The sequence below is a fragment of the Chiloscyllium plagiosum genome, unplaced genomic scaffold, assembly GCF_037043375.1.
Source record: "Chiloscyllium plagiosum isolate Xiang-an unplaced genomic scaffold, Cpla_swu_hap1 HiC_scaffold_8, whole genome shotgun sequence".
In the NCBI taxonomy this organism is placed as follows: Eukaryota; Metazoa; Chordata; class Chondrichthyes; order Orectolobiformes; family Hemiscylliidae; genus Chiloscyllium; species Chiloscyllium plagiosum.
Window position 1 is genome coordinate 78,689,578 of NW_028270146.1, and position 1,128,528 is coordinate 79,818,105.

Genomic DNA, 1,128,528 nt, shown 5'->3' on the forward strand with positions numbered 1-1,128,528 from the left:
TGTGGAAAGTGTCTTCATAATGTGGCCTTGTATGTTGGTTATTATCTGTAAGTCATTCCAATATGTCTGATGGCAGGTGGGAGTTTTCTGGTAAGCCAAAAATGAAGAAAGCAATGGGAAATCACTGCAATATTTTCCCAAGTATAATCATAAATCCATTCAATGGAAGCCTGTGGTATGTAAGGACACATTCTTATATCATGGCACCCAAAGAGAAAGAATAATTTCTAATATATAACTTTCAACCGAGTAGAAAGGTTTAGAGCACTTGTTATTGTTTGGAAATCACAGGGAAATTGTCACTGGAGCATTTTTGTTTCTTATTTCATGTTAAGTTTCCCACAACAGACCTGATGTCAAATGCACCAGGAGCTCATGTTCATTCAAAGAAGGTCATTTGATAATTCAACATGTAGGATTGTGATTGTTGAATTAGCTTCAAAGTCCAAACTATTGACATTTGAGATCTCTGTAACAATAGCCTTATTGATAAATTACTGGAGAGACTGGTGCATTGTTCATTCAGTTCTTCAACATTTTTTTCATGTGGCCTTCCTCATGCCAATGCAACCCAACCCTAATGAAAGGTGTTGTATGTTAGTGACTGGATTGACCGAGCATTCAAATATGAAGGCAGTTGATGTTCTTTAAGGATACACTGTTCTGAATTAACATCAAAGAAGCATTTTTCAAGAATTATTTAGCATCTTCTATATTTTATTAATGTATCATTTTTCAAATTTAATCAGCCAGGTATAAATGTTTATTCTTTTGGTTTCTCTTCTCACTTCTGCAATATCGTCTTTGGCATCTTCAACATATCGATTCTTGCCTCCTTTTCTTATTTCTCATTTACATGCTGCCCCTTGGCCACAGACAGCATAGATTGGTAGCTGCATAAAAGGAGGTTTCTGTGACAGATGCAGTGAAATGAAGAGTGGGGTTTTCTGAGCTGGCAGGACTTGGATGTCTCAGCATCCTCGCAGGAACAGAAATGTTCTTCTGATTAAGGAATGGGATTCCTTCCCCATCTTGGGTAAAGAACTTGATGTTGGGCACCCCTCCACCCGGCTCGCTTTGCCCTGTTAAGGACTGTTTTCTTCTGGAATGAGAGAAAAGGAGGGATTGAGTGAGATGAAAGTGGGTGGCCTAGTTGTTGGTGGTCAAAAGGTGGTCAGGTGGCCTGGGTGAGTGAGTACGTAGCCATGCAGTGCTAATGGTGTGGGCTATTATGGGGGATACCAGAATGACTGATGGTGCAGACAATAGTGAGTTAGAGAGTGTGGCACTGGAAAAGCACAGCAGGTCAGGCAGCATCCGAGGAGCAGAAGAATCAATGCTTCGGGCATAAGCCCTTCATCAGGAATAGGGCAATCAATAGTGAGCGTGGTAGAGCCACGAGCCTTGGTGGGAGGTGACTGCTGTAGCAAAGAGTAAGAGAGAGGTAGCAGAAAATGGTGGGTGGCATTCTCCTGGTGGAGTGGAGAAGGTCACTTATTCTGTTGTGTCATTTTTGCTGCTTCCTCCAGACTGTGGAGGCTGTACTGACCCAGGTGACAGGGAACAAGCAGTCAGGGTCTGGTGATGTGGCCTGATCAGTCGGTCCTTTGGGAAGAGGACTGCCCTTTGCTGGACTGATCCATTCAACAGGACCTCCAAGTTTTTGTTGGAAAGTCGCTGTGCAGTTTTCCTCCTTCTCCCAAATCTTCAGAATGAGAGTCCATCACCGAGCAGGGCAGCTTCAGTGTGCCAGCACTCATCTGAAGCATGGAGGCTTTTAAAGATGGTGTAGTGCGAGGAATGGCAGATGTCAGTGAACAGCGAGTTGTTCTGTGAATGGCAATTGACAAGCTGGGGCTGGAATTGGATGAGAGAGGTGCCTTAGAAGTTGGGTAGGCAGTTAATGCAGTGATTTTGGTAACATACAGCAAGAGAGCTCACTAGTCAAATGAAGAGAAACCCTCCATACAACTCTGTGAAACTGATAGCAATCCAAAAGATTCCACCCTATGTCTCTACTTATAAAGCTCAGGATTCCTACCATAACTACCAGGCATATCTGCACCGTGGTCAGTGGATGATGAATTAATATAGTTAGTTTAGCTCCCTTTTTACAATTATATTTTCAAGTTAAAGCAGACTATTGATCAAACGTTTCTTCAGACAAAATAATAATGAGTTTATTGCAAGCTATTGTTGAACCTTCTTGAGAATAATGTAAGAGTCCACTGTTTTTATTTTCTTTTTTTGACTATAAACTGGAATGAAAATCAGCCACTGAAATAGTAGGAGTATTTTGCAACTTGGAAAATCAAGTGTTGAACGTTTCTAAACCATTTACTTTCTCCTTTCTCTGTATTTTCTCTCTCTTTCTGTCTCTAATTTCTCTCCCTAATATCTTTCATGCATTTGGGGTTTGTAATATGGTATAGTTTACATCACATTAGTAGATTAATAATCCTTGGTCTCTCTCCCATTTGTTAAAGTTAAGTGCTAATGATGATATCTACTACGAATTACTTTTGTCTGACTGGCAGTCAGTCAGGCAAATTGGTCATTTTGGTTTAATTGGGATTTTACAAATTTTGTGGTGATTTCTGGAACAGTGGGACATGATTATCAATGCACTTTTCCCAGTTACGTCATGACAATAAAGGGAGCAAGTTATGAACTAATAAACTTGCAGACATGAAAACAAATACAGATGAGACATAAGAATAATTTATGAAGAAAATATCCCAATAAGTCTCTGTGATGTGCTTTTAACTGGATCTCCTTTTAACTGAAATTCAGAAGCCAGCTTTTGAAACTAGATCCAGCAGTCGACTGGTCATTGCGTAACTGATACAGTTTGCAGAGTACGCTTTGAACATTTAAGCATTTGAAAATTGCTTGGACAATTCCTTTTAGCTTCGCCAGCATTTTCTCCCCATCCCAAATTTCCTATAAGGTAGTTAAGAGTCAACCACATTGCTGTGGGTTAGAGTCACATGCAGGCCAAACCAGGTAAGAAGGGATGATTTCCTTCATAAATAATATTAGTAATCCAGATGTGCTGTAGTGGGATTCAAATTCATAATCCCAGAACGTTAGCCTGAGGTTCTGGATTACTAGGCCAATGATTCATATCACAAGGTCACACCCTCCCTCAGTCCAACCTCCAAGATGAACTGAAATTAGCATTTTTTAATAAAAAGAACCTGAAACAATTAAACAGATCTGTATATCCTGCTTGATTTACACCATTATGAAAAGTTCATATGTTGAAGATTTCTTTTTCCAAAATCAACTGCAAATATCATTCAGTAGGAATCATTTAATCTAGATATGAAATACACAAATCAGCTATTTTCAGAAATTGCTTTGGCAGAGCTTAGGAGGTGAATTTGAATTGAATTGAATTTATTGTCATGTGTACCGAGGCACAGTGAAAAGCTTTGCCTTGTGAGTAATACAGACAGATCACATTGTTAAGTAGCATTGATTGTAGAACAGTTATAGGAAATAGGACACTTAAATCTGTACGCAGGAGCTCACAAGGAGTCGACCATATCTGGCACCATCTTGCGTCCTATGATTTGCTACTAGATATGGGACTGGATAACATTTTCTCTCTATCTCTGTCTATTGAAGAAAGTTGCCAAGCAACTAGTGACGAAGCGAATTGAAGAAACATCCAAACATCAAGAAATCAAAACAGATTGTTTTAATTCTTTCACAGAATGTGGGTATCGCTGGCTAGGCCACCATTTATTGGCCACAGGGCAGTTAAAAGTCAAGTACATTGCTGTGGGTCTGAAGTCTTACATAGGCCAGATGAGGTCAGGATAGCAGATTTCCTTCTGTAAAGATTAGGTGAACCAAATAGATTTTTATAAAGATTAACAGTAGTCACCATTAGAATAGCTTTTTTAATTTCAGGTCTTAACTGAATTCAAATTTCATTATATGCAATAGTGGTATTCAAACCCATGAACCCAAAACAGAAAATCGGGGTTCTTGCATATTAGCCTTTGCCTTGAGATGTGAATTTTCTTTTCTGAAGATGTTGCCTCTCAGAAACCTTGAGTTCTCATCTTAAAATTTCACAGCTTTACACAGATTACACTTGGAATGGCGTTTATATTAACTTTTGATGAATCATTGTCTCTCAAAGCAAAGTCAACTATGTTGAAATTCCCTGAGGGATTTTCTTCCAGTCTTTTGCTTGTTTCAGAAACTTTTGAATTTTTAAACTTTCAAAAATTCATTGTGTCGATGAAAAGGGGCATGAAATTCTGACTGGTTCTCTTTGTGGTTTTATCAAGATAACATGCATGTCTCTTGCTTTTTGACTGGCTGAAGTGAACCAACAAGAACCACCCTTGTAACTTGCAAAGCCATTTTTTTATATACTGTAACTATTCCTTTAAATGTCAAATTAGCTTTTTAAAACACAGTATTATGCAGTTTTACAGAAGGTAATGACTGTATGAAATTCTTTACCACAGAGAGAAGTCAAAGTTGCCTTGTTAAATATATTCAAGGCCAAGTTTTGAATCAGTAAGGTGAATCTATAAGGGTTATGGGGAAAATGCAAGAAAGTGGTCTTGGGGATTATCAGATCAGCCATGATCTCATTGAATGACAGAGCAAACTCAATGTGTTGAATGGTCTACTTCTGCCCGTACACCTTATGGTAATCCTGTATGGCTTCTTAACTGTTTTCTCAAACTGCCCTGCCTGCTTCAATGATTTCTGGACATGTACCCAAAGTCTCTGTGTCACACTTCCTTTGAGAATTGTACAATTCAGTATATGTGGCTTGTCTCCTTCTTCCGACTGGAATGCATTCCTTCACACACCTCAGCTTTCAGTTTCAGTTGCCACATGTCCATACATTTCATCAGCTTCCATATGGCTGCATGACAGCTATCACTATCTTCTTCACAGTTTGCAATATTTCAAGTTCCATGTCATTTCCAAGTTTTGAAATTGTACTCTGCCCATTCATAGGTAATTGATGCAGGGATTTATAGAGTAGACGCAGAAAGATGTGTCCCACAGCTGTGAAGCCTAGAAGCAGGGAACACAGCTTCTGAGACCAAGACAAGTCATTTCGGACTGATAAGAGAAGAAATGTCTTTACTCAGAGTGTGTGAATCTTTAAAATTCTCTACCTACACAGGCATAAGGAAGCTGTGCACTTAGTAAATCCAAGGCTGAGTTTGATAGATTTCCGCTAAGATTAGATTAGATTCCCTACAGTGTGGAAACAGGCCCTTCGGCCCAACCAGTCCAAACCGGCTCTCTGAAGAGTAACCCACCCAGACCCATTTCCTTCTGACTCATGCACCTAGCATATTAGTGCACTATGGATTACTAATGACATCGAGAGTTCGAGGGATGGTATAAGATATAGCTTTGAGGCTGATGATCAAGCATAAACTTCCCAGCTCAGCGAGCAAACGTACATCCATGATATTACTCTTCCTGTGTTCCTATCAAGACCACATCTGAAATTATCACATGTACACACAAGACACCCAGTTCTACCTCATATTATCTCTGCCAGCATCTCCAATATTGATAAATTAATACAGAGATTGAGGAAGGAAAATCAAAGTCAACTTTTTTTCTTCCTTGTGATGTGGACATTGTGGGCAATGCTAGCATTTTTTGCTCAACATTTGTTTAACTATCTTGGAAGGCATTTTAGGGTTGGTCACATTGCGATAGGGAGTCAGTTAGCTCAGTTGGCTGGATGACTGGTTTGCGATGCAGAGTGATACCAATAGCATGTTTAACTCCACACCAACTGAGGTTGTCATGAAGGACGATCTTTCTCAACTTCTCCCCTTGCCTGAGGTGAGGTTTCCCTTGGATTAAACCAGAACCAGTCATCTTTCTTTAATGACAGAGCAGCCCGACAGGACTACCATGACTTTACCTTTACATTGCTGTCGCCTCAGGAAGAGGTCTGACCAGATTTGGATGGCAGATGTTATTTCACCAAGGGGATTACTGAAAAAAATATGTTTTTACAACAATAAGTGATCATTTATTGTTCACCATTACTGACACTACCATTCAATTTCAGATTTATTAATTGAATTTAAATTTCATCAGCTACCATGGTGAGATCTGAGAATGTGCTGCCAGAATCGCTGGTCGAGTAATATTACCACGATACCACTACCTCCTCAGTGTGAGTCAAAAAGTTTAGTTTTTTTGATAACTTTGCTTCTTTGTAGTAACAGTATATATAAAGTTTCTGGGGCCTTTTTTTGTTGCTTAAGGCAAAGAGGGACAAATTTTGTTGACGCAGCTATAGGTTAAATAATCCACTTCCATTTTGCTGACAAAAGAAATGGTTTTTGAATACTCATGTAAATTAACTGCAGGTGAAATGTGTTGTGCCTATCGTACAATATCTTTGCTGCCCAGCTAGACAAAACATCTGTTTGAATTTTCAGACTGGTGAATAACTCAGACTGGGGAAATAAAGTTATAACTGTAAGTGTCAGTTTATTTTGATATGTCTTCTCAAGTTTTGAAACCTGTGTTTTTACCATATTTGGCACAGACCAAAGATTTGATTCCCTACAGTATGGAAACAGACCCTTTGGTGCAACAAGTCCACACCAACCCTTCGAAGAGCAACCCACCCAGACCCATTTTCCCTCTGACTAATGTACCTAACACTACAGGCAGTTAAACATGGCCAATTCACCTAACCTGCACATCTTTGGCTGTGGGAGGAAACCAGAACACCCAGAGGAAACCCATGCAGACATGGGGAGAATGTGCAAACTCCACACAGCCAGTCACCTGAGGCTGAAATTGAACCAGGGACCTTGGTGCTGTGAGGCAGCAGTGCTAACCACTGAGCCACCGTGCCTCCGCAGAATCAAGATGTTTTGAGCTGGTGGTTCTTTGATTGACAACTATGTTGAGGTGGACCTGGTTTGGTACAAGCAGAGACCAATGTTTCTTTCTATCTCACTTAAGGGACAACTCCATAACCTGCGACTTACAATTGCAGATCTATATCATTTTGCTTATTCTGGGAGCAACTGCATATAGTCTGTCACCCATAGAGAAATATTCTCATTTGTACATCCATTTTCAAGATTCACTGTATATAAAAAGATCAGGGGAGAACTCCTTTCTTTTCTTGATAGGTAATAAAGCTGACATGCCTTTTTTAGCGCAGAATGTCAGGTCTTGTTCTCTCATTACCTTCCAGTCAAAACTGGCCTCCAGCCAGGTAACACCACAATGTTAAAGTTCTCATTTGTTTTCAAATCCCTCCATGGCTTTCTCTTCAAAGGTGCTGCCAGATCTGCTGAGTTTTACCACTAATTTCTGAATTTTTGTACAATGCTGAGGTTTTGTTGTTGGATCCCTGAGTCATTACCTACCTAAAATAGTTTATTTAGATATTAAGAAGTTAAAGGCACAATTCAGATCGTAAGAGATGTGAGGAACAAATCCAAGAGAGGTCAGTGGAATTGAAACTGACCAGAAATCTAGAGAATCAAGGATGACATTATTGGATTCCAACAACCACAGCCATCTTCCTTTGTGTGAGGTATGGCTCCAACAAGTTCTGAGCTTTCCCTGAAATCCATTGACTCCAATTTTGCTAGCCCTGCTGATGTTATACTTAGTCAAATGCTACTTTGATGCAAGGGCTGTTACTGTTGCGTTGCCTTGTCCATGTAGGCATCAAGGCCATAATGAGGAGCCAAGTGTTCATAACAGAATTTTATCCTATTTGGAGGACAAGACATCATATGAGAAGTTTTCCACAATGTTAGGTACTGGAGCAGCTTGGTTAGGGGATGCAGCTAGCTCTGGAGCAGATGTCTTCAGTACAACCACCAAAATATCAGGGCTTATAACCTTTGCTGTATCCAGTGCCTCCAGTTGTTTCGAGATATTGGATGGAGTGAATTTAATTGGCTGCAGACTGGCATTTGTGATGCAGTTGTCCTCTGAAATCTTGTTTGAGCACGCATGTAGAACTGTGTTGTAACTTTCGCAGTTTGGCATCTCACTTATCAGCAGACCTGGTACTGTCCTGGCATAGTGTATTTGAGTATTTTTAAAACTCAGTATAATTTGAATGTGATTATATTGAGGTTTGTTTTGCTAATTTGAAGTTTTCAGTGTGGAGTCCATTTTGTCCATAACACCAACCTGTTTTTTTTAAAATTTGATTTATTATTGTCACATGTACCTAGGTATAGTGAAAAATTGTGTTTTGCATGCAGTACCAGCAGTTGCCATATTGAGAGGGTGAGAGAAGCATAATAAATAATTTATTGAGTGATGACCTCTGTGTTTGAGACTGTCTGTAGTTGGCAGATATGTTACAAGTTATTCTGGTAAGACCTGGTCGTCATTTTCTTCTGTTACAGAATGTCCTAATTAATTATGGCTTTGAGTTTTAATAGCTCAGGTTTCCTGACTGCCTCACTGAGTGCAATTGTTTGTGATGGCAGGCGAACAAGTAAGTAGTTCCCGTGTATCTGGTTCATTCATGTGACTCTCAGCTGCTTCTGTTGAGAGTTCCAGGAAACTCCTGACAGAGCAAAAATAAAGCTAAGTGAAGGGAGTCAAACAAACTTAGAGGAACAACAGGAACAGTTTCTGAATAGCTTTGAAACTAAATTCAATGTGGATTAGAAACTGGAGTTCCATAAAGTCACTGGGAGATCAGATTCTCCCTCTCAGAATCTGCCAGATTAAAACTGAACATCCACAAGACCCAGGTTGAGTATATTCAGTCAAGCTACAGTGTCAAATGAAGCAAGACTCCTTTGGATGAAAATACGAGATTAGCTTTCACCAGTGAACCTCAGATGGAAACATGTTCATACTAAGCAACTACTGGGTCACACGAAGTAGATTTAAAAGTCCATGAGAAAATCAATAATGAATAAAATGGGAACAAATTTATGCAGAAATTTAGCAATAAACATATTCCACATCAAACATGAGAAAGCTTAAAATCATACAAAGGAGGAGACTTAAAAGAACAATGCAGCAACTCTGTAACGACTGTAACAAGGAAAGATCAGATGAACTTGGGGAGTAACTATTGTGGGTGGAGAGTAAAATGAGCACTGTTGTCATTCAGTTCTTTTTTGGATTAAAAATATTTAAGTATATCTTAGTTACACATTGATGAAAGGGATGACGTACAACTAAGAATACTGAAACTGATCAGCAAGAAGCAATCTGCAGCAGAAATGAGAGAGGATAAAACAGGAGAAATATACTTCACTCAATTCATTTATTTTAGAAGACAATTTAACAGGAGGTTTAACAGAAGTTCTCCTCATTGAATGAATGAGGAGAAACTGCTCCAATGATAATGGGGTTGGTAGTCAAAGGACACTGACGCACGTTAGTTAGCAAGAGGAACAGAAATGAAATGAGGTTACTTTTCTTTGCCTATGATGGTCTGGAATACTATACTTGAAAGGTGGGTGGAAGCAGATTAAACAATAACATTTCAAAACATTTGGATAAATATTTGCAAAAAATGGGCAAAAGCCTCCAGGGCTATTTGGGAAAAAGAACAGAAAAGTGGGCCTAATTGAACAGTTCTGTTAAGGAACTGAAAAAAATATCAATGTCCTCCTCTTATGTTCTGATTGGGCTGGATTTTCTTCAATTTCTTTAGGGCATTACTTATATTTGTAGGAACTCTAAATTCGAGACAGGTGGCCTGTCAGCTCAAAGCAGAAGTATTACAAATATTTATCAGGTTGAATACAACCATCTAAACAATGAAGCCTTTCTCTTACTACATATCCACTGACCAATGAGGAGGCACAGATGTGCTTTACTTGATAGATGCCTGTACTCACTGGGCTTTTCAAAAAAGCCAAATGGCTCTGCAGGTAAGCAAGTTGAGTCAGAGCCATTTGGAAACAGGCAGAAATAACAAAACCTGCATAACTCTACTAAAAGATTCAAGTGTTTTGACATTTGCTTTGATGTCATTTTTGGTTACGTAACAGTTCAGCTTTTTCAGGCAATTGCTGAGCCATGGTTGTTGATTTGATTATGGGTCTGTGCCATTTTACCTGATCTCATTAAGCCAGTATGAAGGATGTGGCGGGCCTTGATCTGTCCATCTGGCTGAGGGGATGATGTAGGGGGTGGGAGTTAGAATGCATGGATGTACGTTTCTGCTGAGGATAGGTTTTTGCTAAGATGTGATGTCCTCCATAGTGAAGTACACTGAAGACACTTGTACGTGAGCAAATTACCAGGGAGCAATGGAAATATGTAGAGCTGTATCCCAACATGGAGCGAGTGCCTTCAAGAGAGAAAACAAAAACCAGTGGGCCGTGGTGGTGAAAGCATCTTTTATTTTTGTTTGTGCAATGTAGGTGTTACTCACCAGGCCAATGTTTATTGTTAATCCCTAATTACCTTGAAGACAATGCTGAACTGCTTTCTTCAGCCCACTGCACTTTAAACTTGCAGGGGAGATTTTGCTCAAGTGGTTAAATTAAGATCATATTAATACATTGTCAATGTGATCTCCTGCACTGGGTTCGATAGCCTCAGGGGTTTGGAGAGGATTTTATTTTGCTGATTGGCCCCAAGTTTCTTTCAGCACTTTTCTAGCCTGTCCCAGGAGATAATTTGATTGCGAGAGGGTTAGGAAGTGTCCAGTCACAATGCTAGAGGCAGCATGAATATGAAGCAGACATGATAGATCAGTCTGTCCTTTCCTGCCAGTCATTTTTCTGTGTTTGTATGTTTAACAAGGAGAAAATTAGGGTCTTTTCCACATGATCATTGTGTCTCATTGTTTTTCTTGACTCTACCATTATCTAAACGAGCCACCAGCCTATTGGGTTTTGATCCTTTGTAATTTCCTTTTGGATCCAGTTCATTTCGGTTCTCCACTACTGTTCCCTTTTGGATGCCTACCGTCACTTCTCATTCATTGTTGTTATTTTCCCCCATTGTGCTAGGTTAGCTGCCCATTTCAATGCTTGCGCCGCTCTGCAATTGTTAGTGGAATTCTATTTGTCCGTTCATGCACTATTTTATTAATGATGAGGTCCTACTATTCAATGCCGAAGGTCTTTCCCATCTACTTAGTATCAAAACTGTCAATTGTCTTTAATATTTTATCCTCTCCCATTCCAGCTACATGGTCTACCCATTTGATGTGTCTACTCCACACAGTAGTTGAAAATGGGATTCTTTTCGCTCATTCGTGCACCATCTCATTAGTGATGCGGTCCTGCTATTTGACACTCAAGATCCATCCAAAGTACTTAGGATCAAAACTGTCAATCTTTAATGCTTCAGTCATAGTAGAGCTCCCTGGTCTGTATTCCTCACCAACAGCAGTGTAACTATGGAAAATCTCGATGCGTTCACTCCTGTCATACAGATTAAACAGGCATTTCTGAGACCAATTTTATTTAAAATGATCTGTAACGTCCACAAATTTAACAAAAGAGAGTTTATTGATAAAATAGATGAATGTTCAAGTTAAGGATAAATAAAGTAATATTGTTTCCTCAAATGTTATAATGATTTTATTTTTATTATAAATTCTGAGCCTGTTAATGCAACCCGTTTTATTTTCACCTTGTCTTGAACATTTTTATTATGGCTGTTTGCTTCTAATTTGATACTTGGATTAAGTGTAAAGAAACTTCATTCATTTTTATGTGAGTGAACCATGGAACTTTCAAAGACGAAATTGATTAAACAAATGGGGCAGAGGTTCAATGAATTTTGTGCCCTCTAGAGGCCAGCACAATTGTCCAAATCAGTGCAATTGACTCAACTAAAGCAAAAGATTGGGATTCGAAATGTGACTTGTGTCTCAAATCATTTTTTTTTATGTTACTGCAATCTTTTATGCTGCCTAAAGACTCTTTGTCCAGATCAAGCTAAACTGTTATGATGCCGAGTAAAACTTGTCAGCTTCCACTGATTACACTGGTTAAAGAAGACACTTTGCATTTTCTTCTGTTCTTTAAGCATTTGGGCAGTGGAAGCTGCATTTTACTGTAAAACCCCCAGGGAAATCCTGACCATTAATTTATCGAGCACAGATTTTCTTAGTCATTTAAATAATTGGAAATTATTTTAAATCAGATTTCTTACTGGTGAGCAACAGCGCACACAAGAATAAGATATCTTTTTTGTGCGTTAACCATTCTCAGTTGTATTAATAAGAACAAAGGTATGACTCAGTTTTAAAGATAAATCCTTGATGTATTTAAAAAAGAAAACAAGTAACTTTTTTGCGTTCTTGTATGCTACTGAGTGAGTTAGTCAATGGAGGTTTTTGGGCTAAATATTCATATGCCCAGTATTTTGATGCTTGGGATTTGTAACCAATCTGAATTGGTTCGAGTGAAGTTAGGGAGCACATAAAATATGCTGAAGCCACATCTGCTGCTTACCTTGTCCACATGGTAATTGTTTTAGGTTGAATGGTATCCAGGTGTCTGGCTGCCTCTGCTGCTGGTAGCTCAGTAGAACAGTGCTAATAGCCTGTGATGTGGCTAGCCTTCTGTTCTTAGTGTCAGGTGAAGTGACAGGAGAAAAGATGCCATTTTCCTACAGGGGGCCAGGATGGCTGGGATTGGAGCAGGCAGTGAATGCATTTTCAAATGAAATTCCTGACCTGATCCCCACCCTAAGCCTCTCAGTCACCAACCAACAATCCCTGGAACTTTGAACTCCAGTCTTAACATCGAGATAGCTCACTGTTACACCTAGCTCAATGCTGCCAGTCTCTCACCCAATTTATCTACATCTCTCCAGCGACTTAGGAGTGCACAACACTTATTGCTACACAGTCATTGTAATTCTTGCCTTTCTCTCCTGCAGGGCTAGGCAGCACACAATATAAGAGAGTAGAAACTGTTGAGGTTGGGGTGGGAGGGTTCCTGAATCTCCTGAGCCTGACTGACAGATAGTGCTCAACGTGATGCACTCGGCTGTGACAGTAGTCAGAGTTACTAAGAGCAGCTCACTCTCATCCTGCTCTCTGGCAGTGTGCGAATTGTAGTTGTGTAACCAGAGGTTCCCGAACCCACATCCCTTCCATCCAACTGTGCCATCTGCATTTCTACTTTTAAACACCTAGGAACTGGCACCTAACCTAACACAGCAAGTCCAATAGGAAAGAAAACATCAGCATAGGCTTGATCAAGACTCTGCGTCACATGATCTGATAACTCCAACCACCAGCTCAGGCATTGACTTTGCGCGTATCCTGGAGGTGAGAATAGAGTGGAGATCTGCAAGTGACAAGTTACTGAATACAATTGACTCCAGTCTGGCCGAGAGTAAAAGATGGCTTGTGTATCTGCTCTTGGGAGGTTGGGGTTGCAACCAAGCCTGCCATAGATGAGGACCTTGAGCAGATTGCATTTGGGATTGTAGGCAAAAGTGAGGACTGCAGGTGCTGGAAACCAGAGTTTAGATCAGAGTGGTGCTGGAAAAGCACAGCAGGTCAGGCAGCATCCGAAGAGCAGGAAAATTGGCATTTCGGGCGAAAGCCCTCCATTCCTGATGAAGGGCTTTTGCCCGAAATGTCAATTTTCCTGCTCCTCAGATGCTGCCTGAACTGCTGTGCTTTTCCAGCACCACTCTGTATTTGGGATAGTGTCAATGGACATCCACACCACAGAGCTGGTTGTAGGTCTACCCTTCCAAATAGCCCCCAGTCATTGATAAGGAGAATGTGAGGACTGTAAATGATGGAGAGTCAGAGTCAAAAAGTGTGGCTTTGGAAAAGCACAGCCAGTCAGGCAGCATCCGAGGAGCAGGAGAGTCGACGTTTTGGGCATAAGCCCTTCATCGGGATTTGGTAAGTCATTGGCAGAGAGCACAGAGGAATCCAGTTCTAAATCTGCAGAAAGCAATGTTCAGAGCTTTTCCTCTCAGCAGCTTCATTTCCCTTGTTGTGCTGGAAGTCCTGGGCCACTGTCACACCTGACACTGTCGCTGTCACACTTTACAGCCTTTGTGTCGATAGGTCACCATCTCTCCTCTCTCTCCGTGCAAGGATGGATGAGCGTTTTCTGTCGGGAGTTGTCTGCTCTGGGAACTCTCAACAACACCAAAAACGCCCCAGAGTACTTCCAATCACTTTCCGATTTTCTTCTTCAATGCTACCTCATATGGAAGTTGGCTCCCTGGTACTTTTAACTGTTCATAAAATATAGGAAATTATAAAAATGAGGGGTGCCATTTTTAGATAAAAGCATTGCAGTATTGGAAAAAGTGGATGTATCAGAGGGTTCAATGACAATTCAGTTGGCTCGAGCTAAGGAACAAAAAGCATGCAATTACATTGTTCACTGTAATCCACATCAGTGAGCTTTTTAGATTTCATTGTGATATTACTTTAAATGATCATGAGCAAATAATGGCACATTGTTTCTGTTCTCTGGCTAAAATAAATCAAACATAAAGATTCTTGATTCCTTTGAGATAGCCGCCATGACATGTGCCCTAACCCAAAACAACATAAAATGAGCACTCTGCTCAACATTTGAATGCTCCCTGCAGTGGTTCCTCTCTTGCTTGCTGAGTTCTGTAATGACTATGTGCTTGTCCATTCCAATCTAATACAAACACAATGTTATGTTCCAAACCACAGGACAGGAAAAGTATGAAAATCATACTCTGGCTACAAATGGTTCAGTTTCCCCTGTTCTTACCAGGAGGAAAATGAAATGTAATGAAAGCAACTTATTTGAAAGTTTAGCTTTTTGTCCCCATTCATACTGAGTTCATGAACTTATGTAAATCCGTTAATGGTTCTGATATAAAATTTCAATAAACATTTCATTATCTGACACCATTTCATGTTCTTTACTTTTAGTGAATGTATCTGCTGTATGACAGAAATGAAAATTTTTACATGTTCTGTTATATTTCAATTGTTTGCATTGGATGGCAATTATTTATTGTAGAATTTATTTGACTGGGTTTTTTTTTGCTCAAAGGTTTTGAACCTTAACTATCTAGCAGAAGATAGCTGCAGGAGAGAGTAAATGCCCCAGGGATCCAAGTGTGCATAATAACATTTGTATTTGCCTTTCTCTGATGGGTTCGCTGGCTGTAGGAAAAGTCAACATGTGACTTTGTAAATGGGCTGCGCAATGAAACCCAAATTAACTTCATCACCTTGGGGAGATATCAGAGGGTCTTCAGCATTACATGCTGTACTGACAAGCACCACTTAAGCCAGCCTATGCTTCCCAAACAAGTATTTAATCTCCTCATTAAAGATATATGAAACGGGAAATCGATGTGTACATCAACCATTGCTTTGTTAGTTAGAACCTCTTTGCCTGTCTAACTACTACACCTTGTCTAATATTAGAGACTTTATCCAGGATGTAGATCTATTACATGTGTTGAAATACAGGTCAAAACATAAAGAAAGATTTTCAATGGTGTTTTCTGTGACATTTGGGCTTTTAAAATGAGTTAGAAATTGTGTAAAATAAGCATATTCTGTTATAAAAATCACTACTAGAGAAGATAAAATGTGCTGTATTTTCCAGTGAGCGTCAACACACCAATGTCAATCTGTGTGGAAGATCAGGAGGCTGCCCTGTCTTCAGCATTTCTACTTGGGCAAATTGCCAGAAGGCAACTTCTCAAAAGGGGTCTTCTGCAGTGACATTCCTGACATCAAAGGTCACATCAAAATGTTTGCATTCTTGTCAGGACAGGAGTCTCATCAGGAGAAGTGTAGGAAAGTTTGATGGCATGGGAAAACAGAGGTACCCTCAGCTTCCTGCAATGAAGTCATCAAATGGAAAGTGAGGACTGCAGATGCTGGAGATCAGAGTCAAATAGTGTGGCGCTGGAAAGGTACAGCCAGTCAGGCAGCATCTGAGGAGCAGGAGAGTCAACATTTTGAGCATAGCTTACTCCTAATCCTCGGATGCTGCCTGGCCAGCTGTGCTTTTCCAGCACCACACTTTTGAATCAAATGGAGTCCCCAAGCAAGACGTAGTTCCTCCCTTTGATATCCATGGTCCTGTCTCCCTCTGATAGCTACTGGCCTGCCACTGCAAGTACACCTCCAATGAGGTGGTGGTTTACAAAATGCATCATGGATTGGTCCAGTGAGGGAGGAGATGCTGTTGCTGCCCCTAACTAGCCCCTAAATGTGGCCCGTTCATATCTGTGAAGAGGGCAGCTGACGCTGTTTCATATCCATCCTGGGCAGGTTTTCCAGAGGTAAGAATCCATTAGGGAGCTGTCAGAATCTGCAACCACCCCACCACCTAACTTCCAAGCCCATCTCACCTTCAACTCCATCACCATGGGGAGCTGGGAAAATTCAGACCAATGTTTGCCAATAGGAATGTGTATTTGATGGTGAAATTGATATTCACTGTACAAAAATATGGTGTCTCTGGGTGGCTAGATAATTGAAAGGTGAAATTAAGGGCTGTGGATGCATGGAGTGCCATGACCTGCAAGTTCACCTTCAAGTTGCACACCATTCTGACTTGGAAATGTATCACTTTCTTCGTCAATTGTCAATTGGATCAAAATCCTGGACATCCCTCTTAGCCACCCTGTAGATGGGGACTGCAGTGCTGCAAGACAGTGTTTACCACCAATGTCCCAAGGCAACTTCGAAACGAGCAGCCTTTGCTGAGGTAACCATGTCCCAGGAATCAGTAAATTAAAATAAAATGAATTCATATGCATACTGCAGGCTAGATTTTCCTGCAGGATTCACACTCTCACAGCTGACATCGAGCTGCAATCTTGAGTCTAAAGTTAGCTGCAACCCATTAAATCGAGCAATCTTCCAGGGGCAGCCTCCTGGTTAGCTCAGGTGCCACTGCTGTGTCAGGTGGGACACTGCTGTGTCAGGTGGGACACTGTGAAGATACCTCAACATTGAGGTGCCTTTGTGGGTGTGCATTGAAAGTTAAAATGGTTGGGAGGGGAGTTGCCCAGCTCACCGAAGCAGAGGCCAAAGCTGCTTGGGCGCATTGTTTTGGCCGTGTGTGCGGGTTTCCAGCTGGCAGTCTCCCTTCATGAGACATTGAACAACTGATCTTGGTCCCTCAGTTAGCTAGGAGAAAGTGAGGACGGTAGATGTTGGAGATCAGCACATCACCCTGGGTCACTGCCCCAGGCATGGAAAAACTTCTAAATTAGTACTGTGCTCTGCTTGCCTTGTGGACAGCTTGTGGAATGAGAAATGCTAGAATTGATCAACTTTGACTTTAGTATGGAGTCCCACAAGTTGTAGCTTGAGAGTACGGTGCTAGAAAAGCGCAGCAATTTGGGCAGCATCCGAGGAGCAGGAGAATCAATGTTTTGGGCACAGTCCTCCTGCTCCTCAGATGTTGCCTGACCTGCTGTGCTTTTCCAGCACAACCCTCTCAATTCCCTTAGTTAGCCCCAGAGTGATTGCCTCCATGAAATTACACCACTGTTGACAAACTAACAGCATGCCCATGACCCAATCCAGAAAATGCTGGAGGAAAAAAATGCCGCTTATCAGCATCAGTATGGAAAGTCAAGCAGTGTTGACGTTTCAGTTCTTCTGAAAGGTCACTAACCTGAAAAGTTAGCTATACTTTTCTGTCTTTTCATAGATATTACTTGATCTTTTTCTTCGATTGTTGTTTTTGTTTTCAGATTTCCAGCAATTGCTTTTTGATTTGAGTTTGTAATCAGCTTAGTTCACTCTGGATTGTTCGGTCTGGGCAGCTGATTGGATTCCCTGCCTGTATGCCCAAGGAGAACCTCCCTGTCATTGGCTTTATGTGTGTGAGTCCCTCTGATGTGAGTCCTCCTGATGTGACCCCTGATCTTTTCCCCCTCCATCAACACTTGCTTTCAATATGGCTAGAATGGGGCCAGGAAAATTCTACTTCCTTTGTCGGGACTCAAGTAGACATCGCTTTTATTCCCTTCACACAACTTGGCATCCAGTAGTTTTGTTTGCGTTCTAGTTTGAATTCAGTGAACATTACGAGTTTGCTAAGTATTTCTCTGTCAATCTTCTCTTTTTGCTAATTACTTTTGTTTTTAAAATAATCAGTACGGAAACTACCCCTCCTCAGGAAACACTTCATGTGCCATCTTAGGTCCCTGTACTGTCTTGATGAATATGCACCAGCACATCACCCTGGGTCACTGCCCCAGGCATGGAAAAACTTCTAAATTAGTACTGTGCTCTGCTTGCCTTGTGGACAGCTTGTGGAATGAGAAAATGCTAGAATTGATCAACTCTGACTTTAGTACAGAGTCCCACAAGTTGTAGCTTGTCAAAATTTGTAGGGAAAGAGAGTTTCTGAGCTGCCATATTATCTTCTCTTCAGAAGTTTGATTGGCAAGGAAGGGGGTCAAGGGAAATGGTGAGAACTGTTAAAAAAAGACTTCTGCTAGAAAATAATATATGAGAGGTCATTAGGAAAAAAAACTTACGAATTTTCACGTGGGAATTGAAGTGTCAATGAAGAAGAATAACTTTTGTTTTTAAGGTAACCTTTGGCCTATCAAGTAACAGAAGCAAGTGTTGTTCAGTATGCTTGTGTTCAGAAGCCCACTAGATGTCCAAGCTGCTGTACTTGTTTTAAATTCATTTTCTCAAGAATGTCTTCATCCTCTCCATGTCAACTGTAGGTGCTGATGTATTGTTATTTCATAGGCAACTGTGGTCTCCAAATAACTTGGTAAATTGACTATCCTTGAGTCATCTTGACAGTGGGGAGGTTCTCCACATTAGAGGCTATGATAAAGCCTGATCTTGTTGTTGTTGACATCCATAGTATGTACTTCCAATATCAGGGTGTGGTTCAGAACAGGAATCCCAATTTACTTTCTCCTTTCCTAACACTGAAGCACAGCCAGGGGTTGAACTTCAGACAATAAAATCTTCTAGTTCTTTGAGCCAAAAAATCAGAAAAACTCAAAGTACAAACTCACTGCAACATTTGCTCAGATCAGTTTTCTTGAATATTTTTCTTGTAGCTAGAGACATTCTTTTAACAATTCTTCTTGAAAACGTTTCTGTCCAAGGGGAAAAAGATGATGCGATAAAAGCTTGCTCAATGTTAGCTGATCCTTCTCTCATTACAGGTTTCAGTTCTTCTATTCAGTTCTACAGTCACACCCTATTTAATCCATCATAATCGAAGCAGGAGACAATTTTTAACAACGTGGGATAGGCCATTTAAAGATCTTAAGGTAGGCCATTGACAAATTTTTGGATATTAATGACATCAAGGGATGTGGGGATAGTGCAGGAGAATGTCATTGAGGTAGATTACGAGCCATGATCTAATTGAATGACAGAGCAGGATTGAGGAGTTGAAAGGCCCACTCCTTCACCTATGTTCCTAGTGAGAATAACATTCTTATTTTGACCTTGTTTCAGAATTCCAAGAGAAAGAAAGCAACTAACTTAATTATATGCAGAATCTTTCAGTCTCAACATACAGAGATCCATTTACATCTTTGAAGATGGTGCTGAGCAATGATAGAGGATTTTGCATTTTAGATGGAGATCTAGAAACTGTAGCATATGATTATTTATCATATGATCCACTGTTCCACATGATATGTGTTTCATAGCTGAATCCAAAATTCCATGCAAGGACTGCCACAAACACTACGTAGGACACACAGGAAGAAAGTTAGCCACCAGGATACACGAACACCAGCTAGCCACAAAAAGACACGACCCTCTCTCCCTCGTAGCCCTACACACGGATGAAAAAAAACACCATTTCGATTGGGACAACACATCTATCCTGGGACAGGCTAAGCAAAGAAATGCCAGAGAATTCCTAGAGGCCTGGCACTCCAACCACAACGCCATAACAAACGCATAGATCTAGATGTCATCTATCAACCCCTCAGAAAACAAACAAGAAATGACATCACCACAAACCCCAGGAACCCCATCCAGGAGAAAGATATAAATAGAAAGCAGGAGACAACAGCTTCGCTTCACTTGGAGGTCGACACTAATGATGTTACCTAGCCAGGTAATGAAACATCTGGATATCAAACCCACAGCTCAGCGAGCAAACCTACACCCTAAACCTCAACCTGAGCTACAAACCTTGACAAACCTTGCACCATTAATTTATTTTCAGTTCAGAATAGTCAAAGATTGACTTTACTTTCAAATATATTTAATCTAGAATTTAAAAGTTTATCGGGCAGTTTTTAGACAGTCTGACTGTAGCCAGAAGCAAATGTAGATTCTCTGTCCTATGAAGGAGTTTTTCAGAGCAGTTAAGGAGATCAATTATTAAAAGATGAGAAAGTATAAGCTCTCAGTTTTGTGAGTAATCATAATAGAAATTTCCACAGGATAGAAACTAGGGAGGATCAGTTAAGTCAAACTTAAAATCTTGACACAAAGGGGTAAGCTTTTGCATTTGAATCTTTGTAAACTGATGTTGTTAGTAAATAGATTGAAAACTTTGTTTTGCTGGTTGTCATGACTTAAAAGAAAAAATAACACTGAAAATGAGTTCTATTGTTCCACAAGCCATTACAAAATAAATAAACCCTAATGAAATCACCAAAATGATCAATTTGTCTGACTGCTATTCAGAACAAAAGTAATTTCTACCAAGTTATTATACCAAGATATATTAAGATGCTAAACACAGTTTACTTTAATAAATAGCTGAGAAATGAAATGATTACTGATCTTCTATTATACAGCTTAAGCAATACATTTTTAAAATCCCAACAGTGCACCCCCCCCGCAACACGCACATATACACACACATTCATGAATAAAATATTCAAAAGGACAGAATTTGACACTGAGTGGAGAAAAGTAGGGAACAAATACATAGCAGGAACAAAATTCTGAAGAATAGAAGTCCAGATTACAGGGGTGTGTTTAAATTATCTCTCACAGTTAGTTTCTTTGAGGGAATATTAACAATGTTGACATGCTTTTATTTATAAAAGAATGATCATTCTTCACTTTAGTAGTTGATCCAGTGGATCTTGAACTTTTGTTGTTAGGATACATTCTTACTTAAGTTTCATGCCTTTTTTTTCTGCCTTTTCACTCACACCAAATAAGTGGAGAGAGATGTTTTCAGTTTGTTGGCTCTGGAGGTCTATGGCTACTTTGAGCTTACAGATCAGGAACCATTATGCAACTCAAGATCTGCTGTCAGGAACCCAAAAGCCTTTGGTGTTGCATAGACTCAATATGTATCAACCTCACAGTTCCAACAACAATGTGGCCTTGCACAAAAATATAAAAATCATAAAATTGTGCACTCTTTTATTTTTTTCAAAGTTGTGAAAATATACTCCTCTTACTTCAACTGCATAGCTTGATTTCCTTTCCCTTTTATAGTTCCAGACAGAATAATATATTGTCCCTTACACTGTTTGTTTTTAGAATTTTCTAAACTGTTTCCTTATCAAAATACAACTTTTTAAAATTTGTTTTCATCTTTTGGGGAGCAAACTCTCTTGTTGAGCAAATTCTGCAGCTTTGTGGGGCTAGGTTTATGATTACCATGTTAACTAAAATGAAATAAAACTATGATCTATCAAGCCAGGTTCCATTCTCGGATCTGACTTTTCCAGTGGGACCATCAGTTTACATCATAACAAGTAGCTATGTGCCAGTGTCACTCATAACAATGTTAAGAATCTCTTATAGAACTTTAACATATTCTGAAACCTTATTTGGAGTCATTGAGTCAGGTAGTCTAATTCCCATGTAGTAACAATAGTAGTTGATGGTGACAAGTAGTCACCTACTACAAGAGCGTAGAGGTTTACCCTACGCTTTATCCGTGAGCAGTCTGGGAAGCCGTTGGTCATTCATGGCTCTTTAGTTTGCATAGTTTGGTATTCATAGCCAGCACTGCATTGCCTGGTGTGATCCTGAATCTTCTGGCACACGTTTGGCTAATTGAACAGTTCTCTTGTCTTCTTCAGATTAGATGTAGTTCCTTGATCACTTGCATTGATCTGCTTCCGCATCTCTTTTCTCATTTCATTGTCTCGACACCATCATAACTATTGCATCTTTGTATGTCTAAAGCTCTGTTAGACCGACAGTGTGCGTCTTCAATGCTTTCTGGCCATCCTTACATCAGTACTTCCTGCAGCACTTGGATAGTTACATTTTGTTGCATAATTCGCTTGACTTGAACAATATGTTTGTCTTTCAGAGTTAATATTCCTGTCAGGTTGATACCTGTTATGTGTCATTGAAGCTGGAAGACAGTACAACCTGCTTTGGCAACCTCCACTCCTCAATAGGGCCTGCTGCTCCCAACAGCATATTGTCAGTGTACATCTGTTTCCTGTGTTTATTTGTCACATCCAGATCATATCTCTGCCAACAAAGTAATACAGTTTGCAGGAGCAAATTACTGCAGGCTCTGGAATCTGCATTGGAAACAGCAAATGCTGGAGATCACAATGGGTCAGACAACATTCATGGAGAGAGAGCAAGCTACCATTTCGAGTCTAGATGGCTCTTTATCAGAGCTCTGAAGAGTCATCGAGATTCAAAATGTCAGCTTGCTCTCTCTCCATGGATGCTGTCTGACCAGCTGTGATCTCCAGCATTTGTTGTTTTTAGTATGGTTTGCAGTTGGTTGGAGCAGATAAAAGCAGTTTGTGTGAAATGCATGGAAGTGGCCAGTGGTCAGACGTTACTGTCACTTTGTCTATTCTAAACTGTATTGATTAAAGGCAGTTTTTGGTAACACTAACAACTGCAGGCAACTCTGTATGTATGGTGATTCAGAGATGCACCATTCTAAACATTGATGTCATTACACAGACTTGACATGCAACGTCAGGCACAGATGCATGGGCAAGGAAGGACACAGGATTTTAAACTGGGCTTCAGCTGTGGGGAGACTGTGCAATGTGGGGCTGGGGTTAGGTGGGGGGAGAAGCCCTGGAGTAGGAAGCCCTGCAGTCCCAGAAGCTGTGTGTTGGGGCGCAGAGTGGCCAACAAGGAGAGCCCAGGAACTGGGACGTGAGGTGGGGGGGAGATGACGAAGAAAATCCAGGAGCTAGTAGGCCAACTCCTTCTCTGTCTATCTTATGCACTCCCCTGGTTCGTAATCCTGCCCATTCCCTTTCTCTTGGGTTCTCTCCTGGATCCCAACCTTCTCCCCTGCTCCTCTTTTCCCTACTACCCTTTTCCTGATCACTTGCCCCCAATCTCTTAACCCCTATCCCACTACATCCCTCGAAATGCTCACAAGGAAAGACAATGATAAGGCACACTTTCTGTATCTGAGCACAGTGTCACTCAGTTTGCATTCATGCTTCGGATGCAAATACAGCCTGCCTTCCTGCTGAGTAAGGGTTGCTCCAGGTCATGTCTCGTTGCACTGTTAGATGACTTCTTCATTAACATCAGAGTACCTCAGCACTGGCATGGTCATCGATAGTTGGTTACTGCTGGTGAGAGCTGCTTTCTGATATTATTGCCTGAAGGCCACTACATGTCCTTGCACTGAGCTTCACACACTGATGACAAAATGAGACAAGAACTTTGCTAAATAGTTCATGAATTTGCTAAATAGTTCATGTTGCAGCAGTTTCACACCTACTGATTGCTGCAGGTACTTGTCTTGTTGGGTTCTGGGTGAAGTCTTTTTGCTGTCAGAATATTAACTAAGTGCTTGATTTCAGACACCTTCAATTGCACCTTTCCTTCTTCAGATTCAGGCTCCTCTGGCAAGCTCTCTCTAACAGTGACACTAGATTCTGATTGTGATTCTGCAATGAGTTCTACCATTGTGTCTCCACATCCACAGACTAATAGATTATCCACAATAGTTTGGACTCCTAGAACATCACTGATTATCTTGTGCTACCTGCATTGCACAAGCTTCTGGACCAATGGGAGTACCAAATGGCATGCGCAACCATCTCCTGAATGGTCTCCAGAATGCAGTTAGAAAATCATTGCCTTCATTCAGTTTCACTTGCTAGTAGCCATCTGTTTGCATCAAGAATAATAAAATCCTTTGCCTTGACAAGTTCACAGAATAACAGAATTGTTACAATGCAGAGCGCCCAATGTGACTGCACTGACTATCTTGATTTAATGCTAATCTCCTGCTATTACTCAGCAGTCCTTGCACATTGCTTCTTTTTAAATAATAATCTAATGCCCTCTTGAATGTCTCAATTGAGCCTGCCAACACCACACGACCAAGTAATGCATTCCACACCCTAACTAAACACTGCTTGAAATAATTTTTTTCTCATCTCACTACTATTTAGTTTTCAGAACTCTTTAAAACTTTGCCTCAGGCTTTCTATCCTTTTATGAGTGGAATCAGTTTCTCTCTATCTTTTCTGTCTAGACCTTTCATGGTTTTGAGAAATTCAATCAAATCTCTTGTTAGCCTTCTCCTCTCCAACAAAAGCAAGCCCAACTGCTTCAATTTTTTCTCATAACTGAAGTGACTCAACCCTGCAATCATTTCAGAACATAGAACATTGAATATAGAAAAGTACAGCACAGGAAAGACCTTTTAGCCTATAATGTCAGTGCTGCATAAACCAATGCTTTCACATCTTTGGGAAAAGGTGAGGTGCAAAAAGACCTGGGTCTCTTCGCGTGCCAGTCTCTCAACCATTCAAGTGCAGCTGTAGTGAAGAAGGCAAATGATATTTTGGCCTTCATAATGAGAGGAGTCAAGTATGGGAACAGAGTATGTATTGCTGTGATTGTACAGGCCTTTGGTTAGCCCACGCCTGGAATATTGTGTGCAACAATGGTTCACAAGATTGATTTCTGGGATGGCATGCTGATATATGAATAGAGATCGAATGGTAAGGAATATATTCACTGGAGCTTAGAAGAATCGAGTGGTGGGGGCTGGGGGCGGGGGTGGATTGTATAGAAACCAATAAAATTCTAACAGGGCTAGGCAGGATAAATGGAGGAAGGATGTTCCCAATGACCAAGGAGTCTAGAGCCAAGGGTCACAGTCTAGAGTTATGAGGCTTGTCATTTAGGATTCAGGTTCAAAGAAATATCTTCACCCAGAGAGTGGTGAGCTTGTGGAATTTAGTATGATAGAAAGTGGTTGAGGCCAATATTTTGAATGTTTCCAAGTAGGAGTTAATGTAGTTCTGAGGGCTAAAGGAATCGATAGGGGATGGGGAGAAAGCAGGACCAAAATACTGAATTGGATGATCAGTCAAGATCCTAATGAATAGTGCAGCAGGCTCGAAGGGCCCAATGGCCTAATCCTCCTGTTTCCTATTTGCTGTTAATATTTATTTGTTACGCAAGACCACATCCCGTGGTATTGCTTTTCACAAAGAAAGTGACACAATTGAAATCTGACAAAATGTATGAGTTATGCATTTCTGTGCTTTGAGAGTATATTTAATTGAAATTGGTGGGCACAGCCATTGAAATATAGCCTAAAATTATTAACTTCCATCTTGCTGAGAAACTTTGAAAAGATTAGTCTGTTTATACTTTAATAATGCATAACCTCCAAAGTAGAATTTATCACCATTTTCAATATCCCTGGTTGTGCTCTTTGCCTGGTCAAACCTGTGAGGTAAGTGGTACGTATTCAATCTTCTGCCCGTATATCTCTTTGCTAGCTCCAAGGAAGCACCTTGTGAGAGTAACTTGCTTTGATATCTTCATCGATTTGTCCCTCCCCCACTAAGAGATAGATGGCTTCTGTTTAGACATTTCCCCATTGAAAATGGTGGGGTTGGAATTGTGTCGGGGTAGAAAGGCTAGTGAGAATGTGGAAAGAAAGTGAGAGAATTGCTATGTTAGACAACTGGTAAATAACACATGAACAACAAGAAGAAACAGAAATATAAACATAGGGACAGTTTTTCAACCATTCCATTCTCCATCAGAGAATTAATTTTGCTCCTGTACTTAGTTTTTGAGGCAAAATTCAAAATAGTGCTTTTTATAGCTAATTTTCATCTCATACCCGCACATATTTCTTTCTATTCATTGACATGATATTCCATTGGGTAGTCTTGTGTTTGATAGTTCGACCAGTAAAATCTAATGCACAGTGTATAAAGGAACAACTGATATAACTAGGAACGCTCCATAAGTATACATTTGATTGGTGTAACATCATCCTAGGAATTCAGGGTATATGTTATTTCAGTGACTCTAATTCCTGTGCTGAGGTAACTGACGGACTTGCCCTTAGCACAAAGTACAAGTCTCATGTATTTGATGATTAAACATGTCCGATAAGGTGGATGAGATTCCCATATGGGAACTTAATGGTGACAACTACCTTAGGTAAAACAGATATTGAAATGGTTTTTTGGGTTCTTTTTGGAAAGAAAATCCTTAATCTTTTGCTTGATATTGTTCCAAAACAGTAATGTCATAGTGTCTATTCGCTGGAAATTTAACCTCTCGTAATTTCAAGATATTTTGATTTAAGAGGAAGTTATTGTGCCATATAAGGCACCATTCCTGCCTCTGAGTCAGGTGTGGCGTTCAAGTTTCCCTCTAGGAGGTTTTGATGGCCATGCAAACTGTGTACATAATGTAACCAAAAAGACTGGTTCTCAGTCTGTAAACCTTTCCAATATTGCCATAACAGGTGGTAAGAATGGGAGATTTTCATAGTCAGTCAGGCTTGATGTAAAAGGACACTGCAGTGGCAGTCTGAAGACTTGTTCCAGGAAGATTTAGGTCTGGAAACAGACTTTAGTACATACATCATGTCCTCTGAGTGAACTGTTATACCGCCACACCAATCTGCTTAACCATCCCTAGTGCATCAGGAACATTGTATTCATATAATGTGCCAGTTAATGTGGGCTGGATTACATTTTATTCATGTCTGTATTATTATGTCCAGAATGCAGCTAAACACAACTAGCTGTGGCTAAATAAAAGGCCACCCTGTTTTGTGTCAAAAGTTTAAATTTATAATTAATTCATCTTCTACTAGGTCTCATTACATAATAGGAGGAGAAAGTGAGGTCTGCAGATGCTGGAGATCAAAGTTGAAACTTTATTGCTGGAACAGCACAGCAGGTCAGGCAGCATCCAGGGAACAGGAGATTCGACGTTTCGGGCCTGTGCCCGAAACGTCGAATCTCCTGTTCCCTGGATGCTGCCTGACCTGCTGTGCTGTTCCAGCAATAAAGTTTCAACTCATTACATAATAGTAGAACCATTATCCTTCAGCGTAATGAAAATAATCCCTCTGTGAATAATAAAAATTAAGAATTCACATTAACTTGGCAGAAATATCTCAAAGCTATTCCAAACAATTCATTCCTGCTGACATATAGTTGTCATAGGCAAGCATGACATTTGACAGGATGACTCAGAGGAATAGAGAAACTGTTCTTGGTTGCAGGAGTAATGTTGGTTTGGACACCTGGAGTACTTTCTGTTTTCTTCAATAAGCATAATAGGAGTATTGCTGAATTAACAGTCTGAAATAGGAGATTTCTAATCCATTTTGTGCCCTCTCCTCTATGGCATAACACTCACAACTGAATCAATATATTCTTGTAAGGAGAAATTATGACTTGAATTTTCAATCAGACCACCCCTTTAATTTGAAAAGGAACAAACTGTTTCAGTCTTGGAACAGTTGATGCATCCACAGTCAATGTGGTTTTCACTAAATTGCTTGAACTGCATATCCATGGTCCCCTGACAGCCGAGCAAGTTTATTCAGTGAATGGCTGGGATTTACAAGCTCATATAGTCTGTGCTAAATCAAGGTGTGCTAACTGGCCCTTGTGTCCCTGGCTACGTGAGGATAAAAGCCAGAATTCCCACTCCTGATTATGATGCAGTGATCCCTGCTGGAAATAGTGTGTGACCATGTCAAATGATAAACAAAATGATGCTTAACTGCATACTTCTTGTTATTGAAATAGGGGTTGTATGCAAACAATAAGCACTTTGGGTTTGGTATTAAAGGGGTATCAATGCATATGAAACCTTATACCAACAAATATACTTATGGGGAAAAATTGTTTTAAAAAAACAATCTTTGTTATCGAGCAATTATAAATGTTGGATATAGTTTGTGTTTCCTCAGAGGTAATGCATCCCTTGCTAATGTTTGTGAAGCTTTTACCAGTTTGTCTTGACTTTTAAATACATTTACTCATTTCCTTATTTTATTCTCTCTATCCTCATCCAATCCCTGCACTAAAACTTATTCTATGCCAGGAGACCTACATCCATTTTGGGATGTGGGATAACTGGAGGCTTAGTAGAATTACCCAGAGTAATTCAACCACCTTTCAACAGCACAGTCTAGCATGTCTTTTGGACATTTTAAAAAGTCTTTGCTTATTTCTTTATTAGAATATATTTCTTTTCTTAGCTTAATATGCTGTAGAAAGCATCACTCTATAAGTAAATGAAGAATTGAAATAATATTGAAGAAGTTAAAGTTTTTTATAATGTAGATTGCTTTCAAATTTCAAAATATTGCAATGTTTCCTATGGTTTCCAGTTTTTTGTTGTGTTTAATTAGTGAGCAGTAAAACAATTTTTTTGTAATTAGTTTTTAAAGCAAAAATTGACGATAAAGATAAGGAATTCTGTAACTTATAACCTCTTGATAATATCAATTTAAAACTGATAAATTATTTTGTAGCAAGAATACTCAATGCAAAAATGTAATTGTGTGCATTATAAGCTTCTGTTTATAAGTATATTGTGTTTCTGCTGCATTATTGGATGTGCTTGTACAGTTTTACATCCCATACTCACTTGAATCCCTTTCTACATTCAGCAGATCTAAGTGAATTTAATGTCATGTGGGAATTGTGAAGGTTGCATTACATGGATCAACTGAAAATAAATGCACTAGTGAGACCTGATCAGCAAGTTTTAAAAGTTATACTAGAAAAATATAGATGGCAAAATGCAATTTGTGTAATATGAGCCTTCAATCCAATCCTGAATCCAGAAGCAGTTCTGTAGTAGGCAAATTATAATCTCCTTAACAAATGCACTTAATGCTAGGTGTTTACATTTTAATTCACTTTGCTGGAAGATGGGAAATAAAAGGTTGCTGCACATCAAACTGACAGGAATTTGATGCTTTACTTTGACACAACGTAAAATTAAAATCTGGATTTCACTATCACTGAAATGTAATACTTTTCAATGAATTTGACTGTCACTTGGATAATTTGACCTTATCCACTTAGATAACTCCCAATTGCTGAGTATTCAACAGGCTTTCACAGATAATAACACCACAAACCTTTCTGGACTATTGAATAGGGATTTCTTAGTTTTTAAACCTGTAATGAAGATGAGGCTCTCACAGTTTCTTCTATCAAATATAAAGGAATAAGCAATTTAGAAATGACATTGTTATTGAATATATTGTTCAAAAATATTACAATAAAGAGGTTAAACTAGATGGTTGTCAGTAAAGCAATAGACTTTTCTTCACAGTGGTCATTACCTAGATCTCATTACTGAGATGAAAGGTGTATTATACATATCATTATACATATCAAAATAATGGCATGTGGGTGTTGATTACTTCTGTGAAATGTTTTCTTTTAAAAAGAACAAGGTTTTAGAGTCCTTTGGAACAGTGTCTTAATTTAATATCGCTAAGAAAGCAAGTGGCTGTAGAACCCTGTGGTTTATTAATAGAAAATTGTTTATACTGTTGTGGTTTATGACAGATAAGTAAGCATTGAAGCCAATTCACTTGTTTTCAGTTTAGAATAATCAAGAATTGACTGTAGGTTTTTAAAGCAATTCAGAGGAGGCCTGATTGGGGTCATAAACAAGTGTTTTTCTTTCCTAGACAGGATTATTTTCAGAGCAATTCAAGGAAAACATAGTCACCTCAGTAGAAGTTTAGCTTATGTAACTTCCAGGTCAGAAGAGTTTGGTTAGAAATCTGCAGAGCATTAGAAAGTATTACAGAAAATATTAGCTCTGTTCTGTGAATATTCATTTAAGAGGGCTTCACAGGAAAGAAATTGGGAAGAATCAGCTCAGTAAAACTTAAATATTTGATTAGAGAGGGGTAATTAATCCAAATTTAAATTGATGGTATTGTGAAATAGGTGAAAATTTGTTTTGCTGTGTGTTTTAAGATTTTTTTCTAAACTCTCTTCTAAATCCAGATAGCTTTTTACTTTGTGTAGTGAACTTCTGTTATGTAGCTGAAGGGACTCTGCAGGTTTGTGTGATTATGTTGCAACAATTGACCTACAAGTTAAACTAAAATATTTATCAAGCCAGATTTCATTCTGGAATCTGACTTGTTCATTAATAACATCAGTTCGGCTCATAACATTATTCTCCATGTTCTGATAAGCACTCTCATTCTGTGTTGCTGAAGATGGACAACCCAGCAAAAATAGAGGAAATAAGAGCTCAGAAGAGAGATTATGCTCTTGATTACAGATCTCACAAATTTGTGATTAGTGATTTTCAGTGTTGTTCAGCCTGGAGTGCTTTGAGTAACCTGGTGAAATAGTTAAGAAGCACAACTTCAGTCCTCTATCTTATCTGCAACACGTATTGTTTGCTATATCACTTACCTTTGGAGATAATTTTAATACTTGTGGCTATAATGATAGATGAGTAATCTCATTACATGTTATGAATCTATCACATTTTGCTGAATGTAGGATTCAATTTCTCTGGTCTCCAATGAATCTGCTTTGATAGAAAGCATTGCAGTAAGACCTGAAAAGGTGGACATGGTAATTTTAACAACCCGTATTATAAATTTTATTCAGTGCTCTCAAGAATTTTATTGTGCAATGGAACCATGGAAGTAACTCCCTTTGGAGGGGTGGAGGGGGCAGGTGAATTTCAAAATACAGAAGTACAGTCTGATCCAAGCTGGTCCAAAATTTCAATTTTTATCTGCTTTTTCTAATTTTAAAATGCAGTACCAAGAAAATCTATCCTTAAAATAGTTCAATTAGGGAGTTTATCTTAAAAATCACTGTAATTTTAATACCTGCTGGCTGTGATGCCCAGCAACTGTTCTGGACAAAGGGAATCCAAAGGTGATCTATGAGGTAACTGCCTTTTCTAATACTGCTTATTGGTCAAACCAGAGGGAGTGTGGTTCAGCTGCCACTCCCTCCTCTCTGCTTCTTTGTTTGACCACCAACCAAACTTTCAATCTGCTTCACTGCATGATCAGAAGGTGAGACAGAAGGTTATTAGACCTGATTCTGTTGTTCAGTTCAACTAGGCCTCCAGGAAAATTGTATTTCAAGATTTCTAAAGCACTGTGCTCTCTTCTAGCCTCCCTTTAAACACTGCCCTTCATAATTGTGCTATCAGTAATCATAAACATGTGAATTAATTACATGTACATTATATCTGCATTGACATCATATTGATGCACAATGATACGCTGCTGAATGGAATTGCCCTTGCTGCACATTGAGACTGGACCTCATGAATTGATGGCATCAAGTCAAAAATGGACATGTAAGGAAGCACTGAGGATGGTAAGGGCACATAATTTACACAGGGTGGGGGATTTCGATGTCCACTACCAAATGTAACTCAGCAGCGGCACTACTGATCAGCTGGTCATCTCCTAACGGACATAGTTGCTTGACTGGGTCTGCAGTAGGTGGTAACATAACCAACAAGAGAGAAAAACATACTTGACCTCCTCCTTGACATTCTGCCAGCTGCTGATACATCTGTCCATGACAGTATCGGGAAGAGTGACCACTGCACAGTCTTTATGGAGACCAAGTCCTGCCTTCACGTTGAGAATACACTCCATTGTGATGTGTGGCATGATCACCGTGCAAATTTGGACAGACTTCGAAAAGATCTAGCAACTGAAGACTGGACATCCATGAGGCACTGTAGAACATCAACAGCTGCAGAACTGTACACCAGCACAATCTGTAACCTCATGGCCAGGCATATTCCCCACTCAAACATTACCATCGAGCCAAGGAATCAACTCTTGTTCAATGGAAAGTGCAGGAGGGAATACCAGGAGCAGCACCTGGCATACCTGAAGATGAGGTGTCAACCTGGTGAAATCGACACATAGGATTACTTACATGCTAAACAGTATAAGCAGTGAGTGATAAGCCGAGCTAAGTGATGGGACATTCCCCTATCTAGATCAATGGAGCTGACATAGGCATTGTCAAGAGCGTCCAGTTCCTGGGAGCTTCCTCTTCAGAAGACGAAGGAAATTTGGCATGCCCATAAGGACCCTCACTAAAATTTACAGATGCACCAGAGAAAGCATTCTATCTGGGTGCATCACAACTTTGTATGGCAACTATTCCACCCAGGACCATAGGAAACTACAGAAAGTTGTGAACACAGCCTCGACCATCACGCAAGCCAATCTCTCAACCACTGACTCTATTTACACTTCTCATTTTCGTGGAAAGGCAGAAACATCATCATCGATCTCTACAAATATCCACATCCTTGATGATAGAAGAGCCCAGCACATCAGTGCAAAAAACGAAGCTGAAGCATTCACAGGAATCTTCAGCCAGAAGTACCAAGTGGATGATCCATTCTGGCCTCCTCCAGTAGTCCCCAGCATGACAGATTCCAGTGTTCAGCCAATTCGATTCTCTCCACATTATATCAAGAAATGATTGGAGGTACTGGATACTACAACGGATATGGTCACTGAAAGCATTCGGCAATAGTACTGGAGTCTTTTGCTCCAGAACTTGCTGCTCCCCTAGCCAAGCTGTTCCAGTACAGCAACAACACTGGCATCTACCCAACATTGTGCAAAATTGCCCAGTTATGTCCTGTACACAAAGAGTAGTGTAAATCCTGCCTGGCTCAATACCGCTCCATCAGCCTACTCTCAATCATCCATAAAGTGATGGAAGGTGTCGTCAACAGTGCTATCAAGCAGTATCTTCTCAGTGATGCCAAGCCAGGGTTTGCCAGGACCACTCAGCACCTGACCTCATGACAGCTTTGGTTCAAACATGGACAAAACAGCTGAATTCCAGAGGTGAGGTGAGAATGACAGGCTTTGAATCAAGGCAACATTTGACTGAGTGTGGCATCAAAGAACCCGAGAAAAACTGGAAACAATGGATATAAGGGAACAAACTCTACATGGGTTGGAGTTGTAACTGACACACAGGAAGGTGGTTGTGGTTGTTGGAGATCAGAATCTGGATTAGTGGTGCTGGAAGAGCACAGCAATTCAGGAAGCATCCAAGGAGCAGCGAAATTGACGTTTCGGGCAAAAGCCCTTCATCAGGAATAAAGGCAGTGAGCCTGGAGCATGGAGAGATAAGCTAGAGGAGGGTAGGGGTGGGGAGAAAGTAGCATAGAGTACAATGGGTGAGTGGGGGAGGGGATGAAGGTGATAGATCAGATTGAGGTGAGGTGGGGGAACTAGGGTGAGATTCCCCCACCTCACCCTAGTTCCAAACTTCCAGCTCAGCACTGTCCCCATGACTTGTCCGGACTTGTCCTACCTGCCTATCTCCTTTTCCACCTATCCACTCCACCCTCTCCTCCCTGACCTATCACCTTCATCTCCTCCCCCACTCACCCATTGTACTCTATGCTACTCTCTCCCCACCCCCATCCTCCCCTAGCTTATCTCTCCACGCTTCAGGCTCACTGTCTTTATTCCTGATGAAGGGCTTTTGCCCGAAACGTCGATTTCGCTGCTCCTTGGATGCTGCCTGAACTGCTGTGCTCTTCCAGCACCACCAATCCAGATTCTGGTTTCCAGGATCTGCAGTCATTGTTTTTACCTCGTTGTTGGAGATCAGCCATCTTACTTCAGGATGTCTCTGCAGGAGTTCCTCAGGATAGTGTCCTCGGCCCAACCATCTTCGTCTGCTTTATCAATAACCTTCAGACCATCATAAGGTCATAAGTGGGGATGTTTGCTGATAATTGAACAATGTTCAACACTATTTGTGACTCCTCAGATACTGAAGCTGTCTATGTTCAAATGCAACAGGATCTGGACAATATCAAGCTTGGGCTGAAAAATGGCAAATAACATTTTGTTTGTGCCATAAAAATGCCAGGAAATGTGCATCTCCAGTAAAAGACTAACTACAATCCCTTGATATTAATGGCATTACCATCACTGAATCCTCCACTACCAACATCATGGGGATTACCCAGTGACTACAAGCAGCAGGTCAGAGGCAAGGAATACTGCAGCAGGTAACTCACTACCTGAATCCCCAAGCCTGTTCACCATCTACAAGCCCAAGTCAGGCATGTGATGGAATACACCCCACTTGCCTGGTTGGATACAGTTCAAATAACACTCAAGAAGCTTGACACCATCCAGAACAAAACAGTCCGCTTGATTGGCAAGCATTCCACAAGCATCCACTCCCTCCACCACATATGCTAGTACAAACAATGTGTATCATCAACAAGATGCACTGCAGAAATTCCCCGAAGGTCTTTAGACAGCACATTCCAAACCCACATCTGCTTCCATCTGGAAGAACAAGGGTAGCAGATACATGTGAACAACTATTACCTGCAAGTTCCCCTTCAAACCACTCACCATCCAGACTTGGAAGTACATCACTGTTCCTTCACTATCACTGATTCAAAATTCTGGAATTTCCAGCCGAAGGTCATTGTGGTTCAAGCTACAGCATGTGGTCTGCAGTGATTCATGGAGACTGCTCATCACCACATTCTCAAAGCAATTAGGGACAGGTAATAAAAATGCTGGCTGGCCAGCGACACCCACGTCCCACGTGAATAAAATAAAAACCTGCTGATTACCCCCAACTTCCTTCTCACACCTGATAGCTCAGTACTCCTCCATGCTGAACAACATTTGGATGTTGTTTCTGAGTGTAGCATGAGCTCAGAATATACTCCAGGACAACCAAGACCCCTTGCCATTCAATGGTATTGTCATCATTGGGTCGCCACTATCAGCATTCTGGGCATTATCAATGGTCAGAAATGGAACTGGACTGCTCATATAAATATTATGGCTATAAAAGCAGGTCTAAGATGAGGAGTCCAGCAGTCGCTGACTCACCAAAGCCTTTCTGCCATCGACAAGGAAGAAGTCAGAGTGTGATGGAATACTTCCCTCTTGTTTGAATGAATGCAGCTTCAACAACATCCAAAAAACTTGACAAAACAGCCCATCCAGGACAAAACAGCCCATTCAGTCACTGCACTTCTGATGATCAGTAGCCATCTGCAAGATGCTCTGCAGAAATTATCCAAGGTTTCTTAGACAGCACCTTCTAAACCCATGGACACTTCTATTTGGAAGGACAATGGCAGCAGATACATAGGAATGCCACCACCTAAAACTTCCCCTCTCCAAGTCACTCACCATCCTGACCTGGACATCTGAGGCAGTTCCTTTAGTGCCACTGGGTCAAAATCCACCATTCCATCCTAGTATCATTACGGTCAGGCAGCATCCAAGGAGCAGGAGAATCGACGTTTCAGGCATGAGCTCATGCCCGAAACGTCGATTCTCCTGCTCCTTGGATGCTGCCTGACCTGCTCCGCTTTTCCAGCAACACATTTTCAGCTCTGATCTCCAGCATCTGCAGTCCTCACTTTCTTCTCTAGTATCATTACGGGTCTACCGACAGCTCATGGACTGCAGTGGTTCAAGAAGACAACTTACCACTACCTTCTGAAGAGCAACTTAGGATGAACAATGAATGCTGACCTTGCCTTGCGATGTCCACGTCCCATGAATGAATTTTTAAGAACTCCCTCAGTACTGTGATCGAGCATCAGATTCAATTATGTGCTCAAATCTTTACTGCTCTCTGATTGACAGTCAGGATTGTTGTAACTAATCTGAAGATGTACCACTACTGAAAAGGTTGGCTGAATCTAGGAAGACATGGTTGCCAGATTGGACATGTGGCAGATGGTGAAGGAAGTAATATGAGGAAATGAGCCACTTGAGCTTGCCATCACCAATGCCACAGATGCATTTGACCATGACTGTACTCCTAGGAGCAGTTACACCAAGTGCTAACTTCACAATGAGGACAATCTCCAGCATGTTGGGCACCAGTTTACCACTGTATGACTTGGGATAGATTCAAACAGATAACAGCAGCTCCAGTCGAGTTATTCATGAGACAATGTTGGATCATCATTAGCTGATTGTTTTACACCACAATTTTGCAACATCTGATTAGATGCTAGTGTCAACAATTGGAATGCTTCAGAGATTATAACTTCCTATAACAAGTGGACAATAGTTAACATGGAAAACTATAGTGGACTGAACCCAGTCTGAATGTATGCAAATCCATTGAATATACCTATACCAGAGTTCAGCTCCTAATCAGGCAGCCTCATTCTGGGAAACTATCTTCGAAACCATAAATAATTGTTGTGGAAAATGTGAATATTGCACTCAAACAACCATGTTATTTTAAAGAGGCAGGGATACAGGTACAGCTCAAAATCGTTCAGATTATGAACATTGTAGAGACTGAAGTACTAAAGAATATTTAGGCAAAACTGCTTAGACTGAATCATGCCAGGATTTATGTCTCTAGTATTTGTATCATATTAGATTAGATTACCTACAGTGTGGAAACAGGCCTTTCGGTCCAACAAGTCCACTCCGACCCTCCGAAGAGTAACCCACCCAGACCCATTTCGTTCTGACCAATGCACCTAACCATATGTGCAATTTAATATGGCCAATTCACCTGAACTGCACATCTTTAGACTGTGGGAGGAAACCAGAGCACCCAGAGGAAACCCATGCAGACACGGGGAGAATGTGCAAACTCCACACAGACAGTTGCCCGAGGCTGGAATTGAACCTGGGACTCTGGTGCTATGAGGCAGCAATGCTAACCATGAGCCACCGTGCCACCTAAACATTTGGTTTCATAGTAAGGACTGCAAATGTTTGAAGTCAAAATCGATAAAAAATGGAACTGGGAAGGCACAGCAGGTCAGGTAGCATCAAAGGAGCAGGAAAGTCAACATTTCGGGTCAGGACCCTTTATCAGGACGAGGGTCCCTGTCCTGATGAAGGGTCCCAACCCATAACATCAACTTTCTTGCTCCTCCGATGCTGCTTGACCTGCTGTGCCTCTCCAGCTCCATTTTGTATCCACCCAACAATACTCCTTGATTCAAGAACCCAAGCTGGAACTGTATGTATTACTGTTTAACTTGTGTTGCTTACAATATGCTCTGAACGTCTTGATGAGATTGTAAGCTTGTCACTTCCTTCTAGCTCTCTCTGCACAAGTTTGTTCACTGTGAGGGTTTCTGATGGTTGTCAGACTTTCTTTGAGCAAATAATTCAGCTAATAAACCCTAGAAATGCTAGATTTGTATTTCAAAGGGCAGAGCCACGTTTTTCTGGCCTTTTTTGAAGACTGCAATGGCTAAACAGAGACACAGTTTTAAATGTACACTACCCAGCAATTCATTGGAAGAATTAATTGAAACGTTCCCAAATATTCTTAGATGGACTAGTTAAAGTCCATTTGAATAAAGGTCCACAAATGGCAACTAATTGTTTGTACTGGAGAACTTTTAAATGAATTGAATGGGAATGAACAATGGTAACTTTGATTCATTTCATGCCTTTGCCAGAACATGAAGCACAATTGGATTTCTTTGTGCCAAATTATTACATTTTCTCTTTGCAGCCTTCAGAGACTGCAAGCTATTCTTTGAGCATGATGATTCTATATAGTAAAGCTTAGAACCTTGAACTGAAATACTTCAAAGCAAAGCAGCATGTGAATTATTAAGACAAAATTGCTCCAAGCAGTCAGTGGATTACTTGAGTTACATATGCACAATATTTTACAGTGTTGAAGTGCAAGCTCAAAGAATAGGACAAAAGAAAGCGTCAATCAGCCAGCTCAAACATCATTTCGAACAACAAAAAAACAAATTCGTATGTTTGGGAACTAAAAAAACATTTTTGCAGGGATAGTGGAAAGAAGATATAGTTTGTTACACTGTTGGGTACTTATCTATGACACATTTGTTTTAAAAATAATACACATTTGCCAACAAGGACTTGTTGTAAAATGTGCCAGATCCGACTACAATTACTGTTCCATATTGCTATATATGGCGAAGTTAAGGTGTACCATTTACTTTGAAGGTTTTATTCAATTTTTGGAATTGCAGGCTGAACCTTAGCTGACATCTGTAAACCTGATATAAAAATTAAATATTGAGACTATTCCTTGCATGTGCTTTGTCCTTATTAACTGCTAAATTTTTAAGGTAGAGCTGACTTGTCATTTTAAGTTCAGGCCTTCCGAAACACTGCTAAACAATGCACTCGATCATTAGACATTGTACTAAAGTCATTTTTAAATCACTCCAGAATAAAGATATCCTTCAGTAATTTTTTAAAAGTTTTCCAAAGTGCCAAATGTAAGTTTCACTCACATGATATCCTGAGTCCTTTATCACCATGAACTAATGTTTCAAGACTCAACGTGACTTTTGAGGATTAATGAAAATAGGCCACAATGCTTCTTTTGAAATGATACATTGGAGAATGTAGGCTTCTTGCATATTTCTGTAGCAGCTTGTAGTTAGGTCATGTTTTGTAGCCGTATTGCCAATGCTGTTGGAATGAACGTGGGTTCATATAATAAGGGAATACTAAGAGATGATCAATTTAATTGCAGCGATAAATTAATCTGACAATGAAAAAATGTTAATACTGGCAACAAAGATATCAATTTCCCTTCAGTGGAAATTAGCACCTGGATTGATAAAACATTTACCATTACCTGAGCTGGCATTAAAATTGAAAATAAAAGTAGAATTCCAATTTGCATTCATAATAGAAGCTGCTTCACAAAAAATATGGTCACTGTTGCTAGTTCCATCATGACAAGTTATATGATGCCTTTAATGTAGATCAGGATCCAAAAGCACTTCAGAGACAGGAGGGAAACTATAGCAGCAAAGCCAGTGAAGAAGTTGTTGTGAATGGTAATCAAGAAAGTGGCTTTTATAGAGAATCTTAAAGGAGGAGATGAAGGTTGAGGAGTAGAGTGATTCAGGTAGAGAATTGCAAGTATTTAAGGTGGGCAGAATGACTGGATTCAGACGTCAGAGAAATTTGATTGGATTGCCATCCGTCTATAATGAACCATAGTCTACAGTATGTATTGCTCTCTGTTACCTGAGATTCTGTTATAATTGGTTATAGCACTGAAGCTTATAAAGTTAGGTGGAGGTGAATTCAATGAGAGGTTTAAATTCAGGATGAGAATACTCAGTTTGAGGAACTGGGAGATGGAGGCATTGGGAAGACTAAATAGATGGTTGAAAATTGATGTGGGATAAAACTTCGGTTTAGAGAGGCTGGAAGACAGGATGCGGATCAGGAGAATATTAGAATCACAATTTCTGTAGGTGACAAAGGATGTGGATTTCATAAGGAGACCGAAGCAGATCGTGATATGATTGGTAGAGATCCTAATGTCATTATTATATGAGTAAGAGCAATAGAGGGTCCTGCTGGCTGGTCAGCAAAGATGAGGTATTAGAAAAGGATGGTCTGGTCAGCCATGTCAAGAAAGCAGCGAGGTTGAAGATAAAGGTGATGTTCTATGGCCACAGTGATATAGGAGATGCCTTTTGTAACTTCAGGGAAATTATGAACAGTAGAAAACTAGTTGTGAAGTAATCGAAAGAAATTTATACAAGAGGAGACAAGGATCTGGACAGTTGTTACATGTTGAAGGAATAAGTTATTCGTCATGTTCCATGTCAGAATGTATCCACATCAAACAGGTTAAAATTAACAATTTTCTACATTGGTTAGGCCACTGTTGGAATATTGCGTGCAATTCTGGTCTCCTTCCTATCGGAAAGATGTTGTGAAACTTGAAAGGATTCAGAAAAGATTTACAAGGATGTTGCCAGGGTTGGAGGACCTGACCTCACGGAAAGGCTGAACAGTCTGGGGCTGTTTTCCCTGGAGCGTCGGAGGCTGAGGGGTGACCTTGTAGAGGTTTATAAAATCATGAGGGGCTTGGATAGGATAAAAAGATAAAGTCTTTTCTCTGGGATGAGGGAGTCCAGAACTAGAGGGTGAGAGGGGAAAGATATAAAAGAGACCTAAGAGGCAACGTTTTCACTCAGAGGGTGGTATGTATATGGAATGAGCTGCCAGAGGAAGTGGTGGAGGCTGGTACAATTGCAACATTTAAGAGGCATTTGGATGGGTATGTGAATAGGAAGGGTTTGGTGGGATATGGGCCGGGTGCTGGCAGGTGGGACGAGATTGTGTTGGGATATCTGGTCGGCATGGATGGTTTGGATCGAAGGGTCTGTTTCCGTGCTGTACATCTCTGACTCTATGTTGGTGATGTTGTTGATTGAGGGAGCAATCCTGTCCAGGGGATGTACAAAGATAAAATTCACACAACACAAGGTTATAGTCCAACAGGTTTAATTGGAAGCACTAGCTTTCGGAGCGCTGCTCCTTCATCAGGTGGCTGTGGATGAAGGAGCAGCGCTCCAATAGCTAGTGCTTCCATTTAAATCTGTTGGACTATAGCTTGGTGTTGTGTGATTTTTAACTTTGTAAATCCTTACTCACATCTCTCATTCTTTTTGATGCACTCTGTTGTGCACACATTCTGGTTTACACATGCACTTTTTTCTCTTTTTTCTCTTGCACACTCTCTAAATCATACTCGTACTCTTTCTCTTTTCCTGTTTCTGCCTCACGCACACTCTCTCTTAGACTCTTCCTCTGGCACATGCTTACTCTGTCTCTCACACTATTTCTTGCACATGCAGTCTCACACACATGCCCTGTCACTAGCATGTTCTCTTTCACTCTCTCTCCCACTTGCTCTCCCTCTCACATGCCATCACTCTGTAGCATGCACTTTCACTCTATTGCATGCACTCACACATGCTCACGCTTTCAAATGAACTCTTTCTCTCAGGCATGCTGTCTCTTTCAGACATGCTTTCTCATGCACTCACTCAATGTCTCACTCCCTTTCTCTCTCATGTGTGTATTTTCTAACACACGTGTACTTTCTTGCTCATGCTCACTCTCCTGTAATATCTCCCTCCCATATACTCCCTCAGTCTCGCACTCACTCAATTGCTCTCTTAACCACTCACTTCCTTGCACATGCTGTCTTTCTCTTTGCATACTCTCTTCTGCGATCTATCTCCTCCAAATTCTCTCTCTCTTCCTTGCATTCAGTCTGTCTTACACGCTCTCACTTTATCTATGCTCTCTTAGAAAAACTAATTTTCACACACACCCTGTTTCTCACATGCTTTTTTGATCACATACACACAGGTGCACTCTCTTGCATGCACTCAATCTCTATCTCTGCCATTCTCTTACACACTCATGACTCTCTCTATTTTGCAACCTCTCTCCCACATTCTCTGGCACTTAATCTCTTTCGCACTTTTCCTCTCTCAAAGTCACTATCTCTCAGCTGCACTCAGTCTCACAGGCAGACACTTAATCTTGCACAAACTTTTCCTCTTGTGCGTAGTTTTATTGCATACCCTCTGTTTCTGTTTTGTCCAATCTTCCCCCAAAGTCTCTCTATTGCACTCAGTTTCACTCACACACTTGATCTTTCTCATAGCTGAACTCTCTTGTGAACTCACTTTTTGTCTCTCTCTCTCTGTCAGGCACACTCAGTCTCACATGCAAACTCTCCCTCTCTGTCAGGTACACTCACTGTCTCACATGCAGATTCTCTCTCTTACACTTATCCTGTTGTACAGACAAATGCTCAAATGCATGCGTTCTCTGGCATTTGCTCTCTGTAGCATACATTCTCTCTCGTTTCTCATTTGCACACACTTTTTCCTGCATTCTTGAAATCTCTCTAATGAACACTCATTGTTTATGTCTCTGACATGCGCACACATATACTCTCCAGTGCAATCTCTGTCTCTCTAAGACTTCCCATGGGAGATTGGTTAGCAAGTATTGATCACATGGAATACAGGGAGAAGTAGCTATTTGGATACAGGACTGGCTCAAAGGTAGAAGACAGAGGGTAGTGGAGGTTTGCTTTTCAGACTGGGGGCCTTTGACCAGTGGTGTGCCCCAAGGATCGGTGCTGAGTCCATTGCTTTTTGTCATTTTCTAAATGATTTGGATCTGAACATAGGAAGTTTAGTTAGTAAATTTGCAGATGACACCAAAATTGGAGGTGCAGTGGACAGAGAAGGTGGTTACCTCAGTGTATAACAGGATCTTGATCAGATGGGCCAATGGGCTGAGGACTGGCAGATGGAGTTTAGTTTAAGTAAATGTGAGGTACTGCATTTTGAAAAGGCAATTCAGGGCAGGACTTATGCACTTAATGGGAAGGTCCTGGGATGTGTTGCTGAGCAAAGAGTCCCTGGAGTGTAGGTCCATAGTTCATTGAAAGTAGAGTCGCAGGTAAGTAGGATAGTGAAATAGGCGTTTGGTATGCTTTCCTTTATTGGTCAGAGCTTTGAGTATAGGAGTTGCGAGGTCATGTTGCGGCTGTACAGGACATTGGTTCGGCCACTATTGGAATATTGTGGGCAATTCTGGTCTCCTTCCTATCGGAAAGATGTTGTGAAACTTGCAAGGGTTCAGAAAAGATTTACAAGGATGTTGCCAGGGTTGGAGGATTTGAGCTTTAGGGAGAGGCTGCATTGGCTCAGGATGTTTTCCCTGGAGTGTTAGAGGCTGAGGTGTGACCTTATAGAAGTCTATAAAATCAAGAGGGGAATGGATAGGGTAAATAGACAGGGTATTTTCCTGGGGTGGGAGAGTCCAGAACTAGAGGGCAGGTGTTTAGGGTGAGAGGGAAAAGATTTAAAAGGGACCGAAGGGGCAACTGTTTCATGTAGAGGGTGGTATGTGTATGGAATGAGCTGCCAGAGGAAGTGGTGGAGGCTGGTACAATGACAGCATTTAAAAGGCATCTGGTTGGGTATATGAATAGGAAGGGTTTAGAAGGATATGGGTCAAATGCTGGCAAATAGGACTAGATTAGGTTGTTATATCTGGTCGGCATGGACAAGTTGGACCAAAGGGTCTGTTTCCAGGGAGATTCTTTACAAAGAGAGTGGTGAGTGCGTGGAAAACACTGCCAGCAGTGATAGTAGAGTCAGATAAATTAGGGAGATTTAAACAACTCTTGGATAGTCACATGGATGATAGTACATGATAGGGTATGTCAGTTAGCCTGATCTTAGAGAGGGATAAAAGGCTGGCACCACATCGAGGGCTGAAGGACCTTTACTGTAGTGTACTATTCTATGTTCTATGTCTTACATATCTATGACTCTATGATTTCAACTGAATCACTGTCTCTTATGCATACACATGCGCGTGTACACATACACACACGCATACACACCCTCTCTCTCGCAAACACTGTCTCTCACATTTTCTTTGCACTTACTCTTCCTTTATAGCACACACTATTTCTCTTTTTCACCAAGTTCTTTGTTGCAATATCCCTGTTCACTCTCGCACGTATTTTCTTCTAAGTGCATTTTTTCCTGCACTCTCTTAATTTCTCTCTGTGTCCATGTCTCCCTTTCACACATGCACTCTTTCTCATAATCAGCCTCCCATCCAAAGCTGTTTTTCACTCTCTCTCACTCATTTTGTCTAACACACAATCTCTCTGTACAGCCTCTCTTATTCACAATTTGACATGTGCTCAATCTTTCTCTCATTCTCTCTTGGAAGCATAGAAACATCGAAAATAGGTGCAGGAATAGGCCATTTGGCCCTTCAAGCCTGCAGCACCATTCACTATGATCATTGGAGATCATGAAATCTCAGTATGCCATTCCTACTTTCTCTCGATAGCCCTTGATCCTTTTAGCTGCAAACGCCACGTCCAGATCCCCTTTGAATGCATCTATTGAACTTCCAACAGCTTCCTGTGAGAGAGAATTCCACAGGTTCACAGCTCTCTGAGTGAAGAATTCTCCCTCATCACTATCCTGAGTGGAATATCCCTTATCCTTAGACTGTGATCCCTCATTCTGGACTGCCAACATAGCCTGTCCAATCCCATCAAAGCTTTTCACTATGCCTCGGTACACGTGACAATAAATTCAATTCAATTCACTTCTATGTTTCTATGAGATTCCCCAGGCATTCTTCTAAATCTCAATGAATACAAAATCCAGTCAAGCTAATCTTCCCTCATATGTCAGTCCTGCCATCCTGGGAATCAGTCGAGTGGGCCTTTGCTGGATTTCTTCAACAGAAAGAATTTCCTTCCTCAGACTAGGAGACCAAAACTGTACACAATATTCAATGTGTGTTCTCACCAAAGCCCTGTATAACTGCAGCAAGACATCCTTACTCCAATACTCAAATCCTCTCGCTATGAAAGCCAGCTTGCCATTAGCTTTTCTCACCACCTGCTGCTCCTGCATGCCAACCTTCAGTGACTGATCCACCATGACACTCAGGCCTTGTTGCACCTCACCTTTTCCAAAATTGTCCCCCATTCAAAGAATAGTCTGCCTTCCTGTTTTTGTGGTCACATTGCATGAGGTCACATTGCACTTGTCAAGTTTGCTCTCTCTGTCTCTCCTCTTCTCATACACCCACTCTCTCTCGTTTAAACACTCTTACACTCTCACTCTTATATGCTCTTTCTCACGCAAACTGTCTCTCACACCATCTCTCAGTCTCCCTTGCATCCAGTCTTTCACTTTCTTTCTTATTCTCTCTCTTGTTTTCGACCTCTGTTGCTCTTGAGCTCTCTAGCTCTTGATTTTTCTCTCATCTCTCACACACTCTCTCCATCTCGTACATGCATTCTTTCACACACTTTCCAGCATACTTTTTTTCTCAGAAGCATTTTCTCTTGCAGTCACTCAATCTTTCTCTCGCAGTCACTCAATCTTTATCTCTCCGACATGATCTCTCTCTGTCTGTCACAGGATATCTCGATCTCACATGATATCTGCCTCATTTGAACCCCCTCAGCCAGTTCACAATCTCACATGTTGATTCTCTCTCTCTTTCACATGTTCTCTCTTGTACATGCTGTTTTCTTCTTCTGTGCATTCTGTCTCTCTTTCACAAGCACACTCTCACATGAGCACCTGCCCTTTTGCACACATTCTCTGACAAATGCACACTGTCTGGCACTTTCTCTCTGTGGTAACAGCTCTTCCTCCATGCTTCATGCACTCCCCTTTTTGCACAGACTCTCTTGCTGTCTGTGACAATGTCACGTACACAAACTCTTCTTCCTCTCTCTCTCTCTCTCATGACTGACTTGCTGGTTCCTGGCTCTCAAGAAAAAGAGAATCCTTTACTTATATCTCAGTAGTGATGAGTGTGGGTTCTTCAACTATATCTTTCATAGCACTCTAGTACTCTAACCCAGGCTGGTTCACACATGTATCTCAACCCATTGGCACACACACGCACCTTCTCCCATGAACATACACAGACTCGGGTCAAACGGTATTTAACTCTTGTTCTTGGGTATTCTTGAAAGGGGCAGACACAAAACATGTCTTTCACCCAGACTGCTGTGTTTTCATCCCATCTAACTGTCTGAGATAACTCTCACAAGATCACAGTTCAGTTTACGGGGCATCTTCCCCCCTTTAGCTACCTTGATATCTCATCAGGTATGATCTTCCAACATATCTTTCTCTCCAGACAGATATATAACTTATATTTGGGGTCATTTTGGCTGTCTCAGTCCTCTTTTAAAAAAAAGCACGTATTGGAATTAAACTTTGATAAGTGTGAAGGTGATCTGGGGTCACATGCAGAGTGCACAAAATAAAATTTGCGCTGTTGCACGAGTTGAGACTGATCACACTGTTGTGTTGTGCGTTTGCTGCTTGCATCACAATGGTAAGCTTTGCAGAACTCATTGACAGAGTGTGTCAAGATTCACCGTGGTCTATTGCATTCTAAACAACTTGCTATTATGAGGGTATGGCCTTTGTCAACACTCGAGGGAAAGGCAATGGCACCCAACACAAGTGCTGTCTAGCTGAGCTGTCAGTGATTGACTCCTCTAACTGAGCTTCCACTGCATGTCACCCCAATTCCCCATACAGCAATGTTGTCAGAGCTTAGCATCTCACTGTCACATTGTGCATTCTGACACAATGCAAAGTTAGCAGTCAACACAAAACAATTGATAAATCAGATATGTTCATGTTGCATGCAAAGATTAATCATTCTTGTGTATTCCCTTCCTTTCCAGTCCTCAATATGTCTTTGCCTATCCGGAAATCCCACACAGTGGCTGCAGTGTAGCTGCTGATCTTCAGCAGAGGGGTTTGCAGAAAGCTTTGGCAGGATGGATCTAGAGCAGCTGTGGTCTGATATTTGACTCTGATCTCCAACAGCTTGGCAAGGCCAGCAGCTGCCTGCACTGCCTGAAGGACAACAGCAGGGGCTCTAGCTCTGAAGTGGTGGGAGGATGAATGCTTCACCTGGACAGAAGTTGCAAGTTCTGGGAAACCAAAGTCACCATTTGAGGGCAGCACCTCAGCAATCCTGGCCATGTGTTGGAGAAAATATTGCTGGGCCCCTGTGACACCCTGAGAGCTCTAATTGAACTCTTGAATTCACAGTTGTGATGGATAAGCCTTCATGGCACTAAGTTGGACTTGTTTCACAACACAGTCTGTGGAAAGCCCTCTGTCAAGTTAATGCCAGGTTTCAACATGCTCCTTGATATTGGTGGGCTTATCAATGAACCAAGTATTTCATTTTGCATACTCAGCAGCCTCACTCTCTAGCTTGCTGGTCCAAGAGTCTACCTAGATTCCCTGCAACAGAACTCATGACTCCTTACCTTCAGGGGAGCTGGTATCACACTTATTCCCTATCCTGGCTGCAGAGATCTGACACTTCAATCTTCCCTCCTGAAGTACCACCTCAAAGCTTTGTCCTTTAGAGTTTGCACAGCATCAGTGTCCAAGCTGGGAGCTGCCAGTGTAAGAAAGTGAAGAGGTTTCTTCATTCTTGTCTTCCTGGTCTTCCCCTACTGCTCTGTTGGTCCTACACTGTAGTTTCTCATTTTAAAGAAGATATTAAAATATTAATTCAAACAAAATAGAACTGAGAATGGAGTGATGTATGTAGAAAGGAGGTCAGCTAGGTGGACCTCATACAATATAAATTCCCTAATTGAGGCCATTAATCTGTTCCAATCGGGGTGTTCAAGCTGACAGATATAAGTAAGAATGTCAGAGGTTCTGTTCACTCTGAGAGCTGACTCTGAGGAAGCCAGATTCATGTCAAGTACTATGCACGTGTAAATAAAGGGTGATTTGATGATGGGATGCAGCCTCTGTGGAGTTAATTTAGAGTACAGTCAACATTAATGAACCATTTGCAACAAAATGGTCTTTATGAGTAGCCCCTGAAATGAATGTGACTTCAGATGGCTTTGGGCACTTAGCATACTTAGAAAATAAAACAAGAAGGAAGACTGGCATTTTGTTGCAATTGTTTGGAAATGTACGAAAAAACCTTATGCTGTGCATTGAGTTTCAGATGCAATTTATTAGAAAATGCATATGAATACAATAGAATAGAGTGTCATGACAACTGTTCTCCATAATAATTTCTATTCTCAGATTATAAAATTTACTATCTCTTCATTTGCAATGGAATGTGTTCAATTGAACTTTGTAATCCTAATCTGCAGTGAGATAAGTTAATAACAATCTGCTGAGTGCACTTGGTAAATTAAATATATTTTCTTTTGCAATTCTTTGACATAAGATTAGTCCTGGGTTTTCATTCTTTATCACAGAAGTTGTGCGACAGTTATACAATCTAGCAGCCTGAGAAAGACAATTGAATATGCAGAGCTGTCGAATTAAAGTGATTCACAGTGTCAGAATTCTGACCTAGAAGACTGTTTGCCAGTAGCAAATCTGCAGCCCTTTCTTTTCACTCTGAATAGAATAGTGGCTTAAGTACGCCAATGATACACTCTGACACACTTCACACTTCATGTAGGACACAATAGAAAGACATTATGAAGTAAAAGAAAGAGGGTTATAAATGTGGAGCCTCTGGCATTGGATAGTAAACCTCTATGCTTCAACCATGCAATTGTTAAGATGATTTTTTTTGTAGGCTATTTCATAATTATGTGACCAGACAAAACTACGATAATGGTGGCACCATTCTTCCGAGCATATCTCTGTAGTTTTTTGTATTAGTGCTAATATATGTGTATACTCATGCTGATAAGAGTGGTGACAGAAAAGTAACTGACAGCTGCGGACTTCAGAAATGAATTGGATAAAAGAATCTTTTTTTTGCCCCTCTGCCACATCAGACACTAGAGTGCATGTCTGTTCTCTGCATGCCAGATTCTACTCTAACAGAGTTGGGCAGAAGCCGCTTATTCATCTTCTAGAAAAGGCCCATCAAAGATCCCTAGACACAAGCAGATTGTTTCTTTGCATAAAGAAACAGAGCCAAAATCTTTGGGAATATCAGAACTTTGCTGATAGGATTTGTAGTAAAGCTAGAAGTAATAGAATTCCTTTCCTTTAATGTTCATGATGTTGAGGACAGAAGACATAATCATCAACTGTTTTTCCTTTAAGAAGTATTTTTCTGTGCACATCGTGGTAATTATCTATGTTGTTTAAAGCTAGTTTGACTGTTTTCTATATCCTGTATATTGAGCTTTTTAAAACCCCTGAATGTTAAGTTATTGAGGTTATTTAAAAAGAGAAACTTTAAAATGTTACTACATTCCTGAAATAAATCTCTTATTAATGTAATCTGAGTTTTTCTTTCATGTTTTTAGTCAAAGCAATGCAACCGTTTTAAAATGAGCATTGAAAATGGATTTATGTGTATAACTCTGAATGCTACGACTGATCAGTACGATTGAGATGTCATAATAAATTATATTTAAAAATCCAATCTGTGTACAGTTCAGGTTTAGTTTAAAATAGGATGCCTCCATTGGAATTTCGTTAATTTTGAAAATTTAATCCCAAACCAGCTCTATGATTTTTTTTTCACCAGTAATTTAAAAATGTACTGAACAAAAAAAGCATAGCTCTTGATGTTGCCTTTTAACATTCAAAGGTCATTTACATTTTATTGCTGTAATTTATCTGTCTAGATTCATATTTGGCAAGGATGCAAGGGTGGCCGTTTAAAACAAAACTCATTGCAAATATGTGATCTGAAAACAGTTAAGAACTTCAGTAATCAGTGGAACAAAGGGGCCCAAAGGTGTGTCAGACAGTTTTCATGAGAATATCTGAGCAGCTAAGCATGGCAGCTTTCAAATGGATCCTATTTGTATCGGTGAACTTTTCAGGTCAGTCTGACTGAGCTGTCGCTGTCTGATTGCATCAGGCTGTAGTGTCACAATGTCTGGGCGCCATTTCTGAGACAAATGTATTCACAGGTTGCGAGAAGTTACTGTATGGCAAAGTTTGGAGGTCATGACTGCCTTTTAAAACCCTGCTAAACTATGGAGACCAGTGGCAAATTAGCGATGAATTACATAGGAGTGATGTGGGAGATTTGAACACAGCTGTGACAGTGCTCCATAATAGAACGTAGGGTTCGAATGCTGCTTTTAGAGCATGCTGAGTGCCTGGAGCAGCCTTGCTAAGTGCAACCTTTTGTAAACACTTCAATCTAGTCAATACTCAACAGTAATCTTAACATTTATTCAAATAGTTTGTCATTTTATCGATCTGATTTTGTTTACTCTTTGGAAGCCCGTGAAATACCTGCGAAATCAAAAGGTGAAAATATCCTGCAGTCACAAAATCTTCATAGAGGAGAATAATGGAAGGTTTTAAATTGTTTAATGCCCTTGCAACATTACAATTGTTTTGAAAGTCAGGCCTCATCTTCTTTTGAAAGGAGTGAAAGAACACAAAATGCTGTCAATATTCTTTCAGAACAGGACCCCCAAATGGGAAACCCAGGCCATGTTAAAAATGAGGCAAGAAAATACAGAGCATAGAGTAAGAATTATTTCTGCTGAACCAATTCACTTTAAAATTTTAAAGCTGGTGGCTCTACCAAAAGAAAAACCAATAATCATTCACAAAATGCTGCTGATTAAGGGGTGCTCCTCTGTGCCTTTCTGATATTAAGTTTAAAGAAAAATCACAAGGTAGGCTTCACATAATAGAAGCAATCTTTAAAGGTTGTGACGGAATTGAAGCATTGACCATTTTCAGAAGCAATCATGGCAAATCCTCTGAATTGTTCTCTTCAAACCATTGGTCAAGATTTTATTGACAGCCAGCTGACAACGTACGAGGTGAGGTTTGCCTGGTAAAATCTGGTGTGATGAGCTGGGATGGCTGCCCAATGCAGTCCAAATGCTGGATCACTTTACGATTGGTGCAAACACTTGTACTAGTATGTTGGTATTCACCTCAGATATAGGAATGCTATTGGCCTCCCAGCATCTTACTTGGGGTGGGATTGGGAGCGATTGTATCTGGAGGCACCACGGTCCATGTTAAGGTCCCTTAGAGGCATGGAGCATCCTAACTGCCACTGGAGACTTCCTTTGCGCTAGGAAATGTGCTAACACCTCTTTGAGGGAGTTTCTCCCATTCTTCGTCAGCTTCGGCATTGGCTACCTGTCTCAATGATGCTGCCAAGGTGGTAGTACTGCTGTCAGCCTGTTTAGTCAGTAGCACAAAGAACTATCTCATGACCCTTAATTATCTATTGAGCAGCCACAGCCAGGAACCACAGTTCTTTGGCCACATCTTACTCTGGGATTCACACTCTGCTGGCGAAACCCTGAATAAAGTCTTTTGTTAAGTCTCCACCAGGCCTAAATATTTATGGTCTTAGTTATATTTCACCTCACATGGAGTTAGTTATGTTAACTACATCCAGAGGTAAATTCCAGATAACTATTCTGAGAATACTCAGATGATTAAGCAATTGATTGTGGATTTCTATCAAGTATAAAAAACAACAGAATGTTGAGGCTTTGACTTTTATTTCCCTCAGCATCTGTTGCTGATCTCTAGAAAGAAAGTAGACAAATAGGTAGGATGCTCCTTTGTAGGGAGAAGTACATCTCTTTGTTTATAAACTAAGAGAGTTGAACTCACAGTGTGAACTTTGAAAGGCCATCAAAAGTGTCCCAATTTATTTTCCCAAATGTTATTGAATTAATTTTTTTAAATTCACTTGTTTGGACATATTATGACACTCCTCTGAGACAAGTCGAACTTGATTAGCTGCTGTGGATAACAAATAAGCAATTGATTGTAGACAATACCTTGACATCTATGTGAAAGACTTTTACAGATAACTGAGATGTTACAGTGAAGGTAATACACAAGTAATGTACAAGTTTCCTAGATTATGTCATTTGTTTATGATAGTTCAAGCAGGTGGTTTACTACCACTTTATGAAAAGAATTAAGAATTGGCAATAAATGCTGGCCTTGTCAGTAATCTACACTTCCTGTGAATGAATAAATTATCAGAAAATGTGAAATATCTTTATTTGGTATTCTTTCTACAAGCTGCTCTGTCAATGTATGTCTGACTCAGTGACAATGTCCATTTGCTATTTGATTTTTTTTTGAAAAGTCAATTAAATTGAAGATCTTAACATTTTTTTTCCCATTGGGATTTATGGAAAAAAAAGTATTCCACAGGAAATTCAATTTTTAAGGACAAAAATTGCTGGAAAAGCTCAGCAGGTCTGGCAGCTTCTGTGGAGAGAGATCAGAGTTAATTCCGTTCTGAGGAAGGATCACTGAACCTGAAACATGAACTCTGATTTCTCTCCACAGATGCTGCCCAACCTCCTGTAGAGAGAAATCAGAGTTAATGTTTCCAGGTCAGTGATCCTTCCTAAGAACGGAATTAACTCTGAGTTTTCTCCACAGATGCTGGCAGACCTGCTGGGCTTTTCCAGCAATTTGTGTTTTTGCTCCTGATTTCCAGCATCCGCAGTTATTTCGGTTTCAATTTTTAAGGAATTGTTTTAACAAGACAGGGGAAGATGTTGACATAATAGTAAAGGTCACTGGGCCAGTAATCCAGAGGAACAAAAACAGAAATTACTGGAGAAACTCAACAGATCTGGCAGCATCTGTGGAGAGAAAACAGAGTTGATGTTTCGGGTCCAGTGAACCTTCTTCAGAGCTAGTTCTGAACAAATCCAAAATAACAACATTGCTTTCTCGCCTCGGGAGCTGCCTGACCTACAATTTCGGTTTTGGTTTCAGATTTTGTGCATCTGCAGTTCTTTCGTGTATCTTAGTAATCCAGAAACCCAAGATAATGCCCTGGGGTATGGGTTCACATCTCAGAATGGTATTTTGGTGCAATTTAAATTCCAACAATAAATCTGAAATTTAAACCTAACATTGGTAATGAAATCATGAAACTATCATCAACTGTTGTAAAAACCCAGTTGGCTTACTAATGCTCTTTAAGAAATGTGCCCCATGTGTGATTCCAGGTTGACATTTAATCATGGTTGACACATAATTGGCCTTTAAAATGACCAAAAAAGCTAATCAATCCAACAGCATTTAGAGTTGGCAATGAATTCTGGCCTTCGCATGAAAAATAATCAAATCATTGAAGAAGTTCCTGGCTGATTTGCTTGTGCTTCAAAATTTACTTTTATATCTACCCCGAAAGGCTTAAATTCTTGTTAGGCCCTGTCTTGTTAGTTCTGCTTTGAATGACCCCCCACCTCCATTACCTTCTGAGGCAGAGAGTTCCAAAGGTGCAGAACCCTCTGGGAGTAACATTTTCCCCTCATCCCTGACCTAAAAGGGCAGCTCCCAATTTTAATACAGTGCCTCATTAGTTCTGGACTCACCAACAAGAGGAAATATACTTTCCACATCTACCTGGTCAAGACCAAGCAGGTCAACTTCATTACTTAAAACCCAGTGGAACCCAGTGGAAACATAGCCTGCTTGTCCAACCTTACCTCATGAGATAACCAGTTCATTCCAGGAATCAAAATAATAAACCTACTCTAAATCTCCTCCGATGCCTTTAAAACCTTTCTTAAATAAGGAGAACAAAACTGTACACAGTATTCAAGATGTGATCTCACCAATGCCCTGCCTCACTAAATAATAACATCCTTACTTTTTTGTTCAATTCCTCACATCATAAAGGATAGTATCCCATTAGCATTCTTTATTATGTACTGTATTACCATGCCAATTTTTTTGTGACTTGTGCACTAGAACACTTACATACCTCTGCACCTTGGAATTCTGCAGTCATTCCCCATTTAATAAATACTCTTTTTAAATGCTTTTTGCCTAGTTATCCTAGTTATCACATTTTCCTACATTTTACTCCGTCAGATTTTGAAGCAATCATCCAACCTAACTATATCTGTCTGCATATCACATACTTAACAAAGTTTGCTGTCTTCTTTAGGCTATCTACAAATGCAGCTACCATGCCTTTGCTCCCCTCATATAAATATAAAAGGCTGGGGCCCCAGCACAGTCTCCTGGTGGACCCTACTTACCACATCCTGGAAAGTCTCACTTATACATTCACCGTGCTTTCTACCAACCAGCCAGTCTGCAACGCATGTTAATATTTCACCCATGAGCTCCTTGCTTGAAAAATCACCTTTTACATGGTATTTTGTCAAATACCTTCTGGAAATCCAATTATGGTCCATCTACAGGTTCCCTTTTATCCACAGTTCATATCACTCCTTCAAAGAACACAAGGAAACCTACTTTTCACTAAACCACATTGACTCCTCACAGTTACATTGGGTATTTCTAAGTCCAGTTCACCTGATGACTCATTCTAATACCTTCCTCATGACAGACCTCAAGTTAAATGACCTATAACTTTCTCCTTGAATAAAGAGGGGAACATTTGTTACTTTCCAATCTAATGAAACATTTTCAAAGCTATCATATTTTGGAAAATTAACACCAATGCATCTACTCTTCAGAAGTCATCTCTTTTTTAAGACACTAGAATGAAGTCCATCTGAACCAAGAGACTAGTTAGTCAACAACTTTATCAATTTGTTTAGTGCCACTTTCCTAGTGATTATAATTTCATCAAGTTTCTCTCTCCTTTCCACCTCCTGATTTACAGCTATATTTTGTATGTATTCTATACTGAAGATAGAAGCAAAATATTTGTTCATTGGATCTACCACTTACTTATTATCTACTGTTAACTCCCCATTCCCACTCTCTAGAAGACAAATAGGTACTTTATTTATGCTTTCCCTTTTTAAATATGCCGAGAAACGCTTTCTATTTACTTTATGTCCAGTTAACTTGTTGCCATCATCTAATTTCTTTCTCCGGATCAATCTTTTAGCCATTCTCTAGCATTCTTCATACAGTCACCATTCATCTGCCCTGTTACGCGTATTTGTGAAGAGACCTTGGAGTGCAGGTTCATTGCTCCTTGAAAGTGGTGTTGCAGATAGATAGGGTAGTGAAGAAGACATTTGGTATGCTTTCCTTTATTGGTCAGAGTATTGTGTACAGGAGTTGGGAGGTCATGTTGCGGCTGTACAGGACATTGGTTAGGCCACTGTTGGAATATTGCATGCAATTCTGGTCTCCTTCCTATTGGAAAGATATTGTGAAACTTGAAAGGGTTCAGAAAAGATTTACAAAGATGTTGCCAGGGTTGGAGGATTTGAACTAAAGGGAGAGGCTGAACTGGTTGGGGCTGTTTTCCCTGGAGCGTTGGAGGCTGAGAGGTGACTTTCTAGAGGTTTATAAAATCATGAGGGCCATGGATAGGAAAAATAGACAAAGTCTTTTCCTTGGGTTGGGGGAGTCCAGAACTAGAGAGCATAGGTTTAGGGTGAGAGGGAAAGATATAAAAGAGACATAAGGGGCAACTTTTTCATGCAGAGGATGGTACATGTATGGAATGAGCTGCCAAAGGAAGTGGTGGAGGCTAGTACAATTGCAACATTTAAAAGGCATTTGAATGGTATATAAATAGGAAGGGTTTGGAAGGATATGAGCCGAGTGCTGGCAGGTGGGACTAGATTGGCTTGGGATATGTGGTCGCCATGGACGGGTTGGACCGAAGGACATGTTTCCGTGCTGTACATCTCTATGACTGTATGACTCTATGTGGGTAAAAATGCAGGTTGTCACAACAGCTCAGACTCTTTGGGGGCTAGTATAGCAAATAATAAGTCTGAAAGGGTGTACATGTGATTGAGTGTGGTCTGAATTTGTAAAGTAAAAGACTTGAGGAAGATGGGATAGTGGTAAATGTAAGTATGTATAAAAAGAACAAGATAACAAGAATGGGCTGAAGAGCTATGAGGGTTATGAAGACATGGGAGAGATGTCGTGCATCGGTTTGACATGGTTAATATGTGATTGAGTGCAGTTGGTAGCAGCCACTGTGATGATGTCATGGGGAATTGGAACTTGTATGAAGCAGACCTGAGGCTAGCGCACTCTAATAGCCGCTACAACATTGCAGGCAATATTCATGTAACCACACCGCCCCTCTCCCCCCCCCCCATAAACAGTTGCAACAATGTAGTAAACATCATAATATTTATTGCAGAAAACTTTCATAATTAGACAAGAAATATAAATATCATATTCCATAGTAAACCACTTTGGGCTTGCAGAAGTCCACACACAATATAGTGACACTGGTGAGTCCCCACTGTAACATGTTTTCTGCTCATACACTTTGTTATTTTCTGAAATATTCTTCTGTTTTGTGGAGTTTGTGGAGTTCTCTGACATCAGCAAACTGCAATATCTGTTGAAGTCTCTGTGTCACCAGTATGTTTCTCTTCTGATTTTTCTTGAAGGTCTATCCTATAATTTCTTATCGTGCTGGTCACTGCCATTCACTATGTTCCAGGAGGAGCTTACAATTGCCACCATATTGTGTGTGAATTTGTGCAAAATGGTCTACTGTGAAAGTCTTTAATAATTGTTTCAATCACATATGGAGTGACATTCTGGAAAGAGCAAGATTCAGAAAAACAGTGCAGGATTGAAGTTAGCCATTAGATAATTTAAAAACCGATCTACACAAGCCACTGGAGAGATGTTTTTGTGGTGCATTGAAGTCAGAATTCCTGAGATTGTTGCAGGCATTAATTTGTCAGCTTTATTATAGTCTAGGGCAGGTGGCTTCACAGCACTAGGGTCCCAGTTTCAATCCCAGCCTGTGTGGAGTTTGCACATTCTCTGCGTGGGTGTGCTCTGGTTTCCTCCCACAGTCCAAAGATGAGCAGGTCAGGGTGAATTGGTCATACTAAGTTGCCTGCAGTGTTAGGTGCATTAGTTGGAGGGAAATCCATCTGGGTGGGTTACTCTTTGGAGGGTTGGTGTGGACTTGTTGGGCTGAAGGGCCTGTTTCCACACTGTATGAAATCTAATCTAATGTTAGCCTAGCTTTACATGAAAGCCATTCAGATGCCTTCGAAAACAGAGATCCAAATATAAATGGATCAGTCCTAGGAGAAGTGAAAACTTGTTACTGAGGATCTACAAAATTTTGGCATTTCTTAAGGTACAACACCACAAAGGACACCCCAGATAAACCATCGTAGCAGATAGTAGGGACACCAGACTGTGAAAGTCCTTGCCAATGCTGTGGAGCAAAGAAACCTCACAGGTAGGAATAGTGCCCAGCTTTTAAAACTGAATGCTTTTATTGTGAGACAGTAGGTCACTTTAAAAAAAAGGTGTGCCCACCAAGAATTCAGTCCCAGAAAAGCAAAAGACCAAACAACTACTCACACAAGTGATAAACCAGTCTCTTGTAGAAATTAAACCGAAGGTTTCCCAAGGAAAACAGTGACCCAGACCAAACATTTGGGCACACTGACATCTATGACAATGGTCTGTCACAAATTTCAAGTTAGATACAGGAGAAAATGTCACAGTATTGTCAGGTAGACAGCCTTAGTTGACAAGAAGCTACTTACAGCTGACAGAGGTCCTTGACATGGTCTCAGGGTGAATTGAATTTAATGTTAAAGGTATGTAACAAGCACACTCCAGCATAGGAGACACCAAATACTAGAAAACACTTACTTATCCCACTATCAAGAATATGCTGTCCCGTGTAGCCAGGCATGGATTGACCTTAATCTCAAAAGGAACCAGAGATGAAGCACAGAAATTAAAAAGTTCCATTGAAAAGAAATATTCCAATATGTTAGACCCTAAGACCATAAGACATAGGAGTGGAAGGAAGGCCATTCGGTCCATCGAGTCCCTTCCACCATTTAATCATAGCTGATGGGTGTTTCAACTCCACTTACCTACACTCTCCCCGTAGCCCTTAATTCCTTTTGAGATCAAGAATTTATCAATGTCCTGACCTCTATTGCACTCTGTGGCAATGAATTCCAAGGCCTACTATTCTTTCTAAAGAAATGTCTCCTCATTTCCATTCTAAATTGACCCCCTCTGATGTTAAGGCTGTGACCACGGGTCCTAGTCTCCCTGCCTAACGGAAGCAACTTCCCAGCATCCACCTTTCTAAGCCATGCTTTGTATTGTAAGTTTCTATTAGATCTCCCTTCACCCTTCTAAACTCTAAGGAATACAATCCAAGGATCCTTAGCCGATCATCATATGTTAGGCCTACAATTTCAGGGATCATCCGTGTGCATCTCTGTGGGACATGCTCCAGCGCCAGTACGTCCTTACTGAGGTGTGGGGCCCAAAGTTGGACATAGTATGCTAAATGGGGCCTAACTAGAGCTTTATAAAGTCTCAGCAGCACGTCACTGCTTTTATATTCCAACCCTCTTGAGACAAATGATAACATTACATTTGCTTTCTTAATTAAGGACTTAACCTGCAAATCAACCTTTAGAACCTTTGGCTTGATGAAATTTCTCACTGTTTAAAAAATAGTCCATGCCTGTATTCTTTTTTTCCAAAGTGCAAGACCTCACACTTGCTCACATTGAATTTCATCAACCATACTCTCCTAAACTGTTCAAATCTTTCAGCAGCCTCCCCACACTCCTCACTACTACCTGCTTGTCTGCCTAACTTTGTATCATCGGCAAACTTTGCCAGAATGCTCCCAGTCCCTTCATCCAGATCATTAATATATAACGTGAACAGCTGTGGGTGCAACACTGACCCCTACGGGACCTCACTTGTCATCAGCTGCCATTCCGAAAAAAAATCTTTTATGCCAACTCTCTGCCTTCTGTCAGACAGCCAATCCCCAATCCATGCCAGTAGTTCACCTCGAACACCATGGGCTCTCACCTTATTCAGTAGTCTCCCATGAGGCACCTTATCAAAGGCCTTTTGGAAGCCTAGATAGATAACATCCACTGAGTTTCCCTGGTCTAACCTACTTGTTACCTCTTCAAAGAATTCTAATAGGTTTGTCAGGCATAACCTCCCCTTACTAAATCCATGCTGACTTATTCTAATCCGACCCTGTACTTCCAAGCATTTAGAAATCTCATCCTTAATGGTGGATTCTAGAATTTTATCTACAACCAAGATAAGGCTAATCAGCCTATAATTTTCCATCTTTTGTCTTAATCCTTTCTTGAACAAGGGGGTTACAACAGCGATTTTCCAATCGTCTGAGACTTTCCCTGACTCCAGTGATTTTTGAAAGATCACAATCAGCGCCTCCACTATTTCCTCAGCCACCTCTCTCAGAACTCTAGGATGTAGCCCATCGGGGCCTGGAGATTTATTGAATTTTAGACCTTTTAGCTTTTATACCACTTTCTCTTTTGTAATGGCAACCATACTCAACTCTGCCCGCGACTCCTTAATTGTTGGGATATTACTCAAGTCTTCCACTGTGAAGACTGACACAAAATACTTATTAAGTTCTTCAGCTTTTTCCTTATAGCCCAGCATCAATTTGAAACAGCCCAAATTCAACTTTTGCCTCTCATTTGTTTCTTATGTATTGAAAGAAACTTTTACTATCATTTCTAATACTACTGGCTAGATTACCTTCATATTTGATCCTGTACTTCCATATTTCTCTCTTTGTTATCCTCTGTTTGTTTTTGTAGTCTTCCCAATCTTCTGACAGTAATAGCATTAGCAAATTTGCTGATGATACTAAGCTGGGTGGCAGGGTGAAATGTGAGGAGGATGTTAGGAGATTACAGGGTGTCCTGGACAGATTAGGTGAGTGGTCAGATGCATGGCAGATGCAGTTTAATGTGGATAAATGTATGGTTATCCACTTTGGTGGCAATAACAGGAAGGCAGATTACTATGTAAATTGAATCAATTTAGGTAAAGGGGCAGTACAGAGAGATCTGGGTGTTCTTGTACACCAGTCAATGAAGGTAAGCATGCAGGTACAGAAGGTAGTGAAGAAGGCTAATAGCATGCTGGTCTTCATAACAAGAGGGATTGAGTATAGAAGCAAAGAAGTTCTTCTGCAGCTGTACAGGGCCCTGGTGAGACCACACCTGGAGTATTGTGTGCAGTTCTGGTCTCCAAATTTGAGGAAAGACATTCTGGCTATTGAGGGAGTGCAGCGTAGGTTCACGAGGTCAATTCCTGGAATGGCGGGACTACCTTACGCTGAAAGACTGGAGTGACTGGGCTTGTATACCCCTGAGTTTAGAAGACTGAGAGGGGATCTGATTGAGACATATAAGATTATTAAAGGATTGGACACTTTGGAGGCAGGAAACATGTTTCCGCTGATGGGTGAGTTCCAAACCAGAGGACACAGCTTAAAAATACGGGGTAGACCATTTATGACAGAGATGAGGAGAAACTTCTTCACCCAGAGAGTGATGGCTGTGTGGAATGCTCTGCTCCAGAGGGCAGTGGAGGCCCAGTCTCTGGATTCATTTAAGAAAGAGTTGGATAGAGCTCTCAAGGATAGTGGAATCAAGGGTTGTGGAGATAAGGCAGGAACAAGATACTGATTAAGGATGATCAGCCATGATCATATTGAATGGTGGTGCAGGCTCGAAGGGCAGAATGGCCTACTCCTGCACCTATTGTCTATTGTCTATTGTCTGATTTCCCAGTGCCGTTGGCCACCTTATAGGCTCTCCCTTTTTCTTTGATACATTTCCTGACTCCCTTTGTCAGCCATGGCTGTCTAATCCACACCCCCGGATAATCTTTCTTTTCTTTGGAATGAACTCTGTACTAAGTCCTCAATTACACCCAGAAGCTCCTGCCATTGTTGCTCTACTGTCTTGCCCACTAGCTCTCCTTCCAGTCAATTTTCATCAGATGTTCAAGTGTTAGGAAGGTGAAAATCCAAGCACAGCATTCCATAAAGAACCGTTTATGCTCCAATCCACCCACTACATCTATTAATAAAGCAGGTTGAGAACTACTTTGAAGAGATGAGAAGAATAGAGTTATTTCTCTTGTCATGAAACTCACTGAGTGGTCGTCAGGCATGGTTCCGGTACCCAAGCCTATTCATATTTGTGTTAAGGCAGTAGCTCAAGAAAATCATTCTGTATCCATGTTTGATTACAGTGTAGCTAAACTACCCAAGAGCAGAGCTTTCACAAAACTTGGCAGAAACAGCAAGTTTTGTCAAGAGCCATTTGATGAGCTATGAGATTGCTTACCTCACTTAAACTGCATTTAGAAGATTTTGTATTCAAAGTTTGTGAGAAGATTTGTAGCTTGGGTACTCGTTGTTGTGGTTCTGTTCGCCGAGCTGGAAATTTGTGTTGCAGATGTTTCGTCCCCTGTCTAGGTGACATCCTCAGTGCTTGGGAGCCTCCTGTGAAGCGCTTCTGTGTTCCTCCGGCATTTATAGTGGTTTTGTCTCTGCCGCTTCCGGTTGTTAGTTCCAGCTGTCCGCTGCAGTGGCCGGTATATTGGTTCCAGGTCGATGTGTTTGTTGATAGGATCTCTGGATGAGTGCCGTGCCTCTAGGAACTCCCTCGCTGTTCTCTGTTTGGCTTGTCCTATAATAGTAGTTTTGTCCCAGTCAAACTCAGGTTGCTTGTCATCTGTGTGTGTGGCTACTAAGGATAGCTGGTCGTGTTGTTTCGTGGCTAGTTGGTGTTCATGGATGCGGATCGTTAGCTGTCTTCCTGTTTGTCCTATGTAGTGTTTTGACCAGTCCTTGCATGGGATTTTGTACACTCCATTGGTTTTGCTCATGCTGGGTATCGGGTCCTTCGTTCTGGTGAGTTGTTGTCTGAGAGTGGCTGTTGGTTTGTGTGCTGTTATGAGTCCTAGTGGTCGTAGTAGTCTGGCTGTCAGTTCAGAAATGTTCGGTAACATGGCTAATCCTTTGGGTTGTGGCATGTCCTCATTCCGTTGTCTTTCCCTTAGGTATCTGTTGATGAAATTGTGGGGGTATCCATTTTTGGCGAATACATTGTCGAGGTGTTCTTCTTCCTCTTTTTGCAGCTCAGGTGTGCTGCAGTGTGTTGTGGCCCTTTTGAACAGTGTCTTGATGCAACTTCTTTTGTGTGTGTTGGGGTGGTTGCTTTCGTAGTTCAGGACTTAGTCTGTGTGTGTGGTTTTCCTGTATACCTTTGTGGTGAATTCTCCGTTCGGTGTTCTCTGTGCCATCACGTCTAGGAATGGGTGTTGGTTGTCCTTTTCTTCCTCTCTAGTGAATCGGATTCCTGTGAGTGTGGTGTTGATGATCCGGTGTGTGTTTTCTATTTCTGTGTTTTTAATGATTACAAAGGTGTCATTCACATATCTGATCCAGAGTTTGGGTTGAATTTACGGTAAGACTGTTTGTTCTAATCTTTGCATTACCCTTCTGCTATGAGTCCAGAGATGGGTGAGGCCATGGGTGTGCCGTTGATTTGTTCATGTATTTGGTTGTTGAATGTGAAGTGTGTTGTGAGGCACAGGTCCAGTAGTTTGAGTATGCAGTCTTTGTTGATAGAGTCCCTGTCTTGTTGTCTGTTCTGTATGTCTAGCAGGTTGGCTGTTGTTTCACTGGCTAGGGTTTTGTCGATAGAGGTGAACAGTGCCGTTACAGTGAATGAGAGCATAGTTTCTTCCTTGTCTATGTGTATATTTCTGAAGATGTCCAAGAATTCCTGTCTGTATAGAGTGTCTGGATCCGCTGATCAGGTGTTTCGGTTTCTGTTGTAGTTCTTTAGCCAGTTTGTGTGATGGTGTCCCTGGTAGCGATACGATGGGTCTGAGTGGGATGTCTGGTTTGTGCACTTTAGGTGGTCCATAGAATCTGGGGGTGGTGTTGCTTTCAGGTTTCATTCTCTGTAGGTCAAACCTGGTTATCTGTCCGTGTTTTTGCAGGTTCCTCAGTGTGTTGTTTATCTTATTGGTGAGCTATTGGGGGGGGGGTCAAACTCCCTCTTTTGGTAGGTGTTGGTATCTGCAAGTAGTTGTTGCGCTTTCTGGATGTACTCTGCTTTGTCCAGGATGACCGTCATTCTGCCTTTGTCTGCTGGTAGTATGATTATGTTCTTATCGTTTCTTAGTGTTTTTAGTGCTTCCCTCTCCTTGGTGTTGAGGTTGTGTGTTTGTCTTTTCCTTGTTATCAGGGGTACGATACTTTGTCTCACTGTTTGTTTTGTCTCTTCTGTCAGTCCATTGTTCCTGAGTGTGCGTTCTAGTGCTGCTAGGAAGTCTGCTGTCTTGGCGTCCCTGTGGTTATAGTTGAGTCCCTTGGCCAGTATTGTTCCTTCCGTGTCTGTGAGCTGTCTGTGGGAGAGGTTTCTAACCCAGGTATGTGTTGTGGTGTCCTCTCTGTTGTGTATTAGTTTGGCCATTTTTTCTTTTAGTGCCGTTTTTTTGCGGTATGTGGTCCTGTTCTGTCCTATGGTGACGGCCTGTTCTATGGTCTGGATCCATTCCTCATTGGTGGTTTTTGAAATTAACGATTTTTGGCACGCAATTTCTTGTCTGTATTTGTATAGTCTGTTGTGTGCGTCTGTAATCATTACCTGGATCATCCTGAATCCGTTCTGTCTGGCTGTGTCTCTGGCTTGTGGATTGTTGACTGGTGGTCTGTATCTGACACATGGTGGAAGGATTCGATTCTTTCGGCATTTGTGCAGGAACCGGAGTTGTTTGTATATGGCGCTTAGGCTGTTGGCACACGATTCCCATTTCCTGGCTTGTCTTAGCATCTCTCACCCGTAGGTGTTCAAAGTTTGTGAGAAGATTTGTAGCTTGGGTGCTTGTTGTTGTGGTTCTGTTCGCCGAGCTGGAAATTTGTGTTGCACAACACACTTCATAATTCAACAACAATCAACGCTATACTCACAGGAATCAGATTCACTAGAGAGGAAGAAAAGGACAACCAACACCCATTCCTAGACGTGATGGTACAGAGAACACCGAGCGGAGAATTCACCACAAAGGTACACAGGAAAGCCACACACACAGACCAAGTCCTAAACTACGAAAGCAACCACCCCAACACACACAAAAGAATTTGCATCAAGACACTGTTCAAAAGGGCCACAACACACTGCAGTAGACCTGAACTGCAAAAAGAGGAAGAAGAACACCTCTACAATATATTCGCCAAAAACGGATACCTCTGCAATTTCATCAAGATACCTAAGGGAAAGACAACGGAATGAGGACATGCCACAACCGAAAGGATTAGCCATGTTACCATACATAAAGAACATTTCTGAACTGACAGCCAGACAACTACAACCACTAGGACTCATAACAGCACACATCCAACAGCCACTCTCAGACAACAACTCACCAGGACAAAGGACCCGATACCCAGCATGAGCAAAACCAATGTGGTGTACAAAATCCCATGCAAGGACTACACAAAACACTACACAGGACAAACAGGAAGACAGCTAACGATCCGCATCCATGAACACCAACTAGCCATGAAACGACACGACCAGCTATCCTTAGTAGCCACACACACAGATGACAAGCAACCTGAGTTTGACTGGGACAATACTACTATTATAGGACAAGCCAAACAGAGAACAGCCAGGGAGTTCCTAGAGGCATGGCACTCATCCACAGATCCTATCAACAAACACATTGACCTGGACCCAATATATCGACCACTGCAGTGGACAGCAAGAACTGACAACCGGAAGCGGCAGAGACAAACCACGAAAAATGCCGGAGGAAACAACACAGAAGCGCTTCACAGGAGGCTCCCAAGCACTGAGGATGTCACCTAGACAGGGGACGAAACATCTGCAACACAAATTTCCAGCTCAGCAAATAGAACTACAACAGATTTTGTATTAGCTGATTATTATTTGGAATATATTTGTCCCACAGACTTTCCAAGATCAAACATCTTACAAGGTGGAGTCATATGTTACATGCATGATATACTGATCCATGGGGAAACAGCTGAAGAGCACGTTCACGGAGTGTGCACAGATTAAAAATGTTTCCAAGATGAATGACTTTCTCTCAATGATGAGTGTGAAGTTTCCAAAGGGTTGTTTCTTGCGACATGTTATGAGTAGTGAAGACGCAATGGTCAAAACATTCCCAGAAGACAAAAGCATAAATCCTGACTCCAAAGCCAGTCCATGGTTTTTAAAGATTCTTGGATCTGGTGAAATTAGTTGGCGAAATGTTTGCTGAACTGCACAACCCCCCAAGGAGACACTAATATGGCGTTGGAATTCGCTTTGAGAGAACTCATTTTGGAAGGTTATAAAATGTCGGCATATTCAGATTTCTTAGTGCATTATAATCCTTTAATTCCTTTGATAATAGCAGCTGATACTTCATTTTCAGGATTAGGAAGACCACACACCTCCTGGAAAACTGGATGGGTCTATTCTGTTTCAAAGAGTTACGAGATGTATAATTGCAATATGTGTGATTGAGAAGAAGATGCCTCTTTGACATAGGCTTGCAAGAGATTTTCTGAAGATATCATTGATTTAAAGGTGCACATTGAAACAGATCACAAACCTTTTAAGTTTTCTATTGGAAAAGAAGCAGAATGCCTCTGAGATACAAAGATTTTTACTTTGTCTCATGAGATTGGCTTATGAAATAGTCTACATAGAGGGAAAACTGCAGAAGACAGCAGATGTGCTACCAGTCATGGTATAGATTTCATCCAAAATATTTGAGCCATGCACCTGGTCCATGGTGGCACAATGGGCTTAGGTAAATTTGACAAGAGCAAATAAGAGACATCTGCTGATACTGCACTGCGGGCTGGCCACATCAAAGGCTTAGCAGTGTGACCATCAAAATATGCTTTGAATACAGGAAACGTTTCACCATTGTTGAGGACATAGTTTGTGTATCATAAGGAACATGTCATCCCTGCTTAACTTTGAGAGTGTATCTTTGGGAAATTGCACCAAAGACATTTGGAAATCATCAAGTTCCAGGCTGGAGCTCAGTTGCAATTGTGATGGCCTGAGATCGCCATCTCATGGCCAATTGTTAGACATGTGTCATCTAGAGACCAGACCATAAAGTCTCATTAATACCCATCAAATTCTCTACTAGACCTTGGGAATGAGTGGGGACAGGTTTTTTTTATCAATAGAAAGTCTTATCTCGTCATCAACTATTTCTCTTCATGGATTGAAGTTAGGGAGTTGCATCTGGTGACTGTGAAAATAATTATCCATGTGTTAGGCAAGATTTTCACCATGTATGACATACGTGATATAGTTGTTTCAGATAATGTGCCCAATTCACGAATGAGGTTTCAGCCATTTTACTGGCAGTTTTGGATTTGAGCATGTCACAAGCTATGGCAGTACCTACAATCTAGTGGAAGAAGAATGTGGAGTCAGAATGGTTAAAGCACTCTTGAAAATGAATTGTGACATCTACACAACACGGAGAACTGTTGAATTATTGGTCCAGTCCATGTCATACCAATCTAGTCCAAAATTAACAGAGCTTCTGAGGGGCTGAAGGCTGAGGATTCATCTCCCTATCCTGCATTAAAAAATGCAGACTGAAGTAAATACCACCCACTGGATGATGTCATGGGATCTTTGTCAGAGTACAGAAGGAGCTTAGAAGAAACAGACCTGCGGCTCGTGTGCTCCTAACAATGTCTGTACTAATGTAGGTTATAGACATGTAATTAGATACAGTAACGCAAGAAACTTCATTGTTTACTTGACAAGATTGATCCAGGTAGACCAGAAATCTGACCATAAGATCGTAACAAAGGAGCAGAATTAGACCATTTAGCCCATTGAGTCTGCTCCGCCATCTGAGCTGAGCTGTTTCTCAAGCCTGTTCTCCTGCCTTTTCCCAATAATCTTTGTTCCCCTTACCAATCAATCTAGCCTAGAAACATTAGCTTGTTCTCTCTCCATGGATGCTGCCTGACCCACTGTAATCTCCAGCACTTTTTGTTTTCAGTATTGATTCCAGCATCAGCAGTAATTTACCCCTACCTGTCTATCTCTGTCTTAAATGCACTCAATGACTTTGCCTCCACAGCCCCCTGCAGCAATGAGTTCCACAAAGTCACCACTCTCTGGTTGAAGAAATTCCTTTAAAAGCCACCTTCGGCGATTGTCTGTATGGAGTTTGCATATTCTGCCCATGTCCGCATGGGTTTCCTCCAGGTGCTCCGGTTTCCTCCCACAATTCAAAGATGTGCAAGTCAGGTAAATTGGCCATGCTAAATTGTCCATGTTGCATTATTAAGGGGTAAATATAGGCTAGGAAATAGGTCTGGATGGGTAACTCTTTGGAGGGTCGGTGTGGACTTGTTGGGCCGAATGGCCTGTTCCCATAATGGGGGAGAAGATGGTGTACGAGACTAAGTTAATTAGGTAATATAAAAGAAAATTGTAAGTGTTTTTGTTCAATATCCAAAAGGTAAAAGAGAGGCAAGAGTGCACATTGGACCACTGGAAAATGAGGCTGGAAAAATAGTGATGGGGAACAAAGAGATGACAGAGGAACTAAATAGGTACTTTGCATCAGTTTTCATGGTGGAAGACACTAGTAGCATACCAGAATTTCAAGTGATTTGGTGATGTGGGTGGGGTGTGGGGAGGTAAGTAGTAGTGGCCATCACTTAGAAGAAGGTGTTGGGGAAGCTGAAAAGTGGATCTCCTAATCCAGGTTAGATTGCTTTGGGTTTGAAGGAAGCCACAAACAACAGTACAGTTGCTATAGTTGTCCAGATAGCTGATGTGGGCCAGGTTGGTGCCAACAGGGTTCAATTCCTGATGCCTTGCCATGCCCATAGATGTAATTGTGGCCTTTGTGCTGAGAACTGAAGTTATGTCACACGAAAGGATTGAATAATGGACAAACAATGCAAACTGCCACTGTTTCAGATTTTTAATGTGATCTTCATATATGTTTTAATGGGATGAAAGATTGTTATTATATTACCACTTCTCTGAATTTTAGGCTGGGCAACATTTTGAAAAAGGCATGAAGGATGGTGGAGGCATGAATTAGGAAATCAACTTTATAGCTTCCCCAGCACCACCTTCTAAGTGATGCCCACTACGATTCTACCACCAACACATCCCCCCACCCCCTGAGTTCTCTTGAACGTCTGGTATGCTACTAATGTCTTCCACCATGAAAACTGATGCAAAGTACCTACTTTGTTCCTCTGTCATTTCTTTGTTCTCCATTACGACTTTTCCAACCTCATTTTCCAGTGGTCCAATGTCCACTCTTGCCTCTCTTCTATCTTTTGGATATTGAAAGAAAATGGTAGAGGTGTATTTAGGAAGCCTAAAATATTCACAAGGTTCTACACCAATAAGAATACATGAAGCATATGCACCAGCCTCACAACACACTCGACATAAAATACTGTACCCCTCAGTTCTCAGTATAAACGTCTATTGAAAATGGCACATCTCTGGCACATATCTGCTACATCACTCCTCATTTGCGACTGATTTGCTACCAATGTCCATAAAGTAAAATACATTAGCTGTGTTCCTTGTACAGACAGAGATCCATATCAGATAAGAACCTACAAGGTTCAGAGGGTGAGAAATCAGACCTACCCAAGACAGAAGACTCACCTGTTTTATTCTTATTGAAGATTTATTTCAATATTCAAAATATTTTGAGGAACCGGCTATTTCTTGTGCTCTGCATTGTGCCACCATTTTGCAAGACCTATCTTTGAGTGCTAAACAAAAATACTCCGTGCACCAAGCCTTCAAGCAGTGAACAATTTACTCAGAGGTTGCTCAAAGTTATGGGACTTTTGGCTGCTAATGTATTTGTCCACATGTTTTTTTTCCACTCCTGGCATTCCTCAAAGGCACTGACTGTTTCCTGGAACTTCGGTCACTCTCTGAGCTATCAGACATTTTTTGTCTGTAATCTTTGCCAGTGATTGTCATTGCGCCATTTTCTTAATAGAACCAGACACATTTGTGCCTCATGCAGTTGACTTTACTCAAGGCTGAGCAAGACAGATCTTGAAGGGAGTTGAGAGTTGATGAGCAACAGACAGGAAAGTGCAGGAAGAGCACAATCTGATCTGCCATGATTTTATTGGACTAAGGAAAAGGTTTGAAATACCAACTGGTGTACTCCTGTTTCTATTTCCTATGCTCTATTGTTCTTTATTCACACATTTCCTTCTTGAAATGGACACTGGATAGGAACAGTGGAAAATTAGGGCAACTGTAAAAGGTGATGAAGAGTAGCAGAACTTGTTAATTTTGCCTATCCAAGAACTGCTTGGACTGAATTTAGTACTCCAGTTATCCCTTCGGCGAAAGGTCTTAAATCAACAGCAAGAATAAGTAAAATATAAATCTCCTGTGTTTGTGTTGACTACTCACATAAATAAAATCCAATGAGTCATCATAAAAGTGTTAAATTTGGATTCAAATACATCTCATTTACATACAAGCAAGATGGCGGGATAAACTGAATTGTCCATCTAACCTGTTCCAAACAACTGTAAAGCTTGGTGCACCACAATAATGTACACATCTCATTGTGGTTGACTGTTGAACCATCTGGGAGAAGTTAATATGACAGGTGAACATTGCTAACTCAATATTGGAGGAAAAAGGCTGAAACTTGCCTCTCTAACCTCCATAGATGATCAAAATTAGTCTAAGAGATGACACAGGCCATAATTAGTATCATACAGAACCAAACATTTGTAAGAATGGTTCTCTCTACAGACCCAGGTCTTGGTTAAAGTAAGTCAACATTCACCACACAGGCTGATAGTCATTCCTAAGGTTCATTGCTCCTTGGCAAACAGAAACACCCCGGACAATCTAACCTGTTTTGTAAAGATTGAGACTCTGCTCTCTCATTCTCCCTAACCTATTTAGTGTAAAAAAATTGCCTCCACAAACAGATCTATTCTCTTCATCATCTTATAAACCAAGATCAAATCATTCTTTCGAGTCCCAGCTCCTTAAGCCTATCCAAATCAAACCAACTTTTCCTTCATGTAATTTGAAATCTAATAAAATGATAAATCTGCCATTAGCGTTTTTTCATTGTGAGACAGTTTACTTTGCTTTGGCAACTGTAATCAGGGCATGACGGATTGCTACATTTGGTATGGGTATAGTTTCATCTGCCACACCCAAATATCTTGTACAATGCATAATCTCATAATGCTTCCAAATGTCTTTCTTTATGTGGTGTTTATTGGTAGTTTCAGTGGGGATGTCCAATATCTCAATCGTCAATTGCCTTTCGTATCTGTCCCTCTGCAAGGTTCATTTGAACTAATGACGTCACATTATTTCATATATTTACTCAAAGTGAGATGAAGTGCTACTTAGAGTGAACTGTCTTTCTCAAACACAATGTAATGTATGTGTATTGTAATGCTACAATTCATTGCCTTTTTAGCCTCCAAGTGTTAAGATCATTTCTTCCAAGAGTTGCACTCGATACAATTGCAGTGCTTTATGTTATGTAGGAAGATTAGATTAAACCACCCTACAAATAAAATATTTCTCTATGGTTTAACTCACATTATGTAATATTTGCAATTTATAGTCAACTAAAGTCTCATTATTTTATTGCAGTAATACTTAAGTTACTGGTATGTAATCTAAAATGTTATTTTTATAGTTCCTGTTTAAATTATGGAATTACAGATGTGCACTAATAGAGGTTATAAATAATGATTTTACTGTAAGCTCTTTTCAGAATGGTCATTTTCACTCCCTTGATAAATGATGAGGGAGAGAACTGTTTTCAGAAAGATTGCAACTGAGCCATCAAATTCTCATCTCAATAAATAAAGCAATATAGATAGTACTAACATAGTAAATATTCAGTACTTTTTCTTCACCCAGACTCTAGACCATATGGACAGAAATGCTCGACCACAAAATTACTTTTCAGTTCCCATAATACAAGTGTTACACTTGTATATTACAATTGAGAAAATTCCATAAATAATCTATATTTCCCTTATAGTGCTTTGTACATTATGAAGCAGTGACATTGAATTTTGAATGTAACTTCCCTCAGGTGGTATTTTTGCATTATATCTCTAGGAAAGATGATCCTTATCCCAAAGCAGTTACATTGTAATTTTACAACACTCTCCTAACATTATTTAACTGTTCTGCTGACACAAACCTTTTATTTAGTTTTGAACAAAACCACTCCAAGATGGAATAAACCTTTGTGGTATTTCAGCTGACATTGCCATTACTGCCCTGTTACTTCTGTGCCTTTTGTAACATTCTGGATCTGTCTGGCATCATGCCGTTTACAAAAAGGCCATCTCTGCAAATGTATTTTGAGTAACAGAACAGTAAATCAAATTAGTGACAGAATGAAGCTCTTCACAAAAACATAAGAGCAGTGTGTTGGTTTATTGCAGAATGTGAAAAGCATATTAAAGGAGAAAAGACTTCTTTTGTTCTCCTGACTTTTATCTTGTACACATTTAAATGCATAACTGCTCACTCCAGACACACCAGTGCTTAAGTCATAAAGTATTAAACAGGTTTACCAGAATCATTAAAGCCACCCAGACAGAGTGTATGAGTTGTGGTCCATCCGCTAGGTTAATTTCCTTTTAATAACAGAGTTTCAAAGTGCTCTATTTCTCAAGAATGTTCTATTAATAAAAATTCCTGCCTACTGGAAAAGCTAAGTTTTCTGTAATGAAAAGGATGAAACAATAGCTTCTTTATTAAAGCAGAGGCCCAAATCGAATGGCTTCATGATATTTGTAAAATATTTAATCTTGATTTTCTCGTCATGTTATTGCCTCTGGTCCCAGCGCTCAGTATGCACTCCGAGATCCTGCCCTGGGTATTGGAACCTCTCCTGCCATGTGTAAATCTGGAGTATGAAACCACAATCTGCTTTGTCAGCTTCCTTTAGCAAAATCTATTGCATGTTGCAGATACATCCTGCTTTTGCCTTTGTAGCAGGTTTTAGACCACAATAACCATCATCAGTTAAAGCAACCAGATCCATTACATTTCCTCTATTTCTACAGATCCACATTAGGCTAATATTATCTATTCCCAAAGTGAAAAACCTTCCAGCTGCCATCAATTATTAATACCTTGCTTGCAGCTAATGTTTTGTTTGAATTATTTAAATGTATCTTCATTTATCAATAAACATAAAATGTTAAACAAAGAATACTAATGAAGGACATAAATTAGATCATAAAATTTATGGTATTATTTACTGTGCACTCTTTGATTTATTAATGCCATATTTCAAATAATTAGGTCGTTGTTTGACTAACATTTATTTATTTGAATTGAGATCATTATGTAGTTTTCAGAAGCATTTTGTATGTAAACCTCTCTGAACTATGGCATACGTTAGTTTAAAATGATTGTTATTTGCTTTATGCATATTTTAAAAATCAATTTATATATACAGAACACAGGAGCAGCCCAGTATCTTTAACTTTGGGTATTTCACCTGATAGCATTTGATTCGGGTCTAACTTGCTATGCCACTGGGCAATCTCTATGTGGATAAGCTGATTACATTATTGGAGAAAGTGGGACTGGGAACAGTGGAAAAGGTTCAACTGGCACCTATCCACCTGTCTATGTCTGCCATTTCCATTGGAGTGGAAAGAATGAGAGTGCTCAATTTGTAGGGAGGAAAATAAATGACAAAGGAATTTTGCTCATCTCTGCATGTAATTCCATCTTAAAAAAAACAAATTTCACAAATTAAACTTTGCTAAAAATGAATTATTTTTAGAAGCTAAGTAAGTTTATGTTCATTTCAAATGTTAATTAACAGCATCTTGGGGTTTCCGCATTCAATCAGTGGTTTTGTCTGTCACCTCAAGCGTTAGAGAGGTTGTGGCATGAATTAAAAAGTCACTCACAACTACAAGTTTAAGGATCTCCTGCTCTCTGACCCTGTCTTTGTTTCTTCCAGAAGATGCAAAAAAATGTCAAAATTAAAACTCAGATGCAGATGCTGCCTCTTCAACAGTGACCTCTGCTGCTATATTCAACCATAGTTCCAATGGAATGCTTTATTTTCCACCCCCGTGCCATCTTCTGATTGTTGCTGCACATCAATCCTAAACATTTTTCATGTTCAATGCTCAAGAAGTGCAGAATTGCAGTGGACCAGGACAATTGCAGACAATTGGGTCATTAATGTGCTCAGTAAGTTGTGAATTTAGTCAGTTTAAAATGGTGGGCCAGCTACCAACTCCTCTGTCCTTCACCTTCTATTATTTTGGAGATTAGCGGAACACCAATATGACCAGCCTATGATTAACTTATGCAACCATCATCGCATCCTGCTTTAAGTCTGTTCGGAGAGAGCAGCTGTCCTTTCTGGTTTGCAAATGTAAAATCCAAACCCATGAATTTTCATAATGCTTGCTGCCCACTGTCTTCCTTCACAAGGGAATATATCTTCATGATATAACAAAGATAATGACGGTATAAAGTTTATTTTCTGACCTGAAGATTTTGCATACTAAGGTGGTGATGCTGCAATGTGATATGACTGTAGCATTAAAGTAACAATGCACTCAATACAGAAGAGGATGTCAAAGAGTTCCAGAAGCATTCTGGACCAGAAAGAAGCTATTCAGCCCTTGTGTTTGCACCAGCTCTTTAAATACACTGTTACCTCCTGTCAATTTCCTGCTTTCTCCTCACACCTTTGGACGTAATTTGTATTTAAGTAACCATCCAATGCCCTCTTGAATGCAACAATTGAATGTTTGTTTCACAGTTTTCTTTAATGACAATGCTTTCCCTCTATGTTTCTAGTCCTCTGTCATCCACCAGGGTAAAAAGGAAAAGTAAAATTGATAATTAAACCAAAGAACACCCAGTTATTTCTTCAAGATTGGTAGATTTTCAAAGAAGGAAATATCCATTTTCTGCTGTGCAAAGTTAAATTGCTCTTGTAGTAATAAGTTCATTTATTGAGGAGGAATGAGTTCAACTGTGAAACAACCAGCACTTTGGTGATGGTTTTACTTTCAAATTGTATTTTACTGTCTTTGTTACATTAAATAACTTGTGTTAATGGGAATAAAATATCTGGAAGTAAAGGCTCTCCTGGCAACTAGCTATCCACAAAAGTGTTCTTAAAATTCAATCTTTCATCCAGACTTCCAGTTGCCTACCCTAACTCTATAACAATGGCTTTGTATTTGCTCTCATTTCCCTCTGTTAAGCATTTCAAAATGTTTCTCTCCGATATGCGAACTACTAAAGTACAGGATTGTTTTATCCTATTGGCTGTGCTTGTCACACAACAGGATTGATCAGGATTGAATGAAGTTCAAAATAAACTGCAAGTTGCTTCCCCTGACTCTATAAATATGGCTTTGCATTTGTTCATATTTCCCTCTGTTAAGCATTTCAAAATATTTCTGTCCGATATGGGAACTATTTAAATACAGGTTCATTTTTTCCTATTGGCTGTGATTGCCACACAACAGGATTGATCAGGATTAAATGAAGTTCAAAATAAATGATTTCATTATCCTAAGAATCCATGCTGTAATATGAACAAATACTTTTGCAATTTTATACCAGTCTATAACATAGGTCAATTAGTAGTTGTAAGAGTAGACCTGTCAGGAGTTTGAATCCTCTTTATACATGCTGCTCTTTAATTTTAAGTTAATTGCGCATTTAAATATATTTAGTACTTGCAAAAATTAGTGGTGACATACCAAAATATATAAAATGCACTCCTAATCAATTCAGATTTGGAGTAAATACACAGTTAAATAATGCACATATAGCATTTATTGAATATTTTCCAGTATCACTCTGAAAAAGTTAATTCTCTGAGCTCAATATTATATGTTACATGTAAGCCAATGGTGCATCAGTTAGAGTTGAAAAAGTTACACGTGGAAACTGCAATGAATTTTTCAATTGAAATTTATCATTCACTTCTTGCTTACCTGCATACAGAATTGGGATAAAAATAGAACAAGAGTTGACCTTGTAGACTCACTCTTTGTCACATCACTCACAAAAACAACCTACATATTTTCCCTCTCACTATCACAATAGTCAAATGTGCAAGGTGACAGCTGCTCTCCTGTGTCCTGAACCTTCAGCTGAACACCAACCTTGGCAAGCCTTGTCTAGCTGTCATTGTTGTGGTTAATGTGTGTTTTCCTTTCTGAACAGTACTTCTGTGGATAATAGGAAGTTGTAAACTTAGTTTAACCCCATTCATATCAGGATGAACTAAGGTCATTATGAGGTTTGCCAATGTACTAATTCAGTGACTTTAAAATATAGCTGTTTTCTGAAAATTTCAATACGTAATGGGGATGTGTTTTTTTCTTTTGAATGTCAATTTCAACAATAACTTCTGGTTTTAATTTAGCACAATGGGGTTTCTCAATGTATTGTTATTTTGGTGCATAAATAATAATTTATGGAAATTTTCATTCTCAACTTTCACCACATAGCTAATGCTATCTGTTGATTCTTGTTAACAATACCCACAATACCATTTTTCATTTCCATGATAACCAGTTGACACTAACCTGATTGTCCATCAAAGTATCTCTAATCTTCATATATCCAATCATATCTTGTGTGATTTTTAGAACTATGGTTATGAGAAAAGGGCAAACATGGTCAGCATTACCGACTACTCAGAATTTGGTTTGATTCAGTCAAGCCCAAACCTGAGTTCCCTTTCATTATCTCCATGGTTAGGCACCATAAGATACAATTGCTGTATTCTCAAGTAAGGAGCTCATTGTCACAGAACTAGTAAAGTATATCTGATGCAATCACTTGCTACAAAGTTTTGTCTGCTATTCCTCTGCAAAGATACATAAATGAATAGGAGAACAATGAATTGGATTATTGCTCATTATTGTTGTGCTAATGCAATTTTCTTGCTGACCAAGAAAATAGGCAGGAGTATGTGGTGGTGTCTTCAAATACGAATTCTGCATCAGAGTGCCAAGTGGCTAGATGGCCATAGCTGCAAAACATCAGCTCATTGTGAACATTTATTTTGTTGTTGCTTTGTTTACTACTAAAATTAACACACAAAAGAAATCATCAAATGATTCCAAGACAATCAATAGCATCAGAGAACAGTTCAGTGCGTGCGGGCGCACGTGTGTGTGTCATTTTAGGAAGTTGTCAGAATGAAAATAAAAGTTAGTGTGCACTAAATGGTCTCCTTAATCCACTGGAATTTTATAAAATTTAAGCTTTGGAAATGTAATAGTTCATCATAACTAAGTTACAATCCATAATCAATTGGCTGTCGGTCAACCTGCTTTTATGCAGTAATAGCCTTCAATAAAATGGAGTGAATATATCTAATGAACATTCACCAGAGATTTAAACTTGGAAACTGATAGACATCCTGTACTGTGACCATTTCTTAATAGTGTTAGCAAATGGATATGTGTCATAAACCATTAGGATAACTGCCACATGCAAGAAGGATGCCATCTGTCACCATGGTAGCTTTTCCACACCCTGGAAAATCTGGCGGAGGAGATCAAAGCTAATCAAGGCATGCAGGAAATGATAACTGGCCAATGGCCAATTCTCTAAAAGAATTGGGCATATCCATTATAAGAAGAATTGACATTTTCAGACTAGAGACAAATCTGTTGTATCAAAATCACTGGGATATAATGGTTTGGTTGGTGTTTGTGTTTTATGGGTCCTGCCAAATATCAATCTGAGTTTATCATAAGAAGCTGGAAGGTTCCAAAGTGTGTTTTAGCGGAAGGGCATTGTTATGTTTTTCTCTTGGTCTTCAGAGATGATGATGATGCAGATGTTGCTGTGGTAACCAAAACTGTCAAGGTCCTCTATTGTTTGTATTCATTCCCAATCCGCAGATGGGCTACTCCATGAAGGTCAAATCTCCCTGCCTGAAAGGACCCTCAACCTCACTCAGGTGGAGTTTTTCCATTCAAACATTGGTGGCATGCAATCTCTGACTTCTGTCTTTTTTAAACTTGCTTTGTGAAGTTGTCACTATGTTTCCTTAGTTGGCTTAAGCTGAAATGCACAGCGTAAGTGATGCATCGTGTTGTCTTGCAATGTATCCATTGGATTGCTAATGTAACCATCAATGACGCTACAGTTTCTGAAAAGGACAGAAAATAAATTGTAGATCGTAAGGTCTCTTGATCCTGGACTGTCACTCGATAAGGTCATGGCTTAAACAGGATACTTGATCAACTTCAAAGTGCTTGCATTGAGAGAACATTGAAAGATTAATTTATCTAATTGTTACTCAAGGTTCTGCTCTAATACAAATTAGGAGATGTGCCGATTGAGTCATGAGTACATCAATACATTCAGAAAAGGCTACTGCTCTCATGCCATTTCAATCTAATATAGAACAGCCCCAATAAAACTGCATACCAGTTAATAGATTGAACTATTGAGAAATGGAAACAGCACACATTAATTGAATCATTTACAGAACTTGAGGGAAAACTCACCACAGGCTGGCATAATATTTGGTACAAAGGAAGACGATTGTATTAGCCTGGAAGTCAGTAAGCTCAGTTCCAGGATATTTCTGTAAGAGTTCCTCCAGTTAGTGTGCTAAGTTTAACCATCTTGAGCTGCCCTCATCATAAGGTTAGAAGTGAGGATGTTCACTGATAATTGCACAACGTTCAGCACTATTTACAATTCCTCAGGCATTAAAGCAGTCCGTGTCCATATGCAACAAGACCTGGACAATGGGTGAATGAGTGGCAAGTAACATTTGCGCCTTCCTTTACCAGGCAATGATTATCACCAGCAAGAGAAAATCCAACCTTTATCCTTGACATTCAACAGAATTAATATCAAACCCTCAATATCAAAATCCTGCGAGTTACTATTGACCAGAAACTGAACTCGATTAGCCTCAGAAATGTAGTGGCTACAGGAGCAGGGCAGAGGCTGGGAATTCTGCAAAAGCAACAATTGTGCTGTATATGATTTTACAAGAATATGAAACTCTACAAAACAAATGCAAATCCTTTATTTAAGAGAAACAATACTCAATTGTAAAAAAAAAGTCCCATGTGCCAATCCAAATTTTCCTGCTGTTTTCTATCATATCTTTCCATACTGTGAAAACTCTGCATTGCTCTTTTCATTGATTTACATAGAAGGGAATGGCACAATAGATAATACAAAACAAAACATAAAGTAAGAAATGGAACCTGAAATTTCAAGTTCAGCTTTGTGTTGCTCAGAAAAAGTCCTCAGGTTGCAATTCCTTCAGTAATGTTGGATGACATTGGAGCTTTTCAGCAGAATGTTTGACAGTGAAACACTGCTTTTGCTGAGAGATTTGCGACCTTTACAATAGTGGAGATGATTGAAGGTTTTGAAGCTGTTGAATCCAATCCCACCAAGATAAAAAGCAAAGACAGCAGCAGATAATTCGTCAGTTCTTTGTGTCATCTGGGACTAAAAAGCTACTAATGACGACTTCCTGATCATTTCAAATACACCAATCCTGGGACAATATTTTCTCTTCTTCCAGATCTGGGAACTGCAGTCAGCCTGAATGTGCTGAAGTCATACTTTGCACATAAAGAACAATACAACTCAGTAAACAAAATTGAAGAAAAACCCATGCCTCAAACACCACATGGATAAGGCTTAGGTACCAGCATTAAGGGGAAAGTACAAAGTAAAATGTATTAACATCAATCACACATCAGAAGAAATGAGGAGATATCTTGTTTGCACTCAGTTCATACTAAATCTTCCTTTGAGATTACCTGGGAACAGTTTAGCTACATAGTAAAGGATAGCTTTCATTGATGGTTGGAACAAGTGTAGCCGAAAATATTTTGCACTGATTTTGTTTCCAGCATCTAAATCAAAAATAAAAACAGAAAATGTTGAGAAAAGCTCATCATGTTTTGGCAGCAACTGAGAGAAACAGAGTTAAAGTTTTAGGTGGTTGGACTTTTATCAGAACTGGGAAACGTTGGAGATGTAACAGTTATTGAGCAAAGGCTGAGTGGGATGAGGAAAAAGAGTAAAGTCTATGGTAGGATAGATGACAGGAAAACCTGAAAAAAAATAACGAATCAGTCTCCGAGCCAAGGGGATTTTTAATGGGGGCAGAAAAAGATGTCTGCACCAGGTGTGCTGCTGCCTGAATGCAAAAAACCAAAGACAAGAATTGGAATCTGCAAAATAAAGGTGAGGTTGTGATCTGAAGCTATTGAACTCAGTGTTGAGTATGAAAAGTAGAAGTACTAGCTTATGTTGAGCTCTACGGGAAAAGTGCAACAGGCTGAGGAGAGAGATGTCAGTGTGGGAGCAAGATGGAGAATTAAAATGACAAACCACCAGGTCAGGTGATTATTGCAGACTGAACAGAGCTGTTCTGCAAAACAGAGAATTGCTTAAACCAATAGCTCAAAAACTTAGCTAAATGTAAGACAAAGTTTGAAACTGTATAGAGAAATAATGTTGTCGAAAACTATATCTATAAAAGAATCTTAAAGAAAAGTCCTGCAGATGCTGGAAATCTGAAATCAAAGCTGAAATTGTGGAAATACTTATTCTTTTTTCCCTGTCTCTGACTTGATTTAGGCCACATTTCATGTTTGATCTTTCCTAATTGTGATGAACCATCATCAGCCGGTAACAGTGGGCGTAATCTTCCCAGCCATTGAACAATGTGGGCAATAACTCGACAGCTGGTAAAATATTGAGAAAATAATCTGATTTTCCAGCCAAAACTTTAATGACAAGAATCTCACTAGCGAGCAGCTCATGAGATTCTCACCTCACTAATTGTAGTTTGCCATTTTGCCAGGCAGTGGCTATAAGACTATAAGAGCAGAATTATTCCCGACATGATAGTCTGACCGGGTGCCAAGCGAAATCAGCATATTAGTTGCTCATCTGGGCTTCTGCCTTGGCCATCAGTTACCAATACCTCAGGGCACTTAGCACAGGCAGTAACTCCATGTGTACTTTATCAATGGAAATTAGCATCAGCCACAGTACATCATCACGGAACATTGCTGACTCACTTAAAATCAAGATCACCACTTCACTGCTATAATTTGGAGCAAGCCAATGTTGTAAATTGCAGTGTGCTTGCAGGACAGATGGTATTCAAGAACATGTACTCATCTCCTCAATCTGAACAGGATGTGTTAAAGGAAACCTTTAGTTTTATCTCTTAGTGTTTACTCACTTTGTGCTAACTTGGATGCTTACAGTGGCGGTTCCATGCTTTGCCTTGACCTTTCGCACATTGCCGCCTCATTCAGAACTTGCAGCCTCACAGTACTTCTGTCTGGCTTTGCTTTTAAGCATAGACAGATAGCCAGGCAGTGAGTTATGGCCACCAGGAAGGATTAAGGAGATGGATGTGTTACTGTAACATCAATGTAACATCTGCAGCACATGCCAATAGTTTACATGCTAAACATTCTGCATGCACTTTAACCAAATGACCATACCTGAAAGTTTAAGGGGACTAATCTTCAGTTGGGTCCTAGGAGGCTATTGTCATTCAGGGAGACCTGCCATAGTCAGTCCAGGATATTGTCCATTAGATTGGACATGGTCAGTCAGCTGCTTGGTACAATCTGGGTGAAGAGTTTTGTATGCTTACAGTCCAGGGAGTGGGCTATGGTCAGTCCTGCAAGTCCAGTGCAATCAGTCAAGAGATTAGTGCTGAGTCAGTGAGGGAGCTGTACAGACATCAATCAGGAACCTGGTTAGACATCACTGGGGGCTATGCTTTAAGCTGCTCAGGGGAGTGGAGTCAAGGGCAGTATGGGAATCTAGGCAAAAGTGAGGACTGCAGATGCTGGAAACCAGAGTCTAGATCAGAGTGGTGCTGGAAAAGCACAGCAGGTCAGGCAGCATCCGAGGAGCAGGAAAATCAACATTTAGGGCAAAAGCCCTTCATCAGAATGACGGGGATGACAGGATGAAGGGCTTTTGCCCGAAATGTCGATTTTCCTGCTCCTCGGATGCTGCCTGACCTGCTGTGCATTTCCAGCACCACTCTGATCTAAACCCCAGTACGGGAATCTGTTCAGTGAAATTCAAGAGGGTAATCAGGAGCCACTACTGTACTGGGCATGTTGGGAAAGTCAGTTAGGGGTTTGGAAGCTGCACATGGATGACAATTATGAAGGGGTCAACTCATCGTGCAAATGTGGAGACTGTCAAACATGAGAAGGCAAGGAGTACTGGGACAGGAGGGTGTTATAGACAGTCAGCCAGCACACTAGCTTCAATGGGAGGATAGTGCAGCCTTCTGTTTGACATAACTAAGCTGGTTGCTGGGGAATCAAAGGAAGAAGTGGGAGGTGAGTCATTCAATAAAAGAATTGAGTGAGATTGTGGAGAAGATCAAATCTGATTGGTTTGACATTGAGCACATGGCAGAAAGGAGCATGAAGATTTCAGAGTCACTAACATTGAGAGACTGAGTCTGCAACTCACTCTATGATTCACTTCTGTGTGTTACCTTCATCCTTATCCAAAACACAAGTGTACAGTCAGAGATAAAAATACGCTACTGTACCTGGAAAGGCTGAGTAAGTAGTTTTCATTCTATAAGAGAATGGGCTCTAATTTGTATTTTCTTCTTGATCCAGACATAGAAGCTGCTGTCATCTCATTGGTAACTGCACCAAAAGCATCCACAGGAATAGATAAGGAACATATATGTCCAGAAGCCTAGACCAGCCCCAATCTCCAACAGATGTGGTGCAGCCTCCTAATGTGGAATATCCAGCCAAAGGTGCCCTCATGTTGCGGCAAAATGCAGGAGACCCATATTTGCTGTTCTTGCATGAAGGTTTACAGAAAGGTTGTGGCGCTATATTGCTGGCTAGAGGTAATGGTTACAACACACTGTCATGATATCTAATGCATCTGCAATGCAGCATCTTCCTCCACTGAGATCAATGAGCCACAAGATGTTTCTTCAAGATGAGGTTCCTATTTCCGCTCAGGTCTGGGGGTTTGTTGCAGTTCATTTCAGACAGAATCCTTCAAGGCTTTGCTCCAGACAAGTGCAGGATGTGCCAAGACGATATGATGGATGATGAGGAAGCAGGAGAGCTGCTGCATTGTACTTAATAGGAAAATGAAGACATTCTTTCGAAGGAACATCACCTTTGCATCTGACAGTGCAGCAACATGGCCAAAACAACCCAGGGTGGACTTTCCTGTGAGCCTTTTTCAATGGAACTGGGTTGCATGAAGTCATCTTTCACTGACTGTTTCAATGTCATCGAGTCATACAGCTCGGAAACAGACTCTTCATCCATGCTGATCAGATTTCCCAAACTGAACTAGTCCCACATGCCTGCATTTGGCTCCTACCCCTCTAAACCTTTCCTATTCATGTACCTATCCAAATGTCTTTTAACTATTAGAACTGTACCCACCTCTACCACTTCCTCTGACGGTTCACTCCATATACAGAGCTGAAAATGTGTTGCTGGAAAAGCGCAGCAGGTCAGGCAGCATCCAGGGAACAAGAGAATCGACGTTTCGGGCATAAGCCCTTCTTCAGGAATCTTCTGCAGGCTTATGCCCGAAACGTCGATTCTCCTGTTCCCTGGATACTGCCTGACCTGCTGCGCTTTTCCAGCAACACATTTTCAGCTCTGATCTCCAGCATCTGCAGTTCTCACTTTCTCCTCAAACACTCCATATACACACCGTCAGCTGTGTGAAAAATTTGCCCCCAAATCCCTTTTAAATCTTTTCCCTCTCAGCTTGAGATTCTGCCCTCTAGTTTTGAATTCCTTACCTCAGGGAAAAGACCTTTTATTTTCACCTTACCTATGGCCCTCCATGATTTTATAAACCTCTTTCAGATTTATGAGGTTTTACAAACCTTAACTTCCTATGCTCCGGAGAAAAGGTCGCAGCATATCCAGCCTCTCCTTATAAATCAAACCCTCTGGTCCCACTGATATCCTTGGAAATCTTTTCTGTACCCTTTCCAGTTTAATAATATCCTTCCAATAGCAGGGCAACCAGAACTGTACTCCAAAAATGGCCTCAACCAATGTCTTGTATTTTTTAAAAACTGAGGGAATTACAGATGCTGCAAATCAGAGGCAAAAATAGAAGTTTCTGGAAAAGCTCAGCAGGTCTGGCAGCATCTGTGGAGAGCTTATGCCAGAAACTTTGATTCTCCTGCTCCTCGGACACTAACTGACCCACTGTGTTTTTCCAGCACCACACTTTTTGACTCTGATCTCCAGTATCTGCAGTCCTCACTTTCACCACAGTGGAGAGAACTCAGAGTTAACATTTCAGGTCAAGTGACCCTTCCTCAGACTCCTGTACTTTCTTTCCACATTACTGCAAGACCTGCTGAATGTTTTCAGCAATTTCTGATTTTGTTCCCCACATTAAACTCACTGACTCAGTACCCTCTTGCACACTCCTATGGAAAGCAAAGATACAGGTGTCACTTGTGCTAGCTGAACTAAAGACATCAAATAAATCATATTAACATTCATTGGCATTACTGTCTCGTTGTGTGAGGCTGCTGTCTGAGTTCTAGTTGTGTAACCATCTCTCTGCAGGCAGTGCTTGTCTGTCCTATGTGACATAATGCCTGCTCTGGACTTTACAGCTTTGATGCCACCTTATATTTCCAGAAGCCCTTCTGACCTCAACAAAGTGAAATGTCAAGGAAGCATTGAAACAAGCTTCTTGTTATCGAGATATTCTCCCAGAAGAAACTCAGTGAAGTAGTAGCTTCCCTTGCATCCTGACAAGTGGAAATCAAAATCAGTTCCAATACCCATTTCATAAAGGCAGTCAAAGAGAATAGATAATAAAACTAGTGTGTTAGCCATCTTCCAAAACTATATAGCTTCAAAAATTATACCTTGGGATCAGAAAATTGCAAAACAAGAAAGGATTTGGAGGTGGAAGTAGGCAAATGGCAGATAACTGCAAACAAGTCTGCTTAGCATCACTGTGGAGGAGTTAATGGAATCTATCATCAGAGACAGAAAACACTGTTTAAGTATGAGCAGATCAAAGTGAGTCAGCATGGTTTGGTGAAAGGTCAGTCATGTCTAATGATGCTGAATCAATTTTTGTGTAGGTTACTAACGTGGCAAGTAGGAGAGTGTCAAGAAAAGATGTTAAAATAACCCTCAGTGCAAGGCAATATTAGCAAAAATTATTGTGTGTAGAATTAGAGTTTGTTTTAGTGGTGAGAGAATAGAATTGATAGAGAAACAAAAGGAATTTAGATGTCATGTACACCAGCAACAAAATCTCAAGGTAGAGGAAGAAAAAGTAATAATAAGGACTTAAGAATTATCGGCCTTTCATTCAAGGGAGTTGGAATCCAAAAATGAGGAACACCATACTTAATTTGTACAATGCCTCTGTAAGACTTCACCTGAAGACTGAATTTCATGAATAATATAAACAAAAACAGAAATTACTGTAAAAGCTCAGCAGGTCTGGCAGCATCTGTGGAGTGAAATCAGACTTCCTCATTCTGAGGAAGGGTCACCGGACCCGAAACGTTAACTCTGATTTCTCTCCACAGTTGCTGCCAAACCTGCTGAGCTTTCCCAGCAATTTCTGTTTTTGTCTCTGATTTACAGTTATTTCAGTTCTCATGAATGATATACTGGCACTGGAAGAATTAGAGCACACTAGAGTTTGAAAACCAGGCCGATTGAGATTTTCAAAACTTAGATTCTATCAAACTAATTTGGGATAGATTCAACCAACGTGGAGAAAATACAGAGGAACCTCGATTATCCGAAGGCCACAGGTGGGGAGTATTTTGTTCAGTTAATGAATGCCAGATAACTGAATGCCGGATAACATAGTTTAGCCATGCATCAGGACCTTGTGATCTTGTTTGGATAATCCGAAATTCAGATAATCAAAAGCTAGATAATTGAGGTTCCTCTATAATCAAATAAATTGAGTTAAGGTGCAGTTAAGTTTAACCATGATCTATTTGCGTGGGAGGACAGGTTTGAGGATTCAGTGGCCTATTTCTGATCTGTCTTAATGTGTGATAGTTAAGATTGTTAATTTCCCAGTTAGACCCACCAAACAATCACACCAATAACTGCTGCAATTATATTAATGGTTGCCTGACCAATATTCTCAAGCAAGACAGAAATCATGTTCAATTCGGCGTTCCCTCATGGCTAGACACAATTGTTGCTGACTAAGATTTACACCTACACCAATTTATAGGTTCAGCTTTGGTAACAGCTTAGCACTAACTCCAATAAAACCTTGAAAGAAAGCTTTGAATGGCTTCAGAATATTCCCATTTTGTAACTGGTTAATCAGTGGTGTGAGCAGACATAGTATCTGTCAATTTTTATTAAAGTCCCTACTTACAGAATTGATCTTGACAGTTTAAGTCTTGTTCTTTGTTGCTCAAAAGATAAGTGAATGAGGGCAATTGGTAGGAAGACAAAAGTATATAACTTTACACTAATTCTTAAGAATGCACAGCAAAGAAATTAAAATGAAAGCAGAGTTTCATATTTGGGGTAAAATAGCATTATATAGTCAGGCAAAGCAGCATTGGCTGTTGTCACCATCAAGTGAGGAAAATGTTAATGTTCTATTATCCAGGGTCAGTCTTCAACATAAATTGCATTCCAATAAGTATGGGAACAGTCAGGCTACAAGGGTAAAACTATACAATGAACAGAGAATGCTTGAAAAACTCTGCACTTTTGGCAGCATCTGTGGAGAGAGAAAAACAGAGTTATTGTTTTGAGTCCAGAATGACTTTTCTTCAGAGTTGATGAAACTGTATTTCTCTAATGGCCCTCTGGGTAGAAAGATAGACTTTTCTTAGCAGTTAGATGAAACTTATCCAAACATTTGAACCATCATCTCTTGAGAGGACATCTCCTTTAGTGATATTTCTTTTGTGAATGAACCGCAGTCATTTCCATTTCCACATGTGGTACGTTCAGTTCTTTTGCCAAACCAGCCATCCTTATCGGTGAGACACAAATGAGGGACATATCTATTTAAAAGCAACAAGGGTGTATCATTTCTCATAGTTGTGTGGCTCTGAGCTTTCCTTCGGGCAATATTTCCTAAAAACAAATCTTTTGTCTTTTAGGCTGAAATCTGTTTTTCTTTAAACGATGAAATCCATCCAGCCTTAAACAGGAAGCAATTGACTCAGCTTTTCAGTTTCTGTTCCCATATTTTAAACATGAAATAAGCCCCTAGCTTCAATAAATGCCTGGCTGCTCCATATGAATATGTCTACATTAGTGTCACATACAATAGAAGATATTTTCTACCATTTCACACACAGGTACGAATCAGGCATGTTTCCTGACTTAGCTTTAAATGAGCCATAACTGCCCTGGTCTTATGATTCCTGAAATAAGATAAGATGATTTATTCCTTTTCATACAGCGCCACCACTGTACAATCAATCGCTCTATTTTATGCAGCTTTCTGAACTTCAAAGTTCAGTTATACAATACAAATGAGTGCACTGAACCTCCTCTTTTTTTGAAACACTTTAAGAATAACCTGCTGCTCTATTTCCTTGCATAGAGGGGAAAAAAACTTCCTGTTCACTTTTACAGGAGAATCATTCATTTATTGAATACTTAAAAGCTCCATGCATTTTGAATCATCAGTTTGACCAGTTAATATGTTTTCTGAATGTAAGTGTGTTGGAGTGTCTGAATTGTACGTGCTTGGTCCTGTGTGTGTGGTTTCTCTGTGTCACTCACAACCATTGGTGATATATTTTACTTTGGTACCTGCTATCATTTCATGATATTTTACTTTCACGTTTTAAAATTAATTGCGTAGTACAGTACATTGGAGCCCAGTCAACCTGTGATTTAGTGTTAGGGAAAAACTTTCGTGAAAGCACATGACTATGTACAGAATATAATTTAAATCCTGTTGGTTTTTCTGTCAGCAATCAGAAATAATACTTTGAATAATGTCAGGAACTTTGCTTTAATCATGCTTTGCGCTTTTGTTTTATGTTTTGAGGGATTCTGTCTTACTGAATATGATAAAGAATAATGAAATAATATTCCTGGGGTTTTCTGAAGATCTGTCGTTTTTCAAGTGAAAATCAAATATATTTATCACTGCACATTCCAACTCGTGAATAATTCATAAAGCTGCCATTTTGTTGAGTCTTTTTTTTTGCTGGCATTAGTCTACATTCCCCCCACCTTTTAGTGCAAAGCAGAAGTGACATTGTGGCTGAAACATGATATTCAGTGAGAAATTTGTGCCAGCAGCTTGTTGAGCGTGATGATGTCAAGTTCACTGCCGCTGGATTTCTGTCACCAAGCTGTGTGGAACCCAAAATGGTGAAAGCGTCGATGTGAAGTGATGAAATTCATATTTACATGTCTTTCTCTATGAATGATTGCCATAAGTAAAAACTCCACTGCGGTATTCGATTTGACATTGGCTTCTAAGTCACTATCCTAGCAATTTAATTGTTTTGAATACATAAGGGATGATTTCTACAAGCTGAGAAATGCAGGGTTTTAGAAGTATAACAGAAATAATGCAAGTTTGACAGCTTGTCCTCGATCAGCAGCAGCTGAATCTGCTCACAAATGTGCACGATGCAAGCTTCTAAGCATATTGCAATGATATCATTCATAAATATGATCATCTCATCAGCTTAACAATGTTCAAAACATCATAGCACATTTTAGTTCCTCCCTATTGATTTATGGGTTCTTGCGTTCTGCTGCTCTTGTCAAAACTCTACCCACACATCCTCGGCAGTGATTTGAAATAAGTTTTGTCCTTTTGAGTGCCAGTACTTTCTGTTCTTAAATGGCCCAAACTCTTCTGTCGATATTATTGATATCATCCGCGGGCCTTTTGAGCAATCCCTCTGTCAGAGTCGCTAATGATGGTGAACAGGGTGATTGCATTGGCCTGACGCTAGATGTGTAGAAACGAGTGGAGGAGTCATTGATAATGTGTCAGGCTCTTCAGAGGTTTGATTAGCTCTCTGCCTAATGCCATGCTAAGCAGAAACATTACTCTACCCGGAGAGAAGAAAAATATTCTTCTGGGAAATTAACTGATACCAGCAAAACAGTGTACCAAGGAATTTCTTGGATAAATTAACAATGCAATTACATTACATGACACGTTGTAAGATGGATGAGAAAAACTTCGCCAGTATTATGTTCTGTTTTCAAATTGCAATTTATTTGAGGGCTTTAATGGACGTCTTATTAAAACATCACCACACTGGTCAGGTTTCATCATGTGTCAATAAGTGTGTGATTGATGACGGTGTCTGGGTTGTTCCCTGCAGCTTGCAGTAAATTTAACAGAAGGCTGTAGAAGCAGAGAGAAAAAAAAACTATACAGAGCATGCCTTTTAATTTTGTTATTTTATAATAGAAGCAATCAACACAATAAAGTATTATTAGACTATGTAGGAATACTGTTCTTTCAAATATGCGTAAATGCCTAAATCTCTCACTTTAATGAACTTACGCAAATGCACAAATGATTCCGTAAGATCTTAAAGCTTTTACTGTTCATGTTTTTGCTTCCTTTTATTATACTTTCTAAAGACAGAATCTGTGCAGTTCAAACATTTGTTGAGAATGTTTTATAGGGATGTTTTTCAAATTAGATTCATAAATAGATGGAAAAAGAGAAACAACCAATCTGTTGTTTATAGAATTTATTTCACATTGAAATAAAACCTAACAATGTATTATAAAGACCTATCCCTTGCCTGGATCCAATGAGCAGAAGACGGTTCATGCTGTCTATTTTGTGTCTTGTTCTAAAAGTGGATATGGGGATGATTATGCTAAAAAGAAGAGGCACAATTTCAGCCAATATTTTGTTTCAATATGGATTGGTAAAAGTATTAAGGCATGCTTAATACTCAGCATTATGACCTGCCTCTTGCATTTCTCCAGACATACATGTAGAATTAAACCCTCAGGGATCTTCTGGTTGCAAATATCAAGCCTTTTTGTAAGAGAGCGTTTAGCTATCCAACTCTTTCTAAAGACGCATATTACAATGTGTTATCACATTTGTCCTCAACATTGTGCATAATTAATTTGTAGTATTATCATTTCAATCCTATACATCAGACTACTGTAGATCATCCAAATAAAAAAAAAGGAAAATGTTCCTGGATTTATCTAGAAATTTAGAGCAACATTTTATTTGCACCACCTATCAGTATGTTATCTGATTCCTTGTTGTTCAGAGTCTTATTTGTGAAAGAGTGGATTTTTTAACATATGTATATTTATGGTAAGGGTTACATGTTGCTGAAGTTTGTTACCTTGCACTCATCGGGACAAATGCAAGAATAGTAAATATCGGGATGTTTGGAGGAAGCAAGGGGGCTCTATAGGCTCCCTAAGCTCATGGTGATTCAAAAAGAGACTTCCATGGCAATATCATAGTCAATCAGAGTCAATGTACCAATCAATCAACACCCTGTCCTCCTGCAATATAAACTCTAATCAATCAAAATTTGGTATTTTTACATTTGTCCTGATGAGTATGAAATGAAAAGCTTTAGAAATATGTCTTTTTTTTCAGTAATATTCAAGCTGTGAATTTCTAGGTGAATATATTCTTGTTCTTGAGCATGAGAATTATCAACGTTTCGGGCATAAGCCTTTCTTCAGGAATGAGGAGGGTGTGCCAAGCGGGCGAAGATAAAAGGTAGGGAGGAGGGACTTGGGGAAGGGGGCGTTGGGAATACAATAGGTGGAAGGAGGTCAAGGTGAGGGTGATAGGCCGGAGAGGGGGTGGGGGCGGAGAGGTCGGGAAGAAGATTGCAGGTCAAGAAGGTGGTGCTGAGTCCGAGGTTTAGGACTAAGATAAGGTGGGGGGGGGGAAATGAGGAAGCTGGAGAAATCTGCATTCATCCCTTGTGGTTGGAGGGTTCCTAGGCGGAAGATGAGGTGCTCTTCCTCCAGGTGTCGTGTTGCCATAGTCTGGCAATGGAGGAGGCCAAGGACCTGCATGTCCTTGGTGGAGTGGGAGGGGGAGTTGAAGTGTTGAGCCACGGGGCGGTTGGGTTGGTTGGTGTGGGTGTCCCAGAGGTGTTCTCTGAAACGTTCCGCAAGTAGGCGGCCTGTATCCCCAATGTAGAGGAGGCCACATCGGGTGCAGCGGATGCAGTAAATGATGTGTGTAGAGGTGCAGGTGAATTTGTGATGGATATGGAAGGATCCCTTGGGGCCTTGGAGGTAAGTGAGGGGGGAGGTGTGAGCACAAGTTTTGCATTTCTTGCAGTTGCAGGGGAAGGTGCCGGGAGTGGAGGTTGGGTTGGTGAGGGGTGTGGACCTGACGAGGGAGTCACGGAAGGAGTGGTCTTTCTGGAATGCTGATAGGGGAGGGGAGGGAAATATATCCTTGGTGGTGGGGTCCGTTTGGAGGTGGCGGAAATGACGAAGGATGATACGATGTATCTGGAGGTTGGTGGGATGGTAGGTGAGGACCAGTGGGGTTCTATCCTGGTGGCGATTGGAGGGGCGGGGTTCAAGGGCAGAGGAGCGGGAAGTGGAGGATATGCGATGGAGAGCATCATCAACCATGTCTGAGGGGAAATTGCGGTCTTTGAAGAAGGTGGCCATCTGGGTTGTTCGGTATTTGAATTGGTCCTCCTGGGAACAGATGCGGCGGAGGCGAAGGAATTGGGAATATGGGATGGCATTTTTACAGGGGGTAGGGTGGGAGGAGGTGTAATCTAGGTAGCTTTGGGAGTCGGTCGGTTTATAGTGAATGTCCGTGTTGAGTCGGTCGCCCGAGATAGAAATGGAGAGGTCTAGGAAGGGAGGGAGGAGTCTGAAAAGGTCCAGGTAAATTTGAGGTCGGGGTGGAAGGTGTTAGTAAAGTGGATGAACTGTTCAACCTCCTCGTGGGAGCACGAGGTAGCGCCAACACAGTCTTCGATGTAGCGGAGGAAAAGGTGGGTGGTGGGTGCCAGTGTAGCTGCTGAAGGAAGATGGACTGTTCCACATATCCGAGGAAGAGGCAGGCAAAGCTGGGACCCATGCGGGTGCCCATGGCTACTTCTTTGGTTTGGAGGAAGTGGGAGGATTGGAAAGAGAAATTGTTCAGAGTGAGGACCAGTTCAGTCAGTCGAAGGAGGGTGTTAGTGGAAGGGTACTGGTTGGTTCGGCGGGAAAGGAAGAAGTGGAGGGCTTTGAGTCCTTCGTGATGGGGGATGGAGGTGTATAGGGACTGGATTTCCATGGTGAAGATAAGGCACTGGGGGCCGGGGAAACGAAAATCATGGAGGAGGTCGAGGGGGTGAGTGGTGTCCCAAACGTAGGTGGGGAGTTCTTGGACTAAGGGGGTCAGGACTGTGTCGAGTTATGCAAAGATGAGTTCAGTGGGGCAGGAGCAGGCTGAGACAATGGGTTGGCCGGGGCAGTCAGGTTTGTGGATTTTGGGCAGGAGGTAGAAACGGGCAGTGCGGGGTTGTGGGACGATGAGTTTGGAGGCGGTGGATGGGAGATTCCCTGAGGTGATGAGGTTATGGATGGTCTGGGAGATGATGGTTTGGTGGTGGGAGGTGGGGTCATGGTCAAGGGGGCAGTAGGAGGAGGTGTTCGCGAGCTGGCGTTTAGCCTCAGCAATGTAACGATCGGTGCGCCAAACTACCACCATACCTCCCTTGTCTGCTGGTTTGATGGTGAGGTTGGGGTTGGAGCGGAGGGAGTGGAGGGCTGTACGTTGCAAGGGTGAGAGGTTGGAGTGGGTAAGAGGGGTGGACAGGTTGAGGCGGTTAATGTCGTGGCAGCAGTTGGCTATGAAGGGATCGAGGGTGGGTAAGAGTTCAGCACGGGGTGTCCAGATGGATGGGGTGTGTTGGAGGTGGGAGAAGGGGTCGTCAGAGGGTGGGCGAGAATCCTGGCTGAAGAAGTAGGCGTGGAGGCGAAGGCAGTGGAAGAATTGTTCGATGTCTCGCCACGTGTTGAACTCGTTAATCCTCTGGGACACCCGCACCAACCAACCCAACCGTCCTGTGGCTGAATACTTTAACTCCCCCTCCCACTCCGCCAAGGACATGCAGGTCCTTGGCCTCCTCCATCATCAGGCCATGGCAACATGACGCCTGGAGGAAGAGCGCCTCCAACCACAAGGGATGAATGCAGATTTCTCCAAATTCCTCATTTCTCCTCCCCCCACCTTATCTCAGTCCTAACCCTCGGACTCAGCACCGCCTTCTTGACCTGCAATCTTCTTCCCGACCTCTCCGCCCCTACCACCTCTCTGGCCTATCACCCTCACCTTAACCTCCTTCCACCTATCGCATTCCCAACACCCCTCCCCCAAGTCCCTCCTCCCTACCTTTTATCTTAGCCCGCTTGGCACACCCTCCTCATTCCTGAAGAAGGGCTTATGCCCGAATGTCGATTCTCAAGCTCCTTGGATGCTGCCTGACCTGCTGTGCTTTTCCAGCAACACATTTTTCAGCTCTGATCTCCAGCATCTGCAGTCCTCACTTTCTCCATGAGAAATATCAAACTTAGTTTGCTTTTATGTAATTTTTCTGCTGTACAGCACTATTCCTTCACATTGTTCAGAAGCTGGGTAGGAGAAGGTCAACAGTTAATTATTCCATATATGCCTTTTGGTCATTGATATCTGTTAATTTCTAATAATAAAAAATTCAGGGTTTCTTCTCCCAAACTTCAAACTTCAATAGCAATGCATTGCCCTCTAAGAGTTTGCAATAACGTTACAAAATTGTCTCTTCTGGTGACGATTTCCCCTGGCTGATTGTATGTTAAAGGTAATCCTTAGCTTACCTCATTATAACTCAGTCAATGTATATTTACCTCTCCATTAGGTGGGCGGCACGGTGGCACAGTGGTTAGCACTGCTGCCTCACAGCGCCAGAGACCCGGATTCAATTCCCGCCTCAGGCGACTGACTGTGTGGAGTTTGCACGTTCTCCCCGTGTCTGCGTGGGTTTCCTCCGGGTGCTCCGGTTTCCTCCCACGGTCCAAAGATGTGCAGGGTCAGGTGAATTGGCCATACTAAATTGCCGTAGTGTTAGGTAAGGGGTAAATGTAGGGGTATGGGTGGGTTTCGCTTCGGCGGGTCGGTGTGGACTTGTTGGGCCGAAGGGCCTGTTTCCACACTGTAATCTAATCTAATCTAATCTAATCTAATTTAGCGCCAGGTCAAAGTAAAAGGCAGCATTATCTTCAATTCTCAACATTGCACTTATTCCAGTTATCTGACGTTATTTTTTACCACGTGGGGTGGCACGGTGGCTCAGTGGTTAGCACTGTTGCCTCACAGCTCCAGGGACCTGGGTTCAATTCCTGCCTTGGGTGACTGTCTGTGTGGAGTTTGCACACTCTCCCCGTGTCTGCGTGGGTTTCCTCACGGGTGCTCCGGTTTCCTTCCACAGTCCAATGATGTGCAGGTCAGGTGAATTGGCCATGCTAAATTGCCCGTCGTGTTAGGTGCATTAGTCAGAGGGGAGTGGATCTGGGTGGGTTGCTCTTCGGAGGGGCGGTTTGGACTTGTTGGGCTGAAGGGCCTGATTCCACCCTGTAGGTAATCTAAAATAACCTGGTGACTCTGCTATTAGTCTTGGATTATAGCTCTTTTTGGGCTGTAAACTAATTTACACTGAAACCTGGACTAAGCATGATAGGATACATTTCTCTCTTTGAAAATTGTACAGATTTAAAATTAGAACACAATTCAACCTGCCAACTTGTGGTGAATTTCAGCACAGCTTCGAATGGTTGGTTTCAGCTCAGTACAACACCAGTATTTCATGGCACTAAAACCTTGCTTCATTTAAAACAGCACAACTGGAGGATAATACCATCAAATATTGACTGAATAGTTAATAGGCCAGTTTTTTACCCAGGACAAATAGTGGATTATGAGAGTCAGCAAGGACCAGGTGGAGAATACTTGATATAGCAAGGGACATTAAAGACGTTCTTCCTTCATTATTTAAAAGAATAATCAGAATGTTTTCTTGTGTGTTAAATGCCAATGGGATGTTAAGGTATGCCATTTTCAATGTGGATGCTGTCACGCTTTAAATTATTTGTTCTGGTGACAAAACACTTTAAGATGTTGTTTGTAACTTTATTTTTTGGGTTTGATATTGAATACTTGGGCAGAATCTTATAAGGGCATGAACAATGTGAACTATGGCAAGATGTGTGGCAGAATTGAGATCCATCTCAACATCGAGACCAACACTCTGCATCGTTTATGTAAATTCCAGGCATGGAGGCAGGATTCTGGCTAGGCAGCAGTGAGGGGATTGCTGCTTGTCAACAACCATATTAATTGCGCATCTTGCCTCATTAATATTCAGCTTCTTATCATCCCAAACTCACCGAGTGAAGTAGATGCCAAGAAATCTTGCCATGGAAGACCAAGTGGATACCTGGCAACTTCAGCTCTCCATGTTGCTCAGAATCTCTGGGTATGATCTATGGCAACTGGCTTCACCCAACCTTCATCCAACAGGAAAGGGTAGAGGACCAGAATTGGTATTATTAAGGTATATTGTCAGGACAGCGAGGACAGTGGTGCCAAAGTTCAATGTGGTGGGTCCATATTTGGATGGAGTGATAGGTGGAAATGGACTGTCAGGGTAAATGGGGGTTTGGCAGAACAAGTGGTAGGAGCAGGGTAGTTACCTGGCAACCAGGCAGAGTCCAAAGCTGATGATGTCCACCATGTTCTGCGGTCCCTACCATTGTTCGCCACTGTGTAGATGCAACTGGATAATGGCTATGATATTATCCATGGTAGAGAGAATCAGTCAGTTTGATGGACAAAAGTATAAGATCCATATCTGCTGGATGCTAGGATGTTGAAGGGACATATAAATGAAGTGTGTGTTTGCAAACTACAGTTACATTTAATTTCCAATTTAACTTTTAGTGACTTAAAATAGGTGAATGCTGACGAAACATGACATGAAACTTGCAAGGATGCTGTAGGAGGTGGAGAACATTGTTTTATCATCTGTTATATGTGTGTATTATGATGGACTCTGCTCATCTGTTGAATGATTGGTGGGGGTCTGGGATGGGAAAAGCTTCCACTGCAGCAGCACTCCCTATTTGATTTATTTTATTTGCAAATTATTCCAAAGCAGGAGGACTATATCAAACCCTTGATTAGTTCAACTGATCTTAGAGCAATGGTAATTTATGTCAGCATTTTGTGTAAGTAACGGCAAGGGATATTGAAGCGTATCAATGCAAACTTGTTCTTGAAGAGCCAATCTACATTTTGTCTGCATATGTTAAAATGAGAAAAACTAGGACCTATTAAATGGTGCGCTTGCAAAGATGATGCATGAGGACCCAATGCCGGGTGAAATGCTCCCAAGGATGTGCTGCAGTCATAGAGTCATAGAGATGTACAGGATGGAAACAGATCCTTCGGTCCAACTCGCCCATGCCGACCAGATATTCTAACCTAATCCTGGAAGAAGTTCAAAGATCTCACCCAACTGGCCATAGTCAATTATTGTATTTTCAAATGCCATTGATTAGTCACTGTGCTATCATCTTCAACACTGCTCAATGTACCACATCCCTTCACTGGGCAATCAAGACACATGCTGAGTATTTCCTGCAAGTCACTCTCAGGTCCTTACCATGGCTGCAAGCCTCACATCCACATTTCACAGCTTCCACTTCTGCCACTCAGCTTTGTCAGGCCAATTATCCCAATGCATCGTAAAAACTTCACTGACATTTTTGCATCTCATTTGCAGGACAAGGGCATATATAAAAGGAGGCAGCAGCAGTGAATCATTGTGGAATAGACATGATTGCTTTTATGGAGTCATATAGAGGAGACTGAAATATTGGATCGACAGTGACTGACGTTATTGCAATAGATATCTATCCAGAGGTTATACTGCGCACAATTACCGATGCCTGGCAAGGGTCTCAGATGAGGACTTTGATTGGGATGGCATGTGTGTAGCAGAATGCTGATGGATATGCACACAGACATGCACAGTACCTGGGCTGCCACAGATCCTGTTATTACTGCTAAGGAGCATGGGGGACTCCAGCCCCAGCTTCATATCGGGCTTTGCACACAGCTTGGAGGTGGTTGCATCTGACCCTGATGAAGAGGCCGGTGGCTGATGCCTCATTGTTCATCACAGCAGAAGCAGAAAATACCAAATGGCTCAGTATTGCAGTGAAAATTTAGCTTGGTGCCATATAAGCTGGGTGTGGATACCAGTCATCAAAGAAATGTGCTCGACTCTCAGTAGATTACTGTGATATCATAGTGCCCATCAGTTATCTCTGTGCAGAACTCTTCAGTTTTCACCTGGCCAGGACGACAGCATTCTCGTTTCCACCATTAAAACTCTGCCTGTGTCCTTTCCCAGCCACGTAGACTGTCACCTATGCAAATTGATGCAGTTCTGAACTGGGCCTCTAAGTCCCGATGCTTTCCGAAGGTGTCTTGCAAAGCCCTCTGTAGTTCCTTCACTGTAAGTAAATAATAGATATAATTTGATAATGAATGAATATCAGACTCTTACAGAGCTGGATGATAAATCTGAAATCATGCAATTATTATTAATTGCATAGCTTCAACCCAGCAATTCAGAAAGGAAATTGAATTAAGGGTAACAAGATATCATTAACGATCAAAAACCATATCAAAACCATACAGAACATGGCCATTGAATAAGTGGTATTACGGATTGCAAAATATGTAAGGCAACAAAATGGAGGATGTTGCTAAAGCACAAAAGGAAGGTTATTTCATCAATAAGTTTATTTCTTGCCTCAGGCGGACCCTGAGGTGAGCTAAAAATATCATTTTAAGTAACGGATCAGGATTTATGTGATTAGTTGAAGTTAGAATCTCGAATTGCGCACTGCCAGTCATTAGGTTCTGCTCAAACATATAAATATCACAATAGTATTGATCATTCTTACATTGAGCTCATTTCATATATATTGAATAGACATATCTGGCAGCATCCTTGTGTCTTTATTTTGTTGCCTGTATCATATGGCTGTTACTTCTGTCAGTAGGATGAGGAAACATATCCATAGTAGAAAAATCAACAGTAAAAGGGAAGACTGTCCAGTTTGTTTGGTCACCACATAAGGAATAAACAATTGCATTGATTACAACCCCCTCTCTGAGGTTACAGGAAGTGACTACTTCTTGAATAACTTACAAACTGTCATTCATCTTTGACAAGTTACGCCCCGAACCAAAATCACCACATAATACCAACTGTTTGTTTATGCTATTTGCTGCTGTGCTTTCCCTTCTAAGTCAATGGATTACCATGTCAGCTGTAGAGTATTGAAAATTGCAAAGAGCAATTTATCCACTTGAGGTTACCATACACATGTACCAGAGGAGGGTATTTTCTGGAAAAGGATAATAAAAAATCTATGTCTAATAGCTCACAAAGTCGTAATTGTAAATGTCTATGGGTGAAAATGTAACTGTTTTTGTCACAATTTTTACTCGCAGCTGCTTGTGTAATGAAGCTTCAAACGTGAATGTCTTTAGCTCTAAGATTGTGAAAGCAAGTCGTTCCTCTTAATATTTCTGCTTAGCCACAAAGTTCTTTCACTTTAGTTGCTGTTTCCACACTGTAGTTAGCAACGGTGTTTCTCCATTTTGTACCTATGAAATTGTATCATGTGTTATCAGCATCTGACTTAAAGTACTCATATAAAATGTCTGCTTTTATTATTTAAGCAGAGGCATGAACTCAGTTTTTGTGCAAGTTTGTTTATCTTTTATAACAGTAGAGCAAGAAAGCTCATTAAGCATTTATTCATGTATATTCCATGATATTTTAAGATTATTGTTACTTTCCATAAATCATGAAATGCTCTTAAATTCAGTTTTCTTCTGTTTCCTTTTCTAGTTTACCTCACTGCCCGACAGCTCTTTTCATTCTTCCAGTGTCTTTCTTTTACCCACATTTTTAATGATAATTAATGCACTGAACTATAAGATAGTCTCTGCAACCCTCACATTCAGATTACTAAGCATTTATATGAAATCTAATGTCATATTTACTCTGGAATTCTGCTCATTCTGTAGACTGTACGTATGTCATTGAATTGTTTGCCTCAACCCAACATTCAATTAATTGGGTTTGTCCATTTGGTCTTCAGGAAAATTGCCTTGTAGCCTCTTTCATTTAGATTTTCTGCTTGTCATGTGCCTATTTTGAACTGTTAGATGGTAGCCATAGGTAATTGATGATGCACTTGCAGAGTTGAGTGAGGGGGCATAATTCAGGGTTTAAAATAATTAATTTATGGGCTGGGATGTCACTGTCTGAGTCAGCGTTCATTACCTAGTTGTCCTTGAGAAGGTGGTGGTGAGCTGCCTCTTTGAACCATTGCAGTGCATATGCAGTAAGTACAGCCACAATGCCATTAGAGCGGGAGTTCCAGGATTTTGACATACCTACATTTGAAGGAATAGGAATGTATTTCCAAGTCAGGATGGTGAGCAGCTTGGACCTAATGGTGTTACTATGTATTTGCTGCCTTTGTCCTTCTAGATGGTTGTGGTCATTGGTTGAGAAGGTGTCACCTAAGGGTCTTCAATGAATTTCTGCAGTGCATTTTGCAGATGGTACGCACTGGTGTTAATGGTGGAGGGAATAGATGTTTGTGGATGCAGTGCCAATCAAGCGGGTTGCTTTGTCGTGAATGGTGTCAAGCTTCTTGAGAGTTTTTGGGGATACACTCATCTAACAAGTGGGGAGTGCCTTGAAGACCTTGGGGAGTGTTGAGAGAATAATGTAGGATCTTGAAGAGTAAGACTTGGGTCTTCCCAAAGTGTCTGTAATAATGTCTTTGACATCACTGTAACATGACTTTGCTGCTATTATGCAATAAATATATCTTACTTAAGACAAAAGGCTCTTTGTGTCAGACTTCCAAGTAGTTTGCCACTACCACTCTAGAGTTAATAGGGTCTGTAAATCTGTATCAGGGAAGCGTTTACAGCAGCAAATCTATGGGAGAACTCATTCAAAATGATGAATAGAGGTGAGGATGCGTCACACAACAATTATGATTTGGTTGTAATTTTAACATTAATAGGAGTGTTTTGGAGGGTGACTTTCAGGGGATTGCATTTCTATTTGTCTGCTTCCTTTGTCCTTCGAGAAGGAAGTGGTTTTAGGTTTAAAAGGTGCTGTCTAAGGAAATTTTCTGAATTTCTCCATGCATCTTGGTAATTAATACGCACTGATGCTGCTGAGTGTCAATGGTGGAGGGAGTCAATACTTGTGGATGAGGTACCAATCAGGTGGGCTGCTTTGTCCTGGATGGTGTAAAGCTTCTTGAGTGTTTTTGGAGCTGCACCCATCCAGGCAGTCAGGAAGTATTCCATCACACTCTTGACTTGAGGCTTGTAGACAGTGGTCAGCCTTTGGAGAACCAGGAGGTAAGTTACTCATTGCAGGATTCCTAGCCTCTGTGTGATGGGCTTCCCAGGAAATTCCTTCCATATATCCTAGAAAGGCCTCTGCAAAGCTGATTGAATGGATCGGTTATCTTTTCCTAGTTTGTCATTTCCTGTCTGTTTTCTATGAAATAACTCCACAGAGACCGATATCCCATCACCATGTCACTCTCTATTTACACGTGGACAGTCCTTGACACTGATCCAACTCCCTCAGAACCAGCTCTCAGAGTGAGCAGGATGTCTGACATTCCTGTTCTTCTCTGTCAGCCAGGGCTCCAAGATTGGACCAGATTAACAGCTGCAATCAGGGAACTCCTACACTATGAGGTCAACCTGGCTGACCTTGTTACAATTGCTACAGTCTACACTCTTATAAGTGAACATTAACACTTTGTATTAAACAGCACAGAAGGTTTGCCTTCTACAAGAGAAAGTGAGGAGGGACATTTTGAACTCTCCAGACTCAGGCTCCAATTCTATGAAACCTGATGACAATATGATGTAGGCCCTTACAGTCCTGCTCTGTAACTGTTCTTGAAGTAGATTACTTCCTCCTAGAGGGACAAATGAAGCAGACAACTGATAACACTACACCCTGCAAGTTCCCTTCCAAACCACTCATCATGCTGACTATTAATTAATATTTAACATCATATCTCCTCCCAAGTTCTGTTAATATTGAACCATAAATACTTAACTATTTACTCCCACATCCCCAATTCCCCTCCACAAATTTCTTTTGTTTGAGGTGTTATTCCTCAACTGCATTCTCAGCTCCATTGGAAAGTGTATGTGCTGTTATTGTTGTCTGGGTAGGTGAGTGCACAGCAGTAACAAGAATCAGTTTAAGAAAAGCTTTTATTGGCAAATGATGCCAATGTTTATTGACTTGATCTCAATGCAACAATTCAATAGGCTGGTAGCAAATAGGAACTTTTAAAGCAGAATGGATGGTGCAGATTTTAGACACCCAAATAATTTCCCTATTTCCCCCATGTTTAGAGGTATGATATATAAAGTTCACAATAACATTACTACAAATTGCAATACTCTCGAGAGTGAGGGAAAAGAATGCAGACCTTGCTGATGAAAATTAAACAATGGGGTAAGTTTGGGGGCCAGCAGGGAAGGGTAATGATAAACGTAGAGTTTTATACTGAAATTTAAAAGTTCAAAACTCAAGAACATATGAAATTGTGATCTTTCACTCTTCACAAACGTTTTGTGATAGGATTCATTGCCACCAAAGAGCCACTGTTTATTTACAATTCCTTTTTTGTTGGATTTTATATACTGCTCTTCCCCATCCTTATTTGATTGATGGTACAGTCCTAACAGGATTTCCCCTTCTGTAAATTAATCCTTTCACTTTTGTTGTTTTTGTGTTTAAGGCATACATTGATATAAATAAATGAAAGATGATCATCTCCCAAAATCACTCAGAACATTCTACAAAATAAACAAGCAGTACAAAATTACAAATGTAAAGTTTCAAGTTACATCTGAACGCCCAATTACAGCTTTCAAACTCTAACAGTTACAATTAGTCACTTCTTGGAAATGTAAGTGTTGAGGGAAAAAGAGAAAAGTTTCTGACTTAACATAAAGCGAAGTATACTGAGCGGAGTAAGCAGCCAATTCCAAGTTGGAAATTTGTAAGAGTTGTCCAATTTGCCCAATCTAGTTTATTATATAAATTACAGGTCACTAAATCTTTGGCCTAGATTCTCTCTTATACATTTTTCTTGTTATTTGAATTGCTGTTACTTTAAAACAAAAGATACAACTCTTTCAGTCTTCAAAATCCATTCTTGAAATTCTGGATTTTGAACTTCACTTTCCCCTACCATTAACCCATCTCTGTTCTGAACTCATCCAATTCTGCCTGATTGCAAAGGTTAGTCTTGCACAGTAAAGTCATGATATTCTCTCAGTCCGGTCTCCACAAATGGAATCATCACATTGTCTTGTTGTATCCTGGTGGCAATCAGTGTTCGGATGCACATGTGGAAAACCTTCCATCAAGTTTTCCCGATCTATCAAGTATGCACAATGGAGTAAATTGGCAAAGTCTTCCTGTGGTTCTTCCAGCAGACTCACAAGTCCCTTTCTCCCCTCATTCATAGAAATAGTTTCTTGTTTAGCTGTTTTAATTTTCCAGCCTTTAAAGGTTAGGGAAGATTATTTCTTGATTGGCCTAATGAATTAGCCCGATGACAGAGCAGCCATTTTACATTATTTTATTTTAATGTAAATATTATCTTTAATCAACCTGTTCATACAAGTTATGGCATACCGCGACAATAAGCAGGACTTAAACACAGACATTTTGACTCAGAGACAGGGAGACTACCACTGTGCTGCAAGACCCTTATATTTTACAGTATGACAGCTTGCATTTTTGCAACAATCAACAAAGTAGTTTAGAAATGGAGAATTCACTGGCAGCAAGTGCTGTAGGAGCAACAACAATATCCTTAAAGATGACAGTATATGGTGGTGAGACAGGATAGTGGCAATGAGGGAATAGTCCCTGAACACAGCTTCAAGTAACAAACAATAAGCAACACTATTATTTGATTTGTATGCATTTTGGGAAGGCTATGCTTGAGGCATTTGCTTCAGTCACAAGGAGTTTACTTTGGACCTGGGTTATTTTTGTGGCTGGGCTTTACCTACACTAATTTGCAATGATAAACCATCCTCTCTATGGATGAATCACCAGTCAGGGAGCAACTTCTGGCAAAATACCTGATTTGTACCAGCATCTTAAAACGAGAGGTACAAATGTCAGAAATGAAAGAAATGGCGAATTGTAGGAAGTAGACAGTTGTAAGAAATAGTAGCTTTTTGCAGGACCCAAAGCAGAAAGGTAATTAAGCCACATAAGCCATATCAATTGGCATAAAATTTGTAACTAGCAACCAGCTTTTCAAAAGTGTGGCACTGGAAAAGCACAGCAGGTCAGGCAGCATCCGAGGAGCAGGAGAATCAATGCTTCCAGCTTAAGCCCTTCATTGGGAATGTTGGGAGTTGGGAAAGGGGGCTGAAAGTTAAATAGGAAGGTAGGGCTGGGGGAAAGTTGCTGGGAAGGTGATAGCTAAATGCAGATATGGGTGATAGTGATAGGTTGGAGGGGAGGATGGTGCAGATAGGTGGAAAGGAAGATGGACAGGTAGGGCAGGTCAAGAGGGCAATGACAAGTTGGACAGTTGGATCTGGGATGAGGTGGGGCCACTCCCCTCCAACCTATGACTATCACTCCCATATGCGTCTACCTATCACTTCCCATCTACCTTCCGCTCACCCCCTCCATGCTATTTATCTCTCAACCCCCTCATACCCTAACCCTCCCCCCCATTCCTGATGAAGAGCTTATTGCCTGAAACGTCGACCCTCCTGATCCTCTGATACTGCCTGACTTGCTGTGCTTTTCCAGTGCCGCACGTTTCAACTCTGATTTCTCCAGCATCTGCAGTCCTCATTTTTCTCAGTCGTGGTAATCAGCTTTCCCTGTCTCTAGCTCAACATCTCAAAATGACCTGCACATAGCATCTACCACTTGGGTTTATTGGAGAAAAGCGAAACTGATAATAATGTGCTGAACAGAGTTCAAAGTAACTATGAGAGCTCTAATTACTTTATTTGATCTTGATTAACATTCATTCATGGGGATATTGTCTGTTTCTGCCATTGAGATTAAGGTCTGAATATTGAAGAAGGAAACAGCCAAGTAATTGTTTAGCTACTTCTGTCTTCATAGTACCTCACTTTATTGAGAAATGAGTTAATATAGACACATGAATCATGGCATACTTTACACCAGTTTGAGAGGTTAAATTGTTTACACAAGCTGGCAATGCACCCTATTAGTTTTTGTTGATTTGGTATCTTTGGTCATGATTTTCAAATTGCATTCATTTTCTTCAGCACATAAAAAATAAGTAAATATATTACAGGGGTTGCAGCTGAAAAAAATTGTTTCGCCCAGAAACTGATTAGTGTAACCCAGTTCTGAACCTTTATCCCAACATGCTGTTAAAATATGTTAAAAAAAACTCTTTAAGCCTGAGTGTGCTGTGCATGTGCCTGAATGTTTCAAAGCTCCAATAATGTTTTCCATATTTTAATATATATAAATGCAATATTGTCAAAGTATTTTACTAAATGTATTTCCAGAAGAACATTCAGAATTGAAGAATTGTAAAATAAGCAGGTAACATTCCAAAGTGCACTACGTGTGACATTGTAAACTCATTCTTTACAAAGGTGTTTACAATTTTACACACACCACATGCAGGGATTTTAGCCCTGAGGATCACTGTTAAACTAAAACTCTGGGATACGTTTTAACTTGCCACCCAGATGTAAAACTAATGTTGCAGATTAGGTGTCGATTACAGAAACTCCCCAGTTTTCATTTCTATTGACTTCATATCAGTTTAATGCCCAAATGGCAATTTGAGAACCTACCTTCCTCTTTTAGTAATTTGACATAATTATGAAATGACATAAATTGTTTTAACTGTCAGAATTCTTACAGTTTAGAAGTTTATTTTTGCATTTATTTGCCTGCAGACAAGTAGCAGGCATAGAATTTAGATATGCTATTTTATTAAGTGTATAAAATATTCTTTAAAAAGCCTGATTTCCTAATTAGATTGATCTGCTGGGAGCTAGAGATGAAATTTTAATCTGTTTTTTTATGAACATTGAAAAGGACACATCAGATCTCCCCTTCTCTGCCTCTAATTGAACAGGAAAGGTTGCAGGAGTCAAGGCAAAATAACAAGGCCACAAACTTAATGTGTTTAAGTTGCTTCTTTTCTCCATGCTTTGTAAATAATTTATGTTATCAGCTCGTCTACAAACCAATCTGTGGCTGGGCATTCCTTTGGGTCTCAATACTATCTTCCCTTTCGTTGGTGTGCAGTTTGTTTCAACAAATATCTATTGTTAATAACTTGAGGTACTTTGCAGAATGTTGCATTGCAGATTATGAAATAATATTTTAAAGTGATTTAATGCCTTTCATTCATTCAAAAGATGCATCCAATTACTTAGATTTCCTGTTTTACTGTGCTTCGTTCTGAATCACACTGTATGTGATGACGTTCCAAACAATGAAAAAGTTCTAAATATCTTGGGTGCATTGAAGCATGTATGCATTTTAAATTAATGTACATAGAAGCATTTTAAATTTAAATACATTTTTATAATTACATCGTCAATGGGAATTTCATTGTCACCGATTTTAAAAATTGGTGTCATTATAATTTTAGCGCAGCAGGCAGAAAATCCTCCACAGGGGCAAATTTCTTTTCTACAAGTCATGTCTTTAGGTCTGTCCCAAAACCACAAATCGTATGCTATGTGACAGTGGCTAGGTCCCTAGCAATCTGCTGAATTAAAATTCAGCTGTCTGTAAGTGAGATTAATCACTTCTCTGCCTTGGCTTATTCGTATGCACTGAATGAGGTGCCAGAGAGACTATGGTATTTGGTTACATGTGGAATGATTTGTAATTCTGAGTAATCACTTAGGACAAGCCCTTACACCATTTTATCTATACATGACTGTAGGCCAAAGTCAATACTCATAGTAAAATAATGAGATGAGGCTAACTGAACCCTTTTATTAATGCTCAAAGGAATAAATATGATGCGGCACTTTTCCCATTGAAAGTATCCTCTTCTTCTTCCAAATGGGTTAGGAGGTCAGTGTTGCAGGGTCACAGTTAAGGTACCCATTTCAGCAGGGAAGTGTGCTGCATTCAGTGTTCAACAATCATACTCACACAGCAAGAACGTTAGCAATTTGAACCTAATGTACTGACAGGATTGGGAGGAACCTGGTTTCACTTTATGCTGAAGTGAAGAGAGAGTAATATCGGGTGTAAAACCTGCGTTCTTTCCAATCTTGTGAGTTTCCTGCCTGGACATTTGATTCAAATTGCCAATTACAGCAGCAAAACTGATATTTTGCCAAATAAGGACTCTTATTTTTCATCCTTTACCTGTGGAATGACAAATGAGTCAGTTATTTTGCAAGGGTCAGACAAGGAAGAATTTCTTTGGTTTTTCTTTGTTTTTTTGCCCTATCGCATTACATCTGAAACTCAATGCATTTTACCAGGAGCACATTTTCTTCAGTGGTCTGGCAGTGCTCCAAGAGTTCCTCCAGTCCCAACAGCTGTGCAGAAACACATGGCGCTGAACTCCATTTTTCATAATTGGAGAAAATTTTAATAAATAATTATTTTTAAATTGCTACATCATCATAATTTGCTGCATGGGAAAACTATACTATGCGTTCAGAGTAATATCAATTATTTCAATCATTTCCTCATGTGTATTGAGTGTAGAATTGAACCAAGTGCAGCCTTTTGAAAGTACTCATTACAATATTGCAAGCGCTTTTTAAACAGCCACATTCTTAGTCTCAAAGTTGAAGCAAGTTGTGGAATATTTAGAAATGAAATGGTTATTCCTGCATAAATTGGATTAGGGTTAATAAATATAAGTATTGTGAAAACTATAATTACATCCACAGCCGATGTTAATACCCTGCACAATTCTTTGTGACAAGACACTTGTGTTAAAAATTAGAAATAATAACATTGAGTAGCTTTAGTGATTCCTGTAAAATAGAAAAAACTTCAATTCTATTTAATCAAAGATGAGACCAATGCTGAAAACAAAATGGTTGGCCAACTTAACAAAAGAAAACCATTTGATGAGACAAATCTGTGGCACAAAGACACATGAAATTTCCTCGTCTAAAGATGTATTTATTGCACAGAAAGACTTGCATTATTGTAGCATAACTCAGGATCTGAGGAAATCTCAAAGTGCCTTAGGTATAATTAATAATTTTTCTTCATAGCTCTGATTTGTGATTTATTGCTGTTCAACTTGGCTAAGATGGAGGTCATTTCTAGCAATATCTTTTAATGATGATTTTGAGTTATGCAATTTTAAAAGAATTCTTAGTTAGCTATGTGTATTTCACAACAAAATTGTCACTTCGCTTGTAGTTACCCTCAAACAACCTCAAACAATAATGCAGCATTTACTTTAATGGATCCAGAAGAGGCTACAATACATTATCTCATTATCTCAGGTGTTTACCTTTCAAATAATTGCCTGTGGCAAGTCAAATGAAAGTCAAAAGAAAAGAACACAATTGAATCAATAATGTACAAAATTATCTTTTAAGGATGAATGCTGCTATCTTCCTCTATACTATACCACCATATCTTAAAATTGACAACACTTTATTCATGCAGTGTTCAAAATGAAAATGTTATCTTTTCTTATTTTAATTAACTAGTTTATAGTATTCAGGATAGGAGATGTCACAGGTTTTCTTTCACCGAACCTGAGACCTCAGAGAAGATTTCTGGATTGGAAATCTAGTGAATTATGCTCAGCAAGTTAATTTGCTCAAGAGACCCATGACGTTTTTAAATTTAAGTAAAGGCCATTTGAAAGTAATAGAGGTCATAAGGACAGCAGATGCATGGGAAACTGCATCCTCCAAGTCTCCCACCATACTGACTTGGAACTGTATAACTGTTGGTTCAATGCTGCTGGGTCAACATTCGGGAATTTCCTCCTTAATATCCCTGTGGATGTACCTACACTGTATGGAACACAATGGTTTTAAAAGGAAGATCACTGCCAACTAGGAATGGGACATGAGCATTGTTGACTGGGTCATCATTTATTGCCAATCCCTGGTACCCCTTGAGAGGGTGGTGATGAGCTGCCTTCTTGAACCAATGCAGTCCATGTGCTTTAGGTAGAGCCACAATGCCATTAGCTGGGAGTTCCAGGATTTTGACCAAGTGATGCTGATGGCATGCCGATATTTTTTCAAGACTGGACGGTGACTGGCTTGGAAGGGAGCTGGCAGCTGGTGGTGTTCCATTGTAACTTCTGCACTTGTCCTTCTGGGTGGTTGTGATTGTAGGCTTTAAAGGTGCTGTCTAAGAATCTTCAGTAACGTACATGTAGTGCATCTTGTAGATAGTGCACACTGCTGCTACTGAATATTAATGCTGGAGAGAACAAATGTTTGTGGATGTGGTGCCAATCCAGTAAGCTGCTTTGTCCTGCATGGTGTCAAGCTTGTTGAGAGTTGTTGGAGCTGCACGGATCCAGGCAATTGACAAGTATTCTATCACATTTGTGACATGTGCCTTGCAGATGGTGAGCAGTGTTCTGAGGAAAGGTCACTGGACCCGAAACGATAACTTTGATTTTTCTTCCCAGATGCTGCCAGACCTACTAAGCTTTTCCAGAAACCTCTGTTTTTGTTTCTGATTTACAGCATCTGCAGCGCTTCTGTTTTTTTTATGGCTTTGGGAAGTGCTGAGAGAATAATTTAAGATCTTGAAGGAGTAAGACTAGGTTCTTCCTCAAGTCTTAGTAACAATACCTTTCACATGACTGTAACTTGACATTGTTGCCATCATGCAATTATTTAAAACAAATGTCTTTTCATCTTAGATTTCCAAGTGGTTTTCCTCTACCTCACTAGAACAAATAGGGTCTGTATATCCATACCAAGAAAAAGGATGGGAGCAACAAATCTACCAGAGAACTCATTCAAAATGGTGAACATAGGTGAGAATCTGTCAGATAAAACTTATGATTTGGTTGTAATTTTAAAATTGTATTATTAATAGTAAAATTATGGAGCACTACATTATTTCAATAATTCAATATTTGAAGATCTCAAATGATCTGGGTTGTTGCCACTCATTATAGTTTATTAGTTTGTATTATCATCTTATTAAATGTTTGTGTCAGCAATTTGATTATACCCTCATTCTGTAATCTGTTTGCAACATTTCTGTTATCCATCTTGAGACTTCTGAAGAAGGGCTACTGGACCTGAAACATTAACTCTTTCTCTCCACAGATGCTGCCAGACATGCTGAGTTTCACCAGCAATATCTGTTTTTTGTTTCTGATTTCCAGCATCCGCAGTTCATTGTTTTTATTGTTAAGTGTACAACTTAAGTATCTAGCACCATGATTTCATCTCTTTTAATCAGCAATTGCCAAAGGCCACTGTCCAACTCATTATTCAATGCAAACCAACTGCATGCAGGTAGTTCTTCCATAGTGCGGTGGTTGTGGTCTTGTGTGACCCTGTACTATATTTTAAAAATCACGCAATAAAAATGGCACTTAAAGGGTTGATAATGAAATCACGTTATCGCCAATATACATTTTTAAAGTTTGCACTTTAAAAACAGCGTCCCCTAATTGTCAATCGCGTTATAGCCAATTCACAATGACAAAACGCTTTTTACAGCAGAAGTTGTAGTTGTGATTTTATAGCAGCAGAAAAAGCTGACAGAATATTAATGTTCATCAGTCAAAATATTTAAGCCAATGTAAGCCTTTCAACAAGCCATCCTGGACTACCCCAAATGTCACACCTTCAGAAGCACTGGTAAAAAGTGAATGCGAATACAAAGCAATACTAATGGAGGGACAGAGAAAACAAGCTATGCATAATTTATCCACCATTGTTACATTAGCCAATAAAGGTAAACTTAATAAACAATTTGGATACTTGTCTCATAGATGCACTCAGAAACTGCCTAGCTTTTATTACTGTATGCAAAGCATGTGACATCAGAGAGCATTGGAAGTACCAAAATGAAAAGCAAAGGCAGAAATAATTTGTTCAATATTGTGGGATCCCTCAGCCAAAGGACAGACAAGCACAGCAACCCATGAATAGTGAATATGAGCATAAAGATACAATCCACAAAATGTTTAGCCAAGTTACAAGATCAAATGATGAGGATGACCAGATCAGTGACAAAGACCTAACAGTGAATATCAAGGAACATGTTGACACAGTGGTACAAGCAGAAGCCATTGCCATCATTCAGATTATATGCTCACACTTGAAGGGTCAGTGTAATCTAGGTCCAATACTAGGCAGGTATAAACATTCCTCTACTTCATACACTGCATTTATCTATCCAAAGAAGTGGCAAGTAATGATTTGCCCAAACAACAGTATTTTGCTGTGAACAATAACTTCAAGCATCCATCCCTTGGATTCATTATCTCAGTGCCACCACAAAAACTTACACTAATCACCTCAGACATTTTACATTATGACAGCAATGATAGCTGGTCTAACAACCTATTCTTGGTCAACTTCCATGGTACAATCAAGAGAATGTTGAGGACCATAAGCAGTACCAACAAAAACCAATGTTTTTTGTAGGAGAAGACCATCTAACTTTGCAATGCAAATCATCAGCTAGTAGTCTCAATAGTACAGTTGAGTACTCGTTCTGAACCTGCAAAGTTCATCTGCATAGTGAAACTAATGTGGCGTTACTATTTGGCAAACAAGTGCAGCAAACTTCTGTCATCTTGCATACTTTCAGGAATAATTGATGCATTACTCAAACATCAAGGGAAGATGAAATATACACGTGAGCAATACACAGGCAATAAATTATTTCATTTTAACATTGGATATAAAGCTTGAGTATAACACTCAGCAGGATCTAGCAGAAATTGTCATTGTCCAGCCTCAGCTAAGATCATATGAGGAATAAATGACCCAGCAGTGCAATGATACAGCTGCCAAATCAGGACGATGCCAACCAAACACACCATGTAGTCCTATTGCAATTAAAATGTTGTTTAAGACTTTATACAAACAAAGATGGGTTAATGCTGGGCAAATGTGAAGTTCAAAATCCAACACAAAGTATCTCCAACTCAGCATTCTGAGAATGGACAATAGACTCCAGAAAGTTTCATCGTAACTAATTGTGAACAGCTAAAGCAAACTGTCAATATATTTCAGAAACTTGTAAATTTATGGTCATTGTAAACTGTTTGATTCTTGAAGGTATCTGTTCAATCAGGAAAAAGAAAAGTGGATGTTGTGGAACAAGCTGCCAGAGGAACTTGTTTACAACACTTAAACACAAAAACATAGAAGATAGGAGCAGGAGGAGGCCACTCGGTCCTTCAAGCTTGCTCCACCATTCATCACAATTATGGCTGATCGTCTGACTCAATAGCTTAATCCTGCTTTCTCCTCATAACATTTGATCCCATTTGTCCCATTTAAAAGGCATCTGGATAGGTATATGAATAGGAAGGGTTTAGATATGGGCCAAATGCTGGCAAATGGGCTAGTTTAAGATATCTGGATGTATTGGACTGAAGGGTCTGTTTCCATGCTGTATAACTTTGCATAACTGTTGTGTTGTAGTGCTATATACATTGAAACATGTTTTAAACTATTATCAATCATCAACACTTCAATACAGAATCTGATTTATGAATGCCATTGACTAGTACGCAGTCAATAAGCAATAGTCAAGCTCAGACAGGTGCCTCATAGCCATCCAGTGAACATTTTCTGTATCTTATCTTCAAATAAAGAGCTCACATTATTGTTTCTCTGATTATTGTGTATAATTGGTGTATTTATATTGAAGAGAAGAAGACAGTGATACTTTCCGTAGACTCATGGTGGCAGCTTGCTTTCAGGCCTGGCTGACAGCCTTGGCTGGCTCCCAGGTATGATCAAGTTTGTTAGTTGTCAGAATCTTTGAATCTGCCCTCCTGTTTGCTGGGTCTGCAATGTGTTTTGAATAGGTTTCAATACACAAACTAATCAAAACAGGAATGCTGTCTCTTTACAGAACACCTCATCGTAGACACTGTAGAATTAAACTTCTATTGACATTACCTGCACTGATATCATTGTTCAGTTCACACACAGCTCCTGGTGATTCCTTCTATAGTACATTTTTAAATGACAAATAGATTCGCAATCCAGAAGGCCACTTCTCATTCCAGCATCTTAACAAACACTTAGCATAAATCAAAATAATTATAGTTCTTATCCAAATTAGTTTTGTGTAATATTATTCCAGTGAGTGTGACTAGGATTTGGATGCTAAATTCTGGTTAGATTTCAAATGAAATTTTCTGGTCATGCAGTTGTAGATGAGTTCTGGGAGTTATACAACAATTGTATCACATAGGTCTAACCAGCCTATTGGCTGGTATGAAACATTGTTACAGTTATAAGAAGAGCATTCATCTCATGGCCTCTCAGACTCTTGAAACAGTTCAAAGATACTTACATTTCAACACACATGCTATTCATATCTTGAAGCCATGAAAATAACAACGCTTAAACTAATCCATAAAGATTTACAGTTACTTTACCTGTGCTAGGGAGTCAGTTATGTCATCATTTGAACTTGCACGAAGTGTATTAACACAGGCACAATGTCTATACAGCTTACTGGATCATTTTACCTTTCCCAAAAGAGCTTGGATAATAGCTTCACCTTTCACTGCTGGTGATTACAAAAGATGTAGATACTAGTTTCAAACAAGCCACAGTTGATGCTTCACAAAATGAATATCAAAAGTGCTTTGACATTATCCCTGCAGTGGTAAGGTTTACAGTATACAATAAATCCATATTGGCTGTTAGATTGAGTGTGGCACACACTGGCTATTTGATACCGATATGGGATCCAACAACACTTCCTTCTGGTGTAAAGTTGCAAATATAAGCATGGCATTTGTGTCCTCCATGGGGCCAATTAGATCAGTGAAAGGATAAATGAAGAGCAGCATAACGTTCCTAAGTGTGTTAAAAAAGGAGATACAAACATGCAACAATTTTGTATGAAGTAAGTTTCTCAAGGGTAAGCCATGTGAATTGCCCTTAGTAAAATGGAGTTTTGCAATTGATAGTGGTTTGTAATATCTGGTCATTATGTTGATAAAAAACGGCAATTACAGTACAGTGCTTTCATCTCTTTGACAATGCCTGACAAGGAATTTATATGATGCATGATGACTGCTGCTGGCAAAATCAATCTGCAATAGCTTCATGATAGCTGAATAATAACTTAGCGAAAGCTTAACAATATTCAGTTGGGTATAGGTGCAATAAAATTACTGTGGTATATCATCAATAATACTTGTATTTTGAACTGACACAATTCGAATTCGCTCAGTAGTATTTTGTACAATAACGTCATGTGTGATTTTTCATTCAGATAGTTTTAAATGCATGTTGAAGAATTTGCAGCACTTTTTCAGTGGCCAGACTTTTTACACAGAGAGTTGTGGTAATCTGAAATTTGTTCCTATAAATGATAATGGACTCTGGGGCCATCAAGATGTTCATGACTGAGATCAGTGTATTTTGGTTGTGTCAGAGGATCAAGGATGTATTGAAAAGGTGCATGTATGGAGTTCAGTTAGAGATCAGCCATAATCTGATTGAATGGCAAATGCCTCTCAAGGGGCTGAATGGCCTGCTCCTATTCCAATGTGTTTCAAGATGAAACATTTGGGGACAAGTGTAACCCTTCTCTGCATTAGGCACAATCATCAAAATAGACATACAAGCACCCCTGATTAACAACAGTTGTACTCATCTGAATTTAAGGCAACAGTGGAAAAATGTTTAAATTGATATCTCACTAAGCCAAAGGCATTGCACAATCTCTTAAGATTCATTTTTAAATATATTAGCTCAGAAAGTGAAAATATTTATTATAGACATTTGATTGCAAAATATATCATTCCTTTCCTTGTTTTGTTTGTACATTTTTCTTCACCATTGCATCAAAATTTAAAACCCAGTGCCTGTGTCATTCTCCAGAGTGAAGGGGCAGAGATTGCTCAACCTAAATTTTATTGATGGAACATTTCTCTGATTTTTATACAAAATATTTCCTTTAATCTTCTCCATTTGATCTTTTGATGCTTCTCTGCACTGCATGAAAGTCTTCCCTTCAGAATGCAGTCAAGTAATCTATTTTCAAACCACTTTCTAATAGCTCAGGCAACCTTCCGCCAATCTTCTGATGTTCAATGTAGTCAAGCATCTGAACCCTGATTTTCTCTCCAGACTTAGAAAACATGTATCAGCACTATACTGCCAATCCTGCTCTGAAGGTGTACGGGAAAGTGGACAAAGTCTAGATTTTTCCATAAGTGACATGTTCATTCGTTGTGGTGTGGGTTGGATGGCCAATCACGGACAGCAGGGGTGGAATGGAGTTGGATCTGAATGAGTGTAGACCTAATTTAAACAGGCCACTGTTGTGATTCCAACTATGTTACCGCATGACAAGTCAGATTCCAGAATAAAATCTGGCTTAATAGACATACAATTTTTGTTTTGGTTTATTTGATTTGGTCTTTCACTGAAGCACGCAAGTCTGCAAATTTACTTTTAGCAATAAAACAGAAGTTTATTACACAAAAGAAATTTTAAAAAGACCATCCCAAGCCAGCTAAATATAATAATTTGAAGATTTCAAAACCCATGGCAAAACAAAGTCCCATCTACAGGTAGTTCTGCTATAATACGTGTTTCATTAACACGATTAGCTACAACGTGATTGACGAATTGGTGACACTGTTTCTAAAGTACAAACTTTTAAAACGTTTGTCAGCTGCAATGTAATTACATTTCCAAACTCTTTAAGTGCTGTTTCTGAAGCATAAGTTTTCCATAACACGGGGTTGCAAAAGAATGCAACCATTGCATGATCAAACTACTTGTATTCCCTAATACTATCACTTTACAGTTAATCAAAATCTAGAGGGCTTTTTTTTTCTTCCTTGTCCAATCTGTAGATTTGACTTAACTGCTTCTACTCAGCTGTTGTTCCGTGAAGTATTTTACTTTGACCACTCACATAGAGTCATAGAAATGTACAGCATGGAAACAGACCCTTCAATTCAACCCGTCCATGCCGACCAGATATCCCAACCCAATCTAGTCCCGCCCGCCAGCACCCAGTCCATATCTCTCCAAACCCTTCCTATTCATATACCCATCCAAATGCCTCTTAAATGTTGCAATTGTACTAGCCTCCACCACATCCTCTGGCAGCTCATTCCATACATGTACCACCATCTGCATGAAAAAATTGTCCCTTAGGTCTCTTTTATATCTTTCCCCTCTCACCTTAAACCTATGCCCTCTAGTTCTGGACTCCCCGACCCCAGGGAAAAGACTTTACCTATTTATCCTATCTATGCCCCTCATAATTTTGTAAACCTCTATGAGGTCACCCTTCAGCCTCCGCGCTCCAGGGAAAACAGCCCCAGCCTGTTCAGCCTCTTCCTGTAGCTCAGATCCTCCAACCCTGGCAACATCCTTGTAAATCTTTTCTGAACCCTTTCAACTTTCATAACATCATTACGATAGGAAGGAGACCAGAATTGCATGCAGTATTCCAACAGTGGCCTAACCAATGGTCTATACAGCCGCAACATGACTTCCCAACTCCTGTACTCAAAGCTCTGACCAATAAAGGAAAGCATACCAAACACCTTCTTCACTATCCTATCTACCTGCGACTCCAGTTTCAAGGAGCTATGAACCTGCATTCCAAGGTCTCTTTGTTCAGCAACACTCCCTAGGACCTTACCATTAAGTGTATAAGTCCTGCTAAGATTTGTTTCCCAAAATGCATCACCTTGCATTTATCTGAATTAAACTCCATCTGCCACTTCTCAGCCCATTGGCCTATCTGTGCTGAGAGCTTAGATTTTCTCAGTCTTTTAATGATCTGCAGAATGCTAACCAAACATCCCTGGTCTGGAGGTTTCACAAACTTTTCCGGAGATAAATTATTCATTCATTGCTTTGAACAATCTCCTGAAATGGGAGAGATTGGACTTACTTCTGACCCCTGTCAGATCTCCTTCAACCTGAACCCAAAGGCTTTCCAACTATTTTTTAATCACAGAATCCCTACAGTGTGGAAACAGGCCTATCAGCCCAACAAGTCCACACTGACCCTCCAAAGAGAACCCCACCCAGACCCTATCCCTGTAACCCTGCATTATTCCCATGGCTAATGCGCCTAACCTACACATCCTTGAACACTATGGGCAATTTACCTTGGCCAACCCGCTTAACCTGCACATCTTTGGATGTCGGGAAGAAACCAAAGCACCAGAAGGAAACTCATGCAGAAATGGGGAGAATGTACAAACTCCGCAGAGACAGTCGCCTGAGGCTAGAATCGAATTTGGGTCTCTGGCGCTGTGAGGCAGCAGAGCTAACCACGAAGCCACCGTGCTGCCCTTTCTAGTTTTTTTTTAAAATTGCTCCACTGAGATTCTACTACAGCTAATGGCTGAATGTGTTACCTTCTGTTGCAAATCCACACAGTATTGACAAACTTCCATTAACACTCCATGAGGCCTTCCCTTAAAAATTGGTTTCAAGTAATGGTTCCAAGAAGACTGACCTACTTAATATTTTAATCTCTTCACAAAAACTAGACCAATATCTCTATACCACTAGCTTGAAAGCTAAATCTTATTAAAATAAACAGTGATATCATTACACCATTGGAATCTGACTTGTCCAGTAGTAACATATTTAACTCTGAATTACAATAATGGGAAAAGTAGAGATCTGGAACCCAAGATAGAGCTGCTTTTTGTTTTCTGCACGCTGACCTAAGAGGTCTTTCTCAATATTGTAACCGGAAAAATTGTACTTTTTCATCATAGTGGCAGAAGCTGGCAGTTACTTAGACAGATTTGGATGGAAGTTATGACCATCAGCAAATAAATTATGTTGAAGAACTGGATTTAATGTCGGTAAAGTTTCAATTACCTCATTCACCTTGGCAAGGTGACAGCATCACCAAACAGTAAGATATGATTAGATTAGATTACTTACAATGTAGAAACAGGTCCTTCGGCCCAACAAGTCCACACCAACCCTCCGAAGAGCAACCCACCTAGACCCATTCCCCTACATTTACCCCTTCACCTAACACTACGGGCAATTTAACATGGCCAATTCACCTAACCTGCACATTTTTGGACTGCCTCTGAGTATTCAACCTCTAGAAACCACACCAGCTTAGGAATCTGAATGTGTATGCTACTCCTGCAAATAGAATGTGAGCTCAGAGCACCTACTGCACTCTCAGCAAGGCTTGTTGAAGTAGCTGAGCTGCAATTAAGGATTTTCCAACATTGATCCTTGTGACTTCCTGTCTCTCTTAGCTGCTGACAATGGCCAGAGAGGCCGCATTGCTTTCATTCTCTGTTATTGACCTTGCCAGCAAAAAGGCACTGACATGAGAAGGGGCTCCATATTTCCATGTCGTAATCATCATCTAGGAGGGAGCTTATGGAGATTGCTAGGATGACCCATTCTCTGGAGGACTGTGTTTTGGAGAGAGCAGCAGACCTTGCAATAATAGCAAATTGCAAAGTTAAACCTGACCAGTGTAAATATTGGAATAGCAACTTCAGATACCTCACTGGCTGCTCAGATAGTGAGCAGATAATCTGGGGTATAGTGCCTCTGACCAGGTTCTCAAGGAGGGGTAAGTATCCTTTCTTTAAGATATATCCCTTGTTTCCTTGAATCCATCCACATCATTTGGGGATTGGGGAGACTGACGAGCTACAGGAAACTGGACTGACAGCAGATGAAGGAATCATGGGAGCTGCTCAGATAGTGAGTTCAGACAGACAGGAAATTCTTGTTGTGGCCACAGATCAGCTGAACATCTTCCACTTCCTATTGATAAATCGCATTCTGTGCCTCAGTTAGTGCCTTGATGGCCACGAGTGCAATTAATGATGCTTTGTAGTTGGAAAGATCCAGTGGTGAGGATAAGACCCATTTCCCTCTGTATGTGAGGTCCCATCTTCCTGAACTGGCATGTACTATCCAGCTCTTGCAAGAGGTATATGATTGAAGCATATGAAATGCTAAAGAGGATTGATAAATGGATGTCAAATGTATGTTCTTCTTTGTGGGACAGTCTCGAACAAGAGGTCATAGATATAGAGTGAGAGGAGGTAGGTTCAAAACTGAGATGAGGAGAAACTACTTCTCTCAGAGGGTCATGAATCTGTGGAACTCACTGCCCCAGAGTGCAGCAGAGACATAATCAATCAACAGATTCAAGAATGAAATAGATACATTTCTTATGAAAAGCGCAATGGGGAGCAGGCAGGAAAGTGGAGTTGAGACCAGGATAAGAGCAGTCATGATCATGTTAAATGTGTGGGTTTAAAGGGTTGAATTGCCTATTTCTGCTCCTAATTCCTCAGTTTCTATGATGTACAATGCAAAATGTTACCATGGTGCACGGCTGCTTTTTGGAAGGAGACAGTACTGAGGAAGTGATTCAACAGTTAGTAGCAGGAGATGATGAACAGTTCTGTGAGATCTTCCACCATGACAGCTCTAACATTCCTACAAAGGAAGTTGCTCCTCATCATCACTGAACCCTTTATTGATTTATACTATCATTATCAGCCATTGCCATGTATGCACTCAACTTGACTCCTAATAATGCACAAAAGCATCATTCCCTTCCTCCTCGGCCCCAAGATACCAAGCGATTGTTAATCCCTGCAATACTCTCCCCACAACCAGTGCATGCCTCATAGCACCTGTATGCCAATGGCTGTGTGGCTCTCACAATTGTGATGGTCTTTTTTGGGTTGAATTAGTGCAGCCATGACTGATTCCTGGTTGCTACCTCCAAGCAACCATGTCCCTCCTAAGCTAACTTCCAACCTGGGCTTCCATGATCTCTCAATGAACTCCTAACCTCACTTATTTAGACTTATTGCCAGATCTATCAAGTTTCTGGAGTTGTCTTCTTCTAATTTGAGGAAAATGCCCATGAAATGTCTGCCCTTATGTTCAATGGGACCTAAATGTCAGGCCCCTAGCTGGTGCTTAGCATTGCTCTATAATGGCAAACAGTCTCCAATACTGAGACAGCTGAATTGTCATGTTTGTGCCATGTTCCATTGGAAATGTCTATGCAGATACAGAATGAGAATTCTTTAATGTTTGGCTTAATCTCTGATCCCTTCAAACTGATTGCTGTAAAATTACAGAGAATCATGAACGAGTGAATGGCAGAATTCGAAAGTGTACTTGGACTTTGCATTAAAATTTCCGATGCAAGTAATGTTAACTGAGGCATGACTTTCATCTGAAATGCACTCAAATGAGCATCCACACTGACGTACGCTAGCTGACGTACACTGGGCGCAGGCTGATCAGAAGCAGGTCACAGGTAAACAAGTGGTGAAGAAGGCATTTGACATGCTTGCCTTCATTTCTCAGACATTTGAGTATAGGAATTGGGATGACATATAGAGATTGTACAGGACTGGAGTACTGTGTGAAGTTCTGGTCACTCTGTTATAGGAAGGACATTATTAAATTGGAGAGGGTTCAGAAAAAAAATTACCAGGATGTTGTCAGGGGAATGGAAAGTTGGAATTATAAGGAGAGGCTGGATAGGCTGGGACTTTTCTCCCTGGAGTGTAGGAGGTTGAGGGATGATTTTAAAGACATTTATAAAATCATGAAGGGTATAGATAAAGTGAATCGAAGGTGGGGAGTTCAAAACTAGGGGGCATATTTTTGGTTCCTGACGAAGGGCTTTGGCTGAAACGTCAATTTTCCTGCTCTTCAGATGCTGCCTGACCTGCTATGCTTTTCCAGCACCACTCTAATCTTGACTCTGATCTCCAATACCCAGTTCTGCCTGGCATATTTTTAAGGTGAGAGGAGAAAGTTTTAAAAAGGACATGAAGGACAACCTTTTTACACAGAGAGTCATTTATGTTTTGAGTGAACTGCCAGAGGAAGTGATGGATGTAGATATGTGACAACATGTATAGGACATTCGGATCAGTACATGAACAGGAAAGGTTTGGAGGGATATTGGCCAAACGAAGGCAGGTGGTACTAGTTTATCTTGGAAGCATGGTTAGCATGAACTATTTTGATCAAAGGGTCTGTTTCCATGCTGTATAACTCTCTGATTTTATGTGTGAGCTCTATACTCAAACTTCTCATGCAGGTTGCTTTAACTTTTCTGACTGAACAGTATCAGATGTCAGAGTGAAGTTCTGGCTATCTGATTCATGTGCAAGCCTTTTAAGCTCTACCTTGCATGATATCAGGTTTTAAACTTGGATGCTCTTCCCCTATTAAAAAAAACCCTACAGTGAACCATGTGATAAAAAACATAGATTTGAAGGAATAAACCAACAAACACATTTTTAATTGTAAGAAACTCTAATGTGAAAACAAGCAGTCAAAGATTTCAAAGAATTAGTTGTAATAGTGTGAGGCTGAGAGCATTCACATTAACCTATAGTTGTGACATGGAATTCTGCAGAGTTGTGACTGTCAAGACTTTAGTTAGTGTGTATTGGTGAATTTTTGTGTGAATCTTGAAGCATTTTTTTTCTGCTAGTCTTAGAAAACATAATTTGACCCATCATAATCAAGAAAGTCTCTGAAGTTCAGAAAGGGGACTGCAGAGCAATTGCTGAGATTGAGGCAATTTTTCTGAGGAGCAATCTTTTGAAGCAGTTTACCTGAAGTGAGTGATTATCAAAGTTAAGCTAATGCAAAAAGCAATTCCATGAAAACAGAGGACCTTAAGGTACTATATCTGACAAAAGGTGATTAATTTGGAAAATGTGTCTCTTGGAGAACTTGACTCAAACAACTGTTCAATTATACCAGATTCAACCAGTCAAATGCAACAATGGATAAATATTTCATGAAGTGCCACCAGGATCGGTGCTGGATCCTCTACTTTTTGTCATTTATATAAATGATTTGGATGTGAGCATAGAAGGCATAGTTAGTAAATTTGCAGATGCCACCAAAATTGGAGGTGTAGTGGACAGTGAAGAGGGTTACCTCAGATTACAATAGGATCTGGACCAGATGGGCCAATGGGCTGAGAAGTGGCAGATGGAGTTTAATTCAGATAAATGCGAGGTGCTGCATTTTGGGAAAGCAAATCTTAGCAGAACTTATACACTTAATGGTAAGGTCCTAGGGAGTGTTGCTGAACAAAGAGACCTTGGAGAACAGGTTCAATGCTCCTTGAAATTGGAGTCGCAGGTAGATAGAATAGTGAAGAAGGCATTTGGTATGCTTTCCTTTATTGGTCAGAGTATTGAGTACAGGAGTTGGGAGATCATGTTGCGGCTGTACAGGACATTGGTTAGGCCACTGTTGGAATATTGCATGCAATTCTGGTCTCCTTCCTATCGGAAAGGTGTTGTAAAACTTGAAAGGGTTCAGAGAAGATTTACAAGGATGTTGCCAAGGTTGGACGATTTGAGCTATAGGGAGTAGCTGAACAGGCTGGGGCTGTTTTCCCTGGAGCAGCGGAGGCTGAGGGGTGACCGTATAGAGGTTTACAAAATCACAAGGGACATGGCTAGGATAAATAGACAGTCTTTTTCCTGGGCTGGGGGAGTCCAGAACTAATTGGCATAGGTTTAGGGTGAGAGGGGAAAGATATAAAAGGGGCAACCTTTTCATGCAGAGGGTGATATGTGTATTGAATGAGCTGCCAGAGGAAGTGGTGGAGGTTGGTACAATTGCAACATTTAAGAGGCATTTGGATGGGTATATGAATAGGAAGGGTTTGGAGGGATATGGGCCGGGTGCTGGCAGGTGGGACTAGATTAGGTTGGATATCTGGTCATCATGGACGGGTTGGACCGAAGGGTCTGTTTCCATGCTGTACATCTCTATGACTCGATGACTCTATAACTCTATAACATAATTACACTTTTTACACAATGAGTTATCAAAGCAATAGCAATCAGATAATGGCAATAATTAGCTAGACCAAATATTCTGAACTCAACTAAATTCTCCATGGGATTAAGATTTATGCCCGTCCATGGATGCTTTTGCCAGTGAACAGCCAATAATACATTGCGTGTCCATCTCACTCCTTTCCCATCCACTACTGACCTGTTCCCCACAATAGAGAGGGGGGATAAGTGACCCACCAGGGTGCACACTTTTAAACTGGAAGCACTTAACTGCCCATTAACTTAGCAATTAAGGCCCTCAAACCACTTCGATTGCCATAAATCTTCAATTATGGCAAGCAGGCCAGGGTTGAATGGGCTTCTTTGTAAAGACAGGCAGAATGGAGAGCACAATTGGAGATCTTCCTATTTTCCCTCCTCCAAAGAGGTCAACTCTGCCACACCCCTTTTTGTTCTTCCTCACTGGTCCTCCAGAACCAGGCTTCTCTTTGCGAAAAGCTTTTGTGCAATTACCACCACACATTTGCCTACACCTTCTTGTATTTTGAGCAGATTGGCCAACAGGTGAAACCTCCTGTTCAGGAAGAGTGAATTCTGATCCTAATCTCGTTTACTAACCCCCACACTTACCACCACCACATTATTGCTGTGATGCATATACCCTCTCTATCATAGGTTCCAGCCAATCAAGCCTAATACAGAAGCTGAAGAAAAGGTAGGAACTTTAAGTGAATCTGTCCAGGAATTTGTGCTAGAACCTCTCCTCTATCTGATCTTCATGATCTTTCTGGATTGAGTTTTTACAGATGAAAATATTTGTAGTTAATACTATATTTAGAGGTATATAGAATCTGAAAAGCCATCTGAAAAAATGCAGAATGTCCCAGATATTACATGTGATTCAATGCAGAATAGTACATATTGTAACTCATTTGGAATATTTCATTAATGGTGTTGCACTAGCCAGTACAGAAACTGGGAGAGATCATTGTCAAGGCAGGGTCTGATGTTTGCCAGCTTGCAAGTTCCCGCTACTGGCTGGCATGCCAGTTTCATACCATCGCCTGGTAATTTCTTTTAAGGCTAGATTGGAAAGTTATGGATACCTGTTTCCCAGCAGGTGACCAATGAGGCCAATTGAGATCACACATTAGAAACCTACAGGGAGGATCTCTGCACAGGCCAAAACCCTGTTGATGAAGAGGTAGCCTCCAGTGAGGTGGGAGACTGCACTCCAAATCAACACATTTTACTTTTATTTTTTAAGACAATATTCAGAGGTCACCTCCTTCTTAAGGTGCCTTGTTGTTCCCTCAGCTACACTGGTAACTACATTTGGCTGGCACCTTGCTAACCTTTCATTGTTGGAGGGTTTCCTATGGACCCAGGAGCTTACTCTCTGTTCCTAACTGAAATTAACTCCCAAAGGGGGATAATTAACTATCTGTCTCCCCAAAAATCATCCTCTAGGTCCCAGTGGCAGGACTGAATCTCAACTGGCACTTCCTTCTTACAGCTGGATCAAGACCTGGGAAAAGAAAATTAGCTCCTTGGGCTTGTGGAAGACTCTAAATGAACTGCATCTGTTAATTTTATCGTAATCATTAATATACAACATTGAAAGGCATAGTTTCATTAAGTACTTTTAATTAAATACTGTTTATAAAAATTTATAAAAGCCCTTATAAAGAGAGACAGCTGGAACATTGGGCTAGGAGATAAGAAACACTCTTGCATTAATATTGCATTCTGTGTTATCAAGAAAAGTATTATTGTCTAGTTTCATAATTCACCAGCTGACTGAAGTTCAGACAAACAACAATCAATCACATAAAGCAGTAATTAACAAAACAAACATAATAGTGAGCTCTTGTATAGTATTCTGCTCAGGCCACACCTTGAGTTATAATTTCAACTGGGCCATAAGACATAAAGAAATTGTATAAATAAAGAGGTGATTCAGGGAGGAACATCAAGGCTAATTCTTATATTCATAATTTGAGTTACAAGGAACATATAGAAAATCCTCAGTTTTGAAAGATGTGAAGACAAGGAGTCTTGTAACATATATGTGTAGATAAGATGCAAAGAGAGATGTAAAGTAGTACTTTTTCACGCAATGAGTGATCAATACTTGAGGATAATAAAGGCAAAAGATTCTACTGACTGTTGAGATTGGGTTTCAATGGGATGATGAGTGACTCATTCATTTTTATATTTTTGTGACTGGTCGTTTTTGCATATGTTTTGTTCTATTGCAGGTTTATTTTGTTATTTTTAAAACATTCCCTCTTATTTAATTTTATTTATAAAAATCCATCACAAATAGGTAACCATACCTAGAATCCGAATGTGTTCTTCAATTGCTTTGTCTTTATTTTTGTTGTCTCCTGACACTGATTTTTGGTTTGAATGGATAACTTTTCAGTTATAAGTTTCTAACCCTGTTTTTAAAAGTTTTGATGCCAGCAAAATCCCATTCACTATTTGTTAAAGGACTAGACATTGCTCAATTATGTGTTATTGTATAAGTGTCTGCAAAGGTTCATACTTAAGAGTTCATTCAGCTCCACCCAATATTTGAGTAGCATGGTGGCTCAATGGTTAGTACTGCTGCCTAATAGTGCCAGAAATCCAGGTTCAGTTCCAGCCTTGAGCGACTGATAGTGTGGAGTTTGTACATTCTGCGTGGATTTGCTCGAGGTGCTCCGGTTTCTTCATATGCAGGTTAGGTGATCTGGCCATGCTAAATTGCCCAAATTATTCAGGGGTTAGTTAGGGGAATGGGTCTGAGTGAGTTAATCTTCAGACGGTTGGTGTGGTCATGTTAGGCCAAATGACCTGTTTCTACACTTGTAGGGATTCTATGTTTTTGAGTGACCCCCATTCTGTTATGGAGCAGTTTTGGATCTTGGAGAGGTAGAATCTAGCACAGAAGTCTCTCTCATACTCTCAGTAACATGTCTATCTTGCCAATGTAACTCATTCCTAATTGCCACAACATTGCCAGTGGTGCAGATCAGTCGATTCTTCAAAGACAGCTTTAAAAGGCAGCTTGGGTGGATAGCAGCTGGAATTCAGGAATCCTGCAAAAGAGGGCCTCATGGTAAGATTAAGCAAGATAGAATCTACAATTAATCATTTAAAAAAAAACCCAGACCCAATAAGAGATATTCTGCAATGACTGAGAGCTTGAAACTTCAAACTGCGAACACTAGTCACACGAAATGATTACAAATTTCATCAAAAACCTGTAGAAGTGCAGGGTTCAGCTGTAAAGCAAACACCAGTGGTAACTGTTTGAGTAAAGTTAAAATCCCAAGTTGCCAAGAGATAAACTGCACAGCTTACAGGCTGGAAAAGCTTGAAATATTTACAGCTCAGTCAGAACATCACTGCCATAGCAGACAGATGCCACAAGACAGAAGAAAGTGAGGTTTTCAGCAACTAGGTGAAAGTGAGCCCAGTAGATTTTGGAGAGTCAGAGTCTGAAAGGGTGGTGCTGGAAAAGCACAGCAGGTCAGGCCATATTCAAGGAGAGGGAGATTCAAAATTTCAGGTGTAAGCCTGCTGAAGGACTTTTGCCTGAAATGTCGACTCTCCTGCTCCTCGGATGCTGCCTGACTTGCACCAACCTACTTTTCCTGTGTCACCCTTTTCGACTTGGAGACCATCAGACAGACTACCATAAAGAGAATCATGGACCACAGAAGGAATTTAAACTAAAGTCACAGACCCAAGAATATCAAAAAGCCAGAACCAAAGACGTAAAGGGCAACTTATATGTCAAAACAGATAAAATCTAACAGAAGAAGTTAGCTGTCTATTGAAACTGCAGAAAAGGTGGGTGATTGGGTACAAACCATTGTAAAGTGAGAAATATTTATTTAAACCACACATAATGGGGTTCATCAAGGGGGGAAAAGACTTGGAGCAACAGGGATAATTAGTAGCACTGCAGATAGTAAGAACGCTCTAGAAAAATCTGCTTAAGGGTTCATTTTATAGAGCTGTAAAGAGCGCTATGAATTTGGTACAGTTGTTATGAGTATGGGAATCATAAAAAAGGCAGGCAGTGAAATTCATACAGTAAAGCCTTCAAGCGAATGGGATCTATTATTAAAGCCACAAGCAATTTGATTCATTACATGAAATTGGCAGAATCCATTCATTTTCCCTAAAGACACACATGAGAAGAGAGTTCAGAGATTAAGGCAGACACCAGATACTGATAGTCATTGTCAGCGCAAGGAAACCTCACAGGCACAAACAGTGCCCAGCTATTGAAAATAATGTTTTATCTGTAAAAATTGAAACCTGGATCTATCTATACTGGGAATTTCTAATTTATTTTTCAAATTGAATTCTGTTATTAGGGAAGGATTGTTCTGGAGTACATGTACCTGGATAAATTTGAAAGTGGCATTTTTTTCATAGAAAAATGACATTGTAAAAGGTGGCGTTGTGAATATATCTCAGTCAGGGTTAACTGCATTTAATAAATCTTACATGGAGGCACGGACAAGAAAAAGCAGGAAATGCAATGTTCTCTGAAGTCCAATTTTTTTAGTGCAAGTTATTCACTGATGAAACACTTCAAGGTCAGCAGTGTAGTGTCGCAAAAGCATTCCTGATGGTGTTATCCCAAATCTATCGAGACCACAGTGCCAATTCCAAGGAGCCCTGTGCTGTATGAGGGTGGTACAATTTGTCATCCTTAAAAATAAGATTTTGTGCATGGACTATTTTAGTTGCTAATTTAAAATGAATAAAATTAACATTTTTAAAACTGTAAAAAGGAAAGGGAGCAACATAAAATTGGCAACTGACCTTTGTCAGCATAATCAATCCCTGAACACATTCACAGACTTGCTTACCACAGACAATGTAATCACTGTTCTTCACTGTCAACATAGTTTCACAAATTCAGCCCATAAATTTCCCAGAATTGTTATCATGGATCACCGTAAACCACATAGGAATAACTTTTTTAAAGTTTCAGCACCAGAAAGCTTCCAGCAGCTTTGCGATAGAACTGTCGAGGTTTGCGAAACATAGCTGTAAAAAACAATTCTGTCTTGGAAAGTAGACTAATTCCAGTACAATTACAATATTTCAATGAAGTGTACAGTTTGACCTCTTGAGGATTATTGAACTTCGTCAGTTGAAATAAATAACTGTAGCTCACGTCGTGCTCCTTGTAGTCAAGTCAGAATAAATGCATATGTGACCCAAGTGTAAAATTCCACAGTGTCAGTCAGTTCACTTTCATCATCAAAGCAGTCCTGATCCAAGCATAATCTTGATTCAAACACAACGTTTCTTAGCAAACGAGTCGAATATTCCCTGAGATTCAACTGTATTTTCGAATGCAACACGACCAGGCCTCAGGCACCTGGCACCACTCCTTATATCATAATTCTAATTTAATTCTTGTAACCATGTGGCACAGAAATGTTCCAGGAATCCTTAAATGTTAATGGATGAACTATTTCTCCATTTAAATTTGTAAATGATACCTCAAAACTGGTTCGTTGAATCCTTGGAGCAATAAAGTTTTCTTTACTAGAGTGTGCCGTTGATAACCTCATTTGGAATATGGGCTGTAGGCCAGTACAAATTTGAGATGGTAATCTTATTTACATTATTACGCTAATTAAACTAGGTAACATGTTAAAACAGCTTGCCTATAATCATGTAATGCTGCACAATTTTGCCTCCAAATGTCCCAGTACCATTCAAAAAGGACAAAGGAAAGGTTGTGTAAAAATACCCCTCAATTTTATTTGCAGCCTATTAACAACTGTTACTGGAGGTTTAATTATACCCCCGTGATCTGGAGATACAGCAGATTTCTGTCATTTTCTCCTTGGGGAATGGTTCCTAGTTACTAGCATCCATTATCCCTGCCTGTAAGCTGATGCTTTTTTATTACCAGCGCAATAATCACTGCATCTTTGGGAACATCTGTTCTATGTGCTATGCACAGAGATCCCAGTGCCTGTCAGCTACTGGCTTTATATGATGACCCTTGTGCCCTCTTGCTCAGTTTACAGCTAATTTGTTTAGGAGAATTCTGCAGATTTGCCTACACAATATCACTGCCGGAGAGCAATTAATAGTTCAAAATTTACAAACAAATTCAGCTTTTCTCTCAACTTCAACACTCACTTTGCTATGGTTGACTTCACTGAGTCGCACTACAACAAATATTCACAGCAGATGGATCTGTAAACCAGTTAAAAATCTTCTTTGGTTTGCCTTCCGGCATCCACTGGTATTCACAGCCACCATTTACAAAAATGACATGCATAAAATCGGAGGGCATTATAGATTTGTTTCTCATATTTGAAAAAGATGTTGATAATAAATATTAGCAACAAAATCAACACCTGATGAACAATAAGTCACACTATTTTAGCTACTGTCAAATTGGTTGCACTATGAATTAAACGATTACCACAACTTTTCCAACAAAAAGTCAATCACTGAAATAAGACCTTCAAGTAAATGAGATGTGAAATCTTGCTTTATGACAAATTTCTTGTCATTCCACTGTTCACTCAGTATTTTGTCACTGGTGACATTATTGAGCAAGGATTATAGTTGATTATAGTTTGTTACATAGATGTATAATCACGTAAGATTGTATGTATATTTATGATGTAAACATGTTAATATGAAATTTAGAATAGTATGGACTTAGCACTGAAGGTCATTTATAGTTTTTCATCAATGTTATGGCATAAAATATATATTGGATCATTATACTGTGTGTGAACAAAATGAATCACACAATAAATTAATGTAATAACATTAGTTGTTTCAGCTTACCTATATACTTGTAAATCATGTGATCTGGTCAAAACTGCATTGATTACTGAATGGAGTGTGAAAACAGTCTGCAAGCCTCACTGTTTCTGAATCTAAGCTAATCTTCACAGCAGTTTCATTGCAGAAACTAATACAATTATAAATAACCTTTCAAAAATGTAATAACTCAATTGCACTATCTGAAGGTTTATGACTTCAGCTATAAAATCCAGTAATTATCGTAACCTATATTAAACATTTACATAAAAGATTGCCTCAGAACGTATCATAGAACATAGAACATTACAGTGTGGTACAGGCCCTTCAGCCCTCAATGTTGCGCTGACCTGTGGAACCAGTCTGAAGCCATCTAACCTACACTATTCCATTTTCATCCATATGTTTATCCAGTGACCATTTAAATGCTCTTAAACTTGACGAGTCTACTACTGTTGCCGGCAGTGCATTCCACGCCTGTCTTACTCTCTGAGTAACGGAACTACCTCTGACATCTGTATCGTTTATTAATACTATTTGTGGAAGGTTTATTACTCATATATATATTTAAATGACACATTATACATTGTGGATTATATATTGTGATTGTTATATGAAAGATGACCAAAAATGCAAAACATGGTGCAACATTGATGTAAGACGACAGAAGTTTCATTTCCTTATAATTCTGTCAATCATCATTCTTACTAAATGTCAGTCAGAAGAAGAATACATGTTAAGGAACACTTATAGTTTAAAGATTTTCCTTCAGGGATTATTAAACCAAAACAATTGCAGTGAATATATTCAGAATCCCTTACTCGCTAAAAATGATTAAGCAGACTAAGAGAAGAATGTGGACCAAGACATTAATCTTATGTAGCCAGAATGTGGGCATATAGCGGCAATTCCCAAACCAATAGAGCTGGATCAGTAATTTGGAGTCATTCTCACTAAGTCCTATTAAAATTTATTTTTAACTTTGCTTCATATTATGGTCAGCTATGATCAATGATCAAGAAAAGAATGATTGATAAAGGAGTTATCTAGTCGTTTGCCACTTAATCCAGGAAGCATTTAGCTTAGTAATTCTGCAGGCATTTACAGCCAATATTATCATTTAAATATAAATGTGGTGTACTAGATTTTACAAGTTGATACTTGAATTGTTTTTGAAAACAACCTTCATAGCTAAATCATAATGTTCCATTAAACTGATCAACAATTACAAATGAGTTAAAGGACAAGATAAAAGCATAAAAATGGAAAAAGTCATTTCTTCACAATCATTGGGTTGGATTTTCTCTCAGGCTTTGCGACCCCAATGTCAAGATAAAATGAGAGTCTCAAATCTGCATTGTTGACGGCAAGACTGGCTGCACAATTTGGCCAACTCCACACTTGCCATTCTATTGAGGGTGGCAGATGGGCTTCCAATGCTGCCAGCCCAGTAATTGGCAACTTGAGGGCCTTGGCAGATCTGCATGTAAAGGTGGGACCTGCTGAGATATGTTGGAGACTGCAAGGACATGACAACATAGAGGCACCCTCAGAGAAATGGGTTCAATTCAACCACTAATAGAATCAAAGCCATTATGCTCCCCAGTGAAAGAGGAAATCCCTCCAGAAGCATCATTTTATGTGTGGGTGAGGACCTTTCTGTCTGTGTTTTTCACTGGGCAATGGAGCCTCTAGTACCCCTGGGCCCATCACCTGCCTCTATTGAGCTGGTATTCTCCATATGTGGTGGGGAGAATGCTCGGGACATGTTTAGTTAATTGGCTTCCCATATCATGGAGGTAGGCAATCTGGTTCCTTGGGAAACTTCCTTAACAACAGGAAATCACCAAGCATTTGTCCAACGCAACCTTCCCAATTTCCCATTTCTTTCTTCCCTCATCCTGCCTCCAAGCCAGCCTGGTGCTTGTAAAATTCAGCCCTTTGAATCTATTGCTTCTAACAGAACAAGGGATGTCTACACAGGGGCCAGACTCACTGAGCTTCGATTCATGAAGTGTTCATTTTTATCATTAATTGGGATTCTGAGCTTTTTACCAGGACTTTGCAGATTGTGTTTTTCACTGTCTTTTCAAACTATTCCTTGTTGAAATAATTTGAATTCCATTGTTTTAAAATTAGATGGAATTCTTTCGAGCCAATGTGTTGAGGCTCACTTTTCATGATTCCACAACTTTTCATGATCCCACAGCCTCAAAAAAATCTATTCCTCCCCAATTTAATTCATCGCTTGGAAAAGATGACATTTGTACATTAAAAGTTCCATGAAGAGATGGTGGTGTCAGATGTCCAGGTTGGAGCTCTGGAGGAGTAACCATCAAGCTGCAGTCCTTCAGCATCTGTTCTGTCAGGCAATATTTCCATCTGGTGGTTGGGAGAATGGGAAACTGCATAATAATGAGGTGAGATTAAATAGAGAGATGTTAATATACGCAAATAGGCCTCTCGTCACTGTTCAACATCTCCCAGTTCAATATTTGGTTAGGTATTGGGACCTTTTGCTTTTCATGTTGAGAAGCTCCTGGCTTGTGGTTTTCCCAACTTTCTTTCTGATGTCCACATCATGGGAAGATTTTGCCCTTAGTATCTTCAATCCTTGATCAAACAATTATCAATCCAGCTCCTTTTCTTAATGCAATTAAGTAACTGAAATTCCAACTGCAGGTTTCTTATCATCACATTTTTAAAATATGGTAGCTGTTGTAGTTCTGGTGATGGCATGCATAACTTGATGAGATGGTTGGACAGCCAGCATTCCAAAAGTCAAGGAGATTTATTTATTCTATGATCTTGGATCATGGACAACACTTTTCTTGAAGGTTGTTTTTCTTTGAAGTCCTTTTTTTGGAAGGCATTTGGTGCTAAAGTGAATGATAACATAACAATTAACAGTTCTTTGTACAGAATAAGCAGCACGCTGGATACAGTGAGTACATAAACCTTTTTAGAAAGTGAACTATTTTCAGAGAAGAATATGTTTCTTTTTGACATTTACAAATTTCTATTTACAATGATCATTTACTATTTCTTCGCTAGCTTCATGAAAAATGGCATTATGCCCTTAAACTTGTCTTGGTTTTCATCAAGCTTCTGTATAGGAGCAGGATCAAACTATTTGGTCTGGCGAGTTTCCTCAGTCATTCAACATGGTCATGGCTGATCTCCAGCTTCAACTCTACTTTACTGGTTGTTCCCCATATCCTTGAACACTGGAGAGACTAAAGATTTGTTAATCTCATTCTTAAATATATCCAGTGAAGGATCATTCATAACTCTTAAAAATAGACAATGCCACTGATTTGCAACTCTCTGAACAGAGAATTTTCTCATCATCTCAGTCCTAAATGAACAGCTGCTTACACTGAGATAGTGCCCAATGTTCCAAATTCTTAGCCACGTGAAACAACTCCTGTGTCTATTCTGCCAATCTTATATGAGGTCACTGCTCATTCTTCTGAATCTCCAAGATTATATACTTAATTTAATCAGCCTGTTATCATAGGACAGCCCTCTTGTCCCAGAGACAAATCTAAATACAGACTGATGAACCTACTAAACAGGAGCATATGTAAACCATTCACCATCTCGCACTTGCTCCACAATTCAATAAGACCGTGGCTCGTGTTTTGAATTCCTTATTCCAATTTACCCCCGATAATCCTTGACTTTTCAGCCTAACAAGAATCTATCCACCATTCTCTGAAAAATATTCAATGACTGCACCTTCAGAGTTCCAACAGTGCACGACCCTCTCAGAGAAAAGAAAATTCTCCTCACCTCTGTCCTGAATGGGTGACTCCTAATTTTAAATCTATACTCTCTGGGTCTGGACTAAACCATGAAAGGAAACATTCTTTCCGTGTCCATTAAGGCCATTCAGGACCTTACACAGCAATCAAATACACACATCATCCCTTACTCTTCTATATTCTTTTGGAAACAAGCCCAGACTGTCCAATCGCTGCCTTTCCTTATATTTTGTTCAATTATCTGACCTATCATTCATCTTTGCAATTATATGCTTTTTTCTTAAATTTGACAGATTCCGTAACTCCTTCAGTGTACCCCTTATGGTGGGTTCTTTGTTTAGAGTTTTTTTTTAATATTCAGAATGCATTTATTTTAAATATTCTGAAATATTCCCTTAAGTGTTTGCCAGTACATCTCAATTGATCTATCCCCTAGCCTAGTATACCAGTTCACTTCAATTAGCTTAGCTTTCATGCCCATGTAACTGCCCTTGTCTAGGTTTAAAATACTAGTCTTAAACACAGTCTACTCCCTTTCAAACTGGATGTATAATACAATTATATTTGATCACTGTTACCTAGGAATGCCTTTACTCGGAGCTCATTACCAAATCCTGTCACATTAACAATACCAACTCTACATAAACAGCTCTCTGGTCATTTCTGAATGTGCTGCTCCAGGAAAATACCTCACAAGTATTCTACGAACTCCTTATCCAAGCCACTGACAATCTCATTTTTCCAGTTTATATGCACATTAAAATCGCCCATGATTATTACCGTCGCTTCATCATAAGCACTCAATATTTATTCTTGTATATTTTGTTCCACACTGTAATTACTGTTACAACATTTGTAGACCATTCCCACTTGTGATTTCTTTGCCCTACTGTTCCATGTCTCTACTCAAGCCACTACTATATCCTGATCTCCCAAAACAAGGTTGTTATTTCTAACTATTGCACAAATGCCATCCTTGATGGGCAGTGCTATCCTTCCACCTTTACCTAGCTTCCTTATTTTCTTAAATGTCAATAACTCTCAATATTCAGTATGTGATCCCTGTCATGTCTTTGTAATGGCTATCGGGTCTTATTTATTTCACTTTAATGTGCGCCATCAATTTTTGTACTTTGTTATGAAGGTTATGCGCATTCAGCTAAAGAGTTTTTAGTTTTTTTTGTTATTTCTGTAATACTTGATCTTAAATATATTCCTTGGTGTTTTTACTCTGCTCCTTCCAGCCATTCTCTTACCTTCATTTCCTATATTAATATTTTCTTCGGTATCATGTTCTTAATTTTTGTTATACCACTTATTTCCATATTTGATAGCCCACTATTTAGTTTGAAACCATCACTATTTCCCTAGTTAATGATTGGCAAAGCATCCAACCCCAGCATATTTCAGGTATAGACCCTCTTTCCCCAGTACTGGTGCCAGTGGCCCATGAACCTGGGATTCAGTTTTCCCACACCAACCTTTGAGTTAGGTATTCATCTGTCTAACTTTATATACTCTATGGCAATTTATACATGGTTCAGGGAGCCATCCAGAGATTGTAACTTTGAGATTCTGATTTTTGCATTAGAACCTGCCTCTTCTTTTATTCATTCATGAAATGAGGACGTCAGCAACTAGGCCAGCATTCATTGCCCATCCCTAATTGTCCCAAGGGCAGTTAAGAGTCACCCACATTGTTGTGGATCTGGAGTCACATGTAGGCCAGACCAGGTAAGGATGGCAGTTTCCTTCCCCAAAAGTTTTTTTTTCTGATAGTCAACAATGGATTCATAGTCATCATTGGACCCTTAATTCCAGATTTTCTTTTAATTGAATTCACATTCCATCATCTGCCATGACAGGATTTGAACCTAAGTCTCCAGAATATTAGCTGACTCCCTCAAATAACAAGCCAGCAATAATTCCATTAGGCTGTCACCACCTCCTCATATTCTCCATACAGAGCCTCTGTATGGAGAATATGGCATGAGATAAGGAACACAGTTATCTGGACTATTGCTCTTTGCTGCAAAAAATGGTGTCAATCAACATCATCATATACTCACCTACTGCCATTACATTCTTTATTGCTCCACCCACTTGAATAGCTTCTACACCATGGAACTGTGGTCAATTAGCACATCCACCCTGCAGAACCATTTTCCTCCAAACAGGCTGAGAGATTTTAAAACCTATTGGACCATTGCAGAAGCTGACATTCCTGCATTCCTGATCTCTGGGTCCCAGTAGCTGCCTTGCGCACAGTCGCACTGTCCTAAATCAGAAGAACCTATCCCAAATAGTGTGACTGCTCCTGTACAAAGAATCTAGGTAACATTTAACCTCCCCGAGACATTGCAATGTTGTACTTCAGCCTTAAGGTAATAGATTCATGAGCCAAAACTGCTTGAACAAATAATTGGCGTGATCCAGGGCAAACATATCTACGGTATTCAAGGGCTCCCAAATACTGCAGCCTTGACATATCATCTGAACTCACATCCATAATGAGATTTTATAAATTACTTGTATTATTCACTTACTTATTCTGACTTTTACATATTTTATTAACTTAACAATAAAAAAGACCTTAACCACTTATCAGTGACTGACCAAAGAATCTTTCTCTTTTATAGAGAAAACCAATTCCAATCAGCTCCAATGAATCCAACTCTTTCTCCAACTGCTTGTCAAGGTGCCCTTTTCTTGCCTGCTTCTCTTGGTGATGCTGACTGCCAGTCAAGGAGTTCTCATCACCTCTACCCCTCTCCTCAATCTAATGAACCCCTGAAGTGCCACCTCCATGGAGTATATTCTTACTCAGATATAACCAAAACTAGTCACAGTATTCCACGTATCATCTCACTAAAGTCCTGCACAATTGTCATAGGATTTTCTTATTTTGGTTTTCCTTTCTCTTGCAATAAAGGCTCACAAGGCCATTTGCCTTCCCAAGTTTCTCTGAATGTCAATATTTGGGGGTTTCCCAACTTCATTTTAACGATCTGTTTTTCTATTTTTGCTACCAAATGAATGAACTCCAAGTTCCCAGTATTATTATTCCAGCTGCCATCTTGTTAAGCATTCACCTGAATCAATCTGTTCATCTTTGCATGCTCTTTGTGTCCCCCTCACAACTTACTTTCCCAGCTTCTGTTCCATTATCAACAAAAAAGAACAAAGAACAAAGTAAATTACAGTACGGGAACAGATCCTTCGGCCCGTCAAGCCTGCGCTGATCCAGATCCTCTTTCTAAACTTGTCACCTATTTTCTTAGTGTCTGTATCCTTTTGCTCCCTGTCCATTCATGTATCTGTCTAGATACCCCTTAAATGATGCTATCATGCCCACATCTACCACCTCTGCTAGCAACGCATTCCGGGAACCCATCACCCAATGTGTAAAGAACTTTCCACGCTTATCTCCCTTAAACTTTTCCCCTCTCCCCTTGAACTCGTGACCCCTAGTAATTGAATCCCCCACTATGGGAAAGCATTTCTTGCTATCCATCCTGTGTACACCTCTCATGATTTTGTATACCTCAAAATCAGGTCCCCCCTCAACCTCCGTCTCATGAAAATAATCCTAATCTACTCAACTTCTCTTCATAGCTAGTGCTGTCCATACCAGGCAACCTCCTGGTGAACCCACTCCGCACCCCCTCCAAAGCATCCATATCCTTTTGGTAATGTGGCGACCAGAATGTATGCAGTATTTCCAAATGTAGCCGAACCAAAGTCCTATACAACTGTAACATGACCTGCCAACTCTTGCACTCAATTATCATCAACATTCGATTCATTACTGTCAGTCTCTTCAAAGCTATTCATGTATATTGTAAACGAGTGGGAGTCAAACATTGATGGTTGTAGCACCACTGCTCAACACAGTCTGCCAACTTGAAAATGGCCAACTTACTGTGACTCTGCTTTCTGTTAACTGAGAGAGAAAGTGAGGGCTGCAGATGCTGGAGATCAGAGCTGAAAATGTGTTGCTGGAAAAGCGCAGCAGGTCAGGCAGCATCCAGGGAACAGGAGAATCGATGTTTCGGGCATAAGCCCTTCTTCAGGAAAGCCCTTCCTGAAGAAGGGCTTATGCCCGAAACGTCGATTCTCCTGTTCCTTGGATGCTGCCTGACCTGCTGCGCTTTTCCAGTAACACATTTTCAGCTCATTTCTGTTAACTAATCCATGATAACATATTTAAAAAGCTCTATGAGTCTTTATTTTGCATTAGTAATCTTCTGTGTGACACATTATTGATTGGCCTTTTGAAAATTGATATATCTATTGGCTCCCCATTATCTATATGATTTCTCTTTTGCAAAGCCAGCTTGACTTTGTCTGATCATGCTACAATCTTCTGGGTGCATTATTAACTCTTCTTTACAAATAAATTCCAGTAGTTTGCTGAAAATTGATATCAGTGGCTGTTCCATTGCGTGTTGTAGCACTCCTTCCTTCTTTGAGCAGCAGTGTTACATATGTTAACTTCCAGTTCACATGGAACCATTCTAGAATCTAAGGTATTTCAAAAATTAAATCAATGCATCCACTATCTCTAAATTTACATCTTTTAGAACCTTAGGGTATATTGGGCCTTGAGTACTTGTCAGCTTTAGTGCCTTAAGTTTCTCTAGTGTATTTTCTCTACTTACATTAAATGATTTAGCTATCTCACTTTAATAGCCCAATGTAATTCTTTAATTTCTGGTATGTAATTTGTATCTTATAGAGTCATACAGCACAGAAACAGACCCTTTGGAACGACCAATCCATGCAGAACACAATCCCAAACGAAGCTAGTCTCACCTGCCACCATCATTCCCCCCACCTGGGAGCTGGGGTGGGAGGATGAGTAAAGAAGGGAACTGAGTTTCTCTCTCCTGAACCAACAATTTTGAGGCTTCCTCTGTGACTGTAATAACTTGCAGCACCTTGCCTGGTTCTTGTAGAAAATTACCATCACAATGATACAGCACATTCGGCCCATCTCATTCATGTCAACCCAAAGACACCCAGATAGCCTTTCTAATCCCATCTTCCTGCACATGCCCCATAGCCCTACAGCTTACAGCAATTTACAGTGCGGATCCAGGTATCTTTTAAAAAGAGTTTACTGCCTCTGCCTCCACCACCACCCTCTGCTTTAAAAAAAGACTTCCTCACATTCCTTCTAATCCTTTTGCCACTTCACTTGAATCTATTTCTCCTGATTTTTGAACTGTCTGCCAAGGTTTCTCCCTACCCCTTACAATTTTGTATACCTCAATCATGTCACCCCTTAGCCTTCTCTGTCCCAAGGAAAATACCCCCAACCTCTCCAATCTTTCCTTGTAGCTATAGTTCTGCAGCCCTAACAACATTCTAGTAAATCTTCTCTGCACTCTCTCCAGAGAATTACATCCTTCCTATAATGTGGTGACCAGAATTGCACACAATACCCCAGTTTTGGCCCCACCAGTGTCATGTACACTTTCATCATTATATCCCTACTTTGGTATTCTATACCTCTGCGAATGAAGGAGAGAATTCTATATGTCTTCTTTAGAATCTCACCTACCTGTACTGCTACCTTTAGGAACCTGTTGCACACCAAGCTCTCGCACTTCATCTACACTCCTCAGTATATTCCCATTTATTATGTATTCCCTTCTAATCGTTGGCTTCCCTAACTGCATTACATCATGCTTTTTCAGAGTTGAACTCTATCTGCCACTTTCCTGCTACTCCACCAACTCAATATCGTTTTGGAGCTTACAGCTGTCTATATAATTTGGGAGCTTAGACTACACTGCACTACTCTCTGCACTGCTCTCTGCATGGCCAATTTTTGTACCATCTGAAAATTTCCCAACTAGGCCTTCTGCATTCAAGCCTAAATCATTAATCTGTAACTGAGCCATGTGGAACATCACTTAAAACAGCTTTTCATTCTCAAGGGCAGCCATCAACCATGATCCTTTGTTTCCTATTACTAAGCCAACTTTAATCCAATTAAACTCATTACACTGTATCCTATAGACTTTTATGTTTTTGACCAGTCTGCCATGTGGAACCTTATCAAATGTCTTACTAAATTCCATGTAGACCGCATCCGCTACATTACCCTTATTGATCCTTGTTGTCAGCTCCTGAAAGAATTCAATCAAATTCAGGAGGCATGACCTTCCCTTAACAAAGCCATGCCAACAATCCCTGACTAGTCCATGCCTTCCGAAGTGACAGTTTATCTGAACTCTCAGGATTGATTTTAATAATTTGTCCACTACCAAAGTAAGACAAACTGGCTGATAATTGTTTGGCATTTCTTTTGTACCTTTTTTAAACAACGGAATCACATTTGCATTGCTTCAGTCCTCTGGCACCTCACCTGTGTCTAATGAAGATTGGGTGAAAATTACAGGCTAATGTCTTTTTAAATGGAATGCTGCAGGATAGATTTCAAATAACCGGATGTATCCTACTCTAAGTCATTAAGACAACTGGCCAAAAATTTGATTGAAATTGTCAGTTTTAATTAGCATCTGAAAAGGTCAGTTCTGCAGAAATGTTTAGCAAGGGGATTGTAGAAATAACTGCAGGCATGACCACCAATGGCGAAGTGATGAAAATCCAGCTAATTAAATTCAGTGTGTTTGAGCTCGAGATGGCATCAGCGTTCCATTCAACGTAACCTTAAGAATAAAGCCCTGGAAAGTTTCTTTTGTTGGACTATACCCAAATCGAGGAGCTGGGGATTGCAGTTGCATGGTCAGAGTACATGATTTAAGCATAGTTTAGTAAGTGAAATGCTAGAGCAAGCCTAAGAGTGTGAGGTTCATTTTAGTGATTGCTTGACAAAGTGAATACAGACAACAAAGACAAATCACAATAAAAATCACAGATCAAAATTTTAAAAAAAACACCATGATGAAAGTTCAATTGACCTCATGGCATATTTGATTGTCCATTTAGACAAAGTTTTTGTTAGAATATAACCCTTTCAAATTTTTTTCCTGGAACTGCAAAAATGCAATTGCATCGTATTATAAGACTGAAAAATAAAAAAAAACTTCTACTGCTGAAATATTGTGAAACATCTCCTTTAAACGAAATAAAGAAACTGCAGTTCTGATCTAAAATGATACAGCTCCAGCAATGTCTGGATCAAACACTAATTTATTGGAGCTAACTATTGAACCTTTTCTTTGGCCAAATATTTGATTGTTTGACCCATTAGCAAGGCAGATTCAGACAAAGGAAGTACAACCCGGCTGAACTCCAGTGGAATTCATGCTAACTGGCTAACCTCCCTGGCTGGTCGGGGCTGCTGCTGTGCTACACTCCTCCTCGCTGTTCTTGGCCACTTTTTGCTGCCTCATTAAGCACACATCTGAGTCTTTTGCTGCGAAATGATGTCACTGCGTACCCAAATGTGTATCTGTGTGAGTAATGAGCTTTGGAAGACCAGAGCCAACTGTCATTGTTGATCTCACCCAGCTGAGCATTTAGTAGGAGCTAGGAATCCATTAACTGAGCTCAAAATTTCAGTTTTTAATAAGCTGCTGAATACGAGCAAAATTAGTTTCCTTTTCGAAGATGCAATTCTTTAAAGATTAATTCTTCCCATAGCCAAGTTAACAGACACATGTTTGGATTAACTATCAAACCAGTCAAAGCTTTTCACAGGATTATGATGTGGCATCTGAATCAGCTCATATGATCAGGCAAAACTCTCTGTTTAATTTTATAACATGAAGGAGAAATAAATTTTTGGAATCATCCCATTAGTGAATGGTTAAGTAATCAAAGCTTACAATCTGCCAGAGTTTTAGATTATGATAAATGCATTACCAATGTGAGACTATTCATTTCAGCCCAGGCAATGTCTTGTTTATATTATATGGCTCCATTTGCTTGGAGCTCCCCTGCCTGGCAATAGACATCCAAGCAAACTTAATTACAGCCTGCACAGTCCTCCCCACGATTAAAGTTGTTAAAGTTCAGAGCGCAGACAGCAGTGTACGCATTCTAATCATTTGCATCAACTTAGTTAAGATTACAAAATGCCCAGTGAACCCGATAAATCACCAAACCATTGCACTGGAGTCATCCTGTCGCCTTCCAAGAGCTGGGCATTTATTTTGAAGTGAAGCTGTACTGCAACCCGAACATTTCCGAGAGGTGCAACACAATAAACTTGGAAGTCACAATTAATGTGTCATATACATACGACTAAGACTTTGCTGATTCAGGCTCTGTAATTAACTTAAATTGCATTAAATTACAGAGTAATGCCACCAATCCTTTGTGCTAAGTGAAAGGTCACACTCACCATCGATGGTGTGGTTACAACATTCTAGTCAGTCATCTGACTCAATTCCATTCCAAGCACAAGTCTCCATTGGACACAAGGAGCCCTGTATTTGTCTTCTGTCTAATTATGCTTCATTCTCTAAATAGTCTTCTAAATAAATCACAGTGAAGACATCCCACCTGTATCATCCAGTGCTGACTCCATGAGTTACACAGTCAGTGGCAGGGCATTTTGCTTCAAGTGGGTATAAAACCATTGGTGCATCTCTGGCACCCATCTATCCTTGACGGTCCGATGCCAGCTTTCTCATGTATGGGATGTATTGTTATGTCCACATGTATCGTAGCTGTGGTCTCTGTGGCTTGATGCATAAGTGGGTCATACTATATGAAAAATGTGTTCAATAAAAACCTCCTTGTCTTCTAGGGTTCAAGGCGACCCCAGCAGTGGAGCTCACATTTGCCTTTGGGTTAGACAATTAACCTAATTTAGCTTCAAATCATTATTTCCCACAGAACTGCAAGGGCCCTGTTTAGTCTGATGTGTGGGAACTCCCAGCATGGGTAACCACGTGTTATAGTTCCATGCCCTTGCTATCAATTGCTTTGCCAGAATGGATTCCACATCCCTATCTTTTTCCAAGAGATTTTCTTGATCTCCTGACAGAATTATGATGGGAAACACTTAATAATGAAGACTAATAATGACCCCAAGTGTATTTAGAGCCAAATCAACAGGCAAGCTCGTTTAACCTGACTACTTTTAGCGTAAATTGTTTCATACTTTCTGTGATCCTGTTCTGTATAATAGATCAGGAAATTCATTTGTAGCTTTGTGCAGTCAAAATGTATCCCTTCAGCAGGAATAAAATAGATTACTAGTTGCTACCTCAATGTGGTTTATGGGAGCTTCTGTTCTATCAGACAGTTGGCCTGCAAGGGTTAACACTAAAACTTTAAAACAGCTCCACCCACTGATATGTAAATGAAAATCTCTCAGAGTAGCTAGTCCATTCTCGTTCTACTAGTTTGTTGTTGTCCTGTTCTACAGTCTATAGCCATGTAGCATAGCTCTAGTTCTCTTAGAATGTAACAATGTTTGTAGTCCAGGAGTAATGAAGTTAACTAGTTTTACTAATGTAATCAGTTATCTGACCACTATGTACTACTTGTTACTCAAGTATGTACATCTTCAGCAGAAGATTTATTATGGTTAAATTTTCATCACTTCATTCTAGTAAATTGTATAGACCAGAATTTTGGCAAATCTAACCAAAATAGACCCTAGTAGAACCAAATGCCAGCTGGAGGCACCAATACCTTACAACAACTTCCTTTATGCAAATTGGTTGCCACACTTCTTACATACAAGTCTTGATTGTAAGTCAGAAAAAGGTGGCTCAGTGGTTACCACTACTACCTCACAGTGCCAGGGACCCAGGTTCACTTCCAGCCTCAGGCGACTGTGTGTTGTTTGCACATTCTCACCATATCTGGGTGAGTTTGCTCTGATTTCTTCCCACAATCCAAAGATGTGCAGGTTAGGTGAATTGGCCATGCTAAATTGCCCATAGTGTTCAGGGATGTGTAGATTAGATGCATTAGTCAGGGGTAAATGTAGAGAAATAGGGTTGGGGGAATGGGTCTGGGTGGGTTACTCTTTGGAGGGTTGATGTGGACTTATAGAGTCATAGAGATGTACAGCATGGAAACAGACCCTTTGATCCAAGCTGTCCATGCCGACCAGATATCCCAACCCAATCTAGTCCCATCTGCCAGCACCCATGGCCTGTTTCCACACTGTAGGAATTCTATGAAAGCCTGAGCAAAGATTTTTGCACATTTCTGAAATATCTCCACAGAGGCTGGTATCCTGTCACCAAGTCACCGTTTGTTTATACATGGAGAGTCCTTGACACTAATCCAGCTCCCTCAGACCCAGCTCTCAGAGTGAACAGGATGTCTGACACTCCTGTTCTCACATCTTCTGTGAGTGCAAAAGATGGGTGCAGTTTTTCTCTCATCATCCCCATGGTGATGAGCGAAATCTATGCATGTCCAGCCACTTTGAATGGGTATCCACAATGACTAAGAGCATTGAGCCCATGAAAGGATATGCATAATTGACATGTAACTGAGTCCAATGGGGTTGACCTGGCCATTCCCACGAATGTGGGCGATCTGTGACGGTAATTTCTGTCCTTGTTGGCAATCTGGGCACTGCCCACCAATGCAGCTATGTCTGCATTTAATCCTGGTTACCAGACATAACTACTTGCCAACATCTTCATTTTAGAAAACCCTGGATGACCCTGGAGGAGTTCCGCTAGTATCTAGCAGTGACCTTGTTCAGTACAATTGTTCTTGTTTATTATAATAATATGTCGACCTCTACTATGATCGAGTCTCTCCGGGTCCAAAGAAAGTTTTGATTCAGGTTGTGACAGCCCTTTGGTTTCCCCTATCATCACCAGCTGTTTCAGTTTTACAAGGACCAGACCTTCCTGCATCCAAAATCTGATATTGTCAGTTGTGACAGAAAGTCTGTCCAGAAAATTTAAAATCATCATGGAATTTTCCATGGCAGGACTACCAGTAGTGTATCAGCCAGTGGAAGTCAGCTCAATGGATGTGCATTTATTACTTTGCCTCCCAGACAGTGTTCCAACTTGTAATTATTCGCACTTAACATTAAAACCCAGCACTGAATTTGGCCTGAAGCTATGGGTGGTTCACTTTAAGTAGACCTAGCAAGGATTTGTGGTCCATTATTATTTCAAATTTACGTCCATAAAGGTGATAGTGGAACTTCCTGACTCTAAATATGACCGCCAACCCTTTCTTTTCTATCTGGATATCTTTATGCTCTGCAATAGCCAAAGTCTTGAATGCAAACGCTACTGGCGTTCCTCTCCATTGGGCCACGTATGAGCTAATGAGTTATGAACTTCCCTGAAGCCATTTGGGGAAGCATTGCATGTCAATATCAGACATCGTGTGAGTTCATAATGTGCCAACATCTTCGATGATGATCGCTCTTTCATCACTTCCTTGAAAGCTATGGCTTAGCTGAGCAACCATTTCTAAGGCTGACCCTTTTTTAGGAGTTGATACAAAGGTACCAAGATGGAGGCCAGGTTATGTATGATCTTTCCATTTTAATTCACCAGCCCAAGGGAAGACCTAAGCTCCAGTACAGATGTGGGAGCCAGAGCTCCTTTGCTTGTCCTCACTTTATCTTCCAACTGGTGTAATCCAGTCTTGTTGACTCTATAGTTCAAGTAGGTCACTTGGGTTGCATGGAACACACATTTTTTCCCTTCTTAGGCAAAAGTCCACCTTGCAGAAATGTCTAAGGATTATGTCCAAGTTATCTAAGTGCTCCTTATTGGTCCTCCCTGTTATTACCACATCATCCAGATAAATGTCAATCTGGGGAATACTTTGTAAAGTGTTCCCCATCATCTGCTGAAAACTTTCACAGGCTGACGAGACCCCAGATAGTAGTGTCATATATTGGTACAAACCCTTATAAGTATAAATTGTAGCATACTTCTGGGAATCTTCATCTAACTGCAGTTGCAAGTACACATAGCTCACGTCCAGCTTCATGAAGGTCAACACCTTTCCCAACTTTACTATTATTCCTCTATGTGAAGGATTGGGTATTTATCCAGCTGCAAGAAGTGGTTTACTGTTTGTTTAAAATCCCCAAAAAGGTGAATCAACCGGATGAGATTCACAATTAATATGACTGGTACTGCCCATTCCGCAAACTGGACTGATTTGATGATTCCTACACTTTCCAGCTTTCTGATTTCTGCCTCTACTTATGCCCATAAGGCAAATAGCACTGGGTGGGCCTTGAGAATTATGGGAATACTTTTGGTCAACTTGCAAGGTGGCCTTGTCCCTAGACCTTCCTGTAAAACTTCCAGGTATTTTACTTAGGGCTTCACTCAGGGAGCCAGTTTCTAACCGAGAAATGTTGAGCTAATGTCTGTGAATGTTTCTCAACCAATTTCGCTCCACCAAGCATTGGCCCAAGCCTTTTAAATACAATTGTGGTAGTGTTACCAGCTGCTTCTCATAGCGACGGGAACTGAAGATGTACTCAATCTGTAAAGGCTCTCCTGTATAGGTTCTCAGTCCCGATATGGAGCAAACTTAAGGGTTGGAGTCCAGAACAAATTTTGTTAAAGACTGGTTATGTGATCAGTGAAACAGCCGCGCTGATATCGATCTCCATTAGAACCAGATAAACACTTAACCAGACCTTTATTTTGATTGGTACTGATTTGGATGTTCCTAAACAATTTAAGGGTTCCATACCAGATATAGTGGGCTTTCCAGGGTGTGCACTCTCCAGGATTCTGGCCTTTGAGTTCTCTTGCTGAATTGAGGTCTCATGGTACTCTTGTCCTGTCTCTAATCTGCATACCGGCAGCAACTACAGGCCAGGATCCTGAAAGCCAGGATCCTGAAGAAAATTTTAAACCTTCCACCGAGGCTTGGCTTTGTTTTGGGGTTTTACAGTGGGCTGACCTAGTGTCCCTCTGTTGAGGATATGTCCTGAGTGAGGCTATGCAATTGCCTTTACTCAACTGGTATTCCCCAAGCTCAGTCAGACTGGTGACGGTGTCTGCTTCCATTAGAGTACACTGCAACTCATATGCTCCACGTGACATTTTCCAGTGATAAAGCCAATTGTCGTGCCTGTTTGATGTCCAGTTGGGCTTCAGCTGGTAGGTGCTTTTGCATTTATACATCATTAATCACACATACCAAATCAGTGTCTTATTACGGGGTTAGCCCAAAGTCACATGCCTCTGCCAGTCATCTTAACTTAGTCAAAAATCTCGATGTGGAGTTCCATGGTTCTCAAATTGCTGAGTAAAACCAGTAGCATCTCAGAATTAGAGGAGGCTTGGGGTTGTAATATTCCAACTAAAGCCATCAACTCTTGGAAGGTTTTAGTATCTAGTGTTTCAGGGAGAGTAAGGCTCCTAATAACTGAAAAAGCTGTGGGTCCACAAGCTGCCAGGAGAATTATTCATTGCTTTTTATCTGACCCAATGTCATTTGCCTGGAAAATAATAATGCATTCTTTTCACATACTGGGCTCAGTCTTCGATGGCAGGATTGAATGCGTCAAGCTTCCCAATAATGGCATGATGCCAGAAGTTGTGAAACTTGTAAATCTTTTCTGAACCCTTTCAAGGATGATGCCAAGGTTAGGGGATTTGAGTTATATAGAGAAACAGAATAGGCTGAGGCTATTTTCCCTGGAGGCTGAGGGGTGAGCTAATAGAGGTTTATAAAATCATGAGGGGCATGAATAGGGTAAATAGACAAGGTCTTTTTCCCAGGGTGGGGAAGTCCAAAACTAGAGGGCATAGGTTTAAGGTGAGAGGGGACCTAAGGTGCAACTTTTTCACACAGAGGCTGGTGTGTGTATGGAATGAGCTGCCAGAGGAAGTGATGGAGGCTGGTACAATTACAACACTTAAAAGGCATCTGGATGGGTACATGAATAGGAAAGTTTAAGAGGGATATGGGCCAAATACTGGCAAATGGGACTAGATTTATTTAGGATATCTGGTTGGCATGGACAAGTTGGACTAAAGGGTCTGTTTCCATGCTGTATATCTTTATGGCTCTATAAATGCTTACCCTAACTCAAAGACAACTGTTGCAACCCATCACCAAGTCATCATTTACTTTCATGTGGAGTCTCTTTGACATTGATCCAGCTTCTTCAGAGTCAGCTCTCAGACTGAACAGGACGAGTGTGAGGGATATGGGCCAAGTGCTGGCAAGTGGGACTAGATTACGTTAGGATATCAGGTCAGCATGGACGAGTTGGACCGAAGGGTCTGTTTCCCTGCTGTACATTTCTATGACTATGACTGTACATGGGGAAAAATATGAAGTTATATACTTTGGATGAAGAAAAGGGACAAATATTATTTTATCGGGACTGTAGAAAGCTGCAGCACAGAGGGATTTGGAGCTTCCTTATACATGAATCTCAAAAATGCTGGCATAAAAGTTCAATGGGGAGCAGGGATACCAAATGGAATGTTGGCCATTATTTCAAAGGGAAAGGAGTATAAAAGTAGGAAGTCTTGTTAAAACTATACAAGATGCTAATTAAAAGGCAATTGGAATATTGTCAACTGTTTTATTCCCTTAATCTTAACAAAGATATACTAGCATTGGAGTCAAAGCAGAGAAGGTTCATTTGGTTGATTTTGGGTATGGAGGGGTTTTCTAATGAGAAGAAGTTGAGCCGGTCAGGTCTGTCCTCAGAAGAATGAATAGCAATATTATTGAAAAACATAAGATTCTCAGGGGGCTTTGAGGAGAAAGTGAGGTCTGCAGATGCTGGAGATCAGAGCTGGAAATGTGTTGCTGGAAAAGCGCAGCAGGTCAGGCAGCATCCAGGGAACAGGAGAATCGACGTTTCGGGCATAAGCCATTCCTGAAGAAGGGCTTATGCCCAAAACGTCGATTCTCCTGTTCCCTGGATGCTGCCTGACCTGCTGCGCTTTTCCAGCAACACATTTCCAGCTCTCAGGGGGCTTGACAGGGTCAATGCTGAGTGGTTGTATCCTATTCTGGGACAGTCTAGGACCAAAGGGCAAAACTGAAGATTAAGGGGTCACATCTTTAGGCAGAAGAGACCTTTCTTCTCATAGCAGGTAGTGAATCTGTGGAATCTTTTGCCATAGAAGATTGTTGAGGCTTAGTCATTAAGTACATTAAAGGCTGACATGAACAGAGTTTTAATCAGAAAGGGACTTGGGAATTATTGGGAAAAGTGGAGTTGAGGATTATCAGATCAGCTGTGGTCTCATTGCATAGTGGAGCTGACTCATATACTTAGGCACCTGCAAAATATATTCTGTCATACATCATATGTGTGTGTATATATTTATTTATTTATTTATTTATTTATTTATTATATATTATGTATGAAAGACCATGTGTATACATATATACATATACATATAAATCCCCTCATATCTGTCCTAAAATTCCTAATTTTAAAACAGTTCTGGACTCGTTTCCTCATTTACCTTGTGAAGACCATTATATAAACTTCAATCAAATCACCCCTTGCTCTTCTAAACTCCAGTAGAAAGAAGCTCAATCTTTCTTTATAAGACAATTGCTTGTTTCCGATATCAAGTTAATAAATTATCTTTGAAACACTGTGAATTTACATTCTTTCTTCAATAATGAGACCAAAACTTCACACAGTATTAGAGATTTGGTCTCACTAATATCCTATACACCTAAAGCATCGCATCATTAATTTTATGTTCATTTCCTCTCATCATAAAGGATAGCATCCCATTAACCTTTGTTATCATGTGCTATACCTGCATACTAACTTTTTGTGACGCATGCGATAGAACACCTAGATTGCTTTGTACTTTGGAATTCTCTGTTTAATTTTTTTAAAAGCTCATCCTGCCAAAGTGAACAACTTCACAGTATACTCCATCTGCCAAATTTTTACCCACTCACACTGTCTATGATGGCATCATTGTTACGTCACTGTCACAGTATACTTTCCTATGCAACTTGGTGTCACCTGGAAAGTTTGTTGTCATGTCTAATCTAAGCCATTGATATACGTTGTGAAAAATTGAGGGCCAACTGGTTGGCTTTTGTGCCAGATAGTCAATGTCATTCTATGTAAAGAGTTAAAGACACTGAATGCATAGGAAAATTAATTGTTAAATATTTATTCACGAGATTTCATAGTGGAGTGCCAAAATGAAAACTGGGAAAAAATTAAGACAACTGGGAGTGAAGTTGTGAGCAGAACAATGAATTTGAACTTTGTGTTAGTACTTTTACACATTTATTAACCAAAGTGATCATTCATGTCCTTTCTCATTTGATCACTTAACTCAGAGAAGAATGGAATTCAGACAAAGAGACTTTGATATGAAATGGAAATTGTAGTAATTGTAGCAATTGTAGCAAGGTCAGCCAGGTGGACAACATAGAATATGAGTTCCCTGATTGGGACTATTAATCTGGTCCAATCTGGGAGCCCTGGCTGATAGATATAAACAGGAGTGTCACCACGTGAGTGTTTTTCCTCATGTGGAAATATTGAATAAAGTTCTTGTAAAAGAACAAAAAGATATAAATAAATGGAGATTCAAGAGGACTCATCAATCTAGGGACTGGCTTTGAGCTTGCTGGCCACAGCCAGTGTACCGTACATAACTAAATAATGGGTGACCTGGTGACAGTATACTGGCTTCTGTGCAGAAAAAGGAAGAGCAGGAGTGTCACACATCCCATTTACTCTAAAAGCTGACTCTGAGGGAGCTGGATTATTGTCAAGGACTCTTCACATGAAAGTAAAGGATGACTTGCTGATGGGATACCAGCCTCTGTGGAGTTATTTCAGTAGCGACGAGAGAAAAGCAAGCTCCTGAAGAAATTCACTTGCAACAGTTGTCTTTGAGTTAGAGTAAGCATTTATACAGTCATAGAGATATACAGCACGGAAACAAACCCTTCGGTCCAACTTATCAATGCCAACTAGATATCCTAAGTAAATCTAGTCCCATTTGCCAGCATTCGGCCTATATCCCTCTAAACCCTTCCCATTCATACACACATCCAGATGCCTTTTAAATATTATAATTTTATCGCCTCCACTACTTCCTCTAGCAGCTCATTCCAAGCACATAGCGCCCTCTGCATGTATAAAAATGGACTCTAGGTTCCTTTAAACCTTTCCCTTCTCACCTTAAACCTATGCCCTCTAACTTTGGACTTCCCCACCCTGGGAAAAAGACCTTGTCTATTTACCCTATTCATGCCCCTCATGATTTTATAAACCTCTATTAGGTCACCCCTTAGCCTCTGGCACTCCAGGGAAAATAGCCTCAGCCTATTCAGCTTCTCTCTATAGCTCAAACCCTCTAACCCTGACATCATCCTTGAAAGGGTTCAGAAAAGATTTACAAGTTTCACAACTTCTGGCATCATGCCACTATTTGGAAGCTTGCCTCATTCAATCCTGCCATTGAAGACTGAGCCCAGTATGTGTAAAGAATGCATTATTATTTTCCAGGCAAATGACATTGAGTCAGATGAAAAGCAATGAGTAATTCTCCTGACAGCTTGTGGACCCACAGTTTTTCAGTTATTAGGAGCCTTATTCTCTCTGAGGCACCAGATACTAAAACCTATCAAGAGTTGATGGCTTTACTTGGAATATTACAACCCCAAGCCTCCTCTAGTTCTGAGATGTTACTGGTCTTACTCAGCAATTTGAGAACCATGGAACTCCACATCAAGATTTTTGACTAAGTTAAGATGACTGGCAGAGACATGTGACTTTGGGCTAACCCCTTAATAAGACACTGAGACACTGCTTTGGTGTATGGGGGCCTATGGTTAACTTTGGAATTTCTCTTTCCTTTTTATATATTTATATTAACTCATATTGCCCATCTTTTATATTATTTATTCATTTACCTTCTTAAGTTTATTTTCTGTGTTTTTTTTAATTCAACAATTTTTGTTTGTGTTTTAAGACTTTCCTAATCCTTTTGCTTTATTACTAATCCATGCCACATATGTGTCTTTTTTCTTTCAATATGGTGCTGTCCTTTTTTAGGTTTCTAAGGCCGGATTATCCATTTCCTAGAATCCTTCTTTCTGAATGGGATACATCTTTGTTACGAGTCATGAACGTCTTTCTTAAATGTGTGCAATTGTTCATCAACTGTCTTTTCTGCTAAACCTCTTTCCCAGTACAAACTCCACTATAAATCTTCCTCTTGTCTCCAAAATATCCATTGACCATTATCTTTATTCGTTAATAATCAATCAGTTTGCTATCCATGCTGCTACTTTTCCTTAAATTCCATGATCTATAACTCTCTTCATAAGTCTGTTACATGGCACTGTATCAAATGCCTTTTGGAAGTCAATATCCATAGCAATACTTCATCAACCCTCTCTGTTAACTCTTCAAAAAATTCCTACAAGTTAGTTAGATGTGAGTTTTCCTTCAGACATCTATGCTGGCTTCCTATAATTAACCCATATATGTGCATGTAACTATTATTCTATCCCAAATTGTTGTTTTAGGAAGTATCCATGCTACCAAAATTAAACTGACTGGTTTGAAATTGCTGAGCGATGTTATGGAACAGACCAGATCCCTTCAAAATATTTTAAGAAGGGAACTTAGACCATAACATTTGCTTATTTTAAAGGCAAATGTGAAGTGTTGTGTTCCAGATGTAATGTGACTAATTAAACTACTCGACATTAAGCAAAATACAATTTATTTAAACACTTGGGTTAAAATACAACCAAAGAAAGAGGAATTTAGAGTAACTTAATTCTATTGGAAAATTTAACAGAATAATAGATACAGTAACTATTAATAATTAACTGTTCCAATATAATATCATCCCATAAACATACTTGCTGGCAAAAAGGAAATTTTAGAAAAATGCATTTGTCTCACAGTTAAACCAGTTGTGGAGAGAAATCCCAGCTTCTAGCTGAGAGAAGGAAAAGATAGCTTCTACTCCTTCAAGCTCACAATAGCAACTGCTTAAAGCTAAGCCTGAAACTAAATAAAAACTAGAAAACCTGGTCTGTGAGAGCTGGCTACACCCAGCCAGGCTGCCTCCATTGTTCCAACTTTTAAAATTACCCAGGGCCTCACAAACTGTTTATTCTAGTGATTTTGGTGGACTGCTTGGTGTCTCCACCTAACAACATTTATTCAAAACAAACCAGGACAAAGTAACTCCTTAAAGCCATAGCAACACCCTCTTTTGAACAAATGCATAATGTTTGTAATTCTGCAGACCTTTGGCACCACCTCTGAGAACTGAACTGAACTGAAAAAGCAAACCACCCAGTACCATTCACCTGATGTCTCTCTGTAACCCTGCAGGTTACTCCTTTTACAGAAAATAATGCAATTCCTTATTGAATGCCTTCATTAAAACAACTCCATCACATTCTTTGGAACCATATTCCAGATCTTGACCACTCACTGCATCATATAGTTTCTCCTCATTTCTTCAATGTTTCTTTTGCCAATTGTTTTAAATTGGTGTCTCCTCATTCTCAGTGTTTCTACCAATGGGAAAAATATTTCCCTGTTCTTCTGTCCAAACTTCTGAAGATTTTGAGCAGCTCTGTTAAATCACCTCCCAGCCACTTCAAGAAAAGCAGTCCCAACTTCTCAAATCTGTTTTTATAATTGAAGTTCCTCATCCCTGGAACCATTCTTGTGAATCTTTTCTTCACTGTCTCTAACACTTTCACATCTGCTGGAAAGGGTGGTACCCAGAATTACTTATTTTTATTCATTGACGGGACATGGGTGTCTCTGGCTAGGCCAGCATTTATTGAGCATCCCTAATTGCCTAGAGGGCAGTTGAGAGTCAACCACATTGCTGTGGTTCTGGAGTCACATGGAGGCCAGACCAGATAAGGGTGGCAGTTTCCTTCCTTAAAGGAACATTAGTGAATTGACAATGGCTTCATGGTCATCTTAATTTCAGATTTTTATGAAATTCAAATTCCACCATCTGCTGAGGCAGGTTCAACCCAGGCCCCCAGAATATACCTGGGTTTCTGGATTAACAGCCCAGTGATAGTACCACTGGGGTTGTCACCTCCCCCACCTTGATCCAGTACTCCAGAGGGAGTGACATTTTATTGCTTTGTAGATGTACTAAACGTATTACTTGTGCTTTGGTTCTTTCGGAATATCATTTAAGGGATTGAAATGAAATATCATTCTATAATAAAAGCTGTCATCTTTACTTACCAGGCAGGTTATTTTGCAATGGGCTACACAGGTGTGTGTTGCTAAGGAAAATACATTTGGATGTGAAATGATTTAATTGCATAAATGATCTCATGCTGAACCTAAAAAACTATCGGGATAGAAGCTGAAACAATAGAACAAACTGATTCACTACTTGATTAACCAACTTTGTTGAAATTCAACTCTGTCCTGTTCATTATTAACATATTGATCCTTGCTGGTATGTCTGCAGACATAGGGTCAGCTTTCATCCATAGGCTGCCAAGATCCAGTGTTACTCCTTCACCAATGAGAAACATGGAGACATAGAAAACAGAAGCAGCAGTAGGCCGTTCAGCCCTTCAAGCTTGCTCCAGCATTCAGCATGATCATGGTTAATTATCCAACTCAGTAGCCTGTCCCTGAATGGAACCTGTATATAATGAGGTAAGTTGGACCATTAATGATGCATTTAACAAGCTATAATCTCCATTAATTGGTAACTTGTAATTGCCCAGGAAGAAAGTTGCCTTGCTGCTGGAGAGAAACATAACAGACGCAGCAAGATGCTCCTGATGTTGAGTTAGGCCTCACCAGACATTGCGTGTGGTTCTGCCGCAAATCCTACATAAGATTCCACACTATGACATGAAACAAAACTGTGGGTGCAGTTTCCACTTTATGTAGAATTTTTTCTCAAGTCACCAAGCAAATGCATATATACACATCACCATTGTTTATTTGAATCCCACAAACAAGTGACCATTACTGTGCGGTCACTCTGCCAATGGGTTCCCCACACAACTTCCCATGGTTGTATCACATATCCAGTGCAGTAGTGGTGTCCTTTAGAACTGTGGCTTTATCCACCTTCTGACCCTAATCCCATGGAGTAAATGGTAATGCCTTAAATCGGGTAATCCAACTGTGATCAATCATACCTTGACTAGGTAAGACCACCTCCGCTTGGTCAAATTCTGTCCTTAGCTCGGGTGGTCTCCAAGCACATGTCAACAATGGGTGTGATAGTTTGGCAGTGCAGGACCCCTTTAAACATACCCAACTAGCCACTGTCTCAGTGTTCTACCCTGACATATTTGCCTTTGTCTGTATATGTCTCTATTTTAATTTGAAACAATTCTGTTTTGCCCAGCAAAAACATATTTGGTCAGCATTCTTCTCCCTTCATAACTCCATCTCCTTACCACTCAAGTTTGAGCTCAGGACATTGACTACCTTACAACTGGCTACATTTTATTGCAAGTACAAATAGAAGACAGATAAGACAAAAAAAAGGCCCTGTCAGAAAATGGCAGAAATACGCAAAAATAGCGAAGATATTTAATAGCATTAAAACATCTTAGAGCCAGGCAAGTACACAAAGCATTAAAATGCCTTATGAAGATACCATCAAAAATATAAGAAGAACATTTTTGCTTAACTGCCTGAATCCAGGAGGAACCTATTTCTTGGCTCCAAATCATAACTTGTGGCTGCTGCACACTTCCTTCAAATCTCCAATATATCCATTACCTCTAGCACTGGCTTCTTAGATGCCAAATTTCCTGGTCCCCAATGGGCTGACTTCTGTTTATTTCATGGCTGGTGCACTGTTCCTTGTGGTGTGAGTAAACACCCCAGCTGACAGCAGTCCATCTTGTGTGAGGGAGTGATTTCTGCCATTGTATTTGAGCACAAAATTATTTTTAGGCTATAGAATCAAACTTAGGACATCCATTCTTAGTGTTTATGTCTTAGCCACTGGCTGATGAAATTGATGTGTTTTTTCCTTAAGCCATATAGCATACTCCTTATGTGTCAGGGTGAGTGCGACTCCAACGACACTCAAGAAGCCTACCTGATTGGCATCACATCCAAACTCTCCTCCACTGATTCTCAGTAGCAGCTGTATATACCATCTAAAAGATGCACTGCAGAAATTCACCTCAGGCAGTACCTTAGACATGACCACTTCCATCTAGAAGGACAAGGGCCACAGATGCATGGGAACACACCACCTCCAAATTTCCTTCCAAGTCACTTACTATCTCCTAACTTGGAAATGTATCACTGTTCATTCATTATCCCTGCATCGAAATCCTGAAATTCCCTCCCTCAGGGCAAGCAGGTCAACCTATAGCATGTGGATTGCAGTGGTTCAAGAAGTCAGCTCACAAGCACCTCCTGAAGGGCAATTGGGGAATAAATGCTAGCCAGCTTATGGGTGAATTTTAAAAAAAATGTTCTAAAGCAGGTTAGTATAGTCAGTGAAGTTCAAATGGCAGAGCGAGATACAACAAAATATTTAAAGCAGTCCCATTAATTTACAAATGGCCTTATATTCAAGGACGTCTATTGAAGCAGATTCTGGCAAAAGATAAGAGGCTAATACTCACACAGTAATAAATTATTTTTAAACTTACAAATATAAAAGCAAGTAGCGCTCCTCAGATATGCAGTCACATGTTGTTTCAAATGAAATAGATTTTTTAAAGCTTTAATTTATTTATAAGTGTAGAGCTGCCTTGTTCAGTATGTGGATTGGTTTTCTAACATTCACATGTAAATAAACCAAAATGTACATCAATTAGCATGTAATTTATTTTCATTTAACCACACAAATAAATATACAATACTTCAACTGATGCCTAACTTGTGGTTGGTTGATTGAGTATAACTGAAGTCTTTCTGTTGCCTTTGCTTTCATTACTAAATATCCTTGTTTATGCTTGGTTGCAACTGTAGCTATTTCTGATATTTCTAGGTCAGTTATGTCCCAGTAGAGGTTACACTAAATAAACAGACGAAAAGCAGCCAGGAAGGAGTGGGTTACTGACGCTTAAAGTTTAATTTTCCTTGATTAATCACCATTACTATTCAAAATGACTTCTTGTGTATATACTCAGGGCTCCAGCAGCCTTAAACTTGATTGAACGATGCCAGCCATGACAGGGCCTCTAGCCTTTATGCCACTGCCTCTGACTTTCTGTTTGTATTGGGCTTATTAAGGTTTGATCTGCTGCCACATTAAATGTCTCAGATACCTTAATATACGCAAGAATTTTGCTTGTGGTCAAATCAAACTAGTCAAGTGCATTATTCACAGATGCACATCATGCAGCCGTATTCTGAAGGTTTGCATTTGATGCCCGTGCGTGTGAGGGAAAAGGAAAATGAGGAAATAAGACTGAGTGGCAGCAATGATGATAAACTCATTCTGGTTTCATTTTATGACTGCTGTGGTTATAAAATAGCAAGCTAGCTTACACAGTCTTCTACTAAACATGGACTGAATGAATAGCTGAAGTTCTCAAATTCCTATTGTAAAGAACATGGGGAATGGAAATGAGGAATGTTTAGAATATCTGCCTTTTTAAAGAAAGAGGCCTAAAGTGTTTGCTAAAAGGCAAGATTAAATATGATAAGCATGTTTATTTTGAAAGAGAATGTGGGGAGAGTAAGTATGCTGCTTATTGTTCAGAAAGGAGTTTTGTGCATTAACCTCAGCTGCATTGTAAAACAGGCAACTGTTGAAGAATTCTGAATAATGCAAACACCTCTCCAACATCACACATCTTGCTAATAATTCAGCATTAAGACCATTGTAAAGAAAAAAAAGTTCAAAGCGTTGCTGCAAAAAGTCAGTGGACTTTGCTATGAGTTGGTGGGAGGACACCCATGTAGGAGAGGACGAAGTATCAAAGGTTGTGTAATGAGATTTTTGCTCCCTCACATCCAGGGATCTCACAGAAAACATGCAGCTCTTACCACGACCAGTCACTGGATTAAGTAGGCTTCACCTTTTTCTGACTTTAATTTAATGAACTTTAATTGTATTCATTCATGTGAAGCAGCACATGTCTAACTCACTACAGCTAATTAAAGCATTGACAACATATCCAAGCACAAGCATCATTATCTTTGTTTTTCTTTCAAACATTTCTTTGATATCGGAGTAGTGGTGATGCCAGTCAAGATTTTTTATGGCAGTGAACTAAGGTGGACTGGCAATGATTGACATTGCGACATATTACATGAAGTTAAATGAAATGCTACTGGAACCATGTCAAACTGTATGGCCAAAGTCATACAGTAAAATGTAACAAAACTCCTCCTAACACAGTGCAAGGCAGCATCTAACACCAATCATCTGATGTGGATTAACTCGCTTAGCAGTTAAGGTCCTTTTTTCATCCACTGATCCGTTCAGCAAGGCTCAGCAAATTGAAATGGTCACAAATGATGATTGGCTAAATGTAAAGGTGGTAAAATAACATTAAAACAATTTAGACAGAAGATTGTAATCTGAGATACATCTGTAAGGAATGACTACAATCAAACAATTGTCAGAGCATGAATGACCCATCAATGTTCTCCAAATCCAAATAAAAACTGAAAGAACTGCAGATGCTGGAAATCAGAAACAAAAGTAGAAATTGCTGGGAAAGTTCAGCAAGTCTGGCAGCACCAGTGGAGAGAAATCAGAGTTAACGTTTCGAGTTGAGTGACCTTTCTTTTGAGGGTCACTTGACCCGAAACGTTAACTCTGATTTCTCTCCACAGATGCTGCCAGACATGCTGAGCTTTTCCAGCAATTTCTACTTCTGTTTCTCCAAATCCAAAACTCATGACGTGTAAAGAAATGAAGTAGCTACATGGACTCTGGTTACTTGTTTGGCATTGTCGCTTCCTAACAAAAGTAGAATCAGAAACAAAGTATGTTGCAGACCGGATGCCTGGAAGTCAGATATCAATAAATTTTTGATGCTTCTATAAAGCCTCCTATGATTAAATTTTGAAGAAAAATAAGCAATTACCAATGTGAATATATCTTTAACATACACAAGCTTTGCAATTCATTCTCTTTGTCTTCTACAAGTCCAACAGCATTCACTCAGCCTCTGCCATGAAGGATTAGGCTCTTCAGGATATCATGTCCTCCACCACTTCTGGGGAATATGTCTAAGGAATGAGGGAAGTAGCAGCAGGAGTTTTTGGAGCCTATAGGACCTCGGACTGTGATCATGAATTGTGGAACATAGCTGACATGTTGCAGCTCGCCAGACATCACCTCTGCTACACAGAAATTGCTAGATTAACTTCTAATAATCAACTATATGGTCAAGATTGTTTGTGGTCAGGATTGCAACCATATAATCATTGTTGTTAAAAATCCATCTGATTCGACAAATATCCTTTAGAGTAGGAAATCCGCCAACTTTTTGTCCTTCATGTGACCCCAGGCCACATATAAATGTAGCTGACTCTTAACTTGGTTAAGGGTTGGACAATAAATGCAGAGCACTTTAGGGAACATCTCTGGGACACCCTCACCAATCAACCCCACCACCCCGTGGCGGAACATTTCAACTCCCCTTCCCACTCTGTCAAAGACATGCAGGTCCTGGACCTCCTCCATCACCATTCCCTCATCATCTGACACCTGGAGGAAGAACGCCTCATCTTCCGCCTCAGAACACTTCAACCCCAGGGCATCAATGTGGACTTCACCAGTTTCCTCATTTCCCCTCTCCCCACATTACCCCAGTTCCAACCTGCCAGCTCAGCACCATCCTCATGACCTGTCCTACCTGCCAATCTTCCTTCCCACTTAGCCGTTCTACCCTCCCTCTGACCTATCACCTTCATCCCCACCTCTATCCACCTATTGCAGTCTTAGCTACCTTCTCCCCAGCCCCACCCCACCCCCACCCCGGAGGCTCCCTGTCTCATTCCTGATGAAGGGTTTTTGCCCAAAGCGTCAATTTTCCTGCTTCTCGGATGTTGCCTGATCAGCTGTGCTTTTCCAGCACCACTCTAATTTTAACTCTGATCTCCAGCATCTGCAGTCGTCACTTTCGCCATAAATACTGACCTAGCCAGTGACATTCAAGCCCCATGAACACATTTTTAAAAACCTGCAAGTTCTGAATGATCTGGAAACACAATGTTGAGATGTTGTGAGAATCCAAGTGGCACAGTGGGCATGCATTAACAAAGCAAGCTAAGGGACCTGAGATGGACCTTTTATCAATGCACTAAATTGGTGCCTCACCCTGCACGTAAATCACCATGGAAGCAGCATTGCAGAAAAAAGGTGATGATATGCTGCAAAGCACAGTCTTGATGTGGTGAACTGTATTACAAGTGAGTTGGAAATATTCCAGAGTGGAGTGGTAAGTCTGGTGCTTTGTTGATGCAAACCTCCATGAAGGGTGCAGTTTGAATGCTACAAATGAAAGTGTCACAAAGAATGGAAAGATTCAAGCAAAGTGACCGGATGTCTTGGTAAGGTTGCAATTTTCCAACTATTACCATCCATTCCTTTTAGTTAATTGAGAGTGATTGTACTTTCAGAATCAGAGCAATTAATAGAAGGTGAAGAGGCACTACATGCTTCATATACTTGTGCTTGGCAGTTCTGCGGAACAGCGTAAGGTAGATTAGGAACTGGACAAAATGGTATTGATACATAAAACAGGGTTAATCATATCCATGGGATAACTGTTTAGAGTGTAATTAGGGTGATGTATAGCATGGAAAGGATGAGACTATCGTTGCAAAAGCTGTGAAAGCTACTGGCAAGTTCAAATATTGACTAAATGTCCAAGATGATAGACAAGGAAGGGCCTAAAGGATTGGCAGAATGGGTGAAATATTGCAAGCAAGAAAATTGTATTTTGAAATATCCCATTGTGGGTCTTGGAATGAATGTAACACACAGAAATGGTTGTGTACTGGCAACAGAACCTCAAATCATGGGATGGAAAGATATTGTAGCTTGTCCAGAAAAACATCAAAGTGCAGGTACAGGCCACAGTTTGACTAGTTATTGAATAGAATTTTGGACCACACAACTGTCTAAAAATATTGGTGAAAGTAAGATTTCTTGTGCCTGGGGAGTTTGGATGTCTGTGAACAAAGCAGAAGATAAATTAAAGACAGAGACAAAAATGCTTCTCTTCAAAAAGCAAAAAGAATGAGGTAGTTGAGGAGAATTTGGTGTCTACTCTGATTTGCCAGATAGGGAACAGTCATCCCTGTCATGTTCAGGGATATGTATGGGACAATTATCTGAGCTGGGGCATATAAAGTCATGCTCTTTTGGCCACATAATCATGAGAGGTTTATTGATATTAAAGCTCCATTTCTCAGGGAGAAAATGTCCACAGAGAAATGTTTTTAAAACTACAAAGAGGCAAGCAATGTAGAGAAGCTGTGAAAAGTAATTAAGTGTATTTATGGACTAAATGATGCATCAAGGCTATATAGTGTGGTATTGTATTGTGCTTGCAGTTTGATCTGTCTTGCTGAAAGTAAGCTATACTCAACCAAAAGCAGACCGAGCAATATTCTCCTCAGAAAGAGAAAATCTCAGGCATCTTTATGATGCGTGTTAATTACTTCTTACAGAGTTTCTGTGAAATTTGAAAAACCTGTTATAAATAAAGGTAAAGTCATCATAGTCCCACTCTCACATTAGATAGGTAAGACTGAGGGTGGTTTAACCTGAAGGTCACTCTGCAGCAGGTGAGGGGCGATGGTGAGAAACAGAATCCTTCATAGTCAGCTGGTGTGGGAATTGAACCTGCACTGATAGTGTCACTTTACATTCCAAACCAGCCATCCAGCCAAATAAGCTTATTAGAAATTAAGGAAGTAGCCCTATGGATTGGTAGGACTATGGTGACTTTATAAATAAAGAGGAAATTAAGATTAGAAATCCAGTTTTGGGACCTTTATATATGTACCCCTCAACTTAGGTGGTCAACCAGATATGGCTGGAACAGCTGTCAATTACCAATCTAGAAAGTGTTACTTGTGTTTTGCTAAATCATGCTAAATTGTCACAAATGATGTTATATCTAAAGAGGCAAAGGAACAGTTAAGAAGCTCAATTGGACAGTTATGTTGACTGAGCACTTGAAAGGACCCGAGTGTTGTTTAGATGTATTGGAATGAAGTACAATGTTGAAATATGCTAGAATAGCACTCTCTGAAAATGGCCTGAGAGCAGGTTACACCATCATAATATTATGCTATGAGAGAGAATTCATTAATGATCTTATAATGAAGGCATTCCTAAGTAGCAGTGAGCATAATATGATTGAAATTTACATTCAGTTTGAGGAAGAGAGGGGTAGATTCAAGATGTGATTTTAAATAAAGACAACTACAAAGGCATAAGGGCAAAGTTAAAGTGAATTTTCAAATTAGGTTCAAGGATAGGTCAAGAAAGATACAATGACAGACATTCAAAGGAATATCTCAGAAAATGCAGAATAAATATAATCCAATAGGAAAGAAAAATCAATCGAAGTTGATGATAATCAAACATATAGAAAAGATATATCATTGCTCAAGGTTGGATGGTACACCAGAAGACTGGACAGGATACAAAAAAAGAGGTAAGATCACTAAAAGATTAATATGAAGTTAAAAATTAGAGCATGAGAGAAAGCTAGCTAGGAATATAAAAATAGGTAGTAAGAATTTCTACATACATTTAAAAAGGAAAACATCATTGGTCTAATGGACAGTGAGTGTATGAAATTAATAATGGAAAATATGAAGATGGCAGGTGAATTGAAGATGCTTTATGTCAATGTGTACTGTAGAGGACAGAACTAACATCCCAGAAGTAAGTATAAATTAGGAAATGGAAAGAAGGGGTGAATCCAAGAAAATTATCATCACCAGGGAAGTGGTACTGAGCACATTGTAGAAGCTACAGACTGTCATGTGCCCAGGTCCTGATAGATTTTATAATTTGTCTCAAAAGAAGTGGCTCATGAGGTATTTGATGCATTAGTTTAATTTTCCAAAATTCCAAGGATTCTGGATAGATTGATTTATAATGGAAAATAGTGAATGCAACGCCTTTATTCAAAACAGGAGGAGAGGGAAGGCTAATAGAATGTTCTTGTCTCTTGTGAGGAGAATTGAATACAAAAGTAGGAAAGTTATGCTCTAGTTATGTAGGGCATTTGTGAGACCACAGCTGAAGTATTGTGTATAGTATTGGGTTCCTTATGAAGAAAGGAGGAAAATACATTGAAAGCAGTTCTAAGAAGTTCTCCTTGATTACCTTGCAATGGGTAGGTTGCTTTATGATAAAGGTTGGACAGACTAGGCTTGTATCCGCTGAAGGTTCAAACATATGAGATACTGAGAGGTGGATGTGGAAAGAATGTTTCTTCCTATGGGATTATTTAGAATTAGGGTCACTTATTAAAAATAAGGGTCATCCGTTTAAGGTAGAAATGAGGAAACATTTCTTTCCTCACAGAGGGCTTTTGGAACTCTTCTTCAAGAAAAAGATGTGAAAGTTTCTCTGGGCTAGGTTAGAGACAAAATATCTGCAGATGCTGGAATCTAAGGTAGACAAGCAGGAGGCTGGAAGAACACAGCAAATGTTGACTTCTCCACCTCCTGATGCTGCATGGCTTGAGGTGTTCTTCCAGCCTCCTGCTTGTCTCTCTCTGGGCTAGGTGGCAGTGTAGAATAATTGAGAGACTGGTATTATCACTAGACTATTATTGTAGAGACCCAAGTAACGATCTCTGGGTTTGAGTCCCACATGGTAGAGGTTGGGCTCAATTTTTGAAAAATCAGGAATTTAGAGTCTAACAATGACCATTGTCAATTGTCAGGAAAACCCATCTGGTTCACTAATGTCCTTAGGGAAAGAAATCTGCCATCCTTACCTCGATGTGATCACGAACCACAGCAATGTGGGCAATAAATGATGCCGATGAATGCTGGCCTAGACAGTGATGCCCACATCCCATGAATGAATTAAGAATAAAATCAGGTCATCAATGATATTGTTTAATGACAGAATAGGCTTGAGGGGCCTTGTAGCCTACTTCTGTTTCTTATTCATATTTTTAAATGTTTGAATGTTTAACAGACAATTAAAGCATTTTAAATACTAAACACAGAAAAATGCTTACTCATGTTCCCAAATATATAATATAATTACATAAATCAAATGTTCATCATTTGCCAGTAATCGTAGTCAAAACTATTCTTCTGTCTTTTAGTTATTCTTCCCAAAAATCAAAGCCAGCCTTACGAACATGCCTCCATCAAGTTTATGGCCCTTTGATAGCTGTGCAAACTTTAACCAGTGCATTTCAGATATCACTTAGCTGACGCCATTATAAACGGAACAGGATGTGTTGAAATATTATCAACTGAGATGGGGTTTGCTGAGCTCACTGCCCTGGGCCTCTTGTGTCCGCAGTCTGCCCTCAGTCCCAGTACAACAGCTCAGTCAATAATTTATTAATATGCACTGTACAATTGAACAGGAAGGTTCGGCTCATCACATTACAAAAATAAAATCAATTTAGGTAAAATAATTTGCTTAAAGGTGTTCATAATAGGCCCAGATCATGATTTGGAGATGCCAGTGTTGGACTAGGGTGTACAAAGTTAAAAATCACACAACGCCAGGTTATAGTCCAACAGGTTTAATTGGAAGCATGAGCTGTCTAGGCCCAGGTTGCTTTCATGGAATTATTTTTTGCTGATTCATATTGATTTAAAATTAGTTGACCATTGCAAATTATTCAAAAAATAGTCTTAAAAATAAAGATTAAAACTTACATCTCTTTCAACACATAATAAACTTGTTTCCTCCTTCTTCTTGTTCACATAAGAATTAATTGAATTGCAATTATTTTTAGATTACATCTTGCCTTATTTTTGTCCTTGTTTTATGATGACAGTCAGTTCTAAGATGAAACTGGAACTAAACTGTTCTCATGAATTCTTTATAGTTTGTGTCAATACTTCAACTTCTGTTGTTCAGTTTGTTTATTGTATAATTTAAAATAATTACATCGAATGATTGATAACAGAATGATACACTGATATTGATTTATAAAACTGGATTGTTCATTTTAATTGAGCTTTTGGGCAATCAGTATAACCACAAAACAATAAATTATTGAGTTATAAAGTACTTCTTTAATCCATTGAGTTGGGTTCGAGAATAATACATACTGAATAAAGAAAAAAATATTACAAAGTATATCAATGTGGCTGAACATAAATCTTACTGCATTTTAATGAATTTGCATTTTAGTCCAATATGAACAAAACTTTGCACATTGCATATTTGGGTTAGCCATAAATATTATTGGAAGTTGCTTATGATTTTGTGAACTGCCTGAAAAATGAGAGCTGCTTGTATCTAAATGATGGATAACATTGGATTTGAGAACATTTCTCACAAATGGACAATTTCTTTTCTTGCCCTAAGGCATTTTGATGAAAAACGTGTATAAAAGAAAGTCAAGATTTAACATGGGTGCAGGAACATTAAACTCAGATAGTGTCTAACAGCTTTGTACACATGAGCTGAAACCACTTGCCTGTCACTTGCAGCCGAGCCAGAAAAAAAGCCTTGTTAGTAAAGTCAAGGGCTGGGTGTGGGGAGGTGGTTTGTGAGATGTTCGCATCATTTTACTTTTTGCATTATCAGCTGTGCTAAGATCGGTTTCCTCACTAATGAGGGTATAAGATGATAAAGACAGTCAATGAGTTTCACACCCTTCCTTCCATTTGTCCAGTAAAGGAAATGTAGAGTTTTCTTGTCGTGTGGTCAGTGTGGAAAGATCCAGAGTATGAGTTACTAGGTTTTGCACGCAAACAATCCCATATCCTTTTTCCGTCTGACAAGTTCCTTCCTGTTCGTTGGGAACAAATTTGCTGTTCAATTTTCCTAAGTTATTTAAACCTGCTTGTTAGAAATCCTTTGGGAGAGAACAACAACTTATCCATTCAAATGAAATCTGCCTTTTTCATTATCGGTATAGGAGAATTGTAGGTTGATGACAGTAAAATTACTATTAATTCTGTGTAGAGTCCCTGTGTCATTTATATTGATTCTATTTTAAAAATCATTTAGCTCACTCTGTCATAAATGTAAATCTTATTCAACATTAGAATACAATAGTGTACATTTACATAGAACATAGAACATAGAAGAATACAGCGCAGAACAGGCCCTTTGGCCCTCGATGTTGCGCCGATCCAAGCCCACCTAACCTATACTAACCCACTATCCTCCATATACCTATCCAATGCCCGCTTAAATGCCCATAAAGAGGGAGAGTCCACCACTGCTACTGGCAGGGCATTCCATGAACTTACGACTCGCTGAGTGAAGAACCTACCCCTAACTTCAGTCCTATATCTACCCCCCCTTAATTTAAAGCTATGCCCCCTTGTAATACCCGACTCCATACGCGGGAAAAGGTTCACACTGTCAACCCTATCTAACCCCCTAATCATCTTGTACACCTCAATCAAGTCACCCCTAAACCTTCTTTTCTCTAATGAAAACAGCCCCAAGTGTCTCAGTCTTTCCTCATACGATCTTCCTTCCATACCAGGCAACATCCTGGTAAACCTCCTCTGCACCGTTCCAGTGCCTCCACATCCTTCCTATAGTATGGTGACCAAAACTGCACACAATATTCCAGATGCGGCCGCACCAGAGTCTTATACAACTGCATCATGACCTCAGGAGTCCGGAACTCAATTCCTCTACCAATAAAAGCCAGTACGCCATATGCCTTCCTCACCGCACTATTTACCTGGGTGGCAACTTTCAGAGATCTGTGTACAGATTATAGTATAGATTATAGTACAGATTATAGTGACTCATTATAGTATCAAAAGAATTGGATATTTGAGACTATTATATTGACATATTTTAAAAATATAGGAGGGGTTAATTGTGAATGTTTACAGCAGAATTAATTTGAGAAATTGCTACATAAGCTTAAATTTTCCTCCTCTTGGCTATGTATTGGGGGTAAAATAATGTGACTAACATGTATCAATACACCAAATCATGTCAAATCTGATGTTTTTAATCTGCATCAGGCATGCAAAGTATGTGCATGCGGTGAATTGTTTACCATGCAGTGTCACTGCGGGTAGAGTTACCACCATCAACTCTTTTGTCCATGTTTGGATTGAAGCTGTAATAAGGTCTTGAGCAGAGAGCTCTTGGCAGAATGTATTGATGAACAGGTTATCGCTGCATAGGTGTTGCTTAATAATGCTACCAATAACACCTTCAATTGCTTTGTTGATATTTAGGATTGGACAGGGCTAGTCATTGGTTTGGTAAATTGCCCTTTTTTGTGGATGGAACAGACTTTGTCAATTTTATACATTGTTAGATTGGTGCAAGTGTTGCAGCTGCACTGGATGGGCTTCAGTAGGGGCACAGGTAGTACTGGAGCAGAGCATTTCTTAGAGCTGCAGCTGGGATGTTATTAGGGTCCACAGTTGCTACGTACATTGCACTGAGTTGCTGATATCATTTGGCATGAATCAAATTGACTGAAAACTGGCATTTTTATTACAGGGAACCTGAGGTGAAGTCTGAAATGGGCCATGCACTTGGTATTTCTGGTTAACAATTGTCGCAAATGCTGCAGCCTTCTTTTTTGTATGCACATGCTAGACTCCCCCATCATTAAGGATGGGGATCTTCATGATGCCTCCCACAACTGTATATGAGAAATTTGCAAAATTTATCACAATAATAGTGCCAGTCAGTATGGACGTATCATTGTGAATATAGAATTTCATCTCCACTTGAATTGGTACTGTGATGGGCAGATAGGTTACTGAGTTGAAGGTCAAGTAGGTTTCCCTTCTTTTTGGTTCTTTCACCATTTGCCAAAGACCCAACGTGAAATTATGTCCTTCAGGATTCAGCAACTTGCTAAATAGTTGTGCATTCAAGTCAATCATGCCAGGTAAAGAAAGCTGATTTCCTTACCTGAAGAAGTTTGGTCAATCAAATGGGTCTTTATGCTAATCCAATGGTTTTATGATCACCTTTACTGAGATTAGCTTGACATTCAAGTTTTATTTAATGTTTTAAGGGAAAAAAAATCAACAGGTACATGGACAGATTTGGATTAATTACAGATAAACAGGATAGGTAGTACACACAGATTGTGCTTAGATATAGGAGCAGAAGATATAGGACCAGAATTAAGTATTCGGCCCATCTTGTCATTCAATCGTGGCTGATGTGTTTCTCAAAGCTATTCTCCTGCCTTCTCCCCATATTAACCAAGAACCTGTCTATCTCTGTCTTAAAGGTATTCAATGATTTCACCACCACAGCCCTCTGTGGCAATGAGTTCCAAAGTCTCACAACCTCTGGCTGAAAAAATTCCTCCTAAGTTCAGTTCAAGAGGGTCATCCCTTCACCCTGAGGCTGTGCTTTAGGATCCTAGTTTCTCCTACTATTGGAAACATCTTCTCCATGTCCACTCTATCCAGGCCTCTCAGTATTCTTGACAAATCTGGTAAGTTTCAATCAGATCTGCCCTCATCCTTCTATACTCAATCCAGTACCGATCCAGAGTCCTCAACCAGTCCTCATATTGACAAACTCTTCATCCCTGGAATTATACTAGTAAAACTCCTCTGGACCCCTTCTAATTCCAACACATCTTTCCTTCGATTTGGGGTCAAAAACTGCTCACAATATTCCAAATGTGGTCTGATCAAAGCTTTAACAGCCTTGGTAATACATCCTTGTTTTTGAAGTCTAGCTCTCTTGGAATGAATACAAACATTGTATTTGCTTTCCTTATTGCCAACTAAATCTGCTTGTTAACCTTAGGATCTTAGTTCAGGATTCTCCTAAATTTCTTTATGCTTCAGATTTATGAAGTCTTACCCCATTTAAAAAAGTGCATAACATCACTCGTTCCCACTTTGTACTTCATCCGCCATTTCTTTGTCTTCTCTCTATGCCTGTCCAAGTCCTTCTGCAGTCTCTGCTTCCTCAAAACTATCTGCCCCTCCATTTATCTTTGTGTCTGCAAACTCAGCAACATTGCGCTCAGTTCCTTCATCCAGATCAATAATGTGTAACATGAATAGTTGTGGGGGTCCCAGTACTGAACCCTGTGGAACTCTACTAGTCACTGGCTGCTATCCTGAAAAAAACCTCTTTATCCCACCCACTGCCTTCTGTCAGTCAGCCAATTCTCTATCCATAACAGTACCTTGCCTCTAACACCATGAGCTCTTACCTTACTTAATGTCTCCTGTGTGGCACCTTGCCAAAGGCCTTCTGGAAATCCAAATAGTTCACATTCACTGGCTCTTCTTTGTCTAACTTGCTCATTATATCCTCAAAGAATTCTACCAGATTTGTCAAGCATGACCTATCCCTGAGGAAATTGTGTTCACTCAGCCCTACTTTAGCCTGCACTTTCAAGTACCCTGCAAACTTATCCTTAACAATGGAATCTAAAATCTTATCAATAACTGAGTTCAGACTAACCAGTCATAGTTTCTTGTCTTCTGCCTTTCCCTACTTCTAAAACAGAGGTGTTACATTAGCTATTTTGCAGTCCCCTAGCTAGCTTGCCCTCATATTTCATTGTTTTCCCCTCCTTCTTGTTTTTTTCAATTGCCCTCTGCTGGTATTTAACGGTTTCCCACCACTCTCAATACATCATATGCTTTTTATTTTACTTTTATACATTTTCTGACTTGCCTCGTCAGCCATGTTGCCTCGTCTTCCCCTTAGTATGTTTCTTCTTCCTGTGCCTCCTGAATCAACCCCGAGAAACTCCTGCCATTGCTGCTCTACCATCTTCCCAATGGCTCCCTTCCAAATAACTTTGCCAGCTCGTCTCTCATGTCTCTGTAGTTGCCTTTACTCAATTGTGATACCAATGTATCTAATTCCAGATTCTCCCACTAAAACTGCAGGTTGAATTCTATCATATTATGGTCATTGCCCTAGGGGTTCCTTCATGTTAAGCTTCCTAATGAAGTGCTTGATTAATTTTGTTGAATTTCTGGATGAAGCAGTAGATAAAGCTGGTAAGGGGAAGGTAGTGAATGCTGTCCAGATGGATTTTAAAAATAGTGTGCAAAAATGGCACGGTGACTCAGTGGTTAGCACTGCAGCCTCACAGCACCAGGGACCTGGGTTTGATTCCAGCCTCAGACGTCTGTCTGTGTGGAGTTTGCATGTTCTCCCCGTGTCTGCGTGGGTTTCCTTCGGGTGCTCCGGTTTTCTCCCACAGTACAAAGGTTAGGTTAGGTTAGGTGAATTGGCCATGCTAAATTGCCCATAGAGTTAGGTGCATTAGTCAGAGGGGAATTGGTCTGGGTGGGTTACTCTACGGAGGGCCAGTGTGGACTTGTTGGGCCAAAGGGCCTGGTTCCACACTGTAGGGAATCTAATCTAATCAAAACTATCACACAAAGGCTAGTTAACAAAATTCAGGCTCTCAGAATAGAAAGCCCAGTGCCAGGGCCACATTTTTGTTATATACGTACATCATTTGGATCTTGGAATATGAGCAGAAATTTAAACTGATCAAAATCAAAGTGATCAACTAATACCAAATTGAAGCAATGGTAAGCAGTGAGGTTGATATGGATTACCTGTAACATGGTATAAACAGGTTAAGTAGAATGGGCAGCCAGCTGGTAGATGGAATTTAAAATTTAAAAATGAGTGATCCATTTTAAAGAAGGGATGAGGGAGGCAATGTGGATATAATTAAACCATTGTAAAAGAATTGAGGGGAACAGACAGACCTGGCGGTCCATGTGATTCAAGCTTTGGCAAAGTGTGAAATCCTGAGCTTCATAAATACAGGTGTTTAATACAGTGGGGAAATTAACCCATTATAAAGCTCTGCTTAAGCCACAACTAGAGTATTTTGTTCAGTTATCAGTCATTCATTTTAGGAAAGATTTGAATGCCTTTGAGCGGGTGCAGAGGAGGTTTACCAAAATAGTTGCAAAGGTGACGTAAACAAAAGCTGCCCCCCTCAATTAATTGGACAATGACGAGAGGACACAGATTTACAGCTTTGGGAAGGAGGTACAAACAGGATGTGAGGAAAAATGTATCTACACAGCAAGCCGTGATCACCTGAAGCTTTTGTTCTACACAACTAGCGGAAGCAAAGAAACTATCAATGATCTGAAAAGGGAACTAGGCGACAATTAAGGAACATTAGCTTACAAGGTTATATAAATAGAAGGAAGATTCAGAGTGATTGGATTGCTGTACAAAAAGTGTGCACAAAATTGATTTCTGACTTAATGGCATGATACAAGACACTTTATTTTATAATGTATACAAAATCTCCTCAGTTAAATTCTGTATTGGATGGTCTTATATGATGCCTAAGTGTTTGCTGAATTTTCTCTGATGTCTCAGCCTTGATGAATGCTCATTTCCCTGCATACAAAACATTCAAGTTCGCAGAAGCAAATGGAATTAATTGTAGTCCCTTAGGATTATCACACAGAACAGAAGGCAATTTGGGATATCATCCATAAATTAATCGATAGTGAATTCTTTGTATGGACCAACCATGTCAAAGCAGTTGTCAATTTACTCTCTCATTGATTAACCAAACTGTTACGCAGCATTTCAAAGTCTGTTGCCATAAGGACTTTCACCAGTTCATGAACATTATGCACATTTTTTCACAGTTTTCTGAATTTTTCAATAGCAAATTCTCATCCAGTTTCAGTCAGAAACTAATGTGCTAAAACTGAATCCTGTTCATTTCTCATCAATTTTGTCCATTCACAAAAGTCTGTAGAACCGTTTTGTGTAAGCATCATAGTGGAAGAGCTAAGTCATGTTGTCAGGTCTAGAAAATGTAAAATTAAAATTTTTCTGCCTTTAGGTGACCTGCAACTACCTCCTCAAAGCCATGTGTCAGTGAAGCAGGATGGGGTAGCATCCTGAGATACCTTTGTACAGATTTCACACTTCTCACTAATCTCTCCTACCAGCCTCTTGTACTCTTCACCAATTGCATGGACATCATTGAGCAGAAATTTAAACATTTGAAAAGGATATGCAGAACATGTTGACATAAACTTATGAATTTTTAAAAAATAATAAATCAACCTATTTAGATATGTTATGACACACTTCTGAATCATGTGGGCCTTCCAGCTCAGAGGCTGGGACATTAGCACTGCACCGCAAGACCCCTTCTTGTGTTTACTTTGTATGTCCAGAAATGCTATTACACATAGCTGACCTATTTTTTTCTAACGAACCTGTCCAGAAATGGGACATGAATCCTGGTCTCATGATGATGTTACATGTATCTGAATGGCTTTACACACCACCAAGTCACACATGGTGATTTTCACCTACTAATTATCACCATGAAATCACCTGTGTGTTCAATTGATGTGCAGAGCTAATTCAGGATACTCGTATTGTTTTTATCTTTGGTTTTAACCTATTTTTCTAATCAACCTTTTCAGAGATGTTATTGCATATTTCTGGAGTGGGTAGGACTTGAAACTGGGCCTCCAAAACCAGGGGTAGGGGCACTACTGTGCAACAAGAGGCTGCCCACCTTTTTTTAATATTACCTATTTTTCTAATCAACTTGTTCAGAGACATTATTGCAAACCTCTGGAACAGCTGGGATTTGGAGCTAGTCTTCATGGTCCAAGGGTAGGGACACTACATTTGCATCACAAGAGGGCCCTCCCTTAATGTGTTTTTTATTCTGTTTCTTCTTATCTGACCCCATTAATACATATTTACCAGTCTAATGAAAAAAAATTAGTCTTTGTTAATGGTAAACAATAAAGTCCTGTCAGAGTAAGCCACGAGCAACTCGCTTTCCAAATACAATTGCCTTGTAAAGCTCCATATCAAGTTGCATATGTATTTTTTCATGTAATATTTATTCAACAACATAGGTATTTCACTATAGACTGCATGGCTAGCTTACTCTAGGTATTTTATATGAAGTTAGAATTCTCTTTTGTAACCTGAGTGTGTTGTAACCACCAAATATAACGGAGGTAGTACTTTTATTTTCTCTAACCTTGTATTGATCCTTACTACTTAGTCAGTCAAGATAATATTGTAGCCAGCCTATCAAAAATACTGTTGAAGTGTGAGCAGAATTCCATGTTGCACACCTAAAGAACTCCAAGACTAACAAGCTTAAATTTCCTTGTCTGCAATATAATGTATATGGATTCACCATTACCTTCACTCTGTTCCTCAGAATTCTTTTTAAATCGGTTATTTTAAGAATCCTGCCTTTTTGTTTTTGGACTTCAAGCCACACCTGAATCATGTATTAACTTTTTCTTGAGAATTCCTGGGATTTATTCACCTATTATTGTTTTTCTGATTCTGTCTTCTACTGTGAAAGACTGACCTGATAAAGGTGCTTTTGTTCTCATTCTGCGTTGCATTAATTCATCCATTATATTGATGCTTACACCGAGTATCAGGACTCTTTCAAAATCTGACTGTTATTGAGTCTTCAATTCTTCACTTCATCATGAATGTCCTATTTGCTCCATAAAAGCAGAAGAAAATGATTAGCTCCATATATGAGAGTAAAAAAAGTTAGAAATCATAGACAGTCCATTTGAGACAACTTAGCACAACACAGTAATTTAAATGCTAGTACTGATCTAAAGCCCCCAAATTTCACTTGTCAGTCTATGTATACAATCTATGAAAGTCCAAGTTATATTCTTCCATTGAGTGATCATCTGTTTTTTGAAATCTGCCAAATCTTAATCATGCCATTTGACATTTATTCAGTCACCATTGTGTGACTGAATAATGGTTTTTCAAGCTTCTAATTGTTAAGACAGATACTAATTGAAAAAGAAAATGAGAAAGGAAATGGACCCTTCCAGTTTCTAAAAATATCATTGCAAAGACTGAAACTGAAACTGAAAAGGACAACTTCTGTGGAGATTAAAGTTGGGTGAAACTGTAAAATAATCCATCCAAGCTCTCATCATAATCCCTGTAGTGCAGTACAATAAGACTGAAGAAAGAAGAGGCTGGATCCAGAACTGGAGAACAGGCAAATTTTTGCACATATTTCTGTTACTTGAGCATTGATCCTGCCCCATCCAAATAGTTGAAAGCAAAGTTAAGGAGTTTCTGTAGATGTGTGTGATTTTTGGGGTTGATTATGTGCTGCTGTCTGTTTCATAGAAGGGGGTGAGTTGAAATGCTGTGTGAGAAAGGTATGGTTTTTGAAGGACTTTGTAACTGTGATTGATAACGAATATGCTGAGTAAACTGTTGTGCTAGTTGGTAAGATCTGCCTCAGTTGAATCTGCCATTTAATGTAAAAGTTATAATTTATAATCAGCTACAATTTTCCTGTTAAATCATTTTTAACTTGTGTTGATTCTGGTGTTTAGAATATAGGTGGTAAACTAAGATAGTATTCAGTGTTTGATTTGTTTAACTATTATACAGCAAAAATGCTTGTCCTTCTAAGTATGAATCTTGTGGCATCATTATTTCAGTAAATAACCGAGTTTTGAGTTTCTTCAAATAATATTTTACTGATATCATAGAACCCCTACAGTGTGAAAACAGGTCCTTCAGCCCAACAAGTTACACCGACCCTCTGAAGAGTATCCCACACAAACCTATTCCCATATATTCACCCCTAACTAACACATCCCTGAACACTATGGAGAATTTAGCATGGCCAATTCCTCTAACCTGCACATCTTTGGATTGTGGGAGGAAACCCACACAGACACAGGGAGAATGTGCAAACTCTACACAGAAAGCACTGCCCCAGAGGCCAAGTCTCTGGATACTTTCAAGAAAGAATTGGATAGAGCTCTTAAGAATAGTGGAATCAAGGGTTATGGGGATAAAGCAGGAACAGGATACTGATTGAGGATGACCAGCCATGATCAGAATGAATGGTGGTGCTGGCTTGAAGGGCAGAATGGCCTACTCCTGCACCTATTGTCTATTGTCTATTGACAGTCGCTCAAGGGTGGAATTGAACCCAGATCCCTAGCACTCTGAGGTAACAGCGATAACCACTGAGCCATCATGCCATCCCAAGATCTATTGAGATGATAACAACTGCATGCAAATGTTTTGATAGGTTACCTAAACTTTCACTATTCATCTCATAAAATATGTTATTTTTAAATTGTATTTCTTGAAGTAAGTGACAATGCAAGGATCATACCTTATTTCCTCTTTGGCAACCAATTTCCACATAGCCACTTCATCATCCAATGGTTATACAACTCAGTCTTCTGAGGACAATAAATGAATAATCAAAAGCTAACATTTGCTTTCTGCAAATGTTTTGTGCAATTGCCACTAAACTAGGATTTTAACTTTCTTTCTAAAACTGCTAACTTACTGCCACTTTATAATCCATAAAGTCAGCTGGTGAAGGATAAAACTAAAATCAATGTTTACACACGGTTAGAATTGTTTATTTACAGAGATACACATTACAAACATGCACTTCCTCATCAAACAATCAAATGTTTGTCACTTGTTAAAGGAATAGATGGGAAGCCCTAGTGAATGTACACCATTGAATGTTAAAGAATACATAACAAAACAATTGATATGCATTTTGCGACTACCAACAGAGTGAATTGAGTTATTATCAGTGGTGTGAATGTACTGCAAACCAGACAAAATCCTATTTCTAAACTTGGGTCTTTTTCTTCCTAATTTACTTCATTAATTTTGGGACTTCTACACTTTTGCTTCCTTATATCATACTACCAGTCAATGTCCTCCCAACATCTGTTGTTAGTTTAATGGGAAACCAGGTGCTGTAAGCTTATAATTTGCGGATTTTGTGACATTGGGTTTTGAAGTGTGTTGTGTCAGCCGTAGATAATTGCTAGCAACTTCATGACTGAAATGTCTCAGACTTAGATTTAGCAGCACAAAATCTGGACTGACAATACAATGCAGCACCAGGTGTGTGCTTCACTAACAGAAGTGCCTTCTATTAGAGTCATAGAGATGTACAGCATGGAAACAGACCCTTCGGTCCAACCCGTTCATGCCTACCAGATATCCCAACCCAATCTAATCCCACCTCCCAGCACCCTCCAAACCATTCCTATTCATATACCCATCCAAATGCCTCTTAAATGTTGCAGTTGTACCAACCTCCACCACTTCCTCTGGCAGCTCATTCCATACTCGTACCACCCTCTGTGTGTAAAAGTTGCCCAATAGGTCTCTTTTATATCTTTCCCCTCTCACCCTAAACCTATGCCCTCTAGTTCTGGACTCCCCAAACCCAGGGAAAAGACTTTGCCTATTTACTCTATCCATGCACCTCATAATTTTGTAAACCTCTATAAGGTCACCCGTCAGCCTCCGACACTCCAGGGAAAACAGCCCCAGCCTGTTCAGCCTCTCCCTATAGCTCAAATCCTCCAACCCTGGCAACATCCTTATCTGAGGCCCATTTTGGTTTCACAGGATGGTTGCAAAATATCCCATAAATTATTTTAAAGAAGAGATGGGGAGTTCCCTACAGGTTTTTGTCAATATGTATTCCTCAAACCACTAGCTAAAACAAACTAAGTGTGGGAATTTTTTAAGAATTAGCTATTGTGCTTCCTATAGTACAACAATGACTACATTTTAAAACCGTTCCATTAGCTTAATAGAGTTTTGGAATATCTTGTGGCCAGAAAAGCTGTACATAAATCAAAGTCTTTCTTTAGGCCATCAAAAGTTTCCAGTCCAACAAACGAGTCAAGAACCTCAAATCCTAGCCAAAGTTGAAAATGGAGGAAAAATGTGGCAACTGTAAATGTGAATAGGGACAAGAACTACTTTAGTTATGAAGTTAGATTGGAGAAATTGGGGCTGTTTTCTTTGAAGAGGAGATTGCTTGGGGGAGATTAGAGCGAAGATTTCAAAATCACGGATGGGCTGGGCAGAAGATGTAGAGTGAAACTATTTCTGTTCAGAAAAGAATCCTGAGGGCACGGTTTCGAAGTATTTTGCAAAGAAGAAAATTTAATGAGATTTCATTTGACTTATTGTAGTCACATGTAGCTAAGTACAGTAAAAAAGCTTTGTTTTGTGAGCAGTGCAGACAGATCATAGCAAACAAGGGCATACAGATCAGAGAGTGCTTAAAGTGAGGCATACAAGTTACACTGCACAGGAGGTGTGGAAAGCAAGATCAACATTAGCAAGATCAACATTATTTGAAGATAGAGAGGTCCATTCAGCAGTCCAATAACAGCGGGGAAGAAGCGGTTCTTGAACTTGCTGGTTTTCCAGCTTCTGCATCTTCTGCCTGATGGAAGGGGTTGTAGGAGAGCAGTAATGGGTTGGGAGGGATCTTTAATAATTGGCCACCTTTCTGCTGCAAGAAGAAGTGTAAATGGAGTCCATGGATGGGAGGTTGGCTTCCGTGACAGTCTGTGCTATGCACATATCCTTCTGTAGTTTCTTACAGTCCTGCGCAGAGCAGTTGCTGTACCAAGCCAGTGTGTACCCAGATAGAATGCTTTCTGTGGTGCATCTGTAAAAGTTGGTGAGGCTCCTTATGGACATGCTGAATTTCCGAAGCCACCTGAGGAAGAAAGGTGTTATTGTGCCTTGAAATGAGAAAAATGTTTTATAGCTTTGTGTAGCTAGGGTCTGAAATTCACCCCTGGATGTGTGGTGAAGGCCGGTCCAATTGCAGCATTCATGAGGGTATTGGATGATTATATAAATAGAAAGATTTGCAGGGTTATGGGAAAAGGCAGGAGATTGGCACTGAGTTAAAATGCTCAGTGAGCAAGGGCATAATAAGTGCAGCATGGTGACCCAGTGGTCAGCACTGCTGCCTCACAGCACCAATGAACCCAGGTTCAATTCCTGTCTTGGGTGACTGGCTCGGTGGTGTTTGCACATTCTCCCTGTCTGTGTGGATTTCCTCCCACAGTCCAAGGTTGTGTAAGGTAGTTGGATTGACCATGCTAAATTACCCATAATGTTCAGGCATGTGTTGGTTTGGTGCATTAGCCATGGGGAGTGCAGGGTTACAGGGATAGAATAGGGGATGGTTTCGGTAGGATGCTGTTTTGGAGGGTTGGTATGGACTTACTGGTCTGAATGGCCTGTTTCCACACCATGGAGATTCTATTCTATTCTGGTTGGTACAGGACCAAATGGCCTCCTTCTGCATTATAATGATTCCGCGAAGGATTTTTAGAAAAATTACTTCACGAATTCAGTATTCCATGAATATCAGTTTATATCACTTGTTTATTTTTCACTTTGTCAATGTTGTTCCTAAACCTACACACCGAATTCCTGTTTCCCAGGAGAGCAATCAATTCCTGAAGATGCATATTGATGGCATCAGTCAACTAGATGCTGATACAATAGCATCGCAGATCTTGTAATGATTCAGGGGCAAATTATAACTTTTGTCATTGGATAAGAAGTGAAGAAATTGTTGGCTGCTTTACACATTGCATGGGAAATAAAATTGGATGAAATGTAAAACAAGCAGTTAGTTTGTTCCAACCCATTATTTACGCAATGATAAAGTTAAAATTACATCCCCCTACTCACTCCAACTTTTAAAAAGTCTATCCACAGTCATGGTATAACAATCATTCGTGTACAAGTAACAGGCCAATTTGTTCCTTTGCACATTCAATTAAATGCCTTGTGCTTAATACAGATGAATGTGGGCATGCTGGGGAAATCTCTGCAAGGAAACAAGAGGAAAAATATCATTGCGCATCCAAACTTTGTAAAGCAGCCCTCCCACATCAATAAGACAGTTGCTTCAGTTGTTTAAATAATAGAAGGAAGTTCTTCATGAAGACAATGGTAAGAAACTGCTGCTGGGTTATGAGTTCAGCTCATTTGTTTGAATATTTATGGTATTCAATGACTCCCTGCTGGATATCCTCCATAACATAACCTGCTGGGAAAGGAAGGTTATCACTTTCTTCAACTGAAAGCTTCTGTTTGCAATCTGAACCCCATTAAGCAATAAAAAAAACAGCAAGGTGCCGAACCTCTTGCTTAGAAATAGTTAGGGTTTTTGCCTCAGTCTATTAGGTTGACTGTTTGATCAATGTCATTTTAATAACATAATGGACTGCTAACTGGATTGTCTTTGAAAATTACTTGACCAGATTAAAATGACCACAGCAACTAGCCAGTCTCAGTAAATCATAATACGCTTACAGTTACACCACATCACTCAATGCCTACATCCAAACATTGACAATAAACTATTTGAACATTAAAAATGAGCTAGTAAAGCTGTGGAAGCAGTTACTGCATGAAAAACTATTGGACATATACTCCAGACCCACTTTTAAAAAAGAGAATTAAGTCTTACTTGTTTGACTAGATGTGCTCAGTCCTCAATCAGAATTTATTCATTCCTCATTCAATGTATTCAGCTTGTCCAAGGCTGATTTGATCAGAAGTTGTACTTTACACTGAAGGTGTGTAATGTAAACAGATTGCAGATATAAATAATGTTTCTAATTAATTAGGAATTGTAGTTTAAACAAACACATCCATTATTTCATTTTGAACCTTTTTGCATCAAAGTTGCTCCTATGAGGAGTCACTAACAATAGAAAAAATGTATTCAATATATGTAATTGTTGACAGCCATGTCACTCAGTTATGCAACACTAATAATCAATTTAAAGGTGTAGCCTTATAACGGTTTTAATACACAATTTTGCCCTGAAATTCTAAAATGTACAATATGTGCACTCTTCCATGTTCACTGTTATAATAAATGGTCTGGAATGAGTTACTCGAAAATTATACAATCAAAGCACTCTGTCAATGTCACTCTTTTGGCTTATAAATAATACAAACCCTTATTATTGCACAGTCATCCTGTAACACACTCTAGCCTCACTCTAAACATGTCTGTTACTTTATTATAATAGATACAATTTTATCTTTACATATGAAAAATTCAGTTGTCTGATTTGGCTGTAAGCAGGGACTATTGAACCTCTGCTCCTCTATGTTTTGAGATTAATGCATGAAACAAATAGTATAACATAATATAGCTATTAAATGAATAATGCAGTGATGTTAAATTGTTAAGAGTGTGTAATAAAACAGTGATATATTAAGAGGCTCCATTATTGCAAAAGCATGTTATAGTTATTCTCATTGACTGCTAAATATCAAAATATGTGATTTCGGGTAAATATTTAGAAATTCAACATTTATATTGTAGTACAAATGCAAAAATTAGTACTATTTGATCATTCATTTATTATGTAGCTAAATTCATGTTTTCTGATTCTTAAATTGCTTGGATCTGATTCTTCGACAAATCCACTTGATATATATTAGATCAACTTGTACTTATCAGGAGTACATAATAGTAACTGTTATTATAACATGCGAAGACTTAAAACACAAGGACTTAACCTTTAAGAAGTCACTTTGCAGAAGGCAATGAGAAAATATATTGAACATGGCAAGAATGAGAATATCATTTTTACAACATTTACATTATACCCATCTCACTGCTTTGCTATCACAGACTATCAATTGAGTTGAGTTGTTAATTTTAAATGTTTGTATCCTCCATCACACTTTTCCACTGAACCATGACTAAACATGAAAACGTTTTAGTACAGTGCAGCACCCTCATCTGATCAGTCAAGTGTACTGCAAAAGGTGAATTGATACTCCGTGTGTTTCGAACTGTTCTTTTGTTAGATACTGTAATATAAGAAACTTTGAATTAAAGCACTTGAATTCATAACACATTTTTGGATTTACAATCAGCACCACAGGTTGCTGTTTTATATGAACTTCCTAAAATATCAGTTAATCTGCAGAATTATTAGAATTTTATCCAGAATCATTAATAGGTTTTCAAAACTTGTAAACTAAATGTGTTATTTTTTCGTAACTGCTGGTGATGGAAGTTAGATAATGAGCATCTAGTATTATTAATTCTCTAAAGCTATTTCCCAAAATCTCTCTTTGAAGTTGGGTACACTTCATAGACGTATTTAACATCAGGTCCTTGTTGACCTACAATTACTTTCCACTAAATTGGGTTGAGTTGTTAATTTTAAATATATTTGTGTCCTCCATCATACTGTTCTCCATTCAAGAAATCACAACCTTGTGAATCTATTTCTCTTCCTAGCTCTTATTCCTGGGGTAATCTCAAAAATCTTTAATAATGGCATCAAACCAATTCAAAGCTAAACTTGAATCTCCATAATGTTCTGATGTTCATTTCTGTCACAACAGATGTATGTTTCTGTATCAGCCTCAATTCCATTACAACTCTCCTTTACATTTTTGACTCACATTACAAGCATAGGAGTGAGAGAGTCCATCTGTCTTTGTGACTGAGTTTCCATATGGTCAAATACTGAAGCATCAGCAATATAGAGTGTTCTCTGATCAAGAAATCAAGTGATGTTTTTCTGTCTTTGTTTTCAATCTTGATAGATCACTGAACTTGTCACCTGACCCAGTGTGCAAGTAAAATTCTTCCATATCGCAGGGACAGCAGAGATATGGAGCACTGAGAAACAGAATTGGTGGTAGAACGCAGCCCTCTTTAATTCCATTCTTTACTTTTAAACCATCAGAAACTAAGCTATCAAACTGTACAGTGCAGCCTATGTTGTCATGGTAGAAATGGGTAAGACTGAGGAAATCTGGACGTATTTCCCAAAATATTAAAGACGCCTGCTCTGCTGATGTGTTTGCTTGTCTCAGTGAAAGTTAGATAAAAAGGCATACCCTGCCCCCTACACTTCTTGGCAGCTGGGGCATAGAGTGGATGATGCCCATGGTAGATCTGCCAGCACCAAAACCTCCCTGTGGTTCTGGCTACACCTGATCGACAAACTTTTCTTCTATTCATTCTCTGGATGTGGACATGGCTGAACCAGCTGTTATTCCCTATCCTGAGTTGCCCTGGGAAGGTGGAGATGGGTGATGCATGAGGCAGGTAATACTTGAAAGGGTAAACTGACATCATGATATAAGTTGCATCCATATAAAGAATATAAATGACTGTTCTCCAGAGAAGGTAGCCAATGTTTTGATGCTAATCCCACATTGTTAACCATGCCAGGTATACACTAGTGAGTTTAGCCTGATGAGAGCTGCATGTTTCCTCAATTTAACATAATTAGCTATTAAGTACTATATAATAAACATATCCTGTTTATATCCCTAGTGAAAACTTTGTGTGGGCATTCTTCCCCATTTCATATCAATAAGTTGGAAAAGTACCAAGAAGAAGGGTTTTGATGGAAGAAGTTTTAGTGACAGTGAATCTACTATCTTAGATGGTTCAGTGGATACAACACAACAGATATCATGTGAGCAATGTTATTATTTGAACATTGTAATGAGGTCCTTTTTTTGCATGAAGCAAGCCAGTGTTTTCTGGGAAGTGTAATCTTCCGATCATACTCATTTCCAGAGTTGTTAGGTGGTAATATTCCATCCTACCCAGCAATAGAGATGGGGATTAGGTTTTCAACTGGTCACTCAGGACGAATCAGGGATCATTGGAGAGGAGTTCAAAAGATCTGATACTGAGTTCTGAGACAGAGAGAGATGTACCATACATAATAGAAGAGCTGCTTTTTAGTTATTTGCAAAGAACTACATTGAGCCTGTGCAGTTGCAGACACATTGAGAAGACCAAAGTAGTTGAATATCTGTTTCTGGGGCTCCAGGAATTTCTGGGAGAAAGAAAAGCAAGTTTTGGGCCGAAGTAAATTGTTGAGCTGAAATGACTGAAAATCTGGAGCTGCACATGTGAACAAGTACTGGATCACAATTCTCAGAGGAAAGGTGATCACAGAGCCAGAACTGGAGGGTGATCAGCTAAAACAGGAGCAGTTGTTGTGGCATCCACAATGGAGTGGCTCTTGAGAGAGAGTTACCAGGCTGGATTAGCAAAAGTGAAGAATTGTAATCCCTTGTAAAATTGAATGAGATTTAATGACCCACTGTGTTGTTAACAGCTGTGGGGAGTTACTAAGAAATCCATGGAATCTATTGTGACTACAGTTGCTGTTGCAGATTTTGAATCACAACATAATATCCTCCAGTCTACCACATGTTAATCTTGGATGTTAAAAATACGTTTTCCATATATTGTAGATTGTATTACTGTACAAACTTGTGTAGGAAGGTACAGTTGTTTTTTCAAAAGCATGGAAATGTCTGGATCTCATTTTTGTCTACTTTAAAATATAAAGGTTACTGGTCTGAAGTCAGATTGTAACATAATTCAGTAATCTATCTGGGGTCATAACAATAAATTTAGTGATCAAAGCATATTATGGTAGCAGCAGGTGCGTAGCACTGTCCCATATAATATGAAGATCTTCTGCGTAAATCTTCAATTCTACAAGAGCTACAGCAATCTGAGTTGAAAAAGAGTGCATCTTTAAATATTCCACAGTTGCAAATCACGCAATCTGTCAGCTATTGTGAATGCTGCTGCCAACAGTTAAAAAAAAAGTTATAGAAGCTCAAAACAACTTGTAATAGAGAAAGATATTTTAAAAGCTTGTGGTGACTATTAGAGTCCCACCAAGCTACAAGAGTAAAAATTCAAAACATAAATCCCAGATACAGTCAATATTGAACATCCAAAGTAAGTCCCTTACAGAAATGTGAAAACTCTTACATTCAAAGGAAAAATTCTGGACTGAGATGCGAATAATCTTAAATCAATAATGTAGGGAATGAACGTTGTTAAAATTGTTTAAACCTTTGGCAAAAGCTGCAAAATCAACTGAAAAAGGCTGTCATTAAAAAGTAGTTAAATGGCAGTATAGGTTGACTAAATAGATTGCAAAAATTGAAGGTAGAAGTGTTTACTAAAATTAGGTGTTTTGAGGAGAAAACAGATTTTCATTGGACAATCAAAAGTATTCTTAAAGACATGATACATCACAATGCCATTTTATAAATTGAAGATGAAATTAATGTCAGGGAGAAGCAGAAAGACGGAGTCAACCATATGATGAAAGATGGTGTAAAAACTGCTAAGAAGAAGGGGAAATGCCACAAGTTTATTTTCTTTCTTCCATCTCAGGCAAAAAAAGTAAAGATACAGTATTTCTTCACTTTAAAGCATTTCAATGATCTTAAAATATTTGAAAATTGTTTTTTTTTCTGCACCAACAATGGGATAAATCTAAATCATTTACGTTTTTAACTTTAGTAGAAATTAAAAGAAGATTCTGAAAAGGAAAATAAGATAAGTTACAAATGAATTAAAACAAGAAAGCTAATAAAAAGTTTTATTAGCAATTCATTTTCATTATTCACCAATAAAAAAAATATATTTCTTTTAAATTGCTGAAGAAGAAAGTGATTAATACAATTAAAATGATCATATTTAAAATTAGCAATGTCTACAAACTTTGTTTTAAAAGCCTGCAACAGCTTGCAAGTAAATAATTCATATAAGAACCTTAATAGTTAAACACAGTGACAACAGATAAAGTTATTACACTTACAAGTAGATTTAATATCACAAATCCTTCAGCCAGGGAATTAAACAGGTCTATACAGAAGAGACATTTCCTGGAATGCAGAATTGCTTCAGAAGTACCAGAGGAGACAGATGAAGACATTAGTTTTGTAGATTTGGAAACAGATTTTGTTTTAAAAAGATGATGTAAGGGAAGAGACAAATATATTATAATATTGTAAGAGCCTTTGATGATTACTTTACATTAAATGCCAAACTTTTAAAGGAGACAGCAAGATTTAATAGAAGAATACAGGTTACAAGAGAACCTGTCGATAATTTATTAATGAAGTTTACACATTGTCAGAATTTACTGATTACAGTGATTTACTACTAGAACTAAGTTTCGACAGAGTTGACATTAGATTTTCTGATCCATGGATTTCAGATATGTTACAATCAAAGTAGCATCTTTTATTGAAAAGAGCTATCCAGATAGTGGTAGAATCTAAAATAAGAAAATACATCAAAAGAATGGGAACTGAAAGCCATTCTGCCTCCAAAGGATCACCAGACTTCGTCAACTTTTTAAGGGCCATAAAGACCAAAGCATCATGTCATAGACCAACAGAAAACATCTTCAATTTGTTTGATGTTAGAACTTTCAGGAGTTAAAAGCCTACATCGGTAGAAACAATGTCCAGCTTTACCATGGTAATACAACTTTTGTGTAAAAGTGGAAAATTTGCACAGTATGTGCAAAAATCAAAAGAAGTTGAACCATAGAACTAGCAATACTTCCTGGCACCAGGAGGTTAACATCTTACAGCAACCCAGAATCGCAAAACATACCTTCATTCCAACATTTATACCTCGACGGTGATTCTCTGCCTTTGGAAGGTATGAAACATTTTTTCTGAGGGAGAATAGGTGATTAATCCCAAGCAGATATGACACAGACCTTTAGGTTAACACTTGTCCAGCTAATTTCCAACTTGACAGTCTGGCGAGCTTTACTGTATTAATCGAAACACCCCATTAGTTGACGAGAATGAATTGATAACCTTTTGAAAGAGAATGGCCTGGCACAGGCAGAAAACTTCTGAATAATCAAATTAATCATTATGGTGGTCTTAACATACAGAGGCTGTATGTGGGGCAGTCATACATCATCAGAAACCTGCATTTCTCGATGATGAGCAAAAAAAGCATGCTTTGCTTTTAAAATTCTCAATCAGCTCAGAAGTTAAAATGGTGGTCAATTTTACTGCATTCAACAAGAGAAAGGCCTCTAAATGTACATTCACAGAATGAAAGAGAAAATAAACACCACTCAAAATTAGTTATGTGTGCATCTGACAATTATTCATAACTGAAAATATCAAATGATACTAATAATAATGCTGAGAAGTTTAGGAACTGAGATGATTGACCTCCAACAACCACAACTGTCCTCCTTTCCTCGGTATGATTCCAGCCAGTGAAGAGTTTTCCTTCTGATGCTCAGTGAGTTCAGTTTTGCTCATGCTTCTTGATGCTACAACTTTGATGTCAAACTCACCAGAGTTCAGCTCTTACATCCATATTTGGACTAAGGCTGCAATGAGACCAGGAGTTGCGAAGCCTTGGTGGAACGCACTCTGTGCATCAATGAGCAGGTTATCCTGGATGCAGTCCTTTAAACATGGTTTTGTGCAACTGTTGGAGTCTCCTGTGTTACCTTTTGCCATTGTATTTGCAGGTATTTTGACATCACAGAGCTCCTGCGGAGTGGTGCTTAATTTCCAGCAGAGGAGGAGGTGAGAAAGCTCTGTTAATCAGTGGAATACTGGGACATGAGCTGTTAGACTGAGATTCTATCCTTTCTGGGTGTTTTTCTGTTTTAGAGGTGGTCTTGAGGTTGGTTCATGCGAGTTTTTCATCTGCTACTCTCATGACTTGCTCATTCTGACTATAAACACCAAGAAAACTTTGATCATAGGACAAGGTGCTGCATCTCTGCCCCTAATCACCCTTAGTAACACCATGCTGGAAGTGGTTAGCAAATCCTCCCACCTCGGGTGCACAGTGACAGTCAATCTGCCTCTTGCTGCAAAACTTCATACTCATAACTATTTTCATCTACCTTGTGAAATGCACATGCAATAACATCAGGCTGACTCACGGGACCAAGCTGTTGGTTCCTGTAGGCTGTGTTCTTAACACCTCTGCTGTATGGCAGTGAAACAGGAACAACTTACAGTTACCAGGAAAAGAAATACAACAAAATAAAAAACTGTTGACGCTGGAAATCAGAAACGAAAACAGAAATTGCTGGAAAGACTCAGCAGGCCTGGAGGAGGGAAAGCAGAGCTAAGGTTTTGGGTCCAATGACACTTCTTCAGAACTAGTAATAGCTAGAGTAGCTCCTAGCTGCTGAAGGGTCACTGGACCCAAAGTGTTGACTCTGCTTTCTCTCCACAGAACACAACAATTTCCTGCTTCACCATCTGCTGTGGACATATTCTAGCAGGACAAGCTCATGAATGCAGTGGTCCTTTCAAAGACAGCTTCCAAGTGTTAACATTCATCAAATGAAGATGGCTTCAGTCAATCAGGCACATCTGTAGAGTGGAAACAGTTGCACACTCAAGGACTTTCTGGAGAGTGAAATAGCAGGAGCAAAATGATCAGTGAGGAGCCCAATGATTCACTTCAAGGATGCTTACAATTGTGGCATGAAGCCTCAGACCTTGACTACCACATTTTGCTGACAAAATGGGGAAACAGCCCCTGTGGGCTACCATGACATCCAATAGCTACAGCTGCTTGAAAATAGCTACCCAATGCTGAAAACAGCCCACAACCCCACAGTAGCTTCATGTATGGCATTTGTTGCAGAACCTGCTCTTAAAATTTGCCTTTAATCACCAAAGATGCATCTGTTGTAGACCCTTCCTGCTCTTCCCAGCTAAATGGATTGATGCTGTGCATCTATCATCTCTCATTAATGGAAGGATGCAGCTATTAGAACCTCTAGATTGAATGACTGGTGCCTGGGCACCGCCAAACACAAAGTGTAACTTAGCATATCCTGACTCCATCACCTACAAACCACCCTTCAGTTGAAAAACAGCTTTGGCTCAATGGTTACAGTCATATCTCTGAATCAGGAAGGTGTAGATTCAAGTTGCATTCCAGAGATTAAGAAAATAATCTATGATTAACACTTAGTTGCTGCACTGTCAGAGATGTTAAACTGGGGTCAAAAGTGTGGTGCTGGAAAAGCACAGCAGGTCAGGCAGCATTCAAGGAGCAGGAAAGGAGACATTTCAGGCATAAGCCTTTCTCATTCCTGATGAGGGGCTTATCCCTGAAACATTGTCTCTCTTGCTCCTCAGATGCTGCCTGACCTGCTGTGCTTTTCCAGCATGGCTCCTTTTGATTCTGATCTCCAGCATCTGCAGTCCTCACTTTCTCCAAGATGTTGAACTGGGGCCTTATCTACTGTCTCAAGTGATGTAAAGAAAATTTTTTTGGCAATACTGTGACAAAGAGGAAAGGCACTCTCTCTGGTGTTCTGCCCCAAATTTATTTCTCAAACAACATCAGGGGAAGACAGTGGCATTGTGGTATTGTCATTGGATTCAGTAATCAAGAAGCCTCAGCTAACATTCTGGGGACATGTGTTCAAATCCCCACCATGCTGATGGTAAAATTTGATTTCAATAAAATCTGGAATTCAAATGGGGACCATGTGTGATGGCTCAGTGGTTAATGCTGCTGCCTCATGGTGCCAGGGACCCGGGTCCGATTCCAGCCTCGGGTGACTGTCTGTGTGGAGTTTGTACATTCTCCCCGTGTCTGCGAGGGTTTCCTCCAGATGATCCGGTTTCCTCCCACAATCCAAAGAGGTGCAGGTGTGGTGAATTGGCCATGCTAAATTACCCATAGTATTAAGTGCATTAGTCAGGGATACATATGGACAATGGGTCTGGATGAGTTACTCTTCAGAGGGTCGTATGGACTTGTTGGGCCAAAGGGCCTGTTTCCACACTGTATGGAATCTAATCTAATCTAAATGTGACTATTGTTGATTGTCGTAAAACCCCATCAGTTCACCTGAAGACGGCAGTGAATGGACCTGATATTGTGCACCAGTTGGAGGATGCTCAGGTGTGTGAGGCGCGGGGGGGGGATCCTGTCTGCTCATATCTAGGGTTCTGAACCTCCCTCGGGAGCTTGTGTCCCACAACCTGCAATGTGTTCCTCCCTATCATCTACCTTACAACAATGTCCCAGAACCTATAATCACCATCAGGACAGGTTCAGCAGAGGTGGCAGCCCACTGATATACAGTCTGGAGAGAATTATCCTGGTCATCCTCAACATTGATTTCAGATATCATGAAATTTCAAGACATCAGGTCAAACATTAACAAAGAAACCTTGTCACGTGCAGTCAGTTTATCCCCCCACCTTGCTTTGGGGAAAAAAGCAAGAAATACTTGCAGAAGAGCATGCAGAAAGATCAAGGCATATAACTTCTGCAGACCAAACCACATAAAAGAAATAGGAAATCATGCTCTAACTACAAGATGCTGAATTGCTTCAGATGCAAAATAAACCGAGAATGTTTGCTACTGGAGAGGTATCAGCCAAAGATTCTGGTGAATGACTTACTCTGTACAATTCTTCAGGTCTAAAGTGATAAATGGTTTGTGACTTCCCATAGATGCAGCGGATTTAACTACTCGACAAGTCAGTCCAAAGAATGGAACCTTACTTAACAGATGATTTTAGTTTTCTTTAAATTTAAATTTAACGTGCTGATCTTTCACTGAAATATAAACACACATGGCTGCAGATTTGATTTTAACAATAAAATGAAAGTTTATAACATTAAAAAAACAGAACAAGCTATCCAAATATGACACAGTTTGAAAGATTTCAAAGTAGATGGCAAAACAAAATACAAATCTAATCCTCAACACTGTCACTTCACGGAGAAAGTAAGGACTGCAGATGCTAGAGAATCAAAATGTCGACTCTCCTGGTTCTCGGATGCTGCCTGACTTGCTGTGATTTTCCAATGCCACCCTCTTCAACACTGTCATTTCATGGTTAGTCAAAATTCAAAGAAATCTTCTTTCCCTGTCAATTTGTCGGCTTGACTTAACTGCTTCTTCTCAGTTCCTGTCCTGAGTTGGGTAGTTTGCACAGGATATTATAATTGCAATAGCTTATTCAATAGAACATTTAAACTCAAACGCACGTGTTCAAAACTACCTCCTTTTTTTCTTTCATGTATTGCTCACATGACTAAGAGCTTAAACTTTCTCAGTCTTTTAATAATATTCAGAGTTCTAACCAAGTATTCATTCAAAAACAGCATTCTTCCACTGAGGTAACTCATTCCTTAACTGCTCTAAACACATTTTTTTTCCAGGAAGACTGCACCTGCATCTGAACCCTGTCAGGTCTCCTTCAAACTGAACCAAAAGCTTTTGAACTAAATTTTAATCAAAATCTTGCTCATCCTAGATTCTGCTAAAGCTAATGACTTATTTTTTTCTCTCCTCTGTTGTAAAACCTGAACAATACAAACAAGAATCCTTAACACTCCAGGAAGTTTGCAATCAACTGCTATTTAGCACATACTTATTTTAAAATTATGGTTCCGGCAAGTCTGAGCTTAATTAATTTAATACCACTTCGCAAAAATACCAATACCCATAAGCCACTACATTGAAGTCCAAACACTAGAAAAATTAATAAAGATAAGGCACATACCTTTTCGTCACACTGGTTAGAACGGAAACCGCAAAAGGAGAGCATCTAGTGAACATGAAGTGTCACTTATATTTCATACAACATCATGAGCCTCAGAGACCCTGTGTGGTGTGACTCAAGATGGTAACTCTCAGCATAGCACTCAAAAGTAAGATTAAAGCTATGTGATGGACCAGTTGTCAGGGCAAGAAGACAAAGCTGACAGCCCAACACAATGGGAAGAATAAACATCTGGAGTTCCAAATATTAGCCATTAAGTAAGCATCATTTATCTTAGCTAAAGCAAGTCTAAAATTTGGACTAGAAATCCTAAATATGCTAGAAGAGACTTGGCAATGATTTGTAAACCTGAATCGATCATAAAATATTACAAATTTGTTTACTCAAGTGTTGCATGTCTTCCTGGTGAATACTATCTTGAAATTGATGAGAGTGTGAGATCAATTCAGCATCTGCCAAGGAGAGTCCAAGTTGTCCTCAAGGCCAGACTGAAAGACAAGATAGAAGTAGCTGGAAAAGAAGAGAGTAATCAAGAAAGTAACAAGTCCTACAGATTGGATTAGGCAGTTTGGTGGCAGTGGAAAAAATGGAAAACTGAGAGTATGCACAGATCCATAGGTCCATCTAGACTTGATGAAGATAAGATGAGTGCTGTTCTGGCCAAGTATAAGAAATTAGATTAAGGATCACATGGCCAGCGCAGTTTATGTAGCAAAATACAGGGTAACAACTTCAACAAAAATGCTAAAAATTATAATAGATACAAAATATGTTATTATTTCCTGCAAAATTTAATCATTTTCTAAAAGTAAAGGTATTACTGAAAACTGGACCATTCTTTGACTTTGTATATTCAGACTATGTTTGCTGATTACTTTGATGTCGGGACCTGAGGTCCTTTGTGTCTCACTGAATACAAATCATGTAGAAGGGAGCTTGTATGACACCAACAAAAGTCTTATGTTAAGAACAATGTATAAGTAGCAAAATCAGGAAATCTGAATTAACAAAACCATGAGATACGTTGGTTTTAAAAAAGGGTCAGCTCGAATAACAACATGAATAAACAATGTCCATGTCCCTGTCACTTCAGATCCTGTTGGCCCACAATGATCATTCCTGATGAAGGGCTCCTGTCCGAAACGTCGATTTACCTGCTTCTCGGATACTGCCTGACCTGCTGTGCTTTTCCAGCACCACTTTAATCTTGACTCTAATCTCCAGCATCTGCAGTACCCACTTCTGCCACAATGGTAAATACCCATTTACCCATTTATACTTAGACATATTTGTGAGAATCATACATTCAGATAAAAAGAGTACCTACAACTCCTGTAAGACAAGATATTCCAATTTGCTGAGTGGTATTTAAACAGTAAAACTATATATTTTTTAAAAATCCACACACTATGATCTCTCTGATTGCTAAGTTGTGTAAATCCTCTTCTTTCTTGTCAATAAAAGTGAAAAGTTTATAAGTATTGGCTACTTCAAAAAATTAACTATTGTAAAATCAATGGCAGATTACTTGCCTAGAGATGTTAATTTGAAAGCAATTAGGTTTCACGGTAACGAAACACAAGCTACTGCTTGAAGGAAGGGGCAGGAAAATTAAAAAAAACTGTTAAACACTGGTGAGGAAGTTAAGAGAAGCCTGTAATGTCTAGAAAGCCTAACTAAAGTTTGCACAGGATATTATAATTGCAATAGCTTGCTCAATAGAACATTTAAACTCAAGCGCACGTGTTCAAAACTACCTTGGGCACACATAGTCACTGGACTGCGAAGGATTAGCTGCAGATGCCTGCATGTATTAGAAGTCACTTTATATCCAAAAACATTCTCTTCAAGTATTTCCCTTATTATGTTCAGGTGGAATTACAGAAGTAATGGTTTTGTGGACACGGTGAAAAAGTAATTGTTATTGGGTTCTTTTACCGACATTCAAAAGATAAATGTTAGTGCGATCATTTCAAATATAGGAATACAATTTACCTGGTTTTAATGTACCATATTCTAAGAATTATTCTTTTGAGAGTTATTGGGCAGGATTTCCCTCTGGGGTAGTGGAGCAGGGGATGGTAAGAGTTGGTGGTGGATACAGGAAACAATTTCAAGACTGTTTTCAGGTCCCAACATCACTGCATGGTGTGTATGGTGGGTTGGGGGTAGGGATGGAGGAGGTGGGAGAGTAGAAAACGGGCTCCAATTGTAATGGGGCTGCCCTCTAAACTGACCTGGAGATCAACTCTTTGTTCATTCAAGGACTCTGGCTGGATGCTCACAAGTGAAAAATCTATCAGAGCCCTTCCAGTTTGAAAGGAGAAACAGGCTGTGGAGGAAGGTCAGTGAGATAGAAACAGACTGAGAGAAAGAGTCCTTCAATGGAAGTAACTCCACTCTGCCTTCTAAAAATGTTAATTATAAAATGCCTGTTACTGTGGTCATCGATGCATTGGGGTGGAAAGCCATTCTAAAGGGTGGCCTATTGCTATTGCAGTAACCAGGTGGATATGGAGTGCTTCAGGTCTTGGCATCCCTGGTCTGCCTCCATTAAGGTTGCATCCAGGCACCTAAATTGGTTTCTGCCATTTTTTTTCTGATCAGCCTGCTTTCTCGTCTTTGATGGCCTTTCATGAGCAACGTTGGCTATCTGCCATGTGTGGGTGAGTAACTCTGCCATTATCTGCCTCATTCTGTCTTCAAGCAAATGTTCCCAGGTGAACTGTAACCAGGGAATTGGCACTCCAGCCAATGGGGCTACATTTAGTTCCTGCTGCCCACCTGATCCTAGCTTCTGCAGGGCAAAACTTCTTGCTGCTTATCTCTGATGTTTTAGTTAGCTTTTCTAAAATGCACCTATTAGAAAATGTTCTCTTTAAAGAGAGATTTTAGAGAGTTGTCCATAATCTTGCTTAGAACGTTGTCATACACAATATTGTCATATAATACCGTGCTAACAGCACAGAAGAAAGCAACCTTTAAAAGAAAGCTCCAGCTGTGAGATAGATTTTAGAATAACTGCACCTTGTATACTTCTTTAAAAAAATAGGTTTAACCATACATCTGTATTTGGGTGGCAATGATGCTGGATACTTAAGACAAATCAACTCTACAAATGATTGGCAATTTATATCGCATAACAACGATGTGACAAATTGTGAAACAGAGGGTCAGGGGAATCAAAACCTGCCTGATTACTCCAGCAGCCTGTTTCTAATATGCAATCCCTCTGACTGTGTGTTAGAATTGGCACATATAGCTGTTAAACATCTGTTTGTCAGAATTTGGGAGTAATCACTGAGAGTAATTAACAAATTCTGCAAGAGGAGTAATCCCAGATTGCAATGGTTCCACCAGTCAATGGAAAACAGGGACAGATATTCCTTCACAACGCATAAAATTCTCATCAAACTGAGTCCTTTTCTGAACCAAAGGTTTTAGTTTCACTTTATTTCTGCAAACGTTTGGTGTAATTGAATATTATTACCAGTTCTAATGAATATTTCAATGTACTTTATCTTAGAATGGAGGATTGCAAGCTGATTAAAAACATGAAGCATAGTTTTATGTTTTAATCTGTTTTGAATCCCCCTTTGCAACACGTAGCAGACTGGTATGCTCATTATTGCCATTAGTGAGAAACACAAATAATATTTTTCCAACTGGCTTGTTGAAAATTTTTAACAGAATCTGCCTTTGAACATAAAATGTTCTCCTCATTAAAGTTACCGGCAGTGCGCTGTCACGGATAGAGGCCAATTCATAAATAGAGTGAAGGCCGTTACTTTTGCCTTTTGTTGGCAACTGATTGCTGCACATTAATGCCAACTGTTTCAGAGATTCAGTCACATTTCCTTTCGTCATTCTGTTCATTAACTCAGTCCAATCATTCTCTGCTTTTCTTTTTCAATCATTCTCTTTACCCATGCTTTGATATGTTTAACTTTACCCAAATTATATTTTTTGAATATTTTTACAATGGTATGAAATTATCAGTCTTGCTTCACAGGCTTCAGAATAAGCTTGTTAGACTCAATGTTGTTAGATTTCCATTAGTCAAAACGCCTTCTGTATTTCTTGAAACCACCTCTGATTCTACATTCTTCCGATGTAAGTCTTTGGGACAGCACAGTGATTCGCCATAATGAATTCCAGTGCATTTTATTTAGTCTATATATTCTGCAAGCACTCTGTTACAATGTTGCTCATTCTTTCCTTAGCTCTAGCTTTGTGTATATGCTTGATACAAATTCCTCTCAATCACGTGTGAACTGATTTATCCTTCATAACAATCTGAAAAGGAAGTTTATTTTTGTAAGCAATCCATCTGAAGTACAATTGAGACTGACAGAGAAGTGTACAACAGCTATCTAGCATCCGAAACATAGGTTTTGTTTTGCTGAAATTAAGGTTCTCTTTGATCCATAAAATAGATTACTTTGCAAACTGTTTGAATGCTATAATATATAATCCAAGGCAGTAGTGGATTAGATATGGCCAACAATTATGCTTCCCAGGCAGCAATGAACCTTTCGAGCTAATTTATGGAAAGTTTATGCACATGAGCCACCAGCATGTTAATCTGGTTGAATGTAAGTGGTGCAGATTTCCAGCTCCGCTATATTGATGTCCCATACATCATGTAGATTACTAAAAACACTTCAAACTTTTACTTTCCAAGTGATGGATTAAATTTCACAAGATCAGGGTAGATATAGATGGTGTTAGGAGGTTGAACTTATTCATCATCTCAATTATTGAAAGTGGTTTCACTAACATCATATTCCCAGATCATATTTCATATTCACATACCTAACTGGCAAAGAAAGCACAGCCAAGGCAGGGAATACTAAAAATGTAGAAAGTGTTTTTGTTTGATTTATGGCTGGCTGGAGCAAGTTTTCACTTCGGCTCCTTAATCATTAAAGCTTACTATTCTTATGCCTGCTGTTTCTTTGTTTAAATAATTTTATGCCTCACATGTGATCCCTCCAGCGGTGTGTTTTTGTTTTCTTCTGCCTACTTTCCTTTGAACTAGCCTTGGAAATGTGGAATGTTACATTTAAGAGCAATGGGAAAACTGCTATAAATTCCATGGCTTCCACCATTTTGCACCTTCACTGTAAATGATGATTGGTGTTATAATAACGGTAGATATTTTCTTGGAGGCTTGTATTATTTATGTCAATAAAACCCTTAATGGATACATAAGGAAAGCAAATCTCAGGAAAGAGTGACACGTTGCTGTAGTTTTTTGACTTGGACTCAATGGATCAAAAACAAGAATGCCAGATTTCAAATAACTTTAACACTTTATATCACGGGAGAAAAAGAATATGAATTGTCTGGCAATTGATTGATTGGCTGGAGCACTGACATGGATAGATCAATGGGGGGCTATAGATTCCCCAGTTAATACAAGAAGGAACTCGCTTTGAAAATATTTATTTTATTTTTGCAGCGAATGAGTCACTGAATATGAATGTATGTTGCGTCTAGCAAGTGTAAATCAATTATATTATTAGTGAACGAATGTTCTTAAGTTAATAATTATTATTGAAATTATTAACACACTCAGGATTGTTCAGCACATTTTGCCCAATCACAGAATTATATGTAACAGGAGATATGTTGTGTTTTGCAATAATTTTGTATAATCTGTCTTCTGCCTGTTACAAATAGCTAGAAGAATATATTGTTTGAGGTGATCAGCCAATCACTGTAATATACAGCCTCTGTACTTGTCATCACTCTAGCACAGAAATTCATACACAATGTTACTCAACCTTTTACCTCCAAAACTGAATACAAAGTACAGGGTACTGCAAAAATTCTCGTTCAGAACTTCAGCTCATGTTTACACAATGCTCGTGTTGATTAGTCTTATTTTCCAATTTTTGCATCTTTCCTGAAGTAGTTGTAATTGGTGAAATAGCTGATTATTTTTTTCCCTTTGGCCTTGTGAAAGCACATTTTGATGCCATTGCTTAGCACCAAAGCATGAAACAAGAAAAAAAAAAGACAATTGTTTCATTAATATGGGACATGAGGAGTGGCAGATGGAGATTAATTCAGAGAAATGCAAGGTGCTGCATTTTGGGAAAGCAAATCTTAGCAGGACTTATACACTTAATGGTAAGGTCCTAGGGAGTGTTGCTGAACAAAGAGACCTTGGAGTGCAGGTTCATAGCTCCTTGAAAGTGGAGTCGCAGGTAGATAGGATAGTGAAGAAGACGTTTGGTATGCTTTCCTTTATTGAGTACAGGAGTTGGGAGGTCATGTTGCGGGTGTACAGGACATTGGTTAGGCCACTGTTGGAATATTGTGTGCAATTCTGGTCTCCTTCCTCTCAGAAAGATGTTGTGAAACTTGAAAGGGTTCAGAAAAGATTTACAAGGATGTTGACAAAGTTGGAGGATTTGAGCTATAGGGAGAGGCTGAACAGGCTGGGGCTGTTTTCCCTGGAGCGTCGGAGGCTGAGGGGTGACCTTATAGAGGTTTACAAAATTGTGAGGGGCATGGATAGGGTAAATAGGCAAAGTCTTTTCCCTGGGGAGGGGGAGTCCAGAACTAGAGGGCATAGGTTTAGGGTGCGAGGGGAAAGATATAAAAGAGACCTATTGGGCAACTTTTTCACGCAGAGGTTGGTACGTGTATGGAATGAGCTGCCACAGGAAGTGGTGGAGGCTGGTACAATTGCAACATTTAAGAGGCATTTGGATGGGTATATGAATAGGAAGGATTTGGAGGGATATGGGCAGGGTGCTGGCAGGTGGGACTAGATTGGGTTGGGATATCTGGTCGGCATGGACAGGTTGGACCAAAGCGTCTGTTTCTATGCTGCACATCTCTATGACCGTATGACTCTATGACAATGGAGTAAATGGTTTGAAAAGGATTTTAGTTTCCAGATATACAGCACATACCAATCTGTTGAGATCCATGGTTTGTATATCAGTTTTCATGCGCCATGCCTTGTACCATTGAAATAAATTGTTTGTTGTCACGATATTAAATATTCTAGGCTGCTTCTGTGTTGCACAATATTAACACTGTGATATTAAACCGTACCATAATGTATGTGCATTGGACCAGCAGCACTTATGTTCTTAGATTTGTAACACTTTTTTAATTCAATGTGTATCAGTTAGACTGTCCATACAAGGTTGATCTCAATCTAAATCCACAGAAGAGCAAAAATGTAGTACAATCAAAGTGAAAAAGAAGAGCTGTTTGGTTTGAGATCTCATATATATTACACAAATATGTATCTTGGGAATATGGTGAACATAGTGGTTTTCTTACGAGATGAACAATGAAAGAAATTTGAAAACCTTGCATTTGTATGAAAACAGATGGTTCTGGAGAAATCCAACAGGACTGAGAGCATTTAGGGAGAGAGAACCAGAGTTAGCATTTTGAGTCCAAAGAAGTGGACACAGACACAAAGGTGTTGAAAAGGAGTTGAACATCATGTCATGCACAAGTTTAATTGAGCTGGCTTTGCAAAGGAATGAAACCAGGCACAGTTGGGTTCAGCATTGGTGGGCAAAAGGACAGAGTATAGTAAATCCACAACTAAAGATGGTATTGGATGAAGGAATGAGGGCAGAGGGAAGGAAAGCAGAGGAAGAATCCAGAGCGATATTGGTACCTGTGAGTTGTTGGAGCTTGTGTTCGTTATCACCTGAAAGGAAGATAAAATGTTTCTTAATAAGGCACCCAATAAGATGTAGAATGAATAGAAATGGGGACCAGGACAGCTTTGAGACAACATAAAGTGGTGCTGGTGGAGACAGAGTTTGAGGGTGTGCATGTGATGGCACAAAGCACTGAGTGCGGATCCCAACATGTGGTGAGAACAGCTATCTGATGAGCATTGTGCATCTCAGAGATACCTGTGATCTTGGCAGATTTTAAAACATAAATAAATGAAATTAGATCAGGTGGGCAGTTACTGAGGAAGGTAATATTAATGCAAAAGCAAGTTTTGTAAAGATCTTATCAAACACTAGATGGGACATAAAAGGTGATGAGAGTAAACAAGTTACAAGATTCAAACATAAATCCCCTTGGAATAAATATCAGAACTCCTTCAAATTGACATTATTTGAAGAGAAGTTACAGCAAATTAAAGATTAAATGAAAAGCAAAGGATTTTGCAGACGCTCAGGATCAGAAATAAAAACCGAAAATGCTGAAGAAAATCAGGAAATCTGGCAGCAATTATAGACAGAGAAACAGAGTTAACATTTTGAGTCTGATATGACTGTTCCTTAGAACTGCAGGGAGCTGAGAAAGTGAGAGATCTATGCGTTGGAAAAGCAGGTGGGGAGCAAGTGGGACAGATGAGAAAAATAACCCAGAGCCAGAAGCAAGGGGCAATAATATTGTAGTGGAGAAGTTACATGAAGAGTTGGTGTTAATATCAGAAAGTAGGTCAGTTCTGCTCAGAGAAAACAAATAACTAGAGAGCGGAAGGGAGTAATCAAAATTTCTCCTTTAATTTGCCTCAGTTTCTCGAAGTGAAGTGTATGGCTACGGGTACCTGCAGAGTCCCAGTCATGCCTGCTTCTTTCTGGGATATGAGAATATTCCTTACTCCAGCCCAACTCATGGCCCCATCCCAGATCTCTTTCTCTGATACAACAGTGACTGCATCAGTGCTCTTGTCCATTAATCTTGCTTTCAATTTCCATCCTTCTATCACCTTCACCTGCTCCATCTCTGACTCTTTCCTTCCTTTGTTTGACTTCTCTGTTCTCATTTCTGGGGATTGGCTGCCTATTATTATCTGTTACAAACACACCAACTCCTACATCTTCCTCAACTACACTTGCTCACATCCTACTTCCTGTAAGGGCTTAATTCCATAATCCTAACTCTTCCAATATATCTTCCTTTTTCCTCAACCAAGGGTTGTCCACCTATTTGATGACAGGAGTTGTCCAACCCATTAATTGCACTTCTGTCCTCATGCCTATCTCTCATTCCCTGTGTTAAGAGACCCTTGCCCTCACTTTCCATCCTCTGCAATCAACGGATCATCCTCATCATTTCCACCACAACCTGCAGGATGTCACCATCAAGAACACTTGCCCCTCACCTCCACTGTTAATATTCTATAGAACAGTACCTTCCATGACACCATGGTCCATTTCTCCATCATTTAAACTCCTTTCTTTTATTCCGTTCCCCAATTATGCTGCAGGTGTAACAGTTTTACTTCCTCCCTCCTCACTGTCCCAAGGCCTAGAAAAAAACTTTCTATGTAAAGCAGTGGTTTACTTATATACTTGTCACCTGGATTTGCTTTTATCAAATTTGTATCACACATTTCATGTCGACTGTTAGATAGGATAGTGACGAAGGAGTTTGGTATGCTTTCCTTTATTGGTCAGAGTATTGAGTACAGGAGTTGGGAGGTCATGTTGCTGCTGTTCAGGACATTGGTTAGACCACTTTTGGAATACTGTGGGCAGTCCTGGCCTCCCACCTTTTGGAACGATGTTCAGAAAAGATTTATAAGGATGTTGCCAGGGTTGGAGGATTTGAGCTGTAGGGAGAGGCTGAATAGACTGGGGGTGTTTTCCCTGGAGCGTCGGAGTCTGAGGAGTGACCTTATAGAGGTTTATAAAATCATGAGGGACATGGATAGAGTAAATACACAAGGTCTTTTCCCTGGGGTGGGGGAGTCCAGAACTAGTGGGCAAAGGTTTAGGGTGAGAAGGGAAAAATTTAAAAGAGACCTAAGGGGCAATTATTTCACACAGAGGGTGGTGTGTGCACGGAATTACCTGCCAGAGGATGTGGTGGAGGTTGGTACAATTACAACATTTAAGAAGCATTTGGATGGATATATGAATAGGAAGGGTTTAGAGGGATATGGGCTGGGTGCTGGCAAATGGGACTTGAATGGGTTGGGATATCTGGTCGACATGGACGAGTGGGAACAAAGGATCTGTTCCATTCTGTACATCTCTATGACTCTATGACTGGACATCCAAAGTGTTTTACAGGCAAGTAAGTACTTTTTTTTGAAGAGTTTTTTTGTAATCCATAGAGTTTGTCTATAATTCTCTAGAAAGCAGTTCAAATCTCAGTACCTATTTAAATAATTTGAAACCACAACTGACTGGTACTAATAATGGTGACCATGACACTCAAAAAGTGCCATAAAGCGTATGTGAAAATCCTAGAGCCAAGAAAAAACTCAATCCTTACCTGGTCTGGTTTAAATTCAATTCTAGAATCTAAACATTGCTATTATCAAATAAATGTCTTTGTCAGGCCATTCAATAGCATGCAAGAAATTACTTCAGCACTGCAATCTCAACTCAATTACAAATAAATAATAATGAGAAACACATATCCAGTATTTGAATTTTAGAAGTTGATGGATTTATTTTTAATAAACAACTGAGGAAGGGCTAACATCTAGAAAGCAAGATGCCAGCCAGTGGTAAATAGTTCTATATGAGAATGAGGAAGAAAGAGAAAGAAGTTAAAGGGAAAAAAACAGGTTCTTTTCGATCAACCACTCATTTTATATGTACAGCATGGCACAAAGCAGGACAGAGCAAGAACACTGGCTATTATACATTTCTTGCCTAACTCTCGGCAGCTGGAAATGTGACTTTAGACTGGAAACCTCTTCCTTCAGTTGATTTTCCACCAATTTGATCGTCTGTTTATGGAATTGCTCGATAATACCACCAACGTCTCAAGCTTGCTTTTCCTGCTTTTTCTGTTTCAATGAGAACAGCACAGCCAACATTATGAATGTTAAAATGGAAAGAAGGGCACCTTTCTTTTAAATTATAACATTTAAATCTATAATATGAATTTCATAACTTTTTCTCATTCCGTATAATTATAGCAGTGAAGCTATGATTCTTTTAAATGTTGATGAGTACTGATATTGCATGTCATAAATCTTGCAGATACATAATTTAATTGCATTACTACCAGTGAATGTATTTGCAAAGGCTGTGCGTGAGAATTTATGGGCATGACAATGAATTTACATGTTTGTGAAATGGTTTAGTCCATACACAAGCTGCATAATTTTATTGAAGGCATGACTTACGCTGTAAGAAGGTGGGGATCTTCTGAGGAAAGATGATTCTATTCAGCTGTAATACAGCTGACCTGTGTCATTTCCCCCTCTTTTAATTGCATTTGTTTCTTCTCTCCTAAAAGTGTTGGCTTTTTGCCATGTTATTATTTTATTTGCCCTGATGCTTTGTTCAGGCGACCTCTCATTCCTGAGCTCAGATTTTAACTCTGTCTGCCTCATAGTAATCAGGCCAGGATTGCAGTTAAAATAGTGATGTGTATTTATGTACTTAATGTGCTTGTGACTGAACATTTTAACTCTCACTTTTCAGAGGTAGTGAAATAACTATATTAATATACTAAATAGGATGCAATTAGACCCTGATGTTTTTCTAACTAAATACCGGCAATCCTGTGCTATGCTGAACACAGCAGTAAAATTTGGCAGGGTGAGTGTCTAAGACCCACTAAAGTAATATTAAAAGGCATACTCAGCTGCAGCTAATGTTATGACTGGATCATTGCACCTCATATCGCCAGAAGAACTACCAATGTCCAAATGGTTTATTTCTGATATATTGTTGCCTTACTTTCCCTCAATAAGCTTATTTACTGATTATGAGTGCTCTCATCATCAATTTCATTTGGATAGAGGTTGGGAAGAGGTTGTCTTAGCAACCAACAATTGGGTCTCTGCAAAATAGTTGAGGAGGGCCCTAAAGTGCACAGAGGGCACAAATCAAGAATTATTCTTGAATCTATCCAACAAATAGTGCACTGGAAACATGTATAACTTGGAGGTGGGGTGTTCCTAGGCAATCATGATTAGATGCTCGGTGTGGAACTTGCAGATTTGAGAAGTATGATTTAAAAGAAATCTTGGCAAATTGCTGTTATACATCCTGTGAATGGTGAACACTACAAGCCCCACTGGTGGAAGGAGTGAACATCGAAGCTAGTGGATGCGGGTTCCATTACAAAGGCCTGGATCATGTTAAACTTCTTTTTGAATGTTGTTGGAGCTGCATTCATTGAGACAAGTGTGCATAAAGTTCCTTAGCTATCCTTGAGTTTTACCTTGCAGAAGATGGACAGATTTTGAAGAGCTAAGACATGAGTTACTCACCACAGAATACCCAAACTTCAACCTAAATATTATTTATATGACTGTTCCTATTGAATTTTGGGTCAACGGAGTCTTGCATAATGGTGAGGGTGAGAATTTAAAGATAATAATACCATTGAAATATCATATTCAAGAGGCTTGTCACCATCCAAGGCAGAGCAACTCACTCGATTGACACCACATCGACAAATATTCACTCCCTCCATCAAGAATGCTCAGTAGCAGCAGTGTGTACCATTTACAAGATGTACTGCAGAAATTCCCGAAGGGTCCTTGGACAGCACCTTTCAAATACACAACCACTATCATCGATAAAGTCAAAGAACAGATATATGGAAATGCCATCACTTGCAAGTTTCTCTCCAAGCTGCTCAACATTCTGACTGGGAAATAGACCACATTCTTTTTTTTGCTGCAGCAAATGGATTGCAATAGTTCAAGAAAGCTGCTCATCACCACCTTCTCAGGTGTAACATTATCAACATTCTGGGTTAACCACTGATGAGCTGTACTAGCTTTATAAATATTGTCAACACAAGATTAGATCAGAGTAGGAATCCTATGGTAAATAAATCACATCCTTTGTCTATCATCTAAGTTAGGCATGTGATAAAATATTCTTCACTTGTTTGGATGGATGCAGCTCCAACAACACTCAAAAGCTTGACACCAGTCAAGACAAAGCACTCTACTTGATTGACAACACATCCACAAGCATCCACATCCTCCACCATTGATGCTTAGTAGTAGTAGTGTGTACTATCTACAAGATGCACTGCAGAAATTCACACAAGATCCTGAGACAACACCTTCCAAACCCACGACCACTTCCATCTAGAAGGACAAGGGCAACAGATACCTGGGAATACCATCACCTGCAGGCTCCCCTCCAAGCCATTCACCATCCTGACTAGGAAATATATTGCTGTTGTTCCATTGTTGCTGGGTCAAAATCCTGACATTCCTTCCCTAAGGGCATTGTGGGTGAAGAAGGCAACTCACTACCACCTTCTGAATGGCAATTAGGCTTGGGCAATAAGTGTTGGCCAGCTGGTGATGCCCATATCCCACAAGTGAATAAAAGAAAATGAACTCAACCAGTCAAATATTTTCTCCTATTTCCCATTCATTTCAGTTTTTCTCAGGCTCTTTGATGTAAAACCTGGTCAAATGCTGCTTTAATTTAAAGGCAGGCACTCTTATCTATCAAGATAAGGCACCTATCAGGTTCAATTCTTTTTTTTCCCACGTTTTGACAAAGACTGTAAAAGTTGGGAAGCAAGACTCCTGGTGAAAACTAAACAGATTATCAGTAAGCATATTTTTTATTATGTATGTCTGACTTGATAGCGCTGGTAAAAACATTTTCTTGATCATGTTACTATTAATTAAGGAGGAAGTTGATGGGACAGTAATTTCTCTAATTCTGTTTGTCCTGCTTTATTTTGTGCACAGGAAATTAATTTGCAATTTTCCACTTTATTGGTTAAATTCCAGTGTTGTAGATAGATTAGAACATCTAGGCTGCCTACAGTGAAGTGCAAGTCTTCAACGCTATTCCGACAGTGCTGCAAGGGTTTATAGACGTTGCTGTATCCAGTAGATGTCACATGGAATTGATCAATTTTGGCTGAAGATTGGCAATACTGTGATATCAGGGACCTTAGCAGGAGGTTGAGATGGATCACCCACTTCCCAATTCTGGCTGAAGATAGATAGGAATGCTTGTGCCCTGACTTTTGCATTGGCATCCTGAACTCTACCATCTTGGACCATGACGATTGCATGCAGTACTTCCCTCTCCCATTAGCTGTTCAATTTTCCAACACCATGCACAGTGGCAGGACTACAGACTTTTGATCTTAGCAGTTAACATGGCATCACCTAGCTCTGAATATAGGATGCAAATAGTTCTGTAGTGTCGCTTCACCAGTTCAGCACATTGCTTGGTGTTACTCCTTGCATACTCTCCAACACTCTTCATTGAACCAGAGCTGGTCCCCTGGCTAATGGTAATAGAAAAAATGAGGGATATACTGGGTTAGGAAAATACAGGTTGTTGAGGAACACAATTCTGCCAATGCTGTTGGCCCACAGTGCTACTTGAGCCTATTCTTTTTTGGTAGTGCTATACAAACTCATGGAGGGTGTCCTCAGTGTGACAGTGGTGTGTTATTTATTTAGCATTCATATCAGCCTTCACTTCGAGGAAGCACACTATCACTAGCAATCCTGATAGTTGAGGAAGACCAGAGTGAAAGCAGGAAAGCAGCAGACAAAGGATGGTCATCTGGGGCATGAAAAAAATCAGTTAATTACTCAAATCATTTTCATTTTCAGCTCATGCTGCGAACGTGCATAGATCTCCACCGCTTGAGTAGATCTAGTTACATCCTTCACTTTCCACTCACTCTCTATTTAAAAAAAATCAACTTTTAGAGGGATATGGGCCAGGTGCTGGCAGGTGGGACTAGATTGGATTGGGATATCTGGTCAGCATGGACAAGTTGGACCGAAGGGTCTCTTTCTGTGCTGTACATCTCTATGACTCTTCTATTAATTACATGGGGAAAATGCTGGATCAAAAGCTGCTATTAAGCCAAACTGCAGCTTGCAGACAAAAAAAGATGAACTTAATGGAAAATATAATAATTGCCTTCCATTAATTTCTCACCCAAGTGATCAACTGGTTAAAATCTAAATCATCTAATTCCTACAAAGTAGTTCCCTGTGGCCTCAGCAAAGCTGTTGGAAGAATATGGTTCTTCATGGAATTTTCAATTTGTTCATGCTTAGTGACTTCTCAATACATGTGCTGATGGGTGAGGACATGGCTGCAAACTCTTACCCTTCGTATCAAGGCTCTGCTGATGATAGCGGGATCTAGATTAGAGCGGTGCTGAAAAAGCACAGCAGGTCAGGCAGCATCTGAGGAGCAGGAAAACCAATGTTTCAGGCAAAATCCCTTCGTCAGGAATGGAGGCAGGGAGCCTCCGGGGTGGAGATATAAATTAGAGTGGGGTGGGGGTGGGGAGAAGGTAGCACAGAGTACAATGGGTGGATGGGGGTGGGGATGGAGGTGAGAGGTCAGAGAGACGGGTGGAGTGGTTAGGTGGGAAGGATGATTGGCGGGTAGGACAGGTCATGGGGATGGTGCTGAGCTGGAAGTTTGGAACTGGGGTAAGGTGAGGGGAGGGGAAAAGGGGAAACTGGTGAAGTCCACATTGATGCCCTGGGGTTGAAGTGTTCCGAGGCGGAAGATGAGGTGTTCTTCCTCCAGGCATCTTGTGGTGAAGGAGTGACGTGGAGGAGGCCCAGGACCTGCATGTCCTCGGCAGAGTGGGAGGGGGGAGTTGAGATTTTGGGCCATAGGGCAGTGTGGTTGATTGGTGTGGGTGTCCCGGAGATGTTCCCTAAAGTGCTCTGCGAGGAGGCGTCCAGTCTCTCCAATGTAGAGGAGATTGCATCGGGAGTAACGGATGCAATAAATGACATTGGTGGAAGTGCAGGTGATAGCGCTAAGGTATTTTTTGAGGGCTTGCTGACAGAGCAGACATGCTAATATCCTTAGTGGCAGAGAGGGAATTGCACACTGCCCCCATGGTACTGCTTGCCAATCTCATGGGACTAGGGTTTACCATCTGCATTAATATACAAACTGCAGAAGATGAGTGACCTTTTGAACGTCTTCCTCTCTTTAAGATCATCAGAGTATTTTCAGTGCAGAGGTCAGATCCCTTTCTGGTAGCTGTTTCAGCTTGTGTCAACGCTGCAAAATGCATTGAATTCTCTGTGAGATCCCAACTGCACTATCCCTGAAGATGACCAACCCACCAGAGAAGTGTGCACTGTGCTATTGTCATGTACGATAACATAGTGCCTGCCCTCAGATTGCAGACTCCTGCTTGTATTCACTGGAATAGCTGGAACTCTTTGGCAGACCTTGCAATGTCTCATTAACTACTTGTGTGAGGTGAGTGCTTTTCTTTTCATGGCTGAGCCCCATCCCCTGTCCCAATTAGCAGAATTGGGTGAAAACTTGCTGGCCCTCCTGTGGTCTCTCTCATCTAACCCAGTTTGTTTATTTATGCTGAATGTTTCACCCTGTGTTGCTTCACTGTCTAACCCAAGCAGAGTGTTAATGTCTGAAGTGATATCATCCAGAGATTGAGTTCACAACATGAAGTAGGCTTGTTCCCCTTAAATGCATGCTCTGCCACAGCTACTTGCTGCTGAGAAGGTAACTGGTTGAAAGAGCAAATGGAGACAAGATAGGGTGAGGCTGGGCCTTACCAGGTAAGAAGCTCCAGAATACTTCCTGAAATTGCAAAACGTGTAGACTTCTGAGAAGATTTGTAGCTCAGTTTGAGATTCTGGATGTAGGTTTGCTTGCTGAGCTGGAAGGTTCATTTTCAGACGTTTCGTCACCATACTAGGTAACATCTTCAGGTAACATCACCACAGGAAATTACATCACCACAGGAAATTACATCACCAAACCCAAAGAAACCAAAACATATAAACAGAAAGCAGGAATCATCAGCAATGCTTCGTCTGGAGGATCACTGAAGTTGTATGGTAATGAAACATCTGAAAATGAACCTCCCAGCTCAGTGAGCAAACCTACATCCAGAATGTGTAGTCTATTTGTTGATGTGAATGAAGAGGGACAAATAATATTCAATCACTCGACTGGAGTAAACAGCTAGATTCCCTAGTGACCTTGACTCTTCCTGTATCAGAAATCATCCTGACTTGTTTTTCTGCATAGATGGGAGCTATAATTTGAGGTCCTCCTCTGTATTTCCCCTTAAACCCCTGACTCAGTCCTCTGTCAGTCTTCTTAGCATTATGTGGATGCACAAAGGGATCTGGGTGCCATTGTACACCAGTCAATGAAGGTAAGTAGGCAGATGCAGCAAGCGTTTAAGAAGGTAAATGTATTGTTGGCTTTCATTGCACGAGGATATGAGTTCAGATATAAGGATGTCTTACTACTTTGGTAAGATTACATCTGGAGTATTGTGTTCATCTTTGGTTTCCCTACATAAGAGAGGATATATCTGGTTAAAGCATAGGTACATGAGCTGTTACAGACTCAGGATACGGGGTGGGCTGTTTAGCACTGAGATGATTGCTTCACTTAGAGGCTGGTCAACCTGTGGATTCTACTACCACAGAAGGCTAAAGAGGCTGAATCAATGAGTAAATTCAAGAAAAAAGATTGATAGTCTTTTATGTATTAAAAATATCAAAGGGAAAAGCAGAAGATGATGTTGAGATACAGGATCAGCCATGATCATATTGAATGGTGAAGCATGTTTGGAGGCTGAAAAGTCTACTCCTGCTCCTCGTTTCTTTGTTTCTACATCTTGACCTGCAAAAAGAGAGCATTAATGTTAGCAGGTGTGGTCTTTTCTGAGATGACTACTGCTGGCGCCTTGTGGTACTAGCTGTGTCTGACATGACATTGTACTCATGATTTGGAGATGCCAGTGTTGGACTGGGGTGTACAAAGTTAAAAATTACTTGATGTCTGTGTCGATATGTGCGATCTCCTTGGAGATCCTCTCCACTTTAAGCCGGCGGTTAGTGGTGTCGATAGTAGTCATGATTTGGAGATACCGGTGTTGGACTTATGACATTGTACTGGGTGAGTTAATATTGATAAGCGGCAGACAATACACCCTGATAGAGTGTCTACAGAAGAGGCACTGCTTTTAGATAATAAGAAGATTTATTGCATGATAGCAATAAATATAACTACCTTTGAACAGGAATAATTATTAGCACTTTACACAGCTGGCATAGCAGAGCTCATTGCCTTCACCCACAAACTGTGTGGCATCAGTCCTACAGGTGGAGACAATGTAACATGAACACTTGTACCTTCAAAACCATTACCTGAGACAACAAAGCCCATGGGTGTAAGATGTAGGCAAAGACTGAGGGAAAGGAATGAATGTAATGCCATGTGTATAATATGAAGTGTGTGAGCAGTGTGCGAAGGACTTGGAGGTTGTAAAATGAAAGAATATGAAAACAGAATGCTACCAATATGTGGTATACAGAGAGAGCAATGGAAGAACTGAGTGTATTTGGATGAGAGTCACAATGTGTTCTTGAAGAGCTGTCCACACCCTGGCTGCTGCTGTAAGGTAGCTGATCTATTCTTACATTGGAGTAAGGGGCTGGGATGGTGCTGCTGGCATTGACTCTGTTGACTTTAGACAAACCATTACTTTGTGAGTGCACTTGCCAGTGAAAAGTGTCTTCTTCCTTATCCCGACTTCTTCCAGGAATGAAAACCTAGGAACAGTTCTATGCAATTCAGCTGTGCTGCCATCGTATTCTTCAATGCTGATTAAGCAAAACTGAAAATGAAGAATGTGTAGCACTTGTGTTGCATGAATGTTAACTTCAATATCTGACGGACCCAGAAGTTAGAGTTAGAGTTCCCCAAATATTGTGCTCACGGTTTTATAGCAGACTCCCACTCATCTTGTACATCCAATGCATACTACAAGCTTAAACTGCTACAGAAGCGACAGGGTCCTTTTAATTCATTGAATTCCCACAGTGCAGCGAGAGGCATATGGCCCATCGAGTCTGCACCGATCTTCCAAATAGCATCTTACCCAGACTCAGCTACCGACCCTATTCCCATAACCCTGTATTTACCATGCCTAATCCACCTAGCCTGCACATCCTTGATCACTATGGGCAATTTAGAATGGCCAATCCAGCTATCCGGTCCATCTTTTGACTGTAAGAGAAAACCAGAGCACCAGATGGAATCTCGCACAGACTTTGAGAGAATGTGCAAACTCCACACAAACACTCACCGAAGGCTGAACCCAAGACCCTAATGCTGTGAAGTATCATTGCTAACCACTGAACTACCATGCCACCCCAATCTTAAGGGATATCACAGGGAAGTCTGATCATGTTGTCTCATGTCTGCAGTCTCACAGTCTCAGCAGTGGTCACTCAATACTTATAAGGAAGAGAAGGCAATACTCCTGAAGCATGGAGCCCAATTGCAATATCCACCTCCAAATCCCCTGCCCTCCCCCCAAACTTTTCACAACCTGTCAGCCTGAAGTAAGTTCAGCTCTTAAGCTGATCAGCCGCCTCTTGCTGCCTTTGCCAACTGAAACCATCAAGGGAGCCAAGATATGTGATCACACAAGTAACAAAATTAGCACAGAGGTATGGATAGAGATGGGTTATCTCATAGGAATTTCCCCCATATTAATCAACCCTGCATGGAAGCAGGACCTTTCCTGTTGTATATTAGCATCATTACTCTGAGCCACCTGTTCTCTGATCTGTAATCATTCTAATTAGTTGCAAACTTCTCCATTTTCATGAGAGAAGTTATTTTTGCTACGGTGGAACTATTTGTGAAAAATAGCCAAAAGAGTTTGATTGTAGCCCTTTAGCAATAGTTGTACAGCCAAAGATATCATGATCATTAGTAGACATGAAAATGACTGACTCAGTAAGATTAAAGTGACCTTTGAGGAGTTTATTTTTACTGTTGTTTTGTGACTGCCTCCACGGAACATCATTTTATTTGTGGTCTAAAAGTAACACGGATGCCTGTGGCAATCTGCTAATAGCTGATGTGCTTTTGTGAAAATGATATTAAAAATAATGGGAACTTTTCTCACCATGACTTTATTTTTCTCCTCTCCCCTACTGTTTTAGATTAGAATAGTCTGACCATTGTGGCACAGACAGCCTCACTCAGGGCAGCTCACACCTTAAATGCATTATCTGGGCTGACATGACACCAATTGTGGGCGGCACGGTGGCACAGTGGTTAGCACTGCTGCCTCACAGCGCCTGAGACCCGGGTTCAGTTCCCGCCTCAGGCGACTGACTGTGTGGAGTTTGCACGTTCTCCCCGTGTCTGCGTGGGTTTCCTCCGGGTGCTCCGGTTTCCTCCCACAGTCCAAAAGATGTGCAGGGTCAGGTGAATTGGCCATGCTAAATTGCCCGTAGTGTTAGGTAAGGGGTAAATGTAGGGGTATGGGTGGGTTTCGGGTCGGTGTGGACTTGTTGGGCCGAAGGGCCTGTTTCCACACTGTAATCTAATCTAATCTAAATCTAATCTAATCTAATCTAATCAATTGTTAAAACTCACTTGAGAATGTAACTTTTAAATATTCTATGACTTACATAATAAAGAACTGAAACCAACATGTTCATTCTAAAGGATGAGAGACTTAACAAACAATACAGGTCTTTTCAATATATAATTTCAGTTTTTTCACACTGTAAACATTTAAGATAAATTCTGTGTCTTACAATCTTATACTCCACAACCACCTCATGAAGGAGCAGCGCTCCGAAAGCTTGTACTTCCAAATAAACCTGTTGGACTATAACCTGGTGTTGTGTGATTTTTAAATTTTTACACCTCAGTCCAACACCGGCATCTCCAAATCATGAATTAATTAACTTTTATTGACAATTCATGAAAGAATAAATCTGACCATACAATCATTGACTCATCTCTCTGTAATATACTTTGAGATTTGGCTCAGCATATGTAAGCAACAGTTGTACAGCCAAAGATATCATGATCATTAGTGGACAAAGAATGGTTGGCACATTAAGATTAAAGTGACCTTTAAGAGGTTTATTTTTACTGTTGTTTAGAGCCTGCCTCCACTTTGAGATTTAGTTTTTTTTTTGTTTGTCCTGATGAGGGCAAGGTGAAAAGCTTCAGCAATATGTCTCCTTTTCTTTCAGTAATACTCAGTATTAGGTTATTAATCCAGCTGTGTTGACAGAACTAATATCTTTAAATATTACAAAATATTTGAGGTACTTTAGCAAATGTTATTAACTTGTTTTGCTCCTTCATGAATGTGGGCTTCACTTGGTATGCCAACACTTATTGTACTTACCTAGTTGCTCTTGAGAAGATGGTGATCTGCCTTTAACACCACAGCCATCCTTGGGACATAGGTGCTCACACAGAGCTGCTCGGAAGGGAATTGCAAAGTTTTGACCCATCAGCAACAAAGCATCAACAAAACAGTTCCAAGTTAGGATGGCAAGTGGCTTGAAGGGGAACTTGAAAGTAGCTATTGTCCTCTATATCTACTACACTTGCCCTTCTAGGTAGGGTAGAAGTTGTGGGGTTTTTATGGTGTTGTCTGAGGAGCCTTGGTGAGTTTCTGTAGTCTATCTTGTAGATGGTATACATTGATGCTGCAATGCATTGGTGTTGGAGAGAGTGAATATTGAAGTTGGTGAATGGGAAGCTAATCAAGTGCCTTGCCCTGGATGCTATTGTGATTCTTCAGTGTTATTAGAGCTGCACACATGAAAGCACACCCCTGATTTATGCAAATGGTGGGCAGGCTTTCAGGAATCAGAAGGTGAGGTACTCATCATAGAATTCCTAGCAACTAACCTGTTCTTGTGGTTACAATATGTATATGGCTGCTCTATTTCAGGTTATGGCTAATAATAATCCCAGGATGTTGATTAATGGGGGATTCACTGATGGTAATGCTATTGAATGTTTTGTTGGAGCTGGTCATTGTATGGTACATATGTGATGCAAATGTAACTTGTCACTTATCTTTCCAAGTCAAGATTAGAGTGGTGCTGGAAAAGCACAGCAGGTCAGGCAGCATTTGAGGAGCAGGAACATTGCCGTTTTGGGCAGGAGCTCTTCATCAGGAATGTCAATTTTCCTGCTCCTCGGATGCTGCCTGACCTGCTGTGCTTTTCCGGCACCATTTTAATCTTGACTCTGATCTCCAGCATCTGCAGTCCTCATTTTTGCCTACTCATCTTTCCAAGCCTGGATGTTATCCAGATCTTCCTGTATATGAGCATGGACTGTTTCAGAATCTGAGGAGTTTTGAATGGTGCTGAACATGATGCTACCTAGAATGAACACTCCCACTCCTTACCTTATGATGGAAGGAAATTCATTGATGATGCAGATGAAGTTGCACTGAAGAACTCCTGCAGTGAAGCCCAGGACTGAAATGATTGACCTCCAATGACCACAAACATCCTCCTTTATTCTAGATATGATTCCAAATGACAAAACATTTCCCCCAATTCCCCTTGACTCCTTGATCCACACTTAGTAAAATGCTGTCTTGCTGTCAAGGACAGTTAGTCGTACCACACAAAAGCAGCTAACAGCCAACCAAGCCAACCAGGTTAGGACGGCAGATTTTCCTGAAGGACATTACTGAAGCAGGTGGACTTTGCAACAATCAATGATAGCTATCATAGTCGTCATTTCTTAGTCTTAGCTTTGCATTCCACGGTTATTAATTTAATTTAAATTCAAATAGCTGCTGTAGGAGTAAGTTGAAGACCTATCCCTGGACCATTAGCCTTGGCTTCTGGATTGCTAGCCCAGTGATATTACCACCTGGCCATTATCTCCTTCTGGCATGCTCTCACACATTCTCCATTGAATGAGATTGATCCCCAGGCTTGAAAGTGTTGGTTGAATGACAGATATACTGAGACATAAACTTATTTATTGTGGTTTAGCACAATGGCCTATAGCGCTTCATGATGCCCAATTTTGATTTCTGTATGCTTGCAAATTTAGTGTGGTGTTCGCTCCACACAACACAATGAAGGGAATTCTCAATGTAAAGCTTTAACTGACATCTCCATAAGAACTGTGTGGTGATTACTCCTACTAATACTGTCATGGAAGATGCTTTGTGACAAGTAGATTGATAAGGTTGCAGTGAAGTAAATTTTTCTCTCTTGTTACCCTTGCTATCTATCTTTGACCCAGCCTTGTAGCCATGTCCTTTAGGATTTGGCCAGCTCAGTCATCAGTGATGCTACCAATCACACTTGGTGATGGACATTGAAGTCCTCACCTAGAGTACATTCTGTGCTGTTTTCACCCTTAGTTCTTCTTCAAATTGGTGTTCAATGTGGAAGAGAATTGGTGCACTAGTAGTTTCTGTGTCCATGTTTTTACTGATGCTATGAGACCTCATGGGATCTGGAATCAGTATTAAGAACTCTCAGGACAACTCTTTCAAGCATGCATTCCACTGTGCCATTAACTCTGGTGGGCATGTCTTGGCTTTGGAGCAGGACTTACCCAAGGATAGTGTTGGTGAGTGCCTGCTATTAATTAATAATATTAATTATTCTATTGTGCAAAGCAGTAGAAGTGTATTTAAAGAAAGCAGCTGCAGCTAGGCTTTATTTATTATAAAATAAAACTATGCTCACTTCTAAATTTGGAAGTCCCTCAGTAAGTTGAATCTGTAAATTCACTTCTGGTATTGCCAACAATTTAATCACTTCTATTATGTTTAAGGTCTAATTCAACAGGTTTGTATACATTACAAGGTAATTTTAGATCATTACACTTACATCATCAGCTACAGTTGATGCTGTAATATTCTCTTCATGCTAACCTCAAACCAGATCTCAATGGTTGGTGTCATCCTATTTCCATTGAAGTGAAGACAAGTATATTTACACAATCATTTGTAGAACATCAACTAAGCCAAAAAAACTGTCAATAGAAGCACAAAGTAACTGGGTCCTATTGTAAGTCTATCACGTATAAAATATTAATAATTTGTGGTGACTTTCTTACTTTCTTACCTTTTGTACATTTAGATGTTGGTCCTCACTCATCCCTTATACTAATCATGAGTTTGCACTCACTCCACAAACTCTAGCACGTAATCCCATTTCACACTCTGGTCATATGTTTAGGAAGAGGACACTATCCGGTATGTGACAATATTTGAAGAAACCCAGTGGAGGAATGTTTTTTCACTGTCCTGACCAAGTGAAACATCAACTTAATTTATCATTTATCTAATTACTATTTGTAGGAACTTTATGTGGAAAAACTGTTATCTGAATTTCTCCAATGTATAGTTTACATACAAAACGTGATAATAATTTGGACAAGAACTACTGAAGTGGAGATAGTTACCGCAGTTCCTAACTAGGTATGTTGTGCCTGCTGAAAACTACTATTGATGTAGTTAAAAATCTCACAACACCAGATTATGGTTCAACAGGTTTATTTGGTAGCATTAGCTTTTGAGCAGCGCTTACAAATAAATGGGTTGGACTATAAGCTGGTGTTATGTGATTTTTAACTTTGTCCACCCCAGTCCAACACTGACACCTCCAAGTCATTATTGATATTGCTCTAGTCAGTGACCAAACTGAATTAACCACTTGAGACTAAACTAAACAGTCATGCCTTGATGGAAATTATTTATAAAACAATAAAGATCAACAAGTAAATGAAAATTAGAACATTAATTACTGTATAAAATATCAAAAATAACACTTGAATTCAGAATGTCTGAGTTCCATGAGTGTGCACATGATGATTTAGAGGTTAATAGGTAGATCATAAGCTAGATCAGTATTAGCAGAGGGATTGAATTCAAGAGTTGTGAGGTGATGTTGCAGCTGTACAGGACCTTGGTAAGGCCACATTTGGAATACTGTGTGCAGTTCTGGTCACCTCATTTTAAGAAAGATGTGGTGCTTTGGAGAGGGTGCAGAGGAGATTTCCCAGGATGTTGCCTGGAATGGAGAATAGGTCGTACAAGGATAGATTGAGAGTGCTAGGCCTTTTCTCATTGGAACGGCGAAAGATGAGAGGTGACTTGATAGAGGTTTATAAGATGATCAGGGGAATAGATAGAGTGGACAGTCAGAGACTTTTTCCCCAGGTACAACAGAGTGTTACAAGGGGACATAAATTTAAGGTGAAGGGTGGAAGGTATAGGGGGGATGTCAGGGGTAGGTTCTTTGCCCAGAGAGTGGTGGGGGCATGGAATGCGCTGCCTGTGGGAGTGGCAGAGTCAGAATCATTGGTGACCTTTAAGCGGCAATTGGATAGGTATATGGATGGGTGCTTAAGCTTGGACAAGTGTTCAGCACAACATCGTGGGCCGAAGGGCCTGTTCTGTGCTGTATTGTTCTATGTTCTATGTTCTATATACTGTAAAAAAAAAGGTTTTTCCAAGGTGCATTGATATTTAAAGGATTTGTTTTAAACAAACACATTTTAAAACACTTCAACAGGATGTTGAATCCACTGAAAGTGCCTTAGAAGTTCTGTAGGAGATTGGAAGGAATCAAGAGTGAGTGAGGGAAGATCTTGCAGCTGATCCTGAGAGTAGTAGGAGTGGTGTGAAGTGGATGCAACAGTAGAGATGCACTTAGTGTGAGGGAGAAGAGAGTATGGCACTTAACCTGGCGGAGTAGAGAAAGTCCATTGAAAATCTGGCTATTTCTCTGTACCACTGAAAACAAACTGACACAAGTGACAATCTCAAACTAGGCCGCCGGGGTCTGGTGACAGTGACCTACTGTGCTGATCAGACCATAAGACCCATACGACACAGGAGCAGAAATTAGGCACTTGGCCCATTGAGTCTGCTCTGCCATTCAATCGTGGCTGATACAGTTTTCCACCCCATTGTTCCGCTTTCTCCTTGTAATCTTTGATCCCTTCGGTAATCAAGAATTTATCTACCTCTGTTTTAAATGTAATCAATGATGTGGCCTCCACAGCCTTCTGTGGCAATAGAATTCCGATTCATCACTCTCTGGCTAAAGAAGTTTCTCCTTATCTCTGTACTAAAAGGTCTTCCCTTTACTCTAAAGCTGCCAGGAAGAAGATGCCTCTCATTGACCAACCCCTTGAAGCAGGACATGTAGGTCCCTATTGGAGAATCGTAGCAACTTCTTCTCCTTCACCAAAATCTTTGTACAGTGGCCCGTTACCAAGCAGGTCATCTTCAGAATGCCAGTGCTCATCCAGGTACACAGCAGTCTTGTAAGCACAGCCTGAGTACCAGGGGAGCTGACTTGTCAGTGAATATCAATGGAGTAGTGAGTTCTCTTTGGAGTGGCATGTGATAAGATTAGATTCCCTACAGTGTGGAAACAGGCCCTTCAGCCAAACCAGTCCACACCGACCCTCTGAAGATCAACCCAGCCAGACCCATTTCCCTCTGACTAATGCACTAACACTATATGCAATTTAGTATGGCCAATTCACCTGACCTGCACATCTTTGTGATGGGGGAAGGAAACCAGAGCACCTGGAGGAAACCCACACAGACACAGGGAGAATGTGCAAACACCACACAGTCGCCCGGGCCTGGAGTTGAACCTGGGACCCTGGTGCTGCGAGGCTACAGTTCTAACCACTGTGCCACCGTGCCGCTCTTGATAAGATAGAGATGGAATCGTATATGAGGCGGGGAGGGGGAAGAAGTAATTAGTCAATGAAGCGAGGTTGGTAAGCTAGGGTGAGAAATCCCTCTAGACCTCACAGTGAAAAGCCCTCTAAAAAAACTTGGCGTGACATGCAGTTAGCCAAAATAGCATAAGATTCAGCCCAAAGAATGGTTGCAGCATCTGCTATCATCATCTGGGATTGTAGTTTGGTTGTGTTCGAAATTGAGGTTGAAAAACACTACAAAAGGCCCAGTTGGCAGTAAACAGTACCTTTTATTGAACACAGTATCCTTTAACCACGTCCAGGATAAGATTTTATCTCTTCTAGATACACCTTGTTTACAACATTGACAATTTATATTTTTATTGAGTTTTTGACTTCAAGGAAAATTCAAAAATTAATGGAGTTGTAAACCCAGTTACTAATTCACACTCGCTCATCATACATTAAACAGAAAGTCAAATTTTCCTCCAAATCATTATTACATTTTATTTCCTGCACACTGCATTTTTCACAATGGTTGTGGTCTTGCTATTATTTTTCTCCCCCCTGTATCCCAGTCAGAAGAAGAATTCATCCAAAAAAAGCAATGAAATAGTTTGGGACATATTGTTTAATAGAAAGCGCAATACAAATTTTCACCTGCCTCAGACTGGCACACTTCATTAATCCAATTATCATGCAATGAGCCTTGTACATTGAAGATTGCTGGCTTGGTGATGCCTAGTTACATCCCTATGGAGGATGCACATCTCTTCCTGTACTGCAATAGTTTGATGACCTACTATATGTCCCAGTTTTAAGATTATGCAGTCTGTTAATGGGCTATTAATGGCACACCAACACTCATTTGTTTGTCCATTCACTCAATCAGCCAGCACCTTTTCTTAATGGTAGATTATTTATTTCTCAATTCTCCCCTCTTGAGTGCTAACTATCTTTCCTGTTAAAGAATTTCCTGTGGGCTGTGGGTTGTTGCATCAGCAGAAAAGCCTTGCAGATCAACAACAATCATTTGTAAAGAAAGTCTTGAATGATGAACTTTAAAAAAAAACGGTTTTGTGATTTACACATGAAAGAAGTGAAAGTATCACTGTATTCGAACAGATGAAAGGCTTAACAGACAATCAATTCTTCAATGTATAATTTCAGTTACATCACACTGCAAATTTTTGCTATAAATTCTGTGTTACGATCGAGCCCTCCACAATCACCTGATGAAGGAGCGTCGCTCCGAAAGCAAGTGTGCTTCCAATTAAACCTATTGGACTATAACCTGGTGTTGTGTAATTTTTAACTGAATGATGAAAGTAGCTTCTTCAAAGAACTGCTGCAAAAATCTTTGTTCCTACCTGAACTTTAAAAAAACATATCCCACATTCTTTAATGAAATTCTAAAATTCAAGATCATGTGATGATTTAACATCTGTTCTTAATTTAAGTTATTAACCCTATATTGGCCACAAATGCAAGTATAATTTCTCTAAAATGATTTACAAACAAAATCATCCAAATTTTCACTTTTGCTGCTGAGGACTGTGCCTGTTGAAGAAGCTCTCACATTACTATATAAAAAGAAATAACGCCAATGATGACCGATAAGGTGGTGAGATGTCCTCAATTCCAAAGTACTATTATTGTCAGTGTGTATATGGATTGTTTGCATACATTTTGTTACACAGGGCAGCTCTTTTGTTCTTGCATCCAATTTACTGGTGAAATGGATGGCATTAAATGGTCTCAAGCAATAACTAGGGTTATAAATACAAATAAAAAAATATGGAAATAAACCAACGAGGAAATAGGAAATAAAACCAAAGAGCAGGAGAAGAGGTGGAGGTGGTAAAATTGATGCTATATCAAGCAAGGAAATAGTGATGATATAATCAGTGGATAAGTATCGGGTCAATTCACATCTAAACTGGTTGTACAAAGATTTACAGTTCACTGTTTAAATCCAGGTGAAGTTGTGGCTCCCTTAAGATACTGTTATTGTTGTTATGGTACAAATGGGTTACTTTTTTGAATTGATGTGATTGATTGATATGTCCTGAAGTAGGCCCTCCATATTTAAAACAATTCAAGTTGCATTAAAAATACCTTAAGGTACGCGCTTTTTGAATATGATTCTGACATTCAAAAACAAAGCTATGAATTAAGTTTTCCATAAATTTAAACTGAACAAGATGCGTAAAATTATGCACATGGTTGGCGTAATTGCAGCATAAGTCTGTTGGGAGTGTAATGAATGGTCTAGAAAATGTTATGGAAACTGAATACTTGGTACCTCATCTTCCACTGAGGTTTCCAGGAAGGGGTATCTCATTGAGAGGAATGAATGTTTAAAATGTTTGGTAAAATGTTGATCAAGCTGCAGAGCTGGAGAACAAAAACAAGACACCCATTGATGGACCAGCACCACCATTGCTGACTGGGAAGCTCTAATATCACAAAGGTTCACCTTGTATGAAAAATAACAAATGAAATTCCACTCCCATTGCCAGCACAAACAGTTCTTAAACTACTAATTCATCCATTGCACATCAATGCACTGATATTTATCAAAAAAACAAGTGAAAGGGCAAGTTTGCCCTTGGGATGTAACAATGAGCAAAATGTGGAAGTGTTGCAAGTAATTACATTTTCTGTGGATTTATACAATAGACAGCTTGCACTCAAATATTTTGTCAAATCCTGTACTCCCAAATGCATATCCTTCAATTCATTACTTCCTTCTACTTCCACTCAGTACAGCTTTAGCAGAGATAGTTCAGTAAGACATAGGAGCAGAAGAAGGCCATTCTGCCCATCAAGTCTGCTCTGCCATTCAATGAGATCATGGCTGATCTGATCATCCTCAAATTCACTGTTTTGCCATACTCCAATAACGTTTGACTTCCTTACTGATCGCTGTGGTGCTCCTCAAATTACAGATTGCCATCCTGGAAATGAGTTTATCTCAACATGTTGTCTTTCATTACTTAGTATTCCTATAGTTGTGCTATTATACCAGCCACAGCACTTTGGCCTCTTATCTTATTTCATAACCTTAGGTGCCTTTTAGAATCCAACTGTGGGTAGCACAGTAGCACAGTGGTTAGCACTGCTGCCTCATAGCGCCAGAGACCCGGGTTCAATTCCCGCCTCAGGTGACTGACTGTGTGGAGTTTGCCTTACATTCTCCCCGTGTCTGCATGGGTTTCCTCTCACAGTCCAAAGATGTGCAGGTTAGGTGAATTGGCCATGCTAAATTGCCCGTAGTGTTAGGTGAAGGGGTAAATGTAAGGAAATGGGTCAGGGTGGGTTGCGCTTTGGCGGGTCAGTGTAGACTTGTTGGGCTGAAGGGCCTGTTTCCACACTGTAAGTAATCTAATATTACATCTACTGTTTATGCTTTATCTATCCTGTTTGTTAACTCCTCAAAAGACTGTGATAAATTTGCTGGGCATGAAGTCATGCAGACGCTGCTTGATCACATTATGTATTTCTATATGCTCTTCTGTTACATCCTTTATAATAAACTTTAAAATCTCCCCAATAACAGGCATTAAGCTAACTGGACAATAGTTATCTGTTTTTAGATTCCCTCCCTCTTTGACTAGGTCCGTGACTTTGGAAATTTTGCAAACCACTAGCACCTTTCCAGAATTTAAGGATTTTTGGTAGGTTATTACCAGTGCACACATTATTTCTATAACAGCTTCCTTTGTGATTTTAGGACAGAACCTATCAAAATCAGGGATATTATTGGCTTTTAGCCCCATTTATTTCCCTCATTCCTTTTCTCTAGTGATAGTTTTTGTTTTAAATTCCTACCCACCACCTTTAGCCTTTTGACTCGTTCAGCATTTTGGCACCTTAATTGCCCTCTACATGTGGACCCACATAAAGTATTTGTTCAATTCCTTGGCCATTTCCTGGTTCCCTATTATTAGTTCCCCAGCCTCATTTTCTAAGGGGTCTATGTTAACTTTGACCTCTCTCTCCCAATTCATATATTAAAAATAATTATTCCTGTCAGTTTTTATATTACTTGCCAGTTTATCCTCATAATTTAATTTCTCCCTTTTTTTGGCTGTCTTTTTTGCTTTTTAAAACTTTCCCAATCCTCTGGGTTTGCCACTAATCTTGGCCATGTTGCATATTTCTTTTTTCAATTTTATTTTATGCTTAACTTCCTCCGTAAATTCTGGTTGATTTATCCCCTTCTTTGCTGTGAGCCATGAACTATTTTATTACATGTCTGCTCTTGTTCCACAACTGGTTTCGAAACAGTTTCTACCCTACAGTTGTTAGAATTCTGAATGGACTCACAAATTCTTAGCATTCGCCTGTACCTGTGTTTTGGTTTTTGCCGGTGTTTACCTATTTACTTATCTGTGCTACTTAACTCTGTGATCTGCCTGTATTGCTCGCAAGACAAAGCTTTTCACTGTGCCTCAGTACACGTGACAATAAATTGAATTGAATTGAATTCAATTCAATTCAAACTATCTTTTCTGCCAAATGTCTTTCCTTGTCTATTCCAACCAACTCTCCCCTCATCCCGATGTAATTACCCTTATTTAGGTTTAGCAGAGTCATTTCTAACCCATATTTCTCACTCTCAAATAGAATGCTTAAACTGTATCATGTTGTGATCACTGTTCCACTGGAGATCTTTTACTCTGAGGTCATCTATTCAACCTGTTTCATTTTACAGCACCATAATCGAAATCGCAGATCCCTGGTGGATTCAAAACATATTTTTTCCCAAATACCTTATATGAATTCTTCCTCATGGCTAATTCTATAAATTTGACTTTTTCTCAACCTACATGAAAATTAAAGTTATTCTTAATTAATGCTCTGTCTTTTTAATGTTGGGGACATGCCGATGTTGGATTCTGGTGGACAACATCAGAAGTCACACAACACCAGGTTTTAGTCCAACAGGTTTTTTTAGAAATCACAAGCTTTCGGAGCACTGCTCCTTCACCAGGTGAATTCTTCATTATCTCTTGATTTATTCTCTGTCTGACAGAACACCTACTGTTGGGAGCCTATAGACTAGTCCCACTAGTCTTCTTTCTCTTGTTATTTCTTACCTCCATGCATATGGATTCTACATTATTTGATCAAACAGGTGGAGGCAGACTGCTGAAATTTTTGCTCTGGCTGGTAAGATGCTTATGGCCTGTCAGCTTTTGAATTTTGCAGCCTAAAAGAGCTCTGTGAAAGATTCCCCCTGTATCTTATGCAGGGAGAGATGTAACCATCAGGACGTGAGGCAGAATGTTGGGCTGAAATTGAAGGTTATGGGCAAGAAAATGGAACACCTCACCCGACTTGGTCAGGTGTTTTGAGCAACTTTTTACATTGCGCCCATGACCCTGTTTCCAGATTCCTGCTGCACAGCTCCTCAGAAACTTTCGGCAAACTTTCTTAGTGAGACCATTGAGTTCCTTTGTCTCATTTCTAGGAGGAAAACAAACTGACCGTGTCCAGCAGTTATTCCTCTGAGGTGTCATTAACCCAGGTTGCTGTCATTTCTTTGTGTGTAACATTCCTCCTTGGCAGCTCCAATTTATGTCTGTGTACTGTTCCTTTAAATACAGCTGAGGTGGTGTCACACAAATGCACATCATTCTCTGTGTAGTTCGAAGATGGAAAGTTCTAATTTCAAAACTTGTAATTCTGACAGCAGCTTCAGGCCCATTGAATTGACATCCATGCTGTTCCACGCTCGATACTATCAACACCTCACCCCTTCACAGTTGCCATTTGCAGATTAATATCAGAGCCTAAGCCTCTGTTCTGAGCATGTGAGAGTGTAGCTGATTTTTAACTCCCATTTGAAATGGGTAATTAGTATCCTGCACACGCTTGAAACTAGATTGAACCACCAGCCTCCCCTATCAGCCAATGTTTAGAGTAAGATTTGAATTTTAATGAAGCTCTCATACATCCTGCACAAGGCAGTGGGGTCAGACAACCAGCTCAGGAATTTGAAGCACAGATCAGGAAAAAAAGGAATTCATTGACTTGAAGACTCTTAATTCTCCAACCTTCATGTGGAACTTTGCTGCTGTAAGTACTTTCATCAGCACAAATTTACAGACTATTGCCTTCTTTGACATGTCATCTATTACCCCAGCAAATCAGGAACCATCACATTCTGCACTGCATTTGATTATTTCTATCTGAACTTAATTCTAATCCTGTTCCTAATCAAATGTGCATCCAACTGGAGCTGTTAATTAGCACAGCATCAACTGGTCTACTTGACAATCTGATAATCCACAGATCCAGTCTTTTTGTAGGAATGCGGGAATGCTTCACCCAGCTCTCAGCTTTGAGGTTTGATAATTTTAAACTTCTAAGCCTTAGCTCTGTGGTTGCAATTCAAGAAGTGCGCGTTCCAGTATTACTGAGGATACTTGTTCAAGATGCTATTTTTCAATGATGCCCAGGTGGATGTGGAAAATTACAGGGCAATCTTCTGAAAACAACAATGCATTGTCCTAGTGTCCTATTCAAAACTTCCTCAGTTTCTGACAAAAAGAGATTCATGCACAGGCTATCTCATTTACTATTTATGGGACCTTACTATGTGAGCAAAATTAAATAACACTTCCACTGTCAGTAAAATCATTATCTCCATGTGAAATGAAATATTTAAGGATATAAGATGTTATTTAAATGCATGTTCTCTGTTGAAATTATCCTTTAGTCTCAGCATTTTAATTCTTGTTCCATCTCGATACTACCTCTCCAGTGAAAACAAATTCTGTTCTTTGAGACTTGTTTCATAGCACAAAGGTTTGAGAATCAGCCTTGCAGCTTCCTCTGGAAACTCTCCAGAGTTTTAATACCCTAAACCCTGTACACTTTTCCAAGTAGGGCCATGTCCTTGATAGTAAGCACTATGATTACTGGATTGGCCATGAAAAATTGCCCATAATGTCCAGGGATGTGCAGGCTAGGTGGATTAGCCATGAGAAATGCAGAATTATAGGGTTAGGTTTAAGGGGGTGGATCTGGGTGGGTGCTCTTCAGCGTGTCAGTGTGGATTTGCTGGGTCAAATCGCCTTCTTCCACACTGTAGGGATTCGTTTATGCCAATTATAATGTTACAATACTTTTCTTAACAGAAGCTTATTGCACTCAATGTTGCGATACAAACATATATGCCAAAGGTGAAAACTGTGTTGTAACTGATTGTGCATCCAGTCATAAAAGCATTCTTTCCATAACAAAATATAAATGATCCAGAAACCACTCACAAACATTTTGGATTGAACCGTGATTGGTTTATGATATAAATTGATTCAATAAGAAACAGATTTCACATGAGGTTGTGAGGCAAAATGGTCAAAATATCTCTGTAAAATACGACTGTTTTATAATTTAAACTGACAGGAAATTACGTTTTATTTCTGATAACTAGCACATGAGCCATTTGCTGATTTATTTAGCAGTTTGTAGATAAATCAATACAACATTTATCTCGGTAGTCTTCAAAGAAATCTGAAAAATCTAATCAAAATATCTGATTTTTCAAAATGTAATGAACTTTAGCAGATAGGTCTGCCTATAAGCCATATAGCTATGAAAGTTAACGAAAATGTCATCAAAGTCTAGCTGCTAGATCATGTCTTATGATCTTTATGCCATGGTACCATTCATTCTGGTCAGAAATGATTATTTTGCCAATGACCTTTATACAAAATAATTCTTTAATTTCTAGGTTTTACTGTGGCAAGATTCCACTCAGTGCAGAAAAATTAAGTTGTTTGGAATTTAATCAATGGAATATGAAATTTATCCCAAGAGGGGAAAGGCCTTATAACTTATGAGTAGCAAGGTTATGAATTGTAAAGGTATCCCTTCCAAATGAAATTTGCTTTATATTCATGCTTTCCAACTGAATATTCTACAGATGCCATATGTATACTATTTTGAAACTATTTTGTTATTCGTGGCCCCATCTTTAAATAATCTAAGAGTCTAATGTGAGTTAAATATTTAGTTTTCTGTGTAGGTGATTTGACTGCTCTACAAAAGAAAAACTATGAATGCTATGTTAATCAAATAAATGTTTCTTTTAAATGTGTCCATCCATTAGCATCTGAGAAAGGAAAGAAAATCCATTTTTCTGATGAAGATATTTTGTTAGTTCTGAAAAAGACTTAGTTAACACTTGAGTCAGATACACCATTTGTAATGATGTTTATTTATATATTTTCAATGTAAATATATTTATGAAGAAAGTGCATTATTTTTAAAAGATCAAACGTGTTATAAAACACAATTTAGAAGTTCAAGGTTTACCTGTATTTTTTCAAGTCAAAAAAGATTATTATGGTGTCAGAAGGAGTTAACAAAAGTAACATATAGTGGACTGTTTTTAATGGACAGGCCATCTGGTGTAGACGAGAGAAAATGACTACCTGTTCCACAATTTCATCGAGTTTTTTTGTTAATCTTTCTCAAGGGGTATATTTTAATGAATGCTTGGCTATGTTTTAAAGGTTACTGGCCATTTTCTTAGCCACAGGTTCTGAGTTTGATAGTTTTATTGACAGCTTAAAGAAGTCATTAAAGGATTAGCTATCTTTGATGTGGTTACTGAAGAGAAGCATTTTTGTTTTTACAGCTGAGTAAATACCTAAAATTTTAAAAATTCATTAAAAAATGTTTCATCAGTGTAGGTACATATGAGTGATTGCTGTATCAGCTTATTAGGCCTTTACTTTGTTTCCATTTCCACATGACAGTTGAAGTCTGCCCACAAGTGACAAGGATTGTAAGGGGTTGTGTCAGTCCGTGGGGGAGCATAAGCCACCAGAGAGGGTGGTAAGCGAAGTGTGAGGTGGAGGAGTGAGAAAGTGTGAGAGGTGATGGTTAAACGACTCTAGTGTCTTCTAAAATAACTGGGACAAAGCCCAAACAAACCAAGGTGAACCTTTTATCCAGATCACCCTCAGCACTTTCTGGCCCTTTTAGCCCCCTACAATTTATTTGTCTGTTTGGCAGGCCACATTTGCCTCCCTTGAGTGAAAATTGTTTTTGGGAATGAACCTTTTGAATAAAGACGGATCTGCCAAGTTGGGAAGTTTTTTGGTAGTCTTCTAAAACAGGCAAAAGTACATTTTGAATAAGTCAATGAAGGGTCCAATAGTTGGAAGCATTTATCAAGAGGTATTAGACCCACTGGTAATTAATAAGCAAAGTTCTGAGAAAAATTATGCACCCTTTTTCCAAAGCAGCACAATGTTTTCAGTTACACTTTCTGATGGGACAGAAAAAGGCACAGTCAATTCAGATGAATTGAAATTAATCAGTTTCTCACTTTGTAATCTGCAGTTTAGTATCTGGGACACAGAAGGAAGGAACCCAAAAAAGGGATAATACAAAACAAATCTTCTCCCCATCCACCCTCTCACCACCTCCACCCTGCCCACTTTTTATTCTATCCCCACTCCCACCCCAAAGAATCGTTAAGAATTGCAAAATCCTATAAAATTGTAACTTATTTATGCACAGCTATTCCAGAACTGTACTTCATACATTCTTGAGATCCACAAGGGAGCTGAGGATTTTACTGTAAGCTTATTGCCTTTTATAATGATTTTATCCTCAATGAGTGCAGAACACATTACTAATGGTTTGAAACCATACAAACTGTGGTCCAATTTCAGAAAACCTTGCCTGAAAACACTTGTTGAATTGATTGCTTCAATGGAAAAATGAGTCTATTCTTTGGCAACATTTTCCAGTGCCCTAATCAAATGCGTATGATTCTACAGGAATCTATGACCAGGCTTTTCTATGTGTTATGATGACTTCATTTCTGTATCTATACAATGGAAATTTCAGTGAATTGTTGAACAGTGTCAAAAAAATGATAGTTTCTGCTAGAAGGCACGAATATGTTATTACATGTTTACTTACACAAACTTATGTTTTAATTTAAAACATTGACTTTAATAAAATACTCAAATGTGAAAAGATTGCTTGAACAGAATTGTTCACAAGGCATGCTTCAGTAAAAGAACTGCTTCCAAAAATGCATATACACAGCAGTTACTAGTCTAAAAGCTGAACTTCAATTCAGTTTCCAGCCAGGCAGAACCTTGTTTATGTTGCTTGGCTCCTGCCTGGCTGGAACAATCACTGTTCAGTGTAGGATAGCTCTCCTTGATGCCTGAAGACACACACGGGTGGGATTCTCCCTTTAAAGCTAAAATCGTAAACATTTAGAGCCTGCAAGATGGGAATCCCTGTATTTAAACATTTCAAAGGTCAGGTACACATAGAAAATGATGCAGAGTGTGAGATGGGTCCCTGAAGACTTTTCAATCCAATCAAACTGAAGCAATGGAAATGGCCCTCTCCAGAATGTTCCTTTCTATTTTGATCTGGCATCACGTTGACCCCTGACTCTGGAGGTGAACTTCTTCAGAGCAATTCAAACATACTCTTACAGTTTAAGTCTAGGCGAATTAATCATTTCAATTTATTTGCTGAAATTACTATTTCTAAGTATTAAATGAGTGAATTCTAATTGTGCCTTATGATGGTTTGGATTTTGTTATAAATTCTGCAGTGAATAAATTGAGGGAAGTAATGCAATGAATGATATTTGCTCAGTTTATGAGGAAATACCTCCAAGTTGGGTGCAGTACGTGTCAGACATAATGTAAAGCTGTCCTTATTCTGCACATTTCAATGTGAATTCCAAAGGATGCATCCCCTGCTTTACCTGATACATCCTCAGCTACAAGGCACAAGTAAGCTGACAAACCACTTCAAGAAAAGCCAGATAGACTGAAAACTGCTGACAGCTTAAAAATCAGCATACAGCTGAAGAGGAGACCTGAATAATGGGCAATGACCAAAGACACTATATCAGTGTGACTGAATTAGTTACATTCTTTCCCGCTGCATCTAAGTTCAGCATTTTATTGGTGTTTATGCCATCATTTTTTTTCAATAACTGCAGAAAATTTAACTCCTAGCAGACAGGAACTGAGTGGGCAATTATATCAGTTATTTGACTTATCCCAACAGCCTATTCTGATTCTATCATTTTCTATTTAATTTATTCTTTTGAACTGATGTCAAGGATATGGTTCTTAAGCTGGTGGGGACCTTTTGTAAATACTGGAAGCAGACATCTGAGGATGTCATTGCGCCCTGACTGCAGCTGTATAATAATTCCTGCTTTCAATCTACTAACCTTCTAAAAGTGACATGTTCAGACCATCTTCACTGGGGAGAGCTTTGGATAGGACCTTCATGTATATGGAGAAAGTTAATGTATAAAGAGTGTAGCATTGAAGCAGGGCAGTCCCAACCACAAGATAAGAAAACCGAGAGCAACAGGGTGCAGGAGAAAGTGCAGCAACAAATAAACCTATGTATACGGGTTGGTGACATTGCGGGCCTCCCATCCACAACCTTGCAACAACATGGTCCAAAAACAACTTGTGTTTGAGTGTATAAAAGTCAAATTTCAATTGAAAAAAGTCTTGATACCAACAACAAATTGAAGTGAAATGTATTCCTCACTGGTCATTGTCTTTTAGACACCTGTGTTTCACAAAACTTTTTCACATGAGTCATGAAATCAGAGAATCACAGAATTGTTACAGTGCAAAAGAAAGCCATTCAGCCCATTCTGTCTGCACTGGCTCTCCTGCCCTTTCCCAATAAGGCTGCAATTATTTCTATTTAAAGAATCATCTAATGCCCTCTTGACTGTCTCAGTTGAACTCACCTCCATCACATTTCCAGGCAGGACATTCTGGACACAAAACACTTGCTGTGTGAAAAGGTTCCTTCTCTCATCACATTTACTTCTTCTACAAATCGCTTTAAATCTGTGTCTTCCCATTCTTGATCCTTTTAGAAATTGTTGAGGAGAAAGTGAGGTCTGCAGATGCTGGAGATCAGAGATGGAAATGTGTTGCTGGAAAAGCGCAGCAGGTCAGGCAGCATCTAGGGAACAGGAGAATCGACATTTCGGGCATTTCCAGCAACACATTTCCATCCCTTTTAGAAATTGGGCTAGTTTCAATCTACCTTGTCAAAAATTCAATCAAATCTGCTCTTAGCTTTCTCCAAGGAAACAATCCCAACTTCTCCAGTATATCTTTTAAGAAGCTTCTTATCCCTGGAACTATTCTTGACAACTTCTGCATCTCTCTCTAATCATTGACCCAGGCCAGTAACACTCACACCCCATGAGTGAATAAAAAAATTATTGAAAAGAATATGTCTTAGCAACATACAAACACATACAAACATCCTTCCCTAAGTGTGGTACAGAAAATTATAAACAATACTAAAGCTGAGGTCTTACTCGTATCTTATGCAGGTCCAACATAATATCCCTTATCTACCTCTCCTTCCCATTATTAATAAAGCTATTGATATTGGATGCATTAACTGCATTCTCCATGTGTTCCATTGCTGTCAATGACCTATGTGTATGGGCACACAGGTTTCTCTGCTCCTGCACGCCCATTTATTTTAATATCCTTTATTTTGCATGTTGCTTCATGTACTTTGTATCAAAATATATCACCTCACATTTCCTATGTTGAATGTCATCTGTAAACCTATTCACCCAGAATCATTAACTTGTCATTGTCCTTTTGAAGGTCTACACTGGTGTCCTCACAGTTTACAATGTTTCTAAGTTTTCCATTTCTTTTCAATCATCCACAAGCTTTGAAATTGTCCCCTGCATCCAAGATGTAGATTATTAATATCAATAAGGAAAACCAATGATCTCAATATTGAACCCTTGCAGAATCCTACGATAAAATCTTTCTCCACCCTGAAAAATATTCATTAACGATGTTCTCCGTTCCAATCAATCTGTCAGTTTTGTCTCCATGTCATTGTTACTACCCCCTTTATTCAATGAACTAAAACTTTTCTCACAAGTCTGCTGTGCAGCACTGCATGAAACACCGTTTGGAAGTCCTGCACAGAACATCACCATCATCCTCTTCATTGAGATCTCTTCAAAGAATTCCACCAAGCAAATTAAGCAGGGTTTTTCCTTAAGAAGTCTATACTGGCTCTCCCTAAGTAACCAATATTTGGCCATGTGACTATTACTTCTATCTTGAATTATCATTTCCAAAAGTGTTCTGTCGAACTGAATTGCCACCCTTTTTGAACAAAGTGTAATTACAATTCTCTAGCACCACTTGAGTCTGGAGATGACTGAAAAATAATTGCCAGTGCCACAGCAATTTCCACTCTCAATTCCTTCAGGATTTTTGGATGAATCTCACTAGTTCAGGTGTCTCGTTGGTCCCAAGTACCAACAGGTTATCCCATACTTCTTACTTACCAATTTTTAACTTTTCTAATGATTGAGTTTCCTCATCACAGCCTGTATAACATCTGCTTCCTTGGTAAAGACAGATACAAAGAATTAATTTTGCACCTCAACCATGTCCTTTGCCTCCATGCCTCACTGTCCTTTTTGGTTGATCCTACTCCTTCTTCATCACCTTTTTACTATTTTTATGCCAACTGAAGACTTTGCGATTCCCCTTTATGTTAACCCCCAGTCTTTTTTTTATATCTCTCCTTTGCTTCTCTTATTTGCCTTTTCATTTCTTTCCAAACATTTTACATTCAGTATGTTTCTGAATTGCTTTATCTACCTGTGACCTGCCATATGTACTTTCTCTTCCCTAATTTAATTTTTATCTTCTGTTTTGTCACTAAACTTGTTTTGAGAGCTCTGGATTGTTTCCCCTAACTTTCCCATTTGGTTGAATATACCTCCACTGTGCCTGAAGCATCTTACCTTTGGAGGTAGCCCTCTTTTACATATTTTCCTTCCAAACTTTAGCTCCAGTCTATCTGGCCCAACTCCATTCTTGTACCATTGAAGTCAGTTCTTCCCCAGTTAGTTATTCTTATTCTGGATTGTTCATTGCTCTTTTCTACTGTCATCCTAAATTTCATGATAAATTACTCACTGTTCCCAAACGTCCCTCCACTGAACTTTATCTATTTGGCTCTCCTTACTCCCAAGATCTAGATCTGGCAATGCCTCCTTACTTCTTGGAATGGACATATACTGCTGTCAAACATTCTCCTGAATGCAATGTAAGAATGACCATTATCGCTGCCATTACCATTATTCCAGTCTAAATTCAGGTAGTTAAAGTCCCTCATTACAACTGCTCTACAATGAACATGGATCAAGCATTGAACACAGTACAGTACATCACAAGAACAGGCCCTTCAGCCCACCATGTCTGCACAGACCATAATGTGATTCCAAACTATTGACATTTGCCTGAATATGGTCTGTATCCCTCTCTCGCCTGCCTGTTCATATGCCTGCCCAAATGCCTTTTAAATGTTGCTGTCGCATCTCCTTCCACCACATCCCCTGGCAGCACATTCTAGGCACCATCCCGCTCTATGTAAAAAAACTTGCTGTTCATCTCCTTTGTAAAAAATTCTCCTTAAACCATTCCCCAATCTCACTTTAAACCTATGCTTCCTAACGTTTGACATTTCCACCCTGGGAAACAGACTTTTACTATCCAGCCTGAGCCTCATCCCTCAGCCTCCAAAACTCTAATGAAAACAATTCAAATTTGAACTTTATTGCTGGAACAGCACAGCAGGTCAGGCAGCATCCAGGGAACAGCTTTTTGAGCGCTGCTCCTTCATCAGGTGGTTGTGATGAAGGAGCAATGCTTGGAAAGTTAGTGCTTCCAAATAAACCTGTTGGACTATAACCTGGTGTTGTGTGATTTTTAACTTTGTACACCCCAGTCCAACGCCGGTGTCTCCAAATCAACAGAAATACTTGATTGTCCACCAAACTAGTAAATCTTTACATGACACGACTTCTCGGGTCTGACGGAGTCACAAACGATGCTTGGCATTGTACAATCGTTAGTGTACATCCCCACCACTGACCTTAACTTGAAGGGAAAGTCATTGATGAAAAGGTTGAACATGTTTGGACATTAGGGCACGAATAAACTCCTTCAGTGATGTCTTATGGTTTAAATGATTGGCTTCTAAAAATCATAACCATCTTCCTTTGTGTGAGGTACGACTCCTACCAATGGAGAATTTTGACCCACTTCCCACTGATTTCTCTTTTGTGAGAGCTTCTTGACGTCATACTCAGTAAAATGTTGTCTTCATGCTAACACCTGTCACTCTCACCTTAGTCCAGGTGTTGTCCATGTTCAGAACAAGGTTATAGTTTGAACCAAAATTAGAAGGGTGCACATATTCCTTTCTACTCCTCCAAATGTCATAACAAATACTAACTTTAACCAGCGTGATAATATAGTAAATTAGATAGGCTTCAGCCTGTATCTTAATTAGTATTAGACATAGTTGAACCAAATTTATTTTGTGAACATAGAAGAATTAGATTATTGCAAATAAAATTTACTTAAACAAATATGCAAATATTATTGGCAAAAGACAAATTTAGGCTGTGTGAAGATTTCTCGAGGACTTCCCTGAGCCCTCACTACACAGAGACCATGTAACTCAGCTGCTCTTAGTGCTGCAGCTGACAGCACCTGCTGTACATGGAGACTCCCTCTCTCTCTCTCACACACACACACACTCACTCACTCAAAGCACTGTCTTCCAGACTCTCACTTCTTCACTGATCTGACGAAGATGTTGCAACAGGCTTTAGACATATTGCTAGGTATACTGAATGTAACTAATACTTTGGAACGGCCACATGTAGCAACCTGGGCACTGTCTTTACTGTGGAATATTCCAATGTTTACCAAGTGCTGGCTCTTGCTTCACAAATTGATATATATGTCATTCTGCTACAATGTGCGTTTCGTTAGTACAAATTCGCTAAAACACGGTTGACGAATTGGGGACACTGTTTCTAAAGCACGAACTTTTGAAGCGTGTATTGGTTATAATGCAATTCTGGCCCTATTAGTTTAAATGGTGCTGCTATTTTCTTCTAACACGGGATTGCACATGAACAGAACTATTGTATTTTAGCAGAACCAATTGTATTAAAGAAAGAACATAAGAACAGGATGAGGCCATTCAGCCCATTGAACTTTTAATTATTTACAATTGATGACCTGGCCTTGAAACTCCCCCAAAAGTCTACTGGTCGACCTTCATGTCTGGAGCTGTGCTCTCCTGGATTCCTGGAACCTGCTCTCAAGCATTTACTACCTGGCACAGCTTTACACAAACAGAGAGCTTCCCCAACTTAGCACTGCCTGGTTTTTTTTTCCCCCTGAGCTCAAATGTTGGTAATTTGCATAAAGCAAATACTATTTGTGGGCATTCAACCTCCACCATCCGCTATAATGAACTAATAACTCTGCACTGACTTCTTTTAAGACCTTCTGAGTTGCTAGGATTTCCTCGCTATATAAAGCTATTCAACTGTTTGTGGACATTATTAAGCCACAAGTTCACAGATCCTATGTTGTTCAGTTACATTAGTAACACAGCTAACAGCAGGCTGCCTAACGTGAAGTCTGCTTCTCTTCTTCTCTCTCACACGTGCACATATACAGTCTCACTGTCTTTGACCTTTAAACTTCTATTTAGCAACTTCCAAACTGGCTCGAGTAACATACTGAAAACTTTGCAACCAACTACTCCCCATTGCTAGGCAAAATTGAATGCAGCTAATGTCTTGGAAGATAATTAACGTCTTATACGAGTCTGAGTGATGTGTGCTGTAGTGAGATGTATAACAGAAACAAGCGCAAACTACATTGAGGTCCACCTTGATGTCGGTAGCAACTTGTTGTAGATTTTATACATTTGCTGAGCAAAAATGCCTAAATCCCACAAGTCAGTGGCAAGTTCCCAATTAAGAGGAATGTAGCATGTTGTCTGCCTTACTAATGCCACAGCTTACCTTGGAAGGAAGATGAAGTGGATTGTCTACACAGCGCTTCTGGCTGAAGTGCTTTAGGCTTGCCTTTTGTACGATGTTGGGTTCCTTCATCATTCATGCTGGGGATATTTGTGGAGACTTCAACATCTGTTAATGTTTGAATTTTACATTCACAAGAGGATGTGGCAGAATTGCAGAGCTTCGATCTGACCTGCTGTTTGTGGTATTGCTTAGTTTTAGTTCTCATTAAAGTTTCACCATGTTGACACCGCATTTTTAGGTTTGCCCGGTGCTGCTCCTGGTGTATCTTTCTGCAATCTTCATTGAACCAGGGTGGATGGCCTGGCTCGATGGTGAGGTATATGCTGGGGCATGACATTACAGGTTGTGGATAAATATAGTTTTGTTATTGCTGATAGTCAACTTATCTCATGGTTACTCAGTTTGCAGTGCTAGGTCTATTCAAATCTATCCCAGCACTATAGTAGTGCTACAGAGTACATGGTTATTTGCAATGTTAAGATAGAACTTCATCTCCATAATGACTGTGCAGTGGTTTCTTCTACCAATACCATTATTGGCAGATGAATCTCTGACTAGTACATTGGTAAGGACAAAGTGAAATAGGTTTTCCCCTCATGTTAGTTTTCTTACCACTTGTCTCAGTCCCAGGCAACAGCTACATCCTTTAGAACTAGACCTGATTGGACTATAGTGATGCTGCCAAGCCTCTTTTTCTGGTAGACATTGATATCTTCCACCCAAAGTGCATCTGTGCCTTTGCCATCCTTTGTACTCCTTCCAATTGATGTTCGAAATGAGAAGTAATGAACTATCAGCTAAGGAGGAGGGTTATGGGTGATAGGTGGTAATTAGCAGAAGGTTTCCTTTCCCGTATCTGCCTTGATATCATGATATTTTGTGGGTTCTACAGTCAATATTGAGGACTTCCGGGGCTCCTCAGTCTTGATTCTATATCACTGATGTCACCATGGCTGGTGGCCACTGGGACTGGATCTTGATTCCCTGCAATTTGCTTGTCAATGAAACATTTCTACAGCAGACACCATTTCCCTTGCCCTACATTCAGCCCCGGAACATCTCAATAACAAGGACACCTATGTTAGATTCCTACTGATCGACTACAGCTCTGTCTTCAGCACCATTATCCCCTAGACTAACCTCAAAAGTCCAAGCCTTAAGTCTCGCTCTGCCCTCTGCAACTAGATCCTCAGCTTCCTGACCCACAGACTGGAATCAGTAAAGGTAGACAACTACATCACCTCCACGATGACCCTCAACACCAGCCCCTATAAGGATATGTTCTCCCCATATATCCACAGCTATGAAGCCAAATTCTGAGCAAACACCACCTATAACTTTGCTGACAACACCACAGTGGGTAGGCCGGATATCAAACAACAATGAGTCAGAAAGGAGACAGAGGGCTTGGTGTCATGGTGCAATGATAACAACCTCTCTCTCATTATGGACAAAGCAAAAGAACTGATCATTGACTTTGGAAAGAAAGGAGGAGGACATACCACCATCTTCAGTGGAGCTGAAGTGGAGAGGGTTGAGTGTGTCAGGTTCCTAAGAGTGGCAAAAACCAACAGCCTGTCTTGGACTTCCCATGTCGACAGAACAGTACAGAAGGCACAACAACAACTCTTCTTCCTCAGGCAGCTTAGGAAACTCAGCATGTCCAAAAGGACCTTCAGCAACTGTTACAGATCCACCAGAGAAAGCATTTTATCCTGGTGCATATTGGCCTGGTATGGCAACTACTCTGCCTAGGTCCGTAATAAACCCCAGAAGGCTGTGTTCTCAGCCCAGACCATCGCGGAACCCAACCCACCCCCCCACCCTTACTCCCACCTCCCACCCTCACTCCCACCTCCCACCACATCCGTGGACTCTAATTACACTTCTCACTGAAGCAGAAAGGCTGCCAAAATCATTAAAGACCAGTCCCACCCCATTACTGCTCTCCTTCAACCACTTCCATCAGGCAGGAGATGCAGAAGCTTGAACATACGTAGCAACAGTTTTAAGAACAGCTTCTTCTCTGCTGTTTTTTGGACAGATGAATGGACTCTCTAACTTCTAATGTTGATCTTGTTAATGTTGATATGATTTTGTGCACCTCCTGTGCAGCTATAACCTGTATGCTTCGCTTTGTCTAAGCACCATTTGATCTCTATGTCCTTGTTTGCTATGAACTACCTGTGGCCACAATAAATCAAATCAAATCAAAATGTGCTCAGTGATAGTGATGGTCATGCTGGGACATTGTAAGGTATGTTCCTGTGAGTATGACTTTGGCAAGATGTTACTTGACTAGTCTCTCAGTTAACTGGTTGGCTGGTTTGGATTGCAGAATGACACAAACAGTGTGCATTAATTTCCCAGCTGAGACCACCAGAAAGGCCTAATCTTTTAAATCCCTGCCACTCCTTCCCTGAAGCATGGTGATCCTCACATTAAGACTCAATAGCTGCAACAATAATGAGTTTTACTATGGGACAGTTCTACCAATTTTGGAAATCCAGATGTTGCTACGGAGACCTTTTCAGGATCATTGGGCCTGGGCATGCTATTATTGATGCCGAATGGCCCATCCTGCTTTGTTCTTATAGATTTCATAGTGGTTTGATACACTAAGTGGCTTACTAGGCCATTTCAGAAGACAGTTAAGAATCAATGATGTTTCTGTGTTTATGCTTATTTAAGGAGGTATATAAATCTGATATATTGTATAAATGCTGAAGTCTGCTACAAAGGCAGACAGATGACTACTACCTGTCATGAAGATATTTCAGTATTCAACATCATGCCCCTTCAAGTGAGGTTTTCATGTTTAGTGTCAATTATTGCCAAGTAATGGGTGGTTTTATGCTCTGGGCTCAAATCCATTAAGAATGGAGCTAAGGCCATCCTAAATTCTTTTCGTTTAAGCCTTTGACAGTTAGAGTATCTGTGTTGGATTTTAACCCCAGTTCCAGAGGTGAAAGGACAATGCTTTAAAATGCTATGTCATATTGTCTGAGATATTATTTCATTTCTGTAAACCTGTTACTATTTTATGGTGGAAAAAAACATCAAAAGCCAAGGCATTGCAGGATAGCTATTAACCATCACCTTTTATTGGCTACATAACCTTTCAAATCTTATTGTTCTCCTTTCACCTCTAATGAAAGAAGAGGATGAAGAGTTAATGTTTAAGGAAAGCAAGAAAAGCAATTTTATAAAACAAAACCTGCTATTAACTGTGGAAATTGATTCTTTAGATCTTGAAAATCTATTACAAGCAGTGGATGTTTAACCGACAGTGTGGTTGGGAATATTCAGTGTCTTAAGGACGAGAAGTGAAAGCAATTAGATAATGAATTATTGAGGCAAAAAGTATGTTATAAATATGTTTGAATTGATAACAGTAATGTAGGAAACAAGAAAGAGAAAGCAAGCAAATTTCTACATTATAAAGCAAAAGATTTTAACTTTGAATTTCTGACAGTTAGCTTTAATAGTGTTTATAGGGCAGTTATCAGAATTTGGAATCCTATCCAATTTTCCATTTACACCCAAGGATAGGTTAGCTCAATTGGCTAGACAGCGAGTCTGTGGATCAGATTAGTTCAACAGGTGGATCAGACTAGTGTCAACTTATGCTTTGAAGCATAAGTTTTGATCCCCATTCTGGATGAGGTAGACTCAGGACTTTCCTCCTTGCCCTAACTGTAGTAAAAGATTGTTCAATGAATAGTTGCCAAGGACCTTTCTTCAGGTAGAGCTGAAGAAATGATAAGGGGTGTTCTTTGGTTCATCCATGAGCCTAACTCACATCCCATCACCAGCAACCAGGAAACCTGTGTTAGTCTCTCCCACCTTCCAAATGGATAAGGGGCAAGGGAGTCCGGGTGGGAGACTAGCATGGAGATGTTCCCATGATTAAGATGGGCTGCGTCCGTGACATATTTTATTTAGAAACACACTTCTTCCTAAATCACATGTACCATGTGGGAAGTCAAAATCCTTACTTCTGTATCACTGTCTACCGATTATCAGTGGTAAAATGCCAACATGGTAAATACTTACCAAATATCGATATTTTGAGTTACGTATAACTTCTTTGACTAATTTATTCATTTAAAATACTTCCACATTTCCATGTATTTTGTTTTATTGAGTATTAAGCTGCTAATCTGTGCCTTAAATCTTTGAAGCAGTGCATGCTGTGCTATTGGATATCTCACAAACCCATCACAACTTATTATGCTAACTCTTTGAAGCTTTATTCTAAATCTGCTCAATAAGCTTATTTGCAATTTTTAAAGTCGCAAACTATAATCAATGCACTATCATCAGTTTGAAGAATTATATGATCAAGTTAATTCATCTCCTGTGGTATTGGTCATATGCAACCAAGGGGTTTAACATTGGCCTGCAGTTTGCCCATTACTGTAGTACAAAAGTAAAGGTAAAGTTTTATTCCATTGCCTGAATGGTAATAGACAATTTCATGAATCACACATTATTTATAAAAACTGTCTGATTTTCATTCTATTGAAATCATTGGAATGAAGTAGACTGGTTCCGTAATGAGGTGTTCTGACGCACCTATTTAGCACTGAACTGGGGCCAAGGTATCACCTTCTCCAGCATGTCATCTGTCTAAGATAACATGAAAGTCATGTTTTTGTTATTGACAATAGAATAAACAGGATTCATTGATAAGTGTCCTATCATTTCCTTACTCAATATTACTTCTTATTTTTCTTTTAACCCAATGTCCAATTACAGGGGTCGTTGATTGGGCACACATTTCTTTTCCTTGATTACACTTGAGAAGGTAGTGGGCCTTTGCCTTGAACAGCGAAAGTCCATGTAGTAATTGAACACTCGAAATGTGATTAGATATGGAATTCCAGATCATAAACCTCTGCTAATCCGAACTTTGGAATTAAAATTTAGAAATGGTGAGGAAAGCAAGCTACCATTACCAACTACCACTGGACCTGAAACTAACTCTGATTTCTCTCCACAGATGCTGCCAGACTTACTGAGCTTTTTCAGCAATTTGTTTTTGTTTCTGATTTACAGCATCCACAGTTCTTTTGGTTTTTACCATTATGTGCTACTTTTGTTTATTCGTTTATTCATTCATGGGATGAGGGCATCGCTGACCAGGCAGCATTTATTGCCCATCCCTAATTGCACAGAGGGCAGTTAAGAGTCAACCACATTGCTGTGGGTCTGGAGTGACATGTTGGCCAGACCAAGTAAGGATGGCAGTTTCCTTCCCTGAAGGACATTAGTGAACCAGATGGGTTTTTCACGACAATTGGCAATGGATTCAGGGTCATCGTTAGATTCTTAATTCCAGATATTTATTGAATTTAAATTCCACCATTTGCCATTGTTGGATTTGAAACTGGCTCCCCAGGGCGTTGAAACTGGCTCTGGGTCTCTGGATTTACAGTCCAGTGATAATAATACTTGGAAGTGCTGCTCCTGATTTCCTGGGCAAATGAAACCTATCCTTTAGGATCTCTCCATTTTTCTCAATGATCAATTGCATTGAAGAATGGGTCTTGCTGTAAAATTCTTTAAGTTTCTGTTCTTGTAACTCTCAAAAGTATCTTGATCCAGCAAAGCAGGACCCTGGTTTTATTGCTGAAAAGCCATCAAGCTCTTCGTTCTCTTTCATGAATAAAGAAGAGAGGTTTAAATCCCTGCATACTAAAATATCATGACAACCACCAATAAATTTGGTAGTTAGGTGGTCAATTCTTCATAGCAGAAACTGATAACTTATCATTTGCTAATTGAACAAGTATCATCTTACACTACTTAGGTAGTTCAAGCAGTTGATTTTGGAAATTTGTAGCACAAAATCTACTTCAATTTGAACTTTTTAAAATAAAAGAACATGACAGAACTGTCTAGCCTTGCATATTGTTGCCTTATAATCATCCAACATGTACAAATTTGTCAATTCTCTTGAAGATTGGAAATGTGACCTAGCAATTGCACGCTTAAGTAGCCTAGCTCTGGGTGATTTGCAATCAGCTCCCCTGTTGCTGCTTGAAATGGTGGCAAACAAAGTCAGTGTTGTGGTAACTGATATAGTTGTTTGGCTATGATCATGGGATCATGCAGCAAATGGGAGGTTTGTGGTGAAAAATGAGCACTCTCAAATCTCTGTGAGTCAAGCCAGCAAAGATTTTATTTGAACACAAACAAAGAAGAAGTTCACGTAGGTGACCCAAAACACTTCACAAACGTACAGAGGTTTTAGTACACGTTTATAATTTACAACTTAATTGAGGCCCATGTTATCTCAACTTTCAGCCTCAGGTGTCCTAATTTCCATGTCAACTTAACCTTTTACCTGAACTTCCCTTCCCTTATCTCCTTGCTCTGCAGAGCAATTAATAATATCCTTACACAGGTATTATTGTTACAACATTGAAGAAATCAAGTATTATGATAGTACTTGTTTTATGAGCTTGAATCCTATTAATATTAGCACATTCACCATTATTTCAGCAGCATTCATCTACAGCCTTTTTTGTGAACCCTATTCTCTTCATAGAGAGCTCCTTACTCAGATTTGGAAAGACCTGCATGATGTGTTGAGTTTTTGTTTAAGGATGCAATGTGTGTGACCCTCAAATGCTGTCACAGCATCCTATTCTAGCTTGTTTTTTTCACCTCCTCCATTAATACATCAGGGGAATTCCCACATGGATAGTTGATAAGTAAATATCCTTTAATCACATGGCAGGCATTAGATCCAAGCTTTTGTCTGCCAATTAACAATTAAAGAAAAAGATAAAGCATTGGAGATCCCGAGCTCTTATAGCTGGACACAGATACAAAGTTGTGGTCAACCTTAATAATCACTAATTCAGCCTCAGCTGGAGTACAATGTCTAATTCTGAACATATGCTTTAGGAAGGACATCAAAACTTTGGAGACGGTGCATAAAAGATTCACAAGAATGGTTCAAAGGATGTGAAGCTTCGGTTATATGTGTAGAGGATGTGAAAGGAGATTGATCAAAATCGTGAAGGGGCTGGACTGAGTGGATTGAGAGAAACTATGCCCCTCAGCAGGAGGGTTGTGAAGCAGAGGGCACCAATTTAAGGTGAAGCATCGGTGACATAAAGAAAAACTTTATTATGCACAGAATGTTCAGGACCGGGGAGTAGACTGCCTGAGATGGTGGTGGAGGCAATTACAATCTTGGCTTTGAAAAGTGTTTTGGATAAGCACCTGAAGAGGTAAAAATTGTAAGGCTATGGGAAAGCTGACATAATGGGACCAGCTGGGTTGCTCTTATTGACAACTGGCACGGGCACCATGGGTCAACCATTCTACGATTTCTGCTACATCCAGCTGTACCCAAAATAGCTTGTGTAGCTGAAACTGACAATCAGTACAGACTTTCTGCTACCCTCAACTCAGTGTCACAAAAACTGGAGCCAACAGCAGTAAGGATCACAGGATAATGTTATCCCAATGAATGTCACTATATAATGTAATCAGGGAATCATACGAATAGATGAGCTTGGAAAACAGAACTTCATAGGCAAACCCAGCATCACATTACGAGAGGAACAGAATGGAAACCTAACTGTGAGAAGTCCTATTACAATTTGACGCACTCAAAATGGTGGTGTAATATTTCTACAATAATGCAGATAGAAAATTAAAGCAATTTAATTTGCAGTTTATTTTGGTATCAAGTTGTGTTCAGCTTTTAGAAAGGGTTGCACTTCCTCATCTGATTTTTGATATTGGATATATGCATTTTATAAAACTGACATAGAACAGAGTTCTTATATTTCTATTTACAATTATTTTCCTTCATTAATCCCTGATGAACTTTAAAAACAAAACATCACTCTTCTTGTGAGGATTTCAGAGTACTGAACTCCATATGTCTGTGTCTTTCTTTTCATTGACAATTTAATAGCTTTTCAAATCTGTGGTTTGTAACATTTAATTGAAACGTTCTCACTTCTCTCATCTTTACATTTACTTGTTTAAAACTTGGTTGGATCTGAAACTTAATGCGCCTGTGAGATTGGGGTGCATTTGAATCGGACGCCTGTCTTGTAACGATAGGTGGAGCTCCATTTCAAACTGAAACCTGGCCAAGTTTAAATTAAGCATAGAACTAAAATACAATTTATTTTTGCCAGAAATATTAGTTCAAAATTGTAACTTATCTGTCTTCAGTTAGAATTTATGGTCTAATTTCACCAGTTGGCATGATGAATATCAAGTTTGAAAAGCCTGGATGAGTTCAGCCCCAATAAGGCTCAAGAAGCTTGACACCATCCAGGACAAAGCAGCCTGTTTGATTGGTACCACATTCACAAGCATCCACTCCCTCCACGATCAGCGCTCAGTAACAGCAGTGTGTACTATCTACAAGATGCGCTGCAACAATTCACCAAAAATCCTTATATAGCACCTTCCAAATTCACAAGCACTTCCATCGAGAAGAGCAAGGGCAGCAGATACATGGCAACACCACCACCTTCAAGTTCTCCCATCCTGACTTGGAAATGTATTGCTATTTCTTCACTGTCGCTGGGTCAAAATCTTGGAATTCCCTCCCTGATGGCATTGTAGACTGCAACATTTCAAGAAGGCAGCTCACCACCATCTTCTGAAAGGCATCTAAGAATGGGCAGTAAATGCTGGCCCGGACAGCGACTTCCATGCCCCACAAATGAATAAAAAGAAAGTAATGGCCTGTGTCTTAGCAGTGCAAAAGGCATGGGCTTTGCCATTTTGGCAAAGATGGCAGCCTAGTTGCCTGAAGCACATTTTAGGGGCCTTCTCTCTCTCTCTCTCTCTCTCTTCCTCTCTCTCTCTCTGTGCATCAAATTTGTCAGGAATAAGTGACTTTGGTTGCAGCGGTTGAACTAGCCTAGATTATGATCCCAGCAAAATGTATTTCTGTGCAGCTGGTAGAAACAAGAAAAGTCCTCCCATCACCTGAGAGTGTCTGCCAGTCTGAAATCTGTCTTCCTCCCATTGGCTGTCTACCCTGATCCAAAGCCATCCCTGGGATTTACATGAAGGCCATAGCTTTTGAGTGGGGAGGCACAATGCTGAAGCCAATACAATTGCTGAGTTGCCTATTGAGACCATTTGATTCAGTTGTTATACATCCAAAAGTAGATCAACTTTAATCCCTTGGAATTTTCTGTTTGGTTTTTCAATAAACAAAAAGCAAACTATACTTGAAAGAAGATCATAAGTGTAGCATCTACAAATAAGCCATGCCATTAGACAACAACTCCAGGTACTAAAGCCGCAATGGATTGATCAGACCAACAGCATTTTTAAAACATATGCACTCAGGTTAAGTTTCCGATTTTGTACAGACGATGATGCATCTTGTCACAATAACAAACTGCTTCCTTTCTGTTTTGGGGACATGATTTGTAATTAGTCTGACCCAAGTTCGGAGCTTTTCTAAAAGCTGGTTCAGATAAAGTCATACACACAAGCCTCTGTTAGCAGAAACAGGTGTTGGCTATGATTAGGGAGAAATTACATCATTTGAACAAAACCACAGCCAGACACAAAAACATTTGCAGATATAAAGCTGCCTTAATGAGAGCCAAATTGATTTGGCATCCAGGAGAGATTTTTTGCCAAGAAAAGCACAGAGGCCTGCACTGGCCCAGATTCTGTTTACTGAGTGTCAGTCTTCATCATTAGTAAAGACCAATAATAGCAGTGAGAAGACCTTTGAAGCCGGGAGTATGAGGGAAGGCTGGGTGGCTACCTCTGATGTCAGATCCAATATTCTGATTGCAAACTATTTCCTGGATAAAGATCATGTTTGTCAGATGAAATGGAATTTAATCCGTACAATGCAGATCATAGGGCAGTCATCCTAATTACAACATCCACCAAATCACTGATAAAAAATTCTGATATGTGCATAAGACACAATGTCATTCTTTTGCACTACAAAGGCTAATTGTAAAATAGTATCCCACGTAAAATCATTAGTGCTAATCAGATGCCATCAGATCTGGATCTCTCTGTAATTCTTCAGAAAAAAAAGTCTATTTAAAGTTTAAGAAGTTAAGGAGCATTAACTCCTTTGTGACTAAATCATATTTCTTTCAACCAAAATTTGCCCAGTTCAAAACTTGCTCTATCATCAATAATGCATTTTTTAAAAGTCTCTGTGTTTTATGGTGAATATGTTGAAATATGGCTGCAGTACCACAATATACTTACTGGACTTACATCTCACTGTCAACATTAAAATATGAAAAAGTGTGTTTTTGTTCCACAATGGATTTAAAAATTAAACTTGAATGGTTTGTTTTTAATTGATTACAGGTTCATGGACTTCAAATATTGAACAATGTCCAAGGATCTTTCTCAAGTAAATCATATTTACTAATGATAAAAATAATAGTATATGTACATGGAAAGGCTGTTCAACAGATCTAGCCTGCTAATGATTTTTAAAATTCATTCATGAGACATGGGCTTTGCTAGCAGGGCTAGCATTTATTGCCCACACCTAGTCGCCCTTCAGAAAATGGTGCTGAGCTGCCTCTTCAACAGCTACAATGCATGTGCTGTAGGTTGACCCACAATGCCATTAGGGAAGGAAATCCAGGATTTTGACCAAGTGACACTGAAGGAATGGCAAAATATTTCCAAGTCAGGATGGTGAGTGGCTTTCAGGGGAACCTGCAGGTGGTGATGTTCCCATGTATCTACTGCCCTTGTCCTTGTGGGTGGAAGTGGTCGTGGGTTTGGAAGGAGCTGTTGATGGAAATTTGATTAATGTCTACAGTACATCTTATAGATAGTACACATTACTGCTCCTGAGCATCAGCGGAGGAAGGCGTGGGTGCTTGTGGATTTGGTGCCAATCAAGCGGGCTGCTTTGTCCTCAATGGTATCTTGTTTCTTGAGTGTTGTTGGAACTGCATCCATCCATACAAGTAGGGAACATTCCATCACATTCCTGACTTGTGCCTTGTGGATGGTGGACAGTCTTTGGGGAGTCAGGAAGTGAATTACTTGCCACAATATTCCAAGCCTCTGAACTGCTCTTGTGAGCTCTTATATGGTGAGTTTAGTGAGTTTCTGGTCAATGGTAATCTCCAGGATGTTGATAGTGGGGTAGTCAGTGAAGATAACATCATTGAATGTCAAGGAGAGATTGTCTCTTATTGGAGATTGTCATTGCTTGGTATTAGTGTGGTGTGAAGGTTAGTTGTCATTTTTCAGCCCAAGCCCAGATATTGTCTGGATCTTGTTGCATTTGAACATCGACTGCAATCATTGGCAAACACCTCCACCTCTGACCTTATGATGGAGGGAAGTATCAATCAATCCAATATATTTACTGTCCGAAGGTAGGGGACTAAAATGTGCAAGAAGATATCCTGAGGATAGGAGGGAGAACGAAAAGAGAAATTGTAAAATAGATGCAGAGAAACAAAAGTTGGTATTTAATTTAATCCATTCTAACATGCCACTGATATAATTTGTTAAAAGTTGATAAATGTGCAATTTTTCATAAAATTATACAATATCATTGTTAGGATGCGGACAAGGCAAGCATTTATTTTCGATCCACATTTGCCTTTGAGAAGATGTTGGTTTTCTTGAATCAAAGCAGTCACATCATAAGCAAGTTCTCACAAGGCTAGTAGCTCGGATTTCCAGGTTTTTTTCAACCAGTGCTCAACATGAAATGGTGCTAAATATCTCAGTCAGGAATTATGTGACTTGGAGGGGAGCCTGATGAGATATGGTCCCTCATATATCCCCTATACTTGTGCTTCTCACCGTTGGAGTTCGCGGTTTGGGAAGAGTTGCCAAAGAAGACTTAGTGAGTCATCACGTGTAACTTGTAGATCAAGGTTGCCCAATGTTTTGAATAGAGCGGAGGGGCAGATTACAATTTTTTTCTCTCGGGGGCCAGTGCACAAATTTCAGAATTGTTTACTACTCAACAGCAAACAATAATTCCTGAAAGAAACTCCCAAGCAGGACCACCAAAGTGACCACTAAAAAAATCAAGCAGCAGAGCTAACTAATTTTTTTTAAAAATTGTGCTTTTGGTTAGGAAGAAGAAAGTGTGGACCACAGATGCTGGAAAGTCAGAGTCAAAAAGTGTGACGCTGGAAAAGTAAGTCAGGCAGCATCCAAGGCGCAGGAGAGTTGACTTTTCAGGTATTATCCCTTCAGCGTTTGATTATGAAGCAGAGCAAGGGAAAGAGATCAAAGACTGGGTCTCAAGTCCTGAATCCGAGCGAAATGGGCAGGGACTGGTGCCAAGCTAAAGAGTTGGGTTTAAGTAACTGTGACCATGATTCATGCCTGATGGGATGGTCTCTAAGCTTGCCATGGCAGAATTCACATTAAAGTGGCAGGAATATTCTCACACTGAAGCACAAGTATGCAAGATTGCAATGAATTGGGGAGCTGTTCCTTTGGGAATATTGTTGGGCTATATTTCATGGTGACCTGGCAGAATTCTAGTTCCAAAGACTTTGGTTGTGCAAAGTACATTTGGATAAGGTCAAACATGCCTCACAACTTCTTATTAAGGCATGACTATAACCACTTTGGGAAATCTCAGTTCCGCACTATGTGAATGTATAACATGAGGCTTCATTGTTATGAACATGAGGGCTCAAATTGTGAAATGTCACACAGATTATCTGCTGATGGAGAATCTATTGGAGAATCCTGTCCTCCACCATTGTGGCCTTGTTGCTACTTTTGAAGACAACCCAAAAGGAGACAATGATGAGAACATTATCCAAAAACCCAGTCAAAGCAATAATCTCGTATAGCTGCCACACAGCCTCCCAACGAAGAAACAACTGTTAAAGATTCACCAAGGAGTCAGAGACAAATATGAGATGCCAATTCTACAGGCCCCATTGTCATTTTTTAAAATTCATCTGCACAACCTCTGACTATGGATGTCCATCTCATCACCACTGAACTGTATCATTTGCTGGAGCAGGACATGCACTCAAAAGGACTGAGTGGTCATCCTTCCCTGTGACCATCAGAGTTACAGCTGACTCCATTTTTATGTCAATGGCTCATTTCAAGGAACCCTGGGGTCCTGGGTGGCATCTCCCAATCCTTGACCCATAGATGTAACTGGGATGATACTGATGTCATCTTCTCAAGACCACACCTCTTCATATCCTTCTCCCATGATGAGAAGCTAAGACAGTGAGCATCTTCATCATCACTGATTTCCCTGAGGTGTGTTTAACTGCACCCACATTGCTTTGATTGCCAAACACCAACCTGCAGAGTCTGTGAACTGAAAAGGCTTCCACTCTTTGAATCTTTAAATTATATATGACCATCGATGCTAAATCTTGGAGATTTGCTTCAGATATCCTGGGAGCTGCATACATACTGTATTGAACAATGCCATGGTTCCTGCATCCTTCTAATGTCTTCAGAACATACAAGGATGACTACTGGGAATCAAGAGTTCCTATTCCAACCTACTTCCCAAATGAGTGAGCTGGGTTTGGACTTTGTTTCATTGTTCAAGATTCTGTTGATAATCTGGCAAGTGGCCCTACTTAGTGTAAATGAAATGTAGACCTTGTTATTTTTGTGGGTCTTGACCTATTATATTGCTTAATAAATGTTTCATTATCATGTTATTCATGTGGTTGTACACATAGTATCTTCAGGTGATCTAGACATGACCTGCCTTCCACAACCATTGGAGACAAAGCCACAGGCTTTGAGACAGTGAAAAGACATTGCATGTTAAGTAGCTCTTCAAGCATCCGTCAAGTTATGACATTCAAGTGATGTCTTGTGCAGTCACTCATGACACTCACCAGGTTGACAGGAATCGTGAAGAATTTCCTTTTGACATTTCAATTGTCAGTAACCTTTCAATGTTTCAAAATCGATGTAGACTATTATGTTTACCTGAAATGCTTGAACATCCTCTAGGACAACACTGAATGTGCAAGATGCAATGCTTTGTACAACATATCTCAGACTATTGTGTTCTGAGGTAAAGTGGGCATGTGATCTGTCCATTGCACACCTCCTAGCATTAAATGCCTGTCTATCACTCCCTTGAAAAGCTCAGGCATAGAATGAACCTTTTCCTCCAGAGATATCTGAAATCATTGATTCTGTAATCTTGCTTACAAGGTGTGTGCATGTGGAATAATGTATGCAGTTTTGATCTCTTTACTAAATCAAGGGTTTATTGCCAATGAGGCAGTATAGAGAAAGTTCGCTAGGTTAAGCCCAGGGATGGCAGAGCTGCCTGATGAAGAAAGATTGAGGAATGTAGACTTGTATTCTCTAGAGCTTTTAAGAATGAGAATCCATCACTTTTTGAAATGTACAAAATTTTTAAAGGACTTGACAGGGTAACAAAATGACTCCTTTGGCTGGGGCTCAAGAGCCTGGGTACATGGTTTTGGAATAGGTGGCATCAGTTTTGGATTGAAATCAAAGGGATATAGAAACTTAGTCATTATGTTCAAGACAGAGATTGACAGATTTCTATACACTAAAGATACCATGGAGTCAGGAGATATGCAAGAAAATTACATTGAGGTACACGGTCAGCCAAAAGCTATAAAGGCAGAGCAGGTTTGAGGGACTGAATGATCGAAAGCTGATCCTATATATCTTTTTTCCCAACCTGCTCAACTGTTCCTCTCAAGACAACCACTTCAACCTAATGAATCTTCTCTGATCTGCCCTCTGATATACAGTAATAATGGTGTGTTCTCAACAGTACTCTGAGAGTTGGATCGAGACTTCCTTACTTCAATACTGTACCCCTTTTGCTGTAAAGGCTCAGATTCCATGTACCTTCCTAATTGCTTATTGTACTTACATGTTAAGCTTTTGTGAGTTGCACTGCAATGTTGTGCTCTCCATATAAGTAATAATTTACTTTCCTATTCATCCCACCAAAGTTGGCAACGTCATATTTTCCAGCATTTCTAGCCCACTCACTTAACCCGTCTACGCTTCAAGTGCAGAATCTTTGTACTCCTCTTTCCCACCACATCATTGCATTATCAAACACATCAAAATCAATTTTATAGATTGCGAATAGTTGAAACTCCAGCACAGTCCCTGTAACACTCAACTAGTTACATTTTGCCAAACTAAAAATGACATTCATCACTTGTCTCTGCTTTTTGTTAATTAGGTAATTCACTATTCATGCCAATATGTTACTCTCAACTTGTGCAGCAACTTTTTACGTGGCACATTAGTGAAGGATCTTAGTAATTCCAAATTGGTTCCCTTTATCCACCATATTGGATCCAACCTCAAAGAATTCTAATAATCCATCAAACATAGTTTTACTTTTACAAAACCATGCTTACTCTGTTTTATTTTGTTTTGATTTTCTAGATATTCTTCCCTACTTCCTTAATACTAGATTCTAACATTTTCAAAAGACAGTTGTTAAGCTAACTGGTGTGTATTTTTCTCCTTTCTATCTCCCTCCATTCTTGAATAGAAATGTTACATTTGAAGTTTTATTTTGTACTGCTGCGTTTCCAGCATCTAATCTGCTGGAGCACCTTGTAGAGCTCTTTTTTGTTTCTAAAATGTATCCTTGTAAGAATAACAAAATAGCTCCTGAATGTCTGCCAGTGTCCAGAGTGTGGTGCTGGAAAAGCACAGCAGGCCAGGCAGCATCAGAAGAGCAGGAGAATTGACGTTTCAGGCATAGGGCTTATACCCAAAACGTCAATTCTCCTGCTGCTCAGATGCTGCCTGGCCTACTATGCTTTTCCAGCACCACAATCTCGAACCTGATCTCCAGCAACTGCAGTCCTAACTTTCTCCTAATCAGTCAGTGTCTGCCAGATTCATGTACTATATTAAATCCTTTGGTAAACTTTCTTGCTGTATTCAAACATGTATGCATACCCTTTAAATGATCACCATTTGATTTGGTTTTCAACTCCTCATTCTTGTTAACAAATATCTCTCCTCACTTTTCTGTGTTGAATTCAAGCTATCATTTTTCTGCCCATTCTACCAACCTATCTATGGTCTCATGAAGTCTATGCTACATTTTTCACTGCTTACGGCATTTCCAAATTTTGTGTCGTCTGCAAATTTCAAAATTTCAAAATTTTGTATCCAAAAGTCCAAATTCTTTTTTAAAAATTGTAAAATACAATAGTCCTTGAGAAAGTCATCTTTTTTCTGGTTTGAACAGCAATCATTACCAAAACTCTCTTTTCAATCTTAAAACCAATTTTGAATCCATAATGCTAGGATCCCTGATATCCCATGGGCTCCAATTTTGCTCATCTGCTTATTATGAGATACTTTATTAAATGCTTTTGAAAGCCCATACACATAATGTCAACTTGCATGCCCTTCACCCTCATCTCATCAAACATCAATCAGGTTATAAAAATGTAAACAGGAAACCGTGGGAATCTGAAACAAATCTACACGTAATGACAAAAGGCAGTTTCATGTTTGAATTTAATCTCTCATCTGAACTGGCCATTAAGAAGTGAGATTGAAACAAAGGGAGAGGAAAGAATAAGATATAATTGGCAGAATGGATCTTTGAAATATTGACCAGCTGTGGATGATCATAATCTAAAATTAAACAGAAGTAAAAGAACAAAATAAATGACAAAAGCATGGACTACACACAAAAAGTTGTGCAAGTACATAGCACTCTAAAAGTTAAAGCGAGAACCAGCATCAAGTTTGCAGATTCTCCCTGGAATTTTATTCTGACAGAGTCAATGCTCGCATGTCCAATTTACTTGACACCCTGCACCCTGCATTCTCCATTCCTTTCCACATCCCCTCCGCTACCTCCACTACCTGATTGCAGGTACATTCCTATTATGTCTATCTCTGTGAAAGTAGGAAAATGGTTTTACTTCGACTTTGCTGAAGTCAAAGCTCACTCGAGAGAGCTGGAAAGTGCTCATAAGAAACAGAAGATTCTGTTTGCTAAATCTGCTATAATTTTGCTTGGAATAGTTGCAGAAGGCAAATAATAATGAGACTAAAGCGGGAATTGAATTCAGAATTAAATGGTCAAAGCAGTGTCTGACAAAGTTAACAAATTTGTTTTAATAAAATGGAAGATTAAATGATATTTAGTCACAGAGTCTGCCATGATATTTAAAATGAGACTGAGCAGAGGCTACCGCGTAGGATGAATGGGCACTGCCCAACAATCAACAGACAGGAGTGTTCCCTCCCAGTCGGAGAACACTTCCCTAGTCCAGGACATTCGACCTGGGACCTTCGGGTGACCTTCCTCCAAGGCAGGCAGCAATGAAAAGTGGCTGAGCAGAGGCTGAGAGCCAAGTTCTGTATCCATAGGGATGCCCTCAACCGGGACCTGGATTCATGTCACAGTACAGGTGATCCCATTGCATTATACACACACAAACAGACAGACGGACACACACACTCCTACACACACAGACACACACACACACTCCCACACACGCACACATATGCATATAAGTTTATGGGGTGAATTCGTACTTGCAGAGTTACATTTTACTTCGCTCAAAAACTGCATGAATCCATGTAAGATTCTGTAAATTCATTTTTTTAGATTAGCATCAGTCTAAACATTGTGGCACAGACAGTATCACATAGGGGAACTCGTACCTTCAATACATTATCTGGGCTGACAGACACCAATTGTTATAATTCACTTGAGAATGTAACTTAAAAAAAAGTTTTGTATTTGCTATAAATTCTGTGTCTTAGAATCTTATACTCCACAACCACCTGATAAAGGAGCAGCACTCTGAAAGCTAGTGCTTCCAATTAAACCTGCTGGACCATAACTATGATATTTAAAAGATATGTCCAAAGATATTGGAAAAACTAAAGTCTTACAGATTCAAAAGAAAGGATAAGATTAAAGTGGTTAACATTTTCAAATAGTCAGTAAATGTGAACTGGCTACCATTCCTTTATTCTGTATTATACAAACTCTGTAATACAGGGACAAGACTAGTCAGTGAACACTGAATAGAATATATTGTACTGGAATGGGTATCAGCAAATCATTGTCTCTAATGAAAGGAGTGACGAAAAGACTGAGTAGTAAGTAGAGGTGGAAAGATTATTCACCTGTTACAATAGCACAGGAAAGAACAGTGTGAATTTAGATTGGAAGATTAAACAATTCATACCAGAAAGACATAGTCTTTCCTGCTGAAATGGAAAGGTGAAGGGAAGGTGTGCTTGGTGATTTAAGGATTGTATCTTCATTTTTATGTCTTTATTCTGAAACCGTCTGATGCAGTGCCATACAACAGACTTGTGTCAAAAGTTATAGATCATGGTATTAAATGGCAAGTGGTAAAGTTGACACAGAATTGGCTGAGTGATATGAATCAAAGGGGTATTTTTCAGGCTGGAGGAAGGTTTGCAGTGGAGTTCACCAGGGGCTGACATTGGCAATCCTTGCTCTTCCAGATTTATATTAATAATCTAGATCTTGATGTGAAGAGGACAATTTCAATGTTTGCAGATCATACAAAATAAGGAAGAACTGTAAACTGTGAGGTGGACAGTTTGGGAGTACAGAAAGATATTGATAGGTTGAAGGAGTGGGCGCACAGGTAGCAGATGAGATTTAATGCAGAGAAGTGTGAGGTGATGCATTTTGGTCAGAAGAAAATTGATGGACAACATAAAATAAGGTGCATTCTAAATAAATGTAGGAACAGAGGGATCATTGAAGGTGGCAGGACATGTAGAGAGAGCAGTTAATAAACCATATACAAGGGATCCCCAATTTACACACATGCTTTTTACGACAACCATGACTAATTTGTGGCTATGGTTAGTAAACATTCAAAATTCTTGAGTGTTTTTTTAGAATCACTGTTGAAATCTGGGTGTTGCTTACTGGACTGGCATTCATTGCCTTTCAGTAGTTGCCCTTGAGAAGGTGGTGGTGAGCTCCTTACTTCTCACAGAATCCTGACAGTGTTGAAACAGACCATTTGGCCCACAAGTCCACACCGACCCTCCAAAAACATAACCCACCCAGACCCATTCCCCTACATTTACTCCTTACTAATGCACCTAACCTACATACCCCTGAACACTATGGGTCAATTTTGCATGGTCAATTGACTTGGCCTGCACACCTTTGGACTGTGGGAGGAAACCCACACAGACACAGGGAGTATGTGCAAACGCCACACAGACAGTCACCCAAGGCGGGAATCAAACCCAGTACCTTGGCACTGTGAGGCAGCAGTGATAACCACTGAGCCACCATGCCACCCATGCAGTCCATTTTGTGTAGGTAGACTTACAATGCTGTGAAGGAGGGCATTCCAGGATTTTGACCCAGCAACACTAAAGGAGCAGCAATATATTTCCAAGTCAAGATGCTGAGTGGCTTTGAAGGAAACTTGCAGGTGGTGGTATTCCCATGTATCTCCTGCCCTAGATGGGAATGGTGTAGATTTGGAAGATGTTGTCTAAGGACCCTTGGTGAATTTCTGGTGTTCATCTTATAGATGGTAGACACTATTGCTACTGAATGGCGATGGTGGAGGAAGTGAATGTTTGTAGGTGTGGTGCCAATCAAATGGTTTGCTTTCTATTAGATGGTGTCCAGCTTCTTGAGTGTTTTTCGTTTTGCATTCATCCAGGAAAGTGCTCCTGATTTGTGCTTTGTCGACTGTGGACAGACTTTAGAGAGTCAGGAAGCGAGTTACTCACTGAAGAATTCCCAGCATCTGACCTTATCGTGTAATGACAGAGTTACAATGCATTGTCGAATTGAGTTTATTTTTAAACACTCACATAGTCTGACTTTCAGTATACATGAAATATTGAACCATTCCTCTTGAATCTGTAAAGCTGCTGATGGCCAGGCCTCCATCTCAACAGAATAATGAGGGACCAGAGAGTGTAAATCCATGCAAACACAAATGGTTGGTAACTATAATGGAGGGATGATTTGTTAGTTTTCAGATGTGATGTGGCAAAAGGTACTGTAATCGAGAAAGTATGAAGTTTTTGATGTTTCCAATTGTCCACCAGCGGTGTCCAAAATCTGGATGCAGGTTCTCCCTGTCAGACTGCTTCACTGACCATAACCGTTTATAGTGTAGATCATAAAATTATTCTGCTGGATATTAGTAAAATTATTTCAGTGGATATTTTAGGAAGTTTCAATACAACATGAACAGTTAATTAAAATCTACTGGTAAATTGTGCTCTTTGGACTTCAAAAAAACCTAAGTATTGTAGTCAAACTCCACTTTCCCATAACAACCTTAATTATTTAATGGTAAAAGTCAATTTTTAGTGTAATTGTTCAATTAATAAAGAAATCCAGAGTTTAACCTAATCCAATATAGTGAGTAATTTAATGATTAACATAATTCATCCTTAAACAAACTTCCACCAAGAGTTGGCCTCTCACACAGATTATGACAAATACTCAAATTGGCATGTATAGAGATCCAATAAAAGTCTCCTAAGAAGCTTCACTCTATCCTTCATACCCACAAAGATAATAAATCATTTTGCAATAATCTAGGAATTTATATCTTATCACGTCATTGTAGACATGTCTCTATGGGGAAAACAGGCTACAGCTGACACATTAGATTCAAGAAATATCAAGCCTACTTCAAGCACAATATATAAGACAAAAACCTTCAACTTAACAGCCATCCCATCCAATGATCCTACTCTAGTCTATCTAATCCAATATCTAGCCTCAGGAAAGTTACAGCGATCTACAAACACCACACCATCTGCCAGGACAGTGACTTCCTCATTGGTGACATCTAACTACTCTTTCTCAAGAAAGGCATGACCATTTATATTGCACGGTTGATCAATAAACAACAAGAATATTATTCTGAAGAAGGGTCACTGACTCAAAATGTTAAGTCTGCTTTCTCTCCACAGAGACTGCCAGACCTGTTGAGTTTCTCCAGAAATTTCAGTTTTAGTTTCAGATTTCCAGCTTCCACAGTTCTTTGTTTTATATATGAATGTTAATATGTATGGACTTATGATAAACACAATTGCCAACATTAAGATCCCATCCAAATTCCATCCTCCACTACACACAACTGCCTCTTTTACCTGTTCCTAGATGAGAGAGTATGCAATTAGGTAAGATAACTGCTCTTTTCATAGAAAATCTTATGTGGCATAACTATAAAATTGTCTTATTGAATGTTGTCAATCTTTGGCAAATTGCCTGTTGGTGAGGCTTTTGACTTCAATGGGGTATTTGCCTGCTGCAGTAATGCTAACATTATTTCCCATAAGATAAGGTAGTTGGCTAATATTAAGCTGTAATGTTACAAAATGGGAGCATGCTTCTCATAGCACGCCATGCTTTGAATGATTCAAGGCAAGATTGAATATGTAATCTTTATACCTTTAACTCACAAACTATGATACAATGATGATATCATGAGCTAGTTTCTTCAAGATATACTGACCATGAGACATATGGTCTGACTCTTCAACACAAAGAGTCAACACCTATAACCTGACAAAATGTTATCAACAATTCCCAGCAAAAGAATTGACTTGAAATGTTAGCTGGAATTTAATGAGGCTTTGGGGGGAAAACTGGCAAAATGGAGTGTGTAGGTGTCAGGGAGCAAGACTCTTACCTGCCATGCCTTTTTCATACTGATGGAAAAGGTGACAGATGGCCTGCTTATGCAAAACTCAAAAAACCACTTCTGATCAATTCATAGCACAATCTTGCCTCTGCTGGCATTTTATCTATGTTTGCTGGTAGGTGTAGCTCTCTGGTAAATTCTGCAAGCCCCTCCCCCAGGAGACTCTGGGATGTTCCCCACCACCCCCTCCGCTAGCAAGAATGGCCTCCCAGAGGTATTAACACAACTAATACAGGGCATTCTGGAATGACTCTTGTTTCTCCCATACCCCGCTTACCTTATATTGAAGTGTATGGTTGTCAAAGTGTGTGCTTTCTTCAGGTGCAGCACCAGCAAATGGCCACTGCTAATGGTGGCTCTGCTGAGCTGTAAGTACTCTGATTGGACCAGCAGTACTCTTGGGGATGGGTTGGCATCATTAATAAGGATGGCAGTTCAGGCAGCAACTACTTAATTACTGGTGATCATAAAAATGAGCCCCCTCTCCGCCAGTCACCTGCCGCGGTGAAGCTGTACCTGCTTTCAGCCCAACTGACAGAATTTCTGCCATCTCTGAGAAAGTCTGTATGTTAACACTGATTGTTTCCTTCATCAATGCTATCCAATTTTACAGCATTTCCTGTTTTTTTTTAATTACAGTTTTCATTACATTGCCTCTGGACTGATTAAGACAAAAGTGTCAAAACCAAGAAGTTGATCTTGCATCAAAATAAAAGTTGGCACAAAGTGACGGTGGGCTTGCAACACAATCCAGAAAAAGAAGGCTCAAAACTTAATGGAAGTTAGGTCTTGGGTCACATTTAGATAATAACTTTGATCTGAGGCCACATACCAGCCTTAGGAAATTCAGCCAGGTTTAAATCAACCTACAAAAGTCAAGGGAGCAAAGCGAGGTGTATTTAAGACTGCAGTGACGAGAATATTTCTTCTGATCCAGAAGAGACTACTCCTGACTCCATATTAAGGTAAGTAGTTTTCACTAAACAATTTCATACATCAGTAGCCTCCAGCAATCCATTTAAGAATCTCTGCTCAGGTAGTTGCAAACCTGGAACAAACCCGGGGGAGCAATTGTGGTGAAGGTTCTGCCCAGTTGAGATCTTAGAATAATTACTACGCATGTGATTAGCACACTTTAAAGATACAGTTTGACAGTCAGTGCCTTCCAGGGGCATGATCAAGTGTGAACAACCCATCCAGAAATTTTCCCCCGAAAATTAAGTGCGACAGAGACTTATGGCTTTGCTCTAAAAAAAGAATAAAATGTGAACAATGTAAATATGCAGCAACAGAAAATATATTGTTCAAATGATACATTAGAATTCATCTCCATCCTTTGTGTGAAAGAAACCATAGTTCAGTGTGTTGTGAGAAGCTACACTCCCTCCATGTGTGACAAACTACTTGCAATTAAACCAGGGCATTTTTTTCTTGGTTTGTGTGTGGTCCCATTTGCTCAAATATTGTGGTACTATAAAGATCAGCTTATAGGAGGTAAGTTGGTATCATCAATGCATGTGTATGATTTTATTTGATAGCATGTTGATGTGGTTTATGTAATTTTGATGTTGGAGTCAGTTTGACTTTTAGATTTTTACAGCTGGTTGTAATATTGTAAGTTGAATAAAATTATAATTCCATGCATTTAATTTTATTGTATGTTTTTACAGTGCTTAAACCTGCATAGTTTTGCTTTATTATCTGTATCAGGATTACAGAGAAATTGAATTGCTGCATTTATTGTTTCACAGCTATCAACAATGTTATTTCAGCAACTATATGGAGGATCCAACATAGACAAACAAAGTATCACTGTAAATAAGCACCACGTATAGACTATCTTGACTGGTATGTTATATCCTAACTGTCTGAGTTTTAACAACCTTCTTATATCTTTCTCCTTTCCTCTGTATTCCTCAGGCTAATGTTTTAAATTTTGTAATATCAAATGTTCCCAGCAAAGTTCTTTACAATCCATGTATTTTATGAGAAAATAACTTTGTGGGAGTAGCTTATACCTACAGGAATTGGACAACATTCTAGCTGAGCCCAACAACTGGCAGGCAACCTTAAAGGCACAAGAGCCAGAGAAAGACCAAATTCCTTCGATCTTCGATGGTAGCATCATGACCAAGATCCCCACTACCAAAATCTTGAGGGTCAACATGCTCTTGAGGATAAACTAAACATGGTAAATTAACACTATGATTACAAAAACAATGCAGCCGTCAGGAACTGGGTAGAGAATACTTCAGCTCCTGACTCCAAAATACATCTTCAGCATCTACAACGCTCAAATCAGAAGAGTAATGAATTACTCACCAGGAGATTGGATTAATCCAGCCATTACACACAGGAAGTCTGATACCATTCCAGACAGATCTGGCCACTTGATTATCATCTGACCTAGCCTTTCCAAACCCACCATTCCTCTAACTGAATAATGTGAATATAACATATATATAAACAACATATACTGAAATAACCCTCCAAGATTACTTCAATAGCATTTCCTTCTCTTTGATTACAATTATCAAGAGGGACTGGACCATAATATTGAGGGAACACTGCCAGTTCCAAATCCTTCTCCAATTGACAAATAACTGACTCAGAAACATTGGGCTGCACCTTACTTTTTTAATTAAGAGTCAGATTCATCAGATTTCTTGGCAGGTTTCTCACCACAAGGCCCAGCAAGATCTCCCCTCACCCGATTCTAAGCCCATCTTCCTATTCCCAAGACAACTCACCACTGCCAGGATATGCTAGAATTGACTATACCTGGTGTCATTGTCATCCATAAGAGCTGGTTGTGCACTTGGACAAGCACTGTCAGTCCAGTGCTGCCCTGCACAGCTCCTGATAATTGCCTCAGACATGGGGGTGGGGGCAGTTTTGGTGTCCTACTTTGCAGGGCAGTGATGTGTAGTTCCTGCTGGATGGGATTGTGCACAAGTCAGATATCCTCTTCCCCAAGACCAGAGAGGAGGCCACAATGTTAGATCAGGTCAACCTGATCCAAACTTGCCAACTGGGTCAGTGTAATCTCAATCATCTAGAGGAATGCACAGCACTGTAGGAAGAAGGTCAATGTCCTACTTCACACTCACTTATCTCTGCCATTGAACCCACTCTCACTAAGACTCATACCCTCCAGCTCTCACTATTGCTTCAACATCTTCCTTCTCAAGCGGTCACCCACCCCAAAGCCCAGCACCATTAACCAGTGCCTACTCACTCACTCAAATCACTTCCCCACCTGTATCAACATGCACAGCTGTGACACCCACTTTCATCTCCCATAAACTTGCTTCCCTCTCATTCCAGGTGGAAAAGAGCTCACAAGAGAGGCAGAGTCGATACAGATGATCGGCTGGCTGACATTCAATTCCTCATCCCTTATCAGAGGATCCAAACTCCCATTGTCCTGACTGACTGACTGACCATGTCCAAGCCTGTGGACTGCTATCAGAAGCTGCTCCTGACTTACTGCGCCTAACTGAAGGCTATCTCTCTTGACTTGACTGAAGACTACTATAGACTGTGATAAGCTTCCTGGCTTTGTTTCTGCGCTAAACGATCGAGTAGTGCATCATTATTGATGTGAACCTGGTATCTCTGGCTGAGGACCAAGGTGTAAAAAGGAAAGGCAGGGAAGCTGTGAGCATACAGGTGGCCTCAGAGTGTTTGAGCAACTTGGAGATGCAGCCTGTTCCAGTCCATCAGCTGGATTTGTGTCCCTGAATGCAATGCCTTCCAATGAGAGTTACTGTTGCACTGCAGCATTGAAGTGCAGAAGCATCCTACACTGGATCAGAGATGTGTCATGAGGATTCTTAAAGGCTAACACATGGAGCGCCAATGTCCATGGATATAAGGTACATGTGGCTAGTACCCATGGAGTATGCTCAGAGAAACCAGTCCTTCAGAGCAAGTGACAAGCTGAACTTGCACCAGGATCCCTTAAGTCAACGATACTAACCGCAACAGCAAAACTAATTGCATTTAATGGGACACCTAGACCTTCCGGGTAGTTCCTAATCAAGCTGATCAGAGATGTTGTTACAATGAAATGCAGCCAAGGCAATTCTGCATGGAAACTGTCATGTTAATGATATCTATATCGAGAATTCTCAGCATCCAGTTTTGTCATGGCAAGTGATAGGCTAAGATGTTGCACATAAATGGGAGAAGGTGAGCAGTTAATAAGGTCACTGGCGAGCAATACCTCTCCTTTAAGCAATTTACTGTTGTCTAGCACGGACCTCTTATTGACACCTGAACTTAATTAAATGACACATCAATGTTGAAATAGGTCGCCAAGGATGACTCACACATTTCTCACCATTGTCCATATCATTCAGGACCCTAAAAGATTCCACCAGCTTTCACTATTCCTTTATCAATGGTCCTGTATACGTGAGTTCTTTTCCCAGCATCATTGTGTGAGCACCATAACCACAAGGACTGTAGCATTTCACCATGACATTATTAGCACAAGTACGCTCGCCTAACGTCTTCAATATTTTTGAATGGACATTGCTGGCAAGGCCAGAATCTGCTGCCCATCCCTAATTGTCCTCAAACTTGGTGACTTGCTTTGTCATTTTACAAGATTGCTAAGACAAGTCGGAACTAATTTCTGATTTTGTTAAACCAATTTAAATCTCACTAGGTGCTACCTTGGCATTTGAACCCATGTCCCCAGAACATCAATCTGGATCTCTGAATTACCAATCCAGCAACCTTGCCACCATGACCTGGACCAACCTTAGCAACTGAGCAGAAAGTACTGTCTGAACAGAGACTCTGACTTTGAACAGACTGAAATAAAGCAAACGGTTGATCCAGGATGGGGGAGGGAGGAGAACAGTGAGAAATGGGGCAATGCTTAGCGGGTCCCAAGCCTGCACTTTTAAAAGCTCAATGCACTCTGGGATATTTCCTTTCAGACTGGAATGAAGCTAATCTAGCCCCTTGTATACAAAATCTTTACTGTCTCATAATATTTCAATGCACTGCAGAGATGTAATCACAAAATATGTATGCCAAAACAAAGAAAGAGATATTATGAAGGATAACCAAAAGCTTGATTGATGAACTGAGTTTAGAGGAGGTTCCTAAAAAATAAAGTTGGACCTACAGATGGATTTCCAAATGGGATTCCAGTGTGAAAAGTCGAGGCATCTGATGAGGAGCAGGTTATTTTAATGATGCACAAAATACCAAAGCCATAGGAAAATTTGGGAGATTTTCTAATATAGGAATAGGTTACAGGTGCAATATCAACGCAAATTGTTGCTTTATTTCAATTTAAGCCACCTGGGTTTGATGAGTTGGAATGAAAGGAATGTTCAGTTGCTTTAAAGGAGCAATATGGAGTGACAATCCAGACTGCTTCCATTCCCATCCTTGATCCAAAGGCATTAAGAGCCAATTGTTGCAACCTGAGTGCTGCTGCTGTGGAAAGCAGTTAGCTTAGCACAGACGAAGGATCAAACCTGGCCCCTTCTTGGTCTGTAGAGACTCCCCATTTAAAATCAGCATTCAGTCTTTTTTTTACAAAAATGCTCTCAGTTGTTTCTTTTTAAACATTTCCCCAAGGAATGCACATTCAATGCAATGACAGAATTTATTTATTGTTTTCATTTTTGTTTTAAGTTCTACAATTTAAGAAATTTTCTCATGGGAACAGATCATTCTCTCTCCTTGTTGTATGTGTTACTGGAGATCAGTCAATGACACTCCTATTGGTTTGCAGCATTGTAACAGTTTATAATAGTGTGTATACATTGCAGCTATTTTACTTTGGCCTTTTGCATCATTATTCCTAGTTGAATTTTAGAAGCACCATATGTCACGACTGGCTTATTTTCACAGCCGCTTCCTTGTTGTAGAGGTAGTTTTAAAGTCTAGTAACCTTTAGTTCAAAAATAAGTTCATAAAATAAACTGCAGAAATTTAGTGTGTACAAAAGTACATGCATAAATGCAAGCACATACATGAGGTTAGCAGCAAACCTGGCCGGAGTGATGATTAACAATGGAAGAAACTAAAACCAGAAGGTGAACAGGCTTTCTACATGAGCATATTTACAATATGAGGATGAAGTCAAACAGTTAGCAATTGTTGTCACTATTAGCATCAAATGCCAAACAAAATTGGCAAGCACACACACTCAAATCCATAGTAGGCAGACAGCTAGTACAAACATCCTACCAACAATAACACTGAAGGATAGGCACCAGGATCCCTTAAGTCAATGATACTAACTGCAAAATTAATTGCATATAATGGGACACCTAGCCCTTCTGGATATTTCCTAATCAAGCTGATCAGAGATGTTGTTACAATGAAATGCAGCCAAGGCTAATTCTGCATGGAAACTGTCATGTTAATGATAATGGTCTAGTAATCAACTGCTCGTCAATGATAGAATTATTTACACCAGTAAAGCACATGAAAAAGTATAACTCTGACTTTACAGCGAACTAACTGATTTCTGTGCACAGCTTACAAAACCACAGCAGACTAACTGCCAGACAGAGTGGCAGCATTGTATTCACACCATAAATAGAGTCCTTAAAGGTGAACTCTCTTAAAAGCAAGGAATATGTACAACATAAACCACACGAATGCACCTGTTGGACACAAGTAACAGCAGGATTACTGTGATCACAGATTTCAATATTACGATCATTCACAAAATTACTAATATACCAGTTGCAACAAAATAAACCAAGAATACGCACATTTTTTCAGTCCATGTTAGAACAATTGGATCCAGACAGACTTAATACAACAGGAAACAAAGATGATGGCATATTGCACCTCAGAGAAGATGCAATTCCATCAATCATTCCAATAAGTGAATTTTTCGCATGCAAGTAAACCTTCCGATTGAGCTAGACACTGTGCAGCATAATAGTGTTATCACTCATGTACATCAACGCACAGACTGGTGTGATTCTATTATGTATGTGCTGAAGAAAGATGGTACAATCATGTTGTGTTTGGATACATGATGTCTGAACTTTTCTCAATAGATATACCCATACAACCTGAACATTTCGAGGAACTAAATCCCAGATTGACAGGAGCTAAGTTTTTCTTTTCCCAACACAGTTCACTTGCTAAATGTACCTCAGGAAATCACGACCTTCAACAACATCATTCGTAAGATGTTGCTTCCAGAGACTATTTCCAATCTGTCAATCAAGATCTGTTTCAGCAATTTATGAGAAGAATTATAAAAAATATTCCTGGATACATGTGTGATTGCTGATGATATTTTGATTGGAAAAACCAAAGAAGAGCATAAGTGGGGACCTGGAGGAGAAACAGAAAACAACTTGGAACAATACAACATTCCAATTATGCGTAAAGTATGCACCAAAATCAGCTTGGATAGGGAAGGTGTGAGAGATCATCAATGCAGCAATCAATACATTAAAACATGCAAGAACCCAGTACACCCAAAATCAAGAACACTATTAAGTCTAAATATATGGAGGTTACAGGCATCATAAAACCTGGAAGAACAGTCATACCTACCTATATGTTATATAAACTCTTAAGTCTCTTAAATGTTTCAATTCTTGTTTCTATATAGTTTTGCAATGTAATGTATATAGTATCACTCTTTGTGCATACAATTTTATATGCAGAGTGGTGAGAAGTGTTGTATTAATGCTTTAAGAGCTGGATATACTAATGAGTCAAGGATTAGAATATAGCAACATGGCCAACTGCTACGCACAATTCAGCAGGAGCATACTAGATTCATGTCATATACATGGACTATAACTTGCACTTATAAATACTAACTTGTCAATAAGCCTCTTCGAGTTTTTTTCCAGTAAATTGAATCCATGCTACTGGACAAGCCGTGTAAGTTTTGTAGCTACAGGTTAGAGACTAGAAATCCTGCAGTGAGCAACTGAACTCCCCAAAGACTGTCCACAATCTACAAGGAACAAATCAGGAGTGTGATGGAATACTTCCCACTTTCCTGGATGGGTGCAGCTCCATCAACACTCAAAGCTTGACACCATCCAAGACAGAACAGCCTGCTTGATTGGTACCACATCCACAAACATTCACTCCCTCCATCACTGACGCTCAGTAGCAACAGTCTTACATACTATCTGCAAGGTACAGAAATTCACCAAAGATCTTTTGACAGCACCCTCCAAACCCACAATCACTACCATTTACAGGGTAGTAGAGAAGGGCAGCAGATACATGGGAGCACCATCATCTGCAAGTTCCACTCCAAAGCACTCACCATCCTGACCTGGAAATGTATCACTGGGTCAGAATCCTGGAGCTCCCGCCCCAAGGATATTGTGGACCCACCTACCTTCTCAAAGGCAGCTAGAGATGGGTAATAACTGCTGGCCCAGGCTGAGCCACCCACAGCCAATGAATGAATTACAAAAGACCCTCAGCACTGCTTACCAAAAACTTGATTAGTTGCACGATTGAAAGGCAATAACAGTCATTGTGAGGAACTTATGTACTGGGAGCCAACCTTCACAAAAATACATGCAACACTCCCTCAAAGAGTTCAATGAGCCCACAGTTCAGCTCAGTCCTAACTTTATGGTCAGATCTGCTGTTATGATTGAGTTCAATTCTATGACCAACCCTTAACACCCTCCCACTAAAGCCCTCAACAAATTCCTTCTTCCCATGACATTTCCCAGTGAGCCACCAGTTAGTACCCACAGACTGATTTATCAGCCATTTGTTTCTGTATGTGAGTCCATTGTTGATTCCACCAATTCTGAAAATAGCCTTTGTAAATGTTTTTGTTCTCTTCAAATTAAGAATGATTGACTTATCGAGGAGATTGCATCTCAAAAAGCGGTTATTCTTAAATGGAGAGGACAGCCACAAATGCTTCAGATCTCATCATAAGCATGTCATTAGCTGTGCTGCCACAAGGAAAATATAGGCCTAATGTGTCAATTGAATATTTGATTTACCAATTAATTTCTGCAGGAAGACATTATCTTTAAAGGGCAGCTGAATCCTAATTAAAACTGTGGATGAGCCGAAAGGTCACTTACCATTACTGTCAATTTTTGTTTGTGTCTAACTGAGTAAAAGCAGCAAATATGCCCACATCAGGTTATCCAGAGGACATCACTGAGCAAACTGTTCCTGATGTGAGCATGTCTTTTGCCATATATATCTAACAATAATTTCAGGAGCTACTGTTACGTAGTTGCAATCACTTATTGAGATATTTCCATTAGAAAAACTTGTCAGCAATGAAGATATCTTTTTTCTGTCTCTCGGTCAGGTGATGGTGACCTAATTTTCAAATACTGCCAGGTCTAAGACGAATAACCCCAGTCCACAGACTTAAGCACATCATCAAGACTGATGCTTCAATGATGTATTGAGAAAGTGCTGCAATGTTGCCTTCTAAATCATGCAAGAACACCGGTGCCACCTGCCATCGTCAATGTTTGGAAGCGATGCTATGGCACTATTCTGAGAAAAGACAGCATTCTTTTTGCTGCCCTTGTCAATATTCATCCGTCTATCAGTACGTGGACAAAAAGACTAACTGGTCATGATTTCATTACAATGGATAAAATTTTGTTTTTTTGAGACTGTGTGTCTAAAAGGGCCAGAATGGGTTTTCTTGAGCAGTTATGTTCTCAGTTCATTATATACTCATGTGCGAGTAAAATATCACACTTTATGGGCAGGAAAGAAGGAGGTCAGCCCCTCATGTAGAATTAGAATCATATATTAAGAGGAGGCCCTTTGATCCATCAAGTCTGCACTGGTAAAAATACGCTATTACAAACAGAGCCCCTCTTTTCAGCGCTAGGCCCCCAGCTCTGAATGTTGTGATACTTCAAGTGCTCATCCTAGCACTTTTTAGAAGGTTGCGAGGTTACACACATTAACCACTCTCCAAGACATTCCAGACACCCCAACAATCCTGGGGTGAAAAACAGTTTTCCTCGAACTTCCGCTAAATCTTCTGACATTCATTTTAATTTATGCTCCGTAGAGAGCCTTCAACTAATGGAACAGCTGCTTTCTATCCATCGACTCCACACCCGGATCTTATATATCACTTTCAGGTCCCTCATAACCTTCTCTGCTCCAAAGCAAATAACCCAGGCCAATCCAGCTTCTCTTCAGAGCTGAAACACTCCATTACCAGCAGAATCCAGAGCTAAAATGCTCCGTCGCAGATAGTATACAGAGCTGAAATGCTCCATCCCAGGCAGTATCCAGACCTGAAATGCTCCATCCCAGACAGTATCCAGACCTGAAATGCTCCATCCCAGGCAGTATCCTGAGCTGAAATGCTCCTTCTCAGACAGTATCCAGAGCTGAAATGCTCCATCCCAGACAGTATCCAAACCTGAAATGCTCCATCCCAGACAGTATCCAGACCTGAAATGCTCCATCCCAGGCAGTATCCAGAGCTGAAATGCTCCTTCCCAGGCAGTATCCAGATCTGAAATGTTCCATCCCAGGCAGTATCCAGAGCTGAAATGCTCCTTCCCAGACAGTATCCAGACCTGAAATGCTACTTCCCAGGCAGTATCCAGAGCAGAAATGCTCCATCCCAAGCAGTATCCAGAGCTGAAATGTTCCATCCAAGACAGTATCCAGACCTGAAATGCTACTTCCCAGGCAGTATCCAGAACTGAAATGCTCCTTCCCAGGCAGTATCCAGAGCTGAAATGCTCCATCCCAGGCAGTATCCAAACCTGAAATGCTCCTTCCCAGACAGTATCCAGACCTGAAATGCTCCATCCCAGGCAGTATCCAGAGCTGAAATGCTCCATCCCAGACAGTATCCAAACCTGAAATGCTACTTCCCAGACAGTATCCAGACCTGAAATGCTCCATCCCAGGCAGCATCCAGAGCTGAATTGCTCCTTCCCAGACAGTATCCAGAGCTGAAATGCTACTTCCCAGACAGTATCCAGAGCAGAAATGCTACTTCCCAGGCAGTATCCAAACCTGAAATGCGCCATCCCAGGCAGTATCCAGACCTGAAATGCTCCATCCCAGACAGTATCCAGAGCTGAAATGCTCCATCGCAGGCAGTATCCAGAGCTGAAATGCTCCTTCCCAGACAGTATCCAGAGCTGAAATGCTCCATCCCAGACAGTATCCAAACCTGAAATGCTACTTCCCAGGAAGTATCCAGAGCTGAAATGTTCCATTCCAGGCAGTATCGAGAGCTGAATTGCTCCTTCCCAGACAGTATCCAGCACTGAAATGCTACTTCCCAGGCAGTATCCAGAGCTGAAATGCTCCTTCCCAGACAGTATCCAGCACTGAAATGCTACTTCCCAGGCAGTATCTAGAGCTGAAATGCTCCATCCCAGGCAGTATCCAAACCTGGAATGCGCCATCCCAGGCAGTATCCAGAGCTGAAATGCTCCTTCCCAGACAGTATCCAGAGATGAAATGCTCTATCCCAGGCAGTATCCAGACCTGAAATGCTCCATCCCAGGCAGTATCCAAACTTGAAATGCTACTTCCCAGACAGTATCCAGAGCTGAAATGCTCCTTCCCAGACAGTATCCAGACCTGAAATGTTCCATCCCAGGCAGTATCCCGAGCTGAAATGCTCCATCCCAGACAGTATCCAAACCTGAAATGCTACTTCCCAGGCAGTATCCAGAGCTGAAATGTTCCATCCGAGGCAGTATCCAGAGCTGAAATGCTCCATCCCAGGCAGTATCCAAACCTGAAATGCTCCATCCCAGACAGTATCCAGACCTGAAATGCTCCTTCCCAGACAGTATCCAGCACTGAAATGCTCCATCCCAGGCAGTATCCAAACCTGAAATGCGCCATCCCAGGCAGTATCCAGAGCTGAAATGCTCCATCCCAGGCAGTATCCAAACCTGAAATGCGTCATCCCAGGCAGTATCCAGAGCTGAAATGCTCCATCCCAGACAGTATCCAGAGATGAAATGCTCTATCCCAGGCAGTATCCAGAGCTGAAATGTTCCTTCCCAGACAGTATCCAGACCTGAAATGCTCCATCCCAGACAGTATCCAGAGCTGAAATGCTCCATCCCAGACAGTATCCAGACCTGAAATGCTCCATCCCAGACAGTATCCAGAGCTGAAATGTTCCATCCCAGGCAGGATCCAGACCTGAAATGCTCCATCCCAGGCAGTATTCAAACTTGAAATGCTACTTCCCAGACAGTATCCAGAGCTGAAATGCTCCATCCTAGGCAGTATCCAGAGCTGAAATGCTCCATCCCAGGCAGTATCCAAACCTGAAATGCTACTTCCCAGACAGTATCCAGAGCTGGAATGCTCCATCCCAGTCAGTATCCAAACCTGAAATGCGCCATCCCAGGCAGTATCCAGAGCTGAAATGCTCCTTCCCAGACAGTATCCAGACCTGAAATGCTCCATCCCAGACAGTACCCAAACCTGAAATGCTACTTCCCAGGAAGTATCCAGAGCTGAAATGTTCCATTCCAGGCAGTATCCAGAGCTGAATTGCTCCTTCCCAGACAGTATCCAGCACTGAAATGCTACTTCCCAGGCAGTATCCAGAGCTGAAATGCTCCATCCCAGGCAGTATCCAAACCTGAAATGCGCCATCCCAGGCAGTATCCAGAGCTGAAATGCTCCTTCCCAGACAGTATCCAGAGATGAAATGCTCTATCCCAGGCAGTATCCAGAGCTGAAATGCTCCATCCCAGACAGTATCCAGAGCAGAAATGCTCCATCCCAGACAGTATCCAGAGCAGAAATGCTACTTCCCAGACAGTATCCAGAGCTGAAATGCTCCATCCCAGACAGTATCCAGAGATGAAATGCTCTATCCCAGGCAGTATCCAGACCTGAAATGCTCCATCCCAGGCAGTATCCAAACTTGAAATGCTACTTCCCAGACAGTATCCAGAGCTGAAATGCTCCTTCCCAGACAGTATCCAGACCTGAAATGTTCCATCCCAGGCAGTATCCCGAGCTGAAATGCTCCATCCCAGACAGTATCCAAACCTGAAATGCTACTTCCCAGGCAGTATCCAGAGCTGAAATGCTCCATCCCAGACAGTATCCAAACCTGAAATGCTCCATCCCAGACAGTAGCCAGACCTGAAATGCTCCATCCCAGGCAGTATCCAGAGCTGAAATGCTACTTCCCAGGCAGTATCCAGAGCTGAAATGCTCCATCCCAGGCAGTATCCAGAGCTGAAATGCTCCTTCCCAGACAGTATCCAGACCTGAAATGCTACTTCCCAGGCAGTATCCAGAGCAGAAATGCTCCATCCCAAGCAGTATCCAGAGCTGAAATGTTCCATCCAAGACAGTATCCAGACCTGAAATGCTACTTCCCAGGCAGTATCCAGAACTGAAATGCTCCTTCCCAGGCAGTATCCAGACCTGAAATGCTCCTTCCCAGACAGTATCCAGAGCTGAAATGTTCCATCCCAGGCAGTATCCAGACCTGAAATGCTCCTTCCCAGACAGTATCCAGAGCTGAAATGCTCCTTCCCAGACAGTATCCAGAGCTGAAATGCTCCATCCCAGGCAGTATCCAGAGCAGAAATGCTCCATCCCAGGCAGTATCCAGACCTAAAATGCTCCTTCCCAGACAGTATCCAAGCTGAAATGCTACTTCCCAGACAGTATCCAAGCTGAAATGCTACTTCCCAGACAGTATCCAGAGCTGAAATGCTCCTTCCCAGACAGTATCCAAGCTGAAATGCTACTTCCCAGGCAGTATCCAGAGCTGAAATGTTCCATCCCAGGCAGTATCCAGACCTGAAATGCTCCTTCCCAGGCAGTATCCAGAGCTGAAATGCTCCATCCCAGACAGTATCCAGAGCTGAAATGTTCCATCCCAGACAGTATCCAGAGCAGAAATGCTCGATCCCAGACAGTATCCAGACCTGAAATGCTCTATCCCAGACAGTATCCAGAGCTGAAATGCTCCATTCCAGGCTGTATCCAGAGCTGAAATGCTCCTTCCCAGACAGTATCCAGAGCAGTAATGCTCCATCCCAGACAGTATCCAGAGCTGAAATGCTCCATCCCAGGCAGTATCCAGAGCTGAAATGCTCCATCCCAGGCAGTATCCAGAGCTGAAATGCTCCTTCCTAGACAGTATCCAAGCTGAAATGCTACTTCCCAGGCAGTATCCAGAGCTGAAATGCTCCTAGGAGAAAGTGATGACTGCAGATGCTGGAGATCAGAGCTTAAAAATGTGTTTCTGTAAAAGTGCAGCAGGTCAGGCAGCATCAAAGGAGCAGGAGAATCGACGTTTCGGGCATAAGCCCTTCCTCAGGGCATTTGCCCGAAGGGCTTATGCCCGAAATGTTGATTGTCCTGCTCCTTTGATGCTGCCTGACCTGCTGCGCTTTTCCAGCAACACATTTTTAAGCTCTGAAATGCTCCATCCCAGACAGTATCCAGACCTGAAATGCTCCTTCCCAGACAGTATCCAGCACTGAAATGCTCCATCCCAGGCAGTATCCAAACCTGAAATGCGCCATCCCAGGCAGTATCCAGAGCTGAAATGCTCCATCCCAGGCAGTATCCAAACCTGAAATGCGCCATCCCAGGCAGTATCCAGAGCTGAAATGCTCCATCCCAGACAGTATCCAGAGATGAAATGCTCTATCCCAGGCAGTATCCAGAGCTGAAATGCTCCTTCCCAGACAGTATCCAGACCTGAAATGCTCCATCCCAGACAGTATCCAGAGCTGAAATGCTCCATCCCAGACAGTATCCAGACCTGAAATGCTCCATCCCAGACAGTATCCAGAGCTGAAATGTTACTTCCCAGACAGTATCCAGAGCTGGAATGCTCCATCCCAGTCAGTATCCAAACCTGAAATGCGCCATCCCAGGCAGTATCCAGAGCTGAAATGCTCCTTCCCAGACAGTATCCAGACCTGAAATGCTCCATCCCAGACAGTACCCAAACCTGAAATGCTACTTCCCAGGAAGTATCCAGAGCTGAAATGTTCCATTCCAGGCAGTATCCAGAGCTGAATTGCTCCTTCCCAGACAGTATCCAGCACTGAAATGCTACTTCCCAGGCAGTATCCAGAGCTGAAATGCTCCATCCCAGGCAGTATCCAAACCTGAAATGCGCCATCCCAGGCAGTATCCAGAGCTGAAATGCTCCTTCCCAGACAGTATCCAGAGATGAAATGCTCTATCCCAGGCAGTATCCAGAGCTGAAATGCTCCATCCCAGACAGTATCCAGAGCAGAAATGCTCCATCCCAGACAGTATCCAGAGCAGAAATGCTACTTCCCAGACAGTATCCAGAGCTGAAATGCTCCATCCCAGACAGTATCCAGAGATGAAATGCTCTATCCCAGGCAGTATCCAGACCTGAAATGCTCCATCCCAGGCAGTATCCAAACTTGAAATGCTACTTCCCAGACAGTATCCAGAGCTGAAATGCTCCTTCCCAGACAGTATCCAGACCTGAAATGTTCCATCCCAGGCAGTATCCCGAGCTGAAATGCTCCATCCCAGACAGTATCCAAACCTGAAATGCTGCTTCCCAGGCAGTATCCAGAGCTGAAATGCTCCTTCTCAGACAGTATCCAGAGCTGAAATGCTCCATCCCAGACAGTATCCAAACCTGAAATGCTCCATCCCAGGCAGTATCCAGACCTGAAATGCTACTTCCCAGGCAGTATCCAGAGCTGAAATGCTACTTCCCAGGCAGTATCCAGAGCTGAAATGTTCCATCCCAGGCAGTATCCAGAGCTGAAATGCTCCTTCCCAGACAGTATCCAGACCTGAAATGCTACTTCCCAGGCAGTATCCAGAGCAGAAATGCTCCATCCCAAGCAGTATCCAGAGCTGAAATGTTCCATCCAAGACAGTATCCAGACCTGAAATGCTACTTCCCAGGCAGTATCCAGAACTGAAATGCTCCTTCCCAGGCAGTATCCAGACCTGAAATGCTCCTTCCCAGACAGTATCCAGAGCTGAAATGCTCCATCCCAGGCAGTATCCAGACCTGAAATGCTCCTTCCCAGACAGTATCCAGAGCTGAAATGCTCCTTCCCAGACAGTATCCAGAGCTGAAATGCTCCATCCCAGGCAGTATCCAGAGCAGAAATGCTCCATCCCAGGCAGTATCCAGACCTAAAATGCTCCTTCCCAGACAGTATCCAAGCTGAAATGCTACTTCCCAGACAGTATCCAAGCTGAAATGCTACTTCCCAGACAGTATCCAGAGCTGAAATGCTCCTTCCCAGACAGTATCCAAGCTGAAATGCTACTTCCCAGGCAGTATCCAGAGCTGAAATGTTCCATCCCAGGCAGTATCCAGACTTGAAATGCTCCTTCCCAGGCAGTATCCAGAGCTGAAATGCTCCATCCCAGACAGTATCCAGAGCTGAAATGCTCCTTCCCAGACAGTATCCAGAGCTGAAATGCTCCTTCCCAGACAGTATCCAGAGCAGAAATGCTCGATCCCAGACAGTATCCAGACCTGAAATGCTCTATCCCAGACAGTATCCAGAGCTGAAATGCTCCATTCCAGGCTGTATCCAGAGCTGAAATGCTCCTTCCCAGACAGTATCCAGAGCAGTAATGCTCCATCCCAGACAGTATCCAGAGCTGAAATGCTCCATCCCAGGCTGTATCCAGAGCTGAGATGCTCCATCCCAGGCAGTATCCAGAGCTGAAATGCTCCTTCCTAGACAGTATCCAAGCTGAAATGCTACTTCCCAGGCAGTATCCAGAGCTGAAATGCTCCTAGGAGAAAGTGATGACTGCAGATGCTGGAGATCAGAGCTTAAAAATGTGTTTCTGTAAAAGTGCAGCAGGTCAGGCAGCATCAAAGGAGCAGGACAATCAACATTTCGGGCAAATGCCCTGAGGAAGGGCTTATGCCCGAAACGTCGATTCTCCTGCTCCTTTGATGCTGCCTGACCTGCTGCGCTTTTCCAGCAACACATTTTTAAGCTCTGAAATGCTCCATCCCAGACAGTATCCAGACCTGAAATGCTCCTTCCCAGACAGTATCCAGCACTGAAATGCTCCATCCCAGGCAGTATCCAAACCTGAAATGCGCCATCCCAGGCAGTATCCAGAGCTGAAATGCTCCATCCCAGGCAGTATCCAAACCTGAAATGCGCCATCCCAGGCAGTATCCAGAGCTGAAATGCTCCATCCCAGACAGTATCCAGAGATGAAATGCTCTATCCCAGGCAGTATCCAGAGCTGAAATGCTCCTTCCCAGACAGTATCCAGACCTGAAATGCTCCATCCCAGACAGTATCCAGAGCTGAAATGCTCCATCCCAGACAGTATCCAGACCTGAAATGCTCCATCCCAGACAGTATCCAGAGCTGAAATGTTCCATCCCAGGCAGTATCCAGACCTGAAATGCTCCATCCCAGGCAGTATTCAAACTTGAAATGCTACTTCCCAGACAGTATCCAGAGCTGAAATGCTCCATCCTAGGCAGTATCCAGAGCTGAAATGCTCCATCCCAGGCAGTATCCAAACCTGAAATGCTACTTCCCAGACAGTATCCAGAGCTGGAATGCTCCATCCCAGTCAGTATCCAAACCTGAAATGCGCCATCCCAGGCAGTATCCAGAGCTGAAATGCTCCTTCCCAGACAGTATCCAGACCTGAAATGCTCCATCCCAGACAGTACCCAAACCTGAAATGCTACTTCCCAGGAAGTATCCAGAGCTGAAATGTTCCATTCCAGGCAGTATCCAGAGCTGAATTGCTCCTTCCCAGACAGTATCCAGCACTGAAATGCTACTTCCCAGGCAGTATCCAGAGCTGAAATGCTCCATCCCAGGCAGTATCCAAACCTGAAATGCGCCATCCCAGGCAGTATCCAGAGCTGAAATGCTCCTTCCCAGACAGTATCCAGAGATGAAATGCTCCATCCCAGACAGTATCCAGAGCTGAAATGCTCCTTCCCAGACAGTATCCAGAGCAGAAATGCTACTTCCCAGACAGTATCCAGAGCTGAAATGCTCCATCCCAGACAGTATCCAGAGCTGAAATGCTCTATCCCAGGCAGTATCCAGACCTGAAATGCTCCATCCCAGGCAGTATCCAAACTTGAAATGCTACTTCCCAGACAGTATCCAGAGCTGAAATGCTCCTTCCCAGACAGTATCCAGACCTGAAATGTTCCATCCCAGGCAGTATCCCGAGCTGAAATGCTCCATCCCAGACAGTATCCAAACCTGAAATGCTACTTCCCAGGCAGTATCCAGAGCTGAAATGCTCCTTCTCAGACAGTATACAGAGCTGAAATGCTCCATCCCAGACAGTATCCAAACCTGAAATGCTCCATCCCAGACAGTATCCAGACCTGAAATGCTCCATCCCAGGCAGTATCCAGAGCTGAAATGCTACTTCCCAGGCAGTATCCAGAGCTGAAATGTTCCATCCCAGGCAGTATCCAGAGCTGAAATGCTCCTTCCCAGACAGTATCCAGACCTGAAATGCTACTTCCCAGGCAGTATCCAGAGCAGAAATGCTCCATCCCAAGCAGTATCCAGAGCTGAAATGTTCCATCCAAGACAGTATCCAGACCTGAAATGCTACTTCCCAGGCAGTATCCAGAACTGAAATGCTCCTTCCCAGGCAGTATCCAGACCTGAAATGCTCCTTCCCAGACAGTATCCAGAGCTGAAATGCTCCATCCCAGGCAGTATCCAGACCTGAAATGCTCCTTCCCAGACAGTATCCAGAGCTGAAATGCTCCTTCCCAGACAGTATCCAGAGCTGAAATGCTCCATCCCAGGCAGTATCCAGAGCAGAAATGCTCCATCCCAGGCAGTATCCAGACCTAAAATGCTCCTTCCCAGACAGTATCCAAGCTGAAATGCTACTTCCCAGACAGTATCCAAGCTGAAATGCTACTTCCCAGACAGTATCCAGAGCTGAAATGCTCCTTCCCAGACAGTATCCAAGCTGAAATGCTACTTCCCAGACAGTATCCAAGCTGAAATGCTACTTCCCAGACAGTATCCAGAGCTGAAATGCTCCTTCCCAGACAGTATCCAAGCTGAAATGCTACTTCCCAGGCAGTATCCAGAGCTGAAATGTTCCATCCCAGGCAGTATCCAGACCTGAAATGCTCCTTCCCAGGCAGTATCCAGAGCTGAAATGCTCCATCCCAGACAGTATCCAGAGCTGAAATGCTCCTTCCCAGACAGTATCCAGAGCAGAAATGCTCGATCCCAGACAGTATCCAGACCTGAAATGCTCTATCCCAGACAGTATCCAGAGCTGAAATGCTCCATTCCAGGCTGTATCCAGAGCTGAAATGCTCCTTCCCAGACAGTATCCAGAGCAGTAATGCTCCATCCCAGACAGTATCCAGAGCTGAAATGCTCCATCCCAGGCAGTATCCAGAGCTGAAATGCTCCATCCCAGGCAGTATCCAGAGCTGAAATGCTCCTTCCTAGACAGTATCCAAGCTGAAATGCTACTTCCCAGGCAGTATCCAGAGCTGAAATGCTCCTAGGAGAAAGTGATGACTGCAGATGCTGGAGATCAGAGCTTAAAAATGTGTTTCTGTAAAAGTGCAGCAGGTCAGGCAGCATCAAAGGAGCAGGAGAATCGACGTTTCGGGCATAAGCCCTTCCTCAGGGCATTTGCCCGAAGGGCTTATGCCCGAAATGTTGATTGTCCTGCTCTTTTGATGCTGCCTGACCTGCTGCGCTTTTCCAGCAACACATTTTTAAGCTCTGAAATGCTCCATCCCAGACAGTATCCAGACCTGAAATGCTCCTTCCCAGACAGTATCCAGCACTGAAATGCTCCATCCCAGGCAGTATCCAAACCTGAAATGCGCCATCCCAGGCAGTATCCAGAGCTGAAATGCTCCATCCCAGGCAGTATCCAAACCTGAAATGCGCCATCCCAGGCAGTATCCAGAGCTGAAATGCTCCATCCCAGACAGTATCCAGAGATGAAATGCTCTATCCCAGGCAGTATCCAGAGCTGAAATGCTCCTTCCCAGACAGTATCCAGACCTGAAATGCTCCATCCCAGACAGTATCCAGAGCTGAAATGCTCCATCCCAGACAGTATCCAGACCTGAAATGCTCCATCCCAGACAGTATCCAGAGCTGAAATGTTCCATCCCAGGCAGTATCCAGACCTGAAATGCTCCATCCCAGGCAGTATTCAAACTTGAAATGCTACTTCCCAGACAGTATCCAGAGCTGAAATGCTCCATCCTAGGCAGTATCCAGAGCTGAAATGCTCCATCCCAGGCAGTATCCAAACCTGAAATGCTACTTCCCAGACAGTATCCAGAGCTGGAATGCTCCATCCCAGTCAGTATCCAAACCTGAAATGCGCCATCCCAGGCAGTATCCAGAGCTGAAATGCTCCTTCCCAGACAGTATCCAGACCTGAAATGCTCCATCCCAGACAGTACCCAAACCTGAAATGCTACTTCCCAGGAAGTATCCAGAGCTGAAATGTTCCATTCCAGGCAGTATCCAGAGCTGAATTGCTCCTTCCCAGACAGTATCCAGCACTGAAATGCTACTTCCCAGGCAGTATCCAGAGCTGAAATGCTCCATCCCAGGCAGTATCCAAACCTGAAATGCGCCATCCCAGGCAGTATCCAGAGCTGAAATGCTCCTTCCCAGACAGTATCCAGAGATGAAATGCTCCATCCCAGACAGTATCCAGAGCTGAAATGCTCCTTCCCAGACAGTATCCAGAGCAGAAATGCTACTTCCCAGACAGTATCCAGAGCTGAAATGCTCCATCCCAGACAGTATCCAGAGATGAAATGCTCTATCCCAGGCAGTATCCAGACCTGAAATGCTCCATCCCAGGCAGTATCCAAACTTGAAATGCTACTTCCCAGACAGTATCCAGAGCTGAAATGCTCCTTCCCAGACAGTATCCAGACCTGAAATGTTCCATCCCAGGCAGTATCCCGAGCTGAAATGCTCCATCCCAGACAGTATCCAAACCTGAAATGCTACTTCCCAGGCAGTATCCAGAGCTGAAATGCTCCTTCTCAGACAGTATACAGAGCTGAAATGCTCCATCCCAGACAGTATCCAAACCTGAAATGCTCCATCCCAGACAGTATCCAGACCTGAAATGCTCCATCCCAGGCAGTATCCAGAGCTGAAATGCTACTTCCCAGGCAGTATCCAGAGCTGAAATGTTCCATCCCAGGCAGTATCCAGAGCTGAAATGCTCCTTCCCAGACAGTATCCAGACCTGAAATGCTACTTCCCAGACAGTATCCAGAGCAGAAATGCTCCATCCCAAGCAGTATCCAGAGCTGAAATGTTCCATCCAAGACAGTATCCAGACCTGAAATGCTACTTCCCAGGCAGTATCCAGAACTGAAATGCTCCTTCCCAGGCAGTATCCAGACCTGAAATGCTCCTTCCCAGACAGTATCCAGAGCTGAAATGCTCCATCCCAGGCAGTATCCAGACCTGAAATGCTCCTTCCCAGACAGTATCCAGAGCTGAAATGCTCCTTCCCAGACAGTATCCAGAGCTGAAATGCTCCATCCCAGGCAGTATCCAGAGCAGAAATGCTCCATCCCAGGCAGTATCCAGACCTAAAATGCTCCTTCCCAGACAGTATCCAAGCTGAAATGCTACTTCCCAGACAGTATCCAAGCTGAAATGCTACTTCCCAGACAGTATCCAGAGCTGAAATGCTCCTTCCCAGACAGTATCCAAGCTGAAATGCTACTTCCCAGGCAGTATCCAGAGCTGAAATGTTCCATCCCAGGCAGTATCCAGACCTGAAATGCTCCTTCCCAGGCAGTATCCAGAGCTGAAATGCTCCATCCCAGACAGTATCCAGAGCTGAAATGCTCCATCCCAGACAGTATCCAGAGCTGAAATGCTACTTCCCAGACAGTATCCAGAGCAGAAATGCTCGATCCCAGACAGTATCCAGACCTGAAATGCTCTATCCCAGACAGTATCCAGAGCTGAAATGCTCCATTCCAGGCTGTATCCAGAGCTGAAATGCTCCTTCCCAGACAGTATCCAGAGCAGTAATGCTCCATCCCAGACAGTATCCAGAGCTGAAATGCTCCATCCCAGGCAGTATCCAGAGCTGAAATGCTCCATCCCAGGCAGTATCCAGAGCTGAAATGCTCCTTCCTAGACAGTATCCAGAGCTGAAATGCTCCTAGGAGAAAGTGATGACTGCAGCTGCTGGAGATCAGAGCTTAAAAATGTGTTTCTGTAAAAGTGCAGCAGGTCAGGCAGCATCAAAGGAGCAGGAGAATCGACGTTTCGGGCATAAGCCCTTCCTCAGGGCATTTGCCCGAAGGGCTTATGCCCGAAATGTTGATTGTCCTGCTCCTTTGATGCTGCCTGACCTGCTGCGCTTTTCCAGCAACACATTTTTAAGCTCTGAAATGCTCCATCCCAGGCAGTATCCAAACCTGATATGCTACTTCCCAGACAGTATCCAGAGCAGAAATGCTCCATCCCAGGCAGTATCCAGAGCTGAAATGCTCCATCCCAGACAGTATCCAGAGCTGAAATGCTCCATCCCAGACAGTATCCAGAGCAGAAATGCTACTGCCCAGGCAGTATCCAGAGCTGAAATGCCCCATCCCAGACAGTATCCAGAGCAGAAATGCTCCATCCCAGGCAGTATCCAGAGCTGAAATGCTCCATCCCAGACAGTATCTAGAGCTGAAATGCTCCTTCCAAGCCGCATCCTAGTGAATGGCATTCAGGCTCCAACTTCTGGGATGTCATACTTAAAAGGTTCCTGGACAACACTTCATTCTCTCCATTCCAAGAGCATCACTCCATTTCTGGTCATCATTCTAACCCAACCCCCCGGAGATGTCAGAGACTGGAAAAAAGCAGTGCGATAGTTCAGGGACATCATCCCAAAGGTTCTCCTGAAGGCTGACCTGTAGGGAAGAGCTTTCCTTAGTTGTAGCAGGGGCCATCCCGACTGAAGAAGGCAACCTGAGCAGAGGTGGCTGAGGATGGCACAGCCCACTACAAATCAAGAGAACCTGGCTCTAGTGTCACAAGACAATGAATGATTTGTTGCGTTTCACCCAGGTATGTACCAGTCTCTACTGAATGGTTCACAACCCCATGTGGGTTAGTATTGTAAAGTTGCAACTGCAGACTAATCTCACAGGAGGTGGTTGCCAGGCATCTCCATCAGGTGACTCGTGCAATCAGCATCTATCACTTCATTGCAGCTACCAGTGTAGCATTTCTGGCACCACAAAGGCATTGTCTCACACACATTTGCCAGTGTTTGTACTTAAAACCTAGAAGGAGCAACAATACTCAGCAACTCCTGGACTATCAGCTCACTGACTTCTCATCACAAGTAACAGAAAGTTTACATCAGGTAGCTGCTCACCAAAGGTATGTATGGGACAAGGACATTGCCACAATACATAGATTCAGTTACATCTCACAGATATCTCAGATACATGTGTTATATAATGTTTTATTGATTTGCATCAAATCTAACTCTTTGACCACACTGATCCTCAATCCAATCAGAACACTATGCCTATTAGAAAATCACACTGACATTCACAGCTCTGCGGATTGACAGCTCTCTCTGTATATACCAATAAAGTATTCCTGTTCCCATGCTAATCTCTCTTAATATTTCACTTCCTCAGCAGTGGAAGGATATGCACATGAAGTGCAAATGTGCCACACTCAAGAGAGAAATGCTTGACATAAGGCTGCTGTGGTTCTGTTCGCCGAGCTGGAAGTTTTTGTTGCAAACGTTTCGTCCCCTGTCTAGGTGACATCCTCAGTGCTTGGGAGCCTCCTGTGAAGCGCTTCTGTGGTGTTTCCTCCGGCATTCATAGTGGCCTGTCCCTGCCGCTTCCGGTTGTCAGTTTCAGCTGTCCGCTGTAGTGGCCGGTATATTGGGCCCAGGTCTATGTGTTTGTTGATGGAGTTTATGGATGAGTGCCATGCTTCTAGGAATTCCCTGGCTGTTCTTTGTTTCACTTGCCCTATAATGGTAGTGTTGTCCCTGTCAAATTCAGACTTGGACCAAATATACCGGCCACTACAGCGGACAGCTGAAACTGACAACTGGAAGCGGCAGGGACAGGCCACTATAAACACCGAAGGAAACACCACAGAAGCGCTTCACAGAAGGCTCCCAAGCACTGAGGATGTCACCTAGACAGGGGACGAAACGTTTGCAACAAAAACTTCCAGCTCGGCGAACAGAACCACAGCAACGAGCACCCGAGCTACAAATCTTCTCACAAACTTTGAGCTTGACATAAGGGTCCTCAACCCCTTTAAGGAGCAGGCCATCGAGCTGGTAGGAGGGCAAGGGGAATGTACCTGTGCTGAAAGGGAGATGAGCTATCTCTCACCATCCAGTAAGAAAACCTCCAGGCAGCTACTCCCAGCGGAATATCAAGCAGTGTCATCTTAATAAAACCTGGGGGAAAGTTGACATCCTGTGAAACTAACAATTCTTTATGCTTGTCTATGTAGTCTTCTGCTCTCAGTCACAAGCCAGGACTTCATAAAGAGCACCAGCCACTGAGACCATATCTACCAACATCACTTCAAAGCGGTGAAGCCACAAAGGATGAACTGCCAGGATCTTCCTCAATACTCTGCCTATGGGGAGCCATTCACCTTAGTGGGTAACCTCTCAAGAGGAGGCTCATGTCCTGCTCTGATGAGCACAGCATTGATACAGGCCAACAGCTGGAGGAGGAAGAAGCTGTTGAGGTCCCTGATGCTGGGAGGACTGCTGAAGGATAAATTCCCCACTGAGTCCCAGTGCCTCCGGACTCAGCCACTAAATGGAGTGAAGGGGAAAGCAGAGTCGGATAGAGTCTGTGCAATATCACACTCAGTCTGGAGTGAAGGATAGAAAATTCGGCTTGAGCTCTATCTGTCTGATTTTGTTGCACTGGTGGGTGAGCAGGTGATTGCCCCTGCAGAATGTGTGATGGCCACCATCGAGAACCACGCCCAGCAGAATGATCTGTATCTGTCAAATCCACACCAGCACTTTTGCTCCATCATGTGAGCCACTGGACTGCTGAGACAAAGTTGTAAAAGGCCTACCTTCACCCCACAGCCCCCCAAGCAGGTCCCCCAATCCCACAAAGTGGGAGGGAGGTGCTATTGTCCACCAACAGAGAGGTGGAATGACAGCCAGTTGCCAAAGATTCGCTTTCCTGGACTCTCCAGAAGTGTCCAGCCGTACTGCCTTCCCTCTGCCGGGCACCCAGAAACCTCCATCAGCTCAGGCTGGGGAGGTTGCGGCTGTGCAAAGGCTGCAGTTCTCCAAAACCTCAGCCAGCAGAGGATGACCACCAAAGGCAAGGCAACAGGTTTCTTCCAGCTGACTGCGACTGCTGAAGTAAAACCAAAGTACAGCAGTGAGAAAAGAAAGATGAAAGGACATTGAAGTCACTTTGGGTGTACCTCATCAATCTTCTGAACAAAATTATACTTGACACAAAAATCGCACTTTTTTGACAGCCCTGTGGTATCTTTCAATGTGCTAAGGCTTCTTACTATGTATTGCTTGTAGAACACTTGAGGGGCGATGATTAGCCTAGATACTCACATTTGCATCATGTGCAGCAGTGTAAAAAGCACCAAGACTGTCAATCACTGCTGTCCTCTGGGAGGAACATAATCTCAAGAAAATAGGAATTTAAGCTAAATGATTGGATTTTAGAAATGATTCAGCATAGTTTATCCCCCTTCACATCTCGGTAATAGTTTTGATTCATAGACATGGCCCCCATGTCACACTGCATAAGTATTTTGATGGTCTGGTCAGAAGACTGAATAGGTGATTATTGATGCAAAGGGGACAAATTTAAATTACAATTTATGCTAAATTAAGTCACTTAATGTTTTACAGTTGTACATCAAGCTTCCCTCGAAGGCAGGATGCCTCAGTACCATAATTGCTGCATGAATCTGTATGTCGATACACAATAATGCAAAGTCACTCACTCTCAAATCTAGCTGCTATCACATTTTCTCAGTCTTGTCTGCCTCACCTTACTGCTGCCATGATTCTTGAGAATTCTCATCATAAACATTGCCTTCCTCAGCATCTACATCAGATTCCACTTCTTTCTCATCTGAGGAGACAGCTGACTGGCTGCTCCACATCCCACCCTCTAAATTAGGAACCCATTGTTCAGCCAGGCTGAGCAGAACATAGCAAACAATCACTACCTGGAGACCCTGTTCAGTGAGCATTGGAGGGTTTCTCCTCGGCTGTCTGTACAAGATTGATGCACATTCAGAGGGTGAATTGTCTGTTCGATTGTGGCCCCAATGGATGCATTTGCTACCTTGTTGCACTCTCCAGACATGTTCATCCATGTCTTCTGGGAGTTTCCCATATCACCTATTCCTGAAGAAGGGCTCATGCCCGAAACGTCGATTCTCCTGTTCCTTGGATGCTGCCTGACCTGCTGTGCTTTTCCAGCAACACATTTTCAGCTCTGATCTCCAGCATCTGCAGTCCTCACTTTCTCCACCTATGAACCAACCCTGGAGATGATGCAAGGAGGGGCTACCAATTGCTGAACCTGGAAGCCATGTATTTCACAGTTTAAAAAAAAGTGCTCATTATGTAGAGTAGCCACAGCAAATGTAGGGTTGAGGGGAGAGGATAGGAGCTGGGTCTGGATGGGAAGCTCTTTGGAGGATCGGTGTGGACTTGATGGGCCAAATTGCTTTTATTAACGCAGTGGGATTCCATTGTATTTGTGTAAAAATCATTGAAGGTAGCAGGCAAGCTGAGAAACTTGTTTATAAGGCATGTGAATTTTATAAATAAAGCGTGAACACAAGAAAGTTTGATTAAAGCTTGATGCAATACTGGTTTCATCTTAAATATGATATTATGTCCAAATCTGAAAACCACCCCTTAGGAAGGATGTGAAGGCATTAGAAATGATGCAGAAAATGTATATGAGCATGGTTTCAGATGCAAGATTTTTTATTCAGTGGATAGATGGTTGATACATGGATGGAAATGTGCCACATTGAATTCAAACTGGAGATGTTGTTTGAAAATGCATTTGAGGAGAGCAAACAAAGCTAGGAAATACCCAATATATAGATTAGATTCCTTACAGTGTGGAAACAGGCCCTTCGGCTCAACCAGTCCACACCGACCCTCTGAAGAGTAACCCACCCAGATCCATTTCCCTCTGACTAATGCACCTCACACTATGGGCAATTTTAGCATGGCCAATTCACCTGACCTGCACATCTTTGGACTGTGGGAGGAAACCTACGCAGACACAGGGAGAGCGTGCAAACTCCACACAGACAGTTGCCCAAGGTTGGAATCGAACCTGGGTCCCTGGTGCTGTAAGGCAGCAGTGCTAACCACTGAGCCACCGTGAGAGAGGTAGAAAAAAAACGAGAGACCTTGCGGTGTGTTTTCATAGCTCCTTAAAGGTGGAAAGATGAGTGAAGATGGTGGTTAAGAAAGTAAATGGGATCTCTTCAATCCATTTACTAGATGAGATGCAAAATACAAAATAGGAATATAATGCTGGAACTGTATAAAATGCTGGTTGGGCCACAGCTGGAATTTTGTATCAGTTACTGGAAGGATGTGGTTGCTCTTGAGAAATACAGAGATCTACAACAACATTGCCAGGGCAGAGAAACGGTTAGAAAAGCCAGGATTGTTTTCCTTAGAACAGAGGAGATTGAGGGGTGACTTAATTGAGGAATACAAAATTATGAGGGACCTGGAGAGAGGTCAGTAACTAGGATGCTCACCAGGAGGGACGGGTTTAGGATGATAGAAGGTTTACAGGAGACACAAGGAAAATCATTTCACCCAGACGGTGGTGGGTGTCTGGAATTTGCTGGCGGGCTTATGGTGGGAGCATGCCCTCATCTGCATCTGCACCAGGAGTGCTTTAACCCACACCATTCTAGACCAGGTTCAAGAAGGTGGTTAGAAAGGATGACTTTTTTCTCTGCTAGCACAGACACAATGGGGCTGTGCAGAGAATTGGAAATGGTGGTCTTCTTTCAAGGAGACTTTGCAGAGATGCTCAAAATTATGAGGGAACTGGACAAAGGGTTAAACATCGAAGGGTATAATTTAAAGCATTAGACAGAATTACCAAACATAGCCAAAAGTAATTGTTTTTATATCTTGTGTGGTTAGGATCTGGACTGCACAGTCAGAGATTATGGTAGAGGCAGATTTAACCATAGCTTTCAAAAGGGAATTAGATCATTATCTTAAGAGAAGATTTTCAGGACTCCAGGGATTGGGCAGGTGTGAGACCAGCAGAGTTGTTCTTGAAATGAGCTGGCATGGACTTAAAGGGCCAAATGGCCTTCTGCTTTGTATCTATTTTATAATTCTATGACAATTGTAGTATTTAACCAAAATAGACAAAAGATACACAGGAAAAGACATAAAGGCTATTGTCTTAACTCTGGAACCCTTATATTAGAGTCAGGAATCCTACACCAAAACACAATTTTCTCAGCTAACCTTTTAGATGCCATAACACGTTTGCCAATATTATTCCTGCTTTTCTCTCAGTCCATTATAAAGACAACATTGTTAAACAGTACCACAAGGCTGCAGGCACAATGGTAATGTTTACAGAACTACTACAGTTCTAATCAGTTGGGAAGATTGGAAGGAAACCTTTCAGTATCTTATCACTTGCAGCAGTTAATTCTTTAATCTAGAGCCAGCGAACAGCTATAGAGAATGAATTGATTCTTAAAGCCCTTTGTCAGAAGTAGATCATTCCTGCAAAAGGTGATCTCCATGCTGTTAGCTATTTGGCAATCTTTGTAGACTGACTCGACATTGCTTACATTTATTGCTGAGTAAATTGCTTTTCCAGCAATCAAAAGATTGTGCTTTTTCATCAAGTTCGTGAATTACATCTTCTGTTTTACCAAAACTACTGAACAACTATTCTCCCATGTAGCTACGATGAGAAATTATACCCATTCAGTCACCATTTACCTGTTTAGAATAGTATGGGTCAGCAGCAATTTCTCTCTATAAGTGGTTGTATATAATTTTAAAATTTAGAAGATCAAAAGCATTCAAATGTGCAAAAAAGGAGCAGGAGTAGGCCATTAGGTTCCTTCAGCCTGCCCTGCTCTTTAATAAGATCAGGCTTATCTGTTTGTAATGTCAAATCCACGTTCCTGCCTATCTCTGATAACCTTTCAACCTCTTGCTTACCAAGAATCTACTCACCTCTGGCTTCAAAAATATTCAAAGACTCTGGTTCCACTACATTTTCAGGGAGACGGTGCCAAAGACATTCAATCCTCCAGAAAAAAGATCAATTGTCTCATCTCAGTTTTAAATGGGTGACACCTTATGTTGAAACAGTAACTCTGAGTTCTTGATTCTCCCATAAGAGGAAACATCCTCTCAAAAACCCATCCCGTCAAGAGCTCTCATGATTTAGACTCTTCTAAACTCCAGTGGATAAAAGTTGAGCCTGTCCATCTTTTCCTCATAAGACAACCCACCTATACCAGTTATTAGTTTTGTACACTTTCTCAGAACTGCATTTGAAACATTAAATAAGGTGACCAGCACTGTACGCAGCACTCCAGCACCCTATATAACTGAAGCAATTATTGATATATTAATCCTACCTGTTTTATATTGTCAGCAACCATTTAGCAAGTCATAGAATCCCTACAGTGTGGAAACAGGCCCTTCAGCCTAACAGCCACACCAACCCTCTGAAGAGTAACCCACCCAGACCCATTTTCCTAACCTATTATCCTATATTTACTCCTGACTAATGCACATAGCCTACACAGCCCTGAACACTGTGGCAATTTAGCATGGCCAATTCACCTAACCTGCACGTCTTTTGGATTGTAGGAGGAAACCCACACTGACATGGAGAGAATGTGCAAACTCAACACAGACAGTCACTCGATGCTGGGATTGAAACCGGGTCCCTGGCGGTGTGAGGCAGCAATGCTAACCACTGAGCCACCATGTACAGAGCATGTGGATAGCAAAATAGAATATCTACTCTGGTTTCAATGATAGCTCTGGCCTCTTTTACGGGTGAAAGCAATGGCTTAGAATTGTTACTGAAACATAGACTGGAATATCGAGACCATGCAGAAACCCCAACACAAAATCTCTGCATTAAATGTCCTGGGAAGTAAAAACTTCCATTGTGTGTAGAATGTTCTGAAAAGGTCCCAACTCCGAGTTAGAGTCAGAGATTTCAGACAGGTTGAATTAATTACTTGAATAGTTAGCCAAGAAAGGAGAAAGGAATTAAAACCTGTTCTAATTCCTGACTAACTGTAATAATGGTCATTCCTCACTCACGACTCATGTTCCCAACCCCAATTCTACACAAACACGTGGCACACCCTATCTGATACCACCCTCACGACTCCCCTCCCCACACGACTTCCCCCCCCGCCCCCACTCCCTCCCCCCCACACACACACACACACATCCGCCCCGTGATACTCCCACAGACGCCCAACAAACACTGGGCCCTGACTCTTACAGCCTCCCTGAATTCAATCCCTACCCCAGTGTGAAACCAGCACGCTCCCCCCAGCCCCCAGATCCTGAGACTCTCAACACGACTCCCACAATCTCCCCCATCCTCTAATTGGACTCACATCAACATTCTTCAACTCCCCTTCCTCCCTGACCTGACCAAACCTCAACCACCTGCCTGCTGCTCCATCCCTTACAACCCCTCTCCCCTCCACCATCTGTACTCCTGCAATCCTCAACTTTATTCACCTGGCATCTGTATCTTTCACCTAACTACACACTGCCACCACCCCATGCACCTGGCACACTTTCTCCCTTCCACCCACCTGGCACCCTTTCCCCTCTTCCACCCACCTGGCAACCTTTCCCCCCTTCCACTGTTCTTGCACCCTTTCTCCCTTCCACCCACCTGACACCCTTTCCCTCCACCCACCTGATACCCTTTCCCTCCACCTATCTAGAAACCTTCCTGACCCTACCGCTATGCACCCACCTCCTATATTCACCTACTTAGCACCTGTACTACTCACTTATCTTAGACACATGCATTCCTTCAGTAGCTATTATCATGAGTTAGATATTAAACATTGTACAGAATACCATGGCAATTGTTCTAGCAGGGATTATGGGTTCATTGTCAATCCATTCCACTATTACCGATTTGGATTGCCAGACTGCACTTGACTGCTTCATTTGGGAGGACTTCAGCCCAGGAAGTTCAGTTGGAAAACTCTAAAGCTAGGAGGGTATTTTGTGTCAGATCTGAGTCAGAAATGTGAGCTCCAACCCAGTTTGGAATATTTGGGCCAAGGAATAAGGTTTCCATTTAACAGAAATATATGGTCATAGCAGAAGCAATTTTTGCTCTTATCCTACTACACAAGTTATGGCACACTTGTTGTCATCACAAACTAACCTGAAGTCCAAAATAATTGATTGCCAGCCCTTGAATAGGAAATAATAGTTGATGTAATGGCACTGTAGAAAATCACAAAAGCTGATATTTCTCACAAGCACAAGTTATAGAATTCATCATTAGAAACCAGAGATATGTTGAATATTTTGTACTCTAGTGAATTCTTGCTTGGCTTTCTTTTATTTCCCTCTTTCCTGTCTCTATTTCTAGCCCTGTAGACATATGCCAATATTTTGTGAAGCAATATCGATAAAGCAAGTTCTTTTAAGAAATAATTTTAAATAGAAATTTTACAGTATGTGATGAGTGAATGGGAGAGCACAATTGAATCCAATTTGGCTCAGCCTGGCAAAGCAGTTGGTGTAGAGTTAATGGTTAAATGGCGTATTTCTGTGCTGTATTATTTTATGGGGGAACATACAGACCTTTCTTTTAAATTTGCTCTTACGATGTGAATGTCACTGGGTAAATGAAGCACATCACTGACTCAATTTAAAAAGCTAAAAGACATTGCTACTTTTCTGCTGAGCTAAGCAGAATGCTCTGCATGTTCTGCCAGTATCAGGTGGCGAGCTGGCAAATAAGGATCCTGAAGATTGCTTTTCCTTGGTTAAAGAGAGCTGAAGGGAAGAGTAATAACTTCACAGGTTCAGTCCATCACCATGGCTTCTGTCCTCAATAGATTCAGCCCCTCCATGTCTCAGAAACAAACCTTACCCTTCCTTCAAATAGGATAGAATCCCTACAGAGTGAAAGCAGGCCATTCAGCCCATCACATCCACACCGACCCTCCAAAGAGCATTTCATCCAAATCCAGCCTCATACCCTATTCCTGTAGACCTGCATTTATCATGGATGATCCACCTAGCCTACACATCCCTGCACATTTTTGGACTGTAGGAGGAAACCAGAGCACCAGGAGGAAACCCATGCAGATACAGGGACAGTCGCTTGAGGCTGGAATTGAACCCAAGTCCTTGGCACTATGAGGCAGCAGTGCTAAGCACTGAACCACCATTCCACCCCTGATAACAGTTGCCTCAGCCTTTTGTTATTTTACTCTATCCCAGGCACTCAGTACCTAGATGCAGCCTACAAGCTCCATGTAAGTAAGATCTTGCTGGTACTCAATTTGTGGAATCACTGGGTAGATGGTGGTACAATCAGTCTCCTGTGCAGAAAAACCCAGCTTGTTGTGAAAACTATCTCTCACTATTATGCAGTGAGATACTTGCTAGACTGCAATGAGATGTCAATTGACTGTCATTATTGTTTGTTAAATACTGTACTTTGTTTGCAGCCCAATTCATCTCATTAATATGCATACTCCCATCTTACCAAAGTTGCCAACAGATCAGCATCAGGAAAACTCAACAACAAAACCAGAGTGAGCATCTGGCAGACTGAGCTTGCCACTTGCTCCAATGACCTCCATAATGGAAACTGGGTGCCAACATATCAGGCCACACTCCATGGGCAACTGCCAGACATATCCCATGAATTGGGATCTGACATGTATCAGCCTCTATGAGCACTCATCACTGCCCATCTCAAATCCACATACAGGCACTTTTGCACTTCGGTGGTTGCTGGCATTGTAATATTGCAGTGAGGACGCTGTGCACTCAGGGACATGCACAAAGCTCATAGACTGAGCCAGCCCTCCATCTTCGGCCTCTTCACTCACTGACATAGCACTCACTCACTCTGAGTGTACCTTGATTGTCACAACATCCCTGTCTTGCATTGCTTTACCTTGCCTTTATGTACTTTTCCCCTCAACCACAGATAAGAGGCTCATATTACCACATTCTTATTCTGATGATGGGGATAGAGTAGAATATGGAAGATGGATCCCAGAGAGAGAAAGAGAGAAAGAGAAGGAGGGAAGGAAAGAGAGATTGGCAAACAGAGATTACTGATGATGAGCTGAGAGAGAGAGCAAAGGTGAAGTGTAAATGGTTGACAATGGGTTGGCAATGCTGGGAGCAACACATACAAGGCAGAACCTGGAGATGTAGGGGAAGGGTAATGAACACAGAAGAGCACGTTCACAATCTGAAACTGTTAAACTCAATGTTGAGTCCTGAGGTTGATAGGTACAAACTGGCATGGTCTGACACCATGGCCTCCATTGTTTGTGCTGGGGGAAGAGAAAACACAACCTCTGCACCACAACATCCAGCAGAACGTCCAGGACCCTATCTACAATGTGGAGCACTGATTTCCCCCTGTATGCCATGTCCAGGGTAAGTATCAGGAACTGTGCAGGTCATCTCTGGGTGCACGATGGCCTTTCACAGATGGTGTTGGTCTTTCTGTGGCTTTTGACATTCAATCAAGAATCAGAGAGTGATGGAGAGAGAGGGACTTTCCACACTTTTCCTACAAGTGCAGCTATAACCTTCAGCTATAACGCCCACCACACACGCTGGTCCAGTAGCATTAGGATGCCACACTTGCACACAGGCATGCACGCACACACCAGAGTACAGTTGTTTCTTTTTAAACCTGGTTCTCTTATTCCTGTCAGAGGCAAACATAGCCATGTCTTTCACCCAGACTGCTTTTGTTTTACATCACATTATGTCAACGTCTGGAGATGTAACTTACAAGAGATGTTTCAGGTTTTTTTTGTGTTGCATCTCTTTCTCTGAAATGTTTCTCTGAAGTTTCTTGGCACCACTCCAGGGCAACTTTCCAGGGATCTCTCTTGAGGTTGGCTGTAACCAACAAAGGAACTTTACGGACAGTTACCAAATTATGTTCTCAGCCATCTCTGGCTCATATGTCCTCTTTAAATATGTAGTTAAATATTTAACAGTTAAATATGTATATGAATAACCTGGGCTATGATCCTTTGTTGTTATATTGTCTGGTGCATTTCAGTCTGGGGCAATATTTCACTTTGATATTTGGTTTAATAGCAGTGCTCAACAACATGAGACACTTTGATGGAAGACGTGAGCAGAATGTAGTTCCCCTTCTAGTTCTGCTTTAATTATGTTGGCATCGTGGATTAATATTCATATTCCAGCAACAATTATGTAGGTGAGTCAGTAACAGGACACTCTAATTTATAATAACTGGCAAAATCGGGATGGATTTTTTTGCATCAAGATGCTATGTACAGATTTAAGGGTACCTTTCAAAAGGGGATTGGGCATATCCTTGAAAATTTGGGAGGTTATTTGAAAAAAGAAGATGTGGAACAAATTCTAAAGCTGTTTCAAAGAGCTAGCAGAGACATGATAACCTGAATGACCTTTTTCTGTACTTCACTCTTCCATGACTCCAGGTATGGAACAGAACCATTAATCTGACTTAAGCTGTGTATTTTAATGATGCACGAGTTGGAGCAGCTGTAACACCCCTCGTCCATTTGTAATAAATACAGTTGTAAGGATGTGTTTTTTTTAAGCTACAATTTCTACTTTTCCTTTTCCCAGCTGGATTTTCTAAAGAAAATGAGAACCTCTACAGACAATTGTGCTTTTTAGAAAGGAGGCTGCCAGACAGGCTGGCTATGGCAAATTACACTATTTTACATTCCATCAAACGCGATGAAAGCAAAAATCAAATCCCTGGAGAGTGGGAAAGACCCCATCTCCTATCAATTCACAGCACCCTGAAACTTAACAAATGTTTCTGAGATGAGACAAATGAGAATCTCTCTGTATTTCTCTCTTTCTCTCATCGACCATTAAAAGCCACAGTCGGGCAGGAAACATATAATTCCCCTTAGCAAACGTGCAGAATCCAGAATCTTCAAACCAATTGCCCAACCACCAGAGGCAATGGATTAAATCTTACACTTTTTCAGGTAAGTCTGAATTATGTCAGGTTTTTTTGGAGAGTTTCTAGCCAGGAGGCCTGGAGACTTTTTTTTTGCAGTGTCCCACCAAGCACACACTTCATTAACTATACCCTTATGTCATCTTTAATGTCTGATTATACTCCCATCTGACCACGCACTGTTCCTGGAACAACTTTCCACATACTAGATATCCACTGGAAAACTGGCTTCCCTGGCACCCAGAGCACCTTTAAAAGGCTGCTGTACACCTGGGCAAGAATTGGCACTTCGGGGTTGCCCCTCAATAATGCAGTATGTGCACACAGCGCATAGCCGGCATGGCTGACACACACACACAGACACAGATACACACAGACACACACACACACAAAACTGTATTCTTTCATACTCATCATTGCTGAACCGCCAAGACACATAGATTTCCTGTGCAAAAGTGAGGACTGCAGATGCTGGAGATCAGAGTCTAGATTAGAGTGGTGCTGGAAAAGCACAGCAGATCAGGCCACATCCGAGCAGCTCCTCAGATGCTGCTTGACCTGCTGTGCTTTTCCAGCACCACTCTTATCTAGACATAGATTCCCTGTCCTTAGCTACATCCAATCCAAACACACTCTCCAGGTCACTACGACCCTATCCCCAGTCCCACTGGACATCTGCATTGTGTTATTGTCCAGTACAGGAACATCACTTACATGAGTGAGCCAAGCAGGTGACTGGTCAAGCCACTGGACAATGTGCGGACTGTGCATGTGGCTGATGGTACCAGAACACTCTGACAGACCATCCTCACCCATTTCCTTGAATGAACTAGAACCGAGCCGTCACCCACTTTCAGACATGGCCCATTTGGTTGTAGTGTGTGTGCTGTGCAGGCAGGCTGACACATGCTAGGGGCTGGATGCGTTGGTGTTAGATTAATATCTCAATATGCTGTACAGCAAGTTGATCCTCTATAATGCGCTTCTGAATGGATCCCTAATGACAAGCAGTCTGCGTTTGTGTCTGCACAAACAAGAACATCAATATAGTAGTCTTCAGTTCTGGCTGAAGCACCTACGCATTAACAAGCATGGCATGGCACAGCAAATATGGCTGCTCCAAGCGTGCAGTTAGGCAATTAAGTCAGTGCGCGTTTAGACAGCAAGTGAGCAGCCTTGAGATGCTTCCTGGTTCACTCTGAGTGGCTGTTCCTGTCTTTGCTGAAGCTTGTTAATGTTAATTGTTGGTGTGCCCCATAATGGAGCTCTGTGCTTCCTAACCAGCTTGCAAGTGGATCGGAGAGGCACCATGATGGTCATGAGTTGTTAGATGTTGGATGTCAATATCTGTAGATGGTGGTGCATGTGGCTTGTGGCCACTTACCCCACCCTGAAATTCTTTTTGATGTTCAGCAACATGAATCCTCCTCAGCCTGCAGCAAGCTGAAGTCATTTCGTACCCACTTTGACTTCCATGTCACATGTTCTCGATGACTGGGTTGTTTGGCACATTTAGTAAGATAGGAAATGGAATAGTAATGAGGTGAGGTTCATAAGGTGCTTAACAAGCTATGATCCTCCATAATTAGCAACTTGCCGCTGGCATGTGAGAATCTCACCTCGCTGCTTGGCAAATTATAAAAGATATACTGACTTGCTCCCAGTGTCAAAATAAATTTCGCCAAACTTCTCACACAATTCTGCTACAAAGTTTGCCATTGCCCACGTTGTTCAGGCTCCTATAAGATTCCACTTATTGTGTCTGTACCAGCTCTCTGAACAAATAATATGATTAAGTGCCATTCTCTTGCTTTTCACTTCAATTTACAGTTTTTCTATTCAGCAGTTATCTAATGCCCTCTTGAATGCTTCAATTGAACCATCCTCCACTCAACTTCCAGGCAGTACATTCTAGGGCCATAGTACCCACTGTGTAAAGAGTGTTTTCTTCATAGTGCACTTCTTTTGCAAATGACTTTAAAACAATGCCCTCTCGTTCTTGATTTCTTTGAGTGGGAACTCTGTCCATAGTACACTCATGATTTTGAAAACTTTCATTCAGTCTCCTGGAAGTTTTCTCTTCTCCAGGGAAAACAGTCCCAACTTCTCCATTCTATCATCTTACAGAAGTTTCTCATCCATGCTCCCATTCTTGTAACCTCTTTTGCACTATCTCCAAAGTATTTGCATCATTACTGAAATGTAGTACATAGAGCTATAGACAATATGCCAGCTGGGGTCTAATTACCTGCTTTGAAGAAACAACTATGGCAGACATGAACTAATAGAATCGTGTGGAATTTACAACTGAGCAGAGTACTTCAACGGCCCCTTACCAAACAGGAAAAGTCTAAGACAATGCTGTTCTGAAGACAGCACAATAAACTCACTGTCTTTCTCTCTCTTTCTGTTTGGAAATTGTGTGCTGTTTTGCAAAAGCGACCATCCCTGAGAGAAAAAAAAATCAACTGCAATCTGTGATTTCATTTAAATGTGAAAATCTTCTCCATAAAACTGCATCCAGGAGAAGACTTGAACAGACGCAAAATTGAGCTCCCGGCATCAAGACCAGTCGAGGAACATATTCCTTTATTTTAACTTTCAGGGACTTTAAAATCGTTGCAAACCTATCCTCTTACACTGCCAACTGCAGTTGTGTGTGGGCCCAGACTAATGTGTGTGACCGTCTGAATGGTGTCATATTTCCTAGTCTTTTCTAGCTTGAGAAGAAAATAGTTTCAATAAACTAACTTGTTCTTTGTTTGAGTCTGAGGAAACCTGTGTGAGTGAATTCTTCATACTTTTGAAATGTAAATAATGGTGGTACACTTACAAATTGGTAAATCACATTCTCTCTAAATTTTAAAGCAAAAATCTGCTACCATCAAATAATGGGAGAATCAATTAGTCATGTTATCCTTCCTCACTTGTTCATAATACAGTAAATGCCAAAAATAGCAAACAGATCCTTCAGCATCAGTGAAGAGCAAAAACAGCACATAAGTTTGCAGTCTTATTTGACAATACTGGCATTTTCCTTTCTCTACACAGTTACTGAGAGACCTGCAGTTAATTCCCACATTATATGTTTTCATTTCAAATTTACAGTTTTTCTGTTCTTTTTTCATGTTAATCTAAGCATACTTTCTAAAATGTCAGGCAGCAACCCCTTCATAACCTGCTATACAGCTCAGCTAACTGTTTTCACTGCTCCTGAAGAAACTTGTCTTTGATGGCAGCAAACTTTGTGCGTCTTTTCATTTGAGCCCATTTACAAAATGATTTGGGAAATCAGGATCTATCCTGATTGAAGAAGTCTGCAATTGTGGAAAATTTCATTTGTACAATGCTATGAATGGTGCTTTGATGAATCAATAATTGAATGGACTTCCTCAGTAATTCAAAAAACAAGCCAAAGTAAACTTTTTAAATTGTAAGATCAAAGAAATTTTTTTTGAAGTTCGTAGCAGGCATCAAACCAAGGGGTTTCAAATTGAAATGTATCTCTAGAAGTAGCTCTGTGATGCCATCAGACTTTATAACATTTAACCCAGGCCTCAATTGCCTAATCTCATGGAATTTGCATTGAATGGTACTTATAGATCTCTCTGTTCAAAATGATATCAAGAGTTTATATGGGGCTTTATTGTTTGTGAAAATAGATCTAAAGGTCACACTGAATAAAATTTACTGCATATTTGAGAATTATGGGCTGTATTTTATAGGGTTGTGTAGAGTCTGTAACCTCCCCCATCCCAATCCACACCCACCACCACTGCCTCACCCAACCATTCAAAGGTGAGAGGCAAGCACACCTCTGTTTGGATGACCCTGTGGGCTGTTTAATGCAAGTTAAGTGACTTGAAACTGGATATTCGCCCCAATTCGATGACCAGATATGTTTGGTCCCAGCAGCATCACCAGGAGTGGTGATCAATTCTGACTGCAACCAGAAGGCTCCAACAATGAAATCCAGATGTTAAGGTAAGTCCAGAGTCTTGCCAGAGCTAACTTGGCAGGGCACAGCAAAAGTGATGGGTGGGCTCCATTGAGCAAAATAATGAGGGGATGGGGAAAACAGAGATGGGAATGTCAATGTGGGCCTTCTATAGACACAAGGAGCCCATAAAGGAGGCATCCACCCTCCTCCCTTGACCAGCTACCAAAATGAGCAGTCAAACCTGCCTGCATGTGTACTTATTGCAGGCATCTTCCTCTGTAAGTAAAATGTCAGTGGAGGTAGGGGAGGTGGTTAAGTGGCCATCAATTCATTGCTTAAAGACTTTGCTTGGTCTGAGTACATGCACACAAACATTCAGAAGCCTCCCCTAATACTATTAGAAATGATGTGGGTCTGAAGTATCAGTAATTGCCTGATGGTATGGACCTTATTTTATGCCTCCTTCTATCCTGCCTGCTTGCCAATATACCCTCGAGGTTCATATTATCGAGGCCCTTTACTCTTGATTTCTCACATTTCTTCTTTTACCTATCATAATCTAACTGCTCAGGAAACTTTGTGCCAAGTGCTGCAGAATTCTGGTTTTTGCAACATTCGATTTTGAGGAAAAGGCAGACAAGCAGTGGAAAGATGCCAGACCAATTCAGCTGAAGCAGAGACAGCTATCCCAACAGACATACCTATAGAGGATTAAGAACAAATAACTGAATGTTTCAAACAATTCAGACTATCAAACCTGAATTGATACTTTTCTCTGAACAATCTGACTAGTCTGTCTGAATTTTCGGCTCTCTCCTATAGAGTTTAGTATTCCTAGGTTTTAAGCAACTATTAATTCTGATAAGCAATATTGATGGATCCTGCTTCAACAACTGACAGGCTCGAGACTAGCCCAATATTGATCTTTAGACATCACTAATAATTTTTGCACTTAAGGTAAGTATTAGACCATCTGGAAAGGGAACTGGAACATCACCAGGGAGAGCAGAATGGGAATACCATGAGCCAAGTGGAGCATTCCTGCTGTACCTAGCTCCAGAAAAATGATCTTTGATTATTTTCATTCAACCCATCAAAGATTGATGACACAAAGGGCTTTAATGAATCTCTTTAAAGAGGGGATTTTCAATACCAATGCCTGAAGTTAAACGCAGTCAACTGCAAAATGTATGCTGAATAGGCCGAGTTTACTTGGAAATGGGATGTAACATACCAGTTATACAGCAAAAATATACAATAGGGACAGTTTCTAAGTACCAATTTGGGTGGCTCAGTGGTTAGTACAGCTACCTCATAGCACAAGGGTCCCAGGTTCGATTCCAACCTCGGATGACTGTCTGTGGGAAGTTTGCATGTTCTCCCTGTGTCTGTGTGGGTTTCTTCTGGGTGTGCTGGTTTCTTCCCATAGTCCAAAGATGTGCAGGTCAGGTGAATTGGTCATGCTAAATTGCCCATAGTGTTAGGTGCATTAGTCAGAGGGGGATGGGTTGGTGTGGACTTGTTGGGCCGAAGGGCCTGTTTCCACAGTGTAGATAATCTAATCTAAATTTCTGATCAGATTGGATGGCTGGTAACCACTTTTTTGGCACTTTGTGACTTCTCAGCATCTCAACACATTCACCTTTGAGGGTTTTTCTCCACCACCTAACTGCAGTGACCTCTTCCCAAGTTTCTTATTTTATATCTCTTTCCAGAGGTATACATGAATTGACAGGACTTTATTGCCTGTAGATAGTTCCTTGATTACATGATTTCCAATAACATATTGAGTTATTTGTCTAAACCCCAAGGTAAAGCTCACCTTAATGCTATCCCCTATTTCCAGAGCCTTCACACATACTCTCTTTCCTTGATCAATTGAACCTCTGAACCAGCTTTTATTATTGTTCTCCCTAATCAATTTCATCCTCCCAAGAAACTTTCCATTTAAAACTTTAAAATTAATTTTCAGAAAGTTCATTATTTGTATCTATTTACCAGTTGTCTGTCTTTTACCTGACGATGTTCCAAAGACTTTTTGGACAGCTGTTCATAATAGATTTTCAACCTAATGTTTTGAGTTTACCAGGCTATCAAAGTGTAGCATTCACTAAAATAACTTATATTCCTATTTTTGCAAACCAGAAAGTGTCTTAGTTAAGCTTTAGTTTAAAGCCTAACATAGTTTAATATCATTATTTCTACTCTTGTACAGCTATGGTCTCTTGTTTGGCTGAATACGATTATTCAAGAATAATCATTCCACCAGTTTTTGATACTTGGCAAAAAAAAAAGCTCCGAGCAGTTTCCAGTAAACCAAAGGTTACGGTCTGTCTCAAGCTGACTACTAAATATATGTTTATCCTAAGCATATTTTTAATTTATAACAAGGGCAACTGAAATAAAGCTCTCGGTTCTATATGTACAGGCCACAATCCTGGATTTAAGCAGGTGCCAGAGAGATCCATAAAAATGAGACTTACGAATAAAGCATTAGCCTGCATCCTCATTCAGGTTGAGTTATTATTTGTTATTTGTTATTGTCACACCAATGTACACTTGAAAACTAATCATAGCAATTTCTACCCCATTGTGTATGTGATATATTTGCCATTTTATTTATAGTTAGGAACAAAAGTTTACGTACAAGTGTTCCAGTAGGGAACACTTCCATGGCAGCACCTTGATAACTATGTAGCAGGACAGAACCAGTTTAAACCATCTAGTGCAGTCTATTTCCCTGTGCCACCAGCCTGTGGAATAAACAAGATAGAGTTGTCATGCTTTGCAAAAATAACACAAAGCTGTGTCAAATTACCGATGGAAGGAGTGGGTTCATGGGATGTGTGATGTGAAGACAAGGTGCAGGGATGGCAGAGGAGTTGGGGAAATGACAGATGAATCAGGCCTATGGTGGGAGAGAAAATTTCAGGCAAAATGCAGAAGAAATTTGGGTATAAAATAAAGTTGCCAAAGTTTCAGAATCCAGATTGGCTCAGAGTTTGGAGCTTAGATGGGGTCCACATCTCCAGTTTAAACATTCCTGCCACAAAAGAAGCAATGCAAGTAGCCCTATGGTATTATTTAGGAGACCCCACAAATCCTACAGGGTTTGCCGATAATTATAGCAGTGATTAAGATCTCAATCAATTTTCCAAACATGAAAAAGGAATGTTTATTTATATGCAGTTGAAAAACTAGATGCCTTTTATCCATCCTTTGCATTCATGCATGCAGTAGCTGTTGAAATGTTAATACATGTCATCTCTTCAAGAGTACCAAGTTTGCTGATTTTACACTGGCAAAATTGTTTATGCAACTGTGGAAATCAGCCGTGATATTCTCAGGCTCTTTTCAGAGAGGCCAAGGTTACAACTGAGATGTTTGGTTCTGGTTTCTCAATGTTTATGTCTCTCATTCCTTCTTCATTGCCTCAGTTGCACTGTCTATCAACACCTCTCCTTTCTATGTTATGCTGAAAGTAGAAAAGCATTGAGTGAAATTTTGTAGGGCCACATTTTTAATACGAGTGTAAACAAGCCTGACAAAGCTCTGATAATCTGCTACTTTATATCAATGTGCATTGTAAACTAAACAAAATTAATCTTTACTATTCATAATGGGTATATGTCAATGTGTCTTAAAGAATCAAAGATCTTCATTTATATTGTTTATTTGAACATTCTGGGCATTATTTCTCCACCTTTCCTAATCTGAAATTGATAGTATCCCACTGGGGTACACTATCATTGCTCTATAATATCTCATTGAGCATCTGTTTCTCATGTGTGAATCTTTGCAGGGAGCACTTGCAAAGTTTTTATTCACCTATATGGAAGAGCACAAACATTCTATTTCCATTCTCACCCATCATTCTCAAGGAGTGATATATTAATTAGATTCCCGACAGTGTGGACACAGGCCCTTCGGCCCAACAAGTCCACACCGACCCGCCGAAGCGTAACCCACCCAGACCCATACTTCTACATTTACCCCTTCACCTAACACTCCGGGCAATTTAGCGTGGCCAATTCACCTGACCTGCACATTTTTGGATTGTGGGAGGAAACCGGAGCAAACCCACGCAGACACGGGGAGAATGTGCAAACTCCGCACAGAGAGTCACCTGAGGCGGGAATTGAACCGGCTCACTGGCACTGCGAGGCAGTAGTGCTAATCACTGTCCCACCGTGCCGCCCAAAACAGATTTCCAGAACAGGCCCCAGCAAGATTTGAACTTATGACCCCTGGTTTACAACACCAGTGCTCTAACCCCTGAGCTATGGAGCAGGTGCAATATATATGAGGACAGTTCAGAGAAAAAAGCTAACACTTGGGATGAGCTTTTTGTCTTAGAAAGGTTGAATGGAGTGGACGATATTCATTGAAGTTTTGAAGAATGAGGGATGACCATATAAGATTCTGAGAGGGCTTCTCAGGGAATGTGTTAAGAAGAAGCTTCCTCTCATAGAGGATTCTAGAACAGGCCTGCATATTTCTAAATTAAAGTGCTTCTCATTTAAGAATGAGATGAGAAGCATTCTTTTATAAGGGTCATTGGATTCTGGAATTTTCTTCCACAGAAAGCTATGAGGTGGGGTCATTGAATATGTTCAACTTTGAGTAAGATTAGATTAGATTCCCAACAGTGTGAAAACAGGCCCTTCGGCCCAACACGTCCACACCGACCCTCTGAAGAGTAACCCAGCCAGACCCATTTCCCTCTAACTGATGCACCGAACACTATGGGCAATTTAGTCTGGCCAATTCACCTGACCTGCACATCTTTGGACTGTGGGAGGAAACCGGAGCGCCCAGAGGAAACCCAGCAGACACAGGGAGAATGCGCAAACTTCACACAGACAGTGGCCAGAGGCTGGAATCGATCCTGGGTCCTTGGTGCTGTGAGGTAGCCGTGCCAACCACTGAGCCACCATGCTGCCCCACTATAGGAAAAGTATTATTAAACTTGAAAGGATGCAAAAAAGATTTACAAGAATGTTGCCAATGTTGGAGCATCGAAGGCTTGGGGGGGGGGGGGGGGGTGATCTTATAGTGGTTTATAAAATCAAGAGGGCATGGATAGGGTGAATAGCTAAGGTCACACACTTTTGTTAGACACACTTTTGATTGAAAATAGAGTCGATTGTTACAGGGGGCAATTAAGAAAATGAGGCTACAACCAGATGAGCCATGATCTTATTGCATGATGGAACAGGCACTTGCATTTAAAAAACTATTCCCTCTCCTATTTAAAGTCATAGATTTGATTTAATTTGATTCAGTATTGTCACATGTACCTTGGTACAGTGAAAAGTTTTGTTTTGTGTGCAATACAAGCAGATCATACCATACAAAATGAACACAAGTAATAGAACAGAGTGAGGAATAGAACATTGTGGCTGTAGAGAAGGTGCACAAAGAGAGAGGTCGACATTACATTTGAAATTTGAGACTCACATTCATGACTGTGTGGCCAAATTTCATCCTAACTTCATCAATGAGTTCACTGATGACACCACCATTGTGAGTGTTGCACAGTATGGAAACAAACCCTTTGGTCCAACTTACCCATCCAGACCAGATATCCTAAATTAATCTAGTCCCATTTGCCAGTGTTTGGCCCATATCCCCCTCAACCCTTCCTATACATGTACCGATCAGATGCATTTTAAATGTTGTAATTATACCAGTCCCCACCACTTCCTGTGGCAGCTTATTCCATATACATGCCACTGTTTGCTTGAAAAATCTACCTGTTAAGTCCCTTTAAATCTTTCCCCTCTCACCTTAAACCTATGCTGTCTAGTTTTGGATTCCCCTACCCTGGGAAGAAGATCTTAGCTATTCACCTTATCCATGCCCTCTTGATTTTATAAACCACTACAAGGTCACCCGCCCCCCCCAGCCTTCGATGCTCCAGGGCAAATAGCCCCAATATATTCAACCTCTCTCTCCAACACTGGCAACATCCTTGTAAATCTTTTCTGCACCCTTTCAAGTTTAACAATACTTTTCCTATAGCAGGGAGAGCAGATTTTAATACAATATTCCAAAAGTTGCCTTACCAGTGTCCTGTACAGTCACAACATGATCTCCCAACTTCTATACTCAATGCAATGACCAATAAAGACAAGCTACCAAACACCTTCTTCACTATCCTGTCTATCTGTGACTCCAACTGCCAGGAACTATGAACTTGTACCTCAAGGTTTCTTTGTTCGGCAACACACCTTATGATTTTATTAAGATTCACTGGACAATAATCAGAAATGACAACACCCTCTGATTTCTCTTTACAACAGTCTCCAAGGTCAAACACATTATTCTATCATACAAGAAACCAGAAAGACAACGCTCAGCTCAGCATAAACTAATACTGAACCTGAGACCAACCTAGCTGTATGGCTTAGCCTACTCTTTCCATTCTAACATTCTTCTTCATTTGGCAAAACAAAATCTCAGCCATATTTGTAAAGAAAACTTGTTCAACTGTTTATTGTTTTTGTATTTTATTTCAAATTGCATTGCACTTCAAAGTTACCTTGTCTGTAAAGAAATTCGAAGTTATGTACGGCATTACATAAATGCAAAGTTTTTCCTACAGTTCATTGCGGGAAAACTAAACATTAAGTACTTCAGCATTTAACTAATGGAGGCAGCATCAAAAGTACATTGATCCTCAATGGTAGGGGAGCCCAGCATATAAAAGCAAATGTATTTTCAGTCATCTTCACTCAATGTTACTTTGCGGATGTTCTACAGGAGCCTCCTCCTTGCGGTCCCTAGCTTCACAGATGCCAATCTTCAGATAATTTCACTTATTCTACATATTATCAAGAAAAAATAGAGATGATAGAGATAGCAAAGGCTAGATGTCCTGCCAATATCCCAGCTTCGATACTGAATACCTTTGTTCTAGAAGAAGGTACGTATCTATCCATGCTGTTCAAATACAACACAGACATCTACCAGACAATATGGATAATTGCCCAGGAATGTCCTATCCCCAAAAAGCAAGATGAATCCAACCCCTCAGGGATACTGGACTATTTTTCATTTCAACATGACAAAGGTATAAGGTGAGATTGGCTGCCCTTGATATGAAGGCAGTTTTTTTTTGTAAATACTTTTATTGAGAAAAAAGAATTTAATTTTTTTACAAAATTACAAACGCACTGCAAGATGGTATAACAACCTTACAATATAACAACAATAACAATAAACAAACCACTGAGGAGAGGGAGAAAATAAAAACTACAAGAACTACAATTCAATAAATAACTAAAAAAAATTGCTCCAACTTAAACCAAGGTAAAGTAAATTACACTCAGTTAAGTTACTGCACTCAGCGCAATCTCACCAAAGCTCCCCATGTCCGTGAGCATCAGTAGGCAAACCTGTATTTTTTCGGAATTCTTCCTCCCAGGGGCTCCCGGCCACCAGACACTGTCCTTATGTCTACACAGAGGCCCTGACCAATATAGCCGACAAGCCTGCATCTATATAATGCAGAAAGGGCTGCCATGTTCTGTAAAATAGTTCCGTTTTCTGGTGCACCATACTTGTAAGGAAGTCCCGAGGAATTCTCCGACACCCAACTCGTAAGAATGTTCTTCCTCGCACAGAATGAAAGAATATTAAACAGTTTCTTCCCATGCGTGTCCAAAGAAGGGAGATTTGGCAAGTCCAAAAGGAGAGACACTGGATCCATCTTAACTTCAGTTCCCAAGACCCCGTCCAAAACACTCGCTATGGCACCCCAATACCTATGGAGCTTATAGCATGATCACAAGCAATGAGTAAGAGTGCCAACATCTGTTTTACATTTGGGGCACATTGGGGATGCTTCAATCTGAAATTTCGCAAGCCCTCCAGTGCCAGATAAGCCCTGTGGAGGACCTTCAGTTTTATAGCTTGCGTCCTGTTACAAATCAAAATCTTCCTTACGTTCTCCCAAATATCTTCCCATACCTCGAGCAAAATTTCCACCCCCAATTCGTGAATCCAGATTCCGCACAGCCACTCAATGTCCTTCAAAACATTGCCTCTTTACAAGTTATGGAGGGTGCTGACCAAGAGAGCGCCCATAGACTGAAGCACTGTCCTCTCCACATCCGACTTATAGGGAGTAACCATCAATGTAATCTTTTTCTGTAAAAAAGTCCATAATCTGAAAGTAATGAAAGAGGTCCCACCTAGATAACTCATATTTCTGACTCAGCAGCTTGAAAGACAAATAAATCTCCCAAACAGAAGACTCCTCTACACTTCCAGAACTTAAAGCCAAAATCCATCAATGCCGGCTAGAATCTGAACATTCTACAATGGGAGTGAAAGGGGCAATGTTTTGTACGTTGCCCTCACCTTGCCGCATCATTCTCCATGCTTTAACTGCGTTAAGGACAATTGGGTTTCTGCAATGATCTATAATAGTCCTCATCTTGTCCAAAAACAACAAATTGATGAGGGGGCATTTTGCCTGGGAGGCCTCAATGTCCAACCAAACTGACTGCAGGTCCTGGCAAGCCCAGTCAACCACATAGGATAGTGAGGAACTCAATTGATATTTCTTAAAATCCGGGAAAACCAAACCTCCAATCCCCTACGAAAGTTGCAATTTATCCAGCTTAGTAAGAGGCCGTCTATGATGCCAGATGAAAGATCCAAGCCAACTGTAAAGCCTCAGTAGTGCTTGCCTGGGCAGCATCAAAGGGAGCATTCGCATGGGATATAATAAGCGAAGAAGAACATTCATTTTGACCAGAGCTATTCTACCCAACCAGGATATCGGAAGATCCTCCCAGCATCGAATGTCCTGCCTTATCTTCTCCAGCAACTGCACAAAGTTAGCTTTATATAACTGATCGAAGGTTGGGTGATAAAAATGCATAAATACAAGAAACCTCCCTGTGACTACCTGAAAGGGAAACAAGTTCCATCTCCAAGATCGGATATTCTAGTAAGGCCCCCCACAGGGATGGCTTCCGACTTCATAAAATTAATTTCATACTCTGAAAACAAACCAAATAGATTAATCATTGGTATTAAACAGGGCACAGGTGTCATTGGACCAGTTAAAAAGAGAAGAATGTCATCAGCATAAAGGGTGGTCTTATGCCTGCCTGACCCTACCTCTGGGGCAATTATGTCAGGGTCCCTCCGGATGGCCTCTGCCAGTGGCTCAATCACCAATGTAAATAATAGTGGCGAGAGAGGACACCCTTGTCAGCTGCCTCTGCCGATACTGAAATTATCTGACCTTGTACCATTAGTGAGAACTGCTGCTTTCGGGTCACTATATAACACGGCCACCCACCTGGTAAAAACCCCTCCAAGACTAAACCGTTCCAGACCATAAAAGAGTTATAGCCACTCCACCCATTTAAACGCTTTCTCTGCATCCAGGGAGACTACCAAGCCCAGAATCAACCCTGCTGGCATACCTGGACCATGTTTGATACTTTTCTAATATTATTAGATCTACGACCCTCAGTAAAACCTGTCTGGTCCTCCTTTACAATGAAGGGCAAAACTCCCTCCAACCTTTTTGCCAGCATTTTCGACAGAATTTTAAAATCCACGTTCAGTAACAATATGGGCCTGTACGAAGTGCAAAGCTCTGGGGCTTTCCCTTTCTTGAGAATAAGAGAAATATTTGCTTCTTCAGAGAGGGTGGGAGGTAGTCCTGACTGTACAAGTAGTTGTATACATCCAACAGTGGCCTGGGCAGCATATCTATAAACTCCTTATAAAACTCACCTTGAAATCTGTCTGGGCTGGGCACTTTACCACGCTAGAGCTGCCTGCTGTAATTCACAGGGGGGCATTCAGAAAAGATGCCTGCTCTGTAGTTACACCTGGAAGGTCCAAGGTCTTAAAAAAGGACCCCATCTTCACCAATTGGTCCTCACAGCCTTCCGATCAGTACAGCTCAGAGTAGAACTTCCTAAATGCTGCATTTATCTTTTTGACATCGCAAGTAAGAACACCAGCTCTCTCTCTGATGGATGCAATAGACTGGGGGCATTCTTCTTTCTGGCCAGGCACACGAGATATCTACCCAGTTTGCCACCATACTTGTGAAGGGAGTATTTAACTGAATATGGCATCAAGGAACCCAAGCAAAATTGAAGTCACTAGGCAACAGATGGGAAACGTTTCTCTGATTCAAATCATACCTGGCCCAAAGGAAGATGCTTTTGCTTGTTGGAGGCCACTCATCTCAATCTCAGTATATCTCTGCAAGACGTCCTCGGGGTAATGCCCTAGGTTCAAATATCTTCAGCTGCTTCCTCAATGATATCCCTTCCAAGTAAGGACAGAACTGTGGATCTTCATAGATGATTATATAATGTTCAGAACCATTTGCAACTCTTCAGATACTGAAGAGGTGTGTGCACATATTCAGCAAGATGAGAACAATAGTTCAGCTTCAAAACGTAAGTGACAAGTGACAAGTGATATTCAACCAAGAATGCCAGGCAATGGTTATCTCCAAAAAGAGGGAATCTAACTATTTCCCCTTGACATTCAATGGCATTGTCAACATTGAGAGTCCCAACAATAATATCCTAGGAGTTACCACCGACCAGAAAATTAACAGCTATATAAATACAATGGCTATAAGACAGGCTCTGAGACCTGAGATTCTATATAATTCAACATTTGACTCCTCCAAGTCTATCCATGATGTGCAAGGCACAAGTCAGGACTGTGATGCAATACTTCCCACTTACCTAGATAAGTGCAGTTCCTTGAAGTGACTGCACTCTATAACAACCAGAGATGCTTATAATCATAGACTTGCACAAAGGGTGTGTTGGTCTTAAGGTTGGCCCTTAGCAAACTGTAATAGCTATACAGAGGCTGGTATCCTGTCACCAAGTCACCTTTTAATTGCCTGTGCATACTACTGGTCCAGTTGCCTCAGAGCCAGCTCTCAGAGTGAACAGAATCTCTGACATTTCTATTTATATATGTCAGACAGGTCTCCCTAATTGGTCCAAGTAAACAGCCCAATCAAGGAGCTCATATTCACTTGGTACAATCACAACACACAAAATGGAGACATTTCATATTAACAAAGGGCTTTCAGTCTCCCACTGTCAAAGCTATCAAGCTGCCATTGAAACAGATGGGGAATTTTCAGCACCCTTTTCATTAACGGATTTTGATCAGTTTTGTTTACCTCTGTCAGCATCTGCAATTAAGATAAGCTATTATGTATTATCCTAAGTCCCTCCCCCCCACAAACCCTAGCTTATCTTAATAATGGTATGTGTAGCATTCTGCAAGTGAACTGCCTAGACATGTTTACTATTAATCTACGTAGAGATTTTTAGAAATTTGTTTTCTCTTGTAGGTCAGGTGGCAGGTGTATTCTAAATATTGACCCCAAATACTGAACCAGTCAGTGGAATTAAAGATTGATAGTCCATACATTACACCTTTGTGACACTGGCACAAGATGAAATTTTCTTTGGTCATGTTGGGAGCTAAATGTGCATTGGACTGTTCAGGCTTACAGAATTACAAAACTGTTACAGCACTGAATGAGGCCATTGAGCCCGTTATGTCTGTACTGGATCTGTGAATAGGAAATTCCCAATGTCATTCCTCCATGTTTTCCTGATAACCTTAAATATTTGTCTTGTTCAGATATCCAGATGCCTTCAGCTATTTTGACTGCTTCTCCTGAATCTGACTCCACCCACTTTCAAGCAGAGCATTTCAGACCTTAATTACTTGCTTGGTAAAAACATTTTTCCTCTTATCACTTTTACTTCTTTAGCCAATTAATTTATAACTGTTCCTTCTCATCTTCAATCTTTTAATGAGAGGGAAGTTTCTCTCCATCTACTCTGTCCAGACCCCACATGGCTTTGAATATCTCAATTAAATCACCTCGCAGTCTTTTTTCTTCTTGTTGTCTACTGGGATCTAATTTTGTGTAGTTTCCCAAAGTAATGCTGCTGGAGCCCTTAGAACTTTCTGCAAAACATTTTCATCAATTCATGCATTCTCTTCACACTAGGATAGAGCTTCTGTTCCCTGCCAGCATTCATACATCATCACTATATCCTCATTATTATGAATGCTTCAGACATTAATCCCATTACTTGACAGAATACAGTCCTGCCTTCTCCAATCTATCTTCATGACTCAAAATCCTCATTTCTCGAACAGTCTCCTTTAGCTTTTCAGCACTGCCTCCAATGCCCTCACATTATGGCACTCTGAACTGAATGCAGTACTCCAAATGAGGGTGGAGTAGTGTCCAATACATACTCAACATAATCTCCTTGCTCTTGTTCTCTACACCATTATTAATAAAGCACAGGCTAATGGATGTTTTATTGACTGCTCTCTCTAGCTGTCCTGACATCTTTCATGACAGGTTATGCACATTTACTTCCAAATTCACAAGTTTCTTCAACCCCTTTAGAGTTATACCCATTATTTGTTATTGTCTCACCGTGCTCTTCATGCTGCCTTTATTAATTTAAATTAGGTTTGTCCATGTGACTGTTATTTTTGATCTAAATTATTGCTCCTCGAAGTTTTCTCCATTTAATTTTAAATGTCTAGGTTCCCTGAAATAGATATTACAGATTGCATTTCTGACTGGGAAGACCCGATAACATCTCTTAAAAGAGCTTGAGGTGCTGTTAATTGGCTGGGGGTAAGTTTACCTCTCTGACTGCTGGGATCTCAAGAATCATTGAATCACACGTGCTATGGTGCTAAAAGAGGCCATTCGGCCGATCATGCCTACTACTGGCTCATTAAATGAGGATTATTACTTACCACCAATCTCTTGCTTTTTCCCCTTGCACATTATATTTATCTAAATTATCATCCAAATTCTCTCTTGAATGCCTCAACTGAAAACTTGAAGTTGTGCTTTGGGATCACACTTTTCAAAATACACAGGGGTACTGGGCATAGAGGTTATTTAATTTGGACTATAAACATTGAACTTGAAGTCAACATATAAAGTTAGCAAGACTCAGTTTAAACTCAAAATTAGGACTTTTTTCTCAGTTAATCACTAACATGTAAGTTGATCCTATCTTAAACAGGCAATGAAATGCTGCTTAATATATTTAGGAAGAGTTGGTTAGGAATGGGATTGAGTGAAGTAATCAAATGCTGTATGGATTACAATGCCTCTTGGGCTGATGGCATCTCAAATTCATGCCAAAAGGATAACCATGCAAAATATGCAATCCAAACTACAGTTATTTTGGATGTTTGTTCTACATAGCTATAACAGGAAAGGAAGTTTACAAAAAACTTTCCTCAGCAGATTAAAGGACATGGTACGGTCTGTGATGAAGATGTGTGTGCAGGAAATGAACTTGATGGTGATGTCTAATTCTGTGTTTTTTTAACTGCTAATGTAACAAAATTATCAACCTTGATAGTACAAAGGAGATGAGCACACAATTCAAATGGTAGGTTTAACCAAGATCCCAAGTTTTAACAACTATCTCTTTTTAACATCAGTGCATGAGAACATAAGAAACATGAGCAGGAGTAGGCCATCTGACCCACTGAGCCTGCTCCACCATTCAATAAGACCATGGCTGATCTTTTTGTGGATTCAGCTTCATTTACTGTTCAAAATTCTCTGCCTTAAAAACATTCAATGAGGTAGCCTCAACTGCTTCACAGACAGGGCATTCCACAGATTCACAACTCTTTGGGTGAAGAAGTTCTTCATCAACTCAGTCCTAAATCTGCTCCCCCTTATTTTGAGGCTATATCCCCTACTTCTAGTTTCATCCGCCAGTGGAAACAACCTGCCTGCTTCTATCTTATCTGTTCCTTACATAATTTTGTTTGCTTCTATAAGATCATTCTTCTAAATTCCAATGAGTATAGTCCCAGTCTACTCAATTTCTCCTCATAAGGCAACCTTCTCATTTCTGGAATCAACCTAGTGAACCTCCTCTGCACTCCTCCAGTGCCAGTACATCCTTTCTCAAGTAAGGAGACCAACACTGTACACAGTACGCCAGGTGTAGCCCCACCAGCACCCTATTCAGCTGCAGCATAACCTCTCTTTTTAAATTCCATCCCCTGAGCAACGAAGGACAATATTCTATTTCTTAATTATTTGCTGCACCTACAAACAAACCTTTTGTGATTCATGCACAAGGATACCCAGGTTCCTCTGCACAGCAGCATGCTGCAATTTTTCTTCATATAAATAATAGCCCATTAATACAACTCATTCATCATGTTGAGTAGACTCATTTTAACAGCCCAGCTTTTCCTATTGATATTAAGGCTAATAACAAGGAAAGGGAATATTTTCCAAAATAATTAAAAAGTAGTATTTAGTATTTGGTAACAATTATTTTTATTGAAAGTAATGAAATAGCTCATTGCCAAATTATTATTGTTACTCTGTCTTAAGAAGATCTCATTAAAAATAGGTTTCAGTAATATATTCAGGACATACAGAGGCAAATTGCAATTTCTACATTACCAGATATTGATACAAAAGCAAAATGTTGTGGATTGGCAAACTGAAATAAAAACAGGACATGTTGGAGAAACCTAGCGGGTCTGGGAACAACCATGGAAAGAGAGAATCATAGTTAATATTCTGAGTCCAATATGACTTCTTTGGAGTTTTCATTGTGAATGGTGCATTGAGTGTGGCTAAATATGACTGTGATTGTCATGAATTTGCACAATGTGATGGTTGAATATGAATTTAATGCTTCAAGTTGATGTGCGATAGTGTCCAAAACCATAGTTTGCAAGAGTTTTTTTTCAATGAAATCATTAACTTTACTTTAACAAGCAGAACAAAATATGGTTCAGTAATTAAGTTTGAAACAGACTAGATGGTGAGCAGTAGTTTATTGCAATAAATAAATATTTAATATCCTTGTATAAAGACAAACTGTTCGAGAAACTCAGCAGTTCTGGCAACATCTGTGGAGAGACAAACAGAGTTAACATTCTGTGTCCAATGTTTGGAGGATAGCCCATGGCAAGATCTTATACATGGAGTTTTTTTTTAATGTCAGAAGACTCTTGCGCCTGCAACTACCACATAGTTCTGGCTGATGATGAGATTCTTCTATTCTTATTGCCTACCATAGACAGATTGGAATGATATAAAGGTTGTCAGTCAACTTATTGGACTGCATTGTAAACAAATCATGTGTGACTATTGATTGGCTGAGATGCAGAGCCACTAGTCACTGAACCAGAAGACCTCCATTAAATATTTTAAAATCTGTTAGGGCATTCTTTCAATCCCAGCTTGTGCAAATTAAGAATTTACAAGTGGAGTCATATGGTGCAACACACACTTTCCAAAACAAACAGAACTATGTGGTAGTTGGTTCACATCTGTGATAATCTCCATGGTGAGCTTTCAATCATTAATGTGCTCGTGTGGACAGGGCTCACATAAAACATAATAAACGTGTTATTCTGAGTGACATCAGGCTATTCTTCAGCACCCTACTAGCAGACAATGAAAACATTGTAAGCTGAGTTAAATTTTCTCTTAGGAAATACAGTGCAAGAGAAACAATTGGTGATAATTAATTGAAATGAATGAATTTGTGTCTAGGTTAGGGTAAGAATTTAGAAAAGAGTGGCAGATTATTTTTGTTCTTTAACTGACTTTAAAATAATTAATTTGCATTTTGCTATTCATCAGATTACCAATTTTGTTGTAGCGTGAACCTCAAATCAACTGACAATGAAAGTTTTAAAATGGGTTGCAGCCAAACAAAATACTGCAATTGAGTGAATACAATTTTTTAATGTAAAAAGTAAATCATTCCATGTTTGCAATAAGCAAGGAAGTAAACATTCCAGTAGGAATCCAAGCATGTTTTTATTAAACACACTGAAGAAAACCTCGAAAATAAGATGTTAATAAAACACATAATTCTTTATTTGGCAGTTATTCTACAAGATGTAAAACATTGTGGGAGGCAATCTAAACCTTGTCAACCAAGCACTCATGATATACAGCTTGATCTAGGAATAATAGGCAGTTTTTACAACGAGTTGTGATTCCACTAAAGCACTTCCAACTTTTTCTTATTTGCAAGTCCTTTCGTGGAATTTGTGGTGAATGCAGTTTTTTGTAGGAACTACAGATGGTTTGAGGAGGAATAAAAAACTGTTAGAATCAGAAGATATTCATTCGTTACAACAATTATTCCAGCTTATTTTTTATTTGTTCTGAAAAATATTTTCTAAGCATCCTTAACTTGCAGTGTAATCACTTAAGAATGTTTACTCATCTTCAAAAAAGCTAAAATAATATGAGTACTGATTAGGGAGTCATAATCATAACAAAGCAATCATATTTATTATGCACTAAATAGGTCACTTAATACACATAATAATTTGAAGGAATTATACTCAGATGTACAATCCTGTTAACAATAAGCCAAAGAATTAAATGCTCATCTTAATATTATGATGTAGGAAGTAGAAAAATTTAAATACCAGATACTTCAGATAGAAAATCCCAACTCTGTATGGGGATTACTGACATTCAGATAAAACCTTTGTAGTTTGACAATATATTATCGCTCTTGTTCAAAGCCCAAAATAATGAATTCTCCAAATTGGGAATGATGTGTCAAATCAAGACACAAAGGAAAGCACTATGTCAAAACTGCCAAATCATTGGCAATGAAAATGTTTTGTAGCTTCATAATTTTGATGCTCATGGAAAGGTAGGACCAATTTCCTGCAGAGATTTTACTTATTTTTGCTTCCCCCGATGGGAGACATGAGCTCATAACCAAGGGATCGATGTCCTTATATCAATTCTCATGAGAATCTTAGTGACCTTAGCTTTGCTTATGGGACACATCATTTTTCCTGACACCTATGATTAAAAAAAAGCAAAATACACATAGAAATGTCAATGTTGATAGTTTTTTTCACTCAAATCAGAGAGAAAAAAATATCTTCCTACACCTGCCATTAAAAAGGGCACCAGAGAAGACCACTGTTATGGTACTGATGTAATGTTTTGATTCAAGGATCCCAAAGTCAGAAGTAAATCTGCTTTTGAATCTCCCAGGAGTGTACCAATGATCTAAGCAAGGAAGTCAACGATCTGGATCCTTTAACTAACTTTTCCCAACTTTTCTCCACATTGAACTGAATCCTGGATACTAATGAAAAGTTGAAAGCAGGTTTGATGGTTGTCGCACTCATCTCCCTGGGAGGTCTATAAACATGTTGCAGATATCTAAGATGTCAAATGAATGACTTTTTAACAATATCTCCTGTGCACATATGACACTTTGGAAAAAATGTTTCAGATTCGTGGGTAACTGCTGCTACTGTGAAAGGAAACCATGAATAGTGAACAATTTTGCATGCGAAGTATGAAAGTGGAAACCTGATTTCATTATACACAAAACAATTCACAAGAGACATTAGTCTTGGCTGTGAAGTAACATTATGAATGTAAGATCAAGTAGGTTGGTGTAATGTCATTTAATCTTTGAGCTGAATTATGTCTTTGTTGGCTGGCATAAATAATGATCTATGGAAAAACAAATCCTATTAGTGAAACCAACTCAGAAATAATGTGGAATGAATATGCAAAACTTGATTTGCATAGCCTTCCAACAAGCTTGAATATAGTGTTGCAATGTCAATTCTGAAACATGAGGAAGGGTGAAATCTAATAAGTAATAAACCCACTATCTAATCCCCCGCACCACACACTAACTTTTGAATTTAGACATTGCATAATTTAGTAATTTGCTTCAGCATCATCTGGGACAAGAGTATTAAATATTTAGATCTATTTGAATTTAATGGTCTTTTATCATCAACAATCCACCATCATTGAAAATCGTAGAATCATAGAATTCTGACTGTGTGGAAACAGCCATTGAGTCGACACCAACCCTCCGAAGAGCGTCCCACCCAGACCCATCATTTTAACCAAAACCTTTCATTTCCATGGCTAATCCACCTAACCTGCATATCTCTGGATACTTTAGGCAATTTTTCATGGCCAAACTACCTAACCTGCGCATCTTTAGACTGTGGGAGGAAACCAAAACACCCAGAGGAAACCCATGCAGACACGGGGAAAATGTGCAAACTCCACACAGACAGTCACCTGAAGGTGGAATCGAGTGTGTACAATTGTTTCACAGAATTGGAAATAGTGTGAGACTCTCACTGGATCAATTGCTTGATGTACTCCATTATTGAACTCAGTTACACGAACAAGGAAGGCCCCAGATTCATTAGTGGTTGATGCTCAGTCAAAGTCTCAGCCAGGGAAAGACTGAGTGTTCACGTTTTCTTCAGCATTAAAGAAATCTGGAAAGAGAAAAATGGTCTAGATTTCCTGCCAAAGGCAGGACAAATTCTATCTGATGAATGACCATCTTGTCAGATGATTCTTGATTGTTAGCAAAGAAATGGAAGGTCTTTTCAAGGTTTTTGTAGGCACCTGCAGAATTTGATCCTGGAATGGAATGACTTCAGGTAAACAAAGGGGAATAATTCAAACAATAGAGTCATAGAGTCATAGAGATGTACAGCATGGAAACAGACCCTTCGGGCCAACCCGTCCATGTCGACCAGATATCCCAACCTAATCTAGTCCCACCTGCCAGCACCCAGGCCATATCCCTCCAAACCCTTCCTCTTCATATACCCATCCAAATGCCTCTTAAATGTTGCAGTTGTACCAGCCTCCACCACTCCCTCTGGCAGCTCATTCCATACACGTACCACCCTCTGTGTAAAAAAGTTGCCCCATAGGTCTCTTTTATTTCCTTCCCCTCTCACCATAAATCTATGCCCTTGATTTCTGCACTCCCCAACCCCAGGGAAAAGACTTTGCCTATTTAGCCTATCCATACCCCTCATAATTTTGTAAGCCTCCGACGCTCCAGGGAAAACAGCCCCAGCCTGTTTAGCCTCTCCCTATAGCTCAAATCCTCCAACCCTGTCAACATGCTTGTAAATCTTTTCTGAACCTTTCAAGTTTCACAACATCTTTCTGATAGGAAGGAGATCAAAATTTCACGCAATATTCCAACAGTGGCCTAACCAATGTCCTGTACAGCCACAACATGACCTCCCAACTCCTGTACTCAATACTCTGATCAATAAAGAAAAGCATACCAAATGCCTTCTTCACCTGCAACTCCACTTTCAAGGAGCTATGAACCTGCACTCCAAGGTCTCTCTGTTCAGCAACACTCCCTAGGACCTTACCATTAAGTATATAGGTCCTACTAAGATTTGCTTTCCTAAAATGCAGCACCTCGCATTTATCTGAATTAAACTCCATCTGCCACTTCTCAGCCCATTGGTCCATCTGGCCCAGATCTTTTGTAATCTGAGGTCATCCTCTTCGCTGTCTACTACACCTCCAATTTTGGTGTCCTCTGCAAACTTACTAACTGTACCTCTTATGCTCGCATCCAAATCATTTATGTAAATGACAAAAAGTAGAGGGCCCAGCACTGATCCTTGTGGCACTCCACTGGTCACAGGCCCCCAGTCTGAAAAACAACCTTCCATCACCACCCACTGTCTTCTACCTTTGAGCCAGGTCTGTATCCAAATGGCTAGTTCTCCCCGTATTACGTGAGATCTAACCTTGCTAATCAGTCTCCCATGGGGAACCTTGTCGAACAACTTACTGAAGTCCATATAGGTCACATCAACCGCTCTGCCCTCATCAATCCTCTTTGTTACTTCTTCAAAAAACTCAATCGATTTTGTGAGACATGATTTCCCACGCACAAAGCCATGTTGACTATCCCTAATCAGTCCTTGCCTTTCCAAGTACATGTACATCCTGTCCCTCAGGAATCCCTCCAACAACTTGCCCATCACTGATATCAGGCTCACTGGTCTATAGTTCTCTGGCTTGTCCTTATCACCTTTCTTAAACAATGGCACCACATTAGCCTACCTGCAGTCTCCAGCATCTCACCTGTGACTATCGATGATACAAATATCTCAGCCAGAGGCCCCACAATCACTTCTCTAGCTTCCTACAGAGTTCTAGGGTACACCTGATCAGGTCCTGGGGATTTATCCACTTTTATGCATTTCGAGACATCCAGCACTTCCTCCTCTGTAATATGGACATTTTGCACCTATTTCCCTACAGTCTATATCTTCCATATCATTTTCCACAGTAAAAACTGATGCAAAATATTCATTTAGTATCTCCCCCATTTTCTGTGGCTTCACACAAAGGCCTCCTTGCTGACCTGTGAGGGGCCCTATTCTCTCCCTAGTTACCCTTTTGTCCTTAATGTACTTGTAAAAACTCTTTGGATTCTCCTTAATTCTATTTGCCAAAGCTCTCTCATGTCCCCGTTTTGCCCTCCTCATTTCCCTCTTAAGTATACTCCTACTTCCTTTATACTCTTCTAAGGATTCACTCTATCTATCCTGTCTATACCTTACAAATGCTTCCTTTTTTTTCTTAACTAAACTCTCAATTTCTTTAGTCATCCAGCATTCCCTATACCTACCAGCCTTTCCTTTCACCCTGACAGGAATATACTTTCTCTGGATTCTCGTTATCTCATTTCTGAAGGCTTCCCATTTTCCAGCCGTCCCTTTACCTGCGAACATCTGCCCCCAGTCAACTTTCGAAAGTTCTTGCCTAATACCATCAAAATTGGCTTTTCTCCAATGTAGAACTTCAACTTTTAGATCTGGTCTATCCTTTTCCATCATTATTTTAAATCTAATAAAATTATGGTTGCTGGCCCCAAAGTGCTCCCCCACTGACACTTCAGTCACCTGCCCTGCCTTATTTCCCAAGAGTAAGTCAGGTTTTGCACCTTCTCTCGTAGGTACATCCACATACTGAATCAGAAAATTGTCTTGTACGCACTTAACAAATTCCTCTCCATCTAAATCCTTAACACTATGGCAGTTCCAGTCTATGTTTGGAAAGTTCAAATCCCCTACCATAACCACCATATTTTTCTTACAGATAGTTGAGATCTCCTTACAAGCTTGTTTCTCAATTTCCCTCTGACTATTAGGGGGTCTATAATACAATCCCCATAAGGATATCATCCCTTTCTTATTTCTCAGTTCAACCCAAATAACTTCCCTGGATGTATTTCCGGGAATATCCTCCCTCAGCATAGCTGTAATGCTATCCCTTATCAAAAATGCCACCCCCTTCCTTTCTCGCCTCCCTTTCTATCCTTCCTGTAGCATTTGTATCCCGGAACATTAAGCTGCCAGTCCTGTCCATCCCTGAGCCATGTTTCTGTAATTGCTATGATATCCCAGTCCCATGTTCCTAACCATGCCCTGAGTTCATCTGCCTTCCCTGTTAGGTCCCTTGCATTGAAATAAATGCAATTTAATTTATTAGTCCTACCTTGTCCCTGCCTGCACTGACTGTTTGACTCGCTTCTGTTTTCAACTGTACCAGTCTCAGATTGATCTCTTTCCTCACTATCCCCACACCTTACTAGTTTAAATCCTCCCAAGCAGCTCTAGCAAATTTCCCTGCCAGTATATTTGTCCCCTTCCAATTTAGGTGCAATCTATCCTTCTTGTACAGGTCACTTCTACCCCAAAAGAGATTCCAATGATCCAATAATGTAAATCCTTCCCCCATACACCAACTCCTCAGCCATGCATTCATCTGCTCTAGCCCTCTATTCTTGCCCTCACTAGCTCGTAGCACCAGGAGTAATCCAGATATTAATACTCCCGAGGACCTCCTTTTAAATTTCTGCCTAGCTCTCTGTAATCTCCTTTCAGAATCTCAACCTTTTCCCTTCCTATGTCGTTGGTTCCAATATGGACAATGACCTCTTGCTGGCCCCTCTCCCCCGTGAGAACATTCTGCACCCTCTCTGAGACATCCTTGATCCTGGCACCAGCATTTGACAAAATCTATGAAGATACTGCATGACCTGTAGAGTAACAAGTCAAACTCTTTGCCCCATTATGCCCCCTTGCTCTTAAACAGCAAGTAAGTCAGATTCAGGCCAGATTTGCAGTTGCTTTTGATGTTTTATCAGAGAAAAGATATTTCTGTGTCTGTTTCATGATGCAGAGAATGTCACTGCACTTCAAGAAAACAGTGACCATTGAAGACAACTAAGTGCTAAAAAAAACCCAGAACATCAAATAATGCCATTTCAAATTTTTAACAAGGTAATATAATGTAGATCCATTTTCATGTTCACCATTTAACATATGCACCCCATGGTAATAAATCATGAGAACAGTATGATTAAGAATGATGCATTAAAATTCACAAAACGAAATTCAATGGCCTTATGTCAGGATGTCTTCAAAGGAAAGCAAGGTTTCAGAGGTATCCTGCATCATCAAATTCATCTGAAGATCTCATGTACTCTAATGCCAACCAAGAAAGTTATAATATAAATTGTAAAATAAGCCCATGAGTCTGATGATGCAAATGTCCATATCTCAGATGACACTGTCTTTATTGGTGAGTGAAGCAAAGGAGAATAATGGAGCGAGTTTGGGCATTGATCAATAATATTTTAAAATGTTGCTGAATGCATTCATAACATATTGCAAATATGTTCACTTTAGAGGATTATATTTAACCTTTGATAGTAAAAAGCAACTATTCACAGTGCTTTCACATTGTCTTTTATAATTCCAATAGAATTTTGTAGAAAACCTGAAATCAGTAAGGAGCCACTGTCTTGACAGTGATAGGACAGATGAGGAGCACAATTAATTAGAGATCAGAAGCACTTTGAAAGTCAGTACGACAAAATAAAAGGTGGAAGACGAGAGAAAATCTCAAAAACGTGGAAGGAACCTTAGGTCATCAGTAATGCAATTTCTATTGTCAGTCCAACGGGAGTAAGATTTTTTATCTTAAACATGTAGAGAATACCTACCTCACATAAGTAGAAAAGTTGATTACAAGGAGGCCATGTCAGTAGAATCACAATGGGAAGACAAAAAGGGAGATCGAAACTGTCAATACAGCATATTAAGGTCACACTTATTTGAGGCAGAATGTTAATGATTTTAGTGGTTCGATTGGATTAGATGAAGAGACTAAATTGTTGAGAATGTCAATTTGCAAAAGTATACCTGACCCTCAAGACAAAGCTTGGTTTTGAGCATTAAAACTAAACTGAGCAGATGGGACAGATTAATATTCAGGGTAGATTGAACCATTACACTATCTTACATGATGGAAGAGATGAAGTATTAAGTTTATTCAAGACACGTCAGAATTCATATTGTCTTTGGAGTTCTGGAAAAGTGACTTATTGGTAACTGATAAACAAAGACACACATTTTTGGTTACAATATATGTTAACAATTTCATGTCAAACAGTAACTTAAACCAGTTATTCGGCACCAAATACCCAGACGTGCCTGGAAGAAAATAGAATAAGATCTCTTTGAAATAGAATGAAAAGGCTATCTGATTATTTCCATTATTATAATTTGAATGGGCAGATTAACTGAATGAAAACTAAGACCAAATAAATCATTGTGCAGACTTTAGTACTTGTAAGGACCTTTTTAGTATTTGTAATTGTTGACTGAAATGGGTAAAAGACTGTTTAAAAAAAAACAATGATTGCAGAACGGATTACACAATCACCTTTCACTTAATTTGAACTACCAACATCTTTCTCCACCAGTGCTCTATAACCCACCACTGTTACAACCCTCCCCAATGACAGCATAAATGCTGCACCTTCCAGACTTCACTACAGCTCTGATGAAGAGTTGACTTGAAATGTTAGCTTGCTCTCTCTCCATGGAGGCTGTCTGACCCGCTGTGACCTCCAGCATTTGTTGTTATCAGTACAAATTCCAGCATCTGCAGTAATTTGCTCCTACAGAATCATCTTTTTTTTAAAACAATCCTTTTGCTCTTTATAAACAAGTCACTTGATGCTCATTCTAAGTACTGTTAGCACTGCTGATCATTCAAGCAGTGGGGCGAAATCTAATGATGAGCTGGAGCCAAGGGGTGTATACAAACAGAGATCCAGTCAACAACAAGTGGCAAATTAGTCTGTAGGATGGTGACCAGTTGTTGATGACGCGGGCTTTCTGCCAGCCAACATCCATGTGATTGGCTCCAGGTGGCTGAACAGCTTATGGGTGTAGATCTTTGGACAGAAGTCATTGGATTTCTGGAAAGAAATGAGCTGAAGATTTTTTCTGCAGTAAAATACATCTAAAGCCAAGTGAATCCTTTGAAAAGTATAATGGCAGTAAGATTATTCATAAGAGGGAAATCAGGAGGGCAAGAAGGGGACATGAGATAGCTTTGGCAAATAGGGTTAAGGAGAATCCAAAGGGTTTTTACAAATATATTCAGGACCAAAGAGTAATTAGGGAGACAATAGGGCCCATCAAAGATCAGCAAGGCAGCCTTTGTACGGAGCCGCAGGAGAAGGGGAGATACTAAACTAATTTTACATCAGGGTTTAATGTGGAAAAGGACCTGAAAGATATAGAATATAGGAAAATAGACAGTGACGTCTTGAAAAATGTCCACATTACAGAGGAGGAAGTGCGAGATGTATTGAAACACATAAAGTGGATAAATCCCCAGGACCTGATCTGGTGTACCCTAGATCTCCGTGGGAAGCTAAGAAAGAGATTGTTGGGCCTCTTGCTGAGATATTTGTATCATCGATAGTCATAGAGTCATAGAGTCATAGAGATGTACAGCATGGAAACAGACCCTTCGGTCCAACCTGTCCATGCCGACCAGATATCCCAACCCAATCTAGTCCCACCTGCCAGCACCCAGCCCATATCCCTCCAAACCCTTCCTATTCATATACCCATCCAAATGCCTCTTAAATGTTGCAATTGTACCAGCCTCCACCACATCCTCTGGCAGTTCATTCCATACATGTACCACCATCTGCGTGAAAAAGTTGCCCCTTAGGTCTCTTTTATATCGTTCCCCTCTCACCCTAAACCTATGCCATCCAGTTCTGGACTCCCTGATCCCAGGGAAAAGACTTTGTCTGTTTATCCTATCCATGCCCCTCATGATTTTGTAAACCTAGATAAGGTCACCCCTCAGCCTCCGCGCTCCAGGGAAAACAGCCCCAGCCTGTTCAGCCTCTCCCTGTAGCTCAAATCCTCCAATCCTGGCAACACCCTTGTGAATCTTTTCTGAACCCTTTCAAGTTTCACAACATCTTTCTGATATGAAGGAGACCCGAATTGCACACAATATTCCAACAGTGGCCTAACCAATGTCCTGTACAGCTGCAACATGACCTCCCGACTCCTGTACTCAATACTCTGACCAATAAAGAAAAGCATACCAAACGCCTTCTTCACTATCCTATCTACCTGCGACTCCACTTTCAAGGAGCTATGAACCTGCACTCCAAGGTCTCTTTTAGATTAGATTACTTACAGCGTGGAAACAGGCCCTTTGGCCCAACAAGTCCACACCGACCCGCCGAAGCATAACCCATCCAAACCCATTCCCCTACACCTAATGCTACGGGCAATTTAGCATGGTCAATTCACCTAACCTGCACATTTTTGGACTGTGGGAGGAAACCGGAGCACCCGGAGGAAACCCACGCAGACACGGGGAGAATGTGCAAACTCCACACAGACAGTCGCCTAAGGCGGGAACTGAATCCAGGTCTCTGGCGCTGTGAAGCAGCAGTGCTAACCACTGTGCCACCGTGCCACCCTATGTTCAGCAACACTCCCTAGAGCTACAGAGAGAAGTTGAATATGCTGAGCCTGTTTTCCCTGGAGCTTCGGAAGCTGAGAGATGACCTTATAGCGGTTTATAAAATCATGAGGATAGGATAAATAGACGAGGTCTTTTTCCTGGGGCAGGGGAGTCCAGAACTAGAGGGCATAGGTTTAGGGTGGGAGGGGAAAGATATAAAAGGGACCTAAGGGGCAACGCTATCACACAGAGGGTTGGTGCGTGTTTGGAATGTGCTGCCAGAGGAAGTGGTGGAGGCTATTACAATTGCAACATTTATAAGTCCTCTGGAAGGGTATATGAATAGGAAGGGTTTGGAGGGATATGGCTCAGCTGCTGGCAGGTGGGACTAGATTGGATTGGATTATCTGGTCAACATGGATGAGTTGGACCAAAGGGTCTGTTTCTGTGCTGTACATCTCTATGACTATGACTCTATGAAAGCTAGTTTATTTCTCTCATCAGTTGCTGTAAACTGTGGTTTTTAACTAATAAGTCAGAAATAAGTGTTAACTCATCATCTGCAGAATTTTTTCATTTAATTATTACTCAACTCCTACATTTTTCCTGCCAAAGTACACAACCTCACGTTTTTACACAACATATTCCATCCGCCAAGTTTTCACCCACTCACATAATCTGTCCACACTCCACGTCAGACTCTTAGTACCATCTTCACTACTTATACATTCAGTTGTCTAAATCATATCATTAATATATATTGTAAGTAATTGTGACCCCAGTACTGATCCCCGTGGCACTCCAAGGGTTACAGGTCACCATCCTGAAAATGCCCCCTTTATCCCAATATATCTTCTACTAGTTAGTCAATCCTCTATCTGGCATTATATACAAAGGAAATAGAGTAATTATCTCCAAGGAGATGAGAGAAAAGTGCTGAAGCACCTCCATACATCAAGACATTGAGATTCATCCGCAAAAGCAAGCGAGGAGAAACTTGAGCAATAGAAAAAGGACATCAGCCATTACAGAGCTTGGAACGAATACTAAAAAGCCATTTATGAAATATGATATCCCAAACAGTCCATGGATGAATCTTGGAGTGGATCTCTAAACTCCCACACCTGAACGGATCCTCTGATTATTCTGATTATTGGGAGTTATATGTTGATGTCTACAGGTGAGATTGTAAATTGCCTGAGAACATACTTTAGTCATTATGACGTTTCAGACATTATGGTCCTCAATTCTTGAGAATTCAGCAACTTTATAAAGGACTGGAAAATTTTCACTCCCATTAAAATGGAAAGACTGAGGTGGCAGTGAAAAATCACCAAAGGGATCATAAAGAAATTGATGACTTGTACAAGGCTTGAATACAGTGCACCACCTACTGAAGGCAAGAAAAGTGGTCCATTCCAACACCTACTGTCATTCTGTACATAAGGTACTCTTCCAATAACAAATAGCCACAGAAGCCAGAAGTACGAAGAAGCATGAGTGATAAAATCTACATAAACTGACAGAAAGCCAAATTCACTTTGGTAAATTTGCCGAGACAATGCCAGAGCTACGCATTGGTGAGCCTGTTTGAGTGCAAACATTTGATGCTCTCCACAAAAAATGAGCTCAGGAAGCTGTATGTTTAGTGCAGGAAGCAGATCAGGAAAGTGGTCTTCACCACGTACACAAAGTATGGGACAACCATTGATCCAGTTCCCCAGTGACAGAAATAGATCAACAACAATGGTTACCGTGAAGACAGCCCTTACTTGCTAACAACACGCCCTGTAAAAGGAACATCACCTCTGAACAAGCGCATGTCAGAGCAATAGCCAACAATGATGTGCATGCATACTATTAGGAGACTTACATCATTTAAAAATGTGTGCAATGTATATGCAGACACTGATGAAAGTGGAACTGATGAGAGTTACACACTGTTTTTCAATGAGAGATCATTTTCTTTTTCTGTTCTGAAGTTCTGAAGAAGGGCCACTGACCTGAAACATTAACTTTGCTTTTTCTCCACAGATGCTGCCAGACCTGCTGAACTTTTCCAGCAATTAGAGTTTTATCATTTTGTTTTTAACCTGGATATTGGGTAACTTGCAATATACCTGCAGATGATGGTGTGTGCAAATTATTTTTCTTTATTTAATGAAAAGCACGCCATTTGGAGGAATGGAATTATACACTTCATGAACTAGTTACAATGCTGTAGTTATGTGGTATCTATTTCTGCAATAAGTGTCTTTCTATGCAGTCTATGAGAGCCATTAAACACACATCACTTGTAACACGTAGAGAACTTCAAAGCTAAATATGCCTTTTGAGGAGAAAAGCCGACAGCTGCTGAACAGGCAAATCGAGGAACCTTGATAAATATAGAGAGCAAATGAGAAGCTGGGGAGCAGGCTCGGTGTGGAAATGGCTGACAGCTACAGATTTATCTTCACATCAAGATTTATCAAAGCCTGTCATTCAAATAAATTTTTTTGACATTAAGCAATCAAGTCTGTAGTATCTTTTGGTTGAGACATTAAACTAAAGCCCTGTCTACCTGCTCAGGCATAAAAGTACCTGTGGCACTACTTTAAAGAAGGACAGGGGAGTTAACCCATTCTGCCAGTTCCAGCAGGATGCCCCAACCAAATACACCTTCCCCCATCTGCATTCTGCACATAGCTTTTTCACTTTGACGCCCTGCTCCCTCCTCTCTCTCTCTCCCAATATCTTTCACTTCCTGATTGTAGAACCCTATGCTATCACAGAAGGTGTAACATTTTCCCTTTTACCTCCTACCTCCCAACTATCCAAGGCCCCAAACACACCACTCAGATAAAGCAGTGGTTACTTTTACTTTCAGTCTTGTCTGTTGTATTTGTTGCTCAATTCGCTACATTGGTTTAGTCAAACACAGTTCGGGTACCTGCTTAGCAGAACAATGCAACTCTGCCTTTCAAATTGACCTTCAAGTTGCTCACAATTTCATTGTACTATCTTGCCTCATGCTAACATTTCCATCCTGTGCCTGCTGCAGTGTTCCAATGAAGCCCAATGCAAGCTGAAGGAACATCACCTCATTTTCCACTGAGGCACTTTACAATCTCCAGGACTCAACATGGACTCAACAATGTCAAACCATGAACACTGTCCTCTATTTTGAACGTCCACGCATCCACATAGGTTGCTTGCATGGGTTTGACCTCAGCTATTAAACCTAACATTCATAGCTACTTTTTTCCTATATATCTTCCCTGCTACCATTAAAACTTATTGTGCCTTTTGTTCAGGAGCCCTTTTTTGTTTCTATTTTTAACATGTTTTATTTCAAAAATGTACTTTTTCATAAAAATCTCTCTGTCACAAATCTTCCTGTCACAGCATTGTCACAAATGCAGTTCAGTTCTGTACAGCTGCAGAGCAAGTAAACAAACAAAACACTGAACTTCGACTCTATCCAAAAAACCAAAGACCTCTCATACATACAATACTAACATTTACATATATTTGAGACACCGTGAGGGTCCAATAACTGAGTACATCCTGATTTACCTTCAATAGGAAGACCGCAGACAGTGGTCTTTCCCCATTGTGCCTTTACAGCAGCTGCCACAAGCTTTACTACATCCCTCAGATGTAGTCCTGGACTTTGGAATGTGTCAGTCTGCAACAGTCGGTTGAGGTCAACTCCTTATTCTGAAAGACCACCAAGTTTCGGGCAGACAAAGAGTGTCTTTCGCCGAGCTGATAGTCTTCTAGATACAGTTGATATTTGTCTTGGTGTGCGTCCTGGGGAATTGAAACATGTGGTGCTGGAAAAGCACAACAGGTCAGGCAACAACCAAGGAGCAGGAAAATTGACATTTCAGGCATAAGCCCTACATCAGGGGAACAGACCACAGAGCCCCGCATCACAGAGCTGCTCAGGACGAACCTCGACAGAAACCATTGCACTTTCCTCCAGATTCCTCTTTGCAAAGGCACAAACCAGCAGGAGATGTGTGATGGTCTCAACTTCCCCCCACAGCTTCTTCGAGGACAGCGTGTGGTATTGCATACTGACTGGGCATACATGAAGGTTCCAACAGGTAGTGCCCTTCTCACCAAGACTTGCTTCTCTTCCCCACTCTCACTTCCCTCCACTCTTCTTTGTAAGCATAAAACCATCTCTTTTCCAGACCCTTTCATTTCCAAAGAAGAATTATATTAGATTCAAAATGTTAATTATGTTTCTCTCTTCACAGATGCTGCCGGACTTGCTGAATTGCTCCAGCCCTATTTTTTTGTTTGAGTTTTCAGTGGCACTGGCTAAAATGTATTCTTCAGTTAATGCCACAAAAATGTAGGTTATCTGGTCATGACCACATTGATGTTTGTAAGAGTTTGCTGTTTGCTGAAAGTTTTTTGGCCATCTCATTTCCTACATGATAACAGTGACTATACTTCAAAGGTGTTTTACTGGTTGTAAAATGCTTCGAGACATTGATGGTAATGAAAAGCTTGATATAAATGGAAGTCTTTCCTTTTATATTTCCTTGCATTTGACCCTCAGCAACACCAAAAGGAACAGCTGCCACCGGAACTTGTATTTTCTTCCCACGTAATTAGCTGAGCCACTAACTTATTGGCTTCTCCTCAACCGAGCATCAGTTAGCGCGTGGTATGTTCACCCATGAGGGATTCGTTGGCATTAGTGACAATGGATCACTTAGTGAGGCACAGAGCATCGATGGCGAGGAGGATAATAAAATTGTTGCAGGGGGTCCAGCTGTACCTGTCCAGACGAATAGATTGAACAGAACCAGCCAGAGCTTTATGGTCTAGAGCTTTCCAAACCTTGATGGCCACGAATCTAATTTTCCTTCATCAGCATGCATGAATACTCAGTAAGATCTCAGCCCACTGAAGTTATATTCTTCGCACAATCTTGTTCACCCAAAAATGTGCACATTTTGCACATTCTCCCCATGTCTGCATGGGTTTCCTCTGAGTGCTCTGGTTTCCTTTCACCGCCCAAGTTAGATGGATTGGCCATGCTAAATCATCCATAGTGTCCAAGGATGTGTAGTTTAGGTGGTTTAGCCATGGGAAATGCAGGGTTAGAGGGATAGGGTAGCAGGGTGGGTCTGAGTGGGATGTTCTTCGGAGAGTCATTGTGGACTTGGTGGGCTGAATGACCCTCCTCCACACCGTAGGAATTCTATGATTCTCTGAAGAATAGGAAGCATATCTAATCACTAATGCATATATCTGCTGGGATTGAATTCTTCCTCCAAGCTCCCGTGAGTACAAACCTTTTCAGGAATGTGGTTCTTTCATAATCTCACCATTTGTTTGTGCAAACACTGTCGTGCAAAGAGTGAAGGCTTATCAGGTCAACCAGCTCATCTGAAGTCTCAGTCACATGCAGTCTGGCTTGTGGTTCTTAAATACTTAGATTGTAAGGAGTGAAGCCTGACTGGGTTAAAACGTCTGCTAAAACGAGGCAGCCACACTGGCTGTTGCCATAAACCCTGACCAAGGCAGGCAAGCAGCACTCAAAATGCTGAAATAAAGGTGGGTTAGGAAAGGGAATGGAACTTTAAGGACATTGTTATTGGGAATAATGGAAGGATCCAGGAGACTAAAAAGGAGCGTACTCAGATACAGAGGGAAGAGTCACTATGATAAGGGCGGGGGGGGGGGGGAACAAGGAAAAGTAGGAGGTGCTTGTTTAGAGTGGGAAACTCAATGGGTTATGTTTGTGCAATTGGAGGCAGAGAAAGAGGCAGAGAAAGAGGCAGTGAACTGAATAAGTGTAAGACTGGGCATAGGATTCTGGATGGGAGTGGGATCAGGTGATAGAACAGGATAGGAGATATTAAAAGGACTAATGATCACAGACAGATTGAAGAAGAACAGAGTGGTCACCAGAGGGAAGGGGAAGACCATCTACAGTATTAGGGAAAGTTAGAATATAGAGCAGGAGGGCAGCAAATGTATGAGTCTGATATAAATTTACAACTAACATCTCTTTCCTAAATTGTCCTGCAAAGGAAGCCTTGCTGAGAATACGCTGTGCACATGGGAGGCCCAAGATCTATTTGTACATGTTCCTGCATCGAGCAAACCACCCAACTGAGAGTATTGAAACAGAAACTGAAATATACTATTGCACAAGCACTTAGCAAAGATGTCATTGGATGATGAGGGAGACGGTTGCCCACATATCTGCCTCTTCCTTCAGGCAGATCTGCAGCTGCATGGCCTGAGAGGCAGTGCTGTGCTTGTGGTATTGAATTTTCTACACACTATTCCTTTCCAGCTTCAACTGGGGTCACATGTGTCAAGTCCCAGTCAGCAGTCCAAAACTGTATTTGTGAGTTCACTGATACTCTTTATAGGAGAGCTGCACAGTTTACCCATTTCAAATGGACCTAGACAATCAAGCTGCCCGAACCATGGGCTTTGTGGCTATTCAGTAAATATTCAATTCTTCCACCATTTCTTTCTTGCAATTGCTATTTCTCCAGTCTCATTTGCCAGTGGTCCAATGTCCACTCTTGCCCCTCGAGATATCTAATTTGCCTGGACCACTCAGGAGGAGCACTGCTGTACCAACTGGACAGGGTGTCCAGAATAGTGATGAATTATTGCATCCTGCACAAACCCAGCCCAACAATGGAGTGAGAACTTAAAAGAGGGGGAGATGAAGCATTGCTTGTCTTCTGTGGTGAGGAAGAAAATAACCTGTTGACCACTTTACTAGCTTGCTTCAAATGACTTTGGTGGACACCCTATATGGATACAGAAGATAGAGGGCTTCATTCTGTTGGAAGTCTCATCTGCCTGAGTTGATGGAAGTATCTGGGTCCCTAGGAGACAGAAAGTGTACTGCTTCACCCTTTTAGTGAATGAGTTACTTGGAAGTAGGCCATGGTTCCTTGGCTCTTTCTTCCATAACCAGTGATCAATGCATCTTTAGCTCAATTTATGGAGTGAAGGCCACCACCTAATGATGACTTTGAAACCACTGACAATTGGCACAAAATCCCATCTGGTTCAATAAGTTATTTAGGGAAGGAAACTGCTGTCTTGATGTTGAATGACTGACAAGTGACTTCACATCCTTACCTTTGCTCATAGTGGTTCAGTGGTTAGCACTGCTGCCTTATAGCACTAGGGTCCTAAGGTTTGATTCCAGCCTCGGGTAACTATCTGTGTGGATTTTGCACATTCTCCCCGTGTCTGCGTGGGTTTCCCCCAGGTGCTCCGGTTCCTCCCACAGTCCAAAAGATGTGCAGGTCAGGTGAATTGGTCATGTTAAATTGCCCATAGTGTTAGGTGCAATAGTTGGAGGGAAATGGGACTGGGTGGGTTACTCTTCAGAGTGTCGGTGTGGGCTTGTTGGGCCGAAGGGTCTGTTTGCACACTGTAAGGGATCTAATCTAAGCTGTTTTGCCCAGAAAAACAGCTCTGTGATATCATTTCAGAAATGCCTCAGGATCCTCAACCCTTTCAAAAAAATCTTCCCAAAGCATTTTATTTTGTTTTCTTCATGAACACTGATGAACATTTGTGTACCTTCTTAAATCAGCTACTAGCTTACTTCTTTTCAAAAATTTTTCCATACATCTTTTCCAATCCTGATCAAATCTTTGATTGGACAGATCTGTGTCAGCAGGTAGGTCAGGAAAGTCTATGATAAGATATAGAAATATTTGAGGGAAAGTTGGTGACTGTTCTTTTTCTCTGCTGGCTTCTGTTAAAATGCACACTGAAGCATTTTATATTGCTGTTGCTTCAGGAATGTATTGCAAAGTTGGGTTGTTTCTTCTTTTCCATCAATAGCATCTGGTTCAGGTGATGGTGTTAATTCCCCAAGAAAAGAGTGATATTGTTTGTTCAGAGGCAATTGTTCTGTACACGACATTGGTTAGGCCACTGTTGGAATATTGCGTGCAATTCTGGTCTCTTTCCTATCGGAAAGATGTGTGAAACTTGAAAGGGTTCAGAAAAGATTTACAAGGATGTTGCCAGGGTTGGAGGATTTGAGCTACAGGGAGAGGCTGAACAGGCTGGGGCTGTTTTCCCTGGAGCGTCGGAGGCTGAGAGGTGACCTTATAGAGGTTTACAAAATTATGAGGGGCATGGATAGGATAAATAGACAAAGTCTTTTTCCCTGGTGTCGGGGAGTCCAGAACTAGAGGGCATCAGTTTAGGGTGAGAGGGGAAAGATATAAAAGAGACCAAAGGGGCAACTTTTTCACACAGAGGGTGGTACGTGAATGGAATGAGCTGCCAGAGGAAGTAGTGGAGGCTGGTACAATTGCAACATTTAAGAGGCATTTGGATGGGTATATGAATAGGAAGGGTTTGGAGGGATATGGGCCGGGTGCTGGCAGGTGGGACTAGATTGGGTTGGGATATCTGGTCGGCATGGACAGGTTGGACTGAAGGGTCTGTTTCCATGCTGTACATCTCTATGACTCTATGACTCCATATAGAGAGACTTTTCCTATTACAGAATTGACCAGTTCTTTAACGTTCTGTTCCACGGCATGAACATGCATGCTGGCTTGGAAAAGATTTAGTTTAATACTTAGCAGATTCTCTGGACTGTAGCACATCTTTGAGAAGTGATCCCTTTTTCTGTAATTAATGTTGATGTCAGGCTGGACCGTTTTCACTTTGCTGATGTGGGGTTTTGGATCCACAAGCTACTGTAATATTAGATTGCTTAGGATTTCAGATAAGATATTTTTCTCAGCTGGTCAAATATCCTGTTGTGGTTTCAGTGATCAACATTCTCTGTTGAATATTCTGCATTAAATGGAACATTTACCATATAATGTTTCTTGAACAATTTTCTAGTCACCTTATCCACTTTTATTTAACTGCTTGTTTGAGAATTAAATTATCTTTTGATTGAAAAAGTTTAATAACTGATTTATGAAAGCAAGCAACAGAATTTCAGACACAAATGAACTCCTGATGTTTCTATCAATGCATGATTAAGAGTAGATAGAGGTATTTAACGAAGATATCTATAGATACACCTGGTAGTTGATTTCTGCTCTTGAAACGTGATCTCACCAGTATCCTATTTGTTCTTGAAGTGAAAGGTTGTCATAAGCTGTTAGCAAATCATCAATTGTAAATTGTTTCTCATTGATCTGTTGCCTATGTAACACATGATCTGATGTTCTTCCTATATACTAAAGATGTCTGCCAATCAGTTCTGCATATGATTTAGTATCCAACCTAGAGATGCTTGAAATCTTAAGACGTGAGCTTTCCAAATTTGTCAACTTACTGATCTATCAAAAGGATCTGATTTTTTTTTACAGGTGGAACGATCAGTATACATGGATTTTCTTGCACTGGTTGATTGTTGTTAGGCACTTAAAGCCGTTGATTGTTTTCTTGATCTGGTTTGTCATTATTAGGATTTTGATCCTCTTGTATTTCATTCATTTTGTTGTCTTGTGTTCTTATTTGATTAAAGTTGTTGAATTTTTGTTGTTTTAAAGATTGTTTTGAAATACTAAAACTGCAACTTGTTAAGTTCTGCTGTTTTCAATAAGATTGATTTTTCTTTACTAACTTGGTATTGTCATACACACAAATGAAGATATTCCTTTTTCATGATGGCTGAATTATTTCTTTAGAAAAAAACTGAGTTACAAGCTTTCTCAAAATGGTGCCAGCCAATAAGATTTAATGATTTAATTTGACCATATCAAAGCTGACTTCCCCGATGTTTATCGTACCAACTGTTTCTGCTTCTGTGGTACTTTTGTTCTGAATTTGACACCATGTGATTAGATTGATGCTCTTTGTCTTTATCTCTGTATTTTTTTAAAAATGACAAAACTTTTTAGTTGCTCATTAAAACTTGTGCTTCTTGTTGAAACTTTTAAAATAATAAATATTTAACAAACTTTACTGTTTGGGATCTGAAACTTTAAATGCCAATGAACAATTTTTAGTTTTGATTTTTTTCAGTGGATTCACTTTGTTTATATCTGAAGAATTTTCTTAACTTGCTTGTTGACTTCGTCATTGAACAAATCATTTAGAAATTATTAATCACTATTAGAAGTCTGAATTGCCTTTTCTTTTAATAAACTTTATTTTATTTCCTCTAAGGGAGTGAATTTGTGTTGTGTCTCCAATAATTGGTATTTTCAGGGCTGCTTAATCTAGATTTATCCTCTTGGCTGTTGGTGGGCTTTTAAAGCTCTCAGTGCTATTTTGTCTCCCTATTATTAGCCATAAAAAGCTTTTATTCAGGCCCACAGTTGTTTTTCAGCAAGATCTGATTAAGAGACATCATTACTTCACATCAGTTTTAAAAAAAATAGAATCCCAATAGTGTTGAAACAGACCATTCAGCCAAATAAGTCTACACCAACTGTCTGAAGAACATCCCACCCAGACTCACCCCTCTACCCTATAACCCTGCTTTTCCCATGGCTAATCCACCTAAACGACACATCTCTGGACACGTTCACATGGTTAGTCCACCTAATCTGCACCTCTTTAGACTGAGGGAAGAAACCAAAATACTCAGCAGAAACCCACACAGACACAGGGATAATTTTGCCCAAGGTTGGGATTAAACCCACATTCCCTGGTACAACGAAGCAGTGGTGCTAACAGTGGAGTGGAGCAGTGGAGCCAGCACATTCAGCTCTGTGGATTTTCTGACAGCGAGCTTGTCTTAAAGTCGTACAAACCTTTTTTTTTTCAATTAAAGGTTTTCAAAAAAAAAAGTTTTCTTTTGGGTTCCTCCTGATTCTAAACAATTTCAGGTCTGTTTCTTGATCTTCCCTACTGCCACAATTGTCTGACCAGGGTATTCCAATTTATACTCATATTACAAATTAAATAGTACAAAACATGGTATTCAAAGATATACCAGGTTCTAATCTTACTGCCACATTATTGAAAGACTGTTGTATAAACTCTTACCACTTGACTGCACATGACTAAATTCCCGGTCTCTACCCAGTATTCTGCGTGTTTCTCTCATTCCCTTGACTTAGAAAGCACATGGAGCATACTCATTTACTTTGTACAATATGATAGTGATTAGATGGCAGCTTTCATACTAAGGAGTATTAAATCAAGAATTTTTCCTCTGTATTAGTTTTATTTGAGACTTTTAAAACTCTGATATAACTTCTGAACATAAAGTGGACAGAGAACCATGTTGAAGAATGCAGTCCCTTATTGCAATTTTCTATATTTGTCTAGAAGCTGTCATGAATTTGTACTTGTTCTTTGGATTTTCATGTTTTTGGAAGTTCAGGCTGCTGAGTTTCTGGTCTCAGTCTTGTTTATCTTCATCCACCTCTGCAGGGTGAAGACCCATTCTATGGCAAAATTGTGAAGGACACAGCACATGACAACATTTAAGAGTATAATAATGGATTGCTCCTTTCAGGATTCTAAGTGGTCCAAAAATCATATTGAAGTCTGCATGATGCAGATTTATCCTCATAACTCTTTGCCTCACTGTGTGCAATTTTCCAGATGTTCTCAGGTTTTGCAGTTGGATCATGATTGTTAGAATAAATAACTTTTGAGTCTGAATATCATCCTGAACCTTGACCTCAGCTGGTACGTAGCTTAGGATACCTGACTGCCTTAAAACTAAAGATGAATAGCAGTTAAATGGGCCACAGGCATTCACATGCACGGTTGTGTTTGCAATCATATAACACTGCATGTTCACTGTTTCTGCACGGGAAATCTATATGATCATTTGAGTATCATGATGGTTTCTCAAACCTGAGAATCTAAACAGTTTTTGCATGACAATCACGTGAACAGGGAGTACTGTCAAATATAGCTTTTGAAACCATATTTATTAATTTGTCACATTTTCTTGTGCATTCTGGGAGGATCTATACAGGAAAATTGACTGGGATTGTCATTTTAACCACATCACTGAGTGCTACACTGGTATTGGCTGGAGGCTCTACACTGTTATGTGGACAGTTTAAATAAGTAAAATCAAGGACTGCAGATGCTGGAAACCAGAGTTTAGACCAGAGTGGCGCTGGAAAAGCACAGCAGGTCAGGCAGCATCCGAGGAGCAGGAAAATCTATTCCTGATGAAGGGCTTTTGCCCGAAACATCGATTTTCCTGCTCCTTGGATGCTGCCTGACCTGCTGTGCTTTTCCAGCACCACTCTAATCTAGATTGTGGACAGTTTAAGACAGGAATACTTAGTCAGCAGATGTGCTGCCATACGTAAATGGTGCAATTCTTTGAGCACTGTCCACAATATATTCACCCTTGCCCAGGTAAAAAGTAATGCCCAGAGAAAAGGACATTATTGGAAATGGGGCAGTTTAGTTGCAAGACACCAGAGATGATTGTAACAAGGATGTCGCTGGAGGAATAGGTACTTATTTAGCAAAGTCCAGATTTAACTACCCAAGCACCAGCATATTATCAAATTAATTAATCAGATGACAGACCTCCATGCTTCAGGTGTGCTAGCATCTCTGATAAGCTGAAGTGTCACTGATACCCAGCGTCCATTATTTAAGCTTATTTATAATTCAAGCACAAGGATTTGAACATGGGCTGGATTTTTCAATTGAGTGACCAAATTTTCGAAAGTCACACGTGGGACACATTGAAAAGTGACAGGAAGCCATGGTTCCATGATTAATGATGCATTGGGTGACCAATGGCATGAGTTTACAAGGGTAGTTGATGTGGAAGGTCATGTTGTAATGTCTCCAGGAATACACCCAGCAAGAGTTGACACCTCTGCTCCTGTAGGTCACTGAAAGTAAGACCTCAGTATATGAAGCCTGTATGCACAAAGAGCTCTTAACAATTCCCAAAGGTCAAGTAAGTGGTGGTGGGTGTAAAGTTCTCATGTATTGCAATGCAATGTGCGAAGAGCAAGAATGAATTTTTTCACATATTTCCTCCCCACACCTAGTTTATAAATTTGATAAATTTGACAAACATGTGAAAACTGGGACATTTGAACTAGCTATCAGGAATTATCTGGACTATTCCAACACTTGATGATCATGTACCAAGTATGAGAGCTCTTGTGGTGTAATGGCAGTCTCTCTACTTCTGGGACAAGAGGCTGGGTTCAAGTGCTATCTGCCCCAAAGGTATGTCCCATCACTTCTGAACAGGGTGACTGAAATATCTGTAGTTATAAAGTGTGGTGCTGGAAAAGCACAACATGTCAGGCAGCATCTGAGGAGCAGGAGAGTTGGTGTTTCAGGCATGTCATTCATCTGGAATAATGAGGGCTGGGTGGGGGGTAAAGGTGATGAAAGATAAATAGGAGTGGGATGGAACTGGGGCGGTAGATAGCTTGGAAGGCAATAGATGGATAAAGGTGTGGGGTGATGGTGATAAATTGGAGCGGAGGGATGGAGTGGATCGGGGAAGGAAGATGGACAGATAATGCTGAGGGTAGTGCTGAGTTGGAGGGTTGGATCTGGGATAAGGTGGGGGGAAACTTCTCCCACGAGGAGGTTGAACAGTTCATCAACTTCACAAGCACCTTCCACCTTGACCTCAAGTTCACCTGGATGATCTCGAACACCTCACTCCTTTTCCTGGACCTCTCTATGTCCATTTTTGGCAACCGACTCAACATGGACATCTACTTCAAACCCCCACTGACTCCCACAGCTACCTGGACTACACCTCCTCCCACTCTCTGTTCCTGTAAAAACACTAGCCCTTAGTCTCAATTCCTCTCGCTCCGCTGTATTTGCTCCTAGGAGGACCAATCCCACTCCAGAACATCCCAGATGGCCTCCTACTTCAAGGAAACTTAAAAATATAAACCATAAGTATTAAGTTAGCCTGGAGCAGAGTTTTGTAGAGGAATAAGACAGTACTGTTTTCTGGGTCTGTAGATTGAAAGAAGCAAAAATGGCTTTTAGTAGAGTGATATGCTCTTCTTGTTGGATGTGGGAGTTTAAAGAGAGTTTACGGGTTACTGAGGATTATATCTGCAATAAATATCGTTAGTTGCGAATCCTATCAGATTGAATGGATCGGTTGGAGAGGCAGTTAGAGGCAATGAGGAATTTATAAGAGCAAGGGGATGTGATGGATGGCAGTTATAGGAAGGGGGGAAATTCTCAGATACAGTCACATTGATGGGTTAACTCCAGAAAAGGTAAGAGAGATAGGCAGATAATGCAGGAGTCTTCTGTGGCTATCCCCATTTCAAACAAGTATGCTGTTTTGGAAAATGTAGGGGTGATGGATTCTCAGGGGAATGTAGCACAAACAACCAAGTTTCTGGTATTGAGACTGGCTCTAATGCAATGAGGGGTAAGTCGTGTTCCAAGAGATCAATTGTGTTCGGGGACTCTCTAGTCCGAGGCACAGACAGACATTTCTGTCTCCAGCAATGAACATTCAGAATGGTGTGTTGCCTCCCTGGTATCAAGATCAAGATGTCTCAGAGAAGGCACAAAATGTTCTCAAGGGGCTGAGGGACCAGCAGGAGGTCATTGTACACATTGGAACTAATAACGTAGGAAAGGAAAAGGATGATTCTAAAAGGAGAATATAGAGAGTTAGGCAGGAATTTAAAAAGGAGATCTCTGAGAGTAGTAATATCTGGATTACTCCTGGTGCTGCGAGCTAGTGAGGGTAGGAATAGGAGGATAGAGCAGATGAATGCATGGCTGAGGAGCTGGTGCATGGGAAAAGGATTCACATTTTTGGATCACTGGAATCTCTTCTGGGGTAGAAGTGACCTGTACAAGAAGGACGGATTGTACCTGAATTGGAAGGGGACTACTTTACTGGCAGGGAGATTTGCTAGAGCTGCTCAGGAGGATATAAACTAGTAAGGTGGGAGGGGGGTGAAACCCAGGGAGATAGTGAGGAAAGCGATCAATCTGAGACTGGCACAGTTGATGAAAGAAGTGAGTAAAACAGTCAGGGCAGGCGGGACAAAGCGGAGAACAAAGTAGGACTGATAAATTAAACTGCATTTATTTCAATGTAAGAGGCTGAACAGGGAAGGCAGATGAACTCAGGGCATGGTTAGAAACATGGGACTGGGATACAGATTACCTCCAAAATTGGAGGTGTAGTGGACAGCGAAGATTACAAAGGGATTTTGATCAGATGTGCCAATGGGCTAAGAAGTGGCAGATGGAGTTTAATTTAGATAAATGCAAGGTGCTGCATTTTGGGAAAGCACATCTTAGCAGGACTTAAACACTTATTGGTAAAGTCCTGGGGAGTGTTGGTGAACAAAGAGACCTTGGTTCACAGCTCCTTGAAAGTAGAGTCACAGGTAGATAGGTTAGTGAAGAAGGAATTTGGTATGCTTTCCTTTATTAGTCAGAGTATTGAGTACAGAAGTTGGGAGGTCATGTTGCAGCTGTAAAGGACATTGGTTAGGCCACATTTGGAATATTGCGTACAATTCTCGTCTCCTTTCTATTGGAAAGATGTTGTGAAACTTGAAAGGGTTGAGAAAAAATTTACAAGGATGTTGCCAGGGTTTGAGGATTTGAGCTATAGGGAGAGGTTGAATAGGCTAGGGCTGTTTTCCCTGGAGCGTTGGAGGCTGAGGGGTGACCTTGGAGAAATTTATAAAATCATGAGGGGCATGGATAGGATAAATAGACAAAGACTCTTCCCTGGGGTAGGGGAATCCAGAACTAGAGGGCACAGGTTTTGGGTGAGAAGGGAAAGATATAAAAGAGACCTAAGGGCCAACACTTTCATACAGAGGGTGGTACATGTATGGAATGAGCTGCCAGAGGAAGTGGTAGAGGCTAGTACAATTACAACATATAAAAGGCATCTGGATGGGTATATGAATAGGAAGGGTTTGGAGGGATATGGACCAGGTGCTGGCAGGTGTGACGAGACTGGGTTGGGTTATCTGGTTGGATCGAAGGGTCTGTTTCCATGCTGCACATCTCTATGAACACAATTTCCCCTTCCATGTGATGAACTAATGCCCTCCAGCATATATCCTCCACTTCATGTACCTCCGCACTTGAACACCACCCCTCCAACCACAACAAGGACAGAACACCCGGTTCTTACCTTCCATCTCATCAACCTCCAGATACAACGCATCATCCTCCGCCATCTAAAATCAGACCTCACCACCAGAGATATATTTCCTCCCCACCCCTATCAGCATTTCGCAGAGACCATTCCGTCCGTGACTCACTCATTGGGTCCACGTACCAACCCACCCTCCACTCTTGGCACTTTCCTTTGCCTCCGCAAAACCTGTGCACACACCTCCCTGCTCATCTCCATCCAAGGCCCCAAAGTATCCTTCCACGTCCAGCACAGATTTTCCTGCACCTCATCTACTGTGTGCTTTGCTCTTGCTGTAGTCTCTTCTACATTGGGAGTCAGGACGCCAACTTGTGAAACGTTTCAAAAAACATCTCCGGGACATACATACCAAACAACTCCACCGCCCTGTGGCCGACCACTTCAACACCCCCTCCCACTCCACGAACGACATGTAAGTCCTGGGCCTCCTCCGCCACCAAACCCTTGCCACCTGACGCCTGGAGGAAGGCCGCCTCATCTTCCGCCTTGGGACCCTCCAACCACAAGGCATCAACATTGATTTCACTAGTTTTCTCATTTCTCCTTCCCCCACCTTATCCCAGATCCAACCGTCCAATTCGGCACCACCCTCTTGAACTGTCCTACCTGTCCATCTTCCTTCCCACCTATCTGCTCCACCCTCTACATTCCCAGCTACCTTCCTCTCAGCTCCATCCCCTCACTTATCTCTCAGACCCCTTGAGCATTCCTGATGAAGGGCTTATGCTCGAAACGTTGACTCTCTTGTGCCTCAGATGCTGCCAGACTGGCTGTGCTTTTCCAGCACCACACGTTTTGACTCTGATCTGCAGTCCTCACTTTCTTCCAGCTGAAATATCTGCAGGATGAATGATGGGGTCATTAAGGATAAATGCCATTAAGCCACTATATATAAAATTATATTATAGACACATGTCTTGAACGTCACTGTAATAGTAAATGTAGTATTGCCATTCTATTGCTGAGTGCTCGCCAATTTCATTTCCCCTTCTGATTTTTTTTTTGTTTGGCCAAATTTAAATTCATGATATTCCCCTTTAAGCAAATAGTCGACTACTTCCTTGCCCACATCTCTAGTTTCTCAGATTAAAAGTTGCATCGAGATAGTCGTTGCCGCTGCTTTTTCTTTTCCTGCTCGGAGTTTTGGCGGTGGGTTTCCTGGAGCCGCCGGGAGAATTCCGGCAGCTGGTTTCAATCAGGCGCCGCAGGGGCAGCAAACAATCGGGGTCCTGGCACTGAGGACCGAGTCAGCGTGTCCCCCCCAAAGTATACCGAGAAAAAAGGGGAAGGGGATAGAGGGGGGAGAGAGAGAGAAGGGGATAGGGGGAGAGAGAGAGAAGGGGATAGGGGAGGGAGGGAGAGAGAGAGAGAGAAGGGGATAGGGGGAGGGAGGGAGAAAGGAAGGGATAGAGAGAGAGAAGGGGATAGGGAGAGAGAGTGAGAGAGAGAAGGGGATAGGGGGAGAGAAGGGGACAGGGAGGGGGGAGAGAGAGAGAAAGAAGTGAATAGAGAAGGAGGGAGAGAGAAGGGGAAAGAGGGAAGGGGAGAGAGAAGGGGAAAGGGAGAGAGAGGGGGAAACAAAAGGGAGAGAGAGCGAATGGGAAGGAGAAAAAAGAAAGTGGAAAAAGTTAGAGGGAAACAAAAGGCACAGAAAGTTAAGGAGGAGGGGGAGAGAGTAATATATTTTTGAGAGGAGAAGGGGCCAGAAAGAGAGGGAATAGCTGGAAGAAAAAGAGGATGGATAGATAGGAGAGGTGACCAATAGAGGGAAACTAGGAGCAGACTGGGTCTAGATTAGGTAGACACTCAGACAGAGCTTGAATTTCTTACTGATCTTGAAAACCCCACATGACTTACTCCCTTCTGAACAAAATGAAAGTAGTTGCTTTAATAAGGTAAATTACCTCCAAAACAGCAATAGTTGTTCTTAGAACTAAAATGCTGTTGCCTTGTGTTCCTGATTTGTGGAATTAACTATCTGCATACTCATTGCCATACCTGGCTGGCTTGATCACATCAAGCAATGTTGGGCTCAATCGGTCTGTCAAAAATCACTCATTATTCCAAAATTTAGTTCTGGAATGTAATCCCTTTCCTTCAAAACTATATCCCTCCATTGTCCCAAATGTTGTCTTCTACAAGTGTAATGAGTTCATGGGCTTCTTGCTAAGAAGCTTGAGATAATCTGTTTTGCATTTCTTAAACAAAGTGTCATTTTTAAAATTTCTCTGGTCTTCCATCATGACAGCTTTTGACCCCATTCCCATGAAACTTGCTGTTTGCTCGGTTTCTCCTAGTAGCCTGCATGTCAGCCAATTATTGCAATCAGAACCCTCTTTCCAAGCAATGTTTGCCTCCGTTTCAGAACCATTGTCCTCATATCTCAGTCCACTTTAGTTCTTGCAAAGCATCACTTCATCTCCAATCTGTCATTCCCCTTCTTGAAGGTGTTTCTTCTTTTACAGCTCCTGTCCACCTTTCTCATAGCTGAATATCCAATAAAGTTTCTTCCTTTGGCACTACTGATACAGCTGCAATTAAAGTTAAAAATGGCATCCTCTGTAGAGGATTATTACTTCTCATCTGTCTTAACTTTTTGACACTTCACATGTTGGTAACTGTAATTTTTGCTTCTAAGTCTTTGCTATCCAATTCATTGGAATGATCTTCACTTTTGCTAATCTTGTTACATTCAGAATATTACCAGTGATGAGTTCTGTTCCTAGATTGGTACCATGACCTCTAGGGTACACTGAACCTCCTCTTGATTTATCCTCTTCCTCACATGTGCTGAACATGGGGGTGACATCATAGCAAACATAGAATCAGTTTCCATGTGTGCTCAAATAACTCAACTCCACCCCTCTAATTTCTCCATTGTCAAACTGTACACATCTGGTTCTCAATGAAGCTCAATTTCCTCCAGTTAAACATTGAGAAGATGAAAGTCTTTGACCCCTGTCACAAACTATTCCTTTACCACCAGTTCCAACCCTTTTGCTAATCACTGCCTTGGGTTTGATTGTTTGTTGTCTTGGTATCCACTTTGATCCTTTGGAGATGAGCTTACAAACCTGCATGCATTTCATCATAAAGACGGCATACTTTCACCTATAACATAATTACTACCTGTGCTTAACCCCATCTATTTCTGAAACTTTGCCCAAACAGTCTGTTGAAATCTTACCCATAGCTTTAGCATTTTCAGTTGACAATTCCAATTCTGTTGTTGCTGTCCTGAGCTTCATCCTCCAACCTGACCAAGTTGCCCCTCTGCTGTTTTTCTCATCAACCACCTCTGTGCTTGTTGGTTACTGTTAGATCCCAGTCTCCTTCTGATTCAAATTTAAAACTCCAATCCTCATGTTCACCTCTCTCCATGGTGTCCCCTTTTCTATCTCTTTGGCCCAACGATGATTTGAAAACTTTGTCTTCCTTCAATTGTGCCCTTTTATACAACCTGAAAATTTCTTTATCCCACGAATTCTGTGTTCAGTCCTGGTCTCCCTCCTAATAGAAGGATGTTATGAAATTTGAAAGGGTTCAGAAAAGATTTACAAGGATCTTGCCAGGGTTGGAGGGTTTGAGCTACAGGGAGAAGCTGAACAGATTGGGGCTATTTTCCCTGGAGTGTGGGAGGCTAAGGGGTGACCTTGGAGAGGTTTATAAAATCATGAGGGGCATGGATAGGGTAAATCGACAAGGTCTTTTCCCTGGGGTGGGGGAGTCCAAAGCGAGAGGGCATAGGTCTTAGGTGAGAGATAAAAGATTTAAAAGGGACCTAAGGGGTAACTTTTTCACACAGAGGGTGGTTGTGTGTTTGGCATGAATTGTCAAAAGTAAAGTGGTGGAGGGTGGTACAATTACAACATTTAACAGGCATTTAGATGGGTACATGAATAGGAAGGGTTTAGCGGGATATGGGCTAAATGCTGGCAAGTAGGACTAGATTATTTAGGCATGGACGAGTTGGACCAAATGGTCTGTTTCCATGCAGTATATCTCTGTGACACTCTGAATGGCTATTGTTTTTGAGCTTTTGACTCTGGAGTTCCTTTTCAAAATTATTCTACTTCCTTTGAGAATTTAATTCACTGTTAGTAACCCCTCTTAATGCTACATTGTTTGGCCCAGTGTTACTTTTTATCACATGATACTTTACTAAAGTGCCTTGAAATCTTTCTAAATTCATTAAAGGCATTGTATAAATGCTAATTGTGGATACTGACGTTTGTATTAGCTTATAAGTATTTGGCAAGGGATTGAGCTAAAGTCATGTTTTGTTTAATCTGAGCTGAAATGCTTCCATTTATAATTGAATGTGTAGAGATAATGGTAAAGAAGTGCCTATGGGCTTTTCTTACAGAAAATAAATAGATTTTAATTTTCTCTTTGTAGTGGTGGAAAGGACAGCTGTTACAATATGATGCAGTGTGTAGCAGCTGGACATGAAGTGGTGGCATTAGCTAATTTAAGACCTGCTCAACACAAAGGTAAGCCTTTCCTATCTATACAATATTCACCCTTTTTTCCCCCATATTGCCTGAACTTTCGAGCTTGCCATAGAAGATCAATGTATATGCTACACAACTTTGTATGTCGTATTCTCCGAGCAAATAGACTGGAGTGTGTGAATCCATTGCAAGGCCTGTTGTTAATGTCCTTCATGGATAAAGTTTGAAAATGTAGACTGCAGGTGGTGTGAATTGTTCACAAGTACAATCACTCTACTTGAAGTGGAATTACAATTTTTTTATTAGAATCCCTACAGTGTGGAAACAGGCCGTTCTGCCCAACGAGTCCACACTGACCCTCTGGGGAGCAACCCGCCCTACCCTATATTTACCACTAACTAATGTGTCTAACCTGTGCATCTTTCGACTGTGGGAGGAAACTGGAACACCCGGAGGAGAATGTGCAAACTCCACACAAACAGTTGCCTGAGGCTGGAATCGAACCCAGGTCCTTGGCGCTGTGAGGCAGCAGCGCTAATCACTGAGCCACCTTGCCACCCTATGTAGTGATCTATCCCAATGTTCTCAACCTGGAACTGCTGCAGTCAACACGCAATAGCCATATTTCAAATTGTTCCCAGCTGCATTGTTACTGCACTGGTCTGTCTTATCCAAATAAAATAGGACAAATCTAATGTGACGAATTACTATTCTGTCAGCTCCTTTCAATTAGAAGCAAAGAGGTAGGAAGACTCATCAACAACATGTCAAATAATACTTCCTCAACCTCATTGATGCTTATTATGGATTCTGCCAGCACCATTTAACTTATCTCAACCTTGGTCTAAACTACAACTTGCACATGTAGACTGGTCTTGAATCAGGAGAAAGATGTTTAATAAGAAAAAAAAGAAAGAAATATTCATGCTAAATGACCAGTGATATCAGGATAGATAACTAAAAGTTTGAAGATTTAGTCAAAGAACAGCGCCAGAGACCTGGGTTCAATTCCCGCCTCAGGCAACTGTCTGTGTGGAGTTTGCACACTCTCCCCGTGTCTGCGTGGGTTTCCTCCGAGTGCCCCGGTTTCCGTCCACACTCCAAAAATGTGCAGGTTAGGTGAATTGGCCGTGCTAAATTGCCTGTAGTGTTAGGTGTAGGGGAATGGGTCTGGGTGGGTTGCTCTTCGGAGGGTCAGTGTGGACTTGTTGGGTTGAAGGGCCTGTGTCCACACTGTAAGTAACCTAATCTAGTTATGCATTAGGTACATATTAAAGTGCATTCTGGGGAGGCGAGGAGGGAGAGACTTCTGGAGCTTTGGGCCAAGGCAAGCAAAATTATGGTCTCCAAAGCTGGAGGAAATAAAGGAATTGGAGGAATACCGAGATCTTTAAAGCTTCTAGCCCTGCAACAGGTTGCTTAGTTAGGATGGGGCTGGCCATGGAGGCTTTGGAAATCAGACGAGAAATTTAAAATGTTGAAATTGTCAGACTGAAAGTCATTGTAGTATAGCAAGCACAGGGCCAGTGAGTGAACAAGGCTTCGTGTCAGTTTAGGTATGGATGATAGAGTTTTGACGTGCATGAGTTTAAGCAGATTGGAAGATGGACTAGTTGGATTGAAGGGTCTGTTTCTGTGGTTTATGACTCAATGTGAAGTCTGTCTAGGACAGCTACAGAATAGTGAGCAGTTCTGAGGAAGGGTCACTGGACCTGAAATGTTAATTCTGATTTCTGTTCACAGATGCTGCCAGACCTGCTGAACTTTTGCAGCAACTTCTGTTTTTGTTTCTGATTTACAGCATTCACAGTTCTTTCAACTTTTTTAAAGGCAGAATAGTCAAGTCTAGAAGTAATAAAGATATGGATGAGAGTTTCAGCAGCAGATGAGTTGATGTAGAGTGGGAATCATAATCACTGTTATGGCACAGAACGAGACCACTTGGCCCATCAGGTCCACACTGGCTCCCTGCACAGTAATCCAGTTAGCCGTCTTCTTCTCTTCATGATTTTTGGAGGTAGGCATTTTTTACGGATTTGTAGTCTGAAGTTCAACCTGATGTCAGATGCAAGTTTTAGACAGTTTCTCAGATTTAGACAGTTGCTAGGTAGGTAGATGGTCAGGTACTGTGTTTGTCGTGGGGATCCAAGACATCAATTTCATTTTCCTGATACCCTGTATTTAGTTTGTGGAAACATATACTCATTCAGGTGGAAATTTGACATATCAAAGATGGTGACGGAATCAAGGGTGGTGGGATTAAGATAAAACTAAGTGCTATCGGTGTAGATTCCATTAAGAGGCAGCAAGCAGATGAAAAATAGAAGGGGGCTGAGGGATCCTTGGGATTGATCAAATGTCACAGTGTGGGAATGGGAAGAAGCTTTGACCAATTCTCAAATTATTGCAGTTGTCACAGATGGTACAGAATTAAATTATAGTCAGAACAGGAAGTTGAAGCAGCGTGAATATTGAAACCTGATGGAGTTTTCACTTGGTGTTCTTCTCTTTCCACTTTTCAATTGTTTTTCTTCAGCCTGATGGCGTACAGTCCTTCAGCATGGCCTGTTGTTATCTCCATTTTTCCTACTGTTATGACCAATATGGACCCCATCTATTTGGCACCCCTTCCTACTTGACATTAGGCCCATCTGATACCCTACCCCTTTTCATTTGGCATTGTACTTTATCATGCTGTCTTCTCCACATCTGGCACCATACCCTGTCTGACCAACTGGCACTCAAACCTCCCAGCACTTTAACATCACACTTAACTTTAAATTTCAGATATTGGAAATTAACTGCTATGAAATGGAGTCTGGTTTTTCTAATTGTGCTTAAATGCAGTGCTGAAAGTATATGTGTGGACAAGACCACCTTCAAAAATCGCCAAATGTCAAAGAAAATGTATTTTGGGGCACCTAATCAGAGCAAAGATCCAACTCCTCTTCCAAAAGGAAAGAGGCAGGAAATGGATATAAGCTGCTTCTCCAATCACAGACTCTTCACCAGTGAACCAAGCACCAACCTGTGATTGAAGGAGTAGCTAGTAGTTAGGAAGGTAAGTGTTAACTGTGAGGGAGGCATCTTCGGCCAGGATGGAGAACTTGACAAGTCTGAGATGCAGATCTGAGTGCCACTCTTTGTCAACGCAAGAAGGGCCTCTGTGAAAGATCTACCTGGCAAGTCTGGGAAAGGTGAGACATTAGGAGGAACTAGCTGCAAGAAGGTTTGAGAGGAAAAAGCTGGCAGTAAAGGATGCAAGAGGGGTTGATGGAAGCTGCAAGACTGGTAAGGAAGAAAGCGGTTGAGGAGGGGATGGTTGAAAAGGAGAAGCAGGCTCCAAGGAGGTTGGGAGAAGGAGACTGCAAAGTGCGGTATGGTGGGGAATGAAAGAGCCTGCAAAGGAGGACTAGGGGAGAGAAGATAGCTCTATGTGTGTAGGAGTCAGAAGAAGATTGCAATATGTGATGTGGCGAGGTTGAAAGGTAAAGGTTGAAAGTTTTAAATCTGTCAGCAAAGAAATTTAAACTTTTAAGAGTACTGAGGTAATGAATTCTTTGCAATAAATGTTGAATCTCTGGTTTAAAATTGCATAAGTTCAGGAGTTACTATACTTGGAAGCGGAGTTGGAAGAAAAGGTATAGTGGATCCCATTGTAATGAGCACTATGTCAATTGTTAAATTCAATCTGAGATTGAAATCCAAAATCCAGTAAATAAGCTTGTAACTGCCTCATTAAAATGTTCGAGCTTTGTGCATATGTGATACTAGTGGGCGGCACGGTGGCACAGTGGTTAGCACTGCTGCCTCACAGCGCCAGAGACCCGGGTTCAATTCCCGCCTCAGGCGACTGACTGTGTGGAGTTTGCACGTTCTCCCCGTGTCTGCGTGGGTTTCCTCCGGGTGCTCCGGTTTCCTCCCACATCACAAAGATGTGCAGGGTCAGGTGAATTGGCCACACTAAATTGCCCGTAGCGCTAGGTAAGGGGTAAATGTAGGGGTATGGGTGGGTTTCGCTTCGGCGGGTCGGTGTGGACTTGTTGGGCCGAAGGGCCTGTTTCCACACTGTAATCTAATCTAATCTAATCTAATCTACTAAAGCATAAGACTCACGACTCTCCTGAAGGTGTGTTGAGGATGATGGCTCTTAGTGTGTAGAAGTTATTTTGATTAAATCTTTTGTTGATTTATTCCTGTTGTCTTCTATCACTTTAAGCACTATTAAAACCAACAGTTGTGTGCCATTCCTAATTGCAAGTGAACCGAGTGGCTGGTTAGACTATCTGAGATGTTCATTTAAGAGTCACCAACATTACTGACGATCCGGAGTCACATGCCATCCAGACTAAGTAGGATGGAAGTTTTCCTTTCTTAAAGGATTGTGAATCTGATTTTTTTTTGTGTGACAGTTGAGGGAAGTGCTACTGAGACTAGCTTTAAACAATAGACAATAGGTGCAGGAGTAGGCCATTCGGCCCTTCGAGCCAACACCACCATTCATTATGATCATGGCTGATCATTCGCAATCAGTATCCGGTTCCTGCCTTTTCCCCATAATCCATGATTCTACTATCTCTAAGAGCTCTATCCATCTCTTTATTGAAAGTATCCAGAGAATTGGCTTCCACTGCCTTCTGGGATAGAGCCTTCCATACATCCACTACTCTCTGGGTGAAGAAGTTTCTCCTCAACTCTGTTCTAAATGGCCTACCCCTTATTTTTAAACTGTGTCCTTTGGTTCTGGACTCACCCATCAGCAGAAACATGCTTCCTGCCTCCAGAGTGTCCAATCCATTTATAATTTTCTACGTCTCAATCAGATCCCCTCTCATCCTTCTAAACTCAAGTGTATACAAGTTCAGTGGTTCCAATCTTTCAACATTTGATAGTCTCTCCATTCCAGGAATTGACCTCATGAACCTATGCTGCACTCCCTCAATATCCAGAATGTCCTTCCTCAAATTTGGAAACCAAAACTGCACACAGTACTCCAGGTGCGGTCTCACCAGGGCCCTGTACAGTTGCAGAAGGACCTCTGCTGCTATACTCAATTCCTCTTGCTTTGAAGGCCAGTATGCCATTAGCTTTCTTCACTGCCTGCTGTACCTGCGCGCTTGCTTTCATTGATTGATATACAAGAACACCTGGATTTCGTTGTACTTCTCCTTTACCTAACTTGACTCCATTTAGATAGTAATCTACCTTCCTGTTCTTACCACCAAAGTGGATAACCACACATTCATCCACATTAAACTGCATCTGCCATGAATCTGTCCACTCACCTAGCCTGTCCAACTCACCCTGTATTCTCATAACATCCTCCTCACATTTTACCCTGCCACCCAGCTTTGTGACATCAGTACATTTGCTAATATTACTTTTAATGCCTTCATCTATATCATTGATGTATATAGTAAATAGCTGAGGGCCCAGCACCAAACCTTCTGGTACCCCACTGGTCAACGCCTGCCATTCCGAAAAGGACCTGTATATCACTACTCTTTGCTTCCTGTCAGTCAGCCAATTTTCAATCCAAGTCAGTATCTTGCACCCAATACCATGTGCCTAATTTTGCTCACTAATCTCCTAATTGGGACCTTATCAAAGGCTTTCTGAAAGTCCAGATACACTACATCCATTGGCTCTCCCTTGTCCATCTTCATAGTTGCATCCTCAAAAAATTCCAGAAGATTAGTCAAGCACGATTTCCCCTCGTAAATCCGTGCTGACTGAGACCTATTCTGTTAGTGCTATCCACTAATTTCATCTTTTATAATTCACTCCAGCATCTTTTCCACAACTGATGTCAGGCTAACCGGTCTATAATTCCCTGTTTTCTCTCTCCCTCCATTCTTGAAAAGTGGGACAACATTAGCCACAGGAACTGATCCTGAATCTATAGAACATTGGAAAATGATCACCAGTGCGTCCACGATTTCTAGAGCCACCTCCTTAAGTATCCTGGGATGCAGACCATCAGGTCCCAGGGACCTATCAGCCTTCAGACCTAACAGTCTATCCAGCACCATTTCCTGCCTAATATAAATTCCCTTCAGTTCATCCATTACCCTAGGTCCTTCAGCCACTATTACATCTGGGAGATTGCTTGTGTCTTCCCTTGTGAAGACAGATCCAAAGTACCTATTCAACTCTTCTGCCATATCCTTGTTACCCATCGTAAATTCACCCATTTCTGTCTTCAAGGGCCCAATTTCAGTCTTAACCATTTTTTTTCTTTTCACATACCTAAAAAAGCTTTTACTATCCTTTTTTATTATTCCAGATTTATTAATTGAATTCAGATTTCATCAGCTGCTTTGGTGGGATTCAAGCTCATATACCCAGAGCATGAATCTCGGTTTCTGGATTACTGGTCCAGTGACATTGAGTTTCTAAAATGATAATTTTTAATTTCATGATCATAAAAGAAAAGAGAATAATATTATTCAATGGACGTATGGCCAGAATTTAGCTGAGCAATATACAATGGTCTGGTGAATTGAGAACATGCAGGCGTTGTTAATTGAAATTCTGCCATGGCAAATTCTGAAATTTAGTTTTAAGAATTTAGTTTGTTTGCTCTGGCCCTAAAGGTTGCTGTGAAACCCAGCTCTTTCACTACCCCCTTGCTTGCTGCATCACCCAAGTGCATTCACTTTCACATAGTGCTATTGACACTTTAGACCTTCAGAGTGCCTTGAGAAAGGCAGTGAATGCTGCCTTGCCAAAGTTTCTCACTTGACAAGAATCAATAAATAAACATAAAATGTCTTTAGTGGCATAGAGTACATACGTTGTAGAATAACAAACAGTTTTTTTTCAAATACAGCAAACTATAAGCACCTAACAGAGTAACGGCTTAAGAAACCTTAACATAGTTTGGACCTTTTGGCAGCAGGCTCAATGAATTTAAAGAAACGAGACAATTCACATCACCAAAGGAATGGTTCAAGTCACAGAAATATGACAAATACTTCTAATACTGTGAACTCAAATACCTAATTTTATAAAATACGTTTTGAAGTATTGCTTCATTCATAAAATTTAAGCACATTATTAGCTTTGCCATATCAAAATATTCTGCTTTAAGTTTAGAAGTAAGTGAGTAAGTACAGATGTCAATAAGGTTCACTGTCTTGATTTTCCTTAAGCTACTGTCTTATTGACTTACTGTTTATTCCTGTAGATGAGCTTGACAGTTACATGTATCAGACTGTGGGACATGAAGCTATCGATCTGTATTCTGAAGCCATTGGCTTGCCACTGTACCGTCACACTATCCAAGGTAGCAGCCTGGCAATTGGAAGAAATTACAACAAATGTGAAGGTGATGAAGTGGAAGACCTTTACCATCTTCTGAAAACTGTTAAGGTACTGATGAAATATTTTGCATATTGTTATATTATTTTGCATTCTCTTGTAAATATTTATGAACTTTGCCATCATATTTCATTCACAAAAGGAGTAATAGTATTTGAACAAATATATATCACAGAACCTATGTGTTGGTCTTGAAATGCATAAATCAGAATGCATGTATTGCAGTTCGTGACTAAACAATCAATGCTGGCTTGAAAGATGTTCTATGGTGTATTTTGTACTACACTTGCATTTGTTCAAATTTGACAAACGACTAGCTTCTCAGTGTATTTTATTCTGAGTCTGCATTAGCAGACAAAAGAAGTTAAAAAGTTTGATCTGAGTTCATTAATAATTATTTCAGTAATTTATTATTAACATAAAACAATTTCATATGTTTTTCACAGCGCTGGGAAACTTGTTTTAGGCAATTCTTAGGTACATTTATCAAGAAGTTGATTATATTTATGGTTTTGTTGTCATATTCTTGTGATGTGTTCTTTAAAAGAAGTATCACCCTTACATTAGATTGGTAAGTAGCATTGGTTTTATTTATTAGAAAATCTTTTAATAAGTTTTCTTAAGAGACAAACTGATAACTAGTGGATACAGAGCATTAGTGGATATACCACATGCTGCTGCTTGGATTCTCATGATTGCTTGTCATGTGCTGTCATTCTGGTCCTTGGCTCATTTGCATACTCAGCTCTGAAAGACATAATATAACATCCCTGTTTTTACCCAAGGTAAAATTATCTCCTCTAAGAGTAAAAATATATGCATACTTGGTAATTGCAAATCACTTTACACAGATACATGAATTTTAAAATTTACAAGTTTGAATCTGTGTGCAAACAAATGGTTTGTCAATCCTTCTGAGTTTTATAATAGTATTACTGTATGGATTTCTAGACATCACACTTGGTTTTTATCAACTTGTATGTTGGTCTCTTGCATGTTGCTACAATTTTGGTTGTAGTGAAAATTGTCTTAGAGTTTCATTAACCCAGTTTATCTTTGTGTATGTTCATTCACAGTTGGAGTACTGTACAGTTCCCTGAGTTGGCTTCTGTTTCTCCTCAACACTGCTCCATTAGATACTGCGTGTTTGTAGGATCTAGGTTTGCTGCACCCTTTGAATACCTTTGCAAATGAACATACTCGTTAGATCGGATGTGAATGACTCTTATGTAGACTACGCAGTTCTGTGCCTGCATGTTTCATCTTAATGTGCAATCTTCATATTCCTTTGTTTATTGAGAAGCTTGTCCTGTATTTCTGAAACCCTAGGCATATGACAGCTTGGTAGAGTTTCATAACTTACTTTCCAAGTATGATCTTTGCTGGTGATGTGAAATCCATATCTAGAAGTATGGCTCTTAGATGTAGCATAGCAACACGGCAGTGCAGTCCAGACTCCTATCAATCTCTGTAAAAGAAAAATTTGCTCCTCATGTCTCCTTTGAACTTTATCTCTTTCACCGTCAGTGCATACCTCCTAGTATTAGACATTTTAACTCTGGGAAAAAGATTCTGACCGGAGTTGAAATGTCTAGTACGAGTATGACGTGTTTTGTAGCCTTCTGCCTCCTAATCAGTGTTTTAACATTGCAGAGCATTTGTTTGATGAAACTGTTGGATCTGGGATAAGGTGGTGAGTCTGTCACACGGTTTGCTCCATTTGACAAACATATCTGTTTGTATATTGTGGCTCATTGTCGGATACAATCTTTTCAGGTTGACTGAACAGACTGAATGTTGTACTCATTGTATCAGCCATGGATGCACTTGGCCTGGCCTTTAATTTTCTGACTAATGGAAATTTGGAAAAACAATCAGCCACCAGGTGAAAATCTTCAGTAGGTAGTGTCCATAATCTGTTGTGATTTTAGACAAAAGGACTGACATTCTTGTGAGTGTACAGGCTCCTTATGTTGCTCTGGTTGGTTATTCTGGTATTCTTTGCATATATCCATTGTTGACTCGTGGTAAAAATGCAGTTTTCCACATCAGGCATCTTGTTTGCTTTGTGCCCATATATCCCTGATGTAGCTGTGGCAATATATACTGGCATGTACATGCATTTGTTCCCTTTTAATGATTATGCCTATTGAAATACTTGGTTCGTATGAGGGTGCCTGGCACCTCTTGTGTTATGCCAGGCTGTCCTTCTATGATAATCTTCCATAGTGCCTTCAGTCATGGATCATTTGGTGTTGCTTCCTGAAATTGATTGTATTTGAGCTGACAAAATTTCATCAATGCATTTTTAAACACATCTTTCAACTTGATATTTGTACTGTCTCTTTGCATGTCCAGAGTGTCCTTATTTGGATGTAGTAACATGCTTAGTGTGTCCAACGTAGTTAATTTGGTACCAGGCTTGTAGCAGACAAAGGTGTATCCCTGTACCTTTACTAGAAGTCACTGTAGTCTGAGTGATGACCCATCAATGATTTGAGCCGTATCATTTCTATTCATTTACCAAATCTTACCAAACGGATACATAGGAATCTTCTGATACTGAATAGTAGGACAAATGTTTCACACTCTGTTGGTATGATTGGATGGTGCTTGCAATTGCCTTTGGATTCCATGATGCACACTCCTAGCCCTTTCTGAGATGTATTGATGTCGAAAAAGTTTCGTATGTGTGTTGTCAGGATGATTTTTTAAAAATCAGAAACTCTGCAGGTCTTCTTTATTACAGAGATTAGACATGTGTTATACATAGAGTCATAGAGATGTACAGCATGGAAACAAACCTTTTGGTCCAACCTGTCCACGCTGACCAGATATCCCAACCCAATCTAGTCCCACCTGCCAGCACCCGGCCCATATCCCTCCAAACCCTTCCTATTTATATGCCCATCCAAATGCCTTTTAAATGTTGCAATTGTACCAGCCTCCACCACTTCCTCTGGCAGCTCATTCCATACACGTACCACCCTCTGTGTGAAAAAGTTGCCCCTAAGGTCTCTTTTATATCTTTCCCCTCTCACCCTAAATCTATGCCCTCTAGTTCTGGACTCCCCGACCCCAGGGAAATGACTTTGTCTATTTATCCTACCCATGCCCCTCATAAGTTTGTAAACCTCTATAAGGTCACCCCTCAGCCTCCGACTCTCCAGAGAAAACAGCCTCTTCCTATAGTTCAAATCCTCCAACCCTGGCAACATCCTTGTAAATTTTTCTGAACCCTTTCAAGTTTCACAACATCTTTCTGATAGAAAGGAGACCAGAATTGCACGCAATATTCCAACAGTGGCCTAACCAATGTCCTGTACAGCTGCAACATGACCTCCCAACTCCTGTACTCAATACTCTGACCAATCTTTGAGTTTGCCGAGGTTGAAAACTTGAGCGGATAAAGCCAAATAAGTTAAATTAGTTGATTCACCTGGAATTTCTCACCATTGAAAACAAGTCCTTTATGACAAGATGTCACATTCATTGAATTTGAATTCTGGTTGTACGCTTCTTTGTTTTTGCACTTCACCCCAATATCATCAGCAACTTGGACAACCCAGGAATATTTTCTGTTATTCATTCCATAAAGTGCTGGAACAGACCTTGACTGACCAATGAATCAAAATGTGGTCTGTACGAGCAATATGTTCAGAATGTTGTTTTCAAGATAATGAATTTCTGCGGTGCCTTTAGCAAGTGACCTGACTTATATCTATGTTTTGCACCCAGCTTGAAGAAAAACTTCAAACCCACAACCCCAGAATGTTATCTCAGAGTTCTGGATTATAGTTCACTGATATTACCACAATGCCACTGCCTCCCCTACATAACTCATTTACTACAGTTATAGTTTTGAGCTAAACAAATAATAAAAGCAACAAGAATTTGATTCAACTGCACAGTCCCTTAGAACAGCAAGATTTGGAAATCATCATTCCATTATCAATGATTCTTTTACTGCTTGTAGCTGTTAAGCACAAAATTGTGAAATGGGATTTAAGTACCATGGTAGCCTGACAGCTCTCTTTCACAGGTGTTTCTGGCAGTTGGACATTCTTGGGTGTTTGTGCTTTTTACGTACATATACGTCTCATTTAATAATTCCAAAAGACACCTTAACTCCCCCAAAAGTGGGTGAACACATTTTAAACTTGCTTTGCAGTGACCAGTGCTGCATTGGGTATGAAGCTAAATCACTAAGTTTATATTTTAGGGGTGGTTTCATACCCATTATGAAATGCACTTTACACCCAACTGTTAAAATGGTCTGCGTTTGAAGATACTTTATGTCCATTCAGTGGTATAGTATTAATAACTTCTTAACATGACAAAAAAATCTCAATGGTAGCTCATTTTATGCTTTTATTAGAAATCCTTCACAAAAAAACATGGAAAGGTTGTGGTCTGTGAAGGGATTGCCCCTGTTGAGAACAGGTATGTATGTATACCTGAGGTCAAGCCTTATCAGTTGATTCACAACACTGAATAACAATTTCCAAGCTTCAAATAAAAATAGTTCCACTTAGCATAAAAAATTGCACGGTTGTGTTGTGCGCCAAGTCTTCATAATTACTTTTCCCCCTGCTAAGCACTTTATCTTCGCTGGTGCAGACTAACTTAATTGCTTTCAAGTCCACAACAAGTTGCATTGAAATTCCTTGAGGATACTTCATTAGTTCAGTATCTTAATTGCCATTAACCATTTATTTCCTATTGCTAATGTCCAGGGTGTTTGATGTATTTAATTAAATCAGCATCAAATTTTACTAGATAGTCAAATTGAAAAGCTACAAATATCCTTTAATGATATATTCCCAGTTAACAAGAAAAGGAGAATGCTAGTCTAATTTGATAATGCACCATTTGCTGATGAAATCGTATGTTTCCAAACTGGATGGTTCTGTTAATGGGTTATTAATTACAGGCTTGCTGTCTTTTTTTTATATGTTGAAAGAAGAATTTCAGTTCTTACCTGCTTTTGTTCAGTTAACATCTCTGTTGCAGTTGCAATGCCCTAGCCTTCACAAAACAAGCTCATTTTTGAACAAGAGTCTATTACCCTTTCTCAAATGTGTCAATCAACAAAAATGTTACTTTGGTCATTCTACCAACTATGCATTGGCTGCTAAGACCATTAAGTAAAACTATGCATTTAATTTTTTTTGGTATGCTTCACTTATGTGCTCTGTCTTTAAAGTCTCTGTTACCTATGTACTTTAGTTTGTTTTGACTAAGTAACAGGCCCTAGAATTGTTCAGGCAACTGCTGTTAAAATAGAATAATTGGTTACCATTAATCTAACAATGCCTTAAGTTTTAAAATTTTCATTCAGAAGTTCAAATCCTTTCTGATTGGGTTCCTTAAGAGATATTGCTACTAAGGACACAATAAAGTGTACATTATTGATAGATGCTAAATGCTAGAAGCATCTGGTTTGCATCTGGGTTAGAGATAGTTTTCAAGGATTGTCTTATCAGAGGAAAGCAAGGTAGAAATGCCGAGTGGGCATTTCAAAGCTTTGGACAGCTAAACGCATGCTCACTAATGGTTGAGTCATTAAAATGAAGACTGTGCAAGAGGCCAATGTTAGCGAATTGCATATATCTTAGTGTGATGTGGAATTGGAAGAAATTACAAAGATTGGGAGGAACCAGGCAATGGAAAGATTTAAAGTCCGGACAAGTTTAAGGTTGTGCAGGGGAGGTGTGTGAGGCCACGTAAGTTGCAGATAATAGTGTGGAGAATGTAAGTCTTCCCAATATTTAAGTGGAGGAAATTTCTTTTCATTCAGTATTGGCTGTCAAACAGGCAGTCTGACAATTTAGATTCAGTGAAGGGGTTTGAGCGATATATATTGACAGTGCATTTATGAAAACGTGAATTTTCGACTGATGCTGTTGAGGGCAGTGAGAAATGGAAAAAGGAAAGGACAAGAGATGGATACTGCATCACCGAACTCTGAATTGTAACAGATGGAACTTAAAAGTATAGCACTTTCTGATCCTTTGGATACTTTGAAGCAACTTTTCTTACGTAAGAAAATACAGCTGGTAAGCTCTCATAGGCAGCACTAAGTTAAGTAACCAGTTAGCTTGAAGTTAGTTAAGGCACTCAAGTTATGGAATTGTGTTGTTGCTGTTGATGTGAAAGCTGATCAGGTAGAGCAGCAACAAGGAAAACTGCAATTATGTAGAAGTTAGGATGGAAGTAGGGAGGTTTTTTCCACTGGTGTGTAAAACTCAAACTAAGCAGCAGAGCTTCAAAATAAGGGGGAGCAAATTTTGGATTAAGTCGAGGAGAACATCTTCACCCGAAGAGTTGTGAATCTGTGAAATTCCCTGTCCAGTGAAGCAGTTGAGATTACCTCAATGAATGAATGTTTTTAAGGCAAAGATAGATTTTTGAACAGTAAAGGAATTACGGGTTACGGTGAGCAGGCAGATGAGCGGAACTGAGTCCACAAAAAGATCAGCCATGATCGTTTTGAATGGTGGCGCAGGCTCGATGAGCCAGATGGCCTACCCCGACTCTGATTTCTTATGCTCTTGTGTAAGACTCATAAAAACACAGATGAACGAAAGTTGTGAATGGGATATAAAGGAGCTCAATGGCTGTGTATTTCATGCATTTGCAATGGCTTGTAGTTATAAGTCACTAAAGCGTTCCCTTTACGAGGGAAGTCTGTACAGACCAGTAATGTGAAGCACATTGACAACTTGAGCTGTTAGATGCTCTGAGTTGTCAGGTGCTTAGTTTGGACTGTACAAGAAATAGAAAATTTACAGTGGTGTGACCAGAGAAGTTTGCAGGCATATTGTTCGGAATAGTTTAGATGATGTAGAGAAACTTTTTGCCTAAATTCTAATCTGTGCTTATTGGGAACATGTGGCACTATTGTAAAACACTCCTTTTTCACAGTGGGCATGTCATCTCATTGAGCACGGTTTCGCCATTTTTAATGAAGTAGTGCTATAGCTACTATCATTCTATCATTATCAGCAATAATCCCTAGAATTGTTCAGGCTTCTGCTGTTAAAATAGGGCAATTGTTTACTGTCACCTATCAATATCTAATGCTTCCTATATGCATTTTTACATTTACCTTGATACTTGTAGAAGCAATGAAAATTATCATCCTACAAAGGTGTCATCAAACATGGGATTGTTTAGGAGAAGGTTACATTAAAAATATTCTATAAATGCAAACTTTGTAATATAACTTCTGCTTTCATTTAAAGATGTTCAACACGTCGCAAATCTGGAGATCGTTGAATGTTTAAAGTGAATCTTAAATGCTCCATGTCGATCAGTAATTTTAGGAAACTTAGGGAACTCGGAAATTCTTTAATTGTAATTGTAATTGTGGGCGGCACGGTGGCACAGTGGTTAGCACTGTTGCCTCACAGCGCCAGAGACCCGGGTTCATTTCCTGACTCAGGCGACTGACTGTGTGGAGTTTGCACGTTCTCCCCGTGTCTGCGTGGGTTTCCTCCGGGTGCTCCGGTTTCCTCCCACAGTCCAAAGATGTGCAGGGTCAGGTGAATTGGCCATGCTAAAATTGCCCGTAGTGTTAGGTAAGGGGTAAATGTAGGGGTATGGGTGGGTTTCGCTTCGGCGGGTCGGTGTGGACTTGTTGGGCCGAAGGGCCTGTTTCCACATTGTAATGTAATCTAATCTAAATAATCTAAATAGTAATCTAAATAGATTATGCGATGTATTGAAACTGAATGCTTGAATTAGCAAGCATTTATCCTGATGGTATTGGTGAAGCTAGATTTACTCATATTTAGACTAGTTTAAGCACAGGTTAAGAACAGTTAGGATGTGTTGGTTAATGTGTAGGTAGATTTGTGGGACTGTACATCTATGAATGTTTCTGAAATTTGAAATAAAGGCATCATTTGGATAAATACAGATCATGGCGGCAAATAGAAATCCCTTGATGAAAATGTTCACTAATCTCATAGTGTTTGCTTAATAGAGATGACTTCCTAATGGAATTGTTTCACATTAACTGCTGTAAAAATGTTTTAACAATTTAGAATTCTCTTGAATGTGAGCCAGATTTACAATAATTCAATTACAGTCAAAGGAATCAGATAATAAAGACCATTGGGCTTGCATAAAATCATGGATAAACTTAATTTTATATGTTTTAAACCAATGGAATTAATTGCCAATCTCTGAAAGACTTGATGTTTTTCTTTATAATCTCATTTAAACATACGACTCAACCCAATATTCAGTACCCATATTATGTAGCCCAAATGTCGGCATTTTTAGGCTCTGTCCTTCTGCTCTCCATGGTTGTTATTGTCTTTTCCTCTGGTCTGTAAAATTAATAAAACATTGGAATTGATTTTGTTCCAATTACAATATAAATGTATTTGTGGAAACTGACATCATTTTATTTCAATAGTGGACATGGCAGTTGATATTGATAAAAGATTATGTTTGTAATATTTTATATTACTTAGCATAGCAGTCTATTTCTTTTGAAGCATGTTTGCCTTTTAAACTTATTTATGTCTTAAAATTAGGCAAATAATTAATCATCAAAATATTTAAAATTCTTTTTTAAATTGCAAAGACAGAAGAATTATTAATGTGCTCAGGTTTTCCATATAATTACAGCCAACTGGGAAAGGTTAATTAGTGTTGTAAATTTGCAGCTATTCAGGCCAGGAAATAACTTGATCCTTTAATTTTTTAATTAATCATTTAGCAGACAGTTATGTATCTAGTTAGCAACAGATGCTTTAGAAGTTCTGCTATAAAGCCAGAAATTTGTTAAAACTTTGACCTGTGCACACAGTATTTTTATTTTCAAAGTCAAGTCTATAGGTTTTCTGTATTAAGAGTCAAAGGATGAGGTCGTTCTGTCACACATGCTGTGACATTGACATTTTCCCATTTGGTTTTGGCAAGTTTTGTTGCTTTTTTTTATTTACTCCTCAAGCAAGTAGATAAAGTTAACAATTGATTCCAGTGTTAATAGTGTTCCTGTAGCACCTTCTACAAACTTATCAAGTGCCTGTTCAACCACTGAGGAAATCACATTTGATAGTCATTCAATCTGTACCCAATGACAGTCGAGATGCTACCTTCTCATGCACGCATGTGCATGCATTATGCACACTTTGGTCTCAGAGTATCACCTGGATCCTGATCTCTCACCAGCTGATAATTGTGTTTATTTCTATTGTCATCAGGTGAATACCCTGATTGGTGCTTTAAATTTGTTGCTTACTCCAGGATAATTGAAATTAATTGTAGTTCCTGTGCAGCCCTGGCTAAGACTGACGTACTCAACACAAGTAAATGATCAAGCCTTTTCTGCCATGAAAAACTGAATAACTGCTGAACATCCTTGGAGCAAGGTGCTGGGAGAGACTCAGCCTTTCCCTAAATCTTTCCTGGCGGGAGAAAACTTGTAAAACATTACACTAATAAGAGTTGAAGCCTTTATTTTGGTACTGAAATTACGCAATAGACTTTGATTAAAGAATTTCCACAAAGTTTGTTTTACGATCATAGTATCTGCTTCTGGTATTTAATTGGATGTAACATGTTTGTTATTACTTTTTTCCATATTCCATAAACAAGTTACTTTCAGGAATCATTGAAGTCAGGGGTGTCTCAGAGGACTGAAAAATGGCTAATGTAATACCCTTGTTTAAGAAGGGAGGGAGGCAGAAGAAAGGAACTCTAGGCTGGTTAGTCTTTTTGTGGTCATTAGTAAGGATTTAGAGTCCCTTATTAAAGATGAGATTGCAGAATATTTGGGAGTGCATGGTAAACAGGGCTGAGTTAGCACTTCCTGAAGAAGGGCTTATGCCCCAAATGTCGATTCTCCTGTTCCTTGGATGCTGCCTGACCTGCTGGGCTTTTCCAGCAACACATTTTCAGCTCTGAGTTAGCACTTTGTCAAGGGGAGGTCGTGACTGATAAATCTGTTAGAATTCTTTGAGGAGGTAACAATCAAGTTAGACAAAGGAGAGCCAGTGGACGTGATCACTTTGGATTTTTAGAAAGCCTATGACCAGATATCCGCATAGGAGGCTGCTAAATTAGAGCCTATGGTGTTAGGGGCAAGATATTGGCATGGATAGAGAATTGGCTGACTGTCAGAAGGCAGAGGGTCAGGTTAAAGTCGTCCTTTTCAGGATGACAGCTGGTGACTAGTGGATGTCCGCAAGGATCAGTGTTATGACCACAACTGTTCACATAACACATTAGTGATCTGTTCAATCAACTGAGGGCACTATTGCTAGGTTTGCAGATGACACAAAGACCGGTGGAGGGACAAGTAGTGTTGAGGAAGCAGGAACGCTATACGTGGACTTGGATATGTGAGGAGAGTGGACAAAGAAATGGCAGATGGAAGATAAAGTGTGAAAGTGTGAGGTTATGTAATTTTAGGAAGAATAAAGGCATAGACTATTTTCTAAATGGGGAAAGGCTTTGGAAATCTGAAGCACAAAGAAATTTGGGAGTCCTAATTCAGAATTCTATTCAGGCTTTCGTGCAGTTTCAGTTGGCATTTAGGAAGGCAAGTGCAATGTTAGCACCTATTTCAAGAAGGCTCGAATATAAGGGCAAAAATATACTGCCTCAGCTCTGGTCAGACTACATTTGGAATATTGTGAGCTGTTTTGAGCCCTGTATCTAAGGAAGGATGTGCTGGCTTTTGAGGGGGTCGAGAGGAAGTTTATAAGAATGATCCAAAGGATAAATGGCTTGTCAGAGCTGGTGGTGTTGAGGACTGTGGGTCTGTACTTAATGTAGTTTAGAATGATGGGGGGGGGGGGCACCTGATTGAAACTTACAGCATATTGAGAGGCCTGGGTAGGGTGGATGTGGAGAAAATGTTTCTACGAGTAGGAAAGACAAGGATCTGAGGGCACAGCCTCAGGGTGAAGGGACAACCCTTTCGAACTGAGATGAAGAATTTCGTCAGCCAGAGGGTGGTGAATCTGTGGAACTCACTGCCACAGAGGGCTGTGGAGACCAAGTCATTAAATGTATTTACGACAGCGATAGTTAGGTTCTTGATTGGTAAGGGGATCAAGTGTTATGGGGAAAAGGCAGGGAATTGGGGTTGAGAAATATCTCAGGCTGGAGCCCATCTTCAGGGAGTCTTGGGGGTGGAAAGATAAATGGGAGAGGAGTGGGAGAAGTTGGTGAGAGTGCAATAGGTGGATAGAGGCAGAGGTAAAGGTGATAGGTTGGAAAAAAGGAAGATTGACAGGTGGGACAGGTCATTAAGGGCGGTGCTGAGCTGGAAGGTTGGAACTGGGATAGGGTGCAGGGAGAGGAAATGAGGAAGCTGGTGAAGTCTATATTGATTAGATTAGATTTCCTACAGCATGGAAACAGGCCCTTCGGCTGAACAAATCCACACCGACCCTCCGAAGAGTAACCCACCCAGACCCATTCCCCTACCCTATATTTACTCCTGACTAATGCACCGAACACTATGGGCAGTTTAGCATGACCAATTTACCTGACCTGCTGCACATCTTTGGATTGTGGGAGGAAACCAGAGCACCCAGAGAAAACCCATGCAGACAGGGGAGAATATGCAAACTCCACACAGACAGTCACCTGAGGCGGGAATTGAACCCGGGTCCTTGGAGCTGTGAGGCAGCAGTGCTAACATTTGAGCCACCATGCCGCTCAGGGGTTGATGCCCTGCAGTTGAAGGGTCCCGAGGCTGAAGATAAGGCATTCTTCCTCCAGATGTTGGGTGGTGAGGGAGTGACGACGACCTGCATGTCCTCGGCAGAGTGGGAGGGGGAGTTGAAATATTTGGCCATGGGGTGGTGGGGTTGGTTGGTTCGGGTGTCCCAGAGATGTTCCCTGAAGCGCTCTGCAAGAAGGCGTCATGTCTTCCCAATGTAGAGGAGACAGCATTGGAAGCAACAGATACAATAAATGACGTGTGAAACTTTGATGGATGTGGAAGGCTCCTCTGGGGGCTTGGACGGAGGTGAGGGGTGGGGTGTGGGCGCAGGTTTTGCAATTCCTGCAGTGGTAGGGGAAGGTGCCAGGAGGGGAGGATGGCATGTTAGGCAGTGTGGACCTGACCAGGTAGTTGCGGAGGGAACGGTCTTTGTGGAAATTGGATAGGGATGGGGAGAGAAATATATCCTTGGTGGTGGGGTCCATTTGTAGGTGGCGGACATGTCGGCACACGATGCGATTTATGCGATATTGGTGGGGTGGAAGGTGAGGACTGGGGTGGGGTGGTGGTGGGGGGAGGGTTCTGTCCTTGTGGTTGGAGGGGTGGAGTTTGAGGGCAGAGGTGCAGGATGTGGATGGAATGCATTGGAGGGCATCTTCATTCAAATGGGAGGTGAAATTTCGGTCTATAAAGAAGGAGGCCATCTGGTGTGTTCTGTGGTGGAACTGGTCCTCCTGGGGGCGGAGGCAGAGGAATTGGGAATACGGAATAGCATTGATGCAGGAGGTAGGGTGGGAGGAGGTGTAATCCAGATAGCTGTGCGATTGGAGGGGGTAGGGTGGGTGGAGGTGTAATCCAGGTAGCTGTGGGATTGAAGGAGATAGGGTGAGTGGAGGTGTAATCCAGGTAGCAGTGGGATTGGGAAAGGTAGGGTGGGAGGAGGTGTAATCCAGGTAGCTGTGGGATTGGGGGAGGTAGCTGTGGGATTGGGGGGGAAATATTTCTCTCCCCACCCCTAAACCACTTTCCGCAAAGACTGGTCCCTCTGCGACTACCTGGTCAGGTCCACGTCCCCTAACAACCCATGCTCCCCTCCTGGCACCTTACCCTGCCACCACAGGAATTGCAAGCCATGCGCCCACACCTCCCCCCCTTAACTTCATCCAAGGCCCCAAAGGAGCCTTCCACATCCATCAAAGTTTCACCTGCACTTCCACACGTTATTTATTGTATCCGTTGCTCCCGATGCGGTCTCCTCTACAGAGTGCTTTAGCGAACATCTCCAGGATACCCGCACCAATCAACCCCACCGCCCTGTGACCAAGCATTTCAACTCCTCCTCCCACTCTGCCGAGGACATGCAGTTTCTGGGTCTCCTCCATCACCGCTCCCTCACCACCCGATGCCTGGAGGAAGAATGCCTTATCTTCAGCCTCGGGACCCTTCAACCGCAGGGCATCAATGTGGACTTTACCAGTTTCCTCATTTCCCCTCTCCCCACCTTATCTCAGTTCCAACCTTCCAGCTCAGCACTGCCCTGATGACCTGTCCCACCTGTCAATCTTCCTTACCTATCCACTCCACACGCCTCTCCGACCATTTACCTTTACCCATACCTCCATCAACCTATTGCACTCTCAGCTACCTTCTCTCCAGCCCCATCCCTCTCCCATTTATCTTTCCATCCCCAAAGCTCTCAGTCTCATTCCTGATGAAGGGCTCCAGCCCGAAATGTCAATTTTCCTGCTCCTTGCATACTGCCTGATCTGCTGTGATTTTCCAGCAGCACACTGTCAACTCTGATCTCCAGCATCTGCAGACCTCACTGTCTCCTTGAGAAACATCACAGCCTTGTTTAAATAAAGGCGCAGATTTGATGAGCCCAGTGGCTTAATTGTACCCCCATATTTTACTGTCATGTGCAGGAGTGAAGATTTCAATACTGTTAATGGCACTAGCTCTAGCACAAAATCCAGTAAGTATTAACTGACAGTGATGCAGTCCAAACATGGAGAATGCTCTATAAAGACTAATCACAAATGCCCTTGATCTAGATTTGAGAGTCCAGACAGTATGCAGTCTACATGAAGCAGGGTTTCATTTTGTCTTGATAAGTTTTGATCTAGCAGTGATCACAGATTCCTGATGAAGGGCTTATGCCCAAACTCTCCTGCTCCTCAGATGCTGACTTGCTGTGCTTTTCCAGCACCACACTTTTTGACTCTGACTCTCCAGCATCTGCAGTCCTCACTTTCTCCCAGTGATCTCATATTGCATGATTTTCAAATAATCTATTTGGTTTGATCTGTCTCAACATTCAATTTGGATTATTAATTGCATTTATTTCTCTAATATGGAAGAATATTTATTTTAATCTGTAACCATATGCACCAGCTTAATACTGGTAATGCTTATGTTTCACCTGCTGTTACATTATGCTGTAATTGTTACTATGGAACTTATCATCTGAGGAGCAGGAAAATCGGCGTTTCAGGCAGGGGCTTTTCATCAGGAATCTGGTGGATGGCTTTTGTCCGAAACATTGATTTTTTTGTTTTGTTTAATTTTTTTTTCTCTGCTCCTTGGATGCTGCCTGGCCTACTGTGCATTTCCAGCACCACTGTAATCATAATACCAGTGATGTAGAGCTTCAGTTATATGGAGACATTAAAGAAAATGAGAATGTTCTCTTCAATGTATAGAAAGTGAAAGTTAGATTCAAGAATTTGAGGGTATTGAATAAGTGAAACAAAACTTTCCAGTGGTACAAGGTTCATTAAGCAAAAGGGAAACATTAACAGAAGTATCAGAAGAAGCGAGTTAATGTGATCCTGAATGCACTGTTTGACAGGACTGTAGGAGTGCACTCAATAGGACCTTTCAAAAGGAGAATCGGACATAGACCTGAAGGAGAAAAAGGTAGGAGGGTAGAGCAGGGGAATGGGTGACTTAGAGCCAGTGCACACACATGGTGAGTTTCTGCTGCGTTGGTAAGCCTTTCAGAAAAAGGCATGCAAGGAAGGTCAGAGAGGTAGTGTTGTAATATCGTCTCCACGTTTCAAGACCCATCTTGGGAAACTTTCACCATCTACTGTCACCTTTTGGGGGTGAGGTGTGGGCAAGAACTATAGTTAAAGGCAAAGCGCATGTGCCACTTCCTGCTGGGATCACTTATAAATTGGCTTTGAGAACTGAATTCATATGACTACTCCAAACAGAAGAGAGTGGCATGGTGCCCAGTGGTTAACCCTGCTGCCTCACATGCCAGGGACCCGGATTCAATTCCAGCCTCAGGTCGACTGTATGGAGTTTGAATGTTCTCCCCATGGATGGATTTCTTCTGGGTGCTCTGATTTCCTCCCACTGTCCAGAGATGTACAGATTAAGTGGATTGTCCATGCTAAATTGCCCATAGTGTCCAGGGATGTGCAAGTTAGGTGAATTACAGAGATAAAATCTGAATGGATGCTGTTGGGAGGCTCGATGGGCTGAATGGCCTCTTTCTGCATGACCAGAATTAGATGAGACATTACCTCATATTTGGGTAGTCTATGGCCAGAATGATGCCATAGCGTTCTGCTAATTACACATGCACATGGAGCTTTGAGCTTGGTTACTCAGGCAGTCGTTAATAGTTAATTATACACAGATGTTGTGGGTGTGTCCAGACCTGGCACTGTGTATTTGTAAATTGCTCAAAAATTAACTGATATTGACTGAGTGTTCCCACGCAGTGGTGGTAAAGGAATTCTTCATACTTCGTTGTGTGGGCAATCTTGTCTGACCTGACTACTGAGCGACTGTGATATCCAGCTCCTGAAAGGGGAGGGGAAAGAATGATCAAATACAAAGTTTGAGGCTGCCCTGTGAGCTTGAGGTAACATATTATCAGATCTTTCGGCCGAGACCTTAAACTGAGGCTCCACCCGTCCCTTGGGACTTGGGTTGCTGTAAGTGATTTTGGGGAACTCTTCAGAAGATGAGAATAGATGCCCTGGCCTTTATATGAATGAAAAGAACAGGCAAACTGTGTATTTGTTACTGGGGTAATTGGTATATGTAGTGTTAGAACCAACAGCAACATTGTTAGCAACATAAAGGCTACCTAACTAACTAAAAAGGCTAACTTGGCAGAGACAGGGGATGTGGCTGGAACCTTGTGGTTTGTATATATAGGTGAGAACAAAGAGTGTTACTTTTCCATAGTGTTTGCGAAAAACACAAAAGTGCATGGCAGCCAATCAGGTTGTAAATTTTGAAGTACAGTTACCATTGGCTTGCCTCATTTCCAACACTTCCAATGTGTATACAGGAAGCTCCCAGCAATATGATTAATGATCAGTCAATCTTTTCTAGTGCTGTTGCTTGAAGGATAAATATTGACCAGGACACAAGAAGAAGTCTTTATCGGATAATTTATGCTCATCTGAGGTGAGGCAGACAGGACTTCTGTTTAACTCCCATTTGAAAGATGACCCTTCCGTTAATGCCTCAGGATGGTACTGGGCCCTCAACGTAGGTTTTGTTCTTGCTGTTCTGGAATAGCGATTGTGGGATTGAGTGTGTAACCACCTGTGAAACTGCTGATAGTGATGGGATTCCAGGCACGAAAATAGAAATGGCTGGAAAGACTCAGCGGGTCTGGCAGCATCTGTGAAGAGAAATCAGGAGCTGAGGAAGGGTCACTGGACCTGAAAGGTGACTGATTTCTCTTCGCAGATGCTGCCAGACCTGCTGAGCTTTTCCAGCAGTTTCTGTTTTTGTTTCTAATTTGCAGCATCTGTAGTTCTTTCAGTTTTTGTGGGTTTCCAGGCCTCTGGTTAGCATGCATACTATGGATCAGATAGCCTCCTGCGCCGTAAGAAAGAGCACAAAGGATGGCAGGTATTTCTGGAAAGGCAGGTTTCTGATTGAAATGTAACCCAGTCAGTAGCATGAGCCTGGGTCTCAGCAACTTGCAGGCCTGTTGAGTACTTGCAGCTTGGAGAAAGTGAGGACTGCAGATGCTGGAGATCAGAGTCAAAAAGTGAGGTGCTGGAAGAGAGCAGCCAGTCAGGATAAAGAGCTTGTGCTCAAAACGTTGACACTCCTGCTCCTCGGCTGCTGCCTGACCGTGTGTGCTTTGACTCTGGGCACTCAGCACCTTCAGTATTCACTAGGTGAATGAAATAGCTCTTGCCATTACCATTGTCCAAGGACATGAACTATATCCAGTTGAATTAATCCCATAAGGATCACACTTGGTAAATACAATTGTTCTTTACAATGACTCAATTGCATATGTCATACACACCAGGAGGGTCCCACACGATGCATACTGTTCAATGCCTTTCACAATTCCTTAGATATATTCATGGAATGTGTTAAGCTAGCATATATTGCCCATCCTTCATTGTCCTAGAGAAAGTCTTGGTGTGCTGCTGCATCAATGTGGTGTAGCTATAGCCATAGTGCTGTTAGGGACTTAGTTCCAGGAGTTTGACCTAGTGAAGGAGTGGTCATGTCATTCTAAGTCAGGATGGTGTGCGGCTTGGTGGGAAACTTGCAGGTGGTGCTATTCCCATACATTTGCTGCTTTTGTCTTTCAAGGTGATAGAGGTCAATGATTTTGAAGGTGCTATTGAATAAACCTTCATTAGTTACTGCACTTCTTTTTGTAGATATACACACTGCTGCCACCGTGTGTGAGTGAATATTGAAGGTGGTGGTAGGATTTCCATAAAGTGGACTGCTTTATCCTGAATTGTGTCAAGCTTCTGGAGTGTTGTTGGAGCTGTACTCATCCAGGCAAATGGGGAATATTCAACCACACTCCTGACCTGTGCCTTGTAGATGAGAAGCTTTGTGAAGTCAGGCAGTGAGTTGCTCGCTGCGGGATTCCTAACCACTGACCTGCTCTTTTAGCCACTGTTTTTTTTTTGGTCAATGGTAATCCCAGGATTTTGATAGAGGAGGATTCAGCGATGATAATAACAATTGAATGCAAGGAGCATTGGTTAGCTTCTTCCTTTATTGGAGGTGGTCACACTTGTGTAGTACGAATACTACTTGCCACTTTTCAGGCCAAGCCTGAATATTGTCCAGATCTTGTTGCATTTGAACACGGACAGGTTCAGTATTTGAGGAGTTATGAGTGGTGCTGAACATTGTGTAATCATCGGGAAATATCACCACTTCTGACGTTAATGATGGAGGGAGAGAAGTAATTGATGAAGCAGCTGAAGATGGTTGGGCCGAGGACACTACCCTGAGGAATTCCTACAGAGATTTCTTGGACTGAGATGACTGGCCTTCGACAACCACAACCTAGTATGACTCCAACCAGCGGGAGAATTTTGCTCGGGATTTTCATTGACTCCAATAGTCCAGAGTACTTGACCGCAGTGTGTGGTCACAAGCTGCCATGATGACACGAGCAGTCACCTTGACCTCACTTTTGACTGTAAAGATCACTTTTATTGAACTAGGAACTGAAAAGGAGAAAAATGGGCCCTGCCTTTAAAAAGGGAGAAATTCCATGATTTGTTTGTGGCTTTACAAAGCAAGTGGAGCTAATTAATTCATATGTAACAATGCCTACTTTTGAGGATGACACGGCACTGCCACTGTGTGTGATCAGGGCAACGTTGTTTATAGACAGTCTGGATTGGCTTTAAAGTTGGTGCCTGTGGTGAGTACCAGAGTCAACAGCATCGCAACAAGCCTCTGATCAGTGGGTTTGCAGTCTAACACAGACTGTGAGGAGTGCGTTATACCTCACTGGCTAATATGCTGAAAATCAAACTCCACTACTGTTGAAGTCATCACACGAGTTAAAGATTTAAAAGTATCCGGCATTCTCCAACTTTCATGTCTTTTAAACTCTGGCTAACAGAAAGCATGGGCCAGATTTCTGTACTTAACAAATCTATTTGTTTGTAATAAATAGTCAAACTACAGATACAATTATAAACTGTTGACATCAAACTGTACTTGGAGAGAGTGAGGTCTGCAGATGCTGGAGATCAGAGTTCAGAGTGTGTTGCTAGAAAAGCACAGCAGGTCAGGCAGCATCTGAGGAGCAGGAGAATCAACGTTTTGGGCTTGAGCCCTTCATCAGGAATGAGGCTGTGAGCCGAGGGGGTGGAGAGATAAATGGGAGGGGGTGGGGGATGGGGGCGGGGAGGGGGGGGGGGAGGGGGGCGGGGGCGAAGGTAGCTGAGAGTTCAGTAGGTAGATGGAGGTGGGGATAGTGGTGAATAAGTCAGAGAGGAGGGTGGGGCGGATAGGTGAGAAGGAAGATGGGCAGGTCATGAGGGCAGTGCCGAGTTGGAAGGTTGGAACTGGGAAGAGGTGGTGGGAGGGAAAATGAGACTGGTGAAATCCACATTGATGCCGTGGGGTTGGAGAATCCCGAGGCGGAAGATTGGGGGTTCTTTCTCCAGTCGTTGGGTGGTAATGGTTTGGCAATGGAGGAGGCCCAGGACCTGCAAGTCCTTGGCGGAGTGGGAGGGGTAGTTGAAGTGTTTGGCCACGGGTTAGTGGGGTTGTCTAGTGCGGGTGTCCCGGAGATGTCCTCTGAAGTGCTCTGCAAGTAGGTGTCCTGTCTCCCCAGTGTAGAGGATACTGCTTGATAGTATGTCGAAGGACCGACAAGAGGTGTGGCCACACTGGATCTGGTGCTTGGTAATGAACCAGGCCAGGTGTTTGATTTAGTTATGGCTGAGCACTTTGGAGAGAGTGACCATAATTCAGTTGCGTTTAGTTTAGTGATGGAAAGGGATAGGTACGTGCCACAGGTCAAGAGTTACCGATGGGACAAGGGCAATTATAATGCGATTAGTCAAGAATTAGGATGTATAGAATGGGGTAGCAAAATGCGGGGAATGCACACAGTGGAATTGTGGAGCTGGTTTAAGGAACAGATATTGCATGACTTTGATAGGTATGTCCCCTTCAGGCAGGGAGGAAGCGATAAGGTAAGGGAACCGTGGTTTACTACAGAAATTGCATCTCTTGTAAGCCTCCTTTGTCTGCTTAACGTGTTGATGAGGCAAGATGGTTCAGATGAGGCAATGGAAAGTTACAGATCAGCTGGGAAGGATTTAAAGAGAGAGTTAAGAAGAGCAACGAGAGGACACAAGCAGTCTTTAGCAAGTAGAATAAAGGAGAATCTTAAAGCTTTCTATAGGTATGTGAGGAATAAGAGGATGACTAGGTAGGAATAGGGCCAGTCAAAGACAGAAGTGGGAAGTTGAAGGTGGACCCTATGGAGATCAGAGAGGTGCTAAATGAACATTTCTCATCGGTTTTCACTCAGGAAAAGGAGAATATTGTAGAGGAGAAGAATGAGGTATGAGATATTAGACTAGTAAGGATCGAGGTTAGTTACGAACAGGTGCTATCAATTCTAGAAGGAGTGAAAGTAGACAAGCCCCCTGGGCCGGATGGGATCTATCCAAGGATTATCTGAGGAGCTAGGGAGGAGATAGCAGAGCCTTTGGCTTTGATATTTGAGTCATCATTGTCTACAGGTTTAGTACCAGAGGATTGGAAGATTGCAAATGTGCCCTTGTTCAAGAAGGGCAATAGAGATGATCCAGGTAATTATAGACCAGTGAGCCTTGCTTCTGTTATAGGAAAGGTTTTGGAAAGGATTATAAGAGATGAGATTTATAATCATCTAGCAAGCAACAATTTGATTTCAGATAGTCAACAGGGTTTCGTCAAGGGCAGGTTGTGTCTCACAAACCTCATTGAGTTTTTTGAGAAGGTGACCAAGCATGTAGGACAGTTGGCGTGGTATACATGGACTTCAGTAAAGCCTTTGCTAAGGTTCCACATGGTAGGCTGTTGGAGAAAATGCAGAGGCAGGGGATTAAGGGTGATTTAGCAGCTTGGATTAGAAACTGGCTTTCTGAAAGAAAGCAGCGAGTGGTGGTTGATGGAAAATATTCAGCCTGGAGTCCATTTACTAGTGGTGTGCCACAAGGATCTGTTTTGGGACCACTACAGTTTATCATTTTTATAAATGACTTAGACGCAGGCATAGGTGAATGAATTAGTAAATTTGCAGATGACACTAAAGTTGGTGGAGTAGTGGACAGTTTGGAAGAATTTACAGCTTGCAGAAAGACTTAGATCAACTGCAGGATTGGGCTGAGAGGTGGCAAGTGGAGTTCAATGCAGCTAAATGTGAGGTGATGCACTTTGGGAAGAATAACAGGAAGGCAGAGTACTGGGTCAATGGAAAGATTCTTGATAGTGTGGATATGTGGAGGGATCTTGGAGTCCATGTACATACATCCCTGAAAGTTGCCACCCAGATTGATAGTGCTGTTAAAAAGGCATACAGTGTGTTAGGTTTCATTTGTAGAGGGATTGAGTTCCGGAGCCGCAATATTATGCTGCAACTATACAAAACGCTAGTGCAGCCACACTTGGAATATTATGTACAGTTCTGGTCGCCATATTTCGGGAAGGATGTGGAAGCATTGGAAAAGGTGCAGAGGAGATTTATAAAGATGTTGCCTAGTCTGAAGGGAAGGTCTTATGAGGAAAGGCTGAGCGACTTGGGTCTGTTCTCATTGCAAAGAAGAAGGCTAAGAGGGCATTTGATAAAGACATACAAGATGATCAGAGGATTAGATAGGGTAGACAGTGAAAGTCTTTTTCCTATGATGATGATGTCAGCTTGTACGAGGGGGCATAACTACAAATTGAAGGGTGATAGATTTAAGACAAATATTAGAGGGAGGTTCTTTACTCAGAGAGAGGTAAGGGCGTGGAATGCCCTACCTGCCAATGTAGTTAACTCAGGCACATTAGGGAGATTTAAACAATCCTTGTAATGAGCACATGGATGATGATGGGATAGTGGAGGGGGACAAGGCATGGTACATTGGGGAAACCGAACAAAGGCTATGACAACGGATGAATGGCACCGCACAGACAGGAGGGTTCCCTCCCAGTTGGGGAACACTTCAGTGGTCCAGGACATTCAGCCTCGGACCTTCGAGTGACCATCCTCCAAGGTGGACTTCGGGACAGGCAGCAGAGGCTGATAGCTAAGTTCGGTACCCATAGGGAGGGCATCAACTGGGACCTTGGGTTCATGTCACATTACAGGTGATCACCATTGCACCACACACACACAGATATTCCTACACACACACACGTTCTCACGTGCACACGGACACAGGTACACACAGACACCCACACACCCCCTTATAGACACACACACTCCCACAATCACTCATGCACCCCCTCACAGACTTAAGACACTCTGCACTCACTACACACACACACACTTTCTCACTCCAGACAGACACACACACAGGCAGACAAAGACCCACATGCACACATATATTTTGTGTGGTGAATTTGTACTTGCAGAGTTACATTGCACTTTGCTCAAAAACTGCATACATTCATGTAGAACTCCGAGCTCAAAAACTGCATGAATTTATGTAAAACTCTGTTATCTCACTTTTTAGATTAGAATCAATCTAAACATCAGGTCATAGACAGAGAACACAGGGGGCTAACACCTTCAACATATTGTCTAGCTATCACCATTGTTAACAGCTAACCCGAGAATGCAACTTTTTAAAAAAAAGGGTTTTGTAATTTATGCATGAAAGAAGTGAAACTATCACTGTATTCTAACAGATGAAAGGTTTAACAGACAATCAATTTTTCAATGTATAATTTCAGTTACATAACACTGCAAATTTTTGCTATAAATTCTGTGTTACGATCGATCTCTCCACAATCACCTGATGAAGGAGCGTCGCTCCGAAAGCTAGTGTGCTTCCAATTAAACCTGTTGGACGATAACCTGGTGTTGTGTGATTTTTAACTTTGTACACCCCAGTCCAACACCGGCATCTCCAAAAGCTGAGAATAGTTCATGGGTTGGCGCAACATCGAGGGCCGAAGGGCCTGTTCTGCGCTGTATTGTTCTATGTTCTATACTTTTAAGATTCAGCATCACTGACTTTGTGTACATTGTGATGCTCACTAAGGCCAAGGAGATGGCTTCTGGGAATGAGCTACTTTTGTTCTAATTATTCAGTGTTAACAAACATATTCCCAGTTCTGAATCAACATTATGCCTAAACCTAATGGGGATTAAAAGCATCATTCTAACATTTCCAACCAATCATCATCAGCAGACAGGGTTAAGTTGATACCCAATAGAAATTTGGTTCTGAATGTTCAGCTTGCTATATGCTGGATCCTTTCATTTCTTTCAACTGAGGGCTCTTTTAAGTCTGACAGGTGAAAATGGGACTTGAGATGAAAACATAAATCTATCTTGGGGGAGAGGGCAATGGCTTAGTGGCATTATCGTTAGTCTATTAATCCAGAGACCCAGGTAATGTTCTGAGGATTTCAAACCCTGCCACGGCAGGTGATGAAATTTGAATTCAATAAAAATCTGGAATTAAGAGTCTAATGATGACCATGAATCCATTGTCGATCATTGGAAAAACCCAACAATGTCCTTTAGCGAAGGAAATCTGACATCCTTACCTGTTCTGGCCTGTCTGTGACTCCAGACCAACAGCAATGTGGTTGACTGTCAACTGCCCTTTGACAATTAAGGGTCAGTAATAAATGCTGGCCCAGCCAGTGATGCCCTCATCCCTTGAATGAATAAAAGAAATTATGACTGTGTACTTTCTTTATGGTATTGTTATCAAATATGCATCATTTTATAAATAGAAACAAAACTCAATTTTATAAAGCACTTTGTTTTGTCCTTGGGAAGGTCCAAAGTGTTTAAAATGAATTACTTTCGAAATACTGTTACTGCTCATATATAGACAAGTACAGCAGTCGATTTGGGTGTGGCATGAACCTTCAAGGTGTAGGGGAGATTAATCTGTATTTGATGGTGTTTTTTGAGGGAGGAATGTTAGCTGGGGCACTAGGAACACCTCCTGTTCGTGTTCAAATAGTGCTATAGGATGTTTAATATTTAGGAAAATTGGCCTATTTATAATTAAATTTAAAATATCTGAAAGACAACACCTGTGCAACATTGTGAGTGCCGTAGTAGGTCACATCCTAAGTGTTGTGCTTTCCTCTTGGATGTTCTTCTTTGGCAGTGGAAAAAAACCAAGTAACCTAACTGAATCCATTGGTTTATGCTTCTGTTCCTGAGTGGAATTTCACTACAGTTTTTTTTTGCTTTGTTAATCTGATAATACATTGTGCAGGCTCAAGCTTGGGGCCAGACTACGTTTGAGTTGGCTGGTTGGAGGGTATAGTATTAAAAGCAAAATCTAATTTTACTTTCTAATTTTATTCCATTAAAGGGGATTGGGGGCGCAGTGAAATACAAAATGTTGAATGGCAGTGTCTCTGTAGCTTGTCTGAATGCAGCTGTTCAAAACAATAAAAATGTCTTAAGTGTCTATTTTCTATTCATTACCAGTTACTGGTTAGATGGAACAATGGAATGCATTGGGAAAGAATAAAGAGAGAGTTAAAAACATCATCCATTAGAGGCACATCTCTGATCACCAGTTCACCCCAGCCAATTATGCTATCCAGTTGGTAGACCATTCATTCTCCCAGCAGAAAATAGTTTTACAAAAGGTGATGAAGTAACAACATGAGAGGGAAAAGGAAATGTTCATGAACATGTGTGACAATGAGTATTGTATTAAATCTCCTATCAGTCCAGAAACTACATTTAATTATCAGATAAATTTCCCTACTTTGATGAGAAACAATGTTGTTTGTTCAAAAGCATTAATGCAGTTGCAATGCCAGGTCTTCATTGATGCTAGGCTTGTAGTATTGATACGAATAGTCAGACCGGGAGGCTGGCTGGCTGGCTCTGGATGGTGTGAGAAAGCCTTGAGGCTTTACTCATCAGCTTAAACTTGCTGATTGCCAGGTTTTCCTAATTTTGCATTTCCAGGGCATTGCTGCTATGACCTTGTCTGCAACATATAAGGGTCTGGATCTCTTGAGAATCTCACGTGGTCATGGTATGGTTAGACATACATTGTTTACCAGACTCCAAGTGAACTGTGCACTAGCAGCCAATTTGATAAACACACATTTCCTGCCTTTATCAGGGAGATCACAGAATGTGAAGTATGAGTTTCCAGTTTTACTTCTCCCCTTCAGCTCTCTTCCTGTTTAAAGAAACTTATAATGGGGTGTTGAACAGTTTCTATTTGGACTTTAGTTACTAGTTGTCGACTACTTAATCTGGCAGATATCTGCAAGAACGCCAGGATAAAGAGAGAAATAAAACAATTTACTACTAATCTTTTAGCACAAAACAAAACATGAATTTTTACTTTCAATTTATTGTAATTGCATAACTTGTACTTGTGTTTGTCTTCTACTGTTTTCAGGTTTCAATGTTTTAGCAGACTATAATGTACAAGCCTTTTGGGCAATACTGTTAATATTTCATGTAAAAGGTGGTGCTCCTTACAATATCAAGTGAGCAATCTGATTTAATTGCTTCATTCCCATAATAGGAGCAGTTGGATTTTTAATTTAAACACTGATTAGGTAATCATGAACTGGATTTCCCAGAGGATGCTAAGTCTGTTTACTTTGTGCTTTACCTGATAAGTAACATTAGCCATCAGGTAAAGCCAATTTACCTGGTCACATCCCCTCAGTTGCCTTTCAGTCTAGGTTTAGTAGGATAGTCAAAAGTTCTTCAGCAAAGCATTCAAAACAGAGGTTTTCATCAAAACAGAGGTTTTCATCAAAACAACATTAATAGATAATGTTGAAGATAAAACAGTCTGTTTCTAAGCAGACAAGGCTGTTGTCCTGTTTTAACCATGCCAGATTTCCAGCTGTTTACTTAAACAGAAATGGGGAGTGAGGCTGGAGCTGAAACAATGTATTTTTAGTTTTTCCAGCTGGCCTACACTCAGATTTGTAGCTATACCTTTTGTCCATGCCTGGCAGTATCCATAGTTTTTAATGACTGCTGCCTCAGTAATGTAAAATCTGTAAGAGGGAGTGTAAAGTGGCCAGTGGTTTTAAACGCTACTGGGTTGATAAGTTTGTTTTCACAAAAGAATTACTTTTGGTGAGAACTGTTTAATCTAATCAATTACAAGAATCCAGAATGGAAAAAGTAATATTGTATCCTTTAACAAGTGTGGACATTGCTGATATCCTGCAGCTGATCTTCTAATGTGAAGTCATCTCTCATTAAGGTGAGGTATAATGCTGTCTAACATTACGATCACTTTTGTGTTAATGGGTGTAATTTTAAAGTGCCAGAAATTGCATTCAAGCCACCAAGATTTTAAAATTAGTATGTGGATCTGCTTTAACTAACCAGAAGCAAAACATCTTGTTTTGCAGTGGTGATTATTAACTGATTTGCATCATAAGCTCTTAACAGGAATTTCTCAGTCAGTGCTCTGCCTATAAGGTGATTTTAGAAGGAAATTTATGTGAAAGACAGAAAGAAAACCTGCCTGTTGTATTGGACTTCAAAAAAGAGAAATGTTCTGGCCGGACGGTTTGCAAAATTGATACCAGAAGAGAAATTGAGCTAAGTTGGAGAATGACAGGAGAGAATTACATTTGTATGACAAGATCAAGTATGTTGACTTACTTCAGCTGTATTGCAATATGTTCATGTTGATCAATGAAGATGTAGAATCAACTTTTAAGTATACAAGTTAATCTTTTACTTTGATTCTTGGGTTCTTAAGGTTCATTGAATAATAAGAACTGTTCATTCTTGAAATGTAGGCTAATCTATATTTTTTCTATTATATAGAATGAGATTTTGAAGTCAACAAGAAAGTAATAGCAGTTGCTGCTGACTTTGAAGAAAGTTATTCACAGTAGTCTAGCATTCTCTGTGATGTGTGGTTCCCCTTTGCCATATCAGTTTGTTTCTCTACCAAGTCAAGGGGATCTCCAGGCATCTCACATCAGTTATTGTATCAAACAGGGTCAACAATTGAAATGTTCTTAGAGAGAAAATCAGGAAGTAAAAACCATTGAATCTCTTTTGTTTTTTCTTTTTTAAGAGATGGTGAAATAAAAGATTGAAATTTGCACATGGGATTAAGTTACTTTAAAGAATATTTGATGATATGTGGGATTTCCTATCATAATTGAGAATATTGACAATCAACAGATATAAAATTACACTAACAACCAATTTAAGTTTAAGATTTCATTTGAGCTCACAACATGACTAATTTATGATTAAATTAGAAATTTCACATATTCATATGCAGGACTCTGTCTTCTGCAAACAGAAAGAATGTGTCCCGGCATTAAATTAAAAGGTAACTCTTTGCTGGTGCATTCTATATGGCGATACTGCAACCAAATCTATCACCATTCTTTTTCACAATCTTTGTAAATTGTTGTTCCCTTTTGAAAATTAGTTTTCTTTATGTGGATGAGTACAAGATGAAAAGCATTGACAGAATGTTTTTTTTCTTTTCAGAAATTACTCTTTCAGAGTTAGTGAGCCTTTCAACAGTAATTATGAAGCTACTACTGCTGTTAAAGACCTAAAAATACCTTTTGCAACAAGGTGCAACTTTTTAATGTACTTTTATAGCAAGACTAAGCGTGAAAGTCCTTACCTGTCCATAGATGCCCACTTGTTGCCAGTGAGGGGGAAATCTAAACAATGCATCCTTTAGAAAAGCTTTGAATCATTGATAGCAGCTTTTGGACTTGTTTAACTACGCGTGGATTGCTTCAATATCTGAGGACATGTGAATGGTGCTGGACATTGTCCAATCTCGGCAAACATCCTCACTTCTGACCTGATCATGAAGGGAAATTCATTGATTGAGGCAACTGAAGATCGTTGGATCTAGGACACTAGTCTGAGGAACTCCTGCAGTAATGTCCTGCTACTATGATGATTAAACAACGTGAACCCACAAGAGGAGTTGGATGTCTGTAAAAACTCTTTTATGTCTATTTTTTAAAAAGGATATTGCAGATTCTTGCAAAATCTATAATTTAACAGCTACAATTAAACTCTGCAGTATTAGCAAGGAATATATTTGAAACTAATGGTGCAATAGGTTAACAAAATTTCTGGTCCTCTTCAAAAGGTGAGGCTTGAGTGATATGTGAGAATGTGGTGAGATGGGGTTGACACGTGAAGAAGTATGATAGGGTTGTTGGGCTAAAATACCCTTCCCTGTTTCTTGATTTGAACCAGAGCGTTAGTTTTATTTTAGATGTCACAAAGCAATAGCAAGTACCAATTGCTGGTACGTCCAGATTTGAAGCTTGGTCTTAAAAATGTCACTATCTGTATTTAGGCAGTAACTACTTGTGTAATTCATTACTCTCCATTCTCCCTTCTTTTTACATAATCATTTGATTCCATTGTATATGTCTGCAAGAAGATTCAACGATTGTCATGCTACAGCCTGATATTTTATTTCTATTGTTGAATTCTAATTGCACATTCAATTTATGGCTGAGGATTGAGCACAGCAGAGTGAGGAGCTTGTTGTAAAAGGTTTATGGGATTTTCAAATCTGCTCTGCTTGAAAAGTATAGAAGCAAATTTGATTTATACATGTTGTGTCCTTTAATTTTTTTGTGTCTTAACTAAATTAGTAGAATACAGTATTGTTAAACCATGTGTTAAGCACAATATTCCACACAGATGGCAGATTGGCAGTTGGGAAACCATTTTAAGCAGTATTGGGCAACCACAGTAGGACCATGATATATTTAATATCAGGTTCAAGAAATATCATAACTGCAATTAATGCATGTTAGCTGTACTTCTTGGAGGGCTGCATCCTTTCTTTGCTTCATGTTTGATCCCACACACAAAGGGATGGCTATTAACAGTTTCTGTTGTGTGTTTTTGACATTCTATTACAGCTTGCTTGACATATTGTATGTTAATCCTTCTGTGCAAACCTGGTATACATGAATTGAATCTACACTTGCATATTACGTCAGTATCATAAACTCATAATATTGTTTATGGGTTGAAGAATTTTCTTCTACAAATCAAATATCTATTTTTCCACGAATTTTAATTCCAAAGAAGTGTTTGGCAGACCAGATATTTCAGCCTGCATCAGCAGCTGCAGATACATTTCTGCACACTGTGAAGTCAGAGTATGGTAACTTCTAATTTATTACTTTTGAACATGCCGTTGCAGTCTCAGAGGGATAAATTAAGTACTTATAATTAAAATACATCATTCTAGAGGATGTTCAAGTAATTTGCTTGTATTTTTGAAAAAAATGATACAGATATCTTAAAAATGACCACTTAGAGAAATATTGCCAATATTAATTATAAAATGTCTGTTTCCAGTTGGCACCATCAGGTCTCTCTACGTTTGTATCAATATTTCTGAATACCACATATGTATGTTATTTGCATATAAAAATTTCAATACTGCCTCCATGCATTTCACTGGGCCACTTTGTGTATTTGTGTAGTTTGTTGATGTTACTCTAGTGCCCTCTATGGCTCAATCCTGAATTACTGTTGTGAGAGTGTTAGATGCTTCGGTAACCTTTAAGTCTGTGTAGTGGACTGATTTTTTTTGTTGTTTGAGCTCATTAACTATGAATAGCTACTAGTTGGATTGAGAAGTATTTTCAGTTTCACTGGGGCCCTGAACTAACAAAGGAAAGTGTGGTCCATTTTGAATTCTTACTTGTGTTCATAACTCACATTAGCTCGCTCTTAGTTGTAAACGTATGATGCTTTTCTCCCTTTCAGTGTAATTTGAGAATGAAACAAATCATACATTCAGTTAATGAAGTGATTATCTAAATGTATTGGTTTTGGGGCAGGTGGCTTGCAAATAACTTAAAGGTCTCGTTGCAAAAGGGTATTTGTAAATGAGGTTTGCTTTAGGAAGTCAAGACAAGGGAGTGAAGATCATTGTCTCAAGAAAGATTATTTATACCAAACACGAAGCATTGGTTGCTTTATATTAGTATAAACCGTAGAGCACTTTGTTAATTAATGCAGTCATCATGTTAATCTTGTGACATTTTCAATGCTGAAAATTTTCCACATTAGGGTAGTCCTTTGAGGATCTGATTTCAGCATTACTGCATTCTGAATTTAGTGCAGTTGCCAAAAGTTGTAGTGTGTTCTGTGCCAGAAGTTACATTTGTCTCTAAAATTAACAGCCAGATTAGACTGGGAAATGTGGCTGTCACAGTTGCACAGCATGGTGACTACAGTCAAATCATGTCTGTATTTTTCTGCTTAATTTTGTTTAATGATGATGAGAAAAGATAACATTATTGCGGTTTTCTAGGAGTAGATATGCCATTGGCATTTATGTATAATTTAAGAGATTTCTTGGTGTTATTTTCTATTGTGTCCGATGTTTGTTTTTTTAACATATGAATATTTTAAAATTGTATTACTTGGAAATGATAACTTAATATTAAAGGAGAATCTACATTTTTATTAGGATTATTCCTGCAGTTCAGTTTCATATGTGTTGATTTAATTATGACCGTGGAAAGATCTAATTTGAAGAATTCGAGTAGGGTTAAAGGTAGTTGTTAGAAACAACGTAATGTCTTAACGTTATTGAAACTCCAGAGATATAAAATGAATTTTACTTGAAAAGATAGGTTTTGCTAAAGTCACTTTTTTTATGAAGTACCTTTAATAAAGCACAATCTGAATAAAATCAGCTGAAGCAATGCAAAAAATGAATTACTGAATATCCAAAATCACTGTCCTGCATGTTTCCTGTATCTTTTATATTGGTTCAAGATTTATGTAACCTGAATCAGCTCCTGTCCACAAAATCATCTGTAACCCTGAGTAAATCTTCTACGATTCCTCTGATTGTACTCGGCTGTTCTAATTGTACTCATTTTCTCAGTTGATCTATCACAATAACAACTTGGGTTTAGATAGCATCTTCAAAAATCTTACAACTCTTCACAGGAACGTTATAAAAGTTTGTTTTAGCTCAGATGAATAAAAGCTTGGTTGAAGAGGTGAGCATTAAAGGATGAAACTGATGTAGAGAGGTAAAATATAGGGAGGATATTCCAGAGCTTGTGGCAAAAGTAACTGGCACATGGTTCATTTGATAAGAAACTGATGATTGCTCACCAGTTAAACTATTAAATGGTTTAGTAGAGTTTTTATTTGAAGTAATTTTCATTATTTTTAAATCAGGTTACTCACTAGTGTGAGAGCATTAAAATGCATTGTTACCACTCTTAAATTTAACATAATAAAGAATAAATTTTAATGGAAAGAAAAGATAATTATGTTCCGTTACTTGGTTGAACTTGGTCCTGAAAGATTATATATTTGTGATTATGGAAATTAATATTCAGGAAAACTTTAAGCGCAACCCAATCAGAGCAATTTCAAGAGCTTTCTGGTTGCCATTTCTTCACTGCAGCCAAAGTAGAGACTCCACCCCACTATTTCTAGAACATTGCTAGATTTGGGATCAATTATCAGTATGTTACGTTTTGTTACGGTCTCTGTAGCAATCAGTAATTTTCAAAAAAAAAATTGAACTTCTAGTTGATAGCTGATAATGATGACACATCAAGATTTCATGTTTTAAAACAGTGTTGCAAATGACTGATAGTTCTATTGAGTGCACACACGTTTCATTTTGTATGCAACTTGTACTTGAAACTGTTTAAAGGAACATTCCTCTTCTATGTTGATGACATATCATTGCACTCTCCTCAGAATTACTATCTTTTTAGCAGATATTTCACAATTACTTCCATCTTTCACTAAGGTCACATTGTGCCTTTCCATAGAATAGTACTATCAAATTTCCAGGTGCTCCCCTCATTTTTTTGAGAATTTCCCAAATTCACTTTGATGATTCATCTTATAGTGTCCTTCCCAAAATTCATTCCCAGGCAAACATGAACAAAAAATTATTTGTACATAATAAATCAAGATTGATGACTAACAGTTTCTGCGGTATCTCCATGCCAACTGTAAAACAAACAATCAGCATCCTCTTATGCTGTGTAAATTGTTGTTTCCTTTCTAAAGTTGATTTTCATGTGTTCCAGTACTAATGAGTGCAGTACAAAAAGCTTTGGCTGAATGTCTCTTTTTGGCAGTGTTAAACATCATACAAACATCATAAATTCTTTTCATGTGTAGGTCCCCTTTTTGTCAAAACACCTTCTGTTTTGTTGCCTAATGTTCACTACCATCAGTTTGTGATACCTTAGTTAAATTTATCACTCCTTCAGAAATAGCACATGTGCAGCAGCTGACTTGTAAGTTGTTGCCTGGCTTTAGAATTGGGACATTTTCCCTTTGTCTATCATGATAGTTCAATTGCTGAGCCTGTGTACTGTCACCCAAACAGGGTATTAGAAATGACACTCATTCAGAATCTATGGAAAGCAGTCCATTAAACTGGCCAAATTTTAATAACTAATGCACATCTGTTAGAAAGTTGGGCTTTTGGCAATTCACAAGATAACTGAATATTTTTTCTAATCTTTTGGACTGAGACGTACTGAGGAAGGAGAAGAAAAAGAGTTTGTAAACATGTCAAATATTCTGCCAAACTCAACAGTTGAGGGGATGGTGGTGGCGTTAGTGACAGATTGTATGAGCATGTTAAAATGTGAACACACATAAACAAAGAAAATGGAGATTCTAACTTTTTTTTAAAGCACTGCCTCTTCAATTTGCTGTACATGCAAAGATGTGCAATTTTAATCCTGTTACATTTTATTTGTGTCCGATTTAAGTCATTTCTAATATTTTTAACATTGCGGGAGGAAGAATTTCTACTAGAGTTCATTTCCATGTTTAGTTTTTTTTGATCAAATTATTTTATACCAGTGCCAAACATGAATTATAGATTAAAGTCAAAGTCCCAATACCCCATAATGCAGAAACGTAGAACAGTGCAGCACAAGAACAGGCCCTTCGGCCCATCGTGTCTCTGCCAACCATGATGCTATTCTAAACTGATCCCATCTGTCTACACATGGTCCATGACCTTGTATTTCCTGCCTGTTTATGTATCTGTCTAAATGCCTCTTCACCTTAAACATATGCTCCCTAATACTTGATATTTCTACCTTGGGAAACAAGCTCTGACTATCCATTCTATCTATGCTTCGCATAATTTTATATGCTTCTATCAGGTTGCCTCTCAGCCTGTGACATTGTAGTGAAAACAATCCAAGTTTGTCCAAGCTCTCCTTACTGCTAATATACTTCAGTCATGGCAACATCCTGGTAAACTTCTTTTGCACCCTGTCCAAAGCCTCCACATTCTTCCTATTGTGTAGCGATCAGAACTGCTCACAATATTCTAAACATGGCTTAACCAAAGTCTTATACAGCTGCAACATGACTTTCCAAATTTAATGCTCATTGCTCTGACCAATGAAGGCGAGGATGCCATATGCCTTTTTTGCAACCTTATCTGTTTGTGTTGCCACTTTCAGGGGCTATGGCTTTGCACCCCAAGATCCGTATGTACCTCAGTGCTCCCAAGGGTCTTGCCATTTAGTGTATTCTCTTGTATTTTATCTCCCAAAATGCATCAATTCACCCTTGTCCAGATTAAACTCTGCTATTTCTCCACCCCGTTTTTCCAACAGATCTATATCATACTGTATCCTTTGACATCCTTCTTCACTATTCCACCAATCTTCGTGTCATCTGGAAACTTCCTAATCGGACCACCTAATCAGACCACCAGTACTAGTCCTTGTGGAACATCACTGGTCATAGGCCTCCAGTCAAGAAAATACACCCCTCCTGTATGACCAAGCCAATTTTGTATCCAACTTAGCAACTCAGCGTGGATCCATGTGACTTACTCTTCTGGATCACCTCACCATGACAAGCTAAAAGTCTTAATGACTTAGTAAAAATCCATAAGACAACACCTACTGCTGTACCCTCATCAATCATCTTTGTCACTTCAAAAAACTCCATCATATTTGTGAGACAAAACCTCTCCATACAAAGCTATACTGACTATCCCTAATAAGTCCATGACATGACCTGAAGGTTGTAACAAGTATTGTGATGTTATATCTTTATTTTAAAGTGAATATAGTGTTCAGTATAGAATACACTGCTACATAAATTGTTAATATTGAAATATTTGTAAATCAATATGTACCTCACATTTGTTATGTTCACAGCAAATGCCTGTCTTGTCTGTTGCAAGTTTAAATTTGAAAGACAATTGCAGTTTTAACTACTTGTTTCTCTTTTAATTTGTTTGTTTATTTCTCATTTACTGTTTACAACTATATTGGCTACATTCTTTCTGTCACAGTGAATGACCACAGAATTTACTTTGAAGGCTGCAGTAGCTGTTAGTGCAGTTTTTTTCTCTAGCACACATTGTACTATTAAAGACTGTGATGTTGTAATTTGCAACAGGTTCAGATCCCACTTTTTGGTGTTCAATGTTCTATCAAGAAAACAGTGAGTAGTCTTGCAAAGTGAAGTTTAAAGCTAATGAAATTATTTTTGTTTGGAATTTGAAAAAACTTTAATCAGAAATGCAACTGAAAGTTGGAGACTGATGAGTATACAGAAGTTTGTAAACACAAGAGCTGAACTTCATTTTCCATAAATAGAAAACCATATTGGAGTTGACATTGTGGCACTCTGCTTTAAACGCAGCAAGGGGACCCTCTTGTGGCACAGTTGTAGTGTCCCTGCTCCTGAATTGAGAGTTCCGGGTTCAAGTCCCACCTGCTCCATAGATGTATAATAGCATCTCCAAACAGCTTGATAAGAAAAGGTAGGTTACACCCAATAACAGTGGCAAACTAGAAGCTGCAATAGAATAGGACCATGAGGTATTTTTGTAAGGAAAATTTGATATTACACTGGAACAAGAGAAGATACCCATATTTGATATTCCAAATTATTTTAAAGATTATGTGGTGGAATTGAGAGAGAGCTTCAAAGTGCATTAGTAGTCAGTTCCTTCAAGTAAATTTTAGTTGATATTTATTGAATTTACAACAGTCTGTTGATTGTCAACCAGCCCCTATTGATGTTACTCCTCCATATTTGCAAAAGTTGTAATTCATGTGTTTGTTATACATATATTCTGTTCCTCTTTTCATCTACACCTATCTAACCTATCCTTAAATATTGATATGATTCCTGTTTCCTTCACAAACATCTGTAATTAAATGGCCTTACAACCCTCTGGAAAGAAGAAAAGGCTTTCTTTTCTGATCTGTGATCAAAATCTTTAATGTTCTGTCTGTGTCCTCTCATTCTAAACTCTTCAACCATGGTAAAGGTTGTGTTTATTTCCTTTTCCCATGCCTTCATAATTTTAACTACTTTAATTAAATCACTCGATCATCCCTTCTGCTATAATTAAATCACCCTGTTTTCCCGGTCCTGCTTTTCTTGTTTTAGGCAGGATTTTAGTGATTCTGTGTTGTCTTCTCTGTATTACCTTACCAACTTTCTATAAATGTATTCCAACAGTGATATTAATAATGATTTGTACACAGTCAGCATTATGTCTTGACTTTCATATTCTATACTTCTTGCCATAAAACCTAGTTATTCCAATAAGATTTTTTATGACCTTATCCACATGAAATGCTGCTTTTAATGTCTTGTGAACCTGAACCCCCAAATCTCTCTGCTCTTCCTGTCATTCAATCTTTCCATATTCAAAGTTTAATTATTACTTTTTTATCCAAAGATGTACACCTCACTCTCACTGACACTAAACTATATATTTTCCCTTTTTGCGAATTCTGCCATTTTTCAGTACCTGCTTGCAGCTTAATTTGGTCCCCAGAATAATAAAACAGAATAAACAGAATTATTTATTATCCTTTCTATTTTAGTGTCAGATTTGAATAGCTCTCTCTATTCCTGTATCCAAATTATTAATGTCCAGAGTGAACAAAAATATTTTGGATATTTCTTTAAAAGCAAACAAATATGTTCTAGCCTTAACCCTTATGATTTCTGTAATCTTTCACTATTTATAATGTGTATTGCTTTTCAGGAGTTTGGACCAGCATGTTTTGTGTGTTTGTGCGTGTGTCTGTGTGTGTGTAAAGAAGAAAGTAATGTCTTCCCAAATTGAAAATATTCAACACAGTTGAAGAATTAGAGCTGAAGGTCACATCCATCATTCTTTCATGAGCCAACATAAGCTACAAATAGTTGGGCATATTTTGCATAAGTACAGCAGCTGACCTAACCTCAAATTGAATTGGTCACATGTTCTAACATCTCTTTGCGGTTTTTATTTTGATCTTGCATGCCTCTGTTTGCTGCCTATCGAGTGCCTGGCTGGGAAAGTTTTATTTTCATTATTGCTGACAGGAACTAACATTTCGTACTAAGTTTGTTGAAATTTATAAATTGAGGCCTAGATCATAATTCCAAATTCTTTTAAGAAAGCTTTGTCTATCCCCAAGCCAAACATTTGGCAAACATAATATGTTATAATTTGCTTGCATTGTGCACTTAAAAATCAGGTAGACTGATTTGTAGCACACATTAATTTTATTTCAACAAGTGAGCATATGTGAATATTATTTTCTTGAATTATAATTTGAAAAGTATTTATTATGTTCAAAGCATCTGTACTTATATGCTGACAAGCTTTTTTTTTTGCAAGCTGACTGTATAGTAGTAGCATTATAATACCAGATTATAAAGTTGATTTTCTTTACAGTTAACCAATCTGCAGAATTGTGACTTTGTTTTCTCATCATTTTAATTTTTCAATAATGTTTCGAGAACATTGTGTTTTTGTGTCAGTTGCACTCTTATTTTAAATGAGAAGAATTTAATGGGGATATTCCAGTGTATTGGGGTTTTTGTAATATATTCTTATACAAAGTAGTTAAACCAGTGAATTGTTTTTAGAACAGCTTAGGTAAGGAGGATAAGTCCTATGTTTCTGCTCATACTGCTTTCAAGTATTTAATTCTGGACTTTTAAGGGGTGGTAGGTATAGGACAGATGTTAGGGGTAGATTCTTTACTCAGCGAGTCGTGAGTTCATGGAATGCCCTGCCAGTAGCAGTGGTGGACTCTCCCTCTTTATGGGCATTTAAACGGGCATTGGATAGGCATATGGAGGATAGTGGGCAAGTGTAGGTTAGGTGGGCTTTGATCGGCGCAACATCGAGGGCCAAAGGGCCTGTACTGCGCTGTATTCTTCTATGTTCTATGTTAATACTGATTTGAAAAACACATTTTTTATTTTGCCAGAAATTTAGAGCTTTTACTCTTAATTAATGATACACAAAGAAGTCTAATTAACATTCAGGTAGTGTTTCATTTTTCTATTAAGTATTGAGAAATGAATGCCATTAGAATGCAAGGTCCCATTGTACCTCATGCTTTTTACTGGGGATATGTTAGATGTTATGCATAAAATATACTATTGACTCAGAAATTCCCTTATCTCACTAGACTGAAATATTGTGTTGTCAAAACTTCTTCGAATTCAAATATTCTCCTTTAGATGTGTTTTAAATAGCCATGTTATTCTGGCTACATGGCAAAGGTTTTCCATTTAAATCACTCTTTCCAGCAATGTACTTTGTATTGGCCTAAACAAGTGTACATTAAAGGGATATCTCACAAAAGAGTGCACAACATTGAACTTAAATGTGACTTTCTTTTACTGTGGTCTATGACACTATGTGGAATAATTTTTATTGAAGTAGTAATACATGTGAATTAGTTGAATCATTGAATTATTATTTCTGTAAAGTATGTTCACACCACCTACTCTCGATCAATAAATGGATGGTTATTAAGACCTTTTATTTAAAACTGTTTAATTCCAAATAATTGTATGGCATCATTTGTAAGGGTGATACAATGATGCTACACAGCTGTACTCTAAAATTAGTTTAATTTACTTGACTTTCATTGAATAATAATTATCATGTTGGGAATCCTAAATGCATTCTACACCTTTGAGGACAGTGTAGAGTATACCACAATGTTCTGCCTAGGGCTAAATTAATTCACTTTCTTTGGATGTGTTAATTAGTGTTTTATTTTAATTATTGAAAAATTCTTAACCGCAAGAACTTCTGCATACTATTGTTGGTTATGGTTAATGAATGAGAAATTGATCTAATAAGTATTTCTTACTGTTATTGCTCTGCTGGTCTTTGCACTAAGAGAGGCATTTATGTGAGAGAGAACATGTGATGGGAGATACTGTCAATTGACAGTGTCCTGCTGCAGGGCACACTGTCAGTCAACTAGAAGTTTAATTAACGAGAGTTAACAGCCAGTCCACTCAGTCATGGTCTTTGGGCACAATATACACAAGAAAATGCTTGCTTAACTTCTTTAAATATAAAGTTTTGTGTGCAGTCTGTAGAAGAATTCTTATCCTTCTAAGAAAATATGATCAAAAGACCTCTGTTTCATTGAAACTGTTTTGCACAGTTTTTGAACTTCCAATCTTTTAAAAGTGACCTATGTCTCTTCATTGAAATAATCTTTCCAGTATGTTTTTTGCCTCTAATTTAATCAGTTGTTAATATCTCAATTTTTAATATGTGGTCAGAACTCTGTGATCACTTATTCAGACCAAGATCATATGAAAGCAACACCTAATTTTTAACAACTAAAACTTACAGCATTATTCCAACTGAACGAATGAACTTGCTTCATGGGAGTAAATTTATAATGGGAAATCATAGCTAGGTTCATGTATTTGTCACTTGCAAATATCATGTGTCATGGTAAATTTAGACATTTGTACAGTGCTTGCAATACAGGTAGCTGTGCAATTTTCACTCTTAACCAGTTCTGTGACCAAATCTAACCTAGTATATCAACATTGCAGTTGTCTTGCTCTGTGAGATAGCACCTACTGAAGTCAATATGAAAGAAGCATCAAATGACAGCTGTATGCTGCAAAAACTGTCTTGTGAATCCAGAAATTAAAATGTAGTTTTTCCTCAATGCGATATAATGCATAAAGGAGTCCAGATAGAGACTTTTTATATACACTAATCCATTTTGACTCAATTCTTGCAGTTAAATTATTACTTAGATTTCAATTCCTATCTCACTGTCAAATAGTTTAATTTTAAACCATAATGTAGCGATGTTATGAAACCACAGAGACATCTGTATCCTCAATATTCCTTGATCCTTTTTATAAAGAGCCAAGCAACATTGTTTGCTGGTAGAGTCTCACAAAGAGTTTGGCACATTTCTAGAGTGCATATGAATCATTTGTAATATTAGATAACTGTATGAAAATGTTTGCACTGCTGGCTGAAGTTCTGTTTTTTTTTCTTATTGAATGCAAACTCTGTCAGCGCCTTTCTTTCTCCTTCAGGTGCAAAATATCTTGCCATTTAATCATGGATGAACATAACCAACATTGATAGAATGATATATATTTTCTGTCAGAGAAGCTGAATGGGGTGGAGGGAGGAAGATATGATGCCAAATTTTCAGCTGCTGTGTTGTCCCATTGGAACAAAAGGAACTCAGACTGCTTGAATGTCAGAAACTAAGTTTGCAGTTGGTGTTTGATGAATACCTGTCATGGGTATCAGCACTTCAGCTTTTATAGTTCATTGAACATTGTCATTATGACAGTGACAGCACTTTAAATGTTTTTCATGGGTTTGTAAAGTCCTTTGAAAAGACTTGATCATTACAAGAACAGTTAGTAACAGATTCATAAATGTGAAGATTATATAGAACTTTATTTAGATTGTGTTACAGAGACTGTGCAGTCCTGGTACCCACACTCCAAAAAGAATATTGAAGTAAATGCATAAGGGATTGATGAATAAGTTATCAGAATTAAGAGGATACAACTATTAAGAAAGACTCAACATTCTAGAATTCTATTTGTTAGAAAGGAGAAAATGAAGAGGAAATCGAATAGAAAACAAATTCAAGTTGATAGTCCCTGTGGGGATCAAAAAATCGTCTAATTTCTTGTTGGAATGTCTTTTCATTTGCTTAGTGATGGGATGCAGTAATTTTATTTTGATGTAGGAGACAAGTTATATTAAGCAATTATTGATTTGAGTGAAAAATCTTGTATAGTTCTGAATGATGTTTGAGACACTAGTTTGGACCTTCAAAACCAAATGTCAATTTTGATGTAGCACCATTAACTAAACTTATCTACTACAATAAGAAAATTAAATTTCTTCTTTTGTTTAAATTTTTTGTTAGGAATTCTGTGCCATTTTCCCTGAACATTTAGTATTTCTGGTTATGGCAAGTTTGGTTATGTTCACAATAATCAGAAGGAAACACTTTTTTCTGAGGAGTGAACACTTTGCAAAAGAAATGTCTGCAGTCAAGTTTTATTTTACCAGCAGAGGATTTAGACTCTGACTGAAGGATCTTATTGTGAGACTGTACATATATTATATATGTTTTTGTCTTGCGGTGATATGTTGGATGATTACAGCTCTGTTGTTATTTTTCAGCCTGCAGATGCCCTTCAGCATGTGACTGAAAATACTGAAGACTATATGTCCTCAAATCTCTTTAATAGCCATTGTGAAATTAAAGTACATTGTTAAATGAATGTTGCCTTTTTTGTAAACTTAACTTCACCTAAAAGTAATTTCTAATAACTCATAATTTGTCTTGAGCGCTGATGAATACAAGTTCCATTAAATAACTGATAATAGCTTTTCAGCCAACTTGACTGAAACCTTTAGTTGAAAAGTATTCCTCGCTCACGAGCAAAACAAACTGTTTAATTAAAACACAAACATATTTGAATTGTCTTACGTACTAGGATCAGCAATATATAAATAGGAAATTAATAGTTAAACAATAGACAGGTTGTTGTTGTCGTTCTGTTCGCTGAACTGGGAATTTGTGTTGCAGACGTTTCGTCCCTGTCTGGTGACATCCTCTGTGCTTGGGAGCCTCCTGTGAAGTGCTTCTGTGAAGTTTCCTCCAGCATTTATAGTGGTTTGTCTCTGCCGCTTCCGGTTGTCAATTCCAGCTGTCCTTTGCAGTGGTCGGTATATTGGGTCCAGGTCGATGTGCTTATTGATTGAATCTGTGGATGAGTGCCATGACTTTAGGAATTCCCTGGCTGTTCTCTGTTTGGCTTGTCCTATAATAGTAGTGTTGTCCCAGTCGAACTCCTGTTGCTTGTCATCTGCGTGTGTGGCTACTAAGGATAGCTGGTCGTGTCGTTTTGTGGCTAGTTGGTGTTCATGGATGCGGATCGTTAGCTGTCTTCCTGTTTGTCCTATGTCGTGTTTTGTGCAGTCCTTGCATGGGACTTTGTACACTACATTGGTTTTGCTCATGCTGGGTATCGGGTCCTTCGTTCTGGTGAGTTGTTGTCTGAGAGTGGCTGTTGGTTTGTGTGCTGTTATGAGTCCTAGTGGTCGCAGTAGTTTGGCTGTCAGTTCGGAAATGCTCTTGATTTATAGTAGTGTGGCTAGTCCCTTGGGTTGCGGCATGTCCTCGTTCCGTTGTCCTTCCCTTATGCATCTGTTGATGAAATTGCGGGGGTAACTGTTTTTGGCGAATACATTATATAGGTGTTCTTCTTCCTCTTTGCAGTTCTGGTGTATTGCAGTGTGTTGTAGCCCTTTTGAACAGTGTCTTGATGCAACTTCTTTTGTGAGTGTTGGGGTGGTTGCTTTTGTAGTTCAGGACTTAGTCTGTGTGTGTGGTTTTCCTGTATACCTTTGTGGTGAATTCTCCATTAGGTGTTCTCTGTACCGTCACGTCTAGGAATGGGAGTTGGTTTTCCTTTTCTTCCTCTCTAGTGAATCAGATTGCTGTGAGTGTGGAGTTGATGATCCGGTGTGTATTCTCTATTTCTGTGTTTTTAATGATTACAAAGGTGTAGTGTACAAAATCCCATGCAAGGACTGCACAAAACACTACAAAGGACAAACAGGAAGACAGCTAACGATCCGCATCCATGAACACCAATTAGCTACGAAACGACACGACTAGCTATCCTTAGTAGCCACCCACGCAGATGACAAGCAACATGAGTTCGACTGGGACAGCGCTACTATTATAGGACAAGCCAAACAGAGAACAGCCAGGGAATTCCTAGAGGCATGGCACTCATCCACAGATTCAATCAATAAGCACATCGACCTGGACCGAATATACCGACCACTGCAATGGACAGCTGGAACTGACAACCGGAAGCGGCAGAGACAAGCCACTATAAATGCCGGAGGAAACATCACAGAAGCGCTTCGCAGGAGGCTCCCAAGCACTGAGGATGTCACCGAGACAGGGGATGAAACGTCTGCAACACAAATTCCCAGCTCGGCGAACAGAACCACAACAACGAGCACCCGAGCTACAAATCTTCTCACAAACTTTAGACAGGTTGTATTTGAAGAGAATAACATCAAAAGTCAGCACTAGCTATTTAATGAAAATGCTTGGAGCTCTTGAAATTATTTTCTCCCATTAGCAACATGTAAACATTGTGGACAACGGTGTGCAGGGATGTATTTGAGGTGTATAAGTTAATCCCTTGGCATGTGTATGCTCAGAATTGGCAAGTTGCAGGAAAGAATTCCATTAAGATTATTGTGTTTTAGACCAAACCAGTAAACCCTTTCTCTTCAGCCCACAAAGCAGCTTAGATGTTAGTTTGCAAGCATTAATGTCAGCTTCTTTTTGTTTAACATTTCCAGAATTACAACTACTGAATGTGAGCTATACTTTCAGTACTTTCCTATTGAATGGTCAATGTAACATAACATTACTCTTTAAAGAACAGTAGTGGAGTTTGAGCAGAAAAATCTGTGAATCTGGATAATTTGACTATTTCAGAGAATCTCTACACAGTATCTACAGTAATTTGAAATCTAGTATGAAAATTCATTACTTTGTAGACTTTCTATTAATTTAATCTCTTAGAGCATGAACGAATCAATTATTTAATTGTCGTGTGTATTTTGGAAAATACAGTGAAAGTGTCTTGTCGCCATTTTGGATTACAAATTGAAAAAAAAAGGTTACTTAAATAGAGCTTCATCATCTGTTCAATTGACAGAAAAATATAAAGGCAGAAAAATAAGGAATAGTGTTCAACTTCACAGTCCTCCTTGTCATGCATGACTCCAAGTATTCTTAAGGTCTCCGAGGTTTCTGTAAGGTATTCTGATCTCCAGGCCGCAGTGAGTCCTTGTTCCGGGTCCAGCAAATCCCCGGGAGACCCTGGTTCTGTTGCCACCACCTCGCTGACATCGATAGGAGTCCCAGTCCAGACCCACCCAGCCAAAGTTGTAGCCGTCACCTCACTGAAATCTCTGGGAGACTCTGCTCTAGGTTTGCCGTAACCATGAGTTCAGCTCCAGTCTCCTCCACGATGACACCTCCACCAGGGCTGACATGAAGATGAAGAAAAAGAAAAACAAAAAGAAAAAAAGATGAAAAGTAAAGAGAAATCTGGAGCAGGCTGTCCTAGCGATATCAAAAGTCAGCACTAGCTATTTAACGAAAATGCTTGGAGCTCTTGAAATTATTTTCACCCATTAGCAACATGTAAACATTATGGACAACAGTGTACAGGGATGTATTTGAGGTGTATAAGTTAATCCCTTGGCGTGTGTATGCTCAGAATTGGCAAGTTGCAGGAAAGAGTTTCATTAGGATTATTGTGTTTTAGACCAAACCAGTAAACTCTTTCTCTTCAGCTCACAAAGCAGCTTAGATGTTAGTTTGAGGTGGCGGCTTTGGCTGAGTAGATCCGGACTGAGACTCTTTTCGAAGTCGGTGAGGTGGGTGGCAGTGGAACTCCTGGGGCTTCGGCTGGACCTGGAACAGGGGCTCACTGTAGCCTAGAGATCGGAATACATTATAGAAATCTCGGAGACTTTAATAAAACCCGGAGCTATGCTTAACAAGAAGGACTGTAAAGTTGCTCAGGATGTGCTCGGAAGCCCAAAAGCTACCTGCCCTGCCAGTGCTGCCATCTGGGTGTATATACTTAGAATTGAAAAGTGTGGTGCTGGAAAAGTGCAGCAGGCCAGGCAGCATCCGAGGAGCAGGAGAATCGACATTTCGGGCATAAGCCCTTCTTCAGGATTGAGGCTGGTGTGCCAAGCGGGCTGAGATAAAAAGTGTAGGGGGGGATAATTTGGGGGAGGGGCACTGGGAATATGATAGGTGGAAGGAGGTGAGAGTGAGGGTTATAGGTCAGAGAGGGGGTGGGGCGGAGAGGTCGGGAAGAAGATTGCAGGTGAAGAGGGCGGTGCTGAATCCGGGGGTTGGGACTGAGATAAGGTGGGGGAGAGGGGAAATGAGGAAGCTGGAGAAATCTACATTCATCCCGTGTGATTGGGGGGTTCCTAGGCGAAAGATCAGGCGCTCGTCCTCCAGGCGTCGTGTGGCCAGGGTCTGGTGATGGAGGAGGCCAAGGACCTGCATGTCCTTGGTGGAGTGGGAGGGGGAGTTAAAGTGTTCAGCCATGGGGCGGTTGGGTAGGTTGGTGCTGGTGTCCCAGAGGTGCCTATTTGCGGAACGTTTCTGGGACACCTGCACCAACCAACCCAACTTCCCCAATCACACGGGATGAATTGCGATCACCTGATGAAGGAGCGTCGCTCCGAAAGCTAGTGCGCTTCCAATTAAACCTGTTGGACTATAACCTGGTGTTGTGTGATTTTTAACTTTGTACACCCCAGTCCAACACCGGCATCTCCAAATCATGACTACATAATATAAGCATGTCATCCTTATTTTAATGTTGAGTGCCTTTCACAATAAAGGTTCTTATTGTATTCGCCTTCATGATTACATGCTGGACCTGTATACTAACATTTTATAACACATGTACTCAAACATCTAGATTGTTCTGCACCTTCAATTTCACAGTTGTTCTCTGTTTAACCAATACTTTGCTTTTTAATTTTCCCTCCAAAGTGAACACCTTCACATTTTCACATTATACTCCAGAATTAACTGCCAGAATTTTTCTCACTCACTTAACCTATGTTGTACCTGTCTTTGTGTCACGTGCAAATGTAGCTATCGTACCTTTTGTAGCCTTCATGTGAACCATGATACAAATTGTAAAAAAGACTGAGGCCCCATAACTACATTTTCACATTCTGCTAATCAGGTGGAAATCCATTTATGCATATGTTCTATTTTCAGCTGGCCAGCTAATCTTTCATATTCTGCAATAATCTTTGAAGTGCAGTCTTCTCAGCTTCTGGAAATCCGAGTACAGGATATCTACAGGCTTCCCTTTATCTGCAGCACGTTTCTTTTTAAAGAATGCCAATAAATTGGTCACGCATGATTTCCTTTTGACAAAACCAATGTTGATTCTTCTTAGCTTTGAGTGCCAAACTACAGTCTCTGATGGTTGATTCTAATACTTCTCCCCATGACAGACATCAAGCCAACTGACCTATAGTTTCTGGTTTTCTGTCTCCCTCTCTTGATATGAAGGGTTATTTTTGCTACTTTCTGATGGAACCTTTTCTGAAACTTGGAAATTTGGGAAAATCAACACCAGCTTACCTCATTAGCCAACACCTTTTATGACACTAGGATGAAGTCTGTCAAGCTCTGGGTATCTTGACAGAAAATACTGAAAAACATACCAGGGCACCTAGCATCTCCAGAGATGACAACATGATTAACACTTCTTGTCAAGGACCAAATATCCCTGTCCTGAAAAATTAACTGCTTGTGCTTTCACAGATACTGCCAGATATGCTGAGTATTTATGATATTTTCTGTTTTTACTTTATATTGAATTATAACTTTATATTGAATATTGTCTTAATTGCTGCTTCCTATAGTTTTCCCTACCAAAACAGCAGTGAGCGCACAACAGTAATAATTAATTGGGTAAGAAAAGCCGTGGAACATTTTGGGGTCAGGAAAATAACTATTTGTGATGTAAAGAGCCAACTGCACTGTTACAGTCGGGCATATTCCTATGGAGTCTGTGTCAAAATAACATAGGAATACGATGGAATTGAGATTTAGGTTTATAGAGTTTCAGGAGATGACCTCTCTTACCATATCTTATATATAGTTATGTTTAACTAAGCCTGTTAATGTTCTGTCCATCTAAGTTCAGACCTGATCTTACTGTATGCTGGCACACATTGACCAGGCCCACAGAACCAGAAGCAAGTGGCAAAGAGCACCTGAAGTGAAGTCCAGCGGTAGTATGGTGCATCAGGGTAAGTATAAAGCCAGCCCTACAATCGAATCACAGAAGGGACAGAATAGCCTGAAGCGAAATCCAGCAAAGGACTCCAAGATTGATCTAGTTACTGGATTGCAAAAAGAGAAAACAGCACAAGAGAGGAAATCCCACATAACACTAAGAAAGGGCAGAAATGGAAAAAAAAAACTTTTGGCAGCCATAACTGATCCAGCAAAGCCACTTAATGATGTTGTAGTGATTGGAACAAGGTTAGCCAGGTGGATCTCATTGAGTATGAGTTCCCTGATTGGGGCTGTTAACCTGGGCCAATCAGGGAGCAATGGCTGACAGATATTAACAGGAGTCTCAGGTATTTTCTTGACTGTAGGGACTGACTCTGAGTTGTCTGGTCAGAGTCCATATACTGCGCGCATGTAAATAATGACTTGGATATGAGATACTGGCCTTTGTGGAGTTATCAGGTGGAAAAGGCTTTTCCTTCACCTAAGCATCTAGACTATATCAAGGCCCTGAGTAGATTATGTATTGGGTCATTTGACACCAAAAACTGAACAAGGACCAAATCAGCGTATTCTTGTTTGCAGATGGCAGCAGTGCCAACACTATTCTCAAATAGCAGTGTAGGGAAGAATACCAGATATGGCAATGTAATTTAAGCCTGTAATTGCTATTTTAGTTTTTCCTATACTCTGATATATTCTCATCATAGACCAAGCAAAGTTTAATTGGTGCATCCAGCAGCCAGAAGAAAGTACTACCTTCTATTATCAATATGGAACATTAAAAATGAACTGGTATAGGACTGCATCATAGGGTTGTTGGATACAGTTCAATCAGAATTCTTTGGTCAAAGGCAGTGCAGTTTGCCAGACTGGCTTAACTTTTCAAGCCAAGCAGACTTTTTACCACTGGAGACATAGAATTTTTCAGGAGTCTGAGCACTCGCGTTCAGTCAGTCCAGTTTGTTGATCTGAGGGATACCAATACAGCAGTAACACAGCAGCCACAATAGGAAGTGGATAAGTTTGAAAAAAGAAACGGATTGTTTAAGATAGCAACTGTCTGAGAAGTGGATACAACTGAGGAATAGGATACTGAGGTGGATGGGGGGAAATGGTAAACAAACAAGACTATTTCTGGCATGCTGATACCATTGATATCATGGTTCCTGGCAATAAAAAAATCTTTTAATTTGGACATGGGACAAGCACACTAATTTTTCAGATTTAACTCTGTGGTTGAAGTTTTAATTTCTCAATTGCTCTTCTATCAAAGTTTAAGATGCTGGGGAAATCTAAATTAGAGCATAGGACAGATGTGAGGTATTCGATGCTGCTTTGGGAGAGAGATTGTTGATTGCATGTTGTCCTTCATTGCACATCATTACTTGTATAACTTGAATCTTCCTTAGTCACCGACTGCAATAGAAATTAAAGTTGACTTATTATCCTCCAACCCAGTCTTTGTTGAAGGATCATCGTGACTAGGACCAAGGAAGAAATGCAGATTTTCACTTCTCTGTGAGAAAAGGGTCAGAAGTGGGAACAGGATACGGCAGGAATAATGGTGACCAGCTGCAAGATACATTCTGGACCTTAATTGGCTGTTTCAGGACTGAGTGAGAATAATACTGCCACAGAAGCATATGAACTTTCGGAAGCAGACCTTCTCGATCTTTCTACACCCTTTGACTTGATTGACAATGTTAGCAAACATTGTGCTGATTTTTTGGACCCTTTTTCAGAAATTGATAAACAGTTAAATTCATCTGTTTATTTTGCTCAGCCCACCACATGCAGCAACCATTGTAAGTAGTTAAGAAAAAAAAACACCTACTGAGAAGGAGACACTAAACCCCAAACTGGATCAAGCCAAGATTGAATATTCATAGAATCTTAATGTACAAAAAAAAAACTGAAATGTGCAGTTGAATTCCATCAGCAAGTATGGAAGCACTCATTGTTTTATTCAGTAAAGATCGGAGGATGAATTTGCAGTCTGAGGAGTACCTTAACAAAGTTGAAAGTTGAACATCAGATTTATTCTCTGGGTGGTCTTTGTTCTGGCTTTCATTTACCAGCTTTGTCCCAGGATCAGAGTGCAAAGCAGAAGGACTGCTTTGATTTCTTGGGACCATAAAATATAAAAGCAGAATTCAGCCATTTGGCCCATCAAGTCTTTTCCGCCATTTCATCATGGCTGATAAGTTACTCAACCCCATTTTCCTGATACTATAACTCTTATAACTATAACTCCCTATAGTTATAACTATACAATAACTCCCTATAACTCTTGATACTCTTACTCATAAAGAACTTGTCTATTTCAATTTCTTATCTTTGATTTTATGAGGCTGTGATTGTTTGAGTCCTGGAGTATTTTCTTTGGAATCGGTTTTTCTTTGATTGGCTTCACTGCTGTCACATTTAAGGTTGCTTAAGTGTCATAACTCGAATGCCAGCTGTAGTAAGAAACTCCAGTCTAACTGCACCAATGTATCGGCCAAACAAGGCAATGATCAGTGTTCACGTGTATCCTGCGCAAATTCCAAGAGAGCCAAGAATATTGTTGCAAATTAATGCTTCAACAAAAGAGATTTGCATATATTTTGAGGTGGAAGGTGCAGGGAAAATCATATTTAGATGTAAATTTTAAGTAGCTTAAAAGATTATTTTTTTTTGGGTTGAGGGGAAGGTGTGGAGTGTAGGGTTGACTATACCTTTTTGTTGAGAGAGACTAATGAGTGTGTATGTAAGGAGCTATATCATAGTGAAATACAATTGGGACCCCAATCTGTAGGGTACTTGCAATGCCTTCTGCTATCACCTCTTGTATATAATTATGTTCAATAAAGCTGAAATATTCACTCACCTGAGTTCAAGCCTGATTTTACTTTGCTGGGTGAATGTAAGATGTTTCCATCATGACCAAGTTAAACCTTACCTTGGTAGTCTGAATATGCGAAATATCATGGAAAGAAGGATAATTATGTTCAATTCCTGAATAGATGATTTCGTACATTTAAGTTACTCTTTTTTTTGTATGTCCTGCTACGTAGCTAAATATGCTGCTTATTGAAATACAGAATACTTGTTCTGCTTTCTGATTTTTCTGCTCCAATCAAATTATATTTTATCCAGTCCTGGCATGTTTCATAATTTGCTTTGTAGTCATTGCTGTGAAACCATGAAAATTCAAATGTTACTTTGTAGAATCAACTGTTGTGCTTCCTTCTATCAATTTGAATTAACTAAATGTATGTGTTTAATTTGAGCTTCACTACACCAGAATTAGTTCAATACTTAGCATTGGTTTGTGTCCAAACTGCCCCAGTGTCTCAAAACCCACAAAATGTTCATTATTGTGCTGTTAACCTCAATGGATAATTGAGATGCCTTAATCTGGAAACAACAGTATTTGGAGTCCTGTGATAGTTTAATTATTATACCAGGTGTGATAACCAGAATACTTTGAATCACATACAGTAATTGCAGATCTGTTTTAGAAAGAATAGTTAATTAGAAGTGTGCTTAATTATGCGATTTTAGAATGCCAACTGTCAATTATTAAACTAATGAATTCCTAATTCTGTCCATTCTTTCTAAATATTTCCATCTTTCATTCATCAAGGAGCTTTGGAATTATGCATGAAAATAACAAGATTGCAATCAGTCTAGTCTTAAATCTTAACTAATTAATTGCAAACTTGAAATGTGGTCTTCAAAATAATATCCTTGAAGAAAATTACAAAAGCAACAATCTATTAATAGTAGCATAGAAACTTTTAAGTATAAGTTTTCTACCTCATATACAACATAATCAAGATGATGTGGGTATAATTACAGTACAGTCAATAGTGTATCAAATCCAGATGTCAGGTTAGTGCTGCACATATACTATCAGTGTGAACCCTGAGTCAGTCACTTGTATACTAAACTTGCAGCCTACATAGACATGTAATCATAATTTGTTTTCAGACCATTATTAGCCCAAAAGAGTTTTCAAAAGAGATATAGTGTTCTACACCTGGACATGTAGTAGCTTTGGTGCTGATGTGCCACGCACTGGCTGCTGCCTTCTGTTACATTGGCTCCTTTTATTGCAAGAGGATTTGAGTACATGATTGCAGTTATCTTTCTGCAAGTATATGGAGCCCAGGAGTATTGTGTAGGGTTTTGGATTCCATTGTTAAGGAAGTCAATTTGTCGTACAGGGAGAGCAGCAAAGGTTCACCATCTAATTCCTGGGATGGCAGGATTATCATATGAAGAAGGGTTAAGGAGACTTAGCCTGTCTTCTCCAGAGTTGAGGAATGAGTGGTGAACTTATCGAAACATTCAAAACTTCTATAGGACTTAACAGGGTGGATGCCCTCGCTTAGAATAAGGGGTGACCCACTTCAAGAAGAGGAAGACTTTATTTGGAAGTTTTAGAATTCTCTATCCCTGAGCTCTCTGGCGCCTCAGTCATTGATTATTGTCAATCAATAGATTTATAGACATGGAGGGCATTAAAGGATATGGGAATAGTGCATGAAAATGACATTGAGATTGGTAATCAGCCATGAGCAAGTTGAAGGGTGGAGTAGGCTCAAGGGGCCAAATGGCTTTCTTCTGCCCCTATGTCCATGTTTCTATGTTCCTAGTATCTCTCAAAGAAGTGACTAATGGCACTATCTTTATACCTGTACTAACAGCACCAATGTGCTGCAGGTGCTGTTTAATATCAGAGATACCTTTCAATTGCTCTCTCAGAAGCAGACTATGTATGGATCATCACATTGGAGCCTACATTACTGCATTAATCTGGAAAAATTGAAACATGTCCCAGTTGATATCTGGTTTGAGGCCTATTTTCCCAACGAACTCAGGGAATATAAGGTAACTTCTTATTACAGGACAGCTGGATCTCCATAATAATTAAATATATGACATCATTGTAACTGTAATTTCTGGTTGTGCTTTGAGACCGACTAGATTTATTTAAAAAAAACCGGAGCTGAAAAATTGGGCTTGGTGCCAGTTCTCATTTCTTGAGTGAAACAGAGAAAATGGTTTGCAATTTTCTGGCTCTTTAACTCTGCTTTTTGTATTGAATAGCCTTAGCAACCATTTAATAATAAATAAACAAACTTGGTAACTGAAACAGATGATTATTGTAGTTATGAACCTCCTTTTTGTAATGTGTACTTGACCTATCTGAAAGACATCAATCTTGAAAAGTGACCTCATGCCAGAGTTTCATGTTTTATTTTCATGTTTCTGATGCAAAGCTGATTATTGTCTCAAAATAACTTTCTTGTCTAATTTGCATTTTAAATCTTGGTCTGCAAGACCGCATTATTCTGTGACCAGAATTGGAAAGCTGCATAATTTTAAAGTTTCTCTGAAAACTAAATTTGTACATTGAACATAATTTACATATCAAATTTCTTTTTTAATGTGATGTATTTCACTTTGCACAAAACTACTTGACTTTGCTTTATGGCTTTATGCATGGGAAATCATGTCTCACAAACTTGATTGAGTTTTTTTGAAGAAGTAACAGAGAGGATTGATGAGGGCGAGCGGTAAGATGTGATACATATAGATTTCAGTAAGACTTTCGGCAAGGTTCCCCGGGGAAACTGGTGAGAAAGGTTAGATCTCGTGGAATGCAGGGCGAACTAGCCATTTGGATACAGAACTGGCTCAAAAGTAGAAGACAGAGGGTGATGGTGGAGGGTTGTTTTTCAGATTGGAGGCCTGTGACTAGTGGAGTGCCACAAGGATTGGTGCTGGGTCCACTACTTTTCATTATTTATAGAAATGATTTGGATGTGAGCATAAGAGGTATAGTTAATAAGTTTGCAGGTGACACCAAAATTGGAGTTGTAGTGGACAGTGAAGAAGGCTCCCTCAGATTACAACTGGATCTTGATCAGATGGGCCAATGGGCTGAGAAGTGGCCGATGGGGTTTAATTAGATAAATGCGGGGTGCTGCATTTTGGGGAAGCAAATTTTAGCAGGACTTGTACACTTAATGATAAGGTCCTAGAAAGTATTGCTGAACAAAGAGACCTTGGAGTGGAGGTTCATAGCTCCTTGAAAGTGGAGTTGAAGGTAGATAGGATGGTGAAGAAGGTGTTTGGTATGCTTTCCTTTATTGGTCAGAGTATTGAGTACAGGAGTTGGGAGGTCATGTTGCGGCTGTACAGGACATTGGTTAGGCCACTGTTAGAATATTGCATGCAATTCTGGTCCCCTTCCTATCGGAAAGTTGTTGTGAAACATGAAAGAGTTCAGAAAAGATTAACAAGGATGTTGCCAGGGTTAGAGGATTTGAGCTATGGGGAGAGGCTGAACAGGCTGGGGCTGTTTTCCCTGGAGCGTCGGAGGCTGAGGGGAGACCTTATAGAGGTTTATAAAATCATGAGGGGCATGGATAGGATCTTTTCCCCAGGGTGGGGGAGTCCAGAACTGGAGGTTTAGGGTGAGAGGGAAAGATATAAAAGAGAACTAAGGGGCAACTCTTTCACGCAGAGGTTGGTACGTGTATGGAATGAACTGCCAGAGGAAGTGGTGGAGGCTAATACAATTGCAACATTCAAAAGGCATTTAGATGGGTTTATGAATAGGAAGGGTTTGGAGGGACACTGACCAGGTGTTGACAGGTGGGACTAGATTGGGTTGGGATATTTGGTTGGCATGGACGAGTTGGACCAAAGGGTCTGTTTCTGTGCTGTACATCTCCATGACTCTATGACTCTACCTATTCGGGTGAACAAATGGGTTTTGTTTAAATGTGAGTTTAGCACTGTTCCTGTCAATGTTCTCTCTTTATCGTTCCTTCTGTTAACCTACCTGTTGGAGAATTTCAGTTGTTACATGTGTGTTCATAAATGACAGAGGGATACTCACAGTAACCATAGGCCAGTCAACATAACATTACTGAGTTGGAACCCTCTTGAAACAATTAATTTGGGATTAGATATCTGATAAGGTTGATGAACTTCATGAGGAAAAGTTAATGTTGTGGATGTGAACTTTGAAAAGGCTTTTGTTAAAGCGCCACGCAATAAATTTATCAACAAAGTGAAGTCCATGGAAACAAGAAGGCACTGTCCTCATGGAGGTATAATTTTGTAAAGGACAGGAAACAGTACTGTAGTTGTAATTCTTTTTCAAAGTGATGCATACAAGTGTGCATGCCCATGGGTTGATATTAAGATAACTGCTCTTTTTGATAAATGATTCTATTTAATTAATATATAAGGCATAACTTGAAAATTTGAGGATTATAAAAGCTTGGAAGGGTAGATTACTGTGAGGAGATTAGAACAGATTTCAAGAGGACATTGGTGAAAAGGGCAGATTCATAGCAAATGAAATATTAATGTAGCAAAGTGTGAGGTGGTGGATTTTAGAGAGTGTGAGGGAAGACAATATGAGCTTAATAGTCAATTTCAAAGGGGGTGTAGGAGCAGAGGCCAGTAATAAATAAAATATAATAAAATTAATAAATAAAACATACGAATTTGAAAAGGTGACAGGACAAGTGGAAGCTCTTTTTTTCAAAACATAATGCACCTATGGGATCTTTGGCTTCACAAATAAAGCTATAAGCATATTGTGTTCATTTCTCAGGATCACTCAATTCGAGATGTCAAGGCCTTAGAGAGTAGATCTAGAGATTCTTGAATGAAGCACTATAATATGGAAAGACTAAAGTAGTTGATCTCCAAGCAGAGAATGTGAAAATTTAATCAGGGTGATCACAATTATGATGGTTTGTGCTGCAGGTAATGGGGAGAAATTGTTGGCATTGATGTGTAGATTGGGAACCAGATAGACAGATGTGGATAATTTGCTGAAGAATCAAAGGTTGAAGTGACTTTTTTTAATGCAATAAGTTGTTGCACCCTGGAACATACTGCATAAAAAGATGGTGGAAACAGATTTAAAATTAGCTGTCAAAAAGAAATTTGGATAAATATTTGGAAAGGAAAAATTTGATGGATTATGGAGGACGGACAAGGAGGAGAAATGAGGATATGGGATTATTTGAATAGCTCTTCTCAAAATGGATGATGGACTGAATGGGGCTATTCTGTAAGATTATATGAAAAAAAACTTGTGTCAAAAAAGCTTCATTTTTTGTTTGTTTTTTCTCAAATAAAACAATTGTTTCTAGCTTGTAAAAATCAATTAAATTTCTTTTAAAAATATTCTGAATCAACTAATGGAATATGGAATTGATACTGATGAGTTGAGAAATAAAAATGGACTCACAGTTACTTTAACCAATTGTAATTAACTAAGTGTTTAACCACTTTTTAGACTGAGTATAGATTTCAGTTAATTTAGCAGGTCAGAATTATTTACAATGTCTTTGAATGCTCAATACAATGGAATATAGTGATTCTTCTTAGTTTCGTTGCCTCATTAATGAATATCGCAGTGTGTGGTAGGGAACTCAGATCTTTGACAGTTAGTTCTAGAGATATTTAAAACATGGATAGTGATAAACTATTGAATTATAGCTCATTCTAACTGTAAAATTTAGCATTGACTTGCAGTTTAAACCATTTTTAAAGGTCATTATTGTTTGAAATTCAAAATATCCATCTCAGGAATGTACGTTCACTTAAAATTTATGGCAAATCACATATTAAAACATTTAATACTGCAGGGAAATGATTTTATATCATTGATTGCTAAGACAAAATATCACTGCCTGATGTTTTGGTCTTCCAGAGGCAAGCTGAGTGACTGTTTCATAAAATAGAGAAAGCAAGAGTTACAAGACTAATCTTGGTGTACATGATTCGGAGATGCCGAATGGACTGGGGTGTACAAAGTTAAAAATCACACAACACCAGGTTATAGTCCAACAGTTTTAATTGGAAGCGCTAGCTTTCGAAACGACGCTCCTTCACCTGATGAAGGAGCGTCGCTCCGAAAGCTAGTGTGCTTCCAATTAAACCTGTTGGACTATAACCTGGTGTTGTGTGATTTTTAATCTTGGTGTATGTAGTATAGATATCATATGCTGTTGTTAAAACAATTTTCTTGAACTAACAGAGAAGACAGGACAGGATAAATCCAGAAATATTTGTTAAATGAACCTGCATGATTTGAAAGACTATGTATGTAATACATGTGCAGAGTCTGACAAATTGGAACTAACTAGAGGGAAATTGAGGGAAGCTTGAACAGATCTATTATGTGGAATACTATGTGAACCTTGATTTTGTTGGTGTTGAAAGCGATATATGCTCAATATCTGGCGCAGATGTAGAGGTCACATGCCAGTGGCAAGGCAGCTAGTAGAATTACATTTCTCCAGCCTTCCCACTATTCATCCATGCGCTATTATTTGCAATTACAGATCATTCAATTACCCAATTTATAAGGTCAACAATTAAAACTTCTGTTCATTAATAGAATCATGTGTTCACTCTAGTTAGTTCCAATTTTTCAGACTCTGCACATGTATTACATACATAGTCTTTTAAATCATGCAGGTCTTCAAATGGTATGCACATATGTTGTTATTGGTTGTTCCTCTGGCATCTCCTCATTCCAAGAGAGACGTTCCTTTTCCAGGGAGTAGTGTTCCTGTGATAAGTGTTTTTGCTGTTGTAACTGTTGTTAATTTTTTTCTATTGATGGGGTATGGTGAACTTAAGGGACTGTTGGTTGGTCCATACAGAGTGCAACTGCTGAAATCATGTTTTCCTAATGAGCTGGCTGCAGTGTAGGTTGAGCCTCGCCAGTTGTATGTAGATGTCTGTATTCGGAACTTGTCAGATTCACATTCATTGCATTACAATTGAGGTTATGATTGTTCTGCGCAATTTGACATGTAGGATGACTTTTGTTAACAACGTTGAATGTTTGGACACTGTCTCTCAAATTCCCAGCTCTGGCAGTGGTTTGGCAGTTTTATTGGCGAAATTTGGCCTTTTCCCAGTGAACTGGGAGAAAGTGAGGACTGCAGATGCTGGAGATCAGAGTTGAGAATGTGGTACTGGAAAAGTACAGCCGGTCAGGAGAATTGACGTTGAACATTAGCTCTTCGTCAGGAATGAGGCTGGTTGGCCAAGGGGGCTGAGAGATCAATGGGATAGGGATGGGGCTGGGTGGAAGGTAGCTAAGAATGCGATAGGTAGATGAAAGTGGGGGTGAAGGTCATAGGTTGGAGAGGAGGGTGGAGTGGATAGATGGGAAGGAAGATGGACAGGTCAAGAGGGCAGTGTAGAGTTGGAAGTTTGGATCTAGGATAAGGTGGGTGGAGAGGAAATGATGAAACTGGTGAAATCCACATTGATCCCATGTGGTTGGAGGGTCCAGGCAGAAGATGAGGTATTCTTTCTCCAGGCATCACGTGGTAAAGCTTTGGCGACGGAGGCAGCCCAGGACCTGCATATCCTTTGGCAAGTGGGAGGAGAAGTTAAAGTGTTCAGCCAGAGAGTGGTGGGGTTGTTTTGTGCATGTGTTCTGGAGATGTGCTCTGAAGCGTTCTCCAGTGTCGAGGAGACCATATCGGGAGCAATGGATACAAGAAATGATGTATTTGGAAGTGCAGATAAATTTCTGTCGGATATGGAAGGCTTCTTTGAGGCCTTGGGAGTGAGGAGGTGTGGTCGCAGGTTTTGCAATTCTTGCGGTGGCAGAGGAAGGTGCCTGGAGGGGAGGGTGGGTTGGTGGGAGTGTGGGGGGGAGGGGAGAGCAGGTTCTGTCTTTGTCTTGGTTGGAGGGGTGGGGTTCGAGGGCAGAGGTGCGAAAAGTAGATGTGATATGCTGGAGACAGGGCTCCCACATAGTCGATGATGCCCTCTATCACATCTCATCCACTTTTCGCACCTGCGCCTCGAACTCCATCCCTCCAACCACAAGAACAGAACCTCCCTGGATCTCCCCTTCCAACCCACTGTAATACATTGCAACATCCTCCGCCATTTCCGTCACCTACAAACAGACCCCACCACCAGGGATATATTTCCCTCCCCACCCCTTTCCATGTTCTGTAAAGACCATTCACTCCGCGACACTCTTGTCAGGTCCACGCCCCCACAAACCCACCTTCCCCTTTCACCACAAGAATTGCAAACTTGCACCCACACCTCCACCCTTACCTCCGTCTAAGGCCGCAGAGGAGCCTTGCACATCCGTCAGAGATTTACCTGCACTTCCACACACTTCATTTACTGTATTCGTTGCTCCTCATGTGGTCTCCTCTACATTGGGGAAAGTGGACGCTTATTGGCGGAACACTTCAGAAAGCGCTTCTGAGACACCTGCACAAAACAGCCCCACTGCCGTACACTTGAACTCCCCCTCCCACTTGCCCAAGAACATGCAGGTCCTGGGCCTCCTCCATCGCCAAATCCTTACCACCTGATGCCTAGAGGAAGAACACCTTATTGTCCGCCTTGGGATCCTCCAACCACATAGGATCAATGTAGATTTCACCAGGTTCTTCATTTCCCCTCCCCACCTTATCCTAGATCCAAAATGGCACCGCCCTCGACCTAGATGCTGGAGATCAGAGTCAAGATTAGAGTGGTGCTGGAAAAGCACAATAGAGCAGGAAAATCTACGATTCGGGCAAAAGTCATTGTAATGACTGCTTTGTCATAACAACTGAAGTGTGTTTCAAGCGTTCTGCACTCTCATTGATTGTCGATAATGTCAGCTGATACAAATTTACTCCAGGCTTCATCCGTGCATGCATCACATGTTCAGCAGTCATGTTCAGGAGTGCCAGGCCAGTGGAGGGTAATAGAACAAGTTCAGCAATGTTGGGCTGGGACTGGGAATGTTGTGGCCACGAGTAAGGATTGAAATCAGATAGGGCAGGCAGGATTCGGGTCAACTGTGTCAGAGAATTCACATGGTCATGACATGCAACTTTAGCCTCTGCTGTCTTAGTGACCCTCACCATCAGAGTATCTGGGCCACTAAATACGATCAGGGTGAGGAGTAAATTAAGGTGAACCTATGGAAGATACACAGTGAGAAGAGGGTAAATGCAACCCGTTTGAGAAAAATGAGTCAAACACTGACATTACGGTGATGTTGTGAGTTATATGGTTAGTGAATAACTTTTTGCATCACATGAAATTGAAGAAAAAATGTAAAAATCTAGCAGAAGGAAAGTAAAAACCGGTGTTTTCAGTATTTATCTTACAGTGGTGAAATATATTGGATTCTGTGGTATAAGTTAGTACACTGATGATTAGATTAGATTACTTACAGTGTGGAAACAGGCCCTTCAGCCCAACAAGTTCACACCGACCCTCCGAAGAGCAACCCACTCAAACCCATTCCCTTACATTTACCCCTTAACCTAACACTACGGGAAATTTAGCATGGCCAATTCACCTAACCTGCACATCTTTGTGACTGTGGGAGGAAACCGGAGTATCCGGAGGAAACCCACGCAGACATGGGGAGAATGTGCAAACTGCACACAGACAGTTGCCCGGAATTGAACCCAGGTCTCTGGCGCTGTGAGGCAGCAGTGCTAACCACTGTCCCAGCATGCTGCCCATGGTGAAGATTGTGAGGAAATCCATTCTTTTATAATTTAGTAAAATACCAACCACTGTAACCCAAAGAAAGCATATCTGCTGTTCGAGCAGTTTTAACTCAGTTTGAGTTGGAGGCTGAACTGTAGACATTGTGACACATCAGGTTGGGGAAAGTTATTCGGATCATTATTTCAGGAGGTAGTCACACCCTTTAGGATAGCAATATCTGATTTGTCACTGGTCTGAGACAGGTCAGTGTGGCTGCGAATCAGGCAGATAAGGAGACTCAGTGGGCAGGTATACAGAAACCTCATCCTATGCAAATGTCCAACAGGTTTGAGACTCTTTCAGTTTGTTTTGATAAGAATGAGGATTCCTGGGTGTGTGATCTTAAAAGGAATGACTAATGAGATAATAGAGTGGTTGGATCTTTTTTTATAGATTTTGGAAATGTCCCATTGGATTGGAAAGTAGGGAATGTTACTTCTTTATTCAAAAAGGAAACAGGAAACTACAGGCCAGTTACCTGTCACAATGAAGATGTTAGAAGCTAATGTGAAGAATGTAACAGGACACGTAGAAAAGTTCAAGATAAACAGGCAGGGTCAGCATGGTTTTGTGAAAAAGAAATAATGTTTAATCAACTTATTGGAATCTTTTAAGGAAGTAATGCATGCTGTAGATCAGGAGGAACCAGTGGATGTACTGTATTTTGAAGGCACAATATGGTGCCATATCAAAAGCTCAAGTTGTAGGAGTGGGTTGTCTAATGAAGAAAGTTTGGATAAACTAAATATGTACTTACTGGAAGTTAGAGGAATAAGAGTTTATTTAAAATCTGAGACCGTAAGGGGCCCTGATAGAGTGAATGATGAAAGTATGGTGATGTACCATTAACAGGCATGCTACCCTTATTTGCTCGGGTTTTTTAAAATTCATTTTCTAACTACTTCATAGTTTGCTCATGAGAATGGGAAAATAAAATCCAGTTTCACCTCCTATTGCCTTTCATTTCTAACAACTGGGAATGGAAAGTGCATAACCACTGACTTGCTCAGTAATTCAAGGTTACAGACTGCTGTCCTTTTTTTAAGTTTTTCCCTGTGGATTCTTTCAGTAGTTGGCTCTCTTAAAGCTCTTAAAGGACAGTCGTTCAACTGCATCACTGATATCAGGTTCAAATGATTTGTTTTTAATGGCTGACACAAATGACCTGCAAAGTAACTTAGAGCAGACGTAGGCGTCACGTAACTATGGCAGGACAGCCACGCCACCAAGTATAATTGCATTTCACCAACAAATGGAACCAGTGTATTAAAATGGCAACTATAATTTGAATCTTTCCTGCCCATAAAGCTCCATGCTCCTTTTGTTTATGTGTAACAGTGGTGCCTCTACCGTTGCCTTTCTGCTATTTAGTTTGTTTAAAATAGGTCACTTCGGCATCTCCTCTCAGTAGCATGTTTTCATTAATAAGGTTGCAAATGCAACTGTAAAATTAACATTGTTGTTATAACATTGTGAGTTCCTGTAGTTAATCTTTCAAATGCAACACCCTTCTTTAGATCAGCTCCATATTGATTCGGCACTATCGATGGTTTTTTGTGTTGTTATCTCCCTTGCTCTTTGAATAAAAGGGCTACATTCACTACCTTGCAATCTAATTGGATCTTGCCTGAATCTAGGGAGTTTTGGAAAGTTAACATCAATACATTGTTTATCTCATGAGCTACTTCTTTTAATGACCGGGATGATGTCCATCAGGACCTGGGCACTGGTCAGCTCACAGCTCTGACAATTTGTATCAATCTTCTGATCATTGTAATTTTCCTGAGTTCCTCCTTCCCTTAAATTTACTGATTTATTACCACTTCTGGAAAGTCAATTGCATCCTTTACAGTAAAGGCCAATGAAAATATCTGTTCAGTTCATCTGCCATCCCCTTTCATTATCAATCTTCCAGACTCACTTTCCATTGGACCAACGTTCATTGTAATTTTTTTTTAATTTTTAGAAGTATTTAAGAAGCTTTTATTTTTGTATTTTTGGTTAGTTTTCTCTCGTACTCTAATTTTTCCCTCTTTATGTTATTTCTTTACATTTATCCAATTATTTGACTTGCCACCTGTCTTTGCATAATTATATGCTTTTTCTTTTGTATTTATCTTTAATAATGCCAGTTAACCATGGATGGTGTGTCTGTCCCTTGGGATTTTTCTCAGTTGTTGAAGTGTACCTCTTTTGTGTATTTTGAAAAATATCCTCCACTACCTGCCACCTCATCTCTATTGACCTATTCTTTATCCTAGTTTGCTCATTCGCTTCATCCAGCTCTGCTTCCATGTCCTCATAATTGCCCTGATTTAATTTTTAAAAATAGTTTTGGATGTATTCCTTTCTCCCTCAAACTGAGTGTAAAATTCAATCAGGTTACAGTCTCTGCTCACTATGAGATCATTAATTAATCCTATCTCATTGCACAATACCAGATCTCATATAGCATGTTGTCTGCTGCAGGACATGCTGTTCTGACAAACAATCCCAAGAACAGCCTATGAACTCCTGATCTAGTCTTCCTGAGCCCTTCATATTTTTGCAGTCTGTATGGAGATTAAAATCCCTGTGATTAGTGTTATGCATTTTTGATATGAGGAAGTTCGTGGCAAGGTTTTCATCCAGTGTCTCAACTGATGGACCTAAAAAGGTCAAAGCACTGCAAGATTCACTGTAGGAACTGATGCCAAAATAATATACACATACACACATTATTTTATACCCATAAGCATGTTTTACAAACTTACACTATTTAAAACATAGCTACTTCTTTCAGTAAAACCCTTTTACTTTGAACAACTTTCATATTTCTTAACCTAGGTTTACAAAATACGTGACAACCGTTGTTTGGCTTATTCTTTGGGGCAACATCTTTACTAATCCAAATCAATCTGCCTGGTTCAAATTTAAACAAAGCTTTTTAGTCAACTGTTGGTTTTCATTTTCCTGTTGCATTCTTCATGACAACTCCTCTACCAATCAAAGTTCTTTTGCTAACCAATCAATGTATTCACATACAATGTACTTATTCCTTCCCTTTACATTGATATTCTTTTGAATGACATGATGAGTGCAAAATGAAAAGCTTTGACAGATTTTAACTTTTTCAACAATGCTACAAGATCTTATGTATTATAATAGCTGTAGTCTGAATAACTTTTAGACTGTGTTCATTTCACCTTAATGTTAGAGCAGGAGTAGTTAAGATTAAACTAACTTATCACATGAAACAGCATGTAGTAATATTTTTACATTATTTTAAAGGATTCCATCACCTTTAAAACATTTGTGAAAGATACCTACAACAGGAAGCACTTGTTGATCTAGGAGGTGCTTCCTAGAGTTCTTCTTGGGTTCAGTAGACAACTTCCATAATAAGTGCACAGCATTGCCACTATAATATTGCTTTTTGGTCAATCATACAACTACACTGCACTTGTTTCAATTATGTAGCCTGGACTAAAAAAAAATATAGGCCGCAAAAGCATTTGAAAATTGCAATTGATGTGACTTCAAGTATAACATTTGCATTAAAACTCCAGATTCTATATTGTTTGTTTAAAAAGTGCGTTCGTTTTCTGTATAAACTTAAATTCCTAGATGAGACCTGGTTATTCTCTCGGTAGTCATTTAATTCATTGTAACATAAATGACTGCGCTTGTTAATACAGTTACATTAAGTCCTTTGATTTTAAATGAAGTGTTATTAGTCTCTCATTATAGTAGACGTGGCGTGCTTTGTCAGTTAATCAGCATTAAGAATGCTGTCAAGACAAAAAAAAAGTTTTATGTCTCAAAATTATTGCTTTCATTTGGTGCTGATTAGGTAGTAATTGAAATAATATTTCTGCCACTTTTAAGCTTCTATTGAAATGATTAAGTGAAAAATACAGATGATATCGCAGACTAGAATTATGAATTTTCATTTCTATGATTTTATTACATAGAAAGCATAATAGTGAGTGTAATGATTTGATTAAAATAAAGTTTAAAATGCACCATTTTTTGTGAAAGCTTGAATTTGTAAGAACTATTCATAGTCATCATTAATAGTTTTATCAAAAAATATAAATAAAGCATGAACAAAGTTGCATTCATGTATTGCCTTTCACTGCCAATTAATTATTATATTCACTTCCATATTTTCATATCCCGTTGCAGTCTCAACTCTCCTTACCTCTGTGATCTCCTCCACTACAAAGTCCTCCAGGATATCATTGCTCCTATTTTTGGCCTCTTGAGCATTACCAGTTATAATTGCTCCAGCATTGGTGGCCATGTCTTTAACTGCCTAGGCGCTAAAGTCTGGAGCTCATTCCCGAATGTTCTAATTTGTGGCAGAGATTAGAATTAGGCAATGTAATTCAAGAATAGAATATACCGCTTTTAAGATGCAGATGAAGAGGGTATTTTTTCTGTCAGATGACCGTATCCATGGAATTTCCTTCCCCAAGGGTCAGTAAAGGCTGGATTATTGAATCTTTTCAAAGCTCTGTTAGATTCTTGATAGACCAGGGCGTCATGGATTATGGTTTTAGAGGGTTGGGGAGGCTGGACTGGTGGGGGCAGAAAATTTAGCAACTGTTGAGGTAGGCCTGCTCCTTCTCTTAAGTCTTATGATACTTCTTTAAGATGCTGCTCAAAACCAACCTATCCAAGCAAGCCTTGGGTCATCTGTCCAGCTAACTCCCTATGTGACATGGTGTGAAATTTTGCTTTGTACGCTGCAAGACACCTTGGGAAATTTTATTGCATTAAAGGCACTACTATATATAAATTAAAGTTGTTACACAGGCAAATACTGTGACCAATTTTTGCACAATAATATTTCAAAAACTGCAATGACGTATTGTACATAATGATTAATCCATTCTGACTGTGTTAAAGGATAAATGTTGGGTTGGATTCTGAATTTTTTACATAAATCTCAGTTTTTATGTTATCTTCATAAATCTTTTTGCACCTTTTTTAAAAATCAAGACCAGGCTCACTCCAAGTGTGGCCTAGCCAAGTTTCTGAATGAGTTTAATGTAACATTTATGCTTTTTCATTTTTGTCCCTCGAAAAATGAAGCTGAGAGCTTTTTTTTAATGGCTTTATTAATCTGTATCATTACCATTAGTGATTTATTTATCTGTGCTAGAAATATTTGCTTCTCTGCTCTATTCAGTCTCTTATTATCCAATCAGTACTTAGGTCTCTTATTCATCTTGCTAAAATGCATCAAATAATACTTAATGTATTCAAATTGCTGTACGAGGGTGTGTTCCTGATAATGACTGTGGGGTCTGGGACAATGTGACCAGGAACTGGTTGATATGGATTTGTAGGTAAAAACAAGGACTGCAGATGCTGGAAACGAGAGTCTAGATTAGAGTGGTGCTGGAAAAGCACAGGAGTTCAGGCAGCATCCGAGGAGCAGGAAAATCGATGTTTTGGGCAAAAGCCCTTCATCAGGAATACCCTGATATGGATTTGTTCAGACTTATTGTCAGGCTATAAGGAAAATTGCCAAATTGATCCAACAATTCTGGTGTTACATTTAATGCCAAACAAAGCCATTGAAGAAACTGACATTTTAACAAGAACGAGCTTTTAGATAATATTGTAGACATTTAGGGAGGTGAGAATGGCCTTAAACCTGGTAAGTTGTTCAGTGTGAACTAGCTTTTTAAAAATAAATAATTATGATCCATCACAAGTTCACCGTCTCGCACCAAGTAACAATGAACAAGTTGAATGTGACTTCTTTGTTTCATTTTAATTTTTCAGTTTTTTTGAAAAAAAAATCACAATGGTAAGAAATTTGTTAAAACTTTGGCTTTGTAAGCCTGTAGATGCAGACCAGAACAGCCACACATGGAGCTGAAGTCTGCAGAAAGACTTACTCCAACTTAAAGAAAGATTGAAATAAAGGTATCTGCTTCTTCAAATATATTAGTGTGAATTGTGAGCATAACCTCCTTGGCATTTTTATTTTAATATGTATTCTTTCTCTTTAGGTGGATATAGTTTATGACATAGTACTCATTACTACAATGTAATGCAGAATTGAGTTTTACAATAAATATTCATAAAGAAGTACTAAACACTTGTAGTCTCATACATAATTATGTCTTGTACATAACAGAAACAGATAACAATATTCTAAAAACAGTTGGAATTCTATGTGCTGACTTTGGTTAAAATTAACTGGGTTACTTCTGCTATAATATACCTGTAGACATATTCAACTCTCAGATAATTTTGTTGAACTGAAAAGGACATTTAATTGTAGGATCAGTATGCAGCTGCTAATGCTGACCATGTTCTGTAATGATCTGAAATCATTGTTGAGATTATCATTGAATAATAAATTCAACTGGATAGGTTTTCTTTGTCAGGGGTGAAGGTTGTAAAACAATTAACAAAAGCAAAAGTGTTCTGAGGCAAGTGCAAAGTAATCAGCAAGTAGCTAAATGTATCCTTGACTATGTGGTGAGAGTCTGCAAACAAGGTCTGTCTCAATCACTGATCATGCAGGCCCTCAGCCTTTGCAATTTGGAGAGGTTGTCATCCATCCTGTATTGAATGTGTACTGCTGTGTCAAGAGCTGTGAGTGCATACTGGAGCACAGTTGACGAAATATGCGGTAAGCTGAGCTGGAGCCAATACACAGTTGGAGCCAAGGCACAGCCTTGCTTGTTGTGATTGCTAGCGGGAAAGACATCCAACGACATATCACTTTACATCACACTGCGAAACAAACAACTGCCCATCTTTTCAGCGCAGCCATATTTGTACAGAACCATCCATAGACTTTCTAGGTTTACATTATTGAAGGCTTTATTCAAGTCAGTCAAATTTACCAGCAGTAGTTCTTAATCACTTCTTCATGGATACAAGACTTGGACAACTTAGCAACATTAGATAAAACAACTAGAAGCATTCCATCTGTGCTGCCTGAGATCTGTTTGCAACTTTGGACAGGACAAAATTCTCAACACTGCGCTCAGCTTTACTGAGTCTGTCATGTAGTTTGCCTTGAGGATTCTGAGATAACCAAAAACAGTATTAGACAGCCAGCTGAGAGCACAGGACACCTCTCAAACATAAATACAAAAATAATCTGAAAGCCAACCTCAGAGTTTGCAAGCTAGTTCCCAATATGTGGGAACACACAAACTTGGACAGCTGGAGAAGCCTCTGTCATTGAGTGATTTCCATTTTTGAGGATAATAGAGTCAGGTCCCTTCAGTACAAGTGAGCATTCACAAAGCCAATGCTTTTATTTAACCTTCTAACATTGACTTTATGTGCAGTCTTTACAGTTGTTTTTGCAATTTGAGATTTGGTCTAATGTCATGAGGCAACAGTAAACCTGTCTATTTTTCTCATGTACTGAGCAATCATTTATTGAAGTGACAGGAGGATCCATCATATTCAAAATAATCTGCAAGTTAACACCTTTTTTACAAGCTGACTAATATCTTACTCAATTTTGTCACATTCTGCTTCATTCTTCCTTTTTGTTAACTTCCAAACTCCTTGTTTTCTGCAATTTGTTTGAAGTTATTCTTTTGATTGTTGAGTTCAAATCTCTAATGTGACCTGTGAATAACAGCAATTCCTACACTGATCCTTATGGAATTGTCAATCTGAATACCTTTTATCATTACAGTCATATTTCTGTCTTATTTTCAGCTTGCTATTTATTTAGTTGCCCATCCTCTGCTTTCACATGTTTGGACTTTAGTCACGATGTTTAATCACTTATTGGAAAGATACCATATCTGCCAATACAGTACTTCCCTTAATTGCCAGAAAATATCAGCCAGATCATGTGCTGAAGTCCTGAAGTGGGGTTTATAATTGCCACTTGCTGTCCTTAACATTTGAATGGTGCTAACAAAAGATTTTGCAATAGAGGAATTAATTTTACAGCTGTACATAGATTCGGCTTATTGTGTTTTGGGAAAATTACCATATTGAGTGAAACAACTTTCCATCTAATTATCGTCAATGACATAATCCTTTACAAAACACTACTGCTTAGTTGATGTTTGTGAGCATTTAACAAATTTGAAAGCAAATTTGACTTCAAAGTAAGTATGGATTAAGGTTCAACTTACAAAAAAGGTATTTATCGATCCCAGAAATGAATCAGTACCCTGTGCTTTAGGTTGCGGAATCTTGTGCTGCAGCATTGAAAATTGCTGGAAGTCAAATTCTGACAGTGAGCTTTGCCACATGCACACACCTGTTCCAGAAATATGGAAGAGTGGTCAATGAAATTTGAACGTACTGCTGTTTGTTACCAAAACATTCATCAAACCTGATTAAGTGGCTCATTTGAAAAATTTACCTGTTGGGAACTGTAAATCCATAGCACATTTTATTCCCATTTCCTACCCCTGCCTGTTTTGTTTAGCATTGTATGCAGTTAACCTTGTAAATAACTTCTTCACTTACTATGCTTTCTTTGTTAAACAATCTATAATAGAAGAAAGTTTTACATTAAGGATGGATGTTTACAGGTTCATCTCTTGAAAACTGGAGAGATGACCGAATTTTATTAATCTCTTGTTTTCTGTGAATTAAATGGCAAGCAAAAAATGGGTTAGGTTTTGTTCTAGCCTTTGCCTGGCTGTTGAGAATGAACTGAGCAATGAAAATTACTTGGGCCTGAGCCTAGGATGGTTTTCAAGTTACTGAGAACATTAAAAGTCTGTTAGAATTTTTGCTAAATTGGGTTGAACCTGAGAAGAAAATTGACCATGAAAGCTGTAACAAAGTGAGATTTGATGGTGTTGTTTTAACTTTGAAGAAATCAAGCATCTTAGAACCAGGTCTGAGGAATAACGACCCAAATATTTTGGGAGTATTGGACAAACTGACTCTGAAATGGACTGCAAATTCAGGATCTAGTGCAAGAGCTGTTCAGTATGAGAACATTAAAGTTGTGACCGACCATTCGCCTCTCTCCACCAAGTTACTCTGGGAACCCTTCCCAGAGTCAGTAATTGCAAATTCATTTGATTGCTGCTAGAATCACCTTAAAAGGCTAACCTTTGTTTAGCCACCACATTCAAGGCACAAGTCAGAAATGTGATAGAGTACTCCAACTTGCTTGATGAGTGCAGCTCCAACAAAAAGCTTGACACCATCCAAAAACAAACCTGCCCACTTAATTGACAACCAATCCAATTTAAACATTCAGACCCTCCATCAGTGATGCACAGGTGCAGCAGTGTGTACCAGCTATAAGATGCATTGTAACATAGACTTCTCCAATAGCAGGTTCCAAACCCAAAATCGATATCACCTAGTAGGACAAGGGCAGCAATGCCAGGGGACACTGCCACCTCCAAGTTCCGTTTGATATCCTGAAATGGAATATATCACTGTTCCTTTGCTGTCACCAAACCAAAAAAAAAACTGAAACTTCCTTCTTAACAGCGCTGTGGGAGGGCTTGCCACACAGAGTTTGTAACAGTACAAGAAGACAGCTAATTGTAACTTCTCCAGAGTTGGGCAACAAATGCTCACCTTGCCAGTGAGGCGTGCGTCACATGAGAAATTTTAGAATAAAAGCATGAGGGACTATTAAAATATAAATCCTTGGACTGAAAACTTAGATTGTGTCCTTTTTATTGCCTAGTATAAAGAAAGGACACAGTCTGACTGTTGTATTATGATTGAGGGCCTGGAAGGTTGAATGCACGTAGTGCATTCAGCACCATTCAATGTCATGGACTCAAACAGGAGAACAGCTTATGAGCTCGGAAGAGTAAAAAATAACATTGAACTGTCTTCATAATTAGTGATTTTTGGCAAGATTTGTAGCTCAGGTTGATGATAAGTATGTAAGTTAGCTCGCTGAGCTTGAAGGTTTGTTTTCAGTAAGTGTCTCCAGTGAAGCGCTGTCTTCATAGTCTCAGTCATGAGGGTCTGAAACTTAGATTTTCTTTAGGTTGTCAATTTCATTGGGTTTCATGGAGGCTATCTATCTGTGAGGCCTTGTGATATCACCATGCGTTATTAAATTGAAATCATTAATTACCTACCCCACCCCATGGCACCCTTATCTCCCGATTCTAGCACCTTCTGTTTCCAGAACGATTCGCCACTGCCAGCACATCCTGGATCTGGCTGGCATTTCTGGTACCAGCATGATCTTTAAAAGGTTATTGTGCATCCAAACAAACACTGTTAGTCTGGAGTTGCCCTGCATGGCACCTGACATTTGCCCTGGACATAGCAGAGTTGAGCTTGTTGCAACACCACAACATTTCCCCCCTCAATATCAATTGTCCCGCTTTCCTCCTCATATGTCATTCACGTCCCTATAAGATCCTCCCCAATGTCCTTCATGCTAATGTTGTCTGTCTATCGTTGTTATCATGGCAAAAGCTACATCTTGTTAAAGGTAAGTGCCTCTTCTCATTAGACTACCAAATGGTTTTCCTTTATCGACCATGCAGGCACAATGTAAAACAGTGGCACCAGTCTCCGTCATGATCAGCAGCTTCCACACTGTAGTGATTGACTGTCCATGTATGATAGGCAGCGGAGTAACTGTGATCACTGGCACAACACAAAATTTGGATATCTGAGGTACTTTACTCACCAAACTGCTCAAACCTAAACACAATTCCAATACCGTGACCAACTTCATGTCATCTTAACAGGACAAAACACTGACTAGATGCAAGTTTAGAGAGTTGTCTATGTCAAATGGCCTTTATCGTACAATTTTAAGTGGATGTCTGCTGTGCCTCTCCATTTTAAAAACATGAGTGCTTCCCAGGTTGCATATCCTGGTTTTATAGGACTCTCAGGGAAGCATTCAGCTGTATGACAACAGTGCTGTTACCTGTTAGCATCATAATGTTGCGATCCCTTTACTTCTCCTGGGTTCATAATTATACACCAAGAATTTTTGATGAGAGTATGTACAGAAAATGATGAAAAATAGGCAAGGGGCATGATCCAGCTCTTCTGTTCAATGTGAAACTATGTTGCCATTGGAAACTCTGTTATTTCTGCTTAGCCAATTTTTGATAAAGGAGCATGTAATGATGAAATCTCACAATGGAAGTAAGACCCACCCTCATGAGTGGAGTCTTGGAACTAAGGTGGCTTATTTCATTTTTGAGATGTGTTCCTAACTAAATTTCTTGTGATCATCATCCAGAATAAAATGATTGTAGCTCACCACAACAGTAGCCATCAATAACGCCTGAAATATGATATTACTTCTCTTTTCAAAGCAAGCATCATTCACAGAAAAAGCCAGATATTCACAATCACTCAATTGTTATGTTGCAGAAGACAGCTATTTGGTCTATCTCTACAGTGGTTCTCCAAATGAGCAAAGCCTTATTGCGACCGTTCCACATTTTGCCCCCTAACTCCCTATTCAGATACCAATCTAATTTCCTTTTGAACCTTTCAGTTGAACATGCTTCAGCTACACTCACAGGAAATTCCCAAGTTGTGGCCATTAGCTGCACGAAAAGGGCTTTCCTCGTGTCATTTTTGCTTTTTTTCTTAACAGACTAATTTAAATCTGTGACCTTGCTCCCTGTGGGAACAGTATCTCCACATCTGCTCAGTCTTGATCCCTCAGATTTTGAATACCTTTATTAAATCTTGCCTCAGCCTTCTCAAAGATAATAGTCCTGACTTCACCCATCTATGTGACAAAAGTTCTTCATCTTTGGTCTCAATCTTGTGAATTTTGTCTGTACTATCCAATGGTTTCACATTCTTCCTAAAGTTCAGCAGCCAGTCAGGACACAGAACTCCAGCTGAGGTCGAACGTGTGTCCTTTAATACACACCCTTATGTTGTCTCTCCATGTTCATCCTATCAAAATTAATCACTTCACATCTTCTCTTCCATTTGTTCCCTCACTTCCATGACCTTTCTATGTCCTTTTCAACTTCTACAGTATCCTCACAGTTGTCAGTGAGTCTAACTTTTCTATCACTCACGGGTCTTTGTCATTAATATATATCAGGAAAAACTGGGTCCCAAAAGTGACCCTGGGAAAGTCCACTTCAAATCTCTTTCCAGCCCAAAAAGCATTGCTTAACTCATCCTTTCTGGTTTCCTGTCACACAACCAATTCTGTATTCATCTTGCTGGTGTCCCTTTCATTCCATGAGCTCTAGGTTTGCTGTTATGGCTTTTTAGTGCCATTGTATCAAACACCTTTTGGAATCCTTTCACCACATCGATTATATTTCTCTCATTATTCCACTCTGTTACCACTTCAAAAAACTCCAAGTTAAATATGATTTTCTCTTAAAATAAAATGTATGCTGGCTTTATTATATAAGAATACTTGTCCATCTGTCGATTTATTTTGTCTGGAATCATTGTTTCTCGAAGTTTCCCCAGCACCAAAGTTAAACTCTGGATGTGTTGAATGAGAGATGTTAAATTGCTTGACATGTGTAGTGTTCCTTATTCCATTTGCAAAACAGTCCATCCTGTGCTTTCAACTTTTTGTTGATTTGGTACCATCTTGGAATGCTTTTAGTTTTGATTGATCTTTCTCGAAGAGTATGTGTTTCATTGCTACCAGCTCTGACCAAAGAAATAATGCCATGTGTTTAGAGTGAGGACTTCCTTTTGTTGTGCATATTTTAACATTTTGAATTGATTTCCCATTTTTAATCCTTTTCTTTGTGAATATTTGAACCTCCTCCCCGAAGCTTAAGGAAAGCTATTAATGCCATTGACCATTACAGCTTGAAGCCTCTGGTTTTCTTGTGTAGAATTTAATTTCATAAGGTGTAACAGAAACAACAAACACGAATTACAATTTTGCTTGAAATCAAAACTTTTGAAGCACAATTGAACTTTTTTTTAATAAACAGTTCAGATAAGCAAATTATTAGAAATTTCAAATATCTTCAGATAGCTCTGAATAAACAGTTTGTTGACTGGGCAATTGACTCAAAGTCATTTTTGGAGCAGACCTGAAAGATGGAAGCAATATGTTCTGAGTAGAAACATTTTATATATGCACAGCGCTGTGGCCCTGGAGACATAGTCAAAACAGAAATAGGCGTACTTGAGATCACCGAGCAGTTTTAAATTGCCATTGAATTATTTCTTCTACTGGACTCATTTTGGACTGGATGACAGGAAGATATTTTATAAGCAAAATCCACCATTGGCAATTTACTTTTCCTTTTTTGTTTTACAGGAAAAGGAAGGAGTGGAAGGAGTTTCAGTTGGTGCCATTCTTTCGGACTACCAGCGCGTCAGAGTGGAAAATGTGTAAGCCCATTGTCAATTTGTTAAATTATTTTACTGTTAAACCACATTTAATTCACTAGGTAACTGGTTTGAACTTATTCATGCCTGGATTTACAAAACAATAGTCTGAACCGCACTTTCAGAAAGAACAATGTATTACCTTTAGGAATTTGGTTATTGAAGCAGCCACTGGAATAAAATGGTGAAAGCAGCAGCAAGCCGGTTTTTAATTTTTATAGTCAAAATGGTATAGACATTACAAAAGCCAAATTCTGCTGGAAATCTTAAATAAACTGAGAAGGTGGTAGAAATGGCAGAACTTTTTAACTTCATGGCAGGGTCCTGAGAGTATTGTCGGAAAAAAGAGACGGGGGGGGGGGGGGGGGTTGGGGGGTTGGGGGGTTGCAGATTCACAGTTCCTTGAAAGCGGAGTCGCAGGCAGACAGGGTAGTGAAGAAGGTGTTTGGTACACTTGCCTTTATTGGGTACATAGAGTATCGAAGTTTGGATGTCATGTTGCGGCTGTACAGGACATTGGTTAGGGCACTTTTGGAATCGTGTTCAATTCTGGCCTCTCTGCTATAAGAAAGATATTGTTAAACTTGAAAGCATACAGAAAAGATTTACAAGGATGCACATTGAGCAGTAGAGAGTGGCTGAATAGGCTGAGGCTATTTCCCCTCGGGCGTCAGAGGTGAGGGTGATCTTATAAACGTTTATAAAATCATGAGGGGTGGGGATAGGGTTGCAGGAGTCCAAAACTAGAGGGCATAAGTTTAAGGTGAGAGGGAAAGATTTAAAAGGGAACTAAGAGGCAACTTTTTCACACAGAGGGTGGTGCATATATAGAATGAGCTGTCAGAGGAAGTGGTGGAGGCTGGTACAATTGCAATATTTAAAAGTTATCTGGACATGTGCATGAAAAGGAAGGGTTTAGAGGGATGTGGTCCAATGTTGGCAAGTGGGGCTAGATTTATTTAGGATCTGGACTGAAGGGTCTGTTTCCATGCTGTACAACTGAATGATTCGATGACTCTAAATACTCAGAAGATCTAGCAACAACTGTGTATGACGCTCACAACCTGAAACATTAATTCTGTTTCTCTCACCACAACCCACCTCTCCTGTGATTAAAAAATTGTGTCAAAAACTTGAATGTGAGCATTTATTTACCAAGTGCAGATGGGGCTAACAGTTAAAAGTAGAAACAAGATATATTCTCTCTCTGTGATTTATCTGAGCAGCCATGGACAGCCCTGAAATAATAGCACTTTGTCCTCTACTTTGTCCGTATCTATTCTTCAATTGAGATCAAAATGCTGACCAGGACTCTCACTTTGTGATGATGAAAATTCAAATTCGAAGCAGTGGGAACATGTGTAAAAGATTGCCAATGCAATTGAATGTTCCATTGTCAATTGCATTGCCATTTCTTTATGCACATTGGGTTCGAGGCTTGCTATATTTTATTGTACAATGAGACACATTATTCTTCTGTGCCATCCTGCTGTTGCTTTTTGATTCCATTTCAAAGAAAGCCCATTTTACTCTATGTCCTGTCAAATGCAGAAGTCACGTAAAACATTCTGGACCTGCTTTTAAATCGTCCAACAGCCATTACTATTGTCACCACCCAGTGCCCTCATCCTCCTCTTGTTCATCTTGAACATTGCTTCCTTTTCTTAAAATCTGTGAAGATTCCAGTCCAATTCGTCTTCTGGTTTATGCTGCATTTAAATTTTGGCAAGAAATCAGTGCTTCCTTGTCCAGAGAGAGAATTGCTGCTTGCTGAGGTTTTTTAAAAATTCATTTGTGGGATGTAGATGTCGCCGGCCAGCATTTATTTCCCGTTCCTAGTTGCCCTTGAGCAGGTGGTGATGAGCTGCCTTCTTGAACCACTGTAGTCTACCTGTTGTGGGTTGACCCACAATGCCATTAGAGAGGGATATCCAGGATTTTGACCCAGAGACAGTAATGGAATGGCAATATATTTCCAAGTCAGGATAGTGAATGGCTTGGAATGGAACTTGAAGGTGGTGGTGTTCCCATGTGTCTGCTGCCCTTGTCCTTCTAGATGTAAGTTTGGAAGATGTTGTCTTCAGAATTTTTGGTGATATTCTGCAGTGTATCTTGTAGATTGTGCACAATGCTGCCACTGGGCATATAACTGTGCTTCAGTGTTTGTATATGTTGCAACGTTGTACATAACTTATGTCCTTGAAATTCATTTATTAACTATTTTGGACATACCATGATTTATTTATTGTTCTGTTGCCTTATGTGACTCTGCACTTTTCCAAAAACATCTAACAAATGTTATACATGTGGGACAGGGAGAGTCCAACTACTGTTGCATTCTATGGACTCTGATTGTGTGCCAGTTTTACATCAAAACATGAGAGCAGTGAAATTGAGACAATATTATTTGACTGATGGGAATTGCTTGTTGCAGTATATTGTCTTCCCATAATAGCATGCGTGTTGTAACTTATGTTTGTTATTTTAATTTGTGCAGTCTTGCTTGCTACACATTTATTGGTGTTCTTTTGTGTCAGAACAGCTTTTTATGTGTATCTTTATGTTTGTAATTCTGGCTTACCAGTGTCTTGCTTTGCTACTTCATGTAATTATAGAATGATTACAACATAAAATGCCCCTAGTCTCACTGCACTGCCAAATATGTGATTTATATCTTACTTTTGCTTTTCAAGCTTGTGTGTTTTTTTCCTTCCTTCCACACAGGTTCTCTATTATTCCCACACCTGCATTGTCCTTTTCAACTCCTTCAACCACCAATGAAGGAGTAGCGTTCCGAAAGTTAGTGCTTCCAATTAAACCTTTTGGACTATAACCTGGTGTTGTGTGATTTTTAACTTTGTACACCCCTGTCCAACACTGGCATTTCCAAATCATGACTGTTAGAAGTGAGATTGCCATTTTGAATGGTTTTTAAAATCCTTCAAATGCTGATGCTCTGAAGCATTATTAAAAGGGGTGTTAACTACATGCAAATTCAACATCCACATGTGGTGATAAACTTTATCATGTTATTTTTTTTATTCATTTTGAATAAACTGCAGATTTAGTACAGGAGTTATACTTGGCTCCATTAATTGGGTAGGAAGGGTTTTCATTTGTATACTGGTTAGAATTTGAATGGTAAACTGCATAAATAAACGAGTTGATACAAAGAATTGCAAAGGGATATAGGTAGCTCAAGTGAGTGAGCAAAAATTTGGCAAAAGTACTGTGATGTTGGAAGGTGTGAGGAAAGTCACTTTGCAGAAGAATAAAAAAAAGCTATTCAGATGTATAAGTGGCAGTCCAGAGAATGTCCACAAGATTGCTTCCCGGGATGAGTGTTTGGGCTTATAAGGAAAGGTGACTAGGTTGGACTTATACTAATTGGAATTTAGGAGAGTGAGTGTGGACCTTATCAATGTATATATGATTTTGAGGAGGCTTTATAAGGTACTGCTGGAAGAATGTTTTTCCACATGGAGGGATCAGCTACAAGGGGTACACACTTAAAAGTAAGGAACTCCTATTTAGTAAACAATGCCATCAGTCTTAATTAATTACCAGTACCACTGTTCCAATGTTTATGCCATTACATGTTGGAAAACTAGAAATATTCAACAGAGTACTTAATATTGCTTAGTTATGTACCATGGATATGAATCAGGTGGATATGATATCAAATGCTTTTCAAATATCAGAGAAATTTTTTAATTAAGCTGTAAAAAAGGTTACCATATATTAATACATCTGAGTACAGAACAATTTGGAGAGAGAAAGGAGAGGTACAATACTGGAAAATTACTTCTGAGCTCTACCCTTACCTCGTCTGACCTACACGTGCCGCCACATTCTGAGCAATATGGTTGACTTTTACATGTTCTCACATGCTACTCAGTTTTATCAAACTGCGTAGTACACCACATGGGCTGCAGGGGTTCAAAAAAGCAGTTCACAAACACCTTCCAAAGGGCAACTAGGGACTGGTAATAATGCTGGTCTAGCCAGCACTGCCCAAATGCCATGAAACAATAAATTTCAAAAGAAGTTAGAAATAATATGACCATATTTAAATAAGAAGGAACAAAATTGACTAATCAAAGAGGATAAGATTCATTGCCTGGGTGGTTATATCTGCACATTTTAAAATAATCTAGGGAAGAGACACAATTATGCATGTTTAATAATTGTTTAGATAAATATGTAGTGCCAGAGATCTGGTGGATAGCTCATATACCCATATTCAAGAAGGGAAACAGAACATATCAGCTTGACATTGATAGTCGGAAAAATAATTGAATTTTTGCTAAAGCATAAAACAGAAAACTTGAGCAGGTACACAAGAAAAGATTTACAAATGTAATGAGATAGCTGCAAAGTTATATCTACTGGGAAAGGATGAACATCCTGTCTCTCTTTTCTCTTAATGGTTGAGGGTTGACAAAGGTCTTTTAAATTGTGCATAGTTTTAATAGAATGGGCACAGAGAAAATGTTTTCACTTCTGAAAAACGGATAAATTTAAAGACTGTCAGTACAGATGGCTACCAAGAAATGCAGTTGAGAATTCAAAGGAACTTACTTGCTGAAGAAGTGAATATAGTACAGATGTATTTAAGGGGAAATCGAACAGAGATATAGAGACTTGAGGGAGAGTTAGGTAAGTTATGTTTAGCTCCTGGACCAAATAATCTGTTTCTGTACATTTTATGTCACATTTCAGTGTGACATTTTAACTAGCTAATACTAGATGCATAAGTGAGGACCAGGGTGACTCTCATTCTAGTTTTCCTTCCTTTTGAAAGGAAGTTGCTTATACATGGTTATGTCCTCAAAATTGGAAATATTTCATGCAATAAATTTTGGAAGGGAGACTAGCTCTTAACATTCTGTGACATCACATAAGGTGATTGTGTCCATTTCAATTATACAATCATATTCGTTTGGAAGTTTTTCTACGTAAGACCATAACACCAAAGGACATAGGAGCAGAAATTAGGCAATTCACCCTATCAAGTCTGCTCGCCATTCAATCATGACTGATACGTTTCTCAACGCCATTCTCCCAGGTTCTCCGTGTAACCCTCAATCCTGTTAATACTCAAGAACCTATCTCCATCTTAAATATACTCAATAATCTGGTCTCCACAGCCTTCTGTGGTAATGAATTCCATAGATTCGCCACTCTCTGGCTGAAGAAGTTTCTCCTTATACTCAAAAGCTAATTAATTAATTTGAATGTTGAAATGAATTCTTTGTGAATTCAATTTTTCTTAAATCATAACCCCATGTATTTTTATGATTTTAGTGCCAGGATACAGTTCACAAGCTGAACCATTCATGTATTGTGAAAGTAATCGAGGTTCAAAGATTTAGCTGACATCATATCAGGAGTTTCAAAACATCTCCAGTTTATATACGTTTTTTCCCTTCACAGGTGCAGGCGGCTTAATCTTCAGCCTTTGGCTTACCTCTGGCGTCGAAACCAGGAAGATCTGCTGAGAGAGATGATATTGTCTAATGTTCAAGCCATGATAATCAAAGTCGCAGCTTTTGGTAGGTATCCAGGCTGCATGGGAGCAGTCTATTAACACAACATAATCCCAGTTCTTTGTATAACCACAACCTGCAAATGAGCAGCTGTCAAATATCAGAGAAAAAGTTCAAATCATCAATCTTTTTTTTATAAAACTGTAAAGAGATCTGCCAGAGGCAAACACATTTGTGCACAAAACAATTTGGAGAGATAAGGAAAAAGCAGGATGTTGGAAAATGACTGCCAGAGGTAGGTAATTACTTTTAAATGCCTTTAATCAAACCTGTCAATATCCCATGTTATTAGACAGTTTAAGAAGCAGAAGGAGAAGAATTTTATTAGTCTGCATTCCTTTAAAAATAGTAAACAGAAAGTAGCTTGAAATCGATATGTCTGCTGCACAGATTAATGAGTCTTTAAAGAAAAATGTGATCATGTTGTATTTAATAAACCACATTGCTTTTTTTTTCATGTTAGTTCGTATTTATTGAAAAGACTGCCTTTTTACACATTGAAGTGAATAGCTTGTAGGCTGTTTCATTTCTTAATTTGCTGTCAGATTTTTTTTTTTACATTCCCGTAAGAATGAAGATTGATACTGATAGAAGGAATTCCCACAAAACCCAATTTCTGTTAAAAGTCTTGGTACATTTTTAGTCTCTAAATTCTTAGCACTGTTTTCTTTTCTTCAAGTTCATCTTATACTAATTTGCTAAGATATTGCCAGTAACTCTACAACTGCAGTGAAAATCTATTATAAGAAATGTAGGGTATTTTATGGCACTTAAATGAATATTATTTCTTTAGCTTACCTTGTTTCTGAATAGAGTGCTGTCTCCGCAGAAAAAAATTACCTTGTTTTGCTCTTGTGTTTGCTTCTGTCACAATATTCATATTATTGCTAATTCACCTCAAAGCAATGACCATGTTGAATGAAGAAAATGTTGCATTACTGTGGTTATCACTTGTTGATCTGTATCATATGATATAGTCTAGTCTATGCATTTAAAGGCAGAGCTATAATAAGACATTTTCTCTCTGCGACCCTGATTCCTCATTTATGCCTGAGTTATCGGAGAGACTGGAACAGGCCATTCAAGCCCTGGAGCCTAATCTTCACAACTTGCAGGCGATGGCTCATTCACTGCTTTATTTCATAAGTCCTGTTACTGAATTCCCTGTTGACTATATTTCAAACCAGTAAAAAAAAATGCCATTACACAGGAATCACCTGTAACTTAGTTATTTATGTACAAACTGAGAATTCCTCTTTGAGTGCCAAAGTTTTAACAGCATTTGTATCCTATCCTTTAAAGACACTTCATACTAAATTCATGAAGTTTTCAGGAGGTGCAGGAATGTACTATTCAAGAGGTCATCACACAACTTTTCGGCCTGAGAGAGGTAGAGGGCAGACATAATTTATGAATCGAACTTGTAGTTTTATGTTTGTTCAGACCTGAAAGCACTTTATTTCTGTACAAGGATATAACAACATCCCTGACTTTCATCCATTATACTGATCTCCCATCTAAATTAAAACAACTTGTTAATGAAGGAAAAATCTATTGTTTGATTTACAAATCCATGGATACTTATCTACCTCCTTACTGATTTGCAAATAGATGTTCCTTATTAAATTTTCTGTTTGATTTGTTTTGGCAGCATTTATATGATTTGCCCGTTTGCAGTGCAGAGTTAGCATTGACTTTTGTCAATTCTATCCTTTGTATTCAAAGCCCACTGTTGCTGTGAATAGCCAAATCTGTTATTGTTCTTTTCCCTTGTCTGCTTGGTCCCTGTTTTACTAGTTGAAAGCGAGTTCTGGCCTTAGGTAATTTCTAGTGTCAATCTGAATCCTACCCCTCGAAGACACACCACTTCATCACACTAATCTGAGGTGCCACCAGTTCATCTCTCTCCTGAAGATTACATTGATAGTGTGCAGAGTTCCATTGTGGAAATGGTTGAGTTACTGCCGATTCTAAAACAGAACTTCTCATATCAAGTTTGAATCACAAGGGAAGTAAGATTAAAAAAAGGTTGCAAGGCTGGACTTCATTTTATGGCCGTAATTGCGATTCAGGCGGTTGTGGAAATCTATGATTGCCTTCTCAAGCTGTCAATCAGCTGCTCTTCATGTTATCTATACTTCAAACTTACTTAACTGCTTTATAATTCATTCATTAGATATTTACATATACATCATATAGTGGAGTCTTGATTGTAGCTTGCACTGCAAATACTCTGAACATAAGATTGGAGCAGTTTTTTTTGTAGCCTCCTTTATTTGTTTTGGTGCAAAGTTTCATTTTGAAGTAACACTTTGCAGAGCAGAAATGTAATCAGTGTAAAGTGAGCTGGCAGAAATGACATTGGTGGTGACCTGAATCATCCCCTTGGCTAGACAAACCTGTTGTCTATGACTAGCTCATATTGTAAAAAACCAGACCGAGTTGGTCACAGACAAAGATTCCTTTGTTGAATAGACACTTCGAGCCCAAATAGTTCCAGATAGTAATTAAATAGAAAATTACTACTTTTTTTTGGCTTTAGGCACAGTTAGATATTATCTGATTTGGTTTCTCACCTGTCTGGAGCAGCAGTAATTGTGCAAAAGCAAACTTGGATCCTTTGAGCTCATCTGTAATTACACATTGGCAGAGTAATTTGATTTTCTTCAAGCAGATTCAGCACCTGAAGATATTTGTTTAATGCTTCAGATTGTGGAGGACTGAAGTTTATGGGTTTATAGTTGCAAAATGGAGATGTCAAATATGCTAAATTGTTGCAAATATATTTCAGATTGTCATAGTGATCTGTTACTTTCTCCATGCTTCGCAGTCTTGTAATTTAAAGTGAAAACAGCACAAGGATAGCTGATCTCTGAACCAAAGCTGCTATCCTTGTCTTGTTTCTGAACATAAATGTGAAAATACAATGCTTTGTTATTTGACTTTGGCTCAGGATTTGAGCTGTACAGTTGGTCACAAGGAAGAAATATTGACTTAGTTTAAGTTAATCTTCTTTCATTTGAGTTTAGAACATATTATTAGCAGTACCTCTTGGAGGAGGTGCCCTATGGGCACTGATTTGTGAGATGTCATCCCTATTGGTCCAATTAACCTCGGCCCAACACATTCTCACTCATGAGGTTAAGTGGACATTTTGCTTTCATACTTGAGCTAAATATTCAGAGAAATATTCAAATTTAAGGTTGCTGGGCTTTTTTTAATGGAATATATGCATATTTTACGGGACAAATAATTATATGCATCTAAATGTCATGGAATAACAGTTACAAATGTAGGATTTACATTGGTTTTGACAGCAATTCGCACAACACAACAATATTGATGGAATAATTAAGCAAAAAGGCAAAGATTGGGGAGTTCAATTCCAATTAAAGTGATTTGTGTTCAATTAAACTCACTTTCTTTGTGGCAGGAATGAGAAACCCAAGTCTGTGCAATTGAAAACAAGATAAATTGAATGGGAACATGCTGTTTCTTAGTAATGATAAATTTGGTGGCATATTCAATTTTCAAAAATCTCTTCAAGTAATCATGAGGCGAACTATTGACTGCTGGTATAATTCACTGATGAAACTAAAGATAACAGATGCCGAAAAGGTCCTATTAATATGAGCAGAGGTGATTTTTGAACAGTTACAGTCTTTAAACAGAGAAGTTGCATGCAATGGCAGTTTTGCCATGTGAACTCTTCTTGTTTTGGATTTTCATTAAAGATACTTTCTAATTAATCTGTTCAGAGATGTACTTTCACACCACTGAAGAAGGTGGATCTTCAACCAAGGAACCCTGGCTCAGAGGTAGAGACACATCCGCAGTCCCCCAAGAACTTTGATTTTCATTTTTTTTTTAATTGAACCTGTTGTTCCTAATCACCTGTTCAGAGATGTTATTGCACATTTCTGGAGCAGGAGGGACTTGAAGCCAGGCCTCTCAGTTCAGGGGTAAGTACTTTAACCCTGTGCCACAAGAGGGCCTTTGATTTCCAATTCAAATAATACGATTAAGTTAAAATAACCCTGTAGGTATTATCTAAATTGAATGTTCAATGAAGGAAAAATCAATAAATTTTAATTGTGCTGAATAACTTTGCATGTGGTCTTTAAAAAGGCTGTCAAATAAGCAGGCTGTTACACAATTCTCTACTTTGAAATGCTTATCTAGATGACTAGCCCTTGAATAGAAATAAATAACTTACTGCATGTGTTTTCTAACTTGTCATGATGTATACATAATTATGCATTTGTCAATCTGAGAGATGTTTTCTGGGAAGGGTTTTAACTTTTGAGCATTCATTTCTTTGGATTGCATTGCCAAAAATGGTCCTCAATTTGAAATAGTTTTGTAAATGAAGATCTGAATTTTGCTATCCCTTTGGGGAAGGACTGAGAGTAGGAAATTTTGGTGAAATGAGGAGGTAATATTTTGTGTTGCCTGTTCTGTTGTCTTCTGGCCTAGCAGCTCCAGATCACACTTACATGACTGTGAGGGCACACAACCCTCGATGGGCTATCATCACCCTGGTGCAGCTCCAGCAATGGGGTGGGATGTTGGGACGCATTTGTGATTGGGTGCTGAACTTAATAGAGATGACATCTACTTATTTGGACCCCCATTGAAATGGGTTTCTTCTTCTACCTTTGATCCTGGTCATGGGACATCCACCATTTATGTAAATTCAGTCATCTGTGTCTGCTGATTTGCCCCCATTCCCCTCCATTCATTCCTCTTGATCTCACTTTGTGTGTTTCACTTGCTTCCCCTCAACACACCTCTCTCTCTTTAACTTGTTCCCAGCTCCAACCTGTTTAGTTACCTGAGAACCAATCACACAGTACCTGCCATGCAAAGGTCTCTGTCATTGATAACTGGTCACTAGGCCGTAGACGAGTTAATCCCTTGTTGCCAATCAGAACTGCATCTGTCTGCCCTCTTAGTACAAATTGTCTGCAACTCAAACTTTGATTACTACTTTGTCGAAGTTATTTGTAACCATGCCTAGCATGAGTGTCAGGGTACTTGCTTTCTAAAACATGCAGTCACCCTTTCAGACACTGGTTTTAAACAGGTATGTCTACTTTCAGTCAACAGCCTTTTTTTTAAGAAGCTCAGAATAAAAAGTTATAGTCCTTATTGGCAAGGCTTTCACATGTATCATCGACCAACTTAGAAATTTAACCTTCTAGACTAGATTCAGGAGCTTATCACTGACACGCCTCCCCAGCTAGTCTGGGAAGTAACTGCCTAGATCTGTGGCACTCAGATGTTGGAGACCAGGAACTGGCTCAGCCCAAGACAGAAAAGAAGCCCATGGTGTCACCCATTGACGATGGTGAAAATATACAAACAGTTGCAGGAACAGCAGGCAGGTTGGTCAGAGGGAGTCAGGATGGAGGAGTCCATTAATGTTCTCAAGACCGTGCTGGTTCCAGCACACATGCCTTCTGCTGTCTCCATAGACAGACATAACAGAGAGCCAGGTATAGCTCACCCACTGTCTTTCAGATATGCATGAAGACCTGCACTTCATCACTCTGGCCATCGGTGCTCAGCATCAGTAAGGTGAGAGATGGATTAGGGACCCTGACCTCAATCCAGGGGCTCGTTCCTCCCAAGGAAGTGGTGCCAGTGGACATCCATAGGGAGGAGGAGCCACACATACAAGATGTCCAGTCACTTTTTCTCTGGACACTCCAGAGATGCCCTGCCCCTCCAATCAGCAGGTGTTTTGAGTATTGTGTACTGTTGGAGGCACAATGTTATAGGAAAAATGTGAATGCATTGAAGAGATTGCAGAAATGATTTACAAGAATGATTCTGGGCATGAGAAGCTTCAGCTATGACGATAGATTAAAGAAATCTATCGTCCAAGATTGTTCTCCTTGGAGAGATAAAGGGGAGATGGGATTGAGGTTTTCAAAATCACGAGTAGGCTAAGGTTTAGTGACATTGATGTCTAGCTCCAGACCTTAATTATTTTCACTGTATATCATCAAACATTGCAAGGTTTTGGAATGCTCATAAATTCTTTTGCTTAGAGGAATAGGATCAAGGGAGGAAAGTTATCACTTAAATTATCTCTAAAATAATTTAATAGCAGCTGAGTCAGTGTTGTCACAAAGTGTGCCTTCAATCGAGTGATGTTGTAGTTACTTCAGAATAATACATCTTTTATTAAGTTTTCAGACATGACAGGATTAAGAAACTTGTCCTTCCCTGGCCATACTGTGTCACTTTATAATTTCAATGCTTTATTATTCCAATGCTTTCCTGACCATTAAACTTGAACTAATCTGAAATCTTAAATACCCCGGTATCTTAACTTGCATTAAGTCTCTCAGTCTGGCATTGCCTCAATTTTAAATTGAGGGTCATCTCTTCATGACCTTGTCCATCCCGATATTTGTGATGTCCTTCAACTGTCCAAGATCACTGTTCTTTTCCAGTTTTGGTTGATGTCTATCCCTGTTTTAATCATCTCATCTTTTGTGCCTGTGGTTTGAATTGTCTGGAACCTCGCAGTCTTGCTCCTTCTTTCTTCTTCTGAGACAGTTCTTCAGGATTGAGGTTGATCTGCTTCCAGATGAGTTCTGACATGGCTGATAAATCCAACCTGCAGACTCTGCTGTTTTTGCAGCAAGTGATGGGATATCAGTTAGTTGAGTGTTTGCCACCTCTCTGATGTTTTGACATTACCTCTTTCTGTTCATGACAAAATCTGTTGGTGTTCAGTGCCTTCCCATATGACTCTTTTCCATTTTCATTGGTCACAACTGAGGGACCTCCAAGAATCTGAGGATGTATGACCTCATTAGCATTGTTTTGAGGAGATCCCTAAAACATTTCAGTTATCTTTTAATACGCTCCATAAAATCTACTACTTCATGTTTTTGATAATCTGTCCTAAAATATTGTTCTGTAACCTGGTGTCAGATTTTGCTTAATTGTGTCCATACATAGAACATCACAGCGCAGTACAGGACCTTCGGCCCTCGATGTTGCGCTGCCCTGTCATACTAATCTGAAGCCCAGCCCACCCACACTATTCCATGTATGTCCATTTGCCTGTCCAATGATGACTTAAATGTACTTAAACTTGGCGAATCTACTACTGATGCAGGCAAAGCTGTGAATGCATTGGAGAGATTGCAGAAATGATTTACAAGAATGGTAAATGGTACTCTCTGAGTAAAGAAACTACCTCTGACATCTGTCTTATACCTATCTTCCCTCACTTTAAAGTTGTGTCCCCTCGTGTTTGTCGTCCTCATACTTGGAAAAAGGCTCTCCCTGTCCACCCTATCTAACCCTCTGATTATCTTGTATGTCTCTTAGGTCACCTCTCAACCTTCTTCTCTCTAACGAGAACAGCCTCAAGGCCCTCAGCCTTTCCTCGTAAGACATTCCTTCCATACCAGGTAACATCCTAGTAAATCTCCTCTGCACTCTTTCCAAAGCTTCCACATCCTTCTTAAAATGCGATGACCAGAACTGTACACAATACTCCAAATGTGGCCATACCAGAGCTTTGTAGCACTTTGGGGTTTTTCCATGCTAGAAAAGTGATGTAAATATAACTTGTTATTATCTTTCTGAAAATAAATAAAATACCCCTGTTCCATTTGTGGGGGAGATTCACTCATGAGTTTGGCATTTTCAGATAGGGAAGGCCTATATTGGGCATATAGATATACATGGAGAAAGTGAGGACTACAGATGCTGGAGATCAGAGCTGAAAAATGTGTTGCTGGAAAAGCGCAGCAGGTCAGGCAGCATCACAGGAACAGGAGAATCGACGTTTCAGGAATGAGGAAGGTGTGCCAAGCAGGCTAAGATAAAAGGTAGGGAGGAGGGACTTGGGGGAGGGGCGTTGGGAATACGATAGGTGGAAGGAGGTTAAGGTGAGGGTGATAGGCCGGAGAGGGGGTGGGGGCGGAGAGGTCAGGAAGAAGATTGCAGGTCAAAAAGGTAGTGCTGAGTCAGAGGGTTAGGACTGAGAAAAGGTGGGGGGAGGGGAAATGAGAAAGCTGGAGAAATCTGCATTCATCCCTTGTGGCTGGAGGGTTCCTAGGCGGAAGATGAGGCGCTCTTCCTCCAGGCGTCATGTTGCCATGGTCTGGCGATGGCGCAGGCCAAGGACCTGCATGTCCTTGGTGGAGTGGGAGGTGGAGTTAAAGTGTTCAGCCACAGGGCGGTTGGGTTGGTTGGTGCAGGTGTCCCAGAGGTGTTCTCTGAAACGTTCCGCAAGTAGGCGGCCTGTCTCCCCAATGTAGAGGAGGCCACATTGGGTGCAGCGGATGCAGTAAATGATGTGTGTGGAGGTGCAGTCTCTGCGATCGCGACCCAGACAACCACCTCCATGATCGCCAGGAAGACCATCGCCGACAGATTCGCGGCCTCCGCGGGGTCCACAACCACCGGGATCAATACCGATTCTGCATTGCCGCAGCCACCTCCGCCCCTGGAGTTGCCATTGCCATCTACTTCCGCCCCCAGTGACATCACTGGCCTGCACAACGACCACGCCGATCCCCGCCCCCACACCCAACCCCGCCCCCACACGCAGCTCCAGTCCTACACCAGGTCCTAGCTCCCAGCCCTACCGTATTTTCACCATCCCTCCAGACCTCCCCCTCTCTGAGGATGAAAGATTAGTCCTCAGCAGAGGCCTCACCTTCATCCTCGTACGCTCCCGGATTAACAAATTCAACACGCGGCGAGACATCGAGCATTTCTTCCGCCGCCTTCGCCTCCACACCTACTTCTTCAACCAGGACTCCTGCCCACCCTCTGACGACCCCTTCTCCCACCTCCAACACACCCCATCCACCTGGACTCCCCATGCTGGCCTCTTATCCGCCCTCGATCTCTTCATAGCCATCTGCTGCTGCGACATTGACCACCTCAACCTGTCCACCCCTCTCACCCACTCCAACCTCTCACCCTCGCAACGTGCAGCCCTCCACTCACTCCGCTCCAACCCCAACCTCACCATCAATCCAGCAGACAAGGAGGTGGTAGTTTGGCGCACCGATCTTTATATTGCTGAGGCTAAACACCAGCTCGCGGACACCTCCTCCTACTGCCCCCTTGACCATGACCCCACCTCCCACCACCAAACCATCATGTCCCAGACCATCCATAACCTCATCACCTCAGGGGATCTCCCATCCACCGCCTCCAACCTCATTGTCCCACAACCCCGCACCGCCCGTTTCCACCTCCTGCCCAAAATCCACAAACCTGACTGCCCCGGCCGACCCATTGTCTCAGCCTGCTCCTGCCCCACCGAACTCATTTCTGCATACCTCGACACGGTCCTGACCCCCTTAGTCCAAGAACTCCCCACCAACGTTCGGGACACCACCCATGCCCTCCACCTCCTCCATGATTTTCGCTTCCCCGGCCCCCAACGCCTTATCTTCACCATGGACATCCAGTCTCTATACACCTCCATATCCCATCACGAACGCCTCAAAGCCTTCCGCTTCTTCCTTTCCCGCTGAACCAACCAGTACCCTTCCACTGACGCCCTCCTTCGACTGACTGAACTGGTCCTCACTCTGAACAACTTCTCTTTCCAATCCTCCCACTTCCTCCAAACCAAAGGAGTAGCTATGGGCACCCGCATGGGCCCCAGCTATGCCTGCCTCTTTGTTGGATATGTGGAACAGTCCATCTTCCGCAGCTACACTGGCACCACCCACCACCTTTTCCTCCCCTACATCGATGACTGTATCGTCGCTACCTCATGCTCCCACAAGGAGGTTGAACAGTTCATCCACTTTACTAACACCCTCCACCCCGACCTCAGATTTACCTGGACCGTCTCAGACTCCTCCCTCCCCTTCCTAGACCTCTCCATTTCTACCTCGGACGACCGACTCAACACGGACGTATACTATAAACCGGCTGACTCGCACAGCTACCTAGATTGCACCTCCTCCCATCCTGCCCCCTGTAAAAATGCCATCCCATATTCCCAATTCCTTCGCCTTCGCCGCATCTGCAGCAAAAGGACCAATTCCAATACCGAACAACCCAGAGGGCCTTCTTCTTCAAAGACCGCAATTTCCCCTCAGACATGGTTGATGATGCTCTCCACCGCATCTCCTCCACTTCCCGCTCCTCCGCCCTTGAACCCCACCCCTCCAATGGCCACCAGGACAGAACCCCACTGGTCCTCACCTACCACCCCACCAACCTCCAGATACATCATATCATCCTTCGTCATTTTTGCCACCTCCAAACGGACCACACCACCAAGGATATATTGCCCTCCCCACCTCTATCAGCATTCCGGAAAGACCACTCCCTCCGCGACTCCCTCGTCAGATCCACACACCCCCACCAACCCAACCTCCACTCCCGGCACCTTCCCCTGCTACCACAAGAAATGCAAAACTTGCGCCCACACCTCCCCCCTCACTGCCCTCCAAGGCCCCAAGGGATCCTTCCATATCCGTCAGAAATTCACCTGCACCTCCACACACATCATTTACTGCATCCGCTGCACCCAATGTGGCCTCCTCTACATTGGGGAGACAGGCCACCTACTTGCGGATCGTTTCAGAGAACACCTCTGGGACACCCGCACCAACCAACCCAACCGCCCCGTGGCTGAACACTTTAACTACACCTCCCACTCCACCAAGGACGTGCAGGTCCTTGGCCTCCCCCATCGCTAGACCATGGCAACACGACGCCTGGAGGAAGAGCACCTCATCTTCCACCTAGGAACCCTCCAACCACAAGGGATGAATGCAGATTTCTCCAGCTTTCTCATTTCCCCTCCCCCCACCTTTTCTCAGTCCCAACCCTCAGACTCAGCACCACCTTCTTGACCTGCAATCTTCTTCCTGACCTCTCCGCCCCCATCCCCTCTCCGGCCTATCACCCTCACCTTAATCTCCTTCCACCTTTCGTATTCCCAACGCCCCTCCCCCAAGTCCCTCCTCCCTACCTTTTATCTTAGCCTGCTTGACACACCCTAGTCATTCCTGAAGAAGGGCTTATGCCTGAAACGTCGATTCTCCTGTTCCTTTGATGCTGCCTGACCTGCTGCACTTTTCCAGCAACACATTTTTAAGCATACAGATATACATAATTATTCTTTCTTTTTTTTGGTGTGAATAATTAACTGTTTCTCCTGAGCATATGATGACAGTCACTCTTGCTGGTTGTTTACATATTCCTGAAGTAGTTCACTGTTTAGCAGCTAATATTTTTCTTCCTCTCCATTTCCTTTGCAATTTAATTTGAAGGTTATGTGGAAGCCACGTGTAGATAATTATTAGTAGTCTTGAATACTGCTATCTGCACTAGCTTTTCAGTAGATGAAAACAGTGGAGGCACTATATAATGCTGGTTGAACCACACTGCATTTAAAGCATCACAATCATTCAAATTCTAGCAATGAGAGATCATGCAAGGGTTCACAATTAAACCCTTCATGAAACTCAGCAAAATTGACATTTAGACAATTTCTGGTAGAATTCAGCCCATTAACTCTGTTTCCCTCCACAGATTCTGCCTGATCTGCTGAGTATTTCCAGCATCTGCAATATTTTGCTTTTGTAAATGTAATGTGCCCTCTTGTTTTGTTTCCCTTCTTTGATTTCTACATTCAGGTTGATTTTCTTCCCTCTTGACAGTAATGCATTTGTCATTTGCCTTGCTTTAATTTGAATTTCTTATTGAAAGCTTTGCTGCACCACTACTTGTGAGAAATATCTGCTTTGGAATTTTCGGTTGGAATTATTCCATTCTTTTCATCCTGTTGTAATTGCAAGTTTTTTAATTTACGATTTAGCTAGGTCGGTTTCCTCTTTTGATGTGTTGAAATTAAGGCTTTATTTGAATCAGTGAACTACGTTTATGTTTGACTGTTTTCCTTCTTTTCAAGTTTAAATTAAACATTATCATGTTATGGTCACAGTATTCAAGATGTTCCAAAATACTAATATAATGCATTAACCTATTTCATTTCCTAGAACTAAATCAAGCACTGTATCTTTCCTTTTTAGACTAAATATCTGGCTGCCCTTTCCATTTAAATTACCCTTTCTTAATCTAATTTTAAATAATTAAAGTTACCCATTATTCCAACCTTATTGTTGCTACATTTTTTCTTTAATTTATCTGTTATCCCTTTCACAATTTCTTGTTGCATTTTTGAAAAGTCTACATTACACTCTCATGAGAGTAAGAGTTCCATTTTTATTGCTTATCTCCAACCAAAAACATTCAGCTTTTGTCCCATCTTCTATATTCTCCATATGTTATGCTGTAATGAAATCTTTAACTGCTATCTCTCCTCCATTTTTTCCCCTCTATATCTGCTATTCCAGCTTAAGCAATATCTCCATTAATGTAATATATCATCCTTCCCCCATAGCAATTTTTTCCTCCAGCAAACCAATTTCATTCACAGTACTTTGTGTGTACTAATGTATTTATAACTCAAGCCTTTGTCTTACTCATTTTACTCTGGCCTTCTGATTTTTTTTTCATTGTCTTTTCTATGCTCTGGGTCAGTTTTGCACTTCCTATATCTTCATCTCATGTTTCCTTTCCTTAAAGTTTCATCCTAGCTACTTCCACAGCTATGGCTTTGGGCATAGTGATGTTCAGGTGAAGCATATCCATCGTATATAGATCACACCTTTCTTAGACCTGGTTTACCTGTGTCTGAAGCACGCTTGAACCAGTTGAGAGATGTGATAAGGCAATAATGTATACATTTAAGAGTACTTCTGGAATTTTAATTAGGGACTGCTAAACCTAAGAATGTAGATGTCCAAGAAGAGGATAAATTGAAAGTATTTTCTTGTCCTTCAGAAAGTACAAAGCTTTGTCACACCTGTAGAAAAACACTGTTTGATGGTCTTTGCAAAACAGTTATAGTGTCTGCTTCAAAGTAATTTGACAAATTGCACTTAGAAACTTGTTTGCATGATAGGAGAAATAACAAAGCTGAATTTGTGCTCAAAATTTATAGTAGTGGAGCATCAGTGAAATACAAATTCTATATTGGAGCTCTTATATTCCTATCAATATAGTATATACTTTGACCTTTTGATAATCCTTTGAAACTCCTTTTGTTTCCCTTTCATCATGTACACATTAGAATTTGCAAGATACTTTTATTTAGCTGTAATTGTGTTCTCATACTCATTTCACTTTGAGAGCAACAAAAGGCTTTGACTCTTGATGACATGCATGCGTTTACCTCTCCATAGTAGTGACTATAATGTTGACTTGTTTAAGCTCATGATCAAAGAATCTTCTGACATATTTCTTAGATCCACCTCCCACACCCCTGAAAGGTAAGTTTCAGTTACACAACTAAAGTTTATTAGAACAACTTTGTTTGTAAAAACAGGTAAAATTGCATTTCTAATTCATCAGTCTTAAGATACATAATGCAGTATGGCTGTGAAACTATAACCTTTAATGTCTTATGTGACATACGTATTTTGGGCTATTCTCAGTCCTTTTTCATTTCTTTGTTTGAAGATTTTTTTTCTGAGTGTTTGAGCAATTTTTAGTCATTTTACTGTGTTGCTTAGTTTCAAAGATGTGACAAGCACATAGAAAATTACTTTGCGGTTCAATTTTATTGGCTGCTGCGTTTGCACAGTAACTCCAAAGAATTCTGAGCAATTGCAGTGTGATTAAAATTAATAAATTCATCTCGTTGCCTTATATTTCAGGTGGATAAATGTGCTCATTTGTTCATTCAGTCATGTGTGCATTGTGAGAAGGTTCGTTATCGACGGATATTTCATCCTGAGCTGTTTCCTTGCGTTTTTCATCAGTGTTAGTTTACCTTTGCAGGAACAGGCTGAGAAGCAGTCTACTTTTGCCTACATGCAACCTTATTTAAATACATGTTCTGTGAATTTTCTGCAGATAGTGAGCAATGTCAGAAGTCGTAAATGTCTTATTTAAACTTTCTGTATTCTGACCTATGAGATTGCCAAGCTCAAGCAGTAGATTTTGTGACATTTTTGGAATTTAAAATGTTGTATTCATATGCACTGGTGATTTAAAATATATTTTAACTTCTGCAATGTAAGCATTAATTTCTCTGGCACAACTGTTAGATACACTCAAAAGAATCCATAAAAATCAACCCCAACTGTGTTACGACCTTTATAAGATTAACTTCTGAAAACAAAACACTTTCTAATCATTGTTAAAAATCACGCAACACCAGGTTATAGTCCAACAGGTTTAATTGGAAGCACACTAGCTTTCGGAGCGACGCTCCTTCATCAGTCCAACACCGGCATCTCCAAATCTTTCTAATCATGGCAGTGTAACATGTAATATCAATCCTTGTAAAATGAAATATTTTATTGTAAATTTGATTCTCTTTTATTTTATTTTTCTAACTAATATACTTTTATAACATTTTATGAACTTTGAATCAAAGTTCTTACTCATTGGAAATAATGTACACCTGTATTTTCTGTGTAGCTCTCGTCAACAACTTATGTATAATAATTATAAAACTGTGAAGTACATGCATAGTGCAGTAAGAAAAAATGCGTAAGTATTGTATGATAAGAAGTTGAGAGTTAATTGTTGAGCAGCTGCTGTTAGTGTTTCAATTCCAGTAATTTTGAAAAAAGTAAATTTCTGAACTAGCCCAGGGAAAGAGAGGATTTATAGGCATAAGCCAGGAAATAGATTGGTGAGTAATGATGAACAATTTCTACCTTCTCCAAACTCCGGTTTTTAGTTAAATTAAAACTGAAATAATTAGTTACAATAAGTAAAGTAACCTAAAATTGTAAGTTGGGGAATGGCAGGGCAGCTTGGTCAAGCAGAATGCCAATCCTGCAGTGTGCAGGGACATGTAGACATTTCTCTGACCAAACCTGTGCTGTACTGGGCAGGAAGATCCGCTGAGAGTCTCGCACTCCTCAGGGATACGATCGCCTACGTGCAGAACAGAGGGATGGACACCTGCCTCATCAGCCTGGACCGGGAGAAAGCCTTTGACAGGATATCACACAGGTGTATGAGAGATGTTCTCTCCAAAATGGGCTTTGGGGAGGGAATCTGCAAGTGGATCAGACTGCTCTACACCAACATTGTCAGTGCAATCTCAATCAATGGGTGGGAATCAGATAGCTTCCTTCCCAGTCAGATCTGGAGTCAGGCAGGGCTGCCCTCTCTCTCTCCTGCCTTGTTTGTGTGCTGCATAGAGCCATTTGCCGAGTCCATCAGGAAGGATGCGAGCCTGAGAGGAGTGACTATTCCTGGCAGTGGGGGCCTACAGGTTAAGGCCTCCCTGTACATGGACGACGTCGCCGTTTTCTGCTCCGATCCACTATCCGTGCACAGACTCATGTGCATATGTGACCAGTTCTGATGGGCTTTGGGGGCCAAGGTAAACCGAGGCAAGAGCGAGGCCATGCTCTTCGGGAACTGGGCGGACCAATCCTCGATCCCCTTCACCGTCAGGACCGACCACCTGAAGGTGCTGGGTATTTGGTTCGGGGGTGCTGGGGCGTGCGCCAAGTTTTGTGAGGAGCATATCAGCAAAGTGAGGCAGAAACTGTGCAGATGGAAGTTACAGTCGCTCTCCATCGCAGGAAAAAACCTGGTCATCAGGTGTGAGGCCCTGTCATTGCTGTTGTACGTGGCACAGGTCTGGCCTATTCCCAAAACCTGTGCCGCTGTAGTCACACAGGCCATCTTCCAATTTATATGGAGATCAAAGATGGACCGGGTCCGAAGGGACTCGATGTACATAGCTCTGGGCAACGGGGGAAAAAACACACCCAATGCCACCCTCACCCTAATGGCCACCTTTGTGTGTGGCTGCACCAAGCTGTCCGTGGATCCCCTGTACGCAAAAACCAAGTGTCACTACATACTGAGGTTCTACCTGTCCCCGCTGTTGCGAAGGATGGGCCTGGCCTCGCTGCCGTGGAATGCTCCGAGTAGTTGGACCGTTCCGTATCACCTGTCCTTCGTGGAGAAGTTTATGAAGAAAAACACCTTTGACCACAAGTCCATCAGGAAGTGGTCAGCACGTAGTGTCCCTGAGACCCTTCGGGAAAAGGAGAGGGCGGATCCTATCGAGCGGTTCCCTGAGCAGATTGTCAAAGTCATTTGGCAGAATGCCTCATCGCCAGAACTTTCCAACAAGCACCAAGACATGGCTTGGCTGATGGTGAGAAGGGCTCTGCCTGTGAGATCCTTTATGCATGCCCGGACTCTCTCCCGCACCGCACGCTACCCTCGAAGCGGCTGCGGGGGGGAGGAGACTGTCACACACCTCCTTCTGGAATGTGCCTATGAAGGAGAAGTCTGGAGAAGAATGCAGTGGTGTTTGTCGAGGTTCGTCCCGAGTAACACCGTGACGCGGGACTCCGTGCTTTATAGTCTGTTCCCCGGGACACACACCGAGACAAACATCAACTGCGCCTGGAGGATCATCAACTCGGTGAAGGACACTCTCTGGGGGGTCCAAAACCTGTTGATCTTCCAGCTGAAGGAGTTGACCCCGACTGAGTGCTGCAGACTGGCACAATCCAAGGTCCAGGATTACGTGTTGAGGGATGCGCTGAAGCTTGGGGCAGCTGCCGCCAAGGTGCAGTGGGGAAAGACCACCGTGTAACATCTCCCTGCCTAAGAAGAACAGGGGGCCCACCCAGTCATTTGGGCTCTGCTGACGCCTCAGCAGATGAGATGGATAGTAAATGTACAGACTTGTATGTATGAAAAATAAATTTCGATGTCTGTATGTAAAGCAATGTAATGTGTGCACAAGAATAGCATGACCAATTGTATAGAGATCCAAATAATTTTATGAATAAATATATTTTTGAAACAAAAAAAATGATTTAGATGAGCCCATGTGCAGGAAATGTCACTAACAAGTCAAGCTTGCTCGACCAGTGATAGAGTCACTGAGACCCATATATGAGGCAGAAAATGATGTGGATAGCACATTCAGACAGATGGTTCAATTGCTAATTAGGGGCAAGCAGGCAGATAGGAACTAGTTGATCACCCAGCAAGTTAAGAGAAACAGGTAGTGTAGAATTGCCCAGAGGTCCCACTCACTAACTGTTTTCTATACTGTATGTTGGTGAAAGAGATAGATCTTTGCGAGTGTGCAGCAAGATCCAAGCCTTGGCAGAATGGCAGCCCGTCTGACAGTCGGGGAGGAAGTAGAGTGAAAGGGCCATACTGAGAGAAAATTCTAGCTACTTCTCAGCTTCTACTGAGAGAAATGATTTGCTACTTCCACAGCTATGGTTTTCGTCATGGTGATGTTCAGGTGAAGCATATCCATCATCTAGAGATCACACCTTTCTTAGACCTGGTTTACCAGTGTCTGAAGCACGCTTGAACCAGTTGAGAGATGTGATGAGGCAATAATGTATACATTTAAGAGTACTTCTGGAATTTTAATTAGGGACTGCTAAACCTAAGAATAGGTATGAAAGTGTTGTGGTCCTACACTTGGAAGTTAGAGAGTTAAGTGAAAATTTAGCAAGCAGAACTTCAAATAGTAATCTTCACTTTATTCCCAGAGGCACATGAAAGAGAGTATAGAAAGAGGAAGATAATACAGATTAATGCATAGTTGGAAAGATAGTGCAGGAGAGAGGCCTTTAGATTTTTTGCATACTGGGGCTGACTCTGGAGAAATTGTGTTCGCTAATATGTTGCATCGAAACAGAGCCAGGCCTGAGTTCCTTGTGGCACATTTTGCTAGTGCTGTTGAGAAGTTTTTGAACTAATTGAGCAGGGGTGTAGGTCCAGTCGAGAACTTTGGAAAGCCATCCAAGGAGCACAAAGTGCTGAAGAGAAGCATATAGCATTTAAATCTTAAAAGTCTAAGTTTAAAGTTGGAATTAGTAAGGGAGAATGTAATAAAGATCACACTGTAACATGAGAATGCGTGGAGCATAGATTATTAGATTGGGGAGTTACAGGTACCAATTGCCTTGTGGGATTATGATGTTGAAGCAATCACAAGACCTGGCCTATGGGAAAGGTAAATCTCGGTGTTAAGTATTCCTGGTTACAAGGTGTTCAGAAAAGCTAGAAGAAGGAAAAAAATTGAAAGATGGTGTTTTTGGTTAAGGAGATTTTTGCAGTACAGGAGAGGGAGGATGTTTCATAGGATTCAAGAATAGAATCAATTTGGCTAGAGCAAAGGAATAAGATGAGTGCAGTTACATTCCTCAGTGCAATCTAGAGGAAGAATATAGAGGAACAAACCTGAAAGGAAATTCGAGATGTGTAAGTGCAAACTCCACACACCTGGAACCCTGGTGCTGTGAGGCAGCAGTGCTAACCACTAAGCCCCCTGCCGCCCTCATTACTCATATAGACTCACATATAGACAGAAACGTGATAGTGTAAGGAGCAGTGAATACAAGTGTTTCCAGACTCTGATCAGGAGAATTTCCAAAGCAATATGTATCAAGTCCAATAAGGAAGGACGTACCATCAGATTCTTGGGAATGAGGTGGACCATGTAGATCAAGTGCCAGTCAAAGAACAATTAACGCTGTAGCAATCATTTTAGGATATGGTAGAAAATGATGTAAATCAGTCTCGAGTAAGAATGATCAACTGCAGGACTTCAACGGGACAAGAACAAAGCAGATTCGGACAGGCTGGAACCAAAAATTGATGGGAAAACACAGTGACTGAATAATGGGATGCCTTCAGAGAGATGGTTTGGGTACAGTCAAGGTATATTACCTCAAAAGGGAAAGGTAGGAAAACAAGCCTAGATCTCCCTGGAAGACAAAAGAAGTAAGAAATTAAGTTTAAGAAGAAAAAATGTACTTTTGGAAGGCGTTAGGGAGTAAACACATTCGCAAGCCAAGATGAGTGCAAAAGGTTTGAAAGGGAGCTGATAAAGTAAATGCGAGAAGAAAGAGAGGTTATGAGAAAACACAGGTAGTTAACATAGAAAGAAGTATTTAGAGCCTACTATAAGCACATCAGTCGTAAAGGGTTTCTAAAAGGAGGTGTCACACTGATTGGGATGATAAAGGCTCTTACACTTAGAGACAAGAAGTCTAACCAAGGTGGTAAGTGAGTGCTTTTCATCCTTTTTACCTACAAGACAGATGCCACCAGTCGTGGTAAGAGAAGAGAAAACTAAGTAATTAGAAATTGATAAGTCTGAATGTAGTAACTGGAACAAGGTCAGTTAATTGGATCTCGGAGAATATGAGTTCCCTGATTGAACCAGTTTAACAGCCTCAGCTGGCTGACAGATATAAACAGAAGAGTCAGGGGTTCTGTTCACTCCAGGAGCCAGCTCTGAGCTGGTAGGATCAATGTTATATACTGTGCACATGTAAATAAAGGGTGACTTGGGAACGGGACACTGGTCTTTCAGAATTATTTCACAGAAGAATTAGATAAGCTGTCAGTACTTTAAATGAATAAGGCACCAGGACTGGATGGAATATATCCAGGATACTGAAGGAGAATAGAAATAGCAAACGTATTATTAATAATCTTTCACTCTTGCTTGGATTTGGTATTGTGCCAGAGGACTGGAGAATTGTAAACAATACGTCTATGTTCAAAACAGTTTGTAAAGATTGACTCAGCAATTGACGATTACTTAGGAAGAATTTAGAGTATCTGTACTCTTGCTTTTATCAGATATATATCTGAGATAAGTCTTGGTGCACAGGGACAGTTTCAAAATTTGCAAATGGCACAAAGCTTGGAAGCATTGGAAACTGAGGAGGACAAGGAGAACCTCAGAAGAACGTTGCTACATTGGAGGGGGCAGTTTGTGATAGATAAATGGCAATGTAAGCAAACATGAGGTGATGCATTCTGATACAAGAACATGGAGAGACAGTGAAAAAATAGTGTATAGGAGCAGAGAAACCTGGGGGTACACATGAGTGCATCATTAAAAGTGGCAGGACAGGTAGAGGAAGCTGTTAATGAAACAGACAATATTCTCGGCTTCATAAATGCAGGCATAGAATGCAAGATCAGGGTGGTTAAGTTGAACTTGTATAAGGCACAGGTTTGACCTTTGTTGATATTGTGTGCAGTTCTGGGTGCCACACAATGGGAAGGATATGATTAAGTGCAGAAGATATTTACAAGAATGGTCCCAGGGATGAGAAACTTCCATTATGATAAAAGATTGCAGAAGTCGGGACTATTCCTCCTTGAAGAGGAGAAGGCTATGAAGATTTCATAGAAAATTTCAAAATGATGAGGGGTCTGGGAGAAAGTGTGACCACTCATAAACCATTTGAGACCCAGAAGGCTCAGTTTTAAAGTATTTTGCAAAAGAAATATCTGAGTGAGAAAACGCTGCTTCACACAGTGAATATTTGGGGTCTGGAATGTACTTCTTGGAAGTGTAATGGAGGCAGGTTCAACTGAGGCAATCAAGAAGGCCATTAGATAAAAATTTTAAAAATTATTTTAAATAGAAACAGTATGCAGGGTTTTGGAGAAAATGTGACACTACATTCAAATAAACAGAGACCAGTGCAGCCTTTTGCACTATGACAATTGTCTGTTTCCATGAAGTTAGCTGATTTAATGACGCAGAGATAAATGGATTTGATTTAAAGCCATGGTAACCAAGGTTGTGCACTAAATGTTCCTAGGTACTTGACGTTTTGAAAAGAATGGCAAAGTAGAAAAGGAAGGAAGGGAGGGTTGCTTTAGGGGGGTGCACAGTAATGAGGCAGGATCTTGGCTCAGAAGAGTACGAATAAAATCAGTATTGCGGGAGATAAATAACAAGGAGCAGAAAATGCTGATGACAGTTGTTTACAGGTCTCTTAACAGTAATTATACTTTGGACAGTATATTCAAGAAAGGAGAGGAGCTTGTAATAATGCTGAACTTTAATCTTAATCAAATTAACAAAAGTGGTTCTGAGGACATGTTGTTGAAAAGATTTTGAGACAGGTTTCTGGAGCAACATTATTTTAGATCTTGAGTAATGTAATAAAGCAGAATTAATTTATAATCTGAAGATAAAAGGATCCCCTGGGGAAAAGTGATCATAATATGAAAGAGAGAAACAGAATTAATGCTTTGAGTCCGAAAACTCTTCTTTGGAAGGCTTTCGATCTTTGGAGGCAGAAAAATGGGGTCTCCTGTATACTGATTAGACTCCTATTCTGCAATTCCTTGTGTGTAAAAATAACAAATATAGGCCTCTTAAGCCGAGAAAGTGGGTATCGTACAAGGGAATAATGAAATGGCAAAGGTGTTTAATGTACATCTTTTGTCTGTTTTCAAAATAGAAGCTGCAAAATATATACCTGAAATAGTCTAATCAGTGAAAAACTTTAAAGTCTGTGTGAATTTACAAAATACAAGCACAAGTAGCTCCTCAAGCCTGCTTCACAAATCATAAATTCATGGCTCATCTGTTTGGGTTTCAAATACCATCCCTTTTGAAGTCCCTACCAACCTTTGATTCCCATGCCTAACAGAATCAATCTACCTCTGCCTTAAACATATATCTAATGGCTCATCTCCACCACCTTTTGAGGCAGATAGTTCCAAAGTCACACAACCCTCTCAAAGAAAACGAACCTTCATTTCCATCTTAAGAGGGAAAACTCTGCCCTCTAGTTCTGGACTGGTGCACATTTCCACCTTGCTAAGATTATTCAGGGCCTTATACATTTCAGTGGAGCTGTATTTTACAAAATCAAAATAAAATGCTGGAAATGTAAATGAAAACAGAAAATAAGAAACTCAGCGGGTCTGAGAGCATCTATAGAAAGAGAAACAGAGTGAACATGTTGCGACTGATATGACTTTTCTTCAGAATTGAAAGGGGCTGGAGAATGGTGGTTTTTATCCTGTTGACAGAGGAGGATGAGGAGAAAGTGCAACAGATAGTGAGGGTGCCCATCTCAGAAAACAAAGGGAGTCCTATTGGCGGTAAAGAAAAGATAGACATTTAATGGTTGGTGTCAAAAGGAGAAAATGGGTCCCCAAGGCAACAAAACATAAGTCAGACACAGCCATAGGGAGGAGAGAGTGTGCTTCTCACCAATATGGAGGACAGAGGTTGTGCTCTGAAGTGGTTGAACTTAATTTTGCATCTCCGAGACTGCGAAGTATCTGTGGAAAGTAAGCTGTTGTTCCTCCAGCATGTATTAAATTTTGTTGGAACAATGTAGCAGGCTCAGCACAGAACTCTTAGCAAGAGAGCAAGATGGTTTATTTTAATGGCAAAAAACTGGGAGGTCAGGGTCATTCTTATAAACAGGGCAGAGATGTTCCACGTGGTGACCATCCAATCTGCATTCGGTCTCGTCAACATAAAAGATACCATAATGTGAGCAGCGAATACAGTAGATTAGATTGAAAGAAATACAAGCAAAATGCTACTTCTCCTAGAAGGTGTTTTTTTTTCTCTTGGACAGTAAGGAGGTGGAGGTGAAAGGACAAGCGTTAAACTTTCTGTGATTGTGTGGCAATGTGTCATAGAGGTAGGTGAGGAAGTGTTAGGAGTGATGGAGGAGTTGACCAGTGTATCTCAAAAACAATTGTTCCTGTGCAATGCTGACAATGGAGGGGAGGGGAAAGTTACTTAAGGAACGCTGTATTGCATTGGAGGCAATTCAAAGAATTTTCAGTAGATTAAATACAGAGATGAAAAACTTGACTTATGAGGAGAGATTGAGCAGTTTAGGCCTAGACTCAGTAGAGTTTAGAAGAATGAGAGAAGAGTTCATTGTGGTATATAAGATGCTGAAGGGGATTGACACAGTAGATGTGGAACAGATGTTTCCTCTTGTGGGCAGTCTAGAATGAGAGGTTGTAACTTTAGGCTAAGGCTGGTGGGTTTAAGATGGAGATGAGGAATTACTTCGCTCAAAGAGTCATAAATCTGTGGAATTCATTACCCCAGAATGTGGTGGATACCAGGGCAGTAAATAACTTTAAGAAGGAGATAGACAGATTTTTAATGAGTAATAGGCAAAGGATTATGGTAATCAAGCAGAAAAATAGAGGTGATGCTGAGAGGAGATCAACCATGATCATATACAATAGGGAAGCAGGCACAAGGGACTGAATTGCCTACTCCTTGCCCTAGTTCTTGTATACTCTGTGGTGACAAGCTGCTGGAAGTGGTAGAAATGGCCAAGAATGGTTCTTTGAATATGGGACTGGTGGGATGTCTAGTGAGGGCAAGGGGACCCTTGTTGTTCCAGGATGGAGTGGGGGGGAGGGGTGGTGGGAGGTGGTTGAGAGGAGGAGTGTGGGAAATGTATCAGATATGGGTGAGACCCTGTCAACCATGGAGGAACTCCCTCTCTTGAGGAAAGAAGAGACATTAGAGCCACCCCAGTAGAATGTGGCATTATTGGAATTGATGAAAGTGAGGTGGAGAACTGGGAAAATGGAATGGAGTTGTTGGAGGAAGCTGGATGTAAGGAAGTGTAGTCAAGAGTTGGCTGCAGAGATTGAGAGAGCACTGGTTAAGATCTTCCAAAATGTCCTATATTTTGGGAATGGTCCAAGTGGGTTAGATAATTGCAGGTGTGTCACCATAATTCAAGAAAGAAGGGAGAGAAATTAGCGAAGTACAGACCTATTAGTCTGATGTAGGTTTTTGGAAGAGTGCTGGAATTGAAGTGGCAAAAGGCATTGATAAAACTGTTACAAGATTTAGGCAGAACCAACATGATTTTGTGAAAGGGAAATGATTTGGAATATTGCATTCAATTCTGATCTCCTTCCTATTGGAAGGATGTTGTAAGACTTGCAAGGGTTTATAAGAGATTTACAAAGGTGTTGCCAGAGTTAGAGGATTTGAGCTATAAGGAGAGGCTGAATAGGCTGGGGCTGTTTTCCCTGGAGCATTAGAGGCTGAGAGTAACCTCATAGATGTTTATAAAATCATGAGGGGCATGGATAGGATAAACAGACAATGTTTTACCCTGGGGTGGGGGAATCCAGAACTAGAGGGTTTAGGTTTAGATTGAGAGGAGAAAGATATAAAAGGGACCTAAGGGGCAACTTTTTCACACAGATAGTGGGACATGTATGGAATGAGCTGCCAGAGGAAGTGGTGGAGACTGGTACAATTACAGCATTTGAAAGGCTTCTGGAGGGATATATGAATAGGAAGGATTTAGAGGAATATGGGCCAAGTGCTGGCAAATGGGACTAGATTAGGTTGGGATATCTGGTCGGCATGGACGAGTTGGACCGAAGGATCTGTTTCCATGCTGTACATCCCTATGACTCTACGTAATGTAAATCTATGGAAGTTTATTGAGGATGGGACTATGGGTAATATGTTAACCTGGATAGAAAAGAAAATATGAATATTTGGGTCAATCTACACAGCACGGAAGTAACATGCATGTACATCAAAAAGTTAGAAAGGCATCCAAAAGAGAAAATGCTGGAAAATCTCAGCAGGTCTGGCAGCATCTGTAAAGAGAGAAAAGAGCTGTCGTTTCGAGTCTAACTGACCCTTTGTCAAAGCATTTCCAGCATTTTCTCTTTTGGTTTCAGATTCCAGCATCCACAGTAATTTGCTTTTGCTTAGTTTGAAAGGCATTTTCATTTTTATTACAAGAGGAATGGAGTACAAGAATAAAAATTTGACTGCAGTTGCCTTTGATGAGACCTGTACTTAAAGAAGATTACACATGTGCTAATTGACCCTCATGATCAATCTTCACATCGAGACTGCTGAGAGATGAATTAGTCATGGAGGATTGCCACATTTTTGATTAATTGGCCAAGTTGACATTTTTAGTTCATTGTTTTAAGTTGTATTTAAAGTTGAATTCAATGCAGCAATTGTGCAATTCATTCAAGACAAACTGACTAGGAATGCCAGTTCAGTGAAGAAGCTGACCAAAAGTGCTGTCACATTAAAGTAAAATTAGTATATATAATGCTCTCATTAAGTTTCAGCATTGAGGGAAGTTTCCTCCTGCTGAGCTCGAACAAGGACAATCTAGGTATTTAATGTGGAAATAGTACCAGACCAACAAAACTTAATTCAGATGGTTAGAATCAATTAGCTTTTGTTTTATTGGTTTCTGAGTGTGGGTGTCGATGGAAAAAACAGAATTTATTGCCCATCACTAGTTGCTCTGGAGCAGGTGGTGGTGAGCTGCCTTTTTGAGACCCTGCTGTCTATTGGGTGCAGGAATTGGATTTGGACTCTAATGAGGTCAGGAGCTTTGTGGTTTTGGCAAAACCAAGGGCTTATGCCCTGAATGTAAGTTAGGAAGTTATTCCTTTCCAAGAGCTGCTTGACAGCACTGTCAACAACTCCTTCCATCGCTTTGCCAAAGATTGAGAGTAGACTAGCTGGGCAGTAATTAGTCAGGTTGAATTTGTACTGCTTTTAGTGCACAGAGAAGATCCAGGTGATTTTTCACTTTGTTGGTAGATACCAGTGGTTTGGCTATATGGAACAGCAAGACTATGGGTACAGCTCGTTCTGGTGCACAAACTTCAGTTTTATTGCTGGAATGTTTTCAGCGTCCATTGGCTTGATTGTATCCAATGCTTTGAGCAGTTGCTAGCTGTCGTATAAGGTGATCTGAATTTGGCTGAAGCTTGGCATCTATCATGCTGAGGACCTCTGGAAGAGGCCAAGATGAATCATCCAGTCAACACTTTTGGCTGAAGATGGATGAAAATACTTCAGCCTTGTTATTATGATGTGCCGTGTACCCGCACCGTTTATGACGTGGATATTGTGGATCCTCCACCTTTTAGTTGTCTAATTATCCATGACCATTCACGACTAGCTGTAACAAGACTGACAGATTTGAAGAATCTGCTACTCTATGAAGTGAATTTAGCTCACTAATATGGGTAGAGTAGCATGTTTTGTTGTTCTGTGTTACAAGTAGAATGGTGGATGAATGTGGTCAGCAGAATATGCCCTTTGCTAAGGCTGGGGTGTTATGAGTTTTTGAGAGTGTAAATGAAGCTTTAAAAGATTCACATCCAATCAAGTGGAAGGACAATAGGATTTTTAACAAACAACTGAGGGTGCAGTAGATCAGAATATTTGCAAAACATAATTATGAACATTTGTTTTCATCTGAAGTTTGTGTATTTGAATAATTTAAATGTTGCAAGTGTTGAATTTTTCAAATTTGTATCCACTCGATTTTGTTTTCCCCTCCACTCACCTGTCTTGAACTGGTTAGTATTAATACAGCAAAATAGATCACTGAATCATAGATCAGTCAGTTAGAGGGAGCTGATGGCCTAATGGTATTTTTGCTGGACTCTTAATCCAGAGACCCAGGTTCAATTCCCACCACTGGTAGCATTTCAATTATGAATAAGACAGCTTGCTAAAAATGGATTTCTTTGGAAATGGAGTACATGTATTCTACAGCTCTATTTACTATTGCTGATGTAAATAAAAAAACAACTTTTGGGGCGGCATGGTGGCTGAATGGTTAGTACTGATGCCTCACAGCACCAGGGTCCCAGGTTTGATTCCAGCCTCGGGCGACTGTCTGTGTGGAGTTTGCACATTCTTCGCGTCTCTGCGTGGGTTTCCTCCGGGTGCTCTGGTTTCCTCCCACAGTCCAAAGATGTGCAGGTTAGGCGAATTGGCTGTGCTAAATTACCCATAGTGTTAGGCACATTAGTCAGAGGGAAATGGGTCTGGTTGGGTTATTTTTCGGAGGGTCGGTGTGGACTTGTTGGGCAGAAGGGCCTGTTTCCACACTGTAGGGAATCTAATCTAAGAAACAATTACATTGAAAATTTACTGAAAACTGTCATCAGTTTTAATTTTACATGTATGATTTATGTTAGATTTACAAAGCACTGAGGCAAGTTATTATGCTGTATTGGCTGGGGCTAGTTGACTCAACATAGAGAGTTTATCGAACCAGGGAATGTACGTTGCTAAGGCTGGGGTGTTATGAATTTTTGAGAGTGTAAATGAAGCTTTAAAAGATTCACATCCAATCAAGTGGAAGGACAATAGGATTTTTAACAAACAACTCAGACGAGTATCCCGCATTTGTGGACACTGCAGGCCTCAGCACAGCCGAAGTGCAATGGGATAGCCTTGTCCTGGGAGAACAACCTTTTTGATCATGGTATCTCCCCTGCCAGGTCAGAGGTTTGCTCCTTTTATAGATGAAGGCATTTTGTTTTGTTTGTATTTTTTAAATGTGGAGTTTTTTTTGAAGAGTTGCTCAGCAGAAACTGATGAATTAAGTTTGAGTACTTTTTTTAAATAATTTAATCTTTTAACTTTTGCATGGCAAACTGCCTGAAAAACTGGTTAGGACTGATAAACTCACTCAGCTAAAGGGACTAATGATATTTAAGCTGAAAATTTCCCTTCCATGAGCAACAAGGGAAATAACAAGACAGTTTGTGTCAATTCTACGAGCAACAGTTGGAGTTTTGCTTGGAGAAAAGAAATTCTAATTTTCTCCTTGAATTTTAATTCCTGAAGAAGGCCTCATGCCCGAAACGTCGATTCTCCTGCTCCTTGGATGCTACCTGACCTTCTGCGCTTTTCCAGCAACACATTTTCAGCTGTGATCTCCAGCATCTGCAGTCCTCACTTTCTCCTTGAATTTTAATTGCCAAGTTCAGAATCTCATTATCATGCAGGAATTTCCATGCACTCGCAACTCATTATTAACCGAATTTGCCTCATTTCTCTGCAGCTTGCAATTCTCTTCTCCTTCCCTGAGAAACTAAATGGGACCAATTCCCAACAAATTCAGAGAGTGGTTACCTGGTGAAAACACCTCTCCAATTGCTTATTTGGATCATCACCACAATATTCCTGCTCCATGGATACTGTCCGCCTTCATCCTTTGTGCATGCAAATGGGCAATATCAGACCACTTCATCAAGATACCACATTATCATGGCCAGTTTGGATCAACTCTCTCAGTACTTTAGCCCTTCAGAGACAAGTATGACTTGTATGTTTCTGCCAGATCACCTGGCACTCAGATACACAAATACAGCCAATGCGTTGACCCAGGAACCATCTTATGGCTCTTCTTTTCATTTACTTTCCATGTACTTGGAAACTGCTGTGGATTCAGTTTTATTTTCAGCAAAAAGATTACTCAGTGCTTCCTTACTTGCTATGGCTTACATCCTCAGTGGCTTGCACTGATTTATAGTGTAGGTAGGCAATGTGTCATGGTTCAGAGCACTGAACAGTTAAAGGATGGATACATCACTTATGGCACCATGCTGTGCGAATGCCACACCAGCATGTGGCAACATCTTAAACCACTGGCACATTCATGTGCTTCAACTCAATGCCCATGTGTGAAAGTCAAAGGAGACCATCCATTAAGATGATGAGGGGGGGCTACAGTCAATCGGGGGTACCACCACATTCAGTCTAGTGGCTCAACTGATTGCAGTGTGTGGGCAAGCCATGAACAGTTTGCAAAGTCATGGCCCCAGCGTAAATTTGTGATATTAACAGTTTTATAATAGGGCAGAACAGAAATGCAAATGGCTGAAAGTTCAATGGGGTCACAGGTACAGATGGGGGAGTCAGCTTGGGTCTTGAACAGAGTCTGTAAATCAGTTATAAGGGAAACCTTGACATCTTTGATTCCCATATCAGCCTTCCAATATTGAAACAAAATTGCTGCCACCATGTGCAGAGTGGGCAGAGTGTTATTGTTTGCATTTGATGTCCTGTTAGGGGAAAGTTTTGTGCACTCACTGATTCAATATGTCAGCAATCTGGCATCAACTTGCACTTCATTGGAGGGCCGTTCATTGCCCAAAGAAAACATTACAAATTAAAGCCTCAAGCAATCATGATCATTACAGTGTTTGAATTAATTGCCTCCTTGTCATGTCATATAAAGAAATCAAATAGAAGCTAGTTTAAATGTCTCATCTGGGTTTGCTACTTCTCAATTACTTTTTCTGCCTGACATTGGAAAGCAATGTTTCAGAGCTGTTGTATTCACACACTTTGCATGCAAGGACATGGTCTGTTATGCACCAAGGTGGCTTTCCCTGAAAAGGGAGTGCTATCGCAGTATTCCAAAAATGTAGCATGAACACTTTGATTTTACATTGCACACCTGGATAAAGTTACACAACTCGCAGCTCCTCATAGAGGCATGACATTGGCTTCTTTGCAAAGCCTCCATGACACAGTGTGTCAGGGCATAACAACACTTAATTGTGATTGTTCTGATGACTGAGTCCTGAAGTGCTGTTTTCTTTCCAAAATTTCCCACAAACTCTCAGCTCATATCGCGACTGCAGTTGCTTGGTGACTTTGCTTCCCAGGTGCAGTGTAGAAGGAGTGAGCAATTACTACATCTGCTCACCCAAAAAGGACAGCAGTCACCAATGGCTACTACGGTCTTCCAGAGGGAGAGGCAACAGGTGAAGATTCCCCATGTATGCGGAGGAGAATGATGTCTATAGACCTAGCTGTCTTTTTCTACAGCTCTTTGAAACAGTGCAGGCACAGACTAATGATGGTCCAGGTCGCTGTCACCGAACTGTGTCATCTCTCAGAGCAAGACTTGCCTTTGGAAAAAATGGAAGGCATCCCATTCTGGTGTCCGTCAAGGTCTCAGCTGTTAGTTTTGAGGAGTTGTGATCACAGTTACTAAACATAGGATGTCGACCGTTTGCAATCAATTTTTAGATAATTAATTGAGTTTATTAATTAGCCAAAAAATGTGTACAACCATGACAATTAGGGTTGGTTCACTGATTCCAGAGGGGAGACAGATTGATGGTATGAAATATGTCGGTCGTGTTAAATTTATGAAGACAGCCTCCTGCTTTCTAGCCAAGGTGTTAAGGAACTTTTCTCTGGGTCTCTCTCCTGTTCTTCTGGTCAAGCTTCTAAGCACCCTGATGAGGACTGCTTCAAACAAAGACTGTACCCTACCCTCGAGTACTTGCTGGTAAACCTGTTTCCAGAGCAGGTAGCTTACACTACGTCAGTCAGTTACCTGATTCATTTTAGCAATGATCATACACAGCTATACTTGACATCGGATGACCATTATCCCCTGCCCACCTCCACTTGAAGGTTAGTTTTCACTCTTTCCACAAACAAAAACAGTCATATTTTCCAAATCACTGCATTCATAATAGGGTAATGTGGCACCCAGGAAATCTTTTATTTATGCTTTGGAAGGCTAGTTATGACTGTAACACAATTAAGTGATGTCTCAAGCTCCACAGGAAATGCTGAATGCGGAATATTAAAAGCACACCGTTTAAAGGGAACCCCAATTTCCAAAATAGTTGCACTAAATTTTAATGCAAGCAGTTAGGTTCAAAGAGGGAAAAACACTGCCCTCCTTGCACCGTCCTATGCACCTTAAAGGTCCTTGTTAGTAAAGCAAGGAACTAACTTCCCTTTTGGGCCATTTCCTTCAGCATATTCCTACCACACTAAAGAGTGAAGAACAGTTCCTGACCTGCAGCACCTTAAGTGCTGGGGAGCCAGGGTTTAACTGTCATGGTGACAGTGTGAACTGCACAAAGTCCCAGCAAAGACAAGTATTCCCACTTCCCCTGCTGCGTGATTCAATGAGACGGGCACTGAACAGGCTGTTTGGTTAATCAATGAGATGAAGAAAAGCTGATTGCATGAGAAAAGTTGCCATTGGCCATGGCAGACTTGCTGCTATGAATCTGTCAAAATCAGACAGAAAATGTGAAAATTCACCTAATCAACCTCTTCAGAGATGTTGTTACGCACCACTGGAGGGTGTGGGACTTGAATCCAGGCCTCTTGGTTCAGGGATAGGAGCTCTACTTCAGCATCACAAGAGTCCCTAATGTGAAAATTCAACTACATGGGCCTGAAACCTTTCAGCTATGAATTAATTATCCAACAATTTGATGTGTATGAATGTGCTAATTTGAGAGGGACTTGGGTCTTTAGGGAAATGAAAGTTGACTTAAGACAGAGTAACAAAAACTCTTAGAAAGGAAAATAGAAGATGGATTTTTTAAAAAACCAAATACTAATGTTTTTGTGCTCAGTAACACACATTTTATCCATTATGTTGCTGCAGTAAGAAACAGATGTGGTCGTGAAGCAAATAAGTTTAGATTCCTCTAGATTTCAGTGCATTAATATGCTGGAAGAATTGCATTACATCCTAATAAATGTAATTACCCAGTTATATTCTGCAAAATAATGTAATCTACCATTGTCTCTATTCACATCAAAATAAATCACATTTACTTTGAATTTTGAAAAATTAGTCTGACAGTCAAAGTAGCAGTAAAATAAGCAAATTAAAAGTTTGGATGGGTAAAGAATCACAAGATTGTTTTTCTCTGGATTCTCCTTTACTTTCTCTCAAGGAACTCCTTTAATGTTGACACATCCCTGAAGATCCATTGGAAATATTGTCACTGCCTTGGAACTCCCAATATATATTGATTCCATAACCCATTCTGCCTTAATTTAGGGATGACCCCAACATGGATAACAACAGGGTTTTTGTCCAGCAAGATATTATTTATTGGGAACTATCAAAATTGCCAATGCCAATAAATGGTATAAAACCCAGAAACCTGAATAATAACCACACTTGATGGGCTTCAGGATTTATGATGTTCTCTCATGGAACTACAAAGATTATGTAATTTCAGTTAGAAAACCATTTGAAATGTTCCAGAAAGTCAGATCTTTGCATTTTGTCAGAATGTTTGAGGTTATTTTTCCTAATTCACTCACCAGCTTGCTATATTCATTAATACTGGATTCCCATTCATTCATTCATAACCCTTTACTAACCCATTGTTTACTATAACACTGTTTCATTCATTCATTTGCAAAAACCACGTTTTGTAGTACAGTTTACTATTACAATATAGACTAAAATTACAACATCCCTTCATCGTAAATGCTTATTAGGCTTGTTTTTACACCCCTGAACAGGTGTCAGTATTGTAAACAATACCATCCCCATCATATCTGCACGAAACATTATAATATTCATCAGCCCTTACCAACCATCACCCAGACATAAATAGATTACAGAACACCAAACAGTTTCCCCAGTTAGTGTGTACTTGTTAAATACCTTTTACTGCAGCCGTTATCCCTTTAAGAATATAACTGACAAAACAGCACTTCCATGAAATTTGCAAATAGTATACAAATCTCACAACCCAGTGGTAATGAGTTTAATATCCTTTATTCCTTTATTAGGTACAGGTACATTCCTAAATTATTTAGAGCATATAGGCCCAGTATTTTGACGAACATTTACTAACTTAAAAGACAGAAGGACTAGCACCTCGTAGTTATGCAAACAGACCAGGCAAAAGACACTCTTAATCCCATCAGAAGTAGCAGCCAGCACTTAGCACATGTTTTAACCCATTTCCTGTCTCCCAGGACAGAAGCTCCTCAAACCTTTGTGTCCTTTCGATGGTAAATGTAATACCATAGAGAATGGTGTTTTAATATATGTAGTTAAAAATCACACAACAGGTTAGTGTCCAGCATTTGGATGTACTAGCTTTCAGAGCACTGCTCCTTCATCAAGTAGCTGTAGAGCAGGATCATAAGACAGAGAATTTATAGCAAAAGAACGCAGTGTAATGCAATTGAAACAATATATAGAACAAACGTTGGTTGCTGTTAAGTCGTCTTTTAGAATGGGTTTCAAGTTTCAGTTCATTAATATGTAAATCTCAGAACATCTTTTAAGTCACTTGAGATAACTTAAGGTTTTATATAAAAAAGTGACGTCTCAGTTTAAACAATGTATTAAAAGTGTGAGGTTAGAGTGTCTCTGTATGAATATAACATGAATACAACATGAATATAACATTTTATAAATTCCTACTTTGGAAATAGAACCAGTTTGACTCAAGAATGGGATACAGACAGACTCTAACCTCACTCCTTTAATATATTGTCTCAGCTGAGATGTCACCTTTTTTAAAATAAAACCTTAAGTTATATCGCAGTTCTAGGATTTGCTTATTAATGAACCGAAGCCTGCAACCCATTCTAAAAGATGAAAGACTTAACAGCAATCAACATTTGTTCAATATATCATTTCAATTGCACGACACTGTTCTTTTGCTATAAATTCTCTGTCTTATCATCCTGCTCCACAGCTACCTGATGAAGGAGCAGCGCTCTGATAGTTGGTACTTCCAAATAAAACTGTTGGACTATAACCTGGCATTGTGCAATTTTTAACTTTGTCCACTCCAGTCCAACACCGGCACCTCCATATCATTAATCTGTATAATAACTGTATTTTGGGATTCTATTGTGATCTTGAACTTGTGCTACTTGTGGTTTCTGAATAAAACAGGCTATTTTCGCCACTCACTGATTTGGTCATTATTCGAACATGATCCTACATGTTGAAAATGGTCAGTCCCTGGAAATTTAGAATAGAACAATCTGAATAGAATTATGGTGATTTGTATGCTTTAGTTATGAAAATCAGCCGTTACCACCGTAAGATTGGTGCAATGAATGAAGAGTGTAATATAAGCATTGTTATGACTGCAGTCAACTGAATATTTCAGCTTCGGTCACCTGATTATCCAAGACCTCTTAAGAATTAATAATGGCTTTAACAATGTCTAATTTTGACCTAAAATGGCCACAGAGATCTGCACTTGATCATAGATTGAGGCAAGTCCAGGAAACTTAAATGAAATTCACAAAACCAGCCACATTGCAATTAGCTTTTTATCAAGTGGCACAATTCAGAGAGGTATAAAGAAACTCAAATCTGTGTCTCCAGTTTAATTGACATATGTTTGATAAGTTCACACTAACCATCTTAGAAAAACAAAGTGCAGACTCAGGAATACACAAATGAACCTATAGCAACAGAGCAGAGACAAGGAAAAATTGATTTGTAAGCAAGAGCTGGGAGACAGTCTTTCTAATTATCTCTCAATCTCCAACAAAAACCAATGAAAAAGCACCTATTCACTCTTGGCTCAAGATCTACAAAACTTTGCCACTTTGAGGAAACAAAACAATAACTAAACAGTTGGGACAAGTGGTCAATACAGGTACAGTACAATATTTAAAAGACATTTGGATAAGCATATGAATAGGAAAGGTTTGGCGGGATAAGGGCCTACGCAGATAAGTGGGGCTAGTTTGGTTTGGGAGCATGTTCAGCGTGGACTAATTGGACTGAAGATTCTATGACTCTATGATCTCAAGGGATCACAGACTTGAAATTGCAGCTGCCTTTATCTTCCTGTCTGTTTTTAAAATTAATTCGCGCAGTGTTGGGCATCGCTGACTGGGCCAGAATTTATTGCTTATCCCTAGTTGCCCTTGAGAAGGTGATGATGAGCTACCTTCTTGATCTGTTGCAGTCAATGACGTACGTCAACTGATGATGCCCTTGGGGAGGGGGTTCCAGGAGTTTGACCAAATGACACTGAAGGAATGGCAATACACTTGAGAGTAAGGATGGCTGGTGGCTTGGAGGGGAACTTGCAGATGGTGATATTCTTATTTGTCTGTTGACTTTGTCCTTTGAGCTGGTAGTGGTCATGGGTTTGAAAGGCACTGTTGAAAGAATCTTAGGGAATTTCTGTAGGGAATCTTTTAGATGATACACACTGCTGCTACTGAACATTGGTGGTGAAGAGGGGAATGCTTGTGGATGCGGTGCCAAGCAAATGAGCTGCTTTGTCCTGGATACTGTCAAGCTTCTTGCGTGTTGGTAGAGCTGCACTCATCCAGCCAAGTGGGGAGTATTCCATCAAATGTCTGATTTTGCCTTGTTGAGCCTATAAAGGTGGTAGGGAGAGAGGAGATGTAGGACTCAGTGCAGGAATCCTATCCTCTGACCTGCTCTTGTGGCCACAGTAAATCATACAGTTGTTCCAGTTCTGTTTCTGGTCACTGGTAACCCCAAGGATAGTGTGTTAGTAACAGCATTGAGTGTAAAATCGCAGTGGTTAGATTCTTGTTGGAGATGGTAATTGCCTGCTACTTGTGTGGCTTGAATTGAAGGGTGCCACTTGTCCAGGTTTTGCTGCATTTGAACATGGATTGCATAATAGCAGAGGGGTCATGAATGGTGCTAAACATTGTGTGATCATCAACAAACATCCCACTTATGACCTTACAATGGAGAGCAAGTCATTCATGAAGCAGCTGATGATGGTTAGGTCTGAAACGCTAGCACGAGAAACTCCTGGAGCTGACATGACCGAGCATCAACAACCACAACTGTCTGCCTTTGCGCCACATATGCTTCCAACCAATGGAGAGAATTTCCCCAGATTCCCACTAACTCTAGTTTTATTAGGGCTTCTTCTTACCATGCTCAATCAAATGCAACCTTGGTGTTAAGGGCAGTCACTCTCGCTTCATCTCTGGAATTTAGCTCTTTTATCCATTTTTGAACCTTTACGCACCCTAACCCTACCTTTTGGAGCTTACTATCTATATGTGTTTTATGTAGCGCCTGTTTTCAGGGCAGTAAATATTAAAATTCCACTTTCTTTCTCCCAAGAAATCCTTACAATTTGGCCCCTTTTATTTTAGTGAGCTAATTCTTTTTTTAAAAATTGAAATGTTATAGCTGCATTCTAAAATAAAATTGTTGCAATTAACCTAGATGTTTAAAACGATCGGTGTTAATGCCACTCTCTCACCTTCTCCACCTTACCTGACCATAAGCAGGATTGACATATGTCTAATAAAATGTACTGTCTCTTTTACATATCAGTTGCAGCATTTGAATGAAGAAATGCATTAAAAATGTATCGAGCCATTTTTATTCTTTGATTGGTCACCTTCCTTTAACTTGGTCTTGATGTGTTTCACCACTAGGGATTATTTTAAGCTGTAAGGTTTTCTGTGGTCTACCAGGTAGTTTTCCTTATGTTGACTTTTGCCTCTTTTAATTTTATAAAACAGTCTGGTAATTTATAACATGTCTTTACATTTCAAGTTTATTGCACTTTATCTGGAATTATATTATACACTTAACTGATCACAGTCAGCAATGCTCAATGTAATGACCAGATCATCTTGCTTTGACTGTATAGCTCATTGATTCTTGTTGTCCTCTTCTTTCTCAAAAGTTTTTCTGTTGTATTTGTAACAAAATGTTTCATAATCACTTCATAAAGTTGGTTTTTTTAAAGTTTGTTTTTTTTTGGCAGGTCTAGATCCAGAAAAGCATCTTGGGAAGACATTGGATCAGGTAGAACCATATCTCAAACAGGTAAGTTTGTCTCCATATTTGAAGAGTAAAGGAAGAAGTTGCATTAAATAGGAGCCGTTGTTTAGTTTAAGCAAGCTGAAATGCTTTCAACCAGATCAATCCTGATTCAATTCCATGAGCTGTAACTTTAGCTAACAGCGTCTGAAGAAGAACTCTATCAGATGCCTTCTGGAAGTTCATAAAAATAAGATCCATGAACATGTGGCATTGACTATTACCTCGGTCACTTCTAAAAATCCATTCATCATTCGTCAAGTAGGATCTATCTTTTAATCTGTGTCCGATCAGCTGAACATTTTCAGTGTTTAGTCACTGTCCCCTTAATTATGAAATGGAGTCATTTCCTGTATTAAAATATAGGGAACATAAAATGTTGAATGGCATTTCAGCTGATAAGAATTAAGTTGCAGCAATGTTTTGAAAGTGGAAGAAGTCATGTATACCTTAAACTTTGTGAATAGATGTTCATTTTCACAAACTACATCAAAAACAAAAATTGGTATAAAAGCTCAGCAAGTCTGGCAGCATCTGTGGAGAGAAATCAGAGTTAATATTTCAGGTTGAGTGAACCCTTCCACAGAACCCTCAGTTTCTGTAAAAAAGCAAATTACTGAAATCTGAAACCAAAAGAGAAAATGCTGGAAAATCTCAGCAGGTCTGGCAGCATCTTTAAGGAGAGAAAAGAGCTGATGTTTCGAGTCTAACTGACCCTTTGTCAAAGCTGGTCAGCATTTTCTCTTTTGCCCTCAGTTTATGTTTTTGATTCTGATTTACAGCATCCACAATTCTTTCAGTTTTTATAATGTACAGCATGTTGCCAATTAGTTATTGAGCAATCTGTTCAATTTTGTTTGGACTAAATTTCTATTTTACTGCATTTATCTTAAGTCGAACTTTTAGAAGGCCAAGTTATTACAAAAATCATAGTTATCTATGTCAATATTTTACTCTCCAAAGCAAAAAAAACATGAAAATACAATTTTCTCAGCACTGGCCTGTATACCAAAATTGAAATATCTGAAACTTCAGCGTCATTGGCAGGGACAAAACACAGTCTTCCAAAGCATCGGTTAAAGGACCTAGAAAGCGGCTGATCTTTGCCACACTTGTCCTTTTAATGTTGGGATTTGCACAAATCTTTATCAAAACTGGGCCTGCCTCCACCATACTGCTGTTTCCTAATTCCATCATATCCCCAAGCCACCACCCACATGAGCTTGGGACCATTGTGCCTGTTACTGAAGGTAACAATGACTGAAGCCACTGATTCCCTGCTCCCAGCCATGCCCCTTAGCGACAAGAGTAAGGAATCAATGCGTTCCCCAAACACAACCGCCACCACCATGGGGCAGACCAGGAATCTAGCCAGGATAGTGGTGAATAACTGAAGCTGCATCAAGATGGAAGGGTTCCTCTTGACTCAGGACTGGGCTCCTCCACCTGTAAGGTTGCTTTCTGTCTCAGTTCTTGTCCTCAGTCCCTTCTTTCTCCTGGACGAAATTCAGGCCCAGCCTCAATGTGCATTCACCTCATTCCAGCAGGCTGAATGAAAACTTCCCTTGGTCTGCTCCATCAACTTTCCTTCGGGTCCTTAATGGCTTCTCTGGTCACATAATCCCTCCCTCTCACCTATGACTGCTGCTCCATGCAGTGGTGCTGTCTTTTGAGGAGCAGTCAGATTGGGAGGGAGGGAACCTGTGACTGGAGGAACTGGACAGACAAGATCTCTGACTGGAGGAACACCATCACAGTAACTGTGTCTCTCTCGTGTGCATGGTAGAGTTTTGACTTTATAATGTCTTAAACAAATCTCTGTTTAGACTTGGCCTCCAAAGAATGTGCACAGTTTTGGTTTGGTCTTAAGATCAAAACATTAAAAGCTCCTCTTTGCAAGTAATGAGGAAAAAGGTGACTGAATTAAGAAAAAAATTTAGCTAATTTGCCTTTCATAGTCTCCTTAATTATTGCAAGTATTTTATCTTCTCAATACGTAAATCCTAACCTCTATAAATTTGTTACCTCTCCTCCCAATTTTAGAGTAATTAGAAATTTTTAAGTTTTAAGAAAAATAAAATCTAGTTCACTGCATCAGAATTGTCTCTAAAACAAGCAATATCTGTCCAGAAGAAATGGGACATGAACTGCAACTGTGACTGCAACTGCTACATGGGGTTGTATGGTTTATGTGCAATTCCAGAAATTCTAGATTACTCTTAAAGAGGTACACTCCCTCAGATTTTTTCCCTGCACTGATCATTGGGTTTCTTTCATATGTATTTGTATAACTGCATTTAAAAAAAATTCTAACAACATTAGGGACTTTAGATGCCTTCCGAATGGAAAAATAAAAAAATTGCTGTTTCCACAAAAATAATATTTTTTATGATTAGTGTCTGCTGTATCTCAGTCTACGTCCTGGAACATTGGAATTACATTTGCCAGCATCAGTCATGCAGAAAAATAAACAATAGAAACAGCATTCCAGGAGGATGATCAATTTCTGCAGAGGTTACCACTTTGCTGGATGATTTAGAATCAGCAGATTATCTGTGAAAAGTGCACCGAGATGATTATTCTTCTGAATTATTCCAACATTTCAGAATGACCCTTTGTGAAGGAAGAATGGATAAACAAATTATTTCCACCTTTATTGAGGTGCTTAGGAAGGATCTTCCAAACATTCTATCCCCTCTAGATCAGATCTGCTTAGGTTTATAACCTGTTGAATGTCACAGTTCTAATTACTGTATTTGCAAAGTCCCTAGATCTGCGACCTCTGGTTAATATTTCTTTAGAGGCCGTTTACTTTGCTTTCCATTTCTATAGCCATACTAAATGCCCATTTACCATGATGGCAGTGCTCAATCTAAATTGTCAGTAATTTTTAACTTTTCAGTTTTCCACCTTGACTACTGCATTATTTTAAAGATTCCTTTAGCCCATCAAGTGTTTTAAGTTTTGCCCATTCAGTGTTCAATGTGTGCAATTTCCTGCAGGGGTCAGTCTCTTTGTTATTGATGTCTTTTTAATTGACCTGGAGATGTTATTACGTACCTCAAGAGCAGCGCCTGTTGCTCCAAAAGAAGGGAACTACCACTGTGCCTCAAGAGCCCTATCCTTACATCCTTCGCTTTCCAATTGTCTGCATTTCATGCCTTCTCAGCCCTACCATGATTGATAGAGCTTCCAATATTTCTGGCTCTGTGCTTTGGAAGTTTCTTCTTACACTGTTCCACATTGCTGCATCTCCACTTTGAAATCACCCTTTTCAACCTCTCCTTGAGCTACTATCCTTAGTCCTTCTGACTCCTGTTGGAGTCTTATTCCTGATTTTGAAACACTTTGAGATGTTATATTGCTCTGAACTTAAATAATGTAAGTTGGTGCAATCTTTGCTATTGATTATTGCAGAAGAAGTAGGACACCTTTATGATGATAGTGCCTTAATGTTCTCTGATAAGAGAAACAGTGAAGGTGCAACCCTGTTATATTCCTAAAGAGGTGCTAATACTTCACTGATTTTCTAAGAGAAAAAAACTGCAGATTGAATTGTACTCTCATTCCCCAGTGTTACAGATGATTATTTTTAGTATTGACCTAGGCCTTAAAAAATTGTATAGATAAATTGGGAGCCATAAACCTTGGCAGTTATAGTAGAGCTTCCACAGGATGAGTAGACACATGATAAAAGTGAGAGTTATAGAGAAAACCTATCAGCAAACTCAATCTCTCTTGCATCGTTTATTCATTTTCTTAAACAGAAGGTGAGATGGGTGGTGGGATGTGGTATTTGGTTATCTTCAGATGAAGAGTGATTTCTCCAAGGGAATTGAGAATTACAGTTATTTTCCTGTATGCTACCATAGCTCAAATGGAATAGCATAATTAAGGGTTGATGCAGCCTTGGTTAGAATGTTTGCAAGTCAAGTGGGAAAATTTAGCAAAAGTTTGCTGGATAAATCGGTGTGTTGTTGGCTGAAGTTATTCGTTAATCAAGTCACAATAGCACTTAAAAGCCTTTCTAGATACTTTGTCTGAAAAAGTGGCATAACTCTTAAGGATTACAAGAACCTGGTTCAGGGTCTCATTTGTCCAACCAGGCGATCAATGTTGATTAAGGAGAGTCAATAGTAGGCTTGATTTGTCAAATGAGTATCGTCATAGATGTGCTGTATCTCATTGCATTAAAACAATTAAAATAGCTCAAAGTTTGTGAGAAGATTTGTAGCTCGGGTGCTCGTTGTTGTGGTTCTGTTCGCTGAGCTGGGAATTTGTGTTGCAGACGTTTCGTCCCCTGTCTAGGTGACATCCTCAGTGCTTGGGAGCCTCCTGTGAAGCACTTCTGTGATGTTTCCTCCGGCATTTATAGTGGTTTGAATCTGCTGCTTCCGGTTGTCAGTTCCAGCTGTCTGCTGCACTGGCAGGTATATTGGGTCCAGGTCGATGTGCTTATTGATTGAATCTGTGGATGAATGCCATCCTCTAGGAATTCCCTGGCTGTTCTCTGTTTGGCTTGTCCTATAATAGTAGTGTTGTCCCAGTCGAACTCATGTTGCTTGTCATCTGAGTGTGTGGCTAGTAAGGATAGCTGGCCGTGTCGTTTCGTGGCTAGTTCGTGGCCAACTAGCCACGAAACGACACGACCAGCTATCCTTACTAGCCACACACTCAGATGACAAGCAACATGAGTTCGACTGGGACAACACTACTATTATAGGACAAGCCAAACAGAGAACAGCCAGGGAATTCCTAGAGGCATGGCACTCATCCACAGATTCAATCAATAAGCACATCGACCTGGACCCAATATACCGGCCAGTGCAGCAGACAACTGGAACTGACAACTGGAAGCGGCAGATACAAGTCACTATAAATGCCGGAGAAAACATCACAGAAGCACTTCACAGGAGGTCCCAAGCACTGAGAATGTCACCTAGACAGGGGACGAAACGTCTGCATCACAAATTCCCAGCTCGGTGAACAGAACCACAACAATTAAAATAACTATTTAGGGAATATATGACATTTTCCATCTTGCTTGGTCTTTTCCTAATGTGCTGAAAATGTGTTGCTGGAAAAGCGCAGCAGGTCAGGCAGCATCCAAGGAGCGGGAGAATCGACGTTTCGGGCATGAGCCCTTCTTCAGGAATGGCTCCTGCTCCTTGGATGCTGCCTGACCTGCTGCGCTTTTCCAGCAACACATTTTCAGCTCTGATCTCCAGCATCTGCAGTCCTCACTTTCTCCTTTTCCTAATGTGTGTGTGGACATACTGATTGATGATGACAAAGGAGCAAGAAATTTTGTGATGCATAAGACACTGATGTAAATATGTATTAGGCCTAATGGACTAATGTGTTAACACGATATGAAAACCAAATATCACCTGTTGCATTGACTTACAGGACCAGACCCGCTTCTTTTGAACTAGATCTTCACCTATCATCCGTCCTGAATTACCTCAGTTGCTCTCCAAAGGAGGGAAGGCTGTCTTTCCAAAATAGATAAAGGAAGCCAATAATCAACTCTTCTCCTTCATATTGATAGCTTGAATCAGAAAATCTGGGATTTGCTGGAAGAAGGTGTCTTCAAAGACATCTTCCACTTGGCCTGTTTATAACAGTAAATGGAAAATATTTGCCCTTTGATGGCAAGACCATAAGAACAAGTCCCCTACTGTTTATGGTTTTCCTGTAATTCTAGACTACTTCAGTAGTCTGATTGATTTTAAGTTGAAACCCAGCTCAGCTGGAATGCATGTTACAGCCAACGCATCTTTTCACATTTCTATCCAACTTAACCCAGTGGCTGTACATTCTGTGCTGTCATACTTTATGAGAGGATTTGACTAGATGATAGAGAATTTTGATAACAAAGAAATGTTTAATGTTGAAGTCTTATTCTTTAAAATATTCATAATTAGTGTTTTGAAGACTGCATGCAGGGGAAAGTGTATTACTGTTCTGTGATGCCATTGATCTTGTTTCTTCTATTTAAAAAAAGAACCTCTAGGCTGTATATTGAAAAAAAAACATGCTGATCATCAAAATTAAAATAGTTCCACTTTTGAACATGTATCACTAAGGGCCACAGTAACAAAATTGTTTCATCAGGAAACAGCATAGTATGAGTAATATCTTGGCACTGATTTTTATTACGAGAAATGTTTATTCGCAAATATATGGTTTTGTTATTGCAGATTTCTCAGAAGTATGGAGTACATGTTTGTGGAGAAGGTGGAGAGTATGAAACCTTTACACTGGATTGTCCCTTATTCAAGAAGAGGATAGTTATGTGAGTGGTGTTTCCTCATTAGAATACTCTGTTTCACTACATCCATGCATTTTTGCGCAAAGGCAAATTGTTATCGGGGAGAAAAATACTGGTTGACTGACCTTCTGTTTAATAAGATTTCTTTTGCATTTAATTATAATGCTCATTTGTTTTTCTCTGCCAGGATTGTTTTGATTGGTCAAGTTGAGAGCAATGCAATAACTCGGAGTAGTGGTAGGTTATTCATCCCCTTCAGCCTGCTCTGATGGTTAATGAGATCATAAACTGATCTGATTGTAGCCACAACTTCATTTTCCTGTTTGCTGCCATAACTGTTGACTCTTTTCTTTATCAGCCTTGAGTATTTTCAATTACCCAGTTCCCATTGCTCGCTGGGGGAGAGAACTCCACAATTTACGGATCCTTTGACATCTAAACTGTCTCTCCACAAGGAGGAATGTTCTCTTGGCATCCGCCATGAAAAGTCCCCCTCAGGATCTTACATATTTTAATGAAATCACCACTCATTATTCTAAACTCTGATGAGTACAAGTCCAAGCAGTTCAACCTTTCTTCATAAGATATGCCATTCATCCAAGAATGATTCAAGTGAATTTTCTCTGAATGGCTCCTAATGTAATGATACCCGTTTTTTAAATGAGGAGGCCCGGAGAAGCAGTGATTAACTCAGTTGTAACAAACTTTGATTGTGGTTTCATACAAAATTGTTTTAAAACTTAGGAAAGAATTTTGAATGCAAAATCACATCTAGTCTATCATCCTAATGGGAACTTTGTAAATGGACCATCCTTGATTGATTGCCTGGTGGGTGTAAAATTGGTCAGTGTACTCAGTTATGTCCAAGGCTGGGTTACTCCCAACTTTATAGCTCATGAGAGAGCTCACCTCTACCCAATAAAATTCTGCCACATGTTGCATTGTAGTACCAGAGCAAAAGGGTATCACAGAAAGGGTGTAGAATATTCTGCAACCGGAAGAGAGTAAGCCCAAAGTTGTAGTCAGTGTCCCTATCAACAGCATGAAAGAGGTGGCCTTTAGATCCAAATGTATCAGATTTTCAGGAGCGAGGAGAGATATTAAGATAAACATGTAAGTAGCAATTCCTGGATTACTTCCAGTGGAATGCATCAATGAGAGTAGAGACACAAAAGTAAAGAGGATCAATGTATAGCTTGAGACATATTACAGGAAGGCAGGCTTTAGATTCTTGTGACATCAGTTCAAGGACAGTGGGCATTCTGATTGCAGCTTTGATGGGCTGTGGCCAACATTTCTGTGGAGAAGTTTGCAAGTGTAATTGGGAGGATTAAATTACATTGGTAAGGGCTGGTAGCAAGATAGTGAAGGTAAAAAGAGATAATGTGCATAAAGGCATGAGTGTCAGGCAGTACCAGAGAAGGAATATCATTCAGTATTAGAAAGGGAATAGGAATGACTACAAGAACTACAAAGACACAATAAAAGAGTGCTATGAATCAGGTGACTGAGCGACAAATGGCAACAGATGTGGGATCATGATATATTAGCACTAAGGAAATGTGGCTTAAAATAGTTAGGAGTGTATCCTTAATATTCGAGGATAGAATGGTTTCGGGGAAAATGTGGGAGGGGCTGGCAATACTGATTAGTAAATACATTGTTGAAATGGGAAGAGCATTTCTTTCAGGGGACTAGGACACCCTCCATTTGGTCAAAGTTGAGAAACAGTAACATGTAAGATCATACATTGAACGATGGAGTGTACTTTAGATAATTGTAAATATTGAGAGAGAGCTAGTGGGGCAAATTTACAGGAGAATTGTAGAGACCTGCAAGAAATAAAAAGTGGTAATACTGGGATATCTAATCAATTATCTAAATGGTTTGTTATCTAAATCAATTAGTATAATGTAGAACAAAGGGAAAGGAGGGGGAGAAATTTCTAAAATATGTTTGTTTCAGTGATCGCTTTGTAGAACGTGTTGCAGGCAGATCTACTTACGAAATGGAAACTGATAAGACATAATTCAGATGAGATGAGATTCCAAAAGGAAGCATAGCCTTTCAAATCTAGGACACTGAAAAAGGCAAACTATCCAGCAGTAATAAATATGTATAACAGGGAGAGAGAGAGAGAGCACCAAAGCTGGAAAAAAGCAAATTTAAAAAAAAACAAGTAAAAATAAAGCCTTGTGGTTTTTAAGCTGTGCCTTTCAACAGGATAAAGAATGCGGAATCTGGAATTGGATAGAAGTCATAAGCAAAGTTAACAATCTCTTAAACTAATTTTTTCAAAAATTGCTAAATTGAACCTATTTCCCTGCTATATATCGACATTTTTGAAAATGCTCCTTTCTCTAAATTTGGCTTGATGGAGAAACTCGATACAAGTTTCCTGTCCGTTCTGTTTTTGTTCAGTTGGCAGAAATAGTTTCTTTGTACCAAACAAAAACTTATAACAGTAAATGTGAACAGGACAATTGTACAATATGTAGGATTTAATCTTAATGTAGCAGAATTTATGTAGTTCTGAAACCAAAGTTAAAACTCAATGGATTCAGAATGATCTTAGTATTTGCCATTCGGTATTTGCCAGTAATAATGCATGCTGCACAGTTGGAGTTGTCAATATGTTTTGTTCTGGTGATTTTACTGATGTGTTCTACAATTATACCTATTATTTTTTCAGTGATTCCTCAGAAATAGTTGTACATTCTGCTGATGCATTTGCACCTGTGGGCTACCTCAGATTATTAAAGTTGCATCTGGTGGATAAACCCAATGTGAGTTACTGTTATGTTATTTCATTGGATGAATGCTTCATTATCTACACTGAAATATCATGTAGTTAAGAGAGTGTTTGATGTATTTTGAGTAATTTTAGAAGTTTTCTTTCGGGAATAGTGCTAAGTTTGATGAAGTTCACATTATTTTGACTGAATACAGAAATTCTGGTTTTGTTCAGAAATAGCGGCTAAGTATGATAACGAAACAAACATTCAATTCTTACTTGAATGAAGGAACTCAGTGATGCACAGAGTGGTGGTTATTAAGTTATCACAGATGTTGCTTGTTTATATCATAAATAAATATTTAACATTGCACTGTAGAATACAATTTTCCAATTGCTCACACTTGGATGAGCTTAAATTCCTAATCTGCCTCCTCCTGAGGTTCTCATTATCACAGAAGTCTGGCTTAAGCAAATTTGACTCATTCAATATAATATCAAGAAGCAGCTGAGAACACTAAGGACCATGAAGCCATAGGTCCTGACAATCTATTGTCTCGGGTGCTAAAGACTTGGGACAAACTGCTCCACAACCAAATTATTCCAGTATAGCTACAAAATTGGTATTTACCGAGAAAGTGGAAAATTAGCCTTGTCCGCTTAAAAAAGAGAACATCCATTCCAGCCAGTTACCATTTCTATTCTGATTCATCAGCAAAGTGGGGAAAACTGTCACCATCAGTGCTATTAAGTGTCAGTTACACCAACATCCTGCTCAATGATGCTCAATTTGAGTTTTGCTTGAACAACTTAGCTCCAGATCTTATTTACTCCTTGGTTCTAGCATGAATAAAGGGGATGAATTCCAGAGGTGACATGAGAGTGACTGTTCTTGTAATCAAGGCAGCATTTGAATGACTGCATCCCAACAAACCTGAGTAAAATTCAGAATCAGGACAGAAACTGCACACAGATAGATACCATGATGAGCATCAAGGTTTTGGTTGTTGGAGCCAATCACTTCTGCTCTAGAAACTTTCAGTAAAAGTTCATTAGAGCAGTGTCCTAGTCCTAAGCTTATATAAATGGTTCATGACTAGCCTTCCCTCCATCATAAGGTCAGAAGTTGGAGTGTTTGTTGATTACACAGTGCTCAGTTCCATTGAAGCTGTCCATATACTGAAGCAGACTGCACCTGGATACAAAAAGAATCTGGAAAACTTTCAAACTTGCCTATTGACTGGCGAACAATGCTTATGCTACGCAAGTGCCAATTTCTAATTGTGTTCAAGCGAAAGTCTAACAATCTCTCCTTGACACTTGATGACAGTGCCACCTTTGGTGACCACTGATCAGGGGCTGAACTGAGCCAGCTACTGTGAGTACAAGAGCAGGTTTCAGGCTAGAAATTCTGTGGCAAGTGTATCAACACCTGACCCACCAAAGCCTGTCCAACTTCTACAAGGCACAGGTCAGGAGTGATGTGATCTCAAACTGCTGTTGTGTAATGTACTGTTGCGCAGACGTGTGGAGGCTGTGTAAATATAACCTTTAGGGGCGGCACGGTGGCTCAGTGGTTAGCACTGCTGCCTCACGGCACCAGTTTCCTGGGTTCGATTCCCGCCTGTCTGTGTGGAGTTTGCACATTCTCCCCGTGTCTGCCTGGGTTTCCTCCCACAGTCCAAAGATGTGCAGGTCAGGTGAATTGGCCATGCTGAATTGTCCATAGTGTCAGGGGTGAATGTAGGGGAATGGGTCTGGGTGGGTTGCTCTTAAGAGGGGCAGTGTGGACTTGTTGGGCCGAAGGGCCTGTTTCCACACTGTAGAGAATCTAATCTAATCTAATTTCCTATTTGCCTCAATGAATGCAGTTCCAACAACATTCAAGCTTGATACAAACCAGGAAAAGCAATCCTTTTGATTGGCACCAGATCCACAATTTTAATTATTCGATCTAGCCATTCCTATCACACAGTAGCAGCAGTAAATGTTACCTCTAAGCTGCACGGTAATGCCAGTGCTGGGAAGCTCCATGCAGGAGGATCGGTATGCCAATAAGTGGTTTCCACTTCCATTACCGCACATGGACATCAGAGGTACACATGACGTAATGAAATATTACAGGGACGGTTGGCAGCAATGCTTTACTGCAGTAGCTTGCCTGGACTATTTTGAAATCCCTTCTAAGCTTGGGGATTCCAAGACCCAGAAGAGAAGTGCTTATAGGAGTATTACCCCCTCAAGTTCCCTTTCAAGTCACTCATCATTCTGAAACCACACCAACATTCTTCACTATTGTTGATTCAAATTCCTGCACCTCCTGAACTGCGCTGTGGGAGCACCTCGTAGACATCAACAGCAGTGTTTCAGAAGGCTGGGTAATCAACATCACCATTTTGAGGACATTTAATAAAAAGTAATAGATGTTAGTTGTATCAGCAAAACCCATATCCCATGAATGAAAATAGTTTACTTAAGAAGAATTGATTCTGTCACCTTTTCAATGATGGAATTCAATTGTACTTTGCCTTTCCCAACTGAGTGACTGGAAAGGTCAGGACATTTATTTTTTAAATCCTCATTAAGACCACTCCTTAGGTAAGAACTCTATATACCTAAAGAGAGCCCGTTTATGTCTATCTAGTAATCCTTCCGTGCCATTTTTAAACATCTAACTAATTTGTTTTTAATAGTATCATATGTTGAAAATTATGTCAAAGTAGATTTGTCAGCCACAATAGTGCCCCCCAAAAACATTTTTAATTTTGCCTGTTTTCAGCTTCTCATATTTTTGGGTGAAACTGTGTAGTATTGTCTAATGAAGGAGTTTATCCTGCATTGTTACATTGAATGTAGAGCATAGAAAAGGCCCTTTGGTCCAATTAGCCTGTCATATTGTTTCCACTCCATGCAACCCTCCTCTCATGCTCCTTCATCTAACCCAGTCAACAAAATCTTTACTTCTTTATCCACCTCATGTCCATACTTAGCTTCATAATTGTCTGTAGTTCCAAATTACATCCAGTGCAAGTAGGGATTTTGCAAACTTTTATGCTAGTTATATAAAAGCAATTGCCCCATTACAAAGCTGGCCACAGCTCCATTTCAGATTAATCACCATAGTGAGTTTTCACTAATTGTCCCATTGGCAGACCTGCAAGGAGGCTCATAAAATTCAGCTGGGGAATATTTAAATGAAAGGTCACTAATAGGCACATTTTAAGAGCTTTATTTTAATTTACTGAAGATCTGTCGCGTGCATACTGATCAAACTAGCAAATGATTCTGAATAGTTTTTAGTCATTTTCAGTTATTTAAAATTGGGTTACTCACATATGATGGGCCAGGCACTCTGATTTAAAGTGCTTATTTTTGGCAGAAATCTATTTTCAGCTGTATTAATAAATCTTCATCAGGGTACCTCTGAAACATATCAAGGAATATTATCTAATGCATATTTTATTAATAAAAAGAAATTTAGTTCCAGTGCGCTGCCCAATTGCACTGGTTCATTAGAAATTTCTGCCCCAGAAATTCTGACAACCAGATAGTTGTCTGTGCTGGATAGATGAGAGTTGCAGCAAATATGCAGAAGGCCCACTGCAACTCACTCTGTGGGAATTGCCTGGAAAGTAGAAATTTCTTTGTACCATTTATCCAGTGTCTAGAACTCTTCAAAAAACTTTTAGTTATAGTTGGAGATTTTGGAGGGCTCCAACTTACTTAAATGCCGAGGAAACATTAAAGAATTAAAATCCTGCTCCAAATTTGGGTAGCTATTGAAAACTAACCCTGGTTGACTGCTGACCTACCCTGTAACAACATCTCCTAACAACCAGAATATTTTGTAATGTAATGAGCATATAAATTCCTGTTGTAAAGAACATTTTGTTTGGAACGTTCTGCCTCAGAGGCATGGTCATTGAACATTTTTAAGATGCCGCTATGTAGATTCTTGTTAGGCAAGAAAATTGAAGGTTATCAGGAGTAGATGGGAGTGTGGAATTTGAAACCCAAATGAACCTTGTTGAGTGGAGGAGCAAGGTTGAGAGGTCAAATAACCTAGGTCTGCTACTAATTTTTAATATTATGAAAGAAGTTTGGATAGAAGTGCCTTCCACCTCTATTTTAATTCTACCTTTAGCAAATACCAAACTGGATCCTGAAATTACAAAAGGCCATCTGAAATTGCAAATCATACATTTGGAATATTCAGTGATTTTTTTTGTCATAGTTTGCAGTTCTTTTGGTTTGTATTGCAAGATATCTGCGATCCAACTGTGTTTCCCAGGTTGCAGGAATCCATACAGAATTGCTGTAGTTTTCATCCTTATCTAAAATTCATCTATTTGGGTGTATGTTGAACCCTCAAGTAACATGCAGTTCAAGATTAAAAAGTCCATAGAAATTTATTTCAGATAGTCTTAACTTTTTATAAAAGATATTGCTCCTTTTGGAAAATAAAGTTTTACTTTCTCTGACACAAAATTACTGTTTTTAATTCAAAAGAGCATTTTCTGCAGTATGTTAGTAGGTTTTTCTTAGTTGTAACGGTACCATAGGTCAACATTAGTTCACAATGAAAGTAGATTTGATTCCTCAGTTGTTTCAAATATTTGGTGCTGAGGCCAAGCAGACTTCCTGTTCTGATCACTATATACAGTTCAGAACACTCGGTAGGTTTCTTGAAAGTCATATAATGTAGTGCTCCAGTAAATATTTCATACGGGAAAGCTTGGTCTGCATACAATATATTTGAATTGCACTTTTGAATGTATTGGAGTATTTCTTCCAATTAAAGATATGTGAAAACCAGGACAGTGAGTTGCAGATAGCCCAGTAGATAAGAAAAAAATGTTAATAAGTGAGAGTATGAAATGTAATGAAGTCAATGGTTGCGTAGCATTTCCAATCCAGTAATAGATATTATTAATCAGGCTGTTCAGAGATGTTTTCTCACACCTCTGTGGGGGAGGGGGGGGGGGGGGGGGAACTTGAACCCAAACCTCCTGATTCTGAATAGTGGTGCAAGCACTGTGCCACAGGTACTCTCGAAAACAGTTTTAATGATCCTTATACACCAGGCATCCAAGTGAATGTGAAATACTGGTAGATATTTAAATCAATCCATTAAGACATGACACACTTCTGGAACAGGTGAGTCTTAAACACATAGAACAGTACAGCACAGAACAGGCCCTTCAGCCCACAATGTTGTGCCGACCATTGATCCTCATGTGAGGTAAACCTAATGTACGAACTCTCAAATTTCTGTGACCATATGCATGTCTAGCAGTCTCTTAAATATCCTCACTGCTGCTGGCAACGCATTCCATGCTCTCACAACTCTCTGCATAAAGAACCCACCTCTGACATCTCTCTACTTTCCGCCAAACAGCTTAAAAATATGACCCCTCGTGTAAACAATTTCTGCCCTGGGAAAAAGTTTCTGGCTATCAACTCTATCTATGCCTCTCATTATCTTGTACACCTCAATTAGGTCTCCTCTCTTCCTTTTTTCCAGTGAAAAAAGTCCAAGCTCAGTCAACCTCTCTTCGTAAGATAAGCTCTCCATTCCAGGCAGCATCCTGATAAACCTCCTCTGAACCCCCTCCAAAGCATCCACATCTTTCCTATAATAGGGCGACCAGAACTGGACACAGTATTCCAAGTGCGGTCTAACCAAAGTTTAATAGAGCTGCAACAAGATCTCACGGCTCTTAAACTCAATCCCCCTGTTAATGAAAGCCAAAACACCATATGCTTTCTTGACAACCCTATCCACCTGGGTGGCAATTTTAAGGGATCTATGTACCTGCACACCCAGATCCCGCTGTTCCTCCACACTGCCAAGAATCCTGTCTTTAATCCTATACTCAACTTTCAAGTTCGACCTTCCAAAATGCATCACCTCGCATTTATCCAGGTTGAACTCCATCTGCCACCTCTCAGCCCATCTCTGTATCCTGTCAATATCACGCTGCAGCCTACAACAGTCCTCTATACTGTCAACGACACCTCCAACCTTTGTGTCGTCTGCAAACTTGCTAACCCATCCTTCAATCTCCTCTTCCAAGTCATTAATAAAAATTACAAATCGTAGAGGCCCAAGAACAGAGCCCTGTGGAACACCACTCACCACTGACTTCCTTCCACTACCACTCACTATATTCTGTCAACCAGCCAATTCTGTATCCAGACAGCTAAACTTCCCTGTATCCCATTCCTCCTGACCTTCTGAATGAGCCTACGATGGGGAACCTTATCAAATGCCTTACTGAAGTCCACATACACAACATCCACCACTCGACCCTCATCAACTTGTCTAGTAACATCCACAAAGAACTCAATAAGATTTGTGAGGCATGACCTGCCCCTCACAAAGCCGTGCCGACTGCCTTTAATCAAGCCATGCTTTTCCAGATGGTCATAAATCCTATCCCTCAGAATCCTTTCTAACACCTTGCAAATGACAGACGTGAGACTGACTGGTCTGTAATTGCCAGGGATTTCCCTATTTCCTTTCTTGAAGAGAGGAATTACATTTGCCTTCCTCCAGTCCTCCGGTACGACTCCGGTGGAGAGCGAGGATGCAAAGATCTTCGCAAGCGGCGAAGCAATCACATTTCTCGCTTCACAAAGCAGCCGAGGACAAATCTGGTCTGGTCCTGGTGACTTGTCAATCTTAATGTTTGTCAAAATTTTCAACACATCAGCTTCCTCAATCTCTATCCGTTCCAGCATGCTTACCTGCTCCTCAATGGTTTCATTCACTACAAGGTCCTTTTCTTTAGTAAAGACAGAAGCAAAAAACTCATTTAGGGATTTCCCTACCTCCTCAAACTCTATACACAAGTTCCCTATGCTATCCCTGATCAGCCCTACTCTTTCTTTGATCATTCTCTTATTCCCCACATACGTGTAAAATGCCTTTGGATTCTCCCTAATCCTTCCTGCCAAGCCTTATTCGTGCCCCCTCCTGGCTCTCCTCAGACCATTTTTGAGCTCCTTCCTCGCCTGCCTGTAATCCTCTAGGACTGAGCAAGAGGAGAAAGTGAGGTCTGCAGATGCTGGAGATCAAAGTTGAAACTTTATTGCTGGAACAGCACAGCAGGTCAGGCAGTGAGCAAGACCCTTGCTTCCTCCACCTTACGTAAGCTGCCTTCTTTCTTTTGACGAGAAGCTCCTCCGCTCTCGTCATCCAAGGTTCCTTTATCTTGCCTCTTCTTGCCTGTCTCAGAGGAACACATTTGTGCATCACTCGCATCAACTGTTCCTTAAACAGTCTCCACACGTCTATAGTGCCCTTTCCATGGAACAATTGCTCCCAGTCCATGCTTCCCAACGCACATCTGATAGTGTCACAATTTCCTTTTCCCCAATTAAGTATCCTCCCATTGTGCCTGCTTCTCTCCTTCTCCATAGCTTTGTAGAATGTGAGGCAGTTGTGGTCACTATCCCCAAAATGCTCTCCCACCGCAAGATCTGACACCTGCCCCGGCACATTGCTGAGCACCAAATCCAAAATGGCCTTTCCCCTCGTCGGCCTGTCAATGTACTGAGTTAGGAAACCCTCCTGAACACACCTTACAAAAACAGCTCCTTCCAAACCATCTGCTCGAAGGAGGTTCCCATCAATATTGGGAAAGTTAAAGTCACCCATTACAACAACCCTACTACAAGCACACTTTTCCAAAATCTGCCAACCTATGCTTTCTTCACTCTCCCTGCTGCTATTGGGGGGCCTGTAGTAAACCCCTAATGAGGTGACTGTTCCCTTACTGTTCCTAATTTCCACCCATACTGACTCAGTAGGCAGATCCTCCTCGACAATGGTAACTTCTGTAGCTGTGATACCCTCTCTGTTTAGCAGTGCTACACCCCCTCCTCTTTTCCCCCCCTCCCTATTCTTTTTAAATGTTCTAAACCCTGGAACATCCAGCAACCATTCATGCCCCTGAGAAGCCAACGTCTCTGTTATGGCCACAACATCATTGCGCCAGGTACTGATCCATGCTCTAAGCTCATCACTTTTATTCCTGATACTCCTTGCATTAAAGCAAGCACACTTTAACCGATCCCTTGGTTCTTTCCGAGGAAATTCCTTCCCACTGGCTGCGCTACCTCTTGCTATTGCCTTATCTTCGCCAACTCTCACCACCGGTATATAGCTCAGGTTCCCACCCCCCTGCCGTATTAGTTTAAACCCTCCTGAGCAACTCGAACAAACCTTCCACCCAGGACATTGGTCCCTTCCCAGTTCAGGTGCAACCTGTCCTTCATGTACGGTGTCCTTCTGGCTGTCAGGCAGGGACACAACCAGTGCACCACAAAACACCTGTCCACACTAGTTATAGTCTTCTGTCTTCAGTATTAACTTTTATTAATTGATAATGACATCCTCTCCTCATTAGTAGTAGCTCATATTGCTTATTGATTAATTATCATTGTGACAAAAAATAAATTATCAAAGTCAGGCATGTGAGTGCTGGATGGTTAATGACCGATAGAGGGCAGGTACTGGCTCTGGTATTCATTAATTTTTCAGGTTACAGTGTGAAAACACGATAAATATAGCACTTTTTGGAGATTACTCCAGTGAATCTCAGACCACTTAAATGATATTTATCATTTTATTTTAATAGTTCACGTCCCTTTTATTGGACATGTTCATAGATAGGACCACAGAAAATGGCATGTAAAGTTGTAATTTTTGTTTTATATTTTGCTTTATAAAATTTAAAGTTGAGGAAGTTTTAAGTTTCACTTGTTCTCTGTAGTACTGAAGGAAAAAAGCAATATTTTTTGTATTTTCTGCATTTTCCCAAAGCATTGCATTGCAAATGAACTGTTGTTAAAATTGTAATCACTTATTTTTCTGTTGATAAATTGAACAACTAACTTATGCACAACAAAATTCCACATACTACAATTAGATAAACTATTGATTAGTCTGTTGTTGATGAAGTTCATTGAGGATACGTTTGGTCTCGATGCCATGAGAAATTCCCTTGTCCTTATCTCATGCGTACCTTGGGACCCTTTTTGTCTCCCACCTGAGAAGGCTGATGAAACCGCTGTTTAAAATCTCACACTAAAAGTATACTTTCAGCTATGCAGCACACTCTTAGTCTGCACTGCAGTCATTCATGACCTCAATTCTCCTCTGTTTTGAATTTCCTTAAATAAATGGTAAGAGCTTAACTAGTGTCTAACAACACAGGCAATCTGAAGGGAGCCCGTTCTACAGATAGAATGCCTCAAATCTGGCTGTCTAAAAACTGGCTTTGTCTGAAAACCAGGCGTTTTTGTAATCTTCCATGTATCAATTTACATAGGGTATTTTTTTTAAATCTTACCTGAACTGGACCACAGCAATAGTAACTACTTTCTGCAGTGTTGGAGCTCTTTGGTATATGATTTGTAGATTGAAACGCTTAGTGCTTAGAAGGAACTTTGGTTTGGGAGCTGTGGAAGGTTGAAACATTCCATGCAAGACATTAAATGTAATGAACAAATTGAACACTTGGCAGTAATTCCCGTGCCTCACATTAACCTACCATTCCTGCTCCATTTAAATGGGTATTCACATGGTCAGGGCATCATCATTACATGATAGCTTCGCTATTAAATTTATAAAGAAATTTGCAGTTTATGCTAAGTCTCATTTTTCGGGTGATGGTGGAGCATGTTTAACCCACATCGAAATAAATGCATTCCAAATTTCAACCTCTTGGAAAGTGACAATTATCTGATGGTAAGTTTGGTCAATGAGATCACATGACATGGGGGCAAAAGAAAGCCATGAAGACATGGAGTCTGCTCTGCTATTCATTGAAATTACAGCTGTTCTGATAACCCTCAACTCCACTTTCCTGCTTTTTTTCCCAAACTGTCAATTCCCTTTATGATTAAAAACCTGTGTATCTCAGCATTCAACATACTTAGTGACCCAGCCTTGATAACCCTCTGTGATAAAGAACTAGAGTCATAGAGATGTACAGCATCGAAACAGACCCTTTGGTCCAACTTGTCAGTGCCGACAAGATATCCCAACCCAATCTAGTCCCACCTGCCAGCACCTGACCCATATCCCTCCAAACCCTTCCTATTCATATACCCATCCAGATGCCTTTTAAATATTGCAATTGTACTAGCCTCCACCACTTTCTCTGGCATCTCATTTCATACACGTACCACCCTCTGCATGCCCCTTAGGTCTGTTTTAGATCTTTCCCCTCTCGCCCTAAAGCTATGCCCTCTAGTTCTGGACTACCCCCAGGAAAAGACTTTGTCTATTTATCCATGCCCCTCATGATTTTATAAACCTCGATAAGGTCACCCCCTCAGCCTCTGATACTCCAGGGAAAACAACCATATTCAACCTCTCCTTATAGCTCAAATCCTCCAACCTTGGCAACATCCTTGTAAATCTTTTCTGAAACCTTTCAACTTTCACAACATGCTTTGGATAAGAAGGAGACCAGAATTGCACGCAGTATTTCAACAGTTGTCTAACCAATGTCCTATACAGCCACAACATGACCTCCCAATTCCTGTACTCAACACTCTGACCAATAAAGGAAAGCATACCAAACGACTTCTTCACTATCCTGTCTATCTGCAATTCTATTTTCAAGGAGATATGAACCTGCACTCAAGGTCTCTTTGTTCAGCAACACTCCCTAGGACCTTACCATTAAGTGTATAAGTCCTGTTAAGATTTGCTTTCCCAAATGTCATGCATTTATCTAAATTAAGCTCCATCTGATCAAGATCCCATTGTAATCTGAGGTAACCCTTCCTTGCTATCAACTACACCCCCAATTTTGGTGTAATCTGCAAACTTACTAACTTTACCTCTTATGTTCACACCCAAATCATTTATATAAATGACGAAAAGTAGTGGACCCAGCACCGATCCTTGTGGCAGTCCACTGGTCATAGGCCTCCAGTCTGAAAGACAACCCTCCACCACCACCCTCTGTCTTCTACCTTTGAGCCAGTTCTATATCCAAATGGCTAGTTCTCCCTGTATTCCATGAGATCTAACCTTGCTAACGAGTCTCCCATGGAGAACCTTGTCGAATGCCTTACTGAAGTCCAAATAGATCACATCCACCATTCTGCCTCATCAATCCTCTTTGTTACTTCTTCAAAAAACTCAATCAAGTTTGTGAGACATGATTTCCCACACACAAAGCCATGTTGTTTATCCCTAATCAGTCCTTGCCTTTCCAAATACATGTACATCCTGTCCCTCAAGATTCCCTCCAACAACGTGCCCACCACCAATGTCAGGCTCACTGGTCTATAGTTCCCTGGCTTGTCCTTACCACCTTTCTTAAACAGTGGCACCACGTTAACCAACCTCCAGTCTTCCGGCACCTCACATTGAATATCAGTGATAAAAATGTCTCAGCAAGGGTCCCAGCAGTCACTTTCCTAGCTTCCCACAGAGGGTACACCTGTTGAAGTCCTGCGAATGTATCCACTTTTATGTTTTTCAAGACATCTAGCACTTCCTCCTCTGTAATATGGACATTTTTCAAAATGTCACCATCTATTTCCCTACATTCTGTATCTTCCATAGTATACACTATGTAAACACTGATGCAAAATAACTCATTTCGTGTTTCCCCCATCCCCTGTGGCTCCACACAAAGGCTGCCTATTCTCTCCCTAGTTACCCTTTTGTCCTTAATGTATTTGTAAAAACCGTTTGGATTCTCCTTAACTATTTGCCAAAGCTAACTCATGTCCCCTTTTGCCCTACTGATTTCCCTCTTAATTATACTCCTACTGCCTTTGTACTCTTCTAAGGATTCATTCAATCTATCTTGTCTATATCTGACACATGCTTCCTTTCTTTTCTTAACCAAGCCCTCAACATTAGATTAGATTAGATTAGATTAGATTACTTACAGTGTGGAAACAGGCCCTTCGGCCCAACAAGTCCACACCGACTCGCCAAAGCGCAACTCACCCATACCCCTACATTTACCCCTTACCTAACACTACGGGCATATCTTTGGACTGTGGGAGGAAACCGGAGCACCCGGAGGAAACCCACGCAGACACGGGGAGAATGTGCACACTCCACACAGTCAGTCGCCTGAGGCGGGAATTGAACCCGGGTCTCTGGCGCTGTGAGGCAGCAGTGCTAACCACTGTGCCACCGTGCCGCCCACAACTTCTTTCGTCTTCTTTCGTCATCCAGCATTCCCTACACCTACCAGCCTTTCCTTTCACCCTAACAGGAACATACTGTCTCTGGATTCTTGTTATCTCATTTCTGAAGGCTTCCCATTTTCCAGCAGTCCATTTTCCTGTGAACTTCTGCCCCCAGTCAGCTTTTGAAAGTTCTTGCCTCATATTGTCAAAATTGGCCTTCCTTCAATTTAGAACTTCAACTTTTAGATCTGGTCTATCCTTTTCCATCACTATTTTAAAACTAATAGAATTATGGTCGCTGGCCCCAAAGTGCTCCCCCACTGACACTCTCAGTCACCTGCCCTGCCTTATTTCCCAAGAGTAGGTCAAGCTTTGCATCTTCTCTAGTAGGTACATCCACATACTGAATCAGAAAATTGTCTTGTACACACTTAACAAACCCTTAACATATGGCAGTTCCAGTTTATGTTTGGAAAGGTAAAATCCCTTACATAACCACCCTATTATTCTTACAGATAACTGAGATCTCCTTACAAATTTTTTTCTCAATTTCCCACTGACTCTTAGTGGGAATAGGAAAATTCCAGTAAGGTGATCATCACTTTCTTATTTCTCATTTCAACCCAAATAACTTCACTGGATGTATTTCCGGGAATATTCTCCCTCAGTATAACTGTAATGCTATCCCTTATCAAAAGCACCACTCCTCCTCCTCTCTTGCCTCCCTTTCTATCCTTCCTGTAGCATTTGTATCCCGGAACATTAGACTGCCAGTCCTATCCATCCCTGAGCCACGTTTCTGTAATTGCTATGATATCCCAGTCCCGTGTTCCTAACCATGCCCTGAGTTCATTTGCCTTCCCAGTTAGGCCTCTTGCATTGAAAGAAGTGCACTTTAATTTATCAGTCCTACCTTGTTCTCTGCTTTGTCCCTGCCTGCCCTGACTGACTCACTTCTGTTCTCAACTGTACCAGTCTCAGATTGATCTCCTTCCTCACTATCTCCCTGGGGTCCCCCACCACCACCTATGCGCATACACACATACACACACACACAAAACTAGTTTAACTCCTCCTGAGCAGCTGTAGCAAATATCCCTGCCAGTATATTAGTCCCCTTCCAATTCAGGTGCAATCTGTCCTTCTTGTACAGGTCACTTCTACTCCATAAGAGATTCCAATGATCCAAAAATGTAAATCCTCCTCCCAAATACCAGCTCCTCAGCCATGCATTCATCTGCTCTATCCTCTTATTCCTACCCTCACTAGCTCGCAGCACCGGGAGTAATCCAGAAATTACTCCTTTTTAAATTCCTGCCTAACTCTCTACATTCTCCCTTCAGAATCTCATCCTTTGCCCTTCCTATCCCATTGATTCCAATGTGTACAATGAATTCCCTCTCCCCCTTGAGAAGATTCTCTAACCACAGATTACCGAGAACTTCCTCCTCTGTCCTGAATTCCAGCTTTAAATATTGAATACAAACTTTAAAAAATGAAACAAAATCTGCAGTATTGGAGGGAAAGCTGACTCAAGTGACTTCTCAGCTTTATTAAAGTTTCTCTGCTTTAACATAATACCAGTAGTTTGTTTCAACTATTTTTCAGACTCATTTTTAGAAGGGACTGTTCGTGCCTGTAAATAGAGCAATTTGGTAGAAATAATCAAGACATATGCTGTTTGCATAGGAATTATAGAGCATTAGACTAAGGTTTTGTTAATGATCTAGTTGACTTCCATGTCAACTTGTATCAGTTACCACCGCTTTTCTCTTTAATTGGAGAAATTGTCAGACAAGGGGCAGCATGGTGCTTAACGTGGGGCATAGTGGCTCAGTGGTTAGCACTCCTACCTCACAATACCAGGGACCTGAGTTTGATTCCAGCTTTTCGTGGAGTTTGTATATTCCCCTCATGTCTGCATGGTTTCGGCCAGGTACTCCAACTTCCTCCCAAAGTCCAAAGATGTGTAGGTTAGATGGATTGGGCATGGCAAATTGCCCAGTCGTGTTCAGGGATGTGGAAGCAAGGTGGCTTAGCCATGGTAAATGCAAGATTACAGGTTGGACCTGGGTGGCAAGCTCTTTCGAGCGTCAGTGTGGACTCAGTAAGCCAAATGATCTCTTTAAGTACTGTATGAATTTCAAGACTAAGGTTGTCATTTGTCATTTCTGTTGGTTGTTCCAGTTGTTAAGCCATTTGACACTAGCTATTCCATGAACAAGGCTAATATGGGAAAAGGGCTCATAAACCTTTCCTATTAATAATGTCAAAATGTTTAGGGCAGGAGAAAGATGCTTGTCCATCTGGCTTATCCTTCCAAACCTTCCTTTAATTGCATCAGCTGTTCTAGAACTAATGCCCAGTGGATTATCTTTCTGTTACATTAGGAGACTGCATTTCTTTTCTTTGTTGAAAATAAATGACTGTTTAAGTTGCAAGGTTTTTATCATTTCGGTGGCTAGCTAGAGATATCTTCTACTTAGACATAGCGATTATATCCTCACTATACCACATTCCATTTAAATTCTGTCATTCTGTTGTCGTACTTGACTGGGCTCCTCACCCATCTGAAAATGTGAAGTCACAAGATTACTTATTGCTCAGCCCTACTTTCCTTCGATCCTAGAAAAGCTTCATTAATGTGGTTTGAGACATTTCTCTTAGCTGGGAATGTCCCCAGAATTAACATTTTGAGATTGTAAGCTAGGAGGGGGAGTTTTCTTGGTTCGGTAATATATAAGTCAGTGCGGTAGCCCCCTGTTCAGGACTGTATTATCGGTCACTAAGTTGAGGCCCCTATTGTTGGAACTGGCATTGTTGTGGAAAAAAAGATGCTTTGAACTGAAAGAGTATATTAACCTGCTCAATGTTATTGATGTTTGAGACTTTATTGCAAAAAGTTTATTACTAAGTATCCAAGGGGTATTCTGGGTGAACCACTTGAGTTTTTCCAGACTGTAATCGTGGAATCGTCTTAAATTTTTTAGGCCGTGGGTGAATTAGTTAGACAAAAAATGGAGCTGCTTTCAGTGTTTCTACGGCTGTTTCACCTCTGCCATTTAAAGTATGGCATTATTGTTGGACAGAATCATATTCGTCAATGTTAAGGGCCAGTTGTTCAACATCATTGCACATATCTGAGCTAATTATCAATGGAGGTGAGATGTTCCGCAAGTCACACAGAGAAATGTGGCAATCGTGCCAGAAGTGCTGTCCACTGGCAGAACTTTCTGGAATTAAAGATTCTGGCACTGTCTGATCTCTTGTCAGGAAGGAGCAACTGGAGGACCAGTAGCTGGAGTGATGCAGTGCAGACTTGTATCTATCCAGTACACCCTGAGGGTCTGCAATTAAAGGCCAGCCTGACACCATTTCAGATGTTGCAAGCCAAGCGCATCCTCTCTGCCAGTCATCCCAGAAGCTCAGAAATGTTTTCTGACTGTAGCTCACTGATACTGTCCTTCAAACACTGCTGCGGGATTGTAACCTCGCTATGGGGGGCCAACAAAAATCTGATTGTCATTTTTCCATGGCTATGGGCTGCCATGAACTGCCAGGTCCCGCACCCTCGGGGTCTGCTGCACACACGCATTCACCTGCACTGCATCACCCTAGCCTTTGATCCTCAGGAATGAAGGTCTGGAGACAGGGAGCTGGGGAACCTGGATCCCACTCCTGGTGCGCTTTCCTCACATGATGACAGGGCAGTGCCCGGAGGTACCCAGCAGAGGAGGAGCCATTAACATAGCCTCTTTGAGACTCCTGTCAAGACACTCCAGCAGTGACCAAGCCCTCTACCTCCAACTCTGCCCCTCACCCCAACCTTTGGAAGTTGAAGCTGAGCAGTGTCCAATTGGCTCTAGCAAGGAGATCCTCCACAAAACCTGAGGGTTAGGAGAGCGTGTTGAAAGCTATGTGTGTGTGGTATGTACACTGTTTTTCCCTTGAAGCCAGGGAAGAGCGGCCCATCTGCATTATATCAATTCCATCCATACTTTCCGTGCTTTACTGTGTTTACTCACCCAGTCCCACCTTACAAATACTCTTCACAATTCTCCTTTCCAATTCCCCCTCAACCTTCAGGGTTGGGAGAGCAAGAAAGAAACCAAAAACTTTTTAGGGCACTGTATATAAAGTCTTGCATTTCTATCATTTGATTGTTTTTGCAATACATGTGTGTGAGTCTCTGTCTAGCTTTAAATATAACTGTCCCAGCATGATGCCTAACGTCATGTCCGTTCAGGAAGCAAAATGAACGAGTTGTATACAGCTGATACCATTCTCACGTTAGCCCTATTCTCTGCACTTGCTAGTATGGAGACACAGGACTGACCATGACTCACTATCCCAGGCTGCAAATACACGGAACCCCAGATCAAGAACACACTGAGCAAAATCCTGAGAATGGCTAGCCCCCTGGATTCATATTGGAGGCTGGCCTGGTCCCCTTGACTGTCAGGTACCTTCATGGACATCAGAGAGGTCTAGTCCCTAAGACTTTGAGGCATGACTGCTAGCTTACTATGTGCACAGTGTGCTTGCCACATAAGCTGCTGGCGTGAGATTGATGTCGCATACGGCAGTCCAGCAAGATGTCTGCCCTCTTGATTGAGCTGTTACCTGTAAGTCCAGCTGGCCGAGATATGTGACTGTGCTAATAGGCAAGACAGTGAAGCTTTGAGCATCCAGGTAAGTGCTAAGAGAGCAAATGAACAATCCTGATATGTAGCCTGGTCCATGAGCAGCCAGAACAGGGTGTCAGACCCTGCACACGCAGTGGCCTTGCAGCTACCTCTCAGTGCCAAGGGTTAGGATTTTAAAAATAGGCAGGTTTTGATGCAACTGTGTTGATAATGCTGCTTCTGAAGTACTGTGTATGGTTCGGGTCCTTGGATTTAAGAAAGGGTGCAGTGATATTGAAGATAGCGCAAAAAAGGCTTACTGAGCTGATTCCTGGGATGAAGGGTTGCCTGACCAAGGATGGTGAAGCTGGTTAAGCCTTTTTTCATTAGACTGTAGAAAAATGAATATTTGGAATTCTCTACCCCAGAGAGTTCTGGAGGTGAGAAAACTGAAAGTATTTAAAGAGGAGGTAGATAGATTTTTGAATTATTGAGGAATTGAGGGCTATAAGGAGCTGGCATGAAAATGGAGTTGAGGCTATGAGCTTATAGAAGGGTGGGCCAGGTTCAAGGGACTAAATGACCTACCCTTGTATCTGTTTATGTTCTTATGTAAGGTATCACAATTCACTCTCTTATTTGTTTGTTTGACTGTTGAAATTTTGGGTACTTTAGCCATGAAAAGGGCTTTACTTAGTCTGATTGCTTAAATTTGAACACGATCTCTTATCATCCACACCCTGCGTCATGTGTAGTATTTTGATCCCTGATGAGTATATCAAACTTATGTTACAGACCGACCAGAGACAAATAATTTTATTTCATTCCCGATGAAGGGCTTGTGCCTGAAACGTCGATTCTCCTGCCCTTCGGATGCTGCCCGACCTGCAGTGCTTTTCTAGCACCACACTTTTTGACACCAATAATTTTTGATTTCTTTGAAATAGAAAAAACGTGAGATCTCTGGTACTCAATAAGAGAATAATTCCACACAAATCCATGTGATTGAAGGAACAAATTAAATATTATATAAAGATAGAATTGCAGAACAATCTGATGTATACAGCATAGTGTGTAACATTAGGATTCATGTGAGGTAATTATTGATTACCGTACAAACTGACATTGAAAGGCCAAGGAACTGTACATTAAATGTCCAATGCATTCAAAACAGATATCACCCAGATGCAAATGGAACTGTAGGCAACCAAAGTTCAATAAAACATGTCTTGTGTTACAAGGCATTCTAGTTCTTTACTTTTGAAGATCTAGTTTTGGACTTCTTTCAAAAGCCGTTCCATCACAGACTGCCTCAAAGAGTACTCACATCCAGGTAGTTCCACCTCTTCCCCTGAGACTGTATTCCACTGGATTCCTAAGACTAAGCAGTAGCATCTATCCATAAGGGCAATTTCAGATCTTTCACAGAGAGTATACAATTCTCCGGGGGCTTTTGTGAGCTCCAATGTTTCTCAAATGTATCAACCAAATACTTCCTTTACCATATTGCCAGTGGCACTGCACTATCAATGGCTTCCAAGGAATTCTCCTACCATAACTGCCTGGAGGCTGCTAACAGAAACACTTGTGCTGCCTTGTCACTTCCTGTGCTTCAGTACTCTCCCTGTATCAAGCTGAAAAGTAAGTGCTTAAACGGTTTAAAATAACATGGCCTCAAGTCCATGTGCTTCAGTTGAATTTATCCATTTTCTACTATTAAATTTCAATTTCCAAATCTACAATTTGTATACTAAAAATGACTTATGAATTAGATATTTGCAGCAGCGGGTCAATGGAAACATGAATTTAAACTTCAAATGCAGCATTACAAAATTTAGCTTTTTCATGTCATAGAATCATAGAATCCTCCAGTGCAGATAGAGGCTTTTCGACCCATCAAAATTGCACTGACCCTCTGAAGAGCAATCCCAACCAGACCCCACATCCACCTAGTCAGCACATCCCTGGACACTAAAGGACAATTGGCATGTCCAGTCCACTTAGCCTGCACATCTATGCATTGCAGGAGGAAACCAGAGCACCCAGTGGAAACCTACGCTGACTCAGGCAGAATATACAAACTCCAAGAGATATCCCATTTTAGTATTTTCTTGTATTGACTAAACCACATAGGTCTGAGTGACATTTTTCAACAATGTATGAACTCAACTGGGACAAGTTGTTTTAATTTTATTTTCTAAAGCAATATCTGTATTTAGCTCAAATACTCCATATGTTACAATATGTATATTGTACAAAATTACTATGGACAACTTTCTGATATTTTATAGGTATTTCTCAAGCTAGACAGAATCGAAGAAGATTGATAAGGAATCTCGTATTACAATCTTTGCAGACGTTTGCAATTATAACAATGCAACATAGTTCTTTAATTTTGCAGACATGTTGAGTGCACAACACATGGAGTCAACATTTCTGCAAATTTCGAAATGTCAACATTTTAAAACTATGTTGTATGAAAAAGACACGTTATAATTTCTGGAATTTGGACAAATTCTAAACCCATATAAACCACGGGACCAATTTTAATTCTGCTTCCAGGCAGAAAGCAGGCAGGAAGGAAGTATTTTTATGGTTTCCTGTGAAACAGGAGGTGAAGGAGTGCTCCCCAAGGGAGCAGTGGCCCTCCTCCCCTGTACTCCTCTTATTGGATTTCTCTTTCAGGACACTTACTTGGGTAGTTAGCTTGGTTCCTCTGCATCAGCCTGCTGCTGCTTGATTTTAATGGCTCAGCAATCATTTCCCTCAAACCTCTGGCCCGAATGTTCAGGAAAATGAAAGCAGTATATCAATGGTGCCCTGCTGTTAAAATTAGCTTTGCTAAAATTAAGCCCAGTATAGTTCTGTGTATTTTGTGAAGAGGTAGTTAACTTTTAACTTTTTTCTTTCTATTGCAGATACCAGCCAGCATAGCATTTGCTGAAAGGAAGCCCTGTTTGTCTTGCTGTGATCAGGAGAGTAGTGCAGAAAAAGAGGACAATAGAGACATGTCAAAACCACAGATCACTTGGAATCTCACCTCAAGTAGTTTATCTGATGTTGGTGAGTTTATGACTCATCTGTACCAGCAAATTGGTGCATAATAAATAGGCAATCAAGAAAATGCATTAGTTATATGGTTTCATGTGGAATCATAGGATGTCACAGCACAGAAACATGCATTTGGCCCATCATTCCTGTGCTGGCTCTTTGAAAGAGTTGTCCAATTTTGTCCTGTTCCCCAGCTTTTCCCATAGCTCAGCAAATTTAACCCCTTCAAGAATTTGTCTAATCACCTTTGAAAGTTCCTATAGAATTTGATAGCACCATTCTTTAAGACAAAATCATTGCAGATCATAACCCTACATCTAGAGACATTTCTCATTTGTCCTCTAGTTCTTCTGACAATGATTTTAAATCTGATTAGTGACCATTCAATCACTGGAAATAATTTAGCCTTATTTACATTGCCACTATGGTTCATGATTTTACACAGTTTTCCAGGGCTTTATTATAACTTTCTTGTTATGCACTCTTTGTGTCTATTATTGAAGCTGAATGCCTTTCTTGCAGTGTCCTCAACTTGTCCTGCTATCTTCAAGTATTTAAATACCTACACACCCAGGTCACTCTGATCCTGTTGCCTCTTTAAAATGTTACCATCTGGTTTATATTGCCTCTCCTTATTCATTTTACCAAAACATATCCCTGGTATCATCCTCCATAAAAGGTAGAAACCTAAATAGAGTAGGAGTTGACTATTTGATGTATTGCACCTTTTAATATAACTATGGATGTTTTTCTGGCTCGACCTTTCTCCACACTCCTCACAACTCTTGAATCCTTGAGGGATCAAAAATCTATCTATCCCAATCTTGAATATATTAATCTATGAAACATCAATAATCCTCTTGGGTAGAAAATTCTGAAGGTTTGCAACTCTATAACTGAAGAAATTTGTTTTCATCTCCACTCTAAATCACCTCCTTCGTCCTGATGAGAGTGTGGTGCTGGAAAAGCACAGCAGTCAGGCAGCATCCGAGGAGCAGGAGAATCGACGTTTTGGATAAAAGCTTTCTCCTTAGCCCTGATGCTGTACGCTCCCCTATTCTGGATTCCCCAGTCAGGGGAAGCATCCTCTGTAGCTCCCTGGTCAAGCACTTTCAAAATCTTGCGGGTTTCAATCAGATCATCTCTTATTCTTCTAAACCAAAGAGTATAGGCCCAGTTTGCTCAGCCTCTCAACATAGGACTGCTCTGTCATCCCTGGGGACAAATTCGTGAACCTTCACTGTACTACCTCTAATGCAGCATATTCTTCCTTAAAAATGGAGACCAGATCGAGCCATAGTTCTCCATGTAAGGTCTTCTTAAGGCCTTATACTATTGTAACTGTGTCATGCGATGATGCTCTGTTCCCAGGGCAGTAAACACCAACGTGCCATTTACCTTCCTAATTGCCTGTTTTACCTGCATCATAATTTACTTGGACCCTTGTAATGCCTACATCTGAATCTCTGAATATCAACATCATAAACCTTTCAAAGAATTCTGTTTATCTATTTGTATTACCAAACCAAATAGCTTAACACTTTCCAACATAAAACTTAAGCTGCTACCTTGCTGTCCACTCACTTGTCTATAACATTTTACAGTGTCTTTGTCCCTGCACAGGTTACATTTCAAGCTAAATTGGGCTACAATTTGTGTTTTTTTTCATCATAATCATTAATGTAAATTGTAAATAGCTGAGACCCAGTCCTGACCCTTGTAGCACTCCACTAGTCATAGCTGTCAATTTGAAAATACAGCATTTAGCCTTACACTTTGCTTCCTGTCTGTTAATCAGTCTTTATCCATGCTAAAATAATATTATAACTCCTTGAGTCCCTATCTTATACTTATACAACACTTACTTCATTGAATACGTTATCAAGGCCTCAACATTCTTGCTGAAGATTCCATAGTTGTACATAATAACTCCAGCTGATGCTGAACTGTGGATTTACAGTTTAGTATAACATCTTGCTTTTATATTTAACATTGCTATTTACAAACTCAAGTACAGTCAGTTCTGCTTTAATGTGGTAGTTCCGTTCTCATACAATACCGTGTTATAAGAAAATCGCGTGGTAGCAGCACCAGTTAAACTAATGGGGCCAGAATTGTATCATAGCCAATATATGCTTTAAACCTGAATGCTTTGGAAACAGTGTCCCCAATTCATCAATAATGTAATAGTGAATTTGTCTTAACAAAACACTTGTTATAGCAGAACGGACAGTATCCCAACAGCTTGCTTACGTGCCTTCTTAACTTATTCTTCCATTTTCATAAATTTGTAAATGTACACTTCCAGGCACTCTTGCAACAACCTCAAAAAGGTGCCATTTAGATGTGTTGCTTCTCCCAGTCCCTTCACACTTATCCACATTAACCTGCAGCTGTCACATGCATGTCCATTCCATTAGTCCAACCGTGAACTACTCAATAAACTCAAGGAATACATTTTACAAATAACCATGGGTGCAATTTTTTCCCTTCCTGGAGGTGATAAGAGACGTGGCAAGATGTCAGATAATTATACGAGTTGGACTGGAGAAAAGCTCAACCCTCTCTTGCCACCTCTGCAATGAAGTGCAGGGCAAGAAGGTCCATGATGATTTTCTTGACTTGCCAGCAATTGAGGCCCTTATGTTGTCAATTAATATCCACGTAGGGGCCTCAACACTTACCTGGTCACCATGACAGGCAAGAAGGGTGGTTAGTTTCTTGATGGAGAAACCATGACAATCTGTGTGGTGGGTTGGTGAGAGGGGGAGACATGTTAGTCACCACACAACACAGTTAGAAATAATATGGAAAAATTCTGCTCCGTTTACATTTGATAAGAATTACATGGAAGAATTTTACAAATGCATCGGGAGCCGATGGTTTAGTGGTATCATCACAAGACAATTAACCCAGAAACTCAGCTAATGTCCTGGGGACCTGGGTTTGAATCCCATCATGGCAGATGGTGGAATTTGAATTTAATAATAATCTGGACTTGAGAATCTATTGATAACCATTGTCGATTGTCGGAAAAACCCATCTGGTTCACTAATGCCCTTCAGGGAAGGAAACCTGCCATCCTCACCTTGTCTGAGTCCTGACACACAGCAATGTGGTTGAATCTTAACTGCCCTCTGAAGAACTGCCTTCCTGAAGAAGGGCCTGTGCCCGAAACGTCGAATCTCCTGTTCCCTGGATGCTGCCTGACCTGCTGTGCTGTTCCAGCAATAAAGTTTCAACTGCCCTCTGAAATGGCCTAGCAAGCCCCTCAGTTCAAAGGCAACTAGGAATGGGCAAAAAATTCTGGCCAAACAGCGACCTCCACATCTCATAAGTGAATTTAGAAAAAAAATAATAATTGCAGGGATTTTTGTGGAAAGGTGGGAAAAAATGTTGCATTTGGTAAATGAGTAACAGCACAGACTGTAGAACATCTTTTCAGAAAAACATGGCATCTGACTACATTTCACTTAAAGTTCAAATACAGACCCCAGAATTTTACTTTTTAAATATTGTCACAATCGAAAGTAGTATGTTAATTTCCAAATGCATTACAAATATATCATGTGTATGTAATATGTGTAATTGGTCAGCATGATGGCTAAGTGGTTAGCATTGCTCCCTCATAGTGCCAGAGAGCTGGGTTCACTTCCAGCCCCAGGTGAATGTGTGGAGTTTGCGTATTCTCTCTGTGTCTGCATGGTTTCAGCTGGGTGCTCCGGTTTCCTCCCACAGTCCAAAGATATGCAGGTTAGGTGGATTGGCCATGCTAAATTACTCCATAGTGTCCAGGAATGTGCAGGCTAAGTCGTTCAGCTGTGCTAAATGCAGGTTTGTGGGGATAAGGTGGGGTGGTGGGGGAGTGGGATGCTTTTTGGATAGTTGATGGGCCAAATGGCCTCTTTCTGCACTGCAGGGATTCTATGATTTTATTTTATGATTCTGTGTATTAATACAATATATCCATATGTTGTTGTCTATAACTTCATAAAAATTTAAGAGGAGGAATGGGGAATAGCTTTGCCAGTAGAAATTGGAAGCTGTCATTATACAATAGATTCCACTTGCTTAAAAAAAGGTTTTTCAGGTGGCGCTGTATGACGTGGCTCCGAGCTCGATCCATAAGTTGGCATTTAATTCCTGATGGATCACAATTTAGCTGGTTTCACAATGAAAGCAATGGGTGTTTAAGCCCTAAGTGTGCAATGAGGGGAAAAATCAGCTAGAATTCTTGCAAGCAAGTCTTGCTGCAAAGTAAGCACGTGCAGGAATTGGGCAGGGGCAGGATGAGGGCTCAGCTGTGATTGACCCCAGAGCTCAAAGGAGCCTGCTAGTAGTCAATGTTGAGTTCTCACTTGATGCACAACTGGAGGGGTTCCGGTGCCCATGGTTTGATGCAGTTTAAATCTTCTAAGAAAGGACCTGTCAATGAGGTTTTATTTAAACAAAGTATAGAAAGCATGAAGTTTCACATTTCGTAAAGAGTTATTTCCCCATTTTTAAGAAAATGATTATTAGAAGTGTTTAATTTTTTACAACATGTATATTGTAGCAACATTTTTGTTGGTTTTGTTGCTAAGATTGCATGCTAATTCTTGAACTTGTTTGAAGTGTTCAGTTGCATTGCATATTGTACACAGGTTAGATTACATTGCATTTTATTTCAATACTTTCATGACATGTGAGTGTCATTGGCACGGCCAACATCATTGCCTGCCCCTATTGCCTTCAAGAATGTGGTGGTGAGGCACGTTCTTAAGCCACTCAAATCCATGGGTTGCACTGTTAGAAAGGGAATTCCAGGAGTTTTATCTCACACTTCTGAAGGAATGGCAATATATTTCAAAGTTGATGTATGGCTTGGAGATTAACTTGCAGGTGAGTGGTTCCCATGTATCCACTGCCCTCACTCTTCAAAATGGTAAATGCTGCCATTGTGTATCAGTGGTGGAGAGTAAATTTTGGAGTTGGTGGATGAGATGTAATCACGCAGACTGATTTGTCCTAATAGCATTAAGCTTCATGAGTGTTGTAATGGCTAATTTCATCAAGGTATCTGAAGAGTAATCCCTCATACTTGTGCCTTGTCAATGGTGGACAAGCTGTGGGGAATCCAGAGGTAAGTTGCATGTAGCAGAATTCCCAGTCTGACTCTTGTAAACTATTCAGATGGCTGGTCAAGTTCAGTTTCTCGTCAGGGTGATTTAGTGATGATATACTGTCAAATATGAAAGGACGATTGTTATGTTCTCTCTTGTTGGAGATGGTCATTGCCTGACACTTGTGTGGATAACCATTACTTACTAAATGGTAAGGCATGAAACATGGCCAATAAGGCAGATGCATTTTGTTGACCATTATTGGTACCAGTGCTCAAGATGCTTATATACTGTACTACTTATTTTAGACTGTTTTACATAAATAGGTTAGCACCTTCAAGTCCTAAAGCTCCCTTAAAATAAGAACTTAGTTATAATAGAACTGTTTCACAATGCAGTTTTAGTAAATTAATTGCACAGCTCCAAAAACCATCTTTGTAGAGTAGTCATCATTTGTTTCCAGTCATTGCATGTTGTCAGTTAGTATGTGTGTAACACTGAGCATGTACATAGACTTTGAAATTGCTGCTTCAGGTTTTTCAATTCTGAGATGGGGTCTTAGTTTGAAATGATTTCCAATGTTGAATGACAGAAGAATTCACCATTCTGCATATATTTGCTCGATACTCTATGAATTTGTCATTTATTTTCTTTCAGACATGTTGAATCATTGGTCTGGGAGCACAAAAAATGGGTACCAGTGGATTAGCGCAACACATTTTCCCATGGAAGGGAAAAACATTAATGATGCAACAAAGCAGACATTCTCCCTACTTCAAGGTATTTCCTTTATCCTTTCTCCTTTCTCATTTCAGTGTTGTGCTTCCACTCAGTCTCAGATGTTAAAATAATTTGTTATTTCAGCAAAATAAACCCTAAACAACTTTCCACCTACATGAGGCATTGTTCTGTAAAATATCACTGTCCTCATCATCACAACAATACGTTGGTGCCATTGACTAAGATACAAATTTGACCCTTTGTTTGTGAAACATGGTCTATGCAGCCTATTTTTCTTGATGTAGTAGTGTGTGTGACAATGATAGATATTTGGAAAACTTCAGCCAAAGCATAATACAATATATCCAAATTGAATTTCTCTCTGTTGTTGTAAATTGAACGATCAATGTTATCCTAATCACATTTTGGGATTTAGAGTAAAAATTGTTAACTTGTAGAGTCATAACAGGACGAAAGGAAACAATTCACTTTTCATGGTTCTCTGTAAAGCAATCCAGTCCCTCCCATTCCCTTACTGTATCACCGTAACCTTAGGAAGGATCTGAGAGTTCAGAGGAGGCTTCCAGTGATAGAAAGTCATAGAAAGTCATAGCTACATTATTAGGTTGATGAAGCTGGGATTGTTTTCCTTGATGCAAAGGAGATTGAGGGAAGATTTGGTAAAGGTATCTCAGATTAGAAGAATATGTACCCATTCGTTACTGGTACAAGATTAGCAGACAGAAATTTTAAGTTTTGGGCAAGGATGCAGACAGGATTTGAGAAAGAGCTTTGTTTACAGATTCAGTGGGAAATTGGAGGAAATATATTTGGAATGGATCAAGTGAATGGGACTGACTGTTTTTTTCCGAGAAGAGCTGGCGTAGAGTCCATGGACCTTGTGACCTTCTTTTGTACTGCAAGTAACTATTGGTCTATAACATCACGATCTGTTTTATGCTTTTGTGAGCATTATTACCCAACTGTTTTTGTGCAGACATTTGATCTACTTGGTTCACTACATTCCCCGACACCAGATTCAACAAAGCCTCCCTTCTAGTTGAACCAAGAGCAAATTGGTAAAGCAAGTTTCTTGGACACAGTTCACAATTTTTCCCCTCCTTACCCTTAACTCTAACATTATCCCCATCGACACTGAGTTGCGAAGTCATTCAGTAGTACCACTCTGTATTCGTGCAAAGCGCAGTGATTTTCCTGCAGATTATCTCTCTCTTTCCCTTTCCTTCTCTCTCATTGCCTCCTCCTCCTCTTCTCCTCCCCACTAACTCACAACCTCAGAATTGCTAAAACGTAGAATGAGGTCACTTGATCCATCTCCTCTGATCCTCTGAGAATTTTGGCTCAGTACCTTTCTCCAGCTTTTTTGCATAATGTTACACATGGCTTCTGTTTAAATAATCATCTTCTGTCCTCTTGAATGCCTCAGTTGAACCTGTCTCCTCCACATTTCCGCGCAGTGCATTCCAGACTCTAACTGCTCGCTGTGTGAAAGAAAATGTCCTCATCTCTCCCTCATTCTGTCTCTCAAACAGATCCATGAATATAAAGCACCAGTAAGTCACCATTTGAAACCACATTTCATTATTGTCACTCTATCATATTCTCACACGTCTATTTCAACTTGTAGCTTGACAAATTATTCATCACACTTCGGGCATTTATTTACATGCATTCTAAACATATCTTTGTACTCCTTGAAGTCCTTCTTACTCCAAAAAAAACTGACAAAGTAAAACTAGCATGCTATGGTGGCACAGAATGCTTATCAAGAATTACTAAACTGACATTTACAGTATGATGGTTTATATGAAATAAAGATGAATATTGTCATAAATATGTTCCACATTTGCGGCAGATTTCTTCAATGGCAGTGTTCACTTATCTAAATAAATGTTTAACATCAATGTAGAATTGAGTAGCACTCTTTCTAAATCAGAATAGAAAGAGAAAATAAATTTAATGATAAGAGTTCCTTCAGAATATATTATTATAAAACTTTGACTATTTTGGTTGAAAGCTGATTGCCTTGCGTTCTAGCGGAGTTGGCAACGAAAGAGTACGAGTTATCAGACATCATTCTGCTTCATCTGTATGTGAAGAACATGAGAGATTTTGGAATCATAAACTCAATCTATGAGTCCTACTTCAATCTAAATCCACCTGCAAGGTAATATATTCATTAAATGTTATAAGCCCTTTTGACTGCTTTGTTTTACTGTTTCGTACACATGACCATTCTTAGCTTACAGAAATATTTAGCAAGGTGAGAGAAGGAAAAATATGTACTGGGTTACTGGGTGAATTCCACAAATTAGACAACAGAATATTAAATTATATGTAGTAGTTTTCAAGAGCTATTCAAAAGATCAAAGTTCACTGAACTACTGTCACAAGAGAAGAACAAGGATTGTCAGAGTGCCAATAGTAATTCTTGATCCTGTCCTACCGAAAGAGGAGTACAATATTTCACTTAATGGGCTTTATCAAACAAAGTGTACTATATTCTGCCCTTATTACTGCCATGATCTGACAGGAGAAATCTGCCAACATTTCCATTGTTTATTTTACAATTTTTAAGTGATCTGATCATGCTTATTAAATAATTTCATCTGCTTAATCACTCTTCAAAGCAAATAGAGCCATGTTCATCTTTGGAGGTATTTGATAAGGTTCTGGTGGATATGCAGGAGTGATTGCTGCAGATAAGACCATTTATTAGTATCCATCTGAACTTGTATTCATTGTCATTTCAAACATTTTGGAATCCATATGTGTCTAGAAAGTCTGTTCTGGAAAGAAGATACTTTTTTTTTCAGGAAATCTAGTTTTCTCCCTAACATTGAATCAGAGGGGATTAATAATAACGGAGCTGTGCATTGAATTTTAATTTAATGAAAATTTGTCAGTGCATCACTTCTTTTTTTAATAGCCTTTCACAGCATATGGCTATCACTTGTTAGCCTCGTATTTATGGTCCACTGCAAAGTATTCTTGGGAAGGTTGCAGTGAACCACCACCTTCAACCGCTGACATCCATGTAGCATAGTGGTATTCAGTCTTGTTAAGGAGAGAGTCCCAAGATTTTGACCCAGTAACAGTGAAAGAACACTGGTAAAATCCAAGTAGGAATGCTTTAATGCTGTTAATGAGAACTTGCAGATGGTAGCGCTCCCATACACAAGGTAACATCCCAAAGAGCTTAAGGATGATGTTAAATGGTTACCAAGTTAAGAGAACAGGGCTAACCCACCTAGCCGACATGTCCCTGGACAGTACAGGGATTAGCATGGCCAATCCACTTAACCTGCACATCTTTTGACTGTGGGAGGAAACTGGAACACCCGTAGAAACCCACGTAGACTTTAGGGGAGGGGGAGTATGCAAATTCCACACAGTCATCCGAGGCTGCAATCAAACCTGGATTCTTTGCTCTGTGAGGCAGTGGTGCTAACCACTCTGCTGCCCTGTACACAGTGACAGCAAATCTGTACAACATACACAAAGCATTCAGAAACTTGTTCTGTTATAATCCTAAAAGATCATACAACACCAGAGCTTGCATGCCTTCATCAATTTAGCCCTGATCTCTCCCAGTTATATTTCCTGTGTTTGAATTTACTTTCCTGGTCACACCACCTACTGATAAGCTGACAAAGAAAGAGGCTTCAATATTTTCACAAAATAGTTGATATTTGAATGTGCATTGTTTCCTCCTTACTATAAGACCATAAGAAATAGAAACATGAATTGCTCATTCGGCCTCTTGAGCCTGCTTCACCATTCAGTAGGATCATTTGATCCAACATTCCTCATATTCATTTTCCTAAACTTTACCCAAAACTCTTGATTCCCTTACCGATCAATAATCTATCTATATTAGCTTTAAACACAGACAAGGATTCTGCCCCAACAGCTCGCTGAGGCAAGGGGTTCCAAAAACTGTCATACCCTGAGAAAAGAAATTTGTCCTCATCTCCATCTAATCTTTGTTCATAAAACAATCCTTCCATAACAGGGATCATCCTAGTGAACATCTCTGAACTGCTGCGATCGAAATGATATTTTTCCTTAAATAAGGGGACCAAAACTGCTCACAATACTCCAGATGTAGTCTCACCAGCACTCTGTACAGTTGCAGTATGTCTTCCTTATTCTGATACACCAGCCCCCTTGAAATAAGGGCCAACATTCCATTAGCCTTCCTGCTTACCTGCTGCATCTGTGTGCTGGCTTTCTGTGTTTCATACACAAGTATACCCAAGTCCCATAATTTTGCAGTTTCTGCAATTTTTCTCAATTTAAATACTATTCTGTTCTTTTTTCCCACGTCGTACTTCATTTGCCAATTTTTAAAGAGAGGTATTAAATGAGTGGGCACAGAGTTGGCAAATGATGTATAATGTGAGTAAATATGGAAGGGAAAATTTTGAAAGAGAGAGAAAAAGAATGATGGCCCTTGTTTCAAGGTGTTTGGAATGTCAGAGTAGGGAAGTCTTATTACAGTCATACAAGGTACTGGTGAGACTACATCTGTAGTATGGTGAGTAGTTTTAGTTCCATTATTTAAAGGGAGTTCAGAAATCCCTAGAAGATCCCTGGCATGGCCGGATTGTCTTATGAGCAAAGGTTAAACAGTTTGGGCCTCTATTCATTGGAATTCAGAAGGAAGAGATGTGATCTCATTGAAACATATAGGATTCTTAAGGGGCTTGATAGGTATTTGCTGAGAGGATGTTTCCCCCTCCTGGCAGAGTCTCGGGCCAGAGGGCATAGTCTCGGAATAAAGGGGTGCCAATGTATGACTGAGGAATTTCTTGTCTGAGAGGGATGTGAGTCTTTGCAACTCCATGCCTCAGAGAGCTGTGGGGTCAGAATCCTTGTCTATATTTAAGGCTGAGATAGATTCTTGATCAGTAGAGGAATCAAGGATTACAGACGTGCAGGAAAGTGGAAGTGAGAAGTGTCAAATGGTCCATGATCCAATTGGATACCTGAACAGCCTACTCCTGTCGCTATTTCTTAAGGTTTTATGAGAAGATTGTGGTGATTTGTCAGTAAGTGTGGTCTAAATTTGTGATCACGATGCAATCCATGACTTCAGAGTGCAGAATGTGGTTTGTGATCAAGTAGCGAGCTTTGATCCTTGATCAGAATGTCAGCATAGATTTGTGGCGAGATGAGGATTGCAAATGTAAGCACTGCTTTAAGATATGACAATGAGATTTGATTTGTGATGTGGGTTTGTACTCTGATTTATGTTTGCCCTCTAGTCACTGATTTTACTAAGGGTGTTATGCCAGATTTGGTTAGAAACTGGGCTGTGATATGTAATGTGAAGATTGTCTTTGTTTTGCAATCCTAATATCGACCATGGTTTGTGATGAGAGTTTGTCTGATTTCTGACCAGAATTTGGTTCTGATTTGCAACTGAAATTTGAAAGCTTTTAAAGGAAACAGGTGGAGTAGATATGAAGAAACTGTTTCCACTAGCTGGGAAGTCTTGAAGGGGGCATAGTCAGAAAATTGGAGCCAATGTTTCTGAAGTGAAATTAGAAAATATTTCTTCATTCAAAAGGTGGTTGGAATTTGGAACCCTCATCCACAGGTGGCGATTGATTTTAGATCTGTTGTTCATTTTTGAATAAAGTTTGATAGCTTTTTCTTATCCAAGTTTATGGGGGCAAAGGTTGGTTGTATGAGGTATATCACAGATCAACCACGATCTCACTTAATGACTGAACAGGCTTGAGGAGCTATATACCTCCAGTTCCAGTTTTACTAAATTAATTTATGACGTTGAAACCTGCATTACAAAAGCCAAATACTACAGTTGCTGGAAAGGTGAAATAAAAACAAAAAATAGGAACAGTAATCAACCCGAAATTTTAACACACTGTCTTTGCCGATGCTGCTTGATATGTTGAGTATTTCCAACACTTTCTGTTTTTATTCTCTGACAGTGTATGGGTTAAGAAAAAAAAGGGGCTAGGAGTGGCCTTTAAAAGGTAGCATTTTGTCGAAAAAATGGGGATTTCTTTTGACCTCTGCTAGAGAAACCGCTTAATCGAGTGTTTGTATCTTTGCCTAGCTGTATAATTTGATCTAAACATCTCAACAGAGCTGATTGATTTAACCCTACCTTCTGCAGAGTACAGTAATAAATACGTACATTTGTCTTCTGGTTATATCCATAAACCACCTCAAGGCATTACTGAATTGTCCTTTCCTCCTTTTATGATCAAGAATTTAGTTTGAGGTACAAAATAATTTTGACTTGAATATTTTTTAGAATTCTACTGCAAATTAATCTGTTTGATCTCAATCCAAGCCAGCTACTTCTGAGGTGCTTTACTGCAATTGAACCCCTGCCAGTGTATGTGAGCTACAATGTAAATTGAGGTGCTAACCTGTTTCTTTCTCTTTTTAACTATCACTTCCTTTAACGTTAACATCCAATCACTCTTTCTCCCATAATATTATTTATTTTTAGTTTTACAGCATTTTTATAACTTTGAAAATGATCAGTTTTACAGTTCACATGTTAAGGTTATTTTTTCGTACTTGGGAAACCTTGCATTTCAATCCTTTGCTTAATTTCATATTGTTAATACTGTAATAAAATTTTTATTTAGCTATCGTAGGTTATCTTTATTCAGAAACTTCAGATACCTCTTTTGTATAACCACAGTGTAGTGTTGCTTTTCCTGGGCTGACCAGCACACACTTTCAGCAATTGAAAGAGTAGTCCCTATTTGTCTCTAAATAGAAAAGATTAAAATTTTTCTTTGAAATGAATGAGTATTTTGATTGTATTTGTTCATTTATTCAAACAGCACAAAAGCAAAATGAGTTTGCTTAGCGCATTTGACATATAATCTCAAAAGGCTTGACTGACGCATAAGGTGAGAGATAAAAATACTGAAAAATTATTTTTAACAACATATATTCATTCTCAAATGTAAAGAGAAACATGCTCATTGATGATCTACAAATAATGTCCATTTTTAGGTAAAAATTAATTCTCAGTCTTTGTTTAAATTAGCACAGGTTAAAATTATGATGGCTCTTAATAAGGAGAGGAGGGAAATTAATAGTGAGGCATCTCAGAGAAATGTCTCTGACCAAGTGCAAGTGTCAAATGTTGAAAAGGAAAGCAAGTTATTTGTAATTGTTCCCCTTGTGTTTTTCTAGGGTTTGTGTGGAAGCCTCGTTACCTGATGGAGTGCCACTTCAAATTGATTGCCTCATGCACAAAAATAGGTTAACCTTGCAGGGTACTATCGAACAGCAAAAGGAGACCATGCATGTTCAGAGCATTTCACACTGGGCCCCTGCTAACATAGGACCTTACAGCCAGTCAGTCAAGGTAAGCAATGAAGGTGGTTAAGGACTTATTAGGTAAGCAAGAAATATTCTTTCTGTCTAAATTACACAAGGTAAAATCTACATAATTTTAAAATCTGAATAAATGCCTTCTTTCCAGAGTGTATACATTCAGTTGTGATAACAAACTGAATGCATAAGAAAGCAATATATTTTATCAACAGAACTTCTCAACTCCGGTAGCTAATTATCATAGTGGCCTGCAGCTAATGATGTTCCTGTAGGGAGGTGAGAACTACTGCTGGCTATGTTAGAAACCGCAAGAGAAAATCATATGTTGTTGTATTTGTATGTATTATGCTGAGTACAAGACTGATGCATTGATGCAAAATAACCATTTTGGTCACAGCATGTTAATAATGTTTAAGTGATTTGAGTCATTAAAATTGATTCAAAACATCATACTTCTAATTTGTAAAATTATATGCTGCAGCAGTAATGGAGGTATTTATCGGCAGAACTCGTAACTGCCACCTCTGGTACTGTAATCTGCTGCAGGCACTTGTAGGTACTTGGAGGCAAGAACCTTTTAGCTCTGTTAATAAAGCCCATCCAGGTGACAGGATCACCAGTGGGTTGATGCATTTTGCTTTAAAGAATGCTGCTGCTTTTGCTTGTCCTCCAAGGCTGTTGTGCCTTGAATCACAGTATAATGACTAAAAAGCACTTTTATTAAAAAAAACTAAGGAGGAGTACTTGATTTTTTATAAGTAGCAATTGTTGCTAAATGTGGGAGCAGTTCTGCAATGTGGAGTCATTTCCTTTATAAACTGGAATGAGACCAAGAAAGCCCAATTAGGGAGATACTCAAGCCCAGCCCACTTAGAGAGGATTCAGACCCAGAAGCTGAAGGTGAAAGAATTTATATTGTACATCATTCAGTTTTGGAGAAGTGAAACTGTCTCTGTATTTTACAGTGAAAATGATAGAATAATGATTTTCATACTTTAGTAATCTCTGGAGAACATTTTGCCTAAAGCCTTGGTCATAATTATTCTAGGAGATTATAATTCATAGCTCATTAACTTTTGCTTTTGAGCATTTTAGCCAAATGTTTTTTCTTTAATATTTGCTCCCCTTTGTCAATAAAATTGATGAGATAAATTGCAAACTCTTATTGACACTAAAGCTGATGATTGTTAAGAATCATTCTGGATACAGTAAAATTCTGACAAAGTCAGAAAAACGATCAGTTTAATTTGCCAGTAGAAATGTCTTTCTCAGTTATCAGTAGAAGATAATTAACCGAGGATCAGCAGAACAGAGTATAAGGAGGGTTATAAGGTTTTGTGCTGAAATACTGTACTGTGTGTACAGATCAATTAGGATGCTTAACTTCATTTATAGTACGACAAAATTAATCCCATAAAAATGAGTGATCTCAGAGGAGTCAGTTGTCAGCTTCTGGCAGGATCACTTTGCCATAATCTATTAAAAAGCAGCTTTTATCAAGGCTTGCCTTTGTCATATTTTATGGATTTTTTTCATAAACACAGCCTATACTTCATAAATGTCTCAATTTTCTAGTCTATTAACATTACTTCAAAAGTAATTGATAAAAAGACAGTGCATGCATGAAATAATACACCAATAATTTGAGGTGCTAGAGGCAATAACAGTGTTTAACATCTTCACATGGCTTGTGAAGTAAAACTGCACAAGAATGTAACCCATTGCCTAGTGACTAAAACGATTAATCAAATTAATAGGAAATTGTTAGGATATCTATTCCCTGTGAACTATAAAATATTTTGTTTAGTATTACTGAAATGAGTCTATAAAAATAGTTTTTAAAAAGATCTGACCAGCAGTGGAAACCCATTCACATCTCTTAAATTATCAGCTTTTTGAAAATAATTCTTGATGTGAACATTTTACCGTACTTTAATGCAGATGCCAATGTAAAATAGAATGCAAGTATTTGTGGATGTGCTGAATCCTTTCTTGAAAAATCAAGAACTTATGTTGATTAAGATTTCAAGAAGTGAACAAACCACAATCTTCTAGTTTGTTTTGAACTAGTTATTCCATTTAAAGGGTTACATTACCACGTTCAATGTTGCAATAACAATCAAATGTAAAACAGAAATTTGTGTGAAATTGTTGACAGCCTATGTAAGATGTTTGAGGACCTTATCAACTGTGAGGCTATCGACATTTTCTACTTCGCTTATGAGATGTTGCAATGTAGTTTTGTAACATGTCAAATCAGTGTCTGACCAATGTAACCCTGATGTGATTGTTCAGTTTTCCAAAGATTTTGACTTTGTGTCATGTCCATCAAGTGATGTAGATGTGTGACAGATAGATAATGAAGAATAAAGATGCACATGTTTTAGCCGGTAATGATTTGAAATGAATGTAAATCATGACCAGCCTGAAGTATGATAGATGTTGGATCAAAATGTTGGTAACTTCCTTTTAAAAGCTGAACTGTTGCTTTGATTTTCATTGGAGGTATTTCGGGAGAATGCTATCAGGTGTAAGGTGACAGCTGGATGAGTAATAAGACATTAGAAGTCATTATTTAATGTCTGCAATTTGTTGGCTTGTCAAACCACAGACATTGTAATGCGAGATGAGCCATATATCCATATTGATGTTTACACATCATGGGAGCAAATAATTATTTTTACTTTCTCTGTTATAAATCCCATCACCCACGTTTCCTTGGTCCATCTAAAAATGTAATCTTTTATGTTAACATCTTTTCTGCTTCAACCAGTGATACTTGGAGTGAATTCCATTGCCTCAAAAGTCTTCTTTCTGGTCTAAGTGTTTAATATTATTTCAACTGCCCTCATTCTGCAACCTCCAACTTTTAAAAATAACATATTTCTATCTATCCTGTCTAATCATTTCATAATTATAAACACCTCAATCATAATCTTAATAGATATCATGAAAAAATAAGTGTTGTAGAGCTGCAAATCTTAAAAAAATACTTTATTGAGCCGTGAGAACTAAAATTTATATATAAGTGCTGGTTCCTTGATGCAGACGAGAAACAAGAATATACTGTTCCAATTTCATTCATTTCTCAAATAGCTTACGATTTCCTGATTTAAGTAAAATATGTTTTCAGGTTTATGCAACACCAGTAAGTTTACATTTATAACATGTTTCTAGTTGTTCTGAAGAAATTTGGTGGTTCGGGGGGACTGGTTTGTGCACCACAGGGCGACTTGTGGTGATGATTCTATTTCGAATAGTTCTTGCAACCAAGTGGCTGGCTGGACGACTTCAGGTGGTATCATTCATCAACTGTATAAGGTGGCCCTCAAAATACAAGTGCAGCAATATTGTAGTCAGATTGCCAGAGGTTAAGACTGACAAAGGACAACATTAGTATTTGCTGTCATGAGGGAAGTTAAGTCTATAATTTTCAAAATTCACCTGTTGTTGACCTCTTTAATTGCACTCAGGATCTCTCCTTTTCACTAAACATTAAAATTGGAGCAGTCTGAAGCAGGAAAGTGTTGATTTGAAGCTGGTGTTCCATTTACCTGCGTAAAATACATAATTTCTTCTTGGATGATACCAAGTGGATCATGTTTAATCCTGTATTGTACTCAAATAGCAAAATCTTGGCTTTGTGCTACAGTTTTGTATTAATAAAAGTGATGCTGCAGTTTTAGCTCTGAACAGAATTGTTTTAGTGGATGGAAAAGATCAAACGACCAAAAGGACAAGCAGCTTTTTCCTCTCTATACTGAATGGTAATATGAATAGACTACCATCAGATTGCTAGAGGACAGATATCGGCGACATGTTGCATAATTCTCAGATATCTAGTTCCCCCCACTGTCCTTGTTCTTCTAAAGGATGGTGTCACATGATATATGCCAGAAGATTTAACGGAATCCTTGAGCTAAAACAAAAATCAATTAAAAAGCAAGGTCAGATACATAACATTTCCATCTAAGAGTTAAAAAATGAACAAAGGGTTTGATCTTAATTCCCCATGGGCAAATACCAGATTTGGGAGGCTGAAGGAGACAGTTAAGGTAGAACTATGTTTTCCTGCATAATCTGTCTGATTGCATGTGCAAGGGGCATGGTCACAATCTGGGTGTAGGTGGGGATATGCTAGAGCGGGGACCCTCATACAATTTGCAAAATTGTGCCCGATGTCAAAGTGACCCAATCCATTGCATTAACCTGAGGTCAGCGCAAGGGAGCTATAGTGACTTTCTCAATGTGATTAGCTCACTAGGGTTAGGTGCCAGGGTCGATGGAAGCGTTCTCTGCTCAGTTGTCGAGAACAACGAGGGACAGGTGTGTCCTTTGAGTCCCGGCAAGAAAACTTTGTATCTCTCTCCTGCGTCCCAGTTCACCCTTCCTTTACATTACAGTGTGGAAACAGGCCCTTCGGCCCAACAAGTCCACACCGACCCGCCGAAGCGCAACCCACCCATACCCCTACATTTACCCCTTACCTAACACTACGGGCAATTTAGCATGGGCAATTCACCTGACCTGCACATCTTTGGACTGTGGGAGGAAACCAGAGCACCCGGAGGAAACCCACGCAGACACGGGGAGAACGTGCAAACTCCACACAGTCAGTCGCCTGAGGCGGGAATTGAACCCGGGTCTCTGGCGCTGTGAGGCAACAGTGCTAACCACTGTGCCACCGTGCCGCCCTAAGCACCTCTTGTCCCAAGCACCTCTCTTGTGGATTATCAGTGATGGCCTCCTGCCACCCATTTTCATGATTATCCTACTTCCGCAGGTAATTGGCAAGGAGCACATTATTGAGGCCCAGTCTATTGAAATTGTCTCAGAGTTCCTAGCTAGAGCTCATGGACAATCCAGCTGCTTCCTGTATGTTTCTGCCCAGGAATTAAAATCAAACTTATTATGTAAAATCAAGATGAGAAGGCAGAAAATGAAGATTCTCTTACAAAAACATAGTCCTAAAGAACAAACACATTGTATGGTATAGTGGCTGAAATTGTTAAAATTCTAAACAAAGAATTGGCAGCTCCTCTGGCTTATCTATGTCAGTTGTATTCTCCTATCCAAAGAAAAAACATTGAATGTTCTGCCCATAAACAAAATGATGGACCCGAGTAATTGCAAACCATTATCCTTGCTGTCAACATCATTGAACATTATGAACACCAAAGTGTTTAGAATGTTCTTAACATTAACCTGCTGTATAACACTAATTTAAAAAAAAATCATTTGTGATGCTTAGGTGTTGCTGGCTGGCCTGCATTGATAGCCCATCTCTATTTGCCCTTGAGAACATGGTGGTGAGCTGCCTTCTTGAATTATTGCAGTCCACTTGCTGTGAGTTGACCCACAATGCTGATAGAGAAGGAATAGCAGTATATTTCCAAGTCAGAGTAGTGAGTGGCTTGGAAGGGAACTTGCCAGTGGTGGTGTTCCCAAGTACCTTCTGACCTTATGACAAAGGGAAGGTCATTGATGAAGCAGCTGAAGATTGTTGGGCCTAGGACACCGCCCTGAGGGACTCCTGCAGAGATGTTCTGGAGCTGAGGTGACTGACCCTCCACAACCACAACCACAACCATCTTCCTTTGTGCCAGGTATGACTCTAACCAGTGGAGTTTGACCCCCTGATACCCATTGATTCCAGTTTTGCCAGGGCTGTTGATACCATACTTGATCAAATGTGGTCTTGATGTCAGGAGCTGTCACTCTCACCTCACCTCTGGAATTCAGCTGTTTTGTCCATGTTTGAACCAAGGTTGTAATGAGATCAGGAGCTGAGTGACCCTGGCAAAACCCAAACTGGGCATCACTGAGAAGGTTGTGGCTGAGCAGGTGCTGCTTGATAGCATTGTTGATGACCCTATACATCACTTTACTGACGATGGAGAGTAGAATGATTGGGCAGTAATTGGCTGGGTTGGATTTGGCCAGCTTGTTTGTGTACAGGACATACCTGGGCAATTTTCCACATTGTCAGGTAGATCCCAGTGTTGTAACTGTACTGGAAGAGCTTGGCTATGGGAGCCGCAAGTTCTGGAGCAGACATCTTCAGTACTATTGCCGGAATGTTTTCGGGGCCCATTGTCTTTGCAGTATCCAGTGCCTCGAGTTGTTTCTTGATATCATGTGGAGTGAATCGAATTGGCTGGAGACTAGTATCAGTGATGCTGGGGACCACTGGAGAGCCAGATGGATCATCCACTCAGCACTAAGCTTGTTGTGAATGCATCAGCCTTACCTTTTGCACTGATGTGCTCCTCCATCATTGAGGATGGGGATTTTTGTGGAGCCGCCTCCTCCAATGAGTTGTTTAATTGTCCACCACCATTCACGAACTGCATGTGGAAGCACTGCAGAGCTTAGATCTGATCGGTTGGTTGTGGGATCGCTTAGCTCTGTCTGTTACTTGCTGTTTATGCTGTTTGGCATGCAAGTAGTCCTGTTTGGTAGCTTCACTAGGTTGACACCTCATTTTTAGGTATGCCTACTGCTACTCCTGGCATGCCCTCCTGCACTTTCCATTGAACCAGGATTGATCCCCTGGCTTGATGGTATTGGTTGAGTAGGGAATATGCCAGGCCATGAGGTTGCAGATTGTGCTGGAATACAGTTCTGCTGTCGATGGCCCACAGCACTTCATGGATGCCCAGTCTTGTGCTGCTAGATCGGTTCGAAGTCTGTCCCATTTTGCACGGTGATAGTGCCACACAACACAATGGAGGTTATTCTCAATATGAAGGTAGGACTTGATCTCCAAAAGGATAGTGCGGTGGTCACTTTTAACTATACTGTCATGGACAGATGCTTCTGCAGCTGGCAGATTAGTAGTGCTGAGGTCATGTTTTTTTCCTCTTGGTTGCTTTACCACCTGCCGCAGACCCAGTCTAGAAGTTATATCCTTTAGGACCTGACCAGCTCGATCAGTAATGCTGCTGCTGAGCGACTCTTGGTGGTGGACATTGAAATCCCCGACCCAGAGTACATTTTGCCACTCTCAGTACTTCCTCCAAGTGTGGTTCAACATGAAGGAGTACAGATTCAACAGCTGAAGGAAGACAGTACGTGGTAACCAGTTAGAGGTTTCCTTGCCCATGTTTAACCTGAAGCCATGAGACTTCATAGGGTCCGGAATTTATGTCAAAAACTCCCAGGGCAACTCCATCTGGACTATATACCACTGTGCCACCACCTCTGCTGGGTGTGTCATGCTGGTGTAGGACAGGACATATCCAGGGATGGTAATGGTGGTGCCTGGGGTATTATCTGCAAGCTATGATTCTGTAAGAATTACTATGTCAGGCTGTTGCTTGACAGTTCTCCCAGTTTCAGCAGTAGCCCTCAGATGTTCATAAGGAGGACTTTGCATGGTCGATAGGGCTGTTTGTGTTTTGCCATTGTATTTTCAGGTTCCAAGGTCATGGCAGGTGATCCGTCCGGTTTCATTTCTTTCTTGTGACTTTCGAGCAACTGATACAACTGAGTGGCTTGCTAGGCCATTTCAGAAGGCTGTTGAGAGTCACCCACATTGCTGTGGCTCTGAAGTCACACGCAGGCCAGACCAGGTAAGGATAGCAGATTTTCTTCCCTAAAGGACATGAGTGAACCAGATGGGTTTTTTGACAATTGACGATTTCAGCTCTTAATTCCACATTTTTTTAATTGAATTCAAATGCCACCATCTGCCATGGCGGGATTCAAACCCAGGTCCCCAGAACATTTTTATGGGTTTCTGGATTAATACTCGAGCGATAATACCACTGGACCATCACCTCCCCTTGAGGAAATTTAGTTTCAGACTGAAATGACTTTTGATCTCTTAATATGATGGTGCAGCAATTGAAGACCAATCGTCCAACTCAATCAGAGAAATACCTCTCCACATTTCTAGAGCTTCCATTAGATCATAATATTCCTGCTTCATTTCGAAGCTGGCCTCATGTCCTTTATCTCCTAAGTTACTGATCTGTGCTTTTAACTTCGTGGGAGAGCACAAACACGGCACCATGTTAAAGAGGTGAATGTTAGTCAGAAGATGTTTACAGAGACTATACTTAGCCCCACTCTGTGCTTGCCAGTACGGTGCTGGATGGATTGAAAAAAATATCTCCAGTGATAATTCAGCACCCCTCCCCCACCCCACTTAAAGAATGCTTAAATCTCTTTGTAGAATCTCTGTGGAATGTGAGTCTTGGATACTGGATGGATAAAAGATGTATTGCCTTTATTGCTGAACTGACAAGACCATGCATCTTTTTAGAGAAGGGTTTACTCTATTATTCAGACTTCTGTACATACACATATGAATACGCAGGTTCTAAATCAATCAATTACAATCATTCAGCATCTTCACTGAGTAATAACATGTTATCTGTAGAGGTAAAACCACTGGCAAAGACTGCTGGAAAAGAAGAATGTGAATACTTTGAAGGCTGAACTAGTAGCCCCATTGTCTGTACAATTGCATATGCCCAGAGATGAAATCATGTGCACCTGTTTGGAAGATAACAAAGAGAATTCATTTGTTTTTCCTGGACTCACTCCAATCCAAAGCCACGGACTTCACTGAGCCTGAAGGAGAACAGTCTGCAGAGACCGGAGTAGGATTAATATTTCTAATCGATCACCTTTCATCTGAATGGGCCTTAACCTAAACCGCTAAAATTATTTTTTTCTTTCCAATTGCTGCCTAGTTGCTGAGCGTTCCAGCAGTTTTTAATTTTTTGATTTCCAGCGTTGACAGTATTTTGTTTTTGTTTGAAGCAGTGTAACAGATAACAGCATAAGAGTTCACAAACCCTTAAGAGAAAGTGGCATGTTCAGCTCAGCAATGTAAAACACAGCATATTCACCTCTTAGTATGCATCCATCCAGACGTCTGCACAGAGTCCCAAGTGACAAGGGCAGGATTTAACGGGGCTGTCGGAAACAGGTTGGGACGTGCAAAGAGCTGGAGAAGGAATGAAGGCAGGAGGAAAGACAAGCTGAAGGGGGCTGATTGAGTGACAATTGATTTCTTAATAACTTGGAAACTTCTCAGTGGCAGGGGAGATGGAGGACAGTATTCCTCCCGAATTAATCTAAATAAGGGCCACATAAGGGTGTCTTCCCACTGCTGCAGGCATTCTGCCAGCAAAATCTGTGAATGCTGGGTGAGGTGGAGTTGTGATGAGGTGCTCCCTAATCAGATATACCGTGGCCCAAAGAAGACTGTAACCTTTTGCAGGAACTGTGACTGTGGAAAGCACTGCTCGCCCATGCCATGCCTGGACTGACTGGCATGGGGAGCTCTGACCCTCTCCACTTTGATCCCAAGGCAGTGTCCATAGTGTAGCCCCAGTTGTGGCCACAGTTACTGTTGGTGCTGCTGGGATTGAAATGCTGTCAAGGGTGAAATATGTCCCACAAAGGGACAGGAATACCAATACCAGGCTGTTAATTGCCTGATTATGAGAGAAATCAGTCAGTAGGACTCCTGGAAGCAGCTGAGGGAGGTTGTTGCTAACATTGCCTTGACAAAATTCAGCCCAATGTTTCTTGTTTGCAGCATTATACAAAGAACAGTACAGCACAAGAAAAGACCCTTCAGCCCACCAAGACTGTGCCAACACATTAAGCCTTTCTCAACTAAAAACGTTTTGCATCTATGTGGTCCATATTCCTCTATTCCCTGCCTATTCATTTATCTGTCAAGGTACCTCTTAAATGTTGTTATTGTATCCATTTCCATCACTTCTTCTGGCATTGCATTCCAGGCACATACCACCGTCTGCGTAACAAACAACGTGCCTCCATTAATCTTAGCCCACTTTTACCTAAGACCCGTCATAATTGACATTTCTACCTTAGCAAAAATTATGTCTCAATAACAGTGCCTAGAACTTTGTCCTTTGCTTAGATACAGAATTAACAATCATTTATTTATCAGAGTTTCTGGAGAATCCATTAGATTGTAGGAGGTTTGTGATCTAGTTATTGAAATCTTGGCATACCAAGTCTTTTTGAGCTCCCAATAATTGCCATTAATCTCAAGAGGTAGTGGCCCTTGAGTACAGTCAACTCTAGCTCCACCATGGTGTGTCACTTAAATTAGTAAAATCAAAATGTAACATTCACGCAGATGCTGTGAATAAGGGAGCTCAGCATGCAGTTCTGTCTATTAGTTAATCTTGACTTTTATCAAAAAAAAACAAGGATTTCCATTTTAAGTTTGAACATTGCTTAGTTTTGCTTTTAACAAAAAAGGCGCTCGTCATCAATAACATACCCTATTAAAATGTAAATGTTTACCAATTTTATTTTGCTATCATAAAGCAATCACAACAGAAAGTATCCTCATGAGGCATTCACAAGGCTAAACTTATGAAACATTAATGTGCAGAATTTAAGTTTCTTTTTTTTAAGTTTATCTATTGTGCTGGTACATTGTATTCATGTTCATGTATCCACATGACAACTGCATTTCACTGATGAATGTGATATGAATTAGTGAAATAGGGAGCAGCTCCCATTTAGAAGTGGATTTAGATATGTTATGCATTTTCTACATATCAAAGTGAGGATGACAGAAAATTATTGAAGTCATTGTTTGATTTTTTTTATATATTATGTACAGATATACTGATCAATTGTATGATTTGAACAATGGTCCTTTATTCTAATGTATCTTATAACCACAAAATACTCTCTGACCCTTAAAGAAAATCATATCTTTGCATGAGAGAATTCTCTGCTTTGGCTGAAAGTAAAGGTGCACGCACCACATGTAAATCTGGTGCTATAGAAGCAGGGCATTGACAGCAGACCTTGAGATATATTTACTATGCAGCAGAATTCTTGTTAATATCATGGATATAATTTTGTCCTTTTTGGCATATATGCAATTTTTCGTGCCTAATTTTAAAAATGAGGAGATATAAACCATGGATATATGTTCGCCCATATCCTTCAAAACAGATGTTTCAGCTTCATTATTAAGAATTTTGCATGACATTCAAAATCAACCAGAAATATAGAATCATGAAATTGGAGATTAAAATATTGTGGAGCGTATCTTTAAGTTTTTGTGTGTGGAAGAAAGAAAGATGAACTGGGTGTGTTAAGGACACAGTTGGTTGGACAAGGAAGAGTGTGGCAAACTGGTAATTATTAGCTGGGGTAACCTTATCTGCAGCTGAAGTGAGATGGACTAGCAGTGGCAGCAGTCATTTTGCTGAATCAAAGTCCATGTTAGTTGCATTATACACTGCCACACTGTGTTGTTAAGACTGGTATTAGCATGTACTGCTGAGGACATCGGAAGGACTCGATCTGTCACACTAAATCGCCTTCTCGCCCTCAAATGCTGAGGTCTGTGACTCTGCTGACATGTTCCTTCATTAATGGTCCAGCCTTGACAACTGATCCTAATTGCCTCTGAACAGCACTTCATGTATTATTGGTTTCTGCCTGCCCTGGTTCATGTCAACAAGCCACAGCAAGTGTAGGGTGTGCCTAGTGTCTTTTTCTGCGATGATACTAAAATAGTCACTTACTTCTTAAGGTGCTGAACTTGCGAGAAACAAAGTAAGAAACTCAAGATCCCTTCATCCCACAGCAATAAATATTGAATGTGCATCTGTATAATGTTGTAAAAGTGGGCCTGCATAAAGGCTATAAAACATGAATAGAGGGAACATTATGAACAGTGTTTTAAAGTGCATAGTTATGAATATCTTTCATGAGCTTTATTCCTTTGAGGATGGAATGTTTTTTTTACTTTCTGAGGGATATATTTTTCATTCTGTGATGTTCTTTTTTTAAAAATTGTATTCTGGAGAAACCTAATAACTAATATTAAATTCTGCAAAATACAGGAACTAACAATAACCTGAATTTTCCACTGGGCATTTAATAGTACTGGCCAATTTTAAGATGGGCATACTTGGCCTCCACTGGGTAAAATATTTTCCACTGTTTGCAAAAAGTCATGATACCTTAATGTGCGCAATGGAGAATATGATAATCAAGAGTGTTTGGGGAGATACTGCTGACTGTTCAAAATGTCTGCTAAAATCATTTGATAGAAGGAAATTACTATTAGAAATTATTGCTCATTAGGTTTTTTTTTCTTTAAATGAGTAATTAGCCATAGGGTTTTGCTAGACTGGGTATCCAAAATGGGATGTGAGTTTAGCCATGTACTTTCAGGACAATCACTGTGGATTTAAAGAGTCAACTGGTATTGATCAGTGTAGTTGGTTGTACACTCTTTTTCTCTTTGTTGGAAAGGTCAAACTAGAGCAATGACAAGTATATCTTGAGGGAACCTAATAATGCAGCTATTTCTTCCTTCATTTAAAGTAAATTCAAATAGGTCAATGCTCCACAGTTGTGTTTCGTGGCATGCTTAAAAATGTTATTGCTGCCTTAAAGATTTAAATGCAAGAACATTGACCAAACTGGTAAGTCACTACGTCCAGATTGGGTCCATCCTGGAACGGTCAAACTATCTCCATATACTGCTTGATGAGATGCTTTGTGCCTTCAGCAAACTTAAGTGTAAACAATGTTATGGTAAAGCTAAATGTTTACCTTTAATAATCTGCTGATTCTCAGATGATTTCTCGAAGCTGTGGAATAAAAGATCAAACTTTTGAATGTTGTACATTGGCTTGCGCTGGTAGAAATGACATGATGTAAAGGCAGGTATCATTTACTCAAATTGGGAAAATAATTTTAAGGAAAAAAAATGGACTATCTCCTAACCTTTAATTTTATGCCATAGTTCTTCATGTATCTTTAATAAACAGAGCTGTCAAATGTGCTCCAGTTTAAAGCTGAATCACAGCTTTGCTTTGCAGTAAGCTTTGTCTGTGGAATTATGGCATTGTCATATCTTTTAATTTGTGCTTACCTTTGTAATAAAAGTTAATTTTCAAAGGTGTACCATCATGTGTCTGGCTTGCTGATTGGAGCTGCCATTTTGCACCATTACAGAGTTCTGGGCAGACTGAGAGCCCTGAGGCATGAAATGACATGACAGCACGTAAGTTAAGATGCCCTGCACCCTCTGCTGTTCAGTATATTCAGTGGAGCATCTCCCAGACAAAGACAGAAGCTCAGGCAACAACCTTAAACAGATTATATATTTAAAATGGTAACTTAATCTGTAACTTTTATGGAATCTCAAAAAACTTGATTGCATTGGTAATACTTAAAAATACTCAGCATTCTGCTCACTGAAGTTAAGTTGTAGAGGAGTATATGCCAACCACCATACTGTTACAGACAATCGGTATAAGTTTTTAAGAGGTTTTACAGTAGGTTTCTGAATATTGAGTATTATTTGTTGCACCAGAATGACTGAAGTAAACATGTTAACTTGCTCTTGTGAGATTTTGTTATTGACGGCCCTCAGATGATAATAGAGCCAAAGCTGTAACATCTGTAATTCTATCTGTTTTTGCTATGCATAGATGAACTTTCAGCAATCTGGTGGGGCTATTTTAACAAGACAGGAATTAACGTAAGACTTTGTAACCAGTTTTGCAAGTTTAAGGTACATATATTTAATTAAAATCGACCTAGCCTTTGAATATAAATGTAATCACAGTTTATTGAAGCTTTTTAATGTTTTCATTTGTTTTAATCTTGTTGCCAGTTTAATCCATATAGGCCATTATCAGAGTCACACACACAGTCACATACTTATACAGATGGAGTTAGAGCATTGTAGTAGATTCTGTTCAGGCCGAACTAAAAATATCCCCTGTCCAAACAAGCTAAGGTCCAGATTTTTTTCTGTCAATAATTCAAGATAAAAGTATAGTTTTTGCACTAATGAATATGGTAAACTCACAATCTATTTGTCTATTGCCTTGGAATGGTTCCTTTTATGTCTGAAATCACATCAAAAGTTTGTTTTTTAAATTGAAGATTTTACAAACCATAACTGCGTATATTGTGAATTGTAGGATTGAAATGTCAACTGTTCCAAAGCACATCTTTTTGGACCTGGAAGTTAAGTTTTACGACACTGTATTTTTGAATTATTTTGGTTACTTAATGGCAAAGCAATGTGACTTAGTTTCTGCTGTTTTGTATCGGTATTCTATCTGGTTGTTTTACCAATTGCATATGTAGAAAGATTCACTGATGGTGCGTAGATTTTATGTGCAGAATTGTTACATCTTCAGAAGGAATTATGTTTGCATCTAGCATTAAAATGTTCTGATGATGCTGTGGCTTTAAATCCCGCAGTTTAATAACTTGGAATCCTAATTGAGTACAGATTTGCATATATATTGGAGAATATTGAATTTGTTTGCCATGTTATCTTAACTGATGTTCCTTTCCATGCAGTAATGCTGCCACCTTCTGAAACAGGGGAGTATTATCGCTTAAAACGAGGTTGTGAGCTGGAGACTTTCAATATCTTCTGCAGGTTGTCCAATTGCTGAAAGCAAGCAGAATAACCTCACAAAGTCAACTTCCTGAGATCGAGAATTGCCTGAATCCCATCTTGTAAATGATTGGTTCAGAAGCCAGATTAGGAGAAGTCCTAGCTTCTCAGTGTGGTTGCATTCCCAATGTGACAGTCTGACAGGCCTGGGAAGTCAGCAGGAAGAGATAGAACTGAGTACATTAATGTTTTCCATCCAAAATATATGGCACCCGCATTAGCATGGAATTAAAACACAATTAATTTCTACTATATTAAACATGAGAGGCTAAGTAGATGATGATGTAATTTTGTGCAGAAGTTAAAGGAATGAGATACATGGTGCTTTGAGGGCAGAGTTGGGCACAGCTGGGATTAAGAGGCAAAAGAGATTGTGGATGTTTTTTCACCATCATTCAATCAGACAACATGCCCTTCAGCAGAACAGCGAGCCTCCTGATTCTTTCGAATTAGGGAGATTAGCATGAAGCGCATAATGCGGGATGATGGAATTTGTCATAATTTGCATTGTTCTGGAAAGATGCGGTTTGATAGAGCGATGCATCTCGGAGCATGTCATGTCCCACGGGCAGGTCACGAAGGAAACTTGGCAGAAATGATTTTCCGATATGTGCATCAGTCGTAAATGCCTCACAACCAATTTGTCAAAAGCTAAGTTCCAGACAGTTAAAAACAGTGGGCATTTGCCCTAATACAAGGAGAAATGAAGTCAGCATCTATTGCCAAATAGCATATTCATTACATAGTAATTTTGCTGTATATAAAATTTATGGCCTGTTATTCATGGTCTTTACTAAATTTAGCAAATACTTTTATTGAATATTTTGCATTCATTCCAATAAAGCTTTTTAACTAAGCAACTAAAAGAATAAAGTCCCTTAATTTGTGCTTACCATTATTCTAATAACAGATTGCCTTTGCTGAAAGGAGTCTCCTCACTGAAATCATCATTAACTATAACAGCATCAGGAGGTGTCTTCTGAGTGATTGCTTCTGACCTTGATAATGTTCACAAACTGCCAATAGAAAGGATAATCAGCATGTAGTTGACAAAACGGACATGACAGTGTTACTTATCTGCTGCGGCATTTCTGGAAATGGGCATGAGGAAAGCAGACAGGCAAGGGAACACGCTTATTTACAGTAGCGTAGCAAGAAGAAAAGGTCCAATGTCATGAAATGACCACAATCTATTTATGGACAAACTGACTATGATGCCATTCTTTTGGCATTTTTTATTTTTCCCTCCACTAAACATACTCATGGGTTATGCAATTTGCCATATAAATATTGAGCAAGATTTGGTGATATTTTACAAGACATTCAGAAATGTCTGTCTTTTCGCTTACGACATACATTGAAGTAGCAAGGTTTATAAGGCCAGTTAAATAACACTGATCGCATATGACAGTTGTGCATTCGCGGGTTGGGGATTTCAGAAGTGCTACAAAATATAAGAAATTGCGTGTGCTTGTAGAGTAAGACCACATCTATATTACACCATTATTCAAGAGAGAAAGGTTACAAATTTTAATTCTTTTGGAAATAAATTTATGTTATGTTCATAATTTTATAAAATGGTTTATCTTCCACAAATCACTGTGCACTGGAAAGACCTGAATAGGATCATAGAAGTAATTATACTAAGTGGAGTTCCCCCATTCTTCCATATTACAACAAAAATAGAAAATTGGTCAGTTAATTTATTTATTTTACACATATTCCAGGTAAGTAACACATAAAAGAATTTACAATTCAATATTTTTCCCACTGTTTTGCCATATGAGCTCATTATCAAACCATGAATACATTTCTGGTTAGACCAGTAGTATTGTTTACGGAAGTAAGTGGTAGACCAGATTCTGATTGTACAGAAACCAGAAAGTGCCCTATAATGATCACTGCAATGCTCTCGGCATGCATTGTGCCATATCCTTGTCTCTCAGTCAAGTTCCTCAATTGACAGAGTGTATATCTAAGTATTACACAAATAATATTGTAAAATGCATCAATAAACATTGCTACAAGACTCAGGATAAACCAACATTGCAGATATTGCAATTCAAAAATGATATTTTTCACTAAATGTGGATAATTGGATCAATAGTAATTGAACTGAATTTAAGAAGCAAAGTTACATAAATATGGATGAATCTTCCATTGTATGAATAGACATGATGGAAATATGACAGAAAAATGGTAAGTCTTTTGGTTTTGCAGCCAATGGTTCACTAAGTCCAAAGCTGTGAATTGATATTCACGTAGTTGGTTATTTCTTGATGAATCTGCATTTTAAAAATATTTTGTTAAAGAAGGACAAATCAAAACTGAGCGATGGTTATACAGAGCCTTAGAAAGCAATACTGTAGAAAGAAATCCTCATTGTATCTTGGTGCATTTCTACTGAGTGAAAAAATGGTTTATCTGATGTAGATATTACTACATAGGGAAAGCAATGAGATTGATAGAGTTCCTTAAGCACAGTGTAGTCTACTGATTAAAGATTTTTTTTTACTCTCAATGCTTAAGAGTGAAGAAAGAAAACATTACTTATGATTATGTGAAAAATATATTATCTGATGCATGCAGCACCTGTTAAAACAAGACCAAGATATTTTGGATTGTTGTCCAACTTGTGTGGACCTTGTTTTGGATGGTTCTGTACAATTTGTTTCAATGGTATGCTAATTATGTGATTAGCAAATTTGTTTTGTATTCAAAACTTGTTTTTCTTTTCAAAACTTAACTTAGCCATTTCTGTCGTGATAGATTTTGGCAGTTGAGAATGTTACTGTTGGAAAATATTTACTGAAATTCAAATGAAAATGTGACACTCAAACTGAGATTTCCAGCAACGCAAAACAGTTAAAAGAGATGAAACCAATGAATTACATAATGTGTAATAGGGAAAGAGGTATAACAATGAAGAATTTGACTGTGTAAATTGTGTTGTAAACCAAATAAATGTAATCAGGTCTAGGATGTGGAATTTATAATGTAACTGAAGTTATTCAGATGGCAGGAAAAATATTTCCTTTCAATAACAAGTGGGCTTGCTTTTCATTAATTTAAAAATTTATGGGATTTTACATATCAATACATACAAACTGTTGTAATGCAGCACATCAAACATATACATTGAAATTAACTTCAACAAACCTCAATTAAACTAGCAATGAAACTTGAATAAAAATTAAAAGAGCAAGAAAGGGAATTGAGTCCCAAAGGACAATTTTAACAGTCTCTGGATTTCATCTGGATAATTGCTACAAAATAAAAGAATATCAAATTGTAATGAAATATTGTGTACTGCATAATTTCTTTTTTCAATTTAATTGTTTAAGTATTTATTACATTATGTATGGAATTTCATGGATATTTATGAATGATAGAATTCCCAAAATTAGGGAAGTATACAGTTAGGTATTGAATACATACTTAAAAGAAAAAAATGTCAGGGCTATTGGGAACTAACCAGGAATGGGACTAATTAGACAACACTTTCAAAGAGCCAACATACCCACAATACGCCGAAAACCTTCCTCCATGTGATTTTGTGAATTTGTGTTGAAATAAATAGTATTTATTATTATTTATAACTGTCCCATTAAGTTTTTCATATGCCAGCATATTTCATTTTAAGGATTTGAGAGATTTTTTGGTACAAGCAATGCTCTGTTTCAGTTTTGAATGATCACAATTATCCAACTGATAATTAGTGAAATGAAACTGAGTCAAGGTATATTAAGTTTTGTAAATACCATGTAACCCTTTATCTTGCAGTAAGGATATTGTATACAAACACAAGTGGGCATCAGCAGTTAGGTTACAGTAGAGAAAACTCGTAAAAAGGCAACAGGCTCTTTGTCTGAACGTACACAGGGGAGTGATGGCAGATGGTGGAATTTGAATTCAATTAATATCTGGAATTAAGAATCTAATGTCTACTATAAATCCATTGCCAATTGTCAGAAAACCCATCTGGTTCACTAATGTCCTTAGGAAACAAAGTCTGCCATCCTTACCTGGTCTGGCCTACATGTGACACTACACCTACAACAATGTGGTTGACCCTCTACTGCTCTCTGGGCAATAAATGCTGCCTAGCCAATAATGCCCAGATCCCATGAATGAATAAAAGAAATACAGTGTTTCTAACAAGTTAAGTTAATTGATGGTACAATTAGTAATAAAGAAATATGATCTGGTAGCCATTATAGTGAAGTAGTAACAAGGTAACCAAGTTTGGGAAGTAAATAAGCAGAGATACTCCATATTTTGTAAGAATAGACAGGAAGGAAATGGAAGTTAATAAAGAGTGAGGTCAGTACAGTTGTAAGAAATTGTCTTCGACCAGAAAATCAAAATTTAGAATCAGTTTGGGTAGAACAAAGACATAACAAGAGAAATATGTTTGGTGGAAATAGATACATTGTGGAACAGAGTATAATTCAAATATTAAAGGAATCTTGCACTACAATTGCAATGGATGGTTTATTTTTAATCTTCATATAAATTGAACAAATCAAATTAGCAAAGATGATCATGAGGGGTAAGTTCATAGAACATATTTGAGATGAAGAATATATTTCTTTGGTTAATGTTTGTGAAATTTACCAGAGTACAAACATCTTTAGACTTGACAATGTATAATGAAGTGGGATTAATTAATGATCAGATGGTAAAGGAACCTCTGGGAAGAGTGATCATAAATTGGTGTTGGAATTTCAAATTTAGTTTGTAGATGACAAGCGAAAGGCTGAAACTAGTGTCCTAATCTTAAATAAAGATCATTTCAGCGGCGTTCAGGTAGAGTTGGCTAAAATGGACTGTGAAAAATATATTAAAAAACATGACAGTTGATAAAATCTGGCAGACGTTTAAGGAGGTGTTTCAATAAAAAAAGAATTCTCAACCATGATTTATTCCATTAAGAAAGAACAACTCAAATGGCTTACATTCTATAGGCTTAAAAAAAGTGACTGCAGAGATAAAATATGTATTGCTAAGAATCCTCCAAAATTCCCTAGATTCTGGAAAGTAGAAAATCAGAAATTTATTGTCCCTATTCAGAGAGGAGGGAGATAGAAAGCCAGAAATTATCCACTACTTGGCCTAATACCTGTCGTTTGATAATGCTGAAATCCATTAATAAGGAAGTACTAGTAAATATTTAGAAAATCATAATAATCAAACTAATCACTATGATTTTATAAAAGGAATACTGCACTTGAAAAAAATTATTATTCTTTGAAAATATAATGAGCATAATTGATAAAGGGGATCTATTAAGATGTGGTATATTTGGATTTCCAAAATATATTCCAGTAAGGTGTTACATAAAAGGTTAGTGCTCAAGTTAAAAGCTCAAGGTGTATTATATTAGCATGGAGAGAGAATAATCATTTGAAACAAAAGGATAATTTTCAGATTGGTGCAGTATGACCATTTAGGTTCCAAAGAGAACAATGCTGTGGTCTCAATTGTTTCCAATTGATACTAGTGATCTGAATGAAAGAATTTGGTGTTTTGAAGCCAACTTTTTTGACAATACAAAAATTGGAAAGAGGAGGATTACACAAAGAGAGAAACTAGGGAAAAATTGAGGTAATCTATTTTAGTAGAAAGAGGAGTAAAGAAATGATTATTTCAATGCAGAGAGAGATTGCAGGATGATGCTATACAGAGGAATGTGGATATTCTCTCATATTAAACGTAAACAGTTTGTTTGTAGGTCCAGTAGGTAATTAGGATGCAATTAGTCTGCTTGCCTTTATTGCAATTGGGAAGCTACATTGTAGTGAACATTTGGTGGCAATGCTTAGAGTATTGTGCAGAATTCTGGTCTTCTTATTTAAGGAGGGATATAATTATATTGGGAAAAGCTTCTGATTCCAGAGTTGAAAGGATTGACTTATGACAATGGGGTTTCATAGATTGAGCCTATACTAATTGGAGTTTGAGAAAATGAGAAGTGATCTTTCATTAAATTTGATTTATTACTGACTCATATACCGAGGTACAGTGGGAAGTGCTGTTTTACGTGCTTTACGGGCAGATTGAATTATACAAGAACATTAGGGTAACAGAACAGAGTGCTGGATACAATGTTACAGCTGCCGAGAGGTGTGGTGAGAGATCCAAATTAACATTAAAGAGGACCATTCAAAAGTGATAATAGTGGGGAAGAAGCTGTTCTTGAATCTGTTCGTACATGCATATAAACTCTCATATCTTTTTTATTGAAACTGAGTAGGTTTGGCAGGGTTGGATTCTAAAACTAGGGACAGTTTTGGAATAATGTATATGCCATTTAAGAGATGGATGAAAGGAATTTATTCTCTCAGGATCACAAGTCTTCAGAATTCTCGACCTTAGGGAGCTCTGGAAGCTGGGTCATTGAATATTCAAGTCTGAGTTAGATAGATTTTACATCTTTGGGATGTGAATATTATGGCAACAGGCAGAACCATGAGATATAACAGCAGAAGTAGATCATTCAGCCCACTGGATCTGCTCCACTTTTCAATGACATAATGGCTGATTTGATTATCCTGAACTTCACTTTCCTGCCTTTTCCCTACAACTTTTTATTCCCTTACTGATTAAAAATCCATGTATCTCAGCCTTGAATATGGCTTAAGGACTCAGCCTTGATAGGCCTTTGCAGTAAAGAATTCCATAATTCACTACTCTTTTCATATATACAGCCCCTTATTCTGAAATTATGCTGTCTGATCCTATACTCTCCCAAGGGCAACACAATCTCTCCACATCTACCCTGTCAAATTCCATAAGAATTTTGTTTCAATAAGATCATATTCTTCTAAATTCCAACAGGTAAATTTCCAACCTCTCCTCATAAGACACTCCCTCCAAGTCTAGTATCAGCCTAGGAAATCATCCCTGAACTGCCTCCAATACCAGTACGTCTTCCCTGAGGTAAGAGGCCTAAAACTGTTCACAGTATTCCAGCTGTGCTCTGACTACTGTCTGGTTTTGTTTCAGCAAAGCCTCCCTACTATTGTACTCCATTCCCTTTGAAATAAAGGCCAACATTCTATTTGCCTTCCCTATCACCTGCTATACTTCAGTGCTAGCTTTTTGTGATTCATGCATGAATCCCTCTGGTCTCTAGCTTTCTGCAGTCAGGAAAGTGGAGTAGAAGTCAATTTAAGACTAATTGTGATCTTATTGAATGGTGGAGCAGGACATAGTCCAACTCATATTTCTTATCTAGTAACTAGCTGTTTACCACAATGGCTATACATGGTCTGAGACTGAAGGGGATGAGAATGAAGATGTAATTCCTTGCTGCTAGCTGCCATTGTGCTGGCACAAATCTGCACCTCAACTATTTTGAGGAAGGGCTGAGGTCCTTGCCCCCATGTTTTGGATAACTTTTTAATGAATTACAAAACCAATTAAGACCACTGATCAGAGATTAATTGAACAATTTGGGACCCCACAATAGGTAGAAAGTGACAGCTGTCTGGAAATTAAGTATGGGAGAGTCACCAGACTAAGTGAGACAATATCCCTGGAGCATTTTGAGAATGCCCTTCCCTGCCTACTTTGACACAGTGGAAGTCAAAAACGTCTAGAAGTCTTAAGAAGGAATCTGAAGATCCTCCAAGCTTGAGAATCAAGAGGTATTCCCATTGAAGCACGCAGGATTCCGAAGGAACTTGACAAGATACATACCGAGAGATGAATCTAGAACACGAAGACACAGTCTCCTGTTACAGCAATGATCATTTCAGGCTGGGATAAGGGGAAACTTCTTTATTCCACGTGTTGTGAATCTTAATTTGGAAATTAATTTTGGAAATCCCTGCCTCAGAGAGTTGGAGTATCCATCACTGAGACAGGCAGATATTTGGTGACTCGAGGGATATCATAAGGGAACAGGTTAAAAAAAAATTGTGTCAGGAAGAGGTGAAGATCATATTAAATGGTAGAACAGCGTCAAATGGTTATGCATTTACTCCTGCTTCTATTTCTTATGTTCTTTTTTTAAAATATTTTCTTTGTGCCCCTTATCTCTAACTTCTGGCTGTAGATTCTTTCATGATAAAGGACCTTCCAGCTTTGAGTGCCTGCCTGCTGCCTTAGTGAAGTGGCAAGCGTGACTTGTGGACCATCCATGCAAATTCAGTATCAGAGGACTGCTCCCAACATGGAGTGGAATAAGAACCTTATTTAATTCCCCAACATCATAGTCCTGAACCATAAAAGAAAATCTGCTCTGTGTTATACTGTTTGGATGGCCTGTTTTTGTACAAAAGGAGAGATTAGGCTATCATACTTAACTGTTAGACAACCATTGGAGGGGCATAAGGTCCCATCCATTGAGGAGATTTGCACTCTGAAGAAAGGACCTTGACAAGACACATATGGCAAAAGTGGTACTTTGGTAACTTTTTGTATCAGGCATATAATACAGTAACGTAACAAAGATGATGCTATTGGACATTTAGCAGCTGTTCGATTTACAAATTATCATCATCACTGTATTGGACTGTTGGATACAGAATTAATATGAAAGAATTAGCTTTCAGTGCAATGTATGAATTATTTCCCTTCAGTAATCGCAATGTTACTTCGATGTTATGAACCAACTAGCCAATTGTTAACAGAATGAAGGCACCAAAATGTAAGTGAAACTTTGATAAAAGCTAAAATGTGACCCTAATTTATGACCCTAGTTCATGATTAAGAATTCAAAAGGTAATTTTCAGTGATTGCAAACGGATTTCATCTATATTATTCACTTGCTCCTTCTGATGTAATTTCCCTCCTAGTTGTAATTTTTTTCCCTCCCTTCAGCAACAGGTCAATTGAATGAACATTTGTACTGTGGAAGTCTGGGAGTCTGGAATGAATTGGTAAACTGGTGTCCATCATTTGCTGTAGAAGGTCAGAGCTGAAATTGACCCACCCTTAGCCCCAAATCTTCCAATATGCAGATACTTTACTAGTTCACGATTAGGAGTTAGAATATTGTCTTATTTTTCATCTCCCTCCCCCCTTTTTCTAACTCAATTATCGCACTATGTTGTGCCAGATAAAATCATCCAATTCAATACAACCTCTGAAAATCAAGTCGTCTCCATCTCGAAATTAACAGCATCCGGTGAAGGATTGGGAATTCTGAAATACCAGCATTGCAGAAGTCATTTTCAGCTATCAACATTTTCTACTTAATAATGCTACTTTTGTTCTACATGTATCAAGTCTGTAAATGTAAACCCTTTGATGCAGAATGTTGATGCAGGACATTTCTTGTATTAAAATAAATCGGTAGCAAGGATTTTCAGGTGGAAAATTTTGGACAATTATATCCGAAGTGTTCTTTAATTAATCTGTTAAGTGTCTGGAGAAAAGCCATTTTATAAAATAATCTTCAGTACTGGTTAATATAGGCCTCAGATAGCTGTAATCACATGCTTAAAATTGCAACTTGCGCCATCTTAATCGAAATGATACAAAAACAACACTATGGCAGTTACAGCACAAAAATACACGTGAAGTTGTCCTTAGAGCAGCCATATTAGAATAATTCTGTTTTACGTGATGGCATTAGAATGCAGGTATGATGAATGATTTAAATTCCCTATCTGGAATGAATTGAGTGCCATTGATGTACAGTGATGCTGATACATTTCAGGTTATTCAGCAATGTACCTGAATATGGGGCAAAAAATATTCTGAAAAAGATTTAGATAATGTTTTTGAAAAATATCAGTTCCGAGATCATTGCAATGTAGTTCAATAAATGTTTAAAAGTTTCCTATGGGTTTTGTTTTCAATCAAATGCAATAGTGCTGAATAAATAAGATCACCATTATTGTATAAAATCTGTTAACCCTGATGGATGCATGGTGTGATGGGAATCAGGATATAGTGGGACTCAGGGCGAGATGAGATTCGGGATATATTAGAATTTGAAGGTTGATGGGATTCAGGATATAATGGAATTGCTGACAAGTTGGCAAGGCACTCAACCTGATGTTTTACAGCAATTCTTGCCATGTCTTCCTCCAACTAGGCGTTTAGAGGGTAACTGCGGCCCTTCTCTAAAATCAGGTCCTGGATGTAGAAATCCTGACAGGTCACAATCAACAGCACTGCCTCAAAGGTTATGGCAGAGCACCCAGCCTCCAGACACACCACCACAGTCACCAGAAGATCCCAGCAGGTCATCTTCGTGGTCACCATTATTGATGCCAACCTTCCGTTTTTATGATGTTGGTTTCCCAACTGTCATGATGGGATTTAAATACCTGTCTTCTTATCAAACTTGAAGTTAACGGGATGTTCCTTTTTATAACCAGGTTCTGCAAAAGCTGGATCATTGGATCGAATTTTCCTTGTGAGTATCTCAGTTAAATGTTCTAAACAAGGTTTCTCACCCATATTGAATTGCTTGAGTGTGTACTCCCCTTGTTTGCAGTTCTGCAAACATGTCCTACTTTTGCGTATCTTCTCGAAGTGACCTACATTCTGATAGATGTGGAATACTTTTGTACTGGTTCGGAGCCCTGACAGTGCCGGTCATTTCTCCTTTCATTCCTCCTTCATGTTATTATTAATAATTATTGCTGTAAAACTGTTTTAAGTCTATCAGCTCAATATCACTTGTAATATGCAGCTCATTAAGCTTGTATTCAGCATTCTGTTTTAAGTTTGGTAACTTTAGAGTTTGAAGGACTGTGCAGACCTTTTTTTGTTTTCCAGTCTTTTTGTAAAAAAAGCTTGTAATTCTGAATTAAATTACGATGCAAAGTTTTAAAATATGTAACGGCTATTCTCTAGTGATTCATTGTATTTAAGCTTTCAAATTCTGTTTGTTATATGATATCTCTGTATTGGCTATCCCTTTTGTGTTAGAATATTTCTGCCATTTTTAGCACCGGGAGTGTAGCTTCCTGCCTTTTTCAGGGTTTCTCGTCTTCAGCCAAGATGGAGTTTTCTCATTTCTTCCAAAGCAAAATAGACATTTTCCCAACTTTCTCTGTCTAAAATACCAAGCACTTCCGAGTATACAAATTGTTAAATAACGTTTTCTGGTGATTCTAAATTTCCGTCTATTTAAATCTTTCATTTCTCCTAACTTTTTAAAAAATCCTGCTAGAGTCTCACTGGATTTAACATAAATAAGCTGTTGACCAGCTTCAGCAAATTGTGTAATCTTCCTAATCCTGCAACCCTGGTATAAATTTTTTTGACCCTGTACCTTGCAGCTATGCCTTTGGAACTGAATTTGGGTGGTGTTAATGTTCATTATGAGAGGTGAAAACTCTTTTTTGCACTCCCTTGACTTCACTTTCTGGACCTTGTTATATTTTGATACCCTTTTCCCCTAATGATGTCCAACTTTACAACTGGATCCTTCTTCCATTACTTATTTGTGCAGGGACTGTGGGCTTTGCTGACTGGGCCTGCATTTATTGCCCATCTCTAATTGTCCTTTAGAAGATGGTCTAGATTAGAGTGGTGCTGGAAAAGCACAGCACGTCAGGCAGCATCTGAGGAGTAGGAAAAACGATGCTTCAGGCAAAAGCCCTTCATCATGTCTGAAGGCAGGGAGCCTCCAGGGTGGAGGGAGAAATAGGAAAGCTCCCTGCCTTCAGTTCCAATGAAGGGCTTTTGCCTGAAACGTCGATTTTCCTATTCCTCAGATGCTGCCTGACCTGCCGTGCTTTTCCAGCACCACTCTAATCTGGACTCTAATTTCCAGCATCTGCAGTCCTTACTTTTGCCTTTAGAAAGTGATGTTGAGTTACCTTCATGAGCCATTGTAGTCCTTGTGGTATAATTATACTCAGAATCCTGAGGGAGAGGTGATCCAGGAGATTGACCAAGAGACAGTAAAGGAGCAGGGATATAATTTCTGATCAGGATATTGAATAGCTTGGGAGGTTACTTATAAGCAGTCACGTTTCATGGGCGTGGAAGTTATTATACAAGGAGCTTTGGTGAACTTTTGCAGTGAATCATATAAACGATGTACATTGCATCTCCTGTGCATTGGTGGAGGGAGTAAATGATTGGCATCACATGCACAATCAAGTGTGCTTCGCTGCTGTGGATGTTGTCAAGCTTTTTGAGTGATGTTGGAGCTATGCTCAAATGGGAGGTGGAGTGTATTCCATCACATTCCTGACCTGAGAGTCGTAGAGATGTACAGCACAGAAACAGACCCTTCAATCCAACCTGTCCATGCTGACCAGATATCCTAAGTAAATCTAGTCCCATTTGCCCGCACTTGGCCCATATCCTTCTCAAACCTTCCTATTCATACACCCATCCAGATGCCTTTTAAATGTTGTAATTGTCCCAGCCTCCCCTATGTCCTCTGGCAGCTCATTCCGTATGCACACCACTCACTGTGTGAAAAAGCTGCCCCTTCAGCTTTTTCACACAGTGAGTGGTGTGCATACGGAATGAGCTGCCAGAGGACATAGGGGAGAGGGGAAAGATTTAAAAGGGTTAGGTCCCTTTTAAATCTTTCCCCTCTCACCTTTAACCTTTGCCGTCTAGTTCTGGACTCCCCACCCTAGGCAAAGGACCTTGTCTGTTTACATTATCCATGCCCCCCGTGATTTTACAAACCTCTATAAGGTCAACCCTCAGCTTCCAATGCTCCAGGGAAAACAGCCCCAGCCTATTCAGCCTCTTCCTATAGCTCAAACCCTCCAACCCTGGCAACATGCTTGTAAATCTTTTCTGAACCCTTTCAAATTTTATAACATCCTTCCAAGAGAAAGGAGACCAGAATTGCACACAGTATTCCAAAAGTAGCCTAACTAATTTCCTGTACAGCCGTAACATGACTGCCTAACTCCTATACTTAACGCACTGAAGAAATAATCCAATAAAGAAAAGTATTCCAAACGCCTCCTTCATTATCCTGTCTACCTGCAACTCCACATTCAAGGAACTATGAACCGGCACTCCAAGCACTCTTTATTCAGCAACACTCCCCAGGATCTTCCCATTAAGTGTATAAGTCCTGTCCTGATTTGCCTTTTCAAAATGCAGCACCTCAAATTTATCCAAATTAAACGCATCTGCCACTCCTCAGCCCATTGGCCCATCTGATCAAGATCCCATTGTGCTGTAAAGTAACCTTCTTTGCTGTCCACTACACCTCCAATTTTGGTGTCATCCGCAAACTTACTAACCAGACCTCCTATATTCACATCAAACCATTTATATAAATGACGAAAAGCAGTGGACTCAGCACTGAACCTTGTGGCACACCACTGGTCACAGGCCTCCAGTCTGAAAAGCAACCCTCCACCACTACCCTCTGTCTCCTACCTTCGAGCCAGTTCTGCATCCAAATAGCTAGTTGTCCCTGTATTCCATGTGATCTAAGCTTGCTAACCAGTCTCCCATGAGATTGCTCCCTATAGAATCTCCTTTGTTACATCTTTTATCTTTTCCTAAGTGCAGTTAGATTTTTTCTCTTCCTCGTACCTACACACTTGCACCTCTTACAAGCTTCTTGATGAAGTTTTAATTTTGCAGTGCTGAGCTTGCCCTGTTACTGCTGCAGTCTCTTTTTGTAATACTGTTTTAATTGCTGACTGAATACCTTGTTAAAATGGTAATGTTTTTAAAGTGGTAAATTCACTTTCCTCCACAAAGTTCCTTGTCTGGTTCTTGTGAAGGTTTCTGCTGGTGTCAAGTATCTTGAGTGTTGTTGGAGCTGCACTCATCCAGTCAGTGAGGGGTATTCCATCACATTCCTGTTTTGTAGATGGCCATTTCACAAAAAAATGGGAGACTTTGGGGAGTTAGGAGGTGAGTTATGTGCTGCAGGATTCCTGGCTTCTGACAATGCTAGTCCAGTTCAGTTTCTGGTCAATGGTAATGTTGACAGTAATCAGTATGTTGACAGTTAGGGTTTCTGTGATGGTAATACCATTGAATGACAAGATGTGATGAATTAGATTCACTTTTTTTGGAGACAGTCATTGCTTAGCAATAGTGTGGCACAAATGTTTTCATGCCACCTGTCAGCCTGAGCTTTGATATTCTCCAGGTCTTGTGGCATTTGGGTATTGACAGCTTTAGTGTATGAGGAGTTGTGAACGGTGATGAACACTGTGCAATCATCAGCAAACATCTCCACTTCTGACCTTAAGATGGAGGGAAGATCATTGATGGAATAGTTAAAGATGGTTGGGCCCAGGACACTATCCTGAGGAACTCCTGCAGAGGTGTCCTGGAGCTGAGATGACCGGCTTCCATCTTCCTGTTTTCTAGATTTGAATCCAAACAGTGGAAGATTTTCCACAATACTCATTATTTAAAGCATTGTTAGGGCTCCTTGATGCTACTTGGATTAAGATTAATACTGCCTTGATATTGAGGGCTATCATTGTCACCTCACCTCTGGAATTCAGCTCTTTAGTCCATGTTTGAACCAAGGCTATAATCAGGTCAGGAGCTGAGTGACCCAGGCAGAAATCAAACTAAGCATTATGAGCAGATAATTGTTCAGTAAGTGTTACCAGATAGCAGTATTGGTGGCCTTTTCCATCATATTGCTGATGATCAAGAGTAGGCTGATAGGATGCTAATTGTCCAGGTTGGATTGTTCCCACATTGTAAGGTAGATGCCAGTGTTAGAGATGCATTGGACGAGTTTGGCTAGGGGTATATCAAGTTCTAATGCATAAATCTTCAATACTATTGTGAGGCCCCATAGCCTTCACAATATTCAGTGCCTGGAGTCATTTCTTGATATCATGTGGGGTGAATTGGCTGAAGACTGTGATCCTGTGACCCCTGGATGAGGTCAAGATGGATCATCTCAGCACTTCTAACTGAAACTTGGTGCAAATGCTTCACCCTCCTCTTTTGCTCTGGAATGCTTCCTTTGACAGCCCCCTCCCCCCCCCGCCACCAACTATTGTTTAGGATGAGTATATTTGTAGAGCCTCCTCTTCCAGTGAGTTGTTTGATTATCCATCATTCTTCATGATTGGATGTGATAGGAGTGCAAAACTTCGATTTGATCCGTTGATTTAGATTTAGGGTTTAGATGTTTCAAAAGGAATGGTGGGGGGCGCGGTGGAAAAAACGATGCATCCCCCAATAGCAATAGAGACACGGAGGAGCAGATTGAGAGGCAGATTTTCGAAAGTTGCAGACGTAACAGGGTTGTTGCCATGGATGACTTTAACTTTACTAATATTGATTAGAACCTCCTTAGTTCAAATATACAGGAACCTTGATTATCTGAAGGCCACGGGCGGGGACTATTTTGTTCAGTTAATCAAATGCAATAACATAGTTTTGCCATGCATTGGGCCCTTGCGATCTTGTTCGGATAATCTGAAATTCGGATAATCGAATGCCGAATAATTAAGGTTCCTCTGTAGCTTGGATGGAGCAGTTTTTGTCAGGTGTGTCTAAGAAGGATTCCTGACTCAATATGTTGATAGAGTGGAGGTCATTCCCAATATGCTGACTTAGAGTGGAGGCCATATTGCATTTGGTGCTTTCCAACGAACCAAGCCAAGTGTCAGATCTCTCAGTGGGAGTGCATTTCAGTGATAGCGATCAAAACTCCCTGACCGTTACTATAGTCAATGGAGAGAGATAGGAGCAGATGGTATGGGAAAGTATTTATTTGGTGGAGGGGGAATTACAATGCTATTAGGCAGGAGCTGGGACGCCGAAATTAGGAGCAGATGTTCTCATGAAACTGCATGATAGAAATGTGAAATTGTTTAGGGAGCACTTGCCGATAGTGGTAGATAGCTTTGTGCCAGTGAGGCAAGGAAGGAATGGTAAGGTGAAGGAAACTTGGGTGACAAGGGACGTGGAACATCTGGTCAAGAGGAAGTAGCAAACTTACTTAAGGTTGAGGACGCAAGGATAAGACAGGGCTCTAAAGGGTTACAAGGTAGCCAGGAAGGAACTGACGAATGGACTTAGGAGAGGTTGAAAGGAGCATGAAAATGTTTTAGCTGGTAGGATTAAGTAAAACCCTAAGGCATTCCACACCTATGTAAGGAACAAGAGAATGGCCTAAATGAGGGTAGGGCTGATCAGGGAGAGTGAAGGGAACTTATGCCGAGAGTCAGAGGAGGTAGGGGAGGTCTTTGCTTCTGCATCCACTACTGAGAGGGACCTTATTGTTTGTGAGGACAGCATGAAACAGGCTGATATGTTTGAACAGATTGATGTTAAGAAGGAGAATGTCCTGAAAATTTTGAAAACATAAATATAGTAAGAGAAGAGGTTACTATGTCTTTGGCGATGATCTTTGGGTCCTTACTGTCCACTGAAGTAGTGCCAGATGGTGGAAGGTGGCAAATTTTATTCCTTTGCTCAAGACAGGGAATAGGAATAATCCTCGGAATTACTAGACCAGTCAATTTTACATCTGTGGTGGGCAAATTATTGGAAAGGATTCTGAGAGCCAGTATTTACAATTACTTGGAAAAGCATAGTTTGATTAGAGATAGTCAGCATGGCTTTGTGAGGGGCAGGTCATGCCTCACAAGTTTTATTGAATTCTTTGAGGATGTAACAAAACACATTGATGAAAGTAGAGTAGTGGATGTGATGAACATGGATTTTAGCAAGGCGTTTGATAAAGTTCCTCATGGTAGGTTCATTTAGAAGTTAAGGAGGCATGGGATACATGGAAAGTAGCTGTCTGGATACCCACTGGTTGACCCATATAAGACAGAGAGTGGTAGTAGATGGAAAGTATTCAGCCTGGCGCTCGGTGACCAGTGGTGTCCCGCAGGGATCTGTTCTGGGACCTCTGCTGTTTATGATTTTTATAAATGACTTAAATGAGGAAGTGGAAGGGTGAGTTAGTATGTTTGTCGATAACACTAAGGTTGGTGATATGTTTGATAGTGTAAAGGGCTGTTATAGGTTGCAACGGGACATGGACAGGATGCAGAACTGGGCTGATAAGCAGCAGATGGAGTTCAACCTGGAAAAGTGTGAAGTGATTCATTTTGGAAGGTTGAATTTGGATGCAGAATTCTTGGCAGTGTGGAGGAATAGAGGGAACTTGGGGTCCATTTCCATAGATTCCTCAAAGATTTGCAACATGGTGGCTCAGTGGTTAGCACTGCCATCTCACAGTGCCAGGGACCCAGGTTCGATTTCAGCCTCAGGTGACGCTCTGTGTGGAGTTTGCACATTCTCTCCGTGTATGTGTGGGTTTCCTCTTGGTGCTCTGGTTTCCTCCCACAATCCAAAAATGTGCAAGTCAGGTGAACTGGCCATGCTAAATTGTCCATAGTGTTAGGTGCATTAGTTGGGGGTAAATATAGGGAAGAGAAATGGATCTGGGTGGGTTGCTGTTCGGTGATCATTGTGGACTTGTTGCGCCAAAGGGCCTGTTTCCATTCTGTAGGGAATCTAATCTAATCTAAAGTTGCCACCCAAGTTAATAGGGTTGCTAAGAAGGCATATGGTGTGTTGGCATTCATTAGTGGGAGTATTGAATTTAAGAGCCACGATGTTATGCTGCAGCTCTAGAGCCCTGATTAGACCACATGTGGAATATTGTGTTCAGTTCTGATCACCTCATTATTGAAAAGATGTGGAAGCTTTAGAGAGGGTACAGAGGAGATTTAACAGGATGCTGCCTGGATTAGAGGTCATGTCTTATGAATCAAGCTTGAGGGAGCTAAGGCTTTTGAAGTTGGAGCGAAGAAGGATGAGAGGTGACTTGGTAGAGGTATACAAGATGATGAGAGGCATAGATACAGTGATTAGTCAGAGACTTTTCCCAAGGGCAGTAATGGGTATCACGAGGGGGCATAATTTTAAGGTGATTGGAGGAAGGTTTAGGGGAGATTTCAGAGGTTGGTCCTTTAGATAGAGATTGATGGGTGCGAGAAATGCATTGCCAGCAGTGATTGTAGAGTCAAATACATTAGGGACTTTTAAACGACGCGTGGATAGGCACATGGATGATCGTAAAATGAAAGATATGTCGGTTAGTTTGATCTTAGAGTAGGATAAAAGATACAACATCAAGGACTGAAGCGCCTGTACTGTGCTGTAATGTTCCATGTTCAATGATTGTGAATCACTTGCCCTGATCTATCACCGCTATTTATGCAATTTACTATGCAAGTAGTCCTTTGTTTACTTTCACCAGGTTGGCAGTTCATTTTTAGGTATGCCTGCTGCTACTCCTGGCATATTCTCCAGGATTCTTTTTTAATTCAGGGTGGATCCCCTGGTTTGATGGTAATGGTTGACTGTGCCAGACCATAAGGTTACAGATTGTTTTGGAGTATAATTCTGCTGCTGCTGATGGCCTGCAGCACCTCTTGAATGCCCAGTCTGAAATTGCTTGATCTGTTCAAAATCTATCCCATTTAGAATGGTTATAGTGGTATCACAACTGGGTGAGTATCTTCAATATGATGTCAGGACTTCATCTCTACAAGAACAGTGCACTGGTCACTCCTTCCTGGACTATCATGAACAGATGCATTTGTGGCAGGCAAATTGGTGGCTTTGTTCCTTTACCACTTGTCACTGATCCTTTCGAGCACTATGTCCTTTAGGTCTCGGCCAGCTCAACAATGGTGCTGCTGTCAAGTGCCCCATGCCCAGAGTAAATTCTGCCCCATTGCCATCTTTTGCAATGCCTCCAAGTAGTTATCTTGAGTACTGATTCATCAGCTGAGGGAGAGGACATGTGCAGTAATCAGGAGAAGGTTTCCTTACCCAAGTTTCTTCAGATGCCATGTCAATTCATGAAGTCCACAGTCAATGTTTAAGTAGCCTCTCCGTCCTGATTTTATCTCACAGTGCTGCTACCTCTGCTTGACTGTCCTGTATGACAGGATGCACTTAAAGATGGCAATGGTGTTGTCTCGGACATGGTCTACAGGCTGAACTTCAGTGAGTGTGTCTAATGTCAGGATTTGGCTTGGCTGTTCTGTGAGACTGTTTTGGTGCTAGCCCCTAGATGTTAGCAAGGAGGCAGGACTTGTTGAGCTGAGTTTGCTGTTACCATTGTCAAGGACAATGCCAGATTGTCCAGACGGTTTCATTTTTTCTTTTGACATTCTTTAGCAGTTTGCTACAACTGAGTGGCTTGCCAGGCCATTTTAAAGAGCAATTAAGAGTCAGCCATATTGCCGTGTGTCTAGCGTCATGTGTAGGCCAGACCAAGTAATTGTGGTGAGTTGTGTGATAGAGCCATGTAGAGTCAAGAGTGTGGTGCTGGAAAAGCACAGCAGGTCAGGCAGCATTGGAGGAGCAGGAAAATCGACGTTTTGGGCAAAAGCCCTTCATCAGGAATTCCCGATGAAGAACTTTTGCCCGAAAAGTCAATTTTTCTGCTCCTCGAATGCTCCCTGACCAGCTGTGCTTTTCCAGCACCACACTCTTGACTCTAACCTCCAGCATCTGCAGTACTCACTTTCGTCTGATAGAGTCATGTAGTCATACAGCATAGAAACAACCCCTTTGGTCCAACTAGTCCATGCTGTCCATAATCTCAAACTAAACAAGTACTGCCTGCCTGCACTTGATCCGTGCCCCTCCAAACATTTCTTTTTTATGTAGTCTAAATATTTTTGAAATGTTGTAACTGTACCCACATCCACCACTTCCTCTGGAAATTAATTCCATACATGAACCACTGTCTGTGCGAATAAAGATTAGCCCTTATGTTTTTTTAAAATTCTTCTCTCATCTTAAAAAATCTTGAAATTCCCCCCGAGGGAAAAGACACCTGCTATTCGCATAATCTATACCCCTCATGGTTTTGTAAACTTCTATAAAGTAGTGCCTTAACCTCCAGTGAGAAAAGTCCTAGCCTATCCAGCCTCTCCTCATAACTCAACCTTCTATTCTCGGCAAAATGCTGGCAAATCTCTTCTGAACCCTCTCCAACTTAATAATATCCTTTTCTTGCCTACAGGATGCTAATGAACAATATGTCTTAAAATATTAAATCACCATTCGATAACTAGAATTTTAAAATTAAATTCAAGTTCCAACTTCTGCTGTGATGGGATTCGAACTCAGGTCCCCAGAATAGTACTTGAATTTCTGGATTACTAGTGCAGAGACAATGTCACTATGTCAATACCTCACCATGTGGGGTGAGGGTAAGGGTTGCTTGAGCTAGCTCACTGCCATGAATATTCCTTTATCTATACTGTGACCAAGCCTATTTAATTATCAGAGAGTCTACTGTAGACCATTAGTGAATCCAAAAAGAAGAGGAGATACCTGCCTTTGTTATCAAATTTTTTTATTTAACAGAATGGTTTAGTAAATGACAGCAATAAATACAACTACATTTATAGACAGGTATCACTGCTAACGGCTCTCAGGAGCTGTACAGAATACATTTGCATCTTATGGAAGCCAGTGTAGGACTTCTTATCTCTGATGTGTGTGACACCATCCGGTTGGATGAGACTATAGCAACTTTAACTTTAACTCTTTTCAAAATACCACTTGTAAAACAAGCCAAAAATACATGGAAGCTGCAGAGCAACCCTTTTAAAATAATCCCTACTGTTGGGAGGCTGCATGCACAGGTTCTTGGCATGAGCAAGCCTCATCCCTGGCCCAAGGGATTACCACATGTATACTGTGCGACCAGATCTTCACCTTCAGCAGCTATCTCAAGTCAAGAAAGTGTGAGCTGGGGCAGGCTTCAGCCTGTTTTTTCCTTATTCACTATTTATATTGATGACACATAAAAGATCTTATCCACTATCAAGAGCACTGTCAAGTCTATTTCATCAATTTGTGATTCTCGTTGTGTGCTAAGGCACTTGGATCAGCTGAAATGGGGACAATTAAAACTCAGCACTCAGTTCAAATGACCCTGCTGAGTTAAAGATTTCCTCCTATTTGAGTCATACCCACCCCTTTTCACGGCAGCAAAAATCGGATTTGTCAGAAAGTGGGATGGGACTTCAGCATCCAGGGCCCTCCTCCAATTTTGAAAGGCTCAGACACAGCTCAAGTGCCCTACCCAAAACAAATGCTTGGAAGTTAACAGTTGTAGCAACTCACTATCTGATTGAAAAATTCATCAACCTTGCTATAACTACTAAGGTCCAATATTAACTTCACCAATAAGCAAAGTTTTTAAATAAATATAGAATAAGTAAATTAGACAGAGGATCCTTTTATCCAATCCATAAAGCTAACTTTATGCTTAGGCTGATTGGAGAAGACCCCCATTTGGCAGCTACAGACAAAATCCAGCCTTCCTTGGGTTACATTTTGTTTCAGTCAAAGCACAGATGTAGTTTCAAAGTAGATGAAAATCTCTGGAGGCAACTCTATCTTCCCTGCCCCCAATCCCCATGGCAATTTTAATATTTGTAAGTTATTATCCTGCTGAGTTTCTTTTTTTGAGGAGTTTCCAGAAGATTTCCTATAAATCTGTATGCAGACTTTGTTTGAGGAGGACATAATAAGCAAATTAGCATTTTGACAGTTTATTTTTAAAAAGTGGAAATGTAGAAATTTTTAGTTTAATGCATTTTAAAACCAATAAATTAATTAAATGTAGTTCTTTTCACAGAGCCAATCCTAATATCAATAGTAGTTTAGGAGAATTCTGCATTTACTGTTATTGCCCTGTGGAAAACAGCACATATGAAACACATATCTAACACATTAAAAATGTACATTATGTTCTTATTGTTGATTAGTTTATGAGACTAATGCAAATGTAACTTTCTTCCTGTCGGATTTAGAACTGCATTATACAGTTGTGTTGTATTTTTAAGGACAGATCATTGACAGTCAATTAACAAGCTTGATTGGTATGTCATATCATTCTTTTGAACTGTTAATAGTATGTTAATAACATTCTTTCCTTTGTGGTAGCCCATTTGTGGTTTCTTAGTAGCATAGCTTTTTTTTATTCCAACCAACCTAAAATAAATCCTAAATAATAGATTATTAAGCACCTGTCTGATGCAGCTTGGGGAGATTTTTCCTGCATTGGGAGTTCACAGTGAATCCCTTTTGATATTGAAATTAAGGAGTGATAGCCTTTTTATTCAAATCATAACTTCTTTTGATGGTAGCTTGTTAAGAAATATTCAGTGAAAGTCTGACCTTATCTGGTTTCCTGTGGAACAGAACTCTGATGCTGTCTGAAGGTTCATAAATGGAATGCCAATGACAATTTGTTGTTGTCGTTTTGCTGCCTCAGCCCTCAGTTGCGGGTAGTTGATGTACAGCTCTCACTTTACCAAATAACCCTTCCAAGTAAATGATCTTCTGATTGATCTGATGGTTTCAAAGCACTGGGTACTCATTTATGGTTTGCAGTCATAGTAATTTAAGCTTGTACTGTTGCACTGAAAAATGCATCAAAGTTGACAGCCAAACTTGACGGACTGGCACAGTATCATGTGAAACCTGATATGGGAAGCAGGTTTCTTCAACAGCCATTTTTTTCAGAAGTACACAGTACTCTCCAATTGGAATTGAAAGGAACTGCTGCATAGTTGCACATAATAATAAATTTGAACATATTGGAGTTTTGAAAAACAGAGTCTTCAATACTTTAGTGTAAAAAGGCTTGAATGAGGTTTAGCCTGTAATGCTTTTGTGAATTAAAGCTGATGTAATATAGTTTCCGTCATCAGATTGAAAGTATGGTATTAAACTGCAGTAAAATGACAGAGTCTTTCTCTTTGTTTGAAGATTAATTCAGTTCTTGGCATTTCTTGTTCAGATTAGATTTCAATCTATTTTGGAGATCAGTGAAATCTCGTTCTACACCCTGAAATTGTTTTCTTTTGTATAACAGGGATAATCTTTAACTTGCTAAATTAAGTTTTGTATTTTCAAAGTTTATTTCCAAGTTTTTTGCACTGATAATATACTCATGAATCTCGGCTATTGTATAGGTTATTGTTTTCATCTAAGTAAGTTATTTGCATGTTAACTGAGCTGTTACTTTTGTTTTGAAAGTTGATTTAAGGTACCAAAAAACTGCAGGAAATAAAGATTCCTGAGAACTGTTTTCCTAACAAAAATTGGTCATCATTCATGTTAAAAGATGTTACCTTTCCTTGAATATTCTGAAACTTCATTAATAACAACTTCACTTGAAGTGAGGGCTTCAGCTTTGTGCATTATAGGTTCTGTTTGAGCTTGAGAGAGAGGGAAAGAGTCCAAATTTGTCACTTTATTTATGTTTCGTCTCAGCAGACAATTGTCACAGCCCATCCTGCCAAAGCATTCAGTAGCACAAGACACCACATGGACTGTAGCAGTTCAAGAAGGTAGCTCAGCACCATCTTCTCAACAGCAGTGAGGAATGCACAGAACTTCATATTCATAAAAGAATAAAAAAAAGTTAAGATCAATATAATGTTGAATTGTAAGCCAGGTTTGAATTAGCAGAGTGCAAATTAGTTGTTAAGTCTGCCTGTCCAAAGTTGGAGCAGCTCATATATCAAAAATACACCATTTAGTATGTAACATAATCGTTGCAAATTGAAGCAAATGCAGACTGATGAATTGCTTGTTGGGTGGATCTGTATGTATGGCTTCTTAGAACCTTCCACCAATATAGGGTAAACACCACCTTGAAGTTCCTAATGCCTTTCTCTAGAGTCAGAATTGGAAGCCAGACAATGTCCAAAAGTGATCTGAGGGTTATATCTAGCTGTGACATTCTTTTTGTTTCAAAAAACGTCTTCAGACTAGTCCAGGTATCTATTGAAATCTGTGATGAATGATTTTTTTCGAAGAAGTTCCTAATTTTAAAAGAACTTAAATTTTATTCCAATGAATTTTCGTTCAATGGGATGTAGCCCCCTTTCCATTCTTAAGTCAATGATTCAGTGCTGATTCATTGTTTCATGGGTGCCTGTCCTCATCAGATCTCTTTGCAATTGGCCATAAACCTCAGTAATCTGCCTTATAACAATGTTGTATTGTGGGAGAACATTACGTGTGCGTCTCTTTATAGCTATTGCTGTCGAAGCTAATTGTAGTGTCCTCTGCCTCCAGCTGATATCAGCCAATTCACCACAGACTTCGGGCTCAAATCTGGGAGCATCTTGTTGTTTGCAATAAATGATCAGTAGGAGTGACTTCTCTCAGCCAAGTCATGAATTTAGAGTCATAGAATCATACATTTCTCTCTGCGTATAATAAATTTCACTGAAACATATTCATGCAACATTGTTAAAAGTTTTCAAAGTATTTCTGCATCTTATATTTAGTTTATCATGGCCAATGAAAGGTCTGAAAGATATATCAAAGCTGTATGTGCCTATTACGCCATAGTGTGCTTTCATCTTACTTGTGGTTAAAGAGAGTGTGATGGTGTATCCTCAGTTCATGTACACCTCACACTTGTGACTAAATTTATTTAGGTAAATTGGAAAGCTTACAGTAAACTACTTGATGGTTAAGATCAATTAATGCATTGACAAATGTTTGCCAACTTACTTTAGTGATGGTTATTTCAGACTATGTAAGGTCCTGAATATGATATTCTAGAGTTCTTTCTTTTCTGTTTGATTTGACTTATCAGTTAATGGGTTAACAGCAATGGTTCAATTTGGAAACACAAAAATGTGGAGCAGCCATATTCTAATCAACTTCACCTGTGGTCCACCACCAACTCATTAAACATGGAAAATACATCCATACTAAAAATAATCACCTATGAACTCTCTTATATCACTCATAATCCTATTCAGTCAATTGCATTTTTTATTTCTGTTCCCTTACATCCTATCTTCAGGCCAAGACTTTTTTTCTGTCCTGGTCAGTTCTATTCCTGTTCCTCCATGGCTCCCATTAACCCTCAGACCTCCCAGTCCAGACTACTGTCTGGCAAACTGAAGCTAGAAACCTGCCTTCTCCTGAGGAACTTGGGATGATTGATGTCAAGGGAGATGGAACATTGGGGAAATTCCATATGACAAACTTCATCCACTGCTTGCAAATAACATCACACAAAAACCCCAAGACGGAAATCCCAGAATCAACGGGTAGTTTCTATTGAACACTAGAACACCAATACATTGTTGCAAAATAACTAACAAAATCATTAGAGATCTGATTAAAGCCTGGTGCTATTCAAGTCCTTGTAAAACAACCTTTATTTTTAAAAACAGTTTCTAAGCAATTTTGAAGCTGTCATCTATTTTTTCCACAAAGAAAATTTGTAAAAAAAAAGTTAATAGAAATCTGGTGCTATTGCAACTTAAGGAAAAAAACATTTTTATATAAATGGGGTTATTGTGTACAGTTCTGGTCACCGCATTATAAGAAGGATGTGGAAGCTTTGGAAAGGGTACAGAGGAGATTTACTAGGATGTTGCCTGGTATGGAAGGAATGTCTTATGAGGAAAGGCTGAGGGCCTTGAGGCTGTTCTCATTAAGAAAAGGTTGAGAGGTGACTTAATAGAGACATGCAAGATAATCAGAGGGTTAGATAGGGTGGAAAAGGAGAGCCTTTTTCCAAGAATGGGGACGGCAAACATGAGGGGACACAAGTTTAAAATGAGGGGAGATAGGTATAAGACAGATGTCAGAGGTAGTTTCTTTACTCAGAGTAGTAAAGGTATGGAATGCTTTGCCTGCAACGGTCGTAGATTCGCCAAGTTTAAGTGCATTTAAGTCGTCATTGGACAGGCACATGGACATCCATGGAATAGTATAGGTGGGATGGGCTTCAGATTGGTATGACAGGGTGGCGCAACATCAAGGGCTGAAGGGCCTGTACCGCACTGTAATGTTTTATGTTCTATGTTCTAACAGTTTTGTATGATTTCTGTTGCACTCCAAATTACTTATTTTATGGTCCCTCTAACCAATGGAATTGTGCCTCATTTTTGTCAAGTCATGTTTACCTTAATTTTTTGCCTTTAATTGATCTGTCTGATGCTATGTCAACTTATTTTCTGATGCTGAAATTTAATCTTTTCTATAAATGAGCAGCCTCACTCTCTTGGCAATGGAGCAACTGACACTTGGTACAGGTTGTACATCATATTTCCAGTTGCTTTTTCTAGCATAACATGGATTTTTGTAAGCAGCCAAATTATCAAGACCATATACACAACAGACCTATTTAATTGTTTTATTTTCAAAGTATGCTTCAGGAATATTGTATACTGTTGACAGTGTTGACTCTGGCTGAAAATTGCTCTTTACGTTTATGCCAGAGTAAAGGACTCAGCTTAGCTTAGTCTAAATGCTGGGAGCCTCGCTCATGCCTTCAGTCCAAGTAATTGCCAATATAAAAGACAACTTCCTAAGGGTAGAATGGCAACAAGATTCTGTTTGAGCTCTTCTGGAACCATATTGACGATAGGAAGTAACAACTTCAACAAAGCAGGAGGATAATTGTAAAGATATTGATAATGGAAATAAGTCCCAATTCAACTTAAGATTACTTTTGATGAAAATAATGAAAAGAACAATGGGCAAATGACACACAAAGCAAAATGTTGCAACTCCTTCACAGTTTTGGAGGGCCACAGAGAAGAACAGGAATTCAATTACCAAGTTGGAAGAAAGAGGCATTTGAATTGCAGTGAGCAAAAGTCAAGTTGAGAGTTCGGCTTTAAGAAGGCTTTTATAAGTTGTAAAATAAATAATTAGTTCAAAAATGTTTGATGAAAATTCCAGAGATCTGAATCATTGTAAAGATCTCTGATGGAATTTGTAAATGGATGCAATTGTTAAAGTTGGAACATGAAGAAAGGGTATAGGACATAGGTGAGAAGGATTTACACACATGCTAGTATGACTTTGTATGATAAGATGAGTTAGTGTATATCACATGGCGTTTGAGAATCTGGTGGTGAGAGTGTTGGAAAAGGTAAAACTTGAAAGCAGTGAAGAGCTGTGGTTTTCACAGAGGTGTTGGTCAGGAGACCAGAAATAGGTGGTGGTTTTTTTATAAACATGTATTGACCTTCTTGTAGTTTTCTTAATGCATTCTGCGATTATAAGGTAATCAAGGGAGGCAGTGGCCAAGTGGTATTATCGTTGGACTGTTAATCCAGAAACCCAGGTAATGTTCTGGAAACCCAGGTTTGAATCCTACCATGGCAGATGGTGGAATTTGAATTCAATAAACATCTGGAATTAAGAGTTTAATGATGACCATGAATTCATTGTTAATTGTTGGAGAAATCCCATCTGATTCACTAATGTCATTTAGGGAAGGAAACTGCCATCCTTACCTGATCTAGCCTACATGTGACTCCAGACCCACAGCAATGTGGTTGACTTTTAACTGCCCTCTGGGCAATTAGAGACAGGCAATAAAAGGTGGCCTAGCCAGTAATGCCTTCATCCCGTGAATGAATAAGAAAAAAGTCAAAGGAAAATATATTGCTTTCATGTGAATTAACAAGAATGAATACATAATTATTGAGGGAAAATAATTTTTAGAGGGTAGTGGCATTTACTTTGAAGGCTTTTACTAACATGAAATGGTAAACCATTGACTTGTGCAGTTAGATTTGTTCCCCAAATAGTTATTTGCTGTTCATAACTGTTAATTGCACTTAGAAGTCCTGTTAATGATGTCCCAAACAATTTTTCTATTAAAGAAGATAACAAATCAACTTAATTTGCAAATGTTCTTTCATTGTAAACCTCTGATTTGTCAAACTGTATTTCTCAGATTATATATTATATGATGTTTACAGTGCACTTGTGTTTAATTTTCCCTTATCTTCTTTTTGCCAGAAATTTTGTGGCAGAAATTTCTCATTAACATTTCATTTGGTCATTTGTGGCAAATTAATATGGTGTTGGCCAAATATGGCAGAGAAAACAATATCCAATAATTTCTCAAATGTTTTGAAAATAAGACATTTACTCATAATTTGGATATTCCTGCCAACAGTTAAATATTTAAACACTAATTTACAGAGTTTTTTTATCTGTGTGTAACATTGATATTATTGTGTAATAATTTACATTAAGTGCATTTGGACCACTCAGTAACTTAAAAAAATGTTTTACTATCACTGTGTCCAATACTGCTTTTCACTTGTTATGGTTCTTTGAATGAATTGTGTGTTAGTTTTTCTTCTCAACATTTTTCATCCAAATTTTGTTCTTCCTTCTGGTGTGGCATTTAGCCAGTCTTTCTACCTTCTTTATTTCTGCTTTACCAGGCTACACCAAGCTCATGTTGTTTGGCCTGGCAGTTACAGAAAATCGTAATGTCTGTTTTCAAATGTTTAATGTGGCAAGTGATGCCACTATTGTAGTGGTTTGTATCTATCAGTAAGGACTGGCACAGTGCTCTGTAGAGGACAGTAGTGTCTCTGCCAAAAACTTTTTAAATTTCTACGATTAACTATGCATATCTGTACTGTCAGCTTTCCTTCATGATAGAAATTATGTGCAGGGTTATGGGGAATTGACAGGTGATTGGCAATAGAACTGGTACAGGCATGATGGGCCAAATGGCTTCCTCCTGCACCATATCAATTATTTGATTGTCATTCTTTGAAACTTTAAGATGGTTTCCCTCATTGCTATCTTTACCACATCAACCACAGCTATTTATTTATTTACTAATAGATTGACTAATGAGATTACTCACCTCCTAATCCCACCTTCATTGTCCACCAATCCCCCACAAATCGCCCACCAATTTCCCATCACCACCACCACGTCTGGCTTTCCCATTCTCCATTAGTGTACCTTTCTTTACCCAAATTACTTGTGGAACTTGAATATTTCTGAAAAGAGGTTTTTCTTTTTATCTTGCACTCCTCTGGATCAATACAAGAATGCCAAATTATTATGCTCATTTGAAACGTATATTCTTGCATTTCTATCTTCTCTGAAATATTCAAATAACTTCATTGGTTTGTGTGTAAAGTATCATCCCTGAAAGCAGCAAATTGCTTTTGAAATTTTTAATCTTTCAATTTTTCTTTCTGAACTTTTCCTCCCTCTTGATCCAATCTTTCCTCCTCTTTATTTCCTTCTCTGAACTTAATTTGACTCTATTTCACCCTATTTCCATCTCCATTGCTTTTCTGTTTCCTTCTCCATCCTTAAGTCTCATTGATTAAGGAGATAGACTGTTGGTCCTGTCATTCATCAAGGTCCCAGATGGCCCATTGACCTCGCTGTGCTGTTATCAGCTCTCACTTCCAGCAATAAGAAACCCTATTGTCAGTAAAGACCAGGATTTGAATTCAGGTTTTCAGTTTTATGATCCAGTGTCTATACAGCTATAGCTACTCAGCTCTTCATGCAAATAGGTACACAATACAAAATGGGACATAGACTTAATACCAATTATGAATCCCTGATTATTCATTTTTTATAATGTAATTGGTTAAAATGGATAAAGAGACACCCTGATTGATTTGTATAAATAGCAAACATTTCAACATTGAAAGCAAAATGCTTAGCTTAATCAAACAATTTTCTGAATGCTGAGTGGATGAAGGCTTTTGCAAATTGAGACTTTTTAATGAAAAACATGATCTGATTTTCACAAGCTTCAACTGAAACAGCCTAATTAAAACCATATTACCCAAGAGCTGCAGAAACTAGTTGCTTGATTATACTAATTATTAATTTCTGAAATTGAAGCCGTTGAATGAAGATAATTTTAGTTTGCATTTAATTTACTAAAATTAGTCTTGTGCGTGAAACACTGACATTCAGGATTTATTCAATGTGTGGCTCTCAGGCTTTATGTGGGACAGACAGTGGTCCCTTATTCACATCTTGTGAATTGTAATTCTGATCACTGTTTATTCTTTTCTGATTGCATTTATGGCATAGGAAAAATTAAAATAAATGGTCATATTTGCAACAATTAAGACACTAATTGAACCTGAAGAGCTGAGATTATTTACCAGTGAGGCTACAAATTTAACATCTCTAATCTTGTTATGAAAAGATTTTCTGTCTGTGTGTGTCAGTATGGGTTCTTAGCCTGAGGTTCTAATTGATCCAGCCATTGAGGTCTACCCTAAGGTCATAAGGTCACATGGCTTTCCAAAAGCCAGCAATTAGCGCATTGTCACTTGTGGTTATTTACATTGGCAGCATCTTGTAAGCAAGTATTTGACTGGCAAGTCAGCAGGTCAATGGGTCTTATCTGAACCTGTGACCTATTGGGATAGCAGGGATAACTGGAACAGCTTGCAGCATTAATAAGATAAGTTTTGATACATTACAGATTAAACATACCCTTCAAAACAGCAAGTATTTAACATGTCATCCTGGAAGAGATCACTTTTTCTGAAATGTCAGCCAATAAACTTGTGTTAAAAATGTCTAGAATAGCCACTGCCACAAGATAGTGTGTCGTTTGGATGTGATTTGTATCATTATGATGTCCTTATGCAGAATTCTGTTTTGGAAATAGCATCAAGTTTCGGAATTACAGAAAGTCATAGGGGATCGCTTTCCATGCTCAAGCCAAGTTACTGAAATCTGGGGTTTATTTTTGAAATTTTTCATGGAGGTTACTTGCAGTATGAATGTTGAGGAAATAAAGATGAGAGGAGAGCTAGGATGGAGAGAGGACCAAGAAGTCATGTGATGGAAGAAGGGAAAAGGAGGATGTCAGAAGGGAAAACTATGATGTACATATTAGATGTTTCCACAGAGAAGCTAAATATGTAGATAACACATTGAGCATTTAATTATTTCACTGTAGGCAGAACCTACTTTCATGCCCTATGTCATTTATTTCAAAATCAAAGGTAAATCATGTATTTATACTATCAATGGTAGCTTCCATGACAGAATTTGCAGTCAGTAAATATACAATCACTGCCCACGACATGTTATCCTTCTTAGCATCTTTAGTAGCGCAAACCTCTACTTAACGCTTCTCAAAGCTCAATTCAGTTTTTAAAAAGAACAGTGGTTCACATCAGAAGACAAGGACACTATTTAGAGAGGTTTGTGTTACTAAAACAGCTAATAGCTAGAGCTGATTGGCAGCAGCAAAATGTCTTTAATTGCAGCCGATTAAGCTTTTCAGCCCTATTTCTGAAAATATTCCATGATACAAACACACTTCTGGGTCTTAAATTAGATGTAGCAAAAGATTATTGTGCGTGACAGAAGGCAAAAAATAAAGTTTGAGGAGGACTTCATGATACATAGTAAGGAAGAACAGGGATTTAACAGCAAATTGTTTTATTGAAAACTATTTCTGCATAACAAAAATCTAAGTACTACAGATAATGAAAATCTCAAAAAATAATTTAAACAATATTCTAGGTATAAACCACTACTCACAGGATGCTTCCATCAAGCCAAAAAGTCATCTGTCCACCACACAAATGATTAATGTTGTTTATAGGTTTCAATACCAGTGTAATGCCACGATTACAGGCTGTATGTTCCAATGGCTGGTACACCATATCAAACAACTGTTCCTTTGACTGTCTGCAACAGGCTGCAAAACTCAGAACGTGGTGCCTAACATTGTATGTAATTCTTCTTTGGACAACTAAATAATCCTGACTTTGCTAAGAATTACTGTGGAAATCAATTTAACTTTTCAGCCAGGCTTATGGTGTGATTCATTTGCACCTTTCTGAAGCTACATTTATTCACACTCAGCATCCTGTTCTTTGTAGACTAAATATGTTCAAACATTGCACTTTTTACATTGAAGAAAGTGCTTTGGATACTGCATCACCATTGCAATGCCAAAACCAAGAGTGTCAGCTTGGCTGGTTCGAACTTAATTAGCTAACTAAAGCAATTAACAGTCTCTACAGCATCTCCATGCCAACCACAGTCCAACTAATCAGTACTCTTTTTTTCATGCTGTGTAATTCATTGTTTTCTTTCTAAGTTGGATTTCTTGTACTTGAGTCCTGATTCATTACTCTCTGGGTGAAGAAATTTCTCCTCATCTCAGCCTTAAATCCCCATATCCAGGGGACCCTGCTGTTGGAAACATCTTTCCTATATCTGTCCTGTCTAGTCCAGTTGAAGTTTAGAGGTTTCTGAAAGATATCCCACACTCTTCTGAACTTCAATGAATATAATCTTAACAGATTCAACCTTTTCTGCCAGTCCCAGGAATCAATCTGATAAACCTTCGCTGCATTCCCTCTATAGCAAGAACATTGTTTCCCAGATAAGGAGGTCAAATCTGTGTACCATACTCCAGGTGCATCCCACCAAGACTCTATACAATTGCAGCGAGACATCCCTAGTCCTGTACTTAAATTTTCTCACTACAAAAGCCAAAATACCATTTATCTTCTTTACTGCTTGCTGTACCTGCATGCCTATCTTCAATGACTCGAGTACAAGAACACCAGTTCTTTTACATACCCCTCTCTCAGCCTGTATCTATTCACATAATAATCTGCCTTCCGGATCTTGCTACCAAAGTGGATCACGTTTATCTATCTATTACCACATCTGCTTTGTATTTGGCTATTCAGTGAGCGTGTCCACATTACTTTGAAGCATCTCTACATTCTTGTCACAGCTCACCTTCCCACCCAGTTTTGTATCATCTGCAAACTTGGAGATATATTTAGTTCTCTCATCTAAATCATGAATATATTTTGTGAATAGCTGGAGTCCTACCTCTGATTCCTGTGTTACTTTATTTGTCACTGCCTGCCATTTGGAAAAAGACCTAATTATTCCTACTATTTGCCAACCAGTTTTTGATCCATCTCATTACAGTACATCAATTCCATGTGATTTAATTTTATATGCTAATCTCGTACATAGGACTTTGTCAAAAGCCTTCTGAAAGTTTAAATAAACCACTTCCACTGTTTCCCCTTCATCAATTCACTGGTTACATCCTCAAAGATTTCCAGTAGTTTTGTCAAGTATGATTTCCCTTTCATAAGTCCATGCTGACTCTGTATGATCCTGTCACTGTTTCCAAGTGCTCTGCTATTCAATCTTTTATAATGAACTCTTGTGTTTATCCACCACTGTCATTAGGCTGACTGGTCTATAATTCCCTTTTTATTTTCTTGATCTCCCTTTTCAAATCAAAGGATTACATTAGCTACCTTTCAATCTCTAAGAACTGTTTCAGAATCTAGAGAACCTTAAGATGACTATTGAATGAATCCACTAATTCTAGGGCTGCTTTGTTAAACGCTCTGGGATGTAGATTATCAGGTCCTGGGTATTTATTGGCTCTTGATCCCATAATTTCCCCAACTCCATTTTCCAATTAGAGTGGATTACCTTCAATTCCTCCTCTCATTAAACACTCTGCTCCCCAACATCTTTGGTCTGCTATTTGTGAATATGGAACTAAGGAATATAGTTAGTTCATCAGCCATTTCTTTGTTCCCCACTACAAATTCCCCTGTTTCTGCAAGGGACTGAGATTTGTCTTCACTAATCTTTTTCTCTTTCTATACCTATTGAAACCTTTACTGTCAGATTTTAAGTTCTCTGCACACTTACTGTTATACTTTAGTTTCCCTTTCTTAGTAATCCCTTTGTCTTCCTTTGTTGAATTCTAAACTGCTCCACTCCTCAGATCTGTTGTTCTTTCTGGCCAATTTGTATGTCTGTTCCTTGGATCTGATACCATGCCTGACTTCCCTTGTAAGCCATGGTTTAGCCAAATTTCCTATTTTACTTCTGCGCCAGATGGAGTGAGCAATTGAATGTTTGCCATTAACTTTCCACCATCGTCCTTTTAAGTAGCATTTCCCAATCTATCATAGCCAACTTGCACCTCATAGCATTGCATTTTCCTCTATTTAAATACCCTAGTCTCAGAATCAATAACATCAGTTTCAATCTTGATAAAAAATTCTATCATATTAGAATGACCGACTTATGCTCCTATTTATATGTTTTTACACAGCATCCTTAAGTGTATTTATGCATTGTGATAAAGACAAGACTACACCATATGTAAATATGAATTAAGGTAAAAATAATAATTTCTTGTTAAATACTCCCCAGACACAGAAAAAAGTGGTTGATCTTTCTGAATGAGCACTTGTCCTAAAAAAAAGTGAGCTGGAACAGAGAAAAATAAAATTGTGTTTGTAAAACAAATGTGCTACATCACATTTGTGTGACTTAGCTTCTGATTCAGTACATACCTGTTACATCATAATAGGTTGAAATAAGCAGTACTGTTTTAATCAAATTTTTTTTTCAATGAAAGCATTTCAACCTTGCATCTTTTATTATCTGTTTAATGCAGTTATATATCATTTTTTTAATATATGGGCACTTGCGTTTGAACTATCCCTTCTCCCAGCTTGATAGGGTAAAATTCTTAGTTCTGTGTAATTCTTTAACGATCTTTTTTGAAAATTGTGCAAATTTATCTGACTCCCAAAGAGAATGTGGAAGCATAACAGCCTGAGTTCTTACCTTATAACAACAGTGAAAATGCCAGTTATAGTTAAAAAATGACACCAATGTCTGGCGTCCATACTAGTTAAATGTGAAAATCCAGAAATTGTAGTTAGTGATTCCTGTTTTCTTCACTTAATGTCCTCACAGTTGGAAATCATCTCACAATTGTTGAGTTGATTAGAATCTGTTACTATTCTCACTGTAAAAATCCCTGAAAAGGTTTCACCGTATTGAATACATTCTTATGGGTTTTTAGTGGAGTACAGCGTTCCATTTTCTGCTGAATAACTTCTGTGGCCCTGAAAGTGTAATTTTTAAATGTTGAACGTGAAGTGTCTCTTTCATGATGAAAGAGAATTCTATAACTTTTAAAGCAATCATTATTTTTTGTCAAAAATGTTTAGTATTTCCCCTTCTACCATCATCCCTTATATACGTCCCACTGTTATGCTACCTCTTGTAAAATTATTTAAAGTAAGTGATCAAAGCTGCTTGACACTTTCTGGGTTGCTGTTTGCAGAGAGCTTGGCTGAGTTAATGTGTTTGATGGTGACACTGTTTTCGGAAAGCAGAAATATTTTAAACCTGACAATGTGAAATTAATTTCAGAAGATGTCAAATACATGCTACGGACCTTGTTAGAACTTGGGTCAGCTTTGTTCACAATCAGCAACAAGTGTCGTCACTTTATGACTGACCACAAAAGTCAACATAACATAGACCTCAATTTTGATACTTGCTTAAAATCCATAAGGTTGGTAGACGCTCTTTGAGATTTAGGCTCATTCATTGGGCAAGAGGAACAGACAGTTTTGTTTGCAGCCAGTCATGCTATATGTAATCTCATACCTTGCTCTTGATGCTAATTAGCAGTATCATTTTAAATTTCTTATCTCAAATTCACTCATATTTCGTTGTCATAAACAAAATTTCGCACAAACTAGTCGATATAGTTAAGCCAAGAAAATTGCTCATGTTTAGATATAAGATACATGTCTCACTTAATTGGATTTGCATTTGAGTACAAATATACAAAGCACTTATATCCCAAAGTATGTGGGAAAGTTTTCCTTACTCACTTAATTTGAACTAATCCCCCCCCCCCCACCCCGTGTATTCTTCAATAGAAAATTTGATTGGAGTTGAATTAATAAAACTACATGTTGATATACAGTACTATTGCTTAACTGATTGTGTTTTTTTTAGCAGTTGTCATCTGGACTGTTGAACATATATCTAAAAAGCATACATTATCTAATCCTTTAGGATCTGCACTACAGTTAATATGCACATAGTTTTAATATAATTTGTTGGCTCTATTTAGGATTTTGAAATAGCTCATTCCTTATAGAGATGAACACATTGTTAATGTCTTTTATTTATCCTCTTAGGTTGGAAATGAGATATTTTGTGCTGGTCAGATTGGATTGATTCCATGCACCATGCAGCTTAGCAAAGGAGGTGTCAAATCCGAGGCTGTACTTTCGCTGAGCCATGTCCAAAAAGTTCTAGCAGCTATGCAAAGTGGAACACATCTAAATCATGTCTTGCTGGCAAACTGTTATGTCTCAGACAAGAAATACATCTCCATTATTGAAAAGACCTGGCTAAAAAACATAAAGGAACACACACAAGAGGTAAGTAATAGTATCCAGTGAGTTATTGCATTTGCTTCATCGTCCATTTAAGATTTTGAAAATGCTTAAGATGAATTACATTTTGTAATAATTAAGCCAAGTCTAACTTAAGTTAGAAAAACACATTTACCTATTTAACTATATTATTAATGATGTATCCATTTATAGTCCCTCAATTATTTTTGCTAAATATAACTTAGTTGTACTATGTTTGTCAAAATGTACCCAACATGAACTCAGGCCTGTATCTCAAAGATTGAGCTACTTTGCTGTAAATGTTCAAATGTAGCATATATTTACATGTAACACACAATGATTGTCCTTTAAGAAAAATACTTCAGAGACAGATGAGCCAGGGACCTGACAAATGGTTACAATGCTTTAGACAATGAACATTTTTGTGTCCTAAAAATGTGGTATATGTTGCAATTTGAGAATTTTGATCCAGATTTGCCTCATAAAGCAGCAGTTGCCAAAGGGGAGCATGATAAGTGTGTTTTAATACTTTTGATTGTTGAAAAAAACATTTGGTATTGTTTGTAGTCATATTGGAAAGCATGAAATATTAGTCACAGCTAGTTTTTAAAGTGCTCACCTTTCCTGGTCTTCATAATCTTTTTCCTGTGACTTTCTTCCTCTTACTTTACCCTTCTTCAACCAAAGGTATTTCATGGTTAGCATAGATGTTGGTTCCAACTAACCGGTTTGATTTCTTTCCTTTCCCCAATATAACACACAGTGCATCTCACAATATTGGCATATATTGTGTATGATTTTTTCCTCTCTCGTGCTAACTGGGTTTTAAAAGAACGTTCAAGGTTAGGAAGCTAGTTTAAATCTTGAGCACTAAAGTCTAATATTCTACAATAAATGGGATGCCTCAGGGTAATTTTTAAAGGCATTCAACATGTAGGCTACAAATCTAAATCGCTGCTCATCTGCTAATTTGGAAGCTAACTTTAAGATTGATCTATGCTAGCAGATCACTGAAAATAATCAGCACCACCATGCACTGAGTCTGTCTTGCCATTCAGTATGATCATAGCTGATTGAATACTGTAATGCCTTTTTCCTACCCCAGCTAATGAAAAATCAGTCAATCTCTAATCATATTCAAAGACTGAACTTAGACAGCCCTTTGAGGTAAAGAATTCCAAAGGGTCACAAGTTTCTGTGGAATTAATTTCCCTTCATCTCAGACCTAAGTGGTGTGCTGTTTATTTTTAAATTGTGGCCCTTGATTCTCAGTTCCCAAGCAGGAGAAACATCTTACCTGCATCTACCCTGTCTACTTGTTTAAGTATTTTGTGAATTTCAGTGAGGTCACCTGTCATTCTTCAAAATTCTAGAGAATACAGGCCTGGTGTATCAGTCTATCCCACAGGACACTCCTGCCATTCCAGGAACCAGTCTGGTGAACCTTCATTGTACCCTTTTTATTGAAATTATATCTTTCCTGAGATAAAGAGATCAAGACTATACACAATACTCCAGATATGGTTGAATCAAGCTTCTATACAATCAAAGCAAGACTTCTACGCCTGTCCTCAAATCTTCTTGCAATAAAGACTAATATTCCATTAGCCTTCCTAATAGCTTGCGATGCCTGCAAATTAACCCTTAGTGACTTACCAACAAGGACACCTTGGTCCCTTAATTTTTGCAAACCTGTTCAAGGAGAAAATTCCTCAGCCCATTTTAACTTCAAATTTTGTTAGCAGTTGAACAGGCTGGTCTAGTTTGAAAGGGAGGACCCTACTTGTATTGCTGATTCTTCCACGATCATATGAAGAAGACTATAACTGTTTTGTAACCCAAAAATTCAAGACGGCATGTGGAGCAGTATTCTAGGTAAAATTTTACATGTGCGTTTTATACCACACAGGCAAGCTGAGAGTGAATTGAACCCTACTTTGCTGCAGTTTGAGGAGTCAATTGATATATGTTCCAAATCAGGAACTTTCCTTCTGAAGTTGAAATGAGCGTAAAAGCATAAAGTCAATCGAGTGATAATTGACCTTTCAGCTATTTAGGATGGACTTGCACTTTAAAGACTCAATCATTATTTCCCAATTAACAATACTTTTCAAAATCAATGAATCTCAAACAAAAGTAATCAATCCTAATCCTTGTGAAACACACAGCTCAGTGACTGAGCCTACCGTCATCACTCACTGAAACTTGCCTGGAAACCAAAATGGGGGATGAAATACACTGGCAAAGCAGCATGCATGCAGTGGAATCTCTTTTCATAATCTCGTATATATTTCAAAAATAAAATGCATTTTGTTTTGCAATTATGAAAATAACTTGCCCTATCCAAACTCTCTAAATTTTAAGTGAAATGCCTTATTTTAGTTAGAATCTAAAATTAATAGTTTATTCACCTATATTATTGTAGCATTTCACAGACCTTGAGTTTCTTTGGACAGACAATTCTTCTACAAAGTAAAACTTGCTGTGAACCGTGCCTGTTTCTGATATAGTGCAGCCCTCTTGTGTTGCTTAAAAGCATCTATTCTATTTTGTAATTTAGCTTGTTAGCTTTTGACCATTTGGTTAAACAAAACAAAAAAACCTCTGTTAAGAAATGGCTGTGTGTTTATGCAAAACTTAAGTCACCTTTGAGGCTATTTGGATCTGCAAAAAATGTTTAAATTATTTGATAATGATTCACCCTTTTAAGAACTTATTGATCATGACAGCATGTTGAGACTGAAGACTGATCTCTGTTCCAATGTCCAGGTCCCAGTGCTACACCCAGGCAACAAGATCCATATATGATTATGTCAGAACATGATGAAGCAGACGTTGTAAATTATGACCAATATGCCACCATGATTGAGCTTTTCCAGGCAAAAATTCAGTCATGCTATTTTAAACAGCATTGGAGACATCATTAAAATTATGCAGAGAAAGCAATTACTTTTCAAAAATTAAACATGCATGATTTACTTGTGCCTGTTGCCTCCGATACAAAAAGTAAACAAAAGTGCTGTTTCCTCATTTACATGGTTACAGCATGTAGCCAGCTTTACATGGGCTGTTGAGTGGCTGGTTGCTTAACCAAGGAACTCAAAATGTTGAGAGGTGTACATGAATTCAAGCTCTTTTGTGAACTTAAAGCTAGTTTGGACCTCTGAAAGGAAAAATGTAATTGGCTGCAGTGGATGTTAGAAATGGCTAGAAGGAGCCTGGCCTCCATGAAAAATGGCTAGGTGATTATGTGGGTGACAAGGCTTTCCAATGAAATACTAACACGCTGGTTTGCAAGATGGCCGTGGAGAGAGACAGGTCCTGTAGAGAGGATGAAAGGCTCTCCAGACTGACACTGTGAAGGCAGTAGGCGCAGAAAGTCATCTTTGCTCACAGTTTGGCCCAGACAAAATGCCACAAGATTCTGTATGAAAATCTGAGATGTATGCGTGACCCAGATTGCCTTCTATGTACATGTATGATAGTGACAGGAAACCTGGTCAGATAACTCAGTTGGCTAGATAACTAGGTTGTAATGCAGTATGACACCAATGGCGCTGGTTCAGTCCAGGTTCTGGCTATCGGAACTCATGGAAGCCTGGCTCCTCACTTTACAATGATTGCAGAGTGGTTTAATCAAATTACATAATCAATTTTCTCATTTTCTTTTTCTCTCTTTCTCATGAATGAAGAGGGATGCCAGTCCTCCTTTTTTAGATTATGGCTAAATTATTTGCAAATTAATACCTTGCAACCTGAACTAGATATTTATATGTTTTGCACACATACATTTCAATCTCTATGGACAGACCGAACAGGTAGTCAATCAGACCAAAGCTGATATTATTTGATAAACCCGCTCATTGTACATTTTTAATGAACTTCAAATAGTAGTTCTCATCAAGGTGGTCTGACTTAGTATTATGAGTGCAATTTGTCAGTGTATAATTAAACAAGATAAAGCTTATTCATTATTTCCATGTTTTTACATGACATAAGTTGACTGAAAGGAAGTCGCTGCTTCCTGCCCTCATTTCATTTCTAACCTCCTAAGTCTTACCCTCCTCTGGGCTTGATGGCCTTACACTTTACTGTTTCAAAAGCCTGATCTACTGCTTGTGTCTCTGTCTCTGTATTTCATCTTCTTTTCACAGCTAGGAAAGGATTAAAAGCTTTGCAATTCAGTGCTTTTGTATCTTTTCCCTTGACTACTAAGACAGGTTAACAAATTGCATATTGCTTACAGTCTATTGGGAAAGCAGCCTAGAAGCTGGCTTACTAGCTTCTTAACTGCCTGCCATTTTGGAGCTATTATTTTAAACCTGTGTGAATATCCTGATCTACAATAAGTCCTTGCTTTAAGTTGACCTGCTTTAAATCATTGCTTTTAACATTGAGTGGTTTTTATGGCTGGAAGTCTAGAGTTATGTCTTCAGTTTTGATTTGACATTGTTTTTGGTTGTTGTCATTTGTCAATGCTCTGCATATTTCACGTCATTATTTTTGCAATGTCATTTTGCATCATTTCATGTCACCATTTCACACTGGTTTGACATCGGGTCCCGTGAACTGACTGACATTACTATGATCGAGTATGAGAAGAGGTATTCGATTGTACCAAAAAAACTCTCAGGTTTTGATCTAAAGCTCTGAAGCAATTTTTTCCGAGATAAATATCCAAGTAAACAAATATCTTGTTGAAATAAGAATTAGAAGTATGGATTGCTCAGTTCTATCTAACAAAGACCCAGGAAGATGGTTTTAATTTTGGAGTTCCAGTTGTGCCTGCTGTGGAACCTTCGGCTCTGCCTCTGAGGCAGAGAGGCCATTTTGAAGTCTTTGAGAGAGAGAGAGATACAACATTTGTTATTGTGTAGTACATGGATAAAATTGATTACATATCTCAGGGCTTCAATGGGTGAAAGTACAGGTGCAGTCTTTAACGTGTAAACGCCTGACTGCAATTTTGTGATTAATTTTGGAGTCTATTGTGTTCAGCACATTAGCACGTAAGCCAGAGAAGCCATTTTGAAGCCAGTGGGAGAGCATCAAGGTGCAAATCAGTTAAAGCAACCTCATCTGAAACACTCTGAAGAGGTTAGATGTTGTCACACAGGCATAGGAGATAGTTCGTTCAAAAAGACACCAAATACAGAAACCTCAGCGAGTATGAGCAGAGGTGAAGACAAGCCGACGGAGAGAGTGCAGGATTTCTTGTACAACTCATTTAAGTAGCTGTCCAAAGAACACCTACCTCACCTATGGCAGAGTCTGCAGATCTTAGCAGCATTTCAGAACCTGTCGACCTATCGAAGCAAATCATTCTTGAACTCCAGGAAGAAATACAGACTAATCAAAATTAAATGTATGTGTTTCTTTTCTATTTAATGAATTATTTTAGAATTTTGCAATCTTCTGAAAATTCATCTTTCCTAAGTTACTGGAAGTACACTGGAGTGTTATAGAGATTTTTGTCATGAATTCTTGGAATTACCAAAAAACGTTGCTGCATCCTTACAATGGGATGGGAGTGACGGCAGCAGAGTGGTGGCCTGTCCACACAAAGATTGCACCGGGCATGAGGGCAGCAGTGACAATGCCACCGAGGCTGCAGAGAAAGCAAATTTCATGCCATGCCCTCCGCTAAATTGGAGTTGAATTTTGTCATGCTCCTTGGCAGGAGATTCTCTGGCCTTTCAGTCAGGGTATCCAACTTCTCAGTGTGCATTCCCATTTAACATCCTTTCATATGCTACCCTTTGAGGTACCATCTGAAACCCACGTAACATAACTCATGTGTGACCTCAGGCTCTGGTGAGCTGACAAATAATCCATTCTCTCTCTGGTCTGGCTGGAAATATCGGGATCACTCATGATCTGATGCACATACCTCTGTACTGGCTTCTGAGGCACATGTTAAGTCAGCATTCAAGTCTGTGGCTGTGAATATCAGATCAATTGATATCCCTTCATTAGGACTATGTTGTTGCTTTCTTTCTTTCATTCTCTTGAGGCAGCTGCGGCTGGGATGATAACAGTCCGAAGGTGCTTAGAAGCAGGGACTGAGAAGGAAAGATTGGTGCAAGGGAGCAGTTGGTATGGAGAGGAAAGATGAAGTTCTGTGATCACTCCACTTTCTACCGGATGCTACCTTTGCAGATGAGTCTAGAAGGACTGAAAATGGGCATGACTGCCATTTACTTTCATAGTAGAAAGCCTCTGCTGTCAAATGTACCATCAATGCATTTTACCTCTGGCCCCTTGATATAGCACACCATCTCCTCCAGAGCCTCAGGCAATAAAGTTTTGACATCTCCAGACTTTGTGAAGAAGGGTCCCTGGACTCGAAATGATAACTCTGCTTTCTGCCCACAGGTGCTGCCAGACCTGTTGAGTTTTTCCAGCAATTTCTGTTTTAGTTTGCATTGAACTACACAGATGCTACTTGAGCAGCTAAACATTTTCTGTATTTATTACCTGTTTTTTCCTTCGTACCTCTTAATCAGAAGTTTTAAAAACATTTTTGATTCATTAAGGAGCAAAGTTGTTAAATTATTACATGTATCTTTTTAGTTCTGGGATTTATGTGATAGTTTATACCCTCTCTTGCAGTGGAATATGCATGTTCAAATTAATTAAGGTTGTACTTTTTAGGCAAGCATGAGTTTGCATTGTTCTGGTAATTAGGCAGAAAAGAGCAAGCAATAGTCATTCTTTTGAATTCATATTCTTTGCAGAGGGTTTTGTTATGTTGCACTGCAGAAATAAATAGGCAAATGATTGAAGGACACAGGCAGAAACTTGCAAACAGATCTCTGAGTAGCCAACCCCTAGTGGCCCAAAGTTACAGGCCCTCCAGTTTTTGCTCCCTTTTCACAAGGCACAATAACTCCCTCGGCAGCAAGTTGACAGTGACTCATAGATGTACCCAAAGCAACTTGTCATCATGCGGTTAACAATGCAGTCACAATGATATTTCACTTCAAAGTAATGTACCTATAATTTCAAAAAAAAATTATGTTTCTGTTTCCTTTTCTGTGTTTAAACAAGAAGGACCAGCAATTTATATTATTGTGTTTGTAGTAGGAAGCTTAAGGCAGTGGCTGAAATGTGAATCTTGGTACTTTTTGTCCTCAGGTTGTAGTTGTCTTTTGCTGTTATAACTCAACTTTCAATTACATTCAGAATTCTTGACTCTTGAAGATCATATTAGAAGATTGGAATATCTAAATGTGCAAATGATCCAAGTTTCACAGTTTTGACCTGATATAATTTCACTACCACTTATTAGTATTCATCAGTATTCACACATTTGCTTCAAGATTCTTGTCAAATCTATTGCTATTGTCAGTTATCTTACTTTTCAGTAAAGTGTCACAAATACATAGAGGAAAATTGTTGAACCCCTATATATTATTGATATTATAAATTTAGCCATTGGAGACTCTGGCAGACTTCCCATGGGACACCTGATCCATTTTTTTTGTGTTGTGTAAATTATCTTGAGGGGTTCCAGTAAATTGATCCTTCCTCCACTTGCAAACAATCCCAAGATTCTAATGAAGTCTCACTAGAGAAAGGTGACAGCAACTGAGAACTACCATGGAGAGAAATATACTTTAGGCGTGAACCAAATGAGCATTAAATCGGATACTACTCCCGACTGCAAAAGGGAAATGGTTTAATAAACAGTAACAATCTTAGCTGGAAATGCAGCAATTTGAGATTTGTCAGTATGTGATGTTTAAAATCTGCCAATTAGCCACTGATGTGAGGTGTCTGGCATGAAATTTGCTTGATTTAGTTTATGTTTTTTTTACTTTCGTGCCCTTACTGATGCAGCTTCTCTGGTCATTGTCATTTCTAAAGGTCTTTTTATAATCCATGTGAAGTATGACAATGAATTCAAAAGACGAAGAGTACTTGGCTTTTATCTGGTGTGCAGTATATTTGATTTCCCTGGGGTCCAGATTAAACCAAAGTTTTGTATTCTTTTGAAGCAATTGTAATGAAGATATTTAGTAGAGGTCAAATGCAATACTCTCACATATAGTATTTTTCCTTGAGTCATGGGTACTCATTTTTTAAGAAAAAAAGAATTAATAAAATAAAATAAACTGATCGTGTCATGTGGCATTATTTCTAATAGTTTTTATGGGCTTAAAATTTGATAAATCCCCAGACCCTGATGAGATGTATCCCAGGCTGCCAAGGGAGACAAGGGAGGAGACTGCAGAGGAACTGACCTTAATTTTCAAATCCTCTATAGCCACAGGAGAAGTGCTAGAGGACTGGAAGACAGCAATTTGCTACCATTATTCAAGAAGGCTGGTAGGGATAAATTGAGAAGTTATAAGCTATTGAGTCATCAATGGTTGGGAAACTTTTGTGGAAAAGAAATCTGAGGAACAGAATTAATCTTCACTTGGAGAGACAAGGATTAATCAGGGATAGGCAGCATCCAAGGAGCAGGAGAATCGAACTTGCGGGCATAAAACCTTCTTCAGGAATTTCCTAAAGAAGGGCTTATGCCTGAAACATCGATTCTCCTGCTCCTTGGATGCTGCATGACCTGCTGCACTTTTCCATCAACACATTTTTTCAGCTCTGATCTCCAGCATCTGCAGTCCTCACTTTCTCCTCTTTAATCAAGGATAGTCAGCATGGATTTGTCACAAGGAAACCCTGTCGAACAAACTGGATTGTACTTTGCAGTCAGGTGTGTAGATGGGGGTAGTGTAGTTGATGTAGTCTACATGGACTTCGGTAGGCTTTTGACAAGGTGTTGCATTAGAGACTGGTCAAGAAGGTAAGAGTCCATGGGATCAAAAGCAGTGTGGCAAATGGGCTCTAAAATTGGCTTAGTGATAGGAGGCAAGGGGGGTGCCGGTTAAAGGTTGTTTTTGTGACTGGAAGCCTGTGTGCAGTGACAATTCACAGGGTTTAGTGCTAGGTTCCCTGCTGTCATTCCTGATTAAGGGCTTATGCCTGAAAAGTCAATTCTCCTGCTCCTTGGAAGCTGTCTGACCTGCTATGCTTTTCCATCGCCACACTCTCGATTCTGACCTCCTGCATTTGCTGTCCTTACTTACTCCTCCCTGTTGTTAGTCGTGTATAAGATGAACAGCAAGAGCTTCTTTAAATACTTGGAAAAAGAGAGAGGCCAATGTGAACACGGGTCCTTTAGAGAATGAGGCTAGATAAATGATAATGATGAACCAGGAAATGGCAGAAGAGGTGACAACATACTTTGCATGTTATTATGGTAGAGGATACTAATAATGTTCCAAAAAGACTAGCTAATCAAGGGAAGAAAAGGATAGAGGAAATAAACGCAATAAATATCATTAGAGAAAATGGAAAAGGGAAACTAATGTTGCTAAAGACCAGTAAGTCCACTGGGCATGATGGGATCTATTCTAGGACATTAAAAGAAGTAACTGCATAGATAATTGATGCACTGGTAGTAATCTTCCAGTAATCCTTAGATTCTGGAAAAGTGAAGGAGGCAGAAGAACAGTTAACTTTATACTGGATAGTTTAACATCTGTCACTGTGAAAATGCCTGTTATAAATAATGTAATAGGAGAACATTTGGGAAGATTTAACATAAGCAGACTCAGCATAGCCTTATGAAGGGGAAACCATATCTGTCAAATTTATTAGAATCTCTTGCAGAGATAAAAGCCCGACAGATAAAAGGGAAGCACTGGATGTAATGTACTTAGATTTTCAACAGGCATTTGTTAAGGTACCAAGCATTAAGCTACTTACCAAGACAAAAGCCCAGGATGGATGGTATATAAACTTGGATAGAGGATTGGGTAACTAACAGAAGACGGAATTGGGTTGAGGAGGGTAATTTCAGGATGACAAACTGTGACTAGTGGATTGCCATATGTATTAGTGCTAGGTCCACAGTTATTTAATGTATGTATTTATGTATATACTTAGATGGGTGAAGTGAATGTGCTTCATCACCAAGTTTAAGGATGACACAAAAGTAGGTGCGGAGGCAAGTAGTGAGGATGACACAAGAGTTCTGCACAATGATATAGGCATGTTAAGTGAGTTTGCAAAAACCTGTCAAATGGAATATAATGTGAGATTTTGCAGTATGGCAAATTAGAAAGGATGAATATTATTTAAATGGAGAAAAATTGCATGAGTGATTTAGAAGTCCTCATGTACAAATCACAAGATTGCCTCTATAGCCTCTGTGGTAAAGAATTCCAAAGATTGATTGCCCTCTGCACGTTCAGTGGGTAATAGACAATAGATAACAGACAATGGGTGCAGGAGTAGGCCATTCTGCCCTTCGAGCCTGCACCACCATTCAATATGATCATGGCTGATCATCCTTAATCAGTATCCTGTTCCTGCCTTATCTCCATAACCCTTGATTCCACTATCCTTGAGAGCTCTATCCAACTCTTTCTTAAATGAATCCAGAGACTGGGCCTCCATTGCCCTCTGGGGCAGAGCATTCCACACAGCCACCACTCTCTGGGTGAAGAGGTTTCTCCTCATCTCAGTCCTAAATGGTCTACCCTGTATTTTTAAGCTGTGTCCTCTGGTTTGGCACTCTCCCATCAGCAGAAACATGTTTCCTGCCTCCAGAGTGTCCAATCCTTTAATAATCTTAAATGTCTCAATCAGATCCCCTCTCAGTCCTCTAAACTCAAGGGTATACAAGCTCAGTCGCTCCAGTCTTTCAGCATAAGGTAGTCCCGCCATTCCAGGAATTGACCTCGTGAACCTACGCTGCACTCCCTCAGTAGCCAGAATGTCTTTCCTCAAATTTGGAGACCAGAACTGCACACACTACTCCAGGTGTGGTCTCACCAGGGCCCTGTACAGCTGCAGAAGAAGCTCTTTGCTTCTATACTCAATCCCTCTTGTTATGAAGGCCAGCATACTATTAGCCTTCTTCACTACCTGCTGTACCTGCATGCTTATCTTCATTGACTGGTGTACAAGAACACCCAGATCTTTTTGTATTGTCCCTTTACCTAAATTGATTCCATTTAGGTAGTAATCTGCTTTCCTGTTCTTGCCACCAAAGTGGATAACCATACATTTATCCACATTAAACTGCATCTGCTATGCATCTGACTACTCACCTAACCTGTCCAGGTCACCCTGTAATCTCCTAACATCCTCCTCACATTTCACCCTGCCACCCAGCTTAGTATCATCAGCAAATTTGCTAATGTTATTACTAATACCATCTTCTATATGATTAATATATATTGTAAGAAGCTGTGGTCCCAGCACTGATCCCTGCAGTACCCCACTGGTCACTGCCTGCCATTCCGAAATGGAGCCGTTTATCACTACTCTTTGTTTCCTGTCAGCCAACCAACTTTCAATCCAAGTTAGTACTTTGCCCCCAATACCATGCGCCCTAATTTTGCTCACTAACCTCCTATGTGGGACTTTATCAAAAGCTTTCTGAAAGTCCAGGCACACTACATCTACTGGATCTCCCTCGTCCACCTTCAGAGTTACATCCTCAAACAATTCCAGAAGATTAGTCAAGCATGATTTCCCCTTCATAAATCCATGCTGACTCTGACCTATCCTGTTACTACTATCCAGATGTGTCAGAATTTCATTCTTTATAATAGACTCCAGCATCTTTCCCACCACTGAGGTCAGACTAACTGGTCTATAATTTCCTGCTTTCTCTCTCCCACCTTTCTTAAAAAGTGGTACAACATTAGCCACCCTCCAATCCGCAGGAGCTGATCCCAAATCTATCGAACTCTGGAAAATAATCACCAACGCATCCACAATTTCTCGAGCCACCTCCTTCAGTACCCTGGGATGAGGACCATCAGGCCCCGGGGACTTATCAACCTTCAGACCTAACAGTCTCTCCAACACCAATTCCTGGCAAATATAAATTCCCTTAAGTTCACGTCCTTCAGCCACTATTACCTCAGGGAGATTGCTTGTGTCTTCCCAAGTGAACACAGATCTGAAGTACCAATTCAATTCTTCTGCCATTTCTTTGTTCCCTGTAATATATTCCCCTGTTTCTGAGGAAGACCAATGGAATGTTGGCCTTTATTTCAAAGGGAATGGTGTATAACAATAGGGAAGTCTAAGCACTAGTTAGACCAAACCTGCATTACTATGAGCTGTTTTGGTCCTGATATCTCAAGCAAGATAAATTGATATTGGCAACGGTCAAAAGAAGAATTCACTAGGTTGATCCTGGTTATGGAGGGATTTTCTTACATGGAGAGCTTGAGTACATTACGCTTGTACTCATTCGAATTTAGAAGACTTGGCAGCAATCTTATTGAAACATTCAAGATTCTTAGGGGGCTTGAGAGGATAGTTGCTGAAAATGTTTACCCTTGTGGCAGGTTTTAGTACCTCAGGGCATATCACAGTGTGAGAGTCGCTCAGTCAGGAAAGAAATGCGGAGAAGTTTCTTTCCTCAAAGGGCAATCAATCTTTGGAATTTGACAGAGGGCTGTTGAGGTTGGGTCGCCAAGAGAGACCGATTTTTAATCACTAAGAGAATCAAGGTTATGGGAAAAAGCAGCAAAGTAGAGTTAAGAATTATCAATGGACCGAATGACCAAATGCTGCTCTACATCTTAAAGTCTTATGTTAATGACTTACACACAAATCTAGGAGCTTTGATCAGCAAGCTTGCAGATGATACAAAACTTGTTGGTTTTGTAAAAAGCAAGGAGGAAATCCTACGGGATGGGCTGGTCAGATGAGTAGAAGTAGCAAATGGAATTTAATAATGCTAAGTTGTTGGGCTAACAAGGCAACGGATTCTGGTGAATGGTTGGATCCTGGGAAGTATAGAGCATCAGAGGGACCACAAAAAAGCAACAAAACAGGTAGATATAAAATGGTTAACAAGGCATGTGAAATATTTACCATTATTAATCAAGGCATCATGCAGGGACATTATGACAGAATTGTCCAAGAAGGTAGTTAGGCCATAGCTGGAGTACTGTGTCCAGTTCTGGACATTGCACTATAGGAAGGATGTCGTTGCACTGGAGAGGGTGCAGAAGAGATTTGTCAAGATGTTGCCTGTATCATCAGTTATGAGGAGAGTCTGGAACTCTCAATCGAGTTCTTATTTGTCATTCTGCTGACTGGCCAAATTTGTTAGGATCTTATTTTGCCTGATGGGAGATTTTGCATTACGCAGACAGCCCAGAGGCATTGGAGATTTGATTACTGTGACGACAGGTAGACAATAAAGATGAGATGATAGAGAGATAGGAGAGTTCTTGGGGATAACTGGTTGCAGTACTGGAAGATCGTACTTACAGAGGTCAGGGTGGAGACTGATGTTCCTGGGTCTGCATGTAAAGGAGATTGAATAATCTGACAGTGACCCCATGAGCAGGGAAGCAGAGAAATAACACAAACAAAAACAAAAATTGCTGGAGAAACTTGGCAGAATCTGTGAAGATAAAACAGAGTTAACATTTCAAGTACTGTAGTCCTTCTCCAGCATCCACAATTCTTACATATCTCTGGAGCAGGTTGGACTTGAACCCAAGTCTTCTAATCCAGGGGTGGGGACACTATACTGTGCCATGACTCAACCACTCCTTTGGATAGTTAGTGCCTCATTCTCACAGGTCATTTAGGAAAGGTTTTTCTTTTTAACCCTGACATCCCTATTGGATTTCTTGGTGACTATCTTGTATTGAAACCCTATAGTCGTCTTTTTCTCTCTCTATTTCCATCTTTGTCCTTTTTTTCTCTCTCATTACCCTCAGCCTTGTCTCACTGTGCGAAGAAAAATGCTTGAACAACACTTCTGATCAATATGACCTTGTAATTCTTGGTGTCATCCTTCAAAATCTTCATTATACCATCTCCATTATTTCTGTATTTTCATGGACTGACAACCAAAAGTATTCACCAGCTACTAAGTTAAGTCAAACCATAGCTCAATCCATGACCAAAACAGAAATGGCTGAAAAAACTCAGCAGGTCTGGCAGCATCTGTGGGAAGAAAGCAGACTTAATGTTTCAAGTCTAGTGACTCTTCAAAAGAACTCAAATTATAAAAAAAACTCACCTTGCAAATCTCCCTTAAACTTTACTCCTTTCACGTTAAATTTATTCCTCCAAGTATTTGACATTGTTGCATTAGGAAAAAGACTCCGACTATCCACCCTATTCATAACTCTCATAATTTCATACAGTTTTACTAAGTCATGCCCTCAGCCTCCAACCCTCTAGTGAAAACAATCTAAGTTTATCCAACTCTCCCTATAGCTAATACACTCAATCCAGGCAACATCCTGGTAAACCCCTTTTGCACCTTCTCTGAAGCCTCCACATCATTCCCATTGTGTGGAGACCAGAACTGCACACAATATGACCGAACTAAAGTTTTATACAGATAATTTAATTGTTTTTGATTCAGGGCTAAATCCATGTTGTCATAATTTCTCTTTGTTTAAATTCTGTCTTACTGGAAATATACCATGTGCTTAGTTTGCTTTATTATAGCCTTATTGACCTGCAACTTTTACCAATCTCTTAGAGATCCTTTGCTACTTTAGTCTTTGGAATTCTTATTTTCAGACCGTGCAATCTTGTTTTGTGTCTTATCAAAATTTATTGTCTCACACTTGGCTGTGTTAATAATAAGCTTTCTTTATTGTTTCATTTGTGGGATCTACGAATTATGGGAAGGCCAGAATTTATTGCACATCCCTAATTGCCTCTTAAGATTGCAGTGAGCCACTTTCTCAATATGTGAGTGGCTTGTAAGACCTTTTCAGGGAGCATTTAAGAGTCAGTTACATTAGTGTGGATCTACAATCACATATAGGTGAGGAACATATGAAATAAGCGATATACAGGGAGCACAAGAATGCACTACAACCTCTTCAGGTCGAGGTAAACATTGCAGATTTTCTTCCTAAAGGACATTAAGGAACCTCATGAGTTTTTGAAACATTACAATAGTTTCACAATCGTCATTACTGATTCTAGCTTTCATATTCAAATTTATTTTTAATCAATTGAATGAGTTGAATTTGAATTCCCGAGTTGGTTTGGTTAAACTTAACCTCATGCCTGAGAACATTAGTCCAGGCTTCTGAATTGCTAGTCCAAAGCATAACGACCAAACTAATTGGAAGGGGACTAATATACTGGCAGGGGAGTTTGCTAGAGGTGCTTGGGAGGATTTAAACTATTAAGGTGGAGGAAGGGGGAACCCAGGGAGATAGTGAGGAAAGAGATCAATCTGAGACTGGTACAGTTGAGAACAGAAGTGAGTCAAAAAGTCAGGGCAGGCAGGGACAAGTTAGGACTAATAAACAGCATTTATTTCAATGCAAGGGGCCTAACAGGGAAGGCAGATGAACTCAGGGCATGATTAGGAGCATGGGACTGGGATATCATAGCAACTACAGAAACTTGGCTCAGGGATGGTCCAGAATGGCAGGTTAATGTTCCAGGATACAAATGCTACAGAAAGGATAGAAAGCATGGTTTGTGAAGGTTCCTGGAGGCCTGGCACTCCAACACAACAAACACATAGATCTAGATGCCATCTATCAACCCCTCAGAAAACGAACAGGAAATGACATCACCACAACTCCAGGAACCCCATCCAGGAGAAAGATATAAATAGAAAGCAGGAGACAACAGCTTCGCATCACTTGGAGGTTGCTACTGATGATGTTACCTAGCCAGGTAATGAAACATCTGGATATCAAACCTACAGCTCAGCAAGTAAACCTACACCCTAAAGGATAGAAAGGGAGGCAAGAGAGGAGGGAGAGTGGCATTTTTGATAAGTGATAGCATTACAGCTGTGCTGAGGGAGGATATTCCCAGAAATACATCCAGGGAATTTATTTGGGTGGAACTGAGGAATAAGAAAGAGATGATAACCTTATTGAGATTGTATTATAAACCCCCTAATACTCAGAGGGAAATTGAGAAACAAACTTGTAAGATCTCAGCTATCTGTAAGAATAATAGGGTGGTTATGGTAGGGGATTTTAACTTTCCAAACGTAGACTGGGACTGCCATAGTGTTAAAGGTTTAGATGGATAGGAATTTGTCAAACGTGTGTACAAGACAATTTTCTGATTCAGTATGTGGATGTATCTACTAGAGAAAGTGCAAAACTTGACCTACTATTGGGAAATAAGGCAGGGCAGGTGACTGAGGTATCAGTGGGGGAGCACTTTGGGGCCAGCAACCATAATTCTATTCGTTTTAAAATAATGATGGAAAAGGATAGACCAGATCTAAAAGTTGAAGTTCTAAATTGAGAAAGGCCAATTTTGACGGTATTAGGCAAGAACCTTTGAAAGCTGATTGAGGACAGATGTTCACAGGTAAAGGGACGGTTGGAAAATGGTAAGCCTTCAGAAATGAAATAACAAGAATCCAGAGAAAGTATATTCCTGTTAGGGTGAAAAGAAAAGCTGGTAGGTATAGGGAATGCTGGATGACTAAAGAAATTGAGGGTTTGGTTAAGAAAAAGAAAGAAGCATATGTCAGGTATAGACAGGATAGATCCTTTAGAAGAGTATAAAGGAAGTAGAAGTATACTTAAGAGGGAAATGAGGAGGGCAAAACGGGTACATGAGATAGCTTTGGCAAATAGGATTAAGGAGAATCCAAAAAGTTTGTACGAATACGTAAAGGATGAAAGGGTAATTAGGGAGAGAATAGGGCCCCGCAAAGGTCAGCAAGCCGCAGAAAATGGGGGAGATACTAAATGAGTATTTTGCATCAGTATTTACTGTGGAAAGGGATATGGAAGATATAGACTGTAGGGAAATAGATGGTGACACCTTGCAAAATGTCCAGATTACAGAGGAAGAAGTGCTGGATGTCTTGAAACAGGTAAAGGTGGATAAGTCCCCAGGACCTGATCAGGTGAACCCTAGAACTCTTTGGGAAGCTAGAGATGTGATTGCTGGGCCTCTCGCTGAGATATTTGTCTCATCGATAGTCACAGGTGAGTGCTGGAAGACTGGAGGTTGGCTAACATGGTGCCACTGTTTAAGAAGGGTGGTAAGGACAAGCCAGAGAACTATAGACCGGTGAGCCTGATGTCGGTGGTGGGCAAGTTGCTGGAGGGAATCCTGAGGGACAGAATGTACATGTATTTGGAAAGGCAAGGATTGATTAGGGATAGTCAACATGGCTTTGTGCGTGGGAAATCATGCCTCACAAACTTGATTGAGATTTTTGAGGAAGTAACAAAGAGGATTGATGAGGGCAGAGCGGTCGATGTGATATATATGGACTTCAGTAAGGCTTTTGACAAGGTTCCCCATGGGAGACTGATTAGTAAGATTAGATCTCATGGAATACAGGGAGAACTAGCCATTTGGATACAGAACTGGCTCAAAGGTAGAAGACAGAGGGTGGTGGTGGAGGGTTGTTTTTCAGACTGGAGGCATGTGACCAGTGGAGTGCCACAAGGATCGCTGTTGGGTCCTCTACTTTTTGTCATTTACATAAATGATTTGGATGCGAGCATAAGAGGTACAGTTAGTAAGTTTGCAGATGACACCAAAATTGGAGGTATAGTGAACAGGGTTACCTCAGATTACAACAGGGTCTTGACCAGATGGGCCAATGTGCTGAGAAGTGGCAGATGGAGTTTAATTCAGATAAATGCGTGGTGCTGCATTTTGAGAAAGCAAATCTTAGCAGGACTTATATACTTAATGGTAAGATCCTAGGAATGTTGCTGAACAGATACCTTGGATGCAGGTTCATAGCTCTTTGAAAGGGGAGTCGCAGGTAGATAGGATAGTGAAGAAGGCATTTGGTATGCTTTCCTTTATTGGTCAGAATATTAATTACAGGAGTTGGGAGGTCATGTTGCAGCTGTACAGCTGAATTATTCCCGACTCAGGCGACTGACTGTGTGGAGTTTGCACATTCTCCCCGTGTCTGCGTAGGTTTCCTCCGGGTGCTCCGGTTTCCTCCCACAGTCCAAAGATGTGCGGGTCAGGTGAATTGGCCATGCTAAATTGCCCGTAGTGTTAGGTTAAAGGGGTAAATGTAGGGGTATGGGTGGGTTGCGCTTCGGCGGGTCGGTGTGGACTTGTTGGGCCGAAGGGCCTGTTTCCACACTGTAAGTAATCTAATCTAAAAAGAGGTGGGAGAGAGAGAGTGAGTGTGAGGCAACTGAGAAAAGTGTGTGGCACTTAGCCTACAGCAGAGAAGAGCAGTGATATTCTGACAGTATTGCTGGCCAGTCCTCTGCACTATGAAGACAGTATGAACACAGGTGTGAACAGGGACTAGGTAACCAGGGCCTGGTGGCACGGCCTGGTGGCACAGCCTGCTCTGCTGGTCCTCAGCGAAGAAGACCATTCCCATGATCCCTCAGTCCCAGCAAGAGAGTTACAATATGATCTTCGCTTTCTCAAAATTTCAGATACTGTTTGTCAGTGAGCAGGGCAGCTTTGTCCGCATGCATAGTAGCCTCCCAAAGATGACAGATAATCATTGAGTATCAAGTGGTTCTGGGACTGGTACATGGTACAGTGGAGCCAGACTTGTGTATGATAGACTCCACAGTGGTGTGGTGGGTAATTTGTGCAGTGCATATCAGCAGATATGGTGAGAGAACCTGTTAGTCCTCATTTTGAGAGACCCTCTAAAGAAACTCAACAAAACTCAGACTTCATAAAAAAAATCCAAGATTCAGTCCATTGCTGTTGTTTAGATAGGTGGTCTAAACAAAAACTAAATTACTTATCAGCACAGTAGGAACGTAGCTTTATTGAAAGGTTGCTTACAGTTGATGGGTTAATGTTGATATATTTGTCAATATTTAGTATACTAATGAGTTCTAGTCATTGTCTAAGTACTGCAATTAAGAAGCTGTTAAGCAAATCTTTATATGGTGATATTTCAACTGTCTTCATAGAATCATAGAATCCCTACAGTGTGGAAACAGGCCATTAGGCCCAACAAATCCACACCGACCCTCTGAAGAGTAACCTTCCCGACCCTATTACTGCATATTTACCCAAGTCTAATGCACCTAACTTACACATTCCTGAACACTATGGGCAATTTAGCATGGCAAATTCACCTAACCTGCACATCTTTGGTGTGTGGGAAGAAACTGGAGCACCCGGGGGAAACCCATGCAGACATGGGTAGAATGTGCAAAATCCACACAGACTGTTGTCCGATGCTGGAATCAAACCTGGGTCCCTGGCGCTGTGAGGCAGCAGTGCTAAACACTGAACCACTGTGTCTTACACATGAACAAACCCACAAGGAACCATTTGGACCTTTCCAACATTCAATGTGATCACGGCTGATCTGGTCCCAGTGTGAATGACAGGGTGTGTGTAAAAGATGCTTTTAAAGGTTTTAAAGATGAAATTAACAGTAATCATGATCTATATCACAATAGCCAATTGCTCAAATTATATTCATATCCAAAATTAGTTTTACAAAGATGAAATAGCTGGAAAAGCTCAGCACGTCTGGCAGCATCTTTGGAGAAAAATTAGTTAACATTTCAGGGCCAGTGACTCTTTCTCAGAACTGACTGTATGTCGGAAAAAATTGTTTTTTATGCAGAAGATAGGGTAGATGGGTGTGGCAAGGAGTAAATGATGGGTGGAGACAGAGTCTAAAGGGAGACAAGAACAGTTGGACAACAGTCAGCCTGGGAGAATGAATAGCTACTAATGAGCGCTATTAATGGCAAACAACAGGTTGTGTGTAGTAGCAAACTATGTGATAACAAGGCCTGGTGTGTGGGGGTTGGGATAAGGACATGGTAAAAGGTGCCTCAAGCCCTAAAATTGTTGAACACGATATTGAGTCCAGAAGGCTGTAGAGCTCCAAGTGGAAAATGAGGTGCTGTTCTTCCAGCTTGCACTGAGCTTCGCTGGAGCACCAAGGCAAGCCTGAGACTGAGATGTTGGCCAGGGTACAGGGTGGTGTATCAAAATGACGGGCAACTGGAGGGCTCAGGGTCTCTTTAGCAGACCGAAAGTAGGTGCCCTGTGAAGCAGTCACCCAGTCTCTGCTTTGTTTCCCCAATGCAAAGGAGACCACATTGTGAACAGCGAATGCAGTAGACTACGTTGAGTGAAGTGCAGATGAAGCAATGCTTTATCTGGAAGGTGTGTTTGGGCTTTTGGATACTGAGAAGGGAGGTGGTAAACGGGCAGGTGTTCCACTTTCTATAGTTACAGGGTAGGTGCCATGATGCCATGGCAGGTTGGTGTCGGGAGTGAACCAGTGTGTCCTGGACGGAACAGCCCCTGCAGAAAGCTGGCAAGGGAGGGGAGGGGGATAGGTGTCTGGTGGTGGCATCCTGCTGGAGTTAGTGGAATGGCAGCTAATGATCCTCTGGGTGTGGATGCCGGTGGGATGTTAGGTCAGGACAAGGGGGACCCTATTGTTGTTGTTGGAGGGAAGAGAGGGGGTGAAGGCTGAAGTGCTGCAGATTGGTGGGACCCAGCTGAGGGCCCTGTCAACTTCTTGCTCGGTTGAGGAAGAAGTTGGACATTTCAGACGCCCATTGTCGAAGTTGGCATCATCAGAACAGATGTGATGGAAACTGTGGAACTGGGAGAATGGAGTTTTTATAGGTTGCAGGATGTGAGGATGTAGCTGAAGGTAAGAATAAGGTCGAAATTGGAAGCGAGCCTGATAAAGCTGTCTAATTCCGGATGAGAGGGGGAAGCAGCACCAATGATACCAACAATATACTGAAGAAAGAGTTATGGGTGGGGGTTGGAATAGGACGAGAACAAAGAATGTTCCATGTACTTCACAAAGAGTCAGGCATAACTGGGGGCCGATGTGGGTGACCATGGCCATCCTTCTGATCAGAAGGAAGTAAGAGGAGTTAAAACAGAAGTTGTTCAGGATGAAGGTGAGCTTGGCCAGGCAGAGGAGGGTGGTGCAGTATGGGGAAGGTCTGGATTTTATTGGCAAGAGGAAGAAGAGAGCCCTGAGACCATCCTGATGGGGGAATTGTAAAGGAATTGCATGTCGGTGGTAAAGAAGAGGTAGCTAGAGACGCAGACTGGAAATTCTGAAACTGGTATGACATGTCAGAGGAATTGTGGATATAATTCGGCAGGGACTAGACAATGGGAGAAAACAGAACCAAGTTGAGTTAGGAAAAGATTAGCTCTGTGGGGCAGGAGCAATAGAACCAATAAGTCTGTTTGTGGATTTTGGGAAAGAGGTAGGTGCGAGCTGTGCAGGGTTTGGAGACTATGAGCCCGGACGCTGTGGTAATAGCATTTTTTTTACCAAGAAGAAGTGGTGGGGATGGGAGATGGAGGTCCGCAGATGCAATGATGTTAGTGACCATAGTGGACACAATGGCCTGATGTTGCATGGTGGGGTCATGGTCGAGGAGGAGGTATCTGAGAGCTGGTGCTCAGGCTATGCAATGTTGAGGCCAGTCCACCGAACAACAACAGCACCATCCTTGTCAGCAAGCTTAATTACGAAGTCATGGTTGGATCTGAGAGCATGGAATGCAGTCAGTTCACGGCAAGATAAGTTGGAATGGGTGGGGGAGAGGTGTGCAGAGAAATTAAGGCAACCGATGTCATGTCGACACTTCTCAACGAGCAAGTTAAGTGCAGATAAAAGGCCAGAAAGAGGGGTCCAGGTCGAGGGAGAGTGTTGGAGGTGGACGAAGGGGTCTGTGGGACTGGGAGAGGGCTCTTATCCAAAGAAATGGGAACGGAAGTTAAGGTAATGGACGAAGAGGTCAATGACATGTCATGCCTGGAATTATTCAGGTGGGAATGCAGAGGGGTAAAACTGAATGTTCAGTATCAGAGAACTGAAGTTCGGGAGGGATAGTAAATACATTGCGGTAGTTTGGTTTGGGAGAGGGGATGGAATCAGAGGGATGTGAAGGGGAGGAAGGTTCCGGAGGGTCATGGGTATCTCTGAGTTGTTGCATCTTGTGTTCCTTGATGCCTGAAAAGAAAAGGATAAGTTTCTTCCTTAGCACGCCGAATGAGCTAGATGATGAAGTGGAACTGGGGAGCAATGGTGTATGGGATTACAAACATATTGTTGACTATGCTGGAGTGGTATGAAACAAAGTTTCTCTGAATTTTGCTTTGAGTATATTGGTTTTTCCAGAAAGCAAATAAAATTTGAATTTGAAAAAATCAAAATGATGATATCAGGACTTATGCATTTGTTAGATTTGTGTCCATAAATCATAAATTTTTTTGTATTAATATGCTGCGAAAAGTGTCCACGAGTGATTGTCAGTGTGCCCCTTTTCAGAATGTATTCAGATGCTCCTGTAACACATTTAGCACAAGCTGAAGTTTATGAAAGTAAATGGTTTACTTACCTCTGCAGTGAAGCATCAAAGTGAAGGAAGTAGGCTTGCTGCTGCTTAAATAACAGGCTTGCGCTGTGTTGAAGAACTACTTCATGATGTGATTAGAAGCTCCTGCTGCGTAGGAAATGTGGGGAAATCTTGCATACTTTGTCAACATATGCTCCCTGCTGCTAATAGGCTTTAACCTATTTCCTGATTGTTACATTTACCATGCAAATATTACCGTTCTGAGATTAAGCCTATATCCATCAGAGAACTTGAAAGAAAGAGTTTTGTGTGGAGTGATTTAAAAATTAAAAGTTATCATCCAGGGAGATTAAAAGAGATAATGAACAAGAAGTCTGTTTTTCAATATGGTGGCAGGGGCTCAGAGGGGTTTAAGTCCAGATGCTTGGTTGAAAAATATTTTGGCAGGTTAAAAATAATAAGAGCTGCATGGAACATTTCCAAGTGTCAGGTTTTAAAATAGGTTGAAGCAAGTTGCAGAATCATTCTATATACTTGGCATCCAATCACTCCTGTACTTACATAACCAAAGGCACTTTGATCATCTTCAACATACAAATACCAATTTTATACTGAAGAAAAGCTTTGCATCTAATTATTGGTCTTGGGCTGGCACAGTAATAACTGCAGTGAATCAAGTCATTTTTGAGTACAGTGTTTAGCCTGTGTTTTTTTTATATAACCGTTTTTATGATTGGGCCAACTCAAAAGTGAATCTGATGATTTTAAGGGCAGGTAAGCTCAAAGAATAACTTCCTTTTTGTCTTTGAGAAGAGAGTATCCAGAGCAGAATGTTCTAAGACCATAAAACAATAAGAAGTAGGAAGAGGAGTTGGCTATTCAGCCCATTAAGACTGTTCCACCATTCAATACGATCATGTTTGATCAGTCATTCCTCATGACCACATTCTTGCCCTTTTCCCGTAACCTTTGATTCCCTTAATGATCAAGAATCTATCTGTCTATATTATATATAGAACATAGAAAAATACAGCGCAGTACAGGCCCTTTGGCTCTCGATGTTGCGCCGATCCAAACCCACCTAACCGACACTAGCCCACTATCCTCCATATGCTTATCCAATGCCCGTTTAAATGCCCATAAAGAGGGAGAGTCCACCACTGCTACTGGCAGGGCATTCCATGAACTCACGACTTGCTGAGTAAAGAATCTACCCCTAACATCTGTCCTATACCTACCACCCCTTAATTTAAAGCTATATATATAGATATATAATACACGCACACACACACACAGACTCTGACCCCACTGCTCTTTGTGATAAGCAGTTCCAAAGATTCTCAGCCCTTTGAGAGAAGAAATTCTTCCTCATCTAAGTTTTAAATTGTTGCCCCTTTATTCTGAGACTGTGCCCTCTGGTCCAAGATTCTTTAAGAAGGGAAAACATCCTCTCAGCATTTACCCTGTCAAGACCCTCAAGAACCCTATGTTTATTTTTTTTTATTTATTCATAGGATCAGGGTGTCACTGGCTAGGCCAGCATTTGTTGCTCATCCCTAATTGCCCAGAGAGGGGTTAAGAGTCTTTAGGTCTGGAGTCACATGTAAACCAAACCAGGTAAGGATATGACCGTTTCCTTCCCTAAATGACATTAGTGAACCAGAGGGATTTTTCGAACACTTGCCAATGGATTCATAGTCGTCAGTAGACTCTTAATTCCAGACTTTATTTAATTCAAATTCAGGTCCCGAGAACATTGCCTGAGTCTCTAGATTAACAGTCCAGTGATAATGCCACTCGGACATTACCTCCCAATGAAATCACCTCTCATTAGCGCAAACTCCAGTGAATAGAGTGCAGTTCTATTTAGCTTTTGCTGATAAGGCAATCCCTCCATTCCAAGGATCATCCTCGTGAACCTTTTCTGAACTGCCTCCAATGAAATTATATTTTTCCCTAAATAAAGGGATCAAAACTGCACAGAGTACTTCACAGAATGGAGAAACTATTCATTTTGTCTGGCTATCAAGAATGAGTAATGTAACAATAAAAATACATATGGACCATTGAAGTGAGAAATCAGAATGCACTTTCCCTCACAATAGGTAGTAGAATTCAAGAATTCCACAGCCAAAAGGTTGTGATTGCCAGAATAGCTGGAGAATTAAAGTTTGTGATGCATATGTTTTTGTTGGCTTAAGATGAGAAACTAGTGGTTAAATATAATGGCCAGTATCAATTAGGTAGAGTAACATACAGTACATACATTACGTCCAATTTAAGCTGTGCAAGAGTGAGTAGATGCTGAATGGTTTGACACTGAGTTCATTGTTACCACACCCTGTCTGTCAAGGTCAGTTACTGTAAAGTGGATATTACAATCTAATCTTGATTAAACATCAACTAGAAAATTGCATTGTTCCTATAAATGAAAATCAGTAGTGAAGAAGTGACAATCCACTCAAATTAATACAAACTGCGGGAAGAATAGAAGATGAATGTTTTCTATGAAACTGAGGTGCAGCAGAAACCATGTTCCATGATTTTTTTTTTTTTTGAAGATGAAAGTTCATTGTGTAGTTTTCTTCAGTTCCATTTGGCAATGAAAGGGGAGTAAATATATTAAAATATATATTTGATAATCATGCACAATATAACAAATTCATGGATGAGATATTTGTATAAGAAGCAAAATAATAAACTTGAAAATTATCATGGAGAAATAAATTTATAAGAACGTCAAGGAAAGAGAAAAATGCTCAAAGTTGCACAGGTCGTGGAATAGCATTGATCTATTTCTAGGTAAGCAAGTCGTGTAAATAGGGAAACTGTGGAGCAAATTGTTAGATCAACTAACTGAAACTTCGAAGAAATGGGGACACAATGATTCTCGTAGAAAAGTATTTCATGTTTTCAAACATGGAGAACTTAACTGTAAGTCATGTCAGACTGGATCAAAGTGTTTTGAACATAGCCAATATTTCTGTTCTGCAATGGAAACAGATAAATGTTTCATGAACACAACATCTTTTTTCCTTATTTTCTGATAGCTCTTTAATATTGTGCAGGTTGGAAATTAAAAATTTACCCTGGATCCCATAATGCAAATAATTTTGGGTGATATAACCATTGGCTGGACACTTTATGAACAATTACCAACACTTATGACTGAGATGAGTAAACCACTAAATCAATAGCCATTTATTTATTTATACCGCTTTCCACATATATAAAAGAAAACTTTACACCCCATAATAAGGTGAAATGCTCTATTTAAAAGAAGAAGTAAATTTTGGTGTGACTGTGTGTATGTGTGAGAGGATGGTACCATTAGACCAGCATTCTTGACCGTGGATTCTTGCAAAGGCAATGTGGATGGTGTTTCCCCAGTGCTTTGAGGTGTCCACTTAAAAGGCACCTTCAGCCGCTGAAGCCTAAAGAAATATATAGACTGGTCTAGCAAATGTGCGCTTCCACTTTCTATCCTTACCCCTGTTATGAAGATGTAAGGTGTACTGTATCTTTAAGAGAGTTGAAAGATCTAGCAAGTACACAGAGTGCTGGAGAATTTACAGTGTAACATTTGGTCCAGCAGCTAGCAGTATCTGGGTTGCTATGAGACAAAAACAACTTCAAATTCGGCCAATCAGTTTAAATTATGCCCCAAAGATACTAAACTCCAATTAAGTGCGAACTTAGTATTTTGGCAATATTAAAACCAATGAAACGATCCAATGTTTTGGGGTACAAACCCCATTAAAAAAAATTGAACAGTTGGAGGTGAACTGCCAAGCCACCAACATATGCAGACTACCTGGAGAATAGCTCTCTTAAAGGTAAGGAGTTCTCAGTTATCTGTAAGAATAATAGGGTGGTTATGGTAGGGGATTTTGACTTTCCAAACATAGACTGGGACTGTCATAGTGTTAAGGATTTAGATGGACAGAAATTTGTTAAGGGTGTACAAGAAAATTTTCTGATTCAGTCTGTGGATGTACCTACTAGAGAAGGTGCAAAACTTGACCTACTCTTGTGAAATAAGGCAGGGAGGTGACTGAGGTGTCAGTGGAGGAGCACTTTGGGGCCGGCGACCATAATTCTATCAGTTTTAAAATAATGATGGAAAAGGATAGACCAGATCTAAAAGTTGAACTTATAAATTGGAGGAAGGCCAGTTTTGACAGTATTAGGCAAGAACTTTCAAAAGCTGATTGGGGGGTTAGATGTTCGCAGGTAAAGGGATGGCTGGAAAATGAGAGGCCTTCAGAAATGAGATAACAAGAATCCAGAGAAAGTATATTCCTGTCAGGGTGAAAGGAACAGGAGAATCGACGTTTCGGGCATAAGCCCTTCTTCAGGAATGGGCTTATGCCCGAAACGTCGATTCTCCTGTTCCTTGGATGCTGCCTGACCTGCTGCGCTTTTCCAGCAACACATTTTCAGCTCTGATCTCCAGCATCTGCAGCCCTCACTTTCTCTCTTATAGACAGAATAGATCAAGTGAATCCTTAGAAGAGTATAAAGGCAGTAGGAGTATACTTAAGACGGAAATCAGGAAGGTAAAAAGGAGACATGAGATAGCTTTGGCAAAGGAAGGTAATGCTTTGGGAAAGAATAGCCTGATATGTCTTCCATAAAACAAACAAAATCTCTGAAACATTCAGTCTTTGAGCGGCAACTGCAAATAACTGCAAATAACTTGTGTGATAAAACAGGATGAAGGCATCATAGATGTTCACAAAGCTCGTCCGGCCTTGATCTCATGCAAAATTCATGAACGTTAATGCTGATCTTTTTTAGGGTGTACACAATAGGAACAAAATAAATGTATTAACAGTTGACTCCACAGCAGGCATTTCTACACTGTCGGTGACATTTTGAAACGGAAGCATTCTTCTTGCACACACACCTGGTTGGCAGCACCAACATGGTGAGGATAGCAGTGCACATATTGGGAGTGTGCATAAGAATTACACAATTAGGAGACTATGATTGCTGCACTGCTACAGTTGCAGTTTTGCTCAGGGAGCAAAAAAACAGGGATATGGAGCAAAAGGAGCAAAGAAAAGAAATAAGCTGCAAATGTAGATGACTGTGGATGGAGGACCAGTGGAGAAGGACTTTAAGCAGGCAACTGTATCTATCTACGATCACCTGTAAAAGCTTCTGTTATGTCCACCTCATACTGAAGGGTGTGTACGTTCTCTGTTCTGAACAAAGAAGGTGCTTTATTTAAATATGGTGATTCCCCTCCCGTCATTCCCAGTCTTAATTAAACTTTCCCCAAAATTACCTAAGTTCTCCAGTCTGATACCAAACAGATTATAAAGCTATCAATAGATGAGGGTAGGTTATCCTTCCATATAAATCTATAGTCCCCACCAGCACAGCATCCAATTGTCTTTTGAATAAACGCTTGAGGTTTTATCACCCCTTCACCATCTGAAATTTTATTGCAGTTGTTAATCAGTCTTTGTACAAAATGTTTCTAAAAATTACGACTGTGCTTCCCTTTCATCAACTTGTATTTCTCATGCTTTATAATATAAATTGTAGTTTATCAAGATAATATGGAGGCACATGTCACTTTAACAAAATTCCAAGGCTACCTTGAGGTCTTCAAAATCCTGGCAGTTGTATTCCCACTGAAGTTACTATTATGACACTTGATAAATGAAGAATAATGCGTAAAGTTAGTACTGGAAGGCGATCTCGCTTGGCTCTGTTCTCCTGGAGTCAGATACAATGAGTTGAATTATAAGCCCATCTCATCCACATGCTATCAACATTGATAGGACAAAATGGTATGATCTTAACCTGACTTGATTAGTGTTGGATTAATAATAAGCTAGAGGTTTGGACAAATAATCCTGCAATGTTATCCCACCGTGGCCATTTGAATATTTGTATTCAGCTATTGTAACATCTGGAAATATTTTTTTTAAAATGTGTTTGTGTCAGATTGTTGTTGTGAAAAGGTATCTGGTTTACAAATGGAAGGAAGTCGGCTGACCTTAGGTTCTCGAGCCTGTGACTCTCGTCCCTCACCCTGGGAAGTAAGCTAGCTCCCACTCAATTGCATCATACTGTTCCACGATAACTAATGATGTGTAATTAATGCATGTATTAAATGAGATAGGCATTGCCTTATGTCAAACAGTATTCCTGATGCTATCAATGGTGGGGTTGGTCTTGAAGCCTATATTTTGTTGAGCATTGTAAACATCATATGCTGAGCTCTACATCCCCGTGGTGACCATGTGATCTCAAATGAAAGAAGTCACTCAATTCTCACATTTGTTCTTCAGTTTTGAAACTTCTGATAGTGGGAATAAGAGTCCTCGTTGACAGTCAGAATACAGTAGCTTAAATAGCAAGGTATGCTGGGTGTGATCAGATCCTCTCAACAAGTTTTTGGTGACAACGGTTTTTGAAAGTGCTGCATAGTTTAGAGTTGTATCCAACTTGCAATCAACTGGGCAAAAACAGAAGACTTTGAGAAGTTGCTTCATTTTCAAAGGTAATAAAACAGTGTTAAATATCTGAGACAGTACTTAGATCAGAAGCATGCAGGAAAGAAAGCCACAATATTTGGAACTTATTCCAATAGATTTCACAAAATGAAAAAGAATGATACTCTGTGATGGGTAGGAGAAAGAAACCCTCAAAATAAATGGATAATTTTTTTTCCCCTGTTTACAATGTATCTCACCTCGCCTTACCCTCCTTTTTCATAGATATAGGTGGAAAATAATCAAAAATTAACTTGGCCAAGTTAACTATGAGGAATGTTCGGAATTCCTGAGCACAAACAAAACTGCATAGCTTTCCAAGGTAGGGCACCAAGCTGTTGATTTGTATCATCATCCTTAAACTGACTATAAATTAAAAATGGCCTAATTCCTCTATAAACCTTCGATAAAATCTGATCATTCCATCCTCAGGAATAACAGTTAGAAAATCACTCCATCCTCAGGAATAACAGTTAGAAAATCCAAAGATTCGACTTTTCCACGGCATATTCTGTGGAATTTCACCATCTGTAGAAGTTTGATGAAAGAATGTTATTTGCTCTTAAAACTCTTACTTTAATGTTGGAACAGAAGGACGTTACAATTTTGTTCTAATTAAACAGCAGACATTGAGTGTCAGATTCCTTTAGCAAATTTCAACATTCAGACAGTTTTTATTTTCTTCTTTTCTTGGGCAATAACCCATGAATTTCAACAGTATATCTTGCAGAGTATGGTTTCCATACTGATTATTGAAATGCGGCATCTGGGAAGTTTTTATCTGCTTCATATTTGCAGTGATGCAGAGCTGCACTGATGGGCCACATTGTGAAATAGTGAACACTAAGCCCCAGAGCCCTCCACTGGGTAATCTTTAAGTTGGTCGACAAATCAATTATTTAAACCTTTTATGAGGAAGGTTAGGAAGTGCATTAACTCATCAAGCCAGGCCAAATAGCCCATCAATGTTGAAATCTTCAGGGTGATGCCTGCTCAAGGAAGAAATAATCACACTTCATTGGTCAAACATAAATGCCATCTTAGCATTATTATTTGTCAGATACTTGGGCAATTTTTCAAAGGGGTTGGACTTATCTACAATTGGTGATCCCCACCATTCAGCCAGGATACGAAGTGGGTGATGGCGACATTGGAATGACTCTTCATAGTCTTGATATGATGAATATATCTATCATAACAGTTTTGATTAGTTTTTTTTCTGTGGTAAATGCTAATTAAATGTATCCAGTGCCTGATTTTGCATCTTGTTCAAATTAGCATCACATTGTATTTCGTGATAAGAATGAGAAGTAGTGTCGGTGATTTGGCCCCTCATGCCTGCTCAGATAAGGTTGTATCTGATCTTCACTATCAAATACCCCTTCCTCTATTATCCCAAATTCCTTGATTCCCTCAAAAAGATGTAAAAATATGTAACCGTGACCAACAGAGGCAACTTCAAGTGAATCTTAGTAGCTGCCAAGCTAAGGTTGAGAAATTGTATTCAGTTGGGGACTTTGAAAAATAATCTGACGCAAGCTTGTGCTTCATTTGCAGCCCTTGTTGACACTTCTGCAAATTTCTGTCTCTGTAATTAATTTGCTGCATTTTTGTCAGTTCTTAGATGGTAACATCATAACGTGAGAAAACTGGCATTTCAGCTTGAATCCTGCCTCCTGCTGTCCAGCCTCTGAACAGCATGTAAGAATAGAGCAGCCACTGAATCTGTCTGGTTTGCTGTCTAAGCTGGAGGACATTTGTGGTATAGTTTGACTCGCCTGCAGAAAAAAATCTGCTTCTTTCAAAAGGTTAAGATTGATGGAAAACATCCAAAACATTTGACTTTACAGAAGATACATGTTGACTTTTTTTTAAGAAAACCACATACTTTCTTGTTAACATTGTTCCTTATTCTGTCTTTAAGAATCAGTTTTTAAAAATTGCTCAAGTACTGAAGTGTATAGGATATTTTTATTTCTTTGAAAAGATTGGTTTGTTTAAGTGGAAAAGTATTGACATTAAAACCTGTGACAGGTTTAATAAAAAAAACAAAGTTTACTATAGATGAATGGGTTGACCTGGAAGTTGTGGAAATGTTTTCAAGCTGCACCTCAGCACCTTGGGCCAACAAAATGGCCTTTAAGCTTGAATGAGCTTGGCTGTTTCCAGCACAGAGCTCTAATTTTCATCTTTTCAAACTGTTTTCTACTACTTGGAGTAAAATTAGTATTGACAAGGATAGAATTTGTCTCCTGAAGGAGAATAGCTTGCCCGTGTAAGTGCTAATGTAACATTTGTCTGTTGGTAACTTTACACTTTATACTGCTTCCCTGCCATACCTAATACACCAAAAGCATACTGTTCTCTGTAAAATGTTATTGTGTGTGAAGTGCTAGCAATTTGAGGTAAAATCATTTCTATTTTTTGCCATTCCTCACAGAGCAAGCATACTTATGTGGTTGTTTGCTGTTGATATACAATTAGTCTCTTCTAACGTTTAATCCATAAGTGATGGTGACTTTCATTTAAACAGTACACTACAATCAAGCAGCAATGTCTTTCACTGCAGAAAAATGCTGTGGGTATTCTTTACAGTAATTTAGTAGCTGAGTTGTGAAATGGAGTATGTGTAACCTATTATTATGCACCACTCTCAAAGTGCAAGTGGATGAAAATTGATCCTGTAAGTTGAAAGAGGGATAAGTGTTGTGCCCTTATTGATGGGTGTACAGTTTTCTCTTTGCTTGGTAATTTGTTGATTTCACTCCTGCCCAGACAGCAAGTGGGAAAATTATTTTCAAAGGCTAGTCCAATTTTTCTTGAGGGTCACATTTAGGTCCCCAGCTGTGTTGCCACTGTAGTTAACACTAGTTTTAAAACACTCAACTATTAGATTAAAGCTTTTACGAGGCAAGGTTGCAAGTGAAGTGCTTTGAGATGAAAAGTGTCATGAAAATGTACAATGGTGAGATGTGATGTTCTTTTCGACAATTTTAAAGAACAGTCTTTATTATTGCTGAGGGTAGCCAGTTCAGGTTACTTAACATATTGCTGAAATTAGTTTAAAGAATATTAAAAATTACTTAAATTTCTGTATTTATCTCATAGTTTAATGATTTTTTTTAAAAAGTAATCCCTAAAAAATTCATGTTATTTACACAAAAAGAGTAGTATGTAGGACCTGAATCTGGCCGCCTTAGTTCAGAGCTATGGATGCTACATCACACGTATTCCATCTGTGTTGTTAGCTTTGAAATATCTGGAAGTATCTTCAGTTTGCTGCCTTTAATTCTAACTGAGATTACCGATATGCCAAGCAGTACATTCATTGTATGAATCTTATGTTAACGTACTCAACAGGAACGTCCATAGATTTCAACTTCCGTTGCAGTTCTGCTGCTAAATTACCTTTGCCTCAGTCCCTGTACTTATCAGTAGACCTTATTTTTCTTCTCATATAAGTTTATTGCACAAAGGAGCTCTTGCATTAAAAGAGCTCATAAAGTTTCATATTTGATTCCTGCTCGGAACTAAAGTAGTGGAACTCTGCCAAGATGGCAGCTAAGTGTCAGAGTTACCTCTGCTTTTTTTGGGGTTAGGAAGGGAAAGATGACCAGTGTTCCTGCTGCTTAATTCCTCTTAGTAATCCCTTTGGACACGAATGGGTGGTACTCGGGTTGTTACAAATGAGCCTGGGGGAATACATCATCACTCTTGTCCCACTACACCATAGGTCACAGCATAAAATAAAAATACTCCTTTCCAGTTACCGATGGATAATTAAATAATTTATCTGCATGTTTTTAAGCAAAAAAGATCTATCACCCAGGTTTCTTAATAAACAAACTTACTGATTTATTATTAAGCCAAAATTAATTCAGTAAAAGTGCAATAATGAATAAAGGTACATAATCAGTACTATAGAAAATTCACTAAGTATCCCCAAAACACACACACACACTTCAGCAAAAACACATTTCTAGAGACATTGACTTTCTTTAAAAAAAACACTTTGCCCCATGGATTATTTTTGAAGGCAAAAGGTATGGTTTAGGATATTCTAGAGTCTGTTGCTCTAATATTTTGGCACATGTGGAATACTGTGTCCAGTTCTGGTTGCCCAGTTATAGGAAGGATATTAAGCTGGTGAGGGTTCAGAAGAGATTTGCCAGGATGTCGCCAGGTATGGAAGGTTTACGTTATCAGGAAAGGCTGGATAAACTGGAGCATAGGAGGATGAGAGGTGACCTTATCGAGGTTTATAAAATAATGAGGTTTGTAGACAGAGTTGATGGTAGTTGACTTTTCCCAAGGATGGGGGATGTCAAGGCTAGGGGGGCACATTTTTAAGGTGAGATGCAAGAGACTTAAAAAAGACATGAGGCGCAAATGTTTTACACAGAGGGTGATTCACATTTGGAATGAACTTCCTGAGGAAGTGGTGGATGTGGACACAATTATAATGTTTACAAAACATTTGGATAATACATGAGTAGGAAAGGTTTGGAGGGGTATGGGAGCAGACAGGTGGGACCAGCTTAGTTTAGGATTATGTTCAGCATGGACTGGTTGGACCAAAGGGTCTATTACTGTGCTGTATGACTCTGTGGTCAAGTTCTTGGCAGACACAATGTGCTCAAGAAATACAATCTTGAGGTGGTTTTGCAATCACTCTTCACAAAAATGATAGTTTGCATCCTGAACTAGAAAGTTTTTTTTTTCAGAAATGGGGGCTATCAGCTGGGCAGTTTTTCATTGCAAGTTTTTTTTTCTCCAAATTAACTTGTTCTTAGCCAGCTTTTCTCCAGTTCAATTGGTTCTAAGCAAACTATCCTCCAACTCTGTTATGTAAGGCAAGAACAGTCTGTCCAAACCTGTCACTGTTGAAACAACCTCAGTGGCGTCCACAACAAAGCAAGCAATTATCATCAGTCATGTGATTTCTAGGAAGCCTTGTGGGGAAAAAAAGGGATTTCTTTGAAAGAAGACTTTCCAGGTATATCCACAAAACTTGAAATAAATTCCTCCTCCTCAATTCTTCAAAATCTTACAGAAGTAATTTAAGAATTAATAAATATAAAGTGTTTTGTAACAACATGAGGAGCAGACTATAAGATAAAAGCAAAGTATTATGGATCCTGAAGGGATGAAATAAAAACAGGATGTGCTAGAGAAATGCTGTAGGTTTGGCAGCGTCTGTGGACGAAGAACTGTTTACATTGTTTCTCTTTCCAAAACTGTGTCAAGACTATAAGGCTTAGTTTCAATTCATTCCACAGTTGAACAGCATGCTGGTATACTGCCGGTGCTGCCAGATGAATAGTGGTCGATTGGTTAAGGTAGCTAGGACAACTGATACTTAAAGAACTGTTCTCAACATGTTGTTTTCTTTTAATCCTCAAAAATGAAATTCCATAGACAGAATTTAGTACAGGACACTCAATGTAAGCAATTACATGTGTAATGTGGGGCTGGTACAGAGTGAAGGAAATATTCAAATAAGATTGGATTCAATCAGATTTGATTGGCATCTCATCATTTGGTCCAGTCATGGCTGTGCCTTACTCAGGAACATTAGTCACGAACAAAACATAAGATTTTCCTGTCACCATTTCTGCTGTTGTATGTTAGTTTGTCTGAATTTTAACCAACTTGTGATTATTCTGGAATTGCTGTTTAGATTATAAATCTATAAATTAAAATTAAAATATGCAATCCGCAATTCTGATTCCTTGTGAAAAAATAGTTGTTTCAGCTATTTTTTATTTTTAAAAGTGATGTTTCTATTCACTGCATGTATTTACATTGAAATGATGATTGACACAAGTGCAACTGGTATTCCTCACATTAAGTTACAGTTATCTTTAGAAGTGAACCTGACAGCATCTTTATACTCCCATGAATTAGGATTGATGTACTATATTCCTATGACTACATTTACCTGAGTTAACTGTGACTTCCAAATTTGACTCTTGCTGCTGTTTATTTTTTTTTCAAGCATGCAGATATGGTTTAAAGTTTGCTAATTGGAAATGATAAGGGCAGGCATGGTGCTGCACTGAAGATTGTGAATCATGTGTTGTGCATTTCTCAGGTAGTTGATCAGTCCAACTCAGTGAGTCCATAGAGGATTGTGAAGGAAGCAATTTTTGAAACTGTTTTGGTTTCTAGTTCCCAGATTGCAGGAGTCTTATAAGAATTGCTCAGTGATGTTTCAAACCTGTAAATATGTGTGAATGCACTAATTTTTCTAGTATGTTTTTATTATGAATTACAGGAGCAAACCTGTGGAGAGACTAAGCCTGGCTCTGGCCTGCTGATTGTAGCTGTGTTTCCTCATCTACCAAAAGATGCTGCAGTGGAATGGCATGTCATTGCAGTTACTGATGATCCCTGTGAGAGGAAATCCTTCATCATAAATAAAAAATCCAATGGTTACGTAATTGACTGTGAGTTGATTGTGTCAAGTTTGAAGTCAAGTGCTGCTATCTCATTGGCTGTAAGTCTTCTGTCACCATCAGTGACTGCTTTAAATCTGAAGAGTATGCTGCATGAACTAGCGGTTGTATTCCAGCAATCTATGGATAAACTCCCTCAAGATGTTAAGCAGCTCCCTCTGTGCTTCAAAACCTTTTACTGTGAAGATACCATAGATCCCAGCTTTGTACGAAAAGGTAAGACTATCTCATCAATAGAAGTTAGTTAAGTTGGAAATATGTGCCCACTCTGTGACAATGCTGAGCCATTGACATTAAGACAGGAATTCAGATCCCAGTGTTGACTGATATTTTTGGATTGAATTTCCAAAAGGTGAATGCTGTAACAAATGGTCAGATTATCATAATGACTTTATCTTTTCCTATCTCTGTAACTTCATCCATTCTTCCAATTCATCCTTTCATTTGGAGACTGACTCCTTGTGCATTCTTCCCCTCCTTTATCCCCCCTCCTTTGTAGTTCTACCTTCAGTCACCTATGGTCTATGCTCTGGAGTTCACTTCCTAAACCATTCTCCCTCTCCAAATCATTTTCACTCTTTAGAGCCATCTTAAGGCTCATCTCACTGATGAAACTTTAAACCATTCCAGCTAACATATGTAGTGGCTTTATGTCCATTATTTGACTATCTCTTAGAATGTTAATTTTCTGTTTTGAGTGTACTATTATAAAAGCAAGCTATTTACAAGGTGAGGGGAGGAAATTGGATTTCATATTGGTCAAGTGTACTTTCTGAAAATCCAACTAATCACATCAATGACAATATCTGAAGTGGAATATTTTATTTTCCCTTCTTGATTTGGATGTAATGGAATGATGGAAGTAATAGTAAAATGCTGTGTGACTTTTTAAATATGCATTTCTTTAGCAGCTGGTAACTTGTAATCTAAAGCTGAATTTGTACCTTTAAGCCATGTTCTATGATTTTTGAATCGGTGGGATTGGTGTATTCCTATTGACGAATTTGACTTACTGTTTAGCTTACACAGTGGAGAAAAAGCCCTGCTGTGGACATGAAGCAGGTATTTTTATGGTAGTGTACTTATAAAGCTGGTCATGGTCATTACCTTAGATTTAGTAATTCTTTAAAGCAAGTCATGTTATGGTATCATCTTATTTCCAAGTCTTGTTCCAACATTTGATTGAAAAAATACAAATAATACTGCATCCAGTGGTTACACCAGTAAGAGAGCATGTTGTGTTGAAACAAGATGGAGCATGGATAGTGTCAGAAGAAGACATGGTCATCTTGACAGTGAGGTGATAGAGCGAGAGCTGGGGAATGCAACCTTACCTCTTGCGACAGCAGAGCAAGATGCAGCAGAATGATGAAAGAGTGACAGAAGAACCTGGAATCGACAAATGGAGCTGATCTGCTAAAGCTGCTTTGCTGACCTGAAAATGATTGAGGGAGGCTTCATGACCCCCAACAACTGCTAAGTTACTCAGACAGCAGACTCAAGTTTCTCTTCCATCAATTTCTGACCAACAAACTATTGAAATTTGAAGTTAGAATTCGTTTTGGTGTCATGTTCACCAACTGGGTATACAAAATGTTTTTATGATTTAATATACCATTTTTCACAGCCTCAGGATGCCCCAAAGTATTTTTCGTAATTTTGCCAATGATACCAGTGGCATATTTGTAAAATTCAGTTGACCAGATATGAAGTACAACATTAGTCGAAGTGTACACTTTGGCACATTTTAGTCGTATCTTTTTGGGTGGCACGGTGGCACAGTGGTTAGCACTGCTGCCTCACAGCGCCAGAGACCCGGGTTCAATTCCTGCCTCAGGCGACTGACTGTGTGGAGTTTGCACATTCTCCCCGTGTCTGCGTGGGTTTCCTCCGGGTGCTCCGGTTTCCTCCCACAGTCCAAAGATGTGCAGGTCAGGTGAATTGGCCATGCTAAATTGTCCGTAGTGTTAGGTAAGGGGTAAATGTAGGGTTATGGGTGGGTTGCGCTTCGGCGGGTCAGTGTGGACTTGTTGGGCCGAAGGGCCTGTTTCCACACTGTAAAGTAATCTAATCTAATCTAATTTAATTACAATCTTCCCATTTCAGTGTGTTGCTGTTTCTTAAATAAATTTAGTAGTCGCGGCTTGGTCGTCCTTACTGGAAATGATTGCAGCTATTGTTCACTATAAATTTTCGAATGACCAAGTAAGGAGTGGTCAATTGCTCCCCCTTATCAATCTCCTGAGTTGACCTCCAGCAAAAATATATGCTTTTTTTAAGCATGAGGCTTAACTCCCTCTAATAAAAGGTGGTTTTCCAATTTAGATTGTATCAATAGGAACCAATTACAAGAGTTTTTTGTTGTCTGCTAGCACTAAACAAAAAATGTGATATCAACATACAAACACAAAGTTACAATAGTGGGAAGGACTAGTGTCTAATTCAAAAGAAACTAAAGCAAATATACAGTTTACAGTCATTAGCGTCCTTGACATGTATGGTTTTAACCTGAGACCTTGTTGTTTCATTGATGTCTTATCTCCTCAGCAGTAGTTAGTATTTCCTTAGATCCTTAAATTCTTGTCCTAATGCTCCTTTTCAATCAGCTCCATCACCGAGCATTTCCTTCTTGAGGCTGAGAAGGCATTTCTCCCAGCTGGCTCCAGTCACACAACCTCTCCCCTGTTCTACCAAAAATACCTCCTTGCTTTATACATTCCAATATCTCAGATTCTTATTTCCAAAATTAATAGTGGTAAGCTCTGTCTTTCATCTCCAATATGTGAAAGTAATCATAGAGATATACATAACAGAAACAGACCATTTGGTCCAATTCATCCATGCCAACCAGATATCCTAAATTAATCTAGTCCCATTTGCCAGCACTTGGCCCATATCCCTCTAAATCCTTCCTATTCATATACCCATCCAGATGCCTTTTAAATGTTGTAATTGGACCAGCCTCCAACTCTTCCTCTGGCAGCTCATTCCATACATGTACCAACCTTTGCATGAAATGTTGTCCCTTAAATGTTTTCCCTCTCACCCTAAATGCATGCTGTCTAGTTCTGGACTCCTCCAACCCATGGAAAGGACATTGTCTAATTAGCCTATCCATTCCCCTCATGATTTTATAAACTTCTATAAGGTCACCCCTCAGCCTCTGATGCTCCAGGGAAAAGCAGTGCACCTATTCGACTTTTCCCTGTAGCTCAAACCCTCCAACCCTGGCATCATTCTTGTAAATCTTTTCTGAACCCTTGCAATAGTTGAAAAAGAAGGTAATTTACCCTTTTGAACCTACTTTCCGATTCAATAAGGTCATGGTAGATATTCCACCTCAACTCCACCACCTCACACTATCTGCATACCGATAATTACTTTATTATCCACAGATCTATCATTCTGCATTGATGCTTAATTGCTGAGCATCGATGGCTCTCTGAGACAGAGTTCCTAAAATTCATAACTATTTGATGGAAGAGGTTATCTTTATTTCAGTCTTAAATAGCTGACCCTTTATGCTGAGCATATGGCCTTGGTGTTATAGATTCCCCAGGCAGAGGAAACAGATTTTCTGCCTCAAGCCCTTAGATGGCTTTTCATATTTTTAAATTCAAGGAAATGTCTGCCAAGTCTAATTCTTTATTTCCTTCAGCACAAGCCGCTCACCTCAAGAACAGATCTCATAAAGAATCCTAGAGAAACTCAGCAGATCTGGCAGCAGAAAGAAATAATATTAAAGTTTGACTCTTCAAAGAAGAACGACTCAACTCAAAGGCGTTAAATAATGGACATGAAATATTAATCGTTTCTTAGTCCACAATTGCTGCTAGACTTGCTGAGTTTCTCCATCATATTCTGTTTATATTTCAGACCTTCAGCATTCGCAGTATTTTGCATTTATATCAGTGTAGAGAATCTTCGTGATATTTGCTTGAGAGCAAGATATCCTTCTTTAAGTAAGGAGACCAGAACTGTGCATAAATCTCCAGGTATCACTTCACCAATGCCCTTTATTATTTTATTAAAAGTTTTCTCTCCAATCCTTTTGTAACAAAAGCTGTATTACCATTTGCATTCATTGTTGCTTGCTGTACCTTCATTTTGATTTTCTGTGATTCATGTACAAGTACCCCTAGGCCCATCTAAATTCAAACCTAGTCTCTCTCCATTTGAATTATTTTTCTACTTTTCCTACTGAAGTGTGTAATCTCACATTTTACAACATTGTATTACATCTTCCTTGTTCTGGCCTACTCATCCAATCTGTTTGTATCCCTCTGCAACCTTTTCCACCACATTTTACATTGTCATCAAACATTAGTACTTTACACTCAGCTCCCATATCCAGGCCATTAATACATATTGGAAATGGCTGAGACCCAAGTATCAATCTTTGTAATACACTGGTAACTAACTTATGCACATGTACATGCGCTTGCACGCTCACAATTTCACGCTCTCACATTTTCACTCACACTGACAGGGCTGATGCACCCTCCCTGCATTTCTACTGTCACCCCTTATCCTCCTTCCCAGAACAATGATAAGGTTTTCCTTATTTTGACTTTGCACCCCACTTCGGAGGATCATCCTTTGCCATCCCAACACCTGCAGCAAGATGCCATCACTAAACACATCTTTCCCTTCCCTCTACTGTTTGCATTTAGCAGATACCATTCTCTCCATGACACCCTTGTCCATTATTACGAATGCTTCCTCATTCCTCCCTGGTACCTTCCCATGCAATTGCAAAAGATCTAACACTTGACCATTCACTTTATCCTTCCTCAATGTCCATGACCTCAAATATATGTTTCAGGTGAAGCAGCATTTCACTTGCAGTATTTTCAATCTAGTCTATTACATTCACTGCTCATAATACAACATACTTTATATTGCTGAGACCAAATGCTCTGTCCATAGGTATGACCCTGACTTCCTAGTTGCTTGCCATTTCAATAAACTACCTTGCTCTCATGCTAATATTTCTATCCTGGACTTGCTGCAGTGTTCCGTTGAAGCTCAAGGAATTACATCATATTTTCTAGTTAGGCATTTACAACCTCATGGTCCAAATCATACAACCCCACAGTGTGGGGCAGGTATTTCTGCCTGTCGAATCCAAGCTGACTTTCTGAAAAGCATCGTACCTAGATCCCCCCCCCCCCCCCCCCCCCCGCCCTATACCTGTAGCCATGCGTCTCTCATGGCCAATTCACTTAACCTTCGATTCTTTAGACTGTGGGGGGAAGCCAGATCACCCAGAAGAAACCCACGGAGACCCATGGTGAATGTGCTAACTCCGCACACACAGTCACTTGAGGCTGAAATTGAACCCAGTTCCTGGTGCTGTGAGGCCGCAGTTCTAACCACTGAGCCACCATGAATATTGAATTTAATAACTTCAGACATTAACTGCATAATGTCTATTCTCCATTTCTCATACATTCACTCCCCTTTCCCCAACGATCTTTGTCTTGTTTCTGTCTTACTTCCTTTGCTTTTAGTATAGAGAATCTACTCCCTCTCCGAACTTACAACCATTTAACGTCTTTTTTTCTTTTCCTCCACCAAGAATAATTCCTTTTTTTATTGAGCACAGTGTATGTTTAAAAATTCCCAACATCTTTCAGTTCTGAAGAAGAGTCATGCTGGACTTGAAACTTCAACTAACTCTGTTTCCCTGTCCACAGATGCTACCAGACCTGCTGGATTTCTCCAGCCTTTCCTGTGTTTGTTCTTCTTTATTTATTCATTCACAGGATGAGGGCATCACTGACTGGACGAGCATTTATTGCCCAGACCGAGGACGCAGATTTCCTTCCCCATTAGTGAACCAGTTTTTTTTTCCAATAATTGACATTGGATTTATAGTCATCATTAGACACTTAATTGCATATTTTTAATTTGAATTCCACCATATACTGAGGCAGGATGCAAACTGGCGTCCCCAGAATATTACCTGGATCTCTAGGTTATCAGTTCAGTGATAATACCACTAGGTGTTGCCCTCTTACATATTCCAACGCTCTGCTTTCTTTCCGTCAACCAAAGCTACACCAATAAGTTACCTCAAATCCAGTGAGTCCTCATTTTATATAATAATTTCATGTTTTGAAAATCCAAAGCTACTGTATTCACTGGTTTCCCCCTTTCCTATTTTACTATCTACATCATCAAAATAATGGCAGATTTGTCACTATACAATTTTCCTTTAATAAATCTGTGTTGATTTTGTTTAATCCATTTATAATCCTCTAAGTGCCCTGTTACATGCCCCTAATAATAGATTGTCACATTTTGCCTACTCACAATGTTAGGCTAACTGGCTTATGGTCCCTTGTTTTCTCTATTCATTCTTTATTAAGTTAGCACTGTTATGTTTTCTACCTTCCACCCCTTGGGAGCTGTTCTACAATGTATGGAATTTGACAAGATCAAAACTAAATGCATGTGTTATCACTGCAGCTTTCTCTTTTAAAACTCTAGATCTAAGAGAATTGTCACTCCTTGGTCCCATTAATTTCTCCAGATTTACTACTTTACTTACACTGACTTATATAAATTTCTTGATCTTATTATACCTTGTTTTCACATTATTTCAATTTTTTTGCATCTTCTTTGCATTAAAGCCATGAAGTAGTGAAGAAACGAGACTCATTATTTCACCAAAGTCCTGAGAAGATTCTTAAACAAAATTGTATATTTTTGTTTCGTAATGCGTTGTCCGTCACTACACTCTAGAACCCCTGTTGCTCGACCTGTGGCTTCCTTATAACATCCCAATCCCTTTATTTTACCACTGTCTTCAATTGTATTCCCTGTGTTCGTCATGCCAGCTTTCATAATTAATACATGGCTGTATTGAACTCAGTCAAACAACACAGAAGCAGACCCTTTAGTCCACTTAGTGAATTAATCTGTATACTTTTTAACTTTAACTTTTAATGCCTCAGATTATTTTAGTACAATAAAAGCTCTGTACAAATGTAAGTTATTGGAACTTTATGTATTTTCTTTTTTTTTTCTCAGCCATGTGATATGGGCAGATAGAAGGAGGATTGAAGTTTGGGGAAGTTTGTGTGAAATGTGGACACCAGTGAACACCTAGGCCAATTAGCTTGTTTCTATGCTGCAAATTGGATTAAGATTCATATAAATGTGGGCGCAGAACAATCACAAAAAAAAGACAGTAATGCACAAATGAATTGAATTCTAGTTATTCTTGTTCTTATTTTGTCAGCCAACAAGATGACTGACAGAAGATGAATACTGCAGACTTGTCCTGAAGCAATCCTTTCAGGTTATTTCCAATAAAGGACTCAAAAATATTGTAAACCATGCATAAACACAGGTGCAATTTTTTTTCGGAATTCTGATTATTTTAGGGAGACTTACAAAGCCTGGCAATGTGAAGAGTATAGTAAAATTCTTTAAAATATACATGTATGCAATTCTGCATGAAATGTGACACTGTACATTGGATAAAAAATGATATAATATAAAAGAAAAAAATTAGAATATCAAATTTAATCAGTAAGACTTGAACTTCAATGTGAAGCATTTTAGTGTATGAGAGACACAATGCACCACAATGTCTGGTGTATTTTAGAAAATCATTAGTGCTATGATCATTGTTTTTTATAGGAATTGTGATTCCACAGTGATATCTGTGAGCTGAGGGTGTAATCAGTGCAAATACATGCAATAATGATACTCAAAAGTGACTTGGTAAAAGAATCCTGTCAAAGAATTGAATTCAGACTCCGTCAATGTGAAGACTTAATAGTCAAGCTCCTTTGTTTTATTTTACTTTTGCAAAAATTAATCTCATGGGCTTTCTCAGTGTTCAAAAGGAAAACATAAAATGCTGGAAGTACACAACAGAGCTATTAGCAGATTCAAATAAAAGAAGTTTCACTTCACAAATGCTAACAGAAATGCTGTGCATCGAACATTATTTCAGATTTCCATTTGGTTTTTTAAATAGTGTGATGACTGAAGTTTGTATTGAGCAAGCTCATCTGTTCTAAATTCAATATATGGTTCTCTTGTAGAAGCAGTCAAAAAGAGGATTTTACAGATGTTCCTTCAGTAATTTGTCCAGCATAGCCATAGTGCTATTGCAATGTGGTAAATTGTATAATGCATCAGCTTGTGGTGTCATCTATCATAGTCAAATGTCCATTTATACTATGTCAAATTCAGATTATTTGCGTATCGGTCTAATTAGACTGTAGGTCAAAAGTCCATCACATTCAAAACTAATTTCATTCCCTGGGCTGAAGTAAATTGCAGATTTGCGTTCTGTATATTCAAATGTCAGTTTAGCTTTCAAACATGATTTTAACCCATTAACATTTATATAAAATACCCAGACCTCTTTACTAATGTATTACCACAAGATATTGTTTGTTTGATCGTTGTGCGAGCCAACATCTTGAATAATTATTATTCTTACCTTGGAAAGAAAAGGAGCAAGTGAGTATTTTTGTATTGTAACTAAATTTGGGGTCAATTCTTCACAGATGAGTATTTTTGTTGACTAAGTTCAATGTAGACTTAGGAAAACCATGTTTCTTTTGGGGGCGGGGATGAGTCATAATATTTGGACAGTGATTGATGTTGCTTTGTTCTGAAGATTATCAGGGATCTTGACAATTTAATTATGAACTTTAAGGGTTGTAGAATTGCTGTATGAGAAGGAGCAGAGCAGGGGGATAGTTGCATGCTCCATTCTGACTTAGGGTTACATGCCTCACTGGGAAGTATCTGATTATTTGGGCTTCCTGAAATAGAGTCAAAACTGTATTTCCTGAAAAAGAGTTATATCCGAAACGTCAACTTCTCCACCTCCTGATGCTGCCTGACATACTGTGTTCTTCTAACCTCCTGCTTGTCTATCTTGGATTCCAGCATCTGCCGTTTTATTTTGTCTCTTCCCTGAGTTCCAAGCAGAGTGCATTGATCAGCTTTTACAAATACTTTGTAAATGTCCAACAGATTTGTTTTCGAGGGAGGATTGTACTTCAGTACAGTAGGAAACGATCTCTTACAGCTGAGAACAACAGTGACATTGGCTAAGATACTGCAGGGAAGGTGTCCACTTAATAATGGCTTGGCTTGTAGGTTCAGGGATGATTCAGCCAGTACACATCAATTTCTTGTAGTCTCGCACACGTACAATCAGTTGGACCATCCGGTATCAGTAAATGCTGTCTTTCTTGTATAATGTTGAATGGGACAGGATAATGAGGACATATGTCGCATTACACCTCTCTGACTGTAGCATTTGTTTCCCAAAGAAATGTGACATTTGTAGATTTGTTGTGGAATATTGCATACTCAATATTCTGATCTTCTTGATTCTGTTGCAGTTAGTGGTTGTAATTTTTCTTCATTTTCTGGCTTCTTTAAGGTCCCTATGCTGCCTTTTAATTTAGAATCAGATATAGACAGAGGTTGAAGATCTGCAGAAATACTAGAATTACAGGTTACTGTCAATTATTAGGGATTACCAGCTACCCTCCAATAAAGTTTGCTTTACCATAGAGCCCTGCATCTCATGGCAATACCTTGCATTGCCTCCCAGAAAAGGCCAGCAAGGGACTAGAAACAACTAATAATAACCATCTTCCGAGAAGCATCTCTGAAAACGATTCTTAAATTAATTTTAGAACACAGCTACATCAGACATCAATTAAAATCTAATTTGGATCCAAATTAATAAGCCAATCTTGAGTAAAGAAAAAGGAATTTTATTACTGCCAAACCCTGAGAAAAATATTAAAACCTGACATCAAACACAATTTAAAAAGGAACAGTGCCTAATATGAAAAGGAAGATCAAGATACTTTAAAATGTCCTTAGAATATTTTGTGGATAGGTTTTAACCTGAGATCGTGATTGTTTAGTTGATATCTTGATCCTCAGATATGGCAACATGTGTGGATCAATTTGTGTTCTCAGCAAATAGATATTTTTCCAATTTGCTTTATTGTCAGACATTGTCTACAGAGGATCTAAAGCAAATAGAGAAAGAGAGAACGTGTCTCCCAGTACTGTCATTACAAAACCTATTTTCTTTTCTCTGCAAAAAAAACCATGTTCCCATGTCTGGCTGTGTTGTTTCTTCAAGCTAGATAATCTGTAGCTGACTTTTATTCCAAGATGTGAAAAGTGTAGGAATATTTGAATCAAACAAGAGATGATTGGTTAGCACTGCTGCCTCACAGCGCCAGAGACCCAAGTTCAATTCCAGCCTCGGGCAACTGTCTGTGTGGGGTTTGCACATTCTCCCCGTGTCTGTGTGGGTTTCCTCTGGATGCTCCGGTTTCCTCCCACAGTCCAAAGATGTGCAGGTTAGGTGAATTGGCCATGCTAAATTGCCTGTAGTGTTAGGTATAGGGGAATGGGTCTGGGTGGGTTGCTCTTCGGAGGGTCGGTGTGGACTTGTTGGGCCGAAGGGCCTGTTTCCATACTGTAAGTAATCTAATTTAATTTAATCTAATCTCATGATGGTCTGAGTTTCACTACCTCTTCATAATGATGTTAATTTTAGTTCTGCAGCATTCTTGTTTCTTTTTTTTTCACTGCATTTGTCTCAACTGGGTCCGTTGATCATGTAGCCCACCTTAAGTCAGCGCTTTTAAGTTTTTACCCACAAAAAGTCTCATGTATTAAATCAGACGATGGAAGTCAAAAATTGGTAGTAATTTTTACTGCTATCGTAACAATTCCACATCATTGTCTTGTGACTGTAGCACTTCTCTTTGGAAATGCACATTCCCTTTACTCAGGGAATGAAGTCTGAAGAACTTACTTTACAAATAATATTCTTGTCAACTTTGTTTCTGTCTTTTTGATAGTAGCATTTAGGCACTCTGATCCTAGCAGCTCACAGAAGTCAGCCCTGATGTTGTTTTTTTTTCCTGCAGGTGAAATCAGAAGGCTCTCAGTGCAGTGGAACACAAACAAAAGTCCACAGCTTGCCACTGTGCTATACCTTACAGTTGTTTTCTGTCTTGGCATTTGTAGGATAGAGAATCTGTGCATACTTTCAAAAAGAAGATTTGATAAAAGATCAATATTTTCTGTAACAGTCTTTCTTTCATAGTACTGTTTCCCTGGTACTGTACTGAATACTAATTTTACAGCCTAAGGCAAAATAGTGCTAAGTGAGTAATTCATGTATAAAAACAAGCACATTCAGCAGTATCTCATTACTGTAATTTCTCTGTATTAGGAGTGCACTGATATGTTTCATAAATTAATACGTTTTATATTGCAAAGATTTACATTGCCTGCTGTGGATTAGTCATGCATTATGCCACACTCTTTAGCTTTGGGAATTGGCCCAAAACTAGAGTGAAAACAAGCTAGTGGTACACTAAGTGATATGGCTAAGTGGAAGGTCGCTGTCAAAACTATAGCATTAAAAGCAAATCAAATTTTTGGGTGGCCCTGTTAGTACAGCCCTTAAGATACATTGATGCTGTGCCACAGAGTGGTAAGAGAAACATTTTATGCCTTCTGTGGTTAGTCTTCAACCTGAACTGGGCATTCCTGCAGTTAGTGCCAAGCAGTCCTACCTCAAAGGAAGTGGAGAATATCAGGAAATGGATCTGCATGCTTGTCACTGTCTTGTAACTCTTTTTGAGCTTTACACTGCAACAGTGGGCAAGAAATGGATCATCTGTCCTATCAGTCAGAGTGGATGTGGATAAGTGAAGGTATATTGTCAAAAATCAAGAAATATGAAGTAAAAAGCAATGTGCTGAATTTTATATTTTGACTAAGCGTCATTTCTGTCAGGTTTATTACAAGGTTCTCTCCGTGAGGCCGAGTGTGTTTTCACAGAGGTTCATCGAATCCCCATGGTGTGGAAACAGACCCTTTGACCCAACAAGCACACACCAACCCTCTGAACACTAACCCACCCAGACCCACTCCCCTTCCACTCCATATTTCACCCCTGACTAATGCATCTAACCTATAGATCCATGAACACTATGGGCAATTTAGCATGGCCAATACACCCAACCTGCTCATCTTTGAGATGAGATGAGAAAAAGATCTCACAATCTTTGGATTGTGGGAGGAAACCGGAGTGCCTGGAGGAAACCCAGACAGAGAGAGAATGTGCAAACTCCACACAGTCACCCGAGGCTGGAATTGAACCTGGGTCCTTGACGTTGTGAGGCTGCAGTGCTAACCACTGAGCCACCATACCGCCCCACAGTGTCTTTTATTATTGTTCCAAACTCACCTTACTGACTACTTACCATATTCCTGTGGTACTCTTCTTGTCTGATGGGGCCCAGTTCTTCCATTTACAATTGCCAGAAGGATTCTTCACTATCTGGATATTCTAGGATCCCTAATGCTGACGCCACCATTCAAAGGCAGTTGGGGATAGTTCAGTGAGACCAGAGGACAAACAGTGTTTTGGCATGGACTGTGTTAAATTTGTGAAGGCAGCCTCCTGTTTTCTAGCCAAAGTGTTAAGGAACTTTTCCCTGGGGCTCCCTCCTGTTCTTCTGGTCCGTCTTCCACCTGGGGAAGACAGCTCCCTGACGAGGAGTGCAGCCTAGAAGGGCCACCTGATGAGGATTGCCATCTGCCCCCGAACACTTGGTGATAACCCAATTCCTACGGACAGATAGCTTACACTATGTCAATCAATTGTCTGAATCCTTTCAGCCAGTAAAGGTGGGCAGCTACACATGACATCAGATGACTATTGTCCCCTGCCTCATTCTATTTAAAGGTAAGTTTTTATCCATTCCAAGAATAAAAACTTATTATTTTCCAATATCACTGTAGTCATAATAGAATAGTGTGGCACACAATAAATCTTTTCATTATGCTTGGAGAAGGCTAGTTACTATGTAGCACAATTAAATGAGGCCTTATGCTACACTGGAAATGCTAAATCTGGAATATAAAAAAACAGTTTTAAAGGGGACCTGAGTTTCTAAAATGTAATAATTTATTAAATAGGTATATCTGGAATTTTGGACATTCATTTGTCTTCTCTGGAGTTTCTTTCAATTCTCCTTCGAAGTTTTGACAGAGTTTGTAAAAATTGATACTTCCACTGTTTTTGGTGAGCCATGTGGATCAGGAACCCCTCAGTTTTGATCCTGGTCAAAACATAGTATCAATGGCATAAAGGTAGAATTAGGTTCAGACTTAATGGTCGTTATGGCACATAGCCTGCCAGCACCTACCACAATCCTCACTTGTACAAAATTGCATCTGATCACATTTATTGAAGTCAGATAATGACATATCAGTTCATAACACGTGTATCCTTCTGAGGACATGCTAATTATTAATGATTGCTATCAACTTCTCTGACCCAGAAAGTGAATAAATGTAAAGTGTGATTTCTTCAGGTTGTGAATTGTATTTGGGGATTTGAGAAAAGTCAAATCTTCAAAAATAGCTGCTTTTTCTTTTTGCGTTTTTGCACCTCTCAATCTTATTTTCTTTTATCCAAATTTATTTCTTTTTTTGGACTTGATTTGACATTGAATTGAGCTTCTCATCCTCCTACTTATTTCTCAATTTCTAAACCCAGTGGTTAAAGAGTCACACTGTGGTTCCCAAAATTCACCAAAGTCCCAGATGCTTTATAGTCCTCAAAATGCCATTATCAGCTCACACTGTAATCTTATGAGCTAAGAAGGTGAAGGGTGGATGAAAATGTCTAGCCAATTGGCTGTGGTTGAGGTCCTATTCTACCATTTCCAGACTCGTATCAGAATGTTTGTTCTTGTCTTCTGGGACTTGGTAAGACATCTTGAATGGAAAGGTGTCTATGATTAAAGTATTCGTGCATTGATAAGTAGTAGAAGTGGGCAGGTCAGGCAGCATCTGAGGAGCAGGAAAATCAACATTTCGGGCAAAACCCCTTCATCACCATTCGTGATGAAGGGCTTTTGCCCGAAATGTTGATTTCCCTGCTCCTTGGATGCTGCCTGACCTGCTGTGCTTTTCCAGCACCACTCTAATCTAGACTCTGATTTCCAGCATCTGCAGTCCTCACTTCAGTAGAAGTGTACCTGATGGACTAACTGACCTCTTAGAGTCATCATGTTTTATAGCAAGGAAAGAGGCCCTTCATCCCATCATGTCCATGCTGGTCAGTGAGTGCCTATCTACTCATAGGAGGAGAAAGTGAGGTCTGCAGATGCTGGAGATCAAAGTTGAAACTTTATTGCTGGAACAGCACAGCAGGTCAGGCAGCATCCAGGGAACAGGAGATTCGATGTTTCGGGCACAGGCCCTTCTTCAGGAATCAACCTATCTACTCATAATTATCTGTGTATCAGAAAGCAACTATATGAAGCCAATAACTTAAATACATATTTTAGAGTTAATAAGATTGCATTCAGTAATTCTGTAAGTTTAATATTACATTGCAATTAATCTTGAATATTTTATAAGAATTTGATGGTCTCCTGAGTCGTTTGACAAAACTGCTGGTCCTGAGGTAAAATACAGCAGAATGCTTCACCAATACAAAGTGGAAGAAAACTTAGCAATTTCTGGCCACACAGAAGCCTCATAAAGTAATTGAAATAAGAACATTATTGCAATGAGCTGGTAGTAGTTGGACTGCTTTAAGCATCAGGCAATAAATTAGCTTATGTAAAAATAGACACTAAGTATACTCAGCATTTCATCTGTTAATTTTATGCCTCCACATTGTTTATCCAAAGAAGATTATTATTCTTTGCAACAGTTGAGTATTAGCTCAAGGAAAAAGTAAGTATTGATTTGTAATGAATTTCAGCCTTTTCATGCAATGATGTTTCATCAACATGTAGAAATGCTGCAAAAATATTTAAAAGCTGCTACAGCTGTAGTCACTTTTACATTGACCCACATTGATGTAGCATGTTTTCCGAAACAGTCCCTTTCAATTTGTGGCATCAACTTAACAGAAAACTAGTCACTCTAAATATGCAATTCCCATTTGGTTTCAGATTATACTTTTTGTACCATATTACTACTGTAAATATTGTGAAATATAACATAGAATTTCCACTATTCCAAAAATACTTGCTAAGCACCTTAAAAAAAGGACCTTATTCATTGTTGCTGAACTATTTTTACAGTAGCTATTATAAACATTGAGGTAGCATTTTGAGGTTCCTAAAATACATGATGGGTCTACAGCATAAAGATTGCTGTCAGGAAAACCTTACATTTTATTTCTGTGTTAAAAACAGGAATATTTATGTGACATGTTTTAGGGAATGTCCAGCCCCAGTGGTTAGCACTGTTGCATCACAGCACCAGAGACCCGGGTTCAATTCCTGCCTCAGGCGACTGACTGTGTGAAGTTTGCACATTCTCCCCATGTCTGCGTGGGTTTCCTCCGGGTGCTCCAGTTTCCTCCCACAGTCCAAAAATGTGCAGGTCAGATGAATTGGCCATGCTAAATTGCCCGTAGTGTTAGGTGAAGGAATAAACGTAGGGGAATGGGTCTGGGTGAGTTGCGCTTCGGTGGGTCGGTGTGGACTTGTTGAGCCGAAGAGCCTGTTCCAACACTGTAAGTAATCTAATCTAGTAATCTAATCTGTTTACAAACCTGGTAAAATGATGACAGTACATCTGGGAAAAATACTGATAATTGCTAAAGGCAAAACCTAAAATAAAATTAGTTCAAAAAATGACTCTAAAGAGGTGCTATAATCAAAGCATCAGAACTAGGAATAGTGGAGAGGAAAATATATTAAACAAGGGAAACCAGTTAATTTGTGACAGTAAAAACTAAAGTTTCAATTACTAAAATCAGAGAAATACTCGAGTTTACTTTATCAAGGGATAAATTGGGATTCTGAATTACTAATCCACTGCAACATTGGGATTTTGGCTTTCCCAATGTTGGTTCTTGCATCCAAATTGAAGTCAAAGTATTCTTTGCTACACTGCAAGGTTGTTTACCAAAATAGTCAAAATGTGAAGTCATGATCTATTATCATCAATTTTCTTACCATTGAAATTTGGGAATAAATATGAAGTATTCATATCACATTTTAAGAAAGCTGAATTTCATTACCACTGTTCCACATTGCTCTCAAGAAAAACATTATTTGTGCTCCCTCCCCTCTTTTTTAATTACCTTCATGTTTGCAGTTCTCATTTACCTTTGATGTGCTTAGTCAAGCCTTCTGGCCTGAATTGATTCTATTTTCTGAAAAAGTTTTCATTTTTGTTTGTCAGCTTCTTTGTCATGTTTTAAGCTCTGTTCCTCTTCTTTCCTTTTGGTGTTGTGTCTCAACACTGAACTGAAATTTGTTGTCTTTCTATGCAATGTGCCACTGTACCCTGGATAGATGCCATTGGACTTATTTTGGGTCACAGCATTGATTAATGGTAAGATGCAATGTGAAACTTCCAGAAAATGAAGGACTATATGGTCACTTTATTTAATAAAGAAAGCGTGGAAAATTGTCTCAAGTGCAAAATGAGCAATGTTTGTTCAGCTGCCTTTACACATAACATGTAAAATTTAATTTCAATGAATGAAATGAATCTGTAACAGGCAGCAAATCCAATATCACCTGCTTTGTACCACTTCTGAGAAGATGTTATACCCCATGATCTGAAACTAAGCTAATTTAAAACAAGTCACCTGTTCTTCAGTATCTAAAATGCTGTTTATCTTCTCTGTTAAAATGTTATCATTTTTAGCGGACTGCTTCAGCCTTCTCTGTTACTGCAGCTCAGTGACTAATCTTAAAGCAAACTAATTAGAAATGCTGGTCATTTAATAGTCTTCCAATACATTGTAGTATGACACTCGTGTTAGTTATTTATTATTTCTAATAGGCACATGCCAATCACTAAAGTACCTTTAGAGGTATTTCACCTTTGTTTTCTGGAGTTGGAATGAGAAGATATGGTTCTTAATTACAGTGTATCATCTCTATATGGTTCCTGAGCAACAGCAATTTTAATATAATTTCACACAGTTATATACTTTTGGTGAGAAAACAATTTCTTGCACAGTATAATTGTGCTAAGCCATTTAATAAATACAATGTTAGTGATCTTTTTATTGTTTTAAATCTTTTTTCAATATCAAGCTGTAAAATTAATGTATTATTTAGTTTAGTGAATTCACTTCTGAGGAGTGTTATGTTTGGTTGATGAGCTCTTCCTAAACAGTTCACCATCTTTGTTAAGAATAAGTGTACATGTAATGTTAGCTGCACTGTTGCTTACAATGATCCAAATGCCTTATAAAACATGTGAGATTATGCCAATTGAGGTTACTGATTTATTAGCAATAAAAAATGGAACTTGGATTTGGGAAAATTGAAAAGAGTGCAAAGGGAGTGTAGTCCAAAGTTTTCATATTGCAGAACCTAGATAGGTCGAAAGAGCAAACGCTGTGAGGACAATGACTGGCAAAAAGCTGTGTAGAACAAGATCTTACTCACAATCCCAAAACCACAAATCCTCTCATCAAACCTGGCTGCAACCTGTACATGAATGCAAAGCAAGCCTAGATATAATATTTGAGCAAAAAATGTAAGATAAGAAAGTTTAAAGAGCGAATGTATGGTTTGTGAGAGTGGATACATTTAGTTGAGGAATGGGTACTGGCCGAATAAGTATGTAGATGCTTAGATATTTTAAAAGGGCATTTTATGGATTGGTTAGAGAGCAACAAGGGAACTGAATTCTTAAAATGTATACAGATCTCCTTCCTCTGGTAGCACACTATCAGGTGAACAAATGCAGAGGTGTGCTTAGATCTCGTTGCTAATAATAAAAAATCAGTAAAATTAACTAAATATTGGAGATTTCCTTCAAATGAATGTTGACATGTTCAGATGACTAGAAACTGAGGCAGCTGAGAGTCAGAAAAATGCAAAGGGTTCATTCTATGAGTATGTACCTAAGTGGATACAGCTTGGCATGAGAGCATCTTCCTGATTATAGCACACTTACACACTGTGCAATCATGTCCGGTATCCAAGCTTGCTGATTATCTTTTAACAACAAGCAACCTGAAACTATTATACGTTTGTAATTGTGAGAGAAGCTAGGTACGTCTGTGGTCAATGCATTCCACAGGAATTGTGTTATTTGTAGAATTAACCAGTTCCTCCGCTTTTCATGTTGCACAATGACCATGCCTCTATATTTAAAGTCATAAGTGTTCCACTGTGTCTTTTCATGGTGATTGTTTCTCTACAACTTTAGTGTCTGCATGGGTTTCCTCCGGGTGCTCCGGTTTCCTCCCACAGTCCAAAGATGTGCAGGGTCAGGTGAATTGACCATGCTAAATTGCCCGTAGTGTTAGGCAAGGGGTAAATGTAGGGGTATGGGTGGGTTTCGCTTCGGCGGGTCGGTGTGGACTTGTTGGGCCGAAGGGCCTGTTTCCACACTGTAATGTAATCTAAAAAATCTAATTGCGTGCACACCAATGTGCTCTTTGTGATTTTAAACAGGTTCAACTCTATTTAATGCAACCATTTCACTTGAGGATTAAATAACTCCTTGGTTTACATATACAGTAATGTAATGGATCAAAAAGTACGGTTCTGGAAAAGCACAGCCAGTCAGGCAGCATTCGAGGAGTAGGAGAGTCAACGTTTCAGGCATAAACTCTTCATCAAAAGCTTATGCTCGAAACATCAACTCTTCTGCTCCTTAGATGCTGCCTGGTTGGCTATGCTTTTCCAACATCACACTTTATGATTCTGATCTCTAGCATCTGCAGTCCTCACTTGCTCCACCAATTGTAATGGTCCTGTCTTCTTTTATAAATTTAATTAGGTTTCATTTTTGATTTAATAAATAACTGCATCTCTATCCCTTTTGATGTCTACAACGACATGTCACCCCTATACCTAGATTGCTATTAATTTCAACACCTGTACCTTATTTCAGGAATAATCACAATGTTGAATCTCAAAATTAGAACTCCAACTTCTATTGAGACAGATTCTTGACTGGTAAACTAAGTGAGGTTAAGGTTGTATGAGTAACTGGCACACACAACTGGAGGATACAATGAAACATTTATTAAAATAAGAGAGATTGCAAAGATAGAGAATGACAAAATAATAGAACTTGCAGACCACAAACGTAATAATGTATTCACCAAAATAAATGACAAAATTTTTTAAAACACAAGCAATCAAGGTGGATGTGGAAAGCTGAGAGGGGGTCAAAAGAAAAAAAATTTAAAGGAACATGGAAGTGTTTTACAGATGGATCAGTAATCACTTGTTAAAGGTGAACTGGAAATCTTAAGAGAGGAGAATTGTCAGTTTATGGATCATGATCAAAAATGACACTGATATTAATTAAGTGAGTATTTCTATGCTCCACTTAGAAAATAATTCTGCAAGAGAATATAAACTCAAGGAGTGTAATAATCAACATTAAGAATAATTAGAGGAGGGGGGCCAGAAGGTTTGAGAGAAGTGAAATGTACGCTTATAAAGCAAAAAGATTTGGCAGAGTTTCAGAGTAGCCTTTTGGATAACGATGGTAAAAACAAGGACTGCAGATGCTGGAAACCAGAGTCTAGATTAGAGTGGTGCTGGAAAAGCACAGCAGGTCAGGCAGCATCTGAGGAGTAGGAAAATCGACGTTTCGGGAAAAAGCTCTTCATCAGGAATAGGGCGCTATTCCAGATGAAGGACTTTTGCCCGAAACGCCGATTTTCCTGCTTTTCCAGCACCACTCTAACCTAGACTTTTGGATAATGATACCAAGAGTATGACAGGAAGGGGCAGAGTAGACAAACATAGAAAAGGAGCAATAAATAAGATCAAAAGGGGAAATACTGGTTAAAAAGGTAAAATTGATTGCTCTTTGTTTGAATGCTCATAGTGTTCAGTACAAAATACACAGACCAACTGGGCAAATTAACTGTGTAGGTTAATGGGTATGATCTTAAAAGCCATTACAGAAACACGGTTACCAGGAAATCAAAGCTGGGAACTAAATATTCAGGTGTATATGACTTTTCAAAAGGACAGATAGGAACAAAGTGTACTGGGGTCAAATTGTTGGTATGGGATGGAATGAGTACTATAGCAAGAAATGCTCTTGAATTGGAAGAAGGATGACCCATGTGTGTGGAGGTAAGAAATATAAGGGAAGGAAATCACTGGTAGGACTGGTCTGTAGCCCCTCCCCCCATCAGCAGCTACATTGTGTGACAGAGAATAAATCATGAGGAAATCAAGACACATAACAAAGACAGTGCAATCACCAATGATTTTAATCTTCATGTAGATTGGGATAGACAGATTGGTAGAAAAAGCTAAGAAGAAGATATCATAACATGCATTTGGGATAGTGTCCTAGAAGAATAAATAATGTCAGAGTAAAATATCTCCTCGGAAACAGTGGCCATAATGTGATAGAATGTAGCATTTAGTTTGAGAGGGAGGAACTTGGGTTGGAAACAAGTGTGCTAAACCTACGCATAATCACAAAGAAATGAGGGATGAGCTGGCTGAAATGGTCTGGGGAAGGAGTTTATCAGCCAAGACAATTCAGGTTCAATAGCAGACGTTTGAAAAAAATGGTTAGTGGCTCACTTAGATTACTTACAGTGTGGAAACAGGCCCTTCGGCCCAACAAGTCCACACCGACCCACCGAAGCGCAACCCACCCATACCCCTACACTTCCCCCTTCACCTAACACTACGGGCAATTTAGCATGGCCAATTCACCTGACCTGCACATCTTTGGACTGTGGAAGGAAACCGGAGCACCCGGAGGGAACACACGCAGTCAAGGGGAGAATGTGCAAACTCCACACAGTCGCATGAGGCCGGAATTGAACCCGGGTCTCTGGCGCTGTGGGGCAGCAGTGCTAACCACTGTGCCACCGTGCTGCCCACAATTGGAAGGATTCTAAGAAGGGCATAAGCTATACATGGTTAACCAGGGAAGTTAAGGATAGCATCACATCGAAAGAAAAGCATACAATGTGGCAAAGATTAGTCGCAAGTCAGAAGATTGGTAAATTTTTAAAAACCAACAAAGGATGATCCAAAAAAAAAGAGAAAATAGCCTTTGAGGGTAAACTTACAAGTAATATGGTGATAGATAGCAAGAGCTTTCTTAAATATATAAAAAGAAACAGAAACAGAAATTTATTGAGAAACTCAGCAGGTCTGACAGCATCTGTGGGAAGCAATCAGAATTAATATTTTGTGGCCTGTGACTCTCTTCATAATGGTCTGAATTCTAAAGAAGAATCACTGGACATCAAACATTATTTCTGTTTTCTCCAGCATCCACAGCTCCCTGTTTTGAATAAAAAGAGAAAAATGAACCTATTCATAAGCCCCTTACAGAATGAGGCAGGGGAATAATAATGGGGAACCAGAAAGTGTCAGAGGAATTGAATAAATACTTTGCATTCGTCTTGACAGTAGAAGAAACTAACACCACCCTGAAATGACTGAACTTTCAAAGGGAAAAAGGAGAAGAGGAAATAAGTGCAATAACTGTCACCAAAAAAAAAGGTACTGGGAACACTAACAGGACTAAAGACCAATAAACCTTGATAGGATGCATCCTAGGATATTAAAGGAAGTAGCTACAAAGATATTGGACGCACTGGTGTAATCTTCCAGGGATTATTAAATTGTGGAATGGTCCAATGAATTGGAAAACTGCCAATGGTAATATCTTTACTTAAAAAAGGGAAGGAGACAAAAGACCATAAGACATAGGAGTGGAACCAAGGCCATCCGGCCCATCGGGTCCACTCCGCCAGTCAATCGTGACTGATGGGCATTTCAACTCCAATTACCCGCACTCTCCCAGTAGCCCTTAATTCCTTGTGAGATCAAGAATTTATCATTCTCTGTCTTGAAGACATTTAACATCCCGGCCTCCATTGCGCTCCATGGCAATAAATTCCACAGGCCCACCACTTTCTGGCTGAAGAAATGTCTCCTTATTTCTGTTCTAAATCGACCCCCTCTAATTCAAAGGCTGTGCCCAAGGGTCCTAGTCTCGCTGCCTAATGGAATCTAATTTCCAGCATCCACCTTTCCTAAGCATTGCATTATCTTGTAAGTTTCTATTAGATCTCCCCTCAACCTTCTAAACTCTAATGAATACAATCCCAGGATCCTTAGCTGTTCATCATATGTTAGGCCTACCATTCCAGGGATCATCCATGTGAATCTCTGCTGGAGACACTCGAGTTCCAGTATGTCCTTCCTGAGGTGTAGGGGCCAAAGGAGACATCAGTTAGCTTGTTGTACTGGCAGTTAAAAAAAATTTAATAGCAGAACATTTAGGAATACATAATATGATCAAGCAGAGTAGTGTGGAATCATAAAGGGGAAATCATGCCTGACAAGTTTACCAGAATTCTTTACAGAGGTAACAGGCAAGATAAACAAATGGGAGGCAGTAGACGTAATAAATTTGGATTTTCAGAAGGCATTTGTTAAGCTATTACTCATTAGGCTACTTAAGATAAAAGTCCAGGTGTTGGAGGTAGGATATTAGCATGAAGAGAGGATTAGCTAACTAATAGAGGACAGGCATTTTCAGGATGGCAACCTGTAACTGGTGTTGTACCACAGGGATCAGTGCTGGGGCCACAGTTGTTTGCAATATGTATTAATGACTTGATAAGGGAAATGAATGTATTGTGGTCAGGTTTACAGATGATGCAAAATTAGGTGGTAAGAATGACGCAAAGGGTCTGCAGAGGAGTGAACACTTGCAAGCAGTATGGTGGCAGACAGCAAGAACAAAAACTTGGCAGAGAAATATAATATGGAGAAATGTGAGGTTACTTTGGCAGGAGAAATAGTGGAGCTGAATATTATTTAAATAGAGAAAGACTTCAGAAGCCTACAGAACAGAGGGTCCTTGTCAGTGAATCACAAAACTTAAGCATCCAAGTTCTGTGGGTAATAGGGAAGACGAATGGAATGTTGGCCTTTATTTCAAAGAGAATGTAGTAAAAAGTACAAACTAAAATTATATGGCAAGCTATGCCTAACTGATTGTCAGTACAATTCTTTTAGGAGAAAGTGAGGACTGCAGATGCTGGAGATCAGAGTTGAAGAGTGTGGTGCTAGAAAAGCATGGCCGGTCAGGCAGTATCTGAGGAACAGGAGATATTCCAAAACGTCAATTTTCCTGCTTCTCGGATACTGCCTGACTGGCTGTGCTTTCCCAGCACCACACTCTTCGAGTATAATTCTCTTGTTTGCCTCACTAGGGTAGCAAACAGAAACTCTGGCCATGCTGATCCCAGAGTCATTAGAAAGGTCAAATGTCATATAGAAAAATGCAAAATTCCCTAATCTTCCTGATATTCAGATCCAGGTTAAGAGAAAGCATGGAGTAAGTTTCTGTTCTGTAAGGACCATTTCTTTTTTAAAAAAAACACTGTGAACTGAAATGGAAAAGAGCTGTTGTAAAATAGTATTTGAAAGTGTGGCTGTACGTTTCTAAACCAAGTAATACAAGACCCATTGCAACTGTTTGAACAAGCAGAACTTGAAGTTTGAGTTGCAAACATTTGAGCTTAGGAGGTGTACCGATGCAGCTTTTGCTGGCAACAAGAAGTTGATAGGTTTATGGACTAGTGACGAGTTATCCATGACAGACACCTTTTTCCCTATACAACTCAAATAGCTGAACAGCTTGGTACTGGGTACAAGTTATAGGAGATAAATGTTATTGTAAGCTATGACTTTTAATTGATAAGGTCAGAGGCATTTAATAAGCGAACTGGCCACCTTGTGTTTCTTACTAATCAGTGGAAGCATCTGGAGAAAGATTGTTGAAGCAACATGCTAGCCAGTAAAGGAATAAAAAGGATCATCTCAATAACAGAAATGAGGATCAAAGAGAACTGAACTGTATTTCCAAATTTTCCCCTTTGTCCATAACCCATTTTACCCTGTCTGTTTCACTGAGTGTGAAAGGGGTAGTTTATGAGATGATTAAGTTTAATGAGTACTGTTCTCTGTCATTGGTTCATAACTGTTTATCTGTAGGTAGAATCATAAGCCCTTAAATGAATTTGCAAGTTGGCACAACTTATAAGAAGTAATTATTTGATAAAAATAGCCATTATCCCATAGGGTGACTTTAATGTACCCTGTTCCACAGTACCTCTATTAATCAGTGTCCACCTGCCAACCAGACAGCACTTTCCTGTCATACTGTATAAATGTGTTTTCCCTTTATGTAAGTATTCTTGCAAATTGTCCTGACAAGCATAAGGCAAAAAAGCTCTGACAAAATGTGTCTGTTTTCAGCAGCACCAGAAAGGAGCATGACCAGGCATGATACCTTGTTTGAATTAAACAAAAAAATGTGAGAGATAGTAATTTCCTGTTGCATTCTCCATGGCAACACCATGAGCAATTTAAGTTGAATTCTTGACTAATCAGCACCTTGTTGTTGTATAGCATAAATTGTTGCTCCCTTTGAAATTTGGTATTCTTGCATCTGTCATGTTGTGTGCAAGAATAAAAGCTTCAACAGTGTCTCTTTATTCATCAATTCTTAAGTTATATACTATTGAGCAACTATTTCAACACATTGTGTGCAGAATGTGTATCTTATACCGAGGTATACAAGAAATTGAGGTCGCACTTAAAGTAGAATCTTGCAAACCTACATTAACACTCTGTGCATTATAGCTTTAACATCTGCAGCAGGAAGATGAGATTTAACCAAATAGAATTCCCATTTTTTAAAAAAAAACAATTGGACTATGTCTCTAGCTCAATGTAATTGCTTTCTTGTCCAGGACATTTAAAATCTAAATGTATGAATTGTTATTTGGGATTATGTACTCCAGAACAAATGCAATCCTGTGTAATCTGTCAAATTTAATATTTGACAGGCTTGAGAAAAATTAATCGGTGTTAAAAGTTTACAGCAAATGCATATCTTTTCAGTAAAAGATCAAACCATTCATTTCTCTGATGTGAAGTTTCATTGTTATTGTTTCAGGCCTCCAAACATGTGTAAGTAGTGTCTCAGTTTCCATTTGTCCATCCCCCAGCTGCCAGAACTCAGTTATTTGGTGCTGAAATTCCGTCAAATCATATTAAAACTGATGCTGCCTGCAACAGCACAAAGTTCAGACGTATGCTGGTTATTTCTCCCTTGGCACCATGAGCAATGAAGTCATTTGTGCTCTTTCATCATCTTAGTTTGCTACATTGGGAGTTTCAAAAGTAAACTTTTTGTGGAGAGTAATTGAAGTTGATCCAGGGGCTCAGCAACAATGCTATATGCCTATTGCCATTACCTTATGACTCCATACACAATGGGATTAGTTTTATTCCATGGCTGCACTGTTGAACTATGAGGGAAAACACAAATCACAATCTCCATGATAGTTCTAAATCCAAAATAGGTATGGCTGAGTAAGTTAACTATTTAAATGTAATGATGTATTCCAGGCAGAGAAAAAAACCATTCCCTTCATAGTCTGAATATGAGGATGACTAGGAGGTGAACCAAAAACAAGGTAGTGGAGCTTCTTCAGTCTTAGTAATGAGAGTATCAGCATTTTTTCACTTTACTTCACATGCCTTTGTATCTCCTGTGACATCAATATATGCAGTTTTACTTTTTATCTATATATTATACCAAGGAACCATAAAAGTGTAGAGAAACTCAATAATAGAACAAATTTAAAGGCTATGTACCTTAATGCACAAAGCATTCGGAATAAGGTAGACAAATTGATGGTACAAATCAAGGTAAGTAAATGTGACTTCATAGCCATTAAGGCAACATGCATACAAGGAGATCAAAAGTGAGAACTTAACATTCAGAGATATTTGGCCTTTCAGAGAAACAGAAGGGATGTAAAAGTTGATGGGGTAACACCGTTAAACAATAAATGAAACATGAGAACTGATATATGCTTGGATGATGTAGAGTCCATTTGGGTGGAGATAAAACACAAGGGAAAGAAGAAGTCTATAGCAATAATGTCTCGATCCCCAAACAGTAGCCACTCTGTTGGAAAGACTATAAGTCAATAAATAATAAGAGCATGTAAAATGATAGACAATAATTGTCATTGACATCAATCTTCATGTTGAATTGGGTTAATCAAATTAGAAAGTGTAGCTGTGACAGCAAATTCATAGTGTATATTATGGATATTTTCCTAAGTCATAGATCCAACCAGAGAGCAGGCTGTCTTGGAATGGCCTCAGAGTAAAAGATCTCCCAGGAAGTAGTGATCATAACATGATAGAATTTAATATTCAGTTCGACATTGAGAAACTTGGGTCAGAAACAACTCTGTTTAACTTAAATAAAGAGAACTACAATGAATGAGAATAGAGTTAAATAAAGTAAACCGGGCTGGTGAATTAGCAGGATTGACAATAAACAAGCAGTAGTGGACATTAAGGAGGTAATTCATGACTCTCAGCAAAAATATATCCCAGTAAAGAAGCAAGATTTTAAGAGAGAGAGATAAACCAACCATGGCTAACTGAAGAAGTTAAAGAAAGTATTAACTTAAAGAGAAAAAGAAAAAGCATATCAGGAGACCAGTGTCAGTGATATCCCTGAAGACTAGGAGAGGTTCAGAATCCTTAAAAGGGACAACTAAAAAGATAATAAAGGCAGAAAGAATAAAATACCAGGGCAAATTAGCAATAAATATGAAAACAGACAATAAAAGCTTCTTTAAAGATCTAAAATGGAAGAAAGAGGTCAAAGTGAGCATCGGCCCCTTAGAAAATAAATCTGGTGAGATGATTTTAGGGAACAAAGAAATGGCAGATGAGTTAAACAGATATTTTGCTTTAGTCTTAACGACACTTCAAACATACCATGGAGAATAAATAATACAGGGGAGGAATTAAATACCATCACTAAAGAATTAGTATAAGACAAACTAATGGGCTAAAGGCAGATAAATACCCTGGCCCCGATGGTTTGCATCCTAGGATCTTAAAAGAGGTCTGTGGAGATAGTGGATGCATCGTTTGTAATTTTGTAAAAATTGCAAGATTCTGGAGAAGTGCTGGAGGATGGAAAAATTGCTCGCATGATATCACTATTCAAGAAGTGAGCGAGGCAGAAAGAGGGCAACTATCAGCTGAATAGTCTAGCATCTATTGTTGGAAAAGTACTGGGAATCAATTTTTAAGTACTTTGGAAAATGGCATCATGAAAGGGAAGTCATATCTGACTAATTTTTAAAGTTTGTCAAGGCAATCTCAATCAGAGTGGAAAGAGGGGAACTAGTAGAGATGTTGCATTTGGACTCTCAAGAGACATTCAACAAGAAACCTCACAAAAGGTTAAGTCAAAAGGTAAGAGCAGATGGTGTTGGAAATAGTATATTAGCATGGATAGAGATTTGGTTCAAGGGCAGAAAACAGAGAATGGGGATAAAGGGTTCTTTTTCAGGTTGTTGATCTGTGACCAGTGGGGTTCCACAGGGATCAGTGTTGGACTGCAACTGTTTGCAATGTATTTTAATGACTTGGAGGAAAGAAGTGAATGTACAGTAGCCAAATTTGTCGACTATATTAAAATAAGTGGAAAAGCAGGTTGTGAGAGGGATACAAACAGTTTACAGAGAAATATTGATAGGTTAAGTAAATGGGCAAAATGCTGGCAAATGGAGTATAATGCAAGAACATGCAAAGTTGTTCAATTTGGAAGTGAGAACAACACAACAGAATATTATTTATATTAGGAAAATCCGCAACTGCAACACAAAGGGAGGTGTGGTACTTGCACACAAAACACAGAAAACCTGGTGCACAGGTTAGCAGGTAATCAGGAAGGCTAATGTAACGTTGATCCTTATTTCAACGGGGTTTGTGTCTAAGAGTAGGGAAGTCTTAGTGCAACTGTAAAAAGTACTGGTAAGACCACACCTGGAGTACTGTTAGCAGTTTTAGTCCCCTTATTTAAGGAAAGATATCATTTCATGGAGGCATTTCAGAGAAGGTTCACTAGGATGATCCAATGGTATGACGGATTGCCTTATGAGCAACAGTTAAATAGGTTGGAACTACTCACTAGAGTTTAGAAGATTGAGGGATGATTTCATATAAACATATAGAATTCTTAAGGGGCTTGACAGCGTAAATGCTGAGAGGCTGTTTCCCTCATGGGAGAGACTAGGACCAGAGGGCATCGCCTCAGAATAAAGGGGTTCTGGATTAGTGGTGCTGGAAGAGCACAGCAGTTCAGGCAGCATCTGACGAGCAGTAAAATCGACGTTTCAGGCAAAAGCCCTTCCTGATGAAGGGCTTTTGTCCGAAACGTCGATTTTACTGCTCCTCAGATGCTGCCTGAACCGCTGTGCTCTTCCAGCACCACTAATCCAGAATCTGGTTTCCAGCATCTGCAGTCATTGTTTTTACCTCAGAATAAAGGGGTGCCAATTTCAGACTGAGGTGAGAAGAAATTTATTTCAAAAAGATACGAGTCTTTGGAATTCCTTGCCACAAAGAGCTGAGGGGGCAGAGTCCTTGTGTATATTTAAGGCTGAGATCAATAAGGGAATCAAGGTTTACAGGGGAAAGGCAGGAAACTGGACATGAGGCATGTTGGATCGGCCATGATCATATTGAATGGCAGAGGAAGCTCCAGAGACCAAATGGCCTACTCCTGCTCCAATTTCGCATGGTCTTATACACCCTGTACCACAGTTCTCTTTACTGACCTTAAAAAAAAACATTCTTTTCAGTTTGTAGCTATGACATCAAGATCTCATTGTGCACCCATTTCTGAAATGAGCGGGCCCCATCATTATATGTGAGCACTGGTGTAAATGAAAATATATTACAAGCCATTATGGAATAAAAACAGAAAAAAAATGACCTGTTAAAATAACCTGCATAAATCATTGCTGCCAAAAAGGAAAACTTAATTACATTTATAATATTTTTTTAAATACCCCATGGAGACAAGCACATAATTAAAAGTTTAATAATTTAAGCATTCAGCCCCCGAATGATTTGTATTATTCTGCTAGTTTTAGTTAATTAATTAGCCACAAATCCACAGTAGAAAGCAAAATTCCAAATGTGCCCTCTGGCCAGTAGTAGATGGAAGAACGAAATGAACCTTTCTGTGCAGTATCTTCTCACCCAAAACACATTGAGACCAGCTGCACAGCAACAAGAGAAGGATAAAGTCACCTAATTTGAAAGATGAGTTTTTTTTTTATTAAGAGTATAACTGAATGGTTTATTCAGTTATTTCAGCTATCATGAGCCTGAGGTTATTCTTCATTTGGAGTCTTGTTCTATATTTGGTATTTTTGGTTTGTTAGCACTGAAAGTAATAATGTCCTCGCTGAAGTACACACTGACTAAGGACATTACAGTGAGTCGTGTAACCCTGCAGCAAATATGCTAAACCTTCACTTTATGATGGTGAAAGACCTACATTTGGTTTTGAGCTTCAATCTTTGATCATTCCAGCAAGCATTTTTTGGGGGGAATCTCACCTAAATTACGCTGAAGCTCAGAACTCCATATTTCATGCCTTAGACTTTCTTACTCATACTAGCCAATCATGTTTGCTGCAGGTGATGTGGCATATTGGTCAGGAGGACAATGTTTCAAACAAAAGATCATTCTTCCTTTCTTCCCCCAACCCTAGGTCTTTGGTAAGAGCCTTTTATCTTAGGAACTGAGTCCCCTCTTTCAAAATCTACAGGAAATCAGCTTGCAATTGAGCCAAGCACAAGCATTGCACTATTTGCAGCAAGCAAGCAACAAATTTGTTGCACACATTGGATATAAATTCTTGAGTTATTAACATCCTGTACAAAAGTAAATTTTGATTGTATAATGTTGTAGCAGAGCAATGGTATTTGATATTGTTAGCATGTTTTACACTGTCTACTAATCTCCATGCTTCATTACTTTCCAAAGGCATCCAGAAATTGCTGTAATTTTTGTTTTTATCATTGCAGCTAAACTAAGTTTTCTAAAATCAATGCTTTTTATTAGTGTCAAATAAAAATTAAGGGGTTCCTTTGTATATATTCCAGCACTTTAGCCATGCATGGTGAACACTTTTTACCTTGATCTAATAACAATGGGTTGCTATTTTTCATACATTATAAAAGATCAGATAGTCCCAAGAGCGCAGAAGAATTAATATTAAAAGCATGTTCTCATAGCTCTGTTTACAATTTTTGCAATGCAAATGGAGCAGCTTCAACCATTTCTCTGCATTTAAGTCTCACTGTTTAAAGAATTATGCATTGTATATGTAATCATACTGTTCTGTGGTCAGTGTTTGTTGTTTTAGAGCACAAAAACATTTTTTTTCCAAAAAAAAATGAACGAGTGGTAGATGCTTTAAATCAAGTTTTCAGAAAAATAAAGAACTAATTAATGATCACTCAGCAGAAAGCACTTCATGCATTAAAAAACAATCAGTCCTGGGTCATTCACCATAGGTCCTTAGTTTGGCATCAGTGAAGCCAAAACTACTGTCTTTCTAATGCATCCAATTAGTGGCCATATGCTTTGACAGTAAGGAGATGTGAATATTCCACAATCTGCTAGGGACCAAGAGACATCAATAACTTCTGAATAATCATATAGGGCCTGGTCAATGGGTTAAGTGCTCCACTGACCATAGGGCACATCTTTAGGGACAGCACGACTTACCCTAGAACCAGGAATACAATTCCCTAATGGGACCCCTCTTCACAGGACAAGCCATGTATGGAATTTATACTCTGAGGAGTAGTCCTTGGGTAGTTTCAGATGTTTGATGTGAGGTTTGTGAAACCTAGCTTACCATATGCTACAAACAAAGTGCAGCACAGCTTTCCAGCCAGTATAGATTTTTTCGTAAAGGCAGCTGAGACAAAGAGCTTTCCTGTACTATTAAATTCTTTCTCATCATGTAAAAATGTAACTATCAGAGAGACCATTTCAAGAAAATGCATTTTTGTTACAATGGTGTATCTTTTAACATTATGTATTTTTAGATTTGCATCCATTATTTAAGTAGTGATTTGTGGTTTCTATATGACTGAGTTACTTTTTAACACTCTCATTATTTTTAGATTTGGAGAGATCCCTAGAAGATTTACTGGACTTAAAGTTCCCACTGCTGATTTTGGTGCCTGTAGCAGATTTGCCTGGCCTAGAAATTCTGCATGTATCTTGTTGGCTGAGCAGCTAAGGACTAAAGACAGGATGGAGAATTACGATTACCCAGCTACTGTAAATCCATTTCCTCCCCCTTTTTTGAAAGAACGAAAACAAAAGCAGAATTCCACCTGTGTTTATAGTAGCAGATCCAACAGCGTGCAAAAGAAAGAACTTCAAATAACACTTTGGTCAACACTATGACTAGATTGTAACAAAGGGCTTCTTGTTCGTGGCCAAGTTTACTATTACGTTTATTGGCAACCGATAAAAGTAAAGCAGGAGAAAGGTGTTGCGTTTTACTGGATTTGTTGTTGATATTAATCTATGGAGTCAGCCAAAGGAAAGTCAATCAGCTTTTGTTTTAAATCTGTGCAGGTAGCATGAACAATAGTGTGTCTGAATTTTGATGTTAAATTTATAGTGCACAAAAATATATAGTTGTTTTCGTTTCATAACTATTGTTAACTTTTTTCATCTTTATAATCATTTCCATTATTGTGTTGTTGATGAGCAGCAAGTGAGTCCTTAGACCGATAGTGCAATTATTTAATGCTTAAGTCTTAATTTTTTTAACGCCACTTCCTTTCCACCTATAAAGAATTTTACACTGTGTAAGACAGCCTATCTCCTCAGGCATTTGCAAATCTTTTCCCAGTGGTGATTTTTCATGCATGTTCCTTGATTCTGTGTATGGGGTGTCATAACCAAGCTTGACCCCATTTTCACTGATCTCAGGTCGTGCACACTTTGTCAGATGGCCATAAGGGATAAAAGTCCTCTATGACTTTTGTCTCCCTGATCCTGAAGATATTGCGACACTTCTACCAACATCTATTCCAAAAATCAGCTGATTCAACTGAGTCCAGGAATCAAGCATTGGATGGACATTCCTGATTTTTGTATGTCAGCTATCCACTGTGTTAATTCTCTAAGCCATAGAGAGCCAATTCTGAGATTATTACATGTAGCTTTACTTGTAGCTCAGCAGTGCATAAACAGAAAAAATGTTATGAACAACCTTTCTTTCTACTTAATTCAGCATTTGTACAAAAATAGAAAGGCACTTGCCTATTAAAGCTCAGTCTCCCCAGTGAGTCATTTTGATCTAGGACTTGAAAGTGTTATGAAGCATGCTTTAGAAGCTGTTAGAAAAGAGATTCATTTTCACTGGCTTTATATGTTGTGTAATAAATCCACGCAAGTTACTGCGCAGGTTGAACAACTTGAGATTTCCGAGGTAACTGAAGCTATCTTGCTGATGAAGATAAATTATAGATGTTCTGTTTTTGTGTGTGAAATACCCATTTGATGGTTCTTTGAAGCAATTCAAGAATGGCCAAAGTTCGCTGCCATCATTAACAAAGGTCCCATATTGTAAAGGTTATGATACCAAACTCACCACCGAGAAATATATCAACTTTAATTCAATAAATCTGGTCATTTGGGAGTTGGAAATTATGACCACCAAAGTTACTGTTTTGATATGGTCCACAAATGTTCATGAATGTATTTTAGAGAAGATTTTGACCCTGCCATCGAAGTTAATCTACAGTTTACTCTGATCGACTTTAATACCATCATTTGTGACCCAGCATGCTATCAGTTGATAAATGCACACTTAGCCAGCGGTGCTAGTATCCTGAGAATAATATTTTCAAATGGTGCTTATCTTGTATGTGCATGTCCATATTCTCTCCTCCACAAATGTAATTTTTTGGTTTCTGTTTCCTTGCATTATAAGTTCTACTACTTCCTTGATCAAACTATGCACTGATATGGAACTAATCACTGATATGCTAAAATGGAAATATAGAAAATCCTTGCAGGTCTAGGCCATTGGGCCCTTTGAGCCTGCTACACTATTCATATGATCATGGCTGATCATCGAACTCAAAAACCTATTCCTACCTCTTCCTGGTATTCTTTGATCCCTTCAGCCCCAAGATCCATATCTAATTCCTTCTTGAAATCATGCAGTGTTATGGCCTCAGCTGCTTTCTGTGGCAGTGAATTCCATGGGCTCACCATTCTCTGGGTGAAGAAATTTCTCCTAATGTGTCATAATTACTGTAGTGTACTCCAAATTCTTAGACTGTCACCGCTGGCTCTGGACTCCCCTGCAACCAGGAACGTCCTTCCTGAATTTACTAATGTTAGAATTTTATACATTTCCACGAGTTCTTCCTCATTCTTTGAAACTCCTGTGAATGTATTCCCCAATCAATTCAACCACTCCTCATACGTCAGTCCCACCACCCCATGCTTACACTCGTGTATTCACCTATTATGAAAATATCAATTTTCATCGATCTTGAGGATAAATCTACCTGCACATGATTGAATTTTGAATTGAGTGATGTAAATCCATTAATAACTGTTTTATGATATCAGAAAATCAGAGTAATTATTGACAACATAGTGACCTATGGAAGACTTTTACTACCCGAATATGAGACTAAGTGCATTAGTTATAACTAATGTGACTGAATTTCATTATGAGGGTTTACATAGTCTTTATTTATGCCATGTTTAATAATGCAGTCTTTTCCATATAGTAAGTTAAAGCAATGTATTTGGTCCATCGTGACATGTTAATACAAGATATGTAGAAATGCACCTGAAAATAGCACTAATAAGCCTTGCCTTAAGCCTAGTATTCATGGTTTGAAAAGAAGCTGATTAAATTATTAATTACTCCAGCCCAGGATTATTTGGATAATGTGATTAACATGTCAAAATGTATTAATATTAAAAATTGTAAAGAAAACAAAAGAAACTATTTCACGTAATAAAAGTAAAATATTGCTGACTCTGGAAATCTGAAATTTTTTTAAAAAGGTGCTGGAAATACTCATCAAGGTATGGCAATATCGGAGGAAAGTTCACATTTCAAGTCAAATATGATTTTTCTTCATAGCAGAAAAATGTTAGAATGACGGGTTTTATAACATTGAAAGCTGAAGAGGGTATGGAATATGTATACTGTAGGAGAGATTAAGTGACAAAGGTATCATTGCAGAAAAGCATTGTGAATGGTAATGGCTGCAGTAAAGAACATATTGAAGCAAAGAATCTGGTCATAGTGAATTATGTTGCTTTACTTGCTGTTTATGTTGCATGTACATAGTACATCTATAAATAATAAGTCTGAAAACAGTCACAGATGTAAAACACTTTTTAAAAATTTGGACTAAAGAAATATTTCTTCTATCCCAGTTGGGACCACTGTTATTCTTTTTATTATAAAACTAACCCAAAAGGTAAGACATTATATGGTTCTGTCTGTGACTGTGGAGATATAAATGAGATCATATACTCAAGAGTTGATCTTGTGCCAATTTCTCATTTTACCAACTGCAATATAACTACATCAGTAGAAAGTAGAAACATTTAATTTATCTCTTTTTATTGAATGTGTGCCATTTCGTGCCAGGATTTCCAGTCATAAGAACTAAAAAGGTAATATGAGAGGTAGCATAAATCACAATTGATGCGAACTCTAGAACATATTTGTGCAGACTTTTAAGTGGGGTTAGTTCATTGCACAATAGCAGTGCAAAAGCCTGGTATATTGTGGCACTTAGGTCATGATTCCAGTCGACTTAGTACAGGATGACGTGGGTATTAAGTAATACAATACAATAATGACTTTAATAACATACTCCTAGCTATATGAACTTAATTTCTGCTCAATCTTCATCTCTCCTTAATGTTTTTTTTTTCCAGCTCATAGTCAGCAAACAGGCCTGAAATTCATGCGTAAGAATATCACTTATTGCACAGGATTTTGTAAACGCTGAAATAACTGAATTGTATTCATTGTATGAGAGTTCAGTATTCAAACAGGTATATTGGTAGTTGAAATAAGGGAAACCTTGATGTATGTGAGATCTCTGACATTGCAAAGTTGTTACACATGCAATATAAGAATACTCAAGCTGCTCTAAGTAATTATTATCTTAATCGTTTTAGACATTTTATGGAAACATAACCTTGGATTAGACCTGACACAGTGAAGCGAAAGTGGTGTGTTTTATCCTGGGTTGCAAACTGTGGAGGAAACAGCAGTGGGCTGCCTCTTGAGTAGAGAGAGCAGTGCACTGAAGCAGCCACTCAAGGACACTATGTTCCAATGTGCTTTAATGACAATGTTGTGCACTTTATTCCAAACAAAGGTTTTTTTTTATATGCAAACATATTTAAGTTATTGTAGTGTACATAAACATATGTTCTCTGTGTGCAAGAAAACTGATGTTTCCATTTAGTCTGATGCTGGCTGTACATATACATTAAACATAATATATTTGTATAAAGTCGTCATCAAAAGCTATGAGTTAAACCAGCAGCTGATTGCATAAAATGCTTTGAAGTTGTTTAATTATCTTCAAGATATTACATTCTGTCAAATAAAATTATATTTACAACTTACATTTCATTCAAAAGCAGTAATTTAAGGAAGGGTACCTTGAGCAGTTACCTGATCGTTTTTTTTGTAAATAACGACGCGCAGTGAATAGGACATTTTTATTTAATTTTGTTTTTATTTTCAATTGGCCATAGTTTGCCCAAATCGAGTTTGTACATTTTTTTGGATAATCTGGGTGAGATAAACTGCTAGTTAGCTGTTAGTAAGAGGCTCAAAGGGAATCAATAGCCAAATTTTCACCGCACCTGATCTTTCCATTGAAATTCATAAAACAACACTTCAGGCTCCTTTCAGAGACTCGTTTCATGACCTCACTATAACTTGGTTTGAAATGAAAATTCTTGAAATCGTAAATAAAAATTGTGTAGCTGGCTGCCAAATTGCTCGAAGCTTGTTTTGCACTGCCAGCACCAAACAGTTGAGACAATCATGTATGACCTGGAAAATATATGAATGCAGGCTAAGCAGAAATGACAATTTCCGTCTGCCAACTACTGATTATAGTTTAACTGTTATTCAGGTGTTTTAGAACAATGCAGGTAGCTTAATCTCTAGCCTCCTGCATTCAGACAAAGCCTAAGGCAACGTTTCATAAAATTGACTAACAGCAAATTTGTAAAAAAACATTTATGCGTTTTATTGGATTATAAAGTTAACCATGTGTACTTATCTCTGTGGTGAGAGAAATAAAACTGTGGACTTAAAGAGCCTCATGGATTGTATTTTAATTTCAATTTGGGAATTTTTGAAATGGTTGTCAGTATGTCTGGAGATGGAAATTAGAGGCAGTTCATGTGATGCACAGGGAGCACTAAAGTACCTATAAAAATCTTGAGCAATGAGATGATAAAACTTAAAATATGTTTGGAAAGAAAAATCTCATGAATCTCACATTATTGCCTGAATAAAATGGGCAAGGTTGGGAGACCCATTTATTCCAATGGTAAGAAAGATTTTGATAATGGCCATGTTCAGTGATTACCTCAAGTAATCACTACCTGTTTGCATTACTTGTTCCAGAAGCATTATCAACCAAGATCATCCAAATAAATGTGCAAACTTGAATTGGCAAATTAAGAAGGTTTTTTCATTGATACAGTGTCTTTTACAATCTCAGATCACCTCAAAGTGTTTCATAGTTAATTCAGTACTTATATTTTAATTCACTTTTAAGAGAATCAACCACAGTGCCATGGGTCTGGAGTTACATGTAGGCCAGACTAGATAAGGATGCAATTTGCTTTCATAAAGGATATATGCAAACTGTTGGTTTTCCCAACAATTGGCATTGGATTCATGGTCATTATTAAACCCTTAATTCCAGATTCTTTATTGAATTCAAATTCCACCATCTGTTAGGGCAGGTTTCAAATCCGGGTCCTCAGAACATTAGTTGAGTTTCTGGATTAAGAATCGAGCAATAGTACCACGAGACCATTGCCTCCCCAACATTTGAAATGCAATTAATGTTGTAATGTAGCAAGATTGGTGACCAGTGTCCACAAAGTAAGGTCTCTCAAACAGTAATGAAATAAATGATCAGATGATCCATTTCAGGTGTGGACTGAGGCATGAATATTGACCAGAGAAACCAACTTCACCACCACCAGCAGCAGTGCCAGCTCTTGTTTGAACCCCGGCCTAGGATATTTGATGTGACTTGAGAGTGTAGACAGGGCTTTGATTTAGTGTTTCATCCAAGAAACAAAATAGTGTATGTGATATGGCAGCCCTCCTTCAATGCAGCCCAATGACTTTGATTGTGTGCTCAGGTTTCGAGTGCAATTGGAGCCTACAACCTTCTGACTGTGAAGTGAGAGCACTACTACTGAGCTCCAGCTGACATAACATTAGCAGCTTCCGTGCAAGTGATAATTGAAATCAACCCAGAAATTGATGTAACATACAGTTTAAACAGTTTTATTCAACTGACCAAAAAAAAATGAAGATGTGGTTGAAGTTAGAAATATAACATTGATGTAGATTAACTATTGCTGAACAAAACTAAATGCAGAGCTTGAGTTTTCAATCCGTTTGGGAAAGTTGCTATTTATGATATTTAAACTATATTGACACAGATATGCTATTGTATAAGAAAAGTCTTAACGGCTTAAAGCTCTTTTTTTCATTCAAAACAAAATACATTTCAGTACTTTGATACAAGTTCTGAATTGCTGAAAATGTCCAGACCGTGGATCATAACCCAGGATCACCTATATGTTGAACTCTAATTCCAACATATGTTTTTTAAGGAGGACGATGAATATAAATTCAGTGGTTTTCTGTAGAGAGAGGCACCAGAATGTCACACTAGATGAGATGCTTTAAAGGGATGGATTTAAAACAAAGAAAACGCACTTCAGACTAAATTGTAATCTGGAAGTTACCTGAAACTGTGATGGGAGAAAATAAACAGTAGCCTGGGCAAGAGCCATATTTGGTATCGTCCCCTTTCATGAATACACAAATTCAGAGTTAAAAGCCAGTTCAACCCTGGTCTGTGTGTGGTAGTGAGCTGAGGTTTCAATGCCTGGGTTCAAGCACTAGTATGCTCTGAAGTTCATAATTCAAGAATCACCAAATAGTCACCATTACATTGCACAGCTCTTGCTCTGAGGCCTAGAAGCCAGTTAGTCAGCAAGCCAGTGAAATGGAGAGAGGACAAAAGAATTTCAGTCAATCTGTAAAGCCAAGAGTCTGAACATCAACTGTTATATATGTGTTGCATTATTATTTCCTCTCATATTTGGTAACTAATAAACTTGCTTATATGTTAAGAATAATTGGTTAAACTGGCTCCTTTTAAACATAAGGCAATTTGGTCCATGGGGATATGTGTCCACAAGAGAGGGTTGTATGGAAATTGACCTTTTTGCAACCAACTTTTGTCAAAAAAGGTGAATAAATAAGGAAGTGGAGTCAGTACATTTTTTTCTCACCCATGAGCTTGTCAATTGGTGGTATCCTGTCTGTGACCATAATAACTTGGGGAATCTCACCAGGGGTCTGCTGCTAATAGTGTAAAATGCTGATCAAGAGTGAATGGAGCCATGCAAGAAGACTGAGTTTACAGCACAGTGTAATTGTTATTTGCACTTGCACTGGGTGGGTTACCTTACCACAAATATGAATTTGAGAAATAACTGCTGACAGGTTTACCAGCGTTATATTTGTATTTTGTAAATCCAGAGTTGTTAGGTAGCTTTATTCTGGAGCAAAGTGCACTGAGGATTTTCCTTCCAGACAGTCTCATTCTGCATTAGACTTGTGTAAGGTTGGTGAACTCACTTTTGCATCAGTGCTACAGTAGTAATATAACACATCCTTAGATATATGTTTAGTGCAAGTTCCCCTCCAAGCCACTTACTGTCCTGACTTGGAAGCACATCACTGGGCCTAGTGTACCTCCCTAATTGCACTGTAGGTCTACCTACAGCACATAACACTGCAACAGTTCAAGAAGGTAGGTCACTTAATGTCAGCTAGGGACATGCAATAAATTCTGGCCAAGGGACACCCACATCCACGGATGATTTTTTTTAAAGTTGTTTTGCAATCATTAAAACTGACAATGCAAGTTAGCAATTCAATTGATTCCTCTATTCAAATTTGCTGAGTTCATATTTTTTGGGTTCTTATTTTTAAAACTAAATTCTCAATCTATTGTAGTATTTATGTTTCTAATTCTGTTCAATGGTTAATGGTTTAGTGCAATAAATCCCACTGTGTAGCTTGTGTGAGAAAGGGTAATCATTAAAGCATTAAAGTTAGTTAGATAATTAGCAAGATATTTGACATGAAGTAAACTATTAGATGTATGTGCACTATCTAATTCAGTGCAACAATTAGGATTATTAAATTTTAAATCAACCAATTTAACATTGAGTTTAATTTATTTGAGTCCCAGCTGTGTGAGGAGAGATGAGCCAAGAAAGAAAGATTGGTTTGTTCTTAATACGTTCCACACAATAATGACTTTGAGATATGAAGTATTTAAAACAGCATTCAGTTAGAAATGTGATTCTTTCACAGGAACATGGGAGCAGAAGTAGACCCTTTGGCTCATCAAGCCTACTCATCCATTTTAAATCATGGCTGATCATAAGTCACCATGTGTTTTATGCAGTAAAGCAGGAGGTAGGATAAGGTCTGCAGCTTCACATGTCCAATTTTGGCTGTGGTTGATTGTTATCTCCAGATAAAAAGCAAGTTTTTTTTTCTGAAAAAATATGTTTGATAAATAAAGCCTTCAGAACAACCACCATAGGTCATCCACTTCACAACCCAATTAAACCTGAGCCAACTTTCTGGCTTGCCAACTGGTTAAATTTGATGTATGGAAGAATTATTTGAGAAGTAAAAAAATCATGCAGGATGGGATGTGCGAAAAACACTATATTTACAAGTGATACTTTAAAATCTTTTGTCATTTTTCAGTTCATTTACTCTAACTGTCTACATCAATGCAAGGCAAATCGCAAATAATTCAGAGGCCAAGCAAAGCAACATAAATTGAATAAAACAGATGTCAATTGAGTTCTCAACTTTAGCACATTTTAATTTGCTGTTGATACCTATTACTTGTTCCCTTTCAGTTCTGTGATATGTTGAATTTTACAAAAAAATTAGATTTTTATGAAATAAATATCCTGTAGCATCTACATCAATACTTAAAAAGCAGATATACAGTTGTACAAGCCACTAAATCAACATACGTTTATTATCAGCTCTGGTGTTGGAGATTCAGTGGATATTGCTGCCATCTAGTGCAGGAGTGGTGGTGTAACACCTTGTCAGATAATTCACAGCAGTTTCTCATTTGAAAGAAAGTCCTTCCATGAATTTAAACAGTATTGAAAAACAGAGCTGAAAATATGTTTTGAGGAAAATAATACAGAAAAAGAACAAAACAGCAATGTTGTCATCTGTGATTTAAATTTTAAAAGCTTTGAAGACAAATGACAGCAAATAATGTGAAACCTAGAAATTAGCAACTATATTGATAATGCAAATTATGCAACTGTATTCATATTATCTGTAACGCAAGTAGATTAACTAAATTTTCAAAATGTATTGGCTGCAATGTTATTTAATTCACAGAACCAAAGTTTAGAAGATAGTTTTAGTATAAATAAAAATTAAATATCTTATACAACATGTCAGCATATGTATCATTTATTGTTGGTTAATGATTTTTATGTTTTCTTTCCAAGATATACAATTCATAATTATGTTCTTTCTGCCTTTGTTTGTACTGTAATCATGGTAATTTTGCATCTGTAAATATGCTTGAGCAGAAATGAAAGTTCACAGCTCGGGGCTACAGATAGATTTGCAGACTAACAGTGCACTTGAGAATGGTGTATGTGTTTAGTAATTCAACTAATTTGAAGATTCCCAGAAGGTTAATCTCAATTCAAAGGAAATCTAATTGCAGCTTTTCTGTTGCTAATTCATTTGATCTTTGAGCCTACAATGTGCAATAACTGACAGCTTCATATTTGCTTAAAGATCATCTGTCACCTAATGCATTCCTATAACTACTATCAGCCAAGGAATAGTATGTGACCTTTGAACTTCGCCAGGTCACAAATGCCACTTCTCTATGACCTCAGTGGAATACCTGGGACCTTAAAATTGCTGTTACAGCTCTTTAACAGATTCTCTAAGATTTTCCTATCTTGCAACTTTCTATCTCAGTTCTTTCCTTTCGCTATATGAGAGTTCTACTGTGTCTATAAGCAAATCTGTGAAATAAAGCAAACCTTTCCAAATCTGCCCAGCTTCAAAATTTAAACAGGACAAGGCTCCAATTTAAGAAATACAAATGCAAATTGGCTGGAGATTGAAAGACTGAATGGGTGTGGAGTATGGCAAGTGTCCAGCAAGCTGCAGTTTGGAACTCTCAAATTTACAGTGTCAGGCATGAAGCTAATGGATTGCTTGTTTTGATTTATTTTAACTTTTCCATAATAACTGGTGTTGAGACTTTTATTGCAGTCTATGCCTTGTAGAGATTAGTGGTTGTCTTGAGGAAAGAAATATGCTAAAATTCACAAAGCACTTAAATCGTTACAAATCTCAGGACAAGTGCACCGTGAAGGGTGAAGAATGAAGGGGAGGATAGCTACAAGACAGTAACTCTTGCATCTTGCTGCATATCTCCACACTTTCAAAATTCTCCCCAAAATATGTTACAAGATGTTAAAGACTTCTTGATTTTAGTTTGATCCTATATAATACCTGTTCCCTCGTGACCTCACCAAATTTCATTAAGTCCACAATCCCCAATTTATAGGAACAGGTGTAAGCCATTCAGCTCCTTAAGCTTATCCAGTTCTGCTTTTAAGATTCTGCACCTCCTTGTTTGAATTCGCCCACTGAAGGAAATAGTTTCTCTCAGTCTCAATCAAAGTCTTCAGCAATCTAAAACACCTCACACAGATCACTGTTTAATCTTCTGTATTTAAGGGAATCCAAAGCCCAATCTATGCAACCAATCTATGTCTTCATAATTTAACTCCTATAGTGTCAGCACCATTCTAGTGAATTTGTGCTTCACTTCCTTCAACTTGTTCAATATTCCCACCTTGTCCTGCTGTCCATCTGCAATCTGGCTCAACAGTGAAGGACCTCAGGATAATCACTACCCATTCCTTCTTTATAAGTTATAAAACTTATAGTTAAAAAGTTAATATTAGAGGATTGCAGTATCTTCATTCCAGAGTCTCAGGTGATTTACAGCCAACTAGTAACTATAGTTCCTTAGTGTTATTAGTGTTTGCAGTAGGTTCATCTTAATGTAAAATAAACGTATCAACATAGGTTTTATAGATTTTAATTTCTTTCACTGTTAGGTACTGTTCTGCAGTATGAATAATATGAAATATATAAACTCGATAACATCAAATCTATAGCATTCAAGATTGGTAGCCTGCTTAATTCTGTTTTTTGCACACGAACTGTACGCAGGAATTAGGAGCAGGAGAAGGCTATTTGGGTCTTTAAGCCTGTTTCACTTAATAAAATCCTGACTGACCTGATTGCAGCTTCAATTTCACATTCTTTCCTATCTCCTACATCCTCTGACTCCATTGAATTTGATAGATTCTTGCTTGACAATCTTAAAAATAATCACGACCTTCCTCCACTCTTCTCAGGGGAAGAGAAATCCACAGACTTTCAATTCAAATTTAAAGATAAACATATTGTAGATGATTCTGCATAGAAAAGTAGTCAAATTTAGTTAACTAGTATAAAGCAAACAAATTATTCACTTCTGCCATTATTCTGTTCTGATGGAGAATTGTATATGATAACTCAAAACATTAATTGTTTCTCTCACCTCCACTGGGTAGATTCACTGGGATGTACAGCATGGAAACTGACCCTTCAGTCCAACTCATCCATGCTGACCAGATATCCTAAATTAATCTAGTCCCATTGCCAGCATTTGTCCCATATCCTTCTAAAAGCTTCTTACTCATGTACCCATCCCCAAGCCTTTTAAATGTTGTAATTGTACCAGCCTCCACCACTTCCTCCAGCAGCTCATTCCATACATGCATAACCCTCTGCATGAAAATCCCTTAGGACCCTTTTAATTTTTTCCCTCTCACCTTAAGCCTATGCCCTCTAGTTTTGGACACCACCATCCTGGAGAAACAACCTTGTCTATTGACCCTATCCATGCCCCTCATGATTTTATAGATCTCTCTAAAGTCATCCCTTAGCCTCTGATGGTCCAGGGAAAATAGCCCCAGCCTAATCCACCTGTCCCAATAGATCAAACCATGCAAACCTGGCAATATCCTTGTAAATATTTTTTCAACCTTTTCAAGGTTCACAACATCCTTTAGCAGAGAGAAACCATTGTGTGCATTATTTCAAAAGTGGCTTAACCAATGTCTTCTACAGTTGCAACATGACCTCCCAATTCCTATACTCAATGTACTGACCAATAAAGGCAAGAAAGAGGATTCTGAGTAATCTAAGATGGAGGATGGGAAAAATGGCAGCTGTAAGAGCTGCTCCTTTTTTGAGATATTTTCAGTGTTGAAACTGATTTCCTCTAATTTGAGGTGCAATGGTTACTGTTTTATATGCTGTTGCATTGTTTTTGGAACTTTGGGGGAAAAAAGATCAAAACAACTGCACTTTAAAAAGGAGGAAGACAGACAAAGTCAGTGCCCACATGGGAAGTGAATCAAACAGTGAAATAAATCTGCACTGCTGTCTGACCCAGCAGTGAATCTGCACAGCTGACTGTTCGGCTTGATTTCAAGTATCGCTGGACATGGGAGTTATCTAAGAAAAATTAACAGCTAAATTCACAGCTGACCTTGGAGAAACCTGTGTAGTAGAGCTCAGAGCAGAGGAGCAGCGAAGTGGCTTTTTAAAGTGTAATCTTTAGTGAGTTTTTTTGTAAATCTGCAATAATGAGTAGAGTGGGTTCCTTTTTGATGATATGTTATTTTGAGATGATGCCAGACCTACTGAGCATTTTGTGTTTTTATTATAAATTGTTAATTTGCCTTGCCTTTCCCACCTTATGCAATGTTAGCAGTACTAAAGAACTGCTGGTATGTCAAAATTTGTTATCTCACAGCATGTTCTGATGATTCAAGAGAATCGTTGAACATCCCATTTTGGTATTCAAGGAGGATCAAGGGGTTCTCCATGTCTGTTCACCAATTTTCCTTGCTCAAAATCGATAAACTCATCTTTTAGCTCCTTGCCTTTGTTGGAAGTAGCCACAATATTTGGCTGTGTGACCACATTCAACATGTGAAGTATCTTTACACATTTCAACATGACATGGTGCTATGCAAGTGTAGCTTTTCCATATTTATTGTCAGTTGAAATAATGTTTGAATCCTATTGATCACTCAGTGATTAATGTGCTATTATTTTTCCTGTACATAAACAAATATTAAGCAAATCAATAAAAGCAACATACTGTGAATTCTCGAAATCTGAAGCAAAGAAAATGCAGAGAAACTCAACAGGTCTGGTAACATCTGTGGATAGAGAAGCAGAGTTAACGTTTTGAATCCAATGTGACTTCTTCAGAGGTTAAACATGCAAGGGATAACTATTGACACTTGCCTGACCTGAGTGCTGGTCTAAAGGTGGTGCTTACTCGTAATGATCAGGAAACACATCTCAGTCTTTCTTTTTGACTGTGAGAAATAGAAAGAGAGAATCTAGGACAAGAGCTATCAATTGTTAAAAGCTTTATTGTATAGCAGGAAAATTGCTACCTAAGTTAATTACTGCAGGTAGCAATTGAAAACCTCGGAGAAGTGATAGGCAAAGCTACATCATATGAAAGGGGACAAATCTTTGATCTCAGAGCTAAGATTTCAGACAATTCATAACATTTTGAACCATTGTGTCTCGAAATGCATTTTTGAACTTCTGAACCTTTTTTTAAAGTAAAGGATAAATGTAGCAGTAACCACGAGAACCTATATAAAGATCAACTGTTTTTGTTTTGTTTGTATGCTGTAGTGTGTACACACAGAGTACACCAGGAAAATGTATATAAACTAAGAACACTATTAAGATATTTACCCTGGTGCTTCTAATAATTATTTGTCCTCTGTGCTATTTATACTCTAATTCTGCTTCCAGTTCATCCTAAGACCCAGATTTCATAGCAATCACAATCAGTGTTGCCCTGGAGGCTGAGTGGCCAACAGATCTTATCAAGTTTTTCTTCCCTTCATGTTCACTTCCATCTGTCTTCATGTCTCTTTCTCTCTCTCTCTGTCTCTCCCTGAGCTCCCTGATTCTTTAGTTTCCACTTCTCTAACTCCATTTCTTTTCATGTTCTTCTGTGATTTTTCTAATTTTGGTGTCATTATTGGTACCTATCTATTGGATAATTTGGCTGATCATTAACTTCTGCATTATCTTTTGGAAGTTTTTTTTAGATGTCAATCAATACGCATGTACAGCACAGAAGTATTTGGCACAATAGATCCTTGCTGGTATACTTCTCAACAATCTCAAGGGTGTGTTTTTGTAGATTTGATATGTGTTTTTTTTAATGTCATAATTCTCAAAATGTACTCAAGGTGAAGAAACATTGCAGTTGTTGCTGTGACCCGGCCTTACACTACGGAACAATTCTATTACCCATACAGCTACAGTTGGATATGGAGCTTTATGGAACATGAATGTGATGAAAATTCAATAAAGTGTTTATAGTTGGTCATCAATCATTTCTTCCTATTCTTCTATCTAATAGACTTCTTCCAATGAAGTCCATATTACCAGAGATATTTCTTTTCTCTTCCATCCTAGCATCTTGCCCATTTTTTATTTTTATCATTTGTACTTTTTTCTGTTTTTTTTTTGCTTCCCCTCGCTAATTTGTTTTGTTTGCTTTGTTCTGTTGTTATTTTTATGCATCCCTTATGAACAGAACAGTTTAGTACTTGTGCAGCAGTGCGTTTATATTGCAATTATGTTTCTCCTACAACAGGCAAAGCACTTTTCTTCGTTCTTAAATGAATGCAGAATTTGGGAAGCTTCCAATTGTTGATCAGTAAACTTGTAACATATCTGACAAGCTCACTATCTCTTGTCATGAACACTGTTGTTGGCTTTGAAATTCTACCAGCAGCTATTGATTTATAAAGTCAGCTCAAGCTGTTTTAACACAGGTATCAATCCATTTATTTTAAATTAATGCCTGCATGTAAATAGCAGTGTAATTTTAAGTCAATGTGTTAAGCATTTGTATGCTGTTATGGTCTTGAAATAATGCCATGGATAACAGTTAATACAATTGAGTCATGGGATTTTGAGGTTAATTAGATTTGAAAAGAGATAAAACTAAAATAGGATCTTACAGAAATATATAATATTAAATAGTAAAGTTTGTTCTGCATACAAAACAAAACTTTTCACTATGCCTAGGTACATGTGACAAGAATAAATCAAATCCAACTGGATGATGTAAAGCTGAAGCACTACTGACAGTATGACAGTTGGTACAAGATGAAGTAAATCAATATCACATGATCTTGTTCCATCCTGCAGCCTTGTAGCAACATGAAGCCACAATACGATGTTTCTTAAAGTTGATGTTTCCTCAGCAGACTCTGTAAATATTGTTTAGCAGCAAAATGAGACCGAGGATATTGCACATAGAAGTTAGGAACAAGTGTGGGCCATCCAGCCCTTGGAGCTTGCTCCCTCATTTGATATGATCAAGGATGATCTGATTCTGGTCACAACTCTACATTCTTGTCTCTCCCTTCTTTTCTAAATCAAAAATCTATCTAAATCTGCCTTGAAAACGTTCAATGGCCTAGCCACCTTCTGAAAAAGAGAATTCCACAGTCCTCTGAGTGAAAGAATGACTAGCATCTAATTCTTAAAGGGCTCTTATTTTTAAACTGGTTCCCATCTGCGCCACAAGAGGAATCACATTCTCGGCCTTTACCTTGTCAATTCCCTTCAGAGTATTATATATTTCAGTCGGATCAACTTTAATTCTCAGCCAAATGGGCCATCCCGTTTCTGTTTATTTTGACTTTGGGATAATGACACTTAGTGGATCACTTGAAACATTTCACAATTGACATGTGGGTCAGTTGTTGCAGTTTGATTAGCATCATGGTGAGACTACCTCATGATGGAAGTTTTCAGAACTGGGTGTCTTTTATTTTAATGAGCACAAAATTCATTAAGATTTCATTATTAAGTTCCACTCCATTTATAGGTAAAATTCAATGCTCTGAGTGACTCTCTTGTGATGATGAACATGGTAAGTCAGATTACCTTCTACAATAGATGCACAGAGGCCAGAATCCTGTCACCAAGTCACCCTATATTTACCTGTGCACAGTATACAGGCTGCGGCCAGCCAGCTCAGAGTCAGTCCCTAAACTGAGGAGATTTCAAATCCCCTGTTTATATATTTTTTGTTTCCACCACACTACTGCCTCACAGCTGTACTGCTTATTTTTCCTGACAGCACCTATGATGTGTGTATGTAAGTGCAAGGACTCGGTGAAGAAATCATTATGCAAATAATTTTATTCAATACTTCAACCACCAGGAAAAGGACCCTGTGGCCAGGGAACCAATAACAAGCAAAGTCCAAGAAGGGCAACGCTCACGTGAAATCTCCTGGTGATACTGATCAGCCAGGGCTCCCTTATTGGCCCAGGTTAACAACTCCAGTCAAGGAACTCATAGTCAATGAGATCCATTTAGTTCCAATCACTCGACCTTCTTTATTTTTTTCTTTTGCTTGGCTTTATCATCTTCAGTTTTTCTTCTTATTTGGGAAGAAAATGACAGGTGGTGAGGAATATAATGCTTACAAAAAAAAAGAGAGCATAAGCCCAAGTGCATTCATCTGAAATAAAGGCCAGAACAAGCAAAAGAGGAAAGAATTACACTTAATTAAAAGAGAGGGTCAAAAATCAACCTGGGCAAGGGCCAACAATACCACTGAGCATGTAGGGAAATAGAAACAGAAGGAGGAATTTTATGTTCCTCCACCATGTCCCCAAATCCAAGCAGTGCATCTAGAATTGTTTCACCACACTCTGGGATCCTTCGTGAATGGATTGTAAATCAGATATCTTACAACATTAGGGATCTGAGCCAAAAAGTTATAAGGGTGCCAAAAGTTCCACTTCAAGGTAGAGTTAGCAATCAAAACAAGAAAAAGGCACAATTAAAGACCTTTACCAGGCACTGAATTTGCTATTAACTTAGACAATGGGGATGAGCCAACTAGAAATATAAACACAAGAAGGCACCAGCTCAGGAGAATGAGACATGAGAGAAATGTGTAAAGCAGCTCACTGACAAGGTATTGCAACAGAAGGTCCTAACGCCAAATATATATTGATTACTTCCCTTCCTCTTTCACGTATTAGCAGTCAATTTACATCACCAATGCCTACTGACCAAGAGAAAATAAAGCTCTATTTAAATTCTGAAGTTATTTCATTCACTGTACATATTTTACCACACAAGAATTTTCCATGGGAAACAATGAGGCATATCTGAATATACATCATGAAATAAATTAAATGATGACAGGTGGTATAGATTTAAGGTAAGGGGCAGAAGGTTTCAAGCAGATGTGAGGAATTTTATTTTCACCTAGAAAGTGATGGAATTCTGGAACTCAGGTAGAGGCAGTAACCTTCATAACATTGAGAAGTATTTAGATGTGTATTTGTGATACCGTGGCATACAAGGCCAAGGGCCAAGAGCTAGAAAATGGGATTTGAATAGCAGGTGATTTTTGACCCACACAAATGTGATGGGAAGGATGTTTTTCTGTGCTGTAGATTTCTATGGCTGTATGCCTGAACTTTGAAAAATATTTTTATTTTTAATTGCCAGTAATAGTATGTTTAATTTAAATTTTATTCAATGAAGGCCAGGAAGAATTGAGAACTAAGGTGTGAAGGAGATAGGGAATAGGTCAAGATAACTGTGAAGCAGACAGCAAGGAATATGAAGCATATCAAGATCATTGAAGTGAGGGAGAGAAAGAAAATCAACCGTGTTATCACAAGAAAGCCATAACTTGATTGGCTGGTGAGTATTTTTTTTAGATTAGATTACGTTAGAGTGTGGAAACAGGCCCTTCGGCCCAACAAGTCCACACCGACCCGCCGAAGCGCAACCTACCCATACCCCTGCATTTACCCCTTACCTAACACTACAGGCAATTTAGCATGGCCAATTCACCTGCACATCTTTGGACTGTGGGAGGAAACCGGTGCACCCGGAGGAAACCCACACAGACGTGGGGAGAACGTGCAAACTCTACACAGTCAGTCGCCTGCGCTGTGAGGCAGCAGTGCTAACCACCGTGCCGCCCACGGTAGTTTTTTTGTCCCTTTTGTCAAACTAAGGTCTAAGGAGGAAGGAAATTAAAATTGTCTTTTTTTTTTCATTACAAAGGGTAAGCAAAGCATGTTTAGTTAACCCCACAATATTTAAGCAACAACAGAAGAGAGGTGAGTCTTAATTGTTTAAGTAGTGCAATTTATTTTTTAATAGATACAGGAATGCTAAGGAAGCTATAACTCTTGGAGAGCACTATTGCAATGGAGAACTCAGGATATTTCCTGTGTCCTGGACAACTATATGTATTTGAGGCAGCTGTAGTAGCTCGCGTTTTGTATTTTGGTACTGGGGCTGTCACTGACATCACTGTGTTGAATCTGCGAGGTTGAAAAACTTGTGGGCTAGTACATAAGGGATCTTGATCAAATGAGTCAATGGGCTGAAAAATGGCAGATAGAGTTCAATCTGGAAAATGTGAGGTATTGCATTTTTTTTTAAGATTACTTACATGTGGAAACAGGCCCTTCGGCCTAACAAGTCCACACCGACCCGCAACCCACCCATTCCCCTACATTTGCCCCTTACCTAACACTACGAGCAATTTAGCATAGCCAATTCATCTGACCTGCACATCTTTGGACTGTGGGAGGAAACCGGACCACCCGGAGGAAACCCATGCAGACGCGGGGAGAATGTGCAAACTCCACTTATAACCCGGGTCTCTGGCGCTGTGAGGCAGCAGTGCTAACCACTGTGCCACCGTGCTGCCCAATAAACAAGTTGGGGGGGGCTTATACAATTAATGGTAGAGCCTTGGGTAGTGTTATAGAACAGAGAGACGTAGGAGGTCAGGTGCATAATTCTTTAAAATTTGCATCATATATAGACAGGGTGGTTAAAAATGGTGTTTTGCATGCTTGTCTTCATTGCTCAGTCCTTTTGAGTATAGGAGTTGGGAAGTCATGTTGAGGTTGTGCAGGACATTGGTGAGGCCTCTTCTGGAATACTGTGTCCAGTTCTGGTTTCCCAGTTATAGGAAGGATATGATTAAGCTGGAGAGGGTTCAGAAGAGATTTACCAGGATGTTGCTGGGTATGGAAGGTTATGAGTTATAAAGAAAGGCTGAGTTCTTTTTTCACTGGAATGTATGAGATTGAGAAATGACTTTATAGAAGCTTACAAAATAAAAAGGGGTATAGATAGAATGTAACGGTAGTTGTCTTTTCCCTAGGACGGGGGATTTCAAGACTTGGGGGCACATTTTTAAGGTGAGAGGAAAGAGGTTTTAAAAAGTCATGATGGGAAAACATTTTACACAGAGGATGGTTTGCATTTGGAATAACTTCCTGAAGAAGTGGTTGATGTGGACACAATTACAAAGTTTAAAGGATATTTGCATAAGTACATGAATAGGAAAGGTTTGGAGAGATGTGGGCTCAGAGCAGACAGGTGAGACGAGTTTAGTTTGGGATTATGCTCAGCATGGACTGGTTGGACTGGTGTCTGTTTCCATGCTGTGAGACGCTATGACTCTATGAACGGGTAGTCAAGAAGAAACACTCAGTTAGTAAGACAGTCCCCTGAACCCACCTCACTCTTCAATCAATATTCAGCTATGATTACAAGTAGTCTAACTTTTTTTAAGCAACTGCTTGCTTAATTTTATCAGAACCCTCCAAATTATTTGTTTAAATGGAGACTTTTAAGAGGGTGCTGCCGTGAAGAAATTGCCCAGTGGCAATTCCTTTGGTGTATGGTATGATCAGGATTCTGCAAGATCTGCAAGGGGGGGGAGGTTAAACTAATTTGGCAGGGGGATGGGATCCGGACTTGTAGTCCAGCAAGTAGGTTAGCTGTTTTTCAGAATGTCCAAGAATGTAGGAAGGCTGTGGAGAAGGTAGCACTGACAGGGAACACTTGCGGACACAGAGATGGACTCAAGTTTGTATACTTCAATGCAAGGAGTATCAGAAATAAGGTGGGTGAACTTAAGGCGTGGATCGGTACTTGGGACTATGATGTTGTGGCCATCACGGAAACGTGGATAGAAGAGGGTCAGGAATGGTTGTTGGAGGTTCCTGGTTACAGATGTTTCAGTAAGATTAGAGGGGGTGGTAAAAAAGGAGGGAGGCTGGCGTTGCTAATTAGAAATGGTATAACGGCTGCAGAAAGGCAGTTCGAGGGGGATCTGCCTTTGTAGGTAGTATGGGCTGAAGTCAGAAATAGGAAAGGAGCAGTCACCTTGTTGGGTGTTTACTATAGGCCCCCCAATAGCAGCAGAGATGTGGAGAAACAGATTAGGAAACAGATTTTGGAAAGGTGCAGAAGCCACAGGGTGGTAGTCATGGGCGATTTCAACTTCCCAAATATTGATTGTAAGCTCTTTAGATCAAGTAGATTGGACGGGGCGGTGTTTGTGCAGTGTGTCCAGAAAGCCATTCTATCTCCGTATGTAGATTGCCCGACCAGAGGGGAGGCCATATTGGATTTGGTTACTTGGTAACGAACCGGGACAAGTGATGGGCTTGTCAGTGGGTGAGCATTTTGGTGGTGGTGACCACAATTCTGTGACTTTCACCTTGGTTATGGAGAGAGATAGGTGCATGCAACAGGGCAGGTTTTACAATTGGGGGAAGGGAAATTACGATGCTGTAAGACAGGATCTGAGGAGCATAAGTTGGGAGCATAGGCTGTCAGGGAAGGATGTCGTTGAAGTGAGGAACTTTTGCAAGGAACAGATACGACGTGTCCTTGATATGTGTGTACCTGTCAGGCAGGAAAGAGATGGTCGTGTGAGGGAACATTGGTTGACGAGGGAGGTTGAACGTCTTGTAAGGAGGAAGAAGGAGGCTTACATAAGGTTTAGGAAACAAGGTTCAGACAGAGCGTTTGAGGGATACAGGATAGCCAGGAGGGAGCTGAAGAAAGGGATTAGGAGAGCTAAGAGAGGGCATGAAAAATCTTTGGCGGGTAGGGTCAAGGATAACCCCAAGGCCTTTTATGCGTATGTGAGAAACATGAGAATGACGAGAACGAGGGTAGGTCCGATCAAGGACAGTAGTGGGAGACTGTGTATTGAGTCGGAAGAGATAGGAGAGGTCTTGAATGAGTACTTTTCTTCAGTATTTACGAATAAGAGGGACCGTATTGTTGACGAGGAGAGTATGAAACGGACTTTAAGCTAGAGGAGATACTTGTTAGGAAGGAAGATGTGTTGGGCATTTTGAAAAACTTGAGGATAGACAAGTTCCCCCGAGCCTGATGGGATATATCCTAGGATGATGTGGGAAGCAAGAGAGGAAATTGCAGAACCATTGGCAATGATCTTTTCGTCTTCACTGTCAATGGGGGTGGTGCCAGGGGACTGGATAGTGGCGAATGTTGCGCCCCTGTTCAAAAAAGGGAATAGGGATAACCCCAGGAATTACAGGCCAGTTAGTCTTACTTCGGTGGTAGGTAAAGTAATGGAAAGGGTACTGAGGGATAGGATTTTTGAGTATCTGGAAAGACACTGCTTGATTAGGGACAGCCAGCACGGATTTGTGAGGGATAGGTCTTGCCTTACAAGTCTTATTGAATTCTTTGAGGAGGAGACCAAGCATGTGGATGAGGGTAGAGCAGTGGATGTAGTATACATGGATTTTAGTAAGGCATTTGATAAGGTTCCCCATGTTAGGCTTATGCAGAAAGTCAGGAGGCATGGGATAGTGGGAAGTTTGGCCAGTTGGATAGAGAATTGGCTAACCGGTCAAAGTCAGAGAGCAGTGGTAGATGGTAAACATTCAGCCTGGAGCCCAGTTACAAGTGGAGTTCCGCAGGGGTCAATTCTGGGTCCTCTGCTGTTTGTAATTTTTATTAATGACTTGGAAGAGGAAGTCGAAGGGTGGGTCAGTAAATTTGCAGACGATACGAAGATTGGTGGAATTGTGGATAGCGAAGATGCAGAGCTGGGCTGAGGAGTGGCAGATGGAGCTCAACCCTGCCAAGTGTGAGGTTGTCCATTTTGGAAGGACAAATAAGAATGCGGAATACAGGGTTAACGGTAGGGTTCTTAGTAAGGTGGAGGAGCAGAAGGATCTTGGGGTCTATGTTCATAGATCTTTGAAAGTTGCCACTCAGGTGGATAGAGCTTGTAAGAAGGCCTATGGTATATTAGTGTTCATTAGCAGAGGGATTAAATTCAAGAGTTGTGAGGTGATGTTGCAGCTGTATAGGACCTTGGTAAGGCCACATTTGGAGTACTGTGTGCAGTTCTGGTAGCCTCATTTTAGGAAAGATGTGGAAGCTTTGGAGAGGGTGCAGAGGAGATTTACCAGGATGTTGCCTAGAATGAGAATAGGTTGTACGAGGATAGGTTGAGAGTGCTAGGCCTTTTCTCATTTGAACGGCGAAAGATGAGGGGTGATTTGATAGAGGTTTATAAGATGATCAGAGGAATAGATAGAGTAGACAGTCAGAGACTTTTTCCCCCAAGTACAACAAAGTGTTACAAGGGGACATAAATTTAAGGTGAAGGGTGGAAGGTATAGGGGGGATGTCGGGGTAGGTTCGTTGCCACTCCCACAGGCAGCGGATTCCATGCCCCCACCACTCTCTGGGTAGAGTCAGAATCATTGGTGACCTTTAAGCGGCAATTGGATAGGTACATGGATAGGTGCTTAAGCTAGGACAAATGTCGGCACAACATCGTGGGCCGAAGGGCCTGTTCTGTGCTGTATTGTTCTATGTTCTATCAGATAGATAATACAATTCAAATACAGGTCAAATATGGAATGTTTGAAGGGCAATTGATAAAGCAAACAAAAGGAGCCAAAAATGGGAGAATGATGTCCCTGGGGACATGGTCCACCTTAGACCTCCAGATTATTACCGGTATCTGATATTGGGTATCTCAAATTTCTAGTTTTAATTTTTCCCTTTGTTGTGTTGTTAAGACTCTCCGTGGTCTACAAAAGCCTTTTTAGTTTTTACTTTACCGTTTCTAGCTGTTTTGATATTCTATAAGCAGGCTTGATGTTGCTGCCTTTTTAACTGTAGTCTGCTGCAATCCAAAAGCTGACAGGCTCCACGTGATTTTGGAATTAGCTCATTTATGAGATATACCCGGAGTCTTCAGACTGGATAATCCACCCCATTCCCCCTTCCCGATCTCCTCCTTGGATGGTTTTGGCTGCTGCAGAGCTGAAGATTTCTTCAGGCTAACATTGTCCGATTGGAATCCACACTGCTGTTCACCATAGTTTGTTATTAGTTATCTACTCTGCCAGCAGAGTTCCCATTGTGATTGTGTCTGTTGGCACCGTCTGGGATGCTTTGGGTAGATTCTGTGCTGCTGATCCTTCTTCTTGGTATTCATCAAAGTTACTGTTAACGAATGGGGAAAGTTGGCCAAAAAGCCTCTGGCAAAAAATACACTCAGTTTTGATAAACAGAATTGCATATCACAATAACTAGTTACAACTGAGATATGTGAAATTGCTTGGTAAGGCCTCAGGCTAGTCTTAAGAATGAGCTTACATTACTGCTACTGGAATATTCTTGCACACAACTTACAGACAACTAAACAAACTGAACACACATTGAGTAGCTCCTCCCACGGACAGTTCTTTATGTCCCAATGGGCAAATTTTATCTAGTGATATCAGTTAACCATTTGAAGTGCTTAAGTGCCATATACAACATTTTGATGCTTTCATCTGCTGTCGCGTACAATTTTTTTCTGCTTATCATGTACTGATCACATCAATGCCTCAAGTAGAAATGAATACTATTGCAAAAATTAAAAGGAAAAGATAAGTACCAGTAGACCAAAGTTCTATGTATTTCTAGGCATTGCTTTCAACTTTACTCCCACTATTTGTTTCATGTATTGATTTGCACACACTGCAGATTCAGAGAAATATTCATAGATATAGACTGTAGAAAAAATTGAGTTAACGTTATGTTGCTATCTTGTCTATCTTCACAGGGCATGATGTTACTCAATGTGATGAGGTAACCCTGACCTTTATGATGAAAACCTGACCTCGCAGAATGGTGGCAGTACGAACTGTCGTCATAGACATAAAGGCAATTCAGGTATCAAGAACAATTTTGCTTCTCAAGAGGGAATACTCCTGACATAGTGAATAGATAGAAATGTTCTGATAAGAGGTCATGTTCTGAGATATTAATTCTGTTTCTATCTTCACAGATGCTGCCAAGTCTGTTGAGTGTTTCCAGCATGTCCTATTCTTATGATGTGAAGGAACGTACAACATACTGACCTATACAATGATGTGACAAATAGTAATGGTGCTCCTGGGAATTTGAAAACAAAGAATTTGACAAAGAATGGTGGTACTCATGCTAGAGATAAAAAAAATTGCAGATGCGAGAATCCAAGATCGACAGGCAGAGGAGGCTAGAAGAACACAGCAAGCCAGGCAGTATCAGGAGGTGGAGAAGTCAACATTTCAGATATAACACTTCTTCAGGACTGGGGGTGGGTGTGAGGGGACCTGAAGATAAAAGGGGTGGGGGGGGGGGGGGGGGGCAGGGTAGTGAGGTGGGGAAAAGTGGAACCACATAGAGGGTACAATCTGGTTGCTCAATGGGAAGAATGAATCTGGTTGGTAGCAGGGAGGAGTGGAAGGGAGGGGGAGAATTCAATGTTGAGTTCTCTGGGCTGTAGGCTGCCCAGTCAGAAGATGAGGTGTTTTTTTCTCCAACATGCGGTGTGCTTCATTGTGGGAATGGAGGAAGTTAAGGGTGGTCATGTCGGAAAGGGAGTGGGAAGGGGAATTAAAATGGGCGATGACTGGATTGTCTGGTTGGCCCCTGCAGGCCTGGCTGTGATGCTCGGTGAACCATCCCCCAAGTTTACGCTCAACTCTTGTGAGTCTGTGGCCTTGGACATTGCTTGGATAAATTTTGTAAATAATGTTGAGAAGGGATAATTAGATCATGCAGATCAAGTAGAAACACCAATACTTTATCTCTGTATGGGAGGTTGTTTTTTTTCATTTATTCATTGTGAGATAAGGGTGTCGCTGACTGGCCAGCATTTATTGCCCATCCCTAGTTGCCCTTGAGAACATGATGGTGGGCTGCCTTTTTGAACCGCTGCAGTCCACCTGCTGCAGGTTGACCCACAATGCCATTAGGGTGGGAATTCCAGCATTTTGACCCAAAGACAGTGAAGGTACAGCAATATATTTCCAAGTCAGGATGGTGAGTGTCTTGGAGGGGAACTTGAAGGTGGTGGTGTTCTCATGTATCTGCTGCCCTTGTCCTTCTAGGTGAAGTGGTTATGAGTTTGGAAGGCGCTGTTCAGGATCTGCAGTGCGCCTTGTAGATCATACAGTGCTGCTACTGAGCATTAGTGATGGAGGGTGAAATACTTGTGCAGCTTTGGCCTGGATGGTTTTAATTTTCTTGAGTTTCGTTAGAGCTGCATTCATTCAGCAAGTGGGGAGCATTCCATCACACTCCTGACTTGTGCCTTGTTTCTTGGTACTCAATCAAGAGTCACCCTTCCTACACGTTTAGACCAATCATAGGAAGAAATATTTTCAATTAAATAGCACATGTTTATTATCACCAGCTATATCAAAGTGCTTCACAATCAATTAAGTATTTTTGAAGTGTAGGCACTCTATAATGTAGGAAATGTAGCAGCTAAACTTCACACAGCAAACTCCCACAGACTGTAATGAGATAATACTCTGCTTGTTTGTAATGTTGATTGGGGTGACCCGTTCACCACGGATAACTCACCTGTTCTTCAAAATAGTACCATGCAATCTTTTACATCCTCTCAAGCAGATAGATGGGGCCTTGGTTTAGCACCATCCAAAAGACGGTTCTTCTGACGATGCAGTGATCCCTCACTACTTCACTGGGTGACAATGTTTATTTTTGTGCTTATGCCACAGAGGTGGGACTTGAATCCAGAACCTCGTATTTCAGAAGTGAGAATGCTATGAATTAAACTAACGCTGACACCCCATAAAGCGAATATAGATTTCTCTGCAAAGTCCCAGCAGTGTGCCTTGAGTTCAAACACTGATGATTGCCAGGGCAATTTCTGACACCGATTATCTTGCTCTGTTCTGATTGATATCAATAATTGAAGACCAGGTAATGATGTATATTTGGTAATAGACTGTATTAGACCATGACTTTAAGTGTTAGCATTACAGGTGAGATTGCCTGGTTATGATTCACATAGAATTCTCAAAGCCATCTTAAAGCAGAGACTTTCATTCTCATATGTCTACTTCCACTCCCAGAACAGGACCTATAAGTGGCTGAATAATGTTTTCGACCACGTTGTGAAGTAACGAAGATGATGTAGTGGTAATGTCGCTGGCTCAGTAATCCAGAAGGCTAAGGCTTTGGAGACAATCAGCTTAAATCTTGCCGAGGCAGCTGATGGAAGTTAAATTCAATCTGGAATATAAAACTAATCTTAGCAATGTTGACTATCATGAAACTATCACAATTTGTTGTAAAATCCCAATGGGTTAACCAAGGCCCTTTAATGAAGGTAATCTGCCAGCTTTATCTGGGGTGCATGTCACTACAGACCCATAGCGTTGACTGTTAACTGTCCACTGAAACGTCCCAGCAAGGTTTTCAGTTCAAGGGCATTTATGGATAGGCATTTATGTGGACAGCACGGTGGCAGTGGGCGGCATGGTGACAGTGGTTAGCACTGTTGCCTCACAGCGCCAGAGATCTGGGTTCAATTCCTGCCTCGGGCAACTGTCTGTGTGGGTTTTCTCCGGGTGCTCCAGTTTCTTCCCACAGTCCAAAGAAGTGCAGGTTAGGTGAATTGGCCATGCTAAATTGCCCGTAGTGTTAGGTGAATGGGTAAATGTAGGGGAATGGGTCTGGGTGGGTTGCTCTTCGGCGGGTCGGTGTGGACTTGTTGGGCCGAAGGCCTGTTTCCACACTGTAAGTAATCTAATCTAAGTAATCTTTAGTAATCTAATAAACACGGCCTTACCAACAATGCCACACCTCATGAAAGAATAAAGAAATTACCTAGTCCCTTTCCTATCAATATTTGAGTTAGCACTTCGTCATTTATGTTCATGATGCTCATAGCATAACTTAGGAATAACATTGAAAAGACAAAGAAATTATATTTGACTCACTGAAACTTTTTTTCTTAAATCCATCTGGCTTTTTTCTTCCTGATCCTTGACTACTTGCTTACAATGTTGTTACATTGTTCCACATTCCCAATATAAATTGAACTTCACATCCTTATATGCTTTTCCTCATTAAGGACACTCCTGCAGACTCCCCACTTTTTAATATCCTGCAGTTTTATGTCCTTGCCCAATCCCTTCAGAGCTCTGCCTTTGATGCCACCATGCTTCTGTTCGAGTAGCCGTCAGCCAAACTAATCCTGCCCTCTTCAATGCCTACCTTAAACTCCTTTGTCTTACTACTTTATTGCATGTTTAAAATACATCTGAAAGCATTTCACTCATCCCACTTACCTATTCCAAGCAGTTCCCCTATTCAACGCGCCTTAGGACTATTTCCTTCTACATTAAATGTGTTATACATTTAAAATATAAATAGTTTTCCTACATTTTGTTTCAATAGAATGCCTCTCCATTTTTCTTCTGAAAATTGTTTTGCCCGTGGTCTATACATATTGAATATATACATGTAACACTACCAGCCAAGTATTAGTCTTATATTTTAAAGCTGCTACTATAGGTCCTTTGTGAACTGTCAATGAGATGTAATGATGGCAGTGCTAAGCCATATTGCCAGTTCCACTTGCGAGTGAAGAAAGAGTTATCTGATTACAGTTTTAATGTTATCAAAATGGAAAGGTACTTGCTAGTGTTAAAAAATTCAGAAAATTAATTTTCAAAAGGTCACAGCAACTTTTTAAAATTTATCTTTCATGATTTGCCAATGTAAAGCCGCAAAATATTAAAATAATGTCTCCTTGAGGTGTCCTCACATCACTTGCCAAGATATGAAGCATCGTCAGCTCTGCAATTTTGTAGGTACAGCACAGCTACATTGGTATAAAAGTTGCAAAATAACTGGGTCACTAGATTCCTTCGGGAGGTGCTTGGTTAAGATTTCTTATGCACTGTACCTCTGAACATTTTAAATTTCCTCTCATAAGGACAGTTGGTTGTCACAGACGTTTTAAAAAATCTAAATTAATCTCCCACTCTTTTGAATGTTTTCCCTGCCTCCCCAAGCAAAGATGACAGTGTCCCGAGTGCATCATTAATATGTAAGTATTTTTGGAATTCCTTAAATATCTTTTTCCCCAATGAAAGTCCATAAGTAGTAACTCATTAAGCTTCCAGTTTCTAGTGATCAGATAACCTCTGGATGAAATCCAAAGGAGTTCCATAGACCATGATCAGAGACGGAAGTAAGATCAATTGTCACACGTAAAGGCTCTGACAACAGGAAGCCAGTGACCATTGCAGATTCAAGATGAAAATAAATTAGCTGAAGAAATAAATAGAGAAAAATGTAACAAAATCCATACATCCTCATGTACAATAAAAGGAAGCTGAGAAAGAAATAGAATGCAGGTTTAGTCAAAGTTTTCTAATATGCCAGACATTAAACAGACTTCCCTGTTGGAAATGGACGGGGATATTTTGCAAGAGAAAAGGATCAATATGACAGCCATTCTTCCCCACCCCAATCTATCCCACTCTGTCTGGCCTGAACACAAAAATCATACAACTTTACATTTACTTGTGGGGAGCATGCGCTTGTAAAATCTATCCTAATCCATCTAAGATCAACCAAAAAGAGCACAAATTAGCAATTGCTTCATTTTATTATAGGACATAGCGCTAGGTGTCAGTATATGGTTCAGTGCTGCATTCAGGTCTCTGAATCAGAGGGTCATGGATAAACGCCCATTCCCAGAATTGTGCATAAGTTCTAGGCTACTGCTGTTTAGTAAAGAAGAACAGCTATTACAGATGTCATCTTTTAGCTGTAATAGTAAATCAAGGTGGATGCAAAAGATCCCATGAAACCATTTCAAAGAAGGGGTGGCACAGTTGCTCAGTGGTTAGCACTGCTGCCTCACAGCAGCAGGGACCCAGCTTCAATTCCAGCAAATGTCAGGCAACTGTCTGTGTGGAGTTTGCACATTTTCATATGGGTCCTCTGGTTTCCTCCCACAGTCCAAAGGTGTGCAGGTATTTAGATGGATGGGCCATGGTAAATTACCCAAAGTGTCCAGGTATTTACAGGCCAGGACAATCAGCCATGGGAAATTGCAGGGCAACTGGGATCGTGTAGCGGGGTAGATCTGGGTGGGATGCTGTTCAGAGGGCCAGTGTGGATTCGATGGGCCGAATGACATGCTTCCACACTGAAGGGATTCTAACAGAAGAATTGTGCATCATGCCCTTGTAAATGTTTACCTCTTAAACTGCATCACTAAAAAGCAACAATCTCAACAGATAATGATTCATGTACTTGTAATTAGTTTGGAATTCTTAACCCAATGTGTAATGACCATGCCACATTCATAAAGCTCCTCATAACTTAAAAAAAACCTGCCACCAGATTTACAGATTGTTCACATGAATCTCAGTAAATGATTCACTGTGACCGAACTGTCAAACTGGGGCACACTAACCTGCAGATAACACTGATTAGAGTCTCAGATTTTGGATGACAGAAACTTCTTACACCTACACAAGTTGCCATCTAGATTTGAACTTAAGAAAATATTTCTCAGAAAAAAAGGCCAAATTGCAATATAATCATAATTTGAACTCTAAGTTTGAATAACTATTTATATTGGCTAAGAATTTTATTACTTCGCCATTGATACCAAAGCAATTTAGTAGACCCTGGCTAGAAGTCAAATAACAAAAAGCCTTCAAGTTTGAAGTTTTAAGAATACAATTACTTTCAAATTACATTAATTGTCATAAATGTGTCTTTAATGCAGCTTTTATAGAGTCATAGAGATGTACAGCATGGAAATAGACCATTCGGTCCAACCCGTCCATGCTGACCAAATACCCAACCCAATCTAATCCCATCTGCCAGCACCCGGCCCATATCCCTCCAAATCCTTCCTATTATTCCATTCATCCAGATGCCTTTCAAATGTTGAAATTGTACTAGCCTCTGCCACTTGCTCTGGCAGCTCATTCCCTAAACGTACCACTCTCTGCGTGAAAATGTTGCCCCTTAGGTCTCTTTTATATCTTTCCCCTCTCACGCTAAACCCATGCCCTCTAGTTCTGGGCTTCCCCACGCCAGGGAAAAGACTTTGTCTATTTACCATATCAATGCCCCTCATGATCTTATAACCCTCTATAAGGTCACCCGTCAGCCTCTGACACCCCAGCTTATTCAACCTTTCCCTATGGCTCAAACCCTCCAACACTGGCAGCATCCTTGTAAATCTTTTCTGAGCACATTCAAGCTTCACAACATCTTTCCAATAGGAAGGAGACCAGAATTGCACGCAATATTCCAACAGTGGCAATTTTGTATTTGAATATAGTTGTAAATATTGGAAATCAAATTCTCTCCACAGGAAAGGGCGAGAACATTAATTGAGGTAAAACATAATTTCCTATTGAGGCAATGAAGGCAGTATAGCATAAATTGCATTAAGCTGCATTTCCATCACAAACACAGATTCAAGGCAGAGCAGCAATAATATAGCAATGATTCTCTGAGCTATACTCCTATGAAACAAGTCAATATTCAGAATCACTGAATTACCAAACAACTACTATTACAATCATTCCTCCCCAGTATTTTGTTCAAACTTGATTTTGAATGCACTTTTTTACAACACATGCAAAATAAACAAAACTGTGAATTCATTGCAAAATCAAATTATTTATGTCAGATCCAGATTATTTCCTAACTAAATGATGTGTCACTCATGAGGAAGGGTACAGGATGCTTTAACTAATACCTCCACCCATTTTTGCCAATTTCCTACAAACACTATTCAACATCAGAAGCTGTTTCTTGTTCAAACATGGGCTGGTTCGAAATGGTCAGAACTAACACTTGCAAACTATTTCAAATGATCTTTTGGATTTTATATGTTCATCTTCCAATATTCACAGCAGATTCAAATGTAAAATTCAAAACAATTAATCATCTTTTCAACAGCATGAACTCATACTTTGCAAGTGACTACATTGTTAAAACTTCAAAGTGTATTCAAAGCTCAGAGGACTTTAGCCTTTCGCATTGTGTTCAGGATTTAAAGAATAAAAAACTTTATTCTTTAAAAAAAAAATTGGGATCAAGCCCAAAATGTCTCTTATCTATAGATTTCCCATGGTTTGAATCTACTTAAGACTTGATGGGTGAGATCAGTTCAGATTAAATTGAAATGCATGTTTGATCTTCATAACCACAGAAAGTTACACAATGATAAAGTCCTAAAAAGTTAGCCTTGCAAAAACAGCATTTTATAGTTCTGGATATTACCTTTCTATTATGCAGCCATTTAAACCATAAGCACAGTATACTATATCAATTGTATTTTTGCATTAGTTACGCCTAAGATGCAGACTACTGCATTCTAAAACATACATCTTGAAATCCACACGATCAAAGAACTATTTGTCCAGTCATTCTCCCATGGTGTATTGTTCAAACTTGATTTTTATTTGATTTGAATGCATTTTTCTAAAACACATGCAATCTTTTTTCAAAATTGCTAAATCAAATTATTTATGCCAGATCCAGATCTTTCCTAATTAAATGATGAAAATTTGTTTTAATTTCCTAATTAAATGATTGTGTCACTCATGAGAAAGGTTACAGGTTGCTTTAAATAATACCTCCACTCATTTCTGCCAATTCCCTGTACTCAGCTTGTCACTAATAGCACAAAGGTCAATGATGCACATGGACACTCTTAAATGACACAGAAAAAAAGTGAACCTTTTCTTGAATTTATCACCATACACTTTTAGTCCAATAAAGTTTAGAATAAATGTTATTGCACTAAATAAATATTGTGCTTCAATTTTTTTTTCATTGACTTATGAACATTAGGTAGGACTATATCCAATCTTCTCTTGTATTAATTCATGGTTGTCATTGGCAAGCCAGCATTTGTTACATATTCATAGTTCGTCTTGGGACAGTGATGATGAGCCTTGTTAAATCATTGCGGTCTGTATTAGGTTCCACAGTGTTGTGGAGTAGAAAGTATCAGGATTTTGACCAGTGTTAAAGAAACATTGATATGTCTCTGAGTCAAGATTGTGTGTCACTTGGAGGGGAAGTTGGAAATGGTAATGTTTGCATGTTGTGGCTGCTACCTTTGTTGTTCTGGGGTAGAAATTGAAAGCCTGGTTTCACTTGCATATGTAAAAGGTGTCCTCGTACAAGCAAGATCATTATTAATTGCAATTGTCTATCTAGGCAGACTGTTACCAATCTAAGGAAAATGTTAACTCATTTTTTTTTGTACTCTGCTCAAAGGTAGGTTTGACCCACAGCACTGTAATTTCCAGCATTAGGCCAGCAGGCATGTCCAGATTTCACCATTAATAGAATAGAGATCAAACTAAATGTTGTTCGTGTCAATGTGGTCAACATGCAGCCTAAAGAACCAACCAGCTCAAGTTGTGGTGGTAACATACGCTTTCTTATGCATCTTGTCGCCTGGAGTTACAGTTAGTAACACAGAGCAGAGGCTCCAATTTCTTTCCGTTGTACGACTTACCAAGAATCTCTCCGATTCCATCTGCCTGGTTTTGGAAGGATTTACAAACTCACAGTCAACCTGCTTTAAATCTTTTCAATGCCTGACATTCATCTGCATGATGTTATTCTTTAGCTTTAATGTTTTTTTTGGATTGTTTAAATACACATTGCAATCACATTCAAGGTATGGATAATAATAGTCACATATACGAATCCCCATATACAAAACTGTCATGTTTTCTTATGAGAAACAGTCGCCATTGTCGTTAGCACTGGATTTCACTTCCGTAAGGAGTCACACAATCCCAGCAAAGTCCCATATGTTCCAAATGTCTGTGGGGGCTTTTTTCCTGTTGCAATAAACGACAAAGGCATTTTATTTCTCAAAGCGCTCCATTGGTGAATAAAAATGTTACTAATTTAAAATATTTCCCTATATTAGAGACCTTTGGCCATAATTTAGATACTTCTGTAAGTTGGGAGCTACTTACAGTTCACTGATTTTAAATTAAACTGCTATAAAACTTGCTTATCTTCCTGTCCGGTTTTTCTTCCTGGACATTCAATACATTAACAGGGAACAGCTTTTACTGTTTTGGAACATAAACAAATTTAAGAGCAACAATTGATTAATATTCAGTTAGCAATTTGTGTAATGATTGTGACCAATTAGATTTGCATAATTTCAAATAAAAAGCCCAATACCTTGCAATCATAATGGAAAAATTAGTGGTACAGCCATTTTTATAATGCTGGTAAAGGAGGTGGAAAATCTAGCAGGGAAAAGAAGTGTTGGTGGAACAACTGGGTAACATACACATCCTCTAAGTCAAGTATGGTCAAAGAATTATGAAATTATGAAATTCATGTAAAAAGAAAATTGAAGAAGGACTTGAGAAACTGACAAATAAACAAGATGGGAATCATAATTAAAATTAGAACAAAGAAGCTCGTAAAGTATACCTGTCCATTAGCTTAAAAACAGATTAGAAAGGACTACCTCTGCTATACTACCACTATGATCTTCTCAAACATTGCACAGAATTGAAAGATGAAGCCATATCTCCTCTCTTTGAATGCTGATAGTCCACCAATATCACCAGCAATACTTACTCCAAGGAAATAAAAGATGTGACTGGAGTATGAAGTTGCTAAGTCTAATTTTCAGACTATAAGCTGACATGACTGAGGGACCATTGAACTATTGTTCCTGATGTTTGCGATAAGCTTCACTAGAGTATTGTAAAAGAAACCAAGGACAGAGAGACCAGGGTGGAAAAGGAAGACAAAGTTAACCTGGTGAGCTCCGGGGGTTTTAACTGTAGACAGAAACTTTGCTCATCAGCTGTGTATTTAATGGCCCCAATGTAAAGACTGGAAAGTGAGCAGTCAGTAAAGTGCAGCATATAGATTGTTGCCTCACACAGAAGGCTCTGGACAATTGAAACAAATGAATGGACAAGACATTGCATCTCATGAGGAAGCAAGGTAAGGGTAGCATAAATTTGGGATTCTGAAATAACGTGGCATTGCCTTAGTATAATGGAGCAATCAGGAGAAATTTCTTCACCCAAAGCATAATGAGTCTTTGAAATTCTCTCTCCGCCAAGGAGTTGTGGATGATACATCAACGAACGTATTCAAGTCTAGGACAGTCAGGCAGGAAGTCAGCGAATATGGAAATAGGATGGGAAAATGGTCATGAAGCCAAAGGTCAGCTGTGACCATACTGAATAGTTGCTGAGGCTGAGTGGCTGAATGATCTACCCTGCAGGGAGGCACGGTGGCTCAGTGGTTAGCACTGCTGCCTCACAGTGCTAGGGATCCAGGTTCAATTCCACCCTCGTGCAACTATCTTTATGGAGTTTGCACATTCTCAGTGTCTCTGTGCGGGTTTCTTCTGGGTGCTCCAGTTTCCTCCCACAGTCCAAAGATGTGCACAATAGGTGGATTGGCTGTGTTAAATTGTCCAGGGATGTGCAGGCTAGCTGGTTAGCCATGGGAATTGCAGGGTTACAAAGATCAGGTAAGGGGATGAGTGTGGATGGGATTATCTTCAGAAAGTAGGTGTGGACTTGATGGGGTGAATGCCCTGCCTTCCACAAAATATGGATTCTACGGTTCTATGTTCGAATGACCCAAACCAACCATCACAGGATTGAGGAAATTCAGCCCTAGGTCTGATGTAGTTGGTACAGCTATTAGAGTGCTTACAGCAGAAAAGGGGAAAATAGAAGAACTGAGTGTGTTGTAAAAACAGGAAGAAAGAAACATACTTGAGAAATTTATAGAAACAGAATGCTTGTCATACATGTCTCTGGAAAACTCATTGTCAAAGTTTGCAAAGGAAATCCAGTAGGTAAAGGATAAGTCAAAACAGGATCATATTACACAGCAATGGATGGAAAATGAAAATGGAATAAATGAAAGTTTCCAGATCAGAGAAACAGCAAAAGCAAGACAATATGGTCAATGTGTATTATAGGATGCATCTGAATAAAGGATGAAGCAGAAGTGGAAATCAGGTTGGCAATGACACACACAAAGGTTGAGTCAAGAACCCAGCATAATTGGATAGGGTCATGTCCCAACACCTGAAGGAAATGAGTCAAGTTAAAAGAGAAATTGTTCAAAGTGAAACCAAATTAAGCCAGACAGAAAAAGGTGTTGAATGGGACTAGCTGGGCTACCCTTCAAGAATTACCTTTGTATCACTGCCCAAGGAAAGACCCATTATTTATTAATGTCATAATTAATTCAGTCGTACAACTAAAGAAGATTAGATTACTTTACAGTGTGGAAACAGGTCCTTCGGCCCAACAAGTCCACACCGACCCACCAAAGCGCAACCCACCCAGTCCACAAATAAATATCACAAAAACTGGTAAGTGTTGGTGTGAATGACCTTTTTCTTGGCAACTTATTTTTTTCTTTCTTTGAGAATTTACTTAAATGCTGTAAACGATAAACTGAGTAGCCCAATGTGAACATCAAACAGCAGCTCCCATGTAAAGAACAACCTGTCGCTTAAGGAGCTGAGGGCTCCCCCTAGTGAAAGACCTCTTGTTCACCCACAGACATTGCTGAAGATGTGACTCCATTTGCTTTGGTTATTGGTTTAATATCCTTGCATGGAAGGCTTCTTCAGTGAACTCTGTTATAAAATTCCACTGGTAGTTGACCAGAAGGAACATACTTGTATTTAGAAAAGTGGAGGAGCTGTGCAGAGTAGAGAATTTACAGCCTTATAGAATTGTAGAATCCCTCCAGTGTGGAAACAGGCCATTTGGCCTAACAAGTCCACAATGACCCTGTGAAGAGTGACCCACCGAGACCAACTCCCCTATCCTATTACTCTATATTTACCCCTGACTAATGCACCTAACCTACACATTCCTGAACACTATGGGCAATTTAGCATGGCCAATTCATCTAACCTGCATATCTTTGGATTGTGGAGTGAAGCCAGAGCACCTGGAGGAAACCCATACAGTCATGGAGAGAATGTGCAAACTCCACACAGACAATCGCCCAAGGCTGGAATTAAACCCAGGTTCCTGGAGCTGTGAGGCAGCAGTGCTAACCACTGAGCCACTGAACAAATGGGGTTCTACAGTGATAGGTGGATTGCAGCAAGAATAAGGAGGGGGCAAAGAAATCTTACTGCCATTTCCAGAGCTCAAACTCCAACTGGCAGTCTCAAGAAGTAATTGTCCAATAAGCTGATACCAAGATAGTCTGCTGGGCAATTGGACTCTGAATTCTTCTTTGGCCATTTGATTACAGTGGTGGCGAAGAGTCAAGGAGTACAGGAAAAATCAGTTTATGATTTGTTTTCAATGTGTTTCATAATAGAGATTTTTGTCTGAATAGTTTGCATCAGGGAGGAGTGAATTCCATGATGTATTTTTTTCACTGAATGTGTATCTGGATGGAACAAGGATCTACTTTCTAAGTGTCACCGTATGTGGTTCCATCTCCTCTATTCGCCCCTATTTAATCAGTAAGTGATGTATTCTCTTTTGAAAATACACAATAGAATGAAATATGAATCCCAGATTCTTAGTTCAAACTCAGCTCAAATAGAAGTAGGAAATTCCCTCATCCTGTTCCATTCTGATTGTGGTTAAGAATCAGATTGACAGCTTTAGTGTAGCACTGAGAGGGAATATTAATCAGAGTCATAGTCATACAGCACAAAACAGACCTTTCAGTCCAAATCATCTATGTTGACCAACATCCCAATCTGACCTAGTCCCATTTGCCAGCATTTGGCCCATTTCCCATGAAACACTTACTATTCATATGTCCATCCAGGTACCTTTTAGAAGTTGTAATTGTACCAGCCTCCACCACTTCCTCCGGCAGCTTGTTCCATACACGCAACACCCTCAGTTACTCCTCAGATCTTTTTAAATCTTTCCCCTCTCATCTTAAACCTATGTCCTCTAGTTCTGGACTCCCTCACCTGAGGGAAAAGACCTTGTCTATTCAGCCTATCCATGCCCCTCATTATTTTTTAAATGTCCATAAGGTCACCCCTCAGCCTCCGACACTCCAGGAAAAAAAGCCTGAGCCTATTCAACATCTCCCTACAGCTCAAACCCTCCAAACCTGGCAACATCCTAGTTAAGCTTTTCTGCGCTCTCTCAAGTTCAACAACATCCTTCCTATAGAAGGGTGACCAGAATTGTACTCAGTATTCCAAAATTAGCCTCACCAATGTCCTGTACAGTTGCAACATGACAATGTTATGGCCAATGAAAGTATATGAATGCCAAATGCCTTATTCACCACCCTGTCTACCTCAACTCCATTTTCAAGGAACTATGCACCTGCACCCTGGGTGTCTTTGTTCAGCAACACTCTCCAAGGATCTACCATTAACTGTATAAATCCTATCCTGATTTGCCCTACCAAAATGCAACATCTCACATTTATCTATATGAAACTTCATCTGCCATGCTTTGGTCCACTGGCCTATCAAATCAAGGTCCCGTAATACTCTGAGATAATCTTCTTCACTATCCACACTAGCTAATTTGGTGTCAACTGCAAACTTACTAACCATACCTCCTATATTCACTTCCAAATCATTTATATTAATGATGAAAAGCAATGGACTCAGCATTCATCCTGTTTGCACACTACTGGTCATAGGTCTCCAGTCAGAAAAACAACCCTCCACCATTGTGGGTGGCACAGTGGCACAGTGGTTAGCACTGCTGCCTCACAGCGCCAGAGACCCGGGTTCAGTTCCCGCCTCAGGCGACTGTCTGTGTGGAGTTTGCACATTCTCCCCGTGTCTGCGTGGGTTTCCTCTGGGTGCTCCGGTTTCCTCCCACAGTCCAAAGATGTGCAGGTCAGGTGAATTGGCCATGCTAAATTGCCCATAGTGTTAGGTAAGGGGTAAATGTAGGGGTATGGGTGGGTTGCGCTTCGGCGGGGCGGTGTTTCCACACTGTAAGTAATCTAATCTAATCTAATCACCCTCAGTCTCCCACCTTCAAGCCAACTTTTTATGCAATTGGCTAGCTCCCCCTGGATTCCATGTGATCCAACTTTGCTAACCACTCTACCATGTGGAATCTTGTTGATCCCCTTGCTGAAGCCCATATAAACAACATTTACTGCTGGCCTTCACCAATTTTCTTTGTCCCCTCTTCAAAAACTCAATCAAGTTAGTGGAGCATGGTTTCTCATGCACATAGCCATGTTGACTGCCCCTCATCAGTTTTGCCTTTTCAAATGCGTGTAATTCTTGTCCCTCAGAATCCTCTGCAATAATTTACCCACCACTGGCATAAGGCTCACTGATCCATAGTTCCCCAGTTTTTCCTTACAGCCTTTCTTAAATAATAGCACCATATTAACCAATCTCTAGTCTTCTAGTCCCTCACCCGTGACTATTGATGATACAACCATCTCAGCAAGGGGCAACGCAATTTCTTCCCTAGCTTCCCACTAAAGTTCTGGGAAATACCTGATCAGGTCCTGGGGATTTATCTTCCTTTATGCATTTTAAGACCTTTAGTATCTCCTCTTCTAGAACATAAACTCTTTCAAGAGACCACTACTTATTTCCCCTAGATCCCTAGCTTCCAAGTCCTTCTCCACTATAAAGATTGACATGAAACATTCATTTAGTATCTCACCCATCTCCTGTGTTTCCACACATAGACAGCCATGTTGATCTTAGTGGCCCTATTCCCTCCCTAGTTACTGTTTTGCTTTTAATGTATTTATAGAATCTATTTGGAATTTCCTTAGCTCTAAATGCCAAAGCTATCTCATGTCCCCTTTTTTTGCCTTTCTGATTTCTCTCTTAAGTATACTCCGACTGCCCTTATACTCTTCTAGGAATTCACTTGATCCAAACTGTCTAGACCTTATATATGCCTCCTTTTTCTTGACCAAAACCTCAATTTCACTAGTCATCCAGCATTCCTTACACCTCCCAGTCTTGCCCTTCACATTAACAGGAACATACTCTCTCTGAACTCGTAATTATCTCATTCTTGAATGCCTCCCACTTCCTAATCATCCCTTTACCTGAGAATAGCCTGTCTTAATCAACTTTGGAAATGCTAGAACTTGGTGCAAAAAGGGGCAAAAAAAAAAATTACATGAGTCCAACAGAAAGGATTTATATTTTCAATTGATGATCAGGTGATGTTGTATGCTGCCTGAAATCCAACATTTCAGTGGAATTTCACACCAATACAGCTCAGTCAGATAACCTTATAACAAAAATAACATGTCATCACTTACTCATTCCAACTGCTGGCTCCTCATACCAATACTTCACATTATGCTTTCTGTTGATATGGTAGCGAGGAACCTTTTTCACATAGTGAATTATTTTGCGATTCTTCTGTTCCAGGCCATCATTAGGAGTGTGTGTATAAAGAGCAGCTTTTGATTTTGCCAACATTGCATTGTTGCTTTTATCGTTCCCTGAAGGGAATTAGAAATTTACAAAGAGAAAATAAAACCGGAAGTCAGCTTGCATAAATATCACAGAATACTCAAAATCCTTTCTTAAATATGTCTGATCTGTTAACTCTATTGGAAAGGGATCCATAGGAAAAACAGACCTTACTCCTGCCAAGAGAGATAAAACCAATGGAAAAGAGAATAAAATGTTCCTGATTATTAGAAATAATCACATTTCAGGTTCTTTTCAGAAGCAAGCTAGTTCAAAACACTGATTAGTTCATGGTCAACCAATGTTCCATATTGTTGTCCAAAGTTCCAATAAGTGTTGAGTTTTCCGATGGGGGAAAATACAATGGATTTCAACCTGTCAATATCGCAGGAAGTTGCAGAAAGTCTAGCTCATTCATGACTTCTCATTGAACATGTAATTGGACAGCTATAAAATCAAAGGTGAGTCGCACGATCAAGAAGAGATCACATTCAGAGTGAAACACAGCCTGAGTGACTATATAGTTTGGGTAATTTGGAAGCAGCATCAGAATAGAACTCGTAAGTCCTTCTTTTCTTTCTCCATTTAAAAAGTTTAAAATTCAGTAGTCTAGTGAAAAGGTGAGTGAGGAAGCTGACTCAGCTGACTGAGGGACAGTCATTAGTCAATCATTTGAAACCTGAATCCTGTTAAAAGAGAGCCTGTTAAAAGCATTTAATCAGGAAAGTTTGCATGGTCAGGAAGGAGAGATCACATGTGGTATGAGACACAGCCTGAGTGAGTATATAGTTCGGGGAATTTGGAGACACTTTTTATTCACTTTTATTGTCTCATTATTTGTCGGGATTTTATTCATGAGGATAAATTGAAGGGGGCCGTGCCCCCCCCAACAAAAGAGTGATGTCACAGGTAAACCATAGGTTGATTGGTTGGTGATAGCAACTAATTTGACTCTATAATAGATTACTTCCAGATTGAAGATAAACGGGCTCCAAACTAAAAGATCAATGGGAATTTCTTTTTAAAAATCAAATTAAGAACTAAGTAAATAAAACAGAGATGCAGGGCCAGGCTATGTGTTGTACCTACATGATGTCAGAGCTGGTGGACCCCATTGTGTTTCATACATGACTACATCTGTAGGAAGTGGTGCTTGCTTGGGGAACTCTGGCTCAAAGATGATGAGCTGGAGTCTGAGCTCCAAACATTGCAACACTTCAGGGAGGAGGAGAATTACCTGGATACTGTGTTTCAGGAGATAGTCACACTCCTGAGATTAACTACCTCAAATTCAGTCAGTGATCAGGGACAGGAGCATGTGACTTTGAGTGACACAGGTAGAGGGATCCAGGAGACAGTGCTGAACGAGTGTCAACACTTGAGCTTGTCTAACAGGTTTGAGATTCTTGCTCCCTGTGTGGATGAGAATAGGGGGTGTAGGGAAGATGTACAAACTCCCCATAGCACCATGGTGCAGGCAGCCATTCAAGAGAGGTAGAAAGGAGAAATTTAGTTGTAATTGTAGCTTGTACAGTAAAAGAAATGGATGCTGTAATATGTGGCCAGCACAGAGAGTCCCAAAAGCTATGTTGCCAGCCTGATGCCCAGGTCCCGATATCCCATCTGCAGAAGAACTTGGAATGGGAGGGGAAAGATTCAATTGTAGTGGTCAATGTAGGTACCAGTGATATAGGTAGAAAAACATTTTGCTAAAGGAATATGAGAAGGTTAGGGGCTAAATTAAAAAACAGAACAAAAGTCCAAAACTAAAGGGCATAGGTTTAGGGTGAGAGGGAAAAGATTTAAAAGGGACCCTCAGGAGCAAATTTTCATGCAAACAATGGTGCATGTATGGAATGAACTGCCAGAGGAAGTAATGGAGACTGGTGCAACATTTAAAAAGCATCTGGATGGGTACATGAATAGAAAGGGTTTAGAGGATGTGGGCCAAGTGCTGGCAAATTGGACTAGATTAATTTAGGATATATGGTTGGCATGGGCAAGTTAGACCAAAGGGTCTGTTTCCATGTTGTACAACTCTATTACTCTGGGTTATTACCTCAGTCACAAACAAATTAGCACAAGGTCAACAAGATTAAAAAGGTAAACGTGTGGAATGGGATAGAAAGAGCTGTGCCAATGGGACTGGCTCCACTTGAATCATGCTGGGACCAGAGTGCTGGTGAATCACACAATTAGGGTTGTAGATAGGCTTTAAACCAAACTAAATTGTGGGTGGAGGGCTGTGCTCAGTTGCTTGCCAATTTAAAATTTAAATTGAAGATAGCCCAGCAGAACAATTAATAGGAGTGCAAGCATGGAAAGGGTCAGGAATTTAACTTCAGGCATGGCAGATAAGGGAACAACCATGAGATGGGGTCAGTCAACATAGACTGATGGCGTTGTGCTTAAAGCACACAATATACAAAACAAAGTAAATTAACACGTAATGCAGATTGAAACTGGCGAGTAAGATGCTTTGGGTATTATGGAGACATGGCTATAAGGGGATCAGGACTGGGAACTTAATATTCAAGGCTACACATCCTATCAAAAGGACAGGCAAATGGGCAGAGGGGGCAGGGTTACCTTTTTAGTATGAAATGAAACTAAATTAATAGCAATAAGTGACATAGAGTCAGAAGGCATAGAACCTGTGTCGCTAGAGTTGAAGAACCGCAAAAGAGAACATGCCCTGATGGAATTTATGTACGTGCCTCCTAGCAGTAGTCAGGATGTGTGATAGAAAATACATCAGGAGATAGAAAAGACATATAAGAAAGGCACTATTATAGTAATCATGGGGGAATTTCAATAGATAGACTCAGATAGACTCAGAAAAACAGCTTGGTAGTGGATCTCAAGAAAAAGGAGTTTGTGAAATGTCCATGAGGTGGGTTTTTTTTGAAGCATCATATGATGGACCCCACTAATGAGGCAGACTTATTTAGGGAGCTTAAGGTGAAGGATTCCTGAGGAAACAGTGACCATAATATGATAGAATTTACCTTGAAGTTTGAAAGAAGAAGCTGGAATAAGATACAATAGTCTTACAATTGAGTAAAGATAACTACAAAGACATGATGGAGGAGCTGGCCAGAGTTGATTGGAAGAGGAGCCTAGCAGGGAAGATGGTGGAGCAGCAATGGCAGGGGTTTCTGGGAGTAAGTCTGGAGGTACAGCAGAAATCCATCCCAAGGAAGAAGGAACATACTAAGGGGAGGATGAGGCAACCATGGCTGACAGGGGAAGTCAAAAGAAAAAGCACACACTGCATTGAAGAATAGAGGGAAGCCAAAGGATTAGGAAACTTTCAAAAACCAGCAGAGGACAACTAAAACAGCAATAAAGGGAGAGAAAATGAAGTATGAGAGTGAGCTAGTTATGAACATAAAACACAATTGCAAGAGTTTTGTTTCAGATAGATAAAATTATAAGAGAGATAGGAAAGAGGACTTTGGACCATTGAAATATGAAGCTGGAGAAGTAGTAATAGGAAACAAATAAATAGCAGAGGAACTGAATAAGTACTTTGCATCAGTTTTCACAGTGGAAGACACCAGCAACAAACAAGAATTTTAAGAGAGTCGGGGGCAGATATCAGTGTGATGCTAAGGAGAAGGTCTGGCGAAGGTGAACATCTGAAGGTACACAAATCATCCAGAACAGAGAATAACTAGGAGATTATAGAGGCATTGGTGGTGATCTTTCAGGGAATCACTGGATTTGTGGAGGGTGTCAGAGGACAGGAAAACGTCCAATAGAGTCATAAAGCAACACAGTTCAGAAACAAACCTTTCAGTCCAACTCATCCATGCTGACCACACGCGCCATTCTGACCTCATCCCATTTGCCAGCATTTGGCCCATATCCCTCTAAACCCTTCCATTCAGATACCTTTTAAATGTTGTAATTGTCCCAGCCTCCACCACTTCCTCTGGCAGCTCATTCCATCCATGCACCACCCTCTGTGTGAAAAGGCTGCCCCTTGGGTCCCTTGTAAATTTTTCCCCTCTCATCCTAAACCTATGCCCTCTAGTTTTGGATTTGTTTAATTTATTTGATCTATTTTGGTCACATGTACCTAAGTAAATTAAGAGCTTTGTTTGCGAGCAGTACAGGAAGATCATTATAAGCAAAGACATGCAGAGCATAGGGTGCTTAGGCAGAGTGAGACATATAGATTACACTGTACGTGAGATGCACAAAGCAAGATCAACATTAACAAGCTCAACATTATTTGAAGTTGGACAGTCCATTCAACCTGTCCTCGGATGCTGCCTGAATTGCTGTGCTCTTCCAGCACCACTGATATCCAGAGTCCATTCATCAGTCTAGTATTGGCAGGGAAGAAACAATTCTTGAACCTGTTAGAGCTGTTCTTGAACCTATTGGACTCCCCAACTCTTGGAAGAAGGCCTTGACTGTTCATCTGCAAATTTACTATCCATACCTCTTATATTCACATCCAAATCATCCATATATATGAGGACCCAGCACTAATCCTTGTGGCATATCTCTGTTCACAGGTCTTCAGTCCGAAAAACAGCCCTCCATCACACACTCTGCCTCCTACCTTCAAGCCAATTTTGTATCTGCAACAATCTTTACTTAAAAGGAAGGGAGGCAGAAGACAGGAAACTATAGATAATTATTGTTTAGCTTGAACTTGTTCATTGGTAAAATTTTAAGAGTTCATTATTCAGGATGAGATTGTGGAGTACTTGGAAGTGCATGCATAAAATAATGTTGAGTCAGCACAGCTTAGAGGAGAAATTTAGCAAGGTTGAATCTACTTGGATTTCCAGAAGACCTTTGATAAGGTGCCCCACTGGTGGTTGCTAAATAAGATAAGAGCCCATGGTGTTAAGGACAAGGTTCAGGCATTGGCAGTGTTTGGCTGACTTGCAGATGGCAGATAGTGGGATTAAAGAATTCATTTTTTCAGGATAGTAGCTGGTGACTAGTGGACTTATTTAAAAATTTTTTCACAGGATGACGATGTCACTGGTTAGGCAGCATTTATTGCCTATCCCAAATTGCCAGAGGACAGTTAAGAGTCAATCACATTGCTGTGGGTCTGGAGTCACATATAGGTCAGACCACGTAAGGGAGGCTGGAAGAACACAACAAGCCAGGTAGCATCAGGTGGTGGAGAAGTTGACGTTTCGGGTGTAACCCTTCTTCAGGACCTCACTCAGACCAGGGCAGTTTCCTACCCTAACAGGCATTAGAGAACCAGAATGGTTTTTGCTGCCAATTGACAATGGATTCATGGTTGTCCAATTAAGCTCATAATTCCATCATTTGCTGGAGCAGGATTTGAACCCAGGTCCCCAGGATATTACCTGGGGCTCTGGATTAACAGTCCAGTGATATTACCACTAAGCTGTCACCTTTTACAGGGGTCAGTGTTGGGACACAATTATTCCTGTTACACATTAAAGAGCTGGATGAAGGAATTGAAGGCATTATTGTTAAGGTTGCAGTTGCAGATGACACAAATTTTAGTGGAGGGACAGCTGGTGTTGAGGAAGTGAAGAAGAACTTGGACAGGCCAGGAGAGTTGACACAGAAGCGGCAGACGGAATACAATGTGGGAAAGTGTGAGGTATGCACTTTGGTGGAAAGAATAGTGCTATAGATTATTTTCTAAATGGGGAAAGGCTTCTGAAATGTGAAGCATAAAGGGACTTTGGGACCCCTGTTTAGAATTCTCTAAGGTTAATATGCAGGTTTGGTTGACAATTAGGAAGGCAAATGCAATGATAGCATTCATTGCAAGAGGGCTTGAAAACAACAGCAGAGATGTACTGCTGAGGCTGTAATAAGGCTCTGGTCAGACCGCATTGGAATACTGTGAGTAGTTTTGAGTCCCATTTCTAAGGAAGGGTGTGTTGGCATTCGAGAAGACCAGAGGAGGTTTACAAGAAAGATCCTGGGGATGAAGGGCTTGTATGAGGACATGGATATGAACTCGAGTTTAGAAGGATAAGGAGTGATTTGATTGAAACTTAGAGAATACTGGAGAGGCCTGGATAGAGTAGATGTGGAGAAGATGTTTTCACTATAGAAGAGATTACACTCCAATGTCACAGACTCAGAGTGAACGGATGACCCTTTAGAACCTAGATGAGGAGGAATTTCTTCAGCGAAAGAGTGGTTAATCTGTGGAACCCTACTGCAGATGGTTGTTGAGGCCAAGTCATTAAATGTATTTAAGGCATAGATAGCTAAGTTCTTGATTGGTAAGATAATCATAGGTTATGGGGAAAAGGCAGGAAAATGGGATTGGGATATATATCAGCCATAGTCTAACAGCAGAGCAGACTTGATGGGCCAAATGGCCTAATTTTACTCCAATATTTTATGATCTTGTGATTGTGAGTGAATGTTTGGTTTTGTTAGTTTGATTTGGTTTTAGTTTTATGAAAAGTTGTTTTCATATCTAACAAATGTGGGGAAATCAAATAGCTAATACAAGAGAAAGGGCCAAAACAGGCATTTTGTAACTCAGTGAAAGTGACCATCTAGCTGCGGAGTGGAAAAATAATGGAAGAGAATACACTGGCTTTATTAACAGGTGAGAATGTAATCATGGAATGATATAGCACAGTCTTCCACAAGGATGAGCTATAAATGAGGATTTGAGGTTAGTCTTCTGGATGTAGGTTTGCTCGCTGAGCTGGAAGGTTCATTTCCAGATGTTTCATCACCCTACTAGGGAACATTTTCAGTGGGCCTCCGGGCGAAGCACTGCTGATGATTCCTGCTTTCTATTTATATGTTTGGGTTTCTTTGGGTTGTTGATGTCATTTCCTGTGGTGATGTTATTTCCTTTTCTTTTTCTCAGGGGGTGGTAGATGGGGTCTAACTCGTTGTCTTTGTTGATAGATTTCCGGTTGGAATGCCATGATTCTAGGAATTCTCGTGCGTGTCTCTGTTTGGCTTGTCCTAGGGTGGATGTGTTGCCCCAGTCGAAGAGGTGTCCTTCCTCATCTGTATGTAAGGATACTAGTGAGAGAGGGTCATGTTGTTTTGTAACTAGTTGATGTTCATACATCTTGGTGGCTAGTTTTCTGCCTGTTTGTCCAATGTAGTGTTTGTTACAGTTCTTGCACGTTTTTTGTAAATGACATTAGTTTTGCTAATTGTCTGTATAAGGTCTTTCAAGTTCATTAGCTGCTGTTTTAGTGTGTTGGTGTGTTTGTGGGCTACCATGATGCCAAGGGGTCTGAGTAGTCTGGCAGTCATTTCTAATATATCTTTAATGTAGGGGAGAGTGGCTAGAGTTTCTGGATGGGTTTTGTCTGCTTGTTTGGGTTTGTTGTTGTGAAATCGGCGGACTGTGTTCATTGAACGAAGCTGCATCAGAACATTATTTCAACAAGCCAACACACACTGCAGCACAGAGGAACTACGCAGAGTAGAGGTAAATCACTTATACCGTGTATTCAAAAAGATGGGTACCCAATGAACACAGTCTGCCGATTTCTCAACAACAAACCTTGTTGCACAGTAGTATTTGTACAAATATTTGTTCACTCTTTCAAAACCTACAGAGTACTCACATTTTTGACCCAAATGTGAAGTTTGAGCCAGAGATGTCAGTGTGGGAATTTTATACAGCTTTCCCCCAAAACTGTTCCACTATTTTGAAACAAGGTAATTGAGAGAACAATAGTTCTTGATTTCAATTACTGATTGAATCATGTGCCAAAACGTTCAACTGGGTTGATTAAGTGACATCCATTTGATTGGTGTAATACTATATCTTCATCCCAGCATTGGTCATTTTTTTGTAACGAAAGTTATCAGCATCAAATTTGGTGTGAAACATTAATATAGGTGAGTATCAGATTTGTACTGAAGCTAAAATAGAAACAATGTTGTTTTTTTTTCAAGTATTCCTTCACTGTGCTTTCATTTCAATTCAGTTTCTAACAATGATGACATTATGACAGATTTAAGTTGTATCAATGTCATAAACTATAATAATGTAACTGCTTTCAATCAGACATTAGTGGTGAGGAAAGAGTAATAAGTGTACTATTCTGGGAAACTGTTAAATTTGTCAAAATGCCTCAATACCAACTTTAACCTTTGATCTGTTTTAGCTACCCCTAATTTGCAAATACAGCCTTTGCAATCATCCATTGATAGCTATCAGGACTAATTTATCTGTCCTCCCATTCGGCTGCTAGACAGCAATAGTACACCTGAACTCTGTTCTGACCTTTGTCCCTTAGCCTGCTGTAAGTTTGAGTTCATTTTCTAAAGTTGCAGGTATTCCAGCACAGGCACACAGCCTAGCACCTGGAGGTGGGTGAGGAAAATAGGTGCTGGTGCAGACCTGCGAGGGATGCAGCAGCAGGAACAGCCACTGACATGAAAGGTTTCTGGTTTTGCCAGAAGTCCTACTAGAAGACCACTACTCTCTGGTCCTGCAAAACAGAAAAAAAAAGACTTGCTTTGAATTCTGATTCTTTTACTGCCAATTCTTTAACATCAACACCTTTTCAATGCTGAGAGGAAAATAATGAGTTGAAAGGTCAGCAAAGTCATTAGTATGACAGCCCTTAGCTGGAGCCATGGTAGATCATAGATATGTCACATATTTATATAATTTGAAGATACTTGAGTTGCAATGAGTTCAGTTCATATGTATGCCTCTGGAAATCCACATACGTTTGAGAGGAGTGCTGGGCTTGTCAAATTACAAGGTTTGCTGTGCAAATATAAAGGATGGTGATTTATTCCAGGGCATGGGAAAGCTGGAGGGAGTAAATGCCGTGATTAACTGATAGTGTCATTTGAGACACTGCCAAATGGCAAAGGTCCTCATGCAGCTGGATCCTCTGGTTCCTACAACTTTTTAATGACCTCTCCCTCGTGATGTTGTGTGGCCTCTTGCTCCAGCTTATCCATATGGGCTCCTCATTGAAGATCAAAGTTATGAAGCATGCAGCACACGGAATGATTCATGAAACTGTACCAGAGGAACTGTCAAAGCAATAGAATCAGTGACAACTCCTAAAGAACACATGCACCTCATTAAATCTGCGCTGCTGCTCTCTACGAATGGTGCAAAGAGATCATGAGTCACAGCTGCATGTTACACTTCTGGTTTCCTACCTTGCACTGTTCAGTCAGAAATAAATATAAGAGGCTGGACTATATTTTAATAGGGGCATCATAACTTGTACTAGAGAAGCATGCATTCACCTTCACCATCCTGTGCAAATGGTCACTGAAGAACTGTACACAGACTGACTGATAGTCCCTCAAGCTCCTGTACAATGCAGTATTCTCTGCAACAACAATGACTTTCATTTATATATTGCCGTTAACATAGTAAACCTTCTCAAATTGCTTTCGGGAGCAATGTCACAAAGTTTGACACTAAGCCACACAAGGCAAGATTAACACAGTTGACCTGTGGAACCTGAAACAGAATTAATATTTGAGTCAAAGCCAACTCTCCTTCAGAACATTGAAGTTTTGTTTCTCTCTCCACAGATGCTGCCAGACCTGCTCATGTTTCCAGCACTCTCCAGGGTTTTGTTTTCCAGCATTTGCAATATCTTGCTTCTAATTTAGGTTATTGTTCAATTCTTGTCTTATGTAATATCCCTGAAAGGCTGGGAATGGTTTTTGGATTTAACAGCATGTTTCAGAACTTTGGAGAGAAAAGAAAGTTTTGACATGGTCTGACACTTTGAAAGGGGGTCAAGGTTTTTTTTTCTGGACATCATAATGACAGTGGATTTGAGGAAGAGGGTGATACTATCAGATAATAGTGCAACATGTGTGGGTCAGAGAATTGAGTTGACAATCTTATAAGCCATATTTTATGCAGCATTTACACCTTTTTAGCAAGGCTTTCTTCCTGTAACGCAGTTTTACTGAATTTGTCTTCCATTAAAAGGGAATGGAGCTGAATTCAGCAATGTCCAAAATGCACAGATCCTTTACGGACATTATCCCAAACACCTTTACCTTTAAGTTATCTAGCAACCTAATTTTGTTAAAAAAAAATTAGAAAAAAAATCAATCTGTCACTATCATATGTTCTGCTCATTTGTCAAAGATTCCAACTGCATCCCTAGCCACTTGCTCAGGTGAAATCAGGTCATGTGAAATCTCAGCACACAGTCTCATATCAATTCCCACATCCTGTCCAAAACTGCTCATTTTTATCTTCACAACATGTGTCACTACTGACTATGCCAATCCCTCAACACAATAAAAATATTTATCCACTGTTCTGCCATCTGTACACTTGATTTCTACAATATACTCTGTGCTATCCTCACTGACCAATTTGTCTAAAACTCAATTATTTTTGCACGAAATACAGACATACAATATCTGTCACTTCAATTGCCATTGACCTACATTAACTCCCTGTCTCCCAGCACTGTGAATTCAAACTCCTCACTGTTTTCATTACATCTATCCATAGCTTCAATGTATCCTGCCTCTTCAGGCTCCTGCAACTTAAATTTCTTTTCTCAAACGTTGTAGCTTCTTACTCTGGATTTCTTACACTTTCCATTACTACAACTTTGGTCAAAACAAGAAGTCACAGAACAAGACGTTATAGTCCAACAGGTTTATTTGAAATCACAAGCTTTTGGAGCATTGCTCCTTCATCCGGTGAAGGAGCAGCACTCTGAATGCTCGTGATTTCAAATAAACCTGTTGGACTATAACCCAACATTTTGTGACTGACATCTGACTTTGTCCACCCCAGTCCAACACCAGCACCTCCACATCCATCTTTCGTGACAAAGTGTTCCAGTGCTTTGGCACTACTTCTCGTTACAGTCCTTTATTTCATTCAGCCTTTAGAAGTCTTCCTAAAACACAGGCCAGTGTTCAGCGAAGACTTAAATCCTATCTCTTAAATCTCTCACCATCACTCAGTGTCATCTTTTTATATTTCTTTTCTCCTCAAACTGCTTTGTGAAGTTTGCGTAAATCAAAGGCTGCTGAATTCTTTAAAAATTCTCAATACCTCTTTAAGGGATCCCTTCCCACATTTTTACTCCAGTTTTGAAAGAATATTGAACTTTGGTTAAGAACCAGACAGCGAAGGAGAAAAGCCATGCACTTCCTCGTGTTGACCCATTGATTCTGAACATCACTATCAAATGAAGTTCTGGCGAATTCAATACAGGAATGTATAGGCTTCTTCAGTGTGCGCGCTCGTCACTTTGGCCGTTCACACAGTCTCCCTAAAGTTCTGGGGAGGCCCGTATTACATACCCCAGTTTGCCACTATTCATTCATCATACCGTCACAGTTTGATAGCGTGGTTTGGAGGTAATTTGGCAGAACTTAACGTGGAAAATATGGAAATAAATCAAACTTTAGCCCACGTTGTACAAACCCGTGCATGGTTTGTCACCGTTTTATTTTAAAGAGTGCATGGACCAAAAAGCTTAAAATAAAGTGTACCTATGTTTTCAGACTGGAGCTGCTTGCTGTTGCTGATATAGTTTTGAAGTCGCTTCCAGGCCACTCGAGCGTCTTGCTTCCAGTCCTCCGATTGCATTCCCTTCTCAATGTTCGCACCTAACAGGGTCCAAATCACAGGCCGGTTATTGCAAATAGTGGGTTCACACATCCCATTAGTTTTTGCACCACTTTTCCCTTTCCAGTTCCAGACTCCAGATATGGTACAGTCTCACCGTAAATCGCAAATGAACACACCTCTTGCTCCACGGACGGGGCCCAAGCCGAAGGTGCGGTTTGAAAGTATTTGTGCACTATCCCTCATGGTGTGTTCAGCTGTTGCCGGGACAACAGTGGACGCGGAAGCGGGGTAAATGTGTAAAGGCTGGGAGTTGCCAGCCCCGGCCACTGCTCTCGCTTTGAGTGCGCTGAACGGTCAACTTGCACTTTGCTGTGAATGAGCAGTCTTTGCTACAAGAGCGTGTCCAGAGCTGTACAAATAAGCTGATATTTCTCTTCCTTGATTGTTTTATGAGACACACTTATATATTACTACTGCAACAAAGTTAAAACTTGAACGTGTGTTGTCCCGGACTTGGCAGAGAAAACTAAATAAGCACAGGCTGTCAAAGGTCAGAGGTCAGATGGTACCAGCAAGTTATTGTATACATCCGTTGTTGCATCGCCCATTGTGCATACTACCCCCAGGCATGGTCATCAATCATTGAAAGACAGGATCTTAGAAAGCTCTGATTCATAAAAGAAAATCATTAAGTTGTGCCATCTGCTCCAGGAATATCATCAGTTCATCAGGAAGTTAGCACTAGGCGTGAACACAAATTTGCTACTTTCCTGCCAATAGATGGATTAAGGGAGTAACAGATGCATTATTTTAAAACACCCAAAAGTTTCATTGTATTTCTCAAATCAATGTTCAAAAATATTAAGTCTATTCAAATTTCTTAAAAGATTTGTCTTCCATAGCATTAACATTAGGAACATTCATATATTACAATGTTAACAAATTTACAACACATTGCCTTGAAATTAGTTGAGAAAAAACTGTAATGACAAATTAAAGCTTCAAAATAATTTAAAAAAAGACATTTTAAACTTTAGGAATGTTCATACTGGAAATTTTTGAAAGAATATACTAAAAGTATTATTTTTGTAGCTGTATGTAGAGTAGGGCAAATGCTAAATTAGGCAAGTGTCTTTGGTGAACACATATAAATATCTTTTCTGCTGTCGTCATTATAATTGGGCCATCCTGACATTGAAAAGTGCCAATGAGAAAAAATAGCAGCAATGCGCAAAACTTGTTGGTTCTACCAAAAACTGCATTCCTACCCCAAATTCTGACCTGAATTGCATTCTTTAAACACATGGTCAGCTAAAAAGTGTGTTACTGTTGCCAGACACTGGGAATAAAACATTGAGACCATTCAGGAGGACAACCATGCTTGGTTCTTTACATTATATTCATGGATATACTTCATGGATTATGAATAGAACTGACAAAATATTAGACATTTAGCATATTCTTGGAATATTTTCTGCCGTAGTGTGAAAAGTTTTAAAAAAGAATCATTCACAGTATAACATGGCCTAGTTTATTTTAACATAGAATTTGCACAGAATTCTCAAAATGTAATCAGGACAACATTTTTACCAAATATAGTAAGCAATTCAACAAACAGAAAAAGAGCATTTCTGGGTGTGGTTTTAGGTCAAATTATCAAAGGGAAAATATTTTGGTTTTGGAAATTATAATTCAGGTAGATTTAGTGTAGTTATAGAAGAGGACAAACATAGACCAGGAGCAAAAGATTTCAAGTATATTTAGTTAGTTTTATCCACCTGAGACATGATTTTGGAATAGCAATCTGAGAGGCAGTCAGAGGAAATAGAGAGGATTCACAGCAAATACTTCCACAAAGAGAAAGTGGGACCCCTAAGCTGAGAGCCCTCGAATGTCAAAGAGCATAGAAGTGTGAGACAAACATTGGAACATTCACAGAGATATTAAAAGCTAAATACTGCTTTGACAAGCACAGAAAGTGCAGGGGGTGACATTTTAAAAAAAGAAATGAAGAAAACAGAGATCATGAAAGAATATTGATAAGTAAAGTCAAAGAAAATTTAAGTATGTTTCATGAATATCTAAAAAGCAATAGGATTTCTGAGGCTAATTATATACCAAAAAAGGTAAAATGTATATAGAGGCAGAAGATATTGGCTTTGTTCTTAATAAACACATTGGAAATACTAAGGGAGTTAGCATTTTTGAAAGTAGATAAAGTGTCATCCCAGATGAAATGTATCCCTAACTCTTAAGAGATGCAAGGTAAAAAAAGATAGCTGAGGCTCTGATCATAATTTTCCAACTTCCTCTGGCAACAGGCATATAGTCTATAAACTTGAGGATTTCTAATGTTGTATCATTGTTTAAAAAGGAATAAGGGGACAAACTGAGCAATTCCAAACCAGTTAATGCAATGCCAGTGACAGACACATAATTGGAAAAGAGTCAAAGGAATGGAATCAACCTTTAGTTAGAAAGACAAATATTATCCACATGAATTTCAAGTCAACAATCTTTCATCGTCTAAGTTTAATTCTGTCAGACCGATTGAATATTTATAGAATATTAAGTTTTTGTTTCAGATTCCTAGCATCCATAGTGTTTTCCTTTCTTCAATAATTAATTGAAGACAGTCAACATGGATTTCTTAGTGGAAGATTGTATTTCATTGAATTCTTTGAGGAGGTAATGATGAGGGTCAATGAAGTTAATGCGTTTTATGTAGTCTAAATGGATTTTAATAAGGCTTTGGCAAAATTCCTCACTGTGGACTGATCGAAAAAGCATGGGCTCCAAGGGCAAGTGACAAGTTTGATTGAAAACAATTTTGTAGTAAGGAATGAATGGAAAAAATGTGACTGCAAGGCTGGTTCCAGTCAAGTCTATTGGGCTCAGCACTGACCCTTTGATTTTGCAGATCTATATCAATGATACGGGAGATATGACTAAGAATGTTGCAGATGATATGACAATTGGCCGCATGGTTGAGAGAGAAATATAAACCTGGAGATTGCAGACAAATATAATTGGCCTGGTGAACTGTGTAGAAAGGTGGCAAACAAAACACAATCCAGAAAAGTGGGATAATGCATAGGTGGAGGTCAACAGGCAAAGGAATACAAAATAAATGGTGGGTAACTGAGAAGTGTAGAGGATCAGAAGGCCCTTGGAATGCATGACTACAGATCCCTGAAGATAAAAGGACAAGTACATAAGATGAGTAAGGAAATATATAGTTAAATTGTAAGCAGGTATTTATTAGTTGAAGCATACATTGGAAGAGGATGGAGGTGATTCTTAAATTGTACACAATATTAGCTTGGCCAGTACTGGAAAATAGTATGTAGTTCTGATCAATCTGGTCACAGGAAGGATACAATCACAATAGAGTGAATACAGGGGATGTTTAAGAGAGACAGACTGCCTGTAACAACAGAAGGCTGGCTGCACCACATGCTGTCAGTGAACACTGCCTGGTTCACTGCTGAAGAAGGCCGCAATGTGCCAGACACCTGGTGCTATGCTATAATCAGGTAAATGAGTTGGCATTAGCAGATTCACAGGATCAGTATAAGCAGGTCACAAATCACAAACCCTATGTCCAAGAAATAGTGCACAGCAACTTTTAGCATTTTTATATAAAAACAATGTTACTTTTATTTTTGTCTTTTTAATTTCTCTCTTTTCCTGTACCTAATTTTAAACTGAATTCATCCATTCTAATTACAGGTCCTTGTGTATTTTATTTCACAAGCTTGATCTGATTGATTCAGAAGATACACTGATATTCTGTTTTTAGTCAAATCCCAGATACTTGAGTTCCCTCATTCTGAATTTATCAGATCACACTTTCAACAACTTGTGACACATTGAGTTTAAATGACCAACAAGTTCAACAGATGGTGAATGGTGCTCGATGCACTGTTACAGCAAATTATGGCCCATTGATGAAAATAGATAAAGCCAAGTTACAGTTAAACAAAAATGTAAACAGCAACTTAATGAAAAGCCTTCGAAAGGGTCGAAAAAATACCTGAATATTGCCTCTGAAAATAAGTGTTGAATTAAATTGCATTGATAGCAACAGAGATCCGAAGAAAAAGATGTATAACTAAAGCAGGATATACTTGTTTTATATATATAACTCATCTTGTCCCTCCAAACAATAAAATATATTCATCAGCACTGCCCATGACACCCTCCCATCTCCAGTGCACATACGCAAACTATACCAAAAAATGTACAATCATTCCTCTTATTGCAAGTGGATGTACTACCTGCAAAATTAAAGCAACACATTTATTCCATACCAATTGTGCTTTTAATAACATTTTTACATTGGAATTTCCTTTAGTTTATATTTTTATTTGTGGATTAATTTCACTGAGCTTTGAATACAGATGGAATTTCAAACAGGCTCCTTACAAAATAAATTATCTGTTGACCATTAACCTGTATTGAATATAAAACCTGAATGCCACATACTGTGAATCTACAGGAAATTTGCCATGGACACCCTGTGTGGAAAACTATTGTTTAATAAAAACAACCTGGATTTATTGGAGTCGACTTGTATAGTGAAGAGCAGACAAAATTGTTAATATCATGTATATTTACTGTCTGTTTTATTCTCCAAGCTAGGAATTGTGTGTCAGTTCTTAATTATAACAGCTGCAAGATTTACTAAAATGATGTATATGGCTCCCAAGCCTATTCAAATGAAACTGAGGCATAGTCTGAGCTGGAAAATGTCCATCAATATATATTGGCAATCTCAAAGGGAGTTAACATAAAAATAATGAATCTACATCTTTACATTATGAACTTTTGGCCATTTTTTACTTTAATTTAAGGGATTAAATCCAATCTCCAAGAATGTGAAATATCTTTATGGAAGAATTACAATGTTTCTGTGGGGTGGTGTAAATTAATAGCAGACACAAATGTGTAATTGATATGAATTAAAGCCAGCACAGCTAAAAGTATAACACCAAAGTACAGTTGTCAATTAATATTTGCTGTATGTTGATATTTATTATTAAAGCAAATGGAAAAATGTGGAACTACTCAGCAGATCATGCAACATCTGTGGAGAAAGAAACAGCATCCACAGTATTCTGTCTTTTGGTATTTATTATTGTTGGTTAAGCTTTAAAACCATAAGATGTAGGAGCAGAAATTAGGCCATTCAGCCCATCAAGTCTGCTCTGCCATTCAATCATGGCTGATACGTTTCTCAAGGCAAAAGTGAGGACTGCAGATGCTGGAAATCAGAGTCTAGATTAGAGAGGTGCTGGAAAAGCACAGCAGGTCAGGCAGCATCCTAGGAGCAGGAAAATCGACGTTTTGGGCAAAAGACCTTCATCAGGAATGAAGGCTGGGAGCCTCCGGAGTGGAGGGATAAATGGGAGGGGTTGGGTCTGGGGAGAAGGTAGCCAAGAGTACAATAGGTAGATGGGGGTGGGGGTGAAGGTGATAGTCAGAGAGGGGGGGTGGAGCAGATAGGAGTCCATTTCAGGACATGGTTGAAGAGCTTCAGGGCAGAGGAGATGACCTGGGGGTTGCAGTGGGAGAGAGACTCACTGAGATTCTTGTAGAGATTTGCCTCTCCACCCTGGAGGCTCCCAGCCTTCATTCCTGATGAAGGGCTTTTGCCCGAAACATTGATTTTCCTGCTCCTCGGATGCTTCCTGACCTGTTGTGCTTTTCCAGCACCAGTCTAATCTAGACTCTGATAAGTTTTTCAACCCCATTCTCTTACTTTCTTTTGTTAAAACCATTATTTCACATCACTTTTGAAAAAAAAACTCTTATGATGAATCTAAAGAAGATAGTACATCAGGGTGAAAGGAGAGTGACTTTATTAATACCACTAGTAGTAATAAGCTTTCATTTCACAATAGTCTCTCTGACCCTGCTGAGGTACATCAGACATCAATGGCTAGGCAGTGGTAGGTTAGATGTCTTCAAGTTGCCACAAGTGTCCCAAATGAGTAATTAGGGGCCAAAAAAACGAAAAAGACAGAACTTGCTGGTGAAACTCAACAGACCTGGCAACATCTGTGGAGAGTTAAACATATTTTTAAATTCAGTGATTCTTCTTCATAAATGTTTTTAAATGTGTTGAGAGTTCATTACAGACACTTATTCACTTTCTTCAGTGGTGAGGGAGGCCCTTCATGTTTCCTCAAAAGTGTATCTCAAAAGTAAACAGTGATTTCTTTTTAAGAAATCTAATTGCAATTGCCTGCAGAATCACAGTCCACTTTAAAAGAAAAACATTCACTCATGACAGCTCGAAAATTTATTTCATCCCCAACATTTTAAAGATACTTTATAACTTAAACTATAGCTAGAATAGAGAAGAGGACAAGATCTGTCAACAACAATGAAGCATTAGCTCATCTGCTGATGATAAATTGTCATCTTTTCAATGCAATAAAGGTAACTGGTGCTGAAGATGTTTAGTTTGCTTCAATCTACAGGACTGCTTACTTCAGTAGCAATGGCTGGAATGTGTAGTGAACGTTTTAATGCTTCAGGAAGGAGGAGGAAAATAGCATGAAAATTCTGATTGGATGGAGAGGGAAGATCATCCTCAAAGTTACATGCTTCCTTGTTTTCAAAGCAGCAAGTTCAATTAAAGTTCATTAAGAAATAAAGTAGATTATAGATATGGACAAAGAGCATAAACTATAACTCTATATGCTATCAATTGCACCACCATCCTTAGAAACTGCTCACATAACTGTGTTGCAAATCACTCAACAATCTCGACATATCAGGATTCATATCTAATATTTGCCTCACCCTTATTTTTTCATGGGCTGTTGTCATTTCTGACGAGGCAGAACTAGATGCTGATCCCTAACTGGCTTTGAACTGAGTGGCTTGTTATGTCATTTCTATGGATCCAGAGTAACATGTAGGGTCTGGTAACGATGACACATTCAGCAACTTCAAATCTGTACGAGAAAGGCTTCACATCAGAGGAGGCAATGGCCTAATGGTATTATCAGTGGACGATTAATCCAAAGACCCAGCTAATGTTTGCAGCCCCTGAGTTTGAATCCCATCATGGCAGATGGTGGAATTTGAATTCAAGTAAAAATCTGGAATTAAGGGTCTGAGGATGATGATCATGAAAGTATTGTTTATTGTCGAAAAAAAACCATCTGGTTTGCTAATGTCCTTTAGGAAAGGAAACTGCCATCCTACATGTGACTCCAGACCTATAGCAGTGTGGTTGACTCTTAACTGTATTCAGAGCAGTTAGGAATGGGCAATAAATGCTAGCCGGGACAGCGATGCCCACATCCCACGAATGAATTTCAAAAAAAACATGCCTGCAGCTATTCCATTATGGTAGCCACATTGCCTAGAAGAATTGCACACCATTCACTGACACCTTCCCTCTGTCTTGCAGGAAAATATGGTGCACAATGGGAAATAATAGGGATGAACCGGAGGTGGAAAAGTATATCTGCATTTTTTAATCCCTATGATGGAGAGGATGCTGGCCATTATGGAAACAATCATTGGTTAGGTCTTATTCCCTTGTCATTTCTGATATCAAGAATCACAATCTATTTCGGCAGCAATGGTTGAGCAGGAAGATATTGAGGATGATGTTATATCCTCACATTTGCAGCCACCAGCTGCATATAATGAGAGAATAACATAAAGGAGAGATCTACACTTTCAAAGTTTTGCTCGGAAATTATACCCAAAATTCTGTTGAAATTGTTTTCTTTAGGTTACTGTTCAATTTCCAAAAAAATGCCATTCACCGAATCACAAACAATCTGCCATGAGCCAGTACAACCAGGCAGTGTAATAGAATTTATTATTCTTCATTAATTTCTTTCCTGACTAACCTTGTTAAGTTTTATTCATGAAGCTGAAATAGGTTTCCAGCAAAAATAAACATTTTTAAAGAGGGTGGTTGGTCTTTCTCACATAAATATCACAAGTTAAAATCACCAAAAATGTCTTACCAAATCTGTTGTCTTCAGATCCCTTCCTCTTGCTAAGGGTCAGTTTTGATATTGCACCAGTCACCTCTACGGGAAACAACAGCACCTCTGCAGCCAGGTTTCACTGCTAACTATAAAATGAGACTCATGGAAGATCCTATGCTTTCCAATATGACTGGCACAACTTTCATCGGCAAATTGCTTTGAATGCACATTTCTGCCTCCTCTTGCTAAGATCATTTGCCTTTCTGTCAGTTCAGTCTTCATCCACTAGAGGGCTGACAGTCCCTACTGATAACACCAAATAAAGTTGATGGTACACTTGTTTTACCCTTGAGCTAAGCTTGTGCCTACTGGTGTGTATTATAAGCTGCTTTGGAGGAGTATATCACAGCATGACATTGTGAGGTGCCAACAGGTCTTAGTCACATTCAAAACCATAGTGCATAGCTAGCATCATGACTCAAGGATATGAATTCTGTCATAGATATCCCTGAGCAAAACTGTAAAGAGCAAGTTTATAGTATACAGTAATCAGTTTTACTGGTAGTAGTTTACAAACATTTTTGATCTGAAAAATATTTCAAAATGTACCTGGTAATACCTCAGCTTAACAAAGAGATCACAACTGGAAGAAGCTTCCTGAACCAAAGGTATAATCAAAGATGCAGCAATGAATGCAGCAAGTAATCACTCCTTATTGTAATGGAAGGAGTATGATAGCTGATTTGACACAACAGTAAGTGGAAAGGCATATGGTGAAGATGACACAAAGAGTCCAAAGTTTGTGCGAAGATTTGTAGCTCGGGTGCTCATTGTTGTGGTTCTGTTCGCCGAGCTAGAAGTTTTTGTTGCAAACGTTTCGTCCCCTGGCTAGGCGACATCATCAGTGCTTGGGAGCCTCCTGCGAAGCGCTTCTTTGATGTTTCCTCCAGTGTTTATAGTGGTCTGTCCCTGCCGCTTCTGGTTGTCAGTTTCAGCTATCCACGGTAGTGGTTGGTATATTGGGTCCAGGTCGATGTGTTTGTTGATGGAGTTTGTGGATGAATGCCATGCCTCTAGGAATTCCCTGGCTGTTCTCTGTCTGGCTTGCCCTATGATAGTAGTGTTGTCCCAGTCGAATTCATGTTGCTTGTTGTCTGCGTGTGTGGCTACTAAGGATAGCTGGTCATGTTGTTTCGTGGCTAGTTGATGTTCATGTATGCGGATTGTTAGCTGTCTTCCTGTTTGGCCTATATAGTGTTTTATGTGCAGTCCTTGCATGGTATTTTGTGCACTACATTAGTTTTGCTCATGTTGGGTATCGGGTCCTTCGTTCTGGTGAGTTGTTGTCTGAGCGTGGCTGTTGGTTTGTGTGCCGTTATGAGTCCTAGGAGTCGCAGTAGTCAGGCAGTCAGTTCCGAGATGCTCCTGATGTATGGTAGTGTGGCTAGTCCTTTTGGTGGTGGTATGTCCTCGTTCTGTGGTCTTTCTCTTAGGCATCTGTTGATGAATTTGCGCGGGTATCCGTTTTTGGCGAATACCTTGTATAGGTGTTCCTCTTCTTCTTTTTGCAGACAAAGAGTCTGCAGAGAGATGTGGACAGGTTAAGCAAGTGGGCAAAATAAAAATGGCAGATGGAATATAATTATTTTGAATTCATTTGTGGAAAGAGGGCATCACTGGCTGGCCAGCATTTTCCTCCCATTCCTAGTAGCCTTTGAGAAGGTGGTGGTGAGCTGCCTTTTTGCACCAGTGCAAACCATGTGTTGTAGGCTGATCCACAATCCCATTAGGGACAGAATTATAGAATTTTGATCCAATGACGGTGAAGGAAAGTCAGGATGATGAGTAGCTTGGAGGGGAACTTGCAGGTGGCAGTATTCCCATTATCTGCTGCCCTTGTCCATCTGGATAGAAGTATTCATTGATTTGGAATGTGCTGTTCTTTGGTGAATTTCTGCCTTGAATTAAGGTCAGAGCTGAGTTGCATCACTGAGCAGGTTATTGCTGAGCAGTAACTGCTTAATAGCAATGTTAATAACACCTTCCATCATTTTACTGATGATCACGAGTACACTGATGGGGCAGTAGTTGGCAAGGTTGGATTTGTCCTGCTTTTTATGTGCAGGACATATGGGAGGTTTTCCACATTGTCGGGTAGATGCCAGCATTGGAACTGGACTGGAAGAGCTTGGCTGAGGGCCTGGCAAGTTCTGGAGCACAAGTCTTCAGTAATATTGCCCAGACCCATAGCCTTTGCAGTAACCAGTGATTTTTTTAAAGATTAGAACAGCATGGAAACAGGCCCTTCGGCCCAACACCGACCCTCCAAAGAGAAACCCACCCATTTCCCTCTAACTAATGCACCTAACACTATGGGCAACTTAGCACAGCCAATTCACCTAACCTGCATATCTTTAGGCAGTGGGAGGAAACCAGAGGAAACCCACACAGACACGGGGAGAACGTGCAAATTCCACACAGTCGGCCGCCTGAGACGGGAATTGAACCTGGGATCCTGGTGCTGTGAGGCAACAGTGCTAACTACCAAGCCACCGTGGCCGCCAACCATTTCTTGATATCACATTGAGAGAAGTGAATTGGCTGGGGACCACTTTTTATAAATTCAAAAATATACTTTATTCATAGAAATATTTTGATGATCTGCACAATTGGTCATGCCATACATACGTAAACATTCCATTTCTTTGCATACAGAGATCGAGTAATTATTCATATATACAGGTCTGAACATTTACTGTCCATATGTTTAGCTGAGGTGTCAGCGGAGCCCACTTACTGCGTGGGCCCCCTGTTCTTAGGCAGACAGACGTTACATGGTGGTCTTTCCCCACCGTGCCTTGGCGGCAACTGCCCCAAGCTTCAGCACGTCCCTCAACACGTAGTCCTGGACCTTGGAATGTGCCAGTCCACAACACTCAGTTGGGGTCAACTCCTTCAGCTAGAAGACCAAGAGGTTTCGGACAGACCAAAGAGCGTCTTTCACTGAGTTGATGATCCTCCAGGCACAGTTGATGTTCGTCTCAGTGTGCGTCCTGGGGAAGAGACCGTAGAGCACGGAGTCCCACGTCACGGAGCTGTCGGGACGAACCTCGATAAACACCACTGCATTCCTTTCCAGACTTCCTTTGCATAGGCACATTCCAGAAGGATTCCGCAGCCTTTGAGGGCAGCATGCAGTGCGGAAGAGAGTCCGGGCATGCATAAAGGATCTCACAGGCAGAGTCCTTCTCAACACCAGCCAAGCCATGTCTTGGTGCTTGTTGGAAAGTTCTGGCGATGAGGCATTCTGCCAAATGCTTTGACAGTCTGCTCAGGGAACCGCTCGACAGGATCCGCCCTCTCCTTTTCCCGAAGGGTCTCAAAGACACTACGTGCTGACCACTTCCTGCCCGGTACAGCACAGGTTTGGTCAGGGTGAATCACCGACCCCAGAGCAGACCTGACCCTGTTGGCAATTACCTTTGACAGAATTTTGTAATCCGCATTCAACAGTGAGATTGGTCTCCAATTTTTGAGTTCCTCCTTCTCCCCCTTCTGCTTGTAGATGAGGGTGATGATGCCTTTCCTCATGGATTCACTCATGGTACCTGCCCGAAGCATACTGACATACACCTCCAGCAGGTCCTGGCCAATCAAGTCCCACAGAGCAGAATAGAGCTCGACCGGTAAGCCGTCGCTTCCGGGAGTTTTATTCTTTTCGAAGGACTCGAGAGCCTTGGTCAGCTCGTCCAGAGATAGCGGCTGGTCCAGCCTCTCCCATGTTCTGTCGTCTAAGACCTCCGTGATAGAGGACAGGAACGACTGGGAGGCCACGCTGTCGGTTGGCTTTGCGTCATACAGACTGGCATAGAAGGATTTGCTGATCCTCATGACGTCAGCCTGAGATGATGTTACTGAGCCATCTTCTTTCTTCAGGCTGCTGAGCACGGAGCTCTCTTTGTGCACCTTCTGGAAGAAAAAACAGAGCATGTCTCCACGGAGCGGACCTTGGACCAGAAGATTATCTTGGAGGCCTCCGAGGCAAAGAGGAAGGCTTGCTGCCCCTTCACCTCCTGGAGGTCCTCCGTGACATCGACCCCCATTGTCTGCAGCAGGAGCAGGTTCTGCATACTTTCCTGGAGTTGGGACCGTTTTCCCTGTCTCTCTCTCACCTCCTGAACACCTTTGAGGATGAAGAACCTCTTGATGTTCCCTTTTACTGTTTCCCACCAGTCTGTTGGGTTCTCCAACCTGCGTAGTCCCTCTTGAACTCCTGAATGTTTCCCGGGGTCAACAGCTTTGTGTTCAGCTTCCACGTTCCCTTACCAGCCGGCTGCTCACCCTGTAGGTGACAGTCGGCCAGCAGGAGGCAGTGGTCAGAGAAGGACACCGGCTTGACGTCTGTGGATCTAACCAAGTGTGTTCGGGACACAAACAGGTCATCTATCCTTGAGCGGATAGACCCGTCTGCCTGTGACCAGATGTATTTACACTGCGCTCTGTCTGTCGTGGTGCTGAAGACGTTGTGCAGCTTGGCATCTTTTACCGTGTCCATCAGGGCTCTGGACCTGGCGTCCAGTTTACTGTCCCCCCCGCCGGATCGTCCATCTGCATCAATGATACAGTTGAAGTCTCCGGCCAGAATGACCAGCCTGGACGTAGCCAGCAACAGTGGAAGCTGCTGCAGGACGGCCAACCGTTCACTCTTACCCACTGGGGCGTACACATTAATCAGTCTCAGGGGAGCATTCCTGTACATGACGAGGATGCTCCAGCCCACCACCTCCTTAACCTCGGAGATGGTGAAGTAGGCGCCTCGCAACAGGATACCCAGGCCGGAGGCGCAGCTATCGTTGCTCCCCGACCACACTGACGGCCCATGGACCCACAAGCTCGACCATCTCCTGTAGCTGCTGAGGTGTGGTATCCCACACTCCTGCAGAAACAGGACATTGGCTTTTACATTGGCCAGGAAGGCCAACGTGGAGACACAATGCATTGCAGATTTAATACTATGCACATTAATACTAGCAATTTTTACTCCCCATTTCAACAGTTTCAGATTACCAGTGTCCATTTGCTGTTGGTCCAGCCTCTCTGGGGTAGCTATCTGCATTCCTTTGGTGAACGCGAACTGCTGGACACTTGCAGGGCTGAGGTAGCTGTCCAGCTCCACGCTGCAGACATTCCCCTGCTCTGGTGTCTTCGAGTCGGGACCAGGGTTCGCACAGTCCCATTCTCTGTCTGACAGCAGGGCTGTCAGAGGATCACTGCTCCCAGTTATCTGGAGCTGTGGGGTGGTGGGTACATCCTGGTTCTCACTGGGTGGGGGGTGGTCTTTACCAGCCCCCTCAAAGGGTTTGCCATTTCCTGTTTAGGGGGTGTTGCCCTCCTTTCTCCCCGTGGCGCTATGTCTCTTCCTCAGGTGACGACCCTCCTCACGCCTGTCCCCACCATCTGAAGAGCTGGCTGCATCCTCCTCATGCAGGTGTCGGTTCCCCCTTTGCTGGGCGGCTTTGGGGGCATGGCGAGGTTTCCTCTTCCTGTTTTTTTACAAGAATCCAGTCCTCTGCCTACTTGGTTTGCTCCTTCTCCATCTCCTCCGTCTGTCCTGTGGGAGCTTGGATTGGCTGCTGCACCTCCCCGCTGGCTGCCGTCTGCTCCGATCCATCCTTCTGAGTGCCCCCAGACACCGCTCCTCTGTTGGTTTGTGGTACCTTGCTAGCCTTTTGAGGTCCACAGCTCGCATTGCCACCTCCGGCCATCTGTGCGTGGGTGGTGGTCCCTCGACTTGGGCAGGCCTTTTATACGTGGCCCGCCTCTCCCCACAGATTGCAGCTCTCGGCCTCTTTGTATTCCTTGGTCGGGTGACCCTCCTTCTTGCAGTTCCGACAAATGGTGATCTCAGAGTCTGCCGCCATGTGGCCTGACCTCCCGCAGGTTCGGCACATTTTCGGCTGCCCTGCGAATGTCAGGTACCCTCTGCTCCCTCCGATTGCAAAGCTGGAGGGTGGGTGGAGGATGTTTCCACTAGCATCAACCCTAAGAGTTATCCTGACCTGCCATTTACTGGTCCAGATCCCGAAAGGGTCGACCACATCGGGTGCTTTCTCCCTCAACCTGGACATACCTTCTCAGGCAGGTCAGGACGTCAGCTGCTGGGACATGGGGGGTTGTGCATATGGATTGTAACAACCCGACTCCTCTGGCAGGAAGCACACACAACGGGACCGCCGACAAGATGGAGAACAGAGGCTCCCCTTCTTTCTCCTTGAAGACCTTCAGGAGCTGCTCACACTGCTTCATGCACCTGAAGGTCACATCGAAATAGCCTGCCCCAGGGAAATCCTGCAGGCAGTATACGTCTGCTGTGTCAAACCCGCAGCACTACAGTAGAATCTTCTTGATGAACACCGTATGATCGACAGGTGTATGATCTTCCACTTTCTTCACAGTCACCCTGACTGTGTTGCGAATGCCCTGACCTGCGGGCGGCTGCTGAGGCCATAGCTCTGAGGTTGGCTGGTCCCTGAATTGGCGTTAGGCCGAAGCCAGCATGAAGAGCAGGTCAGCACAATCAGACGATCCTCCAAAGTCCAATCACGATCCAGCGATGATCTCCACTAGCTCTGATGACTCGAAGCTCCACTCTTGATCACAGTATCTCCCCTGCAAAGGAAGCTGCAATGGATCATCCACTCAACACTTCTGGTGGAAACTTGCTAAAAATGCTGTCATGTACTCAACTCTTCCATCATTCAGAATGAGGATATTTCTACAGCCTCCTCCTCCAATGAGTTATTTACTTGACCCCACCATTTACAACTGGATGTGGCATGACTTCTGAGCTTAGATCTGATCCATTAGTTGTGGAATTGATTAGATCTGTTTATCATTTGTTGCTTATGCTGATTGGAATGCAAGTAGTCCTGTTAGGTGGCTTCACCAGGTTGACACCTCATTTTTAGGTATGCCCTGTGCTACTCCTGGCATGCCCTCCAGCACTGTCCATTGAAGCAGGGTTGAACCCCTGGCTTGATAATAATGGTAGAGTAGGGGACATGCTGGACTATGAGGTTACAGATTGTGCTGGAGTACAATTCTGCTGCTGTCGATAGCTCACTTCACCTCATAGATGCCCAGATTTGAGTTATTAGATCTGTTATAAGTCTGTCCCATTTAGCATGGTGATAGTGCCGCACAACATGATGGAGGTTATTCCCAGCGTGAGGGTGGGATGTTGTCTCCACAAGGACAGCGTAGAGGTCACTCTTACCAATAGTGTCAGGGACAGATGCATTTGCAGCCAGCGATTGGTAAGGATAAGGTCATGTATGTTTTTCCCTCTTGTCGGTTCCCTCACCTCCTACTGAAGACCCAGTCTAGAAACTTTGTCCTTTAGGACATGACTAGTTCGATCAGTAGTTCAGCTGCTGAAATATTCTTGGGCATTGAAATCTATGACCGAGAGTGCATTTTGTGCCCTTGCCACCCTCAGTATTTCCTCCACCTCATTATTCAACACAGAGGAGTACTGATTCATCAGTTGAGAGAGGACTGTATGCGGTAATCAGCAGGAGGTTTCCTTGCCTGTGTTTAACTGGAAGCCATGACACTTGTTGGGGTCTAGAGTCAATGTTGAGGACTCCCAGGGCAACTCCTTCCCAACTATACACCACTGTGCCATCACCTCTGTCCTGCCAGTGGAACAGAACATATCCAGGAATGGTGATGGTGATATCTGGGGCATTGTGTGTAACGTAGGAGTCTGTGAGTGTGACTACTTCAGGAGGTTGCTGTACAGGACACTAGCACCCAGTAAGTAGGACTTTGCAGAGTCAGAAGAGCTGTTACTGGCATTGTCTTTTCCAGTGCCTAGGTCAGTGCCTGCTAGTCTGTCGGGTACCATTTCTTTAATGAAACTTTGTAGTGATTGAAACAACTGATAGGCCATTTCAGTGGGCAGTTGAGAGTCAAACACATTGGGAATGTGGGAAAATGTGAGGTTTTGCATTTTGGAAAGAAGAATAGAGGGGTTGATTAATATTTAAATGGAGAAAAACTGAAAAATCCTGCAGAGCAGGGGTATTTTGGAGTGCTTGTGCATAAATCTTAAAAAGCTAGCATACAAGCTCAGTGGGAAGAGGGAGGGTAAATGGAATGTTGGTGTTTATTTCAAAAGGGATGAAATATGAAGATAAGGAGGTCCTGCTGAAACTACACAAGGCACTTGTCAGACCACTAGGAGAAAGTGAGGACTGCAGATGCTGGAGATCGGAGACCAGAGTGTGGTGCTGGAAAAGCACAGTAGGTCAGATAAGTCTTCATCAGGGCTTATGCCCGAAACATCAATTCTCCTGCTCCTCGGATAAAGCCTGACCTGCTGTGCTTTTTCATCAACACACTCTTGAGACTTGTTAGACCACACTTAGAATGTTGATAAGAGAGGAAATTGCTGCCAAGGAAAAGCACCTGATTGGATCACTGGAATCTTGGCTTAACGTCTAACCTGTAAGTTGGAACCTCTGACCGTGCAGCATCCCCCCCACCCCCACCGCAGTCTGTGGAGTGGAAATTGAACCAACAACTTTCTGACGAACGAGGTGTAAATGCTCCTTCTGAAACTTGTAGGACAAATGCAGGAGATCACTGTGGGTCAGACGGCATCCATGAATCTAGGTGACTCTTCATCAGAGATTCTCTCTCCATGAATGCTGCCTGACCTGCTGTGATCTCCAGCATTTGTTATTTTCAGTTGTTTTCAAAGAAAGGTGTTTTCAAAGAAAAACACCTTTGACCACAAGTCCATCAGGAAGTGGTCAGCACGTAGTGTCCTTGAGACCCTTCAGGAAAAGGAGAGGGCAGATCCTGCCGAGCAGTTCCCTGAGCAGACTGTCAAAGCCATTTGGCAGAATGCCTCATCGCCAGAACTTTCCAACAAGCACCAAGACATGGCTTGGCTGATGGTGAGAAGGGCTCTGCCTGTGAGATCATTTATGCATGCCCGGACTCTCTGCCGCACTGCACGCTGCCCTCGAAGCGGCTGCGGGGGGACGAGACTGTCACACACCTCCTTCTGGAATGTGCCTATGCAGAGGAAGTCTGGAGAGGAATGCAGTGGTGTTTGTCGAGGTTCGTCCCGAGCAGCGCCGTGACGCGGGACTCCGTGCTCTACGGTCTGTTCCCCGGGACGCACACCGAGACGAACATCAACTGTGCCTGGAGGATCATCAACTCGGTGAAGGACGCTCTCTGGGTGGTCCGAAACCTGTTGATCTTCCAGCTGAAGGAGTTGACCCCGATTGAGTGTTGCAGACTGGCACATTCCAAGGTCCAGGACTACGTGTTGAGGGACGCGCTGAAGCTTGGGGCAGCTGCCGCCAAGGCGCGGTGGGGAAAGACCACCGTGTAACATCTGCCTGCCTAAGAAGAACAGGGGGCCCACGCAGTCATTTGGGCTCCGCTGGCGTCTCAGCACCAACCTGTGAATAGGAATGATTACCCTGTTTCGATACGCAAAGAAATGGAATGTTTACAGAATGATGACATGTCCAATTGTATAGATTAAATATATATGAATAAAGTATATTTTTGAAATAAAAAAAAATCTGTTCTAACAGGGCACCCACTCAGTAGGTGGGTTCCGCTGAAGCCACAGCTAAATAATAAGAGACTGGATGGTTAATAAAGGGAACTGTAAATAAGATAACTGTAAATTCGAGTAATTCAATCTGTTCTTTACGACATGCAATGTATATATTTATGAACGACATGACAAATTGTACAAGTACCAAAGATTTATTTCTATGAATAAAGTATATTTTGAAATAATAAAATAAAAAATTGTTGTTTTCAGTTCAGATTCCAGCAGCTGCTGTAATTTGTTCCGACTTTCTATGAGGCTTTTTTTATTGTGCAAAAACGTGACAATTCCTGTTCTCGAGCTTTGAACTTTCAAGCTTAAAATCTGTTGTTGGGTGTATCCCTGGAGGGTTTATTACAGGGAGTCCTGTCTCCACCTGCTTGGATCAGTGAAACACCAATTTCCATTCTCCAGTACCTTTAGCTCTAATAATTTTAAATAATGTTTTTAAAATGTTTCATGCTCTCAAGCTCTTTGATTTTCCTGGGTCAGTGTGGAAAAGGGGCTACGAAGTGTTGGTGAATCTCCCTGGGACTGGGGGTTTTCATTGAGAGTGGGTGCCTGCCCTCGGCCGGAACTGAGAGTCGGGCTCTTGCTGTTCCGGGGCGGGGGACGGAGAAAGCGGACGGAACGGAAGTGAATGGTGTCCGTGCAGGGAGAGCCGTGGACTAAGTGAGCGCCTTCAGCAGAACCACTTTCTCCCGGAGCTCACTCCCCCTCCCCGAGGCCGAGTTTATGTTAAAGACCGGGGAGTGTGCGAGACGGAGGTGAGGAGTGGAAGCTGCGGGAGTAGGGGGTGGCGGGCGGGGTAATGAGTGTAGCAGAAGCTTGGCATGTGTTGTAGATTCCACTGAAATTTTAAACTTACAGTTGGTAGCAGATTAGATGTCAGGGCACATCCTTGACTTTTGTGGTATCCCACTCACCATTGCTCATTCTGGAGGCTTTACTTCTTACAGTAAAGGTTCCTTGATCATCCTCCTCCTCCTCCTCCTCCTCCTCATCGTCATCCTCATCCAAATTCCCAGATATGGTGTACTCGTGTGGCTTCTGTCTCAATCAGGTGGTGTTTTCCCGATACTAGCTGCTCTCTTTGATGACCGCTGCTATCTTTCCCAGATTTAAAATAAAGCTCCTAATCCTGTTCTTGAATCGAGTTCTTGGTTGTAGCCATAAATGTCATATTTCCACATGACAATCTTTCCCACATTTTCTCACCAGTCTTATTAGTGAACCTCCATGTATTCACATAAGCAAAGTCTAACCCTCATTTAGAATGCTTCAATTGCTCCCTTATTCTGACTCGAGCTGTTAACTTGCAATTCTGTATTCAAGTGCCCTGGTTTTTGCTCGGTGTTTGATACCCTCTCTTATACTCTCTCCTCGTTCTCGTATTCCTGTAAAACTAATTCAAAGCTCACAAAGAACACAAACAAAATGTCCTGCAAAGAACTGCAATACTATCTGGCTATGTTCAAATGTAGCCCATTCAGCTTATACAGGTGCCATCTCCCCAGATCGAGTTGCAGTGTCCCAGGAATATAAAGCCCCTGTCCTGCCCCATCTTTCGTAGAATCCCTTTAGTGTGTAAACAGACCATTCAGCCCAACAAGCCCACACCAATTCTCTAAAGAGCATCCCACCCAGACTTACCATACCCTACCCCTATCCCTGTAATCCTGCATTTCCCATGGTTAGTTCACCTAACCGACACATTTTTGGATGTGAGGGACAATTTTAGCTTGGCCAATCCACCTAACTTACACATCTTTGCACTGTGGGAGGAAACCAAAGCACCAAGTTGAAACCCACGCAGTCACGGGGTGACCTTCCCACAAACAGTTGCCCAAGGATGGAATTGAACCTGGGTCTCAGGTGCTGTGAGGTAGCAGTGCCACCATGCCACCCCCAGCCACATATTTATCTGTTTATCCTCCAATATCTGTACTTAGTTGCATATTACACAAGGTAAAAGTGAGTACTGCAGATGCTGCAGGGGTTGGTTGTTGCGGGTGTCCCGGAGATGTTCTCTGAAACGCTCTGCAAGTAGGCATCCTGTCTCCCCAATGTAGAGGAGACCCACATCGGGAGCAACGGATACAGTAAATGATGTGGAAGTGCAGGTGAAACTTTGATGGATGTGGAAGGCTTCTTTGGGGCCTAGGACCGAGGTGAGGGGGGAGGTATGAGTGGAGGTTTTGCAATTTCTGCAGTGGCAGGGGAAGGTGCCGGGAGGGAAAGGTGGGTTGTTGGCGGAGGTGGACCTGACAAGAGAGTTGCAGAGGGACTGGTCTTTACGGAAACCGATGGGAGTGGGGAGGGAAATATATCTCTGCCGTTGAGGTCTTTTTGTACGTGGCAGAGGATGATGCAATGCATGCGGTGGTTGGTGGGGTGGAAGGTGAGGACTTGGGTGGAGGGGGTCCTGTCCTTGTTGCGGTTGGAGGGGTGTGGTTCGAGGGCGGAGGTGCAGGAAGTGAATGAGATGCACTGGAGGGCATCATCAACCACATGGGTGGGGAAGTTGCTATCTTTAAAGGAGGAGGTCATCTGGTGTGTTCTGTGGTGGAACTGGTCCTCCTGGGAGCAGATTACACAAGGATTGGTTCAGAAATTACCAATTTGATGTCATAATTGTTAATTGTTAAGCTCCCCAAATTCTAATTGCAGGATTACATCCCCACTTCCTACCTGTGTCATTGGCATCAACATGGATCACAACCTCTGCCTGATTAGCCCCCCGCTCTCAGAACAATGTCTTGTGGCTGCTCTGAGAATTCCCTGACTCTGACTTTTTAAAGATTTCTTGCATTCAAACCCTTTCGTTTTGCTTGTACTGCATGTTTTGAGAAAGATGGCTATCTGCAATTCAGTATTTCTAGTCTTTAAAGATACCTTCGGGTGAGTGCGGTTCATTGTCTTTTTTTAAAAATCTGGTCAGAAGTCACACGACACCAGGACTTCACCTGACGAAGGAGCAGCACTTGAAATAAATCTGTTGGACTATAACCTGGTGTTGTGTGACTTCTGATCTTGTCCACCCCAGACCAACTTCAGCACCTCCACATCATTTCTTTATCTGATCTTTACCTGCTCACTGGTGCTATGTTTGCCTTAAAATATTATTTACAACTTTGTATTCTTGTAGCTACTAAACTATTGTGAATGGGGGGAATGACTCCTGTGTCTTATGGTGAATAAGGAATCGGTCCACTATTAGTTAAATTTCCAATGGTGGTCTTTAGCAACTTGTTGAAAATAATCAAAACACTGTAAATAATTGGCCTGGCTTAGTGTGTGGGATGCATACACTTTTTAAAAAAATTCTCAACTAATTCACTGTGTGGACTTTAATTTTAGTAAAGAAGGAATTGAGATACATTTACAAACGTTTTCAATAGGTTTGGAAACAATTATTCTCTATATTGTAAAATTTGCACTAGCCAGAAAGAAAAATGCAACCGTTTTCTCGTGTATCAGTTAAGTTTAATGATTGCCTAAGCTCTGAAAAACAGAAATGGAAAATTAGTTTAACTTTTTTTTAAGGCTGGCCTAGTCCAGTTGTATATATTATTTCTTTTGCAGGTTCTTTCTTAAATTGCAGATGAAATAAATTCTCGCCTAAATTATTTTCCCTGTTCTGAATCTCGAACAGCTGACAGGTTAACTAGAAAATGGATTCTGCATCTCATGGGAAAAAAATGGTGGCACCCACTGTATCTCAGATAAATGCTGAATATGTTACTCAGGTAAGGTGAGTGTAGTTTGCAAATGACACAGCAGAATTTCTACTTTTTTTTTTCTTTTGCAAAATACTAAGATATTTTTGACTGGGAGTTTATTTATGCCATTTGTAATTTATAAAGCGAGTTAAAGATTGTGCCATCAGTGATACCTGTAGAACACGTTGATCACTTGGTGATATTCTAAATTTTAATGTAAGATTGATCAGACATACAGTCTACTCATTTATGGTAGGTAGGATTAAAAAATTATAATTGGTACCTAACTATTGAGTCCTCTGCTTATGTTTAATTTTTCTAGAATTACTATTGACATGGCTGAGTCTTATCAAATGTAGCACGGGAAATAGAATATGGAGAGTACATATGTTTAAATATCCTGTAGGTGCCATGTCAGGTTAAAAATAGGCTTTATGACGATCTAGTCAAAGTCATGATTTAAAGTTGCACAGATCTATCTGAGTTTGCACTACAGTAATTAATGCTTTGGAAATGTTTATAATATTTATTTTCCTGTTTTCAGCTATCAAATAGGTATTGGGCACCTCACGTGAAGAAGAAAATGACATTTGAATCTAAGGTAAATCATGTTTTGTATTCTTGTATTTAAATCATGTGCACTGTATGGAACATCTTTAAATGTGAAAACACCATCAAAAGCTTGATTTGTTGTTGCAGTTATTGCATGGCCAATAGAAGAGAGAAATCTCCAGATTACGTTTCTGGGAAAATGTTTCTTTGCTACAGATTTACATATCTAGTGATTGTTCTTATTGGAGTTCTTAATGCAGATCAAACCTGAAGTTTCCTTCCCATTATGCTGAAGGTAACCTAGCTGGATCACTGTCAACTGAACCGTAAAATAAATCCCTATTCTTATCCTGTTCCTACCCAAATAATTACCTACCCAAATAATTATGTTGAAACATTAGAAATAAATTATCTCGTACTGGCATAATGTATTCCACTGCTTGTTTTCTTTGCAACAGGTCGTTGAAGATGTGTATCAGAAAGAGATTGTAAAGGCAAAGTAAGGGCATCAATTTCTATTGGTTCAGTCTTTAAGACATTACATTTGTACTCTGGTGTATGTACAGAGTTAAACCAAAAGATCCCTAATGTTTTAAAAATGCTCTGTTTGTCATTACGTGGTCATTATATAAGTCTTACAGCAGCGCAATATTTTTGGTAGCGAAAGGTTTTACCAATGTAAAGTGCATGTCTTGAGAATATTCCCTCTATAAAATCTCTGATGTTGAGAAATTGAAATGCATTTTGCACTACTGTTGAACAGACAAGGGAGAATAGATGTTTCAAATTGTACAGAAGATCCAGGGGGTAGAGTTGTGGGAGCCTCAGCCCCTGTCCTCGTCCAACAGGTTCAAGGGTTTTGCTCCCTGTATGGATGGAACTGGGGACTGCAGGGCGGATGAGCAGACTGACCATGGCACCATGGTGCAGGGAGCCATTCAAGTGGGGGGAGAGAAGAGAAACGTTGTTGTAACTGGGAATAGTATCGTTAGAGGCATAGACACTGTTCTTTATAACCAGGATCGAGAATTGTGTGTCTGCCTGGTGTTCTGGTTCGGGATATCTCACCTGGGCTGCAGAGGAACTTGGAGTGGGAGGATAAAGATCCAGTTGCAAGGTTTGTGAAGGTTTGTAGCTCAGGTTGAGGTTTAGGGTGTATGTTTGCTCGCTGAGCTGTGGGTTTGATATCCAGATGTTTCATTACCTGGCTAGGTAACATCATCAGTGGCGACCTCCAAGTGAAGCGAAGCTGTTGTCTCCTGCTTTCTATTTATATCTTTCTCCTGGATGGGGTTCCTGGGGTTTGTGGTGATGTCATTTCCTGTTCGTTTTCTGAGGGGTTGATAGATGACATCTAGATCTATGCGTTTGTTTATGGCGTTGTGGTTGGAGTGCCAGGCCTCTAGGAATTCTCTGGCATGTCTTTGCTTAGCCTGTCCCAGGATAGATGTGTTGTCCCAGTCGAAATGGTGTTTTTTTCATCCGTGTGTAGGGCTACGAGGGAGAGAGGGTCGTGGCTTTTTGTGGCTAGCTGGTGTTTGTGTATCCTGGTGGCTAACTTTCTTCCTGGTTGTCTTACGTAGTGCTTGTGGCAGTCCTTGCCTGGAATTTTGTAGATGACGTTGGTTTTGTCCATGGGTTGTACTGGGTCTTTTAAGTTTGTTAGTTTTTGTTTGAGAGTGTTGGTGGGTTTGTGTGCTACTAGGATTCCGAGGGGTCTTAGTAGTCTGGCTGTCATTTCTGAAACTTCTTTGATGTATGGTAAGGTGGTTAGGGTTTCTGGCTGTGTTTGGTCTGCTTGTCGTGGTTTGTTCTTGAGGAATCTGCGCACTGTATTATTTGAGTATCCGTTCTTCTTGAATACGTTGTATAGGTGGTTCTCCTCTGTTTTCCGAAGTTTGTCTGTGCTGCAGTGTGTTGTGGCTCATTGGAATAGTGTTCTGATGCAGCTTCGTTTGTGTGTGTTGGGATGGTTGCTGGTGTAGTTAAGTATTTGGTCAGTGTTTGTCAGTTTTCTGTATACGCAGGTTTGTAGTTCTCCGTTGTCTTTTCTTTCGACTGTGACATCCAGGAATGCGAGTTTGTTGTTGGTTTCTTCCTCCTTGATGAACTTTATTCACACTTTTAGAAGAGACCATCACACACACACCAACCACCATCAATCACATTACCAACGAAAACATCATGAGGTTGGTGGACCTGTGCCTCACCACCCACTTCACTTTCAACAACAAAGTCTACAAACAAACCAACGGCACACCCATGGGATCTCCGCTATCAGGATTCATAGCAGTAACGATAATGCAAAGACTAGAACAAACAGCCCTACCAACCATCAAACCAAAAATCTGGGTCCGCTATATAGATGACACCTTTGTCATCACAAAACGAAACAAGATAGAAGAGACATTTAACATCATCAACAACACCCTCACAGGCATAAAGTTCACCAAGAAGGAAGAAACTGACAACAAGCTTGCATTCCTGGATGTCACAGTCGAAAGAAAAGACAATGGAGAACTACAAACCTGGGTATACAGAAAACTGACAAACACTGACCAAATACTTAACTACACCAGCAACCATCCCAACACACACAAACGAAGCTGTATCAGAACACTATTCCAACGAGCCACCACACACTGCAGCACAGACAAACTTCGGAAAACAGAGGAGAACCACCTATACAACGTATTCAAGAAGAACGGATACTCAAATAATACAGTGCGCAGATTCCTCAAGAACAAACCACGACAAGCAGACCAAACACAGCCAGAAACCCTAACCACCTTACCATACATCAAAGAAGTTTCAGAAATGACAGCCAGACTACTAAGACCCCTCGGAATCCTAGTAGCACACAAACCCACCAACACTCTCAAACAAAAACTAACAAACTTTAAAAGACCCAGTACAACCCATGGACAAAACCAACGTCATCTACAAAATTCCATGCAAAAACTGCCACAAATACTACGTAGGACAAACAGGAAGAAAGTTAGCCACCAGGATACACGAACACCAGCTAGCCACAAAAAGACACGACCCTCTCTCCCTCGGAGCCCTACACACGGATGAAAAAAAACCCACCATTTCGACTGGGACAACACATCTATCCTGGGTCAGGCTAAGCAAAGACATGCCAAAGAATTCCTAGAGGCCTGGCACTCCAACCACAACGCCATAAACAAACGCATAGATTTAGATGTCATCTATCAACCCCTCAGAAAATGAACAGGAAATGACATCACCACAAACCCCAGGAACCCCATCCAGGAGAAAGATATAAATAGAAAGCAGGAGACAACAGCTTCGCTTCACTTGGAGGTCGCCACTGATGATGTTACCTAGCCAGGTAATGAAACGTCTGGATATCAAACCTACACCCCATAAAGATCCAGTGGGCATGGTCCACATAGGTACCAATGACATAGATAAAACTAGGGCAGAGGTTCTGTTAAAGGAGTATGAACAGCTAGGAGCTAAATTACAAAGCAGAACCGAAAAAAGTAATAATCTCTGGGTTACCACCTAAGCCATGAGCTAATTGGCACAGCGTCAATAAGATTAAGAAGGTAAATGCGTGACTTAAGGATTAATGTGGGAGCAATGGGTTTGAATTCATGGGACATTGGCAGCGGTACTGTGGAAGAAGGCACCTGTTTCAATAGCACTGTCTTCAGCTAAACGGTGCTGGGACCGGAGTCCTAGCAAATTGCATAATTAGGGCTGTAGATAGAATTTTAAGCTAAATGGTGGGGGAGGGTCCAGTTATAGAGGAAATTAGAAAACACAAATTCAAGAAGGACTGCAGAACTCAGCAGAGGTTATTATAGTCTCCACAGATACAAGTAGGACAGCGTGTTCGGAAAAGGTGAGCAATCAAACTTCAAGTGCACTGGATAAACGAATGACAATGAGAAGAGGGTGGTTGATGCAGGACTGTCAGTGCTATATCTGAATGCACACAATATAAGGAATAAGGTAAATGAGGTTGTGGTGCAGATCGAAATTGGCAGGTATGACGTGGTGGGCATCACGGAGACGTGACTGCAGGGGAATCAGGATTGGGAGCTGAATATTCCAGGCTCGACATCCTACCGAAAAAATAGGCAGGTGGGCAGAGGGGTGGGGTTGTCTTATTAATAAGAAATGAAATTAAGTCAATAGTTTAAAAAAACGAACTAGATCCGATGATGTAGAATCTATGTGGGTAGAATTGAGGAACTGCAAAGGTATAAAAAAATTTGGAGTTATGTACAGGCCTCCAAACAGTAGTCAGGAGCTGGGACGCAAGGTACACCAGGTGATAGAAAAGATGTGCAAGAAAGATAAAGTTACAGTGATCATGGGGGATTTCAATATGGAGGTGGACTGGGAAAATCAGGTTGGTAGTGGACTGCAAGAAGAGGAATTTGTGGAATGTCTACAAGATGGCATTTTGGAGCAGCTTGTTGTGGAGCCCACTAGGGAACAGGCAATACTTGATTTAGTATTGTGTAATGAGGCAGACTTAATAAGGGAGCTTAAGGTGAAGGAACCTGTAGAAGGCAGTGATCATAATACGATAGAATTTACTCTGCAATTTGAGAGGGAGAAGATAGAATCAGACATCACGCTATTACAACTGAATAAAAGCAACAGAATCATGAGGGAGGAGCCTAGCAGGAAGGACAGTGGAACAGCAATGGCAGGAGTTTCTGGGAGTAATTCAGGAGACACAGCAGAGATTCATCCCGAGGGAAAAGCAGCATGGTACAGGGAGGATGAGGCAACCATGGCTGACTAGGGAAATCATGGATAGCATAAAAGCAAAAGAGAAAGCATATAATGTGGCGAAGGGCAGTGGGAAACTAGAGGGTTTGGAAACTTACAAAGACCAACAGAGGGTAACAAAAAAAAGAAATAAGGAGGGAAAAGATTGATTATGAGGGTAAGCTGGCCAGTCATATAAAGGAAGACTATAAGAATTTCTTTGGATGTATAAAGGGCAAAAGAGAAGCCAAAGTGGACATTGAGCTGCTGGAAAATGATGCTGGAGAGGTAGTAGTGGGGAACAAGGAAATGGCTGATGAACTGAATAATTACTTTGCACCAGACTTCATGGTAGAAGACATGAATAATATCCCAAAAATTCAAAAGCGTGAGGAGGCAGAGCTGAGTATGGTGGCCATCACCTAAGACAAGGTGCGAGAAAAAGTGATTGGCCTGAAGGTGGATAAATCACCTGAACCAGATGGAGTACACCAAGAGTTCTCAGGGAAATAGCTGAAGAGATAACAGAGGCTTTAGTGGTGATCTTTCAGGCATCGCTAGAGTCAGGGAGGGTCCCAAAGGACTGGAAAATCTCTAATGTAACGCATCTGTTTAAAAAGGGAGAAAGGCAAAAGATGGTAAATTACAGACCAATTAGCCTAACCTCGGTCATAGGTGAGATACTGGAATCCATTGTGAAGGGTGAGATTTCTGAATACTTGGAAGTGTATGGTGAAATAGGGAAAAGTCAACATGGTTTCATCAAGGGAAGGTCATGCCTGGCAAATCTACATTTCTTTGAGGAAATAACAAGCATGTTAGACCAAGGAGAGCCAATGGATGTTAACTACCTGGACTTCAAGGAGGCCTTTGACAAGGTACAGCTTAGGAGGCCACTAAGTAAGATAAGGGCCCATGATGTTAATGGCAAAGTGTGAGAATGGATAGAAGCTTAGCTGTCTGGCAGAAAGCAGAGAGTGGGGATAAAAGGGCCTTTCTCGGATGGCAGCCAGCGGCAAGTGGTATTCCACAAGGCTCCATGTTGGAACCACAACTTTTCACTTTATACATTAACAATCTAGATGAGGGGCATTCTGGCTAGGTTTGCTGGCAATACAAACATAGGTAGATGGACAGGTCACATTAAGGAGGCAGAAGAGGCTGCAGAAGGATTTGGACAGGTTAGGAGAGTGGGCAAAGAAGTGGCAGATGGAGTACAACGTGGGAAAGTGTGAGATCATGCACTTTGGTAGGAAGAATAGAGGTATGGACTGTTTTCTAAATGGGGAGACAATTCAGAAGTCTGAAGTGCAAAGAGACCTGGAAGTTCTAGTCCAGGATTCTCTCAAGGTAAACTAGCATGTTGAGTTAGTAGTTCGGAAGGAAAATACAATGGTGGCATTTATTTTGAGAGGACTTGAATATAAAAGCAGAGGTGCACTTCTGAGGCTCTATAAGGCTCTGGTCAGACCACATTTGGATTATTGTATGCAGTTTTGGGCCCCATATTTCAGGAAGGATATACTGGTCATGAAGAAAATTCATGTGAATGGTCCCAGGATTGAAAAGTTTAACATGAGGAATGTTTGAGGACTCTAGGTTTATACTCGATGGGGTTTAGAAGGATGAGGAGGTATCTAATTGAAACTTAGGGAATACTGGGTGGCCTGGACAGAGTGAATGTTGGAAGAGGTTTCCATTAATAGGAGAGAATAGGACCCAAGGGCACAGCCTTAGAGTAAAGGGAAGACCTTTTAGAATGGAGGTAAGAAACCTCTTCAGCCAGAGAATAGTGAATCTATGGAATTCATTGCCACAGACGGCTGTGGAGGTCAGGTCATTGAGTGTATTTAAGAATGAGATAGATTCTTGATTGTCAAGGGTATCGAGGGTTCCAGGAAGAAAGTGGGAGAATGTGGTTGAGAAACTTATTAGCCATGATTGAATGGCAGAGCAGACTTGGTGGGCTGAATGGCTTAACTTCTGCTCCTATGTCTTATGGTCTAAGATCCAGTAGCAGCACCACAATTCACTTTTTTTCAAAAAAAGACAGCAAATATCCTTTTCAATATAAATCAAGTACCGATGTCAGAATGAATGCATTTGTTTTGTCTTTAATTAGAATCTAGTTTTGTGTATTGAAGGGCCTAATTTAAATATGTGGTTTATATTCTAAGTGAATGTAAACCTTTAATGAGGATTTTGGGCTAAGCTGCATAGCATGTTGGTCTTGCGAATGAGTTTCAGTCCACTATAGTAATGTGAATTTGAAGCAGGAAAGAAACTACAAATTTAGTGTTAAATTCTCTCTCACCTTCGTTAGTTTTCCTTCACAGAAAATAAATGAAATATGCCAAATTAAAACTTAAGTTTTAACCTTTTAACATACTAGTGCTAAACAAAAACAGCATCTTTGTTCTTGCATATGTATCTACTATGGTTAGATGTCCATTTGGTACTTGGTCAATTTGAGTTTGAGACTTTATATGTCATCTCTTGCATCATGATGGCAGGATCAATTAACACACTTATTGTGGTATTCAGTCTGTTATACAAACAGCAATCAATTATTTTTACTTTTCAGATTTGCAATTAGAAAAATTATGCTGCTTGAATTCAGGTAACTTTTACATTTGGTTTGGTATTTTTTTTAAAAATGTTTTTGAAGCAATGTTGTTATGAATATTATGCAGCTGACTTACTATTTCTGTGTAAATTAATAGCCAGTATCTGGAGAATTATCTCTGGCCAAACTATTCCTCTGAAGTATCCAGCAAAGCTTACCTGATGTCGATTTGCTGTATGGTGAATGAAAAATTTCGAGAAAATGTTCCTGCTTGGGAGGTAAGAGGCTATCAGTTACCTGTTGTAGAGCTTTGTGTTGTTTCCAATTCTGTAATGAAAATTGTATGCAGTGTTGAAGCCTGGGGCCATCCCACAGGAATACAGCACCAGGAAATGATGGGGACAAGTCTGAATCTTAGATTTCCAAAACACAAATTGTTTATTTCATAGTCAATAGTGACACTGTGATACTGTTCGCCCTAGGCATGAAAATAAATTAAACGCTGAATCTAATCGTCAAAATAGTTTGATTTTAGTAACATCTGAACTTTTGCTGTATAAGCACTCCTTAGCTGTTTGAGAAGCAGCTTGTTAAAAAGGCATTTCTCAATAATGGACATGGCCTAACTGGCTGATCATGAAGGTCTGAATCTTACCTTGCAAAAACCTATGAAAAGGTTGGTGCTTAAATAAAACTCTGGATTAAACAACCCCTGCATCCACAACTCTGCTTTACACACTCGATTCTCTCCTAACTTTATTCAGACACCTTTGCTTCCTTCACCAACCATCCACTCACCCCAAAAGGAGCTCTGAAGGCACAATGGAATAATGCTTGCGAAGCACTGAGTTCAAGTCATGAACATGGTTTTTTTTTCTATATTATTTGGTTCAAATAACTTGAATACTGCACAGCCAAAACATGTATTTAATGATGGATCCAGATCAAGCCATTCATCTTGTCATTGCATTACCTGTATTTGTCTGACTAATTTCAAGTTTCTATTTGCATACATGATGCATGTCTCTGAATCATTTGACCTATTATTTCTTCACCATTGTTTTAATCAGTAGATATGTATCTCTGTTGCACTCAACACTAATTGAGTCAGGAAGTTTGACTGTAATTGTAAAGTTGCCTTTTTGATTCTGTTTAATATGAATGAAAAAAGGAGTTAATATTAAAACCCAAATCAAAAAAGCAGATAAGTCCATGAGGTAGAATTGATTATTGCTGTTGACCACTTTCTTTTTAAAAAAAAAACTTGAGAGTTGCTGCAGTACTTAACTAATAACAGTAAACTGGTAATTTTGTTATTGTAATCATGGGGATATTGATATGGAGATTCTCATTGGTCACTTTTATTTGTTGTAAGTACCATAGTGATCTGCATAAAGGCCGACTGAAGCCCTTAATACTTCAGCAAGCAGCATATATTATACTGTGGTATATGTCAAGTTAGTTATTGAACCAGTGTGCCTCACAGCACTTAGTCTCAGAAGATTGAGAATATTCTCGCACTCTTGCAATGACCAGGTGTTATCCCTTTTTGATTATTTTCCCGAGATTTACCTGCAAAGTCTTTGAAGTCTTAGGATGAACTGCAGACTACAGTGTACAGACATTCAACAATATTCTATGTCTCAATGTACACAAATGCACATAGTCTGATAATTAGTGCCTTTGCATTGAAGCTGGTACAGAAGAATTGAATTCTAGCTGCATGTGCAAGAGGCAAAGATGAATTAAAAATCTCTGATATACAGATATGGATTTCAATTTCAGTCCTACAAGTTAAAGTAGCAAGCATTTAGAACATAGAATTATGATACTTAGCACAAACAGAGTCTTTTGAAAGCTGCATCTGATCGTAACCATTGTGTCTGGTCCAGAAGTTACTCTGGACATTTTCTGTAACCTGTCTTCTGTTGTTTACATTTTAGACCTTTACGCAGAAGCCCGAACACTTTCCCTATTTTTTCAAATGTATTTTAACTGCATCTCTTGCTGAAGAAAATAAAGATCTTACATTGCGAGAACAAACTGTCCTCTTGGTGTTTCTTGATCACTGCTTCAACAGCTTGGTAAGTGCAAACATGCAAAATTAAATGCATTCAAACAATCATGCTACAATACTTGATGTTATCAGTCAAGCTTCTTTGTCCTCTGGTTTATCACTGCATAGATGACAATACTTTGTAGTGCAGAGCAGATTTTATGGATAGGAACAAAGGAACAGAAATAGGCTACTTAGCCCCTCAAGCCTGTTCACCCATTCAAGCACTCTTGAATTCACCACATTCCATTACTCTTCTCCCAAAAATCATTTTTGGGTCAAGCTCATAACTAACATTTAAAGGAATGTGAGTCGACCATTTAGCTGATCAGACCTCATAATACCATCGAAAAAGTCTTTCTATGACTCTGTACAATTGCAGCAAGACATCTTTACTTATGTACTCCAATTCCCTTGTGATAAAGGCCAACATACTGTTACTTTCCTACTACCCGTTGTACCTGTATACTAGCTGTAGTGACACATGAATGATAGATAACTAGGTCTCTTTGGAAACCAACACTGCCTAACCTCTAGCTATTTAAGAAATTTTTTGCAATTTTCTACTGAAGTGGAGAATGTCACAATTCTTGTATTCCATTTACTATGTTCTAGCCCATTCACTTAGCCTGTCCCAGTCCTCTTGAAGTCTCCTTGTGGCCTCCCTAAATTTATGATTCCATCCGGTTTTATATCATCAGCAAATTCAAATGTCACAATTAGTCCCCAGTCCTAACTTCTTATAAAGGCTGAGGAAGAGGCATGACCTGTACCCTTTGTATTCTAATCCTTTGGGTAAAAAGACTAGCATTTCATTTGTGTTTTTGATTATTTACTGTATCTTTTCATATTGTGAGCATCTAGATTGACCCTACTATTTAATACCAAAATTTGCAGTTTCTGTACCTTTGGAATACTTTGAGGTAGTTTTGGAAACTATGCAGCTTTATATGTTGTATTATCAAGACTGTATATATCTTTGAGATATCTCCTTGGGATATCTGTTCCCAGTCCTTTGAGGATAGTCATGTAGCAACTGCATTTATTTATTCTGAAGCTACTTCCCTCAAATTAGAGTTCTTGATCAAAGTGATCCCCACCTCTTTGAAGAGAAGGCTTTATTGTGGTTTGTCTATATTATTTTTCAATATTCTAACTGATAGCTTTCCCTATGCTTATTACCATAACCCATAAATAACATTTCAATTACTCATGGCTCTTGCTATTACTATTTATCTCCTTGCACAAGCACTTCTTGAATCAAAGGATAAGTAACATATCACTCTCATGATTCTTCAAACCATCCTGCTTTTCTTCAAAACCTTGCTAGTTCAAGGTGCCAACAGGTTCAGCAATAATTCTTAACAAATATACAGCTGTCAGGGATATCCAACAATTTGCACCAGGTTTACATGTAGATTATATAAATAAAAAGCAGAAATGACCCAGTTAACTTTTGAGAATTTTGACCAGTTGCTTAGGAATGGATTGATTTGGTGCCTATTGCTTACAAAGAACGGTTGAACACTTTAGTCCTCTATCCACTGGAGTTTACAAGAATGAGAGGTGACTTTATAGAAACATAAGATCATGAGGAGACTTGACGGGGTGGATTGAAAGCAAAGAGTGTCTCTTGTCGAGGAATGAGAAATACGGGACATAGTTTAAGAATAAGAGGTATTGTGATAAAGAAAATGAATTTTTTTCATTCTGAAGTGATAATCTGTAGAATTTTCTTGCTAAGAAGATAGTGGGTTGGGCCATCGAGTTCGTGTTAGGCTCCATTAAACATACTTTTGATAGACAAGGGAATCGAAATTTATTGGCTGGTCAGACAGAATGGTGAAATTGAGACCATAACCAGGTCAACTATAGATCCTATTGAATGGTGGAGCAGGTTCAAAGGACCAATGTCTGCTCCTCAGTCATATGTTATCTTGCCTTTGTGCTGATTCCAAATTATTTGAATTTTAATTTCACTTGTATTTCATGTAATTCTGATGTTTATGAATTTTCACGCCAATTAATTGTATATGTCAAAATAACAGCAAAAAGCAGTTATGAGTATCTGCATATGTATAAGATAAAAGATTGTATTTTGGTTTCCTTTGTTCTGGAGATGAGATTTTGTGTGGTTGATACTTTCATATACCACAAGAGGCCCTCAGCAGAGCGTGTTACACACTCTTCAACAGAAAAGTTAAATATTTGGGAGAAAGAGTTTAACTTCATGCTAACCGATTCGACTTAGTTAAATAATAATAATCAACTTTATAGGTAATATTTGTGAAAATTTGCATTCTTAGAATTTTCTCTTTCTTGTTTAAAGCCTAATTTTATAAATGGGTTTTACAAGAGACATAGCAATACCATAATGGACAACAGTTGCTCCCCATTTGTATTTCTAATGTCATATTTCTGGAGTTGGAAGTCTTGTTATAGTTAGAATAGTATTTATATACCAATGTATCTGTCTTTGAAGCATTATTCTGTCAGTATAAATGGTATTGCTTGTAAACATGATTTCAGCCTGTGAAATACATTTCTATTCTCCAACAGGAAGTGGACCTAATTCGAGAACAGGTGCAGCGACTTATTTCTCTCCCTATGTGGATGTGTCTACTTTCTGTAAGTTCAGTGACTATTCAAGGTCTATCGTAAAGAATTAATACAGATTAATGGCTCATTTTTACGCGGGAGTTTAATGTTTTTGACCAATTCTGTTTCATCACCTGAAGTATTTTATATAAGTTTGTCATAATGATAGCCAACAAAAAAAAAGACCAAGATTGCTGATCAGGGTGTCACTGATTGTGAGACTGTTAATACTAAATTTGTACTTTTATCAGTCACGACTTGAACATGAACTGAAAAAAACACCAAAGCTGAGGAAATTCTGGAATCTACTTAAAAAAAAGGAAGAGAAAATAGATGAAAAATCTGCAGAACAGTAAGTCTGTTATAATATTCGTAATATTTACCTGCGATTTCTGGACTATCCATTCCATTAAGTTGGAACTTAGTTTAGTTGTTCACACTGTTTTGTCAACTAGATATTCTTTCGCAAATATTCCATATACCTGCTTTAAGTTGCGTTTTGCAGGGGCAGCTTTTATTTCAGAAAATAATAATTTATTTAAATCACTTTATGGTGCATTGAAAACAATATACCAACATTATTTTTGTTTCTTAATCTGAAGGGCAAATCAAGAGAAGAGATTTCTTTCTTGTCTCATTGGCAAATTTCTTGGCGTATTAAAAAGCATTCCTCTTTCAGGTAACTGCTCAAGCATCTCTCACTTCTTTCCCAATCAAATATTATTTGAACAATGTTAACAGAAGAATATTAACAATGCTAATTTTCTGTTTTGCAATAAATGTTGTTGTGAACTGAAATTTGAGCAGTTAGACTGCTGAATATAGGTTATGACAGAATTGGTTGCAGGCTGACAGTGTCTGTGGCACAAGGTTCTCCATTTTTAGTGGTTTCCGAGTCTTGGGAGAATCCAGGTTGCAACACTGCTGCAGGTGCAGGACTAGCATGGTACACTATCCTGATACTTGCTTGAGCAGGAAATTGACTTGATAGGTCTCTCAAACAACAGAGAGGACAGTGTCATGAAGGGGAAGTCTTATACTTCTGCTGCAACCCAGATATGAGAGCCCACTGTTAAGAGAAAGAGCAAGCCTAATGCTATCTGTTGATTACTGCAGACTCTGAGGGGTGTTACTGATTTGCATTTTAAAGTGGTGTCAGAATCCCTAGCTGAAGATGGAGTGCAAAGAAATCTGCTTCTATCTGCTTCTAATGACAGCATTAGAATTTTGGTCCTGTTTGCAATATTTTAGTGTAGTTATCATTTTATGGTAATAAAATTGCACACTTTTCTTGTTTTATTACCATGTAATCAAATTCAGTATATCCATGTAATGATAATAATGGACATACTGAATCAGAATTGCTAACATCTGTACACTGAGACCTCTTTGGTTTGTTTAAAAAAAAGGAGCATATTTTTGCACACTTTACTTTTGGGGAGTTGTGAGAAGGAGTGAAAGATTATCAACCCATTAAACCCTGCCGTGAATATTCCTTAAGTAGTGAACAAGTCCTGATTGGGATCTGGAGCTTTTTGTCTGGAGATTGGAATGCTACCAATGTGCCACAGATATCATTAAAATCATTACCATAACCTATTAGTTATGTTTGAGAAAATATTAATCTGTGATTGTTCCAGTTTTGTACATTTCCCTTTGCTGAGTTATGTATTTGCCATATCAAGATTGATTTGGGATTTTCAGCCCTCCCTATGTTCTAAACTTCAAATTACTTTCTTACTTATTAACTCTTCTATTCACTGCGTTAATTCTATTTCCAATGAAACATTTTAAAAATGTTGATACAGAATAGTAAATTTCAAAATAGAACTGGTTTACTTTGGAATTGTTTAGCTAAATCTAATAATAATTTTACTTTGCAGTCCAACTTATGATTGAAGTGGCAAATACTTTTTACTGACATACCAGTCTTATCAGGTGAAGGAGAGTTGAAATGGCATATGTGATGATTATGGTTTGAAGCACTTGAGGCTATATAATCTTTCTTTTGCCACTAGAGTGTGCTACAGTGCTGTGGGCTTTGGGTGATGTAAAATTTTAGCCTTTAGAACAGGATGAAAAATTTTTAACAATCCAATCCAATCCAAACCAACTTCTAATACACAATTATTGAATTTAAAGAATCAAACTTATTATTCTGTAACAATCAGCTTTGAATTCTGAAGTTGCTTGCTCTTCTAATAATGTTAGAAATCTTAGAATGCTCCCTTGTGTCTGTGCCATTACTATAAAAATAAAATACATAATTATAAATAAATGTATATATTTATAAAAATAAATATATACTATTGCATCTAACTCTGATAATTCCTTTTTTCCTGTTGCTTTTATGTACTCTTTATATTCACCCTTTTTAAATGTTTCATCGATGTCCTTTGCAAGATTAAACTTCCTGTAGTCTAACAAATCTCTGGGAACTGCCTGACTGTAAAGATGACTTCAAATGGCTACCAGCATTTTCACTGCACATACATGCTCAGTGATTTCTTATACTGGCGACTACTACCTTCTATGCTAGGATGTGTCTGCACCATTAGGATCATTATATGTTGACTCTCCTGCTCTTTAGGTGCTGCCTGACCTGCTGTGCTTTTGCCAGTGCTACAATCTATCTGTCCTGCACATAATGATATTGCACCATTGCCTACACCAGGAACTAGCATAATTTTTCCTGCAAGGATGCTGGGCTGTTGATTGTAATAGTCCTGAATGGGCAACAAGTGGGAATAATCCCACTATTTACTACTACAAAGCCTTTCATCATTTGAACCCTTGGTGACCAGTAGACTCCCTGGTTTTAGTATGAACAATCCCTTTTTCCAGTTTCTTTCCTAACTGGAGCCCCTCCACTTGGGTGTCATTTCGAGTGAATTATTGCACTACTGTTTATATAGTTCTCATAACCTTCCTGAAATGGGATGCCCAGAACTGCATGTTTTATCTCAACAGTGATCCAACCATTGTCTTATTCAAATGCAGCATCTCTTATTGTGAATGTTTGTATAGTAACCATTTAGACTTCATATGATTCTCTTTTGTGTTAAGGAAATAAACGTGTAAAAGGCTTTAACCATGTATCTTTCACGAGGTGTCATTTTTATTTTCATTTTTATTCCTCTTTTGTTGATTTACTTCAAGCCCACATTTAAAAAGTTCATATAAGGTTTTCTTAGCTATTTTAAAAAAAAATCTTGTTTTGCAGAAAGTTTGCATGTGTACGTTAATGAAGAAATTGGTGTAACACTTCTACATTCTGCATTAACTTTTTTAAAAATTTGTTTGTAGGGCCAGTCAGCATGGATATGGTTCATTATTGTGAAAGATTTATCGAATTAATGATAGACTTGGAGGTAAGCAATTTGCATGCATACAGGATTTGTATAAAAATTCTGAAAAAGCTTACAAATCACAATCATCTACTGCATTTGCTCAAGTCCAAAAGGCTGACATTAAATTGAACTCTTGATTAAATATGTGTAGAATTGTGATTGTACTATAAAAATCTTTTTATTGGTATTTAGCTTAAAGGAAGTGAGTGCTGTTGTTTAATTGGTATCAACTATGTTTCCTCAAAGGCACTCCTTCCAACCCGACGATGGTTCAGCACTGTTTTGGATGATTCTCATTTAGTCACTCACTGCCACCTATCTAATCTGGTCCAGAGAGAGAAGGAGGGTCGACTTTTTTGCCAGGTGAGATGGTGGCAGCACTTAAATACTGCCATTTTTACTTTATAGAAGAAGGTGAATAACTATTGCCGGTATTCCATGAAACCTTTTGGAATCAGAGCAATAAAGGGATGCAGGGTATTCGTGCTGAAGCTTGTTGTGCTGCAGAGAGGTAGGCTGTGACAATTTTTTAATGACTAGCTTGAGAGTTACCACTTTGTGGTATTGAAGGGAATGTTAAGTTTAAACTGTTTCTCATTTCTGGATAAAGATTATCATTACAGAGGGGTTTCTGGCCACTCCTAACAGTTGAAGTGTGATGTGTAGAATGGTGATACCTTGGTAAAGAATTGATCATTTCATTCTGTGGTTTACACTTTGTTTTTTGTTGAATATCTTCCTGGCTTTCAACTGCTGATCCACTCTTCAGGGCTTGTCTCTTATGATACTTTGCCTGATTGGTCATTATTCAGCTTGAGTTTAGATCAGACTTATGCACCTAGTTGTCTATTGGTCACATACTTCTCATGCAAGCTAGGCAGCTGATACCTATTGTACAAGCCGAAAGAACATGAATGCTATAAGTCAGAAACCAAAACAGGAATTGCTAAAAAAACTCAGGTCTGGCAGCATCTGTGGAGTGAAATCTTTCCATGCTGTACATCTCTATTCATCTATGACTTAACACTTTGGGTCGAGTGACCCTTCCTCAAATACCTACTGTGCTTGTGTTGCACATTGGTTGATTTGGCCACCTTGTGAACCTGGAGCAGGGTCTGTAGATTAATATAACTATCACAGTGGAAGGATTCTGTCTTTTTATTTTTGTTTCTATAAACCGTGGACTGCAGTGAGAGAGAATTGTTTTAAAACAGGATTTAACAAAATAATTGCATCATTTCACAGCTAGGGATTTGATACCTATTGTGAACTGTGTTTTTGTGGATGCGGGTTCCTGCTATGTGTAGATGGTCAGGAGCTAAGGAATTGTTTATAGAGTCATTTTCTACATACCTTTAAAAATAAAGTTTAACATTTGGTGCAACTTGGGGAACAGCAGGACTCAATTTATAACACATTACCCAGTGGTTTGAACTTTAAATCCTTCCACTCCTCTTTCTCAGTCCATGCATATGGCAACTATGTGACTCACGTAGACCAAGGCTTAGATATCTCTGGCTTAGAACTGCATTTTTTTTAAAGCTCTTTCAGCAATTAATATTCACAGATCCAGCTTTGTTTAGGTCATCAACTCTCATTTTCTCCAAAGGTGGCAGGGTTTGCTTATGTCATGTATCTTTTTGTTTTAGTCAGTTTAGCTATGTTAAATTGAAAGGTAATACTCTGTAATGTGAAGAGTGCCTTAATTATTGTCCTAAGTAGCTGATTCTTTCTTAAATATTTCAAAATAGTTTCATAAATCCACGCTGGGAATTCATTTCAGTGCAAATCGCATGTGATTAGTTCAGTCGCAATTCATTAGCTCCTCTATTTAAATCTTAGGAGTGAGGAAAAGTGTGGTAAACAAAGTTGGGTTGCTTAGCCTTCAAAAAGTGTGTTACTTTTGTGCTGATGACCTTGGGTTTGACATATGACTGTCGGTTTTTGACCTTTAAACTGGTTTCTCAAGTCCAGTTGACACTGATTTGGCTGATGATTAATTTTACACTGCACATTGGCTCATTGAATGTGAACCCTGTGAGCATTCACTTCCAGATTTGTTAAAATGTCATAAAGCATTTGAATTATCCATATTTATCTGTTTATTTGTAGCTGTTAGAAATGTTGAGGTTCTACACAGGTTTTGAAATTAATGATCAGACTGGAAATGCTCTGACTGAAAATGAGATGACTACAATCCATTATGATCTGATCACCTCTCTTCAGGTAAGGGACAATAATGTTTTACTTTATAAAGATTTCCTTGCAAGATAACATTTTGCCAACAAATTCTGTTTTGTATACTGAACAACCTCAATTATCCGATCGAGACGGGTGGGGAATATTTTGTTCGGATAACTGATCTGATCATAAAGCAAGTCCTAGTGAACATAAAACATAAAAAAAAGCATGTTTGCAGAATTTTTATTTCATTCAATTGATAAAATGTGTACAAACACTGGATGTTGTTTAAAGATTCCTGATATTTTGCAAATAAAATCACTTTTTGTATGCATCTCTTCACTCCACAATAAGCCACTACATTATACACACCACCTTACACCAAGTTGAAAGGCAGAACCACATTTCCAATTTAACGCTGACAGAAGATGGATATCTTGCTTTGCTCCCCACCTCACTGGCCAGCCCCTCTCCTTGCTCCATGACACTGATGAAAGGGATTTCTAGAAAAGATGCTAAAAAAATCCATTTGGACCAGTTGGTCGGCAGATTGTGGGAACGCCAGAACAGCCGCAACTCCCCAGATCACAACAGAGTGGCAGTCGGATTGCTGGAGTGACTGTGTGGATCAGGCTGCCAGTCCTGGCTGCTGACCGTCTCTAGGCTCAGGTTGTAGGGCAGGGGCTTGCCCCTTAAGGCCGCTTCCATTCCTTTGAGCAGCGCTTGTTGCAGGAGGACTCTCCGGGTGGCGGGCAGCACAATGCCCAGGCTCTGTGTGTCCGATCTGGTTCAGAATGTGGCACAGCTGTGGGTGAAGCTGGTAGAGGCTGAGGACAGCGTGCAGGAAGCCAAGCAGCTTGCACTGCATGGCAGGAAATAATACTAGAGCAACATTCCAGGCTGCGAGGAGCAAATTGCACAGGACTGGTTAAAATGAGAAGAACCAGACCCTCACTATAACATAAATATGGAAATCCCAGCATTAAACAAGGTCCGTCATAGCGATTAAAATCTCAAGATCGTTTGTAAGTTTCCGCTGAACTCAGTGTCGCGATACAAAGACAGAAGCACCACCTCTTTGGTGTAGCGTTTTTATGTGACCTTGAGATCTTGTTCAGATGATCCGAAATTTGGATAATTGATATTCGGATAACTGAGGTTGTTCTGTAATCATTGATCACAAGACTCTAAATAATATAATTTGGGCATTGCTAACACTTGTGAGAACTTTTCATCTTGCACTCATCAGAATAATTTGTAAGAATACCAAGTCAAGGAGAAAACGGATATTTGTAATGCATGAGAGGAGACAGCTGATTGGTCTCTGAATTGTAGATGCATTTTCATGGAGATTGCTCCAATTAAGGATTTCTGTATACTAATTCTAATAAATTCTTCACTCTAATTAAATGCTTGACATAACAAAATGGGAACGTCGAGAGAGAAGTAGTGTTGAAATATTAACTGTTTATCTCTCTCCAAAAGTGCTGATTTCCAGCATTTATTATAAATACAATAGTTCATCTCACAAATATGAGGCTAATTAATTCTGTACAAATGGAGAGAAGTGAGCATTTCTATTTGCTATTATTATTCTCATCCAATTTTCATATCACTCCATGAGCTTGCCCCTTCCTCACCTCTTGATTTGGATCCAGCCATAACATTCCAAGATGCCTGTGTTCCTTCTGTCTTTGCCTCTTGAGCAATCTGAATCACTCCTACATTTATGGACATTTAGTCCCTAAATTCTTGTTCACTCCCTAAACCTTTTTTAGCTTTCTTCCTCTCTTCTCCTTTATGACACCTTACTTGCCTGCTGTCTATTTATATGGCTCAGTGTCAATCGTTGTTTGATTATGTCCAAGTGATTTTGCTCTTTCTGACTTTGCAACTGTTGATATACGAGAATCTTTTTTAATAAGCCATTTGGACCATTTTACTACATTGTAGGTACTGCGTAAGTTGATGTGGGAAACATAAATCAAAAAATAACGTGCATTTCCATTTTACCAAATCCTTCTGTAACCACATATACTTAGAACTTGTATTATTAACACATTTAAATTTAGGAGCTTTATTTAGAATATGAGGTGATGGAATTAGAGTTCCAAAGTGCTTCAAATAATAAAAAAAATTATGTTTTTTTTTAATGTGACTTTAGGTGCAATAATGTTTGATTTAACATTAACTTCAGTTAGCTGTAGTTGTTGTGTCAGAAAACAATATATAAAAATGCCCAAAAGTACTAATCCATTAATGTGAGTTTGTTATATTGTACATTTCCTCATCTTTGTCTTTGAACTGTTAATATTTTCAAGTCTATACTGGAGCACATTTCAAGAGAAGCCTGTTGTCTCAGAAATCAAAATATTATAGTGTCATAGAGCCATGCAGTATGGAAACAAACTGTTTGGTCCAACCAGTCCATGCCGAATATTATGTTCACTATTGCTTAATCATTGATATATTTCATATTTATTATACAGTCTAATTGTGTAAATCTGTTGCAACTTACTGATTTTCATTGCAGAGGGCAGCATTTGCTCACTTTCCAGAACTACACGATTTTGCTCTGTCTAATGTCGCAGCTGTTGATACACGAGAATCTTTAGTAAAACACTTTGGATCACTTGGGTAAGTATTTATTTATTTGTCTGGTACAGTTTCTGCACATAGTTGTTGAGTTCACACAATACTTAAGACACAAAGTAGACCCAGCATGTTTATGTCAATGTTAATGTCTGTGTGAGCTTCCTCCCTACTTACTTCCTTTCACACCATAAATAGTGCCTTTCTATTCAATTTTTCCACATTTTGCTTTCACTTGCATCTTTGCCATTTGCCTCAATCACCCCATATGGTATAAAAAGTTCCACATTTTTTCATGTTTAACTAATATATTAGAAAACATTTGATTAACCTTCATCTTTTCAACTTCATCCTATTTTCAATTTTGTTTTCCTAATGAAAACTTGGAAGGACACCCTAATGAAGAGCCAAGCGCGCACAGTATTAAATTTGTTTTGTTTTCCATTTCCAGTCCCAATATACTTCACAAAGTAGCATCGAATCTTTGTCTTTTGCCGTCGCTACCTGAGGCAGAGAATACCTGTTATGAAAAAGAATTTCTTTTAGAAATGTTGGTAGGTATTGAAGTGAAAAATATGCATTGATTAACGTAACAATAGAATGTTTTTTTTCACAGGCGGAAGTTGTTAATGATTTAAAATTTCATTTGCAATGATAGGTGTCCCGACATGAACGCCGGACATCCCAAATTCAACAATTAAATGAGATGCCACTTTACCCCACAGAAAAAATAATCTGGGATGAAAACATTGTACCAACAGAATATTACTCTGGAGAAGGTATGATATCTATTTATGCTTGTGGGCAGTTTGCTTTTTTGGGCAATCTTGTAACCTACTTTTTTTTAAAAATACTTACTTTGTAGGACATATTTTACAATTGTTTGTTTTTTATTATGCCAGGGTGCCTTGCGTTACCTAAACTGAATTTACAGTTTTTGACACTTCATGACTACTTACTCAGGAATTTTAATCTCTTTCGTCTTGAGTCCACATATGAAATTAGACAGGATGTGGAGGATGCGATCAGTAGACTTAAGCCATGGTGAGTAGTAATGTGAATGTTTATGCCATTGTATTCATACTTGTGTACTTTTTTTTCTCTACGAGCTTGCCTCCAATACAGGTTTCATTATTATTTTAAATGGTTAAGATGCTTTAAGTAACATTTCTTTTTAATTTCAATGTGCACACATCGATCCAGCATCACTTGGCCAACATTTTACAAATGGCCAACTGTTGTAAAGAAATGATAACGGCAGCAGTAACTGATGAAGGAGTGCACTGCAAGTATAATCCCTACGTAACATGCAGATGTTGCATTTCCCAGTCTAGTTGTGGCATGTTTCAATGCACTTCAGACTGGAGGTGCGGCAGATTCATTTTCAAAAATTCTTGAACAATTTAACCTTCTATTTTCTCTTTTTGTTTAAAACTGTGTTTTGAAATTCACCTGATTAATATTTAACCTTTGGGACATAACACTGGCTGGAGTGCAGTGAAAGCGTATTTTTATCTTTTCCTGCTAGAACAATTCAGTTTTAGATAAGTCATCAATAACTCAATGTCACAGGTAGAACAGGATGACTAAGAAGGTGTTTAGTACGCTTGCCTTCATTGCTCAGACCTTTGAGTACAGGAGTTGGGACATCATGTTGAAGTTGTAAAGGATGTTGATGAGCTCTCTTCATGAGTACTTTGTGTAGTTCTGGTTGCCCCTGCTGTAAGAAGGAAATCACTAAACTGGAGAAAGTTTAAAAAAGATTTGCCAGTATGTTGCTGGGAGTGGAGGGATTGAGTTATCAAAATAGGCTGGACAGGATTGATCTTTTTTTATTGGAGCATAGGAGATTGAGGATGGAGAATCAGCTCGCCTCCTTTTGGTCCATCTCAGTAAGATGTGATTTTTTTTAAATGAAACTATCGTGTCATAATTAAGCATAATTAACTAGGACAAAACAAAAACTCAAAATTACAAGTATTTTTTGAATGAAAGAACAATTTTGTTACATTGTACTCCCCCCAAAAAAGTAAAAATATATATCAAACATGCGCAAATGGGTAATAATTTAGAAAGATGAGCAGAGGGTGCCTGGTACAGCCAAGAAGGTAAAGCCAGTTTTAGTTTAAAGTTCTGAGAGTCTTCGAGTTGTGAAAATGACCCGAGTCCTGATTGTTTAGCTGTTGGTTTTTCAGCAGTTGGAATATTTGCAGGTATCATTGAGTTCTTGGTGAATGTTAGCTGTTTCAAGTTGCTTTTTCACCAGGCACTGACTTCGAAGTTGGCAAAGAGAGAGAGAGGGGCTTCCACCATCTTGTCAACAGTATGCATTTCTTTTTCACTCTCTGCTTTGCTGCTCAAAAACTGTTGCCTAAAATACAGTTTCATTTTTGGATTCTGGTTTCGGTACCATTTTCAGGCTGCAGTATTTGCAGGCAACTTTGATTCTAGTGTGTAACTTTCAGAAAGGTATGAATCAACCAGGGGATACAGATCTCAGTTTCAATACCTTTTTATAATAGTTTCTGTTCAGACTGATCCTCCTTTATTGATGGTTTCATGAGCTTGACTCAGTCTGGTCAGGTAATTACAGCTGCTATTTAGGTCAGTAGTTGTCCTTTTAAAAGTCCCCTGGTCCCTGAGGTCCTCACATATTAAAATTATTTGGTGAAAATTGAATTGCAATAGTCATGCTTACCATTATCACCAGAAAAGTCTTCTGAAATTAATCTGGGGGTGCAACACATTAGTCACTTTGCTTGCTCTTTATTACTGAACTCAATCCAACTTTAACCATCTTAAGTTGGAAAATAGTTTTACGGGGTTGTTTTGTTAGAACGCATTCAAGGTAATTTACTTAACGGTATTTTGGTTGTATTATTGATTTGTTTAATATCTTCATAGGCAGGGGGAGTATGGAGGAGTTGTATTTGGTGGCTGGGCTCGAATGGCTCAGCCTATTGTGACTTTCTCCATTGTTGAAGTAGCAAAACCCAACATTGGTGAGAACTGGCCAGCAAGAGTCCGTGCAGATGTGACCATCAACCTAAACGTTCGCTCTCAGATCAGAGACGAATGGGAAGGTAACACCAACCATTTGAGTTATTTTGCAGTGGCTACGAAGAGTATTGTTTCCTGTTTTGTAGGGTATTGTAATTTTCCCAGATACTGAAGCATTGAATTGAATTACCCACGGAAATTAAAATAAAGTAGAAAATCTGAAATTGTGCTCTGAGTACATCAAGGATGACTTGTGCTTGTTTAACTAATTATATCTTGCTCGAATGTATAATATATCTATACTGGTTTCGGGTAGACTTGTATAATTAAAATTACGTTGAATGGATAAATCCTTTCCCTGTTCCAGATAGTCACTCTGTTTGTGTTGTTTGATTGGTCAGTGCAAAGAGCAGGATTATGTATATTTCTACTGTTTTTTGTTTTTATATGTTGCATTTTCAATTTTGTAGCACTTCGCAAACATGATGTGTGCTTCCTCATAACTGTTCGACCAGTATTGACTTATGGCACAAAGTTTGATCGCAAGCAGCCATTTGCAGAGCAGTACGGGCTCGTGTTTGTACGAGGATGTGAAATTCAAGGAATGTTGGATGAGAAAGGACGGGTCATTGAAGAAGGTACTGTTTTATGTTTTTCATTGAAGAGTTTTTAAAAATTAGAATGACCGAATATGTATCTAGAGCACAATACTAAGCTATGCATTGTATCTGTTTGGTTCAGTTATGTGCATTTTCACCTTTGAGTTGAGGGTTCTGAATTCCAGAATCACATGTGCAGGATCGAGCTTGATGTTTTGTTGCAATTCTGAGGATCGCTACATTGTTGAACACTTATCCAATGAGATGTTGAACAGCAACAGTATTATTTGTTCTAATAAATCTAAAAGATCCTGTGGCATATTTCAGAGCAGAGAAGGGCATTTCTCCCAGTGATATTGGTGAATTACCCATCCAGTCCCAGTAAAAGAAATTACTTAATTATTTATCTCGTTTATTGAAGCTTGCTGCATACAAATTATCTCATTTGTCTTAAAAGAAATGACTACAACTCAAAAATACTTATTGGTCTTGAAGTACTTTCCAATGTCCTGAAAATGTTGAAATTCTCCATTGAATATGTATGTATTTAACCTTGAGAATACATCACTGTTTACCTCCAGAACTCTTACTGGTCACTTGTGTCCTTTACATAGGCCCTGAGCCTAAACCAAGGCTGAAGGGAGATTCACGAACCTATCGAGTATGGTTGGATCCCAACCAGTATCAGCAAGACATGAGCTTTTCTGTTCAGAATGGAGCGGAAGATGTCTATGAGACCTTCAATATTATCATGAGAAGAAAACCTAAGGAAAATAATTTTAAGGTGATCATAATGCGATTTTCAGTAATACGTGTTCAGCTTTACACAATTAGCGACTTAAATGTTAATTTTGAGCAGAAAGAATAATCCAGAGAATGAGCATTAAAACCTCATCATGGCAGTTTGGCAATTTTCATTCGGTTTAAAACTCTTCTATCAGTCAAAGATTAGATTTGATTTGATTTGATTCCCTACAGTGTGGAAACAGGCACTTCAGCCCAACAAGTCCACTCCGACCCATTCCCCTACATTTACCCCTGACTAATGCACCTAACACTACGGGCAATTTAGCATGGCCAATTCAACAACCTGCACATCTTTGGACAGTGGGAGGAAACCGGAGCACCCGGAGGAAACCCACGCAGACACGGGGAGAATGTGCAAACTCCACACAGACAGTTGCCTGAAACAGGAATTGAACCCGGGTCCCTGGTGCTGTGAGGCAGCAGTGCTAACCACTGAGCCACCGTGCCGCCCTAAGCTTTACCACAAATCTGCCATATTATTCACAAAATCCACCTGGTTTACTAATATCCTTTAGGGAACACCTTCCTGAATCTGGCCTATGTGACTCCAATCTTATACTAAGAATCCACCAATAATTCAAGAACAAGATTGACCACAAAACAAGATTTCTTGAGACAATTAGAGATGGTCAATAAATGGTAGCCCTGACGGAACTGCCACGTTCTAAGGATGCATGAAAAAATAGCCACACCATTTCCTCCCTGGAATTCGTGTTCAGTTTAAATGCAGTTTATCGTTTGAGTAAATTTTCAGTAGAACTGTGCTGTAATTACTGTACACAGTAATGTTATGCTTTGGACCTTAAATTTAAAACGATGGTGTACCTGTTTGGAATTCTTAACCATGTTGACATTTAATGATCACAAATGACCAAAGGTTATCTGCTTTTAAAGCAGCTGCAGTCTTCATGCTGATTAACTTTACCAGTGACTTTACATATGAATGTCAGTTTTTTAAATTTCAAATATTCATCCTAAATTAGACTGGAAATTAATGGCGTATGAAGTCTTGGTTCTGTTGAATATTTTGTTTAAAATACGTTATGTCAAAGACCTCAGGGCATAGTTATCAGAATGGTCCCTTCAAAACTATTCAAACAAAATGCTGGTGATCTGAAATAAAAACAGAAAATACTAGAAATACTCAGGCCTTGCACGAACTGTGGAAAAGCTAATGATCATTCAAATTTGATGACACTTTATTCAAATTCCATTGAAAGGTCATTGACCTAAAGTGTAAAATCTGGTTCTCTTTCCACAGTTGGTGCAAGACCTGCTGAGTCTTTCCAGTATTTTCTGTTTTGCATTCCCCGATAGCAGACCGTTTGTGTTCTCTGCATTCTTATAACTTTTTAAAGAGCTATACTGGTGTCATAGCACGATTGTCTATGAATTCCTTCATAATTCTTAATGTTTTATGGATATCTCTACATTTAATAGCTTTCCTGAATCATGCTGTGCGTGTTGAATTGATGGTTTGTTTTATGATTTGAGCTATTATTTCTAGACAGGTCAGATCCCAGACTGAAATCTGACTTGAGATCATATTTTGTTTCTGTTTTAGTTTTGTTTTCCAGTGAAACACTAATAACAATGCTGCATTTTCAGTTTTAACTATAAAATGGAAGTTTATTACACAAAAGGAATAAAATTATAATGGAATAAATTAGATACATTTAAGAATTTTTGAAATACACTTTAAAATAGATTCTGAATAATACCAAAAGCACTTCTTTATATTACTCACATGAGAGAGAATTCCCTTCTTTGTCATATCTTTTGGACTAGATTTAACAGTGGCTTCAATTCCGTGTCTTAAGAATCTGGCAGTCTCTTCCCGGAATCTTCACACAACTGAGTTTAGACTTTCTAAGCTTCAAATAATTCCTTCAGGGTTTTAACCAAACATTCCTGTCCTGAAAATTTATAACTGAATTCCTCACACCATAGCCTCTTAACAGTTGTAAACTACCTACCTTTCTCAAGAGCAACTGTTTTACACATCCATTTTGAGCCAAGGCTTCTACAAAATTTAGTATAGGAATTGGGGCATCATGTTGTGGTTGTACAGGGCATTGGAGTACTGCACACAGTTCTGGTCATCCTGCTATAGGACGAATTTTATTAAATTAGAAAGGGTGCAGAAAAGATTTACAAGAACGTTACCAGGACTGGAGGGTTTGAGTTAGAAGGGGAGGCTGAATAGGCTGGAATTTTGTTTTTCCCTGGAACATAAGAGGTTGATGGTTGACCTTTATAGATGTTTATAAAGTCATAAGAGGCATAAATAAGATGAAGCACAAAGGTCTTTTCTCTTGTGAGGGGAGTTCAAAACTAGAGGGCTAGGTTTAAAGTAAGAGGGGAAACATTTTAAAGGATCCTGAGGGGCATTTTCTTTCCCCTCAGTGTGGTGTGTATACAGAATGAACTGCCAAAAGAAGTGATGGAGGCACACTATTTAGAGACTCTTGGACAGGTACATGAATAGGAAAGGTTTAGAGAGATATGGGCCAGATGCAGGCAAATGGGATTGTTTTAGTTTGGGAAACTTGATTGACATGGACAAGTCCATGCTGTGTGACTTTATGACGAAAATTCAAAATTAAGCTTTTATTCAAGGTATGGGTATTTCCCCAAAATCAAAAAAAACTATTCCAGACTCTTCTATCTGAAATCTGGATTAGTGGTGCTGGAAGAGCACAGCAGTTCAGGCAGCATCCGAGGAGCAATAAAATCGACGTTTCGGGCAAAAGCCCTTCATCGGGAATACAGGCAGAGAGCCTGAAAGGTGGAGAGATAAGTAAGAGGAGGGTGGGGGTAGGGAGAAAGTAGCATAGAGTACAATAGGTGAGTGGGGGAGGGGATGAAGGTGATAGGTTGGGGGGGCAGGGTGGAGTGGATAGGTGGAAAAGAAGATAGGCAGGTAGGAGTTGCAGTGGGAAAGGGACTCCCTGAGATTCTTGTAGAGAGAGGAGGAAAACCTCTTCAGGGAGGCATCCTTGCAAGAGGATTCGCAGTAGGGTTAAAATCAACTAGGTAAAAACAATGACTGCAGATGCTGGAAGCCTAATGCAATACACTGTTTGCTTTGTTTATTCGTAAACTTTACCAATATAAACAAAACCATGATATTATTTGAAAATCTCTTTCTAAAACTGCTTTAAAATAAATCACAATAGCAACAGAAGTACCTGCAAGTTCAATGTTACACCCCTTCAGACCCACACACAAAACCATAAGAATTAAGAGCAGAATCTACTCTGCCACTTGATTGTGGCTGATAAGTTTCTCAACCCCATTTTCCTGCCTTCTACCCGTAACCTTTGATCCCCTTATTAATCAAGAACCTATCTATCTCTGTCTTCAGTACACTCAATGACTTGGCTTCTTGTGCCTTCGATGGCAATGAGTTCCACATATTCACTTTCCTCGGGTTGAATAAGTATTTCCTCATCTCCATTCTAAAGGATCATCCTTTTGCACTGTGGCTGTGTCCTTGGGATCTACTTTCTCCTACTAGTGGAAACATCATCTTCACATCCACTCTATGCAAATCTCTCACTATTCTATCAGTTCCAATTAGAACCCTGTCATCCTTCTAAACTCCATTGAGTGCAGACCCACAGTCCCAACTGCTTCCCATATGACAAAGATACCCAGGATCTTTGTTGTAAACCATCTCCAAGACCAGCACATTCTTAGACACTGAACCCAAAACTACTTACAATACTCCGACTAGTGCCTTAAACAATCTCAGCCGTACATCTTTGCTCTTGTATCCATTTTAAGAAGGCTAGAATTCTAACATTGCACTTGTCTTCCTAAATGTGAACTAAACCTGCATGCTAACCTTAAGAAAACCCTGAACTAAGACTCCTAAATCCTTATGCCGCTAGTCCAACATTCAAAAATACAGAATTAATGATCATATATGTTGGTATATGTTACACGCATTACATCCCATTAAAAATAGCAGCGATATTGTATATAGCTTTCTTTTAACAAAAAATTTTATTGTATTCTGCCATATATGACTACTGTAGCTTTCATTTTGAATGACCATTTTCAAATTAATTGCATCCTCAGGCAGTGCTTGAGACCATCCGCAATTTAATGAATACAGAGTGTGTAGTCCCTGACTGGCTTCATGATATAATCCTTGGATATGGAGACCCTGGAAGTGCTCAATATTCGAAGATGCCAAATCAGATTTCCACACTGGATTTTAATGATACCTTTCTGTCTATTGAGCACCTGAAAACTGGTTTTCCTGGGTGTTCTATTAAAACAACAGTTGAGAACTCTACTCTGCAAAAGCCTCCATTTAGGTAAGAATACAAATTGACATGTGCAAGCTTTAATCAGTTTTTTTCTATTTCATATCTGAAAATGTTAATGTAGTTAAGTATTGTTATAACATATAAAGGTGCAACCTGCAATCAGTGTCATCTTGTTTACAGTGTTGTACAGTGTAATACTGAATATTCTTAGTAAGACAATGTTAATGGAAAACTGATAATTATTCTGGTTATTGAAAAAAATGTGTAAAAATTTTGCCATCACTATTATGATCATTCCACCCCAACCTAAACTTTAGGATCACCTTCCCCGTGCAGCTTGGAAAGGGGAAAAAACGAAAAGGGGAGAATGATGCTGATGGAGAGAAGGAAGAGACTCCAACTTTAATTATTGAACCTCATGTGATTCCAAACCGAGGACCTTACCCATATAACCAGCCAAAGAGGTAAATATAAAAGGGATTCCTAATAATTTAGCTGTTTGTTTGCTCCTTCAACTGGGCTATTTTAGTTTCTAATCTGTTACACTTCATGGATCCTGCAGTTTATATTCAACCAATGGTACATCCCGTTTACAGAGAACAATGTCACTTGACTCAAGGTCCCGCCACCTTTGATTTTCCCCAAAGCAGCAAATTAATGATTAAAAGGTTCGGCTCACCTTCTAGTTAAGTGTACATTAACCAGCTCTTGATGGCCAGGAGAAGATTGTCCAATTTAAAAGCAACAGCAAGATGACCTAAATGTGGTAGAGGAGGCTCCACAAAGAAGTCGCTTTCTCTCAATTTGTACAAATCTTTAACTTAAAAAGACAGCATTCATAGCCAGGCCACCATACTGGAGGAGTAATCCTGAAATTTCATGCCCACCCCAAAAGATTCAACCACTCTTCACCCAATTATCAGGATGTGGACAATGTAGAACTGAAAGAATCTGAATTTGTGTCACAATGTAGAAGACACATAATTTAAATGTGTACGTGCTCACTCAGTGCATCTCATGCTCAGAGTCAGTAGAGAAATAATTTTGTAATTAAAATGATACATTGGTTTTTCTTTAGAGTTGAATAGAAGGAAAGGATAAAAAGACACTTGTTTTAATACATTGCTTTCAAACATCATAAAACCTGAAGTCCTTCACATCAAAAGAACTGCATTGATTCACAGCATCGGGTCAAACAGGAGCAATGTGCTGATTACTAAGTATCTCTTCCCTGCTCGATACCTGACCTATCACTACTCCTTCATGTTGAACACCACTTGGAGGAAGCACTGAAACTGGGGTCTTCAATATCCATCACTAAAAATAGCTTAGCAGCACCACTATGACAGAGTTGATAGTGTCCCAAGTGACACCATTGCTAGACTGGTTCTGTGGCAGTTGGTAAAGGAACCAAAAAACAGGGAAAAACATACTTGTCCTGACACTGGCCATTCTTCCTGCCACAATTAATCTGTCCATGACAGTATCAGTAGGACAGTCCTTCTGGAGGCAATGGCCTTTTGTCACATTAACGATATTCTCCTGCATATTGTGTGGCAGTATCACTTTTGTGGTATAGACTTTGAACTGATCTAGCAACTTGACTGGTGTCCACGAGGAGCTGGGGACCATCAGTGGAATTCTACTCTAATGCAATCTGCAAACTTGTACCCTGGCATAATACCTACCCTACCATTACCCTCAAGACAGAGGCTCAACCCTGTTTGGATGAAGAATGCGGAAAGGAATGGCAGGAGCAGGACTAGGTATGCCTAAAAAGACGTCAACCTAGTGAAGCTACAACATAGCAATAATTGTGTGCCTAACAGTATATGCAGCATGTATTAGACAGTATTATGGGCAAGCAATTTTGCGACCAATGGATCAGATCGAAGGTCTGCAGTCTTGTCGCATTAGAGGAGGAGGCTCTGTAAAAATCACCATCCTCAATGACAAGGTAACATAGCACATCAGTTTAAAAGATGAGGCTGAAACATTTGCAGAAATCTTCAGCCAGAACTGTATCGTAAATGATCCATCTCAGCGCTCTCCAGAAGTCCCCAGCATCCCAATGTCAATCTTCGTGACCAATTGATTCACTCCATTTAATATCCAGATTGACTGAAAGCATTAGATATGAAATGGCTATGACCCCTGACAACATTTGAGCAGAACCTGTCACATTCCTAACCAAGCCGTTCCAGTACAACTAACACATTGGCTCCCAACCAACACTAAAAAATTGCCCAGGTATATCTTGTCCACAAAAAGCAGAACACACCCAACCCAGTTAATTACTGCCCCTTCAGTCTACTCTTAATCCTTGGTAATGTGATGGAAGGTGATGTCAAGTGTTGTCACTTGTACAATAATTTCTCAGCAATAATCTGCTTGTTGACATTCAATTTGGTTCCATTAGGCCTCTCAGTTGCTGATGTCCTTTAGCTCTTTTGTTCACGTTTGAACCAAGGCAAATGTCCAGAGATAAAGCAAAAGTAACATTGACATGAAGACTGCATTTGAGTGTGGCAACAAGGAGCCCTAACCAAGCAAGAGTCAGTGGGTTTTGAGGTAAAGCTGAACATTGGTTAGAGTCGTACCAAGCACAAAGAAAGATGGCTTTGTTGTTTGAGGTCACCTCAGTTCCAGGATATCTGTCCATATTCTCCTCAGAGCAGTGTCCTAGAATCAGCCATATTCAGCTACTTCATCAAAGACCTTTCCTGCATCATAAGGTCAGATATGAGGATAAAGTCTTACAGCACAGAGACAGCCCTTCGATTCAAACTGGTCCATGCTGACCAAAATGTCCATCCACGTTAACTCCATTTCCCTGCATTTCGCCCATATTCTTTGAAACCTTTCCTATCCATGTATTTGTCTAAATGCCTTTTAAACATTGTTAATGTATCTGCTGGCAGCTCATTCCATGTGCACACCACCCTCTGCGTAAAAAAAAATTGCCCCTCATGTTCCTTTTTATTTTTTCCCCTTTAATTAAACGGATGCCCTCTAGTCCTCAATTCCCCAACCCTGGGAAAAAGACAGAGTGCATTTATCCTGTCCATGCCTCTCATGATCTTAGAACTTCTATAAGATCTCCCACCGAGACTCCTACGCCCTAAAGAACAAAGTCATGGCTTGTTCAACTGCTCCCTATAATTCAGACCATTGAGTCCTAGCAACATCCTTGTAAATTTCTTATGCAGCCTTTCCAGTTTAATAATGTCCTTCCTATGGCAAGGTGACCAAAGCTGAACACAATACTCCCAAGTGCGGCCTCACCAATGTCCTGAACAACTGCAACATAACTCTCCAACTTCAAAACTCAATGCCCAGACTGAAGGCCAGTGTGCCAGAAGCCGCCTTCACTACTCTGTCTACCTGTGACTCCACTTGTATAGAGAACTGAGCACCTGAGCTCCAAGATCCCTCTGTTCCTCTACACTCCTTAAGGCCCTACCATTCACCATGAAACTCCTACCTTGATTTGACTTCCCAAATGCAAGACCTCATACCTGTTTATATTAAACTCCATTTGCTATTTCTTGGCCCACTTCCCCAGCATCAACGTCCTGCTGCAATTACTGACAACCTTCCTCACTGACCACGATACTGCCTGTTTTTGTGTCATCGGCAAACTTACTAATCATGCCTTGTACATTCTCATCCAAATCATTGATATAGATAACAAGAAGTATTGGGCACAGAACCGACCCCTGAGATACACCACTAGTCACAGGCCTCCATTCCGACAAGCATCCTTCCACAATGACCCTCTGCTTTCTACCACCAAGCCAATTGTATATCCAATTTGCCAGCTCTCCTTGGATTCCATGGGTTCTAACCTTTCAGAGCAGCCTACCATGTGGAACCTTATCAAAGACCTTACTTGAAATCCATATAGACTATGTCTACTGCCCAGCCCTCACCTACCTTCCTGGTCACTTCATCAAAGACTCTAACAAGTTTGTGAAGCATAATCTCTCATGCACAAAGCCATGCTGACTGCAGATGCTGGAGATCAGAGTCGAGAGCATGGTGCTGGAAAAGCACAGCCAGTCAGGCAGCATCCGAGGAGCAGGAGAATTGACGTTTTGGGCATAAGCCCTTCATCAAGAATGAAGCTGTGGGTCGGGGCTGAGAGATAATTGGGAGGGGGGTTGGGGAGAGATAGCTGGGAAAGCGATAGGTGGACGAAGATGAGGGAGAATGTGATAAGTCAGAGGAGGCAATGATGGACTGGTCCGGAGGGTGGGGCCGAATTGGAAGCTTGGGACTAGGATAATGTGGGGGGAGGGGAAATGAGGAAGCTGTTGAAATCCACATTTATCCTGTGTGGTTGCAGGGTCCCAATGCGGAATATGAGGCGTTCCTCCTCCCAGGTGTTGGGTGGTAACGGTTAGCGGTAGACGAGGTCCAGGGCCTGCCTGTCCTTGACGGAGCGGGAGGGGGAGTTGAAGTGTTCAGCCATGGGGTGGTGGAATTGGTGGGTGCGGGTTTTCCAGAGATGTTCTCTCAAACAATTCGCAAGAAGGCGTCCTGTCTCCCCTGTGTAAAGGAGACCATACCAGATGCAACGGATACAGTAGATGACATTGGTAGAGGTGCAGATGAATTTCTGATGGATGTGGAAGGATCATTTGGGGCCTTCGACAAAAGTGAGGGGAATGGTGTTTTTGCAGGTTTTGGACTTCCTGCGGTGGCAGGGAAAGGTGCCAGGAATGAGGTGTGGGCTGGTGAGGGGTGTGGACCTGACGAGGGAGTCAGAAGGGAATGGTCTTTTCGGAATGCTGATAGGGGTAGGGAAAGAAATATATCTTTGGTGGTGGAGTCCGTTTGGAGGTGGCGGAAGTGGCGGAGGATGATGTGTTTTTGCAGAGGTTGGTGGGGTGGAAGGTGAGGACCAGGGGTGGTTCTGTCTCTCAGCCCCGACCCACAAGCCTCATTCCTGATGAAAGGCTTATGCCCGGAACGTTGATTCTCCTGCTTCTCGGATGTTGCCTGAAAGGCTGTGCTTTTCCAGCACCACACTCTCTACTTCTGATCAAGCCCTGTATTTCCAAATACACGTATATCTTATCCCTCAATCTTCTCAAGTGACTTATCTACCACAGACATTAAGCTTGCTGGTCTATAGTTCCCATGTTTGTCTTTGTAACCCTTCTTGAATAAAGGCACAATGTTTGCTGCCCTTCAGTCTTCTGGGACCTTATCCGTGGCTAACGATGATGCAAAAATACCAGCCAGAGCCCCCGTAATTTCTTCTCCACCTTCTTGCAGTGTTCTTGATGTTTGTTCTTGATTGGTGCTGGACATGATGCAATGATAGCCTCCTCAGATACTGGAACAGTTGATGTACAAATGCAGCAGAACATGGACCGCATCTGTACTTGGGCTAACAGATGGCAAAAAAGATTCACGCCACATGTGCCAGGCAATGTTCATTCCATCAACAGAAAATCTAACCATTCAATGGCATTACCATTGCTGAATATGCTACTGTCAACATTTTGGGGGACAGTAATAAATACTATGGCTACAAAGCATGTCAGAAACCAAGAATCTTGCTGAAAGTAACTCTCCGCCTAACTACTGAAAGCCTGTCCACTACCTGCAAAACATAAGTCAAAAGTGTCATGGAATACTGCCCATTTGCCTGGATGCGTGTACCTCCAACAACACTCAAGAAACTTGACACCATCCAGGACAAAGCAGATCAGTGACACCACAGCTGACAAACATTCACTCCTACCACCAGCAATGCACAGTAGCAGCAGTGTGTGCTGTCTGCTAGAAGCATCGCAGAAATTCACCAAAAACCCTTAATACCTTCCAAGCCCACAACCACTGCCATCTAGAAGAACAAGGGCAGCAGTTACATTGGTTCACGTCAGAGCCAATCATTATCCTGACTTGGAAGCATTTGACAGTTTTTCTCAGTCTTGCTGGGTTACAAATCCTGGAACTCCATCCCTAACTGCATTGGGGGCTATTACTAACACCAATTGAGCTGCAGTGATCACATTCCCTACAATGTGGAAACAGGCCATTCGGCCCAGCAAGTCCATTCCGATACTCTGAAATGTAACCCACCCAGACCTATTTACCTCTGACTAATGCACCTAACATGGCTCTGTGCATGGGAAATCATGTCTCACAAACTTAATTGAGTTTTTTGAAAAAGTAACAAAGAGGATTGATGAGGGCATAGCAGTAGACGTGATCTATATGGACTTCAGTAAAGTGTTGACAAGGTTCACCATGGGAGACTGGTGAGCAAGGTTAGATCTCATGGAATACAGGGAGAACTAGCCATTTAGATGCAGAACTGGCTCAAAGGTAGAAGACAGAGGATGGTGGTGGAGGGTTGTTTTCAGACTGGAGGCCCACGACCAGTGGAGTGCCACAAGGATCAGTGCTGGGTCCACTACTTTTCATCATTCATATAAATGATTTGGATGTGAGCATAAGAGGTATAGTTAATAAGTTTGCAGATGACACCAAAATTGGAGGTGTATTGGACAATGAAGAAGGTTACCTCAGGTTACAACAGAATCTTAATCAGATGGGCCAATGGGCTGAGAAGTGGCCAATGGCGTTTAATTCAGATAAAGGTGAGGTGCTGTACTTTGGGAAAGCAAATCTTATCAGGACTTATGCATTTAATGGTAAGGTCCTGAGGAGTGTTGCTGAACAAAGAGACCTTGGAGTGCAGGTTTATAGCTCCTTGAAAGTAGAGTCACAAGTAGATAGGATAGTGAAGCAGGCGTTTGGTATGCTTTCTTTTATTGGTCAGAGTATTGAGTTCAGGAGTTGGGAGGTCATGTTGCAGCTGTACAGGACATTGGTTAGACCAGTTTTGGAATATTGTGTGCAGTTCTGGTCTCCTTCCTAACGGAAAGATGTTGTGAGACTTGAAAGGGTTCAGAAAAGATTTACGAGGATGTTGCCAGGGTTGGAGGATTTGAGCTATGGGGAGAGGTTGAATAGGCTGGGGCTGTTTTCCCTGGAGCTTTGGAGGCTGAGGAGTGACCTTATAGAGGTTTATAAAATCATGAGGGGTGTGGATAGGATAAAGAGAGAAAGTCTCTTCCTTGGGGTGGGAGATATCCAGAACTAGAGGGCATAGGCTTAGGGTGAGAGGGGAAAGATACAAAAGAGATCTAAAAGGCAACTTTTTCACGCAGAGGGTGGTACGTGCGTGGAATAAGCTGCCAGAGGAAGTGGTGGAGGCTAGTACAATTGCAACATTTAAAAGGCACCTGGATAGGTATTTGAATAGGAAGGATTTGCTGGCAGGTGGGCGTAGATTGGGTTGTGATATCTGGTTGGCATGGACGAGTTGGACCGAAGGGTCTGTTACCATACTGTACATCTCTATGACTCTAACACTATGGGCAATTTAGCATGGCCAATCCACCTAACCTGCACATATTTGGACTGTGGGAGGAAACCGGAGCACCTGAAGGAAACCCACGCAGACAGGGAGAATGTGCAAACTCCACACAGACAGTCGCCTGAGGCTGAAATCAAATCTGGGTCCCGAGCGCTATGAGGCAGCAGTGCTAACCAATGAACCACTGTGCCTGTAGGTTCTCAAACCATGATGCATTCACTGATAATGGATAAAGAAGATAGCTCGCCATCAACTTCTCAAAGGCAACTAGAGATGGACGATGAATACTAGCTCAGCCAGGGACATGCACATCCAATGAAAAATTTTCCAAAATTTTGCCGTTATTGTTAGGTGGGTAAGTTCAGTTATTTTGTGTCAAAGGATGTTCTACAACCTTCAGCAAGATGAATGACTACTTGATCTATCTTTAATAATGGTGTTTGCTTCCAGTTAAGTTTTGTGTAGTTTCTAAATGAGCATTTGAGTATCTTATGTTTGGTGTTGCTTTAGGCTTTTTTGTATAAGCATGTTCCTTAATACTTTAAGAGAATACAGTACCGGGCATGAATTTTAACTAGTTTTCAACCATGCTGGTAGGTTCTTTCTAAACTCTTACCAGACTATGCTGGTATACAGGAATGTTTCAGGTTGTGTCTGAGTGGTGAGTAAGATCCAAGTGAATACCCTGACAGCCTCGCAGGACAAGATCACATCCCTGTCTAAGGTCACCCAGTACTTTGGACAAGTGGAATTTACCTTATCAGCATTCAACTGTATTAAGTAACCCAAGCTGTAAGAGTGGAAGGAAACATTTCAGACAGTTGTGTTTTAAAAATAGGTTTTATTAATAACTGAGGTAGCACTAGCAAAGAAGCAGCAACACGATGACTTGCAAGGCAAATGAAACCATATTTTATAATGAAACATTATCATAAAGTGGGATGCATTGAAATGTAGATGAGGTACTCTAGAGAGTTATGAACCTTCAATTTTGGGCATCAGTTTGTAAATCAAAAGAATGTTATTTTTCTCTTGACATGTTGCTTATTCTCATGTGGGTTTTAATTCCAGAAACACAATTCAATTCACACCAACACAGATAGAAGCAATTCGGGCTGGTATGCAGCCAGGTCTAACAATGGTAAGAACATGCGGAAACTTTTAGCTTTTATTTTCTCTTGCCAATTTCTGACTAGTTTACTTGACTGTGTTTAATGTAACAAAAGTGGCATATTCCAAATGCTGGAAATTTAAAATAAAAACACAAGATGCTGAAAATATTCTGCAGGTCAGGCAGCATCTACAGAAAATATTTTAAGTGACTCTGATTGTTTCCTCACATTTTTTTCTTTAATACTGATTTCTGTGTTCTAGGTAGTAGGCCCACCAGGTACAGGGAAAACTGATGTGGCTGTGCAGATAATTTCTAACCTGTATCATAACTTTCCAGAGCAGCGGACTCTCATTGTGACACATTCCAACCAGGTATGTCAACAATAAGTATTTTCAGTGATTCACTACATTGGATCTTGTTCCAACAGGCTGAGCAGTCTACTATTTGTTGTGTGTAGCATAGGTCTCAGTAAAACTGGAGATGCTCATGACATGAGTGAAATGCCCTGCAAACATGAATAATCCCTCCTGTAGTAAATTTGTGATTTGCCTTGGATTTAACTTGCTGGACCAATGTTGATTTCATTTAAAATAGCTGTTTTAATTTTTTGATTGGAACAGGTGCAGGGACTATTTGAATCAGTGTCCTCATGGGGAAACCATATGATCACTTTTTCCATTTTGACCATCAAGTGCTAATATTCATAGTCCCTTAATCAGGAATAACACAATCAGACTAAGTAAAGAGCGTCCTGTTGTCCCTACTCAACATGCCTGACCTTACTCTCAAAAGACCACCCTTCATCTTTGAGTGTGATGTTTATTCTTTTAAAAAAAAGTCAATAGTCCTTATGATTTTAGTAAATGAAGATGTCAGCTTATAAACGTTGAGCCATTTTTATGCAACAGGCATTTTCTAAAGAACACTGGTGAAGCCTTTAATTTATGAGTGACCTTTGTGGCCAACAATGCAAAGAGGCTGTCATCAGTTTAGATTGATCCAAAAATAGGTTTCACACAGTATGCGACAGCACACATTGCAGTTTGGTGTGTTTAATATTTTTTAAATGTCCTGAAGTTTGTTTGAATGTTAGAAGTGAACATTTTCATCAATATCCAATGCTATAAAATACTTTTGTTTCAAATATTCTGACCTTGCTTGCTCATGTTGTGAACAGTTATTTGTAATTAGTACCCAAGTAATGGTTAGCACACTTTTGTTACACTTGTTATAGTTTTGCTTTCCCAAATATGCTGATTAATAACTACTGTCTCTGTTATGTGACAACATGTTTCGTTCTAAACTGTATTGAAGTGAAGATTCGTTGTAGTCATTCTGTCTCAATATGGCAAACTTTGTCTTGTCCCTAAAGTTCCTCTTGATAATGTTTGTGTTTAAAATCCTAAGATAAGCGTCTCATTTCCACTGTTAATGTAACTTGTATCTTATACTTTTTAGTCTTGTTGAGTTACGTTATTGACCTTTTTTTAAACTCTTCATTGCACTTTTTAAAAATCTCCTGATTTGGTATGGCTGGCATTTTCTCTTATGGTAGCTAATTGGTCCAGACTCTTTTTGGGAAATATACTTGCGGCTTGAATGTTAATTGATCAGAGAGACTCATTTTATATTGCAGCCATACTTCAATGGGGTAAACTCAAATATAGCAGCTGCATTATTGACAATCAGACATTTAAAAATGCAGATGTATAATTGCTGATTTGAATAAATTTATGTGGGTAGTCATATTTCAGAACAAGTACTAAGTCAAGCAATCATTTTTCCAGAGTAATTTACAGTAAAGTCAGAAATAAAGGCTCAGGTTTTCTGAGTAGTGGCAATCACAGTCTGACACTCAGCTCCTAAATGTTTACATTAAGCATGTATTTTTGACAGGCGATTCTAATCAGGACTAATTCAACTTTTAAGTCTGACTGTGCAGGTAGTTGGGGGAAGTCAAACTATGCCCCCTTTATCACAACATTTGTTTCCTATTCTGTGATTTAAATGTTTATTTCACAAGCAGCCACTTTGTGCATAAGGTGACTATGAGGATTGGGTATCAGTTAAGTAGGTTGCAAGGTGGTATAGGAGTGTTTAGGGTAGGTTGGGGTGGGCAAAGGCAACACTTCTTAGCTGCACGCGCGCTCTGCTGCTGCAATTTTCCACACGTAGGCATTTACTTCTGGTTCTGGAAGTTGCTGGCGTGCACTGGCCTTGAAGGCTTATGCAGCCAGTAAGAAAATTAGAAGGAATGCTGGATTGGGGATATCATATGCAATAAAGAGTTGGGAGGGAATGCATCATCAGGTCTTGTGGGTGCATGGAATGTTGGACTGAGGGGAAGAATAGGGTTTTAAAGGTGGTTGTGGGTTGAGGTGATCTTGGGTGGAAAGGAGGATGCTGTCACATGAGGGGGCAGTCTAATTTGGGGATATGAATGTTCAGTTGAGGGTGGGAGTCAGCTTATTTGTTATTCTGGAGTTCGACTAACTTTTTTAATTGTCTAACTTCTCATAGGTAATTATTTACTTACTCGAGCAGACCCTTCTGAATTCTCCAATTTAAATCAATACTTTCAGCGGGTTCAAGCGTAGAAGAATAGTTTAGCCCTTGTAAGCAAGTTAATTCATCAGCTATTTGAGAATGGAAAGATCATAAGTCTTTACAGATTGTAGCATTGCAGAATTAAATTAGTATACAGAATACAAATCAAGCTTGTTCAGATCATTTGAGGGGAAACCGTGTTTGATTTCTCAATATTTGTGCGTAATTTTTAAATGTGCAAACAAGTGTAAATTTGTAACTGTAATGCTATATGAATATGATTAATCACCACTGGCTATGTAAAATGAGTTTTAATTCTGGGAAGATGCAATCTGTAGATGCATATTAGCAGATGATTGCACAAGAAACCTATGCCTAAGGTGCATGTGTTTTTTTTTTTGCAACAGTTGCTGCAATTTGTACCCTTTCTACAAAAGACCAAATAAGCTCTTTGAATTTATTCAGCAGCTGATGAAATATATTGTATGGTTCATTTTAAACAGAATTATGTTTTGTTTAAATGTTGTTGCAATCCCTGCAATTCATTTATTGAATGCTGAAGTAAGTTGGAATTGAAAGGCAAAGCCATGTGTACAATTCTATGATAAGAACTGATTTTCTAAATTACTAGTCAGTTGGATTTCTGCAATTATACTTTAATCTCATCGGTATTTGAGTAACCGTTAAACTTTGCCAAGCACATCAGCTACAAAAATAGACGAGATTGTAGAGATGCTGTGAATAATTTTTAAGTACTTAGCAAAGTGAACTTGGCTTAATGAAGCATGAGAATCGAGGCAGGGAACTAAGACCAGATACTGCACAGTCAAGGACATTGGGTGATAGTGCCCTACCATGTTTTTGCCAAATATATAACAATATGCTAAAGGGCTGTGGTGAAGCAGTTGTATGTTACTGTCTCTGGGCCAGAAGGTTCAAGTCCCACCTTTCCTAGACATGTTGTAACATGCCTGAAAGGTTGATTTTAAAATATCTACGACTATGCTATTGTTTGTCACATTTTTACAAACATTTCCGCGTGATAATTGCACTTCCTGTGATTCATGAAAGATTTTGCAATGAACAAGGGTTTAAAGAAAACTTTGCAAGAAAAAAGAATATGCAGATAAAGTTTAAACATGTGCAAGGAAATAAATATTGTAAGTGGAGTTAATTGCATCATAGTGGTTCAGCACTAAATTAAAGTCAGATGTATAATCCAAGTATAGACTGAATAGCAGTGAAGTTATATCTCTCAGTATATTTAGCAGTACCTCATTGAAGTTATCTGAACCATACTGTAACCTGAGAAAACTTCACAATTTGAGAATCAGTGCAATGTGAAATTAAGAAGGGTAAATTGTCAATTCAAAAAGCAGAAACAAAAGCCTGCATAAAGAGCTCTGATAAAGCAAAAATGTACAGTGGGAGTGGCTTAAAGGAGATTTTATTAATTCTCAACATAATAGAGATGAAACAAAAGATTTTAAAATTGAGGAAGAGGAAATCTTATTTGGAAAGAAAATTCTATCCCTTGTTACTTGAACCTTTTCTATTGATTTTAAATAATGCAGAAGACCAGTTAACTTCAAAGATTAAATTCTACACTTGCAACATTACTTACCCCTGAGCTTAGTTTTATAAAACTCCAGGTTTGGACTGAATATTAAATTGACATATGACACTTGACCAGTTTTCTCCAGACTGGTGTCTAAAAGTGTTCAATTCAAAGTTGACAGGATTGCAGCTAAACCAGATTAACATTATATGGAACATGGAAGTGCTACCAAAACATTTCACACATTGCGGTAAGTTAATTATTTTCAAACATTGTTCTCATTTCTAAACACTGAGTCATCTGTTACTGCCACTCTCCAGGCATTGAATCAGCTGTTTGAGAAGATCATGGCTCTGGACATTGATGAGCGTCACCTTCTACGTCTGGGTCACGGAGAGGAAGAGTTGGAGACTGAAAAGGATTTTAGCAGGTAAGCAACTGGAAGGAATATGTAATAATAGAATAGAATAAAAGAAAATTAGAACATTATAGATACTTTCTAATCAACCTGTTCAAAGATATCATTCCATATCTCTGGAGCAGTGTTTCAATCCAACCCTGATTTGCCTTTCCAAAATTAGCATCTCACATTTACCTGAAGTAAACTCCATCTACCACTCCTCAGCCCATTGGCCCATCTGATCAACATCCCGTTGTACTCTGAGGCATGGGTTTTGGATATGGAGTCTTGTGTAAGGCAGACCAGCTAAGGATGCATTTTTGTAACAATCAATAGTTTAGTGCTTAATATTACTAAAAGTAGGTTTAAATTCCTGATTTTTATTAATTAAATTTAAAATCCTCCAGCTGCCATGGTGGAACTTGATTCCGAGTCCTCCAGAGCATTAGCCTGGGCCTCAGAATTACTAGTGCAGTCCAATTACCATTGCACCACCATCTCCTCCCATTAATTCTGCAGTCATTGATAATAACAAAAGAAATAAGAGCAAGGTAGATGTTCAGGTTTCTTAAATCTAGTTTGCTATTTCCTAAATTCATGACTCAACTTTTACGTCGACTCAACTTTTATGTCAACTCCATTTACCCAACTATCCTCACACTCCTCAATTTTACAAAGTGTTCAAAATCTATTAATCAGTCTTGAGTGCACATAACAACTGAGCATCCAAAGCTCTATGGGGATGGCTAATTCCAAAGGTTCACAACATCTTAAGTGAACAAGTTTCTCATTCATATCTTAAGTTGCTGACCCCTCATCAGACAATGGTTTCCTCAAATCAGGCTCTCTAATCAGATGAGGCAGCCTGCTGGTATTTATCCTGTCAGACTCAGGATTTTGTGTTTCAACAAGATCACCTCTGATTCTTCTGAACTCCAGAAAATACAATTTTCTCAATCTCCCCTCACAAGATCGGCTTCTCACTCTAGAATACAACTAGGAAGACAATGAAAATGGATATGGTATGTTGGATAGTAATGCTGAAAGCATCAGAAATTTAAATATATTCAAAACATTGCATCCAGCATCTGTAGATGTTGCATGCAAATATGACATTTAATTTAGACAAGTTGGTGAGTTAACATATCACACTATGCCTTAGCACATGAAGATATGGGAATCCAAATGGAATACAATATATAAGACACTAACCAATCTATTTTTGGTACGAATAATTGAGGAAAGAATGCTGGCTCAGACACCTAGAGAACACTTCTTTTGCTTTGAGTCCTCAGTGTTTATCTGTATAACTGTAGCAGGCAGCTAAGGCTGCCTATTTAGTTTCTCATCCGAAGGATGGTGCCTGCAACAATGTAGTATTCCCTTAGTCATATGCTTGAATGTCAATCCAGGTTATATGTTGAAATTGTAGGAAGAAATTAGATTAGATTATATTAGATTACATTACAGTGTAGAAACAGGCCCTTCGGCCCAACAAGTCCACACCGACCCGCCGAAGCGAAACCCACCCATACCCCTACATTTACCCCTTACCTAACACTACGGGCAATTTAGCATAGCCAATTCACCTGACCCTGCACATCTTTTGGACTGTGGGAGGAAACCGGAGCACCCGGAGGAAACCCACGCAGACACGGGGAGAACGTGCAAACTCCACACAGTCAGTCGCCTGAGGCGGGAATTGAACCCGGGTCTCAGGCGCTGTGAGGCAGCAGTGCTAACTGCTGTGCCACCGTGCCGCCCACAGTCAAGTGAAACATACAGAGCCAAGTTATGGATTAATAAGTATATGTTGTATTTGGATATGTAGGAAACTATTACTTTTGCATAATGGCTGTGATCTTTTTGCAAATGAATGAATTAATTTCTGACTTTAAGAATCAGTTTAGAATTCTTTATTTTACATTCTCAAATTAATTATAATTAAATACCTTCTATGTAATGCTTAAGACGTGACAAATTTCAGAATCTAATCATGGATTGTAATATGGTACAAGTATTTCTGCATGCATGTGTGATATTGGAAATATAAGTATGTAGTGTTTTAATTTGCATGTGAACCAATTAACATTTAAGTGCTATAACCTAATTTGTTTGAAATTTGCTTTATAGATATGGTCGGGTAAATTATGTGTTGGCTCGACGACTTGAATTATTACGTGAAGTGGGACGATTGCAGGAGAGTCTGGGAGTCCCTGGGGACGTGTCATATACTTGTGAAACAGCTGGGCATTTTTACCTGTATCAGGTGAGATGTTTGCACTGCCACGCTGGGCTGAGATACTGCCATGCTGGGCTGAGATGTTTGCACTGCCACGCTGGGCTGAGATACTGCCATGCTGGGCTGAGATACTCCACGCTTAGCTGAGATAAATTTAAATCTAAGCTAGTTACACCTACATGTCACAGGTTTATCTTGGTATATGTGGCAATGATAGGTGACATCTTTAAAGTCATAACAAATATGAACAGTACAGCCCCTCAAGCCTGCTCCACCATTTGTCATTCCTGACATCCGGTTTCCTATATTTTTTCTGTAACCCTTGATTCCTCTGCTGATTCAGAATCAATCTATCTCGTCCTTAAGTATACACAAGAACTCTGCCTCATAGCTGTCTGTGGTAAGGAGTTGCAAAGACGCTAAACCCTCAGAGAAGAAATTCCTCCTCATCTTAGTCTTAAATTTGTGTCTCTTTATTCTGACACTATGCCTTCATGTCCGAAACATACTAATGAGGGGAAACATCCTCTCAGCATTTACCCTTTCAAGCCCCTTAAGAATCCTATGTTTCAGCTAGATCATCTCTCCTTCTTCTAAACTCCAGTGAGTAGACCCCCAACTTGTTAGCCTTTGATCATAAGACTATCCCTCCATCCAAACTTCTTGCAGTACTCCAGATGTAGTCTTTCCAGTACCTTGTATAGTTGCAGAAAGACTTCACTCCCCCTATACTCCAACCTTCCAGAAATAAGGGCCTGTATTGTGCTGACCTTATTAATTTTTTTCTCTAGATATAGGAGCATCTGTTGAAACTGCATTTGTTGCCCATTGCTTAGTATGCTTCATTTAGAAGGTGGTGATGGACTTTCTCTTTAAATCACTATCGTCTTTATGATGTTGTTTCAATGATATGCTGTTAGATCATTGCTTATTTTTGACCAATCAATAATTAAGAGATAGGAGGGTGTGTAATTTAGGAAAACATCTAGGCACTATCTTCTAATGATCCTGAAAGTTCTGTCATTTTCACCTGCAGATGTTGTTCTAGCAGGAAGTGTGTTAAAGCAACTTTGAAATTATACCTATCCCATCTATTACCTCTGCCTGTCCCCACCCCACCCATCTCCATGTTTACCCCTTTTGCTCCCATTTTAAATTCATTAGTTAAACCTGTGATAAATATTAATACCAGCCTCATAGTGACACACTGCCCAGCTGCGCTGTAATTTGGATAGATTCATAAATATTCAAAATAAGAATATTATTTCTGATATTTGACCCTGTATGGTATCACGTATGGCCTAAGTCTCCGGTTTATTGTGGTCTGACTACACAGAAGGACATCAGTACATTTGCTTTCTTTCTTTTGTTCAGGTGATGTCACGCTGGGAAGAGTATCTCAGTAAAGTAAAGACCAAAAGTGGAAAGTCTGGTGATGTTACAACAGTGTCTGAGCATTTTCCATTCCATAAATACTTCGCAAATGCACCCCAGCCTATTTTTAAAAGTCAGTCATATGAAGAAGATATGGAAATAGCTGAAGGTTGTTTCAGACACATCAAAAAAATATTTACGCAGCTGGAGGTAGGCTACACTTGTAAGAATAGCCAAAAGTCTTATGCTGATTTCAAGCTGATAAGTACCTTTGTCAGGATTTATTGTGTGATTTATAAAAAAAAATTAGAAATATTTTTTGTTTACTGCCTGTAACCTTAACTCTGGCATTACTTAAACAACAGAATAGGAGATACTGAAAACTGATTCACCTCACCTCACCCATTTAAAAAGGTCTGATCTTTACATCTAGTGTCTGAGTTTTAGTTGTACTTACAGGTTATTATTGTCCATAGTTTGTAGGTAAAGTCATGGTTATAGTCCATGATATAGAGTCATAGAGATGTACAGGACGGAAACAGACCCTTCAGTCCAACCCGTCCATGCCGAGCAGATATCCCAACCCAATCTAGTCCCACCTGCCAGCACCCGGCCCATATCCCTCCAAACTCTTCCTATTCATATACCCATCCAGATGCCTCTTAAATGTTGTAATTATACCAGTCTCCACCACTTCCTCTGGCAGCTCATTCCATACACGTACCGCACTCTGAGAAAATGTTGCCCCGAGGTCTCTTTTATATCTTTCCCCTCTCATCCTAAACCTATGCCCTCTAGTTCTGGACTCCCTGACCCCAGGGAAAAGACTTTGCCTATTTACCCTATTCATGCCCCTCATAATTTTGTAAACCTCTATAAGGTCACCCCTCAGCCTCTGTTGCTCCAGGGAAAACAGCCCCAGCCTGTTCAGCCCCTCCCTATAGCTCAAATCCTCCAACCCTGGCAACATCCTTGTAAATCTTTTCTGAACCCTTTCAAGTTTCACAACATCTTTCCGATAGGAAGGACACCAGATTTGCATGCAATATTCCAACAGTGGCCTAACCAATGTCCTGTACAGCTACAACATGACCTCCCAACTCCTGTACTCAAAACTCTGACCAATAAAGGAAAGCATACCAAACGCCGCCTTCACTATCCTATCTACCTGTGACTCTACTTTCAAGGAGCTTTGAACCTGCACTCCAAGGTCTCTTTGTTCAGCAACACTCCCTAGGACCTTACCATTAAGTGTATAAATCCAACTAAGATTTCCTTTCCCAAAGTGCAGCACCTCACATTTATCTGAATTAAACTCCATCTGTCACTTCTCAGCTCATTGGCCCATCTGGTCCAGATCCTGTTGTAATCTGAGGTAACCCTCTTCACTGTCCACTACACCTCCAATTTTCTTGTCATCTACAAACTTACTAACTGTACCTCTTATGCTCACATGCAAATCATTTATGTAAATGAGAAAAAGTAGAGGACCCAGCATCAATCCTTGTGGCACTCCACTGGTCACAGGCCTCCAGTCTAAAAAACAACCCTCTACCACCACCCTCTGTCTTCTACCTTTGAGCCAATTCTGTATCCAAATGGCTAGTTTTCCCTGTATTCCATGAGATCTAACCTTGCTAACCAGCCTGTCATGGGGAACCATGTTGTACGCCTTACTGAAGTCTATATAGATCACATCTACCACTCTGCCCTCATCAATCCTCTTTGTTACTTCAGAAAACTCAATCAAGTTTGTGAGGCATGATTTCCCATGCACAAAGCCATGTTGACTATCCCTAATCAGTCCTTGCCTTTCCAAATACATGTACATCCTGTCCGTCAGGATTCCCTCCAACAACTTGCCCACCACCGACGTCAGGCTCACTGGTCTATAGTTCCCTGGCTTGTCCTTCCCACTCTTCTTAAGCAGTGGCACAACGTTAGCCAACCTCCAGTCTCCCGGCACCTCATCTGTGACTATCGATGATACAAGTATCTCAGCAAGAGGCCCACAATCACTTCTCTAGCTTCCCACAGAGTTCTAGGGTACACCTGATCTGGTCCTGGGGATTGATCCATCTTTATGCATTTCAAGACATCCAGCACTTCCTCCTCTGTAATATGGACATTTTACGAGATGTTACCGTCTATTTCCCTACAGTCTATATCTTCCATATCCTTTTCCACAGTAAATACTGATGCAAAATACTTGTTTAGTATCTCCCCCATTTTCTGCGGCTCCACACAAAGGCCGCCTTGCTGATCTTTGAGGGGCCCTATTCTCTCACTAGTTGCCCTTTTGTCCTTAAAGTATTTGTTAAATCCCTTTGGATTCTCCTTAATTCAATCATAACCATGCTCCTATTGTTAGTTTGTGGTGAGCATACTGAGCTTGCTACATTCTTTGAAATCATCATTAATTATGCACCATTGTAGACCCTAAACCAGTTAAAAAGACACCATTAACAATTATGAAGTTGGAGTATCTTTTTGTTGACAAATTTATCGGTTAATTATTTTGAAACAATCATTCAGGATATACTTTAGATTTATCGAAAATGGCTTTTACCAGAAGTGAATTTGAGCTAGAACAATCTGGCAATGAATATTTTTGGATTGATTGGGAAAGATAAAATAAGGAAGAATGTTTATGAAGTTGAAAACACATATAGCCAAAGAGGCTTTCTTGACGGTGATAATTAATCTTTCACATGTTAAGAAATATGAAATTTGATACCATTTTGTTAAATGTATCATTGACCATCAGATAGGAGGAATAATTAATCATAGATGATATTTATAGGCAACTTTAAAAAAAAAAGTACTTTTGGAGAACTTTATCATGAAATAAGATAGTGTAAAACAGATATTGGTTTCTCGTGAAAACAAGCAGCGATACCTTGACTGTATCCATCACTGTTTCCATAATCAGTGTGTTGAGGGTTAACACAAAAATGTGCTGTCTTAGATCTGACTCTGAGTGGCAAACCAGAACTGAGTTTCAATAAAATACTTGTGATCGAAACCTAATCGGGTCGATCTTGAAGAAAGAGAGGATGTAAAGGTTGTTGAACTTTGGAATTTGCACATTTCTATTGTAGTGACTGGAAATAAAGCCTTAAGTTAACTGGTTACAAAGTGATGGATTAAAAGCAGACAAATGGAAAGCCGATATTAAATGTAATGTGCATTAAGTACATTTCTTTTTAGAATAAAAGGAATACAGTAAAGAAAGCGTTATATGAATGAAGAGAAAGGCATTTAAAATAAATAATATGCATTTTGGGGGCTTTACATTACATTAGAATTTCCCATGCACTTGAGAGCCAATGGCTTACTTTTGAAATACAGTGTGACGAATATGCACACAGCAAAATCTGGCAAACAACAATTGAAGTAAATGACTACATCATCAGTTTTGGTCTTTTATTTGGATGAAACATGTTGAACATGTCACCAGAAGTGCACAAATATTGTAATGGAATATTTTAACTAAAGAAGCAGTCAAGTGTCAAGTTTTCCAAAGTCCTAAGTAAGGAAGTCTTACACTTTTCAGGGGATCTTAAATTATGCATAAGTGGTCATAATCTACCTACCTTAAATTTTGAATCCTACTAATTTTTTAGAATGAGCTTCTTTTGTAACATTTAGTTATGGCTAATTTTCTGTGTACTTTGTGCCTGTGTCAAAAAGGTGCTGTCAGAAAGTACAGAGTATTGATGACAATCAACTGCATTCATTATTATCTGAATGAACTTCAAAGTCGAATTATTTTTAATGTATTGTCACGGGAATGTCCAAAAGCAGAAACAAATGGAAACATTTGTGGATTTTTTTAACTTTCTTGATAATCTTTGCAGGAGTTTCGAGCTTTTGAACTGCTGCGCAGTGGGCTGGACAGATCAAAATATTTACTAGTGAAAGAAGCAAAGATCATTGCCATGACATGTACTCATGCTGCTTTAAAACGACATGACCTAGTAGAGCTTGGGTTCAAGGTAAAAAGAAATTCAATCCTGTAACAAAATAATTGTTGGAAGAGACTCAAGTATTTTAGAACAACTTATCTCATGATGCATTGAAAATTGTATTGTTCCAGCCTAATCCTTTCTTTGAACAAAGTAATTTGTGTTCTTAAAAGAACAAAAGTGAAAACAAACACTTGACCTGGTATATAGAGAGACACCTGTAGTTTAATTTGGAGTTCTAGTTTTTGGAACATTAACATCGCTGGTTGGCCGGTATTTATTACCTGTCCCTGGTAACCCTTGAGAAGGCAGTGCTGAGCTGCCGCCTTGAATCACTGCAGTCCACATGCTGTAAGTTGACCCACAATGTCCTTAGAGAGGGAATTGCAGAATTTTGATCCAGCAACAGTGAAGGAAAGGCAATAGATTTTAAAGTCAGGATGGTGAGTGGCTTGGATGGGAACTCGCAGGTGGTGGTGTTTCCATGTATCTGCTGCCCTTGTTCTTCTAGATGGGAGTGGTCTTAGATTTGGAAGGTGCTGATCTTTGGTGAATTTCTGCAGTGCATCTTATAGATAGTACACAGTGCTGCTACTCAGCATCGGTGGTGGAGGGAATGGACATTTATGGATGTGCCAATCAAGCAGGCTGCTTTGTACTGGATGTTTCAAGCTTGAGTGTTGTTAGAGATCCAGGTAATTGGCCAGGTTGGAATTAGTTTGGTTTTTATGTATAGGACATATCTGGGCAAGTTTCCACATTGTCAGGTAGATGCCAGTAATTAGAAGCTGGAAGAGCTTGGCTAGGGTAGTGGCAAGTTCTGGAACAAAAGTCTTCAGTACAGTTGCTGGAATATTGTCGAGATCCAAAGCCTTCTCAGTGTGTAGTGCCTCCAACACTATCTAATGTGTATCCCTATATAATTTGCATATCTAATGTGAAGTGAATTGAATTGGCTGAAGACTGGTAACTGATGCAGGGACCGCTGTAGGAGGTGAAGATTGATTATCCACTCGACACTTCTTGCCAAAGAATACTGCAAATGCTTCAGCCTTATCTTTTGCACTTAGGTGTTGGCTCTTCCATCATTGAGGATGGGGTTATTTGTGGCCTCCTGTGAATTGTTTAATTGTCCACCACTTTTAATGACTGGATATGGCAGGACTGCATATCTTAGATCTAATCTGTTGGTTGCATGAGCGCTTAGCTATGTCTGCCACTTGATGCTTGTGCAGTTTGGCATGTACAGAGTCCTGTTTGGTAGCTTCACCAGGTGGACCTTTTATTTTTAGGTACGTCTGGTGCTGTTCCTAGCATGCCCTCCTCCACTCTCCTTTGAATCAGGGTTGACCCCTTGGCTTGCTGGTAATGTTTTAGAGGAGGACATGCTGGGCCATGACGTTGTGTTGGAGTACAATTCTGCTGCTGCTGTTAGCCCACAGTGCCTCATGGATGCCGAGGCTTGAGTTGCTAGATCTATTCGAAGTCTGTCTCATTTAGCACAGTGATGGTGCCACAGAATATGAAGGAAGGTATTCTGGAGGTGAAAGTGGACCTTGCCTCCATGAGGTTTGTTCAGTGGTCACTCTTACTGATACTGTCATGGACAGATGAATCTGCCGCTGGTAACGATGAGACTGTGTATATTTTTCTGTTCTGAGGAATGGTTTACTCGACCCGAAACATGAACTCTGATTTCCCTCCACAGATGCTCCCAGACCTGCTGCATTTTCCAGCAATTTCTGTGTTTGTTTCTGATTTAAAGCATCTGCAGTTCTTTTGGTTTTTATGCTTTGCTGTCCAGTTGGCTACCTGACCACCTGCCACAGATCCAGTCCAGCAGTAATGGCCTTTAGGACCGAACAGTTTGATCAGTAGTGCTGATGCTGAGCCACTCCGGATGGTGGAAATTGAAATCCCCCACCCAGAGTATGTTTTGTCCCTTTGTCATCCTCTGTGCCTCTTCCAAGTGTTGTTCAATATGTTGTTCATCAGCTGAGGAGTATGGTATGCGGTAATCAGTAGGAGATGGTTTCCCTGTCCATGTTTAACCTGAAGCCATGAGACTTCATAGAGTCTGGAGTCAATCCCAGAGCACCTCCCTCCCAACTGTATACTTCTGTGCTACCACCAAACGGCACAGGACATATCCAGGGATAGAGATAGAGATATCTGGGACATTGTCTGTGAGGTATGATTCTATGAGTGTGTCTGTTTAGGCTGTTGCTTGACTAGTTGAGAGACAGCTCTCCCAATCTTGGCGCTAGCTCCCAGGTATTGGTAAGGAGGACTTTGCAAAGTTAGCAGGGCTGTTTCTGCCATTGTCTTTTCTGGTGCCCAGGTCGATGCCAGATGGTCCAATTGATTTCATTTCTTTGTTGAGAGTTCGTTGTGATTGATATAATTGAGTTCCATTTCAAAATGCAGTTGAGAGTTAACTGCAGTTGAGAGTTGAAGGGATAGTTTTTTAAATTCAAAATCTTTTAATTTAAAAAAATGACATGCAAATACAGTTTTTATTTAAATGGAAAGCAACTTATGTAGTGAAGAATATTGGGTTTTGATGATCTACTATTTAATTTCAAATTAGAGGAGGCAGCTCTCCTTCCTGTCCCTCATTTTAACTGATATTGTTAACATTTTCTTGCCTCAGATACTATCATCGTCCTACTGATCTGCTGTCAAATTCCTTTCTCCCTCAAAAACAAAAGTGATCCTCCATCCTTGTTAGTTTTTGCCCCATTCCGACTTACTTTCTATCCACAAATCTTGAACTGTCTGCCCTCTTCCAAACCTGTGCATCTATTTCTTGGAATTTCATGTTTCAGTCCAATCAATCAGGTTTCCACACTTTGCCATTGTCCAGAAACTGCTCTTAGAAAAATTGCAAATGACATCCCATTGACTATGACTGTGGTAGACTAATGATCTGTGACAGGCCCTCATCTGTATGAAGCATTTGACACAATTGACCACTCTACCAATTCCAAAGTCTCTTCATCACCATCCAGTTGAATAGGACTACCTGTGCCGAGTTACTTTTATCTCTCTAATCGTAGCCAAATTATCACTGACAGTGGCTTATCTTTCTGCTCCCATACCTTTGCCTCTGTGTCTCTGAAAGATTTGTCCTTGGTCCCCCTCCTGTTTTTCGTATGAATGTGTTGCCCTTCTACACTATCTGAAAACAACTGCTAGATGTTACATGGCTGCTGTTGATACCCAGCTATACTCACTGCTACCTATGCAGTTTTGTATATTATATCTATGATATTCCGCATCCCATTTCCAGTTGACATAACGAGTGTTTGTTCCAACACTACGCAGTCAGTGCTTTCCATTGCCTTTAAGTACAAAGCCCAGAACTGCATTCTTCATTGTTGCCTTTTCTCCTTTTATGTTTTATGTCTCAATATAGACACAGATACACACACCTCACAACTTTTTCGCTCTTGAGAAGCGTAACATTCCTTTCACTAGTCTTTTCTAAGAGAATAAGGATTGTCGTTTCTCTGCATTTTCCCTTAGCTGCTCACTCAGTAAAACTGTGTGTGTGCTTCTACAATCTTCTGTTTTCTTCCTTATTGCTGAGTATCGTGACAAACTTATGAAAATTTCTCTTTAAATCAAAAAGGAAAGGAATGCTATTTCCAACCCAGGTCTGGTGACATTATCCACAGAAAGGAGAAGAATATCCAGCCAGCAGTAGGGGGAGTTGTTTTTTTTTCAGATAGATCTCAAACTCAGCAATGTGCTTTCTCGGAAACATGAAGTTTGTTTCCTACATTGTGAAAAAATATTTTGTCGGAAGTGGCATTTACAATCCAATTTAAAATAAAAGTCAATACCATTTTAAGGATGGCACCACTGGGACAGATTAGAGGAAGGTTTTACCCTGTTTTTGATTTTATTTTCTATGTGATTAGAGCAATTGGCTACATCAGTTGCAGAATATTCCGTTTCCTCTGCTGATTGTTCAATTAATCTTTGGATTCACTGAAGCATGAATACGCACTCTGGTTAATTGTTTGTTTTCGGTGGGGAGGAGAAAGGTTTCTATTTGATATTTGAGGATGTGAAAAGAAAACATTTTATTATTATTATTTTGACAGTATGACAACATTCTAATGGAGGAAGCTGCACAGATTCTTGAGATTGAAACCTTTATTCCCCTCCTCCTACAAGTAAGCTTTCTATCATAAATAGATTATAGCCATGTTAGAGTCTTGACTGCTAGTAATGATATGCTATGCTAATTAATATGGTCTGTTGTTCGTTTGGTCACCTTTTTCCACAAGCCAGAGCAAAATTAATTATGTACCTCATACCTTTGGCCCTGAAATTGAAGTTACACTTATGTCCTATTTAGGTGAACTTGATTCTAAATTCATGGGTGACAATCGTCCAAATGTTGCAATGAATTTCATAGATGAGATTGAACTTATTTGAAATGAGGCATTCACTGCTTAATATCTTACTGATTTAATTAAATTAACTAACAAAATATGGAATAAAGTTTTGGCACCTTGTCTTGAAGTAGTGACTGAAATTGTAAAAATTGCTTCCAGTTGTTAGCAGTATCTTTGACACCAGGAAGTTTTTTTAATATGCTTTCCATTCTCCATAGAACCCTGAAGATGGTTTCAGTCGACTGAAGCGTTGGATAATGATCGGGGATCATCACCAGCTTCCCCCTGTCATTAAGAACATGGCCTTCCAAAAATATTCCAACATGGAACAGTCTCTATTTACACGATTTGTTCGTTTGGGAGTTCCAACAGTGGACCTTGATGCCCAGGGGAGAGCAAGAGCTAGGTAAAGCAAAAGAACTTAAAGAAAGAAAAGATTCGTGCTTATATAGCACATTTCATAACTTCAACTCTGAGATATGATCAGGCCACGCCACTTCCCTTCTCTCTTTCAATCTCTTTCTAAATTGGTTTTGGCTGGAACATGAGAGCTTCCTCTCTGTTCCTTGAAGCCTGCCATGAAATGTCTTATATTAATTTGAGGGCAGAGGTGGGATTTAATTTCATGTTTCATTTTTACAAAACACACCTCTGGAACTGTGGTACTCCTTCAGTATTACATTGAAGCATCAGCCTCAATGCTCAAGTCTTTGTAGTGGGGTTGAACCTGAACTTGTGATTTGGAATCAAAAATTAGCTATTACCGAGCCAAGGCTTTTGATAGTGATTGGAAAAAGAGGAAGCAGTATTGGAAAGATGTTTATCCATTTAAACATATCTGCTATTGGAATTGTTCATTACCTACATATCTACTGATTTAAGTAATCTGCATTGTAATACCAACATTCACTCTTCTTTCCATTAAGTTTGTGTAATCTCTACAACTGGCGTTACAAGAAACTAGGCAACCTCCCCCACGTCCAGATCTTACCTGAATTTTGTACTGCCAATGCCGGTTTAGCATATGATTTCCAACTTATTAATGTGGAGGATTTCAATGGAATTGGAGAATCTGAACCCAATCCATATTTTTACCAGGTAAATAATTGTCTTAATATTTTTATTGTTTCAAATATCTATAAACCTACATAGAAGATTGGTTATTGAGATGTTTTGCATCCTGATGATTTTTGCACTAAAGCCCTTTTGGCATTCTTCTAAGAAAATTTGAAAAATATTTGACTCTGTGATAGCTTTTACTTTGTATTGATTGCTTTTCTGAAAATAAAATTATCACTCAAACATTCGACAGAATCTGGCAGAGGCTGAATACGCAGTGGCCCTTTTTATGTACATGCGTTTGCTAGGGTATCCTGCAGAAAGAATCAGCATCTTAACAACATACAATGGTCAGAAGCATTTGATTCGTGATGTTATCAATCAGCGTTGTGGTGGTAATCCTCTTATAGGACGACCAAGCAAGGTAGGATTTCTTTTCAAATCTTGTTACACAATTGACCTGATTTATTCTGGGATATTGACATTTTGCAAGTTGTTTTTATGAGAAAAGAAAATGACCTAAAAGTATGGTGCAGAGTGTAAAGCGTTTGTATAAATCAGTTGCTCGTTGGTCCTAATGTCTCAATTTCAGCCATATTGTGCCGAGAAGTACCAAGTGGAAATGAGCCATTTCCCTTCACTGTGTTGAGGTTTGGGGTGGGGATATTGGAGTGCAGTTGGTTGTGTCAACCACCTCTCTGCCTGTTGGTAATAGAAGAAATAAAGTGAAAGCTGTGCAAAGGAATGGCAATGTTTCTTTAAGTATCTGATAAAGCTAACCTGTCGTCTTCAAATTAATAGACAAATTTGTGGTCACATTATTTTGTGATTGAAGACTGTGCAGTTTTGCAATTTATGCAGTCTGAATACATGGAATGAACAAAGACCAATCATCCCATTAAAGCTACTTGTTTAGATGAATCATGTTGATTTTGGTTTGTCATAGTCTGACTAATGAGGTTTGGAGCTGCCAGGCTCCAAAGCATATTTCAACATGTATTACTTATTTCTGTCATCAGTTTTTATTGAAATTTACTTCACATACCTCCTACACAACATTTATATGACCGGGAAATTGATTTCCGTCAATCTTGCTACCTTCTCCTTAGCTTTCTGTTCAAAAATTTAGATTTTTTATTTCTTCTAGGTCACCACAGTGGACAGATTCCAAGGGCAACAGAATGACTATATTATCCTCTCTTTGGTACGGACTAAAGCTGTTGGACATCTCAGGTATAGTGTGAACCATGATTTTTGATCACTAATAAGCCACAAGATGAGATGATATTGAGTGATACCATCACAAAACTGGTAGAAATATTTGAAAATAGTTTAGGCATCCTGAAATAAATCTTTCAAGTAATCAAATGAAAGTATTTTCGTGGACTTAACTTTTAAAGCTGAAATTTCTTTATCCTCTCTATATCTTGTAGTCTTAAGCAGTGTTCCAGGGTCTGATCATTGTCTTGCATAATAGTTTCCAAAAAAAGTCCTGTGATATCAGGATGTCAGTACACAATTTCATTCAATTACCAGGTTGCTATTCCTACAATTCACTGTGGTGGTGAAACGGAATAAAGATTCTTATCACTGGGTTGAAAGAAATATTTTTTTAAAACTGATGAAACTGCAGTGTAGATGTGCAGAAGTATTGTGGCATGTTGTGATCTTATTTTTCTTCGAGTCATCTTTATAGAATCAAAAAGAAGTTTCAATGTTAAAAATCTGGAATGGAATCAAAACTGATAGCAATGTTATCTTATCTTGCTACTTCAGCTTGCTGTGCTGGCCTGTATTTTTAGCCTTTATAATTTTGTGTTGTAAAACTCAGTTTCCAAGAATGGTTAATCTTCCCTTCATTTAGCAGTCTCACAGCACAAAGCAGTTCCGCTGGCAATACTGATTAGGTTCAAGGATGGTTAACTATACTAATAATCTGTGTAGATGAGTAGTGACTAAATTTGTTTTAGAACAGAAGTTTATCTATGGTAAGATAGTACTTCAGTAGCAAGGTATAAAAACCATATGAATATGTTTTTTCATCATAAACTGCTGCCAAACGCCCATGAGTCAATTCCATGTGAAACACTACACTAGAACCCTGAGTATAATTTAGAAAATGTTTCATTGCCTTCAGCACGTGAAAATTAAAACATGCCAAGTCTAACTGAAATGTTAGACTGACAAGCAACGGAAGCTACTAATCTAAAATTCAACTAGCTGTGTGTTTCATCGGTTGTTTTTTTTTGCAAGCCGTAGATTTTAACTATAATACTTTAGGTGGAAACTGTGTCTCTAATTTTAGTTTTCATTTGTCATAACATAATTTAAATGAGTCATTCATCATTAGAAATGCTGATAAAATGAGTTGGATATTCCAGTATCTTTCATCTTAATAAGGGATAAGTAGTAAGTGTATTATGAACTTTCTCACTATTTTGAGAATTTCTTTCTTTCCAAGTTTGTTAAGCTGTGGAATTCTCTTTGCTAGAGCACAGTGAGGATACTATTATTGAATATTTTTAAGATTGATTTAGGTAGATTTTTGATTGACAAGTGAGTCAAAGTTAAGGCTTTGAATTGACGCCCACAATTAGATCAGGCATGACCTGATCATCCAAATGGCGAACTCATGTTTCTAATTTGCATCTTCATAGATATTAAGGAGCATAATGTATTAAAATTGAATTCAATTTGTACTGAAAGCAGACATTGTCAGTGTAAAAATTAGATTAACATTTTTAGACATGATACACTGCATCTTTGTGACTGACCTGTTTCACCAATGCTGTATAGCCATGCATTTTCAGCTTGCAGCTTGAAGTTTCCTGCCACCGGTTTTGAATTAATATTGGAATCCGAATCCCTTTGCTGAAATGATATTTATTAGATGCATTTTTAATTTATTTTAAATTGGGTTGGGTTTTTGTTTAAAGCAGTAAACCTCTGATATTAACCATTGTCTTCCTTCACAACCAGAGATGTTCGGCGATTAGTTGTTGCCATGTCAAGAGCCAGGCTTGGGCTGTACATCTTTGCAAGAGTATCACTGTTCCAGAACTGCTTTGAGCTTACTCCAGCCTTTAATCAGCTAACTGCTCGACCACTCCAGCTACACATTGTACCCTCTGAGTATCACCCGACAGACAGAAGGGTAACTTGTACCAAATGACGAATGATTTTACCGTGCAACGTGGCTTTTCGCTGTGATTTTACGCATATTCTCCTGTAAATAATGGTTACATTTGATTTTTTTTTCAGAATGGTGATATTCCAACCCATTTAATGAGAATTATCAAAAACATGCCTGAGATGGCAAACTTTGTTTACAATATGTACATGCAGATGATTCAGAATATGCACCAATATAGAAAGGTAAAGAGCTGTTTTTATTTCTCATTCAGTTCAGGAAGTGTTCATACAGTTTGAAGTCTGTATGTTAGGTGAACAGTAGACTCCAAACTAGTTACAAGAGCTTCTTGTCAGGAAGTTATTGCAAATAGTTTATGTAATGAAGAGAAAACTAATTTGCCTGTTAATTTATTTTGTGCATCTGCTTTTATTTGTAAGTATAAAAGGGTTTAAAACTAATTAAAGAGGGAGAAGGATATGGGAGAGAGGAAATGTAGGCTAACAAGGCAAAAGAATGTGGCAACATTACAGGGCACCTACTTGGATTAATGATACCAAATGGGACAGGAATGAACAGTGTATTAACATAGAAAAACAGCAGCAAACAAGATCAAAGAGGAGAGGAAAACAGTAAAAAGGCAAAATTATTGGCTCTTTACTTGAGTACACAAAGTATTTGGAACAAAATGAATGAATTAACAGCGCAAGTAGAGGTTGATAAATATAATCTTGTAATGGAAATGTGTTGCTGGAAAAGCGCAGCAACACATTTCCATCTCTGATCTCCAGCATCTGCAGACCTCACTTTCTCCTCAAATATAATCTTGTAACCTTGTTTCTACAGTGGCTATAAGGAGATCAAAGTTTTGAACTAAATAGTCAGGGTTATGTGGCTTTTCAAAAGGCAAGGAGGTAATGGTGACAAGGTAGCTTAGTTTATATAGAATGAACTAAGTAACAATGGCAAAAAATGAGCTTGGATTGGAAGATGGAAATGACACAAATATTGATTGGAAGGCAAGTTGGGAGGATGACATAGATTATGCAGGGGGACATATATAGGTTAAGCAATTTGACTCATAGTTGACAGATGGATATAATATGGGAAATGTAAGATAACGCATCTTGGCATTGTTTTTTAATATTCATTCACAGAATGAAGGCATCATTAGCTAGCCCAGCATTTACTGCCCATCCCTAATTGCCCAATGGTCAGTTAAGAGTCAACCACATTGCTGTGGTCTCATGACACTCACTGAAGGACATTAGTGAACCAGATGAGATTACCCAATAATTAACAATGGCTTTCTGATTATCATTAGACTCTTAATTCCAGATTTTTATTGAATTCAGATTCCAACATCTGTCATGGTGGGATTCAAGCATAGGTCTCCAGATATTACCTGGGTCTCTGGATAAACATTCCAGTGATAATACCACTCAGCCATCACCTCCCGTGAAGATAGAAGAGCTAAATATTTTTTTAAATGGAGGAAAACTGCATTAAAGCAGTTGCACAAGAGTGGTTTAAGTTGGAGAAAAGCTTCCTCAAGTGCACCTTACCGGATAGAAATCACACTTTTCCAATTAACTGTCAAATTTTATTTAACACTTCTGTGAAGTATCTTGTGATGTTTCATTGTCAAAGACACTAAAATAAATCAAGTTGGTAAGTCATCTGTCTTAAAGGCTATCTATAGCATTAATACGAATATGAGGCAAAATGACAATAACCTTAATGTTTTTAACATAGAATTTTAATGTTTGTCTCATGAAATTAAGAAGCATTTTGTAAAATCATCTTTTTCCCCTTTCTGCACTGCTAATTTCTGCATTTCACAAAATAAAAAAGAAATCTGACCTCTTGCCATGCAAGATCTCTTCACACAATGATGTTTTGGTACCTTATTTGCTTTGACAAGTTGTAGATTTTCCAGCTTACCTTCTCTCTACTGCAATATATAAATGAAAGTGGTGGAAAATAAATGTACAGGGAAGTATAAGCTTAATTTTCAAATGTTGAATGCAGATTTGGGATTGATTTTAGTAGGAAAGCTTTTGTTTTTGTTTTCCCCTTTACTTGTCACTGCACCTTGCTTGTATTCAGGAGTAGTTAAGATTTGCAGGACAGATTTGAAAAATTAAGGTAACTTATTGAATATTGGACAGAAGGTGAATGTTGAGATATTCTAATAATGATATTTCTTAATGTGGATTTCTACATTTAAAAGCTTGGAGACAGTTTTTTGTAATTATGATTGTTACATCTCATTATGCTTTCCACAGTTACTTGATGTTTCTTTGATATTAACAGAGCCCCTGCGCAGAACATATATCATTACCAGTTTTCATATTGGTATAGACATTCAGTAAATACTCTTTTTTTTCTGTGCAGCAGTTACTTCCACCACCAGAACCGGCTCCTGTGCCAGTTATTGAGAATGTCAAAGAAACGAAAGAGTCAGTTCCTGAGAATAAAGGTGAAGAGACAACAGAGGAGGACTATAAACAAATGCCTGAGCACCCTGGCAGGGACAGTGATAGTGAGGGCAGTGGAACTGAAGAGGACAAAGAAAGTTAATGGTTCCTTGCTCCAAACATTGTAAAGGTTTGAATGCACAGATGTATAGAAGTTGGACATCTCAGAGTGTCACTTGCCAGATTCTTTGTGTAGGACGTTGACCAGTATTCACAAGTGTTGTCACGTGGCCTGCAGAAAATAGTTTTGATTGTAATTGAGGTTTTGAACAATCTATTTTGTAATTTTCAAAGATGTTTTAATAAATTTTGTTTAAAAAAAATCACTGTGAGCATATCTGTAACAATCAGCAGCTTTTGATTTGTTCTAACTGTCTTCATTGGTTAGTTTAAGCAGCATCTGATGCTCAGCCTGCTGACTATATTATTGGTGTTGGTGAAGATGGACTATAAAAAGGAGAAGGCAGCAACTGGAACCAACAGTATGATTATCCTGACTTCAGAGATTGTTCCCACTTTAGTTTCTGGTTAATGGTAACTCTCAGGGTGTCGATAATGAGAGAGACTCATTGATGAGAACAATTGAATGTCAAGGAAAGATGTTTGGATTTTCTCTTGCTGGAGGTTGTCAGTGTAAATATTACTTGCTGTGAATTCTACAGTGCAAAAATCATTTCCTTGCTGTCCAAAGCCCGTCCACCATCTACAAGGCACAAGTCAGGAATCTGATGGTGTACTTTCCGTTTGCCGAGATAGCACAACTCCAACAATAGTTAAGAAATTTGATTTGGAGGTGCCGGTGTTGGACTGGGGTGTACAAAGTTAAAAATCACACAACACCAGGTTATAATCCAACAGGTTTAATTGGAAGCACACTAGCTTTCGGAGCGACATTCCTTCATCAGGTGATTGACAATCACCTGATGAAGGAGCGTCGCTCTGAAAGCTAGTGTGTTTCCAATTAAACCTGTTGGACTATAACCTGGTGTTGTGTGATTTTTAACTAAGAAATTTGACACACCTTAGTCTGCACCCCATTCAAATCAAATATTTACTGACTCCACCACTGGTGCACACTACTGCAATATGTGCCATCTACGAAATGCAGTGCAGGAGCTCACCATGGCTTATTCAACAGCACCTTGCGATTACATGGTCTCTGCAACATGGAAGGCAAGGGCAACAGATAAATGTAAACACCACCACCTGCAATTGCCCTCTGGTCACATGCCATCCTGATTTGATACTATATCATCATTCCTTTATTGTTTCTGGATTAAAATCCAGGAACTAACTCCCTGTCTAACAGTGCTACTATATTACTTGGACCATGTGGGGAGCAATAGTTCCAGAAGGTGGCTCACCACCACCTTTTCAAGAACAGTTAGGATGTAAGTTAGTAAGTGCTGGCTTTGTTAACGATGCCCGCATCCTTGAATGAATAAAAGGACATAGCAGAAAGGTCTTGCAGTGTCATTCAGTAGAGGTTGAAAAGGTTCAGGAATTTGGAAACCAAGTTTTAATTTCCATCAATAGCAATGAAACTAAGATTGGGGATTGGTAGAGAGCTAAGGTAACTTCAAGATAGCATGTGTCTTGAAGATTGTGCTAAAAATGCTCTAATTAGAACTGTTATAAGCAAGGGGATTGGGAGAGGAATGTCAAAAGATGGTATCAAGTGCCTACATTCTTTTCCCGAAGAGCAGTGGAGGCAGGGTCATTGAATATTTTTCGGACTATGTTGGTGACAGTCAGATCAGCCATGATCTTATTTATTGACTGAACAGACTCAAGTGGCCTAATGGCCTACTACTTCTAATTTGAGGAGGGAGGTGCACAGAAAGGAGTTTCCAAAGGCACTGAAAGCATAAGAGCTATCTGGATACTGTTGTGCATGCAATGCTGATATCCTCTCATTCAGTGCCACCACGTACTGCTGATGAGCAGAAAAGCAGCAATCCGCAAGTCAAACTCATTCAGCACCAGGCAGGCAGTCTGTACTACATCCTCAGGAGAATTCATACTCTCAACAAACAGTATTTCAACTCCATCTCAAACATCAAAAACTAAGTACAATAAACTTTTATCGACCCACCTCCATAACCAGCACTCCTCAAACATTCCAGAAGATTCCCCCAGCCTCTGGAACTGCTCGGACGCCATTAGCCATGTGGCTGGTGCAGCTGCCACCCCCACGCCGATTGATGATGTCACTTCCGCCCCCATCATGGCCACTCCCACAGCCACTTCCACCCCTCACAAATCCTCATGCATCACACGTGACATCACTTCCGCCCCCTCATATCATCGCTGATGTCACATGCTCAGTGACTCCGCCCCCACTCCCAGCTCCACACCCACACAAGGTCCCAGCTCCTTGCCCTGCCGAGTTTTCACCATCCCTCCAGACCTCCCCCTCAGTGAGGACGAACGATCAGTCCTCAGCAAAGGACTCACCTTCATCACCCTCCGTCCACGCATCAATGAATTTAATACAGGCCGTGACGTCGAACACTTCTTCCGCCGCCTCCGCCTCCAAGCTTACTTTCACAATCAGGGCTCCTGCCCCCCTTTCGAGGACCCCTTCGCCCACCTCCAACAAACTGCATCCATCTGGACACCCTGCGCTGGCCTATTACCTGCCCTCGACCTCTTCATTTCCAACTGCCGCCGGGACATTAACCGCCTCAAACTGTATACCCCCCCTCCCCCACTCCAACCTCTCACTCTCACAACGCGCAGCCCTCCAATCCCTCTGCTCCAATCTCGACCTCACCATTAAGCCAGCAGATAAAGGGGGCAACAGTGGTGCACTGACCTCTACACTGCTGAAGCCAAACGCCAACTCGAGGACACCTCTTCCTACCGCCCCCTCGACCATGAGCCCACCCCCCCATCACCAAACCATCATCTCCCAGACCATACAGAACCTCATCACCTCAGGAGATCTCCCACCCACAGCTTCCAACCTCATAGTCCGGGAACCCTGCACTGCCCGGTTCTACCTCCTTCCCAAGATCCACAAGCCTGACTACCCTGGCCGACCCATTGTCTCAGCATGCTCCTGCCCCACTGAACTCATTTCTACCTACCTCGACACTGTCCTATCCCCCCTAGTCCAGGAACTCCCCACGTACGTTCGAGACACCACCCACGCCCTCCACCTTCTCCAAGACCTCCGTTTCCATGGCCCCCAACGCCTCATCTTCACCATGGATATCCAATCCCTCTACACCTACATCCGCCCAGACCAGGGCCTCCAAGCCCTCCGTTTTTTCCTCTCCCGACGTCCCCAACAGTACACTTCCACTGATATTCTCATTCGTTTGGCCAAACTGGTCCTCACCCTTAACAATTTCTCCTTCAAATCCTCCCACTTCCTCCAGATCAAAGGGGTAGCCATGGGCACACATATGGGCCCCAGCTATGCCTGTCTCTTTGTTGGCTACGTAGAACAGTCGATCTTCTGTAATTACACCGGCACCACTCCCCACCTCTTCCTCCGCCACATTGATGACTGCATTGGCGCCACCTCGTGCTCCCGGGAGGAGGTTGAGCAATTCATCAACTTCACCAACACATTCCACCCTGACCTTAAATTTACCCGAACCATCTCTGACACCTCCCTTCCCTTCCTGGACCTCTCCATCTCCATTAAAGACGGCCGACTTGACACTGACATTTTTTACAAACCCACCGACTCCCACAGCTACCTGGATTACACCTCTTCCCACCCTACCTCTTGCAAAAATGCCAGCCCGTATTCCCAATTCCTCCGCCTCCGCCGGATCTGCTCCCAGGAGGACCAGTTCCACCACAGAACACACCAGATGGCCTCCTTTAGAGACCGCAATTTCCGTTCCCATGTGGTTAAAGATGCCCTCCAACGCATCCCGTCTACATCCCGCACCTCCACCCTCAGACCCAACCCCTCCAACCGTAACAAGGACAGAACGCCCCTGGTGCTCACCTTCCACCCTACCAACCTTCGCATAAACCAAATCATCCGCCGACATTTCCGCCACCTCCAAAAAGACCCCACCACCAGGGATATATTTCCCTCCCCACCCCTTTCAGCCTTCCGCAAAGACTGTTCCCTCCGTGACTACCTGGTCAGGTCCACGCCCCCCTACAACCCACCCTCCCATCCTGGCACCTTCCCCTGCCACCGCAGGAATTGCAAAACATGCGCCCACACCTCCTCCCTCACCTCTATCCAAGGCCCTAAAGGAACCTTCCACATCCATCAAAGTTTTACCTGCACATCCACTAATATCATTTATTGTATCCGTTGCTCCCGATGCGGTCTCCTCTACATTGGGGAGACTGGACGCCTCCTAGCAGAGCGCTTTAGGGAACATCTCTGGGACACCTGCACCAATCAACCACACCGCCCTGTGGCCCAACATTTCAACTCCCCCTCCCACTCTGCCGAGGACATGGAGGTCCTGGGCCTCCTTCACCGCCGCTCCCTCACCACCAGATGCCTGGAGGAAGATCGCCTCATCTTCCGCCTCGGAACACTTCAACCCCAGGGCATCAATGTGGACTTCAACAGTTTCTTCATTTCCCCTTCCCCCGCCTCACCCGAGCTCCTCACTTCCAACTCAGCACTGTCCCCATGACTTGTCCTACCTGCCTATCTTCTTTTCCACCTATCCACTCCACCCTCCTCTCCGACCTATCGCCTTCATCCCCTCCCCCACTCACCTATTGTACTCCATGCTACTTTCTCCCTACCCCCACCCTCCTCTAGCTTATCTCTCCACCCTTCAGGCTCTCTGCCTTTATTCCTGATGAAGGGCTTTTGCCCGAAACGTCGATTTTACTGCTCCTCGGATGCTGCCTGAACTGCTGTGCTCTTCCAGCACCACTAATCCAGAATCTGGTTTCCAGCATCTGCAGCCATTGTTTTTACCTAGACTTCCAATGATGCAGCCTGCGATAGCTGCTTAAGGAGAAAGTGTCATCTAATCCCCAAGACACGATGCAAGATCCAGAACCTAGCTCCCAACTTCCTTAATGTTGTTTGGATGTTGCGGAAGCCATGCCCAAGTCATTAGGGTTTGTGCATACTTGAGATATGAGTTCCCTCTTTTATGCAGAATTCACCTTCTATACTCACACTCTCAGATGTACTTCAGATGGCAATCGTAAATAGTTTCAGCATTTTTTGCAGTTACTGCTGCTGTTTATGTTGCTGGTTCAAAACAGTATTTGTTCTTTTTTTAAAAAATCATTCTTGATACTGTTACACTTGATAATTTTATAAGAAACTGTTTGAAATGTTTCTTATTTCAAATGTTTTTTGAAGAGATTAATTGTGATAATGTATTTAAAACTAGTTACATCGCTCTTCAATTGACTACGGCTTAACACAGGAACTGTATTGTTGTAGTATACTTGTAGAATATTTTCTTACCATTGATTATGAAATCCTAAGATAAACAAAATACACTTTGTATAAAATTAGACTTTTTTGATGGTTCTTGGTAAGAGTTTACAGATTCTTTGGTTATATTTACATTTAAATTGTTGTGGTGACTGATGATCTTACAGGAAGACAAGTTCAATTATTTAAGTTTTAATCTTGTTTGTCCTCCATGGACAAGTTGCTGGATTTCTCTTCCTTTTCCATTTTGCTGATGAAATCTGTGTGGATGTGAGGGCATAGTTATCATGGTAGAACCAACTGAGTCACCAATAGCCAGTCTCTGACAACCCTGTCATTCATGGCGCTCAGGGACATCCAGGTTAATTTTAATAAAAAAAATAATTTGTTAATTAGATGTGAGTGTCACTGGCTTGGGCAGTACTTGTTGCTGAAAATGTGTTGCTGGAAAAGCGCAGCAGGTCAGGCAGCATCCAGGGAACAGGAGAATCGACGTTTTGGGCATAAGCCCTTCTTCAGGAATGAGGGAAAGACAAACTTCCCTCATTCCTGAAGAAGGGCTTATGCCCGAAACGTCGATTCTCCTGTTCCCTGGGCAGTACTTGTTGCCCATCTCTAATTGCGCTGTTAAGAGGCAGCCACATGTTTTAGTCTGGAGTTACATGTAGATAAGGATGACAAATTTCCCTCCCTCAAGAAGGTGATTGAATCACATTGGTTTTTTTTAACAACCAACATGGTCACTGTTAGATTAACTTCTTTATTTTAAGGTTTTATTAAAATCAACTCTCAACATTTGCCAGTTCAGTGACATTGCCCAGGGCATTCAACTGTAAAGTTGTAGTTACTTTCTTGATCAATCTGCTATGACTGACCTCATCAGAGGCCTTCATAAACTCCATGTAGACAACATCAAATTCATTACTCACATTAGTGCTCTTGATTGCTTTCTCAAAAGATCAAATTTGTCAAGCACAACCTTCTGTTATCAAGCCCTTCCTGATTACTGTATGTCTTTGCCATAAAGCTACATTTTCACACAACAACAGTGACTATACTTCAAAAATACTTAATTATGTTTAAAGTGATTTGACCTGAGGTCATGAAATATTGTAAAAATACAAATCTTCAGTGTCCCTTTCAACCAATTAAAAAATCATGGACAAGTCATGGACGTTGGGATGGCAGTGGATAAATGCATTGTTTGTGTCCTGAGCCCTGCATTAATATGCAGTATAATGTAAATACTCAAGTCATAACCTGGACTATTGACTCTTTCTTTCTACACAAATGCAATTTGACCTACTTTTCAGACTTCAAGCATCTGCAGCAGAATTTTGCTGCAGGGTGTATAGTTGTACACTCTACAATTAGACCAATTAGAGAAAGGTAGCTTTTCCTAGTAAAGAAAATGGCTGCCTTATCAAGAGTATATGGGTCCCATCAATAGTTTCCTGCACTCTGGGAAATAAGCTCTCCTATGGTGGACCTGCCTCTTCATTATGACTGGATAGAGTTGAAGTGATTAAGGCACATGCCCTGCACAATATCTGATCTGTGACCCTGTCAATGTAGATTCTCTTAGCACCTTGGCTAATGTTACACAGGTGCTGAACAACTGCCTGGAAGGATCTAAATCTACAGATTAAGAACCATTGTCATCCTTGGGGATAGCACGGTGGCTGAGTGGTTAGCACTGCTGCCTCACAGCGCCAGGGGCTCTGGTTTGATTCCAGCCTTGAATGACTGCCTGTGTGAAGTTTGCACATTCTTCCAATATCTGCTTGTGTTTCCTCCAGGTGCTCCAGTTTCCTCACAATCCAAAGATGTGCAGGTTATTTGAAATGGCCATGCTAAATTGTCCATACGATTCAGGGATCTGTAGGTTAGGTGCATTGGTCAGGAATAAATGTAAGATAATAAAGTAGGGGAATGGGTCTGGCTGGGTTACTCTTTGGAGGGTCAGTGTGAACTTGTTGGGCCGAAGGGCCTGTCTCGACACTGGGAATCCCATGAATGAATTTTAACAAGGTGGTATGGGAAGTTTTGTCGCCAAAGCTGCATCTCACACAGAGAGTTGACAATTTCCTTTGAAGCAAAGTCTGAACATCTCTGACATTGTTTCCTTCCCTGCAGACTGCCTGCTGAGGTGAGTTAATGTAGGAATGAGATTGCACAGTATCTGGCCGTGTCCCATTTGATATGCCAACTTCCTTTGCAATGCTTCCTTTTCTGTCCTCTCCATGATAAAAGCTGGAATAGCTGGTGAATTAGGCATTGCACCTCAATGCTCCCAGGTGTTATTAGAAAATTGAGTCTTGAAAATTATTACTTCAATGCTAATGGGATTTTGGATAGCTGGATTGGCAAACATTATTTTTAAAAACAAAATGCTGGAATTTCTAGACTGCCCAAAGTAAGGTTGCTTAGCTGCGTCGTCCCTTTTGTTTGTTTTCTGGGTTGGGAGGCAGGTGAGAACCATTAATGACATTTTGACATGTCACCCACACCATTCATCTTCAGCTCAATGTTGCAATGGTGCCATGAATACAAATCGCACAAAGCCAGCAAGTTCACCATCCCCATTGTTTTGAACAGGGCATGAGTGATAGGAAAGGAATATTAATAACCTTGGTAAACCTCGTAGTAAAGCAATACAACTGGTTCCACAAATGGAGCTAAGATATTTACCAGCTGTGATTTATTTGAGGTGCAGAACAGTCCTGAGAGACTAAATGGCCTCTATTGCAGTTTTCTTAAAACACAGAGTTACAACATGTGGGATTTCTTTTTTCCTTATTCTTTCACGGGGTGTGGACATCGCTGGTTGGGCCAGCATTTGGCGCCCATCCCTAACTGACCATGAACTAAGTGGCTTGCTCGGCCATTTTGGAGAGCTCAACCACATTGCTGTGGATTTGGTCATGTGTAGGTTAGCCACAGGTGAGGTTGGGTAGATTTCCTTCCCTTAAAGGATTTAAATTAAGTAGATGCATTTTTGTGGTGGTCAAATGGGAGGTTTGTGGCACTGTGTTAGAGACTAGCTTTAAATTCTAGAATTATTTATTGCATTTAAATTTTACCAGCTGCAATGGTAGAATTTAAACTCTTATCTCTAGTTCATTAGACTGATGCCCTGAAATTACTAGCCCTTTGATAGTGACATTACCACACAGTCTCCCAAGGTGCCAAATGCTTCCCATATTGCTTTTTAAAAAATACTCAAAGGATGTTAAGGCATTATTATTTTGGGACAAATACTGAGCAAATTCCCAATGGCTGCCACCATGTTGATATGATCCTTGCACTCAGTTTGGGGATCAGTTGGCAGGATAGTCAATTTATGAGCCAGAGTGAGGACAGTGGTGTGGGGTCAATTCCTGCACCAGCTGAGGTTATTATGGACTCTCACAGAGGGCAGTTTGTGCATGGAATGCATTGCCAGAGGAAGTGGTGGAGGCAGACAGAGTGACAACATTCAAAAGACATTTGGACAAGTACATGAATAGCAAAGGTTTAGAGATATATGGGCCAAACACGGTCAAGTCGGACTAGATTAGTTTGGGAAACTTGGTCTACATGAACGATCGAAGGATCTGTTTACATACTGTATGACTCTGTGACTATCTCCCCTCACCTGAACCATGGTGACCCTCGGGTTAAACCACCATCAGTGGCCTCCCTCTCGCTCTAGTAAGAGTGCAGCCCTATGGTCTGGTACAATTATGCTGATTTATCTCTAACATGTCTCCGTCCACAGAGACTGGGTGAGAGGTTAGCACTGACTCCGCTTCTCGGCCTTTTGGCTTGGAATACGTGTAGTTCCTGAGGACGAGAGGAAGAGATTCTGCTCGAGTGCTGCAGGTTAGACGCAGCGGACGTGTGCTGGCGGGGGGAGATAGCACGGGGATCAGGTTGCGAGTTGTCGGAGCCGCTGAGGACCATCGCTGGATCGTGATTGGATGTTGGAGGATCGTTTAGTTGTGCTGGCCTGCTCTTTGTGGATTTTTATGCTGAATTCGGCCTAACGCCAATTCAGGTACCAGACAACCTCAGAGCTATGGCCTCAGCAGTCGCTCGCAGCCCAGGCCAGGGCATTCGCAAACAGTCAGGGTGACTGTGAAGAAGGTGGAGGAGCACACACCGGTTGATCGGATAGTGTTAATAAAGAAGACTTTGCTGGAGTGCTGCGAGTTTGAAGCAGGGGGTGTGTCGGACGCTCTCTGGGCGGTCTGAAACCTGCTGACCTTCCAGCTGAAGGAGTTGACCCTGATTGAGTGTTGCAGACTGGCACATTCCATGGTCCAGGACTACGTGTTGAGGGACGTGCTGAAGCTTGGGGCAGCTGTCGCCAAGGTGCGGTGGGTAAAGACCACTGTGTAAAGTCTGCCTGCCTAACGAAGAACAGGGGGCCCATGCAGTCATTTGGGCTCTGCTGACGCCTCAGCTAATTATATGGGCATATGATTGAAAAATGTACAGACCTGTATAAAAAAATGATAAATTCTGATCTCTGTATGTACATGTTTACATATGTATGGCATGACCAACTGTACAGACCATCAAATTATTTTATGAATAAAGTATATTTTTGAAATATAAAAAAAAAGGGGTCGTGTACTACCAGCAGGATTTCCCTGCGGCAGGCTATTTCGACATGCCCTTCAGGAGCGTGAAGAATTGTGAGCAGCTCCTGAAGATCTTCAAGGAGAAGGAAGGGGAACCTCTGTTCTCCGTCTTGTCAGCGGTACCGTTGTGTGTGCTTCCTGCGTAGAGGAGTTGGGTTGTAACAATCCATATGGACAACCCTCACGTCCCAGCAGCGGATGTCCTGACCTTCCTAAGAATATAAGTCCAGGTCGAGGGAGAAAGTACTGATGTGGTCGATCCTTTCGGGATCTGGACCAGTAAATGACAGGTCAGAGTAACCCTGAGGGTTGATGCCAGTGGGAACATCCTCCACCCACCCTCCAGCTTTGCCATCGGAGGAAGCAGAGGTTACCTGACATACGCAGGGCAGCCGAAAGTGTGCCGAACCTGCGGGAGGTCAGGCCACATGGCGGCGGATTGTAAGGTGACCGTCTGCCAAAACTGCAGGCAGGAAGGCCACCCGACCAAGGAATGTAAGGAGGCCAAGAACTGTCATCTGTGCGGAGAGATTACAGTACAAGGCCACATGTACAAGGCCTGCCCAAGTCGAGGGGCCGCCACCTACGCACAGGTGGAGGTGGCAACACCGGGCCATGGACCGCCTAAGACCAGCAAGGTACCACAAACCAGCACGGGAACGGTGTCTGGAGGTGCCCAGAGGGAAGGGCAGGCTGTAGCGGAGCAGACGGCAGACAGTGGGGAGGGTGCAGCAGCCAATCCAAGCTCCTTCAAGACAGACGGAGGAAATGGAAGAGGAGGGAACAAAAGAGGCAGAGGATTGCATTACTGTCAAAAGCAAGAAGAGGAAACCTCACAAGGCCCCCAAAGCCACCTAGCGAAGGGGGAAGTGACACCTACACGACGAGGATACAGGCAGCTCTTCCAACGGTGAGGGCGGGCGCAAGGAGTGTCATCACCAGAGGAAGAGACAGAGCGCCGCCCAAGCAGGAAAAGGTGATCCCTCTGAGGGGATGGGTAAAGGCCTCCCCCTACCCAGTGAGAACCAAGAGGTACCCACCGGCCCACAGCTCCAGGTAACTGGGAGCAGTGGTCCTGTGACAGCCCTGCTGTCAGATGGAGAACAGGGCTGTGTCGACCCTGGGCCCGACCCGAAGATACCAGAGCGGGGAAATGGCTCCAGCGTGGAGCCGGACAGCTACCTCAGCCCTGGGAGGGTCCAGCAGTTTGCCGTCACCATGGGGATGCACACAGCTACCCCAGAGAGGCAAGACCAGCAGCAAATGGACACTGGTAACCTCGTAAACTGTTAAATTGGGGATAAGAATTGCCAGCATCAATGTGCATAGCATCAAATCGGCTACACTATGTGTTCCTATGATGGCCTTCCTGGCCAACGTTAAAGCCGATGTCCTGTTTCTGCCGGAGTGTGGGATACCACACCTCAGCAGCTACAGGAGATGGTCGAGCTTGTGGGCCCATGGGCCATCAGTTTGGTCGGGGGGGCAACGATAGCCACGCCTCCGGCCTGGGTATCCTGTTGCGAGGAGGCAACTTCACCATCTCCGAGGTTAAGGAGGTGGTGGGCGGGTGCCTCCTCGTCACCGATGTCATGTACAGGAATGCTCCCCTGAGACTGATTAATGTGTACGCCCCAGTGGGTAAGAGTGAACGGTTGGCCCTCATGCAGTAGCTTCCACTGTTGCTGGCTACGTCCAGGCCGGTCATTCTGGCAGGAGACTTCAACTGTATCATTGATGCAGATGGACGATCCGGCAGGGTGGACAGAAAACTGGACGCCAGGTCCAGAGCCCTGACGGACATGGTAAAAGATGCCAAGCTGCACAACGTCTTCAGCACTCCTGCAGACGGAGCGCAGCGTAGATACACCTGGTCACGAGCAGACGGGTCTATCCGCTCAAGGATAGATTACCTGTTTGTGTCCCGAATGCTCTCGGTCAGATCCACCGACATCAAGCCGGTGTTCTTCTCTGACCACTGCCTCCTGCTGGCCGACTGTCACCTACAGGACGAGCAGCGGGCTGATAAGGGAAGCTGAACACAAAGCTGTTGACCCCGGGAAACACTGAGCAGCTCAAGAGGGACTATGCAGGTTGGAGAACCGTGAAGCCCCTCTTTGAGTCCCCAGTGGACTGGTGGGAAACAGTAAAAGGGAACATCAAGAGGTTCTTCATCCTCAAAGGTGTTTAGGAGGTGAGAGAGAAGCGGGGAAATCTGTCCCAGCTCCAGGAAAGTATGCAAAACCTGCTCCTGCTGCAGACGATGGGGGTCGATGTCACGGAGAACCTCAAGGAGGTGAAGGGCCAGCAAGCCTCGCTCTTTGCTTCGGAGGCCTCCAAGATAATCTTCCGGTCCAGGTCCACTCCGTGGAGCAGGACGAGATGTGCTCACGTTTCTTCTTCCAGAAGGTGCACAAAGAGAGCTCCGCGCTCAGCAGCCTGAAGGAAGAAGATGGCTCGATAATGTCATCTCAGGCTGACGTCATGAGGATCAGTAAATCCTCTATGCCAGTCTGTATGACGCGAAGCCGACCAACAACACGGCCTCACAGTCGTTCCTGTCCTCTATCACGGAGGTCTTAGACGACAGAACACGGGAGAGGCTGGACCAGGCGCTATCTCTGGACGAGCTGACAAAGGCCTACGAGTCCTTCGAAAAGAATAAAACTCCCGGAAGCGACAGCTTACTGGTCGAGCTCTATTCCGCTCTGTGGGACTTGATTGGCCAGGACCTGCTGGAGGTGTATGTCAGTATGCTTCGGGCAGGTACCATGAGTGAATCCATGAGGAAAGGCATCATCACCCTCATCTACAAGCGGAAGGGGGAGAGGGAGGAACTCAAAAATTGGAGACCAATCTCACTGTTGAATGCGGATTACAAAATTCTGTCAAAGGTAATCGCCAACCGGGTCAGGTCTGCTCTGGGGTCGGTGATTCACCCTGACCAAACCTGTGCTGTGCCGAGCAGGAAGACCGCTGAGAGTCTCGCACTCCTCATGGATACGAGCGCCTACGTGCAGGACAGAGGGTTGGACATCTGCCTGATCAGCCTGGACCAGGAGAAAGCCTTTGACAGGATATCACACAGGTATATGAGAGATGTTCTCTCCAAAATGGGCTTAGGGGAGGGAATCTGTAATTGGATCAGACTGCTCTACACCAACATTGTCAGTGCAGTCTCAATCAATGGGTGGGAATCAGATAGCTTCCCAGTCAGATCTGGAGTCAGGCAGGGCTGCCCTCTCTCTCCTACCTTGTTTGTGTGCTGCATAGAGCCATTTGCCGAGTCCATCAGGAAGAATGCGAGCCTGAGAGGGATGATTATTCCTGGCAGCGGGGGCCTGCAGGTTAAGGCCTCCCTGTACATGGACGACGTCGCCGTTTTCTGCTCGGATCCGCTGTCAGTGCGCAGACTCATGTGCATATGTGACCAGTTCGAATGGGCCTCGGGGGCCAAGGTAAACCGAGGCAAGAGCGAGGCCATGCTCTTTGGGAACTGGGCCGACCAATCCTCGATCCCCTTCACCGTCAGGACCGACCACCTGAAAGTGCTGGGTATTTGGTTTGGGGGGGCTGGGGTGTGCGCCAAGTCTTGGGAGGAGCGTATCAGCAAAGTGAGGCAGAAACTGGGCAGATGGAAGTTACGGTCGCTCTCCATCACGGGATAAAACCTGGTCATCAGGTGTGAGGCACTGTCAGTGTTGTTATATGTGGCACAGGTCTGGCCTATTCCCAGAACCTGTGCCGCTGCAGTCACCCGGGCCATCTTCCAGTTTATATGGAGGTCAAAGATGGACCGGGTCCGAAGAGACTCGCTGTACAAAGATCTGGGCAACGGGGGAAAAAATACACCCAATGCCACCCTCACCCTGATGGCCACCTTTGTCTGTGGCTGCATCAAGCTGTGCGTGGATCCCCAGTACGCAAACACCAAATGTCACTACGTACTGAGCTTCTGTCTGTCCCCGGTGTTGCGAAGGATGGGCCTGGCCTCGCTGCCGCGGAACGCTCCGAGTAGTTGGACCGTTCCGTATCACCTGTCCTTCGTGGAGAAGTTTATGAAGAAAAACACCTTTGACCACAAGTCCATCAGAAAGTGGTCAGCACGTAATGTCCTTGAGACCTTTCGGGAAAAGGAGAGGGCGGATCCTATCGAGCGGTTCCCTGAGCAGACTGTCAAAGTCATTTGGCAGAATGCCTCATCGCCAGAACTTTCCAACAAGCACCAAGACATGGCTTGGCTGGTGGTGAGAAGGGCTCTGCCTGTGAGATCCTTTATGCACGCCCGGACTCTCTGCCGCACCGCAAGCTGCCCTCGAAGCGGCTGCGGGGGGGACGAGACTGTCACACACCTCCTTCTGGAATGTGCCTATGCAGAGGAAGTCTGGAGAGGAATGCAGTGGTGTTTGTCGAGGTTCGTCCCGAGCAGCGCCGTGACGCGGGACTCCCTGCTCTACGGCCTGTTCCCCGGGACGCACACCGAGACGAACATCAACTGCCCTTGGAGGATCATCAACTCGGTGAAGGACGCTCTCTGGGTGGTCCGAAAACTGCTGACCTTCCAGCTGAAGGAGTTGACCCGGACTGAGTGCTGCAGACTGGCACATTCCAAGGTCCAGGACTACGTGTTGAGGGATGCGCTGAAGCTTGGGGCAGCTGTCGCCAAGGCGCGGTGGGGAAAGACCACTGTATAAAGTCTGCCTGCCTAACGAAGAACAGGGGGCCCATGCAGTCATTTGGGCTCTGCTGACGCCTCAGCTAATTATATGGGCATATGATTGAAAAATGTACAGACCTGTATAAAAATGATAAATTCTGATCTCTGTATGTACATGTTTACATATGTATGGCATGACCGACTGTACAGACCATCAAATTATTTTATGAATAAAGTATATTTTGAAATAAAAAAAAATGTACTGCCTGCAGGATTTCCCTGCGGCAGGCTATTTCGATGTGACCTTCAGGAGCATGAAGAATTGTGAGCATCTCCTGAAGGTCTTCAAGGAGAAGGAAGGGGAACCTCTGTTCTCCATCTTGTCGGCGGTCCCGTTGTGTGTGCTTCCTGCGCAGAGGAATCGGGTTGTAACAATCCAGATGTACAACCCTCACGTCCCAGCAGCAGATGTCCTGACCTTCTTGAGAAGATATGTCCAGGTCGAGGGAGAAAGTACCGATGTGGTCGATCCTTTCGGGATCTGGACCAGCAAACGACAGGTCAGGGTAACTCTGAGGGTGAATGCCACTGGGAACATCCTCCACCCACCCTCCAGCTTTGCCATTGGAGGAAGCAGACGTTACCTGACATACGCAGGGCAGCCCAAAATGTGCCGAACCTGCGGGAGGTCAGGCCACATGGCGGCGGATTGTAAGGTGACCGTCTGCCGAAACTGCAGGCAGGAAGCCCACCTGACCAAGGAATGTAAGGAGGCCAAGAACTGTAATCTGTGCGGAGAGGCGGGCCACATGTACAAGGCCTGCCAAGAGGAGGGGCCGCCACCAACACACAGATGGCCGGAGGTGGCAACACGAGCCGTGGACCGCCTAAGACTAGCAAGATACCACAAAACAGCACGGGAACGGTGTCTGGAGGTGCCCAGAGGGAAGGGCAGGCTGTAGCGGAGCAGACGGCAGACAGTGGGGAAGGTGCAGCAGCCGATCCAAGCTCCTTCAAGACAGACGGAGGAAATGGAAGAGGAGGGATCAAAAGAGGCAGAGGATTGGATTACTGTCAAAAACAGGAAGAGGAAACCTCACCAGGCCCCTAAAGCCAACCAGCGAAGGGGGAAGCGACACCTACACAACGGTGATACAGGCAGCTCTTCCAATGGTGAGGGCGGGCGCAAGGGGTGTCATCACCAGAGGAAGAGACAGAGCGCCGCGGGGAGAAAGGAGGGCGCACCGCCCAAGCAGGAAAAGACGATCCCTCTGAGGGGATGGGGAAAGGCCTCCCCCCACCTGGTGAGAACCAAGAGGTACCCACCGGCCCACAGCTCCAGGTAACTGGGAGCAGCGGTCCTGTGACAGCCCCGCTGTCAGATGGAGAACTGGGCTGTGTCGACCCTGGGCCCGACCCGAAGATACCAGAGCAGGGAAATGGCCCCAGCATGGAGCCAGACAGCTACCTCAGCCCTGGGAGGGTCCAGCAGTTTGTCATCACCACCGGGATGCACACAGCTACCCCAGAGGGGCAAGACCAGCAGCAAATGGACACTGTTAACCTTGTAAACTGTTAAAATGGGGTTAAAAATTGCCAGCGTCAATGTGCGTAGCATCAAATTGGCTACGCAATGTGTTTCTACGATGGCCTTCCTGGCCAACGTTAAAGCCGACGTCCTGTTTCTGCAGGAGTGTGGGATACCGCACCTCAGCAGCTACAGGAGATGGTGAGCTTGTGGGCCCATGGGCCGTCAGTTTGGTCAGGGGGCAACGATAGCCGCGCCTCCAGCCTGGGTATCCTGTTGGGAGGAGGCAACTTCACCATCTCCGAGGTTAAGGAGGTGGTGCGCGGGCGCCTTGTCACCGACGTCATGTACAGGAATGCTCCCCTGTGACCGGCGGGGGGGACAGTAAACTGGACACCACGTCCAGAGCCCTGATGGACACAATAAAAGATGCCTAGCTGCACGATGTCTTCAGCACCACTACAGACAGAGCCCAGTGTAGATACATCTGGTCACAGGCAGACGAATCTATCCGCTCAAGGATAGATTACCTGTTTGTGTCCCGAACGCTCTCGGTCAGACCCACCGATGTCAAGCCGGTGTTCTTCTCTGACCACTGCCTCCTGCTGGCCGACTGTCACCTATAGGACGAGCAGCGGGCTGGTAAGGGAACGTGGAAGCTGAACACAAAGTTTTTGACCCCGGGAAACATTGAGGAGCTCAAGAGGGACTACACAGGTTGGAGAACCATGAAGCCCCTCTTTGAGTCCCCAGCAGATGGGTGGGAAACAGTAAAAGGGAACATCAAGAGGTTCTTCATCCTCAAAGGTGTTCAGGAGGTGAGAGAGAGGCGGGTAAAACTGTCCCAGCTCCAGGAAAGTTTGCAGAACCTGCTTCTGCTACAGATGATGGGGGTCGATGTCATGGAGGACCTCAAGGAGGTGAAGGGCCAGCAAGCCTCGTTCTTTGCCTCGGAGGCCTCCAAGATAATCTTCTGGTCCAAGGTCCGCTCCGTGGAGCAGGACGAGATGTGCTCACATTTCTTCTTCCAGAAGGTGCACAAAGAGAGCTCCGTGCTCAGCAGCCTGAAGGAAGAAGATGGCTCGGTAACGTCATCTCAGGCTGACGTCATGAGGATCAGTAAATCCTTCTATGCCAGACTGTATGACGCGAAGCTGACCGACAGCGCGGCCTCCCAGTCGTTTCTGTCCTCTATCACGGAGGTCTTAGGCGACAGAACACGCGAGAGGCTGGACCAGCCGCTATCTCTGGACGAGCTGACCAAGGCCCTCGAGTATTTCGAAAAGAATAAAACTCCTGGAAGCAACGGCTTACCGGTCGAGCTCTATTCCGCTCTGTGGGACTTGATTGGCCAGGACCTGCTGGAGGTGTATGTCAGTATGCTTCGGGCAGGTACCATGAGTGAATCCATGAGGAAAGGCATCATCACCCTCATCTACAAGCAGAAGGGGGAGAAGGAGGAACTCAAAAATTGGAGACCAATCTCACTGTTGAATGCGGATTACAAAATTCTGTCAAAGGTAATCGCCAACCGGGTCAGGTCTGCTCTGGGGTCGGTGATTCGCCCTGACCAAACCTGTGCTGTGCCGGGCAGGAAGATCGCTGAGAGTCTCAGGGATACGATCACTTATGTGCCGGACAGAGGGTTGGACACCTGCCTGATCAACCTGGACCAGGAGAAAGCCTTTGACAGGATATCGCACACGTATATGAGAGATGTTCTCTCCAAAATGGGCTTTGGGGAGGGAATCTGCAATTGGATCAGACTGCTCTACACCAACATTGTCAGTGCAGTCTCAATTAATGGGTGGGAATCAGATAGCTTCCCAGTCAGATCTGGAGTCAGGCAGGGCTGCCCCCTCTCTCCTGCCTTGTTTGTGTGCTGGATAGAGCCATTTGCCGAGTCCATCAGGAAGGATGCGAGATGAGAGGGATGACTATTCCTGTGGTTAAGGCCTCCCTGTACATGGATGACATCGCCGTTTTCTGCTCGGATCTGCTGTCCGTGCATTGACTCTTGTGCATATGTCCAGTTCGAACAGGTCTCGGGGGCCAAGGTAAACCGAGGCAAGAGCGAGGCCATGCTTTGCCTGTCCTCGGATGCTGCCTGAATTGCTGTGCTCTTCCAGCACCACTGATCCAGAACATGCTCTTCAGGAACTGGGCCGACCAATCCTCGATCCCCTTCACCGTCAGGACCGACCACCTGAAGGTGCTGGGGGTATTTGGTTTGGGGGGGCTGGGGCGTGCGCCAAGTCTTGGGAGGAGCGTATCAGCAAAATGAGGCAGGAACTGGGCAGATGGAAGCTACAGTCACTCTCCATCGCAGGAAAAAACCTGGTCATCAGGTGTGAGGCCCTGTCATTGCTGTTATATTTGGCACAGGTCTGGCCTATTCCCAGAACCTGTGCCGCTGCAGTCACCCGGGCCATCTTCCAATTTATATGGAGGTCAAAGATGGACCGGGTCCGAAGGGACTCGATGTACATAGCTCTGGACAATGGGGGAAAAAACACATTCAATGCCACCCTCACCCTGATGGCCACCTTTGTGTGTGGCTGCATCAAGCTGTGCGTGGATCCCCGGTACGCAAACACCAAGTGTCACTACGTACTGAGGTTCTACCTGTCCCCGGTGTTGCGAAGGATGGGCCTGGCCTCGCTGCCGCGGAACGCTCTGAGTAGTTGGACCGTTCCGTATCACCTGTCCTTCGTGGAGAAGTTTATGAAGAAAAACACCTTTGACCACAAGTCCATCAGGAAGTGGTCAGCACGTAATGTCCTTGAGACCCTTCGGGAAAAGGAGAGGGCGGGTCCTATCGAGCGGTTCCCTGAGCAGACTGTCAAAGTCATTTGGCAGAATACCTCATCGCCAGAACTTTCCAACAAGCACCAAGACATGGCTTGGCTGGTGGTGAGAAGGGCTCTGCCTGTGCGATCCTTTATGCACGCCCGGACTCTCAGCCGCACCGCACGCTGCCCTCGAAGCGGCTGCGGGGGGACGCGACTGTCACACACCTCCTTCTGGAATATGCCTACGCATAAGAAGTCTGGAGAGGAATGCAGTGGTGTTTGTCGAGGTTCGTCCCGAGCAGCGCCGTGAGGCGGGACTCCGTGCTCTACGGCCTGTTCCACGGTACGAACATCAACTGTGCCTGGAGAATCATCAACTCGGTGAAGGACGCTCTGAGGGCGATCCGAAACCTGCTGATCTTCCAGCTGAAGGAGTTGACCCCGACTGAGTGTTGCAGACTGACACATTCCAAGGTCCAGGACTACGTGTTGGGGGACATGCTGAAGCTTGGGGCAGCTGCCGCCAAGGCGCGGTGGGGAAAGACCACCGTGTAACATCTGCCTGCCTAAGAAGAACAGGGGGCCCACGCAGTCATTCCGGCTCTGCTGACGCCTCAGCTAATTATATGGATATATGATGGATAAACGTACAGACCTGTATATAAAAATGATAAATTCTGATTTCTGTATGTAAATGTTTACGTATGTATGGCATGACCGACTGTACAGACCATCAAATTATTTTATGAATAAAGCATATTTTTGAAATTAAAAAAATCTAACATTTATGTGCAAAGTACACTTTAATGAAGATATCATTTTTGACGATGCTCATTGCTAATCATCAGTATTTTCAGAAACAGCCGCAAACACTTTTTTTTTGCTGCAATTTACAGAGAATGTTAGAACAAAAGTTTCAGTTTAATAAGTGAGGCACATCCTTCAATTCACTAAGCGAATGTCCCAGTCGGCGTGAGGCAGCATGAAATCTAATCAGGCGGCGATCTTATTTTTCACATAAGCTTTCCGATACTCTGTTGAGTGCCCCCTGGGTAGCATTCTTAATACGTTATTTAAATTAGATCTGCTGATTTCGGGGCTTCACAATATAACCCGGTCGCACGCAGACTTCAGCCAAGGTGAGTTAGCACCCAAATAAACGCAAGATCAAAAATTAAAAAGCAACTGGAGAAACTCAGCAGGTCTAGCAGAGAGACAACTGTGTTCTGAAGAGGTCATATTGTTAATTGCTGCCAGTCTTGCTGAGTTTCTCCATCATTCTTTGACACCCTTTGGTAAAGAGGAGCGGGCGAGACTTTGATTTAGTGAAGCAAATTGCTTCCTGAAGTAATTCTTGCGGGTTCCTTTTTATTTTTGAAAAAGAAGATAGTCTTGCGGGCGGGGGGGGGGGGGGGGGGGGTTAGAGGGGGAAGCCTTTCCCCGCTTGGTTTGCTCAAGACTCCTTGCTATGAGCGGGGTGAAACCCCTCTCCTAAATGTTGTGTAACCTGTCCCACAACACTCACTTCACCTGGCTACCGATGTTGGGCAGTTTGTTTGTAAAATAGCACCAGGTACGCGCGGCTTGTTTGTGGCGCCTTCCATTCTGCAGCCCTTGGGATTAACCCCGAACTATCGTGTCAGTTTCCAGCTGAAATCGACATGGACGTGAAGGACATCCTGTGGTCCATTTTCTGGTTCTTGGTGCTCATCCACCTGGCCTGGCCGATCAGTATGTTCTTCGGCTTCCTGTACGGTTTGGTGTCTCCCCTGACTACCTGCGTGGGGCTCGACAAAGTCACCGAATTCTTCTTGTCAGGCGCCAGCCTGGGTCGCCTCTGTGCGGAGAATATGAAGTCCAGCAAGTCGCTGTGTTGAAAATGTGCAGCTTTTACTGAAAAACAAACTCGTCTCGTTGCGACCAATTCACCGACACCGAAAACTCTGAAGTTCACGAATTCTTAATCCCGGCGCCCTACCCTATACTTTATCATTCCTCTTTTCAAAGTAATTTCCACCATGTATAAACATGTTTAATAACTTTAATATGTTTCGATTTGCCTTTCTGATGGGGGCAGCCTACAATTTCCAAACTTCTGCACAATTTTAATAACTTGGAAATGCTAAATTTGTACTTGTGTTATTTAAAGTTAGTAATAAATCGCTCCAGATTACAAATGACCTGTCTCACATTAATAACTTTTAATTTTATTGCCCATTTAGATGAGCTCCACAGTGGATGGGTAATTTGTGTCGTTTTGGAATCATATGCAAAGTATGAAGTGGGTAGTTCCAATTAGTTTTGATGTTAACTGCTCCTCGAGAGTGGGTGCTGAAACAAGTTGTGTTTATAACACGGTTATAACTTGCTGTAATCTGTCCACATTCCATTTCAATACAGTATGGGAGTTATTGAAAATGATTGACAGATCAGTGGTAAAATCTGTTAAATAAAAACAAAACGCTGTGGATACCAAACAGAAAGTGGAAGAAATAGCAGATCTGGCAGTATCTGTGGAGAGAAACTGAAGTAATGTTTTGAGTCAAAATGTCCTTTAATCAAAAATCTGTTTGCCCCATGGATGACAGCTAAATCTAATGCAGAGTCGATAAAGTTCACACAATGTAACATTATTGAAAAATATAAAAAGGGCAGAGATTGTAATGTGAGTTGGCAGAAGGTGGACTCAGCATCTACAATGTATGTTTTTGCCCCAACCAAATATCACAATATATCGCAGGGTGTGGTCATAGAATCATAGAATCCCTACAGTGTGGAAACAGGCCATTTGACCCAACAAGTCCTCACCAACCCTCTGAAGAGTAACCCAACCAGACCCCATGCCCTATTACTGTACAGTTCCCCGACGATTGCAACTAACCTACACATCCTGAACATTATGGGCAATTTATCATTGCCAATTCACCTAACCTGTACATCATGGATGTGGGAGGAAACCCCACGCAGACACAGGGAGACAGTCGCCTGAGGCTGGAATCCAACCTGGGTCTCTGGCACTGGGAGGCAGCAGTGCTAACTACTGAGCCACCATCTCGTGTTGTCTTTGAGCATGTTCTTTTAATCCTTGATAAAGATGCAGGTATTTGACTCCTACATCTAGAACTCTCATTTCTGGTACAAGACTATCGCTGCTGATTATTCTTGGTTTTCCTGGCTATGTTAAGGAGCCAGAGTGTTTTCCATTCCCCACTTGCTATGCTTACTTGGTGCTTGATTTGTTTCTGCACAATTGAAACTGGTGTACTGAAATTAATATTCGGTCTGCTAGCACAATGAGTGTTTAAAGACTATAACAAGCAAAGGAAAGGCTTTTTTTTTCATCTTGGGCAGCATCTCCATCACTATGGTAAAAGCAGCAAAATGGGACCAAATATTGGTGCCACATTTCTTCCCTGTTAACTCTTGGCAACCATTAGTATTATCATCGGAAGTTCAACCTTAAGAGTGAATGTTTTAATTTTGAAGGTATTTTAGTGACTGGTACCAATAGCCTTTGAATTGCTTTGTGTACATTCCACCTTTAATCAAATGACAGCTCAACCACTATAGCAATGAATTGACTGTCTGAGCTACTTTGGACAAATAACACACTTGTGAAAGAAAAATATTCCATTTGCTGGTCATAACTGAAATAAGGTTCTATTAACCTTCGCCATTGTCATAGGGATTCAAATTCATCCGTTTATCATCTTGATGGTTCCAGTTTACCTGTATGTAGTTCATATCCCTTCCTTAAGCTGCAGTAAACCTCAAGATAGCTTGTTTTAAATGTATATCATTGAGGTAAATGCTGCAACTACAACAGAAATGGAATTACAATTATATTATTCAAAGGCAAACTGATGCCATGACTTAACTGTGAGGTAGTCAGAATGTCAAGAATACTCAGCTTGTTACAATCCATCATTTCTTTGTTGGTCCTCTGTAGGAGCAATTCACTTAGTACCATTCCCTCACCTTCTCCTTGTAACTTTACCTTTTTATCTTTGCAGATATTGATCTAATTTTCTTCTAAAAGACTGAATTGATCATGCCTTTAGCACACTCAGGCAATGTTTCCCAGATCTTTTTTTTTTGTGGGCGGCACAGTGGCACAGTGGTTAGCACTGTTGCCTCACAGCGCCAGAGACCCGGGTTCAATTCCCGCCTCAGGCGACTGACTGTGTGGAGTTTGCACATTCTCCCTGTGTCTGCGTGGGTTTCCTCCGGGTGCTCCGGTTTCCTCCCACAGTCCAAAGGTGTGCAGGTCAGGTGAATTGGCCATGCTAAATTGTCCGTAGTGTTAGGTAAGGGGTAAATGTAGGGGTATGGGTGGTTTGCGCTTCGGCGGGCCGGTGTGGACTTGTTGGGCCGAAGGGCCTGTTTCCACACTGTAAAGTAATCTAATCTAATCTAATCTTAACCACTCATTATGTCAAGATGTGCATCTTTTCTAATTACCTTTAATCCATGCCCTCTGGTTCTTGATCCTTTAGACAATGGCAACAATTGTTTTCCATCAACTCTGTCCAGATCTCTCATGATTTTGAATACCTCAAAGTCTATCTCAAACTTCTCTCCAAGAAGAACAGGCTCAACTTCTCAAATCTATCTACAAAACTGAAGTTCCACATTCTAAGATCTTTTCCGTATTTTCTTCAATACCTTCATTCACATCCTTCCTAAAATGTGGCATCCAGAACTAGGCACAGTTAAAGCTGAACCAGTGGTGTTAGAAGTTTAACATAACCTGATGAAGGGCTTATGACCAAAACATTGACTCTCCTGCTCCTCGCATGCTGCCTGACAGTACCGCACTTTTTGACTCTGACTTTTCAGCATCTGCAGTCCTCACTTACTCCTAGAATGCTCCAAGCTGTATTAAGCACACTCTCAGATTTATACAGTTACATGCCTAGATCCCTTTGCTTATGCATCTGTTTGGAACAAGATCTTACAATTTATTTTGTCTTGCCACATTCTTCCTGTTCCAGTGAATCACTTCACACTTCAATACTGTCCACCTTTCTTTCTTGAACAGCCTTGCATTTTCCTTTCTTCATGTTCTGTTTTAACGACTAAGGGAGAGTTCAGGAGCCAGGAGCAATGAGATATGGCATAATTAGTTTGAGATTTGAACAGCTCACAGCTTCAATTGAATTCTCTCGTTTTTTAACCAGAGATCATTTTTAGTTATGCATCTTTATAAAACCCTTCATAATTTTGAAGAAATATATCATACAACTCATTTTGCCTTCTCTACTACAGTGGAAATAGTCTAAGTATCTCTTATGTCTCCTCATGACTTAGATTATTATCCCCTTTATCACTTTGATGAATTTATGTCACTTATATGGCTTTTCCACAAATAAAATGTATGTGTGCTGTCCTATTGCCTGTGATCGGTATGCCTTGTAACAAAAAAAAACTGTGTTTACCATTTTGAAATAATTTCACAGCAAATTTTTATGAGTTTAAAAATAGTGATTTATTCTCACACTCTTATCCCACACCAAACACAATATGTGGAATCTTGTAGGAATCTGAGTGAGGTGGGTTGTGGTGAGATTTGTGGCATAACTGGATGACACGTTCAGCAAGATCCATACTGATATGGGGACTAGCTTGTTGCATCTTTTATGCTTTATTACAAACAAAGATGCACATTTGTGTTCATTTTTTGTGTGCCCAGCAGTGCTCTCACCCACATTTGAGCAATGCTCCCCCCACCAAAATCACTGTGGCTTTGTCTTTTAAACTACTAAACACCAGCAGTAAAAACACCCCTGTAGCCAATTAAATATTTACATGCAAGGTCTGTTCAAGGCAATGTAACCCATCAAAAGTGAGTGGAGGTTTGGGAGAGTGGAAAGGGGCTAAATCAAAAAGAGGTAAATTTCTTGATGGGCAGCAACAAATTGTCAATTAAAGGGGATTATTGTTTGATAAATAATAACTCTTTCCACTAATATTCAGATTTCAATCCTACCAAACTCATCAAACAAGCTAGAAAACATGACATGGAAGTTAGAGTGGATACCTGACAAATGCAATTTGCCGCTTGCTCCAAAGAGCATCAACACACTGGACACCTGGCACTAAGAACTCAGGACATGCTCCATTAGCACCGTCCGAGCACTCTCCATATCCATGGGCATTGGCAACATTCACGGCACGTCTTCAATCCACTGACGGGCTGTTTCTGCATTTCAGTGCTGAAAGATGGGCTGCACTTGCAATTATCATTGTAATGCTGCAGCAAGGTCACTCTGCAATCAGGGATGTGCACCCAGCTCGAAGACTGGGCCAGGTTGTTTCTCTGGTAAATATACATTTCAGCATATGCTTTAAACGTGCTCGGTTTCAAATAACTCCTTCAATGTTTTGATTAGATTCCCTACAGAGTGGAAACATGTCCTTCGGCTCAAACCGACCCTCTGTAGAGTAACCCACCCAAGATCCATTTCCCTCTGACTAATGCACCTAACACTATAGGCAATTTAAGCATGGTCAATTCACCTGCCCATCTTTGGACCGTGGGAGGAAACCTGAGCACCTGGAGGAAACCCACGCAGACACGAGAAGAATGTGCAAACTCCACACAGACAGTCGCCCGAGGCTGGAATTGAACTGGGACCCTGGTGCTGTGAAGCAGCAGTGATAACCACTGACCCACTGTGCTGCCAACTGTTTTGATCAAACAGCTCTGGTTTAGAGCTTTCAAACTAAATTTCTTACTCTGAGGGAATCTTTTCTTAGCCATTCCAAAGTACCTCCCTTCTTTATGAGTAATTGTCTTACACAAAAAGCTTCAGCTAAGAATTCTGCAAAATTGCTCAGCTGAAACCCATTTTTTCTCCACACTATGTATGTTTTCCCTGATCAAAAGAGGAACAAAATCCCTGTTGAAACTTTATTGCTGGAACAGCACAGCAGGTCAGGCAGCATCCAGGGAACAGGAGATTCGACGTTTCGGGCACAGGCCCTTCTTCAGGGCCTGTGCCCGAAACGTCGTATCTCCTGTTCCCTGGATGCTGCCTGACCTGCTGTGCTGTTCCAGCAATAAATTTTCAACTTTGATCTCCAGCATCTGCAGACCTCACTTTCTCCCCGAACAAAATCCCTGACCTACTAAACTGTAGACATGCTAAATTGAGTAATTGTGGGACTTACGCTCTAATTCGGAAGGAAGTGCCACACACAGGAACAGCTGACCAATTTGATTGTTTGGCAGCTCTGTTACTCCCAGCAGCGCCAGAGTCAGGAAGTGGCCTGAGGAGGATCGTGGCTGCCACAGAAAGGTAAATCTTGGGGTTTTACAATGGGGTGGGATCATACTGTCCCTGCATTTTGAGAGTGGGGGGTAGGGGGGAAGGTGCCTGGGCTCTAAATTCAGTCAGGCAGGTGGGACAGCTGCAGTAAGGGTGGAGTGACATTTTGGATGGGTGCTCCGATGCACAAATGGTACCTCCTTCCTAGTTTTTGTTCATCAGTTCTTTTTTTTAAAGAAATGGACCACCCCAGTGCCGTACAACTGCAGACACCATTCATGTAGTGGCACAGGCAGTGTATTATCAGAGAAAAACAGGAAACTGCTGGTGCTGTAAATCTGAAACGAAAACATGAATTACTGATGAAACTTAGCAGGTCTGCCAGCATCTGTGGAGAGAAAGCAGAGTTAACATTTCTTGATCAGTGACCCTGCTTCACTACAGCAATTCCTTTCTTTGTTTCAGTGAGGATTCTAGATAATCCAAGATGGAGGATGGGAAAAGTTGTGGCTGTAAGAGCTGCTCCTTTTTTGAGGTATTCTCAGTGTTAGAGCAGATTTCCTCAAATTCTAGGAATAGTAATTACTGTTTTATAAGCTGTTGCATTATTTTGGAACTTTGGGGAAAAAAGATCAAAACAGCAGCTCTCTTAAAAAAAAGAGGAAGTCAGACAAAGGCAGAGACCACATGGGAGTGAATAAGCTGCCAGAGGAAGTGGTGGAGGCTGGTACAATGATAACATTTAAAAGGCATCTGGATGGGTATAAGAATAGGAAGGGTTTCAAGGGATATGGGCCAAATGCTGGCAAGTGGAATTAGATTTATCTAGAATGACTGGCCAGCATGGACAAGTTGGACCGAAGGGTCTGTTTCCATGCTGTCCATCTTTATGACTCTGTATTATTAGAGTCAATTGAGCTTTTATAGAGTATGAGATTCTTACAATACAGAAGCAGACCCTTCAGTCCAACCAGTCTATACTCCCAAATCCCAAAGTGAACTAGTCCCACCTGCCCTCAATTGGCCCATATCCCTCCAAACATTTCTTATTCATGTACACATCTAAATATCCATTAACATTGTAAGTGTACCCACATCTACCATTTTTTTTGGAGGTTCATTGCACACATGAACTACTCTTCTGTGTAAAAAAATTGTCCCTCATTTTAAAAAAAAAATCTTTCTCCTCTCACCTTAAAAATATGGCCCTGATCTTGAAATCCCCCACCTTATCTATACCCCTCTATTAGGTCATATCTCAACCTCTTACACTCCAGTGAAATATAATCCCAGCCTATCCAGATTCTCCTTACAACTCAAACCCTTCATTCCCATCAGCATCCTGTTAAATCTCTTTTAAACCTTCTCCAGTTAAATAATATCCTTCTTGTAACAGGGAGACCAAAGCTGGACACAGTGCCCCAGAAGAGGCCTCACCAATGTCCTGCACAACCTTAATATGACTTCTCAAAGGCCCGAGCAATGAAAGCAACCATGCTGAATGCCTTAATCATCCTGTCTATATATGATGCAAACTTCAAATATTTATGTACCTGAACCCTTAGGTTAATAAGTTCAATTAGCTGTTAATTATTTATTTACATTGGTGAACAGTCTCTGAAATTGGCAGCTGGAGAATCTTTTCTATTAAGGGGGTGAGCTCAGCGTTAGGTAGAAAGGTACAAGTTTGTGCTCCTGATCAACTTTGCGTACACACCCCCTCCCCACACACACCCCAACAATTGAAAACATATATGATGGGGGTATAAAATATCCAGCTCCATATTTCCAATCCTGAGCGACAAAAAATAGATACTCCTTTAGTGGAGCTCTGCCCAGGAATTTCCTATCCAGGTGCCTTCCTGGCCAAAGCAACTTTGTCAAATCCAGTAATCCATAAAGACGGGAGCCAAGAGCATCATTATGGAACTATGTCCCATCTTCAACAAAAGTTCTATTATCTGTAATCTAATGGTCCATTGCCACTTAAAAGCTACTGAGAGAAGCTAAGTATGGAGATTGGGTGGTCGACGCATCATATCCAGGGATGGGAGTGGTGCTGATTTGGTGAGTGTAGGAGGTGGGTGTAGGAGGATGTGAGCATGGCTGGTGGTGGGTGTTACTGGTCTGGGAACTGGGTCAGATCTGATGGTGGGTGTGGTTTTAACATTGTTGAATCAGGATTGTTGGGTCAGTTGTGGTAGACTGTAGTGGGGTCACGTCAAAGGCAATGTTGAGGCTATTATTGTCAAGTCAGTCTGTGTCCTGCGACCTCTCTGAGTCTAAAACATATTATGGACTTTTTCAGAAAGTTCCAATTTACCAGGTAATTCATTCAGGGTCAGTTACATTGAGATTTCTGCACAGTGGTGAGGGTAGGTTTTCGTTGTGGTGGTGAAACAATGGGGGTGATTGTTTGGCCTGGAGGGTTCAATGAAGAGTCTGGGGGTGGGGTGGGATGGGGTGTTGGTGTAACAGTGTCAGATCTGCAAGGAGAGTATTGGGTTAGATGTGTCACCAGTTGTGGGCTAGCTGGGGGCACTAGGATCAATGGTGACTCAAGGATTCTGTTCAATAATAACTGAGTACTGAGAACAAGTTTGAATCCTGTAACTTGTCCTCAGCAGTTATTAAGGTCAAGTCAGTCTGTGTCCTGTGACCTCTCTGACTCTAAATCATATTGTGGACTTTTTCAGAAAATTCCAATTTACCAGGCAATTCATGCAGGGTCAGTTACATTGAGATTTCTGCACAGTCCCAGTGTGCAACTGCAGGCTGCATTACTACATTGACTAGATCTACGTATTTGAGTGAGTGTGTGTCTATCAATCTATCAATTCCACCTGTCCCACAGAAGACTAGGTTCAAATTCCTGATGGGGAGTACATGTTGAAGTTATCTACATGAGCCCTCAGAGTCTGGATTAGTGGTGCTGGAAGAGCACAGCAATTCAGGCAGCATCCGAGGACAGGCAAAATCGACGTTTCGGGCAAAAGCCCTTCATCAGGAATAAAGGCAGAGAGCCTGAAGCATGGAGAGATAAGCTAGAGGAGGGTGGGGGTGGGGAGAGAGTAGCATAGAGTACAATAGGTAGGTGGGGAAGGAGATGAAGGTGATAGGTCAGGGAAGAGAGGGTGGAGTGGATAGGTGGAAAAGGAGCTGGGCAGGTCAGACAAGTCCGGACAGGTCGAGTTACTGGAGGTTAGAAACTAGGATGAGGTGGGGGAAGGGGAAATGAGGAAACTGTTGAAATCCACATTGATGCCCTGGGGTTGAAGTGTTCCGAGGCGGAAGATGAGGCGTTCTTCCTCCAGGCGTCTGGTGGTGAGGGAGCGGCGGTGGAGGAGGCCCAGCACCTCCATATCCTTGGCAGAGTGGGAGGGGGAGTTGAAATGTTGAGCCACTGGGCGATTTGGTTGATTGATGCGGGTGTCTCTGAGATGTTCCCTAAAGCGCTCTGCTGGGAGGCGTCCAGTCTCCCCAACGTAGAGGAGACCGCATCGGAAGCAACGGATACAATAGATGATATTAGTGGATGTGCAGGTAAAACTTTGATGGATGTGGAAGGCTCCTTTAGGGCCTTGGATGGAGGTGAGGGAGGAGGTGTGGGCACAGGTTTTACAGTTCCTGCGGTGGCAGGGGAAAGTGCCAGGATGGGAGGGTGGGTCGTAGGGGGGCGTGGACCTGACCAGGTAGTCACGGAGGGAACGGTCTTTGCGGAAGGCGGAGAGGGGTGGGGAGGGAAATATATCCCTGGTGGTGGGGTCTGTTTGGAGGTGGCGGAAATGTCGGCGGATGATTTGGTTTATACGAAGGTTGGTGGGGTGGAAGGTGAGCACCAGGGGCGCCTTGAGCCCTCAGAGTGTCTACCCTCTATGTGACATTCTGTAGATTGCGTATTGGACATCTCAACCATGGCCCAGATTGAATATAATATCCACTGAAATTCTTTCACCAAGCTCTGCTGCCTCTCCATTTTCTCAAACTCTTTTGATCAGGATTTTAGTCACTCTGCTGAATGTTTGCTTTGGTTTGATGTTGTCTTTTATCTGATAATTTCTCTGTAAAGTCTTGCACAATTCTCTCTGGCGTCTCCAAAAGATCTACCCTTGCCCCTCCTCCACGTACACACTTCCTCGTGGTGACAGCACCAGTTTTTCCACAAGTGTGTCGCTGACACCCAGCTCAACTTCCATCCATCTTGATCACTCCACTAGTTTGGTACATTGCTTGTTCAACATCCAGTACCACAGGAACAGAAACTTTGAACAATTAAATACCAGGAAGACTGAAACCATTGTTTTTGATTCCAGCCACAAATTCCACTCTCTCCAGCCCTCCTGGCAATAATCTAAGGCTGAAACAGGCTTTTCACAACCTTGGCTTCATATTTGACCCCAAGCTGAACTTTTGGCCGCATATCCGTGTATCACTAAGGCTACCCATTCCAATAACATCTATAAGATCACCTTCAACTGAACCCCTCCCTCAGCTCATCTACTACTGACACTTTCATTCATGTTATTGTTACCTCTAGACATGGCTATCATGAATCACACTTAATCAACATACATTCTGCTCTGGAGGCCATCCAAAACTCTACTGCCCACACCTTAATTTCAACCAAGTCCCCTTTACCTGTTAACCTTGATATCAGGGTCTAAATTGGCCTCAAGATAAGAAATCCCTTGATTTTAAAATTCTTGTCTTGGTTTTCAAATTCTTGCATGGCCTCATCACTTCTATCTCTGCAACCATCTCTATTCCATCAAACCTCCAAGATATTTGTACTAACCTATTCTGGCCTCTAGAGAATCTCTGATTGTAGTTATTGCATCATTGACATCTATGTCTTCAGCCATCTGGATCCGAAACTCCAGAATTCTCTCCCTACACATCTCTACCTCTTCTCCTATTTCCTCCTTTAAGATGTTCCTTAAATCCCTTCCGTTTGATCAAATTTTTGTCACTTGCTCTAAATCTCCCAGATGAGACTCAATGTCTAATTTTGTTTGATAATGCTCCTGTGTAGTGCCTGAGCTCATTTTACTGCTTTTAAGGTCCTATAGAATTTCAAGCTGTTTAAGTAGTTGTCGTTTTATGTAGCCAAGCACCTTGGAACATATCATTGATGGTCGAGACGCTATAGAAATGAAATGACTGTTGGTGAAATAGAGTATTTTAAAATATTTTTCATCATTTGACATGAAGGAGCTGGTCAACAACTTCAGAAAATGAAGTGGAGGACACACCTCTTGTCTTTATCATTGATGCTGAGGTGGAGGTGTTTGAGAACATCCAATTCCTAGGAGTAAATTTTACCAGTGATCTATCCTGGTCCATCCACATCAACGCTACAGTCAAGAAAGCAGAGCAATGCCTTGACTTTGAGTCATAGAGTCATAGAGATGTATAGCATGGAAACAGACCCTTCAGTCCAACTCGCCCATGCCGACCAGACATCCCAACCCAATCTAGTCCCACCTGCCAGCACCTGGCTCATATCCCTCCAAACCCTTCCTATTCATATACCCATCGAAATACCTTTTAAATATTGCAAATGTACAAGCGTCCACCACTCCCTCTGGCAGCTCACTCCATACACGTACTACCCTCTGTGTGAAAAAATTGTCCCTTAGGTCTCTTTCCCCTCTCACCCTAAACCTATGCCCTCTAGTTCTGGACTCCCCCACCCCATGGAAAAGACCTTGTCTATTTGTCCTATCCATGCCCATGATTTTATAAACTTCTATAAGGTTACCCCTCAGCCTCCGACACTCCGAGGAAAATAGCTGTAGCCTATTCAACCTCTCCCTATAGCTCAAATCCTCCAACAATGGCAAAGTTAAAAACCACACAACACCAGGTTATAGTCCAACAGGTGTAATTGGAAGCTTTCGGAGCGACGCTCCTTCATTAGGTGATAGTGGAGGGCTCGATCGTAACACAGAATTTATAGCAAAAATGTGCAGTGTGATGTAACTGAAATTATACACTGAAAAATTGATTGTCTGTTAAGCCTTTCATCTGTTAGAATACAGTGATAGTTTCACTTCTTTCATGTGTAAATCACAAAACCTTTTTTTTAAAGTTGCATTCTCGGGTTAGCTGTTAGCAATGGTGATAGCTAGACATTATGTTGAAGGTGTTAGCCCCCTGTGTTCTTTGTCTATGACCTGATGTTTAGATTGATTCCAACAATGGCAACATCCTTGTAAATCTTTTCTGGACCCTTTCAAGTTTCCAATAGGAAGGAGACCAGAAATGCAATATTTTTCCAACATTAGCCTAACCAATATTCTGTACCAACTCCTGTGCTCAATGCTCTGACCAATAAAGGAAAGCATACCAAATGCCTTCTTCTTTATCCTATCTACCTGCAACTCCACTTTCAAGGAGCTATGAACTTGCACTCCAAGGTCTCTTTGTTCAGCAACACTCCCTAGGACCTTACCATTAAGTATATAAATCCTGCTGAGATTTGCTTTCCCAAAATGCAGCACCTCACATTTATCTGAATTAAACTCCATCTGCCACTTCTCAGCCCATTGGCCCATCTGATCAAGAACCCATTGTAATCTGAGGTAACCCTCTTCGCTGTCCACTACACCTCCAATTTTGGTGTCATCTGCAAACTTACTAACTATATCTCTCATGCTCACATCCAAATAATTTATATAAATGATGAAAAGTAGTGGATCCAGCACTGATTCTTGTGGCACTCCACTGGTCACAGGCCTCCAGTCTGAAAAACAACCCTCCACCACCATCCTCTGTCTTCTACCTTTGAGCCAGTTCTGTATCCAAATGGCTAGTTCTTCCTGTATTCCATGGGATCTAACCTTGCTATCCATCTCCCATGGGGAACCTTGTCGAACGCCCTACTGAAGTCCATATAGATCACGTCCACCGTTCTGCCCTCATCAATCCTCTTTGTTACTTCGTCACAAAGCTCAATCAAGTGAGACATCCTTGCCTTTCCAAATACATGTACATCCTGTCCCTCAGGATTCCCTCCATCAACTTGCCCACCACCGAAGTCAGACTCACTGGTCTATAGTTCCCTGGCTTGTCCTTACCACCTTTCTTAAACAGTGGCGCCATGTTAGCCAACCTCCAGTCTTCCAGCACCTCACCTGTGACTATCAATGATACAAATATCTCAGTAAAAAGCCCAGCAATCACTTCTGTAGCCTCCCACAGAGTTCTAGGGTATACCAGATTAGGTTCTGGGGATTTATCCACTTTTATGCTTTTCAAAACACCCAGCACTTCCTCCTCTGTAATATGGACATTTTTCAAGATGTCACCATCTATTTCCCTACATTCTATACCTTCCATGTCCTTTTCCATAGTAAATACTCATTTAGTATCTCCCCCATCTTCTGCGCTCCACACAAAGGCCAACTTGCTGATCTTTGAGGGGCCCTATTCCCTAAATAGTTAACCTTTTGTCCTTAATATATTTGTAAAAACCAGTTGGACTCTCCTTAACTCTATTTGCCAAAGCTCATGTCCCCTTTTTGCCCTACTGATTTCTCTCTTAAGTATACTTCTACTGCCTTTATACTCTAAGGATTCACTCACTCTATCCTGTTTACACCTGACATATGCTTCCTTCTTTTTCTGAAACAAAAACCTCAATTTCTTTAGTCATCCAGCATTCCCTATACCTACCAGCTTTTCCTTTCACCCTAACAGGAATATACTTTCTCTGGACTCTTGTTATCTCATTTCTGAAGGCTTCCCATTTTCCAGCCATCCCTTTACTTGTGAACATCTGAGCCCAATCAGCATTTGAAAATTCTTGCCTAATACCGTCAAAATTGGCCTTTCTCCAATTTAGAACTTCAACTTTTAGATCTTCCATCACTACTTTAAAACGAATAGAATTATGGTTGCTGGCCCCAAAGTGCTCCCCCACTGACACCTCAGTCACCTGCCCTATCTTATTTCTCGAGTAGGTCAGGTTTTGCACCTTCTCTAGTAGGTACATCCACATATTGAATCAGAAAATTTTCTTGTACACACTTAACAAATTCTTCTCCCATCTAAACCGTTAATGCTATGGCAGTCCCAGTCCCAATAAGGTGATCATCCCATTCTTATTTCTCAGTTCCACCCAAATAACTTTCTTGGATGTATTTCCGGGAATATCCTCCCTAAGTACAGTTTAATGCTATCCCTTATCAAAAACGTCACTTCCCCTCCTCTCTTGCCTCCCTTTCTGTCCTTCCTGTAGCATTTGTATCCTGGAACATTAAGCCAGTCCTGTCCATCCCTGAGCCATGTTTCAGTAATTGCTATGATATCCCAGTCCCATGTTCTTAACCATGCCTTGAGTTCATCTGCCTTTCCTGTTAGACCTCTTGCATTGAAATAAGTGCAGTTTATCAGTCCTACCTTGTTCTCTGCTTTTTCCCTGTCTGCCCTGACTGTTTGACTCGCCTTTGTTCTCAACTGTACCAGTCTCAGATTGAAATCTTTTCTCACTATCTCCCTGCGTCCCACCACCCCTCCCCCCCCCAACCTTAGTAGTTTAAATCCTCCCGAGCAGCTCTAGCAAATCTCCCTGCCAGTATATTAGTCCCCTTCCAAATTAGGTGCAATCCGTCCTTCTTGTACAGGTCACTTCTATCCCAAAATAGCTTCCAAAGATCCAAAAATGTGAATCCTTCTCCTATACACCAGCTCCTCAGCCACTCCTGAGTCTAAAGAAATTCGGAATTTTCACAATGGCTCTTCCAATTTATATAGATGCACCATAGAAAGCATCCTATCCAGATATATCACAGCTTGGTATGGCAACTGTTGTGCCCAACACCACAAGAAACTACAGACAGTTGGAAACTCAGCCCCGTCCATTACAAAAAGCAGCCTTCCTTCTATTGACTCCATCTACACTTCTGCTGCCTCAGGAAAGCAGCAAACATAATCAAAGACCCCTCCCACCCCAATTATACACTCTTCCACCCTCTTCCATTGGGCAGAAGACACAGAAATTTAAAAGCACATAGCAACAGATTCAAGAACAACTTCTTCCCCATTGTTATCAGATTATGAATAGACCTATCATATATTAGAGTTGAGAGTATGGTGCTCGAAAAGCTCAGCAGGTCAGGCAGCATCCGAGGAGCAGGAAAATTGATGTTTCGGGCAAAAGTCCTTCATGATGAAGGGCTGCTTGTCCTGCTGTGCTTTTCCAGCACCACACTCTCAACTCTAATCTCCAGCATCTGCAGCCCTCACTTTCGCCTATCATGTATTAAAGCTGAGCTTTCTCTGTAGCTGTAACACTTTCTTCTGCATTCTGTTCTACTACCCTGATATACTTATGTAAGGTACAATTTGTCTTGGTACATATGACAATAATAAATCCAAATCAAATTGTAGAGGAAGAACAATGTGGCTTAAATATTTTGAAAGGAGATCCTATGTAGAGATTATTTACTGAAAGTAATTGCTCTATTTTCACCGGATGATTTAAAAGTTTTCTGACAGGTGTAGTAACATGCATTATTTAAATTTTGCATGGTACAATGTTAATTATATCAATTCATCTGTTAGAAAAAGAAATGTTGGAAAAGGTTACGTAGTTGAACAAAATGCTTTGTGATGTCATTTTGTCATGTCATTTTGTCACTGTGACATCCTACCTGTGGAGAAATGATTTATTGTGCCACTTGTAAATTGTTGTACAATAGTTGGCAGTAAATTGCTCTCTCAGTGCTTTTAATATTGATACTCCTCTGCTTTTATGTGATAATTTTTTTCAGTCAGTGTCCTGCTTTGTATGCTGTTAAATTTCTTGAAAGGAATTGACTCCAAAGTTTCGACGAAGAAACACTGCAGAGTGTAGACTTCCATAGCTTTAACACACTACTCCGTCCATCAAAGGTAATATTTTTCGAACATTAGTTAGATTTTTATTAAATTAGAAACATTACCGTAAGAGATGTCAATGTTGTCAATAATATCACTATTTCTGTTAATAGTTTGCACTTAGTATTGCTGGATCGCTTACTATGTATTCAACTTTCTGGTTTCTTGCATGAGAAGTTTAAGGTGTCAATGGTGATCCAAATTTATATCAGTGTGTTATTTGGGCAGATTTAATCAGGGCTTTAAAAAGGCCATGAGTATCTTTAAGTATCTTAGGACAGAACATTTGCAGGGCCACAGAGTGGGAAACTAGGAGAACGTGAGGACTGCAGATGCTGGAGATCAGAGTCGAGAGTGTGGTGCTGGAAAAGCACAGCTCGTCAGGCAGCATCCGAGGAGCAGGAAAATTAATGTTTTGGGCATTTCTAATGAAGGGCTTATGCCCGAAATGTCGATTCTCCTACTCCTTGCATGCTGCCCGATCTGCTGTGCTTTTCCAGCACTACACTCTCAACTCCAGAGCAGGAAAAGCTGGTTTGCTTTTGCAGAGAACAAACATGGGCACAATGGGACTGAACGGCTTCTTCCTGTGCTGCAACCATTCTACAATTCTGTAATGTTCTGGGTTAGTTCCATTTCAGACAGAAAGGCACCATTGGTTAGTCAAATATTGCTAATCCGAAAATAAGGCAGCAAACTATATCAACCACAAATTATGGGAGAGAAAAGTGACAATTTATAAAACAAATCGAAACATTTCTAACAATCGATAAATATTCTCTTCTTTGATCAAGTAACTACAAGGTTTAGCAAAGAAACCATAGGAGTGAAAGGTCAGAAGAAGCATTTTTAAAATAACCATTGGGATTGGAGAAACCTTATTCCTGTCCTTATTCTGTTCTATTTTTATCGTTAAAAAAATCTTTTTAATTACAGACCCATTTAAATAGCAAAATGCACAGCAAGGAGTGACAACGCTTTAGTTTTCTGAAATATGCATTGGACCAACAACTTAATATGATTCCAGTTGTAATTTTAAAATGTATTTTAAAAATGAACACATAATTCGTGTAGTTATTTGTCTGAAGTGTGACTTAATTATCTCGCATTGTGATGTCACATGGCATCATAAAACTTGTCTCTTTACAAATTTTCAAAACCAAATTTATTTTAATGTGTAGACAAATACAATTTATACACCAAAACGCATACTAAGCAGCTATTGGCGTCTTGAAAATATGTGAATAATAATTTGATTTATCTGAATAACTTTGCTAATTAGTTATAACTATCACAAACATAGTATCATCAGTTAATTATCACTTCAAATATTACTTTTTAATGTTATACATATGAATGCACAATGCTGATTAGTGACATCATTCTATGCACATTGGCAATGTGTATTATTGTGGGATATTGAGTCACTAGCAGATGTATTTTTCATCCACCATATGTATTTAATATGCATCATAAATTATAGAATTTTGCATCAGAAACAAAATGTCCATCACTATTTAATGCACAATCAGTGCCTGGTGACTGTAGCCTACTCTTAAATGATTTCTGTTTTCTTCACTCCAGTATTTGGAATTCACCCAGAACCAGTCTATCAACCTTCAGAGCAACATGGCTAGCTGCGCAGATCTTATGTGGTCCTTTTTCTGGCTTATAGTGCTGTTCTTTATAGGCTGGCCGCTCAGTATATTCTTTGGGGGTATCTATGGGTTTTTATCACCTCTGACTACCTGTGTTGGACTGGATCAGGTCACCGATGTCCTTCTTCAAGGTGCAAATCTGGGAAGAACCTGTGCTGAGAATATGAGATCAAGCAAAGCTCTCTGCTGAAAGCAAAAAGGATGGTAATTACTCTTTCAGCAACAAATACATTTCGCAAAAACTGTAAGCTATCCACTTCACCACTTAGATCATTGCAGATCGCTTCATGTAAAACAAATAGCCACAGAACTTTACGTTTCATTCTGACCTCAATGAATGGCTGAAGATTTGTTTAATTCCTTTTATAATTTATTTAAATGGACTTACATCTTTGGAATGAAATCAAATAAATTTTTAATTATTTGTAATTAAAATGCAATAAATGACCATCCTCTTACCTAGTCAAAATGTAGTTTCAATATTTGTTTACATAAATATCCAAATTATTCTTTACTATTGTCAAACGCTGCAAAAAATCTTATTCCAGATCTACAGAACACTCAGGCTATCAATTTTGTGCTGGAATTATTTAGATAATTCACCATAGTCCTACTCTTATGGGAGAGAGACAACTGGTCGTAGTGATCTAACGTGACAATCATCACACTTCAAGGGGCAAGGGGCAGATTTGAGAGGTTGGGGTCTCATAGTAACCTCAACCAATGTAGGAATTGAACCCATGCTATTAACATCACACTGCATCACAAATTAGCTCACTATCTGAGTGGAACCCCATAGGAGCCCTTTATTATGATGCAAGATTATCAATAAATAAACCATCAAGCAGCTTCAGCAAGGAGAGAATGAGATAAAGTATTTTAAAAGTAGTTTTGTGATATAAACCTTTTCCAGATTGATTTTTTTTTCTATAAGTAAGCATTTATTAAATTGAAAACAGATTGTCAGCTTTAATTTCTTTCACAAAGATTGTGGCTGAATATTTATGGAAAGGGATAATGGAATATCATAAGTCCGCACCATGCCTGTTTAACATTGGGAAGGATTTCAGGGCCATTCTCTACCTAGGCAAATAGAACAAGACATCTTCCCTTTGTTTGCTTGCTGTAAGGTCCTACATGAAGTGAGTTTGGACAATTGTAGTGCAGCTTGCAGTGCTTGTAAATCCTCAATGTAAAACTGTATGCATGTGTATTGATATGGTTGAGGTCATGATATTTGCTCGTTCTGATAAGAACAAAAATTAGACTGGAGCCAAAAGGAGAGTCAGGAAACAATTGCATTGAGTGTACGATTTATTATGGATGCTCAAAGTTTTCAAATAATTTGTTCTGGTACAGATTATGGAGTGGTAGAGACTGCATCGGGAGGTGAGAAATTAGGCTTATCAGTGTATATTGATGGAGATTACCATTGCCTTTAGAGTTCCAAAATGGTTATGTATATGTACACTTGTGGGATGAAATGTGTTAGAAGCCATATTAATGAGATCATTGACATACACACAGTGAATGTCCTTCAGCAAACGTATGCAAAGCAGACAGGCCAGGATTGCCATCTCAGAGCTGATGCTCTCACTTAGTCTCACAGAGCTGTACATGTCAGCAGCAACAGGAAGGACAACACCGACATGATTACTTGTAGGACAGCTGCCCGGTTTTGGCTGTTGCTATTGTTGTACAAGTGCCTTTACCTTTTATAGTTTAAAGGTGCAAAAGTTTGTAAGGAGTATTGTGTGAGGCACTGAAGGACATTTGGATAATTTTAAGGCTTCTGCATAAACTGGCTGCTCTGAGACACTGATGTAGTAGTTTACATCCCCCTTAGATTGCAACATGACAGAGAGAATAGGCAAAGGAGACACAGAATAATACAAACTGCTGACAGCAGGAAGACGGTGAATAGAACTCTTCTCACCAGGAGGCCAACAGGGCGTTCAGAGTGTTCAACAATAATTCTTTAACTTGCATTTTAGCAGGAAACAAGTTGGGAGATGTCTAATCTTCAGTAAGTAGGTCCTCATTGATATTTTGTCTTCTGTGGCATTATTCCTACATACTCAGAGCAGGGTGTGCTGTGAAGGTGACTGTGGAGATGGACCTTTATTTGTTCCAATACGGAACTAGAGATGTTTGCAGCAGCTCACAGTTTATCATCCTCTGTTGAGGCAGGAGGTTACTGGAACACTCTATTCAAAGACAGCTAATTTTGTTTCATTCTCTCTTGCCAGAGTGAAGTAAGGGGAGAGTGAGTACATGGCTTCAATAATAAGCCAGGCATCTCACATCATTTATCAGACACTGCATGTCAACTCTGGCCCAGTACCGAAACTAAGAGGGATTTCACTCCCTCAACGTCCACCGCTGTGTGACCATGGACAGAGGAGCATGCAGGTCAGTGTCCAATATCCTGGCAGCAGTCCACTGTGCCAGTTATGTTTGGTTCACAGCAAACCAAATAAATGTTGGCTACTTACCAACAAGCTCTATTCACTGGCAACAGTGTTTGTGACTCTGGTTTGCAGCTGACATGTATGAATACAGTATGGAAAAAAATGATAGCCATGTTGCCAAATAAAGGCCCCCTTCAAGCCAGAAACAGGGTAATGGGAAGCAAAGAGATTGCAGACAAATTAAATACATAATTTGGTTCTGTCTTCTCAAAGGATGAAACAAATAACACCCCAAAATTATTGAGGAACGCAATCTAATGTGAGGGAGAAACTGAAGGAAATCGGTATCAGCAAGATAATGGTATTGGGTAGGTTGATGAGATTAAAGTCAAAACGTTGATTTTGAAAAAGCACAGCAGGTCAGGCAGCATCCGAGGTGCAGGAGAGTCAATGTTTCGGGCATAAGCCCTTCATCAGGAATGTTTGGGGGGGGGAAGGGTGGGTGGGAAAAGAGGCTGACAGATAAATAGGAGAGTGGGGGTGGGGCTGGGGGGAAAGTAGCTGGGAAGGCAATAAGTGGATGCAGGTTGGAGATAATAGTGATAGGTCAGTGGGGAAGGTGGAGTGGATAGGTGGGAAGGAAGATGGACAGGTAGGACAGTTCAAGTGGGTGATACTGAGTTGGAGTGTTGGATGTAAGATGGGGGGGTGGGGGATGGGAGATTTAGAAACTAGTGAAGTTGACATTGATGCTGTATGGTTGAAGGGTCTCAAGGTGGAAGATGAGGTTTTCTTCCTTCAGTCGTCAGGTGGCTAGGATTTGGCGGTGGAGGAGGCCCAGGGCTTTCATGTCCTTGGCGAAGTCGGGTGGGTGGGGGTTGAAGTGTTAAAGGGCGGTGGGGTTGTTTGGTGCGTGTGTCCCAGAGATGTTCCCTGAAACACTCTACAGGTTGGCGTCCTGTCTCTCCAGTGTAGAGGAGACCACATCGAGAGCAGTGGGAGGTGTGGACACAGGTTTTACACCTCATGCAGCAGCAAAGGAAGGTGTCGGGTGTGGAGGGTGGGTTGTGTTGGGGGAGGTGGCGTGGACCTAATGAGGGAGTTGCGGGTGGAACGGTCTCTGCGGAATGCAGATAGGGGTGGGGAAGGAAATATATTTCTGCTGGTGGGTCTGATTGTAGGTGCCAGAAATGGCAGAGAATAATGTGTTGCATCCGCAAGAGCAATTCCACTCCCTGACATCCACATCACCTCCTATTTCAAGGACTGCAATTTCCCCTCCTATATGATCAACAATGTCCTCCAGCACATCTCCTCCACTTCCTGCACCCCTGCCCCTAAACCCCATCGTCCAATTGCAACACTAATCTCTGGATGCAGTGCATGAATACCTTCATACACACTCTCCCCTCACCACTGTCCAAGGCCCCAAAGGATCTTCTCAAATCCGGCACAGATTTTCTTGCATATCTACCCACCTCATCTACTGTGTCCGTTGCTCTCATTGGGGAGACAGGGCACCAACATTGGGGAGACAGGGCACCAACTCGCGGAGCAATTCAGAGAATATCCCTGGGACACAAGCACCAAATAACCCCATTGCCCTGAGGCCGACCACTTCAACTCCCCCTCCCACTCTCCCAAGGACATGCAAGTCCTGGGCCAGCTCCACCGCCAAATCCAAGCCACCCGATGCCTGGAGAAAGAAGGCCTCATCTTCCGTCTTGGGACCCTTCAAACACATGGCGTCAACATTGACTTCACCAGTTTCCAAATCTCCTCTTCCAACCATCCAACTCAGCACACCCTTTTGACCTGTCCTACCTGTCCACATTCGCTCCCAACTATCCACTCAACCCATCCCACTGACCTATCACAATCACCCCCACCTACATGCACTTATTGCCTTCCCAGTTACCCTTCCCCCCCAACCCACCCCACCCTCCTATTTATCTCTCAACCCTCTTTCCCCCATCATTCCTGATGATGGACTTATGCATGAAATGTCGAATCTCCTGTTCCTTGGGTGCTGCCTGATCTGCTGTGCTTTTTCAGCACCACACTTTTCAACTCTGACTCTCCAGCATCTGCAGTCCTTACTTTCTCATGATGAGATTAAAGGCCAATAAATCTCCAAGCCCTGGTAATCTACATCCCAGAATACTTAAGGAAGTGTCCCAAGACATATTGGATGCGTTAATGATCAGCCAGAATTGGAGAGTTTGAACTATAGGGAGAAACTGAATAGACTGGGATATTTTCCATGGAGCCTCGGAGGCTGAGGGGTGACCTTATAGAGATTTATAAAATCACGAGGGCCATGGATAAGGTAAATAGACTGAGATCTTTTCTCTGGGGTGAGGGAGTCCAAAACTAGAGGGCAAAGGTTTAAGGTGAGAAGGGAAAGATTTAGAAGGGACCTAAGGGGCAACGTTTTCAAGGAGAGGGTGGTATGTGTATGGAATGAGCTGCCAGAGGAAGTGGTGTATGCTGTTATAATTACAGCATTTAAAAGGCATCTCGATGGGTTTATGAATATGAAAGGTTTAGAGGGATATGGGTCAAATGCTAGCAAATGGGACTAGATTAATTTAAGATATCTGGTTGGCATGGACAAGTTGGACTGAAGAGTCTGTTTCCATGCTGTATATCTCTATGACTGTATGCTATAGACTCTGAAACTGTTGTTATGGATTGGAAGGTAGCTAATGCAACCCTACTATTTAAAAAAAAATAGAAAATGGCAAATTTTAGCCTGGTTATTCTAACATCAGTAGTGGGGAAAATGCTAGAGTTCAATGAAAGATTTAATAGCAGAGCATTTGGAAAACAGTGACAGGATTGGACAGTCAGCATGGATTTAAGAAAGGGAAATCATACTTGACAAATCTACTAGAAATCTTTGAGAATGTAACTAGTAGAGTTGATAAGTGGAAGCCATTGAACTCTGAAAGCTTGACTTTCAGAAGGATCTTCAGTGAGTCTCACTTAGGAGATGAGCGTATAAAATTAAAGCACATGTGATTGGGAGTAATGTACTGTCATGGATGGAGAACTGGTAGGCAGACAGGAAACAAAGAGTGGGAATAAATGGGTCTTTTCTTTAGGGCACATTGGGGTATTGCAAGGATCAATGTTAGGACTCCAATTATTCACAATATACATATTGATGATTTAGATGAAGGAACTAAATGTAATATTTCCAAGTTTGTAGATGACACAAAGTGGGGTGGGAGGGTGAGTTATGAGAAGGATGCAGAGTTAATTCAGTGTGATTTGGGCAAGTTAAGTGGTGGACAATGCATGGCAGATGAGGTATAATTGGATAAATATGAGATTAACCACTTTGGTAGCAGGCAAATGAAAGGCTAATTATTATCTAAAGGGTGATAGATTGGGAAAAGAGGAGATGCAATGAGCCCTGAGTGTCCTTGTGCTTGAGTCACTGGAGGTAAGCATACAGGTGCAGCAGGCAGTGAAGAAGACAAGTGATATGTTGACCTTCATTGTGATGTGATTCAAATACAAGTGCAGGGATGTATTGCTGCAAGTGTACAGGGCCTTGGTAGAGACCACACCAGGAGTATTGTGTGCAGTTTTGGTCTCTTATCTAGAAGGATGTTCGAGCTATGAAGGGAGTGCAGCAATGGTTTATCAAACTGATTCATGGGTTAGCAGGACTGACATCTGGAGAGAAACTGGATCATTTAGGATCATATTCAGTGGAGTTTAGAAGAATGAGGGGCAGGGTGTTCACATGGAAACCTATACATTTCTAACAGGACTAGACAGGGTAAATGCAAGAAGGATGTTTCTAATGACCAGGAGTCCAGAACAATGATCACAGTCTAAGAATATGGGATAGGTCAAATAGGGCTAAGGTGAGGAGAAATTTCTGACCAAGAGAGTGGGACAGCCAGAAACTGGTTTAGGCCGAAACATGAAATGTTTTCAAGAAAGAGTTCAATACATTTTTTAGGGTGAAAGGGATCAAAGTGTACATGGCGAAAGCAGAACCAGGGCACGGAAGTGATGATCAGCAATGATCATATCGAATGGCAGAGCAGGCTTGATCATATTGAAGGAGTCGGCTTTACAGGCTGAATGGGCCTACTCCTCTTCATTTCTATGTGATGAAGCAGGGGTATGAAATGGTGATATACTACCCCTAGGGGTCTGAAAGAAGCTTTATTGGTCATAAATGTTATCTGGGAATTATTAAAAATATGGCTTTAAAGTACTTTGTCATTTGAAGGCAGGATTGTGTTGAGCAAACTGGGAGCTCCAGTGCTAGCTCTTTGTCTGCTCGCTCCTGAACATCTGTGAGATGATGGTGGCAGCAGCTGTGAACCTTAGGCCTCATGCTCACTAAGAGAGAGAACTGGTACTCACCATTCCCTGGGTACAGACCAAGGCCTCAACTTTTCACTCTTTACTTGCCAAGTCCCATTGTATCCATTTTATCCAATCCTTTTCCACATTGACCTTATTGCTGCTTACCTTAGGGACTTCCTTAAGGCCTACAGGGAATCACAAATGAATCTCCCTACTCAGCTTGTTGAGTAAGAGTTCCCTTGGTAACAGGCAATGGCCTGCCCACTGTAACTCATCACCTGAGCTCTTTATGAAGCAGGTAGGCTCCTTCCTGTGCTCCCTGTTGCTCCCTCGCTTTTAAGGGTTTACATTACCCAAAGGGCTTTGCATGTAAACATCTAATTGGCAGCATGGGTGATTTACTGGTCATGGTGGTTAAGAGGAAAAAAGTATCATGGTGATTTGGTGGTGGGAAAGCTATTTGTGTGTCAGAGCACTTTTGGATAAGAAAGAAAGTGGACTGAGATAATAGTGTTTGTGGTGCAGTGTATTATCCCTACTTCTGAGCTAGGAGACTGGGGTTCAAATCTCCACCTGCCCCAGAGCTGCGTAATAACATCCCTGAGCAGTCTGATTAAAACTATCTGTAAAGAACTGTCTGTCTAGGCTATGTACGCCATGTGTAGTGGCTCTATTTTGGTGTTCAACAATGTGTCTTTTCAGTCCGACTTCCTGAGTTATTACAGTGGTGATGAGAGTAAAGAAACGTTTCGAGTAACCTTGTCTTTCAACAAACCCAGAACATCGTGATGGGGAAATATTGGAAATGCCGCTGTTTGGCAAACTGGAATCTTATGATGTGGGTGTGGAGATTTGGCCCCAGTATACTAAAAGAATGAGGTACTTTTTTCAGGCAAATGAGATAGAAGGGGCTCAGTGACAAAGAGTCAGTCCCCTGGCTGTTAATGTGGCCTTGACTTTCAGCATCATAAAGATTAACCTACCCGGCAAAATCTTTTGATGAACTGATAGATATGGTGGTAGCAGACTACTATCCTCAAACCATGTGTTATATTGCAGCGTTACAGATTTAACACGGCAAATAAATTTCCTGGGAAACCAGCTCCTGAATTTATCATGAGACTGCGGAGGCTGGCAGTAAAATGATATGGGTTAATACTTTAGGAATACTGAGGGATTGCTTAATTAGTGGGTTAACAATACTGAGATCCAAAGGAAGATACTGACTGAACCAGATCTGGACTTCAAGAAAGCCATGGAACTGGGCCTTCCCAGTGAAAATGCAGGAAAAAGGATTTGGAATCATCAGGGGTCCATAGGCATTACTGTTCTCAGTACTGGGCAATCCCCCACACTGCAGATCCAGATCCCCAGCAGATAGTACACAGGGTTGCCAAGGAAGGGAGATTGGAGTTGGAGGCTGCAAGGTTCCAGAACTGGGTGGGAAGTTCCTCCACAATACAGTGAGGAGCAAGAACATCCTTGGCCAACTGTGGTCATAAGTTCCACCCCAGACAAGGTGACCAACATGGGGAAAACACGTACCACCCGGGTCGCGACGTGAAGTCACCCAAGGACAGGACTTTCCAAATAAATCAGCCTGAGGATAAGGAATTGGTACATATAAGTTATATCACTGCTCCCAAAGCGGCCACAATTAAGATCAAACTCCAGGTAAATGGCCAGTCCATAGACTTGGAGGTAGGCAAAGTGGCCACTGTATCTATTGTTCCGGGGAATATCTTGAGGAAACTCTGATGGGTCATCTTGCCTTTAAGCCTTGGACACACCAAGGCTAGATTGACCACATACACTGGGGAACCATCTTGTATTACTGGGACCACTGTAACCCCAGTTACACATGGGCAGCAGACTCTCAATCTTTATGAAGTCATTGGAAAGTATCACAAAGTATTTCAAGAGGTGCCAGGGCCAAGATTGATGTAGGCCCAGAGGCCCGACTTCAAGTTACAGTCGGTCCCCAATGTTCAACATGCCAAAGTAGTAGGAGAGCTGGAACATCTAGAGGAACTTAACATCATATGCCTACTGCAATTTGCTGAATGGGCTGTGCCCCTGGTCCCAGTGTTAAAACCTGACAACTCAGTCTGTCTCTGTGGGAATTATGAGTTGACAGACAACAGAGTTTCCTACTTAGACAGTTACCCTATGTCACACATAGAAGACTTGTACGCAAAGCTGGCTGCGGTGATGGTGGTGGTGGGGGGGTGGCAGGGCACACATTTTCTAAATTGAATATGAGCTACACCTAGCTCCAACTGGAGCTTGAGGAGTCATACATGAAGTATGTCGCTATAAATACTCACAAAGGACTGTATGAGTTACACTCACTTGCCCTTTGAGGTATCTTCAGCTTGGACTATCTTTCAAAGGATAATTAGGAATATCCTCCAAGGCATGCCCAGGGTGGAAGTCTGTCTGGCTGATGTTTTAATATCTGGAGCTATTGCAAAGGAACATATGGAGGGTTTAGAGGAGGTCTTATTGCATTTTTTCCTGAGGTTGGTGTCTGTCTAAAAAGGAGAAATATGTATTCCAGATAACATACCTCAGGTACAGAGTTGACAAGGATGAATTATACCATGTTGAAGAGAAGATGAAAGCCATTAAAAGGGGCTCCAACTCAAGGATCCTTGGAGTTATCATTAAAATAAAAGGGACCCATATTGTTAGTGTTCAAAACCAGGGAGAAGATCCCAAAACAAAGATTACACATCAACCACCAGTGGTGGGAATCCTCCTCAGAGGTGATTGTTTTGATGGACACGCCACTGTGTCAATGCGGTGCCCCCTGCAATGATTCTATGATTGTCTTCATGGAACAGACACCTGCCTTTTTGTACACCCCTCAACCAAATCTGGAAAGCAAAAGGAGTGAGGCTATGGGCAAAACAATGCAGGAGGGTACATTATCACTGGAGTGAAGGGAAATCCTTGGACTCAGAATGGGCGGGATGTGATCGCCCCTTGAAGGACCATGGGAACCAGTATGGAGCTTGTTGAGTCTGAGATCCCATGGCAACAGGCAAATGGGTAAAAACAATGACTGCAGATGCTGGAAACTAGATTCTGGATTAGTGGTGCTTGAAGAGCACAGCAGTTCAGGCAGCATCCAAGGAGCTTCGAAATTGACGTTTCGGGCAAAAGCCCTTCATCAGGAATAAAGGCAGTGAGCCTGGAGCATGGAGAGATAAGCTAGAGGAGGGTGGGGGTGGGGAGAAAGTAGCATAGAGTACAATGGGTGAGTGGGGAAGGGGATGAAGGTGATAGGTCAGGGAAGAGAGGGTGGAGTGGATAGGTGGAAAAGGAGATAGGCAGATCGGACAAGTCCGGACTCTATGCTACTTTCTCCCCACCCCCACCCTTCTCTAGCTTATCTCTCCACGCTCCAGGCTCACTGCCTTTATTCCTGATGAAGGGCTTTTGCCCGAAACGTCGATTTTGAAGTTCCTTGGATGCTGCCTGAACTGCTGTGCTCTTCCAGCACCACTAATCCAGAAACAGGCAAATGGCCCACCCAGCTGGAACTCATCACCTGAGCCCTTTACAAAACAGACCCAGAAAAATGTCTGCAAGGATGGGTCTGCAGAACTGTTTGTCCCAGACTGGGACTAGACTATGTATACCATGAGCTATGGCTCTATTTTGGTGTTCAACAATAAATAATGTTCCTTTTCTATTCAGCTTCCTAAGTTACTACACCCAGGATAAGTGGAGCAGTTTATTTTCCACTTTCAGTTGTCCCTCCCTGAACCCTCTCACTGCCATCCATCACAAAAATGAACCCATTCAGTTCATTGTCACCACTGAAATCAGCCAGTTGAGACTTTGTGCACCTACAGACATTGGTTCTGTTCAAGATTTGAATTTATCTTGTGTTAGTTTTATTAATCTCAGTCTCTTGACTGACAATCAAATAAATGAAAGTCAAAAACAATTGGTGAACAGCTGCAAGGAGAAATAGTGATATTGGTATTAACAGCGAGTTGCTCCCCTGTGTGGATGAAGAGCAACAGGATATGTTTGCAGCAATTGTAATAAGCCTTAATGGACTGCATAGGATATGAGTTCTCTGACTGGGTCTGTTAGTATGGTTCAGTCAGGGAGCCCTGGATGACAGATATAAACAGGAGTGTGAGAAGTTTTGTTCACTCTAAGATTTGGCTCTGAGGGAGTTGGATCAGTGTCAAGGATTCTCCAGTGCAAATAAAGGGTGACTTGGTAACAGGATACCAGCCTCTGTGGAGTTAGTTCAATGTTAAATTTAGGAGGCTAATATGATTGATACAACCAACAAAACTGAAACAAATTGTAAACTGACTTAACCATATTACAGTCTAATTTTACCACCCATTTCCTCTCCTGCTTCTGTCAGTTATGAGTCACACTGCATGATAGTTACAGACCTGGGGATTTTTACAGGTAGCAAGGTTCCACTACAAAAGTGTTTACGGATGATAAAATGAAGTCTACATTTTATGGATAGCAACAAATTAAATAGCTGCCACTGATGCTGCTATCCAGTTAAGGATATTAGCCCATCCCTGTCAAAGTGATGCTGGCCCAATCTGGTAACTCAGCTGCACCACTGGTAATGATGGCCTTTACTGACACTGCACCAGGACAATGAGTATACATCAATGGATATGCACCCTCAACCACAGGTAAGTGGGTTTTCTGGTCTGCGGGGACAGTTGGACAGCTTCAGGTGAGGGAAGGGGGTGAGCTGCTGAGAGAGAGAGAGAGAGCAGTGATTGATAGGTGTGGCCTTGTAGGGGAACCAGCCCCAGGAACTTGCTGGGAGGTCATCAATCACAACTCCCTGTTTGTGACCTTGTGCAGTCCCTTCACCACTGATAGGTAGGTTAAAAAGGCAAATTTAAGATATGAGTGTAAAGAAATTTGCTAGACCTCACAGAGAGAAACTCTCCATGAAACTCAATAAAACTGACACTTAGCCAAAAGTAGATACAGCCCATTAACTTGAATTCCTTCTTCACAGTGGCTACCTGACCGACTTGGTCACAATATAAAAATAAAAACCAGCGCAAATCATTCATTCCAAAGCAAATCTATACATGTGACCTTCATAAACTGCATGCATACAAAAACTATGTTTCCCTTCAGCACCTGTCCTTCAGGTGCCTCGACCTATCCTAGTGCTCCATACGGTGCTATTCCCAGTGACTGCAGCATGTCTAGTGGAAGGCAGCTGATTTTCACTTGGGGAATCCTTGCAAGATGCACTCAAGGAGCTTTGGTCCCAAACGACGTGACTTCAGACTGCAACATCTCAACAACGGCAGTCTAGACTTATTGGATGACAAACTACATCAAAGCTACTGCTAGAATACCAATGGTGTGAGAATCTTATGCATCTTTGGCCATATTGTGTTGTGTTGAGTTTTTCAGATGGATTCTAGCCATGTGGCCTCATGTATTTTCTGGCCAAACCTTAGCAAACTTGTTTCATTAACTACCCACCCTAGCTCCATGGCATCTGTTGCATTCTATTCTGTTCTCATCTTTCCATGCATCATTCCCACAACAATTTACCACTGCTTGTGCACCTGCCATCTTTAAAAGTCCATTGTGTGCTCAGACCAGTTGTGTCAGTCCGGAGCTGCCCTAACGTTTGCCCCACACATGGCAGACAGAAGGGAATTGGTGCCTTATTGTGCCAAGAATACTTGAATGAAGGCTATTGCTATTGACTTGACTGAGGCCTGCTGACAACTATGACAAGATTCCCGGCTTTATACAGAAAAAGATAAAGCTAGGAAATGTAAATCATAGATGCTCTGAGCATCTAGGTAGACTACCATCAGTGTGTGTGAAGACAGTAAGTAAACAGGCCAGAGATGCAACTGCCCTGAGAGCAGTACTGCAGTGATCGTCACCAGTAAAGCCTGAATTGCTGCACTGAAGTGCAGAAGCACCCTGTAAGTGGATTGGAGGTGTGCAATCAAGGTTCTTACAGAACGCATCATGTTCAATGGCAAGATCAGTGGGTGTGAGGTACATATGGCTGATACTCATGGAACATGCTTTATGGTGTCCAACGTGAAGATCCTGTGGATCAAACAATGAGCTACATTTGCATAGTACCGACTCTAATTTTCATGTCAAATTTTCTGGATGCCTAACTTGTTTGGCAAGTTTCATAGGATAGGTAGCTGAAAGTTAATGAGACATGTTGGATCATCAACAAGGCATGCATTTGGCTTTAATCACTGTCAATTGGCTGCTCCCCAGTGAGAAACCTGCCACACCATTTGTGGAAAGTATAAATGATGGAGCTAGATGATCTAGATGTCAAAATGTGTTTCACCAAATTCTCAACTGATTCTGCCACACATTTCACCACAGCCCAAGTTGCTCAGACTCCAATAGGAATTTGCTCTAATCCCAATCAGACAGCAGGATCATGCTGCTTGGATTTGGGAATAAATTTATTAATTAACATGATGTGAACATTGTTGACTTGGTGAGCATTTACTGTCCAATACTTACTATCATTGGGCAGGTGGTGGTGAGCGATTAGACTACTTGCGATTTATTCAAAACGCTTTGCACAATGTAATCCAGAGCCATGATAGTAGGACACCAATTTTGAATGACAGCTGTCTGAGATTCCAGGACAACACTCAGATATTGGGCACCATTAGATGCAACATCTGGTGAAATGTCGGCATCAGACACTGCATTGCAGTTGGATCCATAATTTCTCATGCAGAGTTAACTGCCCTGAGTGCTGCAAAGGATGGTCTCTGAGCTCTGTGCAAAGCCTCTGCCAAGCTAGTGTTGGACTTGTCAATGCTTCCTAGAGTCATGGAGTCGTACAGCATGGAAACAGACACTTTGGTCCAATTTGTGTACCGCAGATGCTGGAGATTGGAGTCAAGATTAGAGTGGTGCTGGAAAAGCACAGCAGCTCAGGCAGCATCTGAGGAGCAGGAAAATCGACATTTCGGGCAAATGATGAAGGGCTTTTGCCTGAAACATCGATTTTCCTGCTCCTCGGATGCTGCCTGAGCTGCTGTGCTTTTCCAGCACCACTCTAATCTTGACTTTGGTCCAACTTGTCCATGCGACCAGGCTTCCTAAACTAAACAAATGACCTCAACTCCATTTTCCTGTTTTTTTTTCCCCTACAAATCCTTACTCATTAGAAATCTCAACCTTGAATATTTTAATAATCCAGCCTCAGCAGTTCCTGAGGTAAAATATTCCACAGATTCACTATCCTCTGACAGAAGAAATTTGTCTTCAGCTCTGTCCTAACTGGGTGACCCGTTACTCTGAAATTATGCTGTCAGGCCATAGAACTCCCTGCAAAAGAAAGCAACCTCTCAGCATCTACCCGGTTAAATTGATGACAAAGCTACCACTTTAAGAGACAATAGACAATAGACAATAGGTGCAGGAGTAGGCAATTCTGCCCTTCAAGCCTGCACCACCATTCAATATGATCATGGCTGATCATCCTTAATCAGTATCCTGTTCCTGCCTTATCTCCATAACCCTTGATTCCACTATCCTTGAGAGCTCTATTCAACTCTTTCTTAAATGAATCCAGAGACTGGGCCTCCACTGCCCTCTGGGGCAGAGCATTCCACACAGCCACCACTCCCTGGGTGAAGAAGTTTCTCCTCATCTCTGTCCTAAATGGTCTACCCCATATTTCTAAGCTGTGTCCTCTGGTTCGGCACTCACCCATCAGCGGAAACACGTTTCCTGCCTCCAGAGTGTCCAATCCTTTAATAATCTTATATGTCTCAATCAGATCCCCTCTCAGTCTTCTAAACTCAAGGGTATACAGGCCCAGTCGCTCCAGTCTTTCAGCGTAAGATAGTCCCGCCATTCCAGGAATTGACCTCGTGAACCTACGCTGCACTCCCTCAATAGCCAGAAAGTCTTTCCTCAAATTTGGAGACCAGAACTGCACACAATACTCCAGGTGTGGTCTCACCAGGGCCTGTACAAAGGTGTATTTTGTTCTTTGTTTTATGAACAGAGGTAGAGACAGAAAGAGAGAGGTAGAGCAGTCTGCTTCAAGACAATAAAGTAAACAGCTTGTGAGGCCTTAGGTTTGTTTTAAAAAATTTGGAATAATAGAAATAGCATGAATGGGTAGGGTCAAGTTTCCACAGAACCAGGATTTTAGTTTTAGTTTTTGGTAGCTGTTGGGATTTAGAAGCTTCTATACATTTCTCCCTGTAACAACAAAAGACTTGATTTCTCTGTCTCTATCTCTCTCTCTTCTCTCTCTCGCTCGCTCTGTCTCTATCTCTTCCTCATAGAGTTTTCTTCCTGGACTGGAGAACAGCATGTGGGATAATCTATTTTACTGAATTTGTCCTTGCCAAGGGTGTGTATACTACACTGGAACAATTATTGTTTAGTAATTAAGCAATCTATTGTTCTGTTAGGTTTTTCAATATGGTTAAGTTATTCCAACTCTTCTTTCTTTTTGCTGTATTTTAACTATGGTGAAAGAATAAAGTGTACTTTGCTTCAAGCCTGGTAGTTTGACCAATCAAATTATATCCAGAACAAAATGCCTTACACTTGCCTTTAACAATAAGGACAAGTTGGGGTCTTAATGTATTTTGAGGGAGTTTGGTTTGGTCCATGATAAGTTCCTTACAAATCTGTGTGTTTCAATAAGATCTCCTCTCAATCTTCTAAACTCCAAAGTGCATAGGCCCAAACTAAATCCCTCCCTTTTTCAGGAGCAAGTGTTCTACATTTCCAACTTCAGCCAAGATTTTTACAAACTATCCCAAGCTGAAACTCATAAGGCTAGTCCTTGAACTCCTACAGACATACAGCTTAAACCTATATACCTCTAGTTCACAATCCAAATAAATGATATTAAAATATACATAAATCACACACCTTACATTACAACTCAATCAGCTGTGTGGGGATGTCATGATGAAAAATGGCATGCCACTGTTCATTGAGACAAATCTCTCAACTGCCTTTTCCACATTCTGATTACTATCACTGACTATGGAAGACCTTGACAGTCACCATTGATACTTCCTCCTGCCCTGAACATTGCTGGAACTGGTATATATTCAATACCATTGGATTGATGCTGAACATCTCAGAATCACAGAAAGTCATTCGGCCTACATGATCTACACCAGCCATGACATATGAATTCTCAGTCAGTGAGTACTTTCAAGACAGAGTTTTCTTTGGATTTTGAGAGTGAAAGAAAATGGGATTAAGTCAGAAGATCAGTATTGAGACAAACAGGCTGAAAGGTCCAAATGGTCTACTTCTGCACCTATTTCTTGTCAATAAAGTATTGCTGTGTGTGAATGACTTCATAAGGATTCAATATAGCATTATCTGCAGGTTTTCTGGCAGTTTTGCTAATACATTGAGCATTTAGTTCTGCCCCTTCATCTGCATTGTTCTGTAGGTTGCCCCATCAAAGTGCTCATCTGAGTTCTTTGTGACAGGTCCCTGCACAAACTCACTCACTTGTAAGCTTCCAACTCAGTATCCTTACTCCCTGTCTGGATTGTAGCCCACACATGTCCTGTTCCTCACCACATGTAGATTCTGCCTCTCATCCATCCTCCAATGTATGGTGGTAATATTTGAGTTGGTGGCTATAAGTAGGAAATCAATCAGTGTTGTACCTTCATCATCACTGCCTTCTTGTTGTTCTTCCACTGTCTGACTAGATTCTACCTCTTGAGTTTCTGAAAGTAAAAATGCACGGCAGGTTGTAGTAAGGCTAAGGAAGGTAGTAGTAGGTGTAGGCTTACATTGTCTGCAGCTTCTAAATAAGAAGAAAGCATAGCCTGAGGAAGAAATGGGAAGTGAGGAGAATTAGGTATGACATAGCATCATGTAGATGAAGGACTAGCCACTCATTATGTTGTTCCAATAGTGATTGCTCATTGAGTCAACTTGGATGCTCACAGTTTACCTGCCTTGCCTTGCCCTTCAACCCTCAACTATCCTCCCTCCCCCCACCACAGCCAGAGCTCCCAGGATCCCAGTGCTTCTGTTTTAATCTTAAAGTCAGAGAGATGTACAGCACAGAAACAGACCCTTCGGTCTAACCCGTCCATGCCGACCAGATATCCCAACCCAATCTAGTCCTACCTACAAGCACCCGGACGATATCCTTTCAAAACCTTCCTATTCATATACCCATCCAGATGCCTTTTAAATGTTGCAATTGTACCAGCCTTCACCACTTCCTCTGGCAGCTCATTCCATACACATATGACCCTCTGCGTGAAAAAGTTTTCCTTTAAGTCTCTTATTATCTTTCACTTCTCACCCTAAACCTATGCCCTCTAGTTCTGGACACCCCACCCCAGGGAAAGGACATTGTCTATTAATCTTGTCCGTGCCCCTCATGATTTTATAAACCTCTATAAGGTTACCCTCACCCCTCAGCCTCCAGGGAAACAGCCCAGCCTATTCAGCCTTGCCCATTAGCTCAAATTCTCCAACCCTGGCAACTTCCTTGTAAATCTTTTCTGAACCCTTTCAACTTTCACAACATCCTTCTGGTAGGAAGGAGATCAGAATTGCACTCAATATTCCAAAAGTAGCCTAACCAATGTCCTGTCCAGCCACAATATGACCTCCCAACTCCTATTCTCAATGCTCTGACCAGTAAAGGAAAGAATATTAAACGCCTTCTTAAAATTGTATCTACATGTGACTCTACTTTTAAGGAGCTATGAACCTGCACTCTTTGTTCAGCAACATTCCCCAGGACCTTACCATAGGTCCTGCTAAGAGTTGCTTTCACAAAATGCAACACCGTGTATTTATCTAAATTAAACTCCATCTGCCACTTCTCAGAGCATTGGTCCATCTGATCAAAATCCCATTGTAATCTGAGGTAACCTTCTTCGCTGTCCATTACACCTACAATTTTGGTGTCATCTGCAAACTTACTAACGATACTTCTTATGCTCATATCCAAATCATTTATATAAATAATGAAAAGTGGTGGACCTAGCACTAATCCTTGTGGAACACCACTGATCACAGGCCTTCAGTCTGAAAAACAACCCCTATAACCACCCTCTGTCTTCTACCTTTGAGCCAGTTCTGTATCCAAATGGCTAGTTCTCCCTGTATTCCATGAGATTCAACCTTGTCTTGTCTTGTTGTCTAACTCTGACAGAAAGTCAGGCACCCCTGTCATGGCAGTCAGTAGTCAAAGGAGACAGCCTTCATTCAGTGGGTATCCTCAGCATAGTAAGTCAAATGACAGATAGCATTGAGGAGGCAGGGAAACTACAGATTTGTACAAGTTAGGAGAGTGGACAAAGAAGTAGCAGATGGAGTACAATGCGGGAAAGTGTGAGGTCATGTACCTTGGTAGGAAGAATGGATTATTTTCTAAATAGGGAGAAAATTCACAAAGTCTGAAGTGCAAAGAGAATTGGGAGATCTAGTCCAGGATTCTCTCAAGCTTGCAAGTTGAGTCAGTAGTTAGGAAGGATGTACTTCTGAGGCTCTATAAGGCTGTGATCAGACCACATTAGGAGTATTGTGCACAGTTTTGGGCTCAATATCTCAGGACGGATGTACTAGCCCTGGAGCATGTTGAGAGGAGGCTCACGAGAATGGTCCCGGGAATGAAAAGCTTAACATATGAAGAGCGCTTGAGGACTTTGGATCTATACTCAATGGAGTTTAAAAGGGTGGGGGGGGGGAGATGGGGGTGCCTAATTGAAACTTACAGAATACTGAATGGCCTGGACAGAGTAAATGTTGGGAAGATGTTTCCATTGGTAGGAGAGACTAGGACCCGAAGGCACAGCCTTAGAGTAAAGGAAATACCATTTAGAACAGAGATAAGAAGAAACCTCTTCAGCCAGAGAGTGTGGTTAATCTATGGAATTCATTGCCACAGAAGGCTGTGGAGGCCAGGTCATTGAGTATAATTAAGATTGAGATAGATCAGTTCTTCTCAAGGGGATCAAGGATTATGTGGAGAAAGCAGGAGAATGGTGTTGAGAAACTTATCAGCCATGATTGAATAGCAGAGCAGACTCGATGGGCTGAATGGACTAATGTCTACTCCTCGGCCTTATAGACGTATGGTCTTATGGTGTCATGGTCTCCTCTGCCAGTCATGGGAGAAGCGGTCATCCCTCCTTTGCAACACTCCATCCATCAGGACCTCTGTGTCTGTAAAGTAAGGCATCAATTTAACCTCATCTGCCACTACCAGAGAAAATGCAATTCCAGTACATGTTTGAGTGGGAACAGCCTTTTAAAGATGGCGAGCGCCAGAGATGCTGATTTATTCCAGGATATCCCAACAGTGGAGAATTTGTCTGGGTTTGTAGATCCAACCAGGATTGGATGTGAGGATGCCATAGGGATAGGATTGGCAGGTGATGGGGCGAATTTGGGATATTAGTGTGAAATAAGTTATTAAGCCTCACAAAGAGAAACCTCCATAAAACTCGACAAAATTGACACTTTTCCAAAAGTGTGCAAAATTTAGCCCATTAACTTGATTACTGTCTTCACAATTGCTAGCTGATGTGGTGAGTGTTTCAAACAATGTTTTCTTTACTTCAGATTTTCAACATTCAAAGTAAATTGTTTTAGCATGTTCCTTGCATTGGTTAGTTATAATGTATTTCCAACGTAAGCATAAACTCAGGAGTGTAATCACATCCCTACATCTCTGGTTCTAAAGTTATGGCATTGCCCTTCAGTTTCAGTTTCTAGTTTGAGACCAAGAACAACTCTGTACTATTGGTGCTAACCTTGAGACTGAGAATTTTATTTCCAATATCCTCTGCTCCAACTCCAGCTTCAGTAATGATGCAAATCATTCCCCAGGAGTGGATTCTGTCATTTTTCCATCACCAGCAGAGATGATGACCATGCTGCCATGGACTGTGGATCCAAGCTATCCTGTTCTGAGATCCTGAGCTGCATCTGGACTGAGATTGCTCCATGTCTCTGGGCAATACTGACTACAGCCATGTGCAAACATGGAGAAGAAGATTTCCGTAGCAACCTTTTAGCTGAAGACAATGTGAACTGAGGCATGCACCAAAATGAAATGCATTGTGGAAAGGCTGGTTTCTAAAATGCTGGCTACATTGTACTCCAGTGATTGCTATAGTGTGAAAATTATGTTTATACGGTACCTGTACATAATTAATATCTATTTAACATTATTCTATTTTTTTCATTCCAGCACTTGAAATTGACTCAAATTCAACTCAACAAAGTTTCCAATCTACAGAGTGACATGGCTTCAGGCGAAGAGCTTCTTAGATCATTTTTCTGGCTCATTGTGTTTATTTTCTTTGGTTGGCCCTTGGGTATTTTTCTAGGTGGGTTCTATGGTTTTTTCTCTCCTCTGACTATCTGCTTAGGACTCAATGAAATGGCTGATGTCCTTCTGAAAGGTGCAAACCTGGGCAAACTCTGTGCTGAAAATATCCTACAAAGCAAACCTCCCTGCTAAAAAGATTGCCGTTAATATTTCAACTAATGAACTCTAGCTGGAAGAAAAGCTTTATTTCACCACAAGAATTACATCAAACAGTCTGGACATTTAATACTTACTGATGAGACAACATTTCTTTGAACTGTGTGGGTGGTCATTTACAATTTAGTCATTTTGTGACTGCACTAATATGTCTATTTTAAATAAAGGTGAATCAACAGACTTTGCAGCATTAATATTGGTCCTTTCCACAAATTTAATACAATTGTCTAACTTCTTTTTTAAACAGTCTCCATACATCATAAGTACAATTTATGCACCCAGATAACTGAAAATATTTTACAGGAATATCATAGGATCTCGTCCCACATGAAACTTAGACTTGTGTGGTAGAAATGAACGGAGGTGGTGAATCTTGGGAAAAAATGTCAGAAAGCCATGGGAATGCATTAAAGGAATCATGTCAAAAATTCTTTATTTACTCAATGCATTGGAACATAGGACTTTGGCATCAGGAATAGGTGATTTGACCCTTCAAGCCTGTGCTGCCATTAAATAACATTGTGGCCAATCTGGCTGTGGTCTCAACTCCATCTTCTTGCCATAACTTGACTCCCTCATCTATTAAGCATCTATCTAATTCAGCCTTGAATAATTCAATGACCCAGTCTTCATTACCTTCCGAGGGGGAGTTAATAACTAATAATATAACTACTCTCTGGGAGAAAAGAAATCCTTATCTCCATCTTATATGGGAGACCTCTTGTTTTTAACTATGTCCCCTGCCCTTCAGTGTCTTCCACAGAGCTAGTATTCTCCTTGCACCTGCCAATCAAATCTAGTTCAGAATCTTAAACAAATGACACAAAGAATGCTGGAAAAACTCTCTGGCAGCAATGTGTAAAGAGAAACAGAGTTAATGTTTCAAATCTGGTCTGACTCTTCTTCAGAACTGAGAGGTGTTGGAAAATAAGTTTTTTATGTACTTGATATTATGTAGATTACAGCTGCTAATAGACATTGGCATCTCCTTAGAGCTACTAGGCTACTAGTTATATACTTGTTAACAATAGAGATTAAACTAACAGACCAGAAGAAATACAACAAGCACCGAGAAATGAATAGCTACCACTAAGACAGCAAGGTAGCTCAGTGGTTAGCACACAGACCTTACAGCGCCAGAGAACTGGATTTGATTCTTGCCTTGGGCAAATGTCTTTATGGAGTTCACACATTCTCCCACTGTTTGCATGGGTTTCCTCCAGGTGCTCTGGTTTCCTGCCATAGTCCAAGATGTGCAAATGAGGTGAATTGGCCAAATTAAATTGCCCACAGTCTTGGGTGCATTAGTCAGGGGTAAATATAGGGGAATGGGTCTGGGTGGGTTACTCTTTTGAGGGTTGGTGTGGACTTGTTGGGCTAAATGGCCTGTTTCCATACTGTAGGGAATCTAATCTGCTAGCAACTGAGACTATATATCCAGAGGCTTCAGTGTTAACCTTTTTAGATGAACTGCCTTATGTAACAAACCCTGTCGCCCTCACTCTCATTCAAAAAGAACCTCAAACTTCTTGGAAAATTGCAAAGCTTGAGTCTCCTGCACTCTTGCCTTCTGGGTCTTCTTACCTGGCTCACTCAGTCACAACCATCCTTCTCTCACCAGTGACCAAATCAGACGATCCTATCCTTCAGGGTGTGACCACCTCCTGGAATAAAGTGTCCAGGTAACTTAGCCACTCCTGATGTATTGCAGTATCTGTAGACCAGCCTCCTGCTCATAAACTCGGGACCTGAGCTCCAACACTTACTGCAGATATATTGCACTGGATCCTAACAGCATCCAGGTGATCCCACATTCTGCAATTGCAGCACAGAAACTGCCCTGCCATCTTTATGTAATTAATTATAGACTCTGTGGGTAGATTGTAATGTCAGATTTTGGAAATAAAAAAAGCAGCTTGGTACAAGACAATGTTCAGGAAACAGTGGCAGGGTCAGGGGTAGAATTAATTGGGAGAAAGTGAGGACTGCAGATGCAGGAAATCAGAGTTGAAGAGTGTGGTGCTGGAAAAGCATAGCAGGTCAGGCAGCATCCGAGGAGCAGGAGACTGGACATTTTGAGTATAAGTTCTTCATCAGGAATGAGGGAGTGGACCAAGGGGGAGACAGATAATGGGAGGGGTGTGTGGCTGGGGGGAAGGTAGCTGGGAATGTAATAGGGAGATAAAGTTAGGGGTGAAGGTGAGATGTCAGAGAGGAGGGTGGAATGGATAGGTGGGAAGGAAGATGGACAGATAAGACAGGTCAAGAGGGTATTGCCAAGTTGGAAGGTTGGAAGTGGGATAAGGTGGGGGGAGGGGAAATGAGGAAACTGGCAAAATTCACATTGATCCCATGTGGTTGGAGGGTCTCAAGGTGGAAGATGAGATGTCGGATGGTAAGGGTTTGGCGGTGGAGGAGACCCAGGACCTGCATGTCCTTGGCAAAGTGGGAGGGGGAGTTAAAGTGTTCAGCCATGGGACAGTGGGTTTGTTTCATGCGTGTGTGCTGGAAATGTTCTCTGAAGTGTTCCGCAAGTAAGTGTCCTATCTTCCCAATGTAGAGGAGACCACATCAGGAGCAACGGATACAAGTAGATGACATTTATGGAATTAAATCTTTGAAGGATGTGGAAGGCTCTTTTGGGGCCTTTGACGGAGATGAGGGGGGGGGGGGTGGAGGTGTGGGTGCAGTCTTTTCAAGTCTGGTGGTGGCAGGGGAAGGTGTTGGGAGTGGAGGAGGAGGGAGCATGGGACCTAACAAGGAAGTCGCGAGGAGAATGGTCATTATGGAGCACAGATAGGGGTGGGGAAGGAAATATATCCCTGGTGGTGGGATCTGCTTGTAGGTGGCAGAAATGGTGGAGGATGATGCAGTGTGTTTGGAGGTTGGTGGGGTTGAAAGTGAGGATCAGGAGGGTTCTGTCCTTGTTGCTGTTGAAGGGGTGGGATTTGACAGTAGAAGTGTGGAAAGTGGAGGAAATGCGCTGGAGGGCATCATTGACCATGTGGGAGGGGAAATTGTGATCTTTGAAGAAGGAGGACATCTAGCATGTTCTATGGTGGAATTGGTCCTCCTGGGAGCAGATGCAGCAGAGGTAGAGCCAGGTGAATACAGGAGCCATGGAGAAGAAGGTGTAGTCCAGGTAGCTGTGGGAGTCGGCGGGTTTGTTGGTCACTGGAAATGGAGGAGAGGTCCAGGAAGGGGAGGGAGGTGTCCGAGATGGTCCAGGTGAACTTAAAGTCGGGGTGGAACACGTTAGTGGTTGATGAACTGTTTAACCTCCTTGCGGAAGCAAAAAATGGAGCCGATACAATCATCAATGTAGCGGGGGAAAAGGTGGGGAATGTTGCTGGTATAATTGCAGAAGATGGACTGTTCTGCGTACCTGATGAGGAGACAGGCAAAGCTGGGGCTCATGCAGGTGCCCATAGTTTGGAGGAAATGGGAGGATTCAAAGGAGAAATTATTCAGAGTGAGGACCAGTTCAGCCAAACGAATGAGAGTGTCAGTGGAAGGGTACTGATGGGGTCGACAGGAAAGGAAGAAATGGAGTGCTTGGAGACCTTTGACATGGTGGATAGATGTGGACAGAGACTGGATGTCCATTGTGAAGATGAGGTGTTGGGGTCGAGGAAATGAAAGTCATGGAGGAGATGGGGGTAGAATTAATTGAACAATGATTTCATGCATTGTGACTGCAGGCTCAAAGACATATCCACATGGTTGTGCTATGTACGAAACCTCCTGAGGCTAGTAGTACCAGGATGGCTAATTGTGAGATCAGTTAATTAGGAAACAAATTAATGTATCTGCCAGGTGCTCAGTTTCCTCCCACAGTCCAAAGATATGCAAGTTAGGTGGATTGGCCAAGCTAAATTGCCCACAGTGTTCAGGGATATGTTGGCTAGGTGTATTAGCCATGGGAAAAGCAGGGTTACAGGGATAGGGTAGGGGGATAGGTATTGGTGGGATATTCTTTGGAGGATCGGTGTGGATCTATTGGGCTGAATGGCCTGTTTTCACACTGTGGGGATTTTATAAATGTCTCTGTTCAACAATGTTTACTTTACTAAGTTAAACTTAAGGATCTATTAAACATTAACATTTAAGAATAAGATAAGTAAAGCGATCACTAGCATTTTACTTCCTTTCTGCTAGAGTCTCAGGGTCAACTCGTCATTGTTGACTGATATTCTTGCAGAACTACTTTCACCTGCTTCTCGAGGTGCTGCTGACTGCCTGTGTCAGGTTCCTGAGCTCACCCACGTTTGTAGGCACTGTTGACTGTGTGCTACTCACCTGAACCTCTCCCATGTCCATCTTCACCTACTACATGTCCCTGTGGTGAATGTAAATCATTAAATAGCAATCCCTGACTTATGTTTTAAAGGTAAGGAGTAAAGCATTCCTGTCGCAACTTCTGATCCTCTCTCAGACTTCTGAAATACCACTTTTTTTTTCAGGAAATGCATTCAATTCATTTTTAAACATAGGTTTATCTAATGAATGTTATCTTTCTAAACAGCTCAGATTTATTTCATTTTCACTCATTCAGTGCTGATATTTAGTACTGTCAATATGCCAGGACCCCTAAGTTTATAGTTAATTAATTTATCCCTCCACTTTCTTTAAGGTCCTAAACAGGTGAGAGTTCTGAGATGATTGGGACTGAGACATTTGTAAGCTCATTTGAGTTTTTTGACCCATTGATTCTGGCTCCTAATCCCCCATCTTCCTGGCACTTACAGTCTCAGGAAGTTTTGTACCTGTCCTGACCATGTCCTGAAATGTAGACACTTCTTTGAGGCTTCATTTGCAATAAAAGAAATAATAGTTTAATAAATTCTACCTCTAATCCTGGCACTGTTTGCTAACATTGTCATGTGCCTCTGTTTTTAATTTTCCAAACATGATGTACAGTCTACCCAACAGTTGCTATTCACTGTATCAATATGGTCATACAGTAATAAGGAAGAGGCCTATGCCTCAGTCATTATTCAATAAGATTTTGGCTCATCTGTTTGTAGTCTCAACTTCACTTTTCCAATTGTTCCCACTAAGACTATAATGAATAGGAACAGGAGGTGGCTGTTCACCTCCTTGAGCCTGCTCCACTATTCAATAAGATAATGGCTGATTTGACATGCCTCATGTACACTTTTCTGCATTTTTCCCATAACTCTTGATTTCCCCTTCTGATCAAGAATATATCTACCTCAACCTTAAATATGTACGACTGTGATCCCACAGCAAGGAGTTCCAGTGGCTCTCAATCCTTTGAGAGAAGAAGATTTTCTGCATCTCACTCTGAAATTGGCACCCTTTTATTCTGAGACTACACCCTCTCCCAGGAGGGGAAACAGCCTCTCAGCATTTACCCTAACAAGCCCCTTAAGAATCTTATACATTTCAATGTGATCACTTTGCAATCTTCTAACCTCCAGTGAGGAGAGTCCCAACTGAATTCCACTCTAGATCAAAAATATCAAAGATTCACTGCCCTCTAGTGTGGATGATGGAAAGCTCTTCAATCTCCCTTGGCTCTGTGCCAAAATGAAATTCACCACCATAGACACTCATAGTGTTGTGTTTGTATAACTGACACCACTTTTGATCTCTTCAATTCTGTATGCAATAAATTTTATCCCTTGAAAGTTGCAAAATAAAACACATGGTCAACCAACTATTTCACCCCTCTTTCCAGTAAAGAAGAGATTTTGGAATATGCTGAGAACTTCCTACGTCTCAGTAGCTTGCTCTCTTAAGAGATTACTATTAATGAGGAGACTACTAATAATGAGGCGCTCCAATGTTGGATCGACTTGGCAGCTACAGCAGTGTGCGTGTGTGACCTCTACAGTCAATAAATGGTCTAGTGTGCAATTATTCTTCATACTACCTTGTACTGCAGCAAAACCTGGCTGTATATGAGCAACACTTGAGAAGGCTAGAGACTCTTACCATCAATACCTCCAACTCATTCTCTGGATTTAGTGAAAGATCCAGTGACCAAATGCTCAATCCTTCTTGAAGTCAGTTCTATAAACTGTCAGGTAAAACTTCTGCAAAAATCAACTTTGGTGGACTGAATTATGGCTGAAAATCATTTCATCTGCCACAGCCTAGTTTCACAACTACTAACATGTCTAACATTAACGTGCATATTCTTCTTCAGTTCATTGTTGCCTCCTTTTCTTCAACCATCCCTTATCCACCCCCTGTATGTGTGATTATAAGAGTATATAATTAAGTGTAAGTACAAAACCATGACATAAAGCTGATAAATAGACAATTAAAAACTAAGACTAAGAAAATGTGTAAGTAAGACCTTAAGTCTTCCAACTACATTGCTGTTTGTGGGATCTTAATGTACACAAATTGGTGGCCATATTTCCAAAACTACAACAGTGATTGTACTTTAAATGGAATTAATCATTTTACCATTGGTCAGAAGATGAACTGGACCAGCAATATAAACGCTGTGGCTACAAGATTAGGTCAGAGTTTGGGAATTGTGGAACAAACAATTCACATGCTGACTTCCATACCTATCCACTATCGACAAGAGTCAAATCAGACATTCCCAATATTGACATGAGTAACAATGGCCCTCAGTTCATGTGTGAAGAATTCAGCCACTTCAGAAAGGAATGGGAAATTCAACACAATATATTAACTCCACACTATTGCCAGTCAACGGGAAAAGCTGAGATGGCAGTGAAAAGCAGGGAAGGAATTATAAAGAAATCAAGTAAATCCAGCACTGATGTACTCAAGACAATGCTCAGGTGGTGAAGCATATTTATTGAAGGCATGGGAAATAGTCCAGTGTGAAGATTATTGTCACGCTGCCCCCAAACAGACTACAAGAGCAAAGAAAGCTGTTTTAGGTCCGATGTTCACTTCCTATATTGCCCACTTCCTAACTTGAGATCAGTTTACACTATCCTCGGAAATCTCTTTGTCTTTCTAAGCATGTGTGGAAACAATATACTACAACATTGTCCAAAATGTTAACTTGGAATGTTGTTATAGAAGCCCAATCTAAATGACCCAGATATATCCAGAGACTGTTTATGACACTGTTTGAACAGAGAGAAGATTAAAGCTCTATTACTTCATAATCCTCTACTATGCAGAAAACGCCTGTCATAGTCAAAGAGAGTTTTATTCCTGATGAAGGGCTTTTGCCTGAAACGTCGATTTCACTGCTCCTTGGATGCTGCCTGAACTGTTGTGCTCTTCCAGCACCACTAATCCAGAATCTGGTGTCCAGCATCTGCAGTCATTGTTTTTACTATAGTCATAGAGATGTACAGCATGGAAACAGACCCTTCGGTCCAACTTGTCCATCCCAGTCCCACCTATCAGCACCTAGCCCATATCTCTCCAAACCCTTCCTGTTCATATACCCATCTAGATGCCTTTTAAATGTTGCAATTGTACTAGCCTCCACCACATCCTCTGGCAGCTCATTCCATACATGTACCACCCTCTGCGTGAAAAAGTTGCCCCTTAGGTCTCTTTTATATCTTTCCCCTCTCACCCTAAACCTATGCCCTCTAGTTCTGGACTCCCCAGGGAAAGGACTATCTATTTATACCAGCCACGCCCCTCACGGTTTTATGAACCTCTATAAGGTCACCCCTCAGCCTCTGACACTCCAGGGAAAACAATGCTAGCCTACTCAGCCTTTCCCTGTAGCTCAAATCCTCCAATCCTAGCAACATCCTTCTAAATATTTTCTGAACTCTTTCAAGTTTCACAACATCCTTCCAATAGGAAGGAGACCAGAATTGCATGCAATATTCCAACAGTGGCCTAACTACTGTCCTGTACAGCTGCAACATACCTCCCAACCCCTGTACTCTACTGTCAAGGAGCTATGAACCTGCACTCTAACGTCTCTTTGTTCAGCAACACTCCCCAGGACTTTACCATTAAGTGTATATGTCCTGCTAAGATTTGTTTTCCCAAAATGCAGCACCTCACATTTATCTAAATTAAACTCCATCTGCCACTTCTCAGCCTGTTGGCTCATCTGATCAAGATCCTGTTGTAATCTGAGGTAACCTTTTTCACTGTCCACTACACCTCCAATTTTGGTGTCATCTGCAAACTTACTAACTTTTCCTCTTATGCTCACATCCAAATCATCTATATAAATGGTAGTGGACCCAGTACAGATCCTTGTGACACTCCACTGGTCACAGGTCTCCAGTGTGAAAAACAACCCTCTACCACCACCCTCTGTCTTCTACCTTTGAGCCAGTTCTGTATCCAAATGGCTAGTCCTCCCTGCATTCCATGAGATCTAAGCTTGCTAATCTGTCTCCCATGGGGAACCTTGTCAAAAGCCTTACTGAAGTCCAGAAAGATCACACCTACCGCTCTGCCCTCATCAATCCTCTTTGTTAGCTGTTCAAAAAAATCAACCAAGTTTGTGAGACATGATTTCCCATGTGCGAAGCCATGTTGACTATCCCTAATCAGTCCTTGCCTTTCCAAATACATGTACATCCTGTCCCTCAGGACTTCCTCCAATAACTTGCCCACCATCAATGTCAGGCTCACTGGTCTATAGCTCCCTGGCTTGTCCTTACCACCTTTTTTAAACAGTGGCACCATGTTAGCCAACTTCCAGTCTTCCGGCACGCCACCTGTGACCATCGATGATACAAATATTTCAGCAAGAGGCCCAGCAATCACTTCTCTAGCTTCCCACAGAGTTCCAGGATACATCTGATCAGGTCCTGGGGATTTATCCACTTTTATGGGTTTCAAGACATCTGTAATATGGACATTTTTCAAGATGTCACCATCTATTTCCCTACATTCTCTATCTTCCATATCCTTTTCCACAGTAAATACTGATGCAAAATACTCGTTTAGTATCTCCCCCATCTCCTGCGGCTCTATACAAAGGCTGCCTTGCTGATCTTTGAGGGGCCCTATTATCTCCTTAGTTACCCTTTTGTCCTTAATGTATTTGTAAAACCCCTTTGAATTCTCCTTAATTCTATTTTCCAAAGCTATCTAATGTCCCCTTTTTTGCCCTCCTGATTTCCCTCTTAACTATACTCCTACTGCATTTATACTCTTCTAAGGATTCACTCGATCTATCCTGTCTATACCTGACATATGCTTCCTTCTTTTTCTTAACCAAACCCTCAATTTCTTCAATCATCCAGCATTCCCTATACCTACCAGCCTTTCCTTTCACCCTAACAGGAATATACTTTTTCTGGACTCTTATTATCTCATTTCTGAAGGCTTCCCATTTTCAAGCCATCCCTTTCCCTGTGAACATCTGCCCCCAATCAGCTTTTGAAAGTTCTTGCCTAATACTGTCAAAATTGGCCTTTCTCCAATTTAGAACTTCAACTTTTAGATCTTCCATCACTACTTTAAAATTAATAGAATTATGGCCGCTGGCCCCAAAGTAATCCCCACCCCGCTGGCATCTCAGTTTATGCCCTGCCTTATTTCCCAAGTGTAGGTCAAGTTTTGCATCTTCTCTAGTAGGTACGTCCACATACTGAATCAGAAAACTTTATGTACACCCTTAACAAATTCCTCTCCATCTAAACCCTGAACATTATGGCAGTCCCAGTCTATGTTTGGAAAGTTAAAATCCTCTACCATAACCACCCTATTATTCTTACAGATAACTGAGATCTCCTTTCAAATTTGTTTCTCAATTTCCCTCTGATGATTAAGGGGTCTATGATACAATCCCAATAAGGTGATCATCCCTTTCTTATTCCTCAGTTCCACCCAAATGACTTCCCTGGATGTATTTCCGGGAATATCCTCCTTCAGTACAGCTGTAATGCTATACCTTATCAAAAATGCCACTACCCCCTCGTCCTCTCTTGCCTCCCTTTCTATCCTTCCTGTCGCATTTGTATCCTGGAATATTAAACTGCCAGTCCTGTCCATCCCTGAGCCATATTTCTATAATTGCGATGATATCCCAGTCCCATGTGCCGAACCATGCCCTGCCTTTCCGTTAGGCCTCTTGCATTTGAAGTAAATGTAGTTTAATTTATCAGTCCTACCTTGTTCTCTGCTTTGTTCCCGCCTGCCCTGACTGTTTGACTCACCTTTGCTCTCAACTGTAACAGTCTCAGATTGAAACCTTTCCTCACTCTCTCCCTGGGTCTTAACCCTCCCCCCCCCCCCCCCCCCCCCCCCCCCCCCCCGCACCTTACTAGTTTTGAGCTGCTCTCGCAAATCTCCCTGCCAGTATATTAGTCCCCTTCCATTTCAGGTGCAATCCGTCCCTCATGTACAGGTCACTTCTACCCCGAAAGAGCTACCAATGATCCAAAAATGAGAATCCTTCTTCCATATAACAGCTCCTCAGCCATGCATTCATCTGCTCTATCCTCCTATTCCTGCCCTCACTAGTTCGTAGCACCAGGAATAACCCAGTTATTACTACTCTCAAGGACCTCCTTTTTAAATTCCTGCCTAACTCTCTGTAATCTTCCTTCAGAATCTCATACTTTTCCCTTCCTATGTCATTGGTTCCAATGTGTACAATGACCTCCTGCTGGTCTCTCTCCCCCTTGAGAACATTCTGAACCATCTCTGAGACATCCTTGATCCTGTCACCAGAGAAGCAACACACTATTCTGATTTTTCGCTGCTGGCCACAGAAATGCCTTTCTGTACCCCAGACTAGACAGTCCCCTAACACAATCGGTCTCTTGGCACCCGACGTACCCTCTTTGCCGTAGAGCCAGTTTCAATACTAGAAACTTGGCTGTACATGTTACATTCCCTGAGAATCCATCACCCCGTACATTTTCCAAAACAGCATACTTTTTGAAATGGGGATAGTCACAGAAGATTCCTGTACTAACTGCCTACCTCTCTTACCTTTCCTGGAGTTAACCCATCTATGTGACTATATCTGTGACTTTCACCCCTTCCTATAACTGCCATTCATTACATCCCCTTGTTCTTGTAGGGCGACATGGTGGCTCAGTGGTTAGCACTGCTGCCTCAGGGCGCCATGGTCCCAGGTTTGATTCCAGCCTTGGGTGGCTGTCTGACAGAAGTTTGCACATTCTCCCTGTGTCTGCCTGGGTTTCCTCCGGGTGCTCCAGTTTCTTCCCACAATCCAAAGATGTGCAGGTCAGGTGAATTGGCCATGCTAAATTGCCCACTAGTGTTAGTATTAGGAGGGAAATGGTTCTGGGTGGGTTACTCTTTGGAGGGTCGGTATGGACTGGTTGGGCCAAAGGGCCTGTTTCCACACTGTAAGGAATCTAATCTAATCTTGTAAATCCCTCATTGCCTCTAACTGTCTCTCCAACTGATCAATTCAATCTGATAGGATTCGCAACCAACGGCATTTAATGCAGCTATAATTCTCAGTAACCCGTAAACTCTTCCTGAACTCCCACATCCGACAAGAACAGCATATCACTCTACTAAAGGCTATTTTTGTTTCTTTCAATCTACAGTCCCAGAAAATAGCACTGTCTTATTCCTCGACAAAACACTGCTCCAGGTTAAATTAATATTTATGAGTTATATTTTAAGCTTAATCAAGAGACATAGCTCAATAAAACATATAATCAAGAAATAACCCACTCTACTCACTACTGCAGACTTACTGTAAGGCCACACTTAAAATATCCACTTATCTATTACTGTGCTGTGACCTCGCCCAACCAGGTTCCTCCAAGATCAGTTGTGAATTTCACTGTTTGTTAATTTTCCTCGGCACACTCCAATGTTCAGCAATACATGAATTCAACCAGCTAAGCTAGCAATTGAGCAGGTTCACTGCTCTGTTAGTTAGCACTGTGGGTTTCTTTCTCTCTCTCACTCTCTCCGGACTGACCTCACCATATGCTTCCTTTGTCTGTTCCTCTCCCTTTTAACACTGCTGTTGTTTTGACTTTTTTTTCCAAAGTTCCACAACAATGCAACAGCATATAAGACAGTAATTGCTGCTCCTGGAATTCAAGGAAATCATCTCCAACATCTAAAATACCCCAAAACAAGGAGCAGCTCTTACAGCCAGAACTTTTTCCTGTCCTTCATCTTAAAGTCTGTCCATTAAGTTTTCAATTTCTTACGAGGTTGAGAAAGTGTCAAAGGCATAGATAATCTGTGAATTAATCAAGTAAACAGAGGGCAAAAGCGGGGAAAGGGACCTAAGGGGTAACTTTTCACGCAAAGAATGGTGCGTATATGGAATGAGCTGCCGGAGGAAGTGTTGGAGGCTGGTACAATTACAATATTTATAAGGCATCTGGATGGGTACATGAATAGAAAGGGTTTACAAGGATAAAGGACCAAGTGGTGGCAAATGGGACGAGATTAGTTTAGGATATCTGGTCAGCATGGACGATTTGGACTGAAGTGTCTGTTTCTGTTCTGTGCATCTCTATCACTCTAAGTTTGGCTGGAGATTTGTTAGAGATATTCAAGATTATGAAGGGTTTTGGCAGACTAAACAGACAGAAGCTATTCCTATTGGCAGAAGGATTGAGAATACCTATCTAATATGAGTGGGAAAAGAACCAACAGGGAAATTTAGAAAAATACTTTACACAGTGAGTAGTTAGGATCTGGAATGCATCGCCTGAGTGTGTGGTGGGGCAAATACAGTTTGGCATTTAAAATGGAATAAATATGCACCTGAAGGGAAAAACAATTGCTGGAATACATAGTAAAGGTGGAAAATAAGACAATTTGATTTGCTCTTGCAGTGAATCACCTCAGGTACAACAGGCTGTTAGGGTTCCCTTGGTGTGGTAAACATTCTAACATTTTTTTGCTATAAAAATTGCCATTTTATTCAATTACCCAGAGAATACAGGTCATTATTAAATAATAAATTAGTTCTGTGGTCAGAAATCCATGAGTAATTTGCTGCAAGTAATTCTCCAACATACAAGTCAGAAATGCTGCAATAAATATCCTTGAATTTCCAATGTGATCTCCAGTATGAGTGCTTTCATCTGTACTACTACTCAAAGCCTTCTCTTCAGCTGTGAAAAGACGACTTGCAAGACATTTCGGATTAACTGTTCAACAACTGCACCAAATGCTTTCCTGACTGAATTGCCTGTGTCTTGCTGGTGACTGTGCTGGACAATGACAGGTGGTCACAACAGCTGGTGTACATCAGAGATGATGGCTGCAGAGCAGTTGGACTTCACATGGTGACGATGTTGTTCCAAAGGCTGAAAATTTTACCATCAATCGTTTCTACCAGCAGTTAGTTGGAAACATGTTTTGTAATATGGTGACTTAAACTAGAATAGTGTTATTTCAGTGACATATGCCATCATCTGAATGTGGACCATCCCTTGAAGGTTTGACAAAATGATGGATCTTTTTCTTGAGTCTTTACAAACCATGTAGTGACGTGTTCCTAAATGATATTAGGTTAGACAGTCCCAGGATTTTAACCCTACAATAATGAATGAGTGATGATACTTGCCCATATCAATAATATGTGTGCTTTGTCATGGAATGTATAGGTAATGGTACTCAAAAGTACCTGCCCTGATCATTCTAGATGTTGAAGAAGATAAGACTTTGGAAAGGAACCTTGACAGGTTGCTATCACATGTTATGTAGATTCTACAAAGCAGTGAGAAAAAAAAATCAGGGCTGGAAAAAAACCAAACTAGATATAAACAACACAAAGGTTGAAGATTGGATTAGGCCACACTGTTGCCTTACCGAATGTAAACTTTGGAATTTGCAAACATTTTGAAGAGTACATCTCAATGCATTCTATTGAATACAAGTGAATTCAATGAAATCCTGAATTAAACATTCAAAATATGGTTGTATTTATTACAACCCTTTCAAAAATATTGACTCTCTTCCATTGTGTAGAGGTTAAGGAAATTTCACAGGTCTTGCAAATTTGCAAAGGCAACAGAAAACATTTTTAAATTATTCTGGGGTAAGGGTGTCACTCCCAAGATGAACAATTCTTACTAATAGGTGCTAATGATCTTTTTTGAACCATTGAAGGCATTTTTGATTAGATTAGATTCCCCGCAGTACTGAAACAGGCCCTTCAGCCCAACCAGTCCACCATTTCCCTCTGACTAATGCACCTAACACTATGGGCAATTTAGCATGGCCAATTCACCTGACCTGCACATCTTTGGATTGTGTGAGGAAACTGGAGCACCTGGAGGAAACCCATGTAGACACGAGGAGAACGTGCAAACTCCACACAGACAGTTGCCCGAGGCTGGAATCGAATCTGGGACCCTGGTGCTATGAGGCAGCAGTGCTAACCACTGAGCCACCGTGACCCTAGTACAGTTAGGTAGGGAATTCCAGGATTTTAAAACAGTAGCACTGAAGGAATTAAAATGTAATTTAAGACAAGATGGTGCCATAATAATAATGAGACTAGATTAGTAAACCAGAGTCGCAGGCTTATGTTTGGAGGACATAAGATTGAATCCCACCAGGAGTTGGTAAAATTTAAATTAAACCAAAATCTGGAATTGAAACCCAGTCCATCAGAGACCATATAAGCATTGTTGATTGTGCAGAATGCCATCTGGACCATTAATGCCATTTAAGGAAGGAAATCTTCTGCCCTTACTTGACCTGGCCTACATGTGGAATCCCTTCAGACCACTGCATTGCTGTTAACTCTTCAGTGCCCTCTGGAAAGGGGCAGATAATGGGCTCAAGGGCATGGGCAACAATGCCAGCCTTGACAGTTATGCCAAAATTCCATGGAAGAGTAAAAGTAAATGTTCAAGTTGGGTTGGCATCTGACTTGCAGGGGAACTTGAAGATAAATCAACTTCTACACTCTTGCTGCCCTTGTCATTATCATAAGAGGATGTCACAAGTTGCTGAGGTGATGTGGATGAAGCAAATTGGCTATAACACACTCAGCAGCTAAGGTGCACTGATAATGGATGTAGTGATTGTTTGAATGGGATGACAATCAAACAGATTGCTTTTTCATCAAATAGGTTCAGGTTCTTAATGATTGTTGGAACTGTATTCATCAGAGAGAAAGTGAGGGCTGCAGATGCTGGAGATCAGAGCTGAAAATGTGTTGTTGGAAAAGCGTAGCAGGTCAGGCAGCATCCAAGGAACAGGAGAATCGACATTTCGGGCATAAGCCCTTCTTCAGGAGGGCTTATGCCCGAAATGTCGATTCTCCTGTTCCTTGGATACTGCCTGACCTGCTGCGCTTTTCCAGCAACACATTTTCAGCAACTGTATTCATCAGACAAGTGGAGTGTGGTCCATCAAACCTCCTGACATTCCTTGTAGTTTTAGGAAGCGAAGAGGCACTGGCGGAAATGGGTAATTAAGCAGTGAATGCATTATCTATTACATAATTCCAATCTCAATGCAACTCAATTAGAGCTAGTTTCAGAGTTCAAACTTCCAAGTAAAATCATTTTGGTGAAGGATTTTTCTGTACAAATAATGAGACTAACACTGCACACCATTTTTAATGCAGAAATTGGACAGCAGCTTATCTGGCAGCTACAGTTCAATAAGCAAATCCAGAAATTCCTGTGCAAGATGGAATGCTCCCCAAAGGATCTCTGAAAATAAAACATTTTGCTATCTGGCTCCGAGTTCAACTACATGATGCTGCCGTACATAACAAATATGAACTAAACAAGACATAAATACGAGGGCATGTCTATTCCAGCCAAGGTAACTTTGGCATGATAGGTCATAATTACTGACAAACAAACTCTCTGAAACCGAAAATTAGCCATTTACAACTTAACGGAATAATTTTTTTTAGGTGTTCATTAACCTTTATTGCTAAAGCTCTACTTAAAAGAAAATCCTTAGCCCCTGTTTTTTGCCTCACCCCCTCATTCTTTCCCTGACTTTGTTGTATTTTCTGTGTAATTTAGTTGACATTGATGCAAATATTCGAACCCGACAGTTTCTGTTTCAAACTGTTACTTTGTTCACTTGCAAATCTTCAGTCCAGTTGGGTAAGGACACAGCGGATCCTCGCAGGGCTCTGCTTTTGGGGGATTCTCTGGTTACAGTAAATTGCAGTGCAAATCGCCCCAGAAACTCTTTGGGGAAATACAAAAAAAGGGGGACAACCCCCCACCCCACCCCATACCTCTCACCGAATAAATAACTGCACTGTTTCACGCCAACCTTTTTAATGAAGTACCGAGGCGAGGCATGAAGTCCAAATGTTTGTTGCATTCCATCGAGACTTTATCACACAAATAGTAACGTTGTGGTCCAGGCTGTCTGTGCAACAGCTGAAACAACACATTAGAGCTCATTCAGTGTTTCAGTTACTACCATCTACGCAAATAGAATGTGGCGTATAACGTTACATTTCGACTAGGGGGAAAAAAAATCTAGATGAAGGTCTGCCGGATGCTATCGGTAATTTCTTGTGATCTTATGAAATCAATTTCGAATACGAAGCTTGTTTCTCAAGGTGAAAGTAATAACATTTCTGTTTTCGAAAAAAATACCCAAAATCTATCAGCCTATAAGCAGTCCTTCTTGTGGAGAGCAATCCATGCTTTTGAAAACACGCTCAGACTTCAATGTGGTATAACGTGCCATCCCATTGTATTGGCCACTGCCAATCACACAATCCCAGATTCATTCGGTTTATTACTTATTTTAAGTGACTTTAGGACTATTTAATGTTCTCCGTCCAGAGGCGGAATAAATATTGGACCAATTTATCTCGGAGAGGGTGCAAAATGTTCTCAAAGGGGAAAGGGACCAGCAGGAGGTCATTGTAGACATTGGAACTAATGACATAGGAAGGAGAAAGGATGAGATTCTGAGGAGAGAATATAGAAAGTTAGGCAGGAATTTAAAAAGGAGGTCCTGGAGGGTAGTAATACCTGGATTACTCCTGGTGCTGTGAGCTAGTGAGGGCAGGAATAGGAGGATAGAGCAGATGAATGCATGGCTGAGGAGCTGGTGCAGGGAGAAGAGTTCACATTTTTGGATCATTGGAATCTCTTCTGGGTAGAAGTGACCTGTACAAGAAGAACAGATTTCACCTGAAATGGAAGGGGACTAATACACTGACAGGGAGAGTTGCTAGAGCTGCTCATGAGGGTTTAAACTAGTAAGGTGTGTGTGGGGGGGGGGGGGGGGGGGGGAAACCAGTGAGATAGTGAGGAAAGAGATCAATCTGAGACTGGTACAGTTGAGAATAGAAGTGAGTCAAACAGTCAAGGGCAGGCAGGGACAAGGTAGGACTAATAAATTAAACTGCATTTATTTCAATGCAAGGGGCCTAACAGGGAAGGCAGGTGAACTCAGGGCATGGTTAGGAACATGGGATTGGGATATCATAGCAATTACAGAAACATGGCTCAGGGATGGACAGGACTGGCAGCTTAATGTTCCAGGATACAAATACTATAGGAAGGATAGAAAGATGGCAAGAGAGGAGGGGAAGTGGCATTTTTGATAAGGGATAGCATTACGGTTGTACTTAGGGAGGGTATTCCTGGGAATACATCCAGGGAAGTCATTTGGGTGGAACTGAGAAATAAGAAAAGGATGATCACCTTATTGGGATTGTATTATAGGCCCCCTAATAGTCAGTGGGAAATTGAGAAACAAATTTGTGGGGAGTTTTCAGTTATCTGTAAGAATAATAGGGCGGTTATAGTAGAGGGTTTAAACTTTCCAAACATTGACTGGGACTGCCATAGTGTGAAGGGTTTAGATGGAGAGGAATTTGTTAAGTGTGTACAAGAAAATTTTCTGATTCAATATGTGGATGTACCTACTAGAGAAGGTGCAAAACATGACCTAGTCTTGGGAAATAAGACAGGGCAGGTGACTGAGGTGTCAGTGGGGGACCACTTTGGGATCAGTGACCATAATTCTATTAGTTTTAAAATAGTGATGGAAAAGGATAGACCAGATCTAAAAGTTGACATTCTAAACTGGAGGAAGGCCAATTTTGATGGTATTAGGCAAAAATTTTCAAAAGTTGATTGAGTGCAAATATTCACAGGTAAAGCAACAGCAGGAAAATGGGAAGCCTTCAAAAATGAGATAACGAGAGTCCAGAGAAAGTATATTCCTGTTAGGGTGAAAAGAAAGGTTGATAGATATAGGGAATGCTGGATAACTAGAGAAATTGAGGATTTGGTTAAGAAAAAGAAGGAAGCATATGTCAGGTCAAATGAATCCTTAGAAGAGTATAAAGTAGGATTACACTTTAGAGGGAAATCAGGAGGGCAAAAAGGGGACATGAGATAGCTTTGGCAAATAGAATTAAGGAGAATCCAAAGGGTTTTTATAAATGCATTAAGGACAAAAGGGTAACTAGGGAGAGAATAGGGCCCCTCAAAAATCAGCAAGGTCACCTATGTATGGAACCACAGGAGGTGGGAAAGATATTGAATGTATATTTTGTATTAGTGTTTACTGAGAAGCAGGACATGGAAGATATAGAATGTGGGGAAATAGATGGTGACACCTTGAAAAATGCCCATATTACAGAGGAGGAAGTGCTGGATGTCTTGAAACATATAAAAGTGGATAAACCCACAGGACCTGATCAGGAGTACCCTAGAATTCTATGGGAAGCTAGGGAAGTGATTGCAGGGCCCTTTGCTGAGATATTTAAATAATCAAACAGGTGAGATGTCAGAAGGCAGGAGGTTGGTTAACATGGTGCCACTATTTCAGAAAGGTGGTAATGAAAAGTCAGGGAACTATACACCAGTGAACCTGACATCAGTAGTGGGCAAGTTGTTGGAGGGAATCCTGAGGGACAGGACTTACATGTATTTGGAAAGGCAAGGACTGATTAGGGATAGTCAGATAGCTTTGTGTGTGGAAAATCATGTCTCACAAAACTGATTTGAGTTTTTTGTAGAAAGAGGGTTTATGACCCCAAAGAGGGTTTATGAGGACAGAATGGTAGATGTGATCTATGTGGATTCATTAAGGCATTTGAGAAGGTTCCTTATGGTAGGTTGGTTAGCAAGGTTAGATCTCATGAAACACAGAGAGAACTGGCCATTTGGATACAGAACTGGCTCAAAGGTAGTAGACAGAGGGTGGTGGTGGAGTGTTGCTTTTCAGTCTGGAGACCTGTGACCAGTGGAGTGCCACAAGGATCGGTGCTGGGTCCACTGCTTTTCATCACTTATATAAATAATTTGGATGTGAATATAGGAGGCATAGTTAGAAAGTTTGCAGATTACACCAAAATCATAGGTGTAGTGGACGGCGAAGAAGGTTATCAGAATACAACTGGATCTTGATCAGATGGGCCAATGGACTGAGGAGTGGTACATGAAGTTTAATTTAGATAAATGTGAGGTGCTGTATTTTGGAAAAGCAAATCAGAGCAGGACTTAATGTTAGGGTCCTGGGGAGTGTTGTTGAACAAAGAGACCTCGGAGTGCAAGTTCATAGTTCCTTGAACGTAGAGTCGCAGGTAGGTAGGATAGTGAAGAAAGTATTTTGTATATTTTCCTTCATTGGTCAGGGTATTGAGTACAGGAGTTGGGAGTCCATGTTGCGGCTGTGCAGGACATTGGTTAGGCCATTTTTGGAATGTTGTGAAACTTGAAAGGGTTCAGACCAGATTTACAAGGATGTTGCCAGGGTTGGAGGATTTGAGCTATTGGGAGAGGCTGAATAGGCTGGGGCTGTTTTCTCTGGAGCGTCGGAGGGTGAGGTCGCGGTCACCTTATAAAATCAACAGGAGCATGGATAGGATAAATAAATAAGGTCTTTTCCTTGGTGCGGTGGAGTCCAGAACTAGAGGGCATAGGTTTAGGGTGAGAGGGGAAAGATATAAAAGAGAACAAAGGGGCAACTTTTTTGAAGCAGAGTGGTGCCTATATGGAATGAGCAGCCAGAGAAACTGGTGGAAGCTGGTACAATTACAACATTTAAAAGGCATTCTGGAGAGGTATATGAACAGGAAGGGTTTAGAAAGATATGTGTTGGCAAATGGGACTAGATTGGGTTGGGATATCTGGTCGGCATGGACTAGTTGGACCGGGTCTGTTTCCGTACTGTATATCAGTATGACTATAACTCAATTCACCTGCCGTTATACACACTATAGTGAGATATAAATATAATTATAAATGGGCAAACTGCTCCCGCTTTATTTTATTCTTTTAGACCTAAACCCGGAACCAGCTGGTATCAATAATTCCATGGACCCCTCTCATAATTCAGGCAAGGAAATGCAAGCTTGTCTCGATCGAACTAACCTGCAAACCTCCACTCAGAGCCTGTGTTCGTGTGGCGGAATCCCGTAAGATAGAAAATTCCTCTTATACCTCTCTATTTTTAGTTACTCAATAGTTCAGTCAACACGTCTGTAGCTTGAAGTTAAGACATTTCATAACATAGTCAGCCACCCCATCCCGTACCCCCTGTGAAGGGTAGATAAGAAAAATAAGCACCACTTATCTTCGGAATGGTTAATAAAAGCTCAATGCCATAAAGATGATCCTTTATTAAAGCGGAGACCTGACAGCATTGGATATGATGCAACTCAATTATTTCACAGTTGGTTTGTGATAGCCTTATCCTGTATGTGGTTAGCATCACTGGCCCTGTCAGCAATGCAGGATATCTCAACAGAGATTATAGCTGCATGAATGAGATATAAGCACATATAAAGCACTCAATATGCACGTGCCAAAATATAAAAGTCTAACAAATGTTTACATATGCAAAATGCTTATAGGCTGCAATTTGTCATCTTTTTTATCATCGATGTTGTAAATCAGAATTTACAAGGGGTTGGAATCACTAAATAGTCCCAAGGTCCTGAACCGAACCGTTTAAAGAAATGTTTGCATTTGTACCATTCACATGAACATCCGGTTGTAAAATCTACTGTAAATCAAGTCTCTCTCGGAAAGCATGTGCCTTTAACGGACACCCTCAGTGGCGCTATTGCTAGTCCGTGAGTAATAGACTTTCCCAGCTTTTTGCGGGCCAGGCTCTGGTCTTGCCCTTGCATTCCCGCCTTTTCGGCAGTTTACGGATGTTTTCAGTTGCAATTCCCTATTTGGTTATCCCTTTGATGTTTCAGTGTAGACCGCCGCAGATTTGCAGGTTGCCAGAGACACTGTCCTTACATGGGCTAATCTGGGACTGGTCATGCACTCGGCGGCTTCCCTGTCCGCAGCCGCTCTCTCCATTAATGGCTTCACCGAGGCTCAGTGGCGTGAAGGCTACCAAATAAGGACAAGGTCTCGGGCTCTCCCTCGGGGGCCGCTCTGTTTCGGCAACCCACCAGGGGGATTATAAATCCTCGTCTCCCTCTCACTATATCTCCGACCCAGCATCGCAGAGGAACGGGTGGACTGAAGGCGCCTCTCTGGTAAGTTCTTGAAGCCTGTCCAGACCACGGGGTGGAACAGGCGGACACAGCGCTCACAACGTAAACATACACTGTTGGACACCGCAGTTTAAAAGTGAATTGAAAAGGGTGAACAGATCTTAAAGCCCTGCAAAATTGACCCTGTGAAATAATTCTCATGTATTTTCATCAAATGTAAGGTAGTATTAGAAACTTGCGCCTAAGTACTGCTTGGCTACCAGCACTTCGTTATTGTTTGATCAGGTGTCATTAGTGGATCCTTCCACATTTAGCGAGACGCCTTCTCAATATTCTTGTTACAGAGACGATTTGCGACGTAACTGCAGCAGAGTTATTTTTCATTGAAATAAAGTTGGATCGGTACACAGGAACAACGTGAATTTAAATCGTGTTAAACCTGATATCCCTAGTTTATGAGTGGAGTTTACAATTCGTTAATCTGCAAGGCCATCTATCTTAATTGAACATCTCAAGCACAACTTAAGCCTAGCTTCTTGCAGCCAGTAATAATTGAAATCTGACTAGGAATGCCACTCCCCATAGATGGGGTCCAAACAAGTCTTATTGGAAATAGTTTAAGTTACTATTCCAATGTCAATATAATATGAACATATACAGCTTGATTTATTTTAACTATGCAGGTGGCACCTGGTGCTATGAAAACAGCTTTGCAGTCAAAGCAGTTGAATAGCTAATTAGAATAATAGAAATGATTCATGTGTAAAGCTATTTTGCACGTCTCTCACTGTTGATTTGGAGTCCACACAGTGTTCCAAGTGTGTTGCGCCTGTGCTTCAGTCCTGTCCCTTCATGTCTATGGCTGTCTCATCACACCACTTTCATTTGGTAGATCCCAAATCACCATGTGTGACGACGAGGAAACCACCGCCTTAGTGTGTGATAATGGCTCTGGTCTGGTCAAGGCTGGATTCGCTGGAGATGATGCCCCTCGAGCTGTCTTTCCCTCCATCGTTGGCCGCCCACGGCATCAGGTACCCAACACTCAATGCTCTTTCACTATTCACCTCAAGAATGCATGAGTGGGCAGCCTTGTCTCCTCAGTGAATGGTAAACCTTCCTACTTTGGGACACACAAACCATCCCTTTGCAAGTACTTCTAAAATTGTATGCTTAAAGATTCTAGTCAGTCTGTAAAAGTTGGTCTTTAAATTCTAGATTAAATAAATGTGCAGTAGGTTTGTAGTTATTGTTTATTACCATTTTATAATGTAGACGGAGTAGATGGACAGCTTAATTAATGTTCAAACAATTAATGTGTCCTTCTATAATTATAGGGTGTCATGGTAGGTATGGGTCAGAAGGATTCCTATGTTGGTGATGAGGCCCAGAGCAAAAGAGGTATCTTGACCCTGAAGTATCCCATCGAGCATGGTATCATCACTAACTGGGATGATATGGAGAAGATCTGGCACCACACCTTCTACAATGAACTCCGTGTAGCACCAGAAGAGCATCCAACACTTCTTACTGAGGCTCCTCTGAACCCCAAGGCTAACCGTGAGAAAATGACCCAAATCATGTTTGAGACCTTCAATGTCCCAGCCATGTATGTTGCTATCCAGGCTGTCCTATCTCTGTATGCCTCTGGTCGTACCACAGGTAAGCACAACAGTCCCAGATGATGATGTTTACTGACATGATTGATGCTTCAAATAATCTTTTAAAATCCAGGAAACAGTCAAATTTAAAGAATATTGATTGCACATATTGTTTAAAATATCATCCAACATATTGTTCCATTTTAATTTGATTAAAACACATTAATAATCCTTATCATTAATTCACGTACACTAAATATGTTACTTCTAAATTTTGTGTTATGTTGCTGGAGTCACTGAAATATAAAACTGACCTGTATCCACTACCTCTGAAACAATAAATGTGTGATATAAAGGTAGGATCATCAATAAAGCTTTTGGAAATGTGATAGGAAATATGATTCCCATGTTTCAAAGTGCACTCTGTTTCTCTAGGCATTGTCTTGGACTCTGGAGATGGTGTCACTCACAATGTTCCAATCTATGAGGGTTATGCTCTACCTCATGCCATCATGCGTCTGGATCTAGCTGGCAGAGATCTCACTGACTACCTCATGAAGATCCTTACTGAACGTGGCTATTCCTTTGTGACAACAGGTATGCACTTACTAGTTTCCTGGGCATGTTATTTGTATTCTGAAATTCAGCAAGGATCTCTCGATGATTTCCTTGTCTGTCCACAGCTGAACGTGAGATTGTCCGTGACATCAAGGAAAAGTTATGCTATGTTGCCCTGGACTTTGAGAATGAAATGGCCACTGCAGCCTCTTCATCTTCTCTGGAAAAGAGCTATGAATTGCCTGATGGTCAGGTCATCACCATTGGTAATGAGCGTTTCCGTTGTCCTGAGACTCTCTTCCAACCATCTTTTATTGGTGAGTATTCTGATTTATAGGTATGAATATACCCCTTCTGAACTTCGTGTAACTTTCATTGATACTTTGACATAAAAATGTTACTCCCCAGAAAATCTGCTTTAGAAGGATAAAACAGGATCCAATCTCAATAAACTTTTATAAGCATTTATTCACAAAGATGCAGATTACAAACATATGTTTCCTAAGCTCAAACACCAATTCCTGTCAGTTCCCAATTATGGGAGGCAAATGAATCCTAGCTAATGCCTACCAAATTTAGTATAATTAGTATAGAACTAACAGCCTATACTAAAGGTTAAAAATCACACAACACCAGGTTATAGTCCAACAGGTTTAATTGGAAGCACACTAGCTTTCGGAGCGACGCTCCTTCACAATCACCTGATGAAGGAGCATCGCTCCGAAAGCTAGTGTGCTTCCAATTAAACCTGTTGGACTATAACCTGGTGTTGTGTGATTTTTAACTTTGTACACCCCAGTCCAACACCGGCATCTCCGAATCATGTATACTAAAGGTATACTCCTATACCTCTGCAGGTAATATTGAAATTTGGAGATAATGCATGTAAGCCTGTAAAAACGATGAGTGTATATGGGAAGGCTGGTATCAATTGGTTAGGTGGCCAACTGTCAACGGATGTCTTATCCTGACTTAGATATAATAAATCTGAACAAGTGCAAGGTGTTCCTTTCCATCTAAATTGCTTGCAACCATTTTCATGTCAGCTGCTTGATAGTTTTCATTCATAATAACAGTAAACAGTTCATAATAAAGATTTGGTCTATTCATCAAAACAGGAATGGAGTCTGCTGGTATTCATGAAACTACATATAACAGCATCATGAAGTGTGATATTGACATCCGTAAGGATCTATATGCCAACAATGTCCTGTCTGGTGGTACCACCATGTACCCAGGTATTGCTGATCGTATGCAAAAGGAAATTACTGCTCTGGCTCCCAGCACCATGAAGATTAAGGTAATTTTTTAAAGCTATAATAAAATGAGTGACATTCTGAGTGGAACTCAGTTAACATTAGTTTGAGGCAAACTTATTGCACCTCCTACCTTTACTATAATAATTATAAAAGATAATTTATTCCTTCAACTGATGTTAATGTAAATACTATTATTATTATTCCTTAGCCATCTACTTTTGATTATGCTTTGTAATTTGATAAAATACTATTACTCTAAAATAAAATTTTGAAAATGTTCTCTCAGACTGCAATGTATGAAGATAGATTTAAGGTTAAATAGTTTTTGTCCACATAAATAATGACCTTTCTTAATACTTTAGATTATTGCTCCACCTGAGCGTAAATACTCTGTCTGGATCGGAGGCTCTATTCTGGCATCTCTATCCACCTTCCAGCAGATGTGGATCAGCAAGCAGGAGTACGATGAAGCAGGCCCATCCATCGTTCATCGCAAATGCTTTTAAATATCATGATATTACCTTACTTCGGACTCAGGTTGACAAGGTTGTGCCTCTGGTTACTTTGAATCAACAGGCCATCGGGAAAATACAAAATAGTTCCAAAACTATTTTCATTGTACAGTTTGTTTACATGTGCAATTTATTTGTGACAATAATATTTATTGATCTATGAATAAAACAAGACTGGGACTTGCAATGTATGAGTATTGTCTACATTAGGGCGGTGGGGGTGGGAGAGGAGTTGGCAGCACATGGAGATCACCACATGAAAAACATTTGACACATTCTATTTGCCATTCAATTTTAGTGTCACCAGCAAATATTGAATTTAAAGGTACTAGATGGCCCATTGGATCATTGGGCCAAATTTGTGGTGTTGATATTTACATTGAATGAGAGTTATTAGCACCATTGTTCAGATGGGTGTCAGGGATCATTTTGCGGAATCATCACTTACTGGGATCGTTATCCAGTGGTACTCCACTGAAAGCCACTGTCAAGATGGCCCCAGTGAAGTATAGGCCAGTTAAAAAAAAAGTCAAATGATCTACATCTTGAACAGATTGTTATAGGAGCAGCATCAGCAGTGCCGTACGTCCCAGGTTGTTGTCACATCAGATATTGTTCCGTCTTCTTAATCATTTTCCACGGCCATTCGAAAGAAGATTTCAAGTACGCTCCACTTTCTGCAAGTATTGATTGAAAAAAGTTGGGAAAAACAAATGCTGCACACCTTTTTGTACTTCAATAATCTTGAAATTGTTTGATTTTTGTTCTCCAAACCATTCCTGCACTTATACTGATCCAAGTGCAATGTAGTAAAAGCTTATGTAGTGCTAAGAAATTGATGAAAAGAACATTCTTTTTAACTGAGGGAATATGGTGGCTAAATTATCATTGGTTTAATCAATATAGAAACCCATCAGTTGATATATAACACTCCCTTTGGAAAGTTCTAGTAAAGCATGCACTTCTGTACGAAAATGATTTTTGCTGATGCATTATTTGGCAGATTATGGTATCTGAACTTTAATTAGCCTAACCAACTCAGGAGGTCATGACAATCATTTTGGTGTATCACACTCTACATCAGAAATGTCCAGGAGGGCTCCACAAAAGGTGACTCTCTCAAAAAGTCTCTCCACACACACACGCACACGCTGGGTGGAGGTTTCCACATTACTCCCAGGGAGTCTAGTCCAGCTGGCTTCAGCAATAGATTTGATTCAGAATTCACACAACATTCAATCCATAGCTGTAGCATCTGTTTGAAAGGAAACATCTCCAACCAAAACTAACTACAGTGCACAATTCTACCCAAGCAGTCCATGTTTAATCCGCACGAATCAATTTTGGCTCAGCTGCAAGATAAAATGTTGCTGTTATTGAAAATTCACATAGAGGCAAATATTGATTATAATTGAAAATTGAAAGGTTTATAAAATCATGAGGGGCACAGATATGGTAAATAGACAAGGTCTTTTCCCCAGGGTAGTGGAATCCAAAACAAGAGGACATAGGTTTAAAACATTTAAAAGGCATCTGGATGGGTATGTGAATAGGAAGGGCTATGGGCTGGGTGCTGGCAGATGGGACTAGATCGGGTTGGGATATCTGGTTGGCATGGATGAGTTGGACCGAAGGGTCAGTTTCCATGCTGTACATCTCTATGACTCTATGAGGTTTACAATGAGAGGGGAAAGATTTAAAAGGGAGCTAAGTTGCAAGTTTTTCATGCAGAGGGTGGTGCGAGTGTGGAATGAACTGCCAAAGGAAGTGGTGGAGGCCGGTATAATTACAACATTTAAATTAAACCTGGTGGGTACATGATTGGGAAGGGTTTAGAGGGATATGGGCTAAATGGCACTAGATTAGGTTAGGATATCTGGTCGGCATGGAACAGTTGGACCAATGGTTCTGTTTCTGTACTGTACATCTCTATGACTCTAATTGCAGGGACACATTAAATTGGACAAGTAAGGGGATCCAAGATGGCAACAATCTAGGAGGATTGCGTTGCAGAGCTCTGCACCGCAGCACGAGCGGGACAAACTTCTAACCCTCCCAACCCGGACCATTGTGATATCCTGGGGGTCTGGAAAGATCGCGGAGTCCCAGGAAATTGTGAAAAATCAACTTACCTGTGTTTTCGCTGTTCAGAAATGCCGAAGAAGGGAGGAGAAGCATCTAGGCTGGGCCCACAGCCCAGCCTGCAGGATCCTCAGACTCGATTACCTACAAGGCCCTGGTGAAGGAGCTCCTGAAATCTTGTGAGATGTTGGAGGAGAAGATGGCCCCGATCTCTTTCATGCTACAGAAGCATGAACAGCAGCTTGGAGACCTGGAAAAGAGGGTGGATGAGGTTGAACACAGAGTCACAGTGGTGCAAGCTGATGCCAGTTCCTCCAAGTATAGGATCCAAGCCCTGGAGCCACAGGTCTGTAATTTGCCTGACCAGCTGGGTGATCTTGAGGACAGGGGCAGGAGAAAAATATTCAGATCGTCGGTGTTCTGGAGGGTAAGGAAGGTGAGCAGCTGACGGAATTTATTGAGGACTGGTTGCCAAACTTCCTTAACTTGGAGGCTGGAATGAGAGGCTTGAAGATTGAGAGGGTTCGCCGGGTCATGGCGCAGAGATCAGGTCTGGGTCAACGTCCTCATCCTCTCCTGGTGTGGTATCATCATTACAGAGATAAGGAGAGAATCATGGAGGCTTCCAGAATCCAGGGGAAGGATCCAAAAGCCCTAATTCACAAGGGATCTAAGACCATGTTCTTCCAGAAAGGAAAATCCTATGATGGTGTCAAGAGAAGACTGAGGGAGCTTGGGATCCAGTAGTCTCTGAGGTATCCGGCGGTGCTTCGTGTCACCTTAGATGGATCCGTAAATGTCTTTGACACGTTGGAGAAGGCAAGAGACTTTGTGGACAAATTAACCTAATCTGAACAATTTAGTATGTACAAATAGTATTGTTGTTTGGGTATGTCTTTTTTTTCTTTAAATAACAGCGGAAGTCTGGTTGGGGCTTTCTTTTCCTTTTTGTTATTGGTAATAATCTGGTTTAAACCATGTTTGGTGGCGGTTGAGCTGCGTACTTTCAATTTCTAAGTTATACCAAAGGATGGGGGGGGGGGGCGGTATTAACCCCTTTTTTCTTTAAAAATTTTTTTTATTGACATTTCTATTTCTGGTGTATTTTCTTTCTTTTCTGCTTGTGTTTGCAGTGCAGGTCTAGCTAGGAGGAGGGAAAATGGTTGGGATGGCTAGATGCCTACTTACGGGCAGTTTATACCCGGTTCAGGTATTTAAATGCCCAACCTGCAGTCTTGGCAGCGGGATGGGAAGTTGGTTTTGGGATGGGTAGTTGCCCCCTTTGGGCAGGGGGTGAGTTCCCCTATTCAGCATCATTGGCTCTTTATATGTTTTTTTTTGGTTTTTGTTGTATATAATCTTTGATAGCTTTGTAGGTTTGTTAAATGTAGTCGTTTTAGTGTATGTAGTTTTTATGTTCGATGGATCTTGTGACACCAAGACTTGGCGATTTGTGGTTCCAGTTCCTCCTCTCTGGAACCTAAATGTTACTGCAGTAGGTTATGGCTAATGACTTAGGTAAAAACAATGACTGCAGATGCTGGAAACCAGATTCTGGATCAATGGTGCTGGAAGAGCACAGCAGTTCAGGCAGCATCCGAGGAGCTTCAGCAAAATCGACATTTCGGGCAAAAGCCCTTCATCAGGAATAAAGGCAGAGAGCCTGAAGCGTGGAGAGATAAGCTAGGGGTGGGTGGGGGTGGGGAGAGAGTAGCATAGAGTACAATGGGTGAGTGGGGGAGGAGATGAAGGTGATAGGTCAGGGAGGAGAGGGTGGAATGGATCAGTGGAAAAGGAGCTAGGCAGGTCGGACAAGTCTGGACAAGTCAAGGGGACTGGAAGTTTGAAACTAGGATGAGGTGGGGGAAGGGGAAATGAGGAAGCTGTTGAAGTCCACATTGATGCCCTGGGGTTGAAGTGTTCCGAGGCGGAAGATGAGGCGTTCTTCCTCCAGGCGTCTGGCGGTGAGGGAGCGGCGGTGAAGGAGGCCCAGGACCTCCATGTCCTCGGCAGAGTGGGAGGGGGAGTTGAAATGTTGGGCCACGGGGCGGTTTGGTTGATTGGTGCGGGTGTCTCGGAGATGTTCCTTAAAGCGCTCTGCTAGGAGGCGTCCAGTCTCCCCAATGTAGAGGAAACTGCATCGGGAGCAACGGATACAATAAACGATATTAGTGGATGTGCAGGTAAAATTTTGATGGATATGGAAGGCTCCTTTAGGGCCTTGGATAGAGGTGAGGGAGGAGGTGTGGGTACAGGTTTTACAGTTCCTGCGGTGGCGGGGGAAAGTGCCAGGATGGGAGGGTGGGATATATTTCCCTCCCCACCTTTTCCGCCTTCTGCAAAGACCGTTCCCTCCGTGACTACCTGGTCAGGTCCACGCCCCCCTACGACCCACCCTCCCATCCTGCACTTTCCCCTGCCACCGCAAATCTCCCATTTAAGTTACTAGAGTGTGTTAAAGAAACACACGGGAGGTTTGTAATTCTCAAAGCCCTGATAATCAGGGAAGAATATGGTGCTTTAATTGTTTATTGCCCTCCAGCCCATTCCCTCAAAGTTTTGGTAGATGTGTTCTCTAAATTGATCAGTCTCGAGTCCCGGCATATCATCATGGAGGAGATTTAACTGTCTCATGAATCCCACAGTAGACAGGTGCCCAAAGGCTCCCTGATACCCTCTGTACAAACTAAACAATTAGTCTGTATGTGGTTGGTGGATGTCTGGAGGTGTCTCCACCCTACAGGCAGGGATTTTACATTTTTTCCAATCTGCACAGATGTCACACCAGGTTTGATTTTTTTTCTGACCCCGTGGCAACCCTGGACTTGGTGGCATCTTGTACCATTAGTAATATTACGATCTCCGATCACACTCCAGTGTACCTGTTGGTTAAGACTAAGGATGTTACAGTGGGTTCGAGGCACTGGTGAATGGATCTCTTTATCCTCAAGGATAATAAGTTTGTGGAGTCCTTCTCCAGGGCATTTCAGGCATCCCTAGACATTAACTCAGGCTTGGTTAGTAACCCACCCATCCTTTGGGAAACTGCCAAAGCCTATGCCAGGGGGTTAGTTATTTCCTACTGTGCCAGTAGGAAGCGGCAGAAGAGTGAACAGCAACGTCTCCTCGAAGCACAGTTGAAGGCAGACAAAAACGCTTACTTTGACAGACCCTCGTTGGTCAAATTATGGAGGATTATGGTGCTGCGGTCTGCATTGAATTCCGTGCTCACACAGGAAGCAAAGAAGGAGCTTACTTTTGCAAAGCAAAGGTTATTTGAGCATGGTGACAGGCCAGGCAAATACATAGCATATCTCACTAGGAAAAGGAGTGCCCCTCAAGCCATTACGGTGATTAGGGAAGGGTCTGGGAACATGACATGTGACTCTAAAAAGGTTAATGAGGGATTCCAGAGATTTTACTCTAAGTTATACCAATTTGAGGGTTGTGAGGATGGGTGGGCCAAAATGGAGTCTTTTTTTAAGGATCTGGAGCTCCCAGGTGTGACCTCCCCCAAACAGGAGTCTTTTCTCAATGCCTCCTTATCAGAGCAAGAGGCTGTGAAGCAGCTTCAGAGTGGAAAAGCACTCGTCCTGACAGACTTCCCAACAAATTCTATAAGGAATTTATAAACACACTGTCAGGCCCGATGCTCAACATGTTTAATGACTCATACAGCCATGATTGACTCCCGCCATCTCTTAGAGAGGCTAATATTACGCTTATTCTTAAAAAAGAAGGTCCTGGAGGATTGTGCTTCTAATAGGCCCATTTCACTCTGAAATGTGGACTTTAAAATCCTCTCTAAGACTCTGGCGTTAAGACTGGAGACTATGTTACCTTCTATTGTCATAGAGGATTAGAAGGGCTTCATAAAGGGCCACAGATCCTCCAATAATGTTAGGAGACTGCTTCATGTAATTCCAGCATGTCAACAAGAGTCAATACAGGGATCGGTGATTTCTTTAGATGCAAAGAAGGCATTTGACCGAGTTGAGTGGCTATACCTTTTTTTATACTCTGGAGCAGTTTGGCTTGGGCGAAGCCTTTATAAGATGGCTAAAGGTTCTCTACAGTGACCCTCTCACTGCGGTCATCACCAATGGGGTGCGATCAAGCAATTTTAACATCTTTAGAGGCAGCCGGCAGGGCTGTCCCTTTTCGCCATTGCTTTTTACATTGGTGATTGCACCATTGGCAGGGGCCATTCATGGGGATCCTAATATATCCGCTCCAGAAGTGAGGTCAAAATTGCATAACATTTTGTTGTACGTGGATGATGTCTTAATTTTTTTGTCAAATCCAAACGTTTCAGTGCCTCACCTGATACAATGCATCAGTGTGTTTGGCACCTTTTTGGGGTACAAGGTTAATTTTATGAAATCAGAGTCTATGCCTATGGGTGGTCTTACGAAGGTGCTCGGTCTTGAGGGTGAATATCGATTCCCATCTAAGTGGTAACAGGGGGGTTTTGTGTATTTGGGTGTTTTCATCACTCCAATTCTTGATCTGTTGTTCAAAACTAATTTTGTTCAATTATTTGACAAAATCAAACAAGACCTTCAAAGATGGGAGACGCTTCCGGTCTCGTGGTTGGGTTGGATAGTGGTTATTAAGATGAATATTCTCCCCTGTTTACTATACCCTGTATAGATGCTCCCCCTGATTTTCAAGAAGCAAACGTCCAGGAGACTGAATGGCTGGTTCAGCTCTTTTATTTGGCATTGTAAGCGGCCCCTCATTAAATTAGCTAAACTGTAATTACCTCACAGTTTGGGGGGAGTGGATCTCCCAGACATTAAAAACTACCAACTAATCTTACGTGAGTGATTGGGCCTGTGGGGACCTTCTTTCAATATAGTTAGATATCTAAACTTCTCAGGCAGGATGCCCCCTTACTAGCTTGCTGTTTTTGAACAAAATGAGGACAGTTAGGGAATATTACCATAACCCAATATTTATCAATACTGTTCAAGCATGGAGGGCAATTCGGCAGAGAGAAAGCAATATTGGCAAAACATCTTTGTTTACACCTTTAGTGGGTATGCCAGGTTTTCAACCCGGGATGATAGATTCAGGATTCAAACATTGGGCAGCTAGGGGTGTCTTACATGGGCGATTTATTTGAGGGAGACACAATGATGTCCTTTGAAGTTAGCACAGGAATATGACAGGAATATCTAACAGGGACCTCCTTTGTTTTTTTTCAAGTTAGGGATTTTATTCAAAAAAAGTCTATACTTTTGACTGATCCCTATAAATAATACATAGACAGGAGGGTGCTCAGGGCTAAGAGTACACTTTCTGTCAGTACTTTATATCATCAATTGGAGGTGCCCCCTCAGACGAGTTCAATCGGCTCTGCAGGGTGCAGGAGAGAGAGCTAGGTGTTGCGTTCTCCTCAGAGGCATGGGAAGATATTTGGGAAAATGCAAGAAAGATATCAATTTGCAATAGGACCCATGCTTTACAGTTGAAAATTCTCCACAGGGTCCACTTGGCTCTGGACCGTTTGTCAAAATTTAAACCAGGGGTATCTTCAACATATCCCAAGTGCAAGGTCAGTACGGGCACTCTTATCCATTGTCTTTGGTCCCGTGGTAGGTTTCAAACATACTGAAGTGCTGTAGTGGGTGCAATGGCGAGAATTCTGGGTGTAAGGGTGGAGAAGGACTCAATGTCTCTTCTTCTTGGCCTGCCCAATGTGTTCCTTGCAGATGCTCATAAGAAAGAACTTTTCAACCTCCTCACTTTCTGTGCAAGAAAGAATATCTTGTTAAGTTGGGTATCCAAAAACTCCCTGGGCCTGTCCAATTGGCGGAAGATTGTTATCCCCTTGGATTTTCTCAAAAGTATGGTACACCACAAAACTGAGAATTTTTATAAGCCACAGCAATCCTTTTTGGATTACCTGGACACAGGTTTATCTGCCACACTAATAAGGGCTTTTATATAACCGTAATGATTGTGTTTTACGCATCCAATATCCAGGAACATATGAGTGTCTTGTTTGGCTGAATTAAGTTATTACTATCTATTAGTTTGTTGTTGGTTATTATTTATTTAGTTAAGTAGTTAGTTGGGGTTTTTTGTTCTTTTTATATATATTTGTACATTTGTACATGAGAGCGGGTTGGTTTTTTAAAACTTTTCTGTGTTCCTTTTTTGTATTGATTTGAATTGTATTGTTTTGATTTTGTTGTAATATTTTTAAAAATCTATTTTTTCAATAAAAATATATTTTGAAAAATTGGACAAATAAAAATCCATTGATTACTCTGAGCCTATTAATATAAAATAAGAGTCAGTGCTGGGTCCACTACTGTTCATCATTTTCATAAGTGACCTGGATGAGGGCTTAGAAGGGTGGGTTAGTAAATTTGTGGATGACACTAAGGTCGGTGGAGTTGTGGATAGTGACGAAGGATGTAGTAGGTTGCAGAGAGACATAGATAGGATGCAGAGTTGGGCTGAGAGGTGGCAAATGAAGTTTAATGTGGACAAATATGAGGTGCTACACTTTGAATGGAGTAATCGGAATGCAAAGTACTGGGCTAATGGTAAGATTGTTGGGAGCGCAGATGAGCAGAGATATCTCGGTGTCCATGTACACAGATCCCTGAAAGTTACCACCCAGATTGACAGGGTTGTTAAGAAGGCATACAGTGTTTGGGCCTTTATTAATAGAGGGATTGAGCTCCGGAACCAGGAGGTTATGCTGCAGCTGTACAAAGCTCTCATATGGCCACACGTGGAGTATTGTGTACAGTTCTGGTCACCGCATTATAAGAAGGAAGTGGAAGCTTTGGAAAGGGTGCAGAGGAGATTTACGAGGATGTTGCCTGGTATGGAAGGAATGTCTTACGAGGAAAGGCTGAGAGCCTTGAGGCTATTCTCGTTAGAGAGAAGGTTGAGAGGTGACTTAATAGAGACATACAAGATAATCAGAGGGTTAGATAGGGTGGACAGGGAGAGCCTTTTTCCAAGTATGGGGATGGCAAACATAAAGGGGCACAACTTTAAAGTGAGGGGAGATAGGTATAAGACAGATGTCAGAGGTAGTTTCTTTACTCAGAATGTAGTAAGGGTATGGAATGCTTTGCCTGCAACGGTAGTAGATTTGCCAAGTTTAAGTGCATTTGAGTCGTCATTGGACAGGCATATGGACGTACATGGAATAGTGTGGGTGGGATGGGCTTCAGATTAGTATGACAGGACGGCGCAACATCGAGGGCCGAAGGGCCTGTACCGCATTGTAATGTTCTATGTTCTATGTTAACTATGGAACCACAAAGCAAATAAAAAGGAAGGCAAAAATGAAAACTGCCATTGTTTTTCAGGGAAATTTAAACTTGACTTTAGATATGTTTCTTACTGATTCATGTGTAAAATGGATAATTTTCAAGCTTGTGAAACTTGTGTTGGGATAACCAACTTTCACTTTACTTTCAATAATTCATTATGCCTATTAGATAAGACCATCTTTTTGATCCATTAAACTATATCTAAAATTTGTAACAGCCTTAGATAATAGCAGTGTTGATTTTCTTTCAGATGGCTAGACAACATAGAACATAGAACATAGAAGAATACAGCGCAGTACAGGCCCTTGGGCCCTCGATGTTGCGCCGATCCAAGCCCACCTAAACTACACTAACCCACTATCCTCCATATACCTATCCAATGCCCTCTTAAATGCCCATAAAGAGGGAGAGTCCACCACTGTTACTGGCAGGGCATTCCATGAACTAACGACTCGCTGAGTGAAGAACCTACCCCTAACATCAGTCCTATATCTACCCCCCCTTAATTTAAAGCTATGCCCCCTTGTAATACCCGACTCAATACGCGGGAAAAGGTTCATACTGTCGACCCTATCTAACCCCCTAATCATCTTGTACACCTCAATCAAGTCACCCCTAAACCTTCTTTTCTCTAGTGAAAACAGCCCCAAGTGCCTCAGTCTTTCCTCATACGATTTTCCTTCCATACCAGGCAACATCCTGGTAAACCTCCTCTGCACCCGTTCCAATGCCTCCACATCCTTCCTATAGTATGGCGACCAAAACTGCACACAATATTCCAGATGCGGCCGTACCAGAGTCTTATACAACTGCATCATGACCTCAGGACTCCGGAACTCAATTCCTCTACCAATAAAAGCCAGTACGCCATATGCCTTCCTCACCGCACTATTTACCTGGGTGGCAACTTTCAGAGATCTGTGTACATGGACACCAAGATCCCTCTGCTCATCCACACTACCAAGTATCCGACCATTAGCCCAGTACCCCATCTTTTTGTTATTCTTCCCAAAGTGAATCACCTCGCACTTAGCTACATTGAATTCCATCTGCCACCTTTCTGCCCAGCTCTGCAGCTTCTCTATATCCTGCTGTAACCTGCCACATGCTTCCTCACTGTCAACAACTCCTCCGACTAGAGTGTGGTGCAAAATGATACCAATGGTGTGTGTTCAACCTCAGTATCGGTTATGGAATTTATGGACACCTGCCTCCTTGCCTGACACAGGCAAAAGTGAGGACTGCAGATGCTGGAGATTAGAGTCAAGACTGGAGTGGTGCTGGAAATGCACAGCTGGTCAGGCAGCATCCGAGGAGCAGGAAAATCAATGTTTCAGGCAGGAGCTTTCATTCCTGATGAAGGACTCCTACCCGAAATGTTGATTTTCCTGCTCCTCGGATGCTGCCTGACCTCCTTGCCTGACACAATGTTTGATACAGAGTGATGTCCTTCAAGCTGTATAACTCAGCTGTCTATCTTAAGCAGTGAGAGATGCCTCATTCCCTCATGGACTATGTCTCATTATAGATAAAAAAATATTGATGCAACTCATATTGTATCAGTTTAACCTAAAACAATTAGATCTTAGGTCAGTAGAAATGTGAGCTAAAGCCTTGTTTCATCCTACAATATCCTCTGCATGCTAATCTTGAACATCTCATTTCCATTAATAAAACTGGAGTTTTTGCAAGAGTGCTCTCTGATAACCTTCTAATTTATCAATACAGATGATTAATGACTAGTTGCCTCTTCAGGAACTGTTAGAAGAAACATTGGTTGTACCAGGATCTTGAGTTTTGGGAGCACATTCCAACAAATAATGTGAGTAGTAAAATTCAAATGGAGTGCACTTTAAGTCATATTAATTGAACTTTTAGGGTATTTTTTCCCCTATAATCAGTTCCTCATTATTTTTAACTTTCCAGCTGTGCTGATACACTAGATCTGCATTTATTCTCTCCAGATTTAGAGTCATAGAGTCATAGAGATGTACAGCATGGAAACAGACCCTTCGGTCCAACCGGTCCATGCTGACCAGATATCCCAACCCAATCTAGTCCCACCTGCCAGCACCCTCCAAACCCTTCCTATTCATATACCCATCCAAATGCCACTTACATGTTGCAATTGTACCAACCTCCACCACATCCTCTGGCAGCTCATTCCATACCCGTACCACCCTCTGGGTGAAAAGGTTTCCCCTCAGGACTTTTTTATATCTTTCCCCTCTCACCCTAAACCTATGCTCTCTAGTTCTGGACTCCCTGACCCCAGGGAAAAGACTTTGTCTATTTATACTATCCATGCCCCTCATAATTTTGTAAACCTCTATAAGATCACCCCTCAGCCTCCGACGCTCCAGGGAAAACAGCCCCAGCCTGTTCAGCCTCTCCCTGTAGTTCAGATCCTCCAACCCTGGCAACATCCTTGTAAATTTTTTCTGAACCCTTTCAAGTTTCACAACATCTATCCGATATGAAGGAGACCAGAATTGCATGCAATATTCCAACAGTGGCCTAACCAATGTCCTGTACAGCCGCAACATGACCTCCCAACTCCTGTACTCAATACTCTGACCAATAAAGGAAAGCATACCAAACGCCTTCTTCACTATCCTATCTACCTGCAACTCCACTTTTAAGGAGCTATGACCCTGCACTCCAAGGTCTCTTTGTTCAGGAACACTCCCTAGGACCTTACCATTAAGTGTATAAGTCCTGCTAAGATTTGCTTTCCCAAAATGCAGCACCTCACATTTATCTGAAATAAACTCCATCTGTCACTTCTCAGCCCATTGGCCCATCTGGTCCAGATCCTGTTGTAATCTGAGGTAACCCTCTTCGCTGTCCACTACACCTCCAATTTTGGTGTCATCCGCAAACTTACTAACTCTACCTCTTATGCTCGCATCCAAATCATTTATGTAAATGACAAAAAGTAGAGGACCCAGCATCAATCCTTGTGGCACTCCACTGGTCACAGGCCTCCAGTCTGAAAAACAAGTCTCCACCACCACCCTCTGTCTTCTACCTTTCAGCCAGTTCTGTATCCAAATGGCTAGTTCTCCCCGTATTCCATGAGATCTAACCTTGCTAATTAGTCTCCCATGGGGAACCTTGTCGAACTTACTGAAGTCCATATAGATCACATCTACTGCTCTGCCCTCATCAATCTTCTTTGTTACTTCTTCAGAAAACTCAATCAAGTTTGTGAGACATGATTTCCCACGCACAAAGCCATGTTGACTATCCCGAATCAGTCCTTGCCTTTCCAAATACATGTACATCCTGTCCCTCAGGATTCCCTCCAACAACTTGCCCACCACCGAAGTCAGGCTCACCGGTCTGTAGTTCCCTGGCTTTATTCTTAGAGTACAGTCGAGATGTAAAATACTGAAACCAGAATGTACAATTGCAATTCCAAGCTGGATAAATTGGAGGAAACATATATATCAGTGAAGGATTATAAAGCAGGAACTGATGGAAATTATAGTATAAAAGTAAACTTGAGCTTAATGTTGGAGACTGGAATTATATCCAAAGTAAAGACATTTAAGCAATATACATGGTTGCTAATTTATATACTGTAGTCTGTTAGAACTGAAGACAAATCATACAACTAATATGTTATGTTTGAGGTTATTATTTCCTTAATGGAAAGGTTTTTGGTATTGAGTTACCTGTTAACATTTTGTTTTGAAACAGAACAAGTTCAAAATGATAGTCCACAGTTTATGAGAATTGATTAAGTGAACTGATTACAATTGGACGAGGTTTGTGGAATTCACAATTGATAAAATGGGAACCAATTGTTTCAGGTTTATTAGTTACCCATCATGAAACCAGCAAGAGATTTCCCTGCTTACATTCAAATGAAGGGAATATCAGAGTTTGCTTGCTTTATTCATTAATAGCTATTTGGTGAATAACAATACTTTAGCCCTTTCACTTGGCTGGGGACATAAAGGGACAAAGTAAATAACCAGATAATAGGGTTGCCAACCATTCAGTTTTACCCATTAGTCTTCATAACTTAAAGATCAGACTCCAACATATTGCACCAAGGAAGCCAGAAGAAAATTAGAACAATTATATGAAAATTTAAAAAAAGATTTTGGAAATTCATTTGCAGACATTTTGTTATCTAAATAGGCTAAAACCAGATGCCCAAAGGTGGGTGCACAGGAGTGGATGAGTTGGACAGAGGCAGTCAATGTGGAGAAATCTCCAAACCTCACTGGCAACACAATGGGCAGTAAGCTTTGAATAAATGATATGTTGTTGGTTGTGTGGTGTATGTAGAATCATTGGGCAGGATTTTGTCTCACTCAAAACCAAACAACTTGTGAAGAAATAAAATCTAGCCCATTTTATATTATCAAGAAAGGACCAAATTGAAGGTAAGTAGTGAGTAACACAATATGGTCACCTGGGTCACTTTCAATTGTATAAAATGATAAAACAGAATTTATCAGACTTTATTGTCTCAAAAACTGGCCTTTAGATGCTTCATCTCTCCTAGGAGAGTATATGAGTATAGAAGTAAAGAATATTTTGACTTAATACATGAAGCATCAAAACAGTATAGAAAAGGCTAGGTGGGGTTCACAGTTTTTTGAAAGCAGATTCGTAGGTATACAGGATAGTGAAGAAGGCGTTTGATATGCTTTCCTTTATTGGTCAGAGTATTTCATACATAAGTTGGGAGGTCATTTTGCACCTGTACAGGACATTGGTTCAGCTACTGTGGGAATATTGCATGCAATTCTGATCTCCTTCCTATCGGAAGAATGTTGTGAAACTTGAAAAGGTTCAGAAAAAATTTACAAGAATGTTGCCAGGCTTGGAGGATTTGAGCTATAGGGAGAGGTTGAATAGGCTGGGGCTGTTTTCCCTGGCGTGTCAGAGGCTGAAGGGTGACGTTATAGAAGCTTATAAAATCATGAGGGGCATGGATAGTATAAATAGACAAGGTCTTTTCCATGTGGTGGGGGAATCCATAACTAGAGGTTATAGATTTAGGGTAAAGGGGAAAGATATAAAAGGGACTTAAGGGGCAACCTTTTCATGCAGAGGGTGGTACATGTATGGAATCAGCTGCCAAAGGAAGTAATGGAGACTGGTATAATTACAACATTTAAAAGGCATCTAGATGGATATATGAATAGGAAGGGCTGAGGGATATGGGCCAAGTGCTGGCAAGTGGGACTAAATTAGGTTAGGATATCTTGTCAACATGGACAAGTTGGACCGAAGGATCTGTTTCCATGCTGTACATCTCTATGACTTGCTGACCTTTTTCTGGTTTTAAGTGTCAGACCCCTGGAGTCTGACTGTTTGGAGGCATACTGGAAGAACCAAAGAAAGGTGGAATGCTAAGCTGGTTGAGAAGAGGGCACCAACAAAACAAAGGCCAACAGATACTTTACCTGAGTAACCACTGTCTTTGACTGTCATATCAAAGTGGGTTTCTTCAGACATGCCAGCTGCTGGTAAACACAGGCTCAACAACTGATTCACAAGCTATTGACAGCTGCCAAGGAATGTTTAAAATACGTAAATAAATAAATTCAAATGCTTGAGGCCCACAATTGGAAACAAAAATGCAAGATATCAATGCCTCTTAGAGCTAGATTTTGCCTAAAGGAAAGCAAGATACCCATTAAAGGGAATAACCTGTGCAATCCATTTGAAAAAGATATTTTTTAGAAGTAGAATGCGAATAAGATACTGGAATTTCCTTTTACTGTTGACCTGTGAATTTATCTGTGAAATAAATTATTGATGTTTACCCAATTTCATGTTTTTCACTATTTATCTTTGAAATAATTCTAGGATAATGTATGAAAATTAAGAATCACTAGGTGGGTCCTGTTGGTACCTCCCTGGATTATGCTGTGATATATTTAGATATTGGACAGGTTATTAAAATGGATGTTGCTCAGAACATTAATAGAATTACTTGTACCACTGCACCTGACAGAATATCTAACGCAGACTTAAAGATTGCTAGGATCAACAAATGCAGATTCATAATTCACTCAGAAAATGTACATCTACATATATTTTTATTGTTAAAATGCTGGCATTGGCATAACTCTGAAATGTTACGCAATACTGATGCAGGATTGTATAGAAAGGAGATGAAGTACCACAAGGTGTGGGTTTTGACAAACTTGTAAAGCTGCAATATAAACTAATGGATGGAACAGTGTATTTATGTTCTTATATTTAGTATAATACAATTGCTAGACAGCTCAATCAATATTTGAATACAGTCAGTGATTTGCGTCTCATAACTATTCTGCCATGGGTTAACTTATTTTTCATCCCTAAAATTATTTCTAATCAGCCATGAGACAACAAAATAACTCATATTTCTTGTTCTACAATTATTATTGAATCAATCTTTTCCAAAGCATCGCCCAAAAATGTCATTGTCTCAATTTCTATCAATTGTCAGCAATATACAACCAATTAAAATTTAAACAATATTGGAATTAGTTTTGATTTTAGTGCAGAGTTAAAAGTGACTGATAATCTTCAATGAAAAAATTGATACTTTAAGGAAGATCACATAAGCAGAAAGAACAATATTGCATTTATTTATCATCTTTCATGATCTCTGCATACAGGAATTGTTTGTATTAAATCCTACTCATTTTTAACACACAGACTAAGAATTATAAATTCCATATAAAAATGTAGCATTGTGATTTTCTCTAGAGACACAGTCATAGAGATGTACAACATGGAAACAGACCCTTCAGTCCAACTCCTCCATACTGACCAGATATCCCAACCCAATCTAGTCCCACCTGCCAGCACCCAGCCCATATCCCTCCAAACCAAACTAATCATATACCCTTCCAGATGCCTTTTAAATGTTGCAATCGTACCAGCCTCCTCCAATTCCTCTGGCAGCTCATTCCATACACATACCACCCTCTGCGTGAAAAAGTTTCCCCTTAGGTCTCTTTTATATCTTTCCCCTCTCACCCTAAACCTATGACCTCTAGTTTTGGACTCTCCCATCCCAGGGAAGAGACGTTGTCTATTTATCCTATCCATGCCCCTCATGATTTTATATTATTTGAAAGATACTTAGAAATTAATCTGATATGAAAAGCAAAGGTATAATTTAATTTTAATTATGTACTTTAGATCAGCATTAAAAAAAACTCCAATTTCATTTTATCTACAGAGATATGAAGATAATTAGATTTTATTGGTTTAAAGCCTGCAACAGATACTGCCTCAAATCTGTATGTGTTGCTAAATTTATACTGCAGAGCTCAGTTACAGAAGATTGTATCCCTTTTAAACTGTAAAGATTATAATTCTGCAGCGCTAGAGAAAGCTCTGCTTGTGGGTTTGCCGCAAGAACACTGAGTTCCTATTCTTGCTGCTTAAATGCAAATGCTTTGTTGTTTGCAGGTGGGATGGTTGACAGGGTAGGTGAAGGTTGCAGGTGGAGTGCACGATACAGAGGATGGGCTGCTTCATTTCAAACCTTAGCCTACTTCCAGCATTTTTATAAAATGTCTTGAAGGTGTAGCAGATGCATGCTTCAAATCAGGTTTACTGTAGTATTACAATTATAACTCTGCCTGGCATCAAATCTTGAGACTACCTGATCTAGAGAATTCCAATTAAACTTGCTTCCAATTAAACCTGTTGGATTATAACCTGGTGTTGTGTGATTTTTAACTTTGTATGCCCCAGTCCAACTTAGGCATCTCCAAATCATGCTCCTGTCTTATAGCTCCTGTCTGTATTCAGGTACAGTTAATCCTGGTCTTATGCAGCAACATTTCCAATGTACTCTACATGGAATTAGAAATCTTCAAATTACATTTGAAATATTTCTTCGTAAACTGAGGAAGTTTTAACAAGGTCCACTGAACCTCCTGGACATTTTATCACTGCACCAGCCGATACTTACACTGTATCTAATGTATAAGCCTAGTCAGTGTAAAACTGCCTGCCAGAGTGGTCTCTTGTCTTGAAGAAAGATTTTTATGTTGAGAGTTATTACAATTCAGAATGGTCTGCCTGAAAGGAAGATGGAAGCCATTTCAATTATAATTTTAAAAGATTTACCTGACAAAAGAAAACATTGGCAGATCTATGTGAAAGAAGAGAGAAATCAGACTAACTGAATAGCTATTTCAAAGAGTCAGTGACAATGGGCTAAAATGGCCTTGCTCTGTCCTGTGAGAGTTCATGTTTACTAGCTTTCTTAAATGAATGAATAGATGCAATAGCTTCAAAAAAGATGCTGTGTGAAATAACCTGTAAAAAGAGATTGCATAAAGACGAAGCAGTTAAGTACCACCTAAAAACATAGAAGAGTACATTATAAGGTACCCACACCAGCAAATCAGGACACATAAGTAAGGAGCAGGCAGAACACCAATGCTTCACCTGGGGTTACCTAGAATGGTGAACCTAGAAAATTCTGTGAACAAATCCACTAGCTCAGCAAGCAAGATGTGTGGTTTTGCAGATATTGTACTAGTTGTTCAATGTAAAGGCAAAAAGTAGATATAATCAAAATTTTGACTAAGAACAAAAAGAGAAATATTTTGTTGAAATGACATGACATCCAAATACCCACACCTGCCGCACACCCAAATAATCAGAAGTGGAGGCTGAAGTATCATAATTTATTAGGTTATTTATCCATCAGATGGCCTTTATTCATAAAACTTTGTTCAGATTTTGCCAACAAAATATCTTTTATTAATGAATTATATGAAGTGATTATCTCATATTATTTCAGTCCATTGAGTATGGTCAGCCAATATTTCAAAATTAATCTTGCTTGGGACATTCTAAGGCTGAATAGTTGTATGAGAAATGTTTTTTATCACCCTGTGTAATTTCACATCCACACCCACAGGATAGCTTTAAAACAAAACAGAATTTGCTGGACAAACTGAACACGTCTGACAGCACTTGTGGAGAGAAAGCAGAGATAACATTTCAAATCTGGTGACCTTCTTTCAGAACTGGAAGGGTCACCAGACTTGAAACACTACTACTGCTTTCTCTGCACAGTTGCTGCCAGACCTGCTGTATTTCTCCAGCAATTTCTGTTTTTGCTTCAGGTTATCAGCATCCACAGTTATTTGTTTTAATCACACGATTTGTTTTACTTATTCCCATTAGGTGCCACCTGCATTTATTGCCCATTGCTAATTTCCTGGAGAGCAGTTAAGTGTTAACAATATTACTGTGAGTCTGGAGTCACATGTTGGCCAGACCTGGTAAGGATGATAGTTTCCTTCCCTAAAGAACATTAATGAATTAGATGACAATTGACAATGATTTCATGGTCATCATTAGACTCTTAATTCCAGACTTTTATAGGATTCAAACTCTATCATCTGCCATGCTAGGATTTGAACCTGGGTCCTTGGGACATTACCTGTGTCTCTGGATTAATATTCTGACAATACTCCTGGCCTATCACTTTCCCTTAATTCATTTGTTTCTCTTTTTGTCCAAACATTGGTGAAGATGGAAATAGTCAATGAAAGATAAGATGCAGAGCTGAACTGAGAAGTGGCAAATGGAGTTTAATGCGGAAAAGTGTTAGGTAGTTCACTTTGGAAGAAATAACAGGAATGCAGAGTACTGGGCTAATAGTAAAATTCTTGCTAGCATAGATTAGATTAGATTCCCTACAGTGTGGAAACAGGCCCTTCATGGGACCTCCTGAGGACAGAGAAACAGTTAACACCTGGAGTTAAAAGATTAGAAATCTTGTAAATTTGACCCTGAGGTACATTTGTTGGTGGAATGTTGATGCGGGCCATTATCTTTAAGGTTTGCTGCAGACCACTCCTGGTGGGGGTGAGGGGCGGCGATGTGTCCGGATGTGATGACTATTTGTAGTTATCTAGTATATAAATTGGTATCCATGAGAAATACTAGTCCACCGTCCTGTAAAATAGTCGAATTACTCGGGTTATGATGGTTTCACAATTTTACGTCGCCTGACTAACTTACTGGGGTCCAGAAGGTCGACATACCGCCAGCGCTGAATCAGCAAAGACTGGGAGCACCGAACCATTCAGGCAGAAGGTGTCCAGAGAACAGAAGGGCCGGCTCGGGTGCACAGCCCTTCCACAAAACCGTAATTTTAAAAGTTGCTGACTTCAAGAACTTCAGGAAAACAAGCGCCTCCCGTTCCTACTCGGCGGTCCTCTGGTGTGGAGATTTGACTTTGTGGAATTCAGGCCAGTTTGGATGAGAGCATCACTGCACACTCGCCCCATGGACAGATGCTGCTGCGGCTCTCCAAGCGCTTCTGTTCTGCAATTGGCTTTGCTGATTTAGGTTGCTAACCTCTCATTGCACGTCAGGTAGCTCGCTGCTATCAGATTACAATGCAAAATTTGCTGCAAATTAATCCGCCCTGAGATATTTCAGAATAATGAAAACGATGAAATCCTTCTTCATTTAGCTGATGTCTATACAGGGGAAAAAAAAATGCTTGTGCGTGACGCAGGAGGTAAGTATTTAAAGGAAGATTAGAACCCGCATGACTCTAAATACCATCTCCTCCTCCTCCTCCCCCCCAATTCGGAGCGCTTCAATCTCTTGTTCAAAGCGAGTGGGATTACATTAATCGGCACGGCGGGCTAAAGACGCGAAGGCGCTGAGTAGTCAGGTACTGCCGTGTGTTGACGCTTCGCCCGGCCGGGTTTGAGACTGAGTTTGGGACAGGCTCCTGACCCACTACAGGAGGGAAAAACCCCAACAGAACGGCCTCGCTGCGGCCCTGCTATTGCCGCCGGATGCACAGAGATGGGAGAATGGACAATTCTAGAGAGGCTGTTAGAGGCAGCCGTCCAACAGCACTCCACAATGATAGGAAGGTAAGAGGATTGGCAGGATCTGCAAAATCAGCAAATGAACCTTTAACGCGGCGAAGTCACTTCGGGGGGTGAAAGCATTCATTCGGAAGACGTTAATCCATTATTATGTATCCATAATGACGGTTAGCTTTGCTAGTCTTTCAATCCAGGTAGCCGAGCGTCTCAAGTCCAGGAAATACCAAAGGTATCTTTGTAGCCGAAAGTAAATGTGCTTTTGGAAGCAAGTGTTAGACAACCGTTCCGTGAATCCTTGCTGGCGCAATGGAGCTGCGTTAGAATAAACTTCTCCAAAGTTGTACCTGTAGATGTTTTTCACATTTGGGACGGTGGAATGTGTCTGGGTTTGTAGAACGTCTGTCCCTCTATCGCAGAGCTGCCTAGTTTATGTCCTTCTGAGTCAAACGGATTGAAATCAGTTCCATCTATTTCCTTCTGTCCCTTTTTCTTTTTTAGGATTTTGCTGACTGTGGTGGTGATCTTCCGGATCCTGGTCGTAGCGATAGTCGGAGAGACGGTGTATGATGACGAGCAGACTATGTTTGTCTGCAACACGCTGCAGCCAGGATGTAACCAAGCCTGTTATGACAAGGCTTTTCCCATCTCCCACATAAGGTACTGGGTATTCCAGATCATCATGGTGTGCACTCCCAGCCTTTGCTTTATCACGTACTCAGTCCACCAGTCCTCCAAGCAGCGGGAGAGACAATACTCCAGTGTGTTCCTCACTATGGAAAAGGACAAGAGAGAGGACAACAAGATTAAGAACACAATGGTGAACGGGGCTCTCCAGAACTCAGAAAACTCCATGAAAGGGACACAGGCAGACTTCTTAGAAGTGAAACAAATACAAAATTCCTCTGCCAGAAACAGTAAGATGTCAAAGATACGGCGGCAGGAAGGAATTTCCCGTTTCTACATCATCCAAGTTGTTTTCAGAAATGCTTTGGAGATTGGTTTCCTCATGGGGCAGTATTTCCTCTACGGTTTCAATGTCCCTTCTATGTATGAGTGTGACCGTTACCCGTGTGTTAAAGAGGTTGAGTGCTACGTGTCCAGACCAACGGAAAAGACGGTCTTTCTCGTCTTCATGTTCGCCGTGAGCGGACTCTGTGTCGTCCTCAACCTGGCAGAACTGAATCACCTGGGCTGGAGGAAGATCAAGACAGCTGTCAGAGGGGCGCAGGAGCGGCGAAAATCTATCTATGAAATCAGAAACAAGGACTCGCCTCACCGAATGGGGGTACCGAACTTTGGGAGGACTCAATCCAGCGACTCGGCTTATGTGTGAGCCTGAAATCCCCCTCAGCCTCATGCCATTTCCTCATGGCTTCATTGCCAAGGTAATGTTAGACAATATTGAACATAATATCCCAAGGGATGACTCTTTCGCTACAATCTTGTAACGTTGCCCCCTATCTTGGAAGCTGCCAAATGGAATCTAAATATTTGAACTCGGTCCTGAATATCAGATTGAAAGCACTGCATTTCCGCCTTGTCGAGAGGTAGCAACAAATAACTGCTCTCACCTATTTTGTTGTGCACTTTAAAACTTTCACATATAAGTAGCTCTTTCAAACGTGTAGATATGTAACTAGGACAAGGTTAAAACAAACCTTGCACGATATGTTTGCTGGAGGATTGGAGTGAACGGAATGGTTTCTATCTGACAATACAGAACAAGCCCGGGTACCCACAATATTTACACTCTCTCACTAACAGGCTTCCCAGGGATATCTATCCAGCCAGCGGGCTGCAGTGCTATCTCACTTGCTGTTCCTCGGTGAATGGAAATGGTATGGAATACATTGCGATCTTGCTTCAAGATCACACGCAAACTGTGTTTAGAGGTGTGCGTTTTAGCACAGGTTTGTGAGTCCTGTGCACAGAGGGTAGAATCTGGAGTAGATAACAGTTGTAAGTTATACTGTGATTACGAATATTGTTCATTTAAATGTAACCACGTACAGTTGAAATGACGTCCTTTTAGACAATCTATTTTGTACCAAGCAACCCTAGTCTTCATACTGTGATTGGAATATTGCCCTGTATTTGCCTATCTGTCCCCACCGTCAACCTTAAATGTACGGACATCTTTGTATCCGAGTTTATTTGAAATACCATATGCAACATTTTTACATTCTCAACGGCTAGCAGGCTGTGCACAAGTCAGAGATTTGTTTATTATATTGATTAATATTATTCCCTATGCTTTGAGTAGTTCATGGTGTGTATAGCTGAATGGAACAAAGCGCCTGACAATCAGTGTATAAACTATTTCCCTTTTATAAAATTCAATTCTGATAACTGACAAAGCAAACAAAGTTCTTATAGGTCCCCTGACCATTTTTTATTCTTCAGTCAATAGATTGGGGATTAAAACAGAGGTGGCCTCATTTGAAACAAAAGAGCTAAATTATCTTTTCCTACAATTACATAACATGAAGTTGTTTTTTATTTGGAAGTCAATGAAGTGAATATTGGGCCAGGCAAAGACACTGATACAGTAAAGCCACTTGCATGGGTCCTACCCATCTCCAGTTTCATTATCATTATTTGGTCTTTATCTCAGTACCTTGCTGTGCGCAAAATGATTGCTTTGATTCCAACAAGCAGAAGTAACTATAGTTCAAAATTGGATGTAAACCTTTGGGATATGCTGAGATCAGGAAAGGCTCTATTTAAATCATTTTTAAAAAATAAATTACTTCAGCAATGTTATTTTGTTAATGTTTTTGAGTGCCATACCTTTAATGCAGCAAATATCAAATTAGAATAAAATTATTATGGAGAAAATTGACTTAAATCAACTTGTATACGGTCTATGATGTCACCTTGCTACCATCTTGTTAGTTCGCCTGTATCAATTGTTATACAAAAATAAAGTTTTGTAAGTGGAATGTCTGGTCTGCTTACTCAGTTCCAGCTAATCAGAGAAAATAAAACTTAGACCAGTCAGCTGTAATTGAACCAATTTTAATACTCCGGTTTTCTGGAAAACAAAAAATGGCTGCATTGAGACCCAAAATCCAAAATGTTGTCAATATTCAAAGATAGGAGGTGCAATTTGTGGAAAGGTTGATTGTAATAATGCTTTTAAAATTCAAGTGGTAAAAGAAAGTGATATTCAGAATTAAATAAACTATTGTGCCTTTGTCAGATGAAGAAATGGAGAGGAGGTGGAGCAAGTTTCAATGTAGGTCAAATATTTCAGTTACAAATGTACAAAAAAGCTAGTGTTAAAACACGTGAATTTATAATACAACTTTTGGTAAAAGAATAATATGAGGCTGTATGTATTGTTTTGTTTGCATACAATTTTTTTTAATGTTACATTACACCAATCAATAAAATAATATTATAGGAGAAAAACAACAATATAATTCTTATTGGAATAAACATTCTATACTGAAAACAAATTTCAGCACTGGGCTGCAGTTGACATTTGAAATCATATCTTTAGCTTTCAGTGCTAAACCCATATTTCAACAACTGAAAGCAGATCTCAGTCATCAACAAACTAAGAAGTTTATTCATTTTAATAGCTATTTATAGGAAAATTGACATTATGCTAGATGCTGTAAGATCATGGTTAAATTGGGAGTCCTTCATGCATAATTAAAATTAATAATAAGTTCAGATAGATCAGTCCAATATACAAAAATATCTTGATATATTCATCAAATTTTAATGTGAGGACATCTTACTTGATAAGAACATATTACTAAATTAAACCAAAAAAAATTACAGAACAATTTGATGGAAGGTCACCAAACTCAAACATTAACTCTGTTGCACTCTCCACAGGTACTGCCTAATTTGCTGTCTGTAATCATCCTTTTCTGTTTTTATTTCTAACCTGCTAATTTGTTCTCTATGATCAATTAAGTTGAATAGACCCTTGCAACCCAATGACAAATAAATATGTATGAAATATCTGTTAGCAGGATTCTGCTGACATTTCTGGAGTAAACATTGGACCTGCAGGTTTCTTATCTTAAATTCTACAATAAGATCCCAAAGAGTTTAATCTCAAGAGTCATTCACAAAACTGTGCAAGTGGAGCTTCCAGATCAACAAATAAATTTTTATGTAGCCTGATTTGCCTAAATCATAATCTGTATCAAAAATAATTGGAATGTAAACACAATAAAACACAGTAAATATTCAAAAAAATTCTTTATTTTTCAATTTGTTCACACCCTACAATGGTTTGACCTTGTAAAACACTGAGGGTTAGCTCTTATAAACTCAGTAATCTTTTTTCTGCTTTTTATGCAGTCTTTGGACAAATGTGATACAACCGATCATGTTGTCAGTCCAGTCAAACATCTTTCTGGAATTCTTGTAACGCAGTGTGAAAATCCCAAAGCTCCTTCATAGTTTTTGTGGTTTCAGCTGTGGAAATAGGTGGATGGGTGAGTGCTCATTCATCAACCCTTCAGGGTCAATGGGATCCTCAGTTGAAGAACATGCTGGAACAATGATTGCCTTATCTGTTATGACACGGCAATGAACCCTTCTGCTAATTAAACCAAACACCCACAAAAACTCACCCTGCCTCATAATCTGTTAATTTACGAATGACAGAGAACTCCCAAATTCCAATATTTAAAAGAAAAATATCAATATATTCTTTAACTCTAAAAATGGACATTAATCAACAACTATTTACAACTACAAGCTCCTTTCTCTTAAATGCCTGTTATCTGCCTCCAACTCTATAACAATACACAGTTCCAATAAAAAGAAATTCATCAACTTAATTTCAAAACCACACAGTGGCTCTCTTCGGTGTTTGTCTCCCACTGGCTGAAGATCTCCCTGGGTGGTCTTTGGTCTTTTGCTGCAAAGATGTTTCATATCAAAAAAGTACCTCTGATAGAGAGTGTTTTGCTGGCAGTTACTCTGTTGATGGCGGTTGGTCTCACTGTCTAACTATCAAAATGTCTGTTTTTTTATACCCCACCATTGGATTGTCTTATTGGTTTGAGGTTGGCAAAAATAATAAATTCAAACTTGATTGGGTTTTAGTATCCTGGGGCATAAGTTAAACTGATTGACTAAATTCAAATGGTTGTCAAAACAGCAACAAAAACTCAAATATTTGTTTCACAGCTAAATGCAATTTTTCGATTTTCCAGTACACTCTGAGACTGCTAATTAGACACATGACAGGTGTCGGTGCAAAACAGCTTTCACTCTCTCTTAAAGGTACAGTATACGCCTTCAAATTCATAACACCTCCCCTTAAGAGAAAATGAGCCATCATAATGAAAAGATGGCTTAATTCTTTTTCTAATTCTTAACCTCATTACAATGAAATACATAAAACATATTAAATTCATAATAATTTCAGCACGCATATATAAAACATTGGTATTTGTTCAATTTTATCCAGACTTTATCCATTAAATCCCCGATAATGCATCTGCTATCATATTCTTACATCACGCAACATATACAATTAAAAGTCAGTAACATAAGACTCCAATGAAATAATCTCATATTCTTGTCTTTAAATCGTTCCATGTGTGATCCCTGTACACAACTTTCTCCGACACATTGTTAGTCTCATTAACATTAAAACGTTGTAAGATCAGTACCAAATTCAATAATTCCTTTTCGATGATAGAGTATTTTCTCTGATGGGTGTTGAGTTTCTTTGAAAAGTAGACAATTGACCGTTCAATTTCATCATCATCTTCCTGTAGCAGTACAACTCCAATTCCTATATCACTAGCATTGACTGCAACTTTGAAGGGTTAAAAATGTGGTGCAGCTGAAACTGGTTTGGTCATTAATACTGCTTTGTTCTGGCATTGTTTTGTCCAGCAAAAAAATGTGTTCTTCTTCAGTAAATCTGTTAGCAGTGCCCCTATGTTGCTGAAGTTGGGAACAAACTTCTGATAGAATCCGCTTAGTCCCAAAAATCCAAGCACCTCTTTCCTCGAGGTGGTCATGGAAATTCCTCCATGGCCTTCAACTTTGCATTTCTTGGGGGAGGGTCAATCTTCCATAACCGATGTTATGTTCCAAGAATGTCTGCCTTTGCAGGAAATTCTATTTCCTTTAAGTTTATTGCCAGTTTTACTTCTCTTAATGGTTCAAAGATTTCTGCCAACTGTATCATATGATCTTTCCAGGACTCACTTAATATCACTACATTATCCAGATAGATTGCACAGTTTGTTAACACAACCACAATCCTGTTTCCTGAGTCTTTAGAATGTAGCTGGTGCGTTCCTCATTCCAAAAGGTATCACTTTGAATTGTTAATAGCCCATATGGGTTTACAAATGCAGAAACAAAGAACAAAGAACAAAGAAAAGTTACAGCCCAGGAACAGGCCCTTCGACCCTCCAAGCCTGAGTCACTCCAAATCCACTGTCTAAATCTACCATTCAATTCCTAAGCACCTGTATCCCTCTGTTCCCCACCTACTCATGCATCTGTCCAGATGCACCTTAAGTGAATGCACCATGCCTGCCTCTACTACCTCTGCTGGCAATGCGTTCCAGTCACCTACCACCCTCTGTGTAAAGTACTTTTCACGTGTATCCCCCTTAAACTTATCACCTCTCCCCTTGAATGCGTTACCTCTCATTACTGAATCCCTCACCCTTGGAAAAAGCTTCTCTCTATCCACCCTGTCTATACCCTTCATGAATTGTAGACCTCAATCAGGTTCCCCCCCTCAATCCCCTTTTCTTCTAATGAAAACAATCCTAACCTACTCAACCTCTCTTCATAGCTAGCATCTTTCAGGCAACACCCGTGTAAACCTTCTCTGCACCCTCTCCAAAGCGTCCACATCTTTTTAGTTATGTGGCGACCAAAACTGTAAGCAGTATTCTAAGTGCGGCCGAACCAAAGTCTTGTACAATTTTAACATGATCTGTCAATACCCCGCATGAAGGTAACCACTCTATCCACCTTCAGGGTACAATGGACCTGAACTCCCAGATCTCTCTGCTCATCAACTTTTCCCAAGGTTCTTCTGTTTACAGTATAGTTCACGCTAGAATTAGACTTCCCAAAATGCATCATCTCACATTTGCCTGGATTGAACTCCATCTGCCACTTCTCTGCCCAATTCTGCAGTCTATCTATATTCTCCTGTACTCTTCGACAGTCCCCTATGCTTTCTGCTACTCCATCAATCTTCATGTCATCTGGAAATTTACTGATCAGACCAACAATGCCCTCTTCCAGATCATTTATGTATATCACAAACAACAGTGGCCCCAACACTGATCCCCATTTCAAGAAACTCCATTCAACTACTACTCTTTGTCTCCTGTTGCTCAACCAGTTCTTTATCCACCTAGCTAGAAAACCTGCACACCATGTGACTTCACTTTCTCCATTAGCCTACCATGGGGAACCTTATCAAATGCCTTACTAAAATCCATGTGTATGATATCTACAGCCCTTCCTTCATCTATCAACTTGGTCATGTCCTCAACTAACTCTATTAAGTTAGTAAGGCACAATCTCCCCCACACAAAACCATGTTGCCCATCACTGATAAGCTCATTTTTTTCCAAATATAAGTAGATTTCATTCCTCAGTACCTTCTTCAGTAACTTTCTCACCACTGACATCAGGCTCACTGGTCTGTAGTTACCTGGAATATCCCTACTACCCTTCTTGTATAGGGGGACATGTATAGACGGAGCAACCCTCTAGTCCTCCGACACTTCACCTGCGTTTAAGGATGTTACAAAGATATCTGTCAGTGCCCCAGCTTTTTCATCTCTTGCCTCCCTCAGCAATGTAGGATAGAGCCCATCTGGTCTTGGGGATTTGTCAACTTTAATCATCCTTTAGCCTACCCAACACATCTTCCCTCCTTATGTCAACGTGATCCAGAGTAAACAAACCTCTATCTCTAATCTCAACATTCATCATGTCCTTCTCCTCAGTGAATTTTGATGCAAAGTAATCATTGAGAATCTCACCCATTTTCGCAGGTTCAACAGACAACCTTCCTTCCTTGTCCTTTAGTAGACCAATCCTTTCTCTGGTTACCCTCTTCTTATGTATGAATAAAAAACCTTGGGATTCTCCTTAATTCTTAGGGTACCAATCTAAGCCTCAAGTTCATCTGCCTTACCCGTTACACTCCTTGCATTAAAGTATATGCACTTCAGGCTGCCAGTTCTTTTGCATTCATCTGCTCTCTGCCTAATCTTCCCCTTGGTAATGCTAACTTCATGATCTTTTCAGTCTCTAGTTTCCACCTTGCTGTCTACTAGTCTTCTCTTCTGGTTCCCAGCCCTGTGCCATATTAATTTAAATCCTCCCCAACAGCAATAGCAAAAACTCCCCCAAGGGCATTAGTTCCAATCTGGTTCAGGTGTAGACCATCCAATTTGTAATAGTCCCACCTTCCCCAGAACTGGTCCCAGTGTCCCACAAATCTGAACCGCTCCCTCCTACTCTATCCCTCAAGCAATGTGCCCATCCTGCCTATTCTTTCATATCTACCCTGGCTAGCACATGGCACTGGTAGCAATCCTGGTATACTACTTTTGCTTTCTCTAAAAAAGGTACTTGCCAATAACCACACAGTAAGTCTGACTTTGTGATGTAACTGGCTTGTACAACTTTCTCTATACAGAACATCTGGATATTGGGTATGAGTCCGATTTTGTCATGGTGTTGATCTTCCAATAGTCCACACAAAATCATTGAGTCCCGTCAGGTTCACTCGCTCTAACACGGTTCGATGATATCTTTGTTGAGCATTACATTCACTTCCTTCTGGACCTGTGTGGCTTTGAAAGGATTAAATCTGTCAGAGTGTTGTTTTATCAGAATAGTATTCCCTACTTCTACCTCATGCACAATAGCATTAGTTCTCTCTATCTTATTGCTGGATATGTCCTCATATTGCTGCAACAAACTTTTCAACTGGGTTCTTACTCTGGAGACAGATAGTTCACTAACTTATCACACTCCTCAAGTGTTTCCTCATTGCTTAACATATTTTGAGGCACATCAAACTCCATGACATCTGGATTTGATTCCTCATTCTGTGGGGCAGTAACTAACACCTGTTTCTCCAGTTTTTTTTCTATTATCATAAGGTTTCAACATGTTCATATGACATATCCAATACAGTTTTTTTCCTATCAGGCATTGTTACCAGATAGTTTTACCTGATTCAACTTTTTCTCAATTTGATAGACTTTGAAGGGATCACCTACCAATGGTAACAATACTAATACATCACCCCCATGGAAAAATGTCTGAATTTCAGAGTTTTTATCTGCCACCTGTGCCCTCTTCAGGTGCTGTTTAGCTAATTCACCTACCTGATTTAATCTCTCTCTCACCTCAGATATAATCCAAGTGTGAGATCTCCGACTTCGGTCCTGTCAATTTCTTTTTAATTATTTGCAAAGGCCCTCTCACTTCATGTCTGAATATTAACTTAAAGTGAGTGAACTGAATAGATTCATTTGGGGCATCTCTAATAGCAAATAATACAAATGGGATATCTTTATCCCAATCATTCAGGTAATCCTGACATTTCCCTCCTAAGATGGTCTTCAGGGTCTGATGCCAGCTTTCCAAAGCTCCCTGGGATTCAGGATGATACCCACTTGATTTAAACTGCTATATGCCTAAGCTATCCATCACTTTCTTAAACAGCCTAGCAGTAAAATTAGACCCTTGGTCTGATTGAATCTCTCTGGGTAGCCCATACCACCTGAAGAAAGCTATTAACTCATCTACCATGCTTTTTGCCTTAATACTCTGGAATGGAATTGCCTCCGGAAATCTGGTGGACACATCCATTATGGTTAACAAGTACATGTTCCCACTTTTAGTTTTCGGGACCTACACAATCATTTATAAACCGTGTGAAAGATTCTTCGAATGCAGGAATTGGCAACAAAGATGCAGATTTTATTACCGCCTGTGGCTTACCTACCATTTGACATGTATGACCTGTACGGCAGATGTTAACCACATCCTTATGCATTCCAGGCCAACAGAAATGCTTTTGTAACTTAGCCTGAGCCTTCCTTACACCTAAGTAAGCTCCTATTGGTAATTCATGTGTTACCTATAACATTCCTGTTTGTATGCTACCGGCGACACAATCTAATGTACTTCTGCCCATTTCTACTCTGCACTAACCTGCCGTAATTTCCATTTTTGTCTTAGGATTCTATCTTTAAGATAATAACCCTCAGGAATACATTCTGACTCCTTTACTGAGTATGCATCACCATATATATCTTTGAATGTCTTGTCTTTCTGTTGTAAGTCCATTCACCTTTCACCTTTCACTGCCTGTTCAGGTTTTTCCTGCACCAATACATCAAACAGGGTGTCAGCTAACTGAACCTCTAATCCTTCATCTTTCTATTTAGTTTTTGTTTTGTGCTGTGACTTATGGTAGTGGGATATTGTTGCAACACAGTATGGAAAAATTCCAGAGTATTTTTCTTTAAACACCTCAGTTCCTTGGTCGTCCTTTGGTTTCTCCACAACAAGGAGTGTCACTCCCACTTTGGATCCTGCTAAATTGTTCCCAAGAGTAAACTGCTTTCCTGGAACTGACACTCTGTCAATCACTCCCACTGTTACTTCCCCAGTCTTGAATTGCCACTCCAATGTGATTTTTCATAGGAGAATGCTAAATTTCTGTCAATATATCCCACAAATTACCACTCTCTCTGGTAACAGGTCAGAAAGAGTGCAAGTACGTTCATCTCTTACTATTAGAGACTGATTAGATCCTGTATCTCGCAAAATTATAACTTCTTTCCCTTCTCCCCCTGTTCTTTCTGAGTAAACTGTACACACAGAGGTGAATCCATAGAGATCAGGCAGTAACTCCACCCCAGCCCCTGCCCAGGCTGTGCACCTTGGGGTTTCCTTTAGTACTTTCACTAATGCCACTGGTTGAGCCTTTATTAAACACATCTTTTCCCATAGTGCCTTTCTTTAACCATCAGCACTGTGACTTTACCTGACCTACTTTACCACAGTGGAAATACCTGAGGCCTTTCACCTCCTTTTCAACTTCTTGGGCTTCTGTTTTAACCTGTGGTTCAAACTCAATTTGGTTTTAGTATCCTGGGGCATAATTTAAATTGAATGTCTAAATTCAAATGGTTGTCGAAACAGCAACCAAAACTCAGATATTTCTTTCACAACCAGTTGTTACATATTTTCCATTTTCCAGTACAGAGGAATCTTGATTATCTGAATGAGATGGGTGGGCACTATTTCGTTCAGATAATTGATTATTCGGTTCTTTCATTTCCTCTGTGGCTTGGAGTTTTCTGTGATGTCTGCTCCCTGTTCAGGAGATGAGGCAGCAGCACACTGCGCGCGAGATCCCGCCCACTTCCTAACCCCATTCACCCCCACACCGCCCGCTCTCAACACAGTCCACATACACCCCACCCTCTCTCACCCCCACTCTGCCCCCAAACCCGACAGCCACCCCCCCACCCACCCTCAACAATGTCCTCCTGCCTGCGCCAACAACCTGCCCCCAAACCCCACCCACCCCAATCCTGTCCGCTCCTGCCCCGTCCCCCAATCCCAACCACCCCAACCCCATCCAACCCCGTTTGCCCCACCTCACCACGTCGGCCCCAATCCCATCCACCCTCACCTCTGCCCACCTCCAACACTATCCGCCCCCCCACCTATGCTCCCGCATGCCCCAAAACCCCATCTGCCCCCACCCTGTCCCTCTGCCAGCCCCCAATCCCGTCCACTCCCACCCCGCACCCCCAATCCCATCCACCCCAAGCCCCGCCCCCAACCCAACGTCCAACCCACGTTCCTGCTCCCCCACTCCCCACAACGACCCCCCCTCCTCCACTGGGGCAACTGCACTGTACACCAATAGACAGACTGCTGTTGCCTTTGTGGCGTGTCTCCAAATAGCATGCACCCCCCCCTCCCCCCGTCCCACACACACAACCTTTTACTGCAACATTTTGACAGGTTCCACCTTTGCGCTGTACAAGACAATGTTGGAGAGATTATCTGGGGAAGAGAGATTATGTACACCACTGTGTAGAACTCCAGGGAAAGTGTGTGGGAAGAGACAGAGGGAGGACGGGAGGTCAGTAATTTGGAGACGGTGCCTGGACTGTCCAGGACTGTTCTCGGCAGCATCTCAGTGAGCTGAGTTCATTTTTAATCATTGTACCTGTAAACAAAAGACGTGATCAGGATTGAAACAGCTCTTTGACTCAATGCTTCTATCGGGACATCAGGATCTCCTTCGGATAATCCGATGTTCGGATAATTGCGATTCAGATAATTGAGGTTTCTCTGTACACTCTGAAACTGATAGTCAGTCATATGACAGTTGCCTGCAAGCTCAGTGCAAAACAGCTTTCACTCTTTCTTAAAGGTACAGTACATACCTTCAACATCATAACAATCTGCCAATTCAGTTGCACATTATACAATGTTGTCCACCTCAGCATAAGTGTTCTTGCCAGTCTCTGAACATTTCACATGCTGAGCTTTTGCAGATGAGTGAAAAGACTCTCATCGTCAAGTTGGCTGCCTCAATCTGCTCCTCTTTGTACTCAGTATACCATGTTATTGTAGTCTATATACGTCCAGCATGGCAGAACCAATTAGCAATTGAGGATTCCATCATCACCTTTCATGCCTTCTTTGTTCTGAATGTCTCCTTCATCATGAGCAACCACACTGCTACTGTGTATGGCATGGTAGACATGCTTTGTCTTACTAGGAGACAGTGAGATCTGCAGATGCTGGAGATCAGAGTTGAGAGTGCGTTGCTGGAAATGCACAGCAGGTCAGGCAGTATCCAAGGATGAAGGGCTCTGGCCCGAAAAGTCAATTTTTATGCTTCTCGGATGCTGCCTGAATTGCTGTGCCTTTCCAGCAACACACTCTCAACAATGCTTTGTCTTACCTTGAATTAGTCCAGTTAGTTGTCACTGCAGATGAACTCATGGCCCAAAGGTGACTCTAATCTTTGTCAGGGTGACTCTAATCTCCTGCAGGATTGAACTAGAGGAGAGAAAGTTCTCTGCTCGAGCTACAATGAACCAGCTTGTTTAATGGCAGGAGAGGCAGCTGATCTCATCTTCTTCCTTGCTGGAAACAATACCTGTTTGTTGAACTTCTTCAAGATTGTTATGTTGTGTTTCACAATGGTTGACAAACTTGATGACAGAATCTACCACTCCCTCATCTTGTTTGCTTTTTGCTTCACACCACTTGTATCAATTTCATTTTTTTCTCCTATCAACAAAAGTTAACTTTCTCACAGGTCTAGAAGTCTCAATCGGATATTGATGTCAAATAATGTCTTCCCTACTGTTCTATGATTTTGTGCTTTTGTGTGGCTTAACTCTGCACCAATTGGTTGGTGCAGTCATTTGAGAAGCTTAAAAAGGTTGCCTCATCCAGAGTCATCAATTCTAAATTTACACTTTTTACGGGCTTCCCTCTATTGAATTTGCTGTTGTAGCAGTGGGAATGGATGATATAACTCGAGTTTCTGATTATCTGAAATTGACTCACCATGACAGATAATTTTACTTGATTTTAGAAAAATTAGCCTGGGTCATTACCAAACACATTTTAAGCAAAGCAAATCAGAGCAGGACTTATACAGTTAATGGTAAGGTCCTGGGTGTATTGCTGAACAAAGGGACCTTGGAGTGCAGATTCATTGTTCCTTGAAAGTAGAGTCACAGGTAGTTAGGATAGTGAAGGTGGCATTTGGTATGCTTTTCTTTATTGGTCACAGCATTGAGTATAGGAGTTGGGAGGTCATGTGGCAGCTGTACAGGACATTGGTTAGGCCACTTTTGGAATATTGCGTGCAATTCTGGTCTCCTTCCTATTGGAAGGATGTTGTGAAACTTGAAAGGGTTCAGAATAAATTTCCAAGGATGTTGCCAGGGTTGGAGGATTTGAGCTATAAGGAGAGGCTGTTTCAGAAGGACTGTCTGACACTGAGGGCTGACCATATAGAGGTTTATAAAATCATGAGGGGCATGGATAGGATAAATAGACAATGTCATTTCCCTGGGGTGGGGGAGTCCAGAACTAGACAGCATAGGTTTAGGGTGAGAGGGGAAAGATTTAACAGGGACCTAAAGGGCAACTTTTTCATGCAGAGAGTGGTACGTGTATGGAATGGGCTGCCAGAGGAAGTGGTGGAGGCTGGTACAATTACAACATTTAAAAAGGCATCTGGATGGGTATATGAATAGGAAGGGTTTAGAGGGATATGGGCCATGTGCTGCCAAAAGGGACTAGATTAGGTTAGGATATCTGGTCGCCATTGATGAGTTGGACGAAAGGGTCTGTTTCTGTGCTGTACACCTCTATGACTTGCCCAATAAGATTGAACACCGCCATGTCTGCCCCTTGCAACTCACCACAATCGTCATTCTCTCGTCTGGGCCATCTGATATTATGATTGTCATGAGCCAGTGGGCTGTGCCATTCAATTGCTTCAGTTCAGTTTACTTCAACTGTAAATAAATACATATTCAATTCATGGTGACAATTGATTTTATTGGATACCAGACTCTGTACAATACCAATTATTAGCTAGATAATATACCCTGCTTTATAAAACAAGGTTTTGATCTGTATCATGAATTAATTATCTGAACAAAGAGCCAAAGAATGCAACAGTGGTGGTCATAAGTTAGTGCTTGAATAACAATTATCGATTAAAGAAACAGGTTATTTGAAAAAAAAAGTATTGAAATAAACTGAGATTTAGCAAAAGCAATGTATACGATGCATGTAAGATGTAGGTTATGAAGAACTAGAGTGGATGCAAGTGGAAAAAGACAAGTGACAGGCATTACAGTTGGCGAAGGTTAAAGATCGATGAGAAAACATGATTGCATGATTTTAACGTTGAGCATAAAAAAGCTCAATATGAGTTTAAAGCTAGGGAGAAAAATTGATCAATGGATTTTCAGGCAAATGAAGGGATAGACATAATGAAAAGGAGCCCGACTTAAATTCAAAAGCAGAAATAGGAGAAACAATGACAATCCATAAAGTTGATTGTGGATACAAAGCTGACAAAAAGTATTTTTGTGTTCTTAAACTGGAGTAGTCAGGCACATGGGTGATTATCTAACTGATAAAACAGTTTAGTAAAACTTTTATTAAATCTAGATAACACCAAATTTCAAGCATATGTGAATTTTTCTGCAAGATTTTTAAAATTGGTAGCAGACTACAATATGCTAATCAAAGCGATTTCAAAGAAGCATGTTGTCACTTTGTGTTAAATTGTAAACGTGAATCCAATTGGAAATACAAATTTTGAAATTGTAAAACATACTCTTTTTACGCGCATTGAGAAAAAAAGAAACAATGTAAGATAGAGCGCATTAAATAGTAAGTTTAAAAAGGAAATTGGATATATATTTTGAAAGGAAACATTTGCTGGGCTGTGGGAAAGAACTGAAGAGTGGGAGGAGAACATTTAGAAACTGCAGAAAATACAATGCAAGTGTGTAAGCAATTAGAAGTCAGTTGATGCTAAATAGTCATTCTGGACATGGCTCCAGATGATTGAAACATAGGGTTGCTTAACCAGCAGACCAAGAACCTGAAGCAACTGAGTGACTGAGCTGACCATTTTGCCCTCAAGAGTATCAACGAGAGTGCCATGTCAGAGGAATGATGAGTTTCCAGTGTGCAGCTTCCTCAAACAGCCAATAAATTACAACGGATCAATTTACATTTTTAATTGTACCTTAAAAGGTAATAAAATGTTCCAAAGGAGCATTATCAAATTAATTTTGACATTGAGCCACATAAGGAAATAGTAAAACAGGTGACCAAAAACTTGGTCAAAGAGCTAGGATTTAAGGAAGCTTATAAAACAGGAAAGAAAGGTATCGAGTCAGAAAAGTTTAGGGAAGAGAAAGCAAGCTGACTGTCCTGTCAGCTTAAAGCTGGAGTGATCAGAATTGCTTATTCTCAGGAGGCACCTGGGAAGAACAAAGCCAATTTAGTCTCTTATTCCATATAACTGGAGAAGGACTGGAGGTTATTAAACAAAGAGGGAGAGGTGAACGTATGGAAGTATTTGAGAAAAAGATGAGAATTTAAAATCAAAAATTTGCTTAACTGGGAGAGAGTGTAGGAATGTGAGTACGAGATGATGGGGGGTTTTAGGACAGGGAGAGCAACATTTTGGGTGATTTCAAGTACATGAAGGTGGGAAGTCAACCAACACTGTACTGGAATAGTCAAATCTCAATGACAAATGGATAAATGAGGGTTTCATCAGCAGAGGCAGAAACACACAATGCTACAGAATAAAAATCAATGATCAATACAATGATATAGATATCCGTCCCAACTTCACAACATCAGGGTTGCAAACATTCTGGTTCAACCTCAGAGAGTTGTCAAGGTTGGGGGGGGGGGGGGGGGGGGGGGGGGGAGGGGGGAGCGGTGGGGGAGGACAGCATCAACAGCTGGGGAATGGATTTTCAAAATCTTTTTAAGAATGTAAAATACAAGGAAGTAGTCGTTCCTGTCTCGAACATCATTTATTGTCTATCCAGAAATGCCCCGGAGAAGATAATGGTGAACTGCCTTCTTGTAGCTGCTGCAGTCCTTAGGGTGTTAAGCCACCCACCATGCTGTTGGACCCAGCAACAGAGAAGGAGCAATGAAATAGTTCCAATTAGGATGGTGTGGGGCTTGGAAGAGAAAATGCAACTGGTGGTTTTTGCATGAATTTGCGGCCCTTGTCCTTCTAGGTGATTGAGGTTATGGATTTGGTAGGTGTTGTTAAAAGAGCCATGGTGAATTATTGCAGTGAATTTTGAGGTTGGCATATATTCGTACCACTGTGTATCGGTGATGAATGGAGTGAATGTTTGTGGATATAATACCAATCAAGTATGCTGCTTTATCCTGGATGGTTCCACGTTTCTTGAATGTTTTGGAGCTGCCCTCATCCAGGCAAATGGAGAATATTCCAGCACTCCTGACAGTGCTTTGTAGATGATAGACCTGGAATGGGGAACTAGGAGATGAGTTACTTGCCACGAAATACCTAGCCTTTGACCTGCTCTCATAGCCAATGTATATATGTGCCTCATACAATTCATTTTCTGGTCAATGGTAAGCCTCCAGGATGTTGATATTGGGGTATTTAGAAATAGTAATGCTATTGAATGTCAGTGGAAGATGGTTAGTTTCCTTCTTGTTAGAGATGGTCTTGAGTGGTGTGAATGTTACTCACCACTTGTCAGTTTAAGCCTGGATATTGTCCAGGTCATGGTAATTGGACATGGGCTACATCAGTATCTGAGGAGTCATAATGGTGCTGCACATTATGCAATTATCAGCAGGTAAACTTCCAATTCTTAGCTTATTATGGAGGCAAAGTCATTGGTGGAGATGGTTGAGCATAATACACTATTTTGTGAAACTCCAAACTCCAACAACCATAACCATCTTCTCGAGTGCTAAATATGATTCTAACCAGCAGAGAGATTTTCTCCAATTCCCATGAACTCCAGTTGATTGAGTTCTTTGATACAATATTCAGTTAAATGCTGCCTTGATGTCACAGACATTCACTCTCACATTACTTCTGGAGTTCAGCTCTTTTGTAGGGACCAATGCTAACATAAAGTCAAGAACTGACTGGCCTTGGTGGCACCCAAACTGAGTGACAGTGAGCAGGTTATTGATAAGCCATTGATAGCACCATTGATGACACTTCCTATCACTTCACTGATGACCAAGAGTAGACTGTTTGGGCGGTAACTGGCCGGGTTAGATTTGTTCTGCTTTTTGTGAGCAGGACATATGTAGGCAATTTTCCACATTGTCAGGTAGATGCCAGTGTTGAGGTTGTATTGGAACATCTTGGATAGGGGTACAGCTAGCTCTGGAGTACTCAATAATGCTGACGGACTGTTGTCAGGGTGATAGCCTTTGTAGTGTACAATGTTTTCAGCAATTTCTTTATATCACATGAAGTGAATCAAATTAGCTGATAACTGGTATCAGCAAATGCTGTGTTTCTTGGGAGGAGGCCGAAATGGATCACCACTTGGAACTTCTGACTAAAGTTGGTAAGAAATGCACCAACCTTGTCCTTTGCACTTCTATGTTGGGCCTACTTGTGATTTTGAATAGGCATATTTGTGGTGCCTCCTCTTTCTGTTAGCTGGTTAATTCAGAGCTTAGATCTGATCAGTTGATGGTGTAATCATTGTTAGTATTCCTAGAGTTGCTCCTAGCATATTCTCCTGCACCTTCATTGAACCAGGTTTGATCTCCTGGCTTGATGGTAATGGTAAAGTGGGAAGTTTGTCAGTCTATGAGGTGCTTTCATATAGTCCTGCTAGAGATGCCCCCAAGCACTTCATGAATGCCTAGTTTGGAGTTGCCAGATTTGTTTGAAGTTTGACCAATTCAGCCATCATCATTGGCAGTCTGTCAGAACTGAATTACTTCTGTCAGAACAAATGAGTCTTCTGATGACTCAGGAGCCCTGTTTTTAATCATCAGATGTTTCCATTGTACAGGCTCATTGTGTGGGCAAACAGAATTGACTGGGCGAGGCTGGCTTCATTCTCTTTCCTTTGCATCCACCACTCTATCTTGCAGTCACATTACTGAACCTTGAAATGAGTTACACTTTGCTGCAACCGAAGAGTTCCTGCACTGGCTGAGGTTACCATGAAGGTCTCACCTTCTTAACCTCTCCTCTTGTCTGAGACATGATGACTCTCAGGTTAAACCACCACCAGTCATCTCTCTCTCTCTCTCCTTCTGTCTCTCAGGAGACAGCAGCCCTATGGTCCTCCACGATTATGGCAACTTTACTCTGATGTATTAGGAGACATTATACGAAATGCTCAGTGGCTCAATAGTGCCTCTGAAGAAAGAAAAACAAATTATTTTTTAGATTTTAAGATACCTTGGAAATGGGAAAATATTGCTTATTAGGATGAACAGAGCCAGAGAAAACCAGAAAAGAGGGGTAACAACCACAGCACAAATAAATTATAAAATGAGTAGGAAAGTGATTTGGTGGAAAAGAGGAAACATTTAAATGAGAGACAAGAGAACAGTATAGATCAAAAGGAAACATTACAAAAGAAATTATTATATGTTTGAGACTCAGAGAATGAAAGAATGATGACATTCAGAAAATTGAGTCGGAGGATGGGGAAACAAGGAACTGAGAATGAAACATAGCAGACTCCAATGGATATTGGTGTGGCAGATGTGAAGTCTATTCCCCACTGGGGATTTTACCACCTATATGCAGGGCTGCACAATCCCAACATTAACTGACAGTGCCTGCCATTTCTGGGAACATTGCCAAATCAATTCAACATAACAAGGACCTGCTGTCAAAAGACTAAGTAAGAAAGATGGTTAAGCTGATAAGTTATTAAAGTAAAGGTTAAGATTAGGAGGCTTTAAAAGTGCCTTGCAGAATGTAGACATTTTTCCTTGAAATTGCATTGTTCTTCAATGAATGGTCAAGGTCAGAATGGGAGTGAGATGTAGAATTAAAATGTGAAGTAACCAGCTCCTCAGGGTTTTCATTCTCCCTGTTGAGGAGGTTATATCTTAAATAGAACGTGTGGTAAACCAGGTTAGAAGAAACACAATAGACTTTCATCTTACCAGGATCTTTGTAGCCTGAGGTAGTAATGCCAGAGAGGTGAAAGGCAAGTGTTGGAATTCCAACATCCATTGAGAAATGTGGAATTGATAGAGTAGATACAATGGATGCATAGAAATTGGGAAAGGGTATTCAATCCTTACAAGATGTCATAAAAACCACATTTTGTTCATTAATATTCTTTAGGAGAGGAAATCAGCCATCCTCACCCTGTCTGGCCTAACTGTGACTCCAGATCCACAGTAATATAGTTGACTCTTAACTGCCTTCGGAAATGGCCTAGAAAGCCATTCACTTCAGGCAAGTAAATTAGGAATAGGTAACAAATACTGGCTTTGGCAGTAATGTTCACATCCCAAGAAATAATTAAAGAAAAAGATGCAGTGAAAAGAAGTATAATTGAGTTGTTTATGAGAGTCATTGGGCTTGTCATTGATATCAGTCTATTACTAATGATGGAGACTGAGAAAATCAGGAAGAGAAAGAGAGAGTCAGAGATGAACTGTATGTTGATTCAGAAATTTGAAGCCAAATTAATTTGGCTCAAAGGTGTTAGTTCAGAGACAAGAAACAAAACTTAAAAATAGTCGTCTCTGTTTTGCAGTTTAAATGTGCAAAGGGGGAAAAAAAAAGCAAGAGATACTTCCACCAAGGGGTGGCTTAGCTTCTCTCATAGGATTACATGTTTTTAAGCTCAGAGGAATTCAGCCAAAAACGTTGAGATTCCTGTCCGGGACCGTAGCCGTTTCAAGTGGTCGACATACTGGAATTAAAAATTGAAGAGAGTACCAAATTGTACTGTCTAAAGAGAAAGTGGACTTAAAATGAACTCAGATATGATCTAGTTAACCTGATGGACTAAATTTGAATACACTATAGGGTGGGACTTTTCCAGATATCTCCCCCTCTTTTCCTTCAGTTTCTATTTTCTGCTATCTGGCTTTCTGCTACAGGTAGATGTTTTAAATCTGAAATGAAAACTGAAAGTGCTGGAGGAACTCAGCAGGTATCCAGCATCTGAAGTCAGAGAGAGGGTGAACATTAGAGTTAATTATCGGATGTGATTCTCCCATAGAACTGGAAACAAATGTTTCGGGTTTCCAATACTCTCAGTATTTTGCTTTTATTAGCTATTTTTTGCTAATCAATCTGTTATGACATATCACTGGAGCAGATGGGACTTGAATCCAAGCCTTTTGGCAAGGCGGTAGGAACAAGATCTCCCATGAGCATGGGTCAGACTGATTGCTCTTCTGCTGCCTGTCACATTCCATTGAATCTCAGAGCGATGTTACCATTCCTTATTCGGGGTGCACGCCCTTGCTCCCTACAGCCCTGACACTGGTCTTGTTTAAACTTCACGTCCCCGCATTGAAACAAGAGTTTGGCCGGAATGAAGTCTTCAGTCACCTGGTTACAGGTGAAACACCCCTCACAGCGCAGCCACTTTACTATAATGGATTGCCTGAATATGCCACCGTCTCGCTGTCAGCATTTGTAGCCGGTGAATAAGGACGGTCCGCTGGTATTGGCAGGGGTGAGGTTTAGCCCATTGATGGCGTTCCTAGTCCACCCCCCCAATCCCTGCTTCCGCTTGCGAATCTTCCTGTGCTGCCAGGCAATTTGCTCTTCAGTAAAGTATTCCCTGGAATTAAGTCTGATTTGTGAAAAAACGCTGTTTTCCGTGCCTCAGGTTTGGGAACCTGTTATGGTTGATTTCTCATTATTATTATATTGTGGGCTAAAGGGAGATCCGAGTGACATTTGAGGAAGTGGATATGTTCCGTTAATATTTATTTGGTCTAAACCTACTTGGTTGCAGACTAAACGAGACTCATTTTCAACAATTTGTGAGCTGTACAAACCTTGAAGTCTGAAACAATTGATATAAACCAAATGATCTTTGCCTCGGTAGATTTAAGAATTATAATTCAAAAAGAGCTGGAAACGCCGAAACTCTCTCAGTCAGGCAGCGTCAACACAGAGAGAGCTAACGTTTCAGGCTGATGGCCTTTCAGCAGGACTCTCATGAAGGATAGCAATTTGTAATGCAAAGTGATAATTGAGAAGTGTGACAACATTTGTCATCAACGAACTAGGATTTGCGGTCGGAAAGTCTGTGCCCAAGGCAATATTTTTTAAAATTCATTTTTTTTTCGAGATTGTTAGCTTAAATGAATACATTTTACCCATTGTAACATATTTAGCTCTCCAAGTTCACACTATGCATGCCATGCTTATGTCAAACTTCTAGCTTTATTTGCAAGGATAACTGAGAGGTAGGTAGAACAAGTACTTTGTACTTTGGTAAAAAGAATACAAGCATGGACTACTTTCTAAACGGTGAGAAAATTTGTAAAGCCAAAGTACAGAGGGATCTGGGAGTGCTAGTTGAGGATTCTCTAAAGGTAAACATGCAGGTTGAGTCCGTGATTAAGAAAGCGAATGCAATGTTGTCAATTATCTCAAGAGGGTTGGAATATAAAAGCACCGTTGTGCTACTGAGACTTTATAAAGCTCTGGTTAGGCCCCATTTGGAGTACTGTGTCCAGTTTTGGTCCCCACACCTCAGGAAGGACATACTGGCACTGGAGCGTGTCCAGCGGAGATTCACATGGATGATCCCTGGAATGGCAGGTCTAACATATGAGGAACGGCTGAGGATCCTGGGATTGTAATCACTGGAGTTTAGAAGATTAAGGGGAGATCTAATAGAAACTTACAAGATAATACATGGCTTGGAAAGGGTGGACGCTAAGAAATTGCTTCCGTTAGGCGGGGAGACTAGGACCCATGGACACAGCCTTAGAATTAGAGGGGGTCAATTCAGAACAGAAATGTGGAGACATTTCTTCAGCCAGAGAGTGGTGGGCCTGTGGAATTCATTGCTGCAGAGTGCAGTGGAGGCTGGGACGATAAATGTCTTCAAGGAAGAAATTGATAAATTCTTGATGTCACAAGGAATTAAGGGCTACGGGGAGAATGCGGGTAAGTGGAGTTGAAATGCCCATCAGCCATGATTGAATAGCGGAGTGGACTCAATGGGCCGAATGGCCTTACTTCCACTCCTATGTCTTATGGTCTTATGTCTTAAGTATAATCGGAGAGAAATGTATCTTTTGGTTATTGTGAGTTTTGTTATGATCAAGCCTTCATGTGTTTACATCTTCTGTAATACTGATGTTTAGTTGTGACTAGATTTCATGGCTGTTGAATTTTTTTGTGTTAATGATCAAACTTGAATATTAAGGTATACTTTGAAAGTTTGCAGATAAAAAAAAACTCTGAGATTGCTAAACATGGAGGAAGTTATAAACAGATTTTAGGAGGGGAAATGGGCTGGCACATGGCACATGAAATTTTGCGCAGCGAAGTGTGAAATGATACATTCTTGTAGAAATATTGTGAAGAGATATAAAGGAAACAGTATAATTGTTAATGGGTTGCAGATACCTGGGGATAAATGCATACAGATATTTGGACTTTGCTGAATGTCTGGAAAAGGCCAAATGGGATATTTGGCTTTATTGTTGAAGATCTAGGGTGGAATTTAATTCTCTGCCCCAGGGTGCTTGGGATGGTGGTGGTGTGGGAAGGGGGTAAATACTTAATCAGTTGGCAGGGTGGTGTTTGGGGAACGGTCCTGTATTTCATCCTTGCCCTGATTGCATCTGCCCCACCACCAATTGAGGCCCTTAAGGCAGGTCATGCCCACCGAAGGGACTCACCCTATTGCCTTTGTTATTCACCTAACTGTGAAGGGGCTCTTGTGGTATAGTCCCTGCCTCTGAGTGAGAAGATCTAGGTCCATGCCCCACCTGCCTCAGTCATCTGTATGAAATGTCTGAGGAGGTGGATTAAGAAGTCCAGTGTGGGAAGCCCAGAAAGTCAAGTTTGTATATACCAGTGCATCCCTTGTTTAAATTATTTGATCGAGGGAACCAGTGTCGATGGGGATGGTGGGGTGCATTTTCAAGACAGCACCCTCCTACTTGTGGTGTGATATGGGGCGTAGTGCTGCAGCCACAATTATTTAGAATATGTATTAATGACTTGAATGAGGGAAGTAAACGTAGCATTGCAAAGTTTGTGCATGATCTTAACATAGATGGGACAGCAAATTGATTAGATGTGGGCGGCACGGTGGCACAGTGGTTAGCACTGCTGCCTCACAGCGCCAGAGACCCAGGTTCAGTTCCCGCCTCAGGCGACTGACTGTGTGGAATTTGCACGTTCTCCCCGTGTCTGCGTGGGTTTCCTCCGGGTGCTCCGGTTTCCTCCCACAGTCCAAAGATGTGCGGGTCAGGTGAATTGGCCATACTAAATTGCCCGTAGTGTTAGGTAAGGGGTAAATGTAGGGGTATGGGGTGGGTTTCGCTTCAGCGGGTCGGTGTGGACTTGTTGGGCCGAAGGGCCTGTTTCCACACTCTAATCTAATCTAATTACTTACAATGTGGAAACAGGCCCTTTAGCCCAACAAGTCCACACCGACCCGCCAAAGCACACCCACCCAGACCCATTCCCCTACACCTAACACTACGGGCAATTTAGCATGGCCAATTCACCTAACCTGCACTTCTTTGGACTGTGGGAGGAAACCAGAGCACCTGGAGGAAACCCACACAGAAATGGGGAGAATGTGCAAACTCCACACAGTCAGTTGCCTGAGGCGGGAATTGAACCCAGGTCTCTAGCGCTGTGAGGCAGCAGTGCTAACCACTGTGCCACCATTTGTAGAGGGATGTAGACAGGTTAAGTGAGTGGGCAAGATCTTGGCAGATGGAATATAATATGGGAAAATGTGAGGTTGTTAAACTTTGGCAGGAAGGATAGAAGAGCTGAATGTTAATAGCATGAGAAAAAGACTGCAGAAAGCCACAGGACAGGGATTTGGGAGCCTTCATACATAGAGTTATAGAGATGTACAACATGGAAACAGACTCTTGAGTCCAACTCACCCATGCTGACCAGATTTCCTAAATTAATCTAGTCCCATTTGCCAGCATTTGACTCATATCCCTCTAAACCCTTACTACTCATACACCCATCCAGATGCCTTTTAAATGTTGTAATTGTATCAGTCTCCACCACTTCCACTGGCAACTTACTATGCAGGCAGTACCATCTGCATGAAAATGTTGCCTCAAAGGTCCCTTTTAAATCTTGTCCACCTTAAACATATGTCCTGTAGTTGTGGACAGCCCCGCCCTGGGGAAGAGATCTTGGCTAATCACCTTATCCATGCTCCTCATGATTTTATAAACTTGAATTACGTCAATCCTCAGCTTCGGATACTCAAGGGAAAATAGCTCCAACCTATTCAGCTTCTGCCGATAGCTCAAACCCTCCAACTCTGGCAACGTTCTTGTAAATCTTATCTGAATCCTTTTAAACTTTCACAACATCCTTTCTATAGCAGGGAGATCAGAACTTGACAGCAATATTCCAAAAGTGGCCTGACCAATGAACTTTGAACAGCCACAACATGACCTCCCAACTCCTCTACTCAGTACACTGACCAACAAAGGCAAGCATACCAAATTCCTTCTTCACTATCTGTTTACCTGCGACTCCACTTTCAAGGAACTATGAACCTGCACTCCAAGGTCTTTTTATTTAGCAACACTCCCCAGGACTTTACCATTAAGTGTATAAGTCCTACCCTTATTTGCCTGTCCAAAATGTAGCACCTCACATGTATCTAAATTCAACTCCATCTGCCACTCTTCGGCCCTTTGGCCCATCTGATCAAGTCCCATTGTCTTCTGAGGTAACCTCCTTTGCTGTCCACTACACCTTCAATTTTGATGTCATCTGCAAACTTACTAACCACACCTCCTATGTTCACATCCAAATCATTTATATCAATGACAAAAAGCAATGGACTCAGCACAGATCCTTGTGGCACACCACTGGTCACAGGCCTCCAGTCTGAAAAGCAACCCTTCACTACCACCCTCTGTTTTCTACCTTTGAGCCAGATCTGTATCCAAATGGCTAGTTCTCCCTGTATTCCATGTGATCTAACCTTACTAACCAATCTCCATGGGGAACCTTGTCGAATGCCTTATGGAAATCTATGTAGATCGTGTCTACTGCACTGCCCTCATCAATTCTCTTTGTTACTTTTCCAAGAACCTCAATCAAATTAGTGAGACATGATTTCCCATGCATAAAGCCACGTTGACTATCCCTAATCAGTCACTTCCTCTCTAAATACATGTAAATCCTGTCCGTCGGGATTCCCTTCAACAACTTGCCCACTACCAATGTCAGGCTAACTGGTCTATAGTTTTGTGGCTTTTCCTTACCACCTTTCTTAAAAGGTTAGCCAACTTCTTAAAAGCACTGTGTAATCAACCTCTAGTCTTCCAGCCCCTTACCTGTGGCTATCGATGATCCAAATATTTCAGGAAGAGGCCCAACAATGACTTCCCGAGCTTCCCACAGAGTTCTAGGGTACACCCGATCGGGTCCCAGGGATTTATCCAATTTTGAGTTTTAAGATGTCCAGTACCACCATCTCTGTAATATGGGCATTTTTCAAGATGTCGCTATTTATATCTGCATGTTCTCTACCTTTCATATCCTTCTCCACAGTAAACACTGATTCAAATACACGTTTAGGATCTTCCCCCATCTCCTGCAGTTTCACATATAGGCAGCCTTAATGAACTTTAAGAGGCCCTATTCTCTCCCTGGTTACTCTTTTGTCTTTAATGTATTTGTAGAATAACTTTGGATTTTCCTTAACCCTACTTGCCAAAGCTATCTCATGCCCCCTTTTTGCCCTCCTGACGTCTCTCTTACGTATACTCCGACTGCCTTTATACTCTTCTACGGATTCACTCAATCCCTGCTTCTATATCTGACATTTGCTTCCTTCTTATTCTTGACCAAAATTTTAATTTCTCTAGTCATCCAGCATTCCCTACACTGACCAAACTTGCCTTTCACCCTAATAGGAACATACTATCTCTGGACTCTCATTATCTCATTGTTGAGGGTTTCCCATTTTCCAGCCATCCCTTTACTTGCAAACATCTACCCCCAATCAGCTTTTGCCTGATTGCTTCGATTTAGAACTTTGACTTCTAGATCTGGTCTATCCTATTTTGAAACTATTGAATTATGGTCACTGGCCCTAAAATACTCCCCTACTCTCCCACAGTCACCTGCCCTGCCTTACTTCCCAAGAGTAGGTCAGGTTTTGCACCTTCTCTAGCAGATACATCCAAATACTGAATCAGAAAAAATTCTTGTACCCACTTAACAAATTCCTCTCCATCCAAGCCATCAACACTATGGCAGTCCTCGTCTATGTTTGGAAATTCCCTACCATAACCACACTATTTTTCTTACAGATAACTGAGATTCCCCTTGCAAACTTGTTTCTCAATTTCTTGCTGACTGTTGGGAGGTATATAGTACAATCCAAAGAAGATGATCATCCCTTTCACATTTCTCAGTTCTACCCAAATAACTTCCCTGGACATGAATCACAAAAAACAACTAGCATCCAAGTTCAGTGAGTTACAGGGAAGGCAAATGGAATGTAGACCTTTATTTCAAAGGGAATGCAGTATAAAATTCGGGAGGTTTTGATAAAGCTGTAAAAGAGACTAGTCAGACTGCAGCTGGAATACTGTGAAGAGTTTTGGGCCCCTTAACTAAGCAAAAATACACTGGCATTGGGGCAGTCCAGAGAAGGTTCACTAGGCTATTACCAGCTATGGAAAGACTGTCTGATGAGGAGAGTTTAAGTAGATTGGCATGTACTCATTAGAATTTAGAAGAGTGAAAGGTGACTTATTGAAACACAGATTCTTAAGGGACTTGATAGGGTAGATATGGAGATGTTGTATTCTCTTGGGGGAGAGTATAGAACCAGGGGGCATAATCTCAGAATAAGGGGTCACATATTTCAGAAAGAGATAAAGAGGAATTTCCTCTCTGACATATGTGAATTCGCACAGTACTTTTCTGCAGGAAGTTGTTGAGGCTCAGTTATTAATATGGCCAAGGCTGAGGGAGGTGGGTTTTTAAATCAAAATTGTAGGGAAAACACAGGAAAGCGGAGATGTGTTATCAGCTTACCCATGATCTTATTGAATGGTAGAGCAGACTTGATGGGCTGAATAACCTACTTCTGTTCCTACATCACATGGTATTATGGGCGGACTGCTGAGAGCCATACTGTGCAGTTGCTGCTGAAACTCCCTCCTCTGGCATCACTTACATGCAATCTCAGTCCCTCGGTAATACAGGGTCTCTGGTGTGTACGTGATAAACACCAGCACTGCAAGGTGTAAAAACCAGTTTAACTAGAACAGCTGAATCCAATGGGAAATTAGGACCTGTTTGACAGTAGTCTCCATTGGCTGTCACCAGATCTGGAATAGAAACATGGAAAATAGGTGTAGGCCATTCAATCCTTGAGCCTACTCTGCCATTCAATATGGTCATGGCTGATCCTCACTTTGCACCCTGTTCCTGGTTTCCCCAGATATCTTTTGATCTCTTTACCCCTAAGAATTAGATATAACTCCTTCTTGAAAACATTCAGTAATTTGGCCTTAACCCCTTTCTATGGTAGAGAATTCTCCAGGCTCATCTCTGTTCTAAATGGCCTAACCCATATCCTTAAACTGCTATCCCTAAATCTGGACTCCCCAGTAATTCGGAACATCCTTCCCACTTTCTCATTGTTTAGTTCTGTTAGAATATTCTGTAAGATACTTCCTGATTCTTGTAAACTCCAGTGAATTTCGACCTAACTGGTCCAGACACTCTTCACAAGTCGTTCTTGTAATTACTAGAAATCAGGCAGGTAAACGTCACTGCACTCTTTCCGTAGCCAGAACATTCTTCCACAGAAGGAAATCAGGTTGGCATACAATACCCTAGGTGTGATCACAGTAAGACATTCTGCTCCTGTACATAGAAACTCTGCTTGCTATGAAGGCCAAGGTACCATTTGCCTTGTTCGCTGCCTGCTGCACCTATACAGTTACTTTGAGCGACTGGTGGGCAAGGAACCCAGTTCATGTTTTATCTCCCCTTTCCCAATCTATCACCATTTAGATATCAACCTACCTTCCCGGTCCTGCTGCCAAAATGGATCACCTCACATTTATTCACATTATACGTCATCTGCCATGCATTGTCTACTCACTCAACATGTCCAAAGCACACTGAAGCATTTCTGCATCCTCCTCACAATTCAGCCTTCCAGCCACTTTGTGCCATCTGCAAACTTGGAGATATTAGATTTATTTCCCTCATCTAAATCATTAATGTGTATATTATGAATAGCTGGTGTCCTAACACTGATACCGGCAATATCCCACTAGTCATAGAGTCATACAGATGTACAACATGGAAACAGACCCTTTGGTCCAACCCGTCCATGCTGACCAAATATCCCAACCCAATCTAGTCCCACCTGCCATCCCACTCAGAAAAGTTCCTGTTTGTCAACCAGTTCTCTATCTGTGTTAGTACACCACTTCCAAAGCTTGTGCTTTAATTTTATATGTTAATCTCTTCTCTGAGACCTTATTGAAAACCTTCTGCAAGTCCAAGTATACCATATCCACTGACCCTGCCTTATCAACTCTGTGTGTTACATCCTCAAAATTCCAGTAGATATGTCAAACATGATTTTCCTTTCATAATTTCATGCTGACTCCATCCAATTCTGTTGCTGGTCTCGAAGTGCTCTAATGTTAAATCTTTATCATGGGCTTTAGCACTTTTCCCCACTATAAATGTCAGGCTAATTGATGATAATTTCTGATTTGGAGATGCCAGTTTTTTTCAATGTATAATTTCAGTTCCATCACACTGTAAACTATTGCTACAAATTCTGAGTCTTACGATCTTATACTCGAAAGCCACCTGACGAAGGAGCAGCGCTCCGAAAGCTGGTGCTTCCAAGTAAACCTGTTGGACTATAATCTGGTGTTGTGTGATTTTTAACTTCTTATTTTTGCTTTTTTTAAAAAAAAATACAATTGTTATCCTCCAATCCGTAGGAAGTGTTCCAGAATCTATGGACTCTCGAAAGATGACCAGAAATGCATCATGTTTTCTAGGGTCACTTTCTTAAGTACTAAGATGTATCAGACCCTGGGGATTTATTGGCCTTGAATCCCTTGAATTTCCCCAACATTTTCCCACTGATATGGATTTCCTTCTGCTCCTCCCTCTTACCAGACCCTGTGTTCCTCAATATTTTTAGGCGCTAAACTGGGTGGTGGTGTTCTCGGCTGCCTTCTAGATGGAAGTGGTTGTGGGTTTGGAAGGTGCTGCCTGAGGATCTTTGCTGAATTTCCACAGTGCATCTTTAGATAGTATACACTGCTGTTACTGACTGTCAATGGTGGAGGGAGTGAATGTTTGTGAATCTGGTGCCAAGCAAGCGGATGACATTCACTGTGTTTTAGAGTGAAAGGATCAGAGAGGGGAATGTTTAAAGTGCAATCAGGAGAGGTTTGTTTTGTACCAGTACATAGTCCATTTAGAGACAGGGCAGTGCTAGATCTGATCTTAGGGAATGAAGCTGGTTAAATGGTTGAAGTTCCATTGGGGAAGCATTTGTAGATAGTGACCTTAACTCTGTAAGTTTCAAAGTTGTTATGGAACGAGATAAGGATAATGAAGTCCAACCTGCAACATCGACTCCCCGATCCTCTGATGCTGCTTGACCTGCTGTGCTTTTTCCAGTTCCACACTTCAACTCTATCGCAGAAGTCTAAACTGGGGAAGATCAATTTCAAGATCCTTAGGTAGCATCTGGCAAGTATTGACAGGGAGCAGCTACTTGCAAGTTTGTCTTTATATGGAAAGTGGAAAACTGGTTGTAAGTTTGCTCGCTGAGCTGGTAGATTTGTCTCAGAGGTTTCGCCACCATACTGGGTAACGTCATCAGGGAGCCTCTGGTGAAGCGCTTGTGTTCTGTCCCATTTGCTATGTATCTGTCTTGGTCTGGTGTGGTGGGTGATATCACTTCCGGTTCTTTTTCTGAGAGGTTGGTAAATGGGGTCCAAATCTATGTGCTTGTTAATGGAGTTCCAGTTTGAATGCCAGGCCTCTCAGAATTCCCGTGCATGTCTTTGTTTAGCTTGCCCCAGGAAGGATTATTGTCCCATATGAACTGGTGTCCCTCTTTGTCTGTGTCTCATAAATAGTAAATAGGACAGAACACCAGTGTTTCATTGGAGGCTCACTGAGGATGTCACCTAGCATGGTGATGAAACGTCTGAGGATAAATCTATCAGCTCAGTGTGCAAACTTACAACCTAAATCACAACCTGAGCTAAAAATCTTCTCCAAAATCACAAAGTGGAAATCTTTTGAAAGTAATATATTCATGGCCAGTGTGTTCCTGTAAGGATGAAGAGCAAGTCTAGGGAACCCTGGATATCAAGGGATAATGACAATTTATTAAACAAAAAGAAGGAAGCAAATATCAGATGCAGCGCATTAAAAAGGTGGGAGGCCCTTCAAAAGTGTAGAGTATAGGAGATTGTTTTAAAAAAAAAGAAATTAGGAGGGCAAAGAGAGGCCACAAAGACTATTAGAAGTCTTTGGCAGATAGGATTAAGAAAAACCCCAAGGCATTTTAGATGTTAAAACTAAAAGGATTACCAGGAAAAGAGTGGGATCTATTTGAGTCTAAAGGGTCAGTGTATGGAGCCAGAGGATGTGGGTAAGGTTGGAAATGAATGTTTTTCATCTGTGTTCACAGAGGAGAAAGACATTCTAGCTGGCAGTTTCAGTTGAGATGTTGAGGTTCTAGAACATATTAAGGTTAATAAGGAGGAGGTATTAGATATTTTAGTGGTATAAAGTTGCTTAAATCCCCAGGGCCTAATGTGATGTATCTTAGGCTGCTATGGGAGGAGATTGCTGCAGCCCTGGTAGAGATATTTAATATCTCATCATGCAAAGATGAGGTGCAATTGAATGAAGGATAGCTAATGTGCTTCCTTAGTTCATAAAGGGCAGCAGGAATAGACAAGGTAATTACTGACCAGTTAGAGTGGTAGGGAACATATTGGAAAAAGTTCTGAAGGACATGATTAGTCAACACTCGGAAAGGCAGAGGTTGACCAGGGGTAGTCAGCACAGATTTGTGGAGGGAGATCCTATCTAATTTAATTGACATTTTTTAAAAAGAAAAAGGTGACTAAATATATTGATAAGTATAGTAAAGTTGACATAGTTTACATTGACTTCCGTGAGGCCTTTGACAAGGCCCCACATGGAAGGCTGGTCCAGAAGGTAAGAGACCATGGGATCCAAGGCAAGTTGGCAAACTGAAGCTAAGGTTGGCTTGGAAATAAGGGCAAAGCATAATGATGGAGTGTTGTTTTTTGTGATTGGAAGCTTGTGACCAGTGGTGTACCACAGGTATCAGTGCTGTTTGTTAAGTAGATTAATGACTTGGATGTGAATGTAGAAGTTACAATTAATAAGATGGCTGATGAGACAAAAATTGGTGATGTTAGTACTGAGAAGATTTGTCTCAGGCTACAGTCTGATATTGATCAGCTGGTAAATTGTGCAGAGCAATGGCAGATGGAATTAAATCCTGGTAAATGTAAGGATTTTGGGAGATCTAATAAGGGATAGATAAACACAGTGATAGGTTGTTAGGGAGTATTGAGAACAAAGGTCTTGATGCGCAAATCCATAGATCCCTGAAGGTGTTAGCACAGGTAGAAAGGTTGGTGAAGAAGGGATGTTTACCTTCAATGGCTAGGGTGTAGAATTTAGGAGAAAGGAAGTCTTGTTACAACTTTATAAAACATTGGTTAGGCTACAGGTGGAATACTGTATACAGTTCTAGTGGCCACACTATTGGAAGGATGTGATTGCATTGGAGAGGGTGCAGAGGACATTCACTAGGATGTTGCCTGGGACGAAGAGCCTTAGTTGTGAGGAGAGACTGGATGGGCTGGATTTGTTTTCCTTAGATCAGAGGAGGCTGAGAGGGAATCTGATTGAGAGTTACAAAATTATGAGGGACATAAACAGAGTAGATCATGAGAATCAATTCCCCTTGGCAGACATATTTGAGACCAGAAGGTCCGGTTTTAAGGTGAAGAGTAAATGGTTTAGAAAATAACTTGGGGAGAAACAAAAGTCACCCAGAGGGTGGTAGAAATGTGGAATATGTTGCTGAGATGGTGGTTGAGGCTGTTACTCTTGCAACATTTCGGAAGCATCTGGATGAGCACTTAAAATGCAAATGCCTAGTAGGCGATGGACCAAGTGCATATATATTGGATTAGTGTAGTTTGACGATGTTAGTTGGCATAGATATAGTGGGCTGAAGAGCCTATTTCTTTGTTGTATGAGGCTATGAACGTATTGAGCCGAGACAATAATCTTACTTAGAAGGCAGATTGAAGTCCATAATCAAAAAATATCTCTTCAAATCTGTAGGAAACACCTGAAAGAACAGGCCCACTGGTGTCCATTTTTTTTAAACATTGTACCATGTAACCCAATTCTGCCCTGGAATGGCCTAACTCAGCAACATAACTGCAATTAAACTTATTGCAATTGAAGCTCCTCTCCTATAGGCTGTATCTATTTGGAAACAGCCTTTCAATCAGCCTGACTGTCTCCAGCTGAGAAGAAGTGAGAAAATAGCAAATAAATAAGGAATGTATTTTAACTCTCCTGTTGTGTGATGAGGATTGGTTTGCTCAGTTGCCTGTTAAACTTACTACTTTGAATGACAAGTCCCCTTTATTGACAATGTAGCGCATTTCCCTGCACCTTCTGATAAAGTGCATTCACCCCCACCAAGAGGCACTAATCATCAGGATGCAAGCTGTTGTAGGAAGGGTTTGATTGCTCTGCTATTGTTTCAATGCTGATGCATTATACAAATAAAGGTCAAACATCAAAATGTTAGACTGGATGTCCACCTGAAATTCCTAATCATTCTGAATGGCTTCTGTGCCTCTAAGAGTTAATACTTTCTCTCCACACCAAAGCAAACTTCACAGTAATATTTTAAGATGGTAAAATCTATGTTTGTACATAATGGTAAAAACCGCAACATTTGACAGTATTTGTTTTCTGGATAATCCACAGTTGTGTGGTATTAATTCTTCTGTATTTACATTTAGCAGTTATAGCTGTGTAGTTTTTCCTGCTACTTAGCAGTCAAGCACACTTCTGTTGTTATACTTCTTCTTATGCTTGAAAGCTGATCATCTACACCGCTGTCATCTCTAATATCAGATTTGCATCTAATTACAGGCATATACTCAATCCTTCCTCTCATATTTCCACTATTTGTTGGTTTCTAATTTTTTGGATTCGATTCACAACATTGTGTTAATCTGGAATTTTATTTATTAATAATTCAATTATTTTCTCTTTAGTCATGTTCCTCATGACTGTGAAAAGCTATTCAACTTTCCCATTGTTGCGTAGACCTATTTTTGCTTTCTGGTAAGTTAAATAATTGACAAACATTTTCTGCTCTGTTACACAGGGAGTATATTAATAGACCAGATTCAGTCATGAAGGAACAGTATATAACATTCAGTAAGGAGACAGTAACCTGCAAGGATCCTGTGACCCTCTATAGGGCAGGAAACAGAATTTCTTCAACAAATCAAATAGATTTGATCAGAGGTGCAAAAAATCTAAGGCTGAAACTATACATAAATCATGTAGAGAAGTGAAAAGAAAGACTGGGTTAAGACAGAGACAGAAAAGAAAAGTAATTTAAAAAAAATTCCAGTATGATTTAACATCTGAAGGGAAGTATTCCACACTTTTTTTCTTATCTGAGAAGTTTCTTGGCATACATCATGCTGTTAAAAATTCACTCAGTAGCCCAACTTTTTCCTGGATGTTTTGTTTGTGATTGTCCCAGTTTCATACGTAGTTTGATGTAAGTCTCTTGTGAGGTTCTGTTCAATGGCAATCAATGAAGGAGTAGAATAATTTAGACTGCATCATCTGTATTTCTGTGTTATGTACCAGCATACGAATTAGGGCAAACATTGTCCATTCAGTCTCTGAAGCCTGTTCTGTCTTTCGATAAGATTGTGGCCTCCACATTCTGATATACTCCCCAACCATTAACTTCCTTCTTCGACAAGAATATAACTAACTCAGCTGTAATATATTCAAACCCTTTTCCCTAAGAGTGGGGGACTGTGCCTCCGTTGGTCTCTGGGGAAGGGAATTCCGAATACTAAGGGCCATCTGGGATAAAAGCTTTCTTCTGTTAAACTGTGTGTGCAAATTTTAAAATTTGATGAGAATTGATAATGTCACTAATTATTAAGGAAAGGGTGGGTGTTATTCTCTTTAGTTGTGTCATTTGTTTTTACTTTGCCTTCAAATTTTTAAAGGCTTAATATTTTACAAGCTTGGAAAAATTCATTTTAACTTGAGAAACCTTTTGCATTATCTGAAATCTGGAAATCTGAGATCTAGGCATTAACTTACTGCTGCTTGACATTTTGCTGTGTACAAACTGCTATGTTTCCTACACTGTAGTATTTAATACAGCTTTCTACATTGCAGTATTTAATACAGTTCAAAAGTATGGGAGGCTGTAAGATCATTTGAAACACCAAAAGTTCTTAAATGTTTGAAATATATGCAAATCTCTTTTTCTGTTCTTTTCAACTAAAATATCCTCAGGTGATTTTTAGATTCTGTTTTGTTATCAAACAGCAAATAATTTTAATTTCCTTTTTTGTTTGGAATCATTCTGGTAAACTTTCAATTGTTCCTTATCTCTGTGGTGCCTTGAAAAGGTAGTGATGGTCCTATTTCTTGAATCATTGCAGTCCATACAATTATGTTGCCCCAAGATTGATAGTTGATAGGAAATTACTAAAAATTGGCCAGTCACAATGAAGAAATAACAATCTGCTGTTAAGTCGGGAGGCATTGTGATTGGGGAACTAGGAGGGGTGACGTCAACAACATTATTGCAATTGTCCAACTGAAAAAAATCTTAGGAAATCTTCTAAAGTCTAAGCACTTTTCTTCCTTCACGCCTGATAAGCAGGCACGTAGTCGATTGAGTGAAAGGCCCAAAAAGTTCAATTTTTAGAATTTGCCATAATATTTCACGCAGCAAAAATGTGGTTTCTACAGGAATTCAAAAAAAACTTAAGTATTTGTCTAAATGCTGCATTGCTAATTAAATGTCATTATTCTGGGATTATTTTTCAGATACATTGTTTTATATATTTTTACTTATGTTAATTTTGAAGATTTTTTTAGGTTCTGTTCTCTTTCTGGATTTGTACCTCGACAATTAGAAAAGCCTAACTTTGTTTGTGTAACTAATTTCACAGTACTGTCTGCCAGCACACTGGAAACAGGATGTTAGTGGCACTGATGTCATTCCTATGTGTCTGTCTGATGTTGCTGCTTCTTGCTCACTGTCCCATTCCAACCTTTTCACAGGCAAGTGGGGCTATGGGTAACTCAGTGAAGATAGAGTGGGACAGTGAAATAGTTGACTAGAGGAACAGTATGGTAGCAAGTTAATCAATCACCTTTATAAATTTATTAACCTATCTTTGAAGATCAGTTATTTCACGTTCTAAGACACAGAATTGTAGATTATATTCAATAGTGCAAGGCTTTAAACTGGAGCTGGTACAAAATGCTAACCAATTTCATTACTGTCCTCTTAATATGAGAAGGAAAGATGAAATACAAATGTATTACAGTTTGTGTGTGAGTGCATGGCTTGGTGGCTCAGTAGTTCGCACTGCTGCCTCACAATACTAGGGATCTGTTCAGTTCTTTCCTTGGGCAACTGCTTGTGTGGTGTTTGTACATTCTGCTTGTGCCTGGGTTGGTTTTCTCTGGATACTGGGGTTTCCTGCCACAGTCCAAAGATGTTTAGGTTAGGTGGATTGGGCATGCTAATTTGCCTATAGTGTTCAAGGTTGTGCAGGCTAGGTGGATTAGACATTGCAGAGGAAATGCAAGGTTACTGTAGGGGGCTAGGTGAGATGCTCTTTGGAGAGATGGTATGAACCCGATGGGTTGAATGGCCTGCTTCATAGGGATTCTACACAAATTATAAAAATATGCATCATGTATCACACTTGCCTCTGAATCAAAAAAGGGAGTGGGACATGAGCACAAACCTAGTTTTGTACAGTTATAGTTAAGGGGAATGATACACTGTGGAAGTGCTGAAGCGTGTCCCTGCAGTTATGGTGGCAGTAGCCCAGCCCTTCTCTCCCAGTTTCAGGTGCTTCTCTCTTGCTGTCCATCCTTCAAATGTCAGATTATCAGTAACGTTTTCTGATTGACTTTCCAACCAGTGGAACTGAGGTTAGGACCAAGTAGAACTCCACAACTGTAGTTTTAGCAAATTTTGATTGACAGAAAAACCACAGGATTTAAAAAGAACTGATCTTTGGGATTCAAGCATTAGTCACCTGAGTATCTTGCTCCATGCACTTGAGAGTAATATGTGCTGAAAAGCTTGACGTATACTTGGTAAGTTTATTTTAAGTAATTCATTGGAACACAGCTAATCTGTTCATTAGTTTTTCTGGAATTTAACTGATACTTGGGCTTCTAGTCTGTCACATGCTATATTGCAACATGATGTAAAATAAAAAATCTGTACTTCTAAACTTAAAGCTGAACATTTTTTTCATTTTTGTGACTGAAACATTGGAACTTTGGAAACGCAAGTAGTGTTAGTTTGATTGGATTAGTCTGAAAGTGTCAACTGAAATGTGTTACAAGTTGTTTTCTTACTTTCACGTAATCTTTACGTTGTAGCATAGTACTTTGGGCTTCTCTTCTTTCAATTATCTACTAAGATAACACAAGTATTTTAAAAGTTTATACTATTAACAATTAATTACACATTTCATAGGAGGTGCTCAGAAGATATTAAGGTGTTAAACTGAAATGCCATCCAAAAATGGAGAAAGCATTGGTGGATGGAATATCAACATTTCATTGGAACTCTGTAGTCAGCCCCTATTTCATACTTTTTTGCTTCTGGTATCTCCTTCAGTGCTCATTGATGTAATTCTCATTATGAAACTGCTTGTGATAAATTTATGCTTCTTCATGCAATCAAATTGTCTTAAAACTACTTAATGTTTTGGAATATTTTGATTATTTACAGGATTATGAAATACCATTTATTCTGTAGTTGATAATCATGTTTCTTCATGAAGTAATTAAACCTGTTCCTGTCAACTGCAATTCAAACGCAGGAAACTATTGGAAAAAGTGATGACTTGCAATGCATTACTGGGTACATTATAACTTGAATTTAAAGCAAATTTGTTTAATAAAATCTGTTGATGGAACCTCTGGGCGTTATTAAAAATCCATATATTAGATTAGATTAGATTAGTTACAGTGTGGAAACAGGCCCTTCGGCCCAACAAGTCCACACCGACCCGCCGAAGCGCACCCACCCAGACCTAACACCTAACACTACGGGCAATTTAGCGTGGCCAATTCACCTAACCTGCACATTTTAGGACTGTGGGAGGAAACCGGAGCACCCGGAGGAAACCAACGCAGACACGGGGAGAATGTGCAAACTCCACACAGTCAGTCACCTGAGGCGGGAATTGAACCCAGGTCTCTGGCGCTGTGAGGCAGCAGTGCTAACCACTGTGCCACCGTGCCGCCCTATTGTGAGTGATAAATTTTATTAGTTGCTATGTAGAGGGCAAGTACAGTTATTTTAGTAAGCAGAGAATATATTCCATTTCTTCTGTGGAATTCATTGTTGGTGCAATTAGAAATATATTGGAATATTACTTTATTGCTTTTTTATTGCATTGACTTACTTTTCAAGAATGACATTATAAACAAGCGGTGGTCATTGAATGACGCTAAACAATCTGCTGTGCAACGTGCTGTGTGTACTTTTAAAGGGTAGAGTTGCCTTTTGAATTATGATACTTGGCTTCACCTTAAAAAGATTGACAAACATAATTTATAACAGATATTAATCTTATAATAGACTTTAGCACTTTCCATCATTTCATTTCACTGCGATTTCAGTAAGTGAATAGGTGAAATATTTCCTGTCTACCTGCTGTGACGATTGTTATGTAAAGCAAGTAAGATATTTCACTTGAGTTTTTGTTGTTGAACATGGCATAAAGAAGAGGTGAATGGATTGGGGAAATGTCTCTGAGACCCTCGCTATCAGGTCATTGCTGTATGGGATCTTTCTGTGCACAAATTGGTTGCCATGTTTTCTCAAACTTCGAAGATACGCAATGAGTTGTGAAGTTCTTAAGATAATCCAAAGTCTATAAAGGTGATCAATAAATGTGGGTTATTTATTGCTTCTCTTTTTCTCAACCATTTGTGATTTTCAAATTATATAATTGTGAACTATTGAATGCTTAAGATACTATTGTTTCTATGGGAATAAAAAACAGTGAGTCGCAACAGGGCTGCTGGCTCAATTTTCCAAGATTGTTTCCAAGTATGGGGAAGAGTGAGTTATTCACTGGATTACCTGTAAATCTACTCACTAGGAGCTGTCAGATGAACGAGGATGAGTTCGTTATCGAGCACAGGCTTTGAAACTGTTGAACTTTGCTGCCAGAAACTGCTGGCCAATGTAGAGGCTGTTAGCTTCTGGGTCATGAGGTGAAGGCCTGTTTCCTGGATGATCCAGTGCACCTCTTGAGAGGAGATGTGCATCAGGCTGGGGTGAAATGGAGGCAGCAGCAGAATTGTGGCAGCTTTCAAAGGTCACCAGTTTGTCCTCCATCCATACCTCCAATTGTCCCTGGACTGGGGAAATTTGATGTACTCTCTAACTGCAGGTTAGTTTTCCAATTGGAAATGTAGTCACCTTTCTCACCTGTTGGAGATTTAGGTGATCAGGGAGATGGTGAGCTGAGGCCCCTAGGTCATTATACACAGGTTAAATGTGTGAGCACAAAGTTGACAGATGCAATATTCTGTGAGGTTCTACATTTTGGCAGGAAGCATAGAAGAGCTGAATATTATTTAGATGGGAAAAGACTGCAGAGAGCTACAGCATGGATGGATTTGGGGTCTAGTCCATAAATCACAAAAAAAACAGCATCCAAGTTCATTGGGAAAGGGAAGGCAAATGGAGTGTTGGCCTTTATTACAAAGGGAATGGAATATAAATATAGGGAGGTCTTGCTAAATCTTTCTAAGGTGCTAGTTAGACCACAGCTGGAATTTGTGAACTGTTTCAGTCCCTTAATCAAAGGAGAGAGAGAGATACTGACTTTGAAGGCAGTTCAGAGAAGGTTCAATTGGTTGAGCCAGGGTATGGAGGGAGTTTCTTATGAGGACAGGTTGAGTAGATTGGTTTGGTACTCCTTGGAGTTCAGGAGAATGAGAAATGCTGTCATTAAAACATACAAGTTTCTGAAGGTACTTGATAGAGCAGATGCAGAGAGATTGTTTTCCCTTGTACAAGCATCCAGGACCAGAGGGCTCAACCTCAGGATAAGGAGTCATCTGCTTAATACAGAAATGAGGAGGAATTTTATCTGAGGGCAATCTATCTAGATTTTTTTTTACCTCAGATGGCTATGGAGTTCAGTTTTTAAGTATATTCAAAGCTGAGATTGACAGATTTTTAACCAGTAAGGGAATTAGGAAGTATTGGAAAAGGCAGGATAGTGGAATTGGGGATTATCAGATTAGCTATGGTTTCATTGAATGGCGGAATGAACTCAGTTGGCTGAACTGTCTACTTTGCTCCAATGTCTTCTGGCCTTACAAAGCATCCACTCACCCAGCACTTAGTTGTAGAGGAGATGAGAAAAGTGGAAGTTTCTGTCGAAAGCAAGCAGGTCTAATTATTTCCCTTAGTTGCATTCTCTCGCTCTCCAACCAAACGGAGGGAAAAACCAGGCCCCCGCATTAAGTAATCTGCCACTTATATTTCTTTAATGTGTTTGCCTCCATTAGGTTCTGAAACTGTCAATAGTGCATCGCATCCAGATTCTATTGTGAGTCAAAGGAAGGCATTCTTTGAATCCCATCTAAAGTTGCCAAACCCAATTACAGAAGTTCCAACAAAACATGGTAAAATCCCAGCAACACCAAAGCTCAACAATCCAGATTCAGCTGTCAGTAATATTGTAAATCGTGTGCAAGAACCATGCCAATTTTCAAAAGATAATCATAATGTGAAAGTCATACAAATGAAGGTAATTTCTCTCTGCTACGCTGTCCTCTTTACAGACTTGATCTTTTCAGTTTAAGTATTTGCCTTTAACGTGTTGCTTCAGCAATAGTATATCTTTCTTAATTGTTGCTTAGACTGGTAAAAAGTAGAATCTAGTCCAAGAAAATTCGAGACGTCACAAAATGACTTCTGGAATCATAGTTGTGAGTATGTCTGCTGAGCTGGGACGTTGATTTGCAGGTGGTTCGTCTCCTGTCTAGGTGACATCTTCAGTGCTTTGGAGCCTCCTGTGAAGTGCTGCTGTACTGTATCTCCTGGAAATTATTTGGTTCCGTTCCCACTGCTTCCTTTTCTGGTTGTTCATTGTAGTGGCCGGTATATTGGGTCTAGGTCAATATGCTAGTTGTGGAGTCCGTGGCTGAGTGCCGTGCCGCGAGAAATTCTCTGGTTGTCCTTTGTTTAGCATGCCCTTTGATCGTTGTGTTGTCCCAGTCGAATTTGTGGCCTTTGTCGTCTGTGTGTATGGCTACTAGGGTCGGCTGGTCATGGTGTTTAGTGGCTAGTTGGTGTTTGTGCATGTGGATTGCTAGTTGTCTGCCTGTTTGTCCTATATAGTGTTTCATGCAGTCTCTGCGTGGAATTCTGTAAATTACATTAGTCTGACACAAGATGGGTATAGGGCCGGTGAGCTGTTGTCTGAGCATGGCTGTCATGAACCCAAGTGGTCAGAGAAGTTTGGCTGTCAGTTCCGAAACAATTTTTATGTAAGGTAGTGTGGCTAGTGAGTTCAGTTGTGGCATGTCCTCATCGCGTTGTCTGTCTGTTAGGCATCTGTAGATGAAGTTGCAGGGATATCCGTTCTTGGCGAAGACTCTGTAGAAGTGTTCTTCTTTTCTTCACAGGTCGGGCGTGCTGCAGTGTGTTGTAGCCCTGTTGAACAGGGTCCTAATGCAGCTTCTCTTGTGTCTGGTTGCTCTTGTAATTCAGGACCTGATTGGTGTGTGTGGCTTTTCTATACACTTTTGTGGTGTACTTACCATTCTGTTTTCTTTGTACCATCACATCCAGGAATAGGAGTTGATTGTTGGTTTCCTCCTCTCTTGTAAATCTGATCCCTGTGTATATGGTGTTGATAATCCAGTGTGTGTTCTTGATTTCTGTTCTCTTAATGATAATAAGTGTTATCTACATACCTGATCCAGAGTTTGGGCTGAATTTGTTGAAGGGCTGTTTGTTCCAATCTTTGCATCACTGCTTTTGCTGTGAGCCCAGAGATGGATGAGCCCATAGGTGTTCCATTGATCTGTTCATATATTTGGTGTGTCGTCAAGCACAGCTCTAGTAGTTTTAGCATGCAGTCCTTGTTGATAGGTTCCCCATCGTATTGTCTGTTCTGCCTGTCCAGGAGGTTTGCTATTGTCTCTCTCTGGCTAGAGTTTTGTCAATTGAAATGTACAGTGCCATTACTTCAAATGAGACCATTGCTTCCTTGTCTATGTTTATATTCTTGATGTTGTCTAGGAATTCTTGTGACGATTGCATGGAATGTTTGGATCCACTAATAAGATGTTTTAGTTTTTCTTGGAGTCCTTTTGCCAGTTTGTGATGGTGTTCCTGGGAATGCTACAGTGGGTTTGAGTGGTATGTCTGGTTTGTGTACTTTGGGTAATCTAAAATCTTGGGGTGTTGTTGCTTTTTTGTTTCATCCTATGCAGGTCAACCCTGGTTATTAGTCCGTATTTTCGAAGGTTCCGTAATGTGTTTATTCTATTGGTTAGCGGTGGCTAACCTCTGTAGGTAGGTGTCGGTATCTGCAAGTAGTTTCTCTGCTTTCTGAATATATTCGGTCTTGTCCATGATAACTGTCATTCTGCCCTTGTCCGCTGGTACTATATTTATGTTCTTGTCATTTTTGAGTGTTTTTAGGGCTTCTCTCTCTTTGGTGTTGATGTTCTTTGTTTCTCTTTCCTTTGTTAGTAAGGGTACAATAGTTTGTCTGACTGTTTGCTGTGTCTCTTCAGTTAGTCCATTAGTTCTGAGAATACATTCTAGTGCAGCTAGGAAGTCTGTTGTTTTTGCGTCCCTGTGGTTGTGGTTAAGTCCCTTGGCTAGTATGGCCTTTTCTGTGCATGTGAGCTGTCTATTAGAGAGGTTTCTAACCCAAGTATCTGTTGTTCTCTTCTCTGCTGTTGGTTAGCATAGTCATTTTGTCTTATCGTGCCATTCTCTTTCTTTACGTGGTTGTGTTCTGCCTTATGGTGATGGTTTGTTCAATAAATGCCACAACCAGCTGTCCCAAGTAGCCATACACATAAATGACAAGGGCCACACATTTGACTGGGGCAACACAATGACCACAGGACAAGTTAAACAGAGGATAGTCAAAGAATATCAAGAAGCATGGCATTCAGCCACTGACTTCATCAACAAGCAAGTAGACCTAGACCCAATATACCGGTCACTACAATGAACAGCCGGAACTGGCAACCAGAAGCATCAGGAATGGAACCAAATAAATTCCAGAAGGAGGCTCTAAAGCACTGAAGATGTCACTAGACGAGACGAACCATCTGTAAATCAACTTCCCAGCTCGGCGAACACAACCACAATCACAACAACTGGCACCCGAGCTACAAATCTTTACACAAACCTGGAGTGACTTCGGGAGATTTAGATGAAATATAAGTTGGTAGATTTTCATAGGTAAAAACAAGGACTGCAGATGCTGGAAACCAGAGTCTAGATTAGAGTGGTGCTGGAAAAGCACAGCAGGTCAGGCAGCATTCGAGGAGCGGGAAAATCGACATTTCGGGCAAAAGCCCTTCATCAGGAATAGAGATTTTCATAGGCCTATAGTGTGACAAGCTTTTGGTTTTTGTTGTAAACTTCGACATTTAAAGTTTTGAACAATACAGCACATATTCCAATTGTAGAGTAGCAGAGCTTCATAATAATTCATACATGAGTTGTTGCAATGTAAGGTTTTGATAATAGACCATCATGTAATTGTTTCATTATCAGATTAGAAGGTGCAAATTTAAATTTTCTTGCCTTTTAATTAGCTGAGAAAGATGATTCTTTAATTGTACACCTGTCCTTTCAAGGAAGGGTAGAGTAAAACTGAAAGAATAGACAGGCTTGAGAGATGGTGTAAGAGGGAGGGGTTCAGATTTTTGGGAGATTGGGATCTGTTCTGAGATCGGATGGTCTAACCTCGGCCAGACTGGAACAAATGTCCTGGGGGCGCTTTTGCTAATGCTGATGGGGAGCGTTTAAACTAATGTGGCAGGGGGTTGGGAACCAAATGAGGAGGTTAGTGGACAGTAAGGAGGTAGTAACTAAAGCCTGTAAGGAACTAGATAATGAATTCAGCGTGACTAAGGGGAAGAGTAGGCAGGGAGCAGATGATGAACGCAAAGGGACGGGTGGTCTGAGGTGCATTTGTTTTAATGCAAGAAGTGTAGTAGTCAAGACAGATGAACTTAGGGCTTGGATTAGTTTCTGGGAATGTGATGTTATTGCTATTACTGAGACTTGTTTGAGGGAAGGGCATGATTGGCATCGAAATATCCCAGGGTATTGATGCTTCGGGGGAATAGGGAGGGGGGTAAAGGGGAGGAAGAGTTGCATTACTGGTCAGAGAGGATATCACAGCTGTGCTGAAAGAGGAGATTTAAATTTTCCCCACATTGACTAGAATTCACATAGTGTTAGATCTAGATGGAGCAGAATTTGTAATGGGCCTCCCAGAAGGATTTTTATAGAGCAGTATGCAAATAGTCCAACTTGGGAAGGGGCCATACTGGACTTCGTGATGAGGAATCAGCCCGGCCAGGTGGTTAAAGTTTCAGAGGGGATTACTTTGGGAATAGTGATCACAATTCTGTAAGTTTTAGAATACTCAAAGACAAAGACAAGAGTGGTCCGAAAGGAAGAGTGCTAAATTGGGGGAAGGCCAACTATATCAAAATTCGGCAGGAATTGGGCAATGTGGATTGGGAACAGCTGTTTGAAGGTAAATCCCAATTTATGTGGGATTTTTGATATGTGGGAGGCTTTTAAAGAGAGGTTGATTAGAGTGTAGGACAGACATTGAGGGATAGAAAGGGAAAGATTAAGGAACCATGGATAACAGGTGAAATTGTGAGATTAGCTAAGAGGACAAAGGAAGCAAACATAAAGGCTAGGTGACCGAAAACAGATGAAGCTTTGGAAGAATATCGGGAAAGTAGGACCAATCTGAAATGGGGAATTAAGAGGGCTAAAAGAGGTCATGAAATATCTTTAGCAAACAGGGTTAAGGAAAATCCCAAATCCTTTAATTCGTTTATAAGAAACAAGAGGGTAACTGGAGAAAGGATTGGACCACTCAAGGAAAAGGAGGAAAGTTATGCATGGAGTCAGAGAAAATGGGTGAGACCCTTAATGAGTACTTTGCATCGATATTCACCGAGGAGAGGGACATTACGGATGTTGAGGTTAGAGATAGATGTTCATTACTCCAGGTCAAGTTGGCACAAGGAGGGAGGTGTTGGGTATTCTAAAAGGCATTAAGGTGGACAAATCACAGGTCCACATGGGATCTATCCCAGGGTACTGAGGGAAGTGTGACAGGAAATAGCTGGGACCTTAACAGATATCTCTGCAGCATCCTTGAACACAAATGAGGTCCCAGAAGAATGGAGATTTGCTAATGTTGTCCCCTTGTTTACGAAGGGTAGCAGGAACAATCCAGGTAATTATAGACCAGTGAGCCTGATGTCAGTAGTAGGGAAGCTGCTGGAAAAGATACTGAGAAATAGGATCTATTAACATTTGGAAGAAAATGGGCTTATCAGTGATCAGCAACATGGTTTTGTGCAGGGAAGGTCATATCTTATCAACTTAATAGAACTCTTTGAGGAAGTGACAAAGTTGATTAAGTGAGGAAAGGGCTGTAGATGTCAATACACATGGACTTCAGTAAGGTGTTTGATAAGGTTCCCCATGGTAGGTTGATGGAGAAAGTGAAGTCGCATGGGGACCAGGGTGTACTAGCTAGATAGATAGAGAACTGGCTGGGCAGCAGGAGACAGAGAGTAGTAGTGGAAGGGAGTTTCTCAAAATGGAGAAGGGTGACCAGTGGTGTTGCACTGGGATCTGTGTTGGACCACTGTTGTTTGTGATATACATAAATGATCTGGAGGAAGGTGTAGGTGGTCTGATTAGCAAGTTGGCAGATGACACCAAGATTGATGGAGTAGCAAATAGTGAAAGGGACTGTCAGAATGTAACAGAATATAAATAGATTGGAGAGTTGGGCAGAGAAATGGCAGATGGAGTTCAATCTGGGCAAATGCGAGGCGATGCATTTTGGAAGATCCAATTCAAGAGAAAATTATACGGTAAACAGAAAAGCCCTGGGGAAAATTGATGTACAGAGAGATCTGGGTGTTCAGGTCCATTGTACCCTGAAGGTAGCAATGCAGGTGGATAGAGTGGTCAAGAAGGCATATGGCTTTCCTTCATCGGACGGGGTGTTGAGTACAAGAGTTGGCAGGTCATATTACAGTTGTATAAGACTTTGGTTCGGCCACATTTGGAATACTGCATACAGTTCTGGTTGCCACATTACGAAAACAATGTGGATACTTTGGTGAAGGTGCAGAGGAGGTTCACCAAGATATTGCCTGGTATGGAGGGTACTAGCTATGAGGAGAGGTTGAGTAGCTTAGGATTATTTTAGATGGAGGTTGAGGGCAAACCTCATTGAGGTCTACAAAATCATGAGAGTGATAGATGGGGTGGCTAGCAATAAGTCTTTTCCCCAGAGTTGGGGGACTCAATTACTAGGGGTCATGTGTTCAAGGTGAGAGGGGAAAAGTTTAAGGGAGATATGCATGGAAAGTTCTTTACGCAGAAGGTGGTGGGTGCCTGAAACACGGTGCCAGTGGAGGTGGTAGAGGTGGGCACGATAGCGTCATTTAAGGTATATCTAGACAGATAAATGAATGGGCAGAAAGCAGAGGGATTCAGATCCTTCAAAAAGAGATGACAGGTTTAGATGGAGGATTTGGATCGTCACAGGCTTGGATGGCTAAAGGGCCTGTTCCTGTGCTGTAATTTTCTTTGCTCTTTGTTCTCTTTGAAAGAAATTGGTCACTTTACCTGGTCTGGCCTACATGTAACCTCAGAACCACAGAATGTGGTAAACTCTTAACTCTCCTCCGAAATAGCTGTAGCAAGACATTTAATTAAGAGGGCAGTTAAGGATGGGCAATAAATGCTGGTGTAGCCAGTGACAACCACGCCTCAAGAATAAATTGGAAAAGACAAGATTTGTGCCAGCTAACTACTACAATAAATGTGGCCCCGGCAACAAAAACCTGGAGAGAAACACTGACTTTGGAATTTCTGGTTTCCATGGCTCTCACTTACTGAGGTTTTCCTTATGTCACGTCTGGGTATACACTACATGATGTGATGATACAGCTCCTTTAATAAGCTTGTGTTGGCCTTGGTTTTTTTTTCAGAAGTGTTTTACAAGACACAGGATCTGAAATGTCTGGCTTGATCTACTTGAACAAGCATTTTAAGATTTTAAAAAAGAATGCTTGTGCAATGAAAGGGGAGTGGCCAGCTCTTCCAGTTCAGCTTTTCTCTGGTTTGGTTTGGTTTTGGTTTGGGTTTTAGCAGTCTGGCTGTTCAGAGCAAGCAGTCAGTTTTTTGAGGCTGCTGGTCAAAGAAACAGCCATGTGAATCTCTCTGCCATCTCTCTCTTTGACATCTCTCCTGTAAGACCCTGTGTTTTTCATTCATTCTTAGAATCCCTACAGTGTGGAAACAAGCCATTTGGCCCAACAAGTCCACACTGACCCTCCAAAGAGTATCGCACCCAGACCCAATCCCCTACTCTATTACTACATTTACCCCAACTAATGCACATAACCGACACATCCCTGAACACTATCAACAATTTAGCATGGGCAATTCACCTACCCTGCATATCTTTGGATATGGGAGGAAACCACAGCGCCCGGAGGAAATGCACACAGACACTGGGAGAATGTGCAAACTCCAGATTGATTTTACCTTTTTTGCCAAGAGATGTTTATGGGGACTGTTGCAAGTGTTTGGAACAGCATTATTAAATTGGGATAATAGAGTCATAGAGATATACAGCATGGAAACAGACCCTTCGGTCCAACCAGTCCATGTCGACCAGATATCCAATCCCAATCTAGTCCCACCTGCCAGCACCCGGCCCATATCCCTCCGAACCCTTCCTATTCATATACCAATTTAAATGCCTCTGAAATGTTGCAGTTGTACCAGCCTCCACCACTTCATCTGGCAGCTCATTCCATACACGTACCACCCTCTGTGTGAAAAAGTTGCCCCTCAGGTCTCTTTTATATTTTTCCTCTCTCACCCTAAACCTCTAGTTCTGGACTCCCCTACCCCAGGGAAAAGACTTTGCCTATTTATCCTATCCATGCCCATCATAATTTTGTAAACCTCTATAAGGTCATCTCTCAGCCTCTGACGCTCCAGGGAAAACAGCCCCAGCCTGTTCAGCCTCTCCCTATAGCTCAAATCCTCCAATCCTGGCAACATCCTTGTAAATCTTTTCAAGTTTCACAACATCTTTTTGATAGGAAGGAGACCAGGATTGTAGGCAATATTCTAACAATGGTTTAACCAATGTCCTGTACAGCTGCAACATGACCTCTCAACTCCTGTACTCAATAGTCTGACCAATAAAGGAAAGTATACCAAACGCCTTCTTTACTATCCTATCTACCTATGACACCACTTTCAAGGAGCTATGAACCTGCACTCCAAGGTCTCTTTGTTCAGCAACACTCCCTAGGACCTTACCATTAAGTGTATAAGTCCTACTAAGATTTGCTTTCCCAAAATGCAGCATCTTGCATTTATCTGAATTAAACTCCATCTGCCACTTCTCAGCCCATTGGCCCACCTGGTCAAGATCATGTTGTAAACTGAGGTAACCTTTTTCGCTGTCCACTACACCTCCAATTTTGGTGTCATCTGCAAACTTACTGATTGTACCTCTTATGTTCGCATCCAAATCATTTATGTAAATGACAAAATGTAGAGGGCTCAGCACCGATTCTTGTGGCACTCCACTGGTCACAGGCCTCCAGTCTGAAAAACAACCCTCCATCACCACCTTCTGTCTTCTACCTTTGAGGCAGTTCTGTATCCAAATGGCTAGTTCTCCCTGTATTCCATGAGATCTAACCTTGCTAATCAGTCTCCCATGGGGAACCTTGTCGAAAGCCTTACTGAAGTCCATATAGATCACGTCCACTGCTCTGCCCTCATCAATCTTCTTTGTTACTTCTTCAGAAAACTCAATCAAGTTTGTGAGACATGATTTCCCACGCACAAAGCCATGTTGACTATCCCTAATCAGTCCTTGCCTTTCCAAATACAAGTACATCCTGTCCCTCAGGATTCCGTCTAACAACTTGCCCACCACCGACATTAGGCTCACTGGTCTATAGTTCCCTGGCTTGTCCTTACCACCCTTCATAAACAGTGGCACCACGTTAGCCAACCTCCAATCTTCCGGCACTTCACCTGTGACTATCGATGATACAAATATCTCAGCAAGTGGCCCAGCAATCACTTCTCTAGCTTCCCACAGAGTTCTAGGGTACACCTGATCAGTTCCTGGGGATTTATCCACTTTTATGCGTTTCAAGTCATCCAGCACTTCCTCCTCTGTAATCTGGACATTTTTCAAGATGTCACCATCTATTTCCCTACAGTCTATATCTTCCATATCCCTTCCCACAGTAAATACTGATGCAAAATACTCATTTAGTACCTCCCCCATTTTCTGCGGCTCCACACAAAGGCCGGCTTGCTGATCTTTAAGGGGCCCTGAAGAAGGACTGAAACGTCGATTCTCCTTCTCCTTGGATGCTGCCTGACCTGCTGCGCTTTTTGAGCAACACATTTTTAAGTTGGGGCCCTATTCTCTCCCTAGTTACCCTTTTGTCCTTAATATATTTGTAAAAACCCTTTGGATTCTCCTTAATTCTATTTGCCAATGCTATCTCATGTCCCCTTTTTGCCCTCCTGATTTCCCTCTTAAGTATATTCCTACTTTCTTTGTACTCTTCTAAGGATTCACTCGATCTATCCTGTCTATACATTATCTGTTGGGCTTTTGGATAGTGAAGTTATTCTGTATTTGTGTTTCATTTAGTAATCTTGCAAATAAATTCTGTTTTGTTCGAAACTAAATGGTTGGGCCAGCTCCTTGAATATCCACTCTACACCTGCTTAGAATAACTGGTAAAGTTAGGGTCAGGGTTACTTTCTTGAAATGTATTGAGGGGGTCTGACCTGGTCCACAACAATGATAAAGATTCCTTGCTCTGATTAATCAACAACTCCCTTATTGGATTATATTACATTTGGTGTGTTAGAAGATGAATATGATGATATTTGAATGTTTACCACACCAATTCCTTTGTTTCTATGATACACTTTCTGAATTTAACTTTTCTTGGATGTTCTGCCTGACTCAAAAAGATCTCACTCAGTGATTGACTTTTGATTGAGCCAGGCTCTTGATGTGACCCCAGCAATTTGTGAATTTTGGAATTAGGTAGTAGCAATTTTTTTTTGAGTGATGCTAAGAATTTTGGTGGAATATTAGGGATCTGAGCAATGTGGGCTGTGATAATGTGTGGCAGAATCTGATGGCAAATCCAACAAGGTCAGTCACAACAAGGCAATGTCTCACTCCATTGTTTATGGTTTTGATAAGTCATTGCCAGGAAGTGCTGAGTTGCCAATTAAAGGGGATCATTGCCTGTTAAACACCTTGTTAATGGTCTGACTTACCTCTTTAAAGTTTAGGTTTTCATCTTTCTAAACAAACTAGTTTTGAGAAATCTGGAGCCAGCAGCTGGTTGATTTAGCTCACTACTTGCTCCAAGTGACCTCTGTATTGTGTCTAACCAAAGAGCATTTGGGGCATGATCTACAGGGCCTCAGACATTGGCATCCAGCATCTGCCAACACCTGACAATGTTGACAGTTCTTCAATCCATTACTGATGAAGGGCTTATGCCCTAAACATCAATTCTGTTGCTCCTCAGATGCTGCCTGACTGGCTCTGCTTTTCCAGCACTACAGTCTTTGTCTCTGATCTTCAGCATGTGCAGTCCTCACTTTCTCCTAGTTCTTCCTTGGAAGCACAGACACTCAATGCAGACACTTCATGTGCAGCAGGTAGGCAGCCTTGTTTCAAAGTCTTAGAGGAGTAACCTTCACTCAAGTCCATGGAAGCACCTATCAGTCAGGGGGCCCTAATCACTGACACTAGAGAGTTCTCTCCTCCCTGAGATTGAGCAGCTGCCTAGTCCCAATGGGGTTATTGTGAGAATTGCAGTGGAATGAAGAGCTTTAGTGAGACTTGGGCACAGAGTAGAAACAATGAGATTGTGAGGTTGCAGAGAGAAGAGTGTGGCACTTACCTTGGTGCTATGGGAAGGTCATTGACTATTTTTTTGCAGAACTACTGACCTAGTTCTGACCCAGGTTTACTGGCATGCCTTCTCTGCCAGTTCTCTGGGAAGGGGACATCTCTGCACCACCACCTTAAATGGGATGTCCAGGTCTCTGTTGGGCAACTGTAGTGCAATCTTCTCCCTCTCTGACATCTTTGAGCAAAGTCCTTGACTGAACAGGGCAACTTCAAGATGCCAGTGTAAGTCTGGGAGCAGGCTGGTTTTTGAAGATGGTACAAACACAAAGGATGCTGGTCTCTTGGCGGTTATCTGCTGAGTGTTGAGTTGTTCTAGGAATGGAGCAGGAATTGGTCATGATGGACACCAGGGGGCTGAGTGGACAGTTAATGAGGTGAGAAACTCACTAGGCATTGCAGTGTGAATCCCTCCGAAAAACTCAGGACTTCCAAAGTAAAATGTAAAAATCATCCCAGTGACTCATCAGGGCATTCTGAATTTAAACTTGACGAATACCGTCATGAGTATGAGCTTGTAAATTGAGTTCTGCCCAATTTGCTACAGTGTTACAGTGCTACGGTGTGACCCCCACCTGTATCAGCTCTAAACTGGACATCCCTCTCCAGATCCTGAGAACAGGATCATTTGTATAGCCAGACCAGAGATGTGACACCTGGAGCGACACATTCTTGGCACCTGTCCTGGATGGGGGGAGGGGATGGGGGCATACCGTTTGCATACCATCTGCACCACACTGACCTCCATTCAAGTCAGCTGACCCACTATTGCACGCTGCAATTGGCCTTTAGCTGACACAGGTTGGACCTCTGCCTCCCAGTGGGAGGGATTCCTGCCCTCCAGCTGCCAGCCAATCTGATGGGCTGTTAGCTCAAGCAGCCCAAGTAGTGCCAGAATCAGTGGGCACTACCAGGACAGTGAGGATGCCCAGAAAGAAGAGTAATGGATAGCTCCTGCCAACCCCTCTCCCTGCCTTAAGAGTGGGAATGGGAGCAAGGTGCCCAGGGAGAGTGTGGGAGGGAGTAGCTTTTGAATGTTACATGAATGGACAAGAAAGGTGGTATCATCTTGGTGAGAAGGGTTTCCTCAATGCACCCAATGTACTTACTTTTCCCACAAGAGTTTATGAAATAGCTTTATGACTCTTGACTGTCTACTCATGTAGACTATTATTCAGTGAGGACGATGTATTACTGGGGGTAATTGATTTGTTAGCTACCTCAATTGTTTGCTGATTAGCCCTTTTAAAGATAACAGTGGGTGAGGTTGCTGATTTGGTGTTTGTTACCTACTTCGTTATGGGGATTGGATCAGAGTGGGAGGGATGTGTGATCGTTTTACATAATTTTACTTGCCCTGTCACTGAAAACATACCCTGCCATGGAAGGGGGGGATGAGGGTTTCAGGAGTGAGGCGCAGTCCTATATTAATCATAAGTAAATGAACATTAACACTTTGTTATGAATAAGACTTAGGAAGCAGCAGCAATTTGCTTGTGTTGTCTAAAATAGAAATTCTGCAACGGTGAGCTAATCTTCTTTGGGCTCTGACATTGAGTAGATTACTGATTCAGGTCAAACACAAAGAATGCAGGTCACTGAGCTTTCACTTTGTCGCCAGAGGTGTGAAAGTTCTCGCAGGTTTATTACTTGTAGTGAGTTTTGACCTCAACATTTAAAAACGTCTTGTCACTTGATACAAAGCAAAATATTGTGGATTCCGGAAATTTGAAACAGGAACAGAAAAATATCAAAATAAAGAACTGTTCTAGTAGGACTTCAGTGACTGTAAGTTGTTGTTTGAAAAGTCACAAAAAGTCCATGGGTCCCTGTAAATACAATGAAACGTAAGCTACTGACTAAAATATCCCAGTTCTGTTGCTTGCAAGTTATTTAATATGAAACTGTGGATTTTTACGTAAGTTTCAAGAAGCAGTACAGATGATGACGTTTTCGGGCTATTCTTATTCTGTCAAAGGGAATTTATATAATATTGTATTTTGTTTATCATTTACATTAAAATGGAATGAAGTTTATCATGTGTTTCTATTTTCAGTCGAGAAGAGTACACAGTATTCAGAAACATTCTGACATTGTGAAAGGAAGACAACTAATAGGTCATTTGTGAAAAGGTTAAGCAGTTATCTTCTGATTCCAAACAAGCAGTTTCTGTGGAAGAAGTAGTTGTGCCCCACAAGGTAAGCCATTCATATTTTATTTTCTTTGCAGACGGGTTTTGTGTAAACAGCTGCTAATTTAATTTTTTAGCAAATTAAATCATAGACCAAACCAGACCCTTTGATTTTCTAGAATATCATTGGCTCAATTTTTGATGACTTAACATAAATAGGTTTCAAATGTTTAAGAGCAAAGTTAATACTACCAGAATAGTGAAGTGCAACTGGTACTCACATTTCTTGTCCTTTTGTTTTGGTCAGGTGATTTATTCTTTCTGAGATGTGAGGACCGCTAGCTGGGTCACCATTTATTACCTATTCCTACTTGCCCTTGAGAAGGCAGTCGTGAGCTGTCTTCTCGAACTGCAGCAGTGAACGTACTGTAGCACACCCACAATAATGTAAGGGAGTTCCAGGTTTCTTTTCACCCAACGACAGTGAAAGAAAGGTGATACAGTTCCAAGTCAAGGTGGTTTAGAGGAGAAAATGTAGCCCCACCCTTCTAGCTGTAGAGATATCATGGGTGTGAAACTTGCTGTGATAGGAGCCTTGATCAGTTGCAGTACATCTTATACATGGTACACACTGACACCACTGTGCATCAGTATTGGAGTGAGTGCATGTTTATAGTGTTGGATGGAGTGTCAATAGAGTGAGCTGCTTAGGACTGGATGGTGTCAGGTTTCAAGAATGTTGGCAGAACTACACTCATTTACAAGTGGAGAATATTCCATCACATTCCGAATTTGTGCCTTGCAGATGGTGATGAGGCTTTTGGGAGTCAACAGATGAACACTTTCCATGGAATTGCCAGGCTGTGCTTGTAGTCGCTGTATTTATAGGACTGGTCCACATAATTTTCATATCTATGATAAGCTGCAGAAAATTGATAGTGTATTAAGTGTCTAACATTCAACATTCTAAAAGAGTCTTGAAATGGTTCCATTCTGTTTGTGATGACTGATCTAATGTTGCAATAATATCAGCTTAATAGTAACATTCTTGTCTCTAGTTAGTAGGTTATAGATTCGAATCTCAGTCTCGGCTTGAAATTTAGTGTAATGCTGAGGGTGGACTCCAAAGTTCTAAGGAGAAGATAAACCAAGGCCTTATATCTTGAGGTGAATTTAAAAGATTCCATGCATTTTTATTTATGAGCAGGAAATTGATATAAAAATAGATAAGTGAATCATACAACTCAAAGCAACCACTGGCCCATTGACTCTTTGACAGAGTCATCTACAGAGATGGATTTCAGAACTCTGTTATCACTCGCCATGCAAACCCTATAAAATTTCTAGGTTCTGATTTTAAATTTCTTCTTTGTTTTTACTTTTGGTTCCCAGACCCTGAAGGACAGACTACAATATTTGCTGAATGAAGAATCCAATGATCGGGAAGAAAAGGAAGTATGTCTAAAATCTTTACATCATCTATTCCAAGTATGTTCTTCTCAATCATCTCACAACAATAAAAGCAAACCTGATTTTAAACTTGATTTCCCTGCAGATTTATATTTTAATCTAGGAGAAAATAGCTCACGATTCATCTCTGTAGTCAAACCTGCACTCCACTCAAACGTCAGCATTTAGCGAAGGTGTCATTAAATATCGACAAATGTCTCCCCAAGCTGTATCTAATGAAGAATTGGAACATATTCAGAAACTTACCTATCAAAATGTGACACCAAATAAGGTATATATAACAGCAAATGTTTGAAGATGCCTGTGTATGCGATGATTGTCAATCATTAATTATTGTCAATTTTCGAGTCAACATAAAAATGTTGCTTATTTGTGATGATTAGGTTTAAAACTATCTAATTCTTTCCTGGTCTGGTTTTGGGTAGTATGTTACAATGGCCCAAAACAGCTAGACCAGTGTGGGCAGCATGCAATGATCAAAGAAACTGTTAGAGTGTTTAAGAGAGTTGATATATTTTGGGGAGTAGGGTCTGGAGCAAGGTCAAAAGACAGTGCCTGTTCAGCTAGAATTAAGGATGCCTAGGATCATAGTCATGCCAGTAGGTATAAAATTTAAAGGAAAGAAAGTAATTGAAAGCTCTGAAATTGGTAGTCAAAGGAACTAAAAGCAAGCATTCTTATCAAGGTAGAAGGCATGGCTGAAGTGCTGAATGAATAGTTTGGATTTGATATAGAAATAATGCAGCAGGAAAGGAAGAAACAGTAGCCACATTAAATATGACTTTAAAAATATATAAACAGCAGATAGTGACAAAGGTTAGCAGTCCTTAAAATAGAAAAGTTAGCTGTCTGGTGGCACTATCCTAAGTAACTGAGAAAAATAATAGTTGAAATTGTGGAGATTTTGGTCAAAACCTCCAGTTTTCCTTGAATAAGGAGTTGGTGTCAAAGGATTGGAGGATTGTCAAAGCTTTACTCTTTTGTCACCAAGACACTTATGAACCGGGCAGGCTAGTTGGATAATGCTGCTGGTGGGGAAACGTTTACAGATAATCTGAGAATAAATTAATTTGTGTTTGGGAAAATTATGAGCTTTACCTGAAAGTCAGCATTTTTTTGAGTAACTTGATTATGTTCTTGGAAAGAGAATTAGTTAAGAGACTTTTGAGAGAAAGCATTTTATGCTTTTATGGACTTTTGGAAGGAACTTGACCGAGTATCAATATTAAAACTTGCTAGCAATATTTAAATCTTGTGGAATTACAGGCACAGTGGCAACATGGATGCAAAACTGACCAAGTGGCTGAAATCAGAGTAATTGAGTGTTTTCTTTAAAACTAGAGAGAGGTAACCCAGGTATCTGCATTAATATTCTCTGGTCACTGGCTTGCACATAAGTACATGGCATAATATCAAAGTGTGCAGATAACACAAAACTCTGAATGAGGGGAATAATGATTAACCTGTAGAGAGGATGAGCAAACTGAACATTGCACCATTCTACAGGGACCCATTTAAGAGTGGGGAGAAAAGAGAAATGTAGTAATAATTGGGGATAATATAGTCAGGAGAAGAGACACTGTTCTTTGTGGCCAGGATCAAGAGTCCCAAAGGCTGTACCCAGGTTCCAGAAATCCCATCTCGGCTGCAGAGGAACTTTGAGTGAGAGGGGAGAGATCCAGTTGTCATGGTCCACATTGGTACCAACAAAAGAGGAAAGAGGTCCTACTGAGGGAATATGAGCAACTAGGGGCTAATTTAAAAAGCAGAACCAAAAAAGTAATAATCTTAGTATTGCTACCTGAGCTAATTGGCACAAGATTAACGAGATTAAAGATATAAACATGCGGTTTAAAGATTGGTGTGGGAGAAATGGGTTAGAATCCATGGGATATTGGCACCAGTACTGAGGAAGGAGGGAGCTGTTCAGATGGGATGGGCTCCACTTAAATCACATTGGGAGCAGAAATCTGGTGAATTGCGAAAATAGTTAGGGCTTTAACTAAATAGTGGAGATACGGAGGGCAGTTGCATAGAAAATTATGGAAAATATTAAAGGGGAGGAGAGCTCAGCAGAGGTTAGTAAGTTTCCAGAATAAGAGAGTATAGAAAGAGTCAGGAGTAAAATTTCAGGCACGGCAGCTAAGGGACAATATGAGAAGGGGGAGTATATATTCAATGCAGGACATAGGATATTGTACTGAAATATACACAGTATATGAAACAAGGTAAATGGTAGTGCAGATTGAAATTGGTGAGCATGGTTTTGTGGGCATCAGAGATTTGGCTACAAGGGGATCAAGGCTGGGAACTTAATATGCAAGGATATGCAGCGTATCGAAAGGATGGGTGGAAGGGACAGGGTTGTCTTGTTAGTAAAAAATGAAATTAAATCAGTAGCAAGAAGGGTGAAAAGATGTGTAATCTGTGTAGAACAATTGAGGAACTGTAAAGGAAATATATACCCTGACAGCAGTTATGTACCAGTTTGCTTGCAGTAGTCAGAATGTGGCGCAGAAAACATGCCAAGAGATAGAAAAAGCTTGTAAGAAAGGCACTATCACAATAATCATGGCAGACTTTAGTACGCAGGTAAATTTGGAAAAATCAGGTTGGTAGCGGATCCCAAGAAAAGGAATTTTTGGAATACTACAAAATGGTTTTTTTTGGAACAACTTGTCATCAAGCCCACTAGGGAACAAGTAATTCTAGATTTGGCGATGTGTAAAGAGGCAGACTTGATTAGGGAGCTTAATTTGAAGGAACTGCCTAGGGGGCAGTGACCATAATATGATAGAATTCACCCGGCAGTTTCAGAGGGAAAGTCTGGAATTAGATGCAATGGGATCATAATTGAATAAAGGTAAATACAAAGATATGAGTGAGGATCTAGACAGTGTTGATTTGAAGGGGGAGCCTAGCAGGGAAGATGGTGGAATAATAATGGCAGGAGCTTCTGGGGGTAATTCAGGGGCATAACAGAAATTCAATCCAAGGAAGAAGAACCGTACCAAGGGGAGGATGAGGCAACCGTGGCCAACAAGGGAAGTCAGGAAAGCACAAAAGCCAAAGAATAGCATATGATGTGGTGAAGATGAGTGGGAAGCCTTTAAAAACCAGAAAAGGACATTAAAAAAACAAAGGGGGGAGAATATGAAATGAGGATGAGCTAGTTAGTAATATAAAAGAAGAGTACAAGAGGTAATTTTAAAATATATAAAAAGTAAGAAAGAGGCAAGAGTGAACATTGGACTGCAGGAAAATGAGAGTGGAGAAGTAGAGGAACAGAATAGGTACTTTGCATCATGGTGGATGACACCAGCAGCAGACCAGAACTACAGGAGAGTCAGGGGCAGAGGTGAGCGTAGTGGCCAACACTAAAGAGAGGGAAGCTGAAAGGTCTAAAATTGAATAAGATAGATTACACCCCAGGGGTCTGAAGGAGATAGCTGAGCAGTGTGTCGAGGCATTGGTAGTGATCTTTCAGGAATCACTGGGGTCAGGGAGAATCCCAGAGGACTGGAATATGGATGATGTAACATCCCTGTTTAAGAAGGGAGAGCGGCAAAAGATGGGAAATCATAGGCTTGTTAGCCTGATCTTTGTCTTTAGGAAGATTTTAGAGTCCATTATTAAGGATGAGATTGAGGAGTAGTTGGAAGAAAACAGTAAAATAGGGCTGAGTCCATACAGCTTCATCAAGGCATACAATTCAAAGCTTTCAGTACAAGCTGGTAAAGAAAGCATGTGGGATGCTTGCTTTTAATAGACAGGGCATAGAATATAGGAGCAAGGAAATCTTGTTACAACTTTATAAAATTGGTTAGGCTACAGATTGAATACTGTGTGTGTAGTTCTGGTATCCACACAATCGGAAGGACATGATTAGACTGCAGAGAGTGCAGAGGAGATTCATGGATGTTAGCCAGGATGAAAAGTCTCAGTTATGAGGAGACATGGAGTAGGCTGGAGCAGAGGAGGCTGAGGGGGGATCTAATTGAGGTATATAGAGGCATAGACAGAGTAGATCATGAGAACCTTTTCCCCACAGCAGATGTGTCTGGAGGGCACAAGTTTAGGGTGAGGAGCAGATGATTTAGAGTCAATGTGAGAAAAAAATTCCTTTCACCCAGAGGGTGGGAGAGAAATGAAATGTGTTGCCTGAACGGGTGGTGGAGGCAGGTACTCTCACAACATTTAAGAAGCATCTGGATAAGCAGTTAAAATGCCAGAGTACAGCAGGCTATGAACCAAGTGTATGGGGTTAGCGTAGTTTTATGTATAATGGTTGGCGTAGATGTGGTGGGCCGAAGGGCCTGTTTCAATGCTGTATGATTCTAAGGGTAGGTCATGCCTGACAAATCTTTTAGATTTTTTTGAGGTGATAATAAGCAGGTTAGATAAGGAGAGTCAGTGGTTATGATTCATTTGGATTTCAGGAAGGATTTTGACAATATGCCACATAGCGGGCTGTTAAATGAGATAAGACCCTGTGATTTTAGGTGCAGGGTACTGTCATGGATAGAGGATTGGCTGGCAGAAGGCAGAGAGGGGGATAAATGGGTCTTTTCAGGATGTGACCGGTGACTAATGGAATTCCAAAGGGGTCCATGTTCAGATCATAATTTTTCACAATACGGTGTTAACAATCTGAATGAAGGAACTGAGAGTACTGAGAGTTGTGAAATTTGCAGGTGAAGCAAAGATAGGTGGAGGGATAGGTAGTTTTGAGGAAGCAGGGAGGCTGCAGAAAAATCTGGACAGGCCAGCAGGGTAGGCAAAGAAGTGGCAGGTGGAATTCAGTGGGGGGAAATTGAGAGATTATGCACTTTGGAAGGAAGACTAGAGCAATAGGCAACTTTCCCAAATGGGGAAGGGCTTTGGAAAACTGAAACCCAAAGAGACTTGCGAGTCCTTGTTCAGGATTCTCTTATAGTTTACATGCAGGTTCAGGTGGCACTTAGGAAGGTAAATACAATGTTAGCATTCATTTTGAGAGGGCTAGAATACAAGAGGAGGATGTACTGCTGAGGCTGTATAAGGCTCTGGTCAGACAACATTGAGGATATTGTGAACAGTTTTGGACCCTCTTTCTGAGGAGTGATGTGCTGGCCTTGGAGTTGGTCCTGAGGAGGTTTGCAAGTATGATCCTGGGGATGAAGGGCATGTCATAAAAGGAGTGGTCTGTACTCAAGGGAGAATCTGATTGAAAATTACAGAATACTGAGAGATCTGGATAGAATGGACATGGAGAAGATGTTTCAATTAGTAAGCGAGACTAGAACCCTAAGGCACAGCCTCAGAGTGAAGATGTGACAATACAATGGCTTTAAAAGGCGTATTTTAGCCTGTTTTTTTTAAATGAAGAGAGGTTGAAACAGAAGTGCTGAGTGGTCCGTTGCAAGCCAATAAAGTAGACAGCTTGTGACACCTTGGGGTTTTTTCCTTTTTTAAAAAAAATTGGAACAAGAGAAGCAGCAGGAATGGGTGGAGTCAGACTCCCACGGAACCAGGGTTTTAGTTTAGCTTTCAGTAGTTGGGGTTTGAAGTTGCCAATCATCTTTCCCTTCTTAAAAAAGTAATTGTGTTCTCTCTCTCTCTCTCTCTCTCTTTCTCTCTCTTTGTCAGAATTTTCTCTTGATGTTCTTTATTCCTGCACTGGAGAAACATTGCATATGAGACAATCTATTTTACTGAATTTGTTTTTGCCAAGTGTGTGTTTGTGGGCTGTTACTATTTTGGAACAGATGCTGTTTAGTAGTTAAGTAATCTGTTATTCTGTTAAGTTTTCCAGTAGAGCTAAAGTTAGACCAATTCTTCTTTCCTTCATTTGTATTTTAACTGTAGAGTAACAATAAAGTGTGTTTTGCTTAAAGCCATTTTGTATAACCAATCAAATTGCATGTGACAGAAAGCACCTTACACTTACCTTTAAATAAGAACATTTTAGGATCCAGGCTTTGTTCTTGATATATTTGAAGGGGATTTGGTCTGGCCCATAACAAAGGAATGACTCTTTAGAACTGAGAGGAGGAATTTCATGATCCAGATGATGAATCTATGGAATTCAATGCCCCAGAAAGCTGTGGCAGCCAAGTCAGAGTGTATTTAAGTCAAATAGATAAGTCCTTGATTAGTAAGGGATTAAAGTTTATGGGGGAAAGGAGGATAATTTGATTAAGAAAGGTATCAGCCATGTTTGAATGGTCAAGCAGATTCAATGGGCTGAAGGACCTAATTCTGCTCCGATACCTTATGGTCATGTAGTCGAACTTCACGAGGACATGGGATGAGTAGGATAGCTGCATGTAAATTGACATTTAATGCAAAAAAATTATATTTGGTTAAAATAATGAGAGACAATATGAATGAAATGATATAAGTTAAAGAGAGCATAGAACCTAGTGAGACTATATGTACACATCTTTGAAAGTGACCGGACAAGTTGGGAACTTTTTTTAAGAAGAAAAATGAATACTAGATTGTATTAAGAGGAATAGAGAAAAAATGCCATATTTAGAGAATTGCGTTCAGTTCTAGGCACCACACTATGATAAATATCAAGGTCTTTGTCAGGATACAGAAGAGATTTGCTACAATGATACCTGGTTATATGGAAAAACCGGCCAGGTTGAGGAGATTTGATGGAGATGATTCAGAATCATGAATGATTTTAGTAAGTAAGTAGAGAAAATTTGTTCCTAATGGCATCAGGGTTTATAATCATAGTGTAGTCAAGCGACCATTAGCCCAAAATTGAACATTTTAAGTTGGCTCACAGCTGGAGAAATTGCGTTGAACAGATATTTGGCCAAACCAAATTAAAGAGCAGCCAGCAGCTATTGACTACAGGCAATAGGAGAAATGAAGGTCAATAAGATTACTAAGGTTCAAGGGGAACCAGTTACAACCAGCCCAAGGACTGTGTATTAGAGAAGTGTCGATCAGACTTTCTGGCACCTTGACTGCCTGAGTATGTTCAGTTTACCCCTCCCGACATGGAAAAAGTGAAGAGTGTTGGCGCGGCCCCATTAGATAATTTGAACACAACTCATAACATCATTGGTCAGAGGCCACAGAACAGTCTGGAAGACCCAGTCGAGGGGGGGGGGTAAAAAAAACACGTACCTGGAAATCACCCCTTCAGCAAAGACTCATAGAAAAGTCTTGACTTGGTCTAGCAGCAGAGCTCTGACCACCTGGAGGGAGGGGAGAGAGAAGATCCACCATGATCTGCAAAACCCACCTTTGTGGAAGAGAGCCAGCCCAGGAAGGAGATTCCAATGGCCCAGCTCAAATACATGGATCACTGCAAGTGATATCCTTTCTCAGATGGTTGTAGCTAGATGGAGAATAAATACTGTGGGAATTTAGGAAAAGTTGACATGATGTTTTAATAAAGAATATTTGTTAAGAGTTTAAAAGGTGTTTAGATAAGTACATGAATGAAAAGTTTGGAGGGATATGGGCCAGGAGCAGGCAGGCAGGATTAGTTTAGTTTGGGATTATGTGTGGCATAGGCTAGTTGGACTGAAGGGTCTGTTACCACGCTGACTCTAACCCTAAGAGTTGAACCGCATATGGAATCCTGTGTCACTTTATCCACCTCACCGATCAGTGCTTGGGTAAAGTGTTTTTAATACTTAAACTGGTTGATGTGTCCAGAGCATGGACAATGAGAGAATGCAGACTTAAACTGTTTGACAAAAGAATTGGAGGCAACATGAATCATTTTTATACACAGCAAGTTCTTGTGATCTGGAATGCGCTATCTGAAAGCTTGGGGCAATCCAGATTTGATAGTATTATTATAAAAGAATTAAATATGCCCATTTGAAGGGATAACAATTACAGGGCTACAGGAAAAGTAGATGGAAGGATGGAATCAATCAAACATTTTGACCAAAGACCCAGCACACGTATGATGAGCCAACTCGCTTTGTTTTGTGCATTCTATGATTTTGTGAAATTATTCAAAATAAAACAAAACTTTTACATTCTCATAATATTCCAATGCACTTTATAGCTAATGTTAGTGCTGTAAAAGTATATTCAATATTAGATTTGTTGTGCATATAAATGACTCCACTGATCTCTGTGAATATTGATTTGAATTATTTTATGTTCACCTGAATCCGGGGACCTAGATAATATTCTGGGGAACTGTGCTCATATCCTGTCCTGGCAGATGTGGAATTTGAATTCAATAAAAAAAATCTAGAATTGAGTCCAATAATGACTTTTAAACTGTTGCCAATGAAAGGGGAAAAAACCATCAGATTCACTAATGTCCTTCAGGGTAACACATTGTTGTCCTGGCCCAGTCTGCCCTATGTGTGACTCCAGACCCACAGTGAAATGATTGTCTCTTAACTGCCGTTTGTGCAGTTAGGGATGGGCAATAAATGTTGGTCTGGCCAGCAATGCCCACATCCTGTGAATGAATAAAAATAATGGAATGAATGGCCATTATTAAGATTTTGGTACTTGTGAATCCAGGCACCAGCTAGAAAACTTTGGCTAGACTGTGTAACATTTGGCCTGATGTCCAGAAATTCCACCATCATCTGCACTAAGGTTTAAGCTACAGACCTTTGGAATAAAATCAACCTTGTGCAATGAAGCAATAAACTTTTGATCGAATGGCTTTGAAATAATGTGCTTCTGGTTTTTCTGAAGTAATTTGGTAAGTTCATTTGGGTAAAATCTGAGGCAAAATTTCCAGCAAACAAATGTTTAGGGAACATTAGGAGTATTGAAATACATTGTGGGTAATTCTACAGTGGAAATCTTTGCATGTTATATATTCAGTCTATTTGCTGAGGATTAATCTATATTTTATTTCAGTGATCACTCTTATTTAAAATCACTCAAATGGTTTTCACCTTCATCCTGCTAAATCCTGAAAAATAATTGGAATGTCAATAGATATCCACAAGAAAAGGTTAAATGGTTATGTACACATAAACTTAATAGTTCACAAATTGTTGATGATCATTGATTTTGAAACCGGTCTGCTGATCGCAACTGATGCTGTCTCGCACAACATCAGGTCACTGAATGTTGCCATGGATTACTTTAAACCTAATAAAAATAGAATCAGGACAATCCGTTAAACATATCTGGGTTATATTGTACTAAGCTTGATTTCCCTTTAGCTTAGAATAAAGATAAAATTAATGGATGATCACAGTGATAGAATTCCTCTATTAGGCTTGAATAACTTTGCCAAATGAAAATGAGAGAGGGCTGCAGTGTTTTATGTTTCACGTTGTATCAGTATTTGTGTAACAATAGTCTTCCATTTGAGGCTTGATATTGTGATTAGCAGCTTAATGGTGACACTCGCCATTGAGTTCAAAAATGGCTTTCTGCAAAGATCTGTTGATGTTTATGATGTGGAGTTCCACCTTTCCCAATGTGGGTTTGAATCTAGCTCCGATTCAAGGAAACCTTAACATCGAGCGGGAGAGAGGATTTTATTCAGGTGCAGCAAGCAGCCATATTGGAGAATTCTCACAGACTAGGAGGTAAATTGCACTGTGAACTGATTAAATTTGTGAAAAGTAGTGAAAGAGATTGGTGCATACCCTGGGATCAAGATAACAGTTGAAATATCATAGTTAAATTGAAAATAGAATTGTATTACTTTAAAGTTGTAGAGGGGGATTTATGATAACGGAAGTTGCTGTTAAAATCCCAGCATCATCAATTAGGCCAGCATTTGTTGTTTGAGACAGTCATGGCTATAGTGACTGTAACTGAAAATGTGTTGCTGGAAAAGTGCAGCAGGTCAGGCAGCATCCAGGGAACAGGAGAATCGATGTTTCGGGCATAAGCCCTTCTTCAGGAATGAGGAAAGTTTGTCCAGCAGGCTAAGATAAAAGGTAGGGAGGAGGGACCTGGGGGAGGGGCATCGGAAATGCGATAGGTGGAAAGAGGTCAAGGTGAGGGTGATAGGTCAGACTGGGGTAGGGGCGGAGAGGTCAGGAAGAAGATTGCAGGTTAGGAAGGCGGTGCTGAGTTCGATGGATTTGATTGAGACAAGGTGGGGGTAGGGGACTGTAACAATGTCAGCCAGGTGGATCTCATAGAATGAGTTTCCTGATTGGGGCTGTTAACCTGCTCCAATCTGGGAGCCCTGGCTGACAGATAAGAACAGGAGTGTCAGACATCCTGTTCATTCAGAACGCTGGATCAGTGTCAAGGATTCTCCACATGTAAATAAAAGGTGAGTTGGTGACTGGATGCCAGCTTCTGGAGTTCTTTCAGTGGTGAGTCACCTTGAATTGCTGCAATCCTCATTCCAGAAGTGCAATGTTTTCAAAGATGTTTAAAATGAGATTAACAGAATAAAAATGGAAGCTCATGTTGATCCAAGTGATTTCAGAAACTTTTCAGGGATTTTCAGCATTGCACCCTTGAGAGAAACTTCTTGATTTCTGTATTTATCTGCACAGATCTTGATGCTAGAAATTACTGTCAGTTCTACAATTGGAAAGATAGTGACTGCTTACAGTTTTTGTATTACTGCAGTTGCAAATTCTAGGCCATTATGTTTAAACAGGACAGAATCAAAAAGGTTGGAATCCTAAAATTAACCAATTGTACAGGGCCTTAGTGTGACCACACTTGGAATATTGTGTGCATTTTGGTGTCCTGATCTGAAGGAGGATGATCTGGCCGTGGACGGAGTGCAATAAAGGTTTACCAGACTGACTCCTCTGCTGTCAGGGCTGGAGTATGAAGAGAGATTGGATTGGTTAAGTTAATATTCTCTGGAAGTTAGAAGAATAAAATGGGTTCTTGGAGAAACCTATAAAATTCTGACAGGACTAGACAGGGTAAATGCAGGAAGAATGTTCCCAATGAATGGGGGCGGGTCACAGTTTACAAATATGGGATAGGACATCTAGGACTGAGATAAGAAACTTCTTCAGAGAGAGAGTGGTGAGCCAGTGGAATTCTTGACCTCAGAAAGCAGATGAGACCAAATAAGAAGAACATTTTCAAGGAGTTAATGTAACTCTTAGGCCTAAAAGGACTAAAAGATATGGAGAAAAAGTGGGAAAAGGGTACCGAGTTGTATGATCGAGCCTGCTCCACCATCCAATACAAGCACAGCTTAAGGGCCTCCTCCTGCTTTTACTTCCTATGTTTCTGGAAGGTAATGGTAGTGTAAAATAGTGTTACTCTTTTAAACTTGTTGGTTTAAAATTAATCTCCATTGCCAAGTATCTGACAAACATCAAGAATATTTCAAACACATTTTTAATTTTACTATTCATTGATTTTGAAACAACATTGTTTAAAAATATCTCTCCTGGACTACAGAACGGCTTAATATGGCTAAAGTGTGGCTTTTGGGGCTTTATAACATAATCATTTTAAATCACAGATTAATAAGTAGAGTTTGTGATATCAGCTTGTATTTGGCAATTAATGACCGAATACGTTGTTTCTGAATTGTGTATTCCGACAGATTTAAACCAGTGTTTGCTGTCCACTTAAACCTCCTCCCACCTTACTTCTAACCTTCATTAAAATGTGATTTGATTCTTTTTTTAACCTTAGATGGTAAGAATAAAAATAGGTAGACTGAATGAAATATGGACAGATACAGATGGTGGGAAAGAAGGATAATAAGGTGGATGGATGGACTGATTGAATGATGAACACACGGATGGAAGGATAGGCAGACAGAATGAAAGGTGGATGGAATGAGGATGGGTGAAATGATGAGTGGAAGGAATGACTAGCAGATGGTCAGAAAGATGGACTGAATGATGTATGGACATATGGAAAGATCGAATTACGATGGAATGAATCAATCAGCTAAATCAAACAACCAAAGAACTGCAGATGCTAGGAATCAGTAATAAAAATTTGAGTCCTTGAGTTCTGAAGAAGGGTCAGTCGAACCAAAGGGTTAACTCTGCTTTCCCTCCACAGATGCTGCCAAACCTGCTGTGTTTTTTCCAACAACTTCGGTTGTTGATTTTAATCATTCAGTTCATTGCCTGAGCAGTATCTGCTAATATATAATTGTTCATAAATACGTAATGCTGGAAATGAACATCAATTTTCAAGTGAAGCACAAAACGTATTCACACTTTGTCAGCTTTTAATTAGCTTTCCTAAAATAATTTGAAAACTTTTTAAAAATGTTGGCAGAGGTCAAATAAACTTTGTCCAGTTTCTTTCACTGCTATAGCTCCTACAATCATCTGAACTCTTCAGTGAAACTGTAGCCTGTTGACTGATCTGAATGATTCATAGTTTAGATTTATTAAAATCACCAGAAGTTTCTTTGTAGGTGAAGGGAAATAGTATGAGATTTGCTCTAGCGTCTATTTATGCTTATCGCTTCAAGGCTGGTTAGTGGCATCTGTGGGTTTTGTTACAAGCAGATGTGCAAGGCTTATGATCCACTGTGGTTAATGTAAAAAAATAAATCCCTTCAAATCACAGAAGGTCCATTGAAGGCTAACGTTTAAAAAAAATTGGTTGAGACAATCAGTATATATTCAATACTGTATTATTGTCGTTAATCATAGCTACATTTAAAATTGAGGCAAATTAGTATTGTAAAGGTGATCTGTCTTAGCTGGGTTAAATTTGCAGAGAACGCTGTTCAAAATACTTTCATCTGTTTTCTATTTGATCATCAGCACGATTACAACATGATGTTGGTCTCTGATCATAATGATGGTGACTGATTTTGTAATTGTATTTTCTCTTTTTAACTGAACTGTATGCTTTTTTAAAGACATTTCTGGCTAGATTAGAGCAACTTGAAACACCGTGAGCTGGGTCAATGTGCTGGACAAGCTTTTAATTTCTGATGTGAAGTGGTATCACTCCATGAGCTGTAATGGAAATCCAATAATTCATACAACATTTAGAGCTAAGCCATCAGACTTTCAGCACCTCAAGATGCATGAGACAGACAAAGCACAAGCTTATGTCCACTTGGAAGATTTACCTGAAAGAAGTAATTGACCTGTTAACAGAGGCTAGGGTGGGGCCCTTTCCATGTGAAGTGTGGGTGACTAGGAGCCTCTCCCATTCTTACTGTATGCCTTGGGTGTACTGAAAGGCTTTGAAAGGATGTGTGAAGTGTTTTGCAGTTTCTCATCTGCATGTTTTAGGTGAGCACTTGCTTAAGAAGTGATTGGATGTGGCAGTTCATGCCTTAAAATTAGTTCCCCTGTGTTCAAAACTATATTGGCACATAGTTGCCAGTTAGAGTATATTTTCAACTGGTTGACTTCAGGAAGAAGTGAAGTCTCTGTTTTGTGCATGAATTATTCTATTGGTTATATAAATGATTCTTGGGAAATATATATGGTCCACAGTTGAGTTGTGAGAATCTATTTTCTACAGATAAATTAAATTCATTCAGTACAGTTTCTACTAATTGTGAAAAATAAGACTTAAAATGTAAAAAAGATTGCAATGTGTTATTTTCCCTTCAGAAGCTAAATAATAAAACTAAAATTCTGCATAATGGACCCTTGTGCAGTGGTAGTATCCCTACCTCTGACCCAGAAGATTCAACTCCCTAGTGATGTATTTCATAACATGTCTGAACAGGTTGATTAAAAATTGTTGTGCATATCTGTTTTAGTCTATATATCTAAATCTTGTATCACTTATTTTCATATCAATCTTCTCAGTGCATTTTCTTAATAGTTTTTTAAAATTGTCACTCTGACAATATCTTACCCATTTACCAGTAGATTGAAAATAAAGTTTGGGCTGTAGGTTAACTGCATTAGTAAACATGGTTCTCTAAAAGGTAATCCAAATCAAAATGCTAAAAGGCTTTCTCAGTGGGAGTTGTGAATCATCTGTTAGCAAAGTAAAATTATGGAATAGTAAAATCAAAAGTGAGGGGTAGAAAATACTGGTATACAAGCATGAACTGTTCAAATAACACACTGCAATGATTACCCAACTGTATGTCACCATGATAGTGGTAATAGTTTTATTAATGGTAAATAGTTTGTTGCAGAAAATCTTTTGCTGGTACTCTTAGTCAGTGATTTCTGTCTGTAAGTGAACAGATCGACAAATAGAGTAATTAAAAACAAGCAAATGTCCCTGGTTAAGATAATATTTGACAATGCTGTTTCCACTTAATATTGCTGTTAAGAAAAAAAATGATTTGCACTGAAACTTAGTAAAACAGATGGAAAATTAAATTTGGTAAATTGTTGATGGTGACTGTTATTGCTCTGTACATTAGCCAATGTCTGCAAATGTGAGACAAGCATCTAGTGTCTGTTCTTAATATTGTTTAAAAAACATTACACTGATTAGAACATCCTGTACTAGATAAAAATCGAGACATGATCTAAGAAGCAAGAAGTCAAAATGTGGTCAAGTTACTGCTTTAGCTTTTTTCTAATTGCATAATGTAGTTTTTCCCGAAAAGGATGAGATTTTCAACTTGATACTCAGCTTGTGACATTGTCATTGTAGATGTAGCAACCAATTTTCTATGATTTAAAGCAGATGAAATTCAGACAGTTTTTACTGGGGAGCTGGTCTTCAACACTAGTTTTATATTTGGGCATTATTTTGAAAATCAACTACAAGAACGATTCGGAGATGCCGGTGTTGGACTGGGGTGTACAAAGTTAAAAATCACACAACACCAGGTTATAGTTCAACAGGTTTAATTGGAAGCACACTAGCTTTCGGAGCGACGCTCCACCTGATGAAGGAGCGTCGCTCCGAAAGCTAGTGTGCTTCCAATTAAACCTGTTGGACTATAACCTGGTGTTGTGTCATTTTTAACTAACTACAAGAACCTTTTTGATTTTCAAAACAAAATTGTTCAGAAGAATGTTTCAAAAAAAATAAGCATTGTTCTGATACTTGTTAAAACTTGTGGTGTTTACAGATTATTTTGAAATCTTATAATAGTTTATGGGTCTCTTAAACTTGCCTGCAGGAATAGGTTCCTCTCCCCTCAGGTATCCACGATTATTGTGGTAGTTAATCACATTTGTTAGAGTCAGATTCTGAAGGGAGAATACAGAGAAGTAGGCAGGAATTTAAAAAGGAGTTCCTCAAATGTTGCAATATCTGGATTACTTCCAGTGCTTGAGCTAGTGAGGGTAGGAATAGGAGGAAAGAGCAGATGAATGCATGGCTGAGGAGCTGGTGTATGGGAGAAGGATTCACATTTTTGGATCATTGGAATCTCTTCTGGGGTCGAAGTGACCTGTACAAGAAGGACGGATTGCATGTAAATTGGAAGGGGACTAATATACTGGCAGGGAAATTTGCTAGAACTGCTCGGGAGGATTAAAACAAGTAAGGTGGGGGGGGAGGTGGAGGGTGGCAGGGGGGGGAGGTGGGACCCAGGGAGATAGTGAGGAAAGAGATCAATCTGAGACTGGTACAGTTGAGAACAGAAGCGAGTCAGTCAGGGCAGGCAGGGACAAAGTAGGACTAATAAATTAAATTGCATTTATTTCAATGCAAGGGGCCTAACAGGGAAGGCAGATGAACTCAGGGCATGGTTAGGAACATGGGACTGGGATATCATAGCAATTACAGAAACATGGCTCAGGGATGGGCAGGACTGGCAGCTTAATGTTCCAGGTTACAAATGCAACAGGAAGGATAGAAAGGCAGGCAGGAGAGGAGGGGGAGTGGCAATTTTGATAAGGGATAGCATTACAGCTGTACTGAGGGAGGATATTTCCAGAAATACATCCAGGGAAGTTATTTGAGTGGAACTGAGAAATAAGAAAGGTTTGATCACGTTATTGGGATTGTATTATAGACCCCCTAATAGTCAGAGGGAAATTGAGAAATAAATTTGGAAGGAGATCTCAGTTATCTGTAAGAATAATAGGGTGGTTATGGTAGGAGATTTTAACTTTCCAAACATAGACTGGGACTGCCATAGTGTTAAAGGTTTAGATGGAGAGAAATTTGTTAAGTACAAAATATTTTCTGATTTAGTATGTGGATGTACCTATGAGAGAGGGTGCAGAACTTGACCTACTCTTCGGAAATAAGGCAGGGCAGGTGACTGAGGTGTCAGTGGGGGAGCACTCTGGGGTTAATGACCATAATTCTATTAGTTTTAAAGTAGTGATGGAAAAGGGTAGTCCAGATCTAAAAGTCAAAGTTCTAAATTGGAGGAAGGCTAATTTTGATGGTATTAGGCAAGAACTCCCAAAAGCTGATTGGGAGTTCGCCTAAAGGGACTGCTGGAAAATGGGAAGCCTTCAGAAATGAGATAATGAGAGTCCAGAGATAGTATATTCATGTTCAGGTGAAAGCAAAGGCTGGTAGGTATAGAGAATGACTAGAGATATTGAGGGTTTGCTTAAGAAAAAGAAGGAAGCATATGTCAGGTATGGACAGGACAGATTGAATGAATTCTTAAGAGTATAAAGGCAGTGGGAGTATACATAAGAAGGAAATCAGGAGGGCAAAAAGGTGCCATGAGATAGCTTTGGAAAATAGAATTAAGGAGAACCCAAAGGGTTTTTACAAATTCATTAAGGACAAAAGTGTAACTAGGGAGAAAATAGGGCCCCTCAATGATCAGCAAGACAGCCTTTGTGTGGAGCCGCAGGAGATGGTGATGATACTAAATGAGTATTTTGCATCAGTGTTTACTGTGGAAAAGGACATGGAAGATGTAGAATGTAGGGAAATAGATGGTGACATCTTGAAAAAACATCCATATTACAGAGGAGGAAATGATCGATGTCTTGAAATGCAAAAAAGTGAATAAATCCCCAGGATCTGATCAAGTGTACCCTAGAACTCTGTGGGAAGCTCGGGAAGTGATTGCTGGGCCCCTTGCTGAGATATTGATATCATAGATAATCATAAATGAGGTGCCGGAAGACAGCAAACAAGGTTACCTCAGATTACAACGGGATCTTGATCAGATGGGCCAATGGTTGCAAAGTGGTAGATGGAGTTTAATTTAGGTAAATGCAAGATGTTGTATTTTGGGAAAGCAAATCAGAGCAGGACTTACACCTTAATGGTAAGGTCCTAGGGAGTGTTGCTGAACAAAGAGACCTTGGAGTGCAGGTTCATAGCTTCTTGAAAGTGGAGTTGCAGGTAGATAGGATAGTGAAGGAGGTGTTTGGTATGCTTTCCTTTATTGGTCAGAGTATTGAGTACAGGAGTTGGGAGGTCATGTTGTGGCTGTACAGGACATTGGTTAGGCCAGTTTTGGAATATTGCATGCAATTCTGGTCTCCTTTCTATCAGAAGGATGTTGTGAAACTTGAAAAGATTCAGAAAAGACTTACAAGGATGTTGCCAGGGTTGGAGAATTTGAGCTATAGTGAGAGATTGAATAGGCTGGGGTTGTTTTCCCTGGAGCGTCAGACGCTGAGGGGTGACCTTATAGACGCTTATCAAATCATGAGGGGCATGGATAGGATAAATAGACAAAGTCTTTTCCCTGGGCTGTGGGAGTCTAGAACTAGAGGACATAGGTTTAGGGTGAGGGGGGAAAGATACGAAAGAGACCTAAGGGGAAACTTTTTCACGGAGAGGGTGGTACATGTGTGGAATGAGCTGCCAGAGGAAGTGATGAAGGCTAGGACAATTACAACATTTAAAAGGCATCTGGATGGGTATCTGAATAGGAAGGGTTTGGAGGGATATGGACCGGGTGCTGGCAGATGTGATTAGATTAGGTTGGCATATCTGGTCGGCATGGACGAGTTGGACCGAAGGATCTGTTTCCATGCAGTTTCTATGACTCTATGACTTATCTTTGAAATTTCTTTACTTCTGTTCTGTCCATAGAAATATGGACATTTTGCAGTGAAACAAAATGTGCATGTTTGGAAAATTAAGATTGCTATTTCTAGAAATCGATCAAATATCTTTTTTTATACATTTACCCTGAACAGCTCTGGGATTCCTGGAGTAGGCTATGCCTGTAAATTATTTGTGAGGTCTAAAGCAATTTATTGAAATTATTTTAACTAAATTCTAAACTAAATTGGGACAGCACATTTAATTTGGATGAGTGAAAGAAATTTGCCTGAACCACAAGCAAATTGACATAGAATAGTCAGATCAGTGAGATGTGGAAGAAATAGGTTTCAATTTAGAGAGTACTAAGCTTTGTCATTGGCTCGACAAGAGCTACCTTCATCTGAACTGCACTGGGATGAATGTCCTGGTAAATTGTATAGTTAAGCTTGTAGAGAGTACTTTAAAATGAATAGGAGATGGTTAGGGGTATGGACATGGGTGGAGTGAATGTTACATGAAGGGAAATTTGGAAAGTTAAAGAATATGAATTTGACAACAGAGGAGGATAGCAATATTGATAGTACTAACCAGCATGCACCAGAAGCGACTGATTGTAGAAGCGCAAGTGCTCAGCAAAAAAAAGTTAGTTCAGGGATAAATAGTGAAAAGACAGAATTGAGGGCACTCTGTGTGCGTGCAGCATGTGTAACGTGAATTGATGCTAAAAATTGAAGTAAATGAATAAGACAATTTTGTTCGAGTTCATTAATGATCAGCCAGGTGGATAAAGGGGCACCATTAGTCATAAATTTGATGTATTCAATAAGACATCAGACAAACAATATAAGGAGATCAGTGTTGGGGGATATGATAGAGGATTGATTAACTAATAGGAAACCATTGGAATAAATTAATCACTTTCAAGTTGACAAACTACTGAGTGGAGTACCACAGGGATTAGTACTGAGACCTTAACTATTTATGACCTGTATTAATCACTTGGATTAATGGGCCAACCTCATTATAGCCAAATGTCCAAATAAAGTCAGTTGAGGAGGATACAAGAGTCTGTAGTGGGTTACAGGTTAAATGAATGGGTTGAAAAATTACATGGAGTACAATGTGGGAAAATGTGACTCTTTCTATTCTTCCCATCAAAATGGACAAGCAGAATATAAATTAAATGGAGGAAATCACAGAACGTTCAGTGCAGAAGGATCTGGGTGTTCTTGTACATAAATCAAAGTGAGTATGTAGTTACAGCAATAATTTGGAAATCAAAAGTAGTGGCATTTAATTCAAGAGGATTGGAGTATAGAATTAGTATCTATGGTACAACTGTAAAGAGTATTGGTGAGACCATACTTAAAGTAGTGCATATACCTGCATTGGGAGAAGTTCAGAGAAGGGCCACATCCTTCCTGAAGTATGGTGTGTAGAATTGTACATAGTACTTCAGCTGAGGTCCAACTTGTATCTACTGCAAGTCCAACACAACTTCCTTTCTCTTGTACTATGTGCACCATAAATAAGTCGAGATTAATATATGCTTTATTCACAGTGTGTGTATATATATTTCTTTCTGCATCTTTACATTTGTGCCCCTTTGGTGTATATAGTTATTTTAATGTATATTTTAAGATGTATCACCTTACACTTCTCTAAACTTCATTTTCCACCTATCGAACCACTCCACCAATCTGTTAGCATTGTTTTGAAGTTCTGCACCATCCTCCTTACAGTTCATAATTCTTCCAAGTTTTTAAGTTGTCCCTGCACATCAGGGTAATCAGTTGACTGACTGACCCCTACATCATCTCTGACAACAAATTGGCTTTATTGTGACATGTACAGTGAAAAGTTTACAAGTCATCACTTAGGGCACCAACTTAGGTACAAAGGTACCGAGGTGCATGTTATTTAGTCCATGTTTTTAAGGGAAACAATTTTAGAAAATAAAATGTACAGTAGATTGTATCAAGGAATTAGAAAATAATGCATATCAGGAATTAAAGATCCTAATACTGAACCCTATGGAATAAATACTCCAGCCCATGAGGAAGTTGAACAGTTCATCAACTTCACCAACACATTCCTCCCCAACCTTAAATCCACCTGGACCATCTCAGGCACCTCCCTCCCTTTCCTGGACCTCTCCATCTCCATCAATGGGGACCAACTCAACACTGATATCTTCTACAAACCCACCAACTCCCACAGCTACCTGTACGACACCTCCTCCCACCCTGCCTCCTGTAAAAATGCTATCACTTTTTCCCAATTTCTCTGCCTCTGCCACATCTGCTCCCAGGAGGGCCAATTCCACCAGAACACACCAGATGGCCTCCTTTGTTAAAGATTCCCTTGATTTGACTGAAGAGTACTCTCCCTAGACTTCGAGAGATGACAATTTCCCATCCCACCTGGTTGATGATGCCTGCCAGCACATCTCATTCACTTCCTGTACCTCCGCCCTTGAACCCCACCCCTCTAACCATAACAAGAACAGAATCCTCTTCTTCCTCACCTTTTACCCCACCAACCTCCGTATACATCATGTCTTCCTCCACCATTTCTGCCACCTACAAACAGACCCCACCACTAGAGATGTATTTCCCTTCCTACTCCTTTCCACTTTCCATAAAGACTGGTCCCTCTGCGACTCCCTCGTCCCAACCAACCAACCTACCCTCCACTCCCGGCACCTACCCCTACCACCGCAGGAATTGCAAAACCTACGCCCACATCTCCCCCCTCACCTCCGACCAAAGTCCCAAAGGAGCCTTCCATATCCATCAAAGTTTCACCTGCACACACTCTCAATGTGGTCTCCTCCACATTGAAGAGACAGGACGCCTGCTTGCAGAATGCTTCAGAGAACACCTCCGAGGCACCTGCACCAACTAAATCAACCCCACTGCTGCGTGGCTGAATACTTCAACTCCCCCTCTCACTCTGCCAAGGACATGCAAGTCCTGGGCCTCCTCAATCGCCACTTCCTAACCAGCTGATGCCTGGAGGAAAAACGCCTTATCTTCCTCTTCTGGACCCTCCAACCCCATGGCATCAATGTGGATTTCACCAGTTTCCTCATTTCCCCTCCCCCCACCTTAACCCAGATCCAACTTTCCAAGTCGACACTGCCCCCGTGACCTGTCCTACCTGTCCATCTTGCTTCCCATCTATCCACTCCTCTCCAACCTATCACCAATACCCCCACCCCCTCTAACTATTGCACTCTCAGCTACCTTCCCCCCATCCCCACCTCCTCCCATTTATCTCTCCACCCCCAAGGCTCCCAGCCTCATTCCTGAATGTTGATTTTCCTGCTCCTCGGATGCTGCCTGACCTGCTGTGCTTTTCCAGCTCCACACTCTTGACTCTCATCACCAGCATCTGCATTGCTCACTTTCGCCTCTTAACCAACATAGACAACCCTGACTGATAACTGACAAGATGTCTGACTAATATCTGTACAGCTATCTGACTAGACTTCCTGCAACTCCCAGTCTATAACCCACTCCCTGTGCTGTACTGCAACAGACCCCCTGACCATGCCTGCCCTGAAAAGTGAACACAACATATTCAAGCCCTGAGATCATATCAGATACCACCCTTGACTCATTGTTCTGGACCTTGATTTGATTGAAGTGTACTCCCCCTGCACTTTGAGAGATGTCTTTTCCTTGAAGCACATGTAGTGTGTTTGTTGCTTTTGCTGCTGCTATAATGGTACAAACACAAGATTAATGTAGAATTGAGCTGTCATTCATCATTGTTGTAAAATGGGGATTTTGCTCTTGATCAAGACGTTACTAGATGACCATCTCAAGCAGTTTTATCAACTTTCCTCACCATGGTCTACATCAGGGAAAATTGTGCCCTGTCTTTATTGATCAGGAGTCACATAACACCAGGTTATAGTCCAACAGGTTTATTTGAAATCACAAGCTTTTTGAGTGCTGCTCCTTCATCTGATAGTCACTCCACCTAATGAAGGAGCAGAGCTCCAAAGCTTGCAATTTCAAATAAGTCTGTTGGACTATAACCTGGTGTCATACAGTCCTACAGCATGGAGACAGACCCTTCGGTCCAACTGTTCCATGCTGACCAAAATGGCCACCCACACTAACCCCATTTCCCTGCACTTGGTCCATATCCTGATGAAGGGCTCCTGCCTGAAATGTCAATTTTCCTGCTCCTCAGATGCTGCCTGACCTGCTGTGCTTTTCCAGCACCACTCTCTAATCTTGACTCTGATCTCCAGCATCTGCATTCCTCACTTCGCCATATCCTTCTAAACCTTTCCAATCCATATATTTATCCAAATGCCTTCTAAATGTTAATGTACCCTCAACCTCAACCACTTCCCCTGGCAGCTCATTCCATATGCTTATCACCCTCTGTGTAAAAAACAAATGTTCTCCCACAGATTCCCTTTTAGTTTTTCCCCTCTAACCTCAAATTGATGCCCTCTAGTCCTCGATTCCCTAAACCTGGGAAAAAGACTGAGTGCATTCACCCAATCCATGATCTTATACACTTCTATAAGATTCCCCTTCAGTCTCCTATACTTTGAAGAAGTAAATCTTATCTTGTCCAACCTCTCCCTATAACTCCGGTCCTTGAGTCCTGACAACTTTCTTGAAGTCATGTGACTTCTGATCTTGTCTATGCCAGTCCAACACCAGCACCTCCACACCATCTTTATTGATGGCCAGTATTGCTGCCAGCTTTCCTAAGCGTAACTAAAACTGCTTAGAAACAGCACCCAGTAGGTTTAAGAAGACCATTTCAATTAGGCTACACTGGTACAAACATGTATGGTAATTCAAGCCCTCAACTCTCATGCCCAACTAACGTGATTTGCTGGCCTGATGTAAGGACATGCTGTGGCCAGGGCCAAATGATACCTCATCTTATATACAAGATTCAGGTGAGACTCCACCTTCACACCTCAAAGGTTCAGTGGAGCTGACCTGCTTTGGGAATGTCTCTTAAAGCAAATTGATAAAAGTATAGAACATCTTGTTGATTTATTTCTCTATCTTTATGTCCCTTTGCCAGAACTGTCTGTTTTCACATCTACATTTTCCTGAAGTGTTTCCATTTACTGCAGAAATCGAATCTTGCTGCATTGCTAATTACTAATTTACTAACTTCCATTTACGAACAACCGTCATTAATAGTTACAAATTCATCTGGTACTGTCTCCGATGGAACAATAAAATTTGTCCAATTGCAAATTGCATCAAACGCTTGCCTTTAAAAGGGATATTAGATTTCTTACAAATGGACCACTCTCCTGGACTGGATGGCACTGTGTGGACCTGAGTTGAGAGTGTGTTGCTGGAAAAGTACAGCAGGTCAGGCAGCATCCGAGGAGCAGAAAAATCGACGTTTCGGGCCAGAGCCCTTCACCAGGAATGATTCTGAAACATCGATTTTTCTGCTCTTCGGATGCTGCCTGACCTGCTGTGCTTTCCAGCAACACACTCTCAACTCTGATCTCCATCATCTGCGGACCTCACTGTCTCCACTGTGTAGAACTGAGCCAGGCTATATTAACTATCGCAAGATATCCCCTCAGCCAGTGATAATTTAACACATAGCAGTGATATGGTAGAAGTGCTGTGAGAATTTGTATATTTATACAGATTTAAGATATTGTATGTCACAGTGTAGCAGGAAAGATAAAAGCCCATCTGGACTACCATAAATAGAATTTATGTTTGATGCAGCACCAGAACATCTCAATTGAATTATTGAAATTGATCTCCTTTCAGATGTTCTGTTAGGTTTCTGTACACACAAATCAAATCTGAATTTGGTGAGAGACTGTGTGTCACAGTGATGCCTTTGAGACACAAAGATATGGGATGAAAATATCTATCTCTGCCTGACAGATGGATGAGCGGCATATGTTTTGAGCCCAAATACCTTAAATGATGAGACAGAGTGGCAGCAGAGAGGAAGTGAAGTACGTCCTGTATTCTGGATCCCATCACCTGGTGGGATGTCTGTTCAGGTTGAGAAATGGCCTCTTCAGTCAAGTGAAGAAACATGTCAAAAACTTGCCATTGAGTTGACATCATCTTCAACATAAGGGATTGTTGCTGTCAACAGGTGGCATATTTGCGTTGGCATTTTGATAGAATCCACCAAATTCCTACCCAGTGAAAGACAATAGCAAAGAATAGTCCACAATTCACACGAACAGTACTGTAGGAGTTGTTAACTCAGTTGTTGCCACACGTCTCTGTCCTATGCTTGTTAACTATCCCTTGGCAGTAATGACAGAGCATAATGCGTACCCAGTATCCTCACCAACATTTTCCCTCATCTTAACAGAAAAATGTCTTCATATTTGTTGCTTGTAAGATCCCAAACGTCTTGTGCACCCCACCCTTCTCTTTCCTTAACTTACCTGCCTTATGCAGCCTTACTTTGTTGGCATAGCTGACAGGTGGTGTTAGGAGAAATGATGGATCAGTATTTTGAGCCTCTCAAAAAAGATTGTGACCCAGACAGTTGAGTTCTAAGCCCACACACTTCCCTAAATCATGTCCAAGCTAAGTGAATAGATTTCAACAGCAGCAAGAATAATGAGAAGAATTAAAAGGATATAATTCTAATTTAGACTGATTATTCGACTTTTAAACCATTAGATTTTAAAGTGAAAACCAGTTTAGCATTATAATTAATCAATTTTTTCTTTCAATATCTTGTAAAAATGGCAACCTTAAATGGAACAAAATGGAGGTCAAGATGGAGTGGGAAGATCATGTGAGAATCTGCATATAGCGCAAATGATCAACGTAACTGGTTAAACTATCAGTCTCGCGCACGATCTTCTCATTCTAAAGAAAACTCTAATTTCACTGATCAAAGATTCGTAGATTAATAATTGTTTCAAATTTATTCCGATGGAAAGTAAAAGCAGTAGGAAATTCAGACTATTGCCAAAATTATGAACAACACACCGAAAGTACTTGACCGTTACTATGCAATGTTGATCAGAGATTCAAGACCATTTCCCTGAAGCTCTCTCCACTGTGCATTTGCCCCAGTGTGCCTGGCAATTTCCACTCAGCTTGGGAAATAATTCTGCTGTCTGTTAGATGCAGAATCAATGGTTAAAACGGCAGTTAATTGCCTATCATTGTATCAATGCAGTAAAATGACAGCTGTTCAAAGGGGGTCCTCATTTGATTTAAAATCCAGTTAAAAGATGAAACGGGGGGCTGTGATGCTAAGATCCCAACCTGATGCTAGTTTTGAGGTATTTAGCTCCCCGTATTTAGTCAAAACCACCTCCCCTCATCTGAGAAAATTTGGTTTGGTAAAATTGACAGTGAGAGAGAGTGGAAACACTGTTAATTATTTATCAGGCCAATCTGCGGTTGTCATATATATTGTCGTTCTAACATTTTCTGTTTTCAGTTGAATATGAGCTTAATGTTGCATATAGATTAAGTAAAATATATAGGCCGACACTCTGTTTATGACCACTTCTGAACTTAAAGGAAGTTGGTGAAATGTAGATTCAAAAGAAATTCTCATTGTTACATATGATTTTGGAAGGCTGCCACTATTAGGAATTAAGAGAGGATTATGTTGGATTTTGGTTCTTTCAGGAATTAGGACTGACTGCAGCTTAGCCTTGGCTACATTGGTATTAAATTAAATGCATTTCTGTCTTAGAGTTCATCCTTTAGCCTGTTGTGACTTTGGAGTGACTTCCAAATCAATCAAATCAAATTCCTGTCTGTAGATTAATGATTGTTTCAAATTTGTTCTGATGGAAAGTAAAACCAGTAGGAAATTCAGACTGTTGCCAAAATTGTGAAAATATACCAAAAATGATTGATAGTTACTATGTAATGTTGTTATCATTAATATCTTTAAAGACAAGGCAGCTACATGTTGTGGAGGAAGGAAGTTTCCTCCAGATTATACTAACCTGCAGATTTTTAATTTTTACACACAGGTAGTCAGTATCACTGGTGTCAGATGCTGCCAGAGCTGCTGAGTTTTTCTGTTTTAGTTTCTGATTTCTAGTATCCAAAGTTCTAAGGTGTCTTTGTCCCCCCCACCAGTGACTTCTTTGTTTTACATATCCAGCTGGGCCAGCCTACCTCAGTCAGCACTGAGATACAACAGACTGAAACTGGGACCTGTTGCAGCTTGGGGTGACCCATCATGATCAGTAGCCTTCAATAGAACCATCTCGTGCCAACACAAGTAGTTAAACATAGCATAGAGGTCTGTCTTTAAGAAATCCCATGGAGGTAATTTCACTTCAATCTCATCAGAGGGCAAATACATACATTCATAACATGACATAAGTTTTGTTTGCATCATTACTTTTTATATTGTTAGTTTTCTAAGCAAAAGACCCACTAAGTACTGTTGGAGTGCACTTAGAAGGCAGGTCAGATACTGAATCTGTTGGGCTTTGGACAAGGGTTTACACAAGAAAATCTCGTTTTTTTTATATTATAGCTCTAGTTTCTCTTGTCTTCCCATTGCCTTCTGCCTTTTGCTTCTTTTCCTCCTGGAGCAGCTGAAGACTTGGCCCCCTCTGAACGTTCCAAGTGTGTAGCATACAATAAGCTAGCATAATTTTGGGAGCTGATTTAGGACAATACCACAGAAGTAACTGAATTCATCTGGGTATACACACCTGCGATTTTCTAAACAAAAGCACTAGATTGAGTGTGCCTCTGATTTTTTTCAACTCTCGGCATTTGTGGCCAAATTGCTAACACAAGTCATAAACCAAGTGTCGAGTGGATACTATTTGTCTCCAAGGTACCCTGCTAGTCAGGGTTGAGGAGGTGGGTGTTGTGGAATTGAAGACTGGTGTCATAGAAAAGCTTTATATCACATTAGAAAGGGACTTCATCTGACTTCGTTTTGGCCTGAATTTTCAAAGCAATTTGCTTCTATCATGAGGCAAGGATCTAAGCTGAATTCTGGAATTCCTTCCCTACACCTTGACTCCCATATCCTTCATGACCCTCCTTAATCATTTACCATGCTTTGCTCACCTGTCTGAATATCTACTTCACCTCATTGCTGATTTGAAACTGATTATAATATTGAGAGAGGGGCAAAAAAACTGCAGATGCTGGAGTCCAAGGTAGACAGGCAGGAGGTGGGACAACACAGCAAACCAGGTAGCATCAGGAGGTGGAAAGATCGACGTTTTGGGTGTAACCGTTCATCAGGTCCTGAAGAAGGGTTCCACCTGAAATGTCAACTTCTCCACCTCCTCCAGCTGCCTGGCTTGCTGTGTTCTTCCAGCCTCTTGCTTGTCTACCACATAATATTGAGAGAGGCTGTGGACCACTTTTCAACATTAAACGTTCTTTACAAAATGAAATTTGCTGTTCCTACAGGGCTGCTTTTTTTTTTAAAAAGTATCTATCACGGTTGCAATCAAATGACCAAAGTTTCATACAAGGAAGAGGATACAGGAACAATTCAATTGAATCTCTGCTCACTGGTAAATCATTTAATGATTACCACAACAAAGAATCAGAAGAATCCATCCAGAAGAAAATGTTCTGTGTTCCAAAATAATATTTTCTGGTCAAAGATAATTTGTGTAAGTATTCCAATGAAAATGTTTATATATAACCTCACCAAGAAATGTTTCTGGGCGATGATTAAACATGATCTTGTAAAGCAGGAGTCCAATCTTCCAACTGAATTTACCAAATCATCTTCATGCTTTCAGTGTTAGGAGAAAGCAGAAACATCATTTGCTGGTGTCACATTAAAGAACAGATGTACAATCATGGCTGTAGAGCCCATTAAAGTGCATCTACTGTTGTACAGCAGAGTACTGACGGGCAAAATTTAATGGAGCCCAGTGGAACAAGGAATGAGGAAGTCAGAAGGGAGGGAGGGGGAGGGGGAGAGGGAGAGTAGTGTTGGGCTGAGGGCGTAGAGGAGGGGGAGCAGTGGTAGTATCTAATAGTCTGAATCAGGCACTGAGTGACAGGAAGGCAAGACTGCTACATGGAAGCAATGGGGAGGCAGGGGAGCTTGCTAAGATTTTGCCTTATATGGATGCCTTTGAATAGGATTTAATTGTATCTTGAGAATGTAGCCTTGGCACACAGATCTCTGCCTGTCAGATCCCCAACCATTCAAAAGGATGCCAGTATCCAGGAGAGGCAGCAAGTACCGAAATGCAAGTGGAGCTGCAATTCATTGGAGTAGAAACTGCTTCCAATAGGGAAGAGACGGTCATTGCAATCACTCAGCCTGAATGATTCCTGGGTGCCCTGAGTATTGTCTCCACTGTTTGTCTCTCCTCCCATGTATGAGGTCTCCCAGGCAGCTGCTTAGTATTGAAATGGGGAAGTCACCAATGTATTGAGAGTTTCTGTACCAGGAAGATAACATTAATAGCCGGGTGAAGATCCAAAGCTCCAGCACCATTGCAGCACTTACGTGGGTGCAGGCTGACATAAATGTCGCAATCAAATCTCTATCTGACCAACCAATATTCATAAAACAGAAAGGTCCTACTGTATCAACGTTCAAGAGGACATTTGTGTGTCTGTGACATGGACAGCTCACCTGCTGAGGACTCTTGCACAGATGAAAGTGCCTCCTCCAAACCCACAGATAATTTGGGCATTGATGTCACTGGCAGAGGGCGGTGGAGTAGCTCTCTTCCCTTTAACAGCCATAAGAAAAAACTCAGTCTGTGGTGGGTTGATGATTCCCCTCCTCTTGTCACCCACCTCCCTGTCTAGCAGAAAAGGAGAGGGTGTGTGTAATGGGGACTCTTACCATCTGGTCCCCCTCTTATTACTGCTGCATGGAGCTGGTGTCTAAAGCGATGGGATGCAGTTCTGCATGGCAGCTGGATCTGGCTGCTCAAAAAGATCACAAACCATTCAGGTCCAGGCATTACTGTACACAACATCAGCAGCTCTGCTAAAATAGTCCCTCGACTGTCCGTCACTGCAATTACAGTAGACTTTCAGAGGCTGACACCAGAGGCCTGCCATCATCCTAGGGCACAACATGGATCTGTCTTCCACCATTAACTCAGTCCTTTCATACTGGGTGGGACTTGCATTTGAAGCGGACTAAACTTAAGGAAATAAAATGTCCTCTGTAAAAGTACACAAAATAAACCATGGCCTGTGACTTATGTAAAGTGAGATAATCTGGTAAAACTGATGTTTCATCCATTAGTCACTTTTGCATCACAGAAGCCTATAGTTTAGAAACACCAATTGTCAGGGAAAGTTTTGAGCAGGCTCAATCATTCCCTCAATGTTATCACATGATTTTAGTACATAACTTTGGGAGTGGAAATATGGAAGATATAGGGTGGATTTTTCCCCATCCCTCTACTCTGGGGAGTAAGTCAGATGGAGAGTTGCACAGATATCTGCCTGGAAAATCATTAGTTGGGGTTGTCTTATCCAGCATTTCAAATAGAACATTGGAAGACTAGGAGAATTTCAAGCAACGGCGGGGGTGGAGAGGGAGGTTATTCAGAGGAATCTCTGTCAGCCAACTCCAGGACAATTATTTCCATGATGTAGGTGTGAATGGCAGTTCCTGGCCTGCAGTGATTTGACCTGATGCAGTTTAAATGTGATGAATGCCAGTAATGAATGTTGCGAAGGGACTAGCAAGTACTTCTGCCATAGGAAAGCACGATGTGGAGGTGTCTGTATTGGACTAGGGTGCACAAAGTTTAAAAATTGCACAACACCAGGTTATAGTCCAACAAATAAACCTGTTGGACTATAACCTGGTGTTGTGTGACTTTTAACAGGTAAGTGCAGAATAATGCAAGCTGGTGCATACATAAATGTAAAATTACATGAGATAACTTGCTAAATTTCACGAAGAGAAACCTTTCTTGAGATGCTTCAAAATGACACAGCCAATTTTTGATAACATTCTACCTGTTATATTTGGATTAGTAAAACAGTTTTTATTGCTGTTTTATAATGTTTATCACTATTTTATTGTTTCAGATCAATATTTATATCTGCAGTGTTTTCTGATTCACGCACTTTTGGTTAGACATACTGATGTCATTCTATAGTCCAAGAAACAGAAACTCCAGAATTGAGTTGCTCCCAAGCATCCCAGACTCACAGGTTACTGGTATTGTTAAATATAATTTCTAGAATTGAGTCTGAATTTGTCCTGTACCATCAACAATGTTTCTCAATATAAAATACCCCCATCATTGATTTCAGTCACTGAAGTTGTGAGGTCATTAAACAGGTTAGAAAGGAACTAGTCATAGTGAAGTATTCTCAAAGACACTAATCAAGGAAGTAGCAAGCAGATTTTATCTATCATTTTGTACAATTTGAGAACTTGGAATAAATATTGGGACTTACACATAGGAACTAACATAAAAGCTGCAACAGTAAAATATCTTAAAATTAAAAACTATGGAATTTCTTATTTTTGAGGAGACAAAATTGATAGTCTATAAATATAAAATTAGTTTTCCAGGACCAGTCTGTTCAGTAAATATAACTGTACACTGTTTGAAAAACCAATTGAATAACATTCACCAACATGTACTCATTTCATCTCATTCAGTAGTTGTACAAAACTAAGGATGTGAGGAAGATGTACAGAGGTTTCAAGGGGAATAAAACAAGATGAATGAGTGGATAAGGACATGGCAGATGTAAAAATATGTGGAAAATGTGAATGTATCCATTTTAGAAGGAGAAAATGCAGACTATTTTCTAATTGGAGTAAAATTTGGAATTGCTCATGTTCGAATGACCTAGACAACATTGTTAATGAGTCACTGAACCTACATACAGTGCAGCAAATGATTAGAGTGGCAACTGGTATGTTGACATTCATTTCAAAGGGATTTGAGTATAGGAGTAAAGATGTCTTGCTATATAATTGCAGAGAGCCTTGATGAACCCATACCTTGATTTGTCTGTATTATTTTAGTCATCTCATCCAAGAAAGAATGTACTTGCCACAGAGGAAGTGCAATGAAGGTTCACTAGATTGATCCCTGGAATGACAGGATGTTCCTGTGAGGGGAGATTGAGGAAACTGGAAGCTCGAGAGTTCTTTAAACTTAAGAATGAGGGGTGATCCCAGTTGGGCATACCAAATTATTATAGGGGCTTGACAAGGCAGATGCGAAAAATATAACTGCCCAGCTGGGGTTCAAGAACCATGTCAAAGTATTGGAATTAAGGTGTGAACCAATTCAGATTGAGATGAGGAGCACCTTCTTCAGTCAGAGGGTGAAGATGTTTTGGCATTCACTGCCCCAGAGAGCTGTGTCATTGAGTACATCCAAAATGATTTATAGATATGCTAAACATCAAGGGATAAGGGAATAATGGAAGAAATTACATTGAGAAAGAGGATTGGCCATACTCTGTTTGAAAGGCAGCGTAGACTTGAGAGGCTAAATGGCCAGCTCCTTCTCTCATTTTCCATGTTCCTTTGTAACCATTATATTGATGAGAATTACAGCAAGACTGAAAGCATAAAAATAAGAGTTTCATTTCAAATTAATGATTTGCAATTGGAGTTTTATCTAGGAATACACCCTGCAAGGAATCACAGTTTAACAGCATCTTCTGATGGTACATGTGCAATCAGTTTTAACAGTGCCAATGATGTTGCCACCATCACTGTCATTACACTTATGACATTCAAGTCATTGTATAGTATTTGCCATTAAAAATAATCCTGAATTTATTTTAATTGGATAAGTAGGGAGCTCAAAAGGCTGAGGAATAGGAAGTTGAGGATAGCAGTGACATTGTATTATGAAATGCTTTATTGAGAGTGGCTACTGAGGAGGTTAGAATATGAAATGTTATCACAGCAGAGATTAAAATGAGCATTTTGATTGTAATAGGAGAAGTACTTGAAAATGATTTGTACAAGATCGGTTAAAAGGAAAAAGAAAATGGATTAACTAAAGCAAAATAATGAAGGTGTTGTAAATCCAAATTGTAAACAGAAGATGCTGGACATATTCAGCAAGTCAGGCAGTATCTCTGGAGGGAGAGACCGAGTTAATGCTTCAGATTGATGAGTCTTGCGTCAGCACTAGATTGGATAGCTGCAGTGGAGCTAAACACTGCTACAGGCAGGATAACTAAACTGATAGTCTTCTGGGCTTTAAATTTCTGTAGATACGTCCACATTCCAACTGTGATGTTGATACAAAGCAGTTTGGTTTCATCCCAAACAAGCAGTTGCAGAACAAATACAGAACAAAGCCTGACATCAGAATGTAGCTTCAAATTCCATTTAGGATTGGTCTTCCATTTATGCTCTATTTATAGTGTAGGGAAATATTTTTGATTGTATTGAAATAAGATTAAAGTGTATCCATTTTCCCCACAGAGTCGCTGGGACAGGCGTTTCTTGTCAACTGAGTTCCTCTGCTGATAAATTGCATTGAAAAGCAACTTTGGATACAGTCTCTAACAATGGTACTTCCACTAGGCTCTTATACTTTACAATAGCAGATTCTGTGGAATTATAGGTAATGAATAACTGTTTTGCACCATTCATGAATATTCTTTTCAAACTAAACTTTTAATTAAATCTTTAAAAAGATGTGAGAATCCTTGTAAAATGAACAAAAATGTATAACCTGCAGGGAAACCCTTCTTTAAACCATTGATGTGTAATTTTATAATATAATGCCTTTAATTATTAAAATGGCTGAAAAGCCTCATTGGGGTGGGGTGGAGGTGGGGAAAGAATATCGTATTTTCAAGACTCACTAGTGGAGTGCCACAGGGATCAGTGCTGGGGTGACAAGAACAATATATACTTGGACAAGGCAAGTGGATGCATTAAATCACTGAGTTTGTGGATGACGTAAAAATAAGTAATGAGAGAGCTAAAATAAGAAGTTTACACAAAACCTTGAGCGATTATAGACAGGATAAATGAATGGGCAAGAACTTGCAGATGTATCATGTGGAGAAAATGAGATTATGCACTTTGGCAGGAATTATAGAGAAGCTAAAAATTATTTAAATGGAGAAAGACTTCGGAAAGCTGCAGCACAAAGGGATGTATGGTTCCTCTTGCACAAATCAGAAAAAGCTAACATACAAGTTCAACATGCACTATGAATGCTAATGGAATTTTGACTTTTATTTCAAAGGAAATAGAGTAACAAAAATGGGGAAGTCTTGCTAAAACTATACGATGCCCTAGTTCAACCACACCTAAAACGTTGTAAACAATTTTGTTCCTATTATCAAAGGAAAGATACACCGGCATTCAGGCAGGCCAGAGAAGGTTCATTACATTGATATGCAGGGATTTTTATAAGGAGAAGTTGACTACTTACGAAGTTTAGAAGAATGAGACAAACTTATTGAAACATAAAGTCTCTTGGGGGCTTGACAGGGCAGAAGCTGAGGGGCTGTTTTTCCTTGTGGGAGAATCTAGTTCCAGAGTTCATAGTCCCAGCAAGAAGTCACTCATATAATCCAGAAGAGGAGGCATTTCTTACTGTAGAGGCTGGGTAATTATATGTATTCAAGGCTGAAATAGGCAGGGGATAGTCCTTTGGCGATTTCCATTATCTCCAGTAAGAAAGCATCACCAAACAATTCTTCTGCATCCCTAAACTGTCAGGTTCCACTGGTCTGTGCCTTTCACTCCTAATGCTTCTTCAATACCAATGAGACCTTCTCATGCAATTATGGAAGGAATAATATTTGCTCGCCTCACAGTTCACATTCAATTGGAGCAGCATTTCACTTGGACTTCTTTCAATCTGGTCTATGGTTTTCACTGCTCACAATGTAATCTCCTTTACATTGGCAACACCAAAAGCAGATTGGGTGACCTCTGTGTGAAACAACTCTGTTTTGTCCACAAGAAACTGGAAGGTTGGAATTGCTTTTACCATTTCAATGAACCCCATCATTCTGTCATACTAACATTTCTGTCCTGGCCTGCTACAGTGCCAGTGAAGCTCAGTGCAAGTTGGAGAAACAACGCTTTCAGCACTGTGTAGCCTCTCGGACTCAAAATTGAATTCAACAACTTCAGAACTTGACATCTGTCCTCCATTTCGAATAACTCCAGCCCTTCACATCACCCCTTCCCCGATCTTTTTAGACTCAGATACAGATTATTCTTGTGTACAGAAAGAGGGTCAGATGTAAACATTCCAACATTCCAAACATTCTAGGCAAACATCCACAAGTCCTCATTGCTTGTACACTTTGTAAACTGATCAAATTAAATATTTGAGGACATGACTCTCATGTTAACAAATGTCACTTATTTCCCACAGTTCAAAGATCAGGCATTGATTGTGTCTATCCAAAGTCTTATTTCCATTAATATTTCCTTTATCTGCTTTTCTTTACCATCAACTTAGATTTATTTTATTACAAACACTCCTAACCTAATCTGTATTTAACCCTTTCAGCGTTAAACCTTGCATCGACAATGTTCACATCTGATTGTTTCGTTTTGAAACCAATTTTTAAAAAGCTGCATTTTTGTTCTTTTTCAAAAGATGCATAGATCTTTTGCCTCCCGGTATGTCCACATTTTAAATGTACGTAGTGACAATTACTGGACGAGTAATCCAAATCCCAGTCAAATGTTGAGGACATGGGTTCAAATCCTACATCGGCAGATGGCAAATTTCGAATTAATTTCAATCTGATAATATCCAATTTCATTAGTTGAATGTGTTTAAAATCTAGGCTACTTCATGGGGATTGCTGATAATGATATATTGAGTGATTGCTGGCCATGGTCCTGAATGACACTGGGAACTGCTGTCCGCACTTTCTATGTCAACAGTTTAATAGAGAAAAGAACAAATGTGAAAGAGCTCACTAAACTATTCCCACCAGTCTCATGACAAAACAATAAACTGGTATTAGGAATAAGGTTAAGGATTTGGGGACCAAAGGTCAGTGATTGACTTTTATATAAGATAAACTATCACAGATCTTAAAATACGTCTACCATCAACTAATAGAACACACTCAAAATTATAAGCATGATCAGAATTACGAAAAGCAACTTAACCCAGCAAACCTGTTGCATCCCAAGTCTGTGTAAATTGCTATTGAAAGTCTTCCAGGCAATCGTAATACTTTTTAAATGCTGCATACAGTATATTAGAAATATTTTAAACATTTTTTATTTAATATCACAGATCAATTATTAACAGTAATAGCTAAGAGAAGCCTACATATCAGTACCACTTAATGTTGAATGCAAATTAAAATTGTGCAACTACAAATCTGACAAATTCAACTTTTTTTTTAAGAAAGCCAAGTGCACCCTTCCAGCAAAGGTTTGCCCATATGCCAAGTCCAAAGATTATTCTGGGGCATGCAACATATATAGTTTGTGCTACTTGCTTAGTTAACTAATTGCATAGTATAATCAGTGTCTAGTCTGCAGTTGAGTGGCTGAATGGCCAAGTACAGGGGCACAAAATGGTAAGGAGGTAGATCCATTTGAATCTCTGCTGCCGTGGTCGAAGCCAGATTGCACTTGTTAAAATGTGGAAACTGGAGCAGAGAGAACAGGTGAAAAGGAGGCAAAAGAGAGTGTGTACAAGAAGAAATAATATAATAATATAACATGCCTGAAAGCAGGCTTTGAAGATTTTCCAATGCTGTACTAGTGACGTTGAGGAGTCCAGAGGCCAGGAAGCCATTTAGACCAACTTTTGGAAGATAGTGGGAGGGAATGACAGTAGTCAAAACTGGAGAACATGGATGCAGTGGCCTCAATTACCTCATGTTGGTCAAGATTAAGAAATACATCTTAAAATGCCACATCCTACCAACTAGTTTCTCACACAGTTTGTTGGATACCACATTCATCGCACTCCACGTTTCAACAATCTCCAACAATCATGACTCATACGTAACATTGATAACTTCAGCCCATCCTCAAAGTCTTCACACTGCTGCAAGCCTCATGTGTAGTTTTCTCAGCTTGCCCAAGCTCCATCTGACTATGGCAGTCATGTCACCCTATCACAAGCACAACATTTACTGAGTGGCTTCTTTCTCGCTGGCAGCTGACAGCTGGAGAGAGAGCAGCACCTAACCAGCAGGGCACAGTCATGGCAGTTTGTCCTTCCTTCCTGGAGGAGATCGTGTTCCCCATCACTGGAGTCACCATTGCTGAGGCTGGAGACAGCAGTGGGGCTAAAGCTATCTAATGACGGTATGCTTATAATCTTTCCTCCTTTTCATATCACTCCACAATCTTATCTGATCTACAACTGCAGATGGTGTAAGAACATTTTACTTTCTCTCCTTCTGTCACCACATCTAACCTTTGTGCCTTTCCCTTTTCAGATACTCAGGAATGCAACCTGGGAAAGAACTGGTGGAGGACCAAAAGGTGGAAACTCAGAAAGACAGTGAAGAAGAAACTGCGCGCGCACAGACAGACAGACACCACACACACACATGCTGACACTGACTCTCACACTGCTCCTCAGATACTAAAACAATCTGTGCCCTTATGCCTCAAGACCTGGACACCATCAGGCTTGGTCTGGTACGTGGCAAGTTACAAGTGGAAAATTACCAGTCAAATTCATCTCTATTGACCAGAAACTAAAAACTGAACTAGCCATTTAAATACAGGTGGCTGTGTAAGTGGGTCAGAGACTGGGAATTCAGAGGTGATCAACTGACCACCTGACTTTCCAAAATCTGTTCACTATCTACAAAGCACATATCAGCAGTGTGGTGGAATACTGACAACTGCCTTAATGAGTGCAGGTCCAACAACACACAAAAAGCTCATTTAGCAACCTACTTGATTAGTACCCCATCCACCAACTTAAACATTCACTCCTTCCACCCATTATACAGTGGCAGTATCTGCCATCTGTAAGATGCAGCGTAGCAAATTGTTAAGGCTCCAATCGACTGCACCTTCCAAACTCATGATCTCTTATCACCTTGAAGGTCAAGGCCACATGGAACACCACCACCTCCAAGTCACACACTATCCAGAACTGGAAATATGTTCTGATTCTTTTACTGCTGATAAGTCAAAAACTTTGAGCTCCCAACTTAATCAGCAGAGTATGGAATTACCTATAAATTGTAGCAGTTCAAGGCAGTGGTTCACAAGCAACTTAGAGCCATTAGAGATGGACAACAAATACTGGTTTCCTCCGCAATGCCCACATCCCATTAACAAATTTTTAAAAGCGCTTTTTGGAGGACAATTTGAGGCACCGAACTCAAATGGCCAGCAACTAGATTACAAGGCAAGGATAGATTTGGTACCATCTAGCCAGAGATTAAGGTTATTTACGAAGTCCACTGCAAGGACTCAATTAGGCCTTTGGCTTTGCACAGACCTTGCAGCTTATTCTTTCCACCATGGTAACCAACTCCATTAGCCACATTTGTAGACCCAACAATAATGCAGCATTATAGACTAATGTCTCAGTTTCCATTACAGCACAAGTGGAAGCCAGCCATAAGACCATAAGACATAGGAGTGGAAGTAAGGCCATTCGGCCCATCGAGTCCACTCCGCCATTCAATCATGGCTGATGCGCTTTTCAGCTCCACGGTTTGCTGCACTTGTACATTCAGAATGCTCTCCAACACATAACAAAAACTGAGGTGCTGCACCAATGGAATGGCAGTGGCACATAGAATCTAAATCTGCTGCTGTCTGCCCTCAGGATGAGACCATTTATCTCTGCCCAACTCTACCATTCCTCTTGCACTTTTATCTGTCAGCTAGCTAGCCCAGACTGTTGCTGCACATGCCGAGGAACCACACCATTCAGGAAGAAGGGCTAATGCCCGAAACGTCGATTCTCCTGTTCCCTAGATGCTGCCTGACCTGCTGCGCTTTTCCAGCAACACATTTCCATCTCTGATCTCCAGCATCTGCAGACCTCACTTTCTCCTCAGTATCTGTGAGATACAAGAGAGGAAGAAAAATGGTGTTGTAGCCAATGGCTAGAAGTGTACAGTGAATGACAGTAACAGCAGGGTTACTGTGAGAAATGTAGTACAAAGAGGAGAACGCTGGCAATATATGGGTGTCTCAGCATCCCTGCAGGTTTGGAACCAGTCTTTTTAGATTAGATTAGATTACTTACAGTGTGGAAACAGGCCCTTCGGCCCAACAAGTCCACACCGCCCCGCCGAAGCGCAACCCACCCATACCCCTACATTTACCCCTTACCTAACACTACGGGCAATTTTTAGCATGGCCAATTCACCTGACCTGCACATCTTTGGACTGTGGGAGGAAACCCACGCAGACACGGGGAGAATGTGCAAACTCCACACAGTCAGTCGCCTGAGGCGGGAATTGAACCCGGGTGTCAGGCGCTGTGAGGCAGCAGTGCTAACCACTGTGCCACCGTGCCGCCCGCCTTCTCCTGAAACGTAAAGGATTCAGTCCTGAGGAGGAGGAGAAGCCTGATGTTTAACACCCTTCACTCACCCAGGCTGTTTCTGTTTTAATGTGGGCTATCTTCTCCTGGATTGAGTGGAAGGGAGAGATTGAGTGACCTGAAAGTGGATGAGACAACTGTTAGTGCTGATAGCTGAAAGGTGATATGGTGACCTCCTGTCAGTACTCCAGGAAGAGAACACCACTCATCTGCACCACACCCTCAACCAGGATGTCTGACTCCCTGTTGGAGAATCATAGCATCATTTTCCCCTTCTGACTGAATGTCCATCACCAAGCAGCTTCAGAATGCCACTGCTTGTCTGGATGAACAGCCACCTTTTACATTTTGGTTACACCAGAGATGCCAGTCTTTTGGTGGATACCTGCTGAGTGATGCATTGTGGTTTCAGAAAAGGCATGTGGTCAGTTGGGACTAGACACAGACACAAGGCATGCCATAGGTATGGAATAGATATTTAATTAAATAAATGTAGTGTCAAATGCTAGACATCATGTCCAACAGCCCACCAAAATACTCATGCAACTGACAGCCAAAACAAAACATACGATTCAGCTCAATGAGTCATTTATTGGAGACAGGTGAGGTGGTTGGTGGTGGTGGGGGGGGGGAGTGGGAGCGTTGGGGGGGTGGAAATTATCCACAGCACCCCATCTTTTACCAGCCATGGATCTGTGGAACTCTCATCACAGAACGTGATGGAGACAGACTCCATGAATATTTTTAAGACACAGGTAGATGGATTCTTGATAAATGTGAGGGTGTCAGAAGGTATCGGGGTAGGAAGTAAAGTGGTTTCGAGGTCACAATCCAATCAGCTGTGATCTTAGCAGAGCTGGCCTGAGAGGCTATGTAGCTTGTTCCTGTTCCTAGATTATCATCTTGTGCACGCTTCTGGACATGGGACTGCATCAATGGTGCATCAATATGGATGATATACCACAAAGCATGTTATATTTTCTACATCATGGAATAGTAAAGCAGTACAGCAACTACGTTTGAGGGTAAAGCAACAATTTAACATATCACACAAAAACTCAAGGTAAGAGCTTCTCTTGATGCCATAAGATTACTAACATCAAGTTGGACTTGCACCACCAAAATCATTACACTTTGGGATTCAGCGTTACATGGTACTGGTTACATACACTGGAGGTAAATTAGAACTTGGCTTTTTATTGTAAGAATAACAAATGGAAATATATTGTATCTCTTTTTGCTTCACTTTACTTCAGTGGTATTTTTATTTTACTAAAAGGTGAACAAGAGTCAGGGTCTCCGAATCTGAGCCCAATGATTCAAACATCAACCAGTGACTTTATGTCCATTGGAATTCCAGGATTATCACAACTGGAAGATATCAGACAACATCTGGGATCCCTGGAAGCAGATTACCAGGAACTCGTTAAAATTCTTTCAAAGGAGAGCAGGACAATACCAGCACATCAAAATTTCCTGCACAAGCAGAAAGGACAAAGGCCTGTGAAAAGTAGCAGAGTATTAGCACATCTTACATTACAGCGACAGAAGGATTTTTGGTACTTATTCAGGGAGAAGAAAACTGTTAAACTGAGATAAGTAACATTTCTAAATATTGGCAAACTGTGATGATTGACATGGATAATAATGTCCCATTTAATAGTATAAATTTACAGCGAGACATTTACAGGAATTACTAACAATACAGCAGTGAAATTGGTTATGAAAAATGTTTAATCCAAAACTTTTAAATATCTTAAAGTACATACAATGATGTGGTGAAATGTCAATTTTTCAGCTTTAACATAGTTGTCATTTTATATTTCTTGATGGATTACTCATGGAACATTATATTGGACTATTTCCTTTTCTACATCAGAGACACATAGACAGGGCAGTGAGGGGTGAGAGCTGCTAGAATGGCCACTAGAGAAAGTAAAAGAAACTTCTATTTATAACATTCCATTTCACAAGCACAAAAATATAGTGACCCATAGTTCTTTTCAGTGTTGGTGTGACTGGGAGAGTGGGCTGATAAATGCAATCTAGAAGTGAACAATGGCTGAACAAGGGCAGAGTTACTGTTTTTCAACCTAAGCACATGGGCTCTATTTTAGTGTTTGTAGCCCCTTCAAAGGGCAGTTGCATTAATCATGCACCTTTACAGTACACATTAATGTCATCTACGATCATATTACCATGTATGTGAAATGCATGTAGTGTGCAAGTGAGTGAGTTAAAAATATTTTCTGTACGCTAACTAGCAGTAGCCACTGTATTGATAACAACAAGGTGGTTCTTAACAGAAATTCATCCTTTTGGCTAGAAAAGGACTGATTAGGAATGGCAGCCTGTTTAGACAGCAGGAGTGTTTTCTGTCATCTTCACAATCTATATTAACAAAGATTCACATAATTCAGTTTTGAAGAGGGTTGATATATATAGTGAAACTAATTTCCAGAGTAGCCAATGATTAAATATTCAAGAGAACCACATCAGGGTTTTCAGCATGGAATCATTGTTACTGGAGTGTAAGTTATAGCTTTCGGTAGCATATTGCCAGTTCTTTCCGGCCTGTGGATTATAATACTATTCCAGGGACAAACCTTTGGTTTGATGCTTCAATGCAGTATCAAGTGATGCTGCACAGCCAGACCTGCTGTCCTTTGGATGAGATGTTAAATGTCTCCACTGTCAGGTAGACAAAAAATATACTGGAACACTATTTCAAAGAAGAATAGGAGAGTTCTCCCTGGTGTACTCCAATATCACAACCAAATCTAAAGTTGGATTATTACAGTCTGCTGTTGGGACTTTTCTGAGCATAAATTGGCTGCTGCATTCTCCCATATTTAGAGCAGTGACTACACATATACTGCTCTAAAACACTTTACAACTTTGAGATTGCAAAAGACACAATATAAAAATGCACATTTTTCCCTATAATCTGATTGGCTATACTCAGACACCAATAATAACTGTCATATCTACTCAGCAAATCAGAGAATTAGAAACTGTCTTCAAAAAATCTGGGTACTTCATTACCTTGCGCACTCCCTGCCCATCCAGATGCACAACTAGAATGATTATGCAAGGAGATTGATGTCATTATCATTCTGGCAAGATTTGTAACCAACTCAACTACTGAGCACAGGCCAATTAAATCAATCTGATCTTCTTTGCTATTAGCCTAATCTTAAACTCGGGTGAATCAGATCTGCCACACTTGTCTTAATAATAGCACTTTGATGTAAAAGCCTCAATAGTGGACAAGGTCATGCATGGTCATCTGTTCAGGACTGCATGTTTCCATATACATTTCCTATACCTACCTGCAAAATTGCTGGTCCACACTCCTTATCTGGTATCCAGTAACAGATACCCTTAGTTTTTTTTCCACCCTCACCCTTTTCCTCATCCCTACCTCAATCACATCGGAGTGACACAATCCATCTTCATTAAACAGAAAAAGCAACACTCCTTCTAGATTTACTTTTGTTATCCTTACTAAACAATCCATTTATGTTCACAAATACTGTTGCAGTCTTATAAAATGTTTCCAGGATCCCTATACTAGATCTTACTCACTGGCAAGGATTTAACTCATAACACTCATATACATTCTTATATGTAATTCTGGACATTTATTTCAATACATGTAACTCTAATGTGTGATTATGTGTTGCCAGAATTTGTTTATGCCTTTACATTCAATGTATTTAATTGATTTTTAAAAAAGTGTTGTCACTTCCTTAACTCAATAACAACATTTCAAGCTTTAAAAAAGGAACACATACATTTTAATACAACAGCATTTTAATACAACTGTGGGCGGCACAGTGGCACAGTGGTTAGCACTGCTGCCTCACAGCGCCAGAGACCCGGGTTCAATTCCCGCGACTGACTGTATGGAGTTTGCACGTTCTCCCTGTGTCTGCGTGGGTTTCCTCCGGGTGCTCCGGTTTCCTCCTACAGTCCAAAGATGTGCAGGTCAGGTGAATTGACCATACTAAAATTGCCCGTAGTGTTAGGTAAGGGGTAAATGTAGGGGTATGGGTGGGTTGCGCTTCGGCGGGGCGCTGTGGACTTGTTGGGCCGAAGGGCCTGTTTCCACACTGTAAGTAATCTAATCTAATCTAATCTAGCAAGGCATTAAAAGGTTCATAGAAAACTGTCATAATAACTTAATGCAGCAGTGATTTGACTACACTTATTCATGTTTGCTCTTTACAGTACAGTGCAGAGGAGGTTTGCACATCTGGAAGCTCATTTACTCCTACTGCCTCGAAACATCGCTCGCTTAGCTGATGAAATTGGCTCCCAGGCTTCCTTGCTACAGAAAATACATTCATTGCAACATTCACTGCTACAAAAAACACATGTTTGCAACAAAGTGGTAGGTATCCTATTGGTCTCCTGAATTGCCAGAAAAAAGGGATGAAAAATGCTTTAAACAGAATGAAGGTAATTTCTTAAATATCATAGGAGAATCAGAAAGGTCAAGAGCCAGAGTACACAATCTTCATACGTATGACAAATAAACCAGTGGCAACGTGAAGAAATGTTGTTTCATGAAGAGAATGGTTAAGATCTGGAATGCACTAATTGAGATGGAAGCAGATCCAATCTAGGTAAAGGCGAGGGAGTGAGGCTAGCTGCATTGTTCAACAGAGAGCTGCTGTATGCTGAAAAGGACAAAATTGGAGCTGTAGTTGATCGTTTTTAGATAATTGGATTTTCAAAGAAACAGAATGCATATGACTGGAAAAGCTGTTTATTCCCAGTTCAGGTGCAGGTAATTAGTGTTTTCTTGAAACCCTTGCAGCTCAATAGTTTGATATATGTGCATGGCTGCTTAGTTCAGAAGATAACCATGAGTGAGAGGCTGGAATCACCAATAGACCAGACCATGATAAGACGTTAAGCTTCCTTACCTTAAGGACAATGAATGAGCTAGATTTGTTTGAAATCTGACAGATTCATAGTCATCATTATAGAGTCAAGGCACAGAATCAGACCCTTCGGCCTAACTCGCACATACTGATCAAGGTTCCCAAACTGAACTAGTCCCATTTGCCTGCATTTGACTGATACCCTTCTAAAACTTTCCTAACTACCTATGGTCCAAATGTCTTTTAAATGTTATAATTTGGAGGTGCCGGTGTTGGAATGGCGTGTACAAAATTAAAAATCACACAACACCAGGTTATAGTCCAACAGGCTTATTTGGAAGCACTAGCTTTCAGAGCACTGCTCCTTCATAACGCGGTTTTGTTGTAATTGTACCTGCATCTACCACTTCCTCTAGCAGGTTGTTCCACACAAAACCAGTTTTTGTGTAAAAGCAAAGTTACCCCTCAATTCCTCTTTAAATCTTTCTCCGCCCCCTTAAATCTTTGCCCTTTAGTTTTGGGTTCCCGTACTCTGGGGGAAAGACTTTTGCTATTCACCTTATTTCCAGATCATGAAAGGACTTAAAGGGTAAAACAAAAGGAGTAGTGATCTAGTTTTTTCTAGGATGTTGCTCAGGTGGAACACACTTTATATTGGTTGACGTTAAATTTTGTTACTGAGGTATAACACTGCTGTTTTGGATGGACCACCCACTACAGAAATTGTTCAGTTTTTATTTACACAAGGCAATCAATGAGGAATGTCAGTTTTACTGTGAAGGAAAATAATTTCAATGAGCTTGATTTAAGAACACAAGCTTTAAGATTCTAAAACAAAGTTAGCACATCTCCAGTGATATTATTTACAGAGGGTGTGGAGCATGTGTGGGGAATATACAACTGTGTTAGGGCCTAGAGTGTGGAAGAGGCAAGGAGGTGAGATCAAAAGTAGGTTTGCAGCTGGGAGCAAGGCCAAGTGAAAGTAGGTCAGGTTTGTGCATTAACAGGCCAATAGAGTGACAAAGTACACAGCCTGACTGGGACCCAGTGGATTTGGGAGTGTCACATGGAGACGATTAAGGTATTACATTAAAACTGTAAAGTTTACAGTACAGGAAGATTCTGAGGAGGGACAGGCTGGCCTTGTGATCTCAGGATAGTTCCATTAATAGAGCTAAAATCAAGTCACCCACTGCACTGTTAATCCCACTTCCTTGTTTGATTGCCAAAATAACCAGAAAAAGAAAGATATACTGTTTATTGTTATAATACTCTTGTAGTCGAGAGTGTGGTGCTGGAAAAGACAGCAGGTCAGGCAGCATCCGAGGAGCAGGAGAATCGACGTTTCAGGCAAAAGCCCTTCATCAGAGTATGCAGTCCTCACTTTCGCCTATATTACTGTTACATTTCGGCCTTGCAGGTTGGAAAGAATTTTAATCATTTATATTGAGTACGTGCTTCTAACCACTGATATCAGATAAAACAATATCTTCCTTTCATTAACTAATTAAATTTAACATTTACTCTTTCAACTCATGATCTAATTAGAAAATAAAAAATGTTTAAAAGCTTTGAAATCTAATAGTGTCCGTTATAAGCATGACACTGGTTTCTAAGCAATTACAGAAAATCACAATCATACAAAGGTTACAACTTACAATTATGTGCTGCAAAAGCTGACACTACTTTTATTGAATAGAGTCATACAGCACAGAAATAGTCCACCTCATCCAGGCCAACCAGACATCCCAACCTGACCTAGTCCCATTTGCCAGCATTTGGCACATATTCCTTCTAACCCTTCCTATTCATATATCCATATGGATGTCTTTTAAATGTTTTGTTGTACCAGCCTCCACCACTTCCTCTGGCAGCTTGTTCCATACACACATCACCCTCTGCACAGAAAAGTTACCCCTCAGGTCCTTTTCAAGTCTTTCCCCCATCACCTTAAACCTAGGTCTCTAGTTATGGACTTCCCCATCCTCGGAAAAAGACTTAGGCTATTCATCCTATTCATACCTCTCATGATTTTATAAACCTCTATAAGGTGATCCCTCACCCTCCATTACTCCAGGAATGATAAGGTGAAACATAGTCAGGGTTGGCTAATGATTGGGATGAATACGTGTTCTGTTTTCACACACTCTGGCACAAGTTGTCATTCCCTATACGCAGTAAGCAAAAATGTATGTAGTTTGTTGAAAAGTACATCAAGCAAATAAAGTACTTTGAAAGAAAGTGTTGCACTGTTGATTTACAGAAGTCTTCTGGAGTAACTCAATTGTTTCAGTTACATGTACACCACAGACCAATCAGATAAAACAAATTTACAACAGTCTGCTATCTGAAATTCCCTGTCCAATTAGATTTTTGTTATCATTTTCCAAACTAATGTCATATTTTTGGTTGTACTTTGGTTCAGTATCACAAGCAGGTCTTGCATTTCCTATATTCTGGAGTAAGCTGTCATCTGTTCAATAGCTAGATTAGCAACACTTAGGGACAAATAAAGAACACTTGCTAATTATCACCGGTTTACAGGCACACATCACATGCTGCTCCTCATTTGAGGAGTGGAGATTTGTCACATCTGGATTCAGACTATAATCTGCTGAAGTGCAAGAATGTAAATTTACAAACTTTGTTACCTTCACATTTATGAAAAAATACTTCCCAATGATTCATTTCTAACATGACAAAACACTGCTATGTATCAATGTGTTATTATCTACTGGATGGAAACTGACTGTAGACTAATCAGCAGTCAACAGTTGAAATCCTGTCTACATGAAAAAGACAATGGATCAAAATTCTTCCTTCAGCCATAGTCACCTGTCTGTAAACAACTAGCATCCCTATAAAGAGTCTGATGATCTGTCAAACTTTAAATTTCCTCTGAAAATATGTACATGTTTTATTTGGCTGCCATTGTTACCTAATTACATAGAATATTTGTTTCCCAGTTCAGATATCTGTGATGATTGGAAAATCAAATAGGCAATAAAAAATACAACCCAATGCATCAGCACCTGTCAACATTACCATCTTAAATTGTCAGAGCTTTTTACAGACTTATTATTGAATACTTAATATATCATTGATTTCCATGTATGCACCCTCTCTGGGTTCTGCACTGAATATGTAGTGAACCAGCTGTGTGATTAAGAACAGAGATTATTAGACCTGTAAGTTTAATTAAAAGAATAAATAAGATACAAACAAACAATGCACTGTTTTCACATGACCTTTTTTGTCATGCTCTGGACCTTACTATTCTCCCAAGTATTAATTGGTTTCAAACTATTCTCTAATGACTAGATCTTTGGTTGTTTGCTTTTGCCTCGCCTAATGAAGAGGATTGATGAGGGCAGAGTGGTGGATGTGATCTATATCAACTTCAATAAGGTATTCAAGAAAGTTCCTCATGGTAGACTGCTTAGCAAGGTTCGATCGTATGGAATACAGGGAGAACTAACCATCTGGATACAGAACTGGCTCAAAGGTAAAAGTCAGAGGGTGGTGGTGGAGGGTTGTTTTTTAGACTGGAGGCCTGTGACCAGTGGTGTGCCTCAAGATTTGGTGCTGGATCCATTCTTTTTGTCATTTATATAAATGATTTGGTAGTGAATGTAGGGGGTATGGTTATTAAGTTCACAGATGACACCAAAATTGGAGGTGTAGTGGACAGTGAAGGAGGTTACCTCAGAGTACCACAGGATCTTGATCAGATGGGCCAATGGGCCAAGGAATGACAGATGGAGTTTAATTTAGATAAATGTGAGGTGCTGCATTTTGGAAAGGCAAATCAGGGCAGGACGTATACACTTAATGGTAAGGTCCTAGGGAGTGTTACTGAACAAAGAGAACTTGGAGTGCCAGTTCATAGTTCCTTGAAAGTGGAGTCACAGGGAAATAGAATAGTGAAATGGCGTTTGGTATGCTTGTCTTTATTGGTCAGTGCATTGAGCATAGTAGGTTGGGATGTTATGATGCAGCTGTACATGACATTGGTTAGGCCACTTTTGGAATACTGTGTGTAATTCTGGTTTCCCTGTGAGAGGAAGGATATTGTGAAACTTGGAAGAGTTTAGAAAAGATTCACAAGGATGTAGGCAGGGTTGGAGGGTTTGAGCTACAGGGAGAGGTTGAATAGGCTGGGGCTGTTTTCCCTGGAGTGTCGGAGGCTGAGGGACTTATAGAGCTTTATAAAATTATGAATAGGGTAAATAGACAAGGTCTTTTCCCTGGGATGGGGGCAACCCAAAACTTCAGGAGTAAGTTTAAAGTGAGAGGAGAAATATTTAAAGGGACTCAAAGGGCAACCTCTTCTTGCAGAGAGTGGTGACTGTTTGGAATGAGCTGCCAGAGGAAGTGGTGGAGGCTAATACAATTACAACATTTAACAGGCATCTGGGTGGATATATGAATAGGAAGCATTTATAGAGACATGGGCCAAATGGCGTAGATAAATTTAGCATATCTGGTTGGCATGGACGAGCTAGACCCAAGCGTCTCTTTCCAAATTTTACATCTTTATCACTCTATGATTCTAAGTTTTGGTTCCAGGCTTTATCATCTGTTATACCCATCTTCACCACAGCTCCCCCCCCCCCCCCCCCCTCCCATATGCCTTCAGATTTCTCTACTCTACTCACCTCAATAATGGCTTCAATTTGAGTTTTGTTCATTAAACACACTTTGGAATCTATTATATTATTACATAATATATTATATTATATTCAGATTCACAGGCAGTAGAAACTTCCAATAATTATGTATGTTATGTCTTTGTACGATGCAAAATCTCCTGTGGAGTATTTTACAATGTATACCATACAGTAGCTTTGGATAAGTGAATGTGGCTGGAATGATGTAGTATTAATTTAAAAAAAAATTAATTCATGTTTTTTATTAGCAGACTGGGGCCTCTGATCGACATTCTACCAAGGCAGAATTCTTCTAATGTTTCAGAGCTTTCAAAGTAAGTGCATGTTTGGAGCATAGGTATCTTTTAAATAAAATAATACATGTAATAAGAAACAATCAATCGAAATGAATAAAGAAAAAGTGAGTTAACAAGCTTGCATTTATATGGAATCTTGCACAACTTCTGGACATCCCAAAGCATTTTACAGCCAATTAAGTAATCGTTTCCTGTAAAGGCAAAAGGTTGTTGTTTTTAGATTGGGCATCTCCTCATAATTTAAAGATATTTGGTATCTGTGTTTACTGTGGAGAAGTACATGGAAGATATAGATTGTGGTGACATCTTGAAAAATGTCCACATTACAGAGGAGGAAGTGCTGGATGTCTTATAAAACATAAAGGTGGATAAATCCCCAGGACCTGATCAGATGTATGCTCAAACTCAGTGGGAAGCGAGGGATGTGATTGCTGGGCCTCTTGCTGAGCTATTTGTATCATCAATAGTCACAGGTGAGGTGCCGGAAGACTGGAGGTTGGCTAATGTGGTGCCACTATTTAAGAAAGGTAAACCTCCCCTTAATAAGGAAAAGCCAGGGAGCTATAAACTGGTGAGCCTAATATTGGTGGTGGGCAAGTTGTTTGAGGGAATCCGAGGGACAGGATTTACATGTATTTGGAAAGGCAAGGACTTATTCAGGATAGAAGAAAGTGAGGACTGCAGATGCTGGAGACCAGAGTTGAAAAGTGTGGTGCTGGAAAAGCTCGGCAGGCCAGGCAGCATCCGAGGAGCAGGAGAATCGACATTTCGGGCATAAGCCCTTCTTCAGCCCTTCTTCCTGAAGAAGGGCTTATGCCCGAAACGTCGATTGTCCTGCTCCTTGGATGCTGCCTGGCCTGCTGAGCTTTTCCAGCACCACACGTTTCAACCCTTATTCAGGATAGTTAACATGGATTTGTGAGTTGGAAATTGTGTCTCAATAATTTGACTGAGTTTTTTTGAACATGAGGATTGATGAGGGCAGAGGAGAAAGTGAGGTCTGCATACGCTGGAGATCAAAGCTGAAACTTTATTGCTGGAACAGCACAGCAGGTCAGGCAGCATCTAGGGAACAGAAGATTCGACGTTTCGGGCACATGCCCTTCTTCAGGAATGAGCAGAGAGTGTTCAGCAGGAGAAGATAAAAGGTAGGGAGGAGGGACTTGGAGGAGGGGCGTTGGAAATGTGATAGGTGGAAAGAGGTCAAGGTGAAGGTGATAGGTCGGAGTAGGGTGGAGGCGGAGAGGTCAAGAAGAAGACTGCAGGTCAGGAAGGCGGTGCCGGGCTGGAGGGATTCGGCTGAGACAAGGTGGGGGGAGGGGGGATGAAGAAACTGGTGAAGTCCAAGTTCATCCCCTGTGGTTGGAGGGTTCCCAGTCGGAAGATAAGACGCTCCTCCTCCGACCGTCGCGTTGTTGTGGTTTGGCGGTGGATGAGTCCAATGACCTGCATATCCTCGGTGGAGTGGGAGGGGGAGTTGAAATGCTGTGCTACAGGGTGATTGGGTTGGTTCGTCCGGGTGGCCCAGAGGTGCTCTCTGAATCGCTCCGCAAGTAGGCGGCCTGTCTCGCCAATATAGAGGAGGCCACACCGGCTGCAGCGGATGCAGTAGATAATGTGGGTGGAGGTGCAGGTGAATCTGTGGCGGATATGGAAGTTTCCTTTGGGGCCTTGGAGAGAAGTGAGGGGGGAGGTGTGGGCGCAAGTGTTGCACCTCCTGCGGTTGCAAGGGAAGGTGCCGGGAGTGGAGGTTGGGTTGGTGGGGGGTATGGATCTGACAAGGGAGTCGCGGAGGGAGTGGTCTCTACGGAAAGCTGATAGAGGAGGGGAGGGAAATATATCCTTGGTGGTGGGGTCCGTTTGGAGGTGGCGGAAGTGACGGCGGATGATGCGCTGTACATGAAGATTGGTGGGGTGGTAGGTGAGGACCAGTGGGGTTCTGTCCTGGTGGCGGTTGGAGGGGCGGGGCTCAAGGGCGGAGGAGCGGGAAGTGGAGGAGATGCGGTGGAGGGCATCGTCGATCACGTCGGGGGGGAAATTGCGGTCCTTGAAGAAGGAGGCCGTCTGTGTTGTGCGTATTTTGAACTGGTCCTCCTGGGAGCAGATGCGGCGGAGACGAAGGAATTGGGAGAATGGGATGGCGTTTTTACAGGGGGCGGGGTGGGAGGAGGTGTAGTCCAGGTAGCTGTGGGAGTCGGTCGGTTTGTAGTAGATGTCCGTGTTGATTCGGTCGCCTGAGATAGAAACAGAAAGGTCTAGGAAGGGGAGGGAGGAGTCCGAGACTGTCCAGGTGAATTTGAGGTCGGGGTGGAAGGTGTTAGTGTAGTGGATGAACTGTTCAACCTCCTCGTGGGAGCACGAGGTAGCGCCGATACAGTCATCAATGTAGCGGAGGAAAAGATGGGGGGTGGGGCCAGTGTAGTTGCGGAAGATGGATTGTTCCACATACCCTACGAAGAGGCAGGCATAGCTGGGGCCCATGCGGGTGCCCATGGCTACTCGTTTTGTTTGGAGAAAGTGGGAGGATTGGAAAGAAAAGTTGTTCAGGGTGAGGACCAGTTCAGTCAGTCGAAGGAGGGTGTCGGTGGAAGGGTACTGGGTGGTACGGCGGGAAAGGAAGAAGCGGAGTGCTTTGAGTCCTTCGTGATGGGGGATGGAGGTGTACAGGGACTGGATGTCCATGGTGAAGATGAGGCGTTGGGGACCGGGGAAGCGGAAATCCTGGAGGAGGTGGAGGGCGTGGGTGGTGTCACGGACGTAGGTGGGGAGTTCTTGGACTAATGGGGACAGGACCGTGTCGAGGTAGGAGGAGATGAGTTCGGTGGGGCAGGAGCAGGCTGAGACGATGGGTCGTCCGGGGCAGTCAGGTTTGTGGATTTTGGGCAGGAGGTAGAAACGGGCGGTTCGGGGTTGTGGTACTATGAGGTTGGAGGCGGTGGATGGGAGGTCCCCTGAGGTGATGAGGTTATGGATGGTCTGGGAGATGAAGGTTTGGTGGTGGGGGGTGGGGTCATGGTCAAGGGGGCAGTAGGAGGAGGTATCTGCGAGCTGGCGTTTGGCCTCAGCGGTGTAGAGGTCGGTGCGCCGAGGGCAGAGCAGTGGACACGATCTATATGGACTTCAGTAAGGCATTCAACAAGGTTCCTCATGGGAGAACTGGTTTAGCAAGGTTAAATCACATAGAATACGGGGAGAACTAACCATTTGGATATAGAAATGGCTTGAAGGTAGAATACAGAGGGTGGTGGTGGAGGGTTGCTTTGCAGAATAGAGGCCTGTGACCAGTGGAGTTCCACAAGGATCGGTGCTGGGTCCACTGCTTTTCATCATTTATATAAATGATTTGGATGTGAACATAGGAGGTACGGGTAGTAAGTTTGCAGATGACACCAAAATTGGAGATGTAGTGGACAGCGAAGAAGGGTATCTTAGAATACAATGGGATCTTGATCAGATGGGCCAAAGGGCAGAGGAGTGGCAGATGGAGTTTAATTTAGATAAATGTGAGATGCTGCATTTTGGAAAAGCAAACCAGAGCAAGACTTATACATTTAATGGTAAGATCCGAGGGTGTGTTGCTGAACAAAGAGACCTTGGAGTGCAGGTTCATTGTTCTTTGAAAGTTTTGGATGTAGGTTTGCTCGCTGAGCTTGAGGGTTCATTTCGAGACGTTTCGTCACCCTACTATGTAACATCTTCAGCGGGCCTCAGGCGAAGCACTGCTAATAATTCTTGCTTCCAATTATATGTTTCGGTTTCTTTGGGTTGGTGATGTCATTTCCTGTGGTGAAGTCACTTCCGGTTCCTTTTCTCAGTGGGTGGTAGATGGGGCCTAACTCGATGTGTTTGTTGCTAGAGTTCCAATTGGACTGCCATGCTTCTAGGAATTGTCGTGCATGTCTTTGTTTGGCTTGTCCTAGGATGGATGTGTTGTCCTTCCTCATCTGTATGTAAGGATATTAGTGAGAGAGGGTCATGTCTTTTTGTGGCTAGTTGGTGTTCATGTATCCTGGTGGCTAGTTTTCTGCCTGTTTGTCCAATGTAGTGCTTGTTCCAGTCCTTGCACTGTATTTTTTAAATGACATTAGTTTTGCTTGTTGTCGGCATAGGGTCTTTCAAGTTCATTAGCTGCTGTTTTAATGTTTTGGTGGGTTTGTGGGCTACCATGATGCCAAGGGGTCTGAATAGTCTGGCAGTCATTTCTGAGATGCCTTTGATGTAAGGGAGAGTGGCTAAGGTTTCTGGACGTGTTTTGTCTGCTTGTTTGAGTTTGTTGCTGAGAAATTGGTGGACTGTGTTCATTGGGTACCCATTCTTTTTGAGTACACGGTATAAGTGATTTTCCTCTGCTCTGTGTAGTTCCCCTGTGCTGTAGTGTGTGTTGACTCATTGAAATAATGTTCTGATGCAGCTTCATTTGTGGATGTTGGGGTGATTTTTGGCTGCAAAATTTCCCAGTTGTATCTACGGAGTCTGTTGTGGGCATCATTAATCATTTCTCTCAGCATTCTGCAGCTGCTTTGCTCTGTTGTTCTTTTGGCTAGTGAGGTATTAAGGGGAGGTTTGTATTTAAGGCAGTTAGGTAGTACCTGTTTTCTTAGGCATTCATACAAGAAGTACAGCTGTTCGTGGGTGGCACTGTGTCAGATGGCATTTGTTTCCAAGTTTCGGGCCATTCTTAGCATATTGCGCCCATAAGTCTTTGAGAAGATTTTTTGTAGCTCAGGTTGAGGTTTTGGATGTAAGTTTGCTCGCTGAGCTTGAGGGTTTATCTCCAGACATTTTGTCACCCTACTAGGTAACATCTTCAGTGAGCCTCAGGCGAAGCACTGCTAAAAATTCCTTGGAAGCGGAGACGTAGCTAAACAGGATAGTGGAGGAGGAGTTTGGTATGCTTTCCTTTATTGGCTAGAGCATTGAGTATAGGAGTTTGGAGGTCATGTTGCAACTGTACAGGACATTGGATAGGCCAGTTTTGGAATACTGTGTGCATTTTTTGTCACCCTCCTACTGGAAGGTTGTTGTGAAACTTCAAAGGATTCAGAAAGATTTACAAGGATGTTGCCAGGGTTGGAGGATTTGAGCTATAGGGAGAGGATGAATGGGCTGGGGCTGTTTTCCCTGGAGCGTTAGAGGTTGATAAAATCATGACGGGTATGGATAGGGTAAATAGACAAAAGTCTTCCCTGGGGTGGGGGAGTCCAGAGCTAGAGGTCATTGGTTTAGAATGAGGGGGAAAAAATTAAACAGGAACCAAGGGGTAAGTTTCTCACACAAAAGTTAGTGCGTATATGGAATGACCTGCCAGAGGAAGTGGTGGAGGCTGGTACAATTACAACATTTAAAAGGCATCTGGATGGTATATGAATAGAAAGGGTTGAGAGGGATATGAGCCAAGTGCTGGCAAATGGGACTAGATTATGTTAGGATATGTGGTCGGCCTGGATGAGTTGGACTGAAGGGTTTGTTTCTGTGCTGTACATATCTCTGATTCTGTCATTTCCTTTCAGATAGCTGATGAATCTTGCATATTCCAACATTTCTTGTTATTTCAGACTTCCTGTCTTCTTGTATTTTTCATTTTATTTTGTTGCCATTTGCAATGGCAATAAATGCAGTTCTAAATTGTCCAGATTATATTCATCAATAAACCACACAAAGTCTGTAATGAGTATAATTTTAATCACAAACTCTGCTGCAAATACACTACAAACAAAGGAAAACAACCCGTTAACTTAGCAATTGCACCAATATAGTTCCAATCTGAAACTAAAGCACTATATCCATTCACACTCTCCAGATCAAAAGAGCCATCTGTGGAGAACATGGACAGGTCCACAATCTAGGTGGAACCCTTCAACAGAATCCAAATGACTTACCTTGCACATGTGCAACATTTTCGATTGTTTTTCACTTCTGGCATTTGTTGTTTTGGTCTTTGTTTATATATTTTGATACACCTGCATGAATTTCTTTTCACTTCATCTCTGTGGCCAGTGGGACACTAACGTTGTACCCATGAAAAATAATTCTGCAATTAAGTCTTCACTGTCAATCTGGCGTGTCGGCTATACCCCGCACCTTACCTGGGGTGTAGATGAACAAGTAGCTGTATCCCCTTAATCTGAGACTGTACCCCTTAATTCTCAGTGGCACTTTTGTATTTCATTTGATCCTATCTGTGTGTGTAGTGGTTGTGATCTATTTTGACCTGGAATCTCAACCGTATGAGGTAGTCTGAGAAACATTCGCATCCCTATATAAACAGCTAATGCTTCATTGTCAATTGTAGCATATATCTGCTCTGTTTCTGTCAGTGCTCTTGATGCTACGTGTACAGGTTTCCTACTTACAGATAGATTTTACACCATGAAGTGCTGTGGTGAGGATCTATCATACAATGTGGGCATCACTCAGTCTTGCAACTAGATAGCAAGCAGTGAAAATCTGAAGAATCTTCAGACTCTCCTTTAAGAAAGCAGCTTGTGCAGATTTCAGTAGCTGGAAGAGCTGAAGTTTTACAAAGTCTGCAGAAAAGGAACGCATGGCAAAACTATTCACTCATAATAAGTGTTGCAGACTTGATAAGGGATGTGCAGATTTGTATGTCAGCTTCATTACTCCATTGAACTGGAATATAATTCACTACAGTTGCTGATGCTACCTGTTGGAGGTTTTGAGAGTGCAGTTGAGATCCCTTATGGGAAAGGGAAATCTTTGAAAAAAAATCACAGGGGCTCGAGAACTGGGAAAAAGTAGTGTCCTTACAGTTTAAATCAATTGGAGCTGCCAATGGACAGATATTGCAAGATCCCACTACAGTAAGGGGAATCAGTGGTCAATCATGTAATATAATGCAAGGTTGCAGACTTGGGCATTTTGTAAAGTCAAAAGTAAAGTAGTAAAGAAGGCCTTTAGAAGCTAAGCAGACAAAATCTCTTGAAAGTGGGAACAGGCAGGAAATCAATTCCTTAAAACCTTGGTAAAAGTTAGCAAATTTACAAAACTGCAGACTGATATGATCCAAGAAAAAAAACTGTAAAACAATGGAAATTTTGTACTACTATAGTCAGAACAAAAAAAAAACAACCAAAAGAATCCTATTCTTTTAGCAGATTTCATCTTGTAGAACCATTAAAGGTGAGAGTAATTCAGTAAAACTGTCAAGAAAATGAAATAGTTATGAAAACCATTGGTAGTAGAATACTTTTGGTACAGAATGTTAAAGTAAACAGGAATAGTTTACTTCAGTCACGATTAGTGAGATTCATCTAGCAAAGTCATGGAAAAAGACAGAAATCATTAATTTTTACTCACTTATAGAAAGTGGAAAAACAGTCATTTAATTTGAAGGTGTGAATCCTCCATTTTGTCTGCAAAAGCAGTAATAGACTTTGGAGAAAGCCATTCAGATGGGTTATTCAGATTCTGGAAGCAACTCAGATCAACCTTATCGCAGGAGACCTGCAGAATTCATTCTTAAGTTACAAAGCCCCAAAGACACATGTGCTATCAGTAAAGAGAGTAGCCAAATAACAGATACTAAAGAGTCAGGGCCAGTGATATAAACAAGAAAATCTTGCAGGAAGCAATAGTCAGCTATTTTTAAAAATGATTTAGCTGTAAAAATATGAGTTTTAAAAAATGTTTTAATATAGGTCATAGTCACAAAGCAGCAAGAAGTCAAATAAGTGCTGGAGTCTGGTTGAAAGCTAAAAGGCAGGACAAGCAGAGAAGTAATCTCAGGATTGCTACTGGTCCCAAGGGCTCGTGAGGCTCAGAACAGAGAGTGGGTGCTGATGAACATGTGGCTGCAGGGCTGGAGCAGGAGGGAGGGCTTCAAATATGTGGATCATTGGGATACCTTCTAGGGAAGGAGAGCACTGTACAAGAAGGATGGGTTGTACCTGAACTGGAGGGGCACCAATATCTCGGGTGGGAGATTTGCTAGAGCTCTTCAGGAGTGTTTAAACTAGTTTGGCGGGGGGGGGGGGGGGGGGGGGGAGGGGTGGGGTGGGAACCAGAGCTATGGGGATCCGAGGATGGAGTAGCTAGTGAACAACCAGATACAGCGTGCAGAATCTGTGAGGAGGGATAGGGAAAAGTTGCAGTCAGTGTGATGGGTTGAAATATGTCTATTTTAAGTCATATCAGGAATAAGGGTGATGAACTTAGAGAGCATGGATCAGTACTTGGAACTATTATGTTGTGGCCATTACGGAGACTTGGATATCACAGGGGCAGGAACAGTTCTTGGATGCTCCAGGGTTTAGATGCTTCAAAAGGAATTGGGGTGGGGCAGGTGGAGGTAAAAGAGGTGGGAGAGTGGCATTGCTAATCAGGGATAGGATCACAGCTGCAGAAAGGGAGGTCATCGAGGAGGGTTTGTTTACAGAGTCAGTATGGGTGGAAGTCAGAATTAGGAAAGGAGCAGTCACTTTATTGGGAGTTTTCTACAGACTCCCCAATAGCAACAGAGACACAGAACAGAAGATTTGGAGGCAAATTTTGGAAAAGTGCAGGAGTAAGAGTGTTGTTGTCATGGGTGATATTAACTTCCCTAATATTGATTGGAACTCCTTAGTTCAAGTAGATTGGATGGAGCAGTTTTTGTCATTTATGTCCAGGAAGGATTTCTGTCTCAATGTGTAGATAGGCCGACTAGAGGGGAGGTCATATTGGATTTGGTGCTTGCAACGAACCAGGCCAGGTGTCACATCTCTTGTTGGGACAGCATTTCGGTGATAGTGATTGCAACTCCATGACCTTTACTATAATCATGGAGAGGGATAGGATCAGATGGTATGGGAAAGTATTCAATTGGGGGAGATGGAATTACAATGCTATTCGGCAGGAACTGGGACGCCTAAATTGGGAACAGATGTTCTCAGAAAAATGCATAACAGAAATGTGGAGGTTGTTTAGGGAGCACTTGCTGATTGTGTTGGACAGGTTTGTCCCATTGAGGTAAGGAAAAGATGGTAGGGTGAAAGAACCTTGGGTGACAAGGGATGTAGAACATCTAGTCAAGAGGAAGAAGGAAGGTTACTTAAGGTTGAGGAGGAAATGATCAGACAGAGCTCTAGAGGGTTACAAGATAGCTATGAAGGAACTGAAGAATGGACTTAGGAGAGTTAGAAGGGGGCATGAAAAAGCTTTAGCACATAGGAGTAAGGAAACCTTAAGGCATTCTACACTTATGTGAGGAACAAGAGGATGGCCAGAGTGAGGGTAAGGCCAATTTGGGATAGTGGAGAGAATTTGTGCCTGGAGTTGGAAGAGGTAGGGAAGGTTCTTAATGAATACTTTGCTTCAGCATTCACTACTGAGAGGGTCCTTATTGTTTGTGAGGACAGCGTGAAACAGGTTGATATTTTTGAACATGTTGATGTTAAGAAGGAGGATGTGCTGAAAACTTTGAAAAACATAAGGATAGATATGTCCCCTGGGCCAGATGGATATACCCAAGATTACTACAGGAAGTGAGAGAAGAGATTTTTGCACCTTTGCTGAACATCTTTGCATCCTCACTGTCCACTGGAGTAGTGCCAGATGACTGGAGGGTGGCAAATGTCATTCCCTTGTTCAGGAAAGGGAATAGGGATAATCCTGGGAATTATAGACCAGTCAGTCTTATGTCTGTGGTGGACAAATTATTGGAGAGGATTCTGAGAGACAGGATTTATGATTAATCAAACTATACTTCTCCAAGTATAGATAGTCAGCGTGGCTTTATGATGGGCAGGTCATGCCTCATAAGCCTTATTGAATCCTTTGAGGATGTAACAAAATGCATTGATTTAAGGTAGAGCAGTGGGTATGGTGTACATGGGTTTTAGCAAGGCATTTGATAAGGTTCCCCATGGTAGGCTAATTCAGAATGTAAAGATGCATGGGATACAGGGAAATCTGGTTGTATGGATACAGAATTTGCTGGCCCATAGAGATTGGTGGTAGATGGACAGTATTTAGCCTGGAGCTCAGTGATCAGTGGTGTCTGCAGGGATCTGTTCTGTGACCTCTGATTTTTGTGATTTTTATAAATGACTTGGATGAGGAATTGGAAGTGTGGGTTAATAAGTTTGTTGATGACACAAAACGTTAGTGGAGTGGTGGATAGTGTGGAGGGTTGGAGGTTGCAACAGGACTTTGACAGGATGCAGAACTGGGCTGATAAGTGGCGGATGGAGTTCAACCTGGAAAAATGTGATTCATTTTGGAAGGTTGAATTTGAATGCAGAATACATGGTTCAAAGGAGGATTTTTGGCAGTGTGGAGTAACAGAGGGATCTTGGGGTCCATGTCCATAGATCCCTCAAAGTTGCACCCATGTTGATAGGGTTGTTAAGATGGCATTTGTGTTGTCTTTCATTAGTGGGGGATTGAGTTTAAGAGCTGTGACATTATGCTGCAGCTCTGTGGAGCTCTGGTTAGACCACACTTGGAATATTGTGTTCAGTTCGGGTCGCCTCATTATAAGAAGAATGTAGACGCTTTAAAGAGAGCGTAGAGGAGATTTACCAGGATGTTGCCTGGACTGGAGGGCATGTCTTCTGAAGAAAGATTGAGGGAGCTAGGGCTGTTCTCATTGGAGCGACAAAGAATGAGAGGTGACTTGATAGAGGTGTACAAGATGGCGAGAGGCACAGATAGAGTGGATAGTCAGAGACTTTTCCCCAGGGCAGAAATGGTTATCACATGGGGGTATAATTTTAAGGTGATTGGGGAAATGTTTAGGGGAGATATCAGAGGTAGGTTCTTTACATAGAGAGAGGTGGGTGCATGGAATGCATTTCAGTGGTGATAGTAGAGTCAGATACATTAAGGACATTTAAATGACTCTTGGATAGGCACATGGATGATTGTAAAATTAAGGGTATGTAGATCTTAGAGTTTGATCTTAGAGTAGGATAAAAGGTCAGCACAACATCAAGGGCTGAAGGGCCTGTACTGTTCTATGTTCTCTATGTTCTACTCTCACACAATTCGTAAGCTACAGTTTACAGTATAAAAAAACCTAAAGAATTTGGAGGCAAGTACTTTAGAACTAAGTTTCTGGCTAGAAGGTATTTATATCAAAGGACATCGCACAAATTTTAAGCTTGTTACATGTGAGTGTCAGTATATTGAATGAAGAAAAAATATTTACAAATTACAGCAATGTGACTACACAGCCCAAGAAATATACCACTTAAAATTAAAAGTATGCCACAAGCAACTTTGTAACACAAAAGAGCATCAGAGAATAGAGAACATACGCATTTTCAATCGAGAATTCACTTTTGAGCTTGAATGCTCGTCTTGCCCTCAAATGTCTTCAAAACGATGGAAACAGTTAAATTAGTTAACTTCAAGAAATAGCTGTAAAGAAACAGCCAGTCCTGTCACAACCATTTGCAGAACAACAAGGTGTGCTACATCTATTCAAGGAAAAGACAGTCAGTCATTGAACAACAAGTCAAAAGACATTTCAGTGAAAGGAAAACAGAAGAATAGGAACAGTTTAGAAGCATGTGGGGTTAGCATGGATGGATATTTTGGTCAGAATGGTCCAGTTTGGGCTGAAGGGCCTGTCTCCATGCTGTATGACTCTCTAAGATTTTGTAAGGCTTCCTAGATTTGTGATAGAACTCAAAAGACAAAATCCATCCAGATTAGCTAATTTGGCACAACAGAATTATTTCATAACAGGTCAGAAATGACTGTACAGGGTTAGCAAAACATGTTCTCTACTCCTATTGACATTGAAGATAGTTTAGAATCAAAATAAGCAAAGTTTATGGGGAAATAAATGATCAGAGAGCTAATGAGCAGTATATTCTCTTGAAATTCATTGATAAGCCTGTAACTGAAGACTCCAACACAGTTTGGTGAACAGATTCGAAAGACAGGCCTGATTTTGATGTCAGATGCTGAGAAGAAGCCAGTTCAAGCAGAACATTTAATTTATTTCACTTTCCAGAAAATAAAAATATCTGCAGTATCAGTCACTAAGATCTTATAGATGTTTATAAAATCATGAGGGGCGTGAATAGGATAAATAGACAAAGTCTTTTCCCTGGGGTGGGGGAGTCCAGAACTAGAGGGCATAGGTTTAGGTTGAGAGGGGAAAGATATAAAAGAGACCTAAGGGGCAACTTTTTCACGCCGAGGGTGATGCGTGTGTGGAATGAGCTGCCAGAGGATGTGGTGGAGGCTGGTACAATTGCAACATTTAAAAGGCATATTGATGGACATATGAATAGGAAGGGTTTGGAGGGATATGGGCCAGGTGCTCACAGGTGGGACTGGATTGGGTTGGGATATCTGCTTGGCGTGGATGAGTTGGACCGAAGGGTCTGTTTCCACACTGTGCATCTCTATGACTTTATGACTCTGAGCGTACTGGTTTAACCAAACTTAGTAATTCAGTCACTAAGGGAAATGAAAAATTCAAGCCCATGAACAAGTTGAGGTGATGAGCCTACTCACTTCAGCAGATATTCCAGGAGTTTGAGAATAAAATACATTTCACACTGATTGAAAATGTAATGCTTACAACACCATGGAAGCTCCTACCAAGATGGGGCAACCATTGTCCACAGATTCCAGACATGACGAAGACAAAATTTGCCCAAATTCAGAGATCTAGATTACTGCAGGAAAGAAAGCACCTATTTCAACAAGGACAATTATTCACCACAAAGTGAAATTGAGGTTTTGTCCTTCAGAAATTGTAGAAGAGCAATTTCCTGTTCGACAGGAAAGTCATTCTGTGAAAGAAATCGAAGAGATTAAAAACAAAATAGTTCTTCATTGTAAAAGGACTTTGGACTTTTGTCTGTCTATCAGGAACAGAATCAACCCAGAATCCTTGCATGTCTGAGTAGACGGTCTTCAGGTAGTATAGCAAAACCTTCAGACTGCCTGTGCTTGAAGTCAGAGACTTGTGGGGAGATGGGGTTTAGTTAATCAAAAAAAAGGTTTGGAGGGACTATCTAGTTGAAATCCTGTGCAAAACCATTTGACAAAATAAGATGATATTCCATAACTTCTGCTGATTTTGTGATGTCAAATAAAGATAATTAGCTTGTGCTGCAGAGTTTCATCAGGCTGCAGTATCTTTTCAAGTGTTGTACTCTTCCACATTTATAGCACGCTGCTCCCTCTGCTGGGCACTTATTGCATTTGTAGTGTTGCCTTGAACCACATCTTGTGCATTTTGTCAGGTGAGTGATGAGGTTGTCTCCTACTTCTGCCATTTTGGTAGGTTTTTTGGAGGATGCCATTATCATTCCTACCCATCTGACTGCATCTGAAGGAGCCTTGGTGTTGCTTCTGTTCAGGACCCAATGATGGACCATAATCACATTTTTTATATTATATTGAATTACCTGTTGCGTTGTAAGCCTCACTTACTACTGAAGGAAGTTGGACAATCATTTCATCCCAGGTACCTACAATGACAGATCTTAAGACCCATTAATCTGTATAAAATCGGTTAAAAATTATTCAAATGGATTCTTTGTCACTGGGACCTTTTGTTAAATCTTACCAGTTCTATCACAAGATTTCTCTTTGGACTGGAATGTGCACCAAAACATTGACTTATGATTCGAACTCAATCTGTTTGGCATTGTTCCTTTTCTGAAGTGTTCCTTTTCTCTGCAGTATGCCTCATGATGACATCATTGGCCAAAGGCTTGCTTGCAAGAAACAGAACCCTAATATTGTCCTGTACCTCTGGAATTTTTACCATCACACTCCCGCTTTGTTGTGGACCCTGAACTTGCTTAAACTGCTGTGGTGGGGTCATACTGAAGCTGCCATGCTGCTTGGTTACTTCACTGCACTTGGTAAATATTACCATTTTCCTTTATTTGCTCCAAGTCTTTTGATTATTCCTACTTGCTTGCCAACGTATTATTTAGATTCCCTACATTTTAGATTAGATTCCCTACAGTGTGGAAACAGGCCCTTCAGCCCAACAAGTCCACACCCACCCCACGAAGAGCAACCCAACCAGTCCCATTCCCCTACATTTACACCTGACTAATGCACCTAGTACTATGGGCAATTTAGCGTGGCCAATTTACCCTAACTGCACATCTTTGGACTGTGGGAGGAAACCGGACCACCCGGAGGAAACCCACGCAGACAAGGGGAGAACGTGCAAACTCCACACAGACAGTTGCCCGAGGCAGGAATTGAACCCGGGTCCCTCGTGCTATGAGGCAGCAGTGCTAACCACTGAGGCACCGTGCCACCCCACCTTTGGATTGTTCTGTTGCAAGAGAAGTCTTCCAATTTTGGATTCATCCTGTTTTTTTTAATCCCAAAACTGTGATCTGGCTTCATTCCAATGATATTGAAATCTTTTGCAGCCAATGTGCTTTGACAGAACTCAGCAATAATTATGGTTTGGACTGCTGCAGCTAAGATTTTTTTATTCATTCATGGGACATGTACTTCACTGGCTAAGCCAGCATGTATTGGCCATTCCTAATTACGCAGTTAGCAGTCAACCAGATTGCTTAGAGTCTGGAGTCACGTGTCGGTCAGACCAGGTAAGGATGGCAGTTTCCTTCCCTAAAGAACACTAGTGAACCAGATGGGTTTTTCTGACAATGGTTACATGGTCATTAGATTTTTAATTCCAGAATTTATTTTTATTGGATTCAAATTCCACCATCTGTCACGGCAGGATTCAAACTCATTACCTAGGTCTTTGGATTAATAGTCCAGTGATAACACCAGTACGTCATTGCCTTCCCAGTGAACTAAGTCCATGATTCATTGTGTTTATCTCACTGACGTGGAAATGAATAGTCGTCCCTCATGGATTTTACACTCCTGGTTTACCATCTCTTGAAGTCTAGACGAACTGCTATTCCTGAGTTCCTTGCAGCTCTAGCTTAATCAAAGCCTAAACAAATTATCACATTCAGCAATATCATAGACGTTTTATCCATACACTGTTAGACATTATACTGAATACAACTCTCTGGTATAGATCTTCTCTCCCGTTCATTTCAAGTCTAATATACATGTTTCTCTCTGCTCTGCTGTTGCCAGAGTTGTATAATCATTTACATCATTAACACATTCATATCCCATTATACAACAGTTGCCATATCAATAGTCACCTCATTTTTCAACAAGCAGAAACACCTAGATAGTGTAACATGAATGTGAACTTTATTTTGTTGTTATTTTGGTTCGGGGGTAGATAAATTCAGAGAAGTTACCTTAACTATTTTGAGGTATACCCTGCTATTTTGGAACTTCAGTGGCACAGTCCAGGGGAATGTAATCTACTTCTCCCATCTGCAGTGATACAAAGACCCAAAAAAGGAAACAGGAGCAGAAAATATGTTACAACAAATATTCCTCCTCAGTTCTTTTCCTAAAGGCAGGTTTTTGACAATTATTCACTAAACCACAGTTGACGTTAATCTGATTCACATTCTCACTGTCTAGCCAACTGATGTAACCAGTCTCCTTAAAACAAATGTTGGTCCTAAAAATAACTGCTCACACTGTGGAGCCACGTACTATGATTTGCTTTGGTTAGCTTTCTCCAGCACTTGTCTAATTACTTTTCATTTTGGTCCTGCATGGTTAAGTAGATAAGAATTAAACTGATTATAAAATGACAAACCAAATTAATGTGACTTTCGTTAAATCGAGTAATGACCTCTGCTAAAATGTAAAAATAGCTTATTGAAGCAACATTTTGTATTTTAGTCAAGTGCATTTTTATGGTAGAGTAGAGAAGCAGCAAATATGTTTGTGCTTAGTTTTTCCACACTTTAAAGCACAGTTTAAGTGCTGAGTAGGCCAAAAGGGATGAACTTTGAGTCTGCCTTCTCTATTTTGTCCATCTCTTGTTTATTATCTTACAGAGCAGCTGTAGTAGAGGCCTGACAGCAGTTTATATCCTTGGTAAAAACAATGACTGCAGATGCTGGAAACCAGAGTCTAGATTAGAGTGGTGCTGGAAAAGCACAGCAGTTCAGGCAGCATCCGAGGAGCAGTAAAATCAATGTTTCGGGCGAAAGCCCTTCATCAGGAATACAGACAGATTACTTACAGTGTGGAAACAGGCCCTTCAGCCCAACAAGTCCACACCGACCCGCCAAAGCGCAACCCACCCAGACCCATTCCCCTACATTTATCCCTTCACCTAACAGGGGCAATTTAGCATGGCCAATTCACCTAACCTGCACATTTTTGGACTGTGGGAGGAAACCGGAGCTCCCGGAGGAAACCCACGCAGACACGGGGAGAATGTGCAAACTCCACACAGTCAGTCGCCTGAGGCGGGAATTGAACCCGGGTCTCTGGCGCTGTGAGGCAGCAGTGCTAACCACTGTGTCACCGTGCCGCCCACAGAGAGCCTGAAGGGTGGAGAGATAAGTGAGAGGAGGGTGGGGGTGGGGAGAAAGTAGCATAGAGTACAATAGGTGAGAGGGGGAGGGGATGAAGGTGATAGGTTAGGGGGGAGTGGATAGGTGGAAAAGAAGATAGGCAGGTAGGACAAGTCATGGGGACAGTGCTGAGCTGGAAGTTTGGAACTAGGGTGAGGTGGGGGAAGGGGAAATGAGGAAACTGTTGAAGTCCACATTGATGCCCTGGGGTCGAAGTGTTCTGAGGCGGAAGATGAGGCGTTCTTCCTCCAGGTGTCTGGTGGTGAGGGAGTGGTGGTGAAGGAGGCCCAGGACCTCCATGTCCTCGGCAGAGTGGGAGGGGGAGTTGAAATGTTGGGCCACAGGGTGGTGTGGTTGATTGGTGCGGGTGTCCCAGAGATGTTCCCTAAAGCGCTCTGCTAGGAGGCATCCAGTCTCCCAAATGTAGAGGAGGCCGCATCGGGAGAAACGGATACAATAAATGATATTGGTGGATGTGCAGGTAAAACTTTGATGGATGTGGAAGGCTCCTTTAGGGCCTTGGATGGAGGTGAGGGAGGAGGTGTGGGCGCAGGTCTTGCAATTCCTGCAGTGGTAGGGAAAGGTGCCAGGAGGGGAGGGTGGGTTGTAGGGGGGTGTGGACCTGACCAGGTAGTCACGGAGGGAACGGTCTTCGTGGAAGGCAGAAAGGGGTGGGGAGGGAAATATATCCCTGGTGGTGGGGTCCGTTTGGAGGTGGCGGAAATGTCGGCGGATGATTTGGTTTATGCGAAGGTTGGTAGGGTGGAAGGTGAGCACCAGGGGCGTTCTGCCCTTGTTACAGCTGGAGGGGTGAGGTCTGAGGGCAGAGGTGCGGGATGTGGACGAGAGGCATTGGAGGGCATCTTTAACCACGTGGGAAGGGAAACTGCGGTCTCTAAAGGAGGAGGCCATATGGTGTGTTCTGTGGTGGAACTGGTCCTCCTGGGAGCAGACACAGCAGAGGCGGAGGAATTGGGAATATGGGATGGCATTTTTGCAGGAGGTAGGGTGGGAAGCGGTGTAATCCAGGAAGCTGTGGGAGTCGGTGGGTTTGTAAAAAATGTCGGTGTCAAGTCGGTCGTCATTAATGGAGATGGAGAGGTCCAGGAAGGGGAGGGAGGTGTCGGAGATGGTCCAGGTAAATTTAAGGTCAGGGTGAAATGTGTTGGTGAAGTTGGTGAATTGCTCAACCTCCTCGTGGGAGCACAAAGTGGTGCCAATGCAGTCATCAATGTAGCGGAGGAAGAGGTGGGGAATAGTGCCGGTGTAACTACGGAAGATGGACTGTTCTTTGTAGCCAACAAAGAGACAGGCATAGCTGGGGCCCATACGGGTGCCCATGGCTACCCCTTTGGTCTGGAGGAAGTGGGAGGATTTGAAGGAGAAATTGTTAAGGGTGAGGACCAGTTCGGCCAGATGAAGAGAGTGTCGGTGGAAGGGTACTGTTGGGGACGTCAGGAGAGGAAGAGATGGAGGGCTTGGAGGCCCTGATCATGGCAGATGGAGGTGTAGAGGGATTGGATATCCATGGTGAAGATGAGGCGTTGGGGGCCAGGGAAACGGAAGTCTTGGAGGAGGTGGAGAACGTGGGTGGTGTCTCGAACGTATGTGGGGAGTTCCTGGACTAGGGGGATAGGACAGTGTCGAGGTAAGTAGAAATAAGTTCAGTGGGGCAGGAGCATGCTGAGACAATGGGTCGGCCAGGATGGTCAGGCTTGTGGATCTTGGGAAGGAGATAGAATCGGGCAGTGCAGGGTTCCCGGACTATGAGTTTGGAAGCTGTGGGTGGGAGATCTCCTGAAATGATGAGGTTCTGTATGGTCTGGGAGATGATGGTTTGATGATGGGGGGGTGGGGTCATGGTCAAGGGGGCGGTAGGAAGAGGTGTCCTCGAGTTGGCGTTTGGCTTTAGCGGTGTAGAGGTCAGTGCTCCAGACTACCACTGCGCCCCCTTTATCTGCTGGCTTGATGGTGAGGTCGGGATTGGAGGGTTGCGCGTTGTGAGGGTGAGTGGTTGGAGTGGGGTAGACAGGTTGAGGCGGTTAATGTCCCGACGGCAGTTGGAAATGAAGGGGTCGCGGGCGGGTAATAGGCCAGCATGGGGAGTCCAGGTAGATGGAATGTGCTGGATGTGGGCGAAGGGGTCCTCGGAAGGTGGACGGGAGTCCTGATTGTGAAAGTAAGCTTGGAGGCGGAGGAAGAAGTGTTCGACGTCACGGCGTGTATTAAATTCATTGATGCGTGGGCGGAGGGGGATGAAGGTGAGTCCTTTGCTGAGGACTGATCGTTCGTCCTCAGTGAGGGGGTGGTCAGGGAGAATGGTGAAAACCCGGCAGGGCTGGGATTTGGTGTGGGTGTGGAGCTGGGAATGGGGGCGGAGCCTGTAACTGGAGTGGGTGTGGTGGTGGGGGAAATGGGGGTGGAGTCATGAGCAGGGGTGGTGTTCCCCTCAGGGTTCTGAGGGGGGGCGGGGATAGTGACAGTGGGAGGCATGTCAGCAGAATGCAGGTGAGTGGCATTGATGGGGGCGGAAGTGGTGGTAAATATGGCAGTGGGGGGGCAGAAGTCACTGAGCGTGTGGCATCAGCAATGATGTGAGGGGCGGAAGTGATGTCACGTATAGTGCATGAGGAATTGAGAGGGGCGGACGTTGCTGTGGAAGCAGCCATGATGTGGGGCGGAAGTAACATCATCAATCAGCGTGGGGATGGTGGCTGCACGAGCCGCATGGCTAATGGTGTCCGAGCAGTTCCAGAGGCCGGGGGAATCAACTGGAATGCTTGAGGAGTGCTGGTTATGGAGGTGGGTAGATAAAAGTTTGTTGTACTTACAGTTTTTGATGTTTGAGATAGAGTTGAAATACTGTTTGTTGAGAGTATGAATTCTCCTGAGGATGTAGTACAGAAGGGGTCCTTTGCAATTCTGAGAGTGTGTGGCCCTCAGCTGAGGCAGGGCTGACTGTAGAGAGGTTAGGTGCCGGCATGTTGCTGCGACACCTGGAGAAAGAACGCCTCCATCTTCCACCTCGGAACACTTCAACCCCAGGGCATCAATGTGGACTTCAACAGTTTCCTTATTTCCCCTTCCCCCACCTCACCCCAGTTCCAAACGTCCAGCTCAGCACTGACCCCATGACTTGTCCTACCTGCCTATCTTCTTTTCCACCTATCCACTCCCCCCTAACCTATCACCTTCATCCCCTCCCCCACTCACCTATTGTACTCTATGCTACTTTCTCCCCATCCCCACCCTCCTCTCACTTATCTCTCCACCCTTCAGGCTCTCTGCCTGTATTCCTGATGAAGGGCTTTTGCCCGAAACGTCGATTTTACAGCAGTTTATATCCTTGTTCAAATGCTTGACTCTCACTCGCTCACTCCCTCTGATTAGACTTGCTCACCCCTTCTGTTCACACTTGCTCACGCTTTTTGATCACAGTCACTCACCCACTTGTCTCACATTCCACTCACTCATTCCCGCTCTATGAATAACGATGCAAGATACCCGTTGTTGGAAAATCGAGGAAGTGTTAGCAAAACATGAAAGTCATGTTCCAACCAGGCAGCTTCAAGGTGGTTTTTTTGAAAGGAAAATGATATTTGTCAAATTTATTCCATGCTTCAAGGCTGGAACAAGCAGAGTGTATAACGAAGATCTGGTAGATGTGGTCTTTTTGAACTTCCATAGGAACGGTTACTGCACAAGGTAAGAGCTCATGGCGGTTTATAAGGAAAGACTGAGCATGTTGGATCTATGCTTTGGAGGTGCATAGGGACTGGGGTAGACAGAGTTAAAGATCACACAACATCAGGTTATAGTCCAACAGGTTTGTTTGGAAGCACCAGCTTTCGGACTGTTGCTTCTTCTTCAGGTGGTTGTGCTCATTGGATTTTAAGAGAATGAAGGGTGATCTTATTGAAACACAAATTCTGAGAGGCCTTGACAGAGTGGCTGCTGTGAGGATGTTTCCCCTCAGGGAAAGTGCAGAACTGGGAGGCATAGTTTCAGAATTAAGACAAAGACAAGAGGAATTTCATTTCTCAGAGCACTGATGATCTTTCAAATCCTCTATCTCAGAGGACAGTGGAAGTCAGGGTGTTGAATATATTCAAGGCTGAGTTGGGCACATTTTTTGACCTATAATGGAGTCAAATGTAACTGAGAACAGGTAGGAGTGTGGAGTTAAAGTGAAATGACCAGGTCAGCCATGGTCTTATGATGACAGAGCAGGCCTGAGGAGCTAAATGGTTTATGTTTTTAAATAGAAACATAGGTCTTGAGGAGAAATTTATGTTATTGGTTTCTAATTGGATGCTATAATCCTTAAACTCAATTATTTTAAAGGTCTTCACTGTGCTATTTAGTACTAGTCAGAACTTATAATTTGAGTAAATTATTTTGAAAGGTTTTGTTAAGTTTACTGTGTAGTGTCAGATATTTGCCACCGGATGTCAGACTAACTTTTGCTTGTGACTGCTGTATGTTGGGGATTGAATTATTTTAATACAGGCCTGCAGACTTATAAATAGGTTTATCTTGAAATGCTTTGTAATTAGGATGTTGAGAGAAGGGTGTCCATGGTAGAACCTCAACCTTAAAGTGCCAATAGTCCTAATTTTGTTTGCACTGAGTTTTTTTTCCTCATTCATTAGTACAGATGGGGCATTGTTGTCTGGCCAGTATTTATTGCTCATTCCTAACTGCCCTCAAGAAGGTGGTGAGCTGCCTCCTTGACCCACTGCAGTCTACGTGCTGGAGGTTCTCACACAACACCCTTCAGGAGAGAGTTTCAGGATCTGACTCAGTAACAGCGAAGGAATGGTGATATATTTCCAAAGTTAAAAATCACACAACACCAGGTTATAGTCCAACAGGTTTATTTGGAAACACACGAGCTTTCGGAGCGACGCTCCTTCATCAGGTGACTTTCACCTGGTGTTGTGTGATTTTTAACTTTGTACACCCCAGTCCAACACCGGCATCTCCAAATCATGATATATTTCCAAGTCAGGATGGTGAGTGGCTTGGAGGTGATGGTGGCCCCATGTATCTGGTGGCCCCATGTATCTGCTGCCCTTGACCTTTTAGATAGATGTGGTCTTGAGTTTGGAAGTTGTTTTTTACAAATCTTTTCAAAAACGAAGTGCATTTGGAGATAGTATACTGCTGCTACTGAATGTCAGTGGAGGGGGGAATGGTCATTTGAAGTCTGTTTGTCATTTTGGAACAGGAATTTAAGTTCAAATTATTCCAACACTTGCAACTATTCCATAACCCAGGAAGATTAGTCCTAGCTGTCAGAGGAAGAGTAGAGTTCCCTTTAAAAGTGTGTGTGAGTACTTGCTGCTGACAAGCAATGCCCATTTGGAAATATATTATTGCAACAGTGCTGCTTTATACCTACACATTATTTTGCCCACTAAACTGTACAGTTTTATTTTTTTAAATTTATTCATTCATGGAAGGTGGGATCACTGGTTGGCCAGCATTTATTGCCTATCCCTAATTACCCAGAGGGCAGTTAAGAGTCAACCATATTGCTGTGGGTCTGGAGTCACATGTAAGCCAGACCAGGTAAGGATGGCAGTTTCCTTCCCTAAAAGACATTAGTGAACCAGATGGTTTTTTTTTTCAGCAATCAACATTGGATTTGTCATCATCATTAGACTCTCAATTCCAGATTTTTAAAAATAATTGAATGTAAATTCCACCGTCTGCCGTGGCAGGATTCGAACCTGGCTCCCCAGAACATTATCTGGGTCTCTGGCTTAACAGTCCAGCCATAATATCAGCAGGCCATTGCCACCCCCAAGGAAAAAAATATTCTCCCAGATTTTGTGGTAGAAATTAAATAGTCAGTGCTATCTCAGTGTTAAGGAGGAAATTGGTGGTGCATGCACATATTTAAAATGTACAAGTCAGGAAGTTGCTATTTGAATTCTCATCCTCCAGCTATTGCAATACACTATTTCAATACACTATTTCATTGAGGAAAATTGACATTCCAGTAAATGCAAGGGTGTGACTTTATTGAGGTATTAGTCCATTAGACACTATTAAACGTGCCAGAATAAAAAAATGTTCTTCCAAGTGTAGCTCAAATTTTAATCAATGTTCTGAATCTTCTTCATTCAGAAATAGCTCCATTTAGCACTGAAAACAAAAATTTAAAATGAGGTTTCTCATTCTTACAGATTTTAATTATTAATAGACGTTTGATAGCACAGTATTTGAGTACCACTGAAACATGATACATTTTGTTGAAACTTTTCATCTCCCACTCATCAATTTGCAAGACATACTAAGCGCAGGTAATGCTGAAATAAGCACATTAAAGCATTTGAGAGAGATAATGGCTTCACCAATCAGATCATTTCTTGCATGTTATCACACCAAATCACAAACAGGTTTAAGCAAGGCAGCCATTGTGAGCAATATCCCAACCAGCAGCTGGGTAGCACTCAAGTAACAAGGGCCATCTCTCTAACATTCATTAAGCTTCAGCCTCAGCGTATGCACCAACATGGTGAAGGGGCCACACCAGCTGACGGACCAACATATTACATCAAAAGGAAGTGCTTGCTGCATTCAAAGTGTCTTCCAATCACAGACCCAAACAACCCTTCAATGTTTCATTGCATTCAGAACAGACCACAGTTACACTTCCATGACAGATGACATGGGTCTTTACCTCCAACAGCACCCCTAACAGCTTAACAAGGAATGGGTATTCTTTGGCCAGCGTTCTCCTCTGCTTAAGTCATTTTGCTGCTAACATCAGTATCCTTGAGGTGTTGTGTTCAAGTATCAATGGCATGGTGCAAATCTCCTTTGAACAGCATTTGAACCTGAAGCACCTTTATGCTACAAATGCATAATGACATCATTGCAAATAACTACCACTGGGGTTTGCAATTAATGTTTCACCTATTTGCCCTTTCAACATTCTCGCCTCAGCATATGTGGATCCCGGGACATTCCCCTCATCAACATGACACAGATTCTGTCTACCCTTTTCCAGTTCATTCGAGAGAGCAGCAAGCGATGGCATGGAACACAGCTCATGGTGGACACCATCAGCTCGAGGCTTTTGCCTAGGTTGTCTTTGAGAGTGTGGTGCTGGAAAATTGGCAAATGACGATTTCCTGATGAAGGGCTTAAGCCCAAAACGTCAATTCTCCTGCTCCTCGGATGCTGCCTGACCTGCTGGGCTTTTCCAGCAACACACTTTCGACTTTGACCTCCAGCATCTGCAGTCCTCACTTTTTCAAGTTGATTTTTGCCTAGGTTGTCTAACTTCCCGCTCCTACCCAGTTTCCTTCCCCATGTTCCAGAGCCTCCATATCCCTTTTTACCTCTCAATATCCGGACAGCTCATTTCCACCCAGTATTACACCAGCCCTTCCCAACAATATGGAGACCCACCACATTGAACTTTGCTCCAATTGCTCTCCCCTGCCCTCTAAATCCTAGCATTATTCCTGAAAGATGTCCATCCTCATCCCCTTTGAATCCCTTGTGGAGACCCTGGGTGGTGGTCATGGTCAGTATTCTCCCCACTACTGTTGTACCCTCCTCTGCTGTTCCACCTTCGCTCCATCCACCTTGATTTGTTTTCCTGTCTCTGCACATATCCCTACCTTTGCAGACACCTCTGCTTTCCCTGCCAGCCCCGACTCCATCTGTTTTATCAGATGGGATTAAGGAAAACCCCAAGGCATTTTATAAGTATATTAGTGGAAGAGGATTACCAGGAAAAGAGTGGGACCTATTAGAGATGAAAGGGGCAGCCTATGCATGGAGCCAAAGGATGTGGGTGAGATCATGAATGAATATTTCTCATCTGTATTCATAGACGAGAAATATATTCGAGCTGGCAATTTCAGTTGTATGGTGAGGTTCTAGAGCATGTTAAAATTTATAAGGGGAAGATGTGACATGTTTTAGAGGACATAAACTTGCATTAATTCTTAGGGCCCAATGGGACGTATCCAGGGTGCTGTGGGGGGCAAGGGAGGAGGTTGCAGGAGCCCTGGTGAATATATTTAATATTTCACTGGTTACAGATGAAGTGCCTGATGGCTGGAGGGGAGCCAGTGAGGTTCCTTTCGTTCAAGAAGAGCAGCAGGGATAGGCCATATAATTAGAAACCAGTTCATCTGACTTCCTAGTGGTAGGAAAATTACTGGAATAAATTCTGAGGGACAGGATTGATCAACACTTGGAAGAACAGGGACATTCAATGCAGATCTGCTGGAGGGAGATCCTGTCTAATATAAGTGAGACTTTTGAAAAGATAGCACAATTAATGTGGTTTCTATGGACTTCAATAAGGCCTTTGACAAGATCCCACCTGGAAGGCTGGTCCAAAAGGTAGGAGTCCATTGGATCCAAGGCAATTAGCAAACTGGATCCAAAATTGGTCTGCAAATGGCAGCAAAGGATGAGAAGGGTTGTTTTTGCAATTGGAAACCTGTGCCTGGCAGGGTACCACAGAGATCATTCAATCCCTACAGTATGGAAGCAGACCATTTGGTCCACCGAATCCACACTGACCCACCAAGAACCACCTCCCTGCTATTCCTGTAACCCTCCATTTCCTATGGCTAATCTATCCAATCTGCATGTCCCTGGACACTACGGGCAGTTTCATAGAACATAGAACATAGAACAATACAGCACAGAACAGGCCCTTTGGCCCACGATGTTGTGCCGAACATTTGTCCTAGCTTAAGCACCCATCCATGTACCTATCCAATTGCTGCTTAAAGGACACCAAAGATTCTGACTCTGCCACTCCCACAGGCAGTGCATTCCATGCCCCCACCACTCTCTGGGTAAAGAACCCACCCCTGACATCTCCCCTATACCTTCCACCCTTCACCTTAAATTTATGTCCCCTTGTAACACTGTTGTACCCGGGGAAAAAGTTTCTGACTGTCTACTCTATCTATTCCTCTGATCATCTTATAAACCTCTATCAAGTCACCCCTCATCCTTCGCCGTTCCAATGAGAAAAGGCCTAGCACTCTCAACCTATCCTCGTACGACCTATTCTCCATTCCAGGCAACATCCTGGTAAATCTTCTCTGCACCCTCTCCAAAGCTTCACATCTTTCCTAAAGTGAGGCGACCAGAACTGCACACAGTACTCCAAATGTGGCCTAACCAAAGTCCTGTACAGTTGCAACATCACTTCACGACTCTTGAATTCAATCCCTCTGCTAATGAACGCTAATACACCATAGGCCTTCTTACAAGCTCTATCCACCTGAGTGGCAACTTTCAAAGATCTATGAACATAGACCCCAAGATCCCTCTGTTCCTCCACCTCACTAAGAACCCTACCGTTAATCCTGTATTCCACATTCTTATTTGTCTTTCCAAAATGGACAACCTCACACTTGGCAGGTTTGAACTCCATCTGCCACTCCTCAGCCCAGCTCTGCATCATATCTAAGTCCCTTTGCAGCCGACAACAGCCCTCCTCACTATCCACAACTCCACCAATCTTCGTATCATCTGCAAATTTACTGACCCGCCCTTCGACTCCCTCATCCAAGTCATTAATAAAAATTACAAACAGCAGAGGACCCAGAACTGATCCCTGCGGAACTCCACTTGTAACTGGGCTCCAGGCTGAATATTTACCATCTACCACTACTCTCTGACTTCAACCAGTTAGCCAGTTTTCTATCCAATTGGCCAAATTTCCCTCTATCCCATGCCTCCTGACTTTCTGCATAAGCCTACCATGGGGAACCTTATCAAATGCCTTACTAAAATCCATGTATACTACATCCACTGCTCTACCCTCATCCACATGCTTGGTCACCTCCTCAAAGAATTCAATAAGACTTGTAAGGCAAGACCTACCCTTCACAAATCCGTGCTGGCTGTCCCTAATCAAGCAGAGTCTTTCCAGATACTCATAAATACTATCCCTCAGTAGCCTTTCCATTACTTTACCTACCGAAGAAAGACTAACTGGCCTGTAATTCCCGGGGTTATCCCTATTCCCTTTTTTGAACAGGGGCACAACATTCGCCACTCTCCAGTCCCCTGGTACCACCCCCGTTGACAGTGAAGACGAAAAGATCATTGCCAACGGTACTGCAATTTCCTCTCTTGCTTCCCACATAATCCTAGGATATATCCCATCAGGCCCGGGGGACTTGTCTATCCTCAAGTTGTTCAAAATGTCCAACACATCTTCCTTCCTAACAAGTATCTCCCGTAGCTTACCAGTCCGTTTCACACTCTCCTCTTCAACAATACGGTCCCTCTCGTTCGTAAATACTGAAGAAAAGTACTCATTCAAGACCTCTCCTATCTCTTCTGACTCAAACACAGTCTCCCACTACTGTCCTTGATCGGACCTACCCTCGTTCTCATCATTCTCATGTTTCTCACATACGTATAAAATGCCTTTGGGTTATCATTGATCCTATCCGCCAAAGATTTTTCATGCCCTCTCTTAGCTCTCCTAATCCCTTTCTTCAGGTCCCTTCTGGCTATCCTGTATCCCTCCACTGCTCTGTCTGAACCCTGTTTCCTCAACCTTATGTGAGCCTCCTTCTTCCTCTTTACAAGACATTCAACCTCCCTCGTCAACCAAGGTTCCCTCACACGACCATTTCTTTCCTGCCTGACAGGTACATACATATCAAGGACACGTCGTATCTGTTCCTTGAAAAAGTTCCACATTTCCACGACATCCTTCCCTGACAGCCTATGCTCCCAACTTATGCTCCTCAGATCCTGTCTTACAGCATCGTAATTTCCCTTCCCCCAATTGTAAAACTTACCCTGTTGCACGCACCTATCTCTCTCCATAACCAAGGTGAAAGTCACAGAATTGTGGTCACCATCACCAAAATGTTCACCCACTAACAAGCCCATCACTTGGCATGGCAAATCCACCTAACTTGCACACCTTTTGACTGTGGAGGGAAACCAGAGGAAACCCATGCAGACAAGCTGAGAATGTGCAAACTCCACATAGACAGTCGTCTGAGACTGGAAACAAACCTGTGCCCCTGAGTCAGCTACCCACTGAGCCACCCATCGGTGCAGGCACCCTTGCTGTCTGTTATGTACATGAACAATTTGGAATGTATAATTAATAAATGAGATGAAAATTCATGCCAGGGTTGATAGTGAGGAAGATGGTCTCAGGTTACAAACAATCTGATATTGATCAGCTGGTAAATGTGCAGAGCAATGGCAAATAGGATTTAATTCCAATAAGTGCAAAGTGATGCATTTTGGGAGATCAAATCAGGAAGGATTTACACAATGAATGATAAGTCTTTAGGGAGTACTGAGGAACAAAGGGACCTTGACATACAAATCCATAGATCCCTGAAAGTGTCTGCACAGGTAGACAAGGTGGTGAAAAAGGCAGACAGGATGCTTGCCTTTATTAGCCGGGGCTTTGAATATAGGAGCAGGAAAATCTTAATACAACGTTATAGAATATTGTTTAGGCGGCAGGTGTAACACTGTGCAGTTCTGGTTGCCACATTATCGGAAGGATGGGATTGCATGGAGAAGATGCAGATGAGATTCACTAGGATGTTACCTGGGATGAAAAGTCTCAGATATGAGGAGAGACTGGAAAAGCTGTGATTGTTTTCCCCAGAGTACAGGCTGAGAGGGTAACCGTATAAGTGTACAAAATTATGAGAGGCATAGATAGGGCTGATAGTGAGAATCTTTTCCCCATAGCAGACATGTCTGAGACCAGAAAGTTCAAGTTTAAGCTGAAGATTTAGAGGAGATCGGAGGAAAATCTTTTTCACCCAGAAGATGGTAGAAATATGGAATGTACTGCCTGAGAGGGTGGAAGAGGCAGGGTCACTCAACATTAAACTGGACAGGTAAAAACAATGACTGCAGATGCTGGAAACCAGTTTCTGGATTAGTGTGCTGGAAGAGCACGGCAGTTCAGGCAGCATCCAAGGAGCTTCGAAATCGATGTTTCAGGCAAAAGCTCTTCATCAGGAATAAAGGCAGTGAGCCTGGAGCGCTCCAGGCTCACTGCCTTTATTCCTGATGAAGGGCTTTTGCCCGAAACGTCGATTTCGAAGCTCCTTGGATGCTGCCTGAACTGCTGTGCTCTTCCAGCACCACTAATCCAGAAATTAAATTGGACAAGCAATTAAAATGCTGGGGTGGCACAAAGGGTTGTGGTTAGCACTGTAGCCTCACAGCGCCAGGGACCCGGGTTCGATTCCTGCCTCGGGTGACTGTGTGGAGTTTACACATTCTCCCCGTGTCGAGTTTGCACATTCTCACAGTGTCTGCATGGGTTTCCTCTGGGGGCTCAGGTTTCCTCACACAGTCCAAAGATGTGCAGATTAGGTGAATTGGCTATGTTAAATTGCCCATAGTGTTCAGTTGTGAATTTCACAACTAATCTTGGAGGAACTGGTTTGGGTGAAGTTCACAGCACAGAATCAGATAAGTTAATTGTTGTTTTAAGTCTGTCCAAGAGAAAGGCTGTATTAGTGAGTACAGTGGGTTCTTTCTTGATTATATGTTTTTGGAGATAAGTCTCTTGATTAAACTTAAAATATAAGCCATAGCTATTAATTTAACTTGGTGCAGTGTTTTGTAGAGGAATAAGACGGTGTTATTTTCTGGGTCTGTAGATTGTGAAGGAGCAAAAATGGCCTTTGCAGTGATATGTACTTCTGGTCGGATGTGGGAATTTAAAGAGAGTTTAAGGGTTACTGCGAATTATATCTGCATTAAATACTGTTGGATGCGAATCTTATCAGATCGAGTGGATCGGTTGGAGAGACAGATAGAAACGATGAGGAATTTGCAACAGCAACAGTATGTGATGGATGGCAGTTGTAGGCAGTCACATAGATGGGTTAACTCCAGGAAGGGTAAGAGAGGTCAGCACTTAGGGCAGGAGTCTATTGTGGATATACCCATTTCAAACAGGTATGCTGTTTTGGAAATGTAGGGGGTGATGGATTCTCAGGGGAATGTAGCACGAACAGCCAAGTTTCTGGTATTGAGACTGGCTCTAATGCAAGACATCAATTGTGTTAGTGGATTCTGTAGTCCGAGGTACAGACAGACGTTTCTGTGGCCAGCAGCAAAAAAGCAGAATGGTGTGTTGTTTCCTTGGTGCCAGGATCAAGGATGTCTCAGAGAGGGTGCAGAATGTTCTCACGGGGGACAGGGACCAGCAGGAGGTCATTGTCCACATTGGAACCAATGGCATAGGAAGGGAAAAGGTTGAGATTCTGAAGGGAGATGACTGAGAGTTAGGAAAAACAAAAAAGGAGGTCCTCAAGGGTAGTAATATCTGGATTACTCCCAGTGCTACGAGCTAGAGAGCGCAGGAATAGGATGATAGAGCAGATGCATGGCTGAGGAGCTGGTGTATGGGAGAAGGATTCACATTTTTGGATCATTGGAATCTCTTTTGGGGTAGAAGTGACCTGTACAAGAAGGACGGATTGCACCTAAATTGGAAAGGGACCAATATACTGGCAGGGAAATTTGCTACAACTGCTCAGGAGGATTGAAACTAATAAGGGGGGGGGGGGGGGGGGGGGGGGGGGGACCCAGGGAGATAGTGAGGAAAGAGATCAATTTGAGACTGGGACAGTTGAGAACAAAAGCGCGTCAAACAGTCAGGGCAGGCAGGGACAAGGTAGGACTAATAAATTAAACTGCATTTATTTCAATGCAAGGGGCTGAACAGGGAAGGCAGATGAACTCAGGGCATGGTTAGGAACAGGGGACTTAGATATTATGGCAATTACAGAAACATGGCTCAGGGACGGGCAGGACTGGCAGCTTAATGTTCCAGGATACAAATGCTACAGGAAGAATAGAAAGGGAGGCAAGAGATTAGGGGAGTGGCATTTTTGATAAGGGATAGCATTACAGCTGTGCTGAGGGAGGATATTCCTGGAAATACATTCAGGGAAGTTATTTGGGTGGAACTGAGAAATAAGAAAGGGATGGTCACCTTATTGGGATTGTATTATAGACCCCCTAATAGTCAGAGGGAAATTGAGAAACAAACTTGTAAGGAGATCTCAGCTTTTTGTAAGAATAATAGAGTAGTTATGGTAGGGGATTTTAATTTTCCAAACATAGACTTGGACTACCATAGTGTTAAAGGTTTAGATGGAGAGGAATTTGTTAAGTGCGTACAAGACAATTTTCTGATTCAGTATGTGGATGTACCGACGAGAGGAGGTGCAAACCTTGACCTACTCTTGGGAAATAAGGCAGGGCAGGTGACTGAGGTGTCAGTGGGGGAGCACTTTGGGGTCAGTGACCATAATTCTATTCGTTTTAAAATAGTGATGGAAAAGGATAGACCAGATCTAAAAGTTGAAGTTCGAAATTGGAGAAAGGCCAATTTTGACGGTATTAGGCAAGAACCTTTGAAAGCTGATTGGGGGCAGATTTTCGCAGATAAAGGAATGCCTGGAAAATGGGAAGCCTTCAGAAATGAGATAACAAGAATCCAGAGAAAGTATATTCCTGTTAGGGTGAAAGGAAAGGCTGGTAGGTATAGGGAATACTGGATGACTAAAGAAATTGAGGGTTTGGTTCAGAAAAAGAAGGAAGCATATGTCAGGTATAGACAGGATAGATTGAGTGAATCCTTAGAAGAGTATAAAGGAAGTAGGAGTATACTTAAGAGGGAAATCAGGAGGGCAAAAAGGGGACATGAGATAGCATTGGCAAATAGAATTAAGGAGAATCCAAAGGGTTTTTACAAATATATTAAGGACAAAAGGGTAACTAGGGAGAGAATAGGGCCCCTCAAATAGGGCCCCTCAAAGATCGGCCCCTCAAAGGCGGCCTTTGTGTGGAGAACAGAAAATGGGGGAGATACTAAGTGAATATTTTGCATCAGTATTTACTGTGGAAAAGGATATGGAAGATATAGACTGTAGGGAAATAGATGGTGACATCTTGCAAAATGTCCATATTATAGAGGAGGAAGTGCTGGATTGTCTTGAAATGCATAAAGGTGGAAAAATCCCCAGGACCTGATCAGGTGTACCCGAGAACTCTGTGGGAAGCCAGAGATGTGATTGCTGGGCCTCTTGCTGAGATATTTGTATCATCGATAGTCACAGGTGAAGTGCCGGAAGACTAGAGGTTGGCAGTAAAGACAAGCCAGAGAACTATAGACCAGTGAGCCTGACACGGTGGTGGGCAAGTTGTTGGAGGGAATCCTGAGGGACAGGATTTACATGTATTTGGAAAGGCAAGGACTGATATAGGATAGTCAACATGGCTTTGTGCGTGGGAAATCATGTCTCACAAACTTGATTGAGTTTTTTGAAGAAGTAACAAAGAAGATTGATGAGGACAGAGCGCTAGATGTGATCTATATGGACTTCAGTAAGGAGTTCGACAAGGTTCCCCATGGAATACTGATTAGCAAGGTTAGATCTCATGGAATACAGGGAGAACTAGCCATTTGGATACAGAACTGCCTCAAAGGTAGAAGACAGAGGGTAGTAGTGGAGGATTGTTTTTCAGACTGGAGGCCTGTGACCAGTGGAGTGCCACAAGGATCGGTGCTGGGTCCTCTACTTTTTGTCATTTACATAAATGATTTGGATGTGAGCATAAGAGGTACAGTTAGTAAGTTTGCAGATGACACCAAAATTGGAGGTGTAGTGGACAGCGAAGAGGGTTACCGCAGATTACAACAGGATCTGGACCAGATGGGCCAATAGGCTGAGAAGTGGCAGATGGAGTTTAATTCGGATAAATGCGAGGTGCTACATTTTGGGAAAGCAAATCTTAGCAGGACTTATACACTTAATGGTAAGGTCCGAGGGAGTGTTGCTGAACAAAGAGACCTTGGAGTGCAGGTTCATAGCTCCTTGAAAGTGGAGTCACAGGTATATAGGATAGTGAAGAGGGCATTTGGTATGCTTTCCTTTATTGATCAGAGTATTGAGTACAGAAGTTGGGAGGTCATTTTGCGGCTGTACAGGACATTGCACGCAATATTCCAACAGTGGCCTAACCAATGTCCAACAAATGTCCCAATGTCCAACAAATCTGAACCCCTCCCTCCTACACCATCTCTCAAACCATGTGTTCATCCTGCCTATTTTTTCATTTCTACGCTGGCTAGCACATGGCACTGGTAGAAATCCCGAGATCACTACCTTGGAGGTCCTCCCCTTTAACTTCTCTCCTAGCTCCCTGAAGTCTTCTTTCAGGACCTCATCTCGTTTCCTACTTCTATCATTGGTGCCTATATACACCAAGACAACTGGCTGTTCACCCTCCCCTTTTGGAATGCTCTGCAGCCGATCGGTGACATCCCTGACCTGAGGACCTGGGAGGCAACATACCATCCAGGAGTCCCGTTTTCGGCCACAGAACCGCCTATCTACTCCCCTCACAATAGAATCCCCTATGACTATGGCCCGACGAGTCTTTTTCTCGCCCTTCTGAACAGCAGTACCCACCACGGTGCCATGATGATGGCAACTGCTGCCCTCCTCTGGTGAGCCATCTCCTCCAACAGTATCCAAAACGGTATACCTGGTTTGGAGGGAGATGACCGCAGGGGACACCTGCATTGCCTTCCTACTCTTTGTCAGTCTTTTGGTCACCCATTCACTGTCTCCCTCAGCAATTCTAACCTGCGGTGTGACCAGTTCACTAAACGTGCGATCCACGACCTTCTCAGCATCACAGATGCTCCACAGTGAGTCCATCTGCAGCTCCAGAGCCGTCATGCGGTCAAACAAGAGCTGCACCTGGACACAATTCTTGCAAGTGTAAGAGTCAGGAATGTCTGACACGTTCCTAAGCTCCCACATCAAGCAAGAGTCACATGCCATGGGTCTGAGGTCCCCTGCCATTGTAAGCTTAGCTTTATATGAACTAACTAAACCCAAACAATGCACTGAAATATATGAAAAAGAAAGATAAAGAAAAAATGAAAGCCTTACCTTACTGAGTCTTTTTCTTCCAGTTAGAGGAGGGGAGCGGGAGGGAGATACTACACGTGTAGTATCACGGGTTTAGCCACTGCCCAAATATAAATTAAGCCCTTACCTTCCCAGCAGCCCTCGCTTCCCTTCACTTTCTCTCCTTGCCGCTCTGTCAAAATGGAGGCAAGGTTACAGGGATGTGGTGGGTCTGGGTGGGATGCTCTTTGCAGGTCAGTGGAAGCAGTCCATCATGTCCACAGCCTGTAGGGGTTCTATGGGCTCCTAAGAATAAGTGAGGATTCTGCAGTGAATGAAAATCTCATGGTACCCAAAAGTCTGTCTGCTGTGTCTCATGCATAAGTCTGGACTTTGACAGATTTCCACTGAACAGAATGACTGCAACTTCAAGAACGTGCAATAAGCTCAACACAATCCATGTCAAAGCAACGGTATGATCAAGATCCTCTTAGCCAGCATAAATATTCACTCCCTTCCATGTCCTGGCACAGTGTCAGCACTGTGCATCGTTCACCTCATGTACTGCAGCTACTTATCAAGGCCTTTTTGGTAGTGCTTTCCAATTCTGTGCCTGTTACCACATAGAAAAAGAAGAAGTAGACAGATGAGGGCACCATTACTTGCAAATTTCCTTCATGTTACACCCCATTCCAATTTGGAAATACATCACTGTTCCTCCTTTGTTGCTGCGCAGTACATTGGAGATAACACATGGTCTCTTTGAAGTAGTGCCATGGAACCTTCTACACCAACCTCAGGAATTAGATCGAGCCTCAGTTTAACATCTTACTTGAAAGTTTCATGAGTGCAACACACCTTCACTGGAACGTCAGCCTGGATTTTATTTGTTGTCAAGTTTCTTAAAGTGGAACTTGATCCTGTAATCACATGACTCAGAGGTGAGAGCATTACCAAGGGTTCATACTTTCTTCCAAAGTTGCTCTGCCCGTCCATCTCTTCCCTCCTCCTTTAAGGTTCTTCTTAAAAACCACCCTTTTGACTGAACTTTTAGTCATCTGTTACATTGTTTCCTTCCTTAGCTTTTGTGCATGTAATATTTACTGGAATATTTAAATGAAGCTGTATAAATGTAGGTAATTGTTGCTTCACATTGCTGAATATGTCTACATAATTATATTGACAATAGTTCAACCGTAAAATGCTTTGGGACATCTTGAGTACATGAGAAGTACTATGAGTTTTAATTTATTCTTTAAGAATGGCTATGGCCTTTAGCCTTATTTCTAGACCAATTTCTCACATGCAAATACAATTACACCTCAGATGTTCATTCTGGCACTTTTTTTATATTCCTTACTGACTGAACCATTTGGGAATGCATGATCATTTGTTAATGAATTCCTGAGGTCACTATATTTGTCTGTAACTTCTCATTATCTTTTCTTGATTTACCCAGAAATATTAAATGTTTTATTTTAATGCTTTCATTTGCCACAGCTGTGGGGAAAAGCCTTCATTGATGACAGTATTTTTAAAGAAATTAGAATACAAGGTAAATTAATTGTAATGAATTAACTGGGACAAAGATAAATTTCATTCATGATTGAGGCATCATAACTCAATTGATACCCTTGGAGCAAAATTGTTTAAAACACTGGTTTAAATATTTTGGTGAGAGAGGAAAGATATAAGTGGTGGAGGCTGGTACAATTGTAACATTTAAGAGGCATTTGGATGGGTATATGAATAGGAAGGGTTTGGAGGGATATGGGCTGGGTGCTGGCAGGTGGGACTAGATTGGGTTGGGATATCTGGTCGGCATGGACGGGTTGGAGCGAAGGGTCCGTTTCCATGCTGTACATCTCTATGACTATGCTGGGGTCATAACTACTAAATTACCAAGAGATTTGCTATGTGTGGTTGTGTCAACACTACATCACCCACTGATAAGCTTCTTAATTTGTTTCTTAGATTATCAGGTCCTTTATTGATGATGCATAATATTTTTAATTAATTCAGATTTATTGAGTTACTAAAGCAAAAGGCTATGATTTTAAGCTTTGCAAATTCTATCTGGCTTGCTGTTAATTGCTAATTCTCGAATAGCAGTTACACACTTGTTTACCAAAGCCATATTCCTTTACGGTTTAGCTTGTGAGCAGTTATTTGCTCAGTTCAATGACAGCAGTAATTGATAAAGGATTGAGGTTAAATTTTGTAAAAGTGAAAGAGAAGTGCAACTATATTTTGTTCTTTAAAATATATCTGCCATATGAAATCTCAACCTGAGATAAAATTCTTATCATGGATAGTGAAATGACTTTACAGTGAGAATATTACCTCACTTGCCTCCTGTAGAATTGCACTTCCTTCTGACAAATCTGTCTGTCCACTGTAGGATGGTGGAGGAGATTATTATAACTAGTAGGATTATAACTAGTAGACAAGAACTTGTAGACAAGGAATGAAACAGCTTGTTATTCCAGCTTCAGTCGCTTTGATGTACTGTGGGTAAGATGCAGACATGAATTATTCATATGTTCATGGGAATTAAATCAAATTTTGCTCCAGGGTGTAGAAACTTAGAGGCACTCATACTCCTTATTCTCTTCCTTTTCTTTGAAGAAAGACAAATAAATAGTGGCTCCCAAAGGACTCCTATTATCCTAAAAGCAAGGCAGTTTTCTTACAAACCCCCAATACACCAAATTGACAGTGGGAAAAAAAAACATTTAGCCTAAAGGGAAAAAGAAACTTTCAAAAATTACTCCTGCAAATTGCTTCCTAATTGTGGTAACTATAAACTGACTGACATTACTGATATCTCATGTCACACAGTAAAATGAGCTCAAGGCAAATACGTTTCAGGCTTTAAAGAACTTTATCACAAACTTGCAGTATTGTCTCTGCTTTGGAACTACAGATTTTCCTACAGCAGTTAGCACAAGCTTAACATCATATTCTGGTGAATTTTGACTCCAAGTACTGACTATTAATCTGACAATTTTATATCTTTTTACTTGTTTGGGAAAGCTGGGGCTGGTAGGTACACCTTTCCTACAATGGAGGGTAACTTGTTATACATTCTTCATTCTCTACTCATCCCAGTGAAGCAGCCGAAAGGCATTCCTACTGTCGTAATGAAACTTACATCCAAGCGTAGAAATTAAAAACAAGAGTAAGTCATTTAGCCTTTTGAGTCTGCTCTGTCATTCAAAATGATCTGGCTGATCGTCCAACTCAGTACCTATTCCACTTTTTCCCCATACCCTTTGATCCCATTAGTGTTTATTGTCCCAAAACTTGCTGTGGCAGAGTAACAACCAGTGGTCACTGCAGTGATTGGCCCACTTGGAAGCTTAGAATGAAATGCCTTGGCTCCCTCTGCAGGGCATCTGAGATCTGAGTGAGCTGCTTGATGGATAACGAATCAAGCAGCACATTGATCAAGGAGGAAATGTGAGCTAGAATCAAGTCAATTCAATGTCGGATTAGTCACAGAAAAGATCTTGACATTGACACAAGTAATCTCACCATGTGAAAATGAGATTAGTATTTAAACTATTAATTGTGGTCCGATTATAACCATAATAATACTTAAAGTGATATTGACAATTTTAATCACATGCAGTTTTCCTCAGGCTTGTGGCTGTCAGCTATGGTCCAATTGATAACAATGTCACCTCTGAGTCAGCAGGTTGTAGGTTCAATTCCCACTTTGATTCAGAAATCTGATACTTCAGTGTGGACAGTTAAAGATTCCATCTTCAGGATGAGATGTCAAATCAATGCCCTGTCTGCTTTCTCAATGATTTCATGCTGTTACTCACCTACTTTGGCTGAATGTTTTCTTTCCAATTCTGTGCAGGCTGTTGGTCAAGTTGAGTTAGAAGGCAAATGTCTGGCAGATGCTGTATAATTCAGCTAAATGAGAGGTTATCCACATTTATCAATGCCCTGTCTGCTCTCTCAAATGATCTCATACCATTACTTTAAAGGTGAACAGGGGAATTTTCCCTGATACACATTTAGTAAAAAACGGATCATTGAGTCATCATCATATTATTGTTTGTGGAAGCTTGCTCTGCACAATTGGCTGCTACATTTCCAATATTTGCAACACTTCAAAAAATGCTTCATTGGTTCTGGTGTGTTTTGCAGTTGTGAAAGGTACTATAGAAATCTTTGCAAAATAAGCGAGACAATGATTACATTAAGAGAACAGACAAAGGAGAAAAGCTTCTATTTTGAAAAATCAAAATCTCTACCAATCAAAATCTTAAGGCACACGATTCCACCCTAGGATTAGTTCATTTTTCAGTGCCAGAATGATAACTGGCAATAATTAACACTAACATACCTTTTAAAGGCTATTTGCCCTTAAAAGACTTCATATTTTTCTGTTTGAATATTGTATCATGCACATAGATATAAGACCACATCACTCAATACAGTTAAATGGGGAAACAAATGTGCAATAACTGTTTTTGGAAAGATAATGGCGTTTGGGCAGCAGCTATCCAAGATATGCATTTCATCGTGCATCTGCACTCACCTGACGTTGCTGCGGCACTTGACCATAAATAACAGCAAGTGTTCTTAATCCCACATTAATTTGACAAGAAATTCTGGGCAATCCACAGTGGCACAGCATAAGGTGCTATTGTGAGACTATTTACCCGACTGAGTGGAGGTTGGTTGATATGAATACTGAATTCTCAATGTGGAAATATATTGTGCTCCTCAATAGGAATAATCCTCACCTTTTAAAAAGATCAATGAAAAGTAAATGAGCTTAAAAGACTGCCGAAGAAGCCATGTATCATTCCACAGGTATAAATTACGAATACTGAAATTTAGAAAGGTTGTTATCATGGCTGGTGTTGCAAAATTGAGTGTCATTTGTTGTGTATAATGGACAAGTCTGGCCTGCATCACTACACGTGAAAAGATTCAAAACCAATGTCTTTGCCCTTCGAGATTGCAGCATTTATTTCTATTTCAATCAAATTTGTACCAAACTGAATCTGGCTACACTCCAGCATTACCTGGCGACTAATGCTGCATACCATCAGAATTTTAAACTATTAAAAACTGGCCGATAAATGTAAGCTTGCCATGATGATAAGAAAAATCTGAGTTTCAGTTCTTTATTCAATAAACAGAGTAACAGAAATCTTGACAGATTCACTCTTGAAGAGGGAGCCTTTATAACAAAGGTAGCATGTCATTTAATCTTACAATGTGTTTGCATGGTAAGACATACAAGTCACTTGAACTAGGACCTTTCTTTTTAATAAGCATCTCATTAAGTGGTTGTATTTTTGCCTCTGAGGCAGAACACTGTGGGCTCCAATGACCTGACACACAATTTAGGTTTACACCAGAGGGTTCTTACTTTTTTTGAAGGTTTTGTGAATATTGAATTCATCTTCTCAATTGGACATAAACAGTAGGAGAAAAAGTGAGGACTGCAAGTGCTGGGGATCAGAATCAAAAGGCGTGGCCCTGGAAAAGCACAGCTGGTCAGGCAGCATTTGAGGAGCAAGAGAGTCGACATTTCAGGCATAAGCTCTTCAACATCGACTCCTCTGGCCCTCAGACGCTGCCTGACCTGCTGTGCTTTTCCAGTGCCACACTTTTTGACTCTGGACATAAACAGTGCTAAAGTACTAGATGAAGAAAATTATATGATTTATTTGGGGCTTTTAACTAATACTTACCCCTTAACCAGATGATCACTTTCAGATCATCTGGTCGTTAATTTTATTTCTATTCAGACCATTTTATACATAATTTGGCTCTATTATTTTCCTACAAATCAAAGGTGACCATGTGTGATAACATTGCAGGGGATGTGAAATGATTTGAGATATTGTCAAATTTTGAAAGGTACGACTTAAAATCAACTTATTTGTTTTCTTTGTCCAATCTCTATGTCATAGAGTCATAGAGATGTACAGCATGGAAACAGACCCCTTGTTCCAACATGTCCAAGCCGACCAGATATCCCAACCCAATCTAGTCCCACCTGCCAGCACCCGGCCCATACCCCTCCAAACCCTTGCTATTCATATACCCATCCAGATGCCTCTTAAATGTTGCAATTGTACCAGCCTCCACCACTTCCTCTGGCAGCTCATTCCATACCCGTACCACCCTCTGCATGAAAAAGTTGCCCCCAAGGTCTCTTTTATATCTATCACCTCTCACCCTAAAACTATGTTCTCCAGTTCTGGACTCCCCGACCCCAGGGAAAAGACATTGCCTATTTACCATATCCATCCCCCTCATAATTTTGTAAACCTCTATAAGGTCACCCCTCAGCCTCTGACGCTCCAGGGAAAACAGCCACAGCCTGTTCAGCCTCTCCCTACAGCTCAAATCCTCAAAACGGGCAACATCCTTGTAAATCTTTTCTGAACCCTTTCAAGTTTCACAACAACTTTCCGATAGGAAGGAGATCAGAATTGCACGCAATATTCCAACAGTGGCCTCACCAATGTCCTGTACAACCGCAACATGACCTCCCAACTCCTGTACTCAATACTCTGACCAATAAAGAAAAGCATACCAAACACCTCCTTCACTATCTTATTTACCTGTGACTCCACTTTCAAGGAGCTATGAACCTGCACTTCAACGTCTCTTTGTTCAGCAACACTCCATAGGACTTTACCATTAAGTGTATAAGTCCTGCTAAGATTTGCTTTCCCAAAATGCAGCACCTCGCATTTATCTGAACTAAACTCCATCTGCCACTTCTCAGCCCATTGGCCCATCTGGTCCAGATCCTGTTGTAATCTGAGGTAACCCTCTTCGCTGTCCACTACACCTCCAATTTTGGTGTCATCTGCAAACTTACTAACTGTACCTCTTATGCTCGCATCCAAATCATTTGTGTAAATGACAAAAAGTAGAGGACCCAGCATCGATCCTTGTGGCACTCCACTGGTCACAGGCCTGCAGTCTGAAAAACAACCCTCCACCACCACCTTCTGTCTTCTACCTTTGAGCCAGTTCTGTATCCAAATGGCAAGTTCTCCCTGTATTCCATGAGATCTAACCTTGCTAATCAGTCTCTCATGGGGAACCTTGTCGAACGCCTTACTGAAGTCCATATAGATCACATCTACCACTCTGCCCTCATCAATCCTCTTTGTTACTTCTTCAAAAAACTCAATCAAGTTTGTGAGACATGATTTCCCACGCACAAAGCCATGTTGACTATCCTGTATCAGTCCTTGCCTTTCCAAATGCATGTACATCCTGTCCCTCAGGATTCCCTCCAACAACTTGCCCACCACAGAGGTCAGGCTCACCGGTCTATAGTTCCCTGGCTTGTCTTTACCACCCTTCTTAAACAATGGCACCACGTTTGCCAACCTCCGGCGCACCACGCAGAATGTGCAAACTCCACATAGACAGGTGCCTGAGGCGGGAATTGAACCTGGGTCTCTGGCGCTGTGAAGCAGCAGTGCTAACCAGAGCCACGGTGCCGCCCAAAATTTAGAACTTCAACCTTTAGATCTGGCCTATCTCTTTCCATCATTATTTTAAAATGAATAGAATTATGGTCGCTGGCCCCAAAGTGCTCTCCCACTGACACCTCAGTTACCTGCCCTGCCTTATTTCCCAAGAGTAGGTCAAGTTTTGCACCTTCTCTAGTAGGTACATCCACATATTGAATCAGAAAATTGTCTTGTACACACTAAACGAATTGCTCTCCACCTAAACCTTTAACACTATGGCAGTCCCAGTCAATGTTTGGAAAGTTAAAATCGACTACCATAACCATCCTATTATTCTTACAAATAGCTGAGATCTCCTTACAAGTTTGTTTCTCAATTTCCCTCTGACTATTAGGGGGTCTATAATACAATCCCAATAAGGTGACCATCCCTTTCTTATTTCTCAGTTCCACCCAAATAACTTCCCTGGATGTATTTCCAGGAATATCCTCCCTCAGCACAGCTGTAATGCTATCCCTTATCAAAAATGCCACTCCCCCTAATCTCTTGCCTCCCTTTCTATCCTTCCTGTAGCATTTGTATCCTGGAACATTAAGCTGCCAGTCCTGCCCGTCCCTGAGCCATGTTTCTGTAATTGCTATTATATCTAAGTCCCCTGTTCCTAACCATGCCCTGAGTTCATCTGCCTTCCCTGTTCAGCCCCTTGCATCGAAATAAATGCAGTTTAATTTATTAGTCCTACCTTGTCCCTGGCTGCCCTGACCGTTTGACGCGCTTTTGTTCTCAACTGTGCCAGTCTCAAATTGATCTCTTTCCTCACTATCTCCCTGGGATCCCCCCCTCCGCCCCCTTATTAGTTCCATCCTCTTGAGCAGTTGTAGCAAATGTCCCTACCATATATTAGTCCCTTTCCAATTTAGGTGCAACCCGTCCTTCTTGTACAGGTCACTTCTACCCCAAAAGAGATTCCAATGATCCAAAAATGTGAATCCTTCTCCCATACACCAGCTCCTCAGCCATGCATTCATCTGCTCTATCCTCCTATCCTGCCTCATGAGCTAATAGCACTGGGAGTAATCCAGATATTACTGCCCTTGAGGACCTCCTTTTTAAATTTCTGCCTAACTCTCTGTAATCTCCCTTCAGAATCTCAACCTTTTCCCTTCCTATATGCATTGGTTCCAATGTGGACAATGACCTCTAGCTGGCCCCTCTCCCCCTTGAGAACATTCTGCACCCTCTTTGAGGCATCCTTGATCCTGGCACAAGGGAAGCAACACACCATTCTGCTTTTTCGCTGCTGGCCACACAAATGTCTGTCTGTACCTCAGACTACAGAATCCCCTAACACAATTGACCTCTTGGAAGCCCATGTACCCCTCATTGCCTTAGAGCCAGTCTCAATACCAGAAACGTGGCTGTTCGTGCTACGTTCTCCTGAGAATCCATCACCCCCTACATTTTCCAAAACAGCATACCTGTTTGAAATGGGTATAGTCACAGAAGACTCCTGCCCTAGGTGTCTACCTCCCTTACCTTTCCTGGAGTTAACCCATCTATGTGACTGTATCTGAGACTTTCCCCCCTTCCTATAAGTGCCATCCATCACATACTATTGCTATTGCAAAGTCCTCTTGCTTCTAAGTGTCTCTCCATTCGATTCATTCGATCTGATAAGGTTTGCATCCAACAGCATTTATGGCAGATATAATCTGCAGTAACCCTTAAACTCTCTTTAAATTCCCACATCTGACAAGAAGTACATATCACTACAAAGGCCATTCTTGCTCCTTCACAATCTACAGACCCAGAAAATAACTCCGTCTTATTCCTCTACAAAATACTATCCCAGGTTAAATTAATACTTAAGGCTCATATTTTAAGTTTAATCAAGAGATATCTCCAAAAACATAATCAAGAAAGAATCCCCTCTACTCACTACTGCAGCCTTTCTATTGGACACACTTAAAACAACAATTAACTTATCTGATTCTTCCTCCAAGATTAGTTGTGAAACTCACTGTTTGTTAATTTTTCCAGACGCACTCTGATGTCCAGCGATACATGAATTCAAAACCACAAAGGCAGTAACTGTGCAGGTTCTCTCGTTCTCTCTCACTCACACACACATATCATGTGCTTCCTTTATCTGTTCTTCTCCCCTTTAATACTGCTGTTGTTTGGACTTTTTTTCCCCCCAAAGTTCCAAAACAATGCAACAGCATATAAAACAGTAATTGCTGCTCCTGGAATTCGAGGAAATCACCTCCAGCACCTAAAATACCTCAAAAAAAGGAGCAGCTGTTACAAATTTCTCTTTTTAGGATCTAATTTTACAACTACTTTTCCTCCCTTCTTTCTAAACAAATCTACACCTCTTTATTTCATGCACATTTATGCAGACATTAATATACCTCATCAAAACTGTTCAGTTACTGCAAATGTTTTCTTATTGGCAGGAATTTACTCATCTTTTGCCTCGTTTTCAGCAATATAGTCCATGTTTTGAGAATGCTGGCATTGGTTTGATGGAGTTACCGTCTTTGAATGAAGAAAGATTGGCACAGCTGGGCATTCCTTTGGGACCAAGGCTTCACATTCTCCATGAGCTAAGAAACACCACCTATGTATGAGTCATACCTCCAGCAACTCATCAAATCAATCAATTCTGCTTTACATTTTGGAAAGCATTCCTTGGGCTTCTATGTTAGAACCCAAAAAACATCCAAGCTGTAAACAATTTGGAAATCAAGATAGTCATGAATCAGACACCTGAAATGTCTCCTACCCACAGCTTCCAACCTCATAGTCCGGGAACCCTGCACCACCCGATTCTACATCCTTCCCAAGATCCACAAGCCTGACCACTCTGGCCGACCTATTGTCTCAGCATGCTCCTGCTGCACCAAACTCATCTCTACCTACCTAGACACTGTCCTATCCCCCCCAGTCCAGGAACTCCCCACATACGTTCGAGTCACCACCCACGTCCTCCAAGACTTCAGTTTCCCCGGACCTCAACGCCTCATCTTCACCATGGATATCCAATCCCACTACATCTCCATCCGCCATGACCAGGGCCTCCAAGTCCTTCATTTCTCCCGACGTCCCCAACAGTACCCTTCCACCGACACACACATTCGTTTTGCTGAATTGGTCCTCACCCTTAACAATTTCTCCTTCAAATCCTCCCACTTCCTCCAGACCAAAGGGGTAGCCATGGGCACCCGTATGGGCCCCAACTATGCCTGTCTCTTTGTTGGCCAAGTAGAACAGTCCATCTTCCATAGTTACACTGGCACTCCTCCCCACCTCTTCCTTCGCTACATTGATGACTGGATTGGCGCCACCTCGTGCTCCCGCGAGGAGGTTGAGCAATTCATCAACTTCACCAACACATTCCATCCTGACCTTAAATTTACCTGGACCATCTCTGACACCTCCCTCCCCTTCCTTGACCTCTCCATCAATGACGACTGACTTGATACTGACATTTTATTTTTTTTTTTTTTACAAACCCACCGACTCCCACAGCTACCTGGATTACACCTCTTCCCACCCTACCTCCTGCAAAAATCCCATCCCGTATTCCCAATTCTTCCGCCTCCATCGTATCTGCTCCCAGGAGGACCAGTTCGACCACAGAACACACCAGATCACCTCCTTCTTCAGAGACCGCAATTTCCCTACCCACATGGTCAAAGATACCCTCCAATGCATCTCATCCCCATCCTGTCCCTCCACCCTTAAACCCCACCCTCCAACCATAACAAGGACAGAACGCCCCTGGTGCTCACCTTCCACCCTACCAACCTTCGCATAAACCACATCATCCGACGACATTTCTGCCACCTCCAAATGGACCCCACCACCAGGGATATATTTCCCTCCTCACCCATTTCCACTTTCCCCAAAGACCGTTCCCTCTGTGACCACCTGGTCAGGTCCACGCCCCTCCCCATCCCACCCCCCTAACAACCCACCCTCCCTTCCTGGCACCTTCCCCTGCCACCGCAGGAATTGCAAGACCTGCGCCCACACATCCTCCCTCACCTCCATCCAAGGCCCTAAAGGAGCCTTCCACATTCACCAATATCATGTATTGTATCCGTTGCTCCCGATGCGGTCTCCTCTACATTGGGGAAACTGGACGCCTCCTAGCAGAGCACTTTAGGGAACATCGCTGGGACACCCGCACCAATCGACCACACCGCCCTGTGGCCCACTATTTCAACTCACCCTCCCACTCAGCCGAGGACATGCAGGTCCTGGGCCTCCTCCACTGCCGCTCCCTCACCACCTGACGCCTGGAGGAAGAATGCCTCATCTTCTGCCTCAGAACACTTCAACCCCAGGGCATCAATGTGGATTTCACCAGTTTCCTCATTTCCCCTTCCCCCACCTCACCCGAACTCCAACCTTCCAGCTCAGCACCGCCCTCATGACCTGTCCTACCTGCCTATCTTCCTTTCCACCTATCCACTCCACCCTCCTCTCTGACCTATCACCTTCATTCCCACCCCCATCCACCTATTGTACTCTATGCTACTTTCTCCCCACCCCTACCCCCTCTCATTTACCTCTCCACTCTGCAGGTACTCTGCCTCTATTCCTGATGAAGGGCTTTTGCCCGAAACGTCGATTTTCCTGCTCCTCGGATGCTGCCTGACGTGCTGTGCTTTTCCAGCACCACTCTAACCTAGCACCTGAAATGTCACAACAATTTCTATTGTTCAGAACAGCTATTTTTTGATTGACATTTATTGAATAATTCATATAAAATGACTGATTCCCCTTGCTGTTACTTTTCCCGAATTGTTTGGCAATGGTCCTGCAACATATAGTTCTTGTGCTTATCACTGTTCAAATCAATGCTTAATCCTGTAAATTCCTCACCAATCAGAAACTTGCAAGATGGTATTACTGAACTGCTCTTCTGGCTAAATCAAGCCTGTAAACTGAAGATCCTACGAATGATCAAATAAAGGCAAGTACCTGTTTTGATTCAAACTGTCAAAGTACAGTCAGTCAGTCAATGCAGCATACAATCAATATACAGGTAATTCTGCTTTAATGTGTGTTTCGTTAATGCAAATTCGCGATAATGCCGATTGATGAATTGGGAACACTGTTTCTAAAGCACAAACCTTTAAAGCGTGTATTGATTATAACGTGATTCCGGCACCATTGGTTTAAATGGCACTGCTATTACACGACTTTCTTATAACATGGGATTGTATGAGAATGGAAATACAGTGTTATAGTCGAACCGACTATACTCTTATTTGTTCTTATACTCTTCCCCATTTTCATCTCACACTCATCCTCATGGCTTATACTCAGTCTACTGCTCTATTGCTGAAAGGTGATGCCACACTGAACCAGTGCCAAGATACTGTGTGAAAGCAGCCCTTTGATTTTTCATTTCGATTGTCTGAGACAATGCTGAGCTTTCAGCTGCATGATCCACAGAAATACAGCTGATTGATTTTCAGTACCGTGGGGGGTCAAGCTGAGAGGCTGTGCCATTCTACTCTACTGCAGTGTGTATTATGTCGGGTAGGAACACTGGCAGGGCCTACTAGTATTCAGTAGTCACACAGCAAAAATCACTAATGAAATTGTTAGCCTTTTTTAACTATGAGTCTAGATTATAGAAGGGACACAAGCATTTTACAAGCATGAAAATAGCAGCTCATCCTAACTGCATCTAGAAATAGACTGCAGTGTTGAGAATTTGGTGATGGAGAGAATTTGAAGGTTCAATATCTTTCAAAAATCAAGTTTAGCTTGTATTTAACATTTAAATAAAACATATTCTTAAATGATGTTTATTTCAATCTTTGTCAGGGATAAAGAATATCTGTACTGGAGTGAGAGTTCCAGTCAATTAGGTAGCTAGTTTGAATTGTTCTTTTCCAGACAGCAGTTTGAATTCAGATGGTGTATATAGAGGTGGTCTGGCTCAGAAAAGGAAGTTAGCAGCTCATCACTATGTGCAGCCAAACAAAAAGTCTGAAGGTTCACAGTAGGTTTCTGTCTGTGATCCCTGACATTTTCATGTTATTCTCTGAAACGTGCCTCATTAATGATGCATCGTGCCTCTATGGTGCACTGCCCATCCTGTCCTCATTTTCACTAGATTAGATTCCCTACAGTGTGGAAACGGGCCCTTCTGCCCAACCAGTCCACATCAACCCTCTGAAGAGTAACCCACCCAGACCCATTTCCCTCTAACTAATGCACCTAACACTATGGGCAATTTAGCATGGCCAATGCACTAGTGGCAGAAATACATACCATTGCGTGGAACTCCCAAGGATACAAAAGCCAGCTACATGTTTAAAGTCCCAGCCATGCACTGGGTCAAGCACTGCCTGCTAGGAGTTAATCCTTCACAGTTAGACACAGAATGGGAGGGGAATGAAGAAGAAATAGTTCTTAGGGCATGTTGGTGGCATGGTTGACACTTCATTGCAAATACAACCCCACATATGTAAATGTATTGCTATCTCAGCTCCAAATTGTGAAGGTTACTCATCCTTAATCTCATCCCATCTTAGAAACTAGTCTGATGCATTCAGAATACAGCCAAACAGGCTGAATATCAACCAGAAAGTAATTCCAAAAAGAAAGAATGGGAGGGATTCTTGCTCAAGAATGTGATAGACCAAAGGTCAAAGCCTCTACCATCACCACTCGCAACTCCAGACTACAACATGCATATGAAAGTACAATTGCCACAACAATTTGGACTTCTTGTGGGGTCTGAGTGGCATTGTTTGATGGAGAGACAGTACCCCCGATGAGTTCCTTGTTCAAGTTAAAAATAGATTAAGTACCTCCTTTCATGCCTTACCTGTGGTAGAGACTTTATCACTGTGGATTAGAACTGCCTTCAGGCTGAGAACTGAAGATGATACGTCACTCTACATTACTTGTGTTGGGTGAAAAGTCCTCCCAAGACAGAAAGGTCCTGCCATAATGATAGAGTATCTTCTGCTTTCACTAAAATGGAAACTTTCTTCTCGTCAGTTGACATTTTCAGTTGACACAGATATACTTTTGACAATAAAAAGTAGTTTTGTGCTCTTTTTCAGGTATGTATGATAAGTTTTTTATGAAACATGCCTTTATTATAGTTTGAAAATATACAGAGGATACTAAGTTGCTGCCTTCAGAAGGAATTGAGAGTAATCGATTGCTAGGGAGTTCAATTGCTATTTTCTGGACTCAATGACCTGGCAGCAATGCCACAAGAAAGTTAATGACCTCGGGTAGGTTGTTGATGTCAGTGAACGTTTCTTTACATAGAATGTCCTACCCAGCTCTGTCTAAGCCTGTCACTCTCCTCAATGCACCACACTCCCATCATTTAACCAGAAGCATGCCCTGGCACTCAGGTCTTATGCATAACATCCACTACACCTTCACACAACTCTTGCCGCCTTCATGTACTTCCTGGTACACATCCAAACACATTCCTACATATTCTTCACTTTCTTTTGCAGAATAAAGTGCCTCATAATAAAATATTAGCAGTTGGGCCAGCACCTCCCAGTGTCTACAGAGGAAATGAATGTTTGTATCATGGGACCAGCTATAACAGAGCCCAGAGAATCAGGATGATTCTACGTTCCTGCCTTTTGTAACTTCTCAACACCTACTTTCTTGTTTTCTGGCACAATGTACAGTCTGCTGGTGTGACTATGAAGCCCAGCTTTCACTCACCTCAACCTTTCCCTTCCTGATTTATTTTTGTTTTCTGACAAATTAACAACTGCTTCCTTCCCTGTCACAGGAATACTCCCAGGAGGTAGAGCAACATCACCCCCATTGCTGCATAATTACTGCCACTTAATCAGTCACTCAGATACCAACCATGCAGAAGGCTGGAGCATCATTGGGATCAGTGGCTGCTTAGTCACTGGGCAGAAGTGGGCTGCAGTCATGTCAGGGAGAGAGAAGGACGCTTCTTGTGCCAACCCTTGGAGGTTGAGGTTACAGATGAATTTTTGGTCAGATGAGAACCTTGACGAGGCAGCAGACGGGAGATGACCGATTGCCAGGAAGCCTGAAATGGTCAGTATATTGGCTGGCCTGTCTGACAGCCTCCTATCTTTGTCAAAAAAGCAAGAAAGGGTTCAGCTCCAATTTGACAGTGCTTATTGTGCAGCATTTTCCTTCTCCCTGTAATGCTGCAGACATAAAGCATTGAAACTGACCCCATAGCTGATGCAGTCCTTGTGTGGATTGTTCGGCTACTACTCTGCCTACCAGTAATGATATTGCAACCCTCTCTGTCAAATCCTGAAACTCACTGCTATACTTGCAAAATCATTGCAAATTACTCTTGATACTTTTCAACAGACGGAGTTCAGAATGACCCTATCTTCGAGCTGGGTATCTTGCCCTTTAAGTAACACTAGCATCAAGTCCATCAAAGCAGCTCAACAATTTTATCTATTGTGGGTGAGAAGCGTTGAACAGGTCTCATTTAAATTTTGTCAGTGATTGTCACATTAATCAGTTGACACATGTTCAGTTATCTCCAGGGTTAGAAATAAGGTGGTGTGCCATCTGGGTGACACCAAGAGAGGGTGGCAGTAGAGTGCATTATTATCCAGGAGGGAAATCAGTGCTACTAATTTGAGTTTAATGATCATTGTATCTATATAGCTGTAGGAAAAGTTTTATTCTATAACCTGGCCATTTCTTGTTTTACGATTGTTTGAAGTGAATGACATTGTTACTTAAGTGTACTTAATTGGACATTAAATTTCCTCTCAGTTCTTCCTTTGAAGATTAAAATCCAGGCAACATTTGATATATGCAAAAATGAGGCTGATCGACAGAAAAGTGCATTTGGGTAATTTAAAGATCTAAGGATCTCTTATGTTATGTCAAAGACATATTTTACGGTGGCAATAAAATTTTAAACTTACAGATGTTAAAGTATTATATTGAAGGCAGCTGAGTTTATTCATTTTTGAATAACAGTATTAGACTAAAAATGTCTCCATGAATCAGGAATAAGTCAGTGGGCAGTTGGCCATGTGACAGGAACTAAAATTGAATCATGAAATGAGATCTAAATTGAAGGCTTTTAATTTTTAGCTAATGTGTCTAACATATTTTCATTTTCTTGGCATTTAAATGAATAAAAATGTAGAGCATTACTATTTTTAAGTGAGGTTTAACTGTCTGTCACCATTATCTTTGATTTTCTCAGTATAATGCTATTACTGAGTATACTGGTTGCAATGAGTTGAATTAGCTGAAAGAGCTATTTTACGAGGATTGCCAATTCAGAAGTTAAAACACAATTTGATATGAAAATCAAATGAAACAAAATAATCTCTGGGAAGATAAACTCCTCAAAAGTTCAGGAAATGAAAATTTGGGAGTGAGTTCAAAAAGAATTAAATTAATATCAGATAACTGAAAATAAGAAATTCAACCTGAATAAGAGTGCAGTTTTGCAAACTCAAATCTTGAAGAATATGCTCGTCCAAGATCGACAGAAAAGTGCATCAAAATGAATTCTAGCATGTTTTGGGATTCATTTAAATTTTAGACATATATTAAAATCCAAATAGGAGATAATTTGGAACATGTCAAAAATGTACATAATTTCCAAAAGGCATCATGGAAATATATTCAATAGCAGCTGAAACCCTGAATATGAGGTGGAAATGCTATTTGGTGCTTAGTTCAACAATTTTAGTCAGTTATTCTTCCTAAGAGATCATTTTATATGTCAAAATGAACTCCAACATTTCCTTCATATATCAATCTACCCCATAACCTACTTTTTAATTCCTTCAAGAGCCCATCCAAGTTTCTTCTGAAATCGTTGATTGTCTCTGCTTTTACCACCCTCATTAGGTAGCAACCTCTAATCACCAACTGCATGACAGAGTTCTTCATTACATTGCACCTCCTGCCAAAAATCGTAACTCTGTCTCCTGGACCTTGTACCTTCAGCTAATGAAAACAGTTTTCCTTGTTGGTCTTATCTAAATCTGCCATAATCTTATACAACTGTTTCAAATCTTCCTCAATTCCTTTTGCTCCAAGGAGAACAACTCCAATTTCTACAACCTAACCTTGTCAGTGAAATTCCCCAACCCTGAAACTATTCTGGTAAATCTCTTCTGTAACTTTTCAATTACCCTCATAACTTTCCTACAACCTGACGATCAGACCTGCTTGCAATACCCTAGTTATGACCTAATGTCGTGGCTTTATAAACATTTACAATAACTTTCCTGATATTTATACTCAATATTTATTGAAAACAAAGGCTACATGTGCTTTGCCAAACACTTTCTCTCAACAAAAAAGTCACTCTTTAGAACTGCAACATGAATTCTCCATTGCCTCTTCCTATCTCTTTTGCTAAATTGCATTACCTCATGCTTGTCGGTGTTAAATTTCAGCTGTCACTTTTTTTGCTTATTCTGTAAACCACTCTATGTCATGTTGTAGTCAGTGCCATACTTATGTGTCACTATTTCATTTCAAAACTTTATGCTGCATTCCAATATTCAAGAAACGTATGTGTATCAAAAAAAACTTGATCATTCTAGGAATGACTTTCAGGCCATATAACTGTCTACCATTGGCCATTCTGAAAAATAACAGAAAATTACCACGTCATATTTTCTGTCTTAAGTCTTTTTTAAAATCTAAGCTGATTTGACCACTTATTGGCCTCAAATGACAGTAGGGTCAATGGGAGAGCATGGGCCTTCCTGCCCAGAATGTAATGTGGGTGGAGGTGGAAAGATGGCAGCATCCTGGGATGTCACCATCTTGCCTAACTAGGTTACCCTCCCGCCTCCTGGTCTGCCACTTCTGGGACCAGAAGATTCTGCTCTACATGTTCCTCCCCTTTCTTACCCTTTACATTATTCAATTGATATTAATGTGTTTAAAGTTAAAGTTCACCAAAGTTACCACTCTGCATTCCTCACTCAGAGTCAGAGTCTTAGAGGTGTACAGCATGGAAACAGAACCTTTGGTCCAACCTGTCCATGCTGACCAGATATCCCAACCCAATCTAGTCCCACCTGCCAGCACCCGGCCCATATCCCTCCAAACCCTTCCTATTCATATACCCATCCAAATGCCTCTTAAATGTTGCAATTGTACCAGCCTCCACCACATCCTCTGGCAGCTCATTCCATACACATACCACCCTCTGCGTGAAAAAGTTGCCCCTTAGGTCTCTTTTATATCTTTCCCCTCTCACCCTAAACCTATGCCCTCTAGTTCTGGACTCCCCGACCCCAGGGAAAAGACTGTCTATTTATCCTATCCATCCCCCTCATAATTTTGTAAACCTCTATTAATGGGTAAGGCTGTGATGGGCTTAATCAAAAGCCTTGCTGAAATCCATGCTGACATTATCAAATATGCTACCCTCGTCAACCCTCCTTCACTTAATCAAAAAAACCTCAATCAAGTTAGTCAGACATGATGTTTGTTTGACAAATCCATTCTAACTAAGCTTGATTTAATCTGTGCCTCTCAATGACAACTCACATCACAGATTTTTTTTCCAATACTTTTCCTGCTATCCAAATGAGACTGAGTTCTGTGTCATGACTCAGTCCATACTTGCTTCAATTTTGAACAGTGATACATTAGCAGTTCTGTACATCTGTAGCTAGATGGTATTGGAAAATTATAAATCTCTATGTCTTGTTTCCTTTAGCAGTTGGATGACATTTTACATGGAACTGGTGGTTTCTCAACTTTGAATGATTCTAAACATCTTAACATTTACTTTCTCACTATCCTTATCTCATTCAAGATTTCAATCTCTTCCACTTCAAATGCAATGTATGCTTTGTATCTTTTTCTCACAGAGAGCGCCAAAGTATTAACAACCATATCCAATCATAAAATATTTCTGTGTGTTCCTTCATGTTTGTTTGCGGTATTTTCCATGCACTTGCTTTACATTAAAAAAAACCCCAAAGAACTGCAAATGCTGGAAATCAGAAACAGAATTGCTGGAAAACTTGGCAGATCTGGCAGCATCTGTTGAGAGAAAGTAATATTAATGTTGTGTGTCCAGTGACTGTTTGTGAGAACTGATTTTAGTAAGAAAAATAAATTGGTATATAAGCTGAAGATAAAGGAATGGGTAAAGGTCAGCCTAGGAGAATCAATATCTGTTAATGGGGACCATCAGTTGTTAACAATGAGTTGTTCATGTTCAATTCTATTCCATTCTCCCAGTTTCTCAGTCACATCTGCAACCACGATGCCAACTTCTACAAGGAAACCTCTGAAATATCCACCTTCTTCCTCAACTGAGGATTCCCCAGCACTGCAGTTCACAGGACCCTCAGCTGTGTCTGATCCATGTCCTGCACTTCTACCCTCACCCCACCTCTTCCCTCCCACAACAGCAACAGGGTCCCCTGGTCCTCACCCACCAGCATCCATATCCCAAGGATCATTAACTGCCATTTCCGCCACCTCCAGTGGGATGCCACTGCCAGACAGCTATTCCCTTCCACTTCCTCACCAGTCTTCCGCAGGGTCAATGGCCTCTGGGACACCTTCGTCCACTGCTCCCAACACCTACCTACACCTCAACAGAAATCTCAGTTGCCTGTTTACTTCCTCCCTCCTCACTATCCAAGGCCCCAGAGACACCTTCCTTGTGAAGCAGCGACTTACTTGCCCTTCCCTCAATCTAGTCTACTCCATTTGCTGCTTACAATGTGGTCTCCTCTATACTGGGGAGATAAAACACAGACACAGGGGGACTGCTTGGAGGAACACTTATGGTCTATCCACAAAAACGACCCTGAGCTTCAACGTACCATTTTATTCTCTGGCTAACATCTGTCTCAGGTTTGCTGCAGTGCTCCAGCAAAGCTCAGTGCAATCTGGAAGAACAGCATCTGCTTTTCTGCTTGGGGACTCTGCCACCTTCAGGACTCAATATCCACTTCAATAATTTTGAGGCCTGAGCACCTTCTCTATGTCCTTGTCCCAAATCCCATACACCAGGCCTTGTCACATGGGCTGCTACCACAGTCAACCCATTGTTGGCCACTAATGGTCCCCATTAGCAGTTATTCCTTTTTCTTCAGGCTGACCTTTAGCCAGTCCGAAAGTAAAGATCTCTTTACTATTTGAAACATAAAGTAAAGCTTTATTTACATTGTCCCCTTCAAACACTTACAGGGCAGGTACAAGTTGAGTTTAAATACAGAGTCCAGCTGCCTCTACTCTTTTAGACTGAAAGTAAATTTCCTTCTACTATATCAAACAGAAAGTAAGTCTCTCTCTACATTGTCTCCATTAAACACTCCTTGGACAGGGACAGAGACAGCATGAGGTTAGATACAGAATAAATCTGCTTGTACTCTTTTTAAAACAAAAAGTCAAAACAATGAAACATCCCCTGCTGAAGCACTGTATCAAAATAAAACACAAATTAACAATCAAATGAAATTTTATATAACCAAACAGAAACTCATTATGTTGTCCATGGCAATTCCCAGGAGAGGGAACAAGGTAACCAGCCAGTATCACAGCATGGCAGTGATCAGCTGGTTTACAATCCACACGGCCTGTAAGACAGGTCTTGGAACAGTCCTGTCCTCATCATCTTGGTTTCTAGCTGTTGCCAACTTGTCACCAGCCAGGATTCCTCGGCAGGGCAAAGACAGATTCCCAGGTAGAGGTGGTGAGTGCTACCCCATGTGAAACACCGGAGGCTCCTCCAGCAGGGGTCCACCTCCCACAGACTGGTCAGAGTCCCAAACCTTTACTCCAGTCGATCCTCACGTAGGATGTTGCACAGTGGATCTTGCATCCTCTGGGTCCGTGAACACGAGGAGCACTTCATCAGCGTACACTGAAGGGACCACCCGGAGCCCTGACTTGCGCAGAGGCAAACCCGACCGGTGTGGGAACAGCTCCACGCAGACAGAATAAGCTGGTCAGACATTGGCAGCCCTAATACACTCCTCCCCCAAAGCACAGAGACACCGCCAGGAACTCATTGACCTTTATTAATCACTCTGTGGCATCGTACAAGTCAGATCTGGGTGATAAAGTGCATCCCGGAGTTGAAATCTCTCAAATTCCTGATCAAATACTCGTGATCCACCCTGTCCAATGCCTTTTCATAATCAAGGGAGAGAAAGGCACTTTACAGAACAGCCCTCCTGGATTGATGAGCCATGTCCCAGACCAGGTGAAAATTATTGGGAATGTTCCGGCCTGGGACTGTGCAAGACTGGTCTGGGTGGATCATGTGGTCCAGCACAGGGCTGAAATGAGACAAAAGCGCTCTGGTGAAGAGTTTGCAGTCCATGCTGACGAGAGAGACCAGATGCCAGTTCGTTAACAAATGGAGATCCCCTTTTTGGGCAACAGCGCAATGACATCCTTGGGCCAAGGGGCTTCTCTCCAGTGATACATTTCCCCAGGACACATGCATACTCACCCTCCCCACCCCCAGTATGTCCTGAGATTTCCAGCAGCGGGGACTTACCCCGGAAAAGCCAGTTGTGGGTGCCAGTCAGCTCCTCTAGACTGAGAGGGGCATCCAGCCTCTCGATACCCTCTAAGCTGACCCACAACAGGTTGTTGTACCTACCACAGAGTGTACTTTAACGCGCATCTAGCGAAGAAACTGTGAGCCAACTCTTAATAGTAATAAATGATATTGTGTTAAATAAATATTATCACAATAATGAAATACACTACAAACTATCAATTTACACTATAAATCTAATAAACTATCTTGTGCTTTAACTTAACTCTGGATGATCATATACCACCATACTAGATCCTGGCCTTGATCCACGTGGCGATGATTGCCTGGTCTTCTCGGTGGTTGGTCTTGAGTTACCACTCCTGAGGGTAGCGTTGCAGTGATTCTGATACTTAGAGGTCCTCATTCCCTTTTGGGAGGGTCTTCAATGTCCACCAATAGATCAATAAGGTTCAATCACCTTGATCGATCGGACCCAACCAGGTGCTAACATGTCAATGGCAGGGTGGTCCTCGAGCATCCCTTCCTGGAGATGTTGGGAACACATAGGTCAAGTAGCCCTCTCCAGTGAGGTGCCCCTGTGCCTGGTAAACAACTTGATATTTCTGACTGACCCGGTATTGGCATTCAGGTTGATTCTATTCAATTCCAATTCAAGTGTGTATTGTATTGTCTGTGTACTGCCTGTCCTTAGCTGCAGCCTTCCTGGATTCTGCAAAATGTTTATTCCAGACTCTCTGAACAGTCACTTTTGGCCAAGGCTTGTCTGAATTTCTCAGCATGCCTAATTTATTGTCCCTTTTTATCACAAGATTATAATTTTGAGTGACTGTCCGGCCACAAGGTCATCCCACAGATGCTTGCGAGCAGGATCACTGGATACAACCGGAGAGATGTGAGCCAAATAGAAGTCCCTCATGTAGGGTCTGATACCTTTTGGATCAGAGATGAAAGATCTGTCATTGGCAAGCAGCACAAGGAGCTGCTGGCAAACCCATTACTTTTTTTTCAAGCGCGTAGAAGGGGGAGCCATAGTCCAGACCTGAAAGGAACTGGATCCATGACCTCATGTATGCACCGTGAGACCTGGCAAGATATTACACTCAACCTCATCAATTAACATATTCAGTCACTATACAGCAAAGTATGTGGAGTAAAATATTGGGCAATATGAACCAGTTTGGAACCTGCTTGATTGCCATCCATTCATTAAAATAGACCAAAGAAAACAGATAGGCTTTGTAACAAATACACAATTCTGTGTTTGACACTCTGTACTTCCAGAGTACATGCTTTATGCTGGGAATACAAAAGCAGAAAAATTACTTATGACATTAATAAATAAGTGGCCTGTATGTAAGGCAATGTACTTCCATCAGGTTAGGTCAGGAAAGGTTTTTCATATTGTGCCCAGTTTGCTTTCAAAGCCACAAGTATATCAAAAAGTTTTGAAATTGCACCAAAAGCCTGAAAGAACTATTAGAAAACACATTTTTTTAAAACCTTGAAAAGACACAACTGACGAAGTGTGGAGATGTGGAAACGAAGGAAATGAGTAGACGAATATAGATATATGTTCGAGAGAAAATGATTGTACCTTAGGTCACCCTTGCAACCTTAAAGTATGAATAGGAATAAAAATAATAGTAAGGGTGGGGGTCAGGGTGAAAGCAATGATGATTTAAAAGGTTTGGGAACAGCAGAATAAGAGAAATTGTCAAAAAATATCCAATAAATGATAAACCTATCAATTAGCTAGAAAGGGTAAAGGATATAGCAAAAGAAAAAAAAATATAAAAATTTAAAAGAATATTACATTCCCTGCATTACACAGAACAGAACGTCAGCAACAAATGTGCTGGGTCATATTCAATTTACTATTTTATTCACACAATATGAGCAGTGTGGGGACTGGTATCTAAAGAAAAGCTCTGTACACTAACATTCATTGCATAAGAAATACAGTAAATGAGATTGAAGCACAAATCAGCTTAAAGGGTATGATGTATTAGCCGCTACAAAGACCAGACTAACCTGTACTGCAATTCCACTTAACCGCCTTTGATGCATATGCTTACTTAATAAAAATCTATCAATCTCAACTTGATCCACAATATTGAATATTCTACTATGTGTTTCTACATGATCTGTTGTGCAGTGACTGAAATCTTAATTGTAGAGGCTGTTAAATCACCTGAAATCGCTTTCAAGTTTACTTTTTAATTAAGTACAAGTTGTAAATTATTTGTCTCCCTTTGTTGTGAATATTGCAACTTGCATGTATCCATACTGAACTCTGTTCAACTCACTTGTGGATTTCATCTAATTGTTCCACTATAATTATCTTCCCCACCCATCATCAACATTGTCCTGAAAATTTCAGTTGTGCTAGTTCTGTAGCATTGTTCGGAGAGAGTAGTCCAGATTTCCATTATGCTGTGTGTAAAATGGTGCTCCCTAATTTCACTCCTGAATGGTCCAGCTTTCCATTTAAGAATGTGCTCCTTTGTTCTAGATTCACCCACCAAAACTCATTTCTTTCCTAACAAATCCCATGTTATCTTAAATACCTCAATAAAATTACCCTAAACTTTCTACCTTAAGTGGAATGCATGTCAGGTTTATGCAAACTGCCCTCAATTTCATGCCTGACAACATTCTAATAAATCTGTATTGTTCTGTTCTGGGGACAATATATAAAACTTTCAAAGTGTGTACCTAAACTGACCAAGGCTTTATACAACTGAAGTATAATGCCCACCTCTTTCTGTTCTCACTCTCATTGAGATAAAGGTCAAAATTCCATTTGCCTGTTTAGTTGCCTTTTTGAACCTGTGAGATAATTTTCACTAATTTGTATACCTGGAATCACAAATCTTTTGGGGCCCCACAGTTTCCAGCCTCTTGCCTTTGAAGAAAATTCAATTTGTTTTCAAAAGATTCAAAATAAACAGCCTCTTTGTCACACTAAGATGCTTCTACAATAGTTTTTGGCACCACCTTGCAATTTATAATTATAAATCTTTGTATTTCTTGCTCCCATATATACAGCTTACTGATCTCCCAACTTCATGTCACCTGAAAACTTGGAGATATGTTCCCTTCTTCATCCAAGTTGTTGCTCTTCATGGTGAAAAGCTGACACTTCAGTTGATGCCTTGGAAATACCACTTGTCACATTTTGCCAATTAATTAGAGTACATTTCCTTTCTTCTTAATCTGTCTCCTACCTTCTAACTAATTGCCAGTTCACGTCACAATTACATGCTTTAACAATTGGATCCTTAACATTGTGGTTTTCATACTGTTGCTGAAAATGAAATCATTCAATGATAATGAACAATGTTCTAATATTTGTTCACATGAACAGAATTTTTGAATGTTCAAAAGAACAACATCCCTCAGTACATTCAGGAACTTTATAAATTGAACAAATTATAATCACATCCTGTGTTCAATGTGCACTAAATAATGTGACAAAAGAAATCCAATACTGATCAAGAACAAATAAGATTCATGTAGACACAAGAAACATGGAAATATATGCAATGAAATATTGAAATATAGGATTTTTCAATTATTGCACATATAATTAGAATGTTATCCTTTCAACATGGGGTACAGATCCTTATTCTCTCCGATTTTATTTGCCCACATAGAAACTGATAATCAGCTGTTAATATTTTACATAAATACTAAATTACAAACTTAAAGAAGCAGTTACCATTCTTTATGGAATTTGCTTCTTGGACTTAACCTTATATTCAGGCTTTATTCTGCCAAAAAATATTACGAACCTGCTGGTAACAGAGGCTTCCAATTACAGATCCAAAATTGTATACGTGCTACACAAATTGGCGACATATCAGACTTGTCAATGTTAAGAGTTGAGTTAGTAATGAAGTAGTTGACATCTTGGGTTTATAGCCTTCAATGCAAATAGTGCTGCTTTACCCTTTAACCCCTGTTTCCACTACCCAGCCCATGCATTTCAGTATTTACACTACTTTTAAATACATGCTGACAGCTTCCTGTAGCCCCTGTGTTCATTAGAAATGCATTACTGGACTCCTGTGTTTTTAACCCAATATATTTACTAGGATGTCACTGGAAATGGAAAGTTTGAGGAGAGGCTGGCACCTTTTACACTGGAGTGTAGGAGGTTGAGAGTTTATAATGAAGGTACAGGTAAGAATAGCAGGTGTCTATTCCCTAGCGTGGGGGATTTCAAGACAAGGGGGCATATTTTTAAGGTGAGAGGAGAAATGTTTAAAAAAGATACAAGGGGCAATTTTTTTTTTAAACACAGCGAGCGGTTTGTATGTGTAATGAACTTCCAGCGGAAGTGATGGATGTGGGTACATTTACATTTGGATAAGTACATGAATTAGAAATGTTTGGAGGGATATGGGCAAGCGCAGGCAGACGGGACTAGTTTAGTTTGGGATTATGGCTCTTGGCCCTATCAGAATTCGTGGATCAGTGTCCTTACTTCAGCGCAGTCCCGAGTGCAAGTCTTCCAGGTCAGCTGCAATCAATCCGAGGATTAAGTGCGGTAGTGATTTCAGGCAAAGGGGTGGGCCAGTCTTTTTTATAAGAGGGGAATTGAGTCGAATGGAAATTAAATAGAAGACCAATTAGTGATAATGCAGGAGCAGGAGAGATAGTAAGATATTCCCAATGAATGAATAGGAAATATAAAAGGCAGGTTAGGGATAGTAGCTTGAGAGTATGAGTTGAGCAAGAAACATTGGGTGGACATATGCATGCAATTGTGGGAGCTGTAGTGTTGAAGAGTTTGACTAGTATCCTGTAGCACTTACCCTTGACAGCACAATGTTATTGACCTTCTGCCTATCCCACACTCCTTTTAACCCTGCATTGACCCAGCCCACTTTCTAGTTTCAGGTTAGCTGTATCTACTAAACTTAGCATTTTAAAATTGAGGTTTTATCAGCCTAGTCAGTGTAGGCCAGTGAACATGGAGTGTTATTTGAATAAAATGTGGTGGGAGTTAAGGACAGCATAGTTTTGGATAAATTTGTGGAAATAAAAGATTAAGTTTAAGTATTTGGCCAGGCTAAATTGTCTGCAGTGCCCAGGGGTACGTAGGCTAGATAGATTAACCATGGTAAATGCAGGGTTACAGGATATGGTAAAAAGGGTGGGGGAGGTCTGTATGGGATGCTTTTGGGGTAGGTGGGGGGTGGTTGGTGGAGATTCAAAGGGCCAATGGCTTGTTTCCACACTGTAGGGATTCTATAATTCAACAACAGTACAATGTTGAATAGTTAAATGAGTGTGAGAACAGTAGATGAACGAAGGTTGGGATAATGCTGGGGTTGTTACAGAAATGGAAGGAGGTTGGCAAGGTGTTGAAATGGACATGGAGTTGGAATCTCATGTTGCAATCAAATACAGCACGACATTTGAGTATTCTCGTTCATCCTCAGACAGCTGTTTGGAAGATGGTTGGTGCCAGTAATTAGGGAGTGAAGTTTGTGTTGCAGACCAAAAATCATTGTCTTCACATTTCCCCAACATTTAGCTGAGGAACTTCCTGCTCATCCAATACTGGATATTGAGTGATCAATCCAACATTTTAGAGACAATGGAAGAATGAGGAGAGATAGGTATGGGTGTCATCAGCTTAAAAAGGTGCAGCATGTATTTTTTGGTAACATCTCTGAAGGGCATCATGTAGATGAGAAAGAAAAATGGGGTCAAGAATAACATCTTTGGAAATGCCACAGGTAACAGTACAGAAACTGGAAGAGAAATTGTCATAGGTCATGCTCAGCAATGTTTGGAAAGAAAACATTGGAAAGAGTGCAGGCCCTTTCAACTGGATTTAAAAATAGGTACTGGAGGAGAATGTGATCAATCATTCTGAGTCCATTCAGGGCTTTGGGGAGTGGAATCTTGTGTAGATTAGTATGCTGGGACAAGTGAAAGAATGGTGTCGCAAAGCAGCTGATTCATCTCAATCACAGTGATAAAGGAGTCTATGAGCACATGGACAAGTATTGGAAGTGGTACACAAGAGGCTGGGTAGAGGAGAAAATAGTATTCCAAGGTCAACTCTGGAGCAGTGAGCAATTCCAACAGAAGAGTATTTCCTGATGATGATTGATGTTGTCCCATCAGCTCGAGTAATACTGGTTAATTAAAATGTACACTGTACAAGTTTGAATTGGTAACTCTTAGACTTAAAGAAACGAAGATGGGGCCCGTGCCCAGGTTAAACACCAGCTAGGAGAGAGTTAAGGATTCCTGGGAACTAGGGTATCCTGGACAAAGGTAAATAAAGTGATTGAGCAGTTTACACTGACTGGAAATATTGTGTGAGAAGAACCATGCGGGAGAGTTCAGAGTTTGAAAAGGCTGCTTTTAGCATTGGGAGAGTTTTGTTTTCCCCCCAGTGGAGCATATAGAGTGAAGAGGCATTGAAATTGGAAAAGATGAGGGTGAGAAGAAATACAAGGTCAGTTTTGTCAGTCATTGATAGGATGGAAAATAAAGATACTGGGCCAGATTTTCAAGCCATTGGGACAGCTCCCCAGACCATTAAGATGGTGAGAGCGCCTGGGATATGGTACTTCCTCCTTTATTTACAATGTGGCCAGAGAGGCGGAGCAGAATACGAAGACTGCGTGCCAATCCTGACCTCAACAGAGCCATTTGTACTTGGTACCAAGTCCAAAAAGACCACTTTCTGGCTATTCTGAGGATCTTGATCTATATCATGAAGGTAGATTATAACATTCTCAAATAGTGGATGAGACATGTTTATGAGTAATCATTCGAAATCTTTTATCTCCTGCTCTGTAACTTTTTGGGGCAGGAGGGAGAAATGAGGCTTTAGTGATAGTTGAACAAAAATTACCACCACCTGCATATCTGCTTTGGTTGACAGGCCATCTGGGTTTAGGTTGTAAAAAAAGTTATGATCGTATTTAGTTTCAAAAGTGCTCCTTATTGGGAGTTTTCCAAGGGCTGCTCTGTATTTATAAAGGATTGGTTGAGTTGTAATAATGGCAGCTGGGAATTCTGAGTTCACAGTTTAAAGAGTTAATTAAAGGATTAGTGTCTTTGATTTGTATCTGAACAAAAGTATTTGTTTAAACACTCATATCTCAATCACTTATTAAAGCTTTGAGTGGGTTTTATGTTTTTTTTTCTCATTATCAAGTGTGTATGAGTGATAACTGTACATTTTAAACTTTTTTCCCCTGTGCAAATGGCTCCTGAAGTCTGACCATGGTGGGTATTGGGTGAGTCACTATGGATTTGGCATGGGCTTTGAAGGTGAATTTGAGCTAGGTCGGTTGTGAGAAGGATTGTAAATGGTAAAGGCTGTTGTACCTGTTTGCTTCTAAAACAACTGGGACATATTTCCAATGAACACAAGGTAGACTTTCCTAACTAGCCATAGTCACCTCAGATTTGAGATGGTGACCAAACAGGTGGATGAGGGTAAAGTTGTTGTGGTGTATATGGATTTCAGTAAGGTTCCCCACGATTGGTTATTGCACAAAATATGGAGGCATGGGATTGAGGATGATTTAGCAGTTTGGATCAGAAATTGGCTAGCTGAAAGGAGAGAGGGAGTGGTGGTTGATGGGAAATATTCCTCCTGGTGTTCAGTTACTAGTGGTGTACCGCAAGGATCTGTTTTGGGTCCACTGTTGTTTGTTATTTTTATAAATGATCTGGATGAGAATGTAGAAGGATGGGTTAGTAAGTTTGCAGATGACACGAAGGTTAGTGGAGTTGTGGATAGTGCTGAAGAATGTTGCAGGTTACAGAGGACATAGGTAAGCTGCAGAGTTGGGATGAGAGGTGGCAAATGGAGTTTAATGTGGAAAAGTGTGAGGTGATTCACTTTGGAAGGAGCAACAGAAATAAAGAGTACTGGGTGAATGATAAGATTCTTGGTTGTGTAGATGAACAGAGATCTCCGTGTCCATGCACATAGATCCCTGAAAGTTCCCAGTCAGGTTGACAGGTTTGTTGAGAAGGCTTACAGTGTGTTAGCTTTTATTGGTAGAGTGATTGAGTTTCGGAGCCATGAGATCATGCTGCGGCCGCACTTGGAGTATTGCGTACAGTTCAGGTCACCACATTATTGGAAGGATGTGGAAGCTTTGGAAAGGGTGCAGAGGAGTTTTACTAGGATGTTGCCTAGTATGGAGGGAAGTTCTTATGAATAAAGGCTGAGTGACTTTAGGCTGTTTTTGTTGGAGAGTAGAAGGTTGAGAGTGACTTAACTGAGACATAGAAGTTAATCAGAGGGATACATAGGTTGGACAGTGAGAACCTTTTTCCTTGGATGGTGATGGCACGAAGGGACATAGCTTTAAATTGAGGGGTGATAGATATAGGATAGATGTCAAAAGTAGTTTCTGTACTCGGTAGTAGGGGTATGGAACACACCACTTGCAACAGTAGTAGACTCACCAATTTTCTGGTCATTGAATAAACATATGGATGATAATGGAATAATGTAGGATAGGTCGGCTTCGTATTGTGCCGACCTGTGGAACCAACATTGAGGGCCGAAGGGCCTGTACTGCGCTGTAACGTTCTATGTTCTATTTGTTTCTGGAGTCGGCGGGCCGGACTCTCTTGCTCCTAAACATGTCCTTCAAATCAAAGTGGCTGTGCCAAGTTGGAAAATTTATTCACTCAAGCTACCCAGCATAGTTGTGAAAGTCAAGCCTTGCATGTGAATTGACAATACCCAGGAAGTAAGAACCGAAAGATTTTGTCGAATTAAAAAAAGTGTGTCACAGTGAAGTTTTCAATTTAGCAATGAGCTGGAGGAAGGAGGACTCTCTGATTTGGCTCATATCCATCAGAAACTTTTCAACTACTTTTACTAAACAGTGCTTTAATGCAACTTTCATTTTATTTTATACCAGGCTCATAAATGATGGATAAATACAAGAACCATTTTGTGTGCTGCAAATATGTAGCAGTCACATCTAGAACAAATCAGTGCAAAAGTACTAGCTTACAATGCTTCATTAAGCTTTCTGCAACATTTACTTTATTTTCTAACAGCTTTTACCGGTTCGAAGTACACATTTTTACTGAGATAATCCAGAACATTTTTTCTTTTGATTAATGCATTAGAATTTCATTGAACTGCAGTCAATATTGATTACCAAAGAACTCTGCAACTTAAAAAGTGAAATCTTGTCACTTCTTATTGCCTCTCAGGAGTAACAACCATTAAGTGGACTATAAATATTGCACCACAAGGTTCTACAAAGTTGGGACACTACTAATGTGGCAGAAAAATCCACACAATTTTTATATTTTTTAACCCCAAATTTTTTGCCCTAAGAAATACAATGCAGTTGCTATGTCGAAGAAATTACCTAAAACATAGCTTGCACAAATATTACAGGCATAAGCATATAAACATATGCACAGGTCCATAGGTTCTGTCATTGAGTGCTGTATACTAATACTTCACAATCTATACATGTGCAAGCAGAAAAACAAATTTCTATAGAACTGAGAGAGTTTGGTTTTTTCCAAATAATCCTTTGCAACATAGGTTTTTTGCCACACGATGGTGACAATGCAAGCACTGTCTGAGATCTGAATAAGCGGCAGTTACCTGCAGATTTGTTCCTCTTTCACAGTTGAACAATTTTCTTGCACTTAATCAATTGTTTTAATTTCAAATTAGCATTTGATCCGCATGAGTATTCACCATAATAGAACACTGAACAGTTCCACTTTATTAAATGGCTCAGGGGACAATTACAAAAATGGTCATGGCTCCTTCATTTTTTTAAAAAAAACTAACCACAGACATTCTTGTCGCATGTCATGCATTATAAATGAAGGGGTCAATACAATATTGGAGCATTTGATGCAATTACACTTCGTGCCTCCTGATTCTGTTTCAAGTCATTTAGTCCATCTCGTACCAGTTTCATTTTATTTCGCACTAGACAGACAAGTTCTGGGCTTCACAAATGAATTTAGTAACTCAACATTTTTGTAAAAAGCCTTGCATTTCACAAAAACTAAACCAGGCAGCTTGCAACTTCATTTAAATAGTTCCACCTTTTTATTCAAGTAGCATAACCAAAGTCAATGATGGATAAATACAAGAACCAATTTCGTGTGCTGCAAATATGTAGCAGTCACATCTCGAACAATCGGTGCAATGTCCCGAGCAGACCCTTGTGAGGTAAGTAAACAATGCAAACCTTAGGTCAGAAAGCTTTATTTCAGGACAAGTTTGATCCTATTTCACAAAAGACACTAAAATAATGATAATGTCTGCTGTCTTGACATTGCTGTCTCAAATGGTCCTTTACCCCCAATTAGACAACATGTTTTGGTCACTTCTATATATTTGTTCTAACTCTACTTCCTCTGTATTGATTCGTGGTGCTGGAAAAGCACAGCAGTTCAGGCAGCATCCGAGGAGCAGTAAAATCGATGTTTCGGGCAAAAGCCCTTCACCCAAAGTCACAAACAATTATGTTTTCAAACTCCCTACAATATTTGTATAGCTGTTGATTTGATCAACAGTGAACTCTTCCCTTTCCTCCACTTTTGATGTCTTCATGTCAGTTAAAAAAAAAACTTTGCTCTCTCTCATTTTAGACATTCCACTTGCATAGCTTCCACCCTCACTGCCTCATGTGCATGGTATACAGACTTGAGTGTAGTTGGCACATAGCTGGTTTTACAATTAAACACAAGAGTGGTTGGTACTACATTAAGCTAACTGTCTCATTCACCTCTTCCAACTGTGTTCATTACTCCAGCAGCACACTTGAAAGAAAATACAAGATTGCTGTCTATCACCAATGACTATAATCTCTTCCTATATCCAACTTCCACAGAATGGGCTGTGTTAAAATTGCAAACATCTATTCAGCTGTTTCTTCCTCATCCTATCAAGCCAAAACTCCTCACAGTTTTCTCTCTATCTTCCATGCATCTTTACCTTTCTTCAACCCCTCTTTGATCTCATCTCCAAAGGATCTATATTTTGCTATGAGTTCAATGCTTATAGAATGATAATCACCCAGCTCTCCTTACTACCACAATTTATTACACCATTGGCAGTCTTGTCAGACAAATGAGCATTCAGTCAGGCACTAAACATATTGAGATGCTGTCAGGACAACATGAGAAAGATGGATGCCCTTTTTGGAAGCAACATATTGAAGAGCTTTCAAGGAGGGAGGTGAATGTTTTGTAAGGTAGGTTCAGGAGGATCAATGAGTAGCTTTGAAAACAAACAACAGTACCTGAGGAGAAAGAGCCGTTTACAATGTCGATCAACATGTTAGTAGGGGAAGCAGTTTGAGACTAACAGCCTAATTACGTGGTGTATGCTACATTGGAGCATAGGGAGAGGCATTAAGCTTGTTGACTCTCTCGGTCATACAACACAACCATGACCGATCAATCACTTGCCTCTCCCCAACCCCCACGCTATTGCCAGATCCTTTTAGATCTCTGGTGGTTAGAAATATGCCAAACCCTATTTTAAACACACTTGATGACTGTGTATAATGTTGCAAAACATAACTGTGTAATTCTATCAAAGGCAAGAACTGCCAAGAGTGGATAGGAAGCTAGTGGAATCATTTAGATCAACAACTGGAAGAGACAAAGGTGCAACATGGGTTAATCAACCTAGTACTGGAAACATTAATGAATACTACACTGAAAATATCTTATTTGGCAAAAAATTAAACAATTTCAATTTTGTTGATGGCATTGACTTTGCAGCAACATCCAGTCAGTCCCTTTCAGTTATGGTGGACATTGACAGGAGAGTAGTTGAAAAACACAGATGACAGAGCAAAATAAACATGTGGTGAGAAGACCACTTATTTGGTTAGAGAGCATGCTTCTAGCCTAGTTTTCAATTTTCAGAGAGCAAGGAACCAACACATGCCACGTAGCCAAAAAGCATTTTAGAACCATCGAGCCAGATGTACTTCTTGGATCTGACTTGTCCATTGGTTTGGGTCATTATATAAGGAAGTGAAATTCTGTGTATAGCACGCTCTTTTACTGTGCCTCTTCTGTCAAGTTGCCTTATAGTTAGGTAGTACCTTAGTGCAAGCAGACTAACAAAATGCACTTATTGGAGGCTAAACATCTTGAATGACAAAGTGTTGAAAATATTGTTATGCAAGCATTGGTTGTTAGAAAAGTAACACCATTCCCCCCAAAAATACACTTTTATAGTGGATTATACTTCCAATAAACACATGGTTGTCCATCATCATCATAGAATCCCTACAGTGTGGAAGTTGTAAAAAGTAATTTAATAACATTTCCTCACAAAATGTGATGTCTCTAATTGCAGGGTTGAAAATCAAGGACAACGTGCTCACAAACAGAAAATGGGATTCAGTTTTGTCATATGGTTATTAGAGAGCAGGTATATAGAGTCATAGAGATGTATAGCACAGAAACAGACCCTTCAGTCCAACCTATTCATGCCGACCAGATATCCCAATTCAATCTAGTTCCACCTGCCAACACCCAGCCCACATCCCTCCAAACCCTTCCTATTCATATACCCATCCAGATGCCTTTTAAATGTTGCAATTGTACCAGCCTCCACCACTTCCTCTAGCAGCTCATTCCATACACGTACCACCCTCTGCGTGAAAGAGTTGCTCCTTAGGTCCCTTTTATATCCTTCCCCTCTCATCCTCAACCTATGCCCTAGAATTCAGGACTCCCCCCACCCCAGGGTAAAGACTTTGTCTATTTATCCTATCCATGCCCCTCATGATTTTATAAACTTCTGTAAGGTCACCCCTCAGCCTCCGATGCTCCAAGGAAAAAGCCTCAGCCTGTTTAGTCTCTCCCAATAGCACAAATCCTCCAACCATGGCAACATCCTTGTAAATCCTTTCTGAGCAGGAGACCAAAATTGTATACAACATTCCAACAGCGGCCTAACCAATGTCCTGTACAACCGCAACAGCATGTGTTGTGCATCCCTAATTGCCCAGAAGGCAGTTACGAGTCACCCAAATTGCTGTGGGTCTGGAGTCACATATAGGCCTGACCAGGTAAGGATGGCAGCTTCCTTCCCTAAAGGACACTAGTGAACCAGACGGGTTTTTCCAACAATTGGCAATGGATTCATGGTCATCATTAGACTGTTAATTACAGATATTTATCAGATTCAAATCCCACCATTTGATGTGGTGGAATTCAAATCCAGTTCCCCAGAACATTACCGGGGTCTCTGGATTAACAGTCCAACGATAATACTAGTAGGCCATCGCCTCCCCTCATTTAAAAATAAAATATCTGAAGTTAATTGGCAATGTGATTTCAAACTTACTGAGGGACTTCAGGGCAGTCCAGATTCAGTTTTGATGCAAGTGCTTCTTTTTGCACTGCATTTTAACAACTTGCTTTTATACAGTTCCTTTAATGCAGGGGAAAAAAAAAACATCAAGAAGCTACTAGTAAAGGGAAAATGAAAAACCCTTATCAATCAATTTTAACTCCTTGCAGTTATGTATGTGTCTACAGTAATTAGGACTTTAGTATTCATCAGGATATTACAGAGATCCGGATATAGCAGAAGAGATAAATTTGATTCAATGAAACTAAGAATCCATGTTATTGGGTTCAACTAACCTTGGTAGATAATTTTATTTGTGTTCACATATAAGTATGTGTTCCTTCATTACTTTCTATGCACTTATGTTCCTTGTTTGCCTGATGATGATCAAACTTTTTGACCCTGAAGTAGGCAGCGCCAGAACTTCAAATCTCAGGAGAGTTAACATTTCAAAATGTTTTTCGCACAAATTCTATGTTAGTATGCTAATGATAAACCAGCTTAATCTAGTTATAGCAGGGCTTCTAACCACGTTGATCATTAGCTAAACTTGTCCCAGCACACTTCAAATCAAAGATTTTGCTTAAATTGTAAGCAAATTTTAATGAAGTGTGAAGTAAATCATTTTGCTATGGAGACTGTGGAGATAAACACTGGATAAACACTTAAAACAAAGTGAAAATTTCTAATGTAGGTACAGGAACAAAGGGTTTGGATTTATGTCATAAGGGGTCAGAATGTCAAAGTATTTACTTAAACTTTTTAAACTTTTAATTCCAAACTGTGATGTTTCTAAAACGAGAACTACTACACAGAAAAAGATAACATTTCTGATTGCATGTGTAAATTGTCAGAGAAACTTCAAACAGGGAGAGACTTTACAACAATAGATAATGAGGGTTGACCATCACCTGTCCCAGTAGGAAACTACCTTTGCAGATGTGTTTGTTTTACCCTCCAAGGTTAATACAAAAACTCTACTTGGGGGAGTGGGGGTAGTCCTATGGGATTAAATGCTCATGTGTGTCATACAGCACAGAAACAGACCTTTTGGTCCAACCAGTCCATGCTGACCATAATCCCAAACTAGTCCCATTTGCCTGCACTTAGCCCATATCCCCCAAACGTTTCTTAATCATGCACTTATCCAAATGTCTTAAAATTTGTAACTATACCACAACCACCATCACTTCCTCCGGAATTTTATTCCATATTCATACAAAGTTGCTTATCATGTCTCTTTATATTCTCTCCTTAAAAATATGCCCTCGTGTCTTGAATCCCCCACCCTTGGGAAAAGGCACCTGTCATTCACCTTATCTATACTCATGATTTTATAAATTTCTACAAAGGTCACCTCTCAACCTCCTATGCTCCAGTGAAAAACATCCCAGCCTATCCAGCCTCTCTTTATAACTCAAACCTTCCATTCCTGTTCAAGCATTAGTGGGCTGGGAGGTGACAGTCAAATAACTATTCCCTAGTTACTCCTGTGTTGCAGATAAAGGAAAACCCTTGCTCATTATGCATGCTGCTAACAAACTCAAAAATCTTGAAAATACTTTGCTCGGTCACCAATGTTACCACTACCGGTACAACGTAATGATGATCACAATTCATTTTAGTAGCTCTCATGAACAATTCAGAGGCTGATTTGTATAAACTTGCAATTTTGTTGATACTATTTCAGTGTGTAGATGTTATTTATTCTCATGAGAAAATTGATAAACTTATCTTGTTATTACAAGCCAGGTTAAATTGGCTCTTTTTAAAACTGATGTGAATTTGAGTCTAGAGAGAGATTCAAAGGAAAGGGATTTTTTTTTTTACAAATTAACTTTGTTGCTACCAACTGAGGGGATAAGTGAATAAAGGCGAGCTAGTTCATCCCTTCTCCAGGAGTGTAACAGTTTGGGTACCACATCTGTAAACAAAACAAATTGAGGAACCTTGTCCAGAATCAGATCATAACATAGCTCAACAAAGTTTGCTTTAAGATTTGTCGCTCAGGTGCCAGTTGCCACCATTGTCGTTATGTTTGCAGAGCTGGCCCCCGTCTAGGTGGTATCTTCAGAGCTTTGGAGCCTCCGGTGAAGCACTGCTGTACGGTGTCTCCTGGAATTCAGTTGGTTTTGTTTCTGCTGCTTCCGGCTGCTGTGTAGTGGTTGGCATATTGGGTCAAGGTCTGTGTTTTTGATGGAGTCCATGAATGAATGTCATTCCTCTAGAAACTCTCTGGCTGTCCTCTGTTTAGCTTGTTGTATGATCGTTGTATTGTCCCAGTCAAATTTGTGGTCCTTGTCTGTGTATATGGCTACAAGAGTCAGCTGCTTGTGGTGTTTGGTGGCAAGTTGGTGTTTGTGGATGCGGATTGCTAGTTGTCTGCCTGTTTGCGGTATACAGTGTTTCATGCAGTCTTTGCATGGAATCTTGTAAACTAAGTTTGTCTTGCACATGATGGTATTGAGTCTTTTGTTCTGGTGAGTTGTTGTCTGAGCCTGGCTGTCAGTTTATGGGCTGTCATGAATCCCAGTGGCTGGAGAAGTATGACTGTTAGATCAGGAACGTTTTTTTCCCCAAGGTAGTGTGGCTAGTGTGTTAGGTCATTGCATTTTCTAGTCATGTTGTTTGTCTGCAAGACACCCATGGATGAAGATGCGGGGAGATCCGTTCTTGGGAAAGACTTTATAGAGGTGTTGTTCTTCCCTTTGTAGGTCGGGAGTGCTACAGTGTGTTGTAACCCTTTTGAACAGATTCTAATTCAGCCTTTCCTTTGTGAGTTTGCTGTTGCAGTTCAGGATCTGGTTCACATGTGTGGCTTTTCTGTACACTTTTGTTGCATATTCACCATTGTTCTTTGTACCATCACATCCAGGAATGGTGGCTGGTTGTTAATTTCCTTCTCTCTTGTAAATTTGATCGCTGTGAGCATGGTGTTGATAATTCAGTGTGTTCTCGATTTCTGTTCTCTTAATTATTGCAAAAAGTGTCATCCATGTATCTGATCCAGAGTTTGGGTTGGATTTATGGGAGGGCTATTTATTCCAGCCTTTGGATCACTGCTTCTGCTACGAGTCCAGAGATGGGTGAGCCCATGGGTGACCCATTGATTTCTTCATATATCTGGCTGCTAAATATGAAGTGTGTCGTCAAGCACAGGTGTAGTTGTTTGAGTACGCAGTCCTTGTTGATAGGTTCCCTGCCATGTCATCTATTCTGTTTGTCCAGGAGGTTGGCTATTGTCTTTCTGGCTAAGGCTTTGTCAAATGAGGTAAACAGCACCTTTACATCGAATAAGACCACAGCCAGCAGTCCCTAATAGCCATACACACAGGTGACAAGGACCACAAATTCGACTGAGACAACACAACAATCATAGGACAAGCTAAACAGATGACAACCAGAGAATTTCTACAGGCATGGTACTCATCCAGAGACTCCATCAATAAACACATTGACCTAGACCCAGGATACAAACCACTGCAATGAACACCTGTGACTGGCAAACAGAAGCAGCAGGAGCAAAACCAAATGAATTCCAGAAGAGACGGTACAGCACTTCACAGAAGGCTCCAAAGCACTGAGGATCTCACCTAGAAAGGGGATGAAACATCTGCAAACCAACTTGCCAGCTCAGCAAACATACCCACAACTATAGGTCAATGAAGGTAGCAGATTTAGTTAATAAATCATGCAGCATTCCAGAATTTAATAATAGGGACACAGATGAAGGAGGCAGTGATGAACCTGTATAGAACGGTAGTTGCAATTGGAGTAAAGTTTTCAGTTCTGGGAATCACACTCTAAAGAGTGAGCAGGCATTAGAGTACAGAAAAGACACAAAAATGGTTCCAGAGACAAGGAACTTCAGCCACATTTGGAGATTGGAGATATTAACGCTTTTTAAAAAATATATAGAAGGTTGAGAGGAGATTTGATAATGGTATGCAAAATCATGATTGATCTAGATTTAGAGAAAATATGCATAAAATGGTCCATTGTCACATGACTCAAGAATGAGGAGGTATAGATCAAAGATAATCAGCAATAAAAAGCTCTAGAAACTGGAGGAAAAGTATTTATATCCAATGTATAGTTGAAATCTGAAATAAATAAGCTGGGAGTGTGGTGAAGGGAGCTTTGATTGAGGCATTTAAGAATGGGAAAGTATGAATCTAAAAATGAACATGTATGGCTAAAAGAAAGTGCAGGGAAGAGCATTAGATGAATTGCTGTTCAGTAAGCAGTGCAGAGGTATCAGACTGAGTGTGAATGTCAGAGGGAGAAACATAGTGACTGACTGCATATCTGTTAACCAAATTGAACAATTTCAAAATGAATCCCAAAATCAGAAGGAAACATAAATTAGAATTGGTGAATTAAATGTTGAGTCAGTCACACAAAAGGTAAACAGATTGTTTGGTCAGAGAGAAAATTAAAAAGACAGAAAACTGTTTCAATTTAAATTCTGAAATTTTTAAAACCTAACAATTAGAACCTGAAAGAATGAGATGGCAAACTTGTAATGGTTGTTATGTTCTTCTTTTATTTCAATTACCAGTTTCTGCAGCATTTTAGTTTCGAATCAAGAACGACTATGTTACGAAACAGGGGCTTTCACATCTGTTTAGTTTATATGTACAGTGCAGCTAGAATATCACATTTTTCAACTCACAAATGATGAGGCAAACAGTGGATCATGCTTTCAAAGCTAATGGTACAACATATGCAGTGCCACCAGCTCAGTATCTGCCATGTGTACTAGCTACAAGATACATTGCAGCAATTTGCTAAGGTTCCTTTGACAGCATCTTCCCAAAGCATGAGCAATAAGTGCTGGCCTTGCCAATGATGACCACATCCCATGAACAAACAGAAAAAGATACTGGTATCTAACCATGCATCTACTCCTCACAAAAAACTGCTGTACCATTTACTAATAAATAGCAGCACGTGCTATTAGCCTCACCATTAACTTGATAGGAAAATCTAGGCCATTAAAATATGATCAGTACTGATCCACCACAAGAGTGCAATTAGGATTACTGCAAAATATATTCGCAGCAGCAAATGAACAACAACTGTAGGAGCCTTCATAACATGAAACATTGCACTGAAAACATGATACAGAAAATATTTTACTGCACTGAATGGAAATTTGTAAAGAAAGGTAGCAGTTAAAAAATGTTAACGTAATGGTCTCAGAGGTTTCAGTCTATGAATACAACTTGTTCACCAATGTCTGAAGTAGACAACCTCCGCCCTCTATTCAGTTGACATATGTGTCATTGCAGTTCCCCACCATCACCGAAGAAGCCTAGTGAGGAAAGATGATCCTTCACTACCACTTAGGGGTAACTGGGAAGGGTAATAAATGATGGTCTTGTGGACAACACAAACATTCCAAGAATTACCATACATACTCGATCTCATGGAAAAGTCGACCCCCTATTTTTCGCCAAATAACCTGGAACTTTCCATACATCTCGTGTAAAAAACGGCCCTAGTCCTTCACAGGGTAACAGATCAACGTTTATGAGGCAGTGTGCCAGCCGTCATGTCCTGCTCCAGCTTTCTGATCTGCCAGTTGTTCTGCTCCGCTCCCAGCCCACTGGCTGTTGAGACCCCCTCTGGGTTTTCACAATTACCATAATTTGTCTTTTGTTTTCTTTATTTGTTTATCGAGATTAATTGGGCTTCTGCTAGTGATACAGTATGAATTTTGACAGGCATGATTTCAGCCCCTCAAAAGTAGTATCTATATAATAGTTGACCCCATAAATTTAACCTTAAAGTGGTAAAAAAAAATCAACTATTACTCGAGTATATATGGTAATTGAAAAAAAAAGTTACAGGTGGAGAAGAAATTTGAATTCAACAAAATCTAGAATTAAAAGCTTAGCCTAATGGCAACCATGTACCCACTGCTAATACCCACGTTAGGGAGGAAATCAGCTCTCCTGACCTGGTCTGATCTATGATTCCAAACTCTCAGTGGCTGACTTTTAACTATTTTTTGAAATAGCAAAACAAGCAAATCACTTTCAAGGCAATGAGGAATGGGCATTAAATACTGATCTAGCCAGTGAAACCCACATCTCCTGAGGCTTTTTTTCAAAAACAAAAGCACTACATCTTCAATAGCAAACTGTAACAGTCCTCCGGTCAGTCTCTCACTGCATACTCTCTATTAACTTGATCTCATCTAAAACTCTGCTGCTTGTGTTCGATTGCACACTATCCCATTTGCCCATTATTGTTGTGGTTGCTGACCTTTATTAGCTCCTAGTTCAGAAATTCCCTGACTTAAAAATTCACACTATATTTAAAAATCACTTGAGCTCAGCACTGCCCTTAACCATAAACTCTTCCAACTCTAAATTGCTCTAAATTTTGACTTCTTGCCCATTCCTCATTTTCATTGCTCCAGCATTGGTGGCTATGTTTTGGTTGCCTGAACACTGGAATTTCCTCCCTCCATTTTCCCCCTTAAAAAGGGTCTAAAAGAATATACTGGAAACATGCTTTGCCCGGAAATTATTTCAGAATTCAAACAATTGTGTATATTCAATATGAATTTTCCATTTTGATGACAATCTTTCCCTTTGTTGGTGAATGATTTAACTCGATTGTAGAGTTATATGCCAGATACCTCAATGCAGTAAACAGAAACAACACTGCTGTTAAAGGTTTTGCTTTTGGAACATTAAGACACTTTGCCTCGAACGAATGTGTCGATTGTCCCAAACAAAGGCGACTTCATGTCATGCCCGTTATATTCATATTTATGTTCAAAGGAATGGGCCCACTTAATTTTGTGGCAAGATCCTGAAGGTAAATAATTTTATAAAACACATGCTATTGGACTGTTCAGTCCTGACCATCTTACTCAGTGGCAACTGATCTAATCTAACCTGTATCCTTGTATATGGTCAGTGCAGTCTGATCACAGGTAAAATCACTGAGTCAAAAACAGCAGCAACTGATGATGGAAGAACACAGAAAATTAACAATTTTCACTGGTTGCCAACGTTTTGTTCGGCAGTACCAGCAGCACCGAAGAGTGCACTTTTCTTTGAGTGCTGACAGTTCAATACTTCTAAGGGAGTTTTGGTCCCTACCACTGGACAGAGCAACTGTTGTTCACCAAGCAGTTACTCAAACCACTCAGTTTCATAATTACAAACTTTATGATTCAGCTGGGAAAGTAGGGAGAGTGCAATGCTGTAGATTTTCTGGTGACATATTCGATTAATAGTTTAATTCTAAGATAGGTACACATTATTGAGTCTAAGCCAGAAAATTCTGTAGTATTCCTGGGCACTGAATAATACACCAGCCAGCATGTGCAAATTGCAGTTCATAAAAATACAGAAATCTGACTGACAATTATCATAAACTTGCCAGGAAGTCAGGGACGAGCGTTGCGCATGAGATTGCAGATGAGCCTGATTTTCCAAAATGGACTGAAAAAAGTGCTTGTGTGTGCAATCTGAACAAGTAGCCCAGCATATTTTCAAGGGATTTATTTCAAGTTTAATCCTTCGATCAAAAATGTTAATTATTTTAGCTGTACAGTACAATACAACTTTATACAAAAAAGCATATTGCACAATTAAAATGTTTTAATTGGTATCGAAGGTTGGAAACAGTAGAACAGAGCAATAACTCACACACTGAAGAGACAGGCACAGAACTTCACAGCACACATCCTGCTGCAGTCAGAATTAACAACATATACCAAATGTCAGGATTGCCTTTGGGTTTTTAAAGTATTTGTACAAGGAGTTTACCTGCAGTGTTTTACTGTTACAAAACACCAGTGGCTAAGTGTGACACTCTTATCATAATCTACCCAAGTCTGTGACATTTTACAGGAAAAAACATTCTTCAATATGAAACATTTACCTGAATTATTTTTCCATTATGCTACTCAATAATACACTCGTGCTAATTACCACACAGGTTGAAAAAGAAATGAGTTTCCTACATTGCATTTGCAGCTTTGCAATACCCCAGTTTTCCTCATGAGCCAGAATGAGTGCCTCAGTGTATAGTTCACAGTAATTGGACAATTACTGGATGGTTTTAAAATAAGGAGTCACATAATTAAAAATAGACATAACATATTGCTCAGTCACAGTTTGAGTGACATTATAGTTTGAAAAGTCCAATTCCTATCACAAAAATCTTCAGCCACAGTACAGTTTATCAAGATTTAAATAATTTTTAAAAAAATAATCACTGAAATTTCTATTACTACTGTGTAATACAATACTACATTAATTAAAAGCTGTCGAAGTTGAAAGCCTACAGTTATCATTCAGGGCTACTAACAGCCTGATATCTAAGACACTGAAAAAAAAAGATCAAGAGATTATTTTGTTAAACATTGCTAATGAAATTTTTAAAAATATTGTAACATATTCTAATATTGGCAGCATCAAGTTTGAAGAAATAACTTTCCATTAAAGGAAATGCACATTAACAAACTTCTGTCACTCTGCGTGAAGATCACCCTGGACACAACTGTCAAATGGTTTGGCAACTGCTCAACATTTGTGCTTCATTGCAAGCTGCAAAAGAGAAAGAAAAAAATTGCATTATCATAACTCATTAGCAGCAATACACGGATAGTCAGGAACGATAGAATCTCAGTTGCTAATTCTGAGTCCCAAATTGTACTCATTATATTATAATTAGGCACATTTGCTGAGGAGAATATTAACATCTTTTAGAACTATAGTTCAAACTAAATATTCACTTTAAAAATAACAAATTAACTTGAATAATCGAAGTTATGAATTCTGAAGTTACTCAACTAAGGTGATAGGGATATAACTAGAGTACATCAGGAATTAACAAGAGTAGGTTGGAAACTGAAATTCTACTGACTCAAAATCAAATATGTATTAAAGAATAATATTCTAACGAATGTTTGTGCAGCTGCTAGATTACATGGAATAAACAGGACCACATCTCTCAGGATAAGAGGTCGGATTCTGAAAGGAAGAGTGAATAGATGTGACAATGGAAAAACACAGCAGGTCTCCTCGGATGCTGTCTGACTTGCTGTGCTTTTCCAGCTTCATATCTATTGATTCTGGCTTCCAGCATCTGCAATCCTTACGGTCTCTAGATTCTGAAAGGAAGTTCACGGAAACGTAATTCTTCAGCTTGCTTCACTAATGGTGTCAGAGCCCACATTATTGATTTCATACCATCAGCCAGGCTAATTTACAAGTATGTTGCTCATTGCTACTTATTTCAACTAACTGTCCCTTGACCAGCTAAATTTACTGTCGACACCACCAGACAGCTGGTCACAAAATGACACTCCTTCATTTCAATAAGAAGTTCAAAGAGGGTCTTTCATATTTTCAAAATCGAAAATTGCTCCAGGAATTTTTAATTTAAAACTACCATAGTATTTATTATTGAAAACAATAAGTATAGTTCAACAGCATTGAGGTCTGATGCACAGGCAAACATTTAGAGTTTGCACGAATCATTGATTGGTTAAGAAAACTCCATTAACATATCACTTACCAAATTTGTGCAGAAAAACAAATATAAGTGGATAGGTGGCCTGAACTTACCATTTAATGACAATGCCCAGGGACTATAGGTGCCTTGTGGAATCTTGCACATAAATCAGTTTTCCATTTTGGAAGCTGGTAAAGACATTGGCTCCTCAGGGGACTGCAGTCAAAGCCAAGGAAAATTGTGGCCAACATTAGTACCAATGACTTGAGCAGTCAGAGATGTGGTTCTTCGATTAGAATTTGGTGAACTGGGTAAAAGATTAGCAAACAGGACCTCAAAAATAGTCATCTCTGTTTACTCCCAGTGCCACATGCAACTGAGTACAGAAATAAGCAGAGGAAAGATGCTAAAGGAGGGAGGGCTTTAGATTTCCGAGACACTGGGACTGGCACTGGGGAAGGTGACACCTTTACAAGTTATATGGGTTGCAATTGAACAGAAAATTAAGAAGAAAAAAAGGGCGCTAATGTTAGGTGTCAGGGAGAAAACACAATTGAGAACTAAAAGGAAAACAGGAGGTTCAGTTGGGTGGGGATAAAGCAAATTAGAGAAGGAATTATGAACAATGCTAGCAGCTAACATTAAAAGGGAATCATCAAGTATTCTATTACCAAATCAAAAAGTGGTAAAAGGAGTAGGTTCAATTAAGGGCAAAGAGAGATTTTTAACATTGAAGCAGAAGCTCTGATATTAAATAGATGCTTTACATCAACATTTATTAAGGAAGTAATACACATGCTGTGGTGACAGAGTAGTAAGTTCTGTCACAAGAAGGGCTCAAAATTAATAAGGAGGAAACACTGGATTGACTATTGATGTTTAATACTGACAAGACCACCAGGATCAGATGAGATCCATCCAAGGATATTGAAGGGCGACTGTGTCGAAACTTCAGGGGCACTGGTCATAGCTTTAAATCTTCCTACACTCAGGACAAGTACTGGAGAACTGCAGAATTATAGATATTATGCCTGTGCTCAAAAAAGGTTTTACACAAAAATTCAGCAAATACCGACGGATCAGTTTAACATCAATGACAAAGATATTTCAGAAACAGGATCAAATTAGTAGTCACATGGAAAAGGTTAGGCTATTTAGGGATAGCCAGTATGGATGCTTGAAAAAGGGAAATTTTGTTTGATTTGTTTGAAGGACTTTTTTGAGGTGGTAACAGAAAAGGTAATGATGGTAATGCTGTTGATATGATTAACTTTCAAAAGGCAGATGGTACAATGCCACACAATAATTGAAAAAAGGTCAGATCAAGGAATAAAAGGGACAAGTAAAAACGTAGATGCAAAATTAATTCCGCCTTGGCGGATGGGCACCCTTAGGTCCAAGACTGAACGTCCTGGACAGCGGACATGTTCTCCAATTGGGAGGGAGCACTCAGTTTGTTGATTATTGTGCGGTGCCCATTCATCCGCCGCTGTAGCCTGTGCTCGGTTTCACCAATGTACCATGCCTCAGGGCATCCTTGCTTGAAGGGTATGAGATAGACAACATTGGCCGAGTCGCATGAACACCTGCCCCGAACATGGTGAGAGGTGTCCCCACACATAAGGTGGACTTCGGGACTGGCAGCAGCGAACAGTGGCCAAGCAGAGGCTGATAGCTACGTTCGGGACCCAGAGGGAGGACCTCAAACAGGACCTTGGATTCATGTCACACTACAGGTGACCACCATTATATATACACACTGACACACACACAGGCACAGACACTCCTACAGACACACACAATCCACCATGCACCTTAAACCCCTTTACACATGCGCATACACACACACTCTCACAGACAAAGACCCCTTTACACACACACACTCACAGGTAGAGACCCCTTTACACATGCACACTCACAGGCATAGACCCCTTTACACATACGCAGACCCCTTTACACACACACACACACTCACAGACACAGACCCATTTACACACACTCACAGACACTCTCACAAAGACCCCTTTACACACACACTCACATAGACCCCTTTACACATACACTCTCACTCTCTCAGAGACAAAGATCCCTTTACACACACCCACTCTCAGATATAGACCCCTTTACACACACACTCACAAAGACCCCTTTACACACACACGGACACACTCACACAAAGACCCCTTTACACATACACAGACACACTCACACAAAGACCCCTTTACACATACTCTCACGGACATAGATCCCGACACACACACACTCTCTCATAGACAAAGACCCCTTACACACACACACTTACAGACATAGACTCATTTACACACACAGACATACACACACACAGACATAGACCCCTTTGCACGCACACAGACCCCTTACACAGTCATAGACCCCTTGACACACACACACACACTCTCACAAAGACCCCTTACACAGACATAGACCCCTTGACACACACACACACTCTCACAAAGACCCCTTACACAGACATAGACACCTTCACACTCACACACACACACAGACACAGACACCTTCACACTCACACACACACACAGACACAGACCCCTTTAAACACACACACACACCCCTCTTTACACACACACCCCTCTTTACACACACACACACACACCCCTCTTTACACACACACACACACACCCCTCTTTACACACACACACACACACACACACCCCTTCACACACACACACACACCCCTTTACACACACACACACCCCTTTACACACACACAGACCCCTTTAAACACACACACACACAGACCCCTTTAAACACACACACACACAGACCCCTTTAAACACACACACACACAGACCCCTTTAAACACACACACACACACAGACCCCTTTAAACACACACACACACACACACACACAGACCCCTTTAAACACACACACACACAGAGACCCCTTTAAACGCACACACACATACAGAGACCCCTTTAAACACACACACACACATAGAGACCCCTTTAAACACACACACACAGACCCCTTTAAACACACACACACACAGACCCCTTTATACACACACACACACAGACCCCTTTATACACACACACACACAGACCCCTTTATACACACACACACACAGACCCCTTTATACACACACACACACACACACAGACCCCTTTACACACACACACACACACACACACACACACAGACCCCTTTACACACACACACACACACACAGACCCCTTTACACACACACACAGACCCCTTTACACACACACACACAGACCCCTTTACACACACACAGACCCCTTTACACACACACAGACCCCTTTACACACACACACACACACACACACACAGACCCCTTTACACACACACACAGACCCCTTTAACCACACACACACACAGACTCCTTTACACACACACACAGACCCCTTTACACACACACACAGACCCCTTTACACACACACACAGACCCCTTTAAACACACACACACACACAGACTCCTTTACACACACACACAGACTCCTTTACACACACACACACACAGACTCCTTTACACACACACACACACAGACCCCTTTACACACACACACACACAGACCCCTTTAAACACACACACACACAGACCCCTTTAAACACACACACAGACCCCTTTAAACACACACACAGACCCCTTTAAAAACACACACACACACACACACACACACACAGACCCCTTTAAACACACACACACACACAGACTCCTTTACACACACACAGACTCCTTTACACACACACACACAGAGACTCCTTTACACACACACACACACAGAGACTCCTTTACACACACACACACACAGAGACTCCTTTACACACACACACACACACAGACCCCTTTACACACACACACACACACAGACCCCTTTAACCACACACACACACAGACCCCTTTACACACACACACAGACCCCTTAACACACACACACAGACCCCTTAACACACACACACAGACCCCTTTAAACACACACAGACCCCTTTAAACACACACACACACACACAGACTCCTTTACACACACAGACTCCTTTACACACAAACACACACAGACTCCTTTACACACACACACACACAGACTCCTTTACACACACACACACACACAGACTCCTTTACACACACACACACAGACCCCTTTACACACACACACACAGACCCCTTTACACACACACACACAGACCCCTTTAAACACACACAGACCCCTTTAAACACACACAGACCCCTTTAAACACACACACATACAGAGACCCCTTTAAACACACACACACACAGACCCCTTTAAACACACACACACACAGACCCCTTTAAACACACACACAGACCCCTTTAAACACACACACAGACCCCTTTAAACACACACACACACACACATACAGACCCCTTTACACACACACACACAGACCCTTTTACACACACACACAGACCCCTTTACACACACACACACACACAGACCCCTTTACACACACACACACAGACTCCTTTACACACACACAGACCCCTTTACACACACACAGACCCCTTTACACACACACACACACACACAGACCCCTTTACACACACACAGACCCCTTTACACACACACACACAGACCCCTTTACACACACAGACCCTTTTACACACACACACACAGACCCCTTTACACACACACAGACCCCTTTACACACACACACACACACACAGACCCCTTTACACACACACACAGACCCCTTTACACACACACACAGACCCCTTTAAACACACACACAGACCCCTTTAAACACACACACATAGAGACCCCTTTAAACACACACACACACACATACAGACCCCTTTACACACACACACACAGACCCCTTTACACACACACAGACCCCTTTACACACACACAGACCCCTTTACACACACACACACAGACCCCTTTACACACACACACACACAGACCCCTTTACACACACACACAGACCCCTTTACACACACACACAGACCCCTTTACACACACACAGACCCCTTTACACACACACACACAGACCCCTTTACACACACAGACCCCTTTACACACACACACACAGACCCCTTTACACACACACAGACCCCTTTACACACACACACACAGACCCCTTTACACACACACAGACCCCTTTACACACACACACAGACCCCTTTACACACACACACAGACCCCTTTACACACACACAGACCCCTTTACACACACACACAGACCCCTTTACACACACACACACACACACAGACCCCTTCACACACACACAGACCCCTTTACACACACACAGACCCCTTTAAACACACACACACACAGACCCCTTTAAACACACACACACACAGACCCCTTTAAACACACACACACACAGACCCCTTTAAACACACACACAGACCCTTTTACACACACACACAGACCCCTTTACACACACACACACAGACCCCTTTAAACACACACACACACAGACCCCTTTAAACACACACACACACCCCTTTAAACACACACACACACCCCTTTAAACACACACACACACACACAGACCCCTTTAAACACACACACACACAGACCCCTTTAAACACACACAGACCCCTTTAAACACACACACACACAGACCCCTTTAAACACACACAGACCCCTTTAAACACACACAGACCCCTTTAAACACACACACATACAGAGACCCCTTTAAACACACACACATACAGAGACCCCTTTAAACACACACACATACAGAGACCCCTTTAAACACACACACACACACACATACAGACCCCTTTGCACACACACACACACAGACCCCTTTAAACACACACACACAGACCCCTTTAAACACACACAGACCCCTTTAAACACACACACACACAGACCCCTTTAAACACACACACACACACAGACCCCTTTAAACACATACACACAGACACAGACCCCTTTAAACACACACACACACACAGACCCCTTTAAACACACACACACACACAGACCCCTTTAAACACACACACACAGACCCCTTTAAACACACACATAGACACACAGACCCCTTTAAACACACACACAGACACACAGACCCCTTTAAACACACACACAGACACACAGACCCCTTTAAACACACACACACACACACAGACCCCTTTAAACACACACACACACAGACCCCTTTAAACACACACACACACAGACCCCTTTAAACACACACACACAGACCCCTTCAAACACACACACAGACACACAGACCCCTTTAAACACACACACAGACACACAGACCCCTTTAAACACACACACACACAGACCCCTTTAAACACACACACACACAGACCCCTTTAAACACACACACAGACCCTTTTACACACACACACACACAGACCCCTTTACACACACACACACAGACCCCTTTAAACACACACACAGACCCCTTTAAACACACACACACACCCCTTTAAACACACACACACACCCCTTTAAACACACACACACACACACACACAGACCCCTTTAAACACACACACACACAGACCCCTTTAAACACACACAGACCCCTTTAAACACACACACACACAGACCCCTTTAAACACACACAGACCCCTTTAAACACACACAGACCCCTTTAAACACACACACATACAGAGACCCCTTTAAACACACACACATACAGAGACCCCTTTAAACACACACACACACACACATACAGACCCCTTTGCACACACACACACACAGACCCCTTTAAACACACACACACAGACCCCTTTAAACACACACACACAGACCCCTTTAAACACACACAGACCCCTTTAAACACACACACACACAGACCCCTTTAAACACACACACACACACAGACCCCTTTAAACACATACACACAGACACAGACCCCTTTAAACACACACACACACACAGACCCCTTTAAACACACACACACACACAGACCCCTTTAAACACACACACACAGACCCCTTTAAACACACACACAGACACACAGACCCCTTTAAACACACACACAGACACACAGACCCCTTTAAACACACACACAGACACACAGACCCCTTTAAACACACACACAGACACACAGACCCCTTTAAACACACACACACACACAGACCCCTTTAAACACACACACACACAGACCCCTTTAAACACACACACACACAGACCCCTTTAAACACACACACACAGACCCCTTCAAACACACACACAGACACACAGACCCCTTTAAACACACACACACAGACCCCTTTAAACACACACACACAGACCCCTTTAAACACACACACACACAGACCCCTTTAAACACACACACACACAGACCCCTTTAAACACACACACACACAGACCCCTTTAAACACACACACACACAGACCCCTTTAAACACACACACACACAGGCCCCTTTAAACACACACAGACCCCTTTAAACACACACACACACAGACCCCTTTAAACACACACACACACACACAGACCCCTTTACACACACACAGACCCCTTTACACACACACACAGACCCCTTTACACACACACACAGACCCCTTTACACACACACACACAGACCCCTTTACACACACACACACAGACCCCTTTACACACACACACACAGACCCCTTTACACACACACACACAGACCCCTTTACACACACACAGACCCCTTTACACACACACAGACCCCTTTACACACACACACACAGACCCCTTTAAACACACACACACACAGACCCCTTTAAACACACACACACACAGACCCCTTTACACACACACACAGACCCCTTTACACACACACACAGACCCCTTTAAACACACACAGACCCCTTTAAACACACACACACACAGACCCCTTTAAACACACACACACACAGACCCCTTTAAACACACACACACACAGACCCCTTTAAACACACACACACACACCCCTTTAAACACACACACACACACCCCTTTAAACACACACACACACACCCCTTTAAACACACACACACACAGACCCCTTTAAACACACACAGACCCCTTTAAACACACACAGACCCCTTTAAACACACACACACACAGACCCCTTTAAACACACACACAGACCCCTTTAAACACACACACAGACACACAGACCCCTTTAAACACACACACACACACACACAGACCCCTTTAAACACACACAGACCCCTTTAAACACACACAGACCCCTTTAAACACACACACATACAGAGACCCCTTTAAACACACACACACAGACCCCTTTACACACACACACACACACACACAGACCCCTTTACACACACACAGACCCCTTTACACACACACACAGACCCCTTTACACACACACACACAGACCCCTTTAAACACACACACACAGACCCCTTTACACACACACACACACAGACCCCTTTACACACACACACACACAGACCCCTTTACACACACACACACACACACAGACCCCTTTAAACACACACACACACAGACCCCTTTAAACACACACACACACAGACCCCTTTACACACACAGACCCCTTTACACACACACAGACCCCTTTACACACACACAGACCCCTTTACACACACACAGACCCCTTTACACACACACACACACAGACCCCTTTACACACACACAGACCCCTTTACACACACACACACACACACAGACCCCTTTACACACACACACACACACAGACCCCTTTACACACACACACACACACAGACCCCTTTACACACACACACACACACAGACCCCTTTACACACAGACGCCTTTACACACACACACACAGACGCCTTTACACACACACACACAGACCCCTTTAAACACACACACACAGACCCCTTTAAACACACACACACAGACCCCTTTAAACACACACAGACCCCTTTAAACACACACAGACCCCTTTAAACACACACACACACAGACCCCTTTAAACACACACACACAGACCCCTTTAAACACACACACACACAGACCCCTTTAAACACACACACACACAGACCCCTTTAAACACACACACACACAGACCCCTTTAAACACACACACAGACCCCTTTAAACACACACACACACACAGACCCCTTTAAACACACACACACACACACAGACCCCTTTAAACACACACACACACACAGACCCCTTTAAACACACACACACAGACCCCTTTAAACACACACACACAGACCCCTTTAAACACACACACAGACACACAGACCCCTTTAAACACACACACAGACACACAGACCCCTTTAAACACACACACAGACACACAGACCCCTTTAAACACACACACAGACACACAGACCCATTTAAACACACACACACACACACAGACCCCTTTAAACACACACACACACAGACCCCTTTAAACACACACACACACACACAGACCCCTTTAAACACACACACACACACAGACCCCTTTAAACACACACACACACACACAGACCCCTTTAAACACACACACACACACACAGACCCCTTTAAACACACACACACACACACAGACCCCTTTAAACACACACACACACACACCCCTTTAAACACACACACACAGACCCCTTTAAACACACACACAGACACACAGACCCCTTTAAACACACACACAGACACACAGACCCCTTTAAACACACACACAGACACACAGACCCCTTTAAACACACACACACACACACAGACCCCTTTAAACACACACACACACACACAGACCCCTTTAAACACACACACACACAGACCCCTTTAAACACACACACACACACAGACCCCTTTAAACACACACACACACACACACACAGACCCCTTTAAACACACACACACACACAGACCCCTTGAAACACACACACACACACACACACAGACCCTTTTAAACACACACACACACACAGACCCCTTGAAACACACACACACACACAGACCCCTTTAAACACACACACACAGACCCCTTTAAACACACACACACAGACCCCTTTAAACACACACACACACAGACCCCTTTAAACACACACACACACAGACCCCTTTAAACACACACACACACAGACCCCTTTAAACACACACACACACAGACCCCTTTAAACACACACACACACAGACCCCTTTAAACACACACACACACACACACACACAGACCCCTTTAAACACACACACACACACACAGACCCCTTTAAACACACACAGACACACAGACCCCTTTAAACACACACAGACACACAGACCCCTTTAAACACACACAGACACACAGACCCCTTTAAACACACACAGACACACAGACCCCTTTAAACACACACACACACAGACCCCTTTAAACACACACACACACACAGACCCCTTTAAACACACACACACACACAGACCCCTTTAAACACACACACACACACAGACCCCTTTAAACACACACACACACACACAGACCCCTTTAAACACACACACACAGACCCCTTTAAACACACACACAGACCCCTTTAAACACACACACAGACACACAGACCCCTTTAAACACACACACACACACAGACCCCTTTAAACACACACACACACACAGACCCCTTGAAACACACACACACACAGACCCCTTTAAACACACACACACACAGACCCCTTTAAACACACACACAGACCCTTTTACACACACACACACACACAGACCCCTTTAAACACACACACACACAGACCCCTTTAAACACACACACACACAGACCCCTTTAAACACACACACACACAGACCCCTTTAAACACACACACACACCCCTTGAAACACACACACACACACACACAGACCCCTTTAAACACACACACACACAGACCCCTTTAAACACACACAGACCCCTTTAAACACACACAGACCCCTTTAAACACACACACACACACAGACCCCTTTAAACACACACACACACAGACCCGTTTAAACACACACACACACAGACCCCTTTAAACACACACACACAGACCCCTTTAAACACACACACAGACCCCTTTAAACACACACAGACCCCTTTAAACACACACAGACCCCTTTAAACACACACACAAACAGAGACCCCTTTAAACACACACACACACACAGACCCCTTTACACACACAGACCCCTTTACACACACACAGACCCCTTTACACACACACACAGACCCCTTTACACACACACACAGACCCCTTTACACACACACACAGACCCCTTTACACACACACACACAGACCCCTTTACACACACACACACACAGACCCCTTTAAACACACACACACAGACCCCTTTACACACACACACACAGACCCCTTTACACACACACACACACAGACCCCTTTACACACACACACACACAGACCCCTTTACACACACACACACACAGACCCCTTTACACACACACACACAGACCCCTTTACACACACACACACAGACCCCTTTAAACACACACACACAGACCCCTTTAAACACACACACACACAGACCCCTTTAAACACACACACACACACAGACCCCTTTACACACACAGACCCCTTTACACACACACAGACCCCTTTACACACACACAGACACACACAGACCCCTTTAGACACACACAGACCCCTTTACACACACACACAGACCCCTTTACACACACACAGACCCCTTTACACACACACAGACCCCTTTACACACACACACAGATCCCTTTACACACACACACAGACCCCTTTACACACACACACACACAGACCCCTTTACACACACACACACACACAGACCCCTTTACACACACACACACACACAGACCCCTTTACACACACACACACACAGACCCCTTTACACACACACACACAGACGCATTTACACACACACTCACAGACCCCTTTACACACACACAGACCCCTATACACACACACAGACCCCTTTACACACACACAGACACACACAGACCCCTTTATACACACACAGACCCCTTTACACACACACACACACAGACCCCTTTACACACACACAGACCCCTTTACACACACACACAGACCCCTTTACACACACACACACAGACCCCTTTACACACACACACACACAGACCCCTTTACACACACACACACACAGACCCCTTTACACACACACACACACACACAGACCCCTTTACACACACACACACACACAGACCCCTTTACACACACACACACACACACAGACCCCTTTACACACACACACACACACAGACCCCTTTACACACACACACACACACAGACCCCTTTACACACACACACAGACCCCTTTACACACACACACACAGACGCCTTTACACACACACACACACAGACCCCTTTACACACACACAGACCCCTTTACACACACACAGACACACACAGACCCCTTTACACACACACAGACCCCTTTACACACACACACACACAGACCCCTTTACACACACACACACACAGACCCCTTTACACACACACACACAGACCCCTTTACACACACACACAGACCCCTTTACACACACACACACACACAGACCCCTTTACACACACACACACACACATACCCCTTTACACACACACACACACAGACCCCTTTACACACACACACACACACAGACCCCTTTACACACACACACACACAGACCCCTTTACACACACACACACAGACGCCTTTACACACACACACACACACAGACCCCTTTAAACACACACACACAGACCCCTTTAAACACACACACACAGACCCCTTTAAACACACACACACACAGACCCCTTTAAACACACACAGACCCCTTTAAACACACACACACACAGACCCCTTTAAACACACACACACACACAGACCCCTTTAAACACACACACACAGACCCCTTTAAACACACACACAGACACACAGACCCCTTTAAACACACACACAGACACACAGACCCCTTTAAACACACACACAGACACACAGACCCCTTTAAACACACACAGACCCCTTTAAACACACACACACACACACACACACAGACCCCTTTAAACACACACACACAGACCCCTTTAAACACACACACACAGACCCCTTTAAACACACACACAGACACACAGACCCCTTTAAACACACACACAGACACACAGACCCCTTTAAACACACACACACACACAGACCCCTTTAAACACACACACACACAGACCCCTTTAAACACACACACACACAGACCCCTTTAAACACACACACACACACAGACCCCTTTAAACACACACACACACACAGACCCCTTTAAACACACACACACACACAGACCCCTTTAAACACACACACACACACAGACCCCTTTAAACACACACACACAGACCCCTTTAAACACACACACACAGACCCCTTTAAACACACACACACAGACCCCTTTAAACACACACACACAGACCCCTTTAAACACACACACACAGACCCCTTTAAACACACACAGACCCCGTTAAACACACACACACACACAGACCCCTTTAAACACACACAGACACACAGACCCCTTTAAACACACACACACACACAGACCCCTTTAAACACACACACACACACACACACAGACCCCTTTAAACACACACACACACACACAGACCCCTTTAAACACACACACACACACACAGACCCCTTTAAACACACACACACACACACACACAGACCCCTTTAAACACACACACACAGACCCCTTTAAACACACACACAGACCCCTTTAAACACACACACAGACACACAGACCCCTTTAAACACACACACACACACAGACCCCTTTAAACACACACACACACACACAGACCCCTTTAAACACACACACACACACACACACACACACACAGACCCCTTTAAACACACACACACACAGACCCCTTGAAACACACACACACACACCCCTTTAAACACACACACACAGACCCCTTTAAACACACACACACAGACCCCTTTAAACACACACACACAGACCCCTTTACACACACACACACAGACCCCTTTACACACACACACACAGACCCCTTTACACACACACACACACACACAGAGACCCCTTTAAACACACACAGACGCCTTTAAACACACACACACACAGACCCCTTTAAACACACACACACACAGACCCCTTTAAACACACACACACAGACCCCTTTAAACACACACACAGACACACAGACCCCTTTAAACACACACACAGTCACACAGACCCCTTTAAACACACACACACAGACACACAGACCCCTTTAAACACACACACACAGACACACAGACCCCTTTAAACACACACACACACACACACAGACCCCTTTAAACACACACACACACACAGACCCCTTTAAACACACACACACACACACACAGACCCCTTTAAACACACACACACACACACAGACCCCTTTAAACACACACACACACACACACACACACACACAGACCCCTTTAAACACACACACACAGACCCCTTTAAACACACACACACACAGACCCCTTTAAACACACACACACACACAGACCCCTTTAAACACACACACACAGACCCCTTTAAACACACACACACAGACCCCTTTAAACACACACACACAGACCCCTTTAAACACACACACAGACACACAGACCCCTTTAAACACACACACACACACAGACCCCTTTAAACACACACACACACACACACAGACCCCTTTAAACACACACACACACAGACCCCTTTAAACACACACACACACACAGACCCCTTTAAACACACACACACACACAGACCCCTTTAAACACACACACACACATAGACCCCTTTAAACACACACACACACACAGACCCCTTTAAACACACACACACACACAGACCCCTTTAAACACACACACACAGACCCCTTTAAACACACACACACAGACCCCTTTAAACAGACACACAGACACACAGACCCCTTTAAACACACACACACACACACAGACCCCTTTAAACACACACACACACACACACAGACCCCTTTAAACACACACACACACACAGACCCCTTTAAACACACACACAGACCCCTTGAAACACACACACAGACCCCTTGAAACACACACACACACACACCCCTTTAAACACACACACACAGACCCCTTTAAACACACGCACACACACAGACCCCTTTAAACACACACACACAGACCCCTTTAAACACACACACACTGACCCCTTTAAACACACACACACACAGACCCCTTTAAACACACACACACACACAGACCCCTTTAAACACACACACACACAGACCCCTTTAAACACACACACACACACAGACCCCTTCAAACACACACACACTGACCCCTTTAAACACACACACACACAGACCCCTTTAAACACACACACACACACAGACCCCTTTAAACACACACACACACAGACCCCTTTAAACATACACACACAGACCCCTTTAAACACACACACACACAGACCCCTTGAAACACACACACACACACACACACACAGACCCCTTGAAACACACACACACACACACACAGACCCCTTGAAACACACACACACACACACACACAGACCCCTTGAAACACACACACACACAGACCCCATTAAACACACACACACAGACCCCATTAAACACACACACACAGACCCCATTAAACACACACACACAGACCCCATTAAACACACACACAGACCCCATTAAACACACACACAGACCCCATTAAACACACACACAGACCCATTTAAACACACACACAGACCCCTTTAAACACACACACAGACCCCTTTAAACACACACACAGACCCCTTTAAACACACACACACAGACCCCTTTACACACACACACACACACAGACCCCTTTACACACACACACACACACACACAGACCCCTTTACACACACACACAGACCCCTTTACACACACACACACAGACCCCTTTACACACACACACACACAGACCCCATTAAACACACACACAGACCCCATTAAACACACACACAGACCCCATTAAACACACACACAGACCCCTTTAAACACACACACACACACAGACCCCTTTAAACACACACACCCCTTTACACACACACACAGACCCCTTTAAACACACACACACACACACACACAGACCCCTTTAAACACACACACACACACAGACCCCTTTAAACACACACACACACACAGACCCCATTAAACACACACACAGACCCCATTAAACACACACACACACACACAGACCCCATTAAACACACACACAGACCCATTTAAACACACACACAGACCCCTTTAAACACACACACAGACCCCTTTACACACACACACAGACCCCTTTACACACACACACACACAGACCCCTTTACACACACACACACAGACCCCTTTACACACACACACACAGACCCCTTTACACACACACACACACACAGACCCCTTTACACACACACACACACACAGACCCCTTTACACACACACACACACACAGACCCCTTTACACACACACACACACACAGACCCCATTAAACACACACACAGACCCATTTAAACACACACACAGACCCCTTTAAACACACACACAGACCCCTTTAAACACACACACAGACCCCTTTAAACACACACACAGACCCCTTTACACACACACACACAGACCCCTTTACACACACACAGACCCCTTTACACACACACACACAGACCCCTTTACACACACACACACAGACCCCTTTACACACACACACACAGACCCCTTTACACACACACACACACACAGACCCCTTTAAACACACACACACAGACCCCTTTAAACACACACACACAGACCCCTTTAAACACACACACAGACACACAGACCCCTTTAAACACACACACAGACACACAGACCCCTTTAAACACACACACACACACAGACCCCTTTAAACACACACACAGACACACAGACCCCTTTAAACACACACACACACACAGACCCCTTTAAACACACACACACACACAGACCCCTTTAAACACACACACACACACACAGACCCCTTTAAACACACACACACACAGACGCTTTAAACACACACACACACAGACCCCTTTAAACACACACACACACACAGACCCCTTTAAACACACACACACACACAGACCCCTTTAAACACACACACACACACAGACCCCTTTAAACACACACACACACACAGACCCCTTTAAACACACACACACAGACCCCTTTAAACACACACACACAGACCCCTTTAAACACACACACACAGACCCCTTTAAACACACACACACAGACCCCTTTAAACACACACACACAGACCCCGTTAAACACACACAGACCCCGTTAAACACACACACACACACAGACCCCTTTAAACACACACAGACACACAGACCCCTTTAAACACACACACACACACACACACACAGACCCCTTTAAACACACACACACACACACAGACCCCTTTAAACACACACACACACACACACAGACCCCTTTAAACACACACACACAGACCCCTTTAAACACACACACACAGACCCCTTTAAACACACACACACAGACCCCTTTAAACACACACACAGACCCCTTTAAACACACACACAGACACACAGACCCCTTTAAACACACACACACACACACAGACCCCTTTAAACACACACACACACACACACACACACACACACAGACCCCTTTAAACACACACACACACACAGACCCCTTGAAACACACACACACACACACACACACACACCCCTTTAAACACACACACACAGACCCCTTTAAACACACACACACAGACCCCTTTAAACACACACACACACAGACCCCTTTAAACACACACACACAGACCCCTTTAAACACACACACACAGACCCCTTTACACACACACACACAGACCCCTTTACACACACACACACAGACCCCTTTACACACACACACACACACACAGAGACCCCTTTAAACACACACAGACGCCTTTAAACACACACACACACAGACCCCTTTAAACACACACACACACAGACCCCTTTAAACACACACACACAGACCCCTTTAAACACACACACAGACACACAGACCCCTTTAAACACACACACAGTCACACAGACCCCTTTAAACACACACACACAGACACACAGACCCCTTTAAACACACACACACAGACACACAGACCCCTTTAAACACACACACACACACACACAGACCCCTTTAAACACACACACACACACAGACCCCTTTAAACACACACACACACACACACAGACCCCTTTAAACACACACACACACACACACAGACCCCTTTAAACACACACACACACACAGACCCCTTTAAACACACACACACACACAGACCCCTTTAAACACACACACACAGACCCCTTTAAACACACACACACAGACCCCTTTAAACACACACACAGACACACAGACCCCTTTAAACACACACACACACAGACCCCTTTAAACACACACACACACACACACAGACCCCTTTAAACACACACACACACAGACCCCTTTAAACACACACACACACACAGACCCCTTTAAACACACACACACACACAGACCCCTTTAAACACACACACACACATAGACCCCTTTAAACACACACACACACACAGACCCCTTTAAACACACACACACACAGACCCCTTTAAACACACACACACAGACCCCTTTAAACACACACACACAGACCCCTTTAAACACACACACAGACACACAGACCCCTTTAAACAGACACACAGACACACAGACCCCTTTAAACACACACACACACACAGACCCCTTTAAACACACACACACACACACAGACCCCTTTAAACACACACACACACAGACCCCTTTAAACACACACACACACACAGACCCCTTTAAACACACACACAGACCCCTTGAAACACACACACACACACACCCCTTTAAACACACACACACAGACCCCTTTAAACACACGCACACACACAGACCCCTTTAAACACACACACACAGACCCCTTTAAACACACACACACAGACCCCTTTACACACACACACACACAGACCCCATGAAACACACACACACACACACAGACCCCTTTAAACACACACACACACACACAGACCCCTTCAAACACACACACACACACTGACCCCTTTAAACACACACACACACACAGACCCCTTTAAACACACACACACACACAGACCCCTTTAAACACACACACACACAGACCCCTTTAAACACACACACACAGACCCCTTTAAACACACACACACACAGACCCCTTGAAACACACACACACACACACACACACACAGACCCCTTGAAACACACACACACACAGACCCCATTAAACACACACACACAGACCCCATTAAACACACACACACAGACCCCATTAAACACACACACACAGACCCCATTAAACACACACACAGACCCCATTAAACACACACACAGACCCCATTAAACACACACACAGACCCCATTAAACACACACACAGACCCATTTAAACACACACACAGACCCATTTAAACACACACACAGACCCCTTTAAATACACACACAGACCCCTTTAAACACACACACACAGACCCCTTTACACACACACACACACACAGACCCCTTTACACACACACACACACAGACCCCTTTACACACACACACAGACCCCTTTACACACACACACACAGACCCCTTTACACACACACACACAGACCCCATTAAACACACACACAGACCCCATTAAACACACACACAGACCCCATTAAACACACACACAGACCCCTTTAAACACACACACAGACCCCTTTAAACACACACACAGACCCCTTTAAACACACACACACAGACCCCTTTACACACACACACACAGACCCCTTTACACACACACACACAGACCCCTTTACACACACACACACACAGACCCCTTTACACACACACACAGACCCCTTTACACACACACACACAGACCCCTTTACACACACACACACAGACCCCTTTACACACACACACACAGACCCCTTTACACACACACACACAGACCCCTTTACACACACACACACACACAGACCCCTTTACACACACACACAGACCCCTTTACACACACACACAGACCCCTTTAAACACACACACACACACACACAGACCCCTTTAAACACACACACACACACAGACCCCTTTAAACACACACACACACACAGACCCCATTAAACACACACACAGACCCCATTAAACACACACACACACAGACCCCATTAAACACACACACAGACCCATTTAAACACACACACAGACCCCTTTAAACACACACACAGACCCCTTTAAACACACACACAGACCCCTTTACACACACACACACACAGACCCCTTTACACACACACAGACCCCTTTACACACACACACACAGACCCCTTTACACACACACACACAGACCCCTTTACACACACACACACACACAGACCCCTTTACACACACACACACACACAGACCCCTTTACACACACACACACACACAGACCCCTTTACACACACACACACACACAGACCCCTTTACACACACACACACAGACCCCTTGAAACACACACACACACAGACCCCTTGAAACACACACACACACACAGACCCCATTAAACACACAAACACAGACCCCATTAAACACACACACACAGACCCCATTAAACACACACACATACCCCTTTAAACACACACACAGACCCCTTTAAACACACACACAGACCCCTTTAAACACACACACAGACCCCTTTAAACACACACACACAGACCCATTTAAACACACACACAGACCCCTTTAAACACACACACAGACCCCTTTACACACACACACACACAGACCCCTTTACACACACACAGACCCCTTTACACACACACACACAGACCCCTTTACACACACACACACAGACCCCTTTACACACACACACACAGACCCCTTTACACACACACACACACACAGACCCCTTTACACACACACACACACACAGACCCCTTTACACACACACACACACACAGACCCCTTTACACACACACACACAGACCCCTTGAAACACACACACACACAGACCCCTTGAAACACACACACACACACAGACCCCATTAAACACACAAACACAGACCCCATTAAACACACACACACAGACCCCATTAAACACACACACATACCCCTTTAAACACACACACAGACCCCTTTAAACACACACACAGACCCCTTTAAACACACACACACAGACCCCTTTACACACACACACACACAGACCCCTTTACACACACACACACACAGACCCCTTTACACACACACACAGACCCCTTTACACACACACACACAGACCCCTTTACACACACACACACAGACCCCTTTACACACACACACACAGACCCCTTTACACACACACACAGACCCCTTTAAACACACACACACACAGACCCCTTTAAACACACACACACACAGACCCCTTTAAACACACACACACAGACCCCTTTAAACACACACACACAAACAGACCCCTTTAAACACACACACACACAGACACCTTTAAACACACACACACACAGACACCTTTAAACACACACACACACAGACACCTTTAAACACACACACACACAGACACCTTTAAACACACACACACAGACACCTTTAAACACACACACACACAGACCCCTTTAAACACACACACACACCCCTTTAAACACACACACACACAGACCCCTTTAAACACACACACACAGACCCCTTTAAACACACACACACACAGACACCTTTAAACACACACACAGACCCCTTTAAACACACACACAGACCCCTTTAAACACACACACAGACCCCTTTAAACACACACACAGACCCCTTTAAACACACAATAAAGACCCCTTTACACACACAGACCCCTTTAAACACACACACACACAGACCCCTTTAAACACACACACACAGACACCTTTAAACACACACACACAGACACCTTTAAATACACACACACACAGACACCTTTAAACACACACACACACACACAGACCCCTTTACACACACACACACAGACCCCTTTAAACACACACACACACAGACCCCTTTACACACACAGACCCCTTTACACACACACACACAGACCCCTTTACACACACACACACACACAGACCCCTTTACACACACACACACACAGACCCCTTTAAACACACACACACAGACCCCTTTAAACACACACACACACAGACCCCTTTAAACACACACACACACAGACCCCTTTACACACACACAGACCCCTTTACACACACACAGACCCCTTTACACACACACAGACCCCTATACACACACACAGACCCCTATACACACACACAGACCCCTATACACACACACAGACCCCTATACACACACACAGACCCCTATACACACACAGACACACACAGACCCCTTTACACACACACAGTCCCCTTTACACACACACACACAGACCCCTTTACACACACACAGACCCCTTTACACACACACAGACACACAGAGACCCCTTTACACACACACAGACCCCTTTACACACACACAGACCCCTTTACACACACACACACAGACCCCTTTACACACACACAGACCCCTTTACACACACACAGACCCCTTTACACACACACACAGACCCCTTTACACACACACACACAGACCCCTTTACACACACACACACAGACCCCTTTACACACACACACACACAGACCCCTTTACACACACACACACACAGACCCCTTTACACACACACACACACAGACCCCTTTACACACACACACAGACCCCTTTACACACACACACAGACCCCTTTACACACACACAGACACACAGACCCCTTTACACACACACACACACACACACACAGACCCCTTTACACACACACACACACACAGACCCCTTTACACACACACACACACAGACCCCTTTACACACACACACAGACCCCTTTACACACACACAGACCCCTTTACACACACACAGACACACAGAGACCCCTTTACACACACACAGACCCCTTTACACACACACACACACAGACCCCTTTACACACACACACACCCCTTTACACACACACAGACCCCTTTACACACACACACAGACCCCTTTACACACACACACACAGACCCCTTTACACACACACACACAGACCCCTTTACACACACACACACAGACCCCTTTACACACACACACACAGACCCCTTTAAACACACACACACACAGACCCCTTTAAACACACACACACACAGACCCCTTTAAACACACACACACACACCCCTTTAAACACACACACACAGACCCCTTTAAACACACACAGACCCCTTTAAACACACACAGACCCCTTTAAACACACACACACACAGACCCCTTTAAACACACACACAGACCCCTTTAAACACACACACACACACACACACACAGACCCCTTTAAACACACACACAGACCCCTTTACACACACACAGACCCCTTTACACACACACACACACACACACAGACCCCTTTACACACACACAGACCCCTTTACACACACACAGACACACAGAGACCCCTTTACACAGACACAGACCCCTTTACACACACACACACAGACCCCTTTACACACACACAGACCCCTTTACACACACACACACAGACCCCTTTACACACACACACACACAGACCCCTTTACACACACACACACACAGACCCCTTTACACACACACACACACACACAGACCCCTTTACACACACACACAGACCCCTTTAAACACACACACACAGACCCCTTTACACACACACAGACCCCTTTACACACACACAGACACACAGAGACCCCTTTACACACACACAGACCCCTTTACACACACACACACACAGACCCCTTTACACACACACACAGACCCCTTTACACACACACAGACCCCTTTACACACACACACAGACCCCTTTACACACACACACACAGACCCCTTTACACACACACACAGACCCCTTTACACACACACACACAGACCCCTTTACACACACACACACAGACCCCTTTACACACACACACACACAGACCCCTTTACACACACACACACACACAGACCCCTTTACACACACACACACACAGACCCCTTTACACACACACACACAGACCCCTTTACACACACACACACAGACCACTTTAAACACACACACACAGACCCCTTTAAACACACACACACACAGACCCCTTTACACACACACACAGACCCCTTTACACACACACACAGACCCCTATACACACACACAGACCCCTATACACACACACAGACCCCTATACACACACACAGACCCCTATACACACACACAGACCCCTTTACACACACACAGACCCCTTTACACACACACAGACACACACAGACCCCTTTACACACACACAGACCCCTTTACACACACACACACACACAGACCCCTTTACACACACACAGACCCCTTTACACACACACAGACCCCTTTACACACACACAGACACACACAGACCCCTTTACACACACACAGACCCCTTTACACACACACACACACAGACCCCTTTACACACACACAGACCCCTTTGCACACACACAGACCCCTTTGCACACACACACAGACCCCTTTACACACACACACAGACCCCTTTACACACACACACACACACACAGACCCCTTTAAACACACACACAGACACACAGACCCCTTTAAACACACACACACACAGACCCCTTTACACACACACACACACAGACCCCTTTACACACACAGACCCCTTTACACACACACACACAGACCCCTTTACACACACACACACACAGACCCCTTTACACACACACACACACAGACCCCTTTACACACACACACACACAGACCCCTTGAAACACACACACACACACACAGACCCCTTTAAACACACACACACACAGACCCCTTGAAACACACACACACACACACACCCCTTTAAACACACACACACAGACCCCTTTAAACACACACACACAAACCCCTTTAAACACACACACACAGACCCCTTTAAACACACACACACAGACCCCTTTAAACACACACACACAGACCCCTTTAAACACACACAGACCCCTTTAAACACACACACACACAGACCCCTTTAAACACACACACACACAGACCCCATTAAACACACACATACACACACACCCCTTTAAACACACACACACAGACCCCTTTAAACACACACACACAGACCCCTTTAAACACACACACACACAGACCCCTTTAAACACACACACACACAGACCCCTTTAAACACACACACACACAGACCCCTTGAAACACACACACACACACACCCCTTTAAACACACACACACAGACCCCTTTAAACACACACACACAGACACACAGACCCCTTTAAACACACACACACACACACACAGACCCCTTTAAACACACACACACACACAGACCCCTTTAAACACACACACACACACACACAGACCCCTTTAAACACACACACACACACACACAGACCCCTTTAAACACACACACACACACACACACACACACACAGACCCCTTTAAACACACACACACAGACCCCTTTAAACACACACACACACAGACCCCTTTAAACACACACACACAGACCCCTTTAAACACACACACACAGACCCCTTTAAACACACACACACAGACCCCTTTAAACACACACACAGACACACAGACCCCTTTAAACACACACACACACACAGACCCCTTTAAACACACACACACACACAGACCCCTTTAAACACACACACACACACACAGACCCCTTTAAACACACACACACACAGACCCCTTTAAACACACACACACACACAGACCCCTTTAAACACACACACACACACAGACCCCTTTAAACACACACACACACATAGACCCCTTTAAACACACACACACACACAGACCCCTTTAAACACACACACACAGACCCCTTTAAACACACACACACAGACCCCTTTAAACACACACACAGACACACAGACCCCTTTAAACAGACACACAGACACACAGACCCCTTTAAACACACACACACACACACAGACCCCTTTAAACACACACACACACACACAGACCCCTTTAAACACACACACACAGACCCCTTTAAACACACACACACACACAGACCCCTTTAAACACACACACAGACCCCTTGAAACACACACACACACACACACCCCTTTAAACACACACACACAGACCCCTTTAAACACACGCACACACACAGACCCCTTTAAACACACACACACAGACCCCTTTAAACACACACACACAGACCCCTTTACACACACACACACACAGACCCCATGAAACACACACACACACACAGACCCCTTTAAACACACACACACACACACAGACCCCTTCAAACACACACACACACACACTGACCCCTTTAAACACACACACACACACAGACCCCTTTAAACACACACACACACACAGACCCCTTTAAACACACACACACACAGACCCCTTTAAACATACACACACAGACCCCTTTAAACACACACACACACAGACCCCTTTAAACATACACACACAGACCCCTTTAAACATACACACACAGACCCCTTTAAACACACACACACACAGACCCCTTGAAACACACACACACACACACACACACACAGACCCCTTGAAACACACACACACACACACACACAGACCCCTTGAAACACACACACACACAGACCCCATTAAACACACACACACAGACCCCATTAAACACACACACACAGACCCCATTAAACACACACACACAGACCCCATTAAACACACACACACAGACCCCATTAAACACACACACAGACCCCATTAAACACACACACAGACCCCATTAAACACACACACAGACCCATTTAAACACACACACAGACCCCTTTAAACACACACACAGACCCCTTTAAACACACACACACAGACCCCTTTACACACACACACACACACAGACCCCTTTACACACACACACACACAGACCCCTTTACACACACACACAGACCCCTTTACACACACACACACACAGACCCCATTAAACACACACACAGACCCCATTAAACACACACACAGACCCCATTAAACACACACACAGACCCCATTAAACACACACACAGACCCCATTAAACACACACACAGACCCATTTAAACACACACACAGACCCCTTTAAACACACACACAGACCCCTTTAAACACACACACAGACCCCTTTAAACACACACACACAGACCCCTTTACACACACACACACAGACCCCTTTACACACACACACACACACAGACCCCTTTACACACACACACACACAGACCCCTTTACACACACACACAGACCCCTTTACACACACACACAGACCCCTTTACACACACACACACAGACCCCTTTACACACACACACACAGACCCCTTTACACACACACACACACACAGACCCCTTTACACACACACACAGACCCCTTTACACACACACACAGACCCCTTTAAACACACACACACACACACACACAGACCCCTTTAAACACACACACACACACAGACCCCTTTAAACACACACACACACACAGACCCCATTAAACACACACACAGACCCCATTAAACACACACACACACACACAGACCCCATTAAACACACACACAGACCCCTTTAAACACACACACAGACCCCTTTAAACACACACACAGACCCCTTTAAACACACACACAGACCCCTTTAAACACACACACAGACCCCTTTACACACACACACACACAGACCCCTTTACACACACACAGACCCCTTTACACACACACACACAGACCCCTTTACACACACACACACAGACCCCTTTACACACACACACACAGACCCCTTTACACACACACACACACACAGACCCCTTTACACACACACACACACACAGACCCCTTTAAACACACACAGACCCCTTTAAACACACACACACACACACACACAGACCCCTTTAAACACACACACACAGACCCCTTTAAACACACACACACAGACCCCTTTAAACACACACACAGACACACAGACCCCTTTAAACACACACACAGACACACAGACCCCTTTAAACACACACACACACAGACCCCTTTAAACACACACACACACACACAGACCCCTTTAAACACACACACACACAGACCCCTTTAAACACACACACACACACAGACCCCTTTAAACACACACACACACACAGACCCCTTTAAACACACACACACACACAGACCCCTTTAAACACACACACACACACAGACCCCTTTAAACACACACACAGACCCCTTTAAACACACACACACAGACCCCTTTAAACACACACACACAGACCCCTTTAAACACACACACACAGACCCCTTTAAACACACACACACAGACCCCTTTAAACACACACACACAGACCCCTTTAAACACACACACACAGACCCCTTTAAACACACACACACAGACCCCTTTAAACACACACAGACCCCTTTAAACACACACAGACCCCTTTAAACACACACAGACACACAGACCCCTTTAAACACACACACACACACAGACCCCTTTAAACACACACACACACACACACACAGACCCCTTTAAACACACACACACACACACAGACCCCTTTAAACACACACACACACACAGACCCCTTTAAACACACACACACACACACACACACAGACCCCTTTAAACACACACACACAGACCCCTTTAAACACACACACAGACCCCTTTAAACACACACACAGACCCCTTTAAACACACACACAGACACACAGACCCCTTTAAACACACACACACACACAGACCCCTTTAAACACACACACACACACACAGACCCCTTTAAACACACACACACACACACACACACAGACCCCTTTAAACACACACACACACACAGACCCCTTGAAACACACACACACACACACACACACACCCCTTTAAACACACACACACAGACCCCTTTAAACACACACACACAGACCCCTTTAAACACACACACACAGACCCCTTTAAACACACACACACAGACCCCTTTACACACACACACACAGACCCCTTTACACACACACACACAGACCCCTTTACACACACACACACACACACAGAGACCCCTTTAAACACACACAGACGCCTTTAAACACACACACACACAGACCCCTTTAAACACACACACACACAGACCCCTTTAAACACACACACACAGACCCCTTTAAACACACACACAGACACACAGACCCCTTTAAACACACACACAGTCACACAGACCCCTTTAAACACACACACACAGACACACAGACCCCTTTAAACACACACACACAGACACACAGACCCCTTTAAACACACACACACACACACAGACCCCTTTAAACACACACACACACACAGACCCCTTTAAACACACACACACACACAGACCCCTTTAAACACACACACACACACACACAGACCCCTTTAAACACACACACACACACAGACCCCTTTAAACACACACACACACACACACACACACAGACCCCTTTAAACACACACACACAGACCCCTTTAAACACACACACACACACAGACCCCTTTAAACACACACACACAGACCCCTTTAAACACACACACACAGACCCCTTTAAACACACACACAGACACACAGACCCCTTTAAACACACACACACACACAGACCCCTTTAAACACACACAGACACACACACAGACCCCTTTAAACACACACACACACAGACCCCTTTAAACACACACACACACACAGACCCCTTTAAACACACACACACACACAGACCCCTTTAAACACACACACACACATAGACCCCTTTAAACACACACACACACACACAGACCCCTTTAAACACACACACACACACAGACCCCTTTAAACACACACACACAGACCCCTTTTAACACACACACACAGACCCCTTTAAACACACACACAGACACACAGACCCCTTTAAACAGACACACAGACACACAGACCCCTTTAAACACACACACACACACACAGACCCCTTTAAACACACACACACACACACAGACCCCTTTAAACACACACACACACAGACCCCTTTAAACACACACACACACACAGACCCCTTTAAACACACACACAGACCCCTTGAAACACACACACACACACACCCCTTTAAACACACACACACAGACCCCTTTAAACACACGCACACACACAGACCCCTTTAAACACACACACACAGACCCCTTTAAACACACACACACAGACCCCTTTACACACACACACACACAGACCCCATGAAACACACACACACACACACAGACCCCTTTAAACACACACACACACACACAGACCCCTTCAAACACACACACACACACTGACCCCTTTAAACACACACACACACACAGACCCCTTTAAACACACACACACACACAGACCCCTTTAAACACACACACACACAGACCCCTTGAAACACACACACACACACACACACACAGACCCCTTGAAACACACACACACACACACACACACAGACCCCTTGAAACACACACACACACAGACCCCATTAAACACACACACACAGACCCCATTAAACACACACACACAGACCCCATTAAACACACACACACAGACCCCATTAAACACACACACAGACCCCATTAAACACACACACAGACCCCATTAAACACACACACAGACCCCATTAAACACACACACAGACCCATTTAAACACACACACAGACCCATTTAAACACACACACAGACCCCTTTAAACACACACACAGACCCCTTTAAACACACACACACAGACCCCTTTACACACACACACACACACAGACCCCTTTACACACACACACACACAGACCCCTTTACACACACACACAGACCCCTTTACACACACACACACAGACCCCATTAAACACACACACAGACCCCATTAAACACACACACAGACCCCATTAAACACACACACAGACCCATTTAAACACACACACAGACCCCTTTAAACACACACACAGACCCCTTTAAACACACACACAGACCCCTTTAAACACACACACACAGACCCCTTTACACACACACACACACACAGACCCCTTTACACACACACACACACAGACCCCTTTACACACACACACAGACCCCTTTACACACACACACACAGACCCCTTTACACACACACACACAGACCCCTTTACACACACACACACACAGACCCCTTTACACACACACACAGACCCCTTTACACACACACACAGACCCCTTTACACACACACACAGACCCCTTTAAACACACACACACACACACACACAGACCCCTTTAAACACACACACACACACAGACCCCTTTAAACACACACACACACACAGACCCCATTAAACACACACACAGACCCCATTAAACACACACACACACACACAGACCCCATTAAACACACACACAGACCCATTTAAACACACACACAGACCCCTTTAAACACACACACAGACCCCTTTAAACACACACACAGACCCCTTTACACACACACACACACAGACCCCTTTACACACACACACACAGACCCCTTTACACACACACACACAGACCCCTTTACACACACACACACAGACCCCTTTACACACACACACACACACACAGACCCCTTTACACACACACACACACACAGACCCCTTTACACACACACACACACACAGACCCCTTTACACACACACACACACAGACCCCTTGAAACACACACACACACAGACCCCTTGAAACACACACACACACACAGACCCCATTAAACACACAAACACAGACCCCATTAAACACACACACACAGACCCCATTAAACACACACACATACCCCTTTAAACACACACACAGACCCCTTTAAACACACACACAGACCCCTTTAAACACACACACAGACCCCTTTAAACACACACACACAGACCCATTTAAACACACACACAGACCCCTTTAAACACACACACAGACCCCTTTAAACACACACACAGACCCCTTTAAACACACACACAGACCCCTTTAAACACACACACAGACCCCTTTACACACACACACACAGACCCCTTTACACACACACACACAGACCCCTTTACACACACACAGACCCCTTTACACACACACACACAGACCCCTTTACACACACACACACAGACCCCTTTACACACACACACACAGACCCCTTTACACACACACACACACACAGACCCCTTTACACACACACACACACACAGACCCCTTTACACACACACACACACACACAGACCCCTTTACACACACACACACACACAGACCCCTTTACACACACACACACACACAGACCCCTTTACACACACACACAGACCCCTTGAAACACACACACACACACAGACCCCATTAAACACACAAACACAGACCCCATTAAACACACACACACAGACCCCATTAAACACACACACATACCCCTTTAAACACACACACAGACCCCTTTAAACACACACACAGACCCCTTTAAACACACACACACAGACCCCTTTACACACACACACACACAGACCCCTTTACACACACACACACACAGACCCCTTTACACACACACACACACAGACCCCTTTACACACACACACAGACCCCTTTACACACACACACACAGACCCCTTTACACACACACACACACAGACCCCTTTACACACACACACACAGACCCCTTTACACACACACACACAGACCCCTTTACACACACACACAGACCCCTTTAAACACACACACACACAGACCCCTTTAAACACACACACACACAGACCCCTTTAAACACACACACACAGACCCCTTTAAACACACACACACACACAGACCCCTTTAAACACACACACACAGACACCTTTAAACACACACACACACAGACACCTTTAAACACACACACACACAGACACCTTTAAACACACACACACAGACACCTTTAAACACACACACACAGACACCTTTAAACACACACACACACAGACCCCTTTAAACACACACACACACCCCTTTAAACACACACACACACAGACCCCTTTAAACACACACACACACAGACCCCTTTAAACACACACACACACAGACACCTTTAAACACACACACAGACCCCTTTAAACACACACACAGACCCCTTTAAACACACACACACAGACCCCTTTAAACACACAATAAAGACCCCTTTACACACACAGACCCCTTTAAACACACACACACACAGACCCCTTTAAACACACACACACAGACACCTTTAAACACACACACACAGACACCTTTAAATACACACACACACAGACACCTTTAAACACACACACACACACACAGACCCCTTTACACACACACACACAGACCCCTTTAAACACACACACACAGACCCCTTTAAACACACACACACACAGACCCCTTTACACACACAGACCCCTTTACACACACACACACAGACCCCTTTACACACACACACACACAGACCCCTTTACACACACACACACACAGACCCCTTTACACACACACACACACAGACCCCTTTAAACACACACACACAGACCCCTTTAAACACACACACACACAGACCCCTTTAAACACACACACACACAGACCCCTTTACACACACACACACACACAGACCCCTTTACACACACACAGACCCCTTTACACACACACAGACCCCTATACACACACACAGACCCCTATACACACACACAGACCCCTATACACACACAGACACACACAGACCCCTTTACACACACACAGACCCCTTTACACACACACACACAGACCCCTTTACACACACACAGACCCCTTTACACACACACAGACACACAGAGACCCCTTTACACACACACAGACCCCTTTACACACACACACACAGACCCCTTTACACACACACAGACCCCTTTACACACACACAGACCCCTTTACACACACACACAGACCCCTTTACACACACACACACAGACCCCTTTACACACACACACACACACACAGACCCCTTTACACACACACACACACAGACCCCTTTACACACACACACACACAGACCCCTTTACACACACACACAGACCCCTTTACACACACACACAGACCCCTTTACACACACACACAGACCCCTTTACACACACACAGACCCCTTTACACACACACAGACACACAGAGACCCCTTTACACACACACAGACCCCTTTACACACACACACACACAGACCCCTTTACACACACACACACCCCTTTACACACACACAGACCCCTTTACACACACACACAGACCCCTTTACACACACACACACAGACCCCTTTACACACACACACACAGACCCCTTTACACACACACACACAGACCCCTTTAAACACACACACACACACCCCTTTAAACACACACACACACAGACCCCTTTAAACACACACACACACAGACCCCTTTAAACACACACACACACAGACCCCTTTAAACACACACAGACCCCTTTAAACACACACACACACACACACACACACAGACCCCTTTAAACACACACACAGACCCCTTTAAACACACACAGACCCCTTTAAACACACACACATACAGAGACCCCTTTAAACACACACACACACAGACCCCTTTACACACACACACACACACACAGACCCCTTTACACACACACACACACAGACCCCTTTACACACACACACAGACCCCTTTACACACACACACAGACCCCTTTACACACACACACAGACCCCTTTACACACACACACACAGACCCCTTTAAACACACACACACACAGACCCCTTTAAACACACACACACAGACCCCTTTAAACACACACACACACAGACCCCTTTAAACACACACACACACAGACCCCTTTACACACACAGACCCCTTTACACACACACACACAGACCCCTTTACACACACACACACACAGACCCCTTTAAACACACACACACAGACCCCTTTAAACACACACACACACAGACCCCTTTAAACACACACACACACAGACCCCTTTAAACACACACACACACAGACCCCTTTACACACACACACACACAGACCCCTTTACACACACACAGACCCCTTTACACACACACAGACCCCTATACACACACACAGACCCCTATACACACACACAGACCCCTATACACACACACAGACACACACAGACCCCTTTACACACACACAGACCCCTTTACACACACACACACACAGACCCCTTTACACACACACAGACCCCTTTACACACACACAGACCCCTTTACACACACACAGACACACAGAGACCCCTTTACACACACACAGACCCCTTTACACACACACAGACCCCTTTACACACACACACACACAGACCCCTTTACACACACACACACACAGACCCCTTTACACACACACACAGACCCCTTTACACACACACACAGACCCCTTTACACACACACACACACAGACCCCTTTACACACACACACACACACACACAGACCCCTTTACACACACACACACACACAGACCCCTTTACACACACACACACACAGACCCCTTTACACACACACACAGACCCCTTTACACACACACAGACCCCTTTACACACACACAGACACACAGAGACCCCTTTACACACACACAGACCCCTTTACACACACACACACACAGACCCCTTTACACACACACACACCCCTTTACACACACACAGACCCCTTTACACACACACACAGACCCCTTTACACACACACACACAGACCCCTTTACACACACACACACAGACCCCTTTACACACACACACACAGACCCCTTTAAACACACACACACACAGACCCCTTTAAACACACACACACACAGACCCCTTTAAACACACACACACACACCCCTTTAAACACACACACACACACCCCTTTAAACACACACACACACAGACCCCTTTAAACACACACAGACCCCTTTAAACACACACAGACCCCTTTAAACACACACACACACAGACCCCTTTAAACACACACACAGACCCCTTTAAACACACACACACAGACCCCTTTAAACACACACACACAGACCCCTTTAAACACACACACAGACCCCTTTACACACACACAGACCCCTTTACACACACACACACACACACAGACCCCTTTACACACACACAGACCCCTTTACACACACACAGACCCCTTTACACACACACAGACACACAGAGACCCCTTTACACAGACACAGACCCCTTTACACACACACACACACAGACCCCTTTACACACACACAGACCCCTTTACACACACACACACAGACCCCTTTACACACACACACACACAGACCCCTTTACACACACACACACAGACCCCTTTACACACACACACACACACAGACCCCTTTACACACACACACACACAGACCCCTTTAAACACACACACACAGACCCCTTTACACACACACAGACCCACAGAGACCCCTTTACACACACACAGACCCCTTTACACACACACACACACAGACCCCTTTACACACACACAGACCCCTTTACACACACACAGACCCCTTTACACACACACACAGACCCCTTTACACACACACACACAGACCCCTTTACACACACACACAGACCCCTTTACACACACACACACAGACCCCTTTACACACACACACACAGACCCCTTTACACACACACACACACACACAGACCCCTTTACACACACACACACACAGACCCCTTTACACACACACACACAGACCCCTTTACACACACACACACAGACCACTTTAAACACACACACACAGACCCCTTTAAACACACACACACACAGACCCCTTTACACACACACACAGACCCCTTTACACACACACACAGACCCCTATACACACACACAGACCCCTATACACACACACAGACCCCTATACACACACACAGACCCCTATACACACACACAGACCCCTTTACACACACACAGACCCCTTTACACACACACAGACCCCTTTACACACACACAGACACACACAGACCCCTTTACACACACACAGACCCCTTTACACACACACACACACACAGACCCCTTTACACACACACAGACCCCTTTACACACACACAGACCCCTTTACACACACACAGACACACACAGACCCCTTTACACACACACAGACCCCTTTACACACACACACACACAGACCCCTTTACACACACACAGACCCCTTTGCACACACACAGACCCCTTTGCACACACACACAGACCCCTTTACACACACACACAGACCCCTTTACACACACACACAGACCCCTTTACACACACACACACACACACAGACCCCTTTAAACACACACACAGACACACAGACCCCTTTAAACACACACACACACAGACCCCTTTACACACACAGACCCCTTTACACACACAGACCCCTTTACACACACACACACACAGACCCCTTTACACACACACACACACAGACCCCTTTACACACACACACACACAGACCCCTTGAAACACACACACACACACACAGACCCCTTTAAACACACACACACACAGACCCCTTGAAACACACACACACACACACACCCCTTTAAACACACACACACAGACCCCTTTAAACACACACACACAAATCCCTTTAAACACACACACACAGACCCCTTTAAACACACACACACAGACCCCTTTAAACACACACACACAGACCCCTTTAAACACACACAGACCCCTTTAAACACACACACACACAGACCCCTTTAAACACACACACACACAGACCCCATTAAACACACACATACACACACACCCCTTTAAACACACACACACAGACCCCTTTAAACACACACACACACACAGACCCCTTTAAACACACACACACACACAGACCCCTTTAAACACACACACACAGACCCCTTTAAACACACACACAGACCCCTTTAAACACACACACAGACCCCTTTAAACACACACACACACACACACAGACCCCTTTAAACACACACACACACACAGACCCCTTTAAACACACACACACACACACAGACCCCTTTAAACACACACACACACAGACCCCTTTAAACACACACACACACAGACCCCTTTAAACACACACACACACAGACCCCTTTAAACACACACACACACACAGATCCCTTTAAACACACACACACACACAGACCCCGTTAAACACACACACACACACACACACAGACCCCTTTAAACACACACACACACACACAGACCCCTTGAAACACACACACACACACACACACCCCTTTAAACACACACACACACAGACCCCTTTAAACACACACACACAGACCCCTTTAAACACACACACACACAGACCCCTTTAAACACACACACACACAGACCCCTTTAAACACACACACACAGACCCCTTTAAACACACACACACACAGACCCCTTTAAACACACACACACAGACCCCTTTAAACACACACACACAGACCCCTTTAAACACACACACACACAGACCCCTTTAAACACACACACACACACACAGACCCCTTTAAACACACACACACACAGACCCCTTGAAACACACACACACACACACACCCCTTTAAACACACACACACAGACCCCTTTAAACACACACACACAAACCCCTTTAAACACACACACACAGACCCCTTTAAACACACACACACAGACCCCTTTAAACACACACACACACAGACCCCTTTAAACACACACAGACCCCTTTAAACACACACACACACACAGACCCCTTTAAACACACACACACACAGACCCCTTTGAACACACACACACACAGACCCCTTTAAACACACACACACACAGACCCCTTTAAACACACACACACAGACCCCTTTAAACACACACACACAGACCCCTTTAAACACACACACACAGACCCCTTTAAACACACACACAGACCCCTTTAAACACACACACACACACACACAGACCCCTTTAAACACACACACACACAGACCCCTTTAAACACACACACACAGACCCCTTTAAACACACACACACACAGACCCCTTTAAACACACACACACAGACCCCTTTAAACACACACACACACACACAGACCCCGTTAAACACACACACACACACACACACACAGACCCCTTTAAACACACACACACACACACAGACCCCTTGAAACACACACACACACACACACCCCTTTAAACACACACACACACACCCCTTTAAACACACACACACACACCCCTTTAAACACACACACACACAGACCCCTTTAAACACACACACACAGACCCCTTTACACACACACACACACAGACCCCTTGAAACACACACACACACAGACCCCTTGAAACACACACACACACACACAGACCCCATTAAACACACAAACACAGACCCCATTAAACACACACACACAGACCCCATTAAACACACACACAGACCCCTTTAAACACACACACAGACCCCTTTAAACACACACACAGACCCCTTTAAACACACACACACAGACCCCTTTACACACACACACACACAGACCCCTTTACACACACACACAGACCCCTTTACACACACACACAGACCCCTTTACACACACACACACAGACCCCTTTACACACACACACACAGACCCCTTTACACACACACACAGACCCCTTTACACACACACACACAGACCCCTTTACACACACACACAGACCCCTTTACACACACACACAGACCCCTTTAAACACACACACACACACAGACCCCTTTAAACACACACACACACAGACCCCTTTAAACACACACACACACAGACCCCTTTAAACACACACACACACACAGACCCCTTTAAACACACACACACAGACACCTTTAAACACACACACACAGACACCTTTAAACACACACACACAGACACCTTTAAACACACACACACACAGACACCTTTAAACACACACACACACAGACACCTTTAAACACACACACACAGACACCTTTAAACACACACACACACAGACCCCTTTAAACACACACACACACAGACCCCTTTAAACACACACACACACCGACCCCTTTAAACACACACACACACCGACCCCTTTAAACACACACACACACCCCTTTAAACACACACACACACAGACCCCTTTAAACACACACACACAGACCCCTTTAAACACACACACACACAGACACCTTTAAACACACACACAGACCCCTTAAAACACACACACAGACCCCTTTAAACACACACACAGACCCCTTTAAACACACAATAAAGACCCCTTTACACACACAGACCCCTTTAAACACACACACACACAGACCCCTTTAAACACACACACACAGACACCTTTAAACACACACACACAGACACCTTTAAATACACACACACACAGACACCTTTAAACACACACACACACACACACAGACCCTTTTACACACACACACACAGACCCCTTTAAACACACACACACACACAGACCCCTTTAAACACACACACACACAGACCCCTTTAAACACACACACACACAGACCCCTTTAAACACACACACACACAGACCCCTTTACACACACACACAGACCCTTTTACACACACACACACAGACCCCTTTACACACACACACACACAGACCCCTTTACACACACACACACACAGACCCCTTTAAACACACACACACACAGACCCCTTTAAACACACACACACACAGACCCCTTTAAACACACACACACCGACCCCTTTAAACACACACACACACAGACCCCTTTAAACACACACACACACAGACCCCTTTAAACACACACAGACCCCTTTAAACACACACACACACAGACCCCTTTAAACACACACACAGACCCCTTTAAACACACACAGACCCCTTTAAACACACACACATACAGAGACCCCTTTACACACACACACACACACACAGACCCCTTTACACACACACACACACACAGACCCCTTTACACACACACACACACACACAGACCCCTTTACACACACACAGACCCCTTTACACACACACACACACACACAGACCCCTTTACACACACACACACACACACAGACCCCTTTACACACACACAGACCCCTTTACACACACACACAGACCCCTTTACACACACACACAGACCCCTTTACACACACACACACAGACCCCTTTAAACACACACACACACAGACCCCTTTAAACACACACACACAGACCCCTTTACACACACACACACACAGACCCCTTTACACACACACACACACAGACCCCTTTAAACACACACACACACAGACCCCTTTAAACACACACACACACAGACCCCTTTACACACACACAGACCCCTTTACACACACACAGACCCCTATACACACACACAGACCCCTATACACACACACAGACACACACAGACCCCTTTACACACACACAGACCCCTTTACACACACACACACACAGACCCCTTTACACACACACAGACCCCTTTACACACACACACACACAGACCCCTTTACACACACACAGACCCCTTTACACACACACAGACCCCTTTACACACACACAGACACACAGAGACCCCTTTACACACACACAGACCCCTTTACACACACACACACACAGACCCCTTTACACACACACAGACCCCTTTACACACACACACACAGACCCCTTTACACACACACACAGACCCCTATACACACACACAGACCCCTATACACACACACAGACCCCTATACACACACACAGACCCCTATACACACACACAGACCCCTATACACACACACAGACACACACAGACCCCTTTACACACACACAGACCCCTTTACACACACACACACACAGACCCCTTTACACACACACAGACCCCTTTACACACACACAGACCCCTTTACACACACACAGACCCCTTTACACACACACAGACACACAGAGACCCCTTTACACACACACAGACCCCTTTACACACACACACACAGACCCCTTTACACACACACAGACCCCTTTACACACACACAGACCCCTTTACACACACACACACAGACCCCTTTACACACACACACACACACACAGACCCCTTTACACACACACACACACACAGACCCCTTTACACACACACACACACAGACCCCTTTACACACACACACACAGACCCCTTTACACACACAGACCACTTTAAACACACACACACAGACCCCTTTAAACACACACACACAGACCCCTTTACACACACACAGACACACACAGACCCCTTTACACACACACAGACCCCTTTACACACACACACACACAGACCCCTTTACACACACACAGACCCCTTTGCACACACACAGACCCCTTTGCACACACACACAGACCCCTTTACACACACACACACACAGACCCCTTTAAACACACACAGACCCCTTTAAACACACACACACACAGACCCCTTTAAACACACACACACACACAGACCCCTTTACACACACACACAGACCCCTTTAAACACACACATACACACACACCCCTTTAAACACACACATACACACACACAGACCCCTTGAAACACACACACACACACACCCCTTTAAACACACACACACACACCCCTTTAAACACACACACACACAGACCCCTTTAAACACACACACACAGACCCCTTTAAACACACACACACACAGACCCCTTTAAACACACACACACACAGAGACCCCTTTAAACACACACAGACCCCTTTAAACACACACACACAGACCCCTTTAAACACACACACACACAGACCCCTTTACACACACACACACACAGACCCCTTTAAACACACACATACACACACACCCCTTTAAACACACACATACACACACACCCCTTTAAACACACACATACACACACACCCCTTTAAACACACACACACAGACCCCTTTAAACACACACACACAGACCCCTTTAAACACACACACACAGACCCCTTTAAACACACACACACACAGACCCCTTTAAACACACACACACACACACAGACCCCTTTAAACACACACACACACAGACCCCTTGAAACACACATACACACAGAGACCCCTTTAAACACACACAGACCCCTTTAAACACACACACACACAGACCCCTTTAAACACACACACACACACAGACCCCTTTACACACACACACACAGACCCCTTTACACACACACACACAGACCCCTTTAAACACACACATACACACACACCCCTTTAAACACACACATACACACAGACCCCTTGAAACACACACACACACACACCCCTTTAAACACACACACACACACCCCTTTAAACACACACACACACAGACCCCTTTAAACACACACACACAGACCCCTTTAAACACACACACACAGACCCCTTTACACACACACACACACAGACCCCTTTAAACACACACACACACAGAGACCCCTTTAAACACACACAGACCCCTTTAAACACACACACACAGACCCCTTTACACACACACACACACAGACCCCTTTAAACACACACCCCTTTAAACACACACATACACACACACCCCTTTAAACACACACATACACACACACCCCTTTAAACACACACACACAGACCCCTTTAAACACACACACACAGACCCCTTTAAACACACACACACAGACCCCTTTAAACACACACACACACACAGACCCCTTTAAACACACACACACACACACAGACCCCTTTAAACACACACACACACAGACCCCTTGAAACACACACACACACACACACCCCTTTAAACACACACACACAGACCCCTTTAAACACACACACACAGACCCCTTTAAACACACACACACAGACCCCTTTAAACACACACACACACAGACCCCTTTAAACACACACAGACCCCTTTAAACACACACACACACAGACCCCTTTAAACACACACACACACAGACCCCTTTAAACACACACACACACAGACCCCTTTAAACACACACACACAGACCCCTTTAAACACACACACACACAGACCCCTTTAAACACACACACACAGACCCCTTTAAACACACACACACAGACCCCTTTAAACACACACACAGACCCCTTTAAACACACACACAGACACACAGACCCCTTTAAACACACACACACACACAGACCCCTTTAAACACACACACACACAGACCCCTTTAAACACACACACACACACAGACCCCTTTAAACACACACACACAGACCCCTTTAAACACACACACACACACAGACCCCGTTAAACACACACACACACACACACAGACCCCTTTAAACACACACACACACACACACAGACCCCTTGAAACACACACACACCCCTTTAAACACACACACACACACCCCTTTAAACACACACACACACACCCCTTTAAACACACACACACACAGACCCCTTTAAACACACACACACAGACCCCTTTAAACACACACACACAGACCCCTTTACACACACACACACACACACACAGACCCCTTGAAACACACACACACACAGACCCCATTAAACACACACACACAGACCCCATTAAACACACACACACAGACCCCATTAAACACACACACAGACCCCTTTAAACACACACACAGACCCCTTTAAACACACACACAGACCCCTTTAAACACACACACACAGACCCCTTTACACACACACACACACAGACCCCTTTACACACACACACAGACCCCTTTACACACACACACAGACCCCTTTACACACACACACACAGACGCCTTTACACACACACACAGACCCCTTTACACACACACACAGACCCCTTTAAACACACACACACACAGACCCCTTTAAACACACACACACACAGACCCCTTTAAACACAGACACACACAGACCCCTTTAAACACACACACACACACAGACCCCTTTAAACACACACACACAGACACCTTTAAACACACACACACAGACACCTTTAAACACACACACACACAGACACCTTTAAACACACACACACACAGACACCTTTAAACACACACACACACAGACCCCTTTAAACACACACACACACAGACACCTTTAAACACACACACACACAGACCCCTTTAAACACACACACACACAGACCCCTTTAAACACACACACACACACCCCTTTAAACAAACACACACACAGACCCCTTTAAACACACACACACACAGACCCCTTTAAACACACACACACACAGACACCTTTAAACACACACACAGACCCCTTTAAACACACACACACAGACACCTTTAAACACACACACAGACACCTTTAAATACACACACACACACACACCCCTTTAAACACACACATACACACACACCCCTTTAAACACACACACACAGACCCCTTTAAACACACACACACAGACCCCTTTACACACACACACACAGACCCCTTTACACACACACATACACACACACCCCTTTAAACACACACATACACACACACAGACCCCTTGAAACACACACACACACACACCCCTTTAAACACACACACACACACCCCTTTAAACACACACACACAGACCCCTTTAAACACACACACACACAGACCCCTTTAAACACACACACACAGACCCCTTTAAACACACACACACAGACCCCTTTACACACACACACACACAGACCCCTTTAAACACACACACACACAGAGACCCCTTTAAACACACACAGACCCCTTTAAACACACACACACAGACCCCTTTAAACACACACACACACAGACCCCTTTACACACACACACACACAGACCCCTTTAAACACACACATACACACACACCCCTTTAAACACACACATACACACACACCCCTTTAAACACACACATACACACACACCCCTTTAAACACACACACACAGACCCCTTTAAACACACACACACAGACCCCTTTAAACACACACACACAGACCCCTTTAAACACACACACACACAGACCCCTTTAAACACACACACACACACACAGACCCCTTTAAACACACACACACACAGACCCCTTGAAACACACACACACAGACACCTTTAAACACACACACACAGACACCTTTAAACACACACACACAGACCCCTTTAAACACACACACACACAGACCCCTTTAAACACACACAGACCCCTTTAAACACACACACACACAGACCCCTTTAAACACACACACACACAGACCCCTTTAAACACACACACACAGACCCCTTTAAACACACACACACAGACCCCTTTAAACACACACACACAGACCCCTTTAAACACACACACAGACCCCTTTAAACACACACACAGACACACAGACCCCTTTAAACACACACACACACACAGACCCCTTTAAACACACACACACACACAGACCCCTTTAAACACACACACACAGACCCCTTTAAACACACACACACACACAGACCCCGTTAAACACACACACACACACACACAGACCCCTTTAAACACACACACACACACACAGACCCCTTGAAACACACACACACACACACACCCCTTTAAACACACACACACACACCCCTTTAAACACACACACACACACCCCTTTAAACACACACACACACAGACCCCTTTAAACACACACACACAGACCCCTTTAAACACACACACACAGACCCCTTTACACACACACACACACAGACCCCTTGAAACACACACACACACAGACCCCTTGAAACACACACACACACACAGACCCCATTAAACACACACACACAGACCCCTTTAAACACACACACAGACCCCTTTAAACACACACACAGACCCCTTTAAACACACACACAGACCCCTTTAAACACACACACACAGACCCCTTTACACACACACACACACACAGACCCCTTTACACACACACACAGACCCCTTTACACACACACACAGACCCCTTTACACACACACACACAGACGCCTTTACACACACACACAGACCCCTTTACACACACACACAGACCCCTTTAAACACACACACACACAGACCCCTTTAAACACACACACACACAGACCCCTTTAAACACACACACACACAGACCCCTTTAAACACACACACACAGACCCCTTTAAACACACACACACACAGACCCCTTTAAACACACACACACACACAGACCCCTTTAAACACACACACACAGACACCTTTAAACACACACACACACAGACACCTTTAAACACACACACACACAGACCCCTTTAAACACACACACACACAGACACCTTTAAACACACACACACACAGACCCCTTTAAACACACACACACACAGACCCCTTTAAACACACACACACACACCCCTTTAAACACACACACACAGACCCCTTTAAACACACACACACACAGACACCTTTAAACACACACACAGACCCCTTTAAACACACACACAGACCCCTTTAAACACACACACAGACCCCTTTAAACACACACACAGACCCCTTTAAACACACAATAAAGACCCCTTTACACACACAGACCCCTTTACACACACAGACCCCTTTAAACACACACACACACAGACCCCTTTAAACACACACACACAGACACCTTTAAACACACACACACAGACACCTTTAAATACACACACACACAGACACCTTTAAACACACACACACACACACACAGACCCCTTTACACACACACACACAGACCCCTTTAAACACACACACACACAGACCCCTTTAAACACACACACACACAGACCCCTTTAAACACACACACACACAGACCCCTTTAAACACACACACACACAGACCCCTTTAAACACACACACACAGACCCCTTTACACACACACACAGACCCTTTTACACACACACACACAGACCCCTTTACACACACACACACACAGACCCCTTTAAACACACACACACACAGACCCCTTTAAACACACACACACACAGACCCCTTTAAACACACACACACACACCCCTTTAAACACACACACACACAGACCCCTTTAAACACACACACACACAGACCCCTTTAAACACACACAGACCCCTTTAAACACACACACACACACCCCTTTAAACACACACACAGACCCCTTTAAACACACACAGACCCCTTTAAACACACACAGACCCCTTTAAACACACACAGACCCCTTTAAACACACACACATACAGAGACCCCTTTAAACACACACACACACACAGACCCCTTTACACACACACACACACACACAGACCCCTTTACACACACACACACACAGACCCCTTTACACACACACAGACCCCATTACACACACACAGACCCCATTAAACACACACACACAGACCCCATTAAACACACACACAGACCCCTTTAAACACACACACAGACCCCTTTAAACACACACACAGACCCCTTTAAACACACACACAGACCCCTTTAAACACACACACACAGACCCCTTTACACACACACACACACAGACCCCTTTACACACACACACAGACCCCTTTACACACACACACAGACCCCTTTACACACACACACAGACCCCTTTAAACACACACACACACAGACCCCTTTAAACACACACACACACAGACCCCTTTAAACACACACACACACAGACCCCTTTAAACACACACACACACAGACCCGTTTAAACACACACACACACACAGACCCCTTTAAACACACACACACAGACCCCTTTAAACACACACACACAGACACCTTTAAACACACACACACACAGACACCTTTAAACACACACACACACAGACCCCTTTAAACACACACACACACAGACACCTTTAAACACACACACACAGACCCCTTTAAACACACACACACACACCCCTTTAAACACACACACACACAGACCCCTTTAAACACACACACACACAGACCCCTTTAAACACACACACACACAGACACCTTTAAACACACACACAGACCCCTTTAAACACACAATAAAGACCCCTTTACACACACAGACCCCTTTAAACACACACACACACAGACCCCTTTAAACACACACACACAGACACCTTTAAACACACACACACAGACACCTTTAAATACACACACACACAGACACCTTTAAACACACACACACAGACCCCTTTACACACACACACACAGACCCCTTTAAACACACACACACACAGACCCCTTTAAACACACACACACACAGACCCCTTTAAACACACACACACAGACCCCTTTAAACACACACACACACAGACCCCTTTAAACACACACACACACAGACCCCTTTATACACACACACAGACCCTTTTACACACACACACACAGACCCCTTTACACACACACACACAGACCCCTTTAAACACACACACACACAGACCCCTTTAAACACACACACACACAGACCCCTTTAAACACACACACACACACCCCTTTAAACACACACACACACAGACCCCTTTAAACACACACACACACAGACCCCTTTAAACACACACAGACCCCTTTAAACACACACACACACAGACCCCTTTAAACACACACACAGACCCCTTTAAACACACACAGACCCCTTTAAACACACACAGACCCCTTTAAACACACACAGACCCCTTTAAACACACACAGACCCCTTTAAACACACACACATACAGAGACCCCTTTAAACACACACACACACAGACCCCTTTACACACACACAGACCCCTTTACACACACACACAGACCCCTTTACACACACACACAGACCCCTTTACACACACACACAGACCCCTTTACACACACACACACAGACCCCTTTAAACACACACACACACAGACCCCTTTAAACACACACACACACAGACCCCTTTAAACACACACACACACAGACCCCTTTACACACACAGACCCCTTTACACACACACACACACAGACCCCTTTACACACACACACACACAGACCCCTTTACACACACACACACACAGACCCCTTTAAACACACACACACACAGACCCCTTTACACACACACACACACACAGACCCCTTTACACACACACAGACCCCTTTACACACACACAGACCCCTATACACACACACAGACCCCTATACACACACACAGACCCCTTTACACACACACAGACCCCTTTACACACACACACACACAGACCCATTTACACACACACAGACCCCTTTACACACACACAGACCCATTTACACACACACAGACCCCTTTACACACACACAGACACACAGAGACCCCTTTACACACACACAGACCCCTTTACACACACACACACACAGACCCCTTTACACACACACAGACCCCTTTACACACACACAGACCCCTTTACACACACACACAGACCCCTTTACACACACACACACAGACCCCTTTACACACACACACACACACAGACCCCTTTACACACACACACACACACAGACCCCTTTACACACACACACACACAGACCCCTTTACACACACACACACAGACCCCTTTACACACACACACACACACACAGACCACTTTAAACACACACACACAGACCCCTTTAAACACACACACACACAGACCCCTTTACACACACACAGACACACACAGACCCCTTTACACACACACAGACCCCTTTACACACACACAGACCCCTTTGCACACACACAGACCCCTTTGCACACACACACAGACCCCTTTACACACACACACAGACCCCTTTACACACACACACACACAGACCCCTTTAAACACACACACAGACCCCTTGAAACACACACACAGACACACAGACCCCTTTAAACACACACACACACAGACCCCTTTACACACACAGACCCCTTTACACACACAGACCCCTTTAAACACACACACACAGACCCCTTTACACACACACACACAGACCCCTTTACACACACACACACACAGACCCCTTTAAACACACACATACACACACACCCCTTTAAACACACACACACAGACCCCTTTAAACACACACACACAGACCCCTTTAAACACACACACACAGACCCCTTTAAACACACACACACACAGACCCCTTTAAACACACACACACACACACACAGACCCCTTTAAACACACACACACACAGACCCCTTGAAACACACACACACACACACACCCCTTGAAACACACACACACACACAGACCCCTTTAAACACACACACACAAACCCCTTTAAACACACACACACAGACCCCTTTAAACACACACACACAGACCCCTTTAAACACACACACACACAGACCCCTTTAAACACACACAGACCCCTTTAAACACACACAGACCCCTTTAAACACACACACACAGACCCCTTTAAACACACACACACACAGACCCCTTTAAACACACACACACACAGACCCCTTTAAACACACACACACACAGACCCCTTTAAACACACACACACACACAGACCCCTTTAAACACACACACACACACAGACCCCTTTAAACACACACACACACAGACCCCTTTAAACACACACACACACACAGACCCCTTTAAACACACACACACAGACCCCTTTAAACACACACACACAGACCCCTTTAAACACACACACACAGACCCCTTTACACACACACACACACAGACCCCTTTAAACACACACACAGACACACAGACCCCTTTAAACACACACACACACACACACACAGACCCCTTTAAACACACACACACACACAGACCCCTTTAAACACACACACACACAGGCCCCTTTAAACACACACACACACAGACCCCTTTAAACACACACACACACAGACCCCTTTAAACACACACACACACACAGACCCCGTTAAACACACACACACACACAGACACACACAGACCCCTTTAAACACACACACACACACACACAGACCCCTTGAAACACACACACACCCCTTTAAACACACACACACACACCCCTTTAAACACACACACACACAGACCCCTTTAAACACACACACACAGACCCCTTTAAACACACACACACAGACCCCTTTACACACACACACACACAGACCCCTTTACACACACACACACACAGACCCCTTTAAACACACACACACACAGAGACCCCTTTAAACACACACAGACCCCTTTAAACACACACACACACAGACCCCTTTAAACACACACAGACCCCTTTAAACACACACAGACCCCTTTAAACACACACACACACAGACCCCTTTACACACACACACACACAGACCCCTTTAAACACACACATACACACACACCCCTTTAAACACACACACACAGACCCCTTTAAACACACACACACAGACCCCTTTAAACACACACACACAGACCCCTTTAAACACACACACACACAGACCCCTTTAAACACACACACACACACAGACCCCTTTAAACACACACACACACAGACCCCTTGAAACACACACACACACCCCTTTAAACACACACACACAGACCCCTTTAAACACACACACACAAACCCCTTTAAACACACACACACAGACCCCTTTAAACACACACACACAGACCCCTTTAAACACACACACACACAGACCCCTTTAAACACACACAGACCCCTTTAAACACACACACACACAGACCCCTTTAAACACACACACACACAGACCCCTTTAAACACACACACACAGACCCCTTTAAACACACACACACAGACCCCTTTAAACACACACACACAGACCCCTTTAAACACACACACAGACCCCTTTAAACACACAAACAGACACACAGACCCCTTTAAACACACACACACACACAGACCCCTTTAAACACACACACACACAGACCCCTTTAAACACACACACAGACCCCTTTAAACACACACACACAGACCCCTTTAAACACACACACACAGACCCCTTTAAACACACACACACACACAGACCCCGTTAAACACACACACACACACACACAGACCCCTTTAAACACACACACACACACAGACCCCTTGAAACACACACACACACACCCCTTTAAACACACACACACACACACCCCTTTAAACACACACACACACAGACCCCTTTAAACACACACACACAGACCCCTTTAAACACACACACACAGACCCCTTTAAACACACACAGACCCCTTTAAACACACACACACACAGACCCCTTTAAACACACACACAGACCCCTTTAAACACACACACAGACCCCTTTAAACACACACACACACAGACCCCTTTAAACACACACACACACACAGACCCCTTTAAACACACACACACACACAGACCCCTTTAAACACACACACAGACCCCTTTAAACACACACACAGACCCCTTTAAACACACACACACACACACAGACCCCTTTAAACACACACACACAGACCCCTTTAAACACACACACACACACACACACAGACCCCTTTAAACACACACACAGACACACAGACCCCTTTAAACACACACACACAGACACACAGACCCCTTTAAACACACACACACAGACACACAGACCCCTTTAAACACACACACACAGACACACAGACCCCTTTAAACACACACACACACACACAGACCCCTTTACACACACACACACACACAGACCCCTTTAAACACATACACACACAGACCCCTTTAAACACACACACACACACAGACCCCTTTAAACACACACACACACACAGACCCCTTTAAACACACACACACAGACCCCTTTAAACACACACACACACAGACCCCTTTAAACACACACACACAGACCCCTTTAAACACACACACACAGACCCCTTTAAACACACACACACAGACCCCTTTAAACACACACACACACACACAGACCCCTTTAAACACACACACACAGACCCCTTTAAACACACACACACACACAGACCCCTTTAAACACACACACAGACCCCTTGAAACACACACACACACCCCTTTAAACACACATACACACAGACCCCTTTAAACACACACACACACAGACCCCTTTACACACACACACACACAGACCCCTTTACACACACACACACACAGACCCCTTTACACACACACACACACAGACCCCATGAAACACACACACACACACAGACCCCTTTAAACACACACACACACACAGACCCCTTTAAACACACACACACACACAGACCCCTTTAAACACACACACACACACAGACCCCATGAAACACACACACACACAGACCCCATGAAACACACACACACACACAGACCCCTTTTAACACACACACACACACAGACCCCTTTAAACACACACACACACACAGACCCCTTTAAACACACACACACACACACAGACCCCTTTAAACACACACACACACACAGACCCCTTTAAACACACACACACACAGACCCCTTGAAACACACACACAAACACACAGACCCCTTGAAACACACACACACACACACACAGACCCCTTGAAACACACACACACACAGACCCCTTGAAACACACACACACACAGACCCCTTGAAACACACACACACACACACACACACAGACCCCTTTAAACACACACACACACACAGACCCCATTAAACACACACACACACACAGACCGCATTAAACACACACACACACACACACAGACCCCATTAAACACACACACACAGACCCCATTAAACACAAACACACAGACCCCATTAAACACACACACACAGACCCCATTAAACACACACACACAGACCCCATTAAATACACACACAGACCCATTTAAACACACACACAGACCCCTTTAAACACACACACAGACCCCTTTAAACACACACACACACAGACCCCTTTACACACACACACACACAGACCCTTTTACACACACACACACAGACCCCTTTACACACACACACACACAGACCCCTTTACACACACACACACACACACACAGACCCCTTTACACACACACACAGACCCCTTTACACACACACACAGACCCCTTTACACACACACACAGACCCCTTTAAACACACACACACACAGACCCCTTTAAACACACACACACACAGACCCCTTTAAACACACACACACAGACACCTTTAAACACACACACACACAGACACCTTTAAACACACACACACAGACACCTTTAAACACACACACACAGACCCCTTTAAACACACACACACACAGACCCCTTTAAACACACACACACACACACAGACCCCTTTAAACACACACACACACAGACCCCTTTAAACACACACACACAGACCCCTTTAAACACACACACAGACCCCTTTAAACACACACACAGACCCCTTTACACACACACACAGACCCCTTTAAACACACACACAGACCCCTTTAAACACACACACAGACCCCTTTAAACACACACACACAGACACCTTTAAACACACACACACACAGACCCCTTTAAACACACACACACAGACCCCTTTAAACACACACACACACACAGACCCCTTTAAACACACACACACACACAGACCCCTTTAAACACACACACACAGACCCCTTTAAACACACACACACACAGACCCCTTTAAACACACACACACAGACCCCTTTAAACACACACACACAGACCCCTTTAAACACACACACACAGACCCCTTTAAACACACACACACACACACAGACCCCTTTAAACACACACACACAGACCCCTTTAAACACACACACACACACAGACCCCTTTAAACACACACACAGACCCCTTGAAACACACACACACACCCCTTTAAACACACATACACACAGACCCCTTTAAACACACACACACACACAGACCCCTTTACACACACACACACACAGACCCCTTTACACACACACACACACAGACCCCTTTACACACACACACACACAGACCCCATGAAACACACACACACACACAGACCCCTTTAAACACACACACACACACAGACCCCTTTAAACACACACACACACACAGACCCCTTTAAACACACACACACACACAGACCCCATGAAACACACACACACACAGACCCCATGAAACACACACACACACACAGACCCCTTTTAACACACACACACACACAGACCCCTTTAAACACACACACACACACAGACCCCTTTAAACACACACACACACACACAGACCCCTTTAAACACACACACACACACAGACCCCTTTAAACACACACACACACAGACCCCTTGAAACACACACACAAACACACAGACCCCTTGAAACACACACACACACACACACAGACCCCTTGAAACACACACACACACAGACCCCTTGAAACACACACACACACAGACCCCTTGAAACACACACACACACACACACACACAGACCCCTTTAAACACACACACACACACAGACCCCATTAAACACACACACACACACAGACCGCATTAAACACACACACACACACACACAGACCCCATTAAACACACACACACAGACCCCATTAAACACAAACACACAGACCCCATTAAACACACACACACAGACCCCATTAAACACACACACACAGACCCCATTAAACACACACACACAGACCCCATTAAATACACACACAGACCCATTTAAACACACACACAGACCCCTTTAAACACACACACAGACCCCTTTAAACACACACACACACAGACCCCTTTACACACACACACACACAGACCCTTTTACACACACACACACAGACCCCTTTACACACACACACACACAGACCCCTTTACACACACACACACACACACACAGACCCCTTTACACACACACACAGACCCCTTTACACACACACACAGACCCCTTTACACACACACACAGACCCCTTTAAACACACACACACACAGACCCCTTTAAACACACACACACACAGACCCCTTTAAACACACACACACAGACACCTTTAAACACACACACACACAGACACCTTTAAACACACACACACAGACACCTTTAAACACACACACACAGACCCCTTTAAACACACACACACACAGACCCCTTTAAACACACACACACACACACAGACCCCTTTAAACACACACACACACAGACCCCTTTAAACACACACACACAGACCCCTTTAAACACACACACAGACCCCTTTAAACACACACACAGACCCCTTTACACACACACACAGACCCCTTTAAACACACACACAGACCCCTTTAAACACACACACAGACCCCTTTAAACACACACACACAGACACCTTTAAACACACACACACACAGACCCCTTTAAACACACACAGACCCCTTTAAACACACACACACACAGACCCCTTTAAACACACACACACACAGACCCCTTTAAACACACACACACACAGACCCCTTTAAACACACACACACACAGACCCCTTTAAACACACACACACACACACACACACACAGACCCCTTTATAGACACACACAGACCCCTTTAAACACACACACACACACAGACCCCTTTAAACACACACACAGACCCCTTTAAACACACACACAGACCCCTTTAAACACACACACACACAGACCCCTTGAAACACACACACACACACAGACCCCTTGAAACACACACACACACACAGACCCCTTGAAACACACACACACACAGACCCCTTGAAACACACACACACACACAGACCCCTTGAAACACACACACACACACAGACCCCTTGAAACACACACACACACAGACCCCTTGAAACACACACACACACACCCCATTAAACACACACACACACACAGACCCCATTAAACACATACACACAGACCCCTTTAAACACACACACACACACAGACCCCTTTACACACACACACACACACACACACACACACAGACCCCTTTACACACACACACAGACCCCTTTACACACACACACACAGACCCCTTTACACACACACACACAGACCCCTTTACACACACACACACAGACCCCTTTACACACACACACAGACCCCTTTACACACACACACACACAGACCCCTTTACACACACACACACAGACCCCTTTACACACACACACACAGACCCCTTTACACACACACACAGACCCCTTTAAACACACACAGACCCCTTTAAACACACACACACACAGACCCCTTTAAACACACACACACAGACCCCTTTAAACACACACACAGACCCCTTTAAACACACACACACAGACCCCTTTAAACACACACACACAGACACCTTTAAACACACACACACACACAGACCCCTTTAAACACACACACACACACACACAGACCCCTTTAAACACACACACACACACACAGACCCCTTTAAACACACACACACACAGACCCCTTTAAACACACACACACAGACCCCTTTAAACACACACACACACAGACCCCTTTAAACACACACACAGACCCCTTTAAACACACACACAGACCCCTTTACACACACACACAGACCCCTTTACACACACAGACCCCTTTACACACACACACACACAGACCCCTTTAAACACACACACAGACCCCTTTAAACACACACACACAGACACCTTTAAACCCACACACACAGACACCTTTAAACACACACACACACACAGACACCTTTAAACACACACACACAGACCCCTTTAAACACACACACACAGACCCCTTTAAACACACACACACACAGACCCCTTTAAACACACACACACACACAGACCCCTTTAAACACACACACACACACAGACCCCTTTAAACACACACACACAGACCCCTTTAAACACACACACACACACACAGACCCCTTTAAACACACACACACAGAGACCCCTTTAAACACACACACAGACCCTTTTAAACACACACACACACAGACCCCTTTAAACAAACACACACACAGAGACCACTTTAAACACACACACACAGACCCCTTAAACACACACAGACCCCTTTAAACACACACACAGACCCCTTTAAACACACACACAGACCCCTTTAAACACACACACAGACCCCTTTAAACACACACACAGACCCCTTTAAACACACACACAGACCCCTTTAAACACCCACACACACACACACAGACCCCTTTAAACACACACACGCACACAGACCCCTTTAAACACACACACACAGACCCCTTTAAACACACACACACACAGACCCCTTTAAACACACACGCACACAGACCCCTTTAAACACACACGCACACAGACCCCTTTAAACACCCACACACACGCACACAGACCCCTTTAAACACACACACACACGCACACAGACCCCTTTAAACACACACACACAGACCCCTTTAAACACACACACACAGACCCCTTTAAACACACACACACAGACCCCTTTAAACACACACACACAGACCACTTTAAACACACACACACAGAGACCCCTTTAAACACACACACACACAGAGACCCCTTTAAACACACACATAGACCCCTTTAAACACCCACACACAGACCCCTTTAAACACCCACACACACAGAGACCCCTTTAAACACACACACACACACAGACCCCTTTAAACACACACACACACAGACCCCTTTAAACACACACACAGACCCCTTTAAACACCCACACACAGACCCCTTTAAACACCCACACACAGACCCCTTTAAACACCCACACACAGACCCCTTTAAACACACACACACAGACCCCTTTAAACACACACACACACAGACCCCTTTAAACACCCACACACACACACAGACCCCTTTAAACACCCACAAACACACACAGACCCCTTTAAACACCCACACACACACACACAGACCCCTTTAAACACCCACACACACACACACAGACCCCTTTAAACACACACACACAGACCCCTTTAAACACACACACACACACACACAGACCCCTTTAAACACACACACACACACAGACCCCTTTAAACACACACACACACAGACCCCTTTAAACACACACACAGACCCCTTTAAACACACACACAGACCCCTTTAAACACACACACAGACCCCTTTAAACACACACACAGACCCCTTTAAACATACACACAGACCCCTTTAAACACCCACACACACAGACCCCTTTAAACACACACACACACACAGACCCCTTTAAACACCCACACACACACACAGACCCCTTTAAACACCCACACACAGACCCCTTTAAACACACACACACACAGACCCCTTTAAACACACACACACACAGACCCCTTTAAACACACACACACACACAGACCCCTTTAAACACCCACACACACACACAGACCCCTTTAAACACCCACACACAGACCCCTTTAAACACACACACACACAGACCCCTTTAAACACACACACACACACAGACCCCTTTAAACACACACACACACAGACCCCTTTAAACACACACACACACAGACCCCTTTAAACACACACACACACAGACCCCTTTAAACACACACACACACACAGACCCCTTTAAACACACACACACACACAGACCCCTTTAAACACACACACACACACACAGACCCCTTTAAACACACACACACACACACACACCCCTTTACACACACACACACACAGACCCCTTTAAAAACACACACACACACACAGACCCCTTTAAACACACACACACACAGACCCCTTTACACACACACAGACCCCTTTACACACACACAGACCCCTTTAAACACACACACACACAGACCCCTTTAAACACACACACACAGACCCCTTTAAACACACACACACAGACTCCTTTAAACACACACACACACAGACCCCTTTAAACACACACACACACAGACCCCTTTAAACACACACACACACAGACCCCTTTAAACACACACCCACACACAGACCCCTTTAAACACACACCCACACAGACCCCTTTAAACACCCACACACACACAGTCCCCTTTAAACACACACACACCCCTTTAAACACACACACACACACACACACACACACACAGACCCCTTTAAACACACACACACACACAGACCCCTTTAAACACACACACACACACAGACCCCTTTAAACACACACACACAGACCCCTTTAAACACACACACACAGACCCCTTTAAACACACACACACAGACCCCTTTAAACACACACACACAGACCCCTTTAAACACACACAGACAGACCCCTTTAAACACACACACACAGACCCCTTTAAACACACACACACAGACCCCTTTAAACACACACACAGACCCCTTTAAACACACACACACAGACCCCTTTAAACACACACACAGACCCATTTAAACACACACACACAGACCCCTTTAAACACACACACAGACCACTTTAAACACACACACACAGACCCCTTTAAACACACACACACACACACACAGAGACCCCTTTAAACACACACACACAGACCCCTTTAAACACACACACACAGACCCCTTTAAACACACACACACAGAGACCCCTTTAAACACACACACACACACAGAGACCCCTTTAAACACACACACACACAGAGACCCCTTTAAACACACACACAGACCCCTTTAAACACACACACAGACCCCTTTAAACACCCACACACAGACCCCTTTAAACACCCACACACAGACCCCTTTAAACACCCACACACACACAGACCCCTTTAAACACCCACACAGACCCCTTTAAACACCCACACAGACCCCTTTAAACACCCACACAGACCCCTTTAAACACCCACACACACACAGACCCCTTTAAACACCCACACACACACACAGACCCCTTTAAACACCCACACACACACAGACCCCTTTAAACACACACACACACACAGACCCCTTTAAACACACACACACACACAGACCCCTTTAAACACACACACAGACCCCTTTAAACACACACACAGACCCCTTTAAACACACACACACAGACCCATTTAAACACACACACACAGACCCCTTTAAACACACACACAGACCACTTTAAACACACACACACACACAGAGACCCCTTTAAACACACACACACACAGACCCCTTTAAACACACACACAGACCCCTTTAAACACCCACACACAGACCCCTTTAAACACCCACACACACACAGACCCCTTTAAACACCCACACACACACAGACCCCTTTAAACACCCACACACACACACACAGACCCCTTTAAACACCCACACACACACACAGACCCCTTTAAACACACACACACACACAGACCCCTTTAAACACACACACAGACCCCTTTAAACACACACACAGACCCCTTTAAACACACACACACAGACCCATTTAAACACACACACACAGACCCCTTTAAACACACACACAGACCACTTTAAACACACACACACACACAGAGACCCCTTTAAACACACACACACACAGACCCCTTTAAACACACACACAGACCCCTTTAAACACCCACACACAGACCCCTTTAAACACCCACACACACACAGACCCCTTTAAACACCCACACACACACAGACCCCTTTAAACACACACACACACACACAGACCCCTTTAAACACCCACACACACACACACAGACCCCTTTAAACACCCACACACACACACACAGACCCCTTTAAACACACACACAGACCACTTTAAACACACACACACACACAGACCCCTTTAAACACACACACACACACAGAGACCCCTTTAAACACACACACAGACCCCTTTAAACACCCACACACACACAGACCCCTTTAAACACCCACACACAGACCCCTTTAAACACCCACACACACACAGACCCCTTTAAACACCCACACAGACCCCTTTAAACACCCACACAGACCCCTTTAAACACCCACACACACACAGACCCCTTTAAACACCCACACACACACAGACCCCTTTAAACACACACACAGACCCCTTTAAACACACACACAGACCCCTTTAAACACACACACAGACCCCTTTAAACACACACACACAGACCCCTTTAAACACACACACAGACCACTTTAAACACACACACACACACAGAGACCCCTTTAAACACACACACACACAGACCCCTTTAAACACACACACAGACCCCTTTAAACACCCACACACAGACCCCTTTAAACACACACACACACACACAGACCCCTTTAAACACACACACACACACAGACCCCTTTAAACACCCACACACACACACACAGACCCCTTTAAACACCCACACACAGACCCCTTTAAACACACACACACACAGACCCCTTTAAACACCCACACACACACACACAGACCCCTTTAACCACACACACACAGACCCCTTTAACCACACACACACAGACCCCTTTAACCACACACACACAGACCCCTTTAACCACACACACACAGACCCCTTTAAACACACACACACACACAGACCCCTTTAAACACACACACACACACACACACACAGACCCCTTTAAGCACACACACACACACACACACAGACCCCTTTAAACACACACACACACACAGACCCCTTTAAACACCCACACCCACACACAGACCCCTTTAAACACACACCCACACAGACCCCTTTAAACACACACCCACACAGACCCCTTTAAACACACACACACACACACACAGACCCCTTTAAACACACACACACACACACACACAGACCCCTTTAAACACACACACACACACACACAGACCCCTTTAAACACACACACACACACAGACCCCTTTAAACACACACACACAGACCCCTTTAAACACACACACACAGACCCCTTTAAACACACACACACACAGACCCCTTTAAACACACACACACACAGACCCCTTTAAACACACACACACACAGACCCCTTTAAACACACACACACACAGACCCCTTTAAACACACACCCACACACAGACCCCTTTAAACACACACCCACACACAGACCCCTTTAAACACACACCCACACAGACCCCTTTAAACACCAACACACACACAGACCCCTTTAAACACACACACACACAGACCCCTTTAAACACACACACACACACACACACACAGACCCCTTTAAACACACACACACAGACCCCTTTAAACACACACACACAGACCCCTTTAAACACACACACAGACCCATTTAAACACACACACACAGACCCCTTTAAACACACACACAGACCACTTTAAACACACACACACACACACAGACCCCTTTAAACACACACACACACACACACAGAGACCCCTTTAAACACACACACACAGACCCCTTTAAACACCCACACACAGACCCCTTTAAACACCCACACACAGACCCCTTTAAACACCCACACACACAGACCCCTTTAAACACCCACACACACACAGACCCCTTTAAACACCCACACACACACAGACCCCTTTAAACACCCACACACACACAGACCCCTTTAAACACACACACACACACAGACCCCTTTAAACACACACACAGACCCCTTTAAACACACACACAGACCCCTTTAAACACACACACACAGACCCATTTAAACACACACACACAGACCCCTTTAAACACACACACAGACCCCTTTAAACACACACACAGACCCCTTTAAACACACACACACAGACCCCTTTAAACACACACACACACAGAGACCCCTTTAAACACACACACAGACCCCTTGAAACACCCACACACAGACCCCTTTAAACACCCACACACAGACCCCTTTAAACACACACACACACAGACCCCTTTAAACACACACACACACACACAGACCCCTTTAAACACACACACACACACACACACAGACCCCTTTAAACACACACACACACACACAGACCCCTTTAAACACCCACACACACACACACAGACCCCTTTAAACACCCACACACACACACCCCTTTAAACACACACACACACACAGACCCCTTTAACCACACACACACAGACCCCTTTAACCACACACACACAGACCCCTTTAACCACACACACACAGACCCCTTTAAACACACACACACACACAGACCCCTTTAAACACACACACACACACAGACCCCTTTAAACACACACACACACACACACACAGACCCCTTTAAGCACACACACACACACACACAGACCCCTTTAAACACCCACACACACACACAGACCCCTTTAAACACACACACACAGACCCCTTTAAACACACACACACAGACCCCTTTAAACACACACACACACACAGACCCCTTTAAACACACACACAGACCCCTTTAAACACACACACAGACCCCTTTAAACACACACAGACCCCTTTAAACACACACACAGACCCCTTTAAACATACACACACACAGACCCCTTTAAACACACACACACACAGACCCCTTTAAACACACACACACACACAGACCCCTTTAAACACACACACACACACAGACCTCTTTAAACACACACACACACACAGACCTCTTTAAACACCCACACACACACACAGACCCCTTTAAACACCCACACACACACACAGACCCCTTTAAACACACACACACACACCCCTTTAAACACACACACACACCCCTTTAAACACACACACACACACCCCTTTAAACACACACACACACACCCCTTTAAACACACACACACACACACCCCTTTAAACACACACACACACACACACAGACCCCTTTAAACACACACACACACACACACAGACCCCTTTAAACACACACACACACACACAGACCCCTTTAAACACACACACACAGACCCCTTTAAACACACACACACAGACCCCTTTAAATACACACACACACAGACCCCTTTAAATACACACACACACAGACCCCTTTAAACACACACACACACAGACCCCTTTAAACACACACACACACAGACCCCTTTAAACACACACACACACAGACCCCTTTAAACACACACACACACAGACCCCTTTAAACACACACACACACAGACCCCTTTAAACACACACACACACAGACCCCTTTAAACACACACACACACAGACCCCTTTAAACACACACACACACACACACACAGACCCCTTTAAACACACACACACACACACACACACAGACCCCTTTAAACACACACACAGACCCCTTTAAGCACACACACACACACACACAGACCCCTTTAAACATACACACACACAGACCCCTTTAAACACACACACAGAGACCCCTTTAAACACACACACACACACACACACACACACACACAGACCCCTTTAAACACACACACACACAGACCCCTTTAAACACACACACACAGACCCCTTTAAACAGACACACACACACAGAGACCCCTTTAAACAGACACACACACACAGAGACCCCTTTAAACAGACACACACACACACACAGACCCCTTTAAACACACACACACAGACCCCTTTAAACACACACACACAGACCCCTTTAAACAGACACACACACACAGAGACCCCTTTAAACAGACACACACACACAGAGACCCCTTTAAACACACACAGACCCCTTTAAACACACACACACACACAGAGACCCCTTTAAACACACACACACACAGACCCCTTTAAACACACACACACACAGACCCCTTTAAACACACACACACACACACACACAGACCCCTTTAAACACACACACACACCCCTTTAAACACACACACACACACAGACCCCTTTAAACACACACACACACACACAGACCCCTTTAAACACACACACACACACACACACACAGACCCCTTTAAACACACACACACACACACAGACCCCTTTAAACACACACACACACACACAGACCCCTTTAAACACACACACACACACACAGACCCCTTTAAACACACACACACACACACAGACCCCTTTAAACACACACACACACAGACCCCTTTAAACACACACACACACACACACACAGACCCCTTTAAACACACACACACACACAGACCCCTTTAAACACACACACACACACAGACCCCTTTAAATACACACACACACACAGACCCCTTTAAACACACACACACACACAGACCCCTTTAAACACACACACACACACAGACCCCTTTAAACACACACACACACACAGACCCCTTTAAACACACACACACAGACCCCTTTAAACACACACACACACACACACAGACCCATTTAAACACACACACACAGACCCCTTTAAACACACACACACAGACCCCTTTAAACACACACACACAGACCCCTTTAAACAGACACACACACACAGAGACCCCTTTAAACAGACACACACACACAGAGACCCCTTTAAACAGACACACACACACACACACACAGACCCCTTTAAACACACACACCCACACACACACACAGACCCCTTTAAACACACACACACACACACACACACACCCCTTGAAACACACACACACACACAGACCCCTTTAAACACACACACACAGACCCCTTTAAACACACACACACAGACCCCTTTAAACACACACACACAGACCCCTTTAAACACACACACACACACACACACACAGACCCCTTTAAACACACACACACAGACCCCTTTAAACACACACACACAGACCCCTTTAAACACACACACACACACACACAGACCCCTTTAAACATACACACACACAGACCCCTTTAAACACACACACACACAGACCCCTTTAAACAGACACACACACACAGAGACCCCTTTAAACAGACACACACACACAGAGACCCCTTTAAACAGACACACACACACACACACAGACCCCTTTAAACACACACACACACACACAGACCCCTTTAAACACACACACACACAGACCCCTTTAAACAGACACACACACACAGAGACCCCTTTAAACAGACACACACACACAGAGACCCCTTTAAACAGACACACACACACAGAGACCCCTTTAAACAGACACACACACACAGAGACCCCTTTAAACAGACACACACACAGAGACCCCTTTAAACACACACACACACAGACCCCTTTAAACACACACACAGACCCCTTTAAACACACACAGACCCCTTTACACACACACACAGACCCCTTTAAACACACACACACAGACCCCTTTAAACACACACGCACACAGACCCCTTTAAACATACACACACACAGACCCCTTTAAACACACACACACACAGACCCCTTTAAACACACACACACACAGACCCCTTTAAACACACACACACACAGACCCCTTTAAACACACACACACACACCCCTTTAAACACACACACACACAGACCCCTTTAAACACACACACACACAGACCCCTTTAAACACACACACACAGACCCCTTTAAGCACACACACACAGACCCCTTTAAGCACACACACACACACACAGACCCCTTTAAGCACACACACACACACACGGACCCCTTTAAACACACACACAGACCCCTTTAAACACACACACAGACCCCTTTAAACATACACACACACAGACCCCTTTAAACATACACACACACAGACCCCTTTAAACACACACACACACAGACCCCTTTAAACACACACACAGACCCCTTTAAACACACACACACACAGACCCCTTTAAACACACACACACACAGACCCCTTTAAACAGACACACACACACACAGACCCCTTTAAACACACACACACACAGACCCCTTTAAACACACACACACACAGACCCCTTTAAACACACACACAGACCCCTTTAAACACACACACACACAGACCCCTTTAAACACACACACACACAGACCCCTTTAAACACACACACACACAGACCCCTTTAAACACACACACACAGACCCCTTTAAACACACACACACACACACACAGACCCCTTTAAACACACACACACACACACAGACCCCTTTAAACACACACACACACAGACCCCTTTAAACACACACACACACACAGACCCCTTTAAACACACACACACAGACCCCTTTAACCACACACACACAGACCCCTTTAACCACACACACACAGACCCCTTTAAACACACACACACACAGACCCCTTTAAACACACACACACAGACCCCTTTAAACACACACACACAGACCCCTTTAAACACACACACACACAGACCCCTTTAAACACACACACACACAGACCCCTTTAAACACACACACACACAGACCCCTTTAAACACACACACACACAGAGACCCCTTTAAACACACACACACACACACACAGACCCCTTTAAACACACACACAGACCCCTTTAAACACACACACACACAGACCCCTTTAAACACACACACACACAGACCCCTTTAAACACACACACACACACAGACCCCTTTAAACACACACACACACAGACCCCTTTAAACACACACACACACAGACCCCTTTAAACACACACACACACAGACCCCTTTAAACACACACACACAGACCCCTTTAAACACACACACACAGACCCCTTTAAACACACACACACACACACACAGACCCCTTTAAACACACACACACAGACCCCTTTAAACACACACACACAGACCCCTTTAAACACACACACACACACAGACCCCTTTAAACACACACACACACACAGACCCCTTTAAACACACACACACACACAGACCCCTTTAAACACACACACACACACAGACCCCTTTAAACACACACACACACACAGACCCCTTTAAACACACACACACAGACCCCTTTAAACACACACACACAGACCCCTTTAAACACACACACACAGACCCCTTTAAACACACACACAGACCCCTTTAAACACACACACACACACACAGACCCCTTTAAACACACACACACAGACCCCTTTAAACACACACACACACACACACAGACCCCTTTAAACACACACACACAGACCCCTTTAAACACACACACACACACACACAGACCCCTTTAAACACACACACACAGACCCCTTTAAACACACACACACACACACACAGACCCCTTTAAACACACACACACACACACACAGACCCCTTTAAACACACACACACAGACCCCTTTAAACACACACACACAGACCCCTTTAAACACACACACACACACAGACCCCTTTAAACACACACACACACACACACACACACAGACCCCTTTAAACACCCACACACACACACAGACCCCTTTAAACACCCACACACACAGACCCCTTTAAACACACACACACAGACCCCTTTAAACACACACACACAGACCCCTTTAAACACACACACACACACAGACCCCTTTAAACACACACACACAGACCCCTTTAAACACACACACACAGACCCCTTTAAACACACACACACAGACCCCTTTAAACACACACACACAGACCCCTTTAAACACACACACACAGACCCCTTTAAACACACACAGACCCCTTTAAACACACACACACACACACAGACCCCTTTAAACACACACAGACCCCTTTGAACACACACAGACAGACCCCTTTGAACACACAGACCCCTTTAAACACACAGACCCCTTTAAACACACAGACCCCTTTAAACACACAGACCCCTTTAAACACACACACCCACAGACCCCTTTAAACACACACACACAGACCCCTTTAAACACACACACCCACACACACACACAGACCCCTTTAAACACACACACACACAGACCCCTTTAAACACACACACCCACACACACACACTGACCCCTTTAAACACACACACACACACACAGACCCCTTTAAACACACACACACACAGACCCCTTTAAACACACACACACACACACACACACAGACCCCTTTAAACACATACACACAGACCCCTTTAAACACAGACCCCTTTAAACACACACACACACACACACAGACCCCTTTAAACACACACACACACACACACACAGACCCCTTTAAACACACACACACACAGAGACCCCTTTAAACACACACACACACAGACCCCTTTAAACACACACACACACAGACCCCTTTAAACACACACACACACAGACCCCTTTAAACACACACACACACAGACCCCTTTAAACACACACACACACAGACCCCTTTAAACACACACACACACAGACCCCTTTAAACACACACACACACAGACCCCTTTAAACACACACACACACAGACCCCTTTAAACACACACACACACAGACCCCTTTAAACACACACACACACAGACCCCTTTAAACACACACACACACAGACCCCTTTAAACACACACACACACAGACCCCTTTAAACACACACACACACAGACCCCTTTAAACACACACACACACAGACCCCTTTAAACACACACACACACAGACCCCTTTAAACACACACACACAGACCCCTTTAAACACACACACACAGACCCCTTTAAACACACACACACAGACCCCTTTAAACACACACACACACACACACACACACACAGACCCCTTTAAACACACACAGACCCCTTTAAACACACACACACAGACCCCTTTAAACACACACACCCACACACACACACAGACCCCTTTAAACACACACACACACACACACACCCCTTTAAACACACACACACACACAGACCCCTTTAAACACACACACACACACACACACACACAGACCCCTTTAAACACACACACACACACACCCCTTGAAACACACACACACACAGACCCCTTTAAACACACACACACACACAGACCCCTTTAAACACACACAGACCCCTTTAAACACACACACACAGACCCCTTTAAACACACACACCCACACACACACACAGACTCCTTTAAACACACACACACACACACACCCCTTTAAACACACACACACACAGACCCCTTTAAACAGACACACACACACAGAGACCCCTTTAAACAGACAGACACACAGAGACCACTTTAAACACACACACACACAGAGACCCCTTTAAACACACACACAGACCCCTTTAAACACACACACAGAGACCCCTTTAAACACACACACCCACACACACACACAGACTCCTTTAAACACACACACACACAGACCCCTTTAAACACACACACACACAGACCCCTTTAAACAGACACACACACACAGAGACCCCTTTAAACAGACACACACACACAGAGACCCCTTTAAACAGACACACACACACACAGAGACCCCTTTAAACAGACACACACACACAGAGACCCCTTTAAACAGACAGACACACAGAGACCACTTTAAACACACACACAGACCCCTTTAAACACACACACAGACCCCTTTAAACACACACACAGACCCCTTTAAACACACACACAGACCCCTTTAAACACACACACACACACAGACCCCTTTAAACACACACACACACACACAGACCCCTTTAAACACACACACACACACAGACCCCTTTAAACACACACACACACACACAGACCCCTTTAAACACACACACACACACAGACCCCTTTAAACACACACACACACACAGACCCCTTTAAACACACACACACACACAGACCCCTTTAAACACACACACACAGACCCCTTTAAACACACACACACACACAGACCCCTTTAAACACACACACCCACACACACACACTGACCCCTTTAAACACACACACACACACACAGACCCCTTTAAACACACACACACACTGACCCCTTTAAACATACACACACACACACAGACCCCTTTAAACACACACACACACAGACCCCTTTAAACACACACACACACACACACACAGACCCCTTTAAACACATACACACAGACCCCTTTAAACACAGACCCCTTTAAACACACACACACACACACAGACCCCTTTAAACACACACACACACACACACAGACCCCTTTAAACACACACACACACAGACCCCTTTAAACACACACACACACAGACCCCTTTAAACACACACACACACAGACCCCTTTAAACACACACACACACAGACCCCTTTAAACACACACACACACAGACCCCTTTAAACACACACACACACAGACCCCTTTAAACACACACACACACAGACCCCTTTAAACACACACACACACAGACCCCTTTAAACACACACACACACACAGACCCCTTTAAACACACACACACACAGACCCCTTTAAACACACACACACACAGACCCCTTTAAACACACACACACACACACAGACCCCTTTAAACACACACACACAGATCCCTTTAAACACACACACACAGACCCCTTTAAACACACACACACACACACACACACACAGACCCCTTTAAACACACACACACAGACCCCTTTAAACACACACAGACCCCTTTAAACACACACACACAGACCCCTTTAAACACACACACCCACACACACACACAGACCCCTTTAAACACACACACACACACACACCCCTTTAAACACACACACACACACAGACCCCTTTAAACACACACACACACACACACACACAGACCCCTTTAAACACACACACACACACACACACCCCTTGAAACACACACACACACAGACCCCTTTAAACACACACACACACACAGACCCCTTTAAACACACACAGACCCCTTTAAACACACACACACAGACCCCTTTAAACACACACACCCACACACACACACAGACTCCTTTAAACACACACACACACACACACCCCTTTAAACACACACACACACAGACCCCTTTAAACAGACACACACACACAGACCCCTTTAAACAGACACACACACACAGAGACCCCTTTAAACAGACACACACAGAGACCCCTTTAAACAGACACACACACACAGAGACCCCTTTAAACAGACAGACACACAGAGACCACTTTAAACACACACACACACACAGACCCCTTTAAACACACACACAGAGACCCCTTTAAACACACACACACACACACACCCCTTTAAACACACACACACACAGACCCCTTTAAACAGACACACACACACAGAGACCCCTTTAAACAGACACACACACACAGAGACCCCTTTAAACAGACACACACACACAGACTCCTTTAAACACACACACACACACACACCCCTTTAAACACACACACACACAGACCCCTTTAAACAGACACACACACACAGAGACCCCTTTAAACAGACACACACACACAGAGACCCCTTTAAACAGACACACACACACAGAGACCCCTTTAAACAGACACACACACACAGAGACCCCTTTAAACAGACACACACACACAGAGACCCCTTTAAACAGACACACACACACAGAGACCCCTTTAAACAGACAGACACACAGAGACCACTTTAAACACACACACAGACCCCTTTAAACACACACACAGACCCCTTTAAACACACATACAGACCCCTTTAAACACACACACACACACAGACCCCTTTAAACACACACACACACACACACAGACCCCTTTAAACACACACACACACACAGACCCCTTTAAACACACACACACACACAGACCCCTTTAAACACACACACACACACAGACCCCTTTAAACACACACACACACACAGACCCCTTTAAACACACACACACAGACCCCTTTAAACACACACACACACAGACCCCTTTAAACACACACACACACACAGACCCCTTTAAACACACACACACACACACACAGACCCCTTTAAACACACACAGACCCCTTTAAACACACACAGACCCCTTTAAACACACACAGACCCCTTTAAACACACACACACACACACAGACCCCTTTAAACACACACACACACACACACAGACCCCTTTAAACACACACACACACAGACCCCTTTAAACAGACACACACACACAGAGACCCCTTTAAACAGACACACACAGAGACCCCTTTAAACAGACACACACACACAGAGACCCCTTTAAACAGACAGACACACAGAGACCACTTTAAACACACACACACACAGACCCCTTCAAACACACACACAGACCCCTTTAAACACACACACAGACCCCTTTAAACACACACACAGACCCCTTTAAACACACACACAGACCCCTTTAAACACACACACACACACAGAGACGCCTTTAAACACACACAGACCCCTTTAAACACACACACACACACACACACACACACACACCCCTTTAAACACACACACACACACACACACAGAGACCCCTTTAAACACACACACACAGACCCCTTTAAACACACACACACACAGACCCCTTTAAACACACACACACACAGACCCCTTTAAACACACACACACACACACACAGACCCCTTTAAACACACACACACACACACACAGACCCCTTTAAACACACACACACAGACCCCTTTAAACACACACACACAGACCCCTTTAAACACACACACACAGACCCCTTTAAACACACACACCCACACACACACACAGACCCCTTTAAACACACACACCCACACACACACACAGACCCCTTTAAACACCCACACACACACAGACCCCTTTAAACACACACACCCACACACACACACAGACCCCTTTAAACACACACACCCACACACACACACAGACCCCTTTAAACACACACACCCACACACACACACAGACCCCTTTAAACACACACACCCACACACACACACAGACCCCTTTAAACACACACACACACAGACCCCTTTAAACACACACACACACACACAGACCCCTTTAAACACACACACACACACAGACCCCTTTAAACACACACACACACAGACCCCTTTAAACACACACACACACAGACCCCTTTAAACACACACACACACAGACCCCTTTAAACACACACACACAGACCCCTTTAAACACACACACACAGACCCCTTTAAACACACACACACAGACCCCTTTAAACACACACAAACACAGACCCCTTTAAACACACACACACACACAGACCCCTTTAAACACACACACACACACAGACCCCTTAAAACACACACACACACACAGACCCCTTAAAACACACACACACACAGACCCCTTTAAACACACACACACACAGACCCCTTTAAACACACACACACACAGACCCCTTTAAACATACACACACACAGACCCCTTTAAACATACACACACACACAGACCCCTTTAAACATACACACACACACAGACCCCTTTAAACACACACACACACAGACCCCTTTAAAAACACACACACACACAGACCCCTTTAAACAGACACACACACACAGACCCCTTTAAACAGACACACACACACAGAGACCCCTTTAAACAGACACACACACACAGAGACCCCTTTAAACACACACACACACAGACCCCTTTAAACACACACACAACCCCTTTAAACATACACACACACAGACCCCTTTAAACACACACACACACACACAGACCCCTTTAAACACACACACACACAGACCCCTTTAAACACACACACACACAGACCCCTTTAAACACACACACACACAGACCCCTTTAAACACACACACACACAGACCCCTTAAAACACACACACACACACAGAGACCCCTTTAAACAGACACACACACAGAGACCACTTTAAACACACACACACACAGACCCCTTTAAACACACACACAGACCCCTTTAAACAAACACTGACCCCTTTAAACACACACAGACCCCTTTAAACACACACACAGACCCATTTAAACACACACACAGACCCCTTTAAACACACACACACACACACAGAGACCCCTTTAAACACACACAGACCCCTTTAAACACACACACACACACACACACCCCTTTAAACACACACACACACACACACAGAGACCCCTTTAAACACACACACACAGACCCCTTTAAACACACACACAGACCCCTTTAAACACACACACACACAGACCCCTTTAAACACACACACCCACACACACACACAGACCCCTTTAAACACACACACCCACACACACACACAGACCCCTTTAAACACACACACACACACACAGACCCCTTTAAACACACACACCCACACACACACACACAGACCCCTTTAAACACACACACCCACACACACACACACAGACCCCTTTAAACACACACACCCACACACACACACACAGACCCCTTTAAACACACACACAGACCCCTTTAAACACACACACACACACAGACCCCTTTAAACACACACACACACAGACCCCTTTAAACACACACACACACAGACCCCTTTAAACACACACACACAGACCCCTTTAAACACACACACACACAGACCCCTTTAAACACACACACACAGACCCCTTTAAACACACACACACAGACCCCTTTAAACACACACACACAGACCCCTTTAAACACACACACACACAGACCCCTTTAAACACACACACACACACACAGACCCCTTTAAACACACACACACACACACACACAGACCCCTTTAAACACACACACACAGACCCCTTTAAACACACACACACACACACAGACCCCTTTAAACACACACACACACACAGACCCCTTTAAGCACACACACACAGACCCCTTTAAACACACACACAGACCCCTTTAAACACACACACAGACCCCTTTAAACATACACACACACAGACCCCTTTAAACACACACACACACACAGACCCCTTTAAACAGACACACACACACACAGACCCCTTTAAACAGACACACACACACACAGACCCCTTTAAACAGACACACACACAGAGACCCCTTTAAACAGACACACACACAGAGACCCCTTTAAACACACACACACACACACAGACCCCTTTAAGCACACACACACAGACCCCTTTAAACACACACAGACCCCTTTAAACATACACACACAGACCCCTTTAAACACACACACACACACAGACCCCTTTAAACAGACACACACACACACAGACCCCTTTAAACAGACACACACACACACAGACCCCTTTAAACAGACACACACACAGAGACCCCTTTAAACAGACACACACACACAGAGACCCCTTTAAACACACACACACACACAGACCCCTTTAAACACACACACACAGACCCCTTTAAACACACACACAGACCCCTTTAAACATACACACACACAGACCCCTTTAAACACACACACACACACAGACCCCTTTAAACAGACACACACACACACAGACCCCTTTAAACAGACACACACACACACACAGACCCCTTTAAACAGACACACACACACACAGACCCCTTTAAACAGACACACACACACACAGACCCCTTTAAACAGACACACACACAGAGACCCCTTTAAACAGACACACACACACAGAGACCCCTTTAAACACACACACACACACACAGACCCCTTTAAACACACACACACAGACCCCTTTAAACACACACACACACAGACCCCTTTAAACACACACACACAGACCCCTTTAAACACACACACACACAGACCCCTTTAAACACACACACACACAGACCCCTTTAAACACACACAGACCCCTTTAAACACACACACACACACAGACCCCTTTAAACACACACACACACAGACCACTTTAAACAGACACACACACACAGAGACCCCTTTAAACAGACACACACACACAGAGACCCCTTTAAACAGACACACACACACAGAGACCCCTTTAAACACACACACACACACAGACCCCTTTAAACAAACACACACACACACAGACCCCTTTAAACACACACACACACAGACCCCTTTAAACACACACACACACAGACCCCTTTAAACACACACACACACACACAGACCCCTTTAAACACACACACACACAGACCCCTTTAAACACACACACACACACAGACAGACCCCTTTAAACACACACACACACAGACCCCTTTAAACACACACACACACACACAGACCCCTTTAAACACACACACACACACACAGACCCCTTTAAACACACACACACACACACACAGAGAGACCCCTTTAAACAAACACACACACACACACAGAGACCCCTTTAAACACACACACACACACACAGACCCCTTTAAGCACACACACACAGACCCCTTTAAACACACACACACACAGACCCCTTTAAACACACACACACACAGACCCCTTTAAACACACACACACACACAGACCCCTTTAAGCACACACACACAGACCCCTTTAAACACACACACACACAGACCCCTTTAAACACACACACACACAGACCCCTTTAAACACACACACACACACAGACCCCTTTAAACACACACACACACACAGAGACCCCTTTAAACAGACACACACACACAGAGACCCCTTTAAACAGACACACACACACAGAGACCCCTTTAAACACACACACAGAGACCCCTTTAAACAAACACACACACACACACAGACCCCTTTAAACAAACACACACACACACAGACCCCTTTAAACACACACACACACACAGACCCCTTTAAACACACACACACACACAGACCCCTTTAAACACACACACACACACACACAGACCCCTTTAAACACACACACACACAGACCCCTTTAAACACACACACACACAGACAGACCCCTTTAAACACACACACACACACAGACCCCTTTAAACACACACACACACACACAGACCCCTTTAAACACACACACACACACACAGACCCCTTTAAACACACACACACACACACACACACACAGACCCCTTTAAACACACACACACACACACAGAGACCCCTTTAAACAAACACACACACACACACAGAGACCCCTTTAAACACACACACACACACACAGACCCCTTTAAGCACACACACACAGACCCCTTTAAACACACACACAGACCCCTTTAAACATACACACACACAGACCCCTTTAAACATACACACACACAGACCCCTTTAAACACACACACACACACAGACCCCTTTAAACACACACACACACACAGACCCCTTTAAACACACACACACACACAGACCCCTTTAAACAGACACACACACACACAGACCCCTTTAAACAGACATACACACACACAGACCCCTTTAAACAGACACACACACAGAGACCCCTTTAAACAGACACACACACACAGAGACCCCTTTAAACACACACACACACACACAGACCCCTTTAAACACACACACACAGACCCCTTTAAACACACACACACACAGACCCCTTTAAACACACACACACACAGACCCCTTTAAACACACACACACACAGACCCCTTTAAACACACACACACACAGACCCCTTTAAACACACACACACACAGACCCCTTTAAACACACACACACACAGACCCCTTTAAACACACACACACACACAGACCCCTTTAAACACACACACACACAGACCCCTTTAAACACACACACACACAGACCACTTTAAACACACACACACACAGACCACTTTAAACAGACACACACACACAGAGACCCCTTTAAACAGACACACACACACAGAGACCCCTTTAAACAGACACACACACACACAGAGACCCCTTTAAACACACACACACACACACAGACCCCTTTAAACACACACACACACACACACACACAGACCCCTTTAAACACACACACACACACAGACCCCTTTAAACACACACACACACACAGACCCCTTTAAACACACACACACACACAGACCCCTTTAAACACACACACACACACAGACCCCTTTAAACACACACACACACACAGACCCCTTTAAACACACACACACAGACCCCTTTAAACACACACACACACAGACCCCTTTAAACACACACACACACAGACCCCTTTAAACACACACACACACAGACCCCTTTAAACACACACACACACACACAGACAGACCCCTTTAAACACACACACACACACAGACCCCTTTAAACACACACACACAGACCCCTTTAAACACACACACACACAGACCCCTTTAAACACACACACACACACAGAGACCCCTGTAAACACACACACACACACACAGAGACCCCTTTAAACAAACACACACACACACAGAGACCCCTTTAAACAAACACACACACACAGAGACCCCTTTAAACACACACACACACACACAGAGACCCCTTTAAACACACACACACAGACCCCTTTAAACACACACACACACAGACCCCTTTAAACACACACACCCACACACACACACAGACCCCTTTAAACACACACACCCACACACACACACAGACCCCTTTAAACACACACACACCCACACACACACACAGACCCCTTTAAACACACACACACACACAGACCCCTTTAAACACACACACACACACAGAGACCCCTTTAAACACACACACACAGACCCCTTTAAACACACACACACAGACCCCTTTAAACACACACACACACAGACCCCCTTAAACACACACACACAGACCCCTTTAAACACACACACACAGACCCCTTTAAACACACACACACAGACCCCTTTAAACACACACACACACACACAGACCCCTTTAAACACCCACACACACACACACAGACCCCTTTAAACACACACACACAGACCCCTTTAAACACACACACACAGACCCCTTTAAACACACACACACACACAGACCCCTTTAAACACACACACACAGACCCCTTTAAACACACACCCCCCCACACACACACATACCCCTTTAAACACACACACAGACCCCTTTAAACACACACACACAGACCCCTTTAAACACACACACACAGACCCCTTTAAACACACACACACAGACCCCTTTAAACACACACACAGACCCCTTTAAACACACACACAGACCCCTTTAAACACACACACACACACAGACCCCTTTAAACACACACACACACACAGACCCCTTTAAACACACACACACACAGAGACCCCTTTAAACACACACACACACACAGACCCCTTTAAACACACACACACAGACCCCTTTAAACACACACACACACACACACCCCTTTAAACACACACACACAGACCCCTTTAAACACACACACACACAGACCCCTTTAAACACACACACACACAGACCCCTTTAAACACACACACACACAGACCCCTTTAAACACACACACCCACACACACACACAGACCCCTTTAAGCACACACACACACAGACCCCTTTAAACACACACACACAGACCCCTTTAAACACACACACCCACACACACACACAGACCCCTTTAAACACACACACACACAGACCCCTTTAAACACACACACACACAGACCCCTTTAAACACACACACACACAGACCCCTTTAAACACACACACACACAGACCCCTTTAAACACACACACACACAGACCCCTTTAAACACACACACACAGACCCCTTTAAACACACACACACAGACCCCTTTAAACACACACACCCACACACACACACAGACCCCTTTAAACACACACACACAGACCCCTTTAAACACACACACACACAGACCCCTTTAAACACACACACCCACACACACACACAGACCCCTTTAAACACACACACACAGACCCCTTTAAACACACACACACACAGACCCCTTTAAACACACACACACACAGACCCCTTTAAACACACACACACACACACAGACCCCTTTAAACACACACACACACAGACCCCTTTAAACACACACACACAGACCCCTTTAAACACACACACACACAGACCCCTTTAAACACACACACACAGACCCCTTTAAACACACACACAGACCCCTTTAAACACACACACAGACCCCTTTAAACACACACACAGACCCCTTTAAACACACACACACACACAGACCCCTTTAAACACACACACACACACAGACCCCTTTAAACACACACACACACAGACCCCTTTAAACACACACACACACAGACCCCTTTAAACACACACACACACAGAGACCCCTTTAAACACACACACACACACAGACCCCTTTAAACACACACACACAGACCCCTTTAAACACACACACACAGACCCCTTTAAACACACACACACACACACCCCTTTAAACACACACACACACAGACCCCTTTAAACACACACACACACAGACCCCTTTAAACACACACACACAGACCCCTTTAAACACACACACACACAGACCCCTTTAAACACACACACACACAGACCCCTTTAAACACACACACACAGACCCCTTTAAACACACACACCCACACACACACAGACCCCTTTAAACACACACACACACAGACCCCTTTAAACACACACACACACAGACCCCTTTAAACACACACACACACAGACCCCTTTAAACACACACACACACAGACCCCTTTAAACACACACACACAGACCCCTTTAAACACACACACCCACACACACACACAGACCCCTTTAAACACACACACACACAGACCCCTTTAAACACACACACACACAGACCCCTTTAAACACACACACACACAGACCCCTTTAAACACACACACACAGACCCCTTTAAACACACACACACACACAGACCCCTTTAAACACACACACACACAGACCCCTTTAAACACACACACACACAGACCCCTTTAAACACACACACACACACCCCTTTAAACACACACACACAGACCCCTTTAAACACACACACACACAGACCCCTTTAAACACACACACACACAGACCCCTTTAAACACACACACACACAGACCCCTTTAAACACACACACACACAGACCCCTTTAAACACACACACAGACACCTTTAAACACACACACACACAGACCCCGTTAAACACACACAGACCCCGTTAAACACACACACACCCCGTTAAACACACACACACACACAGACCCCTTTAAACACACACACACACACAGACCCCTTTAAACACACACACACACACAGACCCCTTTAAACACACACACACAGACCCCTTTAAACACACACACACAGACCCCTTTAAACACACACACACACAGACCCCTTTAAACACACACACACACAGACCCCTTTAAACACACACACACACACAGACCCCTTTAAACACACACACACACACACACCCCTTTAAACACACACACACACAGACCCCTTTAAACACACACACACAGACCCCTTTAAACACACACACACACAGACCCCTTTAAACACACACACAGACCCCTTTAAACACACACACAGACCCCTTTAAACACACACACACACACAGACCCCTTTAAACACACACACACAGACCCCTTTAAACACACACACAGACCCCTTTAAACACACACACCCACACACACACACTGACCCCTTTAAACACACACACACAGACCCCTTTAAACACACACACACACACACAGACCCCTTTAAACACACACACACAGACCCCTTTAAACACACACACACAGACCCCTTTAAACACACACACACACACACACAGACCCCTTTAAACACAGACCCCTTTAAACACACACACACACACACAGACCCCTTTAAACACACACACACACAGACCCCTTTAAACACACACACACACAGACCCCTTTAAACACACACACACACAGACCCCTTTAAACACACACACACAGACCCCTTTAAACACACACACACAGACCCCTTTAAACGCACACACACAGACCCCTTTAAACACACACACACACAGACCCCTTTAAACACACACACACACAGACCCCTTTAAACACACACACACACAGACCCCTTTAAACACACACACACACAGACCCCTTTAAACACACACACACACAGACCCCTTTAAACACACACACAGACCCCTTTAAACACACACACACACAGACCCCTTTAAGCACACACACACACACACAGACCCCTTTAAGCACACACACACACACACAGACCCCTTTAAGCACACACACACACACACAGACCCCTTTAAGCACACACACACACACAGACCCCTTTAAGCACACACACACACACACACAGACCCCTTTAAGCACACACACACACACACAGACCCCTTTAAACACACACACAACCCCTTTAAACATACACACACACAGACCCCTTTAAACACACACACACACACAGACCCCTTTAAACACACACACACACACACAGACCCCTTTAAGCACACACACACACACAGACCCCTTTAAACACACACACACACACACAGACCCCTTTAAACACACACACACAGACCCCTTTAAACAGACACACACACACAGAGACCCCTTTAAACAGACACACACACACAGAGACCCCTTTAAACAGACACACACACACACAGAGACCCCTTTAAACAGACACACACACAGAGACCACTTTAAACACACACACACACAGACCCCTTTAAACACACACACAGACCCCTTTAAACACACACACAGACCCCTTTAAACACACACACAGACCCCTTTAAACACACACACACACACAGAGACCCCTTTAAACACACACAGACCCCTTTAAACACACACACACACACACACACACACACAGAGACCCCTTTAAACACACACAGACCCCTTTAAACACACACACACACAGACCCCTTTAAACACCCACACACACACACAGACCCCTTTAAACACACACACCCACACACACACACAGACCCCTTTAAACACACACACACACACACAGACCCCTTTAAACACACACACACACACAGACCCCTTTAAACACACACACACACACAGACCCCTTTAAACACACACACACACACAGACCCCTTTAAACACACACACACACACACACACACAGACCCCTTTAAACACACACACACACACACACAGACCCCTTTAAGCACACACACACACAGACCCCTTTAAACACACACACAGACCCCTTTAAACATACACACACACAGACCCCTTTAAACAGACACACACACACAGAGACCCCTTTAAACACACACACACACAGAGACCCCTTTAAACACACACACACACACAGACCCCTTTAAACACACACACACACAGACCCCTTTAAACACACACACACACAGACCCCTTTAAACACACACACACACACACACAGACCCCTTTAAGCACACACACACACACACACAGACCCCTTTAAACACACACACAGACCCCTTTAAACATACACACACACAGACCCCTTTAAACAGACACACACACACAGAGACCCCTTTAAACACACACACACACACACACACAGAGACCCCTTTAAACACACACACACACACACAGACCCCTTTAAACACACACACACACACACACACAGACCCCTTTAAACACACACACACACACAGACCCCTTTAAACACACACACACACAGACCCCTTTAAACACACACACACACAGACCCCTTTAAACACACACACACACAGACCCCTTTAAACACACACACACACACACAGACCCCTTTAAACTGACACACACACACAGACCCCTTTAAACAGACACACACACACACAGACCCCTTTAAACAGACACACACACACACAGACCCCTTTAAACACACACACACACACACAGACCCCTTTAAACACACACACACACAGACCCCTTTAGACACACACACACACAGACCCCTTTAAACACACACACACAGACCCCTTTAAACACACACACACACAGACCCCTTTAAACACACACACACACAGACCCCTTTAAACACACACACACACAGACCCCTTTAAACACACACACACACAGACCCCTTTAAACACACACACACACAGACCCCTTTAAACACACACACACACAGACCCCTTTAAACACACACACACACAGACCCCTTTAAACACACACACACACAGACCCCTTTAAACACACACAGACCCCTTTAAACACACACACACACAGACCCCTTTAAACACACACACACAGACCCCTTTAAACACACACACACACAGACCCCTTTAAACACACACACACACAGACCCCTTTAAACACACACACACACAGACCCCTTTAAACACACACACACACAGACCCCTTTAAACACACACACACACAGACCCCTTTAAACACACACACACACAGACCCCTTTAAACACACACACACACACGCAGACCCCTTTAAACACACACACACACAGACCCCTTTAAACACACACACACACACAGACCCCTTTAAACACACACAGACCCCTTTAAACACACACACACAGACCCCTTTAAACACACACACACAGACCCCTTTAAACACACACACACAGACCCCTTTAAACACACACACACACAGACCCCTTTAAACACACACACACACAGACCCCTTTAAACACACACACACACAGACCCCTTTAAACACACACACACAGACCCCTTTAAACACACACACACAGACCCCTTTAAACACACACACACAGACCCCTTTAAACACACACACACAGACCCCTTTAAACACACACACACAGACCCCTTTAAACACACACACACACACACACAGACCCCTTTAAACACACACACACACACACAGACCCCTTTAAACACACACACACACACACAGAGACCCCTTTAAACACACACACACACACACAGAGACCCCTTTAAACAAACACACACACACAGAGACCCCTTTAAACACACACACACACACACACACAGAGACCCCTTTAAACACACACACACAGACCCCTTTAAACACACACACACACAGACCCCTTTAAACACACACACACAGACCCCTTTAAACACACACACACAGACCCCTTTAAACACACACACACAGACCCCTTTAAACACACACACACAGACCCCTTTGAACACACACACACAGACCCCTTTGAACACACACACACAGACCCCTTTGAACACACACACACACAGACCCCTTTAAACACACACACACACACAGACCCCTTTAAACACACACACACAGACCCCTTTAAACACACACACACACACAGACCCCTTTAAACACACACACACACACAGACCCCTTTAAACACACACACACACACAGACCCCTTTAAACACACACACAGACCCCTTTAAACACACACACAGACCCCTTTAAACACACACACAGACCCCTTTAAACACACACACACACAGACCCCTTTAAACACACACACACACACAGACCCCTTTAAACACACACACACACACACACACACAGACCCCTTTAAACACACACACACACACAGACCCCTTTAAACACACACACAGACCCCTTTAAACACACACACACACACACACACACAGACCCCTTTAAACACACACACACACAGACCCCTTTAAACACACACACACACACAGACCCCTTTAAACACACACACACACACACAGACCCCTTTAAACACACACACACACACAGACCCCTTTAAACACACACACACACACACAGACCCCTTTAAACACACACACACACACAGACCCCTTTAAACACACACACAGACCCCTTTAAACACACACACACAGACCCCTTTAAACACACACACACACAGACCCCTTTAAACACACACACACACAGACCCCTTTAAACACACACACACAGACCCCTTTGAACACACACACACAGACCCCTTTGAACACACACACACACACAGACCCCTTTAAACACACACACACACACAGACCCCTTTAAACACACACACACACACACACACAGACCCCTTTAAACACACACACCCACACACACACACAGACCCCTTTAAACACACACACACACAGACCCCTTTAAACACACACACACACACAGACCCCTTTAAACACACACACACACACAGACCCCTTTAAACACACACACACACACAGACCCCTTTAAACACACACACACACACACACACACACAGACCCCTTTAAACACACACACACAGACCCCTTTAAACACACACACACACAGACCCCTTTAAACACACACACACACAGACCCCTTTAAACACACACACACACAGACCCCTTTAAACACACACACACACAGACCCCTTTAAACACACACACACACAGACCCCTTTAAACACACACACACACTGACCCCTTTAAACACACACACACACTGACCCCTTTAAACACACACACACAGACCCCTTTAAACACACACACACAGACCCCTTTAAACACACACACACAGACCCCTTTAAACACACACACACACACACACACACAGACCCCTTTAAACACACACACACAGACCCCTTTAAACACAGACCCCTTTAAACACACACACACAGACCCCTTTAAACACACACACACAGACCCCTTTAAACACACACACACAGACCCCTTTAAACACACACACACAGACCCCTTTAAACACACACAGACCCCTTTAAACACACACACACAGACCCCTTTAAACACACACACACAGACCCCTTTAAACACACACACACACACAGACCCCTTTAAACACACACACACACAGACCCCTTTAAACACACACACACACAGACCCCTTTAAACACACACACACACAGACCCCTTTAAACACACACACACAGACCCCTTTAAACACACACACACAGACCCCTTTAAACACACACACACACACAGACCCCTTTAAACACACACACACACCCCTTTAAACACACACACACAGACCCCTTTAAACACACACACACACCCCTTTAAACACACACACACAGACCCCTTTAAACACACACACACAGACCCCTTTAAACACACACACACACAGACCCCTTTAAACACACACACACACAGACCCCTTTAAACACACACACACAGACCCCTTTAAACACACACACACAGACCCCTTTAAACACACACACCCACACACACACACAGACCCCTTTAAACACACACACACACAGACCCCTTTAAACACACACACACACACCCCTTTAAACACACACACACACAGACCCCTTTAAACACACACACACACAGACCCCTTTAAACACACACACACAGACCCCTTTAAACACACACACACAGACCCCTTTAAACACACACACACAGACCCCTTTAAACACACACACACAGACCCCTTTAAACACACACACACAGACCCCTTTAAACACACACACCCACACACACACACAGACCCCTTTAAACACACACACACACAGACCCCTTTAAACACACACACACAGACCCCTTTAAACACACACACCCACACACACACACAGACCCCTTTAAACACACACACACACAGACCCCTTTAAACACACACACACACACCCCTTTAAACACACACACACACAGACCCCTTTAAACACACACACACACAGACCCCTTTAAACACACACACACAGACCCCTTTAAACACACACACACAGACCCCTTTAAACACACACACACAGACCCCTTTAAACACACACACACAGACCCCTTTAAACACACACACACAGACCCCTTTAAACACACACACACACAGACCCCTTTAAACACACACACCCACACACACACAGACCCCTTTAAACACACACACACACAGACCCCTTTAAACACACACACACCCACACACACACACAGACCCCTTTAAACACACACACACACAGACCCCTTTAAACACACACACACACACCCCTTTAAACACACACACCCACACACACACACAGACCCCTTTAAACACACACACACACAGACCCCTTTAAACACACACACACACACCCCTTTAAACACACACACACACAGACCCCTTTAAACACACACACACACAGACCCCTTTAAACACACACACACACAGACCCCTTTAAACACACACACACAGACCCCTTTAAACACACACACACAGACCCCTTTAAACACACACACACAGACCCCTTTAAACACACACACACAGACCCCTTTAAACACACACACCCACACACACACACAGACCCCTTTAAACACACACACACACAGACCTCTTTAAACACACACACACACAGACCCCTTTAAACACACACACAGACCCCTTTAAACACACACACACACACAGACCCCTTTAAACACACACACACACCCCTTTAAACACACACACACAGACCCCTTTAAACACACACACACACCCCTTTAAACACACACACACACCCCTTTAAACACACACACACACAGACCCCTTTAAACACACACACACAGACCCCTTTAAACACACACACACAGACCCCTTTAAACACACACACACACAGACCCCTTTAAACACACACACACACAGACCCCTTTAAACACACACACACAGACCCCTTTAAACACACACACCCACACACACACACAGACCCCTTTAAACACACACACACACAGACCCCTTTAAACACACACACACACACCCCTTTAAACACACACACACACAGACCCCTTTAAACACACACACACACAGACCCCTTTAAACACACACACACAGACCCCTTTAAACACACACACACAGACCCCTTTAAACACACACACCCACACACACACACAGACCCCTTTAAACACACACACACACAGACCCCTTTAAACACACACACACACAGACCCCTTTAAACACACACACACACAGACCCCTTTAAACACACACACACACAGACCCCTTTAAACACACACACACACAGACCCCTTTAAACACACACACACACAGACCCCTTTAAACACACACACACACAGACCCCTTTAAACACACACACACACAGACCCCTTTAAACACACACACACACAGACCCCTTTAAACACACACACACAGACCCCTTTAAACACACACACACAGACCCCTTTAAACACACACACAGACCCCTTTAAACACACACACAGACCCCTTTAAACACACACACACAGACCCCTTTAAACACACACACACACAGACCCCTTTAAACACACACACACACAGACCCCTTTAAACACACACACACACAGACCCCTTTAAACACACACACACACAGACCCCTTTAAACACACACACACAGACCCCTTTAAACACACACACACACACAGACCCCTTTAAACACACACACACAGACCCCTTTAAACACACACACACACAGACCCCTTTAAACACACACACACAGACCCCTTTAAACACACACACACAGACCCCTTTAAACACACACACACAGACCCCTTTAAACACACACACACAGACCCCTTTAAACACACACACAGACCCCTTTAAACACACACACAGACCCCTTTAAACACACACACACAGACCCCTTTAAACACACACACACAGACCCCTTTAAACACACACACAGACCCCTTTAAACACACACACACACACAGACCCCTTTAAACACACACACAGACCCCTTTAAACACAAACACACACACAGACCCCTTTAAACACACACACACACACAGACCCCTTTAAACACACACACACACACAGACCCCTTTAAACACCCACACACACACACACAGACCCCTTTAAACACACACACACAGACCCCTTTAAACACCCACACACACACACAGACCCCTTTAAACACACACACCCACACACACACACAGACCCCTTTAAACACACACACACACACAGACCCCTTTAAACACACACACACACACACAGACCCCTTTAAACACACACACACAGACCCCTTTAAACACCCACACAGACCCCTTTAAACACCCACACACACACACACAGACCCCTTTAAACACACACACAGACCCCTTTAAACACCCACACACACACACACACAGACCCCTTAAAACACACACACACAGACCCCTTTAAACACACACACACACAGACCCCTTTAAACACACACACACACACAGACCCCTTTAAACACACACACACAGACCCCTTTAAACACACACAGACCCCTTTAAACACACACAGACCCCTTTAAACACACACAGACCCCTTGAAACACACACACACACAGACCCCTTTAAACACACACAGACCCCTTTGAACACACACACACAGACCCCTTTAAACACACAGACCCCTTTGAACACACACACACACAGACCCCTTTGAACACACACACACACAGACCCCTTTAAACACACACACACACAGACCCCTTTAAACACACACACACAGACCCCTTTAAACACACACACACACACAGACCCCTTTAAACACACACACACACACAGACCCCTTTAAACACACACACACACACAGACCCCTTTAAACACACACACCCACACACACACACAGACCCCTTTAAACACACACACACACAGACCCCTTTAAACACACACACACACAGACCCCTTTAAACACACACACAGACCCCTTTAAACACACACACCCACACACACACACTGACCCCTTTAAACACACACACACACACACACAGACCCCTTTAAACACACACACACAGACCCCTTTAAACACACACACACAGACCCCTTTAAACACACACACAGCCCCTAACACACACACAGACCCCTTTAAACACACACACACAGACCCCTTTAAACACACACACACAGACCCCTTTAAACACACACACACACAGACCCCTTTAAACACACACACACACACAGACCCCTTTAAACACACACACACACAGACCCCTTTAAACACACACACACACACAGACCCCTTTAAACACACACACACACACAGACCCCTTTAAACACACACACACAGACCCCTTTAAACACACACACACACACAGACCCCTTTAAACACACACACACACACAGACCCCTTTAAACACACACACAGACCCCTTTAAACACACACACAGACCCCTTTAAACACACACAGACCCCTTTAAACACACACAGACCCCTTTAAACACACACAGACC

General features: G+C 41.1%; 6 protein-coding genes and 6 long non-coding RNA genes across 20 annotated transcripts in view; 8 read left to right on the forward strand and 4 right to left on the reverse strand.

Annotated features, from left to right (window-relative positions):
* Positions 1 to 334,853: 334,853 nt before the first annotated feature.
* On the forward strand, positions 334,854 to 666,858 carry dph6 (diphthamine biosynthesis 6). Of its 3 annotated transcripts, none has more exons than XR_015757950.1 (16): positions 334,854 to 335,174; positions 337,678 to 337,772; positions 344,923 to 345,107; positions 416,666 to 416,739; positions 422,173 to 422,291; positions 458,472 to 458,533; positions 464,731 to 464,825; positions 467,494 to 467,587; positions 487,253 to 487,397; positions 493,145 to 493,267; positions 495,266 to 495,395; positions 500,420 to 500,594; positions 550,757 to 551,002; positions 586,084 to 586,480; positions 641,661 to 641,770; positions 666,840 to 666,858. XR_015757950.1 is itself a non-coding variant. In XM_043698016.2 (15 exons), the coding sequence occupies exons 1-15, from the start codon at positions 335,128 to 335,130 to the stop codon at positions 617,459 to 617,461; spliced, it is 2,106 nt and encodes a 701-aa protein (XP_043553951.2). In that variant the 5' UTR covers positions 334,855 to 335,127; the 3' UTR covers positions 617,462 to 620,239. The 3 variants fall into 3 exon arrangements, 1 of the variants encoding a protein (XP_043553951.2); XR_006312826.2 differs by lacking the exon at positions 666,840 to 666,858 and adding an exon at positions 641,886 to 642,101; XM_043698016.2 differs by lacking the exons at positions 641,661 to 641,770; positions 666,840 to 666,858 and adding an exon at positions 617,343 to 620,239 and having other exon boundaries at positions 334,855 to 335,174.
* Positions 650,589 to 670,446, reverse strand: LOC148149425 (uncharacterized). Of its 2 annotated transcripts, none has more exons than XM_087990028.1 (4): positions 669,039 to 670,446; positions 668,784 to 668,900; positions 657,164 to 657,349; positions 650,589 to 650,742 (listed from the first exon to the last, which is right to left on the reverse strand). In XM_087990028.1, exons 1-4 carry the CDS (start codon positions 669,103 to 669,105, stop codon positions 650,672 to 650,674), a joined length of 441 nt encoding a protein of 146 aa, XP_087846154.1. In that variant the 5' UTR covers positions 669,106 to 670,446; the 3' UTR covers positions 650,589 to 650,671. The 2 variants fall into 2 exon arrangements, with proteins under 2 accessions (XP_087846154.1, XP_087846155.1); XM_087990029.1 differs by having other exon boundaries at positions 669,017 to 669,077.
* A 16,652-nt stretch (positions 670,447 to 687,098) lies between these two features.
* aqr (aquarius intron-binding spliceosomal factor) lies at positions 687,099 to 751,980 on the forward strand. Of its 2 annotated transcripts, none has more exons than XM_043698028.2 (36): positions 687,099 to 687,236; positions 690,125 to 690,218; positions 690,736 to 690,792; positions 691,202 to 691,242; positions 698,083 to 698,118; positions 698,222 to 698,342; positions 700,008 to 700,148; positions 702,680 to 702,748; positions 702,970 to 703,070; positions 703,321 to 703,397; positions 706,025 to 706,089; positions 706,315 to 706,431; positions 708,181 to 708,294; positions 710,783 to 710,886; positions 711,293 to 711,395; positions 711,500 to 711,620; positions 711,744 to 711,885; positions 713,746 to 713,924; positions 714,312 to 714,479; positions 715,055 to 715,224; positions 719,334 to 719,575; positions 719,845 to 719,991; positions 727,998 to 728,067; positions 728,301 to 728,411; positions 732,466 to 732,575; positions 734,679 to 734,814; positions 736,162 to 736,371; positions 740,022 to 740,159; positions 744,242 to 744,313; positions 744,757 to 744,944; positions 745,465 to 745,636; positions 745,851 to 746,021; positions 746,745 to 746,830; positions 748,577 to 748,751; positions 748,859 to 748,972; positions 751,128 to 751,980. In XM_043698028.2, exons 2-36 carry the CDS (start codon positions 690,144 to 690,146, stop codon positions 751,308 to 751,310), a joined length of 4,326 nt encoding a protein of 1,441 aa, XP_043553963.1. In that variant the 5' UTR covers positions 687,099 to 687,236; positions 690,125 to 690,143; the 3' UTR covers positions 751,311 to 751,980. The 2 variants fall into 2 exon arrangements, with proteins under 2 accessions (XP_043553963.1, XP_043553960.1); XM_043698025.2 differs by having other exon boundaries at positions 751,125 to 751,977.
* LOC122553747 (uncharacterized) lies at positions 748,374 to 829,636 on the reverse strand. Its single transcript, XR_006312829.2, has 3 exons — positions 829,533 to 829,636; positions 825,457 to 825,566; positions 748,374 to 748,468 (listed from the first exon to the last, which is right to left on the reverse strand). It is a non-coding gene; the product is annotated as an uncharacterized LOC122553747 (long non-coding RNA).
* Positions 771,001 to 772,384, forward strand: LOC122553746 (uncharacterized). Its single transcript, XR_006312828.2, has 2 exons — positions 771,001 to 771,343; positions 771,848 to 772,384. It is a non-coding gene; the product is annotated as an uncharacterized LOC122553746 (long non-coding RNA).
* Positions 776,267 to 789,478, forward strand: LOC122553745 (uncharacterized). 2 transcript variants are annotated; one of them, XR_015757773.1, is made up of 4 exons: positions 776,267 to 776,526; positions 777,439 to 777,505; positions 787,252 to 787,372; positions 788,942 to 789,478. It is a non-coding gene; the product is annotated as an uncharacterized LOC122553745 (long non-coding RNA). The 2 variants fall into 2 exon arrangements; XR_006312827.2 differs by lacking the exon at positions 776,267 to 776,526 and having other exon boundaries at positions 777,422 to 777,505.
* An 881-nt stretch (positions 829,637 to 830,517) lies between the features above and the next one.
* On the forward strand, positions 830,518 to 834,731 carry LOC122553748 (actin, alpha cardiac muscle 1). Its single transcript, XM_043698030.2, has 7 exons — positions 830,518 to 830,656; positions 831,507 to 831,648; positions 831,952 to 832,276; positions 832,651 to 832,812; positions 832,899 to 833,090; positions 833,892 to 834,073; positions 834,395 to 834,731. Exons 2-7 carry the CDS (start codon positions 831,520 to 831,522, stop codon positions 834,536 to 834,538), a joined length of 1,134 nt encoding a protein of 377 aa, XP_043553965.1. The 5' UTR covers positions 830,518 to 830,656; positions 831,507 to 831,519; the 3' UTR covers positions 834,539 to 834,731.
* Positions 834,732 to 834,868: 137 nt separating this feature from the next.
* Positions 834,869 to 854,331, reverse strand: LOC122553750 (uncharacterized). The gene is made up of 3 exons (XR_006312830.2): positions 853,948 to 854,331; positions 836,677 to 836,876; positions 834,869 to 835,221 (listed from the first exon to the last, which is right to left on the reverse strand). It is a non-coding gene; the product is annotated as an uncharacterized LOC122553750 (long non-coding RNA).
* Positions 854,332 to 854,533: 202 nt separating this feature from the next.
* LOC122553749 (gap junction delta-2 protein) lies at positions 854,534 to 909,842 on the forward strand. 3 transcript variants are annotated; one of them, XR_015757951.1, is made up of 4 exons: positions 854,534 to 854,819; positions 855,273 to 856,159; positions 908,248 to 908,389; positions 909,715 to 909,842. XR_015757951.1 is itself a non-coding variant. In XM_043698031.2 (2 exons), the coding sequence occupies exons 1-2, from the start codon at positions 854,749 to 854,751 to the stop codon at positions 856,105 to 856,107; spliced, it is 906 nt and encodes a 301-aa protein (XP_043553966.1). In that variant the 5' UTR covers positions 854,542 to 854,748; the 3' UTR covers positions 856,108 to 858,914. The 3 variants fall into 3 exon arrangements, 2 of the variants coding, with proteins under 2 accessions (XP_043553966.1, XP_043553967.1); XM_043698031.2 differs by lacking the exons at positions 908,248 to 908,389; positions 909,715 to 909,842 and having other exon boundaries at positions 854,542 to 854,819; positions 855,273 to 858,914; XM_043698032.2 differs by lacking the exons at positions 854,534 to 854,819; positions 908,248 to 908,389; positions 909,715 to 909,842 and adding an exon at positions 854,853 to 855,003 and having other exon boundaries at positions 855,273 to 858,914.
* Positions 909,843 to 909,890: 48 nt separating this feature from the next.
* Positions 909,891 to 951,835, forward strand: LOC122553751 (uncharacterized). The gene is made up of 3 exons (XR_006312832.2): positions 909,891 to 910,063; positions 941,953 to 942,041; positions 949,278 to 951,835. It is a non-coding gene; the product is annotated as an uncharacterized LOC122553751 (long non-coding RNA).
* A 321-nt stretch (positions 951,836 to 952,156) lies between these two features.
* Positions 952,157 to 971,603, forward strand: LOC148149426 (uncharacterized). 2 transcript variants are annotated; one of them, XR_015757775.1, is made up of 3 exons: positions 952,157 to 952,394; positions 957,809 to 957,874; positions 971,507 to 971,603. It is a non-coding gene; the product is annotated as an uncharacterized LOC148149426 (long non-coding RNA). The 2 variants fall into 2 exon arrangements; XR_015757774.1 differs by having other exon boundaries at positions 957,812 to 957,874.
* A 59,490-nt stretch (positions 971,604 to 1,031,093) lies between these two features.
* stxbp6 (syntaxin binding protein 6 (amisyn)) overlaps positions 1,031,094 to 1,128,528 on the reverse strand; it is a 299,405-nt gene continuing 201,970 nt past the window's right edge. The window contains exon 6 of the mRNA XM_043698033.2: positions 1,031,094 to 1,035,143. Within this exon, the coding sequence (XP_043553968.1) occupies positions 1,035,120 to 1,035,143 (24 nt within the window). The 3' untranslated portion in view covers positions 1,031,094 to 1,035,119. The remainder of the gene's footprint in view (positions 1,035,144 to 1,128,528) is intronic.

Excerpts from the sequence above, each read along its gene's own strand:
- LOC122553749 (XM_043698031.2), top strand. The coding sequence starts at position 854,749 with ATGGGAGAATGGACAATTCTAGAGAGGCTGTTAGAGGCAGCCGTCCAA. Across the intron at positions 854,820-855,272 it reads CACTCCACAATGATAGGAAG|GATTTTGCTGACTGTGGTGG; the intron begins GTAAGAGGATTG and ends TTTCTTTTTTAG.
- LOC148149425 (XM_087990028.1), bottom strand. The coding sequence starts at position 669,105 with ATGAGGGATAGTGCACAAATACTTTCAAACCGCACCTTCGGCTTGGGC. Across the intron at positions 668,901-669,038 it reads CCCCGTCCGTGGAGCAAGAG|GTGCGAACATTGAGAAGGGA; the intron begins GTGTGTTCATTT and ends GGACCCTGTTAG. Across the intron at positions 650,743-657,163 it reads GGAGCCAGCAGTTGGAATGA|GAAAAAAGCCCCCACAGACA; the intron begins GTAAGTGATGAC and ends TTATTGCAACAG.
- dph6 (XM_043698016.2), top strand. The coding sequence starts at position 335,128 with ATGACTTACTCCCTTCTGAACAAAATGAAAGTAGTTGCTTTAATAAG. Across the intron at positions 458,534-464,730 it reads TAGAACCATATCTCAAACAG|ATTTCTCAGAAGTATGGAGT; the intron begins GTAAGTTTGTCT and ends TTGTTATTGCAG. Across the intron at positions 493,268-495,265 it reads GACATTCTCCCTACTTCAAG|CGGAGTTGGCAACGAAAGAG; the intron begins GTATTTCCTTTA and ends CTTGCGTTCTAG.
- aqr (XM_043698025.2), top strand. The coding sequence starts at position 690,144 with ATGGATTCTGCATCTCATGGGAAAAAAATGGTGGCACCCACTGTATCT. Across the intron at positions 703,398-706,024 it reads AAAAAGCATTCCTCTTTCAG|GGCCAGTCAGCATGGATATG; the intron begins GTAACTGCTCAA and ends ATTTGTTTGTAG. Across the intron at positions 706,432-708,180 it reads AGGGTCGACTTTTTTGCCAG|CTGTTAGAAATGTTGAGGTT; the intron begins GTGAGATGGTGG and ends GTTTATTTGTAG.
- LOC122553748 (XM_043698030.2), top strand. The coding sequence starts at position 831,520 with ATGTGTGACGACGAGGAAACCACCGCCTTAGTGTGTGATAATGGCTCT. Across the intron at positions 832,813-832,898 it reads CTATTCCTTTGTGACAACAG|CTGAACGTGAGATTGTCCGT; the intron begins GTATGCACTTAC and ends GTCTGTCCACAG. Across the intron at positions 833,091-833,891 it reads CTTCCAACCATCTTTTATTG|GAATGGAGTCTGCTGGTATT; the intron begins GTGAGTATTCTG and ends TCATCAAAACAG.